The sequence below is a fragment of the Macaca fascicularis genome, chromosome 20 (assembly GCF_037993035.2).
Source record: "Macaca fascicularis isolate 582-1 chromosome 20, T2T-MFA8v1.1".
Taxonomy (NCBI): Eukaryota; Metazoa; Chordata; class Mammalia; order Primates; family Cercopithecidae; genus Macaca; species Macaca fascicularis.
The window spans coordinates 67,268,309-68,410,000 of NC_088394.1; the positions used below are offsets into that span (position 1 = coordinate 67,268,309).

The 1,141,692-nt window shown below is 41.9% G+C and overlaps 9 protein-coding genes, 5 long non-coding RNA genes, 1 other non-coding gene and 4 pseudogenes across 83 annotated transcripts in view; 7 read left to right on the top strand and 12 right to left on the bottom strand.

The window, feature by feature from the left end:
- Window positions 1-48,826: 48,826 nt before the first annotated feature.
- On the bottom strand, window positions 48,827-55,074 carry LOC135968789 (uncharacterized). The gene is made up of 5 exons (XM_074027199.1): window positions 55,024-55,074; window positions 54,115-54,150; window positions 52,307-52,408; window positions 49,588-50,269; window positions 48,827-49,353 (listed from the first exon to the last, which is right to left on the bottom strand). The coding sequence occupies exons 1-5, from the start codon at window positions 55,072-55,074 to the stop codon at window positions 48,854-48,856; spliced, it is 1,371 nt and encodes a 456-aa protein (XP_073883300.1). The 3' UTR covers window positions 48,827-48,853.
- ZFHX3 (zinc finger homeobox 3) lies at window positions 48,896-321,959 on the top strand. Of its 4 annotated transcripts, none has more exons than XM_065537352.2 (10): window positions 48,896-49,384; window positions 149,164-151,931; window positions 158,418-158,914; window positions 219,658-219,889; window positions 278,842-278,949; window positions 296,679-296,812; window positions 296,941-297,141; window positions 308,427-308,529; window positions 309,839-315,283; window positions 319,519-321,959. In XM_065537352.2, exons 2-10 carry the CDS (start codon window positions 149,213-149,215, stop codon window positions 321,177-321,179), a joined length of 11,100 nt encoding a protein of 3,699 aa, XP_065393424.1. In that variant the 5' UTR covers window positions 48,896-49,384; window positions 149,164-149,212; the 3' UTR covers window positions 321,180-321,959. The 4 variants fall into 4 exon arrangements, with proteins under 4 accessions (XP_065393424.1, XP_073883953.1, XP_065393425.1 ...); XM_074027852.1 differs by having other exon boundaries at window positions 278,845-278,949; XM_015442746.4 differs by lacking the exon at window positions 48,896-49,384 and adding an exon at window positions 59,817-60,180.
- LOC102126756 (uncharacterized) lies at window positions 56,133-60,408 on the bottom strand. Of its 8 annotated transcripts, none has more exons than XR_012429339.1 (7): window positions 60,331-60,408; window positions 58,917-59,156; window positions 58,414-58,517; window positions 58,238-58,321; window positions 57,889-57,969; window positions 57,467-57,794; window positions 56,133-57,266 (listed from the first exon to the last, which is right to left on the bottom strand). It is a non-coding gene; the product is annotated as an uncharacterized lncRNA (long non-coding RNA). The 8 variants fall into 8 exon arrangements; XR_012429337.1 differs by lacking the exon at window positions 60,331-60,408 and adding an exon at window positions 60,132-60,267; XR_006694658.2 differs by lacking the exon at window positions 60,331-60,408 and adding an exon at window positions 60,132-60,267 and having other exon boundaries at window positions 57,889-58,008.
- LOC141409324 (uncharacterized) lies at window positions 280,514-286,579 on the bottom strand. The gene is made up of 2 exons (XR_012429345.1): window positions 286,442-286,579; window positions 280,514-280,732 (listed from the first exon to the last, which is right to left on the bottom strand). It is a non-coding gene; the product is annotated as an uncharacterized lncRNA (long non-coding RNA).
- LOC123570694 (U7 small nuclear RNA) lies at window positions 286,754-286,813 on the top strand. The gene has a single exon (XR_006694952.1). It is a non-coding gene; the product is annotated as a U7 small nuclear RNA (small nuclear RNA).
- A 62,672-nt stretch (window positions 321,960-384,631) lies between the features above and the next one.
- Window positions 384,632-386,008, bottom strand: LOC135968957 (keratin, type I cytoskeletal 18 pseudogene; annotated as a pseudogene).
- A 55,866-nt stretch (window positions 386,009-441,874) lies between these two features.
- On the top strand, window positions 441,875-974,695 carry PMFBP1 (polyamine modulated factor 1 binding protein 1). 10 transcript variants are annotated; one of them, XM_074027855.1, is made up of 39 exons: window positions 441,875-441,980; window positions 476,555-476,675; window positions 478,138-478,194; window positions 531,911-531,972; window positions 559,873-559,956; window positions 653,787-653,854; window positions 689,978-690,122; window positions 711,851-711,920; window positions 735,692-735,758; window positions 736,152-736,291; window positions 790,328-790,571; window positions 791,155-791,312; window positions 796,246-796,320; window positions 796,908-797,096; window positions 834,324-834,397; window positions 835,464-835,618; window positions 838,705-838,801; window positions 845,404-845,446; window positions 892,518-892,629; window positions 904,713-904,836; window positions 922,284-922,436; window positions 933,072-933,320; window positions 937,000-937,221; window positions 947,618-947,788; window positions 948,803-948,913; window positions 951,254-951,380; window positions 951,468-951,625; window positions 955,380-955,623; window positions 957,654-957,843; window positions 958,013-958,166; window positions 959,147-959,314; window positions 959,586-959,723; window positions 964,113-964,277; window positions 964,840-965,007; window positions 965,314-965,481; window positions 966,583-966,686; window positions 967,213-967,287; window positions 970,051-970,349; window positions 970,880-971,136. In XM_074027855.1, the coding sequence occupies exons 16-39, from the start codon at window positions 835,566-835,568 to the stop codon at window positions 970,894-970,896; spliced, it is 3,510 nt and encodes a 1,169-aa protein (XP_073883956.1). In that variant the 5' UTR covers window positions 441,875-441,980; window positions 476,555-476,675; window positions 478,138-478,194; window positions 531,911-531,972; window positions 559,873-559,956; window positions 653,787-653,854; window positions 689,978-690,122; window positions 711,851-711,920; window positions 735,692-735,758; window positions 736,152-736,291; window positions 790,328-790,571; window positions 791,155-791,312; window positions 796,246-796,320; window positions 796,908-797,096; window positions 834,324-834,397; window positions 835,464-835,565; the 3' UTR covers window positions 970,897-971,136. The 10 variants fall into 10 exon arrangements, 9 of the variants coding, with proteins under 9 accessions (XP_073883956.1, XP_065393427.1, XP_065393429.1 ...); XM_065537355.2 differs by lacking the exons at window positions 441,875-441,980; window positions 476,555-476,675; window positions 478,138-478,194; ... (14 more) ...; window positions 845,404-845,446; window positions 970,880-971,136 and adding exons at window positions 858,572-858,893; window positions 885,323-885,470; window positions 973,218-974,695 and having other exon boundaries at window positions 964,744-965,007; XM_065537357.2 differs by lacking the exons at window positions 441,875-441,980; window positions 476,555-476,675; window positions 478,138-478,194; ... (15 more) ...; window positions 892,518-892,629; window positions 970,880-971,136 and adding exons at window positions 858,572-858,893; window positions 912,897-913,038; window positions 915,700-915,771; window positions 973,218-974,695 and having other exon boundaries at window positions 964,744-965,007.
- On the bottom strand, window positions 526,541-655,293 carry LOC123570470 (uncharacterized). Of its 3 annotated transcripts, XR_012429341.1 has the most exons (4): window positions 652,725-655,293; window positions 605,179-605,311; window positions 529,542-529,610; window positions 526,541-527,318 (listed from the first exon to the last, which is right to left on the bottom strand). It is a non-coding gene; the product is annotated as an uncharacterized lncRNA (long non-coding RNA). The 3 variants fall into 3 exon arrangements; XR_010583889.2 differs by lacking the exons at window positions 526,541-527,318; window positions 529,542-529,610 and adding an exon at window positions 582,693-583,590 and having other exon boundaries at window positions 652,725-653,998; XR_012429342.1 differs by lacking the exons at window positions 526,541-527,318; window positions 529,542-529,610; window positions 605,179-605,311 and adding an exon at window positions 582,693-583,590 and having other exon boundaries at window positions 651,188-653,634.
- Window positions 703,805-703,917, bottom strand: LOC123570764 (U6 spliceosomal RNA; annotated as a pseudogene).
- LOC135968813 (c-Myc-binding protein pseudogene) lies at window positions 803,120-803,661 on the bottom strand (annotated as a pseudogene).
- A 2,635-nt stretch (window positions 974,696-977,330) lies between the features above and the next one.
- DHX38 (DEAH-box helicase 38) lies at window positions 977,331-996,366 on the bottom strand. 9 transcript variants are annotated; one of them, XM_015442917.3, is made up of 28 exons: window positions 996,325-996,366; window positions 993,748-994,089; window positions 993,218-993,405; window positions 992,453-992,557; window positions 991,427-991,574; window positions 991,175-991,293; window positions 990,940-991,016; window positions 990,333-990,488; window positions 989,625-989,786; window positions 989,044-989,151; window positions 988,624-988,736; window positions 987,026-987,163; window positions 986,449-986,635; window positions 986,106-986,291; window positions 985,611-985,751; window positions 985,110-985,220; window positions 984,899-985,015; window positions 984,623-984,730; window positions 984,139-984,251; window positions 982,700-982,908; window positions 982,453-982,607; window positions 981,874-982,029; window positions 981,650-981,784; window positions 981,331-981,456; window positions 980,745-980,840; window positions 979,201-979,322; window positions 978,432-978,544; window positions 977,331-977,822 (listed from the first exon to the last, which is right to left on the bottom strand). In XM_015442917.3, the coding sequence occupies exons 2-28, from the start codon at window positions 994,068-994,070 to the stop codon at window positions 977,773-977,775; spliced, it is 3,762 nt and encodes a 1,253-aa protein (XP_015298403.3). In that variant the 5' UTR covers window positions 994,071-994,089; window positions 996,325-996,366; the 3' UTR covers window positions 977,331-977,772. The 9 variants fall into 9 exon arrangements, 6 of the variants coding, with proteins under 6 accessions (XP_015298403.3, XP_015298402.3, XP_015298401.3 ...); XM_015442916.3 differs by having other exon boundaries at window positions 996,292-996,366; XM_015442915.3 differs by having other exon boundaries at window positions 996,162-996,366.
- Window positions 995,769-1,067,378, top strand: TXNL4B (thioredoxin like 4B). Of its 26 annotated transcripts, none has more exons than XR_012429333.1 (7): window positions 995,769-996,021; window positions 997,103-997,256; window positions 998,595-998,759; window positions 1,000,150-1,000,301; window positions 1,039,136-1,039,245; window positions 1,041,076-1,041,212; window positions 1,053,709-1,054,509. XR_012429333.1 is itself a non-coding variant. In XM_065537364.2 (6 exons), exons 3-6 carry the CDS (start codon window positions 998,628-998,630, stop codon window positions 1,066,521-1,066,523), a joined length of 573 nt encoding a protein of 190 aa, XP_065393436.1. In that variant the 5' UTR covers window positions 995,769-996,021; window positions 997,103-997,256; window positions 998,595-998,627; the 3' UTR covers window positions 1,066,524-1,067,378. The 26 variants fall into 26 exon arrangements, 22 of the variants coding, with proteins under 22 accessions (XP_065393436.1, XP_073883970.1, XP_065393439.1 ...); XR_012429332.1 differs by lacking the exon at window positions 995,769-996,021 and adding an exon at window positions 996,554-996,844; XM_065537364.2 differs by lacking the exons at window positions 1,039,136-1,039,245; window positions 1,053,709-1,054,509 and adding an exon at window positions 1,066,372-1,067,378.
- LOC102131765 (haptoglobin-like) lies at window positions 1,012,842-1,027,524 on the bottom strand. 3 transcript variants are annotated; one of them, XM_074027865.1, is made up of 5 exons: window positions 1,027,490-1,027,524; window positions 1,015,687-1,015,785; window positions 1,015,371-1,015,476; window positions 1,014,852-1,014,926; window positions 1,012,842-1,013,785 (listed from the first exon to the last, which is right to left on the bottom strand). In XM_074027865.1, the coding sequence occupies exon 5, from the start codon at window positions 1,013,691-1,013,693 to the stop codon at window positions 1,013,007-1,013,009; it is 687 nt and encodes a 228-aa protein (XP_073883966.1). In that variant the 5' UTR covers window positions 1,013,694-1,013,785; window positions 1,014,852-1,014,926; window positions 1,015,371-1,015,476; window positions 1,015,687-1,015,785; window positions 1,027,490-1,027,524; the 3' UTR covers window positions 1,012,842-1,013,006. The 3 variants fall into 3 exon arrangements, with proteins under 3 accessions (XP_073883966.1, XP_065393434.1, XP_065393433.1); XM_065537362.2 differs by lacking the exon at window positions 1,015,371-1,015,476; XM_065537361.2 differs by lacking the exons at window positions 1,015,371-1,015,476; window positions 1,027,490-1,027,524 and adding an exon at window positions 1,016,404-1,017,826.
- On the bottom strand, window positions 1,029,705-1,034,658 carry LOC102131382 (haptoglobin). Its single transcript, XM_005592409.4, has 5 exons — window positions 1,034,624-1,034,658; window positions 1,032,769-1,032,851; window positions 1,032,362-1,032,463; window positions 1,031,568-1,031,642; window positions 1,029,705-1,030,638 (listed from the first exon to the last, which is right to left on the bottom strand). Exons 1-5 carry the CDS (start codon window positions 1,034,626-1,034,628, stop codon window positions 1,029,860-1,029,862), a joined length of 1,044 nt encoding a protein of 347 aa, XP_005592466.2. The 5' UTR covers window positions 1,034,629-1,034,658; the 3' UTR covers window positions 1,029,705-1,029,859.
- LOC141409323 (uncharacterized) lies at window positions 1,054,145-1,055,082 on the bottom strand. The gene is made up of 2 exons (XR_012429344.1): window positions 1,054,811-1,055,082; window positions 1,054,145-1,054,398 (listed from the first exon to the last, which is right to left on the bottom strand). It is a non-coding gene; the product is annotated as an uncharacterized lncRNA (long non-coding RNA).
- On the bottom strand, window positions 1,056,986-1,072,544 carry DHODH (dihydroorotate dehydrogenase (quinone)). 13 transcript variants are annotated; one of them, XR_012429329.1, is made up of 11 exons: window positions 1,072,293-1,072,544; window positions 1,069,131-1,069,343; window positions 1,066,720-1,066,919; window positions 1,065,600-1,065,708; window positions 1,064,308-1,064,390; window positions 1,060,739-1,060,772; window positions 1,060,183-1,060,370; window positions 1,059,008-1,059,121; window positions 1,058,165-1,058,318; window positions 1,057,850-1,058,009; window positions 1,056,986-1,057,346 (listed from the first exon to the last, which is right to left on the bottom strand). XR_012429329.1 is itself a non-coding variant. In XM_074027862.1 (10 exons), exons 4-10 carry the CDS (start codon window positions 1,065,623-1,065,625, stop codon window positions 1,057,292-1,057,294), a joined length of 780 nt encoding a protein of 259 aa, XP_073883963.1. In that variant the 5' UTR covers window positions 1,065,626-1,065,708; window positions 1,066,720-1,066,919; window positions 1,069,131-1,069,343; window positions 1,072,503-1,072,544; the 3' UTR covers window positions 1,056,986-1,057,291. The 13 variants fall into 13 exon arrangements, 7 of the variants coding, with proteins under 7 accessions (XP_073883963.1, XP_073883962.1, XP_005592465.3 ...); XR_012429331.1 differs by lacking the exon at window positions 1,065,600-1,065,708; XR_012429327.1 differs by lacking the exons at window positions 1,060,739-1,060,772; window positions 1,065,600-1,065,708 and adding an exon at window positions 1,065,996-1,066,129.
- LOC141409322 (uncharacterized) lies at window positions 1,057,838-1,060,803 on the top strand. Its single transcript, XR_012429343.1, has 2 exons — window positions 1,057,838-1,058,169; window positions 1,058,860-1,060,803. It is a non-coding gene; the product is annotated as an uncharacterized lncRNA (long non-coding RNA).
- A 1,656-nt stretch (window positions 1,072,545-1,074,200) lies between the features above and the next one.
- On the top strand, window positions 1,074,201-1,075,225 carry LOC102134172 (coiled-coil domain-containing protein 25-like; annotated as a pseudogene).
- A 4,453-nt stretch (window positions 1,075,226-1,079,678) lies between these two features.
- The window catches only part of PKD1L3 (polycystin 1 like 3, transient receptor potential channel interacting), an 88,255-nt gene continuing 26,241 nt past the window's right edge, over window positions 1,079,679-1,141,692 (top strand). The window contains 23 exon segments of the mRNA XM_045381939.3: window positions 1,079,679-1,080,082; window positions 1,081,387-1,081,509; window positions 1,086,407-1,086,523; window positions 1,089,352-1,089,401; window positions 1,093,041-1,093,286; window positions 1,095,648-1,095,779; window positions 1,097,538-1,097,714; window positions 1,099,640-1,099,767; window positions 1,099,862-1,099,988; window positions 1,101,347-1,101,475; window positions 1,102,250-1,102,481; window positions 1,106,204-1,106,397; window positions 1,111,172-1,111,402; window positions 1,113,251-1,113,352; window positions 1,113,947-1,114,125; window positions 1,124,682-1,124,828; window positions 1,133,790-1,133,986; window positions 1,135,025-1,135,224; window positions 1,136,386-1,136,566; window positions 1,137,917-1,138,109; window positions 1,138,210-1,138,444; window positions 1,140,571-1,140,670; window positions 1,141,201-1,141,341. Coding sequence (XP_045237874.2) covers window positions 1,079,788-1,080,082; window positions 1,081,387-1,081,509; window positions 1,086,407-1,086,523; window positions 1,089,352-1,089,401; window positions 1,093,041-1,093,286; window positions 1,095,648-1,095,779; window positions 1,097,538-1,097,714; window positions 1,099,640-1,099,767; window positions 1,099,862-1,099,988; window positions 1,101,347-1,101,475; window positions 1,102,250-1,102,481; window positions 1,106,204-1,106,397; window positions 1,111,172-1,111,402; window positions 1,113,251-1,113,352; window positions 1,113,947-1,114,125; window positions 1,124,682-1,124,828; window positions 1,133,790-1,133,986; window positions 1,135,025-1,135,224; window positions 1,136,386-1,136,566; window positions 1,137,917-1,138,109; window positions 1,138,210-1,138,444; window positions 1,140,571-1,140,670; window positions 1,141,201-1,141,341 — 3,856 coding nt within the window. The 5' untranslated portion in view covers window positions 1,079,679-1,079,787.

Genomic DNA, 1,141,692 nt, shown 5'->3' on the forward strand with positions numbered 1-1,141,692 from the left:
CCCAGGGGCACAATAAAGGGATGATATCAGATAGGACATGCAGCCATCTGACTGCTTGGCCCTTTGTAGCCTTTTAAGAGCACTCACCCTTAGAGAGGGAGAGTTTGTACATCTTCCATCTTGTGTAATCCTGGGTTGTCATCCTGCTAGAACAAAAGTCTTGGAGCCCAAAAACTGACACCATGCAAAAAAGCATGGGCATTTAAAGTCTTCTCAGAGCTAAGGAAGCTTCACCACCATAAAAGAATGTTAAATTCCGCAGATTCTTATTTTACAATTCATCCAGCCACCTAGAACCCAGCAGTGGGTGTGGAAGAAAAAGAACAAGACAAGATCCTTGCTCCTAAGGATCTTGCACTCTAACTGAGGGAAATGGGCGGAAATCATTGGAATACTATGAGAAAAGTCAGGCAGTAGCCAAAGCTCAGGGAACTAAGAGAAGCCCCAACATGTCATGGGGACGAGGGGTCTGGGACGGCTTCCAAGAAACATTGAAACTGTGTTTTGCATGGCAGAGAGGATTCCCTGGCTCTGAGGTTGGTGTTCCAGGCGGCATGTATTGCTTAGCGTAGAGGTAAGAGTTGTGGACGAGGGAAGGGGGTCCACGTACATATAGGGAATGGGAGAGATGAGGGGGTAGAAGAAAAGCTGGATCTAAAGGAATCTTGATCATGATGATCATGAGGGCCACGAAAAGAATTTTTGACCTGGAAAGCCATGGCAGTGAAATGTTTTTTTTTTTTTTTAATTAACAACAAAAATATTTAATTTTATTTTATTTTTTGAGACAGAGGCTCACCGTCACCCAGGCTGGAGTGCAGTGGCACAATCTCAGCTCACTGCAATGTCCGCCTCCCAGGATCAAGTGATTCTTCTGCCTCAGCCTCCCAAGTAGCTGGGATTACAGGCGCCCGCCACCATGCCCAGCTGATTTTTGTGTTTTTAGTAGAGACGGGTTTTCGCCATGTTGGCCAAGCTGGTCTTGAAACTTCTGACCTCAAGTGATTCACCTGCCTTTGCCTCCCAAAGTGCTGGGATTGAGCCACCACGCCTGGCCTGAAAAAATATATATATATATATACACACACACATACACACACACACACACACATATATGTGTGTGTGTGTCAATGGATAGTTGATAAGCGTTTTGATTACTTAAACTTTCTAAGGCAGGGCTTCCATGATGAATATGTGTGTGTGTGTATATATATATAATATGTATTATATTTTATATATATACACATGAAACCTATGCACACGCATGTGTTCACATCCTCGTTCACTTATGTTTGAATGTGCACAGGAAAAAGTTTGGAAAAATACACATGAAACAGTTACCAGATCATTCTCTAGAAATTCTAGAGCCACCACGCCTGGCCTGGAAAAAAATATATATACACACACACATATATGTATATACACACACACGTATACATATATGTACATACATATACACACATATATGTATATATACACGTATATATATTATGTATGGTGCTTTGAAAAATATTTGTTGAATTGAATAGGTGAATTTCTTAATCGCAGGCCCACTGCTGACATGTAGCGATGTGTGTATAGATTTTTGACCTTCCAAACACTTTCACAATCACAAGCATAGCTAGCAACCTGTGTTGCCTAGGCTGGTCTTCAGCTCTTGGCCTCAAGCCATCCTCCCACCTTGGCCTCCCAAAGTGCTGGGATTACAAACATGAGCCACCACGCCCTGCCCAGCAACAAAAAACTGACTATTAAAGAAAACAGTGGCCAAGGGTATATATGTGCAAGAGTTCATCACCAAGCACAGTGAGTGACGGCTGCAGTAGCTTGCTGTTTTGTAGTCCTCTTCCCTCTGCAGTATGCTTGCATCACTTTTTCTTCTCAGAATGGTCCAGTGACAAACATACTTGACAGGTCACTGCCTTTAGGGATCTCACAGTCAAGAGAGGGACAGACTTGGGTTTGATCACTCAGCCATATGACGATGAAAGTGAACATAAAATGCTGTAGGAGCATATGGGGGAGAGAATGGTGGGGTTGAAGGAGTGTCCAAGGAAGGCTTCTGAAGTAGCCACTTTTGAGCCACATGTTAAAAAGTTAGCCAGGTGAATGGAATACTATGCAGCCATAAAAAAGGATGAGTTCACATCCTTTGTAGGGACATGGATGAAGCCAGAAACCATCATTCTGAGCAAACTATCGCAAGGATAGAAAAGCAAGCACTGCATGTTCTCACTCATAGGTGGGAACTGAACAATGAGATCACTTGGACACAGGAAGGGGAACATCAGACACTAGGGCCTGTTGTGGGGTGGGAGGAGGGGGGAGGGATGGCATTAGGAGAGATACCTAATGTAAATGACGAGTTAATGCGTGCAGCACACCAACACGGCACACGTATACATATGTAACAAATCTGCACATTGTGCACATGTACCATAGAACAAAGTATAATGATAATAATAATAAAAACAGTTTAAGAACTAAATAAATGGAGAAGTATGCCCTTTAAAATAAAAAAAAAAAAAGCCAGGTGAAGAGGATACAGGATCAGGCCTACACCTGAGGTGAACCGAGGCCCTGAGAGGTTCTTCTCTAGAGACCCTGTGTGTTCCCATTATGCTCATACAGCTGAGCCTGTGAACTATGAACCAGCCTCATGTGGTACATACTCCCCCGGAGTCTCTCATAAAGAAAGTGTCCCCACTCCTTCACTGAGAGATTTGCCCAAATGGTCATATTTAAATCCACAGGAGGCTGGGCATGGTGTCTCACGCCTGTAATCCCAGCACTTTGGGAGGCTGAGGTGGGTGGATCACTTGAGTCCAGGAGTTGAGGCCACCCTGGGCAACATAGCGAAACCCTGTCCCTACCAAAAATTAGCTGGATGTGGTGGCGCGCACCTGTTGTCCCAACTACTCGGGAGGCTGAGGCCCCAGAATCACTTGAGCCCAGGAGGTGGAGGTTGCATTGAACTGAGATCATGCTACTGCACTCCAGCCTGGGTGACAGAGTGAGACTCTATCACAAAAAATATAAAACAAATAAATAAATACATAAAATAAATACATAGGGAGCACATAATTCCAAAACGTAGAGATTAAGCATTGAGTTACCCAATGATTGTGGCAGTGGCCTCAATGCCTATCCATCTGGAGACCTCCTATAACAGTCTGGGTGGAGATCGGTGCATTTCATAACCTAACATGTCAATTTACTTTGTCCCAAAGATGCCTAGCTAGTTCTTCCTTGGAGGCCACCATCACACAGCTTCCATGGGAAGTCGTGAGACAGGGAGATAGACCAGTGGAATCAGTGTCTTCAGTTCGTTTGGAACTTTGGCCAAATCACTAAACTCCTTGCCTTGGTTTACTACATTATTTCCCGCCATATCTGCCAAAACAAGCCTAGTTTTATCTGAAGATCTAGGAAGATGATCTATGTTAAAATGTCTCTGTAAAGAGGCCTACAGATAAAAGCCTCCACCCAGACTGTTATAGGAGGTCTCCAGATGGACAGGCATTGAGATTACTGCCACAATCATTGGGTAACTCAATTCTTAATCTCCACATTTTAGGAAACCCAGAAAATATTAATCAGACTCTTAGAATGTTCATGCACTATGAGTGGGCCAAAAGGAGGTATAAGCTATGATTCCTACCCTGAGGAGTTCACAGACTCACAGAGGAGTTTGGATACAAAAACAAATTAACCGTACTGCAATATGAAAGTGCTGTAATAGAGGAAGGTTCAGAGAGCTATGGAAATAAGGATAAGGAAGTAATTAATTCTCGCCAAGCATCTTCCTGTGGGCCACCAGTGGGAGGAGAGACCCTCTGGGAGGAGGGAACTGCTGGAGGACAGCCCTAGTGGTGTGAGGGCACAGGGCTTGTTGAAGGAAGAGGCAAAGTCTGGTTTGGGGTGCCCAACATTGGGGTACATGAGTAAGGACAGGAGACAAGGCTGGGAACCCGAGATACTCATGGCCCAGGATTTTAAGCCTTATCCAGTAGAACTGGGAGCCAGTAGAGACCTTTTCAAAGATAATAGGCTGGGCGCAGGGGATCATGCCTATAATCCCAGCACTTTGGGAGGCTGAAGCGGGTGGATCACTTGAGGTCAGGAGTTCGAGACCAGCTTGGCCAACATGATGAAACCCTGTGTCTACCAAAAATACAAAAATTAGCTGGGGGTGGTAGCAGATGCCTGTAATCCCAGCTACTCAGGAGGCTGAGGCAGGAGAATCGATTGAACCTGAGAGGCGGAGGTTGCCGTGAGCTGAGATTGCACCACTGCACTCCAGCCTGGGCAACAGAGTGAGACTCTGTCTCAAAAAAAAAAAACCAAAGATGTAAATGTAGGAACACCAGTACCCAATGGTTACCATTCACTGAGTGCCTGACCTAGGCCAGGAACCATGTTAAGTACTTAACGTTTGTTGTCTCTTTTGACCTTTATAACAACCTATAAGAGAGGTGCTATTATTACTTCCCTTTTACAGAAGATGAAACTGAGGCTTAGAGAGGTAAGGAACTTACCAAAGATCACCCAATAAGCAATAGAGCTGGGGTTCTCACCTCAAACTCAGATGGTGGTTTTTGTGTGTTTTTCTTCAAATTACCATATTAGCGAATGCAGGCAGATTGACAGCCAGCAATACCAAAGACAGAAAGGCTAGCTACGCTTATGAAAGTGTTTGGAAGGTCAAAAATCTATACACACATCGCTACATGTCAGCAGTGGGCCTGCAATGAAGAAATTCACCTATTCAATTCAACAAATAGTTTTCAAAGCACCATACATAAGGTCCTATGCTAGAGAAAAGCAAAGGTGACCTGAAGAACCTCACTTCCAGGAGCTTCCAGTCTAGTGGAAGAAATAGAAAAGCGTGCAGAGATACGTGTTTCACAAAGCAGACGGATGCCGGAAAAAAGGGGCAGTGTGTACCCTGGATTTCGATACTGGAAGTGGCAGCATTTGACATCTTGAGGTGAGTGAGCTCATGTGAACATTTCCAAGTTCTTTATCTGCAAGAGCAGAAGTGAGGATGGAAGCGGCCAGGCACGGTGGCTCACTCCTGTAATCCCAGCACTTTGGGAGGCTGAGGCGGGCGAATCACCTGAGGTTAGGAGTTTGAGACCAGCCTGGACAACGTGGTAAAACCCTGTCTCTACTAAAAATACAAAAATTAGCCAGGCGTGGTGTCAGGTGCCTGTAACCCAGCTACTCGGGAGGCCGAGGCACAAAAATCACTTGAACCGAGGAGGCAGAGGCTGCAGTGAGCCAAGATGGCGCCACTGCACGCCAGCCTGGGCGACAGAAGGAGACCCTGTCTCAAAAAAAAAAATGGTGAGAATGGAAGAAATATTACTGAAGAGGTAGCACCCAGCTAGAGTGAGGTGCATATTGGAAGGGGCGGCGTACTAGGTGAGGAGGACTGGAAGGTTGAGGTTTGAAGCCCACGGTCTGCAAAACAGTGATGTCATTAACAAAAATAAGGAAGTCAAGAAGCAGGAAATCTGAACATGAAATAGAATCTGGAAGAAATGCCAAACTTCGGCCAGGCACACTGGCTCACGCATGTAATCCCAGCACTATGGGAGGGTGAGGTGAGTGGATCACTTGAAGTCAGGAGTTCGAGACCAGCCTGGCCAACATGGTGAAACCCCATCTCTACTAAAAATTAAAAAGAAAAAATTAGCTGGGCGTGGTGGCGGGTGCCTGTTGTCCCAGCTACTCAGGAGGCTGAGGCAGGAGAATTGCTTGAACCCAGGAGACAGAGGTTGCAGTGAGCCGAGATCGCGCCATTGCACTCCAGCCTGGGTGACAGAGCAAGACTCTGTCTCAAAAAAATAGAACAATACCTTTCAACATGGTAATTATATTACTTGCGCCAAAAGACAATGTTCTGAAATTTCTGAGTGATGCTGAGGAGTCCAAAGCCTACCTTAGAAATTCTGATTCAGTAGATCTTGAATGGGGCTCATCAATTTGTGTTAAATTTTGAAATTTTGAGAAGATGGTTTATGGGCCACAACTGAGATATAATGGTGCTGCAATGCTCTAATGGTGCAAATGGGATGGAGGGGAATCGAAAGTGAAGCAGAGAAGATTGTATTAGATTGGCAAAGAGGAAGGCAAGCGGGACTCAGAGCTGATGGGATTCGGAACAGGTGGATTTAGATGGTTTGAGAATGAACAAGGGGGTGAGGGAGGCCTGAAGCACCAGAGTAAGGACATGGCAGATCCTAAGGACATGAATAAAGCAGAAAGCAGCAGTCAGGTGCTGGGGATCCCTTGTTTTCCATGTTTAATTCTCAGAATCCTTTCTTAGAGAATCCTGGAAGTTGGCCAGGCACGGTGGCTCACCCCTGTAATCTCAGCACATTGGGAGGCCGAGATGGGCAGAACACCTGAGGTCAGCAGTTCAAGACCAGCCTGGCCAACATAGTGAAACTCCATCTCTACAAAAATACAAACATTAGCCGGGCGTGGTGGTGGGTGCCTGTAATCCCAGCTACTTGGGGGGTTGAGGCAGGAGAAACACTTGAATCTGGGAGGTGGAGGTTACCCAGGAGGCAGAGGTTGTAGTGAGTCAAGGTTGCACCACTGCACTCCAGCCTGGGTGACAGAGCAAGACTCCATCTCAAAAAAAAAAAGGAAGGAGGGGATTCCTGGAAATTGAATTCTAACCTGGAAATCAGAAAGCTGGGAGATGTTTCCATTTAAGCATGGTGAAGGGGCTCTCTTGCACTCCGCCACTTCCTGATATTTCTGAGAACCAAATTCTGCCAAAGATGTGCAAAGTTAATCAAACCCAGCAAACCTGGGCTAGATCAAAGAAAAAGGCACGCCTGTTGGTCAGATCATCTCAGCTCTTGAGTCCTAGTGGCTGATGTTTATTTGTTCATCAGATCCAGGTGTTTTTGAGTACTTACCATTGGCTTCAGGCTGTTCTAGAGTATGTCAGGGTCATCCGTCAGTTGTCCGTGTTCTCTGCACTGTCTATTCCTTCTCTGCTCAACTAGCTCAACTCTCAGAAATTAGGAAAAGGAATGAAAAAGAAATGGAATGAAACCCAATACGTGTGGCTACTTCCTAAAGGTTTTAATGAGAGGCTCAATGGTGGAGCTCCGGAATTGTCAACAGCACAGGTATCTTTCACCTGAATTCCCCTTGCCCCCAACCCCACCCTGTCTTCATGTGTAATGGGCTGATACCCATAGTGAGATGGTGAACATTTAAATAGCATCTCAAGTCCTCAAGACAATACAATGTTCCCAGGAAAGGGATTCCACGGAGAAGGCCCCAGGTAGCCAGAAGAAGTAGTTCCAAGGTATTCCAAGATAATCCAAGGCATGGCTGATGCATATCGTGGACTGGATGCCCCAGATGACTCTGAACATTTGGCCTGTTCCTGCTTTCTCCTTCCCCTTCCCACCCCATGTCTCTTCCTGCTGAGAGCAGGACACACAGAGCTCATCTCTCTCTTTTCTTTTCTTTTTTTTTTTTTTTGAGATGGAGTCTCACTCTGTCACCCAGGTTGGAGTGCCGTGGCATGATCTCAGCTCAATGCAACCTCTGCCTCCAGGGTTCAAGCTATTCTCCTGCCTCTGCCTTCTGAGTAGCTGGGATTAAAGGCACCTACAACCATGCCCAGCGAATTTTTGTATTTTTAGTAAAGACGGGGTTTCACCATGTTGGCCAGGCTGGTCTCAAACTCCTGACCACAGGTGATTCACCTGACTCGGCCTCCCAAAGTGCAGGGATTACAGGTGTGAACCACAACGCCTGGCCAGAGCTTATCTCTTAATATTTCCAAATAAAGCTGTGGTAAGAACCTAACCGTCTGGTGTGACAAAAATAAAAAACTCTGACAACAAAAATTACTATTCAAAGTAAAGTATTATTTTAGGGTGACATTATTTTTTAAATTCACATTTTTCATTTGTTGTAACATGTAGCCGTTCTGTGAACACATAGATAAGAGGATACAATAGCTATTTGACAGTGTAGTTCTCAGAATATTTGCATATCCAAGAGATTATTTCAGCAAGTATACTTAGACTGACCCTATTAACCATTCACAATATTTTGTCTTGAATCCAATTCACACTCTATAGACACATCCAATTCACATTTCAGCTCTTATGCTGTTTTCCCTTTTAGACTGTATATTAGGAAATAAATCCCTAACATCAAATTTCATGACAACCTCTGCTCTGGCTGACATGATTGAAAGGGAATTTCACTCATCCCAGGTGATTCTATTTCTTAATTTGTTCTTTAGCATACCTGAGAAGCAGCTTGTTTTATGAAGTCCAATTTAGGGGGTGGAGGCTGCTGGTGCAGAATTCACAACCGGCAGCAGCCGTGGCAACGCCAGAGGATGACTGCAAGAAGTCCTTTGAAGCGGCAGCATTGACAGCCAGAGAGGAATTCCCAGGCATGAATGGCTTCGCCACTTGTGCCCAGGCCAGCTCTGCCAAGCTAGCCAACAGAGCATCCAAGATAAAGGTAGATCAGATGAAAATAACGTGATGGTCGAAACATAGGCATACGGTCGGGTGCAGTGGCTCACGCCTGTAATCCCAACACTTTGCGAGGCTGGGGTGGGAGGATCACCTAAGGTCAAGAGTTCGAGACCAACCTGGCCAGTTGGCAAAACCCCATCTCTACTAAATATACAAAAATTAGCCAGGTGTGGTGGCATGTGCCTGTCATCCCAGCTACTCAGAAAGCTGAGGGAGGAGAATCACTTGAACCCAGGAGGTGGAGGTTGCAGTAAGCCAAGATCGTGCCACCGCACTCCCAGCCTAGGTGACAGAGCAAAACTCCATCTCAAAGACAAAACAAGCGGGGCACGGTGGTTCATGCCTGTAATCCCAGCACTTTGGGAGACTGTGACGGGTGGATCACGAGGTCAGGCGTTCGAGACCAGCCTGAACAATATGGTGAAACCCCGTCTCTACTAAAAATCCAAAAATTAGCTGGGCGTGGTGGCCCACGCCTGTAGTCCCAGCTGCTAGGGAGGCTGAGGCAGGAGAATCACTTAGGAGGCAGAGGTTTCAGTGAGCCGAGATCACGCCACCACACTCCAGCCTGGGAGACAGAGCAAGAATCCATCTCAAAAAAAAAAGAAAAAACAACATAGATACACTAGGAACTCAGATACTTGCACACTCATGTTGACAGCAACGTTATTCCAATAGCCAAAAGGGAGTAATAACCCAAGCGTCCATCATCAGGGGAGTGGATAAACATAATGTGGTATATGCATACAGTGGAATATTATTTGGTATAAAACAAATTAAGGTTAGATACATCTTATGACATGGATGAACCTTGAAAACTTGTTCAGTGAAAGAAGCCAGATACAAAGGAACAAATATTGCACAGCACCATTTATATGAAATGTTCAGAAGAGCAAATTCATAGACACAGAAAGTAGATGAGAGGTTTCCAGAGGCTGGAGGGGCCGTGGGGAGGGGGTAAGAGGGAATAGGACATATTGCTTAATGGGTAAAGAGTTTATGTTTAGAGTGACGAAAAATTTTGGAAAGAGATAGTGGCTATAGTCTCACAACATTGCCAGTGTGATCAACAGCACTGAATTGTACACTGAACGATGAGTAAAATGGCAAATTTTATGTTGTCTATATTTTACCACAATGAAAAATTAAATAACTTGAGACACACACACACACACACACACATATATATACACATATATATATATATATATACACATATATATATATATATATATATGTATATATATAAATGCAGGTAAAACCTAAAACCAGATAATCCAGTTGAAGAGTCATGAAAGCTATACATGGGAAATTAAATAAACAAGTTAGAAAAGACAGTAAGGGCTGTGTCAAGCTAACCCTATTCAAACCGTCCAGAAAGAAATCTTTCTAGGCCAGGCTCAGCAGCTCATGCCTGTATGGCCAGCACTTTGGGAGGCCAAGGTGGGAGGACTGCTTGAGAACAGGAGTTCAAGACCATCCTGGGCAACAGAGCAAGTCCTGTCTCTACAAAAACAAATTAAAATTAGCTGGGTGTGGTGAGGAGGCAAGCGCCTCTAGTCCCAGCTGCTTGGGAGTCTGAGGCAGGAGAACTGCTTGAGCCTGGGAGGTTGAGGCTGCAGACAGTTGTGATAGTGCCACTGCACTCCAGCCTGGGTGACAGAACAAGGCCCCACCTCAAAAGAAGGAAGGGAGGGAGGGAGGAAGAGAGGGAGAGAAGAGGAGAAAGGAGAGGGGAGAGGGGAGAGGGGAGAGGAGAGAGGAGAGGAAGGGAAGGGAAGAAAAAATATTGCTCCTCTGCCTTGGCTTCCCTGTGGCTGTTTCTTTACAGCACATACTTATGACTGTGTTTTAAGATCTTATCTCCTATGTTTTGGGCAAAGGTACCAGTCTTCTTGACTGAGTTCCCCTCTGTGCCAGCACACCTGACATGAACTGAGGTTCTAAAGGCAAACTTACTTCCGGGCATGCTTCTGCCTTGACGAAGAGTTTTAACATGATGTCCCATTCTCTGCCTCCTCCTGTCCCACTCCCTTCCCACCATCAAAAGTTCAGCTTGAATGCCGGGTGTGGTGGCTCGCGCCTGTAATCCCCTGTAATCCCAGTATTTTGGGAGGCCGAGGCAGGTGGATCTCTTGAGGTCAGGAGTTCGAGAGCAGCCTGGCCAACATGGTGAAACCCCATCTCTACTAAAAATTACAAACTTAGCTGGGCGTGGTAGCACACACGTATAATCCCAGCTACTTGGGAGTTTGAAGTACAAGAATCGCTTGAACCCGGGAGGCAGAGGTTACAATGAGCTGAGATCGCACCACTGCACTCCAGCCTGGGTGACAGAGTAAGACTCTGTCTCAAAAAAAAAAAAAAAAAGAAGTTCAGATTCAGCTGTTACATAGGAAGACATCTGCGTTTTCACTGGTTTAAGAAATGTGCAGGGATGCTGTAAGAGCGCCTGCGAGATGGAGGGAGATCCCCTGAGCTCCCAGACCATGAAAGACCCAGCCACCGCCCATCCTCCAGCACTGACTTGGTGTCATAAGGAGCAAAAGCTACTTTCTGGAACGGTTATGGGAGCCCAGTTCAGGGCAGGCGGCCACAGCAGGCAGGCAGGCAGGCAGTAAAGAGTTTCCAGGTCCCTGGGGGACTGTAATCACATTCCCCAACCAGGTGCTGGGAGGAGGGCTAGTGGCTTCCAACCTTCTTGGCCTGGGGCCAGCATCTCCAGGCCTCTCTCCACCCTTGGCTCAATCACATCATCTTTCCAACCAGAAGCTTGTTAACTGTTTTCCTGTGCTTTTATTCAGATTTCAAGGCACCCTCTGTGTGTTAAACTTCAAAGAAAGTTTGCTACAGTAAGTGCAATGTTGTAACAAGTGGAAGCTCCTAACAGCTCTGTTGAAAATGGTTTATTAAAATGAAGGGGCCGGGATTCTTTCCCCGCCTCTACCCACCACCTTCTTTCAAATGAAATTGCATTTGTGTTTGAATTAAGTTGCCCGGTATCAATCCTGAAGTTTTTAAAGATGAAAAGCAGAACAGCCACACAATATTTAAAATGTAAAATGATTACCAAATGGCACCAGGCCAATGTTTATGAATCACTGAATATGATCATAAAATCATAAAAAATAATCACCAAAAGGTAAATAAATTACCCAGCTTACTGCTTATTTTTACGTAGGGTCTGACACAAAAGCTGCAGCCATGAATGATTTATACCTGTTTTAACAATAATACTCATTTTACTGAAAGATGGTCAGCACTTGGGCCGCTGTGGGCAACATGCCAGTTGTCGAAAGGTTAATGTTTCAGCAGCAATACATTAAATTATGAATAACACCGGTCCCAAAATGGAAGGTTATTAGCTCAGTCTGCTTAATTAGCCCAGCTAGAACTTTGCCATCTAGTAACAGTGCCCATTACTTCAGCAGTAGCTGCGATGGGGGCTGGCAGTGTGGGATTCTACAGCCAGAGTGGGGACAGGGAGAGGCAAGATGGGTGTGGGATGTCTTTTCTTTTCTTTTCATCCAGTGTAATATTAAGAGAAGCATCCCAGAGCCAGGTGTGATGGCTCATGCCTGTAGTCCCAGCACTTTGGGAGGCCAAAGGGGGAGGATCACTTGAGCTCAGGAGTTTGAGACCAGCCTGGGCAACATAGCAAGACCCCTGTCTCTATTTAAAATAAAAAGTGAAAAAAAGAGAGGCATTTCAGAAGCTGGTTTTCAGGATTTTGAACTCTCCCATGGTTTATCTATGAAGACGTCACAGAAGGGGCTGGGCACAGTGGCTCATGCCTGTAATCCCAACACTTTAGGAGGCCGAGGTGGCCAGATGACCTGAGGTCAGGAGTTTGAGACCAGCCTGGCCAACATGGGGAAAACCCCATCTCTATAAAAATATAAAAATTAGCCAGGCATGATGGTGCACACCTGTAGTCCCAGCTACTCAGGAGGCTGAGGCAGGAGAATCACTTGAACCCGGGAGGTGGAGGCTGCAATGAGTCAAGTTTGTACCTCTGAACTCCAGCCGGGGCAGAAGAGCTAGACTCCATTAAAAAAACAAACAAACAAACAAACAAACAAAAAACCCTTCACAGGAGGAAAGAGCAGAAATTGTTCAGGAGGAGCTTGGTCCTTGGTCCTTGTTGGTGTGGACCCACCGTAATCTGGTTCTACATGTGTTTGTTGCTGCTACACCTGAGCCCCACCAAAGTAGCATAAGGTACCATCCACTTTGGCACCCACCATGGCCCATCAGCACTCATCCAACACAGGCATGTATTGGGTAGCTACTGTGTACCTAGCACTTACAAAGTCAGGAATAAGACAAACACATTTTTAATCTAAGGGAGGGGACAGACAACCATGTTAAACAATCAACTATGCAATTAGTGCATGAATTACAGTCACATGGCTGTTCTGAAGAGCAGGTTTACAGGACCAACCCCTGGACTGGAGTCAGGGTAGGGGTTCTTAGGGACGGCTTCTTACTGTTCAGATCTCTAAAATGTGTGAGTAGGAATTAGTTGGGTGAATTTCCAGGAAAGAACCTTCCAGGGAGAAAAATACCTAAACTATACCTGTGTATCCAAAAAGGATGCTGCTGGAGAAAGATCAGGCATTATTTTAAAAGGTATATTGGAAGAGGATTTGCCTACCTGGGCTATAAGAAAGCTATTGAGCACCTAGCTTGTGTGTGCATGTGTCGGGGGTTGAGGGGGTCCACACTCAACCCCGCAACTTTCCCTCACCCCATCCCGCCTTTGCCCTGCCAGGTGCTCCAGTTCTAAACTCCTAAGTTTTCAGCCAGGAGCAGGACCGGGACTCACCCGTGCCATGCCGGCCACATCCCTGCTAGAGCTAAGCTGTCTGCACCACCGCCCAGCTCTACTTAGTACTATTAGTAGCTTGTTTTTCTAAGCCCTAAAATTCATTTTCTTTTCCCGCCTCGCTTCCAGAAAAATAAATAAAAGTGAACACATCACTCATTTAAGACGAGGAATGGAATTTAGGTTGCGTTTTTCTTTCTATTTTTATGATTAGTTAGAATTTTCCTGGGAACGCCGCCAGGAGGGCATTATGGTGAGATAATGTCCTGTATTTAATCAGCGCTGTAATGGCGAACTGTATTCTGTGGGGAGAGGCCGAGTTCACTCATCCTTCTCTGTCTTGTCTGTTTGCAGGAGACGGCCGGTTAGCCCAAGATGAAGACAAGGCCGAGAAGTGGCCGGGCTCCAGGCTTGTGTGACAGCCCGAGAGTGCATAGGGCGCAGCCATGACTCCATCTCTTCTTACAGGACCTGGAAGCTCTGAGAGCCCTGGAACCCCTGAAGGAGCTGAGCGAAAGGACCCCTCAAACGGACCGAAGTGATCAGCTGTGGTTCTCCATCCCCCGGCCTCTTTCAGGGTCATCCCCTGTGGCTTTCAGACGTCTGTTGGCCTGGGCACACTTCTGGCTTTCAACATGCATCTTTCCCCTTTGCAACCCAAACACGACGTTCAAAGGGTGGCACGCGGCCTTTGAGTGAACCTGGAAGTCAACGCCAGGTAGGACTGGATCATTTCCTTACCTCTGCATGCACGTGGTCGTCCAGTTTTCCGCAAACCTCTGCTGGAGGCGAGGGCTGGTGGTTTGCAGCTGTCGGGGTTATTCTTGTTTTCAGAGTTCTTTGATCCATTGCTGAAGAATGAAGGGATCTCTGGGAGGGGTCAAATAGCAAAGGATATGTTAGAGAGATGTTTGAAAGGATGGAAGAAAACAGGGGCCCGAAGAAAAAGGAGAAGGGATTTCACCTCCAGGAAGGGCACACACAGCATAACCGAAGGGATACAGGTTGGCCTTTCTCTGCAATTAGCATGGGTGGCCAGGAAAACAGGAGCGCGTGGGGCGCACACAGCCTCTCAGATTTACTGTTGTCCCTATTAAACTCGGGGTCTGCAGGAGCCGTGTGTTCAGGTAAGGGCAGTGGAGAGCACAGGATGCCCCGAGCAAGCCATAAATAGCAGGGTGAAGACAAAGTGTTTATTACTTAGCCTCATGAAGCCCATATAAGCGCTCTCCCAGAGCGCGCGAGAGCAAGAGCATGTGTAAGCCCGCCCACGTGTGTGTCCCGGGAGTGGGAGCCCCAGACACGGCGTTCGCGCTCCGCTTGATTCTATGAAGGCATCTATTTGATGGAACGTACTGGAACAGTTCATAGCCAGCCCAGTAAACCTTGTGTGGAGACAGAGCTTGCTTTTTCTCTTTCCTTTTCCTGTTTGCAGTGAGAATGAGGCCTTTCTCTCCTCAGCCCTTTGCTCTCCCCAGAGTTGTCTCACGAGGTCACTTCCTGCTGACAGGCTCCTTTCAGTGCAAGGTTTGGATGGAAACAATACTCTGTTTTCTGGGGGACTGGTGAGGCTCTGGGCTTCACCAGGCTGTCTTAAACTTAAATGGGATATTGTTTCAGTAGGGCTGATGGTTTCTTCAGACAACTGGGTCTATGCGATGCAAGACTTTATCCTTTTATGTGTGTGCATATGTTAATGTATTTATGGTATCTTCATACCATCAACACACAGTGGCAGAAAGGTGGCTTATGATCACGATGTTTGCTTTCAAGTCAGGTTCAGCCACGCACTAGCTGCATGTTCTTGGGCAGGTCACTAAGTGACTTACCCTTTTTAGCTGGGTGTTAGTGTCCTTAATTCAGACTAGCCTGTCTATAAGAAATCTTCGAGCTCAAACATTTGTTGACTTTGTCATTGCAAGACACTACATTACTATGTTCAACAACGAACTTAAAAGCACTTTCTTTGAATAGCTGATGTATTGACAGAACTGATTTCTAAGAGCAGTTAAGGATATGTGCTGAATGTTCTATTGAATATCCTGATGAATTGGTTTGCTAAGGTGAGGGGAAAGCAGAAGAGACCTATGTCGTCACATTCTAGTGTCTTGAAATACCCTTATAGATATTCTCAGGGTTTTCGGCTACAATGATCCTTGTGGCCATTGGATAGTATTTTGAAAATTAAGTGGCACTGTCAAATGCTATATTTTGTGAATTTCTGAATGAAGACTCAGCTTGACAAATTCTTTCATCCCATGAAGATCGTAAAATAAATGAAAGCAATTCACCACAACTAAGGTTAACTATTTGGGGTCAGAATATCAAATATCAGGGGTCTCAGAGGAAACTGACAGGATAAAGACAGGATTGAGCAAGGCTCAGTCTCTGAGATGCTAGGGACCGTTTGACATAGCCAACCTCAGGCTGCTGCTGGCCAGCTCTACAGAAGTGTCGCCAGCACAGGCGTATGTGCTGGCTTTTGAGGAAGGTAAGTCCCTGGCTGATCCAAGAAAGAGGGATTCCCTGGGGTTCCGCCAATAGGCGCAGTGGGAGTCACAGCCCTGCAGCCGCTGAAAGCCATTGCCAACTCCTTTGTTGATCCCCATGAGGTTGTCTCTCCCAGGCTTACTGGCCAATGCCCCTTTCAGAAAAGCCTGACACTGCTGGCTGGCTGGAGTGCAGCCGCGGGATCTCCGCTCACTGCAAGCTCCGCCTCCCGGGTTCATGCCATTCTCTTGCCTCAGCCTCCTGAGTAGCTGGGACTACAGGCACCCCCCACCATGCCCGGCTAAGTTTTTGTATTTTTAGTAGAGACAGTGTTTCACCGTGTTAGCCAGGATGGTCTCAATCTCCTGACCTCATGATCCACCCACCTCAGCTTCCCAAAGTGCTGGGATTACAGGCATGAGCCACTGCTCCTGACCTTTATTTATTTATTTATTTTTTATTTTTAATATAGGGTCTCACTCTGTCTCCCAGGCTGGAGTACAGTGCTGCAATCATGGTTCACTGCAGCCTTGACCTCTTTGGCTCAAGTGATTCTCCCACGTCAGCCTCTCAAGTAGCTAGGACTACAGATGCACACCAGTACACCTGGCTAATTTTTTTTTTTTTTTTTTTTTTTCTGTAGAGGCCAGTTTTTGCCATGTTGCCCAGGCCGGTCTCGAACTCCTGGGCTTAAGCAATCTGCCTGCCTCAGCCTCCCAAAGTGCTGGGATTATAGGCATGAACCATCACACCCCACCCTTTACTGCTTTTTTAACATCCAGCCTGCTTTCCCTCCCTTTCTTCCTTCCATAGACATTTACTGAGCAAATACTATGTGATAGGCACTGTGATAAGCACATCGCACTCATATTTAAACAAATGGTCCCTGAGTTCGAAGTGCTTTTTGCCTTGTGAAAAAGATAACCAAGTACACAACGACCAGTGTTCTTTAGTTATTTATTTACTTCATTTGAGACCGGGACTCTGTCATCCAGGTTGGAGTGCAATGCCACTATCTCAGCCCACTGCAACCTCCATCTCCCAGGCTCAAGCCATCCTCCCACCTCAGCCTCTCGAGTAGCTGGGACCATGGGCGCGTGCCACCATGCTGGCTAATTTTTGTATTTTTTCATAGAGATGGGGTTTCCCATGTTGCCCAGGCTGGTCTCAAACTCCTGAGCTCAAAGGATCCCCCCACCTCGGCATCCCGAAGTGCTGGGATTGCAGATTTGAGGCACCAAGCCCGACCCCAGAAATACAGTTTAAATATAGTCATTCCAGTGAACTTGGAAAGCACGGATTAGGGGAAAAAAAGTGATTCAGTCTGGAGGGGTTGATATTGTTGGGGGCAAGGCATTGTCAGCAGAGGACACGTGGCCTTTTTAGGCATCACAGGTAGATATTTTGTTCATTGTGTGTAGGATCTGGGAAGGAATCAAGACCGGAGATGAGGTTGGCGGCCACTAGCCTTAAAGCAAGCACAACTTGGGTTCAGGAATATTTCTTCATCCTTATATCCTACAGATAATTCCCCAGCCTTGAACACTAAGAGGGGAATCTTCAAATCTTGTCAGTCATTAACAAAAGGCTCGACGATCATTAGTAAAGCCTGCAGGTCTGTCTCCCAGGGCAACATGGTGCCTCACGCTCTGTGTCTGCAAGGATGAGAGCCTTGCCTGGTACGTTCATCCCATCCAGGGATGAATCTTAAATCACAAGATTCCTGTTGTCAGAGACCTGCCCTGATTCATGCCAGTCAGTGCAGGGTCAATGGATAGTGTGGTCACTGCATCCATCACTTAATCACAGTGGCATCCCTGATGTCACTTGCATTAGACCCTTGTTCAGTGACACAGTTGGCTTCATGGAGGCCCAGCTCTCTGCTGTTTGATTTTTCCTTGGTAAAAATATGTGCATGGAGTAAGGAGATGCAAGGACACGATCTAAAGGTGTAACATTAGGCCGGGTGCGGTGGCTTGTGCCTGTAATCCCAGCACTTTAGGAGGCCGAGGCAGGTGGATCACCTGAGGTCAGGAGTTTGAGGCCAGCCTGGCCAACATGGTGAAACCTCATCTCTACTAAAAATACAAAAATTAGCTGGGGTGGGTGGAGGGTGCCTGTAATCCCAGCTACTTGGGAGGCTGAGGCAGAAGAATTGCTTGAACCCGGGAGGTGGAGGTTGCAGCGAGCTGAGATGGCATCACTGCACTCCAGCCTGGGCGACAGAGCAAGACTCTGTCTCAAAAAAAATAAAAATAAATAAAAATTAAAATTAATTTTTTAAAAAAAGTGTAACATCACCTTTGCCTTTGGAAGTGGGTGTCTGTGCAGGCTACTGAGATCCTCACCCAGGGATATGTTAAGTTCAAATGCAGACACCCATCCAATCCTAAGGCCTTCAATGAGCTGTGCCTTTTTGCCTCATGCTTTCTCTGGCTGCCACCTGCCCTGGACCCCCACCATGGATACTAAACAGTTGGACTTCCCTCTCAGGATCTATGTAGGGTCAAGACTCTCCGATGAGTAGTGGGCATGGCCAGCCAGCCTTCTTATGATAAGATGAGCTCCTGTCAGTAGTCTGCTTTCTGATACTGGTGTCTCAATCTCCCTGATCTCCTGCCTTGAACTTCAGGATATACCTGAGAATGTTTTAACTCTCATTTAGTTACCTGGATCCATGCCCCCTACTACCTATTCTGACCTGCCATACCTACCTGATCCCCAAAAACTTGCCTGAGTATGGAACTGTAATCCTCATTCTGCCACACTCATTCCTCCTTTGTTCTTATCCATACCTAGATTCGACATTCAGATAGAATTCATTTAGGTTGTTTCTTATATTCTAGGCTTCATGTAATCATGGGGATGGTAAGTACAGGTATATGAAATAAAAGAAATGGGGCAGGCACAGTGGCTCATGCCTGTATTTCAGCACTTTGAGAGACTGAGGCATGTGGATTGCTTGAGCCTAGGAGTTTGAGACCAGCCTGGGGAACACGGTGAAACCCCATCTCTACGAAAAATACAAAATACAAAAATTAGCTGGGCATGGTGGCACACAGCTGTGATCCCAGCTGTGCAGAGGGCTGAGGTGGAAGGATTGCTTGAGCCCAGGAGTTTGAGGCTGCAGTGAGCTATGATCGCTCCACTGTGCTCCAGCCTGGGCGGCAGAGGGAGACACTCTCTCAATAAAAAAAAAAAGAAATGAAATTTAGCCCAGGCGCGGTGGCTCACGCCTGTAATCCCAGCACTTTGGGAGGCTAAGGTGGGTGAATCACCTGAGGTCAGCAGTTCGAGACCAGCCTGGCCAACATGGCAAAACTCCATCTCTACTAAAAATACAAAATTAGCTGGGCACGGTGGTGGGTGCCTGTAATCCCAGTTACTCAGGAGGCTGAGGCAGGAGAATCATTTGAACCCAGGAAGCCAGAGGTTTCAGTGAGCCAAGACCATACCACTGCACTCCAGCCTGGATGAAAAGAGCGAGACTCTGTCTCAGAAAAAAAAAAAAAAGAGAGAGAGAGAGAAAAAATGAAAGTTTGTCTTGGCTTATAAATTTCTTTGTCCCTTACAATTTAAGACATTTCCTGATCCTTGAACCACATTAAATCTCAAAATGTATTAGACTTTGGGGACACTTTCCTTGACTGTTGGAAAGAGCCCAAACTGACATTAAAAAGTCATCTTCTCCATGAAAAAAGACACACAAATGCCAGTTGCTTAGAGTACTAAGGGATTTTTGTCCGTCACCCCCCATTTTTAATTAGAGTTATAATCATCTCTCAGGGGACATCTTGAGGCTTCATTAAATCCAGCAGCTTCCCTGTGATATATAAAACTAATGATGTTTAAAATCGTGGCTATATCAAAAAGAATGGCAATTTGGGGAAAACGTATCTGTTGTCTAGGGGCTTTAGGTGAAATGAGTTTCCCTTTTCCTCCTGTAAGACAAGGACTTTCCTGGAGTTAGCCTGAAAAGCAGTACCTCTTGTTGTCCTGCTGGGTACACTGGTTTCACATTCACGTCACATTTCCGGATCCTCAGAGGCCCCAGTTAAACCTCTAGAAGCTCTAGAAGCTCTCAGTCAGGGTCTATTCATGACCAAGAGCATGCTCCTTGAGGAGTCTCACAAGACCCTACTGAGTCTGCGTCCCTCTATCTACAGAGAAGTAGGCTGTCCTCTGAGCAGAGTTCCTCAAGGGCCTTTGGTCCCAGTAAGCTTCCATGTGCTATCATGAATGTTCCAGAACCTCTCTATCTCTACTCAGGCTGCTCTCCAAACCGGTCCACTGGGTGGGGTTTTTGGCCTTGGTATCCTCACCTCCCTATAGAATTGCAAAGTATCTTCTGGTGTTTGCCATCTGTGACTTACTTCACAAACCCACAACAGGTAGTGAGTTACATGACCCTTTGAGATGGACCAGCCTGTCTAGGTGTAGGACTAGTACTGTGTTCCTAGACCAGGAATTCTCAATGGCAGTACTCATTATACTTTTTAATTAAATTTTTAAAAGTTTTTAGTGTTTTTCTAATTGATACATAATAATTGTACCTATTTGGGAGGGTACATGTAATATTTTGATACATGTGAACAATGGGTAATGATCTCATCAGGATAACTGGGATACCTGTCACCTCAAACATTTATATTTTCTTATGTTGGGAGCATTCCAGTGCTTCTCTTCTGGCTATTTTGTTGTTTTGTTGTTTTGGTTTTCTGTTTTGTTTTGTTTTTTGAGACAGGGTCTTGCTCTTTGACCCAGGATGGAGTGCAGTGGTGTCATCACAGCTCATTGCAGCCTCAACCTCCTAGATTCAAGCAATTCTCCCACCTCAGCCTCCCAAGTAGCTGAGAGCACAGGTACGTGCCACCACGCCTGGCTAATTTCTGTATTTTTTGTAGAGATGGGGTTTTGCCATGTTGCCCAAACTGGTCTTGAACTCCTGTATTCAAGCAATCTCCCTGCCTCAGCTTCCCAAAGTTCTGGAATTACTGGTGTGAGCCACCATGCCTGGCCCTAGATACTGTGAACTATACAGTAAGTTATTGCTAATGATAGTCCATTTTCATTCATGTTGCTTCAAATTACAGGATTTAATTCTTTTTTTGTAGCTGAATAATATTCCATTGTGTATATATACCACATTTTCTGTATCCATTCATCCGTTGATGAACACTTAGGTGGATTCCATATCTTTGCTATTGTGAGTAATGCCACAATAAACATGGAAGTGTAGATTTCTCTTCAATATACTGATTTCCTTTCTCTGCGACATACACCCACCAGTGGCATTGTCAGATCATATGGTATTTCTATTTTTAGACTTTTGAGGAACCTCCACTTTTCCATAGAGGCTGTACTAATTTACATTTCCACCAACAGTGCACGTGGGTTCTCCTTTTTCTGCATCTTTACCAGCATTTGTTATTTTTTGTCTTTTTGATAAAAGCCATTCTAACTGGGGTAAGATATCTCATTGTGGTTTTGATTTGCATTTCTTGGACAATTAATGATGTGGAGCATTTTTAAATAGCATTTTTAATATACACCTGTTGGCCATTTGTCTTACGTATGTCTTCTTTTGAGAAACGTCTGTCCATCTAGATCTTTTGCCCATTTTTAATTTGATTTTTTTTTTCTTTTTTTGCTATTGAGTTGTTTGAGTTCCTTATATATTCTGGTTACTGATCTCTTGTTCGATGCATAGTTTGCAAATATTTTCCCCCATTCTCGTAGGTTGTTTTTTCACTTTGATAATTGTTTCCTTTGCTGTACAGAAGCTTCTTAGCTTAATGTAATCCCATTTTTCTATTTTTGCTTTTGCTGTCTGTGCTTTTAAAGTCTTATTCCCAAAATTTTGCCCAGACCAAAGTCCTGAAGTGTTTTCCTAATGTTTTCTTCTAGGAGTTTCATAGTTTCAGGTCTTAGATTTAGTCTTGTCTATTTTGATTGATTTTTATTTATGGTGAAAGATAGGGGTCTAGCTTTATTCTTCTGCATTTGGTTATCTAATTTTCCCAGTAACATTTATTGAAGAGACTGTTCTTTGCCCAATGTATGTTCTTTGTTGAAAATGAGCTGTAGGCTAGGAGCAGTGGTTCATGTCTGTAATCTCAGCACTTTGGGAGACCAAGGCAGGCCAATCACTTGAGGTCAGGAATTCCAGACTAGCCTGACCAACATAGTGAAACCCCATCTTTAAATTAGCTGGGCGTGGTGGTGTATACCTGTAGTCCCAGCTACTCTGGAGGCTGAGGCAGGAGAATCACTTGCTGGGAGGCACAGGTTGCAGTGAGCCAAGATCGTGCCATCACGCTCCAACCTGGGCAACAAGAGCAAAACTCCATCTCAAAAATAAATAAATAAATAAATAAATAAATAAAAATAAAAATAAAATGAGTTGTAAATGCCATAAATGTGTGGACTTATTTCTGGTTTTCTATTCTGTTCCACTGGTCTATGTGGCTGTTTCTATGCTAGTACCATGCTGTTTTGGTTACTGTGACTTTATATTTTGAAGTCAGGTAGTGCAGTGCCTCAAGCTTTGTTCTTGCTGTTCATGTTTGCTTTAGCTATTTGGGGTCGTTTGTGGTTCTAGGACTTTTTTATTCTACTTCTGTGCAGAATATGTCTGGTATTATGATAAGGGTTGCATTGAGTTTGTAAACTGATTTGAGTAGTACTCTTGACATTTTAACAACGTGAATTCTTTCAATCCATGAGCATGGGCTATCTTTGATCTTTTTGTGTCCTCCTTAATTTCCTTCATCAGTGTTTTATAGTATTCCTTGTAGAGATCTTTCACATCTTTGGTTAAATTTATTTCTAGGTATGGCCAGGTGCAGGGGCTCACACCTTTAATCCCAGCACTTTGGGAAGCTGAGGCGGGTGGATCATGAGGTCAGGAGACCGAGACCGTCCTCGCTAACACAATGAAACCCCGTCTCTACTAAAAATACAAAATAACGTTAGCTGGACATGGTGGCGGGCACCTGTAGTCTCAGCCCAGGAGGCTGAGGCGGGAGAATGGTGTGAACCCGGGAGGCAGAGCTTGCAGTAAGTCGAGATCGTGCCACTGCACTCCAGCCTGGGTGACAGAGCAAGACTCCGTCTCAAAAAAAAAAAAAAAAAGAAAAATTTTGTCCTAGGTATTTTATATTTTTGTAGCTACTGTAAATGGGATTGCTTTCTTACATTCTTTTTCAGATTGTTTGCTGTTGGTGTATATAAATGCTACTAATTTTTTAATGTTGATTGTGTATCCTGCAACTTCACTGAATTTGTTTATCATTTCTAACAGGTTATTTTGGTGGTGTTTCTAAGTTTTTCTAAAATAGGTCATCTGCAAACAGTAATAATTTGACTTCTTCCTTTCTAATTTGGATGCACTTTATTTCTTTCTGTTGCCTAATGGACTTCAACTTTGTTGAATAAAAATGGTGAAAGTGTATATTCTTGTCTTGTTCTAGATCTTAAAGGCTTTCACTGATGAATTTTTTTATTAAGATTGTTGCTATTGGCATTTTGAGCCAGATAATTCCTTGTTGGTGGAGGGAATGTGTCTTGTGCATTGCCAAATATTTATCAGAATCTCTACCCATGAGATGTCAGTTGTCACTACTAGAAATGTCTCCAGACACTTCCAAATGTCCCTTGGGATGTAGGGGGCAAAGTCAGCCCCAGTTGAGAACCGTGGCCCTAGACCTCATGTAGAACAGTTGTGTTACCCTGGGGCTGTGTGGCTTTTCCAGTGGAGGCACATTCTGGGGTATTTGTGGAATCTTCTCTGGCCTATGCGAAATAGGAAAGGTTGGGCATGATGGCTCACACCTGTAATCCCAGCACTTTGAGAGGCCGAGGCGGGCAGATTGCTTGAGCCCAGGAGTTTGAGACCAGCCTGGGCAACATGGCAAAAACCCATCTCTATAAAAAACACAAAAATTAGCCAGGTGTGATGGTGCGCACCTGTAGTCCCAGCTACTCAGAAGGCTGAGGTGGGAGGATGGCTTGAGCCCAAGAGGTCAAGGCTGCAGTGAGCTGAGATTGCACCACTGTACTCTAGCCTGGGCAACAAAGTGAGACCCTGACTCAAAAAAATAAAAAAAGAAATAGGAAAGACATGACTACAAAGAAAGTCACTTGACCATGAAAACTACAAGACTTTCCACCATTCATTTACAGCTTTTCACCCTTTGTGTTTTATATATCAGATGATTATTCAGATGTGTTACCAGTTGTGATGCAGAAGGGAACCATAATGGAGAGAGAAGCCAGATATCCCTCTCCAGCCACATCACGTCCTACTGACACACTTTGTCTGTGCCATCACAAGAGGTCTCATTAGCAGTAAGCTTATAACTCAGGTTTTATTTGCATGTTATGCTGACTTAGATGGCTCTACTAAGGTAAGGTGTTGGGTTTTTTTGTTTTGTTTTATTTTTTTGAGACAGAGTTTTGCTCTTGTTGCCTAGGCTGGAGTGCAATGGCACAGTCTTGGCTCACTGCAGCCTCCACCTCCTGGGTTCAAGTGATCCTCCTGCCTCAGCCTCCCAAGTAGCTGGGATTATAGGCACCCGCCACCAAACCCAGTTAATTTTTTTTTTTTTTTTTTTAGTAGAGACATGGTTTCACCATGTTGGTCAGGCTGGTCTTGAACTCCTCACCTCAAGTAATCTGTACACCTTGGCCTCCCAAAATGTTGAGATTACAGACATGAGCCACTGCGCCTGGCCGGGTTTTGTTTTGTTCTGTTTTAAGTACTGTTTCCTGTGTCTCTTTGGCCATTACTACAGATTCCAGTAATGTTGTGATGTTTCAGAAACTGTGTCATCCTTTCTGTGATTTCATCACACTGCATTTCAAAGACTGCTTTTATTCTAAGGAGCTGATTTTTACGAGCAGTGACTAACAGAAACAACTGGGACTGTTGGGATCTGCCCAGGCACACCACTTCCCTCATGCCTAGGGAGCTTGGTTGGCCAGTATTCACTCCAGGATCTGAGACACCACTTCCCTCATGCCTAGGGAGCTTAGTCGTCCAGTATTCACTCCAGGATCTGCTTTCATCTCATATAAAAAATGAAAGTAAGTTAGTGGGAATAAAATGTAAAATTCATTCATTTGCCTGGGCGTGGTGGCTCATGTCTGTAATCCCAGCACTTTGGGAGGCCAAGGCAGGCGGATCCCGAGGTCAGGAGATCGAGACCATCCTGGCTAACACAGTGAAACCCCATCTGTATTAAAAATACAAAAAAATTAGCCAGGCGTGGTGACAGGCATCTGTAGTCCCAGCTACTCAGGAGGCTGAGGCAGAAGAATGGCATGAACCCAGGAGGCGGAGCTTGCAGTGAGCCAAGATCGCTCCACTGTACTCCAGCTTGGGCAACAGAGCAAGACCCCATCTCAAAAAAAAAAAAAAACAAAAAACAAAAAAACAAAAAACTTCATTCATTCAAAAATTACCAAGTAGGATCTTGTGCTAGTTACCATGAGATATTTTGAGGCACCTAAAATAAAAGCTCAGAGTTCAGGAGCTCCTTAATCTCATAGTTGAATCAAGATGTAGACGAGGGCTGGATGTGATGGCTCACACCTGTAATCCCAACACTTTGAGAGACTGAGGCGGGTGGATCACCTGAGGTCAGGAGTTCAAGACCAGCCCGGCCAACATGGTGAAACCCCATCTCTAGTAAAAATATAAAAATTAGCCGGGCGCGGTGGCTCAAGCCTGTAATCCCAGCACTTTGGGAGGCCGAGACGGGTGGATCACGAGGTCAGGAGATCGAGACCATCCTGGCTAACACAGTGAAACCCCGTCTCTACTAAAAATACAAAAAAAACTTAGCCGGGCGAGGTGGCAGGCGCCTGTAGTCCCAGCTACTCGGGAGGCTGAGGCAGGAGAATGGCGTGAACCCGGGAGGCGGAGCTTGCAGTGAGCTGAGATCCGGCCACTGCACTCCAGCCTGGGTGACAGAGCGAGACTCCGTGTCAAAAAAAAAAAAAAAATATATATATATATATATATAAAAATTAGCTGGGTGCGGTGGTGCACACCTGTAGTCTTCAGCTATCCAGGAGGCTGAGGCAGGAGGATCCCTTGAACCTGGGAGGCAGAGGTTGCAATGAGCCGAGATCGTGCCACTGCACTCCAGCCTGGGTGACAGAGGAAGACTCCGTCTCAAAAAAAAAAAAAAAAAATTGTGGACAAGAACATTTATAATTACAAGTCAAGGGTCCTATGACATAAGTGCCATAAACATCCAGAACAAGGCCGCTGGAAAAGAGGGTGAGTTGTGCACACTGGAGTCCACTGGCTGACCACAGATTCTAGAATGCATGTGTAAATGGCCTGTGAGAACACTTTATTTTCTTCTTTGACAGAATTGGCATCTCCCAGTGGAACAGGGAAATATAGAAGACAAAGAAAAGCCGGGCTTTAGTGAGGCATTTGATAATATGGTTAAAGACAATTTGGGCCAGGCACAGTGGCTCATGCCTGTAATCCCAGCACTTTGGGAGGCCAAGGTGGGCAGATCACCTGAGGTCAGGAGTTCGAGACCAGCCTGACCAACATGGAGAAACCCCGACTCTACTAAAAATACAAAATTAGCTGGGCGTGGTGTCACATGCCTGTAATCCCAGCTACTCAGGAGGCTGAGGCAAGAGAATTGTTTGAACCCAGGAGGCAGAGATTGTGGTAAGCAGAGATTGTGCCATTGCACTCCAGCCTAGGCAATAAGAGCAAAACTCTGTCTCAAAAAAAAAAAAAAAAAGAAAGAAAGAAAGAAAATTTGCCCATTTATCTCATGGAAAAGAAGATGAAAGATGAAATACAAATTAGTTAGTGATTGGTATCAATGTGGAGGAGATTTCTGGTGCTGGGACAGTGAGGTTTTGGTAATCCATGTGTGGTTATCATGACATCATATGTTGCAAAATAAAGAATTCAAAAGATTTTTGATAGACCGTGGCAATGCACCAAATCTAGCAAGATGAAATGTAACACAAGAAAATGGTGGGTCTTGACCTTGGACCTGAAAACCCATCTGCACAAACTCCGGTGGAGGGAGCCAGGCTTGGTAAGAAGTATTGGAAAAGACCTGAAGCTTTTTTCTTTTCAGACTTTTGGACACATTTAAGAATCACCTGGCTGAGCACAGTGGCTCACACCAGAAATCCCAGCACTTTGGGAGGCCAAGGCGGGAGGATTGCTTGAGGCCAAGAGTTCGAGACCACAGCCTAGTCAACATAGCAAGACCCTGTCCCTAGAAAAAGTTTTTTTTTTTTAAATTAGCCAGGCATGGTGGTGTGTGCCAATAATCCCAGCTTCTGGGGAGGCTGATGTGGGAGGATCATTTGAGCCCAGGAGTTTGAGGCTGCAGTGAGCTCTATTCATACCACTGCACTTCAGCCTGGGCGACACAGCAAGATCCCATCTCAAAAAAAAAATAGTCACCTGGCATAAATGCTTAAAATGTGGATTCCCAGGTGCTACCCTAGATTGTCAGATTCAAGTTTGAGGTGTGGTCCAGGAATCTCCATGTATTAAAGTGTCTTAGATAGCTCAGATTGCTATCAGAAAATATCACAGACTAGGTGGCCCAATCAACAGACATTTATTTCTCACAGTTCTGGAGTCTGGGGTCAAAATACCTACACATTCAGTTCCACCCTCTTTTTGGAGGACACAAACTTTCAGTCCATAACATGAAGCTCTCTGGGTCATTCTGAAGTAGGAGCTCCGTGAGCCACACTTTCTGAACCACTGTCTTAGAGGTTTAAGTTAATGGGTGGAGGCTTTCACAATTGTATTGGGCAAAAGTGTAATGAGGAGAACAAAAGAGGTGAGAATCCCGCTCTACTGCGGTAGACAGAGCAGATGTGGACAATTTACATTTAATCTTGGGCCATGACACTTTAAGAAGAGAGTCAAACTGGAAACAGGAAGGCAAAGGGGACTCAGAAGCAGATCCTGTGAAAAAGAGTGGAAGAAACTGGCAGTTCCTATCTCAGAAAGATCAGACTGAGAGAGGAGGCCAGGACAGGGGAAAGGTTGTCTGCATCGGGGAATTAAACTTGCTCTGTGTGACCTCACAAGGTGACACTAAGACCAGTGGGCAGGAACCACAAGGGATCTATTTAAAAGGCTCAAAATAATGACCATCTTCTCTTAACAATCAGAGCCATCTGTCCACAGTGCCAGAGAAGCAAGGGCCAGAGAACACGTTTAAATGATTCTTTGGGAAGTTGGGTAATGAATGGAAGGATGGCACATCAAAAAGGTGGCAGAACCAAGGGAAGTGTTATTGTTCTTGTTCTTGTTTGATTGGAGAGAATACAGCATGTGTAGGTTTCCAAGTAGAAATGGAGTAAAGATAGGAGACCAGGTGTGGCAGCTCACGCCTGTAACCCCAACACTTTGGGAGGCCAGGGTGGGAAGATCACTTGAGGCGAGGAGTTTAAGAACAGCCTGGGCCATATAGTGAGACCCCCTCTCTATTTTTTAAAAATTAAAAATAATTGTTTTTTTCTTTTTTTTTTTTTTTCTTGAGACAGAGTCTCGCCCTGTCGCAACCTCCGCCTCCTGGGTTCAAGTGATTCTCCTGACTCAGCCTCCCAAATAGCTGGGATTACAGGCATGTGCCACCATTCCTGGCTAATTTTTGTATTTTTTGTAAAGACGGGGTTTTACCATGTTGGCCAGGCTGGTCTTGAACTCCTGACCTCAAGTGATCCACCCACCTTGGCCTCCCAAGGTGCTGGGATTACACATATGAGCCACCATGCCCGGTCTTAAAAATAAATTTAATAAGAGAAAGATATGAAAGTGATGGAGGCAGGCATGCCATGGGGACAGCAGTAGAGAGAGACAAGTAAGTGAAGGAGAAGGGGACTAGAAGGACCTGGTCAGGTTGAACTCTAGAGATCAGGGAAGATTTGCAGTGGAATCACAGCAGAATAGAAGGAAGGAAATAATGGTTAAGGATACAAAGATATTTCATGGTGAAAAAGAGGAGGTGTTATAAGGCACCATAAGGTAATGTGACAGGCAAGTTGAAGTTCATTCCAATCATGGTTTTAAGAAACAAAGGGTCCGGGTGCAGTGGCTCACGCCTGTAATCCCACACTTTGGGAGGCCGAGGTGGGCGGATCACGAGGTCAGGAAATCGAGACCATCCTGGTGAAACCCTGACTCCACTAAAAGTACAAAAAATTAGCCAGGCTTGGTGGCAGGCACCTGTAGTCCCAGCTACTCGGAGGCTGAGGCAGGAGAATGGTGTGAATCCAGGAGGTGGAGCTTGCAGTGAGTGGAGATCGCGCCACTGCACTCCAGCCTGGGTGACAGAGCCAGACTCCGTCTCAAAAAAAAATAAAAAATAAAGTTCTTTAGTGGGCAAGGTTTATAATCCTAGCACTGTCTAGCAATCCAGAGGCAGGTGGCTCGGGGTAACCTGGGCTGGGAATTGGCATGGTGGGCCAAAGAAAAAGGATAAAGGAATTTTAAATTTCAGGCTCACAAGATTGGTAAATACCAAGCTGTGACCTGTCCAGGGTAGTGTGGGTTTTCTGTTTCCAGAGCCTTTAAACAAGCAAGTATCTTGGTTAAGCTTAGAAACTCCAAACCCTAGAGATACCCAGAAGTACCCAAGATACCTGAATTTCATTTCAAGGATGCTGCCTTTGTTCTCCTGCCTTGGTCTTGACAGAGTTGGGGCTTTGACTTCGAGGTTGTCTCTGTGCCATGCGTATTCTGAAAATGTTGGGTTTTTATGAAGCCCTGAGATTTCAGGAAGGGCCCAGATCCTGTGGCCACCGTAATTTATCTTAAGACAAACAATGAAGTTTTTCATGCGTTTTCTCCTGTCTTTCTCCTGTACTGCCTAGTGGATTTCCAATGTGTTTATGAGAAATAATGGTTTTGGCCAGGCACGGTGGCTCATGCCTGTAATCCCAGCATTTTGGGAGGCCAAAGTGGGTGGCTCACCCAAGGTCAGGAGTTCGAGACCAGCCTGGTCAACATGGTGAAACTCCGTCTCTACTAAAAATACAAAAATTAGCTGGGTATGGTGGCGGGCACCTGTAATCCTAGCTACTCGGGAGGCTAAGGCAGGAGAGGAGAATCGCTTGAACCCAGGAGACAGAGCTTGCAGTGAGCCGAAATCATGTCATTGCACTTCAGCCTGGGAGCAAGACTCCATCTTAAACAAACAAACAAACAAAAGCAAACAAAAAAGAAAAATAATGGCTTTGACGTGCATGAGATCTACATAATCGACATGATCTGCAAATTTACTCTACCTGTCTTTGGTCTTAACCCCATTTAATTGAGAAATAATTTCTAAATCTAACACCTAAATCTATGGGAGAGATCTGGAAATAGGCTTGTCAAAGTAGAGGTCATATACGTTGACCATTTACTTCCTCATTGTTTTTGCAGGATGAACTCTTAAACATTTCTTAAACACTAGTAGAAATGCCTTTTTTTTTTTTTCCTAAGCAGATTTTTTTGCAGGATAAAGTTGTTTATAAGGGAAGCTGTTGTTATTGGCTAAAATCATGGGAGAGTCACTTCATTTTTAACAACTTGGAAAGACTGAAAGAAAGCAGGATTAATGCCTCTATTTTTAAAAACAAACAGGGAAGTGCGCGGTGTTCTAATCTGGAAGTTCACCTGGAAAAAAAAATTACCAATTTATTTCTAGAATAATCTGTAGTGAATGCAGTGTTAGGAACTTATATCACTTGACAGAACAAGTCCTGTCAAACTGATTTATTTCCTTCTGTGAAAGAGTAACAAGATTTTAGTAGATTGAGGGGAAATGATCAATATAATCTATATTTTATTTAGCAAGATGCTTGAACCTGCTCCATCCAACATCTTGGTCAATAAATTCAGAAAATTTGGGGATTGGCATTAGTTGTCTAGAGGGCAACTAAGCTCCTATCCTGGGGCCTAGGTTTAGTAGCACATCCTTTTTGAAAGTCCCAAAGGAGGGGAATAGTTACCTGACCTATTTTAAGAGGAAGACGTGCTAGTGAATTCCCCTAGAAGATCCTCTGAGTTCTGATGAATGTATCTGACACGTTTGTCATTCATGGTTTTGGTTATTCAGATATGTTTGGAAGATCAGTCACGTGTGTGGTGTGTGTATACATATATATGTATATATACACACAGCTATTTTATAAAATAAAGTTGATGCTGCTGTGCACAGCCATTCACATACCCTGCATTCACATCCTTCTGAAAATTCCCCAAGAACTTCCTGACAGGATGGGTTCTCAGGCTTCTCTGTCACCAAAGGGGTGGGGGGAATAAGAGGAAACAATAACTCTGAAAGCAAGTGAGATGTGTGGAAATAAATCTGTCATACTCTGTAATTCTAAAAAAGAAAGATACTTCTGGAAATTCTATCCCAGCTTAGGAAACAGTCGGCTGTGAGAAACAGTGATGATATTACTTTTATGATGAGTCTCTGGATTTACATATCCCCTCTGCTCGAGGGAATCCAAGCACCTTAATAACGGTGACATCATTCTAAACTATTAATCTTCACAACACCCCCCTGAGGAAGTCTGTTAGGCACTGGCATTCCTCGTATTTCAGCAACTTTATGGCTGGAATTAGGTATATCAGGTATCTGTGTAAAGGGAAAGTTTGTCCTTGATAATGTATCTTTATCTCATTGCTCCACTTCCCAGTACTAACAGATTTAACTTAGAGCCCAGTAACACCTAAAAAGAACATCTGAGATTTGTCTCGGTCCCTCTAGTTCATTCAGTACTTTTACAGTCCCTTGATCTTCACGCTCCAACCCTTCAATGCCGACAGGTAAGAAATATCAGAATATTATTAATCATTTCTACCATGGATTGAACCCCCTTCACGTGCCAGGGATTGTGCTAGATACTTTATATCTGCAGTCTCATTTAATCCTGAAACAACCCTGTGGGGTGTGTACTGTTATCTCCATTTTACAAGGAGAAGTTACACAGTGAGGATTAAGTGATTTGCTGGGGGCCATCCAGCTGTTAGTGGCAGAGCTAACACTAGAACCCAAGCCTTTGGTAATCTTCCTGCTCTGTAAATTTTGTTTTATTTTTATTAAGAAAAGCCTTTGGCCGGGCACAATGGCTCACACCAGTAATCCCAGCACTTTGGGAGGCTGAGGCGGGTGCATCACGAAGCCAGGAGTTTGAGACCAGCCTGGCCAACAGTGAAATGCTGTCTCTACCAAAAATACAAAAACTAGCCGGGCATGGTGGCATGCACCTGTATTCTCAGCTACTTGGGAGGCTGAAGCAGGAGAATCCCTTGAACCCAGGAGGCGGAGGTCGCAGTGAGCTGAAATTGCACCACTGCACTCCAGCCTGGGCCACAGAGTGAGACTCCATCTCAAAAAAAAAAAAAAAAAAAAAAAGCCTTCGATTCTTCTAGGTAATTCTTTCTTGTATGTATTTACTTTTCTATATATTCTTAATTTATTTATATTGTATATCACTGCAAGATCATGTCTCTGACTTTTAGGCTTTGAGTATAAGGCAAATCTGTCCTGAGCTACCAACACTGCCTCTCTGACTTGTCATGAGAGAGAGAAGTATCAGGTACTAAATCATATTTTTTAAAATATGCCAACAATGAAAAGTGATTGTTTTATTGTTACGCCATTCTAGCCCAGCCCACAGGCTCAGCAGTAGATATGATGTCCCCTCTCCCTCCCTTCCTTTCTTTCTCTTTCCAGTTGGGGATCATTCTCTTGTTCTGTTGCCCAGGCTGTAGTGCAGTGGTGTCATCATGGCTCACTGCAGCCTCGAATTCCTGGGCTTACGTGATCCTTCTGCCTTAGCCTCTCTAAGCACTATGATTACAGGCATGAGCCACCACGCCTGGCCTATATTCCTTTTAGTAGGTAATAATAGGGTAATTATGCTTTAAAACAAACAAACAAAAGGCCGGGTGCAGTAGCTCACACCTGTAATCCTAGCACTTTGGGAGACCAAGGTGGATGGATTGCTTGAACTCAGGAGTTCAAAATCAGCCTGGGCAACATGGCAAAACCCCGTCTCTACAAAAAAATACAAAAATTAGCTGGGTGTGGTGGCATGCACCTATAGTCTCAGCTACTTGGGAGGCTGAAGTAGGAGGATCGCTTGAGCCCAGAGGCGGAGGTTGTAGTGAACTGAGATTGTGCCACTGCACTCCATCCTGGGTGACGGAACCTGACCCTGTCTCAAATAAAAAAGAAAGAGGAAAAGGAAAATAAAAAAGGAAGTTAGTTAGTTAGTTAGTTAAGGACTTACATTGAGTGTTTCAATGAGATCTGATCCTCCCTCCCTCCCTCTCTTCCTTCCCTCCTTCCTCATTGGTTAAGCATGTCTGTACGCCCAGAACCGTCTTCATCCTGGAATCGATATCTGCAGTTCAGTGTCGTCATCATTGTCGTCATCATTGTCATTATCATTCTCATTATCTTCTCTTCTCCAAGGGTACAGCACTGAGTACCAATTAGCATGGTGGGCGTTTATGGAGATGTGTACAGTGAACACTCCATATGGTGCCTATCCTTGGGGAAGCAGGCGGGTCATCCGTAACATGAATACAAATCTACTCATGAATGCATATGCATTTCCACATCATCACAGGTATTCTGTAGTGACACAAATGGATCTTGTTGCTGTTATCTTGGTTCCATACAGTTTTACACAAATGCAGGAAACCCACTCAGAGAGCTGAATGTGAGGAGCTGGGTGAGGTCACCTCCAACACTGGGCCTGAGACAGGGTGAGGAAGGGAGCCTGAGCCATCTCAAAGATGGAGAAAGAACCTCCTTCGTGTTATTCTCCACATCCCTCCAAAGTTGAAAGATGCCACAATAAAGGTCATATAATTCTGCTGGGTTGGTTGCTTTGTATGATTCTCTCTACCCTCTCTTGTATGTTTCCACCACTTGGAGTTTAGTTTGACAAAAAACTAATAAGAAGTGAAGAGCACACATTCCCTGACAGAGGCATCTCAGACCCACAGCTGGGAGTCAGGAACCTGTGCTTCACCTTATCCTTCCGTACTCATAATTTAGCAGCGGCTCCATAAATGATAAGATATGGAGATGATGAGAATGACATTGAGAATTTCCAGCACTACTTTTATTTGGAATCAAAAGCCACAATAATCATTTCATTGACCAACAGAGTTATCTACCTAACCGATGTCTCAAAACAGCAAGTCCAGGCCGGGCTCAGTGGCTCATGCCTGTGATTCCAGCACTTTGGAAGGCTGAGGCGGGTGGATCAATTGAAGTCGGAAGTTTGAGATCAGTCTGGCCAACATGGTGAAACCCTGTCTGTACTAAAAATACAAAAATTAGCTGGGCATGGTGGCAGGTGCTTATAATCCCAGCTACTTGGGAAGCTGAGGCAGGAGAATCACTTGAACCCGGGAGGTGGAGGTTGCAGTGAGCTGAGATTGTGCCACTGCACTCCAACCTGGGCAACAGAGTGAGACTCTGTCTCAAAAAATAAACAAAATCCAGCAAGTCCTTGACCTATGACATTTGGAATTTTAAAATTAGAACTTGTACAAAATGTTTAAAGCCTGTAGGAAGTTCTAGATTTCCAGCATATCTGAAGAGGATTTAGATCCTGTTGATCCTGGAGAGATATATCTATGACTGACCTCTTCCACCACACCCCTCCCTGCCGTATTTATGCTTTGCTGAAGGGATAGGTCTCTAGAAGGTAGCCTCATGATAACTGGATTCTCTTCTGACTGGTTGCCAGGATCATTTCAATGGGCATAGTACTGGAAATGTGTCTTAAGAAATAGGAGGCCGGGCGCGGTAGCTCTCACGCCTGTAATCCTAGCACTTCCGGAGGCCGAGGCAGGTGGATTGCCAGAGCTCAGGAGTTTGAGACCAGACTGGGCAACACAGTGAAACCTCATCTCTACTAAAATATAAAAAATTAGCCAGGCATTGTGGTGCTTGCCTGTAGCCCCCGCTACTTGAGAGGCTGAGGGAGGCAGGAGAAATGCTTGAACCCGGGAAATAGAGGTTGCAGTGAGCCGAGATTGCGCCACTGCACTCCAGCCTGGGCGACAGAGTGAGACTCCAAAAAAAAAAAAAAAAAAAAAAAAAAAAAGAAAGAAAGAAAAGAAACAAATAGGAATGGGCTGGGCACAGTGACTCACACCAGTAATCTCAGCACTTTGGAAGACTGAGGTGGGAGGATCACTTGAAGCCAGGAGTTCGAGACCAGCCTGGGCAAAAAAGCAAGACCTTGTCTCTACAAAAAATGTGTAAAACAAATTAGCCTGGCATGGTGGCATGTGTCTGTAGTCCCAGCTACTCAGGAGGCTGAAGTGGGAGGATTGCTTCAGCCCAGGTGTTGGAGGCTGCAATGAGTTACGGTCATGCCACTGCACTCCAGCCTAAGTGACAGAGCAAGATTCTGTCTCTAAAAACAAAGAAATAGGAATGAACCCAAACATTGAAGGCCAGTACTATATTGACATTCAGAGTCCCACCTCTAGGTCTTAGTAGGGTCTTCCAATAGGATACTGTATTTTTTATTTTCTTTTTTCTTTTTTTTTTTTTTTGAGATGGAGTTTCGCTCTTGTTGCCCAGGCTGGAGTACAATGGCATGATCTCAGCTCACTGCAACCTCCACACGCTGGGTGCAAGCGATTCTCCTGCCTCAGACTCCTGAGTAGCTGGGATTACAGGCGCCCCCCACCACACCCAGCTAAGTTTTGCATTTTTAGTAACAATGGCGTTTCACTGTGTTGGCCAGGCTGGTCTTGAACTCCTGACCCCTAGTGATCCACCTGCCTCCTCCTCCCAAAGTGCTGGGATTACAGGCATGAGCCACCGCGCCTGGCCTGCATTTTCGATTTTCTATCCAACCCAGTGGTGAACATGCCCATCAAAGTACTCATGCCCTCTAGGTAGAATCCCACCTTTCTGAGTGCTGGGGATTATGAGTTTACCCCTAAGTAATGACCACTAAATAGTCTCACTCTCATGTGACCCTTCATATGTCCTTCCACGTCCCACTCCCAAACTAAAAGGGGTATCATCCCACTCAGAACAGCCTAGGGTGGGAGGTGGAAGCAATAGGGCCCATCAGTGTCTGCCTTGTGCCCCTTCGCCTGAGACAGCTGTTCCCTTTGATTCCCAGTGGTGTCACCCTCTGGCCTCACTATCTTGCCGTCCGCTTTCAAAGCAGTTTCCAGGCACACCCCATCTTCATCTTTCTGTGAGAATAAATAAACACTTGGAGGCTCCCATGTCTTCATTAAACATTTTCTCTAAACTGCATGCTCTGGCTCTGTGCCCACGTGCACCAAGAAAGCTGCCCAGGAGCAGCCGAACCCCAGAGCCCTGCCTGCTGGTTCTTCCTATAAATAGCCCTTTGAATAGGCAGGAGGCACCTGCACGAACTGCCACTCCTCCCCTCCTCTCTGCATCCTGGCTTTCCCAGCTCCCTGAGGCTCAGGCTGGGGAGGATGGTGAGCAGTCTCCCCAGCCCCCGGCAGAATGAGCAGCAGTATTGGCAGCAGCAGCAGCAGAGAAAAGACCAGGAGCGAGTGGCACGTGCTCCCTCCCTCCCTCCCTCCGCTCAAGGCCAGGAGCTGCTGGGACCTGTGGTCCGGCAGTGGGGAAGGGAGGGGACCCTGGTAAGCAGCAGTGTGGGAAAACGTGGAATGGAGACTAGAAGAAGAGAAGCTGTACATAAATAAATAAAGAAAGCATGTTTGACCAAACCCCCAACACCAAAATCTCGAAGCCCAGTGGAGCAGGAAATTGAATGGCTGGACTCAGCAGCCTCGCCTGGCCCTCCTCCCCCTCCCCCTGGCCCGGAAGATTTTCTAGGCCTCCAGACTTTTTTTTTTTTTTTTTTTTTTTTAATTTAGAAATCTCAACTCGAGAGAGAAAGAGGAAAGGTGTTTTTAAAAGAGTGAGGGCTCAATGGCCACAGATCTGAAAAAACTGAAAAGCGGGGCGGGGCGGCGGGGAGGAAAAGAGCACCCAGTTCTGTGTGTTTGTGTGTGTGTGTGTGTGTGTGTGTGTGTGTGTGTGTGTGTGTGTGTATGCGCGCGCGCGCGAGCACGCGCAAGACGGTCTAGGAACCAGCCCGCAAGGGGAAAAGAAAACAAAGGAAAGTATGACATGAGAAAGACAGAGAAATAAGTGGTGGAAGGCGTGAGTGGTGGGGGAGGGGGCCGGGCGCTGGAAAGAGGCAGAGAGGATGGATACCGGAATGCAGGCGGCGCGGGGAGGGAGGGAGGCGCACATGTGGGAGAGAGAGACAATGATGTCAGCATTTCCTTCTGGATTGGTCACGTGGTCCTTGCCAGGTAAACAGACTGGAAATAGACTCCATAAAGGCAGTGCCTGGCGAGGGAGGGCGGGAGACGAATCCCGCTTCACCCTTTCCTCTCTGCTGCATCCTCAGCAAGCAGGTTTTCACGTCTGCGACAAGGTGGTCTCAGAGTGGAACTGCATTCTTACAAGTCAAGGAATATGATTCAGAGAGGAAAAGCTATTTGCTTTTATAATTAGCTCAAGGGGTTTGGAAACATTTTGATTAAAAAATAATAATAGAGGCGGGGACAAATGTGAATCTAAGCTCAGATGCTATGAGTGTCTTGGGCCAGGGATAGCTTATCTTTGTGTCTTCTTTGGAAGGGGCTCAGATGGATCTAGATTAAGGATGGATTGTACGGCCGCAGTTCAGAATGAAAGGATCAGATGCTGTAATTATCAACATTAGGAAACAGAAAATGCTAACAGATTCAATGAGAATACATTAAAAGAGTTTGATACAGTTCAGTGTGTGACCCTGGTGCCCCAGGAAGGAATGGAGACCCCACAATAGAAAAGAGGTTAAAAAAAGGTACAATAACTTTCAAGCAGTGTTCTTTAAAAATGATATGAAAGGATTCTCAAGCAAAACATGGCAGGAGTTCAAGGCATTTTAAAATGGGAAAGGGACATCGGAAACTTTATCTGAAAGCAAACTGGATGAAGCAGGTAATTTTTCCACCTGGAAAGCTCTAGAATCCAAAATGGTAGTGGGAGGGAGAAGTGTAAGAATCTTTCTTCAAATGCCTGGAAATAAGGCTTTTGCATCCGTGATGAAATATCTCATTCAGATCACTCTTCGAATAATTTTGGATTGACGGGATATACCATTATGATCAGTTATTTTCTGACCGGGTGGAAATTTGGCCAAAGGCTGTGGGAAGTGGAGTGACCACTCAGTTTTTCAGAAATGAGTGGGTTGCTAAGATGCTGTTTTAAATCTGGGACAGTCTTCGGTAAACTGGGACCAGTTGGTCACCTTAGTGGGGAGCTAGGAGTTCTAGTCTAGTCTTCATGAATAAGACAATTCACCCCTTCCGCCTCTCTACCCACCAAAAACCAAAACAAAACCACCTTTCATTCTGTTTTTCTCTCATTTCTTATTCTCTTCCCTCATTTCTTTCGCTTAGTCTTCCCTGATCAGTTTATAGCATTGCATGGCTAATTTGGGTATGCATGAGTCTGTAGACAGACACATGAGCTGGCAGAATATAGCTAAACTGAACAGTTGGCTTTAGTTGCACCTGGGGAAAAGAAGGGGAGAAAATAACTATGCATTGTTGCTGTTTCTTTTGCCCCCCACCTGCCACCCGCTTAACATCCCTTATTGGAGGAGAGGGTGAGAGCCCAGTCAGTACACACAAGTGTACTTTCAGCCCTTGGGTTAAAAGACAGATATTTGATACCCCTCTCTGTTAACAAAATACGTCACTCTCAAGACTCCCAGCCCAGAGTTATTTTTGCAGCATTATGTAATTGGATTGCCTAGTCAGAAGTACTTCCTTAACAAGGCTTTCAGCAACCCCTCCGTGTGGGCCTGGCTGGGCCTCGCCAGTCCTACCCAGTTACACACACTCACACTTGGGCAGTTATCAGTCAGAGTCAACCCAGCCAAGCACGGCGAAGAGTGATCAGCCCATACCACTGGACTGACCACCCTTCCCCCTTGTTGCAGGTTCGCCCAAAGGAGTGGTCAGTATCTGCAATGCGCATGGAGGCCAAAGTTGGTGGACGACCATCATGTGGCCAAGCCTCAATATTGGCAAAGCAGGCATCATCTTTGTTTCAAGGGAGCTGTGGAACTGCCCCACCCACAGCCTTCCCTACCTTAGGGCCTGCAAATGGAGCACTCAAGTGACCAGGAGTTCCCAAGGCGCCTGCCTTTGGATATCTATCTCTGCCTGCTCTTATTCCCTGTCTACTGGATTTCCTCATATTTTTTCATGAGCAGTTGGTCATCTGATCATCCCTTCCTGTTAGCCCTGCTGACTCACAGAAGTAAGGAACTTGTCTGAGCTTCAGACACTGTCAGAAAATTTACAAAGAAAAACAAAAAGGACTGGTATGAACTTCCCCTGGTATGGCCAGCCGAGGCTGGAAAACCAAGGGGCACACCAGGCAATTGTTACATGGGTTCAAACCCTGTAATCCTAGGATTTTGTTGATATTTCTCTATTGCATTGTCCCTTTTGGCCTTTTTCCCTTTAGTGAATAACATCCCCCATGCCTATCAGTGACTTGTCTCTTAGTCTTGAATCTAGCCGTGAATCTATACAAAACCAGAGCACCCTTCCCGGAATATTTTTCTTTCCTGCCCCTCAGCCCATGTGCCCTACACATCTATCTATTCTCATCCCTTGGGTCCCCTGATTCTCCTGACCTTGATGAGAGGCAACTGGTATAATAGAAATAGCTTTAAAGCTTGACAGGCCCAGGTTCAAATTCAAGCTGAGCCACTTAATAGCTGTGTGACCTTACGTGAGTGACTTAACCTTTCTGAATCTGGTATTCCTCATCTATAAGATGCGACTAATAATAATATCAGTTTCCCAGGGTTGCTGGGAGAACTGAATGCAATTATTTGCAAAGTGCCTGGCAGGGAGCTAAGGCATGGTAGGTGCTCAGCAAATGTGGGCTGTCCTGGGAGGAAGGAAAAGAGCCACCTTCCCTGGCTCCTGAGAGCTAACCTCCATTCTCTTTACCATCTGTCTCCTACTGGAATATCCTTTTTAGTGGTGCTAAATTGAATCTCACCATCATTTGGTGGGGGGTTGAGGGAGGGGCCCTTGGTCTGTGGATAGAAACTCCCTTGGCTATTCTTTTGGGGGAAGCTTTCCACCTGACAATCTGTCCCCCGCCTGCCTCTTTATAGCCAGTATCTCTCTGCAGACCCCTCCAAGGCTGGGCACTAAATTAAGTCTATTAGCCTTGGTTTTATCTGTGCCAAGCTGCAGGGGCCACCAAGTGCTCTGTGCAAAGGGACAAGGGATGAATGCAGTTTCTCCCAAAGTGTCCACCTGTGTGAACCCTGCATCTTTGTTGCAAAGGTGGATTCATTCCAACTCCACAGCAGGAACTCGTTGGAACCCATAGGGCAGGATCCCAGGGACAAACTGAGGTATCAACCAGCCACAGGCAAAATAATGGGGGAAACCAGGAAGAAGAGGTTCCCTGAAGGTGAGGGGCAGGGACAAGCCAGAATCCAGGGGCTCCTTTCGCTGAAGTTCACAAATGCCAAGAGCCGTCCTGTGAGCTGTACCTGGAGGGACCAGGCTGGGGTGGAGGAGCGCCCATGGCAGCACACACCACTGTTCCAGTTGGCAGGAAGCCCTTCCCTGAAGACTGCAAGTTTAACCTTTAGCATTCAAGTGTCGAGGCTTAAGTGTCGTTATGAGCAATTCTTCCTGCTGCAGCGTTCCCAGGCTGTGGAAAGAGGGGTCGGCGCAAATCTGCCCGCTTTCCTTTTTCTTCCCAGACAGAATGAGAGGGAGGGAGACGTGCAGCACCAAACACGCAAACACAGGCACCCCTCTAGTCGGCCCTTCGCTAACTCTACACACGTACTCCCGCCTCCTTGGCCGGTCCGGTTTCTGGTCTGCCTTGGAGGTGAGCAGGGCCCCGGGAGTTCTCCACTCCCAGCTCTTGCACCTGGGGCTGAGGGGTACAGAGGCGCCTTCCCTCTCCAGGCCTTGGCTGGAAGGGGCTCCAGGGGACATCGGGGTCCAGCGTCCTCCTACAGTCGGCTTCAGGGTCCCCACCTCGGTGCCCACACCTCGGTGTCCCGCGGGGCAGGGGGGTGTGGGCGCATCTGTGGCCCTAAAGAGACTGGGCAGCCCGGCGAGAACGACGGAAAGAGAAGTGAACCACCAGCAGCCCCGGGTGCGGAGTTAGGGTGACCGGGAGGCAGGCATGGGGCCTGGGCAGCGAGGGCGCTGGGCGTGAGGTACGCCCCCCGCCGCGCCCTCTCCTTCCCAGGCCACTGATGGGGCGGGCCCCCAGTAGTGGTGGCTTTTCTGGGCATCCGCAGGGGCATAATGGGGTGATCGAATTGCTCCGCCCGGGCCTGTTTCCCCGCCCATCCGAGGGGCCGCTGGGCCATGCCCTGCGTGCACCTGTGAGGGGCGCCTGGGTCCCAGTGCGGCGACTCTGCACCGGCCTAAGCGCCTCAGCCGGTGTCTCCGGGGACAGGAGGGCCCGGGGCTTCCTCCGGGAGTCCAGAGCCCGCAGGAAAAAAAAAAAAGGGTCCCGAAATGGAGTTGGGTGTGCCGGGCATTAGGGGAGCGCACGCTGGCTCTGTGAACTGGGATCAGCATCTCAGGCCAACTGTCGAATTCTCGATGATAAGGTTTTGGGAATGAGAGAGTGGGGAGGGAAGGGGCCTGGTCTATACAACATCCAGCCCAGAGGTACGGAAGAGCAGACACGAGAAGGGTGCGTCTCACGCCCGGGCCAGAGGAAACTGGCGTCGAATGTCCCTGCAGCCCGCTGAGCTCTGGAATTAAACAGGGAGGTGGCTGCGAGGGCGCGCCCCGAGTCCACAGGGGACCAGTGCCCTGCCCGCAGCCGTCACACAGGCTGGGCTCTAGGCCACCCCACGGGGAGCCCGGCTAGCCGGAGCCCCAGCGGGTGCGCTCCAGGCCCAGTGCGCACCGGACTCCTGCCGGCCCATGGGGCCGCGCCCTGCCTTGCACCCACCAGCCTTAACCAAGTACGGGCTCCAAATTTCGTGCCGTCAGCGCACGGGAAGATCGGATTCGCCTTTTTCTCTATTTCTGAGAATAGGAAACCAACGAATCGGAAATTTTTTGCCTTGGAAAAATATCTGTTCGATGTCGTTTGTTGCTTAAATTGTCCTTGGAATTTTTTTTCAACTTTATTTGAAAAAGATAAAGTTGATGCGCTCCCCAAACCCTGTTTTTCTTTAAACCGTCCCTTTAGACGTGCAGCCGGTTACCGCAGATGTTTTCTGGGGCGAAGAGAGCGAAATGGAATGGGAGGGAGGACGAGGACTGGGAATCTCTCATTTTAAATCCCATTACTGGCTTTGGGGAGAGGCACACAGACACACACATGCGCGCGCGTGCACACACACACACACACACACAATCAGGAAAAGCTAGTTCGTCCCCCACTGATTTCCTTCACTTCAAAGATTTCCCTCGCCCCCTTAAATCAGAAAATTATGGCGCTAGGTATTTCTCAAGAAAAAAAAAAAAACCCTCACGTTTATTCAGAATATATACACGGTTTAGGTTCCTTTTTACATTTCTCAGCAAAAAAATAAAGGGATGGGGGTGGTGGGTAAGAGGCACTCAATTCCCTGGCCATTAAATAAGCCATGCCTGCAAAAAATGCAAGCATGGAGTGGGGTGGGGTGGGGGGATTGTTCAGCCGCGCATCCCTCCATTAGCGCACGCCTGCGTGTCTGCGTGTCAACAATGCACGTGCCACCGTGGGCACCGTCTCCCCGCGCTGGTCCAGGAGGGCTACGTGCAGATGGGAGCCAGGTCTCAGTTGCCCACTCACAGCCCTGCTCCCAAGCCCGCCGCCCGCCCATCGCAGGGTTTCCTTTTTTCCTGGCTCAGGCTGGCAAGCAAGAAGTCTCGATCATTCCCCCAAGTTATGCCCTGGGAAATCCCTAAAGCGAACACGGCCCGACTGAGGGTCTCTCGCCCTCGAGTTGTTCACTTTGTTGCGTTGTGATGAAGTTGGTTCTCTCTCTCCTTCACCCGCCCCAGGCTTTAGATGTGGTGCAAACTTCTAGTACCTACCAGGTCACCAAAAGGGAAGTCAGGCGCTAGCCGGCGGTGCAGGCGGTGCGGAACCCGGGAGAGCCACCGGCTCCGCGCCTCCTGCCCCAAGGTTGGATTTCAGATTTCCATTGCAAAGGAGCTGAGAAAACTGGGAATCTGACTCAAACCCTGGAACTGACTAATTGCCCTGCATTTTCACAATGCGCCATGTATTCGAAATGAAGGGCAGGCTTTATCATTTGGAACTCTTTCAAGGACCCGGGCGCTCCAAGTTTGGGGCTAATTCTTTAAAGGTTTTACTTCTGAGAAACAGGAAAAAAGAAAGAATGAAACATACCCACAATCCATGTACTGGAGATGACACTCAAGAGTAGGTTGTGGTCTCTTTTGAATCGGGAGTTCAAAAGAAAAAAAAAAAGGCTTGTTCCCTCCCCCTTGCCCCAGGGATGAAACCTCTCTAGATTTGAGCGGCCAATTTGGTTTGATTTCCGCGGTTTGGAGGCTCTGGCAGGGTTAGGGGCGGCAGGGCTCAGAAGACAGACCTCAGCTGCCTTCTAGACCAGCTGGTCTGCTCTTGGCCCTGGAAGCAGAAGCTAAAATCGAGGTGATTCACCCTCACCCTGGTAGCTCGAGTGAGAGTCAGGGGAGGGCGTCGTGGAACCTCCCTGGCCGCGCCCCACACGCCCTGTCCATGTACCTCCTGGCTCATCTCCTTATCTTCACACCGCACCCCCCACCTGCCTCCTGTGCCCCAGGGATCTAGTTCCCCTTTCTCTCTGTCATTTCGAGCCAGTTTTCTTTTCCCACCAAAAAACTCCTTTTTCTTGGAGTAACTTTCCGAAAGAGCTGTCGTCCTAAATGCCATCCTTATGGAGCTGGATTTGGGAAGCTCGTTCTCAATTAAAGCGCCTTTTGTGGGCACGGTGTGCATCCCTACAGCCCCCAGAACGTCACCTGGGTGCGGGGACCCTCAACCTCGCCGGGCCGGACACTGAACCGTGACAAAAGGGGACTTCAGACCCTCTGCTCTTTTCTCGTGAAAAAGCCCCAGAAACACATCTGAATTTGGTTCTTGGTTACCTTTCAGGTGTAAAAAAATATTTTGACAAAAGTATTCCCCAGTCCGCCTGAGTTGGGGGAAAGCAAGCTCTTGTGCAAGAATATAGGCACAAAGCAAGAAGCTGCATATAGTGGGCACCACTGTGTACATCCGCTTATGACTGTGGGGACCATGACAGCAGTCTGAGGGTCTGACACCAACATTCAAACGGCCTAGTCCTGCCAGGGACACCCCTGGTTTTCGTAAACGGGGAGGGGGGCGGTGATTTTTACTCAGACTCATCTACTCACTCCCTGGCGCATTGAGAGCAAACTTTGAGATTTGGTGGTTGAGGCTCAGGGCACAGTGGCTTAACCTTAGGGCAGCGCCTTGGATGGGTTCAGAAGAACCACACCCCACATCCCCACCAGAAAAGGGAACTGTTCGATTTGTCTGGGGGTCAGGGGGTGGATCTGGGCGATGGGGGTGTCGGATGGATGGAGCCCACGTGCTGCGCCTGGCTGCCACTCTCTAGTTTCTCCCTCCCTATCTCATCTTCTGCCATTTCCAGAGGCAGGAGAAAGGTGATCTCGGACTTGACCCCTAAATCACAGCTGCCGGTGGCTGCACCTCGCTCCAGGATGAGCGCAGCCCCTTCCCCGGGCTCGGGCAGCTTAACCCTTTCCTCCCCGCGCGCGCAGAGGCCGCCGGTGGCGGCGCCTCTGACCCCGGCACTGCGAGCAGCCCGCCTCCTCCGCGCGGCACCTTGGATCCCGTGCAGAGACCACAAAAGGACGAGGCTGCCCGGCGCTGCGAGCCTGGGGCACGGGCCGGCTGGCCCAGAGCGCTGCCGAGGAGCCCGAAGAAGAGCCGGAGTTAGCGGAACGAGGAGGGATGTTTAGATCATGTTAACTACCCAGACAGATGCACTTCAGCATGTCTGCATTTATGGAATCCATATGTTGTGGGAAATGAAAGGACTGCAACACGTACATACAATAGACTTAGAATAACAATACACATTCAAAAAGGGACTCGCACATTCTTCACCCTCCAACCCCTTCCTTAGATCTAGCTCTGGAGTTGTACGGCGAGGCGTCCTTTCAACCTCTCCTGCCTCCACAAGGGTTTTTTTTTTTTTTTTTTTTTTTTTCTTTCTTTCTTTCTTTTTTTTTTTTTTTTGTTTCTGTGTCCACAATCCCCCTGCAGAAGAAAACCCAGGGCCCAGAGCTAGGCTTTTTCCAAGTGAGATCTCCTAAGACCCCTTCATCCTCCTTGCCCCTTAAGATGGCCCATTGCCTCTTTAGCCTTTGGACCAAATAATAGCTGCTCACATTGCAACCCCATATTCTGATCGTTGCAGGGGAGCAGATTCTTACTCAAATTCACCATTCACATCTTCATCATTAAATCAACATTTTTGTGTTATATTTGCAAAGAAGTGGCTTCAAACAGATCTGGAAACACAAACCCCAAGCAAGCGGGCACTCACACAGCTCTGCCCAGTACCTGAATTTATGTACACCTTGTATATCTGTGTGCACAGATATATTCACACACACACACACAAATGCAAAGACATCTGAAGTCATTCAAATGTATATTTATGTACCCCTTTATGCATATATTTTTGTTTTTATATCTATATCCATTCATTTGAATGAGAGCTAGAGAAATGTACACAGCAATGCAATATTTAGCCTACATTCCACTTTCCCTCCTAAATGTCTTAAAAACAGGTTGGTCTAAAATTTTCTGCCCTCTTGCTAGCTAAATGAAAGACTTAGATTCTGAATTTCTTGTTTCCTTCTTTTTTCATTTTGTACGTAAAATAATCCATATAGATGCTGGATTATCGTCTAAGCATTATTCAATCATACGAGCTTGGTACCTCTCCTCCTTATAACGAATTCACTCAGTAAAATTAGCATAAGTATTTACCAGATTAAGCTGACATTTTCCTATATTGTAACATGAAATACATTTATATCCAGAATTTCCTCCAAATAGCTTATACCAAAGGAAATACTGACTTCCTCCGCACTGTTTTATATAAGAAACAAGCTACAAGTTCACTTCTAGTACTATTTACATTTTAAAATAAAATAAATACATAGTATTTAAGTGATTTTTCAAGATCTACAAAGAGAAGTTTAATTCTACTACATCTTTAAAAAAATAAACAGCTTTATGAAGATTCGTGAAGACAGATAAAAAGGAAGTGAATATATTCCTGAGGGTCTGAACAATTTTCCTTACCTGATATATTATGGAAAAATTCAGAATTTACCAGTCTTCCTTCAGTCAGCTACATTTTACACTGACCTGCCCTTTGGACTGAAAGGGAAAAAAAAAAGATTAACTGTTGCCATTGAAAAATTTAAAATAATAATCAGAAACCGGACAAACTGAAGGTAAAAATATACAATGGCTACAATAAAGATAAATATTTATTTAATCAAAGTAGAGGTTGTGTTTGGACTGTAGGAATGTTTCATCCTTCCTTTAAAAAAAAAAAAAAAAGCAAGAAAGAAAAAAGCTAGAGTCTTTGCAGGCTCCTAGAGAGTTCCCCATTGTCCAGGGCTATCGAGAGCCCAGAATGGCATTAACCTCACAAAAGACACATTGTGCAGGGGACAAAAAAAAGCCCCTTCTTCTACAATAACTTTTAGCTTTTTTATTTTTAGAAAATGACAAAGGTTTTGCAAGCACTGACTGGTGAAACCTGTAGCAAGCCAGGCTGGACTTGGCTTTATTGATCAGCTGTCCTGCATGGAAAAGCAGCCAGGAAAAGTTTGAATGGCAACCCAGATTTGGCTCACAGAGAGGAAACCCCTGATTTTTCTAAATGTATTTTCTTTTTTTCCCCCCGTCTAAATAAAATAGCATTATTTCCCAGAGTGAATTCAGAAGGATTAGATGAGGTAACCCTGCAAAATCCTAAACCGGTTTTTTTCTCTCTAGTCTTGACTAAGAAGCTGCATGCTCTTAAGAGCATTGGAAAATCTCTCAAAATGAAGAATTACTTTCTAATCAAACAGATTTCCTGATTAATTCCCAAATTCCTTCTAAAATAAATAATCTTGGTAGGCTAGGGCAAAATTTTTTTCCAAGAAAAATAAGTTTTAGCGAGATATCTGATGTTACAGGGTTTACTAATAATGCCTTCAAAAACATAAATGTTTTTACATTTGTTTGCAGATCACTTAAAGGGCTGATTGCATTTTATTTTATTCCAGACATTGTAATTTCAATGGTATTAGTTCATATTTAGAACTTACATAAATACAACTTGTCATTTTTAAAAAATCTATTGCAGTAGCAGTGACGCTGAGGCTAGGATTTGAAATGGGGGGAAGAGACAGAGAAAGGGGGGAGGGGGGGAGAGGGGGAGAGAGAGAGAGAGGGAGAGAGAGAGAGAGAGAGAGAGAGACTCTTGTTCTTCCTGCATTTGTTTGCTTGCTTTTTGGAGGTACCGTGCACCAGCCTAAGTGATGGCTTTCATGTACTGGGAATCGGTACAGTAGCAAGGGTCCCTGGCTGCTGTCTTTGATTCCAGGGATCTCCTTTGGGCTCTAGTGGGATGTACTGCTCCTAGTCTTTATCTGAAATCCATCCTCTCATTTCAAGCCCTTTGGCTTCTTGACTCTGCTCCAAACTCTTGGAGGTAGCTGTAAGACTTTTTTTTTTTTTTTTTTTTGGCATTAGGGAAGGGGTATGTAATTTTCCCTTTCTACACCCTAGACCTTTCCTCTATATTTAAATATATTGGCTTTCTCTCTTATGAATTTAGTCTGAAATTATTTTTCGCTGCCTTTATTACATCCCTGCTTTTGATGGCAAAATAGCTTCCTGTGTTTTGAAAACATCTGCTTTCCAGGTTTCACACGAGAAAATTGATTTTACTTTTCTCTTAAGTCCAGAAAGGTAGAAAGTTGGACTTGTTTCCAAGTGCAACTTTTCCTTTTCTTGTCTTTCCTAAAGTTATCCCCTTTCAGTTCTGATTCACTTTCTCCCTTTTATTTCTTCTAATCACCACACCTCTCTTCTCCTCTCCTTCTAAAGAACCAGAGATTGATTGCGTCTTATTTCAGAAGACAAAATTAACATATATCATTTGTCTAGTCTATGGTATGTGTTAAAGTTTTCTCCATATTTTCCTCATTCGTCCTCTGATTTGGGGGGGAGCTAATTTTCCTTCGGTTAAAAAATCTCAGATTTGCAATTTAAAGTGGTCTCTATTCTAAGTCTCTGCTCTTTCACTTAAACCTTTACTCTAAGCTGTCCCCCTCCACTAATGCCCCCCTTCTTTGGAGATGCTCTTTTCCTAGTTAATCTAAACATTGCTGCATTTGCTTAAAGAGACAGAGAGAAAGAGAGAGAGAAAGACAGAGAGAGAAAGGGGAAAAGAATAAGAAAAGAGAAGGGGGGGGAGAAGAAAGGAAAGAAAAAAAATCTTAAAAAAAATTCTTAGCCAGGTTCCTATTGTTGCTCCTATGCATTCCACTTCTCGGTGTGTGTGCGCGTGTGTGTGTGTGTGTGTGCGCTCGTGTGTGTGTCGTGTGTGTGTGTGTTTTTAATACATGCATAAACTTTTGGTGCCTCTCTCCCTCTTCCTAGGCTCTTCTCCTATCCTCTCTTCCTGCTCTCCTTGCCCTGCTCATCACTTTCCCCTGGTTTTTTTTTTTTTTCCTCCCTTCCTCCCCTCTGCCTCCCTCCACCTCCCCCTTTTCTTTTTTGCTGAATCTTATTGATCCAGAAGGTGGCTAATTAGCCCTTCCCGTCGTGCCTGGGTAATGAAGCACATGCGCACTGAATTAATCACAGCCATTTTTTGCAGGAAACTAATTAGCAGAATAAAGATCCAAAGACTTTTTTTTCTTTTCACTCATCAGCTCCCACTTCCAGCGCGTCCCCTCCGACCGCTGCAGCCGCCACCGCCGCCGCCTCCTCCTCCTCCTCCTCCCGGCCGCAGCCGCCGCCGCCGCCGCCTGCTTTGCATCCCAATTACAGCCTAGAGCCGCTGCCGCCGCCGCCGCCGCTTCTCCTCCGTGGCCCCTGCCCGCTCCGGGGGCTGTAAACTCCCCGCCAACCATGCTGCTCGGCGGCAGCGGCGGCGGCGGCTCCGGCTCCCCGGCTGCGGCCGCCTCCCGCCCCGGGCTCCGCCGAGCGCGCTCCAGCTCCGCCGCCGCCGCCGCCGCCGCCGCCAGCAGCGCGTCCTCCGCCGCCGCCGACCCCCGCCAGCCTCCGCTGCTGCCTTGATGGGCTCCGCGGCCCGAGCGCCTCTTTTCGGGATTAAAAGCGCCGCCAGCTCCCGCCGCCGCCGCCGTCGCCAGCAGCGCCGCTGCAGCCGCCGCCGCCGGAGAAGCAACCGCGTAAGTGGCAACTTTTCCCTCTTTTTTTTTTTTTCCCGCCGCCGCCGCCGCCGCCGCCGCCGCCTGCTCCTCCTCCTCCTCCCGCCGCCACCGCCCGGACGCGGGGCTCCTCGGGGCGCCCGGGCTGCTTTGCATGGGGCTCGTCCTGCCCCCTCCCGGCTCCCGCGCCCGGCCGCCGCCGCCCGCGCTCCCCGCGCCCGCACCCTGCTCGCTCGCTGCGTCCCGCTCGCCTTCCCCCTGCGCCAAACTTTCTCTTTCTCTTCTTCTTCCTCCTCCTCCCGCCGCTGCCGCCGCCGCCGCCGCCGCCGCCGCCGAGCCCGGGCCGCCCCCTCCTCCCCGGCCCCCGCGCCGCCGCCGCCGCCGCCGCCGGCCGCCGGCGACCCCCGGGAGGGTGGAGGCGCCCGGGGCGAGGCCCGCGCGGCGAGTTTGGCGGCGCCGCCAGGCAGGGCCGGCCGGGGCGCGGGCCGAGGGCGGGAGGGCGGCCGGGGTCCCAGCTCGGAGACAAAGGCGGCGGCCGGAGGTGGGGGGAGTGTGGGGGGGTCCGCGGTGCCGAGCGCCCCCGCCCCCGCCGCTCCCGGCCCCCAACTTTGCCCCACCCCGAGAGGCGCCGTGGCCCCGGGCTGAGCCGCCGCGCGGGGCGCGCACCCGGACCGGAGCAGTCGCCGCGGTCGCAGCCGCTGCTGCTGCCGCGGCCGCCACCGCTGGCCGGGCGGCCGGGCGAGCGCCTTCCTCGCCGGGGCTCGACTTGCCGGGGACGCGGGAGCCCGTTCGGAGCCCCGGGGTCCTGGAGGGGGCGAGGCGGCCGCGCGATCCTCTACCTGCGCGCTCTCTGCCCTGCCCCACTGGCAGCGCCGCGAGCGCCCAGAGGGGACTCTGCCCTGGACACTAGGGGCTCCCGGGGGCTCCGGGCTGCGCCGCTGGCCAGGGCCAGACCTCGCCTGGCCGGCCTTCCTCCGCCAGCTGAGCTCGGAGACATCCGAGGATGCCTTTTTTCTTTTTCTTTTCTTTCTTCTTTTTTTTTGCTCTCGCGAATCTGGGATTGTTGACGTTCGGTTCCCCACTCTCACCCCTCGCCCGGCTCCACTCGATGCAAAAACCATGTTCCTGAATTTTACATTATGCATTTTAATGTACATCTTTTTGCATATCTATTGGAGAGTAGATCTAAGTGTATTTCATACAGTGTATATAATTGTGTATGGACTCAGTACTCGGAGGGTTCTTGTATAACTTGAATTAAAATATGTATATATATCACTTTACGAATGAAGCTGTTGCTTAGAATCTGACTTTTGTCCAATGTTGTGCTATTCTTTCGACTGTGGCAAATTCTTTGATTACAAGCGCTTTCAAAAGGCACCCAGTCTTAACTTTTCCCCCTTGTTGCTTTCAAGTAGGGTAAATATGACAATTTTTATTGGTCTCAATTATTGAAACTTGATCTAAGCACTGTATGGACGGAGCATGCTGATTGCCTTTTTCTGGCCTCCAGTTCTAGTGACTTTTAAAAGGCAGTTTGTTAAGTACCTTTGAAGAATATGACAGACGGTGATCGCTTGGCTGTAATGCAAATTACAGAACATAAATTCACTTTGGAATTTAAAAAAGACTCGAGCCCTTTCAGTGGGGACAATTGAGGATTTATTATGTTTTTTAAAAAATTACTTTTTTTCTCCCTACTTTGGGAGAATAGCTAGTTGCAGACCAACTTATTTGGAGGTCCTCCGAAAGAGGCTTGGTCAATGGGCGAGGGGAGAAGATTGATCACAATCTGCATAATCAATAGGGCAGCGTGCTGCAATCGTGTACCTACATTTACTGTAAATTTCTACCCTATCTGCAGCGTGGGTGCTCCAGCGTCTTGCTTGGTTTGTTAGGGAGGATTTAGAGGCAGAACAACCAGAATTTACTGCCCAGCCCTCTGGAACAGTATAGGGAAGTCCACTCCACAGTGGCTCATTCTAAAACTCCCATTTTGCTGAAGTTTTTTTTTTTCTTTTCCAAATCTGTTTACTTGTGGGGGTTTCAGGAACTGAACCCCCAAAGGGTAGACATCCTGTGGGTTCAGGGAAGTGGGGGGTATTCAGGAGACCTAGGGGGTGGGAGTTTGCTTATTGAATGAGCACTTTGGGGGCCCTCTTCTCATCTTACAATGTTAGGTTTTTGTTTTTTGGTTTTTTTTTAATTGGAGCAGGTAAATTAGAGATAGGAAAATAAAAGAATATACTAGAGATTGAAGCAGTGTCAAAATATGAGTTGCTGTGTGTGTATGAGAAGAGAAAGAATACAGACACAGTCTTGAAAGCTTGGTGGTAGGTGAATCCATATTTGGAGATGATTTTGAAATAGTCTAGCAAATGGTGCACGAAGAGGATTTCGTAAAAAGTGTACACGGAGTCAGTTTTGAAAGGATTGCGGTTTGGGAAGATGAGGTGTGGGCAGGAAAACCCACTCTAGGCCAGCAGCTTTCCTCTGTCTGTGTGTCTCCCTTCCCCCTCCTTGGATTTTAGTTTTTAATTACTTAATGCTGAAACGCACAGGGCTTATATAAATATTTGCAAATGCTCTTTCCTATTGATTTCTCTGAATAAACTGCCCTGCTCCGGTCCAGAGAGGAGGCGATTCAGATCTGTGGACTTTTTAAACATATAAAGCCTCTGGAGGAGTGGTGTTCTCTGCGTGTGTGTGTGTGTGTGTGTGTGTGTGTGTGTGTGTGTGTGTGTGTAGAGTTGTAGGTATGAGGATTTTGGGGGCCCGCAAGGAGAGTTCAGGCTCTCCAGTGGTGTGACCCAAGGAAACTGGGGTGGAGCTGGCCCCTTGGCCTGGCAGTCCTGACGTGTGTGTGTGTTTGTGCGTGTGCGTGCGTGTGTACGCCTGCACCGTGTGCCTTCACTGGGGGAGTCTGGATGCATATGCACGTACTTCCCCCACCCCTGTTAAATATGGAGCAGCTTTCCAGCGCTCTGTGACTGCCTTCTCCTCAGGGTCACATTGAGTTTGAATCTGACCCAAGGTGCAGGAATCCTGCAATGGGGAAATAAAAGAATATACAGAACGGGGTCAGGTCAGCTGCTCAGAGGCCAAAACCCCTACAGCTGCTTTGATTTTATTTTTTGGTGTATATTTTAGGCTCCTCCTGCCATTCTACAAATTGTGCCTCCCCTTTCAGGTGTTTGGTCTGTGGCTTAAAGGCAGCAGAGCCTCTGCCTGCATAGACATAGGCTCCCAGCAACAACAGAAAACCCACAATACCGAATCCAAAACAAAACTTGGGAGGAGGGGGAGAAAAAACCCCTATTGAGTTCAGGCAAATAAGGTTGGGTCTCTAGATCCGGTTACAAAGCAGCTTTGAATATGCAAGACAGTGCACAAGACCAGTTATTCCAGTTACAACAAACTATTAAAAAAAAGAGAGAAAAGAAAAGGCATGTTTAGGTCGTAATTTGTTAGTACAAGGAAAAGAATCCCACATAAAGCTGCCTTTTTTTTTTTTTCTCCCTTTGCTGGCTTCACACAGAATTCACTCACCCCTTTCCAATTCATCTGCTGTATAGGTTCTTTTATTAAAATCTTTTGGGGTTTAGGAAGATGGCTGCAAGCAACACATTTTCTGTATTTTTTTCCCCTTTATCTTAGAGAGAGAGTTGGCAGGGTTTCTGTGGTTTGCAGTTACACAATATGTTTTCATGTTTTTAATCACTAAATCATTGCAGTGGTTATAGATTTACAGTGTTGGGGTATTACAGAGAGGAGCAACGGCGGCTATATATATGCTTTTAAATTACACCAATGTAAACTGAGTGTGGCAGCTGTGAATATGGTCGGCAGACATCTATCCCCTCCCCACCCCCCCAAGATCTTTCTCTCTCTGTAATTTTTCTCTCAAATTTCTTGGTTTGCTTAAAATAAGCTACCCCTCTCCTCCCCTGTATTGTCTCTTTGCCCCCTCTTCCAAAAAAATTAATTTTCATTTTAGACCTCTAACCCCAGAGAAGCTAGAATTCAAACTCTTGAGCTATAACTTCGGATGAGAGTATAATAACAATAATAATGAAAAGTGTGGATTTCCTAAGAAAAATCCTCCTGGTCTCCACACTGACCTCCTGTATCGGGATGGAGGGTTGATTGCACGTCAGAAAGTAGGGGGGCGGGTGTGGGGGAGGGGAGCCGGGCTGGTGGCGCTCGCCTGCCTGGAACCTCGAATGTCCCGTCCCCTGCGAGCCCACTTTCAGCTTCTGTTTTTCATATTATTATGTAACAGAATCCTTGGCAGCATTAAAAATTCAGTATTACAAGCTGATTGTAATGCTGCCTCATTAGACAACACTGTCTGGCCTTGTATTAAGTGAAACGTGGAGCAATGGCTTTTAGATTATAAACACCAATAAATATTAAGGATCAGCAGAGGGGGCAGTAGCAACTGGGTTTTTGGCTCCTTCTGGCTTTATCCCTCCTCCCCCCAGCCCCCCAGATCATCTTCCCTTCAGTGCCTTTCCTCCCCCCTCCCCCCATGGTAACTGTCATGCGTTTTCTTGTGAGGATGCCGATGTGTCGACCCTGGTGACATTTTAGGAAGGCTTTTTATAGAGTTCTCTTGTGTACACAAAAGGTTTGGAAGTTTGTTTTGTTTTGATCTGCAGTAAACAGGTCCTTCACTTTGCTGACGTCATTTCCGTTCATATTTGAGTTGTTGATTGTGCTTCTTCTTTGCAGGGCCCTCTCATCCCTACCCCCACCTTGCCTTTCAGCTCAGAGCCTGTGGCTGCCTGGGGAAGAGGGAGTGTGCTCCTAAGCTGCCAGGTCTGGGTTCAAAGGCTGAGGGTCGCGTGGCTGTGCCTCGTCCTAGGGTTTGCCCGCTGGGGAAGATGCTTCCAGCTTCAAATCTGGTTAAACACTCCGACATCCACTCGCCCTGGTATTTTCATGGCACGCGGTGATTCATCTCAGCTTCCTTTCTTTGTAACACCTCCCCCCACTTTGCCCCTGCCACACCTTGTCTGTGTCTTTAATACATCCTTATTGTCCACTTCTCCATGCCCCCACCCACCGAAAAACCTTGTAATGACGACTCAGAGACTTTGATTCAGTTGCAAATCTGAAGCTGGCATTAGTGGACTTCATGCTGTGAAAAAAAGAAAGTGTTTCAAGGCCTTGCCCCCGCAGCCTCCCCACCACTGCCTTCTATCCCTGTTGGGTTTTTTGTACATGTGTGTTTTCTCCCCGTTTCCTGCCTTTTCGTAGATATAAAGGCCGTTCTGGTGTTACTAAAAATGACTATAATGTCCAGTGTCTCTTATTTCCATGTGATCTACAGTTGGAAACCCCTCCAAAAAGGAAAAAAAAAAAAGTAGGATGAGGAAAGGAAAGAGGAAAATCTGACTGCATAGGCCCCAAAGGCTTTCCTCTAATAGAATGATGGGTTTTAGGTTAAAAAAAATATTATTGTTTTGTTCTTTTAGGTTTAGAAATAATAGGGAGAGAGGGAAAAGCAGTCATTAGGAAGTTCCCTGAGCTGCTTTCCAACTAAGACGGGTGAAAAATGAACCAGCATTGACACTTGGCTCCATGTGAAAGCCCCTGTCACCTCTCCCCCTTCCGTGGCCCTGGCCTTTTGTTTCTGGAGAACGGAGCTAAGGTACTTTTTCTCCCAGACCAAAGGCAGCAGGCAAGGAGTCCCCTTGTGTGCGCATCGCCTTTAGATGGCCTTCTCATGGTTATTGTCAATGCAGACTTCCCCAAACAATTGCTCCGGGGAGACAGAAAAGCAAAAACATTTGTCCTCTTTTTTTAACCTCTTTGTTTTAGACTTCTTTTTTTCATCCATTCTTTAAATTTCACAGTTTCTATTTGTCTGCAGAGAGACAAACGAAACAGCATGAAGCACGTTTTTACCGTAGGCCTCACTGGCGATTGGAACAGCCTCAATAGAAATCCAAATTCTAAAACACTGGCTGACTTGGAGGATATGTGAATTTTTCAGCTCGGGGGCTCTGAAGTCAGATTAGCACAGATTTTTGAACCCAAATGCCCTAAAATGAAAAGATAAGAAAATAGGATTCTAGAATTATTTGGGGGAAAGCATGAAAAAGGTCATCTTTTGTCTATCTTCGTGTCTTGTGCCCCATCCTTAGAAACTTAATAGGGGAGAACTGCAAACCTCAATGAATTCTTCATTAAAAAAAAACAAAAAACTCCAACCCTGGTTGTTGTACTTTCGATATAGCATTTAATGGATCGTTTTAACTCACGTGTGAAAGTGCTCTTGGTGCATACTATGCAATGGATACTGTGTTGAGAATTTTTTTAAAAAAATCTACAATTTATATAAACAGGCAGTATCCCCTCACCCATTTCTTTTCCTCTTCTGTTTCCCTTTTCCTTTCTTCTCCTTCCAACCTGCTTCCCCTCCAGGAATTCAGTGGTTAGCATCAGACTGACTGTAAAGGGATGTGTCAGACGGTGGGGATGGCCTATGAACAAAATAGGAGTCCCACCTCTTTTTCCTTGGCCCCAAACAAAGCGCCTCTCTCTCTTGTAATGTATGGACCCAGATTGCGATGCTGTCCTTAAGCATCTGTCCGCCTTTTCATTAAAATTCTCAATTTCAAGGTTTAGAAACACAAATGTAAGAATCCCCCTGGGTATAAAAGTCTTGCATGGCACATTCCCTTTGCCCTTTCAGAAATAATATTTTTGTTTAAAAAAGAAGGAGCGAGAAAGAGAGAGCGCTTTACGCAACACGTAAAGCTGTTTTAAGGCAACTTCTTTATTTTGGCTTCCTTAAAACTTGGGGCTTTGTAACTTAAAATTAATTTAGAAAAACTCTCCCGAATCACAGCTTTTAAAAAATAGTTACTCATTTGTGTCTTTCTTGTGGGATATCATTGACAGATTTAGCACCTGAGCTGGGGAGGGTGGGTAAGGAAATTAGATAATGTTCCACCTATGATTTGGGGGTAAAAATTAATCTATGGAATTAGCACTGTAGGGATGGATGGAGGCCTTGAGGCTTCAGCAGAAAAATGTGAATCAAAACATCTGTGTGCAGGCCTTGGCACACCAGCTTCCAATGGTTATGAAGGCAAATGTGAGCTGTTCTGAGGAAGGTCTGCATTCTGTTCCATACCCAGGAAGGCCCGGCCACCCAGCGGGTACCAGGCCCCTAAATATAACTGCCTCAAAATCATGGGGTGAACTCAGGCCATGGAGTGAAATTCAGCTCCAAATGGTTCCTTGTTTATTTCAGGAACGTTTGTTTTTGTTTCTTGCCCTCTTCTGGATTTTTCTTTGTTAAAGCCTCCAGGTTATTTAAGCACTTGTTTTAAAAATCAATGTCTACATATAATTTAATAAAAATAGAAGAACCCGGAAGGGTGCACAAATCTGTTTAAACCCAGCTGTACTGTGAAAAGAGAGCCCAGGTTAAGCTGGAAGTCAGAATGCTGACATCCACTGTATCTTAGAGATCATATTTACCTTTGCAAAAGTGGAAGGATACAGCATTAGTAAGTGTGTATGTGTAGAGAGAGAGAGAGAGACAAGCAGGTTTGGCTCGGTAGAATCATTGTAATTTATCAGCCAGCTCAGTGTTAGGGGGCAGGCCTCTGGCTTGGAGAGTGAGTAAGGGGAGGAGTAGGGAAGGGGTTAGCGCTCCCTGATTTATTTTTAAATATTTATCCTTTCGGCTGTTGCCAATTACGCTTTCCAGATGAGACGAGACTGGGTATGGAGAACTGCGAGGGAAGAATTGCCTTTTCTGAGAGTGGGTTTATTTGTCAGCAGTGTTCAGGATGGAGCGATGAGAATGTCAGGCTGTCACTGCTGGGTAGGCCGTGGGTTTAACATCAGGCAGCTGCCCTTCGAAGAGCCGGGGCTTCCAGAGCTGGAGGATAGAATTTGCAAGGAGTATTTCAGAGAAACTCCCGATTTCGTATGTAAGTGCAGAAGTTGCCAGTTCCCTCTGAAGAGGTATTGTTTTTATGAATAAGGAAAATGAGTTTTAGTAGAGGTGACACCCAGCTTGTGTGTAGTCCCTCATTTCCATAATGTACAGAGGCCATAGATCACTGGCCTGTGGATTACCTGTTAAATTTTTGCCTAGAACAAAGGCAGGCTTGACTAGGCCTCATCTTGTGTGTAGCCGGTGCCAGATAAAGAAAAGGAACTCAGGGTCACTCTCAGTTCTACTTGTCAGGCCTTTGAAGTGCAGGAGGCAGGTCGCAGGGTCTGCTTCTTGGGACAGTGGCAGTATTAGGGCAAATCCCCTCCGGGCCTTCTGCCCAGGCACTGTTGCATCCTCCCAGGTTACTTTTATAGCTTGTTCTTTGGGCTTTCTCGCTTTTATTTTATTGGAGGTATTTGTCTGTGGGCCTACCAGGATCATGATGTCATCAGATTACGAGGTTGTCCCCTGTTAATAAAAGTGAAGACAAAGCAGCAAAATTAGATTTTCTGAGAGTATCAACATTTTCTTGTTGTCTTTAATTTATCCAGCAGGGCCTTACCTATCCTAGGTAAGGAATCTTCGTTTTCCTGAAGAGATTGCCAGAGGCATCTGTGCGTTGTGGGCCACGTTGCTTGCGGTCCTGCTAGCATACATCATCTTCACGTCTTATTCATAGTCACTTTTTCAATTAAATTATTAATTGTTTTCTTTAAAGTGTTCTCAACTTATACGGCCAAAATAAATAACAGTGTGTTTTAAAACCACCACCTGTTCTTGGGCCTGAAGTCAGGTGGTCTGGAAGCAGCTCTGCAGTGACCATAGTCTGGTATGCAAACTCATCCTCCACCTTCCCTGCTGGCTCTTCACCACCACCCCACCACCCCCCAACCCCTGCCCCGCGCTCTCACGTGTGACTGAATTGGGCTTGTGCCCTCCTTTGTCCCTAATCGGACATGATTCCCTGGAGGCAGTCTTTTCTCCCAGGGTCTTAGCTGAAAAAAAGAAAAAAGGAAATTTTCCCAGAATCTATTCTGGACTAAAATGTAGAGAAGGGCTCTCTGTACCCAACAGGTTAGATACTTACATTAATCGGAACCCAAATTACATTGTGCAGAAAGCCTTCTATACGGGGATGGATGGTTTTCAGCAGCTAAGCATCCCTCGTTCTCCCGAGTCAGTGTGTGCCTCCTGCTAATACAATTCCATACATACTGCTCTTCTCCTCTTGAGCTGATTATATTTCTGACACTTGCATGGTTCATTATTGTGCCCGAGGAAAAGACTCTCCAGGCTGTAAGGCCAGCCTGGGTGGGTGGTTTTCAGAAAGGGTAAAAGCAGGTGCCTTTCTGTGCTGTGAGAATCGGGAGTAAATTCAGACTGAGGGTGGGATTGTGACAGGGAGGACAGAGAACTTCCGGTGAGATTTCTTTGGGGCTAGCTTGCAGATCAGAATGGAAAAAGGTGAACTTGGGGAGATAGAAAAGTACCCAGCAATCCCTTTGACCAACTGGAAAAGGTGAACTTAGGGAGATAGAAAGGCGCCCAGCAATCGCTTTGACCAACTGGGGTGGCCGGTTTAAATCTTACCCTGGCGGTAGAAACTCCCCGGGAAAGGGCACGATCTTTCCTATGTCTGCGGTGATGTGGCTTTATAAGGTGAGGCTAAGGAGCCTGGAGGCTTCCATTGTAGACTGCAGCTCCTTTTCTTCCCACTTCTTCTCTTCCTCTCTTTCTGGTGATCTCTCCTTCTTTTCTCTTTCTCTGGCCTCAAAAACTATCCTTAACTCTCAACGGAGAACAGGGGGATGTTTTTATAAGTTTCTGCAACTGAAAAACAGAAGTGCTCTGTAAAGCAGTTAATAGGATGGGTGTGTGTTTCCAATAAATTCCTGTCCACATTGGCTCCTGTCCCCATACTAGAGTGGCCTGGCCGTGACGTGGACGGGGCCCAGGGAGCGATGGCTCCGGTTCGGAGGCCCCAGGCTCCTTTTAGTGTCCGAGGGCGCGACCCTTTCTTCTTGCCCGATTCTAGGCCGGCCCCTGACCTTTGATGAGCGAGGGGTCAGCGCCTCCGGGAGGGCCCGGGCTTTGTTCCCGCCGGGGCCGGTTCCCCGGGCGGCGCAGGCCGAGCAGCGAGGGTTCCTGGCCCCAGGCGGGTGCGCGGGTCCCCCGGCCTGCCCCAAGGCCCGCGCCCGGAGCGGAGCGAGTGCAGCCGAGCGCCCGGGCCCCGCGCGTCCCTGTGCGTCCCCAGGTCCCTGCGGGCGGGCGGGCGCGGTCGCCGCCGAGCAACCCGGCCTGCGCCCGGCACGACTGTAGATGTCAGGCTTTGCCCGGGGAGCCGAGCGGCAGCGGGGCTGTGAGTTTCAAATTAACCTTCCGCTTTGTTGCTGTGTAATGTGGATCCCCGAAGGCCCCCCGCCCAGCCCGCCCCCCTTCCCCGGGCGGTGCGTGCTGCAAACTGCGAGTTGGGCTTCATTTACATAAAGCGATTCCGGGCGGGCGGCGGCAGAGGAGGCGGCAGCGGCGGCGGGCAGGCCGGGGACCGGGACGCGAGCGCCGCGCCCCGTGGGTGAATCCCCGCCGCGCCCCGGGGACCTCCCTCCGGGGACGGGCCGACCGCCAGCCCCACCGCCAACATGAGCTCCCCTCCCCTGTCTCCGGGCCCCCTGCTCCTAACCAGAGCCACCTCCGAGTCCCGGGGCCAGCGGGAGGTGGGGAGCATGCCTCCTGGGGTGGGTGAGCTCGGGGCTCGGGTGCCACTGGAATTTCCCGTTGTTGCGCATGGCGGCGCGGCCCCCGGACCTGCAAGTGCCGCCTCCCTCCGGAGGTGCGTGGAGGCTTGGTGTGCCAGGTGAGTGCAGCCTCCCTCCGGGTCCGCGCAGCCGGCCTGGAGCCGCGGGCAGGTGCTGCGAGTCTTGGCTGAACTTCCCATTCTCTTGGGGCGTGTGGGGGAAGGGAAGGCTGGATGCACTTGAACTCCCAGACTCCAGTTGCCACCTACCTAGGGTGAGAGCGCCTAAATTCCACTGGGCACACAGTAAAGCTCTTCCTCCTTCCTTCCCTTCCCTCTGTCCTCCCCCTCCCTTCTCCTTTCCTGAGTCTGCTTTTGGATTAGTTCCTGCCTTCTGAATGCTTGTGGTACTGGTGTCATTTAGAAGTTTGGGTGCCTCCGCCTAAAAATGCACCCTTTTCAGCCCTGGAGAAGTCACTGGTCAGTTCGAAACAATGTGAAGAATGCACTTGTGGAGTAATTAAAGGGAGAATCAGAGTTTTGGAGCTGGAGGGCACCTTTGGAGAGCATCTTGTCCACCCTCTAATTTTAGTTTTTTTGCACTCTTGGAAAAGTCAGAGCATTTATTTCCTTGGGCCAGGGCGGGATGGGGAGCTGATGCAAAGGAGAGAGTCAAGATTTTTATCCTGTTAAAGGAGGAGGAATGCCTATGTTTAGGTCAGTAGCAGAAAAACAGTATCAACAAAAAGAAGCATTATAGGCTTGGAGGGAAATGAACCTTCTGGAAAATAGTCTTTTCTGCCTTGGACACACCTGTGTTATGATAGGAAAAGGCCTGGAGGGCAAAGCCTGCAGCTCAATGCATGGTGTGTGCTAAGAGGGAATTGTGTGCCACAGTGGCGCCTCATGTGTTCAACTGGCTTAAGTGAAAGCCGTGAGCAGGTGAATCCAGGAGGGTCGTCCCTCCCCCCGCCCTCTATTTGTATCATTTAACAGGCCTTGAAGACTCCCAAAAAGCCACTGACAGATAACCCCAGAGAGGACAGATGGCCCTGCCTGAGCACAAAGGGAAGGCCTCTCCTTCAGACTGGGGCCTTCTTGTCGGAATGTACCAGGGCAAAGCCTTGAAGGTATATTGTGAGAAAGTTACACGTCATCTTATTTCTCTCTATGCTTTGAGATCCTTGGAGACAAGTCACTAAATAAATAGAGTATAATTTAAAGCTCACCCTAGCTGGGGAAACTCTGTTTCATTGCCATCAAGCAGCAGGTGCGAGTTTGCAGAGTTGGCCCCTTGAGTCCCCTCATTCCTAAATTCAGGAGGTGTCAAATCTTCATGTTCAGTTAACGGCTGTGGTTTCTGGATAGGTTTCAAGGGAAACCCTGAAAATCACGAGTTCCAGGAGGCTGGGCTGGAGGAGAACGTGTGAGTGCTGTGGTGAGGACTGCCTTGGGTAGGAAAACATACACCTTCCAAGGTAACCTGATCGAGACAGGCCATAGCAAGGAACGTGAGTCTGCTCCTTGTTATCAGAACAGCCACTGGCACCCTGAGATTTGGAATCCCTCTTGCTACTCAAACATTAAAAACAATTAAGGCAAAAGTGAGGTGTGAGGGAAGTCAGGAGACCACGGTTCCAAATAATTGAAGGGTTTCAAGAATGGGGTCTTTGGAGAGAGGTACATACCTGGATGTTTGCACACCTGTATTTGCGTTCATTGCAGGCACCCTTTCAGAGAGTGTGTAGCTATGATGGCCCAAAGAAACTTTTTCTGTCTCCCTTTCCTAAATTACAGGACTGAGGAGTTGTCCGCATGGCGTTTCCAGCAGAGTTTTCAGAAAGCATGTAAAGTGCCTCTCAGAGTGGGCTGGGGTCACACTTGGCTCTTTTATTTAATTACACAAGTGTTATTTAACAACATGGAGCAGATGCAGAAGCGAGCACTTTTACACTTTAAAAACAGCCCTTTCAGAATCACAAGGAATTAAGTGACTTGGAGACCTTCTGTCTTTTTGACGTGGGTCACTTCCCTTTCTCAACCCCCCTTCTCACTTTTTTTTTTTTTTTTTTTTTTTTTTGAGTGGCTATACTTTCTATGAACTAGAGCTACTGTTTTCCTTTTCTCCAGAAAACAGTATTGATGAACAGGGAACTATTGAGAAACACTTGCTAACTATTCCAGAATAATAATACTAATAATATAAATCCATGCTGCTTCCCCAACCACCTGAAACTTCATTTTGGTTCCTTTCCTTCCTTTTTTCGATAGCACAAATGAATGTTAAGGGCTGGTTGGAAAGGCCCAAGTAAAACGGTGCTCTCCACAGGCCCCTGCCTGGCTCTGCCCAACAGGACAGTGAAGTGCCTGCTTTCTTGCTGCTTTGAGGTTGAATTTAACTGCTGTGTCAACTCAGTGCCAATTGGACAGCCCAGTGGCAATGAGCTAAAATAAGCAAGATTTCAGTTTTCATCATTATGACTTTAAATGATGCTTGCTAGACACTCCCAGGACCGGCCTGGCTCATCTTTGGTGACCCAAAAGTGGTTAGTTCATTAGAATAAATCTGTGATTACAGACTGCTGGAAAAGTATTATCTGGGGCTAGCGGTGATGTGGCTTAGTTCTGGCATCCAGGAAACATGTCCTTATTATCACTGTGTGCAGTTGTTCCTTTTTGGTGTATCTTTCAGGGGTAGCAGCTTTTTTTCTTCCGCCTACAAAGTATCAGAATATGGAAATACTTGAGGGCTCAGAGCAGACCCTTACCTATGAAATTATTTTTATTGCAGAGTTGTAACAGTGTCATCTGAAAAAGTAAATATTTAAGTGACTAAGCAACATTTTGTAAAAGGGTACGGAACTGGCTTGAATTATTTAAAGGGGAAGAAAGTGAGCTGTCTTTATAAAACTTACCTTTTGACCGGGCATGGTGGCTCATGCCTTGTAAACCCAGCACTTTGGGAGGCCGAGGCTGGCCGATCACTTGAGGTTTGGAGCTGGAGACCAACCTGACCAACATGGAAAAACCCTGTCTTCACTAAAAATACAAAATTTAGCTGAGCGTGGTGGCGCATGCCTGTAACCACAGCTACTCAGGAGGCTGAGGCAGGAGAATCGCTTGAACCTGGGAGGCGGAGGTTGCAGTGAGCCAAGATTGCACAGTTGCATTCTAGCCTGGGCAACAAGAGTGAAACTCTATCTCAAAACAAACAAAACACTCACCTTTTAAGAGTAACTCACTTGTTTCTCAGCTCGATGGATTTAGCCTTGACTTGCAAGTAGGCAGCAATGATTCTGGCCTGAAAAACTTATGTAAACTCCATCTCACACTCACTTGTACAGCACACTGAAGATGCCTGTCAGTAACCTGAAGAAGTACAGTGTGTGCTGTGGTTTATACTTTCATTTGTTATTGAAATGATTGCTTGGTGTTCGCCTGCCCTATTTCTGTGATGTTTGGGCCTGTTGGCTTGCTCTGGTTCCCAAGGCTGGTGCAATTAACCAGGATGGGGGCGTTACTGTAAAAACACAACAGGGAGGCAGATTCCATTACAGTTAACTTCATAGGGGCATCCAAATGCGCTGGTACGAGAATTTGGTGGTAATGGTTATTATTAGAAATCACAGCACAGCTCAGAACCCCCGTCCTCTGCCTGAGTTAAAAAACGGTGGTCAGGGGAAATGGGAACCCAGTTTTAATAGAATCCAGGCAAGGGAATTCCTTGGCAGGAGGTAGTTTAAATCATAAAGGGTGCCTGTTCTGTCCAAAGCACAGTGTCCTGTGTCCTTAGGCCACTCAGATTGAGAAAGGAGCACACAGAAGCTACAGTTGTGTCAAACCGCCCCGAGGGAGAGACCCAGGCAGAAATCTTGGCTCATTGGCAAGCTACTTTCAAAATCCAGATTAAAGAGAAGCACTACAAAATCAACAACTGTCAGATGGCTTTTGTCTATGATTTAAAGTTGACTGCCAGACTGATCTCTTTGAACATGTGCAAAGTGGCAATCAGATGTTGGAGGGCTTCTTTGGGCTAATATGGTAAATGACTCTTATATGGACAGAAACTGAGGACAGAGGTGCAGAGCAAGGCTCACTGCCGATTGACAGCAGCACTGAGCTGAAGCTTCAGAAGTAGGGAAACAAGTGGAATGTTTCTGGTTTTCATTCTTTGGGCCAGGGGACAGGTGGGTGAGGACAAGGCCGTGGTCTCGGCAGTGACGGGGGTGTCTCTGGAGAGTTATTTGCCCAAGGAAAGTACTTTGGCCTTTAACATTTAAAGGCGATTTTTTTTTCTTTAATGTTTCTGCCTTTCTTTCACCCTTCATTCATGGAGTTTCTTGCTTTTACAAGAATAACGGCTCAAATACAAACAGGGAGGGAGACACAGAAAGTTTGCGAGGTGGCAAATTCAGCCTCATTTTGGAGCAAGACTTCTGGCCTCTTAGCAAAATGCCTGGGCTGCATCTGCCTTTTGGGTGACCCCCCTCTGCCTGTCCACCAGAGGGTCACCACAGCAGTCTCATCAACATGAGTGTTACTGCATGGGGGGTTTGACGTGTACCTTCCCAGAGGGGCCTTTGCTGGCTTGCTGTGTCCTGGAGGTCTTAGGTGGTTCCACTGTGCATTCTTTGAGCTTTGGTATTAACATATGTGTGGCCTCTAAGATGTGTCCATCCTTTTCCCTCCCTGGAGTCAGGTCTGAAGCTTCCAGTGAGGTGGGCAGAACATCTGCTGCCCTCCCACCCCTACTCCTGGCTGCTGGTGGTTTGGGATGAAGCCACTGAAACTCCCTTGCAAGGCCAACCCTTGAGAAGATGGGCTGGTGCTGGGATGCCTCTCACTTTCTATTCTGCTTGATTTCTGGGAGGAAGCTGATCATATAAGGGCCTTAAAGGCTTTCTTAAATGGTGACCTGGAGTTTCATTGTTAAGTGGGTCTTTTGGGACCGCAGTTAGGAATGTATGGATCACCTTCCGTCATCTGCAGGGAGACGTGGATTGGAAGTGGGAGAACTGGCTCCACTGGACTCTGAAAAAGGCGGTGGAGTTTTCATCTGCCGCTGATTTCATCCACTGTCCCGAAAGTTATCTTGGCCACAAACCTTTGATCTGGGAGTGAGACCCCTGGCCCCATGCTTCTAGGGCAGGAGTCAATGACTGCCTGTACCCCCTGTTCTGTGCATATGGGAGAGAGTGTTAATTAATGAGTGGGACTGAGTACTTGGGGCGATTTGGGGTGGTGAGGCGTGACTGGGGCTTACACACTGGAGGGATCATGTGTAGGCTTCTTGATGGGGGTTCTTTCAAGAAGGAGGAGGCAAAAGAACAGTTTTGCTTGTTTGTTGGTTGTTCCTGACTCCATCCAGGAGTGTGACTGGAGAAAACGTCTTCTGAGTGTATCGGTTAGGCTGGGTTTTGGATAAATGGTTCCTGGTGCCCATCTCTATCATAGGCTCTGCATTTCTGTAGGAAAATTCCAGTTCAGAGGCAGTTGCTCTCTGTCTTCTCATTTGAATCTCCTTAGTGGAGAGGCAGGAGGCAGATTAGTTGAGTGCAGAAAGACCAAGGGGCTTAATCTGATAGTTGACCTCAGCCCTGCATCCCCCAAAAAAGTCATATAAGTGCCTGTTCAAATATCGACATCTGTCTCCCTTCAGTATCCAAACAGCGCTTTTCAGAAGCGTTTAAACTCCTGAAAGTCTATAAAAACCACATATGTGTAGACGTGAACTGAGCTGCTCCCCATGCTTCCAGTCTCTGAGTGGCCTATGTCCGATGACTTCTCTCTTCCCAACACATCTGTCCCATGCAAGCTGCTGAGGAACACACGGGTGCCTTTCTTCTCCATCTCCCAACTTTTCTGTTTTCTTTTTTTAAACAATTGTTCTTAACTACTCAAGAAGCAATGCAAGCCTCTTCCACCATTTCAGGCCCTGCTTCCTAAAATGCTCTTTGGCTCAAGGCCTTGGTTCTTAATGTACATTTGGCCTTGACTGGGGGAGTGGTTTCTGCTTCCCTTTTAACAGCGCTGCTGTTTTTCTGTGGAGTATCTGCATCAATGTTAAAGTGTCAGGACACTTTTGGACACTTTGGAAGAAGCCCATGGATTTCAGTGTGTGCGGCAGGAGGTTGTTGTCACTACTCAAGCGACTGCTTTTAAATGCCATCTCCGTCCTAACAGAATCTTGAATAGTGTTGAGATGGGCATTGATGAAGACTTTCAATCTGTGTACCTGGCTACATGAATGCGTGTTACCTGGACCCCTGTTGGTTCGTTTTTCATAAGATAGTATTTTGCCCACTTTAAAAATGTTGTTCAAGTAAAGAATGGCAGAAATGACAGTAATAGGGTCCCCTCAGCCCTGCACACCCTTTTTTAATGGAGGAAGTCGAAGCTGGTTTTTCCAACAGATAGGAAATCCAGAAGTATATTTGGGGAAAGCAGAGAACTTTTACACCTTTTGAAAAGGGACTGTCAATGTGTTTTGCCCTTCCTGGTGAAACTATAAAAATTATCCAGACAGTGGAAAAATCGGGTGACAGAGGAAACCCTGGTGCAGACTCCCAGATGTCTAACTGGAGGGAGGTGTGGTCTTCCTCATTGGTTGAAGGTAGGAAATAATTACAAAATAAAACAGGGCAGGGTCTGGCTGAGGACCAGAGTGCTGCTTGTAAATCCCCTTCAAGTGGGGACTCACAGTGAATGGGAGAAGCAAAGGTGAATCAAAAAAGCCCACTCTTTGGAAAGGCGGCCTCTGCTCTTTCCTCTGCTATGGGCCTTACACCCTCTGCTGAGGCCATTGGTGGGAGACTCGAGCTATGTGACTTTGGACCAGTAATTTAACCTCTCTGGGCCTCACTTCTTTCATCTGTAAAATGGGCATAATGCATACCTTACATTCATAGTGGGAAGTAAATGAAATAGGAATCAGGGCTTCACGGCACTTCGCATACTGAAAAGCCTCTCCAGATATTAGCTGCCATCTCCACGCCCTTTTCATTTCTTTCTTTGCCACTGATGGCCTCTGCTACCTTTCGTTTCTTACCACCTTGCAAGAAATAAACTAAAAGGTCCAGCAATTCTTCTGTTCTTCCCCATGGGGTGGAAATAGAGCCAACTCCTTTTGACATCTTTGCAACCGTATTCGGAAGTGAAAGAGTCGGAAATAGATAGTGTCCCCCATCTGCCCCAGCCCTCCCCATCGGTCCCCCTCCCCAGGCTGGCAGGCGGCCCTCCAAGTGAGCAGCCTACTCAATGACCCACCTAGAGAGGCCTTCCCGGGCTGGCTTGTATATGCTAATAGGCCTGACTTGTCCTGGCTTGTTTGTAGTGATTTGTGGAGGCATTTATATGCAAATACTATCAACTTGCAGAGTTAATTATCATGTGCCTCCCCTCTACCCCCTCCTGCTCGGCCTCCCAGCCTGGCTGGGCTGTTCTCATTCAGCACCACGCTCTTCCTGTCTTGGCCTCGCCTGCCGGTTGCCCTGGCCTCTTCCTGTACCTGCAGGCCCCATCACAGCTCCTGTGCTGCTCCGTTGCCTGTCACAGGAACCCAGGCCTAGCCTGTGTGGTCAGGCATGGTGAACTGGGCATGCCGGTGACTCCCCGGGTTCAGACTCTGTTAGAAGCATACCGTTGCTTGAGGGGGAGCCTGCCTTATGTTGCTTTGAGTTTTAAGCCCCATTTTAACCTACTAGCTTGAAAAATAGAGCTGCCCAGACATATCAACCCTTGACACTCAACCCAGTCTGGCGACAAAGCGATTATAGTTTTTAAATTATTAGTCGTATTTTCATTTCCTCACATTGTTTATACCCCTCACACTTATGACCAGTTCTGAGCTCTGGAGAGAAGCCATTTTGCAGAAGGGTGTCCTCTCCTGCCCCCGGACATCTGAGTATTAAAAGTGGGCTTGGGTTGTGCACGGTGGCTCACGCCTGTAATCCCAGCACTTTGGGAGACCGAGGCAGGATTGCCTGACCTCAGGAGATCGAGATCAGCTTGGGCAACGTGGTGAAACTCCATCTCTACCAAAAATAAAAAAATAAAAAAAGAGATATACTTGAGTGGACCTCAGGCCTGGTCCGTTCCTCGTTGTGTGTTAGCACTGTTGATGTTTGGGGATAATTGTTTTTGGGGGGAGTGGGCCACGTTGTGCATTGTAGGACATTTAGTATCCCTGACATCTCCCCGCTGGATGCCAGTAACACCTTCTCCCCTTGATGTGACAATCAAAAATGTCTGCAGGAATTGCCCACTGTCTCTTGGGGAGATAAAATCGCCTCCAGTTGAGAACCCCTGAAATAGAGGTTACATTTGCTTATCCTGGTCTAAAACAATGGCAGGTTCCCGGCCCCTCCCCCCATTTCAACACCCTCACTGCAGCCCAGGAGTTGAGCAGCCTCTGCCTATGTGATTCCACCTGATATCAGATGATACTACTTGCTTTATTTTACACTGGACTTTTTGGCATTTAAAAATGAAGAATCTGGGCTGGGCGTGGTAGCTCAAGCCTGTAATCTCAGCACTTTGGGAGGCAGAGGCGGGCGGATTGCTTGAGTTTAGGGGCTTGAGACCTGCCTGGGCAACATAGGGAGACCATGTCTCTACAAACTTACTTTCTTCTTCTTCTTTTTTTTTTTTTTTTAATTACCTGGGCTTGGTGGCATGTGCCTGTAGTCCCAGCTACTCAAGAGGCTGAGGCAGGAGGATCTCTTGAGCCCAGAGGTTTGATCCCAGAGGTTCAAGGCCAGCCTTAGCAACATGGCAAGACCTTGTCTCTACAAAAACAATATGAAAATTAGCCTGGTGGTGCATGCCTGTACTCCTAGCTACTCAGGAGGTTGAGATGGGTGGATTGCTTGAGCCCAGGAAGTAGAGGTTGCATTGAGCCGTGATTGTGCCACTGCACTCCAGCCTGGGTAACAGAATGACATCCTGACTCAATAATAATAGTAATAGTAATAAAAAGGTAGAGTCTTTCCTTTTAGAGCATGGTAATATGCTAGCACTTGAGGTGGTAACATTTTCACCTCTCTAGTGCTGTCCAATAGAAAGAGAGTACAAGCTCATATGTAATTGTACATTTCCTACTAGTCATTCATAAAAAGTAAAAAGAAACAGGTGGAATTAAGTTTAAAACAGATATTTTCAGCAACCCACGATTTCATCACGATGTTCTCATCTCAAAGCTCAGGACCAGCCCCATGTCCAGTGCTCAGGAGCCGCGTGGGGTTGTGGCCATTATATTGGATGGCTTACTTCTGGGATGATTCTGGTCCTTTGCAGCCATGACGTCAGGTCATTTTCTACTGTTACTGAGTCAGGGAGGAAGTTTTTTTCTTGTCTGTGTTTATTCTCTGAAAGGTAAGGCCTTCCTTGGCTGCACAGCTGCAGCTGAGAAGCAGCGGCTGGAGGGGCAGGATCTGTAATCTCTAGGGAAGCTGCCCCGGCCTCCACGGGGGAGGCCCTCTAGACAGGATCTTGGGCTGAGCCTGGATGGTGGCGGGAGGACGGGGGGGGGCGGGGTCAATATTCCGAGGGCCCCGTGGACTCTCGCACCACACAGACTAATGCTTCAGGTTAATTTTGTGTACAAGTTCCCTTTTGTTGGACAAGGGGATGAAAGTCCACAGCTGTGACTGGAAAGAGGGGAAGGACCCTCTGGGATGACCTTGTTTTGGAAAGTCTAAATGGAATACTAATGGCTGAGATCTAAGACGGGTGATGTATGTGTGTGTTTGACTGGGCTTAAAGATAAGGTGAAGAGTATTTTAAAAGTTAGTGTGCAGCTTCCCAGATAACCATATGCCTGGGGCCAGGTACAATTTATGGCAAGCTGGTAGTCATGGCTGTGAGTTGGCCTCACTTTATCTTTTGAATCCTGGCTCTATAGCTTAACCGGTGGTGCTCTGTTTGTTTATTTTATCTTTTTTGGGTGGGTGGGGGACCTGGGGTTTGGCCAGGTTTTACAGTGAAGCATAGCAGCATTTTATAATACACAAAGGGCTGTTCATATTTCTGCTCCTGGGTGCCTTGGGCTATGTCACTTTTTACTGTCCCTAATGATAGCACATACTGGGGTGTTGCATTCTAGAGTTTCCAGGAGCCTGAAGTGCAGGCCCACATCTTGTACAGTGCCACAAGCCTGCCAGAGCTGTGAGCCGGGGAGGAGGTGTGGAGGCCTTAATATAGCTCCAAGCCCCAGGTTTCTTTCATCTCTGAGGTCAGCTTTTTCCTGTTGCCTCTTGACTTATTGAAACTGTCGCCGGGCTGGCCAGCACACCCAGCAGACTTTCCTAGTAAACACAACAGCCCTGGGTGGCAGGCTTCTCGCTTTTTCTAGACGACAGATGAGCAGTGGGATCTTATGTTACTCAGTGGGATCTTTCATCTCTCCTCTGAGTCATTCCCAAAAAACCGCTTTTCTTAGAACTTAGAGAGGTGCAGAATTTTACAGTGACCATGGCATTTCATGGATGCATTTGAATAGCAACCGGATATTTGAATACCTCCTTACCCCAGTATTCCTAAGGAAGAAATTTACACTGAAAAATACTCCCAAACTTTGTGTTTGGAAAACGTATGTTCTTGAGCTAGTGTGGACTCTGCTTTTAATAGTCGGGTGGTGATATACGGGTGTATCTTAAATCTGGCATTCTTTCCTATTTGTACTCTGATAAGGTATAGTTGATGGGAGGGTGGACTGAGGGTTTTTTATTTGGGCAGCAGTAAGGATGAAATGGACAGTTCTGATTTTTGGACATAGTCTACAAAAATAACTTATGATAAACTGGCATAGGAAGTTTGCGGTGTGTTTTTTTGGAGGGTGAGAGATGTGGTCGAACTTCCCTCAGACTCTTCGCTTCACCTCTTCAGTAGGCCACGGCCATCTGCTTCAACAATTTTATTTTTTTCATTTTAAATCCGCAAAGACAAAGGGACCTGGAAGTTCAGACCTGTCCTGCCACATTCCTGAGTAATTTGGTTTTGATTAACCCAAGGAGAGAAGTTGGTTTCTCCTAGCGACCGACCGAGGGGATCAAAGCACCAGGAGGGGCAGTTCCGTTAATACACGCAGTCCCCCTCCTCCCGGCCCCTCTCCCCCTCCTCTTCCTCTTCCCTCTACCTCCACCTCCCTCCCCATCCCTGGGCCTTTTCACCCTCCCCCTCTTTAGAAGCTGAGCAGGAGTTATTTCCACTTTCTGACTCTCACAGAAGTGGAAGTGTATCATAGCGCTTTGGATGGACAGACGGGGGAGAAATACATCCCCCCACCCATCCGTTTCTTCCTAAACTCCTTTTCCCCCCACCAAGCTGCAGAGCACATTCCAGTGCTAATCCGGCTGCTGGAGGAATGCAAATGGCTGTAATTGTGTGCCTCTGGACCGGCCTTCCGCATCTGTGCCGCTTTTCTTCTTTGAGGAGGTGGCTAAAAAGTTCATTTACATAGAGAAATGAGACTGGCCTTGTGATCCCTAGTGGCAGAATAGGGACTTTCTAATAGGAAAGGGGCCACATCTGTGCTGCCTGCACCTTCCTCCTCCAGCCCGCCCCACTTGCAGAGAGAGAGAGAGAGAGCGAGCCTGTGCGCTCACACGCATGTGCTGTGTGGTGTGTGTGTATGGGGTGGGGGAGAAGGTGGACACCAGGCTCCTGCTGGGCATATTTTACAGAAGGGCAGTTAAAAGGGAGAAGTCTTCTCTTGATAGTAAGAAATCAAGCTGCAGTAGGAGACAGCCTACTTTTGGACAAGCCTCGTGGGTAGTCCTGGTATTAAACCACAATAAATGACTTATTTTTATTTTGTTTTTGAGACAGGATCTCGCTCTGTCTCCCAGGCTGGAGTCCAGTGGCACAATCTCGGCTCACTGCAACTTCCTTCTCCTGGGTTCAAGCAATCCTTCTGCCTCAGCCTCGCGAGTAGCTGGGACTACCCGTATGGGCCACCATGCCTGGCTAATTTTTTTTTTTTTTTTTTTGATAGAGACGGGGTTTTGCCATGTTGGCCAGGCTGGTCTCTAACTCCTGAGCTCCAGTGATCCACCCGCCTTGGCCTCCCAAAGTGCTGGGATTACAGGTGTGAACCACCGCACCTGGCCTATTACTGTTTTTTAAAAGCACGCTGTGGGTCTCAGAAGTGATTGAGAAAATTTTGGAAGAGGTTGTCACCCCACTGAGCTGGTCTAGCTTCTGGGTGCATATCTGACCTTGCCTTTTTTCTTAGTTTATACTTGAGCTTGGCAGTGGGTTATTGGATAGTAAGATTGTTCAGCCCAATTAAAAGTATCACTTGGAAGCCAGTACATTGTAGCTTTAGGGAGATATTCAAGACGGACAAGAGGTGTCTGTCTCAGTCATATCCGAGAACAGTTAGAACCCTGCCTGAATCTGAAGTTGAAAGCCAGGCAGATGTTCTGAAACAGGACCATGCAGTAGAAATACAGTGTGAGCCACCTAGGTAATTTCAGATTTTCTGTTAGTCACATTAAACAATGAGAAACAGGTGGAATTAATTTTCATAATATATTTAGCCCAGTATATCCAAAAGGTTATCATGTTAACAGGTAATCAATATTAAGAAAACTATTAATGAGATATTTTATATCCCTTTTATTTGTACCAAATCTTTGGAATCCTGTATTTTTATACCTTCAGCCCATCTCGATCCAGACAAGCCACATGTCATAGGCTCGGTAGTGACAAGGGGTCAGTGACTACCTAGTGGATGGTGCAGCTCTGGAATAAGAGATTGCTGCCGTGTGCTCTTCTGAGACATTCTGTTGATGGAACCGAGTCAGCCATCACCCCTGTGACCAGCTGTTTGCATTTATTGGGGTCCAGGGTTGCAGGCTCAGTCTGCACACAGCGGGTTGGGTCAGAAATGCCTAGCTCCCCCGACATGCTCATGAGATTGTTAGGAGATAGAACTGTGACGTTGGGGTGCCAGTGTTCTGTAAACTGCTTCCTGGCATACAGGTGGGGGTGCTCACGTGACTGTGAAAACCTTCCCAGAGGCAGAAGACCAGCAGTGGCAGGTAAGGCATGGGCCACTTCCTTGAGGGACAGCCCCACTCTCATTCATTCCTGTGAGTGCTAGTATGTTTGTTACAACAGACTTACTGCTTCATGCATGTTACTGAAATCACAGACAGGGCTGCAGGGAGCCTCTAGAAACCCTCGTTTCACCCTCTCCATGGTGGGTCGCTAGTTTGTGGCAGGAGGAAGGCATGAATCTAGAACCTTCTACCTGTAGGTAATCGGTGTGGTTTTCCTGACTTCACAGTCATTTCTAACACCACACACACAGGCTTCCGGGTTGGCTAGTCCAGGGACAGTGTGGTGCGTTGCTTGGAGGGGACTTTCTTTTGGAGGCTCTAGTGCCCTCCAAGATGAGAGTTGTAGGCGCTACCACTGTTGGGAAGGTCACCAATCCCAGCAAGAAACCTCCCTTCATCTTCTCTTAGTGTTTATTTGGATTTCTGCTTTCTTGCCTTATCTTGATGCCACGGAATGGAAACCTCCTTCCGTACTCTAGGAAAGTCTCCCTCTGTCATTGGAGGAGGAGAAATGGAGGGACAGAGGGTGATATGGAAAAATCAGAAACAACCTTGCCCGTGAGAATCAGGGGTGTAATGGAGGCAAGAAGTCCCATCCTAGACTTTTTTTTTTTTTTTTTTAAAGTTTGTTACAGTTTTTCTTGTTCACCCAGGAAGTGACTTCTTTTCAAAGCTACATGATTTCAGCCTTGCTACCATGACAGCTCTTCTCAGTGGAATAGCAGGGGGAACTGTCTGCTGGCTTCTAGCAGAAAGCACCACTGTGAAATGTACGCTAGAGAAGATGCTGCTTTCAGACCGGCCCGGGAAGTCCTGGAGTCTTCTCACGGTTGATCTTAGCGTTTCTTGGTCAATACATGTGACAAGAACAATTTTCTGTCGCCATTGCTATTCCCAGAGCACCCAGCCAGCCTCCTGCGATTCGAGGGTCTCCTCTAGGATGCCAGTGGGATTTGTGCCCCTGGTAAACTGAGAAGTGGGTGTGGATTTGGGTTTGCAGGGAGGGAGGTATCGAATTCCTTTAACAGACTGGCCTCCTGGCAGGCAGGAAAAAAACTGTGAAAGTGTGAGGTGGAAGGGGCCCCGGCGCTGGCCTCTGCTGGGGACAGAGCATCGCAGCTGTCTGACCCCGGGTGAAAAGTTCAAATCTGCATTTAAAAGGAGTGCCAGTCCCCCCACCACCACCCCCCACCTACCCCCTTTCCCCCCAGTCAAGTTGAAACTGTTCGCGTTTTGGAGGATATGATCTGGCCCTGTGCTGGGACGCCAGGCAGCCCCGCTTCACTTCTGTTGAGACCCAGTGCTGGGGGGCGGGGGGCTCAGCTAAGATGCAGTTCTTGAATAACAATAGTTGTTGAGGACGAACCCTTGGAGGCGCCTGGAAGGGAGGGGAAGTTTCTCCCTCCGTCAGACACTGGGCATTTAACCCCTTTTTCCCCAGGTGCTTGGCAAGGCCTTTCCTCTTCTGTCCTCTCCAAGGCCATGGTGGGTTATGTGGGGGTGCTGGCAGGGCTCCAGGGGACTGGGGATGGGGGTAAGGAGGTGTCTGGCAGCCGAGGTCACCTGTCCATGGAGGGTGGTGGCACTCAGGCCAGGAAGGACTACTTCCCTGTTGCGTGGGGTCAGGGAGCGCCCAGGCTTGGGGAGAAACTCGGGTGGGTTAGGATGAGAGCCTGGCTTCTGTTTTCCATGCTGAGAAGTGACAGCATCTACCTTCTTCCGCCCGCATCCTACTCCTGCTGCCCGGCACCCAGTGGGGGTCTGGCCGCAGCCCTGCCCAGAACCCCGTCCACTGGGGCTCTGATTTGTTTACTAGAGCATTAGGTGAATGTAAACAGTTCAACCTCTCCAGTTTTATGTCCTTAAAGGGTCTGAGTGTGAATACAAATGGGTATTAGGCCCCTGCGGTTCCAATGACTGTCCTCCACCCCCTCTGGTTGCTAACTAGCAGGTCTTTAACCTGCGGGGGGGGGGGGGGTGGGGGGCGGGGGTGGGTGGGGAGGGGAGGAGGAAGAGAAAGTCCTTTGCAAGTGTATGGACTCTGGGATGCCTCCTTTTTTTTTTTTTCCGTTCTTTTTTTTAATGTTGAGCTTTACAAAGTGATGTTGGGAGGCCCCCATCTGTAGGACTAAAAGTTGAGGAGCACGGAAGAGGAAAGCTGCCTGCTCAGGGGAAGGCTAGTTATTTTGATCTCTTTTTGGGGACGAAGAGAAGTTTTCTAGGTTCCTGTTACTTAGTCGCATGCGCTCGTGAAGCCTGACTATGGCGTTGAAGAAATCCTTTAGCACTGGGCAGGTGGTTGAGTATACCTCTGGTTTTTTTGTTCTTTCTGAATCTTCTGTTTAAAATAGTAGTTAGGAATGGATGCCTTGGGGTCCTTGTCCTTGTATGAGTGCGGTCACTAGGGAAGGGTCTTTAGCCAGGTTTTTGTTTGTTTTGTTTTTGCTTTTGTTTGTGTTTTTCAAGGCAGGGTCTTGCTCAGTTGCCCAGGCTGGAGTGCAGTGGCACGATCATGGTTCACTACAACCTCCATCTCCTGGGCTCCAGCGATCCTCCCACCTCAGCACCGCAACCCGAGTAGCTTGGACTATAGGCATGCATCACCATGTCTGGCTAATTTTTAAATTTTTTGTAGAGACAGGATCTCCCTTCTCCTCGGCATCCCAAAGTGTTGCAATTACAGGCGCGAGCCACTGTGCCCAGCCTATTTGGCCAGTTTTAACACATCTTCTTCTTTTCTCCCTACTAGAGTAGGACCTTGTTTTTTTTTTCTTTATGGGATCTCAGGAGCCCGTAAAGTTTTGAGGCAATGCCAGACCACTTACTCTCATAAGGTTCTAGAATGTGCATTCTCTTGGGGTGCTGCCTTCCCTCTGAAATTTCAGTGCCCTCACTGCCCCCCCCCCACTCTAACTCCTCCCATTCTCTCCACACCTCTGCCCTCTTGTTCTAGCAAGGGTCACAGTGGGCCTTCTTTTCAGTCAGAGGGCCCGTGGTGATCTGCAAAGGGAGGAGCAGAGGATCTTCCGGCCTGCACACCCGCGTTCTGGTTCATGCATTCGAGGCCCAGCTCGTTCTGTTTGCTGTGGTGGCTCTGAGTCCAGTCACGCCATCATGGGGGCATTTTAATTAGCAGTGCCTTAGTCATTAGTGAGTTATTGTTTTTGTCTGGAAACACTTAAGTACTGTTTACTCGATGTCTCCATGAAATGCAAAACAGCAATTAAGCAGAAATTTGTTGTATGAGGCAAGGACCAAAATGGATCATCAAAAGCAGGTTGTGGTTCCTCCAAACCGAGGAAAATCGCTTTTCCCTTTGGCCTCCTGATACCTGGAATGCTCCAAACTCTCTCTTTCTTCCCTGACCTGCCCCCTAGAGTTATTGGCTAGAAACACTCTGGAACTTCGTGTCTTCCTGCGTTGTTCTTCCTTCCTTCGCCGGCATGAACATTTGGGTTTGGTGAAGTGTGAATGTTTACTTTCCCCCCTCCCCGGACTTTTCTGGTCGGCTACCTGGGATATTTCAAAACCTTTTCAAACGAAGATTAATTATTTGTGAAAACATTTGTGATGAGTTATGGAACTTGAGTTCGTTTTCTTTACGCTTCTTGAGACCAAGTGACATTGTTAGTGTGATAGATCCTCGTGACCTCTTGGGAGTATTGGGGTGCCGAGATAAATATCCTATTTACCGAAAAAGAAATCTTTTTATGGATTGGTAAGAAAGAAGCCAAGGCTAGGAATTCTGGCTGCAGTAGAATGGAGAGGCAGCAGGAAAACACACAAGGGGTGGAGAAGTGTGGATCTTCTGTAACTTGGACAAGTATGGCTGAACCTAAGGAAGGAATTGCTCCTTGCTAAGACACAACACAAAACAAAAACCCCAAACCAGCTCCAGTAGGATTCACTCCCTCCCCAGGATACAAGGTTTATGGAAAATGGAATCCCTGGGAAGGCTGACAGGGGTGTGCAAGGGAGGCAGGTTAACTCCGAATGTATCATATTAGCCTTCTTTGCGAGAGACACATTGGGATGAAACTCTTGGCAGCAAGTGGCCATTGGGGACCCCAGTTTCTAACTGCTCTGGCTTTGGACTCATGCTTCCTGTTTCTTCTTCTTCTTCTTTTTTTTTTTTCTCTTTTCCCTTCAAACAATATCTTCTGACTTCCAGATTTCTGATAAATTGATAAGAGGCATCGCGTGAGTCAATAGAGCTGTAGACACTTTGCCAATATAACCCCAGCTCTATTGATCTGCCAGTAAATTAAAGTCTTACTTAGAGGCTGCCGATATTTCTAATCTCCTGCCTCACCAATTACAGCCTCCCAGCTACCTGGAAAGAGGACTTGAGCCTTCTAACCTTTTTGTGGTTGTTGCGGGTGGGCTGCTCTCCTTCCATGGAACTGGGGGCACTTGCCTTGCTTATCTGGTAGGTGAAGGGGCAGTGTGGAGGAAGATGAACCTGCTTAACTCCTTATATGGGATCTGTCTCCATGCTACGAGAGTCATTAGTAAAAATGTCTGGCACACCAGTTCCATTGTGGTGGTCATGTACATTTTATAGCAAGTCTCCAGGCCACTCTTGCCCTTGGGTGGGCTCCAAGATTGGGGGTAGAGAAAGTTGAGAGCAGCCGGTCTTGGGAGTTATCCTAGCATATTTTATGGCCGTCTTCCACTTTTAAAAAATCTGTAAATAGCCTTTCCTTTGCCCTGGGAGGAGAATGGGGATTTGGATAAATGTTGGGTTATTAGTATTTATCACTTATTAAAACAAAACATGCCTAAGAGTTTATGGAAAAGGAGAGGATCAAAGAGGAGTCCCAAGATACATTAGGAAGGACTGAAGTGTGTTTACGTGCACGCTGCTTTTTTTTGGAGTTTGTTTTGTTGACATTTTGCATTCTCCTTATTGGAGCAGAGAAATGACAGAGAAAGAACTCATTTTTTGTCCATTGTAACTTTTGCTAATGTCTCCCCTCTGCCACTTCCCAGGCCAGCCTCTCTGTCTTTGGCATAGAGTTGAGTAATGACAACAGCCACCTAAAAATGTCCACGCAGGAACAGTGGGGCTGATCGAGTTCCCTGCTGGGATTCCTACTTGGGCAGTGGCCTTGTGAGCAAATCGTTTGTCCGATAAGCTCTTTTCAAGTCCCGTTTATGTGGTTGGCTTTGGGAAGAAATCTCCAGATAAATGCTGTTTTCTCTCTAATACTCCAGAACGAAAAATCAATGGGAGGGATAATTCCTTCCCTTGTCCAACACACACTTCTTGTGTGTTTCTACCTGTGGCGTTACTCACAAAATTTTTTTAAATAAAATATCCAGTCCTGAGGTTCCGGCTCTTCTCCAGCATTGCAGGGAAGGGAGCGTTAGGAGGCGCTTGTGTGCCCTTTAGAAGGAACAGCATGGACCCTGTGACCAAGGAGGGTTTCTCATTTTCCTCTTTCTCACACTCCTTACCTCTCAAGGGGCCGGAGGTGATGGCGAACCCAGGTCAGGAAATGTGGGAAACACGCCAGTGTGGTTCACTGATGCTAGCTGAATTTGGGAGGTGATAGAAAGGGCCTGAGGCTCCCAGGAGCAGGTGGAAACCGTGGAAAGGTCTCCTGTTCCTAGCAGAGGCTTTCAGAACTGCCCCCTGGGCAGCTGAGGTGGCCCCATGTTGAGGTGGTGGAGGGTCTGGCTTTGGTGAGGTCTCTGCTGCTGGGCTTGAGGAAGGTGCACTTGGCTCCCCTGGGCTGAGTGAGTGAAGAAGATGTTAGACAAGGAGAAACCTCAGGAGGTTGGGATTGGCTTTCCCCTTTGTTTGGATTGCATTGTATTGTAGGAGGTGTTTAAATCTTGTTCACACCTGTGGAGGCTGAAGCCTGGCTTTCAGAGCAGTTTGTAACAAGACTTCTGTTGTTGTTGCCGAAGAGGTTTCCCTGCTCACAACAGAGGAACTTTATTGTAGCAACTTGTTAAATGTTCAATTAGGCAAATTTTGGGTGCCCTGGGGCGGTGGGAAGGCCTGCTCACTTTTTCTGGGCGGCCCACTGCCCCCGTTCCCAGGGTTGGCCCCAGAGAAGCAAAGCCTGTACCACGGGCTCCTTGGAGAGCCACCAGCGGGGGTCTTGGCAGAGCTTGAGAATCCCTCCGAGTGGTTGAAGTTATTGAAGATGGAGTTCTGTGTCTTGAGTTCTAACAATCGTCCCCTGTCTGTTGGTGTTTTGGGGCTCTCCCCACCCTTGGGTGTGGCCAAGGCTGTGCCTGATGCATCCTTAGCCTGTGGGTTGGCAGGAGGACTGACCAACCCCAAACTTGGTGTGTGGCAGCCCCAGCATCACACCGCCCTGGGCTCTGGAGCCCTGTTCTCCTGTGGGATCTGAGCCTGCCTGGCCATACCTGGGCATGTTCTCTGGCTTTCTTCCTGGCAGGACTCCTCCCGAACAACTGTCCGGCACCTTGATGGATGGTGTTTTCCACCTCCTGGTGGACTGAGGTCTTGAGACCGTGGAAAGGGAAACACAGGAAGCTCGTTTCTCTGAATAGGAGGTCTGACTCGGAGGTGCTTATGTTTTCCCACGTGAACACGGCTGACAGTTGTCTTCATGGTAGAAAAAAGGGGAATCTTGGGACTGAAGCTCTGTCCCCACACCCCCTGAAAAAAGAAGCCGCAGGGTCCCAGAGGGGCCATGTCCCATCCTGTCCTGCCCTGACCTGCTGTCTAGGTGCAGCCGGGACCAGGCGGCCTGGGAGGAGGTGGGAGATGGGTGCTGGCTCCCCTTGACTCTGGAGGCGTCTGTGCTGGCAAGGCCTGGCTGTAAAATATGGTCCCCATGGCAGCTTCGCTCTGCAGTGCTGAGCGATGAGGAGTGCGAGGCACCCGGCAGTGTATTAAACACTAGTTGAGCGCAGGAGGGGCAGTATATCACAGGAGAGAGATAAGCAAAGTTCTCTGATAGTGGATCAATAAAGGTTAGTGACATCATATCTCAAAGTGAGGGAACCTGCTTTCTGCACAGCCATTTATCAGATCCCAGCCTGGAAGGGCATTAACCCCTTTCTGGCCAGATTTCTTCTTACGCAGACTCGAATTCCTTCTTGGTGGTGGGGGCAGTGGGGAGGATAGAGGGTGTCACTCTCCCCAACGCTGTATTTAAGGAGGATTCTTCACATGCTGCTTTCGGAAATGCCTTCTGCAGTTAGCGTATGAAACCAGCCGTGGCTAGAGCATGCTTTGTGTATTTATGGAAAGTTTCTTAACTTGAAATTTTGTGCAAAAATTCCCGTAAGAAGGCATTGTTTTCCGGAGACGTTTGAACACCTCGCCCACATGCGCAAGCTGTATTGCTGTCAGCTACCTGGAGCCTGGGTTATGTTTGGTGTTTGCTAGGCAAGCAATTCTGACTGGACCAGAGAGTTAAAATTGTAATAAACCTGGGAATGATCACGGTTTGTCTTTTTTTCTTTTTCTTTTTTGGCTTTGTGATATTCTGTTAGTAGATACTGAGAAGTCTCCCAGCAATCTGGGATTGGCAAACTGTAGTCTGCAGGCCAGTTCCGACCTGGCACATTTTGGCATGGCCTGCCAATCAAGAATGGCTCTTACATTTGTAAATGGCCGGGGGAGAATCAAAAGATGAATACGATTATGTGACATCTAGCAATATGTGACATTTATATTTGTGTTCCTAAATGTTCATTGGCAAACAGCCGCGCTTGCTTGTTAGTGTTTTGTCTGTGACCACTTTCATGCTATCATGTGGTGTAGTTGAGTAGTTGCAGTGAGAATGCGTGACCCGCAAGACCTGAAATAGTTATGTGGCTCTTTATGGGAAAAGTTTGCCAACCCTAGTCTAGGCTCTAGCTCCAAGTCTACTGCTAACTAGCTGTGTGACCTTGGGTAAGTCACTTTAGTTCTCCTTTACCTGTGTTTCACTGGTCTCTGGAACAAAATCTTCTCCCCCAGCAATTCCAGGGTGTGCTGGGAGTCAAATAAAAATGGATGAGAAATGGTTTTGAAACATAGCTTGCATTTGCAAAGTGTTTACTATTAATATTAAATGAGCATACCCTTTACTATGTCTTCTTTTGTTTGTTTGTTTTTTGGAGACAGAGTTTCGCCCTTGTTGCCCGGGCTGGAGTGCGGTGGCATGGCACAATCTTGGCTCACTGCAACCTCCACCTCCCGGGTTCAAGCAGTTCTCCTGCCTCAGCCTTCTAAGTAGGTGGGATTACAGGTGCCTGCCACCATGCCTGGCTAATGTTTTGTGTTTAGTAGAGACAGGGTTTCACCATGTTGGTCAGGCTGGTCTCGAACTCCTGACCTCAGGTGACTCACCCGCCTTGGCTTCCCAAAGTGTTGGGATTACAGGTGTGAGCCACTGTGCCTGGCTTTTTTGTTTTTGTTTTTGATTTTGAGACAGTCTTGCTCTGTCGCCCAGGCTGGCATGCAATGGCACAATCTCAGCTCACTGCAACCTCCACCTCCCAGGTTCAAGCAGTTCTCCTGCCTCAGCCTCCCAAGTCACTGGGATTACAGGTGCCCACCACCACACCCGGCTAAGTTTTTTTTGTGTTTTTTTTTTTTGTATTTTTTATAGAGATGGGTTTTGCCATGTTGGCCAGGCTATTCTCGAAATCCTGACCTCATGTGATCCACCCACCTCGGCTTCCCAAAGTGCTGGGATTACAAGCGTGAGCCACTGTGCCCAGCAGACCCTCTATTATGTCAGCCTGTCGGAGACTGCCAAGACATGGGTATGCTCCTTGTGGGAAGCATCGAATCTGGCATGAGAGGTTGAGCTTTGTGGAGGTCGCATAACTTGTCTCAATCCTGTGTCACGTTGGGTGAAGTTTGAGTCTCAGTCTGTCTGAAAACTTGAAGGCATGCATCTTCCCAGGGTGAACATCTTTTGCTTTGCAAGGGAACATCAATTTTCCTCAGCGACCGCTGCGATTTTTATTCTGAAAGAGTTGGATCACTTTTCTTTCCTTCCCGCCAGTGATTTATAGATGGGGAGAGCAGGCCTTTTCCTGTAGGTCTCCGACTGTTTATCTTTTTTGGTTGGGCCCTGACAATACGCTGGCTGGGATGTTCATGTTGGCTGGGGCGTCGGGGGGCCAGATGCCAGGCCTGCAGCCCAGGGGTGCCTGGGGGAGGGGTAAGGAGGCCAGAGGTTGCAGCCCAAAGCTAATGGGCTGATGTCCAAGTGGAAAGTGTATTTTCATTGAGGAAGTGTAGGCATTAGAGGACCCTGGATTACTGTGTGATTGTGCTGTCAATACTGCTGTATCGAGTCCGTGAGGGCCTCCACAATACGGGGAAACACTTAACTCACTGCTGCTGCTTATTGAGAAGCCAATAGCAATTTACTTGCTGACATTTGACATCAAATCCATTCCCAGAGGTGGAGCTCTGCAAACCACCATGGTGTCCCTCCCCTTCCTGGGCCCCCTCTCTTACCTTGGGTGTCTGCCCATGTGTGAGTCTTGCATGGGCTGGTGGCTGCCTCCGCATTGGGAAGGACTTGGGGCAGGGTGATGGTTGCAGGGAGGGGAATGTTCCTGTTTAACTTTCATAGCTGACATGACATTTTCTTCTCCCCCCAGTTGCTCTCATACTCATCTTCTTTCAACAAGTGCTAAATGACCCTCCCTTTGTTCCCCCTCGGGTATAAGTTTTCTGCATGTGGGAACTTTCTCCTCTCCATAAAAAAGTTAGCTCCTTATAATGGATACATGCGGAGATCATATGTGGGAGAGGGCTGAGGAATGTCTCGTCTCCAGAAGGCGGGCGGTGTCTAAGGGGCAGTCAAGGCCGGGGGGTGTTGTGTTGGGGAGTAGAGAGCCTCCCATACAAGGTGCAGGGCCTTCCTGGGCCCACCTTCTGGGGGACATGTAGCCGCAGAGCTGTAGGATTCGGCACAGCCAGACCCTCTGGTCCTCCTGTAATTCTTTGTGGAGGGTAGTCTCTCTGCAAAGTGTCTGGCTGCTTGATTGACTGTGTTTTTACATAGCCAAGCTGTTGAGATGCTTTCAGACCCTAGAGTCTTCTAGAATAATCAGCTCACAAATCAGGGTAACCCGCTTCTGGGAGGTGGAACCCGACTAACACATGGCGGTTTAGGGGTGACCAACCCAAGGCTGCCATTGGGTCTGGCTTTACTAAGTGCTGGTGAGATTTCGTTTTATTGTTGCATTCCCAGGCCTTGAGAACCAGCGCCCTGATTCTTTCAGTGCAACTCACTGGGCTTATTTGCAGCTACCACTTGGAGATCGGGAACAGGAAGAATTGGCCTTGGGTAGTCAATGGTGCATGATCTCAAACTCAGTCTCCATGGGTGGTGCCTCCTGCCTGTGGCTGGGGGAAGGAAGGGGAGTGGAGACTGCCTGTGGGGCATAATGAGGCTTGATGGTGGAGACTGGCCATCAATTCAGTGGTGTCTGCTGCCTCCCATCTGGAAGTTTCTCCCCAGCTGGGAGATTGGGCTGCCTCTTCTCTTCTTTCACCCCTCCCTTCCCCCATCTCTCTTTGCTCACCTACCTCTTCGTTTCTCTGCCACAACATTCCAGCTATTTCATTTCTTTCAGGAAGAGCAAAGCTGTGTGGATGTGAGATGAGGGGGCTCTGTGGACTTTACCTTGTCTCCAGTGACCTTGATTGGATGCAGACTATGGAGCAAGTGGGTGAGGCAGCCTCTGCCTCTGCTATTTATTTAGCACCACTGGGATGTGCACGTTGTTTAATGACAATACTGCATGTGCCTTGTTTCCAGGACATCCTTCTCTGGGAAGACAGAGCGCTCAAAAGAAGCCCTTCTACCCAGTCTGCAGATAGGGCAGGAGGAGCTGGTGTCCTCCCCGTAAGCCTGTCCTGAAACGGAAGTGTTCCGCGGAGCTCCCTTGCATTTTGCTGCCGTGGATGGAGCTACATGGCCTTTGGGCTGACGTCGTGGTGTGTGTGGTCATTGCAGCCTTTCTCTTCGTTACTCTAGGCTCAAGGATTGGTGTGGGTGGTGACAACATGACACGAAACATTTGAGGTTATGGATTTGAGCTCTGATTCCAGCCGTCTTCAAAATACTCACTTTAACCCTTTTCTAAGCACTGGTTTTCTATAAAGCAGAGGGACCGGCCTGAAGGACGCATTAGGGGTCCTCCGGCTCCTAGGTGTGTGACCTGCATCAGCAGAGCACTGCCTGTAGCGCATCGTGGGAGGGAGCCAGGGGCATTGGCTGTTGCGTTGGCCCTCGTGGCTTATAATTACAATGTGCACACTTGTCTTGCTGTGCTTATCTTATTCACCTTAAGAGTTTCTGGGATCCAGTCTTTCCCCCTGCCCCCAATCCTTACCCTCACAGGCCTGCTCCAGGCCCCTTGTGTCTAGATGACAACAGGCTCCTAAGGGGGGTTTCCCTTCCAGCCCCGTCCACCTCCAGGCAATCTCCATGTGGAGTTTGCACAGTCTTACCTTGTAGGTAAAACGTAGCCTGTAGATGTGTTTTGTTCAGCAAATACTGTATTTTATTTTATTTATTTATTTATTTATTCATTCATTCATTCATTCTTGAGACAGAGTCTTGCTCTGTCGCCAGGCTGGAGTGCAGCAGCACAATCTCAGCTCACTGCAGCCTTCGCCTCCCAGGTTCAAGTGATTCTCCTGCCTCAGCCTCCTGAGTAGCTGGAATCACAGGCATGGGCCACCACCCCCAGGCTAATTTCTGTATTTTTAGTGGAGATGGGGTTTTGCCATGTTGGCCAGGTTGGCCTCGAACTCCTGACCTCAAGTGATCTACCCGCCTCAGCCTCCCAAAGTGTTGGGATTACAGGCGTGAGCCACTGCACCTGGCCATATGCTATATTTTACACATGGGCACATTTCACAGAAAAATCAGTATTAAAACCTCTTGAAAAAATATCGGGGGACTTGGCCATTTTGGGTCTTCAGGGCAAAGCCTGGCTAGAGCAAGGTGGTAACTGCCGCTTGTGGAAGGAACATCTGCTTTTTAGGTTGCCAGGGCTCACTGTTGCTTACCAGCTCTTACCCTACCACATTCTGTTTCCCAGCCAACTTCGCTCATGTGTGTTACCTGCTTGGTCCTGTGCTGTCTGGGATCATGGCATGTGGGCCATCATCAGACTGAAAGCGGTTCTCCACAGGGGGTGATTTTGCTCTCTCCCCGCAAGATTTGGCAGTCTGGAGACACTCTTGGTCATCACACCTTGGGGAGAGGATGCTGCTGGCATCCAGTGTAGAGGCCAGGCATACTCCTCAACATCCTGCGATGCCCAGGACAGCCACCCCCATCCCCAACAAAGAACTACACGCCCTGAATGTCAGTGCTTCTGCCCTCAAACTCCCGGCTCCGTGTTCTTCTTGTTCTGCTGACTAGGGGCCTACAGTGGCTCCTCTCCTTCATGCCTTCCACTGTCTGCCTGCCTGGCTTGCAGGCCTGATGCAGGGAGACCGGTGCCTCCCAGCCTGGCTTTCCCAGCTAGAGCTCCCAGCATTGGGGCTTCCCTGGGCTGCCCTTGATCTTTGGTTTGAGGGCCTCATGTGTACCAGGCACTGTTGTCGGTGCTGGTGATACTCCAGCAGGGGCAAAAAAAGAGAAATGCTTGTCTGCTTGGAGCTTATACTGCCTCATCTCCCTCACTGGACATGATTAGTAAGTGCATTATAGTATTTTGGATGATGTTAAGTGCTATGGAGAGGAGGCAGGACAAGGGCAGGGGGCGGGGCAGTAGTTGGCAGGTTTGGTGGATACAGTGAAGAGAGGCTTTAGGAGAAGGTGACATTTGAGCAAAGACTCATTCCTTAGCTTAGAGCTGCGTCACTCCAACCTCTGCCTCCCATCTGCATGTCGCTGTCTTCCTTGTGTGCATTTCTGTATGTTCCCTCCTCTTCTAGGGGTACCAGTCATTGATTTTTTTTTTTTTTTTGAGATGGAGTCTCACTTTGTCACCCAGGCTGGAGTGCAGTGGCACAATCTTGGCTCACTGCAACCTCCACCTCCCAGGTTCAAGCGATTCTCCTGCCTCAGCTTCCTGAGTAGCTAGGATTACAGGTGCGTACCACCACACCCAGCTAATTTTTGTATTTTTAGTAGAGACAGGGTTTCACCATGTTGGTCAGGCTGGTCTTGAACTCCTGACCTCAGGTGATCTGCCCACCTTGGCCTCCCAAGGTGACGGTATTATAGGTGTGAGCCACCACACCCAGCCCAGTCATTGATTTAAGGACTACCCCAATGTAGTCTGAGGTCAATTTAGTTATAAATTACTTCAAAGACTCTATTTCCAAATAAGGCCATGTTCTGAGGTTCTGGGTAGACATGAGTTCTAGGAGGGATGCTATTCAGTCTGCTCCAAGGGCTTATCCTCTGGATAGATTGTGAAGGGAGATGTGGTACAAGACAGGAAATAAAGTCAAGAGTGACTGCAAGATTTTTAACTTGAGTGATTGGAAGGATGGTATCCCTGTGACCTTGGCTGGGCTGGCCACCCCAGCAGGCCCTCGTCCCAGAACCTCAAGTCCCATTTCCTCGATTGTCTTTCCTCGCTGCTCTAAACCCCTTCAGTCTTTCCTTTTATTGAGCCACTACATGTCTACTTAGCATCACAATTAGGCCTCTGAGTTAGCTGCTCAAATACTTAATTCTGAGTAAAAGGGTGAGGTGCCAAGTCTGTCTGAGGACATTGGGAAAATAATTTAAGGAGCTTCATTTTTCAAAGTCCTTGGGCCTATACCCTTTCAACTAATCCTTGCAGTTGCTCTGTACTGTATGCAGAGTGGGGACACGTCTCCTTTTCTAGATGAGAAAAGCTTAGAGACTAAATGTCTTCGGGGGATCACTGAGCAGTTGGTTCAGATCTGCATTTGAAAGAGTATTTGGGGATTGGGATGAAATGGATTATACAGGAAGACATCCTGGTGCATAACGTTTACTCAGTTTAGCCAGATTTGAATAGGTTAAGACAGAAAAGGTCCAGCGACATGCCTGTGCCTCCCAACTTTACCCTTAAACCAGTAAATATTTGAGTGGAGAATATCCGGAAGACACGGGGCATTGAAGAATCGTTGAGTCAAACTCAACATTGGAGGTCTGAACTGATCAGTTCCTCTTGATTTCAGTTTCGATGACTTTATTGCTGAGTCATGGTCGACAAACACTGCCAAAGTCAACACCACGGGCCTGGCCAGGGCAGCTGGCTACACAGTGGTTTGTCCCATGTGTCCCGTGTTGCCCGTTTTCTGTGTGTTTCAGAAGCTGTCCCATATGGTGAGGCCATTCTTGGCCCTTCCACTCTGTGTAGGGGATGTTTTTCTTTCAGAATCTAAGACAGAGACCTTTTGTTGGGAAATTTCTTGTGAGAAATCAGAAGTATGTCTTTACTTTTCGATAGACTGATAGCAACATCGGCTCTCTTTGTGGTTTCCTTGGGCAGTTCGCTGTTTGATCTGATCAGAAATTTGGTCATGATCACTAGGGGAGTGTTCTGCCGTTGTAAAGTTTTCATATGTGGTTCATTAAATGTATTTAAAAAAATTAAAATCAGGCCTCCTAGTGCCTCTGTAGAGTAATTGATGCAGGACTCTTGCTGGTGCCTCTTGTCCTGGTGACAGTGGCCTTTCCCACAGTCATGGTGCTTCCTTTCTCTTGCATATTCAGCTCTCAAACCAAGAATGTGAAGGATCTGTGTGAGATGTTGCAGGGTGCAGTGGATTTTGTCTTTCAGCGATGATAAGGAATGGTGATACTTCCCGTGGAATGTCCGCATGGCCCTTGCAGGAGGTTAAAGGGCTCAGTACGGGACCCAGGCGGAGTTGGAACAGACGTTTTTTAAAAACGTGTTTATGCCCAGCTAGGAATGCCAGACCGCTCTCTCGTTTTTCTTACCAGTGGGCTAAACAAATAAACAGTTCCAGTTGTGGGCAGATGGACGAGGAGATCTTGAAGAGGCCATAGAAAAAGGGAAGGGGGAAGGGGGCAGATGAGCCCTGATTGTTCTATGTGGGATGAGGGATGAGAGACAGAGCAGAGAAGGCTCTCTAGGAACAGGCTCAGGGTTTGGACTGAGAAGTTGCTTCCTGCGAATGATGATGACTCACAGTCTCCAGGTTCATGCCCTTTAGAGCAGAAAGTCTGTGCATCTCAGGGTGAAGGTGTGGATAGCAGAGCGGGGTCACCCAGTAGCCAGGGCAGGTTTGGGGAGGCAAAGTGCTGTTCCCTCGATGCTGCAGTGTGGCTGGGAGGGCTGCAGGGGCCCAGGCAGGGGTTTCCAGTGGGCACCTTGGTGAGGAAGTGTACGTGTGTTCAGAATTGGTGGAAGGGTTGTAGTGGCCTGTAAACGAGGCAGCCCATGTGCACTCAGGCACGCGCACACGCGCGCGCACACGCACACGCTGATGGAGGATTCGGAGGCCCTTCTGGGGCTTGGCGTCATGCCTGAGGGCTACCTTCCTGAGACTATGAAGTGGGAGTGAGGCTCACGTCCACTGGCAGCTGGCAGTTTCAACAGCATTAGGCCACTTTCTGAAACGAACTGGCCACCCGGTCCTGGCCTCATGATAGCTTTTGAAAGTCACAAGTGGCTTTAATCCCAGCTCTTTTGACTTGAGGCAGGATGAAAAGGTGCCGGATGTTTTGCTGTTTTATTCTTTCATCCAGCGACAGCCTTGAGGACTCTGGGAATGATGCATCGAGGGATGTGACAATGAGCGTGTGATAGAACGGAGCACTGGGACTCTGAGGTGTGTGTCCTTAGAAGCGAGGTCAGAGTCTTGGTGGAACCGGAAGCTTGAGCCCCAACACTAGGGTGCAAGCAGAGCTGGGTAATGAGTTCTTTCTGGGTTGGCTAGGAAGGAGGGTAACCTTTGAATGAAAAGAGCTGTAGCTTTCAGAATAAAATCATGGTGGCGAGCATTGAGGAGACTGAGAGCCAGTTTCAGCATTTAGACTATGCAGTGGCTAGCTTCAGTCCTTCAGGGAGAGAATTCAGATTCCCAGAGTGAAGAGAGTATGAAAACACACAGCCAAGCCTGGGGTGAATTCCCCCCAAAAGGCCAATTAAAGAAAATTCTTGCCATTTATTATTTAGAGTTATTTTATTTTATTTTTGAGATGGAGTCTTGCTCTGTTGCCAGACAGAGTGCAGTGCGGTGCAGTGGCGTGATTTTGGCTCACTGCAGCCTCTGCCTCCTGGGTTCAAGTGATCCTCCTGCCTCAGCCTCCCAAGTAGTTGGGACTACAGGCTAATGTCCAGCTGATTTTTTGTAGTTTTAGTAGAGACGGGGTTTCACCGTGTGGGCCAGGATGGTCTCGATCTCTTGATCTCATGACCCGCCCACCTCGGCCTCCCAAAGTGCTGGGATGGCAGGCACGAGCCACCGCACCCAGCCTTAGAGTTAATTTATTTTATAAGATCAAAACCAAAACTTTGGTCATGATCACTAAGGGAGTGTTCTGCCGTTGTAAAGACTCCATCAAAACCATGACCAAAACTTAAATAAGACCAAAGACAAGTGATGGCTCACACCTGTCATCCCAGCACTTTGGGAGGCCAAGGCAGGAGGATTGCTTGAGCCCAGGAGTTCGAGACCAGCCTGGGCAACATAGTGAGACCCTTTCTCTATAAAAAATAAAATCAAGCAAAATTACAGGTGCGGTGGCGCATACCTGTAGTCCCAGCTACTCAAGAGGCTAAGGTGGGAGGAGTCCTTGAGCCTGGGAAGTCAAGGATGCAGTGAGCCATGATCATACCACTGGACTTTAGCCTGGGTGACAGAGCAAGACCCTGTCTCAAAAAAAAACAAAAAACAAAACAAAACAAAAACTGAGAAAACATAGGTCCCACTTCATCAAAAAAATCAACTTTTCATCCAAAAGAAGGAAATCCTTTTCTGAAGAGGAGAGAGTAGAAGTGGGGAATTAAGGAACATCTGCAGAGGTAGGGATGGGTCAGACAGCAGGCGTGGGCTCTGTGCAGGTGGCAGAGGTCTTAGCCTGTTTGGTTTGCTGCTTACCCCTATCCCTAGTCCAGAGAGAGCAGTCCCTGGCACACTGGGGCCACTTGGATATTTTAATGCATGGTTGGACAGTTCTCTGGGCAGGCTCTGTCCGTGGGGTGCTAAGCTAGCAAAGCTCTTGGTGGAGGACTGTGTGGTCTAGATCCCTGGAGTTGGAGAAGTCAGCTGATAGATTGTGCTAAAGACCAGAGAGAGGTGGGTGGAGGGGAAGAACAGAAGGCATTATTTAGTCCTGATGGCAGCCAAGACATTGGTGGGAAGCCCAGGTGAGTGCTGGAGAGAGAACAGTGTTGGCAGAGTTTTCATGACTTGGCGAAGGGAACCACTGGAAAGTGGGGCAGGAAAAGACTTGGAGCATTTTCAGGTATACATTTTAAGTATTCCTCCTCCTAAGGCCAACAGGGGATATTTTTTGGGACATCTTCCCATACCCACCTCCCTGAATGAAAGCAAAAATAAGATCCCACTCCCCTGAATCCAGACGTAGAAGGAAATTCCCACCACGTCTTGGGAACACATGCAGATTGCCCACTCAACCTTTGATATCTTTTCCCCTTTTTTTTGAGATGGGGGTCTCGCACTGTTGCTCAGTCTAGAGTGCAGTGGCACAATCACAGCTCCGTGCAGCCTCGACCTCCCAAGGCTGAGGGAGGTGATCCTCCTGCCTCAGCACCCCTGAGCAGCTGGAACCACAGGCACATGCCACCACACCTGGCTTATTTATTATTATTATTATTATTATTATTATTATTTTTGTAGAGACGAAGTCTTGCCATGTTGCCTAGTCTGGTCTTGAAATCTTGAGCTCAAGATTTCTGCCTTGGCCTCCCAAAGTGCTGGGATTACAGGCATGAACCACTGCGCCCAGCCCACTTTGCCCTTTTTTAAAAGGTGCATTAAGGCATAAGGAGGGTTCAGCGAACTCTCTTGGAATATACACCTGAACTTGGGTGGGGTCCTAGTGGGCTTCAACTGTAATGGGGAGATTCTGCTTGGAGCCACCCTGCTGTCACCGGGGTGTGAGTCCACATCATGAGAGGCACAGAGAACATTGTCAGTTCACCCAGAGGTTACAGAGAGGCTGTAAATGGACATTCAAATAGAAGAGGAGGAAATTACTGGAGTCAACTCTGGTGTAAGAGCTTTAAACAAAGGCCATAAATTAGTCATATGGTGACATCTAAGGAAGACAGGATTCTATTTCTGGGGTTGGTTTATTATTTTGAGAGGCATCAGGAGAAGCAAGAGGAAAGAGAAATGGGTCAAGTAGCATAAATACTTTGAATCAAGGCAAACTAGAAACCAGTTTTGCTCGAATTACCCTTCTTGGGACTTTCACTCTTCAAAGTCATATCTTTCACAAGCAGGAGGCTGAATGAGAACCCTTTGTGAAAGGTGGTTATGATTTTTTTTATTTAAACCACTTCATCTTGTCATGTACAAAGTAGCGCCTTGTACATGTGCACTAAAATTGAACATTTAAATCCTATTGAGTAGTCCTAGTTACTCCAACCTTAAGAACCAAAACACAATTCATGTTAATTGTTAACATAATACTTCAGGTTAATTGTTAACACAAAATGGGAAAGTGGCAACAAACATGTAGGAGTCGGAAAACTGGGAGAATTAAGTCATATCTGGGCCTAGAGAGTTAAGTGGATGGGTAGTCTGGCTTGTGATTGAAAGAGAACTGGAGTAGCCTGGGATAGAAATGAGATGGTGATGGTGGGATCTCCTTTACATAAGAGAAGACTGTTCTTTGCATAGAGGTGATTCAGAAATTGCTCTGTGGCAGGATGCCTTCTGTCCATATGGCCGGTCTTTGCGTGGGTCGTTCTTCAAGGTGCCATGCCTTGATTGGGTCAACATGGCCAGTGCCCGTATGGTGTTTAAAACCCAGTCCTGGAAAGCTGGCTCCTCTGGAGGTGTTGTGCAATTGAGGCAGCCGGCAGCCAGCTTCTGATGTGGTTGGCTGCCTGGCTCACACCTCTCAGGTGCTGCGGAGACGGTGAGATCCAGTGGCCCCAGGCTACCACGGAGGCGGGCAGGGTGCCACGGCCTTCCCGAGCCGATCTGTTTTCTTTGTCTTCAGGAGCCCAGTGTGCACGGGCCCTGGCTTTCCGGTTCTTCAGGCTGGCCGGCTGGCATCACAGCGAAGCTTCAGGCGGGCCCACCTGTGGAATATATTGGGTAAGGCTGGCTCGGCCTGGCTTCTGTCTGTTGATAAAAGGAACTATAGATCCGGGGATTCTTCTTGAATGTAGGTGTTTCTAGCTCAGTGTCTCCTATTAGATAAAATAAACATGTCGCAAACACAAACTCTGTCGAACTACTGTTTTTCTATTGTTTCCTTGGTTAATTTGGACATTTATGAATCTCAAATGCAGTAGGGCAGGATGGAAGGTTTTTTCTGTCTCATGCTAAGATACTCCACTGAACACTTCTCCTAAGACATAACGCTTGTGGCTGGTGTAGTGGCTCACGCCTCTAATCCCAGCACTTTTGGAGGCTGAGGTGGGTGGATCACTTGAACCCAGGAGTTTGAGATCAACCTGGGCAACACAGCAAAACCCTGTCTCTACAAGAAATACAAAAACTGGCTATGCACAGTGGTGTGCACCTGTAGTCCCAGCTACTCAGGAGGCTGAGGTGGGAGGATCACTTGAGCCTTGGAGGTGGAGGGTACAGTGAGTTGAGATGGCACCACTGCACTCCAGCTTGAGAGACAGAGTGAGACCCTATCTAAAACAACAACAACAACAACAACAACAACAACAACAACAAAAAGACATAGCTCTTGCTTACAGCATCTGAGGCCTTTGGTCCTAATTTTTGGTGATGGAGAAAGAGAGGTTTCAGCTGGTCCCTAGGGTCTGGAGAAGGAGGGTAGTGTGAACCCTAATGGTGGGGTGAACCCTTCAGGGACACCCCTGCTTCTGTGTGTCCAGTGATTCTGTCCCCCTTTCTCCAGATGGCTGTACTAGTTTTCTCTTGATGCTGTGAGAAATTACTACAAAGGCCAGACACGGTGGTTCATGCCTGTAATCCTAGCACTTTGGGAGTCCGAGGCAGGCGGATCATGAGGTCAGGAGATAAGACCAGCCTGGCCAACATGGGGAAACCCCGTCTCTACTAAAAATACAAAAATTAGCTGAGTGTGGTGGCACATGCCTGTAATCCCAGCTACTCGGGAGGCTGAGGCAGGAGAATCGCTTGAAGCAGGGAGTTGGAGGTTGCAGTGAGCCAAGATTGCACCACTGCACTCCAGTCTGGTGACAGAGCGAGACTCTGTCTCAAAAAATAAAAATAAAAAAATAAAAGAAATTACCACAAACTTGTTGGTGTAAAACAACACAAACTTAAGTTTGCATTTTGATGTTTTTTGTAAGGTTGTGTGTTGTGTGTTTAACCTTTATTAACTAATGTTCAAAACTGATGTGTGTGTAGAATATTACGTATGTATGTTCATGTCTAAAGAATGGCTGCTGATGATAAAATAAAAATCAGCTTTCATTTTTCTAAAAAAATTACACACACACACACACACACACACACACACACACACACACACACACAGATTGCCTTATAGCTGGAGCCCAGAAGTCTGAAATCAGTTACACTAGGCTGAAGTCAGGGTGTTGGCAAGGCTGGTTTCTTGTAGCGGTTTCAAGGAGGAACCCATTTCCTTGCATGGTCTAGGTTCTGGAGGCACCTACATGTCTGGGTTGATGGCCCCCTCCTCACATCACTCTGCATCATACTTCTGTTACATCTCCTTCTTCTGTCTGATTCTGTCCTCTCCTTTGCCCCTGTTGTAAGGACCCCTGTGATTGCATCAGGTCCCCCTGGATAATCCAAGATCATCTCCTCTATCTAGAGATCCCTCACTTGGTCGCATCTGCAAAGTCTCCTTTGCCGTAGAAGGTAACATATTTGTAGGTTACGGATATTAGGATGTGGGCATCTTTGGGGGTTGTTACTCAGCTACTGCACGGTCCTGTGGAGGAATTGGTGCAGTTGGCAAAGAAAGAAACCCCCACGTGCCTCTGGAGGTAGGTGACTCAGGAGGGCAAAGCTAAACCAAATGTTGCAGCCGTACCTGTTCCAACAATGCCTATTTCCTTGGAAGCGAGGGAAGAGGCTTTGAGATGAAATTTGGTGGCCTCTCCCCTGCCCCAAATAATGTGACATTATTTTGTGAAATTGTATTTTGGTGAGGCCCTAAGAGTCATACTTGAAAGAGAAATAAAAGAGAGTGTTCGTAAAGGGTTTTTGGCCAGGCATCGTGGTTTAGGCCTGTACTCCCAGCACTTTGGGAGGCTGAGGCAGGTGGATCACTTGAGCCTGGAAGTTTGAGACCAGCCTGAGCAACACGGGGAAACCCTGTCTCTACAAAAAATACAAAAATTAGCTGGATGTGGTGATGCACGCCTGTGGTCCCAGTTACTTGGGAGGCTGAGGTGGGAGGATTGCTTGAGCCGGGGAGGCAGAGGTTGCAGTGAGCTGACATCATACTACTGCACTCCAGCCTGGGCGACAGAGTGAGACCCTGTCTCAAAAAAAAATAAAAAAATAAAAATAAAAAAGAGTTTTCACATGAGTCCCTGTAAAGAAAGAATCCAAGTGTTGTGAGAGTAAGAGCAAAGGTTCAGTGGAGATCGGCACCGTACGTTAGCAGTCACTTGAAGGGCACAGACGGGCAGTCTGTGGTGTGTGCAGGATGGTGGCTTCCTCTCTGCCCGTCTTGTACAGCCTCTTGGCCTGGGCACCTTCACTCCCGTGATTGGTGGGTCTGTACCTCCTGAGTGCCCAGGTGAAATGTGCATTTGCTAGGTAATGGCTTATAGGCTGCCTTCGGGGGTCCAGGACTCCTGGGGGGAGTGTGTGCATAGGATGGAGCTACGTTTCTAGAACCAGCATGGATACATTTTCTACTACAAGAGATACTGCGAATGACAGTTCATTCCTTGGCTGGCCTCTGATAGTATGTGTTTGAACCATATGGAATCACTATTTTTGGATTAAATTAGAGTTGTTAATAACATCATGGAAGAACATGTTAGGTTCTGGGCAAGGATCTTAACAGCACAATTTTGGAACAAGTATAGGTCGTTGGGTACCTAGATTACATCATTCGTGCCAGGATCTCAAAATTTGAGATGGAAAGTATTTCTGTCAAATTCTTCTCTCCTCTCCTCTTCTCTCCTCTCCCGTCTCTCCTCTCAACTCGTCTCGTCTCGTCTCATCTCTTCTCTTCTCCTCTCTTCTTTTCTCTTCTCTTCTCTCTTCTCTCTTCTTTCTCTTCTTCTTCCTCTTCCTCCTCTTCGTCTTCCTCTTCTTTTTCTTCTTCTCTCTAGCTGCCTAAATTAAGATACAAGTAGTTTCACCCAAATTCCTAGGAGGACTTGGAGGATGAAGGCCGCTTGCCGCTGTAGCCTGTAGCCACCGTTGGGCACTGGCCGTGGGCTTGGGCCCCTATACTTGTTCCAAAACTGTGCCTTTAAGATCCTTGCCCAGAACCTAACACATTCCTCCATGATGTTATTATTTAACAGCTCTAATTTAATCAAAAATGGCAATTCCATATGGTTCAAACGCGTACTATCAGAGGCCAGCCAAGGAATACATTGTCATGTGCAGTATCACTTGTAGTAGAAAATATATCTGTGATGATTCTAGAAACATGGCTCCATCCTGTGCACGCACTTCCCGGTACAGAGGTTGAGCTGCGATGGTACTGCAGCGGCGCCGTGGAGCTGAATGGAGTTTGAGGCTCTCTGCCTGTTCATTGTACCTATTCCACCAGGTGTTGTGGTGTTGGAAGACTTGAGATCAAGTTCTCAGTTGGCAGTGGTTTCAAAGCCCTGCCGAGAAGACTGACTGCCTTTTTGGGTGCCTCTGTTTTTAAGTGGCTGTGACATTTGACTGTAATGTTTAGCTCGAATGTGTTTTGTGCTTGATGAGCTAATAGCATGCCTTCCTCTAAAGATAGTATTTCAGTGGTGGCAGAAGAGGCTTCCGCTTTGGTCTTGGGGGACGGGAACAGAAGTCAGCTTCTACCCCTCGATAGAAACTTACCTGGTGCCCCAGAATTAGTGCAAAACACCCAAATAACCAAATAACACCAAAATAAAAGGTATCCCATTGAATTGAGTTGAGGAGGGGCATCTTAATTTTGCTTGCATTTATTATCCCAGTATTTTGGGGGGAGGGGGATTAGCTTAAATCTTAAGAATCCACAGGGCGGCTTGTGATTTTTTTTTTTTCTTGAGGCAGAGTCTTGCTCTGTCACCAGCCTGGACTGCAGTGGCATGATCTCGGTGCACTGCAACCTCTGCCTCCGGGTTCAAGTGATTCTCCTGCCTCAGCCTCCTGAGTAACGCCAACATGCCCAGCTAATTTTTGTATTTTTAGTAGAGACAGGGGTTCACCATGTTGGCCAGGGTGGCCTCGATCTCTTGACCTCATGATCTACCCGCCTCAGCCTCCCAAAGTACTGGGATTACAGGCATGAACCACCACGTCCAGCCCAGACTTGTGATATATCTAGTGTTGCTGGGTGTGGTGGCTCACACACCTGTAATTCTAGTGCTTTGGGAGCCCAAGGTAGGCCAGGAGTTTGAGACCTGCCTGGGCAACAAAGGGAGACCCCATCTCTAGAAAAAATTAAAAAAAAAAAATTAGCCAGGGCCAGGTGAAGTTGCTCAGGTCTGTAATCCCAGCGCATTGGGAGTCTGAGGCAGGCGGATTGACCTGAGGTCAGGAGTTTGAGACCAGCCTGGCCAACATGGTGAAACCCCATCTCTACCAAAAAATACGAAAATTAGCCCAGTGTGGTGGTGCATGCCTGTAGTCCAAGCTACTGGGGAGACTGAGGTGGGAGAATCGCTTAAACCTGGGAGGTCAAGGTTGCAGTGAGCCAAGATCATGCCACTGCACTCTAGCCTGGATGCCAGAGTGAGACCCTGTCTCAAAAAACAAAACAAACAAACGAAAAATTAGCCAGGTGTGATGGTGCACACCTGTAATCCTAGCTACTCGGAAGGTAGACTTGGGGGGATCACTTGAGCCCAGGAGTTTGAGGCTGCAGTGAACTATGACTGTGCCAGTGCACTCCAGCCTGGGTGACAGAGCAAGACTATGTCTCTGTGTTAAAAAAATAATAATAAAAAAATATAAAATGTGCAGTGTTGGTCAGAGAGTAGAACTTGATCTAAGTAGAATCCATGTGCCCAAATGACCGGCCCTGGAGCGGGTCGTTTCTGAAGACAGACACAACACATCGGGCAGAGTGGAGACTTCTGGCTGCCAGCTCGGTCCTTTTATGAGGTGTGTAGAGTCAGCTCCCCTGAGAGGAGGAGGCTGAGATGAGATAACCTGGTTCTGCAGGTCAGCAGGGAGGCTCTGCCCTGAGGCTGTGTGCTGAGCTCTCTGATAATGCAGCATTTTCGCTTTAATGCATCTGAAATGTGGATTATACTATTAATTACTGCTGGACAAAAAGGGATTAGTGCAGCTGGCCCACTTTCCCCTTTGCACTTTTACACTTCCCCTTTGCTAGGGAACGGGCCAAAGGGCCAGTAGGTTTTCCTGTCATCGTCTTTTGTTTTAGTGGCAGTGGCTGCTGAACCTCCTGTGGGGATGAATGGGAAACGGTGCAGAGGCTTGAACTCCATTTGGCACACAGGCGATGCAGGTGGCACAGTTTCCTTCCCCAGAGCTGGGCATTCTGTGCCGGGCTCCTAAGGTGGCTGCTGGGTGGCTTGTCCCCAGCAGGGTGAGTGGCAGTGCCCTGCGGCATCTTTGCTGTTAAAGGGCCTTGCTCTGTGGTGGGAGCTGAGTGCCACCTTCCCATGGAGCGTGCCTCCATGGGTGTGTTCTGATGCTAATGGAAGCCCCATGTGCTGTGTACCTTTTTGTTTTTTGAGAAGGAGTCTCACTCTGTCACCCAGCCTGGAGCGCAGTGATGCAATCTCGGCTCACTGCAACCTCTGCTTCCTGAGTTCAGATGTTTCTCCTGCCTCAGCCTCCTGAATAGCTGGGATTACAGGCGTGTGCCACCACGCCCTGCTAATTTTTAAATTTTTAGTAGAGATGGGGTTTCGACATTTTGGCCAGGCTGGTCTCGAACTCCTGACCTCAAGTGATTCGCCTGCCTTGGCCTCTGAAAGTGCTGGAATTACAGGTGTGAGCCACCGAGCCCAGCCCCTTTGTGAGTTTCTTAAATGGTCATGTAAAGTACAAAAGGCTGGCCCTGCCATCTGCTGCTGTGGGATGGAGGTTTTGGTAGCCAGCAATTAGCCCATGACATTGTATTTTGAGACATTCTGAATGCGTAAGCTTTGGTACTAACACCTTATCTTTGCATAAAACGTTATAGATTTTAAGTAATATATGATTACATTTTCTATTTTTTTCCCATATTCAGGCTAGTATACTCATTTTTCATCCATATGGAATGAGTTTTTTTTTTTAAATAGATGAAGCATTAAATAACCACATCTCACTAATAATGCTCCCAAGAGTACATAACTTGGTGGTGTTTGCAATTACATACAATGTAATCTGTTGTGTGTACGGGCGTGTGGATTTCTGTTTACTGGCATCCTTCATTATATGGTAACATAATACACAGAATTTCCCAGTTACAGAAATTAGAAAGTAGGAAACAGATTTCTTCAACGCAAATTGGAAAACTGATTTGTGGAGTCCATTTTTTTTTCTTTTCTTTTTAACTTGGCACTACAAAGTTTGTGGGAAGGAAGGGAGTTGACACGGTATGATGCTTATAATCACAAGTTAATTCAATTAATTTGGGGTTGAAATGCGTTTTAAGGTCTGTAGCAGGCAAGATCTAGAAGATGTAGTATTTGTAAAATGGGAAAGGCTGGGTAAGGGGATAGAGGGAACTGGCTGTTACACCGCCTCAGCTTCATGTTCCTGACATTTAGGTTTCAAAATAGTAGCCCAGTTGGAACCTCATTAAGCTTTTTAACATATATATATATGTACACACACACACACACACGTATATACTTTATTTTTCTTGTGGCTCTTAATTCTTCTGAACCTGGAGATTGCAGAATTAGAGATTATTTTTTTCCCTCCTCCCTTCTTTAGTCACACATGTAATCATTTGGGGCCAAGTCTTACTCAGTTGAAACCGTCTTTAAATTTCATCAAAAAATATGGAAGTTTACTGGGTTATATAGTTAGATGGTGTATCTGGGATCTTTTATTCCATTTATTGAGGGATGACTTTGCTTCTGAAATAAGCAAGCTGTATATGCCCCTGTGATAAAATTTTCAGAAGGCACAGAGACTAACTTCCTCTTCCCTCTCTCCTTGTGTTGCTAACACCCAAATCTCTCAGTGCCCCGGGATCAGTGCTGGTTATATCCCTTCTACAAGGTGTGTCTGTAGATATGGCCATCACGGCATTATATGAGTCATTTTTCACTCTTTTAACATTGTCGTGTTTTCTATTTAAAAGGGTTTTTTTGTTTGTTTGTTTGCCAGAGTTTCATCTTCTTTCAGAGATGTTTTTATTCTCCATAGAATACTTAATATTAAACATGTTAATGAAATCCACTCACTTGAAAATTTAAAAATATTCTCCTAAATCACACTTGGGTCAAAGAGGACATGAAATTACTGTTACAGGATCATTAGGAAATATTGAGAACTCTGTATATCTAAATGTATGGGATGTTACCAAAGTTATATTCCGGGGCACATTTGTAGCTTTAAAACACTATTAAATAAAAGAAAATGAAAATAAATGAATTAAGTATCAACTCAAACTTGGAAAGCATAAAACAAGCCTAAAGACAACTGGAGAAAAAGAATTATAAGATAAAAGTGATATTAATGAATTAGAAAAACAGATAAAAACACTGAACTGATAAACCTAAAAGCTATTTGGGAAAAAAGGTCAAGGAAGTAGACCAACTCACTATCATGTTTAATTAAGAAAGGAGAAAACCCCAAATGCAGAAAACTAAAAAGGAATTGATATGATAGAAAAAGTGTAACAAATATAAGTTACATTTGAAGTAATTGTTTTGTAATGTACAACACAGTAACTTAAAAATGCAATACCTTTGAAAATCCCAGTGGCATGGCTATTGGGAAATGATTTGGATGTCACAATTTAAATCAGAAACTGGGAAAGAAGCTGAACATTAAAAAAAAGTTCTGGCCAGGTGTGGTGGCTCACGCCTGTATGTAATCCCAGCACTTTGGGAGGCCGAGGCGGGTGGATCACGAGGTCAGGAGTTCAAGACCTGTCTGGCCAACATAGTGAAACCCAGTCTCTACTAAAAATACAAAAAATTAGCCGGGTGTGGTGGCGGGCACCTGTAATCCCAGCTACTCGGGAGGCTGAGGCAGGAGAATTGCATGAACCTGGGAGGCAGAGGTTGCAGTGAACCAAGATCGCACCACTGCACTTCAGCCTGGGCGACGGTGTGAGACTCCGTCTCAAAAAAACAAAAACAAAGAACAGTTCTGAAAAGGGCTCTGGATGCAAGAAGTTTAAAGGATAAGTTATTTTAAACTTAGAGGGATGAAATAATTGCCTGCTAAATAAACTGTTTTAGGGAGTAGAGAAGGAGATAAAGCATCCCAGTTGATTTGACAAAGCTAGCACAATTCTGGGAACCAACACCATCACGAAGATTACACAAAAAGAAAGCTGAAGATTGAGCTCAGACATGAGTGGAGATGCGAAAATGCCAGAAAAAACAGTCACAGATTGAATTTAGCATTTTAAAAGAATCATAACCACATAGGGTTTATCCTGGAAATGTAAGAAGGGGCTTAATATCAGAATGTCTTCTCTTGAAATAATCATGTATGTAGAGCCGAGAAGAAAAACATAATATAGTCAGCCTTCATCTTCCCCCACTTCTGCATTTGTAGATTCAAGCAACTGCAAATCAAAAATATTTGGGGGAAAAATTGGGTCTTTACTCAACATGTAAAGACCTATGGACTCGACAGCCTTTTTGCTTGTCATTATTCCTTAAATGATACAGTTTAACAAATATTTATATAGCATTTACATTGCATTAGGTGTTATAAGTAATCAAAAGGTGATTTAAAGTATACAGGAGGTTGTGCATAGATTAGATGCAAATGTTATGCTATTTTATATCAGGGACTTGGATCTGTGGGAGATATAAAAAGGGACAGCTGTCTGTGTGTATGTGTATGTGTGTGAGAGATGCATTTGGTCACCTTCCTTCCTTCCTTCCTTCCTTTCTTTCCTTTCTTTCCTTTCTCCCTTCTCGCTTCTCCCTTCTCCCTTCTCCCTTCTCTTCTCTTCTCGTCGCCTAGGCTGGAGTGCAGTGGAGCAATCATGGCTCATTATAGCTTTGACCTCCCAGGCTCAGGCAGTCTTCCTGCATCACCTTGACTAGCTGGGACTACAGGCACGCACCACCATGCTGGGCTAACTTTTAATTTTTTTTTTTCATAGAGATTGGGGTCTCACTATGTTGTCCAGACTGGTCTTAAAATCCTGGCCTCAAGTGATCCTCCTGCCTTGGCCTCCCAAAGTTCTGGGATTACAGGCGTGAGCTGTCCCACCTGGCTGCATTTGGTAATTTTCTACCCTTGTTCCCAGTCTGCTTAGAATTTTAAAAACTCAAGCTTGAAAGAGATTGCATTGATTTCTCGATGAAGAAACAGGCAGCCAGCACCCTCAGACTTAGTGATGAATCATGAGAGGCAGCATTCTGAAACCCAGAACAAAACAGACTGCGGAATATACTCATTTGCTAATTTCTTTTTCCTGCCCTATTGAATTGGTCAGAATGGACAAACCAAAGTCAAATAATGGTTAAAAAGAAACAAAGACAATTATTTCCCGATGTTACTGTCTTCCTAGTGGCCCAAGACACACTTACATTTAATTAAGTAAGGAGTTCAGTTACAACGTAACATTTTAAAAGATAATTAGCTTTTTCATATACTGGGAAAAAATGGTTAGAAAATATAGAGATCACTCAATGGGATGAAATCAAATAGAAATGTGTCTGGTAAAGGTTGTATTTCACATTAAGTGAGAGGAATCAGAGTAACAGCTCATTAACACTTCAGAACTTCTAAGTGCCAAGCATTATGCCGGAGACTTTTTATTTTATTTATTTATTTTTTTGAGGTGGAGTCTCGCTCTGTCACCCAGGCTGGAGTGCAGTGGCACAATCTTGGCTCACTGCAAGCTCCGCCTCCCGGGTTCATGCCATTCTCCTGCCTCAGCCTCCTGAGTAGCTGGGACTACAGGCACCCACCACCACGCCCAGCTAATTTTTTGTATTTTTAGTAGAGACAGGGTTTCACTGTGTTAGCCAGGATGGTCTCCGTCTCCTGTTCTTGTTATCCACCTGCCTCAGCCACCCAAAGTGCTGAGATTACAGGCGTGAGCCACGGTGCACAGCCAACTTTTTTTTGTTGTTGTTGTTTTTGAGACAGTCTTGTTCCCTAACCTAGGCTGGAGTGCAGTGGCATAATCTTGGCTCACCGTAACCTTTGTCTGCCAGGCTCAAGCAATTCTCCTGCCTCATTCTCTCAAGTAGCTGTGACTACAGGTGTGCGCCACCATGCCTGGCTAATTTTTGTATTTTTAGTAGAGACAGGGTTTCGCCATGTTGGCCAGGCTGGTCTCAAACTCATGGCCTCATGATCTTCCCACCTTGGCCTCCCAAAGTGCTGGGACTACAAGACGTGAGCCACCGTGCCAGACTAAGACTTTACATGAACTTATTTAATCCTCATAAAAATGAGATGAAGTGGAAACTACTAATACACTACTAATGGTTCATTTTATAGAGAAGGAAACCGAAGCTCAGGGAGTTTAAGTAACTGGCTCAAAGTCACCCAGACTTGAACACTAATCTAACTGATAGCAAAACCAGTGATCTCTATCACTGCACTTCACTGTCTCTAGTATTACGAAATTATGCAATAAATAGTTGTAGGACAGTTAGACAGCCAAATGGGGGAAAAATTGGGTTAGAGCCATTTTTCATAGCATAGATTACCATCCATCCCAGGTAAGTTGGAGAGGTAAAACTAAAATCACAAAACAGCTAGAAGAAAATATAGGTTAATATTGATCTGAATATAGGGCAGGGAGGGATATTAGGCCTAAGCCTTGGAGGGAAGAAATTGTAATAGAAAAGATTGATGTACTCTACTTAAAAAAATTTGTGCATGCTGGTCACTAATCACAAAATTTTAAGGCATATGATAAACTGGGAAAAGGTGTTTAGAGCACATGGAATTCACAGTGTGTCCCAAATTCTTAATATATAAAGAGCTCTTAAAAATGAATGATACAGCTGGGGGCAGTGGCTCACACCTGTAATCCCAGCACTTTGGGAGGCTGAGGCAGGCGGATCACAAGGTCAGGAGTTTGAGCCAGCCTGGCCAACATGGTGAAACCCCATCTCTACTAAAAATACAAAAATTAGTTGGGCATGATGGTGGGCATCTGTAATCCCAGCTACTTGGGAGGCTGAGGGAGGAGAATGGCTTGAAACCGAAAGGCGGAGGTTGCAGTGAGCTGAGATCACACCACTGCACTCCAGCAGCCTGGGTGAAAGAGTGAAACTCCGTCTCAAAAAAAAAAAAAGAAAGAATGATGCATACAGGTAGAGAAAAATGGAGGCCAGGCACAATAATCCTAGCACTTTGGGAAGCTGAGGTGGGAGGATTGCTTGAGCCCAGGAGTTTGAGACCAGCCTGAGCAACATAGTGATACCCTGTCTCTACTTAAAAAAAAAAAAAGGCCGGGCGCGGTGGCTCAAGCCTGTAATCCCAGCACTTTGGGAGGCCGAGACGGGCGGATCACGAGGTCAGGAGATCGAGACCATCCTGGCTAACCTGGTGAAACCCCGTCTCTACTAAAAAATACAAAAAACTAGCCGGGCGAGGTGGCAGGCGCCTGTAGTCCCAGCTACTCGGGAGGCTGAGGCCGGAGAATGGCGTAAACCCGGGAGGCAGAGCTTGCAATGAGCTGAGATCCAGCCACTGCACTCCAGCCTGGGTGATAGAGCAAGACTCCGTCTCAAAAAAAAAAAAAAAAAAAAAAAAAAAGGTTGTTTTTATGTAGTTATTACTGTGGTAAACAAAAATAAAAAGATAGAGATAAATGGGTAAAGAACATGAGTGGACAATTCATGAAGAATAAATCTAGGCTGCCCATTTGATGAGCCAAATGAGACCTCATTGTTTTAACGTATTTGATTACTAGTAAGTTTGGATTTTATTTTTTTATTTTTTATTTTTGAACTAAGTGGAACAACAACAACAAAAAGCAAATGCACTGTTCTTGTGATTGGGTGTAAAAATTGGTATACCCTTTCTGGAGGATCATTTGGCAGTATGCGTCAAGAAACTTTAAGGTTTATTTAAATGTGTAGCTTGTCCCCCCATGAATTCCTGACCCGCCCACTCTGTTCTGCGTCTGCATTCCTGTTCATACCATATGCCACTAGTAAAATACTATACAATTAAAAAAATGTATTATCCTTTTTTTTGTTTTTTTGAGACAGAGTCTTGCTCTTTCATCCAGGCTGGAGTGCAGCAGTGCAATCTCAGCTTACTGCAACCCCTGCCTCCCTGGTTCAGGCGACTGTCCTGCCTTAGCCTCCTGAGTAGTTGGGACTACAGGCGCCCACTATCCCTCCCAGCTAATTTTTTTTTTTTTTTTTTTAAGAACTGGGGGGGGGGTCTCACCATGTTGGCCAGGCTGGTCTCGAACTCCTGACCTCAAGTGATCTGCCCGTCTTGGCCTCCCAAAGTGCTGGGATTACAGGTGTGAGCCATTGCATCTAGCAAAAAATGTATTATCCTTAATTGTTTCCCCTGCTAGAATCTAAGCTTCACAAGGCGGGATCTTTGTCTGATTTTTTTTTTTTTTTTTTTTTTCCTTTAACTATCTTATCTCTAATACCCGGATCAGGACTGGTGACAACTCCATTTGTAATAAGGAAACCATGAGAGTCGTGCAAATGAAATTTATATGTAAAGATTTTCGCTACAGACACTTATAACCGATATTTATAATAGTGAAAAATGGAGACTATCTAAAAAATCTTACAGGGGATTGATTTAAACTGTGGTGCATCCATATGGCAGATGCTTATGTGGCTATTTAAAACTCCTGCCTCCTGGTTATAAATGTGGGAAAACAGTGATGTAAATGGAATGAAAGGAACTCTGTGGACTATAGGACTTCAGTTTAATTTTTAAAATACGCATAGAAGAGAAGCTAAAGAATACGTATGACTGATGGCTATTTCCAGCTGGTAGAAGTACAGGCTACTTTTAATACTTTGTTTTCTGAGCTCCGCATAGTGAATATCTATTACTTTTTGTCATGAGAAAAATATATGTGCTTAAAAGTTTGCAAAAATGTAGAATCGCTTAAATAGCACTGGCCTATGGCTGTGTCTGGAGGCTTTTTGGAGATTATTCAATCTTGTGAATTAGCGAGAACCTAATTAAAAAAAAAAAAGCAGCAAAGATGCTTCACAAAATGTCCTTAGGCTACTTAGCTTTAATTATTTATGATATTTACTGTAAGCATCTATGGTATGTGTTTGTAAAAATAGTGGAAGTCTTAGTGATCTGCAAGCTTGTGGAATTGCCTTGGGTACTTGAGAACACCTTTGCCCAAGTTAGCTGTCCTGATGGAAATGTGTGTGCTGTCTTTCTGATACGTCATTGAATTTCAAAGCAAACTTAGATTACACCTCAGCATAAGCTGGGTGGGCAGTAGGCTGTTGTGATATGTGATATGTTGATTCTGATGTTAACCAAGGAGCAGACGCTCTGATCTACCTTCTGTATCTCGTCACTTTGTGCGTGGAAGGACTTGGGGGGCAGGTATAGGAGAAGCTGCCAAGTGCCAGGGGAGCCAGTCACCGCAGAGCATTAATCTTGGTGTGCCAAAAGAGAAGACCAGAGTTACTGATGGAGTTCTCCTGGCCAGCGAATTAGAAGCTTGTTCAGCATGTTTGAGCAGAAGTTTCCTGGAATCCCTAAAGAGTCACATGGTGTCCTGGCCGGGGTTTGAGTTCCATGTCCGCTACTTTATGGCTATGGGTCTGAGATTCTTTATCTGTAAAAGAAAATTAGGCTGGATTCTCTCCTCACTCTTTCTTCAACCCTAAAATTCCAAAGGAATCTGATGTCCTTTTATTTGGGGGCATGAATGTTAGGTGTCCGTGTCATCTGTGAGGATGGAGAGAGGCCCAGGGAGTTTTGCTGCTTTTCTGGTCTGTGGACCAGAATGTGGGCTTGATAGGTAATGCCACATGGTGAGAGGAAGGTGGCTACAGAGAGGCAGTCTGGCCTCAGTGAGCATTCCAGCTCTGCTACTTACTGGCCAAAATTATATATTTTCTTTTATTTTCTTTCTTTCTTTCTTTTTTTTTTTGAGAAGGGTCTCACTCTCTTGTCCAAGCTGAAGTGTGGGTGGTGCAGTCAGGGCTCACTGCAGCTTTGACCTCCCAGGCTCAAGGCTGCCTTCCACCTCAGCCTCCTGAACAGCTGGGACCACAGTCATGTGCCACCACACCTGGCTAACCTTTTTTTAAAAGAATTTTTGTAGAGACAGAATCTTGCTATCTTGCCCAGGCTGGTCTTGAACCTCTGTGCTGAAGTAATCCTCTCACCTCAGCCTCCTAAAGTGTTGGGACCACAGGCATGAGCTACTACTCCTGGCCTCCATTATATCTTTTCATTTGCAAAATGGAGATGTGTATTGGTTTTCTATTGCTGCAGCACAGGTTAGCTCTAAGTTCAGTAGCTTAAAACGGCAAGGACTTACTATCTTACAGTTTCTGTGGGTCAGGAATCAGGCTGTGGCTTAGCTGGGTCCCCTGCCGCAAGGTCAAGGTGTTAATCCGGGGCCGTGGTCTCATCTGAAGGCTTGACTAGGGACAGACCCAAATCTGTGCTCACACACGTAGTTGTTGACAGGATTCATTTCCCCAAGAGCTGCTGGCTGGAGGCTGTTCTCAGTTCTTTGCTATGTGGGTCTCTCCACAGCTCACAGGTCACAGCGGGGCTCTTGGCTTCCATAAGGGAGAGGAGGAGAAGGGTGCAGGAGACCAAAATGACAGTTTCTTTGCAGCCTCATCTCAGAAGTGATGTCCTATCACGTTTGCTCTATTTCATTTGCATGCCCTTGGTTAGAAGTGAGTCCCTGTGTATTGCTCACTCCCAAGGGGAGGGGACTACACAAGGGTGTGAATACCAGGGACTGGGATTGGAGGAGCTGGCTTAGAGGCCGCCCACCAGGGATCACAAGGACTGAGTGAGGCGACAGTTTGTTAAAGTGTCAGGAACAGCTTCGTTGCTCAGTGTTGGCTGCTGTTCTTGTCCCCACCCCCTGTCTCAAAACTGCTTTACCTAAGGGGTTTGTGGGGTTCAGCAGAGACTCCAGGAGTGTGTCGAACGTGGAGGAGGAGGGTCTTGTCACACGATTTGACACCCATCCACTGTCCTTTTCCAGTTAGGCTTTGGAGTGTCTGCTGGGTGTGGCATGTCTAGCGTAATTTGAGAGGGAAATGGGTGTTTGGCCGCTGAGAACATCCAGTGTGTGTTTCTGTGGGTTAGGCAGCTGTTCAGAGAAACACCCAGGAGCTCTTTGGGAGCCCACAGATCAAGACAGAAAAGCTTCCTCAAGTCGTCCCTTTTTTGTGTGTCTGAATGCCACCACTTACGAAGTCAAGGAGGAGGCCTGCCTGGCACATCCTTCGGTTAAAGGATACTCCAGTGGGTTGAGCCGGGTGCCAGACATTGCCACAACCCTAGGAAATGAGTTAGGAAAAAAATGGAAAGCAGAGTCCTCCCGCTAGAACAAGCTGAGCTTTGTGCAGAACAGGCTCCAAATATGAAAAGACCATTGTTCCCGGATGGCTTTTTAATTCATGCTCACCACTCACACCCATCAGCTCGCCAAGAAGAGGCGCCTCCTGCCTTCCTTTCTCCGCGTGCCCTCGGTCCCTCCCTCCTCTCTCCAGTGCCCTGGGGACAGGTCGAGGGACCCTGGGGGATGGGAGGGTGCTGAGCCTGGTGTTGACAGACAGTGGTGCCTGCTCTGTTCTCCTGCCTGGGATACTTACTTGGGTGAGCCCTCCACCTGTTGGAGAACAGCTCTCTGCGTTTCTAGGCTCAGAAGCCAGCCCTGTCCTCGTGGGGCTCCGGGAACAAAGCCCAGCCTCAGCCCATTCCAATCCTGCCTTCAAAGCTCTGTGCACACCTTGTCTTGCTTACAGCCAAAGCAGCGAGCCAGAAATGAGCTGTTTTCTGTATGTTTCCGTTTCCCCTGGGTTGCCCTGCTGTTAGAGCTGAATCTGGATGGATGAGCCTGCAGAAGCTTTCAGCTTGCCAGTGTTGCTTTCTAGATCAGGTCCTCCACGCCGCCGGATAGGGCGGGTACAGCTGCTGAGCAGAGAGAGGGAAGTATGTACTTACAGTGTAAAGAAAATTGGCTGATTCAAGAGTTGTTGCCAAAGTGTGTGTGTCTCATGGGCTCATGTGAGACCCCTGCTCACCCTGGCATCGAAGGCTGTCCCCTGTCTGACTTGTGCCCAACAGAATGGGGTCATGTCAGCTCTCAGGATAGATGGGTCACCCCTGAGCCAATCCTGCCCAGATCTGGACTGAGCCTGCGAAGTTTTCTGGTTAGCGGTTGCTGCGAGCATGCCTCCAAAGTTTATGTCCTGTGGACATTTTTCTTCTGCTAACAGTGACTCCCCAAGCTTGTGGATTTGTCCCGTGTCTGTTTGTGCCTTAAGATTTTCCAGGTTTCCAGGCACAGTGGCTCACGCCTATAATCCCAGCACTTTGGGAGACTGAGGTGGGAGGATCACTTGAGGTCAGGAGTTCGAGACCAGCCTGGCCAACATGCGAAACCCTGTGTGTACTAAAGATACAAAAATTAGCCGGGTGTAGTGGCATGTGCCTGTGATCCCAGCTACTCAGGAGGCTGAGGCAGGAGAATTGCTTGAACCTGCGAGGCGGAGGTTGCAGTGAGGGAAGATGGTGCCACTGCACTCCAGCCTGGGCGGCAGAGTGAGACTTTGCTCAAAACAAAAAACAAAAGATTGTGCAGGCACCACCTCAGTTGATTGTTTTGCATAATCTCATGTCTGTAGCGTGCATGTGACTAGGGCAGAAATAATTCAGAATAATCTCAGATGAGGCAAAATGGGAGTCTCCTGTTTAAGAATGTGGAGATGTTTACGTGGCTACCACAGAGTTAACTGAATGTCATTGCGCAGACAGTGAGTTTTCAAGTTAAAGGGTTATGAGGATTTTAAATTAAGAAACCCCAGGGGTCTAGTTTAATGGTGGACAAGCCCCGGAGAGACGATCTGATGGACCAGATAAGTTGTACACAATTCCATGAAAATCTGTTAACTCCAGGCCCAGGCAGCTTAACTTCTTGACATGTCACCCAAATATAATTGTTAATGCCGTGGGAAAGAATCTTGAGTAGCGGTAAGTTCTGTAAAGTCTGTAAGTGAGAACTACAAGCATGAATTATTACAGCGGGGCCACAGCAGAGTTATGTTTTAGGTTCTCATCAGTAGAGGAAGCCAGGGTTTTAGATTACTGCAGTATGTGGCCCCTAAGCACCCGAAATGTGGCTGGTTTGCCCTGAGCCATACCGTGAGTGTGGAAGGCATACCAGTTTTCCCAGGCTTAGTTTGAAAACAAGGGGAAACTGTCTTAATAAAACAATTACATTTGAAATAATGTGTAGACAGATTGGGTTAAATAAGACATATTACAATGAATTTCACCTGTTTCTTTTTTCCCCTTTGTATTATTAGTATTATTATTTTTGAGACAAAGTCTCGCTCTGCTGCCCAGGTTGGAGTGCAGTGGCACGATCTTGGCTCACTACAACCTCTGCCTCCCGGGTTCAAGCAATTCTTGTGCCTCAGCCTCCCGAGCAGCTGGGATTACAGGTGTGCACCACCACACCCGGCTAATTTTTGTATTTTTAGTAGAGATGGGGTTTCACCATGTTGGCTAGGCTGGTCTTGAACTCCTGACCTCAGGTGATCTGGCTGCCTCGGCCTCCCAAAGTGCTGAGATTATAGGCATGAGCCACCGTGCCCAGCCTTGAATTATTTTTTTTGTTTTTATGTTTTCATTTTTGTTGTTTGGACAGGGTCTTGCTTTATCACTGGAGTACAGTGGTGCAATCATGGCTCACTGCAGCCTCCACCTCCCAGGCTCAAGCAATCCTCCTATCCCAGCCTCCTGAGTAGCTGGGACCACAGGTGCACACCATCATGCCCAGCTATTTTTTTTCTTTTTTTTTTTTTTTTTGTAGAGATACACTTTCCTCGTGTTGCCCAGGCTGGTCTTAGAACTCCTGGGCTCAAGTGATCTTGCCGCCTTGGCCTCCCAAAGTGTCAGGATTGCAGCCGTGAGCTACCACACCAGGCCCTTCCCCCTTTTCAACACGGCTCCTGGGAAATTTAAAGTTTCATGGATAGGTGGTTCCCCTTTTAGATGAAGGATTTACATGAAAGATGGTTAAAGGCCGGGCGCGGTGGCTCAAGCCTGTAATCCCAGCACTTTGGGAGGCCGAGATGGGCGGATCACTAGGTCAGGAGATCGAGACCATCCTGGCTAACCTGGTGAAACCCCGTCTCTACTAAAAAATACAAAAAACTAGCCGGGCGAGGTGGCAGGCGCCTGTAGTCCCAGCTACTCAGGAGGCTGAGACAGGAGAATGGCCCGAACCTGGGAGGCGGAGCTTGCAGTGAGCTGAGATCCGGCCACTGCACTCCAGCCTGGGCGACAGAGCGAGACTCCGTCTCAAAAAAAAAAAAAAAAAAAAAGAAAGATGGTTAAAGAAGGAAGAGCCGTAGATGTGTGGGTTACAATTCTGGCCAGTGAACTTTGTGGAAAGTCAAACCTGGCTCCAGCTGGGAGTGCTGTGAATAAGTCCGGGGGAGACGAGCTGTATTTGCTTTTCAGGTTACCCTACCTTAGACAGAACTTTGTCAGATTGTGTCCCTCCAGCTGTGATCTGACTGGGAAGTGACGAGACAGATGTGTAGCGAGATGACTGAGTCGCTGCCTCCTTGGTGAGGCAGAGGCAATGGCTTCACCCTGGGGAGCCCTTGAGGGCAAGGGCGGTTACTCAAGAGTTGGAGCAGCCCTCTCTAGTAAAGAACTCCATTGCTCAACCATAGGCCCATTATAAGAAGGCAGCTGTTGCTCAGGTGACCTCTGGACCCTCAGAATCCAGTTGTTCAAGTTTCACAGCCCATAGGCAAGACAGCACCATTGAGTTCTGCAGTGGCATGGAGACCACCATGGTATGCAAGACAGATCTTACCCCGCCAGTGACAGATGGGAGCGATAGAGCAGATTCCCATAGAACCTGTTGGTGAAGCTGCAGGAACACTTGTGCAGTATGCCCTTATAGCAAAGTTAGATTGCTGTTTGTGATTTTCTTTCTCAGGGTTGGTTTGGGAGGGTCTGTTTTTGAGCCGGGCCCAGCGGTTCTCTTTCCAGAGCATCAAGATCTTGTGCTTCTGCCCAGAAGCTGGGTGGCTTTCTTGGCCACACTGAATGTCCAGCTTTACTCTTGGCTTTTACCAGCCTAGGGGTGAAGGGTTGACCATACCAATTGTCAGTAGTAATACATAGAGGACTAGCAAAACGAGACTGACCTTAAGCTTCTTTTAAGTTTGTCTTTTCTTTGTGATCCTGCATCCAGAGTACTGGTCAGACCAGTCCATATCTGGCTGATTATTATCAACAAAGTAAACTTAACTCTGTGGCCAGAAACAGTCCTTAGCATCCGGCAGCTTAGGTTGACCGGGTGAAACTGCCAGAACTCTGCGGTTGCATTGCATTCAGGTCAGGGCCTGGTAATGCAAGGAGTTGAGGCCATTTCTGTACAGCGGGGGTTCCCATGCCCCCAGCCCCTCCCCACCTTGCAGGCTCACAGTCAGTTATGGAATTTATCTTGTTATGAGGTTTGTCTCTCTTCGTAGAGAGTTGATGGATAGTTGTTAGCATTTTGCTGCTTAAGGATATCTGGGTAACTGCATGGATTATAGATTCTAACCCTTTATTGAGGACCTGCTTCTTGCTGCTTGGTGCTCTGGCTCTGGGCACACTGGTTTACAGAAGATGAGGAGACAGTCTCTGCCCATAAGAAAATCATGTCTAGTTGGGCTGATCATTGTCCATGCAAATAAGTATCTACATTGAGGGGCTTAGGAGATGTAAAATAATGAATGAATTAATTTGTTTATTTACTTATTTTAAGACGGAGTCTCGCTCTGTCACCAGGCTGGAGTGCAGTGGTGCGAGCTCAGCTCACTCCAAACTCAGCCTCCCCGGTTCAAGTGATTCTCCTGCCTCAGCCTCCCGAGTAGCTGGGACTAGAGGCACCTGCCACCATGCCTGGCTCATTTTTGTGTGTGTGTTTGTTTGTTTGTTTTAGAGTAGAGATGGGGTTTTACTGTGTTGACCAGGCTGGTCTGGAACTCCTGACCTCAGGTGATCCACCCGCCTCGGTGTCCCAAAGTGTTGGGATTACAGACGTGAGCCATCTCGCCCGGCAGTAAAAGAATGTATGAAAATACATTCATAATTGCCAAGCTAGGATGGTGCCTCTTGAGCAGAACATCGAAAAATTCTGGAGCCTAAGGCCCTGGGCAGCTGGAAAATACTGACGTTTATTTGTGTTTTCAGTTGGCACTGTTCTCATATGTGCTCATTTGACCCTTTTAATAATCTCAGAGGTCATTTGGCCAGGCCCAGAGCTTCCCTTTACTGATGGTGAAACACTGAGGCCCTGTGAAGTTGAGTGATTGGCCCAAGGTCTCACAGCTGGGGAGTGGCAGGACCCAGCATGGGGTGTGTGGGCGGATTCCCGTGTTCCTGCTGCACACCATGCCACAATCCTGGCTCAAGCCTCTGCAGGAGCTTGGAGAGCTCTGAGGACTGACAGCCTTTGTGTTTCATATTAGAGGAATTTGGGGGCTGGTCTTGGGGAGAGGAATATGACAGCTGTGGTTGTAGTTGTGATCAGAGGGACAAAGAAGGTGTCCATCAGAGAGGTTTGTGCCAGCGGTTTAATTTCCTTTATTTCAGGACTGGAAGTTATTTAAATTACTTTATAGACTTCCTGTTTCCTTCCAAGAGCTCATTAAGTCCGTGCTGAACTGCTTGCTGGGTTGCCATAATGGAGTGCCTGGACCTGCAGTTCCCGTTCTGTCCTCCAGGGCACCCAGATTGGAGCGGCACCCCCGAAGAGTGGAGGGAAAGTTTGAACAGCTTGTTTATGGTGACCTCTTTAAATGACATGCAGTTAGGACTCGACATTGATTATTTTCCTCAAGGATAAAGCGTACCCTGGACTCCGGACTCTGTAGAATATTTTCTGAGATGTGTTAATTTCACTATGCCGTTTTGGAGGAGGGGCAGGCACCTCTCATCTGGCTGTAGGAGTGGGAACCCTGTCTACATTTTTGGTGATTGGAGTGCAGCATTGGACTAAATGGGGAGTTAGGAGGAGATTACAGGGAAGGCTGAGGATTCCCCTGGTGATCAGGAAAACGCATTGGTGTAACTGGATTACCTTAACCCTTTATTTTACTTGGTGGGAATGCTTTCAAATAGGGGTTCCGGAATATTGCTACAGCTTTTTCAACCCTGTCCACAGGCAGCTCTTGAAGAGATGTGCATTTGACTAGGTGATTTACCTTGAAACCTGCCAAGAAAATAATTTTAGGAAACACCCCCGCCCTTTGTGCCTCTTTAATTGTTCCGTCAGGGGGAACCTTGTGCTCAGCGCTGGTTCTGTTGAAAAGTGCTAATTAGAAATAATAGCTACAACAAACAGGTGTTAGGAGGCAACCTAAGTGGTGTCAACATCAAGAAGCTGTCAGTGGCTCCCTGCAGATGTGTGGGCCAGCTGTGAGGCAGGGGAGCCCGTGCTGCTCCCTGCCATCCACCTGGGGAAAGGTGGAGGAGGTAGAAATCGGATAGGCTGCCATATCCAGGCCCCCTTGGCTCGATGACTTTGTTCCTTGGTTTGAGGTTCTGTTAATACACTCTAAGTCCCATTGGCACTCAATGTGGACTCAATTTCAGCTGGTCCAGAAAGTCTTGGGGGAATCCCAGAAATTGCACCTGGGGGGTTGGGGAGGGAAAGTCATTCCATTCCAGGAGGCAGACAAGAATCCTTCTAAACGTGGAAGTAATACAGCAACTTAAATATAGCCTGAGCCAGACTTGCATGTCTAAGTGAATGCTGAGTCTTAAATATTCATTTACAATGTTAAAGTCTGTAATTTCTGCATAAAGAATTCTAAAATAATAAAGATGACCTGGTAGGCAAAATTCACTTGTATTTTCTAAAAGCTTTTGATAAGGTCCCTCATAAAAGATTAAGAGAGAACAAAACCACAGTGTGGCACAAAGTCCTTGTTGTGGATTAAAAAATGATTAAGTGATAGGGAACAGAAGAATTCTGGTGGAGACCCACTGCTTGTAGCGGGGAGAGGTTAATAGAGGGGTGTCTGAGAAGTCTGTCGTCAGGGCTGGAGTTATTAAGTATATTAATTGTTTGGAGAAGGAAATGGAGGGTGAATTAGTGCTCTCGGCTGCTGCTACCCTGGTTTTTATAACTGAATTCAACCCAGAGAGTCTCTACAGCCTCGAATGCATTTGGGGATCGGGCAGCACAATGGCAGAGGAAGTTTGAAGACGTCTAGGGTGTAATTCAGATTGGCAGAAAGTCTGGTCCACCTGGGAAAGCTACCGTGCCCCCTGAACTTGCTGCCTCTCCTGAGGACAGGGGTTCAGGAGTTATCGTGAGCAAACAGCAGTTCAGTAGTTCAGTGAAGTGACTTTTTTAGTACAAAACAGATAAAGGAAATTGGGGTTGGAGGTGGTGGGCTTGAAAAATTAAAGGGTTTTCTTAGGAAGGATGAAACAGGCGCTGCTGTGCTGTTGGGCATCGCTTGTTGTCCTGGTAGAGTGAGGAGGGACGATTCTTTTTGTCTGACAATATTCTTTTTTGTGCAGTTATAGGTATTTTTAGAATCATGAGGAGGGCAGCTGCTCTGTTTGGAAGTGCTCACCTCTTTATTTCTCAGTGGGGATTCTGCACATTATTCTGAAACATGTTAATACATGTAGGCAGCTAACGGGGGTGCCTGTGGACCGGTCTGATGGAATCACCAAATCATAGCAGATGATACTACAGATCTCTTAGGGGTAGACCACATGGCCTGGCATCTAGAATCTTCTAAGGTGAACAGTGGGGCATACAGGGTGCTTGGGTGAGGAGTGATTTTGGTTGAGTGGGGGATAGGAGCAGATGGGGGAGGGTGCTGGCCAGCCAGGCTTGGGGGGACTTGTCATCATGTGTCCTGCCTTTTTGCAGTTCTTTTTTGTTTGTTTGTTTGAGATGGAGACTAGCTCTGTCACCCAGGCTGGAGTGCAGCGTGTGATCTCGGCTCACCACAGCCTCCACCTCCCAGGTTCAAGCGATTCTCCTGCCTCAGCCTCTGAATAACTGGGATTACAGGCGCCCAGCACCATGCCCGGCTCATTTTTCTAGTTTTACTAGAGATGGGGGTTTCACCATGTTGGCCAGGCTGGTCTCCAACTCCTGACCTCAGGTGATCCACCTGCCTCGGCCTCCCAAAGTGCTAGGATTATAGGCAGGGGCCATTGCGCCCGGCCTTTTCACAGTTTTTGATGCCCCGCGAAGGCTCTTTGCTTCCTTCCTTCCATGGCTGGAATGAGTCTCTTGTGCACAGCCATCCACCTTGAGAGCTTGTACCTTTCTGAATGGGCTCTTCCAAGCAAGCCATACATTTCTTTCTTGGTCAGTCTCCTTTATTTGCTAATTTCCTTTTGCTGTCTGTCTCCTTACATGGGTCCCACTTTAATTAAGACCTAGAGAAGTGCTGGCCTCCCTGAGAAATGTTGCTGAGTCCCCCCTTTTGGCTGTGAGTAGATGCCTTTGTGTGGGTTGGGATCCCTAGGAGGCCCCCCCCTAGGGAATTTTTGCAATCTTGGCCCAGCATAGTTAGAAGCTGCAATTACTACTTGGTTGCTAATTACCCAGCCTCACATTAGATCCGTTTACAGGGAGAGCTTGGAGCCTGTCAGCAAAGGTCAGCCGGAGGTCCTCTCACTAAACAGCCCTCTTGTGATAGCTGTTGGAGGGGAAAGGCCTTAATGGGGGAAGGCAGGGAAGCTGCTTCTGGGTTGGAGGATCCTTGCTGGTGGGGACGGGAGAGGCAGAAGTGCTGCTGATGGCTGCAGAGGTCAGGGAGGCTGATAACCCATCTCATAACCTTTCTCAGGAGGCCTGGAGGAAGGCGGAGAAACGCTTTCGTTTTGGAGGCTCTGCTCTAGCAAGGAGGGAGATGGATACTTAGAGGAAACTAGGACCTGCGGGTTGGGGATGTTTAATGGTTGACTGTGTGAGAAAGAGCAGTTCGACGACAGCCTCTGAGACTATAAGAGACCCCTCTGACCCCAACTCAGGGCATCATTTTTGTTGTGTCTTTGTACCACCTATACTGTATTATTCGCTTTATGTTTTTCTTTTCATGGGATCCTCCGTTAAAACCACAAATACCCACCTTAGCATCATCCCAAGCAGCTGTGTCTGAGGAATCACAGGCTTGTGCTGGTTGGATTGGCTCAGAAAGCATTGACTGGCTAATGATCAGAATGTACAAAGTTCACCCACTCCCACCTGGAACCATCTGGCCACTGGCCAGTGTTGCGTGGGTGAAACACCCTGGAAAAAGATGATGGAAAAGCCACTGGCCTGGAAGTCTGAGTACTTGTGTGTGACCGTGGACAAGTCTCTGCTTCTCTGAGCCTCAAAAGTGAGACTACGGCCTTTGTTGGATTGCTGTGCAAATGACATGAGAACGTGTTCTTTGTCTGTATAAATGTTAATAAATATTAATATAAGCATTAATAGTGAACCCTTATTAAGCATCTACTGTGCTAAATACTTCACTGTCTCATTAATCCTTCAACCCTATGGGGTAAAGATGATCCTACACCCATCTTATGAGTGATGAACTTGAGGCCCAAAGTCTGTTGCAAATTTGCGGCTGTTAAATGGCCTCTGTGCTGGATGCCAGCTCAGAGCATATACTCCTAGCTACGACAGGAGTCCCCCCTTTATCCTTGGGGAGACATTCCAAGACACTTAGTGGACGCCTGGGAGGGAGGATAGTATCAAACCCTAGGTAGAATGTCTTTTTCTCTACCTACATACCTATGATAAAGTGTAATTTATAAATTAGGCCCAGTAAGAGATTAACAGTGATAACCAATAATAAAATAGAACATTTAAAACAATACGCTCTAATGACAGTTATGGGAATATGGTCTCTCCTCTCTTTCAAAATATCTTATTGTACTGTAACGTGGGTAACTGGAGTCATGGAAAATGAAGCCTCAGATAAGCAGGGACTGCTATACTATATTATACTAATGCTATACAATACATACTATGCTGTGCGTAGGACTTCTTTGTTATTAACCCATTTCTCTCTCTTTTTTTTAAATTTTATTTTTTGAGACAGGATCTCACTCGGTTACCCAGGCTGGAGTATAGTGGCGTGATCTTGGTTCATTGCAACCTCCGCCTCCCGGGTTCAAGCGATTCTTGTGTCTCAGCCTCTTCAGTAGCTGGGATTACAGGCATGCGCCGCCCACACCTGGCTAATTTTTGTATTTTAGTAGTGACAGGGTTCGCCATATTGCTCAGGCTGGTCTCGAACTCCTGTTCGAGTGATCCACCAGCCTTGGACTCCCAGAGTGCTGGGATTACAGGCATGAGCCACTGTGCCCAGCCATTACTGACCCATTTCAAGGTGTTAGTTTCGTGCTTCTCTGATATCTGCCTGTTGGGTACATTATTAGACAAAAATCGTTTAAAGTGAGAAGCACTGGAAAGAAGAGGGTGCTGAGCTCCTCCAGGGTGGATCCCTTTTAAGATCCCTCAGCAGCTACAGCAAGGTCTTCCGCACTCAGTTCCTGTCTGTTTGGCCCATCCCTGGCTGGGACAGGCCTGGACTTCGCCGCAGCTCTTTCCCGCTTCAAATCAGGGCAAGATCAGTATGTGGTGATGGGGGCCTTGGAGGCAGGGGAATGATGTGTGAGACTGATAACGTTCTTGCAGCCTGAGACATGGGCTTCAGAGCAGTTTCGGAACTCTGTGTTCTTTCTCTCTCTTCATAGGTACAGTGCGTTTCCCCGGCATTTACAGGCCAGGACCTGGGAGAACGCCGTGTCGTCTTAAACCACAGAAATTGCCAAATGACAGTGCCAAGGGACGGGTTTACTGGTTTTCCCTCCACCGTACTGAGTGCAGCTGCCCTTCCCCACCCTGCTGTAGTTAGGGAGGCGTGTCCCTCTTTTGACTGACTGAGCCAGAAATCGGCCAGGACTTAGCACTTTTTGATTTGAACAGAAATGGCGGGAGGTGGGGGGAAAACCTTGTGGTATTTTATAAGTCGGGAAAGTTGGTCTAGAGAGGGCCAGCGAATTGGCTGTGGAACCCTGTTAGGGGAAGGTCTGGGCCTCCTGACTCCTACTTCCTCTTTTCCTGAGCCAGAGGAGCCCCAGGCCTGTGCATGAAACATGCTTGACAAAACTAAATTTTTACTGAATTTCCACCCCCTGGGTGCTGACTAACACCACTTCCCTGCATATAACTCTGCGTCCGCGTAATTAACATATAATTTGATACCTGGAAATTCATGCAGGGTGGAGCTGGAATGGATTACTCAGCTTTTGGCATTTCTTCCTGGGTTATAGAACTCGGTGTGCTGCATCCTGCTTCTCCTGTTACTGCTCAGTCCTTTGGCCCATATTCTTCCCACTTATTTCTTCCTTCTGCCCTGTAAAGATGAGTGAAATAAGTATGTGGTATATTTTTGTCATTGAAGCAACTGAAGGATTGTTGACTTATCCATGTGCACTGTCCACTTACCTAGTATGCGTGTTCTTAGCCTGCTTCTCGCATTGGCTGGTGGAGTTTGATAGTGCCATGGTTTCTTTTTTTGTTGAGACAGAGTCTCCTCTGTCGCCCATGCCGGAGTGCAGTGGCACAATCTTGTCCCACGGCAACTTCCACCTCCTGGGTTCAAGTGATTCTCCTGCCTCAGCCTCCTGAGTATCTTGGATTACTGTCATGCAGCACCATGCCTGGCTAATTTTTGTATTTTTAGTAGAGACAGTGTTTCACCATGTTGGCCAGGCTGGTCGTAAACTCCTGACCTCAGGTAATCCACCCTCCTCGGCCTTCCGAAGTGCTGGCATTACAGGCATGAACAGCCACACCTGGCTCTTTTTTTATTTTTTGTTTTGAGACAGTGTCTTGCTCTCTTGCCCAGGCTGGAGTGCAGTGGTGTGATCTTGGCTCACTGCAGCCTCAAACTTCTTGGCTCAAATGATCCTCCTGCCTTGGCCTTGCTATTAGCAGAGATCACAGGTGTGTACCACCACTTCCTACTCATTTTTGTATTTTTTGTAGAGATGGGGTCTCCCTGTGTTGTCCAGGCTGGTCTCAAACTCAGGAGCTCAAGTGATCCTCCCACTTTGGCCTCCTAAAGTGCTGGGATTGTAAGTGTGAGCCACTGTGCCTAGTCAGTACTGTAGTTTATTTCATTGCCTGCTTCTTCATCAAGGTGATGCCATCAGTATTAAAAAATGCAGTCAGTAATTATCAGTGAAGAATAAAGATGAAAAATTATGATGATTTTGCAATTTAAATTTATAGTGTATGCTGATGGTTATAAGTTTTGTTGGAGAAAATTATTTATTGTGTTGACACATGTATTAATGTGGGGGAATCATGGCTCTTAATGTACATGATACCTGCCTTTATAGATTTAAAGACTGGGTGAACCCTGACCCGTTGCAGGGACCCAGTTAGTGCAATTGAAGTCTAATCAGGATCACTTGGAAATGAATCCGGAAATCCACGTTATTTGAAAAGTAGCGATTTAGAGCAGTGCAGAGGAAAGATTGTATATGGTGTGAGCTCAGAGGAATGCTGGAGTGAATCCTTTAATTGGAAGGGTTTGGCAGGTTCCAGCCTGCATGCCGACCCTCGATGGCCACAGCTTCCTGATCCAGTGGCTGGAGAAGGATTGTGGGTCCATGTCCCAGCTAAGCATGCACCCTTCAGTCGGCTGCAGGAAAGGTGGGAGCAGGAAGAGTAGCTCCGGGACTGGCTGGCTGTTGCCCGCCCTAGGCTGTGCTTGTGAGCCTTTCAGGTTTTGAGAACTTGACTTTGGAAAGCTTCTAAATTTGTTCCTAGTGGGTTGATTTATTTTGTGGAGGTCAAATTAGAGCTAATGGCCCTAATGGTTTACAGTGCTCCTAAATGGTTCTTAGCACTTAGGCAGGCTCGACCGGCCCTGTTGGGCGGGTTTCCAAGTGTGGACCATATTGTTCTTAGGGTATGTTTTGTGCTGAAGTTATTGTTGGGAGGACAGATACGTGCAAGTGAGGTTAAAAGGTAACAGCAGAGTTAGCCACGTTTAATATTCAACTTTCTTTTGGTATCAAATCCAGGGAGGTGTTTGTTAACATGGGCCCCATGGGCATATGTGAATGAATAGGGCGTCCAGCTTGGAGTTCAGTAGGTGGTGTTTGTCTGTCCTTTTGCCACTTTGCCTAGGAGCAGATGATTCATGAAATGCGGTCCTAGGGAAGCCTCAGATTTCCTCCGGCCATTCCTCGTTGCCAAATAGTTCTTACAAGAGCAGGTAGCCAGGTTAAAGGAATCCCTGGTGCATCCCTTCCAGCCATGCTGTGGTATCCATGAGTTCATGGCAAGGTCTTTGGCAAAGGAATAATCCTCTACATAAAACTGGCTCCAGTGTTCTGATTTCTGTGTGATTGGGAGTAGGTGGGGCAGAGCCAGATGTCTACAAAGGAGCTGCATGTCTGCACTGGTCCGCAACATTGAAGCATACATGTGTACGCAGGCACACTCGGTGAGCGGTGACCTCCCAGAGCTGCTGGTTGCAGCTGAATGGGAAGAAAATAGGGCAGGTAGAGGTCTCTCTACCTAAACTGAGGTGACGGTGGCAACGGAGACCAGGAGCACTGGTGAATGATTTCTCCATGCTTTGATCGGGGAGGGTGGGAGGTGAAAGCAGCCTCCACATCATCTTCCTTTGGCCTGTCAGCCCTCACAGTAGTGTCCCTTCAATTGCCAATGTGATTTTGAAGTCCTAGTGCTATAGAAGTCTATTGCAGGCAAAATACTCTTGGCTGCTTTGGGTTCAGCCAAACCTGTTGAGAGTTGAGTGAGGGATGGGTGCTTGCCTTCTAGTTGCTGACGGAATGACTACTGAGTTCTCCTTAAAACTTGGGTTTTTTGTTTTGTGTTGAGACAGGATCTCACTTTGTTGCCCAGGCTGGAGTGTAGTAGCTTGATCACAGCTCCCCAGACTCACTGCAACCTCAGCCTCCTGGACTCTGGTGATTCTCCCACCTCAGTCTCCCGAGTAGCTGGGGCTACAGGTGCTCGCCACCACGCCTTGCTAATTTTTGTGTTTTTTGTAGAGGTGGGGTTTTGTTTTCGTTGTGTTGGCCAGGCTGATCTCAAACTCCTGGGCTCAAGCGGTCTGACTCGGCCTGCAAAAGTTCTGGGATTATAGGTATGAGCCACTGCAACTGGCTGGGTTCCCCCCCCCCCATTTCACATTCTGAAAACACACCTTCGGTATATTTGCAGAGCCCTGAAGTCCGGGGGCTGCCATCTTTTCTCTCACAACCCAATGGCTTTCCCCTGAGCAGTCTGAAGAACATGATTATACTACCTGTGAGATGCCTACTTGTATTGAAAAATACGTCTGCATTGCAGTTCCTCTTGAACATCAGGTGACAGCATTGGAGATGGTGCCGATAATTCGAGAACTTGCGTCTTGAGGAAAACGGTGGTGTCTGGGACCAAGGAGGAATTAATTTCTACTGCTAATCAAAACTAAATGGGTGCATTGGGCATGATAGAACTTGGGACCCAAGCCCAGTTCAGCAGCCCAAGTCACAGTTGAGTAGTGTTGGCGGAAATGCATTCTACAATCAGCATTTGACCATGTTCAGTTAGCTTCATGGCCACCAAGTTCTCCAGAGAAGTTTTAATTACAAACCAAGGTGATGTGGTTTCTGAAATGTGTTAGAACAAATGGATGTCAGCCCAAGGAGCCCTGAGCAGCCCCCCTCCATCGATAAAACCCCATAATTATCACATGGTGGGTTCTAAGGAGGAAATCTGAAGGCCCTGAGTGGCTGTCGGCTGTGCTTCCGTCCTCCCCTTCCTGAAGTTGGGGGCAGGGTGAGGGTGGAGAAGGACAGTCTGTTCCTTAGAGGATCTGAGAGTGAAGCTCCACCCAGGATGGGCCACAGAGTGCCTGTCCCTGGGAAGAACATGTTAATTGCCCGGGGGTGAGGCCTGCTTTTTGGGAGTGGGAGATTGGAGGGAGGGTGGTTAAAAATGGAAGACCTTGAAATGGCAAATCTTTATTAGTTTTGTAAACAGCTTTAGGAAGCGCTGGGAGCATCTTGCAAGGACCCTGCAATTATCATAATAAACAGTTTTATCATCTGCTTGGCAATCAATATTGTGGCTTACACTGCTTTAGTATCTCAGTGGTATTGATTACCTTAACAACTGTGCTGCGGTCAGCTTCCATTAACCCCTGCTCTGCCGGCAGAGCCTGTGCCTTCCCTGGTTGGGTGGAAGACTGGTCTGGTCACAACCCAAGCAAGTGCCAGAATGTGACAGCTGGTAGTGAGTTCAACACAGCTTGTATGTGGGGAGAGCGTCCAGGAAGAGGGAGGGTTTTAACCAGGGGATCTGGAAGCCAGTGCAAGTTTTTAAAGGCGTCTTTTTGTGTGTGTGGAGACAGTGTATTAAAACAATTATAGCAGTGGGATTTCAACAGTGACTCAGGAATTTGAATCTCAAGAGCGAAAATTCCATTTCTTCCCTGCCTTGAGTCTGTCCAGTCCAGTGTTGTTCTCAGCTCTGCCTCCACCCTCCCTGGGGGAAAAATTGACGTGTGTAGAATTTAATTGAGGACGCCCTTATGCAACAGGCGTGTCTGGGACTCCCCTCACATTTGTTTTGTGATCCATATTTGACTTTTACAGAGAAACCACTCATTCATTTGGGGACATCTAGTTCTAGGATTCAGGTTCCCCTGGATGTCTGGAGTTACATAGTTGATCATAAGATGACAGAATGCTGGAGAGAGGTGTCGGTGGTGCCTGAGATGATATCACCCTCACTGGATAGCCCATCTCTGGTGTGGTTCATGTTTACGTTCCCCTTTTCTCCTGATGAGAAGAAGGTGACAAGGACAGTTTAGGAGAGCAGCTGGAGTCCAGCCCCTAGACAAAGCCAGTAGGCAGACCCCATCATTTAGAGATGACGTAGTATTAAGTGACGTTTCTCAGAAACTTGGGACAAGATCTTGCCAGTGGGGGCATGGTGGTGGTGGTAGTGGTGGTGGTAGGGGTACGTGTGTGTTGGCTTTCTTTTTTTCCTCTTTTAATTGCTCTATTTTGTTTTAAATATGAAAGATGTATGTGTATATATATGTGTATGTGTGTATAGATATACGTGCATTTGCATATATATGTGTGCATATTTATGTAAATATATGCACATATATATATATATAAACATGTAATGCATATACATTTTATATGTATAAATTCTGTTGAGGCCTGGAGTGAGCTTGCACATGATAGTGAGGTTTGGCCCCTTCTCCCCAGCCTTGTGAAGACCATCACGGGGTCCTCAACATTGCAGACCCAGCAACACAGGTGCTGTTCAACCTAAGGGACATTGACCTATAACACTGTCCTCTAAGCCATCTACCACATCTCCCCAGTGAATTTTTTTTTTTTTTTAGTCACAGTCTTGCTCTTCGGCCTAGGCTGGAGTGCAGTGGTATGATCATGGCTCACTGCAGCCTCGACCTCCTGAGCTCAAGTGATCTTCCCACCTCAGCTTCCCGAGTAGCTTGATTCACAGGCATGCACCACCATATCTGGCTAATTTTTAAGGATTTATAGAGATGAGGTCGCACTGTGTTGCCCAGGCTGGTCTCAAACTTCTGCGTTCAAGTGATCCTCCACCTCAGCCTTCCAGAGTGTTGGGATTACAGGCGTGAGCCACTGCACCTGGCCTCACCAGTGAATTTTTCAAGCGTGTGAACACAAGTTTCATGGAGTCACTGGGGAATGGAGGAAGAAGAGGCAGTAGATAGACTAGGAGGAAGGTTGAATCAGGGCAGCTGCCACCTTCCTGACTGTCTTGCCAGGCTGCAGCCTGTGGCTTGCTTATTCCTCTTTGCTGCCCGAGAGGAGCCAGGAGTGAAACTATCAGATGGGGAGGAAGCCAGCAAACAGGTTATTCAGATAAGGGCTGAGGCCTGTGCTTGAAGGAGTGTGAGCAGATATAGGCAAGAAGGTTGCAGGTGTATGAGATTCCCACCCATGGGATTTAAGCTCCAGCTGGTCAAGGGTTCATGCAAAACAGGGTCAGGAAGCCAGGCCATAGAAAGCCAACAGCAAGATGGACGGTTCTGGACTATAACTGGTGGGGCCAGGGGGGTAATGGCAAGATATGACTTTAGTATCAGACCATAGGCTTACTGAGTAGGGCCTTACCCTGCACCCACACATGCAGTGGGTAGTTAGAGCTGTGCTGGTGAGGGAAGAGACCCAAGGAGGGATGGTAGGAATGGCCTTTGACATGTGGCTGGAGAGTTGCATGGAGCCATGGCTTAAGCAGGCCTTCTCTCTCTGTCTCTCTCTTTTTTTTTTTTTTTTTTTTTTTTTTTTGAGACAAGATCTTGATCTGTCACGCAGGCTGGAGTGCAGTGGCACGATCATAGCTCACTGCAGCCTGGAACTCCTGGGCTCAAGCGATCCTCCTATCTCATCCTCCTGAGTAGCTAGGACTACAGGTGCGTGCCACCATGCCCAGATAATTTTTAAATTTTTGTAGAGATGGAGTCTTACTAAGTTGCTCTGGCTGGCCTTGAACTACCAGGCTCAAGTGATCCTCCCTCCTCGGCCTCCCAAAAAGCTAGGATTACAGACATGAGCCATCGCACCTGGCCTAGGCCTTCTCTCTTGACCCCTTTGGGGTTGCCCTCCTTCCAGCTGGGATGTTCGGGGACCCTGGTCACTGTTTTGTGTTCTGGATCTACTCACCCCGCCCCCTCTGCCCAGACTACCCCATTCCATAAATTGGAAAGGTTTGTTTTCAGCATTAATGCTCTTCCTAAAAATGTCACTCAGCTTAGTCAGTTGGACTCAGAAAGTGGTCAGTGGTTATGAAGTTGCCTCCTAAGTCTCATTGTTTTCTATCATGGTAGGAACAGGGGCTTCCAGGGCCTCCACTGTGATGGCAGAAAGTGGACTAAAGAAACCGCTTACACCCATAGAATAAGCGACATCCGTGACAGGGAAGAAGCCAGTTTCCTTCTTTCTGGTTTTACATAAATACATGGACGTTGCTTGGGTCATACTACAGTAATCCTGGGGCCCAAATCACCCTTTACGTTACCCACACTGGTCTTAACCTGAACTCTGCATTGACGTGAGCTCTTCTGACTTCAGCCTCCTTCATGAGGAGCTCCTGGACGTTGACAGCTTATTACCTCTTTTTACAAATAGCTTTTTGAGCCGAGTGGTCAGTCTATTTTGGATGACAGTGTTGTCTGTGCAGTCGAGGGTCTAAGAGGAGGAGTTGCACCCAGGCTACTCCTCAGATCTTCAACTTTTTTTTTTTTTTTTGAGACGGAGTCTCGCTCTATCGCCCAGGCTGGAGTGCAGTGGCCGGATCTCAGCTCACTGCAAGCTCCGCCTCCCAGGTTCACGCCATTCTCCTGCCTCAGCCTCCCGAGTAGCTGGAACTACAGGCGCCCGCCACCTCGCCCGGCTAGTTTTTTTGTATTTTTTTAGTAGAGACGGGGTTTCACCATGTTGTTAGCCAGGATGGTCTCGATCTCCTGACCTCATGATCCGCCCGTCTCAGCCTCCCAAAGTGCTGGGATTACAGGCTTGAGCCACCGCGCCCGGCCAAATCTTCAGCTTTTTTTTATCGGCCAAAGATCCTTGCTTCAGCACTTAGTGCTTTAGTGGATTTGTTTCTCGGGCCCTCCACCATTCTGGTCTATGTAAAAATTTACGACTTAATGTCTTGCCATCACCGTTCTGGTCTGTGTGGAGCAACTCAATATTTGGTGGTGTCTATAACTCTACTCCGCTGAGGTGTGATCAATGAAAATACCTCCTTTGGGTCTTTGGTGTCCTATCTTTTTCTCTTATTGAGATGATCTATGTTTTGGAAGGATTTGGAAGCTTAGGCATGCCGCAGGTAGGTTTCTTTCTTTCTTTCTTGTTTCTCTGCAAGTTGGTGATTCTCTCTGAGGAAGTGATGCCTTCATGGAGCCAAGAGCACCGCAGTGGAAACTGGCGCTTGTGTCCTGGTCCTCGCTCTGCGGCTAACCAGGGGCAGGACCTTGAGAAAGAATGACACATGGGAGTCACTCAAATGTTTGAATAAATTATTTTTTAAACCTGTAAAATCGAAAGTATGATTCCCATTCTGTTTAAAAAGATTGTCGGAGGTCAAATGAGAGTGTTTGAAAATGTGTACAAAGGCCGGGTGCAGTGGCTCACTTCTGTAATCACAGCACTTTGGGAGGCCGAGGCGGGCAGATCACCTGAGGTCAGGAGTTCAAGACCAGCCTGGCCAACATGGTGAAACCCAGTCTCTACTAAAAACACAGAAATTATCCAGACATGGTGGCGGGTGCCTGTAATCCCAGCTACTCCGGAGGCTGAAGCAGGAGAATTGCTTGAACCCAGGAGGCGGAGGTTGCAGTAAGCCGAGATCGCACCACTGCACTCCAGCCTGGATGACAGAGCGAGACTCCATCTCAAAAAAAGGAAAATGTGTAGAATGCTGTGTGCATGGAAGAAGCATTGTTACGTGTCCTTTGGAAGGCTGGTGCTGGATGTGACTGTGCCCTTGGTCACATATTGGGGTCCCCCTGAAGAAGTCCATTGCACAGAGTGCTTCTGGGAGCTTGCAGCGTGGTGATGCAAATTGAAGTTGGAGGGTGTGCTGGATGATGGGGGTGGGTGTGGGCCCACATATGGCCAGAAGCCTACTTACCATTGGGCCGTTTACCTACAGAGCCACACTAGAGAACCAGCCCAATTGGGAGCAGTTCAGTTGAGGCTTTGCAAAGCAATTAAGGTGCTTATAAAACATTCATGCTGAGATAAAAGACAGTGTGCGCAAAAACAATGGCTGGTAAACATCTGATTTTTTAAACTCACTGAAAGTGTTAAAAATATTTTCTTAACCCATCGAGTCAAGAAGTGAAGGCTTTTAATTCATCAACGGATGCATATTTTTCTTAATCAGACTTTGGCTCAAAGCTTGAAATCAAGCTGTTATGTAACCTTGGGCTGTTAACTTTTGTAAACAGACTCATTTTTGCTCAGTACTGACTGTGATAGTTACCACTTGTAAAGGCTGTCAGGTGCTATGCCCAGGCGTGATGCATATTGTCTTTTTCTGTGTTCTTTTAAACAGCAGCAGCTTGGTGGTGCTTGGTACCTTCTAAGAGTAGGAGTAAGAGTGGGGGTCAGTAGATGGTGATTTTTGAAAGGAGATTTAGAGATAGCTGGGGCCTACCCTGGGAGGAAAGCCCTTCTGAAGAAAGGAGAAACCCACATTTCTCTGAAAAAAGGCTTGAGTTGCCGTGAACATATTGACTCAAGACTGAATCTCTTGGTTCTGGTCAATGCTGTTCTTTTAGAAGATGTTCCTGATAGCGAATGGTAACTTTTAAGGAAAAAAAAAATATATTGTATAAAAGTAGAAAGAATGACATAATGAACTCTTCCATAGTTCTATCACTTTGACTTAACAATGAACTTTTGGCTAGATTTGTTCCATCTTTTTTGTTCATTGCTGAAATATTTTGAAGCCAACGATATCATGCTGCTTCATCATTTTCTTATGTAAATATAATATTATTCCCTAACAAAACTGACTTTTTTTGAGAGAAGGTCTCACTCTGCGGCCCAAGCTGGAGTGCAGTGGTACGATCACAGCTCATTGCAGCCTTGACCTCCCTGGTCTCAAGCAGTCAAGTAGCTGGACTACAGGTGCACACCACTGCACCCAGCTATTTTTTTTTTTTTTTTTTTACTTTTGGTAGCATTGGGGTTTCACCATGTTGCCCGGGCTGGTCTAGGACTCCTGGGCTCAAGCAGTCTGCCTGCCTCAGCCTCCCAAAGTGCTGATATTTCAGGCGTGAGCCACTGTGCCTGGCCAAAACTGACATTATTAACATGATCTAATCCCAAGTTGCAATTCACACTTATCTGATTGTCCGCAAAATGGCTTTTTACAGTTGGCTGGTTAGAACTGGCATCCATATGAAATCTACATAGTGTATCTAGCTGTTGTTCGGTTCTTAGGTGCCCTTTAATCTAGAACAGGTCTCCTCCTTCTTCAACGTCCATGTGAGCCCCTACCCATCCAGCCAGCCTGTGGATTTGAAAGGGTGACGCGGAGTAGCTTCATGTGGGAGGGAGGCACTGTTAGCATGGTGTGAAGATACCCAGGTCTTCGTCCTAGCTCTGCCACTGACCAGCTCTCTGACCTCAGCAAACCACCAACACCCTGTGGGGTCATTATTCTTGTCTACCAGTGGAAACAATGAGACTAGCTGGCCTCACACTCAAGCCTTCTCATTATTACCTCCCCAAAGAGATCCGGGAAATAGGGCTGCACGCCCTGCTTGCTCCTAGTCTTATCCCATTCTCAGCAGTTGAGAAATGACTGGAGTTAAATAATCCTGACCAATTGATTTGTTTTTTTCTCTTGGACATTGTGAATAGTGTACCTTTAAAGGCATACCTAGCATGCCTTTATCCTCTTGAGTTTTAGAAAGCTTAGAGCCAAATGTGACTCCATGTGTAGGTTATTCTTACGTGCATTTTAAGCTTGATTTTTTTTGGTTCAAAATTTCCTCGAGTTTCGTTTTTTCTTTCTTATTTTGCCCTGGCCTCGATTTCTGCTGTGATGGCGTATTATATACTGTAAACAAGATCAATAAATAACTGTGTGCTAGGTATTCTTGTGGGGCCATCACCTGGTCTGTAAGCTCATTGACTTCGGGATCCATGTCTTATATATTCTGTGCTTTGTTGAGGCACAGATTAGGTGCTCAATAAAAGCTTCCTGAGAGATTTTGGTTGGACACATTGCCGTCACTGGTCCATGTAAAATTTCCATTTTCACAGTGAAGAGTTGTGGGGAGCAGTATTCATTTCATGGCTGTGTCCTGGTTCTTCTCTGATGCATCTTTCCTATGGCAAAATGGCCCGTGGAGGTCTGGAGAGCCACCTGGCTGGTGATGTTTTTCATAGAACTTGTCTTTTTGAGGAGCTCCTTGCTGTTTTTTCTGTAGGCCTTAGGTAAGCAAAGCAATATTTGCCAGGCAAACAGTTGGAGGGATCTTAACTGCTAAAACAGTAACCATTCTACGCATTCTGAAGAGAAGCCCACCTGTGATTCCAGCCTTGGACACAGGAGCGCTGTTGTTGGGTGTTGAGGATGATGGAGGTGGATGAGTCAGAATCTATCGTCTGCTACATCAGTAAAAGAGTAAACTAGCCTATCAGATGTGCTCCACGCTCTCTTAGGACTCAGGTGTGAGCTCTCCTGTTGACAGTCAGCTTTCCTTTGCTGCTTGTGAGAGTTTGGCCTGACCCTCAGGAAGGTGCTGGTACCAACTGGGTTCTCTCCTTTACCTTCCTAGACCTCTGCCTCTTCGTCTATCCAGGAGAGAGAGAGAGAGAAGAACATTTGTCCTAGAGGGTTAGGTGAGGACCAGAGTCTGGGCATGTTAAGCACCTAACACAGTGCCTGGCACACAGTAGGCACTCAATAAATGGTAAGTGCCTTCAGGATCATCTCGATGACTGGCTGGAGGACATCTTTACAACTGTTGTATAGTGGCCTCCTCTTTTCTTGTTTGTTGACATTTGGAAGGGGATCCCAAGGGGCTGCGGAGATGGGTTGTAAGGATGTTTATTCTGCATCCCTGGAAGACTTCGCTGTAATCCATAGAGAAGCACCGAGGTGCCCTGTTCGTTCAGAGAGTCCAACGATGTCCCCCACCCCCGGCCAGTGCTCTCCCAGGCCAGCAGCATGGCATTGGTCTTCTGTTTTTCTGGGAGGAGAGCACTTCCAAATCCTCTGGACAGTGTGGACACAGCCCGGAGGAAGGCAAGGCCTCGGTGGGGCACGGGCAGGGGGGAAGTGGGGGTCCTGGGTGTGGCTGGGAAGTTGAGGCTCATGGCCTGCAAGTTTTCTTCTAATGGAATTTCCCATCACTTACTGCCCTGCTGATTTCTGATCAATGAAAATGAAATTGCATCACCTCCTCAGAGGCTCCACGTATGCCTGCTGCTTCCAGCTGTGTCAGTTCCGGTAAAATAATCTCATCAGGCGTGCGAGAGGGTAATAGGAAATAAAAATAAAAACCCACAATTAGCAAGAGGCCTTGTAGCTGAGTAACACTTTCCATCCCAGAGCAGAAAGGGCTGGGTCGTGAATACTCAGGACAGAGTTCCTTAGAAAGAAAAACAAATCCCAGGCTGGGCGCGGTGGCTCACGCCTGTAATCCCAGCACTCTGGGAGGATGAGGCGGGCAGGTCACCTGAGGTCAGGAGTTCGAGACCATCCTGGCCAACATGGTGAAACCCCGTTTCTACTAAAAATACAAAAATTAGCTGGGTGTGGTGGTGCGCGCCTGTGATCCCAGCTACTCAGGAGGCTGAGGCAGGGAGAATTGCTTGAACCTGGGACACGGAGGTTGCAGTGAGCCGAGATCGTGCCACTGCACTCCAGCCTGGGCAACAAGAGCGAGACTCTGTCTCATTAAGAAAAAAAAAATCCCTGGTCCTTTTCTTCTTCCCCTTTTTCTCCTCACTTCCCCTCAATTCCATCTCTCCCCTCCACCCTGGGGTGCAGGGTTTGAAATTGTGCACAGATTTTCATTGCCCCGCTTTTGGGGTCAGTAGAATTTCTGTGTGATATGCACGTGCTGGTGTGGTTTTTGCTTTTTTTTTCTCCCGAGTCCCCTGCAGATAGACACCAAGTGAATCGTAGAGATCCCAGCCCCTCCTCAAGAGCTGTGTGGAGAGTGAATTTTTTTTTTTTCCCACTGACCTATGACAGGGAACTAATAGTTGGGGAACAACTCAAAGCCGAGTGCAGGTTGTACATAGACTTCTCAGAGGTGGTTCATGTTAGTTCGTCAACTTTATGCTTCCATTGTTAAGTACATTAAGAATAAGACTCCCCGCTCTGCAGCATTCCTCATAACGCAGCATGTGTTGTGAGCATGCGACCGTGTAAATGGACACTGGTCATGTGAAAGCTGGGCTGAGCCACCTCCTCGTGGAGTGCAGTGAGTGTGTCAACCTGCCAACCCTCAGCACCTCTTCATAAGACCTGGGGAGGCCAGACGCTGCATCCGGAACATGCTGCTGCTTATGTGTGTGGAGCTTATAAAGTCGCTGGTCCCAGCTTAAAGAGGAACCAAGGCCAAAGAAACCAGGATGGGAATGCAAAGGGCAGGTGAGGAAGTGGGAAACCAGTTGGGTTACCTAAGAGGAGCCAGTAGAAATGAAATCATATCCTTTCTTGTCAACTCGACATCAAAGGAGAAGAAATGCTTGTGTGTAGGCCGGTTCAGCGGTTCTGGCAATTTCTCATCGCCATTTGATGGCATGCCCTTCATCCCAGAGAAAAACATGTTGGGCTATCAGGAAATGGTCAACCTAAAACATCCCTAAAATGCCTTTGATGGGTGACTCCCATGTGGACTGACGACAAGACCCCCGAGGGGGTTACAATTCCCAGGGGACCGGTGGAGCTGAACTGAGGTCTCGGGGCCTCCGGGTTCCCCAGCACGGCAGGGTCTCAGGGCAGCGGCTCCACTAGTCCAGCCATGTGTTGCTATGGTCAAACCGTGTTTTTAAACACGGTGGACCTCAGTCAGTTCACTGTGACCACACCTTGTTAATAGAAGGACAGATTCTGCCATCAGAGCAGGTAGACTCTGGAATGAGGGGAGCAGTAACCCAGATAATTGTGTTGATAGAGTGAATCCCGGTGGCCACGTGGAGTGCTGAGTCCATTTCTACCTGGTTTCTGATCACTGCCTTCCAGTTCCTTCCTTTGCCTGCCTGGACGCTATTGAGAGCAAGCTCGTAGGAGTCTGTATTGACAGAAGGGCCGCTGTGTATGTTGTAGGCACTCAATAAATATTGTGGCACGCATGAATAAAAATCATTAGAACAGCCAGTGAGTAGTTGGATAAGTATTATGCAGAGGAGCTTAAAACTATGACCACTGGGGCCAGAACCCCAGTAGCCTCTGTGTTATTGAAGTCAAAGAAATAAAGAAATTGGCTCCATTCACCATCCATATTTGATTCCCTGAAACTTACCATGGCTTAACATGGAAATCTTTTGGAACTGCAGGAACAGTTGCCAAAATTTGTTCCAGTGCTGTCCAAGATTAGAACTGCTGGCTGGAAGTTTTGGTGGGATGAGCAGAGCTCTGGGCGTGAAAGAAGAGAGGGTGCAGCTTCAGAAAGAAAACTAAAGTTCTTTATGTTAACATGCATTTTTCATATGTTTGTGTGTTTGCATAAATACGCTTCCCCTCTTTCATCCTAGACACTTAGCAGAGGGTCTTGATCTACATTGATCACATTTTATGACTTGAGCTGGCAATTTCCCCCCTGGGACCAGACCTAACCAGGGTGTTCAGGAAGCCATTAAGGAAAAATATGTAACCACACTCATTCCCAAACTCAATTGTTCCGTCTTAGCAGTGCTCAGATAAGAGTTTTTCAAGCATAATTAATCCAAGTACTATTTAACGTGGCCTTGGTGGTTCCTCTTAGCAGCTGTTGACCCAAACGCAGCATTGGGAGCAGCAAGAGGAGAAAGACCATCTGTGCCATTTTTGCTGAGTTGGTGGGGGTGTAATTATTGCCCACAGTCACTTGGTTCTCTGGGTGGCTTCTGGAAGGTTAAGAAAGTGTGAGCTCTTGGATCCTTACACATTAAGAAGAAATTTTCCTTTGTTATTTTAGCTAATTATCAGGGCCACTCTTTGAAGTGGCCAGCGGTAAGTATGTCTCAATATGGATTTCTTGATTAAAAGTAGCAGTGCAAATAATGGGCTTTGTAATTACTCTGTGGGATGGAGAAGGGGCCATGAAGAATGTGGCATGTGATTTAAGTTTCATGATCCCCTGTCTTCCCCTTGCACACCCCCTCTCTCCTGATTATATTGTATTTTATTTTGTTTGAGACAGAGTCTCACTCTGTCTTCCAGACTGGAGTGCAGTGGCGCGATAGGCTCACTGCAACTTCTGCCTCCTAGGTTCAAGTGATTCTCCTGCCTCAGCCTCCTGAGTTAGCTGGGATCACAGGCGCCTGCCACCATGCCTGGCTAAGTTTTGTATTTTTAGTATAGAGGATGTTTCACTGTGTTGGCCAGGCTGGTCTCGAACTCCTGACCTCCATTGATCTGCCCACCTTGGCCTCCCAAAGTGCTGGGATTACAGGTGTGAGCCACCGCACCCAGCCCTGATAGGGTTTTAAGCTTTGGAATTTGGAAGTCTTTCAGACAAACTCAGAGTGCCAGCAGAATCCATGCCCCTTTCAGTCTGTCTCAGCCCTCGGGTCCTGGTGGTAGTTCCTGCTGCCAGTTCACTTTACCCTAAGAAAGAGAATTGAGATTGGAGCAACTCTCTGGGCCTGTGGGATTTGAGGACTATTCATGATGAAATACTCCTCTCAAGTCTTCAGTCTAGTGCAATGAGTTATTTAGGAGGGAATTCAATGATGGGGTCTATGTGCACAGCATGCCTCCACCAGATAGGAAGTTGGGGGGAAGCTTAGTACACACATCCCAAAGGGGTCTCTCGAGGGTGGCCAGTCAAGGCCTGGGGAAGACCCCGTGTGTGGTTTTGCCTTTGCAATAGGCATGCCCTTTTCATGCCTTTGCTAATGTCTCTACCTCACAGTGGCCATTCCTGCTTTATTGAGTGTCCCTTCGGCTCCCCACTGCTTGAAAAGCTCTTTATGCTAACAAGCCAGGGACATCTGAAGAACTTGCTGTGCCCGTGCTGGTGAGAGGCTGTGTGTGTGTGTGTGTGTGTGTGTGTATGTGTGTGTGTGTGTGTGTGTGTGTGTGTGTGTGTGTGTGTGTGTGTGTGTGTGTTCCCCTATTAATGAGCCTCCAAAGGGCAACCTTTGTTTGTTTTGTCATGGTGCCAGTTCCAGAGCCTCGTGCCAGAGCAAGCTGCTGATGGTAAGCCCACCAAGTGGTTTTCTTCCTGCCGAGAGGAAAACACACTCCTTGTTTCAGAGTCATTTTGGAGATAACTGCTGGGGGAAACTTTCCTTTGCCCAAGGCCAGCTCTCACCTCACCCTTACAGGCCTTCCCCATTGTCCTGTGTGTACCATTTGGCAGAGTCATTGCGAGGATGTACCTCTGTCCAGCAGCATTGAATGGGGTTTCCCAGGTGCTCAGGTGCAAAGAAAAGCAGCTGTACTATGTTCTTCATTTGTTCTCACGTAGTTTCGACGTGAATAAAAGAAAACTTAAGGCCCGTGGCTGCTTCTACCTGTATTCCCCAAACTGCCAAGTGCAAATAATCTGCCCAAGTTCATTTCTCTTGGGTTTGTGCAGCCTTGAACGATAGCAGTGACTTCTGTTCAAATTAGTGTTCTCCTGACTAAGAGCTACCTAACGAGAACCTAGGAACCATAGTAGACTCATCTTTCTGTTGAACTAGTGAACTCGGCTTTGATAGCCCTTCCCAGGAAGCGGAAACCCAGGGGTTTGCTTGCATGTAGTTCGTACCTGATTTTTCCTCCTTCCGAGTAGAATTTTTCTTTTGGAGACAGTCTTACTCTGTCGCCCAGGCTGGAGTGCAGTGGTTTCCATCTCTGCTCACTGCACCCTCCGCCTCCTGGGTTCAAGCAATTCTCATGCCTCAGCTTCCCATGTAACTGGGATTACAGGTGCCCGCCATGACGCCCAGCTAATTTTTGTATTTTTAGTGGGGTTCACCATATTGGCCAGGCTGGTCTCGAACTCCTGACCTCAGATGATCCCCCCCCCCGCCTCGGCCTCCCAAAGTGCTGGGATTACAAGTGTGAGCCACCATGCCTGGTCAATAGGTGAGGATTTTATTGGCCAAGTAAAACTTGAGCTTGTGCTTCTTTAAGGATATCCCAGGTTTGGATGAGTGTTGAGGAAGAGAAAGGCTATTCAAAGGGCCTGGGGTTGTGGGAACGGAGCTGATAATGCATAAGAATGCGGAGATGATGGGGAGGAGTCCTCGCTGGGGGGAAGCGACACAGATGGTCGAATGGTAGTGTTGGCGTAGATCTTAGAATGATTTGAAACCACTCTGGAGAGTTTCCGTTTCAATGTGTTTTGGCAGTTGGTTCTTGGATGGGGAAGGATGGGGATGAACATGACATTGGAGAAGCCAGACTGATCTTTCCTTTCTGTTTTCTGCAAAGATGGCACCAAAAGTTCCTTCCAGAGAGACCAGGGCCAACAGTGGAGGGGCAGTGCCCTTTGGACATGTTGAGCCATGCTGAGTCTTGCTTGGTGGAACACTAGCCACATGCAGACATATTCTGGTCTTCTGAAAGTGTGAGACACATATTCAAGTGCCAAGTCAGGAATGGAAATTTTTGTTTTCGGAGTCAACTCATAATTTCAGTAATTGAAACCACAGAAGTAGTTAAGGTAGCTGATGTACAGAGTTAAGAGCAGAGAGCCAAGGGGGAAGAGTATGATGACGCTTAAATACCTACAGGAGAACAGGGAGGAGAGATGTCTGTGGGTTGAAATGATAAGAGAATTTTATCAAATAAGTGGAAAATATACCCGTGGAGAGCTGTAGGAATGCGGAGAGGACAGTCAATGTGGAGATGACAGAGGTGGGAGGAGGGCCAGAATATGTCAGAAGTGAAGTGGGGGAAGATTTCAAGGAGTAGGGGGAAGCAGTTTTGAAAGGAGGGGAAATTGAAGCTTAAAGTAGAAGAGGAGGAATCATTGACCAAGACCAGAAGGACACTGGTGACTCTGGACCGAGGACAGAAATCTTGGCAACATGGTGTCTTCCCACCCTCCTGGAGCAGACACCCAGCCCTTCAGAGAGCTAGTCCTGTGCTCTGGGCTGGGGCTTGACATCTGTGTGTATTTTTATTGTGCCCCATAGTTGGTTCCATTGCACAACAAAGCTTGAAGATGACTGATGCGGTTTGGCCCTTTATAATCACATAAAGGAGGAGGACCTCACTTGAATACAGGAAAATTGATGTGGAGCAAATGAAGCAGTGGACAGAGTCCACTCGTTGGAAGGAGTTGAGATCTGAAGGGCAGAGAACATCTTCGGAACTGGCAGTCTAAGTAGGTCGGACTCAGTCCTGTCCAGGAGCTCATAGGATGGTGGACTGATAGGAACTCAAGGGGGAGGGATCACCAGTCAAATTCTGCAAAACCCTCTCACTACTCAGAAAAGGAGAACACACACCTGCCATAGAAATAGCAGGCAAGGCCGGGCACAGATGCTCATGCTTGTAATCCCAGCACTTTAGGAGGCTGAGGTGGGTGGATCACCTGAGGTTAGGAGTTCAAGACCAGCCTGGCCAACATGGTGAAACCCTGTCTCTACTAAAACTACAAAAAATTAGCTGGCCGTGATGGTGCACTCCTGTAATCCCAGTTACTTGGGAGGCTGAGGCAGGGGAATTGCCTGAATGCAGGAGGTGGAGGTTGCAGTTAGCTGAGATTGCACCATTGTACTCCAACCTGGGCAACAGGGTGAAACTCCATCTCAAAAAAAAAAAAAAAGAACAGGCAATTCACAAAAGAAATGTAGACTGCCAGTAAATATCCATAGATGGGTTCTGTCTTACAAGTAAAGAATGTGAGTTAAAATGAGATGCCATTTCTTGCCTGCCAAACGGACTTTTTAAAATAACAAAGTAATACCTACTGTTGATAAGGGTGCAGGATAATTGATGCTCACACACCAGTACAAATAGGAGCGGAAAGAACTTTCCTGGGGGACAGTTTGGCATGTTCCAGAGGGCCTTAAATGTTCCTAGCATTTGAGTCAGCAACTCTACGTCCAGAAATGCATCCTAAGGCAATAGAGACAGAACGTCATGAGTAAGAGCCTGGTTTTAGAGCCATAAGGGAGGCTTACCTAGTTTCAAAGGCCGACTAAACTAGCATGCAACTTGGGCAAGGTACTTAACTCTCTAAGCCTCAGTTTCCTTGTCTATGAAATGGGCTGCCGCAAGGATCAAACAAAACAACGTGTTCAGAAAAATCGTGCTCAAAACCATGCTTGATTCAACCAGGTGGACAGTAATGGAGCTACTTGGTTTGTTGTTTGCTTGGTTTGTTGTTGTTGTTGCTGTTTTTATGTGTGTACAAAGATTTAAGGGCCCTTATTGCAAAATGAACAGCAAAATATTGGGAGTTGTTTAAATGTCTAATAATAGCATTTGGTGGAAATTATGCAATGTGTGTAAGATATAGTATCTATATAGCCATTAGTTCTAACTTATGAAGAATATTGAATGGCGTAGGAAAAATTTCATACTAAATTAGGTTAAAAGGGCAGCCTACATGAAGAGCAGTGTGATCCGAGGTAGGGAAGGAAAATCTGTATCTGTAAACATGCAGAGGAAAAAAAGCCGGAAAAACTACCTAGCAGTGGTTCTCTAGCTGGCGGAATTGTCAGTGATTTTAACCTTAGCTGCTGAGTCTTTTTGTACATATCCAACTTTTTAAAATAATGAGCTCTCACAACTTTAATCATAAGACATTATTTAAAATAAATTTGACATCATGAGGTGCCAGATTGAAACTGTAATGGGCCAGATGGCATGTTTTTACATTGTCTCCTAGCTTTTGCCCTACCATCCCAATAGCAAGAATGGAGAGAGAGCAGAAATAGGATCTTGGAGAGGAACTTTGAGGAAATTGGGAGGAGATGAAAAAGTCTTGAGTGCTGGCAAAGGAAACACGTAAGTGTTGGTTATGGTTGGTGTTGGTTTAGCCAGGAAGGTGCCAGGAGATGGGTGAAGATTGCGGTTGTGAGCTGTGGACTTGCTGGGTAGGAGAGGTGAGTTGGTACCATCAGGTAAAGCGATGGTATTTGGTGAAAGGAGGTTCTGCTGCAAATCCGGGAGGGGATCAGTGCTTTATGGTAATTAAATCCAAGTCAGGAGCACCAGTCAAGCCAGTCATGGGCACACGATGCTGGTCTTTCCTGTTCTGGATATGGTGGAAAGGCCTCCACGTGACTCAGGGTGGATACTTATGTACCCAAGTGTGAGATACAGTTACTATAGCTGTTTAAATTGCCCCAATCCCTTTTTTGAAAAAGGCAGAGCATAAATAATAGCTGGTTTGTCTTGCTTTTTATTATTATATTCATGGGTTTGGTTTTGATTCATGGTGGTTGAACTCTGAGTATGTTTACATATATATATATATATATAAAGTCTTTTTTAATTCCTCTAAGTATACACAGACTGGGTTCCTAGACCTGGCTCTGCTCTCACGATTCCCTACTGTTCCCCTCCACGACTCCATTGTAACCAGAATATCACGGTGGTTGTGGATTCCCTGCAGAATGGGCTGAGCTAGCAGTTTTCACTTCCAGGCTGATTTATGTTCATGCTGGAAATAGCACAGATGTACTTATTAGCAAACATGGAGGCCCACGGCCTGGGCGATTCTCTGGGCCTTCCGGGCAATGGGCTTCCGGCAGCACAAGGCACCTGTTCAAGCACGTGTGTGTTCTCCGACCTGGCCACACTTGCAGAGCAATCCTGAAGGCTGCTGGGAAATTGCTACCAAGCAGATGGAATCACCGGTGTATGACTTAACACGTATTGCCTTCTGTGCAGCAGCAATAGATAAACGCTGTTATTGTAAAAAACACAGAAGGGAACTGGGTATGGTTCTTCAGTGGATTCCAAGCTAAACAGATGCAGGTATTATTTCGTTGACCCTTGAAGGAGGTTTCACCTTCTCTTGGAATCTGGATTGCCTTTGTTTTTTTGTTTTTGTTTTTTTAAGGAGGTGGGGTTAGTGAGGGGATAGTTTCTTCATTGTAGTGTGTTTTTCTCTCTGATATGTTTTAGTCTGGATTTAACAATGCTCACACTCTGGGGGCTGCTGGAGTTCTCCTTTTATCTGAGGGCTGCCCTTATCCATTTACTTAGAATCACTTTTCACAAAGTTAGGGAACTCTGTGAAAGTTCCCTGGGGAACTAGGGAAATCAGCCCACAGTCAGGGTCTTGGGTGTCACGGGGAGATGGCTCAGTACTGTATAACGTGAAGTTCTGCCCAAGTTGGAATGGCCATTTATTTGTCTCCTCCAACTAGAAGGCTCCACCTAGAAGCCTCTCGGCTGGAGGAGGGAAAGACCAGTGTTCAGTTTTTTTCTCTCTACACCTCTCTGTCCTGCCTCACAGCCACTTCCTTTTATGAAGCTCTGCTGGGAACGAATTTCACATTAAGATTTAAGATATATGTCAGGGTAGGTTGACTCTTCATGTATAGTTTTGGGGTTTACTATGTTGAATTTTTACTCTGGACAGTTTCTTTCTCTTTTGACAATTTCAAGTGTACAGGGAAGTTTTAACAGTAGAACAAAGAATTCTCATGTCCTTCTTCTAGACTCCTCCTATGGTAACATTATCTCATATATTTATTCCTGCTATATATATGTGTATGTGTATATATGTATATACTGACACATACGTATACACTCACATATTTTTTCCTAACCCATTTGAAAATCGAGGCATTGTACCCCTTCACCTCTAAACATACCAGTGTATGTTTTTAAAAACAAAGACATTCTCTTTTATAAACACACTGCAGTTATCAAAATTAGGAAATGAGGCTGGGTGCGGTGGCTCACATCTGTAATCTCAGCACTTTGGGAGGCTGAGGTTGGTGGATCACTGGAGGTCAGGAGTTTGAGACTAGCCTGGCCAACATGGTGAAACCCCGTCTCTACGAAAAATACAAAAAAATTAGCTAGGCGTGGTGGTGGGCATCTGTATTCCCAGCTACTCAGGAGGCTGAGGCAGGAGAATTGCTTGAACCTGGGAGGCGGAGGTTGCAGTGAGCCGAGATTGCGCCACTGCACTCCAGCCTGAGTGACAGAGCGAGACTCTGTCTCCACAAAAAAAAAAAAAGAAAAAAAAAAAAAAAAGAAAAAGGAAAATTAACATTCATATGCCACTATTAGCCCATCTACAAAACCTTATTCAGATTTTGTCAGTTGTCCCAATTATGTCCTTTAGAGGAAAAGAGGATCCCAGATTATGTGTAACGTTCATTAATCACGTCTCCTTAGTCTCTTTTAATCTGAAACAGTTTTTCAGTCTGTCTTTCCGTCGCATGGCCCTGACATTTCTAAAGAGCATAGGACATTCTGCAGACTGTCCTCAGTTGCATTTGCGTGATGTTCCCTCATGATTAGATTCCGGTTGTGCATTTTTGACAGGAACACCAGGGAAGGGATGTTGTGTTCCTCTCGGTGTAGCCTACCAGGAGGCACATGACGTCTGTTTGCCTCACTGCTGGTGATGGGAACTCTGATCACTCAATGAAGGTGGTCTCTGCCAGCTTCTCCACTGTGAAGTTGTTGTTGTTTGTTTTTCCTGCTATAATTAAGAAGTGTCCTGTTGGGAGAGACTTTGAGATTGTAAATATCCTGTTAGTATTCAAACTTTTTTTGTTGTTGTTGAGACGGAGTCTTGCTCTGTCGCCCAGGCTGGAGTGCAGTGGTGCGATCTCGGCTCACTGCAGGCTCCGCCTCCCAGGTTCACACCATTCTCCTGCCTCAGCCTCCCACGTAGCTGGGACTACAGGCGCTCGCCACCACGCCCGGCTAATTTTTTTTTGTACTTTTAGTAGCAACAGGGTTTCGCCATGTTAGCCAGGATGGTCTCGATCACCTGGCCTCGTGAGCCACCCGCTTCGGCCTCCCAAAGTGCTGGGATTACAGGCGTGAGCCACCGTGCCCAGAAGTATTCAAACTTTCATCCATTAGTTTGGGTACCCGTTGATTCTTCCCTGAGTGGATGATGATGATGAGGATGATAGTTATCAAATGGTGATTTTCTTACTCTATACCCTTTTTCTGCGTTTATTAGTTGAGTTTCTACCCTGTGGAAGAACTTTCCTTTCTCCCACACTTTTTTTTTGTTGTTCTTAAAGTAGGGACTTGGGGATTCTTATGTTGCACATTGGGTTGCAATCCTTTACTGTCACCTAATTTTCTTGCTCACATTGTCCCTGATGCGGCCAATGGGAGCCCCTCCAACCCGCCCCAGGTCATTTTCATACATCTTCCTTATTCTTTGAGCACAAGTAGATGCTCCGAGCTCATCTTGTACTTTTCCTGCTCCAGCCCAAGTATTGACCATGTCTCCAAGGAGCCCCAGTTCCATTTCATAGAGAATGGTTATACCAGACATACCTTAGAGAAAAAAAAAAAGAAAAGGAATGGATACAGGGATCCTCTTTTTTCCTATTTCCCCCATTGTTTTATTAAGCACCTATTACATGTCAGATGTGGAGGACTCAGAGATGAACGGCACAGGGAACCTGATTTCATGCCACTCACAGCCTTGTAGTGGGGGCAGACAAGCCCACAGATAACACTCGGGAATGAGAAGAATCTTCACCTTTCACAGGCTGCCTGATACAGCCCCCTGGCCACAGCACAATCCCCTTCTCCGTACAATCCCATTCTCCGTTCTTGAAGCCACAGAGTGCAGTATTTCACAGCATAAACATTCCATTTGGGAACTGTGATAATCTTGAGAAAGATTTTCATTTATAGTGACCCTGCCTCTCTTTCCTTACAGATTCCCCTCATTGCCCCTAATTCAACTCTGGAACTAGGTGGAAACCACAGAACCAAACTAAGGCAGGGTTTCATATAACCGAGGATAGCTGTCTTGCCCTGCAATGAGACTTCTCTTTCCTGCACCCTTGAGCTGTGTGTATGTTCAGCCATGCCGATGAAGCTACAGTTTCTTTGTTGGTATCTTTCTTAGGAGATTCCCTGCAAGTGGTTTGTTAACATTATTCATGCAGACAGAGAAAGTGATGGGCTGTGGACCTGCTGAGCTCCAACAGGTACAGAGTAGTTCTGTTGCCAGACCCCATTATGGTCTTTGGCCACCATGCCAACCTCGGGCTTCCTCTGAGTTTGTCATCAAGTAAAACCCGTAGATATTTTGTTATTGTTGTTTGCATGAACTCTGAAGACCCCAGGTCTCTTCCATCCTCCATTGGTTTAGCAGATTGCCTGAAATTAAATGTAGGGCTTCATGTTTTTCCTTCTAAAGTTTGGTCCTGTTAGTTTGGGCCTGTCGTTCCAACTCATGGAGATTTTTTTTCTCAGTCTTGATTCCACCATTGAGCATTTTAATTATTCCCTTGAGCTTGATGTGCTCTGCAAGTGGGCATGCCTGCATGGTCTTGTTCCTCAAGCTGTTGATTTCAATCAGCCGAGTAGGGACAAGACAGAGCCTTGTGGCGTGTCCCGAGACACACGGACCTCTGTGTTGACGCTTAAAGTAATGGCATCATTAGTCGGCTATAAAGTTGGCCACAGTTTATTATCTGAAAGCTGTTTTGCTGTCCTGGATATAAAGAAATGATAAATTTTGTGCTACCTTATTAAGATAAAAAAGCATACTTTATTGTATTTCTCAGATCATTAAGTCTAAGTAAGGATATTTTTGGGTTTATTTTATGTGGGTTTTCTTACTGGACCTACAGCTAATTGCTAATTCCTCAGGATCATCCCCCCACCTAAAATTCTTTTCCAGCAACTGTTGAATCTGTTTGAAAACGATGAAGTACATGCAGTATATACTTTACAACATATTCTTGAAGTATATCCATATCCATTAAGTCACTCTGACATTGTGACTTTCTCCAAAACGATGCACACACATCACTCTTTCCCCTCCACTTGCTTTGTATTACTTTATATTGCTTTTTATTTGAGTGTATTTGTGTGTGGTCTCTCTTCTCCACAAGAATGTAAGCCGAGACCTTTTATCATGGATTCTCTAGCATTGGACACATAGTACATGCTCAGTAAATGCCGAACGAATGAATATGTTTCCTGATCTGTAGGTTCTGGAATCTGCCTTTTGTCCTTCTTTAAAAATCAGGATATTGGACCTACATTTCAGTTCTTTGCAGCAGCTTCTCCTACCTCCTTTATCCTCTCTTGTCTGTCTAAAGATATCCAAGCAAATCAGTCTGCTTCGAACTGTTCCCCTCATCCCCATCACTCTCAAGCAAGAAAAGCGTGTTTGGGTGAGATGCCAGTGTTGTTCTGCATGAGCAGTCCCGGGATCCCATCACCTTAGGACAGTCCCTGGGTGCTTAAAGACTGAGCGTGAATGTGAGATGTAGGGATGTTCTAGTGTTCTCTTTTGAAAATCAGACATTAAAGAAAAACAGGCTGGATGCGGTGGCTCACGCCTGTAATCCCAGCACTTTGGGAGGCCAAGGTGGGCAGATTGCCTGAGCTCAGGAGTTTGAGACCAGCCTGGCCAACACGTTGAAACACTATCTCTACTAAAAATACAAAAAAAAAAAAAAAAAAGAAAGGTTAGCCAGACATGGTGACGGTTGCCTGTAGTCCCAGCTACTCAGGAGGCTGAGGCAGGAGAATTGCTTGAGCCCAGGAGGTGGAGGTTGCAGTGAGCTGAGATCGCACCGCTGCACTCCAGCCTGGACGACAAAGGAAAACTGCCTGAGAGCACAGACTCCACACCCATACTGTCTGGTTTGTCAGTTAGGCCATATAACTGTGGGCCACCTCAGTTTTCCCATCTCGAAAATGGGGATAAAGATAGTATCTATTGGCCAGGCATGTGGCTCATGCCTGTAATCCCAGCACTTTGGGAGGCCGAGACGGGTGGACCACGAGGTCAGGAGATCAAGACCATCCTGGCTAACATGGTGAAACCCCATCTCTACTAAAAATACAAAAAATTAGCCAGGTGTGGTGGTGGGCGCCTGTAGTCCTAGCTACTCGGGAGGCTGAGGCAGGAGAGTGGCGTGAACCTGGGAGGTGGAGCTTTCAGCGAGCCAAGATTGCGCCACTGCACTCCAGCTTGGGCGACAGAGCGAGACTCCGTCCGAAAAAAAAAAAAAAGTGTCTATCTCCTAGTGTGGGTATGAGGATCAAAGTGATATGCTGTACCTGTGGGTCTTAACACAACGCCTAACTCATTAAGTGATGACTTCCATTATGATGATTTTCAATTTTGTTTTCTTTTTTTTTTTTTTTTAAAGAGACTGAGTCTTGTTTTTGTCACCCAGGCTGGAGTGCAGTGGCCCGATCATAGCTCACTGCAGCCTTGAACTCTTGGGCTCCAGCAATCCTCCTGTCTCAATGATGGTTTTAATTTTACAGAGCTTTGAGAAATAAAGGCACAAAGGAGGAAATGAAGTCACCCATAACCTCATTCCCTGGAATTCACCATTGTAAAAATTGTAATATAAGTCTCTCCTATTTTCCTCTACATAATACCTATATGTGCTTTGCTCATTCAGCATCTGTATGATGATTTTCCCATGCTTATAAATAGTTTCTTTAAAGAAAGCATCTTTATAACAACATATGGAGCTCTGTGCACTGTAATTTATTTAGGGTCTCTGTTTTTGCCTAAATTTTTCCTCTTTTTTTTTTCTGTTATAAATGCTGTGATGAATAAACCTAAATCTCCACGCATTGCTTAGGTTGTTTCCTTAGGATGAATTCCTAGAACGGGGAATTGTCGAGTCAAGGGGGAGGGATGTGCATTTTTGAGGCCTTCAGTGTATGCTGCCTGGTCACCTGTAGGAAGGCGGTACTCACTTCCTCTCCCTCCGGCAGAGCAGGGCATCACCCAGGGAAACAGGCATCCTTGCCTGCTGGCTGATGTCTCTTGGGTGATCCCGCATGGGACATTCTTGGAAGCAACAGTTTCTCACTGCCTCTGTTCTCTCTTTGTTTTTCCTCCCTTCCCCTTTGTTTCCCTTCTTGGTTTCCTACCAGACAGCCTCTTGTGAAAGGACTGCCTAATTAACCCTGTGCTAATTAACAATTTAAAATTACACGGTGCGACTGTTCATGTTTAATTCTCCGGGAGCTGGAGCAACAGCAGGAGCCCCTCCCCTTCGTCATAACCGCACCCCTGCCACCCCAGCTTCCCTGAAACTTGCATTTTACCCAGTCCTGCCTCCTTAAGGGAACAGGATAAAACTGTCGTAAGCACGTTTTTAAAGAGGGAGATGAACGTTTTGATTAATAGGGAGTTACAGGGTAACAGGGTAGAGTTTTATCCTTTTAAACAATCTTTGAAAAGTAAAGATTGACATTTGCAAAGATGCAGTGGGCTTTACAGGTGGTTCCAAGGGAGCTTGGAAGATGAGCAGGGGTTGGGGGGTGCTTGATGAAGGTGCTGGAATTCTTCTGTACAAGATTACCTTTCAAATGGCAGATTTAAGTGCTAAGCAGAGAGTGAGCAAGCTAGGTCATTCCTATATCTTCCCTTTAACTTTCTCATTGGAGAGATGTGCTCTATTAAAATCTAACTGAATTCTTAAAGCCCATATGTTTAGTGCAACATTGGGGGTTGTGAGTAGAATACCTGGACATTTTATAGAGGGAGTTCTGGGTGCCACCAGCAGAGAAGCGGGCTGCAGGAAGGGAGGAGGGGTGTGAACCTGTACGAGCTGGCCCTGGCACTAGGGAAGCACTGGGAAGGGGCACAGAGCCTGAAGAGAGGTATGCGTGTCGGGCTGGTGGGGCTGCTTGGAAAAGCGCGAGGACCCACTGGGTTCCCAGGCTGCCCTCTGTAACTGAAGATCATTGATTTTACGGGAAACCGTGTTTACAGACAGAGTGCTGATCGACCTGCCGAGTTGACTTCTGCCTCCTTAAGTAAGAACTACCTTTTTCTTATTGACTGGCTGATAAACAGAGCGAGAGAGAGACAGCCGGCTATGGGGGGGAGTGGCAGATGCCCCAAGACCCTTGAGCCGCAGGATGGGGCCGGTTGGAGAGGCTTCCTTATCTCTGTGCGCAGGTCCCCGTCTTCTCCATCTCCATCCCTGCACCTCCCAGGGACCACAGGGAGTCTAAGACTGACCTTCCCTGGTTACCTAGCAATACGGGTACCAAGGACAGAAGAGCTGTGCTTGGTACCTGTATTGGTGAAGATGGAGTGAAGTAGAGTGTCTTAAGTTTAACGCACGGTCCCTGAGGATGGTGTGAAAATGCAGATTCTGATGGGGCAGGAGGAGAGAGTGCATGTGTCTTAAGCTCCCCGGAGAGGATAGTGCTTCAAGTCCATGAACCACGCTTTGTTTGGCAACGGGCCTGCTTGTCGCAGCCGGTACACATGGGAAGGAGGCCCAGAGGAGGTAGCTTGGGTCCTGCAGTCGGTTCCTCCTCTCCCACCCGTGTCCTCATGGCCGCTGCTCCCCATGAATGGGTGGGCTCTAGTGTCACCACCACAGGGTCACCAACCACCATCATAGGTGGGTACGGTGTCATTCTTTCCTGACATCTTCTGCTTTGCAGTAGAAAACAAAGTAAGGGAGGTTTTAAAAGTCCCAGCCCCTTGGCTGGATACTTTGTGGAAGAGGAGGAGGAATAAGAGGAGAACAGAGCAAGAGAAGCCCACCAATTAATTGGTAAACGCTTGCAGGTTTCTCTGGCCCAGCCCAGGCTGGAGAGGAGATTGGCTTTGCTGTCGATAAACAAGTCCCTGGTGCAGCATCAAAGCTGTTCTCCTTTATCAATCGTGGCCCCCCCCTTCCCGCATGTTCCTGTAACTTACCAAGCATTTATGACATTGATTTTACAATCGGGCTGTTAACCCTCCCGCCCCTTCAGGCCTGCCAACCTTTTTGGCCCAAGCTGTCAATCAGATGTCGTCCAGCCAATCAGAAGCATCCCTAAGAAAAGTGACCCTGTAGTCTCACCTGTATCCCAGCTCAACCTTGTGAGGAAGTCCCATTGCGTTTGCTGTTTGGTTTGATTTAGTGTAGTCGTCTCTGTTTAAAATGAATATGCCCTTTCTAAGGCGCATGGAACTTTGCGGTTGCAAAATCTGAGGTTATAAACGGAGAGATGGGGTGTGTGTTTGCATGTGTGTATTAGACACATCATAGCTTTAGTCTTCCAAAAAGTTATTTCTCCCTGAGACTTGTGGTAAACCTGCCGTCCCCATCTTTTCCCGAGGGGGAGCTGTTGACTCATTGTGCAGTCAATAATCAAGAACTGAAAAAAAGATTGGGAAGATAGGGGCTGTCGGGGAGGGAAGTAAGATCAAACCTGGCCGAAACCTTCACCAGCTGGCTATGAATGAGATGGTGGGTGGAGAAGCGGCCACATGTTCTCCAGGAGGAGCTGCAGGGGAATGGTGGCTGGGGACCTACGGGCGAAGGATCAAGGCTCTGCGAGGTGCTGAGCTGCCTGTAGGAGCAGGGCCAGACGGAATAATCACCCCTGCGATGATATTACCGCAGGAGCAGAGTGGCGGCGATCTGATGCCTCCCTCCCCAGGGACGTGAGGTCTCAGAGGGCACATTCAGCTCAGTGGCACTTTGGAGTCGGAAATGGAAAAGCCCCAGGGCTGAATGACAGCTGGTTGGGTAGCGACTAATAACTAAGAGGCAGGTGTGGAGCTGGGGCTTGCCGAGCCCAGCTGCCGTGTCGGCTTGCCACTCAGATCCTTGATAGCAAAAACCACCAAGCACGTGGGGAACGCACTCCCTCCAGCCAGGGCCAGATAGAAGCTGCTGGAGGGGGTGTTGGCAGATCCAGAGTCTGGTCCATTCCTGCTGGAAATACCAACCTCACGTTTTGCACCTATGTAGTTTTAGTCTGAAGTCAGCTGAGTCACAGGCCAGGGAGCTTGACTGGTATGGGTGGAGAAGACAGGAATCTGGGGACCCATCTTCTCTTCTGTTTCACAGTGGTCAGATTAGCACTGAGCCAGTTTTTAGATTCAAGCCCCTCAGTTTTACTGCTTATAAAATGGGACTGATGCCTCCCAGACCTGCAGAGGACTTTGCGGAGTGCGTCTAGTGCTACACGCCTGCCCTGTGAACCTCAGGTTCCTCACCCACCTTCTTTGAACTTCTGCAACTAGAACCACGGTCAGTAAAAGCCATGGCAACTTTTCTAAATCCATGAGCGTATCCCACGCTACCGTCGTTTTTCCGGGAACATTGAACCTTCCTCTTCTCAGCCCTCCTCTGTATTCCCCTGAGCCACAGACAGTGCGGGGAGCTGATGCTGACTTTGTGTGAGTTGTCCAGAAGTGGTAGGGCTGTGGCTGTGACCTTGTTGGGGGGGCTGGAGAGATGATGCGTCTGTTCTCCACTGTGGCCTATCGAAGCTATGCTGGCAAAGAATGGATATTCCTGCTCGTCTTCAGGGGCAGAGCAGTGACAATTCGAAGTCGAAGAGGCCTGCTCCCGGCCTTCTTTCCCCATGTCCCTTGCTCAGGCTGTTGACCCGGCCGCGCCACCCCTGTGTGCTGGACCGTGCGGGGCAGTGTCCCCAGGCCCGCCCTCTGTCCGGTGTCTCCGTGTTGTGGGTGTTGTGGACAGAAGCCTCTTAGAGCGCTCCGTGCGGTGGGACCTCAGCCTCGGCCCTCCTAACCTCTTTCCTTTCTCTCTCTCTTTCCCCTCTCTCCCTCCTCCCCCCTTGCCTCCGCCCTTCAGGTCCGATCCTCCGTACTGGGTGCAATGAAAGCTCCACGCAGGCCTTACCATGGAAGGCTGTGACTCGCCCGTCGTCTCGGGGAAGGACAATGGGTGCGGTATCCCTCAGCACCAGCAATGGACTGAACTCAACAGCACCCACCTCCCTGACAAACCCAGTAGCATGGAGCAGTCCACAGGCGAGAGCCACGGGCCCTTGGACAGCCTGAGGGCCCCCTTCAATGAGCGCCTTGCGGAGAGCACCGCGTCGGCCGGGCCCCCCGCCGAGCCCGCCAGCAAGGAGGTCACCTGCAACGAATGTTCGGCTTCCTTTGCCAGCCTCCAGACCTACATGGAGCACCACTGCCCCAGCACGCGCCCCCCGCCGCCCCTGAGAGAGGAGAGCGCCAGCGACACCGGTGAGGAGGGGGACGAGGAGAGTGACGTGGAGAACCTGGCCGGGGAGATCGTCTACCAGCCGGACGGCTCCGCGTACATTGTGGAGAGCCTGAGCCAGCTGACCCAGGGCGGGGGCGCCTGTGGGAGTGGCAGCGGCAGTGGGCCTCTCCCCTCGCTTTTCCTGAACTCTCTCCCTGGCGTGGGGGGCAAGCAAGGGGACCCCTCGTGTGCTGCACCCGTGTACCCGCAGATCATCAACACTTTCCACATAGCCTCATCCTTCGGGAAATGGTTTGAGGGCCCAGACCAGGCTTTCCCGAATACCTCAGCCCTGGCGGGGCTCAGCCCCGTCCTGCACAGCTTCCGCGTGTTCGACGTGCGACACAAAAGCAACAAGGATTACCTGAACAGCGACGGCTCTGCCAAAAGCTCCTGCGTATCCAAAGATGTTCCTAACAATGTGGACCTGTCCAAATTCGATGGCTTTGTGCTCTACGGCAAGAGGAAGCCCATCCTGATGTGTTTCTTGTGCAAACTCTCCTTCGGGTACGTCCGTTCGTTTGTGACCCACGCGGTGCATGACCATCGAATGACCCTGAGCGAAGACGAGCGGAAAATTCTTAGCAATAAGAACATCTCCGCTATCATCCAAGGGATCGGCAAAGACAAGGAACCCCTTGTAAGTTTTCTGGAACCAAAAAACAAGAACTTTCAACACCCTTTAGTTTCCACAGCTAACCTCATAGGCCCCGGACACAGTTTTTATGGTAAATTTAGTGGCATTCGAATGGAAGGGGAGGAAGCTCTCCCAGCCGGCTCCGCCGCTGGCCCCGAGCAGCCCCAGGCTGGTCTCTTGACCCCCAGCACCCTGTTGAACCTTGGCGGGCTCACCAGCTCGGTCCTGAAGACCCCCATTACCTCAGTCCCCCTGGGGCCTCTGGCTTCCAGTCCTACCAAATCCTCAGAGGGCAAGGACTCCGGGGCGGCGGAAGGAGAGAAGCAGGAAGTGGGCGACGGGGACTGCTTCTCGGAGAAAGTAGAGCCAGCCGAAGAGGAGGCGGAGGAGGAAGAGGAGGAGGAAGAGGCGGAGGAGGAGGAGGAAGAAGAGGAGGAGGAAGAAGAGGAGGAGGAAGACGAGGGTTGCAAAGGACTCTTTCCAAGCGAGTTGGATGAGGAACTGGAGGACAGGCCTCACGAGGAGCCTGGGGCCGCAGCAGGTAGTAGCAGCAAAAAGGACCTTGCTCTCTCAAACCAAAGCATTTCTAACTCCCCCTTAATGCCTAACGTGCTCCAGACGCTGTCGAGGGGCACAGCTTCTACTAGTTCTAATTCTGCTTCTTCCTTTGTTGTCTTTGATGGTGCGAACAGGAGGAATCGTTTAAGCTTTAACAGTGAGGGCGTCAGGGCCAATGTGGCAGAGGGCGGCAGGAGGCTGGACTTCGCTGACGAAAGTGCCAATAAAGACAATGCCACAGCACCAGAACCAAATGAAAGCACAGAGGGCGACGATGGGGGCTTCGTTCCCCATCACCAGCACGCTGGCTCCCTCTGCGAGCTTGGGGTTGGGGAGTGCCCCTCGGGGAGTGGCGTGGAGTGCCCCAAATGCGACACGGTCCTGGGCTCCTCCCGCTCGCTGGGCGGTCATATGACCATGATGCATTCTCGTAACTCGTGTAAGACACTCAAGTGCCCCAAGTGCAACTGGCACTATAAGTACCAGCAGACCCTGGAGGCACACATGAAGGAGAAGCACCCGGAGCCGGGGGGCTCCTGCGTCTACTGCAAAAGCGGGCAGCCCCACCCCCGGCTGGCACGAGGCGAGAGCTACACGTGTGGTTACAAGCCTTTCCGCTGCGAGGTGTGTAACTACTCCACAACTACCAAAGGCAACCTCAGTATTCATATGCAGTCCGACAAGCATCTCAACAACATGCAGAACCTGCAGAACGGAGGGGGGGAGCAGGTCTTCAGCCACACTGCCGGGGCGGCGGCGGCAGCGGCGGCTGCGGCGGCGGCAGCGGCCAATATCAGTAGCTCCTGCGGGGCCCCCTCGCCCACCAAACCAAAAACCAAACCCACCTGGCGGTGCGAGGTGTGTGATTATGAGACCAACGTGGCCAGGAACCTCCGCATTCACATGACCAGTGAGAAGCACATGCATAACATGATGTTACTGCAGCAGAACATGACCCAGATCCAACACAACCGCCACCTGGGCCTCGGCAGCCTGCCCTCGCCCGCCGAGGCCGAGCTCTACCAATACTACCTGGCCCAGAACATGAACCTGCCCAACCTGAAGATGGACAGTGCTGCCTCCGACGCCCAGTTCATGATGAGCGGATTCCAGCTGGATCCCGCGGGGCCCATGGCCGCCATGACGCCTGCTCTAGGTGAGGATGACTACGTGTTTGTCTGTTTTCATGATAGGAATTTAACCAGGGAGAATGGTGAATAGGGTGAGATAGTCCTGTGGATTCAGTTGACTCTGGTCTTCTTGAGTGGTTTTTGTGTAAACTGGATTGTCTTACAGTCAAGTATTTATTCTCAAGAATCCCTTGAACTCTGTGTGTGCATATGGAAAAGTTTATGCATTCAAGAGAGATACGATTGTACTCTGGCTACATGGGGCCGGGATTAAAATGTGAGTGTTTCCTCTAGTTTTCTGTTCCCATTCTGTCTTTCTCTGTCTCTTTTTTCAATTTGAAAAATCACTATAATCACCCAAAACCTTGGGGTTTCATCAGATATTTACTGAAACTTACAGGAAACTATAGCTGAGGCAGTCATCTCAATAAGAGGACTAGGGACAGTTATCTCTATGATTTAAATAGAGACAATCATCTCAATAATAGGAATTTGGAATAGGAATTGGAATAACATATGTATGTTATTCATATGGCCAAAGGCTGATTCTTTGCGGAGCTGGGAGCCGCCCAGAGAGACTCCACAAGGTTCTCTGTATATTTATGAGGATCTCGATGAAAGAGATGTGATTTTTTTTTTCTTATTTTCGATGAGTACTTGGTGATTAGAATAGTTGGGAATTAATTGGGAATTGAATTGCCCCAGTGGCACTGTTGTGAGGGGTGTGAGAGATGAATAACAAGTAAGTCGTAAACATTGTCCATGGAGGAAAGTTAACTGTTAATAGCAGTTAGATCCTGGTTAGCAGAGCCTTTGTTGCCGGAAAGAATGACCTCTGCTTTAGAGAAACTGATTTGGCTCTGTCCAGGCTCCCAGTCTTACCAATGTGCTTACCATTATCTAGAATAGGACGGATTTGGGTGCTGAAAACTTTGAGTTTTTACGTAGAACGAACCACAGCCACTTTGAGGATAGCTGCTGCCGCCAAAACAATCTACAGATGGGTTTCATGAGAACCCTTTGATAGCTGGGCCATTCATGCCTCCACCCTGTATGCCTCAAACAGGATCCTGCCTGCGCCACATCCCGTGACCCTGCTAATGGACTTCGTGGGACCAGTGACAACGGCCTGAATTAAGCAATATGCCATTATTGACATGGGAATAGGTTGTTCTTGGCAACAGAGTGTCAGTGAGGACTTTTTTCCGGGGTGGCTTAGATGACTGCAGAGCCAAGCCTCACCAGTTGGCAGGTGTTTATTTGTGTAGTGTTTTAGTGCTAATTGTTGCCTATGAGTTATATTTCAAAGCGTTCCATTGGTTTTTCTTGCTATGTATTCAACTTTGAATCCTTAGTACTTTAATCTTTTCCTTTTGAAATATTTGCCCATTGATCCTTTATTACCAAATGATTTGAAGGTATTTGACCAACTGGCTAATCGTGGATGCACAAGCACCGGTCGCCTTATTTGTCCCCAGGGTGAACCATGCACGCCAGGGAATGGGCGTGAGTACACTATGGTTTTTTTTTAAACCAGTAGGAGTTGGAAGGAGTCAGAGAATCTTGGGAGGCAGATATTGGAGCAAATCAAACATAATGGAAGTGAAATGAAGACAGAACATGGGTAGGTTCATGTTGGGTCAAAGTGAGGTTTTTTTTTTTTTTTGAGACAGTCTCTCTTTGTCACCCAGGCTGGAGTGCAGTGGCGTCATCTCGGCTCACTGCAACCTCCACCTCCTGGGGTTCAAGCGATACTCCTGCCATAGCCTCCTAAGTAGCTGGGATTACAGGCCCCCACCACCATGCCTGGCTAATTTTGTATTTTTAGTAGAGATGGGGCTTCACCATGTTGGCCAGGCTGGTCTCGAACTCTTGACCTCAGGTGATCCGTCCACCTTGGCCTCCCAAAGTGCTGGGATTACAGACGTGAGTCACTGTGCCCGGCCTAAAGTGAGTCTTTTTAATTATCTTGAGAACAGGTAACTAAGGCTCGCATTGAGAAGTAGAGAAATATTTCACTTTAACACCAAGTGTCTGTGAGTCTTTGGGGCATCATGCACTGTCCTGGGCATTGCGGCAGATTCAGAAGGAGCAGAAGAATGAAGCCCTGTGTTCTAGACACACATGGAAGGGCCGCACCTTATTTCTTGGAGAGACTAGAACTCTTCCTCCCAAAGGATTTATCCAACTCAGTCACAAAGGGCCCTTGAATTTCCAGTGTCACTACTTGTTGGCCAAGGGGAGTCCCTGGAAACCTGTGCCTTCCTTGGTCCACGAGAGCTGCTAAGAAGGTGTGAGAGCCACAAATCCTTTATGCCGGAAGCTCAAGTGGGTGTGGGGGCCATAGGAAGTGTCCAAAGGACTTGGAATTTGAGTTGTATGATCTCAGTAGGAGAAACCAACTTATGCAAATAAAAACAGCCATAACTTTCAGTTCTAGCTGTGGCTCTACTGATTTTTGTCTTTTTTTTTTTTTTTCCCATAGTCCATTTATAAGATGGCTGTAGGTGTTATTAGACGTGACTGAGTTCTGAAGGGGGAAAAAAGTTTTTGTGAAATGCACTCCTCCTTACAAGGTGATTGTTCTCATACTTCCCTTGCCAGAGCCCTCTTTATTATCATCAAACAGACACTGATTCTGGGGATGCTTCTTTTCAGAGGCCTTTGAGGAAAGGGTTGGGGCTCCTTTGCCTAGTACAGTTGGATCTGCTGCTTTTTGTAGACAGCACATTAGATGTGAGGCCTTGTGAACATCCTCCCAAACCTTCCTTTCGACTCTGAAGTTTAGCATAGCACCAAGAAAGTGGTTGCTTGTGAGGGTGGCTGTGTGTTTCCCAAGTAGCCAGCCAGCCCCTGGACACCTGCACAAGGTTTAACAGCTCCCTTCATCTTCCTTTGATTCCAGAGTGTGCCTTTTAATCCATGTGCCTTCCTGACGATGTGCTGATGGGCAGGCTCACGTGTCAAGGTGTCAGTTCCAGTGTTAGAGTTAGGTGTATGCCCAGAGATGGGGACCCGCTCCAACACCACGTATCCAGTGTGGCTCAAGACTAAAGACCTGCCAAATTCTTTTTTTCATTTCTTTTTTTGAGATGGAGTTTCACTCTTGTCGCCCCAGCTGGAGTGCAATAGCGCGATCTTGGCTCACTGCAGCCCCTGCCTCCCGGGTTCAAGCAATTCTAATGCCTCAGCCTTCCGAGTAGCTGGGATTATAGGCATGCGCCACCACGCCCAGCTGATTTTTGTATTTTCAGTAGAGACGGGGTTTCACCACATTGGCTAGGCTGGTCTTGAACTCCTGACCTCAGGTGATCCGCCCACCTTGGCCTCCCAAAGTGCTGGGATTACAGGTGTGAGCCACTATGCTCAACTCCAGTTTCTTCTTTGTAGGGGCCCTGCTCCTAATTGTTTGTGAATTGGGTGAGATTACTCCACTTTGTGGCAGTTGAATTAGCAGATTTGCAGGATTCTAAGCCCTGGGGCTTGTTTCTCTGAGGCATAGTTCTTGAAGGGAGTTTTCACTTGCCTGTCATCCTCACTCGTTTCAGCACTCTGCTGCTTCTATCCTTTGCATTTCATTTTAAGAGCCTAGCATGCTGGCTAGGCATGGTGGCTTATGCCTATAATCCAGCACTGCGGGAGTCCAAGGATCACTTGAACCCGGGAATTTGAGACCAGTCTGGGCAACATCTCGACAACAAAAAAAATTATTTTTAAGATCAGCCAGGTGTGGTGGGGTGCACCTGTAGTCCCAGCTACTTGAGAGGCTGAGGCGGGTGGATCAGTTGAGCCTTGGTGGTCCAGACAGCAGTGAACCACTCCAGCCTGGGCAACAAGTGAGATCTTGTCTCTTAAAAAAAAAAAAAAAAAAAGAGCTTAAAGTGGAAACTGGGACTTAGTTTCCTCTGCTTATTCCAAGGATTTCTCATTTTCACTCAGGCATCAGCAAGTGACGGCTGAATTTCTCTTTAGAGCAATATTGATGTGCCGAGGTTAAATCTAAAAAGTGGAGACGATTTGATACTTCAGGTGGTTGGCATCAGAAACAAATATATGTTTGCTCCTTGTCTTACCCTCCGGGCAGTTTCTGCTTTGACTGAACACCGAGTATGTTTCATGGATGTTGCCTGGCCTCCGTCCCCGTTAAGGGATGGAGCTTTTAGGCTTTTTTTCTTTTTTTTCTTTCTGTTTTTCTTTCTTGTCCTAAAAAGAATGTCATAGTTATGGTTCCTCTCACCAGGGGAGATGGGAAGACAGACAACAAGCTGAAAGCTTCCTAAGCCTTATGGAATGCATGTGCAAAAGATTTCCGTGGCTCACTAGACTGTCCGTGAGCTTCAAACGCAGCTGCTGGTCTGCTTAGCAGAGCCTGTACTGATCTTGTCACTCGAGGTGACTTGTGTAGCGTCAACAAGAAAATCATAAAAAAAAGAAAAAATCTTTTCTCTGATGAGCCACTGACTTGGATTTTAATCAGTTATAAAAAATAAAATAACCTTGGCCCAACCACACATTAAAGGTCAAATTTAAATATCAGTTGGGGAGGTGGGGCAGACCCAGTAGCTCAAGAGCATATGTGTTTAGGAAAGAGAAACTAGACACCAGTGCCCAGCTTTCTGCTTGACCGTATACTTCTAGGAACTGGAGGGAAGGCTGCTCTCTTCAGGCCTTTCTCCCGGTAGAAATAAGGCCTTGCAGTATTAATTTACCGTAGCAAATGTGAGCTTGTCCCAGGTTTATGCAGGGCAGTGATGGACTGAAAAAGACCAGGGTGGGAGAGGGAGGAAGAGTTCTTCTCTCGGCCCTTTTGTGGAGATGTGGAGCTCACCCTCCTGTCTCAGTGCCTATCTCGGTCCACTTCCTGAACATGTGACAGTCCCATTCTTTTTTCACTCTTGTCTAGCACAGCAAACATTTGGGCATCTGTGCCCTCTGTAGAGGGCTGGGCACTCTATAGAGGTCCAGCGAGGATAAGACTGAACCCCTGTCCTAGGGAGGTGGCACCTTGATGGGGATCCCAGCTATGGTGCATTTCTGTATGTAGGTGACTGAATGGCAAAGGGATGGTGATAGGTCCTAGGGTAGCTCTGCATGTCACACAGGGCGGAGGCTCAGGAAAGAGAACAGGCGGCCCTACTGGGAAGACATGGGAGGGTTGGCAACATTGACTGACGGGAGGGATATTGACCAGAGGGGAGTGGTGAGGAGTAGAGGGATTACTCCCCAAGTCTTTTTATATTTTGTTTTGTTTTGTTTTTGAGACAGGGTCCTGCTCTGTCACCAGGGCTGGAGCTGAGTGACACGGTCTCAGCTCACTGCAGCCTCTGCCTCTGGGGCTCAAGTGATCCTCCCTTCTCAGTCCCTGAGTAGCTGGAACTACAGGCATGCACCACCATGCCTGGCTAGTTTCCGTTGTATATTTTGTACACCATGTTGTCCAGACTGGTCTCGAACTCCTAGGATCAAGTGATCTGCCTGCCTTGGCCTCCTGAAGTGCTTGGATTAGGTGCGTGAGACACTGCGTCCAGCCACACTCCCCAGATCTTTGCTTTAGAGAGGCACTCTCCAAGAGGTGTCACTCACCACCACATAGCTTCCTAAATTTAAATAACATTAAAAATTCAGTTCCTTAGTTGCACTACCCATATTTCAGGTATTTATTAGTCACGTGTAGCCAGTGACTGCTGCACCAGACGACGCAGCCATAGGTTGTTTTCAAGGTTGGTCACTGCCACCTCAGATACATTCTGGGCCCAATTCTGGTCCCCATGAAGGCTTGGTATATTAAGATTGCAGCTGTAACACATTTCCAATTTTGGAAGATCTGTGGTTTGAGATTCCTTTATACCCAGTGAATGATACATATTTCTATCTTTTCTTGGATCTTAGAGAGGGGATGAATTGAAATATTAAAGAGGTGGCTGGCCACGGTAGCTCACGCCTGTCATTCCAGTATTTTGGGAGGCCGAGGCAGGTGGATCAACTGAGATCAGGAGTTCAAGACCAGCCTGGCCAACATGGTGAAACCCTGTCTCTACTAAAAAAGACAAAAATTAGCTGGTCTTGGTGGTGGATGCCTGTAATCCCAGCTACTTGGGAGGCTGAGGCAGGAGAATCGCTTGAACCCGGGAGGCGGAGGTTGCTGTGAGCCGAGATCATGCACCTGCACTCTAGCCTGGGCAACACAGAGCAAGACTCCATCTTGGAGGAAAAAAAAGAAAAAGAAATATTAAAGAGGCAGTGGCTCCTAGCTTTTCTAGGTGTTCTTTTCCTAAAGAAAGAAAATACAAAACCTGCCAGAAATCTCAGAATGTCCACAGGAGAGATCGAAACACATCAGGTTGACTATGTTTGTTTGCTTGTTTTCCAGCCAGTAACCCTTTGCAACCCTTGAAATGTGATCTTTTCCTTTTGGACCCTAGTTGAGGGTGGCGGAGGGCTGGGGGCTGCCTCAGCTGTGGCCGTGACCACGAGCCTGGTCTTTGACTCTCTCCTTCTCTCCTTCCCCGCAGTGGGCGGTGAGATCCCCCTAGACATGCGGCTCGGGGGCGGGCAGCTGGTGTCAGAGGAGCTGATGAACTTGGGCGAGAGCTTCATCCAGACCAACGACCCGTCGCTGAAGCTCTTCCAGTGTGCCGTCTGCAACAAGTTCACGACGGACAACCTGGACATGCTGGGCCTGCACATGAATGTGGAGCGCAGCCTGTCGGAGGATGAGTGGAAGGCGGTAATGGGGGACTCGTACCAGTGCAAGCTCTGCCGCTACAACACCCAGCTTAAGGCCAACTTCCAGCTGCACTGCAAGACAGACAAGCACGTGCAGAAGTACCAGCTGGTGGCCCACATCAAGGAGGGCGGCAAGGCCAACGAGTGGAGGCTCAAGTGTGTGGCCATCGGCAACCCCGTGCACCTCAAGTGCAATGCCTGTGACTACTACACCAACAGCCTGGAGAAGCTGCGGCTGCACACAGTCAACTCCAGGCACGAGGCCAGCCTGAAGTTGTACAAGGTAAGGCCCAGCGCCTTATGGCTCAGGCGCCCTTTCTGAAAGCAGAGGGTTGCGCACCGGGGAGTTAGGGAGCACTGGGGAGGAGTCGGACAGTCTCTGGCATGGCCCGGGTGGCTGTTGGTTGGGAACCTGGAGTGGAGAGGAGAGTCGGCAGTGTCCACTTTGTCACCAGATGGAAATGTGACAGGTTCAGTGAGTAGCTTGAGTAGCTGAAGGTTCTCTTTTTGGATGCCCAATTTGGGGGCAGGTTTTGTTGACAGCGCCTCTAGGGTTGGTTCTTTTCTTTCTTACATGGGCTCTTTTGCATCCTCTGCTCCTGTGGTTTCCCTCTCTCCTTTAGGCTTTCTGTTCTCCTTTTCCATCTCTTTATTCTTTTTTTTTTTTTTTCTCCTTTCCTGGATGCTCCTGGGGTGTTTTGTTCCTCCCTTCCTTCTTTCATCCATCCATCATCCCACCAACAAATATACACTGGGTACCTTCTCAATGCCAGGTACTGTTCTGGGCACATGTCCACGTCAGTGCATGAAATTGACCAAATAAATAAATAAATAAATAACCCTGCCCTCATAGAGCTTCCATTCTTTTAGCAAGAGATGGGTGAGAAATGATGAATAAATTATGTAGCAGGCTAGAAGGTGCTAAATGCTGTGGGGAAAATGGGGTCCATAAGGGGCCATTTTTGTCCCCCCCCCCCCACTTTTGTGCTTCCTGGGTTCTGTGTCCTCTTTCTCTTCCTTATACTTTTTCTTCCTCTTCCTGGGCTTCTCCCATCCTCCCCCTTTCCCTTTGTCTCTTCTCCTCTTCCCTCTTTCCTGTCCATTTATTCTTTCTGTCCCCCCACCCCACTCTTTCCCCCCGACCCTTGCCTCTACTCCACAGACGGTAACTGAGGAGGAGGTGCTCCGGATACTGTAAATAGTCCTTTCACTTGCACGGCAGAATTGCTCCAGACGTCTCTATTGATTTTCACTGGACTTAAAGCCTCACCTTTTTCTCTAATCATCCCATAATGGCTTTAGTATGAACAGTCAGGTACAAATCGCCATAAATCTCCCCGGCCTCATCCCACACACTTTCCACTCCCTCACTCTCTCTTTTCATTTTGCTCACTCCCATGATCAGCTTCTCCTACTTTTCACACCTTTTCTCACGTCTTTGGGCTCACGAGTGTTTGGTTTCTGCTGGCCCTGAGCTAGCTGAGTCCCTGCTCTACTCAGCATGATTTTAAATGGAGATTCCACGTGAGGAAGACTTCTAGTCCTTTCCCCACATCAGCCTCTGCCGGGATTGATAATTGTACTTCATTTTACGGTTGCTTCTTCTCAGGGTGTGGGGAGGCCTGCGTAACGCAGTGCTTAAGAAAGCACTTTAGGGAAAGGAGGGAGAAAGCAGGAATGAGGTAGAGGGGATAGAATGTTCTGGAATTGACTGTGGACTCAGCTATGGTGCAGTGAGGAAGGTCTGGACACCAGGCAGCCAATCCCCTTATCTCAAGTGAGCAAGAACCATGCTGGACTGGTTTAGTTTTGTGCCACCATTAAAAGAAAAAAGCTCTTTGCAGTCAGTTTAAATTGGAGGTCTGAACTGGCCACAGGATGGTGCCGACGTGGTCAAGAAAACCTGATGGAAAAACCAGTGGAAAAAAGAATTTCCAAAGGACCCAACTGAGTAAAATTTGTACAAAGGACTCGGCGTGGCCATTGAAGGTTGCATGCAACTTTGATGAAGGTCGTTTAGAGGTGGCACGAAGCTGGCCTCTTGCATCCAAGGAAAAAATTGCCCTTTAGATTCAAAAATGCACACGGTGGCGATTAACTCTCACGCTGCATCCTCCGTGTGGCTGGAGTCTTGAATAAGAGTCTATCAGACACTTGACTTTGCTTCTAATGGGCCTGGAACTTGGAGGATTTGCTGAGAACATCCTGTTTTGGTCCCCAAACCATGTCCACGGTCACACCCAGAGAGTCAGGGGGAGGTGTGGATGGAAGAGACGCGGTTTATTTCTGTGTTTCTGCACTGCTAGCCTGTCATCCTGGGACTTTGTTCTCATTTCTTTTTTTAAGGTAGAGGAAACTGTTGCTCAAAAAGATGGCGTGGGTAGAAGGGTCCTGAGTGTTGGGATGCAGGGTAGAACGTGGACCCAGCACCTGAAGGAGAGATCTCGAAATGGTGCATCTGGCCGGCACATCCCCGGGGTGACCAGCCCCTGAGGTTCAGGGCAGAATTGCCTCCGTCAGGAGCCAAAGGTCGTTAGTCTAGTCTCATTAGTCCTTGGGTAATGAATGGCCCTGTGCCTGCCCGGGCTCCGCCACGGGGCGGGGAGCTCTCCTGCTCACTCCTGAATGACACCGCTGGGATTATCATTCCAGTGCTCTCCCTGAGCCCTTTGGTCCCTCAGTACGACTAAGATCAAACTTCTCTTGCCACTAAGGGGGGCTCCCTCTCATAAGGTTTCATCATTCCATGAATTTAGGGTGGGGATTGGAGGTGGTTTGAGAGTCACTTTTTCTCTAGGCCCTGGTGTGGCCTGTAGTAAATGGAGATTGATTGCATGTTATTTTTCCTCTTGCTAATGTAATCCATTAGCCCGGCACATGCATAATCAGTTTAGAGCACAGTTAACTGGATGTAATCGAGTTCTTTACTGTCTGCTAGAGAAACCGCTCCAGATGCGGCTGACCCGGGGAGCTGACCGGGCTTCTCACACACAACCCTCCTTACTCACCCCTTCCCCACCCCACCCTGTCCCGGTTCCCTGGCACATTATTCATGATCAGCCAGGGCGGCTCTCCAAAGCTGCTCTCCGCGGCACCTAGTGAAGTGGCGGTGATGTATGTGGCTTCCCGGTGGCCCTCCCAGCCCTCTCTTTCAGCTGAGGCTTTTATTCTCCTCCTGTTCCTTTTTCATGTTGGAGGAGACAGAGCTGCATTCTCAGGAGATTCAAGCAGTGGCATGGCTTTTGGTTTGTCGTCTGACCTCACCCTGGGCGGGAGTCACTGTCCTTGCTGTCATACATGCCAGTGCATAGGTTGCTATGTTAAGAGGGAACTTTCTGAAAGTGTGAGATAATTTTTAATCCAGAAATGTGAGCGGGTTGTGCTAATCTACAAAACTTGATGGTATTGTCTTCGTTGCCTGGAATGGTATAGTTTTGATTTTTGTGTGATACTAATTTATAAATCAGAATTAGGTTCAACCTGTTTTTCTTCTGCACCTCCTGGAAGTAGAGTGGAGTGGGGGAAGGCTGCAGGGCCGGAGGCATCTGAGGGAAACCCCCTTACCTTGTCTGTGGGCCCCAAGTTACTTCTGCAAAGTGCTCCTGATTGAAATCCTTGGGATCTTTTGGGCTGAAGCAGTGGCCGGCTCTGGCCCAGCCCCTAGTGCTCACATGTCCATGTCCTGACACTTACCATCTTGGGATCCCTGTGATTGGCTGACATAGCAAGAAACCCAGAGACTCCAGTGAAGCTTGGAGACTGGGCTCTGTCTGTCCTTAGTGACCCATTTGAGCCAGAATGGAAAAGGCACTTGTCTCTCACTGAGGCTGAGCTCCAGCTTCCTTAATTCCTCATCCTTCTGCTTTCACATGTAAATGTATCACTCCTTTCTCAGAGGACTACACCCTGGCCCCACTCTCAATGTTCTCCACCCACAGAGATAGATGTGGGTGCCCTCGCTCCTCAGAACTAGGAGAGCAGCTGTCACTGACACATGCTTGCCCTCTGCCCTTTCCCACGGCTAGTGTAGAGCCTGCATCTGAGCCATGTGGGTTCAGAGCTGGCACGAGCTCTTCCACGTTTATCTTGCATTCCCAGCCAAGTGACGTCTATGGTGAACTCTCTGAAATGTGTGCTGCTTTCTGCCCAGAGGAGGAGGAGGGGCCACAGAAAGGGCAGTTAGAAATCAGTGCACACTCCCGCCATCTCCCAGAATCTGTTTTTCACTTTGATGTTTTTCTTCACCTGAGAGTCGCTGGAATGGAAATCTGTCAACTTTAGCAGATAGATTAAGGCCCCACCAGAATCTGTTCCTCAAAACAGTTTCCAGCTGGGGTTCCTTTGACTGGACCAAGACTGAAGGTTACCTATTAATCTTAAATACTGTACAAAGAGGGTTGTCTACCACGGTGTTGGGTCTGGGCCACATGTGAGCTGCCGTGGGCCAACGGGGCACACAGGAGAGGAGAAGGCAGTGTGCAAGCCAACTGTGCTTGGCCTGAAGTAGGAGGTAGAATGTGGTATTGATTCATGCACATGGCCAGATTCTCCACATAGAGGACGTCTGCTCATGACGTTCTAGGAGGATTGTGCAGTATGGGAGGATGTAAGAAAACCTCCATCAGACTTTGCATTGCTTTAGAACCCATCTTCTCAGTTCTTTCCCTGATGCATGAGAAACTCATTGGGACTCACATTCCCAGCAGGGCCATAAAATCATCGTATGGTAGACGGGCATATCAGACAATGTAGGCGAAGTCAGACAGCGATCTGGTTCGAAATCTGCATTCTTGGTGCTCCTCTGTGGGGGTGTTAGGAAGACAGCTGCACACTTTACGTCTGTAGGTGGTGCCTGGAGGCGTTTGCCTTCCACTGAGAGCAAAAAGTGTACATCCTTTGGGGAGTGTCCCCTTCCTCCCTCCCGTGCTGCCTTCCCAGCTTGGCTGTGTGTTTGAAGCTCTGGGGAAAGTGTCATATGGTTCGCATCGGGATTCTGGAGCCAGTTTCCTCAAACCTTGTTTTCTCATTATTAGACTATTTTGTTTTGTTTTGTTTTAAGTACATACTTCCGCCACCTTTCCTCCCTGCCTTGGTGCCTTCAACCAAAAAATGAAAGGAAAGAAATGTTTTTATGCAGGTGATTTCGAAGGTGTGAAAGGCCAGATGTTTTGGTGAATTTTAGCAGATTTCGCCCTCATGCTCTCCTTCTCCTGGAGCAACTGGAGGCCCGAGGTTCATCACCATGGCTTGATGGTCGGCGCTGGTGGGACATGGGTCTCTGCAGCTGGGCTGGGAGCCTGCACATGGACCTGATGGGTCCTCGCTGAGAACCTGGGCTGACTCTGACAGCTCTTGTGGCCACCAGTTAACTTCAGGGGGACTCCAGGAAGATGGAAAGACCAAATATTTTGGGGGGTAGGGCTTGTGCTAGGACCAAGTTCATCCATCACTGCTGTGGGAACGTATGGCTCATGGTTCACCAGTGGTGTGCGGCATGAAAGCTGGGTACCTTGCTGGGAGGTCCCTTGTTCTTTCCTCCTTCCAGAAGCTTCCCACCTATCTTGATCCACATTCCTCCAATAGGTTGTATTTCACACTCTCAGCTGATGGCTTTAGGCACAAGCTTTGTGTGGGCCACTCTGGTTATAGCATTTTACACACCCTCATGTCAAGAAGGTCAGGTCAGTGTTCTCTTTTGACTCCATGCTTTAGACACCACATAATGGAACTGAAATCATATTAGATGTGCCTGTTGGAAAAAAAAAAAGTTTAGTACTTAAAAACCACCTGTTGAAAAACCAGTTTTGCAACCATTAACTATAGCACTTTTATTCTCTTTTTTTCTAAATGCTTTTAGTTTTTTTTCTCTGTCTCTCTTTTCTGAGTCCTTTTTGTGGATAGTAAAGAACTGACCGACCCTTTTAGAATAGTATTGTATTCTTAATTATTTCTTACAAGGTTAGCATTCCGTGTTTACCTCAAGTGTAAGCTAGTAATAAAATGTGGATTCCCTATTTTTTAGTTAAAGTAATATGAGTAGTGCATGTTCACTGTAAAAAAATTGGAAAAATCCAGGAATAAAAAAGAAAATAAATATCTGGTTAATCCTACCGTGTGATGGATTTTTATATTTATTTTTATTTTGCATGTAACATAGGAATTTTACAGAATTGAAATGACATTGTGTAATACCTGGGACCTTTTTTACATCTTTAAATATTTTCCAGTGATTTTTAAAGTGGATGTCTTTTGTGTACTTTCTAACTTTACTGTCCAGAGGCAAACCCACTGGTACATGTAGTTGATATTTTGTGCTCTTTTCTGTGCTTCTATAGGTGAAAACTTGTGTATGTATGTATCTGTACACACACACGCTGTTCATTTTTTAAAATCTTTATAGACACATGCTATGCTTTCCATTTTGTTTTGTTTTGTTTTTTGAGACAGAGTCTCACTCTGGCGCTCGCACAGGAGTGCAGTGGCCTGATCTTGGCTGGCTGCAACATCTACTTCCCAGGCTCAAGTGATTCTCCCACCTCAGCCTCCCAAGTAGCTGGGACCACAGGTGCACACCACCACACCCAGCTGATTTTTTGTATTCTTCATAGAGACGGGATTTCGACATTTTGCCTAGTCTGGTCTTGAACCCCTGGGCTCAAGCACGATCCTCCCACCTTGGCCTCCCAAAGTGTCAGTTAGTTTTATTCAGGAAACTCTTTTAGGTCAGTACATATAGATACTTTTTATGCAAATCATTTTAGGTTGGTAGGTATAGATACAGTCGCTCTTTTTAATGGCTACATAATATTTCCTTTATTATCCAGTCCCTTTTTGATGTACCTTGAGCTTATGTGCAGGGTTTGGATACTGCAGATAATGAGCTAGGAACATGATTCTCTACACACACCATGAAGGGGGATTGTTGGGCCCCAGGACCTAATGCTAGTAGATGCAGCACTTCCCAGAGGCCTTTTGGAAAGCAGGTGGCCATATCATCCTCCCCTGTTAGGTGATGGCCAGACTCCCATGCAGTGACGGACACGGTGTTGTTGTTTTTCCATTTTCATTGTCAGATTGACAACATTGTTCTAATGTAAGTCCCTTTTCATTGTTCTAATGTGGGTAGATAGGGGAACATTTTTCTGTCATGCAGTTCTTCGTTTTTGTTTTTTGTTTTTTTTTTTTTGAGACTGGATCTCACTCTTGTCACTCAGGCTATAGTGCAGTGGCGTGATCTCAGCTCACTGCAACCTCCGCCTCTTGGGTTCAAGTGATTCTCGTGCCTCAGCCTCCCGTGTAGTTGGGATTACAGGTGCCCGCTACCACACCCGCTAATTTTTGTATTTTTAGTAGCGATGGGGTTTTGCCATGTTGGCCAGGCTGCTCTCAAACTCCTGACCTTGGGTGATCCACCCGCCTCGGCCTCCCAGAGTGCTGAGATTACAGGTGTGAGCCACCACACCTGGCCCTATTTGTGACTTTTGAGGAACGTATTTTGTGTATAGCTGTTAAGACTCTGCTTTTGTATACAGTGTAATTTAGGACTCTTTATTTTCCTTCAAATTCAATGGCTAGCTGTACAACGATTGCTTAAATAACCAGCCTTTCCTAGCTGGTGTGCAAAGCTGTTTCTCATTCTCCATTCTCTTACGTCTTGCAGAACCTCTTGTGAATGATCCACAGATTTAGGTAAATCAGAACCTATTTACAGAATTCTGTCATTGGAGACACTGGGGAACAAGAAGAAGGGACGGAAAGGCCTGGCTCTCTTTCCTGGCATTTGGAATCTGTGGACCAAACGCCTTCCTCTCGCCTTTTCCTATTTCTCTCTGGCGTATTCCCCAAAAGAAAATTTCTTAGATTAGTTTGCCTTCATTAAACTCTCCAGGATGAGGGAGTTTCCAAAAGAAACAGAGTCTTCAAAGACGAGCTGGGTTTTTAAGGCACCTTAATGGAGACTGTGGATCTCACCATTTATCTTTAGAAAGGGGTCAGGAATAAATTCTGAAAGCCATGGAAGTTCCCTTTCCTGAAGTTCTTGCGTAAATAGCATATAGATTTCATGACTGTGTCTACATATTTCCAATGTGAACTGTTCTCAGGTACTGGTTACAAGTCTCTTTTTGGATTCCAAAGGTATACCATGGCCCCTGACAGGCTGAGCAGCAAGGAGGTCTAATTTCAGAAAATCTAATAGCTACCACTTTGTGAAAATATTTACGAATCCCCTCGATTCTCTGTTTAGAAAGTTCTGGACCTTCTTATGAGACAGAAATCTCAAACTTGCAGTCCCTTCACCCACCCCCCACCCATCCAGAGGAATAAGTCACGCCGTGGAATTCTTTGCATGAATGACATCTGCCGTCTTAGGGGTGGTCTGTAACCCTTAGGAGAATTTTGTGCATATATTCCGTTGCTTCTGCATTCCAGAATAACGCGTTATGTCACGGTGGTTTTAAGTAAACACACTCTGGCAGGAAAGCCAGTATGGCAGGTGCCACATAATGGGGCAAAGGTGTGAACTCAATGTTGAATTCTTTCAGCTTGCTGAGAACTTGGACTAAAAGGGCAAATTTGAATACATCTAGTCCCAACAGGTGTTTCTGGTTTTTTTTTGTTTTGAAAGGGAAATCGTAAGGGAACAATTAGGCATTGTCAGGAACACTGTCAGGAAAAGACAAGAGTCTTTAAATAATTGTATGATCTACCTGAACCATCTTCTTTATTCCGTTTTGCACATAAGTTGAAACTATAAATACTAGTAAGTGTAGGGTGGGAAAGGCTGTTCCTATGCAAACCATTTTGGTAGTATTGAGTTAGTGTATATTTAATACTTAACAAAAATAGATTTTTAGCATGTAAAGCAGCCGGGATGTAGGATGAAAGTGAAAATTTTCTAATGGCAGAAAATCTGTCACTCATAGAAATACTGGAGATTGTAGAAACTAGCAACATTAGGGTGGTGACTTGGGATAGTGTTGGCAAATACAGCGAAGAAAAATGTGGAATTCTCAGTGATGTGAGTTTCATTTTTTTTCTTTGTATAAAAAGAAATTTAAACCACATTAAAAAAAATAGAGACAGGGTCTCACTCTGTTGCCCAGGCTGGTCTCGAACTCCTGGGCTCAAGTGGTCCTCCTACCTTGGTCTCCAAACATAAATTTCAGATAAGCAACAGTGATGTTTTGTGTAAGTATATCTCATAAATTGTGCTGACACTTACCTGAAATTCACATTTAACTGGGTACCTGTATTTTGTCTGGCAGCTCTGCCTCTGGATAGCCTAGAAATTCATTCATAGTGACCTCCCCGCAGACTCTGTAGAAGTGTAAAGAGAGCTCTGTGACTTCCTTGTTTGTGAAACCCCTCTTCTGCCAGTGGTTCCCAACAGAAGAAAGTTACAAATACCTCTAATGATGATACCCAATTTTTGTTATTTATAGAAAAGTGTCCTATCCGATATTCACATTTTCTGTGTTAAGTAAAATGCTTTTCTATAAAGAAATCTGAAATTTTCTCCAGAGCTGTTTGTTCCAACTTACTTTTCAGTCATTTTTTTTCGTGAGTCCCTTTTATTGAAATGCTTTTGCGTCACACAGTGCATGTCAGGAGGCCTGGTTCAGTCAACAGCAACTTGGCCAGATGTTGAAGCTGCCTCTGGTTCACTCCAGGCCTTCTCGGTCTCCTCCTGCGCTGGTTACTTATATGTAGACCATGAAAATTCACAGCACGTGAACATTGCTTACAGTGCATGGGAGACCCTGTGTGCCTATGGTATACAGGTCACTAATAAGGAATGCAAAGAGTAGGTTTAAATTGGGACTAATCTTCAAGAATGATTAGGGGACGTTCTCTAGGGTCCCCCTCTTCGTCCTGTAAAAGGCCAACTAGTTAGAAGGTTAGAAATGTTTATCTACTGATAGTGTTTGGTTTGTAACCTGTTAATGAGTGGAGCGTGTTCCCAGACTCAGGACGAGAGCCTCCAAAGCACAGCCAGTCTCTTAGGTCAACAGTGGTACCCACACTGCCTTGGCGGGGCCAGGCTGTGCACTGGGGTTGCTGAAGGGGTTTGCACCCACCTGCTGTCCCTTTTGAATCTCTCCTCCTGTCTTCTGTCGCTGGCAATAGGCTCTTCCTGGAGGATGACTGGACCTTTCTAACCCCTTCTGAGCTATCTTCTGTGGACTTTCTTGGTGGCATGTGTTACGCTTGGGCATCCCCGTCTTCCTGCTGCCCCTCAGGGTGAGACAGAAGGCTGGGTTCTGGGTAGAAGGCATCCTTGCATCAGCTACCCTGACTTCTCCTCCCGTGGGTTCAGACCCCAGCCCTCAGGACCCAAGAGGCCAGACCATAGTATTTCCCAGATTTCCCCGTGCAGCTTCTGGGAGACTGAAATCACTGGGAAGGGGTCTTCCTTCCCTGGGTCAACATTTGTTGAGTGCTGATTTTGTGCTGGGCATTGAAGTAGGATTTTGTACAGACTTAGGCTCATGCATGTGTAACGTGTTCCTGAAAAACTTGTTTGGGGCCGTGGTTCACACCTGTAATCTCAACGCTTAGGGAGGCTGAGGCAGGAGGACCACTTGAGCCTGGGAGTTCAAGACCAGCCTGGGCAACATAAGCAGACCCCATCTCTATAAAAAAATTTTAAAAATTAGCCGGGTGTGGTGGCACTCACCTGTGGTCCTAGCTGCGTGGGGGGCTGAGGTGGGAGGATCACTTGTGCCTGAGAGTTCAAGACCAGCCTGGGCAACATAGCCAGACCTCATCTCTACAAAAAGTAAAAAAATTATCAGGGTTTGGTGGTGCTTGCAGTCCCAGCTACATGAGAGGGCTGTGGTGGGAGGACTGCTTGAACCGAGGAGGTGAAGGCTATACTGAGCCATGATCACAGCACTGCACACAGCCTCCGCCTCTGGGTTCAAGTGATTCTCCTGCCTCAGCCTCCCAAGTAGCTGGGATTACAGGCACCCGCCACCACACCCAGCTAATTTTTGTATTTTTAGTAGAGACTGGGTTTCGCCATGTTGGCCAGGCTGGTCTCGAACTCCTGGCTTCAAGTGATCTGCCCACCTGGGCCTCCCAAAGTGCTGGGATTACAAGCCTGAGCTGCTGTGCCCAGCCTGTATCTATGGGCCTTTGGGACAATGAGAATGATAATGTCGGGGTTCAGTGTTTGCTCCCAGACCCCTTTTGCCCTTGGGAGGGAGTCTGTGTCACTGCGGTGGTCCTGCAGATGCCTGTTGGCTCTCCTGAAGATCTGGGAGGAGCTCCGATTGTGTTTGTGGCAGGGAGTGTCTTAGCAGAGTGGCCCCATCCAGCTTCAGAGCATGTCTTGCTGGTTTCGAACAGGGCTCGTTTGAATTGAATGTTTCGTGTTCCAGATTATTTACGAACTACTCACTGTCGCAGGCCCGGGAATGTTCTCTGAGCAGCCTCAGATGTTTCTCCTGTCGAGGGTACTGTGTGCCTCGGGGTGGGGGTGGTGGAGATCAAAGGTAACCCCACAGGCTCGTCCCCAACTGAGGAGTCGCCTGCTCCAAGATGGTTTTCACTGTGGTCCTCCCGTAGCTCCTGTGCCTTTGTCTTCTATATTTCCCCTCTCCCACCATGTGTCTTGTTTTCTAAAATAATTATAGATAGAGAAGCGTGGGGGATATTCCTCGGCTCCTCTAGTGAGCCAGGCCAAGTGGCGCAGGTCCCAGGGCTACGATTTCCTCACTGTCCTAGACATGAGTCAGCAAGTATGACTCCGAAGCCAGCTGTGGTCGAGGAAGCACTGTGGGGAGTGATTTGGCTGGAGACATCTGTTTGTGCGTGGTTGTTCACTTTCTGGTTCTCAGATTAGGCTCTGACCATTTTCATTATTAATTTTTTTTTGCCCAGACTGGGTTCACATTAGTGATGGCTGCAGCTGTCAGCGTAGGAAGACTAAATAGCTCCTTCAGGGACAAGAGCTCTGACCTTTGTCCCGTCTCTTTGTGTCCAACTTAGAATCCATATTCGGCTCTCCAGCTCCACGGTCTTGCTGCCCTAGTTGGTGTCTCTGAGCATTTAGTGCTTTAAGTTTATCTAAACTCATGCTTTGCGGGTGTGCAGATTTGCTCTGAGGTGGTGAGTTCTCAAGTGACACCTCTGTGGATGGCTGTTCTTCCCTGATGTTCTAGCTGGGTTCCTGAAGGACCCAGCAAATTCTCGAGAAACTCCCTCTCCCTTCCCGCTGCCTCCCGCAGACACATTTGGACGCCTGTCTTCTTTTCCTGGCTCGCGCTTTCTTCCTGTTGGAGTGTGGCGTTTGGAATCAAGTCACCTGGGGAGATTTCAGACAACAGCCACAAAGCCCAGCTCCACTGAGGGGAGACTAATTACACAGCTAATTAATCCAGCAGATGTCATTTTAAGTGCTGATTTCCATGTGATTTGGTTACACACGCCCTGCATTGCCGAGATGGGCACGGGGGCCTGTTGGAAAGTATCTTTTATTTTTTAATCAGACTTTAAGGAAGAGCGTATTTCCTGTCCATCTTTTATGCTCTAGTGACACATCCCTGGTTTTCCAGAACCGTCTCTCCAGCTGCTTTACCCACAGACGGCATCTCTGCCCCACATGGGGGTCACACTGTTTGGCACCACGCTGGTCTGCACGTCATGTGCTGGGTACTTTCACCAACTGGTTCGTAAACCTCTTGAGGACATGGATTGCCTTCAGTTCTGTGAGTTTCTCAAGAACGCAGCACAAGTAGGCATCAGCAGGTGGTTATCTGTTTCTTTCCGATTGCTTTCTTGTCTACTGAAAGCAAATTTCTTTGCAAGGAAAGTAGCTGAGGAGTGTCTGAAAGGTGTTGTTTTGCAAGCAGAGAGTTAAGAAGTATAGGACACCAGTGATTGTTGGAAAACTGAGTAAGTCGTGCATAGCACCAAAAAAAAAAAAAAAAAAAAAAAAAGGCTCTTGGAGGCAGAGGAGGAAAGTCAGGAAGTGAGGGGAGATGGTGTTTTCCTTGCTTCTCTCTGCAGTGGTAGAAGTGGAACAGAGAGGATGGAAAGTACTGCCTTCTGCAGGTGGCCTGGACGCGGCTGCAGGATGTAGCGTGGCTGTGGCCCTGAAGCTGGCAGCACCTGCCCAAGGCCACATTGCCCAGCATCCCCTCACCCTGAATCATGCTCACTCTGGGAGTGGACTCACCATGTGTCCTCCCAATGGCTGGATCCAGAAGTGACACATTTCACCGCTGGTGGGACAGATCGCTGGTGGTTTCTGTGTTGCTGACTCTGTCGGCTGTGTCCTGATCCCCCCGGACCTTTCAGCTGCCCTTGCCCTTTGTCCATCTCTGTTGGCTTCTCTTCTGTGACTTCACGGTGAGTGTTGTTATGCCCCAGGCTTGTCCCAGAGCCCCTTCCTTTTTCTGTCTGTAACTCTCCCTAAGTGTCTCATTCAGTCCAGTGGTTTTAAACCCCATCTACTTTCCGGTGGCGTCTGAATCTGTCTCTAGCCCAGGCCTCTTCCCGTATGCAGCTCCCCACCTGGCATTTGCATTCAAATGTCTGAGAATGAACTCCTCAGGCTTAGCATGGTGCAGAGAGGACTCTGTGACCAGAACCCCCAAATGCTTATGGGCTCCCCCATCTCGGTTAGGGCCACTTCCAGCTTATCGTTTGCTTAAACCAAAAATCTGGGAACTATCTGTGGGGCTCCTTGTCTTTCGCTCCTCTACAGCCAAACTGTCAGCAAGTTCTGTGGGTGCTACCTTCAAAAATACATTTGCACCACCGCCCTCCCAGGCCAGCCCCCGTCGTCTCTCTGTATTTCAACTCTCCCCCTGCCTCTACTCTTGCCCTTTACAATCCCCTCTCCATACAGCGATTGTACGAAGAGGAAAATCAGGTCAAAGACCCCATAAAGGCTTTCCACCTCACTTAAGATAAAAACTCACCTTGGTACTGTGGCTTACAAGCCCCTTTGTGATTTGAACTCCTCCCGCCGTGCTGACCTCATTTTACAACCTTCTCCCCTTTGCCCCCTACACTGCAGCCACAGCGGCCTTCTCACTGTTCTTTCAACCTGCTAAGCTGGCGCCTGCCACAGGGCCTTTGCGCTTGCTGTTCTGCTGAGTGTCTGTACCTCCTTGACCTTGACGTTCAGCTCTCATTCAGTGTCTGGTCCTCAAAGAGGCTTTCCCTGACAACCAGTCTCAAGGAGCTACACCATCACTTCACTCAAGATAACTTCTCTGCATTGAGAGGGATTATATTTATTTTTCTTGTCCATTCATTAATTTAGTTGTCTCCCAAGACAGCAGGGGCCTACGTTGCCCCATTAACAGCTCTGTTCCTAATGCTTAGAACAGTGTGTGACACCAGCCCAGTAAATATTTATTGAACCATAGGGTACCAGCAGAGCGTGCCATGGCTTCTACCCTGTGCTAGAACAGGTACAACAGCCTCAGGCGCACACTTGGCATTTCATAATGTAGATCCCTAAGGCGTACACTGGTGTAAACTGGATGGCTTGTGTGAACCAGGTCATTGCAGAGTTTCTGCAGCCCAGGTCATTTACCATCAGCTTCACACAGAGCTCTACTCCTGTACTGACCCCTGAGACACAGCCCTGGCAAGATCGTGCAGCTGGTGTCAAAGTACTTTGAAAATTCCCACGTGCTGCTGGCCACCCGTGAGTTTCGACTCTGTCCCCCCAAACTCTGCCAGCGAAAATCACAGGTCTTTCTCCCCAGCACTGTCATCAAAATGCCTTGTTCCTTTCCCGTTCTTATGATAGACCATATTTTTAGCGGTCTTTCTCGTCTGCTTAGTGGTAAGACCCTTACCAGTGGGGTCTGTTTATTGTCACCCAACTTTGTAACCTTGCTAGGGTCTTGGGGATATTAGATAGATTATCAGCAAGTGTCACCTGATGATTTGATGGCAAAAGATGGAATCTTTTTTTTTTTTTTTTTTTTTTGAGACAGAGTCTCACTCTGTCCCCCAGGCTAGAGTGCAGTGCTGTGATCTCAGCTCACTGCAACCCCTGCCCCCTGGTTCAAGCGATTCTCCTGCCTCAGCTTTCTGAGTAGCTGGGATTACAGGTGCATGCCACCATGCCCAGCTAATGTTTGTATTTTTAGTAGTGATGGGGTTTCACCAAGTTGCCCAGGCTGGTCTCGAACTCCTGACCTCAGGTGATCTGCCTGCCTCTGCCTCCCAAAGTGCTGGGATTACAGGCACGAGCCACTGCACCCGGCCAGAAGATGGAATCTTTTTTTTGTTTTGTTTTTTTGAGGCAGAGTCTCGCTCTGTCACCCAGGCCGTAAGTAGTGCAGTGGCACCATCTCGGCTCACTGCAAGCTCCGCCTTCCGGGTTCACGCCATTCTCCTGCCTCAGCCTCCCGAGTAGCTGGGACTAGAGGTGCCCGCCACCATGCCTGGCTAATTTTTAATATTTTTAGTAGACGGCGTTTCACCATGTTAGTCAGGATGGTCTCGATCTTCTGACCTCGTGATTTGCCCGCCTCGGCCTCCCAAAGTGCTGGGATTACAGGTGTGAGCCACCGCGCCCGGCCAAGATGGAATCTTAAACATAGAAATTTAAAGATTAGGGGCAGCCCCGAGTTGGCTCCTTCCTCAGTTTCCCTAGAGGCTCCTCTGCTGCTTTTATTCCTTTCTCCTTGGGCAAGTGTCTTCGTCTGAATGACGCTTACTTAGTCCTGTGTCTGATCGTCCCCCCACGCTGAGAACCACGTTTTTGGTGGCAGAACGTATTCCCAGTGAGAGAAACTCTGACCTGCTTCTCTCCTCCTGCCCCATGTACAAGCCTCATGTCCTGGAGCACCCGCTAGCAGGATAACGTCCTTGCTTCTTTAGGGCAGTGACTTTTAAACTTTGTTGACAATAATCTAAAAAGAAATGCATTTTACAGGGGTGACCCAGCACGTACCTATAGCTAGATATTCTGTTTATTTGACTAAAACAGAAGTAGTACAGAATGATTTTATCCTTACTGCAGGTGCTACGTTCTGATGCTTTCTATTGCCTTCAATTCTGTTTTGTTTTACAAATGCTGGTTGTACTCACAGCGTGGATTTCATGATCCCCTGACATAATCCTGATTTCGTGATCCAGTGACTCTCAGCCCAGGGGCCTTTAAAAAACTATGCATGCCTGGTTTGACCCCCAGAGGTTGTGGTTTCATTGACTGTCGGATTCTGATGTGCGGCTGCAGTTTGAGAACCACTGCTCTAATGGGTCACGATCTGCAGTTTAAAAAACGTTGCAATACAGAATACAAAGAGGAACTGATCATTCGGTAAGAGCCATCAAATGTGGACACAAGAGTTATCCAAGTTGACAGGAAGGTGGAGGGAGGGAGCAGCCACACCCAACTGGTTACAACCAAAAAGACCTCTGGGAGGGAGGGGCAAGCGGGAGTTTGAGCAGGATTTAAAGAGGGTATAATCATATCGAAAGGTGAACTGGACAGAGGACAAAGGCAGATTCATTCTCGTACTTACCGAACCTGTGGCTCTGGTACTAAAATAATTTTAATAACTAGAACTTCCTCTCACATACTTGGGGATACTATTCTGTTTTATTTTTTGAGATGGAGCCTCACCTGGTCGTCCAGGCAGGAATGCAGTGGTGCGATCTCAGCTCACTGCAACCTCCAACTCCCCAGTTCAAGCGATTCTCCTGCCTCAGCCTCCCAAGTAGCTGGAATTACAGGTGCCCACCACCAGGCCTGGCTAACTTTTTTTGTATTTTTAATAGAGATGGGGTTTTACCACTTTGGCCAGGCTGGTCTCGAACTCCTGACCTCAAGTGATCCTCGTGCCTCAGCCTCCTAAAGTATTGGAATTACAGGCTGAGCCACCATGCCTAGCCTACTCTAACTTTTAAAAGAAAGTTGTGAGCTAAACATTTCATAATAACAACACACTGGAATTTGGGTCTTTTTAGTGTTTTGCTAGTGAGGAAGTCTGCTCACATGATCTATTAAAATAATAAAACCATGAAAAAAAAACCCACAAACAAAAAAGAAAACTGTAGTTGAGGCTGTGCATGCTGGAGTAGGGGGAGGGGTAGAGTGTACTGCTTGTGCAGTGTACTTTGGAATGAATAAAAGATGTAAGGCCCATTGATAGCAGGATAAAGAGATGGCTAAATAGACAGCAAAGCATTAATTTCAGCAGCTGGGTGGTGGATACTTAAGTGTCTACTATATGATTTTTTTTTTCAACTCCATGGTTGGAGATGTTCATAATGCAATGCGAGGGTAAAATACTAAAACCTAATGGTGAAATGTTCTCTCCTCTCTGAGCTCCATCATGCAGAAGCTTTGAGGTGTCTTCTCAACCCCTGCTGTCTTCCCCTCCAGCTTCCTACTCCTGGGAGAGTCATGCTGATGATCTGTTGTGTCTCTGAAGACGGGGCTCACGTCGGTTATTTCTGTTTTTGCAGACAAGGGCATACATTTCACTAGAGGTAGAAACATACCTGGTTAGGAGCGCTCAAGCTACTGCGGGAGAGACAGTGGAAACCTAATGGGATCTGGCCATTCAGGAGGTGTCTGGATGCCCACGAGATGCCCGGCGCTTGTTGGTGTGGCAGGTGGAATGGGGCTCAGTGAGTGCTGCCAACTAGAAAAATTTAAGATAGGACGTCCATGTGTCTTAAAGGAAACCCAGATGGCTCTTGGGATTTTAAAGAGGGAGAAGATCCCTGGTGTCAGGCTGCCTGCATTTGAGTCCCAGCTCCTGGGACTTAACATAAGTTAATTCCCATTCGTTCATCATCTGTAAAGTGGGCTAACAGAACGACTTGCTTTGATAGGACTCTCAAATGGGTTAAATGAGATAACACATGAAATGCACCTAGACAGAGTCTGCATATAGCATCAGAGAGGTGTTAAAGGACTCCATTTTTCTACATTAGATTTCCTATCATCTTCTGCAGACCACACAACTGACATTATTTTTGTAATTTGGTTTTTATTAGCTTTGAACTTGACACATTGTTGGTTTGGAGGATAGAAAGATCAGTAGATTTTTTTTTTTTTTTTTTTTGGCGTGGAGCAGGGAGAAGGAATTTCCCTGAAGATAGATTATGACTGATGTTTAGTGAAATGACCTTGAGCCAGTAATTTAACCTTGGTCAATCTGTCCTGGCCCCATCTGAAGGATGAGGAGCTTGGATTCCTCACTAAGTCTCCTTCAAGCACTAAGTGTGTGTTTGTAGGACTTTTTTATTTTTTCCAAAGGGATATCTCCATCTCTTCTCCTGAGTAATGGAGCAAAAAGTGATCTAGTGAAGTACTTAGGAAAATTAGAAAGTGATCCAAGTCCAGCTGCATTGTGGCTACGGTTTGCTCCACCTCATCCCTGAGAAGTACCCAAGACATCTTCCGTTGTGAGAAGAAGACGATGATGTTACTTTCACTGACATAATTTTATAATACTGTTCTGCATAACCTGGGAGATTTCAGTTATTTGTTTGTTTCTTTTTAAATAGGATTTCCCGCAAGCAGCAACACATACGTATTTCACTTATGTGACCAAAATTAGGTGCAGGTTAGAACGTAGACTTGGAAACTGGCATGGAGTACACAGAACACTCGGGGGAACTGTATTCCTTGGTATTTTTCATTCCCTTACATGTGTACTTTTCTGATTAAAGCTAGTGCGTATTCACTCTAAAAAAATAAAATAAAGCCACAATCTAGAAATACACAGCTTACAGGGCAAAGATGGAAAAATGAGAATATATTTGACATTTGTGTCTTGTTATGGTTTGTGTTTGTGTCTGTTTACGTTTTGTAACCTTGGCAATACCACAGAATATCGTAAAAGGGGGAACAGCTTCTGGATGCAAGTGTTAGCTGGTGCTGCAAAGCTCACATACCCTCCTTGCATAAGTGACTTCATTTGTATCGAAAACCGCAGTGTCCATGGTTTGGCTGCCTTAACATTGCCTTAGGAATCTCACTTTAATGTTTATATGAGTGTCCTTGCTTGTGGCTGCACCATCCCAATCTCCCTTCACTGTAGGGAGCACCTGCAGTCAAGTATGCAAAACTGTTCCATGGCAACCCTTTGTTACCCATTAATTTAAAATATTCCAAATTTTTTCTCCAGCTGAAACTTTTACTTTTTTTTTTTTTTTTTTTTTATTGGTACATCCCTCCTCCTCCCTGTCGGTACATTGGAAGTTAATCTCCTTGGCTACTGAAGTCATGCTTGTTTTCTCCCTTCCCCCCACCTCTTTGAAAGCCGAAGTGTGTGTGTGTGTGTGTGTGTGTGTGTGTGTGTGTGTGTGTGTGTGCTTTCTTTTAATGAAATAAATGGCTAATCCCGGAATCTCTGATTACAGCTCTGAGTCAACAAGTGGGAGGAGATGCCTCCCTTCTTGATTTGAAAGAAGCAGAACTTAATGCGAAACCATCTTTAACATCTGAAACGATGTGCGAAGTATGTGCAACAGAATAAAAATCTCACCAAGCTCATGGCCTGCCTGATGATTAGATGCATAAGTGGATCTGGAAAGTATACTTGAAAAACAGAGCAGCTCTTTGTAATGTGAATGGTGAATTTAATGGGTACTAGGAGGACGGAGTTTTGGCAACATATGTTTCATGCTGGTGTCAAGAGGTGTGTAAGGAATATGTCCACAGCTTATGTTTGGAAACTTTCACCTATGAAATGAAATGTAAATCAGTGGCAGTAAACATGTTAAGGTTGCAAATTTGAACACAAATGAAGAAATGCAAAAGAAAGTTTTGCATAGCAACACTCATTTCACATGAGTTAATTATTACTATCAAATATGATATTGTAATGGCCAGGATATGGGGTACGGCTCAGTGATGGCGCCTTGTACCACATTTTACATTTTATGACTGTCATATGCAAGTCTTTTGCATTTCTTATGTGTATGTCATGATTTGGTCATTTATTCTTACTAGAACCATAATCTTCCTTATTTTGGCAATGTACAGGCATTATTTTTGTTTCCTTCCCTAGTAGGTTTTATGAGTATTTCTAAACTTATCAGTTCTGATCTGTTATTCACTATTGGCAGTTGCTGAAAGAGCTAAGTGCTGGCTGTGTTTTATAGCTGTGTAGCTTTCAATTGCTATTGTCTGCTCCATAGCCCTTTAATTTCTAGAAGCATCCTTGCCATTATGTCACAAGCAGGTTGTGTTCACATCATTTTGCGTCTTAGGACTTTTGGGCCTCAAGATACTTTGCACATATAAAATCTGTCTGCAAGAGATCACACAGAATCCGTTATCTTCTTATCGCCCTTCCTCTTTTTTTTTTTTTAAGCTTGCTTTTATTTTTCTTTTTTCCCCTCCAATTCCAAATAGTTTGGCAAAGATTTTTAGGTGCAGAAGAACCATAAAGGGGTGTTTTGATCAGATGCCGCTCCCCTCCCTTGGGATGACAAAAATGGGTGAGAACCTGTGTTTATTAGGAGAGTATGAAGTATATTATTATTTTATTTTATTTATTTATTTATCTCTTGAGACTGAGTTTCACTCTTGTCACTGAGGCTGGAGTACAGTGGCAAGATCTCACCTCACTGCAGCCTCCACCTCCCGCGCTCAAGTGATTCTCCTGCCTCAGCCTCCTGAGTAGCTGGCTAATTTTTGTAATTTCAGTAGAGACGGGTTTCACCGTGTTGGCCAGGCTGGTCTTGAACTCCTGACCTCCAGTGATCCGCCCGCCTCGGCCTCCCAAAGTGCTGGAATTACAGGCATGAGCCACCGCGCCCGGCCTGTTTTCTTTTTTAAGTGAAGGTTTCTTTTCCTCTTGTCCTCCTTTTCATGCTGGGGGTCTGGAAGCCTAGCACATCCGTGTGAATGCAGTTGGTTCAGCATAATTGATGCGGTCTCCTTTCCCACAGCTGATGAGGATTATGTCAGCTTGGTTTAACAGTCTCATTTTCTGCTCCCAGTGCACACTTGTTTTAATGTGTTTCGGTTAATGAGGTAGAAGAGAGAATGAGGTGTTACTGTTTATGTACAGCCAGCTTGTGCGGAGGGCCCTGTCACAGCCCGCGTGGCCCCAGGCATCCTCTGGGGCAAGAGCCACAGAGCGAGGCTACCGTTCAGAACACAGTTTTTCCTGGCTGAGGAGTGCAGATCCTGATGATGACCTATAAGCTTTGCCAAATAGTCGTACTTCCACCATTTGTGTTCTCTAGACATATCTTTCTCATGTAATGATAAAAAGATTAAACTTGGCTTAGAGCTTGGGGTGCAGTTGAGGGAACTGATCAAACACTTCACCCCCAGAGCTTTTTCAAACTTGGCTTTTGTATTCCTTTCACCAGTCCCTCACCCCTGGGTGGACCCCTCCCCAAGCAAGGGTCAATTTAACATATAGGTAGAACCAATGTCAAAAATCCAAGTGGAGTTAAGCAGTAAGAATTTGAATTTTTGCCTCACTCTTTTTTTGTTTTTTTTAGACAGGGTCTGGCGGCTCTGTCGCCCAGGCTGGAGTGCAGTGGTGCTATCTCTGCTCACTGCAACCTCCACTTCCTGGGTTCAGGAAATTCTCCTGTCTCAGCCTCTTGAGTAGCTGGGATTACAGGTGTGCGCCACCACACCCGGCTGAATTTTGTATTTTTCGTAGAGATGGGGCTTGTCCAAATTGGCCTGGCTGGTCTCGAACTCATGACTTTTAGTGATCTGCCCACCTCGGCCTCCCAAAGTGCTGGGATTATAGGCGTGAGCTCCCGCACCCAGCCAGGCCTCACTCTGTTGTCCAGGCTGGAGTGCAGTAGCACAATTATAGCTCACTGCAGCCTCAACCTCCTGGGCTCAGGCCATCCTCCTGCCTCAGCCTCCTGAGCAACTGGGACTACAGGCACATACCACCATGCCCGGCTAAACTTTTTATGGTAGAGATGGGGTCTTGCTGTGTTGCCCAGGTTGGTCTTGAACTCCTGACCTCAAGCCATCCTCCCTCCTTGGCTTTCCAAAGTACTAGGATTACAGGCCTGAGCCACTGTGCCTGGCCTAAGAATTGTAGGCCATTGTATCTTACATGGGTCAGAACAGTGCTGCTGGTGAGGGAGGTAAAAGAAGTGAAAGAGACTTCCAGGGGTAATCTTATATGAACAAGCATCTGGTTTGGGTCATGACTTGGTTCTTGCTCATTTTTGGAGCTTGGGCCTGGAGTTTGGGGGCCTATCGTAAACACCATTCCCCCCCCTCCTTAGGGTGCCTTGATGAGCCGGGTGCTGCCAGGGAACAGCCAGGAAACCAAGACTTGGGCCAGTGGGTTGGGGTCAGGAGGGCTTTTGCATGTATTCAGATCTCCAGTCCTGGATGCATGGACAGCAAAGGGAATATCACGGGTACAACAACAACTTTCCCTCTGTGGGACCAACCCAAGCCATTTTGTCAATTGCACACACATTGTGGAAGGACCTGTTCTTGTACCTCCTACCCCGTCTTTCCATCTTCCCCTTAAGCCCTTTCCTTCCTCTCTCTCTCTCTCTCTATCTATCTATCTCTGTTGGTCTCTTCCTCTCTCCTCTCTCTCTCTCCCCCCTCTCTCTCTCCCCCACCCTCCACATCATTGAGCACCCTAAATGGTTAAACCTGTTGCCTGACCTTGGCGCAGTGCCAGCCCCATGGGGCGCTGTGCAGCCTGGAGGCCCCCGGCGCATCCCAGCTTCCCAAAGGCATAGTGGCCATGGGTTTCAGCAGGAATTAAACAATTACTAAGTCTTAGTCCTCCCCACCTTCCGTGGATTGACTCTATAAATTGTCAGCCTGTTGACATTTTAATGCGAATTATGTCATGTGGTATCCCCTTTGATTTCGACATGCCTCAGTTTGTAAATACATGAGCCACTCAAAGGCTTGTGGTTAGTGTACACTCCAGAGGCCTCGGGGTTTTTGGTGGGGGAGAGCGCACTGGAGGGAGCACAATGCTGGGAGTGTGCCTGGCGCTGAGAGCCTGCTGCAGCTCCCTGGGGCGGCTCCGGAGGGGCGGGGGGCTGTGCGGAGGGCCTGCTGCCAGCCCCAGTGCCATGCTGGGCACCTCCCAGCCCCTCCCGGCCACCGGGAAGGCCACTGCCTTTGAGTCCAAGTCACGAGATATTTTCATGGAGGGCATCGGTGGCTGAATGTTCCCCCAAAGTCAGCGTGCAGCTCTGCTCCTCCTTTTGTGAGGTGTGATGTCGCTTCCCCATCACCTGTACCTGGAGAAGAACTGACTTATTCCAGATTCCAAGGCAAATCAGGAGGCCAAGGGGGCGTGGCCTGGAGCAGGTGTTGCCCTCAGAAGAACTTGACCATCCCAGTGGGAGAATGAATCGGGAGGATCATGAACAAAAGAATCAATGGGGATTGAGAAATTGAGAGAGAAGGAAGACAAGGAGCAAGGGTTGCTGTGACACAGGGAGAAGACTCATGGGTGTAGGTCTGAACAAATTTTTTAAAAATTGTTTACTACTGTTTAAAAATGGAAATTATTTTAACCAGTCTCTGACCAAGTGAAACTGACCAAGTGAAACTCTGACCAAGTAAAGAAGGAGTGGAGACCTGAAGGTTCTTAATGTTCAGATCTAAAAGTGAAATTCTAGGGAAGAAATATAGAAATAGATATTCAGAGGCAATTTCAAGTGAGAACAGCTGAGAAGCCCCTCTGCTGGGACTCTCCTCCAGCTCATGGTTCTTAACACCCTGTTCTCTGTCTCCTGACCTCTTGATTGGAGACTTTCCTATAAATTTCGTAACCCTGGGGGAGCTGGCTTCTCGGTAATCCTTTGTGTGTAAGATGTCAGCGCTCTAGAAAGAGAGAACTAGCCATCTTGAGGTCTGATGGGCTGTGCCCAGGGGAAGTTGGCCAGGAGAGACCCAGAGAATGGGCCAGGAGTAGAAACACTGGTCTCTGCTTTGTGTAGGAGAGGCAGGAGCATGTAATCGCCCCTCATCTGAAGACAGCAACTGCTGGGCCTGCTGTCTGTGTTGGAATTTGGCTGATATACAGAAATGTCATGGGATCTTTGATGCCCATGGGTGGTCGGGACCTGTTTCCCACATGCTGAGCAATTCCAGTTTCATGTGTGAATAATGCCTATATTAAAACAATTAGAAGTATCCATACTCCGAAAAGGAAGAAGGAACCCCAATTCACGTTGATCAGAGACACTTCTAGCTCATTGAGAAAGTACTGGTAACTTCCACAAGGGTCCGAATATGTTTTTCAAAGTGGATTCTATAATTCATTTTTAAAGAGTTGTAATACATACAAGTGTTTGGAAAGTGGAGTTGCTGTAGCTCTTCCACCTCTTCAATGGATTTATCTGGTTTTGGGGAGGAGAGTGAGTGTGTGAGAGAGAGACAGAAAAATATACATTGCTTAGGGGAACTGTTTAGTTGGTTACTATGGGCAATTATATTCCAGCATCTAGTTTGAGTTTAGCTATAAGGGCATATGCAAAATAAAATGATAAGACATTACAGTAATCATGACCCATAACAACATTACTCTTTGTTAAGTTTTTTTTTTTTTAAAGGTTTCAGATGATAGACGTGTTTCCAAGTTAAAAGAAACAGTGACTTCCAAGATGTAAAGGGAGGCCTGTGCTTTTTAAGTAGATCGTAAAATTTTGTTTGCATCATGCAAATAGGTCTCAGTTACCTGCTTCCTCTCTATTGTAATGATTATAAGTTAATTCTTGGAAATAAGCTTTCATGCACAAATACAAGGCCCTTTTCAAGAAACTGACGTGTTATATAATGAGTGGTGGGGACAGGGAAGTAGCTGGGGACAAGGGAGTAGCAGTCTGTACCTCTTTGCATTTCCCTCCTGTCTTCCAGAGGTTGTAAAAGCTGTGGTCACTGCCCACCCTTGGCTGGTGCCTGTTCCAGCCCCTCTGGGCAGTTTGGTCAGGGAAGGAGTAGGCACGAAGGTGACACTTGGTTTCCCAGCCCTATAAATTAGACAAATTCCGAACTATTGTAGATGATTGTGTGGGTTCATTTGCTTTGACTCATTCCTTTTTCCTCATGATTCCTTCAAAGTGAAAGGCAACTCAAGATAAGGGAAAGACACGGGACGGGTTTAAGTGGACACAGGTGTGGGCTACCTCTTAGCAAACCTGGGAAATGTGACCATCAGGATCACCTGTCCTTGACCCTCCCGCGGCATGCGCATGCAGCATTGCTGCGGTGGTTGGGGACCATTTAACCTGACCTGCGACGCGCCTGTACCTCCAGAAATTACCTGGCATTCAGGGGCCTCTAGAATTCTCTTGCCCTTTCCAGAGTTAGGGACTTCAAGGTTCTTTCTATTGAACTTTGTATTTAAAAAGTATAAGCTAGCTCAGTGATGGAACAATTGACAGGGTAAAAGTGCACTTGACTCACTTTACGGCTGTGTTGTCAGTGGGCAAGGATCAGTAGGAAGGAAGAAGCCGGCCAGCTTCTGGGAGGCAGCCGCACGACAGATTTCGATAGCACAGCAATGGCTTTGTGTTAACTCCGCATTCCAGCTTGCTCCAGCTCCACAGGTTATTTGCATAGCACACAAAGCACAGATTGTACAATGTATCCAGGTATCACTGGCATTGGCAATTGACCACACATATGAATGGGACCTGTGTGTCCCCGTTGTAAGGCCTTCCCAAACCACCCCCGTGACTGCCTGGACAGAGTTCAGACTTGCCAGCAGGAGCGCCGGAGTAAGACCCATCTGCATTCTCCGTTTTCGGGTCTATAGATGCATTTCTGTAAAGGGTAGGAGGAAATGGGACTGAAGTCCCTTAGGAGAGAAGTGCCCTGAGGAAGAAAACCCAGGAGGTTAGTTGAATAAGAAGAGAAAAAAGGAAGTTAAAGGGAGGCGGGGGCTAAACGAGAGTGAAGGAGAAGGGTTTTCTGACAATTAACTAATTCTCCTTGCTCTAACCCATGACAGAATTAATCACACATTAACACACTGACAGCAAAATTAATGTCATATGCAAATTAATAGTGCAGGCTTGGCATTCAACAGCCTGTTGGCTTCTTAGGGCTGGTGCCATAGTTCTGCCCACCCAGCCCCGGCCTCTCTGTGGGCCTGGTACCATCTCACCCTCATTCTGCCTGAGAATATCCAGGGTGACTTTGTCACGGAAGCAGCATCTCATCCCATCTGCTGGCTTGAAACGACTTAAGTCAAAACCCATAACCAGTTCCTGCCATGTTGTTTTCGTTGTGGACACAAAGGCAGGAATAACAGGAGCCTGGGTTGAGGAACCCTTGGGCTGTAGTACTTTTCTTACCTCCTTTGTAGTTTTACTCTCAGTGACTGTCCTTGTAGGAAATCAGGGGCTGTTTTCTTGAACAATTCCTGGGAAGGGTCTGTAGTGTTGCCCCAGAGCTGCCATATGTAACAGAGGGAGCTGGGTTGCAGGGAACAAGAAGGGATAGCAGTATAGCACGGTCAAATCCAAAGTCATTTACGTTTTAGTTACATGGTACAAAGTGAATTGTTTTATGTGACTTCAAAGAGGTCTAACCTATTGCAACCAACTCTGAAAGAGAAAATGTGAGCCTCTCCTTGATGTTAATACATAAATAAATAATAAGAAGAAAGAATAGTATGTTTTATAGCATTTCGACTGCTGAACTTGAGTGCCCGGGGCAAGTGCTAGCTAGCCCGTTACAGCCGATGGCTAACCCACTTGTGAATTTGCCATCTGTGATGATTGTTATTTTGACAGGTAATGAGTAATCGTGTTGTGAACCAGGCATTACACGCAACTTAAAGACGTGGACCTGCCCGGTAGCCGTGTCTTGAATGTGGTAGGACGAGGCGATTCAAAGTAGAATGAAAACAGTCAACTGTGTATGTTGATCGGGAATGAGTATTGGCATTTTCTTAGTGGTGCTGATTTCCTTAGCTTTTTCATTAGCTGCCACTTCATCTACTACCAAGGAAAGAGACTTGAGATTGATGAGGTCATGACAGAGATCTGGGAAGCGTTGTTGTAGGCTGTGGAATGGTCTTCATATCTGGGTGCTACTGGTGGTGTCTGTATATGACATGTATCAAACAGGCTCAGAGATGCATCACCTGTATCAGGGCCATGAAAATTAGGTTCCTGGGAAATCATTAACCTAAAATTTTGATTTTATAAATAATGTGAGATGTTTGCCTCTATCAAGATAGAAGGCGTATGTATTCAAAACTTCTTTTTTTTTTTTTTTTTTGAGGCGGAGTCTCGCTCTGTCGCCCAGGCTGGAGTGCAGTGGCCGGATCTCAGCTCACTGCAAGCTCCGCCTCCCAGGTTTACGCCATTCTCCTGCCTCAGCCTCCCGAGTAGCTGGGACTACAGGCGCCCGCCACCTCGCCTGGCTAGTTTTTTGTATTTTTTAGTAGAGACGGGGTTTCACGGTGTTCGCCAGGATGGTCTCGATCTCCTGACCTCGTGATCCACCCGTCTCGGCCTCCCAAAGTGCTGGGATTACAGGCTTGAGCCACCGCGCCCGGCAACTTCTTTTTTTTTTTTTTTTCTTCTGGTCTAAGACAGATCTCACTCTGTCACCCAGGCTGGAGTGCAGTGGTGTGATCACAGCTCACTGCAGCCTCTGCCTCCTAGGCTCAAGAGATCCTCCCACCTCTGCCTCCTGAGTAGCTGGAACTACAGGCATGCCCAGCTAACTTTTCGTATTATTTGTAGAGATGGGCTTTCACCATGTTGCCCAGGCTGGTGTTGAACTCCTGCGCTCAAGCGATCCTCCCACGTCGGTCTCCCAAAGTGCTGGGGTTACAGGCATGAGCCACCGCACCCGGCCCTATGTTCATATCTACTATTCTTGTAGACAGATAGATGCCAGCCTCTATTTGTGTACACAACGTATACATAGATACATATACCTAAAAATATACATAGATATACTCTGATGTGTGTATGTATGTGGATATACTTCCTGTAATTTTCGTGTATAGTATAGTGCCTTAGATACTAATCATTTCGTCAAGTCCTTCTAGCAGCTTTACCATATATGGACTTAGTGCTCTAATCTGAGGAGCCTGGTATGGACAGAGCAGGAAGCAGGCTGGGGAGAGTCTGCCCTGCCCCCAGCCCTGACAGGTATCAGCCTCAGACCCTGTAACGTCAGCTGTAAAGTGAAGGTGTTTGCCTCCCAGAGTTTTTAGGAGTAGATATCCTAAAATAGAATATCCTGTTCTAAAAACTGTACAGCATGTTTCAGTCTGAAACAAATGTTTTATGATTCATTTTTGATCACACAAGGCAATTTCATAGGAAGAAAGCCAGGTACGAAGAGAGTGCTGGGAGTGACGGTCATTCCATGAGGCCGTAGGTAGGTTTGGCTACACTCAGGTTCGTGTGACATTCATTGTCACCGTAGTCCCTGGTTGAGGGTGACAAGCAGGTGGATTTCCTTCTGTGACGCTAAAGTCATCCTTGATGGTGGCCCTTTCTGTCTGTGCTAGAGGTAAGGATTTGTGCTCATCTCCATTGCCACACCTCCCTCTTGACACTGGCATAATGGGTGGAGTAGGATGAGATGAACTTGGGCTGATAGAGAACTAACAAGTGACAGTGGCCAAAGGGAAGGTTGTTTGTCCGGGACGGGGGGCCTCACCGTCCTAATGGAGAGATGGTTGGGCGAGGATGGAGGATTAAAGCTCCTTCAGCTGAGTGCAGTACCAAACCAGAGAGGGTGAGTTGCAGTAACTGCCAGGAGGAATTGGGTGCAAAGAGAGGAGTAAAGATAGGGTAGTTTGGGTGTCATCCCCGTGATGAAAGTTATCCACAAGAACCCAGGAGTGGGATTTCTGGTTCTGGTGCCCCTGTGGTGTGGAAATGCAAAGGTCTGCTGTTGTGGTGACTCAGTGGCAGAGTGTGGGCTTCCTGGCATGCCTACCATGCTGCAGGGCTGAGAAGGAAGCGAGACCCCCTCCGTGGCTGGTGCCCCCAGATGTTTCTGCATGGAGCTTGGTATGGGAGCTCTCTGGCAGGGGCCCCTGCTGCCTCCGTGCCCGGCTGGTAGGCAGGCCTGCTTTCGTTTTGCATCTGTGCATGTGGCCATTTTCATTTTTCCCTGGACAGCCTTGCCTGGGGTACTGCCTGCTGCCGGCGAGGGTTGCTAGGAAACCGGCCAAGGCCTGTCTTCTCCTGGCTCAGGACAAGGCCCCCGCCAGCTTCCCGGGGCCTGAAACCAGCGTGCAGCACGCTGAGCGCCAAGCCAGGCGCTGCCCCCTTTTCTCTCTGTCTCATCCCTTCCCTCGAGACCCCGCGACCCCTTTCTGTACATGCAGTGATCATTTGCTGCACGAAGCATTGGGGGAAAGTGAGGCCACGTCAGCTGTCTCCATGCTTCTCACTGTACTATTAAGGTGCTTTCGTCTGAGAATAGGAGTAGCCCCAAAGCCAAAAGAAAGTGAGATTCCCTCTGATTGTTTTCTGGGGTCTTTCTTGGCTAGCACCTGAGCCTCCGAAATCCCCGTTCAGTTCTCTGCCCTTTTGCATCGTGCCATCTTCCCGCTTAGCCCTATGTATCTCCTTCCTCCTGAGTGATAGTCGTGTCTGATGCCCTTTGAAGAACAGGAAAGCCACAAGCATTTTTGGCCATGGGGTCTAGGAAGGAAGTGACCATGATCACGTTTCTATGAAGCACTTGTCCAAGTTCCTAGAAGCTGCATCTCCTAGAAGCTTCGTTGATGACATCACCCAGTTACCCTCCAGCTCTCTAAGCATGATGTAGGCTGTGGCGCGAGAGGGAGAGCAGGGTCTGTAATTCAGAAGTGAGCTCTGTCGTTAAGTGAATGAATGCCTAGATGTTCTGCAAGGACACTCTGAGTATCTGAGTTTGGTTGGATTAGCTTTTTTTTTTTTTTTGAGACAAGGTCTGGCTCTGCCACTCAGGCTGTAGCTTAGTGGCGGGATCACAGCTCACTGTAGCCTTGAACTTCTGGGCTCAAGTGATCCTCCTGCCTCAGCCCCTCAAGTGGCTAGGGATACAGCACACACCACCATGCCTGGCTAATTATTTTATTTTTTGTAGATATTATAGGGAGTCTCACTTTCTTGCCCAGACTGATCTCAAACTACTGGCTTCAAGCGATCCTCCCACTTTGGCCTCCCAAAGTGCTGGGATTACAGGCATGAACCACCTTGCCCAGCCTGGATTTGCTTTAAAAGCTAAAAAAGTTGTTGTCTTCCACTTGAGGAAGCTGCTCTGCAGATGACACACAGACAGTTTTTCCTCTAGGTGTGTTTCTTTTTTATTATTTTTTTTGAGACCAAGTTTCACTCTTGTCACCCAGGCTGGAGTGCAATGGTGCGATCGTGTCTCACTGCAACCTCCACCTCCCAGGTTCAAGTGATTCTCCTGCCTCACACTCCTGAGTAGCTGGGATGACAGGCGCTTGCTACCACGCCCAGCTAATTTTTATTTTAAATTTTTTTATTTTTTGTATTTTTAGTAGAGACAGGGTTTCACCATGTTGGCCAGGCTGGTCTCGAACTCCTGACCTCAGGTGATCCACTCGCCTCAGCCTCCCGAAGTGCTTGGATTACAGGCGTGAGCCACTGTGCCTGGCCGGTGTGTTTCTTTAAGTTGATTATATTCTAATCATAATGGAATCCAGGGGCTTACGTGCCCTGTTGGTGGCTGTGTGTATGAGTTTAATTTTTCCGCTGATAGCTATCACAGTGTAAAGTGGCTAATTCTGTGCTGAGGCCCAGTGGCTTCTGGGTGTTGATATGTATGAGATGCTCTTCTTCACAACAGTGTTTATTTTGGTTATTTGTTTTTTTTAAGTTGGCAGATTGCTCAGTGGGACTAGTTAAAATAATTACAGCATGTTCTTGTGGCTTACCATACAGCTGTTAAAAATGATGGTGCAGGGACCAGGCACAGTAGCTCGTGCCTGTAATCCCAGCACTTTGAGAGGCTGAGGCAGGCCAATCATGAGGTCAGGAGTTTCAGACCAGCCTGGCCAACATGGTGAAACCGTCTCTATTAAAAATACAAAAAATTAGCTGGGTGTAGTCACAGGTACCTGTAATCCCAGCTACTCGGGAGGCTGAGGCAGGAGAATCGCTTGAACCCGGGAGGTGGAGGTTGCAGTGAGCCGAGATTGCACCACTGCACTCCAGCCCTGGCGACAGAGTGAAGAACTCTGTCTCAAAAAAAAAAAAAAAAAAAAAAAAAGATGGTGCGTATATATATTTTAGTTGGAAAGAAGGCCTCAACATAGTATAAAAATGTTACATATACAGATCATTGCGTTTATGTAAAATTGGAGGTATATTATACATAGGAGATACCGAGATCGATGTTGGTAAAAAATGTTCACATTAGTGATAGAATGTGATGATTTATACATCTCTTTGTGTACTGCCTTAAAAAACAAAAACAAAAAACAGATCTTTCTTAAAGATACCAGCTGGCTCAAGGATTCCTAAACCTAGCTGTGTGTCAGAATCAGTCAGAGAGCCCTTTGAAGTAGAAAACATGCCGGGCACAGTGGCTCACACCTGTAATTGCAGCACTTTGAGAGGCCAAGGCAGATAGATGACTTGAGCTCAGGAGTTCAAGACTAGCTTGGGGCCGGGCGCGGTGGCTCAAGCCTGTAATCCCAGCACTTTGGGAGGCCGAGACGGGCGGATCACGAGGTCAGGAGATCGAGACTATCCTGGCTAACACGGTGAAACCCCGTCTCTACTAAAAAATACAAAAAACTAGCCGGGCGAAGTGGCGGGCGCCTGTGGTCCCAGCTACTCGGGAGGCTGAGGCAGGAGAATGGCGTAAACCCAGGAGGCGGAGCTTGCAGTGAGCTGAGATCCGGCCACTGCACTCCAGCCTGGGCGACAGAGCCAGACTCAGTCTCAAAAAATAAAAAAAAAAAAAAAAAAAAAAAAAAAAGACTAGCTTGGGTAGCATGGTGAAACCCCCATCTCTACAAAAAAATACAAAAATTAGCCAGGTGTGGTTTTGCGCACCTGTAGTCCTAGCTACTTGGGAGGCTGAGGTGGGAGAATCGCTTGAGCCTGGGAGTTCCGGGCTGCAGTGAGCTGTGACTGTGCCTCTCCACACTCCAGCCTGGGCAACAGAGTGAGACCCTGCCTCTTAAAAAAAAAAAAAAAAAAGAACAGAATCTGAGCTGAGGTTCTGCCTGAGAGACTGATCCTATGAGCCTGGGTTAGGGAAATGCTCAGAATCTGTGTTTTTAACAACCTCCAGGCGCATCTCCCCTTGAAGGGCATTTAGGGAACACTGAACCCAGTGAAGGAACATCCTATAGAAATACCTCTAAACAAAGGTCATAGAGGTTCTGTGAACATTTCCATTTCTTTACACAAGGGAGTCCAGGGCCACCTTTAATTGTCATAAACCCCATCCTTTATGTTGAGATGCTGTCTGCCTTGTTACCTGCAGGGGTAGAGATACTTCTGTCCTGTTCCTCTTCTAGAAGAGATATCTTCCTTGTGATATGATGACTTTTTTAAGTGTTTAAAGGATACTGCTTTTTGTGACTTTTTAAAACTTTGCAATATTTGATTTTTTTGGATGTCACTATTTTTTCCATCATAATGTTTAATAGCTGCATAGTATTGTATGAAGATATCATAAGCAGTTTAGCTAACTGTCCCTCCTTTTCTTGCCTCTTGTCTTCATGTGTGTGTATCTTCGTCATCCTCCTGAATGCAAATCTCAACCACTTGTGACTATTCTTTATATGGTTTCCAAACCCCTTACCATCCTTGCCCCCTGCTTTTGACTTCCTTGCTTGTTGACACATCCCTTGAATGATGATGCCTTTGATGGGATGTGGTCTTCTGGACAAGGCCTCACTCATGTTGATCACAGGGAGTCTGTCCCTTTCCTTGGTATAGACACCAAATCATTAATGTTCTAGTCTTTCATTAAGCAGCCATCTCAAACCCTCGGCTCCTGTGGAACTTGGAGTCCCCTGAAACTCTCAAGAGTTTTGTTGTTGACTTCATTTTCATGGAACTGACAATTAAACCAGGCCTTCCTGTCCCCTCAACCTGGGGAAGGAACTTGACATTTATTGCTGTTTTTCTTCATCCTGTTTATTCCATTGACTCAGTGGGCTAGCTGATTGCCCTCTCAAATTTATAATATCTGAAAATGTGACAGTGAAGTGATCGTCTTTATATATACACATATATATTTCCACTTAGTTATTTTTATTAATTTTGAGTTCAAAAGTGCTTCATGTTTATTGTATGTAAAAAAAAAAAAATTGGAAATGCAGAGACACACACAAAAGGAAAATCATCCCTAATCTCATTACCAAGATGCCTTTAATTTTAAATGTTTTGGTATGTCATTTTGACCTCTTCTGTACAGATGGGATATTATTATTTCATAGAATTGAAATGATACTGTATGTATCTTGTAACTGGCTTCTAAAAAGCTTTGCAACGTGCGACCTTTTCTGGATGTCACTAAATGTTTTCTACAACATGATTTTTGATAGCGGCATCAAACACAACGTGGTATGAAGGTACTGCGATTTAGTTACTGCTACATTCGACGGTTGGCTTGTTTCTAGTTTTTTCCTATTATAAATTAAACGTTCATAGATGGATAATATAAACAAATTAAAATAGCACTTTCTCTATCAAAGGTGTTAAACGTGATTTGGTCTGTTACTGTCCACCCCTCCCCCAATTTATCATTATCTTTTGCTGTTTATGGTATGTTTTGAGATTCTAGCGTTTCAAAATTTTGCATGGCGAAAACTTCTCATTTTTGCTTCCTTCTCCTGTGTTTGTTTGTTTGTTTATTTATTTATTTATTTATTGAGACAGGGTCTTGCTCTGTCACCCAGGCTGGAGTGCAGTGGTGTGGTCGTGGCTCACTGTAGCCTTGGCCTTCTGGAATCAAGTGATCCTCCTACCTCAGCCTCCTGAATAGTTGGGACTATAGGCACGTGCCATGACACCTGGCTAATCTTTGTGTTTTTTGTAGTGACGGGGTTTCACCATGTTGTTCAGGCTGGTCTCAAACTCCTTGACTCAAGCATCCCACCTGCCTGGGCCTCCCAAAGTGCTGAGATTACAGGTGTGAGCCTCTGCGCCTGGCCTCCTTCTCCTTTGTTAAGCTTAGAACTGCCTTTCCCCTGCCAAGGCCACATCACTCCATCCCCTTTCAGTCTTTCATGGTTTCATGTTTTGACACTTAACTGTGTTATCCATCCGGAGTTTATTTTGGTATATACTGTGCGATAGGAATTCCTCTATTTATTTTTTCTCAATTGTCTGTCCCTACCATGTTTACTAAGCAGTCTACCCATCCTTTGCCGTGGTGCCTAGAAATGCCACTATATCATGCATGAAGTTCTCATTTGGGTCTGTTTCTAGACATTCTCTTTTTTCATTAATTTGCCTTTACTTGGGCCCATACAGAACTGTCTCAATTTTTTAGTTTTGCACTGCCTGGAATTAAAATATAATAATCCTTGTTAGTCAATTCGTACAAATGATTTTCATTTCACCTGTTTCTTCCCCTATATGACTTTTTGACTAACTTTGTTGGGTTGATAGGCATGACTTCTGTCTCTGTTCAAATCTTGTTACAAACGCTGGACAGGAGAGGGCCACCTGGATAATTATATTTTACTGCAGGCATTTTCCTCTGTGTTGACTTTGATTTATCATCAGCGTTCTCTGGGCCAACATTTTTAAGTACAAAGACCTCTTACCATAGTATAATCAGATTCCCGCATTCCAGATTGTTCACAAGGATATCATGAGATACAAAATCAAATGTCATTAATCTTTAATAGTCCCTGATCTGCCAGTTTGGTGTTAGTAATACGAGCAGTAGTCACCTTATTTGAGAAGAAGAAAGGGGGGGAAAGTGAAGATTTAAGGAAGAAAAGAAGTTAGTCTCTTGCTCTGTACTTGATATTTACTTCCAGTGATTCACTGTTCTCTTTTCTAAATGCTTACAAACATCTTCTTAATTATTTTAGATTTTTGCCATGTATACTATTGCAGTCCATCATTTCCAGCTTCTGATGCCATTAAAAATCAGAAAATGTGCCTCTCTTCAATGCTATTTTATGTTTTCTGGCTGAAGTGAAACATTGAATTGCATGGAAAAGAATACCTTGAAATGTTAAGCAGTTATGTCTAGAGTGGGTGATTCTTAGAATGGGCCTTGGAACTCTGCCTGGCACATAGTAAGCACTCAGAGATTAACTTATTAATAACACTTCTCTGCATTTTATAAAATGATTATATATGCTTTTAAAATCACACTGAAATTCAGCCTTTTTTTTTTTTTTTTTTTTTTTCCTTAAAGACAGGGTCTTGCTCTGTCACAGAGGCTGGAGTGCAGTGGCACAAACACGGCTCACTGGAGCCTTGACCTCTTCGCCTCAAGTGATCCTCCTGCCTCAGCCTCCAGAGTACCTGGAACCACAGGCATGCATGTACCACCACACCCGGCTAATTTTTTTATTTTTTGTAGAGACTGGATCTTGCCATGTTGCCCAGGCTGGTCTTGACTTTCCTGGGTTCGTCTTGAGCCTTGGATCCCAGAGTGCTGGGGTTACAGGTGTGAGCCGCTGCACCTGGTCTCAGTCTTGAGAGGTGGCAATTCTGTTTTCCTCTTGAGATCTGGTTGGGTGGACAGGTTTGAGCAGAGGCCCACCACGCTGATCCTGGACACTGGGTGTCGAGAGCTTTCTGTTTGATGTGTTCTGCGAATCCAGATGTTGATGAAAGATCTGCTGTCTGCCCAGTCACTGATGGGATCAATATAGTATTAGAATTTGTATGGTGTGATTCTTTATTAGTGTCGTTTTTTTAAAGGCAAATTTTTGCAGTTGAAACAATGGGAGAACAAAGGACAGGGTTAAATGGAGGAGAAATAAATGCCAGATATTTGGAGAATCCAGTGTGGGGTGGGTGTGCAGGTAGGGGACATTTGTTGCTTCCTACACACTTCATCATCTTTTCTCTGTGGACAGGATGATGGTAAAACTCAGTATTGGAATTTTGAATTTTGAATACCATAGGTTACTTGTTAGTTTATGTGTGTTTTTTGTTGTTGTTGTTGCTTGTTTGTTTGTTTTTAGATGGAGTCTCACTCTGTTGCCCAGGCTGGAGTGCAGTAGTGCGATCTCAGCTTACTGCATCCTCTCCCTCCCAGGTTCAAGCAATTCTCCTGCCTCAGCCACCTGAGTAGCTGGGACTATAGGCGCCCACCATCACACCCAACTAATTTTTGTATTTTTGGTAGAGATGGGATTTCAACATGTTGGCCGAGCTGGTGGTCTCAAACTCCTGACCTCAAGTGATCTGCCTGCCTCAGCCCCCAAAGTGCTGGGATTACAGGCATGAGCCACCACGCCCAGCCTAGCCTATGTTATTCTTTTGGGTAAGAACACAGCAGTTCTTATCTAAACATTCCTTTTTCCTTTCTTATTTCTCTAGAAGCAAGAGCTTCCTTGTTTCTTTTTAATGTCAGAACATCAGATGTTTAACAGTTGGGATTAAACAAGCCCACGAGTGGATATTTGCAGGTTGTAGATGGGGGGCGTCATGGGCCAAGTTTCTCCTCCGAGTCTGCTTGCTGATCGCTTTTTTCCTGACCTCTGAGCTTTATTGCTTTGTCACAGTGAACCCTCAGAATAGCAGAAAAAGTAAATGTTTTTGGGGAAAGTTCCAAGTTTGTGTCTGTGGTAGATAGGGGCTGAGACAGGAGTAAGCATTATGGTCTGTGGGTTGTGAGCATCTTCCATGCCTGTTCATAGAGAGAGAGGTCCTTAGCCCTGCTCGTATGTTCTGGATTCTCTGCCACACTATAGAGATAAAGGTGGACTGTCTTCTGTTGAAAACCCTCCAGACCATCTTGGTTTTGTTGGGCCTCCTTAGCGTTGTCGCTCAGAATGCCACTGTGGGAGTGCCATGGTGCTGCCACATTTTAACTGCCCTGAAATTTCACAGTTGTATGTCAAGAAGCAGGATAGCAGAGAGGTCTCTAGACAGCATGATCTCTAGAGCCAGGGGGCCTGGGTTCAGCCCCCGCCTCTGTCCCTTCATGGCTGTGTTAACATGAGCAAGTGATTTAACCTCTTCGTTCCACATTTCAGCTACTGTCATTTGGGAGGATTGTTGTAATCCGGTGCCATCTCATTCATCTGGCTGTGGTGGGGATTAAATGGGCTAATATCTGTAAGTACACAGCACCTGGCCTGGCACCGTGTGGGTCCTGAAGCTCTTGGCATTGTTTCATTTGCATTGTCAAGAGCCCAAGTATGCAAAACAAAGACAACAAACTCTGACTTCCTAGATAGACATTTCAGCCACCTCTGTTTGCATGAAGAGAAGTTTATCTGTTTTATGAGATATTTTTATTTTATTAATGGCGTAATAACCAGAAGGTGAAGCTTCACTCCCCTGCTCTTAAGTGCAGGCTGGGCTTAGTGACTCCCTTTTTAATGAGTAAAGTCTGGAGAAGGAAAAGTGTTAACTTACCAGTGGAGAAACCTAGCAGATGTCACCCGAACAAAGTGATCAAGGTCAACATCACCAGTGATGGGTCATGTTGATGTCACGAAGCCCCTGATGTGATACGATGGATGGGAAGGGTCTTTCCCCTTGGTGGCATTGTCTCCAGAAATCTGTAATCTCAATCTAATTGTGAGAAAACATCAGACAAACCCACACTGAGGGGTCCTCTGCAAATACCTGACCTGCCCCGGTCAAAAGTGCCCAGGTCTTTCAGGACAAGGAAAGACAGAGTGGAGGCGATGGAGGAGAATGACATTTCAGTGCTATGCAGGGACCTGGTTTGGATCCTGGATCAGAGAAAGGCCTTGAATGGAAAACCTGGTGGCATCTGAAAAAAGTCTGTACTTACTTGGTCATAGGATTGTAGCAATGCTCCTTTCTTTGCTTTGACAGTGTCCCAGCTGTTAAGATGGAAGATGTTGATGTTAGAAGCGGCTGTGTGAAGGGCACGTGGGAACTCGGTGTATCTTTGCAACTGTTCTATGAATCTGACGTTACTTCAGACACAAAAATTTCAAAACCAGAATTCAAAAACCAAGCCTGTTTTACAAATCTTTAATTAGGGCTGGGCGAGGTGGCTCACGCCTGTAATCCCAGCACTTTAGGAGGCCAAGGCGGGCAGATCATGAGGTCAGGAGATCGAGACCATTGTGGCCAACATGGTGAAACCCTGTCTCTACTAAAAATACAAAAATTAGCCGGGTGTGATGGCGCGCGCTTGTAGTCCCAGCTGCTTGGGAGACTGAGGCAGGGAAATCACTTGAACCCGGGAGGCGGAGCTTGCAGTGAGCCGAGATGGCCCCACTGCACTCCAGGCTGGTGACAGAGGGAGACTCTCTCAAAAAAGAATAATAAAATAATAATAAAAATCTTTAATTTGTTTAGAAGAAAAGGAAATAAAAGTGCAAGCCCCATTCCTGCTCCCCATTCACCCCTATCCTACCTCCCGAGGACAGTGACCCTTAGGAGCTGCTGTTTCTCCCAGACCTCTAAGTGCATGTAAACATTTTTATTAAAAGTCTGAAAAAGCCTTTTTGACTCCCATTCTGATCATACGCCTTAGAAGCTTCCAACCTTTTAGCTTTCCTGCAACAATTTTCCAAATAAGTTTCTTTTCAGACGTATTTTGGCTCTTCCGTAAGACTTATTTGAGAGCAGTGTTTGCCCAGTGCTTAATTTTGTTTCCACTCGTACCTCGAACCCATCCAGGTCCCATTTATATTGCCACTGCCCTTGCCAGTCTTTCTAAAGCCTCCCAAATTAGCATCATCTGAGAATTTAATTAACTGGCTGTTTACTAACCCTCTCCTTTCAAGATAATTAATGAGGATGTTAAGTGACACTGGGCCTGACATTGCTCCCAGCGGCACCTGAGCAGACACCTACCCGAGCGGAGCCTGGCAGGGTCGAGCTCCTGCCTTTGTCTACCCTTCAGCCAGCGTCTGGACTGCATGGCCACGCTGGGTGCTGGCAGCGATGGCACATGTTTGCTGAAAATCAGCCTTTCCTGCCTTGCCTTTTATCCTCTCGTTTTCTGCTTTGTTAATTAAAAAGCCTCATTTTACTTAGAATGGAATGCTTATTTTTTATGTTATTCCCTAGACAGCGTCTACATTACCGGGCTTGAAATTAAACTAGCCGAGAGAGTCCGGAGTTACAATTCCCTTTTGTTTCTAAAGTGGCAGTGTGACGTCTTCCACATCCCTCTCCCCCTGCCCTCGGCTTTCTACTTAATCCAGGTACCTAGATGTGATTGTTGGTCTAGAATTCAGCACCATCCACTAGAACTTTCTGTGATGATGGAAATGTTCTGTGATCTGCGCTGTCCAATGTGGTGGCCACCAGCCACACGGGGCCATCGAGCAATTGAAATGTGGCTAGTGTCACCGAGGGATTGAACTTTTCATTTTATTTAACTTAATTTAAATTTAAATAGTCACATGTGGCTAATGGCTGCTATATTGGCCAGCCGCTGTGAGTGATCTTTTATCTGCCTTGGGTTATCCGTGGCGGGTCTGAAATGCCCAGCCGTTTCCATACCTTCCCCAACACTTTGTTTCTCTGACCGAGAAGGTAAACTGATTTTGCCACTGCTTTCAGCAAGCCCTAATTAGGAAGGTAAGTTTTCCGAAGGAAAAAGATGTTACTTTCTAAATCCAAATGTAAATGACTTGGATTATCCGTGTCACTGAGCGCTTCATTCATGCAGATAATTGAGAATTGACAGTGTCCTTTTCCTGCAATTACTTCCTGATAGTTCCATGTGTTACAATGGGGGAAACATGGAGCTGTTTTTAAATAGCTATGTTAATGTCCTCATTAATTTTACCTTTTTCTACCAATTAACAAATATTAACTCCTGTGGCAGAATTAAGCTGGCTTCCCTTGTGAAGCTACACTCATTCTCGACCCCCTTACCGCCTGAGTCTGGTGAAGCTAAGCTTTTCACCTTGTGTTTTGCAGTGTGCAACCTGAGCAGCAACATGACGTTTTGTAGGGGAATCTTTGTACTGGGTTATTCACAGACTAGCATAGCACGGGGTGACAAACCCCGGCCCAGGACTGGTAGATCCCAGGGTTGACTTCTGTGATTCCCACTTGCCAGCCACATTCTCTTTCCCATTTGGACCCAGGGATTGCGAACCCAGATGCCTGCAGGGGCCACACAGGTATCGTAAGTGGGTGACTGGTGTGGGGCTGCAGGGCTGCTGCACCATCTTGTCTAGATAATTGTTGACATGAGGGAATGTACAGCCAGAAACCCCCCTTTTTTAAAAATGTCTAAAGAGGCAAAAAATCTTGATTGTATGGGAAATTGGCAGATTTTAAAATGTTCACCATTAATTAAGAATTTTTAAAAACTCCCAAGGGTTATGAAGCTCCCACCTGCAGCCTTCCCAGCCACTGCCAATTTGCCATCTCTAGATTATCTCTCTCCTGTGTCCATTAAACAGAGGAGAAAGTCATCTGCCATGCCGCCATCCACTGCCTAATGTCTCAAGGTGCTTGTGAGAATCATTTGAGCTGTGTAATGGCCAAACCCTTTGAAATCTATGCAGCACTATGTACATGTAAGATGATGTTATTGAGAAGACCCTTAAATACTTCATTTTTCTCAATCCAGATTTCCTGACCACTTGTTCTTAGATATCAGGATCCAAGATTCTTGGATGTCCTAGCATCTGCTTTTAAGAGCATCTTAGGAAGGAAGCAAGAGCATGGCATGACGCAGGGATGACAATGACCTGATTTTTCACCTTCTCATTTTTTTCCTCCCTGGCTGTTTAAAACTGGATAGTTTTCAGCTACCAGAAGGTGTAGAGTAGAAGGCTACATTTTTGTTGTTGTTAGTAATTCCATCACTAGATTCGTTCAAAGTGGTGTCAGTTACAGGTATTGTTAAGCTCTGAGTAAATGTTACAACCTTAACCATTATTCCTGTGGTGTTATTTACCTTGGTTGTAGAGTGGGATGCAGAACGCGAGAACCAGTGCCCTGTGACTGAGAGCACATTGATGAGAAAGTTATGTTGGAAAGCCTGAAAACAAGGAGTGAAGTTGAATTGTTCTGAAGTCATTTCATAATTCAAAGTTAAATGTTTCTTAAATAGGTGTTGACTTTCAGGTTGAAACAGCTTATTTTCATATGAAGTTTGCAAGTCTGACTTTTTAATTTTTTTTTTTGAGACAGGGTGTCACTTTGTCACCCAGGGTAGAGTGCAGTGGCACAATCTCGGCTCATTGCGGCCTCAACCTCCCAGGTTCAAGTGATCCTGCTGCCTCAGGCCCCCATGTTGGTGGGACTGCGAGGGCACGCCACCATGCCCAGCTAATTTTTTATTTTTATTTTTGTAGAAACAGGGTTTCACCATGTTGCCAGGCTGGTCTCGAACTCCTGAGCTCAAGCAATCCTCCCACCTCAGCCTCCCAAAGTGCTGGGATTATACCGCACCCGGCCTGAGCCTGGCTCTTAACTCGAGTTTTGAAAACTGTAAGAAACTTATTTTGCTTATCAAAGAGTGTGTGTGAGAGGATGTGTGTGTGAGAAAGAGAATGTATGTGTTCCCTTCTTTATTGAGAGCAGGTGCGTGATTTTTCTAGATGATTGTATAAATTTGTTGTGAAGTTTTAGGTCAGGGAACAGCATATCACTGCCAGAAGAGGGAATCCAGCCAGCCATTTGTCTTCATAAATAAAGTTTTATTGGAACATAGTCATGCCTATTCTTTTATGTGCTGCCGTGACAGAATTGAGTAGTCGAGACAGCCATGGTACGGGCCGTAAAACCTAGGCTTTTTACCCTCTGAATATTTACAGAAAGTTTTCTGACCCCTTGCCTAAATTTTAGAAACGTGCCTTCCAAGAGGCTGTATTTTTATGAATTCTAGGGAAACTGGGACTAAAACATTATTCTCCCCAAACCATTCTTCAGGCAGTTGTTGTCAGGTCAGTGGGCTCTGGCTTATTTCTGTGATCGTAAGAATTTGCTTATTAGATGTTGAATGCAATGGCCCTGGTTTCATGGTAACTAAACCTGCATCCGCGTCTCGCTAATGTACTGCTAGTCATTTTATTCAGCAGACCGAGTAGCTTTCACTGTTTCTATGGGAAGGACAGTGCTCATTAGTGGATGTGCTCAGCCTTCAGTTTAGCTAAAATCTGAATGCTTTCTCAACCTGAAACAGTGGGTATTATTCTAAATGTTAAGTAATATGGCTCTCTACAAAGACAAAGTGCTTCCCAGTCATTATTAGCTGCTTCATCATCGTTCCTCATGATGATGCCTTGAAGTAGCTTCTCGTATCGCCGTGCTGATTTTAGCACTGGAGCAGGGACGGGAGGGTAACTTGCTGAAGGTCACATAATAACAAAGCCCGATGGCAATTTGTGTCATCGCATGAGTCATGTTGGCGTTGGGGATGCAGCTGGCACCAGCGGGACTGACACCCAGAGGCAAGCCAGTCCTCCTAACAGGTTCTTCCCCAGAAAAACCCGATGATTTCATTAGCAAGGTAAGTGAACGGGCGATCAAGTAATTAATTCCTCTTTGTGTAGACAGTCCTAGGACCCCGATGAAATCAGATGGCAGGGGAGGCTTCCTGAATCTTCAAGTTCCCCTTTCCACCCTTCGTCGCCACCTGAGCAGCTGTTTTCTTTTAATTTTGCTTTATTGTTTAAGGAAGTTCATTCACACTGATTTTCCCACTCAAGCCTCATGGCCCCTTGTGGGGTAGGTGGCCTTATTCCTCCTTTTACAATGGAAGAGACAGCTCAGTGTCAGTCCTCCCTCTTCACCACGGCTGCTCACTCCCATTCCCGTGTCCTCACTGCAGAATGATGTGGCTCCTGTGTGTCAAGCCCCAGGGAGGAGAGTACAGCATCCCTGCCCTCAGGAACCTTCCAGTCTCGTTGTGGGGTGTGCCACCTACAATAAAGTAGATTACCAGCACTCAGGGTGGCAGTGCCCATAGCCATGCCGAGAGCCCAAGACTTGGAGCTCAGAGGAGAAAGGATCGCCGCAGACAGAAAAAGGGTGGGAGGTGAGATGCTTAGAAAGGAGGATAGAATTTGGAGGAGCAGGGGCTGGGCGCAGTGGCTAATGTTGTAATCCTAGCACTTTCGGAGGCCAAGGCAGGCGAATCACTTGAGGCCAGGAGTTTGAGACCAGCTTGGCCAACATGGCGAGACCCTGTCTCTACTAAAAATACAAAAATGAGCTGGGTATGATAGCACAGGCCTGTGGTCCCAGCTACTCGAGGCAGATATGGGAGGATCACTTGAGCCTGGGACTCGGAGGTAGCAGTGAGCCGAGATCCTGCCACTGAACTCCAGCTTGCGTGACAAGAATGAGGCCCCATCAAAAAAAAAAAAAAATGAATTTGGAGGAGCTGGCATGGATGTGTGCACAGGAGGAAGTGGCCTGAGCCAGCGCCTGTGTGCATACACACACACAACACACACACACACAAATAGAGGAGACCTTTGGAAACAAGAGAACTGGTAGAGCTGCTGGCTGGAGACAGGGGTTGTACAGGGGAGTAGTGGTGATAAAGACCCTGTAGTGAAAGGCCTTTCTCACGTACAGAGAATGATGAGGATAATTTTTAGAGATGATTGACGAACACTCATTTTGGGGAGAGATTAGAGTGTGAGGAAAGAAGCAGCAGGAATGTAGATAGCCACATGGGGAATGAATGAATGAATCAAAGCCGGAAGAAAGACCATTATAAAAATATCGGAGCTACCAGAACCTGAGACTGGCTGCTCTTTCCTCTGGCCTTATGCTATTATAGAGTCATCTGGAAAGGTCATCGAAAGATTTGTGTTTTAAGACTTAAGCCTTTAAAATACTTACTAATAAAAAGCGTCCATAGACTAGATTAAGGCTAGCAGAGCAGGCTACTAAATTTGAGATTCCAAAAGGCATCATATGTGCACTGGTGTGATGGCGAGCCATTGACTGCATCTTATTACTGTAGCCCCGGGAGAAAGCACGGCCAGGTCTGTGTCCACGTGCCACTGTGCACGTGTCACATAAAAACTTCCAGCATGCATGATGTGTCCTGATGCTTTCCACCTGGCAGGGTCTGGGTAGTCCTCCCTCTAGTCCTTGCTTCCACCCACCTCCTTTGCTCCTCCCCATCCCCTGCCATTTTGCTCAAAGAAAATTTTCCTAGTCATCAGTTTGTTTGTTTTTTTTTTTTTTTTGAGACAGGATCTCGCTCTATCACCCAGGCTGGAGTGCAGTGGCACGATCTCGGCTCACTGTAACCTCTGTCTCCCAGACTCAAGTGATTCTCCTGCCTCAGCCTCCTCAGTTGTTGGTACTGCAGGTGCATGCCACCATGCCCGGCTAATTTTTGTGTTTTTAGTAGAGACAGAGTTTCACCTTGTTTGCCAGGCTGGTCCTCAAACTCCTGACCTCAAGTAATCCACCTGCCTCAGCCTCCCAAAGTGCTGGGATTGTAGGTGCGAGCCACTGCGCCCGGCCAGCTCTTATGGTGCAGTTTTCTGCAAACTTGATTTTTACTGAAGAAAATTCCTCACAGTTCTCCAGAAGGTTTTATAAACTATCATCTGTGTGGAATGAGATTGATGATGCCCCCCACCCCGATCCCGTGCCCCCCATTGAGGTCATCGACCACGGCTTCTTCCTGTGTCATCACTGTTTCTTGGGCCTGTTAGTACAGTGAACTTAATGAGTATAAGCAGGGGATGTTTTGGCCATTGTGGACTGGCCGATGAAAACTCTCCCTGTATTTTGCCCCTTAAAAATAAGTTTTAAAACGTTTTCACGGACCGGCCTCCCAGTCTCATTCCACTAGGAGCTGGAGAGCTGACCAACCGGGAGGCGGCATCTTTGGATCGGATTGCTTGGATGTCCCTGGGAGGGAGCTTGTCGGTGGGTTGGCCAATCAGAAGACTGGGGATCCCGGAGTTTGGGCGTAGCTGAAGAGGGAAGGAATCACATCTGAACATGCAACTCTGACCCCATGTAGAGAATGGTTCATTCCTCCTAGGTCCTAGAATGGAGAGTAGAGGAAGGTGAGAGCCTTAACCACACACATTATAGGACTTGGAGATCCAGTCAGCAGCAGTCTCTGGCAACAGTTAGATTAGGAGGACAGGAAATTCAGGAGGAAAATAAAGTTGTACATGTGATGTGTGTATGAAACAGATGTCCCCCTCATTCTGACTCATCGGAGCTGTAGACAGTCAGACTGTCTTATGTTCTAGGCATGCCTTTGTGGCCACTGCCTTCAAGGTATCTCAGCACTTTCACAACACTCTGTTGGCCTGGGTGGACATTTTATGTTTGGAACTAAAATGTGTAGCACATTCTTTTTATCTGCAAAGGTGTGTGCGGTGAACACTGGGCGCACACATGCAGAATTCTGACAGCCTGAGTTACTCCCTGTGGGAGGCATCTGCGGAGTGTACTCCCTCTTCCTTTCTTCTGTGGTCTTGATCGTCTAGATGTTGCTCAGATATCCAAATCTTGCAATTATTTGTCAGTTTAATAGTGAAAGAGCATAGTGATATTAAACCCATGTAAATAACATAGCTAGGGACGTAGAAGCAATGGAGGAATGGAATGAGGAGGACCAACTCAGTTGTCCTCTGGCTGGGGGACATTGTGGCTGATTGGTGGGGAGGGGCAAGCCCTTTTGTGATCCACATACTAAAAAAATCAAGTCACTGAGTACAGCCATTTAGTGTAATTATCTCCTGGCATTAAATCTTATTTAAACAAGCAATAAATATTAGCAAACATTTTTATTCTCTTCAGCCCCCAACCTCCCATCTCAGTCATCGAGGGAGAGAGAGCGCCATGTAGAAATCAAGTGATGCATCTGCACAAAATAAAAGGCCAGGCTTAGTGGCTCATGCCTGTAATCCCAGCACTTTGGGAGGCCTTGGTGGGCGGATCACTTGAGGTCAGGAGTTCGAGACCCGCCTGGCCAACATGGTGAAACCCTGTCTCTACTAAAAATACAAAAATACAAAAATTAGCTGGGTGTGGTGGCGGGCACCTGTAATCCTAGCTAGTTAGGAGGCTGAGGCAGGAGAGTTGTTTGAACCCAGGAGGTGGAGGTTGCAGTGAGCCAAGATCGCACTACTGCACTCCAGCCTAGGTGACAGAATGAGATTCTGTCTCAAAAAGAAAAAAAAAAGAGAATACTTTGTGGTGGGCCCTGATAGGGACCGCCTGGTGGTGTGGGACCCCCACAGGCAAGGAGCCACAGTTCTACCTCAGGTGCAATGCCTAAAGGCTTCCGGGTGGAGGTGCCACCAGCCTACTGTGGGAGATGTTTGGCATTTCAGCATGGGTCAGAGTTATCTGGGAGGGTTTCCCAGCAAGAAAAGGCACTGAGACCAGAATGATCAGAGTTGGTGGGGAAGGTGGGAACTGACACGAGTAATTGCATGTGGAATGTGGAATGTGGAATGGAGCGGAGGATTGAAATCTGAGATGGGGGAAGTGAATTTGAACTGGATTAGATAGGTCTTGAAAGGCAAGCTAAAGACCCAGGAGTAATAATGGAGCCTTAGAAGGATTTTCTTCATTTGTTCAAACTTTCAGCCCACAATTTTAATTTTTTTTTTTTTTTTTTTTTGAGAAGGAGTCTTGCCCTGTTGCCAGGCTGGAGTGCAGTGGAGTGATCTTGGCTCACTGCAGCCTCTGCCACATGGGTTCAAGAGATTCTCCTGCCTCAGCCTCCTGAGTAACTGGCATTACAGGTGCCCAACACCATGCCCAGCTAATTTTTGTATTTTTGGTAGAGGTGGGGTTTTGCCATGTTGGCAAGCTGGTCTCTAACTTCTGGCCTCAAGCGATCCACCCACCTTGGCCTCCCAAAATGCTGGGATTATAAGCATGAGCCACCACAATTTTTAAGTCCCTGCCATGGATCAGGAGCTGTGCTGATAACTGAGGAGAGAAAGATTCGACTTGGTCCCAGCCTGTGGGATGCTGTTGACGGTGTGGTGGAGGAGCAGAGGTGGTGTACAACTCACACAGCATAGGAGCTGCTTCCAGTGGGCTGGAGGGCCCAGAGGAGGAAGCGATGGAGCCTGGGGCTTGAGGACGGCTTTGGAGTAGGAGTGGCCTGTGAGCTGGGTCTCTGCATAGTGCAGGGATCTGATCTTTCTAGCTGTATATTTATTTTCTCTTAGTCTGCTGATCCCTTAGAGCTTTCGAAAGACCCAGTTATTTTCATTTTTACTTCAGTCACAATATGAGACCGTTAACTTCTGAAATTCAGTAGTGTGACCCATTTCATGATCTTTCCCAACTAATAAAATGGTGTTGTCACAAGGGCCTCTGTGTTGTTTCGGTTTTATTTTTCCCGGGGGCCTTGCATTCTGGAGCAGATGAGTGGTGGGCTGGAATAAATAGTTTCTCCTCTGAGCCAAACCTCAGTGAAAATAGTTCCTAGCTACATCTTGGGCATCTGGACTATTTCTGATCCAGAAAGGTCCAACTCTATGCAACGTACAAGAAGGTTATCCCTACTAGAAGCCTGCCCTGTCTAACCCCCGCTGTAAGACGGTGGTCACCAAGTAAGCTTGCCTCAGAATCGCCTAGAGGGCTTGTTAAAAGCCAGATTCCTGGCCCGATCCCCAGAGTTTCTGTCCGTCTGGACAGGGTCTGAATTTGCACATCTGACATTCCCAGAGGGTGCTGTTGCTGTTGGTTGAGGAACCACACTTTGAGAACTCCCTGCTCTAACCCAAGTGTAAAAGGAACTGCTGGATTCTTGGGACCTGCCCTTGGCATGGGCCTTTCTCGACGACCTCTAACGCAGTGGGCACCCTCCTTGAACTCTCGCAGCAGGAACAAACGCACAGCGGCCTCGGAGGAAGGGAAGATGGTGTCCCAGCTTCCCCATAGAGCCCTCTCTGGTTATCCTGGTGAGAACTCAGACTCCTGCAGTGCCGGGCTGGGTGCAGTTGCATTCAAGACTCTTGACTTCCCACATCCTCATCTGGAAGGAATAACCATTCTCAAGACCAAGACTTGGCCTCAGAAACTTGGACATCAGCCTCAGAGTGGTGGTTTTTGTTCCTGTTCAACTTTAGCCCCCGACTGGCCTGCGCGGCTGTCAGACTTCGAAGTTCAGCCTCATCCTCCGTCTCTCTGGCTGTTTGTTCCTAAGCCCCTTCCATGAAAGGCTCCTCAGCCCCCCGTCAGCCCCTTTGTGCTCTGAAAACGGTGTCTCAAAAATGAGGGTGCTCATATTCAGGGACAGCTTGAGATCCTCTACTCCAGGGGATGCTCACAGGTCTTTGCGCTCAGGCCCATTGGAATGATTAATTGGTGTCCTCCACTCTGCCGGACAATTAAGGAAAGCAGGAAAAGGAGGGAAAAGTCTTCAGTGAGACCTAATTTGGCACCATGTTGTTTTCTGTTAATCTATTTTGTTTTCTGTCCGTCTGTCCCCAGGGATGGGTGCCTTGCTGCTTGCTGAAGCATGCATAACTAATGTCCTCATTAAGGGTTGATCTGTTTATCAGGGCCATGCGAGGAAGCCAGCCTGCCAAACCCAGGCGCAAGCTGGGGGCTGTTGCCTCCCTCTGGGCCTCAGCCCCACCTCATTAAGCTGGTCCGGGCTATTGATTGGGAGCCTGTGTTTGGAAGAGTCTTACTTACTCCATGCATTATCTTGACAGATTGATCAGACCTGATTGAGAACCTCTTAAAGGAACGAACAGCTGTAATGGGAAAGTTGGACTCTGTCATCCGTTAGGATGATTCTGGGAGCAAGAAGAACAAGGCTGACATCTTGGAGCAATTGTATTTACAATTAACATGGTTGAAAACGATTGCCTCTATTGATCCCCCCTTCCTGCAATTACAGCCCCATTGTTTACATTCCAGCACTTCAGTTATAAAAAGGAAATTCAATAATTATTGCATTATTTAAAGTTAAAGTGCCACAGAGTTTGCTGGCTGCGCTTGCTGGTTGATTTAACGTTCAGTAAAATCCATGCTGAGCTCTCCATCTTGAGGCCGAACAATATCGGCTTTTAATGAGACTTAAAAAGGGGGTGAGGGAAGGAGGGCAGAACCCAGTGCATGGGGTGTTTGTCTGGGTTATTTATGGGGGAACCCAAAAGCAGAGCTGGGAAATGAGCAGTGTCATCGTTTGCAGAACTGTGGCCCTCTCGCCACGTGGCCGTCCATTCTGCACACAGCCATCTCCTGGCCTCTTGACGCAGACTCCGCTGTCCCTCCTCAAAGAACCATCTGTCTCATTTCACTGTCGGTTCCGTGCTTCCCTCCCACAAGTCTGTCTCTTTCAGCCTTCCACAAAACAAATGGAATTTAAGGAGAAAAAGTGAAATGTCTGCATCAGCCAGAGTGATCGACGCCAGAAGTGTTGATTTAGAGGGAATTTTTCTGCCTCGCCCTGTCACTTTCTCATTCTGTCTTTTAAGAGAAGAATAAAATAAAAAATCAAGCCCCTTGTATGAGGCAGAAGGCAGCCTTGTGGGTGCTGCTTACCTCCTGCTTGTGTTGCACCGGCTGCCCTGTCTTCTCTCATAATGAAGGTGATGAGGGTATTTGTCAGCAAATAGTAGGAACTCAAGAGGAGCCTCTGGGTTTGAGCACCAAATTCATGCTCTGCAGCAACAACCAGAAAGTTCAAGAGCATGGGAGGAATTTTAAAGAGCATTTTCTTCTCGCATTTGGTTGAAATTCTTCCGTAGGCTTGGTTCCAGCAAGACATCTGGGCAGGTGCGCTCAGCGGGCTGCAGAGCAAGGGAGGAAAAAAATGATGTCTCATGCTTTGCCATCAAGAGCCACGCTGCCAGCGACAGCCCCGGGAAATTTTCGAGTGCAGGTGTGAAAGGGGAGAGGAAGATGAATAGAGCCAATTCTGACTTTTATGAAGTATCTGGAGCAGGCCAGTAGCGGGCAGCTGCTTCCGTGTGACTTTTTCATTAAGGAGGTGAATTCTTGTGTGCAGGCATTGCATGATTTATCAAGTGCAGTTTGCTAGAATTTAAGATACTCTTTGGGAAAAGCCAAGTGCAGAGATTTTTGGTCCTGGAAGTTTTCCTCGCTGCAACAGAACATCTCTAAGTATTCCGACTTGGGTCCTTTTTCTGTGGCCATTGCTGTCCTGACCAGAGCATCGGTTCTCAAAGTGTGGTCCCAGACTGGCCTCATCATGACCTGGGAGATTGTTAGAAATGCAGATTCGTGGGGCTCACTCCCGACCCAGTGAATCAGAAACCCTTGGGATGGCCCCAGCGATCTAGGGCGTAGCATGCCTCCCAGGTGCTTCCGATGCACGCTCAAGTTAGAGAACCACTGAGCTGGAACACCAGTGGCGTCATCCATCACCAAGCCCACCTAGCTGTACCTGCCCATCAGAAGCGACGAAGCAAGATCTGGACTCACAGTAGAAAGACCATGACTGTCTCAAATATTTGGGTAGTTCTTCACGTGTTCCGAAGGATTTTCACATATGTGGAAATTTTCTTATGCGGTTTTAAAAATTGCTTTGAGGAAGACAGGGTGGGTAAAATATCTCCAGTTTACAGATGAAGTAGCACACCTGTTTTGACCAATAGACAACGTGTTTTTTTCTGCTGGATTGACTGTCATGGGATTGGAGACACAAATAAGCAAATTCTTGAGTGGATCTGGAGAATCAGGGAAGTGTCTCCCAGACGATTCAGCCCATTTCTCCTCCCTTCCCTGCTCCTCACCTGGGGTATTGACAGACATGAGAAAGAACGTGGTCCTTACATTCTGTTATATTGGTGCGCAGATGGGCAAACAGATCCAGTAAACTTTTTTTTTTTTTTTTTTGTGGCAAGGGCATGGGCTTAAGGTTTGGATTCGGGCTCTGCCTACACCAACAGCCTGACTTTGGCAAGTTTCGCACTTCTTGTAAGGGAGAAGGCAGCCCTGTGTGTGTTCAGTATCCTCTGTCCGTGTCATAATTCCTATATGTCAGTTTCTTTATTGTCAACCAAGGATTCCTTTTTGGAGCCTGGGGAGGAGTGAGGGTTGGTTGTAAGGAGAGAAATATCAAATAGGTATGTTGAGTAGATGTTCACTTCTATCCCTAATCCTGAAGATTAACTGATGAGAAGTAACATTACTAATAGCCTCACTTATTATGAGGGCTAACCATGTATCAGACACATCGTATGAAGCATTTTATGTGAATTATCCCATTGATTCCTCCCAGCAGTGAAATGAGGCTCTGTTATTGCCCGTGTTTTGCACATAAGGAAACTGTATGTGACTTGCCCTACATGGCACAGCTGGTGAGATTCAGAGTGAGGGTTTTCTACCGGGCCGCTTAATCTAGAGTGCCCCACAAACCATCATTATTGGCAATGGTTTGACATGGAGTTGGATGAGCTCAGGCTAGAGTAGTATGTATATGGCAGTGTATTAGTTCATTCTCACGCTGTTAATAAAGACATACCCAAGACTGGGTAATTTTTAAAGGAAAGAGGTTTCATCGACTCTCCATTCAGCATGGCTGGGGAGGCCTCAGGAAACTTACAGTCATGGTGGAAAGGGGAGCAAACACGTCCTTTTTCACATGGTGGCAGGAAGAGAAGTGCAGAGTGAAGGGGTGGGGAAGCTCCTTATAACACCATCAGATCTCATGAGAACTCACTGTCACAAGAACAGCAGCAGGGGTAACTACCCCCATGATTCAGTTACCTCCCACTGGGTCCCCACCATGATACGTGGGGATTATGGGGACTACACTTTAAGATGAGATTTGCGTGGGGACACAGCCAAACTATATCAGGAGGCTTTTATTTTTGTATGGGGACCTAAATTTGGGAGAGCTGGAAAGTAGTGCTAGGGAAGAAGTACATCTTACAAATGAAAGAAAGCTGCTGCTCCTGATATGATATCCTAGCGAAGAGATGATTGTCAGATTCTGGAAGTTCTAGGTTGTTTCTGAGAGTAGTCAGTTTGTGGTTAGCCTGGTGGGACCCACTTTGTTGTTTTAACCACCCACATACTCCCCTCAGCTTCTGAGCTCTGTGCACACTCACTCAACCATTGTGGAAACCAGTCCTCATTTTGCTTGTGACATTATGCTCTGGTAGGCCCCTTCCTCAGAGTCCTACCATGAAATAAGATGTAGGGGGTGTTCATTCACCATCATATGCATGCATAGCATTTACTATGGGCAAAGCGCCTACACACGCTTTTTTTTTTTTTTTTTTTTTTTTTTTTTTTGAGACAGGGTTCATAATTTGCTCCCATAATGGTAAAAATGCATGCCTGATAAATTTCCTCCCCATGTATAAACAGTGGCTCCACACTCCTTTCTGGAGCTCTCCTAACAGAGGAAAGTGAAATCTATTTACATGGAGGCGTCGACATTCCACAAGGATCCATGTTTGTGTTTTTCCAGAAAAGAGTCAAAGCCAAGGCAGATACAACCTATAGACAGGTATAGACTTAGATAGTTATTTTCCTTCTAGAACTTACTGTTTTTCTCAGGGCCACTAATGTTGAGAATTTTGAATCAGGAAATGTGATTTGTGTAAGGGAAAAGGTAGAGGAACGGGGAGTCTTCGCTCTGGCCTTGGATATGGAGAGCGAGCAATCATGGCTTGTTCCACGGCCTAAAGAGCCTGGCCTAGAAACCAGAAACTAGGTCAGAGCAACCCAAATGGATTGATCTAAGGGAACATTTTTACTTCCTTTTACTTTTTTCTTATAAATCATGGTTGGGGCTTCTATCTTATGGTGTCTGCAGGGATCCTACAATGAAATGGAACTAAATTAGCATGTGTCAAGGACGAGAGCTTGAGCAGATGAAAAGCCAGCATTGAACGGAATATACATATATATTTAGGTTGACCTTTCAGGAGTCTTCCTAAAAATGTGACATTACATTTGGAACTATAACGCGATCTCACTGATTAGAAAATTAACCTCCCCCACTCCTGGCTGCATTACCCCTGGAAGGATTTTCTTTTTAATTTTAGGCATTCGAGGTGAACACCTGGGTCTGCAGAGTCTCATGTTCCACCACCCCCTGCAGTCTGTGCAGCGTAGCTTGGCGGCTGTGGACTTGGAACTTGGACTCAAGTCTCAGGCTCTGGTCCTGCTTCCTCCATGCTCAGTGTGACCTTGCAGGCTTCTTTGAGCTTTGGGCTCCTCCAAGGATGAAAGCCAAATGTGACCCACCTCATGGGGTTGTAATGTGAAAATTTAAAAGTGTGTGTGGACCGGGTGTGGTGACTTACATCTGTAATCCTAGCACTTTGGGAGACCGAAGTGGGGGGATTGCTTGAGCCCAGGAGTTTGAGACCAGCCTGGGCAACTTGGTCAGACCCTTTCTCTACAAAAAATTAAAAAATCAGTCAGGCGTGGTGGCACTCACCTATATCCCAGCTACTCAGGAGGCTGAAGTGGGAGGATCATCTCACCCTGGGGAGGTTGAGGCTGCAGTAAGCTATGATCGCACCACTGCACTCCAACCTGGGCGATAGAGTGAGACCCTGTCTCAGACAAAAAAGAAAAAAGAAGTGTGTGTGTAGATGCTTCACCCACAGTAAATGCTCTGCATGCATATGATGGTGAGTGAACACCCGCTATGTCTTCCTTACTTCATCTTATCAAATTGAGGAATTAGCAGACTTACTGATCCCCATCTTCTCCCCATCCCTCTCACCAGATTTGTTAGTGAGATTTCGTAGTCCTGTCCCTGAAGGGAGAAGCTGAAGCTGTTGTGTGCTGTGGTTGCTGTCTTTCCCTGGAGAGGGGTGCTGTGCCAGGCAGCCTCTTCCATCATGGGGCCTCCAGTTCTATGGACTGAGAAGAGTTACAGGCAGGCTGTCCTGCCCGCCTTTGGCCTGACAGGTGTCTTGGGGGTTTTCCGGGACATTCCACTATGGAGTTTCTCCTCTGCTGGGCAGGAAGCACCTGGCGTCTCCTGGAATAGCTGGCTGGCTCAGAGGGGCTGCTGTGGAAATGGAGTTGCCCTCTGTGCCTGTGTGCACAGCACAGTGTGCTAAGAGGGCGGCTGCGGTGTGTTTGTAGTAACAGGTGGTACTCCCCGAGGAAGCTTTGTTTGTGAATTGAGTGTGTTTGTGTGTGTGTCAGAATGTACTTTGTCTATTTCTACTTTAAAGGGGAGGCTTTGACAAAACCTGATCAATATTTTGCATTCCATGCATGAGGAACCAGATGTTAGAAGTTTCCTATCGTTGGGGAGGAGGAGGGAGCTGGGGCCCCTCCAGATTTATAGAAATCAATGTTCTCTGACAGAAGTTGGTTAGTTTTCCTGGGAAACAAGTAACAGGAACACATTTTTTTGATTTTCACGATGAATTATTTTCTAACAAGAGCCCTCTTTTCGTCTCTTTGACTTTCAGTGTTTGACTAGGGTGAACGAGCACAACATACTAATGGGGTAGAAACCCACAAAGTCGCGCAGCGGAGCCTCTGTTCTCTCCCTTCTTTTTAAATGATTAGTTTGCTTTTTGCGCTTGGTGTTACGTGCCAGCCCCTTTATCCGAGGCGCCTCTTGTTGCAGGGAGGGCTTTGCTGGGTTCTTCTCGGTGGACCAGACCTAGAAGGGAAGGCACAGAGGCGGATGGGGGCTGTGAGATGTTTCCGTGTCGGAAGCATTGGAGTGTCATCTTCCAGCGAAACTGAGACGGGATGAACATTTTAAAGCATGAGTAGCCCTAATAGGATTAGGAAGAGGTGCAAGAAAAGGTCTATTTGACCGACGTGAGTGAGCCCTCGTATGAACCCTGGCTTCGTTTCCAGCCATAGCCATTGACCCCCTAACGTGTGCCAAGTTTCCAGTGAATCCAGATGAGGACAGTCTGTTATCCACTGCGCAGCATTTGGAGGACTTGGAGTTAGTGGGGCTCTTTTTCTGCTCCCATTTATGACTCCAACTAGATACTTCCTTCCGTCATCATACTTCTCCAAGATTTCAGAAAGTAAATTCAATTGCCAAGCATAGATGTTTCTTTCTGTGAAAGCTACAGTACCTTTGCAGTTCTTATGATACAGTCTTTTGCAGGTGCTATCTGTTTTTATCTATCTGTCTATTTATCTATCTATCTATCTATCTATCTATCTATCTATCTATCTATCTAATCTAGTCTGTTTATGTAGTCTGTCTAATCTATTTATTGAGACAGGGTCTCACTCTGTCAGCCAGGGTGGAGTGCAGTGGTGTGATCATACCTCCCTTCAGCCTCCACCTCCTGGGATCAAGTGATCCTCCTGCCTCAGCCTCCCAAGTAGTTGAGACTACAGGTGTGTGCCACCACTCTTGGCTAATTGTTTATTTCCTTTTGTAGAGACCGGGTCTCACCATGTTGCCCAGGCTGCTGTTGAACTCCTAAGCTCAAGTGATCCTCCTTCCTTGGCCTCCCAGTGTTAGGATTACAGGCGTGAGCCACCATGCCCAGCCTCCAGGTGCTTTCTAAACAAGCAAGTGAGTTGGAGTGGCAGTGATCAAGGAAAAGTATAGTCAGATTTAAGGTTATAGGGAGAGGTTGGCCCAACCAAGTGAGTTTGGGTAGACCCGAGTTCCCACTCTTTTTTGGTTAGCTAGGTTGACCTCGAGCTACTGGTTGGTCTTGCTTTCTCATTAGTAATTTGTGGGAAGATATTGGATTTTCTTGAGTTAGCTAGGAGGCCTCTGTGATTTTCAGTATTCCAGGAAGTATATTCTCAAAACAGTCTTCAAGCCAAAGGGGGATGCCCTCATTATACTCTTCCTTATGCTCTTGGAGTTGCTGCTGTCACTGCCTGCATCACCTGCAGGTTAAGTCCCTGGGGTTGGACATACTCTGTGTGCATGTGTGTGCCCGTGTGTGCGTGTGCACACAGTGTCTTGTGTTGTAGACACTTAGACTCGAACTGAAACAAACCCCGCCAGATGGGCTCACCAGCTGCTTTTCGCTGGGTCTCCTGGTGGCATGCATCCCAGCACACTACCCACAGTTGGAGCTGTTGTTTTGTTTTCTTTTTAAAATTGCACTCCTGACCCGACAAAGGAGAGTAGGTAGGAATTGTGAGCACAGAGTAAAGAAAATGGAAAAAGTAAAAACAGAACCCGGTTGCCCTCCTCCCCAGCGGGTGAGCTCTGTGATAGAGGCGGAAGGGGTTGGAGAATTCAGGATTTGCGTGGGAGAAAAATTTCCTGCCTGGCGAGGAGAGCAAGAACTCTGAAAGCAGGCAGCTCCTTTCTTGAGTGCACCACTGGGATTTGTGCCTTGGTGGATTCTTCATATATTACAGTGAATTTAATTAAATACATTGTGATCCCAATTGAGGGTATTCTAATTAGCTGGGTCAGGAACAAATTATTCTCCCTCCTCCTCCAAATGAAAACATCCACTCTCTTCTGCGGGGAAGGCATGTTCTTGGCTGACTGACTTGCCCCGTGGAGTGCTCATGGGCCTCTTAGCACACTCCCTACCGCTGCTTTTTATTAGGCAGGTTCCAAGGGTGGGATTCTGGGGATAAGGCCAGTGCCACTTGGAAGGAAAGGAGAGAGGATCTGACCAACGGGGTCAGGGGTTGAGCCGTTCAGGGCCTAGGAAATGGCCGAATGATGTGGAGAAGGTCACAGAGGTCAGGACCCTGCCGCTAGCTTTGGGTCTCTGTTTACTTCTGGTTGGACAACTTAAAAAATAACAAGACACTTGGAAAATCTGGGGAGAACAGGACTTGTCACATGCAGGTAGACATCAGTAGAGCCAAGCAGAAGTTTGGGTTGGGATGTTAGGTTTATGCACAGCTGTTTCTTGGCAACCAAGATATAGTTTATTCTGTATTTTCTTTTTTTTTTTTTTTTTTAATTTTGAGGCAGAGTTTGGCTGTGTCGCTCAGGCTGGAGTGCAGTGGCACTATCCCGGCTCACTGCAACCTCCACCTCCCAGGTTCAAGCGATTCTCCTGCCTCAGCCTCCCAAGTCGCTGGGACTACAGGCATCCGCCATTACGCTTGGCGAATTTTTGTATTTTTGTAGAGATGGGGTTTCACCATGTTGGCCAGGCTGGTCTCGAACTCCTGACCTCAGGTGATCAACCCACCTCGGCCTCCCAAAGTCCTGGGATTACAGGCGTGAGCCACTGCACCCGGCCCATTCTGGATTTTTTTAAGTGTGTTGGAGAATAAACTTGGAATACAAGGCAAGCTTGGAATTTTGAATGAATCTTTCATGGAAGTTTCTAGGAGAGGACCCTAGGTGTGTTCACTCGACCAGGGTAGGTGGGAGCAGCCACGGCTCCATTTTCTTGTTTCCTCTTATTCTTTTCTCCACGATTTTTAGTATATGCCCAGTTTCTTGCTAAAATGGCTCTCAAAGTGGCAGACAAAAGAATTCATGGCAGTGTAAGAGATTGTAGTTTACCAACATGAGCTAGAGCGTGGAGTGGATTTTAGAGTATCTTTATCATATCCATTTTTTAAAGTGTGAGTCCCCGGTATGATGTTTATTTCAATCCAGGGTTTATACAGTCCTATGACCCAAGAGCCCATGGATTTAAGGACAAAAGACATTTGACATCGTATTTCCATCCAACTCTTTTGGCCACGTTATTCCTCTCTTCTGGCTCAGAGATTGAAGACTCCAGCCATTTGGAATAGAACTCTCACACATCCATATTCAAATTTGATGTTTGAAATTCAATGCCTTATTGTGAGGAAATCCTGTTTCATAGGGAAGTAGTGGGGGATTGGAGGTAAGGCTTTAGTGATTCTTGATCTGATTTCATAGTTTATTCTACCTCCAAAATCTCTTGATGGAACGTATTTCTTTGAATTTCATGGCTATTGTCTCTGCTATCTTTTATTCATTCAGTTTTAGTTGAAGCTTTAATGAATATCATTCTTTTGGTCCTGGTGACCTAAGACAGCAGTTCTTGGCTCCCTTACAGGTTTCCAGCTCCTCGGTTTTAGGACAAACTAAATGGAATATCCTGGTCCTGTTTGTGGCTTCTGAGTTCTGAGGGGCCTCGTGGAGTAGTTTGGGGGAAGGGATGTGGGCTAGCTCATCTTCTCCGTTCATTTCTGCCTGCCTTCTCCCCAGGATTGTAACCTCCAGAAAGCACTGCCTCAGCACATTGCGTTCTCCTGACACCCTCTGAAAGGAACCTTATTGCAGAGAAGGCAGTGAAGTTAAATCATTTTTAAAAAACAGCTCAGAGGTCAGGCACAGTGGCTCACACCTGTAATCCCAGCTACTTTAGGAGACTGAGGCAGGTGGATTGCTTGAAGTCAGGGGTTCGAGACCAGCCTGGCCACTGGTAAAACCCTGTCTCTACTAAAAATACAAAAATTAGCTAGGTATGCTGCCTCACGCCTGTAGTTGCAGCTACTCAAGAGGCTGAGGCAGGAGATTGCTTGAACCCAGGAGGCGGAGGTTGCAATGAGCCAAGATTGAGCCATTGCACTCCAGTCTGTGTGACAGGGCAAGACCCTGTCTCAAAAAATAAATAAATAAATAAAAAATAAACAAAAAGCCCCTCAAATTTATCTCCAGAAAAGTAGCTTTTTATCACCAGTTGTAATTTTTCTAATACTTAAGATTGAACTCACTGGTTCTTCCAACACTATCTTGTTATAGAAATTTTACTTTGTCCAAGGTGCTGCATTTGAGTGTGTGAATCACCCATTTTGGGGGCAGAAGGGATTGTACTCTCTTGGTGCCTGTGAAGCTCGTCACATTCTTATGTACAAGTTGGCAAGATTTCCTGTGGGATACTTGAGCCAGTTTATGTGATTGAGGACTTCAACCCCCCTCCCATGAGTTTTCTGTGACACTTAGTTGGTGCATTTATGTTTCTTCTTCCAGCAAAGTACAAATGTGCTTCTGGATTTTTCACACGTGATCCGTGAACACAGGACGTGTGCATGTCAGTACGTGAGCCTCAGGGCAGTGTCCCTTGATAGGAAGCACTCAACAGGGCCACTCTGGTATTTTCAGGATTGCGTGGAGTTCAGGGCATTCTAACCATTTTAGCTCGTCAGTGTCTTGCATTCTGAGCTGGGCAAGGATGAGACATCCAAGCAAGACTAGAAACCATTATCCCAGCATAGACATCAGACAGAAGCAGTGTGGGTCAGAAAGGAGACAAGCAACATGGGCAGTTCCGAGATGTTTGTTGTGTGCCTGCCATGGCTCCAAGGGCCAGGTTTGGCTGACTGGGCTGGGGGTTGAGGGCAGGTGGTGAGGAGGAAAAAGGAAGGACACGTAATCACAGGAACACATAAAGCACTCACATGACCTGAATTTCCTCCTTCAAAAGGGTGCTGGGTGCGTGGCTGGAGGAGACAAGCCTCAGGTTCTACATCTCTCTCTCCCCTCAACTAACTGGGTTACCTTGGGTCAGTCATTTAAGCTTTTGGGAGTATTTCCCTTGCTTCATGTGTACCCAATAAAAGAATTCCCTCTTCCCCTAAAATGAATCATTGGAAATGAAGGAGACAGCCTTTCTACACCAGGAGCACATTCATTCTGTGTTAGTCAAAAAGAGTCTACAGCTTTCATTACATTCCTAGGAGACTCAGAAACATTGTGAGTTTTGTTCTTAGGTCGCCTTTAAGTCTTCCTAGCCACAGAAGCCTGGGGACTGCCACCTGTCTGCATGACCTCTTCTATTCTGATACCCCAGCCATGAATCCTTTCTGTGCCTGCCTCCTGGGAGCTCTTAGGCTGCCATGCTCTGGGATCAACACTGTGTCTACTAAAAACAACAGAGGACGTAATTTGGATGGTCTGACCATCTGATACACCAACTTACCAATGATATTGGCCAATGATAAGCCAGGTGATTTGAGATACTGACAGGGAGCTCGTCTGAAGAAATTTATTTTTCTGGCATTTTTTAATCTAGGGGAAAACCTAATTTGGGGTTCTCCCAGTAGACTGTGGTTTTTAATACAAACACTGGAGTTGTCTTGTGAAAAAGCCAGATACTAGCTCTGGCTTCATGTTCCTGACCTAGGGTGCTGTACAGGCAGGATGACCAGAGGCTATTACCTGAACCAGGGTTTGGCTTAACTTTTCCTGTCATAATTTAGTACATTTCTGTAGTAACAATCTAGACCTTGTGGACTATACCATCTCTGTCACAGCTGTTCAACTCTGATGTTTCAAAAACATCCATAGACAGTATGTAAATCAATGGACGTGGTTGTGTTCCAACAAAACTTTATTTACAAAAAACAGGCCGTGGGTTGAATTTGGCCTGTGGGCCGTAGTTTGCCAACCCCTGATCTAACAAGAGAAGGACACTTTAGAGAACAAAAGGGGAAACCTTTAACCTTGCGCCAGGAAAGCCAGTGTTGCACTGAGAGGGCCCATGTGATCAGGATTATCAACGTTCTGAAAAGCCACATGGCCGGGGCTGTTTGGGGGAGACAGGAATGGGTATCAGCTTGCTGTGCCTCTTCAAAGAACTGCTAGAGAAGGGTACTCTGGGGAAAACAAAACCCCTCTAAGGAGTCTCACAGATGAAGACTACATTAGTCCATTACTGTGCTGCTACCAAGAACTGCCCAGGACTGGGTAATTTACAAACGAAAGAAATTGACTCAGTTCTACAGGGCTGGGGAGGTCTCAGGAAACTTACAATAATGGTAGAAGGGGAAGCAGGCATGTCTTTCTTCACATGGCAGCAGGAAGGAGAAGTGCTGAGTGAAGTGGGGAAAATTCGCCTCTTATAAAACTTATCAGGTCTCATGAGAACTCAGTATCACAAGAACAGCATGGGGAAACCACCCCCATGATCTAATCACCTCCCACGAGGTCCTGCCCCCAACACGTGGGGATTACAGTTCAGATTACAATTCAAGATGAGATTTGGGGTGGGGACACAGCTAAACCATATCAAAGACTGTCCTGTTTGGCTGTGGAGATGTGTCCCCTGAAGGCATGCCTCTGCCTGTGACCAGGAGGGTGTGGGCTGATGCCAGTGGTGGCTTTGAGTGGCTTATCCGAGGCATGTCCTTCTCTTTTGTCCCTCGCAGCACCTGCAGCAGCATGAGAGTGGTGTGGAAGGTGAAAGCTGCTACTACCACTGCGTTCTGTGCAACTACTCCACCAAGGCCAAGCTCAACCTCATCCAGCATGTGCGCTCCATGAAGCACCAGCGAAGCGAGAGCCTGCGAAAGCTGCAGCGGCTGCAGAAGGGCCTTCCGGAGGAGGACGAGGACCTGGGGCAGATCTTCACCATCCGCAGGTGCCCCTCCACGGACCCAGGTGAGTGATCTTGCAGGCGTGGGAGGCCCAGGTTGGGCCTGGGTGTTCACCTCCTTGAGGCTTCCTGAGGACTTCTGTTTGAGGGAGACATTACTGATTTAGCTGGTCCTCATGTTCCTTACTGACTTCACAGGTGAGCATTGTGTTTTGGAAGGAACGTGCAGGGGTTGTTGCCTGCCTGCCTTTCTGTCTTTTTCTTTTCTTTCTTCTTCTTCTTCTTCTTTTTTTTTTTAAAGGAACTTGGCAGCACTTTTCTTGGAGCAAGGCTCAGTCTCAGGAAGGTCACAAGCTACTACCCAGCGAGCAGGCCAACAGAAGATATTCTCTATTCTAAGATTCCTCCAGTACATACTTTAGATTCAATTTATTGGTTCAGATTGACATAGCAAATGCTACATCGTGTGTCCTGCTCAGTATTAAGAGTAGACAATTTGTGGCCTCAAAGTCTGGTCAGTAAAATTGAACTTTAGAGAGGAATAAAACACGTGCTTGTTATAAAAATTTCAGTTGTATTTGGGAGTGATTTTGGGTGCTTCTTGGGTCCACGCTGCTTGCTACTTCAATGTGTCTAGACCTTCTAGTGGGAGCTCGCCTCGTTTCTACCTCCCCATGTCTCCTCCCTGCAGCCACCTTTTTCCCCACTTCCCTCCCTCCACCCATGACTCCCCCTCCCATTGGGACTTCATTGGGTAGAATCACCTCCTCTTTTCTATTTTTTCAATCTTCCGGTCTCTTGTGCTCAACTTAGATGCATAAGACAGTCACTTGCCTCTTTCGAAATGAAAACTTTCCAAGAAAAGCTCTCCTTTCATCCTAGGTCCCTTGCTCTCTCTATGACAGAATCTTCCAGATTCTTAAGAGAACCCTCTGACCTGCTCACCTCTATTCCATGGCTCAACCTCCTACAACCCATTTCCTCTGTCACCAAGCCGCTCTTGGGAGGGTGCCGCTGATCTTTGACTGACACAGCCCAGGATGCGCTGGGCCTGACTGTTTTCTTTTTGCAATGTTTGAAATTGTTGCCCAGCCCTTTCTTGAAGCTCCCTTCCCTCCCCTTGGCTTCCAGGGTGTTTTCCTCTTGTCCTCCAGCTTCCCTTGACAGTCTCCAAGCCTGACCCTGGCTGGTGGTTCTCAGCCTGCCCCATGTGCCTGGGCATTGGGCACTGTGGCCTGGTCCTCGGCTCTGAGCCTCTTGAGCTTTGATCTCTTGGTGCTGCCACATGCTCTTGAACAGCTTCCTGGATGCCACAGGCCCCACCTCCCAGATGCTGAGCTTCCTGGACATCTCATTGGTCACACTTCCTGGACCCCTTGCTCACCACTCTCTCTGCCACATTTCTTTTTCCTTTTAATGACAGCTTGTCTAACGGCCTGGCCCAGCCACAGACTCGAGGCCACTCCTGGTCCCTCAGTCTCCCGCAGCGCCTTCTCAGCCATTCAGCCATCATGGGTGTGTGCAGCTTTAACCTTAATATAATAAAATTACACGTTTTTATAATTTTTAAATGCAAAAAGTTACATAAATTATGTGAAGAACAGCATGCCCCTTTCCCATCCCCTTTTCCAGGGGATCAGCTTTCGACTTTCAGATGTTTCTTTTGTTACTTATTTCCATGTTTCTCCTCATGCTTCTACAACTGTATCTTGTTTTTAAGTTTTAGATGTTACCTCTTGACTTTCCACCTGGGCAGATGAGGATTTCACTGGTGTGCTGTTCCACAAACCCACCTGCGTATGCACCTACACCCATACCCCAACCACAAACTCACTGAGATGATGGCACACACACCAGCCCCGATACCTCATACACACACATTCTTGCACCTGTGCACGCACGCGCGCGCACACACACTTTCTCTGCATCCCACACATTCCATCGACATTCACATACACAGCCCACAGACAAGACACCATATCCACATACATTATATATACATACACACACCCTGTATACGCTTACACACCCACACAAGCCATATACTGCACACACACGCACCATCCGCGTGCACCTCCCCCACATACACTGCACCCCCCACATGCAAACATCATAAACTCATAGACACTGTACCCCCACACACCCCACACACACTGACAAGCACCCTCACTCTACCCACAAATACACAGGCGCCGCCCCGCACACACCTGCACCCTCCATACCCCACTTGGACTCCCTCCCATTCCCCAACCCCCTCCACACTCAGTCCTTCCTCCCTCCACCTTCTATTATGATTAAATAATAATTGGGGGTTATATTAATATTCAGTGTTTTCATTATTATAACTATAAATATTAATCGCAGCTGAGCCATGTAGAGTTTTATAATTTCATTTACCTTCTTGTACAACTTATTGTTTTCTCTGGTTTTCTAGGTACCTATGATTAATTCATGGCGAACCTTACTCTGCCAGAAGTAGACATTTCCTAATCTCCGAACGCTCTGCTCTATCAGTTTTTCTGTCAGCTTCATTTCCTCCTGGAGGCATCCCTCCTAAGCCCCTCCAAAGCCCTCTGCCCACCTGCTCCTCTCCGGATCATCCGACTGCTCCTTCGCTGCCTCCTCATATAAATGAAACAGCAATTCCCAAATGATGGGATAGACCACAATTCAGGAATTTTTCTCCCAGCCAGAGTGGTCGAGGTTTTGACAGTCAGTAGGAATCGTTTGTTCAGGAAAGGGCTGTTGGGTGCTGGGGTAATTTTTGTCACTTGAAGGTCACTGCAAGAGTGTCTCTTGCCATGTGTTTTTCAAATGCCTCTTCTGGTTAAAGTTGAAACACCTTAATTGGTGGAGCTTCTGCTTTGCCTCTGATCCCATCTATCTGCATGGGAGCACTCTCAGGAGTGAGGGACCAGGACGGGCCTGAGGCTGAGGCCATTGGGCCATCTAGCTGTGGGGGAGCCCGTGCCCCACCCGGGGATTGTGGCCTCCGTTTGATCCGCTGCTCTGCATTAGTGCACTGTCGAGTCATTCCCCGGGTTCTCTTTCTTTCTACCAACACACCTAGACCTGTTTCTCGCTCAGGGTTTGTGTTTTGTTTGGGGTGTTTATGTGGCCAGCTCTGCAGACATCATTGTTTTAATCGTCTGTTAAAACCTGGTCCATTTCACCCCTCAATGCTTTCTTTCACTCTGCTCAGAATTCCTTTTGTATTAATGAGATGCCCACAGTAAACAGTGTACAACTGCCACTTCACCCAGAGCCTGTGGCCTGGAACAAACAGTTCCCTGTTTTGGAATGTGGTGCTTCCGTGGACGCAGTCCAGCACCAGTGCCTTCGAGGTTCCTCTCATTTAGTGTGTACTAGGGGTTTTTGCCCGAGACGCGTGTGAGCAACTTCAGTGAGATGATGGACTTCCCTTCCGTATTTCAAGATCCTTTGGGGTTGGCTTTGACCTGGAGTCATGTTTTTGCTCTCTCCTCTGCTCCCTCCCCACGCCACACTCTTCCCCTCCCACACACAGGCTCCAGTTCAGTCCATACTACTGATGACAAAAGGGACAAAGTATTACGTATTATTTCTTCATGTTGACATTAACAAGAACTTGGTTCTGTTTTAGGAACCACTTAACTCATCTTAAGATATATCTTCCTTCTCCCCAGGGGTTGGCTCTTCAAAACTTGAAAGGATATCTTCAAGAGAGTGGACATTATGGACCTGGTAGAATTGAGACATTTAAGATGATCAACTTTAAATTTTGTAAACATCGACTCTGTAGACTATTCCCAACTCTGTCCTCTTCAACACAAAGGTCAGGACATGATTTTTCAGCTAGAAACGTCATCCTGTGGCATCAGGAGCATTAGGAAGTCCTGGAGCACCTTTTAGGAGCCCCACCCGCTCTGACCGGAAGCTGCCCATCCATGGCTGTGCTGTCTCGAGTTGGAAGTTCTGGCTTTCTGTCATCATCCTGCTAAGTGATGACATTCCTTCTCCTTTCCTCTTCTCCTCTGTTGTCCACGTGCCACAGAATATTACACAAAACCCTTCAGAAATAACTCCCTGTCCCTTCTGAGTTCTGGACCTCATCCCCAGTCTCACTTCACCACCTGCGGGTATCTAGATGTCGCCTCCTAAGGCAGGAGGGGTGAACTCGACAATAGTTCCTGCCCTGTGGATGACAAAAAAATATCATCTATTCCCAGTTTACCTGTTATTTAAGTCACTTGTTTGCCAGTCAGTCCAGTTCATCATGTAGCCTGCCAACCCATGTGAACCTGTGGGTCTGGAGGAAGGAGTCAAGGTAGAAGAAATTGCAAAGGTCTCCTCCGTCCCTTCAGAATTTTCTGGTAGCAGCCAGAATCTATATCTGCCATGACTGGCTACGTAACCCTGTGAGAGGCCTTGTGGTTGGGCACATACATCTAAGTCCTGCCCTGCACCAGAGGACGGAGCCCTGGCCGCCAGCTGAGTGCTAACAGTTAGGCTGCTGTGCCCGTGTGGTCCTGCCGTGGTGGAGTTCCGCCCTTATGTCAGTGGGCAGGCCGCGTCCTGTGTTAAATTGTCTTTGGTTCAGTGTGATGGTCTTTGTCGTTACACTTTTCCACCCTTACCCCACAATAGACACAAGCACACATGCCTGCTGGGCCTTCCTGTTTTAAAAATGGCTTGGAAATACATCTTTCAAAGACAGTAACTCACCAGGTGAGGTTCCTCTTCCAACCCCCACAATTTATTTTTATTGGCTTGAGTGTGTTTTCTACAAGACCAAGTAGTCTCTGGAATTGGTTGGGATTTGGTCTCGGCATTTCATACTTACCCACCCACAGGTAGAAGCCACTCATCATCACTGGCCGATGCCCTGGGCCGGAGCCCTGAGTTGCCGGCAGCTGCCATTTGCTTCCCTAGTTGACCAGAAGCTCTTGAAAAATGGAGAGCTCTCAGAGGTGGGTCATGTGGAGGATCAGCTTCCCTGTTTGCTTATTTAAAAGGCATTTCTGGCTCCTGGGTGAAACTGTAGTTAATTTCATTCTATCAAGTGCCCTGGGCTTTGAGAACACAGGCCCTTTGTGTTTCTGCTGTCAGCCTTTCTCCTTCTCCTCCTCCTCCTGTTTTCTCTCTTACTCGCCTTGTCCTAAGTACTTTCTCTTTCATGTAGACATAGACCTCCAAATTTTACATGCATGTAATTAAGTTCAACAGTTCTTTACTGATGACCGATTACATATAAGGCTTTTTCTGAGCTGGAGAGCATAGCTGATCACTGATGGACATACTGCGCTCTCAGTATGGACACACTGATGACTAGACCAGCTCAGGCATTGGAAGTAACTGGACCCGGACTCAGTTTACAGAGGGCGCACGATGATTCAGAATTTAAGAGACTAGTTTTGCTTGGAGCAAAAAGCAGTATCCCCCCTTTATAGATACATCTTTGGCATTCATGGTAGTGAATTTCTGGGGCCAGAGAGGTGCACACAGCTTGCCAAGTGACAGTGTGGTTTTGGTGACAGCCTTTAACTGCAGCACTCACTGGCCTCATTTGATGGATCATTTTTTAAACCAAGTTTCAGGGAGTTCTGCTTAACTTATACAGCTTAAAAGACCAAGAATATATACTGTCTTCAGCTTTCTTACTTGGTTTTGTTTTTATTTTTCAAAGTTGGTGTAAGGCTGCTCTCTAAATATAAAGTATATATATATTTTTTCGTAAATAGCTAAATTATATGCAATTTCAGTGTAATTTTTCTGATAGCACTAAAATATGTTGTGGCCAGCTCTGAATTTCTGAAATATTGTTTTTATAAAACCAGCACACCCATGCTTTTTTCTGCTTTCCTTTTTACTGTACTTCTTGTTGACCGGGCTTGGGGAAGGTATAGGAACTTAAAGTATTTTTAACTAGAGAAGTTAAATGTAAAAGTGCATCAGAACAAATGGGGGTGACTGAAATTTGAAGCGTTTATGGAAGCATGGAGAAAATACGACTTTATCTGTCTAAAGGACATTCCCTGATGAAGAACTGTTTGGACAGGGATTGTAAATTTCAGCATGCTTTTTAGAAAGATGCTTCACAATGCAAAGGTAAAGAGAGGTCATTATGTATGAACATGAAAAGAGAACATAATGTTGTTAAATGAAAAATGAGTTTACAGGATAACATAGGTTGATTCCTTTTTGTAAGTATTTTTCTTACAGCTTTTAAAATCATCATTCAAGCAAGGAGTTCGTGACTGGTGTCTGGCTGTTTTGGGGTGGGATGTATTTATATGGACTAACAGAATGTCAGATGTGTGGCGAGGGCTCAGATGGTGGTGGTGTTTGTTGATAGAGATTTTAGCAAAATCACTAACAGGCTACCAAGAAGTAAATCTTGATTGTCTTTTGTTCATGGAGGTGTTTTTTATTTGCCAGTATTCGTAGTTTGATCACTCTGTGATTCTCCTGCATTTTGCATTTACATAGAGAGGACAGGAGTAGTTCTCAGGGTGTACACTGTCTTGTTTTTCTGTTGGAACAGAGTTCTTGATTTGCCTTAATTAGTCCTCTAACAATCTACAAAGGTCAGTGCCAATTGCCTGTTCATTTACATTTGTAATTGTGATGGCTTCTGATTACATATTTCTTGTCTTAGTCCTTCCTAAGTACATGCTAGTGTGTTCTCCCCCACCCCCACCCCCCCAACACACACACCCCAGAGTGGTGTGAAGGCCAAAAATCTGACTCCTCATAGATGAAACCTTTGTAGCAACTGCCCAGCCTCACTGGAACTTCAGTGTCTGTTCTGGAAAGCCATCTTGGAGAGGCTATTGCTTCTAAGTTAGGGATATAATGAAGCCAGAATCAGGGAAATTACGTCGATACCAGGCAAGAAATCCGAGAGCCATTATCTAGGAGCCTTGTTGAACTGAGTAATTAAGGGCAATTAAACTTTTCTGCTTGCTCTCTGCAAAATATGCTAATGATCTGGTCTGCTGGAAGGTGGACATACACAGTGCTGTTTCACTGCTGTCAGATGCTGCTGGCCTGTAAGGTCTCCTGGAGAAAGTGTGGCATCACCAGGATGGACAGGTGGGCAGTGGGTTGAGTGTGCAGCCTCCCACCCAGCCTCCTATGTCCTGGCTGGCTGTTCCAGGACTTGTACCTCTTCACCAGTTACCTAGACCTGGCTGCAGTGGCCTGGGCTGCAGTGATTATATTCACTCATTCTTTGATATTCTAGACCCATCATTCATTCGTTGCGTTATTTTTCTGAGATGATGAGCTCCCAGGGTTTTGTGCGTGTTGTTTCAGCATGTGACATTGTGGCATCAGTTGTACACTGCCCTTCTGGTTAGTGTTGTTCTTGGTCAGGGTCTCCAGGCTGTCTTCCATGCTATCTTCATGAGTAGGTGGCAGTGCATGCCTAACGCTGCCCGCTGGGAGAAGCAGTGATACTGTAGCCTCTCACTGCTAGGGAGGGTTTTTTTTTTTTTTTTTGGCACAGCAAAAAATAAAAGGAAAAAGGGGTATCTGCTGGTGGTTCCTGGAATTAGGAGAGACAGTATATGGGTGTGTTTGTATGTTGAGGGGTGAGCATTGGGCAGGGGGTCCTCTGTTTACGGATGTGAGCATGCCAGAGACCCCCGTTGGCTCGTCAGAGCCCAGTGACATGGGGACCCCCAAGGGAGCCACAGGACATCATGTCACACCAAGTGTTCTTTTTGTGAAACCTTTATTTTCAAACATCCCAAGTCACCTTCGAAAGGTATATCCAAGAAACTTGACAATTTGAAACTCTGCCATAGAGTGAATGTGGATAGCTAGCCAGTGAGTGGGTGTTTGTGCTGGGGGGAGTTGGGGGTTCTGTCCCTGGATTTCACCGGAGGGGAGCGACGTTCTAAAGCCGACTGTAGCAGAAAGTGGCAGTCATCCTCTGCTGTCTCCTGCTGTGTGTGCAGACCCCTGCCATATGGATCCCCCATCCTAGCCTCTAGAGTTCACACTTTCTCCATTGCCTGAATGGATGTTTCCAGAGAAATAACGATTTGTACCTGTACCGTCTTTAGTAATGTCCAAAGAATCCATTTCTAGGGCTACTTACATCCTATATGAAACTTGTTCCCGACCTTGGTAGGGGCCAGGGAGGAAATAGAACATGCATGTGTCTCTCTGCGTACAGAAATAGCTCAAAGGCTTTTTCTCCGAGTCACAGATGTTAAGGAACCCCCTTCAAACTGTGACCCAATTATAAGAATTATGGTTCCAAATTATTTTTTTCAAACATTGACGAGCAGTGGAAAGTTTTGTGGCCTCACAAATCAGTCTAAGCACTACCCATACCTCCCTGGTTCCTGGGCTTTCAGATCCCCTGAGAGCCACAAGGAAGCATCTCAAAATTCTCTGTTAATGCTAAATAAAATTTTAAATCCAGTTTCTGCATCATACTAACCAGATTTCAAGTGCTTAATAGTGCCATGGGGCTCATGGTTAACTTAGTACAGATTTCTAGAACAGTTCAGAAAGTTCTGTTGGACCATGCTCAGCTCCTCCTCACTGGGTTTCCTCAGACTTCTGGTAGACCCAGACTAGGTTTGGGCGACATTTTCCTTAATCTTTTTTGGCTTGCATTTTGGAGAAGTGTGGTTCCCGCCAGCCTGGATGGGGTACATCTTTTCTTGCTGATCTTTCTTTCTGTTTCACAGTTTTTCTCAGTATGGGAGAAACGTCTTCAAATAAGCATTTAATTTTGCGTTTTGCCACTTATGTCTTATTCCATTAGCAGTTTTGAGGGACTTTGAAAGGACTTTGTAAAGATGTGTTTTTCAGAGTGGATGTTAAATGGCTTTTTATCGTTTTATACCTCAAGACTATCTTGAGACCTTTTGTGTATATGTTAATGAAAGGAGCCATTTATTGCTTTTAAAAGATCTTTGACCTCTGCTCTAATTAGAATATCAAAAATCAGACAGTGTGTGATTTTCTTGGTACAGGGCCATCTGTTGTTTCAACCCAAAATTTTATCCACAATTGTCATATTATAAAGTCAAAAAAGAATGTGTGTATTTTTCACCCCCCATTTCCATTGGTTGGCTTAAACAAAAGAATTGTATTTTCTCACAGTTCTGGAGGCTAAAGGTGCAAGATCCAGGTGCCGGCAGGTTTGGCTTCTCCTGAGGCCTTGGTCTCATACAGCCTTGTCTCTGTGGGAGTCCCCCTGGTGTCTCTCTCTATGATTAGGACATACCAGATAGATTGGATCAGGGTCTACCCTAAAGGCCTCATGTTAACCTAATCACCTCCTTGAAAGTCCTGTCTCCAGTCATACACATCCTCAGGTACTGGAGGTTGGGACTTCAACCTAGGATGCTGGGGGGAACCACAGTTCAGTCTATAACCCGGACTTTCTGATATCTGAGGCCAGTTTCTTGTTTCCTTTTCTATGGTTACTTTGGGTGGGGCAGGAGAGTAGGACATAAAGGTGGTGGGAGAGATGAAGGGAGGTCATGGAGATCCTGGAAGTTGCCTCGGGCAGAACCGTCAGCGCCCACCAGGCCTTCTCTGGCTTCCTGCTCTCAGCACATGGTTCTCAGTGCTGGCTTTGGTATGGGATTAACTACTGCGACCACTGGAAGGGGAATCCGAATGAAGCTGGAAGTGCTCAAAGACACTCATCAGGACAGGAAAAGGGGTCACAGCTGTGTTTCCTCTGAGCCCATTTTACCATGACTCTTTCCACAGCCCTCTCTGAGCCCATTTTACCATGACTCTTTCCACAGCCCTCGCTGAAACCTCCCTGCTGGCAAACACCAAGAGGACTGACAGCCAGCCGCATGGAGGAAGGTTCTTGTGCCTGGGAAATGTGATGGTCTTAGCATCGAGAAAAGCTGCCTTTGCTGAGGGTGCTCCTTCAGGCTGGCCTGTGTTAGGCTCCTTTTGGAGGGATTTATAGAAATAGAAACTCCTTGGCCCGGCGCGGTGGCTCACGCCTGTAATCCAGCACTTTGGGAGGCCGAGGTGGGCAGATCACTAGAGCTCAGGTACTGGAGACCAGCGTGGCCAACATGGTGAAACCCCATCTGTACTAGAACTATAAAAATTAGGCAGGCGTGGTGGCAGGTGCCTGTGATCCCAGCTTCTCGGGAGGCTGAGGCAGGTGAATTGCTTGCACCCGGGACGCGGAGGTTGCAATGAGCAGAGGCTGCACCACTGCACTCCAGCCTGGGCGACAGAGCGAGACTACGTCTCAAAAGAAAAAAAAGAAATATAAACCCCTCCCTGCTGCCCCCTGCGCTTTTAGGAACTCAGCAGATCTCACTAGGCTTGTGTGCGGTGTTGGGTGGCCCTGGTGTTTGTGCTCTGGTTGGGGTAGATGCTTGCTAGAGCCTTATACTTTTCTATGGCCTGTTACAGTGTAGAATTCAATACGGTGCCAGTTGATTGATTGGACTTCCATCCAAAGGATTTCAGTCACTGGAAGTACCTGAAGGACTTTTTATTCCTTGGTTTTTCCTTACCCCGTGTTATATACTCCAGGCTAGACATGATAGAAAGATCCCAGTGTGTATATTGTTACCCTGTGTAGCTTTCATTCGGAGCCCGTCCTTCACTTGCGCCTCCAGGGCAAGTCACATCCTGCTTCCCAAGGCTGGTCTCTCCCAGATTGAGCCTGTGATGCAAGCCCCGAGGGCAGCCTCCACAGGGCCATTCCTGTCCTGCACGAGCGTAAAGCAAAGGTGAACTCGGGCCTTTCCTGGCAATCCTGGATGTCTCAGGTCGCTAGGTTCCCATTGCACCAGCCCATCTGTCTCAGTGCCATGTTGCCAGTGGCTGCTGTATTGGATGTGCAGACAGAAGCCATTTCCTTCCCTGTAGAATGTTCCTGAGGACAGGGCTGTTGTAGACAGCAGCAGAGTAGGGACTTGGTGCTGAGGCCCAGGGCCCAGGGCTGTGCTCTTCTCGCTGCGTCTCGCCTCCTTGCTGCGGACTGACAGATTCATCCATGGGACAAGTAGCACTTTGCCCGAGGGGTGGGATTCTTTGTGTCTAGAAAACAAAGCAGTGTGATCCATCGCTGGATTCTCTCCAGGATAGAAATGAAGAAATCCTGAGACTGAGGTGAGCAAAGAGGCAGCAGTTCTCTGTGACTCTGCACACTCCAGAGCGCGTGCCTCGAGTTGCTCTGAGAAGTGGGAACGCTTTGGATGGTTTTCCTAATGTCCAAAGCCCTGTGTGATTTTCTTGTGTGAGTCCATTTCAGAAGCATTGAGAAACCCCACAGCATGGAGGGCAGCCCTGATCTGATTGGCCCTGGCAGGGGTCCTCACTGGAGTGGCTTCTAGCCTGTCACCGGCACTGGCACCAGTGAAGTGTGTGTGTGATGAGGATGTGGCCTGGCCATCTGTTGTGCAGCCCTGAACCCAGCCCATATGTTTTTATGGCAATAACTGGGATTTTGTAGTAGGTGTCAGCTGGACTTTTGGTTGGTGAGTTTTTTTGTTCTTTTGTAGAAACAGGATCTCTTCACAGGCTGGAGTACTGTGGCACAATCAGGGCTCACTGCAGCCTCCCATCTCCTGGGCTCAAGTGATCCTCCTGCCTCAGTCTTCCAAGTAGCATAGGCATGCACCACCATGCCTGGCTAATTTTTTTATTTGTAGACAGGGTCTCACTATGTTGCCAGGGCTGCTCTTGAACTTTTGGCCTCAAGTGATCCTCCTGCCTCAGCCTCCCAAAGTTGTGATTTGCCCTGTTCAGGTTTACAAGTCCACTATAATTCAGGTGTGAGTTGCCTCCTTCGCCACTCAACCCGTGGCCCCCAGTTAAGGGGAGCCCCTTCGGGCAGGGAGTAGAGGTGCCATGTCTCCAGCAACCTTGAGTACAGGGCTGACTGCAAGGAGGAGGGGTCTGAGTTGACCTGAACTTTGAGGAATCCATGCACGTGCTTGTCTGGGATCAGCATAGCGCTTTGGGGCTCTCTGTTTTAGCCCAGGGATCAGAAGATTTTTTTTCCTAAAAACTAAATCCTTTCCTGGTGACTCACTGCCCAAGTATGAAACACAGGAACGACTTTTGTCCTTTTAACTTGAGGACGAGTCGTCTCTACTACAACATAAACACCAGACACGAAGAATTAGAAACTAGCTGTGCTTAGGGTGTGTGCTGTGATGACTAAGGCAAATTGAGATTCTCCTCCTACACTGGACCCTCTGATGCGTAGTCACTTTCCGCAGACCATCTTCATACTGAAGACCGTGATGTTTATTTCCTCAGTAAGAATTTGATCTCACTCTTAGATATTGTAACAACAACAAAAACCTACACAGTGCCTTAACACCTTTGTTCTCTTGGTGGCCCCAGTGCTGCGTGTCCAGAGGTCATTATCCCATTCTTGAGGGCTGATGACCTACTTCTGGTTTCCATGTCTAGCTGGCCTTTGACAGACAGGCCTGATCGAATTCTGCAGCCATTTGATTCTCTGAGGACCTGTGCCCAGACCCCAGGCGGACCTGGAGACTTCCTTAGAACACATAAGACCGGGGAGATCTGTGCCATACTGGGCTGTTTTCTCTGGGCTTTGCTTTAATCAGGAATGTAGACTGTTTTTTGGTTTTGGTAGATGGCATGCAGGGGCAGGGCTTCCAGTCATTTCTGTAAGGCATTATTACAGGGCTAATTGGGAAATAGTGATTCTTTTTCAATAGCTATTTTGGAATCACCCCCCTTGCTCCCCCGCCAAGTCCCTGTTCCCCTTGGGATTGTCAGGCTCACGTTGAAAGACCCCCAGAGGGAAGGATGTTGGCATATATCATAGATATCTGGAAAGAATGCTTCAACCACACCTGGCTGCCGTGTGTGAGGACAAATTTAATTTATTTTAAAAATCTGGCCACAGGCAGCTTTTTCTGTTTGTTTCTTTAGGGGGGAAAAAAATTGAAAAGCAGCAGCAAGCTATGGTTCACATTTGTTTTCTTCCAGATTGGACCAGCCAGCAGAAGAGAGATTATCTCTAAAGGATATGAAAGGTTTAATCATTTTAATTTTGTTTTTATTAAAGTTTATCATAACTTTTTTTTTTTCAACATGCCTGGGTAGAACAGAAGGAGAGAAGAGGAGGTAATATAAATATACAGAAACCCCCAAGCATTTGGTTAATAAAACTTTCCAACGGGCGATGCCTCTTGGGGAGGAAGTGGTTGGATGGCTGGGGATGGCGGGCCGACTGGAGAAGGCGGTGACTGTGCTGAATCGTGGCCAGCATCTTGCAAGCTTCCTGTCCAGTTCCAGCAGACACTTGTGGGAGCTCAGAGCTTTCATGAAACGGAATGAGAAGAAGCTCTGACTGTGGGCTTATTCCATCATGTTTCTCAAGCAGGACTGAATCCCTGAGCCATCTGTGGCTGAAGAAGTCTGAATTTACAGAGAACAATAAAATTTGCTTCTGTGAGATTCTTCCGCCCCTACCATCTCAGTGAAATATTTGAACCTGGATATTTTGAAAACTTGCTTTAGGCCAAAACCTCTGAAGTTGCATGTGTGCACGTGTGTTTTATGAAGCGGTGAAGTTGGGATAAAAATAGCCTTGGTTTTTGGATAGAAAATCTATCCCGTAAATTATGATGAAACTGAGTAACTAGGATGCTAGATTAACAGGACTTTAGGCTCCTTTTCCCTTTAGGACAGAAAAAGAAGTTCATTTCAACATTAATTCAATTGTCAAAAATCACCTGGGCGTGGGCTGGAGTTATCATCACAGGTGTTCAGTGCGGCCTCCCGTCTTCCAGGGCTGTAAAGCTTGGCGGAGGCGTGACTGTTTGGAATTCCAGTCCTGGGACCGGGCAGGATGTTGCATCACCTGATAATCGTGAAATTATCTTTACCATTATGTTCTTACAAAGGCTTGAAATTTGACTTGCACATTTTAGACATCGTTTTAAGCAGCAGGATTAAAACATTGTCATCTCGTTATACCTGACTTAACCTGGCAGTTCAGTTAACCCCATACCAGTCTTTAAGTTTTTGGCTGCATTAGCGCTTGCAGTACTTTCTACAGCATTTTTATGGGTGGAATGGTTTGTTCATCAAGGAGAAGTGGCTCTTCTAGTGAAAGCTGCAACTCCAGTTCCTTGAATGAAGTAGAAACTCACTGAGGCTTCAACTCAGCCATGTGAGCAATGACCTGGCTGTGTAGATAGTCACATGTTTTCTGAAGTTTCCCTCAGGGATTCCCAGGGCATCTGGGCTGTGCCTCCTGGCATAGAGGGCCTCCATTGGATCTGCAGCCTCCCTGCAGGGCTGGGCTCACAACGAAGCCAGGTCTCCCTGCTGAGAAAGGGACCCAGAGCCCAGTGGCTGCCCCCAGTCTGCAGGGATCTGCCATGTTCAGTCAGCATGTGTTCCAGGTGGACGGGCGGCCAGGCCACCTTACTGGCCTGTAAGTTTGGAATTCTTCTATGGGAGTTACGTGAGCCAGTAAGGGGCAGTTTTCTTGGTTCCTCTCAGCTCAAGTTGTATGAACACTAAAAAGGAACAGACACTGGCCCATATCATTCTCTGTGGGCTTCTTGATGGGAGGACAGCATCAACAGGTTAGGCTTTCATAGGAAGAGAGACCTGACACCTCTCCCGTCCAAGACTTCTGTCCCGGGTTGGACTGGATGACCCCAGCAGTTGTGGTGTGTAAGTTTGGTCCTTGATTTTGAAGCTGTATCACAGGTTATGAAGACAGCAGAAGGTGGGGAAACAAAAAATTATTCTTCTGTTTCACACCACTCAGCTATAGATCACAGAAACACTCCAAAGTGGCTTCAGTGAGTTAGGAGGGCATGGTGTGGTAGCTCACACCTGCAATGCCAGCATTTTGGGAGGCAGGAGGAACCCTGGAGCCCAGAAGTATGAGTCCAGCCTGGGCAGCATGGTGAGACCCTGTCTTAAAAGAAAAAAAAAAAAAAGAGGCTTCATTTTTCCTTATATAAGCAGCCTTGGGAGGAGGGCAGTCAGGTGCAGAAGTGAAGGTTCCACTGAGTCAGCAGACACCCCCTTTCCTTCTATCCTTCCATGTAGCCATTCTTACCAAGCACTTGTTGGCTCCTCCATCTGAGCTCCAGGAAGGAGAAAGTGGGGCCGGTGAGAGTGCATGTGCCACCGTAGACCACCTCTTTAAAGTTTCCTCCAAAGCCCCATCCACTTGCTTTCTCCTACATCTCATTGGCTGGGACTGCATCATATGACTGTCCTCAGGCACAGCAGACAGCATTTTTTGGGTGAGGGTATTGTGCTTTGAATAAAGTGAGTGTTCTGTTAGCAAGGAAGTACGCTTTGTACGAAGGCTATTAGAAATGTCAGCCATATGTCTTTTAAAAGATAAGATTAAGTAAACTGTGTTATGATTATGTGGTGGAAATCTGTGTAGCCATTAAGAATCATGTTCTTGATTAATATTTAAGGATATGGAAGCAAGCTCCCTAGACTGAGGGGTGGGTAGCAAGACCCTAAACCACATATAATTGTCACAATTTCCTTAAAAATATCTATACGTAGACAGCACTGATTATGGACAATTTTTATTGTCTTCATACTTTTTCTGTTTTCAAGATTTTTGACAATAGGCACTTAGGCTTTTATGATCAGAAAAGAATGGGCAAACTTGAAGTGTAAGGAGTAGAGAACCTGGTAATTACTACCTCGTATATGAACTATACTTGATGGAAAAAATAAAATGAGTAATAAAAGGGAAAATCTATAAACACATAGCGATAATGGAATGATGACGAGTAGCTGAGGTGGTACGGATTCATCGAGAACAAATCTCATCATACTAATAAGATAAAATGAAAGAACCTTACGTGAATTCTCACTGAAGAGAGAAGTCGTGCAAATGCAAATTTATATTCTGGGGCCTCTAAATGTGCAGCAGAAACATTTGCCATTTTCTCCAAGCGTGCTTTTTGAAGTCACTCAGAGGCATTCTTTTCCCTTCATTCTTGCATTGGAAACATTGGGGCATGTTGAGCTTTGCAGCTGTTTATTAAACATCTGTTGTTAGTTGTAAATACTGGTTGCTGTGAGGGAATATAAAAAGAACAGAAGAAATGAGCCCAGTCTATGATCTTTTGGAAGGATGTGAAAAATATGCCCATTGAAGGTTAACAGGGTTCAAGGTGGTCCATGGTGAGCACCAGAGAGTGGAACAGGAAGTAAATGCTCTGGGCCTTCGAGATGGTCCATGGTGAGCACCAGAGAGTGGAACAGGAAGTAAATACTCTGGGCCTTCGAGATGGTCCATGGTGAGCACCAGAGAGTGGAACAGGAAGTAAATACTCTGGGCCTTCGAGATGGTCCATGGTGAGCACCAGAGAGTGGAACAGGAAGTAAATACTCTGGGCCTTTGAGGTGGTCCATGGTGAGCACCAGAGAGTGGAACAGGAAGTAAATACTCTGGGCCTTCGAGGTGGTCCATGGTGAGCACCAGAGAGTGGAACAGGAAGTAAATACTCTGGGCCTTCGAGGTGGTCCATGGTGAGCACCAGAGAGTGGAACAGGAAGTAAATACTCTGGGCCTTCGAGGTGGTCCATGGTGAGCACCAGAGAGTGGAACAGGAAGTAAATACTCTGGGCCTTTGAGGTGGTCCATGGTGAGCACCAGAGAGTGGAACAGGAAGTAAATACTCTGGGCCTTCGAGGGTAAGGAATTCCTGGGCTGAATGATGGAGAAGCTCTAAGGAGAGGGTTAGGCTGAACCTGGAAAGATAAATGGATAGAGGCAGAGGAAGAGGACCCCGGGCTATTGTGGGAGTTTGGGACTCTGGTCGGGAGCCAGTGAGCAGGCCATTCTGCCTAAAGAGAGGATCTTGGGTAGGGCCAAAAATTGGAATCCCATTTGTTTCCATCTTTGGGAAGTCTATAGTTTCGCCCATCCCCCGGCCCATGCCCCTCCACCCCCACCCCGCCCCGTCTTTTGAAAGACGAGTAGGTGAGTGTGAATATCATAGATTTATTTAAAACAAATACTCGGCTGGGCAAGTGCCCCATGCCTGTAATCTGAGCACTCTGGGAGGCCGAGGCGGGCGGGTCACTTGAGGTCAGGAGTTTGAGATGAGCCTGGCCAACATAGTGAAACCCCTTCTCTACTAAAAATACGAAAAATTGGCCAGGCATGGTGGTGTGTGCCTGTAGTCTCAGGTACTCGGGAGGCTGAGGCACGAGAGTTGCTTGAACCTGGGAGATGGAGGTTGCAGTGAGCCGAGATCTCCCCACTGCACTCCAGCCTGGGTGACACAGTGAGGCTCCGTCTCAAAAAAAGCAAGAAACAAATACATGAAAACTCCTGTTTTTCTCGTAATCTGCTAAGCAAATTGAGAACCTAGAGAGTGCTTTCACATGTTGAATTCTGACTAAAAAGAAAGCCTTAAAGATGGAAATAATATGTTGATTTGGGGGCTATTTGTATTGGAGGGGAACTGCAAGTGCTGATAGAAGCTCTGTTTTCATTGAACATTTTCCTTAATATGGAAACAATAAATAGTAAATGAAATTTATATATGATCTGAAGTATGCATAATACGTATAATTGCAAACTGCTTAAGAATACAAAATTATATAATTGGACTGAGGGTTATTTTATTTTCAATTTGTAATTCCTTAAAAATTTTTAAAATTTTGGCCAGGTGTGGTGGCTCATACCTGTAATCCTAGCATTTTGGGAGGCTGAGGCTGGTGGATCACATGAGGTCAGGAGTTCAAAACCACCCTGGCCAACATGGTGAAACCCCGTCTCTATTAAAAATTAAAAAAAAAAAAAAAAAAAAGCCTGGTATGGTGGTTCACACCTGTAATCCCAGTACTTTGGGAGGCCGAGGTGGGTGGATCACAAGGTTAGGGGATTGAGACTATTCTGGCCAACATGGTAAAACCCCGTCTCTACTAAAAATACAAAAATTAGCTGGGCATGGTGGCGCGTGCCTGTAATCCCAGCTACTTGGGAGACTGAGGCAGGACAATTGCTTGAACCAGTGAGTTGGAGGTTGCAGTGAGCCAAGATCATGCCATTGCACTCCAGCCTGGCAACAGGGTGAGACTCTGTCTAAAAAAAAAAAAAAATTAGCCGGGCATAGTGGCTACTTGGGAGGCTGAGGCAGGAGAATCACTTGAACCCTGGAGGTGGAGGTTGCAGTGAGCCGAGATTGCGCCATTGCACTCCAGCCTGGGTGTCAAGAGCAAAACTCCGTCTCAAAAATAAATAAAAAAAATGTTGATATAATTTCAGACTTACAGAAAAGTAATGTACTTTACATAGTAAGAAAATTTTCTCACCTGCATTCCCCAAATATTAGTATTTTACCACATTTCCTTTTTTGACTTCTCTCTGGCATTCACACTCTTAGTCTCTCCATAAATGTGGAGAATAAATAGAAATAATACACATTGCTATTTTTTTTGGAACCATTTCAGAATAAATTTCAGACATGGTGCCCCTTGACATCAAAATAAGTTAGTGTCTGTTTCCTAAAAACAAAGATATTTTACATAACCACAGAACAATCATCAAAATCAGAGAATTAACATTGCTATAAAACTATTAGGTTATTATAGTTCTTATTCAGATTTTCCTAATAATATCCTTTGTATGAAAATAATATCTTAGATCACAAGGTATATTCAGCTGTCCTCTTTCATATTCCTTACCTTTTTTTTTTTTTTTTTTTTTTGAGACGGAGTCTGGCTCCTTCACCCAGACTGGAGTGCAGTGGCACGATCTTGGCTCACTGCAAGCTCCGCCTCCTGGGTTCACACCATTCTCCTGCCTCAGCCTCCCAAGTAGCTGGGACTACAGGCACCCGCCACCGCTGCCACCACTCCCAGCTAATTTTTTGTAGTTTTAGTAGAGACAGCGTTTTACCGTGTTAGTCAGAATGGTCTCGATCTCCTGACCCCGTGATCCGCCCGCCTCGGCCTCCCAAAGTGCTGGGATTACAGGCGTGAGCCACCGCACCCGGCCATTTTTCTTTTTTTTCCGTTTTTTTTTTTTTTTTTTTTTAAAGACAGGGTCTGGCCGTGTAGCTCTGTCACCCAGGCTGGAGTGCAATGGCAAGATCTTGGCTCACTGCAACCTCCGCCTCCTGGGCTTAAGTGATCCTCCCACCTCAGCCTCCTGAGTACCTGGGACTACAGGCATGCATCACCACATCCGGCTAGTTTTCATATTTTTTTTAGAGATGGTGTCTCACCATGTTGTCCAGGCTGGTGTTGAACTCCTGGGCTCAAGCAGTCTGCCTGCTTTGGCCTCCCAAAGTGCTGGGATTACATCTCACCTGGCCCGTATTCTTTAATCTAGCATTGTTCCTCAGTCTTGCCCTTTTCTTTTGTGACCTTGACATATTCAAAGAGTGTAGGTCAGTTATTTTGTCAAGTATCTTTCAACTGGGATGTGTGGTGTTTCCTTATGATTAGAATCAGGCTGTGTATTTTGGTAGAAATGCCAAAAAAGAAAGTGTGTTCTTCCTCGTGTATTGTTTCATGAGATACATGATATTGATTTGTCTCTTTATTGCAGGCATCAGCTTCGGTCAGTTAGTTATGGTGGTTCCTTCTAGGGTTATCCATTCTCAAGTTTCTGTTTTTCCCTTTGTGATTAATGAGAATCTAGTGAGGAGATACTTGGAGATGATTTAATAAGGAATTGAATTGTTTAAATGAGATTATTTTGAAAAAATAGCTAATAAAAATCAATAGGGAGAAATATTTGGCAAATGAAAGTGGTGGTCATTAAGGATTATTTTTAGCCTGTACTCTCCTTCCCAGTTTTCCAGATGATTAGGAAATTCAGCAGGCCAGAACTTCAAAAATACTAGGAAGAATTTTCCAAAATGTCACTGATCACTGTTGGTGTAAATGAGGGACGGTGGCTTTGGGAAGTGGGCAAAGAAACTATTATAGAATAAGAAGGAAGATCTTGTGTTACCTTGGCCAGGGCCTGAGTAACAGGGTCTTAGGAATGTGAAAGTTGTTATTATGATAAATTGTAACTTATTTCTAACTCCTAAATAAAACAAAAACAAAACACTTTTAGCTCTCATCAGTGTGTTCAGCCATAACTGAGCCTCTGGTTGGCGAGGGCTCTGGCTGGCTGGTCCTTGATGGATGATGGCAGAGGGGTTGGTAACTGTGCAAGAGCGGACGGAAGGGAAGGTGAGGGCTCCGGGGCCAAGCTCGCTGTTTCGCATTTCTAGTGTCCCCCATATTTTTTAAATGTAAGACCTGGAAATAGCATTTGATGAATTTTCCATTTTCTCTACTAAAACTATTAAAAATTTGAAGTCCTTCCTGCCTTCCTTTCCATCCCCTGTCCCTTATCTGAAGGAAATGAATGAGAAGGCAGATGTTTGCCCTGGGATGGCTCAGAAAGCATAGTCTCATCTTCACCTTTCACCCTTTTTCTGTTATTTGGGTTTTGGAAATACAGCCTTCTGATTTTTCTTCCTCTTGTGTCAAATCATCGTCAGCTTTTTCTCCTGTCCATTCTTAGAATTCCTGCCAAGCCCCACTCTTCCTTTCCTGAGGTAATTATTCCTGCTTTCATCTCCAAAGCTGTACGTACAATAGGGTCGTTTCTCACGACTCCTGAGGTGAACAGAGGGCTATTGAGCCCTTGAGCCTGGAGAAGCAATCAAGGTGGAGGTGCAGAAGGTGACCAAGAGGCTCTGTGTGCCTGAGGAATCTCGCTGTCTAACAGGAGAAGATTCCTAAGAAGCCTGTTGATGTGGACACTGAAAACTGAAGATCTCCCAGTGTGTAAAGGTCATGGGATGTAGTTGTAGCCAAAGATAGAGCGCGAACAGGTGGAGGGGGAGAAGCAAGAGCCGATGGGCGCTAAGGACTTTCCCCTCTGGGGAGTGCGGAGCCCTGAGATTTGGGGGACCTGATAAAGTCACGTGATCTCTCCTTGTTTTAGAGGGTAAGACTGGCTCCCTGGTGGAAGATGGAAGAATGTGAAGGAAAGCTTACATAAGGTGAAAGATGCCAGAGGGTCTAGGTTAGATTGAGACACTTAATGCTGTGTTTAGGTGATTCCACCTGGGAGAAATGGGAAAGAGAGCAGGTAGGGATGATCTGAGGATGTGACCTTGGGCCTTGGTTGGGTGCTGATTCTCCAAGTGGGAGAGAACAAGATGAGGGGCAGGAATGGGTAAGAGGGGAGGGTGAAAATGATGTTATCATCAAAACCACACATACCTCCCTCATTCCCCACTTTTCTAAATGAATATAGCAGAGAATCTGTACTGCTGACTTTTGCACACAATTATATTTATGTATTGTTTATGTTTCTCATTCCAGAAAGATTGGATAGCCTCATTTGGCTGATTATTTAATGTTTGCTTACTATTCATCCCTAAAATTGTAAACCTCTTGGGGCAGGGGTCATGTCTTACATTACTTCTGTCCAGAATCTATCCCATTGATCAGTGGCTCAGTCAGTTCCATGCTTCCTTGGGTGCCATCTTGCCAGAGGCCCGTGGGTTCCTTGGCAGACTCTGTGCGGCTCTTGCTATTGTCACCATTTTTTTGCCTCCACAAACACCCTTTTCAGTGATTGGTGAGAACTTTCCAGAAAAACCGACTCAACTGGTTGGTGCAGTGACCAGAGGTATCATTAGAAGAGGAAAGCTGCCACCTTAAGAAAATAGTGCCTGGGCACACACAAGCATCCCTTTTTTTTTTTTTTTCTGTCAAAGAGTCTACTCTGTGGGTTCGCTACTTTTCGCCTTGGCTAGAAACTTGACAGGAAATGACTACAAGAGCAAAAATAGATGATCCAATCAAAATAAATGTGGATTACATGTTTAAACTGGTGTCAACAATAAATGGAAGAAGAGTTTGCTCCTGGGCGATAGTACTCCATGAGGGTACTAACGCGTGGGATTGCGATGTTGCTTCTTTCGGTCTTAGATTTTGGCATGTTTTGTCTTCTGAAAGGCGTTCCACGTGTCCTGCCATCTTCCAGATAGAAGAGGACCCGCTTAAAAAAGAGTTCTCATCTTCCTACTCAGGATTAGACAGAGTGCACTTCTCCATTGCATCAAGTGCACATTTCCAGAGCTGTGCTCTGTGAGTGATGCTGTTAGTGCAGTTTTTTCTTCTAAAGTTTGTGTAACCACTCAGAGCAATCACATAATATGCTACACTGACATTATTGACACCTGGTGGAGTAGAATTAATGCTGAGCTTCTCCCAGCAGAGTCACAGATGACAGCTTCCTGTGGGGTTGAGGATGCCACCTGGACAGTCTCGTGCTGGCTTAGTGAGACTTGACACTGGACCCACCAGATCATCTTTTGTTCAGCCCATGGTGGGAAACACTCATGCCAATGAGATGCATTCTTTCTAAACAGTTCCCTCTCCAAAATAAGAAAAGCAATACAGGCAAGAATAATGACTGTTTGTATTTTGCAGAACTTCCAGAAAGATGATAATTTAGGGAATCTGGATATTTCCTGCTTATCCCATTGTTTCCAGGTCATTCTCTGGCTTCAGTTAAGCTGGAACTGCAGGTTGGTGGGTTTGTGCCTGTGTGGATGGTGAATGGGTGGGGTTGTTGGGGGTGGGGTTGGTTCATGTCACTTCTGTGCATGCACCGAAGATGTTCAAAGAGGTGACATTGCTTTGAAGAACCTCTGGGATAGAGTGAAAGGGGCTTGTAAATGTCCTTGGACATTCTGCTTAGACCCAGTGCCCATCTCATTTCCTTTTCCATCTCCTTAACTCAGAGGGACTCTCTTATGCTTCTTTTTCTTTCTCACTCAGTGAAGACTGGGGGCTTTCAGATCAGACCTGGTTGCAGGAGCTTTTTAAGTGACATAGGAGTTTAGATCCCAACTTTTCTGAGCTTTACGACCTTGGTCAAGTTATATAACCTGAGGATTTCTCACATTTTCAGGTAACCTAATGAAAAAAATGATCCCTCACCCCAGAAGAATGCTCATGAATGCACATGCACAAAAAGCATCCACATGTTTGTTTCAGGGGCTCCCAACTGCACCCTTCTTGAGCCTCAATTCTTTTACCTATAAAAGGGGATGCAAATGCACCCTCAGGGGTCTACCTCATTAATCTTTGTTTGACAGTTAAATGAGGGAATGTACATAGAGTGTCACCATACTTAGTGTGGAGCCTGGCACATAGTGGGTGCAACCTTCTTTCTTTCTGACCCTTCCTCTCTGGCTACTGTTTTCACTCTCTCTCTCTCTCTCTCTGTACATCTGCCAAGGGAGAAAAGTTAGTCTTATTTCATTTTAGGATCATTTGTTAGGACACAGCCCTGCCAGATTTTCATTTCATCTGTCCACAGTGATTTCTTTGTTCCTTTTTTTCCTCCTTCCAATTTGGGCATCTCACGACTACATCACATTATCTTTCTGGGCTGCAGCCTCGGTACACCCATTTCCTCTGTGTGGGAGGAGTATGTTGAGCTCAGATAAGCCCCGGGTCTCCCTCTCCCACTTAGGGCTGTCCCAGTGGTATGTGGAATCTTCAGCATGGCGTTTCCTCCACTGTGTAGGGCAAGGGGAGCCCTACTGCAGAGTTCATGCCTGAAAGGAGCATGAGTGGCGTAACCATGACCTCAGCCTGTGGGGCACACAGCAGCACAGAGGGCTCCTCTGCAGATATGGAAGCCTTGGTCAGCAGCAGAATTGGGAAGAACCAGTCCTGATGGTGGAAGCCCTCATTTGTGATGAGTTGGAGGTGACCCTGACCACCTCCAACCCACAACCTTCCTCCTTAGGCAGTCACAGGTAGTGGGAGGTACGCTCCGTCTCAGTAGCAAAAACTGGGCTTCTCTTTCTGTTTCCTATACCTGCTCCCATAGCCTGTGACAGTGTACGCCTTGTCAGTGTGCCCTTGGGTTGGCGCATTGGGTGGGGAAAAGATCCAAATTCATTCTCAGAGCTCACCAGAGAGCGAGCCAAGTACTGCTGTTAACAAGGGGCTGTCACAGCCTAAATGCCTGATATAGTCCAGCACAGGGCTGCCATGAAGGTGAAGACAGATCCCAGCACTCACAGCCCAACTTGGGGCTGAACGGGCTTGTGTGTATAGTGAGGGTTCAGCTGGGCTGGTGGATGGTACCTTGGAGGGATCTTAGCCACAAGCCCTTTACCCATTGATGTCTTCACCTTCTGACCTTACCTGGTTCTCAACTGAGTCCTCAGTCTTGTGCCCTGCCTAGGCATATGGAAGTCATCCGTAAATACTTGTTGGTGAGACTCCTTCGAGTCACATATTCATCTTAAGAAAGTGAAAGCTTCTCTCTCAGGTTCTTAAGTTAATGTTTCATCTTCTATTTAAAATAATTCATTAGGGTGGTTCAGCCAGCTGTCACTATCCCGACAGTAGGCAGGAATGTAAAATCCACTTTTTAAAATAGCCTCATTGGTAGAGGAATATTGGCCTCACCTAACACCCACTTGGGCTCTGCTGGCTGGAAATGCACTGGCCCACATCTTTATTTGCGTCCTCCAGGATTCCAGGACAGTCTGTCATTTTTCAGGTGGCATCATCATGACTCATAAATTGAGCAACACTTCCGTTAGATTGCCCTAGGCATCATCTTCAAAACTCTACCATCTGGATGTTTCCAAATACTCTGCCATGTAGATGATTGATGGCTTTCATTCTTGGCTGGATTCTGAGATAGGCCATAGCTGTTGGGATTGGAATTGGTGGTCCTGATGTGCCACTGTGTGATCAACTGATCGATAACATTGGTGGCCATGCAGTGAGGCCCAGGAGTGTGGGCCACCTGAGAGGTCAACTGCTGCTCTGTCAACAGTATTTTGTGCTTCATTCACAAGTGTAGAGAAAGATTTCAAAGCTTTATGTGTGTGTCTATTGATACACGACAGTCTGTTGCCCAGATACAATGCTTAAACTGTTTGGGTGGCCTGGGAATACTTTCATATCTTCCTAAGAAGGGGGATGAACGCCCCCTCAAGCTTCCTGCAAAGACAAGAGAGCGCAATGCTCTGAGTTGCTGCTGAATGATTGATGTGGTCTTGTTTGTACATGTGCTTCTATGTTTTCTGATGTGTATTTAATGAAGCTTCCCATGTGCCAGGTATCTTCAAAACCCTAGAGACATGGTGGTCAATGTGGGTAACCAGGCTCCAGGTCTTGTGCAGCTTACATCAAGAAGGGTTTCTGAGGAGTAAATAAAAAGAAAAATACAAGGGTCAGGTAAAGAATTAAAATCAAATATAAGATGGGTGACTAGGGGTTGATGGGGTACCTGTTGTAGAGGGATAGTCAAGAAAGGAAGTTTTTTAAAAAAATAAACCTTCTGTGTTCCTGTGTTGGATAATTTCAAACATATCCATAAGTAGACCAGGAACCAGCAGACCCCATGAACCCGTCATCCATCCTTGGCAGATACCCACTCACAGCCAGTCCTGTTCCATCTATACATACCCCTCACTCCCTGCTTCCCTGTACTCAATTACTTTCAAACAAATCCCGGTTATATCATTTCATCCATATTTGTCTCTCTATCTCTCTCCCTCTCCCTCTCCCTCTCTCTCCCCCTCTCTCTCCCCCTCTCTCTCCCCCTCTCTCTCGGCAGTCTCACTCTGTCACCCAGGTTGGAGTGCAGTAGTGTGATCATTTACAGTCTTGATCTCCCAGGCTCAAGCTATCCTCCTGCCTCAGTCTCCTGAATAGCTGGGCCTGCAGTCACGCACCACCATGCCTGGCTAATTTTTTTTTTTATTTTTAGTGGAAATGAGGTTTTGCCGTGTCGTCCAAGTGGGTCTTGAATTCCTGAGCTCGAGCAATCCTCCCACTCCGACCTCCCAAAGGACTGGGATTACAGGTGTGAGTCACCATGCCTGACTTGTATCTCTCTTTTCTAACAAGACTACAATATCATTATCAGACCCCTAAAAATTATAAACTCATGGAATCATCAAATATTGGGTTTGTATTCAGAATTCCCCAATACATGGATTATTTTTATTTATTTTAATTTTGATTTTTGTAGAGGCAGGTTCTTGCTTTGTTGCCCAGGCTGGTCTCAAACTCCTGGGCCTAAGTGATCCTCCACCTTGGCCTCCCAAAGTGCTGGGATTACAGGTGTGAGCTGTCATACCCAGCCTAATACATGGGGTTTTTGATAGTTGGTTTGTTTAAATCCGGATGCCAACATGGTGTTCACGTTACATGAATTGATATGTCTCTAAAGTCTCTTTACCTGTGTGTTCCTCTTCTAACCTGTTTTTTTCCTTCCTTGCAATTTTGGTTGAAGAAACTGAGTCATGTATCCTGTAGAATCCCTGCAGTCTGGATTTGAATGTTCTGATGATTATAGCCCCACAGTGTTGTATAACATGTTCTTCTTTCCCCCTGTGTTTTCTGTGAACTGATAGTTACATCTAGACACTTGATCTGATTTAGGAGCAGTTTTACTTTTTCTCCATGGCTTCTTCATATGTGTTAGTCAGTGAGTCTGATCAGGAGATACATGATGTCTCACTGATTCTTTTGTGATGTTGGTAGCCATTGATGATCATTGCCCAAATCTCCCATTTTATTTGGAGCTGGCAAAGTGGTGATAGTCTCATTCTATTATTTCTTCACTTATTAGCTGGGCTACTCTTTGTCAAGGGAAAGCTTTCCTCATTAAATATTTGTTTATCCTGTATACTGTAAAGGCTGGTTAAATGCTAGATCTTTAAGGTGGTGACATTTAGCCTGTGACCTGACTTGACCTTGAAGAAGGCAGGAACATGGCAGGCTTAGGGCCTGGTTGGTACAAAGGCCCTGGGGCAGAAGGTAGGCCAGTGCAATTGGCATGTCCTAGGGAGGGCTCAGGTGAGTGGCACCTACCACCAGACCCACCTTTGTAAGCAGGGTCCTGAGTTTGGGGTTTCAGTGCTATGGGAAACGCTTGGAGGTATTAAACAGTGGCCTAACATGATGGATTTCCCTTGAAGTTGCATGGTATACAATGTGTTCCTCCCCACAGAGCATGTGGTCTCAGCGAGCAGAGGACACAAACAATGAAACAGAAAATTCCACTTCTATCTATTCTTTTTTTTTCCCCCCCACAAGATAGAGTCCTTCTCTGTTGCCCAGGCTAGAGTATAGTGGCACGATCTTGACTCACTGCAGCCTCTGCCTCCTGGGTTCAAGCAATTCTCGTGCCTCAGCCTCCCTAGTAGTTGGGATTACAAGCTTGTGCCACCACACCTGGCTAATTTTTGTATTTTTAGTAGAGGCAGGGTTTTACCGTGTTGGCCAGGTTGGTCTTGAACTCCTGACCTTAAGTGATCCGCCTACCTCTGCCTCCCAAAGTGCTGGGATTACAGGCATGAGCCACCATGCCTAGCAAGTTCTATCTATTCTTGTGCAAATTTTAAAAATATGTGGACCTTCAGGTTAGGCTTTCTGGTTCTTGCATCTTTTGCATCTTGGTAATTCCACATTTTCAGATAGAATTTATCTCTGATGTATTTTCCCTTCCTGGACTCTGGTTTTCCAGGAAGCATTTGGGGCTTCCTTGGGGGTGTTAGGTTGTTCTCTTGCTCTGCTAAGCTTGAAATTACCCAGGTAAAAAGATTCACTGGTGTCATGAAATGTGCATGTGAATGGGGAAACAGTCTCTTTTTCTAGACTCTGAGGAGTAACCTACCTCCCAGTGAGGGCTTGTCCTTGTGTCTGGGGCTACACCCAAAACAGGATGGCCGGCCGGCTTCGGAGTGGCTTCTCCAGCCTGGGGGTTGGGTTCACACTGCATTATTACTGATGTGAGATTTCCACCCAGTGCTTACAGGGAAGATCTGATACCCTTTTATCTTTGTTAATATTCTCGACATAGAGATTTAAATATGCAAAATGAGGACATGCCATATGGCAGTGTGTGACAAGACAGCCCAGTGGCTGTAGGCGACAGTCGATACCAAGCACTTCCAGAAGGGTGATGTAGACACAGCACAGAGCACACAGGTGTCTGCCAGGTGGATGGCAGGTTAGGGAGTATTTGGATGGGAGAGGGAAGGTGCGTGAGAAAAGCATCTGCTGGCCCGTTGCTGTTGGCCAGGTAAGAGAAGATGAAGAAAAGTGGTGGTAAGTGGTGTCTGTAACTTGGGAAAACCCTGAGAGGCTGTAAAGTCAACTTTGTGCACACAAAAAATAAATGCATGATTTTTAACTGTCAGACCAGGGATGAATTTTTGAGAGCTGTCAGAGGAACAGCCACGCTTGCGCAAAGATCGAGAAAGGACGGACGACTGAGCGTTTAGCCAGCCCGTGCCCTGAGGTGATGTGTTCCGTTGGGGCGGTCCACAGGGTGGCAGCTCCAAAGAAGACTTAAAAGTTTGTAAATTTTGGCTGGGCGTGGTGGCTCACCCCTGTAATCCTAGCACCTTGGGAGGCTGAGACGGGTGGATCACTTAAAGTCAGGAGTTCAAGGCCAGCATGGCAACATGGTGAAACCCTATCTCTACTAAAAATACAAAATTCGCCAGGCGTGGTGGTACACACCTGTAGTCCCCGCTCCTCGGGAGGCTGAGGCAGGAGAATCACTTGAACCCGGGAGGCAGAGGTTGCAGTGAGCTGAGATCATGCCATTGTACTCCAGCCTGGGCAACAAGAGTGAGTGAGACTCTGTCTCAAAAAGTAAAAAGTTTGTAAGTTTGGAAGGTGGTTTGGAGGGACACGTTTGATATTTGTTAAACACTGAAAGGAAAGAGGGGGGAAGTGGGCAAGTTTTTAAGAATTGTTGAGTGTGTGGATTTGGAACTTCCTGGGGGAAAACAGAGCCATTCCATCGAGGCCTGATAAAACAGGAAGCGGGTGTCTGTGGCACCATCCCAGAACCACCTCTGCAGGGGGACCAGCTGGAGGGGGCTCTGTGTTTTCCTTCCTGACCTAAACAGAAAGCCGATCTTCTAGATGGGAATCTGGATCTGTTAAAATATAATCGGTGACAAGACCAGCATTATTTATTTAAGCTGAGGGAGTGTTGTACTTCCCAGCCGGGCTAGGAGCTGCAAACGTCCACCACGTCAAGGGGCATGGAAATAAGAACTCACCACCCCCTGAGAGATGCCCTCATCATGTCCTTATAAGCTTCTCTTCTCCTTGTTTTCATTGTTATTTATCCTCCATTTCTGTAAACTAGCGTGTCTTATGGCCTGGAGGCTTCTGTCGTGACACCTTGGAGCGGAGTCCTGTTTCTGTAAACTCTCCTGAGGTCAGAGATATGAAAACGGAGTGGCCGGATTGTGTTCTTAAGGCCATTACCAGAAGTGACCACAACCCAACTGTTCATTTCCTCTAACCCATGTCCTGCTGCATTCTCCCCTCACTGGGCAACTCCTTGTAGACTAAAGGATGGTCTCAGGAAAGCTCATTTCTGCTGTGAATTTTTCTTGCACTCCAGTGGGGACAATGAGTTTTAGCCTGTGGTTTCTTCTGTTGTAATTTATATGAAATTAAAGCTATATTTCAAATCCCTAAACGTGTTTATTTCCCTCTATGGGAGACAGAAAAAAGTGGGGCCTTGTAAGTGGACCTCACATGTCCAAGTTGGGAATCTCTTCTAGACTTCCAGAGATTTTAAGAGAACTGTAAAAGAGGAGTTGGGAGAAGAAGGCTGAGGTGGGATTTTGTCTCTTGCCCCCTTGCGGCCTCTCTGGGATGATAACGGTTGTCATGGAAATCCAGACCCACAGGCAACCCTTTGCCCCATTTCCACCTACAAAGAATGGAATCCAGAGAACTTTCTTGCCTTTTGGATATGAAGAGAATGGCTGAGTTGGTGACAGGGGAAAGAAAGAGGATTGGCCCAACAGTTTGTTTATGTGGGCTGGCTATTTCTGGAGAGCGTCATCTTTTCGGTAGAAATGCCGTTCTGTGGATTGCTTTAAAAGAAGAAAAACAAAGATGAAAGTTCTCATTGCTTTTTGGAAGCATCAAGCTGTGACCTGGTTGGAGGAGTCCAGTCCACGTGGGGAGGGCTTTCAGAGGCACAGAAGCCAGAGGGCAGAGGGTGTGGAGGGAGCCTGGGAATACCCCGTGCTGGCTGGTCCAGCCTGGCTATCAGCTTGGGGGACTCAGGATCTGATAGTGAGAAGCAGAGAGAAAGTGAAGTTGAGCTAGGCACAGCTTTCTAGATGAGCTGTCTGAAGCTGCCATGTTTGGTTTGGCCTGAAGCTGAGCAGGAGGCCTGGCCGGCTTTCCAGAAGGGAGGCCAGCCCCACCCTACTGCAGGGCCTGGGGCTCTGCCCTCTGTGTCGCCCAGGTTGCGGCAGCTCGTGCATAAATGGGGCAGCCAGGTCCACATCTCTTCCTCCCTCTGCACAAATTGGAAACGACTAACCTTGCCATATTTAGTGCAGCACTCACGGCTGCTCGCCTCCAAGGGGTAATCATGCAGGCATAAATTCGGAAAGTTGCTAAGCTATGAGCAGTCTTACGAGCATTAAAAGTGTCCTCTTTGCCAGAAAGGTCATTCATAACTTGGCTACCCTGCTGATGTACAGCCAGTGATATTGATTGATTAATGTATAAAAGCACCAGATCCATTTGCTTCTATGAAAGAGAATAAAGTGCAGTCAACTCTCTCTTTATTTTCACCTCATCCTTTTGTTTGAAGGACATTTTTCCCCCCTCTTTTTGTTTTGCCAGCTATGTTTAAGGGGGTTACAAAAAGCCAGTTTCTGCCAAGTAATGTGTTCACAAAGGGAACACTGATTCACATCAGTGTCGCTTGAATTACCCTTAAAGGTTTGCCAAGGAGTTGCTCTTATATTAACCTTCTGTTCATGAAGGAAGAAATAAATAAATAAGTCATAAAGTCAGCCTCGTTGCTTTGGCTTTCATTTTGGGCTTGATCTAAAATAATTTCTTCCACGGCTGCTTGTGGCGAAAGGTGTTGACCAGAAAGGCCCTTGTTAGTTTTTAGGGTATGGGATGGGGGCACCAAGGGAAGCAAGCCGCCCCCCCCCCGAACCGCCGCCACCAGAGCCCCCCTCCTGCCGCACCAGATCAGGGAAGAGAACATTGAATATACTTCCAGCGCAGAGATTAGCTCTGATTGGCTGCCCCGCCTTTCAGACTGAGGAGCTGCCGGCCCTGGTCCTTGCTCTCTTACTCAGGCAGTTCACGCTGTCAGGTGTTGGAAACGGCAAGAAAACCCTGCCTTTGTCTGAAAGATGAAGGATTTTGGTGGGGAAGGCAATTTTGCTTTTTAGCACCAGTGGCACGAATTATCCAACCTTCAGAGTCATCCTTAAATTTCCCAGTTCTTTGCAAACCTAGCAGGGCTGCAGCCTGAAGTTGGGAAAAAAGAACTCAGCTTTTGTTAACTTCGAATTAAGTTTGTTAGTGTTTTGTGTTGTTTTGTTTTCAGTTACAGAGACAGGATCTTGCTCTGTCACCCAGGCTGGAGTGCATGGCGTGATTGTGGCTCACTACAGCCTCATACTCCTAGGCTCAAGCTATTCTCCCATCTCAGCTTTTGTAGTAGCTGGGACTACAGGCATGTGCCACCGTACCTGGCTAACACTTTTATTTTTTGTTGAGATGAAGTCTTGCTATGTTGCACAGGCTGGTCTCAAACACCTGGGCTCAAGTGATCCTCCTGCCTCAGCCTCCCAAAGGGCTGGATTACAGGCATGAGCCACCACACTCAGCTTAGTCTTTATTTTTTATTTTTCTGTTATCTCTGTAGGTGGAGGAACTTCCTGTCCTTGTGAAACCCGAATGGGACTGGTCCTCTATGAAAACTAACAGATACTGATTACCCTGTGATTTGGTTAGCCCAAGGTATTATACAGAATAGAGCATCTTGCTAACTAATTTGCTCTGGTGTTCAGGTTTTCTTTCAGTGACTTGATCAGAAATGCCTAGGAAGATAGCCATGTACTAGGCAATGTATGAGGCCATTGGTCAGTATCAGCTGGCTGGCCATCTTAGATTCTTTATCATTTGACATGGCTCTTTTCAGAGTTGGAAGGATTCCAGGCGGGTGGGAAGGCAGGGGAATGCAGAATTGTGGAAACATAAGGCTGCATTTAGCTCCTGTGGAGGTGCGATCTGAAGCATCACCTGCGGGTGTCAGTGTGGAGTCTTCCTTACCGGCTGCCCCAGGGGCAGAATGGCCTTGCTTTTTGAGGTCTGTGTACTTTTAGTGGGTGCTGTGGAGTGAAAACTGATCAATCTTCCTGTCTGTATTTATAAGCGAGGCCCCACTCAGTTGACACAATCCATTTCACCAAGGGTGGAGATGGCCCAGGCTTTTCCTGCAACATGGTTTACATGGTTTACAACATGGTGTCCACCTTCTGCCTACAAAGCTGATGTGTATAGGGAAGAACTAATTTCACTTCATTTTGCAGCTCTTGAGCATTGAGGTTGATGATTGCTGGGAGCCACAGAGGAGTTTTCCGTGCGCTAGGAAGATTAGACATCTCAGTCTCTCCTAGGAATCTAAGCCCTTGGACCTACACGTACCTCTGTCTGCCCTGGGCAGCCGTCCCCAGGTGGTGTAAAAGCAGCAGGTGAAAAAGTAGATTGCTTTCTTCTCGCAGAGGCGGTTTGGGATTTTGAAGGCATCTAAGCTCCTGTGAATCCTTCTTAGTTAAAAGAGGCACAGAGTAAGCTAGCTGCACCTGGCCTGTGCTTTGATAGAGATGCAGTTCTTCACTTGGGAGCACCGGAAGCCTCATGAGCCCCCCAGGTCTTGCATGACACTTTGAATAATCTCTTCTGTTCAACCATGGGTAGTACAATGTTACTGATGGCTTGTGGTCTGACCGCGTGTGTGCTCGTTGTCAGTCTCATTGGCTTTTTCTTTGTTCTAGAACATGGGAGGGGAGCTGCAGACAGGTATAGCACGTAGCTTTACAGTTACATGCACGCTGTGTCATCAGTTTCTTTCCCTTCATAGCAGCCAGAGCTCTAAACGTTCATTGCGAAGCTGAACCCCAAGGCGCTGGTGAAGTGTTGGACTATACAGGGAGCCAAACTAACTTTTATGTAATTGTTTAATTAAAACCTTGGTTTTCTAATTGCAGCCTAAACACAAGCGCCTTTTGTTAATGAAAGGCAGCCTCTGTGCTTGGTGTTCCCATACACGGCATTTCTTTCCCACTGTTTTCAACTTGAAAATCGACATTTAAGTTCCCACCACGGGGAAGGTGGCAGTTGGCGTTTCTTGCCATTGGGGGAGATGTTCCACAATCCCTTGTCAGTTCTTGTCAGCAACTTATCTAGGCTGCAGTTGCCTTTCGGATTTCCTATTGCAATGAGTCAAATTTGTAAGCTGCTTCACCTGCTGGAATTATCGGAAAGCCAGAGAAGAACCCCTGCGTTTCTCTGGCGTGAGCATTATTTTCCATATTCCTGGTGCAGGATATTGAAATAGATATATTTTAATGTTTGCTTTTTAAGGGGGAAAGCTTCTCTTCATTTCTAGATGAATCTTGGAACCTTTCTTTCCCTCCTCCCTCTGCTGAGGTGATAGGAGCTGGCTCAGAGGATATACTGAGAATGAATCCATTTTCGTTCCTCTGTCTCTGCAGAATAAATTAGAATTTGCCTGATTTAATAAAATGGCTTCATCTCCCTGCCATCTTTTCCATCTCCAGAGTATTTCTTCCTTAGTGGCCTGCCCTTCTATAATGGATCTCAGCTCCGTATCTCCTTATTACAGGCTGGTGGTTTCGTATGTAATGCATTCACTCACGCTCTCACACATACACTGTTTCACACGCGTGCACGCACTCCAGCGTTGGGGGATCCTGATGGCTGAAGGTGTGGAAATTTGTCACCAGATCTCATTTTCCCCATTGTCAGGCATGATGGTTATAATTGATGAGGTTGGTGCAATTTGCCATCCATCTGCCATTAACCGCAGCCTCGTGGAGTTGATGTGACCACAATGTAGAATATATTTTGGGAGAAGAGGGAGAGGTTGAGGATGGGGAATTGCAGTATAAATCTTCTCAATCTGCCCCAGCCCTCTCTCTGTTTAATTGGAACATACTTATCTCTGTGTAGAGTATTTTGCTACCTCCCCATTGCCCTCAGATGGACTGATAGGAGTTTGTTGTTTGAATTTGGAATGGTTTTCCATTTGATCCCCTCTCGCCCCGCCCGCCAATTTGTGTTTTAATTTCTATTTCCTAGGTTGATTTTTTTTTTCTTTCCATTTTGACACTAATTATGCCAGCCGCATTGGGAGTGCGCGCTGCTGGGAGGTACCCAGCTAAGTGTTAAGAAGGGTTTTAAAAACAGGCTGAACTCCCTCTTAATGAGGCTCAATTGGGCTCTCCTCCGGGTGGTTTTGTTTTGCTGATCTGTCAGTTTTTCAAGGATTTAATTGCACTTTTTTCATATTAGTCTTTGAAATTGGCCTATCCAGTCTTACTATAGAATACTTTTTTTTTTTTTTTTTAAAGCAAAAAGTTCGTGGTTTGTCCCTACCCCCCTATTGTTTGGGAACTTTTACTTTTCGCTGTCATTTCTGCAGGACCGTCTTCTGCCAGTCATTCTTGGGACCCAGAAATAGTGAAGAGCCGGACCGGGAGTGGCAGGAGGGCCTTACAGCCCGGATCTGTAGGCCTCTGAGGCAGCATCCCCGTGCTTTAAGTCTTCCCTCTTTAGCCTTCAGTAATGCAGCTTGGTTTATATCTCCTCTTCCAGATTTGCTCTTGGTCAAGGGCAGGGAGAGACTCGCACCATTTCACAACCGCCATTTCTTTCAGTGTAGAAGTGACAGATTCCATAAAGTGGTGCCAGGCCAGCTCACCAGGATCTCGAGTCTTCAAACATGGGAGGCAAAGAAAAGGAAAAGTCCAAAAGCTAGAAGGCAGAAGTTAGCAGGCAGGGGAGGGAGAGAAGCAAGGCCGTATCCTTTATGCTATTATCTTTATGGCATAGAAAACATGCTTAGAGCAATCAGCATGAAATTCTTAATTGCTTCGCTTACTTCTGCTCTCCTCATGGGACAGATTGTGCAAATGCTGGAGCTGCCAGGACCCTCATGTTAGCACACTGTCCCTGCTGCATACACTATTTTTAACTAGTGCTTTGTTTTGCAAAGATGCACAAAGCTTTTTCTTTTCTCTTCTTTTTTTTTTTCCTTCTCAAGGATGCTAATAAACAGCAGAGGCAATAAAGAGCTGTTCCAGCCACCTTGACGGCAGCTACACTTTATTAGGCTATGCACCTAGCTCTCTCCCCCTGCCGCTCAGCCTTCTGCTTCCTCTCTTTGGATTTCTTCATTCTCTCCCTTTCAGCATGAGTTTTGGCTTTAAAAAGAAAAAAATTATGTGACCAAACCAACTTCCCTTTCTCCCTTCCCCGCCCTCCTGAATCTGATTTGCATCCTTCTACTGCCCTCTCTTCCAATGCCTACCTTCCTCTTTGAGATTTCCAGCCTCCTCTCATGAGAATGTAAAATCCAAGAACCAGATCTCAGAGATTTCAAAATAAAATAAAAGTAAACTCTGCTTAAAAAACACTTTAGCAGGAAAGCCAGGCTAATTGTAAATCAATGGGTCTTAAAATGCAGCATCGATCTCCAGTTAGAAGTTTGAAGGGGAAAGCAGTAATTACTGCACTAGAAGGTAGTTTTTCCTCTTAGTAAGTTCTGGGCAGAAAGAAGGCTCATTAGGGCAGCACTTCAGAATCTGAGTAATTAGTTTAAAAAGTACTTTTGTGGTGTTATTCCCTTGGCTAGAAATTATAGGAGTCCTCACAGATTTATAGCTCAATTCTGATAAGATTTGATTTCTTATTGTGTTTGGTGGTGGAAGAACCTTGATCATAATCACCCAGGTGAAGATTCAGGGAAGCCTGGATCAGACAGTTTTTTTAGAGTGAGTGCGGTTTAATTCTTTAATGATTCCTGCTATTCGTAGTATTGAAGGTGTCCAACTTAGTACCTTAGCATGATGGCCCCGTTAGACCACCCAAGGTCAACCTCAGGTGAGCAAACAGAGTCAAAGAGGTGATTTTCTTGCCCAAGTACATGTTGATGTGATGGTTCAGTGAGAAAGCTCTGGACATAACGCAGCCATCTTATGTTACCTAAGTGGATCTACTGTAGGGTAAGTTCCATGAGGGCAGGAATGTGACTCACTTGTCCAGTTGGATCCACAATGACTGGAACCTAGGAGGTGTGAACTGATAGGTTTAACTGATGACTTTGTGAGCAAATAAATGAATAGAGGACTCTTCCGTTCCAAAGAGAGAGTTTCTAAGCTCTTGTCTTTGGAGGAGAAAACTACCATGGGGAACATTCTGTCTGGTTAGATTATCAAAAGCAAGGACAACTGCCCTGTGAGCGTTCAGCATTGCAGAGAACAGAAGTAGCCCCTCTCCCTCTTTTTTTAAAGGAAACTTTTTGTAAAAGGAACTTGGTTTTGCTTCTATGAGGAGTCATCAAGAGATCTTTCTCTTCCCTCATTTTTCACTTAAAAGAAAATAGACAACATAAGCAATACTTTTAAGTCATCCATCATTGCACAGCTGCCTCCATTTTGGGACATTATCTTTTTTGTGCCTGTGTAGTATTAATAGCCAGTCAAATGTATGTGAGAGTGTTTTGTCGACTTAAGAGCTGTGAAGTTCTTAAATTCTTCCTAGAAAGTTTCAGTTATCCGTGCTGTTTCTCAAGGGAGACTCTCTGAAGAGTGCGCTCCACTTTTAATCTAGAAATAGACATCAGATAGAGCGGTGGTTTGTAAAATTTTATTAGTGGAGCCCTCTTTTAGAAAAAAAAAAATGAAAACTAATTTGGACCCAGTATATAAACAATGTTTCAAAAGGCTTGAAAATGATATTTTAGGAGTTCAGATTTTAAACATTTACTTATTAAGTTAAAAAATTAGAACGAAACAGAGTTGATCAACAGATCAAAATTAAGCATCGTGGAAGGTAGTTAAATAGTATCAACTAAGCTGCTGTTTTGTTTCTATATTTCGTTTAAGTCCATTTCTATATAATCCTCTTTCAAACAGAAATAGTTCCAAACAGGACTGGTTTTAATAGCCTGCCGTGTGATCCCAGAAGAGTCTTCCATTAAGTGAGAATGGCAGAAGTTTTATGCTGAAGTCTACGCAAAAGCTGTTTAACTTGGCCGCATAACTAGTTCACCTAGCCGCCTGTGTGTGAAATTTTGGCATATACCACATTTGAGCATGCCTTATTATTACAGCATTCGAAATGAAATTGAGGTCATGTGCAGTGCCTCACACCTGTAATCCCAACACTTTGGGAGGCCGGGGTGGGCAGATCACTTGGGGTCAGGAGTTTGAGACCAGCCTGGCCAACATGGTGAAACCCCGTCTCTACTAAAAATACGAAGATTAGCCATGGTGGTTGGGGCCTGTAATCCCAGCTACTCGGGAGGCTGAGGCAGGACAATCTGTTGAACCCGTGAGGCAGAGGCGGAGGTTGCAGTGAGCCGAGCTTGCGCCACTGCATTCCAGCCAGGGCGACAGAGTGAGATTCCATCTTAACAACAACAACAAAAAAAGTGAAATTGGAATCAAAATGTGCAGAACTCTTGTGGTTCCCCAGAGAGGAATTTAGACACCATTGTATTAATACTATAGGAACTCTATCCAGAAGTACACTGGGATTTTTGCCATTGGAAGAACCCAGGAGTACTCTCTCTGGAAGAATCGTTGTGGTGTTGAGTGGCTGATGAAGAGCCCCTCGTCAGGGTATCTCCCTGTCACCCACATTGGGTGACCTTTGCATATAATGTTTCATGTAAACCTGTTTCATGTAAAGTCACTTCATGGGTTGCAGAGGTCTTGGCCTCCCCTTGGAGGCCTATTGTCCCTCTTCTTCCTGAATCTGTTGGTCCTCACCCTGAGAGTGTGACACCTGGCTGGGGCATCTCTCTCTGGTCCCTGCCCTGTCTGCTTAGGACTCTCCTCTCCTCCGTACTGTGAACATGGAAGTGATGACGTTCCACGTGGAAAAAAAATGGCACTTTCTATTTATAAGTGAAAGGAAATATTTCTGCTGTTTATCCTAGAAACCCCGAGCCATGCTTTCAGACGCTGAGAATTATGTCCCTGCATTGCAGCCTCAGTCAGGCTCCTGGGCCCTGTCACCACTTGGCCCAAAGCTGCTTTCTCTCCCCAACCCCATCTGCTTCCCACCAGTTTTCATTGCTTGCACCCCCTCTCCTTGAGTCAAATGTTCCTGCTTGCAAAGTTTATTAATAGCTCTAGCATCACTGAGTAGTGTTTTTTCTTCCTTTTTTATTATTATTATTTTTTTTTTTTGGAGTTTTAGGCTTTTAGAAACAAATGTGGAATAATATTTCAGGCTGCTCCCATCTGGGGCAAACTCCAGTCAATCTTCTGAGCCCAAAGCACGTCTTAGGGGGAGGTGTCCTCCATGTTCCTTCCCAAACCTGTGGGCCTGGCCGAGCTCGGCCTCTTTGCTCTGGTGTTAATGCCCTGGTGATCACTGGTCATCAGTAGTCCAGCTCTACCATGGTCCATGGTTCTGTGGATCCACCCTACGTCCCCAGTTCCTTGAGCCTCCTCTAAAACAATGTCCCTAAAAACTTCTCGCTGCCGAGAGAAATTTTTTCCCCAACTTCGACTCTACAGTGATATAAGTCCTGTTGAAATGATTGTCTGTATTTCAGCACACATAAAAATAGCACTTCTGTGCACAGATTTACTGCACACTTGGTAGTGACAGTGGGATGGTCATTCCTCCTGTGATAAGTCCTTTTCCACACTGAAGTGTGGGAGTGAAGATGGGCGGGTGATGTTTCCATGTGGGACCTGCGGTCTGAAGTGCTAAGTGAGGTAGACGCTGGTGGGTGTGACTTTGTGGGTGTGACTTTGTAGGTGTGACAGCAGGTGTGACTGTGGCTTGGGGAGGCCGGGGTCAGGAAGGCTTCTCCAGGGCAGGCAGAAGGCTGATGATGGCTGTGGCTTGTGTTTTCAGGCTGGGCCCATCTGGAGTGTTGTCCAGAGTCCAGTCTGGGGCCTGAACCATTTCTGTCAGTGCCTAACCTAAAAACATCTGATTTCTCTAATCCTCTTGTTTGCTCTAACAGTCCCCCAGACTACTCCCACCTTTTCCTTCAGCTTATGTCCCCTGACACAGCTTAGCCCTTCTATCATCACTGGAACATGGAAAGGTGATTTTCAGATGGAAGGGTAGGTGTGATTTTTTTTTTTTTTTTGATAGGTGAACTCCAAGTGGCAGAGAGCCCACCTGGAAGTCAGCTGAGAGCTGGAGCTCTAAGTAAAGGCATGTTTGACAGGGCTCTGTCTCCTACCCTCGAACAACCAGGGAAGCGAATGGCAGCCGCTGGCCAGGAATTGATTGCATTAATTGATATGCCAATAAGAGCGCTTGTTACATCCGCCATTGGTTAGGAGGCCAGCTAACAAGTCCGCTGATCAATGGCACCAATAAAGATTTCATCCATTAATGAGGAACGTGGTAATTAATGTTATCCATAAACCTATTAGCCTGGCTAGCTAATGCGCTGGTTAGTGCCATGAGTGGCAGTGTCGAAAGTGGGCAGGGCTTGGGTTGGGACTTAGGCAGGATCGTGGGCACCATCTTGGCAGGATCGTGGGCCTCATCTTCAGGCAGGTTTATTCCAAATATAAGCACATTTCAAGCCCCTGGCAAAGAGAGAAGGCAGGCTGAGCCTGCTGGGCCCCAGGCTGGAGTATGGCTGAGCCCTGCTTTTGTCCCCGTACCTGCTGGGAGGAGACCAGGCCACGTTCTTCTCTTCTAGCTCCTCTGGCTGCAGAGCTTTCCCACGCAAGTCTCTCAGGGGCTGTTAGGGGCGTAAATGGAATGACTGAGTTCCCGGGTCATTCCAGTCCCAGCTGGGCACACTGTCCCCAGGGACACTCTCCGTCAGTGGCTCACACGCACTGCCCTGTGCTCCTGGAGGGCGGGCGTTGGCCTCTTCTGGGAACCATGAGTGAGTGGTAAAGTAATTAACATCCCCCACCCCCGGGCTTCATTAGGAAGAAAAATTTTGCTAGACGAAAGAAAGAAGGAGAAACAGATGATTTGAAGCTGTGCCTTTTTCCTTCCCCCCTGGTTTTTTGAAATGACATCAGTGGGTTGTTTGCCAAGCATAACCTGGCAGCCCGGCGGCTCTGCCTGCCTGCCTGAGATTTCTGGGGACCGTGCAGCTCGCCAGCTCCAGCCGTGGCAGCGTGCCAAGGTGACGTTCCGTGACTAAGCAGAAACGAGGGAAAGGGAAAGAGGGAGGAAGAAGGTATGTGTGGTTGGGGAGCTGGGGGAGAGAGTGGTCCTGGGTCTGGGCGTGGCATGGGGAGATGAGGAGGCATGTCTGGGGGCATCTGATCAGGAGGGCAGGCAAGAGGGGCAGGCACTGGCAGGCCAGGAAGTGTTCCAGTGGCACAGGAGATGGGGGGGGAGGCACAGGGTGATGGCCGCAGACCCAGCCTGGGAGGCCGCTGAAGGGGTCTGAGTTAGGAGGGAACCAAATGAGCCACAGCGAAGGTGACAGTCCAGAGGGCCTGAAACTGTTGAGGAGGAGGCTTGGGAAGCTTTTATCAGCATCAGGCCCGATACTCCACAGCGGAGTTTCCTTTGCATTGTTAGGTATTGACCCTCAGAGACCCCTTGTGGATTCCCTAATTGAAAATTAATACTAGATCAATGCCATGGGCAATTTGCATATTGATCATAAACAACTTTGAAGGCATCGAGTGTGCGGCAGATCAATAGGGCTCTTGAATAGGCTGCAGAGGGAGCACCTCCCAGTACAATGCGCTCAGAGAAAGGTTAATGATTTGGGAAGTTCCTAACTGCTTAGCGCAGGGAACAGCCCCCACGCCACACAGCATCCCCAAGAGCAATTAGTGCCAGGCCTGAGTGCCTGCCCTCCGTTCCCCTCAGCACCCCCATCCCCAGGAGCAGAGGGAGGGCCACTGTGCCGGTGTGAGGCAAGGGGCTGGTGACCTGTGTTTTTGCAGTTGCCTTTTTTGGTGATGGATGAAGTCTTGGGGCAGTTTATTCTGGGAAGTCTACGGAAAAGGCAGCAGCCAAGTTCAGGCTCCAATCATTGTCCTGGCCCCTTCCCCAAAACACAGTTTTCCTGATGCTGTGAATGAAATGAGATGGAGGAGGGGAGGAGCCTGGCTGCACCCAGCCTCCTCCCCCTCGGGCTTCTGATCAATGTGGAACCTACATTAACGTTTGCTTTAAGCTGTGATGGGTTTGGCCCTGGTTCGCTTCCTGTTCCATTCAGCTCTCATCCTTGGGCTTTTACCTCTTTACCCATCGTTTACTCTCCCCTGCTTTGTGCCTGCTTGGTTTTGCTCTGGCTTTAGGCCTTGCCTTTTGGGTTTTCCCTGTTGGGTCCCCAGCAAGCCTGGAGCTCCTCTGGGGAGATTCCCTTTACCTGCCACCCCTCCCCTTCTTTATCCTGGCCTCCATCCATCCCCTCTTTTCCCTTGGCTGTGGAAGCTGTGTGTGGATCAGCTGCCCTGGGGGTGCTCCGGGCTCACTTCTTAACGTTCGGCAGCAAAACCTGGAACACTCGGGGGCCTGACCACTGAGTTTCTTGGAGCTCCCAGGGTACCAAGAGATGGTGGTCCTAGGATCAGGGCCAGATGCAGCCTGCAGAACTAATACTGCCTGCCTGTACCTAGCTGCCTCGCTCCAGCCCCGAGACAGTGCAGGGTGGTGGCGCCAGCAGCAGAGAGGTCTGCGTGTCACTAGGGGGAGACACCTCTTAGGTAGTACTGAGTTGAGCAGACTTTCTTCCACAACAGCCAATTTGAGAAAAATAAAGCCCCCCTTCATCCTCAACACCAAATTCATCTTGTACTAGGAAGTGCTAGCTTAAAATAGCCCTGCTGAGGTCATGTAGTTTTCTATGGCTTTTAAATTTACAAAGTCCACTGAAATACATTTATGTGCAGGGACAATGCACTTCCATAGAAGGGACACGCAGAACAGTCAGGAACTAATTTCTGCGTTTGCACCGCAGCCATTCTGAGCCTTGAGTGCTTCACCCCAGTCTTGGTGCTGCCCTGTCCTCTTCTCAGGGAGAGGCTTCAGAGCATGATGGTCAGATGGGTCCTTTGGTTTATGGGTGTCCAGACTGTCCAAGTGCTGCAGCACGGCCCGTGGCAAAGGACAGCCATTGGTCTCCTTTCCCTCTCTGGGTTTCTTCACCATGAGGCCAGCTCTGCCCCCACCCCCGCCAGCCCGCAGTAAACAGAAAGATTCAAAGAGATTTTATCTGTATCTGCAGCCATATCTCTATCTGCACTTATATATTGAACATGCATGCTTAGGGAAAGACAGGAGTCTTTCTACTGGACATCTCCACCAGGGCCACCGGCTAAAGCTGTGCAGGTTGTTCCCCACACAAACAGCTCTCTGCTAAGGGGGACACATAAGGACTGCAGTCCATCCCAGATGCTACCTTACCCAGCAGAGCGAGTGGCGGGTCCCAGGACCATCTGTGCCCAGAGGAAGGGGTGCTGGAGGAGCACCTTGTTCTGACTTTCACAAAGGGACCTTTTGTGTTCACAGTGCCCGTGGCCCTGCAGTGGGTAGCAAGGCCTGCAGGGTGCTGCCCAAGACCTCTCTGAGCTTATCCCCTGCCTTGTCCCTTCTCTTCCTGCTTAGTGCTCAGTGCTTCTCCAGCAGGCCAGCCCTCCTGCTGTGCCCTGGGCCTTTGCACGTACCATGCCTCTGCTGTGTGAGCCTCCTGTGGCTCCCATTCTCATTTCTTTCACGTCTGTGTGCAAATGCCACCCTCCCTGAGATTCCCATGTTAAGGAACTCCCTGGAATTCTTTTTCTACTTTATCGTTGTCCCTTAGCAGCCCCTGACTTAGAATATGCTCACTTACTGAGCTTCTTACTGTGTTTTACCCTCCCCCTTCCTTCCTGCCCCTGCCCCATGAGAGCAGGGGCTTTCCTGCTGTGTTCAAGCTGTGTTGTCAGTGCCTGGAGTAGGTACCCCATGGATATGTGATGGGTGGGTGGGTGGATGGACAGACAGCACAAGCAGAAGTGTGTGTTCTTCTGTGAAGGCCACCATGGTTCCTCTAGAGGTAGCCATTAAACATATGGTCCTTGGCATCAGCTGTCACCTCCTAGCTATGTGACATTCACCAGTAATTTAACCTCTCTGAGCCTCATCTGTGAAATGAGAGTCCTAATACTATCTACTTCAGTTGAGTGATGATTGTGTTGCTATTGTTAGATACTTGCTAATGACTTAAGCCAGTGGAGGCTTTCTGGGCACGTGGTATTGGTTTTCATGATCAGGCTCTTTGTGGTGAAGGGGTCTACACAGGCAGGAGAAGAGGAAAGTCATCAGCGTTTTGTACTGATTGGTTCGGTCACAAATCCTTTGCAATCAGAGCATTTGGGATTGGGTCAAAGAAGATGGCAGCTGGAGCACAGGCTCCTGGAGCAGGATGGGGGTGCCGTGACACAGAGCGTAGGAGCACACGGCATGGGGGAGTGATGTGGGTTGGGGGTGAAGAGCCCACGCAGGCTTGGTTCAGGGCCGGGTGTGGCTGCAGCCCTGCCAGCCCAGCGGGCAGGTGCTGGGATGTCCCTGTGCATGTGATTACTTCATTATGGAGCCTTTCATTGACTTGGCTGCACTGTGCTGATGAACTGAGACTGGGGACAAGAGCACATAATTGAGGGAAATAAATTCCCATCACAGGCCGGGCTGCAGCCAGGAGCGTGCGTCCTCTAGGCGTGTGTGTGGTGGTAGGGGGAGGGGATTCCTGTATTTTCTCAGGTGCATCTCCCCTTCTTTCCTTCCCTTCCAGACCTTCACAAGCACTGGGCGCAGGGGGAGGAAGGAGTGTGCTGCATCTCCCCAGTCCCGCCTCTGTTTCCCCCGCTTGGAGCTGCTTTTCCAGAAGCAGGCTTCTGGTGTCCTCCCCTTGCCCTCTTTTCAACCACGTGGAGGAGCAGGAACCTGCCGGGGCCTCCCTCGTTCCCCTCATGCACCTGTTCATTCTCTCATTCATTCCATTACCCTTTGTTTGTTCACCTTCAGTTCTGTCTGTGCTCTCGGCTTAGATATCTATGAAGACAGGGAAGGGGAGCAATGTTACTGCCAGTCTTAATTGAAATAGTGTTTCATTCATCTGGGAAATGAGGCAGGGGAGGGGGCGGGGCAGGGTTTTCGGGGCAGTCTACTTGCCTCTGATTGGACACAGAACCAGGCCTGAAGATACCAATGCCACAAACGCATAGCAAGATCTTAAGAATTTAGGAACCAGAGTCATTTGCATAAAACTAAACCAAAAACCACACAACCAGCCAGCCACATGGTGTAACCACCACAAAGCCAATGTCCTGCTGCAGTGCATTTTCTAAAAACTGGGATATCAGCTGCTCGGGTCGCCAGAGCATCTGAGGTCAGTCATTATTATTAATCAGTTGTTTACAGCAAAGAGACACACTCCCCCCCATCACCCCCAACCCGCAGTGTGTTTTGGGCCTTAAAAAAAATTTCCTGGAATGTGAAGTCTGTGTGCTGGGGGTGCGTGTAATGGTTGGGCGAGGGAGGCAGGTTGCCTCAGTTACAAAGAAGCATGGGCGGTGTGAAGGCAGAGTAGAAAAGAAATGGAGAGCCCTCACTTGACACCCTCTGACCTCAGCCAGTGGAGCTGAATGCTGGAGAGCCAGGACTGAAATTGCAGTCACTTTAGATTATTTGGAGTGAGGAGAGGCAGGGAAAAAAGGGTCTGTTGACTACAGGAAGCTGAATTCTTCCTCTGCTGAAAAGCTTATTAGTGGAAGGGGAAAAAGCAATTACTTGGCTTTTGCTAGTTCTCTGTGGCTGGGATTCGGGGCTGTGACAGCAACCCCGTCACCAGTGCCTTCGACCTCACCCTGATCCAGAATATCAATGATGAGCTCTGCCCCAAGCCATTTGGGAGCAGTACTTCTGGGATTCCCCCCTTTCCAGAAAAGAGCATGGAGGGGAGGAGTATGTGAGTGAGTGAGTGAGTGTGTGCAGATGTAGGAGAGGGGGAGAGAGAGCTATCTGTCTCTTTAAAGACTTGTCCTGTCTTTAAATGTGATGCTTTTATTTGGGGCTTCATGTTGCCACTGGGCAGGAAGTTAACAGGGTACCAGGTGCCTGGAAACAGGATGGCTGGTTTTGTGTTGTGTATCGTGGGGTTTGCTTTGGTTTTGGTGAGTTCATTTTTTATCCTTGCTGTGCCATTTGTCTTAAAATGTAAAGAAAAATTAGGCATTGCTTTGAACAACTATGGTACCATTATTAGAATCCACCTGCCTCAACATCACCACCTTGATTGAGGGAAGATTCCTGCAGAGCCAGCGCCCAGGGAGGGGGGTGTGAGGCTGCACCACTCACACTGCCCTTGGCTTCTGTCTTGTTTGACTGTGTAAGCGTCTCCCAGAGCACTTCTTCCCTCCGCAGCTGATGGCCTTCATCTTCCTTTAGACACCCTTCTTCAGGCTTCCTCACTGTGTGGCTTTGGAGCCCTATCCTGCTCTAATCCCTGGTCTCCTAGTCTGTAAAATTAAGCTACTTGTGGTCACCTCCCCCAAATACCTCAGAACACAGGTAGAAGCTTCCAGTGACCAGGCTTTTGCGAACAGCCTTCATTCCTCCTTCCCTCATGTTTATGCTCTCTTCGTGTTTGAACTGTTCTGCCTAGTTATCCTTGTTATATTTTCTAAAACACCTAAGAAATTTCTGCTTTTGCCATCCTAATTGTATCCAGCTAAATTTTACACAGCTAGATTTTTAATCCAATGTCCCTTCTATCTTTTCTTGCTTATGTATCTCCATTATTTAGGTTACCTGTCTTCAAGGCTGTTTTCTGTCTTAATTTCCATTCTCCTGGAACATTTCCTTTTCTTTTTAACCTTTCATCAAAGTTCTTTAGTAGCTGAGTCAACTCATAGGCTAACTCTTCTTAACAGAAATTGATCTGTTTTTTTTTTAACCATAATATATATTTAATTTTAAGATACAGCCTTACCTGGGTTTGTTTTTTGAAAGTTTTCATTGGTTTCCATCTAAATCACCTTCCTCCTCCTCCTCCTCCTCCTCGTGTTTGAAGATGTTGCTTGGCAAGTGAAGAATCACTTACTTTATTCTTTCTAATCATGGGCGGTCTCATCTTCAGTGTTGCATTGCCCTTTGGTTAGTTCACCCTCACACCTCTGGCTTGTTTTACCCTTCCTTGCTAAAATCTTGGCCTTACAAAATGAAGCAGAACCTTTCACTTGTTTCGAGTTTCCCTTCCTTATTCTCTCACTGTCCAGTTTCTATATTTCACTTGTGAAATGTTGCTGGCTGGGCATGGTGACTCACACTTCTAATCCCAACACTTTGGGAGGCTGAGGCAGGAGGATTGCCTGAGCCCAGGACGCTGAGGCTGCAGTGAGCTGAGATGGTGCCACTGCATTCCAGCCTAGGCAACAGAGCAAGACCTTGTCTCAAAAAAAGAAACAACAACAACAACAAAAAGCAAAAAAAACCAAAAAAACAAAAAAACAAAAAAACAACAACCAAGTTGCTCACTTACGAAAGTTTGGGGAAGTCTGAAGTAAGGATTTTTCTGTCAGCGGGTTTCTAGTACTTCCTCCAACTGCAGTGTGCACACGGAAGGATCTCGGCATCCCAGATTATTTCTTTAAAATGTAATTGTGTGCTACGAATTTCTGTAGATCCCTTATTTCTGTCTCAAGTACCAACTCTTTGTCACTAAACTGCACCTTCTGCCTGATCCCTGATGATTTTGTCATCTCATGGCAACGTTTTCTTTCTCTCTGGTTTCATGTATTTATGGTTTTCGAATATTCCCCCCACTAAACAGGATGGGGTGTGAGTCTAGAAGTTAAATTACTTTTATTCAAGTGTTTGTCTTGATGACTATCGCTGTGTGTTTTGGGGCTTTGAGAGGTATTGCTGTATGCATTTGTGGAACGGAATGTATTGCTTTTCAAGGGTTGCTAGCCTGTTCTTAGGTTTGAGAAACACCTCACGGGAGGAAAAGCTAAATAGATAAACAGCGAGTCCTGAGGCTGAATCTACAGGGCAGTTTAGTAGCTGTGGGAGATTTGAGGAGCGCTGCTGTAGCTAAAAATCATTGTGAAAGGGATGTGGGGGTGGCATTTTGTTAAACCCTAGCAAAAGACCATTTCATTGTACAGGATCCAAACTTTAAAAAAATAGAGGCTTTGGATCCAACTACTGGCATTACTTTCTGAGTTTCTAAAAAGGAGGAGGAAGATCCAATATTCTTTCTCCCTTTGGAAATAGAATAGCTGTACAAGGTGCCTATTAAAAATGACAAGTTAGCAATTCCATCTGCTTTTCCAAAAACCCCATTAATGGAGGAAAGCTCTTGAACGCAAACCGCTGGACTTTTTCTGTACCTCAGCTTCCTGCTTCCCTTTTTTTGCAGTTTCCCAGGAAATAACTGAAACATGTTGCTTCTGTTGCCTATTTGTTTCAAACATGCACGCTTTGGGACTGGATGGTTTTTGGAGAGTGGCCCAGTTTTTGACTTTCCACGTGTAGATGCACCTTGAAATGTCTTGGGTCTGGCTTCTGGCAGAGTTAGGTTCTTCTGCGCTGGCACCAGGGAATTTGTGGTAGGCACCCGAAGGCTCCCCAGGATGCTTGCAGTTTGTAAGGGTCTTTCCTTGGCCACTTCCGGTGTTCGTTCACACGTTTCTAGCATTGCATTCTTGAATGTGCAACCTGTAAATACACAGTGACCTTTGTGGATGCTTGGGGCTGGCCAAGGGAGAGCAGATTTAGCTGGTGTTTTTCTGGGGGCAACATTGCCTGAAGTTGGCCTGATTTCTGTTCCCCAGATTTGGTTTGGAAAGTGTAAGCCTTTTGTTTGTGCTTTGTTTTTATGAATCAGCTTGTTTTACCAGCTGTGCATATTAGTGGCTTATGATCATGCAAAACGAAGCTCATTGACAGTCAGTTCCTGATTCTGCTGTCCACTGGTGGGAGTAAACTCATATTTCTGCCTGAGTTCTGTGCTTCGGAAGGGTGAAGCTGTTTTCTGAATAGGCTAGAGATTCTTCAGACACTGTGGGCTTCAGAGTAAGGTGGCAAACAGGGAATTCAAGTCCCTCATTTGTATCCTCATGTGACTCAGACCTCTGGAGTCATGGTTTTATTTTTCTCTGTTGTGTGCCGTTTGTTTCGATGGTCAGACACAAAATGTTTACCTCTCTCTTTTTCTGTTTGCTTTTTTGCTTCTCTTTGCCCCAAATATTCCATCATTCCCATTGGTATTGTCAAACTGTGTCTCCCAAGCATTGCAAATGCCTTGGGCCTGCATGGCTGCCCCTCCATCTCCCCTTCCCTGGCTGTCGTTCTTGTATAGATTGCATCCATCACCGTTGATGTTCCCGTTACAAGAGTCATCCCACAAGGTTTCACTTATACCCATTAGGTTCTAATCACCATCATTTAGTATCACTTCTGGTACATCCTGTTCATTTCCCATACACCTTCATTTGTATATAGATCCTTAAGTACACTTACAGGCCCTCCTTGACTCTTTTTCATCCATATATTTCCAACATTTTCCAATTAAAAATAAATAAATAAGGAAACACAGATTTTTTTTTTTTTTTTTGCATTAAGCGTAAGATCTCTCCCTGACAAGCCAAGTCAGTTTTGATTCAGAAGGAGATACCAGTCTTCTTTAATGGAAACTGTTAAATTTTTTTAATTTACTCTCTATCACTCATGTGTGTTTATCTGTCTTGTTTTCTTCCCTCCCAGCATGGAAACCTGGCAGTGTTTATTTCCGGCAGGTTGTTATTGAAAGACAGATGCTTGTAGGGACTGCTCAGCCTCACACCTGGAATGCTAAAAACCTTTCAGGCAGATCTGCTCTGTTGAAAAATGCCGCTTCCTACAGAGGAAGGGGACAGGAGGGAACTGGTACTCCATCAGGGAAACTCCCCTTCTTCATCCCCCCAACATTGTCATGAACCCCCGATTCTGACCATAAATCTAGACACCTTAGATGATGCCTCTGAATCCACAAAATGGTTAATTCTGATGAGCAGATACTCCATTGAGACCTTCCTCTTTCTATCAACTCCAGCTTTTCTTTGGCCTTTATCAAATTTTCTGTCTTTAAGACATACTATTTCCTCTCTCACATCCTCCTCTCTTTCCCAGTAGCATACTGTGTTGGAATCATTTTTCTTGACTACTTTGTTTTTAATGAGATGGGGGACACCCTTCTGGGTATCAAGGACCTTCTATTTTGCATGCCCCTTCTTTCTAGAACATTCCAGTTTGGTGTGAGGTTAAACTGTGTAAAATACTGTTTGAAAGAAAGGAGAAAAAGAGAAAGGAACTTGTCAAAATGCATTTGTTAGATCACGTTTTAAATGAAGTACAATTGAAGGTAGTTTTTGTCCAAAGAAAGGAAAAACCCCTGCAAATCCGCTGAGCTCCCAGAGAGCGCGCCTCCTTTGTCGTCGCCCTGACATTGAAGTGTAATTTTTCATGGTTATTTGGACTGGAAAATGGGGGAGGGAGAAGGGAGAGATGGGCCTGCGATTATTTCCCATAAATGACAACACAATCACATCACACTCTGCTACAGACATGCTCGGGGAATTTGCCTTTTTTACATTTCATGTGTGAAAGTAACAGCAACAATCATGGCTCCGTAGAAATCCGAGGGAACTAATCCCTGCTGAATTCCGTTTACTTCAGAGTGCTGGGACCTAGCTAGGTTTCTTACTTAGTGTGTATTCCGAGAGCGTTTTGGGGTTGGGTTTGTATTTTACAAACTGGAACTCACACCTTTGAGTTATTAAAAAAAAAAAAATCTTCCTGTGAATAGTCACCAGGCGAGTCTGCAACATATTTCGTTCCGTTGTGCTTTGTCGCCGCACATTTACTTTTATCCTTTCTGGATTTCTGCAGGGGGCAACCCAGGTGCTTTTGCTAAGAACACAGATAAATGGAACGTGTTGCAATACTGGCTCTAGGCGTTTCCTCCCTTTTTCTCCTCTCTTGACCCCCACCCACCCCCGTAATTCTAGTGTGGTTTTGACAAACTGTTCAAATGGCCAAGTGGTCTTGCCTGGGAGAGGAAAAATGGCAGGACCCGTCCCTCACCACACAACGGCAGCATTTTTCACTTCATGCTCTGGCATTCTGTGCTGTTCCCACAGGAGGGACAGCTCAAAAGAGGGGAAATTTTCTCCGGGAGGCCTTAATAGGCCCTGGCCGCTTTGGACTCGTAACAGGCTCTCTCCTGTCAATGCTCAAGTTGGAGGTGAAGTTAAGTAAAAAGGCAAATAGAGAGGCTCCCCCAGGCTTGCGTTCTTGTTGAGCTGGGCCACACTCTGCCCAGCAGGGGCGGAACACGCAGGCAGGCTGCAGCCTGGCCCTCCCTTCCCAGTCTGCCTCTTGCCACACAATCCCCATTTTTCTTGTTTCTGTAAACAGTGGTAAGATCTTCAAATATACAAAAGCATAAATGGTCTCTATTCTCCAATTAGTCATTTTTAATAATACTCAGAGTTGCTTTCAGAGTGTTGATTCTTACAGCCTGATGCCAAAACACAGGGATGGTGGTTGTGGGGGACAGGAACGGGGGTCAGGGTGGGGGCGGTCAGGAGGCTGAATTCCTTCAGTGTGGGGTTTTCCTGCAGGGCCTCCCTGCTGCAACCCCCTTGGAAGCTGGCAGCTCTCCACCACCTTTCAAGCTCTGTCCAGAAACTACAGGCACTGTGGCCCTAGGTGTATTTGGTAAACGAGCATCTAGTGGTAAAAAGAATTCTTGTGGTAAAATGATTATTTAAAGGATCCATGTGAAAAAGAGTGTGTAGGGCCAGGCATAGTGGATCACATCTGTAATCCTAACACTTTGAGAGGCCAAGGCAAGAGGATCACTTGAGCCCAGGAGTTTGAGACCAGCCTGGGCAACACAGTGAGACCCCTATCTCTAGGAATTTTTTTTTTTTTTTTTAAACTTAGCTGAGCATGGTGAAGTGCACCTGTAGTTCTAGCTACTCAGGAGGTCAAGGCAGGAGGATCACTTGAGGCCAGGAGTTCAAGACCAGCCTGGGCAACGTAGTGAGACCCCATCCCTACTAAAAATACAGAAAGTATCCTGGCGTGGTGGCATGTGCCTGTAGTGCAAGCTACTCAGGAGGCCGAGGCAGGAGGATCGCTTGAGCCCAGGAGTTTGAGGCTACAGTAAGCGATGATTGCACTACTGCACTCCAGCCTGGGTGACCAAGAAAGACCCCGTCTCAAAAAAAAAAAAAAAAAAAGAAATCATCATTGGAGCCAGGGTGTGTGTGTGATGTTTTCTGTGACCCCAGTTTCTTTGTTTATTCCATCCTCTTCACTTTTAGAGGGTTGAAATCTGTTTGTGTCATTGTCATCTTCAAGAAGGCTGTTTTGTTTAAAACAAGCTAGCAGTTTGTTAGCAGTTTGGCTACTTATTTTTGGTAAGCCACCAGGGTGGGAAAATTACCTGTAGGAGCGTTAGGCTGACCCCTGACTGTTTTGTCCAGCAGATAGTGAAAGGTCTTTCGCATGGCAGAGAGCTTAAGTGGGTGAGAAAATGGAAAAGGATGAAGGCAATGGTGCCCCTGGAGGGAGACCTGCCTCTGTTTTTCCCACACTGTGTCTCACTGACTCAGTGCACTTGGGTCCTAATGAAGAGGCAGCTTCTAGAGGCCCAGGCCCACAGGAGTGCGGCAGGCCCATCTGCTTATCATCCACGCAGAGAGCAAATGGGCATGAATGTCTTGAGCTTTATTCATGCACTGGAGTTTGCCCATTGGAAAAGAAATGATATCCTGAGAAGATGGAAAAATATTACACTTCTGATGAGTAAATAGATGCTCCAGCTGTAGAGCCCCTGCCTGCTTCCCCTGCCCCCACCGCCCACACACATCTGCACTCAGTCTCACCCCTTTGAGGTTTCCTGCCTGGACTACCATCGGGTTAGCTCAAGATGTCCCACTCATCAGTGTTGGTTTGGATCCCAGGCCCTTCCTCTTGTGATGTGGCATTTTCCTCAGTGAATGTATATACTCTGCTAAGAGGTGGAAGACGGAATGGGCAAAGTTGGTTGGTAATTTTTTTTTTTTTTTTGATTTAGATGATTATCCACAGAGGATTTCCACGGAGATTGGTAAATTCCCTTTTCCGTGGACATCCATGAGAACATGCAGTCACCTTTACTAAGATGCTGAGTGTAAGGTGTGTGAAGAGAACAATTTGTACTTGTTGTAAGCAAAACCACCTTGATTTAAGGGAAAATTTCTGAGGCAGGGCATTGTCACCCAGAAAACCTGACTGCTTGGAAGTTACCTCTCGGGCATCTAGCCGGGTTGTCGGGGCTGGAAGAACACCATGGAATAAAACCACAGAGTAAATATTTGAGAAGATGTGTCAGGGATGCTGCAGAGTAGGCTACTACATTCTGGATCTGGCTGTCACGGTACAGGTAGGATATAAGCTGGGGCACATGGAGAGTCACTGGCAGGACTTCTGGTCACTATTCGATGAGATTCCACTTGCCCAAAAGTCACAGAGGGAGAATGGCATAGGGAGTGGCCCACCTCCATCGGTGTAGTCACAACACCTCCATCGGTGTAGTCACAAAGATTACCACCACTAGCCTCTTCCTTTATGGCTTGGAGAGAGAAAACGGGAGTAGAAGTAACAAGCTGAGAGCAACACAATTGCCCGTCTATCAGCATTACAGATTGTATTCTGTTATAAGTTTCTATTGTAGCAGAATTATAACGCACTGGATTTTATTTGAAATAAGTGGTCTAGGCCTTAGTAGTCATCTTTTATATTGTGGGATTTGATTTGACCTGTATTTGCAAAATAAAGCATGCATATTCTGTAGAATATTTGCAGCCAGTAGAGGTTTCCCATTGATAACAAAATGCCAAGAGGATTGGACACGCTAGAGTGTTCTGCCCTCGTTTTCCAGTTGTGTCAGCCAAGGCTTAAAGAAAAGTGATTGGCCAGGGTATACAATGAGTCTCAGGATGCCGCACCTACACAGGAGTTAGAGGAACAAGAGAGCGAGACACATCCCCGAGTCCTTCCTTCCACCCACTACAGAGACACCAGCAAACGCCACTTGTAGCTGCCACCCTCCATGTCACTCCTGATGGTCAGGGTGTACCCCGCCTTTCCCGCCTGCTTCAGTGGTCGTCCTTGGGTTAATTAGGTTGAAAATGGAGAAAGGAAAAGCTTTAACTCTATCTTCAAAGTAAGCAGATTGGTTATTTTGTTTTTCAAAGAAGAGGTCCTATATACAATTAAAACTTGTTTCTGGTAAACCTCATTCCAGGAAAGATGAGCTTTTAACAAAAGGCTTTTGACAGCTGCAGGCTATTTCATTTTTTTAATGCCGAATGAAAAATCAATACATTTTTCTGGGTTATACATATTCAGAACAGGCCTGATATTTCCATTATAATGGAAAGTGGGTGTCTGTGCACATCTCGCCTGTCAGAGCTGCACCGCCGCATTTTCCAAGCCACTGCTAAATATTTCAAACCTGATTTGATTGTGGTTCATGACAGCTAATGTTTCTCAGCTCTTGAGCCTGCCGACAGGCAAACGCACTTTATTTCACCCCCACCCGCAAACATCGCTCCCTCCAAAGAAAAAGGAAAGAACAATTTCATTCTTCGGGGATCACAGATTGGTGTATTATTTAAGTAACATGATCATGTGAGAGCCTCGGGTACAGATACCCTGATTCTTAGGAGAATTTCCAAATTTCTATCACACCAAGGCACTATGGGGGCTTTGTCAGGTTTGGGGAAGGTTTGAATTAATCTGCATTATCCTGTTAAGAGTTAGGAACAGAGGGACTAGTCTTAATCATTGATTGACTCCCCTTCCTTCAAGCTTGTAAGTGATTCGTAGAATACCCCCCATGGACATGTCACTCGGCCCCATTATTTGGGAAAATAGTACCTTTTTTTTTTTTTTTTTTTTAACAACTGGAACATATTCTTGGGTGATGCATTCAGGGAGTGTGTTCAGTGAGGTTGCGGGGTTGAATGCTGACTTTGTGGTGATGCCACCTCTATTTTTGGCTTCTGCCTGGTGCTGCTTTCACGAACCAGTTTCCAGGTTGTTCATGAGATTGGTGCAAATTCCCATAGGGCTGCCAGTTGGCACGCTTGCCTCTTTTGGAAGCAGATTTCACCACCGGTGGGGGAATTGTGCAGTCACCTTTACCAAGATGCTAAGTATAAGGTATATTAAGAGATCAATTTGCATTTGTGGTCAGCAAAACCATTTTGATTGAAGGGAAATTTTCTGGGACTGGGGTATCATCCCTTTGAAAACTGAAGCTATCCTAGGAAGCTTTCCCCTTTAGAAGGTATTTATCTGCTGGAGTTCTTGCACTTGAGGGCTCTGCACTTAACCAGGTGGCCTGACTGATGAGCAGGATGGAATGGATTTGGCCAAGCACTAGTAAGTAACTGCTATTTGGGAGAAGTAGTTGTAAAAAGGAGGTGGTGATGGAAAGAGTTTTGTTTTGTTTTTCAGACAGGGTCTCACTCTGTTGCCTGTTGCCTAGGCTAGAGTACAGTGATGCAGTCATGGCTCACAGCAGCCTCAACTGCTCAGGCTCAAGTAATCCTCCCACCTCAGCTTCCTGAGTTAGCTATGACTACAAGGGTGTGCCATCACACCCAGCTAATTTTTACATTTTTTGTAGAGATGGGGGTCTCACTCTGTTGTCCAGGTTGGTCTCAAACTCCTGAGGTCAAGCAATCCGCCCACCTCGGCCTCCCAAAGTTCTGGGATTACAGGCATGAGCCACCATACCCAGCCAGAAGAGAGATTTTTAAAGGCCTTCAGTCACCGTTGAAGATGGAAATGAAAGGCAGAAGGGACCCTAGGAAGACATTGCAGTTTTCCAATATTTGCTTTTATTTCCCTAACTCTTTAATATGAAAACACATACAGGAGGGGGTACTCCAGTTTGAGACTACTCTGGGCTTCCACAGGGGTTTTAAAGGCACCTTCTCGGGTGTCTTCTAAAACACAGAGCTGTCTGGGAGGCACTGGGCCTGCTACCTCCTCCCCAGAACCAGGGTGGGACTAGGGGAGTGGGGATGACCTCCTCTCCCAGATCCTGGCCATGCCCTTGGGAAAGCATTCCTAGTGTGCTCTGGTTGGGATCAGAAATACCGTTAAATGCTTGAAGGAGAAGATGGTTTTGATTTGTCTGTTTCAGCCTTAAAAATGGCACAGTGGCTGTTATGTGTCTTGGTCTCTTTTTCTATAGGAAAGACAGGATTTTCCAGATAAAACTGATCATCAGTCCATCAAGTCTTCACTTTTCCCATCATCTGTCAGTAACTGATATTATAGGGGGAAAAAATCTGCAGCCTCTGTAATAATGACCCAGCCAGTTGCCACTGACTTTGCAGAAGAGGGGGGAATGCAATCCGTGATCCGTGGGGAAAAATAGCAAGAAACAAAAAACCTCCCCTCCATTCTCCAGCATGTGTGTATCAAATCTACATTCCTAAAGAGAACAAGGGCTCCTAGATAACAGCCCTAGGAGCTTAGCGTGTGGACGCAGACTTCTGTTTCAAAGTGGGATGCCATTTTGCCCCTGGTTCCCACGTGTTTCCAGGGCGGGGAGACCAAGCCCTTCCCCAGGCCTGGCTCTTGGTAAGCAGCTTGCTTTATGCTTTCGGAACCAATAAAACACACCCTGCCTGCAAAGCATCGTGGGCCTGAGCTGTCCAGAGGAATTTTCAGTTTGCGTCTCTGTTTTTTAATCATTTCTCTACCTTTATTGGTATTCAGAGCTCACAGTTTTCCGGTTACTGTCAGCCTGGGCTTTCATCCATTTTAAAGAGCTATTTTTCCTCTTGCTGTTGATGATGATGGTATAAAGACAGATGGTGTAACTGCTTATGAACGTCCTATTTTATATCTACAGGACCAGACAGTTCACTTGAAGACATATATTATTTCCACATGCTCAGGTTAGGTGTCCCAGACTCGTCTGCCTCCTGCAGCCAGCAGCCCTTCCGGGCCTCGCCATGCGGAGGGCGACACCTGTAGGTCACAGCTGGAACTGCAGAGATGAGCTGGCTGGGCTGAATGGGACCTGGTTTTTAGGTGGGGGTGGGGGGCTGAGGACACTACACTGATCCCCTTGAAAGGGAGCTGGCTTATCCAGGATTTTCCTAATCATTTCTTCTTCCACCACGCATAGAGCAATCTTTTAGTGAATGAATCACAAATGATAATATTAAACCTAGGAACTCAAGAAGAGGACTTGATTTGTAAATCTTTTAAAAAAAAAGAGAGATAAGCAAAATAAGTTCTTGAAATAACCTCTTTCGTTGATCCTCTCATCGGAACTCAGCTGCCTTCATTTTCTGCTTGCAGTAGGGCAGGGAGGGAAGAAAGCAAAGGCCCAAGTGGGCTCACAGAATGAGAGCTCCAGGAATATTCACAAAGCAACATGCAGTTTCCATGCTTGATGCATCAATGATCTGCTTATACATTACAGTCTCTAGCTTCTCAACAATTTGTTTGGTAAGGCTCAAAGAATTGGGGTCAGTGTCGGGTGACCGTGAGTTTTTAATGCTCTGCTGTGATAGCTGCAGGCTGTATAATGTGCTGGCTTGGAGATGGTCCCCCAGTGGGTACATCCCTTCCCATGTCTGCTGAGCAGCACCTTCAGACACTGCTCATCACCATCTCAGGGTGTTCTCTAGTTTGTAGGTGTCAGACTCTCCCCATCTAAGGTGGTCATGTGTATGCACTAGAGATGAGAGGCCACTGAGCCATCTCTTTGCCTAATCAAATTTGGTTAACCCATTTATGCCAGAGATTGAAAAATTTTTTTGTGTGAAAAATCAGACCCTGGCGATGACCTTCAGCAGCAGGATATAAATAACTCCCACAAGCTTAGTGTTCCAATAATGGAACACTAGGCATAAATGTATCAACACTACAGATAGTTTGTGTCACAGCATGTATTAGGACAAATAAGGATCCTTTAAGGGACCTAGCTCATCTGGGTAGACCTAATGTAATAATATTCATTGACCGAATGCTGGTATCACCATTCAAAGATGAATTTTATTATAGTGTTGAACAATTTTATTGAAAGCCTAAAAAAAGCCTAAAAATGTGCTCGGAACATCCCACTTGGACATAATGAAGATAGTTCCTGTGTCATGCTGTGTAATTTGTTATTACTCTACTGACACCTATACATGTTTTCTCTGCTAAATGATGTATGGTGTCGAAATGTGGGGCTCTGTAACTGATTGACTTCAAGCTGTGGTTGCCTAATTTTTCTCTGTTTGAACTAAGGGTAGAGTAGGGAAACTTGATGTTGACTTTATTGTGCAGTGAGACAAAGAAGGAGACATAGAAATTATATGTGGAATATGAGTTGGAGATGAAAATAAGCAGTACCGTATTTCACCTGTGTTCCCAGTGACTGCCTCATAAGCTCCCTCTTGTTGGTAAGGAAGAAAGAACGTTTGTGACACTAGTTCAGTTTTCCAGACCTTGGACCTCTGTCATCTCTTGAGTCAAGACAATCTGATTCTAAATAGACACCTTCTTCCTCAGTGTTTTTGAAACTCTTTAAGACCAATTTACTTTGTACTCCTACTTTCTTCGTGAGATACATTTAGAGGCTGTTTTCTAGACAGTCAGAAGGCATGACACTTTGAAAAACTGAAAAGTAGCGTCAGGGTAGAGGCTGTTTTCTAGAGGGTCAGAAGGCATGATACTTTAAAATACTGAAAAGTAGAATTGGGGTTGGAGAGACCTCTGGCGGTGCTCAACAGAGGCCTGATCCAGTGTTCTTAAGCCAGACCCAGTACTTCCTTGCTGGGGTCTGGTCTACTGACAGATGTGGGCATCCTTGCCCTCATGCCTGTGCACCTGAGAAAATGTCCTCTTCATAGCCTCCTAATAATTTCATCTTTATTAAAATTATTTCACCTTGGTTTGTCCACTTTATTCATTCCCTTAGCCCATTCTTACTGAATGCATGCTCTGGGTAATGTGACTCAGAGGGCCAGGAAAGCAAGAGAGAAGTGTCTCCCCTTCTTTCCCTCAGTATCTAGAGTATCTTACTCTCTTCTTCCCCACTTGGCCGAATGACATTTCACTTCATGAGCAACCTAGCGTTGGCAGCCATCATTCTGCCTTCACTGTAGCACTGTGTACTGAACTGGAGATACATTTCCTGCATTAGTTTTAAACCCGTAGTGAGTGAAGGATGGAATTGCTTCAAAAAGAAAGTGTGTGACTCTGTTACAAATTTTTATCCTTTACTCTACAAATCTCACTTCCCACCACTGCCTCCTGGCATGCTCACAAGATGCCATTTGGTTTTTGGAACTCTTCAAACTGATGAACTCATATCACTGATACTCTATGACTCTTCACAACCTGAATGACTTCCAACAACTCCCACACCCTCTGGCACATGCATAGGCACTGTGAGCCCTGTGAGGGGTCAGTGACTGGGGGGTGGTCTAGGCCAATGCCTAGACCGGCATTGGGAGGCTCTGGGAATGGAGCTAGGCATGAAGTGAACAGGTGGCCACGTGTTGCATTTTCAAGTGTAAAACACTTGCATGCAACTTCAGGGATTCAGGTGGAGCTGCTGCTTCAGCCAAGATTGGTTTTTTAGTTAGAACTAGTCAAGTGAAGCATTCAGAATCTATCTGGGAATACCTAATGGCCACATGTCTGGGGCAAGTCACAACCTCATACCAGCTGTTTACCCAGAAGGAAAGTCCCCACTGCTTACCCAGACCTTGGTATATCCTTAGCACAGTCAGCCTCTCAGGAGCCTCTGGGAAGAGAAGGGGGACGAGTCATTGGTGTCTGTTTTGTGGTTGGCAGTTCTTTGCAATAGGGGCCAAAAGTCCTTCATCTTCTTTTTATTTTTAACCCTTGACATGTTTTTCTTCTGTTTCAGAAGAAGCCATTGAAGATGTTGAAGGACCCAGTGAAACAGCTGCTGATCCAGAGGAGCTTGCTAAGGAGCAAGAGGGTGGAGGCGAGAAAGACCAGGGCAAGTGGGCAGGTAGTGTGCGTGGCTGCCCTCGAACCTTCTAATCTTTCCTTCCCTGGAAGAATGGAGCTAACAAGTCAGGGAGCAGACACATCCTTAGTCTGCCCAGAAAAACTCTGTTGGCTTTGGTCATGTGGGAGGGGGATTTCATTTTGCTTTTTTGAGCAGTCACCTTTATTCTCCTTTATTATACTATATTATACTATATGTTTTAATGGTTAAGCTTTTTAAGTGGCACCAAAGCCAACTTGTTTATTGAGTATCCAGGTAAGTGCCAAGCTCTGTGCAAGAGCATCTCAGTTTTGGTCACCTCTCTTTGGTGGCTCTTCACCAAAATGCCCTTGATGTCATTCTTCCTCTGTTGAAGGTCCAGTCGCTGGTCCCACCTGCTCCCAAGGCCAGTGGAGGGATTTGTCATGTGGAACTTGATCAGGGTCACCCCTGATTCTTAGCCTCAAGATTCTCTAAGGGTCAGGCACAGGGGCTCATGCCTGGAATCTCAATACTTTGGGAGGCTGAGGTGGTAGGATCACTTGAGGCCAGGAATTCAAGACCTGCCTGGGCAACATAGCGAGTCCCTGTCTCTACTAAAATTCAAAAAAAAAAAAAAAAAAAAAATTTGCTGGGTGTGGTGGCACATACCTGTAGTCCTAGTTACTCGGGGGGCTGAGGTGGGAGAACCACTTGAACCCTCAACTGGAGGTTGAGGCTGCAGCGAGCCCTGATCGTGCCAGCCACTGCCACTCCACCCTGGGTGACAGAGTGAGACTCTTATCTCAGCAGGGGGTGGGAGGGGTGGTGGGGGGGGAAGGATTCTCAGCTGAGCATAATGGCTCACGCCTGTAATCTCAGCCCTTTGGGAGGCTGAGGTCGGCAGATTGCTTAAGCTCAGAAGTTCGAGACCAGCCTGCGCAACATGGTGAGACACTGTGTCTACAAAAAATTAGCCAGACATTGTGTTGCACGCTTGTAGTACCAGCTGCTTGGGGGCCTGAGGTGGGAGGAGTGCGTGAGCCAGGGAGGTCAAGGCTACAGTGAGCTAAGATCATGCCATAGCACTCCAGCCTGGGTGATCAAAAAAAAAAAAAAAAAAAAAATTCTAAGGGAATCAGCAGTGAAGGGTGATCTTTGTCCTGCATCTGGGGGCCTGGGCAGGGCCCTGCACAGGTGGTGCCTGCCTTGGATATTCTTCCTGTCCTCCCCCTCCCCCAGGGTGAGTGAGCACTCACATGCTGAAAACCACCCAAAGGGGAGACACGCAGTGCAGCCAGGAAGGGGGACATCTTACCCAAAGCAGAAGACATTGAAGAAGCCAAGACAGAAAGTGCTATTTCTGGAAAAACTGGTGTTGAGAGGAGGACGGCCATTTCTCAAGATGATAAGATTTCTATATTGAAGGGAAGAAGAGCTGAGACTAAAAAAGCTTAGGGTTTCTGAGGAGGAGCAAAGTCACTTCAGAGAAGACTTAGGGGACAGTTAAGTCTTTTAGAAAATAAGAGGAAATGATGTGACAGGCAACAAAAATGATTTTATTTGATCAACCTAATTCTTACTACCATGATTAATATTACAATACTTTTGTTTTTGAGAAAATATTTACTTTCTAGAGCCCATATTAATTGGGCCTTTGTTACTTTTCCAGGCATGACTGTTCTTAAATCATATTCAATGTTGGCCTTCACTATTTAAACAAGATACAGAATCTTGGAGAGAGGCCAGAAGAGAGCAATGAAAATGACTGAAGGGCTGAGAAATATTGCCTTTGAGAAGAAGCTGAAGAAATGGGTCATTCAGCCTAGAAAAGAGAAATTAGAGAGGTAGTACAATAGTTCCCAAATATCGGGAGGGATACGCAGGGTGGGCGATGCACTACTGTTCAGTGTTTCCTGGGAGACAGAGACAGGGCCATACTGCAGCCGAATGAATGGACGGCACACCAGGTGGACTCTGCTGCCCACCGTGCTTAGCGTTCCCCTTCAGATTGGCCTGTGTGGTGTCCAGAAGCCTGAACTCCAGAAAACATTGAGGGTTACGGCCAAACACCCTAGGAGGATTTGTAAGGTAGGACCGAGGAATACAGGATGACCATCTGTGCTCAAAGGAAGGCCCTAAATGTAGTGGGGGACGTATCCTCCTGTGGGGCTTTGCCTGGACCATGATCCTGGTTTTGCCTCAACGTTGAATGAGAGCGAAACAAATGGCTCAGATAGCAGTTAAACAGATCACCAAGTGAGCTGGGGAAAAGGATTTCACAAACACAGTTTGACGACTGGGTGACCTTCTGGGCCATCTGTCCTTTGTTGTCACGATTTGGGTGCTTGATTTCTAATCCTGACTCTGCCACTCATTAGCTGTGTGACCCCACTCAAGGTACCTTGACCTTTCTGTGCCTCAGTTTCCTCAGATGAGATGAGGATTAAAAATGGTACCTATTTCTTTAGGATTGCTGTGAGGATTATTTGACTACGGGAAGCTCAGAACAGTGCGTGGCATGTTGTAAGCTCTATGTAAGTTGTTTGTTTAATGGTTTAGTGATATATAAGATGAGGAAAACTGGTAGCAGTTTCTCTTTGGGTCCTCTGTTGCAAGGCAGCATGTGGCTCCTCGGAATTTTGAGCTGAGGGAGGCGCAACATACAAGGATTTAGTGGGATCGTGCGAATGAAGTTTGGTGCATATGTTTTCTGCATTTTGTGTGCTAAGGCACTACAGAAATAATAAACAGGAGCCACCATTTGCAAAGCCCCTACTGTATGTGCTGCCCTATGATAGCCACTCAATATGTGCTTCTCTAATCCTTCCAACCAGTTTAGGGCAGGCTTTGTTGAGAGCAGTTCAATTAAATCTTATTCAGAGTGTTTCTGATTCAGTGGGAGTGTGTCTTCACAGCACTAGTGGACATGCTAGGCAGTCAGGAGACTACTAAAAGACGTAAAATAAGCACCATAAAAAATGAATGTCCTTAATAAGGTTCCCGTTTCTCATGCATTCATTCAAGCAACAGACCTACTTAATCTTTACTTCCAAAAGACACACAGAAAATGGATGAATGAGTGATTGAATGAATAACTCAGAGGTGCACCTTGCCAGCTGCACAGTAGTAAAGAGAGAAGGGAAAATTCTTTCCCTACTCCTGCAGATGATCCTCTTTTGACCTGAAGCATAATTTTGTCTATAGTATCTGAGTGTGTAATGACAGGCTTTATTAAGGTACTTGGGCCAGTTTGATCTTGGAATCGATATAGGTGCCAGCAACCTCCTCTGAGCTTTCTTCTGGATTCTTAGTATTTTATATATTTTTAAAAACTCTACGTTTGTTCTATTCTCTCCCTAAATTGAGCTGTTCCTATCTGATTACGTGATGGGGAATGCTTCCTCCTGGCAAGTAAATAAATAGTGATTCACAATTTGTTATGTTGATTAGCAGCTGTTCATGATGCAGATTAATAATATTTCAAATGGGCCTGGATAATTGGCATTTTCTCAGCTATTGATTTTGTAGTTTTGGGGTATGTGCAGGAATGGGTAATCTTTACTGAACACTTTCAGCTACTTATTTCTACATTTGGAGTGGGCCTCCTGGTTTCCTTTTTGGGTGTCCCTCTTTGGGATTCTTTTATTCAGATGTCAGGTCTTTTACCCTGGGTGGCAGCACAGCAAGCAAGACAGTGATCTGAACCAAGGTTGGGTCAGTTCCACGATCAATGGCTGGGTCCCTACCCCATGCAAGGCACTGGGCAGAGTTCTACTGATCACAAATTCAGTGAGATTATAGGGCCTGCCTTCAGGGAATCTAACACTCTTCTGGGGATTTTAGGAACGCCTATAGTTGTCAGAGCAATATTACTATAGATCAGTGCTGTTGAATGGAACTTTCGATATGGATAGAAATGTTCTGTATCTGACCTGAACAATACAATAGTCACTTGCCACATATGGCTATTGAGCCTGTAAAGTCTGGCTAGTACCACTGAGGAACTGAACTTTAAATTGTATTTAATTTTAATCAATTTAAATTTAAAGAGCCACACATGCAGCTTATGGATACCCAAAAGGAACAAAACTAACCCTGAAAGAATGCATCATAGGTATAGCAACTGTCCGGTAATTATAAAGGCTTCATAAAGCTCTAACCCTGTGCCAGGCACCATTCTAGAGCTTCACACCTGTCCTTCCCAGCAGGCATGCCGTGAATTGCTCACAGGTACACAGGTCCTGCTTCATCTGTTTATCCCAGTTTGCCATCATTTTGTGTGTGCCATGATGTGAAAAAAAGGAAGGTTAGAAACTCTAGCAAGTTGCCAAAAGGTATACAGACAGGTGCAGATTTACACACTGGCTTTTCCACTTATTCTAATTTAGGACAGAGCCCAAGCTCTTACCAATATACCATCTCTCAGAGAAGGATCATTTTCACTTTGATCATTTGATCTAGTTTTCATCTATGTCTGAGTATAAGGAGCAGAAGTCTCCTGACATTGTACAGTGATTATAGTAACACGACAACGTCCAGGATGTTCAAAATGAACTGGATTATCAACCATGGACATATATCTTGTAAGGAGTTGGTGTTGTGCTCAGTCTGAAAGCAGGATGGTGATGTGGAAAGACTAGATTTGGAGTCAGGAAGCCCACCAGCCAGCATATGACCTTGGTTGAGGCACTTGGCCTCTTTCGGCTCAGGTACATCCTCTGTGAAACACAGACAAGGGATATCCACTAGTCCCAACCACCTGAGAGTTCCAAGATGGTGAGTGGTAGCACATGTACAGGCCCTTGGGGCACATCTTGTCAAGGAAAGTGTGATGTGCTCCTGTGGGCCAATGAAGGGTGTAGGAAAGTTCTTTGTTCTCTTCCCTAATGCACAGCTATTGCCACTGTCCAACTTTGTGGTTTTCTCTTTTGAAACATGAAAATGACCCTTGTTCTCTTTTACTGGAATAGATTTGAATGTGTGTATTCTCGAATTAAGAGCCCCCCCATGTCATCAACTGAGCAATGATTAATGCAGTGATTATCCAATTAATCATTAATTGCAATAAGTTAAGTGATATACAATTAATGTGATGCTTTATCACCAATAATTAGGGGAAAAATTGAACTCTTGGCAAAGAATCATAGCAAGATGGTTATTTAATTCCTGTAGTCGTCATGGTTTCCAGCCACAGAGCACCAAGCTGAGTCTAGTTAAGGTAATTTGGGACAAGATGACCAGAGGGTATTGGTGCTTTTAAAAAATGGGGGTTGGAAGGGAAGCAGGGAAATAGCTCAACTTGAAATGACACCACAGCAGTGCTTCAGAAATCCCTAACTGACATTCATGTTTATATTTTTGTAAATTTTTGAGTTAGAATGGTAGTTTGAGTGTTTTCATTTTTCTAAAGGATTGGCCTGAAGGAATTTTACTTTATTAATTTTTTTAAATCTATGATGCTCACCTAACACAGCAATTAGTGTAGTGGAGCATCCCTGATTTGAATCTATGGAAGACTGCTATTAAAGGAAGTATTAATGGGCTGGCGAGGTCTGGGTGACTGTTAGGGAAAAGAATGTTTATGGAATATGGTGCTGGCAGGCATGATTTCAATCGGATTTGACATGTTTAACATAAATGTATAGTGTATGGCTCCTGCCGCATATGAATAATTCCTTCAGACCTGCTGCCTTTCTAATTACTAAGGTTGAAAAAAAGCAGGTCAGGCACATCTTGGTGCAAATCTATTACCAGCCCTCCCCCTATTTTCCCTGTTGTTTACAGCTTTGTATAAATAGAGATGCCTTTGTATGGGGAACTTAGTGCCTGAAATATAATCTGTGACAAAGAATGGAAAGAGGCTGAAAAAATACTTTTTTTTTTTTTTTTTTCCAAATTGAGTCTCTAAAGACAAAAGAAGGTATGTGCTGAGAGGAAACATGTGTTAGGAAAAACACAGGACTCACAGGAGTCGGAAGCCCTGGGTTCAAGGCCTAATTCTGCCACTAAGATTACCTTTGTGACCTCAAGTCTCTGGACCTCAGTTTCCAAATCTGTAAAGTGGCAGGTTGGACCAAATGGGTTCTTAACAATCTGGAGCTCCATAAAATATGACTGGGGGAGGGAGAGTTGTAGAGTAGTATAGAATCTTGGAGCATATTAATTACTAAAGTTGGAATGCTGATAACTTTCCAAGATTTTCCTTGTCTGTGGCTAGTTAATATACCCTGGATAAAAGGTTCAAGGCTTTCTTGATGGAGGTCAGGCAGCACCAAGCCTACTTTTCTTGATGGGGTGTCAGAGCACCATATGCCCTTACCTAGTTCTGTGTTCTTGGGACAGACTCACTGTGGTATCAGAGCCAGTGTGATGAGGACATCAACAGAGGAGTCCTTGGAGACTCACATGGATGCCTTTGAGTGGCCACCTATATCCCAACCCTGTTGCTGACTAGAAACCAGGCCATTCACCACCACCACACCTCTACAGAAATCATTTTGGCCTAACTCTGTATCTTTCCAGGGCTTGGTTTCATTTCTCCACCTCACCCAAAAGTAAATTTGTCTTTGCAGTAGGGTGCATGTGAGGGAATGCTGGGAGCCCATTGTGCATGGCCCCTTTGTGGTTCATGGTCCTGCCAATGGAAACCGTTTTTGGTTTTATGTTTTCACACATAGATGGGAATTGTGTGACTGTGTCAGCTTTTTCAGAGTCAGCTTGTCCCCCCTTCTCTCACTGCCCACTCTTTTTTCCAGGCCACTTCCAGTATACTTGGCTGCTTAAAGTCACTGCAGGCGGAATTCTGTCTCACAATTGAAAACAAACCATGAACTATTTTTATGTTGGGAAGCCAAAATAGATACAGGCTGTGGTGTATATCTGGACTTGCCTGAATTCCAGTTAATTCAAAGGTCTTGGCTTTGAGAATTTATATTGTAAGTCATAAGAGAGATAGGGACTACATCAGTTGAACAAATATTTTCTTGCACAGATATATCTAAGGCAGGTACAGGACATGCAAAAAAAAAAAAAACACTCACTTTCTAGAAGTGTTGTCATATGTAATCACATAATTATGACACAGTATAATGAGAACTATCATCAAGGTATAGATAAAGGGCAGTGAAAATGTAGATTAAGGAGCAAATCATTGTTCATCACTATAGAAAATACCTTATAGATTTGCATATTATTCTTACAGAGTGGCCATGTTAATCTTGCCTGCTTTGTTCTGGCTTTAATTTTTGTGCCAATGAGAAAGTACCTCTGTTATTATAATCATGATTGTTAAAAAAAAATTACCATTGTGCCTTTCCGTGGGGGATATTAGAGCACGTTCATTAGGTTCTCATATTCTTCTTGGGTCCAATGTTACCTTCGTTTTGCAGCCTCGAGAACTAAGTAAGGCTCATAGATTGGGAACTTTTGGGTGTCAGAGTTGCACTCAAACCCCAATTTGCCTTCTGAGTCAGATACATTTCCTACATTATAAAGCCAAAGAACATGTAACATTATCACTTTCTCTACTTACAGGAAGATTGGAGGAGGAGAACTTAAGTTCTGTGCTTCTCTTGTCAGATAGAGTTGTCAGCTGTTTATGGTCAGGAGCTGTGTGGCAACCATTGATTTTTGTAATCCCTAGCACCTAGCAAGTGCTTAATACTGTTCAGATGTTTCATTAACAATCAATTGGTAAAATAGCATGACATAAGTACCTTCAAGTCCAAGTTATTCTACTTTCTGCTTTGTAGACATTAAATCCATGGGTTAATAGGATTGTCTCATCCTGGTATACAGAAAAGACAAATTTAGGGTGCCTTTGTTTGTCCTAAAAACCAAGTTTCAGTGTTACAGCTTTTAGAATTTGTCTAGCAGGCTTTCTGGTCTTCACTGGAAAGCCCGTAAAAAAGCAAAAATAAACAAGTTTCTCCCCTCGTTCTATGGTTTTATAGCCCCACCAGTATTATTTTCCAATCCTTCCAAAAAAGAAACCATAGCAACAAATGTTTGCACTTTCACCATGTGCCAGACTCTGTGGTAGGCGTCATATGCCTGATCTCTGGCTAGCGGCACAGAAACCGTGTGTAGTCAGTGTTACCCCACTGACAGATGAGGAAACGGAAAGTTCAGTGTAGTCAGATAGGATGCTTGAGGTTACACAGTCAGGATCTGAACCAACTGTGACCAGCGCTACAAAGCACTGTGCTTTATTACCTAGCAAGGGGGGCTGACTGATGCTTTTGGGTGAAGAGAACTTGGCCTTAGGCAAACAAGTGAAAAAACATCAGTTCCTGAGGAGTCCCTGAAGGCGCTCCAGAACCACCTCCCTGCACTTTCACACAGGTCACTTATCCTAGGCCTTTGGAGTACTGTGAGTGAGCTGAATGTGGGAACTCAATGGAGATGGAAAGCAGCACTGATATTAAATATAAACATTACTCAATGTAGGGTGTCTATCTCTCTGTACTGTACAAAATACGAAGAGAAGATGTTGACAGTCTTCGTAGTGCCTAAATCTGGAGGGGAAAGTGGAGAATCATTCCCATTTCCCACCCTTGCAGGAACCTGAGTAATGTCTTTCTTCCCTAAGTACAAGTTCTCACACTTTCCTGTGGAACCTGGACTAGGAAAAACAAACCCTAGGTGGATCACGAGGGAAGACCAGTTTGTAAGGTTCTGATAAGTTACATTCAGCAGTTCTCTGTATCTGTCACCATTCTGGACACACACCCATATTTTATCTGTTTATGTTCACAAGTTCACTTTCACTCATAAAATTTAGTATTTTAAGAAGACAGATTTGGAATGGAGAAGAAACTAGAAGAATATTGCTATATTGCAGTCTCTCAGAGTCTAGACTGTGTTGGGGCTCGGAGACCCTAACTAACCTAATTATTGTTTGACTTGGTGGAGACTGAATGGTCCTCTGTTAATTAACTTTGGCCCGATCCCAGAATGATTCGCATGCCACTGGTTTTGATCTAGGTCCTGCACCTCTGGGCTTTTTCCTTTGTTGGTCCAAAGGTCTCTGAGGTTCCTTCCCGCTCTGGTTGTCTTCACAGTCCTGTAATGAAGCCACAGGGAAGCGTGATAAGTGCAGACCCCCTAGTGTGTCCCTGGACTGTGGCCACCCATCCTCACAAGATACCATGGCCATAGCTGCAGGAAGCCATGCCAGGGGAAGACAGCATATTTTGCAGGAACCAACAAGAGGCCAAAGACAGGCAGGTCGACTCAGTACCTCAAAGTCAGGAATCAGGTCAAAATCAAAATCAGGAATATTTAGCAGGCCTCCAAAATCCTGGCATGAGCCAGGCTCATGGTGGCAGTCCAATGCCTATAATTGATTAAACAGACCAACAGCTGATGTTGGTCTAAACCAGGTGGTGGCTCTGTTTTGACTGGTGGTTCATTTGCAAACCTGACACAGAGGGAGCAAGGTGTCTTGAAACTGAAATGTGAAATGGCCTTTTGGGAACTCAGATCAGTGTGGTTAAGCAGCCTTATGCATATTTCAGCAAGGAATTAGTGCAACAGATTGATGTCTCTGATTTAGGGCTCAGCACTGTTTTTCTCCCCAAATACGCAGAGCAAGCAGCAGCACCCACCGGTCATTGTGTGCCCACCATCCCACCTTGAGGCTTCCAGAGCCTGCCAGAGAGGCTGCTTCCTGCAGAGAAAGCAGAGGCCCCACAGAATGGTGCCTGAACCCCCATTCCCAGATTGCTGACTTGTGCAAATGGGGGCTAGCATAGATCTGTGCATCCTTCCAGAGCTGAAGCATAGAGGGCCTTCAGCTGCTGAGGCCCGCAGGTGCCTGGCCTAGGGAAGCCAGCACTAAAAAGATGCTTCCTCTTTCTGCAAGGTGGAAGGGGCCCACAGGTATTTGCGCCCTTTTCACAGAGGCTCTCCAGGATAGGACATGTGGAAATAAAGAGATTTCTGTAAACAAGGGAGTCTGTCCTTTTTCTGGATTATGCTGCTAACAGAACACGTGGAGCTTATTTCTTCTGAATTTCTGGTTTTGAAGGTGTCTGCATTTGTTTTAGAGTAAACAGGTGGCCTGAGGGTATTTTAAAACATCTAGGCTATGAGACCGGACCTGGCTATCATCCCTGAGTTTAGATGAGAGTATCATGTCATCAGAGTCATTTAAAGTGGACTGACAGATTGGCCCATGCTTGCTGGGCCCTCTCATTTAATTCTAGTTAGACCGCAAAGCAGCATGGTTCCTACCTATTACACAAAGCCTTGGCTCTGACCGCTGTTCTCAAAGTGTGGTCCCCAGACCATCAGCATTACCTGGGAACTTAACTGGAAATGCAAATTATCTGACCCAGACTTACTGAATTAGAACCTTAGGACAGGGGCTGTGATCTGTATTTCAATGAACCCTGCCTGGGAGTCTGACACATTGTGGCATTTGCTGAACCTCAAGGCTGCGATCTCAGTGACAAGCGTGAGGTTTTGAGATCTACTTCTTAACTAGACAGGAGGTCCTGAGCCCTTGCTGGGTTAGGGAGGCATGGAGCTTTCCTAAAGGACAGGGAAGGTGTATGACAGGCATAGGGCCCTAGGTTTTGGTAGATGTAAGCAACATTGGGGGTTGGGGAGAGAGGGAGGGAGCCAGAGAGGCAGGGTCAGGATGAAGAGTGATTGAAGACCTGGAAATCTTTATCTAAACTGCTTAATAAGTAACACCTGGGTGAAGTATACATGGGCTCTTTCTATGCTGTTCTTGTGACTTCCTGTGAAGCTATAATTATTTCCAAACAAAAAGTAAAATCATAACAACACCTAAGAGCTGCTGGAGTTTTAAAGTGCTGACCTATTTTGTTCATATTTAAGTTGGAGAAGAAAAATAATTAGCCTTTCCCTGAGTAACTCTTATAACTATGTGTAGTATAAATCAAATTTTCTTTGAAATCCTTTTTAGAAACAAAAGGTCTGTGAAGTTGATGGAACCTCTGTGTCTTGCCATACCTGTGTAGGCATATTCTGCTTTTGGGGGTAGGTGTTTTCTAGGGATATATGGGAGCAAGATAGCTTGCATTTCCAGAGAATAAGACTGTGTTTTGAATAGAAGGTTCTTAACTTCACCAGGTTGGATGTTGAGACAGATCCTGCTCCTTTGGATAGGGAAGAGAGAAGCCTCAGCTCTTTTCTAGCTGTGGCATGAAGACCGCCCCCTGCTGAGTGGACATGTGCATGCATCTGCTTCACACAAATCCTCTTCCCCTCTACCCCTGTTCCTCTTTGAAACATCTCTAAGTGCTTGGTTGGAGGCAGAATGAGACCGTGCATGTTTAAAGACCAAGCTGGCAGGAAAGCAGATTCTTTAAAGGAACTGTTGTTCTCTCTATTGGGGGAGGAAGAAAATTTAGCCAGATCTTTGGCCACTTATCAAGTGCAGTAGCTCCACAGGAGTTTTGAGTAAGAAAGCCCAGCCTGTCCTCTGGGGAAGGAATTGCAAGCAAATGCCAAGAGTAACTCTACTTTCAATGAAAGTCAGAAGATCACAAAATCCAGAAGCACAGATGACCCTCTGGAAACATTGCATTTGTGCTGTCTAGAGGGAGCATGAGGTATGAGAAGCTGAGAGAGAGGAGCTATGGGAAACACACATTGCACCTTCCATTTAATTATGAGCTGAAGGACCATTTTCAGATCTCATGATACATATATGTCTCATGTGTTGGAATAGTTATCCCAACTCAGACATTGAGTATGGAGTTGTGTGAATTTATTTTTTCGCTAGTCAACGGAGATAGAGAAAAGATTGCTGTAAATTTCTGGGGCAGGTGGCAAGCTGGTTTACGGAATGCAAGGCGATGAGAACCTCTGGCTTACGGAAAGTAGCATGAATTAATAATCATTTAATTGGTTCCTCCATTATGTTGCTGGTTTGGGAGATGGAAGTTTAGATGGAGGGGCTGTCAGTGATACTTTTTAGCTAAGAGTCTGATAGTTGAGAGGTGGGGGTGGTGGCTGCCTTTGGATTCTCCACAAGGTTCAAATGTCAGGCAGCATCCCAGGCCCTCAGTGGGCTCACCTTGGGACCTCAGAAAGGAAGAGGATCAGCACTTTGGTGACTACCACCTCCAAGAGTCACTCTATCATGAAGAGATGCAAAAGAAACTTCCCAGTAACGTGGACACCTCAGTGCCTGCCCAGGATCTCACCAAGGGAGGGAGGCCGCTGGCCAGAGGGTTACTGGTCTGCATCGTAGGATGCCCACCATGCCAATAGCTCACTGGTGTGCTGAGTGATGAGAAGATGAATTTTGCTCAGGAAACACAGAAACTAATTCTGCCAGTATGTTGGTTTTCTTGGAGGGCAAGTGGATATCTTGAAAATGAGGGACCTTAAGGTTCCATATTTACTTCACTTGCAATTTTTCTTCAGGTTTATCTTTGATGAAGCAGCAGCTCCACGCCTTACTTGGCTTCAGAGTTGTATAGAGTTACTAGATGAGAAATGAAGCCTGTGTTGGCATTAAGTCCACTGGGATTGCAAGGACAACTCTTAAGTTTTCCGTGGCCAGAATTTCAGTGATTCGGATGTCGAATTTGTTAGCAAAGATTGGGATCACATGAGAATTTGTTCTAGCAAGAATGGTTTTATCAGGTAAAGTTATAAGGGACTGTGAATGTTGAAAGGCTGTGCTTCTACCGTCTTTGGCCACTTTATAAGCTTTGTAAGTAATACTGTTCCTTAAAGTAAGTCACCTTCTACATGAAGTTTTGCTAGCCATATTTTAATTATTCTATATGCTTATGATATAATAAAACCATTTCTTGCAAATTTCAAACAAAACTTTGCATGAATGCTTATCAGCTCTCTTCCCTATTCCCTCTAACTAGCTTGAGTAGAGGGGTAACTTTTGAAGTAATTATTTTTAGAGGTTAAATACTTCTAAAACAAATATGATAAAATCAAAGGATATCTGGAAGTTGGTGTCTCCATGCATAAATGATTTTCCCCCTAAGGGAGCCATGTATTGACAACTGTGCTTCCCTTTGAAATGAAATACTTTTGCCTAGAATGCAGAGGAGCCCAAGAGGATAAAATAGACAATCATGAACAGGTTTGTCTCTCTCAGTATTTGTCTTTGTGAGTTTTAGTTGGCCAACTCATCACAGTATGAGGAGAAGTGGTGACTGTTGGCCCAGAAAGCCGACTTTTGAATTTCTGAACTCCATAACAGGGACATGCTAGTCTTTCCTGTGCCTCATCAGTGCGCATTGGGTAGGGCCACCGTAACACTAACAAGCAGAGCAAGTGCTTTCTCACTCCCTAGAAAGTCTGTGTGGCGTAGAATCCATAGCGAGCACATCCGGTTAAGTTTGAGTAGGAGTTTGACCCAGCATTTCGTTGTCACAATATCCCATTTTCCTAGCTTTATAGAGTTTGTCATCTATAGTGCATTCAGTTGCATGATTCCTTACCACATTTTTATCCCCTTTGAAATCCCAGGAGCCCAACATGTTGCCTGTGGAAGATTCTCTGAGATTTAACACATATTTTCATATTTTATAGCTGCCAAAATGAGAGGAATTGCTTTTACCAGCAAAGTAAAAAATATCATCTGATGTTTTGCACAGTATAGAGCCAATACCAACTTTTTCATGGGCGGTTGAACTTAACTGATAACTATAATATTAAAAATGAAATGACTGTGAAAAACTTATAAAGTGGTCCTTGATGTCATCACCTAAAGACAATGATCATTCTAGTCTTTTTTTCTAATACCTGCTTTTTACATAGCTGTAAAATGAGATAGTACACATTTTATCTTCTTTTCTGATTTGCATTCTCAATGATTTTTCCATATTGCTTCATAGCAGTCAGTGTTAATGTCTTCTAATACTCAGTAGAATGGCTGTACCATTGTTTACTTACACCATGCCCTATTGTAAGATATCTAGATTGTTTCCAAATCATTTTGTCATTATTGTACAAACCAGTACAGTTACTAACGCTTCAAGTTGTTTGTTTTTTTGTTGCCAGTATAAACCAAACGTTCCAGGCAGCAATTGTCTGAACTATGTCTTGTCTCTGGAGTGCATGTATTTCCATTTCACTTATGTGACATCATAGCAGGCTTAAAGTGACCAGTAATTGATTTTTAAGAGTGTTTTGTATATTGTGACATGTCTTCTGGACTTTAAGTTTAGAAAAGGCTTCAAAGTGGGAAACCACAGTACTTTCTCTCTTGGTATTCATCAACTTCATTTACTTATGCCTATGATGTATGCTAGTGACAGAACTGACGTAGAAATTGATTCTGAGACTCTGGCCCTTTTGAAGTTGTTCAGAGAGAAGAAACTTGAGAGAACTTCTGACTGTGGCCTGTGATAAACTCTCATCTAGCATGTTGATGGAGAACTTGCAAAACTTTTTTTTTCTTTTTTTTTTGAGACAGTCTTATTCTGTCACCCAGGCTGGAGTGCAGTGGCACAATCATGGCTCACCACAGCCTCAACCTCCCAGGCTCAGGTGATACTCCCACCTCAGTCTCCTGAGTAGCTAGGACTACAGGCACCCACCACCACACCTGGCTAATTTTTGTAGAGATGGAGTTTCACCATGTTGCCCAGGCTGGTCTTGAACTCCTTGGGCTCAAGTAATCTGCCCACCTCAGCCTCCCAAAGTGCTAGGATTACAGGCGTGAGCCACAGCACCTGACCAGAACTTGCACAACTGTTTGTCCGTCTACAGAAATGTTGTAACGACTTTGGTACCATGTCATGATAGGGATTGACATTTTAATGTCTAAGGTCAATTAAGGGAGGGGCATGGGTCAGCCATAGTTAACTCTTACGAGCCATTCCCACATCACTCATGGAAACACAATGAGATTGTAACTGGATGTTTATAGAATCTGTTATAAGAATGGCATTGCTTTATCTTTAGAGAAGGGGCCAGTGAGCTGCAGGTGGCTAATGTCCACTTCTAGACAGATTTGATCTAATAAAGATGAAGATTGTCCTAGATAGAAAGGAGATGAACCTGAAGTTTGTGCACCAGTGGATGCAGCATTTCATGTTAAAGCAGGGCTGTTGTATTACTGGGAAGAAAGAGAAATGAGTGAGCAAGTGGTGATTTTATTTTTTAAAACACTTTATAATGGGTCCTTAGCTCAAGCTCACAAAAGAAGCTTTAGAATTCCAGAGCAGTTTGAGTTTAAAAAAAAAAAAAAAAAAAGAAGTTCCCCTCTCCATGCAGGGGGAAAGAATAGTGGCTTCTGAAACCAGAATTCTCACCTCTGCAACCTCACCACAATTCATCATGTGTTCAGCATTCAAGGAAGAGGATGGACTCTTTGGTCCTATGAGGAAACTAATGCTGCACTGGGTTACTGTGTTTGCTTTTCAGCTCTGGGAGAGAGATGAGTTGGGTGGTCTCAGCCTCGGTGCCCATTCATCCACACTATTGAGCAAGTGCACAGTTGACTCATTCCATAGTAGGGGGGCAGGTAGATTGAGGGCATTTACAAGGCAGTCACAGTCCTGTAAAACAGGTGTTGTTTTTAGTCAGGCAGAGTAACAAAAAGATGGGGATGGGTGTATGGAATAGAATCTATGTCTCAGTTTGCCTCTACCGGAAGGAGGAGCAGACAGCAGCTTTTTCCTAACTATATATACCCTGAACATAACCTAATGACTACTGATTGGGGTTCACAGTAGAGAAGGTAAAGAAATGGCTCTGACGAATAAACATTGGAAGTATTATTTGATGCGCTCACCCACCCCATGTTGAGAATACATTTGAAGAGTTAATATGTAGAAGATAACCACCAAGCAAAAATCAAAATGTTGGAGAATAAGGAAGTTTATGGGGGCAAGGGAACTTAAGTTCCTGAAAACGTTAATTAGACTCCAAATGTAGACGTGTTCAGGAGCAGCCCATCGCACTGCAAGGTCTAAAACCTGCCAACGCAACGTTCCGTAGGATCAGGTCTGAGCGGGGCCTGGAGATGGGAAGTGGGCCATGGGGGAACTGGTGTAGAATGTTACAGCACCTAGTTAATCGGCAGCCAGTCCATCACATTAAACATCCAGCCGTCATGTATTACCTTTCAAGTGAAAATGAATAACTCCCATTAAGAGCAAAATGGGTTTGAAGTCGATTCGAGACAGATTAAAGTACTGTTATGAATGTGTGTGTTGGGAGGAGGAGGATCTGTGTGTAATATGCTTGTCCTTGTACTTTTTAAATAATAGATGCCCTACAAACTTATGTAGACCAGGTTACCAAGATACTGGGGTTAAAGGTCACAATATGTGCATTCTGGGAAGAGCATCAACTTCCTGGAATATATTTCCTGCATCTGGCAAATTTTTCTTTTCAAAATTATATTGTGGCCTTATGATTTTAATGAATAAAATTGATTTTCTAAAATTGTTTATTAAAGTAATGACAGCATCTTGGTGTCCACATCAGAACAAATTTCAAACCCAAGCATAAATGGAAATACATGACAGATAACTAGACAGGGTAAAAAAGAAAGCAGTTTAACAGGGAATAAAAATTGGGCTTTCTAATTCAGTGACCTGAATGCTGAGTCACATTATTTTTTCATGAGGGCAGTGGGTATGTATATTTTCTCACTACCACTTTTATTCTTACTGCTTTAAGCAAAATTCTGAGAAATGGAGTCCCACATTCAAAACAAATGAAAGAGCCAACACTCAGATATTGACCAGGTTATGGAACAATCAGATCCAACCACACTGTGTTTAAACTGGAGGAGCCTTGCTTATCCTGGATAAACCCTCAGCCTGGCTGTTTTCTTATCAAAGTGTTTGCCTCTACCGGAAGGAGGAGCAGATAGCAGGTTTTTCCTAACTATAAACCTTGATCCTAACCTAATGCTTACTGATCAGGGTTAACAATAGAGAAGGTAAAGAAATGTTTCCTTTCCAACCTTCAGAGAACTCCTTCCACCAGCACTTCTGTACATGCTGTGTGCTACTCAATCCTCATGGGCTGCTCCTCTTTAATTAGTGTTTGGTTTTTTGGTGGTATAGGCAAGAGGGGCGTGGAGGCATGGTTTGGGCAAGCTGATAGGAAACTTTCCCTATTCCCACCCACTCTGAATAAACTCTTGGGTCTGGAGCATTGGCTAGATTATATCCTGGATTCAGGCCCTGCCGAGTTCCACTCCTCAATTATATTCTTCCCCAAAAGCAAACTGCTGAATCCAAATTTGATTTTTTTCCCCCACATATTTGGTGTGCTGATATTCATGTGAACCTTTCTCAAATCACATTTTTCACGTTGCTGGTGCTGTACCATGTTGTGATTCCAAGAGGAGGGACAATAGAGTTGAGAGCACATCTCTTCTTAGATTTCTGAAGCACAGCATGTCTGGTACTGAGGTTGGCAAAGCAGCTGGTGAGACTTTCCCACCCACCCTCAGCCCTACTGCCCCCCACAAGCCAGCAGATTGTGTCTAGATTGGGGGAGGTTAGAACAGACTGAATTTAGCTTAATCCAACTCCAGAGCCTTTTATTCCATTTCTTTGCCTTCTTTTCCTAATGTTCAGTTGTTAAAGTAGTGACAGAAATTCATGGGGGAGAAAGAAACACTTGCTTCTTTTCCAACATGCTTGATAAATCAGTCCGGATGTTCATCCTTCTTGAATTGTGGTGTTTTAAGAAAATCCTGTGCTATAAATGAATGTTGATTTTCACCCAACACAAACCCTCTGGGAGCTGGCCTGGTCTGGCTGCTGTATTGCATCTTCTACTTTCTCTTCTAGCATCGTCCAGCCAAGCAGAGAAGGAGCTGACAGATTCTCCTGCAACCTCCAAACGCATCTCCTTCCCAGGTAGCTCAGAGTCTCCCCTCTCTTCGAAGCGACCAAAAACAGCTGAGGAGACCAAACCGGAGCAGGTGAGGCTGGAAGGGACTCTGCTGGTGGGGAGGTGAGGTGTTTTAGACATTGGTAGGGAACAAACTTTTGGGTGGGCGGACTTGGGGGCATACACAGTTGCTGAAAGCAGTGGGTGTGTTCCCCACAGATGTACCAGTGTCCCTACTGCAAGTACAGTAATGCCGACGTCAACCGGCTCCGGGTGCATGCCATGACGCAGCACTCAGTGCAACCCATGCTTCGCTGCCCCCTGTGCCAGGACATGCTCAACAACAAGATCCACCTCCAGCTGCACCTCACCCACCTCCACAGCGTGGCACCTGACTGCGTGGAGAAGCTCATTATGACGGTAAGGCAGCCAGAAGCAGCACCCTATGGTCTTTCTCCAGGGTCAAAGGTGACGCAGTAACATGGGCAAGATACTGTGTTACTGGACGAGAAAGCCAGTGTAGAGTTGGAAACGTCAGAAAACAGTCCTCATTCTGTGACCTTTGTTGTACTGTCCCTGCCTTAGACTTGGCATGACCATAGCCCAAAGTGCTGAACATGTTTCTCAACCTCCCTTATCATCCTCTCTCCCCTCAGGGGACAGAGGTATGGATTAGCTAACCATTTATGTGAAGAAATCATTATTCAAATTCTTTAAACCTTTACTGAGCAGGTCATGGACTAGATTGCTCTTACCTTCATTGTGTCTCATTTCATCCTCATAACAAATTCTGTTTTTGTTTTTGTTTTAAAAGGGAGCCAGGCACACTAGCTCACACCGCTAACCCCAGTTCTTTGGGAGGCCATGGTGGGGGGATTGCTTGAGGCCAGGAGTTTGAGACCAGCCTAGGTAACATAATGAGACCCCCGTCTCTACAAAACATACTTTAAAATTAGCCAGGCATGGTGGTGCATGCACCTGTAATCCTAGCTACTTGGGAGGCTGAGTTGGGAGGATCACTTGAGCCCAGGAGTTTGAGGTTGCAGTATGCTATGATCAGGCCACTGTGCTCCAGCCTGGGTAACAGAGGGAGACTCTCTCTCTTTAAAAAAGGAAAAAAAATTTTTTGGCACATTCCCATCAGCAGTTAAGGAAGCTGAGGCTCAAAGATGTTAATTGACTTGATGCCATTTGTAAGGAGCAGAGATGAGATTTGAACCCGCAATTTCCAACTCTAGGGGTAGCCCTGTAATGGAGGAGTTTCTCAGTGGATACTTTAATTTTCAAAGCAAGAAAATGTTGAGCTGGATTTGCTGATTCGTGAATGTGGGTTTTGCATTTGAACATGATATTGCTACAGCTGCAGATTTTGAAAGCATGCCCCTGAGTGACCACTATAAACATGGCCTAATTAGTGTAAAGATGTAAATCTAACTGTAATATGAAAACTTTTCAAAATAGTGCCGGTGATGGTGATGTCCTCCTTTTGACTATGCTGGTGCTGTTATGAAAGTAATTTCCTGGCCAGGCGTGGGGGCTCACGCTTGTAATCCCAACACTTTGGGAGGCCGAGGCAGGTGCATCACCTGAGGTCAGGAGTTTGAGACCAGCCTGGCCAACATGGCGAAACCCTGTCTCTGCTAAAAATACAAAAATTAGCCAGGCATGGTGGCAGGTGCCTGAAATCCCAGCTACTAAGGAGGCTGAGGCAGGAGAATCAATTGAACCCGGGAGGCAGAGGTTGCAGTGAGCTGACATTGCACCACTGCACTCTAGCCTGGGCGACAGAGCGGGACTCCGTCTCAAACAAACAAACAAACAAAAAACACCAAAGCCCTTTCCTGATCATTAGAGGAAAAACCACCAAAAAGAACTATTCTCACCTCTTCCTTAGCATTATTTTAGCAGTGGAGTAATAAGAAGTTAATTTGATTGCCGTTTCATGTGAAGATACCCAGAGAGGTAGTCTGTTCACAACTGCACATTATAATGTGCAGGTCACAGACATGTCACTTCTAGGCATTTCCTATTCCATTTGGTTCTGCAAAAATTAATGAATAATGTTGTAAGTGATGTTTAGTCGTGAAGAACATATAATCGATGATGCATCAAGAGAACCTTAGCAGCCAATGGGAAGCTCAAAGGTGACCTAGCATGAGTTGCCTTTCAGAGGTCTTTCAAGTATAAATTAACTTTCTGTGGGTATTTTCAAATCAGCTGATGAACATTGTGTAAAGATTCTGTGTAAGTGATAACCTCCTTCTGTGGACCCGTAGGTTTCTGTGTTACTGGTTTCCTCAGCTTTCTCATCAGCCTTGGAAGTAACAGGCCTCGTTGTACTTCCCAGTTGATGGACTAGAACCATGGGAGCCTGAAGGAACAGAAAGAGATGTGGGGAGGGAAGCATTGTCAATACTGACCTACATTTTTCTTTTACTTAGGTGATTGTTTTTGCTATTTTAATATAAATCTAGTCTAGGGACTGAGCCTATAGTAATCTGCACGACTGGTTTACATTAGACAGTAAAAACTTCATTTATATATCTCTAGGGACTAGAGTATAACTTATATTTCAAATATTCATTGTTTGTCATATTTTCATAACAGCAATAGCAAGGTAAATTTCAAGTGGCAAGTGTGGTGGTCATTGTGAATCTTCATTTACCAACAGTCTTCAAGGGCAGGATATTACTTCTGTGTTTGCTTAGGTATCAATCCCTAAGATATTTCTGGAAGTTACCCATTAACTAGCACCTTTGGAAGCAGTGATCCTTAACCTTTATGGAGACTCTCATGAAAGCTATACAACAGCCATACTGGATTATTCTTTGCACACCAATGTTTGATAACCACTGTTACCCTCCATCAAGTATTTTGCAAATATAAAATTGTGTGTACAATGCCAGGGAGCATGAGGATATATCCATGGGACTGGCCAATAAAAACTGTTCTAGAACCCCTGACAATGTAATTATGTAGGAGACACTGCTCCCTAAAGCACTGCTGTGCTTGGTACCTTGTATAGAAACCCCTATGTGCCTAATCTTTCCATAGCAGACCATGGAAATGTTTTCTAGACATTTCTGAGAAGTATGCAGGTTGTGGGAAATGCACTGGTAATAGGAAGTCAATTTGTTAGCAACAAGAGAAAGTTAATGGATTCAGGAATAAAGTTGAAAGTTATGAGAAATATAATCATGTAAGTATTTTACTTTTTCCCGAAAGATGTATATGCAAGGATGAGTTTTCTCTTTGCATGGGAAGATGGAGGTATGGCATGGCTGTCAGTATTGAACTGGTCTGTCCAGTCATGGGGATAGTTTGCATTGAGCCAAACTATGCATTTCTATCTCAGTCCTTTAGTTCAGCAGGAAAAAAATGAGCAACCAGGGTTGTTAGAAGGAATTTGTGGGCCTACCACAAGGTGAACCCGAGATCCTGTTTGAGGACTGGAATACTGATGATCTTGGTCTCTGCCCTGATGAATCAAAGCAGATGCCAGTGTCTTTCCTCTGAAAAATTTGGTATAAAAATGGAATTTGCAATTGTTTTAAAACTAAGTGATTATAATGAACCTATGGTTAAAATCATGTCACGGGAGAGTATCTTACTGTCATTTTGTTAGAAAATTGGCCCTGGGAAAGTATTGGTTAGGCTCTCTAACGATATATCTGTTTGTTCATGGCCAACTACAGCAGGAAACTGAAAACAGCATGATGAAAAATGCCCCTCTAATCAGGGCTCCATTTTCTAAACCATATCGTTAAGGAATGGCCAGTTCTACGGTCATTCATCCTCCAGGAGAAGAAAGTTATGTCTGCTTTGTCCCTGAGTGGCTAGGATGAATAGCAGCAAGAGGAGTGAATCTTCTTTCTTTCCAAATGGGTTGACTGAGTTAGTTGCCGTTGGCTGCAGAATAGGAAAAGCTTGCAAAATCTCCCAAACAGATGATTCCTGGCAGACATGGGGTGTGTCCGGGCTATTTACAGCTATAAATTCTGGTAAATATTTTTTGCTGTCTGGGTCCAAAGTCTCAGGATTTAGCTTGAGTTCGGTTCAGTCCCACTAAAAGTAAATTCCACCCTGATAAATGGAAACAGATTACTTTCTACACGTCTTTCCGTTCAGTTGTAAATGGAGTGCGTTTTGAGGAGGCTTCATTTAATAATACCTTATCAGACAGCTTTCAGGAACCTGCAGTGTCTAATATGTCTGTTGCTATGGTAACAGCTGCTTGCTTATGCTCTGCATTTCATATCTATGTCTTCCATGGGCCCCCTTCTTCTTACTGATGAGGGGGCTTGAGAAATATTCTCCACTAGGAACAATTGCAGTGCTGGCCCTCCACTATGGAGACCGCACCCACAGCACTTCATTCTTCTTGGCCTATTGGAAACAGAGCTGCAAAGAGTGTCTCTGCACACGTCATATGAAAAGGAAATCTATAAAGCTTAAGGGAGATGAGACAAGGGCCCCTCCACAACTGGCTGGGCAGCCCGCCCCTAATGTCAGTTTCACATAAGAACTCTCACCTATTTACAAAGAAGCTTGAGATTTCAAATTGGTGAAAGAGATGTAGGAGCTGCTGCTCAGTGCCCTTATTTTCCTATTCTTTCAGGAAAGGAGGGTGGAAGGCATGGGGCCCATGTTTCTGGCCCCTGGATGAGAATAGGAAAGACCACCTACCATGCATTTCAATACTCTTAAATTATTCTAATTGATCACTATCTTTCTAAGTGACAGGACATACCACTGGGATCCTGAAGCACTGATATGGGGAAATTCTCTTTGTTCTTTCATCATTTAACAAAATATGACCTCACAGTGGAGATGGGATTGGCTCCTGGGCAGCTTAGGAACATATTCTCTAGCCCTTTGTCTTCGCTCCCTTTGGTAGTTCTTAATTATTCTGTATTTTTTTACCTGCACAGATTTCCCTTCCATGCTCCTGGCCCTGCGTTGCCTGCACTTTTCTCTGTATCTCTTTTGAGACCAATAGTTTGTAACCTTGTGATTTTTTTTTCCATCAGTGTCTGTGACTCTCTATGCCTCATGTGTGCCTGTGTGTCTGTGAGTCTCTGGGACAGGCTGGTCATTTGGGGCTCTAGGGCGGCCACTGGCCTGGGGATAGTCACACCCACCTGGGTACCAGCTCTCTCACCTTGCCTGTATCTTAAGAGGAAGGTAATGAAAATAATCGAGGTTCATTAATTCCAAGCCCTGTGAGATGATAGCCATTTGGAGCCTGTTTGCCAATTAGATGGTCTAAATTAGAAGTGACCTTGGTATACTGCCACTGCTTGCCTCTCAGTCTAATGAAGCTTTTCTCTCCAATTCATTCTCCTTCTCAGTTCTCACCTCTCTCTGCGCACATGTGTATAACTCTTCATGTGTTTCCTGTTCTCCCATCTACCTTTTCAATCCTCAGTTTAAAAAATCTGGTCCTGAGCTACATATGTTTCCAGCCCACATGAATGTTAACACGGCCCTACAGTATTTTCTTTTGAGCTTGATGTATTTAAAAATTGAATGAACTACCATACAGAAGGAGTTTTAGAAAAGAAACAAGAAGGCCAAAGTGGGAGGATGGCTTGAGTCCAGGAGTTCGAGATCAGCCAGGCAAACATGGCAAGACTGTGTCTCTACCAAAAAAACAAAACACAGAAAAAATTGCTGAGAGTGGTGGTGTGCACATGTAGTCCTAGCTACCCAGGAGGCTGAGGCAGAAGAATCACTTAAGCCCAGCAGTTCGAGGCTATAGCGAGCCATGATCGTGCTACTGCACTCCAGTCCAGGCGACAAAGTAAGACTATCTCAAAAAAAAAAAAAAAAAAAAAGAAAAGAAAACAAAGAAAAGGAAATGGGACAAGGAGAGAAGAAGCTGGGCCTTTTAGACGCCATGGTCCAGTTCTCCGTGGGAGGCAGAGGTTGCAGTGAGCTGACATTGCGCCACTGTACTCCAGCCTGGGTTGACAGAGCGGGACTCTGTCTCAAACAAACAAAAAACACCAAAGCCCTTTCCACATGTAGAAGGGCAGTAAAGGAGAATGGGGAACATGTTCTCCCTGGCACATGCAGAAGGCAGTAAAGGGGAGTGGGGAACCCAACTCTGAAACTACTGGCAACAGGCGCCCTGGTTTGTTGGCTATAAGTGTGCAGACACCAGCTAGTGGGCCCCAGTGGCTGTCTAGGTACAGGACAGGAAGTGAGCAACTGGCCTCTTGCTGGAACAGCTGGCTTTAGATATACCACTAGCTAGACTGCTTAGCCCTAAAAGCAGCTGGGTTTTAACTTCATGCTTAAATGACCAGCCTCATCCACAAGGATGTAGAGACTGGCTTGGTCTGTGCCAAGAAGGTCTGTGTCTGAGGTCTCTCTTCTTTTGTCTGAGTTTCTTCATTCTATTCATTTTCAATTAAAAGTAAAGGATTTGAGGCATCCTTGGGAGCCTAGGTATTAGCAAATCTACACTTTCACCTGTAATAGTGGGCTTTTCAGAAATAAGTCCTTAAAGTAAGCAATGCCAAGGCGGTAGGAATAAGGGTGTCAGAGAAACTAGTTTCACCACTTTTGCTAAGAAAATCTCTCTGCTGGCCAGGCATAGTGGCTCATGGCTGTAATCCCAGCACTTTGGGAGGCTGATGGGGGAGGATCCCCTGAGGTCAGGAGTTCGAGACCAGCCTGGCCAACAAGGTGAAACCCCATCTCTACTAAAAGTACAAAAAAAAAAATAACTGGGCGTGGTGGTGCACACCTGTAATCCCAGCTACTCGGGAGGCTGAGGCAGGAGAATCGCTTTAACCTGGGAGGAGACTGTAGTGAGCCAAGATCGCGCCATTGCACTCCATCTTGGGCCACAGAGCAAAACTCCGTCTCAAAAAAAATCTCTCTGCTTTCCAGCACACGGAAAGTGTCGGGGGCATCGATCTAACGTAGGCAAGCCTGTCTGCAGGTAGCCTTGAGAGATGAATTGGCATGAGCAGTCCCATAAGAACTTAGCAAAGGGTGACCTTGGCTGCACAGGGTGTTGTATTTGGCCCTTCCACATCTGTGACCTGCAGGGGTTGGTGTAAGTGGCAGGATGGTGTTCCTTATCACTCCAGCTTCTACCAAGAAATTATACATTTCAGCAGCCCCTCCCAAATGTCAGAGTGGGAGACTAGTCCCATACCTCAGACCCTGGGCTGTATAAGGTGTGCCCTGGAGGCTTTAGGGTCCACTCACCTCATAGAATCTTGAAAAGCATTAAAACATAATCCGAAATAATAATGAACCAAACTAGGAATAGCTTGGAACTATGTATTTATGAACCTATGTCGCTTCTCCTAGTAAATCAAGGGCAGTTCACTTGAGTACATGGACTTCCTTCTGGGGAGCTTGTGATTTCCTGAAATTATCTGGAATATTTTTTCTGTGAAAGTATTTTCCTAGGAGTCTGCAACTTGTATTAGATTTCTAAGGCTTTTGTGATCTCTAAAGGGTTATTTATTCTGCATCATAAGCTTTTTGGAGACAGGGACTTTTGTCTGGCTCTCTGCATCTCAGAAGCATGCAGCAGCACATGGATCCTGTACAGTGTTTACTTAGTAAATGATGGTCAATTGAATGAACTGAGAGTCACTCAAGGCTACTCTTTCTCAACTGTGTTATTTTGGAAGTACTTAAGTGTGGAACGCTTCTGCTTCTATCATATATGAAAATTGCTTAAACTGGGAGGTTTTGAGCACTGGAGTAGAATTCCACGTTTCTTTTGTTATGCATGAGACCTGTTTGTTAGGAATATGTCAGAGCCACTGTTTGCTTCCAAATTTTCTGCACTCCAGTCAGCTGATGGTTTCTTCCCAAGTTTCCATGAAACCTACAAGTACTCTGGGAGGAAGGTAGCTGAACTGGCTCAGAAGGTTTGGGAGGAAAACGTGGTGTCTAGAAGATCACCATGGAACTGCCTTTTGCATGGCAGAGGCCAGCCTTGAGACCCAAATGTTGTAATGGCTGTAATCAATTGAATTTTCTTAACCAGAAAAACTTTCGCTTCTTATTACTTCTCAGGTTTGTTAGTGAATAGAGTGGGGAATATAATTTAATATATTAAATGTTTATTGATGTATGGATCATTGGAATAATCAGTGTGGATGGTACATTCAATGTAGAAAGTGTAGGTGTTTGGGCTGATGTATACTGTCATCTGGCCAAACCTTAGAACTTTTTTTTGTTTGGCTTTTGAGTCCATAGCTGGAAGTATGGACATTGTAGGATTGTGGCCAGAGATAGAGAGAAGAGGAGGGGAGAAGGAAGAGAGAGAAAGCATGTATATTGTTCTGCAGGAAAATTCGTGGTAGGACCAGTTATTTGAGGGCCTTTGAAGTCTGGCACACTTGGCATGACCCTGGTTACGCTATAACCAGGTTTTGTCTTTTCATAAACCTACATGTTTCAGTGTTCCTGGCAAAAGGGAATTGAGTCATTACCTGTGCTCAGCACAACTGGGATGGATGGATTGATTGATTGATTGGAGACAGAATCTCACTCTGTCGCCCAGGCTGGAGTGCAGTGGCGCAATCTCAGCTCACTGCAACCTCTGCCTCCGGGATTCAAGCATCTCTCTTGTCTCAGCGTCTCAAGTAACTGGGACTACAGGAATGCGCCACCACGCCTGGCTAATTTTTGTATTTATAGTAGAGATGGGGTTTCACCATGTTGGTCAGGCTGGTCTTGAACTCCTGACCTCAAGTGATCCACCCACCTCAGCCTCCCAAAGTGCTGGGATTACAGGCGTGAGCCACCGCACCCGGCCGACAGCTGGGTTATTACTTTCCCATTTTCAGCTATCCATTAGAGACTATGGCTGGGACAGTCTGAATTCCATGCAGTTTAGTGGCCAGATATGATTGGAAAACAAAGGGGGTGCCAAGGCAAGTGTTGAAGGAAGTCTGCCTTTGGATATATATATCACCTCAGTGAGCAGAAGGACTCCTCAGTGTGCTCTGTTGATAGGATCATGTTTATGGCTCTTCAAGATGAAGCATGAAAGCTTTGAGTAAAAAGCTTTGGAAGCTGGTAGGAGAGGGAAGAGTGGGGCAAAGGCATGGGAATGTTAGTGTCTGACTGACATGGGGCCCTCCAGTAGCCTGTGTAGCAAGGCTGCTTCCATTCTCAACCTCTGTTCAGACACATGTGCAGACAGACCCCCCCTGCATTTCCAGATCCTTGGGATTCTCTTTAGGGATCTTCTTGTTTGCCTCCTGGGAATTTCTTGCCCATCAAAATTTCATGTACCAACCCCCACTTTTTTTCAGGGAGAGTTTGGGTACACTATAGATGAGAAGATGCAGGTGGTAAAAGTAGTTACTTAAACACATATGGGGCAAGACTTACAGGTTTGGAGGCCCAGATTAAGATGCAGAGGAGCATGTGAGGTTGATGATTATATTTCGGGGAGAGTTAATTGATGGAAGGTGAAGGCAGACAAAGAACCGCTGCTTACTGCCTTCTTGAATCCCAATCAGGAATTATGATTAAAGTCGCAGCGAGACAACAGAGGGCTGATGAATTGGTGTCTTTTTTTTTTTCTTTTTTGCCGTCATTCACACTTGATTGACTTCAACCTTTCAAGTGCAAAAGTCTCTCTTTTCCATTATTATTCATAGCCATCTGAGTTTTTCTAATTAAAGTGTATGAAAACAATTACTGATCCGTCGTACTGAGTCTGTTAGAGGGGATGTCTGCCTTACTGTAATGCGTATGAAAAGCCCACAGTTTTCTATAATGATGTGCAGCTGAGGTGTTAGATAATTTTATTCTTTTTTACTCTGTAGGGCTTTTTTTTTTTATTTCTCATGATTCATTTTTCATAATTCCTAAAGATCCCAGGAAAGGACTGATCCTGCAGCTACAACCGAGAAAGGAGGTGGGGGGGAGTCTTTTTTCCTTTCCCTTTCTCCCCCTCTTACCCCCAACCTCGTGCTCCCCCTCGGCTGAGGACTGTAAATTAATCGGTGACCTTTCACTTCTCAGATTCCCGCTGGACTCCCCAACCACACTGGTCAGAAATGCCTTCTATTAAAAAGAAAATAGATGGAATGAGTTTGGCAATCGCTACTCCATTCCTAACGGTTCAACAGCTAGCCTTAACCAGCTGCCGATGAGCTTTGTGTGAGGTGCAGATGTCTGTGGAGGCAAGAATGCTATGTCACACACATTCACCTGCCATGCACCTGCTCTTCGTAAACACAGCATTTCTCAGAATGCTTCTCCATAGTGCCTGTTGCTTACTTTTTGCACCCGCTGGCACCTGGGTTGCTGAAATGATTCTAATACCCCTAGGGGTGATGTGGAGTTATCTTATGTTGATGGGGGTGGCTGTCTGGGTTTCCTCTAGTTGTCAAGCCTATTGCTGATGATTCTAGTGGACATTTCAGTAGCTATTTTGAGCAAGGCTGGGATCTTCACAACCATTAAAAACTAATAGTAATGTATTTAAAATATTTAATTTTGAACAGAAATCTAAGTATTCCAATCTTTGCAACAGATAGTGAAGATGTCTGTGCAGTACGGTTGTGTTTGATGGAAAAATAATGTCTCCAACTGGGGCTGGGCACCATGTAGAAAGGTTAGTGGTGACTGTAGTTTCTGGTCCTGTAGCTTCTAGGTCAGTCCATTTCTCTGGCTATCATCAAATGGGAGGCGGTTTCTAATTCATTTGCAATATCATCGCCACCTACCCTTCCCACCCCATATCAGGCAAAGGAATATTGCTTCTTTTTGAATGAAGAACCTTTGATTTTTCCATTGGATATCGAGGGCTGCTTATCACATTAACATAGGGCAAATGATAACTTGTTTGGACAGGCTTCTGGCCGTATGGCAGGGAGACCTAGAGAAATACCTGAGGCTCTACCCAAAAGTTGCAGCTGTTTGGATCCAGGCGATTTCCAAAATTGCTGTATTGAGAACAAATGGCCATGGTCAAGGTGGGGCTTCCGTGTTGTAGAATGCTGTGCAGGCTACCCTCTATGGCTGGGACATTGGTCAGAGGTTCCCTCTGATGTTGTATACCTTGGGCAGAGACTCCAGAAGAAATCGTGGCTTAAGTGAGTCACAAAAAAAGGCTTGTTTGTGCTTGATGTCAGCTTGTAAAGGGTTACAAATGTTGTTTCCTGGAAAATCTGCCAGCACGTCTGCGTGTCCTTAGCCTTCCCTTTGTTCTCTTCTTTTCTTCTTACCCTTTCCTTCACTCTTACTCCCCTCCTCCTCTTGCCTGAATACATTTTGAAAACAGTACTACAATGCTCCCTGCTTCAAGATTACAGTGTACTTTACTAGGTATGATTTAATTAGGGCCCTTATTATGTTTTCAGCAGCTTAAGGTGGGCCTTTCAACTTATCTACCTAATTGGTTGCACAAGAAGTTTCACAGCCCATGACAAAACATTGTCAGTGATCAAAGTCAAAATTCTGCATAAAGGAAAAATATTAATAATAAGATTATTCTTCAAGTGTGCACTGCTAATTATGTCCAGAATGTAACCGTAGAAACACTTTTGACTGATGTGAGCTTTGTCTAATAAACATGAATCTTCAGTGAGCTATGAAAAGTGAGACACCTCTAGCTTTTCTGAAGGCTAATTTTGCTTATTAAATACTTTTTAAACATTTCCTATTTTGTGTTGCTTTCCTCTCCATTTGACTCGCCTTGCTCTTCTCAGGTGACCACCCCCGAGATGGTGATGCCCAGCAGCATGTTCCTCCCAGCAGCTGTTCCAGATCGAGATGGGAATTCCAATTTGGAAGAGGCAGGAAAGCAGCCTGGTCAGTATCATTATAATTGAAATAAGATGGAATGCCAAAATGTTCATGGAGAAAGGCTTTCAGGAATTCTTTACAATACTCTTAAGGTGAATGTAACCGATCAGGAGATGAGGGGCACTGTCATTAGCTACTTTATACTCTGGTTCTTGGCATGTATTTGTATATTACTCACATGGTTTAAAGTGAGAGAAAATCAGTATGAGAACCAGTGGAAGTCTGGCAGAGACACATGCGTCCCCTTAAACTATACAATTAGGGAGTGAATAAGCAGAGACTCAGTCAGTAGGCCCCACCGTCGTAAGCCATTAAACACTGTATTTCTGAGGACTTAATTAGTAGGGACTTGTGGGTTGATTTTTAGGTACACTGGATTAGTTGTCTTTTGTTCTTAGTTTTCTGGGATTGGCTTAGGATGAAGCACAGAGGTGCCTTTGGAAAGAACACTGCTGTAGACATGTATGCTGCAATAGTTGGTGCCACATAGTGTTTCCTGGCTAGATGGATGGTTAGACCTCTGTGAGGCTGTCCTACATCTTTCACTTCTAAGGTGGGAAGAGTTCTAAGTTGGGAAGAGTTGGCCACACTACTGCCCCGCCTCCTCTCTTTCTTGTGAGTTTTCCATATCAGACAATGGACAAATGACCTGATAAAGGGTCTCGGTATTTATAGGTGTGATGATCTCGTTGTAGGAAAAAAAATGTATTTTAAATAATTGAACACTTGAATGTTCATTGCTTATTGAATAGAGATGGCAATCAGAAGTCACATTATAATAAGAAATTAAATGCCTACAAATATGTATCCCCAAATTTCTTATATTACAATGTTCAGCAGTTCTTGTAAATTCCTCACAACTTAGGACAGCATTAATTCACATATTCTACACTTCAGATCTACTGTGCTAAATTCTTATTACATAAAAGATGAACATAAAAGGGAAATCCAGTCTAAGATCAGTAACCTTCAAACCAGTTCTTGAGAAATTGAGGATTCTGAGTCAAGCAATTAAATGCTATTTAAAAGACTGTTAGATCTGTGATATGACATGGGTCTATTATGCATTGAAACTTTTTGTATTTCCTTTTATTCATCTCTGTTCATGTGCACCCTGTTTATAATATGTGCTCTATTGGAGGAACAAAAGAAAGCAGGAGGTGCTCCGCAGAGATTCTGTCATTCAGGTTGGGCACTTCCCTCATCATCAGATTCTGTGTTCATGAGGCCTGACTAGGTAGACTGCTCTGGGTGTCATCCTTGAAACAAAGCCTTCTTTATCTTTGGGTTTGATTTTTTTTTTTTTTTTAAACAGAAACCTCAGAGGATCTGGGAAAGAACATCTTGCCGTCCGCAAGCACAGAGCAAAGCGGAGATTTGAAACCCTCCCCTGCTGACCCAGGCTCTGTGAGAGAAGACTCAGGCTTCCTCTGCTGGAAGAAGGGGTGCAACCAGGTTTTCAAAACTTCTGCTGCCCTTCAGACGCATTTCAATGAAGTGCATGCCAAGAGGCCTCAGCTGCCGGTGTCAGATCGCCATGTGTACAAGTACCGCTGTAATCAGTGCAGCCTGGCCTTCAAGACCATTGAAAAGTTGCAGCTCCATTCTCAGTACCATGTGATCAGAGCTGCCACCATGTGCTGTCTTTGTCAGCGCAGTTTCCGAACTTTCCAGGCTCTGAAGAAGCACCTCGAGACAAGCCACCTGGAGCTGAGTGAGGCTGACATCCAACAGCTTTATGGTGGCCTTCTGGCCAATGGGGACCTCCTGGCAATGGGAGACCCCACCCTGGCTGAGGACCATACCATAATTGTTGAGGAAGACAAGGAGGAAGAGAGTGACTTGGAAGATAAACAGAGCCCTACGGGCAGTGACTCTGGGTCAGTACAAGAAGACTCGGGCTCAGAACCAAAGAGAGCTCTGCCTTTCAGAAAAGGTCCCAATTTTACTATGGAAAAATTCCTAGACCCTTCTCGCCCTTACAAGTGTACCGTCTGCAAGGAATCATTCACTCAAAAGAATATCCTGCTAGTACACTACAATTCTGTCTCCCACCTGCATAAGTTAAAGAGAGCCCTTCAAGAATCAGCAACCGGTCAGCCAGAACCCACCAGCAGCCCGGACAACAAACCTTTTAAGTGTAACACTTGTAATGTGGCCTACAGCCAGAGTTCCACTCTGGAGATCCATATGAGGTCTGTGTTACATCAAACCAAGGCCCGGGCAGCCAAGCTGGAGGCTGCGAGTGGCAGCAGCAATGGGACTGGGAATAGCAGCAGTATCTCCTTGAGCTCCTCCACGCCAAGTCCTGTGAGCACCAGTGGCAGTAACACCTTTACCACCTCCAATCCAAGCAGTGCTGGCATTGCTCCAAGCTCTAACTTACTGAGCCAAGTGCCCACTGAGAGTGTAGGGATGCCACCCCTGGGGAATCCTATCGGTGCCAACATCGCTTCCCCTTCAGAGCCCAAGGAGGCCAATCGGAAGAAACTGGCAGATATGATTGCATCCAGGCAGCAGCAACAACAGCAGCAGCAACAGCAACAACAACAACAAGCACAAACACTGGCCCAGGCCCAGGCTCAAGTTCAAGCTCACCTGCAGCAGGAGCTGCAGCAACAGGCTGCCCTGCTCCAGTCTCAGCTGTTTAACCCCACCCTCCTTCCTCACTTCCCCATGACGACTGAGACCCTGCTGCAACTACAGCAGCAGCAGCACCTCCTCTTCCCTTTCTACATCCCCAGTGCTGAGTTCCAGCTTAACCCCGAGGTGAGCTTGCCAGTGACCAGCGGGGCACTGACGCTGACTGGGACGGGCCCAGGCCTGCTGGAAGATCTGAAGGCTCAGGTTCAGGTCCCACAGCAGAGCCATCAGCAGATCTTGCCGCAGCAGCAGCAGAACCAACTCTCTATAGCCCAGAGTCACTCTGCCCTCCTTCAGCCAAGCCAGCACCCGGAAAAGAAGAACAAATTGGTCATCAAAGAAAAGGAAAAAGAAAGCCAGAGAGAGCGGGACAGTGCCGAGGTGGGAGAGGGCAACACCGGTCTGAAGGAAACACTGCCAGACGCCTTGAAGGCCAAAGAGAAGAAAGAGCTGGCACCAGGGGGTAGTTCTGAGCCTTCCATGCTTCCTCCACGCATTGCTTCAGATGCCAGAGGGAATGCCACCAAGGCCCTGCTGGAGAACTTTGGCTTTGAGTTGGTCATTCAGTATAATGAGAACAAGCAGAAGGTGCAGAAGAAGAACGGGAAGACTGACCAGGGAGAGAACCTGGAAAAGCTCGAGTGTGACTCCTGCGGCAAGTTGTTTTCCAACATCTTGATTTTAAAGAGTCATCAAGAGCACGTTCACCAGAATTACTTTCCCTTCAAACAGCTTGAGAGGTTTGCCAAACAGTACAGAGACCACTATGATAAACTGTACCCACTGAGGCCTCAGACCCCAGAGCCACCACCACCTCCCCCTCCACCTCCTCCACCCCCACTTCCGGCAGCACCGCCTCAGCCAGCGTCTACGCCAGCCATCCCCGCATCAGCCCCACCCATCACCTCACCTACGATTGCGCCGGCCCAGCCATCAGTGCCGCTCACCCAGCTCTCCATGCCCATGGAGCTGCCCATCTTCTCGCCGCTGATGATGCAGACGATGCCATTGCAGACCTTGCCAGCTCAGCTACCCCCACAGCTGGGACCTGTGGAGCCTCTGCCTGCGGACTTGGCCCAACTGTACCAGCATCAGCTCAATCCAACCCTGCTCCAGCAGCAGAACAAGAGGCCTCGCACCAGGATCACGGATGATCAACTCCGAGTCTTGCGGCAATATTTTGACATTAACAACTCCCCCAGTGAAGAGCAAATCAAAGAGATGGCAGACAAGTCTGGGTTGCCCCAGAAAGTGATCAAGCACTGGTTCAGGAACACCCTCTTCAAAGAGAGGCAGCGTAACAAGGACTCCCCTTACAACTTCAGTAATCCTCCTATCACCAGCCTGGAGGAGCTCAAGATTGACTCCCGGCCCCCTTCGCCGGAACCTCCGAAGCAGGAGTACTGGGGAAGCAAGAGGTCTTCAAGAACAAGGTTTACAGACTACCAGCTGAGGGTCTTACAGGACTTCTTTGATGCCAATGCTTACCCAAAGGATGATGAATTTGAGCAACTCTCTAATTTACTGAACCTTCCAACCCGAGTCATAGTGGTGTGGTTTCAGAATGCCCGACAGAAGGCCAGGAAGAATTATGAGAATCAGGGAGAGGGCAAAGATGGAGAGCGGCGTGAGCTTACAAACGATAGATACATTCGAACAAGCAACTTGAACTACCAGTGCAAAAAATGTAGCCTGGTGTTTCAGCGCATCTTTGATCTCATCAAGCACCAGAAGAAGCTGTGTTACAAGGATGAGGATGAAGAGGGGCAGGACGACAGCCAAAATGAGGATTCCATGGATGCCATGGAAATCCTGACGCCTACCAGCTCATCCTGCAGTACCCCGATGCCCTCACAGGCTTACAGTGCCCCAGCACCATCAGCCAATAATACAGCTACCTCCGCTTTCTTGCAGCTTACAGCGGAGGCTGAGGAACTGGCCACCTTCAATTCAAAAACAGAGGCAGGCGATGAGAAACCAAAGCTGGCGGAAGCTCCCAGTGCACAGCCAAACCAAACCCAAGAAAAGCAAGGACAACCAAAGCCAGAGCTGCAGCAGCAAGAGCAGCCCGAGCAGAAGACCAACACCCCCCAGCAGAAGCTCCCCCAGTTGGCGTCCCTGCCTTCGTTGCCACAGCCTCCTCCGCAAGCGCCCCCTCCACAATGCCCCTTACCCCAGTCAAGCCCCAGTCCTTCCCAGCTCTCCCACCTGCCCCTTAAGCCCCTCCACACATCAACTCCTCAACAGCTGGCAAACCTACCTCCTCAGCTAATCCCCTACCAGTGTGACCAGTGTAAGTTGGCATTTCCATCATTTGAGCACTGGCAGGAGCATCAGCAGCTCCACTTCCTGAGTGCGCAGAACCAGTTCATCCACCCCCAGTTTTTGGATAGGTCCCTGGATATGCCTTTCATGCTCTTTGATCCCAGTAACCCACTCCTGGCCAGCCAGCTGCTCTCTGGGGCCATACCTCAGATTCCAGCAAGCTCGGCCACTTCTCCTTCAACTCCAACCTCCACGATGAACACTCTCAAGAGGAAGCTGGAGGAAAAGGCCAGTGCAAGCCCTGGCGAAAACGACAGTGGGACGGGAGGAGAAGAGCCTCAGAGAGACAAGCGTTTGAGAACAACCATCACACCAGAACAACTAGAAATCCTCTACCAGAAGTATCTACTGGATTCCAATCCGACTCGAAAGATGTTGGATCACATTGCCCATGAGGTGGGCTTGAAGAAACGTGTGGTGCAAGTCTGGTTTCAGAACACCCGAGCTCGGGAAAGGAAAGGACAGTTCCGGGCTGTAGGCCCAGCGCAGGCCCACAGGAGATGCCCTTTTTGCAGAGCGCTCTTCAAAGCCAAGACTGCTCTCGAGGCTCATATTCGGTCCCGTCACTGGCATGAAGCCAAGAGAGCTGGCTACAACCTAACTCTGTCTGCGATGCTCTTAGACTGTGATGGGGGACTCCAGATGAAAGGAGATATTTTTGATGGAACTAGCTTTTCCCACCTACCCCCAAGTAGTAGTGATGGTCAGGGTGTCCCCCTCTCACCTGTGAGTAAAACCATGGAATTGTCACCCAGAACTCTTCTAAGCCCTTCCTCCATTAAGGTAGAAGGGATTGAAGACTTTGAAAGCCCCTCCATGTCCTCAGTTAATCTAAACTTTGACCAAACTAAGCTGGACAATGATGACTGTTCCTCTGTGAACACAGCAATCACAGATACCACAACTGGAGACGAGGGCAATGCAGATAATGACAGTGCAACGGGAATAGCAACTGAAACCAAATCCTCTTCTGCACCCAACGAAGGGTTGACCAAAGCGGCCATGATGGCAATGTCCGAGTATGAAGATCGGTTGTCATCTGGTCTGGTCAGCCCAGCCCCAAGCTTTTATAGCAAGGAATATGACAATGAAGGTACAGTGGACTACAGTGAAACCTCAAGCCTTGCAGACCCCTGCTCCCCGAGTCCTGGCGCGAGTGGATCTGCAGGCAAATCTGGTGACAGCGGGGATCGGCCTGGGCAGAAACGTTTTCGCACTCAGATGACCAATCTGCAGCTGAAGGTCCTCAAGTCATGCTTTAATGACTACAGGACACCCACTATGCTAGAATGTGAGGTCCTGGGCAATGACATTGGACTGCCAAAGAGAGTCGTTCAGGTCTGGTTCCAGAATGCCCGGGCAAAAGAAAAGAAGTCCAAGTTAAGCATGGCCAAGCATTTTGGTATAAACCAAACAAGTTACGAGGGACCCAAAACAGAGTGCACTTTGTGTGGCATCAAGTACAGCGCTCGGCTGTCTGTACGTGACCATATCTTTTCCCAACAGCATATCTCCAAAGTTAAAGACACCATTGGAAGCCAGTTGGACAAGGAGAAAGAATACTTTGACCCAGCCACCGTACGTCAGTTGATGGCTCAACAAGAGCTGGACCGGATTAAAAAGGCCAATGAGGTCCTTGGACTGGCAGCTCAGCAGCAAGGGATGTTTGACAACGCCCCTCTTCAGGCCCTTAACCTTCCTACAGCGTATCCAGCGCTCCAGGGCATTCCTCCCGTGTTGCTCCCGGGCCTCAACAGCCCCTCCTTGCCAGGCTTTACTCCATCCAACACAGGTGGGTTCTGCTCTAGCAGATTGTTTCAGGGCTAAATAGCTGCCAGTCAGCATTCTGTTCTGTGGATACCACCCAAACCCTCTAAATGCGGGGCAGATGGGAAGTTTCCCTTTCTAGTTCTTTAAAAGCAACAAGACTTCAGTTCATTCCTGTTGAGTCTCTCAAGTGCTGGTGTGTCAGGGATGGGATCTCCTGGTTGGAACAGTCTCCTTAGAAACCACTCTTATCCCCTATAATAGGGAAAAACTTGAGGGTCCTGGTATACTAATTTCTGAAATATTTCAAGAAACAAGTTTCCATCATAGATCCTTTCATTCAGTCCTTGTGAAGATGCTGATCCTGTCATTTGTTGTAAATATAAGACACCTGAGTTAGTCCTAGCTAATTCTGGATTACGCCCTAAGAAAACTGGTCCAAGAGCATTTAAATCAACTCTTTGCTCTCAACCTAGGGTCCCTGCCTTCTTGAGAGAGCTACAGTGGCAAAAGAACTGCTATTAGGGCCAGGCGCAGTGGTTCATGCCTATAATCCCAGCACTTTGGGAGGCCGAGGTGGGTAGATCACGAGGTCAGGAGATCGAGACCAGCCTGGCCAACATAGTGAGACCTCCGTCTCTACTAAAAATACAAAAATTAGCTGAGTGTGGTGGTATGCACCTGTAGTCCCAGCTACTCAGGAGGCTGGGGCAGGAGAATCACTTGTACCCTGGAGGCAGAGGTTGCAGTGGGCTGAGATTGTGCGACTGCACTCCAGCCTGGCAACAGAGCAAGACTCTGTCTCAAAAAAGAAACAAACAAAAAAAGAACTGCTATCAGAAAGAAGCTCTTATGTGTAGATCCTTAATGTTGGGGTTCTCTTCTAGCCAGAACAATAGTGGCTGTTTCTAACAAGATGACTATTCTATTGGAATGCACTGACCAGGAATCTTGTATTGGGCAACATGGTTCTGCTAAAATACTGATGCATGTTTCAGAGGTCCTCAGTCACCTCTTTTTTTTCCTTTTGCCCATTTCCCTTTCCTTGATCCTGATCATTGAGAATCATAAATACTTGGTTGGCGCTCTTATAGTCTCAATAGGGAGTTTTGCAGTTCTTCGTACATACCTCTCATTTTCCCTTCTCTGTCCTCACATCTCTGGATCCAGCCATCTTTGCTAAATTGGACCTTCACCTCCAGGGTCCTGTTAGGCTTAGACACAAGTCTGCAAATTCCCCCAACAATGGCCTGAACTGATTAGTTCCCGTTTACCAAAGGAGAACTCCTCCTAATGCTACCTTGCTTTCAAAATGTGTCCCTGTTCCCAGGGGTTAAAGCAGCTGTAATGCTTCCCACAGCAGTCTTAGTTTCTGGTTGAATTAGTTCCACATTTTACACTTTGGGTGGTGTTTTACCAAACATGAGGCTACTGCATTCTTGGTCCCCATTTCTTACTCAAAGAGAAGAAGAAAAGAAAGCATTAAGACATAGAAGTTGTTGCTTATATGTGTTGACAAGTCATGTCACAGAAAGCCAGCTAGACATAAGCCAGGAAACAAACTATGGAAAACAGCACATCACTTAATTACCCCTGCAGCCCAAAACCCTGGCAGAGGGGCTTGGGAAGACTTAACACATCACAGTAATGTGAAAAAAGGAGAATCAGAATGTATGATTTATTCCGCTTGTTTTACAGATTGAGAAATCTGAGGCCCAGAGAGGTCGAGACCATTCAACAAGCTAGGGTAGGAGCTAGAGCTCCCACCTAGGCCTCTGGGCTCCCAGTGCTATGTGCTTCTTCCACAACACCCAGTATGAGCCAGTGAGTCAACAGGTATATGTTTAGTGCTACTCAGGTTCTGACCACTTAGAGTGGACTCAAGATAGAAAGATAAGCTGCAGACATGCCCCAGTTATCATCACCTGACCATAACACAGCTCTCAAGGAACACTGGATCTTGAATGGAAGGGAAGGAATGAACTTGTGTTTATTAAACATCTATTATATGTCAGGCCCAATGCTAAGCTTTTTCTATCAATATGGTCTTTCATTTAATTCTTATAATCATCTATTGTTGAAAGCTGAGGTTACAAGTGTTCAACTGACAGTCCCAGGGTCACACGTCTGATGTGTGTTACCATATCGCACAGGGTCAGTGTGACTCCAGAGTTGTAGGAGTAAGTCTTGGGGGGATGAAGTATCTTGCCAGATTCTGATCTTACAGATCAGAAAAAGGATGTCACAGAGTTGTAAGTGTGTTGAGCTACTGTGTCTAGCATGACTAGTGCAAGGCTTGGTAAATAGAGATTTGTAAACATTTCTTAAAATGTGAACCTCTTATATAGACCATCAGTTGAAGACACACAGTTTAAGGCTTTTTGACTGAATCTCCTAAAAGCCTGGAGCCATAGGGATGGAGAAATCTCTAGATACTCCTTCCTTGCCCCACTGATCTTTTGGCCCCGGCTCCAAACCTAAAACTTAGTGCAGGATCATTGCCTAGTGGAGACAGAGCCATGTGCCAAGTTTAGAACTCAGAGTCTACTCTCTCTCTGTCTTGTTTGTGCCAATTTAACCAAGTCTTGACTAAGCTTTTCTGAGTAGAGTCACACATATCTTCTCTGGTGTCTTGTGTGCACTGAGGACACTGGATGATGAGATGCTGAAGGAACCTTCCTCCTTAGCTATCCAGTATTAACAGATGTTTGGGATTGGCAATTTGAAGCAGTCTTGTTCTTTCCATCTGAAATATGAGGGTTTTGATGGTGAACACTGTACCACGATAGCCAGAAATCAGCAGTCTTCCCCCAGGTCTGGGCTTCAGAGTGCTTTTTCTTGCTTTTTTTCCTCAGTGTCATGTTATGGAAGTCCTTCCCCAGCTTTCTAGCAGAAGGTGATCCAGATGAAATAAGATTGTTTTGATTTTGCATTTTGGTATCCTCTGAAGAGATGTACATACCATACCATCTAGTTTCTTGGATATGGTGAATATAGAGGTGTTCTGAGAGTTGTTGCCTGTGGGATCCTCGTGTCTCTCTCTTTCCTCAGCTTTTCATCATCCAGCACACTCTGCACGCCACCCCCATGCTGTCCTTCCCTACTATCTTGCTAGTTTCAACACACCTGAAGCTTGGAGTAGCATCCACAGCAACACCCTCCTGCATTACCTTGGAACTGATGACTCAAACCAGGAGATAGCTATGGGTCAGAGAAGGTATCAGGCTCTCAGGTCGGTGAAGGCATTGCAGGAAGTGGTGGTAGATTAGGGGTGAGTATGATCAAGGATGGGGCTCTAGTCCATCAGGGCCTGGTGACACAGTCAGAGATCTTTGCTATCCATAGGCAGTGGTGCTTGGGGTAGGTTGTGATGTCTTGGGAATTGGTGTCAGTACCTTGGGCTGTTCCATTTTCTGACATGGCTTTTCTCCTTTTCCTGTGGTTGTTTCTTAACTGTCTACAGTCCCACTGGCCCTCCTGTGTTATCATTCAAATGGGCAGGAAGAGAAGGTGGTCATTTCTCCAGCGGATTCCAGAATCCTATTCCGAGGTGGTTATACTGTTCAGTAGACTTGTGGAAGCAGATCAGCTGGGCCAAGGCACGGAAGCAATTATCCCTGAATGGATTGTTCTTATTTCTTCCCAGGCCCTTCCTCCACACTTTTCCGTTCATCATCTTCTCTCTACCCTCCCAAAGCATCCAGTCAACTGCAGCAACAGAGGTCCGAGAGGAGGAACACATGTAGAGCCCGTTTTGTTTGTTCATGTGGCCGTGCTAGCTTTCTTGCTTTTGTTCTCTTCTCTCTTCTGTTGTCACTCTCCTCCAGATAACTTCTCTGGGGACCTCGTGGCCATACTATTTCTGTGATGAAGGCCTTTGGTGCAAATGGGCCCCAGCTAGAAACAGCTGGCTTTGGGGCCTCTAGACTAATTGCAGTTGGGCAGAGTGAATGGTAGCTGGGAGTGCTTGGCAAAGAAAATGTGAACTAGCAGGTGTGGCACATTGGGCAGGAAGGTGTTGGAAGTTGTTTGGCTGAAAGAGGAAGCATGGGAGCTGACCCAGGACTGAGTCCTCATTAGAATAAAAGGTTGTCCAGCCCTGAGCCTGGTGGGATACTTCTGTTGAAAACGTTGGTTTTGAGAGGATCCTTCAAGCCTTGACATCTCAGACTGTGTGCCAGTGACACTGGTAAAATGTCTTGAGCTTCAGCCCTACCCCTGCCCAGACTGACCGGTGATTTCTGTCTTCATTCCTTTCAGCTTTAACGTCTCCTAAGCCGAACTTGATGGGTCTGCCCAGCACAACGGTTCCTTCCCCTGGTCTCCCCACATCTGGATTACCAAATAAACCGTCCTCAGCATCGCTGAGCTCCCCAACCCCAGCACAAGCCACCATGGCGATGGCCCCTCAGCAACCTCCTCAGCAGCAGCAGCCACAGGTGCAGCAGCCTCCCCCGCCGCCAGCAGCCCAGCCGCCACCCACACCACAGCTCCCACCACAACAGCAGCAGCAACGCAAGGACAAAGACAGTGAGAAAATAAAGGAGAAGGAAAAGGCACACAAAGGGAAAGGGGAACCCCTGCCTGTCCCCAAGAAGGAGAAAGGAGAAGCCCCCACGGCAGCTGCAGCCACGATCTCAGCCCCGCTGCCCACCATGGAGTATGCGGTGGACCCTGCACAGCTGCAGGCCCTGCAGGCAGCCTTGACTTCGGACCCCACAGCATTGCTCACGAGCCAGTTCCTTCCTTACTTTGTACCAGGCTTTTCTCCTTATTATGCTCCCCAGATCCCTGGCGCCCTGCAGAGCGGGTACCTGCAGCCTATGTATGGCATGGAAGGCCTGTTCCCCTACAGCCCTGCACTGTCGCAGGCCCTGATGGGGCTGTCCCCGGGCTCCCTACTGCAGCAGTACCAGCAATACCAGCAGAGTCTGCAGGAGGCAATTCAACAGCAGCAGCAGCGGCAACTACAGCAGCAGCAGCAGCAAAAAGTGCAGCAGCAGCAGCCCAAAGCAAGCCAAACCCCAGTCCCCTCGGGGGCTGCTTCCCCAGACAAAGACCCTGCCAAAGAATCCCCCAAACCAGAAGAACAGAAAAACGCCCCCCGTGAGGTGTCCCCCCTCCTGCCGAAACCCCCTGAAGAGCCAGAAGCAGAAAGCAAAAGTGCGGACTCCCTCTACGACCCCTTCATTGTTCCAAAGGTGCAGTACAAGTTGGTCTGCCGCAAGTGCCAGGCGGGCTTCGGCGACGAGGAGGCGGCGAGGAGCCACCTGAAGTCCCTCTGCTTCTTCGGCCAGTCTGTGGTGAACCTGCAAGAGATGGTGCTTCACGTCCCCACCGGCGGCGGCGGCAGTGGCGGCGGTGGTGGTGGCGGTGGCGGCAGCGGCGGCTCATACCACTGCCTGGCGTGCGAGAGCGCGCTCTGTGGGGAGGAAGCTCTGAGTCAACATCTCGAGTCGGCCTTGCACAAACACAGAACAATCACGAGAGCAGCAAGAAACGCCAAAGAGCACCCTAGTTTATTACCTCACTCTGCCTGCTTCCCCGATCCTAGCACCGCATCTACCTCGCAGTCTGCCGCTCACTCAAACGACAGCCCCCCTCCCCCGTCGGCCGCCACCCCCTCCTCCGCTTCCCCCCACGCCTCCAGGAAGTCTTGGCCGCAAGTGGTCTCCCGGGCTTCGGCAGCGAAGCCCCCTTCTTTTCCTCCTCTCTCCTCATCTTCAACGGTTACCTCAAGTTCATGCAGCACCTCAGGGGTTCAGCCCTCGATGCCAACAGACGACTATTCGGAGGAGTCTGACACGGATCTCAGCCAAAAGTCCGACGGACCGGCGAGCCCGGTGGAGGGTCCCAAAGACCCCAGCTGCCCCAAGGACAGTGGTCTGACCAGTGTAGGAACGGACACCTTCAGATTGTAAGCTTTGAAGATGAACAATACAAACAAATGAATTTAAATACAAAAATTAATAACAAACCAATTTCAGAAATAGACTAACTGCAATTCCAAAGCTTCTAACCAAAAAAAAAAAAAAAAAAAAAAAAAAAGGAAAAAAAAGAAAAAGCGTGGGTTGTTTTCCCATATACCTATCTATGCCGGTGATTTTACATTCTTGTCTTTTTTTTTCTTTTAATATTAAAAAAAAAAAAAAAAAAAAAAAAAAAAAAAAAAAGCCCTAACCTGTTACATTGTGTCCTTTTGAAGGTACTATTGGTCTGGGAAACAGAAGTCCGCAGGGCCTCCCTAATGTCTTTGGAGCTTAAACCCCTTGTATATTTGCCCCTTTTCAATAAACGCCCCACGCTGATAGCACAGAGGAGCCCGGCATGCACTGTATGGGAAAGCAGTCCACCTTGTTACAGTTTTAAATTTCTTGCTATCTTAGCATTCAGATACCAATGGCTTGCTAAAAGAAAAAAAGAAATGTAATGTCTTTTTATTCTCAGGTCAATCGCTCACACTTTGTTCTGTTTTCAGAATCATTTTTTTATATATTATTATTTTTTTCAGTTTTTTTTTTTTTTTTTTTTTTGGTTCCAGAAAAGATTTTTTGTTAATTTAAAAACGGGCAGAAAGTATTCAAGAAAAACAATGTGAACTGCTTTAGCTTTCTGGGGATTTTTAAGGATAGCTTTTCTGCTGAAGCCAATTTCAAGGGGAAAAGTTAAGCACTCCCACTTTCAGAAAAAAAAAATAATAACCCACACACACAAAGAGTGTTGAGGACTTGTAGCTTAAAAAAAAATAAGTTTTAAAAACTGACTTTCTGTATTTATGATAGATATGACCATTTTTGGTGTTGAGTAGATTGTTGCATTGGAAATGAACTGAAGCAGTATGGTAGATTTAAAAGGAAAAAAAAAAAAACCTTTTGTGTACATTTAGCTTTTTGTATGGTCCAGCTGACAGCTTCTCATTTGATGTTGTCTTGTTCATTCCTAGCAGATAGATTGCAATCCGTTGATTCGCCTAAGCTTTTCTCCTGCTTTGTCCCTTAATTCCACTTTCTCTTTCCTTCTCCCACCTCCCATCCTATAATCTCCCACTTAAGGTAGCTGCCTTCATTTCTTAGAGGGAGCTGCAGAATTATTTTATAAAACTAAAGAAAGAATTTCAAGGGATTCTAGGGGTCATTAGGATCCTCACAGATTATTTTTGGTTGGGGAGTTGAAACTTTTTAAAGGCATATAATTCTAGTTACCTGTGTCTGTTAGCCTTGTGCATTTATTTTTTTATTTATCCTTCTTTTGGCCTTTTCTTTGTACCCCTTCTTTTCCTCCTTGTTTGGTAGATGCTTCAAATATTCTTTTCCTTTACTAAAGGATTTGTTTCCATTTGTGTAATTGGCTGTGTACTTTTATTTTCTAAAAAAGTTTTTGGTTAGGGATTTGGTTTTTGGTTTTGTGTTTGTTTTTTCTTTCTTCTCTCAGAAAAAAAAAAAAAATTCATGCTTTAAATAAAATCCAAAGACACACCCTTTCACTGCTGATGCAGAAAAAAGGGAAAGGGTTCTTGTTACTTGAGAATTTGTTTCTGATTTAAACAAACAAGACTTACTTTAATAAAAGAAAGAGAAAAACAAAAGATTCCCAGGTTGTTATGTGCTTCTTCTGCAAGCAGAGAGGCAACTGTTAATGACAATTCCATATACCAAAAGACACATTTTTTACTTCAAAGTTTTGTCCTTGTGTTAGGCAGTCTGAGCGGCGAGTGATCCGGAGCGCAGCCAACAAAGCAGCAGATAGCAGTGTACAGAAAGCAAAAAAGGAACCGTATGTTAGGCACTTGTTTATGTTAATATCCATATTCCTGTAACACACACCCTTTCTCATGTAAAAAAATAAAATAAACGGTCTGAACTTTGAAAACTTTGTGCTGCTAAAACATAGATTTTGGAGACAAATAGATGCTTTGCTGTTTCACTTTCATAGCTAAACATCAACAGAAACCATCTCCCCTTGCCCCCAAAGTGTGAAAACCTTCTCCCCTTCATTTTCTTCCTTATGTTTCAAAAGGGAACTTTGAAGACTGTGAATGCAGGTTCCATTGGTCACCTTTCGGGCTTCTTTCCCCAGTGCTGAAGCCACTCATCGACTTTGCAAAAGACTGGAGCATTCCAAGATCTGAAAATGGATTTTTTTCTTTTTTTCTTTTTTAGCCGGGACTATTTTATTTTTATGAATTTTAGTTTAATGAAATAGTAGATCCTGAAATGTTGTACATATTTCTAACTAGGCTGATGCACAGTGCAAATTCCTTTTTTAACTTTTTTTTTAAGTAGAAATACTAAAGAATACCATCTAACTATTCATACCAGTATCCAGTTGTAGCATAAGGTGTCAAAAGCAAGTACGCAAAACATTTACTGTTTTAACAAGCTATTTCCTTTTAACAAGAAATCTTGTATTTCTCCCTGTGTTTGAGATGAACATTTTTAAATTTTAAAGTTGTACAGTTTTTTGTTTTCCATTATTTTATCTTGTTTGTAACTCTATGAAATATATATATATTTTTTGCCATTTAACTGTTGTATGTTACTCTGTGTCTGTACCATATAGAAAAAAATTGTTTTTGTTTTTGGTTCTCTATGTGATATCAGTTAACAATTTAACACTAGCTTTACCTGTCAAATTCTGCTAGGTCTTCTCTGAAAACGTTGTTTTTAAAAATGATACTGCTTGGTAATAGTGCAATTTCTATCCCTTTCCCTCCCCCCTCAACTTTAAGTTCTTTTCTTTATAATTTTGCTGCCCCCTCCCTGATGGTTTGGGTTTTAGTTTTTTTGGGTTTTTTTTTTTTTTTTTTTTTTTGGAGCTACTATGCCATCCTCCCTCTGTGAGGCGGAGTGACTGTCAGTGTTTTGTTACACCATGCCTTGAGCTGTGGGTGTGTCTGGCGACAATAAGGTGGTTGAATAGATTGGCTGAGCACGCTTCCACCCACCTAGTGGTATCAGAGGGGTTATGTGATTGTTTCAACCTGGAGTGGGTTGCACCCTTAATGCTTTCCTCTACAACTAAACCGCCCACATATATGTTCATTGAAAAAAGTAAGAATAATTCTCAGCACTAACCCAGAAGTAGCAAAGCAGTCAGTGATGGTGAACATTAGAGGTCAAACATGAGTTAGATGTTTGTGGGCTGACAGCCACCGTGGCTATGACCAGTACTATTTACAAAGCATGAATTCACTACAGTGCTCAACTGTTTAGCTTGATCTCACTTGGGGAATTTATTCCTGTCTGCTGCACTGTAGGTAGCTGGGTAGGATATATTTCCACTTGCTTTTTAAATTAGTTCTTCACCTCCATTGACACTTCGTTTTTTGGTTTTCTCCCTATAGTATGGGTTGGTGCTAGACACCAGTCTGTCATAGCACCATACTGACTCAACGGAATGGGAGTTATTTTATCCATCTTTCCTCCATCCTTCCAAAAACCACACATCTACATGAGGAAAAGTTTAATACATCTAGGAATTTTTTTTTAATTAAAAGCTATTTAAAGAGATGAATGTGGCCAAAGTTTTACACAATTGAAAATAAAGTAAAACAGACGGCATGTGTTTAAACCTGAGTTTATCAGGCATGGCAGGAAGTTGCAGGAGAGAGAGGCAGTGACCCAAGCCAGTGCACTTGATGTTCATGGACATATATTTTTTTTAAATAATAAATTAAAACATTTTAAATAGAAGCATAAATTGAGTTGGTGGTTTGTTGGCGCTGAGATACTGCCCACTGTGAAACAAAGCTTTGACTAGTTTTTTGTTTGTTTGTTTACTTTCTTCAGGGGGGAGGGGGGCAAGTTTGGGTAGGAAAGAAAGCATAAATGAACGTGACCCTGAGGTGAAGAGGTATATGAACAGCCTTTGCAATGTACAAAAAGAAAAAAACAAAAAACAAAAAAAAAAAATAGAGCAAGTGAAACCAAAAATGATGTTCTTGGTGTTTTTCTATAATGTAGTCTTGTTAGCTTTTTTGTTACTGTAACAATGCTGATCTCGAACTGTACCAAAATACATGGAGACTAACAAACAGAACCACATGGAACTTTCAAACTGAAAAAAAAAAATTTGTCACGAAAACTTTGTTGTCATAGTTAAGTTGATTGTAGATGGTAATTGAATATACTCCTTTGAAAATATTTCATCAAGTATGTTTCCTGCTCATTGTGATACATTAAAAAAAAATATGAGCAAAAGTTCCTGTCTCTGTTACCAGATTTGTGCACATGCATGTGTGTGTGCAGGAAAGAGAGGTTGATGGCTGGCAAAGTATAAATGTGAATACCTTGAGGTTATGTGTGCAGGGAGTACATATCCCAAGGTACCAAAGGATGTACACAAGCTCTTTAGTGTTTCTAAAGATGGTTGTATTTCCCATCTCCTGGGGCTCATGAATGTCATAAATTTGGGCCATGACGCTGTCTGTGTTACTTCATTGGGAGGGGTAAGCCTGATAACTTGAACGATATTTGGCCCCAGAGTGCCCTAATAGCAACTAGATTTTTAATTCAAATATTTATATGAAAATTTTTTATGCTTGACACAATCGCAGGCAAAAAAAGTTTTACTGATAGCCAGGAGAAAGGTAGGTTCAACCTTTTTGAAATGGGAATTGGATCTAGTGTTTATGACAGAAGGATATGAACGGTAAGTTGAACCAAGTGGATGACTGACTACATTTACCTGTCCTAGCAAAGGACTTTTCCAAACCTCTGTTAGAGCAGAATCTCTCTTGAGAGGTCCAGTCTGCACAACAGCAGTATCAGTAATGTCTGCATACAAGAGATGATTCAGTCCTCTTACCAAAAACCCTCCCCTACCACAGCAAATGCTTGAACTTCATTAATAAGGAGTGCCTTTAAGATCAGGCCTGAAGGCCTTCCATTCATCTCTAATTTATAGCCACAGCTAATAAATAATTTACAAAACTTTAGCGGGTGGGCCTGGATGACATTACAGACTGGCTATGTCACTGTAAGGTCTACAGCATCTGCCCTCTGTCAAAAGAAGTATTTTCTTCCCCAGGAGTTGAGCTACAAAGTCCTCTTCTATTGGCTCAGACAGCCATTTTTCTTAGTTTCTGCAGCAGGCATTCAAAAAGTAGTGACCCTATTAACTCAAAATTTCAAAGAATTCTACAACTGACACAGGTATTACTAGTGCTCAGGGAGCAAAGGTGGTTCCCTGGCCAGCGCTGGAACCTCTACGCCAAATAGGTAGTGTCACTGTCCCTAATGAAATCCAATCTTTCCCCAAGCGTTGTACCTTTCTTTTCGGTGTTCCTGCAGAAGTGGATGGCTTCGATCTCGGTATGTTTTCTTGGCACCCAGTTAATGTTTCTGATCTCTCTTCCACCCTTTGAAAATGTACAGTAGGATAAAACTTGTTCAGACCCAAAGCCACGTCTGCCTTTCTAAACTATAATTATTTTAGGATCTGGCAGGATTGCATTGAAACATTTTAAATGGAACTGGTTTTGCAGAGAGGTTTTGCTGCTTCAGCTCTTTGGAGGAAGGTGACTACAATTCAAATTCTCCTATGGATAAATTTCTAACAAGAAAATAAGACAAAACTTTATTGATGGTTGAGCCCTTTGTATCAGAGAATCTCTGAGCACCTAAATTACACTAAGGAAGGGCTGGGTAAGAGACCTGAAGCTCTTTCTGTTACTGGAAAGGCTATTTTTCTTAAGGGAAAAGAAGTCCTCCAATCTGGCTTCAATATCATCCTCATGTGGATGAATTAATGGCTTTCTCTCCCTTGGAAAATGAAATGGCAACATCTGAAAATGGCAGATATGTGTTAGGTAGCTGTTTCTAATTCTGCTTTAAAGAAATGTCTGTAGTGCCTAACCCCTGTTATAGACTAATGACCTTCCAAATCTTACTTTTAACAAGTTTAGGCTTTAAGTTACAAGAGCACAAGCAGTTTAAGAGTCAAGTTAAAAGGATGAGAATTTTGCACCTGCTGCTCTACTCTGAAGCCTTAATTACAGCAGGACAGATGTGCTCACTCAGCCTCTGTACATTACTGCTGGGGATGAAACAGCCAAGGTTCTGGAAAAACTTGCAAAGAAATCAGTGCTCTCAGAAACAGTAAGGCAGAAGCAGCTTTCCATTCCTGTCTTCATGATGAAGGTCGGTATTTTCCTTCCCTCCTTCCTGTTTCATTCTTTTTTTAAACTAGAGGCATCTGTTTTTAGGATGTCCTAGTCAGTAAGCTTGGGTTCCTCTGAATCTGTCTTCTTGACTTTTAAAATTATAAGCAACATAAATAAATTTGCTTTTGATCCTTTATGTATGTTCACTTCTTATTCTATGTAGAAGAGATGAACAAAGAGGCTATTTAATTCAACTTTTCAATCCCTTATTAACATGGGAATGAAAAATCTCAGATGAACTGTTTTACTTTTGGGCCAAGATCCCTTGGCCTGAGAAGTGAGTGCTGAGAAGCAACTAATAGTAACAATGGAGAAAGGCATCGGTGGCTATTCTCTACCTCTGCAATGTTCACAGCTTTTATTTTTTTTAACATCATTCTTCCTTGCCTTCCTACTCAATACTCTCCTAAGCCCCCTCACACATTGCTGCTCTTTTAATTCCTGTGTATGCCTTATATTTGCATAACACTTGTAAAAATATTTTGTAAAATTACATACTTCTTGTTTGTTCCTGAAATGTTCTGTAAGGTAGACAAGGTGGGTGACATTTATCCCCAGTATTCAGGACAGTGAAGTAATGAGGGGAGAAGGCACTAACCAGGTGTTTAGCCTTCATCCAGTGCTCTTCCCCCATCACACTATTTCTTGAGAGACTACAGAAGAGTGAGAGTGGGGGCTCCAGAGTCAGATTCATAGGGTTCAAATTCTGGCTCCATCATGGTGACCTTGATTGAGTTCTTTATTCCCACGGTGAAATGAGGGTAACGGTACCTGCTTCATAGGGTTATTGTGAATTTTAAATTAATATACGTAAAATGCTTAGGACACTGCCTGGTACATACTAAGTGCTAAAAATTAGTTGTTACTATCAGTCATTATGACCTCTCCATGTCTCCTTTCTGTAGAACCCTTGGAACTGCTGCTTTCTAACCCTGGCTTTCCTTCACAGAGGTTTGGGAACTGCAGCTGTAAAGTTAAGTGCCATCAAGCCTCTGTCATCATTTATTTCTGATATTTTCCTGTCTGTACATATCTCAGAGGGTGCAGAGATCCTTTAGGAGGTTTCTGCTTAGGAGTTGTACAGGAGTATGGTATAGGAGTTTGGATTATAGTATTTCAGTGCCCACCATGCAGTAATTAATTTGGACATGAGGAAAAGATGGCTTGTAGTTTGCTTTTGTTTCCAAGACTATATATGTCTGTTTCACCATACCTTGAAAGATGAGCCACTTAGATGTACAGGGTTACAGAATAGGGAAAATAGAATACCCTGTGACAGTTTGCCCACTGCCTGATTTGAGGTGGTTCAGATGTGCAGGTTGAGAGGTGTAGCATCTGAAATGAGACTCCGCATGAATTGTAGGTGAAACAAAATTGAAAGGGGAATACACGCAAAAGAATGCAGCAAGAGGATCTCTTCACCCCTAGACCCAGGAAGAGGTTTTAAAAATACTATTATTAGAGTAAGCTGCAAAGTAAATATTTAAAAGATGCATGGGGAAAAAATGGGTAAAAACTAAATCAGCACAGAGAAAAGACTTAGAGTGTTTCTACAATAGCCTCTGCAGATAAGAACTCATCAGGTTTTAGGATACAGGCTTTAGGAGGCTATTGCCCTATATGAGAACTTTGTCTATTTTTAATCACAACAATGATGGCCTTAGAAATAAAGTTGCCAATATTGATATCAGAGGGCTAGTAGAGGCCTCTTTATTAGAGAATGACTGGTGGGTGATTTTTCTTTTTCTCTGAGGATAACAACCCATAAATGTAGCTTTGTCATACTACCTCTCTAGATAGGACATTATCATACAGTGTCTTCATTTGTTACATGGTTGTAAGTTTGACACTGTTTGAATAGTTAGCAAAGTGTGATTTGTATTCAGCTTAATTTATCTTTTTTTTCTTTTTCTTTGAGTACTTTAAAGGTAATGCTCCACTGGTGCCTCATTTGCATGGTTTCCAATAACAAATCTGTTGTCATCCTTATTTTTTATGTATTTTTTTCTCTAGTTGCTTTTAATTTTCTCTTTATCACTGATTTTATCACATCACAATTTCATTATGATGTGCTTTGGTATAGTTTCATTCACGTTTCTTGTGCTTATGGTTTGTTGAGTTCTTGGATCTGTGGGGAATTACTTTTCATCCAAATTGGAAGGTTTTCAGCCTTTATTTCTTCAAACACATTTTGCCTGCCCCTTCTCCCTTCACTTTCCCTGCTACCACCCCCACCCTGCCCCCACAGGGATGCCAATTATATAGGTATTAGGCCACTTGAAGTTAACCCCTTACTTACTGATGCTCTAAGTTTCTCATTTGTTTGCTTTCTTGTTTTGTTTGCTTACTCTTTTCTCTGTGTGTTTCCTTTTGGATAGTTTCCAATGCTAGGCCTTCAGATCCACTAATATTTTCTTCTAATCTGCCATTAATCCCATCCAGTGTATTTTTTCACCTCGATATTAAAGCTTTTATCTTTAGAAGTTTAATTTGGGTCTTTCAAAATATCTTTCATGCCTCTCCTCAAATTTTGAACATATGAAAAAACAGTTACAATAATTGTTTACCATTATGTTTAACATTACCAATAATTGTTTACCATTATGTTATAATTCTAACATCTGTGTAAGTTCTGGATCAGTTTCAGTTGATGGTTCTCATTAAGGCTATTCTTTTTCTGCCTGTTTGTATGCCTGCTGATCTTTGATTGGCTACTAGACATTGTAAATTTTACCTTGCTGGGTCCTGGATATTTCTGTATTCCTATAAATTTCCTTAAGCTTTGTTCTGGGATGCACTTATTTGGAAATACTGTGATCCCTTTGGGTCTTGTTTTTGTTTTGAGCAGGACCAGAGCACTATTTACTCTAGAGCTAATTATCCACCACTACTAAAGAATGATCATGCTGATGCTCTACTCATGTCCCATGAACTGTTCCCCATCTTGTATGAGCATCAAGTACTGTTCCCTTTTTTGCTTTCGGCTGGTTCTTTCCAGGGCCAAAAGTAACTGGTACTTTTCTGAATACTTATGAGGGACCCCATGAAGATCTCCAGGTTATCTCTTTCCTGTGGCACTTTGTCCTAATAATTCTAGCTGCTTTGGTCTCCCTAGACTCAGCTATCTCTTCAACTCAGGGAATCAGCTGGGCTTCACTCAGGTTCCTCACCCTGTGCTGTGGTCTGGAAACTCTTTCAAGGCAATAAGGTGGGATAATCATAGGGCTGACCTTGTTTGTTTCTCATCTCTCTGGGATCACGGTCCTTCACTGTGTGATATCTAGTACCTTGAAAACCATTCTTTCATATATTTTGTTCTGTATTTTTTGTTGTTGTTGTTTCAGCTGGGAGGGCACATCTGGTCTCTATTATTCCATCTATGCTAGAAGCTGAACTCAAATTTATTTTTTAGATATATGTGGTAAGAGTCCTGCATACCTTTCCAAAGTGCTGCCAACACTTATGAAATTTCCCAAAAGGTTTGAACACAGGAACCTGAAGTCCCCAGCAGACTTCTCTGGACATAAGGTGCTGATTGACCTCTTAAGATTAAGGTTGCAACTAATTCATCCTTTAGCTTACCATGATCAGAAGTGGAAGAAAGGTAGGCAAACATATGAATTCTTCTAGCCACCTTTTTTGGTTTGCCATAATGCCACATAGAGTGGGAAAACCATCTCTTAGGTTTTGAAGTTGTTAGACGGCCCAGAAATATGAGGGAGCAGATGTATGACTGACCCTAAAACAATATATTAGCTCTTTCCCCTTAACTACAAGAGTTACCACAATTCATAAAGTTATTATAGTCTTTTTTTAAAAAAAAAAAATTCAATGTCTTCCTTCACACAGATAACTGTACAGGCTAACCAAATATGGCTCAAAGAAATCCACTGATTTGAAAGTATAGCTCTCACTCTGACATGAATTCACTGCACTGAGTAATAGAAGGGAGTGAGAAAAGTTAGACCCCAGCAGAGGCTAGTCATTTTGGCTAAACCTAAATAATGTCTTCTGTATGTTTATTTATTTTGCAAAACTTAGTTCCCACTTAAACTGGGCATATAATACGTCCATGATAACTGAAATTCTTAAAGTGTTAACTCATTTCCTGCTTTCATAACTCAGTATTTGTTCCAGGCTACGTTTCTCACTATACTTATCTGTGGATAATCTGTTCCACCAAAACCAGCCTACCTTCCAAACATGCCCTGTACTTTCCCCTCTACTTTTACAGGCTTATCTAATGTCATTTATTCCACGACATTTACTCTCATCATATCTGCCCAGTCCTTTTTCTGATACCTTACAGTGGCACATGAAATACCTTGTTTGGCAGTGCTTCATGTATGTGTCTTATCCTTAGGTAGTCTGATAAACTGCGTTTACATTGAATGTTCATGTAACTGAGTAAATTAAAGAATGAATGAAATACAGGGTATTCACTCTCACCTTTATGCTAAGGGGGAAAAGGTCTTAAGTGAATGAATGGGTATATATTAAATTATATAATTTAGGATGGAATGGTTAAAAATATATTCAGTCCCCAAACCCTCTGTAAAGTAGAAGGAGAGAGACATTTTTCAGTAAGGAGAGAAGTAATGGAGAATCAAAATCAATTTAAAAATTAAATTGGACAGATTAAAAACTATGCTAGGTAAACATTTTATTTAGATTATTCTAGGTAAATATTTTATTTTTAAGGGAGAAAATGATTACAATAAAAAACAGTCTAGATATTTGGAAGTACCAGACAAAATCCTTTATAGCGGTCCCCAAGTTGAAGGGTGGTGTTAAATACTATCGGAAAAGAGTTACATGGTTATGTTTTTCTAATTAAAATGGAAATGTCTGTAGAATATTTGAAAGCTAGGCCTTACCCTAAACCTAGAAAAAATACCAGAATATCACCCTAATAGACAGTTAGATAATTATGAAGTCTGAAATCTGTCTTCAGTCTTTACTAGCTGGTAGATTAGGGGAAAGGAAAGATACATGGATTTTTTTTTTTTTTTTTTTTTTTTAAATAGAGACATGGTCTCACTATGTTGCCCAGGCTTGTCTCAAACTCCTGGTCTCAGGCAACCCTCTTGCCTCAGCCTCCCAAAGTGCTGAGGTTACTGTGCTCAGCCACATGAAAAATGTTTTGATTTTTCTATCTGTAAAATCTCACACCAATGAAATTTCCATGTCATGCATAAATGCAATAGAAAAAAATTGAGTACAGAAAAGACAGATGCAGACTTCTTGAGCTCCATTTAGTGGAGCTACATGATCTGAAAAGCTACAAGAGTTTTTCATACTCCAATTGTGTGGATAGGGGGCTGTGGGCAAGGCAAGGGGTCTCTGGTAAGATCTGAAAGGGATGAAACTGAGTTCCCTTTTAGGACAAAACCCACAGTAAGAAGAAACTACAGGCAAGAGAATTCAAACTGAGCAAGACAGGGGCAAGAGGGACTGAAGATAAAGGGAGGGGAAGAGACCAAGAATCCTTGGAGAATGAGGCCATGTTCTTGAATGCTTCATGAAAACAACATAAAGCTAGAAGGACCACTGGAGCTGTGAAGCTAAAAAAGTTATCCCAACCTATCTGTTTCTCCTAAAATTCAGAAAACTAGTTACACATGAAAATGATCAACAGAAAAGGACTGTGGTTGAATTCCATAAAAATTTATTATAAGAAAAAATGGTAAAGAGCAGAATAACCTTCCTGCAGTTAATGAAAGAAAAGACATGCCCATAAAATAGGTAAGTTATGTAGCCAAACATTTCAAAATGAGCCAATGAAAAAGTTTTAAAAGATAAAAGATATAAAAGAACAGCATCAGAATTAGAAAAATCTACAAAATTATCATTTTTCCTGCATCCATCAGAGAGCTGAGGTTAGATAACAATGAAGAAAACTGAATTCCAAAAAGGAGCAAGCCCCTTCAGGAAGAAAGAAGACTCACAACTACCTTACCTTTAGCACAGCATAGGAGAAAGGGCCACTCTAACAGCCTATAAGGAGAAATAAAGTACAAATGTGACAAAATATTAATGACCAACTGAAGGCTAGTTCAGTATGGAATACCTGGGATGAGGGTGGGGATAGACATAGATAAGTGAGTTTAGCATTCACTTGCTACTCTTTTCCATGGGCCTCTACCAGGCCTACTGGAGGTGATCAGCTAATGTTAGGAAACAAGCATTAAGCACAGCCTGTTTCACAGGACCTTCTCCCTTACAAAGCAAAAGCACTGGAGGAAGGAATAGCTAACCCTACTGCCCCATGGACACGGGCAAAAGACACTTCGTGGCGAGAAAAAAGAGTAGAAGGAAAAAAACCCTACATCCCTGGGGCAGAGGCAGGAGCAGGAAAAGGTCTTGGGTACAGGATCCTACACCAATATCCATCAGGTATCTGCTACCACTAAGGGAGAAGCAGAAAACTCTTGCCCAACACCAACGACTCAGAGTAGAGTTTGCTGCTATGGGGAGGAGGAGCAGGAACACGGAGAAAGTCCTTTTGGGAAAACTCTTGCCCAACACCAACAACTCAGAGTAGCGTTTGCTGCTATGGGGAGAAGGAGCAGGAACATGGAGAAAGCCCACTGCCAAGTGCTTTTGCCAGGGCCTGCCTATGATGGACGCTAGATCTGGATCACCAAGAATACCCCCTTCCTACTCCTACCATGAACCTAACACTGAGTGAGAAAAACCCACTGTATGATACCCAAGCCTCCACCCAAAACACATGGCAACAGCAGCCCACAATTAGAGGATTTGAAGTGTATGGTATACTGAGGTTACTCTTCTTGACTTATTGACTCAATCCCCCAACAAACAAAAAGCATGTCCCTATCTGGGCATAAATACTATTTACCTTACTCTCTACTGTTCTACACACAATGTTATAAAAAAGCAGCAATCAAACATCATGTCACTATCTATGGAAAAATATAACATTAGTCAGGCATAGTGGCTCATACCTGTAATCTCAGCACTTTGGGAGGCCAAGGTGGGATGACTGCTTGAGCCCAGGAGTTTCAGACCAGTCTGGACCACATAGCAAGACCTTGTCTCAACCAATTTTTTTTTTTTTTTTTTTTTTTTTTAGTTAGCCAGGAATGGTGGCATGCATTTGAAGTCCAAGCTACTTGGGAGGCTAAGGTGGGACGATCATTTGAGCCTTGGGGAGGTGGGGTCAAGGCTACAGTGAGCCATGATTGGGCCACTGTACTCCAGCCTGATCCTGTCTCTAAATCCAACTATCAATTCCTAAGGTGTTACAGGCTGAATTGTGTCTCCCCTCACTCCCAGATTCATATATTGAAGTCCTAGGAATGTGACTGTATTTGGAGCTAGGGTATTTAAATAGGTAAAGTTAAATGAGCTTATTGAAGCGGGCCCTAATCCAACATGACTTATAAGAAGAAGAGATAAGGACACAGGCCCAGGGGTAAGACCACATGAAGACATCACAAGATGACAGCCATCTACAAGCCAAGAAGAAAGGCCTTCAGAAGGGCCAATATCTTGAGTGTGGACTTCCAGCTTCCAGAATTGTGAAGAAATAAACTTCCGTTAATTCTTCCAGCCTATGGTATTTGTTTTGGCAGCCCTAGAAAACTAATACAAAAGTTATATAAAGAATAGAGGAACACATTAAACTACAGCACAGGGACACAATAAACCAAAAGCAGACTGTGGGAAAGTCTCTATATTAAACAAAGAGATTTCTTCTTCAAATAAATTGCAAGGAGAGTGAGGACATTGGAAGGAAAAAGCTTATGCATTAAAATATACCTAAAAACTATATTTTTAAAAACAATGGCAATATAAATGTAATTGGATCCTGATTCAAACTGTATATTTTTTAAAGTTATGATATTTAAGACAATAGAAATTTGATCATGACTAGACATTTCATAATATTAAGAAAGCATCATTTAAAGGAAAAAGGAGTATGAAAATTAAAGTCCAGGGCCCCTACAAAAGAGGATTCTAACAGGAGACACCTTACACTATAAACTAGGACCAAAAGAGGCTACAACCTTGAGGTAGCCTCAAGGGGTAATCCATAGATACAACAGGCCTCATCCAGATTGACAGTCTGAGTTCAAATTCACTAGGAAATCCATGGAATCGCAAGATTTAAAGTTGGTTTTCTGGACTGATAGTAGCCACAGTTACCTGACACAGCAAATATAAAGCTTCAGTAGAAGAAAGTACATTCATTATATACCTAAAATTATCTCTACAAATAATTTTCAAACACAGTATTATGTCTGTAATTTATTCCTTCCAGTGGGTTCTTGGTCTCGCTGACTTCAAGAATGAAGTCATGGACCCTTATGGTGAGTGTTACAGTTCTTAAAGATGGTGTGTCTGGAATTTGTTCCTTCAGCTGTTCAGATGTGTCTGGAGTTTCCTCCTTCCAGTGGGTTCGTGGTCTCGCTGACTTCAGGAATGAAGCCACAGACCTTCACAGTGAGTGTTACAGCTCTTATAGGTGGCGCATCCAGAGTTCTTTGTTCCTCCTGGTGGGTTTGTGGTCTCACTGACTTCACGAATGAAGCCACAGACCCTTGCGGTGAGTGTTACAGCTCATAAAGGTAGTGTGGACCCCAAGGGTGAGCAGCAGAAATATTTATTGTGAAGAGCTAAAGAACAAAGCTCCCACAGCATGGAAGGGGACCCAAGCGGGTTGCCGCTGCTGGCTCAGGTGGCCAGCTTTTATTCCCTTATTTGGCCCCACCCACGTCCTGCTGATTGGTCCATTTTACAGAGCACTGATTGGTCCATTTTACAGAGTGCTGATTGGTGCATTTACAATCCTTTAGCTAGACACAGAGTGCCCACTGGTGCATTTTTACAGAGTGCGATTGGTGCATTTACAATCCTTTAGTTGGACACAGAGCGCTGACTGGTGCATTTTTAGAGTGCTGATTGGTGCGTTTACAATCCTTTAGCTAGACACAGAGTGCTGACTGGTGTGTTTACAATCCTTTAGCTAGACACAGAGCGCTGATTGGTGCATTTACAATCCTTTAGCTAGGCGGAAAAGTTCTCCAAATCCCCACTCGACCCAGGAAGTCCAGCTGGCTTCACCTCTCAGTATCAGCTCACAAAGATAAATAAAACACAAGGAAATTAGACTCCATGAGTGAGAAACAGGAGACAACAGAAATAGAGCCTTAATGACTTAGCTGTTCAAATGATCAAAGGCAGAGAATGAAATGACTATGCTGAATATACTTGAAGAAATTTTAAAAAGAGCTTGGGGATGTAGTCACTGGACAAGAAAGTAACTTCAAATGACAAAAATACAATAACTAAAATTAAGGACTCAATGAATTTAACAGCAGACTGGGCATAGTTAAATAATTAACGAATCAGAAAACAGAACAGAAGAATTTACCTAAAATGCAGAACACAGAAAAAGAAAATACAGCTGAAAGGGTAAGAGATACAAAGCACATGGTGAGAAGGCCTGACATATATTCAGTCAGTGTCCCAGATGGAGAAGAGAAAGACAATGGTAAAGAGCCAGTATTTGAAGAGATAACAGCTAGGAATTTTCTAGTAATATTGAAAGACACAAATCCAGAGATTCAAAAATGGAAAGTAGAGAAGAAAAGGGAAGAAAATAATTATATAGGCCAGGCACAGCGGCTTGTGCCTGTAATTCCAGTACTTTGCGAGGCTGAAGCAGGTGGATCACTTGAGATCAGGAGTTCGAGACCAGCCTGGCCAACATGGCAAAACCCTGTCTCTACTAAAAATACAGAAATTAGCCAGGCATGGTAGCACATGCCTGTAATCCCAGCTACTAAGAAGCTGAGGCAGGAGAACCTAGGGGGTGGAGGTTGCAGTGAGCTGAGATCTTGCCACTGCACTCCAGCCTGGGCAACAGAGCAAGACTCCATCTAAAAAAAAAAAAAAGATTACAAAAAAGAAAAGAATTATACATATCAGAGTGAAGATGCATAAAACTAAGGCCAAAGTAGGCATAGAAAGCAGACTTGTTATCTTCAAAGGAATAGCTTTTAGACAGTCAATTGGTTATGTAACACAAACAATGGAAGCCAGAGGACAGTGGAATAATATCTTCAATCTGCTCTAATAAAATAACTACCAACATAGAATCCTATACCCAGAAAAGGATAATTTTAGAATAAAGGCAAAATAAACACATTTTCAAATGAACAAAAACAGAGTTTGCCACTTGTAGACTGATTAAAGAATGTACTTCAATTAGAAGGAAAATGATCCTAGGCAGAAGATCTGATACAAAAAAGACATGAACATTTAAAAAATATTGAAACTGTACATAGGCAAATCTAAATGAATACATATAGTATGAAACAATAACTGTGTAGCTTGAAAAAACTATATAGAAATAAAATACACGACATTAGCATTTAGGTTAGGAGAGGGTAAATAGAGTTAAAAATCTTTTAAAGTTATTGTTTTGTCCAGGAAATGAGGATAATTATTATCATTAGCCTTTATATGTAAATAATGATGGTTTTAAGTCTTAGGCATTTACGAATTTGTATTTAATACTCAAAATTACAAGGCAAATGAGAGGCGAATATTCCATGAGTTCAATACATGGTCAATAAATTGAGAAGGCATTTTTGCCATAGAGGGGAAAACAACATTCAGAAAAAAGGTAAATATATTTTAATTTTCAAAAATTCATTAGCAAAATAAAATATATCCATTAGCCAAACTTCAAACTCTACTGTTTTTAACAACAAAAAAATCCTTGAGTACTACTGTTTTTACTTGCTTGAGTCAGATTTATTTAGGTATAATCAACATACAGAAAAAAACCATCCTTTCCAGGTACACAGTTCTATGAGTTTCGACAAATATGTGTGTGTGTAATCACACATATTTTAGTGTGTAATCACCAAATATAAAAATAAATACTAAATTGTTTCCATTATCATCAAAATGTTCCCTCCTTTGTTGTTAATGCTCTTCCAATCCCCAACCCAGGCAACTACTAATCTGTGTTCTTTCCCCATAGCTATACCTTTTATAGGATATAATATAAACAGAAGTATATAGTATGTAGCCTTCTAGTATGTAGACTTTTCTGTCTGGCTTTTCTCACTAACCATAAGACTTTGGAGATTCATCTATGTTGTTACATGTATCAGTAGCTCCTTCTTATTGCAAAATAGTGTTTCATTGTATGGCTATGCTATGATTTAACTATCAGTTCATCAGAATATGAATATTTGGGTTATTTCCAGTTTGGGGCAATTTTTAATAAAGTTGTTATAAACATCCATGTTTAGATCTTCGTATGAACGTATATTTTCAGATATGTAACTCTTACTCTGTGGCTTGCATTCTGTATTCTTTGTAATGCCTTTTGATATGCTGAAGAAGTTCTTAGCATAGCCAGATTTATCAGCACTTCCTGTTCTCATAAATGATTTTTTTTTCAGACAAGAGTCTTACGCTGTCACCCAGGCTGGAATGCAATGGTATGATCTCGGCTCACTGCAGTCTCCATCTCCCGGGTCAAGCAATTCTGGTGCCTCAGCCTTCCAAGTAGCTGGGACTACAGGCATATACCACTATGCCTGGCTAATATTTTGTATTTTTAGTAGAGACAGGGTTTTACCATGTTGGCCATGCTGGTCCCAAACTCCCAACCTCATGTGATCTGCCTGCCTTGGCCTCCTAAAGTGCTGGGATTACAGGCGTGAGCCACTATGCCAGGCCTCATAAATAATTTTCTTTAAAAAAGAAATCCCCCTTGCCCCAAGGTCATGAAAACGTTCTTCTATATTATCTTCTAAAAACTTTATTATTTTGCTAAAAGGGATTTTGGGTGTATAGTCTGCCTTAAAGTCATGCTACATAGGGGTCCAGTTTCATATTTTTTTCATACATGGATAAGGAGAAAAGGTAGAAGAAAATCTTTGTGACCTTAGGTTATCAGAGATTCTTGGCTTAGTCACAGAAAGTATCACAGAAGGAAAACTGACAAATTGGACTTGAAATTCAAAGCTGCTGCTCTTCAAAGTACATTGTTAATGGTACATTTAAGTCTTAAGCCCTTTTCTATATTTGTGTATTTTCTACAATAAAAGGATTTTAAAAAATACAACATGGATGCAGAACAAGTTACACAGTATGCTAACATTTGTATAAAGCAATAAATAACATTTATTTTATATGTATATATACCGTATCTATGCAGGAGTATATGAGAGAGCATGCTCGTGCAAGCAAGCACACATACTGAGTATATGATGGACTCACAAGTAACAACTGTCACTTTTGAGGAATTGAGAGCATTAGGGATGGGAGAGAGACTTAATTTTTATTGTATTCCCTTTTTACTGTTTGAACTTTATACCAAGTATATTACTTTTACAAAATGTGTTTTAAATGTTATTTCAAAAATAACAAAACAAGAATTACATGTCATGCCAGATGTGCCTAATATTACAGTGGGCCAAGAAAACTGGTCCATCTCAGGTTTATTTTAGTGAAGAAGAGATTTAAATATAAATGTTGTTTCCTGACACCACAGCTTATTGCCTTGGGCTCTTTTGTAGCTGGTTACATCCCTGATTTTAACTGGTTTGGTACAGTGATGCCATAGTAAAGTTTTATACACTAGTGATAAAGTTACCTGGGAACAACAAAACCCAACAGGTTATTTGACAAGGCTTAAAAGTAGCCATTGATCTACTTTGGGTTTCATCTTGATGTTTATTGGAGATAAAGGCATTTCTCCATTTCTCTCCCAGAAACCTGGAGATTTACTCCCATTCATATCACTTAAATATAATGGCAAAGCAAACCTACTAAACCAAATGTCCAGAATCATGAGGTAGCTGGCCCAAACAGTCTTATGGCACTGCGGCTCATGCCTATAATCCCAGTGCTTTGGGAACCCAAGGAGGGAGGATTGCTTGAGACAGGAGTTCAAGACCAGCCTGGATAACATAGTGAGACCCTATCTCTACAGAAAATTTTAAAATTAGCTGGGCGTGGTGGTGTCTGAAAGTAGTCCCAGCTACTCAGGAGGCTGAGATAAGAGGATGGCTTGAGGCCAGGAGTTTGAGGTTGCAGTGAGCTATGAACGTGCCACTGCACTCCAGCATGAGTGATACAGCAAGACCCTGTCTCAAAAAATAAACGACAACAACAACAAAAAAAACAGTCCTAAGAGTTCTCTAAAAATTACTTCTTGTTGTTTTGGATTGCTGTAAGTGAATCACTGTGGGCTTTTTAAGTACTCACAAAAGCTTTTCTAGATGGCAGTACTCACAGGAGGAAAAATTGAGACAATCAGAATGAAGCTCCTATTTAGTAATGTGTTTAGCAAAGTAGTAAAATTTTAGTAATGTTTTAATGTTAGAAATATGAAAGAAAGAAAATTCTATGCAATAGTTAACAACTGATTCAGCTGAGAATACTTCACTTAATCCCCTTTCCTAAAGGCCCATTATGTACAGCTTTTGTTTCCACCACTAGGTCATCCTGTTCTATTCTCTTGCTTCATCCTCAGCTTGCTGTCTCAAATCCTTTTTTGAATGAGGACTACATGTGCACACTCCTCAGGCGTGCTCGCTTGCTTTCCTTTCTCTCTCCCTTCCTCCCACCCTTGTGTATCGGGGGAATGGGGGTGGGTTAAGATCCCACTTCCAATGACTGATTATAAATGCCCTTCCTTATAATACACTGAGGGAACCACAGGACATCTTTTCCTCTTCTATGAATTTCCGTAGTCAAAAGCTCAAGGAGGGTAGTCATGCTGCTAAAACCTTTTTTTCTTCTTCTTCTATCTTCTTCTTTCTTCTTCTTCTTCTTCTTCTTCTCCTTCTCCTTCTCCTTCTCCTTCTCCTTCTCCTTCTCCTTCTCCTTCTCCTTCTCCTTCTCCTTCTCCTTCTCCTTCTCCTTCTCCTTCTCCTTCTCCTTCTCCTTCTCCTTCTCCTTCTCCTTCTCCTTCTCCTTCTCCTTCTTCTTCTTCTTCTTCTTCACCTGCTGAAATGTTCTTTGGTAAAACACACCATAACATAGTATGATAAAGATAAATGAAGGACATTTACTGAAGGAAATGAAATATTTTTGGAAACCTCACTTCTGAAATTCCTTTTTCAAGAATGATCTATGTCATAGTTTGGTGTTTTGTTTTTATTTAGTTTAAAGTTCCATTTGATATAAAGACTGGCTATATTAACATACAAGAAATGGTGATTTCCTAGCAGGAATTTACATACTATTTCCTACATTTTGATATCTAAATATAACCAGCACGACTAACCTCTATAAAGGTAAGCACTCAAGATCAGACTAATTTATTCAATTTTAGGTTTGGACTCAGCACTTTAAAGCCATGCTCTTTATTAAACGCCATGAAAGAGTGAATCATCACAGATTCTTGGCTGATGTAGTCGTGAATTCTATCAGTGGTCATTCTCCCTCTACAGATAAGCGAGATTCAAAAGCCAAGTGTGTTTTTGTAAGTAACCACCTTGTTCTTGTCTTCTCTACCATAACTTTGAGAAATTATGACATCCACTCTGTATTAATGTGATAGCTCTTATAATGAGAGAAAATATGTTTTTAAAAAGAAAAACCCAGGCCATTAGATGTTCTAAGAATGAAATATCATATCTAATTATGTGACAGTTTTGCTACCAATATCTACCTAACAGTCCCCTTTCTTCAGATAAAAACCTCAAATTCTGCACACACACGTGTGTGTGTGTGTTTAGAGACAAGGTCTCGCTCTGTCACCCAGGTTGGAGTGCGGTGGAGCAATCACAGCTCACTGCAACCTCGATCTCCTAGGCTTAAGCAATCCTCCCGCTTCAGCCTTCTGAGTAGCTAGAACTATAGGTACCACCACCATACCCTGCTTGCTTGCTTATTTATTTATTTATTTATTTACTTAGGAGACAGAGTCTTGCTGTGTTGCCCAGGCCAGTCTCAGACTCCTGGCCTCAAGCAAATGCCTAGAAATGACTGACTTGGACTGTTGCTGCCTTTTGTTTACCTTTTGTTTGCTTGAAGCATTTCAGGACTTTTCTAGGATTTATCAATTGCTCAGCACCTTATAGGTTGTGCAGGATGAGGACTGGAGAAGTGGAGGACATCCTTATGACATATATTTGTTTTCAGAGAAGGCTGTGTCTCTGTTTATCATTGCAGGCAAAGAAGATTTGAATCTGAGACATTGTAAAACTTGAAACAGAGTTTACAATCTGTGCTTGAGGCTCCCAAAGACACCATTCAACACATCTCACTATCCTCTAACAAGGACTGCCCTGTGACACATCTGAAAGAGAAGCGACAATTTTATTCAGACTCTTCATGGACTAGCCCTCTATTTAGGCAACTGCATAATATCTAGATCTTTGATATCATATCTGAGAACAAAATTTTGTCAACTGTGCAGGAACCAGATTATCCTGGGATATAGTAAAATAAACCACAAACTACTTTTTTTCTATTTATCGAGCAGAGCAAAATGATATCGCTTCCTTTAAATCTGGGTTGTTTCCCTTTTTCTTACCTAACCAGCCCTTCAACCTGGGGCTGGAACTGATTGGGACTTTAAAATGCTTTGTTACCATTCATTCTTTTCTCTAATAAGCACAATGGTTTACTCCCTTTTGAGGCAGGGGCCCCGTGTAATGAGTCAATGCTTCTGCTAACTCCAAGAACCCTTAATTATTTCCACCATTTTCTCCATATGTTTCCATCACTGACTGTGTGAATCAGAGGCAGGCTGCTGGTTGTCAGAGACTGGAAAAGTCACTGGCCTTCCATGTTGGCAGGGAACTGAATTCTGCAGCGTCTGTATTCATGGACAGAGTATCCTGTCTCAGAGTTTATGCAGCACCTTCTGTTTTTAGTTTACTGGTGAACGGGGCACATCACAAGAACTTGGAGTGCAGCTAAAGCCAAATCAGACTTGACAGAAAATTATTAGCAGGGTACAGAAGGAAAAAAGATCCCCCTTCCTTTCTGTAATCAGGTTAATATGTGCATGGAATGTTTCACTTAAAAAGGTAGTGTGTTTTGGCAAAGCTGGTTTCTTAAGTAAAATTTCAGTTCCCATTATGCGAGGCTATCCACTGCTGCCCTGGCAGAGCCTTTGATCAGTGAACTCAGTGGGGGAGAAGGGCATAGGCATATTAATAACTTCAACATGTGGCCCTTCGGCCCAGCTGCACCCTGTCTTGGAAAAAGGCCAACTGGAAAGGCTTTTCTTAACATGACCTGTATATGCGTATTTTGGAAAGGGGAAAGAGAAGGTAGGGATTCAAAGAAGGAAATAAAATCTGGTTTTATCGTGGTTCTTTCTCTTGTCCCTATTACCTATTTGGGGCATGCTACTACTACTTATGTGGATCCTGTGGAATCTGGCTCTATCTTCAACTTTTAGTATCTTTGTTCCCCCTCCTTAATATTATAAAAATTAAAACTGGGGGTTTAATTTACATACCAGCTCAGGACAAGGTTAAGGAGAGGCATGAGGCACCATAAGAATCTACAGGGATGAGAGATTAATGGAAGCCAAGTGTCTGAAATAAGAGCCCAGGGTCCATTTTGCCAGGATTGTATCTTTTGCCCTTTCCCCTCTGCCCTGGTATTTTTTTTTTTTTTTTTTTACTGTTTAATTTTAACAATCACAGAGTTTAGGACTCATTACATTACTGCTGCAAAGTAGAGGCTAGCCTGCTCTTTTACTGTGTGTTTCCTTTTATTACTTTATATCATTCTCCTTTCATTTTCTACTTCTGAGAGGTTCATTTTCCATGTTTCCCTGTCTGATCCTGAAAAGGTTCCTGAGTGACTCTTCATCATGGTCATGGAGCACGCTTCAGTTCCCATCACAAGTGGCTATGCAATGATGACCTCAGCTGACATTCATCTCACATTCCCTCACCCTCCTCCTCTTCTTTCTTCAATTTTATAATATTCTTATCATTTTCTTGATCCAAACCTCCCATGCTTCCAATTTCCTAGCTGCCTGATACCAACTTGTCACACAGGATTAGCAGGGAATGATCCCAGAGGTGGGATGCAATACCTAAAGGTACTATATAAGTTAGCATATAGATTTGACTTCTGTAACAAAGGCCAAAATATTAACGGCTTAAACAAGAGAGTCGTTGATTTTTGTCTCATGTAACAATCTGAGCATTAGCAGCATGGGACTGAAAAGATGACACCATCATTTCTGGTAACGGAACTCCTATCCTTTTGCTTTCTGATTTTCAACACATGGCTTACATTTTGTAGTCTAGGATTGCTTCTCCAGTTCCCATGCCCACATTCCCATGTAGGGAGAAAAGTGAGGGGAGGGCACACTCCTTCCATCTTGAAGGTGTTAAGTTTTACTTATTACTTCTCATATCCCATTATCCAGAACCTAATCACTTGGGTACACTTAGCTACCAGGCAGAATGGGACATAAATTCTTTACCTGCTGGCTTTCTTTGGCACAGAAACCTACTTAGCATTTTGTCTCAGACAACTATGGCAGTTGTGAAATTGTGAAATAGTTATAAAACTGAACTATCACAGTTATGTTATCTTCTTGGAAAGGGTGAGAATTAGAAGAACAAGTAACAGTGTAATGGCAATGTTTTCCTTTTGTTTTTGAACTACTCTTCTTTGATCATTTCAGTTCATTTATTCCTTCAACAAACTAAGCTCTAGACCTATAAAAGCTCCCCCAACATAAACTCTACCTTTATGTATCTTCACACAGGCATGTGAAGGAGTCAGACAAAAACACAGGTGTGCATGCTGGGGATTGTGAGTTCAGTAGGACTCTAGTAAAGAGTTTCTACAAAGAGTGAAAGGAAAGGAGCTAGGCAAGAATGAGATTAAGATCAGGATAAGGAGATTCAAATTTATCCTATACAAGGCAATAGCAAGATATAAAAGATAAATTAGCAGGAAATACATGGATAAATTTCTTTTTTAAGGACAGAATTCCTCTATAGAAGAGATACTTAATCAATGTGACTAAATGAAAAGTTTTTAAAAATTTTTTGGCACCCATTGTGGAAGACAGTGTGGCGATTCCTCAAGGATCTAGAACTAGAAATACCATTTGACCGAGCCATCCCATTACTGGGGATATACCCAAAGGATTATAAATCATGCTGCTATAAAGACACATGCACACATATGTTTACTGCAGCACTATTCACAATAGCAAGGACTTGGAACCAACCCAAATGTCCATCAGTGACAGACTGGATTAAGAAAATGTGGCAGACAAGCACCATGGAATACTATGCAGTCATAAAAAGGGATGAGTTCATGTCCTTTTTAGGGACATCGATAAAGCTGGAAACCATCATTCTGAGCAAGCTATCGCAAGGACAGAAAACCAAACACCACATGTTCTCACTCATAGGTGGGAATTGATCAATGAGATCACTTGGACACAGGAAGGGGAACATCGCACATCAGGGTCTATCGTGGGGAGGGGACAGATGGGAGGGATAGCATTAGGTAATGACGAATTAATGGGTACAGCACACCAACATGGCACATGTATGCGTATGTAACATGTACCCTAGAACTTAAAATATCATAATAGAAAAAAAATTTTGTTGGCACAAACATCATGAAGAAAATCAAAAGATGAATGACAAATGTGAAAAATATTATCTACACATATGAAAGACAAGGAGCATATTATCCTCATATAATACAAAAGCAAATAATCTGAAGACCAGTAACCCAAGAGAAAAGTACCCAAAAGATATCAACAGACCCTTCACAGAAAAAAATGATTTACTATTGACTTTCAAGTAAAGGAAACAAGCTCAACCTTACATTAAAAAATTAAAACAAACACTTGATACACTACATCCAAATTCTGCTCATACACCATATTGGTAAGTATTGTAGGGAATAAGCACTCAAGGCAAAAAGGGTTACTCAAAATGAAAGGAATGCTTTTTAATAATAATCGTTTTAAAGGTATACCCCACTATGGTAAATAGCCTCTAAAATAGCCCCCAATCCCTGCTTCCTGGTATTCACGTCTTTGTATAATCCCCTCTCCTTGAGTGTGGGCTGGACTTACTAACTCTCTTGTAACCAACAGAACATAGCAAAAGGACAGAGATGTCATTTCTGAGATTAAGTTACAAAAGAATTCTGGCTTCCGTCTTACTCACTCTCCTTCTTTCTTCCTTACTTACTCTGAGAAGGACCAACTGCCCCACCGTGAGGTGCTCTGTGAACTGGATTCTCTCCCAGTTGAGCCTTGAGGTGACTGCAGCCCCAAATGACATTTTGATTACAGCCTTATAAGAGACTCTGAGCCTGACAGTCCAGCTCAGCCATGCCCAATCCCTGGTCCACAGAAACTGTGAGATAATAAGTGCTTTCTGTTTGAAGCCACTAAGCTTTGGGACAATCTGTTGCACAGCAAGAGATAACTAATAAAGACTTTGGTACCTGGAAGTGGGGTGCTACTTTGGCTTTGGAACCAAACATGGGCAGAGGCTGAAAGCATTTTGAGGATTCTGTTAAAGAAAGCTCAAGTTGCCTTGAAAGACTATTAATAGAAATCTGGACTTTGAGGATGCCACCAGTAAGGGCAAAAAATGAAGTCAGGAACATGTTATTAGAAGGTGGTAAAAGAGGGATCCTTTTTATGTCATGGTAGAAAGCTTAACAACACTATTGCCTTCAGTAACATGGAAAGCAGGATATGCATTGAATGAACTGGGTGATCTAGCTTAGATTCCCGAACAAAGTGTTGAAGTTACTGCCTAAGTTGTTATGCTGTTTATTGTAAAATGTGAGATAAATTGAAGGAATAATGGTAAAATGAAAAGAAATCAGGACTGGAGAGGAGAATTCCAGGAAGATGGTGGAGTAAAAAGTAGCAGAAATTATCTTCTGCAGAAACTAGCTGATATAACTATTCTGGAACTCTGGAGTCTATTCAAAGACTTGCAACATCCAGACAAAGGCTTGGACAGTTAATTAATTTTGTTCAATTTCAGTTCTTAACCTACTAGCTTGCCCACCCACTAGCTCCAGGGCAGGCAGTTACACATGTGTTCCAGCAGCAGCTTACACACGACTTGTAGAGGCATGGGCAATAAGGGGTCCGTCCTCCAGATATAGAAGATCTGTGCTCTGATGACTGATTGCTACTTCCGAAAGCAAAGATGGAGACACAGAAGAGAAGCCATTGTTGCCACCCTCACCACCATTGCTGTAAGCCCCTTCCCCTGTGGCTGAGGCAACTTCTAGAAGATTTAAAAAGCCAACACATTTCCCCTCTTCAGTTTTCTCTTTTTCCCCTTTTGGGAGTCAGACATTTAAGGACTAGGACATTCAAAAGCAACTACATGTAAAAGACAATTTAGAAAGTAATTACACATATTTAGAGAAAGGTGCCAGCTAAGAAAAGACATAAGAAACCTTACACTTACTGATCCCAGGCACAGAGAGAGCCTATACCAATTTAAAAAAGAAAGAAAAGCAAACTCTGAGAAAGGAGAATCTGATTTCCAGACTTTCCACATTATAAGATTCAAATCTCCAGTTTTTCAACAACAGCAACAAAAAATCACAAGGCATAAAAAGAAATAAAACAGTATGGCCCATACAAAGGGAAAAAATAAATCAACAGTAAACGTCCCTAAGGAAGACCAGATGGTGGACTTATCAAAGGCTTTAAAACAACTGTCTTAAAGATCCTCAAAAAACTAAAGGAAAACATGGAGAAAAATGTTTTAAATGTATATGAACAAAGAAATATCAATAAAGGGATAGAAAGCATTTTTTAAAAATCTCAAAAGTGGTTCAGAGCTAAAAAGTGCAATATCTGAATTGAAAAATTCACTACAGGGATTCAAAGGCAGATCTGAGAAGGCAGAGAAAGAATAAGAAAACTTGAAGATAGAACAATTGAAGTTATTAAGTCTGAAAAATAGAAAAGACAGGAAAAAAAGTGAATACAGCCTAAGGGACATGTGGGACACCATTAAGCTGACCAACATGTATGTAATGAAAATCTCAGAAAGAGAAGAGAGAAAGAAAAGGCAGCCAAACATTTCTGAAATTTGATGAAAGACATGAATATAGAAATCCAAGAAGCTAAACTGATGCTAATAGGATGAAATCAGAAGCCAGTATCAAGACATACTATAATTAAACTGTCAAAAGACAAAGACAAAGAATCTTCAGGCCAGGCGTGGTGGTTCATGCCTGTAATCCCAGCACTTTGGGAGGCCAAGGCGGGTGGATCACTGGAGGTCAGAAGTTTGAGACCAGCCTGGTCAACATGGCGAAACCCCGTCTCTACTAAAAATACAAAAATTAGTCAGGTGTGGTGGCTCACTCCTGTAATCCGAGCTACACGGGAGGCGGAGGTTGCAGTGAGCCAAGATTGCGCCACTGCACTCCAGCTTGGGTGACAGAGCAAGACTCCATCTCAAAAAAGAAAAAGAATCTTCAAAGCAACAAGACTGATGCAAGCATTACATACAAGCGTTCCTCAATAAGGGTATCAGTAGATTTCTCATCAGAAACTTTGGAGGCTAGAAAGCAGTATAGGATGATACATTTCAAGTACTGAAAAAGAGAAACTATCAACTAGAATTCTACATACAGCAAACTGTCCTTCAAATGTGAGGTAGAAAGTAACACATCCCCAGATAAACAAAAGCTGAGGAAGGTCATTACCACTAGACCTGCTGTTCAAGAAATGGTAAAGGTATTTCTTCAGGTTGAAATGAAAAGACACTAGAAGTTAACATGAAACCATATGAGGAAATAAAGGTCTTAGTTAAGGCAAATATAGACAATTATAAAAACTAGTATTATTGTAACTTTGGTTTGAAACTTCACTATTTGTTTTACACATGATATGAGACAAATTTTTAAGGTTATTAGTCTAAAAGTTAGCATCATTATAATTTGGTAACTCCACTTTTTGTTTTCTACATGATTTAAGAGAGCAATGCAAAAAAACTCAGTTATTAGTCTATGTTTCTGGACACATTATACATACAGATATAACATTGTGACATCAATAACTGAAAGTAGTTATTGAGGGGGACAAAGCTGTACATGAGTAGAATTTTTGTAGTTATTAAACTAGTATAAATTCAAATTAGAGTGTTATAACATTAGGATGTTAAATGTTATACCCATGATAACAACAAAGAAAATAGTTATAGAATAAATTATGCTGCTATAAAGACACATGCACACGTATGTTTACTGCAGCACTATTCACAATAGCAAAGACTTGGAATCAACCCAAATGTCCATCAGTGACAGATTGGATTAAGAAAATGTGGCACATATACACCATGGAATACTATGCAGCCATCAAAAAGGATGAGTTTGTGTCCTTTGTAGGGACACGGATGCAGCTGGAAACCATCATTCTTAGCAAACTATCACAAGAACAGAAAACCAAACACCGCATGTTCTCACTCATAGTTGGGAACTGAACAATGAGATCACTTGGACTCAGGAAGGGGAACATCACACACCGGGGCCTATCATGTTGAGGGGGGAGGGGGGAGGGATTGCATTGGGAGTTACACCTGATGTAAATGACGAGTTGATGGGTGCAGCACACCAACATGGCACAAGTATACATATGTAACAAACCTGCACGTTATGCACATGTACCCTACAACTTAAAGTATAATAATAATAAATAAATTAAAAAAAAAAAAAGAAAAAAGAAAATAGTTATAGAAGATACATGAAGGGAAAGAAAAAGGGAATTAAAACATCTCATGACCAAAAGTAAAAAAAAAAAAGACTAATGCAGGAAATGAGGAACAAAACAGCTATCAGGCATGTAGAAAACAAATAGCAAAATAACAGAAGGGAGCCCTGCTGTATAGGTAATTATTTTAAATGTAAATAGATTAAATTCTCCAATCAAAAGACAGAGGCTGGCATAACTGATTTTTTTAAAAAGGAATCCAACTATAGGCTGTCCACAAGAGATTCACTTTAGATCCAAAGACACAAAGAGGTTCAAAGTAGAGGGATGAAGAAAGATACTATATAGGTAAACAGTAACCAAAAGGGAGCAGAGGAGCTATACTAATATAAGGCAAGATAGATTTTACATTTTAAAACATTGCAGAGGACATAGAATGACATTATATATTAATAAAAAATTTAATGCAGCAAGAAGAAATAATAATTCTAAATATTTACACACCAGCAACAGACCATCAAACATAGGAAGCAAAAATTGCAAAAAGATTAACAAAATTGACAACTTTTAGATAGACTGACTAAGGAAAATAGATGTCTCAAAGAAATCAGAAATGAAAGAGGGGACATTACTAGCAATAAAAGGGATTATAAGAACTAGCAGAGTGACACATGCCTGCAGTTCCAGCTACTCAGGAGTCTGAGGTGAGAGGATTTCAAGGAGTTCAGGTCCAGCCTGGGCAATATAGTGAGATCCCACTTCTCAAAAGAAAAAAGAGGAAAGAAAATAAAAAAGGATTGTAAGCAAGGACTGTGAACAACTGTATGCCAAGAAATTGGATAACCTAGATGAAAGACTGTACAATGAAAACTACAAAACACTGCTGAGGGAAATTTATAAAGACATAAATATATGGGAAAAGATTCCATGTGTGTGAGTTGGAGGGCTTAATATTGTTAAAAATGTCAACAGTACGCAAAATGATAGAAAGATTCAATGTAATCCCTATTAAAACCTCAGCAGCATTTTTTGCAGAAATATAAAAATCATCCTCAAATTCATATGGAATCTTGAGCAAAACAGCCTAGAAAAAGAAGAGCAAAGTTGGAGTACTCACATTTCTTCATTTCAAAACTTACTACAAAGCCACAGTAAACAAAACAGTGTGGTGCGGGCTATTCTATTCCAAATGATTTCTTAGCTATGACACCAAATGCACAGGCAACAACAAAAGATTGGGCCAGGTGTGGTGACTCATGCCTGTAATCCCAGCACTTTGGGAGGTCGAGGTGGGTAAATCACTTGAGGTCAGGAGTTCGAGACCAGCCTGGCCATCTCTAATAAAAATGATGAAAGCCCATCTCTAATAAAAATACAAAAATTAACTCGGTGTGGTGGCACGCACCTGTAATCTCAGCTACCCAGGAGGCTGAGGCTCGAGAATTGCTTGAACCCAGGAGGTAGAGGTTACAGTGAACCGAGATCATGCCACTGCACTCCAGCCTGGGTGACAAAGCGAAGAAAAAAAAAAAAGAAGTGGTGCCCAAGATGGCCAAATAGGAACAGCTCCAACCTCCAGCTCCCAGCATGAGTGACACAGAAGATGGCTGATTTCTGCATTTTCAACTGAGGTACCGGGTTCATCTCACTGGGGTGTGTCAGACAGTTGATGCTGGTGCGGGTGCAGCCCAACCACCGAGAGCTGAAGCAGGGCGAGGCATCACCTCACCTGGGAAGTGAAAGGGAGAAGGGAATTCCTTTTCCTAGCCAAGGGAAATTGAGACACACAACACCTGGAAAATCGGGTAACTCCCACCCTTATACTAAGCTTTACAAAGAGCCTTAGCAAACGGCACACCAGGAGATTACATCCCACACCTGGCTGGGAGGGTCCCACGCCCACGGAGCCTCCCTCATTGCTAGCACAGCAGTCAGAGATCTAACTGCAAGGTGGCAGCAAGGCTGGGGGAGGGGCGCCCGCCATTGCTGAGGGTTCAGTAGATAAACAAACCCGCTGGGAAGCTCGAATTGGGTGGAGCCCACTGCGGCTCAAAGAGGCCTGCCTGCCTCGGTAGACTCCACCTCTGGGGAGAGGGCATAGCTAAACAAAAAGCAGCAGAAACCTCTGCAGATGTAAAAGTCCCTGTCTGACAGCTTTGAAGAGAGCAGTGGTTCTCCCAGCACAGAGGTTGAGATCTGAGAACGGACAGACTGCCTGCTAAAGTGGGTCCCTGACCCCTGAGTAGCCTAACTGGGAGACATCCCCCACTAGGTACAGACCGACACATCACACCTCACACGGCTAGGCTGGGTACACCCTGAGACGAAGCTGCCAGAGCAAGAATCAGACAGCAACACTCGCTGTTCAGCAATATTCTATCTTCTGCAGCCTCCGCTGCTGATACCCAGGCAAACAGCGTCTGGAGTGGACCTCAAGCAAACTCCAACAGACATGCAGCTGAGGGTCCTGACTGTCAGAAGGAAAACTAACAAAAAGAAAGGACACCCACACCAAAACCCCATCAGTACGTCACCATCATCAAAGACTAAAGGCAGATAAAACCACAAAGATGGGGGAAAAGCAGGGCAGAAAAGCTGGAAATTCAAAAAATAAGAGCACATCTCCCCCTCCAAAGGAACACAGCTCATTGCCAGCAATGGAACAAAGCTGGATAGAGAATGACTTTGACGAGTTGAGAGAAGAAGGCTTCAGTCGATCAAACTTCTCAGAGCTAAAGGAGGAACTATGTAATCAGCGCAAAGAAACTAAAAACCTTGAAAAAAGAATGGATGAATGGATAACTAGAATAATCAATGCAGAGAAGACCTTAAAAGAACTGATAGAGATGAAAACCATGACATGAGAACTACATGACAAATACACAAGCTTCAGTAACCGACTCGATCAACTGGAAGAAAGAGTATCAGTGATTGAAGATCAAATGAATGAAATGAGGCAAGAAGAGAAATGTAGAGAAAAAAGAGTAAAAAGAAATGAACAAAACCTCCAAGAAATATGGGATTATGTGAAAAAACCAAATCTATGTCTGATTAGTGTGCCTGAAAGTGACAGGGAAAATGGAACCAAGTTGGAAAACACTCTGCAGGATATCATCCAGGAGAACTTCCCCAACCTAGTAAGGCAGGCCAACATTCAAATTCAGGAAATACAGAGAACGCCATAAAGATACTCCTCAAGAAGAGCAACTCCAAGACACATAATTGTCAGATTCACCAAAGTTGAAAGGAAGGAAAAAATGTTAAGGGCAGCCAAAGAGAAAGGTCGGGTTACCCACAAAGGGAAGCCCATCAGACTAACAGCAGATCTCTCGGCAGAAACTCTACAAGCCAGAAGAAAGCGGGGCCAATATTCAACATTCTTAAAGAAAAGAATTTTCAACCCAGAATTTCATATCCAGCCAAACTAAGTTTCATAAGTGAAGGAGAAATAAAATCCTTTACAGACAAGCAAATGCTTAGAGATTTTGTCACCACCAGGCCTGCCCTACAAGAGATCCTGAAGGAAGCACTAAACATGGAAAGGAACAACAGGTACCAGCCATTGCAAAAACATGCCAAACTGTAAAGACCATCGATGCTAGGAAGAAACTGCATCAACTAATGAGCAAAATAACCAGCTAATATCATAATGACAGGATCAAGTTCACACATAACAATATTAACCTTAAATGTAAATGGAGTAAATGGTCCAATTAAAAGACACAGACTGGCAAATTGGATAAAGAGTCAAGACCCATCAGTCTGCTGTATTCAGGAGACCCATCTCACATGCAGACACACACATAGGCTCAAAATAAAGGGATGGAGGAAGATCTACCAAGTAAATGGAAAACAAAAAAGAGCAGGGGTTGCAATCCTAGTGTCTGATAAAACAGACTTTAAACTATCAAAGATCAAAAGAGACAAAGAAGGCCATTACATAATGGTAAAGGGATCAATTCATCAGGAAGAGTTAAATATCCTACATATATATGCACCCAATACAGGAGCACCCAGATTCATAAAGCAAGTCCTTAGAGACTTACAAAGAGACTTAGACTCCCATACAATAATAATGGGAGACTTTAACACCCCACTGTCAACATTAGACAGATCAACGAGACAGAAAGTTAATAAGGATATCCAGGAATTGAACTCAACTCTGCACCAAGTGGACCTAATAGACATCTACAGAACTCTCCACCCCAAATCAACAGAATATACATTCTTCTCAGCACTACATCACACTTATTCCAAAATTGACCACATAGGTGGAAGTAAAGCACTCCTCAGCAAATGTACAAGAACAGAAATTATAACAAACTGTCTCTCAGAGCACAGTGCAATCAAACTAGAACTCAGGACTAAGAAACTCAATCAAAACCGCTCAACTACATGGAAACTGAAAAAACTGCTCCTGAATGACTACTGGGTACATAACGAAATGAAGGCAGAAATAAAGATGTTCTTTGAAACCAATGAGAACAAAGATACAACATACCAGAATCTCTGGGACACATTTAAAGCAGTGTGTAGAGGGAAATTTATAGCATTAAATGCCCACAAGAGAAAGCAGGAAAGATCTAAAATTGACACCCTAACATCACAATTAAAAGAACTAGAGAAGCAAGAGCAAACACATTCAAAAGCTAGCAGAAGGCAAGAAATAACTAAGATCAGAGCAGAATTGAAGGAGATAGAGACACAAAAAACCCTCCAAAAAATCAATGAATCCAGGAGTTGGTTTTTTGAAAAGATCAACAAAATTGAAAGACCGCTAATAAGACTAATAAAGAAGAAAAGAGAGAAGAATCAAATAGACGCAATAACAAATGATAAAGGGGATATCACCACTGACCCCACAGAAATACAAACTACCACCAGAGTATACTATAAACACCTCTATGCAAATAAACTAGAAAACCTAGAAGAAATGGATAATTTCCTGGACACTTACACTCGCCCAAGACTAAACCAGGAAGAAATTGAATCCCTGAATAGACCAATAGCAGGCTCTGAAATTGAGGCAATAATTAATAGCCTACCAACCAAAAAAAGTCCAGGACCAGACGGATTCACAGCCGAATTCTACCAGAGTTACAAAGAGGAGCTGGTACTACTCCTTCTGAAACTATTCCAATCAATAGAAAAAGAGGGAATCCTCCCTAACTCATTTTATGAGGCCAACATCATCCTGATACCAAAGACTGGCAGAGACACAACAAAAAAAGAGAATTTTAGACCAATATCCCTGATGAACATCGATGCAAAAATCCTCAATAAAATACTGGCAAACTGAGTCCAGCAGCACATCAAAAAGCTTATCCACCATGATCAAGTGGGCTTCATCCCTGGGATGCAAGGCTGGTTCAACATATGCAAATCAATAAACGTAATCCAGCATATAAACAGAACCAAAGACAAAAGCCACATGATTATCTCAATAGATGCAGAAAAGGCCTTTGACAAAATTCAACAGCCCTTCATGCTAAAAACTCTCAATAAATTTGGTATTGATGGAATGTATCTCAAAATAATAAGAGCTATTTAGGACAAACCCACAGCCAATATCATATTGAATGGGCAAAAACTGGAAGCATTCCCTTTGAAAACTGGCACAAGACAGGGATGCCCTCTCTCACCACTCCTATTCAACATAGTGTTGGAAGTTCTGGCTAGGACAATCAAGCAAGAGAAAGAAATAAAGTTAGGAAAAGAAGAAGTCAAACTGTCCCTGTTTGCAGATGACATGATTGTATATTTAGAAAACCCCATGGTCTCAGCCCAAAATCTCCTTAAGCTGATAAGCAACTTCAGCAAAGTCTCAGGATACAAAATCAATGTGCAAAAATCACAATCATTCTTATACACCAGTAACAGACAAACAGAGAGCCAAATCATGAATGAACTCCCATTCACAATAGCTTCAAAGAGAATAAAATACCTAGGAATCCAATTTACAAGGGATGTAAAGGACCTCTTCAAGGACAACTACAAACCACTGCTCAGTGAAATAAAAGAGGACACAAACAAATGGAAGAACATACCATGCTCATGGATAGGAAGAATCAATATTGTGAAAATGGCCATACTGCCCAAGGTAATTTATAGATTCAATGCCATCCCCATCAAGCTACCAATGACTTACTTCACAGAATTGGAAAAAAATGCTTTAAAGTTCATATGGAACCAAAAAAGACCCGTATTGCCAAGACAATCCTAAGCCAAAAGAACAAAGCTGGAGGCATCATGCTACCTGACCTCAAACTATACTACAAGGCTATAGTAACCAAAATAGCATGGTACTGGTACCAAAGCAGAGATACAGACCAATGGAACAGAACAGAGCCCTCAGAAATAATACCACACAACTACAGCCATCTGATCTTTGACAAACCTGAAAAAAACAAGAAATGGGGAAAGGATTCCCTATTTAATAAATGGTACTGGGAAAATTGGCTAGCCATAAGTAGAAAACTGAAACTGGATCCTTTCCTTACTCCTTATGTGAAAATTAATTCAAGATGGATTAGAGACTTAAATGTTAGACCTAATACCATAAAAACCCTAGAAGAAAACCTAGGTAATACCATTCAGGACATAGGCATGGGCAAGGACTTCATGTCTAAAACACCAAAAGCAACGGCAACAAAAGCCAGAATTGACAAATGGGATCTAATTAAACTAAAGAGCTTCTGCACAGCAAAAGAAACTACCATCAGAATGAACAGGCAACCTACAGAATGGGAGAAAATTTTTGCAATCTACTCATCTGACAAAGGGCTAATATCCAGAACCTACAAAGAACTTAAACAAATTTACAAGAAAAAAGCAAACAACCCCCATCAAACAGTGGGCAAAGGATATGAACAGACACTTCTCAAAAGAAGACATTCATACAGCCAACAGACACATGAAAAAATGCTCATCATCACTCGCCATCAGAGAAATGCAAATCAAAACCACAATGAGATACTATCTCACACCAGTTAGAATGGCAATCATTAAAAAATCAGGAAACAACAGGTGCTGGAGAGGATGTAGAGAAATAGGAACACTTTTACACTGTTGGTGGGACTGTAAACTAGTTCAACGATTGTGGAAAACAGTGTGGCGATTCCTCAAGAATCTAGAACTAGAAATACCATTTGACCTAGCCATCCCATTACTGGGGGTATACCCAAAGGATTTTAAGTCATGCTGCTATAAAGACACATGCACACGTATGTTTATTGCGGCACTATTCACAATAGCAAAGACTTGGAATCAACCCAAATGTGCATCAGTGACAGACTGGATTAAGAAAATGTGGCACACAAGCACCATGGAATACTATGCAGTCATAAAAAGGGATGAGTTTGTGTCCTTTGTAGGGACATGGATGCAGCTGGAAACCATCATTCTCAGCAAACTATCGCAAGAACAGAAAACCAAACACCGCATGTTCTCACTCATAGGTGGGAATTGATCAATGAGATCACTTGGACACAGGAAGGGGAACATCGCACATCAGGGTCTATCGTGGGGAGGGGACAGATGGGAGGGATAGCATTAGGAGATATACCTAATGTAAATGACGAATTAATGGGTACAGCACACCAACATGGCACATGTATACATATGTAACAAACCTGTACGTTGTGCACATGTACCCTAGAACATAAAGTATAATAATAAAAAATAAAAAATAAATTAAAAAAAGAAAAAAAAAAAAAGAAAAAATAGACAAGTTGGGCATCATGAAAATTTAATATTTTTGTGTCTCAAAGGACACTACCAACAGAGTAAAAAAGCCACCTCCAGTATGGCAGAAAATATTTGTAAATCACGTATCTGGCAAGGGATTAATATACAGAATATAGAGAGAACTTCTAAAACCCAACAACACACACAAAAATAAACAAACTGATTCAAAAATAGGTAAAGGACTTGGACAGACAGTTCTCCAAAGAAGATATACAAACGGCCAATAAGCATGTGAAAAGATGTTCAACCCCATTAGTCATCAGAGAAATACAAATAAAAACAAAATGAGATACCACCTTCACACACATTAGGATGGCTACTATAAAAAACAAACAACAAAATGGAAATAGACAAATGTTGGCAAGGATGCGGAGAAACTGGAAACGGTGTACAGTTGGTGGAAATGTAACATGTTGCAGCTGCTGTGGAGAACAGTATGGTGCTTCCTCAGAAATTAAAACCAGAATTACCATATGAACCAGTGCTTCTACTTGAGGGTATATACCCCAAAGAATTGACAGCAGAATCTTGAAGAGACATTTGTACACCCACGTTCATAGCAGCATTATTCACAATAGCCAAATGGTAGAAGCAACTCCAGTATCCATTGATGGGTGAATAATGTGGGGTGTGTATATACACACACATATACATATATGTATACATATATATATACACACACACACACACATACATACATACACAATGGAATATTATTCAGCCTTAAAAAAGAAGGAAATTCTGACATGTTACTACTTGGATGAACTCTGAGGACATTAAGCTAAGTGAAGTAAATCAGTATCTGAAAGACAAATACTATACGATCCAACTGATATCAGGTACCTAGAGTAGTCAAATGCATAGAGACCAAAAGTAGAATGGTGGTAGTCAAGAGCCGGAGGAAGGAATTGGGAGTTGTTATTTAATGAGTATAGAGTTTCAGTTTTTAGGATGAAAAGTATTGTGAAGATAGATGGTGATGATGTTTGCATAACAATATGAGCGTACCTAATACCAGTAAACTGGACACTTAACAACGGTTAAGATGGTAAATATTATGTGTATTTTACCACAATTTTACAAATTTTTTTAAGAAATCAGGACTTGATGTTTTTGAAAATTCTCAAACTCTCCAGATTTAGAAGATGCTAACATTAAGAAATAGCTCCTGGCCAAGCATGGTGGCTCATGCCTGTAATCCCAACACTTTGGGAGGCCAAGGTGGGTGGATCACCTGAGGTCAGGAGGTCAGGACCAGCCTGGCCAACATGGTGAAACCCCGTCTCCACTAAAAATAGAAAAATTAGCCGAGTGTGGCGGCGTGTGCCTGTAATCCCAGCTACCTGGGAGACTGAGGCAGGAGAATTGCTTGAACCCAGGAGGCAGAGGCTGCAGTAAGTCGACATTGCACCATCACACTCCAGCCTGGGTGACAGTGACACTCCATCTCAAAAAACAAAACAAAAAAATAGCTCCCAAGTAAAGTTCGTACTGTGGGCACTGCCAGGAGAACCCTGGTCTAAAGGTGACACTAAGAATGTGACTGTAAAAACTTCTGTTATATTAAAAAAGATAAAAAGTGGTACCATCAGAGTTCTATTCAGTCACAAAGAGGGCCTTTGAAAAAGATTAAGGGTATGCTTCATAGATCCTCTCAAACAGTAAGGACTTCAGAAAACTTACGTGCCTTGACCCTCAAATTTTTAAGCATGAACCAAAGGTAAAGAAAGACTTATCGAGAAAAGATTTCTGGTTTGACTTTTGTGTAATGGAGTAAATGCTAATAAGAATCACAGGAAGCCCACAAGGTTTTTGCAAGAATTTTATCAGGAAGAACTCAGCCAGCTTGAACTGAAAAGGACAGAATGAAAAGTACAGTATGAAATGAAGAAAGGCTATTAGACTGCCAATATGAATGACAAGAAAAGAAGGCTGAAGCAATTTCTCAACTATATAGCATGTGCTACCTTTCTTGCAAAAGGAAAGGTGACTCTGAGAGTGAAACCTGAGGCCAAAGAGCAGAGCTGAAGGCCATGGAGGATCATTCCTAGGTCTTGAGACCTAATCAAAAAGCTAACACTGGAAGGCCAGGAGTGGTGGTTCAGGCCTGTAATCTCAGCACTTTGGGAGGCTGAGGCGGGTGGATTGCTTGAGCTCAGGAGTTCAAGACCAGCCTGGGCAACATAGCAAAACCCTGTCTTTACAAAAAATTTAAACATTAGCCAGGCATGGTGGCATGTGCCTGTAGTTCAGGCTACTCGGGAGGCTAAAGTAGGACGATTGCTTGAGCCCCGGAGATCAAGGCTACAGTGAGCCACGATTGTACCACAGAACTTCACCTAGGCAATGGAGTAAGAACCTATATGAAAACACAAACAACTTCTCACATTGGAGGAACTGGATTACAGAATTGCACTGGACCTTTATGCCTCCCATTTCCTCTATTTTAAAACAAAAATGTCTAAAATGGTTATCCTGTGTCTGTCTCACTACTGTATGTTGGGCTTGGTTGGGGAGGGTTTTTACAGATTGAGTGGAACTGCAGAGGAACTACACCTGAGGCGCCTCATCTACACCTGGAGATGACTTAGGTGATGAGATTCTGAACCTTAAGCTGATGCCATAATTGGATTAGACTTTGGGGGACTGGAAAGGGGGATGAGAGTATTGCAGGGATGAGGGACATGATCACTGGGGACAGAAGGAAGACTAGAGTAGACAGCCTCTAAAATAGTCCCCGGTATTCCACAGTTTCTCATATTTATGCCCTAGGCAATCCTCTCCCCTTGATTACGCACTGTACCTAGTGACTCTTCTAACCAAAATAATACGGTAAAAATGATGAGATGTCGGTTCCCAGGTTAAGTTATAAAAGGACTCTGGTTTCCATCTGGCTACATTCTCTCTTGCTTTTTCCCTCACTCACTCTAAGGAATACCAACTGTCACACTGTAGGCTGCCCTGTGGAGAGGCCTACATGTCTCTGAACAGTAACCCATGTCTCTGTCGAACAGTCGGTAAGGATCTGAGGCCTACCAACAGCCAGGAGAGTAAACTTGTAAGCAGATCCTCCCCTAGTTGAGCCTTAGGATGACTGCAATCCTGGCTGATACCTTAATTGTAGCCTTGTGAGAGAGACTGACCCAGAGGACACAACTAAGCTGAGCCTGGATTCCTGATCCAAAGAAACTGAAATAATAAATGTTTGTTGTTTGATGTTGCTAAGTTTGGGGGTAATTTGTTATACAGAAATAGAACTAATACAAGCACAGTGAAGGTTTAGCAATCCATTGATGGCAAAAAGCGTTCTTGATACAAACGTCTTTCAATTTTTTAAATAATTTTTAAGTTTTAAGAAAGTTAAAATTTTTTAACAATTTGTAATGTTTATGTTCAATACATATCTAATATACATATTATATTCATATTATACATACATACATTTTAAGAACACTGGGACATTTACAAAAGTTAACTCTATATTGGCCCTTAAAAAAAAATACATTCCACAAAGTATCATGAAACAAGATAAAATTATGTGATCAAATGGGGAAAAATTCCCTAGAAATATTTTTACAACTTTCTTAAAAACTCTTGGGACAAAAGGAAATCAAGATCAAAATTACACAATTTCTTTTTAGAAAATGATAGCAGAAAAAGATTTATCAGACCTTATAGATAACCATAGTGCTCAGAGGAAAATATATAACATTAAATATCTATGTTCATTTATGTTATTCACATAGGAATAAAAGTTTAAGTTTCCAATTCAAGAAACTGGAGGGCACCAACAAACCATTTAGCTAATTAGTAGTCTAAACAAAAAAAATAAACATAAATAAAAAAATTAGAATGTGGAGATAACAGATTCAGAGAAAACATAAAACAAATTATAACAGATTGCTTTTCTCATCTCTACATATTTATTTGAGACAGAGTCTCTGTCACGTAGACTGGGGTACAGTAGCACGATCATAGCTCACTGCAACCTCGAACTCCTGGGCTCAAGTGATCCTCTTGCCTCAGCCTTCCAAGTAGCTGAGACTACAAGTGTGTACCATGACGCCCAGCTAATTTTTAAAATTTTTTGTAGAGACAGAGTCTTGCTATGTTGCCCAGGCTGGTCTTCAGCTCCTGGCCTCAAGAGATTATCCCATCTTGGCCTTTCAGAGCACTGAGATTTCAGGCATAAGCCATAGCTCCTGGCCCCTGAAAACATTATTAAAATGGATGTATTTTTAGGAAAATATAAATAATAAAAATCTACCTTCAGAGAAGACAGCAAATCTAAATGGACAAATTATGATAAAAAAAAAATTTGATCGTCAGAAAGCTATACCTCAAAATGCACCAGGCCAATAAATTTTTAGTAAGTTCACTTTCACTACTATTACTTAGCACTGTCACAGAAGGAATAGCAAATGCAATTAGGAAAGAGAAAGAAAAATGGGGTCTTAAATTGGAAAGGAAGAGGCAATACTTTCATATTTGTAGGAGACACATGCCTATTAAGCCTTCTTAGGTTCTGGAGGCCACACATTCCACAACTAGGTGTACTGATCTGGCCTACGTATCAGGCAATATAAGAGGCTGCTAGCTTTGAGTGGGGCTAGGAACAAGAGCTCTTTAGAAGGTACATCCTGTAGTGCAAGTGGCCCAGCAACTTGAGTTATACAATCCAGCAGACCCTATGGTGTTATGTGTATCAGTTGTGATAAAAAGTGCAGTGTTTATAGTAAACTCTAGGGAAGAATCACAGTGCAGAACCTGGGATCCGTGACATCTGTAGCATAAAATTACATGACTTTTTAAAAACAGCTTCTGGGCCAGGCGTGGTAGCTCAGGCCTGTATTCCAAGCACTTTGGGAGGCCTATGTGGGTGGATCACCTGAGGTCAGGAGTTTGAGACCAGCTTGGTCAACATGGTGAAACCCCGTTTCTACTAAAAATACAAAATTAGTTGGGCATGGTGGTGTACACCTGTAATCCCAGCTACTGGGGAGGCTGAGGCAGGAGAATCACTTGAACCCCAGAGGCGGAGGTTGCAGTGAGCCAAAATTGTGCCATTGTACTCCAGCCTGGATGACAAGAGCGAAACTTTGTCTCAAAAACAAAACAAAAGGCCCGGCGCGGTGGCTCAAGCCTGTAATCCCAGCACTTTGGGAGGCCGAGACGGGCGGATCACGAGGTCAGGAGATCGAGACCATCCTGGCGAACACGGTGAAACCCCGTCTCTACTAAAAAGTACAAAAAAACTAGCTGGGCGAGGTGGCGGGCGCCTGTAGTCCCAGCTACTCGGGAGGCTGAGGCAGGAGAACAGCGTAAACCCGGGAGGCGGAGCTTGCAGTGAGCTGAGATCCGGCCACTGCACTCCAGCCTGGGCGACAGAGCGAGACTCCGTCTCAAAAAAAATAAAAAAATAAAAAATAAAAAAATAAAACAGCTTCTGATATAGTACTGGGACCCAACAGAGATGGAACATTTGGGCATGTGACACTTAGTGACCTTGTGTCCAGAACTGCTGAACTCAGTAAGTCATAAAGTTAAGATGGCTCGCCAACAACCCATTTTAAAATAGAAATACTACATACAGGATAATCACGAGCAGGACCACAGGGCACACATAAGCTGCATGAGCGGACCCACTCCCCATCATCCACCACAGTTCACCCAGAATTCTTCCCTAAGTCACTCCTATGGCCTGCGTACCATAACCTATGTACACACATTTATATCCAATACACATATATACAACCATGTGAAGGAGGTAGACAAAGCCTGGGTTTTGAGGTAATGAATAGGTTACTCAAGCCAAAAATGAATGGCAGCTGCATTACAACTTCATTGGCAGGAGGCCTTGAAAGACAGTGGAGAGGGAAAACCTTTCTGATGGTCCCAGTTCAGGCAATGGTCATCCACCTTGTGTGGAAGGAGCAGTGGGCCTGTGATGACAGTATATATGTATTCATGGGCAGTGACAAATGGCTTGGCCTACTGGTCAGACACATGGAAGACTAAAAGATACAGAGACAAGGAGTTCTGGGGTACCAGCATGTAAACAGGCCTGTGAGAATTGGCATGAATGAAGTATAAAGATTGTTGTATCACACATTAATGCTCATTAGGAAGGTACAAGGGTCTTGGCATGATGCCCAGGCTGGTCTTAAACTCCTGGCCTGAAGCAATTCTCCTGAGAGTGCTTTGCCCTCTCAAAGCACTGACATTACAGGCCTGAGCCACAACACCTGGCCCCTGAAAACATTATTAAAATGGAATTATTATCACAGAAGGAGCATTAAACAATCAAGTAAACAAAATGACTTGGTGAGTTAATATTAGCCAGTTTTTGTCACTGGCCACCCCAGCACAATGGCCCATGAATGAAGTGACCAGAGAGGCAGAAATGGAGGCTATACATGGGCTCAGTGGCATGGACTCTCACCAAGGCTGATACAGCTACGGTTGTCTCTGAATATTCCACTTGCCAGCAACACGTATCAGTGCTGAGCCTCCAATGTGACAACCAGTCATTAGACGGAAAGTTGATTATGTTGGGCTCCTTTTATCCTCGAAGGGTCCACAGTGTTTTGTTTTGTTTTCTTCCTCACAGCAATTGGTATCCATTCCAGATATAAGTTTGCCTTTCCTTTCCTCAGGGCCTCAGCCAGCGCTACTAACCAGGGGTTTAAGGAATACCTGATCCATAGGCATGGAATTCTGGCCTGTTGTATAAGGTTCATTGTTTTTCTCCTCTCTCTTCCTCGGTATTCAACCCAGACCTTGGCCAGGTAGTCCTGTGTTTATGTCTACCCAAGTCATGATCACTCCAGTCCAGATGAGGTCTGATAAAGGCATATTAAGATTCTTGTCCCAGGGTGACAATGGAGATAAACCTGATGCTGTCACAAGCTCACAGACAGTCACTTCTGTTCTGATTACGAGGCTGTACCTTCCTTCAAATGTACCCTGAAGTTTTCTAAAAGTCACAGCCCAATGTAGTGACCAGAAACTTTGTTTTCCCCTAGGCTTTTTGCCTTTTTTCATGAGAAGAAGATCCTTTTCCCCAGCCCCTGGTTTCACAAGGCAATCAGGATTCATGCTCCTTGTTCATATACTTTAAATACTCCTTATCTCACAGCAGCTAAACTCCCAGCAAATACTGCCCCTTAAAAAAAACAAGAAACCCACAACACAGAAGCCCTTTGACTTCAGCTCCACTCATTGTTTTGCTTTTTTGTTCTATATTTGGTTCACAGAGAGATTTATCTGCTTCTGAGATTGTGTCTTTTGGTGTTTTAATATTTCATTGAACATTGCTAAGTATTGGAGTGTTTTATATCAAAAACTTATGATTATTGTGATTGGAAACACCCTAAAGGTGGCATTTAAAATATTAATTGAGAAATGTTTTTAGAGAAGTTTAAAAGCATTTGGAAAAAAATAAAATTGGATCCCTACCTCATATCTCTTACTAAAATTCTAAATGGATTAAAGATTTAAACTTTGAAATAAAGCAGCTGAAATATTATAAAATATCTTAGAGTAGACAAAAGTTTTTAAAATAGGACATACAAGTGCTAAATATAAAGGAAAAAACTGATAAATGTCACTATATTAAAATTAGGAACTTATGTTCATCAAAAGACACCATTAAGAGAGTAAAACAGCAAGCCACAGACTGGAAGAAGATATCTGCAAGATGCATATCCAGTAAAGAACTCATATTCTAGAAGATATTTTCTTTTAAACTACTAATCAATAAGAGAGACAAAAAACCAAAAAAAAAAAAAGAAAAACAGAAAACAAAAAAACAACCAACCAACCCTCAAAAACCTCACCTCATTTTTAAAAACAGGCAAGAAATTGGAACAGGCACTTTACAATATATGAAATCTAAGCATCCAATAAACATATGAAAAAGTGCTACATACCATTTGTCATCAGAGAAATACAAACTAAAATCACAATGAGAAACCACCATCCACTCATCTGAATGTTGGTAAGGATATGGAGACACTAAAACTCTAAAAAATTGCTGATGGGAATGTAAAATGGTAAAACCACTTAGAAAACTGGCAACATGTACTAAAAATAACTGCAGAGCTAGCAAAGGTCATACAGATTAAGTCATAGGCCCACCTAAAGTCACATAAAAAGGAAGTAAAAGAAATGTCTATTAGATGTCTGAGCCTTTTTTCTTTACTGCTACTCCTACATAACCCAGGTCTTATACAAACACACCAATGCCTTAAACAGACTTTATGTCTCTTTCTGGTTCAATGTTGTTTGTGTTTGTTTAAAATGGAAGACTTTATCATAGCCCAGCCCTTGGTCTATTGTCACGGTTTATTGAACCTTAATAGGAACCTACAACTAAAATACCAGATAAGAATTAAAAGAAGCATCACATAAACTACTAGTGGTTATTTTTCTGATTTTAAGTTGAATAAAATCCTTCCCAATATACATCAGAATTATTTTTTAAACTGATTTGCCTTGCTACTGTTTCTCTTGGTTTAAATCCTTGGGGTTCAGAATATCCTCAATTCCCAACTCTAATAAAAGTTCAGGGCCATGGCCTTGCCTAGTACTTATTTTGTTTCTGTTGTCATATGTCTATCACCTTAGACCCCTGACTAACCTCATGTTTGTGAGTCTACTAAACCTGCCAATATTTTATTACTTCAGGATCTCATCTGAAGTCCTTTACCTAGAAATCACTACAGGTTCTTCTTCTAGAAAATGCTTTTCACTCCAGTTGTTCATCAGGATCCAGTAAATCTGCATCACTAGACTAAAATTTATGACCTTTGTGGTCAAAACTTTTTAAAGTTTTTCCAAATCTTTGTCTTGTGGGCAATCCTAAACTGCTGCTTTCCCAGTCAGTCCATGGGTGTCCAATCATATAAACGCACCAAACCTGGACACCTAAACATTCCTGGGATAAATAATATTGCCACATAGATCTGCTAAGTTAATAAGTCTTGCTAATATTTTATTGGAATCTAAAAGTTATACATTAAACGTTCTATTAAAAAGCAGCAACTTGGGGTGTAGTGGCACATGCCTATAGACCCAGCTATTTGGGAGGCTGACATAGGATTGCTTGAACACAGAAGTTCAAGACCAGCCTGCTAGCCAACACTGTAAGACTCTTATCTTAAAAAAAAAAAAAAAAAAAAAAAGCAGTAGCTTAGAAACCATAAAAGTTTAATTTGTATTCAGTTATTTAATAATAGTAATATTCACCCTGGAGGTCCCTCAACTAATTAGAAATCTTTTTTAAAACACTGAAAAATTTTAGACAGTACCTAAGGGACAGAAAGAATACTCAAATTTCGGTCAAAAGCCTGACTATTTCAAACAGTTTGCTGGAACAAAGTGAAACAAAGACATCTTCTCAGATGTCAACCCTTTCCCCAGAGATCAAGAGGCTTGGGCATGGACAGGAGCAAGGAAGAGTATACTTCTGAGCTCTGAATCTGCAGGAGAGCGTTTTCTGGATTGATTAAAGCAGCAAAAAAGGATATGAATTAAAGCAATCTGGCTAAATGAGAGAATAGGTTAGTAATGACTTTTTCCTCCTTAAGAAATTTTATGATGATTCTACACATGTGGGAATGTCTAGGCTTCTTCAGCACAATTTTCATTTTAGGCTTTGAAACTGAAGGCTTCTTCCCTATGAACAATGAAGACTAAGCATCCTTAAACTGAAGTTAATGTTGAATTCAGATAAGCAATAAATGTATATTATGGATATTGTGACACTGCTTTTTACCAGTTTGGTTCATATTATGCCATTATATATGCCCTATTGCTCATGTTTATTTTAGAAACTGTGACCCAACGTCCTTTGTTCCTCTTCTAATTAAAAAAAAAAAAAAAAAAAAAAAAAAACAGAAAAAAAACCTGTCCCAAGGTTTAGGTTTCTTCATTTTCCTGTGTTTCTGAGACTGCTCTGCCTCACTTGAGGGTGCTCCTTTCTGTCTCCAAACCTGGGTGTAAAGGTTCACAACAATAAAATTCTGAGTCAGGAACTTAGAATCTGTAGGATGGAACTGGCCAGAAGGGTTTGAGTGAAGGCAGTGGATGTCAGGACCTAAGGCAGAATGACAATAATCAGGGATACCCCAGAACCCACTTTGCCTTTACCTTTGGCCACCTTGGAGAAGAAACTTACAGGTAAATCATTATGAGTATTAATCCTCACTCATTCTTACCAAATAATAGATGTGGTTTTTTTTAAATCTTAGAAGAGAGAAGGATATTTCTTAGAACTATCACTGTCCTTATGTTATTACCATTATTCTCTCAATCCATGTCAGAATTCATTTTTAGCCTTCCACAGAAAATTTCCTACAATAGCCTTCTTGTACCTCCCTGGAATTATATTTGCCCCCAAAGGTAATTTGTTCACCTCTTTTTTTTTTTTTAACAAGTAGAATAGTGAATGCCAAAAACTCATAAGAATCATCATAGATAACTGTTAAAAATACAAAAACACCAGTTTCCACCTCTGACTTACTGAATTAAGATCCATGGGGGGAACACAGGGATTTACCTTTAAAAGAACCCCAAGTGTTATCTTGGTTAGATAACTTTAAGATACATTGCAGAAGATCATAGTACTTCTGGTCACACATATGGTGACCATATAGTTTATCATCCAAACAGGACACTTTTGAAAGTTAAGGCAGAGCAATTAACAATTCATTGGCATACCTGGCAAAATACTGGTAATTCGGGGCAATCACAACATATGGTCATCCTAGTTGTGGATCACCATCTTCCTCCTCACCTACACCCCTTTTTTTATAATAACCTTGAGATAAAATCCTCACATTTTTCATACCATGCAATTCATCCATTTAATGTGTCCAATTCAATGTTTTTTAGTATATTCAGAGTTTTGCAACCATCACCACAGTTAACTGAGAACATTTTCATCATTGCCAAAAGAAACCCCATATCCTTTAGCAGTCACCCCCAACTCCCCTCTTATATGTGGAATCATATAATAAGTGGTCTTTCATGACTAGCTTCTTCTACTTACATAATGTTTTCAAGGTTCATCCCTGTGGTATCGGGCATCAGTACTTCATTCCTTTCCATTGCCAAATAATATTCCATTATGAGGATATACCACATTATATTTACCTATTCATCAGTTGATGAATATTTGGATGGTTTCTACTTTTTAGATATGAATAATGCTGCTATGAATGTTTGTGCACAAGTTACGTGTGAATGTATGTTTCCATTCCTCTTAGGTGTATATCTATGTTCTCCCCCACCACCCCACCCACTTTTTTGTCACCCCTGTGCAATGCACTTACCTTGGACGACTCTAATAGTTTTCACAAGCCATGCAGAAGAGCAAGACATCAGTAAGAAGGACCTAAAAGGTAGAAAAGTATGTTACTTAGATCAAAGAGCTATTTTTGTCTTAAAACTACATGTATGCCCTTTTTAGCAATGACCCAAATATTGGTTCAGAAATTAGTGATTGAGAAACAGACCCAGTGAGGGAAGGAATCAGCCTGCAGTATCAACAGAAGTCCCTGCTGGGCTACTAAGGGTCCTTGTTTCAGAGCTTAAAGTCATTTATCTACGAGCAGATGGACTAATACATTGAAGCTAATATAATGGTTCCAAAAAGCTCCTGGGGTCTTTGTTCTCTGACCAAATATTTGCATCCTGTGTCTTGAATAAAAAGTTTTAATTTCTACTTAATAGTTTACTCACTGATGACTTCTTTAATTTGGTCTTTTTCTTTAAAATGCATGACACAGGCAGGCTAAAATTTCAGGAAATGTGTTTAACCTTATAAAGATCAACACATAGGTGTAATGGTCTTATGTGAGGAGAGGCACTGCAAAGTTAGTTGTGTTAAAGTAAAATCAATACCTATAGAAGAGAAAATTAGAAAGTAAACTGCTGATTTTCCATCCCTCTTTCTTTTTTGTCAACAGTCTGTGTAGGTTTGGAACTCTAGGAATCACTACATTATAAAAGTCTCCAGGTCTCCATTCTAATGGGTTCCAGGTTTTCCTGTTATGGGGATGAAACTAGCAGACTTAGTAAATCCTTATTTATTTGTCCCAAAGGCCAGACAATACTCTTTCTTCTCTGGTGCTGGTTTCTATTCATTCACCAACTCTTCTCACGTTCTTTCGCTGCCCATCATTAATCTTTCAAGCTACAGCTGGGTGGGTTCAGAACAAAACCATCAGAGGAACTGAAAAATGAAATATTTACCTGCACCAATGGGGAAAAAAGGTCTATCAAATTTATCCTTTCAATGCAATCACATTCTCAAAAATGTTAATTCTACTCACTTTCTAGATAGAAGACAGGATGTATACATACACACACATATATATTCACTCTTGGGGTGTGTGTGTGTGTATATATATATATATTTTACTATCTATCCTCATTTGTAATGAGGTATAATATATAGAGCTCAGTTAGTTACCATGGAGACACTGGTCCTCTGTTTCTTATCACAGAGCCACACTATCGTCTGGTGTCAGCCAAGGAGGGATGACAAAAGCCTCCCCAAGAACCTAGCTCTGCAATTACTGAGCAATCAAGCACCTCTTTTAATAGAGCACATCCAGGTATACACGGCTCCTCTCCCAGCACTGTCTTCTCTTCTTCCTTTTTAAACTTATACATAGCAGGATGCACTCACCAAGTGTAGATATCTTCCTCTGTTGGATGGCTTGTTTATTTAGGATTTCAATGATATTCTTTGGTTTAAATAACAGAGCTCACTATCGTCCTCTTTGTTTTTAAATCTCTAATTTTTAAGCAATTATTTTCTTCTAATGATACACACTGATCATCCTTTTATGCATTAATCCATTTTTATGGTTTATCATAATTAATGAAGTGAAGGAGTTGATAAATGAAAATCATAGTCTCTAAATTTTCTTAGTCCTGAATTTTCCCTACTTTCTCTAACCAAATTGCTAGAGCTATCAACAAAAAAAAAAAAATTTTACACCTGAATGACCAGCATTCATTCTTTGTCTTCTGGTGGTGATATAAATGAGAAGCTAAATGAACTGAATGCATTTAAGAGGAGAAACAAAAAAGTCTAATTTTTCTTCAAGTATGTTTATTTTATTTGGGGGTTGGCTCCTATTCCAAGGTTTGCTTTTGATGCTCAGACATTCTCAACTCACTCAGAAATCTAAGGTGAAACAAACATGAAAAAATGCTCAACACCACTAATCAGAGAAATGCAGATCAAAACCACAATGAGATAACATCTCACGCCAGTCAGAATGGCTATTACTAAAAAGTAAAAAACAACAGATGCTGGTGAGGTTGCAGAGAAGACAGAATGCTTCTACATAGTTGGTGAGAATATAAATTAGTTCAGCCACTGTGGAAAGCAGTTTGAAGACTTCTCAAAGAACTTAAAACAGACCTACTGTTTGACCTAGCAATCCCATTACTGAGTGTATACCCAAAGAAAAATAAATTGTTCAACAAAAAAGACACATGCACTTGTATGTTCATTCCAGCACTATTCACAATAGCAAAGACATAGAATCAACCTAGGTGCTCATCAACAGTGGACTGGATAAAGAAAATGTGGTACATATACACCACAAAATACTATGCAGCCATAGAAAAGAATAAAATCACGTCCTACGCAGTAACATGGATGCAGCTGGAGGCCATTATCCTAAGCAAATTAATGCAGGAACAAAAACCAAATACCGCATGTTTTCACTTATAAGTGGGGGCTAAACAATGGGTACATACGGACACAAAGATGGCAACAACAGACACTGGAGACTCCAAAAGATGGGAGGTGGGGGTGGAATGCTGAAAAACTACCTATTGGGTAGTATACTCACTGCCTGGGTGACAAGATCAATTGTACCCAAACCTCAGCATCACACAATATACCCATTTAATAAGCCTGTAAATGTACCCCCAGATCTAAAATAAAAGTTGAAATTAAGAAAAAAAGAAATTGAGGATGAAATAAGGTATAGACTGAGGCATTCAAATTAGCCTGAATCTATTATTGTAGATAGGCTTCTTGCAGTAACAGCTAAGCTTTGCCCTGTGTAGTATATCTAATGTTACAAAATATACCACTCTCTTTGATTTTGCTCAAGTTATAGAACTCTGACCTGAGAATTCGAGTGTCAGAGGAAAAAAAAAAAGGTCATAGAGCTTTGCTAACATACCCTTATCGTCAAGGAAGAAGGAATGTTCAAGTGTTTATAAAGAAGTATGATTATAGTTGGGGTAGGGAAAGATAAAAACAGTGAGATACTATAAATATGTATGACACAATCCCTGTTCTGAGTAAACTTATAATCTAATTGGAGAAACAAGCCTTTAATTTATGCACCAGGTTCCGTAATATGAATTAAGTAGCAAAAAGTATACAACAGTGTAAGTGTTGAGTTGCAGGGGATCAATCAAGTCCAGAGTTAGTAAGATGTAGTAGAAGAAGTAAGATTTGAGATTATTCTTGAAGAAAAGAAAAAAAAAAAAGCAATCTAGACAAGGAAAATAGTAGAAGCTAAAATGTAGTAGAAAACTGGTGATGGTCTTCTCAGGGGATTGTGATGTTAGTATTAGTGAAGCAAATCATTTTTGAGTTTCAAGAAAACTTCTAGAATCAGTTTAGGTGATGATGTAAGTTTCCTCCTCTAAGACCAATGCCCAAGGTCCATCCCTCTTCCCTTTACTAGGAAGGGTGGAAGCAGTGGGGGAAGGGAAAAGAGGGAGAGAGAGAGAGAGGAAGGGAAGGAAAGAAGAAAAGGAGGAGAGGGAGAGAGGGAAGGAAGAGAGAGGGAGAACAATGACATTAAAAAATGACACAAAAAAGAAATGAAAAGCAGAGGTTGCCTTTTTGCAGGTGGAGAACAACGTGGGTTTTCGCAGGCAGAATATGGACACATTCTGTGCTATGTGATCCCCATATGCCAAGAATGTCATTAATTGGATAGAAAGGAAAGACGAGACTGGCCGAATGCAGCTCAGGAGATCAAGGGCTATATACTCATGCATTTTCACCTATGCTATGGAATCTTTGGTATAGCTACACAGTATGTATAGGCTTTGTTAGGAGATTGACAGGAGCCTGAATTAATACTAGGATTTTAATAAATCATTGATTCCTGGCATTTTTGTTACCAAAAGATGGTCTCATAAACATACAGAGTCTTTGAGCTGGACAATAGAGAAAAAGGTATTTGGACAATGGCATAAGCTGGCGGAGGGGGGATGCTAGCCTAAAAGTTTATTGGAACTATTTGAAAAAGTTTGCAGAAAAGGTTTACTGGGAAGTGATTCGAAAGAATAAAGATCTTCATGGTAATATAACAGTAAGGACAGGCATGGTAGCTCACACCTATAATCCCAGCACTTTAGGAGGTGAAGGTGGAAGGATTACTTGAGCCCAGGAGTTTGAAACCAGCCTGGGCAACACAGTGAGACCCCGTCTCTGCAAAAAATACAATAGTTAGCCAGTAATGATGGTGTGCGCCTGTAGTTCCAGCTAGTCAGGATGCTGAGGTAGGAGGATTGTTTGAGCCCAGGAGGTTGAGGCTGCAGTGAGACAAGGTTGTACCACTGCATTCCAGTCTGTGTGACAGAGCAAGACCCTGTCTCTAAAAGACAAACAGTAAGTGCTCCATACACATTATCTATGTGCCAAGCACTGTGCTAAACACTTCATGTGCTTGATCTCATGTAATTCTATAAGATAAATAGTAGTCACCTTCTTATAGAAGAGGAAACTGAGGCTCAAAAGAAATTAAGTAAGCTGCCCATGATGACCTGACTCTATTATAACAAAGGCAGTATCTGCTTCAAAATATATAATTACTATAGTATCTATTTCTTCAGTGTTTTCCTCTATTTCCTTTGATAAGGTTATATGCAAAGGCATAAAAGAAAAATAATCTGCATTTCCTTTGTAAATTTTGTTAAGAAGGGAAACAAAAATTGAAAAGGATATTTCTGAATAAAGAGGGGGAATGGAGACATGGTGCTCATAGAGAAATACTTCCTAGGACACTAGGGGAAAGTAGTAAAACAGTCAAGATAATTCTCTTCTTTAACATGCTTCATCTAGCTATGTAGAGACTCATGCGAAAACAAAAAAAATGTACAAATAAAGAAAAGTTAGTGTATTTCATCTTCCCTCATTCACTTGCCATTCTGCAGGCATGAGATTATAAATTCCAATGAGCTTTGCTCACTTCATAACCTGGTCTTCTTGTCATTCTGGAACATACCAAGCTTCTTCCTATCACAGCATCTTCACACTGCTTGTTCCCTCCACTTAGAACTTATGGCTGACTTCTCAAGAACCATGCCTCAGTTCAGATGTTAGTTCTTCAGATTGACTTTTCCTGAACAACCTAGGTAAAATGCTTCTCTTCTTCCCTACTCAAAACCTACCCTCTTCCTCACACACTATCTAAATATCCTGCTTTTTCCTCTTCACAGCATGTATCACTATCTGAAGTTATTTTTTATTTTTATTAGTTTTTAATAGAAACAGGGTCTCACTCTATTTACCAGGCTGGTCTCAAACTCCTGGCCTCAGGCCATCTTCCCATCTTGGCCCCACAAAGTGCTAGAATTATAGGTGTGAGCAACCATGCCTGGGCTATTTTTTATGTTTTATTTTATGTATAAAAATTTATTCATATGAATATAAAGTTTTATTCATTACTATATCTCTAGTACTTACAAAAGTAGTTGGCACATAGTAAGCACGTAGTAAATATTCGTTGAATGAATGAATGACCACAGTACCTGCCAATAGGAATAGGGCAAACCTAAAACAGATACATTTGGTAATGCTTCATAATTTACAAAGTGCTTACATATACTTCAATAGTCAATATCCCACTGGGGACTAATCTGCATATCAACTGGTTATATCAAAACACCTACAAATTAAAGAATTCTATTTGCCATTGCAAGTCTTAGCCTTATTTGCATGAAGGCCCTCAACTCAATTAAAATTCTTGGCATAGTTGTGTGCCTAGTTACTGTCTAAACTCCTTTCAAAGCACTGGTAAGAAGGACTTTTGATAGAATACAGAAGAGCAACAAAATATGCTATATCAATGAGTTCCGAAGTTTTTATTGCCATTTGCAACACACAAAGTTCCTGCTTTCATTTGCCAGAAATGTCCTTACAAACACTAAGGTTTTTATTTCTGCTTTTCAGACTAATACAAGTTATACTGCTCTGCACAGCTAGAAGAGAACACCATGGTTAACACACGAAAAATAGCTGGTCAAAGCAGGTAACTTTTTTGTTCATAACCCAGAGTTACTTTGAAATTTTCTGGGTATCTGAAGAGAGAATGACATTGAGGGTTGAGAATTCAATCTCATGTTCATACATTTTCTTTGCTGACTTACCCAAGAATTAGGATAAATTCTTTACGGATTTTATCCCATTCCAGTTTCACTGGCCTGGTGTTATTCTGAAGAATTAGCACCTCCATCTCCTACACGGGGCTTGACAAGAATCAACATATTTGGAATTGGTAGAAGACACAGGTAGCAAACACTTAACTTGCAGAAGTAATGACATTTCAAAAACACCGAATTATTGGTGTCCCCCTACCAAATGATTTTTTGTTTTCATTTGCAGAATGAGGCTTAGGTAAAAAAAAACACCATTCAGAAAATCCTATGTTGGGGCCGGCCGTGGTGGTTCACTCCTGTAATCCCAGCACTATGGGAGGGCGAAGAGAGCAGATCACCTGAGGTCAGGAGTTCGAGACCAGCCTGGCCAACATGGTGAAACCCCATCTCTGTTAAAAATACAAAAATTAGCCAGGCATGGTGGCGCACACTGTCATCCCAGCTACTTGGGAGACTAGGGGAGGAAAATCGCTTAAACTCAAAAGGTGGAGGTTGCAGTGAGCTAAGATCACACCACTGAACTCCAGCATGGACCACAGAGAGAGACTCCATCTCAAAAAAAAAGCTAAACAAAAATGTTTCACTTAGTTTTAATTTTAAAATAAGTATTAAAAAAAGAAAATCCTACATTGGACTTAACAAAGAGAGCCCAGGTCCTTTCAGTGTCTCCAGTGGGAGTTATAATTATTTTTGCTGAACTGATGACTGAAGGTTTTTCCTACAGGGTATTTTCTTTTCAACAAGAGGCAGAGAGACTACAGTTCTCGTTGACCTCCATCCATCCAGATATCTGCTCTTAACTCATCAAACAGTTCTGTCTCATTACTAGGACATTACACATTGTTTCAGACCTCTTTTCACTATAAGAAATGAAAACAGATGTCTAATCCCTAGGACTTATACGGTGGAAAAGACAGTCCCACTCCTGGTGTAGACTCCAGTTACGAGAGTCCTTCTTAACTGACTGAAAATAACTAATCATTCGCTTTTTGTGATTTTATTACTGTGCAGCCCATTAGGTATTCATTAACTGATAATTTAAAAGATTTTTGTCTATAAATAGCATGTTTATCTTGGAAACACTGCTGGCAATTTCAGCTTAAAATTTTGCAATGTGGTTCATTTGCCAAAAAAGGGGGTGTTTTAAGTAAAATGCAATGTTCAATGCATCACATACACTTATTTTATGAAAGGTTTTTGGTTTTTTATCACGTCAGAGCAGGTACAACGTGAGAGGAGAAAGCTTATTGGATGAGCACATACGGCCGTACTTATTGAACTGCACATGGGTAAACAATATGGTAAGGAGACCATTAATAAACTCAATAATGGTATCAATAAATTGCAACAGAATACAGAAAATGGTAGTGCAAGCATGCATCTTTGAAAAGCTATGTAAAGCATTTGAAATTACCCAAATGAAGTCCCCTCCCTCACTTTGATAGTAACTAAAGTTAACAAATCCTGGCTTTTGTCCTTCCCCTCCTGTTCTTCATTTTAACAAAGTTGGTTTTAAAAAAATGATTGAGTGTGGTGGTTCATGCCTATAATCTGAGCATTTGGGAGGCCAAGGTGGGAGGACTGCTTGAGGCCAGGAGTTTGTGATCAGCCTGGGCAACATGATGAGACTTTCATCTCTACAATCAATCAGTCGAAATATAGAAGATAAAAGCAAATAGTAACAGAAAGAAGGGAAATCAACAAGATGTGGGAGCACCCAAGAGGTACACATATCAGTAAATGCTAAGTAGAATGAATAAAAGACCAAATTTTGGTCTTTAAATATATTTCTATCTCCATTCTGTAAGTATGTATTCAAGAGATTATCATAATAAATTAGTAACTTATTTTTCAAATTTAATTTCATTAAGAAGGGAGGATGTATATTACTGATGATTAGATAAGCACACTAACTTTTATACAACAAAGTGCATATTTTCCTTTATAGTAATAATTGGGAAATTATACATTTATTCCACCACTAAATGTACTATACATTTTTTTAAAGCAAATCTCCTTTGGATTGCCTTTAGTATCACTTTAAAAATCCATAGAAGAAAATTTGCCTCATTACTTTAAAAATCCATCTCTTTTTTAGTTTTTCAGACAGGCTCTCACTTTGTCACTCAGGCTGAAATGCAGTGGCATGATCACAGCTCACTGCAGCCTCAACCTCTGTGGGCTCAGGTGATCATCCCACCTCAGCTTCCTGAGTAGCTGAGAACACAGGTACATGATATCACAAGTGGCTAACTTTTGTATTTTTTGTACAGACAGAGTTCCACTATGTTGCCCAGGCTGGTCTTGAACTCCTGGACTCATGTAATCCGCCCACCTCAGCCTCCCCAAGTGCTGGAATTACAGGCATGAATCATGATGTCTGGCCTCTAATTAAAAAAAAAAACACAAAAATCCACCTTGGTCACTATACTTATTTCGAAATGACTTTTGATTATTTCAAAAACAGAGATACCTTCAGTTTAAACACTTGAAAAGTATGGCAGGGAGGGGCCAAGATAGCTGACTAGAAACAAGTGCGGTCAGAGGCCCCCACTGAGGATGAAAATAACAAGTGAATCCTGCACTGGCAACTGAGGTATCCAGGTTTTCTCACTGGGACTGACTAGGCGGTTGGCATGACCCACAGAGAGCAAGGAAAAAAGCAGGGTGGAGTGACCGTCCACCTGGGAGCCACACATGGCAAGGGGAGCTCCCACCCCCAGCCAAATGAGATGGTGAATGATTGTGCTATTTCACCCGAGAAACCATGCTTTTCCCACAGATCTGTGCAACCTGTGGATCAGGAGATCCCTTCATGAGCCCATCCCACCAGGGCCTTGGGTCTCAAGCACAGAGCTGTGGAGATTCTCAGTGGTTGCTCAGCTGGAGACTGCTTAAGACTACTGAGTTCCTGGCAAGTAGGGGCAGCAGCCATGACTGCAGCTCCAATCTGCTGTTTTCCCCTGCCTGTGCCAGGGAGTCTGGGTGGTTTGGACCCAGTGGGAATTCCCCACAGCACAGCACAGCATAGCAGCTGTGGAAGACCATGGCCAGACTGCCTCTTTAGGCTGGACCCTGACCCATCCCTCCTCACCAGGCATGGTCTCCCTGTGGGAATTTCAGCAACTCCAGCCAGGGGGTTAGGGACAGAACTCTGATCTCCCTGGGATGGAGCACCTGGAGGGAAGGGTGGCCGTGATCTCCACGGATCAGTGGACTTAGTCTTTCCCCCTGCTGGCTCTCAGAAATCCAAGCAGTCCAGACACGTGGGATTCCCCCCAGTGCAGTACAGCCCCTCCAGCAAGGGGCAGCCAGAGTGCTTCATTAAGCAGGTCCCTTAGAACCCCAAACACAGGTCACCAGACACTTTATACAGGAGCATTCCTCCTGGCATTAGGTTGGTGCCCCTCTGGGATGGGGTTCCCAGAAGAAGGAGCAGGCAGCCATCTTTGCTGTTCTGCAGCCTCCACTGGTGACACCTTCAGGTACAGGAGAGACCCAGGTGACAAGGGTCTGGAATGGACCGTGAGCAAATGGCAGCAGCCCTATGGAAGAGGGACCCAACTGTTGAAAGAAAAACAAACAGAAAGCAACAACAACAGCATCAACAAAAAAGTCCCCATGAAAATCCCACCCAAAGTTCAGTAACCTCAAAGATTGATGTTAGATAAATTCATGAAGATGAGAAAGAATCCACAGAAAAACACTGAAAACTCAAAAAGCCAGAGTGCCTATTCTCCTCCAAATAATCACAATACCTCTCCAGTAAGGGCATAGAACTGGGCTGAGGCTGAGATGGATGAACTGACAGAAGTAGGCTTCAGAAGGTGGGTAATAACGTACGTTGCCGAGCCAAAGGAGCATATTCTAACCCAATGCAAAGAAGCTAAGAATTATAATAAAACATTGCAGGAGTTGTTAACAAGAATAACCAGTTTGGAGAAGAACATAAATGACCCGATGGAGCTGAAAAACACAAGAGAACTTCACAATGCAACCACAAGTATCAATAGCTGAACAGACTAAGCAGAGGAAAGAATTTCAGAGCTTGAAGACTTTCTTGCTGAAATAAAACAGGCAGACAAGATTAGAGTGAAAAGAATGAGAAGGAATGAACAAAACCTCCAATAACTATGGGATTATATACAAAGACTGAACCTTTGACTGATTCAGGTTCTCCCCAATCCCTGAAAGAGATGGAGAGAATGGAACCAAGTTGGAAAACATACTTCAGGATATCATCCAGGAAAACTTCCCCAAGCTAGCAAGACAGAACAACATTCAAATTCAGGAAATCCAGAAAACCCCAGTAAGATACTCCATGAGAAGATCAACCCCAAGACACTTAATCATCAGATTCTCCAAGGTCAAAATGAAGGAAAAAATGTTAAGGGCAGCCAGGGAGAAAGGCCAGGGAAGCCCGTGAGACTAACAGTGGACCTCTCAGCAGAAATGCTATAAGCTAGAAGAGAGTGGGGGCCAATATTCAACATTCTTAAAGAAAACAATTTCCAACCCAGAATTTCATGTCTAGCCAAACTAAGCTTCATAAGTGAAGGAGAAATAAAATCCTTTTCAGACAAGCAAATGTTGAGGGAATTTGTCACCAGCAGGCCTGCCTTGCAAGAGCTCCTGAAGGAAGCACTAAATATGGAAAGGAAAAACCATTACCAGACACTACAAAAAGACACTGAAGTACAAAGACTAATGACACTATGAAGCAACTACATTAACAAGTCTGCAAAATAACCATTAAGCATCATAATGACAGGATCAAATTCACATATAACAATATTAACCTTAAATGTAAATGGGTTAAATGCTCCAATTAAAAGACACAGAATGGCAAGCTGGATAAAGAGTCAAGACCCATTGGTGTGCTGTATTCAAGAGACCCATCTCATATGCAAAGGCATGCATAGGCTCAAGGAAAATTTACTGAGCAAACTGAAGGCAGACAAAAGCAGGGGTTGCAATCCTAGTTTCTGACCAAACACACTTTAAACCAACAAAGATTTTTTTAAAAGACAAAGATTTTTTAAAAAGACAAGGAAGGGCATTACATAATGGTAAAGGGTTCAATTCAACAAGAAGACCTAACTACCCTAAATATATATGTACCCAATACGGGAGCACCCAGATTCATAAAAACAAGTTCTTAGAGAGTTACAAAGAAACTTAGACTCCCACACAATAATAGTAGAAGACTTTAACATCCTGCTATCAATATTAGATAGATGATCAAGACAGAAAATTAACAAAGATATTCAGGACTTGAACTCAGCTCTGGATCTAGTGGACCTGATAGATATTTACGGAACTCACCACCTAAAAACAACAGAATATACATTCTTGCTGCCATATGGCACTTACTCTAAAGTCAATCACATGATTGGAAGTAAAACACTCCTCAGCAAATGCAAAAGAACTGAACTCATAACATTCTCTCAGACCATAGGGCAATCAAGTTAGAACTCAAGATTTAGCAACTCACTCAAAACCACACAACAACATAGAAATTGTTCCTGCATGACACCTGGGTAAATAATGAAATTAAGGTAGAAATCAAGAGGTTCTTTGAAACCAATGAGAACAAAGAGACAATGTACCAGAATCTCTGGGATGCAGCTAAAGCAGTGTTAAGAGAAAAATTTATAGCACTACATGCCCACATCAAAAAGCTAGAAAGATCTTAAACTGACACTCTACAATTACAACTAAAAGAACTAGAGAACCAAAATCAAACAAGCCCCAAAGCTAGCAGAAGACAAGAAATAACCAAGATCAAAGCAGAAATGAAGGAGACAGAGATACAAAAACCCTTCACAAAAACCCCAACAAATCCAGGAGCTGTTTTTTCTTTTTCTTTAAAAAAAAAAATAGATAGACTAATGAAATAGATAGACTACTAGGTAGACTAATAAAGAAGAAAAGAGAGAAGAATCAAATAGACACAATAAAAAATGATAAAGGGAATATCACTGCTGATCCCACAGAAATACAAATAATGATCAGAGAATATTATAAATACCTCTATGCAAATAAACTGGAAAATCTAGAAGAAATGGATAAATTCTTGGACACATACACCCTCCCAAGACTGAACCAGGAAGAGGCTGAATAACTGAATAGACCACTAACAAGTTCTGAAATTGAGGCAGTAATAAATAGCCTATCAACTGAAAAAAGCTCAGGACCAGACAGATTTACAGTTGAATTCTACCAGAAGTACAAAGAGGAGCTGGTACCATTTCTTCTGAAACTATTACAGACAATTGAAAAGAAGGGAATCCTCCTTTTCATTGCCAGGATGCAAGGCTGGTTCCACATATGCAAATCAATAAATATAATTTATCACAAAAACAGAACTAAAGACAAAAACCATATGATTATCTCAAAAGACATGGAAAGGCCTTTGATAAAATTCAACAACCTTTCATGTTAAAAACTGTCAATAAACTAGGTATTCATGGAATATACCTCAAAATAATATGGTATTATTATTTAATGACAAACCGACAGCCAATATTATACTGAATGGGCAAAAGCTGGAAGCATTCCCCTTGAAAACCGGCACAAGACAAGGATGGCTTCTCACCACTCCTATTCAACATAGTACTAGAAGTTTCCAGCTAGGGCAATCAGGCAAGAGAAAGAAATAAAGGGTATTCAAATAGGAAGAGAAGAAGTCAAACTGTTTGCAGATGACATGATCCTGTATCTAGAAAACCGCATTGTCTCAGCCCAAAAGCTTCTTAAGCTGACAAGCAACTTCAGGCAAAGTCTCTGGATACAAAATCAATGTGCAAAAATCACAAGTATTCTTATACACCAACAACAGACAAGCAGAGAGCCAAATCATGAATGAACTCCCATTCACAACTGCTACAAAGAGAAGACAATACCTAGGAATACAACTAACAAGGAAAGTGAAGGACCTCCTCAAAGAGAATGACAAACCACTGCTCAAGGAAATCAGAGAGTACACAAACAAATGGAAAAATATTCCATACTCATGGATAGGAAGAATCAATATCATGAAAATGGCCATACTGCCCAAAGTAATTTAGAGAGTCAATGCTATTCCCATCAAACTACCATTGACATACATTCTTCACAGAATTAGAAAAAAAAATCTCCTTTAAAATTCATATGGAACCAAAAAAGTGCCCATATAGCCAAGACAATCCTAAGCAAAAAGAACAAACCCAGAGGCATCATGCTACCTGACTTCAAACTATACTACAAGGCTACAGTAACCAAAACAGCATGGTACTGGTACCAAAACAGATATATAGAGCAATGGAACAGAACAGAGGCCTCAGAAATAACACTACACGTCTACAACCCTCTAATCTTTGACAAACCTGACAAAAAGAAGCAATGGGGAAAGGATTCCCTATTTAATAAATGGTGCTGGGAAAACTGGCTAGCCATATGCAGAAAACTGAAATTGGACCCCTTCCTTACACCTTATAAAAATTAAATCAAGATGGATTAAAGTCTTAAACATAAAACCCAAAGCTATAAAAACCCCAGAAGAAAATCTAGGCAATACCATTCAGGACATAGGCACCGGCAAAGAGTTCATGATGCTGTCCCCAAAAGCAATTGCAACAAAAGCAAAAATTGATAAATGGTATCTAATTAAACTAAAGAACTTCTGCACAGCAAAAGAAATTATCATCAGAGTGAACAGGCAACCTACAGAGTGGGAGAAAATTTTTTGCAATCTATCCGTCTGACAAAGGCCTAACATTCAAAATCTACAAAGAACTTAAATTTACAAGAAAAACACAACCCATCAAAAAGTGGGCAAAGGACATGAATAAACACTTCTCAAAAGAAGACATTTATGCGGCCAAGAAACATGAAAAAACACTCAACATCACTGATCATTAGAGAAATACAAATCAAAACCATAATGAGATATCATCTCACGCCAATCAGAATGGCAATTATTAAAAAGTCAAGAAACAACAAATGCTAGCAAGGCTGTGGAGAGAGAGAATGCTTTTACACTGTTGGTGGGAATGTAAATTAGTTCAAACATGGTGGAAGACAATTCAAGACAAAGGCAATTCCTTTCCTCAAAGACCTAGAATCAGAAAACCATTTGACACAGCAATCCCACTACTGGATATATACCCAAAGGAATAGAAATCATTCTATTATAAAGATATATGCATGCGTATGTTCACTGCAGCACTATTAATAATAGCAAAGACATGGAATCAACCCAAATGCCCAGAAATGATAGGCTAGATAAAGAAAATGTGGTACATATATGCCATGGAATACTATGCAGCCATAAAAAGAAATGAGATCATGTCCTTTGCAGGGATACGGACGGGGCTGGAAGCAGTTATCCTCAGCAAACTAACGTAGGAACAGGAAACCAAATACCGCATGTTCTCACTTGTAAGTGTGAGCTGAATAATGAGAACACATGGAAACAGGGAGGGGAACAACACACACTGGGGCCTGCTGGCAGGGGTGGGGGAAGTTTAGGGGAGGGAGTGCATCAGGATAAATAGCTAATGCGTGTTAGGCTTATTACCTAGGTGATAAGTTGATAGGTACAGCAAACCACCATGGCACATGTTTACCTATGTAACAAACCTGTACATCCTGCACATGTATCCCAGAACTTAAAATAAAGTATGTACAAGTCATGGGGACCCTCCAATGTTTCTTGCATCCAGCCCCTGCTTTTCATTCCCATAGCTATTGTTCCAGTGCAAGCTGGCATTTCCCCTTCCCAGGAGCTCTCTTAACTAGCATCTCTCTCATGATCAACTGTACACAGTAGTGCCAGGATCATGCTCTCAAAGTATAGCACCTATCTTTTCACCACCTTGCTCAAAAATCTTCAGTGGCTTTCAGTACAGTAGAGAAAATACTCCACTCTCTCATTTTCTAACACTTACATGGTGCTTGTTATGTGCCAGGCATTGTTTTAGATGTATTATTGTGTATTATTCCTCATAACAACCCTGTGATGTAGGTACAAATCTTATCCCCATTTTACAGAGGAGAAAACCAAGACACAGTTCAAGTCACTTGTCAAAGGACACGGTATGTTTCAGCATTGGGGTTAGTACCCTGGGACTCTAGCTCCAAAGTTCTATCTCCCTCTTTTTCTGTCTCACCATTCTCTGACTGAACCAAACGCTTTTCTGCTTTAGGGTCTTTGCTTACAATTTTCTCGTCTCCTGCTATACTCTTCTCCCATATTTTCCTATATATACCCATCAAGATCTGAAATGCCACCTCTTCCATGATGCTCACCCAGAGACGCTGATTCCACTGTATACAGTTATCTACTATAACATTGTATTTTCTCCTTTTTTTGGACCTCTGAACTTTTTACTGGCCTCCTGCTCCCCTAAGGGCACCCTGCTTCTGCTGGCTTCATGTTTCAGAACTTTGGTGTCATCGGTCTCAGACACCACTTCGCCATCCACTATCAGGCAGGTGGTGGTCTTTTGGATGGTTTGCATGGAGTTGCTGCTGTCCAGGGCATCACCAAGATTGAAGTCCTCGCCCTCTTCCAGCAGGCGGCGGTAGGTAGCGATCTCAGCCTCCAGGTTAACCTTGATGTTCCGGAGGGCCTCATACTCCTAGGCCTGGCGCTACCCCTCTGCCCGGGTCTGTGCCAGCTCTGACTCCAGGTAAAGCAGGATCCCATTGAGCTGCTCCATCTGCAGGGCGTAGTGGGTCTCCACCTCCCTCAGGCTATTCTCCAAGCTGGCCTTCAGATTTCTCATGGAGTCCAGGTCAATCTCCAAGGACTGGACGGTACATCTCAGCTCCATGAGTGTCATCTCAGCAGCTCCAACCTTGACGGGCTGCGTGATGACCATTGTGGTGCTCTCTTCAATCTGCTGAGACCAATACTTGTCCAGCTGTTCTTGGTTCTTCCGAGCCACCTTGTCATATTGGGCCCAGATGTCTGCCATGATCTTGACGAGGTCCTGAGATTTCGGGATCTACCTCCACAGTCAACCCAGAGCTGGCAATCTGGGCTTGTAGGCCTTTTACTTCCTCTTTGTGGTTCTTCTTCAAGAAGAGCAGCTCTTCTTTGAGAGCCACTATCTCTATCTCCAGCTGCAGCCGAGTGACACTGGTGTCATCAACGACCTTGCGAAGCCCATGGATGTCGTTCTCCACAGACTAGTACATGGCCAGCTCCGTCTCATACTTGACTTTAAAGTCATCAGCAGCAAGACAGGCACTGTCGATCTGCAGAACAATGTAGGCGTTGTCCACAGTATTTGTGAAGATCTGAGCCCTCAGGTCCTTGATGGTGCGGAAGTAATGGCTCCAGTCTCTGAAATGGGGTCCTTTCTTCTCCAGGTGCTCCCAAATTTTGCTCTCTAGCTTCCAGTTTTCCATCTCCAGGTTCCTCACTCTGTTCAGGTAGGAGGCCAGGTGGTCGTTCAGGTTTTGCATGGTCTCCTTCTCGTTCTGGATGCCTCCCATTCCTGCCAGATCCCCGGCCATCCCCATGACCAGGACCCAGACCCCATGCCGCCCTGGAAGCTGGTAGAGTGGGACACAGAGATCCGGGAACTAGAGCCCCCGGTGCCTGCATAGACGCTGGCCGTGCTGCTGACTGGCCAGGCACCGTAGCTGGGCACCTGGACAGAGCCCAGGGACTGGTAGTTGGTGGAGAAGGTGGAGTGAGTGGTGAAGCTCATGCTGTCCACAGAGAAGAGTGAGAGGACAGGACTCAGGCTTTGCTGATGACCTGTATTTTCTAGTATGTTAATTTGAATGTACATTTCTAAGTTATAATTCTTGGAAGAGAACCATTTCTTATTTTTATATTATATTATTTTATTTTTATTCTATCTTATTTCTCACTGTCCACCTTCAGACTTAGTAACTGTTCCTGACACAAGGGAGACTGCTGCGCAATAGCTACAACTGCAGTAAATAAGCTAATGGTTGAAATCATGATATTTAAACAATACAGGCCAAGTGTAGTGGCTCATCCCTATAATCCAACACTTTGGGAGGCTAAGGCAGGAGGATTGCTTGAGGCCAGAAGTTCAAGACCAGCCTGGGCAACATAGTGAGACCCCCATCTCTACAACAAAAATTGAAATACATACATTATAGACATTAAATAAATATTAATTGACCTGCAAAGATAAGTATATTCAAAAGACTCTAACACAAGCTCTGAGGGCAATTCCAGAACAGTTTTTGACACTGATATAATAAATACATAGCATTCCAAGAGAATCACTTTGAAAATAACCAAAGATTTTTATGGCTTCAACTATTATTTATTGAGTACCTACTACATGCCAAACATAAAAATATGAAAAGACAAAAATAAAACTCCTGAAGTGTTTAATAAAAAAAAAAAATCACTCTAGCTCCCTCATATTTTTAAGGAAAGAGGTCTAAATTATAAAGTATCATTGGGAATTCTGCTGTGGTATAAAAACATGCCAGCTGGGCACAGATCTCCCTTCAGTGGGAATAATCATCACTAGGAACCCAAAGAAAAATTCCTAAAAACAATGGGATACAATGCATATACCCACCACCCCTGCTCCACACCCTGCCAGGAATTTGCAGGAAGCCTCATGTTTTGTATATTTCACATATAATAACTACTATCTATGAAATTTATGGGAATTTGATATTCCCGGGTAAAAGATGCCATATTTGTTCAAAGTATAAACAAAAACAATAGCTTCACCTGCCATTAAAAATACAGCTTTAAAAGAAAATCAAACAAAAAGAGGGGAAGATGGAAATTCAGCTCTAATATATCTATTAAGGGGTATGTTTAAAACTGAACTATTTCCTAGATCTCTATATGATAATATCCTCAGCAGAGAGTCTAGGCTTTTAAGAACTGTAGATTTTTCTTCATTTCCACAGATGTCTGCTTCTATTTTGAGATGTCTGATTCTTCTGATGAAATAAACCCAATCAAAATGTTCATTTTCTTTCAGTTTTTGTTTATTTAATTAACATGATTTTCTACATGATTATAAAGGCCATAATTATATTATCAAATCCCTGTCAAAGTAATGACTTAATGTAAAACGTTAACACTTAGCAGTGCTTAAAACAATATTAAAAAAAAAAAAACACAAAACACTGTGTATGAATAGGGTGAATTTATTCAGACTATTTCCTCTGGAATGCAAATGAAAATTTTGGCTATGCTTATTTTTTTATTATTATATATTATTGCAAGGAGAAACAGTTTTTAGCCTTTATGAACAGTAAATGTCTATCCCAAACCAAGATCTTTTTCTGATTGGTTTATAATGGGCACCAGCTATTATGAAACCAGGAATGATAATATGACAAAATAACATAGGACAAGCAAGGTACACACTACCAGGTAATATTTATAGTTAAAATATTTGGGGATAACACAATCAGAAGTATGGTACTAAAAGGGATTTCATTAGAATTTTCTCTTTCCTTTGGTCAGAAACACATGCACATAGCAATTCTAAATACGTTAAGAATATTCTTTGTTTTTAGCCTCTCAGAGTTAGAGAGTCTATCATTCTCTTTTGTCTTCCATTCTGTGTTTGTATGCTCCACTGAAGTCTATTTCTCTTCTTTTGTCCTGAAGATGGAGAACTGGCAGCCACCTTTCTGTAGTAAGAACCTTTGTGTACTTGAAGATAATGTTTAATCACTCATCAGCCTTACTGTTTCCAGAATAAAAACAAAGTAGAAGGTTTTGTCTTGTTTTTTAAGGATGTCAGAGGATATGGTTTATTATTGACCCATATATAACATTCAAAATCCTTACAAGCAAGTGAGGGAAGAAGAAAGGAATACACAAGAATAAAGGTCCAGCAGGCCAGCTGGAATGTAAAAGAAAGGCTAAAAGGAAGAAATAAAGAAAACATTCATGGAGAGCTTCAAAAATAATATTTGAGTGCTTATGATATGCAAGGCACTGTGCAGAGTCCTTTATACAGTTGTCGTCATCACCATCCTACTAGCTAACACTCACTGAACACATACTTTTTGTCAGGTACCATTCTAAGTGCTTTTCATGAGTGAACTCACATAATCTTCAGGATATCCCAAGGATGGGGTTATTACTACATTTGAGAAAGTAAACTGAAACATAAGTTCATAATACCTTCATATATTTGGTGCTTTCTATAAGGTTAGACATATTATTTCTTTTTGACAGATAAGAATACTCAGGATCACAGATTAAGTAACATGCTCACGATCAAAACGGCTAGGAAGTGACAGAGCTGCGATTTAAACCCAGCATTGTCTGATTCCAAAGTATTTTTGACTACAGTAAATCTTCAATATCATCAACAGGTTCTTGGAAACTGACTTTAAGTAAAACAAGATACATCGGGTCTTTGAATAACAATGTGTCATTATAATGCTGACGATTAAAAAATCATTTTTTTAAATTTGTTGTATCACTTAAAGTTAGTTTTCAACAACCTCTCAATGTTAAGTGAGGACTCACTGTACATGCTTAACTTGATTGAGAGAAGAAAACTAATAAATGATGATGATAAGCACGAGCAGTTACAGAGCTTGTGTTATATGCCAGGCACTGTTGAAAGTGTAACTATTAACATATTTAATCCTGATAACAATCCTATGAGAATAGGTACTATTATTATTTCCATTTCACAAATGAGGAAACTGAGACACAGAGAGACTAATGTACTTAGTGTTATTCAGCTGCTAATTAGGAAATTGGGCCTCAAATCCAGTCCCAGAACCATGCTCTTACCAAAGCACTATTAAAATATATAATGAAAGCAATTGTTTGGGATACTAAGAATGATCTCACAGGTAAATATACATTGACACTATTATATAGCTAATATTCATTGAGTGCTTACTAAACTCTTCTAATAGACATTGTAATGTGCCACCCAACTCCCCCTTCAAGAATAAAGGATTTATTTCCACAGCTAAAAAGATTGGTAAAAGACAATACCCCTTAGTTGCTGTCAGCTCCTAGGAGGCTGAAAAAAACCTGCCTCAGTGTTGGCTGAGGTCTTTCTTGGAATGTACTGCAGCTCACCTACCACAGGTATTGACAGCACCCCCTAATAAATACACTGAATGTTAATCTCAGGTCTGCTTCTCTAGGAAAGCAACCTATGACAATACTCTACTTAATCTCATTTAACTCACATGATCCTATACATTAAGTGTTATTATCCTCATATATTCATTTTACGAATTAAGACACTGAAGCTTAACTTGCCCAAGGTCACAGAGCTAGTCAAGGATGGAGTCAGAACTTGAACTGAGACTGTCTAATTCGGAGGCTTCACTCTCAACATCTGTGTGATTGCAGAGGAAAAATACTTCAGTGAGACCTATCATTGGTTTAGCATGTATTTTTTGTTTAAAGCAGAGGTAAGAATAGTAGTTGAAATGACCTGAAACGCAAACAAAGTCTCCTGAAACAATTTTTCCTTTAGGTCTTCTACAACTTATTTCTTGGGAAGAAAGAACTGAGGATAAAGTTGTCATATGATAGGGAAGAGGAAGATATTCAATTAAAAATATACCTTTATATATTAAATTACCTTGAATTCAAAGATAAAGGTTTCACTCTCCAATATGAAATGTTTATAATTTAATACACCTGTATAGCATCTTTCCTCATATGAAGGAAGTTGAGAACATAAAATGCCAGCATGTGGCCCTAACTTTAATGAGAAGTTACAGTATGTTATCTGCCTATAATATCCTAAAAATATGGAGTACTCTTAAACGGTAAGATGGGATGAGATGGCTTGAGGTGGCATAGGGCCATAGCTTTTGCCTCAGTTATGATGGTATACAATCACAGATTTTATCCAATGTTGTAAATTTCCTGGTGCTTTTCTCCATCTTTATTGCTTTTTCCAGGATAGAATCACTCAAGACATATACAAATCTCTTCATTCATGTAGGCTTAAGTTGTGTGGAATCCACTTTTTAAAATTATACTTTTTTGTAATTGCCCATATTTCCAGCAGAGAAAAGGGAAAATTTGCAACTAAAAAAAAAAATTCAAATATTAAATGTATCCTCTCAGTATTTGTATGTTCTGATTTCAATTAAAATACAGAGTAAATAAAAAATATACCCAGACATAAGAAGGCCTGAAAAATCCAGTTCAGAGAAAAAGAGATGCAGTTAGCAAAGATTACATGCATCAGTGAACTGTACTAAATTGAACACTTTTAAATGCCACAGATTTTCACCGTGAAACTGGGGAGTTTGAAAGAAAAATCAATAATGTTGGGGAAGGGAAACCTTCTTCACACATCTCTAATTAGTCAAAGCAGAATCTGGTGGATTTCCATATTATGACTCGATCAAACTTGTGAAATTGGTTTTGATCCCAGACTCACTTGGTACATCTTCCAGAAGAAGCTCCACTCCAGATAATCAAAGGTTTTTTCAACCTTGAGTGAGCCTCAAGATCACTCTTTCAGTGTGCACCCATCCTACATTATGTTCAGTGTCTGTATAATGACAACAGCAATCTCCATGGGTTTACCCTGTAAGAGCTCCATTTCTAAGAACAGGCAAAGTATCTTCAAACTGGTTGGCTTCAATTTTAGCATGAGCCTTCAAAATCTATATTAGTAAGTGAAACCAGGCATAAAGAGGCACACTTCTTCAAATCTTTCTTTTTTTTAATAAATCGAATAAATACTGGCCACATTGTTTGTATTAGGGCATGCACCCTTCTGTAAAGTCATTGCTCAAGTCTAATAATGGAGTAGGTAAAAGGTTTCTGTATTTTTCTGCATAATCAATACCAAAGCTGCTGATGCAAATTTATTTGAACTCCAGGGAACATATCCTTAGAAGTTCTGGGAAAATTTTAAATATAGTGTGCAAATCAATAAGTGAACAAAAACATCTCTGTCAATGTGTTCATTTTTATTCAGAGAGGAAATATATCTTTAAGTGTAATCTCTCTCTCACTCCCTCTATGAACCTTTTCCCCAAATCATTTCTTTTACAAAAGAAACTCATGACAATCAGCTGAACAAAAAACATCCTTTTTGGCATAATTATAAGTGGTATGGAGGTACCTCTCTGAACAGGATGATTCTTCAAGCCCTAAATAGTCTTCCTCTTTCTACCCTTTTATAACGTTCTATTTTTCTCTTTACCCATCATTTCACATCCAAGTTTTGGAGCCTGAGTTAACTAGGATGGTTTGAGGGCATTTCCACAAGGCCTAATTTGGTAGCATGTCTTGTTTTGAATGGGATGCATCTATGAAATTAAAAAAAAATTTTTTTTCATGACTGCCTATTTTCACAGTCCACTAAGCAAAAACACAAAGCGATTTTTTTTTCTTACCCCTATCTTCCCTTTCTCCCTTCATTCCCTCTCTTCCCCTGTGGAGTTCAAATTTTAAAAAGGTGAAAATTGAAGCTGTTGTACACAAGGCGATTGCAACATGCATATTTGATTTTTATGATGGATCTAAATTGCTGAATAAGGCCATGGAACAAAGGGAGACTGCAGCTTCCTGCCCATCACATGCAGCCACTGAATGCAGAACAAAAGCTTCGGCCATTAGGGGCTCAGCAGGGAGACACATTATATAAATGACTTTGTCTTCTCTGCCCCCTCCCCCCCACTGGGTGCACTGGACAGGGATGGGTGTGTGTGTATGTATGTCTATGTGTTATGATTTGCTAGGGCAAGAGATAAGAAATCCTAGGAGTAGCAATGGGAATAGAAATGAACAGCACATTAAGATTCAAAAGGGCCACGTTTTCCTTACTACATCAGTATAGCTCTTAGTGCCGTGGTGAGAGCGCCACCTAAGACAACTACTCCCCTACCAAACTTGGTGTGTACTCAGAGTAACCTGTAGCTTTTCTTTATGCTGTTTTGTTTCTTTCAACAGGAATGATGAAGTAGAAGGAAAAAACATTTAGAAAAATACAGAGGCCTAGAATTCCAAGGTAATTGCTAGGTTGGCTTCAAGAACAAACAGACATACAGTTTACTGTGGCACCAGTTTCTTAGGAAAACACACTCAAATTCCTCCTTCCAGGCTCAAGGCTTTTCTATGGGCAGGACAAGAGATGATATCAATAAAAATGTCCTAAGCTATTACATAGTAGAGTCAGTCTATTTTTAGGAGGCCCCCTGTGGTGGTGACTTAAATAGGTACTACTGTTTTATCTAGCTTGAAAACCCAGCAATCCCGCACATACCTTCTCAACAATCTCTGCACAGTATTTCAGTTTTGTAGAGGAATTTTATTAATTTTATTAATTTTTTCTTTTTATTTTCCTCATCCCTGTGAATTACCTGAAGATGTGGAAGAATTTCAGTAAGCTTCACAAAGGTGAATCTTTTTACTACTGCTGGTATCAATGAAAGGGGTAAGGACAGGAGAGAGTCTCTGCAGATTCTAGGCTGAAGCACAAACTGTACATTATTAAAGATGACACAGTGAACTGGGTATGACAGGACTGACACCCAGGGTCAATGGACCCCTATTTCCACTCCAACTGTCACTAAACATTTCATGTGGGGAAACGTCTCTGTGTAAGTTTCTACTTCCGAAATTGTACTAGGATTTTCCGATAATCCTCCAACTCTCTAATACAGTGAAGAAAGCAGTCCTACTGTGAGCCAAAATAACTGAGGGCCTTTCTATCGTGTGCGTGGAACCAGAACTGAGGGTTCTTGGAGAAAATCAGTCTCAAAGACAAAACCAGCATAAGGGTGTATCTTGAAGTCACCTAACAATAACTGAACTGAGTAAAGCTAGCTAAGGGAAATGCCCTGAGACAAGTGCCATTTGTCACATACCATCATTACTCTGTCAAAATGGGCTGTTCATTTAAAATAAGGTAGAATCTTATGACTTATATAAAAGCTGAGAGGTTATGAGGGACAAAGAGGGGGTTGTCACTGTAGAGTAATTCAGTTCTGAGCTACAGAGGTCACCAGGCTATCTTTTTATCAGTTCTTTTGGGTCTCACTTTAAGGGGGTATTGAAATATTTTTTAAAAAGATATTTAAATCTTTTTATTGGATGGGAGACGGTCTCTGCTTCATGGATTACAGATAATAGAGAGACTTACGCTTATCAATAGTTTTAAGTAACCAGGATGAATAGGTTAGGGAGAGTCCTTTAACTCTATATGGCCGGTGGTGAGGGGGTAACAGTCAATATGGATAAATAAGCAGATGGATGAGTACAATAGAGATGAGATTGCTGAATACTTTATTCACTTACTCAGTTATTAAATATTCATTATTGGACTACTAGGATTTCATATACTGTGGATTCTATGTGGATAAGACAGGCACAGTCCCTGCCCTAAATAATATAATAATCTTATGGTTGAGCGTTGCACAGAAGATATAGAATAGTTATACAAATACATACATAGGTTAACAAATGACAAAAGATAAAAAAAGTGAAATGTTCTATGAGAATGTTAACTGGGAGGACCTGTCTCATCCTTTAACGAGCAGGCGATATTAAGTTCAGGCAGGAAAGAAAAAGTTAGATATGCTGTCACCACCTACATTTCACCTTTTGGAGTGCATCTTAGGATATCAATTAAAAATATGAGTCAAGGAAATTATGTATTTCTTTAGGTTCTTACATATCTTCACCTCTCCTTTACCCTATCAAAAAAGGAAACTTTATTATTTTGCTTAAAAGTAAAACAAAATACCAATTTAGCTACAGGCCTTAGGTAATTCAAATTTAATTCAGAGTAAAAGCCCAAGGTCACAAGGCTATAACTGTTCTATCCAATATGGCAGCCACTAGCCACATGTGGCTGTTCATACATTTAAATAAAATGAAGTAAAATTTTAAAAATTCAGTTTCTCAGCTATACTATCTACCCTTCAAGTGTTCATTAGCATACTGTACTCTACAGCTAGAGGCTATTAAATTAAAATTAACTAACATTAAATATGCAGTTCCTCAATGGCACTAGCCATGTTTTGAGTGCTCAATTTCAAGGGAGTAATGGCTATCATAGTGAACAGTGCAGATACAGCATTTCCACCATCACAGAAAGTGCTATTGGATAGTACTGCAAAACTACCTGGCACACTGTTCCTTCTCCAACTTCACTTTTTACTCTTTTCTCCTTGCTCATGCCCCTCCAGCCATGGTGAAATTCTTACTGCTGCTTGGGCATACTAGGTATGCTCCTACTTCAGGGCTTTTCCATGATTTGGCCCCTACTTTCCTCTCCAGTTCCTTGTCTCTACACTAGCCATGCTGGCTTCCTCTCTCTGTCATTCCCAGTCTTTCTTGTCCTAGGACTTTACACCTTTCCCTGGAAGGCTCCTCCCTCCCTGCTTTACTTTTCCTTCAAATATAACCTCACTTATCACTTCATTAGGAAAGCCTTTTCTGACTAGATCAAATTTTCCTGTTACAAACTCATGTTCCTTTCTCTCATAGCACTTATTACAGTGGCAGGTTTACATTTATTGTGTCATTTTTAAATTCATGACAGACTCTTCAAATCCACTGAGAGCTCCATGAGGGCAGGGACCATGTCTGTTTTTGATTACCACTGTATTCTCAAAAGGTAGCAGAATGAATGCAAAAAGTAGGAGTTTAACGAACATCTATGACTGAATTATGAATGAATGAATGCTGGGGAATGACAGCCAATGGTATAATAAGTTAAAAGATGTATGTTGTGTTGCATCTTCCATGCATATCAAGCACCCAAATTTCAAAGGTTATACACAGTGAACAAAAATGAATGACAGAGATTGTAAAAATGTGGGAGGTGTGAAGTACTTCTTTTAGGTTGATAAAAAAAGTACTGCTCCCCCAAAGAAAAACTATTATTTGAAAATGATAGATTTATGAGAGTTATTTGTATTATTTTTGCTTAGCTAAATTATCTAATATTTTCCATAATCATATATTAATATTGTAAGAATGTCATTTTTTACTGCAACATAAAATCATTCTGGCTTCAGTGCAGCAGAAAACCAAAGTATCTCAGAGGGGCAGCAGTTAACCATAGGAGAGCTTTTTCCCACCCCCCCTTCTAGACAGATAAGAGTTGAATTCTTGGTTCATGGCTAGCTGAGCACAGATTTCAATAATCATTCTCATTCGTATATATTAATTTCAAAGTAAAAGATTTTAATTTACAGATTGGTTTCTGATACTGGGTTTGCTCCCAAAATTACATGATCTTTCTTTTGAATGTAACGAGTCCACATATTCTACCAATTGCGATTAGTTCTGAGGAATTAAATATATTCACTTATTCAACAAACATTTTTGCTTTTTTTTTTTTTTTTTTTTTGAGACAGGGTCTCACTCTGTCCCCCAGACTAGAGTGCAGTGGCGTGATCTTGGCTCACGGCAACTTCCGCAGCCTGGGTTCAAGCGGTTCTCCTGCCTCAGCCTCCCAAGTAGCAGGGATTACAGGCACGCGCCACTATCACCTGGCTAATTTTTGTATTTTTAGTGGAGACGGGGTTTCACCATGTTGGCCAGGCTGGTCTCGAACTTCTAATCTCAGATGATCCACTCACCTCAGCCTCCCAAAGTGTTGAGATTACAGGCATGAGCCACTGTGCCCTGCCTTTTTGTATGCCTTCTGTACATAAGGCATTGTGTTAGGGAAATGGTTGGCAAAACACGTATTAATACATCTCTTTCAGCCCTACTAACCTAGCTAATTCCTAGGTGAGCATGTAAGATAAAAATTCACTTACCAACTGTCACACATATTATTTCATCATACTCACAAGAAAATATTTTAATAAATAATTTTTTAATGAGTGCTATTTGTAGATGTGTGAAAAATACTTTATTGGTATTATTTTCATAAGGGGTCTCTGTCACCCAGGTTGGAATACAGTAGCACAGTCATAGCTCACAGCAACCTAAACTCCTGGGCTCAAGTGATCCTCCTGCCTCAGCCTCCTGAGTAGCTGGCATTACAAGTATGAGCCACTATGCCAGCTGAAAAGTAATTTTTTTGGGGGGGGGGGTGATACGGTTTGGTTCAGTCACCCAGAGTGGAGTGGAGTGGTACGGTCTCAGTTCACTGCAGCCTCAACCTCCCCGGGTTCTGATGATCCTCCCACCTCAGCCTCCTGAGTAGCTGAGACTATAGGCATGCACCACTATACCTGGTTAATTTTTTTATTTCTTGTGAAGTTGGGGTTTTGTCATGTTGCCCAGGTTTGGAAAAACACTTTTACAGAGATATTCTCTTAGCACTGTTTTTACCATTGAAAATTTAAGTGCTCAATAATAGTTACATAAATGATAATATAACCATATAATGGAATATTACACAACTATTAAAACATCATACAACTATTAAAATGTAGTGGCAGAAGTATATTTACTGCTATGGCAAGATATTGATATGCTGGTAAACGCAAAAGGTTTCAAAACTGTAACAACTTATTATACAAGAATTGTATAAGCAAAAAGGTTGGAATGACATCAAAATGTTATTTGCTATATCAATGGTTCTCACCTGTGCTTCATATTAGAATCAATGGGGGCATTTAATAAATATACTAATACAGAAATACAATTAGAAATTCTGATTTAATTGACCAAATGAGGGGCCTGGGCATCAGTATTTTTAAAAAAACAACAAAACACTCTAGGTAATTCCAAAGTGCACCCAGACCTTCTTTTTAATACCTGAATTTGGTTAGTTATGCCTTTCTTATCCTTCCTCTAGAACCAACTTTTGACTTTGCTGATGTGCTATACTGAATGTTTATTATTTCATTAATTGCTATTTTTAAATTATTTTCTTTCTTCTAGTTCTTTTTGGTTTTCATTTGTTCTTTTTTCTACTTTCTTCAGCTGCATGCTTAGATCACTGAGATTTTTGCTCTTCGTCTTTTCTAATATATGCATCTAAAGCATCTAATATATGCATCTAATATATGCATCTAAGCATCCCTTAGCTATGCCCCCCACAAATTTTGATATAAAGTATTTTGATTATAATTTATTTTAAAATATTTCCTATTTTTCTATTGTGATTATTCCTGAGGCATGGGATATTTAATAGCGTATTTTGAAATTTCCAAATATACAGAGGTTTTCTAATTATCTCTACGTTGTTCTTTTCTAGTTTAATTCCATAGTGATCTGAGACTATACTCCATCTGATTTCAATTTTCTCTGAAATTTGTTGGTACTCTATGGCTAAAATATAGTTGTTATAGACTGAATATGTGTGCGCCCCTACCCCCCACATATTCATATGGTGAACTCCCAATCACCAATGTGATGGTATTAAAAGGTGGAACCTTTGGGAGGTATTTAAAATTATAAGGGAGGAGCCCTCATGGATGAGATTACTGCCCTTTTTGAAGAGATCCCAGAGAGTTCTCTACCTCTCCTCCTGCCATCTTAGGATATAATAAGACAGCAATCTACAGGCAAAAAGAAGGCCTTCACCTGAACCCAACCATAGTGGCACCCTGACCTTGGACTTCCAAACTCTGAAACATGAGAAACACATTTCTGTTCTTTATAAGCAACCCAGTCTATGATACTTTCTCATAACAGCCTGAACTGCCTGAGACAATGGTCCAATTTTTAAGTGTTGCGTGCACTTAAAAATAATGGGTATTATGTAGTTGTAATATGTATTCTGAAGTTTTTGCATACAAAATAAATGTCACATTTGTTAATTGTGTTGTTCAAATTTTCCCTCTATAAATTATCTGTCCTAACAGTTATTGGGAATGGTGTGTTAAAATCTTCTACTGTAAATATGAATTTGCATTTCTCCTTCTTGTCTTGTAAGTTTACATTTTGAGGCTATGTTATGAGGTGCATACATTTTCAGAATTATTTTAGTTTCCAGGTGAATTAAATATTTTCTCAAGAAGTATCACTATTTTTCTCTGATATGTTTTTAAATGACATCCTTATATGATATTAATATAGCTTTCCCATATATGTTTGGTTAAGATTTGAATGACTGGTACATTGTATTATTGGTTCCAGTTCTTCATCCCTTCCTGTATCCATATCCTTTGCCACATGACTGCTGTTCCTTAAACTAGAGGCAGGGTACCTCCCTGCCCTTTGACTTTGGGTTCAGTCATATTACTCATTCTGCCTTAAGATGTTAGTAACTGTGCTGCAATCAGAGCCTTGATTTGCACTTATTCAACTGAACTTGCCCATGCTTCCATTATCACCATGAGATTATGTCCTGACTTGACAGTCTAAGGCAGAACAGCAGACCTGGACCCAAACTCCGGTTTGAAGCCAAGCTAAACTTAGATCTGTTCATCCCAGGATGCATGAGAAAAAATAAATTATTTTTGTCACTAAATTAGAAGCATTACTATAGCAAAAGCTAATAGATAGAGAAGATGGTAACCTAGACATAGGATGCTCCCGTAACAAAAAACCTAAAATAATGTGATAGATTTGGAATCAGAAAGCAAGAAGTATGAAACTAAAACAGCAAGCTGGAAAATGGCAAGGAAAATGGTTACAGGAGAAATGATGACTCATAGTGGCAAAACATTTGGTAAAAATATTGCATGGGATAATCTGAGAGAAAAATTATATAATAAACTTGTGGAGTTCAGGTAATAGACTATGAGGGAAAATGAACACATGAGCTGTCTGTTTTGTGCCGTATTTGGTAAGTTACTACAAGAAAGAAATGACATTTAAAAAAAAGTGGTCCATTTCCAAGTAGAATTAAAGGGACGATGAATTGTCCAGACATTTTAGAATTATAAAGTAAAACTGTTTGCTCCCAAGTAAAAGCTATGGTCATTAAGAAACAGCTTCAGAAAGAAGACCAAACCTAGGGAACTGGGTAAAGACCACATCAAGGATATGGCTGTCAGACCCTGTGCTAAGACCTCTGAAAGATGGTGGTGCCTCACAGGTCATCTCTACTTGAGAAAAAAGGGTGACTTCTAGAAATATAAAAAGCATAGTCCCACAGATATGTGATGTACCGCCAGGTACCTGTAATATAAGTCTAAAGAGAACAGCATGTGTAAAAAAGAATTGTGGGTGTGGGTTTTGGCATATAGAGTGAATTGGAATCAAACATGAAAACCTAGACAGTTTCTGAGAGAGACAAATTAGTAGAAGCACGGCCGGCCTGGCCTAAAAGAAATGGTGATTATTTGAGGTGTAACATACTTGTGGGGCAAAGGATTCTGGGAAATTACTGGAGTAAGAAACACCAAGAATCCGTCTTACTACCTGGACAAAAATTTCACTGGTAGAATCTAAGATAACTATTTTGAAACTCTGGGAACTACTTTGAAGGCTTGCAACTTCTAGAGGAAGTCTTGGACAGTAAACAGTGATTGTTTTCAGGTAGCTCTTAGCAAGGTGGCAGCTACGCATTCCGCATCCCCCAGCCCCATGGCAAGCAGCCATGCAAATGTGTTCCTGGAGCAGCTTGCACACAATTGCCAGGTTGGGCAATAAGTGCCCCGTGCTCCAAATATTGAGGAGCCATGCTGGTAATCACTGATTGCTGATGATAGAGGGACAGACACAGAGACAGGCAGCCATTGCTTCAAGCCCTTCCCACTCCAGCTAAATCAATTTCCAGGGGATTTAAAGGACTAGCATATTTTGTCCCCCTAAAGTTTTATCTTTTTCTCTTTTTGGGAGTTTAGTATTTAAGAACTAGGGGATTCAAATGCAGCCACATATACAGAGGATTTAGAAAGTCATGGCATAGGCCCAGGGAAAGGCACAGGCCCAGGCAAAGGCATCGGCTCAGAAAAAAACTGAGTTTTTAAAATCTTAAGTTGAACCCTCCGGCTGATTCCCAGCACGGAGACAGCCTAAAATAATTTTTTTTTTTTTTTTCTTTTTTTTGAGATGGAGTCTTGCTCTGTCACCCAGGCTGGAGTGCAGTGGCACGATCTCAGCTCACTGCAAGCTCCGCCTTCCGGGTTCATGCCATTTTACTGCCTCAGCCTCCCGAGTAGCTGGGACTACAGGCGCCCGCCGACACGCCCGGCTAATTTTTTTTTGGTATTTTTTTTTTAGTAGAGACGGGGTTTCACCGTGTTAGCCAGGATGGTCTCGATCTCCTGACCTCGTGATCCGCCTGCCTCGGCCTCCCAAAGTGCTGGGATTACAAGCTTGAGCCACCGCACCCGGCCCCTAAAATAAAAATTTTTAAAGCAAACCCTGGGGAAGAGAAGGATATGACTTCCAGAGTAAAAGTTCAATTTCTGTACAGTGATTTATCAACAAAAAATTCACAAAGCATACAAAGTCATAGGAAAGTATGGCCTATTCGAAAAAAAATATTAAATAAACAGAAAATGTACTTGACAAAGACGAGATGGCAGATTTACCAGACAAAACCTTCCAACAACTATCTTACAGATGCTCAAAGTCTTAAAGATAAATTTAGAAAAAGTCAAGAAAACATGGTATGAACGAAGTAGAAACACCAACACAGACAGAAAACATAAGAAACTAAAAAATTCTTGACCTGAAAAGTACAATAATTGAAATAAAAAAGTTTACTAGAAATATTCAAAAGCAGGTTTGAGCAGATGATAGAAAGAATCCGAAAACATGAAGACAATTGAAATTATCAAGTCTGAGGAAGGAAAGAAGAAAAGAAAAGTGAACACAGCCTAAAGCAATCAAGCTGACCAACACAGTGAAATCCTGTCTCTAATTAAAGTGAGAGCCCCAAAAGAAGAAGAGAAATTATTTGAAACAGGAGGCAGAGAGATTATTTGAAGATAACGTAACAACTCCTCAAATTTGATGAAATGCATGATTATAAATATCCACCAAACTCAACTAACTCCAACTAGGATAAAATCAAAGAGGTCCCACCAAAACACACTAAAATCAAACCATCAAAAGCCAAAGCCAAAGTGTCTTCAAAGCAGAAAGAGAAGGAACTCATCACATATAAGATTTCTTCAATAAAAGTATCAGCATATTTCTCATCAGAAACTTCGAAGTCCAGAATGCAGTAGGCCATTATACGCAAAGTGCTAAAACAAAACAAAACAAAACTGTTAATCAAAAACTTTTATCCAGAGAACTGTCTTTCAAAAGTGAGGGAGAAATTAAGACATACACAGATAAACAAAAGCTGAGGGAGTTTGTTACCAACAGACCTGCCCTTAAAGAAATGGTAAAGGGAGTGCTGCAAGTTGAAACAAAAGACACTAGAAAGTAACACAAAGCCATATGAAGAAATAAAGATATCCACAAAAGTAAATACATAGGCAATTATAAAAACTAGCATTATTTTGACTTTAGTTTATAACTCTACTTTCTGTTTGTACATGACTCAAGAGTCTAATGCATAAAAATTATTAGTCTATCTTTCTGGACATACAAAAATTATTAGTCTATGTATAAAGATGTAATTTTGTGATATCAGTAACTGAAATGATAAGGAGCTATATACAAGCAGTGATTTTGTATGGTATTGTGTATTTGCATGCTATTGAAGTTAAGTTTGTGTAAGTTTAAATTTGAATGTTGTAACTTTAGGATGTTAAATGTAATTCCTACAGTAGCCACAAAGAACACAGCTATGGAATAAACACAAAAGGAAATGAGAAGGGAATTAAAATACCATACTATAAAAAATTAATTAAACACTGAAGATGACAGCAATGTAGAAAATGAGGGGTAAAAAATGCTCTAAGGCATATAGAAAGCAAACAGCAAAAGAAAGAAGTGTCTCCTTAGCAGTAATTACTTTTAATGTAATTGAATTCAATTTTTCAGTCAAAACACAGAGATAAGCAGAATGGATTTTAAAACATGATTCAAATATGTGCTGTCTATAAGAGACTCATTTTAGATCCAAAGACATAAATAGGTTGAAAGTGAAAGGATGGAAAAAGATATTTCATACAAATAATAACAAAAAGGGAACAGGGTGGTTATACTAATATCCGACAAAATACTTTACATCAAAAGATATTACAAAAGGGTGAGTATGGTGGCTCATGACTATAATCCCAGCACTTTGGAAGGCCAAGGCAGCCGTATCACTTGTGCTCAGGAGTTCGAAACTAGCCTGGGCAACACAGTGAAACCCTGTCTCTAATTAAAAAAAAAAAAAAAAATTACAGGAGATTAAAAATGGCATTATATATATTAATAAAAGACTCAATACAGCAAGAAGATATAATAATTATAAACATTATACCTTATAACTGACCATCAGAATATATGAAGCAAAAATGGACAGAATTGAAAGGACAATTCTACAATAATATTTGAAGACTTAATACCCTACCCTTAACTAACTGGGATTTATTTCTGGAATGCAAGGATGGTTCAACATATGAAAATCAGTTTTCTTCAGTTGGCTTTTCCATTTTATATTTTACATGTATAGATACATGTAAACATATGTCAACATGTAACAGATATTATATATGTACAGATACATGTAAACAGATACCAAGTTAACAGAATGGAGGAAAGAGAAAAAAAATAGATAATCATCTCAACCGATGCAGAAAAGCATTTGACAAAATTCAACATCCTTTCATAACAAAAACAACACAATAGAGATAGAAAAAAACTACTTTAACATAACAAAAGCCATATATGAACAACCCACATCTAATATCATACTCAATGGTGAAAGACAGAGAGCTTTTTTTTATAAGACCAGGAACAAGGCAAGGATGTCCACTTTGCCACTATACCCAACACAGTAGTGGAAGTTCTAGCAAGGGCAATTAGTCAAGAAAATGAAAAAAAAAAAAGAGACATACATATTCCAAATAAAGAGGCAAAATTATCTCTGCTTGCAGATGTTGTAATTGTTTACACAGAAAATTCTTAAATATGCCACACACAAAAATTGTCAGAATAAACAAACTCTGCAGAGTAGTAGGATGCAAAATGAATACTCAAGCAGCAGATGCATTTCCAAACACTAATAATGAACAGTCCTAAAAAGAAATTAAGAAAACAATGCCATTCACAATAGCATCCCAAAGAACAAAATATTTAGGAACAAACTTAACCAAGGATGTGAAAGGCTTATAAAACAACAAAACATTGCTGAAAGATATCACAGGTTAATGGGTTTGAAAACTTGATATTGTTAAGATGTCACTACTACCCAAAGTGATGTACAGATTCAATGAATATCAAAATCTCAGTAACATTCTGCAAAAACAGAAAAATCCATCCTCAAAACCATATTGAATCTGCAAGATTCTGAATAGCCAAAACAATCTTGAAAAAGAAGAACAAAGTTGGAGTATTCATACTTCCTGATTCCAAAACTTACTACAAAGCCACAGCAGTCAAAACAGCATGGTACAAGTATAAAGATGACATATAGACCAACATAACAGAACAGACAGTGCAGAAATAAACCCTAACATACATAATCAAATTATTTTCTTCAATGATGCCAAGATCACTGGGGAAAGACCAATGAGGAAAAAACTGTCTTTTCAAAAAATGGTGCTGAGACTTTGGGAGGTCGAGGCAGGTAGATCACAAGGAAAGGAGTTCAAGACCAGCCTGACCAATATGGTGAAACCCCATCTCTACTAAAAATACAAAAAAATTAGCTGGGCATGGTGGCATGTACCTGTAATCCCAGCTATTCAGGAGGCTGAGGCAGGAGAATCACTTGAACTCGGGAGGCGGAGGTTGCAGTAAGCCAAGATTGCGCCACTGTAGTCCAGCCTGGACGACAGAGTGAGACCCCATTTCAAAAAAAAAAAAAAAAGCCGGGGGTGGGGTGGTGCTGGGAAAACAGGATATCCATATGCAAAAGGGTGAACTTGGACCGTTACGTAACACAATATGCAAAAATTAGCTAAAAATTAATAAAAAGCCTATACATAAGAGCCAAAACTATAAAACTCTTAGGAGAGAACATAGGGCAAAAGCTTTACTACACTGGATTTGGCAATGATTTCTCAAAAGTGACATGAAAAACAGTAAAATAAAAAATAAATTAGACCTCATCAAAATTAAAAACTTTGGGTATCAAAGGACACTATCCACAGAGTAAAAAGTCAATCCATAGAATGGGAGAAAATATTTGTAAATCACAGGTCTCATAAGAAATATCTGGAATAGAGAACTCCTATATTAAGCACAATCATTTTGAAATATATATCTGCAAACTCCATTATCTGAATCATCTGTGTGACTGTTTATACTGAGTGCTGCTTCTCTTGGTTTTCTATTATCCAGGACTTTTTGGTGTTTTTTTATTTTTGATAGAATACCAATACTGCTTATAAAAACATTGCAGTGAGACAATTGATGGCCTAGGATAATTTTATCTTCCTCTAAAAATGCTTTAAATTTGTTTCTGTGACCAGAAAGGGCACTAGCAATTATAAATCAACTAAAAATCAGATTAGGATTTCAAATAATTTGAAGATGGTTTTCACTTGCCTGGGTGAACTGGTCTATTATAGGTTTAACCTTCCTCTTAGATTTAATTAGACATTACTCCCCTCTCTGTGGACCTTGAACTCCAATTTCCCCCCAGGCTTCACGATTCTTGGTATCTCTATTCAGCTTTGTAGTCTTTTAGCCATCATTATTGGAAATGGCAGATATTTCTATCTATAGGAAGTGGCATACACCTATAGAGGGAATACACTTCTTTTTTTTTTTTTGAGAGTCTCCCTTCACCACCCAGCCTCCCTTCATCACCCAGCCTGGAGTGCAGTGGTGTGATCTTGGCTCACTGCAACCTCTGCCTCCCGGGTTCAAGCAATTCTCCTGCCTCAGCCATTCAAATAGCTGGGACTACAGGCACCTGCCTGGCTACTTTATGAATTTTTAGTAGAGATGGGGTTTCACCATGTTGACCAGGCTGGTCTCGAATTCCTGACCTCAGGTGATCCACCTACCTTGGTCTCCCAAAGTGCTAGGATTACAGGCATGAGCCACCATGCCCAGCCTACGGGCAATGCACTTCTAAGTGCCAGACATCACTCTTGGATGTTCTCTGAGTTGGACTCATAATTTTTCAGTATTTTGTTAGTATGACGAAATCTCAGGTTTTTGTTTCCATTTCATCCAGTTTTTTTTTTTTTTTTTTTTTTTTGAAACAGGGTCTCACTCTGTCCTGTGTCACGCAGGCTGGAGTGCAGCGGCCCGATCATGGTTCACTGCAGCCTCAACCTCCCAGGCTCGAGTGATCCTCCCACCTCAGCCTCCTAAGCAGCTAAGACCACAGGCATGCACCACTACAGCCTGCTAATTTTTTGTACTTTTGGTAGAGATGGTGTTTTGCCATGTTACCCACGCTGGCAATCTTTCTAACTCTTGTCAGCATTAGGAATGGTCCAAATTACTTAGTCTACCATTATTACTAGAAACCAAACTGCATGCCTTAATTTTTAAAAGCATATTTAACTGTGAAAGTAAATTTTCATAAAATGGTCTTCATATCATTTACATAAGAATCATCTATGATGCTGGTTTAAAATTCAAATTCCTATATTCTCTCTCCAAGTTAGCTGAGTCAGAATTGTATTTTAAAACAGAATCCCAGTTCACTGAGTAACTATAGATATATAAAAATAAATTATTGGAACAATATCTTATTTATATAATAGTACTCGACCATCAGTCATAAATTACTACTTTCCAGATGAGTTAATGGAAATATGTCTTCTAATAGAGTTCTTAGTGTAAGTTGCATCTTTAATATGAAATTAGATGAAAAGAAAGGCAAAAGTGAAGAAAATTGCTATAGTTTCCAAGCAATCATTCTTAAATGGATAAGCAAATACATTGTTAAATTTTCCACATAGAAATATCTTCCTGATTTTTTATTTAAATATAAACTATTAGTTTAAAACATGGTGACTGGGCACAGTGGCTCATGCCTGTAATCCAATCACTTTGGGAGGTGGAGGCGGGCGGATCAGCTGAGGTCCACAGTTGTAGACCAGCCTGACCAACATGGAGAAACCCTGTATCTACTAAAAATACAAAATTAGCCAGGCATGGTGGCGCATGTAATCCCAGCTACTCGAGAGGCTGAGGCAGGAGAATCGCTTGAACGCAGAAGGCAGAGTTAGCGGTGAGCCAAGATCGTGCCATTGCACTCCAGCCTGGTCAACAAGAGCAAAACTCCATCTCACAAAAACAAAAAACAAAACACACACACAAAAAACATGGCTGTAAGATCTGTATCTACACATGTAAATTATGCAATGAAAAGAGCCAAATGAGAAAATTTCTTCCCATTAATAAGATCAAGATGTGTTATAATGGGAAACTATCCAATAACAGAAACCATTTTATCTTTTCTGTCCTGATTTAAAATTCTTATTTAGCAAACTGTCAGATAAAAGAATTTTAAGATCAAGATAAATGATAAGGGTGAACACTACAGAATATATTTAAAACTTAGCCTAATGACTCTTGATTAAAACTTCCTAGTGGTGAACTTAAAATTTCATGTTTAGGAAGAAATGAGAAATAAATTTGTTCTCTTATATACATAACTCCCAGTGGCATGTTAGCTTCTATATCTTCTTGAAATTTTTAAGTGTTCACTGCCAGTCTTAGTTTTTACTTAGACAAGCCATGCATATTAACTTCCATTAAACTTGAATGACAGATTAGTTCCCTTTAACCCATTAACGTCTGTAAATACAGTCTTGTTAATTTATTCCAATTTTCTTTTAATATAATGTTCAAAATGCAACACAATTTTCTTGTGTAGTCTTGCTGGAACAAATAGAAATATAAAATTATATTCTTTCAGTTAGAGTAGTCGCCCCTCATCCACAGCGGATACTTTCCAAGACCCTCAGTGGATGCCTAAAACTGCATAAAGTACCCAACCCTACATATACACTACGCTTTTTTCCCCTACACATATACATAATTATGATAAAGTTTGGTTTGTAAATTAGGCACAGTAAGAGATGAACAATAACTAAAGATAAAATAGAACAATCGTAACAATATACAGTAAAAGTCGTGTGACTATGGTCTTTCTCTCTCTCTCAAAACGTCTTATTATAAGGTACTCATTTATTTTCAGACTGCAGTTAACCACTGTTAACTATAACCACAGAAAGCAAAACTGTGAATAAAGGGGGACTACTGTATATGCTTCTTTCATTTTATTGCTTTTCCAGGTAGGAACATTTTAATCAATTTTTTATTTCCCTATTGCTTGTTTCTACCTACTGCTTAGTCATCTTCATAAATTTTCTGTGCAGTCCTTGATCTTTTAACTCAATCTAATCATAGTGCTTCCCAGCATGCTATTCATCCGTTCAGGATCTTCATCTTTGGTAAAAAGGTAATGTTCAATTTTGAATTGAAGGGATTTTGAATTGTTTGATTTTATCTGTCTCTTACAACCAATGTATTTTTCCCCTGCACTATAACTGACCCTCATTGTAAGGTTTTTTTATAAAACATTTTACAAAAACTAAATCCAAACTGCATGTTCATAAGGGAAAACAGAAAACCAACAAGACAAATCAGCTCTACTAGTCTTTATAAAAATAACTTAAAGTCTGGAGAATGCTAAACATATAAGCATAGTCCATAATTGATAATCTCTCTTAGTTGTTAGGTGAGAAGGCATAATGCCAAGGTGAAGGTTAGGATTCAATTAATGGAATCATTAATATTATTCATTAAGTAAAAAATAATATTTGCCCAAACTTCATGCATTAGGAGCAGTTAGTTTTCATGTATTTGGTTCATACTTGTTATGGAAATATGAAAAGAAAAATCACAAGAATAATGTTAGAATCAACGAAAGTAAAATTTTAGAAAAAAACTTGCCACATTAGAAATCCATTGCTATAGCCATAAAACTTCTTATTTCTCACATTTTCCTTCTTAGACTCAAAAAAGAGCCTAAGATTTAAATTAGGGGCTTAGAAGGTTTTCTCTTTCTCCTCTGTAAAAGTGAGAAGATAAAGAAGGGTGAAAGGAGCAGGACTGCTTAGACTCCCATTCCTCTATGATGCCACCTTCAACTTAAAAAATCCGAAATGGTGGCACACCAAATGATGCCTCAATAAAAAAGAAGTCTATAAAAATGCTGTAGACAATTAAATTACACTTTTTCTTTGCTGCTTAATCTTTATTTGTTCAAGGATTTGCAGTGGGAAAGGAAGCTGCGCCCAAGACACAATTCCCAGAATGCACTAGGATTTGTGTTGTATTTGAGGGCTCTGCTTATTAAGGAAACCTACAGATTTCTTTTTTGTGTCTTAAGAGGGCAGAATCTAGTAATAACTCAAATGCCCAGAACTCTCCTCAGACATCATTTTTCTAACAGTCCAAGAGGAGCTGATTCAAGGTCAGAAGTCATAGTCTGCACTCCATTTGCCAGCTGGCAGTAAGCTCCAAGGACGGAGGGTGCAAGAAGTGTGACGATTCCTCAGGATGCTCATTCACAGAGCATTGAGAGTATCCCCATGGATACCTCAGAAATACTCATTTTATCTCAGTTTGGTGGGTTAGAGAAAAGGGGGTCAATTTTCTGGGATAGCCTTGCAGAGCTTCGGATGCTATGATCCCATCTCACTGAGGCTGACTTTATTTTACACTAACACAATAAAGCTTAAGAGAGGACAAAAAGTTTCTATTAAAGATAAATATTATCTGCTCTGTGACTCTGAACCGAGCAATACTGACTAAAACGCAAACATCTGGAACTTCAGTTGAGGGAGAAACCATGACTAGCATGAACACTCTATCTGGAGTGATAGGAAAACTTCCACAAGGAAACCATGATATTAAAATGTTGATCTACAATTATTTTGGGTGAGTTCTTGCTTATCTCAAACTTCTACCTCAGATTTTTTGTGCCAGTCTCACACCTCATGCAGATTTTGACTGTTTTTCCTTTCTTAAATGGCTAAACTGAGATGCTGTGTGTAAGAAATAGAAAGTGACAAGATATGACCAAAGCATTGGAAATCAATCCAAACGAAATGTGCTTCTTAACTATAAGTGAACAGTTGAAAACAATCCTCTTTTATAGCCATGGAGATAAATACTCTGTTTTTATTAGGGAAAAATTGCTTTGGACTGAATAAAGTCATTTGATTAACAAGTCAAAGCAGATGGTTTATTGATATTTCAAAAAGGAGTTTACAAGGTCTAGTGAAGAGACAGACCCAGGTCTGAATTAACAAATTACCCCGGTATATGGGACACTGACAGTTCACTGTTAATAGATTTATGGACTACTGCTGGGTGTTTCATCCCCATTTAGAGTATTATGATAAAATACTGGGGCATGAGTAACCTATAGCCTTACTGCAATATACTATGTTGACCTTTGACCTTTAGGACCTGACAGCAAAACTATGTATTAGATTTTTAATTTGTCTTAATCTCACAGGATCAACATCAGTATTTTGTGGTTTATTCTGAAGAGGCTATGCAGTGTAACTAACACATGGCATGCTGGCTTCGGATTTGCTAGAACTCAGTAAGCTCTCAGAGGTTATAGGAGTCACATGTTAAGATCCAGAAATCACTGGCAAAATATGCTATGTGGCTTGAGTAATGGAGGTACATATAAAGAATCTCACTGTTCAACATAGGAGGAGATACTTCTTACCTCTTGGAAAATTTCAGAATCTTTTTATTTGAAAATGGATCTTTTAATTTTAATGAATTTAATTTTTTATTTCTAGCACTTCTTTTTATTCCTTCCAAAATCTGCCTGGCTATTTGATACTGCCTGTTCTTTTCTCATATTTTCCATTCCTTCTTTTTTTGTGACACAGGGTCTCACTTTGTCAACTCTGCCGCCCAGCCTGGAGTGCAGTGGTGCAATCACAGCTCACTGCAGCCTCAGCCTTCAGGGCTCAGGTGATCCTCCCACCACAGCCTCCAAGGTACCTGGGATTACAGGTACACACCACCACACCCAGCTAATTTTTTGGGTTTTTTGATTTGTTTTGTTTTGCTTTTTGGTAGAAACAAAGTTTCACGATGTTGCCCAGGCTGATCTCGAACTCCTGGGATCAAGTGATCCACCCAGCTTGGCCTCTCAAAGTGCTGGGGTTGCTAGTCAGTCACTGAGGAACTTTAATTCCATTCTGCCATTTTAGAAATGTATTGTTTTCTGCTCAGATCCAAAACGAAGGAGATGAAGAATAAAAGAAAGGTACTTTATAAAACATGTCTGAGATACTTTCCTTTTGAAGGTAGAGGAAGCAATAGAATAAACTGGAGTTGTTGTTATTTTTCAAAAATTATACTTATAAATTCAGTATTAACTCTGGTGCAAGAAAAAAAAATCACCCATACATTTTGAAAAATCATCTAAAATAAAATGAATTAGATAAAATTTTCTTTCAGAAAATAAAAGGGAAAAAGGCTGAGCTATTCTGAATTAGTGGAAGAAAAAAATATGTAATCAGGGAGTATATGTAAATTTGCAACAAACTTTAACTCTGCAGCAGTCTAGATGCAATACCTGCATCTGAAGATGAAATTGTGATGAATGGGACACAAATGCATCTTTTATTTCCTCTCCCACTTTTTTGTAGTCACTGGTAGACAGATGGATACAGGAATTCTTATCATTTGTTCTGCAGTCTCTCCCTGCCCATCCGAAGCCCCAACTCTATTAGGATCTGCAGAAATAATTTAAAAGTCTTAAAGATAATTGTTTTCTCTAAGCTTTTTTTCTCCACACCCTCTACATTTTCCACAAGCACTAGGTACCCTCCAAGTGAACTAACCCTGCTGTAAAATACAGTAATTCTTATCTTTATTCTTCTAGTCTATCAGTTGTCTTCAGTTGTATGTATAAGGCTTTAGATTAACTCTGATGAAAATCATTATTCTTGATGTGTCTTCTCTTTAGATTTAACTTTGTATCATTTATTCTTTTAAATGCTATTTGTGTTCCTCCCTCTATTTCTCTGTCCTCGTTTTCTCTTTGTCCATGAGAGGGGTGTTATATAAAATAGAATTATAAAATCCCAGTTTCCATTCTATCTCAAATTTTATTCCAGAATCCCTGCTTTTTAGAAAACTAAAACCCCAAGTATTAATGTGGCTTTAAATATCTTGAGTTACTCTTTTAGTAAGTGGAAACTTTAATTTTATATTTGAAAGTTATAAACCTGTAAGTGAACCTGTAGAATAATAAATAAGACTTGTTAACCAGTCTGGGCAACACAATGAGACCCCATGTCTTAAAAAAAAAAAAAAAAAAAGCCAAAAGTACAAAAATTAGCTGGGTGTGGTAGCTTGTACCTGTAGTCCCAGCTACTCAGTGGCTGAGGCAGGAGGATCCATTGAGCCCAGGAGTTCGAGGCTGCAGTGAGCCATAATCGCACCACTGCATTCCAGCCTGGGCAACAAAGCGAGACCGTGTCTCCAAAACAAAACGAAACAAAACAGACCTGTTAAATGATACAGCTCAAATTTAGAGTAAGTTGTAAAGAGAATGTTTGAACAACTAAGAAGCTGGGCATACTGGCAGATGCCTCTGGAGCAGAATCTACTCTTCAAGGACAGAATACTGATAATGTGATAACGAGTCTACAGTTAGCCTTAAACCACAGAAATACAAACCTAAGCATTTTTTTGTTTCCATAAAACCACCTCTGATGAGATTATGGACATGTTTCAGAAGATAGTGAGGCATTTTGAATTGTGTGTATCTTTCACATCTGAACTAATTGTCATGGCTCGTGTTCCTCCATTCCTTTCTCCTTTGAAGCAATCTTTAGGAGTTGAGTAGTACTTATAAAGAAATATATGGTGGACTCCCAAGCCAAAGCCACATAGTTTTAAGAGCACGAGATGTGATAAAAGGCAATGGTAGGTATAAGTGCCAGCCTAAGTGAGCACTGAATAACTCTGCTTCGTTAACCAAGTCTTTCAAGTAGCTCCAGCATGAACCCATAATGATATCCCAATTTCTACCACTCCACTCCAAAATTAGCATAAATTTCCTTTTATCAATTGCCCATGGCTTGTCTTTCATCTTGAGTTTTTAACCTATATAAAGAAATAAAAGCATATTTAAAGGTAGAAGGTAATTTGGGAGTTTGTAGGCAAAAAAAAAAAAAATCAAATTTATAATATAAAGGAAGGTTGCAGTTACAACTAGACACAATGGAATATATTCTTTAAAAGCAAACAGTTACAATTAAGAATGTAAGAACGACTATAAAATATTTTATAGTTGGAAGATAGGACAGAAGAATGAGAGAATTTTTTAAAGTTTAAAACAGATTTTAAAAGGGCAAACAATTCCACCTCAAATTAAATATAGAGGAAGGCAAAAAAAACCTGTTTGGATAGAGTGTTGGTGAAAGCAATGAGAAAAAGAAAGAACTGTATTAGAAATGGAGAAGACGAGTGAATGAAAGGACACGGTATACTAATTGCCAAGGAAGGCAGACTTAGAAAAAAAAGTACAATGAAATAATGCTCAATAAGGGAATTAAAGGAGATCAGAAAGGATCAAAAATATGTTCAAAGGGAGTGGGACAGGACTACCATAAGAAATGAGTATTTGAGAAATGAGTATTTTGCAGGAATGTTAAAAAGAGGCCAATGCAATGGCTCACACCTGCAATCTCAGTACCTTGGGTGGTGGAGGCAGGAGCATCACTTGAGCCCAGGAGTCTGAGACCAGCCTGGGAAACATTAGTGAGACCCCACCTGTGCAAGAAATTTCAAAATGTGGAAATTTCAAAATGCATGATGTGCGCCTGCAGTCCCAGCTACTCCGGAAACTGGGAAGGAAGGATCACTTGAGCCTGGGAGGTCAAGGCTGCAGTGAGCTATGATTCATGCCAAGTGCACTTCAGCCTGGGTGAGAGAATGAGACCCTGTCTCAATAAATAAACAAATAAATGATAAAAATCTCTCTTTTGCTTAGCTTCTGTAAAAAGGAAAGTGATAAGAAAACCAAGAACATGGGTGAGTCTGGTGACTCATGCCTATACCAGCTCTCTGGGAGACCAAGGCAGGAAGATTGCTTGAGCTGAGGAGTTCCAGACCAGCCAGGGCAACACAGTAAGACTCCATCTCTACAAGAAAATAAAAAATTTAGCCAGGTGTGGTGGTGTGCACCAGAAGTCCCAGTTATTTAGGGGGGCTGGTGGGAGGATTGCTTAAGCCTGGGAGGTTCAGGCTGCAGTGAACTGTGATTGCACCACGATATTCCAGCCTGGGCTACCGAACAGGACTCCATCTCAAAAAAAAAAAAAAAAAAAAAAAATCAAGAAGAAAAGAAAATCAAGAACATTATACAAGAAGCCAGCAGTTGAAGCAACCAATAATTTTTTAAAAATACTATAAACCTAAAGGATTAATAAAGACACTGAAAAGACAATTATATTTAATTATATTTACAACTACAGATTTGTATGAAGTAGTCCCAAGAAGGTTTAAAAAATACTGTAGAACACCCATAACTCATCTTGGAGTCCACAGTTACATTCATGATCAAAGGACGATGACAACAACAAGAAAAAACCAAAGGGATTCTACCTCAACATTCTCAAGATAACAGAATTTGAAATCTTGTGTTATATGTTCTGGCACTGGCTCCACAAAAAATATAAACTCACTGCTAATTCACATCTAAAGAGCTAAGAAAAAGACAACTAATTGATTACTAGAAACCGTAACTTTTACTAGATAAATCTGTGTCAAATAAACCACACAGGCTTTGCATAAAAGTTAGAATTTACTTAATAATGACAATTTAGAAGGGAGAAAGCAAGAATATTTGGATATTCCTGAGATCATCAGGAATTTTGAAATACCTAATTATCATTTATAAGCTTCTTGTGACACTGAGTAGATTCCAAGAAAATAAAATTATTACAGCCTGGTTTTTATATGACAGAGTCTGTAAAGATGACACTGAAGTCCCGCTATTTCATTTTGGTCACATATTGCCTGATAACATGCAGCTGCAATAAATTCAGTACAAAAGAAAGTGAACTTAAAGCTCTCCATATCATATGTTAGAGTTTGATTAATGAGCTCATAATAAAGAATAGTGATCTATGGTAAAAAAAAAAAAAAAAAAAAAAAAAGAATTTAAAAAACTAAGAAATGGAGTTAAACCCCACATTACTTTCCTTTTTATCAGTATCTAAAATATGAACAGACTCTTATTTTAAGTTAATACAACAACATAGCCTATTCCCAGGTTTTATGCACAAGGAAAACATGACTGTCTTGAAATTTCTTGTCCAAATTCTGTGGAAAGATAGCGCAGCTACAGGGAAAAATAAGTTGGAAAAAAAACCACCAAAAACATTTTAGTTTGGCATTTGGAGATATTAGCAGAATTCAAGGATGCTTCAAAACTCCATATGGGACCACTGACTTAAAAGACATTGCAGATTCTATCATGAATACCATTTATAAATGTCAGTGTCACTGTAAAGAAAGTAACATTACCTCAATGAATTCATATGATGATGAAAGGATTAGGGAATAAACATTAGATGATGTTTTCCAAGTGATCTAAAGGGTCTTACATTTTGTATCCAGTTTGCATACTTGCTTTTTGTCTACGCAGTGTAGGAGGTAGATTACAATAAAAAAAGAATAGAGAGATGATCTCATTCCATAGTTGGGATTTGTGCATAACAATAAATCAGGAAAACATGGAAATTCAATGCCATGATTAAGATAATTCTGTAGTTCTTTTTATATTTGTTTAGTTTAAATCAAAATACGAACAATAAGGGTCAATAATCTGAAATTACAAAAAAGTTCTTAGGGAATTCTCTGAAGAGATAGTACAATTCAGAACATTTTAAAACGAAGACAATAACGGAGGAGCCAGAACCAGAATAAATTATCCCTTTGATAAGAATAAATAGTAATGATATCTTTAAAATCATAAATTCCTGGCCAGGCACGGTGGCTCATGCCTGTAATCCCAGCACTTTGGGAGGCCGAGGAAGGCAGATCATTTGAGGTCAGGAGTTTGAGACTAGTCTGGCCAACATGGCAAAACCTCATCTCTATTAAAAATACAAAAATTAGCCGGGTGTGGTGGCAGGCGCCTGTAATCCCAGCTACTCGGTAGGCTGATGCAGGAGAACCGCTTGAACCTGGGAGGCAGAGATCTCGGCTCACTGCAACCTCCACCTCTGGGATTCAATCACTGAGGTAATTCTCCTGCCTCAGCCTCTCAAGTAGCTGGGACTACAGTCGTGTGCTATCACACCCAGATAATTTTTGTATTTTTAGTAGAGATGGGGTTTCACCATGTTGGCCAGGATGGTCTCGATCTCTTGACCTCGTGATCTGCCCACCTTGGCCTCCCAAAGTGCTGGGATTTCAGGCGTGAGCCACCGTGCATGGCCGGTTATAACAGGGTAAAAGATTTAGCAATAAAAAGATATGCCAGGCATCAAACAGCTCAAGGTCAAGGGAATATTTCTGATTTTTAAGGAAGTGATATAGATGTTAAGACCTAAATAAAACTCAAGAAATGGTAACTAGTGGCTTCTAGAATGACAAGGATATCGAAGATTCCTAAAGAAATTAAGTTCTGAGTAATCAGAATTAAATGTTTAATATCAATAGTAAACTGGATGCTTTTATGCTTTAAGTCAGTGGACATGATTAGCGTACTATCTATTTTTTCGTTGTTTTTTGTTGTGGTTGTTTTTGGAGATGGAATTTCACTCTTGTTGCCCAGGATGGAGTGCAATGGCCCACGACCTCAGCTCACTGCAATCGTTGTCTCCCAGGTTCAAGCGATTCTCCTGCCTCAACCATCCGAGTAGCTGGGATTACAGGTGCCCACCACACCAGGATAATTTTTTGTAGTTTTAGTAGAGACTGGGGGTGGGGGTTTCACCATGTTGGCCAGGCTGGTCTCAAACTCCTGACCTCAGGTGATCCACCCGCCTCGGCCTCCCAAAGTGCTGGGATTACAGACATGAGCCACCATGCCTGGCCTATATTTATTGTTGCAATGATTGTAGAAATGAAAGTTATGCCTCTGACAGATGGGTAAGGACCAATATTATGACAGGGTTACCTCAAGGAATATAAAGAAGGCAGCCTCTTGGTGTTTGCTATTGAAAAAAAAAAAAAAAAAGTCCAAAATACTGAACAACATGAGCTATTTCGGGTATAGGAGCAGCATTCCCTTTTTCATTCCTCATCACAAAATTTTATAAGAAATTAATGATAATCACATTTATGCCCAGTCTTTTATCCTCCTTGTCCTTCTGGCCTTCAGGGTTCTGCATTTTACTGGAGTACCAGGTTGTCTAGTAATAAATAATGTAATAACCAGCCATACTACTTTAGGCGACTAGAAATAAATTGAGGGAGCAGTTCTTGTTGTACTTTATATACTCACTCTTGTTGCATATTATATGAAATTTATTATGTTTCATATGGAAAAGTTGTATTTCCACAGTTGGGAGGTTTACTGCAAGAAGTAGATGGGTAATGTTCTACTTCTCCTGTAAAGCTTTTAAGACAACCAAATTGTCTTTGTATTGTGCAAGTATTCAAGTAGCCAAACGATCAACACAGTGTATCCTCAAAGCACATGAAGGGACCCTAGAAATGATCTGGTCCAATCATCCATCCAACGTAGGATTCTCCTCCATCCAATGTAGGATTCTCCTCAGTTTCTCAAAATGAAGATCAACTTATCTATAAGTAACACCTTTTTCCAACCAGGTGGGAGTGTCCCTTCCTTCTTCCCCATGCCCTCCATGACTTTATGCATAAAAGAAGGAGAATTCCTTCAAACTCATTGCTTCTTAAATATTTGTTGCTAGTTGGAACTTACCAAGGGCCTAAATATTACATGTGGCCTCATGATTTTTTTCAGTGCAAAAGTTAAATAAATAAGCATTCCTAAACTATAAAAAATGGAGATCCCTACAGACTTTTTTGTGTTGAGACAATTTTTTAAAAAGCATCCATCTTCTATCATTTAATAAGTATAAATATTCATCTAGATGGGTGATAACATCTTGGGGTCACCAGATGCTGTGGTCATTAAAATACTATACTGTTACATGAATTCAGATCTGTGGTTTCTTTCTTTATCATTCATTTAGGTCTCAATTGCAACACACTTCTGAGATGTTACTCTTGTCTACACTCTTTGTTCTATAGTTGCTGATAAGGACATACACCTGTATTTGCAAATAATGCATGCCGCAGTGGGACACAGACATAACCTACACCTAAGATAGTTTCAGCAAGTAATCGAGGAAGCCTATATGTACTTTAATATAATGGAAATAGAACATATTAGGAAGAATCATTTTGTAAGTTTAATTTTGGAGACAAAGGAGGTTAAAGAGAGTTAGGTAAGGTGCTCTAAATGAGGCCCAGGATAAGTTACATATCTGAGGATGGAAGTTACTTACATTCAATAAGAAGTAGAATCAGCAATTATGAATGGAAAGACTTGTAAAATAGTCCAGTGTAATTTGCTTAAGATGTATATACTTGTCTGCAGTGTTATATGGCTTAATCATTCTTATTACTACTTCCATTTTGTCAGCAGTGGTTAGGTACCAACTTGAGACAAAATGAGTTCTATCTCCCTGATGTCATTTACTAGAGGTATGAAGAACGGACTATTGTATTCTTTCTCCGATACGCAGTACATGTAGCCATAATCTTCAAAATCACTGTATCATAAATTTATACCTACTTTGTTATTCACTGCCACCCTTAGGTCTTTTTGACCATTTGATGACTTTCAGATCTTGTTCTCTTTGAATACTTATTTTGTTTTATTGTTTTTCTCCTAATGCAGTAGTAGTTTCTATCCTGGAGGAACAGAATCTCATTTTATTATTTCCTCTCCATATTTCTAAGCTCTCTGAGTACCTTTACATTGCTTTTGCTGCTCTCACTGCTATTTGCATCACCTCCTAATTTAATAGCATCTGTGAATTTCATTAACATGCTTTTCACTCCCTTTTCTACATCATTAATGCAGCAGCTGTATAAGACAAGACATAACACTGATCCTTCCAGCACCTAGACACATTCCCCAACTTGATACATTACCATTTATGGTTTATCAATATTTTTTATGGTTCTCCAGCCAGTTTTTAATCCATATGACTCTGCTTACATCCAGGACAACTTAAATTAATTGTATATAGACGTCATAAGATACTACATCAAACACTTCACTAAATTTAAGAAAGACTACATCTACCATATTTTTTCATTTACTGATATTATATTTAAAAACATAATTTCAGATTAGCTTAATGTTTATAATTCTAGTGATATATTTACTTCTCTTTTAATATTTGTACCATTATTTTCATATGAATACAGATGACACAATAATCTTTATCTTTAAACACTCCTTTTTTTACTTTTATAATTTTGGAATAATTTTAGACTTACAGAAAGGTTACAAAAACAGCAGAGTTCCCTTATGCCCCTCCCCCCAACTTCCCCTAATATTAGTATCCTCTAAAACCACAGTAAATTTATCAAAATTAAGAAATTAACATTGATATAATACTCTAAACTATAGACTTCATTCAGATGACACCTGTTCTCCCACTACTGTCCTTTTTTGTTCCAAGATCCAATCTAGAATATCACACTGCATTTAGTGGTCATGCCTGTTTAAGTCTCCCATGATCTGGGACAGTTTCTCAGTCTTCCTTTGTTTTCCATTACTATTATAGACTAAATATTTGCAGTTCCCCCACCTCAAAATTCAGATGTTAAAGCCAATCCCCAGTGGTATTTGGAGGTGAGAGCTTCAGGAGAGGATTAGGTCATAAGGGAGGTGTCCTCATGAATGGGATTAGGGACCTTGTAAAAGTGACCCCAGAGAGCTCCTTTGTCCCTTTGGCCAAGAGAAGTCATAGGAAGAAGGAAGACGCCTACGAACTAGGAAGCAGGCTCTCAACAGACAGCAAATCTGCTGATATCTCAATCTTAGGCTTCCCAGCCTCCAAAACTGTGAGAAATAAATGTTTGAAGTTTGTAGGTCACCCAGTCTATGGTATTTCACTATAGCAGCCAAAATGGACTAAGACAATTACCTCGACACTTCAGAAGAGGTCAGGTATTTTGTAGAATGTCCCTAAATATGGGTTTGGCTGATGTTTTCTCATAAGACTAAAGTTTTGAAAAGACTACTACAAAAACAAAATACAATCCTCTCTGCATATAAGGGTATATGGTATTAACATGACTTATCACTAGTGATATTAACTTTGATCACTTGATTAAGGCAGTGTCTGCCAGGTTTCTCCAAGTTAGAATTACTCCCTTTTCTCACTCTATCTCATGTATTCTCAGTGGCCTTTGTTAAAATGCCATGGAAGGAAAAAACCGGTTCTTGGTGGGCAAAAATAATTTACTATTTTATGCATAAAACATGGATACTCACGTTGTACATAAACACACATACAGTATATTTGTGGCATTAATATTTCACTGGGGCAGGGAGGATGTTAGAAAAAAATTTCCAAAGAAGCTCCTGCATGTCAGTGTTTGGGAAGGGGGAGGAAGTAATAACAGAAAAAAAATACTATTTTATTCACTGGAAGCAAGTCACTAAGCACAGACCACAATCAAGGGGACGGGAATTATGCTCTCCTTTCTGGTGGAGGGAGTAGTTACATACATTATTTGGGATTTTTCTTTAAAAAAGAACATTCTTTTTTAAAAATCATCATTTTGGTACCTTTTCTGTCACTAGTTTGGGTCTGTGTTTCTTTATTACTCTGGATTTTCCAAGAAGCAAATGCCAAGATGAGACTAGATATGCAAAAGATTTATTAGGAGATTTACCTATAAAAGATGAAGGAAGGGGAGGAAGAGAAGACAAGAGAGCCTTCAAGACTGTGACACAGTTTTGTTACTTGTGATGGAGAAAGGAAGGAAGGAGGATTGGGTAGGAAGGGTCTCAGACTGCAGCACATTTCTATGACAGTTTTGGCCCAGCTGATGGGGAGTCCCTAAGCCAAAGTGTCTCATTAAAGGGTCCTGCACTTCACAAGAAAGAGCCTGTATTAGAACTCCTACCATACATAGTCACTGCCCAGAAAGACCATTTACAACCACAGTCTTGGCACAAAGTTGGGGGTGAGTTCTAAAGGGCAGCAACTGTGGCCATAAGTCAATTACGCTCCCTGCAGCTGGAGATCTAAGCAGTATATTTTCATGCCCATAGTCCCTAATTTTATAGTCTTATGGACAGACACTAGAAATTATTTTTGTAAGATTGTCTAACTTTTTCCCATTCTAGGTAGTATTGTTACTTGTCTAAACATAGTTGGGTACAATTTTTAAAACCAGTAATTTCTTAGAAACCACCCCTTTATTTTTCCATCTAAAAATACTGCTTTAGTATCTGCTGGCTTTCATAAATAGTGGCATATCTTAAATGAGATAACCCCTCTGATAACAGCAATTATAAACCCTTTCTAAAATATAAGAAGACATCTATTTGAAGGCACTGTGGAGCCATCAAAAGCAGACAGAAACTGAAGGCGATATGACCCTTGAAAGAAGTGAAGCCAGGTCGGGCACAGTGGCTCATGCCTGTAATCCCAATACTTTGGTAGGCGAAGGTGGGAGGATCACTTGAGCTCAGGGTTTGAGACCAGCCTGGCCAACATGGCGAAACCCCTTCTCTACTAAAAATACAAAAATTAACTGGGTGTGATGAAGCATGCCTGTAATCCTAGGTACCTGGATGACTGAGGCAGGAGAATCGCTTGAACCCGGGAGGTGGAGGCTAAAATGAGCTGAGTTGTGCCACTGCACTCCAGTCTAGGCGACAAAATGAGACTCTGTCTTTAAAAAAAAAAAAAAAAAAAGGAAGCAGTAGATGAGTAGATGAGTAGATGATACCTACATTTATCTTGACTTTTTAAGTGAGGTTATTCCCCAGTTTGCATGGTACACAGGGAATAAAGCTTACACAGAAGGCAGCAGCTTCTCGTCTGAGGAGTCAGAAGTTAGAGTCTGAAGCTGCTGATGCAGCTGGAGTAAGAGGTAGGAAATCTTCAGGAAGGGGAAGTCACGGGGTCAGGGGAAACGGGATGCTTCAAAATCTGACTCCTGAACTGTGTACATGTAGGGCAACACCCAAGAAACCTAGAGGAAAACAACAGCAAAAAAGAAAGACAGAAATAGCTAAGCAGAAATTTTAGCAGCTTCCAAATGATTAATCAGTTTAGAGGGTGAACCCCTTAAAGCTGGAAGGATATGGTAAACACTAGACTTTCTAGAAACCCCAGAAGAAGCATACTGTAAGAGTATGGTTTATGCCTCAGAATAAGGGAAAAACTGAAGTAGATAAATTTGAACAAAGCCTAAAACCAAGCCTCCACAGAATCAAGAAAACCTATCAGTAAATTAACTACCTGCTGGAACAAAATTAAAAACACTCTTCTCAGAAAGATAACATCAAGAATGTCATAAACATTTACAACAGTAATACACAGTCAAAAAATTATAAGAGAAAAAGCAAGAAAGTATGACCCAAAGTCAAAGGAAAACAGTCAATAGAAACAGAATCATTGACAATCGCAATGTCAGGATTAATAGATAAGTATTTTAATGTAGCTATAATACATACATAGGATAAATGATATACAAGAAAAGGAGGATATAATGAGCAAAAATATAAGGAATTTCAGCAGCAATTAAAAACTGAAAATAAAAATCAAATGGAAATTCTGGAACTGAAAAAGACAGTATCTGAAATGATTAAAGAAAACCACTATAAAGTTAACAGCAGATTGGACAATGTAAAAGAAAGGCTCAGTGCACCTTTAGACAACCGAATAGAAATTATCTAAACTAAAGCACATAGAAAAAAAAGATTAGAGAAAATTAACATCCTCAATGACAGGTGTATTCAAGATTAAGCTATTTAACATACTTATAAATTGGAGTCCCAGAGAGAAAGAAGAAAGAGAATGGGGTAAAAGTTTTGATAAAATATTGGTCAAAATTTCCAAAGTTGGTTTAAAACATAAACCTGTACAACCAAGATGGACAGCAAATCCCAAGCAGGATAAAGGGAAATAAAATCACAGCTAGGCACATCACAGTCAAACGGATGACAACCAAAGATAAAAAAGAAATCTTGGCCGGGCGCGGTCGCTCACGCCTGTAATCCTGACACTCTGGGAGGCCAAGGTGGGTGGATCATGAGGTCAGGAGATTGAGACTATCCTGGCTAACACTGTGAAACTTCGTCTCTACTAAAAATACAGAAAAGTGGCCAAGTGTGGTGGTGGGTGCCTATAGTCCCAGCTACTCAGGAGGTTGAGGCAGGAGAATGGTGTGAACCCAGGAGGTGGAGCTTGCAGTGAGCCAAGACCGCACCACTGCACTCCAGCCTGGGTGACAGAGACTCCATCTCAAACAAAAAAAAGAAAAAAGAAATCTTAAAAATAGCCACAGAACCAAAAATTATACAGAGGAACAACAATAAGAATGATGACTGGCTTCTCATTAGAAATAACAAAGAACAGAAGATAATGCAACAATATCTTTATTTTAAAGTCACCCTAATAGTCTATAGTCAATGAAAATATCCTTCAAAAATGAAGGTGAAATAGACATGTTCAGATAAATGAAAGCTGAGCTAATGTGATACTAACAGACTCACACTACAAAATTTGCTAAAGAAAGTTTTTTATCTGGAAGGGAATACTATATGAAAATTCATATCAATGGAAAGGAATACAAAGAGTTAAAATAGTAAATACATGCTAAATAGACATTATTTCTTTCTTTTCTTACATTCTTCAAAACTCAGCTGACTTTTCAAAAAATGATGCTGGGAAAACTGGATAGTCACATGCAAAAGAATGAAGTTCTTTGGACCCTTACCTTACACCATATACAAAAATTAATTCAAAATGGATTAAAGGCCTAATTATAAGTGCTAAAGTTATAAATCACTTAGAAGAAAAGATAGAGGAAAAACTTCATGACATTTTATTTGGCAATAATTTCTTGGAAACAATACCAAAAGCACAGGTAACAAAAGTAAAAACAGATAAATTGGACTATATCAAAATTAAAAACTTCTCTGCATAAAAGGATAAAATAGAGTGAAAAGGCAATATACAGAACTGAAGAAAATATCTGCAAATAATCTAATAAAGTGTTAATATGCAGAATTAATAAAGAACTCCAACAACTCCACAACAAAAAAATAACCAACAGCCTAATTTCAAAATGAGCAAATTACTTGAATAGACATTTCTCCAAAGAAGATATGCAAATGGCCTACAAGCATATGAAAAGATATTCAAAATCACTAACTGGAGAAATGCGAATCAAAACTTCAATACCCATTAGAACAGCTACTATGACAAAAAAATAGAAAACAAGTAAGAGCCTTAAAAAGAAAAAAATTGTGACACATGCTGTTTACAGGGATGAACCTTGAAGACATTAGGCTAAGTGAAATAAGCCAGTCACAAAAAAGGCAAATACTTTATGATTATATTTATACTAGGTACCTAGGGTACTGAAAATCATAGAGATAAAGTTAGAATGGTGACTGCCAAGTGCTGGAGGAAAGGGAATACGGAGCTGTTGTTTAATGGGTATAGAGTTTCAGTTTTGCAGGAAAAAGAGCTCTAGAGATTGGTAGCACAACAAGGCAAATGTATTTAACACTATTGAACTGCATGCTTAAAAATGGTTAAGATGGTTAATTTTATATGTATTCTACCACAATTTAAAAAACCAATTGATGACTTTTTTTTTTCTTTTTTTGAGACAGAGCCTCACTTTGTTGCCCAGGCTGGAATGCAGTGGTGCAGTGTGAACTCACTTCAACCTCTGCCTGCCACATTCAAGTAATTCTCCTACCTCAGCCTCCTGAGTAGCTGGGACTACAGGTGAGCACAACCACACCTGGTTAATTTTTCTATTTTTAGTAGAGATGGGGTTTTACCATGTTGGCCAGGCTGGTCTCGAACACCTGACCTCAGGTGATCGACCTGCCTCAGCCTCCCAAAGTGCTGGGATTACAGGCATGAGCCACCACACCTCGCCAAATTAATGACTTTAAGCAACAACAATAACATACTATGGAGTTTACATAAGTAGATGTAAAATATATGACAAAAATACAAAACATGAAAGGGAAGTAAACAGAATTATACCAGTGTAAGGTTCTTGCATTGTAAGTAAGGCAGCATACCATTAATTCAAGGTATAATGTGGTAACACAAGTATATATATTGTAATCTCTAAAGCAATCAATAAAAAAAACAAGTATGGCCAAATAAATAAATAAATAAATAAATACTTTATTAATCTAAAAGAAAATAGGAAAGACGAAACAAAGGGACAGAAAACAGATGGGACATACAGAAAATAAATATCAAGACGGTAGACTTGAATTCAAACAAATTAGCAATTAAATGCAAATTGTCTGAACACATCAATTAAAAAATGTTGCATTTTATTTTTATAGACAAGGTCTTGCTCTTATATCCAGGCTGGAGTGCAGTGGTGTGATCCTAGCTCACTGCAGCCTCAACCTCATGGGCTCCAGCAATACTCCCGCCTCAGCCTCCAGAGTAGCTGGGACTACAGATGCACGCCCACAAACCCAGCTAATTTTTTTTTTATTATTATGTTTTTGTAAAGTTGGGTGTCTCACTTTGCTGTCCAAGCTGGTCTTCAACTCCTAAGCTCAAGCAATCCTCCCACCTTGGCCTCCCAAAGTGCTGGGATTACAGGGATGAGCCACACTGTGCCTGGCCCAAATTGCTGCTTTTAGAAAATACAGTGACAAATATTAACGGCCCCATTTGAAAACGCCTTCTAAAAACAGGATTTTAATGTAAAAATTTGAATTATAGAAATGATGCCCTCTATTCTTCAGATAGTTCTGATTTTCCCCTATATCACAGTTATATACAAAAGAAACGTGCTATCTATTATTGTTATCTGCATTATGATGTTTAAAATGCTTCCAATGAGACCTACTATCAACAGCACTGCTCCAAGGTAAAAAGATGGTACGAAACAAAGAAAACGTCTATTAAGTGGGTTGTTTCTAGGGAGAACTTTCGTCACCGATGAATCTTTGTTTTTTGTTTTGTTTTGTCTGAGACGGTATCACTCTGCCACCCAGGCTGGAGTGCACTGGCACCATCACAGCTCACCACAGCCCCGACCTCCCCAGCTCAAGCGAGCCTCCACCTCAGCCCCTTTTGCCCTGCCATCCCACAAAACCTGGGATGGCAGGTGCATGCCACCCCGCCTGGCTAATTTTTGAACTTTTTGTAGAGATGGGCTTTCGCCATGTTGCACAAGCTGGTCACTAACTCCTGGGCTCAAGTGATTGGCCAGCCTCGGCCTCCCGAAGTGCTGGGATTACAGTCATGAGCTGCTGTGCCCAGCCAAACCTTAACTTTTTCATCTAAACTGTGTCTCACTCTTTTCTCCAACTGTTTCTATAGTCTGTCTCTTTTTAGTTCTACGGATTTTACATAGTATAAAAAGACAGATTATCTAAACTTCTTATGAAAACTGTTTATATATGAAGCCAGTTTGTAGAACCAAGTTCACATTAGCAAAAATATTTTTTAAATGGGGATACGAAAGAAGGAAACAGGGAAACTAAAGCATTTCCCATATATATAACTATATAATCACTCCCTCCTTTTTAATAAACTCCTATATATCATTAAAATAATGTTTTGTGGACCCTTCCTTGTATTCCTTCACAAATATTTTGTCATATTATAATTGGTTCTCATCTTGGTGCTGCTAAAATAATAGACTAGCTAATCCAGATAGAAAATAAGTGGAAAATAACTTTTTAACTGATTTTTTTTTAAGCCTAGAAAGCAAAGTTTTATAAGTTAAGTATAGTAATGCTTCTGTCCCAAGATAAAATTCACCTTAGGAAAGTAGCTAGTTTGCAGCCGGGCACGGTGGCTCACGCCTGTAATCCCAGCACTTTGGGAGGCCAAGGCGGGCGGATCACAACGTCAGGAGATCGAGACTATACTGGCTAACACGGTGAAACCCCATCTCTACTAAAAATACAAAAAAATTAGCCGGCTTGGTGGTGAGTGGCTGTAGTCCCAGCTACTCAGGAGGCTGAGGCAGGAAAATGGCGTGAACCCGGGAGGCGGAACTTGCAGTGAGCCGAGATCACGCCATTTTACTCCAGCTTGGGCGACAGAGAGAGACTCTCAAAAAAAAAAAAAAAAAAAAAAAGAAAGTAGCTAGTTTGCATGTCATTTACGTTTTTGATCTGTCTCAAGTAATCCTGATAATCCTAGACATTTTCATTTTTTTGAGACAGGGCCTCACACTGTTGCCCAGGCTGGAATGCAGTGGCACCATCATGGTTCTCTGCAGCTTTAACTTCCTAGGCTCAGGCAATCCTCCTGTTGCAGCCACCAGAGTAGCTGGGATTACAGGCATGTGCCACCACTCCAGGCTAATTTTTATATTTATTTTTGTAGATACAGGGTCTTGCTATGTTGCCCAGGTTGGTTTCAAACTCTTGCAAGGCTTAATAGATCCTATAGGTTCTGTCTCCCGAAGTGTTGAGATTATAAGTGTAAACCACTGCATTTGGCCTAGTATTTGCCATTTTCAGCTGTGACACTTCAATAACTTTGTCAGTAGCAGCAACACTACAGAATGAAACAGGTTTTTTAAAAGACTGACAAAAATGAAATTGGAGTTACTTTGTTTAATAAACGATGGCAATGATGTATCTGATGGATAGCAATGGGAAGTAACCGAGCAGTTTCAGGAGATACTTGAATCTCCTTTACAGTCAAATACTCCTTCAAAAAGGAATGGTAAATATTCTACTATGCATAATAATATAGTAGGCACCCATTCCCCCCTTATTAATAGAACACCAATGTTATTTAGGCATCCACCCTTTAAAAAAGTGATACAACAAAAAACTTGGAGATAAACTGATTTGTGTAAACCCATCCCCTAGGTAATTCATAACCCCACTCTCTTCACCAGTAATCATTCAGGAGGTGGGGACGTGACCCAGTCAATCAGTTAGGAAGGGAAGTATGCTAGAAGGCTTCTGGGAAAGATTTCCTTGTTCTTAACAAGAAACTCAGATAAAGAGATGCTTTTCTTTGTTTTTCTGGATGCTGTTTTGACTGGATTTGAAGACTGAAACTGCAGCAGTCATCTTGTCACCATAAAGCTACCTAGTCTGAGGACAAGGACTACCTCTCTGAGGATAGCAGAGTACAACAATAGAGATCTGGATTCCAATGAAGTCACTGAGCATCTGAAATAACCAATTTGGGAGCTGTCCAACTTTGAAACTTTATTAGAGAATGTTTTCCAAATATTTAAGTAATTTTGAGTTAAATTAATCATGGCTGAAGTTACCCATATTTTGTATTTACTATGTATCTGGTATTGTGCTAAGTGTTCTACTTGTATCATTTAATACGATAAATAGGTGAGATTTTTATTATAATACTCATTTAACACATGAGGAAACTTTGTTTTATATGGTTTAACTACATCACTCACAGATGTATAGCTAGTAAATGACACAACTGAGAATCCAACACTTTTTTAAAGTTAGGGTCTTAGCTACTGTAGTTCTTGAGATACTGGCTCAATGTTATTTTATCATTAATTCCACAAAAAATTACTGACAACAGATTATGAGCTATGTACTGTGTCAATCTCCTGAAAATTGTCTTCAGATTTTTAGGTTTGTTTTTGTTTTTGTTTTTAAGAAAAAGCAGTATCTTGACTTAGACGGTACATAAGAAAAAATATTAAAGGTAACCCAACAAATAGGCTTGGAAATAGCGTTTTCTATTTGGTAAGGAATACCTTCACTAGGTAAGTAATCTTCACTAGGTAAGTTAAACTTATTTGAGTAGCTTTAGGTTTAGAGTATCCTGGAAAGCAACGTAGATTGCAAAGATCTGTGTTATGGATTAGAGAGGTATGAATCACTCTTGTCAGGTTTGCATCCGTTGGGATATACAGGAAGGTTACCTTTGACTGATGGTAATTCTCAGGTGTGTAGCAGCAATCTTATGTTCAAAGTAACATTAATTCCAATTGCAATTATGATGTGCTTAAGAGATTACTTAGAAATCACCAACTGCTAAAAATAAACAAATGTTTACTGAGTATTTGACTAAGTACATAGTGCTCCACGTAGGAGATACAAAACAAATATGAGCTATGAAATATTAGTATGTATAGGAGTGTATATACTGGTTTGGGAGATGAAATTAACACCCACAAAATAATCACAGCAAAATGCAACGATGTATGTAATTAAACAATTATATGATAACGAAAATAAGGACTTCAGAAAAAAGATTATAATCAGTTGTCAAGTTGAGTATCTATATACCAACTTCAATTTTCAAAAAGTTCTTACACTATGCCATTTGATGTCCACGAAACTGTATGAACATAGAAAAAGCCAAGTAATATTCAATCAGTAATGACAACTGCCATTAATGATAATCTGAAGTGTATCAGACACTGTGAAACACTTTACATTCTCTCATTCTCATTTTATCCTTACAAGAATTCCATGTGGTAGGTATTACTGTCCCCATTTTCAGATGCTGACATTGAGTTAAAATGAATTGCTTGAGAGAACATACAACTAATTCACACAACTAATTTACACAGGTGGTTCTCAACACTAGCATCAAAGTTGATACCAGTATCAAAGTTGAGAGTTCTACTGAATTTTGCCAGTACTATGAAATAACGAATCTCCAAAACCTGTAAATATCTTAAATATCTTGTCTCTATAGAAATCTTGTCCTTATTTTGTCTGAAATAAATTTAAGTAAATCTAAACGTCACTGAAACATCACATAGCTCACTGTGAAGAAATTTTTTAAATATAGATTACTATGAAAGAACCACTGACAGATCTTCATATGAAATCTGCATTTTCCATCTTTGAGGTAGTTAGATTGGTACTAAATATAAGGGGAACTCTCAAGCCTCTCTTGTGGATAGTTGTTGATGAGAAGGTAACATCACACAAATTTAGGGGGTTACTTTCCTCCTGCAGCACAGTCTATCTTATCCTGACTAATGAAAAGGTAATATTTTGTTTTTAGTTACTTCAATACATAATGTTAAATAGGTAATTTAAATCACCCTGTTTGTGCAGCACAAGAGTCACGTACTTTGTTTCTATTGGGCCTCCATGTTTACTATCACCAAGATATTCAATATTCTGGACTCTCAGTGTCAGAACTCCAGCTCAGCCAAGTCTAATCAACCCCAAAAATCTAGGCCTGTTACCAAATTCGTCTGAGAATGACGGTTTTTGAAAAGTACTCATTAAATTATAAAATTTAACAGCAGAATACTAGAATATTTCTGATGCCTGGCCAGTATATTTTATTCTTTTGAGACAGAGTCTTATACTGTCACCGGGGCTGGAGTGCAGTGGCATGATCTCAGCTCACTGCTACCTCTGCCTCCCAGGTTCAAGCGATTCTCCTGCCTCAGCCTCCCAAGTAGCTGGGATTACAGGCACCGCCACCATGCCCAGCTAATTTTTTTGTATTTTTAGTAGAGACAGGGTTTCACCACGTTGGCCAGGCTGGTCTCAAACTCCTGACCTTGTGATTTGCCCACCTTGGCCTCCCAAAACGCTGGGATTACAGGCGTGAGCCACCGAAAAATCTATCTGGAAAACCCAAATAAGATTAAAAGATAAAGAATTTGAACCAAAAAAACCTAAGGGTTTTCCCATTGACTGTTAGGTTAGAATAGGGATTCTCAAAAATAGTAACTACACTGAATTCTTATTCATATACATACATAATACAGTTTGATTGTGGAAAAAAGTTTATAACATAAAATTTACCACTATAACAGTCTTTAAGTGTATGATTTGGTGGCATTAAGTACATTCACAATGTTGTGCAATCATCACCACTATTTCCAGAACATTATTATCCAAAAGAGAAACTCTGTACCTGTGAAGTAGTTAACTCCCCATTCCCCCTCCTCAACCTGCAGCCCCTGGTAATCTCCTTTGTGTCTTTATGAGTCATACAAATTTTGAATCATACGATATTTGTCCTTTTGCTTATGGCATTTCAACTAGCATATTTTCAAAGTCCATTCATGGTATAGCATGTATCAAAAACTTTACTCTTTCTGTGGCTGAATATTCCATTCTATGGGTGTACCACATTTTGTTTATCCATGCATGTGTTGACGGACAATTGAGTTGTTTCCACATTTTGATTACTGTGAACAGTGCTGTTGTGAACACCAGTGTACAACTATCTCTTTGGGTTTATACCTAAGAGTGCAACTAGTATGTTTAACATTTTGAGTAATTGCCAAGCTGTTTTCACAGAATCTGTATCATTTTACAGTCCTATCAGGAATGCACGAGGGTTCTAATTTCTCTGTATTCTTGCTAACATTTGTGATTTTCCCTTTTTTAAAGTAATAGCCACCCTAATTGGTTTGAAGAAGTATCTTATTGCTTTTAATTTGTATTTCTCGTATTACTAACAGAGTTTAGCATCTTTTCATATGTTCATTGGCTATTTGTATATCTTATATGGAGAAATGTGTATTCAAGTCCTCTGCCCATTTGATAATTGGGTTTGTCTTTCTGTTGTTGACTTGTAGAAATTCTTTATATATTTTAGATGGTACACCTCATCAGATACATGGTTTGCAAATATTTTCTACTTTGTGGGTTATCTTTTCACTCTCGATAGTATTCTTTGATACACAAAAGTTTTTACTTATGATAAAGTCCAATTTATCTATTTTTTTCTTTTGTTGTGAGTGCTTTGCGTGTCATATTTAAGAAATCATTGCCAAATCCAAGGGATAATCTGTCCCTATGTTTTCTTCTAAAAGGTTTACAGTTTTAGCTCTAAAATTAGTCCTTTAATCCATTTTAAATTTTGGATATAGTGTAAGGTAAGAGTCCAAACTTGTGCTTTTGCATGTGATATCCAGTTTTCCCAATACTATTTGTTGAAAAGACTCTATTTTCCCCATTGAATGGTCTTGGCACCATCGAAAAAAATCATTTAGGCCGAGCGCGGTGGCTCATGCCTGCAATCCCAGCACTTTGGGAGGCCAAGGTGGGCAGACCACAAGGTCAGGAGATCAAGACCATCCTGGCTAACATGGTGAAACCCTGTCTCTACTAAAAACACAAAAAATTAGCCGGGCATGGTGGCGGGCACCTGTAGTCCCAGCTACTCGGGAGTTTGAGCCAGGAGAACGGCATGAACCTGGGAAGCAGAGCTTGCAGTGAGCCAAGATGGCACGACTGCACTCCAGCCTGGGCAACAGAGCGCGACTCTGTCTCAAAAAAAAAAAAAAAAAAAAAATCATTTAACCCTATATATGAGGGTTTATTTATGGGCTCTCGCTTCTACTTCATTGGTCTATATGTCTATCCTTATGCTAGTATCAAACAATGTTTTGGTTACTGTAGCTTGTCCCTCAACTTTTTCATTTCAAGATTATTTTGATTATTCAGGGTCTCATGAAATTCCACATAATTTCAGGACAAGTTTTTCTACTTATATAAAAAAACACCATTAGGATTTTTTATAACGATTAAACTGAATCTATAGATTGCTTTGGGTAGTACTGCTATCTTAACAATATTAAATTTTCCAATCCATGAACATGAGATGACTGTTTAATTTCTTTCAGCAATATTTGCAGTTTTTAGAATACAATATTGTGCCTCCATGATTAAATGTATTCCCAAATATTTTATGTTAATGTTTTGGGTGCTATTGTAAATAGAATTGTTTGCTTAATTCGTCAAGTTGTTCATTGCTAGTGCATAGAGGTACACTTATGCACCGCATAATGACATTTTTGCCAACAATGGACCACATATATGATGTTGGTCCCACACGATTATAACAGCTAAAAATTCCTATCGTTAACTTAATGTCATAGTGCAATGTATTACTCATGTTTGTGGTGATGCTATTAAAAAATCTGCACAGCCAATCATACAGAAGTGAACAGTAATGTGCAAGGCCTTCACATTCACTCACCACTCACTGACTCACCCAGAGCAATTTCCAACCCTGCAAGCTTCTTTCGTGTTAAGTGTCCTATACAGGTGTACCAATATCTTTTGTGCTTTATTTTTACTGTACTTTCTCTGTTTAAGTTTAGATACACAAATACCATTGTATTACAATTGTCTGCAGTATTCAGTACTGTAACATTCTGTGTAAGTTGGTAGCCTAGGAGCAACAGGTTGTACCACTTAGGTTTGTGTAAATATACTCTATGATGTTTACACAAAGACAAAATTGCCTAACAACGCATTTTTCAGAATGTATCCCTGACACTAAATGACTCACGACTGTATAACTGACTTCTATGAATTTTGGATCCTACAACTTTGCTGAATTAGTTTATTACATCTAGCAAAGTGTTTGTGTGTGTGTGTGTGTGTGTGTGTGTGTGCGCGCGGATTCTTTTGAGTTACATATGATTACATCATCAGTGAATAAACATAGTTTTACTTCTTTTTCTTACCTAATTGCTCAGCACAGAACTTCCACTACTATGTTGAATACAAGTGGTAAGTGTGGGCTTCCTTGTCTTGTTCCTGATTTCAGGGAAAAAGCTGCCTATCTTTCACCACTGAGTATAATGCTGGCTATGAGTTTCCATGGATGGCCTTTATCATGCTAAGAACTTTTTTTTTTTTTTTTAAGACAGGGTCTCATTTGTCACCGAGGCTGAAGTGCAATGGCACAATCCTGGCTACAGGCACACACCACCAGGGCTAGATAATTTCTTTTCTTTTTTTTTTTTTTTTTTTGGTAGAGATGGGGTTTTACCATGTTAATCAAGCTGGTCTTGAATTCCTGAGCTCAAGTAATCTCCCCGCCTCGGCATCCCAAAGTGCTGGGATTACAGACGTGAGTTACCATGCCCAGCCTGAGTACATTCCTTTCTATTCCTAGTTTATTCAATGTTTTTCATCGGGAGATGTTTTCAGATTTTTCAAGTACTTTTCTACATAAATTAAGAAGATCATGCAATTTTATTTATTAATGTGGTATATAAAATTACTAAATTACCTATGCTAGTCCACCCTAACTTTTCTGGGATAAATCCCACTAGGTCATAGTGCATAATCTTTTAAACAGGCTGCTGGATTTGGTTTGCTAGTATTTTGTTGAGGATTCATGCATCTATATTCATAATGAATACAGTCCTATAGTTTTCTTGTAATATCTTTGTCTGGCTTCAGTATCAGGGTAATGATAGCCTCATGAGTTAGAAAGTATTTCCCATGTCTTCAACTTTTTTAGAAGGATTTATGTTAACTCTTCTTAAATATTTGGTAGAATTCATCAGTAAAGTCATGTGATCCTGCGCTTCTCTTTGTTGGGGGATTTTTAAAATTTTGATTCAATCTCTTGTTATAGGACTATTCAGTTTCTATTTCTTCTGTGATCAGTTTTGGTACTTTCCATCTTTCTAGGAATACAGCTATTTCAACTAGGTTATCCAATTTGTTAGCATATTTGTTGGTATACAACTTTTCATAGTATTCTCTCACGATCCTTTTTTATTTCTGTAAAGTCAGTAGTAATGTCCCCGTTTTTATTTAATTTTAATAATTTGAGTCCTTTTTTTCTTAGCCAATCTAGTTAAAGGTTTATCAATTTTATCTTTTCAAAGAACCAGGTTTTGCTTTGTTAATTTTTCTGTCTTTCTATTCTCCATTTCTTTCTGTTCTCATATTTATTTCTCCCTTCTAGCTTTGGGTTTAGTTCGCTCCTCTCATACTCATTCCCTATGGTATATACTTAGGTTATTGGAGCTCTTTCTTCTTTTTAAATGGAGACATTTATAGCTATAAAATTTCCTCTTAGCACTGCTTTCCCCACAGCCATAATTTTTGGCATATTGTGCTTTAGTTTTGTTTTGTCTCAAGGATTTTCTAATTTCCCTTGGGATTTTTTTCTTCTCATTTCTTTTCAAAGAGGGAAGCCCTTGTGACTCCTTCCTTGACCCATTTGTTATACAGCAGTTTGGTTTTTGAATGTCGCATAGTTGTGAATTTTCCAGTTTGCCTTCTATTAGCAATTTCATTTTTTTCTTTTTTTTTTAGAGACAGAGTCACCCAGGTTGGAGTGCAGCGGCATGATCTCGGCCTACTGCAAGCTCTGCCTCCAGGGTTCACGCCATTCTCCTGCCTCAGCCTCCCGAGTAGCTGGGACTACAGCCACCTTCCACCACGCCCGGCCCTTTTTTTTTTTTTTTTTTTTTGTATTTTTAGTAGAGATGGGGTTTCACTGTGTTAGCCAGGATGGTCTCGATCTCCTGACCTCGCAATCCGCCCGCCTTGGCCTCCCAAAGTGCTAGGATTACAGGCATGAACTACCATGCCCAGGCTTCTTTTTTTATTTGAGACACAGTCTCATTCTGTTGAGAATAGAGTACAGTGGCAAGATCTCAGCTCACTACAACCTTTGCCTTCTATTCTTGTGCCTCAGCCCCCTGAGTAGCTGGGATTACAGGTGCCTGCCAAAACACCAGGCTAATTTTTAAAAATATTTTTAATAGAGACGGGGTTTCGCCATGTTGGTCAGGCTGGTCTTGAACTCTTGACCTCAGGTAATCCAACAGCCTTGGCCTCCCAAAGTTCTAGGATCACAGGTGTGAAACACTGTGCCCACTCCCTAATAAATTTTTAAGATTGAAATCATACAAATTATCTTTTCCATTAACAATGAATCACTTGAACCTGGGAGACTGAGGCTGCATTGAGCTGAGATCACACTACTGCACTCCAGCCTGGGCAACTCTGTCTCAAAAAAAAAAAAAAATTATTAGGACTTCCTCTGAGGCCTACCATATGCGATATCTAGGAGAATGTTCCAGGTGCACCTGAAGAAAAATATGTATTTTGCTATTGCTGGAAGTGAAGAACAGTAATCTTTATGTCTCTTAGGTCTACTTGGTTTATGTTGTTGTTCAAGGCCTCCATTTCCTTATTGATGTCCCATGTGGTGGTTGTTTCAATTCATTATTGAAAGTGAGATATTGAAGTATCCAACTACCACTGTAGAACTATCTATTTCTTCCTTGTATTTTATCAATATTTGCTTCATATATTTTGAAACTTTGCTATATATGCTTATAATTACCATATATTCTTGATGAATTGAACCTTTTATAAAGAAATAATGTTCTTTGTTCCCTGTAACTTGTTGGCTTAAAATCTATTTTTCTGGCTGGGCATGGTGGCTCATGGCTATAATCCCAGCACTTTGGGAGGCCAAGCCAGGTGGATCACTTGAGCCCAGGAGCTTGATACCTGCCTGGCAACATTGTGAAATCCTGTCTCTACAAACAATTTTTTTTAAATAACAAGGTGTGGTGGTGGCACATGCCTGTGGTTCAAACTACTCAGGAGGCTGAGGTAGGAGGATCACTTGAGCTTGGGAGGTCAAGGCTGTGATCACACCACAGCACTCCAGCCTGAGCGACAGAGCAAGATTCTATCTAGAAAAAAAAAAAAAAAAAAAACCGTCTATTTGGCTGGGCACAGTGGTTCACACCTGTAATCCCAGCGCTTTGGGAGGCCAAGTGGGGGCGGATCACCTGAAGTCAGGAGTTCAAGACCAGCCTGGCCAACATGGTAAAACCCCGTCTCTACTAAAAATACAAAAATTAGCCGGGTGTGGTGGCAGGCGCCTGTAATCCCAGCTACTCAGGAGGCTGAGGCAACAGAATGGCTTGAACCCAGGAGACAGAGGTTGCTGTGAGCCGAGATCACAGCATTGCACCATTGCACTCCAGCCTGGGGGACAAGAGAGAGACTTTGATTCAAAACAACAACAACAAAAAAAAGGTCTATTTTTCTGACATTAATATAGCCACCTCAGCTTTCTTTTGATTACCACTTGCATAGACTATCTTTTCCCGTTCTTCTTTCAACTTCTTTGTTTCTTTGTATTGAAAGAGAGTCTCCTGTAGACAGTATATAGATGGATTGTGTTTTTCCAATTATGACAATATTTGCCTTTAAATCACAGAGTTTAATTCAACTACTTTCAAAATAATTACTGATAAGGACTCACTGCTATCATTTAGTTATTTGTTATCTTACATATTTTTTTAACTTCAATTCCATCATCACTTAAAAATATATATATTTAGTTCATATTTTCTAGTGTACCATTTTGGTGTGTGTGTAGGTTATTTTCTTTGTGGTGATTTTGGGGATTACAATTAATATCTTAAAGTTATAACAACCTAGTTTGCATAATGTCAACATTGTTTCACTAGTTTGTAAGACTGGCATATAACATGCAATGTTTATAAAACTATTTTGTTGCTAAAGTATTATTTTCCCTCCAACTATTTCTCTTCTTTAAAGCTTAAAAAACTCCATTTCACAAATTACTTTTATTCTTTTGTTTTCTTTTACTTCTTAAAAAGGGGACTTTTAATCAATTTTATTAATTCATTTCTTTTACCTTCCCCTACTAATCAAGAAGAACGTTACAAAAATCTAGGTTTGGCTAATAATGAATGATTACTATTAATTTTATCATGGCCATTTTCTCTCTCACTTTTTATTTCTTTTGATTGTGCTCTTAAAATTATTTTGTTACAAAAAATGGAAGTCTCGGCCAGGCACATTGGCTTACGTCTGTAATCCCAGCATTTTGGGAGGCAGAGGTGGGTGAATCACCTAAGGTCAGGAGTTCGAGACCATCCTAGCCAACATGGCAAAACCCTGTCTCTACTAAAAATACAAAAATTAGCCAGGCATGGTGGCGGGTACCTGTAATCCCAGCTACCTGGGAGGCTGAGGCTGGAGAATCTCTTGAACTGGGGAGGTGGAAGTTGCAGTCAGCGAGATTGCGCCACTGCACTCCAGCCTGGGAGACAAGAGCAAAACTCTGTCTCGAAACAAAACAAAACAAAACAAAATAAAACAAAAAAACTATGAATTAGAAGCAACTTGAGGGGTTACCTCTTTGTTATAATAACTTCTCACTCTTTTTTCCACATTATAAATTATGCTTAATCATCCCTAGGTTTGATTTTGCTGTGACTTTATTCTTCGATTCGTAGAAACCCCAACATTCTATAGAACTTCCTCTATTCAACAATACACACAGATGCCAATTCCAGAAACCTCTCTACACCCACACCACAACCCCTGTATTTCTTATTCACCTGCTATAAATATTATTTGCTTGAGACCCTTGTTTTTGTTTCTGCCAGTTTGTTTTTCTTTCCACTTTGTTTCATGCGCTGCCTCCTTCAACGTCTCTAAAAAGAGAACTACTCCCTCAATTCTCTTTATAACCGTTTTCTTTTTCTTTGATCTCTTAGAAATCTTTATTACACAAATATTTTCTAACTTTTTCTCCACTCAAACCTCTTTTCCAGGCTCTTAAACAGCATTTCTTACTTGCCGAATAGCTTCACGGATGAACTTTATTTCCCTCAAAACCAAATTTTCAGGGTCTATTAATGGCTTATCATATTCCCTGTCACTCAAGATTTAATCTTTAGAATTCTTTTTCAATATTCCCCCTTCCCTACTCACCATGGTCAACAGATCAGTGTCTTCTTACATTGAAGTTTTCAATTTACTCTAAATCAAAATCATGAAGAAATGTTGTTAAAAATGTAGATTCATGTGCTTTATCCTGAATTTGCTGAACAGGTTTTCAAGAATAGATCCCACAAATCTTTTAAAATCAACAATCCATGTAAGATTTAGGCATACTACATTTTGAGAACTACTGCATTATATCAATTTTCACCTAATTCTGCTCATTCTACCTTCTCAGTGTTTCTCATCCATTTCTCTCCTATTGTCTGTACCCTAGTTCAGGGCTGCTACATCTCTTAGCTAGACATCTGTAATAGGATTTTCCTGCCTCTAGGATATTTCCCACTTTAATTCATCCTACACACTGGAGTCTTATTAATCTTACAAAATTGCAGCTCTGCTCATTTAATGTGACAACAATTTACTGAGAGCATACTATATACTAGGTGCTCTAGGGCAGTAGGTTCTAAATGGTGTGATCACCAGGGAAAGGGAAAACTTTTCAAAACAGAGATCCTCCACCACCTCTCCAGGCCTACTTAATTACGATCTTCAGAGCTAGAATTAAGACAAGTTTCTTTTTAAAAAATTCCCCAACTGACTCCTTCGGGTAACACTAGATAATTTTGAGTAACATTAGACCGGAACAAATAAAGATTAAGACATTCTTGTGTATTTTAGAATGTATTGGGAGGGGATATGAACATATGCAAATAGCTACCATATAATATACCGATTATTGTTATATTGGAGGTACCGAGTGCCATGAAAAGATTAATTCGAACTGCATTAAATACCTTCAGCAACACACCCAGCTGGATGAAATCTGTTTGCCCTCTGATCTCCCATAGCACTTTATCTTTAATTCTCTCATGGTCTTCTTTTCATCTTGCTCAATAATTATTTTTTTATTTGTCTCATTTCCTCTACCCTTGTACTTGAGGATGCAGTCTTGGTCTTTGCAGTGCATATGGTCTGACAAGAAATTTTTTTTGGAGTTCGAATTTATTTACAGGATAAAGTTACACAAAAATTAAATTTTGTATAGTTACATATTTAATAAATTATCTCAAAAATAGGTCCTTCTAACTCTAGGGTATATGTAGCCAAACTTACAGATCTTAAACTCTGTATGGCACTTAGTACAGTTCCTTTAACACCGCAAGTACTCAATAAAAAAAGCTGTGTGTAAACCAATGGGGTCTGGGAAAAATGTATTTGAATATGCAATAAAAATACCTAATAAGTCCAATATCCACCATAAGAGGTTATGATTCCAAATGAAATAACAGAGTGGTGGTTTTTGCAAACTGATAACCTGTAAGTCAAAACCAGCCAAACTGTTTTGTTTGGATGGCTCAGGTGGGGATGGAGGGTTGTTTACAATTTTAATTCGAATGTCTTTGGTCTGGGCAAATATACCCTGAATTGCCACAGGCCCTACCACTTCCTATTATTTTACACTAATCTGACTTACACATTTATGCTATCTATAGGTCTAAAGATGAGAGTTCTGAAAGGTGTCAGATAACTGCTCCCAATCATTTCTGCTTTTTGAGTCTTGGCTACTGTTATGGGCTTGAGTCCCCCCAAAAGTTATGTGTTAAAGTTGTAACCACTAGTATTTCAGAAAGTAACGCTATTTGGAGATAAGGTGTTTGAAGGGGTAATTAAGCTAAAACGAGGTCTTTAACACGAGCCTGAATCCAATAGGGTTGGTGTTCTTGCAAGGAAAGAAAATTTGGACACAGGTGTGCACACGCATGGAGGAAACACCATATGAAAACAAAGAGATGCGACAGTGATCTGTAAGTCAAGGAGAGAGAACTCAGAAAGAAACCAACCCTGCTCATACCTTGATCTTGAACTTGTAGCCTCCAGAATTGTGAGAAAATAACTTTCTGTTGTTTAAGTCACCTAATCTGTGGTATTTTATGTTTGCTCTAGCAAACTAATATGGATCTCAACTATGTTTAACATTAATCTTGGCATTTTTACATCAAAACTTATTTGTTCAAGTCTGTCTGCCAGGTACATGGTGAACACAATTCTGAGTAGTTTAGGATTTAGATGATGCAAGTTATATGTAAGATATATTCATAAACATAAATAAGAAACATTATAGGGAATACAACAAAAATGCCAAATAAAGACTATTATAGGCACACAAGAGGGAGAGAGGTGACTATGGACTAGTTCACAAAAGAATCACAATTTGAGCTGGGTCTTAAAAGCATAAGTAGGATTCAGCCAAGCTGAGGGGAGAGGACATCAAGGAGAGAATAGTGTACAATGGCAAATACATGTCTTCTACCAGAGGAAAATTTTCTCCTTTTAAGTAACTCTATGTTCAAGTTTCTTTTCTGTGCTTTCTAACCTCTAAGATCACTATATATCTTTAAATGAATGGTCTAAGTCCTTAGAAAATTTAGGCATTTTTTTTCTTGTCAGATAAATAACAGTTCAACTGACTTTGTTCAGTACAACACTGACATCCAAAGGATACTCAGGTTCATCTGAAGGCTTCTTGGGCTTCTACTGAGTTGATTTTCAAATGGTCTATGTAGCCAGTAAGTAGCTCATGGAACATTCTCTTTTGAAACCCTGGGCATTTTTTGATCTCTTGCCCATTTATCAAATCTCATCACATTAAATGGCTCCACAATGCAGGTGGCCTGTGTTTTCTTAAGTGCCTCCTCTTCTTAAGAATGTATTACTCAGTTCATTAATGTTTCATACCTAAGTATTCTGTGTATTTAATTTTTTATTTAACGAAATTTCTAACCTTCAGGCTGAGGAATTATTCAGAATGTTTCATCCAAGTTGCTGGAAAAGTGCTCATTAGCAGGGAGTTTTGAAAACGGAATTTTAAGAAAGGGGTTGGCAGGATCCCAAACATACAGATCTAAGCTTTCATAAACGCTTCCCTACCTTAACTATGGAGGAAGAAATTGTTCTTAATAAGCAGATAAGTTTTGCTTTAGTTTTTCCATTTTGGTGACAAGAATTTAATAATGATTTCTGCGGTCTGATAAAAGATGTTCGTTTAAAGAGTTCTCTGCACAAAGCAGAGAACTTTAAGCGTGGTCACTAAAGTTTACTTTCATTGACAAATGAGATCGTCCTGTGGGAGACTATCATCATCAAATGAGATACAACTGAAACCAAAGCAGCCATGTTTACCATTTGGTTTAAAATATTTTAGATTAAAATAATGCTCCTAACGAAAGGAGTCTCAGCTGAATTAGTTAGATTCTTGGCACGGCCTGTGCTCAAATCACATGCTCATCTTTACCACCTGCCTTCAGATTTATGGGCGATTAAGAATTTAAGTCGGAGAACCTATGAGACTATTACAGAAAATAATTTCAGGTCTTCGTCCATTAACTGTTTCAGATGAAATTTGGGGTCAGAAAGAACCAGAACGTTAAATGTCATTGTAAACTCAAATCACATTCAATGGTTAAAGACTACAAAATGTGTGCAGTGCAGTTAAAAAACCTCACACAGCAAGAGGTTATTGAATGTTTAAAGATCCCAAATTTCAACTTTTCCTGGTTAAGTACAGGTATGTTGTGTAACAAAGTTGACAGCGGGTTTCTGTTACCCCCGAGTTGGAGGAGGAGGCGCTACCACACGCTTACCTTAGGGAAATAACGTGCACTTTATAACCGTTCAGGTAAATCGTTGGGCGAGAAAGAAGAATAAAGGACACGGCCGGTGGAGTGACCCCAGCACACAGTCCCGTGGCTGCTCCCCAGGAAACGGCCGCAGCCCCAAATCTCCTCGTCCCTCTAGCAGGGAGAGTTTTCCCGCGGAGTCTCGCCTTGCGGCCGGAAGCCACCTTAAGGCCGCCCACCCGGAAGCCGTCGTCTTGGCAACTCGGTATCGTCCCACCTCCTTTTCTTAGCAACGTCTATCACCTTAGACCTCTGAGGCCAGCCGGGCTTCGATTGGTTCCTGTATCCTTCACTCTGGGAGACGTTTGAGACAGAGTCTCTAGAGCTCGTATTTGAATTTGTGGCGCTTGTTGTCCGCGAGTTGCCGAATGAAGCTGAGCGGTTCGGAACCAGGGATCTCAGGGGTGAGCGACCGCGAGGGGAGAGAGACGAAAAGGGCGGCCGGAACTGGAGGGGTGCCGAGTTAAACAGAAAAGGGCGGCCGGAGCTGGAGGGGCGCCGAGTTAAACAGGCCAGTTCCAGATGGAGCGCTTCAGGCGGGCTGCTTCGCTCCCCTGAGGCAGGCCCTCCGTCTGTTCGCCTGCTCGTAGCCTCTAGGTTTTTCCCTCACGTCGTTTTTCGGCAGTCTCAGAGACGCCACGCCCGCCCCCGTTCTGCTGCCCCTGATGAAAGGCTCCTTTTAATGCTACCTTCCCTCTTTCACAAACAAAATGTCTCTCAGCTTCCTTCCTTCTCCGACGTGCTTACACCTCCCCCAAGTATAATTCACTCCCCACTGATGTCTTTGGTAATTTCATCCTCGTCTTCATCACTAACACTGAGACACGGGGTGCGTGCGCTTGACGATGTGGAAAAATGGCTTTCGCGCAATCTGGTGAGCGTCCGACACCTCACAAATTGAATCCAGAACGTTCCTTATCCAGAAAAGATGCTGCTGTCCTATTCTTCCCGACCGGGAATATCGTAACGTGGAAAGCAGCAAGTGACAGCGTTTTATAAAGCGCTACGAAAGTAAGCTATTGACTCATTCACATCGGAAACATAATTGTTTTGTTTTTGGTCGGACCTTGTTGATCTATACGTTTCGTATTGGGTTTATGGATACTGTTCAGACTTTGAAACGAATAATGCCAAAAGTTACGCTGGAGGACGAACTCTGAGGATTGATCCGAAGCACAAAAGTCGCCACTGATGATACCTTCTCTTCATTAACCTTTAGCTTCTTTATCTATTATGATACTTCTCCCATCCCAGTGGATTTAATTTCCACTGAGATTTATGAACATTTTAGGAGTTTACAGTCTAAATAGACAGCTTTCCCCTCATCTCCTGTATATGAAATGTGGATATCAGTGGGACCCAGTCCAGTTCTAGACGTTTCTTTATATATATATACACACACACACAATGTAATTTGTTGTCTATCTGTATATTATATATATCTATATGATTTTTTAAGTAGAAATAAGCAGCAAAACAGAGTGTTTTACTCCTACGGAATGGCTGTCATTTCTGAGTTTTAAGACTTGTAGTTTGGAGGGAGGTGGAATGAGAAGGCTGAAACTTACATGAGCACTGATTTAAGGATATTAGAAAAGTCATTTCTAAGTGTGGAGGTCCACACCTGTAATCCCAACCAACACTTTGGGAGGCTGAGGAGGAAGGATTGCTTCAGCCCAGGAGTTCAAGACGATAGTGGGACCCCATGTCTACAAAAAAATTTAAAATTAGCCAACTGTGGTGGTGGTCGCCTTGCTCCCAACTACTCAAGAGGCTGAGGTGGGAGGATCACTTGGGCCGGGAGTTCCAGGCTGCAGTGACCAATGCTCGTGTCTATCTCCAAAACAAACAAAAAACAGAGATAAAGGTAGTAAGGTAGTATATGAGCACAGGGGCATACCAAAAAATAAGTTGACAAGTTATTGCATCCAGAGTCTTTTTGAATTAACAAGAAATAGGAAAATTCTTGATCAACATGAAGAGTGAAAATAGTTTGTGTGCCTTAATTTTTTTGATGTTTTATATTAAAATAATTTTATGGTGAAATTCTACCAGCATATACCTGAATATAATCTCATAATCCTCTTCCTAACCATCTCAGGCATTATTTTTCACATGAGAACATTAGCTCACCTGAAATTTGCTTTTGTATATGATGTGAGGAGTGGCTTTAACTAAATTTTTTTTCACTGTTCGGTTGCCATTTGGGGGAGATTAGTCTTTAGTTTTGCTTTATTGTGATTGTCTGGTTTTAGAATTAGGGTATAGGTGTCTGACATCTTTAAATGATCTAGGATGTGTTGTATTCTCTACTTCTTGAAAAAGTTTGTATAAGATTGGCATTTCATTGTTAAGTGTTTGATAGAATACATCCATCTACGGCTGGTATTTTCATTTTGAGGAAGTTTTCATGAAATTAAGAAGTAAATTCTATTTGCCTACATCTTTAACATTTCTGTCACTCTATTTCTTGTAGATCCATATTTTCATAATTTTCCTTCAGTTTGAATAACTTCCTTTATTTAATACTGCATGTACGTGAAGGATTCTATCAGTGTTTGTTTCTTAGAAAATGTTTTTATTCAACTTTCATTTTTGAAAAATCTATTTTTAAACTGCATATATAATTCTAGGTTGACTTTTGTTTAGCACTTTAATATTCTATTGTCCTCTGGCTGTTGTTTTTAGATACTTGGTGTCGTTCTTATCTTTGTTCTCCTGTATATAATGTCTCCCCCAACCCCATCCCACCTCACCCTCACTTTTGAAAAAACAAAGTCGGGCATATTTAGGCATAATTTGCATATGGTAAAGTTGACCCTTTTAAGGAATATTGTTCTATGAGTTTTGACAAAGGTAAAGAGTTGTGAACTACTATCACAATCATTTTTAGTGTATCTGTAAGTCTGTAAAGTCCTCTCATGCCCTTATTATTGATTTTCTATCCTCACCATTGGTCCCTAGCAACCCTTGATCTGATACCTACTGCTATAGATTTGTGTTTGGAGGCATCATGTTAGTGGAATCACATAGTATGAGCTGGTTGTGTCTGGCTTCTTTCACTTGATATAATACTTTTAAGATTCATCCATGTTCTTGCATGTATCACTAATTTTTTCTTTTAATGTGTGAGTAGTATTCCATTATATGTATTACCACAGTTTGTTTATCCATTCAACAGTTAATGGACTTTGAGTTGTTTCCAGGTTTTGGCTGTTAGTAATAAAGCTGCTATAAACATTTGGATACAGGTGTTTGTGTGGCCATAGATTTTAATTTCTTGCTTGCTTGCTTGCTTTTTGGTTTTTTTTTTTCCCCCTCTCTCTCTTTTTTTTGTTTTGTTTTGTCTTTGAGATAGGGTATGACTCACCATAACCTCAAATTCCTGGGCCTCAGCTTCTCTGAGTAGCTGGGACTACAGGAGCATGTCATCATGCCTAACTAATTTTTAATTTTTTGTAGAAACATGGTCTTGCTGTGTTGTCTAGGCTGGTCTTAACCTCCTGCCTCAAGCAATCCTTCCACGTCAGCCTCCCAAAGTGTTGGAATTACAGGTGGGAGCCATCATGCTCAGCCTTAATTTTGTAAAATACTTTCAAACCTTTTTCAAAAGTGGCTGTCCCATTTTGCATTCCCATCAGCAGCGTACGGGCAGTTCCAGTTATTCAACAGTCATATCAGCCCTTGGGGTTATTAGTAGTTTAAATTTTTTTTAACTATTGCTGTAGGTGTGTACTGATGTCTCACTGTAATTTTAAGTTATATTTCTCAGATGCTTAATGAAATAGAGTAGTAGTTAATCCACTTGTTATCTGAACGTCTTTTGTGAAGCATCTATTAAAATGTTTTGCCTTTTTTTTTTTTTTTTTTTTGAGATGCAGTCTCACTCTGTTGCCCAGGCTGGAGTGCAGTGGCACGATCTCAGCTCACTGCAGCCTCCCCATCCTGGGTTCAAGCAGTTCTCCCACCTCAGTCTCCTGGGTAGCTAGGATTACAGGCGCGCACCACCATGCCCAGCTAATTTTTGTATTTTTAGTAGAGACCAGGTTTCACCACGTTGGCCAAGCTGGTCTCGAACTCCTGACCTTGGGGATCCACCTGCTTTGGCTTCACAAAGTGCTGGGATTATAGGCGTTTGAGTCACCGTGCCCGGCCTGTTTTGCCTATTTTATTTGGTAGTTTTATTGAGGTACAATTTACATACAACAAATTTCATACTTTTAAAGTGTATACTTTGATAAGTTTTGACATGTACCTATGAAACCATCACCACAATCACATTAATGTACATCTATAACATGGCTGAACCTCAAAAACATGTTGAGTGAAAGAAGCCAGTCACAAAAGGACATATAGCGTATGATTTTATTTATAAAAAATTTCCAGAACAGGCAAATCCATAGAGATAGAAAGTAGATTAATGGTTGATAGGGGCCAGGGTAGGGGAGAATGGGAAATTACTGCTAATGAGTATAGAGTTTCTTTTTGAGATGATGCAAATAGTCTGGACTTAGATAGTTGTGGTGGTTGCACAGCTTTGTGAATACTCTCAAAACTATGAATCATACACTTTAAAGGGTGGATTTTATGGTATATAAGTTATATCTCAATAAAGCTGTTGCGAAAAAGAAAAATAACTCTAGTTGTGATCTAAGGGGCTGTTCAAAAAGCATTGTTTGTAATAGTAGAAACATGGAAACTAAATTTCCATCAGAAGAATGATAAAATTGGGTGTATATTTTTAAAATGAAAGTGATGCTATTAAAATAATGAAGCCAAACAGTATGTATCAATATGATATATCTCACTGTCAGTTTGAGCGGAAAACCATTGTAGAATAATCTATAACAAATATAACACAGAATTAGAATTTAGAAATATGTAGGATAGTATATAGTTTAGTAAAAGTATCAAAAATGCATGGGGATCATAAACATCAGCTTCCAGGTGGTAATTAGCTGTAGTGATCACTTATGGTACATGTACCTGGTGTGGATGGGGGGAAGACGAGGGGAATGTTATTAAGGAAGTGTTCATAGAATGTTTCAACTATATTAGTAGTGTTTTATTAAACTGCGTAATAGGTATACAGAAGTTATTTTTATTTTTAGAATATTTCAAATAATTTTATAAGAATATTTGCAGGACAGAGCAAAATGTTAGTAGATGATTTATCCCATGGAAGGGATAAATCATCAAGGTAAAGATTTTTCACTTACAGGAGTAGCAAAATCAAATATAGAACTGAGGCCGTACGTGGTGTCTCATGCCTGTAATCCCAGCACTTCCGAAGGCCGGAGCAGAGGATCCTTTGAGCCCAGGAGTTTCAGATCAGCCTAGGCAGCAAAGGAGACCACGTCTCTACAAAAAATTTTAAAAGTCAACCAGGTGCGGTGGCGCATGCCTGTGGTCCCAGCTACTCTGGAGGCTGAGATGGGAGGATGGCTTGAGCCCAGGAGGTTGATGCTGCAATGAGCTATGATCACGCCACTGCACTCCAGCCTGGGCGATAGAGTAAGACTGTTTCTCAATCTGTTCTGCCATAGTAATAGAAGAAAAAAGAAAAAAAAAAAAAGTAGAACCAAGGGCAGACAAGAACCAACTGAAGAGAGGATGATTTGCATACATGAAGTCATAATCATGTACCTTCTTTTAAAGTAGTTGTGGTATCCTTTGGGAATGTTACACCAAGCACAAATGTAAAGTATGATGACCTAGAAGCAATTTCACTAATGCATATTTTGCAAAGTGTTATTACTCTCAGAAGTCAAATCAATGCCTTCTAGGAGATTTTTGAACGATGTAAAATAGTCTCAGAGGGAGGAAACAGTAAGGATGTGGAATGTGAGGAAAAACCTTAAGGAGATCATTCTTACATGGCATGGGAGCTCAGTTTTAAGGTAATCACCTAGTCAGGAAGTCCCCTGAGAAACAGATTACACAGCTGAAACAAGAGGGTACTTGAATGATTTCTAGTTCATAAAAAATATTGATATCAGACCCCATTCTAGTATCAAGGAATTATGAAGCTTTGATCCCTGTCCTCAAGGAGAACAGAAATTTATTCTAACTATACCATCAAGCCTGTTTCCTGGGAAGAGAAACTTCTGTACAGAGGGCTTTATAGGAGCTGTGAGTTCGGAAGTCTAGGATCATTTAAAAAGCATTACCCAGAGATCTGTGAGGGACAAAGGAAGCTCAAGGGATTTCCGAAAACCCAGACCTACAGAACATGGACAGGGATTATAAGAACTTTTAATAGCTTCTTACATTTAAAGACATTCTCTCCTGTGGGTTGAATTGTGTTCCTCAAAAAGATACATTCAAGTCCTAACCCCTAGTATTTGTGAATGTGATCCTAATTCAGTGACCGGTTTCTTTATAAGAGAAAGCAGGCCAGTCACAGGGGCTCACACCTGTAATCCCAGCACTTTGGGAAGTTGAGGCAGGAGGATAGCATGAGCTCAAGAGTTTGAGATCAACCTGCGCCACATAGCAGGACATCATCTCTACCAAAAATAAATAACAATAAAAAAAAATAACCAGGTGTACCAGCTACTCTGGAGGCTGAGGTGAGAGGGTAGCTTGAGCCCACGAGTTTGAGGCTGCAGTGAGTTGTGATTGTGCCTCTGCACTCCAGCCTGAGCAACAGAGTAAAACCTTGTCAAAAAAAAAAAAAAAACAGGAGAGGGAAATTTGGATACCGAGACCTAGACACACACACACACAGGGAAAGAGGTCATGTGATGACAGAGGCAGAAGTTGCAGTTATGCAGCTGCAAGCCAAGGATCAAACAATTGCCTGCAACCACCAGAAGCTAGGGAGAGGGTAGGAAGGATTCTTCCCCAGACATATCAGAGGGAGCACAGATGTGCTGAAATCCATCTGCACCTTGATTTCAGATTTCTAGTCTCCAGAACCCTGAGAGTAAGTTTCTGTTTCCAGCCACCTATTTTGTTGCAGTTTGTTACCACAACCCCAGGAAACATACCCTCTTCACTAGGTACTACCTAGTTCCCTATAGCAATTAGCAATAAAACACTTAAAATGACTGTTAGACTTGCTTGGTGGGGCATGAAGAACAAAATACAACATTGGGGATGTGTGTCCGTATTCTGCAGTCCTCAAGAAATAGAAGTACCAAGAGTAGTTGGTGACAGCTTTGGGGAAGAAAGGAATAAGACTTTTTTTTTTTTTTTAAAGGATACATACAACATGATTTTTAAAAATCATTTTTTTATTGAAGTAAAATACACATATATAATTTGCTGTTTTTACCATTTTAAGTGTACAGCCCAGTGGTAATAAATACATTTATATTTTCTTTTTCCTCTTCATTTGCCCCTCCCTCCTTCCCTTCCTGGCCTCTGGTAGCCAGCAATCTCTATTTTCAAGAGATTCACTTTTTAAGTTCCTACATATGAGTAAGAACATGAGATACTTGCCTTTCTGTGTTTTGCTTATTTCACTTAACATAATGGCCTCCAGTTTCATCTATGTTGCTGCAAATGGCAGGATTTCATTCTTTTTGATGGCTGAATAATATTCCATTGTGTATATATATCACATTTTCTTTATCCATTCATCCATTGATGGACAGTTAGGTTGATTCCATACCTTGGCTATTGTGAATAGTGCTTCAGTAAAACATAGAAGTGCATATATATCTGATATATTGATTTCCTTTCTTTTGGATATATACTCAGTCGTGGAATTGCTAAATCATATGGCAATTCTATTGTAAGTTTTTTGAGCAGCCTCCATACTGTTTTCCGTAGCACCTATGCTAATTTACATTCCTACCAACAGTGTGTGAGGGTTCCCCTTTCTCTACATCCTTGCCAGCATCCGTTATTGTCTGCCTAAGACCTGTTTCTCTGGTAGACTAGAGCCAGCCTATGGCAGACATACCCTGTAGGAGTTTCCTGTGTTACTATGTGTGATCCTCAAGGTACAACTTACCCATTCCTTAGAGTGGCTCATGCCAAGCATTTGACCTTACTCTCAAAAACAGTTACCATTGCTAAGACGTACTCCCAAAAGTAATGATCATTGCTGGGGAAAGATAATAAGTAGGAATCATAGCAACAGCTAACATGTATGGGAACTTACTGTTACCTCATTTGATTCTTTTGGCACACTCTGTGCTAGGTACTATTATCTCCCTTTTAGAGATGAGGAACTGAGGTTGCTAGAAAGTTGACTTATCTATCCCCCAATTTAACACCTCAAAAAAAAAAAGGTCATCCTGTCTCAAGAGAATGAGGAAAACAAGAGTTTAGGAATTGAAGAGTACTGATTAACAAGCATATGAGATTCTGAACTTAGACCTGTTGGATAATGGAAGAGTCAGTGTAGATATTTTAATTACATGTTCTAAAGTTGAACTTATGCAACAAGTATCTTGTAGCTGCTATAGAAATAAAAATGTGATTTATCAGCTATTCTATGAAGATAATAACTCATTTACTACATTTTACTAGTTTTGTTCTCACTTAAAAAATGGATTAGAAGCTGGACACAGTGGCTCATGCCTGTAATCCTAGCACTTTGGGAGGTTGAGGCGGGCAGATCACTGTAGGTCAGGAGTTTGAGAGCAGCCTGGTCAACATGGTGAAACTCTGTCTCTACCAAAAACACAAAAATTAGCCGGGCATGGTGGGGCATGCCTCTAGTCCCAGCTACTCAGAAGGCTGAGGCAAGAGAATTGCTTGAACAGAGGCAGGGTTGCAGTGAGCCCAGATCGTGCCAATTCACTCTAACCTGGGCAACAAAAAGAGACTCCATCTCAAAAAAAAAAAAAAAAAAATGTATTAGAGATAATTTTTTTAACTTGTATATCCTCAAATGTCTTAAACCCACAGTTTTATTTTCTTTTAGGAAATTAAGTTTTCTTGTTCCTGCAATATGGAAAAAAAGATAACCTAGAATGCTATCCCTTACAAACACCTATATATAGCTTATAAGAGGCATTAAAAAATGAGGGAAATCCCTAGGGTCTAGAAACAATCAGGGAGCTGTAGGCTGGTAAAACTGCTGATAGGAAAGAGTTATAGGTCTCACTGTTCAAGAGCCATGGGTTTTAAAGTCATATAGCCTCAAGAGATAAGGTCTTGGGTCCTTAAGAGTTCAGTGGTTAGAAATGAGATGCCTGCAGTTAGACCTCTTAACATAATTACTGATATATTTGTGTTTAATCCCAGCACTTTGGGAGGCCTAGGCGGGTGGATCACCTGAGGTCAGGAGTTCAAAACCAGCCTGGCCAACATGGTGAACCCACATCTCTACTAAAAATACAAAATTAGCTGTTTGTGGTGGCGTGCACCTGTAATCCCAGCAACTCGGGAGGCAGAGGCATGAGAAACTGCTTGAACCCGGGAGGTGGAGGTTGTAGTGAACCAAAATCATGCCACTGCACTCCAGTCTGGGTGACAGAGCAAGCCTCCATCTCAAGAAAAAAAAAAAAAAATGTAGACAGGATGCAGTGGCTCATGCCTGTAATCCTAGCACTTCGGGAGGCTGAGGCGGGTGGTTTGCCTGAGCTTAGGAGTTCGAGACGAGCCTGGGCAACACAGTGAAACACTGTCTACTAAAATACAAAAAAAATTAGCTGAGAGTGGTGGCGTGCACCTGTAATCCCAGCTACTCGGGAGCCTAAGGCAGGAGAATTGTTTGAACCTGGGAGGCAGAGGTTGCAGTGAGCCAAGATCGTGCTATTGCACTTCAGCCTGAGCCAAGAGCAACACTCTGTCTCAAAAAAAAAAAAAAAAGTACAGACCTTATAATATTTTATGTTCATTTATTCACACTTGTTTTTTACTACTGTGCATTTTAATTCTCTATTTTCAGTGCTTTAAGGCATTAATATTATTTTATACAGTCAATAATTGCTTAGATTTACCCTTTTTGTGGCTCTTCATTCCTTCCTGTGTCTTCTAGCTTCCCTTAGTGGGATTATTTCCCTTCTGCCTGAATAATGCACTTTCATAATTATTTTAATGTGGATTTGTTGATGACAAATTCTTTTTATGCCTGAAGAAAAGTCTTTATTTCACTGTCATTGATGAAGGGTGTTTTTGTCATTTATGGATTGGCATATCCCTTTGAGGATGTAATTCCATTGTCATTTGGCTTCTATCATTTCTGTTGAGAAGTTAGCTATCAGACTTATTTTTGTCTGATAAAATAATGAAGAGAACTTGCCTCCTTTGCTCCTTTGAAAGTTTTCCCTTTGTCTTTGATTTTCAGTAGTTTTAATGATAGGCTTATACATATATTTTCTTCCGATGTATATATATTGTGTATCTTTTAGTGAGTTGAATCCATGGCTTTTTATCTTTTTGTTAAAATTCTTGGTCAGTATCTTTTTAGATACAGCTTTTCCTCTTCTCACTCTTTACCCCAGTAATTGCCCCTATCCTGTCTTCAGTCATTTTCTATCCCTTGTCCCTCAACCCTAGGCAATCATTAATGTGCTTTTCAATTTTATAGATTAATTTTGACTTTTCTCTAATGTCATGTAAATGAAATTAAACAGTGTGTACTATTTTGCATCTAGCTTCTTTTTCATAGTACTGTTTTTGATATTTACTAATATTTTTCTATGTATCAGTATGAAGATATTTCTTTATACCTAGGTCTATCTATAGATTGCTGTTTGTTTATCCATTCGTTTATTCTTTGACATTTGGGTTATTTCCAGTTTGGAGCAATTATGAATAAAACTGCTATGAACACTTGTTTACAGTCCTTGGGAAAATACTTAGGAGATGGAATTGCTGAATCATACAATCATTTTATGTTCAAATTTGTAAGAGACTGCCAAACTGTTTTCCAATGTAATTGTATTATTTTATATCATTTTCAGGAATGTATGAAAGTTGCAGTTACTCCACATCCTTGGAACTGTCAGTCGTTTTAATTTTAGCCACTCTAAAGGGCATTCATTGCTATCTCACTGTGATTTTAATATGCACTTTACTGATGGCTAATGATGTTGAATATCTTTTTATAAACTTATGGTGTATTCAGGTATCTTCTTTCATGATATGTCTGTTTACATCTTTTTCCAATTTTTAGATGGATTTGTCTTTTTGTTGAGGTATAAAAGTTCTTTTTGTGTTCTGTATAATAATACTTTGCCAATTATATATGTTCAGATTATCTTCTCCCAATCTGAAGCTTACCTTTTCATTTTCTTAATGGTGTCTTTTCAAGAGCAAAAGTTTTAATTTTGAATGTGCTATTTATTTTTATGCATTGTGTCCTAGCTAAGAAACTTTGCCTACCACAAGGTCACAAAGATTTTCTTCCTCTGTTTTGTAGATTTAGCATTTTTTTTTTGAGATGGAGTCTCACTCTGTCACCCAGGCTTGGAGTGCAGTGGCATAGTCTCGGCTCACCACAGCCTCTGCCTCCTAGGTTCAATAAATGCTCCTGCCTCAGCCTCCTGAGTAGCTGGGATTACAGGTGCCCACCACCATGCCCAACTAATTTTTATATTTTTAGTAGAGACGAGATTTCACCATGTGGCCAGGCTGGTCTCGAACTCCTGACCTCAGGTGATCCACCCACTTCGGCCACCCAAAGTGCTGGAATTACAGGTGTGAGCCACCGCACCCAGCCAGATTTAGATTTTATGTTAGTTTATGATCCATTTTGTGTTGAGTTGCATGTGTGGGAAGTGTCAAGATTAATTTTTCCATGTGGATATCTAGGTCTCCCAGCATTATTTTTACCTTTCCTAATGAAATTAGCATTGCTTCTGATAACGAGAGAGTATCACCTATTTGAACAACTCTTCTGTGCTAACAACTGTAATCTGTCAACAAAATACAAACCTAACTACTTGAATACAATGGAGAACAACCAAAAGCCAGCAGAAACTGGAAGAATATCCGCTTGGAAATGGGTGAATTTCCCATTCTTATGGTAACTTTTTTTTTTAACCCCAGTAGACACTACATGAGACAGCTCTAACTTAAATAGAATATTAACTAACCTGAACGTACAGAGGGTAGGATTTGGGCTAACCCCCACAGCTAGAAAGTGAGTAGGAAAATGACAGATTGACAGAGAAGGATTCTGTTTATAATCTCTCCCTTCTCTTCACCTGACCCCTGAGCTAGATTTCCTTTAGATAGTTTTCAAGCAATTCAGCTAAAGCTCAGAGATGTGAACAGAGCTTTCAACTGCTATCCATCACAGGAAAGATAACTGGATTTTCTACTTCAGCCAAATTAACTCCTTGTTAAAACAAAAATATCAATATTCTTCACAGGAGCACAACATAATTCAGAATCTCCATAACACATCAACATGTCCATAATACTGTCAAAAATAACGAGACACCTAAAGAAACAGTAAAATATGATCTATACACAAGAGAAAAGGCAATTAATGGAAACTGGCCCTAAGAGATATTGATTTAGTAGACAAGAATTTTAAAGCAAATGTCATAAATATGCTGAACAATGTAAAGGGGAAATATTCTTGTAATAAATTAAAAATGAGGAATCTCACCAGCAAAGTAGAAACTGTTAAAAGAATTCTAGAATTGAAAAATACGGTACTCAAATAAAAATATGGTACCTCAAATAGAAAATAAAAAAATAGATGGGCTTAAAAGCAGATTAGAATAACAGAATAGTTAGTGAACTTGGAGACAGACTAATAGAAATTATACAATCTGAAGACAAGACAGATAAAGAATGAAAAATGAAGAGAGAATCATTTACATGTGGGACAATAGCAAGATGTCTCATATACATCTAGTTGGAGTCCCAGAAGTAGAGGTAGAGAAAGGGAACAAAAATAAATAAATGAATTGAAGACATATGAATGAAAACTTACTAAACTGCTGGGCGCGGTGGCTCACGCCGGTAATTCCAGCACTTTGGGAGGCCAAGGCGGGCTGATCACCTGAGGTCGGGAGTTAGAGATCACCCTGACCAACATGGAGAAACCCCTTCTCTACTAAAAATACAAAATTAGCCGGGTGTGGTGGTGCATGCCTGTAATCCCAGCTACTCAGGAGGCTGAGGCAGGAGAATCGCTTGAACCCGGGAGGCGGAGGTTGTGGTGAGCCGAGATCGCGCCATTGCACTCCAGCCTGGGCAACGAGCAAAACTCCATCTCAAAAAAAAAAAAAAAAGTACCAAATTAGGTGAAAGGCATAAATTTGCAGATTAAGAAACTACAAATACAAAATTATCCAGGCGTGGTGGTGCATGCCTGTAATCCCAGCTACTTGAGAGGCTGAGGCAGGAGAATGGCGTGAACCCAGGAGGCGGAGCTTGTAGTCAGCCGAGATCACGCCACTGCGCTGTAGCCTGGGCGACAGGGTGAGACTCCGTTTCAAAATCAGTCAGTCTATCCCAATATACCTGAATTCTCTATTCAGCAAAAATATCTTTTCAAGATAAAGGTCAAATAAAAAGAGTTTTAGATAAATAAAAGCTAAGAATTTTCCACCTGCAGGTCTTCAATATAAGCGATGCTAAAGGAAGTTCTGAATTACTTTGACATCTTTGTTGAAAATCAGTCTTATATATGTTGTTCTATTTCTGAACTGATTAATCTGTTCTGTTTTATATGTCCTTTATGCTCATTATATACTATTTTGAAATTAGGTATAATAAGTCTGTAAGTCTTAATATCTAGTAGTGTCACACATCTAGCTTTTGCTACTTTTAAAAGACATCTTGGCCAGGTATGGTACCAGGCTAACACCTATAATCTTAAAACCTGAGGAAGCCGAGGAGGGTGGATCTCTTGAGCCCAGGAGTTCGAGACCAGCCTGGGCAACATCGCAAAACCGTGTCTCTACAAAAAATACAAAAATTAGCAGGACACAGGAGCTTGTACCTGTGTTCCCAGCTACTTCGGAGACTGAGGCAGGAGGACCGCTTGAGCCCTGGAGGTTGAGGCTGCAATGAGCTCTGATCATGCCACTGCACTCCAACCTGCAACAGAGTGAGAACCTGTATCAAAAAAACAAACAAACAAAAAAACCATCTGCAGTAGTTCGCCCTTTTTAATATTAGAGTCAAGGTCGATTTTTACAGAATGCTTGCTGGAAACCTCTTTGAGATTTTACTGAATCTATATTAGACCAACAAATTGTTGCTTTTCCCAGTAAGAAATATGATCCTTCCAATCTATGAACATGGTATCTCTTTTCATTTATTTGTATCTTTTTTTTTTCTTTCTTTTTTTGAGGTGGAGTCTCCCTCTGTCACCCAGGCTGGAGTGCAGTGGCACGATCTTGGCTCACTGTAACCTCCACCTCCCAGGTTCATGCCATTCTCCTGCCTCAGCCTCCTGAGTACTGGGACTACAAGTGCCCGCCACCACACCCGGCTAATTTTTTGTATTTTTAGTAGAGACGGGGTTTCACCATGTTAGCCAGGATGGTCTCCATCTCCTGAACCGCTCACCTCAGCCTCCCAAAGTGCTGGGATTACAGGTGTGAGCCACCTCACCCGGCCCTATTTGTATCATTTTTAAATTCTCTCAGAAATGTTTTATAGTTTTCCATTTACAGGTCTTGTACATATTTTGTTAAATTTATTTGTAAATTAAAAATATGTACAAGTAAATAGTTTATATTTCTTGATAACACTGTAAATTTTATTCTTTATTTTTCTTTTTTTTTTTTTGAGACGGAGTCTCGCTCTGTTGCCCAGGCTGGAGTGCAGTGGCGCGATCTCGGCTCACTGCAAGCTCCGCCTCCCGGGTTCACGCCATTCTCCTGCCTCAGCCTCCCGAGTAGCTGGGACTACAGGCGCCCACAACCGCGCCCGGCTAATTTTTTGTATTTTTAGTAGAGACGGGGTTTCACCGTGGTCTCGATCTCCTGACCTTGTGATCCGCCCGCCTCGGCCTCCCAAAGTGCTGGGATTACAGGCGTGAGCCACCGCGCCCGGCCTATTCTTTATTTTTCTTTTGCTAATTTTTAAAATTTTTGTATATTGATCTAAAATTTTATGGCTTTCCTGAATGCACTATTAGCTTTTTATTTTTAGAATCTTCTGTGTTAACAATAACTTATCTGTGATGTTTTAGTTCTCTCTTTCAGATATGTATGCCTTCAATTTATTTTTTGTTTTGTGGCACTGTCTAGAACTGCCAGTGGAATGTTTAATAGAAGTGAAAGGCTACATCTTTGCCTTGTTTCTGATCTTGGGGAAAAAATGTTTAGTCTCATTTTAAATAGTTTTGGAATGAGAGAGGGAACAAAAATAAAGTCAGATATATGCACAAATGCGTTAATATCAAAAAGATTATACTCATAGCTATTACAGCCCTCACTTCTTTAACTTATCATGTGATTGTAGCCAGTATTTATAACTACTTTCTGCTGCCAGTCTCAGCTTCTTTTTGCCCTCAGCAAGTACCTGTATGCACTGTGGTTTATTTTCTGGTGGGATGACTTAGACCTTCCTACAGGATTTGGTCTGCTAGTAGTCCCATCTTATATTGAGCTGTTTGGAGGGTATATTAACTTAGGATACAAGAGGGCTCATAGGTTCTTCCTGGTTCCACTGTATTCCTGGCTTATCTTTCCTTATTCCCATCGTGTATAATTAGCTTAGTTTTTCTCAGCAGTCAAGAAGTGTCATCCAACTTAGTAGAATAACCTTTTATTTGCCTGTTGATTCAGTGGCGAGAGAGAGCATTCCACAGGTGAAAGCCATTTGAGTACCAGTTGGAAGCTGCATGGCATTTATTATCTAGTTTCACTGCATCACTTCTGTCACTGTAACTCAACACAGTCACAAAGCTGCCCAGTTTTAAAATGAGGGGCTATAGACCTCATCTCTCAATAGGAGGAGTGTTTTGGGGCCGTATGTTTTTTCCAGTAAACTTTCACTTTTAGAAGTTTCAGATCAAAAAAAAAAAAGAAACTGCCAAGAGTTTGACAGTTCTCATATACCTGCAGCAGTTTCACCTACTATTAACATCTTACGTAAGTATGGTACATTTGTTACAATTAATGAACCTTCATTGGTTCATTATTATTAACTAAAGTCCACATTTTATTCAGATTTCCTTAGTTTTTACCTAATGTCCTTTTTGTATTCCAAGATCCCGTCTAGTATCCCACATTACTTCTAGTACTCATGTCTCCTTAGCCTCCTCCTTCTTGGCTGTAACACTTTCTCAGACTTTGTTTTTGATGACCTTGAAAGTTTTGAGGAATAATGGTCAAGTATTTTATACAATGTCCCTCAATTGGGATTTGCCTGGGTTTTTTTGTTTTGTTTTTTCGTGATTAGACTGGGCGGTCACCTGGCTGAGTTAGTGTTTGTCAGGTTTTTCTGCTGTAAAGTTACTCCCTTTTCTCCTTTCTATACTGGACTCTTTGGAAGAAAGTCACTATGCACGGTGCACACTTAGGGAGTAGGGAGTTATGCTCTACTTTTTTGAGAGCAGAGTATCTACAGAAATTATTTGGAATTTTTCCGCATGAGAGATTTGTCTATTCTCTCCCATGTATTTGCTTACTCAATCACTTATTTATGTTAGTATGGACTCACGTATATTCATTTAATACTTTGGGTTATAATCCATTACTACTTAATTTTGTTGCACAGATTTTTCCAGCTTTGGCTTTTGAAAATTTTCGTTTGTCTCTTGTGTTTCTTTGACATAATTTCTTTTTTGTGGGCTTTTTTAAAAAAAAAAAAAAACTTTCTGGAGTCATATTTGTTGTGCTTTTTGAAAGGTGGATACACATTTTGGGTTGTTATATCTCCTTCCTGGACATATTGAGGATGGGCAGGAAATATATGAACAAAGAATAAAACTTATATGAAAAGTAACAGGTAGTTTACTCTTATGCTTCAGTAAAGAAGTATGGGGAATAAGGTTGGACTTTTCAGATCATTAATTCCAGGTCTTCAAGTTTGAAATGTATTTTTTAAGGTAGTGGAGTATTATTGATGTTTTTATTGGGACACACAAATGGACACGTCAACTTTTTGGAGATCAGAGGAACAAAAGGGAGAAAGAAAAATAAAATATTGAGATTTCTAAGCTTGGTGATTGGGAGAATGGTGCTGCTAGTAGAAATATAAAATATAGAGCAAAGCCATGTTTGAGGGTTGAATTGATGGAGATAGCTTATGACATAGCAATTTGAGAGACCCCCCCCCAGCCACTGCCCACCACCACAATCAGGTCAAGTTGTCTAGCCATCAGGAATAAAGACTATAAGTGGAAAAAGAGTTTTTGTCTTGAGAAATGTATTAGGACATTGCCCATATAAAAGAGATATTTGAAGTTGTGAGTGTGGTAAGAGCTCAGAAAGAAGAGAAAGAAGACAAAAGTAAAGGTGACTTTGGTAATAGCAGGACAAAAGGTAATATGACAAGTAAGTAACTGAAATAAGTAGTCTTCACTTTATTGGCTATTGTTGTGTTGTATATTTCTGGTAATGTTGAAATATAAGCATTTTATCAGTGAAGATGTTCATAGTAGCATTTATTATACTGTTAGATAAAGTAGTAGCAACCTAAAATATTCAATAATAAGAGACATATTTAGGGGCAGCATTGATAGTGGTTATGAACAGTATGAGCTTTGTGGTCAAAAAGGTTAAGTCCTGGCTCTATCACTTACTAGTTGAGTTCCTTTGGTACTTACTTGTTTAGTGCCTCAGTTTCCAACTTTGTAAGGTTGTTTTGAGTTTAAAAGACTTAATATGTTTGTTCCCCTGAATGTTGAAGTAAGAAAATAAAAATTTTAAAGTTTCAGAGTTAATATTTTTAAAGTTCTTCAAACTGGCTAGAATATGTTAAGTACCATATGAGTGTATCTTCAATAAAATGAATTGTGAAGTGAATTGTGAAGTAAATTGTATCTATTTGATAGAGTATCTTACTGTCTTTTTTTTTTTTTTTTTTTTTTTTTTTTTTTTTTTTTTTTTGAGACGGAGTCTCGCTCTGTCACCCAGGCTGGAGTGCAGTGGCCGGATCTCAGCTCACTGCAAGCTCCGCCTCCCGGGTTCACGCCATTCTCCTGCCTCAGCCTCCCGAGTAGCTGGGACTACAGGCGCCTGCCACCTCGCCCGGCTAAGTTTTTGTATTTTTAGTAGAGACGGGGTTTCACTGTGTTACCCAGGATGGTCTCGATCTCCTGACCTCGTGATCCGCCCGTCTCGGCCTCCCAAAGTGCTGGGATTACAGGCTTGAGCCACCGCGCCCGGCCTTACTGTCTTTAAACAACGCTTGTGAAGACAAAGAAAATGAGTATTTTATCAGATCACGAACAAGCACAATACAAAATATCTATGATATAATCTCCATGAATATAAATGAAATATAATAACTACTAAAAGGAAATACAACAAAATATAAACAATGGATATGGGAAGTATAGGTGACCTTTTGTAATTTATATCCTTCTGTAATATATTCATATATTCTTAAAAGTTTTCTCTTTTGTTTTTAAATAGATTTAGAACAGTTTTAGGTTGTTCACAGGAACATTGAGCATAAAGTATAGAGTTCTTGTTCACCCTCTGCTCCCACAACCACACAGTTTCTTCCCCTGTCAACATCCTGCATTTGAGTGGTATGGTTGTTATAACTGACATGTATCTATCATTTTAGTATCATACAGAATGGTTTTATTGCCAGCCTTGGCAACTTGCCAAAACTTTGTCTCTACAAAAAATGCAAAAATTAGCGAGGCATGGTAGATTGGCACCTGTGGGCCCAGCTGTTGGAGAGGCTATGGTGGAAGGATCTCCTGAGCCTGGGAAGTCAAGGCTGCAGTGAGCTGAGATCTTGTCACTGCACTCTAACCTGGGAGAAAGAGCGAGACTCTGTCTAAAACATATAAAAAATATAAAGAACAGTTTCATTGCCCTAAAAATTTTCTATGCTTTACCTATTCATCCTTCTTTCCCTCTAACCCCTGGAAATTTCTGATCTTTTTACTGTCTTCATAGTTCTGCCCATTCTAGAATGCCATATAGTTGGAATCATACAGTATGTAGCGTTTTCAGATTGGCTTCTTCCACTTAGTAATATACATGTAAAGTTCCTTTGTGTCTCTCATGATTTGGCAGCTTATTTCTTTTTAGTGCTAAATAATATTCTATTGTATTGATGTATCATAGTTTATCCATTTACCTGCCGAAGGGCATTTTGGTTGCTTCTAAGTTTTGACAATTATGAACAAAGCTACTGTGAACATCTGTGTGCAGGTTTTCATGTGAATATAAGGTTAACTCATTTGGGTAAATACCAATGAGGAAGATTGCTGGATCAGATGGTGAAAGTATGTGTAGTGGTATCTCATTGTTCTTTTAATTTACAGTTCCTTAATAGCATATTTTGGTGAACATCTTCTGATATGCTTATTTGCCATTAATGTATCTTCTTCAATGAGTTATCTGTTCAGAATGTTTTTCCCATTTTTAAATTGGGTAGTTCATTTTGCTATTGTTGACTTTTGAGAGTTAGGTTTACGAGTTAGATTCAACTTTTTTCTAAAGTTATTTTTGACAAACGCTCTAGGGAAAATGCTTTTCACACTGGTAAGCTCTGGATCCGTTCAAATAGAAACAGTATATGTGGAGTCTTCCAGGTCCAATAATGACAGTACTCTGGGAATAGGGCTTTGAAAGAGTTTCAACTTCTTGGACAGTCGTTGTTGATTCTGGCTATTGTTTTTCAAGACTCCTGTGTTGCTGTGGTTGGGCAAATGGGCATAGAGCAAATTTAAATGCCACAAATCTCAGCGTTCTTACCAAGATTTAGCTGCGGTTTTGTTGTCGTTGTTTTTGTAACGGTCATTTTGTGGATTGCTGCAAGTCTTTGGTTAGTTTCTAGTGTTCTGAAAAAGTTGGAGTTTGTTTGTTTGTTTGTTTGTTTTTTCTTGTAGTCTCATTGATTTTATGGCAGATTTTCAGAGGTTTTTTTTTTTTTTTTTTTTGAGATGAAGTCTGGCTATGCTGGAGTGCAGTGATGCCATCTCTGCTCACTGCAACCTCCGCCTCCCTGGTTCAAGCAATTCTCCTGCCTCAGCCTCCCAAGTAGCTGGGGTTATAGGCACCTGCCACCACACCTGGCTAATTTTTGTATTTTTAGTAGAGGCAGGTTTTCGCCATGTTGGCCAGGCTGATCTCAAACTCGTCAGCTCAAGTAATCCACCTGCCCTGGCCTCCCAAAGTACTGGGATTACAGCTGTAAGCCACAGTTCCCTGCCAGAGGTCTTTGAGTTTTTTAGTGTTGTCCACTATCTTTTTTTGTTAATAAAGCCATAGAATTTATAAGCTAATGGTCTGAGATCTGAAAGATATTCCTTTCCTGTGGAACAAGACAACAAGATCTCAGTTATTTGATCAAGGAAAGTAATATTCTGTAAGCATAGCATGTCAGTTTATAAATTGTATTGATGCCAGAACTGGATGAGCCAAACTTTGCTCTGTAAATAATGACTGATTAGATCTCATTAGCATATAACATAGAATGGTTTATATCCTTTAAGTTTCAATGAAGAATTATTATTTAAATAATAGTTAATCTAATAATACACTATTTCACGGAAAACTGTTTTGCTATCTGGAATGTCTCTTGACAAAATGGCTGTGTTTATTTGTTTGTTTTCCCCGAATGTTTTATAAGCAGTGTAATATTTAAAACTGGTGTTAGCTTTTTATTTGAATTTCCTGAATATGCAGTAAGGATTTTTGAATCTTTGTTACTAGATTTTATTCTTCTCTCCAGTTGTTGCTGTATATGGAGTATTGTAGGTAGAAAAGAGAGGAAGATTGATTTGTAAATAATAGGTCAATCTGGCTAGACCAACTGTGTAGAGGTCAAGCTGTTTGAGGGTGACCTGCTAACATTGTGGAAAGATTTTATTGTACTTTCATTTTATTAGTTTAATTATACATGCAGAGTGAATGGAAGGTGTAAATGCAGTTGGTTTTGTGGTGTTCCATTCAATGCGATGGTCATTTTATATATCAAGTGCCTACACTGAAAATACTGGGGAGAGAGGTTCCAAATCTGTCTTTTATTATCTATGAATTTTACAAAAAAGTGCAATGTAGCCAATCATATTTGAAATTCTTACCTGTTTTGCTCTATCTGATCTGGTTCAGTTATATTTGCAGTCTAAAAATTAGGATGCCAGTTTACTGTTGCCTGAGGATATATTGTGATATTTAAAATATATTTCTTTTTTTAAAAAATTAAGCATATTTATATATTTATTATTTTTTCCGAGACAGGCTCTTGCTTTGTCACCCAGGCTGGAGTGCGGTGACCTGCACTTCATTCTCGGCTCATTGAAGCTTCAACCTCCCAGGCTCAAGCAGTTCTCCTGCCTCAGCCTTCCAATAGCTAGAAGTACAGGCGCATGCCACCACACCTGCCTAATTTTTGTATTTTTTGTAGAGACAGGGTTTCACCATGTTGCCAAGGCTAGCCTCAGACTCCTGGCTTCAAGCGATTGCACACCTCTGCCTCCCAAAGTACTGGGATTACAGGCATGAGCCACTGCGCCCAGCTGAAAATACGTTTCATAGTTGTAGTTAAATCTCATAGACTTTGGTGATCTTCTCGTTTTTCTTGTGATCTGAAATGGAGGAATGAGTGATGGATATTTGAATAGTTTCCTTCCATCTGGTGTTATTTTAGTAACCACATTAACAGGTGGGACTTAATAAAATGTAGACCTTTCAAGTTTTCCAAAGGATTAAATGTTATATGAAGACCTACCTTTTTTTAACCATTTATCTTTGATACAGATCAGGTACTTATTAAATTTGTAGTTCTACTACAAATGGTAGGAAAACAGAATGCTTTGTGTCAGTGTTGTTGTGTGTGTTCATTGCTGGTGGATGCATTTAGAAGGCATTACAAGAAAGCAGAGCTCAGAAAAGAATTGTCTTTTTTGAAAATAGGAATGAAAGGGAATTAAAGGGAGCTATGGTGTTGGGAGAGGCACAATTGCTTCTTAATCCTAACTTCACAAAGATAAAATTGATAAAGGCTTTAAGTGACAACGGCCGATTAAAACTCAGTCTTTTAGTAAGGATCAAATCAAGGGCCTGACCTTCACGCCCATTGTTAAAACCTTAAAACTGATCACGTCTCAAAATGAATTTCACCTATGGGTATACTTGAAAGTTCTTTGAATTGAACAGAATATTTCATGGAAAAGAGTCCCTGCCTGAAATCCTTGATGGGCCCAAAATTCCCGTAATTAAGAAGAGAAATGAAAGCAAAAGGGAAAAAAAAGATGTAGCAGACCTAAGAATGTCTAGAAAAGAACGGTGGATGTAGCTGTTGCACTAAGGCTCTGACTAAAATAAGGTAGATGAGAAGCCTATTTATTAACTTTGTGAGAGAAATGCATATTTTAGCTAAGTAGATATATCACAGTTTTCCAAAATGGTTGCACCAATTTACACTCTCACAAATAGTGTATCAGGCTTTTAAATTTTAGTCAGTCTTGCTTGAGTTGTAGCAGTCTTTTAATTAACATTTCTTTGACGTCTAATGAAGTTGAACATGTTTTCTGATCTATATTTTGTGTGTGTGTGTATGATGTGTCTGTTCATGATTTGTTTTTGTGGTTTTGGTTGTCTGACATGCAGTAAACTGTACTAATTGCAGTGGCTTTAAGTGTATAGTTCAAAAAAATTTATTTCTTTACATCTGTAGATAGATCTTTTGTTCTGTTTTTTTGTTTTGTTTTGTTTTGTTTTGTTTTTTGAGACAGGGTCTGTCACTCAGGCTGGAGTGTGGTAGTGTGAACATGGCTCACTGTAGCCTCAACCTCCTGGACTGAAATGATCTTCCCACCTTAGCCTCCCAAGTATCTGAGACCAACAGTGCATGACCCTGTGCTTGGCTTTTTTTTTTTTTTTAATTTTTGTAGAGACAGGGTCTTGCCATGTTGCCCAGGATGATCTCAAACTCCTGGCGTCAGGCAGACCTGCCTCATCCTCCCATAGTGCTAGGATTACAACTGAGAGCCACCGCCCAGCCAGGGCCTTTTTTTTTTTTTTTTTTTTTTTAATCTCTTATCTCTTATTTTCTTCTTTCTCTTTACCATCATATGTCTAAGGAATCCACTTCTAAGTCACAGTCCTCTCCGCAAGAAGTGCTTTTTTCCCCAAGAGTGTTACTTCTCCTTCTTATAATTGGAAATCCCTTCCTTTTGATTCTGTAGTAATCAGTGCTCTGTCTTGACAGGTCTCACACCTAATTTTAGGATTTCTATACTTTCTGGGGTTACTTTATCTGTATTTTGCTTCCCTCCTTCCTTCTCTGTTTTCCATATAGTGTCTATCTTGTTTTTTTTCTGGCATGGGCTCTAGAGACAGCTCCTGGATTTTAGTGTCCAATTTTCTGCTTACATGTTGTGAGACACAGTAGCAAATGTAAGAAACCATGTTTGCTCATTCTGCTTGCCAGAAGAATTTCACAAAAGCTCTGACTCAGTGACTGAGGGCAGCCCTCTGGAAAAATGCCCTGGAGACTGTAAGCAGGATACACAGGTTACCACATCTCTTGATGGAATCATTGCTTTTTTTTTTTTTTTTTTTAAGATAAGGTCAATAATCGTAGCCCTTGGCTCTTTCTGTATATAAGATAAATTCTGAGGAATTAGTGACTATGCCTCTGTAATCAGTAACGAGAGGTACTCTCACACCCAAACTTTGATGGCACTTTGCAGTAACATAACTTATGAACATGTTTAATGTAACTTCTGAGCAGATGGAGAACTGCCACCCCCTGATATAGGGGCTGAAATACTGCTTTGGAATCTCTCTGAAAGATTCTCCTGGGTTACAGTCTTCAGTAAGACTGAAGAAAACCCAATTTTCTTTTTTAAAAGCCTGATTTTTTTCCTTTAGTTGACAATCCATTTGAAGTTTGTATTATTCTGTGCCTCTTAGTTATGCCATAGACATGGATTATGCAGGTTTTTTCAGTTACGTTTTATTTTTTCTTTCAGCAATACCCATCCATATAGCTTCATCTCTTCATTATTTTTAAAGTTTTATGGAGGTTATGTGGAGGCACTTGCATATAAGTGGTTACCAGTCTTTTTTAGGGGAAGCTATAGTTCTCTTCTGTTTTCTTGAGCATATTAGTCAAAGATATTTTAAAGTCTGGATCTGATAACTTTAACACCTGTGTTTCCTAGAGGTGTGTTTCTTTTATTTTTTCCTCCTTCTTATAGATTTGTCTCCTAGTATGCCTAGTAATTGTCAGTTGAATGTCAGATACTAATTTTTTTCCAAAGAGGGTTTATTTTTGTTTCTGGCAGGTAGGTAGAATAGAGACAGTTTAACAATGTAGTCAGGGATTGAGATGATATATAGTTGGGTTTCATTCTACAGACACACTTCTGGTTTATCACGAGCAGTTCCCAAACTTCAGGTTTTTTTCCCTCTAGTCTGTGATACTGCTAACAGCTCTGCTTAGCTTCCCGGCCTCTTGAGAATTGGCAGATGACTTGGGAAAACCCATGCTGAAAGTTGAGGTTACTTCTCTTACTTCTCTTTTGTTCAAGATCTTGAACCCGTTAGTCTTGACTGCGTTGGCAGCTCTCTCATGCCTGCATGTAGATGTTTTCTGTGTTTTAGCTAGTTTTTCTAGTCTTATTGGAAGGGTCAGTCTGTTTTAAACTAATCTTCCATAACCTCTCCAGTGAATTTTTATTTTAAATTAGTTCATATTTAATTTGTTCAAATGTCTTTTCAACCTTCTAGGTCATTTATTTTTAATTTTCTTTCTGTGGAGGTATTTTCCCAGTGTAAAAAAATTATTTTAAATATATTAGCATGGTTATTTTATAATCTACATTTGATAATCCTAATAAATGAAATCCTTGCAGGTTTGTTTTGGCTGGTTCTTTTTCATGGTGCCGTGTTTTCTCGTGTACTGCATTTAATAGTTTGTTCTACCAGATAACATTCGTGTTTGCTGCAGTCTGGCACCCAGGAACACTACTAGTTGGGCACCACTTTATGTTTGTTTATTTGTGGTGGGGGGGTACTTATTTTTATGACGTGGATTTGGATCGTATCTCTATTTGAGTGCCCATTTGCGGTTACGAGTTCTTGTGGTTTTCTGTTTTCCCCTGCTTTGCTTATCATCAAGGCAACTTTTCTTTTAGTCCCCGAGGTCCAGACTTCTCATCATCATTACATTGAGGGGATAACTCTTTGATGTTCCAGCTTTCTGGGAGGAGAGTCTCCTGTTAGACTCTTAGGTGGTAGTTATTTTTAAATTTTTATTTTATTTATTTATTTAATTTTTGGGGGAGGAGAGCATCCTGTTAGACTCTTAGGTGGTGTTTATTTTTAAATTTTTATTTATTTATTTATTTATTTAATTCTTTTGAGATGAAGTCTCACCCTGTCGCCCAGGCTGGAGTGCAGTGGTGCCATCTCGGCTGACTATAACCTCTGCCTCCCCTGTTCAAGCAATTCTCCTGTCTCAACTTTCCAATTAGCTGGGATTACAGGCGCCCACCACCACGCCTGGCTAATTTTTGTATTAGTAGAGACGAGGTTTCACCATGTTGGCCAGGCTGGTCTCGAATTCCTGACCTCAGATGATCTGCCCGCCTCGGCGTCCCAAAGTGCTAGGATTATAAGTGTGAGCCACCATGCCTGGCCCTATTTTTGTTTTCTGTCCTTCATTTGAAATAAGCTGTAAGTGTAAAGGTCTTGTCAGAATGGCTGACCAAATATCCTCAGGGCAAAGACAGATTCAGCACTCCTTACCATCTCTGAGTTTTCTCTTTCACTTCAATTTTAGATTGGTAGTTTCTTCTCAACTCTTGGATCCTGTCAAGATGATTTTGTATTTTGCCTTGCATTTTTAGTTGTTTTCACTTATGGAATTGGTGCAAATACTTTGTTTTTCTACATTGCCTGAAACAGAACTCTCTGTTGTGTTACATATTGGAGAGCCATTCATAACACCTTCTTTTTCACTTACCATTTTCTTTCCACTACACACACATACCTACCTTTAAAAGGAGACAAATTCTACTTTTTAAACTTTGCTTTTAGAGAAAAGGTTTTGAAATGCATCTAGTGTTTTCTGTAAAGTTGAGTTTTACTTTTGGTTCAAAATTGTAATTTCTATTTGTAATATTCTTCAGTCCTATGAAGCCCTGAAATCGTTTTCAGAAGGCAGAGGTTTAGGCTACAATCAATTTATTTGGGATATTTCTATAATTTGAATAATTTATTTGTATTTAAGTCACATTTCTTTTAGTAGTGAAAAATAAGTAAAGGTGTAACAAGAAAAGCAGGGGTACCCACCTTCTATTTTTTATTCCACTCCTTAGTTTCCCATTTCCTGAGTGATTAGAATTTGGTAAATTGGTGGAATTTTTTTGTCACTTTTTATATTCATGGGATTAATTCTTCTAAATAATTTCAGAATTTATATCTTTTAAGGCATGAATACCTCAAAGACAAGGGCTTGTTTTGAGATGATTTAAAATTAGTTTCCTTTTATGAAAGATTACCTAATCAATATTAGGTGACAGAGATGTTTTCTGTTAGAGTAATATAGAACTTTAATGTTCCTTTAGTATTTAGTTTTGTAATGAATATGAAAAGTGATCATCTTACAACATGTTTTTAAATTCACTTTCTTCTTTCCTCAGAAAGTAGCAAAGGTACTAAAACCATCATTTGTTTCCTAATCTTCATGAATAATTTCTTACTGACCCTGGGTGAGAGGCTGTTTTCAAGGCCATCTTATGGTATCCACAAAGGTAGAGTTTAGACCTTGCAGTTTAGGCCTCTGTGAAAGTGCTTCTAAATTACCGAAGTGAAGAGAGCTTACACTTAATCTTTGGATAATTTCAGTTGTGGACTTTAGAATGAATCAGCTAGGGGGAAAAAGGTTCCTTATTAGAAGCATAAAACCTACTGACTCTATCTTGGCCAGTGTTCGTTTTTTTCCAGTAAGCTGTCTGCTATACAGAGGTGTATAACCCTAATGGCTTGTTGTATGCCATTAAAAGGTATTGTACACTCATAAAAGAATGACATTTTGATCAATGCTGTTAAAAGAATTACTATCTTGACACAGAAAAGCTTTCCTGCTGCAAGTTTAAAAATATGCCTTTAAAAGCTTTTTATTGAATACCTTTGCATCCCTCAGAAATGTGCCATTTTGGCATGAGGTTACTCTGAAGTATTGCACATTGTAACTTAAATGCAAAACCCCCTATTCACTTTTAGAAATACCAGAGGTATTTCCCTACCAAATGGAGCTTAAAGACTTGGTAGCATCTTAAACCACTGTTGGTGATCTAAAAATAGAATTTTTAAAAAAGAGAAAGCTGGAAACTAAATTATTCTTTTTTATTTTGTGAGTTATTGATTTTTTTGTGCTGTTTTGTTTAAACTTTGTGGTTTAATTTCCCTTTGGATTTAAGAATTTTGCCTTTCCACCCAGTTCAGAGAGAGATTTTTTCTAATCATCTGGGAATTTGTTGTCTTAAATGGTGACATGCTGGATGTGGTACTGTTTCTTTTTCTGTTATTATATTTTTGATTAGGAGTTGATGAAAACCACGTCATAATAGACACATTTCTTTCATGTTCCTTCTATACACTGCTGGTCCTTTAGAAATTTTCTTATCTATCATTGCTGTTGTTTTAGCTTTTTTCATACTTTGTAAGCCTTCTACTGTTACCTAACTTCTGACTTTTTATCTTTTGTGAAACCGAGCATTTTAGAATTCAGAATCTTGAAAACCATTTCTTACATGTGTCACTACAAAGTGATTATTTACCAGATAGATAATATTGTACTTCTTGAATCTGATTTTAATCCCACTCTAATGAACTTTTCACACATTTCAGGGTATGGACATATTTTAGGATAGATTAGCATTGATTTTATTTAGCATGTTGGCTTTATCAGTCTGGTCTACTACTTATGAAGGAGGTGTTTTTCGTGTTGCTGGTGATGGTGGTTGTGTTTTTATTATTCAGTACCCATTAAGTGTCAGGTGATTTATATATATTGATAACACTAAAATGTGTTACAGTTATGTGCCATGTTCTCTGCTAAAATACTTCCTATGGCTCAGAGAAATCATAAAACTTGGTCCAACAATGAGTAAGTTGTAGAGTTGGGATTTAAACAGGTAGTCTGCCTCTCAATAGTTGTGCTCTTCTAACTCATTTTTTAATCTTATGTAATTGTTCTAGGTAGTATTATCCCCCTTTTAACAAATAAGGGACCTGAAGCTTAGAGTTCATACTTTGCCCATGGACACACAGTATTGTACTAAGCATTTTGTGTACATTATATCATAACAACACTCATGAAAACACTAAGGTAGGTACTATTGTCCCCATTTTACATACTGGTAAATAGAAAATTGATGAGGCTAAGTAATTTATCGCAAGGTTACATTCTTGATAAGTGGCGAAGCTGAGAATACCTCAGAGATTTTCCTCATATTTACAAGTGGAATAATTGTCAGAGGTTACCTCTGATAACACTTAGTGAGGTGAATATGATTTAAACATGTGACTTTAGGAAGGAGTGTATTTGATGACTTGTCAAAAATGGCAGTTTCTAAGTTCTCAGATTTGATCACTGCCAGTTACTTACATTATTGATATAGTCATAAGTAACAGCTTTTGGAAAATTTTACACCACCACATATTTTCTGAAGAGTGAGTAAATGCATTATAAGTTTTAGAAAAGCATTCCTTATTTTATTTTATTTTATTTTATTTTTGAGATGGAGTCTGGCTCTGTCTCCCAGGCTGGAGTGCAGTGGTGCCATCTCGGCTCACTGCAAGCTCCGCCTCCCAGGTTCATGCCATTCTCCTGCCTCAGCCTCCCGAGTAGCTGGGACTACAGGTGCCTGCCATTAAGCCCAGCTAATTTTTTATATGTTTAGTGGAGATGGGGTTTCATCGTGTTAGCCAGGATGGTCTCGATCTTCTGACCTCGTGATCTGCCCGCCTCAGCCTCCCAAAGTGCTGGGATTACAGGCGTGAGTCACCACACCCAGCCTAGAAAAACATTCTTTAGTGTTGGGGATGTGGATGGGTAAGGGAGAGTGTGTATGTGTGTGTGTGTGTGCACGCGCGCGCATACACATGCTCATGCATCAGTTGGTAGGCGTAGATTAAGGTGACTATCTCAGTTTGCCCAGGCTGGAATTCCTGGATCATGGAACTTTCAGTGCTAAAACTAGGAAAGTTCTGAGTAAACCAGCGCAAGTATGTATGTATATATACACTTATATATGTATGTATGTGGGTGTGTGTATGTATGTATAATAGAGGGCTATGGGAAGTCAGGTCTTGCAGAGAGTAAAACTGCTCTGAATTCAGTGCCTAGACTGATATTTGTCTGTTTTATTAACAGGCAGCTTTAGTCTCCTGTGTTTTCCCCATTTCAGATAACCTTTTCCTGTCATCTAAGAAATTAATTTCTTTGTTAGAATCATTGCAAGTAAACTTGATAGCAGGAATGCTGTTGCTGAGGCAGCTTACACAGTGATTTGCTAAGTATAGCGTCTTCCTAAAAGGTGAAGCAGAAGTCAATTTATCTATCACTGCTAGGAACCTGTTAAACTACCTGATTTTTCCGCCTTCTTCTGAAGCCCACTATTTCTATATCTCTTTATACCTTAGCATTTAGTTGGAAGCATTTTCTAACATGTATTTTCACATCATGTTTTTATTTATTTTTATTTTTTTGCTATTTACTTATTTCTACCATAGAGTTGGAACTATTTAAAAACTATTTTTAGGCTAAGCCACATGAAATTATCAAGATTTGACTGTTTTTGATGCACAGAAATGGAATTTTATATGATTCAATGAACAGTTCAACTTTTGGTTATTTAGAAACATTATTAGGCTACTAATTTAAATTTATGTGGAGTTTTCCATTGAAACCCTGGTTAATGTTAGAGGAGAACTAGGATGAACTTTGGGCTAATAATTTCATGCTGCGTATTTGCTAAAAAAATTTTTTTTTAAAGGTATAACTTGCAGGAACCCTGAGCATTGCACAGCCATTAATATTAGTCATTTAAAATTTATCTTAAATGTTAAGACTAAATTTAATAATTTTTCTTAGAATTTTGACCTACTATGTTAATTTTAAGCTAGAGTGGGTTATGTACATGTTCATTTTTTTTTTTTTTTTTTTTTTTTTTTTTGAGATGGAGTCTGGCTCTGTCGCCCAGGCTGGAGTGCAGTGGCCAGATCTCAGCTCACTGCAAGCTCCCCCTCCTGGGTTTGCGCCATTCTCCTGCCTCAGCCTCCCGAGTAGCTGGAACTACAGGTGCCCGCCACCTCGCCCGGCTAGTTTTTTGTATTTTTTAGTAGAGACGGGGTTTCACCGTGTTAGCCAGGATGGTCTCGATCTCCTGACCTCGTGATCCACCCGTCTCGGCCTCCCAAAGTGCTGGGATTACAGGCTTGAGCCACCGCGCCCGGCGGTACATGTTCATTTTTGATTCATGTTCCTGAATCCTCCTTTCATGGGATCAGAAGTAAAATTGTTGCTGTATTGTTAATAAAAATAAATACCAACCAACAAGATAACTTCGTTTCTTTTGGGTGTTCAGTTGGAGTCAGGGTTTGCCTTTTTGGATAATTTAGGCTCCTAGAACCTAAATGAGTTAAACGAGTGACTACAAGGAGTGACTATGATTTTTTTTTTTTTTTTTTTAAAGAAACGTAGCCGCTGGACATGGTGGCTCAGGCCTATAATCCCAGCACTTTGGGAGGCCGAGGCGGGTGGTTCACCTGCGGTCAGGAGTTCGAGACCAGCCTGACCAACATGGAGAAACCCGTCTTACTAAAAATACAAAATTAGCCAGGCGTGGTGGTGCATGTCTGTAATCCAAGCTGCTCAGGAGACCGAGACAGGAGAATCACTTGAACCCAGGAGGCGGAGGTTGTGGTGAGCAGAGATTGCGCCATTGCACTCCAGCCTGGATAATAAGAGTGAAACTCCGTCTCAAATAAAAAGAAAGAAGAAAAGAAAAAAAAAGAAATGTAGCCAGTTACTATTTGTTTCAGCCTTATATGCTATTATAATTTTGAGATTCTTGTGGTATGTAAAAAATTGCACATGTGAATATGTGATAATAAAAATACTTTTTTTTTCGTCTCTTGCCCTATTAATTCCATATAGTACAACTCTTTGCCTATAAAAAGGAAAAGATTTCTTTATGGCCCCTAGTTGTGTATACAGTAGATTAAGCAGATGCTGAGAATTTTGAGTTAATACAATGACTCTTCTTTATAGAAATAGTAAGCTATCATGGAATTTTGGGTAGTTGCTGGGCGCAGTGGCTCACGCCTATAATACCAGCACTTTGGGAGGCTGAGGTGGGTGGATCACTTGAGGAGGAGTTTTAGACCAGCCTGTCCAACATGTGAAATCCCATCTCTATTAAAAATACAAAATTGGCTGGATGTGGTGGCACACACCTGTAATCCCAGCTACTTGGGAAGCTAAGGCAGGAGAATCGCTGAACCGGGGAGGCAGAAGTTGCAGTGAGCTGAGATAGCGCCACTGCACTTCAGCCTGAGCAACAGAGTGAGATTCTGCACCACCCCCACCGCCTCCCACCCCAAAAAAAAAGAATTTTGGGTAACAAACTGTAGCTTTAAGACTTGTATCTCTTAAAGTCTAAAAGTGACCTTGGAGACAGATGTATATTTTAACAGTGCATTGAAAAATTGGAGTTGATTCTTTTTTCTATCATGATCTTTCTTATATACTTTTGGCAAGTGTATATGTCTGTCATTCTGCCTCTGTCATCAGTATCAAACGTTTTGACTGTTCCTTATTATTGAAGTATTATACTCAATCTTATGTATTTTTCACAAACTACTTTGTGACTATTAAAGAGTAATATGCATGAGTTGTGGTTTGGTAGATCTTTTCAGGAACAAATGGGGCTATTTAAAAAATACTTTCATGACTGGGCCTGGTGACTCACACTTCTAATCACAGCATTTTGGGAGGCCAAGGCAGGCGGATTGAGCCCAGGAATTCAAGACCAGACTGGACACCATAGCCAGATCCTGTTTCTGCAAAGAGTATTCAAAAAAATTAGCCAGGTATGGTAGCACACACCTATAGTCCCTGATACTCAGGCAGGAGGATTGCTTGAGTCCAGGGATTTGAGGCTGCAGTGAGCTATGATTTTACAATTGCATTCCAGCTGGGTGACAGAATAAGACCCTGTCTCTAAATACACCCCCCCACACACACACACATAACCCCAAAAAAACCTCTCTTAAGTCTTTGGAATGTTATTATAAACTCCATTATGAAATAATAGACCTAAATGTAGTGAAACATGTTCCATTGCTCTAGTATGTCTAACTTGAATTGATCCTTAAACAGTTTTGCTTGGAAAGCTGAAAAACAAGTGTGAAGCTTGATCAAATGGGAATCTGAACTATAACTTTTCTTAGAGACTAAATTCTTGGGGCAGTTGACTAGAGGACATGATATTTCTTGATCACAAAGCTTTTTTGATCACAAAGATTCACATATTGTAAATGTATAGTTTGATGAATTTTTATAACCTAAAGATACCTATGTAACTAGCACCTTGATCAAGAAACAAAACATAACTGCTACTCTTAGTGCTTGTATCTAAACTAAACATCGGGCTCTATCCACCTAGCTAAATTTTAGTTGAGTATTATGTAATTATTTAGACTTAAAAACTGTGTGAAGAGCAAGACTACTTAGTATTTATGCAAAATATCCAGGTAGTTACATTATTTTTACCTTTGGCATACTAACTATGGCATACGACTATTCAATTTAATTCTACAGAATTTTAAATGTCTAGTGTTTCATTAGTTGACTTTGTGATTGCTGAAAAAAGACCTAGACTGTTTTCTGAGTGCTATCCTGATTTTTCTGATTAACTACATTGCTTGGACAGTGACTGACATTCAAAGCTGATTTGACTGGCTCCTTAAGTTTCTCTGTTTTGAGCTTCTGGGATTACAAAACTCAATCATATGCGGATAATTTGCCATTCATACTGACAGTTCTGTCAGGTCAGATGGCGTGATTATCATGCATGCTGCAAGAGCATTGTTATTGCTAGGTGTTTGGTTTTCTTCTTTTCACCCCTTCTTGAAATCCAGGTAGAAGCTGTGCTCTCTGAAGGCGTAAAGCTAGAACGTCAGTCTGACACTTCCACTTGGCTTTAGTTTCTCTGTTGAGTTTCCATCCATGTGTGCTGAGCTGTTCCAGTCACAGCCCCAAACTCAGTGTTTTTTAGTAATGTTTTGTCAGAGAAAGGTCTGTCCTCTTTGGTGAGATTGAAATAAGTAATACACTCTCGACAGTATTGGCAAGTGGCTTTCACCGTCCATGGCAGATCTAATGAGCTACATCTGCCTGCTTGGAAAATTCAGCATTCAGTGGTCTGAAAGGATCCCTGGAATATGGACTTTAGTGCCTGCATGCACTAAAACAACAACAACAACAGGAACAACACAAACTTACAAATATACTATAAATTGCTTTGTAAGCTATTTTGTAACCTAACATTCAAAGGTTTTTAGTTTCGACTGCAATAATTAGTTTTTGCAGAAACCTGGGAAAATGAATGATATGAACTATTTGACAAAACTAGTTTTGCATAAGACAATGAATTTATGATATGCTTGTTCTGCAAAGTCAGTTGTACATTCATATTTAAGAGTAAGGAAATTATACAAAACTGCATTCTACAGTGTCGATTATGTACATTAATCTTTTCTGGGGCCGTCACCTTCTTTCTGCCTATACAACTAGGCATACCATGAAATGGGAATAAATTGTGATGCATGTAAGTATATAAAGAGTATGCTAGATTTGTGGTTCAGTAGACCATCTAGTATATAAGCACAGTTATTCCTAAGGATCAGGGTTTCAACTTCACTTATTTCTGTTATTCCAATATGGACAGTGATCTCTTATATTTATAATGCTCATGTAGAAAAGTAACTAGACTATTTTGTCTGAGTTCATGTGAGGTAAGTGTTCCATCTCAAAGTTGAATGAAACCCTGTTTATGGTATCTTATTAATCTAATTAAACTGCTTTAATGTATCAGTTTCAAGAAAGTTTTCTCTTGAAATGGCTTGATTATTCAGGGAGACATTTGGGGGTTATATAGGTGATTCTTTTTATATCAACTATAAGAATGGCTCAAGCAAAACATTTCCTGACATTTGTAAGCAAAACTGCCTACCTTTGAAAGCCAGTTTTTGCCTTCCTGTGAAAAAAGGGGACTGTCATTGCCCTTGAGAAAGAAGATGTAGGTACAAAGAAGTACAAACAGAGACAAGTCCTTCAATAGCATTGCACAGATTAGTGTATTCACTATTGGGCGTTGTAATCGTTATTGCTATAAAATAGAACAAATGGAGCTTGTCTGCTAGCATGTGAACTTTCCTCATTTGCAAGTAGATACCAGTTCTTTGACTTTAATATGAGAATCTAGATTCAAGAAGGCATGAATCTGATAGAGCTCTTGTGGTGCGTGGACTGATTTAGGGCATACAGAGAATCTGCAAACAATGCAGAACAAGAGTAAAAAAAATGAGCCTCTAAAACAGGATCAGGATAGGAATGTCTTCCTTGTGCATACTTTTTCTCTAGTAAGGAGCTTGTAAGTTAACATCAGAATGACATTCCGTATTTATAATTGGAATATGTTTGTTGTAAATTAGTTGATGAGTAAAGTAAGAAACAAAAGGAGTGGAAAATTGTGACTTTTCCAAGAACAGAATCTGTAAAAAGCTAAGGTAGAGAGAAAAACAAGGAGGACAGTAGTAGAATTAAGGGATCTTCACTAAGATCATAAGTTGCATAAACCCCCTTGTTTTTTTCCGGTACCTCTTCTCATTGTCTTCTTTGTGACCCAATTTCTTTTTTTCTTTTTTTTTTTTTTAATTTTCAGATGGAGTCTTGCTCTGTCGCCCAGACTGGAGTGCAGTGGTGTGATCTCAGCTAACTGCAACCTCCACCTCCCGGGTTCGAGTGATTCTCCTGCCTCAGCCTCTGAGTATCTGGGATTACAGGTGTGCGCCACCACGCCCAGTGAATTTTTTGTATTTTTATTAGAGACAGGGTTTCACCGTGTTAGCCAGGATGGTCTCAGTCTTCTGACCTCATGATCCACCCGCCTCTGCCTCCCAAAGTGCTGGGATTACAGATGTGAGCCACTGTGCCTGGCTGTGACCCAATGTTTTTACAAATTTTCATTGAGATATAATTCATATGCCATATAATTCACCCATCTGAAACATATAGTGCAGTGATTTTTTGGTCTGTTCACAGAGTTGTGCAATCATCACTACAATCAGTTTTTTAAAAAATGTATTACCCCAAAAAGAAACCCTAAACTCATTAGCAGTCACTCTTTATTCTCCCTAAAATGCTCCAGCCCTAGGCAACCACTAATCCATGTGATCCAAGTTTTAAAAGTTGTTGGTTTGAAATTCCCTGCTGTCTTCCAAGGACATTCTACTTCAAACCATTTGATTGATTACACAGGTGCAATCAGAAAACTGGCTACTCTTTTTGTTGAGACAAGTCTTGTAAATCAAAGGGAGTGACACATAACTGCATTCTTAGATATATATAATTATATATAGCTTCTTAAACATGCTTTTCAAAAGGTTATTTTTTATCATAGATACAGACTTGTTAAATATGCCCCCTCCCTCATCCCTGACTCTGATCCTTAACTTAAAGATTCTGAATATTGATTGTGTGAGTCTTAGAGTTTTTGGAGTAAGAGATTCTGATTCATTCTGACGGCACTCACAAGACACTAATGTATAACTCAGAAAACAAATTATTCAATATAATATAAAATGTATTTGCCCAGGGGATTGAACACTGTATCCTCTAAACAGCACATTCTCTTCCTATAAGTAAGCCATAGGGTAAGCCAAAATATTATCAGTAAATTGTCTTGTACATTTGGAACCAGAACTAAGGGGCTAGTTATATGATTAAAACAGTGAAAGGCTCTACTGTCTTACAATCAGATTGTGATAGGCAGAATATTGGCCCCTCTAACAACCTTCATGTCCTAATCCCCATGATCTGATTATATAGCAAGAAGAACTTTGTAGATGTGATTAAGTCAGGGACCTTTAGTTGGGGAGATGATGGTGGGTTATCTGGGTAGGCCTAATCTAATCACATGGGTCCTTAAAATTGAAGAACCTTTTTGTGATGAAAAGGAGATGAAACTATGGAAGAACCAGAGAAGCATCAGCTTGAGAAGGACTCAACTGATTATTGCTGGCTTTGAAGACAGGAAGGAGCCATGAGCCAGGGAATGCTGGTGGCCTCCAGAAGCTGGAAAAGGAAAAGAAGTAGATTGTGCTCTAGCCCCTTCAGAAAGGAATGCAGCACTGTGACACCTTGATCTCACTTCAGTGGACTCGTTTCAGACTTCTGAGCCAAAACACTGTAAGATAATAAATGTATGTTGTTTTAAGTCACTAAATTTGTGTTAATTTGTTACAGCAGCAGTAGAAAACGGATGAACAAACCTCTAGATTTCCTCCTGCGTGAATCCAGTTGGTGAGTCTCAGGCAAGCACAACCTCTTAGAACAGTGCATGAGGGAGCCTTTCCTATGTTTGCTTCGATGGCTGTCTTTTCTCTGTATCTCAAGTGCCTTTCCTAAAGCCCTTTCTTAAGTAACTTATTTATTAAAACACATTTAATAAAAACACAGACTTAAGAGTTAGATGGATCTAGGTTTGAATTCTGGCTCTGCCATTTTACTAACTGGATATCTTTAGACAGATGACTTAATATTCTAAGCCTTGTTTTTTTTTACGGGCAAAATGGGACTGATACCTACATTTCAAGGTTGCTTTGAGGATAAAGTGAGATTATATATGTAAAGTAGCACAATGCCTTATGTATAGTGAGCACCTAATAAATGATAACTGTTATTCTCTCTTAAAGGCTAAAAGTGGAGTTTGTCAATGGCATGCATTCTAACTCTTGATCAGATATAAATATACTAAGAAATATTGGTACAGCTATTGTGTTTAGGGGAATATTCTACAGAATTCTCCTCATAACCCTCTGGCTGTTGACATTGAGCCTTCTTACCCAAAGGCTTGTTTTTTGAAGCTTTAATGAGTAGGTTACAACCACCTTTGGTTTATGGTGCAATATGTTACACCTTTTAATACTCCCTTTCTTCTTAGTGCTAATGTGCAAGAGAATACATTAAGGAAAACCTGGAATTCTGTTTCTACAATTAAAAAATTCCCTAATAACTGGAATTTTTCTTCAATTTTTAAAATCCCTAATGCCCGGCAAACAGCTGACACATAATAGGCAGCAATGAATGTTTATGGAACTGAACTAAACTTAGTTCTAAGCAGTTATTCTTTCACAACCTGTTTTGAATTCATCACTTTTGTTACCCTTAGTTTTCTTGCCTAGCTTATTGCAGCAGCTTTTAAACTGCTGTTCTTTCTGTACCTTGTCTTTTCCCTCTTTGATATGGTTTAGCTGGGTCCCCACTTAGATCTCATTTTGAATTCCCATGGGTTGTGGGAGAGACCCAGTGGGAGGTGGTTGAATCATGGGGACCGGCCTTTCTTGTGCTGTTCTCATGATGGCGAATGAGTCTCACAAGATCTGACAGTTTTAAAAAATAGCTTCTCTGCACAGTCTCTCTTCTCTTGTCTGCCACCATGTGAGACGTGCCTTTTACCTTCCGCCATGGTTGTAAGGCCTTCCCAGCCATGTAGAAATGTAAGTCCATTAAACCTTTCTTTTGTAAATTGCCCAGTCTCGGGTATGTCTTCATTGGCAGCATGCAAATGGATCAATTGATCTTCCACAGTGCCACCCACCTAGGCAAAGACTACTGTACGTTATATCCTCTCCTACCTACTCCTCTTTGTATCTGTTCCATTGCATATCGCGTAATGGCCTTATTGTTTAACCCACTGCTTCCCAACTTTTTATGGCATGATACACTTAGACAGTGATATTTGTGTGACACACTGGGGTAGCAGGACAGCCACCTTGTGGCTAGAGGTTTTGACCTCAAGGGCTGATGAGATCACTATCTCAGTACACCTGTCACCCAATTTAGGCACACTAATATGCCTTGGCATGCCTGTTGGGAAGGTCTGTTTAATCTAGCATTTGAAACTAATTGTGATGGGAATTCATTCTGTCTTTTACATAGATATTTAATGAGCACCTACTGTGTGCCTTATAAGTTCTAGGGGAAGGAATTAGGAGGACTAAGGAATTAAGAGGTTCTATAGGCACCCTCACTTCCAGGCAGATAGATGTGTAATGGCCTCCAAATAGGCCTTCTGTACTCCTCTCCTACCTCTGCTCCTGTCTTTGACTGTTCTGAATAACCTGCACTTCCTTCATCATCATCTGCTACAGTTAAAATATGGTAGTTTTATATGTCGTATTCTTTTTCATTTCCTTATACCACTAACACATTTAGTTTATTGCCCTCTAAAAAGCATTGTTTCTTTCTTTATGTTCTTATTTCATTACTTCCTATCTTGTATTTATCATTTTTCCCTTATGTACCTATTGTTCCTATCATGTTTATTACTACTTACCAAAGTATTTACCCTGCTTCCTCTCCTAACAACTTTATCATATAAATTCTGAGAAATATTTAATACTTACACAATATAAAATAATATTCATTGTGCAGATCTATTATCAGGTAATAACAAATGTCTTTTGAACTGATACTTGGACCAGGTATTATTCTAATAGCTTTACATATATTTTATATATGTAATCTTCATAATAGCCCTGTAAGTCTAAAGTATTATTATGTTTCCATCTAACAAACTGAGACATAGATAAGTAACTTGCCAAAAGTTATATAGCTATTAAGTATCGATGATGTGATTGAAATGTAATCGGTTAGTACAAGCAATCTTGATATATCAGCTCATGCTGATAACCATTCTGTTACACTGTGCTGTGACAAAATAATTTATATATGGGTGAGCAGACCAGGAGGTATTAATACTTAATACTAAACATTCCCTCTAAGGTGAGATAGGCTATTTTATAGGGGTGAAAGAAATTGTAGTCCTAAGCAACATACAATCTAGAGGGCATGATAATACACAATCAACAAATGCTCAGTATTATAAAAATCAAAAGGTAGTGAGAATATTATTTGTGGATCATCTACTATATGAGCCAAGAAGTGAACTGAGTGTTTCACATATATTATCTCATTGAAGCCTTGCAATAACACTTGAGTAGTTGCTTTTATTTCTATTTTATACATGAGGAAAAATTATCTCAAATAGATTCAGTGACTTGCCCTAGAGTTACTAAGCTAGGAAATGGCAGAGCTGAAGTTAGAACTTTGTCATGTCTCCCCTGTTTTCTATTCATTGTGCTGTACTGCCTCTCTGACAATAGGATGTCCTGGCAGAAGGGCAGGACAAGTAAAGCAAGCTATTGCTAGAATGTAGTTAGAGCTGTGCTTAATTTGGGAAAACAGTTTTGTGACGATGTTAATTTGCCCTTCAAATTAGTGTTTGAGGAAGGAGCATAGCCAGTATTCTGAAATAAACCCAGTAAAAGCAACATTCATTGTTGCTAAACATTACCTTGTGATCGTGGCTTTCTCTTTGTGCTTCAGCTGTATCTTCTACAACATATATGTGGCTAATAGGCATCTATAGCCAAAGATGTTTTATGATGTTAGGAGCAGTGTTTGGACTCTGGAAGTACTACATAAATACTATTTTTTAGTTCCTAGTCTCAACACTGACATCTGACTTCACCATGTTTTATCTTTATAGCATCACACTCTTACTTTGCTTTGTCTCTCTTCTTCTTCTGACACTGACAAAGAGATCTGTTCTTAGAGAACTGACTCTGAAGGTGACAACTCTTCGTTGTATCTCAGTGGCTTAGGCTCCACATGCAGTTTCTTCTCTGTCTTTAATTAAACTTGTTTTTTCAATGTTGTAGCTGGGAGCACTGTGTTGACACAACTCACTCTTGTAAAGAACAGATTAAAATGTCAGTGTTCTAATGTTCTCATCTGTGGGAAAAAGAAAATATTTGGGATATTTTATTTATAACTTTTAAAAGACTCCTTGGTGGAGAAAGATTACTTGTGAGATGGAAAACCATTTGACAGTTAAAGGGACAGAGCTCTCTAATATTAGTATAACAAAAAACAGAGAAAAATATGAAAGCTTACTAAGACTATTTCCTTTGGATTTAGAACACATCCTTCTCTCCATTCCTTCTTAATTTTCACTTCATTGTGTCTTTTAATTCCCTAGTGTTTTGCTTAATCCTTCCAGATGCTGTGCATGCAGAGTATTGACAGTTTCCGCAAAGGCAGTTAGTCAGTCATTACAGTAAACACATATATCACGCGGAAGAGGACTACTAGTCAAGGGAAATGGAGTTGGTATATTGAGCCTTTAATCTTCAAATCTTAAGTCTGAATGTATCTATTTTTACAATGAATCATTAACATTTGTTAGTTGTTTGTTGGTAAATAGGCCAACAAATTCAACATGCCACAGTTTGAGACCCTTTTTTGACTATAAGGCATTCACAGAGTATAAATCACATAATTTAGCACTGTGTGCCAATTTTAGAAGTCATAGTAAAGAGATGAGCTTGCTGCAGATTGATAAGGTAGAGACTTAGTAATAGACACAAAGACTTTAAGGGCATTTACAATGTATTTGGAGTGTTTGTACATGTCTATATTCATTGATTGTCTAATCCTCACAACCCTATGAGTAGATAAGATTATCTCCATTTTACAGATGAGAAAACTGAGGCCTACAAATGTAAAGGGATTTGTCCAAGGCAACCCAAAAAGTGGAGAGGTAGGACTTGAATCCAGGGAATCTGGTTCTGTAAACTATTCTATTAGACAGTTTCTGAAAGTTTATTAACTTTTGGTGCTGTACAGTTGGGAGCTTTTACTCTCTGGTGGTATTGTTAACCAACATGTTAATATTGGGTAGATGAAGAAGATAAACATTAAAATAACAAGGGAATTTCTTTATGTTCATACATTAATAGTAGGTGGTGACCAGGCAAAATGCCTGGTCTTCTTTGAGTATATCTTAATTAGTAAAGGAATTATGAACTGTTCTCGTTTGCCCATATAAAGGCAAAAGGCAGCTTTCTAGAAAGGCACACATTAGTATTTCAAGTGCCCACTCCAAACTCCTGGTTTTGGAAGTTAGCTGCCCTCTAGCAGAGCATCTCCCTTTCATACCTTATTTAGAGATTTGCCTGGTTTGAGTTGTCCCCTGGGTTAACAGCTGTGGAATCTGAGTTTCTTTGGCATTGCTCCCTTCTATGTAAATTACAGATGTTCTCTAATGCCCTTTTGGACTGCTTTTGGAAAAAGAGGAAAGAGAAAAAGCTTTTTTCTCTTTAAAGGGATCTATCTTGGGTTCCAAGTAGGAGGAAATACATTTACTGAGTTTTTCCCCTTTATGTTTCTCTTCAATCTTTAAAAGTACTTTCTGCAGCCCTGGTGCTATGGGATCAATTTGTTGGCAAGGGTTATTCAAACATGAGCAGAATTTGTGTCCTCTTTAGATTAAAGCACTAAAGCCAACAATAACAATTTTCGTGTGGGAACCAGTGCTTGATATCCAAGTCAGGCTATAGTTGGTGGTCTGTAATTTACTCTAGAATAAAAATATGCATTTGAGGGAAGAGAAGGTCTTTTCCTAGGTTTTTGTTTATTTGGCTTCAGTTTTATGCTTTTTGTGACTTATTAAAAACCTACTGTTTTTAAATAGAAGTTGTTCTAGAGGTGTTTTTTTGCCTTTTGATTTGGAAGGTTTAAGGTTGAGTACTGGAAATGAGACATATAATAAAGTTCTTTAAAAAATTAACATTTATATTATGATATAACTTATAAACAAGCAAACAAATCTCAAGAATATAACTCAATGAATTTTTGCATATATGTAATTCAGTTCTTTCTTCTTCACTTCCATTTTGATTAACTTTTACTCTTTTTTTTTTTTTTGAGACGGAGTCTCGCTCTGTCGCCCAGGCTGGAGTGTAGTGGCGTGATCTCAGCTCACTGCAAGCTCCGCCTCCTGGGTTCACGCCATTCTCCTGCCTCAGCCTCCTGAGTAGCTGGGACTACAGGTGCTTGCCACCACGCCCGGCTAATTTTTTGTATTTTTAGTAGAGACAGGGCTTTACCACATTAGCCAGGATGGTCTCAATCTCCCGACCTCGTGATCCACCCACCTCGGCCTCCTAAAGTGCTGGGATTAGTGAGCCACCGTGCCGGGCCCCAACTTTTACTCTTTTAACCCCCATTGTTGGAGAGAAATATTACATTATTGTGAAGACTGCTACTTAGTTTATACTTTTGGATTTCAACCTCATTTGGACCCCACCCAATACTGTGTGCAGTTACTTCAAACCTTTTTCACTATCTCCAGGACTTCTTTCTTTTGTTCATTCTTTTTGTCTTATTTTATTTTATTTTATTTTATTTATTTTTTTGAGATAAGATCTCACTTTGTCACCTAGGCTGGAGTGCAGTGACTCGATCATGGCTCACTGCTGCCTTAACCTTCCTGGCTTAGATGATTTTCCCACCCTCAGCCTCCCAAGAAGCTAGGACTACAGGCATATGCCATAATACCTGCCTAATTTTTTTTTCTTTTTTCTTTTTTTCTTTTTTTTTGAGACCAAGTTTCGCTCTTGTCCAAGCTGAAGTGCAATGGTGTGATCTCGGCTCACCGCAAACTCTGCCTCCCAGGTTCAAGCAGTTCTCCTGCCTTAGCCTCTCGAGTAGCTGGGATTACAGGCCTGTGCCACCACACCCGGCTACTTTTGTGTTTTTAGTAGAGGTGGAGTTTCTCCATGTTGGTCAGGCTGGTCTTGAACTGCCAACCTCAGGTGATCCACCCACCTTGGCTTCCCAAAGTGCTGAGATTAACAGGCATGAGCCACTGCCCCCAGCCTTTTTTTTTTTTTTTTTTGATCGTGTTTCGCCGTGTTGCCTAGGCTGATATCCAACTCCTGGGTTCAAGCAATCCACCTGCCTCGGCTTCCCGAAGTGCTGGGATTACATGGGATTACATATATGCGCCACCACACCCAGCCTCCAGTGCTTCTTTGTTACTCTTTTCCTGTTAGCTTTTACGACATAGCTTACCTCTTACTTCACCAAGAAAGTAGAGGCATTCTGAGGCCGGGCGCAGTGGCTCAAGCCTGTAATCCCAGCACTTTGGGAGGCCGAGACGGGCGGATCACGAGGTCGGTAGATCGAGACCATAACACAGTGAAACCCCGTCTCTACTAAAAAATATATATATACAAAAAACTAGCAGGGCGAGGTGGCGAGCGCCTGTAGTCCCAGCTACTCGGGAGGCTGAGGCAGGAGAATGGCGTAAACCCAGGAGACGGAGCTTGCAGTGAGCTGAGATCCAGCCACTGCACTCCAGCCTGGGTGACAGAGCGAGACTCCATCTCAAAAAAAAAAAAAAAAAAAAAAAAATAGAGCTTTCTGGAGGGAACTCCCTTTGCTCCTGCTTGGCACCCTTGTCACTCCTCAATATTTAGGAACAGTACCCATAACTATCCTTCTTTTCCTTTCTCCTGTTAAAGCTATGCTCTCATACCCTTCTGTCTTCTCAGTGACTGACATTATCTGTTTATCACTTTTCCCCATTAGCCTCTGTATTGACTTATTTTTCTCAGGATATATGCGTGATTGAGACTTCTCAGTTAAAAAATAAAAACAAAATAATATAAAATTTGCCTTTGAATCTGTGCCACCGTTACTATCCCCGGCATTCTCCTTCACTTCAAAGTTAAGCTTCCTAACTCTCACTATTTTTACTTCCTCATCTCTCATTGGCTCTTGTTCAGCTATAGGTTGGATTCCCCCTACCCCCAACCTTTCTCCACTGAAACTGCTTTTGCAAAAATCACGTGACCTTTGCCAAATCCAGTATATACCTTTTTGTCCTTAACTTCCTTGATATTATTCCTCTGATTTTTCTTTCTTCCTCTGTAATCCTCAGAATCCTTTTGAGAGTTCCAGTTACTTTGCCTATCTCTTATATGTAGGAGTTTTCCAGAATTTTATCTTCATCTGGCTTTACTTCTATCTTATGCTTCTTGTAAGCAATCTGGTCCACATACACAAGGTTTTAGTTACTGCCTCTTCCTCCTATGTCATGATGCTTACTAACTATTCTGAAACTCACTTTTGATCTCCAACTTAATAGAACCAACTTTTCATCTGACAGTTTTGTGTTTGGATGTGTTGTAGGCATATATGAAAAACTGACATCGTTATCTTTCCTCAGCATGTCCCTATTCCAAAACTAACCTGTTTCCCTTGTTGTATTCTCTGTCCTGGTTGGTGACACCTTCTTCGCCAGTCACTAAGCTCTTGGGGGGTACAGAGCTACAAAGACATTATGAAATAAAGTCCTTACCCTCAATCGCAGAGACTAATGGGGGAGACAGACACATGAACAGACAATTACACTACATTAGGATGTAGTAAATACAATGATAAAGGTATGCACTATGTATATTTGTAACACAAAAAAGGACATTAAACTCAAATTGTGGATTGAAGAAAAGTTTAGGAGAAGGTGATGCCCAAGTGGAGTCCTCAGAAATAGGGTCCATGATTCCTCCCTTTCCCCTTTTTTTCCCTCCACTATTTGCTGAATCCCATTAATTCTTAACTCTTAATATCTTCCAAGTTTGTCCCATCTTTTCCATCATATCTCTTACTGCTTTAGTTCAGGCATCGTGGGATTACTTCAGCAATTTCCTAATGCCCTTCCTTTCTCCATTCTCATGATTTCCCCCTGATCTGTTATCCACATTGATATTACAGTAGTCTTTATTTTGTACAAAACTGATCATGTCCTTCACAGGTTAAATCTTTAGCAGCTTTCCATTGTTTTAGAAATATTACTCTTCAGTTACATTTCTAACTAAAACGACCATTTCTAAGTGGTCCCTTTGAGTGCTGGCCCTGCCTCTTGCTTCATCTCATTGTTAGTTAGTGTTGTTGTTGTTTTAAGGGCTTTATTGAGATAAGATTCCTATGCCATACACCATTCATTTAAAGGGCACAATTCATGGCTGGGAGCAGTGGCCCACACCTGTAATCCCAGCACTTTGGGAGGCTGTGGTGGGTGGATCACTTGAGCCCAGGAGTTTGAGACCAGCCTGGACAACATGGTGAAATCACATCTCTACAAAAAATACAAAAATTAGCCAGGTGTGGTGGTGTGTGCCTGTAGTTCCAGCTACGTAGGAGGCTGAGGTGGGAGGATCGTTTGAGCCAAGGTGGTCGAGGCTACAGTGAGCCAAGATCACACTATTGCACTCCAGCCTGGGTAACAGAGCAAGACTCTGTCTCAAAAAATTTTTTTAAGTTTACAATTCAGTGGTTTTTAATATATTCACAGAATTGTCCAGCCATCACCAGAATCCACTTTAGAATACTTTCATCACCACAGAAAGAAGTCTCACCAACCATACCCATTAGCAGTCACTCCCCATGTCACCCCACTTCACCCCTAGGCAACTAGTAAGCTACTTTTTATTTCTATAGATTTGCCTATTCTGGGCATTTCATATAAATAGAATCATGCAACATGTAGTCTTCACTTAGCATAATGTTTTCAAGATTCGTCCATGTTGTAGCATGTATTAGTACTTCCTTTTAATTGCTGCATAATATTTCATTCTATGAATATATTACATTTTATTTATCTATTCAGTACATTTGAGTGGTTTCTACCTTTTGGCTCTTATGAATAACGTTACTGTGAAATTCATCTGAAAGTTTTTGTTTACATGTATAGTTTTTAGCTCTTGGGTATAGACATAGGAGTAGAATTGCCAGGTTATGTGGTAACTCTATGTTTAACTTCTTGAAGAACTGCCAGACATTTTTCCAAAGCAGATGTACAATTTTACTTCCTCACCAGCAGTGTATAAGGGTTCCACTTATCCCACATCCTTGACAACACTTCTTTTTCTTTTCCTTTTTTTTTTAATATAGGCCATGCTAATGACTGTGAAGTAGTATATCATGGTGATTTTGATTTGATTTTCCCTGATGACTAAGCATATTGAGCTTTTTTTTGTTGTTTTTTTTTGTTTTTTTTTTTTTGAGATGGAGTCTCTGTTGCCCAGGCTGGAGTGCAGTGTTGCCATCTCGGCTCACTGCACCCTCCGCCTCTCCAGTTCAAGCGATTCTCCTGCCTCAGCCTCCAGAGTAGCTGGAATTACAGGCACCCACCAGCCCCACCTGGCTAATTTTTGTATTTTTACCATGTTGTTTTGCCGTGTTGGCCAGGCCGGTCTGGAATTTCTGACCTCAGGTGATCCACCCCCACCTTGCCCTCCCAAAATGCTGGAATTACAGGCGTGAGCCACCATGCCCGGCCTGAGCATTTTTTTTTTAATGTGCGTGTTGAGCATTTGTATATCCTCTTTGAAGAAAAGAGTTTCGCTCTGTCACCCATACTGGAGTATAGTGGCACACTCTTGGCTCACTACAACCTTCATCTCCTAGGTCCAAGTGATTCTGCTGCCTCAGCTTCCCGAGTAGCTGGGATTATAGATGCCTACCACCACACCTGGCTAATTTTTGTAGTTTTTTAGCAGAGACGGGGTTTCACCATGTTGACTAGGCTTGTCTCGAACTCCTGGTCTCAAGTAATCCGCCAGCGTCGGCCTCCCAAAGTGCTGGGATTACAGGTGTGAGCCACTGCGCCTGGCCAAAAATTCAGTTTTTAAAAAAAACTATCAAGTTATAGCAGTTCTTTATATGTTCTGTATACTAGTTTTTAATCAGATATATAATTTGCAAATATTTTTTCTCTATCTGTGAGGGTATCTTTTCTTTTTCTTGGTAGTATCCTTTGAGGCATAAAGGATTTTAATATTGATGAATCCCAAAATACTAGTCATTTCTTTTGTACTATGTGATTTTGGTCTCACAGCTAAGAAACCATTGCCCAACAGAAGGTTACAAATTTTACACCTATATATTCTACTAAGAGTTTTATACTTGTAGTTCCTTATATTTAGATCTATGATCTATTTGGAATCAATTTTTGTGTGTGGTGTGAGGAAGGAGCCTAACTTCATTCTTCTGCAAGTAGATACTCAGCTGCTCCAGGGCTATTTGTTGAAGACTATTTATCCCCCATTGAATTATCTTGGCACTTTTGTTAAAATATATATATATATATGTGTATATATATATGTGTGTGTATATATATATCCATTGACCATAAATGTAAAGGATTATTTATAGACTCTCAATTTTATTCACTTGATCTATATGTCTGTCCTTACAGTAGTACCACTTTATTACTGTATCTTGTAGTAAGTTTTGAAATTGGAAGATGTGAATCCTTAGATTTTGTTGTTTCTTAGGATAGTTTTGGCTTTTCTGGGTTGCTTTCATTTCCCATACAAATTTTAGGATAAGTTTCTAAATTTCTAGGAAAAAGGTAGCTGGGATTTTGTGTTTTTGTTTTTGTTTTTTTTTTTAAACGGAGTCTTGCTCTGTTGCCCAGGCTGGAGTGCAGTGGAGCGATCTCAGCTCACTGCGAGCTCTGCCTCCCAGGTTCATGCCATTCTCATGCCTCAGCCTCCCGAGTAGCTGGGACCACAGCTGCCCACCACCATGCCCGGCTAATTTTTTGTATTTTTAGTAGAGATGGGTTTTCTTTTTTTTTTTTTTTTTTTTTTTGAGACGGAGTCTCGCTGTGTCACCCAGGCTGGAGTGCAGTGGCGCGATCTCGGCTCACTGCAAGCTCCGCCTCCCGGGTTTACGCCATTCTCCTGCCTCAGCCTCCGAGTAGCTGGGACTACAGGCGCCCGCCACCACGCCCGGCTAGTTTTTTGTATTTTTAGTAGAGACAGGGTTTCACCATGTTAGCCAGGATGGTCTCGATCTCCTGACTTCGTGATCCACCCGCCTCGGCCTCCCAAAGTGCTGGGATTACAGGCTTGAGCCACCGCGCCCGGCCTGTAGAGATGGGTTTTCACCATGTTAGCCAGGATGGTCTTGATCTCCTGACTTCGTGATCCGCCCACCTCAGCCTCCCAAAGTGCTAGGATTACAGGCGTGAGCCACTGCGCCCGGCCAAGTAGCTGAGATTTTTATACAGATTGAGTTAAAATCATAGATCAATTTGAAGAGCATTTTCATCTTAATATTAAGTGACCTAATCCACAAACATCAGATGCCTTTTCATTTATTTAGATTTTCTTTGTTGTTGTTGTTTTCAACAATATTTTGTAGTTTTCTGGTATTTTTGTTTTTGGTTTTGAGACAGGGTCTTACTCTGTCATCTAGGCTGGAGTTCAGTGGCACAATCATGGTTCATTGCAGCCTTGAACTCCCAGGCTCCAGCGATTCTCCTGCCTCGTCCTTCCAAATAGCTGGGAATACAGGCCCATGCCACCACATCCAGCTAATTAAAAAAAATAATAACAAAATTGTAGAGATAGGATCCTACTATGTTGCCCAGACTGGTCTTAAACTCCTGGACTCAAGCGATCCTCCCACCTTGGCCTCCCAAAGTGCTCAGATTATAGGCCTGAGCCACCGTGCCTGGCCTGTAGTTTTCATTGTATAAGTTTTAAAATCTTTTGTTAAATTTATTTCAAAATATTTTATTCTTTTTGATGGTATTGTAAATGGAATTACAATATAATTAATTTCCTTTTTGGACTCTTCATTTCAAGTTTATGGAAATACAATTGATTTTTGTATGTTGATCTTGTATAATGCAACCTTGCTGAAGTGACTTATTAGATCTAATAGGTGTTTAGTGTATTCTTTAGGATTTTTTGATATCCAATAAGATCGTATAATCTGCATGGAGGGATAGTTTTATATTTTGCTTCCAACCTACATGTGTATTACTTCATTTTCTTGCGTAATTTCCCTGGCTAGAGCTTCTGGTACAGTGTTAAATGCAAATGGTGAGAGTGATCTTCCTTGCCTTTTTTGCTTTTCTTAGGGGGAATTCATTCAGTCTTTCACCAATATGTAAAATGTTAGCTGTATGTTTTTCTGAGTCTTTTTTCCTGATGAAGTTCTCTACTACTAGTTTGTTGAATGTATTTTATCGTGAAAGGGTCCTAGATTTTGAGAAATGCTTTTTCTATTTCTATTTAGATGATCATGTGGAGTTTGCCCTTTATTCTATTGAGGTGGTGTTTTACATGAATTGATTTTCAGATGTTGAGTCATTCTTATATTCCTGGGATATCTCTCACTTGGTCATCAGGTATAGTCCTTTTTGTGTGCTTCTGGATTGGACTTTCTAGTATTTGTAAAGGATTTTTGTATCTATATTAGCAAGAGGTATTAGCGTGTAGTTTCTTTTGTGTGATGTCTTTGTATGATGTTGTTATCATGGTAATATTGGCCTCTTACAATGAGTTGGGACATGTTCTCTGCTCATGAGTTTTGGAAGAGTTTGTGAAGACTTAGTATTACTTTTTTTTTTTTTTTCCAAAGTTGTGGTAGAATTTCCAGGTTAAGTCATCTGAACCTGGGCTTGTAAGAAGTTTTTAAGTTACTAATTAAGTTTCTTGTTATACGTAGCTATTTGATGTTCTATGTTTTTCTTAATCCAGTTTCCAGAAGGAATAGTTTGTGTCTTTCTAGGGATTTTTCCATTTCATTCAAATTATCTAATTAGTTGGTATATAATTATTCATAGTATTTCCTTCTAATCCTTTCTGTTTCTGTATGGTCAATAGTGATGCATCATCTTTCATTCCTGATTTTAGTAACTTAAGTCCCCTGTCATTTTTGTTTTTGTTGTTGTCATGGTGGTGGTGGGTTCTGTTTTTGTTTTGTGGGGTTTTTTGTTTTGTTTTGTTTTGGTTTGGTTTTTTGTTGTCGTTGTTTTGTTTTTGCTATGGACTCTCACTCTGTCACCTAGGCTGGAGTGTAGTGGTACAATCATGGCTCACTGCAACCTCTGCCTCCCAGGCTCAAGGGATCCTCCCATGTCAACCTCCCAAGCAGCTGGGACCACAGGCCAACGCCACCACACCTGGCTAATTTTTTGTTTTTTTTTTTTTAATAGAGACAGGATTTCGCCATGTTGCTCAGTCTGGTCTCGAACTTAGGAGCTCAGGCGATCCACCTGCCTCAGCCTCCCAAAATGCTGGGATTATAGGCATGAGCCACCGTGCCCCACCTCCTGTTTTGTTTTTTTCCTGGTCAGTCTAGCTGAAGTTTTGCCAATTTTGTTGCTCCTCTTAAAGAAGCAACCTTTGGTTTTGTTAATTTTGTCCGATTTTTTTCTATTTCTATTAATTTGGTTAATTTTTAATCTTTTTTATTTCATTTTTTTTTGCTTGCTTTAGGTTTAGTTTCCTCTTTTTTCTTGAGTCTTAATGCAGAAGTTTGACTTACTGATTTGAGATCTTTTTTCTTATTTAATATAGGCTTCATAGCTATATACTTAGTATGTTTTAGTTATATCCCATACATTTTGCTCTTTTTTTCATTTTTCTTAAAGTATTTTCTAATTTCTTTTGTTATTTTGTTTTTAATTAATTGCCTAAGAGTATGTTGTTATTTTGCATGTATTTGCAGATTTCCCAAGTTTGCTTCTGTTACCTGTTTCTAATTTCAATTTACTGTATATGACTTCAGTCGTTTTAAATTTATTGAGACTTATTTTATGGCCTGATATATGTCCTGTTCTGGAGAATGTTTCCTGTGCACTTAAGAAGAATGTGTATGCTGCTGTTGGCTAGAGTGTTATATAGATGTCTGTTAGTTCCCTTTTTCTTTCTTCTTTTGAGACGGAGTCTCCCTCTGTTGCCCAGGCTGGAATGCAGTGGCGCGATCTCAGCTCAATGCAAGCTCCGCCTCCGAGTTCAAGGCATTCTCCTGCTTCAGCCTCTCCGAGTAGCTGGGACTACAGGCGCCCGCCACCGCTCCTGGCTAATTTTTTTTTTTTTTAATTTTTTTTATTTTTAGTAGAGACGGGGTTTCACCGTGTTAGCCAGGATGGTCTCGATCTCCTGACCTCATGATCCGCCCACCTTGGCCTCCCAAAGTGCTGGGAGCCACTGCGCCCGGCTAGCTCCTGTTAATTGATGGTGTTGTTCAAGTGTTCTGTTTCCTTGTTGATCTTCTTCCTGGCTATTTTCTCCATTACTGAAAGTGGGATACCGAAGTCTCTAACTATTATTTTTAAATTATATATTTTTCCCTTCCATTTTGTCAGTTTTTTCTTCATACATTTTGTGGCTCTGTTGTTAAGAGCACATATGTTTAAAATTGTTAAATCTTTTTACTGGATTTACTTTTTACTATTATAAAATGTTCCTCTTCATCTCTAGGAAATTTTTTTTTGTTTTAAAGTCCATTTTGTCTGGTATTAATATAGCCATTCCAGCTTTCTTATGGTTGCTGTGTGAATGATTTATCTTTTTTTTCCATTGTTTTACTTTCAGTCTATTTAAAATATGTCTCCTATAGACAGCATATAATTGAATCTTTAAAAAAATCTAGTTTGACAATCTCTGCATTATCATGGTTTATAATAATACAATTGTGTTATAAATTGTTGGTTGCACTTCATTGCCTAAGTAAACCTTTAAAGTACAGTGATGCTCATGGAAGCTTCATACTGAGTACTTACTGAATTTCTTTTCCTTGTCCGTATTCCTCATTATCAATGCTGCCATTGTTACAGACCAAAGCCAGTATGCCTCATATTAGGTAGGTTGACTGATTAATAAAATAAGGAGGTTATCTAATTAGCTTTGAAACTGGGGAGTTTAGTGTTGGTGGTTGTTGAGTCATAGTCTTTTGAGTCAGTAAAGTCTAGCCATATGTATTAGAATTCAGAGGAACTTTTTTTCTGTAGTAGAAATCTCTTTCTTCTACTCCCAGCAATGTTAAAGTTACAGTTTTGGCTTTAGGGTTGCCAAGAATAACTGCTTTGCATAGATAATTAACCAGATTGAGTAAAAGAGCAAAAAAAAAAAAAAAACAAAACCAAACAAACATAATTTATTTCTACACTGTGGTAATAATAGTTACCATTTTTGGAGCTCCACATTATTTCTATTATTGTATATGTCTTAATAAGGGAACGGCTTCCTCTCACTAACTTTAAGTCACACCAAGAAACCTGCTTCTTCCTGAAGAAGGTATAACTTATTTCTAAGCTAAATAATTTTTTAACACAGGATGTTTAGATACTTGTTTTCCTTCAGACTGTAATCTAGAATTCGTTGGTAGAAAGACAAAGTGCACAATGTATGCTTTTGTAGATCCAGTGTTTTTCAGTCTAAACTGTTCATTGAGATATGCTCTTTCTCATTTCTGTTTTCTTCCCTATACTCTGAAAATCATAATTATGGACACCATAACTATGAGGTAACCTCTATGTTATACCCTGCTTATATCATGCTTGCTTAAGTTTATACCCTGCTTGTTTAAAATTGGGAATTTTGGCAAGGAGAAGATACTAGAAAAGATGAGTAAAATATAATTAAAAGAATTTTATAGCCCAGACTTCTTTGTAGTGACACTTATAAATAAAACTAGGAAAGGGGTTTTGAGTAATATTTCCAGGTTTCTACTTAATTTTTGGTTGGAAATATTCAGTGTTCCATCCGTTTCTTTGCTTTCCTTAAATAAACAGGACAAAGAGTTCAAATTGTAACCCTTGAGAGTGTTTGTAACTTATATATTACTCTCGAATGTACTTACTTGGTGTAGATTCACAAGAATTTTAAAGCAAAATTAAAAGAGCATTGAACATTAAATTGTTTCTTAAGCAGTTTCTGCCCTTTTTATTTATGTTGAAAAACTATTTGGCTTAAGGGAGAAAATAACATCTCATGGCAATTATTTCATTTTATCTGTTCTGTCTTGGTAATCATTTTATCTTTTTCAGATACAATATGGCAACTTCCACATGATCTCATTTTAACAATTTTTGTTGGTTGAACCTAATCATCTTTAATGGTTTTATGTCAATTATATTTTCAAAATGGGAATGCCTCATAAAAGTTTTCCTTCCACGTTCCAAATCACTAAAACATTTCATTTGAGACTAGAAGGCATCACTCACTGTCCATTCATTAGCTGATGTTTGTTCCTTATCTGCTATCTTTTTGAAATCATATGTCGGTATCCACTGTGAAAGGAACTGGAAGCCACCTTGTCAGTAATATCCTCGCTCTGTTGCTTGGGCTGGAGTGCAATGGTATGATCAGGGCTTACTGCAGCCTCTCCCTCCTGGACTCAAGAGATCTTCCTACCTCAGCTTCCCAAGTAGCTGGGGCTATAGGCACGTGCTACCGTGTTCGGCTAATTTTTATTTTACTTTTTGTAGAGACCGTGTCTCCCTATGTTGCCCAGGCTGGTCTTGGATTCCTGACCTCAAGGGATCCTCCCACCTTGGCTTCCCAAAGTGCTGGAATTATAGGTGTGAGCCACTACACCTGGCCTAAAAAACATTTTTTTGTAATTTTTACTTATTTGGAGATGTGATCTCACTCTTTTGCCTGGCTAGAGTGTAGTGGTATGATCATAGCTCACTGCAGCCTCAGACTCAGACTCAAGTGATCCTCCCACTTCAGCCTCCAAAGTAGTTAGGAATACGGGCATGCGCCACCACACGTGACTAATTTTTAAGTTTCTCTCATCTTGTAGAGATGAGATTTTGCTGTGTTGTCCAGGCTGCTCTTGCACTTCTGGCCTCAAGTGATCCTCCTACCTCAGCCTCCCAAAGCACTGGCATTATAGGCATTAGCCACCACGCCTGGCCATCTCCTATACATTTTGGAGGTATAATTTACAAATAGTTAAAAGCATAAATTTTAAATATACATACAATGAGTTTTGACAAATGTATACCCAAATGTAAATACTATCCCCGGTTTTAGTATAGAATACTTTCATCACATCGGGAAGTTCCCTTTTGCCACTTGTCAGTCAGCAAGGAAGTGAATGCTTTAGTTACAAACCTGATCTGAATGCCTACTTTATTGTATGACTGCTGCTAATAACTGCCCCAGGCTGGGTCCCCCAGAATGTGGACTCCAAAAGGGAGTTTAGCTTGCAGAGTATTAAGGAATGCCCTTAGGGTCAACACCTATGGAAGATAAGGGAGGAAAGCAAGGGTGGGCAGAGGGAGAAATCAAGCTGCATGAAGGCCAAATGCCAGCCTGGACTCACCCTTCAGGGAACTCTGGGGCTTACTGGCTTCACAGAATTGTCTGCAGTTGGGGCAAGGGGTCAAGCCTTTATATTTCCATATTTATCAGTCATTGGATGTAGGGTACCCAGAAATGGGACCTGAGGCCATTGTAGAAGGGCCTATCATATGATAGGTATAAACTGACCACTCTCCCAACATCTAGGAAACAAATCCTTCATCTAAGGGGAATCTGGAAAGTTCTTCACATTGTCGCCCACGTCATGGTTAAGGAAATTCAAGCTGCTTAGAAGCACAGGTATTCAAGTCTGGAAGGAGGAAACAAGAATTGGAATAAATAATCATTGATAGGTAAATACTAGAAAATTTATAATAACATGTATTTATTTAAAACTTGCTCTAATAATATTCAATTTATTTTAGGATTTATTCATTGAAAAATGTTTGAGAGCTTATATAAATAGAGCCATTTATCTTGTATTTTGGCCACCTGGTTGCTGAATCTTCTATATGGGAAATCCTCTGTATAAGGCCAAGCTCAACTAGCATTATAGAGGCTGAAAATGGAAGCCACTTGCTTTCCCAACCTCCCTGAATGGGATGCAGGCCCATAGCCTCAATTCTGCCAAGCCCATAAAGTTTTGAATCAGACCTGGTGATATGAAAGACTTAAAAAAAAGGTTTTTTTCAAAAAAGCGTTCTCATTTTATTTTTACTTTTTAAGTTTGAGGTTTAGGGATACATGTTCAGGTTTGTTATATAGGTAAACTCGTGTCTTGAGGGTTTGGTATACAGATTAGTTTGTCACCCAGGTACTAAGCATAGTACCCAATAGTTGTTTTTCTGATCCTCTCCCTCGTCCCACGCTCCAGTGTCTGTCCCTCTCTTTCTTCCCACTCAGTGTCTATTCCTCTCCCTCCTCCCACTCAGTGTCTGTTCCTCTCCCTCCTCCCACGCTCCAGTGCCTGTCCCTCTCCCTCCTCCCACTCTCCAGTGTCTGTCTCTCTCCAGAGTGTCTGTCCCTCTCCCTGCTCCCACTCAGAGTCTGTCCTCTCCCTCCTCCCACTCTCCAGTGTCTGTCCATCTCCTTCCTCCCACTCTCTAGCATCTGTCCCTCTCCCTCCTCCCACTCTCCAGTGTCTGTCCCTCTCCCTCCTCCCACTCTCTAGCATCTGTCCCTCTCCCTCCTCCCACTCTCCAGTGTCTGTCCCTCTCCCTCCTCCCACTCTCTAGCATCTGTCCCTCTCCCTCCTCCCACTCTCCAGTGTCTGTCCCTCTCCCTCCTCCCACTCTCTAGCATCTGTCCCTCTCCCTCCTCCCACTCTCCAGTGTCTGTCCCTCTCCCTCCTCCCACTCTCTAGTGTCTGTCCCTCTCCCTCCTCCCACTCGGAGTCTGTCCCTCTCCCTCCTCCCACTCTCCAGTGTCTGTCCCTCTCCCTCCTCCCACTCTCCAGTGTCTGTCCCTCTCCCTCCTCCCACTCAGTGTCTGTCCCTCTCCCTCCTTCCACTCTCCAGTGTCTGTCCCTCTCCCTCCTCCCACTCTCCAGTGTCTGTCCGTCTCCCTCCTCCCACTCAGTGTCTGTCCCTCTCCCTCCTTCCACTCTCCAGTGTCTGTCCCTCTCCCTCCTCCCACTCTCTAGTGTCTGTCCCTCTCCCTCCTCCCACTCTCCAGTGTCTGTCCCTCTCCCTCCTCCCACTCTCTAGCATCTGTCCCTCTCCCTCCTCCCACTCTCCAGTGTCTGTCCCTCTCCCTCCTCCCACTCTCTAGTGTCTGTCCCTCTCCCTCCTCCCACTCGGAGTCTGTCCCTCTCCCTCCTCCCACTCTCCAGTGTCTGTCCCTCTCCCTCCTCCCACTCTCCAGTGTCTGTCCCTCTCCCTCCTCCCACTCTCCAGTGTCTGTCCGTCTCCCTCCTCCCACTCAGTGTCTGTCCCTCTCCCTCCTTCCACTCTCCAGTGTCTGTCCCTCTCCCTCCTTCCACTCTCCAGTGTCTGTCCCTCTCCCTCCTCCCACTCTCTAGTGTCTGTCCCTCTCCCTCCTCCCACTCTCCAGTGTCTGTCCCCCTCCCTCCTTCCACTCAGTGTCTGTCCCCCTCCCTCCTCATACTCAATGTCTGTCCCTCTCCTTCCTCCCACTCAATGTCTGTCCCTTTCCCTCCTCCCACTCTCCAGTGTCTGTCCCTTTCCCTCCTCCCGTGCAGTCTGTCCCTCTCCCTGCTCCCACTCAGAGTCTGTCCTCTCCCTCCTCCCACTCTCCAGTGTCTGTCCCTTTCCCTCCTCCCGTGCAGTCTGTCCCTCTCCCTGCTCCCACTCAGAGTCTGTCCTCTCCCTCCTCCCACTCTCCAGTGTCTGTCCCTCTCCCTCCTCCCACGCTCCAGTGTCTGTCCCTCTCCCTCCTTCCACTCTCCAGTGTCTGTCCCTCTCCCTCCTCCCACTCAGTGTCTGTCCCTCTCCCTCCTCCCACTCTCTAGTGTCTGTCCCTCTCCCTCCTCCCACTCTCCAGTGTCTGTCCCCCTCCCTCCTTCCACTCAGTGTCTGTCCCCCTCCCTCCTCATACTCAATGTCTGTCCCTCTCCTTCCTCCCACTCAATGTCTGTCCCTTTCCCTCCTCCCACTCTCCAGTGTCTGTCCCTTTCCCTCCTCCCGTGCAGTCTGTCCCTCTCCCTGCTCCCACTCAGAGTCTGTCCTCTCCCTCCTCCCACTCTCCAGTGTCTGTCCCTCTCCCTCCTCCCACGCTCCAGTGTCTGTCCCTCTCACTCCTCCCACGCTCCAGTGTCTGTCCCTCTCTTTGTTCCCACTCAGTGTCTATTCCTCTCCCTCCTCCCACTCTCCAGTGTCTGTTCCTCTCTCTCCTCCCACTCTCCAGTGTCTGTCCCTCTCCCTCCTCCCACTCTCCAGTGTCTGTCCCTCTCCCTCCTCCCACTCTCCAGTGTCTGTCCCTCTCTCTCCTCCCACTCTCTAGTGTCTGTCCCTCTCACTCCTCCCACTCGGAGTCTGTCCCTCTCCCTCCTCCCACTCTCCAGTGTCTGTCCCTCTCCCTCCTCCCACTCTCCAGTGTCTGTCCCTCTCCCTCCTCCCACTCTCCAGTGTCTGTCCCTCTCCCTCCTCCCGCTCTCCAATGTCTGTCCCTCTCCCTCCTCCCACTCTCTAGTGTCTGTCCCTCTCCCTCCTTCCACTCAGTGTCTGTCCCTCTCCCTCCTCCCACTCTCCAGTGTCTGTCCTCCTCCCTCCTTCCACTCAGTGTCTGTCCCCCTCCCTCCTCATACTCAATGTCTGTCCCTCTCCTTCCTCCCACTCAATGTCTGTCCCTTTCCCTCCTCCCACTCTCCAGTGTCTGTCCCTTTCCCTCCTCCCGTGCAGTGTCTGTCCCTCTCCCTGCTCCCACTCAGAGTCTGTCCTCTCCCTCCTCCCACTCTCCAGTGTCTGTCTCTCTCCAGAGTGTCTGTCCCTGTCACTCCTCCCATGCTCCAGTGTCTGTCCCTCTCCCTCCTCCCACGCTCCAGTGTCTGTCCCTCTCTTTGTTCCCACTCAGTGTCTATTCCTCTCCCTCCTCCCACTCTCCAGTGTCTATTCCTCTCCCTCCTCCCACTCTCCAGTGTCTGTTCCTCTCCCTCCTCCCACTCAGTGTCTGTCCCTCTCCCTCCTCCCACTCTCCAGTGTCTGTCTCTCTCCAGAGTGTCTGTCCCTCTCCCTGCTCCCACTCAGTGTCTGTCCCTCTCCCTCCTCCCACTCTCTAGTGTCTGTCCCTCTCACTCCTCCCACTCGGAGGCTGTCCCTCTCCCTCCTCCCACTCTCCAGTGTCTGTCCCTCTCCCTCCTCCCACTCTCTAGTGTCTGTCCCTCTCCCTCCTCCCACTCTCCAGTGTCTGTCCCTCTCCCTCCTCCCACTCTCTAGTGTCTGTCCCTCTCCCTCCTCCCACTCTCTAGTGTCTGTCCCTCTCACTCCTCCCACTCGGAGGCTGTCCCTCTCCCTCCTCCCACTCTCCAGTGTCTGTCCCTCTCCCTCCTCCCACTCTCTAGTGTCTGTCCCTCTCCCTCCTCCCGCTCTCCAGTGTCTGTCCCTCTCCCTCCTCCCACTCTCTAGTGTCTGTCCCTCTCCCTCCTCCCACTCAGTGTCTGTCCCTCTCCCTCCTCCCACTCTCCAGTGTCTGTCCCTCTCCCTCCTCCCACTCTCCAGTGTCTGTCCCTCTCCCTCCTCCCACTCTCCAGTGTCTGTCCCCCTCCCTCCTTCCACTCAGCGTCTGTCCCCCTCCCTCCTCCTACTCAATGTCTGTCCCTCTCCCTCCTCCCACTCAATGTCTGTCCCTTTCCCTCCTCCCACTCTCCAGTGTCTGTCCCTCTCCCTCCTCCCATGCAGTGTCTGTCCCTCTCCTTCCTCCCACTCTCCAGTGTCTGTCCCTCTCCCTCCTCCCATGCAGTGTCTGTCCCTCTCCCTCCTCCCATGCAGTGTCTGTCCCTCTCCTTCCTCCCACTCTCCAGTGTCTGTCTCTTTCCCTTTTTCCAGGCCCCAGTGTCTGTTGTTTACCTCTTTGTGCCTGCTGGTTCTCATTATTTAACTCTCACTAATAAGTGAGAACATGAGGTATTTGGTTTTCTGTGCTTGCATTAGTTTGCTGAGGATAATGGCCTTTAGTTCCATCAGTGTTCCTGCAAAGGACATGATCCTGTTGTTGTTATGGCAGCATAATATTTCATGGTGTATATGCACCACATTTTCTTCATTCAGTCTACTGTTGATGTGCATTTAAGTTGACGCCATGTCTTTGCTATTGTGAATAGTGCTGCAACGAACATATGCATGTATGTGTCTTATAATAGAACAATTTATATTCCTCTGGGTATATCCCCAGTAATGGAATTGCTGGGTCAAATGGTAGTTCTGTTTTTAGCTCTTTAAGGAATCACCACACTGCTTTCCACAATGGTTGAACTAATTTACATTCCCTGCAGCAGTGTATAAGCGTTCTTTGTTCTCCACAACCTCACCAGCACTTGTTAGTTTTTGACTTTTTAATAATAGCCATTCTGACTGGTGTGAGATGGTGTCTCATTGTGGTTTGATGGGTTATGGCAGTAGAAACAGTTAAGTACCAACATCCACTTTCCAGAGACAGCAGCATTTGTATCCCCAGACTCCACTTTAGTGGTGTCAACAGTGTAAACACCCAGAGCCAAAGACAAGTTTCCTCACTCTGTAGAGTGCTTGTTTCTTCCAGTTTCTGACTGGGCAGCCCATCTGCTGAATTACCTGGGATAGGTATCTGTTGTTTCCTCTTCCAAATCCCTAATATAGCCTACCTGGTAACAAATGTTCTGGGCTCTAGGATTATTATGGTGAAAAGGAAGATGAGGTTTAGTGGGAAGAGACTAATGGTGAACACAAAGACAAGTAGACAGTACAATTCCAGAACGTGATAAGTGGCATGAAAGAAATAAACAGGGCAACGTGATAATGGGGGAGTGGTGCTGGAGGTGGTGGGCATTGGCTCCTTAAGGAAGACTAAGAAAGTAAAACAATTGTGCTGAGACCAGTAACTAAGAAGAGTGATTACAAGTGAAGCAGGGAAAGGGTGTGATAAAAAAGAATTTTACAGCCAAAGAAAGTAATAATTGCAAAGGTGGTGAAAATCAACTTGACTTACTATTAAAGGAACCAAAAGGAGCAAAGTTGTGAATTATGTTTGTTTAGCCATTTTAATAGTTTTTCTTTTTTAAACAAAAATATATTTTAATATGGAAGCCTATGCTATAATTGATGTCTGTCAGTTGTTAACTCAGTGGTAAGCAACACTGTTTAAACTCAAAAATGTATCTGATTGACTGCATTAGAATCACCAGGGAAGTTTTCTATATATACAGATGTATGAGTCCTGCTTATAGAGAATATAATCAGTCACATTTTAAAATCGCTAGTGTTACACTATAATGTCATATAAGCAGTAGCATTTAGTTTCAGGTAAAGCACACAGGAGTAAGAGTTCAGGACAGTTAGTCTGCATATGCTATGCATAGGTTGTACATGTAAGATTGGTACATGCCCCTTTACTTGACAGACATAAAGTTTTCATCTGACTAAAAACAAAACAAGGCAAAATCAGTTTTTTTTTAAATTGTTGTTTATTGATTGATTGCTTGTCTTGCTCTGTCACTCAGGCTGGAGTGGTGTCGTGATCACAGCTCAATGCAACTTCTACCTCTTGGGTTCAAGCAGTCCTTCCACCTGAGCCTCCCAAGCAGCTGGGGCTACAGGCACATACCACCACATCTGGCTAATGTTTGTATTTTTTTATAGAGGTGGGTTTGGCCATGTTGACCAGGCTGGTCTCAAACTTTTAGCCTCAGGGGATCCTTCCACCTCAGCCTTCCGAAATACTGGGACTACAGGCATGAGCCACCACTCCTGTCTAAAATCAGTTTTTGTTTTTCCACTAAATTTTGCCTTTTTAGGTAGAGGCCTATGCTAGTTGTATTCTACAAGGCAAAAAAAAAATTAATTAATTGGAAGTCCAGTTGCTAGGTATATCTTATAAGGCAAAAATTCTAGTAATTCTTAGTAGCTAATAGCCTGAATTCTGGTCTGAGGCTATTGGTAATAAAAGATCAAAGACTTTTTTCTTTCATCTGTAAGACATGCCTTTTCTCCAGAGCCTTCATGGATACTATGGATTAACTTCAGGTTTGGCTAATTTGAAGGAAACTCCAGTCCAGCTTTTTATTAACAGATACCATACCAAATAGTTCCTACCAAAGGATCAATCTAGTTGGATAACTCTGAGTGGAAGGCAAACTATGTTTAAATTATGAAACCATTGATGATTTAGAGTTCTAAGTGAGGACCAGTGAACCTTGGTAGAATGTATGGAGAACATTTTCCCTGCTCTGCTTGTTCTGATTACAATTAGACAATTTTGTCTTCCCGTGTATAAAATTTTACCAGAAGAAACAAAACCCATACAACATAATATTCAAATGTGAGAAAACTATTTTCCCAGGCCCTGTGTTTCTCAAACTGGTGTCTAGATATCATTACCACACTTCATTCCTCTTAACTGAGGATAGACATTCCACTTCCTAAGAGCATCACTTTCCCTTGATACTTATAATGTAAAACTTTATTTTCATCTGGAAACAAAAATCCATATATCTTATAGTAGAAAAAATTCTTACATAAAAATATGCTGTTAATATGCAATGTTTTTTATTGTTTTAAAATAATTTAGTAAATGTTTTAATTTTTTGTTTTAATTATTATTATTATTATACTATTAATTGTTATAACCACACAAGCAAGCTCTTTGGAGTCCTGAATACTTTCTAAAAGCGTGAAGAGGTACTGAAATCATAAAGTTAGACAACTGCTAGAAAAAGACTACTCCCTATCAACTAAACTGGCATTTAAAAAAATTCTCACAACCTTGTTCATGGACAATATCTGTAACTTCTTTTTTCAGTTTGATTTTTATGGCCGGGTGCAGTAGCTCGTGCCTATCATCCTAGCACTTTGGGAGGCCTAGGTGGGCAGATCTCTTGAGCCTAGGAGTTCAAGACCAGCCTAGGCAACATGGTGAAACCCCGATCTCTACAAAAAAATACAAAAATCAGCCATGCATGGTGGCATGTGCCTGTGGTTCCAGCTACTCAGGAGGCTAAGGCAGGAAGATTGCTCGAACCCAGGAGGTAGAGGTTGCAGTGAGCCAAGACTGTGCCACTGTACTCCAGGCTGGGTGACAGAGTGAGACCCTGTCTCCAAAACAAGAAAAATCTTAACTAATTTTCACTTTTTATTTTCTTTCAGTTCTGCACAGAGTTCAGATAAAACAAAGACCTAGATTGGGAATGGAAAATAAGGAAACAGATGAGCATACTTCTATTATAAGGGTGTAATGAAAAGTATTAGGAAATCTCAGAGATTATCTTTTGTTTCTATGATTCTGACTTAAAGAAGTAGGATTTTAAGCTTAATATATGTTGAACATTGTTTTTCTTTAAAAACATTTACTTTTTCTTTTTCCTTTTTTTTTTAAAGATGGATTTTTACTCTGTCGCCCAGGCTGGAGTGCAGCAGCGTGATCTTGGCTCACTGCAATCTTCGCCTGCTGGGTTCAAATTATTCTCCTGCCTCAGCCTCCTGAGTAGCTGGGATTACAGGCATGTGCCACCACGCCTGGCTAATTTTTGTATTTTTAGTAGAGACGAGGTTTCACTATGTTGCCAGGCTGGTCTTGAGCTCCTGACCTCAGGTGATGCATCTGAGTGTTAGGATTACAGCAGGTGTGAGCCACCACTCCCAGCATTTGTTTGTTTGTTTGTTTGTTTGAGACACGGTCTCACTTTGTTACCCAGGTTGGAGTGCAGTGGTACAGTCATGGCTCACTGAAGCCTCAACCTCCTGGGTTCAAGTGATCCTCCTGCCTCAGACTCCTGAGTGGCTGAGACTGCAGGTGTGCACCACCATGCCTTGCTAATTTAGATTTTGTAGAGATGGGCGTCTCACTATGTTGCTCAGGCTGGTCTCGAACTCCTGGTCTTAAGCAATACTACCACCTCAACCTCCCGAATTGCTGAGATTACAGATGTGAGCCACCATGCCCAGCCTACTTTTTTTAAATAATTTTTTTCCCTTTCTTTTTTTAATGCTAATGCATTTCCAGTTTTTAATAGATGTCATGGGGAAATTATTTTGCTTATAATAGAAGTCATGGGGAAATTATTTTGGTTATATTTACTTTGCTTCTAATGCTTCAGGGATGATATTTTATATATAAACATATACATACATATGTACATATTTAAATATATTTGTTATTTTTTGGAGGGTAGAACCAGAGTCTGCTATGTTGCTGAGGCTGGTCTCAGACTCCTGGTCTCAAGTGATTCCCCTGCCTTGGCCTCCCAAAGTGCTGGGATTACAGGCATGAGCCACTGTGCCTGGCCCTATATATATATTTTAAAGTGAGGTGAGTACTCCGATTATATTAAAACTTCTATTCAAACTTTCTGATATTATAAAAGAGGAAAGATTGTTTTTGAGAATGAATACCCATTTCATTTTTTCTGAAAGAAAAAATCATTGCTAGTTGCAGGAATAAATATCTCACTAAACCTCTCATGATTCCATGTAGACACTTGGCATTTATTCCACCATTAATTGGGAAATTGTCTGTGGATGCATTTCTTTGCATTTCAAGGTTATGAGTTTTGTTTGTTTTGTTTTTGTTTTTAGGGACTGGGTCTTGCTCTGTCACCCAGACTGGAGTGCAGTGGCTCAGTTATAGCTCACTCCAGCCTCAAACTTCTGTATTCAAATTATCCTCCTGCTTCAGCCTCCCAAGCAGCTAGAACTGCAGGTGCACACCACCAAACTTGTCTAATTTTTAAATTTTTTTGTAGAGATAGGATCTTACTGTGTTGCTCAAGCTGGTCTCAAATGCCGAGCTTCAAATGATCCTCCTGCCTTGGCCTCCCAAAGCGCTGGGATTGTAGGCGGGAGGCACTGCACCTGGCCGAGATGAATATTTTATATTTTAGCTAAGCCGCCATTTTATTCATGAATATTAGGTTTAGGGCATCAGAACATCTGGAAACTGGAGTTAGCTTTTGAATAAGGCCATTTCCAGAATCAGTACCTTAACGTTTTTCCCATTTGTGAAAATGGGAGTCACCACAAAAAAATGCCAGTGTCAATGAGTACTAGTTGGGAGAAGAACAGAGTGGAGGGAAAGTATAAGAGGGTATAAAAGAAAAAGAAAAAGTCAGGAGTAGTGATGGTAGAGTCTTTTAGTAACATGCAATGAGAATATTTAAAATAATTTAGGGCCAGTATAGGCTTTAGGAGCTAACCAACAAGGCCAGCAAATAAGGCCAGCAAATCCCTACTGTGATTTGTTGGTTAACTGGTTAGTCCCTTAAGGCAGCATCACCAGAATGATAGTGGGTAGTGTTGAGAAGAGAGTGAGAGAATATTTGTTGATCATACTAGCCATATCAGATGCTGGTTTGAGTGCTTTGCTTAACTCAGAGTCTTGCTCTGTTACCCAGACTGGAATGTAGTGGCACAATCTTGGCTCACTGCAGCCTTGAGCTCCTGGGCTCAAGCAATCCTCCCACCTTAGCCTCCCCAGCAGCTGGAACTACAGGCATACACCACCACACCCAGCTAATTTTTGTATTTTTTGTAGTGACGAGGCTTTGCCTTGTTGCCAAGGCCAGTCTCAAACCCCAGAGCTCAAGCGATCCACCCACCTCAACCTCCCAAAGTGCTGAGATTACAGGCATGAGCCACCATGCCTGACTGGCTTAATTAAAAAAAAAAAAAAAAATCTTGTAAACTTTGGAATCAGTTTATGGAGTTACAGAAAAGTCGCAAAGATAATATAGAGAGTCCCCATGTACCCCTTACCCCATTTCATTGCCCCCCCCCCACATTATCACTGTACAGTATTACACTATACAGTACTGCTTGATTGCTTTTAATCCTCACAAACAACACTTGAAAGAAGCTACTCACTTTCTAGAGATGGGGTTTCACTATGTTTCCCAGATTGGTCACAAATTTGTTTTTCACAAGAAGAAACTTAAGCCACATTGTGAGGAATAATTTATTTGTTCTTTCAACAAGTATTTGAGTTGAATGGCGGGCATGATTTTGGGGTGGCCATGGGAATACACTGGTAAGTAAGATGGCACGCCTGCTTTCACGGAGTTGTAATGTTTATATAATTTATTCTGTGTAATACTTCATTTAACTAACTTCCTTTTTGTTTCTCTAGGTAGTCATTATAGGAAAAAATGCTGAAATGTTTTATCTTATGTGTAAAGTAATATTGAATATCCCTTGTCCTCACCATTACCCCTGCCCCCATAAGACATGCTTCCTCAAAATTTTGAGCTCTAGTTAACTCTATATCTCTATGCTTAGAGATCTGTACAAAATGCTTTGTAATGTTAACAATGCCAGTTTGCATTTCTGATCATCTGTTTGCCCAGTTATATTTGTTGCTGTTTATATGTCATCCTCCAAACATCCTTTGTAATCTTTTTTTTCTTTTTTTTTTTGAGACGGAGTCTTGCTCTGTTGCCCAGGCTGGAGTGCAGTGGCGCGATCTTGGCTCAGTACAAGTCCCGCCTCCAAGGTTCACACCATTCTCCTGCCTCGGCCTCCCGAGTAGCTGGGACTACAGGCGCCTGCCACCACGCCTGGCTAATTTTTGTGTTTTTGGTAGAGGCAGAGTTTCACTGTGTTAGCCAGGATGGTCTTGATCTCCTGACCTCGTGATCTGCCCACCTCGGCCTCCCAAAGTGCTAGGATTACAGGCGCGAGCCACTGTGCCCGGCCTGTAATCTTACAACCTATGCTGTATGGGCTCTGTACCTAGTACAGGTTATATGAAAATATAGTTTTCAGCATCAAAAGAACTCTGGGTTGGAATTTTCAGTGAAATAGCCTGTAACTCCTGTTAACAGTAATGGGAGTCCCATGACTACCTCACCACACCCCTTGCTGAAAATGCTACTATTGCTGAGGGAGTCACTGACCTTTGCATCTATTGTAGAGGTATGGGAGGAGCAAGGTGGGAGAAATACCTTAAAAGTAAAAGGTTTGCCACACAGAGACAAAAGAATAATCAGAGCACTTAGAAGCTGGAGGAATCTTATGAAAGAATGGGGAAAAAAGTGAGCTTCTTGTACCAGGGATCCCTGCTGTTCTCTATTTTCAGTGTGGGCAAGCAAACCAGGCCCCTATGGACTCTAATCCTAAAGAATGAATTATAGACTTGAATAGTAATGTGGTAGGGCTAATGATTTCATCAGTGACCACGGTCCTTGTCATTGCTTTTTAGATGTGTGTATGTTTGGGGGTGCTAATGTATTAAATAACTTATTTGTTTTAAAACATAAATTGTGTTTTTAAAAAAATACTCAAGATGAATTTGACAGTATGAGAAATGCACTTTATATATATATATATTTGTAGTCGTAGTGATGGAATAATCAAGTAGGTTACATCATTAATTTTTGCAGTCATCCCATGTACTATCCCTCTTAGTTAGGTCCTTTTCCATCAGTCTTTTAGACCTTTCCTCAAATTATTATATTTAAAAAAAGGAATTTTTTTTAAATGCTAAGTAATGATATTTATAAAAAGTTACTTTATTCCACTTTTTTTTTTTTTTTTTTTAAGTTTTTTTGTTTTGTTTTGTTTCTAAGAGTCAGTCTCTCTTTGTTGCCCAGGCTGGTCTCCTCCCACCTCAGCCTCTCAAGTAGCTGGAACTACAGGCCTGCACCACCGCACCTGGCTAAAAACACTGATTTTTTTTTTTTTACTTTTCTCTCCAAACTTGTTTTTCCATTTTTCTTCCAGCCTCTTGTAGTTCATTTTCATATATTAGTTTTTATTACTTTGTAAAGGCATTCAGATTTCTTTTTGTTCTAATTTATATTTTTTCAGAAATTAGATTTTAATCTTGATATTTTTGAGTTTTGTTTAATGCCTACCTATTATAAATTAGAGATTTATATGCCTTACTTGTCAATGGGAAATGTTATGCCACTATTAAGATTAAAAAGCATAGTAATGAATATTTTTACAGACGTATTTTTTGTTCCTCCAGACCAATATCTAAGCTTCAATCCAAAGCTCAGTTTGATTTTAGAAATATTTCACATGTTCTCATACTTCCTTATCCAAACTTTCTGAAGAGTTTCTATGCTTTTCATGTTCTCTGTCTCTGAACTGTACTTTTATAACATTAATGTCCTTAGAGTTGTAGTGTTGGACTAGTTTTCTGGAATCTCATGGTTTTTTTAAACCTTCTTTTGATTCCATACTGTTAGCTTTAGATTTTTCCCAAGTTCATTAAGTGGGATCCTTCAGGGAGGTGAAATTGTAGTTCGTGGGAAAATCACAAGACATTATTCAGTCTGTGCTTAAGTATGCGGCATGGGCCGGCATTTTGGTGAGGACAAATGAAATATCTCTTAGCTTTAAGGTAAAAACTCACCTCATTCTCTTGATATTCCAGTAAATACCAAGCTACAAACAACCAGACACCACAAGGAAATGTAGATATTGTACTACACTATGAGAAAAGTTCAAAGATGGGCTATTGTCTTTAATTTACATGAAGATTTATGTAAGAGAAATGTATCTGGAGGAGATGGACATCCTTCAAAGAGTGTGTCTTCTACCTAAGAATACCGTTTGCCATTGACAGTAAATAGCAACTTTGACCTAGTTGTGTGTGGCCCAACATGAAACAGAGAATTAGTAATTATCTGTAAATCTGGATTGTCATCTGGATCATTTGTGGTATCAGTCTATATTTTATTCTCCTGCCACTGGGGCATGACCCTTGTGCAGGTGACAGGATTTGCATTTTTCTTAAGCTTGTGACTTCTAAGAAATCCCCTTTTTTACAAAGGGAAAATTTAAGGTCTCCCATATTGTCTTATATGCTGAATACTGCTCCTTGAGTTTAGACTGCCAATTTTGGCCTAATGGTTTTATCTTCCAGAGATCTCAAAAGCAAATAATTCTGCTGCCATTTTTCTTAAATGCCTTTCAAATATTTGGTTGGAAACAGAAGACTGCTCCTATCTTACTCATCTGGGTAAAACTCATTTACTGTTTTTCCTTTTAAACTGTTAGCTCAAGTGACCTTACACACGAGTCCCAGCTGTGCATTAGCATTGCTTGGGGATGTGTTTGTATCTTTTGTCTAAAAATACCCAGCCGGTAGGATTCATGATCCATGAAAGCTAATTGAAACAATTTCTCTTCAAGTTTTGGCAAGCGAAGCATGCATTATAAGCATTAATATCTATAAATTGAATTGTTAATGAATCTAGACACTAATAATGAATGCAATTTTGCAGGCTTAACTAGAAACACTAAAATTATCAGGATCTGGAGCAGAATTTTCAATCATTTTTGCTTATTAAATAGCAAAGCTATGCTTTTAATAAGCTAATCATTTTTATTTGACCCCATAGGAATAGCTCAGTTGATTAGAAACAGGTTTCCTAGTGCAAAACAATGTTGTTTTTCTCTTACTGTTTTAACCACCAAAGCACTGAAATTTTAAGACAGATATTTCATCTCATACTCTGTGTCTTTTAATCACATTTGTACCTGTACACAATGTTTCCAGAGATATTTACTTATTCCATTTCTCCTCTATTATGCTGTATCTCTCATTCATATATATGTATATAGAGATAGATAGATACTGAAGTTTTTAAAATAATGTCACAATCATTTTTAAAATGGCCTCAATAGGCCGGGTGCGGTGGCTCACACTTGTAATCCCAGTACTTTGGGAGGCCAAGACCAGCGGATCACCTGAGGTCAGGAGTTCAAGACCAGCCTGGCCAACATGGTGAAACACCATCTCTACTAAAAATACAAAAACATTAGCCAGGTGTGTGGCTAATCCCAGCTACTTGGGAGGCTGAGTCATGAGAATTGCTTAAACCCGGGAGGCAGATGTTGCAGTAAGCTGAGATTGCACCACTGCACTCCAGCCTGGGCAACAGAGTGAGACTCTGTCTCTAAAAAATGAAAAATAAATGGTCTTATTTCACATGTAACATTTTAAAAATTACATCATCAAGGTAATACAGTTTTGAGCTTTATGGTTGCCTTTCTGACTCCATTATTTTCTGAGACTTAGGAAAGGATATATATTTCCATTTGAATATCATCTTCTAAAATTTTTGCATAACACTAGTTTATAGAGCAGCAACATTCCAACATTAAACAACAATGGAATGTTTTCTCCCTAGTGCTTGAGTGACTTTGAGATCCTAAGCCATGCACTTAGAGGCACACTTAGTGCATAGTAGCTGTGCACCAAATAGTTGCCAAGTTGCCTGAGAGAGTTAATGCACCTTTCTGTGTCCGTTCTCTTACTACCCAGGAATGACTTAAGCACTAGGGAGAATGAAACAGTAATAACTGGGAATATGTGGCGTCTCTGTATATATTCTCATGGAGGTGCCTGAAATTGGAATTCAAAGTACCTTATCTGATTGCATCTTTCCCAACAAATTTTAAGGATAGTGACAATTATCTGGACTTCAACTATGGGAAATTAAAATGCTGAAGTCTAGAAGTTGAGTCTGATAGTAAGTATGGGTTTTTGCTTTGAAGGTTATGGGTTGGAAGTTTCATGGAAGGGTAAAAGGAAAGGGTTGTTAGGATTCTTTGGTATTGTTTATTTTTCTTCAGTATTGTTGCATATTTCTTTTGACTACCAGGCTGGAGAATCTATAATTCATTTAAGGGAATGAATTCAGGAATTCATACTCATGCAGAATTCCTTAGGTATATAGAATATATTCATTGCATTACCATTTATATATACCACTTTCAGGATTTGTCAACCAGCATAGATGTGATAATTATAGACATGCACATTTGTTTCTGATAGCTATTCACTTTACTGAACTGAAGCTTCTACTTTGATTCTCTTATAAATGGCTTCATCAAAATGGCAACTGAATGCTCTTAGAGCATTTTGTACTGCATTTCTCAAAATGACTGCGTAGGAAAAGCTGCCTCTTTCCCCAAAACCTTCAGAGAACACTCGTTTCTTACATATGAAGCTTTTACTACTTTCTGAGATTTTCAATCAAGATTTTAAAGTGTTTTTAAATTGAATTTAGTCTTTTTTTTTACCCTGCTATTAATAAAATTTGTGTTGATGAGTTGACTTTTTAAAAAAATCTATAAATCTGATGAAATGAGTCCTTATATTACAGTCTTCCCTGGATTTAACTACCTACTTTTATTGCAAGGATATGTAATTTTTTTTCAAGAGACAGGATCTTGCTCTGTTGCCCTAACTGTAGTGCAGTGGTGCAATCATAGTTCACTGTAACCTCAGTCTCCTGGGCTCAAGCCATCTGCCTGTCTCAGCCTCCCATGTTGCTGGGATAACAAGTATAAGCCACTATGCCCAGCCCAAGGATATGTAATAATCTAAGTTCTATCATCAAAAAATATCACCAGAATTGCCTAAGTCACTTGGCAATCATTTTACATGACTTTTTGAAGTACAGAAATAATATATGCTTCTGAATAAGCAAGAGGTTTTTGTTTTTTATTTGCCATTATCTGATCAATTTCATGAAAGTTAATTCCATAGGAAAGTCTTATTAATAGCCTGCCTCAGTCTCCCAAAATGCTGGGACTACAGGCATGAGCCACCAAGCCCACTGCAAAAACCCAGTTCTACAAAAATAAAAAAAAAAAAATTAGCCCTGCTGGGTGATGCTCCTATAGTCCTGGCTATTCTGCAGGCTGAAGCAGGAAGATCACTTGAGCCTAGGTGTTTAAGGCTACAGTGAGCTACAATTGAGCCACTGCTGTACATCAACCTGGGTGACAGGGTGAAACCTTGTCTCTTAAAAAATAAATACATAAAAAGCAATCGATCAAACATGAATATAAGAACAATTCTTACCGGGTGAAGAGGCTCATGCCTGTTATCCCAGCACTCTGGGAGGCCGAGGCAGGAGGATCACTTGAGCACAGGAGTTCCAGTCCAGCCCTGACAACATAGCAAGACCTTGTATCTACAAAAAATTAAAATATTGGCCTGGCATGACTGGCTCAGGCCTGTAATACCATCACTTTGGGAGGCCGAGACTGGCGGATCACAAGGTCAGGAGATTGAGACCATCCTGGCTAACACGGTGAAACCCCGTCTCTACTAAAACTACAAAAAATTAGCCGGGCATGGTTGTGGGCACCTGTAGTCCCAGCTACTGGAGAGGTTGGAGCAGGAGAATGGCCTGAACCTGGGAGGCGGAGCTTGCAGTGAGCCGAGATCACGCCACTGCCCTCCAGCCTGGGCGACAGAGCGAGACTCCATCTCAAAATAAATAAATAAATAAACAAACAAATATTGGCCAGGCGCGGTGGCTCACACTTGTAATCCCAGCACTTTGAATGGCCAAGGTGTGTGGATCACCTAAGGTCAGGAGTTCAAGACCAGCCTGGCCAACATGATAAAACCCTGTCTCTATTAAAAATACAAAAATTAGCCAGGCATGGTGATGGCTGCCTGTAATCCCAGCTACTCAGGAAGCTGAGACAGGATAATGGCTTGAACCCAGGAGGCAGAGGTTGCAGTGAGCTGAGATCCTGCCACTGCACTCCAGCCTGGGCCACAAGAGCAAAATTCCATCTCAAAACAACAACAGATTAGCTGGGCGTGATGGCACATGTTTGTAGTCCCAGCTACTTGGAAGTGGCTGAGGTGGGAGGTTGGCTTGAGCCTGGAAGGTTGAGGCTACAGTGAATCGTGATTGTGCCAGTGCTCTCCATCCTGGGCAACAAAATGAGACCCTGTCTCAAAAAAACAAAACCCAAAAGAACAGTTCTTATTGCAAACTTAATTCTTGACCATCATCTTAAAATATTCCTTTCGTTAAAATAACAAGATTTAAGCCTCGTTAGTTTTAAAAGTCTATTCTGTAATTCTCACTGTAAAACTGCAACAACAGGAATGATTTTATGCCAACTCCCAAGCTAATACCTAAAAGTCATATGATTAGACATAACCAAGAATCAGAATTACTCTCTTTAAATCTGCCCTATGCTTCTTACAGTATCTTCCTACACTTGTGTAAGACAAGAGATCAATGGAAGCGTTCACATTGATGAGAAACCCAGCCATCCAAACACGTACTAAGATGGGTAAATTATGGGACTTTGAAATTATGGTTACTTGTTAATATCATCTATTCTTAGAATTTAACTTAGAAGTGCCTTGAGAGCATTATGTTTCTTGTGTCACCTTATTTCTGTCATCATGACCACCCATTAGCCTCTTTTGCGTTATGTTGCAGGATTTTAATGTGGGTTCTAAGACTATATCAGTTACAACTTCATCTTAACTACTGTGGATTAATGTAATATTTTATTATTAAACAAGTAGTTCAGCACTAATTAGCTACTTGAGAAAGTCATCAAGGACCCAATTTCTCTCTTACAGCTTACTGTTTTTCTATCTTTAATGTGTAACTTTTGTTCTTCTAGCCAAAAAAATGGTTGCTCCAACTGCAGCCATTACATCCACATCTCAGGTAATAAGGAGGGAAAAATAACAAAGACAAAAGGCAAAAATCTTCTTGCTAAGCTATATGTTCACTAGGAAAGAGAAACCCTCCTCAAGGACTTTCATTTATTTCTCATTAACTAAAATACTGTTACCTGGTCATCTTTGTGAGGGAATATGAGATGGCAAAATTAAAAATATATTTTTTTACGTGTTTTTTTAGTAGCCAATACATTTTTAAGCTTAAAATATCAGAGTGTAAAAGAGTTTATGATCTCACTTTTGTATCCACATCCCTCTCATTCTGTATCTTGCCCTACCCACCCTCCTCACAACAAATTACCACTGGTATTAATCTCTTTTTTAATCCTTCTAGAGATTTAAAAATGTATATGCTTGCAGATCAAATATGTATTCTTCCCCCCTACTTCTTTTTTTTTTTTTTTTTTTAACATAAATGGTATATACAGTGAGTATCTTTAACTGGGCACAGAGCAGCCTCAACCAGAACAAACCGAACAGGAGCTTGTTTTCTGTGTTTTTTTGTTGTTGTTATTGTTGTTCTTATTGTTTTTTTTGAGATGGAGTTTTGCCTTGTTGCCCAGGCTGAAGTACAATGGCGCAATCTTGGCTCGCTGCAGCCCCTCTTGGGTTCAAGTGATTCTCCTGCCTCAGCCTCCCAAGTAGCTGGTATTACAGGCATGCGCCACCATGCCCTGCTAATTGTGTATTTTCAGTAGAGACAGGGTTTGACCATGTTGGTCAGGCTGGACTTGAACTCCCAACCTCGGGTGATCCACCCCCTGCAGCCTCCCAAAGTGCTGGGATTACAGATGTGAGCCACCGCCCCCAGACTTTTTTTCCTTTTTAAACAGGATCTCACTCTGTTGCCCAGGCTTGGGTGCAGTGGCAGGATCTCAATTCACTGCAACCTCCACCTCCTGGTCTCAAGCAATCCTGCTGAATAGCTGATACCACAGGCATGCACCACCACTCCAGGCTAATTTTTTACTTTTTTTGTAAAGATGAGGTCTCACTATGTTGCCCAGGCTTGTCTCGAACTTCTGGGCTCAAGCGATCCTACCACCTTGACCTCCCAAAGTGCTGGGATTATAGGTGTGAGCCACCACAGCTGGCAAGAGATTTTTAATAAGGAGGAAAGGAGGCTGAATATTGGGAAGACAACTAATAATATCTGTCTGTCATGGACTGTTTTGTTTTTGGTTTTGTTTTGGTTTGACTTTAGTCCAGTTGTATCCAGACAGCAGTGAAACCATTGATTCTACTTAGCAATTGACAAAAGCTTAATGTTCTTTAAAACAGATACCTGTGAGTTCTATGTAACACAGTGCCTTGTATAGAGAAACAAATCAATAAGTGTACAAAATGGAGCCCTTCCCCCTTAACTGCTCATCTTCAACTCAATTAATGAAACTACTGTTTGATAAGTTATTCAGACAGAAATTAAGAGGCTATTCTTGATTCCAATCACTTCAGCCTCCAGATGCTTCTCCTTTTCTCATACAACACATCTCTTCAATCAGCAAGTCCTATTGGCTCTACTTTCAAAAGATATCCTCAGCAGCTCACCCGGCTCCACCACTACCTCAGTCCTGGGCCTGATTGTCATACTCACTTGCCCATACTCTTGCAGTAGCTCCTTTACTTATCTCCCTACTTCCCTTGTTGCCCCCTACAGTCAATCTAACAAACAAAATGACCTTAAAAACATATCATTTCCCTACATAAGACCCTCAAAGGCTCCCAACTGTAATTAGAATAAAACCCAAAGACCCCACTGTGGCCCATGAGGCCCTTGGTAATCAGATGTTTGTCTGCTTCTTCATCTCTTACTACTATAGGCGCTCTTTCTGTTTTTGAACAGCAAGCTTGTTCCTGCCCTAGTGTCATTACATTTTCAGTTCTCTTTGCCTAGAATGGCCTCCCATATGCATATAAGACCGTGTATTCAGAATTCAGCTTATTTGATACCCCCTCATGGCAACTTTTTAAAAAAATCACCTATACAACTCTTCCTTTTTATACTTTATCGTTTTCTATTTCATCACTGTTTTTTCCTTATAACACTCATAACTAATGATGATTATGTGTATACTTGTTAATTTCTGTCTTTCCTCACTAAAATGTAAGTTCTGTGAGTATGAGGACTTTGGCGTTTTTCTTTAAATTATTCAACAAATGTTTACTGAACACTTGGTATGTGCCAAATGCTAGTCTTGGTGCAGGAGTGATAACAATAAACAAAAGAAGCAAAAACAACTTTGGAGCTTTTATTTGTGTGTGGATGTGTGTATGTTGAGTGATAGAAAATAAAGTTGTAAAATACATAGTATCTTTTTTTAAAATTTTTTTTTATACTTTAAGTTCTAGGGTACATGTGCTCAAGGTGAAGATTTGTTACATATGTATACATGTGCCATGTTGGTGTGCTGCACCCATTAACTCGTCATTTACATTAGGTATATCTCCTAATGCTATCCCTCCCCCCTCCCCCCACCCCATGACAGGCCCCAGTGTGTGATGTTCCCCTTCCTATGTCCTAGTGTTCTCATTGTTCAGTTCCCACCTATGAGTGAGAACATGCGGTGTTTGGTTTTCTGTTCTTGCAATAGTTTGCTGAGAATGATGGTTTCCAGCTACATCCATGTACCTATAAAGGACATGAACTCATCCTTTTTTATGACTGCATAGTATTCCATGGTGTATATGTGCCACACGTGCTTTGAAGAAAAATAAGCCAGGAAAGAGGGTGAGGACTGTCTGGATGTTGGTGGTTTTCAGTTTCTAATTGCTGGTTTCACAATAGTGCTGTATAACAAACTGCCTAAATATCAATGACTTACAAACACCAGACATGTATGTTGGTGGATCTCCTAGGGTTCTATATGTATACCAGGCTAGATAGGACTCCAGGGTATGGCTCAGGTTCAGGTGTTCTCCACATGTCTCCCATTCTTCTGGCACCAGTGGAATGCCGAATTATGTTATTTTTCCATGGCCAAATGCAGGAGTGCAAGAGAGAAAGCCTAGCAGTGCAAACCATTTCAAGTCTCTACTTGAATCATGTCTGCTAACTTTCCAGCGACCAAACAAATTGTATTGTCAAGGCTGAAGTCTAGAGGCTAGGACATACATTTGGCCACCATGACACCAGAAATGTAGATATGTGATAATACCACAGAGGAGTGAAACATGGAGACTGATAATGTAATCCAGTTTAAGGTCAGGGGAGTCCTTACTGTCTTTTGAGTAAAGTGGGGGGTGAAGGAGAGAATCATCTGGATATCTGGGGACAGAGTGGTCCAGGCAGAGATTACAGCAAACACACTGTTTTGGGGGGACGTTTATGTCATAAAAGAGTCATTAGTTTTGGTTCTGAGTTCCCTGATAGAAACCATTAGTTAAAAAGAAGAGGCTGGGTACGGTGGCTCATACCTGTAATCCTAGCACCTTGGGAGGCCATGGCAGGCAGATCATCTGAGGTCAGGAGTTAGAGAGCAGCCTGGCCAACATGGTGAAACCCTGTCTCTACTAAAAATACAAAAAAAATTAGCCAGGCATGGTGGTGCATGCCTGTAATCCCAGCTACTCAGGATGCTGAGTCAGGAGAATCACTTGAACTCGGGAGGTGGAGATTGCAGTGAGCCGAGATCGTGCCACTGCATTCTAGCCTGGGCGACAGAGCGAGACTCTGTCTTTAAAAAAAAAAAGAAAGAAAGAAAGAACCAAATATACATTGAGTATCCCTTATCTGAAATGCTTGAGACCAGAAGTGTTTCATATTTTGGAATTTTTTGGATTTTGGAATATTTGCATTACACCAGTTGTACATCCCTAATCCTAAAATCCAAAATCTGGAACACTTGAACAGCATTTCTTTTTTTTTTTTTTTTTTTTTTTTGAGACGGAGTCTCACCCTGTTGCCCAGACTGGAGTGCCATGGCGCGATCTCGGCTCACTGCAAGCTCCACCTCCCGGGTTCATGCCATGCTCCTGCCTCAGCCTCCTGAGTAGCTGGCACTACAGGTGCCCGCCACCACGCCTGGCTAATTTTTTGTATTTTCAGTAGAGACGGGGTTTCACTGTGTTAGCCAGGATGGTCGCGATCTCCTGACCTCGTGATCCTCCTGCCTTGGCCTCCCAAAGTGCTGAGATTACTGGCATGAGCCACCTTGCCTGGCCAGAATTTTCATTCTTACACATGTTTTTATATTTCTACTATAAGTGTATTTATCTGCAAGCAATATAAAACTTGTATGTTTTATAATGCGAATGGAATGATGTCCTTTATTAAAGCAGTAGCTTTTTTGTATCAGGAGAAAGTAGTCTTTCAGGAAAACCTTTTTACCTATACTACTGGTGACTTATTTTTCTCCCGGTTTCTCACTAAAATATTCCACCTTTGGAATTTGGATTCTCACTGAAATATTCCACCTTTGGAATTTGGAACTCATGCTATTTTTATTTTCGAGAAAGAAAATAGATTTTCTTTTTCCCTACAGAGGGGAAGGTATAAAATTTTCAAGTGGAGGAGTATACCTGAACCTAATCATGAATGTGATTTTATATAAGTAATATGTAAGGTAAGTATTTTAACTGTATGTTAATGAGATAAAATTTTGCTACCATTGATTCTAGGCATTTTTACCTTTTGCTTCATTGACCCACGATGCTATTTCTTATGCACGTAGGCAAAATAAATAAATGATAAACAGCAAACAAATAAAAGGTAATCTAAATTATATATAATATATTTCAAATCCCCCAAACCAAGATCATTCTATTTTTATATATAACATTTCTGTTTAACTTTTGCACCGAATATAGAGTAGAAAAAAAATAGTTACTTTTTTTGTTGGATAGTTAGTGATGACTGGAAGTAAATTTGAAGAATTTTCTTGATTGATTTACAAGTCTGATTTGGCTTTTCCCTAGTTGTACATTCATTTTTTACTAAAGTTTAAACGTGTTGAAGTGCTTTTTGCCTAGTTAAGCTGTATATCAGATCATGTCTGTGTTTCAAGAAATGATACATGGGCCAGGCATGGTGGCTCATACCTATAATCCCAGCATGTTGCAAGGCTGAGGTGGGAAGATTGCTTGAGTCCAAGACTTTGAGTCTGCGGTGAGCCATGATTGCGCCAGTACACCCTAGCCTAGACGACAGAGTGAAACCGTATCTCTTAACCAGCCGTGGTGGCACACGCCTATAGTCCTAGGTGGCACATGCCACTGCACTCCAGCCTAGGTGACAGAGCAAGACCCTGTCTCAAAAAAAAAAGAAAAGAAGAAAAAGAGGTGACACAGGTATACATATTTGCCTTTGTTACCTACTACTGTAATGCTTATTGACATGGTTAAAGGAACCTATTATTACCTTGCCTGAAAAGAGTGTAATGATTTCCCCATGGGTTAAAGAAAACAATGGAGATTTAAATGGAGTACTTCATGGAAAACTTAAGAATTCTGAAGATAAATTCCAAATACTAAGACTTCTGTCACATCACTTTTCAGTATTAGTGGTACTGTTTTAATAATTTAATTGGAAAGGATTATTTTGTGGGTAATTTTAATAAAACTAGGTGCATTATACAAAGATGAATTGAAATAAGAAGTGACTTTTGGTAGCCTTTTATAAAATATGCTGCCCCAAGATTGATAATATTTAAATTGTTATTTATTAAAATAGGAAAGATACTTAAACCACAAAAAACAAAAGTTATTATTTCAGAAGAAGATAACAAAATCAGAAAGGAGAAAATATTGTAATATCAAATATCAAATCTGGCTGTTCGGAGACCTATAAACAACATCACACTCTCTCCATAGTTCTGCATATAGTAGGTAACTTTAATTTTTAAATCTGGAGAATTTAAACATTTTATCCAAAGGAAAGGTAAATATTTTGATTTTACTTCCTGATGAATGCTTTTATCCGGGTTCTTGATACTGAAAATACCATAACAGCAAATTCTGACTGCTGGCTTTTGTGACACCCCTATGTATATGTGGTCATGCAGCAGTTACTGCACAATCCCTTTTTTCTCCATCTTGGATTGAGAGCAAAGGACACGTGGTAGCTTGGCTAGGTAGGATCTGCAGGCTCAAAGAAAGATTCATGAATTTGGGCTGCTATAGCAGTAAATGGGAAATCCTATGAGCTTGTCCATCTGTACCTTTTTAATCCCCTTGGGTGTATATTTAGCTAAGGACTCCTGCCATGGTTGCTTTAGACACACTGTAAGGTAAACAGAAAAAGGCCACAGAAACTTTTGTTTCTCAGCTGTCTTATCTAGATAAACAATGACCTGCTGCCTCAAAGGAGGCTGCTTATTCAGAAAGTCAAACTGTCTAAATAACCAGTCTAGCCCTTCTGACTCCAGTCCTTTTTGCTTTTGTTTTTCCCATTTCTCCCCTTTCCTTATGATATTTATTACCCTTTTTTAAACTTGAGATATTTTTAAAAATAAAAATGTTTACACAGTATTAAATTCTACAGGGCAAAATGGTACCCAGTGAAATATAATACCACCTATATATAGAAGACAAATAGGTCTTCTTTCTGGAAGCAGCCACTATTACCCGTTTCTGCTGTGTATTTCTAGAGATGTTTTATGCATATGTGAATATATAAAAATAAATGCATGCACATATTCTGTAAAAAACACACACCAGAAAAATAAAAAGCACACACCTACACGTATGGTAGTATTCTTTACATATCGTTCTGCATCTTGCTGTTGTAGCTTGATCACAGATCATGCCACATTAGTGCCTATAAAGCTGCCATTTTTAAAAAAACTGAAGCATTGCATTCTGTTGTATAGATGTCTGTCTAACAAGTTTCTTCATTTTTGTCACCTAAGTCTTTTTCATTTTCTTGGTTATAAATTCATATCTCATGTATGTTACTGTCAAATAGTGATTTTATACCTGTATAGGTGTATCTAGGAACTGTAGATTAAAATGTATGTACATTTTATTGGTTTTCTCTGTAATTTCTGTTTTTCTATTTCAATAATTTTCACTCACATATTTTCTTTCCTGTGCTTTCTTAGACTTAAATTTGTACTTTTTAAAACTTAGATGATTGATTTTAAACTTTTCCCCCAATATAAACATTAAGAGCTATAGATTTTCCTTCAAATACTGTTTTAGCTGCACCCTTAATTTTTGATATGTTGTATGTTTATTATTCAATTCATAGCATTTTATACTTTTCTTGTGGTTTCTTATTTGTCCTGTATGTTATTAAGAAGCATATTACTTTAATTACAAATACTTGGGGCTTTTCTAGATATCTTTTTGTAATTGATTTCTAATTTGATTTTGTTTTGGTCACAATACAAACACCGTATGAGCTCACCTTTTAAAGTTTTTTGAGACTTTAAAAAATTTATTGAGATGCAGTAGAAGAATTAGTGAATGTTTTTTCTGCACTTGAATGTATGTTCTGCAGTTTCTGGATTTACTCTTCTAGAACTTAATTAGGTCAAGTTGATTGTTCAAGTTTCTATTCCCTCCCTCCCCCGCTTCCTCCCTGCCTCCCTTCCTTCCTTCCATCCTTCCATCCATTCATCCATCCATCCATCCTTTTTTTGTTTTTACTTATTCATCTTACATAACTGAAACTTTGTACCCTTTGATCTACATACTCTTATTTATTCTAATTTCCTCTTCCCTGCCCTACCCCCCTTCCTTGGTAATCACCCGTTTACTTTTTGTTTCTATGTATTATATATATGTATATTCCAAATTCTACATATAAATGAGATCATGTAGTATTTTTCTTTCTGTGTCTGGCTTATTTCACTTAATATAATATCCTCTGCGTTCATCCCCATGTTGTCATAAATGCAGGATCTCCTTTTTTCAAGACTGAATAATATTTCATTGTGTATGTATATATGTATACCACAATTTCTTTATCCATTCATTCATCAGTGGACACTCCAGCTGTTTTCATCGCTTGCCTGTTGTGCATAAAGTTGCAGTGAGTGTAGGAGTGCAGATATCTTTACAAGGCGGTGATTTCATTTCCTTTGGGTATCCTTCAAATTAAATTAACTATGTCACATATGTCTTTACATTCCTGTCATTCTTTGTGTTTTTGTTATCATATATTTTGCTTTGATTTCTACCATAAAACAACTTTACAATGTTTAAAAAAATTAAGGTATGAAAAAAATACATTCTATATTTACCCACACTTTTTTCACTTCCAATGCTCTTCATTCCTTGTAGAGATGTGAGTTTACATCTGGTATTTTAGTTCAGCTTGAAAAACTTCCTTTAACATTTTCTGTAGTGCAGGTCTAACAGCAAATTCTCTGAGCTTTAGTTTGTCTGGGATTTGAAATTCCTAGAAAAATATCTTGATCAAACTACAGATTTTAGGTGACATTATTGTTCTTACATAAAGTAACCAGTTTCCTTGCTTTTTTTAAACCCCTTTTTCTCCCAAGTTTCCTTGAAGTCAAATGCTTCATTTCCAAAGTACAAGACGACTGAAACCATTAATCAGTTGAAACCAGTTTGGAAACTAAGGGTTTCAGTAACTCTTTCCAGATGACTTCCTTTCACTGCCTGTCTCCTCTTTTCATTGTGCCAGTTGTTAAGGAATACCAGTTTATGTGACATTTTATGTAGGTATTCTGTTTACAAAACCTCTAATTTTATTACCTGTGAAGATTTGGTATGGTAGTCTCAGCTAACTCATTGCACTAGAGGCCTTTCTAAGAAGAAACAACACTAGAGTGTTGATAAGACACTGCGAGACTAATAGAAGGGTATTTTTTAACTTCTTGAACATTGTCTGCAGTGATTAAAAGTTCTGGGTTTTTTTTTGTTTTTGTTTTTGTTTTCCAAGAGCAGTTGAGGCCATAAAGAAAAGGAAAGTGAAGGGTTTTAAAGTTACACAATATTCATTTCCCTATTTTATAACTTAAGATCTTATCCCTCTCAGTATCAAGATAAATAACTTTAGCAGGAGCATATACAGACCAGTCTTATCTCCATTATCCTTAGAGGACTGCTTTTCAATTGCCAGTCTTCTCTCTCTCCACAGAGAGGTCCATCAGCAAAACCTCTCAGATTTACCTCCAAAATAGATCCCAAACTTGACTACTTCTCCTCACCTCCAGTGCTTCCACTTAGTCCTAAGGTATTTCTTTCTTTCTTTTTTGAGACGGAATGTCGCTCTTGCCGCCCAGGCTGGAGTGCAATTTCGTAATATCAGCTCACTGCAATCTCCACCTCCCAGGTTCAAGCAATTCTCCTGCCTCAGCCTCCCAAGTAGCTGGGATTACAGGCACCTGCCACCATGCCTGGCTAATTTTTGTATTTTTAGTAGAGAGGGGTTTTCACCATGTTGGCCAGGCTGGTCTCGAACTCCTGACCTCAGGTGATCCGCCTACCTCAGCCTCCCAAAGTCCTGGGATTACAAGCATGAGCCACTGTGCCCGGCCACTATTTTTTAAAATTTTAATTCAATTTAATTAATTAATTTAGTGTCAAAGTCTTGCTTTGTCACCTAGACTGGAGTGCAGTGGCGCACTGTAGCTTCGAACCCCTAGGCTTAAGTGAACCTTCGCTTCAGCCTTCTTAGTAGCTGGGACTATAGGTGTGTACCAGCATACCTGGCTAATTTTTTATTTTTTGTAGAGACAGGATCTCATTATGTTGGCCAGGCTGAGAGTCCTAAGGTCTCTTGGTCTCTTATTTAGACTTCCCTAATAGCCTCTCAACCTGTCTCCCTGCTTCCACTTTTACCTCCTAAAGGTCTATTCTTCACACAGAAGCTAGGGTCAGCCTTTTATAATCAAAGTCATATTATGTTAATTCTCTGCTGAAAACCCTCCAGTGTTTTCCCTTTATGTTTAGAATAGCAACATTGGTGCATGCTTGTAGGCCCAGCTACTTGGGAAGCTGAAGTGAGTTGGAAGGATTGCTGAAGCTCAGGAATTGGATGTTGCAATGAGCTATGACCATGCCACTACACTTAAGCCTGGTTGACAGAGACAGACCTCATCTGAAAGAAAAAAAAAAAAAAAAGTGGATTGGTCATTTCAAAATTACTTCCTTTGCAAAGGTTAAAATAGGTGGTACTTTTTTTTTTTATCATGCTGGCTAACACTAGCCTATTGGAGATTTGGCTATTATCTCTCTCCTGATTTCTTGGAAGGTCAGATAAACAACTTAGTTTTGGCTTAGTGGCATGGAACTTCAACATGAGTAAATCCATTTTGGTTTGGTCTGTTGAGCGTAGTGAAGGAGCTCTGTCCAAAACAATGGACACCTATAAGTTTAATTTAACAACATGTTTACCTGCATTAAGAATATATTATGTGGCCAGGCGCAGTGGCTCATGCCTGTAATCCCAGCACTTTGGGAGGCCAAGGCGGGCAGATCACGAAGTCAAGAGATCGAGACCATCCTGGCCCATCTCTGCTAAAAATATAAAAATTAGCTGGGCGTGGTGGTACGTACCTGTAGTCCCAGCTAATCGGGAGGCTGAGGCAGGAGAATCACCTGAACCTGAGAGGCGGAGGTTGCAGTGAGCCAAGATCACACCACTGCATTCCAGCCTGGTGACAGAGCAAGACTGCATCTCAAAAAAAAAAAAAAAAAAAGACAATACATTATTTATTATTTCATTCTGTTTCCACCTTTGTTTTTCCCTCCTTTGTTTCACATTTAATTTACATTCTGTTGTTATTTAACATATTATTTCATTCTGTCTTAAATTCTTTCTGAAACAATTTTGGACATAAATGTGTAAACTTGAAAGTTGTAGCATTACCTACAGAAGTTTAACTGGCAAACAAAACAAGATCAGTTCTTTTTTCTGTAGTCTTTTTTTTTTGTTTGGACAAGGTCTCGCTTTGTCACCTAGGAGTGTAGTGGTGTAATCACAGCTCACTGCAGCCTCTACCTCCTGGGCACAAGGAATCTTCCAGCCTCAGCCACCCAAGTAGCTGAGACTACAAGTACATGCTACTATGCCTAATTTTTTATTTTTTATTTTTTATTTTTCATTTTTATTGAGACAGAGTCTCACTATTTTGTCCAGGCTGGTCTTGAACTCCTGAGCTCAACGGATCCTCCCACCTCAGCCTCCCAAAGTGCTAGGATTACAGTTGTGAGCCACTGTGCCTGGCCAATAGTTATTATTTTTAATTCAATAGGAAAAAAACATAGTGACATTAATAAGTTTTAATGTAAAAAGTTATTGAAGATAATTTGACTTTTTAGAGTAGTGAACTTCTGTGTGTTTAACACACTTTTTTGGGAACTTTCATTCCCCATTCATATGTTTCACATACCTCTTTGTCCCATGTATGTACTTAAGGACTACCTAGCTATTCAAGCTGGATACGGTTCCCCACCCACCTAATCAGAGTTAATTTGTCCAAGAGTGGACATATAATTTATTTGGGCCAATGAGAACCTTCCCTGACAATTTTGCATTTGAGACTGAAAGATTATGCTTCAAGTTATAATATGTGCAACTCTCTAGCTCTAGACAGCCATGTTTTTCTTTATGTGGAAAAAGCCATTCTGCAGTGAGGAAAGATTAAGCTAGCCCATGAAAACAGATGTGATTTTAGAATAAAACCTGCCATAGTCCGAACTGTGTCTTTGTCCACTTTCTTGTCTTTGTATAATACTTTTCAATAAGGTACTCCAGTGTTGTTTTACTAAATTCCTCTTTTTGCTAAGCCAGTTCAAGATAATTTTGGTCACCAGAAGAGTCCTTACTAATAGTTATTTATGGGCAAGGTTGGTAGCAGGAAGTACATGTGGGTAAGGAATCCGTATGCTATCCTAAGCTGCCTAAACCTGGGAGCCTGCTCAAATAGTAGCTTTTATTTCTCAAACCAAATTATGAAGATATGCAAGTTGATGAGTAGTTAAGAGTATGTAACAGTTTTTATCGAAGCCATTTTCTCCAAGCTTAGACTGTTTCAGGATTTTCTGTTGTTTAATATTCTCATTTCAATCCAGTGCCTAAGCTTTTATAGGAGGTAATAAAATCAGAGATTATAATGTCAGGCTCTATTTGGTCATTTAGATGAAAGGAAGTCCTTGGAACAGAACAAAGTTGTGTCATGTGACTAAATGTTAGCTAAGTCTCTAGGGACAAAGCTTTTATCACTGGCCGAGTGTAGCAGCAAGAGCTTTCCTCTTCTCTTGCAATCAGCACTTTGTGTTTAATGTTTAAAAATCTTTGGCAAACACAACAGAAGAAAGGTTGTAGATGTTACCTTTAATTGGACTTTAAAAATTAATACAGCATAACAGTGTTCTGGTTTTTGCCCTTTTGCCATTGACCAGATGAAGAGAACCCAGAATACTTTTCTCAGCTCTGTCTTTAAAAAGGCAGTGGTATCAAGAAGAAATTATTTGCTCTTAATGGTACTTTGACTAGATGCATTTTTGAGTTTTGTTTTTTTGTATACATAATCTATGTACGATAATATATAATGGTTTTTATATAGGAGAGGGATTACTCAATTAAACATAACTAGACCTCATTTCTACTAGTCTCAATTTCTTCAAACAAAGATTCTAGATTCAGGAAAACTGACCAATTTGATATTTTTTTTTTTTTTTTTTTTTTTTTTTTTTTAGACAGAATCTCGCTCTTGTCGCCCAGGCTGGAGTGCAATGGCGCAATCTCAGCTCACTGTAACCTGTGCCTCCCAGGTTCAAGCAATTCTCCTGCCTCAGCCTCCTGAGTAGCTGGGATTACAGGTACTTGCCACCACGCCTGGCTAATTTTTGTATTTTTTTAGTAGAGACAGGGGTTCACCATGTTGGCCAGGCTGGTCTCGAACTCTTGACCTCAAGTGATCCGCTGGCTTCGGCCTTCCAAAGTGCTGGGATTACAGGCGTGAGCCACTGTGCCCGGCCGCATATTTGATTTTTATCTGCTCTTCTAAGCCCTTGCCACCTTCTTATGGAGGTACGAATGAAACACTAAAACAGACAATAACAACTAGTCTTGATAATCTACAAAGTGAAATGTTAACTTTCCAGTTTTTCAATTAACTAAAATTAACTGAAAGTTAAAACACATATTTCTTCTGTCTTCAGAATTAGGTTGCCGCCACTAGAAAGTAAACTAGGGTCTTGAGAAAAAATGACTTTTGACTTCTTTTTGGGATTAATGTTCCAAGCCACTAGTCTATGCTATATGTTCTTTCATTAAGAAAGTTTCTCCACCACTTGGGTGCTCTTATGATTTCCACCAAGACAGAAGAGGCCAGGAAATGAACTTCACTTTTCCCAGGATATCTGCACTAGTATTAGTATTCCTTTGGTGGTACCACTTCAGTCTGTTCAGAGATCCCCATCTGCTGGTCAAGCCCCCTACACAATAAAAAATAACAGTGCAACAACAAAATACAACATTGGAAAGCTCAGTTGTAATAATACAAATAAAAAACAACCTAGCATAACAACAAATTACATAGCATTTACATTGTATTAGATATTAAATGTAGAGATAAAGTGGATGAGAGGGTGTACATAAGTTACATGCAAAGAGTAAACTATTTTATATAAGGAACTTGGATATCCATGGATTTTGGTATCCTTGAGGGTCCTGGAACCCAGCAGATCCTGAGGGATGAGTGGATTCTACAAGTTCCTTTCTGTTGTTTATAAGCCATCACTCCTCTATTCTTTACTAAAAATAATTTCCAAAGATACAACTAACTTTCAACAATATGACTATTTTTTCATGAGGTCACCTTATACCAATCTCCAAGTTACTCCTTTGTGTTAAATATAAAGCCTCATACTGGGTAGTATTTCCCCCTAATCTCATATCTTGGTATTTTTCTATAATAAATGCCATCAGTGGTCCAGTGGAGATGGGCTCCTGGTTGGGGCTACTTTGCCAGTTTTTCTTTCTTTCTTTCTTTCTTTCTTTTTTTTTTTTTTTTTTTTTTCCTGAGGCGGAGTCTCGCTCTGTCACCCAGGCTGGAGTGCAGTGGCCAGATCTCGGCTCACTGCAAGCTCCACCTCCCGGATTTACGCCATTCTCCTGCCTCAGCCTCCCGAGTAGCTGGGACTACAGGCGCCCGCCACCTTGCCCGGCTAGTTTTTTGTATTTTTTTAGTAGAGACGGGGTTTCACTGTGTTAGCCAGGATGGTCTCGATCTCCTGACCTCGTGATCCGCCCGTCTCGGCCTCCCAAACTATTGGGATTACAGGCCTGAGCCACCGCGCCCGGCCGCCAGTTTTTCTTTCTTTCTTTCTTTCTTTTTTTTTTTTTTTTTTTTTTTTTGAGACCGAGACTCACTCCATCACCCAGGCTGGAGTGCAGTGATGGGATCTCAGCTCACTGCAGCCTCCGCCACCTCCCAGGTTCAAGGGGTTCTCGTGCCTCAGCTTCCTAAGTAGCTGGGATTACAGGCATATACCACACACCCGGATAACTTTTGTATTTTTAGTACAGTTGAGAGTCTCACCATGTTAGCTGGTCTCAAAACTCCTGACCTCAAGTGATCTACCTGCCTCAGCGTCCCAAAGTGCTAGGATTACAAGCATGAGCCACCACACCCTGCCAGCCAGAGTAATTTTTATCAGTGCTACTACTGCACCCTTGGGTTTAAGTCTTCCTTGTGTACTTGTACCACGGAGAATGTTTCTTTCATGTCCCTGGCTCAGTAGTAGACTGTTTTTTTTTCTTGTTGCTTGATGCTTGCTAGTCTGGTAGTGGGTACCAAGGTAGATATGGTATTGTCCTGGTTTGACTTGAGCCTTAGGTAGGCCCTTGTGTACCTGAGGCTTGTGGGTGGGAATTTCTTAGTGATTCTGCTGCTTGCTAGCCCTTAGGAGATCTCTAATGTTATAGATCTAGGATAGTTTGTTGCCTTTCTCTGAGTGGCTTAAGGCTTGTGTTCTGTCAAGGGAAGGATCAGGGTGTTCCTGCAGCGGTGACCACTTGCCTCTTCTGAGCCTATACCATAGAGGGAAGCTTTCTCCAGTCTCCCTCTCTGCCCCGGTCTATCTTTTGAGCACTCAATAAAGGTTCATTTGTATAAATTCCCTATGAATCTGTGGTTCACAGGGTTTTTATATTTTTACAGTAGCCCACATTTGGACTTTAGTAGTTTGTTAAAACTTTAGCTGGATTCCTCTTACTAATTTCTCCTGTTATTTTAGTGTCCTACCAAAGTAAGTCAGTGCTCAGATCGTACATATCCTTAGAGGCATTTGTTTCTCCTTAGGTTCCAGGTTGGTTTGTTTCCCTGTGAATTTAGCTCCAGGAAGTCCAAGGAAAGTTATGATTTGTACATTGGTCAGTCTTTTCTTGTTAGTTTGAGAGAGATGTCTTTTTCCTAGCTTTGTACATCCTAAGTGAAAGCTGCTTTAAAAAAAAAAGAAAAAGACAATTTATTTACTCATTATCTCTGCTTTCTTACTTTTCATTGTATTCTACTCTCTTATAGTGTGGCTTATGACACTCTCAAATCTGCCAGAACGTTAACAATAACCTCCTTGTTTGAAATCTAATGGACCTTTTCAAGTTTTATCTAGTCTACCTCTCTGGTACATGTGACACTGTTAATCATTCCCACCTACCTTTAAATTGATAACACATTATGCTGCTTTTATTTCTTCCTCTTGCTGTTCTTCTTAGTTTTTAATCTTCTATTTTAAAACAGAAAACCAAATAATATGTTACTTATTTCATATTATTGAAGTAATTTAATTTCTGTTAATACAAATCTTAAAAACATAAAAGAATAAAGAAAAAATCACTCATAGTGCTACCATTCAGAGATGACAACTATGAACCTTCTGTCTAAATAACCAATGGTTTTACTAAGTATTTCACATAAAGACATTTTAAAAATCATGCATTTTGGCCGAGCGTGGTGGCTCACACCTGTAATCTCAGCACTTTGGGAGGCTCAGGTGGGCGGATCACCTGAGGTCAAGAGTTCAAGGCCAGCATGGTGAAACCCCATCTCTACTAAAAATACAAAAATTAGCTGGGCGTGGTAGTGGGCACCTGTAATCCCAGCTACTTGGGAGGCTGAGGCAGGAGAATCACTTGAATCCGGGAGACGAAGGTTGCAGTGAGCCAAGTACAGTGACCATTGCACTCCAGCCTGGGCAACAAGAGCAAAACTCCATCTCAAAAAAAAAAAAATCATGCATTTTAGCTGGCCACAGTGGCTCACTCCTATAATCCCAGCACTTTGGAAGGCCAAGGCAGGCGGATCATTTGAGGTCAGAAGTTAAGAGACCAGCCTGGCTAACATGGTGAAACTCCATCTGTACTAAAAATACAAAACTTAGCCAGGCGTGGTGGCACACACCTTTAATCCCAACTACTTGGGAGGCTGAGGTGGGAGAATCGTCTGGACCCAGGAGGTGGAGGTTGCAGTGAGCCAAGATCACACCACTGCACTCCAGCCTGGCAACAAAATGAGACTAAGTAACAAATAGATAAATAAAAATTTAAAAATACATTATGCATTTCATACTTTCATACCTGGATTTTTTTTCAGTAAAGTTTATTTCACATGACATTTTTCTGAACTATACAACTCTTAAAAATTAAAACACTCATCATGCAAATGTATCACGATTTATTGGAACAGTCGTATAACTGGAATTATAGGTTATTTCTAATTTTTCCTGAGAGAATTTAGTAAAAGTTTTTCTATAGATAAACATTACTTACATATCTCTGTTTTTTTTGGTTTTCTCAAAGTGACAGTATTGAGTCAAATGTTGTTATATAGTTTTAAAATGTGCTTTTCTGGTTTTTTAAACTACATAATGGATAGTGGTTGATGGGGTTTTTTTGTAACTGCTTTATTGAGATATAATTCACAAATCATTCAATTCACCCATTTAGAGTATAAAATGTAATGGTATTTAGTGTATTCACAGAGTTGGGCAGCCATCACTACAATCAATTTTAGAACATTTTCATTACCTCCAAAAAGAAATGCCCTACCCATATTCACCTCAACCCCCTGCCACCCTCTATCCATAGGCAATTACTAAGTTACTTTCTATCTCCATGGATTTGCTTATTCTGGACATTTCATATAAATGCGATTATATAATATGTGGTCATTTGTTTAAACCTACAGATCAATTTTAGAATTGTCATCTTTACTAAGTTGAGTCTTACATTTTATGAACATGGTATGTCTCTATTTAGGTCTTTGATTTTTTTCATGAGTACTTTATAGTTTTCAACATACATATTAGTACCTGTTTGGCTACACTAATACCTGTATATTTTAAAATAACTATTTAAATGGCATTATTATTTTTATTATTGTCATCATCATTTTAGAGACAAGTTCTCACTCTATCACCCAGGCTGAAGTACAATGGTGAGATCATAGCCTACTGCAGCCTCAAACTCCTGGGTTCAAGTGATCTCCCTACCTCAGCCTTCCAAGCAAGCTAGGACTACAGATGCAGACCACCATGCCTGGCTAATTTTTTAATTTTTTATAGAGATAAGGTCTTGCTCTATTGCCCAGACTTATCTTGAACTTCTGGCCTTAAGTGATCCTCCTGCCTTAGCCTCTAAATGGTATTATGTTTTTAATTTCAGTTTCCAATTGTATATTGCCAGTGTAGAGACATAAAATAAATTTTATTTTGTGTTGACCTGTATCCAGTGATCATGTTTGCTCACTTACTAGTTCTAGCGTTTTGTTGGTTTTTGTCCTTTGTTTTTATAGATTTCTTCGCATTTTCTACATGAGACAATCGTGTCCTCTGTGAATGTACAGTTTTATTTCTTCTACTCCAATCCTTATGGTTTTGGTTTTTTGGGTTTTTGTTTTTGTTTTTTTTTATCTTTATTGATTTGAGTAAGACTTCCTTAGGACTGGTGGTCAGCGTGTTCATGAAACAATGAAATAAAAGGCATCTAGATTGAAAAGGAAATCCCAACTGTTTTTTTTTTCTTGTAGATATGGATAAGCTGATTCTAAAACTTACAAGAATGGCAAAGAAACAAGAAGAGCTCAAACTGGTTAGTACTTTTTGTTGTTGTTGTTGTTTTGAGACAGGGTCTTAGTGCTCAGTCTGTTGCCCAGCCTGGAGTGCAGTGGTGCAATCATGAGTAACTGCAGCCTCAACTTCCTGGGCTCAAGCAATTCCCCAACCGATTAGCTGGGACTACAGATGTGAGTCACCATGCCCAGCGTTTTTTCTTTTTCTTTTTCTTCTTCTTTTTTTTTTTTTTTTGTTGTAGAGACAGCATCTCACTATGTTGCCCAGGCTGCATTGCATTTTGTACATCTTTATCTAATTACTTTTTTTTTCTTTTTTTCTTTTTTTTTTTTTTTTTTTTTTTGAGATAGAATCTTGCTCTGTCACCCAGGCTGGAATGCATTGGTGCGATCTTGGCTCACTGCAGCCTCCACCTCCCAGGTTCCAGTGATTCTCTGAGTAGCTGGGATTACAACTATGCCCAGCTAATTTTTGTATTTTTTGTAGAGATGGCATTTTGACATGTTGATCAGGCTGGTCTTGAACTCCTGGTCTTGTGTGACCCGCCCGCCTTTGCCTCCTAAAGTGGGATTACAGGCGTGAACCACCGTGCCTGGTCAAGTCTCCATTATTAGGAGGAAGACAATTAGTCCTTAACTAATAGGTATTATTAGCTATAGATCATCTCTAAATTCCCTTTGTCAGGACTGGTAAGTTCCTTCTATTCTTAGTTTACTGACTTTTTATTATGGAAATAACCTGTGTTTTGTCAAGTGCTTTTCTGCATCAATTGGTTTGATCATGTGGATTTTTTTCTTTAAACTGTTGGTAGACTGATGATTATATTGATTGATTTTTAAATAACAAACTAGCCTTGCATTCCCTAATAAACCCCACTTGGTCATGTTTATTATTCCTTTTATATATTTCTGGATATGACTTGCTAATATTTTGTTGAGGATTTTTGTTTGTTTGTTTTGTTTTGTTTTTTGAGACGGAGTCTCACTCTGTTACCCAGGCTAGAGTGCAGTGCTGCTGCAAGCTGCACCTCCCAGTTTCTCGCCATTCTCCTGCTTCAGCCTCCTGTGTGGCTGGGACTACAGGGGCCCGCCAACACCTCGCTAATTTTTTGTATTTTTAGTAGAGACAGGGTTTCACCATGTTAGCCAGGATAGTCTCGATCTTCTGACCTCGTGATCCTCCTGCCTCAGCCTCCCAAAGTGCTGGGAATACAGGCATGAGCCACTGTTCCTGGCTGAGGATTTTTATGTGTATGCTTATGAGAGGTATTGGCCTGTAGTTTTCTTTTACTTTAATGGCTTTGACTGGTTTTGTCACCTGCAGTGTATGGGATCTGCCAAATCATACTGCCTAAGTGACACAACTGTTATCTAATAACGTCAACCTGATGTGGAGCTCTTTATGCTCTGTGCCCCCCTCAAAAGAAGCAACCTTCCACATCCACTGATAGTGGGTCTGAGCAGTATTCTCAAATACTGCATCTGTTCTGAAGAAGTTTACCACATTTTATACATTTTCATTAGTGTTGGAGGTACAAAGTGCAATACATTTTTCTAATTTGGAGAAGAGATCCAGCATGTTCTATGCTACTGGACCCCTGAAACCTTTATCATTGGGGCAGGATTCTCTATCTTTGTGTTTGGTCTCTTCCTGCTTGGAGTACATTTTTTTTTTTCTGCTAAGTATCCAGTATATTTGGTACTTCTGGTGAATCAGGTTTTGATGAATATGATGCCATCAACATAGTGGACCAATATCATGTTACTTGAAATGTTCAGATAGTTCAGGTCCCTTTTGACTATATTGTGATGGCAGAATTAACATAGTCTTGGGAGCAGGACCATGACAGTATATGTCAAGTAGACAAACTATGCTTCACATGCCACATCTGGCCTGTGACCTCTTTTTATGCAGCCCATGAGCTAAGAATTTTTTAGAAAACATTCTAAATGTTTGAAAAAGTCAGAATAGTATTTTCTGGTATGTGAAAATTTTGTAAAATTTAAGTGTCTGTAAGTAAAATTTTATTAGAACACATTCATGCCCATTTGTTTACATATTGTCTATCATGGTTTTCTTGCTACAATGGGCAAAGTAGTTGTGATTGAGACTATGTTGACATTCTTCTCAATTTGCACTCTTCCACAGCACACTACAAGTCTCAGTGATGTAGTCATAACTTAATAACATATCAAGAGTCACACATACCATTGTCATGTGTTTTAAAAAATTACCAGTGAGTATGCGTTATGTTAAATCAAGAAAAGAGAGAGTGGATTTGAGTGTTACACTTTTAAGACACAATGGAATGTGGATAATTTTTATTGAATTAGATGTCAAAGTATTGTATTTATTATGCAGTGACATTATAGCTATGCTAAAATAATATATGTCAACTTTACCAGACTAAGCTCTCAGCACAGTGTTTTCAACTCATAGGAAAGCAGTGGTCAAAAAAGGTAGAAAACTTCAGATGGGATATCTCATGAAGCATAATTTAGTCACATACACAGACACACAAATGGGCTGAGTGTGGTGGCTCACACCTGTAATCCCAGCATTTTGAGGGGCTGACACAGGTGGATCACTTGAGTCTAGGAGTTTGAGACCAGCCTGGCCAACATGGCAAAACCCCATATCTACAAAAAATACAAAAAAATAAGTTACCCGGGCATGGTGGCATGTGCTTGTAATCCCAGCTACTTGAGAGACTGAGGTGGGAGGATCACTTGAACCCAAGAGGTGGAGGTTGCAGCGAGTTGATATTGAGCCACTGCACTCCAGCCTGGGTGACAGGGTAAGACCTTGTCTCAAAACAAAACAAAACAAAACACAACAAAAAAATGTAAATGAGGATGCACCAAAGTAAGTTCCTAAGTGGTGCTTTTGTTAGCCAAGCAAGGAAAATCATTTATTGATAATGAGTTAATTAAATTGTGTTTGGTTGTAGTAGCTGAAGATATATATCCTGAGAAAATTAGCATTTAAAAGATTGTTAGCCTTTCCATAAGGAAAATTGAGGACACTGGAAACACCACCAATGGTCAGTTATAAAACAAGACCAAAAAAAAAAAAAGAAAAAGAAAAAGGCACATGAGTTCCTTGACTCTTGAATAGTCTCTTTGAGACAGCTACAGGCAAAATGTATAAAAAACATTAATATAGTATAACCTGAAGTGGAATCTGCTAAGATGTATTATAACTGTTAGTGGTAAGGATATATGTGAAGCAGAAAAAGACTTAGTTGGACAAATTTACAAAAGCCATATTTAAGCCATAGTTATTCATTGTATTATTTATCAGCAGGTACTTTGTGGAAAATATTTGAATCTCTTTTTTGTGTGTTATTGAACCAGTAGTGTTAATAGTGAACTTCAGTGTTTATGCCAACTTAAACATCATTTGTTCTGTGAATTTTTGTCCAAAAGAGAAGCCGACTATCCTGAATTTATTTACCACACAAAAGTTCAATGCCTTTGTAATTGTAAAGTTTTATTTTGAATTTTTGAGCTCAGGGCCAAGACTGAAACTTTTCTAAGTAAGAAGAATCTCTCTCAACCAATATGTCAGACAATGAATGACTCTGAAATTTTTTTTTTGCTACAGACTTAATAATTATTTTAATTAATTCAATAGCAAATCACAGTTATGTGCTGCAGTAGAGTCATTTCAATGTTAACTCACATTGTTCGAATCAGAACAAGAAGTGGGATCTATCATTCTCATATGACTTCGAGTGAATATATTTTCCAAGCAATTCCAGCTCCAGCAAGAGTTTTTGGACCTCGATTCAAGTGCAAAGGAAATTTCTATGTTTAAAATCCATTTAACTTTGTGATTGAGCAGCTTCCACCTGACTGTCAATTGGAAGTGATTAATATACAATGTAATGAAATGTTAAACTGCAATTATCAAGAAAAGAATCTAATCTAATTCTATGAGTGCCTTCCAATTGATGAATATGCTCAATTAATATCATATGCTCATGACTGATATCAGTATTTGGTAATATGTATCATCTGTGTTAAAGACATTTTCAAAGATTAAATGTGTAAAATCTCATTACAGATTAGCTTTAACAGGTGTACGTTACAATTAATTTTAATAATTGGGAACACTAACTTTGTACCCCCATTTTTAGCAAAATGTTATCTCCACACAAAAAGGATTCTGTTCATATTAGGAGACTTGTATTTTCAAAAAATTATACTAGAATATTATTAATATGTTTTGAACTTAATAAAAAGTTTGAGAAATGTGCATTTTTTGGATAATATAAATAAGTGCCTTTATCATATCCTCCATTTTGCCTCTTGGCTCACCAAGCTTAAAATATTTACTATCTGGCCTGTACAGATAAAGCTTTGACAATTCCACCATATATTATTTTTTCTATATATATTAAGTTATATTGTTTTTTCAATGCATCCTTCCTCTGATTCTCCTTTCTTGTGAATAGATATTGAAAAGAATGCAATCTCCAAATCAATAGATACACAGTATGTACCAAAGGCCGTGTTAATTTACTAATTATAGTTTCTTCTCTAAATACCACATCTGGCACAACAGCTACATTCAGTATTACTGTTTGGCTAAACTTACAGTAGTTCATTGTTTTCTGCCATAATTCATCCAGTTTTTATAGAAATCTGACCTGTGGATTAAATGGGGATGAGATGAGGACTACCTGCCTATATTATTCACAATTCTCCAGAGAAACAAAACCAATAAGATGTGCATATATAAAGAGATTTATTTTAAGGAATTAGCTCCTGTGATTGTGGAGGCTGGGCCAGTCCAAAATCTGATTGAGGAGCCCAGCAGGCTGGAGATATAGGAAGGGATTGCATTGGGAGTTATACCTGATGTAAATGATGAGTTGATGGGTGCTGACGAGTTGATGGGTGCAGTACACCAACATGGCACAAGTATACATATGTAACAAACCTGCACGTTATGCACATGTACCCTAGAACTTAAAGTATTAAAAAAAAAAAAAAAAAAAAAAGAGTTGCAAAGGGAGTCAGCTGTAGACCCAGGAAGAATTGATGTGCAAATGAGGTCTGAAAGCAGTAGGAGAGAGAATTCCCTCTTGCTCCAGGGAAATAAAGTTTTTGTTCTCTTCAGGCCTTCTCCTGATTGGATAAGGCCTGCCCACGTGATGGAGGGCAATCTACATTACTCAGAGCTCACAAATTTGAATGTAAATCTCATTCAGTAACCCTCGTAGAAACATCCTGAATAGTGTTTGATGAAATATCTAGGCATCGTGGCCCAGACAAGTTAACATATAAAATTAACCATTAATCCTATATACTTTACATTTCTGAAGGTACGTCTGATCTCTGCATATCCTTTAGGGATACAATGCTATTTTTTACTTACTATCTGCTATTTTTTACTTACCATTTACTTACTAATGGTTGGGGCATTTTTAGGAACTTTACTAATTAATTATATTTGCTTTGACTCCACAGGTCAGGACACCAAGGTAAGGGTTCTACCAACTGCTACTATGTCCATTCTGGTTTTGTTTTTTATTTTTTATTATACTTTAAGCTTTGGGATACCTGTGCAGAACATGCAGGTTTGTTACATAGATATACATGTACCATGGTGGTTTGCTGCACCCATCAACTCGTCATCTACATTAGGTATTTCTACTAATACTATCCCTCTCCTAGCCCCCCACCCGCCAACAGGCCCCGGTGTGTGACGTTCCCCTCGCTGTGTCCATGTGTTCTCGTTGTTCAACTCCCACTTATGAGTGAGAACATGTGGTGTTTGGTTTTCTGTGCCTGTGTTAGTTTGCTGAGAATGATGCTTTCCAGCTTCATCCATGTCCCTGCAAAGGACATGAACTCATCCTTATGGCTGCATAGTATTCTATGATGTATATGTGCCACATTTTCTTTATCCAGTCTATCATTGATGGGCATTTGGGTTGGTTCTAAGTCTCTGCTATTGTGAATAGTGCTGCAATAAACATAGTGTGCATGTGTCTTTATAGTAGAATGAGTTATAATCCTTTGGGTATATACCCAGTAATGGGATTGCTGGGTCAAATGGTATTTCTGGTTCTAGATCCTTGAGGAATCACCACACTGTCTTCCACAACGGTTGAACTAATTTACACTCCCACCAACAGTGTAAAAACATTCCTGTTTCTCTACATCCACTCCAGCATCTGTTGTTTCTGACTTTTTAATGATCGTCATTCTAAGTGGCATGAGATGGTATCTCATTTTGGTTTTGATTTGCATTTCTGTAATGATCAGTGGTGATGAGCTTTTTTTCATATGCTTGTTGGCTGTATAAATGTCCTCTTTTGAGAAGTGTCTGTTCATATCCTTCTCCCACTTTTCGATGGGGTTGTTTGTTTCTTTCTTGTACATTTGTTTAAGTTCTTTGTAGATTCTGGATATTAGCCCTTTGTGAGATGGATAGATTGCAAAAGTTTTCTCCCATTCTTTAGGTTGCCTGTTCACTCTGTTGATAGTTTCTTTTGCTGTGCAAAAGCTCTTTAGTTTAATTAGATCCCATTTGTCAATTTTGGGTTTTGTTGCCATTGCTTTTGGTGTTTTAGTCATGAAGTCTTTGCCCATGCCTATGTCCTGAATAGTATTGCCTAGGTTTTCTTCTAGGGTTTTATGGTTTTAGGTCTTACATTTAAGTCTTTAATCCATCTTGAGTTAATTTTTGTATAAAGTGTAAGGAAGGGGTCCAGTTTCTGTTTTCTGCATGTGGCTAGCCAGTTTTCCCAACACCATTTATTAAATAGGGAATCATTTCCCCACTGCTTGTTTTTATCAGGTTTGTCAAAGATCAGATGGTTATAGATGCGTGGCATTATTTCTGAGACCTCTGTTCTGCTCCATTGGTCTTATATATCTCTTTTGGTTTACCATGCTGTTTTGGTTACTATAGCCTTGTTGTATAGTTTGAAGTCAGGTAGCATGCCTCCAGCTTTGCTCTTTTTGCTTAGGATTGTCTTGGCTATACGGACTCTTTTTTGATTCCACATGAAATTTAAAGTAGTTTTTTTTCTAATTCTGTGAAGAAAGTCAGTGGTAGCTTGATGGGAATAGCATTTAATCTATAAACTACTTTGGGCAGTATGGCCATTTTCACAATATTGATTCTTCCTATCCATGAGCATGGAATGTTTTTCCATTTGTTTGTGTACTCTCTTGTTTACTTGAGCAGAGGTTTGTAGTTCTCCATGAAGAGGTCCTTCACATCCCTTGTAAGTTGTATTCCTAGGTATTTTATTCTCTTTGTAGCAGTTGCGAATGGGAGTTCACTCATGATTTGTCTCTCTGTCTATTATTGGTGTATAGGAATGCTTGTGACTTTTGCACATTGATTTTGTGTCCTGAGACTTTGCTGAAGTTGCTTATCAGCTTAAGGAGATTTTGGGCTGAGACAGTGGGATTTTCTAAATATACAATCATGTCGTCTGCAAACAGAGACAATTTGCCTTCCTCTCTTCCTATTTGAATACCCTTTATATGTTTCTCTTGCCTGATTGCCCTGGTCAGAACTTCCAATACTATGTTGAATAGGAGTGGTGAGAGAGGGCATCCCTGTCTTGTGCCAGTTTTCAAAGGGAATGCTTCCAGTTTTTGCCCATTCAGTATGATATTGGCTGTGGCTTTGTCATAAATAGCTCTTATTACTTTGAGATATGTTCCATCAATACCTATTTTACTGAGAGTTTTTAGCATGAAGGGATGTTGAATTTTATTGAAGGCCTTTTCTGCATCCATTGAGATAATCATGTGGTTTTTGCCATTGGTTCTGTTTATGTATGGATTACGTGTATTGATTTGTATATGTTGAACTGGCCCTGTATCATTCCAAGGATGAAGCTGACTTGATCATGGTGGATAAGCTTTTTGATGTGCTGCTGGACTCAGTTTGCCAGTATTTTATTAAGGATTTTTGCATCAATGTTCATCAGGGATATTGGCTTGAAATTCTCTTTTTTTATTTTGTCTCTGCCAGGTTTTGGAATCGGGATGATGCTGGCCTCATAAAATGAGTTAGGAGTCCCTCTTTTTCTATTGTTTGGAATAGTTTCAGAAGGAATGGTACCGGCTCTTCTTTGTACCTCTGGTAGAATTTGGCTGTGAATCCATCTGGTCCTGGGCATTTTTTGGTTGGTAGGCTATTAATTTCTGCCTCAATTTCAGAACTTGTTATTGGTCTGTTCACAGATTCGACTTCTTCCTGGTTTATACTTGGGAGGGTGTATGTGTCCAAGAATTTATCCATTTCTTCTAGATTTTCTAGTTTATTTGCATAGAAGTGTTTCTAGTATTCTCTGATGGTAGTTTGTATTTCTGTGGGATTGGTAGTGATATCCCCTTTATCATTTTTTATTGTGTCTATTTGATTTTTCTCTTTTCTTCTTTATTAGTCTGGCTAGCCGTCTATTTTGTTAATCTTTTCAAAAAACCACCTCCTGGATTCATTGATTTTTTTGAAGGGCTTTTGTGTCTCTATCTCCTTCAGTTCTGCTCTGATCTTAGTTATTTCTTGTCCTCTGCTAGTTTTTGAATGTGTTTGCTCTTGCTTCTCTAGTTCTTTTAATTTTGATGTTAGGGTGTTAATTTTAGATCTTTGCTGCTTTCTCCTGTGGGCATTTAGTGCTATAAATTTCCCTCTTGCCACTGCTTTAGCTATATCCTAGAGATTTTGTACATTGTGTCTTTGTTCTCATTGGTTTCAAATAACTTATTTATTTCTGCCTTCATTTCATTATTTACCCAGTAGTCATTCAGGAGCAGTTTGTTCAGTTTCCATGTAGTTGTGCAGTTTTGAGTGACTTTCTTAATCCTGAGTTCTAATTTGATTGCACTGTGGTCCAAGAGATTGTTTTTTATGATTTCCGTTCTTTTGCATTTGCTGAGGAGTGTTTTATTTCCAATTATGTGGTAAATTTTACAGTAAGTGTGAAGCGGTGCTGAGAAGAATGTATATTCTGTTAATTTGGGGTGGAGAGTTCTGTAGATGTCTGTTAGGTCTGCTTGGTCCAGAGCTGAGTTCATGTCCTGAATATCCTTGTTAATCTTCTGTCTGGTTGATCTGTCTAATATTGACAGTGGGGTATTAAAGTCTCCCAATATTAGTGTGTGGGAGTCTAAGTCTCTTTGTAGGTCTCTAAGAACTTGCTTGATGAATCTGGGTACTCCTATATTGGATGCATATATATTTAGGATAGTTAGCTCTTCTTGTTGTATTGATTCCTTTACCATTATGTAATGCCCTTGTTTGTCCTTTTTGATCTTTGTTGGTTTAAAGTTTGTTTATCAGAGACTAGGATTGCAACCCCTGCTTTTTTTTGCTTTCCATTTGCTCGGTAAATATTCCTGCATTCCTTTATTTTGAACCTATGTGTGTCTTGCACGTGCAACGGGTGTTCTGGATATGGCACAATGATGGGTCTTGACTCTTTTTCCAATTTGCCAGTCTGTGTTTTTTAACTGGGGCATTTAGCCCAATTACACTTAAGGTTAATATTGTTATATGTGAATTTGATCCTGTCATGATGATGCTAGCTGGTTATTTAGCCCGTTAGTTGATGCAGTTTCTTTATAGTGTCTATGGTCTTTACAATTTGGTATGTTTTTGCAGTGGCTGGTACCAATTTTTCCTTTACATATTTAGTGCTTCCTTCCAGAGCTCTCGTAAGGCAGGCTGGTGGTGACAAAACCTCTCAGCATTTGCTTGTCTGTAAAGGATCTTATTTCTCCTTCACTTATGAAGCTTAGTTTGGCTGGATATGAAATTCTGGGTTGAAAATTCTTTTCCTTAAGAATATTGAATATTGGCCCCCACTCTCCTCTGGTTTGTAGGGTTTCTTCTGAGAGATCCGCTGTTAGTCTGATTGGCTTCCCTTGTGGGTAACCCAACCTTTCTCTCTGGCTGCCCACATTTTTTCCTTCATTTCAACCTTGGTAAATCTGATGATTATGTGTCTTGGGATTGCTCTTCTCGAGGAGTATCTTTATGGTGTTCTCTATTTTTCCTGAATTTGAATATTGGCCTTTCTAGGTTGGGGAAGTTCTCCTGGATAATGTCCTGAAGAGTATTTTCCAGTTTGGTTCCATTCTCCCCATTACTTTCAGGTACACCAATCAAATGTAGATTTGGTCTTTTCACATAGTCCCATATTTCTTGGAGGCTTTGTCCGTTCCTTTTCATTTTTGTTCTCTAATCTTGTCTTCACACTTCATTTCATTAAGTTGATCTTCATTCTCTGATATTCTTTCTTCCACTTGATTGATTTGGCTATTGATACTTGTGTATGCTTCATGAAGTTCTCGTGCTGTGTTTTTCAGCTCCATCAGGTCATTTATGTTCTTCTCTAAACTGGTTATTCTAGTTAGCAATTCCTCTAACCTTTTTTCAAGGCTCTTAGCTTCCTTGCATTGGGTTAGAACACACTCCTTTAGCTCGGAGGAGTTTGTTATTACCCACCTCCTAAAGCCTACTTCTGTCAAATTCTCAAACTCGTTCTCCATCCAGTTTTGTTCCCTTGCTGTCGAGGAGTTGTGATCTTTTGGAGGAGAGGAGGTGTTCTGGTTTTTGGAATTTTCAACCTTTTTGCGCTGGTTTTTCCTCATCTTCGTGGATTTATCTACGTTTGATCTTTGATGTTGGTGACCTTCAGATGAGGTTTCTGTGTGGATGTCCTTTTTGTTGATGTTGATGCCATTCCTTTCTGTTTGTTTGTTTTCCTTCTAATAGTCAGGCCCCTCTGCTGCAGATCTGCTGGAGTTTACTGGAGGTCCACTCCAAACCCTGTTTGCCTGGGTATCACCAGCAGAGGCTGCAGAACAGCAAAGATTGCTGCCTGTTCCTTCCTCTGGAAGTTTCCTCCCAGAGGGGCACCCACTAGATGCCAGCCTGAGGTCTCCTGTATGAGGTGTCTGTTGACCCCTGCTGGGAGGTATCTCCTAGTCAGGAGGCATGGGAGTCAGGGACCCACTTTAGGAGACAGTCTGTCCCTTAGCAGAGCTTGAGCACCGTGCTTGAAGGTCCACTGCTGTCTTCAGTGGCAGGCAGGAACGTTTAAGTCTGCTGAAGCTGTGCCCACAGCCACCCCTTCCCACAGGTGCTCTGTCCCAGGGAGATGGGAGTTTTATCTATAAGCGCCTGACTGGGGCTGCTGCCTTTCTTTCAGAGATGCCCTGCCCAGAGAGGAGGAATCTAGAGAGGCAGTCTGGCTACAGTGGCTTTGTGGTGGTGGTGGGCTCTGCCCAGTCCAAACTTCCCGGGATATTGTTTACACTGTAAAGGGAAAACGGGCTACTCAAGCCTCAGAAATGGCGGTCGCCCCTCTCCCCACCAAGCTCGAGTGTCCCAGGTTGACTTCAGACTGCTGTACTGCCAGCGAGAATTTCAAGCCAGTGGATCTTAGCTTGCTGGGCTCCATGGGGTTGGGATCCACTGAGCTAGACCACTTGGCTCCCTGGCTTCAGCCCCCTTTCTAGGGGAGTGAACGATTCTGTCTCACTGGCATTCCAGTCACCACTGGGGTATGAAAAAAAACTCCTGCAGCTAGCTCAGTGTCTGCCTAAATGGTCGCCCAGTTTTGTCCTTGAAACCCAGGGCCCTGGTGGCGTAGGTACCTGAGGGAATCTCTTGCTCTGTGGGTTGCGAAGACTGTGGGAAAAGCATAGTATCTGGGCCAGAGTGCACTCTTCCTCACAGCACAGCCCCTCACAGCTTCTCTTGGCTAGGCGAGGGAGTTCCCCAACCCCTTGTGCTTCCCGAGTGAGGAGACACCCCACCCTGTTTCGGCTCACCCTCCTTGGACAGCACCCACTGTCTAACCAGTCCCAATGAGATGAGCCGGGTACCTCAGTTGGAAATGCAGAAATCACCTGCCTTCTACATTGATCTCGCTGGCACCTCCAGACGGGAGCTATTCCTGTTCGGCCATCTTGCCAGCCACCCCCCCCCCCCTTTTTTTTTTAATACTGCACAGAAACATTCATAGTTTTTGTTTAGGAACAGGGAAAATAATATTTGGGTTAGTCTCTTAACACAGTAAACTTGCTGTGAGACAGGCTTGGGTTAAGACTCTTTATTATCGCATGCTCCTATGTCTTTTTGAGGCTTTTCTTTAATTATTATTTAATTTACTATGAAACAATTTAGAAATGAAGATCTCAGAATTTCACACATCGTTGGCTGGGTGCAGTGGCTCATGCCTGTAATCCCAGTTCTTTAGGAGGCCAAGACAGGCAGATCATGAAATCAGGAGATCGAGACTATCCTGACTAACACAGTGAATCCCCGTCTCTACTAAAAATACAAAAAATTAGCTGGGCGAGGTAGCGGGCACCTGTAGTCCCGGCTACTCGGGAGGCTGAGGCAAGAGAATGGTGTGAACCCAGGAAGCAGAGCTTGCAGTGAACCAAGATCATGCCACTGCACTCCAGCCTGGGAAACAGAGCGAGACGGCATCTCAAAAAAAAAAAAGAGAATTTCACACATTGTTTTGAATTGGTAATTAATCATCCTTTCCTTTCTTCATAGTATCACTAGTGCTCGATAACAGCCATTCAGTTCTGTGATACTGAAGCGGCATTGTCGTCAGGTAAATACTGGGGGTTCGTTGTCTCACGCCAAGAGGATTAAGAACAACATGTGGGTGGGTTAAGGAGTAGAAAGTTAAATAGGCAGAAGAAAGGAGGGAGGAGAGAAGCTCGCTCTCTCTTGCAAGAGAGAGGCATCTGAAAAAGGTAAAGTGGAGGACTGCAGCAGATTTTATAGGCAGGCTTGAGGAGGCAGCATCTGATTTAGGTAGAGCTCACAAATGGGTTTGACTAGGTGTGATGTTTACATAGCAATGGGGAAGGCTGGTTGCCCCACCCTAATCTTATGCAAATGAACTTTCCACTTGGCCGACTCCATCTTGCCTGCTTCTTACTGTACACATGGCTGGCAAAAAGAGAAGACGGAGCCACCATATTGAACATGTCTTGTCCCAGGTAGTATATTCCTGTACGCACAACTGCTGGCATTCACCTGTGCAAGCTTTCAGCTTGCTTGTTTATGTCTGCGGCTTAATTTTACAGGTTGCTCTTTGTTAGGAAAAAAAAAATGATTTTGGGGCTGCTTTTCGTTAAAAGGAAAACCTTACCGAGGACTAACATACCCTCACTATCTGCCCAAGTAATTTCTTTTCAACTCCTGTATCAATACTTACATACTTACCACTTAACTCATTCCTGTTAAATCTGGAAGTATGGCACAAGCCAATGCATTATTTTCTACATGTATTCCATCCCTGTTCAAGTTTTAGCAGTTGCATTACTGCTACAGAATGCCAAAAACACCACTAATTTTGGGGTCCTCGACAGCCAGCCAGTCACTGAGTGATCCAGAATCTCAGTCTAGGAGCCTGCTTTCTAGGATCACTTCTGTAACTGATTCTTTGGGTCAGTGGGTCCCCTTAGAAGCAGAACTCAAGAAAGAGATTCTTGTGCAGTGATTTATTGAGTGCTCTCAAAAGAAAATGAGAAAAGAAGGAAAAAGAGCAAGGGTAGAAGCTAGGCAAAGATGAAGTTTCAAAAGCCTAACTTCAGCTTGATCCCCCAGGGAGCTCTGAGGAGTGAATGGTGCCACAGAATTGTCCCTCTTGAGATGTAATGACTTGGCTTTTGTAAACCCATATTTTCCCTCAACTGTTGTGGACCACCCTGAGACATTTGCTTTTATATCTCAGATATTACTAGGTGAAGAGACTCTCACTGATAGGCTAAAACTGGTAATGGCCAATTTTAATTAGGTTCCTAATATTCTATTGTAGGATTGTACTGTATTTTATTTAGCTAGATCTCCAATTATTAGACATTTTGATTGTTTCCCTTTGTTTCTATCATAAACCACATGGAGATGAACATCTTTCTCTAAATAATTGAGTGTAATTTTAAAAGTATGAACAAGATAACTGGTAAAATATGAAAAAGCCTTCAGCTTGTTAGCTTTCTACTATGTGATATCAGTACTATATAAGGATGAAAGTTGAGTTTTTGTTTAGCAAATGGAAATACATTAAAGTTATGGATATGGAGATGAGAAATGGAAATTAAAATGGAATAAAAAATTATGATAGGAAAATTTTGATATTTAAAAATAGAAGTTTAGGCTGGGCGTGGTGGCTCACACCTTTAATCCCAGGGCTTTGGGAGGCTGAGGGGGGCAGATCACAAGGTCAAGAGATCGAGACCATCTGGCCAACATGGTGAAGCCCTGTCTCTACTAAAAATACAAAAATTAGCTGGGTGTGGTGGCGCGCACCTGTAGCCCCAGCTATTTGGGAGGCTGAGGCAGAAGAATTGCTTGAACCCTGGAGGTTGCAATGAGCTGAGATCACGCCACTGTACTCCCCCCAGGTGACAGAGAGAGACTCCATCTCAAAAAATAAATAAATAATAATTTTTAAAAATAATAGAAGTTTAAATCTATGAGGGAATAAATATAGATCTTATATTTAGGTACTGTTTGGGGAAAACTCTCTAAGCATGTTTTTCCTCTGCTTTCATACCACCACAGCAATCATCGACGCAGAAGTCTTCTGCGACCAAAGGTGAGGGAGTTTTTTTTCACACACCAAGCGGCAGACACCAGCTGAATGTCTGCTAATTAAATTCCAGCACGATCTACCTAGAGATAGCATCAGATCCCATGGATTGAGGGTTTAGTCCCCAAAACTGAGCCCTCTCTCCACACCAGTGGCAAGTCCAAGCCTCTGGAGCTTCTGGCCAAGCGGCTCACAGAACCCAGGGAAATGCTTACTTTAGTTTATTTGTTTATTATAAAGGATATTACGAAGAACACACATGAAGTGATGTGCAGGGCAGGAAATGGGGGAAAGGGCTTGGAACTTCCATGTACTCTCTGGGCATGCCATAATCTAGGAACCTCCACATGTTTAGTTATCTGGAAGCTCTTTGAACCCAGTCTTCTTGGTTTGGTTTTGTTTTCCTTAATCCCAAATGTGATAGTACTTCTTGGGTTTTTAATGAAGAATCATAGGCATGAAATGTGATTGAATAAAAAGGGTACAATCTCATATTAATAGGCTGAATGGGGAAATCTACCAATGCCTGTTTAGATTCTTCTTGGCCTCTCTGTGCAGCATTTCTTCCTCCAGAGTATGGTGCAGGACCTTCTCTGGAATGAGGGTCTTTTGACCCACAATCAGATCAGAGTTCTGCCTTGGGCAGGTAAAGGGAGGACAGGAGAAGGCCAGAGAGACAGATTCTCTGTCCTGATGCTTGCTCCTGAAGCCTGCTCCTGAGGCCTGAAGTGCCCCAACATTATAATGAAAGACAAACAAGGGCTATGAGAGTTATGAGCCAGGAAGCATGGATGAAAACCATGGGTATCTATGACGTATGTAGACATATGTCATAGGTATGTATATATATGTACTCATAACTCATATATATACACGTGTGTGTGTGTGTGTGTGTGTGTGTGTGTGTGTGTGTGTGTGTGTATATGAGAGTTACGAGCCAGGAACCATGGATGAAAACCATGGGTATCTATGACATTTGTAGACATATGTCATAGGTATGTATATATATGCACTCATAACTCTCATATATATACACACACGTGTGTGTGTGTGTGTGTGTGTGTGTGTGTGTGTGTGTGTATATATATGAGAGTTACGAGCCAGGAACCATGGATGAAAACCATGGGTACCTATGATGTATATATCCATATGTCATAGGTATGTATATATACGTATGTATATTAATGTATGTAGGTATGTATATATATGTCATGGGTACCCACAAGAATTTTCTGATTTCTTAGAAATTAGAAATAATTTCTAATAATAGAAATTATTAGATAAAATTAGAAATTATTATATAAAATTAGAAATAATGAGATATAAGAATTAGCTGAAAAAGCATGTTACTCCTTGTTATTCTCCTTGACATGTCTATATATACATCATAGGTGTATATATATATGTACTCATAACTCTTATATGTATATGAGATATGTATGTATATACATATATATGAGGGTTATGAGCCAGGAACCATGGATGAAAACCATGAGTAACTATGACATATATATACATATGTATGTATATATATGTCATAGGTACCCGCAAGAATTTTCTAATTTCTTAACAAATATAATAAGATATACAAATTGGCTGAAAAAGCAAGTTATGCCTACCGACTTAAGTATGTAAAATCAGATCTATATGCCATAATTGGGCCATAATAAGCAATTTATAAATACGTATACACCAATAAATGAGTACAAGAAACTGTCCCAAAATATGTAAGTTAAGAGGATGGATTAATAGGAAAAAGAAAAGTCTGTGGTATGTAAAACTAATGCTGGGATTTAGGTAAAGAAAAAATTGAAGAAAAAAGAATGTATTCTTTTTTCCAAGATTATTGAAGACATGGCAAAATATTCATGTAGGAAAAGAGAAATACTTACAAAAAGTAAATTAGTGTAAGATGGAAATCGATAACTGAAATGTCTGAGATATTCAATTTTTTTAAAATGCATCTTAACTATAGGGATACATATATAGATATATAAACAAAACAAAGTAAATTATTTTTATAAAGTTAATAGCATCAGATGCTCCTAAGGGAGAGAAGAGGTAAGCAATTGGAAAAATGTATTCCATAGCTGATAAGTTGTACTGGTGGTGGTGGTGGTGGTGTTTTCCTAACCTAGGTGGTGGATACATGTATGTTGTTTCTAGTATTATGTTTCAAAACATACTTTTGGAGGTCTAATGTATTTCCTTATAAAAATGAAATTAAAAGTAGGTTTTAATACCTCAAAAGAATTTTAAATTACCAATAAATTCAAAAGAAATCGCAGTTACAAATATAAAAGAGGAACAAAATAGCTCTTGTTCAGTTCATATGAACCATATTGATCTTGGTTCAACTTACCATTTCCAAAATACTTAAAATAGAAACATTCTAAATTTATCTTTACTCATTTAATATAACAAACTCTTGTCACAGTAAATTGGAATCTAAAATTTAAAAAACTCACTCCACAGCAGAATTTGGAATATGGGATCTTTGACCATTTTACATCATGGGCATGAGAATAACATCATAATGTTGTTCTTCTATGATGTTATTAATAGAACATATTTATGGAAAAACACAGCAGAGTAGAAAATTGTCAGTAAAAGCTTTGTTATGTACAGAAGCAATCATAAAAGTAATTTAGCACTAATATTCAAAAAAGGATAGCAGTGACCCTGAACATGATTCTGTTGTTAGTCTATCATGCACCACTCCTAAAATAATAAAACAAATATTAAGTGGCAAAAAAGTGGTGGATTCTTAAGATTATAAACATTATAAGCAAGATCATAAACATTAAGCAGCATTAGAGTTTTTAAAAATAAACAAATCATTGCAGAGAAACTTCATTAGTGATTTATAAGAGAGGATACACATCATGTTAATTAAATTTACAGATGATGCTAAATTGGATGGTGTTGACAAAACCAGTAAGGGCAGATAAAAGGGACCTAAAGTGGTTAGAAATATGGGCAGGAAATGAAATGCGATTCAACCTGGAAAAATGTAGCTAATACATCTGGGGAAAAATAATCAGAAACACAGCCATTCAATTGGCAGGATATACAGTATTTGGAAAGCAGTATTACCAAGAGACTTTGAGATGACAGTGGTAGCAAATTATATATGGCTTTGTAATGCAATGTGGCAGTAAAATCAGTCAATGAGATTTTAGTCTGTATATGCAAAAGCTTCACATCATGTGGCTGAAAGATAAAAGTTATTTAAATGGTGCTGCTGAGATCACAAAGAGAATATAAGTTTGGAGCATGCACATGCCCCAAATAAGCAAATTGAGTAGTGTTCAGACTGGAAAATAAATGTATAATGGCCTTCAGACTTTAATCCTTAAAAAATTAAAATAACAAAATGTATATTGTTTAATCATCTCTGAGTATAGTTATAACATTTTACAAATATTTGTAAGATGCAAACATTTTAGAAGTCAAGATATTTTTAAAGGTAGTATAAGAGTTTATAGTCAAGTAATGGGATGAAATTAGGTAACAGAAATTTAAGACTGAATCCGGGAAATGTTTTCTGACAGTGAAATCTATTAGTCTCTGGAATGGAATCCCTAGAGAGGTGGGGAGAATTTCTATTCCTCTACTCATTGGACTAGATCAAGACTTGGATAACATATTATTTAAAATAAAAAAAAAGAGGTAAAAACTGATTTGACCATTTTGCATTGGCTGGGCTGCACACAATGACACTGTCAAATCTTATCCAACTGTCTTATATGGCCTCAGACTTCTCTGACATGCTATGTCCTATCATTAAGTAGCTGCCCATTATTTTTAAAATGAATACTTTCTAAAAGACCAAATTCATATTTTCCAGTTCATGGACTTCAATTTCCTAGATTTTTTTTTCTTCCAAGTCATAGGAATGCTAGCAAATAAAACACTCCTCCTTTTCCCTGTTGATGAGATATGGTCTTAAATATTCCAAGCCTTTTGGATCAAATCACATGAGGTAGCTGAACTCTGAAGTCTCACTTACACCAGTGCATTGAAAACATATTTTTACTGCAGTTTTGCAACCACAACTATGCAATGTATAAAAATTCATTCACTTCCTTTTCTGGCTTAATCCACAGAGAGATTTTTACCAGATGGTATCCTGGTGATATTATTTACTTTTAGCAAAGCAATATAACTGAGTTTGAAAAATATACAGTAAAGTATGCACTTCATCCCAACATTAAAACATTCTTTCAATTGTACTTTTAAATTATATAGACTCAAGTTTGTCTATAACTTTGTTCTGTGTCCTAACAGCAAAATGAAAGTGGAAGCAGAATACTTTAAAATGGCAAACAAATTTTAACCCAAAATGTTATTCTTTTAAGGAAAACCTAAACCAACCAAACAAAAATTAACATTAAAGCATGTACCAGACTGTAGGCAAGAGGTAGATTATATATATAAATTTACATATATGTATATAAATATACATTGTATATATTTAAGGTATAGATAGGTATAAAGTATATATATTTAATAGTCTTTATATTTCACATTGTTAATCTTTGTTATCATTGTAGAAAGAAGTAAAGAAAATAGAGACTCCTGTTTTCAAAGTAGTTAACATCCTAGCTGGAGAGATACATGTGAGAGGCAAATGTAGGTGGTACAAATGCATATCAGTTATTTAATAAAAGCATTTCAATGGAATTATGCAAATTGGGTAGAAGTTGACAAATAGATTGATTTCACTGTAGTAGAGAATATTTTGAGGTCTAATAAGAGATGATCTGGAAGCCTGGGCAACATGGTGAGACTTTTTCTCTACAAACATTTGAAAAACTAGCAAGGCATGGTGGCACATACTTGTGGTTCCAGCTGCTCAGGAGGCTGAGGTAGGAGGATCACTTGAGCCCAGGAGGTTGAGGGTGCAATGAACTTTGTTTGCACCATTGCACTCCAGCCTGGGTAACAGAGCAAGACACTGACCAAAAAAAAAAAATCTTATGAAATGGTACTACAGAGTTGGGATAAACAGTATATTAGTCAGTGATCTTCAGAAAAATGGAACTAATAGGAGATACCTTTCATGGGATTATGGACACATTGGCTAGTCCAAAATCTGTAGAGCTGGTATCTGCTTTCAAGTCCAAAGACTAGCAGCTGCTATAGCTCCAGGAAGAGCAAATGGCATAGTTTTGAGTCCCATGAGGCAGGATAATTTTCACTTAGTCTGAGGAAGATCAGCCTTTTGTTCTATTCAGGTCTTGAAATGATTGGATGAGGCCCATCGTCGATTATGTCCTTTGTCTAGTCTACCAATTTAAATGTTAATTTCATCCAAAAACACCTTCACAAAAACAGAATAATGTTTGACCAAATATCTGGGCACCCTGTGGCCCAATCAAGTTGACACAAAATTAACTGTCACACAGAGATGGAGAGGAATTTGAACTACAGAGAACAATTCTGTTTTTGAGTAAGGAAATAACATCATAGAGCACTTGAGGACTATTCTAATAGCAGTACATAGAAAAAGTGTGAGAAACAGACTTGACTCAAGAAAAGTTGGTAGCTGTGGAAAGAGCTAGCAGGGAGGAGGAGCTCCAAAATTCATGTCTAAAGGGGAAAGATTATGCCTTGATTATCAGCTAGGACTATAAAGAGAGGCTATTAATTTGAGTTTAAAGAGATATCAGCCTGAGGATTCAAAGTTAAGTTGAAATAGGGAAATTGGGAAGGTTTTGCTTTTTGGATTTCTAAAAAAGATTTATTTTGTCTGCCTCTGAAAAAATAATTCTGAAAACCACAGTGTTATTCTACTTTACCCTTAAATATATTAAAAATATGTTTAAGAGAAATAAATGATCAGTTCTGTTTTTGGGATAATTATAATGTAGTATAGTGTAATATATCACATATAATAATAGAATATAAATTTTTGATGTTAATAAGCCATACAAGTAGAAGGGTCTGTGGCTATGTAACTACAAGTGAGTTGGAAACTGCCCTTTTTTTCTTAGCCAAGTAAATGGTATTGAGCCAGGAAAACAGCACTTCCAATATCACAGATCTAGGGCACCTATTTTTTTATTTGGGGATGTTTACATATTTTTTGTTGTACAAACAAAAACACAAAAATTCCTAATCCAAATAGATAAGAAAAAAAAAAACAACATAAATTAGAGGTAGATCTTATCTTGACTTTAGAATAATTCTCTTTAAAAAAAAAAAAAAAAATGCGGCGGCGCTGTGGCTCACACCTGTAATCCCAGCACTTTGGGAGGCAGGCGGATTGCCTGAGCTCAGGAGTTCCCGACCAGCCTGGGCAACATGGTGAAACCCCTTCTCTACTAAAATACAAAAAAATTAGCCCGGCATGGCAGCATGTGCTTGTGACAGTCCCAGCTACTTGGGAACCTGAGGCAGGAGAATTGCTTGAATCCGGAAGGCGGAGGTTGCAGTGAGCCGAGATCGCGCCACTGCACTCCAGCCTGAGCAACGGAGCAAGACTCCATCTAAAAAAAAAAAAAAAAGCATGCAACCTGGGCACGGTAGTTCATGCCTGTAATCCCAGCACATTGGGAAGCCAAGGCAAGTGAATGATTTGAGGTCAGAAGTTTCAGACCAGCCTGGGCCAACATGGTGAAACCCAGTCTCTACTGAAAATACAAAAAAACAAAACAAAACAAATTCAGCTGGGCATGGTGATCCACACTTGTAATCCCAGCTACAGGTACTGGGGAGGCTGAGGCAGGAGAATCGTTTGAACCCGGGAGACGGAGTTTGCAGTGAGCCAAGATTGTTCTGCTGCACTCCAGCCTGGGCGACAGAATGGGACTCTATCTCAAGAAAAAAAAAAAAAAAAGCCCAAATCTAATTACAGAAGCAGAATTCAAAGTTCATAAATAGAATTCAAATGTTTGTATCTTTACTAACACAAGATAATTCTGATATATTATTACATGGTACCCTGCCAACTAACAAACAGTTCAACTTGCAGAGTTTTTACTTTTTACTTCTTTGTAGTTACTCAGTTTTTTGTGTTGCTTCTTGCTTAACTTCCAACTTGATTTCCTCCAAACGCTGGGGAGATTCTTTAGATGCCAATATTGAAGGAAGGGCAGGGGTCTGAGTGGGAGGTGTATGAATCCTACACGCTGCTTCAACCAAGACAGCTCCAGATTATTTTTGTTTCGTTGGCTTCCAAAAAAGATTTATTTTGTCCACCTCTGAGAAAACAATTTTGAAAACCACAATTTTATTTCACTTTACCCTTAAGTGTATTCGAAATATTTTTGTCAGAGATTATATCTAAAAGTAAAGGGATATCCTAAATAGTCCATAATTTATATTTAGCTCTTAGGAGTAGAACCCTTTATAAACATAAAACTTTGATTCCCCCTTTTTAAAAACAGTATTGAGATTTAATTCACAGGCCATACAATTCACCCATTTAAAATATACAATTAAATTTTAAAATTATTTTTATGTAGTTTTGCAACCATCAGCACAGTCAATTTTAGAACATTTTCATGACCCCAGGAAAACACTCCTTACCCTCAAGTGATCAGTCTCTGTTTTACCCCAACACTCCAAATCCTAGGCAACCTCCAATCTACTTTCTGTCTGTATGAATTTGTCTATTCTTGACATTTCATATACGTGGAATTATAATGTGTGGTCTTTTGTGACTGGCTTCTTTCACTGAGCATGTTTTTTTAGTTTCATCCATGTGGTAGCATGAATTGATATTTCATTCCTTTTATGGCTGAATAATATTCCATCATGTGGCTATAACACATTTTATTTTTATGACTTCATTTTTTTTACATTCAATTTATACTCTGATTTTAGAAAACATTATGTGCAAGTGTAGAAGACTACCTATAAGCCATGTAAAATTATCAGTTGATTCAGTTACAGTTACTATGTACAAGGTGATGTGCTAGACGTTGTAAGAGACACCAAAAGAAGGTAAAATAACTATCTTAAGAATACTGTTTAATGATTTACTGAGCTCCTTGTCATATTTTCTAATATTCTTACTACAATAATCTGTGGATTGGCATCATTGTTGTTAATCCCAAAGAATTAGGACTTGATGCAAGTTATTTAAACTTTCTTTGACTCAGTTTATTTATCTTAGAATGACAATAGAAAAGCATTAATGAAATGATAGGTTAAAATGTTTAAACAGGGCCTAGAACATAATTATTTCTCAGTAAATATTCTATGCATCAGAAAACTAATGTATTGCCCTCCAAGACCACACTGTCTGGTATATAGGCACTCGTCACATTTTAGATGCTCAGTAGTCACTTGTGGTTAGTGGCTGTTATGTTGGACACACAGATAACAGTTTCATCATTGTAGAAAGTTATATTTGCAGTATTATATACTACAGATGACTACCAAACAAGAGAATTTTATGGTCGTGATTTAGATAGCATCACATATGTTCAGAATGGGTTGGGATCTCTTCCTTCTGTAATGATCAAAGCCCAGGGAGGAGATGCTGCTTGAGCTAAACTTTGAAGAATAGATATACCACAAAGAGAGGGGATCATTTAGCAATATCAGGTGCAATATATACATACCAAAAGTACAAGGCACTTAAGAAGAAAAGGATTTATGGGACAGAGTGGTAAAAATAAAACTAGGGACTTAGAAAAGAATTCTAGAGGATTTTGTTGTTTTGTTTTTGTTAACAGTGAAAGTCATTAACTTTTTGTTTTTTGTGTTTTTTAAGACAAGGTCTCACTGTCTTTGTGTTGCCCAAGTTGGTCTTGAACTCCTGGGCTCAAGCAATCCTCCTGCCTCAGCCTCCCAAACAGCTGGGATTCCAGACGTGAACCACTGTGCCCTGCTGTCATTAATTTTTGATAAGGGAAATTTTATGTCAGGAAGTTTGATCCGACAAAATGGTTAGAATTGATAGGATGGATCAGAGTCTAGAAGACTTATTCACAGGATGTTGCTACAGATCAGGTTGGGCCATTAACAGCCTGAATTTATGATCATGTCACAAGAACATACGGTAGATAAATAAAACTATGTACCTACCTTGCACAGGTATTTGTGAGTATTAAAATGTGTAGGCCAGGCGCAGTGACTCACGCCTGTAATCCCAACACTTTGGGAGGCTAAGGCAGTGGATCCCCTGAGGTCAGGAGTTCGAGTCCAGCCTAACAAACATGGAGAAACCCATCTCTTCTAAAACTACAAAATTAGCTGGGCATGGTGGCACATGCCTGTAACTCCAGCTACTTGGGAGGCTGAGGCAGGAAAATTGCTTGAACCTGGGAGGCGGAGGCTGTGGTGAGTTGAGATCCAGCCTAGGCAACAAGAGCAAAACTCCATCTCAAAAAAAAAAAATCTATATTTACATATGGGAACATTGAAGTTCAGAGAGGTTAATGTGAGGGCACTCACTACTTTAAGAATCTGCCTATTATTTCATTATTGGTACAATTCTAATTGTAAAGAATTTGTTTCCCTGTAACTTCACCATCAGTAAAGCGTCTGTTCTGTGAAGTAAATGAACAGTGCCATAACCTTATAACCTCCTTCCACCCAACATTGCCCCCTACCAGAAAGTACTCTTTACATATTTGAGTACTGCTATGTCTTTTCTTAATGATATCTTCTGATGACTCAACATCCTAAGTTACTTCAACATTTCCTCTTATACCCTGAGTTTTGTATCATTTACTATCCTGTTTCCCTTCTTTAGATTCACTCAGATTTGTCGTGGCCTCTCTGAAAATGTGGTGCCAAATGAATCTCAGTGTTCCAGATATGGTTTAACCAGTCTAGGATTCAGAGAAACTATTTCCTCTACTGTATAGGCATTTTATATGTTGATGTGTTGATAACTAAAGGGAATCCCTGGAGAAATTTTAAGCAGGAATTTGGGAAATTAGAACTGGTGCCCATTCATTTAGTATTTATTTTTAATTTATACCTACCATAAGCTGAACTCAGAACTACCGATAGATATTTCATGATAGTTGACCTGAAGAGGAAATACACACACACACACACACAAACACACAGACACACACAGAGTAGTGTACCAAAGACAGATATTTGGACACAGAATGTTTTTGAGTAACTTTCTCTGGGGAAGAGGAGCTCGGGAAAAAGGATGTGAAGTATCTGAATGAAGCAGACATAAAAGCAAAGAAAGGAGAGAAGTTCGAGAGAGACAAAGAGTTAACAGGGTCTGGAATTTCAAAGAAGCCAAGGAGTTCCGAGAAAGGCTATTGGATTTAGCAGTTATGAAATTCTTGATTGGCTGGGCGTGGTGGCTCATGCCTGTAATCCCAGCACTTTGGGAGGCTGAGGTGGGTGGATCACTTGAAGCCAGGAGGTCAAGAGCAGCCTGGCCAACATGGCAAAACCCCATCTCCACCAAAAATACAAAAATTAGCCAGGTGTGGTGGCGCCTGCCTGTAGTCCCAGCTACTTGGGAGGTTGAGGCATGAGAATCACTTAAACTTGGGAGGCAGACGATGCAGTGAGCCAAGATCAGGCCACTGCACTCCAGCCTGGGTGACAGATCGAGACTCTGTCTCGAAAAAAAAAGAAAGAAATTGTTGATTGCTTTTTTTGTTTAATGAGATAGAATCAAGCTTTTTAAGAAATCAAAGGTTTCGTGTGAAAAGGAAGAAAGTAGAACTCTTATGAACAGAAAGAGTAGGCTAAAGAGGATAATAGTAGGACACATGTATAGATGTTTTTCTGGGTGAAGTTTGGAATTAGTCAAGGAACTCAGTTGTTTACATGAAAAAAATATAATAACCAGGAAAATTCTTAAAAAGTAACATAATGGGCTGGTCACAGTGGCTCATGCCTGTAATCCCAGCACTTTGGGAGGCTGAGGCGGGAGGATCACCTGAGGTCGGGAGTTCAAGACCAGCCTGACCAACATGGAGAAATCCCTTCTCTACTAAAAATACAAAGGTAGCCAGGCGTGGTGACACATGCCTGTAATCCCAGCTACTCAGGAGGCTGAGGCAGGAGAATCGCTGGAACCCGGAAGGCAGAGGTTGTGGTGAGCCAAGGTCGTGCCATTGTACTCCAGCCTGGGCAACAAGAGCGAAACTCCGTCTCAAATAAAAATAAAAATAAAGTAACATAATGAGGAAAGACTGTCTCACTAAGATGCTAAAACATAATACAAAGCTAAATTGATTTAAATTATGTGTAAGAATACATAGGCATCAATTGATAGGCAGATCAATTGATTGAATAGAAAGTACAGAAGTAGACTCAAATACATATGGAAATTTAGTACATGTTAAAGGTTATGTTTTGAATTGGCATAGAAAAGGTGTATTATGCAACAATAAGTGATAGTGTGACAGTGGGCTAGGCATCTGTACACACACAGAATGCTGGATTCTTATCTCACACCTTACAACAAAAATTTCAGATGAAATAAAGGTTTAATCTTGAAAAATAAAAACAAAAAAGTACTAGATTAAACCCTGGGAGAATTATTTCTTTATTCCAAAGGTGAGAACTCCTTTCTAAGTCAGCCACAAACCTCAAAAGTCACAATGGAAAAGATTAATTAATTTGATTAAATAAAAATATAAAAAATTCATGGTTAAAAAATACTAAGCAGAGCAAAAAGACCAACTATAAACTGCAGGAAACATTTAAAATTCTGTATTGCAAATAAGATACCTTAGTGTATTAGGAGCCTCTACAAATCAATGAGAAATACCAACAATTTCATAAAATAAAAAACAGACAAGCAATGAAAAGGGTAATAAATCTAGTAACTCCTAACATTTTGATGAGATTGTCATTTTTTTAGAAGAGAAAAGTGAATTAAGACTACACTGATGGGCCGGGCGCGGTGGCTCAAGCCTGTAATCCCAGCACTTTGGGAGGCCGAGACGGGCGGATCACGAGGTCAGGAGATCGAGACCATCCTGGCTAACACGGTGAAACCCCGTCTCTACTAAAAAATACAAAAAACTAGCCGGGCGAGGTGGCGGGCGCCTGTAGTCCCAGCTACTCAGGAGGCTGAGACAGGAGAATGGCCCGAACCCGGGAGGCGGAGCTTGCAGTGAGCTGAGATCCGGCCACTGCACTCCAGCCTGGGCGACAGAGCGAGACTCCGTCTCAAAAAAAAAAAAAAAAAGACTACACTGATGGACCATTTTTTTAATCCATCAAATGGGCAAAGGTAAACATTTTGATTAGTTCTGTGGAGGAAAAGCACTCTCACACATTATGAAAGCAGTTTGTTGTAACTGTGTGAATTTATTTCTAGTTTCTCTATTCTGTGCCATTGCTCTATGTGTCTGCTCTTATGCCAGTGCCATGCTGTTTTTGTTACTATAGCTCTGTAGTATATGTGATGCCTCTAGCTTTGTTCTTTTGCTCAGGATTGCTTTAGCTCCTTGAGGTTTTTTGTGGTTCCATACAAATTTTAGTATTATTTTTTCTATTTCTGTGAAGAATGTCATTGGTTTGTATTTCGATAGAGATTGCATTGAATATGCAGATCACTTTGGTTAGCATAGAAATTGTAACAATATTCTTCCAATCCATGAGCATGGGATATCTTTCCATTTTTTGTGTCCTCTTCAATATCTTTCATAGGTTTTCCTTGTAGAGCTCTCTCACTGTTTTGGTTAAATTTATTCCTAGGTATTATTTTATTTTTCATAGCCATTGTAAATGGGATTGCTTTCTTTTTTAGATTGATTGATGTTCGTGTATAGAAATGGTACTGATTTTTGCATGCTGCTTTTGTATTCTGCAACTTTACTGAATTTGTTTATCAGTTCTAATAATTTTTGGTGGAATCTTTAAGTTTTTCTAAATATAAAGTCACATCATCTGCTAAGAAGGATAATTTGACTTCTTTTTAATTTACATGTCCTTTCTTTCTTTCTCTTGCCTAATTGGTTTGGCTAAGACTTTCAACACTGTGTTGAATAGAAGTAATAACTTGAGATTACATTTCACCTTTTCTTTTTCCAAAAAAGGTTTTACAATTGGTCAGCCCAATATGAACTATTGGAAACATCTCTAAGATAAATAAAGCAAATACACACACTATGGAATAAAACAGCATGAAGAATCTATGCTTAAGAGGCAGCTCTCTATTCTCCAGAGATTTATGTTACCCTTCCATAGAGTAAAGTTGAATAAGTACCAACTCAGAGACTACAGTTCCCAGCTTCTCCTGCATTTAAAATCACTGTTACTCTTGTGGAATATGTGCAAAGTGATCTGATAGGACTTCTGGGCAGGGTGATTAGGAACCAATTATGTCTTAACCTCTCTCTTTTTTTCCTCCATTTGCTGCTAAAGTGAAGACTGAAGCGCTAGGCTATTGCAGAAGTTGGGTGCCTGAAGTACATGTGGAAATATGCCAACTGAGCATTGGACTACCACGTGAGTGCAAACTAAACTTTCATTGTGTTAAACCACTGAGGTTTTAGGGTTTAATTATTGCAACAACTAGCATTAACTCAACTAAGCAGTATGTTGTCATTTGAATGTATCTGTGGAATGTAATACATGTGTGCCTCTATATGTACAGAGTGTGAGAGAGGGAATACATAAACTGAGAATGGTGTTTCACTCTTGGGATGGATGGTATTCAGGTTCAACATAAGGAGACTTCTCATGTTCTGTTCTTTATACCATATTGTTTGAATGTAATATCTAGCAAAAGAAATAAGGAAAATATTTGACCTTAGAAGGAAAGGAAAAAGTAGGGAGAATATTAAAGATATGAAAGAGACAGAAGGAATAGGGAATACTTGAAGAAGTAATTTCTTAGATGCATTAGGAAAAAAAACTGATTCAAAGACATAGTTAGAGACATAATCAATAGAGATCCCTTATCCTCTGACATGAGAGGTGGTAGAAATAGCAGTTATATTGCCCATAACACGAAAAATAGTGCAAGTGAAAAAATACTGTGACATAATTTCTCACCTGTCAGATGGACAGAAACCCAAAAGTTTGATAATACATTCCATTGGCAAGCCTGTGGGGAAACAACACTCTCATATGTTAGTGGTGGAAGGAACAAGAATATGGTAAAAAACATATCCTTGACCTAGGACTTCCCCTGTGGTTATCTGTCCTGTAGGTCATGGGTATCCTAGCCCTGGGCCATGGATCAGTACCAGTCTGTGACATGTTAGGGACCAGTAGCAGATGAGTAGCAGGCTAGCGAGCATTACTGCCTGGGCTCCACCTCCTGTCGGATCAGCAGTGACACGAGATTTTCATAGGAGCAGAAACCCTATTGTGAACTCTGAACACAAGGGATCTAGGTTGTGCACTACTTATGAGAATCTAATGCCTGATGATCTGAGGTGGAACAGTTTTATCCTGAAACCACCCCCTCCATATGTGGAAAAATTGTCTTCCACAAAACTGGTCCCTGGTGCAAAAAAGGTGAGGGACCACTGCTGTAGGTAAACCTGCACTGGTACAAAATGACAGAAATATACACAGTCATTTATTATAGCATTGTTGGATGAATACAGGATTGGAAATAAATCAAGGATCTAGCAATAAGGGACTGGTTGAATAAACCATGGAACATACTTAAACACACACAAAATAGAGCTATATATACTGGTATGGAGAGCTATACAAAACGTATGAAGCTGATGGGGGAAAGGGAAACAATGTGTAGAGCAGTGTATATTATTTGTTACCTTTTGTAGGAAGAATGGAAAAACAAGAATATATATTTGTATTTTCTTGTATTTTTGTAAAGAAACTAGAAAAATAAATAAGCAACTAATAAAATGGTTACCTATAACGAGTTGACAGGAAATATGGTGGCAGGAGTGGGACAAAGATTCTTCTATTGCGTTTTTTTGACTGTTTAAAAACCTTTTGTTGTGGACTTTACACAAAAGAAGAAAGAATAGGTTAACTAACCTTGATACCCATCACCTAGCCTCAACAATTATCAATGCATAAGCTATATTATTTCATCCATAATCCCACACCCATTTCCCTTCACTAAATTATTTTAAAGTCAGTGTCGGACATCATATTATTTCATCTGCATATATCCACAAATATTTTACTGTGTATTGCTAACAGATAAAGGCTGTTTTTTAAAAAATCATTATCACACTAAAAATTACTGTAATTTCTTATGTCTAATGGAAATTTAAATAATATCTAGTTAGACTACATTTTTGTGACCATTACCTTATATTTCAGCTGCCCTGTTTCCTTCTCTATAGTGTCTAAGTTTATTGTGGATCTTCTTAGTACAATTTAGCAGTAAATTTTCTCTTGGAAATAATCTCAATCTCAGAGAAAAGCTGCAAGAATATTACAAAGAATTTCTGTATACTCTTCCCCAGATGCCCAAATTTACCATATTTGTGTTTTATTATCCCCACAGTGTGTCTCTATGTACAATATCATATATTTAATTATATATAAGTGTTATTTTTTTCTGAACCATTTGAGAGTAAGTTGCAGATACAATGCCTCTTTCCCCCAAAATACATTCATTTGTATTTCCTAAGAATATTCTGATATATAACTGTATACAATACTGCTATGAAATATACAAATCTGATTCATATTACACCTTTTTTCCCTTGTGTTTCTTTGCCCTTACAGGAAATAAAATAAAAATTTTTTTCTGGATCAGAGTGCAATCCAGTATCTCACGTTGCATTTATTGTCAGATCGCTTAGTTTCCTTTAATCTGGAATCACCCTTGTTTGTCTTTCGTGACTTTAACCTTTTTTAAGTAGTGCAGGCTAGATATTTTGAAAAATATCACTCAAATTGGGTTTGTCTGATGTTTCTGCGTGGTTAGATTTAGGTTATGGATTTTTGGTTACGATGCCACAGAAGTGATTTGGTATCTTTCTCAGTGTATCATATTAGGAGGGACGTGATGTCCTTTTGTTCGCATGTTGACGTTTAACGTTGATGTTAACTTGGATCATTTGGTTTATGTATCATCTTGTAAATTTCTCCATTGTGAAGTTACTCTTTCGCTCTTATAATTAACAAGAATTGTTTTGGTAAAATAGTTTGAGATGATAGAGATATCTTGTTCCTCATAAGGTTTTGACCTATGAATTGTAATATATATTGATGATTCTTGACTAAATCTGCTTTTACTATAATACTTGCCAAATGATTTTCTTACCAAATAGTCCTTTCACATTAATTGGCTGGTGTGTTGCTATGAAGAAAAGCTTCTCCTCTTCTCCCATTAAGAAAAAGTATCAGTATGGGCTCATGGATTTCACATTTTTCAATGCTTATATTGTCCCAAATTCAGCCAGTAGAAATCTCTTCAAACTGGCTCTTGTGTTCCTCCAAATGTCCCTTTTTTTTTTTTTTTTTTAACAGGGTCTTACTCTGCTGCCCAGGTTGGAGTGCAGTGGCACAATCACAGCTCACTGCTGCTTAGACCTTTTGGGTTCAAGTGATTTTCCCACCTCGGCCTCCTAAGTAGCTGGGACTGCAGATGTTTACCACCACACCTGGCTAATTTTTTTGATTTTTTGCTGCTGTTGTTGTTGTTGTTTTTGTTAATAGAGACAAGGTCTCACCGTGTTGCCCAGGCTGGTCTCGAGCTCCTGAGCTCAAGCGATCCTCCTGCCTCGGCCTCCCAAAATGCTGGGATTACAAGTGTGAGCCCCTGCACCTGGCCCCTATAATTTAAAATATATATATATATCTTTATTGCTTTCTGGTATAACAAAATGTTCCAGACTCATCTTCTACATTCCTTGCCGCAGTTCTTCTATAAGCCATTTCTCCAAGGAGCCCTGGTTTCTTTTAATGATGTAAATCATCATCTGTATACCAGATATACTTACCGTTACCAATTTTCGATTCTTCTTGCCTCAGTGTTGACTTTTAAAGCATATAAATGTATTGTCTTTTTAAAACATTATAATTTTTAAAAATAGACCTGAAATCTCAAATAGATTGCAAAACCAAGTGAATACACCATTAAGAAGAAAAATGTAATACTGTCTGAGGACACAGCCTTTAGAGTTGAATAGTTTAGGGTTCAAGTACACCACCCCCAATTAAGAGTTTTGTAATTTCATTTTATTTACCTGCTAAATGGTGATGGACAACTTCATCGGGTTGTTGATGAAGATTTAATGAGATTTAAACCTAGTGACTCATATTTTACATCTAAATGTAGTGATTGCTTTATGAATAACTATTTATACTTAGCAAGTATTGAACGTTATATTCAGGAAGTATTTGTTGAGTTGAATTACAACTCTCAACTATGAGATACATTTCTAGACTTATTAGTAGTGGACTATTTCTAGTATTCCCTAATTCCATATTATTAATTCATAGACATGGGGACACAAAGCAAATTGGAATTTCTCTTCAGCTCCAGGATGTTGTGAGTTGATAGAAACTTGAGCCAACAATGTCTAGATCAGACTTGTTAGATATAGATGGAAATAATTTATAAAAACCATTTATTTCAGATTAAACCTATATCTGCCTTATTACTAAATTTCTGGAGGTATACTATTATAGTATTTTAAACTTTGACACTTTAGGATTCTAGGATGAAAGTGAGAAGCAGGGAGAACAGCAGAATATTGGATTTAACATAATAATGGAACTCATGTAGTTTAGCATAAGAAGGAAAAGACAGGAGCATGTTATTATAAATTGGATTTTCAGTTGGTTCATACATGTCATACAGTATAAAAGTGTTCATTTAGGTTCTTATCAACTTCAGGAAGATGGCAAGTTGACTGCTTTTGCAGCTGCATCTGTTATAATTTCTTATTCCCCGATAATTATGAACTATATATACTCAAGATATAATATGCACATGGCACTGATGGAACTATTATGCTATCATTATCAGTAGTATTCATTCCTACCCTGCCAAATCAGCACCATATTGAATGTTTTGGATGGGGAAAAAAGGGACGAGCCAGAGCAGCAATGGTGGTGGTTAGTCACTTATATTGTAGCAAAAAAATTGTACTGGAGAAGGACCACTTCCTTCAGCATAACTGTCTATATTTTATAACCTTTGCCAAAAACTATTTGGCCCAGCAAAAATGACTTATCCTAATTTATAAAATGTTTGCCAACATTAATCAGGTGTTTCTTCTGCTTCTCTTTATATAGATTACCTTGAAAGGATGTATGCTCTTCAGGTGGATGGAAAGAGATGGAGTGTGTGTATATTTTAGAAATACTGTAGGAGTATAGAAAACATAAATAAAATTTGTGATGGATAGTTGAAAGGTTACCTCCTACAGACATTGTATTAGTCAGGGTTCTCTTAGAGGAATAGAACTAATAGGATAGATATATGTATTGTTATCAGGCTTACTTAACTTACATGATCACAAGGCCCCACAATAGACTATCTGCAAGTTGAGAAGCATGGAGAGCCAGTCCGAGGCCCCAGACTGAAGAACTTGGAGTCTGATGTTTGAGGGCAGCAAGCATCCACCATGGGAGAAAGATGTAGGCTGGGAGGCTAGGCCCATCTCGTTTTTTCACATCTGTCTGCCTGCTTTATATTCCCTGGGAGCTGATTAGATTGTGCCCACCAGATTAAGGGTGGATCTGCCTTCCCCAGCCCAGGGACTCAAATGTTAATCTCTTTTGGCAACACCTACACAGACATATCCAGGATTAATACTTTGTGTCCCTCAATCTAATCAAGTTGACACTCAGTACTAACCATCACAGACATGCAGGCAAAAGTACAAAAAGAAAAAGAAGGAACTGTGATAGCTATCATTTGAGAACTATGTAATAACTATGTAATGGGATTTTATAAATATTCTGATAAATTTTTAAATGACATAAGTAAGCTAAGGTTTTCTTATATTCCACACTACATGGTGAGGATTGAGTTACTCTTTTTATAGTATCTTTAAGGTTCACAATTAAAATATGAAATCTGCTAGACACAGTGGGCCATGCCTGCAGTCCCAGCACTTTAGGAGGCCAAGGTGGGTGGATCATTTGAAGTCAGGAGTTTGAGACCCACCTGGCCAACATGGTGAAACCACAACTCGATTAAAAATACAAAAATTAACTGGGTGTGGTGGTATGCACCTGTAGTTCCAGCTATTTGGGAGGCTGAGGTGGGAGGATCGTTTGAACCTGGGAGGTGGAGGTTGCAGTAAGCCAAGGTGGTACCACTACACTCCAGCCTGGGTGACAGAATGAGACTCCGTTTCAAAAACTAAATAAAGAAAGAAAATATATTATGAAATAGTTATAGTACTGTAAAAAGTATTACAGTATGGCACAAACTTGTGGCAGCATGTGCAGCTGTTCTCAGAAAGCAATGCAGAGTGGTGTGGGCGTGTCATTGCTCTGAACTTTTCAATGATTGCTAATGACTGTTTCACTTGGGCATGTAAAAACCATAAACTAAATTCCATTAATTCTCAATACAAGAAGATGTGTTCATGAAATGTTCAGGTTTTCATTTTCCATTGCTTTTCAGAACCTAGGGAAACCTTGAAATTGTTCCTTAAAATCTGCAACAAGAGTTTAGATGTAGACCTTCATCTTTTGTTACTGCTGACATTATCCCTGGATAATATCATTCATTCTAATAATTTTAACCACAATACATATGTGGTGACTTAAAGCACACCTCAATACCACCATTTTCTTTTCTTTTTTTTTTTTTTTTTTTGTTTGTTTGTTTGTTTAGACGAAGTCGCCCTGTTGCCCAGGCTAGAGTACAGTGGTTTGATCTTGGCTCACTGCAGCCTCCGCCTCCCGGGTTCAAGCGATTCTCCTGCCTCAGCCTCCCAAGTAGCTGGGATTATAGGCACATGCCACCACGCCTGGCTAATTTTTATATTTTTAGCAAGGACAAGGTTTCACCATGTTGGCCAGGCTGGTCTTGAACTCCTGATCTCGTGATCCACCTGCCTCGGCCTCCCAACGTGCTGGGATTATAGACATGAGCCACCACGCCCAATGCCACCATTTTCTACTGCATCAATACTGAAACAACTAGTGAGCCAAATAGACCATGCTCTTTTATTTCTTCATATTGTTTGCTCTACCAGAAATACCTGATTCTCAGGAGCTCCACTGTTCTAATCCATGTCTTATTTAGTTGACTAACTTTTGCTTATATTCCAAGATAACTTGCACACCACCTCTACTAAAAAGCTTTCCCTGACTACCTGACAACATCTGTGACCTTGCACTTCCTGATTTTCTGCATCAAATCTATTCCTGAAAGTATACTGAATAATAAGTTTTTGGATAATAAAAGCCTTCATTGCATTATTTTAATTAGAAAGAAACAGATTAAGCATTCTAATCAACCAACAAGGATTTGCAGAATGAATAAAAGAGCAAGATCCCACCATATGCTCTCACAAGAGACATACTTTGGATTCAAAGACACAAAGAGGTTACAACTAATGGATAGGAAAATTTATACCACAGAAACAGTAACCAAAATAGAGCTGAAGTGGGTATACTAATATGAGACTTTAAGACAAAAATTATTATTAAAGTCATAACAGGACAATTTATAATTAAAGTGTCAATCCGTCTAGAAGATATAAAAATTACAAACAAATATGTACTAACACCAGACCCAAAAACATACAAAGCAACAACCAACAGAATTGAAGGGAGAAGAAGACAATAAAATAATAATAGTTGGAGACTTTGTACCCCATTTTCAGAAATAGCACAACTAGGAAGAAGATCAACAAGGAAGTGTCATACAAATACCACTAACTAACATGAACTAACAGGATCTATAAAACACTCCTCACAGCAACAACAAAAGTGTATATTCTTCTCAAGCATACGTAGAATAGTCTCCAGAGTAGCCCATCTATAGTCCATAAAATAAGCCTCAATAAATTTAAATCATTGAAATCATACAAAGCATGTTTTCCTACCACATTCGAATTAAATTAGAAACAAGTGAAGGAAATTTGGGAAATCCAGAAATATGTGAATAATTAATAATACACACATGACCAATTAATGAAAAATTTAACAAATGAAATTAGAAAATACTTAGAGATTAATGAAAATAAAAGTAAAACACAGCAAAATATATGAGATAGTGTTAAAGCAGTACTTACATGAAATTATTGATATAATGCCTATATTTAAAAAAAGAGTTGAGTCAATAACTTAAGAAGTAATAAAAAGAACAAACTAAACACAGTGAGGCAGAAGAAAATAATAAAAATTTGAGCAAAAATAAATATTATACAGGAAAGAAAAACAATAGAGAAAATCAGTGAAACCAAAATTTGCTTCTTTGAAAAGATCAACAAAATGGACAAAACTTTAGAAGACCAACAAAAAAGAAGATTCAAATTATTAGAAATGAAAGAGGAAACAACACTTAAACCGCATGTTCTCACTTATAAGTGGGAGCTGAACGATGAGAACACATGGACACAGGGAGGGGAACAAAACACACTGGACCCTGTTGGGGGTGGAGTTGGAGGGAAGGAGAGCATCAAGGATAAATAGCTAATGCCTGTGGGGCTTAATACATAGATGATGAGTTGATAGGTGCAGCAAATCACCACGGCACACATTTATCTGTGTAACAGACCTACACATCCTGTACATGTATTCCAGAACATAAAATTAAAGAAATGAAATGAAAAGGATCATAAGGTAACACTATAAACCACTGTACACCAACAAATTATACAACTTAATGAAATGGAAAATTCCTAGGAAGACAAACTACCAAAGCTGACTCAAGAAAACATAAAAATTTGAATAGACCTGTATAAAAAGTAAAGAAATTTAATTAGTAATTTTAAAAATTCCACAAGCCCAGGCCCAAATACCTTCATTGGTAAATTGTACCATATGTTTAAAGAACATTAACACCAATCCTTTACAAATGCTTACAAAAATACCTGAATAGGAAGTACTTCCCAACTCATTCTTGTCAAGCCAGTGTTGCCCCAATACCAAAACTGGACAAAGCAAACAAGAAAAAACAGTGCTGACCAATTTCCCTTGTAAATATAAATGCAAAAATATTCAACCAAATACTAGCAAATCAAATCCAGCCATATTATAATATATATATTCACTATAGCCGAATGGGATTTATCCTAGGAATGGAAGTTTGCTTTGACATCTGAAAATCAATCTGTAACACATCAAATTAATACAACACAGGACAAGAATACATAATCATTTCAATAGATACAGAATAAGTTTTTGGCAAAATTCAACATTCTTTCATGATAAAATCATCCAGCCAACTAGGAGTAGAAAGACAATCTGCCAACCTGATAAAAAGCATCTTCAAAAACCACACAGCTAACTTACTTCTCGGTGAAATACTAAACGCTTTTCAGGAAGATCAAGTACAAGATGATGTCCACTCTCAGTACTTCTATTTAACCTTGTACTAGAAGTTCTAGCCAGAGCATTTAAGCAAGAGAAAGGAATAAAAGGCATCCAGTTTGGGAGAAAAAAATGTAAAACTATTTCTGTTTGCATGATCTTGTATAAGCATACTTCATTTTACTGTGCTTCATAGATACTGCCTTTTTTTTTTCTTTTTTAAACAAATGGATGGTTTGTGGCAACCCTGTGTTGATGAAGCCTATAGGCACAATTTTTCCAACAGCACGTTCTCACTTTGTCTGTCTGTGTCACATTTTGGTAATTCTTGCATTATTTCAAACTTTTTTATCATTAAAATATCTGTTATGCTGATCTACGGTCAGTGATCTTTGATGTTACTATTGTAATTGTTTTGAGGCACTACAAACTATGTAAGATGGTGAGCTTAATGAATGTGGTGTGTGTTCTGACTGCTCCACTGGCCATTTCCCTGTCTCTTCCTATCCTTAGGCCTCCCTATTCCCTGAGATAGAACAATATTCAAATTAGGTCAATTAATAACCTTGCATCGGCCTCTTAGTGTTCAATTAAAAGGAAGAGTTGCACATCTCTCACTTTAAATCAAAGCTAGAAGTGATTAAGTTTAATGAGGAAGGCATGTCAAAAGCCAAGGTAGGCCAAAATCTAGGCCTTTTGTACCAAACGATTATCCAAATTGTGAGTGCAAGGAAAAATTCTTGAAGGAAATTAAAAGTGCTACTCCAATGAACATACAAATGATAAGAAAGCAAAATAGCTTTATTGCCAATGTGGAGAAAGCATTAGTGGTCTGGATGGAAGATCAAACCAGTCACAACATTCCCTTAAGTCAAAGTCAGATCCAGATACAAGGCCTTACTTCTCTTCAGTTCTGGAAGGCCACGAGAGGCAAGGAAGCTGTAGAAAAAAAATAGACAGACTGGGTACTGTGGTTCATGCCTGTAATCCCAGCACTTTGGGAGGCTGAGGCTGTCGGATCATGAGGTCAGGAGATCGAGATCATCCTGGCTAACATGCTGAAACCCCTGTCTCTACTAAAAATACAAAAAATTAGCCAGGCATGGTGGCACACACCAGTAATCCCAGCTACTTGGGAGGCTGAGGCAGGAGAATCACTTGAACCGGGAGGCAGAGGTTGCAGTGAGCCAAGATCGTGCCATCGCACTCCAGCCTGGGCCACAGAGTGAAACTCCATCTCTAAATAAATAAATAAATAAATAAATCTAGCAGAGATTGGTTGATGAAGTTTAACAAAAGAAGCAGCCATCTCCGTAACATAAAAGTGCAAGATGAGGCAGCAACTGCTGATGCAGAGGTCTGCAGCAAGTTATCCAGAATATCCAGCTAAGGTAACGAATGAATGTGGCTACATTAAACAACACATTTTCAATGTAGAGGAAACAGCCTTCTATTGGGAGAAGATGCCATCTAGGACTTTAATTGCTAGAGACAAGTCAGTGCCTGGCTTCAAAGAATTAAGGAACAGGTTGAGTCTTGTTAAGGGCTAATGCAGCTAGAGTCTTTAAGGGGAAACCAATGCTCATTTACCTTTCTGCAGATCTTGGGGCCCTTAAGAATTATGCTACTTTGGGATGTTTGGTGGCTCATGCCTGTACTGCCAGCTACTTGAGAGACTGAGGTTGGAGGATTGCTTGAGCCTGGGCCAACATAGTGAGATCCTGTCTCTAAAAATAATAATAATAATAAAATAATTATGCGAAATCAACTCTATCTGTGCTCTATAAATGAAACAACAAAGCCTGGATGACAGCACAACTGTTTACAGCATGGTTACTGAATATTTTAAGCCCACTGTCAAGATCTACTGCTCAGAGGTAAAGATTCCTTTCAAAATATTCCTGCTCATTTATGATGGACCTCATCACCTAAGAGCTCTGTTGGAGGTGTACAAGAAGATCAATATTGTTTTCATGCCTGCTAACACAGGAACCATTCTGCAACCCATGGATCAAAAGGTCATTTTGACTTTCAGGTCTTATTATTTAAGAATAGATAGCCATTCCTCTGATGGATCTGGGCAAGGTAAATTGGAAACCTTCTGGAAAGGAACTAACATTCTAGATGCCTTTGAGAACATTTGTGATTCATGGAAGGAGGCCAAAATATCAATATTAACAGAAGTTTGGAAGAAGTTGATTCCAACCCTCTAGGATGACTTAATAGAGGAAGTAACTACAAATGTGATGAAAATAGCAAGGAAGCTAGAATTAGAAGTAGAACCTGAAGATGTGACTGAGTTGCTGCAATCTCATGGTCAAACTTTAATGGATGAGGATTGCTTTTTTTTTCTTTTTTTTTTTCTTTTTTTTTTTTTGAGACAGTGTCTTCCTCTGTCACCCAGCTGGAGTGTAGTGACACGATCTCAGCTTACTGCAACCTCTGCCTCCAGGTTAAAGTTACTCTCCTGCCTCAGCCTCCCAAGTAGCTTGGATTACAGGTGCCTGCCACCATGCCCGGCTAATTTTTGTATTTTGAGTAGAGATGTGGTGTCACCATGTTGGTCAGATGAGTCTCGAACTCCTGACCTCGAATGATCTGCCCACCAAATATTTGAAGAATATATTAACACATATGATAAAGTATTTTATTCAGAAAAAGTTAAAATAACCCAAAGGTCCATCAGCTGAAGAATGGAAAAATAAAATGCCACATATTCATACAATAAACATTCTTTGACCATAAAAAGGAATGAAGTAGCATTTTACACTACAGTATGGGTGAATCTTGAAAGCATTGTACTTAGTGAAAGAAGCCAGTCACAAAGGCCATATATTGTATGAGTCCACTTATAGGAAATGTCCGGAATAGACAAAACAATAAATATTTTGAGTCATCGAGGTTATTCCTTCTGTGGCTCATATTGTCCCCATCAGGCCTATCGTCGAGTTCTGTATATTTCCTCTAATTGAGAAACTCTTCCTTTTCCCTCAGTTTATATTTTTCTCTAATGACATGTGCTAGTAATTATTTGAATTTTATTTAAATCGTTTAGGTATTAACTCACTTTATTACATATACTCAAACATATCTACTAGTGAGTAAGTATGATTAGTTCTTTTCTGTCATTAACAGATATAAAATCAGGCTGGCAAATACTTGGCTGGCATTTCATCATTCCTTTTCCCTAATCTATCCACTACTCTGCTTGTAAGCTCAGATGGCCTAGGAACCTGTCTTGACACAGTCTTGAGCAGTCATTTATAGTCATTCAGAGTTGGGCCATGAGATGAGACCTGTTTGTTGTCCCTAATAGGGAAGTAGGTAATGGCGTAATTAAATATACCTGGTGGTATAAAATATTTCGCTGTCTTTATCTTGTTATATTTTGGGGGGGAAATGTGAGTAAAGGGTAATCTATGTTTGTTACAATTATAAAAAAATGTGGTCTTAAATTTTCTGAAAAGGTAGACTTTTATATGATGATAACAATTGCGAATGATTGGGCTTCTATAATACTTTCCTTCAACCTGGAAAATCCTTTTTTTAAATGGTTCCAAAATTTAAGTCATCATTACCAAAAGATGGAAAGAATCTGTTAACTTCCATGGCTTAGGGGCTAAATGGTACCTTCTCCCTTCTTTTGTAATAATGTTTTTCTTAAAGCATTCATCTCTTTTCAATAAGAGATGATTTCGTGTTAATTATTCTACTTGTTTCATTTGTATCTTTGGTAAGTGGAATAGTGGCAAACAGAATTGCTTCTTTTGAATAGCAATGAAAGGTCAGAAGTGAAGACTTCCTATTTATTTAGCTGTCATACGCTTTACTGATATAAAGGAAAACTGGAAGGATTTTCTTTTAGTGCAGTGCAGTGTGAAAGTTCATAAGGTTAGAAATAATTTTCATCCTGACTTAAAACTCATAGGTAATTTTTTTAAAAGATTTAATTACACTTGTCATTTCTGTGACTTCTACTGAGAAAACAGTAGGGAGACTACCCCACTGAATGTTCTCCCTCATTCCTCAATAATTACTGTATTCTTGAAATGGTGACCTTGTCAGGTGACACTTTAGTGGGAAGGTCAGAGAGCATCTGATTTTTAAAGTGCTTGAATTCATGCATACTAATTTCACCTTTAAAAAATTTTAGCATTTTGACTAAATGAATCCTTTGACTTTTAGTAGTACTCTAATGCTGGCTCAGGTGAATATTATTTGCCCTTGGTATATTGATTGCAAAACAGAAAAATCATTCTGAGAAACTTTGCTGTTTGGGGGAAGTTTAAATTTGTTCGATCATGCCGTTTTTGTGTGTGTTAAAATATATTTTAAACATACTGAAAAAAGATGGAGAGTAATATAAGCAGTACTCTTAGGCCTGTTACGCTGGTTAATAAATTGCCATTTTGTCATGCTTGCTAAAAAATTTTTAATAATAATAATGGTACATTACAGATATAAATCATGTTTTAACAAATCCCCTTATGTTTCTTCTCAGAAGTAAGCTATATCTTGAAGATAGTGGTTTTATTCCTAAGAAATTTTATTATTATATGTGTATGTATCCAAAAATGGTACATATTGTTGTATAGCAAGTTTTTGAGCTATAAATGGCATCATATTGTGTATGTCGTTTGCAGTTTGCTTTTTTGTCAACATTCTCTTTTCGAAATTCATTTTCATTGACACATTTTATGGTATTTCATTTTTAAAATATGTATCAGTTTATCATTCTTTATTTTCTTTTTTTGAGATAGAGCATCACCTTGCTCCGTTACCCAGGCTGGAGTGCAGTGGCACAATCTCGGCTCACTGCAACCTCTGCCTCCTGGGCTCACATAATTCTCCCACCTCAGCCTCCCTACTAGCTGGGACTACAACCATGCGCCACTACGTGTGGCTAATTTTTGTATTTTTTGTAGAGATGGAATTCCGCCATGTTGTCCAGGCTGATCTCAAACTCCTGTGGTCAAGCGATCTACCCACATCTGCCTCCCAAAGTGTTGGGATTACAGGCATGAGCCACCGCACCCAACCTCTCCATTCACTTCTTAATAAACATTTGGGTAGTTTCCATTTTTTCAACTATTATAAACAGTGTTATGAATATTTTTTGTCTGTTTCCTTGTACTTGTATGGAAGATTTTTGCCCCATTGTTAACCTAAGAATGGATTTGCTGGATATATGTGTATTATAAACTATATTAGATGTTGGCAAATTGTTCTTCTAAGTGGTTATAGCAATTTACATCTGCATCCCCAACCATTTTAAAAATACTTTCTGAGATATAATTTACATGTCATAAATATGCATCACTGGTATATCATGTACAACTCAGTGGGCTTTAGTATATTTATAGTTATACGAGCATTATAAAAATCTAATTTCAGAACATTTTCATTTCATCACCCCCAAAATAAACATTGTACCTATTGGTAGTCACTTCTCATTACTCACCCTTCCATTTGCTCATGCCCTCCAGCCCTATGTCACCACTAATCTACTTGTCTCTATAGATTAGCCTATTCTGAACATTTGCATATATGATACTCTACAGTATACAATATATGGTCTTTTATAATTGGCTGCTTTCACTTACCATAATGTTTTTGAGGTTCATTGATGTTGTAGCATGTATCGGTGTTTCATTCCTTTCTCTCTTTTTTTTGGGGGGGTCGTCTTGTATTATCCTGTTTTCTTTCTCTATTCATCATTTGATGGTCATTTGAATTGTTTCCACTTTTTTTACGATTGTGAATAATGCTGCTGCAAACATTCGTGTATAAATTTTTGTGTGGTTGATATGTTTTCTTTTCTCTTGAGTATATTCCTAGGAGTAGAATTGTTGGTCTGGGTCATATGATGGCTCTATGTTTAACATTTTGTGGAATTGCCAGAAGTGGCTGCACCATCTTACAATCCCACAAGTAATGTCTGAGGGTTCCAGTTTCTCCACATCCTCCCAAATAGTTGTTGTTGTCTTTTTTGTTACATATCCTAGTGGGTATGAAGTGGTATCTCATTGTGGTATCTCTCTTGATTTGCATATCCTTAGTGACTAATCACTAATGAGCATCTTTTACATGTTTATTGGCATTTCTATATCTTTTCTGGAGAAATTTCTATTCAAATTATCTATTTTTAAAATTGGAGTTTTAGTCTTTTATTGAGTTACATGTATCTTTAATATGTTTTGAATACAAGTTTCTTATCAGATATATGATTTGCAAATACTTTTTTCCTGTCAGTTATCTTCTCACTTTCTTGATAGTGTCCTTTGAAGAACAAAAGTTTTTTTCAAATTTTTGATGAAGTTCAGATTTATCAATTTTTTTTTATTGCTTGTGCTATCGATATCATATCTAAGGAATCACTGCCTAAGTCGAGGTTAAGAATATTTACTCCTTTGTTTTTTTCTATGCGTTTTATAGTTTTACCTCCTACATTTAGGTATTTGATCCATTTTGACTTAATTTTGTATAGGGTGTGACGTAGGGGACTACTTCATTCTTTTGCATGTGGATATCCCTTTACTACAGCATGATTTGTTGAAAAGGTTTTCTTTCCCCCATCAAATTATCTTGCCATCCTTATTGAAAATCAATTGACCAGAAATATAAGGGTTATTTCTGATATCTTAATTTGTCTCATTGATCTGTATCTCTATCTTTATGTCAATACCATACAATCTTGATTACTATAGCTTTGTAGGCAGTTTTCAAACTGGGAAGTATAGATTCTATGCTTTACTGGCCAGGCGCAGGGGCTAACGCCTGTAATCCCAGCACTTCGGGAGGCTGAGGCGGGCAGATCATGAGATCAAGAGATCAAGACATCCTGGCCAACATGGTGAAACCCTGTCTCTACTAAAAATACAAAAATTAGCTGGGTGTGGTGGCAGGCGCCTGTAGTCCCAGCTACTTGGGAGGCTGAGGCAAGAGAATCGCTTGAACCCGAGAGTTGGAGATTGCAGTGAGCCAAGATCGCAGGACTGCGCTCCAGCCTGGCAATAGAGCAAGACTCCGTCTCAAAAAAAAAAAAAAAAAAAAAAATCTACACTTTATTCATCTTCCTCAAGATTTTTCTGGCTATTCTGGGTCCTCTGTATTTCCATATGAATTTTAGGATTAGCTTGTCAGTTTCTGCGAAAAGACATCTGATATTTTGATAGAATTCCTAATGAATCTGTAGATCACAATTTGTGGAGTATGGACATTTAATACTATTAAGTCTTTCAGTCCATCGGAAGACCACTGGCTATCTTTCCATTTATTTGAATCCTTTAAAATTTTTTAATTTCTTTCAATTATGTTTTATAGATTTTATGTACATGTCTGTCCTGTTATTATATTTATTCCTAAGTATTTTATTCTTGTTAATGCTATTGTAAATGCAATTGTTTACTAAGTTTTATTTTCAAATTGTAGTTTATACATTGGTAGCATATAGAGATACAATTGATTTTTATATTTTAGTCTCATGTTCTGCAACTTTGCTAAGCTCATTTAATAGATCTAACAGCTTTTTTGGTTTATTCCTTAGGGTTTTGAATGTACAAGATGCAGTCTAGAGTTTATTCATGCTCTTGAGTTTTTAATTTCAGTGACTGTATTTTCATTTCTATTTTTTTCACATATACCATTTGTTATTTCATATCCGCCTCTTTCATTTTATAGTTTATTGCCTTTTGCCTGAAATATTTTATATTTCTTTTATTTATGCCTTCAAATATTCCAAACATACTTCTGTGAAAGTCATTGTTAGGCGTTTTCAATTAAACTAATTCTATGTGGAGTTAATTCATTTTCTTTTCCTCTAAGGTTGTTTTTTTTGTTTTTTTGTTTTTTTGGTTTTTTTGAGACAAGATCTCACTCTGTTGCCCCAGCTGGAGTGCAGATCTCGGCTCACTGCAACTTCAGCGTCCTGGGTTGAAGCTATCTTCCCACCTCAGCCTCATGATTAGCTGGGAGTATAGGTGCATGCCACCTCACCCAGCCAATTTTTTATTGTTTTTTGTAGAGATGGAATCTAGCCATGTTGCCCAGGCTGGTCTTGAACTCCTGCCTCAGCTTCCCAAGGTACTAAGATTACAGGTGTGAACCACCACACCTGGCCAGAGCGAATTCATTTTCTGACTGTTGATTAGTTGATTTTGTTTGATACCTTTGTTAGGATTTGATCTCTGTGAATTTTGGTTTTCCGTGCTATTTGAGTGGGAGGTTTTAATGCGTGTTTTGTTCTTTTTGTCTTTGTTCATTCCGTCCTGTGATGATCTTTCAGTTACCTACAACCGACTTCCCAAGGCTTCTGTCCAGACATATGCTTTATGATGACAATTCAGCTCAGAGTGATACAGATTCAGCCACTGAGCTTTCAAGTGAGGGGAAGCCCCACACCAGCCTCCAATATCAAGCTATATGCTCTCTATTCCCCATTTGTCCAAAACCTATTTAGTCCCCCTTACCATACTGGAGCCGAATCCTGGCTACCACTGTTTCCCTCCAGAGTCCAGCACACAGTAGCCTCAGCCCTGCACGCTGTTTTGCAATTCTCTCTTCATACTGGTCCATAGAAATACATATCTTGTTTGTGAGCCTATTTATGTCTTTTGTTTTTGGTTATCCATTTTTATATTTTATCTCTCATATGCAGAGGGCATATGTCAAATTTTATATCAAATAGTGAAGTCTTTATACCTTCATTATTGGAAACCCAATAATATTTGTTCTGTTTTGTTTTGTTTTTTATAGAGATGGGGTCTTGCCATGTTGCCTAGGCTGGTCTTGAACTCCTGGCCTCAAGCCATCTACCCACTTGGTCCCCCAAAGTGCTGAGATTACAGGTGTGAGTCACTGCACTGAGCAATATTTATTCTTTAGGTTAATTTTGAATTGTCAACAGGGTGAAACTTGTATTTGTTCTTCCATATTGAATGTTATTTTCTTATTATAAAACAAGTCATATAAAATGAATATTTTCATTCTCTGAGAGATCCCCCTCCCCCGGGAAAATTCTTTCCATAGTAACTAGTATGTGAATATTTATTTGCTATATGACAAGCACTATGCTGAGCATTTTACCTATATTATTCAGTCAAAATAACCCTTCAAAGTTATTATTATTGGTTTTTTTTAAATAGAAGAATAAATTGAATTTTAGACTGTTCAAGAACTTGTCAGTAGTCAACCGAACCAATATTCAAATTCGAATTTGTCTGATTTGAACGCCTGTGCTTTAAATCATTTTTAAATGCTTTTTTATTTTAATTGTTGTGACGTGTGCATTATATTCTCTTCTTCCTTTTGGCAAATTTGTGCAATTTTAATGATGCTTTGGTATAGAGAAATAAGAAACCCGAGACAGGAACAGACTGGATGATTTTCGCATTATCAGAGCTTCAGCTATTGTATAAGGTACCGTAAGATTTTGGAGTATGTTTGAGGAATATTCCCTGAACTAGTGGGATCTTTCATGATAAATTATTATTTTTACTACTGTTAAAGTCTTGGAGGTGGTGATGAGAGACTTCTTTTCCCCATCTTTTCATTTTTATTCCTTTTTTTTGAGACAGAGTCTCACTCTGTCGCCCAGACTGGAGTGCCGTGGCACGACCTTGGCTCACCGCAACCTCCGCCGCCCAGGTTCAAACGATTCTCCTGCCTCAGCCTCCTGAGTAGCTGGGACCACAGGCATGTGCCACCAAACCTGGCTGACTTTTGTATTTTTAGTAGAGATGGGGTTTCACCTTTTTGGTCAGGCTGGTCTTGAACTCCTGACCCCATGATCCACCCGCCTCGGCCTCCCAAAGTGCTGGGATTACAGGCATGAGCCACCGCACCTGGCCCTCATTTTTATTACTTTTATAAGCTGACTTACATAGAGGTGTACTTGTGAGTATGTGGCTTTGGGGACTTTTAAAAATAGGATTACTTATTATAATTTCACATTCTAAAGGGAAGAATCATTTTTTCGATGTTAACAGTTCAGACTCTCCATATATTATCATATGTGATGACATTCAAAAAAGAGACGTCCTAATTACAGAAGGGTAAAAGAAAGGGAGAGAGTTGGCATTAATGAATTGAGTGGTGTCTGGAAGTTTTTAGCAAGGTTCCTATATTAGGCATCTATAGATGAAGAATTAAACCTATATCTCATGCCCTGCCAGCATTTATTAACTAACTGAAATCTGCAAGTATTTCTTTTATGGAGAATGATAGGCAACCTATACTGGACAATTGAACTTAAAGAATAATGATCAGGTAAGTATAGTGTTGAAAAGGATATGAATTTATAAGAAATCAGGAATCAATATAATAGGTATCAGAATCAAGAGACCAATCAGAAAGATGTATATATGCCAGTGCTCAACTAGGCTGATTATTAGAGTTTTAGGTTCAGTTTGGAGTGGAGTATTGGAAGAACATGATTTTTGTTAGACTTTTAGTGATGAAATAAGTAGGAGAGAATAGAATAATTCTAAATGGGTTGGAACTATCTGTTGAAATGAATCTCCTCTGTGCCTTTCTTCTAATTGTAGGAGATGGTTTATTGGAAATCTCAAGTTTGAGCTACTCAGACTCTGTATCCCATCCCTCTAGGGCCAACTCAGCCCTTCATCCTGTCAAAGCAGATAAAACAGAACAGCTTGCAATTTGCTATAAAGGGGTCCTTGGGATGAAGCATTTTAATGTCCATAAAGAGTAGACAAGATCTTCGTTTTTAAAGACTCCCATGGAACATTTCAAACAGCATGGATTTGTCTTGGTGCCCTTTGCCAAAACTAATAGATTTAGGCTGTGGAGTTGGCGGAAAACTGAGCATTCAGGCCTACTTATCATCCAATAACATTTTACTACGTTTATCTTATTTTAGCCCACATACCCTAAAACTGACAACACATTGAGTAAATAATACTTACATAAGAAATGCTACTAATCTTTGGGCCTATGTCAGTTAAACATAGAAGGAATGCAGAATTACAATAATATTACTTAAAAGTAAAAAATCAGGTACAAAGATCTAGTTGATTTAACTTGACTGTTATTTTTGTTTTGTTTTGTTTTTTTGGGGTTTTTTGTTTGTTTACTTGTTTTTAATTTTATCTCTATTTATCAGCCTGAGGGTGAGCTGCCTTTCTGGTTCAGGTAGCTATTCCAACCAAGAGCCCTGAAGAAGAAATGGCACAGAGGGACTGAAGTGTAGTAAAATACAAAGTATGTTATTTTGAATTCTTCTCATGCTCTGAGAACAGGAATATCTTAAGCTTTGATAGAATGGTGCAATTTTATATTTTCCATTTGACTACTTTAAAAGGTTCATTGTCTTTTAATTAAACGACAGGGGGGAAGAGTGGAGATTAAAAGATATAGTACTATAAAGGGGATGGCTTTTAGCTACATGAGTGAAGACACCACAATAAAGCAAGATGGAGTGCAGCAACAAGTTTTGTGCCTTGAAGCCTCCTCTTGTCTGACTGTGGCAGTAATTTGGAGTTAATTTGTGCAGCTTCTCAATAAAAGACTTTGTGTTTTCTATTCTTTGATTCTTCATAGCATCTCTTCACAGCTGTTCTTTTATCTTTCCTTTTATGTGGTCCAGTGCATCTTATGCAACTAGATGTGATAAGGAGGCAAACCATTTTAGGTGAGAAGCTTGGACCAGGCTCAGTACATGGATATTTTCTATTTATCACCTGCTTTTTATTTTCTACAAAATGACTGTCTCAAGTAACACCGTCCATGAATCTCCCACTTTCTACCCTCGCTGACAAATAGAGGCCCACTTTTCTCCTGTAGTAATTATGTAGTTTTAGCATAGGATGAATGTTTGGGTTTCTGTATTTGGCAATATATTACAACTAGTAGTTGTCTTATATTCCTTTGTCTGCATGAAGATTTTTTTTTTCTTTGTGTCTGTTTTTCTCCCCTTGCTTTCTACTCCCCCACATGTCCCCAAGTCCTTCAAGCCAATGAGGCTGTGGTGACACCTTCTGGGCAGTGCTGGGAGTGAATTACAGTCATAAGTTCCATGGTGGTGTTAACATACAAAAGATTGGATGTACAATACTAAATTTTATTTACTTCGTTAGAAGAATTGATATTTCATTCTACATGTGCTGAGAGTGTCTCAAACTTGTTAAATATCAATGTTATTTCTTAGTAATAAGCAGTGATTTGTAGTTAATTACACAAAAAGCCAATGGGCCTGCATGCTTAATCAATGGAAGAGTATGGTGCCTGGTTGGGCCTGAAAATGAGTGTTAACAGAGAAAATATTAATGTTTTCATGTTATTATAATATCAACACTGTACTTCTGCTTTTTTTTCATGACATAGCAGTATTAGGTTATATGCCAGTGTTTTGTAGCAGTGGGAAAAATATCCCATAAAGAGTCTCAGTAGAAACAATATCATCCACCTCAACCATCCACTGTCGGAGAGGACAGGATGAAGGTTTCTCCAGGGCTGTTCTTATCTATTCATGTCTTGTGTTAGCTTTAACAGATGTGTAAGGAGCCTTCTATGTGGCCTTTGTTGGAAGCTTGCCTTTTCTGAACAAACTTCATTCCCTTCACCTCTACTTCAAAGCAGATGTAACTCTTTCTTGTATTAAAAGATTTTAATGCTGGGCGCGATGGCTCACGCCTGTAATCCCAGCACTTTGGGAGGCCAAGGAGGCGGGTGGATCACGAGGTCAGGAGATCGAGACTGTCCTGGCTAACACGGTGAAACCCCGTCTCTACTAAAAATACAAAAAATTAGCCGGCCGTGGTGGCAGGCGCCTGTAGTCCCAGCTACTTGGGAGGCTGAGGCAGGAGAATGGCGCGAAGCTGGGAGGCGGAGGTTGCAATGAGCCGAGATCGTGCCACTGCACTCCAGCCTGGGCGACACTCCGTCTCAAAAAAAAAAAAAAAAAAAGATTTTAAACGATAACTTCTTCACACAGATAGCATGAAATACAATATGCATTTACTGTTACAAATTTACTTATTTTTTGTTGACCTCTGCTTGGACCCTAATTATGCTAAAAGCTTTAGTTTCTAATGAAATCACTAGATAGTTTTAGCAAAGTTGCCATTACTGTATGTTCAAGAAATTGGCTAATATTAAAATACTTATAAAATACAAAACTTATAAAGTTTATTATTAAATAATTTTAGGACTCTCAAGAATATTTTCTCCAAATGTAGAGGCACCAGGCAACAAAGGTGTGACTGGCTGTCAGCGTGGCTATAAAACTTCCCACCTCTATAACGTCACCTTAGGGCAATGTCAAATGGAAAAGCACTAGGCATTCAACTTAAGGGTGAGGATGACCAGTACAGTTGGATATGCAGCCTTTAAAATGGCACCACATTCCTTATCTTAGCTTTTTGCATCATCCTTTGGTCAAATATTGCATAGCCAATGTATAATATATACATTTATGTTTGGTATAGAACCCAGTATTTCTACTATTACTGTATAATAAAATAAAAGCAAGAGCACATTGCTTTGTAATTTTGATTTGCAAACAGATGGTAGATAGCTGGAAAATAGACTAGAGCTATAAAAAAATTGGGAAAAATGCTTTCATGAAATTAAAAGAAAACTGACTTAAAATACTAAGGGTGTGAATGGCTAACAAAATATCATGTAGTAAATGTGAAGATGATGGTTTTATTTGAAGTAGGGGGAGGGAGGAGAAAAGCTAGAAGGAGGCAAAAACACAATTTGGCCTAAAATTGAATTTCTCTGATAAGGCATTTCAGAAGCGGCTTGTCTTATTCACTCAGCAGCAAAATAATCATATGCGCTTTAATAATCTTTATTTTACAGGAGTGCGTTGCCAGGGTAACGGAATGTAAGCAGGGGAACAGCACCTTGCAGATCACAAAGGCAAATCTCTGGAAAGAAATTTCACTGAGTTTCTCTTTTCCTTACCAGTGTAATAACAACTCGTATTTTCCCTGCACTATTTAATAGTCTCACATAAACATTCTTTCCCATTTCCCTTTTTTGTATCTGTTTAAACATGAACAATAGCATAAATCTGAAACTATCGAGCTCAGTGAGCTAAGCAAAAAAACAGATGTCATACCTTTAGCATTTTTATATAATTACTTTTTATTGCTATTTTACCCCATCTCCATTCCTCCTGACCTCATTGTTATTTCCTTCTCTCTGTAAACCAAGCTGATGATAGTATTCCAAGTAAAGGGGGTTTGAAGTAGGAGTTGGTATTTGGCTATATTAATCAAAAATTATTAACTAAGCTTGCTTGCATGGAGATTCTAAAGAGGCGAAGATTGCAACTGAAGCATCTATTTTTGGAAGAGCATAAATTGAATTATATAAAATGAATTATGTAAAATGGAGTGACAAGCATTCAGGCCAAAAGCTGCAAAAATAATCATTTCTTTATACTTGTGCACATACACAAATATGTATACACACAAAGAAAGGAGTGAAGAAGGAAAAGAAGCAAATTTAGGTTCTTTCAGCTTTCCATTGGACACTGGAACCTCAATTAGTTCTGGGAAATTGTCTGATTTGAAATTAACAAAATGAAAGTTTCCAGTGCCTTTCCAAAAGAGATAATAACAACTGGCGATAAGAATGTGCTTACTGATCATTTGATTGGATCAAATTTATAACTAATCTCTGGCTTATAAATATTTGCCTGTCATTGTCTTCGCCAAAGGCCATAGCCTGTGAAGGAGAATGCAGAAAGAAAATAATATTAGACTGTAGAACTGGCAAAAAAAAAAAAAAAAGGCTTCATAAAATTAGATATGAAAATCTATATTCACATGATGGTTAAAGGTTTGACTTCTGCCAAGAATTTTACATTAATGCTACATCTTAATTTTAACATGCTCACTGTGTACCCAAGTATAGTTCATATAGTTCTTTCTCTACGTCTATGGGACAATCAGTAACCACAAGCAAGTGCTCACAAATCAGTTTCTGGATAGATTGCATTGTAAATTATATTATTCTCAGTTTTGATGAAATGTACTAAAGTGTTTTAATTAGTTATTAAATTTTTTTAGAAATTATTCGTTTTTTGCAATATAAACCCTGCACTAATACTTAAAATTCAAGCCAATTAAAGCTACCTTAAAAACAGATAATGGTAAAAGAGCAAGTAAAATTTGAAAAGGCCAAGAAAAGACTTGTTAAAATGGCAAATTATAAGGAAAATGTTCCATAGTGATATAACTAGTGTATTTCTGATGTTCACAAAAATGGAAAAGGGTCATATTGAAATTTTAATAGTAAGATTTCTGATGTTCCAGAAGCATTTCAAACCCAAGTGCTATGGAAGTCAAAGCTCAATTCTCATCAAGCACCATTGAAAGTTCTGGAGAAAAATTTTTAAACCCACCAGAATCCATTTGAAATCATTTCTCCATGTTATAAAACTGTTGACTTAAAATCAGCTCCCAATTTTCATTCTGCATAGAATCAATTTGACACTTTCCTGGAGCCAATATCTTCTTTATATAAAATCTCTATTTGACGTCTATGAGGTTAATTATTTCTTAAGAGCTTATAATACGATAATGTTGCCAAAAGGACAGACGTTTTCCTCTCCCTGGGCTCTTGTTTACCTCTGGGTTCTATATAGAGATTCCTCTATGGAAATAAGGTTAGCAGTTTTGGGTGCAGAGTAGTATGAATGTTTTCTTAGCATTTGAGCATTCATCCTTGGTACATGAAAATCATCAATAATTTTACATTTTTATTGTTATGAAGATAGCATATGGTTGGCAAATGAAAACATGTTGGTAAGTAAGTACTGTTCATTTAGTTATCTTCAGCAATAAAAATTTTCAAATTATCTGCTAGCATTTGCTCTTTATTTGGTAAAATAAGATAAAATAAGACAATTCTTTCCCATAACTTCTTGAGTATGATGCGAGTTTGCAACCATGTGTAACAGAATTTTAAAATGGAACTCTCCTTATTTGTTTTAGCTATGGCCCCTAAGACAGAAGATTTCAAGGTGAGATATGAAGACACCCTCCAGTTCTTACGTGAGCAGAAGGGAAAAAGCCAGTTATGTGATTCTTAAGCTACTTAATCATGTCAAGGATATAAAAGGATTGAGAGGGTCAAAATTAAGGAAAGGAGGATGTTTGGAGAGAGTTGTTAGTGTGCTAAGTGTCCCATCACACCTCCAAGGGGAAGGAAAGGAAGGTCTCCTTTCATCTGAATCCAAGAGAGGAAGGCTTTAAGAGATGTAGAACTTAGTAAGTGACCCCTTCCATTTAAGACCAGCTAGCTTACACATGCCTAAGAAATCTAAAGAACATGAGACTGATTGGCCAGCTGCTTTGAAGGTGGAGTGACAGGTGACTGTTAGGCAAATGTTGCTTAAGTGTATGTCATGGATCAGAGGTGGGCCATATCCACAAAAAAGATGATACAAGGTTGTCTTAACTCCGAAGACTGCCTGGAGGGTCCTAGTGATCCCAAAAGTCAACTGAACTGCCATCTTCTCGGGAGCAGTAAGCTGAGAAAGAGCCTCAATTAAATCAAAGGATCTGCAAGTGGGATTCTAACCACCCTGTCTCATGGCAGGTGCCTGTAACAGGACTTCAGCATTTTTAGTAGTGGGCTAGACTAGACATATTAATTGCTGAGTATTTTGATTGCCTATAAATGAGTAAAAACATGAAATCTGCCCTAAATTTTATGAACAGACATGGGAAGCTCCATAGAATACATTAAAAGAGATACTGAAAGTCAATAATAAAGTCATTCATTACATAACAACAGTTTTTTAAATTCAAATTAATGATTTTTTTATACATAAATGCATGAAAATGTGATCTTGAAAGAAGGATTGTGTGTTAGGAAGTAGCATTGCACATTTCTTTTGACCCCTACTGTATTACCTGTATTTCTGTAGTCAGTATTTCTACCCCTTCTACTTTACCATTCATACTTCAGTGAGAAGGTACTAAAGTCAGGCAAAAAAAGTATTGTGATCAGGAAGATTTTTGTTATATTGTTTTATCTATGTGAATTTATCTCTTTTCCAAAAGCCCTTCTACAGCTTTTCTTGATTTAATAGTTTGCCATTTTTTTTGTCCAGCGCTCAAGTGGGGGGGTATGAAAATCAAGGGGCCTTGATTAATCTACAAACAGGATCACACATTAGTAGATATCTGCAAGTTAATGGTAGTATTTTTAGAAGGATATAATCAATTTCTTAATACAGTATAATGGATTAAATAATAAAAATAGATATTGTGTGTTAATGCAATATTCTAAAGGCTAATGGTCTAAATTATCTTTAATAAATTTTAAACATATAGGAAGAATCTCTAAAACATTATCCAAATAAATATTATTAGCATTATTACTTTCAGGTTGGTTTCCTTGGGACAATCTGGCCTCTGAGTTTTGGTGGGCTGGCTTGGGCTCTAGCTATACTTACACCTTTTATTTAATTTCTTTATAAGAATGTAGACTTCTCAGAATGTAGGAGATAATGACAGGGAAGCCCGGGTAGAGAGTGAGATACTAATAGAGAGATGTTAGAAAAAGCAGTAATAATAGAACTCTATTTTGGAGAACATATGATATAAAACAGCCAGCCGATGCAATGATGTGCACATGAACAAAAGGAGGGATGATGTGAATGTCTACCTTCATAAATTAGGTCTCACACCCTTCAAGGCGACCCAATAATGTCCTGTATAAAAAGTATTCTTTTCTCTTGACCTTAACAAGCATTATGTATCTTAATTCAGACAGAGAAATCAACGTATTTTCTAATGTCATAAAAAATGCTAAGGGCAGAAATCCAATTATTAAAGGTAGTTGGTCTCGGTGCTTTTATATAGTTTAATTATTCTCATTAGTTGCATGAGACCTTTCCTGTCATTAGGAAAGTGATTTCTATTGCAATCCATGTAAATGGTCAGTGTTTTTTTCCTTTAAAATTTATGCTTTTTCTGCATACACGCACAGAGCTGTAACTTAATATAAAAATTAGTTGGTACAGATAGTACTAAAAATTGTTATTGAAATATGTTATCAAGGAAATTGATTAAATATTGAATATTTCTAACAGTGCTTATAATTTTATCACAGTGAAACATACTGAAAAGACTGACTAGTTCAAATCTTGGCTATGCTACTTGATAGGTTTGAGAGTTTGAATCAGTCACTTAACTTTCTGAATCTTTTTTCATTTCACCTATAAAATGGAAATAATATTTCTTCCCCTGTTTAAATGATAATTGTAAAAATCAAGATAAGGCAAGTTGAAGATAAAATCAAGATAAGGAGTACTATATCAATATAGATATAGCTCCATATGTACATATATATGATGTTTTCATTATGTGAAAACATCATATATGAAAAATATATATGATATATAAAGTCATCCTTCCATATCATGGGTTCCACATTCATGGATTCAACCAACTGTAGATTTAAAATATTCAGAAAAAAATGGATGGTTGTGTCTGCATTAAACATGTACAGATCTTTTTTTCATGTCATTACTATCTAAACAATATAACAATTATTTACATAGCATTTACATTGTGTTAAGTATTATCAGTAATCTAGAGATGATTTAAAGTATATGAAAGGATATGTGTAGATTATATGCAAATACTACACCATTTTATGTAAGGGACTTGAGCATCCATGGATTTTGGTATCTGCAGGAGTCCTGGAACCAGTCCCCCTAGGATACCGAGGGATGACTGTACGTGTGGGTGTATATATACAGTCGTCCCTCAGCATCCAGTGTATATATTATATATACATATATGATTGTTACATGAAAATATCATGTTATGATATTCTTTTTCATTATGATTTTAAATGCACAAAAGTATCCAGTTGTGATTTTTCCTTTCTATTGCTGAGAATTGTTTGTTTTTTTGTGTGTTTGTGTGTTTGTTTGAAACAGAGTTTCACTCTTGTTGCCCAAGCTGGAGTGCAATGATGTGCTCTCAGTTCACCACCACCTCCGCCTCCCGGGTTCAAGTGATTCTCCTGCCTCAGCCTCCTGAGTAGCTTGGATTACAGGCATGCGCCACCACGCCTGCCTAATTTTGTATTTTTAGTAGAGACGGGGTTTTTGCATGTTGGTCAGGCTGGTCTCAAACTCCTGACCTCAAGTGATCTGCCTGCCTCAGCCTCCCAAAGTACTGGGATTACAGGCGTGAGCCACTGCGCCTGGCCTGAGAATTGTTTGTTGAATGAAGATATAAATATATTTTCAGTCAATAGGAGAATTCATTGAGTCCCACAATTATGGGCAAGTCATGGATTTTAGGAGAAAATAAGAATTTCAATACTTTTCCTTTATTCTAGAGGATGGAGTTAAAGTTTTTAGACTAGGAACATAGGAAAGAAATAATCTTATTTAGAAGAATGCTGAAAGAACTATAAGGAGATTTCCTGGATATTTCATTTAGATACGTTAGGTTGCATTTTGGCTTTTGGATAATAGAGCTTACTACGTCAGTAGTAGAATAAAATGAAACTCTTTAAAAAAAAAGACAACATTCGCGTTACTCATTTTTTATGGAACCCACGTGCCTCCATAGAAGTCTGTTAAAATAAAGATGATATTCCATCTCTAAGAGTGAGAATAATGTAATTCATCACAGATAAAATATGTAGACCCTTAAAAGCAAGTCTGGGGCTAAACTTAAAACTTAAATTATTTAATTCAACAATGGAAATGATTTTTAGAAATAATGGTTTTTTATTAACCCTGAGAATCCCTCCCAACCTTTGTTTGTTCCTCCCTTCATCTCTCCTCTCTCACCACAGGCCCTTGAATCACAAGTGATGGAACATATTTGAATAATTTGCTGTCAGTAAACTGACAAGCAAGTTACCTTGGCTATAGTTTCAGCCAAGTAATGTGTAACAGTCAAAATATTTTAAAACTTGCAAATAGAGCTCTAACCAGAAATGTTGTCAGCCAAAAATAGGAATAGGTGACTAGAGATGATAGTGAGTACTTGTTCATTTCCCATATTTTAAGACTCATAAACTAAGAACTTTTTATTTAAATTTAGAATACCAGACACAAGGACCTTTTGACATTTTATGCTTAGTTTATAAACAGAAAATTTTACAATAAGCATCACAATTTTTGTTCTTTAAGGCATACCCTCATAATGCCTTCTTCCTCATTGTAGAATAGTAGAGGCTTATATGAGTCCCCCACCACACACACAAATTAACTTAGAACAGGTATGTATAGGTCAGTGAGGAAGGCCTGAAATAATCCTTTTCAGATTTCATCATTAGTATTAATTAACACTTTGCAGTGACTTCTGTGTCAATGAGTTAGAAAGCATTTTCCAAAGAAAGGACAAATATGTTCCATGAAGTAGGAAGTTACAATTTGGGAGATTATTTCTGTGTTTCTTTTAGGAAAGACAAATTCCCTTTGTTTACTGTCTTCAGCTTGAATTCATATTTTTCTAGCCATAGGGTGTGTGTGTGTCTAAAATAAAAGGATGTATCATGGACTGAGAGGCAAATATTTATTTGTTAATATGATTGTATTAACCTTCATAGTATGAACCATCTACTTTATAAGTGATTAACTGAGATCTTAGTAAGATAGTAATTATAAGTCTAGCTTGAAGTTTGAATTATTTGATTTTTATTATAGTAGACCATATGCCCTGGTAATAATTATGGGGGTCTTGTGGCTATTGTGTCTGAAATGTTTGCTGACTTATATGTGATCTCTTGTCATTTGAGAGTGGATTTGGCATGACCTACTTCAATATAATTCCTATTAGTAACTCCACTGAAGTGTTAAATGATAAATCCTTTGAAATTTTTTCCTTGGGTAATCCTAACTTAACCATATTATGAAAATAGAAATCGCTCTCTAAGGAGGCAAGCGTGCGTGCATGTGTGCGTGCACGCATGCGCATGTGTATTAGCATCTAGTCTTTATGAAGAGCAGCTACTTTGGGCTTCCTTTTATCTCACAGAATGTTAGTTAAAGCTGCAGTTGACATTTTCCTGCATAATGCAAGGATTTATGAGAATATCTTTTCATTTCAGGGCATGTATATAAGATTTAAATATAATCACAAGACTTAAAAGAAATGATCCAGTTTCTTATTCTAAAGCAGAATGACAACATTACTTTATCCCACCACAAAGTATCATGATGAGGGTGACATGTTCCAATTGTGATAAATCTTGTCAGAAACAAAATAGTTTGTCTCTAAAATTTAAGTGTATTTACACCTAAGTTTTCAGAATGGAATTGTCTGCAAATATAAGCGACCGACTAATGGTTCTCCATTTAAAGCAAAGATAACTGTTTATCTTAGCTAATTACAGACCACCAAACCTAAGGATATTTTGTAGATCATTATAGCTGAGAAGGGATACAAAAAAGGAACACCAACAAAATTGCATAAAGGAAATGGATTCTTGTCATCATTATAACCAAGTGTTTGTTACTGACTGCCTTCTCTCTTCTTTTTCTCCACCTCCACATCTCCCTGGACATCTTTCCATTTCAGGGGAAACTGTGAACATTTTTATGATTTTTTTTTTCTCTAATCAAGCTCCGTTCTCTCTTAAGTGGACAATGACATGATAACTTAGTTGGACTAATGTAATGTTACATGGTGAATCTTTAACTGTCATGCCTATTGAGGGTCTGCTTTTTTAAAATCTCTTTTAGCTGGGAAAGTATTAATTCATAATTTACTGTAATTTTCACAAGGGAAGGTAGAAGTTTCTTTTTTAAAAATAAACCATGATATCTTCAACAGCATAAATTAGGTGATTTACTTTTTGCTATCATGGTAACCTGGATTCTTCCATCTTTTGAAATGGAAACTGTCCTAACCCCATAACCTCAACATCACTGTGAGTAAAACTCTTTCTAATTATATGACTGTGTAGTGTGCACATTAGCATTGCTAATCAGCTTGCTGCAGTGGATTTGTATCTTCACTACTAATATTCATAGAATGTCCATTGACATAATTGCAGGTCTGTGTCAGTGCTTAGATGCTACTGTATTTAAAACCACAGGTCGGAATTTATTAGTGAATACCACAGTATGTGGAAAAATTTTAAACCCTATACAATTGTATGTCACTAACTTGAGTTTACATAGTTTTATTTATCTGAAATCTTCATGGTACCTAATGCTATAATACACTGGATCTTTAGCTTAAAAATAAAAAGACTCTATCTCACTTGTTTTTGCTGTATTTTTTTCTTCTATGATTGAAAGGCAATCATCTCTTCTGGGGGAAGGTTTTTAAATCTATGTCAAAGAATAGCTGATGATTTCTGAAAATCACTTTCAGAGACCTGTGTGAGATTATCATGATTGTCACAAATGAATATTTATTAAATGTCCATTGGGTTGTTGACATCATACTCGGGTTTGCAGAAATTTCACTGAAGACATACAATAGTGTTGAAGTATAAAGGAGAGAAGATTCCTGTGAATTTTGTTTTATACATATATAAATATGAAGAAAATTATTGCATAATTAGATGGTATGTATATATTTTAGTAAATATATGGTATATTTCTAATGCCTGTGAAGATGACAGAAATATGAAAGACGTATATATGGATCAATTTCTATTATTTAGATATATTTTTTATATTTATAACATTTATTAATATTCTAATATTTCCTTCTGGAAAATAAAACAAATTTTTATGTAAATCTTCCTCAAAATAGGAAGTTATAAGAATAAAGCAAACTATAATAGCAGTCAATGATTAAGAATCATCTTATGTGCTACCCACATTTGACACTGCCTTATTTAGTGGAAAATGCAGTTGAATATAACTATTGAAAGAAGAAAAGAGTTTAAGATGATAAAAATGGTCAAAATAAGATTTTTGCAAACCCATTGACAGTAAAATGACATAGCAGGAGTTTCATGGTAAAAAGAGGACCAGCAGGTCCACGCAGGGCAAATAGAAGGGAAGAAACTGAATGCAGGATTACCATGACTGGTATAATAGTTAGTGTGAGAAAATTATGTTAGTCTAAATGAAGTTCATAAAATATGTCATTCACAAATTTATAATGAGGAATTTGGGAAATCAAAGTTAGAGAAAAATAATTAATGAAGGAAATAAATGCTGAGAAAGAATGGTAATTCATTCAACCAGTCACTCATCACATTTATGATATACTGCTGCCTATCAGACGCTGTGCCACGGGCTATGTGAAGAATAAAAAGATTTAGTAGAGAATTCCTAGACAGACAACTTATTATTAACTTGAAAACTCTCATACTACTACATATTTAGAAATGCTATAATATGCAACAAATATCGTTTTGGTTGTATAGCTGTGCTTACAAGAAAGTAAGGAAAAATCTTAAGACCTGAAAATATAGAGGGTTTAAAAAACAGAGTGGGAAGCATGAGTAGTGACATGGACTACCACGAGAATGGGATGGAGGGATGTCTTGGCCCAAGGATATAGATTTAATAGCTAGTCAAGATTTGGAGACAAGATCTGGGGTCTACATGGTGAACAGAGTTAGAAATGAAACACCAGTATTAAGCAGGAACCCTAGGAGCATTGTCAAATAACAAGATATTAAAAACAAAAACAAAACATCTGCTTTTCAGCATAGACCACAAGGAGAATTTTTTTCTCAACCTAGACCCAGTGTCTAAGTGGAGAAAATTTTAAAAGCTTCCCCATGAATTTCTGATCATAATCATAGACATACCCTTTTTAGGTTTGAGGTTTAAATTTATACTCCTGCCTAGTTTTATACACTGGGAAATCAACCAACATATAGTTACTGAATGTTAATACTCCTGAGGTGCCTTACAGAAACTTAAGACAAAAGCCGTTTTAGAAGGGTGTGTTCTCAACCCAGGCTACACTAGATTCCCTCAGGAAATTCACTGGTTAGCATGGGCTCACTTTCTAAAAGTTATAAAATATGCAGGGAAACAGCCAGTATGAACAAGAATCAGTAGAACAAATATATACCAGTAGTATCCTCTATTAACTTCTGATAATTGAGCACATAATATAAATATTAAAATACAGGCTATTTTTAAGCAAAATATTTATAAAAGAAGAATATCTAAAAAATGAAAAATATGGCCAGTGAAGAGAGAATTAACAACTGTAAGATAAATTTGAGGAAATTATCCTGAAGGCAGTACAGAGTTATAGAAATAGAAAATATGATAGCGAGTTCAGCATACATCTACTAAGAATCATAGATGAAGACCATCAAAGAATGAAGGAGAGAGAATATTTGATGAAGAAGTGATTGAGAATATTTCTTACAGTTTGTAGCACCTAAATTTCTGTAGCAAGATACCTTTTAATTTTAAATACCTGGAATCATTTCTTTTTTCCCAATTGATGCCTGATTGATATATATTTCTACCTAAGCTATTATTCAAGAATAAGGGCATAATAAAGACATTTCCAAAACAAACAAGAAGTGAAAGATTCCACTTACTTACAGACTCTGTGAAAGAATTACTAAACAATGTACTTAAAATAATAGAATGAGCCTAGAAAATGAAGAGCATTATACTGAGTACACACACAAAAAAGCCAATCTCAAAAGGCTAAAGTATGATTCCATTTATATAGCATCCTCAAAATGACAGAATTGAAGGAGAGCATTAGTAGTTGCCAGTGTTAAGGATGGTAGGTAGAAGTGGGCAGAAAGGAGCAGGGGGGTGAGTATAAAGGAATAGCATGAGAAAGAACTTTGTGATGACAGAACATTCTGTATCTTGATTGTAGTGGTGGTTATATGAATACATGTGATAAAGTGATGTAAAAATTACACAAAAATGTCATATCAATGGCAGTTTCCTGGTTTTGGCATTTTACATAGCTATTTAAGATGTAACCATTAGGGAAACTGGATATTTGGACTTCCCTGTATTAATTTTGAAACTTTTTAAGAATCCAATTATTTTAAAATAAAAAATTTAAAGGGAAAATAGGAGTAAAACTAAAATACTGAACAAGAATACCATGTAGTAAGGAGGAAGACTTTGCTTTAAGAGTCTGAAATTCCTTGTATTGTTTGGAAGGAAGATAAAGGATTGACATTGGAATTTAAATCAGTTTTCAATGGTAAAAGCTTAAGTGAATCTATTAAAAATTAAAATTCCAATGTGTAATTTTCAAACCAGTATAAAGGGAAAATATCAGAATTAAGAACATTTAGGAGATTAATTTTATTTCTGACAATGTGGCTAGGTACTAATACCAACTTCCCAGTAAAATATTAAAAATAATGAATAAGACTTTAAAAAAAAACTTAATTATATTCATGAGTTGGTTAGAAAATAAAGGAAATTCAAACCTAAAACTAAATGAAAGCAAGACCTAAGTCAGGCAAGCAAAACACTGCAGTCAGCTTTCACCTTGAAGACATTTGCTAAAGTGAGCTAGCTATAAGCTTTGGTTTTTGTAATTTTCCAAAGAATAAGAAACAGGTGTTGAAATCCAGGAACTTCTCAAGTAAATGTCTTCTTAAAGCTGAGAACCCAAAAGGATAGAATATCAATGTAAGAGTGAACTAAAAATAAACCCATCCTATACCCGTGTCCTCAAGAGACTGGAAGGAAAATGACTATGTTTAAATATAGTGCTCTATGGAGAGATTGTGAGTATGTGGGTGGGGGACTCTAGGGGGAAGCCGATACAGCCCCTGAAAATTCATAGTCACAAACCAGATATAACATGGGTCTGTATCCCTAATACATACTACTCGTGGTCTGAAAATCCTCAAGCCAAGAATTTTAAAGTAAATTTACTTAAAATGTTTTAAGAATAAAGGAGAGATTTGAAAACAGCAGCAAATAATTTGAAGAAAAAACAGTTTCTAGTAATTAAATTACCATAGCTAAAATTTAAAGCTCCAAGAATGTGTTTAACTGAGATAAACAACTAAGGGAAACTATGTGAATTAAAAGATATATCTGAAGAAATATGTAATGGAATGTTGTAACAAATATATGGAAAATGTCAAAGTGATTAAGGAACATGGGAAATGAAATGAAAAAATCTAAATTATTACTAACCAAAATTTAGGAGAAGAGACAAAGAATGGAGTAGGGATAATGGTTGACAGCTTTTCTGAAAGACACTAATCTACAAATTCAAGAATCTCAGTCGAATCATAAGAAGGAGAAATAAAGATATTAACTGCCAGGAACATCACTGTGAAACTACAAAACAGTAAGGTCAAGGAGAAGATTTTGAAAACAGCCAAGGGAAAAAAAAACAGATTATCATCAAAGAAACAGCTGTTAGACCAACAGCCAATTTCTTGACACAACAGTAGAAGCCAATAAACTATAGGATTATATCCTCAGTGTACTGAGAAAAAAAAAAAACTGTCAACCAGAATTGATCAAAAGTATTTTATGAAAACAAGAAGAGAAAAAAAGACATTTTTAGATATTAGAAATGGAGACAATTTGATACCAGCCAATCTTTGCTAAAGAAAATTCAAAAAATATACACTTTAGGCAAAAAAGTAATTTCAAGTGGAAGATCTGAAATTTAAGAATGAATGAGACATAGACAAAATGATAAAATGGTATATAAATTTAAATAAAAATTGTGCAAGATGACACTAGTAAAATATCGTGGTGTTAAAAACAAGTAGAGGCTGGGCACATTGGCTTACGCCTATAATCCCAGAACTTTGGGAGGCTGAGGTGGTCAGATTACTTGAGGTCACGAGTTCAAGACTAGCCTGGCCAACAAGGTGAAACCCCACCTTTACTAAAAATACAAAAATTAGCCAGGCGTGTTGGTGGGTGCCTGTAGTCCCAGCTACTGGGGAGCCTGAGGCAGGAGAATCACTTGAACCCAGTGGGCAGAGGTTGCAGTGAGTTGGGATTGCACCACTGCACTCCAGCCTAGGTGACAAAGGGACACTCCGTCTCAAAAAAAAAAAAAAAGTAGAGCTAACATGTATGAGAGCAGAAGCCTATAATGAGGTTATAGAGTGATTGGAATTAAAACTTAAGATAAAGACAGTCATGTAAGTATAAAAGTTTCTTTTCACTAGAAAGATATTTCTAAATGCACATAATAAGAGGGTGTAAAAATAAATAAAGTAAAAATTGACAACTAAAAGGAGACAAGTTTACCACCAACCTATTTGGAAAAGGTTTGACATATCTTTCAATTTTTACAAGATTCATCTAATATTAATAAATTGATTACTGTATTTAATCACACTATTAAAATCAAGAGAAAGGAATAGCTTACATATATTTTGTAGATTTTTTTTATTCCCTCAGTACTCAATATAAAAAAAACTTAAATTGGAAAAAACCTTCTCAAGTTAACAGAAGGCAGAAAAAGACAAGGAAGTTCTAAGAAAGAGAAAAGTAAAATAACAAGCCAAAATAAGATGATAGAAAAATACCCAATTATCAGTTTTCAAAACTGTAAAATACACTAATTTACCAAACTAAAAACTAATATTGTCAGATTTTTAAAAATTTACCTAGATTTTACTTATAACAGGCATGTGTGAAACATTAGGACACAGAGATTAAGAGTTAAGGAGGCAAACACTAATAAAAAGAAAGCTAATATAATAATATGTTAGACCCAATAACCATACTAGGGCACTAAGCAAGTCTCAATAAAAGCTTAAAAATCAGTTTGATATCTCCAAATATAATACAACAAATTAGAAATGAAAAATAAAAAGATGCTCAAAAGCACTCCTTAGCGTGGAAAAATTTAGAAACACACCTCTAAACTCATGAATCAAAAATATAAATTATAATAGAACTTTGGGAATATTTAGAATGGAATAGTATTAAAAATGTACTATTTTTAAAATTGTAGGATGAAGTTAGGGAGGTACTTAGACTAAAATGTATAGCTAAATGCTCAGCTCAAAGAGTAAACCTAAAGAAAGTCAAAAAAATATATAGAGAGCAGAAATGGAAGAATTAAAAAACAAGATAGAATTTAAAAATTGTTCTTTGAAAAGACGAATAGACAAAGCAAAATTGTTAAAGAAAACTAATTATTTAAAAACATAAGGGAATACAATTTACCTAGCTCTGTTCCCCTGGAAACCTGTTTTCTCCTTTCGCCTGGAGTTGCAAATAATATTGGCAGCTGACTTTTGGAATGTGAGCTGTGTTTACCAGGCACTGTTGCTTATGTTAGAAATGACACTTCTTGGGTAAATTGCTTTGGCCTGGGAGGGTTTTAAATAAGCTAGTAATACCTGGTAGGAAATATTCGTGTAGTGACTAGAAGCTATACTTGTGGAATTATTACAGGACATATCAGTGACTTGTGCACCCACATAATGTGATCTTATTCCCTCACACCTGAGATTAGCTGCTTGGTCGCTGTGTGGCCTGTAGTGATGATTACTCCTACTTAAGAAGAATTTCTGGCATTGCCTTGTCAATACGCTGTGTATCCTGACCTGTATTCTGCTAAAAAAGAATTTATGGCCGGTGGTCATTTGGGGAGAAATGACACCACTGCTAGGCTGAGTCTTCCCGTCCATGGACACAATGTTTTTCTATTTATTTGTAGTTTTCAACCTACAAGTCCTTATATGTTTTCTTAGATTTACATCTAAGTATTTCACTTTTTAAAATTTTTATTACCAAAAAATATTTTAGAGACAGGGTCTTGCCCTATTGCCTGGGCCGGAATGCAGTGGCTTGATCATAGCTCGCTGCAGCATTGAACTTCTGGGCTTAAGCAATCTTCTGCCTCAGCCTACTGAGTAGCTGGGACTACAGGTGCATGCCACCATACCCAGCTAATTTATTTAATGTATTTTTATTTTACTTTATTTTATTTTATTTTATTTATTTGTAGAGACTGGGTCTCGCTTTGTTACCCTGGTCTTGAACTCCTGGCTTCAAGTGATTTTCCTGCCTCAGCCTCCTGAAGTGCTGGAATTACAGGCATGAGCCACCACACCTGGTGAAGTATTTCACTTTTTGAAGGATTGTTAATGGTATTGTGTTTTTTAAAAATTTGGTGTCGTGTTCATTACTAGTATATAGAAGTACAGTTGATTCTTGTATGTTTATCTTGTATCCTGCTGAACTGACTTTTACTAGTGTTATGAGTTTTTTGTAGATTCTTTCAGATTTTCTACCTAGATAATCATGTCATCTGCAAATAAGGATAGTTTTACTTCTTCCTTTCCGATGTATATGCCTTTTATTTCTTTCTCATGACTTATCCCATTGGCTAGAACTTCCAGCACTGTTAAATAAGGGCAATGAAAGCAGATATCCTTGCCTTGTTCCCCAATCTTAGAGGAAAAACACAGTCTGTGATCATTAAGTATAATATTAGCTGTAGGTTTGTTTTATAGATGTTCTTTATCAAGTTGAGGAAATTCTAATTCTCCTCTATTTCTGTTATTCTGAGCACTTTATCATAAATGGCTATTGGATTTGTCCTTTATTTGCATCAATTGATATGATCATGTGATTTAGCCTGTTAATATGGAGGTATATATAAATTGATTTTTAAAATATTGAACAAGTGGGCCAGGCATAGTGGCTCGTGACTGTAATCCTAGCACTTTGGGAGGCCGAGGCAGGTGGATCACCTGACGTCAGGAGTTCGAGACCAGCCAGGCCAACATGGTGAAACCCCATCTCTACTAAAAATACAAAAAATTAGCTGGGCGTGGTGGCACATGCCTGTAATCCCATCTACTTGCAGGGCGGAGGCAGAAGAATTTCTTGAATTCGGGAGGTGGAAGTTGCAGTGATCCGATATCATGCCACTGCTCTGCAGCCTAAGCAAAAGAGCGAGACTTTGTCTCAAAAAAAAATTTTTTTTAATTGAACAAGTGTTATATACCCAACTTGGTCATGATGTATAATTCTTTTTCCATATTGCTGAGTTGATTTTTTTTTTTTTTGCACCCTTGTAAAAAGGGATATTGGTCTGTAGTTTTCTTTTTATCCTTCTTTCTTTTAAAAAAAAAAATTCCTGTTTTTGTCTGATTTTAGCATCAGTGCAATCCTAGCTTCATAAAATGAACTGGGAAATGCTCCCTCCTCTTCTGCTTTCTGGAATAGATTATGTAGAATTGGTGTTAAGTATTCCCTGAACATTTGGTAGAATTCTTCAGTGAAATAATCTGGACCCGGAGATTTTTCTTTGGTAATTTCAAAATTATATATATATATTTTTTTTCCCCTAAGACAGGGTCTCACTCTTTTGCCCAGGCTGGAGTACAGTGGCCCAAACCTGCCCCACTGCAGCCTCAGCCTCTTGGGCTCAGGTGATCCTTCCACCTCTGCCTCCCAGGTAACTGGGATTATAGGTGGGTTCCCCCATGCCCAGCTACCAATTTCTTTAATACTTGTAGGCTATTCAAATTATCTGTTTCATATTGGTGAATTATGATTATCTATTTTTTGAGTAATTGGTCCATTTCATCTAAGTTGTAAAATTCATATGTGTAGAGTTATCTGTAGCTCTTCATTTTTTAAATTTTTTTCAGGGTAGGCAATGATGTTGTTTTATTATTGATGTTGATAATTGCTGGAGAATTGTCAACTTTATAGATATCTTCAGAAAAAGCAGTTCATCATTTCACTCATTTTTTTCTGTTGTTTTCCTGTTTTCAATTTTATTTAGTTCTGCTCTTTTATTATTTCCTTCCTTCTGCTTGTTTTGGGTTCATTTTGCTCTTCTCTTTCTAGATTCTTAAGGTATAGCTTAGATTATTGATTTGAAACTTTTTCTCTTTTTCTGATGTCTGTAGTTAGTAATGTAAGTTTATTGTATGCTGTGTACAACCACCAAAACCAAAAAATATATATAATTTTTAAAATGCCATTTACAACAATAAAAGACATTAAGTATAGAGGAATATATCTATAGAAGGTACAAAACTTTTAAAGAACACGTGATAAACCTTACTGAAAATTGAAAAATCTGAATATATGGTCAGAGAAACTATGTTTATAAATTATAAAGATGATGGTTCTCCCCAAATTAGTTCTAATCATCCCAATGAGATTCAAGTACTGTGCAGCCTAAAAGAATGATAAATGCTTATTATAGATACTGTTTCGTACTCATCAGATTAACAAAAAATAAATTATAATTGAAAATATTTATAAGCACAAATGTGGGGGAAAAACTCAAAAACTACAGGTAGTAGCATATACAGGTGCAGTTACTGGGAAGAACAGTTTGACAATATCTAGAAAAGGTGAACATTTTTATATGTCTTTATGAAACTCTCTTATATATCCACACTAACAGTTAAGATTAATGTTCACTTCTGCATTGTTAATAATCATGAAAAATCCAGAAAGCCTAATTGTCCATCCATAAGAGAAGGGATGAATATATTTGGGAATTTTTATTCAGTGGAATACATATAGCAATTAAGATAAATGAACTAGAACTACATGTATCATTAGGAATAAAACTCTAAAACATAATATTGAGCATGAAAATATTATTGCAGAGTGTTTGCAGTATGCTAACATTAATATAAACTTCTAAAATGTGTGAAGCATTCTTGGGAATAATCAACATTAAATTCAGGGTGCAGTTTACATCCTGAGGTGGAGGAATTTGGGGAATTTCAATATAATGCTTAAACTAAGTATTTTCCATAATGCTTAAGCTGCAACTGTAATGTTCTTTTTTAAAAAATTAAGCAAATACAGAAATGTTAAATTTGACAAAACTAGATGGCTATATAGGTGTTAGTGGCATTATTCTTTTTACTTCTTTGTTTGCTTGAAATATGTGGTAATTTAAAAAACTAAGAATAAAAACAAAAATATTTTGTTAACAGACCCAGAAACCATATGTACAACTTATTTTAACAATAAAAATCCCAAAAGAAAGAGGGGTAGTAAAAATTCTCAAAGATCACAATGAAAGAAAGAATAGTCAATGTAAGTAAACTTAATCAGTTTGTTCCTATGGGGCTAGCTAATAAGTGTTCGATTTATACCTCTGTATTTCAGGTACTGGGTATCTAGGAGCCCACAGGCTGAGCCTCACAGGACAACTATTTCTTCTCTTTTGTTGTTTATTTCTCTTTACCTATGTTCTAATATTTCTCTCTTCTATCTTCCCTAGATGTGATACTAGTCTAATGTTTTGTTCTTTCATCTGTTGATAAGAAGCAGGACACATATCTTTATTTCAATTGATCCCTTTTCTAAGTCAGAGGGCACACACACGAGAGACTTAAACCAAGTCTCTATGCCTATAAAAATCCTCAAAGAGGGTTTTTTCAAAAAGTAGGAGGTAACATTTTCAGGATCCTCCTGTAGAAGCCGGTTTTCTTCTCCCTTTTATCTCTAGCCTTCCTCACATAGAAAGCTCTCTTTGTTGAAGTTCACTACCAGAACAAGTATGTATGTCAAGTGTTTGTTATCTATTGAAGGAGCTACTAATATGATAATATATAAGCTTAAACACACCTACAAATTATTTGTTAATTTATGTGAGAAAGGATCTAACCCATTTAATGTAATGTATTACATAGATTCATCTGACTATGAAGATTATGCCTGATTCATCTTAAAAATTGAAGACTTTGCTAATCTGTGTCACTGTTTTCTGAGCCAGCACAATAAAGTAATAGGACAAATTTTCAATTAGCAATCATTATATTTAGTTAAGCGCTATATATTTCGTTATCACCAAAAGGCAAATTTATGTTATTTATGTTGGGTGGTAATAAGTATCATAGAGGTGAATAAATCAGGTAAAGGGGGTATAGGGTGCCAGGGGTTATGGTGATTGCTCTTTTATAATGAGTGGTCAGGAAAAGTTTTCGACTCTGGGGAGAGAATGTTTCAGCTAGAGGGAGCAGCAATTATAAGGACCTGAAAGTGAGAGTATATTTGACACATTCCAGGAACAACAGGCAGATGAATGGAGGCTGGAATAGAGTGAGAGAGAAGAGAAATAGCAGGAAATGAGCAGAAGAGTGGGGATGAGGGAGTTTGGATCAAGTAGGGCCTAGTATTGGCTTTGATTTTGAACGAGACAGAAAGCCATTGAAGCATTTTGATCAGAGGATGGACCTGACCTGACTTCTGTTTTAAAAAGATCCCTTTGGCTATAGAGAAGAGAAGATACCTACTTGCCATTCTACCTTTATAATCTGGGGAAATTAATGAAATAATAATAGTAATGGTTAATTTTTTATGCTAATATTAACTGCACTATGTTTTTCAAGTATTCATTTCTTACCACAACACTATGAACTAGGATTATAATTATCTCTTATTTTACTAATGAGGAAAGTAAAACACAAAGAGGTTAAGTAAATAGGCTAAGGCCTCGTAGCCACTAAGTAACAGAGGCTGAATTCAAACCCAGGCAGTCAGACTTCATCGCTTCCACTTTTAATTAATGAAAATGCCATACTGTCTCTTCTACTTCAGGTGGTATTATGAAGAATGCATGGATGTGGGTGTGAGTATGTATATCTTTAAAATGTTAAAATCCACCAAGTATATAAAACCAATGAAGTAATGGAAAGAACAGCGGTGGCTCACGCCTGTAATTCCCAGCACTTTGGGAGGCTGAGGCGGGCAGATCATGAGGTCAGGAGATCAAGACCATCCTAGCTAACACGGTGAAACCCCATCTCTACTAAAAATACAAAAAAATTAGCCAGGAGAGGTGGCAGGCCCCTGTAGTCCCAGCTACAGGCTGAGGCAGGAGAATGGCGTGAACCCGGGAGACGGAGCTTGCAGTGAGCCGAGATAGCGCCACTACACTCCAGCCTGGGCGACAGAGCAAGACTCTGTCTCAAATAATAATTAATAAATAAATAAATAAATGACTTCTATAAGTAGTTTTAGGGAGGGGGATAGAACTCATGGTAGATTTTTGATTTAAGGGAAAAAAATTGCTTGTAAAAGATGTGTGAAGAGAATATTACATTGAAGGAAGAACATTTCTGAAAATAGTTCATTAAAAGGCAAACTTAAAGAAAAGAAAAGATTAAAATCTAAGTGGTAATGTTTAGTCTGGGTGAGAATTGACTGAAGCTGGATAAAATTAAATTTGAATAAGATCAGCAAGCATCACAAAGAACTAGAAGTGTTTTCGTCATCCTGTAGAAAACTGATCCTCTGGTATACCACAATACTTTCTGAAAGTGTCTACATTAGTAATGATTAACCTGTTTGCTGGATTGAACTGGGTTTTAAAGATCAGTTGCGTTTGGAAGGAGAATGTTTCTAGTGGTGGTTTAAGACACTTTTTTTCCTGTTCGGTATTTAAACTGAGTCATACAATTTGAGACTATTGTGTCACATTTTCCACCTTTCATTCTCCTCAAGAGGCAGTAGTCAGGAGAAACAGGAGTGATGAACATTAGTGGCAGAGTATGTGGTTACAATAGTCAATAAACCACAGGATGCTTCAGATTCTTAAACAGTTAAAAGAAAAAAAAAAGCCACTACATAGAGTCTATAGAAAGAGTGATTGTCTAAAGCTGGCACTCAGAGAGCAAGGACCCAGCCATAATTAAAGCTTCCCTATCCCATTGTAACTCCTTTTACATAGACACCCTGAGAGAACCCATAACCTTGACTGTCTGAATATTTTACAAACTAACAAAGCAGTTTTGTAAAGAAATAAACAAAAACAGTCTAGTACTTAATTACAATTGCAGCAGTGTTAAACAGTCTTGCATGCAGATTAAAGAAAGCCTTCAGGCTTAGATTTTAAGACTTTAAACCAGTTCATTCTAATCTCTCCACTCTCTTGTGATGACATAAAGTATCACGTCTTCAAAAATAACTGTTTAGGATTTGTATTTCAAATTTTTATTAAAATTCTTCCTTTCCCCTGGACTGATTTTTAAAGTTTGTCTGAATATATTCCATATTTAATTGCATAACACAGACTGATAAACACTTTTGGAGTGCCAGCTCTTTAACTGAACCTTTAATGGAACAGATATAAGCTGTTACTCTGTGAATTCTAAATTAGCCAAAAAGAGAAAACTGGGAAAATCCTGACAATACCTCAGTTTTAATATATCCCCTTTCTTCATTTCTTCAATTCCAGCTTTTATCTACTTGAATCTAATTAAGTTAGCTTAGATACAGACTTCCTAATAGAAGTAAGCTTTTAGAAATAAATTTAAAAAGCAGAAGACTTGTTTTGTTTCAGGAATAAGGTACAGAACATAACACAGTAGACAAGGAACAGAAGAGTGAATATGAGCTAAATCGTTTTTAAAACCACAGTCTTCAGGGTTGAAGAGAAGGGAGATGTTGATAGGGCAAATTAAAGAGGATTTTTGATATGAAAACAGAAAGTAAAGCTGCTTCTTGAATATATTTAAAATTAGCTCTTTAGATTGCCTATATAAAGCCGATATTTACTGAGCACCTATTATGTACCCAGAAGCACTTAGCTTCTATCAACTTACTTAATGCTCACAACTATATGAGATCTTTAGCATTATTTTCCCTATTTTACAAATGAGTAACTGAGGCCACAAACAGTGTATGTAATTAGATCAAAGTTATATACTTTGCGAGTAGTATTGCCTGGTTTGAAACTCAGTCTAGCATCAGAGCATGTGCCCTTAGCCACTGTGCTCAATCAACTCTAAATTAGCAATCCTTTACTTTGATGCCATACAGCAAATTTGAAAAATTTTTTTGTATGAGTCTTAGTATATTGTGTATCAGAGATGAAGATACCTTAAACATAAAGATATACCAAGATATGGGACCTATCAGACATGTAATAGCAACTTTCTGAGTTGGGAGCCAGATATGGTGTAAGTGTCATATCTGACTGGTTGAGAAACAGAATGGAGCTTCATTTCATACATTCAAACACATTTTCCTAATCTTTATACTTGTTTTGTTAAGATACACACTATTGAAGCTGTTTTCTAAATTTATCTTTTAAAAAAGTTTTGGAAAATCCTAGACAAAAATGGAAAGTTATTCGCAGCTGAAATTAATAGGAAATATTAACTATGGAGGTATCTGCCTTTAAAAAATAGGAGAATGCAACACATTGAAGATTATCTAATTTATTACAAAATTTAAATGCTAATAATGGTTGTGTTTTTTGATGGAACTATGAATTATTTTTTACCTTCTTTCTGCTTTTCTTTCCAGTTTTTCCTTCATTAACTTGTTTTCCTCATTATACTAGAAGTCACTTTGTTCATAAACTTGAAAGAAGAAATTTAACTAAAGATGATTCCATAATTAATTTATAATTTTTAAAAGGGACTGATTTAGCTTACCAGATTATAAACTCTTTTAGGGAAGCAAATTTCTTCTTCTTTATAACTTCTCATAATGCCAATTCCTGCAGACAGTAGCAGCATAAGGTGTAATTATTGACAGAAGCCATTACTGTGGACCATTGAATTCACCCTGCCAAGAAGTGAAATGAAATTTAGAAAATTTAGAATTTTCAAAAGGTTGTGTAGAAGAAGCGAGTACTGAGGAATAGCGAGTCATGAAATGTAGGGAACTTAAAGCAGAGCAAGAAAAGCCCAGAAGTATCAGAGCTCCCCATACATTATTATGAAAGTATAGCCAACTTCAATTTCCACCAAAATTTTGCAATTTGCCTAAAGTAGCTCTTATGATTTCCTCAGAGACTTTTTATAAATATAAGGAAGGTAATATCAAAACCAAGCAAGGATAATACAGAAAAGAAAATTACAAACTGTCTTTCTCATGAACATAAATATAAGAATCCTAAACAAAATGTGAGCCAACTGAATCCAGCCATATATAGAAATTATTGTAAATTATGACGAACTGTGATTTATTCCAGAAATACACAGGTGGTTTAACATTTCCGAATAAATGTAATTCACCATATTAACAGAAAAAGGAGAGAGAGAGATCACATGATCATTTTGATAGATTTTTAAAATCTTTAATATTCATTCATAGTAAGACCTAGGAATAGAAAGATTAACTTCCTTAATCTGATTAAGAGGATCTACAAAAACCTACAGCAGAATTCAATATAAAATGCCCACTATCACTACTTCCACTCAGCATTGTATTGGAGGTCCTAACCAGTTTAATAAGTCAAGAAAAAGAAAGCGAAAGCATAAGCATTGGAAGAAGAAAGAAAATTGTCACTATTCACAAATAACCTATTGTATACATTAAAAATCTAAATGAATTTGCAATATTTATGTCTTTGGGATAGGCCATATTTCTTAAACAGAAAAAATAGTACTCTGTCAAGAAAAAATGGATTCATTAAACTTGTTTATCAAAAGACGCCCTTAAAAACTAAGAACTTCTGTTCATCAAAAGATGCCCTTAAAAAGAGTAAAAAGGCATACCACAACCTAGAAGATATTTATAAAAGATGATCTGACAAAAGACTTGTATCCACAATATACAAATGACTCCTACAAATCTATAAGAAAAAGTCAGGTAACCAAAGGGAGAAATAGACAAAAGATTTAAATAGATGCTTCACCAAAGAGGATACCTAAGCAGTAATAAACATTTGAGAAGATGCTCACTCTTACTAGACATAAAGGAAGTGCAGATTAAAACAACCAGAACAATTAATATCCCAAGAGTTGGCAAGTAAACAGAGCTATTGGAATCCTCATTCACTGCTAGTGGAAGTATAAGTTGATTTTAAAAACCACTATAGAAAAGTGGCAGTGACTGCAAAGCAGAACATATGCATACCCTGTCCCAGCAGGGTTCCATTCTTAGGTGTGTACATGTCCACCAAATACATGTTTTAGAATGTTTACAACATGTATTTATAATAGCCCAACATCAGAAACAATCCAAATGTTTTTTAGCACTAGAATGAATAAATAAATGTGGTATAGTCGCGCAATGGAACACTTTACAGCAGAGGTCAGCAGATTTTTCCTGTAGAGGACCAAATAGTAAATATGCTAGACCTTGTGTGCCATGTGGGTTTCTGTTGCAGCTACTCAACTATATTGTGATAGCATGAAAGTAGCCATAGACAATACTTAAACAAAATAGAATGACTGTTTTGTAAAACAAACAAACAACATTTTATATGTGGACACTGAAATTTGAATTTCATAGAATTTTCACATGTAATGAACTATCTTTCTTTTGATTTTTTTTTTTTTTAATGTAAAAATCTTTGGCTCACAGGCCATACAAAACAGGCAGTGGGCCAGATCTGACCTTAGTTTGTCAATCTCTGCTCTACAGCAATGAGAATGGACAAACTATAACTACATACATCACTGTGAATTAATGTCATATAATTTTTAAGTAAAAGAAGCTAGACACAAAAGAGTACATAGTAGAGCATTCTATTTACACAAAGTTCAAAAGTAGGCAGAATTATCTGAGATGTTAGAAGCAAGACAGATACTACCCTTGAGGGAGCTGGTAGTGACTGAAAACAAGCAAAGGGGAGCTTCTGGGTAACTAATAAAACATTCTGCTTCTTGATCTTGATGCTGGATACACAAGTGTGTGCAGCTAGTGAGAATTCATAGCATATTTTTATTTGTGCACTTTTCAATATGTATGTTACTTGAATAAAGACTTCATTAAAATGGGAAGCTATTAGTTATATGGAGTAGGAGAGGAAAGAACAGGTATATGTACAACAGTACTTTTCTACCTAAAAAAAAAAAAAAAAAAAGAAAAGGCACAGCAACTAATGACAGATTTTTTTAAAGGACCATTAAAACGTTTAAAAATTATTAGGTCAATAACAAAATTCCAAAACAAAAGTGTGAAGATGAAATGAAATATTGTTATTAAATGGCTGAACTTTTCAACTCCTTTAAACTCTCTGATTTAAAAGATCATTTTTCTGTTTCTTAAGGCAAATAATATAGATAAGACTATATTGCTGAGGAAGTTCCTAAAAGGAAGAAATCAGAGGATCATTTGACATTTCACTAAACCTCTAGCCTTTTCAAGCATCTCTACATATGTACTGATTAGTTTTCTTCTGATGTCTTTGGATCCTGCTAGTGCTGTAGTTATAAGTCAGCCATAGTTGAGTCTCGACTGTGCAGCCTTGAGAAAATATAGCCTTTTCATATGATGCTATAGAACTGAAATGTAATTTTCATTTTTATACCCAGAGGACAAAAAAAAATTATCTAAAAAGATATATACTTAAACTTGAAGTGATTTATGTTTCCATGGGTTGATTCCATTGTTTTGGTGGCATCTATGGGAGCTCTAAGAACTTATTTGGGATTTGCCATAGCAGCCAAGAAGAGAGTCCTGTGGCTACAGGACTCTATGAAATTTTACAATTAATGTTTAAATTAAGAAAGTATGGAGGGTAAAGCAAGCTATTATGTAATGACAAAACAATAAAAGAATTTTTACTTTTCATCTGTTTGTCACTCAACTTTGGAATAAGAAAAATACTGTTTTTTAAAGCTAGAATACCTTACTTGCTGAACTCTATAGCTCCTTGGAGTATTTGCATATTGTAACATTAACGTATTTTCCATTGCTCTTATCATTCACCCTCATGGCAACATTACTGATAATTTTTAAACCAAATTTATTTTGTTTAAAACTTGCTTTATGTATATATATTTTGTCCTCTTGAATTGTCATCTTCATTCACATATCAGCACATACAGACTATTCTATCCTGATTTCTGGAATTTTTAATATTTAAAAAATTCTGCTGCTTATAGCTGTGATACCTGGTATTATTTATGGGTTTTCATAAAGGGGGGAGTCAAAAGGAAAAATACAGTACTGTCTGGCCTCTCTCTACCTTCTCCTTTTCTATCCCCCCTTTTCACAGAGGAGTTTAATTTTAAATGATAAATGTGGAAATTAGAGACCATCGAGAAAATCCAATTTGGTGAGGAGTTTTAAAAATCCCATAATAAACGCAGAGTGAAATGTATGATTTAATGCAGGGCACCAATGGCTGTTATTATGGGCTATTAGCAAATCGGGGCTGAGAGTGAATCTTTATCACTTGGTGAGTGCGGGTTGGTCCTGCCTTTCCCTCTGCTATTGATTTGTAGCCGCTTGTCATAATGACACCGGGAAGCAATGAATGGAAGATGTGCTTTTGATAGGATTCAGGGGGGTCTTGGAAGGGGGAAAGAAAATTCAGCAAGTTTTCTATCTCTTCTGCCTGATTAGATTTTTTTTCTTCTTTTAAGAGCTTTCACATTCCAATAAAAATGCTAAATCAGCGCTGTACCAGAATTGTTATGGTGTAAATAGCTAGTCACATTTAAAGGAGGAAAAGATAAAGAAATATCAACCAGACTATGTAACGTTAGATGAATTTGACTTTATAGAAATGGAGTTGCACGTGTATATGCTTGTGAACACATGAAGAGCAGTGTGAAGAAGTGTCAGGCATAATACTGTAAGTATACACACTACATCAAGATACACCTATATTTTTGTAAGTATGTGATCATTTGCCTTCAGTATGTGACAGAAGGTGATTTAGCTTTGTATGAATGTGTCCATTTTATGAAGATCAATTCAGTTTTTGTTATGTATTTATTTTGATAAAGACCACATAAGAAAGAGGTATATTTGTACTGATAATTAAGTAAATTTAATCTCCTGAATCTACTAGTCATAGTAGAAATTTACTCAACATTTTTCAGATAGGAAAACCATACTGTTTGAGGACAAAGACACTCATGGGGTAATCCAATGAGGGTAAAAAAGATTTCTCTATAGAAAATCTACCTAAAATTTTCTTAGCTGTCAGCATATGGAAATAGTTATTTGTAGCCCAAGTATGTTTTTTCTATCCCCTTTAAAAGGAAACAATGGTTTTCCTTCCAGGCTCTTTTATTCCAAGACAATGCTAGGGATAAAAGTTCCTCTCTTTACATGCAAAAGTGCATGCATGCAGGCAGTGTGATGTTACAGCAATGGAAAGGGCTAATGTAAGCATGGAGGGAGGAGTACATTCAGTGAACATGTGACACCATTTTGACAGTTACATCAAATGATAAAATCTGCCTTCTCACCTGCTTTACTTCTCAGGTAGGTCTAGATGAGAGTAAGAAAAGCACAAATATTCCCCTATAGTAAGTAGAATACCACGGTTAGATACTTATTAACTGCTTGTGGTGATCATTTATCCCTTTATCCTTTCTAGTTGAGGAAGACTAAAAAACTTTAAAATATAATGTTGCATGTAAGCAGAAACCATATATGAAAAATAAATCCCATCTGGATCCTTAAAAACAAACTTAAACACCAGAAGGTCTTCTAATCTATTGAAATATACCATGAAAAAATATATTTGGAGGCCTGGTTTACAGAATTTAATGTCAGGGAACCAAAAAGCAGCTGTGAAAAAAAAAAAATCAAAACTATTAATCTAAGTGTATTTCTCACGTTTGTGAAGTAAAAAGGGCTGTATTATACTCTAGGTATTAATCTCACTAGAAGAGTGTGTGATTTAAAACCAACAGTAAATGAAATGGATGTTCATAGAGATGTGAACCAAGAACAGATAGACTATCTGTAGTTGGAACTTTGTGCTATAGAAGGACTACTTCCCATTAGTCATGCATACCTGAAAGGACTTTATGAGAACTTGCGTCTTTTCAGATGTTGAAACAATGAATGCCCTTTAACAGAGAAGGTTTCCCAGGCAATGCAAACAGATACCAGAGTTCATATACTTCCATACCCCCGCACCTCCCATAAAAGGAGTATGCCTAAATTGTGATAAGTTAGAATGTTGCCATTTATTATGTATCATTTATTAAAAACTAATTAAAGGCAGAAAGAGGCATTTCTCTTTTTTTCAGTGGCAGTTTTATTCTATGTAATGTAAGTGATTATTATTTGGTCTATATATAGCTGTTTCATACTACAATGAATTACCTGTATTAAAGTAATAATACCATATGTTCCCACAGCTTTTGTTCTAATGTAAAAGCACAATTAATCATTCCAAGAGCACGATGAGAGGTAGTCGTTTCCATATTTCATATATATTAAGTGATTTCCACTGTTATCCACCCAAAAGTAATAGAGTTGAAAATAGAAATGTGAAACATTTCTGTTTTTCTCACCCTGTGGTTATATAAAATATATCTTATTCTATAAATTGAGATAAATTTAGAAAATAGTTTTTTCTGTCTATATTTTTATTTACTAGGAAATCTATTAAAAACTATAATAAAGTTTACTGTTGCTTTATTACATCCAGTGGTTATTTCTTCTTTCATAGTGACAGGATGAAAATTTTACTACTATTAAAAATTTTGGCTGGATGCAGTGGCTCACACCTGTAATCCCAGCACTTTGGGAGGCCGAGGCAGGCGGATCACAAAGTCAGGAGATTGAGACCATCCTGGCTCACACAGTGAAACCCCATCTCTACTAAAAATACAAAAAAAGTAGCCGGGCGTGGTGGCAGGCTCCTGTAATCCCAGCTACTTAGGAGGCTGAGGCAGGACAATGGCGTGAACCCTGGAGGTGCAGCTTGCAGTGAGCAAAGATTGCGCCACTGTAGCCAGCCTGGGCGACAGAGCAAGACTCCGTCTCAAAAAAAAAAAAAAAAAAAAAAAAAAAAAAAAAAAATTTACCTTTTGAGGGCTTCATAAATAAGATATATAAACTATCAACAATTTTTCTAATTGAGAGTAACTTGAATAAATACTGAAATGAGATTAGCGTTTGTTTATGAAGCACTTTCAAATATATTAAGTGTTAGTATCATTGTTATGATTGCTTTTATTATACTTGAACAACAGAGTAGTAGAAGAAAAAATAGTACTTGTGCATACATATAGAATGAGGGAAGGGAGAAACTCAAGACAAGAATAAATTCTTGTTTTTTTTAGAAATAGAAAACTAAAAAGAAAACAAATAGAATAAGATAGAAAGGGAATTAAAAATTCCCAGACATGAAAATATTAACACATAAGAGGTAATAAAAAACAGTAGATTGAAGAAACTGTCAAGATAAATGAAAATGAAGATGTTAAGCAGAATTTAACATAATGTTTTATACATCCATTGTCTTCTTTAAGCTTTTGTGGGATAGGAAAAAAAAACATGATCTTTCCCAAAAGTGTACACAGCACACTAAAATTTCTATAAGCTCTGTGCATTATCACACTAATCCTCCCGTTATCAACACTCCTATGTGGTTTCTGGCAAGAATTATTGCTCCCGTTTGACAGAGGAGCTGAATCACAGTGGAGAACACTGACTTTTTCAAGGTCAATGGTGAGTCAGGGATAGAAATAGAACCTAGAGTTTTTTTTCTTACTCCAAGTATGTGGCCTTTTTATACCCATTTCTCTGTCTATTTTTGTCTTGGATTTGTTAAGTCCCTGTTCTATTTAGACACCATTCAAGGGATTTAGATAATACAAGTACCTGAAGAGCCATATTTCAATAATATTTTATTTCTAAACATTGCCCCACTCTGGAAACATTAGGATATGTGCTACTTTTTCTTTGTACCTCTTATATTTTGGGTTGGTATTTTTTACAGATTTGTTTAATCTTTCATATGTTGCACACGTTTAACCTTATTTAGTGTGCATAATGCAGAATAACATTCTCCCACCTTAAAAACAAACTAAAAGAAGAAAATATTAAGCAAATCTAGTGGGTTCGTGAATTCTGATCCTTTCCTCAGTGTTTTTAGTTCCTTATTTACCAGAAGACAATTTCAGAGATCTTATTTTTGCCCATGTTTCTGAGCCAAGTGTTTGATTGATCTTCACTTTAATTATTAAAGTGATAGAAATATGTAAACATATATATGTATATAGACATATCACATACTTGTGTTCATTAACATTCTTCTTAGTCCTTTCTTAGTATTGAGCTTTTCATAATCTTTCTCATGCTATGTCTGTAATTCATTATGTAAATAAGCTCTTTTAAAAGAGAAAAAGTTATGCCGAGGATAGAGTGGTAATTTATGAAGTTACTAGTCTCACAGTTCAAATTTCTTGTTGTGTATTAGACAATGAAAACACTGATTTCCTTCATTTCTTTAAATTTCTTTGTACTTGTGTCAAAACTGTTCAGAGGAATATATTGATGTTATGTAATGCTCTCTTTTGAAATATCCCATTTTTCCCCCCTGGAATTTAAAGATATACTCACTTTATAGTCAAGTAATTTGTTTTTCTTATGTTCTCCCTTTTGGATTTTATTAAGCATGAACAAAATCTTGACTGTCACCAGAAATAAAAATTTCAGCACAAATACACTTATGAGAAATTAGGTAAGTTTCCAGAGGTTGAGAGAAGCAAATTATTGTCACCACTATTTTTTTCTGATGGAACAAACTCCTGTTTTCCTAAGTACTAAAATTCTTAGTACATTCTAATGTTAGCAGTGTACTTACATTTTATGCAAATTGTTTTCTTTAAAAACTAGCCTTTGAACAAAAGGTGCATTATTTTTTAAAGTGGATGTCCCTTATTTTATAAAAGTTTTTTAAAGAAAACCTATAACTCTTTAATATAGTGTTATAGTTTTACTTAGCTGACATTAAAAGCCAGAAAATTGTTCTAAAGCGTCATTTATCTTTCTTGGCTGCAATGCCAAGGAAAACCTAAGGTTCAGTGTAACCAGAACACTTTATGGGGGAAAAAAAAAAAAGTTATTTCATGTGCATGCAACACTAGAGGGCACTCTTTAGCAGGTTGCAAGATAGGGACTTTCTTACTGGTATCAAAGCCTGGCTTGGTGATGGAGGTAAGGGTTTGAGGAGTTCAGAGGTTTGGGCAGGTGCGGGGTGAAAAAATGGCATTTAACCTTTTATAATATCTACTCTTCCCAAAAAACTAGAATACCACAATCAATGCCAATAATACTATGTCTCTTAAAACATATTCTTAAAATTGTTCGTGAAGCATGTATTTCTTAGAGATTAATAATCTTAGTTACTTCTGCATAAGTGTTTCTTTATATATGAATTGAATACCACTTATTTAACTTGTTTTTAAAATTAAGTACTGTATGGTTGTTCACCCTATGTTTTGGTTTACATCAGTATTTTCTACAGCAGATAGAAAAAGTAACAAGTTTTGATACTTTGTGTCTGAAAAAAGAAGTCTATTTTTTATTTTTTTAATTTGAAAAAGCTGAAATTAAAACCAAAGTAACATTTTTTGTCCTCTCTAATAAACCTTTTATTTCTGTCTTTTGATCCACTATAGATGAGACCTCCTTTTTCTTTTGATTTTGCTTTAAAGCAGCCTCTTTGCATATACTAATCGCATTCTCATGCTTATTATTTTATCCTGGTTCACAAAAGGGATATGATCTCTGAATCATGTATTTGCTCTTACAATCTTTTGTTTTTTCCTTCTTTTCTTTTTTTACATTTCATTTTCCCTTTCTTAGTAAACCATGCTATAAGGCTGCAAGAATAAGAGTACTCTAAAGCTTATTAACCAGTTTTTCTGACATGAAAAATGCTAAATCTACTTAAGCAATTAGCATGTCCAAGCCTAACTATAGTAGAGATACAATCAACAGATCACCAGTATTAAATGATATTTAGAAGGCAGCAACGCATAGCAGTTAGAGATTGGACTTTTGAGTTAGATCAACTTGAGTTCCTACTCGCTATGCGACAGTGAGCAATTTTTTATTTGACATCTGTAAGCCTTAATTCCCTACCCATAAAAATGGGAATAATAATGGTAATTATACTTTAAGTCAGAGTTGAGGACTGAAGATTTTATATGTGTGTGTGTATGTATGTGTGTGTGTCTGTGTGTTTATATATAAATATGTTATATATATAATTGCACATAGCAAATAGTAAAAACAGGTATGCTGTTATTTATTATTCAGATTTAGCTGAGATCTCTATTAATATTGCCCTGTATGCATTTCATTTTTTTGCAGTACCTTTTAGATACAAAATTTTAAAATTATGTACTTGATTTTTGTTAGCTTTTGAGCAACAACAAAACAATGTACATCAGAGATAGCACTGCCTTGACTTTGAAAGACCTTTGACAATAAAATCCAAGGCCAGGACTAGGGTGAGGCTAGGAAGGTGCTTATATAGCAAAATTTAAGGAGGTACCCACTTTCAGGTGTCAGCCTAGCGCTTACATGACCCTAGGATTGAGAGACTCCTTAAATTTTACACCATAGGCATTTCTCTTACCTCATCCCAGTCTTGGCCCTGATATAAACCTTAATTTTCACTTTGTCTTTTTCCTTAAGTTCATGAAATAAATGCTTATGGAAAAAGATAATTTGCATATAGCTTAATCAGTCTGCAGAGGCTGGGCACAGAAAAGCTTCAAGAACCTTATTCAAGACCTTCCAAACTGTGGATGGACTTGAACACTCAAGGCATCTTTGTTGTTCAGATGGGTATTTGGCTCATAATAATAAAATGCCTTAAATATCTTTAATGCTAAAAATGATACAACCCTTTTTTTCAGGCATATTATGACCTAAAAATTCAACTTCAGTCATTAAATCCTTGTGGCAACTAAACTTATCTCTGGCAGAGCATGTTTTAGGACCTTCTAGTAAGGTTACCAATCACGTATATTGCACACAAGTCATTTCAGCTGCAAATAAAATAAATAAAATTCGAATCACTGATGTTATATCCAGAAGCTGAAATTGCATGCAAGTTTAGACTATAAATACCTACATTGCAATTTATTGAAGTGACAATTCTAGTATTTGTTCTGGTCATCATTAAGAGTTACACATGTATAAAAATTTTGTATCTGATCAGAGAACCAGCATTCCTGCTCTTAAGAGACATTGTGTCCACATTCCACTCAGTTCCAAAGCACTCCTTATGCTAATAGTGCAAACACTTGCTCTCTTATTACTGCTATAGTTTGGTTTGTTTGACCCCTTCAAATCTCATGTTGAAATTTGATTTCTAATGTTGGAGACGAGGCTTAATGGGAGGTGTTTGGGTCATGGGGGCATATCCTTCATCAATAGATTTGTCCTCTCTGGGGGTAAGTGAGTTCTCATTCTATTAGTTCTTATGAGAGCTGGTTGTTAAAAGTAGCCTGGCACAAACCCCCAGTCCCCCTGCTTTCTCTGCTTCCTCTCTCGCCATGTGATCTCTGTGCATGCCAGCTCCTCTTTAACTTCTGACATGAGGGGAAGCAGCCTAAAGCCCTTAGCAGAAGTAGATGCTGGTGCCAAGCCTCTTGTACAGCCTGCAGAACTGTGAGCCAAATAAACCTCTTTTCTTTGTAAATTACCCAGCCTTAGGTATTTCTTTATAGCAATACTAAGCAGACTAAGACAATAACTTTATTTTGAAATTTAAACTCAGTTAAAGCTTATGTATTTGCCTAATTTGACTTTATTCTTATACTTTCTGGGGACCCCAATATTTCAATACTTACAAACATAAAGGCACAAGCATTTTTTTAAAAAAGTATAAGCATAAAATAAGGTTTCTTGATTTGATAATAATACCCAAAGCTATCTACTTACAAGCCTTTCCTAGTTCTCTTGATTTTCAAATTCTTGTCACTTAGTAAACTTTCAACTTCTTCTATGGCTATGATCCTTATTGGGTATCGTAAACTGAGTTAGATTTTCATATAGCCCAAGAAAAACTAAGTCTTTTGACATTGATAACTTTCTGGGAAATACTACTTTCTGTGAGTCAAAACTGAAACCAGTTCCTAAACAGAGTTACTGTTGGATGCTGTATTGCTGATGATTATACTTTTTATGGTTTTATGATATGAAGCAATTTAAGGTAACTGAGCGGGAGATTTCTGTCATTTGTGTAAACCAGACTCATTTTATGTTCCTAAAATCTTTGTTCTCCCATAGTTCTATCAAATTAAAGCTGCCGTACTCTGTTCCCACATTATTACTTCAAAAATCCAGTGTTGCACTCTGCACACAAGTCTTCACAAGACTTTGACTGTTAAAGTCTTCACAAGACTTTGCTACTGTTTTTGATTTAATATAAGAAGTACTAAGAAAGCAGCCCAGTAGAATAGTCAGGAGCTCAGCCGTATGTTTGAACTCTGGCTTCTGAATAAGTTAAATTACTTCCCAAAGCTTTACCCTCTTTATATGCACCATGAGAATAATGATAGTACCTATCCCATAAAATGATTATGATGTTCAATTAAGATAAAACATTGAAATGCTGATTATTATTTGACATTGGAAGGCTTGTGAGAATTTGATACAGTAAATATGTTCTTTTTTCCAAAAAGCCTTAAAATTATGTGTTTTTACATTTTTTTAAACAGTTATAGAATGCTTTCTCCCTTAGGAGATCTCATTTATACTCAGGTTTCCATTATATGCCTTTGATTCTTTTAATTTGCATTCCTTGTTCTTACTCTGTTTCTACATGACATCTCTAAACATAGCTCAAAATTAACATGTCCAAATATGAACTCCTGATCTTCAAATAACCCCCTACTTTAAAAATAAAGAAAAAAATCTGTTCTTTTGTCCCGTATTCCTTACTTTTTGTAAATGACTTAACTAATTGCAGAGACATTAGAATTATTTTTGATAATTCCCTCCCCATGTCTACTTCATCACCTAACGTCCATTTTACCTTACAAATATCTTTTGAATTCAGCCACTTATGTCAATTTCCACTGCTACCGTCCTAGGCCAAATTACCATGATGTTTCACCTGGCCTACCACAAAAGCTTCCTGTTTTTTCAACATTCGTTCTTACCTCTGACAACTATTTCTCCATATCACAACCAAAGTGATCTTTTAAAAATCTGGTCATTTGTCTCCTGTTGGTGAAACTTTTCAAAGGCTTCCTATTTTCCCTAAAATGAAGACTACCATCTTTAATATGGCATTCTAAGCTAAGCATGATCTGAACTTAGTGTCATGCTCCAACTTCATTACATCACATTCTTCCCCCTACTATTTCAGCTACATACCTATTAACTTGGATCTTTGGACAAGCCTTTCCTTCTACCTACAAATACCATTTTCATCCCATTCCTCCCTTTCCTAGATAATCTCTACTCATCCTTCAGATCTCAGCTTAAAATTGAGTTCCTCATGAAAATCTTCCTATACTCTCATACATTCCCCAGCAAACCGAATCAGTCCCCTACTGTGCATTCAGAGCTCCCTATGTTTTTATAACACTTACACAATTTTTGATAAGATATAGTTATGTGATTAATGTCTATAAACTATGGGATCTATATCTAGTTTTTCTCTCAATTGAGTAACCTATGCTCACAAAGCTGGCTGGAACATAGTAAATATTGCCAAGTGAGAAAGAGAAAGTCGTCTGACTTGGTAAAATAATGGCAATGTTCTGGATCTTTAGATAGCCAAGAAACCTTAGAAATCATTACATTATATATAATTGTTTTATAGATTAGGAAGCAACAGGCCGGGCACGGTGGCTCATGCCTGTAATCCCAGCACTTTGGGAGGCCGAGGCAGGCAGATCACAAGGTCAGGAGAGTGAGACCATCCTGACTAACACGGTGAAACCCTGTCTCTACTAAAAATACAAAAAAATTAGCGGGGCGTGGTGGCGGGTGCCTGTAGTCCCAGCTACTCGGGAGGCTCAGGCAGGACAATGGCATGAACCCGGGAGGCAGAGCTTGCAGTGAGCAGTGTTCGCACCACTGCTCTCCAGCCTGGGCGACAGGGTGAGACTCTGTCTCAAAAAAAAAAGCAACATTTTTGCTGTCATTTGTATTAGCTTCCTTAAATTATGCTTGTCGTATTGTACATCATCTATCAATAATCAGGATAGTCTTTGAAATTCTCTTTGTGAAATATTATTTCTTTATTTGTTAATATTTACAGATCTGGTGTATTTTAAAATAAATGGTCACATAAACAAAATATTGTATTACACCGTCATCCACAAACGGTTATCACATGCTGGTGCTCACTTTACACATATGCCATTTTGGCTGATGCACTCACCCCATGGAACCTATTGTTTGCAAACAGTGCCTAAGGATCCCTATCTTTTTTTGAAGATTAACTCTAAGCAGATCTTGTTCCTTCTTACCATGTGTACATGGGAATTATCAGCCTTAAACATGTATCTTTTTATGAGACCCTATTGAGAATATGATAGCTCCCTCTGTTTCATTTTACAAAGAGAAACTTGCCATTGGTGGTCATTCTTCAGAAACAATAGCTTTATCATGACATCTGTTTTTTTCCTAGAGACAAACAAGCAGGTACAATACCTGCCCTTTAAGGTATTGCTTACCTTAAAGGGCAAAATAGAGGAAACAAATAAAAAACAAAGAAGAAAAATCTATGGTCTTCAGTTATCTATGGATATTTGGCTTACCCGTTGTAAACAATTGGCTTTTAGGTTCCTAATACAGCTCCTAGAATTACTGTTTTAGTCTGTACTTTTTATTTTCACTGACATGAATTTATCTTTGTCATAATGAGTTGAAAACTCTGAAGACACAAGAAATTGGTTCTCAAACCTACTAATTTATTGTCTTCATTAACTTAACATATTCTTTCATAATAGCTCTCTACATCTAAGCCAAGATTAAAAAAAAAAAAAACAAAAAAACTGGTTTTCAACCCTGTTACTCATTTTGGGTTTATTTGTTGAGACGCCACACAGATGAATATTAGTTGCCCTTGTGGTTTGGAAGTGCAGAAATACATAAACATAAACTGAGTGTTAGTATATTCCTTCAGAATACTGCAAAATAGCAACAACTTTCATTTGTTGTTTCCTGCAGTAGATTTGTTACCTACAAGAGTGTAGGTAAAGATCTTAACATCATGGTTTTTACTGTTTGAGTTACAAAATAATAACCCCCAATCTCAGAGTTGGGTTTTTTCTTTAAAGCTGTTAGATTTAAAACCTTGTTAAATTTTACATCGATTAAATTGTCTTAATATACTTACTTTTCTCTACTGAAACTTAAGGAAGACTGCAAGTAACATTTATAACAATGTGCGATTGCTTTACTGAAAATATCCTAGTATTCTGACTCCCAGTGAGAGCGGTTTTGAATAATGCTTTGTGGTGCTCAATGCTATGGGTCCTAGCATCCTAGTTTCCCTTTAATAACACATGATGAATTTAGCATGCATTTATTTATTTAGATAGTTTTTAAACCTGATTTTTTTTTCTCTCGAAGCAACGATTTTTTATTTCTTTCTTTTTAAGGGCAGGATCTTGCTGTGTTGCCCAGGCTAGTCTCAAACTCCTGGATTCAAGCGATTCTCATGCCTTAGCCCCTCATGCAGCAGGAATACATGTGTGTGCCACTGTGCTCAGCTAGTATCTCATTAATTAGTTTTTTTTTTTTTAGACAAAGTCTCACTATGTTGACCAGGCTGGGAAATAGCAATTTCTGAAACTTTACTTTGTTATGTCAAGTAATCTTCTGTCTTGTTTTGTTTCATCATATTGGTTCTGTGTTTACCACTTTCAAGCTTCAAAAGATGCTCCTGTCTGGGTGTGGTGGTTCGTGTCTATCATTCTAGTGCTTTGGGAGGCCAAGGTAGGAGGATCACTTGAGGCCAAGAGTTTGAGACCAGCCTGGGTAATGTAGTGAGACCCCATCTGCCCCCCAGAATTGAAACAAACTAGCTGAGTGTGGTGGTGCATGCCTGTTGTCCTAGCTACTTGGGATTCTGAGGTGAGAAGATTGCTTGAGCCCAGGAATTTGAGGCTGCAGTACGCTATGATTGTGCCACTGCTCTCCAGCCTGGGTGCAGAGCAAGGCCCTGTCTCTAAAACAAGCAAACAAAACAAAAAACAAAAGGTGCCCCTGATTTTAGGATTTGGTAAATCAGTTTTCATTCTGTAAAAAACCTCCTTTATTCTCAGCTTTCCAGACAGACATCTTAATTGTTTTGAGTTTGTCTTCCCATTCCCTGACTTCTTTGATTGTAGTGACCTTTATTTAATGTTTAACATCTCTGATCTGAACCTAGCATATCAAGCATGAGTGAATCATAGTTACTTTTTGAATTCATTCTTATATGGTATATTTTTCCAATGGTGCCAGGATTTTGTTTTTTAATTATAACTTTTACTGCTCCAACACAGTAAGTTAAACTGTGCAGGGAGCACTTAGTAACTCCCTAAGAAAGTCACACATTAACATAATGGATTATTTTTTGGCCTCTAAAAGTTGAATTGCCTTTATTAGTTAATATTTCTCTAAGTGTTACTTCTGACATTCATTGTCTTTTGAGCATGTAGCTTTAATTCGGATGGAAGTTAGCTTCAAATTTTTACATTTTAACTTTCTCTGATCAGTGAGTTGATTTGGTAGATAACGCATTTAAAATAGCATTATAACCACATATGCACTTATTCATACCTAATATACACAATATGTTTCCTCAGTACCTCCCATCTTTGGAAAAGTTTGGAAGAGAAAATTTCAGGGAACTGTGGCTTTTGTTATTTTATAGAGTTATTTGCCTTGATATGTGGATACTTTTACTTCTATTTGAAAGATAGTTATTCTCAACCATTAATCAAATATTGTTTCTAGTTATGTTCAATTACAATATGAACTAAGTGTTTGCTTTATTTTCTATATCATTTATTTTTATTATACTGGCACTGCCTGGTTTTGAGATGCAGATGGCTGTGTTTCTGTAGTGATGAGAATTGGAGGAATGAGGGAACTTATACACCAAAAATGGTTAAGTTATTCTTTCTTACAAAGAAGCCTCAGAATGTTCCTCTACAAAGAAAGCATCTAGGGAATGTGACATCATCAATATGGCAGAACAGGAGAATCTAGCTTTCATTCCCCTCAAGGAAACACCAGTTTGTGTAACTACCCACAGACGAGAATAGATTTTGTGGGAGTCACAAAATCTAGCTGAGAGTTTCCAGCACACTGGTGGAGCAAAAAATCTGAGAGTGGAAACATTGAAGAGTAAGAAGAGCAATTTCATTTTACTAATATCACCCTTCCTTAAAGTACCACATCTTTGTGCCAAAAGAGGCCCCCTTGACCCACAATTTCTCTCATGAGGGAAAGTGAGAGCAAAGTGAGAGCCTGAGTTACCCAGCCTTGTGGGATGCTGCCTGAGAGTCTCACATCATCTTGCCCCACCCAGAATACCAAGGGGATCTACATGGCTGAATAATCCAATGGTAGCTAGGAGTAGGGAGAAGAAGTGAACACTCACAGCAACTGGCATGCAGTTTTCAACGGCCAGCCACAGATATAGTTAACTGGTTCATGGAGTCCATCAAGAGATCCACCCACAAATCCTGCAGGACAACTTTCCCATATACACTCCCAACAAGTTGCTGTGCACCCTTAGGACCCCATTCACCACCACCACCATGGATGGTACCCCGTGCGTCCCTGGTGCATGGCCTGTGCAAGCTCCCTCAGACAGTGTATGGATCTCAGTAGCCAATATGTATCTTAAAAGCCTGATCTACTGGTTTGTGAGAAAGCACACAACCTTAAACACTTCAGGGCACAGCTCTGGGGAAAATAAATGAAAGGTTATTGGCACCAGTCCCAGCTTTGTAGGATGACGAGAAGGCACACAGTATTAAGATTTCCCCATAAGAGGAAACAAGAGGAGTGAAGCAAATGCATTCATGGTAAAGGTCTGAGAAACCTTCAGCATCTCTAACCAGGCTCACTGGTGAAAGTCTTTCTCTCTTCATGGTAATCAATAAAGACAGGAAGAGTTGACTGTTTCTTCAAACGTGAAGGCTTCAAGGAACATGAAGATTCAAGGAAGTATACTACCACTAAAGAATTACCAGTCTTTTGAAATTATCTAGTGAGAAGAACAAAAATATAAAAGAATGAAAAGGATGAAGAAAGCATATGGGATGATGGGACACCATCAAGTGAACCAAAATATGCATTATGAGATTCCCAGAAGTAGCTCAGAAAGAGAAAGAGGAAGAAAGTTTATTTAAAGATAGAATGAAAGATAGCTTCCCAAATCTGGAAATAGAAATAAGCATGCAGTTCCATGAAGCCCAAAACAACTCCAAATAAGTTAAGCATAATGAGGTCATCACTGAGACACATTAAAATCAAATTATCGAAAGTCAAAGATAAAGAGAATTTTGAAAACAGAAGGGGTTTTTGTCACATACAAAGGGCCCATTATAAGACTATCAGCAGATTTCTCAGCAGAAACTTTACAGGCCAGGAAAGAGTGGGATGATATATTCAAAGTGATGAAAGAAAATAGCTGCTAACCAAGAATAGCATGCCTGACAAAGGTGTCCTTCAGAAATAAGGGAGAGATAAAGATTTTCACAAGCAAACAAAAGCTGAGGGAGTTTATCACCACTAGACCTGCCTTACAAGAAATGCTAAGGGAAGTTCTTCAGGTTGAAATGAAAGGATGCTTATTAGCATCAGGAAAATATATGAAGGTGTAAAACTCAGTAATAAAGGTAAATACATAGTCAAATTAGAATAGTCTAATACTGTAATGGTGGTATGTAAATCACTTTTACTTTATGATGAAGGTTAAAAATACAAATGTGTAAAAATAACCAGCTACAAAAATTTAATTGATACACAGTACAAAAAGATGTAAATTGTGGTATCAATAACAGAAAATGTTGGCAGGGTGAGTAAAAGTATAAAGTTTTTGTATGTGACCAACATTAAGCTGCTGTCAGTTTAAAATAGACTGTTATAACTATAAGATGCTTTATATAACCTTCATGATACTCACAAAGCCAAACTCATAATAAATACATACAAGACAAAGAAAAAGGAATAAAATCATACCACTTTAAAAAAAAAAAAAAAAGCAAGAGAGGAAGAAAGGAACAAAGGAACTATAAAATAATCAGTTTTATTCAAATGGCAACAGTAAGTTCTGACCTATCAATTAATTTAAATGTAAATGTATTAAATTCCCCAATCAAAAAGCAGAGTAACCCAATGGATTAAAAAAACATGATTTGACTATAGGCTACCTGCAAGAAACTCACTTTAGAATTAAGAAGACACATGGGCTGAAAGTCAAGGGATAGAAAAAGATATTCCATGCAAAAAGTAACCAAAAGAGAGCAGGAGTGTCTGTCTGTCACAGAGATAAAGAATATTTCTTTGTAATCACAAAGGGATCAATTCATCAAGAGGATATAATATTTGTAAATTTATATGTACTCAGTGTTGGAACACTGAAAAATACAAAGCAAATATTAACAGAATTGAAGGGAGAAATAGACAACAACATAATAGTAGAGGACTTTGATACTCTGCTTTCAACAATGGATAGATCATCCAGACAGAAAATCAATGAGGAAATGTCAGACTTGAACAAATGGACATAACAAACATATACAGAACGTTCCATCCAATAGCAGCAGAATACACATTCTTCTCAAGGGCACAAGTACGATTTTCCAAAATAGATTACGTGTAGGCCACAAACCAAGTCTTAACACATTTAAGAAGATTGAAATCATATCAAGTATCTTCTGACCACAAAGCTGTGAAACTAGAAACAGGAGGAAAATTCACAAATATGCAGAAATTAACACACTCCTGAGGGCGGAGCAAGATGGCAGAATAAAAGGCTCCACTGATCACCCCGAATTGCTGGGCTATTGAATTGCTAATGCCACCTCTCTACCTTCCTGACAGTGTTGGCATGGTGCCAAGAGTGTTTCTTTGCTCTGGGAAGAGGAAGAGCACAGCAGTTGTGAGGCACTGAACTCAATGTTGCCCTGTTATAGCAAGGAAACAAAACAGACCAAATTCAGCTGATGCCCACCCACAGAGTGAGCATTTAAACCAGCCCTGGCCAGGAGGGATTGACTGATCCCAGCAGTCTGAACTTGAGTTCCTACAAGTCTCACCATTGTGGGCCAAAGCACTCTGGGACTCCAAATAAAGTTGAAAGGCAATCTAGGCCACAAGGACTGCAACTATTAGGCAAGTCCTAGGGCTGAACTGAGCCCAGAGCCAGTGGACTAGTGGGGTATACAGCCTACTGAGACACCAGCCTGAGCAGCTAAGGGAGTACTGACAGCATCCCTCCCCTAATCCCAGGCTACACAGCTTACAGCTCCTAAAGAGACCACTTCCCTCCACTTGAGAGGAGAGCGAAGAGTGGGGAGGACTTTGTCTTGCATCTTGGATACTAGCTCAGCCACAACAGGATAGGGCACCAGGCAGAGTCATGAGGCCCTTTTTCAGGCCCTAGCTCCTGGACATTTCTAGACATACCCTGGGTCAGAAGGGAACCTGTTGCCTTGCAGTGAAGGACCCAGTCCTGGCAGGATTCCTCGCCTGCTGATTGAAGAGCCCCTGGACCCTGAATAACCAGCAGCAATAACCAGCTACTACACTGAGGACCTTGTGTGAGACTCTGAGACCTGCTGACTTCATGTGAGACTCAGCACACTTCCAGCTGTGGTGGCTATGGGACAAGACTCCTCTTCTTGAGAAAAGCAGAAGGAAAAGTAAAGGGGACTTTGTCTTGGACCTTAGGTACAAGCTCAGCCACAGGTAGGCAGAGCACCAAGCAGGCTCTTGGACTCTCTTATTCCAGGACTTGGATCTTGAATGGTATTTCGGACCTACCCAGGGCCAGAGAGGAACCTACTGCACTAAAAGGTCAGTTTCAGACCAGGCAGCATTCACCACAAGCTTGGTGAAGAGCCCTTGGGCCTTAGCGAATATCAGTAGTAGTCTAGCAGTATACCCCATGGGCCTGTGATGACAGTGGCTATGGGATGAGGCCTTTGGAAAGAGAAAGGAAGAGTGGGAAAGACTGTCTTGTGGATTGAGTGCCAACTCAGCTACAGTACAGTAGCACACTAAGTAGACCTTGAAGCTTTTTTATTCCAGTTTTGGTTTCAGGATGGCAACTCTGGACCTGCTTGGGGCCTGGGGAAACTCACTACCCTGAAGGGAAGGACACAGGTCTGGCTAACTTTGCCACCTGCTGATTGTAGACCCTCAGAGGCTTGAGTGAACATAGGGAGTAGCCAGGGAGTTGTTACAGAAGGCCGTGGGTGAGACCCAGTGCTGTGTTGGCTTCCAGTGTGACCCAGCATAGTCACAGGGTCATGGTGGCCACAGGGGTGCTCATGTCACTCCACCCTCAGCTCTAGGTGGCCCAAAACAGACACAGAGAGAGACTCTGTTTGTTTGAGAGAAAATAAGAGAAGAGAACTAGAGTCTCTGCCTTGTAATCCAGAGAATTCTCCCTGATCTTGTCCAGGGCCATCAAGGCAGTACCTCTATGAGTCTCCAAGAACCACAGCATTACTGGACTTGGAGTGCCCTCTAAAGCAGACTCAGCTTTGATCATAACATCCAAGTCCTTTCAAATATTGGGAAAGCCTTCCCAAGATGGATGGGTACAAATGTGTCCAGACTGAGAAGACAGCAGTAAATACCTAAGGGTTCAATGCCCAGATACAGATGAACATCTGCAAGTATCAAGACCATCTGGAAAACATGACCTCACCAAATGAACTAAATAAGGCACCATGGGCTATTCCTGGAGATAGAGAGATTTATGACCTTTTAGACAAAGAATTCAAAATAGCCGTTTTGAGAAAACTCAAAGAAATTCAATATAACAGAGAGAAGGAATTCAGAATTCTATCAGACAGATTTAACTGAGAGATTGAAATAAAAAGAAGCAGAAATTCTGTACCTGAAAAATGCAGTTGGCATACTGAAGGATACATCAGAGTCCTTTGATTGCAGAATTGATCAAGCAGAAGAAAGAATGAGTGAGCTTGAAGATAGACTATTTAAAAATACACTCAGAGGGCCAGGCACAGTGGCTCATGCCTGTAATCCCAGCACTTTGGGAGGCCAAGGCAGGCGAATCACAAAGTCAGGAGATCAAGACCAACCTGGCTAACATGGTGAAACCCTGTCTGTACTAAAAATACAAAAAATTAGCCGGGCATCGTGGTGGGCACCTGTAGTCCCAGCTGCTCAGGAGGCCGAGGCAGGAGAATGGCGTGAACCTGGGAGACGGAGCTTGCAGTGAGCCGAGATTGCACCATTGCACTGCAGCCTGGGTGACAGAGCAAGACTCCATCTCAAAAAAAACAAAAAACAAACAACAACAGCAACAACAAAACAGAGGAAATAAAATAAAAAAGAATAAAAAACAATGAAGCATGCCTACAAGATCTTGAAAATAGCCTCAAAAGGCAAATGTAAGAGTTATTGGCCCTTAAAGAGGCACTTGAGAAAGAGATGGGGTAAAAAGTTTATTCAAAGGGATAGTAGAACTTCCCAAACCTAGAGAAAGATATCAGTATCCAAATACAAGAAGGTTGTAGAACATCAAGCAGATTTAACCCAAAGATTACAACCTCAAAGCATTTAATAATCAAATTCTCAAAGGTCAGGGATAAAGGATCCTAAAAGCAACAAGAAAGAAGAAACAAATAACATACAATGGAGCTCCAATACATCTGGCGACAGACTTTTCAGTGGAAATCTTAGAGGTTGGGAGTGATTGGCATGACATATTTGCTGAAAGGAAAAAAAAAAATTTACCTTAAAATTGTGTATCTGGTGAAAATACCCTTCAAACATGAAAAAGAAGTAAAGACTTTCCCAGACAAACAATAGCTGAGGGACTTCATAAACACCAGACCTGTCCTGCAAGAAATGCTAAAGGGAGTACTTCAATCAAAAAGAAAAGGATGTTAATGAGCAATAAGAAATCATCTAAAGGTACAAAACTCATTGGTAATAGCAAAGTACAAAGAAAAACCTAGAATATTGTAAAACTGTAACTATGATGTGTGGACCACTCTTAAGCAGAAAGACTAAATGATGAACCAATCAAAAATAATAACTACAACTTTTCAAGACACAGTTCAATAAGATATATTAATAAATAGAAACAACACAAAGTTAAAAAGTGGGGGGACTAAATTAAAGTGCAGAATGTTTATTTGCTTTTTGCTTGTTTCTCTGTTGTATACGCAAACAGTGTTCAGTTGTGTTCAGCTTAAAATAATGGGTTGCAAAATAGTATTTGCAAGCTTCATAGTAACCTCAAACCAAAAAATCATACAACAGATACACCAAAAAATAAAAAGTAAGAAACTAAATTATATCATGAAAGAAAATCATCTTCACTAAAAGGAAAACAGGAAGGAAAGAAAGAAGAGAAAACCACAAAACGACCACAAAAATAGCAAAATGGCAGGAGAAAGTTCTTATCAATAATAGCATTGAATGTAAATGGACTAAACCCTCCAATCAAAAGACATAGAGTGGCTGAATTGATTTTTTTTTAAAAAGACCCAGTGATCTGTCCCCTACAAGAAACATATGTCACCTATAAAGACACACAGACTGAAAATAAAGGAATGAAAAAAGATATTCCATGCCAATGGAAACCAAAAAGCAAGAGTAGCTATACTTGTATCAGGCAAAATAGATTTCAAGACAAAAACTATAAGAAGAGACAAATAGGTCACTGTATAATGATAAATGGGTCAATACAGCAAGAGAATATAACAGTTGTTAATATATATGCACCAAGCACTGGAGCACCCAGATATATATACTAAATACTATTAGAGCTAAAGCAAGATAATTAGAGCTAAAGCAAGATATAGGCCTCAATGCAATAATAGTTAAAGGCTTCAACACCCTGCGTTCAGCATTGGACAGATCTTCCAGATGGAAAATCAACAAAGAAACAATGGACTTAATCTGCACTATAGACCAAATGAACCTAATAGAGATTTACAGAACATCTCATCCAATGGCTGCAGAATACACACTTTTTTTTCTCAGCACATGGATCGTTCTCAGGGATGAACTATATGTTAAGTCATAAAACAATATTCAAAAAATATTGAAATAATATCAAGCATCTCCTCTGACCACAGTGGAATAAAACCAGAGATCAACAACAAAAATAATTTTGGAAACTATAGAAACACATGAAAATTAAATAGTATGCTCCTGAATGACCAGTGGATCAGTGAGGAAATTAAGAAGGAAATTGAAAAATTAATTGAAACAATAATGGAAACACAACATTTCAAAACCTATGGTATACAGCAAAAACTGTACTAAGAGGGAATTTTATAGCTCTAAGTGCCTACATCAAAAAAGAAGAAAAATTTCAAATGAATAGCCTAATGATGCATCTTAAAGAACTAGAAAAGCAAGAGCAAACCAAATCCAAAATTGAGAGAAGAAAATAAATAATAGATCAGAGCAGAAATTGAAATGAAGAAAACAATACAAAAGATAAACGAAACAAAAAGTTGTTTTTTTGAGAAGTTAAACAAAATAGGCAAACCTTTAGCCAGATTAAGAAAAAAAGAGAGAAGATCCATATAAATAAAATCGGAGATGCAAAAGGAGACATTACAACTGATACCACAGAAATTGAAAGGATCATTAGTGGCTACTATGAGCAACTATATACCAATAAATTGGAAAATTTAGAAGAAATGGATAATGGATCATTAGTGGCTACTATGACCAACTACATACCAATGCATTTGAAATTTTAGAAGAAATTGATAAATTTCTTGACACATACAACCTGCCAAGATTGAACCTTGAAGAAATCCAAAACTTTAACAGACTAATAACAAGTAATGAGATTGAAGCCTTAATAAAAAGTCTCCCAGTATAAAAAAGCCCAAGATCCTATGGCTTCACCACTGAATTCTACCAAACATTTAAAAAGGAACTAATACCAATCCTGCTCAAACTATTTTGAAAAATAGAGGAGGAGGGAATACTTCCAAACTCATTCTACATGGCCAATATCATCCTAATACCAAAACTAAAGACACATTAAAAAAAAAAAAAAAAAAAACTGCAGGCCAATGTCTCTGATCAATATTGACACAGATATCCTCAACAAAATACTAGCAAACCAAATTCAACAATGCAATAAAAAGATCATTCATCATGACCAAGCGAGATTTATCCCTGAGATGCAAGGATGGTTCAAAATGTGCAAATCAATCAGTGTGATACATCAAACTAACATAATGAAGTGCAAAAACCACAGGAGCATTCAATTGATGCAAAAAAGCATAAATTCAACATCCATTCATGATAAAAACCCTCAAAAACTGGGTATAGAAAGAACATACCTCAAGAGAATAAAAGCCATATATGGCCGACCTCAAGCCAATATCATACTGAATGGGAACAAACTGAAAGCCTTTCCTCTAAGATTTGGATCACCACAAGGATACTCTTTTTCACTCCTCTTGTTCAGTTTAGTACTGGAAGTCCTAGCTAGAGCAGTCAGACAAGAGAAAGAAATAAAGGGCATCCAAACAGGAAGAGAAGTCAAATTATCCTTGTTTGCAGATGATGCGATCTTATATTTGGAAAAATCCAAAGATGCCATCAAAACTGTTAGAATTGATAAACAAATTTAGTAAAGTTGCAAGATGCAAAATAAACATACAAAAATTAGTATCATTCCTGTATGCTGACTGAACAATCTGAGAAAGAAATTCAAAAAGTAATCCCATTTACAACAGCCACAAATAAAATGAAATACATAGGAATCAACTTGACCAAAGATGTGAAAGAGTTCTATGATCAAAATTAGGAAACACTGATAAAAGACATTGAAGAAGACGACAAAAAAGTGGAAAGACATTTCCTGTTCATGAATTGGAAGAATCAATATTGTTAAAATGTCCATACTACCCAATGCAATCTATAGATTCTATATAATATGTAGACTGCATTCTGTGACATTCTTCACAGAAATAGAAAAAAACAATCCTAAAACTTACATGGAACTACAAAAGACCCAGAATAGTCAAAGCTATCTTATGCAAAAAGAACAGAACTGGCAGAATTACTTTACCTGACTGTAAATTGTACTGTAGCGCTATAGTAACAAAAACAACATGATATGGGCATAAAAACAGACACATAGACTAATGGAACAGAATAGAGAACCGAGAAACAAATCCACACACCTACAGTTATCTCATTTTTGAGAAAGGTACCAAGAACATACACTGGGGAAAAGACAGTCTCTTCAATAAATGGTGCTGGGAAAACTGGATATCCATATGCAGAAGAATGAAACTGGACCCCTGTCTCTCTCTATATATACAGAAATCAAGCAAATGGATTAAATAATTAAATATAAGACTTCAAATACGAAACTACTACAAGAAAACATTGGGGAAAATCCCCAGGACATTAGTGTGGGCAAAAATTTCTTTCTTGAGTAATAGCCCACAAGCACAGATAACCAAAGCAAAAATTGACAAATGAAAACATATCAAGTTTAAAAGCTTCTGTACAGCAATGGAAATAATCAGCAAAGTGTAGAAACAACCCACAGACTGGGAGAAAATATTTGCAAACTACCCACCTGACAAGGAATTAATAGCCAGAATATATAAGGAGCTCAAACAACTCTATAAAAAAAAAATCTAATAATCCAGTTTTTAAATGGTCAAAAGAAGACATACAAAGGTGCTCAGCATCATTGATCATCAGAGAAATGCAAATCACAACTGCAATGAGATATCATCTCACCTCTGTTAAAATGGCTTATATCCGAAAGACAGGCAATAACAAATGCCAGCAAGGTTGTGGAGAAAAGAGTACCCTCCTATACTTGATGATGTATGATGATGTTGATGAGACTGCAAGTTAGTGCAACCACTAGGGAGAATAGTTTGGAGGTTCCTGAAAAAACTAAAAATAGAGCTACCATCTGATCCAGCAATCCTGCTCCTAGGTATATACACAAAAGAAAGGAAATCAGTATATCAGAGAGATATCTGCACTCCTATGTTTGTTGCTGCATTGTTCACAATAGCTAAAATTTCGAAGCAAGTTAAGTATTCATCAACGGATGAATGGATAAAGAAAATGTGATACATATACACAATGGAGTACTATTCAGCCATAAAAAGGAATGAGATCCTGTCATTTGCAACAACGTGGATGGAACTGGAGGTCATTATACTAAGTGAAATAAGCCAGGCATAGAAAGACAAATATCACATGTTCTTTCTTATTTGTGGAGTCTGAAAGTCAAAACAATAGAACTAATGGAGATAGAAGTAAAAGGATGGTTACTAGAGGCTGGGAAGGGTAGTTGAGGGATAAGGGGAAGGTGAGGGTGGTTAATGGGTTAAAAGAAAAAAAAGAATGTGAACAAGACCTAGTATTTGATAGCACAATAGGGTGTCTATAGTCAATAATAATATTATTGTACATTTTAACATAACTAAAAGAGTATAATTGGATTGTTTGTAACACATATGTAAATGTTTGAGGGGATATCCAATTTTACATTATATGATTATTGCATGTTGCATGCCTGTGTCAAAATATCTCATGTACCCTGTAAATACATATACGACTATGTACGCACAAAATTAAAATCAAAAATCAAAAAAGTAAACACTCAAAACTAAAGAGTCACAAAGAAGAAATCAAAAGAGAAATCAAAAAGTATATTGAGAGAAACAAAAATGGAAACTCAACATACCAAAACTTATGCAGTGCAGCCACAGAAGTTCTAACAAAGAAGTTTATAGGAGTAAATGCCTACATTAAGAAAAAAGAGAGATCACAAATAAACAGCCTAACTTTATATCTCAAGGAACTAGAAAAAGAAGAACAAAATAATCCCAAAGTTAGCAGAAGGAAGGAAGGAATAAACATCTAGAAGAAATAAATGAAACAGGCTAGAAAAACCATGGAAAAAATCAACCAAAGAGTTGTTTTTTGAAAAGATAATGAAAATTATAATGAAAATCTTTAGACTAAGGAAAAATGAGAAAATAATCAAATGAATAAAATTATAAATGAGAGAAGAGACATTACAGCTGATATCACAGAAATACAAAGGATCATAAGAATCTTCTGTGAAGAAGTATATGCTAACAAATTGGATAACCTAGAGGAAATGGATAAATTTGTAGAAGCATACAAATTAACAAGACTGAGCCTTGACAAAATAGGAAATCTGAATAGACCAAAAACAAGTAATGGGATTGACTAAGGAATGCAAAACCTTTCAACAAAGAGTATCTCGGGACAAGATGATTTCACTAGTGAATTCTACCAAGTATTTAAAGAAGAATTAATGCCAGTCCTACTCAAACTCCTCCAAAATGTGAAGAGGAGGGAACACTTCCAAACTCATACTATAAGGCCGGCATTACCCTGATACCAAAGCCAGACAAGAACACTGCAAGAAAAGAAAATTACTAGCCAATATTTGTAACGAACATAGATGTGAAAATACTAAAAACGAAACTAGTAAACTAAATTTTACAGCACATTGAAAAGATTATATGCCATTGTCAAGTGGGATTCATCCTTGGGATCCAGTCATGGTTCAACCTACACAAATCAGTAAAAGTAATATACCACATTAACAGAATGAAATATAAAAATCATATGATCATCTCAATAGATGCAGAGAAAGCATTTGATAACATTCAACATGATTTCTTGATTTAAAAAAAACGAAACAAAATACCTCTCAATAGATTAGATGTAGAACGAATGTACCACAACATAATAAAAGCCATGTATGGCAAGCCCAAGCTAGCATCCTACTCTGTGATGAAAAACTGAAAGGCTTCCTGCAAGATCAGGAACAAGACAAGGGTGCCCATATTTGCCACTTCTTTTCAACACAGTGCCTGGAGGTCCTAGCTAAAGCAGTTAGGGGGGAAAATCCATCCAAATCAGAAAGAAAACAGTAAAATTGTCTCTGTTTGTTAAGTTAACTTAAGGTAAGATAACTTTACCTTATTTCAAAAAAAACTCCTAAAGAATCCACCAAACAGTTGTTATAACTAATAAATTCAGTAAAGTTGCCGGAATAGAGTTATATTTATATCACTAACAACAAATTCTCTGAAAAAGAAATTAAGAAAACAATTCCATTTACAATAACATCAAAAAACAATAGAATACTTAGGTATAAATTTAACCAAGGAGGTGAAATATCTGTAGTACAATAAAATACTGATTAAAGAAATTGAGGTAGATGCAAAGAAATGAAAAGATACCTCAAAGAAAATGAAAGATATCTCATGTTTGTGGATTGGAAGAATTGATATTGTTTACATGTAAAATTCAGTGTGATCCCTATCAGAATTTCAGTGACACTTTTCACAGAAATAAAAACACAATCTCAAAATTGGAAGCACAGAAGGCCCCAAATGGTCAAAGCAATCTTGAGCAAGAAGAACAAAACTGGAGATATCACCCTTCCTAATTTCAAATTATGTTACAATGCTATAGTAATCAAAACAGCATTTAGTACTGGCATAAAAACAGACCCATTGACCAGAGGAGCAGAATCAAGAGCCCAAAAATAAACCCACATATATGCAGTAAACTAACTTTTCACGAGGGTGCTGAGAATACATCATAGGAAAAAAAATAGTCTCTTCAATAAATGGTGTTAGGAAAATGGGATATCCACATGAAAAAGAATGAAATTAGACCTTTATATTACACTATACACAAAAATCAACTCAAAATGGATTTAAGACATAAACATAAGACCTGAAATTATAAAACTCCTAGAATAAAAAATAAGATAAAAGCTCCTTGACATTGGTATTGGCAATTATCTTTTGGATATGACACCAAAAGCACAGGCAACAAATCTAAAATAAGTAGGACTGCATCAAGCTAAAAAGCATCTGCACGGCAAAAGAAACAATTAACAAAATGAAAAAGCCACCTACGGATTGGGATAAAAGATTTGCAAACCATGTATCTGATAAAGGATAGCTGGGCACAGTGGCTCACCTGTAATTCCAGCACTTTTGGAGGCCAAGGCAAGTAGATCACTTGAGTTCAGGAGTTTGAGACCAGCCTGGGCAATATGGTGAAACCTTGCCTCTATAAGAAATACAAAAATTATCCCGGAGTAGTGGTGCATGCCTGTAATCTCAGCTACTTGGGAGGCTGTGGTAGGAACACCTGAGCCTGGGAAACTAGAGGCTGCAGTAAGCCAATACCACACCACTGCATTCCAGCCTGGGCACCAGAGTGAAACCCTTTCTCAAAAAAGGGGGGCTAATATCTAAAATGTACAAGGAAATCATACAACTGATAGCAAAAATGAAATAACCTGATTTTAAAATAGACAAAAGACCTGCATAAACCTTTCTCCAAAGATAACGTACAAATAACTTTTCAGGTATATGAAAAAATGCTTCACACCACTAATTATAAGGGAAATGCAAATCAAAACTTCAATGAGCTATCACCTAACACATGTTAAGATGGCTACTATAATAGATTAAGAAAATGTGGCACATACACACTGTGGAATACCATGCAGCCACAAAAAAGGATGAGTTCTTGTCCTTTGCAGGGACACGGATGAAGATGGAAACCATCATTCTCAGCAAACTAACACAAGAACAGAAAACCAAACACTGCATGTTCTCACTTATAAGTTGGAGTTGAACAATAAGAACACATGGACACAGGGAAGGGGATATCATACACTGGGGCCTGTCAGGTGGTGGGGGCTAGGGGAGGGATAGCATTAGGAGAAATACCTAATGTAGATGATGGGTTGATGGGTGCAGGAAACCACCATGGCCTGTGTATACCTATGTAACAAACCTGCATATTCTGCACATGTATCCCAGAACTTAAAGTATAATTTTTTAAAAAGATGGCTATTACAAAAAAGACAACAGATGACAGGTGTTGGCAAGGGTATTGGGAAAAGGGAATCTTTGTATACTGTTAGTGAGAATGTATATTGGTACAGTTATTATGGAAAATATGGAAGTTTCTGAAAAAATTAAAAAATAGAACTGCCATATGACCTAGCCATCTCACTTCTGGTTACATATCTAAAGGAAATGAAACCAGTGTCCAAGAGATATTTGCACTTCCATCTTCATTACAGCATGATTCACAATAGTCAAGATGTGGAAACAATTTAAATGTCCAACAGATGAATAGATAAATTATGACATATAAATACAATGTAGTATTATTCAGCCTTAACAAAAAAAAAAAGAAGAAGAAGAAGAAAATCCTGTCAGTAACAACATGGGTGGACCTGGAGTGCATTATGCTAAGTAAAGTAATCCAGGCACAGAAAGACAAGTACTGTGTAATCTCACTTACATGTAGAATCTTTAGAAGTTGAAGTTACAGAAGCAGAGAGTAGAATGATGGTTGCCACAGGCTGGGGAGAGGGCAAAACAGGGAGGTTATGGTTAATGGGTACAAAGTTTCACTTGTACAAGATAAGTAAGTTCTGGTGATCTACCATATAACATGATGCCCGTAGGCAAATTTGCTAGGAGAGTAGATCTTATGTTACGTGTTCTTACCATACACACAAAAAAAAGCAATAACAGCAACAATAATAATGGTAAAGCAGGCATGAGAAAACTTTAGCAAGTGATGGATATGTTTATGACCTTGATAATGGTAGGGGTTTCTTGGGTGTATACGTCTCCTCAAACTCATTGAGATGTATACATTAAATATGTGCAGCTTTTTATATGCCAACCATACCTCAATAAAGTTAAAAAGAAGCATCTAATGTAATCAAATAGATTTTCTGGTGGGATATAATTTCATAGAAATTCAAGTATTACCAAAAAAATAATGGTAGGGTTATGGGCAGGGGCATCAGTGGTTTGATTTCTACTACTCGGTGCTTTGGCATCTGTACAAGGTACAAAGGATTTGATTCATAATTTTATTTGACTCACAGTGTGTCTCTGTCGAGTTTGCAAATGGAACTTCAGGCTCAATTACATGGAAACCAGATGACTGTTTAAATTTGAAGACAGAGAATAGAAAAGGATGGAATTCCAAAGTACTGTATCCAGAACACATAGAAGCTATGACTCACGAAGTCAAGGAGAGATGACTTTTTCTGGCATTTAAGATTATGAACACCTTTAGGTCTTGACCAGTCACTCTCATAAAGAATGAAAATTCATCCTCCCAGGTAGTTAGTGCATAAAAGAAAGCCTTTCCTCAAGAAAGAGCCAACATTGTCTTAATAGCATCCTATTATCTCAAACTCTAGAATGACTATGGAGAGGCAGATTATATTCTGTTTCTCTCAGAGAATATATAGATTAAAGTTTTATCCACTTAAAGCTTTTTTTCTCTTAAAACCATCATCTAAACTGAATTGAAATATAATTTTATGAGAGAAAGAGTTCACAATTTCTAACTGATTAATAAGGTTATGAATAGCAAAAGCCCAGAATTTTCATTTTAAAAAGGGATTGGCTAAAGAAGGTGATGCTATGGAAAGAATATTTATCAAGGAGATAGGAGACCCAAGTTTTAATCTTAATTGTGGTATTAACCAGCTGTGTGAACTTGGATCAATCACTTTACACCTTTAAGTCCTAGTTGCTTTTACTCTAATAGAATTAGATAGAATTACTGATAGAATTAGATTAGGTGATCTGGTCTCTAATGTATATGATTCTGAAAGGAAGGAGGATATCTTTCTTTGAAATTATATAGACTTTGTTATCTGATAAGAAAAAAGTCAGAAGAAAATAAAGTGAGTTATATGGATATCTAAATCTAACATCTATTAACTTGGAAGTGAGCATCCAGAAAGCCCTTGCAGTTCTCTGTGCTTTGCAGCTCTTTACATTAGATGGAGGTGGAAGGATCAAAGAGAAGTGTACTTTTTGTTCACTGAAAGCTTTTGGCATATACATCAGCTTGAGTTGGTGTGACATTGCTGGCTACTGTGTCCTATTCTTCTGGTCTGGAAATTCATAGCTAACTTAGAGAATTTATAAAGCATTTGTGCTCTCCATTCTTTATCAATCACTGACAGACTCATTGTTTTATAATGTACTTCTCAGCAAGCTGTTTGCGACTCATCGCCTCCTTGCTTTATAGTCTATAAATATTTAATTCTTTAATAAGCTGCTTATATGTAATATAAAATGACTGATGCTATTCTCTCTCCTCTTTTAATAGTGCTACTATTTGCAAAACAATTCTTTTTTTTTTCTAAATAGCAATATGTTTCACAAATGTTTGACTTTCCTTTTTCTAAGTAGCAATTTATTCTGGGAGGTTGGTAGAATGACAGGCAGGAAAACAGCCCCTTACTTCTGGGAGTGCAATATAACTCTTCTCTCATCCTCACCCCTACTAAGCTGCAAATTGATGAGGTAAAGAAGATGGACTTTGAAATTGTGACAGAGAGCAATCGCCTGTCTCTCTATAGACTCAGTGTGCAAAACAGCCTTTAAATCTCTAGACTAAATGTTTACAATGAACAAATACGGTTCCCTCTTTGCTCGACATCCTTTGTCTAGGGGAATCATAAAAAATAGTCAGGGATAATATACCACCACCTTAGTGTGCCCTTCTTTTTAACTGTGTACTTTGTTTTTTAATGTTGGCTGATGTGCTTTCTGTGCCATGAAATAATTTTTCAATATTTAATAACTCATTTTTAAAGTTGGATAAGTAAGATGCTTATTGAGTGCTTGTTGTGTGCCCTGCACAGCTGTTAGTATGTTTTCAAGCAAGCTACTATTATTTTTCTATGGTATTTCAATATAATTTATAAAACCCTACAAATTGTGAACTCCCCTGTGCTAAGGCAGGGAGGAAAAATTGGAGAAACCAGAACAAATAACATTTCTTCAGTGCTACCATTAATCAGGTACATTTGATCTTGGAAAAATCGTGCAGAGAGTGGGGATAGAACATTTATTTCCAAGTTTTTAAATCTTGATTTGTATGCTACTTCCACGAGGTATTAGCTGTTACTTTAAGCTTTTCATTTACCCTTTCTTACCTGTAATATGGGCATAAAAATTATGCAGTTTATGTAAACACCTGACATATACAGACATACCTTGTTTTATTACCCTCCTCTGCACTTACAAATATTGTGTTGATTTGTTTTTAACAAATTGAAGGTTTGTGGCAACCCTGGGTGAGCAAGTCTGTGGTGCTCACTTTGTGTCACATTTTGTTAATTCTCTCAATATTGTAAACTTTTTCAGTCTATTATGGTATTCTGTGGTCAGTGATCTTTGATGTTACTATTGTAATTGTTTTGAGATGCTATGAACTATGCTCATGTAAGATGGCTAACTTAGATTATCAATGTTGTGTGTATTTTGACTGCTTGACCAACTGGGCATTCCCCCATCTCTGTTGCTCTCTTCAGGCCTCCCTATTCCCTAAGACAATATGGATGTTAGACACAACAATATCGAACTTAGACCAATTTATAACCCAACAATGGCCTCTAAAAAGTGTTCAGATGAAGAGTCACACATCTCTCGCTGTAAATAAAAAACTAGAAATGATTAAGCTTAGTGAGGAAGGCATGTAAAAAGTGAAGACAGGTCAAAAGCTAGACCTCTTGCACTCAACACTTAGCCAAGTATGAGTGCAAAGGAAAAATTCTTGAAGAAAATTGAAAATGCTACTCCAGTGAAGTAGTGAAAGTAAAACAGCCTTATTGCTGATATGGAGACAGTTTTGGTGGTCTGAATAGATCAAATTAGCCACAACATTCCCTTAAACCAAAGCCTAATCCAGGACAAAGCCCTAACTCTTCAATTCTGTGAAGACCAAAAGAGGCAAGGAAGCTGCAGAAGAAAAGTTTACAGCTCGCAGCCGTTGGTTCATGAGGTTTAAGGAAAGTAGCCATCTACATAATATAAAATTGCAAGATGAAGCAGCAAGTGTTAATGGTAAAGCTGCAGCAAGTTACCCAGAATATCTAGCTAAGTTAATTGATGAAAGTGACTACACTAAACAACAGATTTTCAATATAGAGGAAATAGCCTTCTATTAGAAGAAGATGCCATCTGCGACTTTAATAGCTGGAAAGGAGAAGTTAATGCTTTGCTTCAGAGCTTCAAAGGACAGACTGATTCTCTTGTTAGGGGCAGCTGGTAATTTTAAGTTGAAGCCAATGCTCACTTACCATTCCAAAAATCCTGGGGCCCTTAAGAATTATGCTAAATCTACTCTGCCTGTGGTCTCTAAATGGAATAACAAAACCTGCATGACAGCTTATCTGCTTTCAGCATGGCTTACTGAATATTTTAAGCCAACTGTTGAGACCTACTGCTCAGAAAAAAAACTCCATTCCAAATATTCCTACTATTTGACAATGCACCTAAGTCATTCAACATCCAAGAATTCTGATGGAGATATACAAGGATATTAATGTTGTTTTCAGGCCTGCTAACAGAGCAAACATTTTGCAGCCTGTGGATTATGGAGTCATTTTGACTTTCAAGTCTTATTATTTAAGAAATACATTTTATAAGGTTATAGCTGCCATAGATAGCTGTTCTTCTGCTGGATCTTAGCAAAGTAAATTGAAAACCTGTGGGAAAGCAGTCACCATTCTAGATGCCATTAAGAACATTTGTGATTAATGGGAGAAAGTTAACATGTCAACATTAACAGGAATTTGGGAGAAGTTGATTCCAACCCTCTTGGATGACTTGAGGGGCTCAAGACTTCAATGGAAGAAGTAACTACAGACATAGTGGAAATAGCCAGAGGACTAGAATTAGAAGTGGAGCCTGAGGATGTAACTGAATTGTTGCAATCTCATGATAAAACTTGAATGGCTAAGGAGTTGCTTCCTATGAATAAACAGAGCGGTTTCTTAACATGGTATCTACTCCATCTTGAGATGAAGTCTGCTGTAAACACTCTTGACATTGACAACAAAGGTTTTAGAATATTATATAAACTTTGTTAACAAAGCAGCAACAGGGTTTGAGAGGATTGAGTCCAATTTTGAAAGACATCCTACTGTAGGGAAAATGCTGTCAAACAGCACACGTGCTACAAAGAAATCTTTCATGAAAAGAAGAATCAATTGACACAGCAGACTTCATTGTTGTCTCATTTTAAGAAACTGCCACAGTCCAGTCACAAGAATTGCTTGAACCCTGGGTGCGGAGGTTGCAGGGAGCCAAGATTGTGCCACTGCACTCCAGCCTGGAAGACAGATCTAGACTTTGTCAAAAAAAAAAAAAAAAAAAAAAAGAAAGAGAGAGAGAGAGAGAAAGAAAGGAAAGAAAAAAGAAAAGGAACTGCCACAGCCACCCCAACCTTCAGCAACCACCACTCTGATCAGTCAGCAGCCATCAACATCAAGACAAGATCCTTCTCCAGCAAAAAGATTATGACTCACTGAAGCCTCAGATGATTGGTAGCAATTTTTAGTAATAAGGTCTTTTAAATTAAGGTATGCACATTTTTTAGACATGCTATTGTACACTTACTAGACTATACAGTATAGTGTAAACATAACTTTTATATGCACTGGGAAACAAAAAAATTCATGCAACTCACTATATTGCAATATTAACTTTACTGTGGTGATATGGAACTAAACCTGCAATATCTCTGAGGTATGCCTGCAATAGGCCCTCAAATAATGTTAATTTTCTGAGTAAATGTTACACTCTGAAAGAAGAACTTCAAGACAAATTAAAAAATCAGCAAATGTTAATGCAAAGATGATATTAATTTTATGTAAACAGGGCCTATAATTTCAGTTGTTTATATAATAATAGTGATGGCTACTTTAAGCAATAAACACTTTAAATGGAGGCTCCTTGTTTAACTGAGAGCACACATTTGTAAGGAGACTCATTAGGATCTTTTGCTTAGGAGCAGAGAGGTTTTTTGTGCCAAACTGCAGGTCAATCTTTTATCCTTGTTCTTTTAATCTCTGTGATCAATCTAAGTGAGCTAATATGCTTATACAAATTAAACTATTCTAGCCTCATGTTCCCTGTACCCCTCTTCACTTTATATGATATTACTTCTTATTTTACAGATATGATTCTGTTTTCTTTCATTTAACATTCACATCACAAACAGGCTTCCATTTTACTCTTCCTAAAGCAAAATTGCCTGTGATGCTTTTAGTATAACTTTCTACCCTGTTTAAGTATCATAAATTTAAACCAGTTTAGGTGTAACCTCGATTTTTTCTAATGAGTTCCATTTCCTATGGTATACTGTCTCATCTGCTTCCAAAATAGACTTTCACCTTTCTTCCTCACCTGATCTATGATCTAAGATCAGTCATTGTCATATCTAATTATTTACTTTGTATAGTATGTTTTATTGAAAGATTATGAAGGTCAGTGGAAAAGAATAGATCATCTTAATAATAAAAGTAACATTTTCATTATCATCTTTATGTATTGAGTTCCCACTATATACCTGGTATCAGCAATTCTATGTGTTGCTTTAGGATATGTAAAAAGTTTTTCATTTAATCTGACTCTATGAGGTTCAAATTCTGAATTCAGAGATGAGGAAAATGAAGTACAGACAAGTTAAGTTGCTTGCTCAAATTCACACAGCTAGAAAGTAAGTAAAATTAGGATCCCATTATAGGTCCTGTTGATTCCAGAACCTACGCTTTGCCATACCTCCTTTTGAGAAGCTCAGCAAAATGTGTTTTGTTGTTGTTGTTGTTGTTGTTGTTGTTGTTGTTGTTGTTATAACATGATAGGCATGGTTTCTATCTCCATTTTAAGAGTGCCAGTATTCATTGAAAAAAGTTAGTATCAGTTCACTTTCTTGTGATGCCATTCTTTTAAAAGAAACAGTGTATGTAAAAGTACTTTGTACATTGTAAAGTCCTAGACAAATGTAAAGTATAATTATAATAATGGTAATGAATATGAAGCACTTTTATTATAACTGTGTTGATAGTTATGCATTTTATCCCAAAGGCAAGTATGTCTTATTCTGTGTGATTAAAAAAAAAAAATTCCTGAAAATTTGTAAGTAATTCTACAAAAAAATGTAAAAACACAATACTATTTTTAATGCCCAAAGAGGCTTTTTAATTCTGGGTGAAGCCTGTAACAAGTAAAGAACCAATTTGTAATGTGACTAATTCTCTAATTATCTGTTTAAAATCTTAAATTTTTAAAGTTTTAAAGTTTTTAAAGGAGGACATTCTTAAATAATGTTGACTGACACCTATAATCTCTTAAAATACTATCAAAAAGACATCATGGGAAAGCTGCTAACTTATTTTTGAGGCCAGGAAACATCATAATTAGAGCTATATATTACAGAATTCCTAGGTCTGTATTACTCCAAAGCCTGAACTATCATCCCTTCACATTGAAATCCACTAAAATATGGACAAACATATTTCATTAGAAAAATATTTAAATGACTATCTAGAAATCAATTAGTATTTCATATAGGCATTGAACACACGTATTGCACAATACTCAAATTTGGGAGATATTTTGAGAGTCCACATGTTATTTTTCTAGTCTCATTTACTTTCAGATAACATCTGATTCTCTCTATGAAATGCTATTCTTTAGTTTTTTAAGACCAATGGAAACTTTTAAATATTCTTCTATAATTCTTATTTTATTTATTTATTTATTTATTTATTTATTTATTTTGAGACGGAGTCTTGCTGTGTCGCCCAGACTGGAGTGCAGTGGCGCGATCTCTGCTCACTGCCACCTCTGCCTCCTGGGTTCAAGCGATTCTCCTGCCTCAGCATCCCAAGTAGCTGGGACTACAGGTGCGTGCCACCACGCCCAGCTAATTTTTTGTATTTTTAGTAGAGGCGGGGTTTCACCATGTTAGCCACGATGGTCTCGATCTCCTCACCTCATGATCTGCCTGCCTCAGCCTCCCAAAGTGCTGGGATTACAAGTGTGAGCCACCGTGCCTGGCCTTTTGTTTTTGTTTTTGTTTTTGTCACAAGTCTTGCTCTGTTGCTCAGACTGGAGTGCAGTGGCATGATCTTGGCTCACTGCAGCCTCCACCTCCTGGATTCAAGAGATTCTCCTGCCTCAGCTTCCTGAGTAGCTGAGATTACAGGCATGTGCCACCACACCCGGCTAATTTTTGTATTTTTAGCAGTGGCGGAGTTTTATCATGTTGGCCAGGCCTCGTCTTGAACTCCTGACCTCAGGTGATCCACCTACCTTGGCCTCCCAAAGTATTAGGATTGCAGGTATGAGTCACCGTACCCAGCCTGTAATTAATTCTTAATACAGGACATCCCTCACTTCATAAAACTAAATTCTTTATACTGAATTCTTTAAATTTAATCATTTATTTTAACCTTCTGGAAAATGCTGTTTCTACTTCATACAAATCTATAAAATACATGCATTATGTATATATCTATCTGCACATATATAGAAGCACACATAAGCATTGTAATAATTAGTTACAAGTTTTGTGTTAATCTCAAAGTTGGCCATTTAGTTGCATTCTCTTTCATGAGATTGCATTCTTGACTGTAGACACGGCATTCATAAATGACTATACATTGGCAGTTGGGAGCAGAATTTGAGAGGAAACATGATAGAAAGCACCTGGGTAAGCATAAAAATAGAGACCAGAAGTAATTGCTTCAAAAGGATATGCTATAATTTGCTTGGTCAAATAAGTAGTATATTTCTAGAAATCCTGATTCAGATCCTTTTAAAAAGTGTAGACTCAGGATATAATAATCATGTGGTATCAGCTATTCAAATGCATTCTCAAAATCCATTTTACTAAAAGTCGAATTTTGGACATATTTTTGCTTTGCCTTGCTAATAATCTGCATCCTCAATAGATGAAAGAAATGATAGGGAAACTATATGAACCTAATTTTGATCAACACCTAAGTACTTATAGGTTAAAAACAATTAGAACTCTTAAAGAAAGTAGTCATTCAATTTTAAGGCAAAATAGGCAGGACTGATGAATATTGGACATATTATATAGCTACATGTCCAATAAGTTCACCCCTAGCCACATGTGACTATTTAAGTTTAATAAATTAAAATTAAGTTAAAATTAAGTTAAAGATTTGGTCCATTGTACTAGCTATTGGTTACCCTATTAGAAGTCACATTTCCATAGTTTCCGAAAGTTCTTTTGGACAGTGTTACCATGGACGTGATAAGGCACATTTTAAAAACATTCAGATAAAGGGTAAATATAACTTCATAGACATAATCTCTAAAAAAAAAAAAAAAAAAAAAAAAAAAAGGAAGAAAGCTAAAATGAAAATAAATGAAAATAACACAATAACACTAAAATTGCACCTAACACATATCACATTGTATAGTTATTGACTTACTGCTTATATCGCAACCAGTCTTTAAAGTAGCAGTGTGTTTGTCTGTAATTGATGAATAAATTAATTCCCCCCTTTTCAGGAAAAGGGAGAGGGGGAAATGTAAAGAAGACCAATGTGATTTTATATTAAATTTAGGTATAAATAATTATATTAAAATATAAGGAGGAGCATATAAGGCCAATAATTTGTGGGTTGCTTCTAGGGAAAAGTGAAAGAGACTTGCTGCAGGATTTTGATGTCAAGAGATTACTAAACGAGGCCTGGGCACAGTGGCTCACGCCTGTAATCCCAACAGCTTGGGAGGCCAAGGCAGGTGACTCACTTGAAGTCAGGAGTTTGAGACCAGCCTGGCCAACATGGTGAAACCCCATCTCTACTAAAAATACAAAAATTAGCCAGGCGTGGCAATGTGTGCCTGTAATCCCAGATACTTGGGAGGCCGAGGCACAAGAATCACTTGAACCCTGGAGGTGGAGGTTGCAGTGAGCCAAGATTGCACCACTGCACTCCAGCCTGGGTGATAAAGTAAGACTCTGTCTCAAAAAATAAAGAGAGAGATTACTAAAAGTGAGAGAAGGAAGGGGAGAGAAAGAGAATTGTTCTTCAGATTCTTTTTCTCTGTCAAGAAGAATAGCCTTTAGGGTAGGAAAGGACAAAACTAGCATTGATTAGTGAGGATTGCAGCACAGGATCAGTCACAGAGATTGAAAGAGAACAACTAATTTTTGGAATTCAAGTCTCCTATCCCAGACTTATTATTTTCACAGGTACTATGATAATTTGCCATTGATCGTGAAGAATTGCATCTGCAGTTGAGCTTAAGGAATTGCGGACTTAAAAAAAAAAAAAATGCAGTTTGGGAGAGACGCCAAAAGTCTGAATGAGAGGAGAAATTATTCTCAATTTCATTACTAGGAATAAATACAGGTTCACAAAGAACAAATGTCATCACTTCCTTTTTTGATGGTATTATTTCAGAGAGATTTTATAGTAAGCATATAGCTCAGAGTTTCAGTTTGTCTTTTCCAGAATAAGATCCTAAGCAGAAGTCTACTGAAAGCCTAGTAGAGCTTTCAGTAATCTCATAGTGCTGGGAAGACAAAAATCAAGTGTCAGGGTCTGTCACGGAAATGGGACCTAAGAGATGAGATGAACCAGATGCAATGTGAGTCTTAAAAAGACTAACCTAGCTTCAAGCCAGTTTACTGTTTTATTGGATTGGAGGTAATCTGCCCTTGTTCTATCCTGCTACCTCCCAGGTGATATGGTAATTTTTCTTCAAAAGAAGATATCTTACAGAACCTCTAAGATTTTTCACACACAATATGTGGCATCCATTCAATATTTTCTAGGAATAGCAAAACACAGGACCAAAGGGGGGGAAAAAGCAGACAGCAGAAATAGATCCACAGTGAAGTGAATCAGATATACTTATCAGATATGGCTCTTAAATAGCTCTAAAATGATAATATATTGGAGAACAAAAGAACTGCAGCTTACAAAAGAAGAATTAAATGTATATTCAGGAACTGAAAATACAGCAACTTAAATTAAGGCATTTATAAATAGGCTTAATAGCAGATTGGAAATAAAGAGAGAATTGTTGAGTGTGATAAATCAGTTAAAAAATGCTAAAACCAAAGCATAAAGGGATAAAAGGCTGGAAAATAAACAGCATAAATCCCATAGGAGATACACTGAAAATATTTAATATATGTGTAATTGGAATCCTACAAGGTAAAAAAAAAAAAGATTGCAGTAGGTAATTTTCAAACTGCTAAGGACTAACAGTTTCCAAAAAGGGGAAAGACATTAAGCCATAGGTATCCCAGGCAGGATAAATACCAAGAAAATCACGCCTAGGCACATTAGTAAAACTTCTGAAGTTGAAAGAGAAAATCTTAAGTGAAGACAAAAAAAGAAGACATGCTACTTGAAGGAAGCAGCAATAAGACTGACAGCTGACTTCTCAATGAAATGATGGAGCTCAAAAGACAATGGAATGACATCTTTTAAAAGCAGAAAGAAAATAACTGCCAATCTAGAATTCTGTGCTGTGAAAATATCCTTGAAAATTGAAGATGAAAATAACTATAGGAAAACAAAAACTGAGAGAACTTATCAGCAGCATACCCAACCTAAAAGAAACACCAAAGGGAGAATTTAGGTAGAAGAAACGTGACCTCAGAAAGAAATGTCAAAATGGAAGAATAAACACAGAGCAGTGCACAAGGTGTATATGTGAGCGAGTCTGAATGAATCTTGACTGCAAAATAGAAAAATGAAAATATCTTGTGAGACTTAAAACACATGAATGATCAAATGCATGTCAATAATAACAAAAGGTGGGAGGAAGTAAAATAATACCAATTTCAGTTCTAGCATTGTGTGGGAAGTGACAAAAGTACTAATTTATAATAGACTATAGTGAGTCAGAGATGTATGTCGCAATATTTGGGGTACCACTTAATAGTAAAATAATGTATTACTATCAAACTAAAAGAAAAAATGTAATAAGAGAAGGACTTGGTTAATTATAAGTGTTGCAAAAAAGAATTTAAAGAAAAATCAGGTAGAACAAATAGGAAACAGTAAGATGATATGTTTATAATTCAAAATATATCAGAAATTATGTTAAATATAAATTGACTCAATTTCGCAGTTAAAAGACAAGTTGTTAGACTGGATAAAAGACAGAATCCAATAGCCTATAGGCAAAAGAGGAAATTATGGTATAAATTAGAAAGTACTTTTAACCAAATGATAATCAAAACATGACATGTGAAAACCTGGGGGTTGTATCTAAAGCTGTTCCTAGAGGAAAATATATAACCTTTAAATGTATGTTTAAACGGAAAAAAAGGCTGGAAAATCATGATATAAATATCTCATCAAGAAACTAGAAACAAAATGTAAAATGAAGCCCAAAGAAAGTAGAAGGCAAAAAATAATAAGAAAAATTAACTGAATGGAAATCAAATGTTTAACTGAAAAAATCAACAACAGCAGAACAACAATGGATTCTTCTCAAATGCACATGGAATTTCAAAAAGATAGACTATATGTTGGGGCATACAAGTCTTGAGTTGAAATTGCATAGAATATTTTCCCTGAAACAGTGGTATCAAGTTGGAAATTTATAGTAATAAGATACCTAGAAAAAAAAACAAATATTTAGAAATTAAACAATATACTTAACACCTGTAAAAAAAATGACAAGGGAATTTTTTTTTTAATCTCAACTAAATGAGAATGAATACACATCCTATGAAAATGTGTGTGATGAAGCTAAAGCAATTGTTAGAGGAAAATGTATCACTTTACACATCTGTAATAGGAAGTAAAGTGTAAAATTATCTAAGATTCTGCCTTATGAATCTAGAAAAAGAGAAGCAAATTAAACCTAAAGTAAATAGAAGAAAGGACATTATATAATGAGGAGTTGAAATAAAAAAATTAACAATCAGATTGATTCTCTGAAAAGATTAATAAAATTGATTTTAAAAAGATTAAGGAAAAAAACAAATCACCAATATCACAAATGAAATAAGGACATCACCAAAATTCTGACAGATAAGAAAAAGGATAGTAGGATATTATTAACAACTGTATTCCAATCAATTTGATAACTAAGATGAAAATAGACAAATTCTTTGAAAACCCCAGCTTACCAAAATTGACATAAGAAATTAGAAATCTGAATAGTCTAAGATCATTTTTCTAAAATTGAATTTGTAGGCCAGGCACAGTGCCTCACGCCTGTAATATCATCACTTTGGGAGGCTGACACAAGAGAATCGTTTGAGGCAAGGACTTCAAGACCAGCCTGGGCAACAAAGTGAGATCCTGTCTGTACAAAATATAAAAATAAAAACAAATTAGTCAGGTGTGGTGGCATACACTTGTAGTCCCAACTATTCAGGAGGCTGAGGTGGGAGGATCACTTAAGCCCAGGAAGTTGATACTGCAGTGAGCTGTGATCATGCCACTGCACTCTAGCCTGGGTGACAGAGTAAGACTCTGTCTCAAAAAAAAAAAAAAAAAAAATTGAATTTTTTATATAAAAATTGTCCACAAAGGAATCCCCAAGCCTCATAGCTTTACTGGTTAATTCAATTTAGCATTTAAGGACAAAATAATAATCTTATACAAACTTTTTCAGAATATAGAAGAGGGAGACACTCTCCAACTCATTCTATGCTATTAGCAAGACCCTGATAACAATAGCAAAGTTACTACGCCCCCCAAAAAATTATAGACTAATGTCTGTCATGCACATGGATTCAAAAATTCTTAAAATGTTAGCAGGTCAATTATTGTAATATATAAAAAGATTAGTATATCATGATCACTGGGGGATTGTCCCAGGATTGCCAGGTTGATTTAGCATATGAAAACCAGTCATTGTAATTCACTATACTCACAGCTTTAAGCTGTTACGTGTTTCAGTAGAGGCTGAAAATGATTTGACAAAATTTAATAACCATTCATGATTTTTTAAAAAAATTGTTAGCAGCTAAGGATGGAAGGAAACCTCTTTCACATGATAAAGAGCGTAATTCTTAGTAATGAAAGGCTGAATTCTTCTTCCCCTATGACCATGAACAAGACAGTGACATCCCCTAAGATTGGAAACAAGGTAAGGATGTTTATAGTCACCTATCACTACTTCTATTCAACATTGTACTAGATATCCTCACCAATGAGATAAGGACAAAGGAATAATTGGCATGATTACTGGAAATGAAGCTGTCTAGTCACAAATGAACTTATTGTGTTGACAGAAAATTGTAAGGAATCTTCATAAAAAGTATCATTTGTGTAAGATGTAGTAGAGAAATTATATTAATATCTTCTTAATATATTAATAGCTGATAGAATAAACAAGAAAACAGTAACAGTGATTACTTATTCGGGGGTTGGGTGAGGAACTCATGGGTAGAAGAGGGGAAAGACAGAGACTTTTTCCTTTCTACATTTTTTAAATTATTGATACTTCATTGTATTATTCAAAAATATAACTTATTTTTGTAAAAAAAAATACTGAAAGTTGGCATTGCTTCATAATTGTAGTTAAATAATGAGCACCTTTCACTTCCCAAAACCCTCCATACCAATCACAATAGAACTCTCTTATCAGACTATTGATGTCATGCAACATAAAAATTTCAGAATTATACATACATTTTTAATGGAACCCTTTCATGGGTCTATTATGCATTGACATAAGCTGTAGTTTGACTTCTGATTACAGATCATTCACAGTCTATTCACCATGGATATCTGTTTAACACTTTTCCACTCAGCCTTTTACCTGCATTGCTATTTAATAGTAAAAGTAAAGATTGAATTTTATTTTCTTTTCCTTGTTTTTCTCAAATGGTAACCAACACACTGAAGTAATAATAGTAATGATAGCAGTAATAAAATCTAACACTTATTTAGAGCTTGTTATGTGCAGATACTGTGCTCAATTCTTTACATGTATTCTTTCAAAATTCTATATCCATAATTCTGACAACAGAGATGGAAAGTATAAGAGGTTAAATATAAATAATTCAGATTAAATAGCCATTCTCCAAATAATCATCAATTCACTGTACTCTGTAGTTTTGTACACTGTACCAACAGTTGAGAATCGTGTAACAGTTGAAAATTATTGGAAGGGGAGTCTTAAAAGAAACTTATAAATGGAAGTTTTAGAGATTATAGGTGAAGAGCAACAGTATTTAGAACATGCTTATAATCAGACCAGTTCCAGGTCAACATTATGCTATCATAATAGAAATTTATGCAGATATACATATCAGATCAAAAATGTCTTCATGTAATTTAAACAGAAGTATAAAATTCCTTTAGCTGAATTATGAAAGTAATTTGAACTCTTTGTCCACCTGACCAAGGGAGGTAACAAAATCTTTTTTTCCAACTACTGCTTCTTTGACTTCTCTGTTAGTCCTTGGAGACCATGAGTAATAGTCCAAATATTTTATCAGTTTTGAATCCACCCAATAGGCTCATTCACTCTTTGTCCCTCTCTATTCATTGTAAACATGCATTAAGCCACACTGGTAATTTTAACATTCTGAAAATACTAGACAACTGCAGTTATCATTATCATGAGAATTAACCAACATAAATATTATCAGGACTCCTTAAGCAGCCAATTTCATCTGCTCTTTAGCAATGTATACTATGATAGCACCAAGAATTCCATCTTTCACAAATACCTGGATCAGTAGGCACTCTACTGCATCCCCAAATTAGAAGTAGCTGTGCTTTTGGCTTCTGAACTGTAGACAGCTCTGGGGGACAGGCACCAAGTTGCCGCTGCTTTCCTCAGCCTCAGACCTAGAAAGGCCTGTCTCAGTGCTCATTTTGGTATACCCTGATAGCTCCCTACATCAGGAGCCCACATGGGAGACTAACGAAGCAAAGATGGTTTCTGAAAACCTCCTGTACTAAAAATGCCATGCAGTGGCTCTGAATGTACTCCTCTTCGTGTATTCTCTCTTCTCCCCTCCCTTCCATATCCGTGCCCTTGTTTAGTTCCAATTTCCATTAGAAATGCTATTTGGGCAGCAAATTTCACAGATTGGATCCATCTCAATGCTGCTATGCAAAGAAAACACATCTGTCTGACTCTTCATTTAAAATAAGGGAAAAAAATTGAAATAACAAAATGCTGTAGTCGCTCTGAGCTGTTTCCTAATGAACCTGTTTGTCCCAAGAGCTGTAGTGAGGAGCTTCTCCTCGGTGAGAATTCTTTATGCATATTAATATTATTCATGTTTTCCATGCGACTCTGTCTGACTTGCCCTCACCCCATCCTTTGAATTCATTTAAATAAAAATAATTTATGGGGACATTCCTTCAGTCAGGATTTTCTCTCCCCCTTTCTTAAAGACATCCATAATATTTCGTTGATGCTTTGTGTCCAAACCAAATCGTTATGCTTTTGCATATCATTAGGGCTTTATAAAGAACAACAGCGACATCTGCATGTGCCGCAGTGCCAAGAAGATAGGAAAAATACCGAAAACAAAACTCTGTATTGGCTTGGAGGCTGTCTGACTCTCTGTCTCCCTAGCAGCCCCTGCCACCACCATGGACAGGAGTAATTGTACAGTGTAATCACATCATGCCTCATCTGCATATTCATAACAGAGACAAAGCTTTGGAGGATAAGGGGGGAGCAGGGGTAATTTAAATATAAAACAGCGTCTCATTTCCAAATCAAGTTGTGCCAGTTAGACTGTGCACCAGGCTTCAATATTAAGCCAACATTGTTTTACAGTTTGGAAACTGGAGTGAAGAAGAAGATGGAGAAGAGACTCAAAAAAGAAGGGGTGATACTACATTTTCATTCTTAACTGAGGAAAAACAAAACAAGACAACAACAACAGCGACAGAATAAAAATAAAGTAATATTTGAAGAGTCACCAACAGTGGCTAACCAGCTGCGGTTTTACCAGGAATGAAATAGCCCATTGAGGGAGCTTTAAAAGCCCCCAATTAATATGTTGTGCATGTATAAGATCTACAAAGAACTCACTGTATTCTTTCTCTCCCCCACCAACTCCCCCCCAATACTCACATATTCCCTAACCACCACCTTTCTTTCCTGTCGGGTTCAGGGGAAAAAGATCAGAGCTACAAAATGATTGACTAATTGCTTCAAAAGTAACAACATCCCTCTTCAAAAAGAAAGGACAAAAACAAACACATACAAAAAGGTGACTGTTCATTAATGAAGGGATAAATTACCGATGGCTTCTTCATTCTCTTTAGTTCATTACCCCCCAAAAGAAACAAATATAATCCACGTGTTAATATTTCTTGTCTTCGTTTTCTTTGTTTCTAATATGATGCTCTTTATTATATATTTCTAAGTGTTGGTATTTGTAGAAGCCTCTGCCACTGCATTCCCCAAAGAGCTACTAGTTTCAACCCACTGGAGTTTATATTCCTTTAATTGTCTAGTGCAGGAACATTTCTGCTGTTTTTTAAAATACACTGCTCTGCAGGAATTAGAAGAATCCAAGGTTGTATCCAACTTCAAAGGTTTCCAAGTCATAATGATTTTAGCAAAAGTAGAAGACAGATCATGGAACAAGTCCCTGTTTGAAGATAAGCATCATAGGGACCTTTTTTTCTTCCCTCTCTCCCCAACTTTGTACTTCTCCTGGCTCTGAATGCCCCTCGCTAACACAGTTTAATGATATGCAAATGAAATATGCATAAAACCATTCTACTGTATGATGATTAAACACTGGAGACATTAACAGCGGAGGCTTCACTCTTTGTAATAATCCTTCCCGACCATCCACTTTGATTGCGGAGTTATGGAAACCCATAGCAGTTGGCAGAGAGAGCGAAAGAGAGACTGAAGGAAAGACGCAGGGACACATCACCCATCTCGGTGCTTCTCCCACTCCAGGAAAGGTCCCCCCCTTTGTACTGCATTCCTATTGCTGTCTTTTGTAATCCATCCATGCAGTCGCACCAGAGCGATTAACGGAAAAAACCTCTTTTCTCTTAATGTTTCAAAGCTCATTAGCCAAACGATTATTCCTCATTAACAGCGAAAGCTCATTCATTAAAAGGAAGAATATGCCCAAAAGATGCCAGCGCAGCTAATCCTGAGTCCCGTAACTGGGCTGTTAAATCCCATACTACTTGTATATTCCATGCAAAAGGGACACGCGCCAATCCACATTTTTTTTAAGAAAGAAAAAACAGTTTGTGTGTTTTGTAAAATCCACAAGAGCAGCAATTAATATTCCCATTGAATGACTTTATTTTTTTGTCTCTCCCTTTTGTTTCCAGCGCCTGCCCCTGGCTCAGCGCCCGGTGCCAACAGAACACCTTTCAGGATCCACAGCAACGCAGACAACGTAAGTACCAGCCGCTCCCTGAAACCCTTTTGCAGATTTTTTAAAAACAACCACCTAAAACATAGAGAGACAAGCCTCTTTCCCCTTCTTCTCCCCTGCATTATGCCACCAGTGTTTCCTCAGTAGCCCCTTCCAAATCCCTCTGCCTTCAAGTTTGTGCATGTCTGTGTGGCATCCCTCCTCCTCCTTCACTCCCATAGTGGATCTTGTAAAAGGGCTTCAGATCGGCCCCATTCATCTCCCTGGTGATAGCAGTGAATGTAGATAAATCTCTGGCTGCCTGCTTGCTGCTGGAGTATGATTTTTATTTTGTCTTCTGTGTATACCTGGGTCAAAAAGTGGGATGTATGCGTACACATACATGCACATACACATATTTCCTTCTCTCTCCTCTGTCTCCCTCCTTTTTCTCACACATGCATACATCCTACATATGTGTATATGCATAAACATATACACCTATATATACATACCCATACCTACAGCACAAAATATATACATATCTAAACGTTTGTCTCAAAATATGCGTATTTATATACACATACAACCTTACACATGTGTTTATATGCAATCGATAGGTGCCTATCTCTTAATTTATACCCGTCTATATCTCCATTTAAATATTCCCTCTTCTCCCAGCAGAGGCTGTGTGCAATTGCAATCCAGGATTATACAAGCAGTATTCTTTCCTTATGATTTCTAGTTGTAGACCTTTATGCTCCCTTCTCTGCCTTCTTCGCAGCTGTAGAATTGGCGTCTTTCCCTGAGGTTTTCCAAGTGGCAAGTGGCACAGGCTGTGGCATGTATTCATGCCGCTTCCTATGGCATTTCTCTTCCGATGTCTGCTTTTTCTTTGTTTGTTGTTGACTAGGCTGAATGGTGGGGTTTTTTTAAGTTAATTATAAACGAAGTTGAAATAGCAAACAAGCCAACAGCTTGCCCCCCACCAAAAAAAAAAAAAAAAAAATTAGCCCCACACAAGCGCCTTCTGCTGCAACAGATGCCCAGATCACCTCTGGCACGGGCAAATGGGCAAACGATTTTGGTTTTCAGTTTTTTCTGTTTGTTGCTGTATTTGTTGTTTGTTTTCCTTGTTTCTTTTGATTTTTCGAGGAGTCCAGAATCCCGGCCTCTGCCTGAAACGGAACAGTGTCATGGCGGAGACGACGGCCTTTGTCTTGCTGGGTGTGAAAACATCCGCTGTGCTGGCTCCACTGCGGCAGAATCAAGTTTAAAGGAAAAAAAGTGATTAAAGTCAGCTTTGTGCCTCTGTGGTGTGGAAGACCCCCAAACCCCAAGTAGCCGAGTCCCAGGGTCCGAGGAAGGGCTCATAGTTGGAGCAGCCTAGGCTGTAATCCTGGCACTTGCGCCTTCGGTTGCTGCTTGCTGTTCGCTCCTGGGGGTCTGGATAATCTCCCTTTGGCTTTACCGCACTGTCTGGCCCGCATACAGGGCCCCGTAACATATACCCGCTGCTGCTATCACACGAAACTGTGGCGTTGCCCCTGAATGGATGGCACCGTGCCAACTCTTCTGCCATCCGCCCTTGCAGCTTTTTTCTTTTCTCCCTCCCTCCCCTTCTTCTTCTCCTCCTCCCGTCGACTTGACGTTAATTAACACACGGGTTAATTGATTTTAAAAGCCGAAGAATTACAGTTAACTTTTCCCACAGGGTACAGACGCCAGCCGCTTGGCACACTCTGCTTTTCGCACTGGTGCAGGGGAGCAGGGAAAGCCCGCAGCAAAGCTAGCAACTGCTGAGGGAGCGTTGCCTGCTTATTGGAGTAGAGCCGATAGAAGTCGACGTGGCATTGCCTCATCCTTTACAATATATATAGCCATTATATTTTTGTTAAATAATCAAAACACCACCCTGTTTTTCTTCTTCTCCGTTCTCTTTCAAAATAGGAAAACCATTCAGAAGTTCACCTAGAAAGGGATAAAATCCTTCCACCAAACCTCTCTCTCATCCATAATATGGTTTTATTTCCAATGACAAATAGCTGGTGCCTTAAATTTTTTTATTTTTTTATTTTTTTAGTTACAAAAAGAAAGGCTTACCTCTTCCCTAAAAATTACAGACATAGAAGTTTTGTTTTTTGTTCTTGTTTTTGTTTTTTTTAAGAAAAAGTTTCATAAAGTTTTTCTGTCTCAATGTTTTGTTTTGTTTTGATGTCTGTTGGCTCAAAAGGGTTATTTATGGTGAAGGATTTCAATGAGAAAGTGGGTACATTGTAATTAAGAACAAAATTCATATGAAAGCTCTTTGTTTATATGTCTGTATCTCTTTGCTTTTTGTCCCTTTCCCCCCAATCCTCTGTAGGAAATGAAAGCAACTGATACTGTAGTTGGGAAGAAGACAGGCAAGACTGGGGACTTGATGCTTTCACCTTTTCATGCTTTCATTTTATTTCATTTTGTTTTTTTAAAGCATGCAGCAAGTGAAGCGACAAGAGGAATCCATTATGCAAATCATGTCACTTTGCATAATGTCTCATGACTGGAATATGCAAATGAACTGTATAATTTATGAGTGCCAGTGTCTGTCTAAAAGTGTTTCACATAATTTACAAAGTGAGCCTGAGAGGCATGAGGAAGGCAGCTCTTCCGATTCCATTGCCAGGAAAGCTCTGTATATTTTTCTGTAAGTGATCCCTTATAATATCATCAAGTGCTATTTAACATAAATGAAGGTTTCAAATGTACATGAAAGGCAAAGGTTTTCCTCTCACTTCCTTCACCCATTGATTTTTTTTGTCTAACATTTGCAAGAAACTTGGACTCAAAAGCCTTAAATTTTGGATTTAATTTGGAAAAGAAAAGTTATTTGAGCCAAACTTGCTCTTTGTATATGGGTTTTCTTTTCTTAAGCAAGGAATGTCTTAGAGAAGCAGACACTATCTATTAACATTTGCCTGAACCTATAGAAAGCAGAAGAATGGGATTTCTCAATTTGGTTGGTTTTATGTGTGCCCTGTAACATTTTATAAATAATAGTCTCCCAGATGTATTAAATATTGTTATGGAAGACTCATACAATCAATATTCTTCTGAAAGTATAATTCTACTTTCAGAATAGTCTTCACAGGAGAAATTATATCCAGTAAAAATCAGATTTCAGTTAAGTGAGTTTAGTTGGCCACTCTATGTCTCATTGTGCTGACTTTTTTGAGTAGGGGATTGTGAACCTTTTGAGAAGTCATAACATCTTTGATAATATGGTCTAATCTGTCCTTGTAGTTTTCATTATAATCATAAATTCTGTGAAAGAGAGGTACAGACCATCATGAAAGTGCAAACCACTGATCCTTAACAAAGAGGACATAATCCTTGGAGGGAATGTCAAAAAGACTTTCTAAAGCAAGTGAATTCAAGGTCAAGTCTGAAAGTTGAAGAGAACTTAACAAAAAGAGGGAGTATTTTTCAGATAGAGATTATATTCAGTAAGTCCTGATGCAGAAAAAGAACATGGCTACTTGGAAGAACTAAAATAAGTCCAGTGTGACTACAGTATAGAGAATTGGTTATTGGCTCAATTGGGAACAGATTAAGAGGTAAACATGTGAAGAGTAACTTGTTCATTATCTGCTTTCATTTGATGATGCCTAATCTCTTACGTTATTATTAATTATGTGTACCAGTACTTCATTAAGTTCATATGGAGAACTACTTCAGATTTCTGAATCCAACCTTATGTGACATTCCTTCTTTTTGCAAAGTTTTATTTTCAAATAATAGCCATTTAAGAAAACAGGAAAAATGACCCATCTGACGAGAGCAGAATATAAATTATTTTTAAGTGCGCGCAAAACATGTGCTAAAATAGGCCACATTGTGTTCCCTTTTAAAAAATCAGTGAATTTAGAAGTATTCAAGTCAAAGACAAAATATCATCTCTTGACCACAAACAAATTGAACTAGAAATTAACAACAGAATAATATATAGAAAAATCCCAATTTTTTTGGAAATTAAACACATTTCTAAACGGCATGGGTCAAAGAGGCAGTCACAGGGAAATTTTTAAAATGTTTTTAATTAAATGAAAATAAAATTTCTGAGACGCAGCTAAAGACGTGCATTGAGGAAAATATGTTTTAGTGTCTTGTTTTAGAAACCTAGAAAGTTTTGAATCAATAATATGTGTCTTAAGAAAACAAATTAAACTCAAAGCAAGAAGAAGGAAAGAAATAATAAGAACATAAACCAGTAAAGTTGAAAATAGAAAAACACTAAAGTCAGAGTCCTCGAAAGCTGGTTCTTTGCAAAGATTATGAAAATCAATAAGCATCTAGCCCAACTAAATGAGAAAAAACTGAGAAGACATAAATGACCAAGACTAAGAATGAAAGAGTGGGTATCAATCACTAAGGCCGACATATATTAAGTGGATAATAAAAGTAAATAGCAACTTCATTAATACATTTGATAACCTAGATGAAATAGACAAATTCCTCAAAAGACACAAACTACCAAAACTCATTCAAGTAAACTAAACCTGAATAGTTTTATATCTTTAAATAAATAAATTGAGTTTGTAGTTTAAAAACTTTCCTGTAAAGAAAATACCATGCCCAATGGCTTCCCTGACAAATTCTACCAACCTTTAAGGAAGAAATCATACCAATTCTAAACAATCTCAGGAAACAGAAAAGGGAAGAACATTCCCCCAACTCATTTGATGAGGTCAGCATTACCCGATGCCAAAAAACAAAGACAGTGTAAGAATAGAAAACTACAAACCAATAACTCATAAACATAGACACAAAAAGCACAAAATATTAGCAAATTGAATCACATTTGCTAATATGCCCAAAGAATGAGAAATAACAACCAAGCCAAGTTTATTCCAAGAATGCAAGGTTGGTTCAATATACTAAAATCAATGAGATTCATCATATCACCAGGTTGTTATTTTAATAATCATTTCAATGGATGCAGGGCAAAAATGATAGAAATTAATATCCATTCCTGATAAAATATCTTTGCTAACAAGGAATAAGTGATAACTTCCTTTGCGTAATTAAAGGTATCTATACAAGAGAATAACAGATTAGAAAGGAATAGATAAAATTATCTTTATTTTCAGATGATATCATTGTCTGCATCAAAATTCCAAATTTATGAAAAAGTTTCTAGAACTAATAGGTGTGTTTTGCAATGTCATGGGATACAAAATCAAAATTCAAAAATGCACTCGTAATAAATAGTTAGAAATTTTTAAAACAAGTACCATCATAATAATATTAAAAAGCATGAAGTTTTAGGGATAAGCCTAAGAAAATATGTTCAAGGTTTACATAGTGAAAACTATAATACACTGAACAAACAAATTAGAAATACCATGCTCATGAATTGGAAGACTCAATATTATTAATGTAATTTCTCTTTAAATTGATATATATTGAAATTTAATTCAATCTTCATCAAAAACCCAATAATTTTTTTCTAGAAATTGACAAGCTGATCTAAAATGTATAAAGAAAAGCAATAGAAAGCTAAGACAATTTTGTAAAAAGAACATTAGAGGACTCACATTAGCTTTGTAATATTGCATAAAGCCACAGTAATCAAACAGTGTGATAATTACATAAGGATAGAGGTAAAGATCCATGGAAAAGAGTAGAGAGCCCAGAAATTGATGCACAATTTTTTGGCAAAGTTTCAAAGGCAATTTGATGTAGAGAGAATAGTCATTTTAATACACAGTACTGGAACCATGTGAATGAGAGACTTGACCCACTCATTATTTATACAAATACTAATCTTAAATGGGTATTAGAATAAAATAAAAACATAACACTAAAATAGTTCTTCAAGAAAAGATAAGTTTTGTGACCTTGGGCTAAGCAAAAGATTTCCCTGTAGATAGCACAGAAAGAACTTACACCACGAATGAATTAGATAAGTTGGACTTCAGCAAAATTGAAAACTTCTACTATTTGATTGGCAAAAAGTAAATGAAAACATAAGCTACATACTAAGATGAAATATTTTCTACCAATAACAAGGAGGAGAATTAAACAAAACTAAAAATGACACAGAAGATAGAATTAGTGGATGAGGACATTTAAACAGCTGTCATAACTGAGTAATGCAGAAACATGTTAAGTAGAGACATGAAAGACAAAGATTGTAATTTAACTTGTAGAGAGTAAAAACTACCATGTCTGAGATTAAGAATACCACTAGAGGTGATTGACAGGAGATTGGATATTTTAGAAGAGATTAGTGAAGACATAGAAATAATCCACCATAACACCCAGAAAACATTGGAATCAATGTGAGCTAGAAGACAATGGAGAAACACCTATAAAATATCAAAAGAAAAAAGTTCAATTAAAATTTTATACACAGCAAAAATACCTTTTAAAAGCAAAGATCAGACCGGGCATGGTGGCTCACACCTGTAATCCCAGCACTTTGGGAGGCCGAGGCAGGCAGATCACGAGGTCAGGAGTTGGAGACCAGCCTGACCAAGATGGTGAAACCCCATCTCCACTAAAAAAAAAAAAACAACACAAAAATTAGGCAAGAATGTGGCACGTGCCTGTAATCCCAGTTACTCAGGAGGCTGAGGCAGGAGAATTCCTTGAACCCAGGAGGCAGAGTTTGCAGTGAGCCGAGATCACGCCACTGCACCCCAGCCTGAGCAATAGAGCGAGACTCTATCTCAAACAAAACAAAACAAAAAGGTGAAACAAACTTTTTCAGATGTACAAAAGCTGAAAGAATGAATCATTAGCAAACCTGCTTTACGAGAAATGTTAAAGAAGCCCTGCAGGCAAAAGCAAAATTATACCACATCAATAAAAGGCCTTGGAAATGGTGATTATGTTGGTGAATTTAGAAAACTTTTTTTTATTACAAACATTTAAAAATAATTGATAGCTTAAAGCAAAAATAATAATAATGTATTTGTCTTATAACATGTAAAACTCATGACAACAATAGCATAAAAAGTATTGAAGAAAACAAATGGAAGATTCTATTATAAGGTGTTATACTATACATGAAGTGGTATAATGTCGATAATATCACTTGAAGGTAGACTAAAAATTAAAGTCTTATTTTTTAAAAACTAAGTTAAATGGCAGTTATGGTTAATAAGCTAACAAAGAAGAGAAAATGAAATTACCAATAATGTTCAATTAATCCAAAACAAATAGCAAAATAATAGATTTAAACTTAATCTTCAATAATCACATTAAATGTAAATGACCTAAATTCCCTTATTAAACGGCAGATATTCTCAGATTGCATTAAAAAATAACAAGACTGATATATAGGCTGCCTACCACCAAACCACCTTAAATATAAATAGTTTAAAAATCAAAGTAGGGGGGATAGATATACCATATTAACAGTAATCAAATGAAAGCTGGAGTCAGTATATTAATATAAGACAGTATTATTCAGACCTCATAGAACCAGATCCCAGAAAGATGAAGTTAGCCACTAATGTATTGATTTGCTGTCTTGTGGCAACAAGTGAACCCTAGTTTCTCTTTTAGTTGATGGATTCTGAGTCAGAACTAACTTAGGTGTGGAAACTGAGCACAGGATTACGACTTTTCATAGTGGCTGACTTCATCTTCCTGCTCATCTAATCTCAGTTTCTTGAATATGTGTTTTATGGATCTGTAAAATATTATATAATTATGTGTGTGGTATACATTTCCATCATGCACCTGATAATTAAGTGCTGGCACCCAATCTCTGCTATTCCTGGATCATATCATCCACATTGGTAGAGGAGATTCCAGTTCTGTAACACCATCACCTTCAAAGTCCCCATCTACAGAATAGTCATTACTAAGCTTGATGCTGGTAAATGAAGCAACTTCCAGATCCTTCCAGGGAACATCGTGAACTGGTTTTTGGCTTCATATAACATGTCTACTTCTGCATACCCACTTTTCTGAGGTTTTTATTATGCTCTGAAGAGTTTACAACATCATTTAGCATGTCTCTGTTTAATGGGAGCTTTCACTTGTTTGAAGTATACAAGAACCACTGCATCGGTGTATTAAAAACTGATTCCAGCTGGGTGCAGTGGCTCAGGCCTGTAATCCCAGCACTTTGGAAGGCTGAGGTGGGTGGATCATGAGGTCAAGAAATCAAGACCATCCTGTCCAACATGGTGAAACCCCATCTCTACTAAAAATACAAAAGTTAGCTGGGTGTGGTGACGTGCACCTGTAGTCCTAGCTACTCAGGAGGCTGAGGCAGGAGAATGGCTTGAACCCATGAGGCAGAGGTTGCAGTGAGCCAAGATCACGCCACTGCCTGGCAAAAGAGTGAGACTCAGTCTAAAAAGAATAAAAATAAAAACCTGATTCCAAGGGCCTTTGTCAGAGTGTTAAGTCAGAGTTATGGAAAAGTTTCTTCATTAAGCAGCTTTACATTATACTTCCCCTGGTCCAGCACCCTTAGGATTTACTCCCAGGCATACTCTGCCAGTTTCTGCAGTACTTATTAGCCAGGTACTGCCACTCTATTGGCATTAAATCTCCTTTCTCCCTTAGCAGATCCAAGATTTTCCCATGGGGCTATGCTGAGACTTGACATAAGTTATTCCTCTAGTGGCCAAGGTTTTGAGGTTAAGCTCTAAGAAAGGAAAGCATTATTCTATAGGGTACTTTGAAGTCTCTGCATGGTCATAAGGAAGATAGAGCTCCTATATGCTAATGAGGAAGAATGGGTTCCTTCCACAGGCCCACAAGATTCAAAGTAATATTTTCTATCAGGAACTTAACTTTGGCATAGAAAACTTGGCTGGGATGAGAAAGTAGCCTTCTCTTAAATCCTGCCACCTCTTATCATTAACTCACATTTCTATTCTTAAACCATGTTTGCCTATTAATTTTTATTCTTTACTATAAGTTGGTGTTTAATTGACCTAACTTGTCATTCTCTTTCTTCATTAAATCATTGGTACTCAGCAATAATTACCCAGCTTCACAGTCCTAATACCTACTCTCTTACACAGGCTAACACTATCTTTCTGCTTTGTATCATATTCCCATTTACTATAGGTGAAAGTCTTATAATTTACACCACAACAACCTGCCAGGGACTCCACAACCTTTTCCATACTATTTTTCCGGTGATCATACTGGTAGCAGCTGTCCTAAGGTAGGACTGTCTAAAGGCAGAGCCCTAAACAGCAATTTTTGTATGAGTGATATATTAAGATACCAGTCTCTTTCAGGAGATTCTTGTAAGGGAGGAAATGAAACAGGATAGGACAGAGAAAAAGTTAAACAAAGATAGGGTTTCAGAAGATGTCTAGCCTCAGCTTAATCCTATAGGGAGCTCTGGAGCATGCATTGTATCCCAAAGCTTGTCCTTATCAGACATAAGGTAGCTAGCTGGCCTGTTGTACCCCACATCAGTCAATCATTGGTTCTGGGCTGCCTCTGGTGGGGTGGCATATCCTAGCCATTCCAAGCAAAGTGGCTTCTGAAGGCTGAGGTGGTGCTCCCATCAGCCAACAACAATCTTATAAGAGGCAAATGTAAGCTATTATGGTCAGTTGTATAGTTGCAATGTCCTGGTTAACAAGATCTGGGCAGAGCAACAATAGCATCTGCAATAGCCAGGTAGTTAATAATTATATGAAGGTATGTTTATGTTCATTCATTACAAAAATGGAAATTAAAACTCGAGATACCATCTTTTCCATATACATTTGAAAAAAGCGTGTATTTTGCAATTGTTAGGCATAGAATTCTAATTGATGGTTGTTCACATCTATATCTTTTCTGATTTGCTGTCTATTTATCAATTACTGAGGAATGACTTAAAATTTTCAATTATGAGCAGGTACTTTTTATTTGTCTTCATTTCTATCATTTTTGTTTCATGTCCTTTGAAGTTCTGTTATTAGATGCAAACACATTTAGGAATGTAATGCATTCTTAGTGAATTGAACCTTTTATCATTATGAAATCTTTTTGACTCGTAGTATTTCTTGTTTTGAAGTTTACTTTGGTATTAATTGATTAATCGTGTCTCCATAATACATCTTGTACCTCTGTAGTGGTTTTGGTTTTGGTTTTGGTTTTGGTTTTTGAGATGGAGTCTCACTCTGCCACCCAGGCTGGAGTGCACTGGCGCGATCTTGGCTCACTGCAACCTCCACTTCCCGGGTTCAAGCAGTTCTCCTGTCTCAGCCTCCTGAGTAGCTGGGACTACAGGCGTGTGCCACCACGCCCAGCTAACTTTTGTATTTTTAGTAAAGGCGGGGTTTCATCATGTTGGCCAGGCTGGTCTCAAAACTCCTGACCTCAGGTAATCCACCCACTTCGGCCTCCCAAAGGGCTGGAATTACAGGCATGAGCCATCACGCCTAGCCACCTCTATAGTTTTTAGTAATGACTACTTAGGTGGTAAACTTATTAGAAGAAACAGGGAACTAGTTAACCTAAAAATCAGAGCATTAGCTGGGTGTGCCTGCGTGTACCTGTAGTTGTAGCTACTCAGAAAGCTGAGGCAAGAAGATTGTTTGAGCCCAGGAGTTGGAGGCTGTAGTGCACTATGATTGCACCTGTGAATTGCTTCTGGACTCCATCCTGGGCAGCATAGCAAAACACCATCTCTTAAAAACAAAACAAAAAAATCAAGGCATTGGTTTTCTTCAGGAGGAAGGCTGGAACATGGTATTTGGGAGCCTTTTCTGTCACTAGGTTCTGTTTTTTCACGTAGGTGGTAGTAACACAGGAGTCTGCTTAAGAATTTAATTGTATTTGGTGTACTTTCTATGTGTTTTATGCTTCACAATGAAGACTAAAGCAAACAAATAATGTTTATTATGTCATACATACAAAGAATATTTACAAAAATTAACCAGATGCTTTTCACAAAGGAAATTTCAATAAATGTCAAAACTGATATCACTCAAATGGTATTTTCTGAGTAATACACAATTATATTCAAAATCAAACATAAAAAGTAATTTTTAAAACCCCATGTAAGTAGATTATATAATGCAAGTAATGAATTAAAACCTATAGTATTAAATATCATTGAGTCTATACTGATTTAAAAAATTGAATAAATAAATTAAGGCAAAAGGACACAGCTTGTCCTTATAGTAAATTCTAATAAATAAACGCAGAAAAATAATGGAAATAGAAAATCACCATTGGTAAATACAGAAATCATTTTTACAGGCAATAATCATCTATGGACGCTAAAATTGAAAAATTATGATTAAAAAGATTATTTTTTATATATTTCCTTTTAAAAATCTTATCTCAAATATATTCATGAAAGATATGTATTAATTACAAAGGGAAAAATAGTAACTTTACTGTGGAAAAACAGGTAGATGCCACCTTAATTACATGTTCAGAGTTAATATGAACCACTCTCTTGACATCAGGTATCTCCCGATATTATACACGTAACATCATGTTATGTACATAACTTGGGCTTAACATCGCCTTGGCAAAAATGAGTAATTTCAGTCCAAACATGAGAGAATTTCAGACAAAACCAAATTGAGGGACATTCTACAAATTACCTGTCATGCCTTTTAACCTTTCACCTTGGCAAAAATGAGTAATCTCAGTCTAAACATGAGAGAATTTCCGACAAAACCAAATTGAGGGACAGTCTACAAATGAACTAATCAGTATTCTTCAGGAGTGTCAAGGTCATGGGAAAACAAGGAAAGACTGAGAAACTGCCATTGATTGGTAGGGACTAAAAATACATGATGACTAAAGGCAACCCCTTCTTCCTATACAGACATCTCAGTACAAGGTTTGTCCCTGTGTTAAGACTACGATAACTGTTTTTTAAATCTAGTAGGAGATCCTCTATAAATATACCAAGGGCTTCTCACATTTATCAGTGCCTTATAGCACTGTGGCAAAGACTCCCTTATATGTGCTTGTCATGGACCTTAAGTATGTCAGCATACCATTTCCACTTAATCACAGGTGGTAGTCAGCCAGTTCACTGAGGGGTATCCTGCTGGAGAAACGACACAAGACTACAACAGAGGCACAAGAAATCCATGATGATCAACTGTCAAGAACTTAGTCCTTCATTTGTAAACACGAACATACACGTAAAGATCACCAGACATATGAGGAAGATCAGTAAAATGAAATTAGAAAAATGAATTATTGATTCCAGAGGAAATGTAGATGACACAAGAAGCAAATGGCAATTTTCTTTTTTTTTTTTTTTTTTTTTAGATGGAGCTCACTCTGTCACCCAGGCTGGAGTGCAGTGGTGCGATTTTGGCTTACTGCAACCTCTGCCTCCTGAGCTCAAGCAATCGTCCCACCTCAGCCTCCTGAGTAGCTGGGACTACAGGCATCCACCATCACACCTGACTAATTTTTTTGTGTGTTTTTTGTAGGGACAGGGTTTTGCCGTGTTCCCCAAGGTGGTTTCCAACTCCTGAGCTCAAGCGATTCGCTTGTGCTGGCCTTCCAAAGTTTTGGGGTTATAGGCGTGAGCCACTGCGCCCGGCCAAAAGACAACTTTAAAAACTTTAGTCTGAAGGCTTAGAGAGAGAATCAAGAGGATTGATATCCACCAAAGACAACTAGAAAGATAACAGATTTCCATGCAAAGCAGAAATCAGCAGGAAAGGTTCAAAGGCATGACAGTTAAAACAGAAAATGTAATAGAATTGATAAAGTGACACATCACTGACTGAATAATATGAAAGGAATCCCCTATAACATAGTGCTCTAGAAATACCACATAGGAGTTGAGATGTAGTTACCAACATTTATTTCATTATTCTGTTTTAGAGCATTCCCTTAGGCTTTCTTAGCCATTCCAGTTTGAAAAAGTTGTTTCACACTATTTTTCTACTATCACTCCAGAATTCATAGACCTAGAAACATTAACAATATCCAAAGTATTTAAACTGGGATATAAAATAGTTTTTCTATAGCCATCAATTCTGTTCTTATATTTTCATACAACATTTACTATTGCCTTTTCCAAAGCTGAATGGCTGTTATTTACTTAGGAAAGAAAATATTGTATGAAAATGAGCCCTATAAAAAGTATACCCCTCACTACTATCCTCACTGCAAGTCTCCAGAGTAGCCACTGCTGACAGCTTTCTTTGTATTCTTTTCTGTGTATTGACAACTACATATGCAAAATGTTGAACAAAAATGGGATTGTATTTATTTTTCAGCATCTTGGGTTTTGTTTTGTTTTTTTTACTCAATAATAAAGCATCAGAATCTTTTCATGCCTATGTCTACATATCTGTCTTCTGGGGTTTTTTTTGTTTGGTTGGTTGGTTTTTTTTTTTTTTTTTGAGACAGGGTTTCACTCTCTTGACCAGGCTGGAGTGCAGTAGCATCATTATGGCTCACTGCCACCTCGACCTCCCAGGCTCACGCGATCTTCTTTCCTCAGCCTCCCAAGTAGGTAGGACTTACAGGCACGTGCCATCATGCCCAGTTGGTCTGGAACTCCTGGGCTCAAGCAGTCTGCCCAACTCAGCCCCTCAAAGTGCTGGAATTACAAGTGTGAGCCACCGTGCCCAGCCTCTGTCTCATTTTTAACAGCCAGAGTCATGTGCCGTATAATGACATTTTAATCAGTGACAGACCACATATACAACAGTGATTCTATGCATATCATGGAGCTGAAAAATTCCTCTCACCTAGTGATAACGTCATCAATGATTACTCAAATGTTTATGGTGATGCTAGTGTAAACCTACTGTGCTGCCGGTTGTATAAAAGTATAGCGCATACAATTATAACAGTATATAATACTTGATAATAAATGACTATGTTACTGGTTTACGGGTTTATTTTTTTTGTTTGTTTCTTTTTTTGTTTTGAGATAGAGCCTCACTGTGTCACCTAGGCTGCAGTGCAGTGGCATGATCTGCATTCAGATCATAAGGCATTAGATCCTCTTAAGGAGCATGCAACCTAGATCCTTAGCATGTGCAGTTCACAATAGGGTTCACACTCCTATGAGACTCTAATGCTGTGGCTGATCTGACAGGAGGCAGAGCTCAGGCAGAAATGCCTTGCCTGCCACTCACCTCCTGCTGTGTGGCCTGGTTCCTAAAGGGACCAGTGCCAATCTGTGGCCTGGATGTTGGGGGCCCCTGCTCTATTATATTTGCGCAATGACAGATTCACCTAACAATGCATTTTTCAGAACATATCCCCATCATAAAGCAATGCATGACTGTACATAGAATTCCACACAATGAATGCATTGTACTTAAACCATTTTCCATTTGATAAACCTGTTTCACTATAGCAATAATTATAATAGTATCTTCAGCTTTCATTCAATCAGTCATCCGTCTTTTAGCATTACTTTGTTTGCTTTTGATTTGCTGTCCCTGTTCTTAGTATGTTCATCCTTCCTTCCTTCTCCCCTTTCTTTGAAAGTTGTGTTTTTGGTATACCCATTTATTCTTGCTTTTCTTCCTGCTTAATATTCTCAGTTGTGATTCTTGTTGTTACAAACACTTTGAAATTTTAAATTAAATTTAGCTAGAAGTCTTTAAGTTCCAGTGAATGGCTAATGTTTGTAGCAGATGCCTTTCAGCAGAATTTGAGGGTGGTGGGACAACCGGGCATCTGAAGCTTCCAGCATTCTGAGACTGAGGAGGAATAATCAAGATTAACAGAGCAGAACCCTCTTAAATAATACAATCGGGACTTGTAATTGGGCAGTTAACTGAAAAAGTTGGTTATAGCTGTGACTAATAAAATGTTAAGACTTAAGCATTTTACTTTCTTTAAAACATAAAACTGCATTTATTCACCAGTCCTTAGATGTAAAGCTGCCAAGATCTTTTCTTCGAGTTTAGATTGTTGGATGGTGTTCTCAGAGCTCTCACAAATATCACACTCTTAATGCATGATGTATGATTTCCCATTTTGATTTCTTCGGAGAAAGAAACTAAAGACATTTTGAAACAATTTAAATATAGAATACTTTTACATATTGACAGTTGTTCTAATCTTTTTCAATGTCTCATTCACAGGTTAACTTTTAGTGACCTCTTTATTGAGTCCTTTTGAAGCATTCTGCTTAGTTTGTTGCTGTTTTTATAGGCTACAGTTCTTTTGCTGCACTCATATTTTATCAATTTATATATAGTTAATTAGATTTTGTAATAAAAGTAACAAAACAGGCATAAACAGTATTGGAAACAAACACAATTGATCTTTAGTAAGCTTCTACTTAACTAGAGGAACAAGTATCTGGCCATACTAGAGAAGAGATTATTAGCCATGAGCCTTCAGCAAGGTGGATATGTCATGTTTTTAAAGAGCAAAAGGGCCAGGTGCAGTGGCTCATGCCTGTAATCCCAGCACTTTGGGAGGCCGAGGCAGGCGGATCACCTGAGGTCAGAAGTTCAAGACCAGCCTGACCAATAGAGTGAGCCCTTTCTCGACTAAAAATACCAAAATTAGCCAGACATGGTGTTGGGCGCCTGTACTCCCAACTAGTGGGGAGGCTGAGACAGAAGAATTGCTTGAATCCAGGAGGTGGAGGTTGCAGTGACCCGAGATCATGCCACTGAAGTCCAGCCTGGGCAACAGAGCGAGACTCCATCTTGGGAGAGAAAAAAAAAAAAAAAGCAAATAGTGCCAGGCAATAGAGTGAATCACCTATGTGGAGACTGTTTAAGATAATTTTTACTGTACATTAAGATTAAAGGAGATCAGCAAACTGCACACTGGCAGAACTAGGTGACAAGTAGTCACATAGTTTTCTTGGCTGTTAACACTTGGGTTATTTTCAGGAGTGTATATCATATTTAACTATTTTTTATTGTTATTAGGATGTTGAAGGGAAAATCCATTTTTATCTACCAATACCTGTTTGCATTGTTGGAACATGGCTTGGGTTAAGACTGAATTTAGCCATCCAAAATTGCTTTTTAGTGTGTGCTTAACTGTGAATACTAACGATATGTCCCTGCTAATAAGTAGGAAATATTTTATCCCCTCTTTTTAAAATAAATAAGGCTTACCTAAAAAGATCTTAAATCTGCTTTTATTTCCAAAGTGTTTTGAGAACTCCATTTGGCAGCAAAATTTAAACCAATAAATACACTGCTTTTTCTTAATATAAATCATTTTTAACCTCTTCCTTCAGTGGTTATGGGATATTGCAGTAAAATGCTGAGATCACCTCTCTGTGTTCTCCAAATACCCCGCTTCCTGGCCGTGCACACTGCCTAAGGGTTCAATAAGCAGGTTAATTCTTCCTTCAGGGTTGGCCTGAGGGTTAAGGTTCCTGATGAGCCAAGTAGAGCTTACGAGTAGGAAGAAAGTGAGTGGAGAAAGTGTGCATGAATGATGGGGGAGAAAAACCACTCCCATGCAGCTGAGGTCACACAATGATCTCTATTCTATTTTACATGTTTTATGCGTTTCTATTTTCTTTTTGATGCTTTGTTTTCAGCTTATCTTATGACTCTGTTATAACACAGCTCTTTCAACATCTGACAAAGGATTGTTAGGAAAACATTTTCCAGTGTTTTCATATAGCTGTTTTGGTGAAAGTTTTGGATTCTATTCTTTTTTGTTTTTTCATTTATCCTGAACCTGTTTCTTATTTTATATTTTTATGAATAAGATGAAATAAGGGAGGGAATAATTGTGATAATATGGAAAAGTTTATTTTTGCTTGATTATATATTTTTCTATGATATCTCCAATAGTAATAATAATGATGATCACCATATCTGTTGGTATTTTATATATTTTACATATTAACCATTATCCCAATTTTAAACTGACTTCACATTTTACTGATTTTCCTGGCAAAATCAGACTCCCTGAGTTTAAGTCTAATAACTTGTCCCATGTTATGTAGGTAGTAAGCAGATGAGTAAAAGTAGAAAGCTAAGACATAAGCCTCTAAGCCAAAGCTTTTTCCTTCTTTCCAGCATTTCTCAATCTATGAATCCTGAAAGGTTGGGATGTCCCCAGATGTCATCTTATAACAAGTTTTTTATTCTTTCAACAAATATTGACTGAGTGCTCATTATGTGTTAGACACTTTTCTGGGCACTTGAGATACATTATGAAAAAAGAAACATGTTGCTGCCCTGAGCTTAAATGAGCTTACAGTGTTGTGGGAATAGGGGAGATAGACAATAAACAAGTAAAGAAGTGAAATACATAATATGTTAGAAGGTGACAAGTGCTGTAAAAAAAGAAAATTCAACAGTTTTAAATTGTGCTTTCATCTTTTTAATTATATTTAACAACGATAATGTGAATAATCTTAGTAACCTCTTATAACAAAATACTCCAGCATGGGCAACAAAGTGAGACTGCCTCTTTGAAAAATTAGCTGAGCATAGTGTCACGGGCCTATAGTCCCAACTACTCAGGAGGCTGAGCTAGAAGGATTGCTTGAGCCCCAGGAGGTCAAGGCTGCAGTGAGCAGTGTTGATGGCTGCATTCCAGAACAATTATTTGGTGTTTTCTCTAGAAACACAATTATTTGATTGTGTTTGGCTAGATAGAGAATACAAAAAATGTCATCGTACAATGTAAAACTGAAGGTGCCATAGTGGTTTAAAGAGGATTGATCTGTAACATAGCATATGGTAGTAAAGGCAACATGAACCCAAATGAACACTGCTGTCGTTGGTATCATCTTGAATTTGAAATAGTCATTGTATTGCGGAGACCATATTTCCATATTTTTGTATGTGCATATTTGAAATAATTCCATGGTGCCAAATACCCTGTTCCAAATCCCATCAATCAGATTATATAATGCAAATTGAAATAATAGGAATATTTAAACTTATATTTAAATAAAAGTTCTATAATGTTAACAATGACACTGATACAGTTTGGCTGTGTCCCCACTCAAATCTCATCTTGAATTCCCATGTGTTGTGGTAGGGACCCAGTGGGAGATAATTGAATCATGGGGGCGGTTTCCCCCATACTGTTCTCATGGTAGTGAACGAGATCTGATGGTTTTATCAGGGGTTTCCCCTTTTGCATCTTCCTCATTCTCTCATTTTTTGCTGGCCATCATCCACATAAGATATGACTTGTTCCAACTTGCTTTCCACTATGATTGTAGGCTCCCCCAGCCACTTGGAACCGTAAATCCAATTAAACCTCTTTCTTTTGTAAGTTGCTCAGTCTCAGGTATGTCTTTATCAGCAGCATGAAAATGGACTAATACACACACCTTATTAAAATAGGCGTTCAAAGATTGTTTCTGAGCAGGACTTTGTTAAATATAAGTCTGATCATACTGTACTATCAAACAAAGCCTTTACATTGTGAAACTATTTTTTAAATAAAGGTTTAACATGTTAAAGTACATAAATCTTTAGTTTTCAACTCAGTGAACATTAGTGCCATTTTATACAATATACTTCTGTAAAGAGGCAGTGTCCACAGTAGTAACATGAAAATTTTAAAACAGTAAATTTAGAAATATAGAACACCAAATAATAAATCTAAGTTTAGACCCATACCTGAAGAAATACCACCTTACATTAAACCTAACATTAGCAATTTTAGTAAAGCAAAATAATTTATATTATTTTTATTTAAATATTGATTTTATAAATTTTAAAAATTTAGTTTTATAGTTATAAGAGCTTAAGAACATGCATTAAAACCTAACTTTATGATTTTATGTTTATATGTTTAAAGTAATATAACATTAAGATTATGCAGAATTTCATTTTAAAGGGTCTGTATAGTTCTTACATTTGAGAAGCACTTTACTAAGCAGCATTGTCTTCCTCTAAGAAGAAATTTATTTGATAAACAATTGATTTATTTGAGTACCTTTAATGAAAAGCTGTAACTGTTCTTGTTTATTGCCAAGTTGCAATTTGGTAGGGTAATAACTTCTATAGAAATATAATCTACATCTATCCAGTCCTCATTTGTGATCCTGTCAACAATTAGTGGTTACTCAAGTTGGTGATCAGCCTCAAACTATATTGTCATTACAAAAAATTTACTTTTGTTGGGAAATTTTTATACATATTAATTTTCCTATATAGGTTCTTATTACAGAAACTTTAATCATTCTATCCTGTGCCCTATTTTTATGTTAACATTTTTATAATTCCAAATTCCTGAATTCTTGAATCTAAATTATTAAAAGACTTGATTGAAGTAGACTTAACTTAGTAACCACAACTTATAAGCAATGACTAATCTGTGTTTTCCAGGTCAATTCTGGGGAAGATTTGTGGATGTGAATTGGAGCATGTGTTTACATCATGGCATTGAAAACAATTTTAAATTCAGTATTAGCCATTCCCATTCTTTTTTTTTTGAGACAGACTTTCACTCTGTCACCCAGGCTGGAGTACAGTGGCACAAGCTCGGCTCACTGCAACCTCCGCCTCCTGGGTTCAAGCGATTTGCCTGCCTCAGCCTCTTGAGTAGCTGAGATTACAGGTGGGTGCCACCACACCTGACTATTTTGTATTTTTAGTGGAGACAGGGTTTCACCATGTTGCCCAGGCTGATCTCAAACTCCTGACCTCAAGTGATCCACCCAACTCGGCCTCCCAAAGTGCTGGGATTACAGGCATGAGCCACTGCAACTGGCCGCCATTTCCATTCTTACCTTACTATGAATATAATTAAAGCCATTACATTGTATACTTTAAGTGGGTAGGTTGTATGGTATGTGAATTGTATTTCAATGAAGCCACTTTTTAAAAATTAGAGCCATGTGGCGAGGTGCGGTGGCTCACGCCTGTAATCCCAGCACTTTGGGAGGCTGAGGCGGGTGGATTACCTGAGGTCAGGAGTTCGAGACCAGCCTGGCCAACATGGTGAAACCCCATCTCTACTAAAATTACAAAAATTAACTGAGTGCAGTGGCACACACCTGTAATCCTAGCTACTTGGGAGACAGGCAGGAGAATGGCTTGAGCCTGGGAGGTGGAAGTTGCAGTAAGCCAAGATCATGCCACTGCACTCCAGCCTGACCGACAGAATGAGACTCTACCTCAAAATAAATAAATAAATAAATAAAAATAAGAGCCATGTAACAGTCTATTTCTATTTCTATTCACCATCTCATCCTTTGTGATATTATTTTATATGTAATGTATACATTAACCCAAAAGGTGACTGTTGTTATATTTCATTAGTCATTTTCTTCTGAAGATAAGAAAAAGTTTATAGTTATCCAAGTATTTACCATTTCATATTTTCTTCATTCTTTCTATATAAATTTTCATCTAATTTTCCTCAACCTGAAGAATTTGTATTTCTTGTAGAACCATTGTGCTGATAACAGCCTCTTTCAATTTTTTCTGAAAATATATTTATTTTGCTTTCATTTTTTAAGATGATTTTTTTCCTTGATAGAGATTGTAAGTTTGGCAGCTCCCGCTTCCCTCAGCACTTTAAAGATGTTCCATTATTTCTTCACCTCCATTGTTTCTGATGAGAAATCTGCAGTAATTTCTATAATTGTTCCCCTGTTTATAATGGGGCTATTTTTCCTCTGGATGCCTTTCTCTTTATTTATGTTTTCAACTGTTTGGTGAAAATGTGCCTGGTTCATCAGATCTTGTATCTGTAAATTTATGTCTTTCATAATTTAGGAAAAATTTGGTCATTTTTTCCTCAAATCTTTTATTATACTGCATTTTCACAGCTTTGAGTATACATTTAAATATAATTTAAACCACTTAAATATAGTCCCACAGAATACTGAGTCTTTCTAGTTTTTTTTTCAATATTGTTTCTCATCTTCAGATTGAATATTTTCTATTGATGTATCTTCAAGTTCACAGCTTCCTTTCTTTGGCTTTCTCTAACTTACTTTTGTTTCCATCCACTGTTTTTTCATGTGTTTAGCAGTTTTTAATTGTGCTATTGTGGAGGCTATGGCTATCTTTAAATACTGTTGATTTTGTTCTAGCAAGAAATTCAAGGGGCTGAGCTCAAAAATGAAACTCCTCCCTGAGCTAAACTCTTTGCTCATTTTTTTTTTTTGGCCTTCTAGCTGTTGTTTTTTTGCCAGGTCCTCTGCATATGCATTAATCAAGACCAGCCAAGGATTTGAGAGGGGTTATATGAAGATTTTGTACCTCCAGGCCCTCAGCTTTCTCCTGTCTGAGGTTTTCCCAAGATTTTCTAGCCATTCCATCAGCCCAAAATTTTTGTCTCTGAATCCTCAAATCAGGTAAGACTATAACTTTCTGCTTGAGTTCCAGCTGTTCCATGTGGTGTAGACTGACTGGAAAGAGCCTTCAAGTGAAAAGCCAGATGCAGAATCAATGCAATTCCCCTTCCAGTTTCTACCTAAGTTGTCCCAGTGCCTTCAAGTAGTTGTTTTTATATTTTTCCCCAGAATTTATTGCTATCTATTGGAAGGTTAACATAATACAAGTCAATCTACCATCACCAAAAGTGTAATGGCATCATAATTTTAAAATTTGAATAACACTTTTGTACACAGAATGTTCCTTTTTCGTGACCTCTCGTTCTTGTCTCATGAATGCAATCAAAATGCTTTCTTATTTAACAATATTGATTATGGGTCTTACAAGATTATTTTTGGCTTCCTGTTCTCTTTTCCTCAATTTTTTTTTTTTCTTTATTCAGCTTTTTAGTGTATGAAGAGAGGAACTTTGTTTAGATATCTGGTCCTTGACTTTCCATTTGTATTTGAGGGTGAGGTACTAAAAAGACAATTGAAATCTTCTTGTGCATAAATGTGAATTGTTATCTGTTGAAATCAGTGTTAGACAGAATGACTAGTCATTTTATTAGGGATCTCCAAATGTCACTATTACTAAGTCTTTTATTTTATGTTGGTGTTATTTCAGAGAGGATTTTTCTAAGTTCCTGTCTTAAGATTATGAGTTTGGTTGTCAGCATTCTTGGAGCCACACTGGGGAAAGAAGCTAGCATGGTGATATGGTTTGGCTGTGTCCCCACCCAAATGTCATCTTGAATTGTAGGTCCCATAATTCCCACCTGTCGTGGGAGGGGCCTAGTGGGAGGTAACTGAATCATGGGGGCAGGCTTTTCCTATGCTATTACCATGATAGTTAATATGCCTCACGAGATCTAATGGTTTTATAAAGGGCAGAGACTAAGTCTAGAAAGTACTTCAAATCAGCCTCACGAGATCTGATGGTTTTATAAAGGGCAGAGACTAAGTCTAGAAAGTACTTCAAACTTATTCACCCTGGTACTATGGGCACACTTAGAGAAAATATTTGTATATGTATGCCCAGATTCAAAGATGTGAGCCTCGTCCATTGGTACATGAAGACCTGGCTGTGAGCCAAAGTCACAAGAAATGTGGGTAAGTACAGCTGAGCCTCTCCCATGCATTGAGAGGTACTCACAGGCTCAGCGCTAAGCAGGCTTGCACTGGGTAGGTTTTCAGAAAAGAGCCATGCCCAATTTATTGTGGCTTATCCAGCAATGACCAAGAATTATGGCATCAGAGTATTTCAATAGTGACAACAAAGAACATTCTGGGGCTGCTGGGTTCTCTTTGTTTCAATAAGGGTATCTTGTGCCAGTGACATTAGTAACAGCTATAAAGAATTCAACTCCTTGGTTGACTGGTCAGAGGATGCTTACCAGAACTGACCTTTTAAGTCTGAATAAGCATCCCTAGAGGTCTTGGAGCTGTCAGCAAAGCAAACATCCTGGGGAGAAAATAAAGGCATAGAGACATTTAATTTGAAAATTAAAAGGAATGTGACATTATTGTGTATCTTGGGCTGATGATAACAGATGTGTGTATACACATATAACAAACATTATATATGGACGGGAAAGTACTTGACAGTGATACCATATCAACAACTGTGTACTTAAAAATTGTGACTAAAGAGCACAGATACCAAGAAGAGACAAATTTTATCCATGAACAATCAGTCCCAGTAAAGATTCCTGAAGTTAACTTTGGATTTTGAAGAGGATGAAGCCTATGTATCTTTATAGATGAAAGAGGGAAGTGATATAAATTCTAAGCTACCAAGCCAAAAAAAAAAATCAGGTTGAATTTTATTTATTTAATAACAACTCTGAGACCTCTAGGGATGCTTATTCAGACTTAGAGGTCAGTTCTGGTAAGCATCCTCTGACCAGTCAACCAAGGAGTTGAATTCTTTACAGCTGTTACCAATGTCACTGGCAAATGATCATCAGCAGAAGTCTCCCCGCTGACCACTAGCCACACACACACCCTTTTTTAATGATCTCCCACTCAACACAGTAATGAAGATGTTCTTTAGGCAATGTTATGCCTTATGGCCTAAAAGCTTAGAAGGCAAGAAAAGTCCAACTTGAGAATAGCAAACATAGTGAGCAGCTGAAGTGGAATATCTTTTATGGAAATAAAGTCGTAGTTAATAAAACAGTAGTTCTAATGATGAAGTACCTTGAGTAATGAACTTACTGATTAATAGGCAGCCAGTAGGATACTTGAACTGAAGAATAATATTGTGCAAATATTCTCAAAGTTTAGTTGGTGTAGGAAAAGTCAGATGATGAGAATTTCCCAGCAATTCCTTGTGCAATCATCTACACATGAGATAGTTAAGGCCAAATGATACAGTCGGCTGTGTCCCCACCCAAATATCATCTTGAATTTTAGCTCCCATAATTCCCACATGTTGTGGAATGCACCGGGTGGGAGATAACTGAATCATGGGGAGGGTTTCTCCCGTACTGTTCTCGTGGTAGTGAATAAGTCTCAGGAGATCGGATGATTTTATAAGCGGTTTCCCCTTTCACTTCGCTCATTCTCTTGCCTGCCACTATGTAAGATGTGCCTTTTGCCTTTCGCCTTCCACCATGATTGTGAGGCCTCCCCAGCCATGTGGAACTGTGAGTCCATTAAACCTCTTTTTCTTTATAAAATGCCCAGTCTCAGGTATGTCTTTATCAACAGCGTGAAAACAGATTAATACACCAGAGATTTGGGAAGTAGAGGAATTGGAAGCTGGAAGTGGGAGTATGGTGGGACCAAAGTTGTTACAAAGAAGGGATTAGCAGAATTTTCAATTGTAGGTTAAAATAGAATTAGGGAAAAAAATGGTAAGACAGCTTTGAGCCTGGAAACACTCAAGATGTTGTCAATAGTGATGGGGAAATTTGTGAAGATGGCTCTTTGGGGAGATGGACTTGTTTTTAAATATGATGTTTCAAGAGTTGTGTGGCATTCAAACTGAAATGTTCTGTGGACAATGGTGGATAGAAGTATAATCGTAGATGGTCGTATGGTAGCCCAAACTTGATAACATCTGAAGCCATAAAACTTATCTAGATCCTCCAGAAGGGAGTATCAAAGGAGTAAGAAATTTGGAATTTAGCCTTGAAAGTGCGCAGTTATAGGAAATGAACTAGAGATGGACACATCAGAGGGAGTTGGAAGAAATTGTTGAATCTCCAAATTGTCATAAATCCACACAATCCATATAATAGACAATGTTATAAATTCATCTCAAAATCTACCAAAGGGGACCTCCAGTAAGCTATTAAGAACCTGAAGACACAGTGTTTTACTCAAGGCAAAGCAAGAGAAAAGACAAGTAACTGTGCTGGTTTACACTGAATTACATTGCAGGATTGTACAGGGCTTTCCCAGACAGTATCTTGACTTCTACAACAACTTACTGAAATGATTGTTACTATAGTCCTTGTACTGATGAGGAATGGAAAGAAGGGGTAATTGTCTAAATTTCTAAAAAATGAAAACAATGTGGAGAAACCACTGAATTTGGACAAGGAGGACATTTGAGAAAAGATTGAGTCTCTCAAATTTCACATTGTGATTGGAGAAAAATTCTTTCCACATAGGCCTTATTTTTTATTTCCTTTTTTTTTTTTTTTTTTTTTTTAATGAGACAGAGTCTTACTCTGTCACCCAAGCTAGAGTGAATCTCGGTTCACTGCAACCTCCACTCACTGGGTTCAAGCAATTCTTGTGCTTCAGCCTTCTGGGTAGCTGGGACTACAGGCACCAGCCACCATACCTGGCTAATTTTCTGTATTTTCAGTAGAGATGGGGTTTCACCGTGTTGGCCAGGTTGGTCTCAAACTCCTGACCTCAAGTGATCCGCCCACCTCAGCCTCCCAAAGTGCTGGGATTACAGGCATAAGCCACCATGCCTGGCCAGCCGTATTTTAAAGATGAGAATTTCTGCACTCTTAAAAATCCTTGCTGATAGTAGAAGACTTTCTGTAGTTTGTCATGGAGCAGTCTCCCATGATTCATAGCAGTAATAAGCAAACCAAAGCATCTATGCTGTTTCAATTCTGCCAAAGTGTATTATAAAAAATCAGGTTTGGTGGTGAATAAACTATCTTAATATTTTATTCAAAATTCATGTATGGGCTAGACGTGGTGGCTCACACCTGTAATCCCAGCACTTTGGGAGGCCAAGGCAGGCGAATTGCCTGAGCTCAGGAGTTCGCAAACAGCCTGGGCAACACGGTGAAACCCCACCTCTACTAAAATACAAAAATTAGCCAGGCGTGGCGGCGTGCGCCTGTAGTCTCAGCTACTCAGGAGGCTGAGGCAGGAGAATTGCTTGAACACATGAGGCGGAGGTTGCAGTGAGCCACAGTTGCGCCACTGCACTCCAGCCTGGGCGACAGAGCGAGACTCCATCTCAAAAAAAAAAAAAAAAAAGTATGTGTTTAGCTAGAGATGTTTTATTTTGATATGACTTTATCCTTCTATATGTACTATTCTTGAGGAACATCTCTGTTTTTCCACAAACTACTAATTTAAATTGTAGATGGGGACTGTTTGTAGAAAATAACAAGGGGGAAATATATTTATAAACATAATGAGGAAAATACAACTATCTACCTTTCATTGTATATTTAAAGATGCTCACAATAGCCTGTAATCATTCGTCTTCCTCTTTCTAAACCCTTCTTAACATTCTCTTCAATTCGTTGTCCTTCTCTTTCCCACTTAGAGCACTTTTTCTTCTCCCTCTCCCTCTCCTCCGTTTTCTTCTCCCTTTATCTCTCTGCCTCTCTCCCACTCCTCCTCGCTTCCCCCAACCCACACCTTTCTTTGTCTCTCTTCGTTTATGTAAATCTTCCCAAGGTGGATCTACTCTGTTAGCCTGGTCGAAGTGAATCATCAAAGAATAGCACATTAGACAATCTCCTCAGTATGTGGCCATAAGCAACCTCCATAGTGGGAAGATGAGATGTGGGCTAAGAGAGGCTTATTTTCTAAGCTGAACACAGCTTTTTACAGACCTAACAATTAAATCTTTTTCCTGCTGTAGGCACTAATATGTTTAAAGTATATGTGCATATCAATCCATTTCTTTGGTAGGACATTTCATGTAAAATTCATAATTTATTTGTGTACTCCTAGACAGTCGTACCATTCACTACTGGTCTGTCCAAAAATTATTTATAATTTTTTAAAATTATTTAAATCTGCCTTTTTACAGGTGTTTTATATATTTTCCGTTAGTTAAATGACTCTGGGAAACTACTTGTAAACATTGGAAATATAAGATACTCCCATGTGTTATTTATCCAGATTTGCCAGTTGTTTCATTTTGTAGGCCCCAAAGGCTCTAGTTCCCTGGATCCCAAACTGTGTACCAAGACACCCCTGAGCATTACAGCCAACTCATTGCAGGGGCTCTGCCGGATATTTTGAATTTTAGAGAGAAACACAGCGACATCTGTTGGGCATGACCTGAACTACCACTACTAAGTTGGGACTTCTTTTCTTTTAGCCCTAGAAAAGCCCTGAAAAAAAACCTATTGCAACACTAAGGGCCTCAAGAACTAAGTTTGGGAATCTCCTCTCTAAGCATTAAAATATCTTTGTATCAAATTATCACTACATATATTTTTTACACAATTGATCAAAATAACTTAATTACCCAAATTTTATAAGTAATTATTAAACAAATATAATTGTTTTATCAAAAGCAATTAAATTTTTAAAAACTTATTTTAATGCATCTCTATTAGTGAGATGCATAAAACTTGTTTCCCCAATTAGCTCATGTGCCTGTATGTCAATTTTACTGATTGACTGAATGAATTTTTTTAATTTATATTTTTGTTTTGCTGATGTAAGCCTTGAGAAGTCTGTTAGCATAAATAAATAGATGGAAATAGGAGGAGACGTATTATAGCAGTGTCATCATTCTTTGAACTCAACTTTTGAGTAATATACCAAATATATAAGAAAAGAGTTGGGGAACTACCATACTTGTGGAAGAATGTATACTCTAGACTTGTGTTAACCAGTAGCCATTAGTCACCTGTGGCTATTTAAATTAATTAAAAATGTTAAATTAAAATTCAGTTCCTCAGTTGCACCAGCCATATTTTAAGTGTTCAATAGCCATATTTAGCTAGCGTGTTTGACAGCACAGATAATAGAACATTTCTGTCATTGTAGAAAGCTCTATTGGATAGTGTTAGTCTAGACATTCTTCTTTTTTCTTTTTTTAGAGACAGGGTTTCTCCATGTTGGTCAGACTGGTCTCGAACTCCCGACCTCAGGTGATCTCCCCGCTTCAGCCTCGCAAAGTGCTGGGATTACAGGTGTGAGCCACCGCACCCGGCCAAAAAACCAGGGAGATTTTTTAATTTTTTTTTAGTATATATATATATATATATTTTTTTTTTTTTTTTGAGACAGAGTTTTACTCTTGTAACCCAGGCTGGAGTGCAATGGAGCGATCTCAGCTTGCCATAACCTCTGCCTCCGGGGTTCAAGCGATTCTCCTGCCTCAGCCTCCCACATAGCTGGGATTACAGGCATGTGCCACCACGCCCGACTAATTTTTTGTATTTTTAGTAGAGATGGGCTTTCTCCATGTTGGTCAGGCTGGTCTTGGACTCCTGACCTCAGGTGATCCAGCCACCTTGGCCTCCCAAAGTGCTGAGATTACAGGTGTGAGCCACCGCACCCTGGTCTAGACATTAAAGACATCTTCTTTCTCAATACTTGCACCAATATTTTTAATTACTTTCATTTTTAGTACCCCAGAGATTTTCTACCCCAGAATAAATGCAGCATAGTTTTTTATTTTAGTATGCATGTTATCATACTGACATCTTTTTTAGTAATTTGCCTTTTTTACCCAACTTCATGTGTTCGAAATTCACTCATTGAGTATGTAGCTTTGTTCACTTGTTTTTGCTGTTGACTAGTATACCATTGTATGAATATCCTTTATCAATTTTCACACATGGATAGTATTTTTTCAGTTGTTTTTTGTTATTAAAACAAATGCTGCTGTGAAATTCTTGTTAGAATTCTTGTCTCCCATGGCCCATGTGCAGTTGTCTCTAGGGTATATAACTAGGAGTAGAATTTCTGGCTCATAGAATGTTTGCATCTTCAGCTTTACTGGATAATACCAATTTGTGCTTCAAAGTGGCTGTATTAATCCACACTCCCATCAGCAGTAGGTAAGAGTTCTGACTACTACATGTATTATTTCAAATTAGATTTGGTTGTGCTTGACAAAAACAAAGACATGAACAAATGAGTAACAGTAACTTCAACAAAAGTACAGTTTATTTCTCTTCATGTAGATAAAGTTCAGAGGTAAACAATTCAGTGCAATATGGTAGGTCCAAAATCGTTAAGGTTCAAGTTTCCTGTCTTGCTCTTCCATCCTCAGGGCGTGCTTTTTCACCTTAAAAGGTGAAATGCTACAAAATTGTCATTTTCTCCCTCCCCACACCCTCTCTTCCTCTCTCTCTCTCCATCCCCATCCCCACTCCCCTCCAATCCCTACTCCCATCTAAGAGTAATGTGGAAAGTTAGCAACATTATGCCCCTTTACCCCTGATACTTCAATATATATTTTCTAAGAATGGCCCACTCTCTTACATAACCAAAGTACAATTACCCAAATCAGGAAATTTGACATTATATAATACTATTATGCTTTAGCCCATATTCATATTTAGTCAGTTGTCCCAATAATGACCTCATAGCTATCCTCCCACCTACTCAGTCCAGGATCTAATCAATAGTTCAAATTGCTCCAAATTAAATTTAGCTGCCATATCTCTGTAGGCACATTTAATCTATAACATTTCCTCAGATCTTTTTCTTACTTGGCCTTGAAATTTAGGCTTGCATAATGTTTGCTCATAATTACATTTTGATTAGGCATGTGGGGAAGAAATAGCACAGAACTGATGACATGTCCTTCTCAGCCAACTGTATCAGAAGGCTCTTGATACTGGTTTGCTGTAATATTGGTGATGATAAGTTATATCACTTGGTTAAGGTGGTATCTGCTAGGGTCTTTCCACTCGATAAGTTACTGCTTTTCTCTTTCTAATTAATAGATAATGTATGAGTAGCTACTTTTGAGACTATGTGACTATTACATTTCTCATCAAACTTTTACCTATTAGTTTTAGCAACCTTTTTAAAGTATTATATGACACCACTATTCCTTTTCTGTTAGTTCACATTTTACTGTAAGGAAGCTGTTTCCCTTCTCCCTTATGTTTGTTTGTTTTCTTGTTTATATCAGTATGAGTTTACTGACACCAATTTTATTCTATAGGTTTTAATCTACTATTATTATTTTGATATATAAGCTGTTCCAAAATTCTCAAGTGGGAGCCCCTTTAAACTGTCTCTTATACTCTTTTGACATGTCCCCATCATTCTTTGAGCATTTCCTCATTTGCTGGAGCAAGATATTCTAGACTTACCTTATATTTCCCTGTACCGGTCTAAAATTAGCCTTTTCTCCATGGAGCCTAATTGCTTTTAGTAGACAGTGGCATTTTTAAACCAAAATCTGTGTACTAAATGTGCTCACTGATGTTGGTGTATCATTGCATCTATGCTCCCTCAACTGATAGAACTAGGAAATTTGTTTTTATAGTTCTAAAACACACATTTTATATATACCTATATCTATATTTTTAATCATTATTTTAAAAGTGTTTATCTTGATAACTTTAATTCCACTTCAACATCATGGGTTAAATTCTAGTCTTCCCCCTTTCCATATTTGTAGCTCCTGTCTCTAACACCGAAGAAACCTGGTTTCCATTATTCTCAATGTGTTTATTCATTTGCTCAAGCCTAGACACAGAAGTTAGTTTGACATTATTCACTCAGATTATTACAAAAACCCAAGCCTACTAATTAGAATTTAATATTTCATAGTTCTTTTTTGAGATAAAATTCACATACAGCGAAATGTCCATTTCGATAAGTTTATTTTTTTCAAATATATCTATCCATGTAATGCATGTCCCTATTAAAGTATTGAACATCATTCAAGAAAGGTTTTTTTGAGAACCCTTTTTTACTTAGTCCTCCTAATACAATTTTCTGGTATATTTTTCACAATAGATTAGTTTTACCTGTTGTATAACTTTATGTAAATTGAATTATATAGTGTATGTGCTCTGTTGTGTCCAACTACTTTTGCTCAGCATAATGTCTGTGAGATCCATTTATGTTGTTTTGAGCATCAGTAGTTTATTCTTCATTGCTGAGTAATATTTCATTGTATGAATATACCATGATTAATTTATTCATTCTCCCATTTGTGAATATTTGAGTTTCCATTTTGGACTGTTTTGAACAAAGCTATTGTGAATATTCTTGTACAAATCTTTTGTATGTAGGTTTTTATTTCTCTGGTAATTGCTGGACAAAGGGCAGGTGAATATCCAACTATATAAAAAACTATCAAAAAGTTTTCCAAAATAATTGTGCCATCTTACACACCGACCAGCAATGGATAAGAGTTTGAATTGCTCCAAATCCACACCAACATTTAGTATTTTTAATTTTACCAATCTAGTGAGTATGTAGTGGTATCTTACAATTTAATTTTGCATTTCCTTGATCACTAATGACTTTAAGTACTTTTTCATGTGTTTAATGGTCATTTATATCTTTCTTTGTGATGTGTCAGTTCAAATCTTTAGCCCTTTTTAAAAATTGAGTGATTATTTTTAGTCATTGACTTGTGTTTTTTACAAGTCCTTTGTCAGATACATATTTTTCAAGTATTTTTTCTCTGATTCTGTAGCTTGCCTTTCCATCTTATCAATGGTGGGTTTTGTTGTATATTTTAATGATGTCTTTTTCTTCTTTTTGAGACAGGATCTCACTCTATCATCCAGGCTGGTGCAATAGTGGCACAATCATAATGAGTTTTTTTTTTTTTTTTTTTTAAGGAAATTAATGTTGCTTTTATTTTTTTTTAATTTTTTTTTTATTTTTATTTTTTATTTTATTTTACTTTTTTATTATTATTATACTTTAAGTTCTAGGGCACATGTGTATAACGTGCAGGTTTGTTACATATGTATACTTGTGCCATGTTGGTTTGCTGCACCCATCAACTCATCAGCACCCATTAACTCGTCATTTACATCAGGTATAACTCCCAATGCAATCCCTCCCCCCTCCCCCCATAATGAGGTTTTTGTTTTTTTGTTTTTTCGTTTTTTGACACAGAGTCTTTCTCCATCACCCAGGCTGGAGTGAAGTGCTGTGATCTCGGCTCACTGCAACCTCCGCTGTCCAGGTTCAAGTGATTCTCCTGCCTCAGCCTCCTGAGTAGCTGGGACTACAGGCGTGTACTACCACACCTGGCTAATTATTAATTTATTTTATTCCATTTTTGTTAGTAGAGACAAGATTTTATCATGTTGGCTAGGCTGGTCTCAAACTCCTGACCTCAAGTGATCTGCCCACCTTGGCCTCCCAAAGTGCTGGGATTATAGGTGTAAGCCACCATGCCCAGGCCTGAAGTCTTCTTTTATAACTATTGCTTTTTGTGTCCTAAGAAATATTTACATGCCCTCCCCATGCCCCAGCACACACACCTGTAAAGAGATTCTCCTGTGATTGTTTCTTAGACACTTGATAATTTTAGCTTTGTCTATAAATCAGTCCCTTCGAATAGCTCTTTTTAAAATATTTGTCCAGAATTTATCATTGTTATCTGCGGAATGGTTCGCCTGATAACAAAATCTACTTTACTAAAGCAAAGCCCTATGTCTTATCATTTTACACAGCAATGTTTATTTAGATATATCCATATCTAATATATTCCTTTTCTGATTGTTTGTGGTTTTGGCTGCCATTTCTTATTGCAGCACATACCTTCTTTCTGGGATCATTTACCTTCTTCCTGAGGTACAGCCCTTAAGAATTCTTCAGTGAGGGTCTGTTGCTCGTAAACTTTGTTTTTATCTGAAATGTGTTTATTTTAACCTCAGACTCTAAAGATAATTTTCTGGGAATACAATTATAGGTTGTAAATTATTTCCTCTCAGTAATTTAAATATATTATATTCTAGTTTCCAGTTTTCATTGTTGCCATTGAGAAATCAGATATCAATGCTGTTTCTCTCATGGTGAATTGTCATTCTGTCTGACTGCTCTCAAGATTTTCTCATCATGTTTGGTGTTTTGAAGATTCACTCTGATGAGGTATGGTGTAATTGTGGATTTCTTTATATTTATCCTGCTTGAGATTATTATGCTTCCTGATTCTAATGACTCATGCATTCCAAAATTTCTTGAAAATTCACAGTAATTATCTCCTTGAATACTGTCTCTTATTTTCTGTATTATCACTTCTTCTAAAGCTAAGAATATATTAGATTTTTTCATTGTCCCCTCCATGCATTATCATTTCTTTCACGTATTTTTCATCTCTGTGTTTCTGTATGCTTTATTCTGGCTAATTTCTTTAGTTTTATCTTCTAGTTCACTAATTCTCTCTTTGTCTATGTCAAATCTGATGTTTTAGTTATCTATTGAATTTTAAATTTTAATTATTTTTCATAAGCAATTTAGTTGAATCTTTATTTAAAAATCTGCCTGGTTATATTTTGTAGTCCCTTTTTTCTGGCTCATATTTCTATTCCCTCCTTGCATCTTTATACATGTTAAACATACTTATTTTATATTCTAAATTATGTGATCCAAATATTTGAAATACCGTGTTTCTTCATTAGATTTTTTCCCTGTTATTTCTGTTTGCTTTTGCTCATAGAATCTTGTTTACTCGTGGGCTTTTTATGACTTTTCTTTGTCTTTTCTATCATAAGATCATGTAAACTTGAAAATCTGAGCAAATTCTATGAGTTCAGGGTTGAGGATGCATTTTCCTAGAATGGATTTGCATTTTTTTTCACTGCTGAGTGCCTAGAAAGAACTACGAACTGAGGATCACTTTAATTTCTAAGCTTGGATATTTTTTAACCTACATAGATGGCCTGATTTCAATCCCCATGCCAACCTGGCAACTAACCTGTGGTTATAAATTAGAGTGTTCATACATCCTGCTTTGCTCAAGACAGTCCTAGTTAATGCCCTTTGTCCTTATTATTAATAATGTCCTCTTCTACTGTCAGGAGAATCCTTGTTTGGATTATCAATTACATGTGCCCCTATTAAGAGTATTAGGAAGAGAGACTTTTTGCCTGTTCCAACCATACCCAAGACTGAACAGAATTTTTACTGTTTCTCCATTTGCAGGGCAGAATTTGTAGGTTACTCTTTCGGGGAAGGTGTATCTCTTCCAGAATCCTGATTTTAAGTTGGGGTTTGCATTCCAGCTACACAAATAAGATGCTTTAGGTTTCTGGGGAATTGGCAGTTGCCCTCAGGGCAGCCTCTGGCTTTAGCTTGTTTACCTCTCTGAATTCATGCTTCTGCTTAGTTCTTTGCCTCTAAGGATTTTCCTTTCTTTATTGTGAACTCAGCTATATATTTAAAAGGATGTTGTAAATCTTTTATCCAGAATGTTTAGTTGTTTGTTTGCAAGAAGATTTTTTTTCCTCCTAGAACAAAATTCCTGGACTCCTCATAAATACTGGCGTAGCGCATTTGGTATTGAAAGAGCCAAGTTTTCTAATGTTAAGTAGCCCAGAAGCTTCAAGGAGAAGGTTTTCTATTTGAAAACTCTCACTTGTCCCACTTTGTTGAAAAGAGATGAACAATTTTCTTGAAGGAAAAAAATATATTTTTATTTTTAAATGTTTTATTTTCTCCAGAAAGGAATGAGAGCATAAAGTATAATCACTTTTGTTTTTCTAATAAAATAAATAGACAAGCTCTAGCATGGGAGATAAAGATACTATGGCTATATGCATTTTATAGATGAGGAAACTGAGGCCAGAAAGGCTAAATAACTTACCCATGACCCACTATTAGTAAGTGATAACACTGGAACCCACACCCAGCTTTTCTCTGATACTCATGCCATTAACAACTACCTCATATGCCCTTTACACAATTATATGCATTCTTCTACCTTGTCAACATAAAATGTATGGTCATGGAGAGAGTACTGCTATATTTGTATCTACTAGAGCCTTCCTACTATTTTGCAGTATTGATACATATCTAAAAGCCTCTCAGTAAAGGGTATAAAGGATACACAAGGATAGGAAAAAAAAAAAAAAGAATGTCAGCTCTGTTACAGATTATTAGTACTATGGGAGAAATTCTGTCCTTTTAATCCTAAATCATAAATGCTTCCCATTTCTCCATCCTTTTCCTCATTCTCTTTCATCTCTCTGGAAAACTCTTCCCTATATGTTTACTTGAAATTTTCTTGCTTATACTTTTAATACAGCTCGAATATTATGTCCACTTTTCAAAAATTTTCCAGGAATTCCATCCTGCACATAGACTTGTTCTGATAGATTAAATTCACTTATCTGTGTTCCTATAGCATTTTTAAATATTTTGTGATAACAATTATTAATTATGTTATGCTGAACCATATGAAATCACCATTTTTTTCTAGGTAAAAAAAAAATGGTTGAATGTCAGCAATGTCATATGGTTTGACCTGAATTTATTGTGTATATGTATACCCCACTAGATGTAAGGATGGGGCCATGTGTCATTTACCTTTCTTTGTTTCTTTAATTTAGTGTCTGGACATATACTCAAAATATGCTTGCTTAATTGAATGAATGCCCATAGTCTGCAGGCAATATTAAAAAATATTAAACTCTGACATCTACTGCATGGACATTAACCAGTCAAAAAAAGACATTGGAGTTTTTAGTGAACCCTAAATGGGGTTCTAACCAACATTTATTGCTTGAAACCTCTACAACAGTGACACCAAATATCACTCTGACCTTTAATGACAGGGAATCAGAATTTTCTGGAGTAACCAGTTCTGTCTTTGAGCACATCTCACTCTAAACAATTATTTCTTCCATTAGACATTACAGACTCTTTCTTAATTTACACAGAGCCTAATTACATACTGAAGGACCTTAGCATAGTCTGTTCTTCTAGATATTTGAATAGGGCCATCATATCTGCCCCTAAGTAATTTCTTCTAAAAATTGATATCCTTGTTTTCTTAAACTAATCCTTATTTTTTGTGATTAATATTCCCCCATTATTGTAGTAGTCTCTGTTTTTGCTTAGCTATGATGCTCAGAGCTGAGCTGTGTAGGATATACCAATTTAGGTTATGATTTGAAAGAATGTTGTCCGTGACAGTGGGATTACACTAAGGGATTTCCTGTGGCATAAAATGAGAGTATAAGCCCAATTCCAGGGAGCCATGCTCTAGGAAGAAAAGGCTAGGCAACTAACACTACACGTGTGGTCCTTAACCGTGGCTATGCACTAGAGCTACGTATAGAGCTTTTAAAAACCACAGATTCCTGAGCCTTATGCCAGGCCTACTGAACACAGCAATCTAGATATGGGAAACAGTATAAAGTAGTGGTTAAGAAAGAGTACATGCTCTGAGGCCAGACTACCTGGACTCAAATTCATACTCGTGATTTTATAAGTTGCTTAAATCCTCTGAGCTTTCTCATCTCTAAAAAGGCATAACAACCTTGAAGGGCTATTGTAAAGATTGAATCAGTTACCATAAGTAAAAAACCTAAAAACCACTTAGTACCTGTTAAGTTAATATTAACCATTATTATGACCTATGTGTATTTAAATATTTGCTGCTGATTTTCATGCATAGGCTGAGAAAGCACTGATATAGGACATCGTGTGACAGTATAGTCACCTCTGCCAGGAGGGACAGAGAGCAGGTGATCCTCATACCTTTCGTGAGCAAGAATTCCTCATTCCTAATTCTCTCCTTCCCCATCTGCTTATCGCCACAGGGAACTCACACAGGCTTCGGTTCTCAAGAGGCCATCAAAACATAACTGCTGTAGAGGCAATACCTTTCCTTCCCCTCACTATACTCACTGAATGTTCTGGATCAGTGCGTCTCACATCTTTGGATCTTATAAGCTACTTGGAAAAGTGAGTACACCAACAGATTTGCCGACACATGTTACCAAGCGAGAACGTTCAAAAATTATAATCAAATATAGTCATAAAAGATATTGTAACACGAAAAAAGTGGGAACAGTGTAATATCAGGATAAATAATAAGCCTACCATAATCAAGTTAAACATACAGCCTCTCTTTTTATATATGGCTATAGTTTGTTTAATTGCATATCTTTGTTTATTACAAATGGAAAAAATTTGTTGTAGTTAACATAATCACTTTCTTTGCCTAAACCTTCACTTGCAGTTATAATTATGGCATATGCACAGAAATCCTCCAAATTTGGTAAATGCTACCTGAATAGAAAAAAAAGGCCAGGCGCAGTGGCTCATGCCTGTAATCACAGCAATCTGGAAAGACCTCGAACACCTGAGGTCGGGAGTTCGAGACTGGCCTGACCAACATGGATAAACTCCATCTCTACTAAAAGTATAAAATTAGCTGGGCGTGGTGGCGCATGCCTGTAATCCCAGCTACTCAGGAGGCTGAGGCAGGAGAATTGCTTGAACTCCGGAGGTGGAGGTTGCAGTGAGCCAAGATTGCACCATTGCATTCCAGCCTGGGCAACAAGAGGCCGTCTCAAAAATAAAAATAAAAATAAAAGTGCCACTCTTGATTATAACTAAGTTTTGGCATATTTATGTTTCTGTGGCTTTATTTTTATTTACTAAGTTGAGTTCATTTTGATAGTCTCTTTTAGCAGAAATTTATGTACCCATATTTTAGAATTAAAAAATAAGATCTATTTTCCTATACAACTATTTTTTTGTTTTAGCTAATGAAAATTCTGCCAATTAGACACTAGAAAAATATCTGTCAGTAGTTAATGCTAATAGAGACACCAGAGCATTTGCTCCACTATTAATCTATGGATAATGGAAGGCCCATTTCTTAAGTACACACAGAAGAAAGAATAGAAAAAATACTGGCTATGACACCAAATGAATTGCCTTCCTCCCACACTACTGTGCCCTTGTAACCTAGGGCATGTAGAGCAGGCTGGCAGCCATCGCATTACAGATTTAAAAGTGATGGAATCTCTCGGTCCTGTAGCAGGTTGCCTGATGGATTGGTGGGTAATGTACTTGAAGAGTGCATTACCGAGCTCTGGACTAATGGCTACCTCTTGCCTATGGCCTTTATGGTAGATCATTCATTGTGCTGCCTCATCAGCTTCCTGCCAGTCTGTATCTGGCATGAGTACTGCCTGTTCCAAAGCTGATTAATACCCTGGGAATGAGTCCCACTGCAGGTCTCAGAGTGGATTACACAAGGAATGTTCTGGTGCTTGGGGGCAACATAACTTTTCTTTCATGAATAAAACAGAAAAAAATCTTTATATATTGTCAAAGTAGAGGTCTGCACAAATTATAAATTTTCTAAATTGCTGTTGATTACAGTCAGCATGTTAAAGGAATGATAACAGACATTAAATACCAGACTCTTTGATGCTTTAAGCAGCACAAGGTTTCTTCAGATTCAGTTTCCTGAAATTGTGTGTGTGAAATAAGAGCCAAGAAACAAAAGCAAATAACAGAAGACTACATGTAACTCAGGATTAAGTGCAGACTGTAACTCTAGGAGAAGTTGGGGGAGAAGGAAGTTGACAGTGACCAGAGATACAGGAACCATGGAGGAAATACAGGTTAAGCTGACTCTTAAAGGCTAGAATTGGGCAGGCAATGGAGAGGGTGGGTATGATAACTCAGAAAATAGCATGAGCAAAAGCATAAAAGTATTAAAGAGTATGATGTATTAATGGGCTAGATAGAAGAAAAGTCTGACTAGAGCAGAGAATGTGGGTTTAGAAGTAGACGTAGTTAAAAAATCAAGCACAGGCTGACGGGGCTTCTGATAGTGGGATAGACTAGCTCACCTAAAAGACAACCTGCTATAATGACCTAGAAATGGTACATATAACATAGAATATATTTCCTTTGGAATATATGGCTGACCTTCTAGAAAAATGAAAAAAATATATATACAGGGGTCAGAAATGACCTAGAAACTTATAATCAGAGTGATAAACACGTGTACCAAGTCTGTGGCTCACCCGAGATGTTGGACCTGATAAGAGACAGAGATTATTAGTCTTGGAAATCTGGAAGCTTGATTTAACACCCATGAGTGAACAGAGAATGAGACCTTGAGCTCACATAGGCCAAGAACTGAGCTACCACTTGCTTTTCACTCCCTCCTTATAAAACCAGCACCTTTAAATCCTTGACTACACAGGGAAATAACAAGGAAGCTTGTCAGTCTTTCAGTGTTTAAAAAAGATGGTTTTTTCTTTAAATTGAGAGTAATAATGATCAGCTATATATGAGTTTGGGGAACGTATTATTTATAGGACCCGCATGGTTCGGGTAATTCTGTAGGCCAAAAAAATAACATAAGAAGTTGTCATGGAACATTAAAACCCCTTGAAAGAACTAATACAAAATTCTTTGGAAGGACATTTTACAGATAAAACCCATTGAGGATTAGCTCTTTAGTCAATATTTTATAACACTAAAAGAAACAATCCATAATAAATGGCAATTACTAAACATAATAGCAGAATTAAGCTCCTCAAACAGCCAATAAAAGTTATCTAGAGATATATTAGAACAAATAGAGAGAGCTAATAGAAAGAGAATGACAATTTTTCAGAACAGATGAAAGCTGTGAGTCTTCAGATTCAGGTTACATAACACAACCTGAGTGTAATAACCTACTCCAAGATACCTTATAGTGAAACTTCAGAATAGCAAAGACAAAAAGAAAACTTTTTAAGTGACCAGAGAATTTAAAAAGACATTAGTGAAAAAGGAATAATAAGATTTACAGCAGATTTCTCAATAGCAACAACAGAAGTGAGAGGGCAATGGAGTAGTGGCTCCATTGAGGAAATTTGTTTTCCAATGAGGAAAAGAATTAAAACTGTCAACCTGAGATTCTATACTAAATTATTCAAGTGGGAGGATTTTAAACATTGTATTTCCAGACAAAACTGAGAGTTTTATGTACTTTCACTGGAAAAAAAATAATGTTCTTCAGAAAAAGAACTCAGAAGCAAGGCGGATAAGGGAAGGAGCAATGCTGAGCAAAGAAAATGACAAACATATAGGTAAATCTAAATAATTTTTAACTATATGAGACAATAATAAGAAGATGGAATCTTGCTCTGTTGCCTAGGCTGGTGTGCAGTGGAGTGATCTCAGCTCACTACAACCGCCTCTTCGGTTCAAGCTATTCTCCTACCTCAGCCTCCTGAGTAGCTGGGATTACAGATGCACACCACCATGCCTGGCTAATTTTTGCATTTTTAGTAGAGACAGGTTTCGCCATGTTGGCCAGGCTGGTCTCAAACTCCTGACCTCAAGTGATCCACCTACCTTGGCCTCCCAAAGTGCTGGGATTACAGGCATTAGCCACCATGCCTGGCCAACAAAAAAGCATTTTTAAAAACACTTTAGCATAATTATTATAATATGATAGCTATATTATATTATATATTAGTATAATAGCTATATTATACTTTAGGAATGCAGTGGCATATACCATGTTCACAAATGGAAATGCTTAATATTGTAAAGATTTAATTTCTTCCAAAATTAACCAATAAATTCAATGAAATTTACATAAAAACCCATGGAAGTTGACAGATTTGCAGTAGATTATAATATCTGATAGGAATAGTGGCCTCCCATACATTTTCCATTTCATTGTTTCCAGGACTATTCTTGCATGTTTGTTTTTGCATATGAAATTTAGTATCAACTTATCTAATTCCATAAAATTGCTTGCTGATATCTTACTGGGATTACATTTAATTTATAAATCGACCTAGGGAGAAATGGCATTTCTGTAATGCTGAGTTGCCCTATCCAAGAATAAGTGATATATTTCCATTTGTTCTACTTTTTCCCAAAAGTCTCCTTTGGAGTCTTTGGGGGAGTGTTTTAACATTTTTTTCTATGAAGTTTTGGACATTTATTGTTAAACTTACTTATAAGCATTTAGTATTCTTTATTGATACTGTAAATGAGGCTTTCTCTACTATTATGTCTTCTGTTTATTATTTGTATATAAGGGCTATTGATTTTCTCTGCTAACTTTAAATCTTGTTACCTCACTGAACTCTTTTATTGTTTGATTTAGTTTTATTATTTATTTTTTCCGAGATTACCCAGGTATATACTATCATTATTTGCATATAGAAATAGTCTTACTTCTTTATTTATTCCTATGCCTCTAATTGACTTTTCTTGTCTAATTGCATTAGCTAATACCTCTAGTACAATGTTTAATATAATAAAGGTAGTGGTCTTCTTACTTTGTTCTCATCTTAGTGAAAATGTCTCTAGTATTTTCCCATCATAAAATAATGACTTTTAGATTAGGTATATAAGTTTTATCATGGTTACAATATATTCTATATTCAAGAATATATTCTCTATATTCTTGAGTGTTTTTCTAATGAATCGATGTTGAATTTTGTCAAAGCTTCCACAATCTCTGGAGGTAATCATATGATCTTTTACTTGCAAATATGGCATATGGTATTAATGGATTTCTTTTTATTGAATCAGCCTTGCATTTCTGTAATAAATCCCATTTGATCATGGAGTATTCTTTTCTTAATGTGGTTAATGTGGTGTTAGTTTTGGTTTGCTAATGTATAGTTTCAAATTTTTGCATCAGTATTCATTGGATATGGACACTGGACCACTTTTCTCTCTTTTTGTACTACACAGTTTAAGCATCTCTAATTCAAAAGTCCAGAATCTGAAATGCTCCAAAGTCTTGACTTTTTTGAGTACTAACATGATGTCACGAGAAGAAATCTCCACACTTACTTCATGTGACAGATCACAGTCAAAGTGCAGTGAAAACTTTGTTTCATACATAAAGTTATTTAAAGTGTTATATAAAATTACCTTCAGGCTATGTGTATTAGGTGTATATAAAACATAAATGAATTTTATGTTTAGACTTGGGTTCCATCCCCAAGATATCTTATTGTGTATATTCAAACATTACAAAACCTGAAAAAAAACAAACCTGAAACACTTCTGGTCCTAAGCATTTTGGATAAGGGATACTCAACCTGTGTTTGTCTGGCTTAGATAAAAGGAATTAGAAAGTTTCCTTCCTTTTCAGTGCCTTGGAATAATTTACAGACCACTGGGATCTTATAAATATTTAAAGGTCTTTAAAGGATTTGTAGAATTCCTACGTGAAAACATGTGAGCTTGGTGATTTTTTGTGGGGTAGTTCCTTAAAAACATACTATTTCTTCTATGAATATTGGTCTGTTTTAGCTAATTCTACTATGTGTATCTAAGTAATTATTCATTTCATCTAAATTTTGAAATTTATTTGTATAGAGGTCTGCAAAATGGTCTCATAAGTTTTTATTTTAATTCCTTCTGTAATTGTTCATAGTACTTTCTTAGATCCTTCATATTTCTGTGGTATCAGTAGTAATGTCTCTTCTTTCATTCATAATTTTGAATCTTCTCTCTTCTTTAGTTACTCTTCTAAAGGCTTATCAGTTTTCATTCAAATCAATGCAATGGGATATAAACCAAAAATAAGAGTTAAAATGTATGAAAGAAGACAAAAGTATTAATTTTGGGAACGTCATTGTTTTCCTGAACTTCCTAAACAATTAGAACTAATAAGAAAGTGTACACTTATTAAAGTTAACAAAGTATACACTTACAGAGTCAACATACACAAAAATTAATAGTAATGATTCTATTCATATGAGGTTCAAGAACAGGCAAAATTAATCTCTGGTGATACAACAACAGGTGCTCTGAGGGAGACTATTGCCTGAAAAGGAGTTAAAGAAAGTTTGGGGTAGCAGGGAATGGAGATGTTCTAAATCTTGATTACTGTGTTAAGTAATAGATGTATACTCTACATTTAAGATATGTGAATTTTACTACATGTAAATTGGAGTCATATATATGTAGGCTTTTAAGACTGATTTCTTTCACTTGACAATGTGTTTTTAAAGCTCTTCCATGTATTTTTGTACTTTAATAACTCATTTCTTTTTGTTGCCGAGTAATATTCCATATTGTAAATGTACCATAGTTTCTGTGTCTATTCACACATTGAAAGACGTCTTGGTTGCTTCCAGCTTTTGACAGTTGTGCATAAAGCTTGCTATAAGCAGAAAAAAAATTATTTCATGATTGTTTCAGAAAACAGCTCTTGGTTTTATTGATCTTTTATTCTATTGTTTTTCTGGTCTCTTTCATTTATTTCTTCTGTTATCTTTGTTATTTCCTTGCTTCTGCTGACTTTAGACCTAATTTGTTTTCTTTTCTAGTTTCTTGGGTATAACCATAGGTTGTTTATTGTGATCTTTCATTTTTCTTAATGTAGGCATTTATCATAATAAGCTTACCTCTCAAAACTGTTTTTGCTGCATACCATAAGTTTTGATAGTTGGGTTTCATTTTTGTTTGTCTCAACATACTTTTTGATTTCCCTTTTGATTTTTTCTTTGACCCTTTGATCGTGAGTGTGTGGTTTAATTTCCACATATTTGTAAATATTTCCATGTTACTCCTGTTTTTGATTTCCAATCATACCATTGGGGCTGGAAAAGAAACTTCATATGATTTCAGTCTTAAAATTTTTAAGACTTGTAGCCCAACACATGACCTTCTTAGAGAGTGGTCAATGTGCACTTGAGAAGAATGTGTATTCTGTTGATCCTGGATGAAATGTTCTGTAAATGTTTATAAGGTCCTTTTGGTCTATAGTGTTATTCACATCAGCTGTTTCCTTATTGATTTTCTGTTCTATATATTATTGAAAGTGGGCTAAGTCCCCTACTATTGTGATAACCTTGTCTCTTTCTCTCTTTATATATTTGCTTTATATATAAACAGTCCTTGATCTAAGATGGCTTAACTTACAATTTTTTGACTTTATGATTGGGTAAAAGTGATTCAGTAGAAACCATACTGTGAGTGCCTAAGTAAAAAAAACAATCTGTTTTTTACGTTTTGTACAGTATTTAGTAAGTTACATGAGATATTCAATACTTTATTATAAAATAGGCTTTGTGTTAGATGTTTTTGCATAATACAGCCTAATGTAAGTGTTCTGAGCACATTTAAGATAGGCTAGGCTAAGCTATGATGCTTGGTTAGTTAGATGCATTTTCAACTTGCCTTATTTTCAACTTATGTTGAACTTTATCAGCACACAACCCCATCATAAGTTGACAAGCATTTGTATTTACATACTCCATGCTGGTTGCACCAAACCTTGCATTTCTGCTATAGACCCAGTAGGTAATTTGTGTCATCTTTTTATTTATTATTAGATGCAATTTGATTAAATTTTGTTTTGAATATTTACATCTACATCCATGAGGAATACTGGTTAGTAGTTTTCTTTTCTTCTAATGTCCTTCTCAGGTTTGTAATCCTTGTAATTTCCAAGGTAATCCTCATTTCATAGAGTGAGTTTGGAAGTGGTCTCTCCTCTTCAATTTTCTGAAAAGTTTATGTAGAATTAGTATTGCTTACTTAAATGTTTGATAAAATTCTCCAGTGAAGTAATTTGAACCTAGAGTTTTCTTTGGGGAAGACATTCAAATCAAATATGATCTCTTCAATAGGGCTTTTGAGTTCTGTATTTCTTCTTGAGGGAATTTTGCTAGTTTGTGTTTTTTTCAGGAATTTTTACATTTGACTTCAATTGTTGCATTTATGACTATAAAGTTTTTAAAAATTATGTTCCCTTACTAGTCTTTTTATGTGGAATGTGTAGTGATGTTCCCTTTTACATTACTGATTTTGGTAGTTTGTGTTTTCTCTCTTTTCTTCCTGGTTAGCCTAGGTATACATTTATCAAGTTTATTGATCTCTTCAACTAACTGGCGTTTGGACTTTTCATTTTCTCTATTGTTTTTCTTTTCTCCTACTTCATTGAATTCTGCTCTGATTGCTGTCAGCTCTTTTCTTCTGTTCATATTGGGTCATATTTGCTACTTTTTTTCTTTTTTCTTAAGGAGTCTGAGGTCCTTAGTTTAAGACCTTTATTTTTTTCTAATATAAACATTTTATGCTATAAATTTTCTCCTAAGTACTACTTTAGAGATATTCCACAAGTTTAGATAAGTTATTCTTTCCTTTTTATCCAGTTCAAAATAATTCCTAATTTCCCTTTGGATTTTTTCGTTGATCCACATGTTTGTTTTTTTATAAGTGTGTTACTTACTGGATATGTGTGGACTATAATATGCATTATTAACTCATCAAAGTTGATCTTGAGTTATTATACTAATTCACATGTAAATTTAAAAGCTTTAATGTTGGCCGGGCATGGTGGCTCACGTCTGTAATCCCAGCACTTTAGGAGGCCGAGGTGGGCTGATCATGAGGTCAGGAGATTGACACCATCCTGGCCAACATGGTAAAACCCATCTCTACTAAAATACAAAAGAATTAGCCAGGCGTAGTGGTGTACGCCTGTAGTCCCAGCTACTCTGGAGACTGAGGCAGGGGAATCGCTTGAACCCGGGAAGCAGAGATTGCAGTGAGCCGAGATCGTGCCACTGTGCTCCAGCCTGGCAACAGAGCGAGACTCCGTCTAAAAATAAATAAATAAATAAGCTTTAATGTTATAATTTTATTTATCCCCTTCTATACCTGGTGCTATTTTGTTACATATTTTACTGTACTTTAAAACTATATGTGAAAGTATTATTTTTGCTTTCAAAAATCATTTTTCTATTAAAGGAAGTAGAAAAAAGCATTCTTTTCTATTTACCTGCTTTTTATTTTATTTATTTATTTTTACCATTTTCAGTGCTCTTCATTCCTTCCTATAGGTTGGAGTTTCTATTTAGTATCATTTTCTTTCAAGCTGAAAAACTTCTTTTAGCATTTCTTATACTGTAGGTTTGCTCTTAATAGATTGTCTCAGCTTTTGTTGATCTGAAAATATTTTTATTTTGCCTCCATTTTGAAAGCTCTTTTCACTGGCTATCAAATTCTAAATTGACAATTTTCTTCTGTTAGCACTTAAAAAATATAATTCCATCTTTTCCTGGTTTTCATTGTTTCTCAAGGAATCAACCATATTTCTTGTCATTGTTTCCTTTCTGGGACTTCAATTACATATGTTGCTTTGTTCATTGTGGCTGTTTTTTTTTTTTTTTATTTTTTATTTGCCTCGGTTTGGATAATTTATCTTGGCCTATCTTCAAATTCCCTCATTCTTTCTCCTGCAGTGTCCAGTCTGCTGTTAAATACATCCAATATGTTTTTTATATCAGATATTTTATTTTTAGTTCTAGAATTTTCATTTGATTCTTTTTGAAATTTCAGTTTCTCTGTTGAAATTACCTTTCTGTTCATAAATTCTGCCCATTTTGTGCTCCAAACTTTTGAACATATTTATATTGACTTCAAAGTGCTGATTCGCTTATTATACTATCTGAGGCATCAATCTGTTTGTGAATGCTTTTTTCTCTTGATTGTGCATCACGTTTTCTTGCTTCTTTACATGAGTCATGATATTTTCTTATATGCCAAACATTGTGTATAGACAAAGCATGGGGAGACTTAAGCATGCTTTGCTTTGTTTTGTTTCAGTTTTCCCCCAAAAGGGTAAACTGTTTCTTACGTCTGGCATCTAAAATGAGAGGTGACAGAACTTAAACTTTTTGAGGAGTCAAGTTAATCTGTGAGTGAGCTACAGCCTTAATAAAAATTAATCTCACCTCTGATAGCTCAGTCCTTCATCTCCCAGGCTGCCTCCACTGAGAAACTAATCCCTCTTATTTTATCAGTATTTGAGCTTAGAGGAGGTTGGCCTATAATTTCACCTATTTTCCATTCTTTGTATTTAGCTTCACTAGAGCTCTATGGCACTAGGTTCCAGGCACCCTAAGAGTGTAAAAGATTATTCAAATTCTTCACTCTTTTAAGCCTGCCTTCACTGTTGCTTTCTCAGCAAAATTTGGGGTAGAGAAAGGATTATTATGCCAACTAAATTATTGGTATGTATGGGGCTCCTCCAGACTTTCAATCTGCCCCCGTCAGCCCTCACTATTGCTATTAGCTTGACTGATTACCTTTTGACTCCAAAAAATATTTTCATCTTTTATAGGATTTTTCTTTCTGCTTACCTTCGAAGGGTTCCTTTTTCTAGAAATGAGTTCATCAAAACGACTTTGCACCCACCAGTCTTTAAGAGTACCCTACATTAGTATGATTTTTATTTTGTTTGTTTTCTCGTTACCACAGGGCAAAGGCCACCCGTGACTTTTTACAACCTAGATGTAAAAACTATGTGCATTCATTCTTATATGCATTTTATGGCTGACCTCAGAATCTCAGAGATCTACAAAAAAAAAGAGAAAGATTAAGAAACATAAGTGTAGGGCAGTGAGTTACTGTTGAAGAACTTTAGGCAGAGTAATGACCTAGCTAGGTTTATGATTTAGGAAAATTCTACAGCAGCTGTATGGTTTCTGCATTGAAGCAGTGAGAGAATAGAGATAACTGTGAGATTTGTTATAAGTGATTGTTACAGTCTAGACTAAAGACAATAACCTTAACAAAATCTATTCTGGAAGAAAGTGAAAGAGAGAACCAGTTTGAGAAATTAAGATCTGTATCTATGGCAGAATGGAGATGCAGAAGAATGGAGATTATTAATGGGAAATAAGATTACAAGATTGTCTAAGGTCAGTTTATGAACTTGGCAGAAGGGTTTTAAAATTCTGTAGGTCTTGAGAATTTTTTATCAGAGAATTTTGAATATTAAAGTAGTGTTTTAAAAATACTAGCCTAGAAATGGCGAGGAGAATTGGTTACAGAGGAAAATAAATTTAAGAAAGGGAAACCCATCTGGGGAGTATGTTGGTATAAAACACAGGAGTTACTAAAGGCCTGAGCTAGAGAAGTATAGCAGAAATGGAGATGGAAGAACAATCATGATAAGCAATAATAATCTTAATAAGTTTATTCCTTTCCACATTATAAAGGGGCACATAATTACTAGTCAGAAAATTAACTTGAATCTGTTTCATCATATTCAAAGTTGGTATGCATCTTAGCATTTGGTACCATATTATTAAGTAATTACTCAATGTGCAATAGGAGAATAAAAGAAAAATAGCTGGGCGTGGTGGCTCGGGCCTGTAATCCCAGCACTTTGGGAGGCCGAGGCGGGCGGATCATGAGGTCAGGAGATGGTGACCATCCTGGCTAACACGGTGAAACCCCGTCTCTACTAAAAATAAAAAAAATTGGCCCGGCGTGGTGTCAGGTGCCTGTAGTCCCAGCTACTCGGGAGGCTGAGGCAGGAGAATGGCGTGGACCCGGGAGGCAGAGCTTGCAATGAGCCGAGATCGCGCCACTGCACTCCAGCTGGGCGACAGAGCGAGACTCCGTCTCAAAAAAAAAAAAAAAGAAAAAAAGAAAGAAAAATAAATCAGTTAAAATGATTGAAAACTTAATAGTATCTGGCTGCAATTAGAATCCAAACTACTAAATGAAGCCTCATAGATTCTGAAGCGTATTCCCTATTAAAAGCATTTTAAAGTGGAAACAGAATTATGCTTTCAATAATATAAAAGAATAGTGCAATTAAATATACAATTATAAAAGGTAAAGATTCTAATTCTGATTTTCAACTACTATGAGAATATTTTTCTAGATATAGTCACACATTTCTGTAAACAAAGGCTTTGTATGCAATCTGAAAGTGAATCCTGAACCATCCTGAATTAGAAAACAATGGGGCCTCTTCATCTTCCCTCTATGGCAAGGTTCAGCAAACTTTCTCTGTAAAAAGCTAGATAATAACAATTTTAGGCTTTGTGAGCATACATTCTGTGTCACAGCTACTCAACTCTGTTGTTATAGCATGAAAGTAGTCATAGACGATGTGAAATAATAAACCTGGCTGTGTTCCAATATAACTTTATTTAAACAAATAGGTAGTGGCCATTGTTTGTGAACCCCTGCTACACAGTATGTCTGTATGGGAGAGTCTTGGAGGCGTGACTCTTCCAGTATGGTCTAGAGAAGTGCTCTCGAATAGAAATGTAATGGAAGCCACATACAAATTTTAAATTTTCTAAAAGCTACCTTTAAAAAAAGGTGAAATTCATTTTAACAATATATTTTGTTTAACTGAATATATTCCAAATATTATATCAACATGTTGTCAACATTATAAATTTATTAATGAGATATTTTACTTTCTCTTATTCATAGTAAGTCTTTAAAACCTGATGTGCATCTTACACTTACAGCACATCTCAAGTCACACCAGCCACATTTCCAGTGTTAAGTAGCCACATGTGGCCAATGGCTACCATATTAGAGAGTACAGCTCTGAACACTTCATTGCTCTCCCAGATTTGAATGCTTCTCCTATGGACTGGAAATTACCCACTGGTAAGACCACTTCTCACCCAGCAAGGTGTTTCTGGTACCCTTTCCCTTCCCTGGCCTCATCTTCATCAGCCTTACCACTTGAAAATGCCCCAAGCAATGCTTCTCAATGTTTAATGTGCATAGTACTCACCTGGGAATCTTGTTAAAATGCAGATTCTGGTTCTGTAGATAAAGGACAGAACCTGAGATTTTGCATACTTAAGAAGCTCCCAATGCTGCTAGTCTAAGAACCATACTGAAAAAGCAAGGATTGAAAAGATCACTCCAAAGAAGATGACCATAACTGGAATTGATGGCCTACCCTCCTCTAAAAATCTATCAGGTCTAATCCCAAACTTGCTAAACATCCCTGTTAGGTCACCACCAGAAATAAAAGCTTCTAAGGCAACACTGTGCAGTAGAAATATAATTTAAAATTTTCTAGTAGCCACATTTAAAATAGTTTTTAAAAAGTGAAATCAATTTTAGTAACATTTCTTTAAGTGAAAATATCAAAAACATTAAACAATTAATGTAAAAATTATTTATTTTTTAACTTCTATTTTAAGTTCAAGGGTACATGTACCGGATATGCAGGTTTGTTACGTAGGTCAACTTGTGTCACGGAGGTTGGTTGTACAGATGATTTCATCACCCAGGTATTAAGCCTAGCACCCATTAGTTATTTTTCCTGCTTCTCTCCCTCCTCCCACCCTCTACCGTCCAGTAGGTCCCAGTGTGTGTTGTTCCCCTCTATGTGTCTGTGTGTTGTCATCATTTAGCGCCCACGTATATGTGAGAACATGTGATATTTTGATTTTCTGTGCGTTAGTTTGCTAGGGATAATGGCCTCCAGCTCCATCCACAACCCTGCAAAGGACCTGGTGTCATTCTTTTTTGTGACTGCAGAATATTCCAGGTGTCTATGTACCACATTTTCTTTATCCAGTCTATCATTGATGGGCATTTGGGTTGATTCCTTGTGTTTGCTACTGTGAATAGTGCTGCAATGAACATACACGTTCATGAGTCTTTATAATAGAACAATTTGTAATCCTTTGGGTATATACCCAGTAATGGGATTGCTGGATCAAACAGTAGTCTTTAGGTCTTCGAAGAATCACCACACTGTCTTCCACAATGGTTGAACTAATTTACACTCCTACCAACAGTGTAAAAGCATTCCTTTTTCTCCACAACCTTGCCAGCATCTGTTATTTTTTGACTTTTTAATAATAGCAAAAAATATGGAATTCTTCACAAATTTGTGTGTCATCCTTGCACAGGGGCCATGCTAATCATACGAATCTCTGTGTTCTTCCAATTTTAGCATATGTGCTGCTGAAGCAAGCACTGACAAATTATTAATAAGAAACTTTACATTCTTTTTTGTACTGCCTTCAAAATCCAATATATGTTTTAGAGTACCTCTTAATTTGGGTCAGATACATTTAAAGGGCTCAATAGGCACATATTTGCTAGTGACTATCATATTGGACAGTGCAGCTCTAAGGTCATCATCAGACCTGTGTGCTTATCCCTCTGTGGTTCGGTACATCTCCAAATCTGACCCAGTTTCTCATCTCTTCTTATTCTCCCAAATCCTTTTCCTATATTCTCTGGAACTCATGGTCTGTCATTAGGAAAAAAAAAAAAAAACTCCTCTATTATTAATCTCATGTCAAAAATGTTCCTTTCAACTTCTTGTTCTAACCCAAACCTGCTTATCCCTTAGCACCCTGCTTCTCGTTCTGCTCTGTTAAAAGTGGTGGCTGCCTCTTCTAACATATCTTCAGGATATTTATGTGGGATAGATGCCTTCCTTCTGCCTCACTGCCCTGTTCAGGCCCTTTCTCCTCCTTCTTCTCTCAAAAACCAAATCCTTTGAATCAGATGCCAATAGATTATGGTACCTGCTGTGTCTCCTTTGTTGTGGTCATTTGTTCAATCTCCTGGTTGAGCAATTTATGTAGTCAGCATTTGATCGATCCTATTCTTCTCCACCATCACACTTCTCAACATTCTTGGTGACTTCAGCATCTGCCTGATTCTTTTACCTCCTTACTTCCACTCATCTTTTCCTCTATCCGTTCTCAGATACCCACCACACCACATCCAAAATCTAGATTTAAGAATCCCATTTAAAAGTGTTTCTAGCTCACTCAAAGTTCAGAATTCATTTGCCAACAATTCTTCAGCCACATTGTACCTACCCATCAACTGATTCAACTTCATATTTCCTTCCTCATATCATCATTTCTTATGTCACCAATAATGAATCCCATGGTCCATCACTATAATTAACCTGATGTATATCCCCTTGTGCCTCTTTCCCTTATATGTGCTGTTAACCCTAAAGCTGATAAATCCAACATCTCACCTACTCTCATCCTTACGTGAACAGCTAAATGTGGTTAAGGAAAACATACAATCACACTGACTGGTCTCATTTAAAATTTTTACTACAAATCTTAAACATCCTTGGTATTACTCAGTCTTAGTTGATAACTTAATGTCTTATTTCATTGAGAAATTAGAAACCATCAAAAGAGAACCTATTCCTCCCACAACCAAATCTACCACCTATCATCTCTGCCTTCCCTGCAATTACAATGAATGGCATGTCCCTGCTCCTAAGGCCAGTGCCTTGACTTGGGAATTGGATTCCATCTCTTCCTCAAAGCCTTGGTCCCTGCAATTATATACTCTCTTACACATCATCCTTTTCCTTTTCTATTATAATTGTTCTTAATGGTACACAAACATGCTATGGTTGCTCCCAATGTAAACAAAGCCTTTATCTAAATAGAATCCTCCAACTAACACCCCATTTCTCTGCTCTTCTTTGTAACTCATCAATAGAGTTGTCTATACTTGCTGACTCCATTTTATTCACCACCATTTCCCACTTTGTCCTCCAATCAAGCTTTTGTTCTTGTTAATCCAATGGAACTCTATGGTCAAGGTGGCCAGTGACTTTCATCCAGCCAAATCAAATAACCAATTCTCAGTTCTTATTTTACTCAAAGTTTGGTGGCATTTTTTACAGCTCATTACTCCCTTCTTTTTCAAATCTCTGTTTTTGTTGTTTATGGTAGTTTCTGGTTACTCTCCTGTAACACAGGTCACTCCTTTTCTGTCTTCTTTGATGCCTCTTTTTCCTCTTCCTGGCCTCTACTTTCTGGAGTACCCCAAAGCAATCCTTAGGCCTTTTATCTGTCTAAACTCACTCTTACAGCGATACCATCCAGTTACATGGCTTGAAATGGTATCTATAAGCTTATGATAACAAAATATATGTTTATCTTCATTCCAGACTTCCTGTGAGCCTCACTCTGTCTACACTTGGATGTTTAATGGTCATCTCAAATTTAACCTGGTCAAACTGAAGCTTTTTATTTCATTTTCAATTTGCTCCCTCTTCTGTCTTCTGCCATTCAGTTAAAGGCTTACTATTCACTCTCTCATCTGATTCCTCTACAGACTGCAAAGCTCTATCTTCTAAATATATCCTGAATCCCTCTACTTCTTACCACCTCCACTGTTGCCATTTTAGTCTAAGGTACCATAATCCATAATCATCTCTTGCTCAGATTTCTGTGATAACTTCTTATGTGGTTTTCTTGCTTTCTTTCTGCTACCCCATCCCACCCTTCAGTTTAGTCTGATTGTAAGGTACACTTTAGGCAAAATTGTAAGGTACGTTTTGATTGCTTTCCTCATGGCTAGAATAAAATTCACACTCCTTATCATGGCCTTTAAGTATCTACTTCTCTTGGGTACTGGGGTACTGCCTGTTTCCCCCACCACTCTCTCCCATGTTACTTTACTCCAGACACATTGGCTGTATTTAAAATTTTTGAATATGCCAAACTTGTTCTGGTCTCAAAGCCTTTACATTCTATGTGAAACATTCATCCCCCAGATCTTCACAGGGCTTGTTATTTTACATCATTAATGCCCCAGTTTGAATGTCAGTTCCTAAGTAATAGATCACCCTGTTTCAAATAATTCCCTTTAATAATCTCTACTCTTTTACATGGCTTAATTTTCCTTCATAGCACTTATAGCTACCTGAAGTTCTATTTTTAATTAACTGTTTACTTTTTATTTTTTTAATTATTCACTAGAAAGAAAGCTTTGTGAATGAAAGGACGTTTTACTACTCACTGCTGTGTCTCCTTCATCTAGAACACTACCTGGCACACAGTGAGTAGCGAGTAAATGAGTCTGAAACATTTCAGGAAATAGATCATGTAGTTGATGAAATCAGAATTAGTTGTTTGAATTGTCTTCTAAGCCTTCTGAGAACAAAAGGCTCTAGTACAAAGTAAGCCCTGCAATCTAGTCCATATCAGGAGCTTGCCCCAATGCTCATTAGTGGTTGGATGCAGAAATTCCCAATGATTCCTGCTAATCAGCTAATTTGCCTGTTTCCATCAATAGTTACTGGCTATTTGTTTCTGCTGCCCAGTCTTCACCTAACTTGCCTTACAAGAGCTTGCTTTTAAACTGAGAATTTCTTTGCTTGCTTTGCCATATCCTTGCTTGGCTTTTCTTTCTTTAACAAGCACAACAGCATGCTGCTGCATCTTCAAAGAGTGAATTAATTCTGTCCGCAAAAGGGTCAAGTGCTAGAAAGTGCATAGCCATGCAGTTTGCATGGCAGGATACAGAAGATATGATGCTAATAAGATTCTAAGATGAGAACAGCAGACTGTCTCTGGGGATTCAGATGAAGGGGTCTGTAAATTTTAAAAGAAATGGTCTCCGAAAACTAATGATGTCTGCTTTCCAATTCATTAATAATGTGGAGTGGGGAGATGGGAGTGAGATCCAGGCCATGCTTTGAAATATCAAAATGTAACGAGGAAGAAAACAGTAAGAGCCATCTCAATGGGGTCATAAAGCTGGGAGAAGGAGGCAAACCGTAAGAAGATGTGGTGGTGCTGTATGGAGGGGAGGGAATCAATCCACCCCATGTGTGTATATTTATGTGCATATAGTACCTTTATCTGTACACGAGTAGATAAAAAGTTCTGTTAGAAAAAAATACTGCAACATTGATAAGGCTTTTGCAATTTTCATATTTAAGGTGACTCAGAATATTTCAAGTATTGTAAAAACATGTCTAAGCTGTCTGCCTTTCCATATTTACAAACCCTGCCCTTCACCTCTTTGCATTGCATACAAGGAACTGAGTAATAAGAACCTCAGCCTTGTTTGTAGTTAATAGTGGAAGAAAAAACCTTCAGGCAAAGCCTAATGAACCAAGAGCAATTCTGAGCTCTCCTCTGTAATATCTGCCAAGGCAGTGTCTTTCCAAGGGCTGCCTGGACATATTGTGTGACCTTGCTGCTTTAAATCATTAAAATTTCCCATTACTGGAATGGTGTTTGCATGGAGGGGCTGTTGTGCAGATATTATGGCTGAGTTTCTCCCTGCTGCCTTCCGAGTTTGCTCTAATAGAAAATGCCTCTCTGCGTGAACAGTTCCCGCGAGCTGGGAGGTGTGCAGCAGCAGGAGAGTTTAGCTTTGGCTTTTATTTTGACAAAGCTATCACATTTTGCAGATTGAGGTTATGGTCTTTCCTTCTATCTCTGTATTTTATCTGCATGATATTTTCTGATCTCCCTTTTAAACCCCCATTAGTTACGATTGAGGCTCTAGGGTGGCAGCCTGCCTTGGAGCCATGATATCGTCAGCTTTTCTTATGAGCCACTAAATTGACTGACTGATTCAGTGGGGTTCAGTCATGTGGAACCTTTCCAAGGGGCCTAGATCAGAAAGGAGACCCCTCTGTGCCAGATAGAGGCCTAGGGGGTTAGTGCAATCCCTAAGGGGCCAACAATTTTAAAAGCAAAAAGAAGTGCTGCCTCATTTTCCAGGGCCATTGGTTCTGTCGGCCACATCCTTCAGAGCTTCCTTCTTCCGCAGGTAGCCTGCTGCACCATGAAGCTATGGACGTTGAAGAAATTGGTGGCATTTCCTAATCCAGGCCGCAATCCCCAGCCCCGTTTTACCACCCTCCTAAGAAGCTGTTATACTTTCGTGCAACTCCGATCTTATGATTTTAGCAGAAAGTTTCACAATAACAAATGCTTTTGCCTAGAGGGAGTGGAAATATTTCAAAGTACTGGTTATACAGCTGTAAACTGTTTAGAACCAATTGAAAGGGGGAGAGATTCATTGGCTAGCTCTCCCAAGTCTCTAAACAAACCATGGCAGATTGAGAAGTTTTGAACCCAAAGCTAGTGCTCTAATTTCTAAAGCAAGATAGTGTGACCATTTCTTTTTCCACGGCTTTCCTATTTTCAGTGAGACAGTGAATTCTTCCTGATAAATGCTTCTGAAGCTGAGAGGATAGCACAACCACATGCCTCAAACACTTCACTTTGTTCACCTTCTCTTGAATGTGTGGGACGTGGCAGTCTAGAGTGGGGGCTGTCGGGAGAGGTGGTTGTAGAGGTGAGGAATTTATTTCCCCAGGAAATCTCATTAGTGATGCAGTGCCTGTTTTTCATTGAGGTTTCTGCTCCTTAGCTTTGTTTTCAGCTGAGTAACCGAGCCTGAAAGCCGTCTGGTGACTCACAAAAGGTCACACTGAGAGTCGGGGGCACGGACCAGAGCACGCTGCCTACCTGTGATTGATGTGTATTAAAGCTGTCTTGAGCCACTCATAAACACAGCAAGAATCCTGTTCTCTTTTCATCAGTGCTCTTGACCAAGACTTGATTTACTGTTTTGAAATCAGCTGCTGCTTCAGTCCTCTACAATAGCTTCTTTAATAGCTTGTCATAACAGTTGATGACAATTTGGAAAAGCTCACATATTCAATATATTTTTTAAATTGACTTTGCACTATGCCAGGTACCAAGGCTTTATAAACAGTCTAATTGTTCCTTGAGTGTTTGCTGACCTAAAGGAAAGTGTTGATGAATCACACCCTCCTCTTCTATCTATGAGGGTATTGAGATGTGTATTCAATATTGTAGCAAATCACTGTTGAAAATTGATTCCATGTCCCTGAGGCTACTTACCTGAAAAGGTGAAACAGCAGAAGTACCTGCTAGAGAAGACTGACCAGCTCTGCTATTTCTGGATGAGATTGCTTTAAAGTTTGTAGGAGAAGGGATTGAAATTGGATCAGACAGTACAATTCTCATTCTGGTAAAGAATAATCATCATCATCTATAGCCACTGAGTGGGTTTTCTCAGTTTGATACTTATGGCTATGCTATAATGAAGTTTAAGACTCATGTCAATATGACTGAGACAGTAATTGTATAATCTTAGAAGAAATGTGTGCACAGAATATGTGACTTATCTGAAGTGCAACAACAATTAGATGTAAATATTTCTGATCAATTTGATTGTTACTTTTTGATGGCCTGCACAAGTTGAAGGGCCTCCCTGACTTCCCAATAGCTGCTCTATACCTGTGTCCAGGAATGCCCCCGGAGTGATTTTCAGAACAGGTACAGCAGCCATTCAGAATGGATGCACCACTTGCACAGAACAGATGCTCCCCACAGCAGCCAGTGCCACTGTACCAAAACATCCAACTGAGTATCAACTCTGCTTCTTACTCCTCTCCATATGCACAAATCTAACCTATCCTTCCTTGGCATAAGTTGTACTTCCTTCATGAAACCTTTCTTATTCCATAGTCTCCTTTTTTTAAATTCTGAATTCCTACAACACAGCCTCTGCCTCCCAATTGTCCCTATATTGCTATTATTCTACTTTTTTATATTCATCATAGCAGGGTGTTGTGCACATGCACACATTTCAGAAATATTTTTGAACATGGAATATTCTGGTGAAAATGCCCAGAGATGATGTTTGAAAGTGCTATGTTTGGTATAGGGCTCATTTGAATTTTTTGTGTGTGCTTAAACTTGGTATCCAAGTTCTCCATTTTCTTTTAGAGGAGCCACCTGAACAAAAATTACATTTCAGCAAAGAACTGTAGCATCAGGACACTGTTACCAGTGCCTCTTTTATTGTAAACATTCTTTTCTCATATACTGTACTCTGCACATTTTCCAGATGAGAAACTGCTCCATTCTCTTTAATGTGGAGTGGAATTATGAGTGAGGTCTGCTACAGTAATGGAAGAGTTCAGTTTTCACCAGGTCCTATGGCGAGTTGTATAAATTATAGTTGATTCTGTATACTATAGGCCAGAGTTTCAGATTTATGCAGCATGTAATTTCTCTTCAGAATAGCAAAAAATACATATTGAGATAAATTCACAGGAAGTTCCCCAGGGTTTGGCTTTTTTTGCTAAAAGGTTAATTTTATTATTTGAAACTGGGAATGTGGTTTTTTCTTCCATAAAAATGATATCAAGAGAGACAAGGTTTTAAGCCAGCCCTACTGTGAGTTATTCTCAAAGCCTCCAGCAAAGAAGGGGACCTGAACTCTGCCAAGAGGGTTTTAAAAAAGAAAGACAGAGATGGATCTTTGAGTAAGACTGTGAGGGGAGAGCCCTCAAAGCATTGGGTATTGTCCCCAGATGATGGCTAATGTATTTCTTTTGTAAAGCTGGAGTAGGGTGTCAGGGGTCTTGTAAAGCTAGTGTGAATAAGTGGGGAATTACCAGTTGCTTCTTGGAAACAGCTAGGATAAGCCATGTGTGACAGTAAAACAGACATCAGAACAGAATTAGAAGAGCTAGTTCTAGTCCTGGCTGTGCTACAAACTCTCTGGTTAACCTTGAGCATGTCACTGCACCTCTCTGGGCCTGTTTCCTCATCTACAAGTTGGAGGGTTTCACTATACAAGGCTCATTTCAGCTAGACATACTATGACAATCATCTTTGTTTGTTTGTTTGTTTGTTTTTTGAGACAGAGTCTCACTCTGTCACCCAGGCTGGAGTGCTGTGGTGCAATCTCGGCTCACTGCAACTTCTGCCTCCTGGGTTCAAGCGATTATCCTGCCTCAGCCTCCTGAGTAGCTGGGACTACAGGCACCCGCCACCACGCCCAGCTATTGTCTTTTTTATAATGCCATCTCTACTAAATCTCTATTCTGTCCTCCTTTTCATGATGCCTCTGTATGTTCTTATATTTCTTTCATTCTGCTGAATCCAGCCACTCCTTCCACTCAACCCACTCACAGGCTAACAATAATAAAACAGAGAAGGGAAAGATACTTAAACACATACTGGTTATCACAGTATGTATTTTATTTACTATAAGTATGTCCATGTTACCTCTGTCTTAATCTGAAAGCCCCTGAGAAAAAAGACTATGTCTTCTTTTGTTTATTTCTATAACAGATTTTAAAGCACCTGATGGATTTGGAAAATATTTGATGAAGACAATGATGCTGACATTTCAAGTTAAAAGGTAGTATTCCTTTTTCTATTATTTTAATATTTCTGAATGCATAGCAGAATATTGCTTCTTGTACATACACTTATCGTTAATTTTTTGCTAGTGCTAATGGATACAATTGGTACAATTGTATGACACTGACAAAGCCACCTTGAGACTGTATTAATTTGGTTTGAGTTACATATAGTTTCACAGTGAATTGAAAACCTATTCAGTTACATGCCAGTATGTGCGTGTGATCATCTTCCCTTACAGAAATAAAGGTAGCATTATTACTTCAAGTTGATTGTTCAGACTTTCTGTCCCTATTTACCCAAGACTAGTTTTTGTAGCTCAAATTTTAGCATTTTGTCAGGTAAGATTGCAGGTGGCAGGTGTCACCTAATATTTGGATGAATATTTTCAAAACTCAGTTTTTTCCTATAAACCCCTAAAGGATTATAGAACAACTTCCAAGCCTGTGCTTTCATGAGTAACTTAAGTTCTTAACTGCAGTATCATTGAATGTGAGAAGAATTGCAAGTAATATGCTAAAAAACTTTCAGATCTTTTCTTTTCTTTCACAGCAAAAGGATTATAGCCAATGACATGGCTAGTTACATTTCCCAGCCTTCTTCCCAGTTAATTACAACCACATGAGTAGGTTTTCTCCAGTATGAGTTGGCAGGATATATACCACTTCTGGGCTGGTCTTTTGAGAAATCAGGTGTGCCTTCTCCATACTTTTTCCTTCCACTGGCTAGAGAAAAATCATGTTCTTGTGTGTTTTTCTGCATTAGTGACAGTAAAAAAAAATATTTTCTCATATGCCTCTAGAACACCTCCTCCTTATATCTGGAACACATGACCATACCTAACTCCAAGAATATCTGGGAAATTGAGTATCTAGCTATTTCCACCTCTATGGTTGGAAGTGGGCAAGGGAGAAGGAGGTCAGAAATGGATAGCTAATAAACCATGTCTGCAATAATGACCTAAACACATAATGCAAGAATTTTGAAGCAAAACAAAATAAACACAATTTGGGTGGAGATAATTTAGAAAGTAGCAGAAAATAGTGAAGTAAACAAAAAGCCTGAAAGAACTAGCTAATAGCCATTAGAATAGCTAATAGAAAGAACTAACTGATAGCTAACAAAAAGCCTGAAAGAACTAGCTAATGACTATTAGCTTTTTCAGTGCCTCTTTTATTGTAAACTATGACTATTAGCTACTTCTTTAAAAGTCCAACCTAATTGACTTAATGACTATTAGCTAGTTCTTTAAAAGTCCAACCTAATTGTGAAAATTCTGGCAATTCTGACAAAGGAAAACAGAGTCACTAATAAACAACTTAAGGCAGCAGACATAAATGCAGACAAAGAGTTTTTTCCAAGTGTAAAAGAAAGCTAAGTATGCATTAATGCCAACAAATTTGGAAATCTAGAGTATAAGGTTGATTTTTCTAGAAAATGTAAATTATAAACATTGACTCAAGAAGAAGCAGAATACTATCATGGAAGAAATTTTTCAAATAGTCAAAGATGTAATCCTTAAAAAGCCTTGAGACTAGATGGTATTGTGGGTAAACTATTTTAAAACCTAAAGAGATAATTCCTAGGATATATAAATTTTCCAGAATAGAAAAAGATAGAAACCTTCCCCGTTGGCTGTATATGGCTATCATAATCTTGTTTATAAATTCATACAAATAATAAGGAACAACAGAATAAGCCAATTTATGAACATGTTTAAATTCTAAATATTAGCAAATTAAGTGCTGTTTTGAAAGAAAATAATGTGTTTCTAGCTGATATGAGATTTAAGATCTTGATTGATTAAAATTTTGTTTCTGGAATGCAAGGATAGTTTAACATTAGGAAATCTATTAATTTAATATATTACATCGCCAGACTAAAGTAGAAAACCAGACAGTCTTCTTAAAAGATGCCAAAGAACAGTTTGATAACACTTATTTCTAATTGAATGCAGTTTTAAAAATCTTTTAGTAAACTGAGAAAAGGAAAAAACAAACACCTTTATCCAATAAAGGTTTATGCTAGAAATCTACAATAAACATTATAATTAAAAGTATTTGGCAGAGATGGCTAGCTGTACTCCACTATGTGTTTCCCTGTTCTTCCTCAGTTATATGATGAATCCTGTTTTTAAAGCCAGGCTCCTGACACCTGGAATAAAAATTACATTTCTCAGTTTCCCTGGCCACCAGGTATAGCCATGTGATGAGGCTGGCTAAGTTTGACAAGTTAGCTATAAACAAAGTTATCAAGAATAACTTCAAGGGACTGTCCTTGTCAACAGAGATGAATTTCAAAAGCCCACAATATCAAGTTACAAAAGGCTACAGGCATAGTAATACCAACTGTATAGATGTTTAAAACATACAGCTTAATAAATATGACTTAAAGGTACACATAAAAATATAGAAAATGTTCAAGAGAATGAAACACCAATATCAGAGGGAATGGGAAGGGAATGAGATGCGGTAGGGGCGTCTTAGCTTTATTTGTAACGTTTTATTTCCTTAAAGCTAACAAAAACAATAGCGAAGTGTTCCAAATCAACTGTGGCAAACAATTAACACCTAGCTGTTAATGTGTTTTTCTATGTGTATAAATGTTGCGTAATTTAAAAATCTTTAGTTGTATAAAATAAAGACTTGAAACAAAAGGAAGTCAAAATAAAATATCAGAGGTTTCTTTGTTCTTCTCAAATTCCAGGATGATTGAACATATGTGAGCCTCAGGGCTTGGCCTAATTGCCTCCTCTCCAAGTAAAAAAAATGTCCCAAAGCAAAGGCTAAAGGTAATCACTTTGATATGTCATATCCCAGAGATCATTCTGATGAAGGAATCAATTCAGATGCTCTGTAACTAGCAATAGATTATTAAATGACTACAATCAGAGTAAAACTACCCTTATATTTACTGCAGGGATTCTTTTGCTGAATTTGTCCACTAAAGGTAATAACAGCAGAAAATGAAATGTAATATAGCCCATTCATAAACAGCAACAAAAAGCATTAAATGCCTAAGAATAAACCTAACAAGAATTACGCAAGACTATAAAAATTTACCAAAATGTATAAAAGGTAATCTAAATAAATGGAAAGATACTCTATCTATTCCCTAGATGGAAACACTCAATATTTCACCGGTATTAATTCTCCTCAACTTAATCTACACATTTAAACAAAATCCCATAAAGTGGAACCTGATAATCTAATTTTCAGATTCATCCAAAATAGGATATCCAGGAATACTTTTTAAAAGATAATGAGGAGATCCATATCAGAAATATAAATATATTATAAAGCTTTAATAATTGAAACAGCATGGTATGAACAGCAAAATAGAAAAATAGATGATTCAGAAACATTAATATATATAAAATTTTAATATAATATGTGGTATATTTGAAATCAGCAAAATGGGTAAGAAATGATATATATACAAATATTATGTATATGGTTAGACCCTAACTATAATGTTCACGAATATAAATTCCAAATTGATTACAGAGATAAACCTAAAGACAAAAAATTTACAAAACTATCAGAAGAGAAGAGAGGAATATTTCTCTATTTTATAGTAGGGAGGACCTTCTTAAGTTAAAAACAATACCCAGAAGTCATAAGTGAAGAAATGTATAGGTTGGATTTCACAAATGGTAACATAAGGTGGGAGAAGATATTTGCAACATGTATAACTGAAAAAGTGTTCATAACCACAACATGTGAAGAGGTCCTAAAAATCAGTAGAGAAAAATTCAATCAAAAATGATAAAAAGATAGAGACAAATACAGAATAATATTAAATAAGAAATAAAATGTTCAAGACTCATGTAAAAATATTCTTCATCTCATTAGTAATCAGACAGAAAGCAAATTGAAAAAAAGGAGTGAGATTTGCCAGTTGATTGGCCAGTACTTTAGATTGATAATTCTCAGTATTAGCAAGAACCTGAGGAAACAAGTACACTCTCATACACCCATTACCTATCTATTCCATTTTCACCCTTGTTCACTCCCGTCTTGCCACACTAGCCATCTTGCTAGTACACACTAGCTCTCTCTCCACCCTTATATACTTTGACTTGCTGTTTCCTCTACCTTGAATCCTCTTCCCTCAGATAGTGGGGTGGCTAACTCCAATACTTCCTCCAAGCTTTTTTTGGTATAATTTGTTACAAGTATAATACTTGTACCACCTAATTTAAATATGCAACCCACCCCGTTACTTCCAATACCTCTCAACCTGCTTTATTTTCTTCCACCATGTTAAATAGGTAGTAGGTAGGTAAGTAGCTGCTGAAAAAACATTTTTTGAAAGAATAAAAAAATATGCCACTGGTAAGAGTATAAATTGGTACAAATTTTCAGCACATTTTGCATTGAATTAAATGCTAAAAGAACTAAAATGTGATCCAGCAATGCGGCTACTAGGTATCTTTTCTTAACAAATATATTTGGTCTGGGCACAGTGGCTCCCCTCTGTAATCCCAGCATTTTGGGAGGCCTAGGTGGGAGGATTGCTTGAGGCCAGGAGTTTGAGACCAACCTGGGCAACAGAGTGAGACCTCTAGCTCTACAAAAAAAAATTTTTTAATTAGCTGAGCAAGATAGTGCATACCTGTAGTCCTATCTTCTCAGGAGGCTAGGTGTTAGTATTGCTTGAGCCCAGGAGTTCCACATTACGGTGAGCTATGATTGCACCATTGCACTCTAGCCTGGGTGACAGAGTAAGACCTTGTCTCTAAACAAATTAAGTAAAAATTAAAACATTCGTACACAAGGAGACATGTACAAAGATAAGCAAGTATGTTTTGTGTAATGTTATTTTGATAATAAAAAAGAAACAGCCTAAATATCCACCAATTTGGAAGAGGTTGAATTTAAATATTGTATATTTATGTGATACAATACTATGCAGATGTTATAAAAATAAGATGGGCTGTATGTACTTATATGGAAAGATATCTTATGTTGTAATGTTAAGTGGAAATTAAGTCACCAGAAAACATCTAAACTATAATTTTATTTATGGAAAAAACATACTATGCATGCATATGCATATTTATACACACATTTGTTTTTAGATATATAAACACATGCATACATATAAATAAATGGAAGTGCAAATTTAAGATGCACACCAAATTTTTAATAATTTATTAACTTCTCTGTGGAGAGTAGGAGTTTGGGTGTAGAGGAGCTGGTACAGGAGTGTATTCTATATATTTTCCTATTTCAGTCTTTTACAATGAGAATATACTCATGTATTACATTTTTAATTAAAAAATAGAATGTCTCCAAGGTTATCCTCTTCCAATGTCAGTCTCACTCATTTGTATCCTGAAATGCTCTCTTGGGTGGCAGTGAATGAGATGAAGTAATGGCCAGTATGCTGGAAATTGGGTTTAGAAGAGCATTGTGATAGGGAACATTAGTCAGCCACGTGTGCCCCCATAGAAAAAAAAGATTAAAAACCATGTTCCTGCCCCATTGTTTCATTTCCTCCTGCAGCATCTAGAAACAAAAGAAGCCTCATGTTGCCTTCACTGTGGTCACGATATGTCAAAGTACAGGAGGGGGATTTTTTTTTTTTCCCAGCTTAGACACATTTCATGCCTACAGAACAGTTTATACCTACAAAATAGCTCTTTGTGCTGTATTCTGAGTAATTTTAAATAAATAAATGCTTCCCTGCCAGCATCAAATAGAGTGAAATAAATTGCAGGACTCAGGGTGTGTAAATGAGTATTCTGGCAGTCCCTTCTTTTAACTCATATATGTGGATCACAATATGTAAGATTATATATGGTACACTGACCTCACATTTGCAGGCATTTATAAACCTTTCCTAATGTGCATTTATTCTCAGTTCTTGTATTGTTTACTTGCAATTTATACACAAACTTATTTGTGCTAACACATGAGAACACACATGCACACCTTCACAAACACACTCACACAGCTAAATTGACTGTCTCACTCCCAGGCTTTTTCTGGGTAATCATTACATTGCTTGACCTTGCATCTATTTGTCATCGACATCCTTTTAATGACTACCTAGGGTTACAACTCACTGACCCATGGGCTAGTGACAACCTTTTGGGGCATCTCTGTTTAAATCAGATTCCTTTCTTTTCCTTCTCCTTTTCTTCTTGATTTTAAAGGACAGAATTGAGTTGATAGGGTATGAGAAGGAGGAGAGTGATTTCCACTTACATATATTAATAATGATAGTGATGACTAATGTTATTGAGCACTTACTGTTTGCAAAGCACAATTCTAGGCATTTTGTGCATCTAATTTAATTTATACAGTAACTGTACAAGCCAGGTGTTATCATTCTTATTACTGTGTCCAGTAGAGAAATTAAATAACTTGTTCGAAGTCACACAAGTAGTAACTGGCAGAGATGGGATGTGAGCACAAGAACAACTATAATATGATAAAAAATCAGAAAGAATTGAAGGCCTGTGTGAATTCATTTTGGTTTTTGGTATTTTTAATTCATTCAATATTTTTAAATTACTAAAATAGTAATTGCTTATAACAAATGGAAACAATAAAATAACAAGTTGTATCCTGGCAAGACTGATCATCTACCTTTTTATTCATAACCCTGGTCATATCCCTCCACTACCATCTCCTCCTAATGAAACCAGGCTTCACAGTTGGGGTGTATCCTTCTTTGCATTTCTTTTTATCCATACCAACATAAAGGTATGCATACACTTACATAGGGGTCTCATTTATTTGCATGTGTGTATGTGATAGCTATGTTTCCCAGAATTTCTCTCTCCAGAATTCCCTTCCCGGAATGGTTCTGGGCTAGGATTGGCCACAAAACAAATTTGCCTGAGATTTGAAAGGTAAAATAAAGCACCAGGTATGATTAGATTGGGAAGGTTGAAATAAGTTCAGGTGTTGTAGAAGCTTACACACATTGCGGATGTGCTGGCTCACCTGGTTGGCATCAGGTTGCATCTGGGCCCACAGATTCTCCAGCTGCCACAGGATTTCCTCTTCCAGCTTCTCCTACTCCTATTCAGGTTCTGCTCCATGACCAAGGGCATCAGCTTCTCCTGCAGGACACCCACATCATAAAAGCTGGAGGTTTGAAGGAAATAAAAGAGCTACCTAGGTTCCCACTTGACCTTATGGGTTCTAATATGTCCTTGGAATGGCATGTCATTTCCTGTCCATCTTTCCTTCCCAGCTGCCTGCCCTGGAGACGTTAGGCCTAATACCCAGTGCTAAAGCAACGGCTATACAGAAGCTGTTTAACTACCTTCCACCATTGCATAAGGTCAAGGCTCTATAATAAATTCCTTATTCTATATGACTCCTTGAATTCCTACTTCTCTGATCAAACCCTGACCAATACAGTGCGTTGGTGTCTTTTTATCCACTCAGAATCAAATTGTACATGTACTCTTCAACTTGTTTTCTTCACTGATAGATTGTGCATATTCTTAGACATCAACAGATCTCTCTCCTTGCCCGCATCCATTTCTCTATATATGCTTACACACATCACACTAAAATATAAATTTACTTTCATGGTATACATCATACATTCTAAGTTTGCTTTACAATTTATTATTTTTCTTTTTGTCCTTTCTACCCCAATTCCTGCCTTATGTCCCACACCCACCCTCTAGACAATTTGCATTAACAAACTTATGCATTCTTCTGAATTTTTCTTTATGTTCATGGATCCATATATTAACTATGAATGCAAGCACTATTGCTTAAGTCAATTATACTTTACTTTCCCCACAAAGCTGAGCTACCAATTTTTTCACATGCTGAATTCTCACATATATTACAATCTATTTCTGAATTTTCTGTCATATAATCTATCTTATCTCATGCTGATACCATATTGATTTGATTACAAAAACTGTATATGTTCATACATACAGTAAATTAAGAATCCTCACACACATACATTGTTCTTTTTCATATCATAGGACATTTATTCTTACGTATAAATTTTAAGATAACAAAAACTTACTTTTTAAAAATTCTCTTAGGATCCTAATTGGAAATGCACTTTCTTTTACATTAATTTGGAGAATTAACATCTTATCATCTTTGATCTCCCTGTCCAAGAACATAAAATGCCTTTTCAATTACTTAGATCTTATTTTATGTCCTTCAGTAAGATTTTATACTTTTCTTCATATAATCCTATTCCCTTCTTTGTAACTTTATTCTTGTTATTTTATGGTTTTTGTCACTGTTGTGGAAAAAAATTCTATTATTTTCATTTTGTTTCTAGTTTCATATTGCTAAAATACAAAAAATATTTATTTTTTAAACATTTATCTTATATCCAGCCCTGTTAACCAATTATTTTACTGATTCTATTATTAAGGGTTTTAGTCAGGGAAGCAGAACAACTAATATCATGAAATAGGGTTTAATTGTAGAAAAAAGACCTTACATAATTGTGAGAGATATTCGGAAGTAAGGATTCAAAATGGGGAGTTGGAGGATTAGAGAGAAGTCATTAACAAGCCCTCTTCAAGATATGTTCTTAGAAATCTGGTGCCAGAGAGAAAACATAAAGAGGACATGGCAGAAAAGTTTCTGGAAAGCTGGTACCTCTGCATAGCTCCCACTTGTGGAGCCATCAGTCAGGTAACTGGTGGAGGACCTGGGGCTACTTTTGGTCAGCAGATCTAGCAGTCGGGAAGTAGAGCTGGACATGGAGTGGGGAAAACAATGACAAATGAATTTACTGGCCACTTCTGCATCCATCCTTCATTGTATCTGACTAGGAAAATCTTCAAAGATAGTGGCTGTTTTTGCTTCCCAAGTCTCATATGACCTCTGATTTTTGTCAATTCTTGCACAAAACCATGAAAGAAAAGATTTCTGAAAAACACAGTTCCCATTGTAACTTCATTAACATTAGAACAATCCAGCACACCTGTCTTTGTAGTTTCTTTCCCATGCCTTTCCTGCAGTGACTAATAACACTATTATTAATAAATAATAAATATTTATTATTATAAGCTCCAAGACAACATTAAAGTAACAATTAGTATTAGTGACCCTTCCCAAATTGTTTCTGATTTTAATTGAAATGGTCTTAGGATTTTGTTAAGAATGAAATTTTCTTTTGGTTTCTGGAAATTGCCTTCATTATAGCTAAATGGATTCCTTGTACTTATTAAGAATAACTTTGGAATTGTATTAAATGCCTTTTCAACATCTACAGATGTAATAATTTTGGTAATGTAATGAATTATGTTGACAGATTTTCTAATATTGAAATACTCTTTCATTCCCGGAACAAACCCTTCCTGGTCTTACTGCATTATTATTGTGATACATTGCTGGATTCCATTTGTTAGAACATTATAACTTTTGTTTATGTATTCATAAATGAGTTTGCCCTTTTTAGCTTTATCTGTGTGCGTTGTAGAGTATGTTTCTGGGACACTTCACGCTGAAGACTCAGTAATTTGAATAGATCATTTGCAGCATTAATAGGTGGCCAGCAGGATGGAGAAAGAAGAAGGGAATGTTCACTCTCACAACAGCTTTCCCATTGGTTGACCCCTGTGTCCTGAGATAAATTACTCACTGAACAACTGATCTGCAATTTCTCATGTCTTTCTCTTCAGCATGTTTATTGTTTCATTACATACTTATTAATGGGAAGGACCATCTGCTATGATGTTTTCATATAACAGATTTAATTAGTCATTCATTTAGTGCTGAGAAGATAGAGGAAAGTATTCAATATAAAATGCTCTTTTAAATGCTTTTTCCAAATTCAGTAAGAAACAAATACTATTTTCTGGTCATCCCCTGAACAAAATTAGTATTTAAACATGTTAAAAACATAACTTTGACTCCATGAAGACCTCACTAGGAATCCAAGTTTTTTTCATGTATGTCAACCACAGTGATTTCAATAAGTTCATATTAGGTTCATTCCATGAGTTTCATGTTATCACTCAATAAAAAATCAAATCTACTTCACATGTTCTCTGAGCAGATTTGCTATTTGAATTACTAAAAGCAAGCAAGGATGTGTGTACATTTAAAATTTATGCAGTTTGCTGTGAGAGAAGAGTAAAAGGCTGCCTTAGTTCTTACTTGCCTTTGTAGGGGACAAGTAGATATAGGTTTGTGGGGCTAATTCCAGGCTCATGTTGGAAGAGCTCAGAAACAGCAAGGACGTTTAGGGGTCAAAGAATCCATAAAGGCAAATTGGTCTGTGCCTGCCTCAAGCTGGGGTGTTAATATTAGTAGACAGGATGCTGTAGAAATGTGAGGGAGAAAACTATAAAAAGTGATATTTAAATTGCTATGAAGCTCGAATTGAGCCCTTTTCCATTATTCCAGAATCATTACTAATATGAGGAAAGCAGAGAGAGACCCAAACCCAATGAAAAACCATAGGAAGCTACGGAACACATGAAAATCCCAGCTGGTGAATAAACACTATCACGATGGCAAAACAGCGTGAGTGAAAATCTTTTAAACATGCTTCAGCTGCAGGAGCTAAATGTTGAGAAATTCAAGATTAAGATGATGCTTGAGAGAACTGAGGGACACTCACGTTCACCCCTCTAGGAAAACCCTGCCTGTGCTCTACTGAGTCATACACCATTAGGGTGATAAGGCAAGCTCAGCTGTTAAAGACATGTCTTTCCTATAATGTATATATCAAACAACATGGCAGAGACGTTATGGCTCAGCTCCCTGAATCGAGTTATCTCTAAAATGAAGATTAGATATTAAATAGTTTTATTACTCTATTATTAGAGTTATAACAAATCTAAGTGCTAAATTCCTTTGAATATATTGTCCTTCATGCCAAGCTGGCAATACCATAAAGATAATAACTGAGGTAGAATATTTAACAAATATTTATTGATCACCTACTATGTGCGAAACTACAAAGATAAATCAGACTTGGTCTTGGACTTGCAGGAGTAAAACTTCATGTTCCATGAGGATAATAGATATACATAAATAACACCCACGCTGACTATAACATGGGTGTGTGTAGGGAGGAAGGTGAGGAAGAATGAATAAAAATGACAGTTGGGAAAAGATAGTTTATATAACATTCCAGTGTGGTCTTGGAGTTTTCATCCTGACTGGATTACTAACGAGCTGCGTGACCTTCAGCCAGTCTCTGTGCTTTCGTTTTCTCATCTGTAAAATGAAGCGGTTATTCTGTAATGATCTCTGAGGTCCCCCTTCAGAACAAAGACTCTTTAATTTTATTATCCTATTCACATAGGATAATAAATAAATACATATAATGTAAGAATATAACTGCTTTCAAAAATAAAATTTAAAAATTTTTTGCCATAAAACAGTTTTAGTAGCAGAGAATCTTACATACACTTTATAATGTATGTTTCTTCTTCCTGTAATAGGAACTGTCTATATCAAAACATTAGGAAGTCAAAAGGGAACATCTCTCAAAGTAGCATATTAGACTTTTGGGAAATAAATGTTAAAATATAGAAAAGTACAAAGAATAATACACCAATCACATTCTACACTAAAAAATAAAATATTACACATAAAGCTAAAGTCCTCATAACCACCATTCTTCTGTCCAGTTCTGCTCTCTTCAGTTCCCCGAGGCAACTACTAGATTTTGTTGTTGGGTTTTTGTTTTTGTTTTTGTTTTGTTTTTGTTTTTGAGTTTTGCTCTTGTCATCCAGGCTGGAGTGCAATGGTGTGATCTAAGCTCACTGCAACCTCTTCCTTCCGAGTTCAAGCGATTCTCTTGCCTCAGCCTCCCAAGTAGCAGAGATTACAAGCGCCCACCACCATATCTGGCTGATTTTTGTATTCTTTTAGTAGAGACAGGGTTTCGCCATGTTGGCCAGGCTAGTCTCGCACTCCTGACCTCAGGTGATCCACCTGCCTCGGCCTCCCAAACTGCTGGGATTACAGGCATGAAGTACCATGCCCGACCTTAGAATTTGTTTCAATCTATGCCTCAAATTCATTTTTCTTTGTTTGTTTATTTGTTTGTTTTTGAGACGGAGTCTCCTTCTGTCACCCAGGCTGGAGTGCAGTGGCGTGATCTCAGCTCACTGCAAGCTCCGCCTCTCGGGGTCACGCCATTCTCCTGCCTCAGCCTCTCGGAGCACTGGGACCACAGGCGCCTGCCACCACGCCTGGCTAATTTTTTTGTATTTTTAGTAGAGACGGGGTTTCACCATGGTCTCAATCTCCTGACGTCGTGATCCGCCCACCTCGGCCTTCCAAAGTGCTGGGATTACAAGCGTGAGCGACCGCGCCCAGCCTCATTTTTCATATCTTAACATACATTTATAGGTACATACATAAGCAATACATAGATTACTTGGTATATATTAAAATATTATGTATCCTCTATTATTTTGCTTCTTGCTTTTAATGTTTAATATAATTTTTTTGGACTTACCCATCTGATAGTTTATTCTTTTTCATTGCAGTATAAAATTCAACATAATTTTCCCTTTTTGTGGATTTTTGGATTATTTTCTTTTTTTTATTATTATACTTTAAATTCTAGGGTACATGTGCACAACGTGCAGGTTTCTTACATATGTATACATTTACCATGTTGGTGTGCTGTACCCGTTAACTCGTCGTTTATATTAGGTATATCTGCTAATGCTATCCTTCCCCCCTTCCCCACCCCAAGACAGGCCCCAGTGTGTGATGTTCCCCACCCCGTGTCCAGGTGTTCTTATTGTTCAATTCCCACCTATGAGTGAGAACATGCAGTGTTTGGTTTTTCTGTCCTTGTGATAGTTTGCTCAGAATGATGGTTTCCCGCTTCATCCATGTCCCTACAAAGGACATGAACTCATCCTTTTTTGTGGCTACATAGTATTCCATGGTGTATATGTGCCACATTTTCTTAATCCAGTCTCTCATTAATGGACATTTGGGTTGGTTCCAAGTCTTTGCTATTGTGAATGGTGCTGCAATAAACATACGTGTGCATGTGTCTTTATAGGAGCATAATTTATAATCCTTTGGGTATATGCCCACTAATGGGATAGCTGGGTCAAATGGTATTTCTGCCTCTACATCCTTGAGAAATCACTACACTGTCTTCCACAATGGTTGAACTAGTTTACAGTCCCACCAACAGTGTAAAAGCATTCCTATTTCTCCACATCCTCTCCAGCACCTGTTGTTTCCTGACTTTTTAATGATCACCATTCTAACTGGTGTGAGATAGTGTCTCATGGTGGTTTTGATTTGAATTTCTCTGATGGCTAGTGATGAGCATTTTTTCATGTGTCTGTTGGCTGTATAAATGTCTTCTTTTGAGAAATGTCTGTTCATGTCCTTTGCCCACTTTTTGACGGGGTTGTTTGATTTTTCCTTGTAAATTTGTTTAAGTTCTTGGTTCTGGATATTGGCCCTTTGTCAGATGGGTAGATTGTAAAATTTTTCTCCCATTCTGTAGGTTGCATGTTCACTCTGATGAAAGTTTCTTTTGCTGTGCAGAAGCTCTTTAGTTTAATTAGATCCCATTTGTCAATTTTGGCTTTAGTTGCCATTGCTTTTGGTGTTGTAATCATGAAGGCCTTGCCCATGCTTATGTCCTGAACAGTATTGCCTAGGTTTTCTTCTAGAGTTTTTATGGTTTTAGGTCTAACATTTAAGTCTCTAATCCATCTTGAATTAATTTTTGTATAAGGTGTAAGGAAGGGATCCAGTTTCAGCTTTCTACATATGGCTAGCCAGTTTTCCCAGTGTCATTTATTAAATAGGGAATCCTTTTCCCATTTCTTGTTTTTGTCAGGTTTGTCAAAGATCAGATGGTTGTAGACGTGTGGTATTATTTCTGAGGGCTCTGTTCTGTTCCATTGGTCTATATCTCTGTTTTGGTACCAGTAGCAAGCTGTTTTGGTTACTGTAGCCATGTAGTATAGTTTGAAGGCAGGTAGTGTGATGCCTCCAGCTTTGTTCTTTTGGCTCAGGATTGTCTTGGCAATGCAGCCTCTTTTTTTGGTTCCATGTGAACTTTAAAGTAGTTTTTTTCCAATTCTGTGAAGAAAGTCATTGGTAGTTTGATGTGGATGGCATAGAATCTATAAATTACCTTGAGCAGTATGGGCATTTTCACAATATTGATTGTTCCCATCCATGAGCATGGAGTGTTTGTTCATTTGTTTGTGTCCTCTTGTATTTTGTTGAGCAGTGGTTTGTAGTTCTCCTTGAAGAGGTCCCTCACATTCCTTGTGAGTTGTATTCCTAGGTATTTTATTCTCTTTGTGGCAATTGTGAATGGAAGTTCACTCATGATTTGGCTCTCTGTTTGTCTGTTGTTGGTGTATAGGGATGCTTATGATTTTTGCACATTGATTTTGTATCCTGAGACTTTGCTGAAGTTGTTTATCAGCTTAAGGAGCTTTTGGGCTGAAACAATGGGGCTTTCTAGATATACAATCATCTCATCTGCAAACAGGGACAATTTGACTTCCTCTTTTCCTAATTGAATACCCTTTATTTCTTTCTCTTGCCTATTGCCCTGGCCAGAACTTCCAACACTATGTTGAATAGGAGTGGGGAGAGAGGGCATCCTTGTCTTGTGCTGGTTTTCAAAGGGAATGCTTCCAGTTTGTGCCCATTCAGTATGATATTGGCTGTGAGTTTGTCATAAATAGCTCTTATTATTTTGAGATATGTTCCATCAATACCTAGTTTATTGAGAGTTTTTAGCATGAAGGGCTGTTGAATTTTGTAGAAGGCCTTTTCTGCATCTATTGAGATAATCATGTGGTTTTTGTCATTTGTTCTGTTTATGTGATGGATTACGTTTATTGATTTGCGTATGTTGAACCACTCTTGCATCCCAGGGATGAAGCCGACTTGATCATGGTGGATAAGCTTTTTGATGTACTGCTGGATTCAGTTTGCCAGCATTTTATTGAGGATTTTTGCATCGATGTTCATAAGGGATATTGGTCTAAAATTCTCTTTTTTTGTTGTGTCTCTGCCAAGCTTTGGTATCAGGATGATGTTGGCCTCATAAAAGGAGTTAGGGACAATTCCCTCTTTTTCTATTGATTAGAACATTTTCAGAAGAACTGGTACCAGCTCCTCTTTGTACCTCTGGTAGAATTCGGCTGTGAATCCATCTGGTCCTGGACTTTTTTTGGTTAGTAGGCTATTAATTATTGCCTCAATTTCAGAGCCTGTTATTGGTCTATTCATGGATTCCACTTCTTCCTGATTTAGTCTTGGGAGGGTGTATGTGTCCAGGAATTTGTCCATTTCTCCGAGATTTCTAGTTTATTTGCATAGAGGTGTTTATGGTATTCTGTGATGGTAGTTTGTATTTCTGTGGGATTGGTGGTGATATCCCTTTAACATTTTTTATTGTGTCTATTTGATTCTTCCCTCTTTTCTTCTTTATTAGTCTTGCTAGTGGTCTGTCAATTTTGTTGATCTTTTCAAAAAACCAGCTCCTGGATTCATTGATTTTTTGAAGGGCTTTTTGTGTCTCTATCTCCTTCAGTTCTGCTCTGATCTTAGTTATTTCTTGCCTTCTGCTAGCTTTTGAATGTGTTTGCTCTTGCTTCTCTAGTTCTTTTAATTGTGATGTTAGGGTGTCTATTTTAGATCTTTCCTGCTTTCTCTTGTGGACATTTAGTGCTATAAATTTCCTTCTACACACTGCTTTAAATGTGTCCCAGAGATTCTGGTATGTTGTGTCTTTATTCTCATTGGTTTCAAAGAACATCTTTATTTCTGCCTTCATTTCGTTATGTACCCAGTAGTCATTCAGGAGCAGTTTTTTCAGTTTCCATGTAGTTGAGTGGTTTTTAGTGGGTTTCTTAATCCTGAGTTCTAGTTTGATTGCACTGTGGTCTGAGAGACAGATTGTTATAATTTCTGTTCTTTTACATTTGCTGAGGAGCGCTTTACTTCCAACAATGTGGTCAGTTTTGGAATAAGTATGATGTGGTGCTGAGAAGAATGTATATTTTGTTGATTTGGGGTGGAGAGTTCTGTAGACGTCTATTAGGTCACTTGGTGCAGAGCTGAGTTCAGTTGCTGGATATCCTTGTTAACTTTCTGTCTCATTGATCTGTCTGTTGTTGACAGTGGGGTGTTAAAGTCTCCCATTATTATTGTGTGGGAGTCTAAGTCTCTTTGTAGGTCTCTAAGGAGTTGCTTTATGAATCTGGGTGCTCCTGTATTGGGTGCATATATATTTAGGATAGTTAACTCTTCCTGATGAATTGATCCCTTTACCATTATGTAATGACCTTCTTTGTCTCTTTTGATCTTTGTTGGTTTAAAGTCTTTTTTATCAGAGACTAGGATTGCAACCCCTGCTTTTTTTTGTTTTGCATTCGCTTGGTAGATCTTCCTCCATCCCTTTATTTTGAGCCTATGTGTGTCCCTGCATGTGAGATGGGTCTCCTGAATACACCACACTGATGGGTCTTGACTCTTTATCCAATTTGCCAGTCTGTGTGTTTTAATTGGGGCATTTCACCCATTTACACTTAAGGTTAATATTGTGATGTGTGAATTTGATCCTGTCATGATGATGTTAACTGGTTATTTTGCTCATTAGTTGATGCAGTTTCTTCCTAGCATTGATGGTCTTTACAATTTGGCATGTTTTTGCAGTGGCTGGTATCAGTTGTTCCTTTCCATGTTAAGTGCTTCCTTCAGGAGCTCTTGTAAGGCAGGCCTGGTGGTGACAAAATCTCTCAGCATTTGCTTGTCTATAAAGGATTTTTTTTCTCCTTCACTTATGAAGCTTAGTTTGGCTGGATATGAAATTCTGTACTGAAATTTCTTTTCTTTAAGAAGGTTTGATATTGGCCCCCACTCTCTTCTGGCTTGTAGAGTTTCTGCCGAGAGATCCACTGTTAGTCTGATGGGCTGCCCTTTGTGGGTAACCCGACCTTTCTCTCTGGCTGCCCTTAACATTTTTTCCTTCATTTCAACTTTGGTGAATCTGTCAGTTATGTCTTGGAGTTCTTCTTCTCGAGGAGTATCTTTGTGGTGTTCTCTGTATTTCCTGAATTTTAATGTTGCCCTGCCTTGCTAGGTTGGAGAAGTTCTCCTGGATAATATCCTGCAGAGTATTTTCCAACTTGGTTCCATTCTCCCCATCACTTTCAGGTACCCCAATCAGACGTAGATTTGGTCTTTTCACACAGTCCCATATTTCTTGGAGGCTTTATTCATTTCTTTTTACTCTTTCTTTCTCTGAACCTCTCGCTTCATTTCATTCATTTGATCTTCAATCACTGATACCCTTTCTTCCACTTGATAAAATCGGCTACTGAAGCTTGTGCATGCATCACGTAGTTCTCGTGCCATGGTTTTCAGCTCCATCAGGTCACTTAAGGTCTTCTCTATGCTGTTTATTCTAGTTAGCCATTCATCTAATCTTTTTTCAAGGTTTTTAGCTTCTTTGCAATGGGTTCAAACATCCTCCTTTAGCTGGGAGAAGTTTGTTTTTACTGATCATCTGAAGCCTTCTTCTCTCAACTCATCTAAGTCATTCTCCTTCCAGCTTTGTTCTGTTGCTGGCGAGGAGCTGTTTTCCTTTGGAGGAGTAAAGGCGATCTGATTTTTAGAGTTTTCAGCTTTTCTACCCTGGTTTCTCCCCATCTTTGTGGTTTTATCTACCTTTGGTCTTTGATGATGGTGATGTACAGATGGGGTTTTGGTGTGGATGTCCTTTCTGTTTGTTAGTTTTCCTTGTAACAGTCAGAGCCCTCAGCTGCAGTTCTGTTGGAGTTTGCTGGAGGTCCACTCCAGACCCTGTTGCCCGGATATCACCACCAGAGGCTGCAGAACAGCAAATATTGCAGAACAGCAAATGTTGCTACCTGATCCTTCCTCTGGAAGCTTCATCTCAGAGGGGCACCTAGCTGTATGAGGTGTCAGTTGGCCCCTACTGGGAGGTGCCTCCCAGTTAGGCTACTCCGGGGTCAGCGACCCACTTGAGGAGGCAGTCTGTCCGTTCTCAGATCTCAAACTCCATGCTGGGAGAACCACTACTCTCTTCAAAGCTGTCAGACAGGGACGTTTAGGTCTACAGAAGTTTCTGCTGCCTTTTGTTCAGCTATGCCCTGCCCCCAGAGGTGGAGTCTACAGAGGCAGGCAGGCCTCCTTGAGCTGCAGTGGGCTCCACGCAGTTTGAGCTTCCCAGCACTTTGTTTACCTACTCAAGCCTCAGCAGTGGCGGACTCCCCTCCCTCAGCCTCACTGCCACTTTGCAGTTCAATCTCAGACTGCAGTGCTAGCAGTGAGCAAGGCTCTGTGGGCGTGGGCCCTCTGAGCCAGGTGCGGGATATATTCTCCTGGTATGCCGTTTGCTATGACCGTTGGAAAAGCACAGTATTAGGGTGTGAGTGTCCTAATTTTCCAACGGTTGTCTGTCACAGCTTCCCTTTGCTAGGAAAGGGAATTCCCCGACCTCTTTTGCTTCCTGAGTGAGGCGATGCCCTGCCCTGCTTCGGCTCATACTCCATGGGCTGCACCCACTGTCCGACAAGCCCCAGTGAGTTGAACCTAGTACCTCAGTTGGAAATACAGAAATCAGCCATCTTCTGCATTGCTCAAGCTGGGAGCTGTAGACTGGAGCTGTTCCTATTCAACCATCTTGGAACCTCCTCCCCATTATTATTTTTCTAGTGAAAATATTTTTTTGAATGTGCTTATTGGCCAAGCAGATTTACTTTTCAGTGAGCTGCTGCTTTGTTTCCTTTGCCAACACTTATGTTGTCAAATGTTTTAATTTTCAATTTTATGGTTTAATCTTATTTAAGAAAGCCTTCTTTACCTTGAAGCAACTGTAATAGTTTGAGTTTGTTTTTCCCTTTAGGTCAACAATCCAATATCTGAAAAATATTTTATGTGGGCACTGAGGTAAGGAGTCTATTTATATTTTTTTCTGTATGAACAGGCAGTTGTCTAAAACCACTTATTGAATAATCTGTTCTTTCACTCAAAAATTTGTGAGGTAGCTTCCTTCAAACACCAAGTTCCCACACATGCTTGGGTCTGTCTCTGGGCTCTTTATACTGATCTGTTGATCTAGCTGACTCTTCATTATATGTTTTTGGTTCCTTGAGTGATTGGCTATATTTAATAAAAGGAAACTAGTTCGATGAGTGTGTTCATTTCTAATACCTCAGCCCAAAGATTTTCCTCCACTGCCCTCTGGGTAGCCAAAGCCTCCTGGGAGCTACTGTGGGGAGATGTCCTCATGGAGTAGGCAAATGGTGGCAGAGCAAAGTGCAACACAGACAGGTCGGCCACTCCCAAGGTGGCAAGGTGACCAGCTGGCAAGTTCAAGTTGAAGACTGGACAATTTGGTGACAAGATTCTGATTTAAGGAAGTTCTGGGCATTTGTCCTTGCCACTTCAGGATTGGATCCTTCTTTGACCTTTCCCTGGCATCTCCCAGCCAGTGACCCACACTCAGACCATTCTGCTATTTCAGGATATTTGGGATGGCCTCTCTTTCTCCCTTCCTTTTTAGTCTTCATTGCCTCCCTACCATGTCCCTTTTTATTCCTTTCTCCAAAAGTTCTCTTCTTTCACAATAGTCTTTGATGAATGGTTAGAAAGACAGACAGAAATAGAGACTTAGATAACCAGATCTTAACAACAGTAAAACTAATTTCTCCAGGGCAAGAAAGAACTTTCCAGGAACATAACTGCCTGAACTGCATTCCTTGAAAGGCAGGGAAAATATTTTAGCTCTTGCCAGCATCATGGTCATAGTAACTTCCAATTCACAAAAGAAAAAAAAAAAAACCTTAAATCCAACAACCAACTAATTTTCATATAAAAAGTAGGCCAATATCCATTTTCTGCTCCATGCAATTTAGAAAAATTCAGGATGTAGAATATGCTTTTTCCTTTGGACCTTTCTAACCTACAATGCTAATATAGAAAAAAAATCACTTTTTCCTTTCAAAAGGAATTCCCTCTCCATGTACACCATTTATCCAAGTCCTTTCTAACTCTTAGAACTCACTTTTCTGAAAGAGAAAGTAACTTAATTGTCTCCCTTTGCATGCAACAATGCACTTCCTGGTGTCACTTTCAAGAGATTCCTAATTGTACTACCAGATGGAACAAGGAAGTTAAAGTTGGGAAACCTCATAACAATTGTCAGATGATTGTGAAGACTGGCATCCCTGAACAGATACTACATAGATCCAACCCCATGGCAACATCCAGAGTATAGATGGAAGGGTTCTTGCCTGGTCCCATGATGGTAAAGAGCTGGGCTCCAGGGCTGTAACGTATTTTGGACTTCTTGAAAGACAATCACAATTTAAAATTCAAGTACTATTATTAATTTCTCAGTTTCAATTATTTGATATACTTCATTAAAATATATTCATTTATTTTGTTTCTGTGTATTGTTGATTTTATATTACATGAAGATGTTGATTTACCAGCCTTGGATCTTTTTTCACTAATTACAAGATTATAGAATTATATTTTTACTTTCTTAAATTGAGAATTGGGAAGAGGATACTCTGAATAGTTTTTTAAAACAGACTTTTGATAGCTGGGCACAAAATTTGCCTTTCTCAGATATTTTTTGTTATTTTTAAAAACAGGTATACATAAGTAATTGTAAATATTTGTGCTTACTGATTTGAGTCCATTTACTCTCAACAGGTTTTTTTAAAAAATCACAAATGATGAAATCAAAGATATTTGAGTGAAAATAACATTCCCACTTCTCTCCTTATTTCAGAGGCATTCTCTGACTCAGCCCAGGGGGGCAATATCTGCCCTTCTCTGTTAGTTTTCCGGGGATCTCCTTTAAAAGAACTGTGGCAGAAGACATACAGTAGCCATCTTGTCTGATGGAAATTTTTATGATAAATGTGTTCCCATTGTTCTAGAATTAGAGCAGCATTATAATTTTATTTTACTGACCATTTTTTAGATCATTCTTGAATCTACCCTACTTTCTATCTTCTTTTTCTTATTATTTATCTTAATTGGCTTTCTCTAAAACTTATGAAGAAGTAACTTAGGCCGAGCGCGCTGGCTCACACCTGTAATCCCAGCACTTTGGGAGGCTGAGGCGGGCGGATCACCTGAGGTTGGGAGTTCAAGGCCACTCTAATCAACATGGAGAAACCCCATCTCTACTAAAAATACAAAAGTAGCCAGGCGTGGTGGCACATGCCTGTAATCCCAGCTACTTGGGAGGCTGAGACAGGAGAATCACTTGAACCCAGGAGGTGGAGGTTGCGGTAAGCCAAGATCACACCATTGCACTGCGGCCTGGGCAACAAGAGCCAAACTCCGTCTCAAAAAAAAAAAAAAAAAAAAGAGTATCTTGAACTCAACAGGATGTACATACAACATAAAAAGTCATTTTAAAGGATTAGGGAAAAGACATTTTGAGACCTCTGTATATACTTTTTGTTTGGATTTCATTTAGCCCCAGACCATGTTTGATTTCTAACCTAAACCTAAATTTGTTTGTCCATTCGGTAAACATCTATTGGATTCTTGTTCAAGACACTGCTAAGCACTGTGTGTAACATTAAATGAACAAGTCATTGTCCCTACCTTTGTAGAACTTACCACCCATAGAGGAAGTAAAACATTATATTCTGGCTTTCATTATTTGTGTATCAGTTATCTAAAAGAAGCATTAACTAAGGAAGTTTCAAAAAATGAATAAAAAATTTCTAACTGGGAAAACAAGGAAAAGTGAAATTGGGGTACTTCTAAAAGCAGAAATGACAGAGCAAGAAATGGGATGAAAAAAGATAATGGCAAAATAGAAAGGAGGGTGTTTGGAAAAAAAGAGAATATAATAATTTAGAGGTTGAGTTCTGAGAGCAATAAATGTTTAAACCATTGGATGGATGCTCTTGAGCCCTTGTATTTAATTTGGAGTCAAGTGTAAATCCATAGAAGATTTTAACAGGGATGGCAGGTTGGAACTCTGTTTCAGGAAGATTGATTGGTAGTGTTGCTTAAGGTGGTATGGATGTGGTTTGGAGAACTTTTTGGGAGGCTTTACAATATTCTGTGTTTGAAGTAATGAAAGTTAGGCAAAAGGTAGCAGAACAGGGAAGACAGAGGTGATAAGGCCAAATGGGGACCAGTGCCAGGGTGGCAGAAGTAATAAAGTATAATCCAGTTGGATGGATGTTCAAATCCTGGATTTTAGTCCCAATTTAGTTATAATCTTGGGGTTACAAGTTTTCCTGGGGTCCACTTTTAACAAAGTTTGGTAGAACAAAGTGTCACCATAGAATGGCTGTTTTGTTGTCTGACAAAAATTTTTCTTCTTGATGAGAGCGAGGGGTGTTAAAAAGTATCTTCAGGGAAATGGAGCATGTTAGAGTATCTGATTCAAAGAGAAGCCTGGAGTAAGAACTGCTTTGAATCTTAATCTAGAATGAGATACATAACTTCTCTGAGTCTTTGTGTTTTTTCTGTCAAACAGAGATAATAATACCTACTTCAGGCCAGGCACAGTAGCTCACACCTGTAATACCAGCACTTTGGAAGGCCAAGGCGGGTAGATCACTGAAGCTTAGGAGTTCAAGACCAACCTGGGCAACATGGCAAAATCTCCATGAAAAATACAAAAAATTAGCCAGGCGTGGTGACATGCACCTGTAGTCCCAGCTACTTAGGAAGCTGAGACATGAGAATTGCTTGAACCCGGGAGGCGGAGGTTGCAGTGAGCTGAGATCACACCACTGCACTCTAGCCTGGGCAACAGAGCAAGACCCTGTCTCAAAACAAAACAAAACAAAAAACCCTACTTCATAAGTTCTTTGCAAGGATTCAAAAGTGTGTGGGCATGCACAAAATGTGGCGGAAGCATAAGATAACTAAATCATAATCCACTCTGAGAAGTCAGGATGTTGTGCCTAAAATAGAAAAAAATCAAGACTTTGTAAGACCAGCGTGTTATTCGGAAATACAGAGACAGATACTAGAAGAAACAGCTAAACTATTTGAAAGTAGTTGACTTTAGATAGTAGAAGTTGGAAGTAAGAAGAAATGGAACAAAGGACTACTATTTTCTGTTATAATTTATAGGATATTTTGACTTTCAAAAACATCTACTTAAAAATATTGATAAAAATGAAAATGAAATAAATAAATCATCAAAATTGCATTGAGACTAGGTGCAGTGACTCATACCTGTGATCCCAGCACTTTGGGAGACCAAGGCGGGAGGATTGCTTGAGGCCAGGAGTTCAAGGTCATTCTGGGCAGCAGAGCAAGATCCCACCTGTATAAAAAAAGGGAAAAAAAAATTAGGTGTGGTGGCACATGCCTGTAGTGCTGGCTACTCAGGAGGCTAAAGTGGGAGGATCACTTTAACCTGGGAAGTTAAGGCTACCACGAGCTGTGATTGATCCACTGCACTCCAGCACGGGCAACAAATCGAGACCCTGTCTCAAAAAGAAAAAAAAAAACATGCATTGAAACTGAAAAGGTCATTGACTGCTGCTACCTAATCATCATGGAAAATGATGTGTAATCAAATTACCTGAAGATTAAGTTGTAGAAAGGACTCAACATACAAACATTTAGCAAGGAGATACTGAGTAATGAAATAGCAAGCTTCGTATTTTTTAAACATTTTCTTTCTTCACCAACAATTTATATAATTTGTCAGTGAAATGCTGTGTTGTTTTGGTGAAATGCTATAATGTGTTTCAGTTGTCATTTTAACTCCTCTAAGTCTTAGGTTATTACAAAGTGGGAGTAATGATTTCACCTTTCTTATTAGGTTGTTGTGCGGATTAAATAAGATGATACATATGCAGTCTTTGACTCTGCCACACAAAAAGGGCTTGGTGAGTATTAGCTATTATTAATGTTTAATAATAATATAACATTAATATTATCAGACTCTTTTCAATATAAAATACATTTTTATATTTTCAACAAACAAAAATAAATTTTTGAATTTATAACCCATTGCTTTGGACAATGTCTGCGATTGTTAATTGAATTCATTTGCAGTTATTAATATTGACTGGTAGAATTCAATCATTATGGATGATGGTGACACCAAAGTAATAATTTCATGTGGTTTCAATGTAAAGTATTGATCTAATCATGTGACCAATACTGATAATAACCTATCATTATTAAGTACTGAATGGATATTTTAACCTGTATCTAATTGTGACAAATAATTTCTTCTTCCCTTTTATGTATGGGGGCCTCTTTTCTGTGTTTTCCAGGTTTTATAGAGAAGGCAAAGATTTTGAAGGCAGAGGAGACTATCATAGATATTCACAATGGCATCTCCCTAAAGGATTTGAAAGCTTTGCATCAACCAAAGGAAAAGCACCAGTGAGAGTCAAGATACAGTTCCAAACAGGTGCTACTTGTTATTCAAAAGATATCAAGGTCTTGTTCTTATGATGTGTTTAGATCAGTGCCGGAAATGATGAAGACAGAAAGACTGGAAGGAAGAACACAACAGTTTAGTGAGTAGTAAGTATTCTCAGTTAGATCAGGGGTCCCCAACCCTCAGGCCAAGGACCGGTACTGGTCTGTGGCCTGTTAAGAACAGGGCCACACAGCAGGAGGCGATCAGCAGGTGAGTGAGCATTACCACCTGAGCTCCACATCCTGTCAGATCAGCAGCAACATTAGATTCTCACAGGAGCACGAACCCTATTGCAAACTTTGCATACAAGGGATCTAGGTTGTGTGCTCCTTATGAGAATCTAATGCCTGATGATCTGAGGTAGAAGTTACATCTCAAAATCACATTCCCCCTGACCCCTGGCATCCAGGGAAAAACTGTCTTCCACAAAACTGGTCCCTGGTGCCAAAAAGGTTGGGTACTGCTGAATTAAATCATAATATTTAATCCTGATAATAACTCTGAGGAAAGGTTTGTTCAGCCCAATAAACAGCAGGAATATGGGTCAAATCTAGGTTCACAGTTGATGCTCATTCTACAATACATACTGCCTCTTATAACAGGTATCCTAATAAGTACCTTCCTGGAGAGTTTTGTTGCCATATGACTTTTGTGTAGTGTCGTTGTTTTTTTTAAACGGAGTCTTGCTCTGTCACCCAAGATGGAGTGCAGTGGTGCGATCTCAGTTCACTGCAACCTCTGCCTCCTGGTTCCAGCAATTCTCCTGTCTCAGCCTCCCGAGTAGCTGGGATTACAGGCACATGCCACCATGCCTGGCTAATTTTGGTATTTTTGTTAGAGACTGGGTTTCATCATATTGACCAGACTGGTCTCAAACTCCTGACCTCATGCGATCTGCCCACCTCAGCCTCCCACAGTGCTGGGATTACAGGCATGAGCCACTGCACCTGGCCTTTGTAGTTATTTTCTTAGGCCTGTCAGACGATCATCTGCATGCTTGTTATTTCCGAGCAAAGAACTAAGCTTAGGTGATTTTGCTCAGTTATTCTGTATCAGGGATAAGCAACTCTTTCTATAAAGGGATAAATAGTTGACGTTTTAAGCTTTGGGGACCATACAGTCTGTTGCAGCCACTCACTTATGACAGCCATAGACAATGTGTAAATGAATAGGTGAGCAAGGCTATGGTCCAATACAACTTTATTTACAGAAACAGACAGTAGCCATATTTGGCCCATGAGCTATAGTTTGGCCAATCCTTGTGATATATCAAAGACATTCATTTTTTACATATTTTAGTCTACATAGTTTCAGAGTACTCTGTCTCCTGTAATTCTTGAAACTCCCTAGTTCTATATCCTGCAGTAATTCCCCAGTGTCCTTCACCATAGAAACCTCCATGCTTTATTATAACAGAGCCTTGGAAACAAGGGTGTGAGGCAAGGACTTGTGCCCATCATGGTGAAATTTGCATCATTAGAAGAATGTTTGTAAAGGACTTTAGAGAAGTCCGAGTCAGTACCCCACTGCCTGCATCAGAGCTAGCCCTGTGGTAGGAAATCTCATACAGAGGGTGGGCTCTAATTTCAGAGGATAAGAACCTGGCCTCCCACAGAGGTCTCAGTTGGAGCTATTGATTATATGGTAGAACAAGATGAGATTGACAGCACTTGAGCTACCAGTATCTAAATTCTCTTCAGGGAATTTTATGCCAGTCAGCTGGACCAATATACCCTGCCATGCTAGCAAGTGTCTTGGTTTAAAACCCTCCCCCGCTCCGCAGCTCTACCAAATTATTCATGTTCGCCTGATTTTCTTACTCTTCCATCTTTTCTGGCATTTTTTGTTTTATGTGTGTGTATGTGTGTAGCTGCTTTAGAGACATTCTGCCACCTTTCTGGACTTAGCTAGATCAGGGAGAGTAGGCAGGTTGTGATTGGAATCTTAATAACCTGTCAAAACTGAGCATTTAAATCCTGTTCATGTTATTTTCTGTCCTTCCCATGGAACACAGATAGCCAAGAAGACAAATAAGAGAGGCCCCTTGGTTTTCTTTTTTCCTTGTTTGTATGATCCTGAGGGTTTTGATGAACTGGCTTTTGCAAGTTACATTGTCATTGTTCAAGCCAGCTTCAGCTGATTGATTGGGCAAGGATCCAAGGCATCGAAAATCAAAACAAAACAAAAAAAGAAAATAAAAACTCAGATCAGATCAGCATACATCGTAACAATATAATCATTCAGCATCTCATCTGGTTACTTATAATAGGTTGTGCAGTGATATAAATGGAAATAATTTACTCTGGCCACTCTGTGTTACCGTTAAATCATTTATATGCTGTGAAAAGAATTGCAAACTGTTGAGACTCAAAGATCCCCTAACTGCATTCTCCCAATGAATTCTCCACCACCATCCCCAGTTCTATATCATATTTTAAACATTTTCTTAGGGTGTGAGCTTTATTATCCATGTTCAAATTCAGCAAGACTTACTTGTCCAGATAGATCACCATCAAGAAATACAGTAATGTGAAATTGAGCTACTTCTGACATTTTTATGGTTTGTGATATATGATATAACATGATATATGAAGCTCTTTGTAATAATTTTTAATTTTGAAATAGCTGATTCTTTGGGGGATCATATAATACATAATTCCATGGATTTTAGTAATACCATGTATCTTTCAAGTATCATTTTAATTGAGCTCTGGTGCTTGTTGTCCTATCAACAGTGAATCAAACAAGAGCCTATCAAATCCTATTGGGTGACAAATCATAGAACAAGAAAAAATTGGTTCATAAATTATGTCTGAAGATAAATAAGATTTAATCCTTGCCTTCAAGGAGCATAGGATTTAATATAGAGAGAAGACACAGAAAACTACAAAATAAAGTAAGAATGGTATAGGCTTTAATAAGAAACATGTCATGGGAGTTGGAGAGAGACAACGGGTAGTTATTATTACAGCAGCTACACTTACTGAGCTACATGTACTTGCTATATGCTGAGCACTATTTTTTATACCTACATGTATTCTTTTTAATTACTTAAAGATGCTATCTGTTGTACAGATGAAGAAAAGAGGTCCAGAGAAATGAAGTAACTTGGGCAAAATCTACATAGATTTAGATGGTAGACCTGGGTTCAATAAGCACTAATCTGATAATATGGGATATAGGAAGAGTGAGTTGAAAATGATTATAGTGTTTTGAGCTCCAATAAGTAGAATGAGGAAGTAGGGAGGAGAGTCTCAGGGGATTAGCCAGTATCTCTGGGCACTGGGCACACTGTATACATTTCTCTGTTCCCAGCCCTTATCACACAGTATCTGTAACTATTTGTTTATGGATCTCTCTTCATCATTAATTCTGAGCTCCATACACCTCATGATTTATATAAGCCCAGCACCCAGGACAGTATTCCAGGCATAGGTAAGGCTTCCATAAACACCCCTTTGGAATAAACTTTAAGCATATTAATATAGAAAGTACCCACTGATTAGCCAAAATATGGCTGTTTATGCAATTGGAAATATGCAGTGGACATTTTTGAATGTTAGTAGGTTGTAGAAGTAGATTTTGATTATCAGAAACAAAATTTGAAATCCTGAGAACAGATTAACATTTTGAAACAGGATTCAAAAATTGATATCTTTATTTAAAGGCTGATCAATAATGTCAGATACTCAAGACTGAGGGAGTTTCTAATGGTCTGCAAGAATACAGAGGATATTTGTGTTTTTTTAATTACTCACTTTCTTTTTTTTAAGATGAGGTCTTGCTATGTTGGCCAGGTTGGTCTTGAACTCCTGGCTTCAAGCAATCCTCCCACCTTGGCCTCCCAAAGTGCTGGGATTATAGGCATGAGGCACTATGCCCAGCCCCTAGTTATCCATTTTCTAACTGCTATTGTAAATTATATTTTAAAAGTATAAATGCTGTATTAATTAGAAGTTTTATTAGGCATTATATTAATTAGAAGGTTTACTAGGCATTAGCTTTTGTTTCCTTTAATAAATGTGTGTTTGCTCCCCAGGGGAAAGGAAAACATTTCCATAAGCTAATCAGTTCGGATGACAATAATTAATACATTAAAATGAGCTAATCATAAACTAACTCATTCAAACCACTCTCATTTAATCACCCAATGTGGAATAAAAATTAAATTTACTTAAAATTTACTATTATAACTTTCATACCAACCACTATGTTACAATGCCAAATATTCTCCATTAAAGATCCCTATTTTTAATCTCTTAGCATTTCCTGTACACAATTCTTTTTAGACAAAAGCATTACATGTTTTGGATAGGTTCTGAAATCATTTGGGAGAAATTCAACAGAATGGCTGTTTAGCTTTTTATTTGCATTTGAAATATTTAAAATGTACTCATTATTCAGTCTTCCTTAATGTATTGATTTAAGAAAACTGGGCCGGGCACGGTGGCTCACGCCTGTAATCCCAGCACTTTGGGAGGCTGAAGCGGGCGGATCACAAAGTCAGAAGATTGAGACCACAGTGGTCAACATAGTGAAACCCTGTCTGTACTAAAGTACAAAAAGTTAGCCGGGCGTGGTGGCACACACCTGTAGTCCCAGATACTCTAAGAGGCTGAAGCAGGGGAATCGCTTGAAACAGGAAGGCAGAGGTTGCAGTGAGCCGAGATGGTGCCACTGTACTCCAGCCTGGCGACAGAGCAAGACTCTGTCTTAAAAAAGTAAAAATAAAAATAAAAATAAGACAGTCGCAGTGGTTCACGCCTGTAATCCCAGCACTTTGGGAGGCCAAGGCGGGTGGATCACGAGGTCAGGAGTTCAAGACCAGCCTGGCCAAGATGGTAAAACCCCATCTCTACTAAAAATACAAAAATTAGCCTGGCGTGGTGGCAGGCGCCTGTACTCCCAGCTACTTGGGAGGCTGAGGTAGGAGAATTGCTTTAACCTGGAAGGCAGAGGTTGCCGTGAGCCAAGATCGTGCCACTGCACTCCAACCTGAGCGACAGGACAAGATTACACCTCAAAAAAAAGAAAAAGAAAACTGACTCCAAACATCCTTGCTGTATTATTTTGAAAATACAATTGTTTTGTTGCTGTTCTTTTTAAACAATCGCAAAAGGTCTCCTCTCCTTAAAGAGCTTTAAACTCAGACCATTGAAGAAAAAGAATAATCAAAGTTACTAACATTATCCAAACATTATTCTTATAATGTATCATAGGAATAAACAAAAGTAGGTTTTGTTAGGCAAGATAAGCCATATCTACTTAGTTATGAAATAACACAATTGACACACTATAAGAAATTGTCTCTTTCCATGGATTCTGGGGTGCACAGTTCTCAAATTCAGAACAGTAACCTTAGGATGATTATCTTTTAAAAATCTATTCTGCATTCAAACTAGAATAGTATCTTAATATCTATAGGTGGAAAATTTAAACTCACTAGATGTAATAAAATGTAGGTTTTGCACAGGCAAATAAATAATTAATGACATATAAGGCAGTAGTAAAAAATTCACACAGAATGACAAAGAAGTAAAATAAAAATGGTTAGGATAAAGAGGATATATTGTGAGGCCCCAAGCCACAGCTAAAAGTTGATCTTCAAGAAACAAATAGAAGGAATGAAATATGAAATAGAAGGAATATTTGAAACATGACATCTTGGAAATTTCCAGAATTCAAAAGTCAGCAGTCTTCATGTTTAAATTGTGTCTTGAATAGTGAGCAGGATAAATAAATATAAAATCACATCATATCACATTATAATGAATACCCATAAATACCATCATATAATGGTGTTTGGGAGAAAAAATAGCCAATTCAAAATTTTATACTCAGCTATACTAACATTCAAGGAGGAAGGCAAAAGTACAGATCCTTACTACACAACTAGAAGGGATTCAAGCATATAAGAAGCAAAGTCAGCCAGGCACAGTGGCTTACACCTGTGATCCTAGCACTTTGGGAAGCCAAGCTGGGAGAATCACTTGAGATCAGACATTCAAGGCCAGCCTGGGCAACATAGTGAGACCCCATCCCTAAAAAAAATAAAATTAACAGGATGTGGTGGTGCACACCTGTGGTTCTAGCTACTCGGGAGGCTGAGATAGTAGGATTGCTTGAGACTCAGAGGTTGGGGTTGCAGTGAGTTATGATTATTCCACTGCACTCCTGCCTGGGTGACAGAGCAAGACCCTGTCTCAAAAGAAAAAGGAAGGAAGACAGGAGGGAAGGGAAAGGGAAGGAAATGAGAAAGGGAGAAAGAAAGATAGAAATGTTAACCCAGAGGGAGGCGTGGGACATAAGAAAGTACAACAAGCATAAAAATTGATACATATCTAGTCACCAATCCTAAGAAATACACAGATATACAAGGAGGCATGAACAAGAAAGGCCACTGCAGCGTGTTTGTAATAGTAAAGCACTGGAAACATAAATCTCTATAATTAGGGAATACATTGCAGTATGTTCAGAGTCTGCAATGGGTGCAGCAGCTACATATGAACTAGATCTCTGTCTAGACTGCCCTTTCATTCTCTGTTCAGCAAAATTCTATTAAATCATTAAAACTCAACTAAAGTAAAAAAAAAAAATTGATACGTATGTTGTTAATTGCCAATTGTAGAAAGGTTTAGTGATTTTTTTGTTTTAAAAAAAGTTAATCCAAAAGTAAGAGAAAAATAAAATGGTAGAGGGTGTTATTTAATGTTTAATGGGCAATTAAAATGCACAAATATCCATGTGATATGTGAGAGGGAGAGATTTGTATCTAATAACTTAATGTTTTAGACTTTAGAAAATTTTGTTTATAAATGAATACTTTATAGTTTTCAAACTTGAAATGGAAAACAATATGAAAATTTTTATCAATATGCAGATTAAAAAGGAAATAAAGGCAAAGTAAATAGAAAATGCAAAATAACGATTTAGAAATGAGTCAAGATATATCAGTAATTACAATACGTGTTCATTGAACATGTTGGATTCAGTAGGTTTCAATCAAGAAATAGTCTTGTATTCTTCCAACTAATCCCCTTCACACTTCTGTCTGATCTACTTCCTCTGAGACAGACCCCACAGGGTTTTTTGTGTGTGTGTCACTTTCAGGTATTAATAAACAGCCTTCATTTTCAGGTAGTAAAAAATCTAGTCCATTGTAAATCCAGTTTAAAGCTACTACCCTTCTCTACTCTCCTGCAGCTCAGTTCTGACCCAGACCTGGGAACTTCCAGTGGGGAAGGAGTCTCCTGGTTGTCTTTTTGTGACTCCTCCCTGCTCTTACTCCACTTCCCTATTCTCTGGGCTGCCTTTAAAAGAAAATCTACGAAGCAAATATCAAAAGATTTAGATAGAAATCAAAATTAAAATTCTATATATTAAAATTCATGCACTGTAACCACATGGTACTGAAACATAAATGTATACCTTTAAATATATTTGTAAAGAATAAAAAAGATTGTAAAAAAGTAACATAAGTGTTTGACTCATGAAGCTAGAACAGAATAAATTGAAAAATGTAGGAGGAAAGAAATAATGGAGAAAAAAACAGAAATTGATAAAATTAAAAACAAAGAAATAATACAGAGGATCAACAAGTCAAAAACCAGTCTTTGATAAGACTAAAGAAAAAAAAAAAGCATGTAGCCAGACGAATTAAGAACAGATATAAAAACAAGGATGAATAAAAAGTAGGATTAAAAATAGAACGGAGGTATAAATCTGTAGGTAATTTTTCAATCACTTATGAATATTATGAATAATTGTATGCCAATATATTCAAAAACATTTAAAATGGACTTCCTTTTTTTTTTTTTTTTTTTTTTTTTTTTTTTTGAGACAGCGTCTCACTCTATTGCCTAGGCTGGAGTACAATGATGCAATCTCGGCTCACTGCAGCTTCTGCCTCCCAGGTTCAAGTGATTCTCCTGCCTTAGTCTCCCAAGTAGTTGGGATTACAGGCACGCACCACCACACCCAGCTAATTTTTTTTTTTTTTTTTTAAGTAAATACGGGGTTTCAACATGTTGGTCAGGCTGGTCTCAAACTCCTGACTTCGTGATCCGTCTGCCTCGGCCTCCCAAAGTGCTGGGTGTCTTGCAGGTCCCTGTGAAGAGACCACCAAACAGGCTTTGTGTGAGCCATAAAGCTTTTTAATCACCTGGGTGCAGGCAGGCTGAGTCTGAAAAGAGAGTCAGTGAAGGGAGATGGGGTGGGGCGGTTTTATAGGATTTGGGTAGGTAAAGGAAAATTACAGTCAAAGGGGGTTGTTCTCTGGTGTGCAGGGTTGGGGGGTCACAGGGTGCTCAGTGGGGGAGCTTTTGAGCCAGGATGAGCCAGGAAAAGGAATTTCACAAGGTAATGTCATCAGTTAAGGCAGGAACAGGCCATTTTCACTTCTTTTGTGGTGGAATGTCATCAGTTAAGGCAGGAACCGGCCATCTGGATGTGTACGTGCAGGTCATAGGGGATATGATGGCTTAGCTTTGGCTCAGAGAGGATTACAGGCATGAGCCACCACGCCCGGCCTAAAATGGACTTTGTCTTAAATTATAAAAATGATCCAGAAAGAAATAAAAATCTGAATAAATGAATAATCATTAAGAAAATTGAATTAGTAATCAACGAATCCATGTAAAAAGGACCAGAAATGACGATTTTACCACACATTTAAGGAAAATTAATTACTATTTTATATAAACTTGATTAGAAAATAGTAAAAAGAAAAAGCAAGATATACCAAATTTTTCTTATGGAGCAAGAATAATTTTGGTACTGATGGAAAGAACTGTAGAAGGAAGGACACTGTTAGACCAATTGCATTTTGATATATAGATTCAAATCCCAAGTAAAACACAAATCAGATTCAGATAGGCAAAGTAAGGTTTGTATTAGGAATGCAAGCATTGTTTAATATGTTAGTATTATTTATTATGTAAACAGAATAAACAATAAAAGTTATACAAGCATCAACATGATGCAAAGTATTAAATAAAAATAAAACCCATTCAAAAAAATTTTAATTTAGAAACTAGGAATTGAAGAAAATGTCATTAACCTGACAAACAGTATCTGTCAAAAATGGCAACAATCACCAAATAAAACAGTCTCCTTCCCTTCAAAAATATTCATCTCAGTAGGTGCAGAAGAAGTGTTTAACAAAACCCAACATTTGCTCATGATTTTTTTAAAAAGGCATGCTCAGCAAGTTAGGAATAGGAGGGAATGTCCTGTAATTAATAAAGGATATCAACGAAAACCTACAGCTAACATCATACTTAATAGTGAGAAATTGAAGGTTTTCCTCTTAAGATCACTAACAAAGCAGCCCTTTAACATTGTACTGAGTGCTGGGTGTATTGTCTCCTGCCTGTAATCCTAGCACTTTGGGAAGCCTAGGCAGGCAGATCACCTGGGGTCGGGAGTTTGAGACCAGCCTGACCAACATGGAGAAACCCCATCTCTACTAAAAATACAAAATTAGCTGGGCGTGATGGCACATGCCTGTAATCCCAGCTACTAGGTAGGCTGAGGCAGGAGAATCGCTTGAACCTGGGAGGCGGAGGTTGCAGTGAGCTGCAATTGGCCATTGCACTCCAGCCTGGGCAACAGGAGCAAAACTCCATCTCAAAAAACAAAACAAAACAAACAAAAAAAAAAACACATTATACTGAAGGCACTAACCAGTGCAATAAGGCACAAATAGGAAATAATAGGCATGCAGAATGGAAAGAATGAAGTAAAATTTGTCTTTATTCACAGATGGCATAATAATGTTTATTGGAAATTCCAAATAATCTACAAAAAAAGGCTCCTAGAACGAATATGTGAGTTTAGTAAGTCTTATGTTACCAGGCCAATGTTATAAAAATCAATTGCATTTCTATATAGCAGCAGTAAACAAGTAGAAAATGAAATTTAAAAACAATAGCATCAGAAATCCTGAAATCCTCAGAGGCAGTTCTAACAAAATATGTGCAAGATGTGTAGCCTGAAAATGTAAAACATTGCTAAGAAAAATTTAAATATATACAGATAAATTGAAAAATAATACCATATTTATGGACAGGAAGACTCAATATGGAAAAAAATATCAGTTTCCTAATTGGTCTAGAGACTCAGTGCAACTCTGATCTTCCAAATCTGAGTAGCTTTTTTCCCCACTATGAATTGTTAGGTTGTTTCTAAAATTTCTTTAGAAAAGCAAAGGACCAAAGGGGAAATACTTTTGAGAAATAGAACACAATTAGAGAACTCATACCATCTAATTTCTAGACTTAATAGAAAGCTACAGTAGTCAAGACATTCAAACTGGTATAAGAAAAGATCTGTAGATCAATGGAACAGGATAGAGAGTCCAAAAATCGATCCACACATATGGCCAATTTGACTTTTGACAAAGGTGCCAAGGCCATTCAATGGAGAAAGGATAGTTTTGCAACAAATGGAGCTGGAACGATTATACATACGTCTGCAAAGAAAAATAATCTCAGCCCTTAGTGCATTTGTATATAAAATTTCTTGGATTAGAAAAAGATTTTTAGGTAGAACACGGCACAAACCATAAAAGAAGAAATTGATACATTGACTTTTATAAAAAACCTTGAAATGTTGCTTTTTAAAAGACATTGTAGAAAAATGAAATGATATGACACAGAATGGAAAATATTTGCAAAATATATTTCTGATAAAGGACTTATATCCAGACTATATTTTAAAATGTTCAAAAGTCAACAATTAAAGAAAAACTTAAAATGGGCAAGAATTGGAAAGACACTACCAAAAAAGATATAGTTGGTAAGTAAGTACATGAAAATATGCTCAGCAGCATCAGTTATTAGAGAGGTGTAAGTTAAAACCACAATGAATACCATTATATGCCTATTAAAATACCTAAAATTAAAAATATTGATCGTAACAAGTGTTGGCAAGAATACAGAACAACCGAAACTCAAAGAAGGGATATTAGAAATCAGTGGGAGAATGACAGACAGTTAAATTAATTTGATGTACCAATTGGTAATCCATATGAAAAGAAAATTAGTTTTCTAACTAATTCACCAAAAAAAAAAAAAAAGAAAGCTAGAGATTAAACACCCAGATATGAGGGATGGAGTAAGCGAAAGCATTAAGCTTCACAAAGAAAATATAGGAGAGTGTGGTAAGAAGGAACATATTGACCAAAATGCCAAAAGCACAAACCAGAAAAGAAAATATTAATAAACTTGTCTACATTAAAACTTTTAAAATTTCCTATTCTACAAAAGACACCACAAACAAAATTCAAAGGTAAGAGATAGGTGAGGCAAGATATCTATAATATATACTATTGATGTATAGTTACAATATACACAAAGAATTTGTAGCCACAATATACACAAAGAATTTGTAGCCACAATGTATCCAAGATGCAATCAACTCTTATAAACAAATAAGGGAAAGATAAATATGCAATAAAAAAGTAAACAAAGGATAAGAATAGACATTTCACAGACTAGACTGAACAGAAGACTAGACTACAATGGCTGCATGAAAACATGTTTCATTTCAACTAGTATCCCTAGAAATGCAAATTAAGAAAATAATGAAACACAATTTAATTTTTATTAAATGTGCAAAAAATTATAAATTTTGATAGTCACAAGTGTTGACAAGGTTGTGGCATTAATAAGAACTGGTGGGGTTATAAATTGGTAAAACTAGATGGAAAAGCCATCTTTCAATATCAAAATAGTTGAGGAGGATTTACATACTCTGATACAGTTTTGTCACATACAGAGATATATTTAGAATAGTGTTCTTAGTGGTGGACTTATTTGCATTTGGAGTGAGATAGTTCTTTATGTGTTACCACCCAACGCATTGAAGAACATTGAGCATCTCTGGTTCCCAGTATTAAAGCTGGTAGTACTACTGCCAGTAATTTGATAACCCATACTGTTTTTATACATTTCCAAGCACTTCCAAGTTTGGGAGGGGTCCAATACCCCACCTTACTTGACAATCACTACTCTATAATACCTTGTTCATATGCAAAAGGAAACATTTACAAGACTGTTTGTATCAACATTGCTTATAATGGTAAAACCTGGGGGAAAAAATAACAACTAAATGGCAGTAGAAGAATGGATTAAAAGCATGATTTATTTATATACTTAAAAACTTTAGCTACCATCATCAACACAAAAATGTTCACAGGTGCTAGCAATACCACCCCCCCTGCACCGCCACCACCACCAATGCGAATATGCTCATAGACACCAGCAGCTTCGTCCTCCACCTGACACCACTCCTCAGGTGAACACACACACAGACACCAGCATGCCTGTGCCTTCCAGCATCCCACATCCACCAACATCCTGTGCCGACCAGTGTCCTGCCCCCTGCTGCCACTACCACTGTGAGTGCAAGCATGGACACCAGCAACCCCACCCCTGCCAGTGCCCTGCTCCTGCCTTCTGCCACCACCACTGGCACAAGTGTGTGCAGGAGTGCTGCATCCCTACTCCCACCAGTACCCCATCCCAGCTGATGCAGACACACCCCACTGTGTTGCCATGGCTGCTAGCATCCAAGTGACCATGGATCCTGCTGCCACCATCTTGACAAAGTGCTTTGGCCAGCACCACCCATTAAAGTGTAGTGACCAACAGATTGGGAACACCTCAGCCCCTCCAGCACAGCAGGTTCCTAATCTCAAGGGGCCAGAGAACAAAGCCAGGGGCCTGGTACCAGCCCCCCAAGAGTTACAGCACACAGTCCATGAGTAGTGAGCTGAGCCTTGGTACCCTGAAATCTTCCACAAATGAAACCAGTTGACTCAACCCCCCCTTACTACAAGTAAACCCCCAAAGACATCAAAGAGGATAAGAGAAAAAAAAATCCAAATACAGTAACTTCAAAGATTGAAGGAATATCAGCCCACAAAGAATAAGTGAACCAGTGCAAGAACTCTGGTAATTCAAAAAGCCAGAGTATCTTCTTACCTCCAAATTACCATACTAATTCCCCAGTAATGGTTCTTAACCAGGATAAAATGATTGAAATGACAGAAACAGAATTCAGAATATGGATAGGAACAAAGAGCATCAAGATTCAGGAGAAAGTCAAAACCCAATCCAAGAAATCTAAGGAATACAATAAAACAATACAGGAGATGAAAGACAAAATGGCTATTTTAGGAAAGAACAAAACTGATCTGATACAACTGAAAAACTCACTTCAAGAATTTCATAAAACAATCACAAGTGTTAACAGCAGATCAACAAACCTGAGGAAAGAATCTCAGAGCTTGAAGACCAGTTCTCTGAAATAACTTAGACAAAAATAAAGAATAAAGAAGAATAAACAAAACCTCCGAGAAATATGGGATTCTCTAAAGAGACCTAATCTGTGACTCACTGGTTTTCCTGAAAGAGAGGGAGAGAAAGCAAGCAAGTTGGAAAAAATATTTGAGGATACCATCCATGAAAGTTTCCCCAGCTTCACTGGAGAGGCCAACATTCAAATTCAGGAAATGCAGAGAACCCCTGCATACTATACAAGACAGCCATCCCCAAGACACATAGTCATCAGATTCTCCAAGGTCAAAGTGAAAGAAAAAATGTGAAAGGCAGCTTGAGAGAAAGGGCAGATCACCTACAAAGGGAACCCCATCAGGCTAACAGCAGATCTTTCAGCAGAAACCTTACGAGCCAGAAGAGATTGGGGCCTATATTCAATGTTCTTAAAGAAATTCCAACCACAGATTTTATATCTAGCCAAATTAAGCTTCATAAGCAAAGGAGAAATAAGATCCTTTTCAGACAAGCAAATGCTAAAGAAATTTGTTGCCACCAAATCTGTCTTACAAGGGGCCCTTAAGGGATTGCTAAATAGGGAGAGGAACGACCATTACCAGTCATCACAAAAACACACTAAGTACATAGACCATTGACACTATAATGTGACCACTCAATCATATCTGCATAATAACCAGCTAACACCATGATAACAGGATTAAATCTGCACATATCAATATTAACCTTGAATGTAAACAGGCTAAAAGCCCCAATTAAAAGGCACAGAAGTGCAAATTGGATAAAGAAACAAGACCCAACTGTATGCTGTCTTCAAGAGACCCATCTAACATACAATGACATCCATCATCCATAGGCTCAAAATAAAGGGATGGAGAAAAATCTAGCTAAAAAACAGAAAAAAAGCAAAGGCTGCTATTCTAATTTTAGATAAAACATAACTTAAGAAAACAATGATCAGAAAAGACAAAGAAGAAAATTACATAACAGTAAAGAGTTCAACAAGAAGAGGTAACTATCCTAACTACATGCACTCAACAAAGGAGTACCCAGATTCTTAATCAAGTTCTTAGAGACCTATGAAGAGACTTAGATAACCATACAGTAATAGTGGGTGATTTTAACACCCACCTCACAGGCAGATTATCGAGGTAGAAAACTATCAAAGATTTTTGGGACCTGATCTTGACACTTAACCAAATAGACCTAAAAGATATCTACAGAATTCTCTACCCCAAAACAACAGAGTATATATTCTTCTCATCTTTACATGGCACATACTCTAAAATTGACCACACAATCATTCTTGGCAAACTCAAAAAAAAAAAAAAATCATACCAACCACACTCTCAGACCACAGCACAATAAAAATAGAAATCAATATTTAAAAATCACTCAAAACCATACAATTACATGGCAATTAAATAAACAGCTTCTGAATGACTTTTGGGTAAACAATAAAATTAAGGCACAATCCAAGAAATTCTTTGAAACTAATGAGAACAAAGATACAACATGCCAGAATCTCTCTCTTTTTTTGATTATACTGTAAGCAACGTGCAGGCTTGATACATTGGTATACATGTGCCATGTTGGTTTGCTGCACCCATCAACTCATCATTTACATTAGGTATTTCTTCTAATGCTACCCCTCCCCCAGCCCACCACCCCTCAACAGGCCCTGGTGTGTGATGTTCCCCACCCTATGTCCAAGTGATCTCATTGTTCAATTCCCACCTATGAGTGAGAACATGCAGTGTTTGGTTTTCTGTTCTTGTGATAGTTTACTGAAAATGATGGTTTCCAGCTTCATTTATGTCCCTGCAAAGGATATGAACTCATCCTTTTTTATGGCTCTATATATTCCATGGCGTATATGTGCCACATTTTCTTAATCCAGTCTATCACTGATTGACATTTGGGTTGGTTCCAAGTCTTTGCTATTGTGAATAGTGCTGCAATAAACATACATATGCACGTGTCTTTATAGCAGCATGATTTATAATCCTTTGGGTATATACCCAGTAATGGAATTGCTGGGTAAAATGGTAATTCTAGTTCTAGATCCTTGAGGAATCGCCACACTGTCTTCCACAATGGTTGAATTAATTTACACTCCCATCAACAGTGTAAAAGCATTCCTATTTCTCCACATCCTCTCCAGCATCTGTTGTTTCCTGACTTTTTAATGATTGCTATTCTAATTGGCATGAGATGGTATCTCATTGTGGTTTTGATTTGCATTTCTCTAATGACCAGTGATGATGAGCATTTTTTCATGCATCTGTTGACTACAGAGATGTCTTCTTTTGAGAAGTGTCTGTTCATATCCTTTGCCCACTTTTTGATAGGGTTGTTTCTTCTTGTAAATTTGTTTGAGTTCCTTATAGATTCTGAATATTAGCCCTTTGTCAGATGGGTAGATTGCAAAAATTTCCCCCCATTCTGTAGGTTGCCTTTTCACTCTGATGGTAGTTTCTTTTGCCATGCAGAAGCTCTTTAATTAGATTGCATTTGTCAATTTTGGCTTTAGTTGCCATCGCTTTTGGTGTTTTTGTCGTGAAGTCCTTGCCCATGCCTATGTCCTGAATGATATTGCCTACGTTTTCTTCTAGGGTTTTTATAGTTTTAGGTCTAACATTTAAGTCTTTAATCCATCTTGAATTAATTTTTTATAAGATATAAGGAAGGGATCCAGTTTCAGCTTTCTACATATGGCTAGCCAGTTTTCCCAGCACCATTTATTAAATAGGGAATCCTTTCCCCATTTCTTGTTTTTGTCAGGTTTGTCAAAGACCAGAGGGTTGTAGATGTGTGGTGTTATTTCTGAGGCCTTTGTTCTGTTCCATTGGTCCATATATCTGTTTTGGTACTAGTACCATGCTGTTTTGGTTACTGTAGCCTTGTGGTATAGTTTGAAATCAGGTAGTGTGATGCCTCCAGCTTTGTTCTTTTTGCTTGGGATTGTTTTGGCAATGCAGCCTCTTTTTTTGGTTCCATATGAGCTTTAAAGTAGTTTTTTTTCCCAATTCTGTGAAGAAAGTCATTGGTAGCTTGATGGGTATGGCATTGAATCTATAAATTACTTTAGACAGTATGGCCATTTTCATGATATTGATTCTTCCTATCCATGAGCATGGAATATTCTTCCATTTGTCTGTGTCCTCTTTTATTTCACTGAGCAGTAGTTTGTAGTTCTTCCTGAAGAGGTACTTCACATCCTTGTAAGTTGGATTCCTAGGTATTTTATTCTCTTCGAAGCAATCGTGAATGGGAGTTCACTCATGATTTGGCTCTCTGTTTGTCTCTTATTGATGTATAGGAATGCTTATGATTTTTGCACATAGACTTTGTATCCTGAGACTGCTGAAGTTGTTTGTCAGCTTAAGGAGCTTTTGGGCTAAGACTATGGGGTTTTCTAAATATACAATCATGTCATCTGCAACAGAGAAGATTTGACTTCTTCTTTTCCTAATTGAATACCCTTTATTTCTTTCTCTTGCCTATTGCTCTGGCCAGAACTTCCAACACTATGTTGAATAGGAGTGGAGAGAGAGGGCATCCTTGTCTTGTGCTAGTTTTCAAAGGGAATGCTTCCAGTTTTTGCCCATTCAGTATGATATTGGCTGTGGATTTGTCATAAATAGCTCTTACTATTTTGAGATATGTTCCATCAATACCTAGTTTATTGAAAGTTTTTAGCATGAAAGGCTACAACTGTTGAATTCTGTCAAAGGCCTTTTCTGCATCTATTGAGAAAATCATATGGTTTTTGTTGTTGGTTCTGTTTATGTGATGGATTATGTTTATTGATTTGCGCATATTGAACCACCCTTGCATCCCAGGGATGAAGCCGACTTGATCATGGTGGATAAGCTTTTTGATGTGCTGCTGGATTCGGTTTGCCAGTATTTTATTGAGGATTTTTACATTGATGTTCATCAGGGATATTGGTCTAAAATGCTCTTTTTTTGTTGTGTCTCTGCCAAGCTTTGGTATCAGGATGATGTTGGCCTCATAAAATGAGTTAGGGATGATTCCCTCTTTTTTTATTGATTGTAATAGTTTCAGAAGGACTGGTACCAGCTCCTCTTTCTAACTCTCATAGAATTTGGCTGTGAATCCATATGGTCCTGGGCTTTTTTTGGTTGGTAGGCTATTAATTATTGCCTCAATTTCAGAGCCTGTTATAGGTCTACCGAGAGATTTGATTTCTTCCTGGTTTAGTCTTGGGAGGGCATATGTGTCCAGGAATTTATCCATTTCTTCTAGATTTTCTAGTTTATTTGCATAGAGGTGTTTATGGTATTCTGTGATGGTAGTTTGTATTTCTGTGGGATTGGTGGTGATATCCCATTTATCATCTTTTATTGCATCTATTTGATTCTTCTTTCTTTTCTTCTTTATTAGTCTTGCTAGTAGTCTTTCAATTTTGTTGATCTTTTCAAAAAACCAGCTCCTGCATTCATTGATTTTTTGAAGGGTTTTTTGGGTCTCTAACTCTGTCAGTTCTGCTCTGATCTTAGTTATTTCTTGCCTTCTGCTAGCTTTTGAATTTGTTTTCCCTTGCTTCTCTAGTTGTTTTAATTGTGATGTTAGGGTGTCAATTTTAGATCTTTCCTGCTTTCTCTTGTGGGCATTTAGTGCTATAAATTTCCCTCTACACACTGCTTTAAATGTGTCCCAGGGATTCTGGTATGTTGTGTCTTTGTTGTCGTCTGTTTCAAAGAACATCTTTATTTTTGCCTTAATTTCATTATTTACCCAGTAGTCATTCAGGAGCAAGTAGCTCAGCTTCCATGTAGTTATGTTGTTTTGAGTGATTTTCTTAATCCTGAGTTCTAATTTGATTGCACTGTGGTCTGAGAGACAGATTGTTATAATTTCTGTTCTTTTACATTTGCTGAGTAGTGCTTTACTTCCACCTATGTGGTCAATTTTGGAATAAGTGCAATGTGGTGCTGAGGCGAATGTATATTCTGTTGATTTGGGGTGGAGAGTTCTGTAGATGTCTATTAGGTCTGCTTGTTGCAGAGCTGAGTTCAGTTCCTGGGTATCCTTGTTAAATTTCTGTCTCTTTGATCTGTCTGATATTGAAAGTGGGGTGTTAAAGTCTTCCATTATTATTGTGTGGGAGTCTGAGTCTCTTTGTAGGTCTGTAAGGACTTGCTTTATGAATCTGGGTGCCTCCTGTATTGGGTGCATATATATTTAGGTTAGTTAGATCTTCTTGTTGAATTGATCCCTTTACCATTATGTAATGGCCTTCTTTATCTCTTTTGATCTTTGTTGGTTTAAAGTCTTTTTTATCAGAGACTAGGATTGCAACCCCTGCATTTTTTTGCTTTCCATTTGATTAGTAGATCTTCCTCCATCCCTTTATTTTGAGCCTATGTATGTCTCTGCATGTGAGATGGGTCTCCTGAATACAGCACACTGATGAGTCTTGACTCTTTATCCAATTTGCCAGTCTGTGTGTTTTAATTGGGGCATTTCGCCCATTTACACTTAAGGTTAATATTGTGATGTGTGAATTTGATCCTGTCATTATGATGTTAGCTGGTTATTTTGCCCGTTAACAATGCAGTTTCTTCCTAGCATTGATAGTCTTTACAGTTTGGCATGTTTTTGCAGTGGCTGATACTGGTTGTTTCTTTCCATGTTATTGCTTCCTTCAGGAGCTCTTGTAAGGTAGGCCTGGTGGTGACAAAATCTCTCAGCATTTGCTTGTCTGTGAAGGATTTTATTTCTCCTTCACTTATGAAGCTTAGTTTGGCTGCATATGAAATTCTGGCCTGAAAATTCTTTTCTTTAAGAATGTTTAGTATTGGCCCCCACTCTCTTCTAGCTTGTAGGGTTTGCCGAGAGATCTGCTGTTAGTCTGATGGGCTGCCCTTTGTGGGTAACTTGACCTTTCTCTCTGGCTGCCTTCAACACTTTTTCCTTCATTTCAACCTTGGTGAATCTGACAATTATGTGTCTTGGGGTTGCTGTTCTCAAGGAGTATTTTTATGGTATTCTCTGTATTTCCTGAATTTGAATGTTGGCCTGCCTTGCTAGGTTGGGGAAGTTCTCCTGGATAACATCCTGCAGAGTGTTTTCCAGCTTGGTTCCATTCTCCCCATCACTTTCAGGTACACCAATCAAACGTAGATTTGGTCTTCTCACATAGTCCCATATTTATTGGAGGCTTCATTCTTTTCTTTTTATTCTTTTTTCTGTAACCTTGTCTTCTGGCTTTATTTCATTAATTTTATCTTCAATTACTGATACCCTTTCTTCCACATGATTGAATCTGCTAATGAAGTTTGTGCATGCATCACAAAGTTCTCATGCCATGGTTTTCAGCTCCATCAGGTCATTTAAGATCTTCTGTACACTGTTTATTCAGTTAGTCATTCGTCTAATCTTTTTTCAAGGTTTTTAGCTTCCTTGCGATGGGTTTGAACATCCTCCTTTAACTGTGAGAAGTTTGTTATTACCAACCTTCTGAAGCCTAATTCTGTCAACTCATCAACGTCATTCTCCGTCCAGCTTTGTTCCGTTTCTGGCGAGGATCTGCGATCCTTCAGAGAAGAGGTGCTCTGATTTTTCAAATTTTCAGCTTTTCTGCTCTGGTTTCTACCCATCTTTGTGGTTTTATCTACCTTTGGTCTTTCATGTTGGTGACCTACAGATGGGGTTTTGGTGTAGATGACCTTTTTGTCGATGTTGCTATTCCTTTCTGTTAGTTTTCATTCTAAGAGTCAGGTCCCTCAGCTGCAGGTCTGTTGGAGTTTGCTGGAGTTCCACTCCAGACCCTCTTTCACTGGGTATCACCAGCGGAGGCTGTAGAACAACAAATATTACAGAACAGCAAATATTTCTGCCTGATCCTTCCTCTGGAAGCTTCATCCCAGAGGGGCAGCCACCTATATGAGGTGTCTGCTGGCCCCTATTGGGAGGTGTCTCCAACTTGAGGAGGCAATCTGTCCGTTTTCAGAGCTCAAACACCATGCTGGGAGAACCACTGCTCTCTTCAGAGCTTTCACATAGAGATATTTAAGTCTGCAGAAGTTGTCTGCTGCCTTTTGTTCAGCTATGCCCTGCCCAGAGAGGTGGTCTAGAGGCAGTAGGCCTTGTTGGGCTGTGGTGGGCTCTGCTCAGTTTGAGCTTCCTGGCTTCTTTGTTTACCCACTCAAGCCTCAGCAATGGCAGACACCCCTGCCTTAGCCAGGCTGCCACCTCGCAGATCGATCTCAGACTGCTGCACTAGCAGTGAGCGAGGCTCCATGGGTGTGGGACCCGCTGAGCCAGGCACAGGAAAGAATCACCTTGTCTGCCAGTTGATAAGACTTTGGGAAAACCGCAGTATTTGAGTGGGAGTGCCCCAATTTTCCAGATAGTCTGTCACGGCTTCCCTTGGGTAGGAAAGGGAAATCCCCTGACCCCTTGCGCTTCCCAGATGAGGCAACACCCGGCCCTACTTCGCTCACCCTCTGTGGGCTGCACCACTGTCCAACCAGTCCCAGTGAGATGAACCAGGTACCTCAGTTGGAAATGCAGAAATCACCTGTCTTCTGCGTTGATCATGCTGGGAGCTGCAGACTGGAGCTGTTCCTATTCGGCCATCTTGCCAGAATCTCTTATAGCACTAAATGCCCACATCAAAAAGTTAGAAAGATCTCCAATTAACAACATAGCATCATGTCTAGAAGAACTAGAAAAACAAGAACAAACCAACATTAAAGCTAACAAAAGACGAGAAATAACAAAAATCAGAGCTGAACTGAGGGAAATTGGGATGTGAAAAACCATACAAAAGATAAACAAACCCAGGAGTTTGTTTTTTGAAAGATCAAATATAATTGATAGACCACTATCTAGACTAGTAAAGAGATGAGATCCAGATACACACAATCAGAAATGACAAAGGAGACATTAACACCCTACGGAAATTCAGAGAACCCTCAGAGACTATGAGGGTGCTATGAACACCTCTATGTGCACAAACTAGAAAACACAGAAGACATTGACAAATTCCATTTCTTCTCTGGAAGAAATTGATAAATTCCATTTCTACTATGGAAGAAATTCTATAAAACATAAAACCTCCCAAGATTGAGCCAGGAAAAAATTGAATCCCTGAATGGACAATAATGAGTTCTGAAGTTGAATCAGTAAGAAAAATCTTACCAACCAGAAAAAGCCTAGGACCAGACTAATTCACAGCTAAATTCTACCAGATGTTTAAAGAAAAGCTGGTACCAGTTCTACTGAAACTATTCCAAAAAATTGAGGAGGTATTTGATTGGGAGGTACCTCAATAGGGAGGTACTCCCCCCTAACTCATTCTATGAGGTATCATCATTTTGATACCAAAAACTGACAGAGATACACCAAAAAAAGATTAGGCCAATATCCTTGATGAACATAGATGCAAAAATCCTAAACAAAATACTAGCAAACCAAATTCAACAGCACATCAAAAAGCGAATCCACCATGATCCAGTAGGCTTTATCCCTGGGATGCAAAGTTGGTTCAATATACACAAATCAATAAGTGTGATTCATCGCATAGACAGAACCAAAAACAAAAAACCACATGATCATCTCAATAGACACATTACAGGCTTTTTAAAAAATTCAGGCTGGGTGCGGTGGCTCACGCCTGTAATCCCAGCACTTTGGGATGCTGAGGTGGGTGGATCACGAGGTCAGGAGATCGAGACCATCCTGGCTAACACGGTGAAACCCTGTCTATACTAAATATACCAAAAATTAGCCGGGCGAGGTGACGGGTGCCAGCTACTCGGGACGCTGAGGCAGGAGAATGGCGTGGACCCGGAAGGCGGAGCTTGCAGTGAGCTGAGATCACGCCACTGCACTCCAGCCTGGGCAACAGAGCGAGACTCTGTCTCAAAAAAAAAAAAAAATTCAACATCCCTTCATTTTAAAAACCTTTAACAAACTAGGCATTGAAGCAACATACCTCAAAATAATAAGAGCCATCTATGACAAACCCACAGCCTCCATTATACTGAATGAGCAAAATCTAGAAGCATTTCCTTTGAGAACCAGAACAAGACAAGGATACCCACTCTCACCATTCCTATTTGAGATAGTACCAGAAGTCCTACCCAGAGAAATCAGGCAAGGGAAAGAAAAAAAAGGAATCTAAATAGGGAGAGAAGAAGTCAAACTATCTCTGTTTGCAGACAATATAATTCTATACCTAGAAAACCTCATACTCTTTGCCCAAAAGCTCCTAGATGTAATCTACAACTTCAGCAAAGTTTTAGGATACAAAATCAATGTACAGAAATCAGTAGCATTTCTATACATAAAATCCAAGCTGAAAGCCAAAACCCAAAGAATGCAATCCCATTCATAATAGTCGCAAAAAGAATAAAACACCTAGCAATACAACTAACCAGGGAGATAAAAGATATCTACAATGAAAATTACAAAACACTGCTGGAATCAATAGCAAAGACATGGAATCAACCTAGATGCCCATCAACGATAGAATGGATAAAGAATATGTGGTACATAGACACCATAGAATACTATGCAGCCATAAAATAGAATGAGATGGTGGTCTTTGCAGCAACACGTATAAAACTAGAGGCCAGTATCCTAAGTGAACTAATGCAGGAACAGAAAACCAAATACTGCATATTCTCACCTATAAGTGGAAGCTAAACGTTGAGTTCACATGGACACAGAGTAGGAAACAACAGGCACTGGGATGTACTTGAGGGTAGAGAGTGGAAGGAGGATGAGGATTAAAAAACCATCTGTCACATACTATGCTTATTACCTGGGTGACAAAATAATCTGTACACAAAACCCCTGTGACTTGCGGTTTACCTATATGGCAAACCTGTATATGTACCCCTGAACCTAAAAGTTAAAATAACAATCCAACAACAGCAACAAAGTGTTGCTACAAGTATCTGTGTAGATAAATCTCAGAAACATGTTGCATGAAAAAGCAAGTTGCAAATTCATATACTTATTGTATCTACTGTTAGTCAACTAATTTAAAATTTATGAAATGCATAATAGCCCTGTATATTATTTTTATATATATATATGTGTACACATATGTGAGATACATGTAGTGTAAAAGCATAAAAACAGAACCTGAATAGTAGTGGTCACCAATGGAGAGGGAGGGAGAGATGAATAGGATCATGGAATGATGCCAGAGGGCTTCAACAGTACCTATAATGTGTTATTCATGTAAAAGAAAGGAATTAATGAAATAAGCCATAACATTAAGATTTTGTTAAAGCTCAGTGGGCTGCAATTTCCTTCCACTCCTCTGGTTGCCTTGAAGGGGTATTTTTACATACACACGCCTCATTTTTCACCACACCCCTTTGTTCTCCCTCTGACATAGAGAAAGTACCCTGATTAAGGCATTTGGAGAGGAACTGAGCATTCCCATCTTAGCCCCATTCTCCTCCTTTCTGGTGTCTTGCCTTCTGCAGATGGCTTGTGCTCTGGTCTGCTGTTGGCTACAAGGTGAGTGTAGTGTTGGAAACCCAGGAAAACTGTCCGGGTAGGTACAATTGCTTAATTCTGGGGTAAAGGGTTATGAAGCCAATTGTTGATCCGCACCCAAACCATGTTTTCCACACTTACCAGAAATAAGTGGCTATTTAGATCTGCCTGTCTTTATCTCCCTTATTTGGTTTTTAGAACTTGGAAAGGAAGGTGTGTTATGTGTTGCTATGCATACTTAAGCCATATCCTCCAATACAGACTTTATTGGTTGATGCAATTTTGCTCTGTGTTATAATCCCCATAATTCCCACATGACAAGGGTGGAACCAGGTGGAGTTAATTGAATCATGGAGGTGGTTAACCCATGCTGTTCTCATGATAATGACTGAGTCTCATAAGATTTGATGGTTTTATAAGTGTCTAGCATTTCCTCTGCTTGCAATTCTCCTTCTTCCCACCTTGTGAAGAAGGTGCCTGGCTTCCCCTTCACCTTCTGCCATGATTGTAAATTTCCTGAGGCCTACCCTGCCATGCTGAACTGTAAGTCAATTAAACCACTTTTAAAAAAAATAAATAAATTATCCAGTCTCAGGTATGTCTTTATTAGAAACATGAGAATGGACTAATACAGTGAATTGGTACCAAGGTAGTGAGGCACTGCTGTAAAGATACCTGAAAATGTGGAAGCGATCTTGGAACTGAGTAATAGGCAGAGGTTGGAACAGTTTGGAGGGCTCAGAAGAAGACAGGAAAATGTAGGAAAGTTTGGAGCTTTCTAGAGACTTGGAGGGCTCAGAAGACAGAAAGATTTGGGAAAGTTTGGAACTTTGATACTTATTGAATGGCTTTGACCAAAATGCTGATAGTGATATGGATAATGAAGTCCAGGCTGAGGTGGTCTCAGATGGAGGTGAGGAACTTATTGGGACCTGGAGTAAAGGTCATTCTTGCTATGCTTTAACAAAGAGACTGGCAGCATTTTGCCCCTGCCCTAGAGATCCGTGGAACTTTAAACTTGAGAGAGATGATTTAGGGTAGCTGGCAGAAAAAAATTTCTAAGAGGCAAGGCATTCAAGATGAAGCAGAGCATAAAAGTTTGGAAAATTTGTGGCCAGGCAATGATAGAAAATAAAAACCCATTTTCTGGGGATAAATTCAAGCTGACTACCCCTGCAGAAATTTGCATAAGTAACGAGGAGCTGAGTGTTAATCACCAAGACAATGGGGAAAATGTCTCCAGGGCATGTCAGAGATCTTCATGGCAGTCTCTACCATCACAGGCCTGAGATCTAAGAGGGAAAAATGTTTTCATGGGCTGGGCCCACAGCCTCCCTGCTCTGTGCAGCCTCAGGACATGGTATCCTGCATCCCATCTGCTTCTGCTCCAGGCTGTGGCTAAAAGGGGCCAAGGTATAGCTCAGCCTTTGCTTCAGAGGGTGCAGGCCCCAAGCTTCCATGTGGTGTTGAGCCTGCAGGTGCAAAAAAGTCAAGAATGGAGGTTTGGGAACCTCCGCCTAGATTTCAGAGGATATATGGGAATGCCTGGATGTCCAGACAGAAGTTTGCTGCAGGAGTGGAGCCCTCATAGAGAACTTCTGCTGGGGCAGTGTGGAATGGAAATGTGGGTCAGAGCCACCCCCACCCCACAGACTCCCCACTGGGCCACTGCCTAGTGGAGCTGTGAGAAAATGGCCACCATCCTCCAGACCGCAGAATGGTAGATCCACCAACAGCTTGCACCATGCACCTGAAAAAGCCACAGACACTCAACACCAGCACGTGAAAGCAGCCGTGAGGTAGACTGTACCCTGCAAAGCCACAGGGATGGGGTTGCCCAAGGCCATGGAAGCCCACCTCTTGCATCAATGGGACCTGGATATGAGACATGGAGTCAAAAGAGATCATTTTGGAACTTTAAGGTTTAATGACTGCCCTATTGGATTTTGGACTTGCATGGGGCCTGTAGCCCCTTTGTTTTGGCTGATTTATCCTACTTGGAATGGGTATATATACCCCTTGCCTGTACTGATTGTATCTAGAAAGTAACTAACTTGCTTTTGATTTTACAGAGTCATAGGCAGAAGGGACTTGCCTTGTCTCAGCTGAGACTTTGGACTTGGACTTTTGGGTTAATGCTGGAATGAATTAAGATTTGGGGGTACTTTTGGAAAGGCATGATTGTGTTTTTGAATGTGAGAATATGAGATTTGGGAGGGGCCAAGGGCAGAATGATGTGGTTTGGCTCTGTGTCCCCACCTAAATCTCACTTTGAATTATAATCACCATAATCCCCACATGTCAAAGGGTGGTGGTCGACCAGGTGGAGGTAATTGAATCATGGGGGTGGTTTCCCCCATGCTGTTCTCATGATAATGAATGAGTTCTCACGAGATCTGATGGTTTTATAAGTGTTTGGCATTTCCCCTGCTCGCACTTCTCCTTCTTGCCACCTTGTGAAGGTGTCTCTCTTCCCCTTTACCTTCCTCCGTGATTGCAAATTATTTCCTGAGGCCACCCCAGCCATGCTGAACTGTAAGTCAATTAAAACTCTTTCCCTTATAAATTACTCAGTCTTGAGTATGTCTTTATTAGCAGCATGAGAACAGACTAATACATTGGTTCTACAGTAGATTTTATTTCCATCTTCCTGACTTCTTTGTCTTTCTCAATTGAATCAGAACTTGGCTTAGGAGGATTTATTGGCCTGCTCAAACTTCAACAGTAAATACAAAGATGTTTGTTATGTTATCTTCTATATGTGTTTTGTAATGAAAAATATGTTTTAAAACACATATATAAAGATTATAAATAATTATGAATACATATATGTATGTGTATGTACATATCATATATGTAAAATATATGTATTTATGTATATATACATATTATATAAATGTATACTATTATGTGTAAATCTTTATACATATGCTGTGGATATATGTGTTTGTGTGTGTGCATATACACACCTCTAAATAGTTGACTTTTTGTGAGAAAAGTTTCTCACAATTACTTAAAAACAAGTAGTAATAGTTACTGGAGTAGAAGGACCTGGCTGAACAAGTGCCACTTTTAAAGCAAAGTCAGAAATTCCATGATGAGGAAATAAGCAACTTTGTTTTTTCTACTCACATCAAAAAAATAAAAAAAGCACTCTGGAAGCAAAATACCCATGTGTTGTGCCAACAAGGAATAACTTTGTATCATCTCCATTGGAAAATATAAATAAAATGGAAAATGGGTTTTATAGGTAAAGATTTAATTTTTTAATATATATCAGAATCATGAAGCATAAGAGTTAGTAAAACAGGTATGAAAAGAGATGCCTGGTTAAAATAACACTATCCTGGTTAAACCCACTGAACTTGTAATTCCTTCAAGTTTTCTAACTCCTTCCCTTCAATTCTCCTACTTTGTTCTTTTCCTTTTGAACACATTTCTATACTTTCAGGACAAGGGCTTGCCCTGCAGAAAAGAAAAAGCTGAGGTGAAATTAGAAGGTTTAATCAAAGCTTTTCTAGACAGCATGAACAATCAGCAAACATTGAATTGGACAAAATGAAATGCCATTTAAATGGAAACAGCCAGAGCTTGCAGTTTTCCCCAACAAAGAACATGATTCCAAAACTTACTGCCCTTTGTCTCTTGACCACATACATTTTCCAGCATTGAATGTGAGGGAAATTTGGGTTGCTGGCAGAAGGGAGGTTGTGTGAGGGATGGGGGCTGAGTAGGGAAGAGTCACACAACATTGCTTCCTGGTTGCTGCACAGAATGCAAGTCATTATTTTTCAGTGACAGTACCCAGAGACTATTTGAATTTGTAGAGGTTCTGCTCTCTGAGTCTTTTTTTTTTTTTTTTTTTGGCACTGGTTTTCAGTTCTTAGAAATTGGCTCATACTTCAGCCTGTAGACACATCCCAATGTGTCATTTTTAACCACTATGGGAGAAACAAAATGTGCTTCTGACTTTGGAAAGGAGGTCAGAGAAGAAAGAGCATGTGTCAGAAGGACTTCTACTTCTAGATGAAAAAATAAGCATAAACTGGTTTCTTTCCCAGCAGGCTGGCATGTTATGTTATATTCTCAGCACTGTAGCTTTATTAATTATGACTCATGGATAAGCATTTGTCAATTAAAAAGGCTGAAATGTGATTGGTTAAGCTTGTCCAATTATATTGCTTCTACAATTGACTATTTTCAAATAACTACCCAAATTTTATAGCCACTAATTGGAAATGCAATAAGAATATATGAAATGTCAGATTATTTCAATAATAAGTCCACAAATTCTTTTTACAGAGCTAAATTTAAAAGAAGACATTAATATCTTTCCTTTTAGACTGTAATTCATTAAAATAGATAGTAATCTTTACTCCTGAAAAGATAGGATTTTGTGGTTTTGAGGGTTTTGTTTTGTTTTTGGTTTTGTTTTTGCTTAAATGAACTTAAACTCACATTTGCTCATTTCTCATTTAAATGTATTTTACACTTATCACCTTTATCAGAGTACAGCAGGAAACAGGGATTTATCTAAAAATAACGTAGTAAATGGACTAGATATAGATGTGTGGGCAGGGTTAAAGGAAGCAAGAAGAAATAGTGAGGTACCCAGAAACTAGCTACAGTGAAAGCCATCACCACCCATGCCTTGACCTGAAGGGACAAGGGGTGAAATGGTGTTTACCACAGCCCCTTGAAAGCTGAGCCATAGAAGAAAGGCTGTTAGATGAGAGCTTCAGCCATGGACAACCTGGCCCCTGTCACAGAAGCAGAACAAGGGCAAAACATGGATGAAGTAGGAGGAATAGACACCCACATTTCCTCCTACCCTTCCATCTCTTGCTGGTGCCTCCAGTGCATAAGGAAGTCCAGATGATGCAGTTAGTAGAGGTCAGCCTCCCAGACATGGAGCTACAGAAGAGCAAAAAGTGGTCTGGGAATATACAGAAAAACGAGCACACCATCCTTAGACTGTTACATCCATCCACCCACCCATTCACATTTCAGTTCATAACAGAGATCATTGTTAATATTATGTAAGAATATAATAAACATAAATCCCATTTCTCATTCATTCTAAACATTGCATTTCAGCTACACAGTACATCCCATCATCATACATTCTGGCCTCAACCTACTCTTCCCACATCACTCCTACTAACAATTTTGAACTTTATTCTCTAGGTAATAGACAGTAGAAGTCTTTAAAGAGATTTAGGGTTGCATTGTTGCTTGTTTGTTTGGTTAGGAAAATAAATCTGAAAGATGAAGTCAAGTGGGAAGACACTGGTGGCAGGGAGAGTGTTGCTGGCACTCAGCCTGGAGAGATGATGAATGTTTGGACAAAAATGGGGTCAGAGAGGAGAGAGCAGGGCGCCAGATTCAAGAGTTGCTGCTGGGATAGAGTCCTGTAGACTCTCTTTGGTGACATATTTAAGATGATGAGACAGGGAAAGCAAAGAATCGAGAATGAAGTGGATGCTTCTAATTTTGGAAGCCAGATCCCTTGTGCCATTCATCAAGATAAAGTAAATACAGAGGAGCTGCTTCTGGTGAGAGAAGATATTGAATTTAGTCATAGAAATGTTCAATTTGAGATGCCTGAAGGAAATCTGTGGAGGTTAGTTCAATGAGGAGAATTCTGGTCAAGATGAACTCTCTATGAGGTTCATCTTTTGAGTAGCCCCTCCCATACACACACAAACATTAAAAAAGCAACAATTGGATATAAAATGTAAGAGCAACATTTTTGTTTTTAAATGACATAAATACCCAAGAAGCCAAAAAATGAAACAAAAACTCAAATCAGTGAGTGCTGAGAGGGATTGAATCCACAGATCTGGAGAGTTGTAGGTATGGAAAGAGTGATGACTGGGAGGCCAGCCCGTAAGGATGATGGGGACCGGGGACTAAAATTGTTGTTCCTTGTGAGGATGGGAATGGGAAATAAGAGCCAAACTCTATTTCTGAAACCAGGGAGCAAGATGGGGAGTCCTCACAGCCCAAAAGGTGGCTGTACAAAGATCTGCTGCTAATTCTTGTCTGGGGCTTCAGGAGAGAGCAGACAGTCTCAGTACCAGAAAATAAACTAAATTTTCCACTGACTCAGTGATTAATATGGGGATGTCCCCAATGTAGGTAGTTTTGGATTTGGATCCCTGACGGGTTGCCTGAAGTCAACTACAAACCATCAGGAAGGTCTCCTCAAAAGACCCTGAAAACACAAATTCTGAAACACATCTATGCTAAGAAAAACAGACATAAAAATAGAATCAGAACATGAATTGATTCTGAATGCTACTGATTTAATAGTCTGGATTGGTAAAGACTTTGAAATACCACCACATGCCCACTAAAATGACAAAGGCAACACTAAGAGTTGACAAAGGTCAAGCAACTGCTGAAAGGGTATAAACTAGTTGACCACTTTGGAAAACTTTTTGGAAATATATACAAATGCTGAATATATGCATACCCTATAGCCTAGTAATTTCACTCATATATCTACCAGAAATGGAGTACCGTGTATGTGTATATGTATATATATATACACACACGAACGGCATTTACAAGAATGATCATAGCATCACTATTCATAAGAGTTGAAAACTGGAAGCAGTACAAATGTGCAACAACTGTAGAATGGATTTTTAAAATGTGATATATGTACTGTACAAAATGGAATATTGCACAGTAATGAGAAAAAATGAACTACAACTATATGCAACAACATGAATAAATCTCACAAGCATAATATTGAGTAAAAGACACATAATTGGAGTGAACATGAAAAGAAAAACATTATCTATTACATGAGTTACAATCTCCAAAAGATAAGGGCAGGGGCAGCAGAGAGCAATTTTCCAGAAGAAATATAATTGTTCTTGCTAATTCAAGATAATTTTCTTTTCCAAATTTTCTTACAGAGAACCCCGTGCAATATAGTAAATGATGTATAAATAACCATGAGCTATATGAGAGACATATGATAAGGCAATATTATAACATCTCATTTTCCACTGACGACCTGCCAAAAAAGCCCATTTCAGAAAAAGAATGGCTTTTATGGACTCTCAAAACAAGAATGTGAGATCATAGTAATGACAAAAGTCTACAGAATTTTCTTACAAAATCTAAAGTTTTTTAGTATTTCCATCTTACCTCAAACACAACACTACAACTATTAAGCATGATAACGTAATTTTCTGTGTATATCCAAAAAGTATATTCAACAGACAGTTAAGGGTAATGGGGGAATATCAGTAGATGTCCCTCTTCTACAGCTTGTTTCGTTTTACTTTTAAAACATAGAGAAGAGCACTAAATGGCCAAGGGTTAATTATATTTACATTTTATCCATTCCTGTGCCCAGCATGTTTCTTGTGCTCCATGCTGTCTCTCTGGGTTCACCATGCTAGATTGTCACAAATCATTCCTTAGAAGCAGGGTGTAGGCTGTAAAGTCAGTCCTAAGTTCAAATCTCCTCATCCTTTTATTGGCTGTGTGGCGTTGGACAAGTTACTTAATCTTTCTCATTAGATAGTTTTCTTCACTCTACAATGGGAATAGTACTACTTAACAAGGCTTTTGCCCACTGGCACATAGAAGGTTTTCCATTAGAGCCTGCATCACATTTTAAAATCTCATTAGCCTGCATCTCATTTTAGTATCTCATTGATTTTTTTTTCTTTGAGGAAAGATTTGATACTTTTTAAATTGATATAATCAATTCATGGAGAAGTCTTGTAACATGGTGAGTGATTAAACTGAGTAATACTGTCTAGGATTTTTTAAAATGAGGTGTTAAGAGGCTTGTTTTCTCATGTATCTTGTGTACTGATGCTGAGAGCAATTTCGTAAGAGAAATTTCAAAAATGCTTTAGCAGCGATTAGTGCTTGTGGTGTTATTGTATAATATCCTGAGGTGACTTCACCATGTGGTGTGTGAATTCTGATTTCTTTTTTTGTTTGTTTTGTTTTGAGACGGAATCTCGCTCTGTCGCCCAGGCTGGAGTGCAGTGGCGCCATCTCAGCTCACTGCAAGCTCCGCCTCCCGGGTTCACGCCATTCTCCTGCCACAGCCTCTCCGAGTAGCTGGGACTACAGGCGCCCGCCACCTCGCCCGGCTAATTTTTTGTATTTTTAGTAGAGACAGGGTTTCACCGTGTTAGCCAGGATGGTCTCAATCTCCTGACCTTGTGATCCGCCCGCCTCAGCCTCCCAAAGTGCTGGGATTGCAGGCGTGAGCACCGCCCCTCGCCATAAATTCTGATTTCTTATTCTACATCGTATCTTTCCCACTATTTGTATATACCTTATAAGCACATAAGCATATTTATATATATCTTATAAGCATCCCACTTCTTTCTTTCTCTTGCCAAATATTTTTCCTAGTGGATTTCTGTTTGAGGTTGTACTTTTTTCCCCTAGCCCAGAAAAGCCACTATACTACTAAACCCAAGAGACAGAGATAGAGCAGCTTTGTGCTCCTAGACTCGGATTCGAAAAGTGTGGGTGGAGGAAAGGGAGGTCAGAAAATAGGTTGTTATTTCCATTGCTGGCAATTTAGATTCAGAGGCATTTCATCTGCAGTTCCCTCAAGTGTTGAACTGAATAAAAGTAGTAGCAGAAACAGTGAAAAGGGTGGTTGGGGGAGGGGCTGTGAACACTTCCAGCTAAATGCAAAGAGACAGGCAGCTTGTAAGCGTGCATCCTCAGCTTGGAATAAAAACCGCAAAAAGCTTGAGAGCCAGCCTTTATTGAAACAAGATGCTGCCATAGTGAAACAAAATACAGACTGAAATCCATCTACACGAGCAGAATAGTGTGATAACTTGTGTGTGCTCCAACGACCAGGGTGGGCTGTGTAGACGACCGTGTGAATGAAAGGAATAGAGCATTTGCATCCTGCCTAACGTGAATGATTTTATAATAGACATGTTTCACGTGCACCTTTACTAACGATCAATGTGTCCACAAAGATTTACTCCATACATTACGTTTGATTTAACCAGCATTCACATTTGCATTGAGCTAAGCACTACAAAATACAGATTGTGTACAGGAAGCTTGTTGTTTACAAAGACATGATATCCCAAATTTCCTGTTTAGCCATTTTAAGCCAGTTTTCCTTAGAAATATTGTTACACATTATGGTAAGCATCATAAACTAGCCCTCAATGTTCTTTTTAACAAGTAATATTCCTAAAGGATAAGACAAATACAGGGAAAATGAATAGAAAATAATGTAAAGGAAAACTAACAATTTAGGGGAAAAAATTGGATACTGATTTATTTATCCTGTTTGCTTGTAATACTGAGAAAATTAATGGTTTAATTAGGAAAATTAAGAAAAAGACAAAGATGTAAATGTATAAAGGACATTTTGATGTGTTTCAAGGGTTGTAGAAGTTTGTAATACTGATCCTTTATTGTACCTAAATTTACCTAAAAAAACAAGACTTTCTTTTTCATTGGTATAGATTTCAGAGTTATATAATAGATATTGATTAAGCTCCTTCTACACAAAAGGCACTGCATGATGTGCTATAAGAGAGATACAAGAACTGTTAAAGACAAGAAACCCTTCCTCAAGATGCTGACAGTTTGGTTGTGGAGATAAAATATACATGGTACGAAAGTGTATATAATCAATACCATGTACAGAAATATAGACTAACATAGAGACGTAATGTGGCTAATTGGGAGAAGCATGACCTCGAAGTCATACAGCCTTTGTTTTTAGTATAGACTCCACTGCCTAACTTGCTAAATAACCATTAATAGATTTCTTAATTTCTTGGAGCTTTGGTTTTCGTACCTGTGAAATGAGGATAGCAATATCTACCTTATGAAATTATTGTGAAGATTAAATAAACTAATATTAAATAGTTGACATGAGAGGTAAAAAGAATTGCTCTATGCTTCTTTTAGTTTGTATTTTTGTTTTTTAATCAGCACCTAAGCACTGTCTCTCTCTCTCTCTCTTTTTAGTAGAGATAAGGTCTCACCACATTGCCCAGGCTGGTCTCGAATTACTGGGCTCAAGAGAGCCTCCTTCCTTGGCCTCCCAAAGTGCTGGGATTACAGGTATAAGCCACCATGCCCAACCCTAATCCTTTCTGATAACTGGGAAATTCCTTTCCTCATAAGTCGTGTAGGAAACACCACTCAATTTCCAAGTCTGTTTCCAGCTCGACATGACCAATCAGCCCTTGTAACTATTAGCAATATTTTTATACTTCTGTCTTGATGTTTCAACTCTGGCTGGTACCAAATAGATTCCATAATAATAAAGGCTGAGGTTCTTTGTACATTTAACATTACTTTCTGTCTTCTTTTGCACATCTTCTTCCCTACCCCCAATATTCGTTAGCTATATATTTTAAATTCGTCTAGCGGTTGCCTTCATGATTTTAAATGACATATTTTTTAAAAACCTCTTCCTTGATTTCTTATCCTTTGAAAACCTTTTTAAAATATTATAGAAATAGTGCTCCACCTTTCACTTCTCTGCATCTGCCACCAAATTTTTGGTAGTTATATTATTTTTATTTTTTTCAATATTTATAACATTTATAATATTTTCTATATAAATCTTACATGCATTGTCCATAGGGTGATTCTAAAGACTCAGGACAAAATGCAGCTTTTAAAAAAACTTTTAAGTTGAGGGGTACATGTGCAGACTTTGGTATTTGATTTTCTGTTCCTACATTAGTTTGCTAAGGATAATGGCCTCCAGCTTCATCCATGTCCCTACAAAGGACATGATCTCATTCTTTTTTGTGGCTGCATAGTATTCCATGGTGTATATGTACTACATTTTCTTTATCCAATCTGTTACTGATGGGCATTTAGGTTGGTTCCAAGTCTTTGCTATTGTGAACAATGCTACAATGAACATACTCATGCATGTGTCTTTATAATAGAATGATTTGTAACCCTTTGGGTATATACCAGTAATGGAACTGCTGGAGCAAATGGTATTTCTGTCTTTAGGTCTTTGAGGAATTGCCACACTGTCTTCCACAATGGTTGAACTAATTTACACTCCCACCAACAGCGTAAAAGCATTCCTTTTTCTCCACAATCTTGTCAGCATCTGTTATTTTTTGACTTTTTAATAATAGGCATTCTGAGTGGTGTGAAATGGTATCTCATTGTGGTTTTGATTTGCATTTCTCTAATGATCAGTGATGCTGAGCTTTTTTTTCATCTGATTGTTGGCTGCATGTATGTCATCTTTTGAAAAGTGTCTGTTCATGTCCTTTGCCCACTTTTTAATGGGGTTGTTTGTTGTTTTTCTTGTAAATTTGTTTCAGTTCCTTATAGACACTGGATATTAAACCTTTTCAGACACATAGTTTACAAAAGTTTTCTCCCATTCTGTAGGCTGTTTACTCTGTTGGTAGTTTCCTTTGCATTGCAGAGGCTCTTTAGTTTAATCATATTCCATTTGTCAATTTTTGCTTTTGTGGCAATTGCTTTTGGCATCTTCGTCATGAAATCTTTGCCCATGCCAGTGTCCTGAAAGATATTGCCTCTGTTGTCTTCCAGGGTTTTTATCGTTTTGGGTTTTACATTCACGTATTTAATCCATCTTGAGTTTTTTTGTATATGGTATAAGGAAGGAGTCCAGTTTCAATATTCTTAAAATGCAACTTTTACATTATGATTGTGCAGTAACAATAGAACCATATCAGAATGATTGAACCCATAGAGAAACAAATGTAATCCTAGATCATTAAAAGGTTGCCATTTGAAGGAAAGTGCCCCAAGCCCCAAGATCTCTACTCAGTTCTCCTTAAATATCGTTCTAGCTTCCTTTACTTCTTTCACTTGGCCACCACTGTTTTTATATTCTATATAATCTTCTTTGGGTTATTTGTCATTTATTCAAAATAATCTACTTAAGTAATTTTTTATGTAAATAAGTGGATGATAAACTTTCTGAGCACTTATACATCCAAAATTGTGTTAATTCTTCACTCATATTTAATTGATAGTTTAATGTTATGTTACTGTCTAGGTCCAGGTCCATTTTGCCCAAGTGCAGTAAATCAATCAATGTGACATGGGTTTTGCAAAAGAGAAGAGATTTATTCATAAGGCCACCAAGTGAGGAGGCAGGAGAACATCTCTCAAATCTGCCTCTCTGGAGATAAGGCTTAGAGATGTTTATGGGTTAGGGAGGTGAGGTGGTGTAAGGCATGGGTAAAGGTGATTGGTGATGGGGAAAATGAAGTCACAGGTTCATTATATGCAAGTACAACTGGGTTCATAGCATTTTATAGGGCATATATACAGAAAATGGCAGCGTTAGCATGATCTGAGGGTGAAATATCTGATGTCAGAAGGCCACTTCTCAGGCACTTGCACAGGCCCAGTGGAAGAGTTCATGGTCTCAGCTGGTTTGAACTAGACAGGAGCTGGGCCAAATTCCTTAAAAACAACTGAAGTAACCATTACCATGGTGACCTGTGAATGTTATCTATAAAGTAGCCAGTGAAGGCTAAGTTTCGGGATTCAGCAGTGAGATCTTCAGCCACTACCACACTCAGGTTCATGGAAATGAAAAAAAGATAACAAAAAGCAAACAACCAAAAGCAAGCAGGGTAGACAGACCTATTCAAATTCACCCCTTGGTTTCAAATATTGTACAGATTTTTCTTTTCTTCCTAAGAGCTTTGAAGGTATTGCTTCAAGGTCTACTAACATCCAGTATTGCCAGTGAAAAATTTGGCATCAGTTTGCTTTCTTCTCTATTATAAATAACCTTTCCTCCTTCACTGAAAGCCGTTAGGATTTTCTGTTAACTCTGGAAGTTCTGAAATTTCATAAGGATATGTCTAGGTGTGAGCCATTTTTCACTTGTTCTCTTTGATATTCAGTAGTCCCTTCCAATACACAGGTACATGTCTTTTTAATCACTCAGGGAACGTGTTTTATTATAGCCCATTATATTTGTGATTGTCTGCTCTTCTCCATTATATTTATTTTCTCCTTTTGAGACTTCTGTTAAACATATGATAGAATTCCTGATTCTATCCTCCATGTATTTTGACTTTTGTGTTAAATTTTCTTTCTTTTTGTCTTTTTGTTCTACATTCTGGGAGATTTCCTTGACTTTATCTTCCAGTTCACCAATGCAGTATTCAGCTATGTCTATTTCATTAGTCAGCTCAACCACTGAGTTCTTTATTTTTGAAATTGTATTTTTAGTTTTCTGGAATTCCTTTTTGTTCTTTTACTGTTTTGTTCTTATACTTTCTTGTCTTATTTAATAAGTACAGTAACTTTTCAGATTCATATGAAGGTATGATTTAGAATTTATATAAATTTCATTCCTGTTTTCTCAAATAGCTCTGTTTCTCCCATGGTAAGGTCTTCTGTTTATAAATTTAGGGATTTCTCTGTCACTTTGTTGATTAACTTCAAATAGCTAATGTTCATTTAATGTCTATGCATCGTATGAATCAGGATCATGGTTTCCTCTGTGATTAATATATTCATTTCCCTGGTAGGCCTTATCAGTGAAAAGAAGGACTGACTTCCAGTTCCAGGCAAGTGACTGAGTAGATTTTGACAGACAGGTGTGGAGCAGGAAGGCTGGCTGGGAACTTCAGTGATTATAAAAGTTAAGGAGACTTTCTGAAGGTAAAACATTTTTGCATCTACCATTCTTGGGTAGGATTGTCCTTTCTTTTTCTTTCTTCCCTCAAGGTCTTCCATGGAGGAAGGTCAGTCTTGCTCTTCTTCTCTTTTAGGCCCCAGCAGCTTCCAAGAAGCCATCCCTAAGCAGACCAACCACTTTCTTCAGAGAGTAGATCTCAGGCTTTGACCAGAAAGCAAAAGAGCCTACTAATAAATGCTTGGTTTACTTAGGGAAAAGAAAAAAATCCCCCCAAGCTCAGATGCTATTTTTTCATAAGTCATTCAACTCCTGCTATTTGTAATTGTTCAAAAGATTCCCCACTTATCTCTGAGGCCATGGAGCTATTGTTTACACGTTTGTTTGCCAATGTGAGCCTATCCACTGTGTGCCTGTCTGTCTTTCTGTCTGTCTGTCTATCTATCTATCTATCTATCTTACCTACTTACCTAGCTATCTTTTATCTATCTAACTCTATATATGTGCATGTATATGTATATACTATAGCTATTAGCTTTGTGTACCTTTTTATTATAAAATATTAATAAAACACATACAGAAAACTACATGACACAAATGTATAGCTTAGTGAATTATTGTAAGGCAAACAACCTTAAAATCACCACCTTGATAAAGAAGTAGTACTCTACTAGCCACCTAGATGTCCCTCCCTGTTTCCCACCACAATTATAGTCCCCTTCCTCCCTCATGACTTTTGTAGTAGACATTTAAATTTCTTTGTGTTTTGTCACCCAACTACATCTTTAGCTTCTACAGTTTAGTCTTCTCCACTTTTTACACTTGATATGTCATTGAAGTCTCTACAGTTTTCCTCTCCATTCCTTTTCTTTTCTTATAGTTTATCTGTTAAAGAACCCAGGCTGTCTGACTTGTAGGATTCTCATAGTTTAAGTATTGACAGTTGCAGACTCATGATGAAGTTCAACATGTTCCTCTGTCCTCTGTATTTCTGCAATTTGGCAGCTAAATCCAGAGACTTGACCTCTGAAGGTTCCAACCGTTTGGCAAGACCATAGGTGAATTGTGTTCTTTCATCAGTAGGCATATAATAACTGTTTTTTTTTTTTTCTTTTTAAATGTTGTAACAATTATTAATGCTCAATCCCTAGATCTGTTAATTCAGTCGGTATCACAAAATGGTGATATTATCAATCTATTTCAGTTCATATTTTAACTGAACAATTTTATAAAGAGGTGCTTCTCCTTGTCTATTATTTGGCTACCTAGTAGGACGATTTATATAAAAAGAGCAAAATAAATGCTTGATACTATCTGTGTTTTTACTCTGTTGTCAAGATAGTTAATTAGTTCCCTGTTGTCCTCAGAAAGTGACCAGTTGGTTGTTTTTAACACATATGTAATTATTAATTCATGGATTTAAACAGTTGATAGATTTCAAATCATTGCAATTCTTGAAGCTCAAAATATCTCATCTTTGCCTGTGAGACGAAATCTCTTCGTGTTTGTTCCTTAGTGTATTGAAATGACCCCAGCAGTCTCTGATAAGCTTCCATGCTATCTTGTATGTTAAGAAATGCAGACTTATCTTGTGTGTTTCCTGCCTCAAACCTAGAATCAGCTGCAGAAGAATGAAACTAGAACCCCACCTCTCACACTATACAAAAGTCAACTCAAAATAGAAAAAAGACCTATATGTAAGACCCTAAAAAATAAACTCTTAGAAAATAAATAGGAAAAGTGCTTAAGGACACTGGTCTGGGAAAATATTTTATGAATAATATTTCAAAAGCACAGGTATCAAAAGCAAAAACAAGTAAATGAGATTATGTCAAATTAAAAACCTTCTGCATAGCAAAGGAAACAATTAACAGAGTGAAAAGACAACTACAGACTAGGAGGAAATATTTGCAAACTACTCATCTGACAGGAGATTAATATCCAGAATACATGAGAAACCTAAACATCTCAACAGCAAAAAAAAGAAAAAAAAAAAAAGGCCAAATGATCTAAACAGACATTTCTCAAGAGACATATAAATAGCCAAAAATATATGAAAAAATGCTTAACATCACTAATCATCAGAGAATTGCAAATGAAAACTACAGTGAGGTATCATCTCACCCATTAGGACTGTTATTATCAAAAAGTCAAAAAATAACAAATGCTGTCACGGATGCAGAGAAAAGGGAGCTCTTACACACTGTTGGTGGGAATGTAAACTAGTACAGCCACTCTGGAGAACAATAAAAAGTTCCTTAAGAAACTACAAATAGAACTACCATGTGATCCCATGGAATCCCACTATTGCGCATTTATTTAGAGGAAAGGAAGTCATTATTCTGAAGATATGTCCCCCATGTTTATTGCAGCATTATTCACAATAGCCAAGATGTGGAGTCAACCTAGGTATCCAACAAGAAATAAATGGATAAAGAAAATGTAGTATATATGCTATTATATATATATACTATTTTGCCGTAAAAAAAATGAAATCTCATCATTTGCAGCAACATAGATGGAACTGGAGGATATTATGTTAAGTAAAATAAGCCAGGAACAGAAAGTTAAACACCACATGTTCTCACTCATATGTTGAAGCTAAAAAAACTTGTTCTTATAAAAAAGTGAAAGGTAGAACAGATGATACTAGAGGCTAGAAAGTGTAGGAAGAATGGAGAGATAGGGAGAGATTTATTAAAAGATACAAAATTACAACTAAATAAAAGGAATAAGTTCTAGTGTTCTATACCACTGTAGGATGACTATAGTTAACAATAGTATGTTATTTAGATAGCTAGAAGAAAGATATTGAACTTTCCCAGCACAAAGAAATGATAAATATTTCAAGCAATAGATACACGAATTACCCTGATCTGATCACTATACATTATATACATCAAAACATTACTATGTACCCCATGCATATGTGAAATTAAAAATAACTTTTTAAATGGGAAAAAGAATGAAAAGAAAAAAAAAAAGGATATTTGATACAGTTTGGCTGTATCCCCACCCAAATCTCATCTTGAATTCCCACGTATTGTGGGAGGGACCCTGTGGGAAGTAATTGAATCATGGGGGCAGGTCTTTCTTGTGTTGTTCTCATGATAGTGAATGAGTCTTACAAGATCTGATAGTTTTAAAAAGGGGAGTTTCCCAGCACAAGCTCTCTCTTTGCCTGCTGCCACACATGTAAGATGTGACCTGCTCCTCCTTGCCTTCCACCATGATTGTAAGGCCTCCCCAGTCACGCAGAACTTTAAGTCCATTAAACCTCTTTCTTTTATAAATTGCCCAGTCTCAGATATGTCTTTATCAGCAGCATGAAAACAGACTAGTACAATATTCCAACTTATCGTGTATGTTTCCTGCATTAGACCTGGAATCAACCATTTCTCTAAGAAGCTTCGATTTCTGTTAATAGAAAATAGTATTTCTAGACCACAATCTGGGCACTAAAGATTCTTAATGCTAATGGATTGGTCGTTATTTCCAGGCGTTTTAAATGGATTGAACTATGAAATTTTTTATATATATATGGATATTTTTAAATATAGCATTTATTTCCTATATTTATGTTTATAAATATCTAATTACATATACTTATGTTATTATATTTATTATATATATGTAGCCTATATTTCCCATGTAGTGAGATAAATACATCATAAGTATCATAAGTTCATATTGATATCTCCAATTCAAATTCAGGACTACGGGATTAATTTAAATGTTCTGTGTTGCACCTACATCTTTTTTCTTCCACACCAAGAGTTCTGGTTCTCAAGGACATATGGGATGATAAAATTAGAATATCCCATAATTACTCATTTACTTTATACCATATTACATATATGAGTTTGAAATTATCCTTATTCTACCATCAAAAACCATTTTTGATTACTAAAAACAGTTAAATATTTTTGGCATACGTTATCCTTATTTCTCTCTGCCCCTCCACTATTTTTAATGGTTATACCATCTTTAGATTTTCAGATCACATAGGTATTATATACTATAAACTCTTTTTTTAATCCCCACTTAGTTCTACAAGTAACTATTTAATGTTTAATGCCTCTCTAGTAATTTTAGTCTAAAGTTTGTCCTCTAGTAGTTTCCTTAGGAAGAGCTTATGAGTACAATTTCTCTTCCCATCACCTCCACTGTTACTACCCTAATTCAAGCCACCATTATTTCTCTTTTGGTGCTATAATACTCTCCTAACTGATGTCTGTTTCCAGTTTTGCCTCCCTGTGCTTTTCCCCCACATAGTGGCCAGAATTAGCCCTTTACAATGTCGACCAGAGAATATCATTCTCTCCTCAATATCTTCCAATGATTCCTCATCACTATTAGAATAAAATATAAGGTCTTACTTGGCCTGCATGGCCCAATGCAATATACCCCCTGGCTACCTCTCTGATTCATTTTCTGCTACTCTTCTTACTGCCCTTCAGCCATGCCAGCCTCCTTGCTGTTCCTTAAATATACCAAGCACATTCCCATCTTTCAATTTAGGACTTGTGTTTTTTTTCAGCCAAGTATATTCCCCTGCCCCACAGATGTTCCCATGGCTCACTCTACTTCAAACAGGTCTGTGCTCAAACGTCACTTCCTCAGTGAAGCCTTCCTTGATTGCCCTGTCTTAAAAAAAAAAAAAAAAAAAAAAAAAAAAAAACTCCATCAGTCTCTCTCTTCTGATCTTGTTTTATTTTTCTTCATAGCACTCAATTGTTACTTGACATTATAATGTATGTCAATTTATTTATTTGCTCAAGTCTGTCTCTTCTACTGGAATATAAACTCTGGAAGGCAAGGACTTGATCTCTCTTGCTCACTGCCTTCTAAAGCACTGGGGACCCTAAAGAGAGAACATCCTCAAGGCCAAGAACAGCCTTAGGACAAAACAAACAAAAACATTACAGACATTAAAGGTTTCAAGGCAACACTTTGAAATATTTGTGGGGCTCTTCCACATAACCACATTTATCTCCAAACCCCTAAAATAAGGTAATTTGGGATTTTGTTGTTGTTATTTATACTTGGTTCCATTTTCTGAAATTTTCAGAAAAAAATTTCAAAAATCACAACAGTGGAAAAAAACATGTCTGAATTCCTTTCTAAGAATCTGTGTTTATTCTTAACTTTCCTAGGAAGTATGGGCACGTACTTCACTCCCACAACCTTAACTATTCAGTCCACAAAAAGAAAAACTTTCAGTGGTCCTAACACAAAGCCAAGTGTCTGTGGTGTATCTTTGTGTTGATCACAGGATTTGTGAGGGTTTTTTTCCCCCATCTTTACTTGCTTGCCATCAAAGGAGGAACCAATTAAGCCAAATAATAATATTTAAAACCTGACAGCCCTCGGGAAGCTGAAATGAAAACCTATATTTACCATGTGGATGCTTTAGAGCCCATGTTCTTTGTGTGACCATAGATTCACCCCAGCTTGATGCCATGTGCATTACCGGTGCCTGGACACAGCAGAACTAATTATAGACAGAGCTCACATTTTCTGTGTCTGAATGTCACTCCTTGTATTTGTTGATGCAACTTAGAATCCCTCTTCCTGACCCATGCCATATGAGAACAAAAACAGAATAGCCTAGAACACAGTGAATAGTGTGGAATACTTAGCTTTCCCCTGTAACTGCGTACACAAAGCAAAAATGGTCTGAGAGGGGTTTTAACATGTGAAGTGTTTGTGCAGAGACCTAGGACTTCTGTGATTTGTACAGAAGAATTAAACAACAAAAGCAATTTAAAGAATTTGTGTATTTTGTTGCTATGACTTCTCCCTGTATTTTCTTCCTTCTTTGACTTTATCTCTTTTAGTATAAGAATAAAAATTTTCAGTCTTTTATAAAGGAAGAAAAAATATAGCTTTTAATATGGGCCAGATACTATGCATTGCTTTTATTAAATTAGTCGGAGATCACAGTATTTTTTCCTTGTATCACGCAGGAAAATGTACATGCATAGGACCTAGGGGTACATGAATATGTGCGTGAATATGTACATGCATAGGACTTAGAGGTACGTGAATATTTTCCTGCACACTCCATCATGTGTGTTTATGCCTTAGCACAACCATTTGTGAAAGTGTGTGTGTGTGTGAATGTGGCTGTGTACAAAGGAAAGGGACTCCTGCTCCATTATTCCAAGCAATTAAACTCCAACAGCACAGGGATGAAGAGGGGGCCCTGATTTTCTTTTCCTTTGCAGTAATTGCCTCAGCATTCATCTTTGATCGGGAAGAGAAGAGGAGGAGAGTCCTGCAAGTTGACATCCCCGGTATAAATATATACATTTACATACACAGGGGCAGCGCAACTCTGGAGCTTTTTACTGACGTCTCTGACCTGAAACCATTGTAGCTCCATTGACACCTCATTTAATTGAACCCTTCCCTAGCAGTGCAGAAGCCAGAGACTTGAAAGGGGGAGGGAAGAGGAAGGATGGGTAATCAAGGCAGACTCTTCTGCCTGAATGTCTAGAAATGACAGAGAAGTAATTGCTTTTGAAAAGCAAAAAACCAGAAATAGCACAATTTGTTCTATTTAGCAAGATGCTAAAACAGCATAAAGATATGGGGATTTTGCCCCAAATATAGCAAAATCCCTACCCTGAGAATGAAATTGATTTGGATTTCTGTGCAAATAGGAATGAAATAGATTTTTTAAAAGAAGAAGAAAGAAAGAAAATACAATCCTAAAAAAAATAAAAATCCAGAGGCTTTCGTGGTTCAAAATGGCCAGAGACAATAGTAAGATAATTCTGAGCCCAGAGCCACAGCACAGCCCCTTTTGTCAGCTTCAAATCAGTGAGCCAGAGGGTCGAATCAGTTTAACCTGCCTGTGTGACACATCACCCACCCGCCTGACCCAAGAGTGGCCTCATTTTTATGGATGCAGAAGCTCACGGTGTAATTCATTCCCCGGCACACCCCAGTCGTTCAATCTCCTGCCTTTGCCACAAAGCTACACTGCATATTCTCTGCCAGCTGAAGGGATGAGATATCAGTCAGCTTACTGCTTAATGCAGGAGTTACCCTGCCTTATAGCTGGAGAGTAATGTCCCTTGCACAGCATCAATCTGGGGGCCAAATCACCCATGCAAATTAGCACATGTCCACAAACTGAAGGTCTTAAAGTAATCCTTCTGGACCTGGAGGAATCAGCAAGTTTAGGAAAAATAAAACCTAAAGGATGATCATTTGGTAATCTTTGCCTCCTTGTCATCAGCTCTTCATTCGTGATTTTTGGTTATATGTTAATGAGGACACTAGAGCAGGTGCACAGCAGACAGGTGCTTTACCCTTCCATTAGTGCATGGTAAAATGGCAAACAAACAAAAAAAATGGCATATTAACAATACATTACTAGTATATGGAATCTTTACAAAGTACTCACATACACTGTTAAATTTACATGGATCTCTCAACAACCACGTGTAGTAGCAGAAGCAGCCAATTTAAGACCCCACATACACATCAGGAAACTGAGGCTCATATAGGCAAATACTTGCATAAGTCCCCACTGCTGACAAGCAGCAGAGCAGAGAGTCTAACGTACAGCAAGATGGGCCCCAGTTCTGTGCCTCATATTAGAGGGCTCTACTCTGGCCCCACTCAGACTCCATCTCATCCCTTCCCATTGTGTGGGGATTCCATGGGATCAGGGGGACAGGGAGCAGGGTGCCCACTCATCTCTTGCCAGCCTCCCTTCCTCTAGACCACTTTCCACTCCTCAGGACTCTAGAAATTCAAGCGTGCCTGCAAGACCTGTACAGGACTCTTCCCTGGGTCCATCCTTTTGGTCTACAACACTAGGCCTGAGGGATATCCAAGGGGTGACTGTTTGCAGGACTGGGGAATGAATGAATTTTGGATGTGTAGGCAGAGTGCCCACACAGATCTGCATGAAATAATTCATAGTGAGAGACAAAGCCAGAGGTAGAAAGAGAAGGGGGATGGGTTGGAGTCTGGGACCTGTGAACTAAATACCCACACTGTCACGGTCTAAAGTCCAAGGGTTCCTAACTAGAATATGTGGTTTCTCAGGGTGTAATGAAGGTATGTATTTGTCAGAGTAAGAAGATACAACATGTTATATGTTTTTATGTAACCATTTGATTTGTAACTTTTAAATATTTAGATATATGGAATACAGACCTCCATTTGAGCTCCCACCTCAGGTTCTGTGACTGTTAACAGCAAGCTGGTTGAAGTGGCACTGGGGTACATGGTAGAGACGAGTGAAAATTTGGAAGAAATTACATAACCTACACTGACATAAATTTTCTTTAGCTCTCCTTAAGGGGCCAAACAATTTATTGGCTTTTATAATATAGCAGTTTCCCCAATAAGTCATTGAAGGCTAAGAACCAATATTCCTGATAGTTAAAGGTATTAATGATGAATCTGATGAGAAAGTAATAACGATTTTATGTTTTCTAAGTGTATTAGCACAAGCTGCTGGTTAATTACCCTGCCATGTTCCTAAATAATATTAAAGTGGCCCAAAAAAGTTAGTACCCTGGATTAAAGTGAAACATTTATTCCAGGCAAATATGAATTCGTCTTCATCAGCAAGATCAGGCTTAAAACTCTGCTGCAGATTCATGACTAAGTTGATTAGCTGTCCATTTTCAGCAGGAGAATCCATTCTGAGAGAAGGCAGCCCAAAGCAGATGGGACAATGCTATGTATATGGCTCTCTGCAGCAGTTTACATCTGGCTTTTACAGAGATGCTCATGCTAACCTAAGGGACATGCCAACTCTCACCTCTTTGATGAAGTTCTCTCTCCTAATACTGAACTTTCATACCACTTTGTATCTCCATAGGGTGAAAATTGTGGTCTTTGTTCGCCAGTCATTTCTCTATCTCTTATCTTTCCTAATAGACTGTAGAGGTCTGGGACCCTACAACTTTCACTTTTGAATCCCCACAGGGTGAGGTGCATATAACAGGCATTCAATGAATATTTAGTGAATGAATAGACAGAGGATTTCTACTTTTGTCATTTTTTGTACTTTTTTTTGTTTCTTTTTTGCCACATTTTTATATGTTCTGCAGTATTCTTCATGGTACATCCATGATTTTTTACCAACCCCTGAAGAATGCCATTAAAAGCATAGACAAGGCTTTTCTTTTAGCTTTGGGAATAGCCATCGGCTAAAGATATTCCTATATGTGAACAGAGCAATTTTGTATTAGTTGGTGTAGAGACTGATTGTGTCCCCTACAAAACTCATATCTTGAAGCCCTAAGCCCCAATTTCATGATACTTGAAAATAGGGCATTTAGGAAGTAATCAGGAGTAGATGAAGTCATTTGGGTGGGACCCTCATTATAGGATTCATGTCCTTATAAAAAAAGATCTCAGAGAGCTTGCTCTCTCCTGAGGCACAGGCATGTACTGAGGAAAGACCACGTGAGGACTCGGTGGAGAAGGCGGCTGTCTGCAAACCAGGATGCCCTCACTGGGAACCAACCTTACTGAACTTTGATCTTGGACTTCTAGCCCCCAGAACTGTGAGAAAATCTCTGTTGTTTAAGCCACCTGGTTTATGGTATTTTGCTTATAGCAGCACGAGCAGACTAAGACAGTTGAGAATGCTTTTAGCAGAAAAAAACAGAAAACTTGACATCTGTTAGTTGAGTATGTAATAAAGACATTTAATTTCAGACAGTAAGATGTTAGAAGGTTGGTAGTTCCAGAGACTCAATATTATTATCAGAAACTCAAAACCTTTTCCTCCTTCTATCCTGTCATCTTCAGTATATTGGCTTTTTGTCCCTGTGCTTTTACTTTTGGTAATGCTGATGAAGCATCTAATCAGGAAGGGAAACAAGACATACACAAGGCCCGCCTCATTTTTAGAAAGCAAACTATTTCCCAGTAAGTCAATAGACTTACCCATAAATATCATTGGCAGGGACTCTGTCACATGGTCACCTTAGCTTCAAGGAGCTAGAAAGGTAAGTATCAAACAAAGAGGCATAGATTGCCAAATGGTCCCAGGCCAATTGTCATCCATCCCCTGAGGCTGGACACATTACCGTTTGAACAAAATCAGAGTTTTGTTAGCAAAGAAGAAGAGCCGTAATGGTTGTTGAATGACAAACAAATAGTGTCTGCCACCTCTTCTGTATGTTTAGTTTTAATATTATCAGTGGATATTTTACTCTCTGTCTTAGGCTATTTGGGCTGTTATAATGAGTTACCATAAACAGAGTAGCTTATAAACAACAGAAATTTATTTCTCAAAATTCTGGAGGCTGGGAAGTCCAAGATCAAAATATCAGCAGATTCAGTATCTGGTGAAGGCACATTTCCTGGTTCGTAGGTGGTGCCTTCTCACTGTGTCTTCACATAGTGGAAAGGCAAGGCAGCTCTCTGGGGCCTCTTTTATTAGGTCACTAATCCCATTTGTGAGCGTTCCTCCCTCATGACCTAATCACCTCTCAAATGCCCCAGCTCCCCACACCATAACGCTGCTAAGTTTTAGCTTGAGTTTTAGAGTGACACAAATATTCAGACCATAGCACTGTTGTCCCCAAACACTTCATCCTGAGATTATTCTAAATTAAAAGTTCACATTTCAGTAGAACCCCTGCTTTACCATGACAGACATATAGTTTGTCATACATAAAACCCACAAACTCAAGAAAAAAAGAAAGCATCCATGGAAATATATAAGTAACATTTTATAAATCATGATGGATTCTGGAAAAAGACTCCAGAGCTCCAAACAAGACCAGCTAAATCAGAATCTCTAGGAATGGGGCCCTACCATTGGTAAAGATTGCCTTGTGATTCTAACATGGAGCCAGGATTGAGAACTACTGCGAGAAGGATTTATAGAAAGCAAAGATACAAGTAATCTCTACTTTTAGCCTCTCTGGAAATCTTTTCCTGGCCCATGATAAATTTTGTCATTGTTTCTCAATGTTCATATTTGTTTACTCATTAAGATACTGCCTATGTGTGTACTGTGTGCATATAGCTCTGTGTGAGAGGCTGTGGATATTAAGGAGATTTTAAACAGCCTATATTTCAAGAATGTTCTGTTCTTTGGAGTAAATGAGTGAATTATTTCTATTTAAACAAGGTCATGTTTATTAAATACCAAAATGAAAGATATTACAGGCTTTAGGAGGTCCCATGAAGGCCAAATAAATGTGGACTGGAACAGTTAGTTAAGGCCTCATATCCGTGTTAGAAAACTTTGGATAGGCAATGACAAAGGAAAGGCCATACTTGGAAATCACAACATGCTATTTCTAGTGTGTTTGGAATCTGGCTAACTCTATTGATTCTCTTGGGGAATGGAAGATAAGACTAGAAGTATTGAAGGAACTGATGGTTTGGGGGTTTTATTGACTTTCTAATTTTTAATTTGTGTGGGTACATAGTAGATGTATATATTTATGGGATATCTGGGCTGTTTTGATACAGGCATGAAATATAAAATAAGCATGTCATGGGGAATGGGGTATCCATCCCCTGAGGATTTATCCTTTGTGTTACAAACAATCCAGTCATACTCTTTAAGTTATTTTGGAACTGGTGTTTTGATGGTTTGATGTCACAGCTGAAGAAAATATCAAAGCAGGCCATTAGATCCTAAGTTTGCAGGAAAAAATTCAGTTTGTTGGGGCTAGGGAATGATAATTTGGAAATGTCCAGTAAGTAGTCAGAAATATAGGAGTATGCATGGGACAAAGGTGTGTTTGGGGCATAGAGATAATTGTAGAAGCTTTGCGGGTGGACACAGAGGTAGAAAACTGGAAGCTCAGTTCCCAGGACTCCTCCTAGCTCACCCCCTCCTTGGAGCCAACACTGGGCTTTGTATATACCATAATGTAAGCATTTGACACCACTGTAGTGCAATTATTCATCAGTCAACAAATATTTATTAATCACCTAATGTGTGCCAGGTATAGGTGATGTAGCAGCAAATGATATAAACAGGACCTAAATTTGGAGGGAGAGTAAGAAATAAGCATGTTCAGGAATGGATAAGTTCAATGAAAAAAATAAGAGAGGATAATGTTTAAGTGCATGGAGTTGGATGTGTCTCTGAGCTAGGGTGGTCAGGGGTCCTGAATGATGAGAAGGAAACAGCCATGTGAAGATCTGGGAACCAGCATTCCAAATAGGAGGACCAACATGTGCAAAGGCCCTGAGAAAGGAATGAGTTGGCACATTCAAGGCACAGAACAAAGGCTAGAGCATAGAGCCCAAGGGGGAGAACAGAAGGGCATTCACCCATTTCTGTATTGATTTATGTTTTACAAATATTCATGAAGGGACGACTCTTCTAGGTTTTAAGGTACAGCAGTGAGCAAGCAGAGTTTTTCCCACATGAAGACTGCGTAAGGTCAACTGCATAGACAGAGCCTTGAAGGCTCTAGTAAGGAATTTAGATTTTCTTATGGTTGCCGTGGTAAGTCTCTGGAGGGTTTTTATTGTTGGAAACACATGACCCAGTTTGTGTTTTATTTTTTCCCCATCTACTTTTTGCCAGACCCTGAGGCCCTTCAATGAAGAGACTGTCTTGCTCACCTTTGAATCCCCCAACATCTGAGCAAAGGGCCTGTCCCTTGGTAGACACTTAATAAATATTTGTTGATTGAAAGAGCCTGTCATGAATGTCTGCACCCTGAGCCTGAGAAAACTGCTTCAAAAAGAGACACAAAAAGTTTTCAAAAAGTTAAACATAGGATTACCATGTGACCCAGAAATCCCCTTCCTTAGGTATATACCCCAAATAATTGAAAACAGGTTGACCAAATATGTGTACACTAATGTTCATAGCGGCACTATTTGCAATGGCCAAAAGGTGGAAGCAACCCAGATGCCCATCAATGGAATGAATGGGTAAACAAAATGTAGCACATCTGTTCAATGAACTGTTCAGCCATGAAAAAGAAAGAAGTCCCCACAAGCTTGTCCAATATGCAGCCTGCAGACCACCTGCGGCCCAGGATGGCTTTGAATGTGGTCCAACACAAATGTGTGAACTTAAAACATTATGAGTTCTTTTGCAATTTTTTTTAGTTCATCAGCTATCGTTAGGGTTAGTGTATTTTGTGTGTGGGCCAAGACAATTCTTCTTTCAGTGTGGCCCAGGGAAGCCAAAATATTGGACACCCCTGTTATAATATGGATGAACCTCAAAAGAATCCAGACACCAAGGGTTGCATATGTATGATTCCATTTATATGAAATGTACAGAATAGGCAAATCCATAAAGACAGAAAGGAGATTAGTGGTTGCCAGTGTCTGGGAGGAGGAGGGAACAGAGAATGACTGCTTAATAGGTGCAAGGTCTCCTTTGAAGGATGATGAAATGTTTTGGAACTAGATAGAGGTAATAACTGGACAACATTGTGAATGTACTAATGCCCCTAAATTGTACATTAAAATAGTTAATTGTATCTTATGAGAATTTTACCTCAATAAGGGAAAGAGACAGATAGAAGTATCAGTCAATTTAAATCATGGGAGAAGTATAATTCCCATACTGGAGAAATTTGACAGAGAAAAAGAAGAGTGATATAGAAGGATAGCAAAATGGACCATTGGCTCAAGAGAAGGTTTTTTGGGGTAACAGGAAGACTTGTGTGTATTTGAAGGCAAAGAGGAAAGGTGTCAGACTGAGATCCTAGGAAACACACTGAGGTCTTTCCAGGTCTGAGAAGCTGAAGACTTCAACGTAACCCTATATGAAGAGATTGGTCATTCACTCAGGTAAAGAATGCTGCAATTAGGATACTTCCAGGAGACATGTAGTTGGGGGAGCATTAGAAGTGATCTAGTCCAGGCTCCCTACTCACTAGTGATGCAGTGAACTGACAGCCCAGTGTTGGAAGTCAGGTCTCCAGACTTACTGGGCACAGCAACTGTGATGATTTTTACTTTACTAATAGTTTGGGATTATCCACAAAGGCCATTTGCTGTTAAACCTGTATTTTATCCTTCATTTTTTTTTTGTTTCTGAATTCAACAAATGTGCCTGGTGTGTGCTAGGAATTGAGAAGACGAATATGTTTGACTGGTGAGTTCCACTTACCCTAATTATAGCACAGGTGTCAATATGTCAGTAACTCCCAAAGCCCAATAGCCTGGTAATGTTGCCGAGAACTTCACTTGCCAAGGATTTATTCATCTTTCTGGGTCTGAGGTCTGATTAGCAAATGAAGTTTGATCTGTGTATACATGTGGTTATGGGTATGTCTATGTGTAAGAGCTATTTTTATAATATATTTATTTATTAAATAGAGAATATATCCTTCGAGTTCAAAAAGCAAAATACGAAAGGATCACAGTGAAAATCCTGTTTCTATCCACCTTGTTCCTTTTCCCAAAGGCAAAGCATGTTATGTTTTTGCGTACCCTTTTAGATATTCCATACATATATGAGCAAACATTAATACATGTGTATGCTCCTCTGTCCAATTTTACACAAACAGCACACTACACAACCTGTTCTACACCTTTTTGTTTTCATTTACAATGTATTATGTTCTTAGATATTAAGACCTTTCTTGACCCCTCCTGTCATCATTTTATTTTCCTGCAGTGGTTACACAGAAAGAATTTCTGTTTAGGAGAATACTCAGTGTTTTCATAGCTTCATGATATCTCATTGTGTGGACACACCATTGTTTATGTAACCAGCATCCTACTGATGGCCATTTAGGTAGTTTCTAATCTTTTACGATTACAAAACTGCAATGAATAGCCTTCTACATGTGCCATTTCACATGTGTGCAGGCATATCTGTAGGATAAATTCATAGAACTGGACTTGCTAGATAAAAGGGTAGCTGCATGTAATTTTAGTGGGTCTTGGAAAATTTCATTCCATAGAGTTTGTGCCACTTTCCACTTCCACCATCAATGTATGAAACAAACCTATTTTACCACACCTTCACAAGTTCATTGTATTATCAGTAGTTTGGGGGTTTTGCAAATAGTATCTCAGTGTGGAGTTAATTTGTGTTTCTCTTACTGTGAGTGAGCTTGTTTACTTAATATGATTAAAAGTAATTTTATTTCTTTTCCTATGAACTATTTCCCTGTTTTCCGTTAGGTTATTAGACTTTTATATATTGATTTATAGGAGCTTCTTATCCATATGTTATAGAAATTAACCGTTTGTCTGTTATATGAATTATAAATTCTTCCCAGCTTGTCATTTTTCTGTTTACTTATGATGATTTTTTTCATATAGAAATTTGTTTTACTTTTATGATGATGAATTTATAAATCCTTATGTTTTGACTTCTGGGTTGTGTGTTATATTTAGAAAAGACTTCTCTCCAACAGTATTTTAAAGAATTCTCTCATGATTTCTTCTAGTAATTTTATGGGCCTATTTGTAATATTTTTATTTATCTGAATTTATTTTGGAACATTTGGCGCATTGTTGGATGTTGTCCCAGCACCATTTTGCCATCATCAAGTGAATGCCATTTGTATTTATTCATCTAGTACAATTTAAATCAAAATATTGCTGTCAATTTCCAAATGAAATAAATGTTGATTGAATTCCTACTATGTGTAAGGCATAATATCATGTTTTCTTTCTAATTTTTTTATTCAAGAATAAATGGAGACAGGATTTTAAGGCCAGAGAGCCAGAAACTTCCTCTAATAGGTTAAAAAAAAATATTTAGCAATAGTCTCTTCGTATTGGTAGGAACTGAATACAGCCATATTCAGTGAGAAGATAAGCTAGTCAAAACTGCAAGCAGAGAAAAGAAAACATAAGTGATTATTTATAGGTATGAGTTTTCCTCTGTAACCAGGGAAGGAAAATGAAATAGATAACAGGAGAGATTGTCAAAGACCACAATATCTGTGAACATATGATGCTACAATATGAAGATCATAGCTATGAACACTATGTAAATATTCACTTGAAATAGAGCTTGTGAAATGGAGCTCAAAACGGATTAGTACTAAGAGATTCTAAAATAAGTCATTATCTTTTAAGTATTCTTTCCTTTGGCATGAGAAAGACCATCATAAAGACTATAAACCTTAAATGCTATATTGAAACAATCCTAGTTATATGACTATTAATAGGAACCCTATGACTCAGCTATTGATGAACTGTTCCTCCAGCCTTCCTTTACCATGGCCTGGAACCAGTGGGTGCTCTTCTGCCTAAGAGCTATTATGCTTCTAGCTAGAATTTATCTGATTTTTGGGACATCATTGGAATCTATATCCTAGAAAAGTTTCTAAAGAAAACCAAGTTGTACCATTGCATGGATTCATAATGTGCATGTTTGTGTGATTCATCCATATAGAATGTTACAGAAATATTACTGGAAGGGGAAGAGACAGGGATAAGAGCCAGTGGTGGTATGAGTCAGAGGCAGGGGAGAGAACAAAATGCAAGGAGAAAATATATAGGATCCCTGTTCTTTTAAAGAACATACAGAAACTGAGGATGAACAGGAAGGTAATGTTTACAGTTTCATACTGCCCGTCTTTAGTGGGTTGAATAATGTCCCCCCAAAATTCTTGTCCACCCAGAATCTCAGAATGTGATCTTGTTTGCTCCTTGCAGATGTGATTAGTTAAGATGAGGTCATACTGGATGTGGATGGGTCCTAGAGCTGATTACTGGTATCCTTAGAAGAAGAAGAAAGGACACACAGAGACTACAGTGATGTTGCCACAGGCCAAGCAATGCCAAGAATTTCGGGATCCACCAGAAGATGGAAGAGGCAGGGAAAAATCCTCCCCTAAAGCCTTCAGAGAGAGCATAGCTCTGCCAACACCTTGATTTTGAACATCTAGCCTCCTAAACTGTAAGAAAACACATTTCTGTTGTTTTAAGCCATCCAGTTTGTGGTAATTTGTTATGACAACCCTAGGAAACAAATACACCACCCTACAGAAACATCATATACCACCCTAAACAAAAGCCTTTCCTCTGTGTATCCTGTCTGTCCTTTTCCCAGTGTGACATAAATGAAAATATCCTCGTAAGGTTAGTCTTTGGGCCTTCAGGTTTGCCAGGCCATATTGTGACCTGATACTCACTGGCTATAGTGCCATTAGCACTTTTTTAAATCTGTAAAATGCAGAGAATGCTACTTGTCTCTTTCATAAAGTTATTTTGAAAAAAGATGAGTTAATATATAGTAAAGTGCTTTTGAAAGTAGAAAATACTATATTGATGTAAATGTAATTATACATACTGCAACTTCGTAAATAGTAAGCTCAAATAGTTACTAGTCCAGACTTTTATTTTTATCAGTCGGATTTCACCCATAGTTACACATAAAAAATAATATTTATTCTGATTTCCTTACATAAATGGTCTATCTTGAGACAACAGGCCAAATACTTTCTTTCCAGGGCAGACCAATTAATAGTAAGTTTTCTTAGTCCTCAGGTGTCTCATTTCCTCTGTCTTAGAAGTCATGGATGTCAATGAAGATATGGAATTCACTTCTTCATTCTTATAAATATTGCTTAGTTTCCTTGTGCCTAGCACTGTGCTTGGTCACTGCGATCTACTGTTCAAAAGCAAGATCACATACAGGGTAAGGTGATGGGATCTGCCTCTGAGGTGCATAGTCTCTGAGAAGATGGTATTTGAGCAAACACCTAAAGGACAAGAGGTGGGGCAGACCTTGTTGAGTAGACCTTGACAAAGAGGTGGGATTTTAGTCAAAGTGCAATGGGAAGCCCTTGGAGGGTTTTGAGTGAGGGAGTGGCATTATCTGATTTCAATGGTAAAAGATGGAGCTGGCTGCTGTGGGGAGGACTGATTGTAAGTTGCAAAGTGGAGGCAGGAATGTCCATTAGCAGGCTTCTGGGGCATGCTATGATTGGTGGTGGCTTGGAACAGGATGATCTTGGGGTGGTGGGGTGTGAATAGCCCAGGACACATCTGAAGGAACAAGAAGCAGATCCTGTGGATAGGTGGGATGTTAGGGTGGGGAAGAAATAAGTGGGGCTCAGATAACCTGACCTTTTCATCAGCAGCCCTGATTGAAAGCAGCCCTACTGGATACACCAAGTTTTGCAAATCGTTGTTGTCTGAAGTATCTCTCTTCCTACCTGGTAAATCTGCATTCACTGCTAGAAGACAGATGAATGTGGTTGAACTCAGTTGCCTAATTTTGGCTGCTTAGAACAACTTGCTTTGAAACCATGCAAAGAAAGAAGTTCTCTATTAGCCCCTGCTCTTCTTAGGGCTCTGAATGACTTTGTCTCTATTTAAACCTGCTAAGGAAGGCTAAGGGCATTTATCCTATCCCTGGTTCTAACATAAGATGAGAATATTCGGGTCATTTCATTTTTCTGTATCTTTCATCCAAGAAGTGGGAATATTAGTGTCCACTCTGCAGAGGTTTTCTGACAATAAGATGAAATAACATGTGGTCAGGCAGATAGTTGAACTTCAATAAAAGATAATGATGATGGTGATGGTGATAAATGTCTCAGAAGACAGAAGTGAGTGAAATTGACCTGATTCCAGCTGAGCTTGGAATCATCTAGTTCCATCTAAGTCTCTCCACTACCAAAAACCCTCACTACAACTTTAGCCTGGGTCCATAAAGAAATATGCTAGGATTTGGTTCATCCAGAGCACCAGCTCAGGCTGACTGGGTAACCTCTTGAGGTTAGTATATTACTTATTCTCAGTTATTTTGTGAGACATGGGAATAATTTTTGAAACAGTAACAAGGAAAAGTAGTTTCTGGTAAAATAACGAGACTTCCTTATTTTGAGCTTTCCTTTGATGCTTGCCACCTCCCTCCCATTATGGCTTTTTGTCCACCGTTGAAAAGGCCAGTGTCCTCAATTTGTGCCCAGCTGGAGAGAGAACATTGAGCTGAACAGTGCAAAGAAGCAAAGAAATCACACTGAGATGATATTTTCCTTTATGAGACATTTCAACAACCACAACAGAGAGAATATCTTATGAGCTGATCATCAGTTTTAAATATGGAAAATGTTTCTTGCTTTGGAGCCATCATTATGCCCTTATATATTTGATGTCACTGACAGAGCAAGCGAGAGATTTGTCCCATATAAATAACATATTTAACAGAAAGAGAGAAAAGAAAAAAGTATGATTGCTTCCTAAATCCTGATATCATACCAAGAGTCCCGCACATTTGGGAAGAAGTTGCATTCTTTTTGAGATGGGGGTCTCACTCTGTCACCCAGGCTGGAGTGCAGTGGCATGATCATAGCCCACAGCAATCTCCACCTCCTAGGCTCAAGCACTCCTCCCCTCTCAGCCTCCTGAGTAGGCAGGACTACAGAGGTACACCACCAAACCCAGCTAATTTTTGTATTTTTTTTTTTTTTAGAGATAGGGTCTCATTATGTTGCCTAGGCTGGTCTCAAATTCCTAGTCTCAAGTGATCCTCCCACCTTGGCCTCCCAAAGTGCTGGAGTTACAGGTGTGAGCCACCATGCCCGGTCTAAAGTTGCATTCTTGATCTGAATGCATGACTTTTATCTTCCTCTAGTTTATTCTCTTTTTTTCCTTCAAAATGCTTTGCTATTTTTGCATGACACTTTCCTTTATGTCTTTAATCATTTTAAGCATACTTATTTGCAGTCTCTACCAGATTGTTCTATCACCTGAAGTTCTCAAAGGTATAAATCTGCTATTTACTTTATCTACATTCACTCTTGGTCTTTAGTTTTGTGATGTGTGGGTACATCCTCACCAGGGCTTTATTTACAGGAATTCTAGGTGCCCTTTGTGAAAGTGTGGCTCTCCAGAGCATTTTGAGTTTGCTCCTGCCAAATGCCACAGGGATATTCCTGGCCTGAGACTAAGTTTGATTTTAATTTTTCAGTTTAGAGGTTTCTCAACTTGGTAGATAGTAACTATAAATCCCCTTACCTTGTAAAGCATAGTCATAGATTCTCAAAGGACATTTGTTTCCTTCCTATGCACCATGAAAAGACAAGCACTGTTGTGATAATAGATGGATTTTTTTCCTCTTAGGCCATCTTTTTAAGGGTCTAGTTTTATGTGAGGATTCAGTTTCCCCTTGCTAGTTTTCGTGGACCCTTGTCCCCATGTGAATACTAAAACCTAATCCCTGTAGTCACTGAGTCTGGGCAGTTCTCCTCAAGGCAGATACACATCCCACAGCTTACTGATTTTGTTTCAGTTCCCTCTTTGTACCTGGCATTTGGGGAATTTTCTACTTGCAAGCTTAGCCCTACACTTAAAAGAATGTGTGTTCTATTTTATTCAAAATAACTTTCTGGTGGAAGGGTTCTTGAGTTATCCGGCCTACCCACCATATGGCTGGAAATGGAGCTAGCAATTCATTCTTCATGCTTGCAGCCAAAGAGACCTTTCTACAATACAAGATTTTGTTACCAACCTTGCATAAAACTCTTGAATGGCTTCCCAGTGATCTTAGGACAGACACTTAAATCTATAATCTATAAGGCCTTGAATGGATGGGTCCATACCTCTTTCTCTAGTCTCATGTTGCATCATATCCTTCTTATTCTCTGTGTTCTACTCATACTGGGGTTTTTTGGTTTCTGAACTGTACCTTACTCCTCCTTACCATATCAACTTCCCACGTTCTGTTCCTTCTTAGTGGAACACCCCTGTGTTCTCTCAGTATTCACCCTTCATATCTCAACATCATTGCATCGTGGCAGTTGTCTAGGTTGAGTTTCCTCTGGCTCATGTTTGTTGCCTCAGATACCTATTCTTTATTATACTTATCACAATTGTGTTTTTACTTTTATTTGTAGTTATTTTATTAATATCTCTTTCACCCACTGGGCTTCAGGCTCTGTGAAGGCAGGGGCCATATCTGTTTTTGCTTTGTATTTTTGTTAGTCAGTAAAAGTAATGTTAGCTTCTACACTCACACTAACATAAACAATCCTAAAATCTCAGCTGTTTAACAACATTAAAATTGGATTCCTTTCACCATAGTCCAAAGTGGGTCAGGGCAGTCTTTTCCAACTGGATCCCCAAAGACCCAGGTTGCACCCCATCTTCAGCATGTCACCATCAAGGGTCACATTGGAAGGGAGGAGAAGGAAGGGCCATGAGGAAGGTTTTTATAAGCCAGCCCAGGCATGCCTCTGTCTCACCTACATTCCATTGGCCAGATCTCAGTCATAAGACCCCATTGTAAAAGAGCTGGGAAATACAGATTATCTGTGAGCCTGGGAAGAAGAGGAGAAAATGGTTATTGGCAGGCACTCAAGTCTCTGCCACACTATCCTATTTTTAGCAAAGAGTAGTTCCTGGTAATAGGAAGTTATTGATAAGCACAAATTGAATGTATCAATGAATAGATGGCTGGCTGGTTGGTTGGGTAGTTCGGTGGATGGATGGTTTTGCTGTCAGTGAATGGCTCATGATTCATTTAGTCTGTAAGCTCTTTAAATATAATGACCACAATAACCATATATTTAAGTATAATGACCATATCTTAAGTATAATGACCATATCTTTTAAGTGTATTGACCATACCATGTTGTTCATTATGATATCCCACTGCTAGAGAAGTTTTTGGCATAAGTAGAAGCTCACACAGGAATGCATAATTACCACTGCTTGGGAGATTTCATGAAGGAGATGGAATGCTAGGGGATCTTTAAAGAAGTGTATGAAAAGAAATTAGGAGAGCAACTTAAGAAATAAATTTGTGAAGACATGGGATGGATAGGGGAAAAAGTAGAAAACATGATGAAAAGTTAGTGTGCCTATAGCCGAGAGTAAGAAAGGAGGGAATCAATGACAAGAATGAAGAACCTTAGAGAGGTAATATTTCACCTAGCTAGTGTCATTTGAACACCATGTCTGCTAAGTTGAAAATTCCTTCATTTTCTCTTTCGATGTATGATAGCCTTACACCTAGGAATAAAGTTGTCAGTGAAATAACATCTTTCCCTCTCCCTTCTTGACCCTTACTGATTGAAATGAGTACTATGTGCACAGTAAGTGTGTATTTGGATTGGCCAGAAGTTGGTACTGTGAAAGTCACTTTGCCCCTGACCATGCAGAATGGAAAACCACACTAGTTCCAGCCCCAGCTGTCAGGCCAGGATTTCGCCCTAGCCCTTTTCCAATCAATACATAGAAATGCCTGGTGCCATCGGGAGGGAGCTGCATTTTAAAAAAATGAATAAAGTAGGACAGCCAAAATCTTTACATTCTTTATGCTCTTCTCTGCAGCTTTCTGCCCAGGGATGGAGACTACTATGATAGCTGCAGATGGGCAGCCTGAAGGTGCCATCCTCCCCTGCCCTGAGAAGGGGATTGGGGATACAAAAGGTAGCCAGTTCTACAATACAGGCTTCCGAAATGCACCATCAGAGTTAGTGACAGGGGAGCCGCTCTACCTCTGGGGCTACAGCAGTGCAGGGAGCTTTAGTGGATCAATACTTTAGTCTTGTCATGCTAATTGCTCATTGGTTGACATTCATGATCCTTCCTTGCTCCCTCCCTATGTAAACTCTTTACAGCTGGAACAGCGAGATGCAAAAATCCCGAGCCTTCAAAGCCAGCTCCTGCAGAAGAGAGAGGGCCTAGCAGCTGAGGTATGGTGCTCCCCAATTTTCTTGCTCCCCTTAAAAGAGCTTCATGTGTGTCTGTATGTGGTGGTGGGATAGGGAGACGCACGAAGAAATGCCTCAGGAACTCTCCTGCGACATGTAAATGGTATTATCTTTTCAGAACAAAACAATGTCTCCTCCTCTTCCACCCCTGCCCCCCCCCCAAAAAAACCCCAGAAAACAAAAATATCCACCGGTTCTATAAGTTTGGTTGCAGCCCCTCTTCTGTTTTGGTGAATGTGTTGCCCTCCACCAGTTCACAATGAACACTTACCTGCACTGTCCTCTTTGCTCTCAGACTAGGGCATGTCAGACCAAGCTGCTGAGAGAGAGAGAGAGAGAGAATATGTGTGCGTGTATGATCACGCCTACCATATTGGCTTCCTGTCCCTGGAACATCAGGTTTTCTAGCTGGCTGAGCCTGTCCCTACACTCATTGTTGCCACTGAGACCATCCCAACTCCTACCCTGTATGCTCCAGGCCTGTGCTATGCAGGGTTTTGTTAAGCCGGTTAGTATTAATTGATTTTTTTTTTCCATTTTTTTCTTTCTTTCCCTGGGCGGGTCAATAGCTGGATGCTTCAGGAGCAGAGGATCTATCAACTGCAGACCAAGCATAGGGAGACGCAGGCAAACCTGGAACAGTAACCCAGCCAGCTCCAATTGCTCCCACAGTACTTGGTGGCCAGACAGTCAGCAGCAGAAAGCATGCCCCGGGCCATGAAGCGGGAAATCGACTCTGACTCGATCCTTGAGGTCAGGTAAGTTTCTTTACTTTTGGAAAGTAAGGCAAATGTTAACCAAGTCTTTATGTCTTGCTCAAGAGAGTCAGCAGCATCTGGGCCGATTTCAGTGAGTGAGCTAAAGATCAAAATTGGAATGCTCCAGCAGATCTGGAAGGATGGAGGGGTTGGGGGAAGGAATAGGGGCTTGCGGGATAGACAAGGGCTAACCAAACTCTGATCCTAAGGTGAGCCACTGCAGCCAAGCAGATGTCCTGTGTATCGATCCCTGCATCCTGTTATTGATTTCCTCTTGGGGCCAAGAATGGGGTGGACCCATGCAGGACAAGAGGGGAACTGACACCCTCCCAGAGGGCCAAGCAGCCTTAATCGGTGATAACAGTGTTAAGTGGTCAGCCTGGAGATGAGGTTTGCTTAGATCTATTGATCTGCATTCCCCTGGGATATGAATCCTTCTGAATTTGCTTCCATAGATATAAATATTTATAATTAAAATAGCCTAGGAGCTTTTTACAGGAACAGAGAGAGTGGCCCATCCCAGGATAAGGCTTGATACCGATCTCTTTCGTCTCCCTACTCCGGACACTCTTCTCACTGTCTTGCATCTGTTTATACATCTCTGTTCTCTGTTTTGAACCCTATTTTGCTCAGCCTCTGAGTGACAGGCACAATATCTCAGACTATCAGAGCTGGAAAAAATCCATTCTTTCTGAATGCAGCCTCCAGCTGAGGAGGGAGTGCCGATCCCCCCAGTCAAGGCTACACAGTTTCATGTGCATTCAGGAGCCTGGACTCAGAAAGGAATGGGCTATTTTGGGGGCAATGAGGGAAGACTTTTTGAGTTGTTGCTTTGTTTTTGCTTTGACTGGGGCATCCATTTGGATCCAGTAACAAACAAGCTTTGTAGCACAAACATGTTAGCCAATGCTAAGATCCTGTGTTGACTCACTTGTAGTATTACATCTGGGAGTACAACTTGAAGGGCCCCATACTCTTGTTTCTCAGCACCTCATAAATCTAAGCTCACGTGAAATGAACAGAGCATCCCTTCTTCAAGAGAATGGAAAAATAAAGGATGCTGAGGAACTGGTGGGGGCAGAGTCCTTGAAGCCAGCTAGCAAGACTGAGACCACTGATCAGTGTTTCCCCCCTGAAAGGACAATCTTATAAAGAATTGGAACCATTAAGCTTTAATTTTTAGAAATTTGGACGCTAGGGAGAATGGTCTTTAGGGACTACTGTGGTGCCTAAACCCATCATCTGCTCTGGCCCCACGATACAAATCTGTTCACCCTGAATCGTTCATCTACTTGAATGTCCAGGATACAATATTTTCAGTTTGCGAACTTCTGACTGTTTTTCTCAGGTGTCTGCCTTGCTTCAATGCTTATATCTTGAACAGCGTGTCTTTATGTGTCTGTCTTCGGCAGGTTTCATTAATTTGTAATTTATGCCTACAAAATTGTTTAAGCACTTCTGGATCTTACACTGGTCAAGGGTGTGTGGTAGTGGGTGTGTGTGCACTCTACAGACTGTCGGGGAGAATCTACTGGGTTTTGCTTCTCCTGATTTAAAAATGTTTAGTCATTCTGATCCTTATGTGTGAGTTTATAAGTGTGTGTCTCTGTATCTTGGTGCAAGTGTCTGTACTCGGGAAGCAGTGAACACGAGCAGTTTAGAATAGTGTTCCACATTTCTCTACCATTTGCGTTAACTGTGTCTTTCCCAAATGCATATTCAGCTTCATTGTTTTTCTTTTTATTCAGAGGTGGTAGTTTTCAAACTCAAATCTAGCTCATTTGTCTCTTTTAGCACGTGATTGAGGATTAGGGACTATTCTAACTGGCAGTCAAGGGTCAGTATTTTGGACTCCATTTGGCTTAGATAATTTATATGGAATAAAAGTCTAACAGATATAATCACAATAGCCTTGGCTTAATAATTTTCCAAGCATACTTGAAGTTGAAAAACACTTCAAACTAAAAATGGAAGAATGTTCTAGTTAGTAAGTTATATGCTTCTGTAATAATGGAGAGAATTGGAATGCAGTTCTCTTTGTTTGATTTATATGGCAACACCAAGAATGTGAAACATGTGTTTTACTGTAGAAATAAACTTTCAACATTGACCTAGAGAATGGAAGACTCAGGTTGATACTTAAATCCTGCTCTGCCAAGTTATAATGAAAAGCATCTTAATAAGAACAGATATTTTTAGGAAGAAAAATCCTAAGATTTGTGTCTTTCTCCCATTATTTGCAATATTTGTCAACATTTGCTTGCATGATTCCTGTGAAGAACCAGCTTATTTGGAGAAAGTGATTTAAATTTTAGAATTGAGTGTACTCCACTGATTAAATGTGTATGTCCTTGTGATCTTAGTGCCACTAAATCTAAATAGCACATACATAAATTCACTGCTGTCTTATGCTACAGGTCATATTTGAAAGCTTGTTGCCAGCTATAAGAAAGTGATTTTATTATGGAGTTATCTAAGACTTAAGATAACACGTTTCATTGTCTACAGTCTTGTAAGAATTTAACTCTTATGTTATAGATATTTCATATGCTACATTTACATTTTATATTTTATACATATAGAGGTCTTTAAAATACTATGTCTAAAAGGTTTCCTCTTCAATATATTTTATAATACAAGGATAGAAAATTTCACTTTATTTCTATATTCAAAACATAAAATGTTATAATATTGATATTTCACCTTTATTTCCATATTAATAACATATGTATTATGTTTCAAACCTTTCTAAGCATCTTGACATACTCATTTGATCTTTAGAGCAAATTTACAAGATAAGTTAGAGCAGAAGTCATTATCTTCATTTTACCAATAATAAAACATGCACAAGGTGACACAGATATTAGTGTCAGACTTGAAGCTGTGGCCTGAAGCTAAGGACTCCTGGTCAAGTACTCTTTCCACAGCTACTGCTGCTTCTGTTAATGTTTGATAACTTTTTGGCATACTCTGTATTTCCAGCACCTATTATAACCATTACAATGCATGTAAGGCAAATGTTGGTTGCTCTTAGATGATCCTTAGCATTCTAACCACACAAGAAAAGGTAGCAAATAAGTATTTCAGGCATCTTTCTTGGGCTTTTATCACAGCACAACCTGCTGCAGAGTCTGATGTCATGATGGACCTTTATTGTCAGCTTCAGAAATTCTAGGTGAGCTATTAATATGCTTAATGAGTTTGCTCCCCAGCAACATGTTCCTGTGAAAACATGGGGAGTATATATTGCTCACTATGTTTCACAAAACAGTTAGGTACATATTTTGTCTTCATGCCTATCAACATTTGCCTTAAAGACACATTATATGTAATTTGAAACATCCATGAAGCTTTTCCTCTTCCTGGAATAACTAGCACCCCTTCTTCAACCTCTTCCCCATTCAGGGGTTCTTGACCTTCACTGTGTTATAGACCCCACTGCCAATCTGCTATATACCTAAAGCCTATGTACCTTTCTTAGTATAATGCTTTTAAATACATAAAATAAAGAATAAAGCATGTAGAATTACAAAGAAAATCAATTTATATTGAAATTTAGCTATCAAAATATTAAAACCAAGTATAAACACCAATATTTGGTATGATAATATGTATAGTCTCTGTTAATACATTAATAAAGTCCAGTGGTGGTTCTACTACTATACTTTTAAAGCAGTGATGAGTGTAAGGGATATTTTGAAATATCTACAATATCTGATATGGATGAGATATGAAAATAGCTATGATTTCTATTGGTGATGTTGTCACCAGTATGTTAATATTACTGTAGTTTGTTTTCTACATTTATGTTTTTCACTTTTACATCCATTATATTTAATTTGATTCTTACAACAACCTTGTGAGGTAGGCAAGATGTGAAGTCGATATTTTATAGACAAAGCAGCTGAAGCATAGCAGGAGCTTAACTGATGGAATCCATTTTCTCTTCCATCAAGCATCTTCTTGCATATTGTCTTCATCCAAATCCTTGACAGAAATGCTGAAGAGGACCTCTGTAGGCTACACCGATCCTGAATTCTTAAATAGTTTAAATAGATTCAACTAACTGGTACAGCAGTTTAAGCAAGTCAGTTTCACCTAGAAGTGTGATTATCCAACCCACATGTTGCCATTCTGTTCAAAAAGGATGGCACAAAAGACAGTCACAGTCACCTGGCTTACTGACAGAAATATTAATATTAATCCAATGAGTAAAAAGCACATGAGGATTGGATGCCACAAAAAAAAATTTCGACCTGTATCTACCAAGAAACTGTCATACCAACTAAAGCAGCCAAGTCTCTCTCTCTTCCAAAACCCTCATGGGGCCATGTTTTATTATAACGGTTTGTCACAGGTCCTAACCCACACTGTATTTGATTATATACATGTCTCATAATTAAGTCATTCCTCTTTATCACACCCGGCACTTAGTCCACTGCTGCCCATGTAGGAGGCACTCAAATTGGTAAAAGAGAAATCTATTCAAGCGAATGTTCTTCCAATAGTATCTGGCCCCCCTCCAAAAGCAAACTTGTGACTAGAAGAGGTACCAGTCTTTGCCACATTCCTACTAACATGACTGATTTAAATGCCGTTATAATTGGCTTGGTCATAGTTTCCAACAGGTGCAAAGGCTTTTGCTAGTTAAACCAGTTTTCATTGGATCGTTTTGTTTTCTATGTGTGTTTTGACCAAAAACAAAGATGGGTTCTCTAACAACAGGGAGCGAATACATGAAATAGGAATACGTGTATAAAATGATGGTCTATCAATAAGGAAAATAAGTGATTAATAAAATAAAACATCTGACTGTAGGCCTACCCAAAGAAAGGAAAAAAGACTAACAAACAAGAATATAGTGCTTTACCATTTACGTATCTTTCACATACATTCTCATTTGACCCTCACAACAGCCCTGTGAGGTAAGCATCACGGATATTCTTTTCGTTAAACAGATGGAGACAGTAAATCTCAGAGCAGTTCACTAATATGCCCAAGGCTCTACAGTTAGTGAGTGATTTGTATTAACATCAGTCTTTGGCCTAAAAATTCAGCACCCAACTTCCCCTCATACTTGTCCCCACCTACTTCACAGGAATAATGAAGATAAAATGAATTCAGGCCTAGAAAAATACTTTGAGGGAAACAAGCGCTATATAATTATACCTACAAACTATGATTTTCCACAATATATGGCTCATTCCTCTTCTCATCCCAGCTTGTGTGTGAACCCAGAGTTGCATATTGCCTCTGTTCTATGCTCAGTAAGCAAATAAGGCAGGCAGGGGGTACAGTGTGATCCTGTTTAAAGTTACATAAATTACAATCAGGGTAACCGCTGTTATTAGGCAAATTGAAAAACAGCACAGAAAGGTCAGTGTGCAGCTAGGACCCACTAAAGCTCAGAGCAAAGCAATGCAAGATTATCAAACAAGGCATGATTGCATAGAAGGAAAATGTGGTATCAGAGTTCAAACTGGCACACACACACAATTATCTAAGGCAAAGTGGTGGCAAAGAAGAGTTATTTGTTCGATGTTACACAAACAAGAGCAGAAGATTCATGGGAACCCGTACAAAAGCATCTTGTGTCACACGGATCTCTCCAACTGCCTATAGGGAATGTACACAACTGCGTCACCTTCGAAGAATGACTGTACCTATGTTCATGTCCTGAACTACACCGAGGAATAGCTCCATGCTAAACTGCCTTGGCTAAAATACAACCAGTGCCGTCATTCCTAATCAGACTAGTGAACAGAATGGCTTTTAAGGTACGGAGTTACATGGCTGTGTTTAGTTTTTTTTCAGGATTTACTTTGGATTCTCCTGCTTTAAGACCCAAAGAAAGTTATGTTGAGTTTTTATTGATGATTCTGTGTGTTTATAACAGAGTGTGATAGGTGAATTAAACATATTAAAAGAGTTCTATAGCATCCATTCAGAAAAGATTACACACTATACAAAGTATTCAAGTCATACAAAACCGTTTTTCCATGTCTTTTCAACTGGGAAGAATCCTATTCAGCACGCTTCTCCTCCTGAGGTGGTTCGTACTGAGCAAGCTGTGCTTTCAGTTTTTTTTTTTTTTTTCTACAGTAGCTTTATATTTCTCTTTCATTTTGACCAGTTCTAGGTGAAGCAGCTCTATTTCTGGATTTTCTGGGGTAGCAGCTCCTAAGTGATGCTTTAAGAAATCCAAAGCACTGTTAGGTTTCTCTGGTTCTTCATACCAACACCTTGGTCAGTGTGTCCAGCACACCTGACTTCTCCAAGTACCTCCAGAACGGCTCATGCTTCGAGTTGGCAGCTTTGTAATGGGCCATAGTGACAGCGGCAGCAGCATAGCTGGCCAGTTTTCTACATTTGTAATAGAAGGAAATGGTAAACTGTAGTTCAATATTAATGAAAATAAAGGTGGATTTTTTTCCCATCTAACATTCATAAACACATTGAACCCTATCCTTGGCTATCAGTGGATGACAGGTTAAGAACCCCTACTCTAGCTAGTTCCTACTTATTTTCAAAACTATATCATTTCTTCTAAAGAACTTCACCAACCTGCCCCTAGACAGAGTTAGCTGCCACTCTTCTGTGTCCCAAGAGCACTCCACAACCTTTCCAGCCTAACACTTAGTACACCACTGGCTCTGCTTCAATGTGCTTGTTTGTCCCTCCTACAGGAGCACACATTCCTGAGGCATGGACCATGGCTTGTGAGGCTTTATATTACCACCATGTAGCCCAATATCTGGCATATAGCAGGGGCTCACTAGACATTAAAAGGGAGGAGAAAGTAAAATTCAAAGATAAGGGAGCCATAGATCATAGACTATGATCTTTAAAACAGAAAATTCAAGTTAGTAGCTTGAATGTTTCCTTGAGTCAACTTTCCTATCAACGAGATCTTCATATTTCAGGGAGTAGAGATGACTATGTGCACCTGTTCTACTTCCCTTTCAGCGCAGCTCTCAGTTTTCAGCCTCCTAAGGAATCACAGTCCCGTACTACCGATCTAATAATAATAATATCCCAATTTCAGACCTGTTTCTTTTAGGTTCTCATTAGTACAGATGAGGAAAAGGGGCAGCAGAGACATGAAGATAAAAGGCTTTCTTCACACCCTGAGCTATTTAGGGCTTTATCATTCAAATTTTCTTTATACTTTAAGTTCTGGGATACATGTGCAGAATATGCAGATTTGTTACATAGGTATACATGTACCATGGTGGTTTGCTGCACCTATCAACCTGTCATCTAGGTTATCATTCAAATATTAAAAGCCAGGAAAAATGATTTAATTTTAAGGCACATACATAATGTATATATTCTCCCTAGAACTCTGTGTATTTGAAAAAGATTGTTAATATTTCCTTAAAAAATAGAACACTAGTAATAAAACCCTCCTAAGTCCTCAGCACAGATGCTTTATGTAGAATAAACATAGATGCTTGTACACAGCAAGATACATTTTCAGACATAACTTCTTCCTATTAATGTCATATAAGCATTGGGACTTATTCATGCATATTCACTTAATTTTGTATGCGTCTCTTCTTTCCCAGTAATAAATACTTGCCATTCCTACCCAAATGAATGGACATTCACATATCAATGTGAGGCTGCATATTTCTTGGGTACAAGTTGATTTTTGCTCTACAATGAACGTGTTTATTATAGGAGGAAGAAGGTAGAGATCCACATGGAGATAAAATTGGAAAAAATTTATAACCATTTTTATTGTCTAATAGCGGTCTTCTATTCAGTGTTCTAATGTATGAGTACAGGTTGAACCAAGTCTTTAATTAGCATTTCAATGGCATTCAATAAACCCCTACAGACTATCCTATTGAAATATACTAGTCACCCTCACAAATTTAAGTTACTAAATTGAATCTGATTTAATATAAAGTTCTAAGATCTTGACTTGAATGAAGTTTATTTCACCTCATCATTTTATAAGGCACTGGCCCATTCTCACTGCATGTATTCTGTAAGCGGTATCTTATCAGGGTCTTTGGTAGGTAACCAAGGAGCAGATGCTAAAATATCCTTGTGGGCCTTGGTTCAGCATTCACCACCCTTTACCTACCAGGCAGCAAGTTGAAAAGCAATATTCTGTGTCCTCCTTCCCACTAACTTTCCTAAATGGAGTGTTGGTTGTACACAGAAGAAAAGCTGGACAATGATTATGATGACAGATGAGAAGTCACTTGCATTGGAACTGTGGGTCAAGGAACTGATCTCAAAGAATTAGTCTATATTTGAGCCTCTACATCTTTTGAAAGGAAACCCCACAGCACCTTAACTGTACTTAGGATTCTAAAGTTCCACAACTTATTGCGTGCTCTTTTACCTGTTACATACCTGCATCTCTGATTTTATCATTCTTTTCTTATGTTATATTATTCCTTTCATTCCTGCTCTCTCTCCTCTTTTGAAAACATCTTATATTTTGAATTAGCTATTACCCTAAATTTACTGATTTGGTATATAACATTTGAGCTCTTCAGAAAAAGAATCTACCCCAAACTAAAAGTTTAGAAGTATGTTTAGAAGGCAGGCAAATTGATCTAATACATATAGAGAAACATTTGCTAAGCTTTTTTGCAATTAAACATAGTCATTCATAGTGGATATATTAGTATTACAGCAATAATTTTATACTGATTACCACCCTTAATTTACATAATACTGTACACATCTTTCCCAGGCAGAAGGGGAAATAGGAGGCTGGAAAAAACAATTCAAACAAGCAGAACAGGAAAGACAGCTTAAATACTGTTTTATGGTTCATAACAAAACTTATTTTAAAAGAAAATAAGGCCTGGGAAAATGTTTTCAGAATCATGGCTTGAAGTAAAGAGATTGTATTAAAGCAATTTGCTTGCAAATTTAAGTCAGTAGACATTTTCAATAATCCACATTTTAAAGATTACTTGAAAACCTTAAATATTTTCTAAACAGAAAGAAAGGTGTTACCAGTAATTATCATCTGTTAAAATATAAACCCTGTGTCTAACAGTATAATGAATCAGATGTGAAGAGGGAAAAACTGAAAGGATGGAGAGGATAATAGAGCCAAGAGCAGGAGGCAGCTTTGGGGATGGATAAAGGACAAATCATTCCAGACAAATGTGATCACTCTTTTAAATCGCATTACAAGATTAATGGATGAAGGGAATGCACTAGAGGTAATATATATGGATTTTACTAAAGCATTTGATACACTACTCCATGAATTTCCACTTGCAAAATTAATTCAAATTGGGTAGAATATGTGCTATTGAAAATTGGCTCAAGGACCATAAACAAAGAGCAGTGACAAACATTGGTCCCTTATATTTAGGTGGGAGACAGTGTCCACTGCATTCGTGAGGACCCATGCCCACTTTGGCATCACACAACCACTTCACTGATGATCTGGAGGAAGGAAAATGAAAGTACAGAATTCACAAATCTTGACATGGGGCATCACACAACCACTTCACTGATGATCTGGAGGAAGGAAAATGAAAGTACAGAATTCACAAATCTTGACATGGGAAGTATCACAAACCAAGGCAGTTAGAGCACAAAAAGAGTTAATAAAAATAGAAAATAAAATTAAATATAAGCAACACTTAACCTCTTTTAATGACTAAAAGAAGAACAAAGAATTACTAGAAAAATTGTTACACATAATTTTCATTTTAATTGTTAAAACACTGATTGGGGAAAGTGCTCTTAAAGTCATGCTGTCAGCTGGGCACAGTGGCTCACGTCTGTAATCCCAGCACTTTGGAAGGCCGAGATAGGAGGATTGCTTGAGCCCAGGAGTTCAAGACCAGCCTGGACAATATGGCAAAACCCTGTCTCTACAAAAATATGAAAATTAGATGGACATGCTGGTGTGCACCTATAGCCCAGCCGCTTGGGAGGCTAAAGCAGGAGGATGGCTTAAGACTAGGAGGCAGAAGTTGCAGCAAGCCGAGATCATGACATTGCACTCCAGCTTGGGTGACAGAGTGAGACTCTGTTCCCCCACCCCCAAAAAAGTCATGCTGTCATTAAATAGGGTTGTTCTTCATTTAGTTAGAATCTGAGGCTGGGCATAGTGGCTCATGCCTGTAATCCCAGCACTTTGGGAGGCCTAGGCAAGAGGATTGCTTGAACACAGGAGTTCGAGACCAGCCTAGGCAACATAGCAGGAACCCCCATCTCTGCAAAAAAAAAAAAAAAAAATTTAATTAAAAAAAAAAAAAAAAAGAGGCCTGGCGTGTTGGCTCACGCCTGTAATCCCAGCACTTTGGCAGGCCGAGGCAAGTGGATTACCTGAGGTTAGGAGTTTGAGACCAGCCTGACCAACATGGTGACACCCTGTCTCTACTAGAAATACAAAAAAAGCCAGATGTGGTGGCGGGCGCCTGTAATCCCAGCTACTCGGGAGGCTGAGGCAGGAGAATTGCTTGAACCTGGGAGGCTGAGGTTGCAGTGAACCAAGATCTTACTACTGCACTCCAGCCTGGGCAACAGAGTAAGATTCCGTCTCAAAAAAAAAAATACATTGAAATGCTGTGCTCCTGTGTTGCTCCAAAATTTTAATTCATCCAAAGAAACTCATAGAAATGCTGAAGGAGCAAAGATAATTGATAAAGAATTCTTTTATAAATAAAAATTAAATAAATTTATAAAGAATTTATTTATAAATAAAGAATTCCTTCTTTATAAAGAAAGAATTTAATGTCTACTTAAGTGAGTAACTATTTAGGTATCAGTAATTTCCCCAAATATGTGACGAAAACAGGACAAATAATCATCTTAAGTGAATCTTGGCTTATTGTAGGAATCTTTCTGATGAAAAGTCTCCAAATACCATTTCGATAACTGCCAGGTCAAACTTAATATTGTTTCGGATTTTTTTTGTTAGAATTATTGAAATTATGTAAAATTTAATTGTTTAGAAGCAGCATGAGCTCTTAAAAAGTGGATGGGTAAAATATGATTTTCCTTTTACAGAGAGCAGGATCTTATTTATAATCAAAGCCATTTCATATTCATCTCATCCATTCCTCATGACCACCTTGTGAGGGAGGTATCATTATCCCTGAATTATAGATGTGGAAACTGAGGCTCAGAGGGGACAAATCCTTACCCAAGACTATACCTTTAGTAATGTCAGAGTTACTAAACCCAAATTTTACAGACACCTAGTCTTGGAGTCTTTCCACTAAACAGAACTGTTTCTCATGTGTATGCCATGAAAGAGACTGTCTCAGAAGCCATGTGCCAGAGTCTGACCTTGACTTTAACTGTTCATTTTGTGCTGAATTAGATAATGTAATGGAAAGGGCCTAGCATGGAATCTGGGACAGAGAGGCGCTTAGTAATGTTCAGCTCATTTGCTTTTACCCTATTTACAATGTCTTCATTCAACAGTTATTAAGCACCTAAGAGGTGCTGGGCACTGCCCAGCAGGTCAATCATCTTAGCTCTTTTTAAGCTCAGGTGTCCTAAGTGAGACCTGAGGCCCCATGAGAGAAGACCCCTGTGTCTGCCTGTTCACTGCAGTGTCCTCAACACCTAGCACATACTCAGTGAAGACTTTCTGAGTTACAGAGAAAACATTTCACCTCATCCCTCCAAAGTTCTCGTGAGCTCTGGCCAGGCTAAAGCCTCATGTGCTCTCTTCATACAGCATCAGATAAATGACCAGCAACTCCCTGCACCCACTAAATTCCTGGATGGGACCATTAGGAAGCTACTTGGCTTCACTTGTCAAGGTTTTGGGTTTGTTTTGTTTTGTCTTGTTTTGTTTTGTTCTTTCTTTTCTTTCACCAAAGCATCCCTGGGGCCTGATAACAAGTTAAGGGCCATGCTCAAGCACTTGATGGCTTTGCTAATGTAGGGGACGGGTCTTCTGCTTCCCCTGTGCCTATTCTTGAACCTCTCCGCAGAAAATTCTGTAGAGGAGCAGTAAGAGTGCATGACTTTGTAGCTTTTGAACCATCTTTCCTGCAAATTTGGAAGGAGACTAGAGTAGGGAAGGCCCAGATGATGGAAAAGCTTGGAGCTTCCTTAGTGACTAGGCCAAATCTAAGGACAGGTCATGGGGCATGTAGCTCAGGTAGTGATGCACAACATAGAGATTCCCCATTGCCAGAGAAAAGACCTGCCCGTAACACAAAAACAAATGTGTGCATTCTGCCTGGGAATATTTTACACCACAGATATTTCCACCCACAATTGAATTAGTCTTGTTATTTTCAAAAAATACTTTTGTCATTTCCAAACCTCTTCTGCATCAAGCTTATTGCAGTTGGGTGAGTGCACCTGACGTCTTCAGTGAAGTGTCAGGTGTAATTTAGCACTGGGAGATGAATTATGGGATTGCCCTTTAGGAAAAGGCTAGGAGCTCAGCCCTGCCTGTCAAATAGGTCCCTGCCTTAAAGTGAACTCTGCAGGTGAATGAATCAGTATTTGGCATATCAGCATTTCATTGAGCCTCCATGCTAATGTCTTTTTGAAATGAAACCGAGAAAGCTGTTAACCTCAGTTAGCTGGGTGTCCCCTCTGTGACCGGGATAAATCATCAATGTAGAGGCTGAGAACTCTGTTCTTACTGCTTTGGGGAATGAGAGCCGGGGCTGTGGGGAAGCTGACGGAAGGAGACTCCAAATCTCAGAAAACTAAATCAGGATTTTTATCTTCCTTAAAAGGTGAAATAAATATTACTTCTCCTTGCCTCGTGATTTAGCAGATCTAAAAGGATTTTGGAGAATTTTATTCCATTAGATAGCATATCCTTATTTATCCTTTTTTCCAAGCCCTTTGATCATATATATATATGCATATGTGTGTATATGTTCATATACATAAATACATCAATTCCTGGGATGTCTCACAACTGAAAACCTGGTCTTAACTGCCTGAGTAGTTATGGTCAGCCAACTAGAAATTCTCCACCATTTGTTTTTTGTTTTGTTTTGTTTTGTTGAGACGGAGTCTCTCTCTGTCACACAGCCTGGAGTGCAGTGATGTAATCTCAGCTCTACCCCCTAGGTTCAAGAGATTCTTCTGCCTCAGCCTCCCCGGTAACTGAGATTACAGGCATGTCCCACCATGCCTGGCTAATTTTTGTATTTTTAGTAAAGATGGGGTTTCACCATGATAGCCAGGCTGGTCTTGAACTCCTGACCTCAAGTGATCTGCCCACCTCGGCCTCCCAAAGTGCTGGGATTACAGGTGTGAGCCACTGTGCCCGGCCTCCACCACTTCTTGAATATTTTTCCAAAACTCGGTTTCAAACAACATCTACATGAAATCTTCACGTCAACCTTGTGAAGCAGGAGTCATTATTTCTGATCTTCCATCTGAAAACACTGGGGTGCAGAGAAGTTTCTGGAGTGGCCATGCTCAAGGTCAAACCCAGAGCTTCTGCTTCAGTTGTCTGTTCCTCAGTCGGTAGCTGCTGTGCAACCATTGTGGCCAGATGCAATGCCAGGCACCAGAAATCTTTCCCCTAACAATCCAGTGCAAACAGAAGGTTTATGACCTGGGCTTGCAGGCTGTTTTTTGCCTGGAAGGCTGTGGACTACTTCTTCCTGCAGCTGTCCCAAAGGAAAGGCTATTTGATTACTACTTACGTCTTTAGCCTTTGGTATTTACAATCAGTTGTACAATTGCTATTTATAGCTCCAATGTGCATGTTATTCCCTTTTTTACTTTGCCTGCCTGAGCTTTCTGAACTGGAAAAGGAGTAGATGAATGAAGTTCGGGCCCATGATTTTGAGTGTTCAAGAGGAACACAGGGCAAGATGCTAGAAGGATTCTCAATTAGCAGGAAAACAAACTAGGTTAAGTAAGCTGCAAGGTTTTTAGAACAATTGAAGATTCATGATAAAATTTATTCTCTAAAACTTAAATCCCAGAAAAAAAATTGAAAAGCACAAATTATGAAGAGGACCATAGATGGCCTGTAAGCATGTAAGTGTCATGCTTGGAAGAGGAGCTTTCTTGCTTGCTCCTTTTATTCTTTGGTTGGAGGGAGGAGCGATCAGAGTGGGGATGAAACTGGCTTGTAAGGACAGAGTTCAAACATTGATAGAATGCAAGACATAAAGGTTTGAGGACCAGTAGGAGGGTCCAACTGCATGATTTTACGGAGGTGAAAACTGAAGCTCAAAAATGTCGGCCAATTTGTCCAAGGCCACAAAGCTTGTTAAATTGAAGAATTAGGACATAAGTACAGATCTTCCGGTGCCAAGTCAGTGTTCTGTATGACATCTGAGGTGGTCTAATTGAGTTTCCTTCCTTTGTTGAAAGTCCCAAGTGGCAATTCCAAAGGAAAGAACATAAAATGACCATCCAGTGCTACTCAGTTTTGAAAGAATGCAACCTTTATTTCCAGGCCTGTTTTTCACTTTTGTTTACCCACACCCAGGTCCCACCCACCTACTCCCACAAAATCACATCCTCCACTAGCCTTCTGTTACCTCCCCGGAAAAATTTAACCATGTCTTCATTCACACTACATCTATAACTTTGAACATACCTCTATACTTCATTTATCCCTCATGTTGTAATTTATTTGTTCACAGGTCTCTTAAGATTCTATATATTGTGTTCCTATAGATTGTGAATTTCATGAGAACCCATTCACCTTAGCGCTTCCCCATATCTAGGATTGTAATTGGAAAATGGCAGGAACCCCATAAAAGTTAGTTGAATTGAATACCATCTGCTCTCCAGCAAACTGAAGTGGTCAGGCAATTCTATCTGAGTTTCATATAATCTGGCAATGACAAAGATCTATTGTCTTGGGCTTCATGTTGAAGTTTGAAGGTTCATTATAGCTTCTTCTCATCCCCTTAGCCTGTTTAAGGGCTGATCAGGGCCAGGCACAGTGGCTCACACCTGTAATTCCAGCACTTTGGGGAAGTGAAGTGGGAAGATAATTCGAGCCCAGGAGTTTGAGTCTGCAGTGAGCTATGATTGCACCATGCATGTCAGCCTGGGTGACAAAACAAGACCTTGTCTGGAAAAAAAAAAAAAAAAAAAAACACTGATCAGAATAGAAAGAAATTTATAAGTGTTTTCTTGTGCTTGTGACTAACTGTACCTGTGCGAATAAAATTTGCAGTGATCTGGAGACCCTCGAAATGTACTTTCTCCTTGTGAATCCACTGAAATGGCATTACATTAGTTTTACTTCTTATTCTTTAATGACAGTGAATCAAAACTTCGTGGCAACTTTGCACTCTTTTTATATTTCCAGAAGCAGATATGTAGACAGAGCCAGAAATCACTCCTCAAACAGCAGAGAGATATAAGGAAGTACAGCTATATGACTTCACCTTTAAAGGAGTTACACTGATTGTGGAAGATGGTTTTCTTGTGAACCCCCCAAAGGAAAATTCTGAATCCACCTAAAGGAAATTTCTGGGTTTTCCAACTTGAACATCAAAATTAAATGCAGGGGAATTTAATGTTTTGCATGCCCAAATATTCATTGGTTCCTCAGCATGTCAGTGGAATCAAATCAGAAGAGGTTCCCAATTAAACATTTTAAAAATGCATTCACACAAATCAAAACTACAATAAGATATCATCTCACCCCAGTTAAAATGGCTTATATCCAAAAGACAGGCAATAACACATGCTGGCAAGAATATGGAGGAAAGAGAACCCTCATACACTGTTAATGGGAATGTAAATTAGTACAACCACTATGGAAAACAGTTTGAAGTTTCCTCAAAAAGCTAAAAACAGAACTACCATACAACCCAGCAATCCCACTCCTAGGTATATATTCAAAAGAAAGGAAATCGGTGTATCAAAGATATCTGTACACCCATGTTTATGGCAGTACTATTCACAATAGCCAGATTTGGAAGCAACCTGAGTGTCCATCAACAGACAAATGGAAAGAAAATGTGATACATATACACAATGGAGTACTAATCAGCCATAAAAAAGAACGAGATCCAGTCATTTGAAACATGGATGGAACTGAAGGTCATTACATTAAGTAAAATAAACCACGCACAAAAAGACAAACTTTGCATGTTCTCACTTGTTTGTGAGAGCTAAAAATTGAACAACTGAATTCATGGAGATAGAGACTAAAAGGATGATTACCAGAGGCTATGAAGGGTAGTGGGGAGGGTGGGAAAGAAGTGGGGATAGCTAATGGGTACGAACAAAATAGTTAGAAAGAATGAATAAGACCTAGTATTTGCTAGCACAACAGGGTGACTATAGTAAAAAATAATTGCACATTTAAAAATACCTTAAAGAATATAATTGGGTTGTTTGCAACACAAATGATGAATGCTTGAGGTGACAGATACCCCATTTACCCTGATGTGATTATTACACATTGCATGTCTGTATCAAAATATCTCATGTACTCCATGAGTATATACGCATACTATGTACCCACAACTTAAAAAAAATGTTTTTAATGCATTCACAATACATTAAGATTTTGGAAACTGGCTTGGTCTTTCTCTGTTCCATAACAGAAAAAGAAACTGCAATTCATTCACATTTCCACCACTGACAGGGAACTTACTTACAAAGTATTCCATGGAAATAGGAAATAGGGATAACATAATAACTTCAATCCACAAATAACTCCCAATCCAATGTTAGCTAATAATTCCAACGTCTACTCACCCTTCCATGTATCAGAGCTGCCTTAACGAAGAGAGAAGAGGTGACAGATTGAGCTGCATCTCCTCGGATTTCCTTGGCATCACTTGAACATGCAAGGGCCGAAAGAAAGGAAGGAAAGGTAGGAAGGAAAATAAGAGAAAATCCACAATTCATATAGAACCAGAATCACTGAGATTTGATTATATTCACAAGACTAATAACCATCACAGGTCTCTCACATTCACCAATGGGAGAGGAAAGTGAAAGTTCTCCTTCACTGACTCCTTTATAAGAAGATCTATGTTGAGAGGGAAATCTCATACTATTCTCTGCACTCTCCAAACAGTATATGCTGGGGAAATACTTCTCCCAGGGGAACTCTAAATTCCTTCTGATTTGGTTTTAGCTGAGGGGTTGCAATCAGTCTTCCCTAAGGATCCCTCAGGTGAAGGGGGCAAGAAGGAAAAGAAAACGGACTGACACTGTCAGATCTAGGTAGAAACCCAGGACCTGTAGAAATTTGGAGCTATTTTCACTTTCTCAGGTGGGCTTGACTAAGATCAGGTGTTGACGAACTACAGCACATAGACCAACTGCCTTTCTTTGTACATAAAGTTTTCCTGGAACCCATCCACACTCACCATTTACATATTATCTATGGCTGCTTCCACACTACAATAGCAGAGCTGAGTAATTGTGACAGAGATTTGGCTCATGAAATCTAAAATATTTACTATCTGACCCTTTATAGAAAAAGTCTGCTCACCTCTATTAAGATTATCAACTGGCCGAGTGAGGTGGCTCATGCCTGTAATCCCAGCACTTTTCGAGGCCGAGGTGGGCGGATCACGAGGTCAGGAGATTGAGACCATCCTGGCTAACATGGTGAAGCCCTGTCTCTACTAAAAATACAAAAAATTATCTGGGTGTGGTGACACATGCCTGTAGTCCCAGCTACTTGGGAGGCTGAGGCGGGAGAACTGCTTGAACCCAGGAGGTGGAGGTTGCAGTGAGCCAAGACTATGCCGCTGCACTCCAGCCTCGGTGACAGAGCAAGACTCTGTCTCAAAAAAAAAAAATCATCAACCCTGAGCAAAGATAAGAAATGAGAAATCGGTATAAAAGCATAGACCACAATCAAGAGTTTGTTATAAACTATGTCTAGAGCCAACAATTATAATAGAATGTGACACATTTGTAATAAGTATAAATTTGTCTTTTCAACCAGGTGGGACTCCATTCGGCTGCAAGGAATAGAAACAACAATAGCAGGCTATAGCTGGGGGGTGGTGGTGTGTACCTGTAGTCCTATCTACACGGGAGGCTGAGGTGGGAGGATCACCAGAAGATCAAGTGCTAATGAGCTGAATCAATGATATACTGTCTATATCTTTCTACCTAGAAATGAGCACTTGATCTCCTAGTGATCCTCCCTCCTCAGCCTCCTGAGTAGCTAGGACTCCAGGTACACACCACTACACCCAGCTATAGCCTAGTGAGGTGGGAGGATCACTAGGAGGTCAAGGTTACAATGAGCTATGATTGTGCCACCGCACTCCAGCCTGGGTGACAGAGTGAGACCCAGTCTCTCAAAAAAAAAAAAAGTGAGCTAAACAAATAGGCTTTATTTCCCTCAAATAAGTCTAGGTGGCATTGATTCAATACTCAAAAATGTCATCAAAGAACCAAGCCTTTTCTATCTATGATGTCAGAGCCAAAGATGCTGAGATTCTTGACTTTTCCTTCATATTGGTTACACAATGAGTGCTATGGCATCAACCATGATGTGTGTGCCCAAAGAAGGAAAAAAGGTGAAGAAGGGAGAAAAATCATGCCCTCTGTGCCTATATCTTTCTACCTAGAAATGAGCAGCTTCCCCAGAAGTCCCATCCCACTGCTCTCACAGACATCTGCTTATACCTCACAGCCAGATGGGTCCCAAAGCCACCCTCACTGCCCATGTTGCTGGGAAAGCAAGAATTTACCACCCCAGTCTCTATGTGGGAAGGCTGCAAAAGACAAGGGGTTAGAAATGGCTTTGGGCTAGCCAATCAGTAGTGTCTTCCATAGATAGTTTTTCTCATTTTAGGTATGTAGGCACAGAGGGTAGTATCTATGAATATTTATTAGGTGGCCAAATGTACAGGTGGTTCAGTTGATTATTTATTTTATTCCATATCAAAGCAGTTATGTCCGGACAGGAACTGCAAAACTTTTCTACAAATACTTCCAAAGATCTCTCAAGAGAACGTCGTTGAAACAGGGCAATCAGGTGGGAGAAAGAAATAAAGGTATTCAGTTAGGAAAAGAGGAAGTCAAATTGTCCCTGTTTGCAGATGACGTGACTGTGTATTTAGAAAACCCCATCGTCTCAGCCCAAAATCTCCTTAAGCTGATAAGCAACTTCAGCAAAGTCTCAGGATACAAAATCAATGTGCAAAAATCACAAGCATTCTTATACACCAATAACAGACAAACAGAGAGCCAAATCATGAGTGAACTCCCATTCACAATTGCTTCAAATAGAATAAAATACCTAGGAATCCAATTACGAGGGATGTGAAGGACCTCTTCAAGAAGAACTACAAACTACTGCTCAACAAAATAGAAGAGGACAGAAACAAATGGAAGAACGTTCCATGCTCATGGATAGGAAGAAGCAATATCGTGAAAATGGCCATACTGCCCAAGGTAATTTATAGATTCAATGCCATCCCTATTAAGCTACCAATGACTTTCTTCACAGAATTGGAAAAAACTACTTTAAAGTTCACATGGAACCAAAAAAGAGCCCGCATTGCCAAGACAATCCTGAGCCAAAAGAACAAAGCTGGAGGCATTACGCTACCTGACTTCAAACTATACTTACTACAAGGCTACAGTAACCAAAACAGCATGGTACTGGTACCAAAATAGAGATATAGACCAATGGAACAGAACAGAGCCCTCAGAAATAATACCACACATCTACAACCATCTGATCTTTGACAAACCTGACAAAAACAAGAAATGGGAAAAGGATTCCCTGTTTAATAAATGGTACTGGGAAAACTGGCTAGCCATATGTAGAAAGCTGAAACTGGATCCCTTCCTTACACCTTATACGAAAATTAATTAAAGATGAATTAGAGACTTAAATGTTAGACCTAAAACCATGAAAACCCTAGAAGAAAACCTAGGCAGTACCATTCAGGACATAGGCATGGGCAAGGACTTCATGTCTAAAACACCAAAAGCAATGGCAACAAAAGCCAAAATTGACATATGGGATCTAATTAAACTAAAGAGCTTCTGCACAGCAAAAGAAACTACCATCAGAGTGAACAGGCAACCTACAGAATGGGAGAAAATTTTTTGCAATCTACTCATCTGACAAAGGGCTAATATCCAGAACTTACAAAGAACTCAAACAAATTTACAAGAAAAAAACAACCCAATCAAAAAGTGGGCAAAGGATATGAACAGGCACTTCTCAAAAGAAGACATTTATGCAGCCAACAGACACATGAAAAAACGCTCATCATGACTCGCCATCAGAGAAATGCAAATCAAAACCACAATGAGATACCATCTCACACCAGTTAGAATGGTGATCACTAAAAAGTCAGGAAACAGCAGGTGCTGGAAAGGATGTGGAGAAATAGTAACACTTTTACACTGTTGGTGGGACTGTAAACTAGTTCAACCATCGTGGAAGACAGTGTGGCGATTCCTCAAGGATCTAGAACTAGAAATACCATTTGACCCAGCCATCCCATTACTGGGGATATACCCAAGGGATTATAAATCATGCTGCTATAAAGACATGCACATGTATGTTTATTGTGGCACTATTCACAATAGCAAAGACTTGGAACCCACCCAAATGTCCATCAGTGACAGACTGGATTAAGAAAATGTGGCACATATACACCATGGAATACTATGCAGCCATAAAAAAGGATGAGTTCATGACCTTTGTAGGGACATGGATGAAGCTGGAAACCATCATTCTCAGCAAACTATCGCGAGAACAGAAAACCAAACACTGCATGTTCTCACTCATAGGTGGGAATTGAACAGTGAGAACACTTGGACACAGGGTGGGGAACATCACACACTGGGGCCTGTCGTCGAGTGTGGGGATGGGAGAGGGATAGCATTAGGAGATATACCTAACGTAAATGATGAGTTAATGGGTGCAGCACACCAACATGGCACATGTATACATATGTAACAAACCTGCACATTGTGCACATGTACCCTAGAACTTAAAGATAATTTTAAAAATGTAAAAAAAAAAAAAAAAAAAGCCTCAGAATGAAACCTACCTTGCTGGCACCTTGATCTTGGATTTCCCAGCCTCCAGACTGTAAGAAATAAATCTCTCTTGTTGAAGCCAAAAAAAAAAAAAAAGAGTTGGGGGACCGGGCAGGTGGATGCTCTGGGTGAATGGCAGAGCTAAGATGCTCTCAAACACAGATGGTGCCTATCTGTTTGCTCACCAGATGGTTCTAATTGGATTGGCACAGGGTGGATTTATGGCTCATTTTAGGGACGGATTTTATCTTGGAATTTATGTTGAAGCTAAAAGTGTCCACACCATTTCCTTTAGTAATGTGAACCTACTCACTTGACGTTAAATATTAAACTAGTCTCCTTAAATAAACCAATAAAATAGTAAGATAAGGTCAGAATCTGTAGGTTGACTTAGTCTCATCTACCTATGAAATTACAAAATAATTTCTCCTTTTTATTTTTCTTAGTCTTACTACTCACAAAGCTATTGTATTTATGTTATTATTCAATTCGTCTTTATAATGGAGAACCTCAAGAGTTGAAGATTTGTAAGTTTGAAACATGTTATGTCAGTCCTCTTAGAGGGTTAATGCCATTGTTATAGCCATGTCAACTTCGTCTCTTTGTCTGTAAACTTTCTACTTGTGGCTGGATCTCACCTCCTAGTCAGACAGGTGGAGGACAGAAAGTAATCATAGCTTGACAGGGATTTTGTTTTAGCGGAAGTTTGTCTATGATTTTATTGGGATAATAATAAAATAGTAATAATAATAGTAAAAGGTTGCTTGTTCTTTCAGGGTTTCACAGGAAAACAGAGCAATTCACAAATTTACAACTGAGGGAATTTAATGCAGGGAATTACAGGGAGACACTGAGAAGCCAATGGGAGTGGTGAGGTTAACAACAGCAGGAAGCCACTACCCTCACTAGGCTGAAGAGACAAAGCGAGGAAGTGGCGTTACCAGAGCCCAGAGGCCAGGGTCATCTCATAGAAACTGGAATCATGGAAGAAGGCCTGTGTGGGAGAGCTAGAGCTACAGAGGAGACACAGCTGGGGCTGGAGCCCTATCCCAAAACAGAGTGGGAGGCAGAGATGTGCCTAATTTCTCCCTCCCAAACTCCATTCTCCCTTCAGCTCCTTCCACTGCCTGAACCTATCTGGAAGCTAACTGACTGGTGAGCCTAGAAATACAGGCTTTGGGGGATCAGATCCCAGCCACACAGAGCATAACAGGGGAAAGTGGGGAATGGAGTTGAAAGCAAACAGGCTTAGAAACAATACAGAAGCTCTATTCCTCCTCTTACCCCACTGTAGGTGAAAACATACACTTTGGCCTCTAGTAATTATTAAGTTGTGCCTCTCAGCCATGTGTGGGTTTCTTTCTAGTTTTGGTTACGATGGTTATGTCAGCACATTAACAATCTTTATTGCATATCCAATGGATGATAAATATTACTAGACTCTGTAGGAAATAGAAAGAAATCGGAGACAACATCACTGACTATATGTCATTTACCCTTACACTTATAGTTACTTGGAGGTTTTCTAAAACAGGTAAATCCTAAAACAAGAGGTAAAAGGTTTCCTATAGAGTAGATAAGAAGAGTGTTTTAGGTAGAGGAAGTACCCTAAGGAAGTGTGAAACACATTTTGCATGGCACACAAATATCCTTAACAGGAATACACAGTCTAGATGGGCTTGGGTGACAGAGAAGTCAGTGGAAAACTTTGGAGGTCCAACAGAGTACTTTAAATGTGATCACTGGGAAACACGGTAAACCTTCCATGTGAAAAATGATATTGAGCTCTGCTTGGTGCCAGATAGAGCACTAAGGAGCTATTGGGATAGACTAGTCAGGAGGTAGAGAGCAAGTGTCTGAATGTAAGGAGGGATCATAATGTGGTGGTTAAGAACACAGATTCTGAAGCAAATCTGTCTGGGGTCAAATCTCAGTTCTACCACTTACTAGATCCTTCTCTGGAGGACAAAGATGATAATAGTAAGCGCCCCTGCTTGTAGGGTTCCAAGCATTAACTCCATGCCTGAGACATGATAAATGTTAGCCATTATTGAAATCATATTAGAGGACGAGCTTACCAAGGAAGGAAAAGAGAAAGAGTAAAATGCCCTTCAGGCAGCTCAGATGTATATTTGGAACTGTTTGTAATATAAATTGTAGTTGAAATCACTATGAATGCATAAACTCACTGCAAGACTGAATTCAGAGAAAGGAAAAACAGAGGATCCAGGACAGACAGGAGACAATAGAAAAGCAGTCAAGGAAATAATAAGGGAATTCTGTGGAACAGCATATTAAAACCTCAGAGAATAATAAAGTCATACAAAACAGTGGTCACTTGACAGGATATTGAAGCCCTGGATGAATGTCTTCTGTTCAGTTTGCTGAGTTGGTTTTCTGCTTACCATCATTTTTGCACGTTGCAGCATTTAAAATATCCCAATGTTGTATAATACAAATCCCAATGTTGTGTAAGTGCCTGTCATCAGTGACCATAAGTGATACATTTTTTAAATCATCCATAGGGAGTTGAGTGTACATCTTTAAATCTTCCAAGGAAGCTAATTTGGCAACAACAAGACCACAAGACTTTCTTGTAGGGTGCCAGAGCCACGTCGCTAGTACCAGTTTCCCTGCTTCTCACTGGAGCCTAAAAACAATAAGGAGAAGGAGTTCAGGAAATGAAGACATTACCAACAGCCACAAAGCACCCAGAATTGCTGCAAACGGTCTGGCGTTAGCCCAATACCAATTTTGGCTGAGGCTGTACATCTATATGACATGTCGTTATTGAGCCTGACGTTTGGCATGAACAGTGAAGTGCTGGCCTGAGAGTAGAGATAAGGAAAGGAGATGAGGAAGAGAGAGATGGGTGGACAGATTTGCTGTAGGGTTTTGTATGTTCAATTTCCACCACTGCTTAAAGAATAGGTGTGCAGAACTTCATTTGGTGGCAACTTAGAGAATGTGCCTTTCTGTGTTTCTCCTTTAATTAAAACCAGTAGGGTTGAAGTGCTTAGTAGTATGGAGGCCACTAGGGTTGTGGAAGGGGCTGTGATCTTACCAAGGGAATCAAAGAAGCTGGCTCTTGTGGGTCTTGTAGTGTGTCCTAGAAAGGCAGAGCCATTTCATTTATTTTTCTTAAGTGCCTTACAGTTCTTAGTCTCTATACATCACATGAGCCAACATTGAAGAGTTTGAAGAAAAGCCCCGTGGTTGATCAGTTTCTCTTATAACTAAAGTAACCATGTAATTTGTCCTCCAGGATTTTTATTGAAAGAGCATACAATGAATAGTTTTGCTGGGACAACAAGTATAAACTGGACCATCCCAGAATGATTAGAATATGTAATCATTGGCTGGGCGTGGTGGTTCATGCCTGTAACCCCAGCACTTTGGGAGGCCAAGGTGGGTGGATCACCTGAGGTCAGGGTTCGAGACCAGCCTGGCCAACATTGCAAAATCACGTCTCTACTAAAAATACAAAAAATTAGCCAGGTATGGTGGCACATACCTGTAATCACAGCTACTCAGAAGGCTGAGGCAGGAGAATGGCTTGAACCCAGGAGACAGAGGTTGCAGTGAGCCCAGATCATGCCATTGCACTCTGGCCTGGGTGACAGAGCAAGACTCCATCTCAAAAATAAAAATAAAAAAAATTTTAAAAAGTAATCATCCTACTTTTTTTTTTTTTTTTTTTTTTTTTTGAGACGGAGTCTTGCTCTGTCACCCAGGCTGGAGTGCAGTGGCCAGATCTCAGCTCACTGCAAGCTCCGCCTCCCGGGTTTACGCCGTTCTCCTGCCTCAGCCTCCCGAGTGGCTGGGACTATAGGCGCCCGCCACCTCGCCCGGCTAGTTTTTTTGTATTTTTTAGTAGAGACGGGGTTTCACCGTGTTAGCCGGGATCGTCTCTCGATCTCCTGGCCTCGTGATCCGCCCGTCTCGGCCTCCCAAAGTGCTGGGATTACAGGCTTGAGCCACCGCGCCCGGCCAATCATCCTACTTATAACCCATTTCAAAACTTTCTAATTCATATAGTAGAGTGATTAAGACAACAGACCCTGGAACCAGACTCACTAAAACCTCGGCTATGCTGGCAACTAGCTATGTGACCTTGACAAGTCACTTAACTCCCCTGAAATTCAGTACCATCACTGGCAAAATAATTGTTCCTACATTTGAAGGTTATGGTTCTCAGTTAATATGGTTAATATGTGGACAGGCACTTATAGCAGTTCCTGGAAGATAGTGCAAGCTGAGTGTGTACTGTTCTTGTTATTTCACACACTGAAGAGTAAGTAACCTAATCTTACAAACCTGATGCCCAGCCTTCTTTTCCCATGACATGGCATGGAGGGGCATTCAGCAAATTATTTATATGCTGAATGAATAAATTAAAAGAAAGAAGGAAGAAAAGAACATGATTTTTATCCTTTACCTACATTTTTTCTTTATTATTTATTCTTTCACTACTTTTAGGCTACTTTGAAGGACAAAGAATAGACATTCATGCAAGAAGCCTTTCAAATGCCTGTTCTAATCTAGCCTTTACTGTGACCTGGGATCCCTTGTATTTTGAGCTTCCTCTGGAAGGAAGAGAGATGGATTTGAATTAAAGAGAAAATTAGGCCTATAACCACACTGGCCTCTCTTCATCATCTGCTTTTCCACCTGCACGCCTCTCCCAAGCTGGTAGACCTTGTTGTAGAAAGTTATGTCTTGTCAATTAAAATTAAATATGTCAGTTAGCACTATTGCTACCACCTCAATTAGGTCTGTTAGCAATTATTTTATTTACTCTCAATCATATTCCCCAAAGATATCATCTTTCCCATCCCTCAAGCTTGCAGCCCACTCACCCACACATCTCTCTCCCAAGTTGATCTGCTTTCTGCTTTACTGAGATGAGACTTTCCAACATGAACTTCAACTTCCTCCTTCCACATCCAAGTGATTTACAACCCATCCTATTATTTCCTTGCCCGTGCCAGAAAGGAAACTGCCCCATCTGCTTTACAAAACTAATTTGCTCCTTAATCGAAATCCATCCTTCTTCCTTCCAGAGCCCTGTTCCATCAGTTATCCCATTCTGTTTTGTTTTTTACAAGTCTTCCAAATTTCTAGTTTCTTCTCTTTTACATATTAATATACTTAAATATTTTCCTATCATAAAATGACAAGAACAACAAGAAGTTCATCTTTCTCCTTCTTTTCATTACCAAACCTGCCAAAAGAATAATCCATGAATATTAGCCTCTCTTACTCTTAATCATTTCTAAACCCTTTTAAAGTGACCTCTTATACCATTAATTTGAAATTGTCCTCTCCTAAATTGCTATTGACATTCTAATCCCTATATCTGATGACTTCTCCTGAGTCCTTGTCCTCCTCAATCTCTCTGCAGCATTTTATGTCATTGATCACCCTGTCCTTCATAAAACACATCCTTGGCTGCCTTGACTTGGATTGATCTTGGCTACACTCTTGGAACTCTAATTTACATTTGCCTCATCCTTCCGTCACATAGAGGTGCTCCCCCAGTGTTCAACTCTTCCATTGATGATCACTCAACTCTTGTGGTGATTGCAACCATTTCCAGGCCCTTGACTATGTCCTCAGTGCAGCTGGCTCCCAGATCTATATTTCTAACCCAACACATGCTGCAGGTCCACATTTCCAGCATTCTGCTGGACATAAACATTTACTAAAAACTAGACTTTTCTCCTCAACATATTCTCCCAAACCAACTCTACCCCCTGGGTTTCCTGTTTCCCATCTCCAGACTCAAAAGTAAAAATTATTTTTGTGCCTTCTTTACCTAATTAGTGTCCAGGTTCTATCAACTCTACCTCCACCCCTGTCAAATCTATCACTTTCTTACTGTGAGCACTGCCACTGTCCAGCATGTCACCTCTTGTCTCAGATTTCACAGCAACCTGCCACCTGCTCCCACTTCTTCCAGTCTGTTCTTCCAGCACGTCCTGAATCTTCCATTATTCTCTCTCCTAATAGTGCTTTATATGCTACAGATAAAAGCCCCAAATGCCACCATCTGGACCCTTTTTTTTCTGAGACATAATCTCTATAATTGGTCTTTACACATACTGCTCTCCAGCCAATCCAAACTTCACCTTTCAGAATAAGTCCCACACTTCCTACCTTTGGGCCTCATCTTTTTCCCTCTTGCATTAGCTTCCTAAGGCTGCCATAACAAAGCACCACAAATTGGGTGGTTTAAAGCAACAGAAAGGTAGCCTTGCCCAGTTCTGGAGGCTAGAAGTCCAAAATCAAGGTGTCAGCAGGGCCATCTTCTCTTTGAAGGCCCTAGGGAAAGAACCCTTCCTTCCCTCTTCTAACTTCTGGTGTTGCTGCAGCCCTAGGTGCTCCTTGGCTTGTGGATGCATCACTCCAGTCTCTGCCTCCATCTTGTCATGGCCTTCTTTCCTGGATATCTGTGTCCAAATTTCCCTTTTTTTAAATAAGGACACCAGCTCTAATCCAGTATGAGTTCATCTTAACTTGATTACATACATCTGCAGACTCAGTTCCCAAAGGGGGTCACACTCTGTATGCACTGAATGTTTGTGTCCCCATCAAAATTTTTAGGTTGAAATTCTAACCCCCAGTGCAATGGTATTAGGAAGTGGAGGTTTGGGGAGGTAATTAGATCATGAGAGTAGAACCCTCATGATAGAATTAGTGTCCTCATCAAAGACACCCTAGAGAGCTCCTTGACTTCTTTCCACTTGTGAGGATACGAGAAGATGGTAGTCTGCAAATCAGAAGAATGCTCTCACCAGAACTTGATCATGCTGGTATCCTGATCTTGAACTTCCAGCCTCTAGAATTGTGAGAAATGAATTTCTAATGTTTATAAGCCACTCTGGCCATGGTATTGTCTTATACGTGCACTTACAGAGTGTGGCTAAGACATACTTACAGATTCTGGTGGTTAGAACTTCAGCATATCTTTCTGGGGGACACAATTCAACCCCTAACACTTCTCTGCAGAGAGCTCTCCCTCCACCCAGTTCCATAGGTCAAAATCCTTCCACTGCTCCAGAGTTTGGTTGATTTTGACCTCTCCCAAGAAGTTGCTTATTTGACCTCTCCCAAGAAGTTACTGAGATAACACAGTATTTTGCCCCTTTTTATAGTGTAGCTATTTCTATATATCTTCTTTGTGCTGCTAAATTCTAAACCCTTCCAGACATAGGACACATATATCACTTATCTTTGTATTCCCTCCCTCACCCCATGCCTAGCAGAGTACCTTTTACTCATGAACTTACCTGGTTAAATCAAATTAAAATAAATTTCCTTTTAGATATGAAATTTTGACCATTCCTATATTTTTGTCACTTAAAGTAATTTTTCACTTTCATCATTAAATCTAAATGTTGGCCAGACCCAAATAATTTCAATCTGGATTTACTTTTCATTGAAATGTTTCCACATTAATAACATATCTCTTTCCCCTTTTTTTGAAACTCTATAAATTGGTTTCTATAGGTCATTTTTCTATGCATCGATTTCTTCCTTAGATTATTTTGAAGTTAATATTGCAGGTGCCCTGAATTCTGTTGGAATCTAATCATCTAGCATTCAGAAGATATATCAAAGAGTGGTCCAGGGAGCCTGGCTTGGACCTTCAACTTCAGCCTTGCAGGTAGTATGCTGAGATTAAATAAGCATAGTCAAACACAGATTCCTTCAGGCCTAATTTTTATGTTTTAAATATGTAAGTAACTCTTTATTGTAGGGTGATCATAATTAATATGGTATCCCCAATCCTATATTAATTAATTTTTTATTCCTGCAGTTTTCAAGTTTGAAAAAAGATAGAATAACTAAATGCTTCGCTAGCTCACAACATTATTGCTCAAGAGGAATAATACTCTTGTACTTTAGAGTAGGTAACTATCCTAGTTTTTCATCTAGAGTTGCTGCATATGTATATTCCTGTGTGTGTGTGTGTGTGTGTGTGTGTGTGTGTGTGTGTGTGTGTGTTCATGGAATGGCTGGAATCTGTTTAATCTCCTAAATAGATTGAGCACATACACAGCAAGAGCATTCAGAATTTGGGCTTTTAGTCAAGGACATGATTCTCTTTCTAATGCATATTTGGGACTGACAGACAGAATTACTGAGGATCAGCAGTCATGGGGAGAAAAGGAAAAACAAGTGAAATGGTAGATTGAAATGGTGTTTAAGGGCCAGTTTCACTGCATGTGCTCGCTCTACAGAAAGGGTCCTAGGGGCTGTGGGGAAATAGGTGGCCTGCGGGCTGTGAGCTAATACGGCACTGCTGCTGTTTGCATAGCTGTACAGCCCTAGGAGAGACCTGGGAAAGCTAGCTTGAATTCCAATGAATATTTACAATTACACTGCTCCGTAGCAGAATGCAATCACAGCGCTCCAGTCTACAGGTTTTATGCATCAAAAGAAAATGAGAGGAGAGCAGCAAAAATGGAGTTGCCTTTGGAGAGACTTACAAACACAGATCTCAGTGCTTGTGGCAGAACTAAAATGCTTTCTTTCTGATAGGAGCAATTTATTCTTCAGGCACCTTCCTTGATAGTAGAAAGCACCTCACTGGGTTTTGAAGTAAGAAAGTCTTCAGTAGACGGTTTTTAATTCTGAGCAAGAGAAAGGCATGGAAGGAATTGTATTGCATAATTTCAATTTTGTTTTCTAACAGCAGACCCTTGAGAGCGGTGGGAAAATCCCTAAGCCTGTTCACAAACTCCTTTCAGTTTGTGTTTTCATTCTGTTCTCACAGGTTGTCATTGCTTCATTGGGTAGCCCTGGGAAAAGCTGCCACCATTTTGTATCTCCAGTTTAAAGCCTTTGGATAATTGATTACCAGTAAGGCATGCAATCCCCTTGCTCATTTTTTTTCTCATGAGCTGTTGATCCACACCAAAGATTCAGAGAGAGCTAGATGGGAAAAATTAGTCAGAGCCACTTGGACCCAGTGAGGCAATTCTTAACTTTTAGAGTTGCCAGAGTAGATGAAATGGAATGCTTTAAAAGGACTTGACCAGAATCTGGTTTTGGACTCAGCTGACTAATCTCCCTGACTATTAAGATTTATATTGGATTACTATCTGCTAGCAGCCTGGGTTGCTGCGCTAAGCAGAAGCCCTGTCTGCTACCCATCCGCACGTTTACCTATCATCAGTCCATTTCCTCCCATCAAGATGTCCACCTGATGCCGCTGTCTCCCATCCACCTCCCTGCCTGCTGCCCTGTCCTACCACTAATCCACGCATCTTTTCACATATCTATATATCAACTTGCTTGTACATATCCAAGCTTGGAGCAGAGGCAGGCAGGAGTCAAGAACCTATATTTTTGTGACTAGGCATTGGCAGATCTGAGAATGCATTTTTCTTTCTCTGATTATATCTTCTCAGATTCTCAGTGGATTATGGATGCAGCGGAAGTGTCAAACCAGGAGCTGGGAAAAGGGGAGGCTTTAGGTCCTCATGACCTCCATCAACTTTCTGCTCTTCTTTGTTGTACATGAATCATGTGTTCTCAGTCATACATAAGTGCTATGCAAGCACAACTTCAGGGCACTCCTCCTGCCAACTGGATCGCTGCCTCTAAGTCCCTTCTTCAAGGAAATTCGGTATCCACTAAAGTTATTTAGTAAGTCTTATGGTATGCAAAACACATATGGCCTATGAGTTTGCAATAAACGAGTAGATATTTGTTGTAAAAACCCATGGATGTGGTATTACTTAGTGCAGGACAAATAATCATCTTAAGCTAATGTGATTGCTTGTTCTTTACTCTTACAGTCAAAGAAGTATTACACTTAATCCCTAGTGATGCCAGGAGGCCAGGCATTTGTTCCAATATGGCTGCTACTGCTGAAAACATTTGAGTCTCGTCTTCTGGAAGTGCCCATTAAAAATTTTAAAGTAAAAGACTTCAATAGACATTTTTTCCAAAGATGATCTACAAATGGGGCTGGGCACAGTGGCTCATGCCTATAATCCCAGCACTTTGGGAGGCCAAGGTGGGTGGATTACTTGAGCCTAGGAGTTTGAGACCAGCCTGGGCAACATGGCAAAACTACATCTCAATTAAAATTTTATAAATCTTTTAATAACAAAAAAGATATACAAATGGCTAACAAGCACATGAAAACAAGCTTAACATCATTAATCATTAGGGAAGTGCAAGTCAAAACCATGCAACACCACTTCACATCCAGTAGGATGGCCACATTTTTTAAACGAAAAACAATAGGTGTTTGTGAAGATATGGAGAAATCAGAACCCTCATACATTGCTGGTGTAATGTAAAATGGTGTAGCTACTGTGAAAAACAATTTGGTGGTTCTTAAAAAGGTAAACATAGAATCACCATATGCCCCAGCAATTCCACTCTTAGGTATATGCACAAAAGTATTGAAAACAGGTGCTCCAACAAGGACTTGTAACTGAATGTTCATATCAGAACTATTCACAATAACCAAAAGACATTTGGAGCAACCTATATGCCCTTCAACAGATGAATGGATGAACAAAATGTGGTACATACATACAATGAAATGTTGATTTTAAAAGGACTGCTACATGCTACAAAATTAATGTACCTTGAAACCATTCTGCTAAGAAGTTAGTCACAAAGTACCACCTATTATATAGTTCTGTTTATATGAAATATCTAGAATAGGCAAATCTGTAGAAAGTAGATTAGTGGTTGCTTAGGGCTGGGTTGGGGAAAGAAGGGTTTGTGAAAAGTAGGGACATAATGGCTAAAGGATGTAGGGTTTCTTTCTGTGGTGATGAGAATATTTTTAAATTGCCTGTAGTAACGGTTACACATATCTGTGCCTATACTAAAAATCATTGAATTGTACACTTTAAATGGGTGGATTATATGGCATGTGAATTAATTTTCAATAAAGCTGTTTTATTTTTTAAAGCAGGTTGTAAACTGTACTTATAAAAAGTATTAACTCATTAGTTTATGGTCCTACCCAATATTTTTAAGTAACAAATAATATTATCCTCTTGTTGACTTACTTATTTTAGAAGTTTGATCCCAAATGACCTTTAGCTATTTTTAGAAATCTACTTTGAAGTGGTAAATATTTGCCACCAATGATGATATTCACAATAAAGGCCAGAGGTGATGAGAGAACTGCCCAGAGAAGAGTTCCCAAAATGTTTACTTGTATCTGTGAAATAAATTGGTCATCTCATGACTTCAGAAAGGGAACTCTCATTTGGAGCTAAATGTTCTGGTGTGTTAAAAAAAAAAAAAAGTCACACTTCATCATATATCTGTGTATACTCTGGTATACACATATAAGTGGTATACACATCTACATTTACACATCTAATTTAGTATACACATATAATAGGTAAATCTCCGTGTGTGTGTGGTCAGTCTTTGATTTGTAATAGGGCAAGTAGAAAGAAATGGAAGTGAGATTTTTTTTTCTACGCTTTCAATGAATGTTTATTGGGCATTTAATAAAGGGTATAAAAATCATAAGACACATTTGTCAGGAAAACCCCTCATCCAATTAAATAGACGTAGTGCAGATTTTTGGTAAACTCCAGACTAGAGTTAGGGGCCAAATAATTCATTAGTGCTTAAGAGCAGAGAAAACTTTGTACGATAGTTGAGGCATGTGTTCCCCCGAAGAAATTCCCTGGCAAATATTTTTTAAAGCTTCTAAAAGGGCATTTGACCAGCAGAATATCCAAAGGTAGTATAACTAATTGTCTTGGCAAGAACTTATGTACAGTTGTTATTTACCTACAGAGAGGAATCCATCTTCAGTTCTTCCCATAGTTTCAAGCCCTCCAACAGTAAGTACCCAATAAATTTTATTAAAATGGTTCCTGTTGGCCCTCTCAGCTGATGACAACTGCATAATCATACAGCAGGAGAGGGTGTTATAGGTATTGGCTTCTTTGAAATACTGTACACTGTACCAATGAGCTATGGGTAAAAAGAGTCACTCGTGTATTTGTATAGAATTATTTTAGGTTTTTGTCATTTTTCCTTCTGCTAAAAATGTACTAAGTAAGTAAAGTCATAATAACTAGCTAACTAATTGCCTCCCCCACTGATGTCCAACTTCTGTAGCAACTGGGTTTGAGTAGAAACTTAGCCAGAAAATGATTTTTGTGAACTTAAGTGAAACTCTAATGATACCACCACATAAGAGAAAAACTGCTGCCATCATATAAAAAAAGTTAACGCAGAGCAGATTGATATCTAACAGAGGCCTTTTCAACCCTGCAGGCAATGGTGTTTTCAAAAGTTTGCAAGCTGACCATTCTATCTGGTATTGTTTGAATGTTCAGATGTGCCCCAGAAGGATAGATAACATTTTTTTTCTAACCTTGAAATAGACACTCAATGGAAATGGGAAATAATGAGATTTGCCTGTACATTTCTACTAATATATCAGTCCTCACTAATGGTTGATGTATCCAAGATTTCATTCCTTAGTCAACTTGAATCCCTAACAAACCACCTTCCACGACTATTAGTTTTATTAATGATAGTTCAGCATTTATTGTTTTGGGGAAAAAAATAGTTATTTATTTATAGAGTTAAAAACTACTTGGATTCCTACCTCTGGGTAACTACTGGTCAGTCACATCGCCCTTCTATGTTTATGTGTACATTTATAAAATAGGTATAAAATGCGCACAACTATACCTGGAGGAATATGGGAACCAACATCTGTTGCAAACATACCACATTTCAGACATTGTACTTGTTATTTTACAGACATGATTCCATTTGAATCCTCAAAATAATTGTGCCCAGTTAATGAGATTCCCATATTACAGACAACAAAATAGGAATTCAGAAAGTCACTCAACCTGTGACCTTTGGCAAATGATGGTACAAGGATTCAAACCTAAGTGGAAGGTCCGTATAATGTTTAAGGTCCTTGTAATTTTTAAGGTCTTGCATGCATACCCACTCCCTACACCTTATGTCTCGGATCTCAATTCCTATTATCTCCTCTCCTTCACTCTCCTCCAACCCTGCAAGCCTACTCCCACCTCAGGGCCTTTGCACTGGCTGTTCCTTCAGCCTGAAACCTCTACCCCCCATGTCTAAATGACTTATTCCCTCACCTTCTCGGGTCTTTGCTGCAATGTCACCTTCTTAGTGAGACTTCTGATCATCCTATTTAAAACCACAACCTACAACCCACTCCCCACTCCCAATCATTCTTACCCCAATCTGTTTTCTTTTCCTGTAGCATTTATCACCCTCTAATGCTATTTTTATTATCCGCTCCTCTTGCTAGAATGTATGCTCCACTAAGACATCAATTTTTGTCTGTTTTGTTCTTGATATTTCTCAGCTACTAGAACTGTACCTAGCACATAGTATGGGGCCGTTAAGTGTTGACTGAATAAATGAAAGACTCAGTTGACTCCAAAGCTGTGCTCTTTACTCAATGGCCCCAGTAATGAGCTTCTAGAGATTTTCAATTTAAACATTATTAATCTGAATCTCTCCTGCTCTCTGACTTTCCCCTTTTACCAAGTAGTGGGAAGAAACCCTTCCCTCAACTACCTGGCTGGTGTTTATGTGATTGAGGGTCATGGTTAAGGATCAGACTATGCAGGATATTATTTGTCTCATATCCATGAGGGTCTCTGTTATGTGTAGAGCTTTGAGAAGATGACCAGGGGTTCTGTGTATACAAAAGCTAGATGTGACATGCTTCTAGTTACCTAGCAAGGGGATTGTCAGCTCTGCTAGCCATCCCACAAGCAGGGTGAGTGAAGTTCTGGTGCTGGCCAGCATGGACACTGGAGCTGCAGGGGAAGGCAAGGAGCTCATTCCTCCCCTGTCTTCTTAAAGCCTCCTAGGCCTGAAGACAAGGTCCATGCTGTACTTGGCATTTGCAGTCTTGGAGGATGCAAAATAACCCTGAGCTTGGATTATATTTCTAGATGGTTACAATTCAAAATTTCATAACCATCATCAGGCTTACTGGATTTTGTGCTTTGCTTTCACTGTTGGATATTTGTTGAAATTCAGTGTGGAACTAATTCATCTTTGAAAGCCATCTTAAACTTTCTAATAACCCATAAGCCTGTTGGAAGAAAGGCAATGATAGAAAAGAGGCTCTTGGCCAGGGGTGGTGGCTCACGCCTATAATCCCAGCACTTTGGGAGGCCAAGGCGGGCGAATCACGAGGTCAGGAGTTTGAGACCAGCCTAGCCAACATGGTGAAACCCCGTCTTTACTGAAAATACAAAAAATTATCTGGGCGTGGTGGTGGACGCCTGTAATCCCAGCTACTCGGGAGGCTGAGACAGGAGAATCACTTGAACCCGGGAAGCAGAGGTTGCAGTGAGCCGAGATGGCACCACTACACTCCATCCTGGGTGATGGAGTGAGACTCCATCTCAAAAAAAGAAAAAGAAAAAACGTTCTTATCATTTCCTTGGTGTCATTCTTTGTAGGCCTGAAATGAACCCACTTTTTTTTTACTTTATTAAAAAATTTGTATTTTTGGTTGACTCACTGTATAATAAAGGAAAACTGTGTAATAAAGGAAACCCAATAAAGTGTTCAATACAAACATACATAAATGTGCAAACTATCTATCTCCTTTCAGGCTTTTTCAATGTGTACGTGTGTGCGCATATATACTAACAAGAAAAGTTGTTGAGGAAGTTGTTATTTCTGAATCATAGGATTCAGGGTATTTTTATTTTCTTTTTCAAAAATGTTTCCAAAATCCACCCTCCCATCTGCACAGTGATACTTTCTTTACCTGTCTGCATATTTTTCACACTTTTTGCAGTAAATGTGTATTACTTTGTAACCATGCAATTAATTTTCTCAGTAATGTTTATAATTTTTATATCATTTTCTTTGAAGATCTACAGAAAATTTTCCCTATATTCATTATGTTGCTTTGAGTCGATTTGCTTTTTCTGAATCCCTGCCATAAAACTAAAAGCAATGAAAGTGTTTTACTAATTAAAATTAAAAAACACTTTTTGATTTTTCATGCTAAAAAAATACATTTAAAAAATCATGAAACTATTTGTTCAATGATTTGTCAGGAAAGATTGGTAGTCTTCTCTATGACAGGATAGGACAATATTTATAAACCAACAACTTAAATGCAGACTTACCTTCTGCCTTTGGTTAATACTGTCCTGCCATTCCATATTGCCATCCATGATAATAGTGGGGAGCCATAAGATGGAATACTCCATAGTCATTGAGAAGAATGGGGTAAATCAGCACACTTAGTGGCTGGAAAAGATGCTCATGAAACACCCTTAAATAGAAGAAAAAGCTCAAATCAGGATTAAGTCTGCTCATATGTTCTTAAGAAATTGTTTTGTATATATATTTGTAAACAGACAGAAATCCAAAAGGACATATAGCAAATTACTCATAGTGATTATTGCTTAGGAGTAGAGTTGGCAAAGGTGTTGGTGTTTAAATTATTCTGTGTTTTTGAAATGTTAAAAATAAAATGATGTTCATATTTTAAATATGTTCATTTACTCCATTTTTCTAAGCATTCCTTTCTAAGATTCCAACAACTATTGACTGGTGCATGATATCTTTTTTTTTTTTTTGAGATGGAGTCTCGCTGTGTCACCCAAGGCTGGAGTGGAGTGGTGTGATCTTGGCTCAGTGCAACCTCCACTTCCTAGGTTCAAGCGACTCTCTTGCCTGAGCCTCCTGAGTAGCTGGGACTCCAGGCACCCGCCACCATGCCTGGCTTTTTTTTTTTTTTTTTTTTTAAGTAGAGATGGGGTTTCACCATGTTAGCCAGGATGACCTCGTTGTTCGCCTGCCTCAGCCTCTCAAAGTGTTGGTATTACAGGTGTGAAACACTGCACCCAGCCTGATACATGATTTCTTTCCCCCAAACTCAGATATCAGATCAAGGTCACTGTTATCTTCCCAAGAACGTGCAAAGTGCTTGACATAGAGTAGGTGCCAGTAAATAATTATTGAATGAAAGAATAAACATATCAAAATGGTATCTACTTTCTAAAGGTTAAAAAAAAAAAACTTAACAAATTTTTCTTTATAGTTTGAGAAAAAAATCTTGTTTCCTGGAGAGCTAATGAAAGGAAACACACATTCACATATACAATACTTTTTTTTTTCAAACTTTGGGGAATGGATCCATAGTAAATACTCCTCCCCATACATTCGCCTGCTTCATGTTTTTTTAATTTTCTAATATATTATCAAAAGTCCTGAGGTGACATCTAAACTTCTTCTCTCCTCAACTTACAGGCAGAGAAAACAAAAGCTCAGCTGGAAGAGACTGAAGTGGAGGCACCTACTTTCAAGCCCAGACTTTAAGAGAGGTAAACCACATACCTAATCCTTCCTAATAGATTCCAGAAAGAACATCGATGAAACTTCTCTTGATCTTTTTTTTTTTTTCTTACACAAATTTAATGCTTTGATCGCTTACAACCAAAAAGCAGTATTTAAAGAAACAGCACAGGCCACTTTTATTATATACAGCTCTGTTAGCAAGATACTACCTTGAGTAGCTGTTTAAAGGAATCAGACTTCAAAAGGTAATTGACCTAAATTCTTCTTCCTGCTCTGCACTCAGTGAGTCTTCCCCATGTGCAGCCCTCCCATGGATATCACACATGGAAGAGATACAGTGAGGTCCTGGGGAGCATGAGAATCTAGGTCACTGTGATTAAAACTAACTCAAACATTATTTTAATGGCTGTGTTTAGTTTGCTAAAAATTCTCAACTTCATTGGGTGCCTAAAAGCTGACAGCCCCACTTTAGAACAAACCAGAAGTTGATTTGTAGAGAAGAACACTCTAAAATGATCACACCTGTTCTGATCCCATCTGGTTGGGATATGCTGAAATGGAATTCTGTGTTGCTGCTTTCAAAGTATTTGTTTTGGTCTGAGTCATTAACAAAATTACAAAATACATCTCAAAGAAGAAACTGTGCTCTAGCCAGTTGTCCTATGAGTAGCCTAATGCTACCTCATTTCTTTTGTTCATCTCAAAGAGATTTTTTTCTTTTGGCAGATACTCACTGATTCAGTCACATTATCTGGTAATTTTCCTATTCCAGGTCCATATCATTGCTTTGCCCCAATGATATAAAGTGTTTTAACTTGTACGTTTAAGCAATATCTCGTAGTCATATTCTTAGGATAATTGTGCAATTGGTTGAAGTTCTTTAGAATTTACTGGAACACTGATTTAAAGTTTTAAATGTCCAACAACACATTTCCTAGTTGTAGAAATCCTGTCAGCACCAACTAATCATTGTTCCAAACATCTTTGGAACAAAACAAAATCAACCAACATCTTTGGTACATGATCTTCCTGGAGTGTTTTTATGGCTTTCTCCCATTATTTTGGAAAATAATATTGTTGCTATCATTTTAGAACACTTCCAGAAGCCGACTTGGCCTTGAAGTTCTGACTCATTTATAAGACCATGTGTTACAAATCACAGCTTTCGGTTCGATACTTGGCAGACCAAGGCAGATGTTTGGCTGGAAAAATTGCTGTTACCTGAAGTTGTGTGTTAGCAGAGAAAGGTATGCGAACCAAATTTCTAACTAATATTCATAATTCTGATGTGTGTCATCATATGAGCAAGTGTTCTCATTGTGTGTTCCCCAAACAAAACCATAGCCATTGCCCTTTAAATTCTAAAATTAAACAGGATAAAAATAAAGAGATATACATAAAATCTCTGATACATAAAAAGGGAAATGGCTGGGGAAAGGAAACAAAAATCAAGCTCTTTCTATCCTAAGATTATATGAATATGAGCAAAAACCCATATGAAGTCACTTAATAATGAGGTCAAGAATGCTGAATAATTTAACATACCCTTGGATCCTGATTTGTGATTGTCCAAAACTAATATTTCACAAGCCACATTGCACCTTGTCACTGAATCCTATTTCACCCTCAAGATAATGTCCAAGTATTAATGGACCCAATTTGGTGGAAATTACCTAATTGGCTGCAGTCACTTCAACTTGAATGTGACATTTTGGGCTGTTCTGTAGTCACAAGGATAAGTTAGAAGCTTGGGCAGCAGACTTGCTCTTTGTGATAATTGTAGCTGAAGCTTGTGTTATCACTGAAGCTTATTATTTTGCAAGTTGTACACTCAGCTTTTTGTAAAAATTGTACTCTAAGGAAAAATCCCTGAGGAGGCTGCTTTTCTCTCCTGGCTTTTCTAAAACCTCCAGATGAAAATGACCAAACAAAATGCTCTGTGATTGCATTTAAGCACACTTAACTACTTGCCACCTTATAAAATATCTTAGTATCATGCATTAGACAGAGATCCTTAAGTCTCTGTGTTCTTTACTTTGTGTGATTATTCAGTTAACTAAATTACTGCTAGCAAATGGCATTAATGAAGGGCATTCCTTGTATCCTGGGGAAATCGTGTACCTCTTCATCGGGCAGGTAAATGGGGAGTGAGAAGTCAGCTTCCTGCTCTCATGGTTGCCTGCCCCATTTTGTGTTGGAGCATTTTGCCTGTGAAAACAGTAAGCTCATTCCTGAACAGTAGGAGGGCATCCAACAGTGGGCATCTTTCTCTTGTTAGTAATACTTTGTATTTATAGTATATAGTGCTTTATAGTTTCAGAAGGGTATTCCTTCCCTCTCTCCCTCTCTTTCTTCCTTCCTTGTTTATTCAGAGTAAATAAGATGGTCCATGCCCTTTGCTAGGCACTGAAGATACAAAGAGAAATAAATATAGTCTCTGCCCTCAATAAGCTCCCTGGTTAAGAAGGGGAGAGAGAAGAATAACCAATCAATCATTATCCTATACAGTGAGCATTCTAACCATGTGTACTACGGAAAATGCTGAGAAGACAGGAAGCCTCACAGAGAAAGTAACCTTGTGGCCAGATTTTGAAAGGTGAACAGGTGTTTACAGCTGGAGAAAGAGGAGTAATGAGAGGGGACTGGGGAAGTGGTCACCTCAAGCAGAAGGGACAGCAGGTGTGAGGACATTAAGGCATGAAAAACGTGACTGAAATGGCAGGTGAGGCCAGATAACAAAGGACCTATATGCCTTGTCTAGGTGTCTGGAATTTGTCATATGGTGCTTTCATTTCAGCTGTTCCTCACAGTAACCTGAGGAGTCTGATGTTATCCAACAGCAAACCAGTGTCCTGAGAAATAGAGGACCTAGGCTGTAGTAGGGTTCTGCCACCTACCACCACTTGTCAACTTGAGGCAAGGGAAGTGGCAAGCCTGGGGAGTGAAAGGGATTTGTTGCACTGGAAGAAATAAAATTTAGCCTAACTTTAAATAAACGAAAGAATATTTCTCCCAGCATTTACAGCTCAAACATCTTCTGTTGGTCCCCATACCAGTAGGAGATTTGATCATCCTTTTGGAGAAAGTGAAGGGATTTTCCACCCAATTTGGGGGAAAAAGAAATCTTTAGATGTGGCCCTTTGTCTTAACCACCCATTGCTCTTGTTTTATGTGGCTGGAATCTCAGTCATACTTGTTTCCTTTCTGGTGCAATTATGGCAATTCTTCAAAGGTCCAGTAAAACCTGAAGAAGCAGGGAGAGGGGAGAAGAAGGAGAGGGGATGTATTTCCAAAAAACTGACCTATCCTTTATCCTTTAGTGTCAATTTTGGCAATCTTTGCATCTATATTCTTTTCTACACATTTACAACCCACTTACACATAATAGAGACTCTGGTCTCTAGCTACTGGAAATGAAGCTTTCCTCTTTTGTTTATTATCTCTCTTTTTTCTTGTCTGTGTCCATTTCAATATTAGAATAATCATTACCCCCTTAAAAGCTAAAATATCTGTGCAGGGTTTATTTTTTTATAAGTATTTTTCATTTGACTGAACCAATTTCATCAAAGGAGGTTAATGTGATCACTTTAATTTGCAAAATGTCTTCCTCTTTTTATTTCTTCTACATTTGATTTTGAGCACACGTTTAATTGTTTTTGACGGTTTGTGTTTCAGCCTCAGCTGGACATGCAGAATAGGCTCTAGACAGTCTCAGAATTTCATTATGACCAAGGAACCACTATTCTATAAACACTGAAAATTGGAAATTATCTCTAGAGCTGTTTGTTAACGAAGTCGAAGGCTAACCTTTAGGGCTCATTAAAATTCCACTGATGAAAACTCTTGTGCCGGTCGGTCTCTCTTTCAGGAATCTATCCCCATGTTACGAGTGCTGGTGTGCAGAAATCGGTCTGGGCCCTCCCCTTTGCCCTCCCCCTTTAATCTCTTGGTCTGGTTTAGGCAGAGATTTTTAAAGCTTATAGATTTCTCTTTCTCCCTACTCAGAGTATGTGTTGTGAATCCAAACAAACATGAGTAGGTCTCTGAATGTGTAACTGTGAGTGAGCCACGTGGACTGGCAGTCCTGCCGAATCTCCCTTCCTCCATCAATAAGGAACAGAGTTATTGATACTAGGAATAATTAAGAGGGGCAAAAAGAGGGGTACATTTTCTGTACCTGACAGTAGAAATAAACATGGTGGCAGGGGCAGTAAATGACAAATCTCCAGTTTACACTGGTATACAAGTACACTGCACAATTGATGGAATGCAATGAGTTGTTTTAATGAATCTATTTGCAAATGACAGTTAAAATACAGCCATTCTTTTCCAGAGATACCTGCATGGTGACAGTGGCCACTCTCCTGTCCTGCTGGCAGATGAAACCTCCCAAATCCTCCCAAAGTGCTGCAGCATCCACGTGCAGAAGGGTATTTGCATTCACTTGATGCCTCATTGTAAGGAAGGACACCATTGACAGCACATAGCATCACTATTATTATTGCTAAACAGATGGAAAATAATTGTTTATGGAATTTGTGTTTTAATCACATTAATGTCTTTGGCAGGGAGATCCACCTAAGTACACAATTCAAAGCCTGCCTTTGATCTGGGCCCCGTGGGGGCATTTTCCATAACTGATAAAATGCTCCTCTGAGTTCATAGGCAAATGATGAAAATGATAAAAAGAAAAAAATCAGGCACCAACCTCCCATTTGGATATTTTGTCTCCTTGGAGAATCACAAGCTCTCCAGGCTTGCAGTCATGCTGATGATACAACACATCTCACCCTGTTATACCTACCCAGGCCTCAATATGAACGCCCTCATCTCTCTCCTCCCTCCTTTTCCAGTTCCCTCCTCCCCTTTGCGCACAAACACACACATGCTTGATGCAAGAATTCATGTGCTCTCTCTTTTCAAAGATTATTACTGCCTTTTTATATGGGCCAGTTTAGATACTTATAAAGTATTTGTCACTAATAGCCCTTACACATATTTTTCCCCTCTCATCCATTGCACATTTCTTGGTTAGCATTATATTGTGACAAGATAGAAATCAAAAGCCTTGCTTTTAATGAAAATGAACGTTCTAATTGTGAAAGTTTGTCTTCTAAATATTCTGCCATAAATCAGGCTGAATGCAGTGTAGTCAAGACCAAACCCTGAAAATTTGACAGTGTTCCCTCTTACCAAGACCCAAAGAACAGAAGCTAGTGTAGAAATTTTGATAGCCAGTGAAAAAGAAAAGGTTCTATAGATTTTTGGCTCAGAAGCACAATCCCCATCTTTTCTTCTCCTGAGAAGGTTGATTACATACTTTCTTTTCCTCTTAGAATACAGAGAACTAACGAGGTTTTAAATTCATAATGTATTTTTTTGTTTATTTGTTTGGTGGATTTTTCCCTCTCATTCTTTCTTCTCTGCAGAACACAACTAGTAAATGATTGGATCTTTGACAGAACAAAGGTATTTTTGATGGGCTCTGTAATCTAGTGCGCTAATGCGCCCAGTCCCCTCATTGTCTTGCTGTCTGATCCCATCCCTTCTGCCAGACAGTCACTGCAGGATGAGTCACTTTTAATGTCTGATAATCAAGGTGAATTTTCAAAAAGCTGCCATTTTGGAATTATGCACTATATCACGGTGTCAGGGAGGAGAAGAGAAAGAGGGATGAAGGGAAGGCTAAGATAGACACCTACTGCACATTGGGAGAACTGCAGGACACGACCAGCACTGTGCCAGACAAGATGTGTCCGGAGGGTCCAAGTCGATCAAGGCGTACATAATGAGAAGGAGACTATGTTAATTATAAATTAAAAATAACTTCTATGATAATGAAGATTATATGCACAGGAGGAAATGTCTTAGTTAAAACAGACTGGAGGGATGGAATTAAACACCAGCCATTTGGGGGTATGAATTCTGTACCTACTGAATATATTGTGGTCCATTAAATAACCTAATACAAACTTACATTTGAAAAAGAATAGAAGTGAACTGTGGCTGTCTCCACGGATGCTGTATTGTCTGCCATCCTTATTTAAAGCAACATCAGCGAAGGGATGTTACTTAGTAGATGAATACAGCCTTCCTTCAACTAGGGAGACTGGTTCTTTCTGGAATCATTTAAAGAACTGAACCCCCACCCCCATGAAGTAGAGAGGGAGATACTGGAAACCCTGGGTAAACAAAGGCCAATCAAATATTCTTGCAAGGCTTCGGCTGTTCAAATATATGGCAGTCAGTGTCTTCTCTAAGGTAATTAACTGAACCCACTGTTAGGTATGATGGCTTTGAAATTTTTTAAATTATTGGCATTGTATTAAATAGTAGGATAGCTAAAGGAAAATGATAAAATATGATAATAACTTGCTACTTTTGTTTATTATTCAGAGAAGTGAATACCTATAAATAGACCCAGGATGTTTTGACTAGGGAAATGCTGTCCTCATTACAGCTGAGAGATGCTGGAGCGATTTAAAGCCAAAGCTTCAAAGCTTTGTCCTGCTTTATAAAAGCCTGAAGGTTTTCATGGCTGTTTTCTGTGGTCGGTCAGAGCCTGCAGGTGCTTTATCTGTCCTGGAGGAGAGAAGAGAGACATTTCTGAGAGTGCTATTTTATAACCATGATGAGTACTTACATATTTCCTCCAACAGAGGTATTTAAATACCTACATATCTTCTTCAACACAAGTTATGTTTACAGATTATTACACTTTCATATTGTCTACCAAGGTTAACTAGTCCCTCCTGTCCTTAACCCCCTCCACCTTCACCTTTGCCACTATCTATCTCTCTCTCTCTTGCACGCTCTCCCACTCTCTCTGTGTCTCTCTTGCACGGTCTCCCTCTCTCGCGCTCTCTCACACGCTCTCTCTCTCTCTCTCGCATATTCTCCCTCTCTCGCTCTGATACACACACACACACACACACAACCTAACACACAATTGCAAAATAAGCAAAGATAACATAGTTACTGTGTTACTACTGTCATATTTACATATAAAAAGATTCAAAATATAAATAATATTTGAGATGGAAGGGACCCTTTAGAGATCCTTTGGCGCAGCCCTAATTGTACTGAGATAACAGAGAAGTGACTTGTCCTAGGACACTTAGCCGGAGAACAGCAGATGCCAGGCTGGCATGCTTTCTGCCACAGCATGCTATCTTCCTATTAAAAGAATTAAGCCTCTACAGCTTGGCTACACGATGATTCAAGCACAGATGTCACAATGAAAAAATAAAAACCTAAGGAAGAGATAAGAATCGTATGCACTTTCAACCATGATACAAAGGAATAAAATAGAATATGGTATGAAATTAAGGAAACCAAAATGCTAACGAACATCTATCTAACAAAATGATCTGTCTAGTCAGGAATTCTGTTAGAAGGCAGAATTGTCCTACTTTTAGTGGAGACATTTGGAATTAGCCAAGAAAGCAAGTGCTGCTTGCAAAAATCACAATGCTTTATTTCTCTCTATATATTTTCATCTGCAATATTAGAATAATTCAGTCATATTCAAGTATGTAGTCATTGAGATCCTGCCTAGGCTCTGTAAACTAGTGAAACAACTGAAACTAGAAAGAAACCAGCATTTCTTTTTATTCTTCCAGAATCTAGGTCTTTAGCAGGTACAGCCTCCTTGCTCTCTGCGCCAGAGTCTACCTGATATGACCTGTTAGGTATTTTTGCCTCTATAACTTGTATTTACCTCCTGATATGTCCTACCTCCTGTTGGACTAATCTCTAGCTGAAATGTTCTGTGCATTTTTATTAAAATACTTCCCTGGTGCTTAAGGAACCTGAGGTTCTGGGTAAGAAATCCCTAAACCCTCGAGTGTATCTCCTATTTTAATATTAAACCTTACGGATTTTCTTCACAAACACCTAATGACAACAGGAACATTCTTTTTTTTTTTTTTTTTTTTTGAGACAGAGACTCGCTCTGTCGCCAGGCTGTAGTGCAGTGTTGCAATCTTGGCTCACTGCAAGCTCCACCTCCTGGGTTCAAGTGATTCTTATGCCTTCTGAGTAGCTGGGATTACAGACACGTGCCACCACACCCAGCTAATTTTTATATTTTTACTAGACACAGGGTTTCACCATGTTGGCCAGGATGGTCTCGATCTCCTGACCTTGTGACCCGCCTGCCTTGGCCTCCCAAAGTGCTGGGATTACAGGCGTGAGCCACCGCGCCCAGTCAACAGGAACATTCTTGGAGACACAAGATGATAGTAATGATAAACCTGACATTATTGTAAACCAAATAGGACTTCTCAGTAGCTCTACTTTTCCTTCTAAAAAGTTTTAAAGAAAGGCCCACACTAAGAATTAAACAGTAAAAAAAAAAAAAAAATGCATATAAATTGAGAATGTGTTTTATTTAGCATCGTGGAGAATTTTGGGGTAGATAAAGGAATGGATCAAAAGATTATGTATCATGTAAAAAGCCTTAACAAAATAAAAGATGGAGATGTGGTGGTCAACAGACAATGAAAGGGTTACAAAAGAACAAACGGTGATTCCTTCAAATCTCAAAACAAATGGCCTTTCATAGTCTTCCTGATCCTACTTTTTGCTTCTGAGGAAGAAAAAAATTGAAGAATATATGTGTGGCTGGTGGGGTAAACATGGAAACATGTTATCTTTGTTTTTACTTAGAGAGCCATCGGGAATCTTAATGGGATTTCAGTTTCAATGGTACTATTAGGAAAAAAAGTTTCTCAATCTCAGCACTAATAACATTTGGGGCTAGACAATTCTTGTTTTTTGTTTTTTTTGTTTTTTTTTTCCTTACTTTTTGAAAAATCTCTTTCCGGTTTTTTTTTTTTTTTTTTTTTTTTTTTTTATTATGCAACACCCTCTTCATAGAATTGGCAGGATAATTATTTGCTGAGGGGAGGCAGAGGAGGGGCTGTCCTATGCATTTTAGAATGTTTAGCACCATCCCTGGCCTCTACCCACTACATGTCAGTAACACCCACCCCACCAAGTTGTGATAATTAAAATGTCTCTAGACATTGCTCCATGGGGAGCAAGAGCACCTCTGGTTGAAAACCACTAGACTAGAGTGAATGATCATTATTTTAGAAAATGGGCTTGGTTGTCTCATGTTTTGGAGACATTATCTATGCAATAAAGTCTCTGTTTCTGAAAATATGCTCAAAACATAGCAGGTACTTTATGGTTCCTGATATTGCCTGTGAATAGGCCCTTCCACAGAACTCTGAAAGCTCAAGACATATAATTAAGTCTAAAGGGAAGCATGTTTCAAAAAGAATGGAGCAATTGATTACTGACTATAGACTATAGACTATAAGGAGCTTATACAAATTTACAAGAAAAATTCCCATTAAAAAGTGGGCAAAGGACGTGAACAGACACTTTTCAAAAGAAGACATACATGCAGCCAACAATTACATGAAAAAAGTCAACATTGCTGATCATTAGAGAAATGCAAATCAAAACTACAATGAGATGCCATCTCACACTAGTGAGAATACCTGTTATTAAAAAGTCAAAAAATTACAGATGCTGGCAAGGTTGTGGAGAAAAAGGAACACTGTACCCTGCTGGTGGAAGTGTAAATTAGTTCAACCATTGTGAAAAGCAGTATGGCGACTCCTCAAAGAACTAAAAACAGAACCACCATTCAACTTTGCAATCCCATTACTAGGTATATACCCAAAGGAATATAAATCATTCTGTCACAAAGACACATGCACACATACGTTCATTGCAGCACTATCCACAATAGCAAAGACATGGAATCAACCTAAATGCCCATCAATGGTAGACTGGATAAAGAAAATGTGATACATATATACCATAGAATACTACGCAGCCATAAAAAAGAATGAGATTGTGTCCTTTGCAGGAACATGGATAGAGCTAGAGGCCATTATCTTCAGCAAACTAATGCAGGAACAGAAAACCAAATGCCACATATTCTCACTTATAAGTGGGATCTAAATGATGAGAACACATGGACACACAGAGGGGAACAGTAAAAACTGGGGCCTATTAGAGGACGGAGGGCGGGAGGAGGAAGAGGATCAGGAAAAACAACTAATGAGTACTAGGCTTAATACCTGGGTGACAAAATAATCTGTAAAACAAGTCCCCATAACACAAGTTTACCTATACAACAAACCTACACATGTACCTCTAAATTTAAAATGAATTTTTTAAAAAAAAGACACATAGAGTTGGCCAGGATCAAGTAGATACAAAACTAATGACATTTTTTAAGAGATTTGATGCCAAAAAAATTTTTTTTTGAAAGACATTGAAGACCTAAATAAGTGGAAAGACATCCCATGGTCATGGATTGGCAGACTTCATCTTGTTAAGATTTCAGCCCTCCTCCAAAGAGCCACCACCTAGAATGTTTTTTAATGTGACTATTTGAAAGAAAGATGGCCTGGAATCCCCAGACTTCTATGGAAAGCAGGCCAAGCCACAGTGGAAAGCATTTTTTTCAGTGCCCTTCTTTGATGTGGCCAAGGAGGGAAATGAGAAAAAATTACCTCCCTGAGCTATGGACAACAACAATATAGGAAGTTTCCCCCAGGGAGCAACCAGAACCAAATAACAGCTCCTCCTACCTCTAGGGGTCTCTTACCATGTCATCCCACAAAGAATGTAGAGTTGGCTGTGAATCAGTAACTGCTCAATGATTTTCCTTCTTTCTCTTTCTAAACGGGAGTGTTTATGGTAGTTACTCTGTCCCTCTCCCACCACATGTTGGGCATGTGGGAACAGGTAACTTGGCTTTTAGTTCACAAGTCTCTGGAGCAAGAGGAGTCACGTGAGATCCGGTGTTTTGAGTTTGAAATGTGATTGAATAAGACTTTGGGACTTCTTCAGAGAAGAGGTGAAAGTATTTTGCTTATAAAAGGGGGAAACAAATATTTATCACTAAAAGAGCCAAGTGTGGTAGATTTTATTACTCTTCTCAATTATTTGTTGCCCTTTCCCGTGAAAGTACTATACATATCACTCATTTTCATTTTATTTTCAGCACCTATCCATATGGGATGACTGTCTCTTTGACATCAAGCTTGGTAAGACTTTCTTTTGCCAATGAAATGTGGGTGTAAGCGAGGTGTACAACTTGCCAGCAGAAGCTTACACAGCCGTGTTATGGTTTGATCATTGTTTTTTGTTTTTTTGTTTTCCCCAAAGTGGGGGTTTCAGTCACTTTGTCCAACTGAAAACGTTTAGTGGGTACTGCCAAATTAGTTCAGAGATTACAGCAGAAGGAATGATGGCCTTAATTTTTTTTTTTTTTTTTTTGAGACAGAGTCTTACCCTGTCGCCCAGGCTAGAGTGCAGTGGCGCGATCTCAGCTCACTGCAAGCTCTCTCTCCCGGGTTCACGCCATTCTCCTGCCTCAGCCTCCTGAGTAGCTGGGACTACAGGTGCCCGCCATCATGCCCAGCTAATTTTCTGTATTTTTTTAGTAGAGACAGGGTTTCACCATGTTAGCCACGATGATCTCGATCTCGTGACCTCATGATCTGCACGGATGGCCTTAATCTTGATCATGTCTTGGATGTGAGGTTTTAAAAAATCAACCTTATTACTAAAGACATTTCTCAATTTTATCTTTTGCTGGTTGGAAATTAAAAATAGTTACTTTTTGCAATCTCACTTACAAGCTAGCAAGTTCCTTTGAGGACTGTCTTTTTTGTAGTACCTTTGTAAATGTAGCTAACAGAAACTAAGACAAACTAGTACCATTTTGTTTCCTGTCCTCTTCACTTAAGTTTACAAGTTCATTAAGTACATGATCTGCCTTTCTGGAAAAACTAGACTTAAACAATGCAACTTTTGAATTCAAAATCAGAGAAATAGCAGAATAAGCGTTTGACAAAATCTAATACCCATTCGTGATAAAAACAGTCAACAAACTAGGAATAGTAGAAAAATTCCTCAACCCAAAAAGCAGCATTTACAAAAACCCCAAAACTAATATCATATTTAGTGGTGAAAGACTAAATGCATTCCCCCTAAGATCAGGAACAGAGAAAACATCTACTCTCATCATTTCTATTCAACCTTGTATTAGAGATTTAGTGATGATAGTGAGGCAAGGAAACCAATTGAAAGCTTCTAGATTGGAAAGGAAGAAGGGATACTCACTTATTTTTAGATGGCATGATCTTGTATGTAGAAAATCTTAAGCAATCTAAAAGCAACTCTTGCAACTAGTGAACAAGTTCAGCAATGTTGCAGGATACAAGATAATAGGCAAAAAATCAATTGTATTTCTATACGGTAGCAATAAACAATCCAAAAATGAAATTAAGAAAACAATTCCATTTATAATAGTATTTTTTAAAACTTGGGAATAAATTTAATAAAAGAAGTTCAAGACTTGTAACTGAAAACTGCAAATCATTTTGAAAGAAATTAAAGACCTAAATAAATGGTCATGGATTGGAAGACAGCTGTCAAGATGGCAGTATTTCCCAAAATGATCTATAGATTCAACACAATCCCTATCAAAATCCCAGATGCTTGATTTCAGAAATTGATAAGCCGATACTAATATGCATACAGAAATGCAAAAAAAAAAAAAAAAAAAGAATGCCAAAACAATGATGAAAAATAGGATTGTTAGAGAACTCACACTTTCTTATTTCCAAACTACTACAAATCTATAGTAATTAAGACAGTGTGGTAACAGCATAAAGATAGAAAATAGTAGATAACTGAAATAGAATTGAGAATCCAGAAGTTTCCCCTTAGGTTATTATAGTCAACTGATTTTCAAAAGTTGTGGTATGACAATTCGATGAGGAAAGAATCGTCTGATAAACAAATGGGGCTGGAAAAACTAGATATTCACATGCAAAAGGTACACCATACACAAAAATTAACTCAAAATCAATCATAGACATAAATGTAAGAACTAAAACTACAAAAATCTCAGAAGAAAACATAGGAGCAAATCCTGACCCTGGATTTGGTTTCTTAGTTATGACACCAAAAGCATGAGCAACAAAAGAAAAATAGACAAATTGGACATCAAAATTAAAAACTGTTGTGCTTCAAAGTACACCACCAAGAAGGTGAAAGTACAACCCACAGAATGGGATAAAATATTTACAAATAATCTATCTGATAAATAACTTGTATCCAGAGTATATGAAGAAATATTACGACTCAACAATAAAAAGACAATTCAATTTTTTAATGGGCAAAGGATTTGAATAAAAATTTACCCAGTCCAAGATATCCAAGTGGTCAATAAGCACATAAAAACATGCTCAGGGCCGGGCACAGTGGCTCAAGCCTGTAATCCCAGCACTTTGGGAGGCCGAGACAGGCGGATCATGAGGTCAGGAGATCAAGACCATCCTGGCTAACACTGTGAAACCCCATCTCTACTAAAAATACAAAAAAATTAGCCGGGCGTGTTGGCAGGCGCCTGTAGTCCCAGCTACTCGGGAGGCTGAGGCAGGAGAATGGTGTAAACCCAGGAAGCTGAGCTTGCAGTGAGCTGAGATCCGGCCACTGCACTCCAGCCCGGGCGACAGAGCGAGACTCCATCTCAAAAAAAACAAACAAACAAAAAAAAAAACATGCTCAGTATCATTAGTCATTAGGGAAATAAAAATCAAAACAACAAAGTTGTCAGTGGGTCAGTTCAGGTTCTTGACTTTGTGACACAAAAGAATTTGAGCCCGAGTTCAAAGTAAAGTAGGCAAAGAAGTTTATTGCAAAGCAAAAGTATACTCTTATAGCAGGCTGCTCAAGAATAAGACAGTCCCATGTGACACTGGGGAAATTCCCTTTATGGGAAGCTTATATAATTCGTAAGAGGGTGGGGTTGGGCGTTGCTGTTAAGCATGTTGCAGGTAGTCTCCTGGGTGCACATGCCAATTGCCGTACATGCTACATACATCACATGTCTCATTAGCATCTTAATTCTCCACCCAGGGGTGTGTTTTTTACTATTATAATGAGCATAGGTCAACTCAGGGACACTAATCATGAGTTTATGTGTTTGCATGAATTTGGGGATTGTCCCTTCTGCTCGTTGTCCTCCTTGTTGTAGGCTGTTTTAATCACAAGTCCCAGATAGTTTGTGCACCGTCGGATGATTTGTTCTCTCTATCTATTTGGCAAGTTTGTTCCCCTTTAAGGGAAGCTATGACAACAAATGCTGGTTAACATGTAGAGACTGGAACCTTCATACATTGCTGGTGGGATTCTAAAATGGTGCAGTCACTTTGGAAAACAGTGTAGCACTTTCTCAACATGTTAAATACATAATTACCAAATGACCGATAATTCCACTCCTAGGTTTAAAACCAGGAAAATTGAAAACATATGTCCACACAAGAACTTGTACAGGAAACCTCATAGCAAAATTATTTATAGTAGCCTAAAGTGGAAAAAGCCCAAATGTCACTCAACTAATGAATGAACAAAATATGGTATGTCCATACAATGGAATACTATTTGACCATCAAAAAGAATGAAATACTGATACCTATTAACAACATGGATAAGCCTTGAAAACATCATGCTAAGTGAAAGAAGCCAGACACAAAAGCCACATGTTGTATGATTTGCATTATATGAAATGTTTAGCATAGGCATATCTATGGAGGTAGAAAATAAAGTAATGGTTGCCAGGGTCTGAGGGAAGGAGGGAATGAGGAATGACTGCCAATAGGTATATTGGTATATTTCTTTAGGGGTGATAAAAATATTCTAAAGTTAGATAGTGGTGATAGCTACACAGCTCTGTACATGTTGTGTACATGTACTACAAATCATTGAATACTTTAAAGAGTTGAATTCTGTGGCATGTGAATTATATCTCAATAAAGTTGTTATAAAAACAGAAATAGTGAAGGACAATAGTATTGGTAATTATTCTTATTAGTTACCAACCTATCACAAAGATGCTGTATTCCATTCAATCTGTTCAAAGCATTTATCTGTTGCATATTTGTTCAGAGGATCTAAATGTGTCCAAGCCCAACAAAGACGTAGGATGACCATCTCTTCTGAAGATTTAAGCCAAGTAGAGTTCATTCTTTTCATCAAGTATTATTTGCCTTTTTGTGGATCCCTCAGTACTCACTCAGAACGGTTATTTCTTAAAGACTTGATCCTGCTTGAAGAAGAGCTTTACTAGGTGGTTTTGGGTTAGGGCTAGGGGTGTTGGTATGTGTACGTATAATTTTTGGTAGAAGGTAATTGTCCTAATGAAGAGTTTTTAACCTAATCCCTTATTATTGGGGGGTTCAAGTACATACTGGACTACAGGTAAATTAAACCTTAGTTTTCCCTTTAGCAACTTATAGAAATGATTTACCTTAACATTTTGAGAGTCACTTTACCAATATAAATGGCTTTGTAAGTTTTTGTTTGCTGACAATTCTGACAGTTAATCACTGTCTCATCTGTATATCAGTATCTTGTATAAATTCCTGTTTCTGCATATCTCTTACCATTTTGCAATCATTTATATACGTGTCTGCCTCTGACACCAGACTATAAAAATAGAGATAGTGTTTTATTAACTTTGCATCCTCAACACTTAGAACATATTCAATGCATGTTTGCTGACCAGAACTCCCACTTCCATAGAATTTGTTTTTCATTGCTTGAAGGCTATCTCCCTGAAGTCTTCACTCCTCTAACCTCTTCATGTCAGTTCTCTCAAATTAAAGTTTGATCTATAAATTAATACTTATCCTCTTCATGCACTATATCCATTTTCTTATTTCTAAAGTTACTACTAACCATTATTTCACCATTGGCTATAATGAGAAACAGTCCATGACAGTCATGTTAAATGTGTCTTCTAATGGGATTTCAAGCCACAGTATAAGGACACCTTATCTGTAAACAAGATTTTAAGTGGTAAGAAATAAATTTCTTTGTTCATTCTTTCTTTTGACTATCCCTGCTTTACCAACCTTTCTTAGCCTTTTTAACCTAAAACAATAGTGGGTCTGAGAAGCTGAGATCTTCTTTCTGATGTTTAAGCACAAGACTGTGCTTGTCTTTTCCAGAGAGAGACAGCTGCCCTTGTGTTTAGAATAAGGACAGCAAGAAGCCTGCATATAGCTTGTGCTTGACGGATATTTATTGTTCAGCAAAACCTGCCCTATCACTAGACTTGCTATCACTATGGCTATCAGCCTCTCAAATCAGACATCATGATAATTGATTGAGATCTGAAAGGCATGGAGGGACATTCTTTATAATTGATTGAAAAATCCGTCACTAAACAATACAGTGAACATTATACTCACAGCTTATATATTCTCTAATGAGGGCTTTTAATCCACACAACCATTGTTTTTCTAGAGATTGACTTCGAGCTCACTAGTTTGATAGGTATTTTCTCATGAAATCATGTCAACTTGACCTGACCAGAGATTGAAGTTCTCCAAGACCCAAATAGCCAAAATGTTTCCATCTTTGAAGGAAAAATCCAAGAATATCAGATGACAAATTGGTGTCTTCTCAAAAGTATATCTTTGTGAGGAAAATTTTTCCCATCTATCTTTAATAAATGCTTTAACACAGTGCTATTCAAAGTGAGGTCCATGGACCAGTTTGTTACTGGTTTGTAATAAAATAAATATGAAAATTAAGAATGAACACTTAGAAAATTTTGCAGCAGCATGACAGAGTAATTATATATCTGGGCAATCCTCATCATTAAGTACAGGCCTTGTATTTTATATTTCTTTGATATTTTATATTTTAATATTAACTGTATTGTATTTTACAAAAATATTAGTCCATAATGTTTGGATATGTTTTAAAAACTGGCCTTTAGCACACACAGTTGGAGAAACACTAATCTAAACACCATGTCTCGTCTCTACTTGTTTCTAAAGCACCATGTCTCGTCTCTGCTTGTTTGCTAGTCTTATTTGCCTTATTCCAATTTTCAGGCTTCATCCCATTTTATACTCACTGCTATTTTCTCTAAACATGTAAAACTTCGGCTGTTTTCCCTTCTCTAACCTTCAGGCAGTGGATGTGTCAAAGGTTTGAGGCACTGGTAGCCTCTTCTAAAGCCTCTCATATTTGGGGGTTCATTGTGGTCATGAAACTGAAAGAGCCTCCTTTTAGAGACTGTAGTAATGTATTTGTCATTTTGAGGGGAGAAGAGTTTGTTCCTGTTGGTTGTGACTTTGGCTCCTGGAATTATCAAGCTATAATAGGCTTTCGTAAATGATCCTCCACCTGCCACGTTCACAAAGACCACGTGGCCCTCAAGACACTGGAGAAGTTCCCCTTAATCCTCTGTGCCCTTCCAGCACTACCCCCACATCATCTCTGCACAATCCAATCAATGTCACTTCTCCCTGAGTGTTATTTAAAGTGAACTGATATATCATTCATTGTTATATTTCATTTGATTCTCAAGCCAAGCAGTCAACCTGTCTCCAGGAGAACTATGTTTAACTGATTATGTCTTAACCTATGACATCATATTTTTTAAAGAACACGATTTGAAGACATTGATATCTATTGCCGTTTACAGCTCTTTTTCATCCAGATTGATTATATGCTTATGACAGGAATATGAGTGATGGAATGGAGGGAGCAAGACCAGAATCAGGGAGACCAGTTGGGAGGTCACTGCAGTAATCCAGGCAAGAAATAATGAGGAGCTGATTCAGGGTAGCAACAGTTGAGGAGGAGAAGGGATGGGTGTGAATGATATCTAGGTGTTGGAACATCAGGATTTTGTGACTAATTAGATGTGGGGGTGAGAAGAGGGAAGTGTTGATCGTGACTCCAAAGTTTTTGGCTTGGGGTAACACAAGCCAAATGATGATGATATGGGAAGTTACACAGGAAGAGCAAATTTGGACAGAAATAGTTGGGAGTGGGGATGGATCGAGCTTTGAGCATGCTGATTTTGCCATACCTGGACCATCTAGGCAGTTGGATAGATGAGTCAACTCAGGAGAAAGTTCTAGACTAGAGATTTGGATTTTTGAAGTCATGGACATATGAGTAATTAAAACCATAGGATTGAGTGTAATATTTTAAAGTGTCTTAGAGTCATCTCAATCTATTCAATTTCCCTTTAAATGTAAGATTTTTATAGTTGTGGTTTCTCTACCTTCCATGTGACAAAATGGGATAACCTGGTTATATCCTAATGGTTTGTGTATGAAAACTGTGGGATCTTATGAAAAGGGAAGCCAATCAGAGAGGTCAGTTTAAATACTTCCTAAACTTGGACCTCTGTTCTCCTAGTGCCTAGCTCTCCTCATTACCAGTTAGTAAAAACACACAAATGAATGTGTTAGGATTCTACGTGTGTTCACCCATTTGATTCAACTCAATCATCACATGATCCCCTAAGAGGTATTGTTAAACCCATTTACAGATGAGAAAATAGGTTCATAGAAATTACATGGATGGAAAGTGACTAAAGTCACCAACCTTCAGCAGTGTGTACCTCCAGCCCTCTGGTAATTTGTGCTGCTGGACAGCAACATTTTCTAGGGCCCTAGTTTGTACTAGTCACCCCAAGCACTGGTACCTCTGTTTACCTCAACCAAATCAGGCGCCACAAAAAAATAACCAATTTTTATGGTTCAAAAATTGGCTTCTTTAGCTGCATTCCCAAATGCAAATAGCAAACACTAATGGACACAGGAGAGACAGTTGTCTTTCAAATGAATGTCTTATAATTTTTTGCCATAAATCTTACCAAGAGTGCATCAAGAAGCCTAGACAAAGGACATGAACAGACACTTCTCAAAAGAAGGCATGGGCCACAAGCATATGAAAAAATACTCAATGTAACTAATCATTAGAAAAAGGCACGTCAAAACCACAGTGAGATACCATCTCACACCAGTCAGAATGCCTATTATTAAAAAGTAAAAAACAAAACAAACAGATGTTGGCGAGTTTGTGGAGAAAAAAGAATGCTTAAGCACTGCCGTGGGAATGTAAATTAGTTCAGCCCTTGTGGAAAGCAGTTTGGCAATTTCTCAAAGAACTTAAAACAGAACTACCGTTCAACCCAGCAATCTCATTACTGGTTACATACCCAAAGGAATATAAATTGTTCTACCATAAAGACACATGCACACATATGTTCATCACAGCACTATTCACAATAGCAAAGATATGCAATCAACCTATATACCCATCCACAGTGGACTGGATTTTTAAAAGTGTGGTACATATATACCATGGAATACTATGCAGCCATAAATAAGAATGAGATCATATACTTTACAGCAACATGGATGGAGCTAGAGGCCATTATCCTAAGCAAACTAACACAGGAACAGAAAACCAAATACTGCACGTTCTCACTTATAAGTAAGAGCTAAATACTGAAAACACATGGACATAAAGAAGGGAACAACAGACACTGGGCTTACTTGAGGCTAAAGGGTGGGAAGAGAATGAGGATCAGAAACTACCTATGGGGTATTGTGCTTATTACGGGTGATGAAATAATCTCCACACCAAACCCCCATGCCACCCACTCTACTCATACAACAATCCTGCACATGTACCCCTGAACCTAAAATAAAGTTGGAAAGTTAAAAAAAAAAGTATATATATATATATGTATATATAAAATATACACGAAAAAATATTGTACTCATCTGTAGAGAAGTAAGGAAAAAAAATACAAGATAAAAAAAGAAGCCTAAAAATGGTCATCCTTTTGACCCACTAATCTGCTTCTGCAAAACTGTCCTAAAGAAATAATCAGAGAGGCACCCCAAATTTATTCATAAGTTTGTAGATTTAACGAATAGTTTTGGTGAGCATTTAGCAGTACCAGACGTTATGCTGGGGACTGGGAATACAGCTGTCAAAGAGATACAGTCTCTGTCCTGTAAGAGCTCACAGTTCAGCTCTGTGTTCCCCCACAGTGATAGAGAACTTGACCAGGTATCCTGGAAACAGGGGAGAAGAGTGTCTCAGCAGCCTGGAGCAGAGATGGCTTCCTGGGTGAAGTAATGTGCAGATGGAGTCCGTTGTAGGTGTTAGCCTTGGGAAGATGGGAGTTAAGGACATCCCAGGCAAAAGCAACAACATAACAAAATCATAAAAATAAACTGCATCGGGGTCTTTCAGGAACGAGCAGTTTGGATGTATCATACGCCATACTCAGAGCCTTCCTTTTACCCGGTAGGCCAAAGTTACTCCCAGTGTGTTCAGAGTAGCCTTAGCATTCCTCAGAAATGCTTCAGGGGCCTATGTCAACAACGGTGGAAGAAGGGCTGGGAATTGGTCCAGGCTCTGAACCCCACCTCTGCCACAACCCAAGTTGCCTGGGAAGTTTTCCTTAAGATGTTTAACAAAAGGCTTCCACTTCTGAAAAGAAAGTTTGAAAACCTTTGATGGGGAGCTACAGATAAGAATAAGCATAACAGATACACATTTCAGGTAGGTTACCGTGGTGGCTACAGGGAAGATATTTCACCTGGTGTTTAGGTGTTTACTTATAACTGGAAACAACCTAAATGTCCAATAATAAGAATGTGATAAAATAATAACAATAAATAGCTACCATTTATCAAGCACTCACTGTGTGGGGGCACAATGCTAAGTACATATATAAGACACATCATTTAACCTTGATAGGAACCACATGTGGTGAATATTATCAATATTTTGCACATGTGAGGACTGAGGCTTAATGAGAATAAGCAGCTGGTTTTGCGTCACCTAGCTGTTAGAGGGGTGGGGCTGGAATTCTATCCCTCGTCTCTCTGACTCTTAAGGGCATACTATTCTGCCTCCTGAGCAATGATAAATCCACATGGAATAATGTTATATGGCCCTTTGAAATCACATTTTCAAAGACTGTTTAATAATACGGGGAAATTTCAGTAGAATAATGTCAATTTTTTTAACTCAAGTACAAAAAAATATATGGAATCTCCCAATTTTATTAATCATGCCAAAATGTTAAAAATATTTATCACTAGGTGATGAACTGTAGGTAGTTTTAATTTTCTTTCTTACACTTTTCTTCCAAATGTTCTAGAATAAGCATGTGTCCCTTTAATCATTGGAACCATAACAAAAAGTTATAAAAAGGATTCAAGGTGAATTGCTGTCATCAGTCATTCTCACCCTAGACTCAAGAGGAAGGATCAGTTCTTTAACACATCTTTCAGAATAACAGTGCAGACTATCCTGTGTGCAAAATGTAAGGGAAATCAGCATGCTAATTATTAGCTATATAACCTTGAAGTTAACGTCTCTGAATCTCAGTTTCTTTTCCTATTAAATGAGGACATTAAGCTAAGTAGTCTTTACAATTCCTAAAAACACTAAATTTTATAGGTTTTTTTTTTTAACTACAAATGAAATCAAGCAGAGGGGCATAAAGGAAATATATTAAATTCCTCTTGGTTTAGTTAAATTTTCATGAGCATTTAGGGAGGGTGGGTTTTTATTAGGTCTCAGCTATTTGGTAATATGGTAATATGCTCAGATGCATTTGACATCCAAGCCATGCCAGGTACTTTCATAAAATTTTTTCTCATCTCATCTTCACTAAAACCTTTTTAGGTGAGCATTATTATCCTCATTTTTGCTGATGGAGATCAAGGGGTTAAGAAACTTACAAAAGATCTCTCATGTTGTGGTGAGATTGAAATCCAAACGCTTCTTTGTGAATCTCTAGAATATTGTTAGTTCAGATGTGGAATTGTTGTTTGTTTATCATTTCAACCACTTTATGTACTGGTTACCAAATAAAATACAGTTTCTGCCCTCAAATATTTTTTGTTCTAAGACAGAGACAAAATTCTTACAAAGAAACAATTCTGAAATTAAAATTAAAAATGGTCTATAATGGGGACAAATGGAACCTCTTGGCAATGTGTCTGTATCCTTTAGTGAGAAGCAAATAAAAGGACATTATTATAAAACTGCAAATGGGGGCAGAAACAGTCACTTGTCATTAGTGTCAGGGTCATTTTAATGAAAATTAACCCCAGAAATGCTTGACTAAGCAGTGGAAGCCTACGCACCACTTGGACCTTGACAGAACCAGGGCAGTTAAATCTTTCCTACCTGCACATGAGCTTAAGAGAATAAATCAGTCCAAAGCTACTGGCCATGCTAATTGCTCTAATTATTATCACTGGAAAGGCTAGATAATACCTAGGAGGTATTGAAAGATAACCACAGCCCAGAATAATCTAGTAACCCAAGAATTCCCAGAGGAATACTCAGACACTGCTCACAAAGCCTGGGCCAGTCAGATTGGATGATAAAGCAGACAAATATGTAGCTTGACAGAGAGGATGGATTCTATAGCATAGGGTGTAGTCTTCAGCTGGGGTTGACCATATTCAGTGGGAATAAAGCGCTGTTAGAAAGAATTGGGTAGGGAATCTCAGAAAGTAGTGTTTGGTAGCTTAGAGATGCTTTGGCTTCTAAAGACTGTTGCTCTGTGTGTGTGTGTGTGTGTGTGTGTGTGTGTGTGCACGTGCGCATGCATGTGTGTGTGCGTGTACATGCACATGTGATGTCAGGAATAAGAACTAACCAATTTTTCATCTGCGACCTAGATTTATTTCTTCAAATGTGACTACACACCTAGCATCTATAGGCTATGTGAAAAGGATTATGTCTAAATAAGAGCTTCTAGGATTTTGTGAGGCTTTTTATTATTATTATTATTATTAGAGACAGTCTCACTCTGTCACCCCAGCTGGAGTGGAGTGGCATGATCATAGCTTACTGTAACCTTGAACTCCCAGGTTCAAGTGATCCTCCCACCTCAGCCTCCTGAGTAGCTGAGACTATAGGCATGCACCACCACACTTGGCTAGTTTTTTGTTTTGTTTTCTTTTTGTAGAGACCCCGTATAAAGACATGGGGTCTCGCTATGTTACCCAGGCTGGTCTTCAATTTCTGGGCTCAAGTGATCCTCCCACCTTGGCCTTCCTAAGTGCTGGGATTATAGGCATAAGCCACTGTGCCAGGCAGGTGGGGGGTCTATTGACTTCTTAATTCCCCTGCTGTCCTGAGATAAAAGAGTGACCTAAGGTGGTAAGCTTGACCTCAGAGACTAAGTGAAACAGGCATCTCATGCATGACCAGCAGAATGTGCCTTCTGTGCATCATCTGGGGTGTGGGGAGAGCACATGGTTTCTCCTACTCAGACATTGCTTCTCTGATAGGCTCTTCTTTCAGGTGGTTAAAGAAGTAACTATTCTGAAGTGTTCTAGTTCTTTGAGGAATGCTGATGTATGGATAAAGTATGATGTAACACTGGACCAGAAGTTGGGGAGGTGGCCTCAGCTCCACCACTGACAGACAGGATGGATTCCGTAGCATAGGGTGTAGTCTTCAGCTGGGGTTGACCATATTCAGTGGGAATAAAGCGCTGTTTTAATACACCAGTAAATTCATCTACAGGTACCATGAATTCTTCATTATTAAAGACAGAACTACATGCTTGTTTATTTAAGTAACTCAGAACAAAAAATATGTCAAAACACATAAATTCTATTGTTAGTAGAGTATGACTAAATTTAAGAAGCCCTTACCATGTGCAAAGTACAGATTCTGTGTGGGATACAAACAAGGCCTGTTTCATATCTTTAGGGATCCTGGAATCTCGGAAGATGACAGACCAGTGCATGTATTGCAACCAGTTGAGGTGTAAGAGACAATATGATAATTGCTATCAGCAACTTCATTCAGTCATTCAACAAGTATTCACAGGCACTGTGTGAACTCTAAAAGCAAATTACTTCTCTCTGAGGCAGGCAAGGCAAGGTCACAGAAGCTTTATGGAACTGAGCATTTGGGCTGGTCTTTGAAGAGGAGGTTAAAATTTGTCAGGCAGAGCAGAAGGGAGGCAGGTGTGACAAAGGTCGTGTGGGAGTCAAAGGCATGGGAAAGTATAGGGTGTGCTTGGGAAATAGTGAGTAGTTGGGTTGGGCAAGAATCAAAAATGTGTAATTAGAAAAGGAGGAGATAGGGAGAGATACGCCTGAAAAGATCAATTGTGGCCAGATTCCAGGTGGTAACGTTGAGAAGCTCGAACTTTATTCCGTAGACATCAAAGTCTTGGGGCACAGAAGTCACGTGGTTTCATCTATGCTGTAAGACAATCTGGCAGTCAACGGAATAAAGGAGGAGAGACTGGAGGAGGGAAACTCAGGAAGAGGCTTTCGCAAGAGCTCAGACAAGAAAGAGCCAAACTAGGGTGGAGTGGGATGGAAAAGAGAGATGGATATAGAAGACATGGAGGATGAAGAATCTACAGAACATGACACCGATGTGGACATGAGGCCAAGAAGAGGACAGAGTTGCTGATGAAACTTCTCAAGTGTGGCCATCAGCAGCCCAGCCCTGGACAAATTTTTGAAATAGGTTGGCTTTATTTTTTGTCGCTTCGGAGAGCTCAGTGCAGTACCTCTCTTCTGCAGACCAGGGTCGTGTCTGTTTACTTCCTTTCTACTGTCAAATCTGTCATCTGGAAAGAGTGTGAAATTCATCCTGAAGGTAAGAATTTACAATGCTATCCTTCCAGGCATTTGCCCTTCAATAGATCTCTGGCCTTTAAGGTATAGATAGGAACCTTTAAGAAGGAAATTTCTATTCTTAGCTAGTCATTTTCCAATGTGTTTCTCTTCATGTATTCGATTCCTTTCAGTATAAGCTTGAAGTTTCAGAAGGTAAGTCCTGTAGCCCCATCGTCTTGATAGGTTCCTGGTGCCTGTGACCATGCAGCAGCCCTCCTTTGTCATGTCTACTAGTGTTTGTCCTTTTCCTGTTCAGGGCACTCTACTCATCAGCTCTAGCTTGTTGGTCCTTACTATGATTTGGGCAGGTGACCTGCTACCTAGGAAGTCTTTTATTCTTATGCTCCATGTATTTCAAACTTTGCCTTGGTCCAGCGTAGTATTCAAAACACTGAATAATTTTACAGCCCAGCCGCTGACTTGTCATAAGGAATACTGAGAGCACTGACTGTAAACAACTGTTAGGGCCCTATCAGAACAGCCAGCTGAGTATCCACTTGGATATTGGCATCTTCTGGGTTACGACAGCCTTGCAATTAAGGATGAGCCAACAGACCTGTAATCGGGAACTACACCCAGTCTTTTAAAAACCAGATTAAAACAAAATGAAAAAATAAAATGCAATCCACTGCACTGTCACTGAATTTCCAAAGATTAGTAATGCCAGTCCACTAATACTGATCCACAACTGTCTCTTAGGCAAGGCAGGAAAGAGCCATGGAAATTCGGTGCTGTGACACACTCCCTCAGCTTTAACCTTTCTTCCTTGTGCAGGGTGGGATTTTTTTTTCCCCAGTGCCTTTGAGATGTCCTGGAGAACAGGAAGCAAAACTTCCCCCCAGTTCTTGCCCTGCTGTATCCCACTCCCCTGCACAACCCGGGGCAGCATATTCATGACCCAGTGAGGCTGTGTGTCATGACAAGCTGGCTAGTCTTTTATTAATACCCAAGATTATTCACTCCCCTTTTTATTTGAAAAAGCCAAATAATTTTAAATACCACCCATAAGACTGCAGCTGTCCCCAGAAATGGAATTCTGATTGAATTCCTACTGCTCCTTTAAGAGTCAACTTAAATGTCACCTTTAAATAATAACTGCTGACATTTACCCAGAGCTTACTCTGAGCCAGGCACTTTGCTAAGGACTTCTCATGGATTTCTCATTTCATCCTCAAAAAAGAAAAAAAAAAAAATCCCTCCAAGGTAAGTACTAGTACTCTCCCCATTTTACAGATGTGGAAACTGAGAGGTTAAATAACTTACCCAACGTCTCATACTTGGTAAGTGGGAGAGTCAGCAGTCTGACATCTGGGTCCTCAGCACCATTACATAGCAGGTATTTAGTAAATGACCTGAGGGACGGGCACAGTCTTTGTTTCCCTTTGTGCTGTGTTCTCTACAGTGGCCCTCACATTTGCAGTGACTTAACCAGCACCCATCTTCCCAAACCCAACAAGGCCACTGCCCTATTCCCCCAGACCTGATACCATGCTTGGTGTATTGCAAGCATGCAATAAAATATTTGTGGAAATAAGAGATAGAAGGAGGAAGGAGGGAAGAACAAAAAGCCTTTCTAGTTTGAGGCTTGGAAAATACAGTGACCCGAAATGAACTTTGGAATGAAAAGAAGCTGAGGGCTACACTGGTCTTAGGTTTAACATGCCAGGGATATGCCAGGTGAGTGCCTTTAACCCAGCTACTTGAGAAGCTGAGGAGGGAAGGTCCCTTGAGACCAGGAATTCGAGACCAGTCTGGGCAACATAGCAAGATCCAGACTCAAAAAAACCCAACCAACCAAACCAAAAAACTCCACCAGGATTGCAACCCCAACTCTGCCACTTACTGGCCGCACGACTCCCACGCATATTGCTTTACTTTGAGCCTCAGTTTCCACATCTTGTAAAATGGTTTTCTTTTTTGGAGTTATGAAAATTAAATGAGATGACACATGTACCTGAGCCCAGCAAAGTGCCTGCTACTCAATAACTGTTGTTAAGTGAGAGATAACAGGGAAAAGGTTGGCATATTTCACCTCATATAGAGGGACATGTAGTCATCACTGATATATAAAATATTGCAAGAGACCAGTAACTGTTTCGAGTGATTCCACCAAATGACTATATATGTCTAAACATTAAAGTATGACATATGAAGTATCATCAGGAACATCAATTTTATGTCTCAATGCCAGCTTTACTGAGATGCGTAACTGTTTATATTTATAATGCAAATGTATTGCACGATTCCTGGTCAGAAGAGTTTAAACGTCTGTTCTTTTCTCTCCCCCTTCCTCCCTCCCGAGAGTATGTACTCCTTCCCCACACTGTCCCTCCAGCACCCTTCATCTGCCTGTCACTTTTCAAAGACAAGCTCCTCAGAATGAAATCTCTGCTCTTTGTTTTCCTGGTTTCCATTTTGTATCCTAAAATATTCACTCCAAGTTCCGCCTGACAGACGTCCCTAATCTAATCTCCACGTCTGCTTTCTAATTTTCACAGTCAGGATAAAACAAATAGGTTGGAGTTAATTGCCGGAGCAGCGGGCCGGAGCGCTGAGCTGTGATTTATGAGCTGAGTGCAGGCGCTCTGCAACACATTTTTCTTAATTTATTTTTAATGAGTCTCTCAATTAATTTTCTTGGAAACATCTTAATGATGTTGGAGGCGGGTGTTAATGAGGTCTGCACCAGCTCCTAATTTTGCATATTTTAAAGTGCCTAATGTCATCATGCACCCTTTCTTTCCATTTTAAGAAGAGGTGTCGGGGGTGGCGGGGGGCGAGGATTATTGTTGAATGGAGAATTTTCACTCTTCATGCCTCAGTCTTTGCTTAACCTTTCAGACTTCATGGGCTTTTGGTGTTCTCAGCACAATCCCATGCCCCCTGCTCTCCTTCCCCACCCTTGCTCTCTCTAGGCTCGCTTAGGCTGAGAAGCTGCAGCAGGAAAGGGAGGGAAAGGGCACAATCCTCAGGAAACTGAGAGTTCTGGGGAGCAGTCAGTGGCCCTAGTGAAGATGTCCAGGCGGTACTTTTGCTAGGTTGATTGACCTTTCCCAAAGCAGACTGTGATTAGGGAAAAATGCAACTGGAAGAAACAACTCAAGGGATGTGTTCTTACCATCTGGCCATTTGTTCAGAGCCCTGGGTCCCCTCAATGTGTCTGCAGAGTCTGGGGCATCAGATCCACAGGACTGCAGCACTGTCCACCTTGCATCCTGCAAGGCCTGGAAAAAAATGCCCGAGTACTGTCTCTGAGCCCTGTCTCATACCTCCTGTCTCCACTAAGTCTTCATCATTCTTCACTCTGCATTTGCTACTTGGAGCTCATTTTTCTGATTAAATAGTCGTTAAATGTTTATATAGAAAATCAAGGAAATGCAAAAGAATTTATGAATTAAGGGAAAACCAAGCTCTAATGCTTAAAGACAACCTCTATTCAAATTATGGTATGTTTCCTTCTAGATATTTTTTTCCTGTTCATGGGCTTTTGGTTTTTATTTTATGCATTTGTGATGATACCAAATGTCCTTTTTTCCATTTAACATTATAACATTAGATAACATACTTCCTGGCCGGGCGCGGTGGCTCAAGCCTGTAATCCCAGCACTTTGGGAGGCCGAGACGGGCGGATCACGAGGTCAGGAGATCGAGACCATCCTGGCTAACACGGTGAAACCCCGTCTCTACTAAAAAGTACAAAAAACTAGCCGGGCGAGGTGGCGAGCACCTGTAGTCCCAGCTACTCGGGAGGCTGAGGCAGGAGAATGGCGTAAACCCGGGAGGCGGAGCTTGCAGTGAGCAGAGATCCGGCCACCGCACCCCAGCCTGGGTGACAGAGCGAGACTCCGTCTCAAAAAAAAAAAAAAAAAAAAAAGATAACATACTTCCTTCAAACATCGCTTTTAATGGCTGTTTAATATTCCATCTAACAGATTTGTCATAATTTACTAAACCACTCCACTGTAGTTGGGCATCTAAGCTAATTCTCAAACTGTTATTGCAAATACTTTGTGATGAACATCTTTGTACCGAAGTCTTTTTTAAAAAAAAATAGAAATTAGTTTCTTTGGAATAACCTGAGGAATTATCAATTTAAAGAGTTTAATTCTTTTCAAGACTCTTAATATATATTTCCAAGTTACTTTTCAAAGAGTTATGCCAGTTCATTTCCAACTGCCATACATGAGTGTATCTGTTTCTGCAATCTTGTGATAGTATGGAGAATTATACAAGTGTAAAAAATATTTGCTAAGCTGGCATTTTAAATGTATTTGTTTAATTTCTCCACAAGTCCCCTCTTTGGGTAATGTTTCAGTTAAACTGAAGGCTGCTTTTCCTAAAGAACTTTCTAGGCCATAAACCCTAACATGGCCAAGACCTGGATTCTTCTGGCGCATAGCAGAGTCTAAGCAAATGTGTGTTATATTGACTTATCCACAAAACAGAAAATTGAGGACGTATCTCTCTTTTGGCTTCCCTGCTTTCCTCTGTGAAGGCTCTCTGCCTTCACTGCCTTTCTGCTGATAATTCCATACCTGTATCTCATCCCTCTTCTTTTTCTGGAATGCCAGCCTCAAATTTCATACCATCTGGGTGTCCTACCTCCACCTGGATCTGCCAATGACCTGTCCGGCTCAGCATTTCCAAAACTGAGTACACATCTCTTCATTCATGTTTTCTAGCTCCCATGGGCACCAGTCTTCTGCCGGGCCCCGTCCTCACAGGCCCCCAACACATGCACATTCAGTCAGTGAGCAAGTCCTATGGATATACCTGTCCACACCCTCCTGGGTGCCTCTTCCCTCCCATCCCTGCAGCCCTGCTTCAGACCCATCTCTCGCCCTACACTAGTGCAGAAGTAGTCCCACCGCTGTCTTCTGCCTGCAGTCTTTCCCTATGCGCCTTAGCCCTTCACAGTACCGGGGCACTTTCTAACACCAGTAAAAAGCCCTACATCGATTCTCTCCTCCTTGAATAAAGAATACAGTTCACAAACCTCAATAATACATCATGGTGACTACAGTTCATAACAATATATTGTATATTTGAAAATTGCTGAGAGAGTCAATTTTAAGTGTTCTCACCACAAAACATAAGTATGTGAGGTAATGTATATGTTAAATAACTTGATTTAGCCACCCCTCAATGTATACATGTCTCAAAACATCATGCTATATACCATAAATTGATAGTTTTTACTTAATTTAAAATACTTAATTACTTAGTTAATTAATTTTTTAAAAATCTACAGTATGTGATGAGGGGCTTTCATACCATTTGTCCCCTCGTGTATTACACATTTTTCAAACATTCCATGCCCTTTGTTGGGGTTACTTCCTAAGCCTGTGATGCCCTTTTACCCATACCCCATAGAACAGTTGCATGCAACCTTTTTCCTGGAGGTTTATTTACCACTGTGGTTTCAACACATCTGGAATATATTTTGCACATGGTAGATGCCTAGTGAACTTTAGCAAGTGAGCGTAGGGATAAGGCATCTGTAGAAATGTGTGTCTTTCAAAGCTGTTACCCACTGTACTTTCTGGAATGTTTTGCACACGAGGTTAGAAGCTGATATTTGAAATTTTAAAGAGCCTTTCAACTTGAGGATTAGATGTTTATATTTAAAATGTTTTAGTATTAGACTGGGTGCGGTGGCTCACGCCTGTAATCCCAGCACTTTGGGAGGCTGAGGCAGGTGGATCATTTGAGGTCAGGAGTTTGAGACCAGCTTGGCCAACATGGGAAGACCCCTGTCTCTACTAAAAATACAAAAATTAGCCGGCGTGGCGGCTGTAATCCCAGCTACTCAGGAGGCTGAGGTAGGAGACTTGCTTTAACCCAGGAGGTGGAAGTTGCAGTGAGCCAAAACAGCGCCACTGCACTTCAACCTGGACGACAGAGTGAGACTCAGTCTTAAAAAGAAAAAAAAAATTTAAGTATTAAGAATCCTTCAATCTGGGAAAAATAGTTTTTCAAGGCATTTCTGTTTTCTGGTAGATTCCATTGATTTTTTTGCTGGACATTTATTAATTTCCATTAAAGGATCTATTGAGTGTCTCCCACTAATTCCTTGTGCTTAGTGTAGGTATTATCAGAAGGTTCCCTGAGAAAAGAGCACAGATTTTAGCTTTAGGTGCTAATTGGTTCAAATAAGATTTTGTATCCAGATGCAGACCTAAATATCTAGTAGTCTTAGAGTTCAAACAGGATCTTTCAAGCATTATCTTAAAGCTAAAGGATTTTTTTTTAAGCCTTCTGACCAGTAGCAACAATTCCATTACAACTGTGTGATTCTAGCCTTTGGCCCAAACATTTGTCAAATAAATTAATACACTACAAGTGAAACTCTAACATCAGAGGCATTGTTTTGGAGGTATTTTTAAGCCATGGATTTACACAGAGATCATCAATGGAAGAAAGCAAGATGGGAAGGCAAGGATAATATCAATGGTTTTAGATATGAGGTTGAAAATAACTGGCTTTGGATCTGATACATAACATTACTATTATTTCTAGTATTGACCATTATGTTTTAGAATTTTTAAAATAGTATCATTAAATTCCTTGTTTTATTTTTAATTTTTAAAATTTTCTAGCAAAGTATATTGTCATAATAGATTTTGCTGTGACAAATAACCTATTAAAGTCCTAATAGGTTTTGCTATAACAAATTTCAGAGACTTAACATGACAAAAGTTTATTTCTTGCTCACACCAAGTTTAAGGTAGACAATTTTAGTAGGATGGCACTTCCAGGCCTCTCCCTGGTGACCCAGGGATCCAGGCTCTGCTTTCTCCTATGGCAATCTTGGTGTCTTCTGCTGGATCCTCTGTGGTAGGCTAGCCAGTGAGTAGAGGAGAGTGTATGAAGGGCTATCCTGCAGACCTCAGGGGCCAGCTGTGGAAGTGGCATACTTCATCTTAGTGGTATGCCAGAGCTGACTCATTATAACTCTCAAGAGTCACTTGTTAAATTTTGCAAGCTAATTTTGAAGCACAGGCATTATTACAAATTAAATTATATAAGTATACCATTAAGTAAAAATAAATAAATAAATAACAAAGGTAATAGAGGTTGAATATCCCTTATCTGAAATGATTGGGACCAGAAGTGTTTCAGATTTCAGATTTTTTTCAGATTTTGGAATTTTTGCATATGCATCAGGAAATATCTTGAGGAGTGGGCCCAAGTCTAAACATGAATTTATTCCTATATGTTTCATGTATACCATATACACATAGCCTGGACATAATTTTATATAATATTTTTAGTAATTTTGTGCATGAAACAAAGCTCATGTACGCTGAACTATCAGAAAGCAAAGGTGTCACTGTCTCAGCCACCCGTGTGGACAGTGTGCGGTTGTTTGGCATCATCATCATTCCTGACTCTGACTTCGTATGCTACTGATAAATAATTGTTGTCTTACATTCATGCACACACAAGTACTTGACAGTAAAAAGTAGGACGTACCATTAATTCTGTAAAAAAATAATGTGTTCAGAGTAACTAAGCAGCTTAGTAGCATCCCCAGAATACCCGCATCAGCTCTGAAACAACAGCAGCAACCAACAATGGCAGGCTTTCTGCCTCCACCTATGATGCTGTGTTTTGATTACAGGTTACCATGCAGCGTATTTTTTTTTTTTTTTTTAGGTGAGAAGAAACATCAGAAGTAGTTAAGGAATCAGGAAATGTTTCCTATAGGGACGAGGAGGCATTCTGCTGACTTTTTGAAATGTTTCCTCCAGAGTCATCTGCCTCATTAACAAGGGTTTTTGTCTTAGAAGTTGCTCTTTGAGTTTATAAACTGACATGATTTCATGTTCTGTTATGAACGTATGCTGCTTTAAATGCTTCGGGAAGCCCATCACACATTTTCACCATGTTGTCTCTAAGCACTTTTTCTACAGTGTTAACAATATCATGTTGACTGGGCACAGTGGCTGAAGCCTGTAATCCCAGCACTTTGGGAGGCCAAGGCAGGTGGATCACCTGAGGTTAGGAGTTCGAGACCAGCCTGGCCAACATGGTGAAACTCCACCTCTACTAAACATATAAAAATTAGCCAAGTGTGGAGGTGCGCACCTGTAGTCCCAGCTACTGAGGAGGCTGAGGCTGGAGAACTGTTTGAACCCAGGAAGCAGAGGTTGCAGCTCAAATTGCACCACTGCATTCTAGCTTTGGTGACAGAGTGAGACTCCATCTCAAAAAAAAAAAAAAAAAACCACAACAATGTCATCTTCAACATTGTGCACCTGTGTTTTAACTGCAACCCATCAAATGAGGTCAGGTGTGGAATTTTCTACTCATGGCATCATGTCTGTGCTCAAAAAGTTTCAGACTGTGGAGCATTTTGGATTTCAGATTTTCAAATTAGGGATGCTCAACTTGTGACTATTCAAGCGTCATCATTTCGTATTTTACTACACTCGGCTATTATCTACACTTGAGATTATTTAGACAACTTGTATGGATAAGCAGGAAATACTATATAGCAATAGCTACTGTGCATTTCTTCCTGACCCCATGTTTGGAGGCATCATGTTGATAGTTTGAAATTGACCATGGTGGGGATATTTATACCATGGAAACAGGCAAACACTATAAATCAGAGCTTGACTTATTGTTCTGTTGATTTTCTAGAGACTTTTGTTTTGTTTTGTTTTGTTTTTGAGACAAACTTTCACTCTTGTTGCCCAGGCTGATCTTGGCTCACTGCAACCTCCACCTCCCGGGTTCAAGCAATTCTGCCTCAGCCTCCCGAGTAGCTGGGATTACAGGCGCCTACCACCACACCCAGCTAATTTTTTGTATTTTTAGTAGAGACGGGGTTTCACCATGTTGGTCAGGCTGCTCTCGAACTCTTGACATCAGGTGATCCACCCGCCTTGGTTTCCCAAAGTGTTGGGATTACAGGCGTGAGCCACCGTACCTGGCTGGCCTAGAGACTTTTAAAAGTTATGAAGTATTATTAATTCAGATTAACTAAAAGCATGTTGTGTCTGTAGCCATTACATTCCGAATAGCACAAAATATTGAGAGAATATCCTTACAGTATTTGAAAACTGTTAACTGATTCAGCAAAGAAGTTGCCCACATTACCGATGACGAAGTAAATTCTGATATACATAAAAATCAACAAAAGCATTCTGAGAGAATCAATCTGCTGTATGGAAATGACAACAGAGTATTGTGTATTTTAAAATGTAATTATAATATTAACTATAAAAACTTGCTATGCAACCCTTATATTAGCAAATTTATCATAAATTCAATACATATGCATATGTTTTTTTCTGGAGGGCCAATTGTTAAACTTTTACCAGCATATCCTTCCCTCTTCTTATGCTTCATTGGCCAGAATTCAATCATGTGGTTTCACCTAGATGCAAGGACTGGAGAGCAATTAGATTAGCTGTGTGTCCAAGAAGAAGAGAACCATCTATGGGACACACTCATCTCTCCCCAGGCAAGACAACTCAAAGTCCTATCCAGTCACTTCATTCCAGCTAAAAGTCCGGGATCTCTGGATGATGCAAAGACTCTTGTCTTTGTGACTATCATGTGACTCTTCTTGGCATGGCACCCAATGAACTAAACGAAGTTATATTTCCTCCCTTTCTCGCTTCACTACTACTTATACTGTAGTGAAGCAAGCTGCCTGCAATAATTGCAATTACAAATTCCCGCTCAGAAAAGGAATGAAAAGGGGGTACACTGAAGCCACTCACTCTTAACAAATGCTGGAATCCTATGGGGCAGATCTCTGCTTGTTTCTCTGGGCCTTTGTCATTTATGCTCTACTGGAAGCAGTAAGTTTTTTCAACCCTTTGACTCAGCAAATGTCTGGACTCTTGGTATTCCCATTTATTTCTGTTTACAAACCTGCTAATTCTCTCCTGAGTTTATCTCCTTAATAGCGTAGCAAAGGCTGCCAATAAAAACCAACACACATTACTAATAGTCTGCTTTCTAGACTCCTCCTCTAGAGCTGCCAGCTAGAGAGGAGACCTTATATCTAGTGCATTACCACAGGTGACAGTTTTACCACTGCATACTCTGGGCCTTTTCTTTCCAGCTACTGCTGATGGTGTCCTTGTCACTTACTGCCTGACCATTAAACCAATGCCACATATATTTGGTTTTTATTAGGGCATTGTTTCACTTCCATTTCTGTATTAATCAAATAGGATAGGCTAAGCTGTGATAACAAACTCTAGCAGCTTAACACAAGAAAATCATTTCTGCCTAATGGAAAGTTCATCCAGATTCTTGTCATAGGGCAACTCTCCTCTAAGTAATGATTCTGGGATGGAGGATTCTTCCACCCAGTAGTTCCATGTCCCCTGGGGTTTCCTCAGAGCCCTCAACACTCAACTGACCATCAAGCAAAGAAAGAGAAAGGAGGCCCAGGTGTACTTTAGGGGCCGGGCCTGGCAGGGGTATATCCCTCTTCCACCCCATGCGCCATTGGCCAGGACTCAGTCACATGTTCCCACTTACATGCAAGATAGCATATGTGCTTTGGTAGTGTAGAAAGAAGAGAAAGGAAGAAGAAGAGAAAGAAGAGAGAGATTGGTGAACAGTAGCATCTACATACAGCCAAAGAGGGTAAAGGTATTTAGTGTATTTATCCTCTTCCTGACAAAAAGATCTTAAAATACCTGAACTTCCCTCATGACTTCTTCCACCCATCTTCCCTGTTAGGATTTTCTAGTATTGTAGTTTCACCAACCTTTTGTATGAGCCAAATGAGGGTTTTTTGTTGTTGTTGAATGGGCGAGTGGTTAGTTTTTGTGTGTTTTTACAGTGAGTACTTACTTATTTAATCAACACATTTCACCTGCTTTATTCACTGTTGCCTCCTCTGTCCTCTTCTCTTCTGGTATAATTTGCCTTCTTGAAACTATTTCCTCTATTCATTCTTTCTGCAAGGGTCTAAGACAAGTAAACTCTTCATCTTTATATGTCTGGAAATGTCTTATACAACCTCACTTTTGAATTATAATTTAGTTGGGTATAAAATTCAAGGTTGTCAATTATTTTCCCTAAGAATTTTGAAGGTTGTTCTATTATCTTCTGATACGATTATCCTGACAAAAGTTAGCTGTCAGACTAATGACTTTTCTTTTGTAGACAATCTTGTTCCTCTCTCTCTCTCTCTCTCTCTCTCTCTCTCTCTCTCTCTCTCTGTCTCTCTCTGGAAGCATTTATTACCTTACCTTTCTCTGCTTCACTACACTGTGTCTAGGTCTGGATTTATTTCTCTTTATTTTGTCATGTTTGGGACTCTGTATGTTTCTTAAATTTAAGGGCTCATGTCCTCCTTCAATTTTGGAACTTCTGTTTTCTCAAATATTGGTTCTTCTCCAATCTTGTTTTTCTTTCTCTGGAATTTCTATTAGACATGCATTGGCGGGTTACATTCTGGGATTTCTTATTACTTCTCTTTCACATTGTACATTTACCTCACTGTATAGTATTTTTTATTATTTCCTTTGGTCTCTCTTCCAGTTTGCTCATTCTCACTTCAGCCATGTCTAATCTCTTTCACTCACCACTGAAGGTATATCTCAGGACTGATTTTTATTTCTGGAATTTATATATTTTTCTCAATGTATTTTGGGACTTTCTTTTTTATGGTGTCCTAATCTTACCTTAAGTTTTTCTTTCCTTTCATTATGTTTTTGAACCTTTTAGATACATTGCTAAAGTCCCTTTTATATTCCTCTAATTTCCATGAGGTCTTTGATATGATTTCTCCCTTTTGATGTACCTGCTGACATCTCTTATAATGTTGGATTTATTCCTGTGTTTTGTCACATTGTCAATTAGCCTATTTTGCTGGAAGTTATCTTTTGTGGGGTCCTACACATGCTCTGTATTGTGAATGTGTCTTTATTATGGATTTCCATCATTATGCTGGGAACTCTACAAGATTCAAACATTCCAGATCAATTTTTATGACAGTTTCTAGACTCTGAATTTCCATAGAGCATGATTAGTAATAGAATTTGGCCCCACATAAATTAGGAATACTAATTTCTCATCATTCCTTCTACCCTGTGCCTGGAACAGGCAGCCCATCAGTGCTGCATCCTGAAGCTGACAGAGTTCTTCTGACTGCAACATCTTTTCACTGTTTGCAGAGAGACTCCTTCTAGGTTCCTCTTAGCACCTATCCCCAGATGGATCAAATCCCGGGCCTTAAGGCACATATGGTTTCTGGTTACTTCCGTGAGCCATATGACATCATGTGCTATGAACTATCTTTATTTCTGACTCCTAGAATGTTAATTTTCTTGATTTAAATTTTGCCTATATAATATTTAAATTTATATTTATTTTTGCATTTCTTTGTGTTTGCATATCAGTCTAGATGGTCAAGTTGACATCAAAGTAATATATGCAAAATTAGGTATTCAAATAGTATCAAAAACTTATAATGGGCCGGGCGTGGTGGCTCATGCCTGTAATCCCAGCACTTTGGGAGGCTGAGGCGGGCGGATCACGAGGTCAGGGGATCGAGACCATCCTCGCTAACACAGTGAAACCCTGTCTCTACTAAAAATACCAAAAATTAGCCAGGCGTGGTGGCGGGCGCCTGTGGTCCCAGCTACTCTGGAAGCTGAGGCAGGAGAATGGCGTGAACCCAGGAGGCAGAGCTTGCAGTGAGCAGAGATTGCATCACTGCACTCCAGCCTAGGAGACAAAGCGAGACTCCATCTCAAAAAAAAAAAAAAAAAAAAAAACTTATAATGAAAAACAAGAGACTCCTTTCTACCTGTCCGCCATGTACTGTCCTAGTTCTGCTCCACGAGGACAACCACTTTCAACTCTTTTAGCTGTTTCTTCTGATAGTTACCTCCACACTTAACACAGTGTATTTAAACTGGTCATTTTTTTTCAATGTTAGAAATTATTCAGTGACTGCGTATTATGATAAATGAGAACATAGTTATCTTATTCCACTGATCACTCCTTGTTTTGGTTATATACTCAATATTTATAACAGAATGATTATGTTAATACTGTTCACTATGGAGCCAAATAGTGAACTATGATTGCATTTTCTTTCCAGTGCAACTTTGGAATTTTCTGTAAGTTTCTATTTGCTGTTTATGGGTAAAATTTGCTACCTACTAATCCTTGATCTCTTCCCCAAAATATTCCATCATATCAGTTTTCGCTCAGCTTTTTTGTATTAGTTATCTTTCACTGTGTGGCAAATTGTCCTCAAAACTTTGCAACTTAAAACAATGAGCATTTATTATCTCACAATTTCTGTGGGAAAAGAATCAGACTTGGATTAGTGGGGTCCTCTAATTCAGGATATCTCACAAGGATGCGATTAAGGTGTCAGCCAGGACTGTAGTCCTCTCAAGGTTCAACCAGGAGAAGATCTACTTCCAAGCCCACTCCAGTGATTGTTGGCAGGATTATTTCCTCACAGGCTTTGGCCAGGGCCCTCCCTTGGTTTCTTGTCACATGAGCCTCTCCACAGGGCAGCTCACAACCTGGCCACTGGCTTCATCAGAGCAAGCAAGTGAGAAAGCAAGATGGAAGCCAGAGTCTTTTTAAACCCTCATATTGGAAGGAACACCCCATCACTTTTATCATATTCTATGAATTAGAGCAAGTCACTAGGTCCAGCTCAAGAGGAGGGGATTATAGAAGAAAGGACTGCAGGGAGTCTGAGATGACTAGAAGTCTCTTTAGAAGATGCCTACCACAGCTTTTCCCCACCCCCCGGGGCTCTTGCTCTAATCTGGACCAGTTAATCTCCAGTGAGAGTTCCTTCACCACTTTCTTAGGTTGATGTCTGTTTCCTGGAACCCATGGTCTCCTTTCGTGGTTTACTCTCTCTCATTTTAGGAGAGCACATCTGTAGCAAGTGCTGTCAATTAAAGATACTGTGAAGATAAGTGTTCTAAGTCTTTCTGTGTCTGAAATGCCTTTATATTTATATTCCCTAACATTTGGATAGATATAAAATTCGAGGCCAAAAATTACTTTCTATCAGAATTTGTAAGGTGTTGCTCCATTTTCTTCTAGCATCAAATGCAACTATTAAGATGTCTGATTTTTCATTCCTCTGTAAGTGACCAGTTTTTATCCCCCCTGGAAACTTTCAGGATCTTTTCTTTAACCCAGATATTCTGAAATTTTACAGTGATATTATCGGTTAAAGGCTCAGTCTTCATGTATTGCGCTGGATACCCCGTTCACCTTTTCAGCCTGAGATTCATGTCCTTACATTTTGGGAATTGTTCTTGTATATTTTCTTTGATAATTTCCTGTGTTCAGGAAATTTATCTCTTCTCTTCTCTTCTCTTTTTATGGAATTCCTATGAGTTGGATGTCGGACCTGCTAGAACAGGAGTAAGCAAGTTTTTTGGTAACGGGCCGGACGGTAAACGTTTTAGGTTTGGTGAGTCACATGTGGTCTATCACATCGTCTTTCTTTTTTTTTTTTTTTTTAATACAACCCATTACAAATTTTAAAAGCACTCACAGCTTAAAGAACATATAAAAACAGGCCACAGGCTGGATTTGGCACATGGACCATTCATTGCCAACCTCTTCTAGATAGGTTTATCCTCTATATATCTTACCTGTTCTCTCCTATTTTCTATTACATCTTGCTATAATTTCTGGGAGATTTTCTTGAGGGTGTGGTAGGCATCTTCTAAAGAGACTTCTAGTGTTCTCAGACTCCCTGTAGTCCTTTCTTCAATAATCCCCTCTTGAGCTGGACCTAGTGACTTGCTTCTAATAAATAAAATATGATTAAAGTGATGGGGTGTTCCTTCCAATATGAGGGTTTAAAAAGGCTCTGGCTTCCATCCTGCTCTCTCACTTGCTTCCTGTTTTCTATTACATCTTGCTATAATTTCTGGGAGATTTTCTTGATGTTACCTTCCAACTATTTTACCACTGTTTTTTATTTTAGAAATTTTTTTTGGATACAAGGTCTCACTATCTTGCCCAGACTGAAGTGCAGTGGCAGGATCTCAGCTCACTGCAACCTCTACCTCCCAGGCTCAAGCAATCCTCCCACTTCATCCTCTCTAGTAGTTGGGAATACAGGTGCACACCACCATGCCCAGCTAAGTTTTTTGTATTTTTTGTAGAAACAGGGTTTCACCACATTGCCTACACTGTTCTTGAACTCCTGAGCTCAAGCAATCTAACCACCTCAGCCTCCCAAATTGCTGGGATTACAGGCATGAGCCACTACGCCGGGCCCTAGAAATTCTGTTTTTAAATTCTAAGAATTCTTTCTTATTCTACAATTGTTCCCTTTGCATGACATCTTCTCAAATCTCTCTAAAGATTTGAATTAGAAGGGTTTTTTTTTTCTTTTTTAAGTTTATTTTCTGTTTCCCACATTATTTCTCTTTCTGTTTGTCTATTTTTGTTTCCTTTCATTCAGAAGCTTCCCTCAAAAATCCTTGCCTGTCACTATATTTAAATGTGACATTCTAAACAGGGGGCATTTTCTTTGGGAGTGGGAGCAGGGCTTGCCAACTAACAGGCTTCGCTTTAAGGTTATGAAGTAGAGAATGTTTGTATGGGAAAGTTTAGTCCCTAGGGCCATCTAGTTTATTCAGAGAAGAAACTTCTGGTTTTCTGCCTGAGGACAGATGCCTTACCTCTGGTGTTCTGTGCATTGAGACTGGGAGGTGGGAGGAAGGCCAGCTGTTCTGGTCACTGATTTTTATCCAAGCCCTTCAACCATATCACACTCACCACACACAGACTTAAGCCCCAAGCTCCAAGTCTAGTTTGTTTCATAAGACCTAAGTCCCTATGTTGCTATAGGGCTTGAAGAAGACAACTTCTCTGAAAGCACCTAGCACACCCTTAAGTGCAAAAGAATCTCTTTTCCTTCAGCTTCCCTTTACTAATCTGTCCTCTAAGGTGATAAAACCATCCCTTACCACCCTTCACCAACTGTTAAAGAACTTACCTAGCAAAGAATCCGCTTGGCAGGGGACTATTTCTAGCCCCTTCTGGCGTATGGTAGATCTTGGTAATCTTGGGCTACAGAAGAGTCGGCTACTGGATCATTTTAGTAAAGGTGGCCATGAGACTAACTTAACGTGTCATTTGCCCCGAGAACGAACCCCTGGCAAGCGTCACTCTTACTGTACTAGGGAAGACTTCACCTCCTCAACACTCTATTTTGCTTTGAGTCAACCACTGGTGACCCAGTAGCCAAGGGAGTGAAATCGCCCCTGGTTTCCTCACAGCCTGTCAGTCTCTATTAAATCAGAGAAAGCTGAAAAATTGATTCTTTTTTGTCCCTGTCCAAATGTGGCAGCTGTTTAATTTCAATTAGCAAAGCTTGAAAAAGAATATTATGCCAGGAGTAATTAAAGCAGGAGGGGGTTCCTTGCTCACCTGCACTCATCCTCCTAATTGAGGATCTGAGGTGTCCCCCAGCAGGGCTGTGAAGTTTGGATTCTCGGGAATTCTGGTGCCTGGGGCTTTGATGTAGCTCTCTCTTCAAACAAGTGACAGGACAGGAAGCACAAGCCTCCAGGAAGGATTCATTTAACTTTTTAAAGTCTAAAAATTAGCTGTACAGATCAGACTTGTCTACACCAAAACGCCACCTTGTTCACTTCAAGCCCTTGCTTTTGCTCTCTACAAGTCATCTGTCTGCTTTCAAAGCTCCTCCTCCTCTCCTGCTGGGGAAGGCCAACTCCTTTCTCCTTTATCAAACAAGTATTTGTTCTGGTTGACACATTTGAATCTTTACCAACAAGTGAAGCAACCCCCTACCTGCAACTTCATAAGTTTCACTGCATCCATCATAGTCCCAGGAGGAAACAGAATTCACTCCTAATGGTACAGATGGATGGAATTTAAGGAAGGTGCTACTGACAGAGGAATGGACAGGGGTGTGAGAACAAGCAAGGAAAGCTGCCTAGAGACTAGCAACACCAGGAAGCTGTTACTACCCACAGGGTGAAGGACCAGAGCCAGTGAGAGCCGGAGGAATGGCCCAGCAGCAGCTGCAGTCATAGAAGGATGTGAACTTCCCAGAGAGGCTGAAGCAGGGTAAGAACAGGGAAGACACGCCCTGCTGCCTTTCCGTCTTCTGCATGTGCCTCCCATGGCCAACTAGCCAGGAGAGTTCATTGTCACTTCTCGTGTATGGGTCTTGTTTCCCAGCTTGTGTGTGGTCAACCTGAGGGTCAATATTATGTCTTATAGTTGTTCTGTATCCCATGTGGCTTAAACGAATACTGAGCACATGGTGCTTAACAAATGCTCTGGTTAGATTATTTGAGCATAATTTGTTATTATATTTTAGAAAAAATTGAGAAGATGTCTCCATATATTGTATTTTACATATATTATGATGACAATGTATATTTAAGAATATGATATACAGATATATTACATACAGATAATACATACATGGATTATATATAGATAATATCATATATACAGATATCTGTATGCAAAATGATACATAGATAACTATATATGATAATAATATATAATTGAAAATATGTGTGCAGTATCCTTGTAAATTAATAAGTGGGTCTCAACTGAAAATATAGAGATGACCTTCTTTAAAATAAAAGTAAGAAAACAGTGAACTCAGTGACAAATGACAGCTAATGGGCATGTTTGGCAGCAACTTACAAATCATGCAAAGCCAACCTACCTGGGATGCTTGGAGTAGAGATACAGGCATGCTATGCATGTGACTTTCTGGACACAAGTGCTATTTGAGGGCTATTTGTATGCTCTTCTTTAAGAGATTTAAGTGATGGAAGATATGGGGTTTCCAGGAAGAGGGCTCACCAGGGCTGAGTGCCCAGGCCCACTGGCCATGTGGGATCTGTCTAAGAGCAGAGTTGTGTGGAGGAAAGGGAGCCACACTGGTGAAACATGAAACTAGGATTATAGAAAACAGTTTGCAAGCTCAAAAAGGATTTCATCACTCTTTACACTTAACATTCTGCAGAGTCTCAAGCCCTCCATTGTGATCATTGCGCTGATCAGATGGGGACCAATGCAAGGACATGTCACCGTGCCTCAGCCAACTCACCACCTGCTCCAGCTCACACAACTGCAGGTTCTCTGGCTTCTTTCTGACCCATCTCGCACCAATGCCTGAAAGGTGTATTTCCGTGTATTTCTTTTAAGTAAACACTAAGGTGGTCAACACACTGAAACATCCATTGTTCTGCACCAATGTTGAAAAGCCACGAATCGCACAGAAAAATTAACTTTGATGATATCTTTCTAAGAGGCATGCATCTTTATCCACAGCACACTTTAGATTATGAACTGGATTATTCCTTTGCCCCAGAGCCCTTCTGAGCCACCTGCTTCTGCCAACAGTTGGCATGCCTGCCAAAAATGCGAACTACTTTAAAGTTACCTTTGGGAAAATATCATTAGAATGGAAAATTATATATTCAATTTAATAACCTGGGGGAAGAGGAATGACAGAACAAATGTCCACATGGATTAGCATAAAAGCATCAAGTCAGAAGGTCTCTTTTACCATGTAAAGAAATGTTGAGTAACCCTGCTGCCCATTCAGATTAGTCTGTGACTTTTCTGCTTCTTTTGGCTGACAACATTCTCAATTGTGTGGTCTGTGTCTTCCTGCATCCTTTTCCCTACCACACATTTCTTCATTAGCCTTCAACAGCTAACTTCATGGCACTGTGGTGGTGAATTTTATGTGTCAGCTTGATTGGGCTACAGGGTGCCCAGACATTTGGCCACACATTATCTTGGATGTGTGTATGAGGATGTTTGTGGATGAGTTTACCATTTGAATTGGTGGACTGAGGAAAGCAGATTGTCCTCCCTAATGTGAGTGGGCCTCACCCTATCAGTTGAAGTCCAAAAATTCAGACCGTAAAGGCCAAGAGGGAGCTTTTCGTGCCTGGCTGTCTGAACTGGGACATTGCCTCTTTCTGACCTTTGAATGTGAACTGAAACATTGGCTCTTCTTGGGTCTTAATTCCGCTAGCTTTTGGACTGAAATTTGTACTATGCTCAGGCATTTGGACTCTCACTGGAACTACACATTGGCTCTTCTGGGTCTCCTTCTTGCTGACTGTAGATCTTGGGACTTAGCCTTCATATTCATGTGAGCCAATTTCTTATGATAAATTTCTTTATATATGTATATGTGTGTGTATATCAATATGCACACACACATGCGCGCGCACGTGCTCACACACACACACACACACACTCACGCCCTATTGGTTCTTTTTCTCTGGAGAACCTGGACTGTACTCTCAAATGTCACCAGTGGTCTTCCTTCCAGGCTCTATGAGAGGCTCTCCACATTCACCTTGTTGATGCTGGAGTTACCTCTTAGTTCTCAGCCCTCCTCTCACAACCTCCTCTAATTCTCAATGCTGTAATTCCCATTTCTCTACTAAACCTCAAGCTTGAGTTATTCTGTGTCCCAGCACAAGATCTCCTACTACCTATTAGCCTTGCAACTTAGTTCCCCTGTCTCTCCTAAAATTCAGTGGGTCTAAATCTTGTTTCTCTCAAAACCATTCCTTTTTCTTCTTAAGTCTCTTGCTTCTGGCTGAAAACCTCCATGTCTGCTTCTCCCACCCCAGGAGCCAATTAATCACAAGCCCTGTGGCTTTTTCTTTCATTTCTGAGGGCATCCCCATCTTTTCTTTCCCTCTTCTTCAACCCTAGCCCAGCCTCCTCCTCACGTGCAGCAGCCTTCTCATTGGCCTCTCCGTCTTCCATCTCCCTTCAACCTGCACTCTGCACTGTCAGCCTGATTGTAGCTGAACATTTGTACATCCCATTTGTCTCCACTTGAAAATCTCCAGTGACTCAGGGCCAAGCCCAGACTTCTTTACAGAGTCTCTAAGCCTCTCCACCATCTGACCCGCCATTCCAGGGTAGCTACCGAGACAAAATGGAGCTCCAGGCCATTGGAGCCACAGGGCTGCCTTCCTCAGGAAGCTTGTATTCCTTCCAACTGTGAAACATATAGTATGGGAAGGACTCATCTTTTCCAATTTAAAATCCCCTTTCTACAGGCATATTTTTAAAATTTTGAGATCACATGCACTCTGGGTGAAAACACGATTCACGTGAAGTTCACTATAAAGCTTTTAGGAAGGTAAGCATTTCCTAGCCTCCTTTGCTATTGTTACTTTTAGCTACTGTCATCATTGCCATGTTGAGTTCAGCTAAAAGCAGTGTGATAGGAAGCGATGATTAACAGTGTGGACTCTCAAACCAAACTACCTGGATTTGAATCCCAGCTATACCACATACAAGCAATATGGCCTTGGGCAAGTCAGTTGACCTCCTGGGGCCTTAGCTTCATCATCTGCAATATAGAAATAACAATAATCACACCCATGGACTGTTGTGAGTTTCCCAGAAAGTGGTTAGATCAATGTAAATGCACATTACAAAGGCCGTATGCATTTCAGCTATTATCGCATTGCTCCTGATGGTGAGCTACCAGCTGTATCAGAATTGACTCACCTGTGGAGCTGCCTTCCTGGAATGCTGATGTCATGGCCATGAGTGAGCATCCCAGTGTTCCTCCAAATCTTGGCTCACCTACAAAAGCTGTCAAGAGGTGCAGGTCACAGAGGCTCCTGACCACAATGTGCCTTTGGTTCTATTTGTCAAACATCCTATGAGGACTGTCACATACATTATCTCATTTCAACTTCTCACCAACCCATAAAATGAAACAGAGACTCAGAGAGACCTTGCCCAAGTCTCACAGCCAGAATGTGAGCCCAGATCTAACTGTACATTTAACTCATGCCTCTGCCTCTGTCCTGTCTCTGCCAGACCTTCCCAAGTCACTCTCGCTCACTTTCCCAAACCCCCAGCCCATTTCCCAATAGCAAGCAAATATCTAGTCAGGACATTCATTCATTTTCAGTGGGCCCTAAGTGAAGCAAAACAAAGCGGTGAGGTTTCTCTCTGGCTCTGTGTGTGTGTTTGTTGTATTTGGAGCTTCTACTTTCGTAGACAGTGACCCTAGAGCAGTAGAACAGGAAGAGACAGAGGCCCTCAGAGCACTTGATGCTTCTAGAATGTACCTGCTTACGTTATGCCAAGGGCATCAAGGGTGATGGGCTGTGCTGAATTCTGTGGATAAGAATATGAGTGCGCAGCAGAGTGGACCAAAGCGTAGTTGATGATCTCCAAGAACTCTATGAAAGAGATGACTATAAACAAAAGGGCCCTGCATGTGTGCTCTAGGAACCTCATGAAAGGAGGCCACTCTGCAGCCAGGTGACCATATATGTGCACTAAAAGTGTGTGCCATGCTCCGTCTTGGCATCATTATCCTAGTTCTGTCCTGGCATCATACCCTTTTGTATGTGTATGGAGAGCTAGCAAAGTGGCCAGGCCTGGGGTGTGTTGAAGTCACCCTACCCACAGCAATCCAGGGTGCTCACAGGGGCTGTTTGCACTCTTGCTGTCCAGCTGCAATTGGACACACACATGTGGTGGCTGTAGGAGATGCCACAGAGCAGGACAAATGTCCTCATGAGAAACTCATTATGCTCTCCAAAAGGAGCTATCCATTCAGGGCCAATCGGTAGCAGGAGGCTGCTCGACACAAGGCCAACCACCCTTCTAGCAATGTGCTGCCTCATGCTGCCACAGCACCACACCAATACATCAGCACTTCGGAGTGCAAGCAGCAGGCTGATCGCTTTTAGAAATTAGGGAAAAGAGTATTTGAGAGCTGCTCATCCATTTTTAAAGCTTCCCCATGAAGCTTCCACATCTCTGTCTTTCTCCTGCACTGTAAGGCCCTGGTCCTGGGCCAGAAAGTCAGAGTCATAGCCTAGACACACTGAAGATGGCATCCAGAGTGTCCTGGCCTGTCATCCTGTCCATGGCAGAATGAGTAGTTAGTACATAGGGACTGTGTGCCCGCCAGGCTAGGATGTGATTTGATGGCGCACTCTCCAGTATGGCAGCCAGTAACCTCAGTGGCTGCTTGGATTTAAATTAATTAAAATTAAATAAAAGTTAAAATTCCATTCCTCAGCCATACTGGCCACATTTCAAATGCTCAATAGTCACCTGTGGTTAGGGGCTACCTCACTGGACAGATAGAACATCTCCATCATCACAGAAAGTTTTGTTGGGTGGTAGCAGCACCATCATTGGCACCAGTGCCATCATTTAAACTGGCATGAGGTCTTTGAAAGGCCAAAATCCACGTGGAGGAAAATGAAAAATGATATATCAAGTCCTAGGTGGGGAGCACAGCTACCTGTACATGCTTTCCTCCACTCATTCATTTGTGTCAGGAATGTCATCGTATACCTGTATACATAAGGCACACCAGTGTTGACATACTCAGGACCTGCCAAAATGATCCAGACTGTGCTCCTGCTCTTAAAGGACTAACCATTTGGTTCAGGAGATAAGAAATATGCACAATGGCCAGGTGTGGTGGCTCAGGCCTGTAATCCCAGCACTTTGGGAGGCCAAAGCAGGCAGATTGCTTGAGCCCAGGAGTTTCAGACCAGCCTGGGCAACATAGTAAAACCCTATCTTCACCAAAAAAAACTAGCAAGGTGTATTGGTGCACGCCCCATCTCTAAAAATAAAATAAAAGTATTCCCCACAACTCAAAAGGCTGAGGCAAGACAATCACTTGAGCCCAGGATGTTGAGGCTGCAGTGAGCCAAGATCCTGCCACTGCACTCCAGCCTGGGCAACAGAGCAAGACCCTGTCTCAAAAAAAAAAAAAAATGTGCACAAGTAACAGTAACACAAGAAGAAAGTGATCATTTCATCATAAGAGAAGTATGCTGAGTGCTCACAGAGTTCAGACAAGAAAAATCTGCTTCCAGCTCAGGAAAAGGAGTAGCTTTCAAAGGAGAAACATGGAAGTGGAAGAAAAACTATCCCAAGCAGCGGGAAGGACATGAGCATGGCACAGAGGCAGACAGGGTCCTCCCTGGCAGAATGGTGGCCCTCCTCCCGGAAACATCCAGCCTGAGGCTGAGGTAGGACCCCTGCTGACTGACGGATTACCTCAGTGCACCTTGCTCAGCAGTGGGGGATTAATGTCCTAGCCCAATTGCCCTCTGTTTTGATTAAGGGTCAGTCATAAGGAAGTCGTAGGGAATTCACTTTAGCAAGTGAAAGAGGGGTATTAAATGACTTACAAAATTACCAGGAGAGCTGAAGAAATAGACGCTAGATTGAGCTTTCAGGAGTGGCTTGGAACACCAGGGCACCGAGGAAACTGCTGCCTCGGTGGTGATCAGGAAGCCACCAAGATCAGGAAGTGGTATAATTAGAAAGTGGCCACCATCCGTACTTGCCACAGAAAACCCTAACACAATCGTGATGGTGCGGCCAGAGAAGCAGCAGCCCCAAAAACACGAGCTCTGACTCACTTCCCCTTCCACATTTCATCCGGGCACACCTGACTGGCAGAACTTAAATCACATCCAGAGCCCCAGGGAGAAACGCATCTGAAAAATAGAAAAGAATGTGGAAAACAATGGTTGCTGGTTTTCCAGACTCCAAAGTATGGGAAGGAACATTGGAAAAGTGGAAATCCATTTCACCTCCAACCTGTCACACCCTCCTACGTACCAGTGGTGGGGGATTAAGTGACCAGTCATACTCCAGGGTGATTAGAGCAACTTTCAAAGGTGAGAACCTGAAATGTTTTCTGCTAAAAGCAAAAATCAGGAGACAACGCTCATATAAATGCATTAACAAGAAAGAAAAGTGTGGAAAATATTTGAAGGAGACTGGCTGCCATTTAGAAACCCAAGGTTCCAGAACTGGGCAACCTTTGTTTCAATGCAGCCGCTGTGCTTCCTAGCTTTTCGCAAAGAACTGCAAGAATCAGCAGGTTTTACAACACCCTAGACAGCCACACACTGTAAGGACTGAGGGAGGCCACGGGTGGGGTGAATTTCCAAGTCTGAAAAATACCAGGGAAGCCAAAGAAACAGACACTAGCTTGAGCTTTCAGGAGTGACTCTGAACGTCGGCACCCAGCTCTTGGTTTTGTTTGTCATACCAGTCCCTGCTGAGGAAAGCAAACAGCAGGTAACTGTAGAACACACCTGTCTATAGCAGCTGTTTGATGTTAGTAGGCTTTGATTGTCAACCAAGCAATTTGCTTAGGATTTGGAAACAAAGTAAGGAGATTGTCAAAAGCCCGAGGAGCAGGTGACATGCAGCATGCCTATGTGCTCCCAGCAGTCAGGAGGAGGATGCGTGAGCAAGAGATTGGCACCAGAGCTAGTGCAGTTTGGGGAAGTGACAGCCTCCTACAGGGCAATAATGGGATCTCTGCAATAAAGTGCCAACTTCCTATCCCAATAAAGTGTTGATGTCAGCAGAGACCACACTACACGCGAACGAGTCTAACCAGTGTCGGGGTGGGACCTAGGGAGGAAAATTGTTCAATTCTTAGTATGGTTAGAGAAAAACGTCAGGGCCAGGCACAGCGGTTCATGCCTGTAATCCCAGCACTTTGGGAGGCGAAGGAGGAAGCATGGCTTGAGCCCAGGAGTTCAAGACCAGCCTGGGCAACATAGCAAGACCCCATCTCTAAAAATAAAATAAAATTTAAAAAAGAAATACATCAGTGAGGAGTCCATGAAGGATGCCAGCCAGAATGACTTATAGGTCATAGTGAGTAATCTATAGTCTATTGTGATTGAGAAGTGAATCAACCCTGCTGATTCTCGCAGTTCTTTGGACACTGAGGAGTGTCTAAACCGAACTGCCCTTTAAGATCCAGCTCCAGTCCCAAGTCAAGTAATTCACTCACTGATTCATTCATTCAAGGGTCTCTACTCAGCACCTTTTGTGTACAAGATATACAATGAACCGTGCTAGTCATGGTGTCCACAGGGAGATGAATGAAAGTAATTTCTCTCTAATATGGTAGGACATGAATAAATAACTCTAGTACAAAGTAGCAAGTGAAATAAAGTAATGTGAAAATTCCAGGATAGGACAGTTACTTCAGTTTGGTGGAGGAAAATGAGAAGGATCTGGGAGGCCTTCCTGGAGGAGGAAGTGGTCTTGGTGAATGCCTCGTGGAATTTGTTGCTTTCAATATATCTGATCTTTTCATTTATATCTGACTTAAATAATGGGCTTTGAAAGTATTTTTTAATGAATCAAGATAATGTATATAAAGAAAGGTGTTTAACCATATAGTGGGTAATTAATCAATATTAGCCCTTTCTGGGATGGAAATGGGCCCAGAGGGAAAGGTAAATGTTGTGGTTGAATATAAGCGGGAAATGCACTGCAGTGCCTTGAGCTACTTCAGTGTTAAAGGATTGGGATTGGCAGCTTTACTGGAGTTCTGTGTTATTTGTTTTGGAGCTAGGCCCTTCTGTAACCTGGGAAAGTGTTCCCCATCGTATTCTAGACAATTACTCTGAGCATCTCTGTTTGTTTCTAACTATGATATTCAGAAGAGGCATACAGGATTTTAACTGAATTGAAAACAAGATGTAATGTGGGAAGTATTGGAGATGTAATAACTGTTGGGAATGAGGAGAATATATAATGAAAATGTGGACATAGTTCCTGTAACTTTTGCACCTTTCAAACTCCAATTGAAATTTAAATCAAAAATGCATTATTCTGAGGATAATTGTTCAGCATAAAATTATGAACTCAAATTAGTATCTCATCACCCTCTCAAAGGAAAGCCTGAGAACCAAGGACGTAGAACCAAATTTTAGCTATCCCATCGGACCCCTCCAGGTCAGTGTTAAAGCATTGTTGGGGGAGGGGGGAAGAACTGGGAAAGCAATGGTGTGGTCACACATTATGCATCTGCACCAGTCTTGAGAGCTCTGCAAATCTGTCCCATAGGTGGGGTGGGGACGAGGAATTAATCAGGCTGTGAAACAATAAATGGGGAAACGCTGAGTGGACAATTGTCCAGGCAGAGAGCCATAACCAGGCTAAAGCACTCAGGGACCCCCCACGGCCAGTCTCTGTGGATGTCACCAGCAGCATACACAGCAAGCAACTCCCTTTCTCCCCTGGCAGCACTGGACCAGGGGTCCTAAGATCTAGATCTTGTCCTTACTCTGTGTGATTCTATTCTAGCCCCGACCTTTCTAGATCCAAATTGTCTCATCTTTAAAATGCACCTACCTACATCACAGGGTTGCCATGCAGTTGAAATAAGGTAATAGTTATGAAAGTACTTTGAAAAGCTGTAAGAATTGTAATAATGTTATTCCTTGACTGTAGATTAACGAACATAATAAAATTGCTATTGCAGATATTAGCATAATAGCACAGATTGTCCTTCCCTTTAATGAAATTCATCAGGAATAAAATGCTCCTGCTTTTTCCTGACATTCTCTCACTGTCTTTCCTCTGTAGGAGGCCATGAGGCTCAGTGGTCTCCAGAAATGTACCTCTGTGTGTGGAAATGTTCCAGAAGGCCACTCTGTCTACAGGGCCATTGCTTCACTGCAGATTAGATGTCCTCCCAGAACCTTCCAGGGCACTAATGGCCTAAACAGCTCTGGTAAGAGGATCAGCAAGTATTTTAGACTAGTAAATGTGGAAATTCTGCTCCAGTATAAATCAAACCAATTTCGATTAGAAAATATACTCTGTTTCCTGAGCAGCTGGACAGTTTACTCTGCCAGTTAAAGGACAGTGCTTCGCCCATCCTAGCCAGAGGGAGCTTGCGCTGGGTTGAAGTCCCTGATAGGAGTCAGAGGGCTGGCTCTACCTGAAGTCACCCTGCTCCCCTGCTCTGGGGACAGGTGACAATAGATTGAGCCTGTTTGGCAAAGGCTGCTCAGAGGCTCCATCCCAGCAGGGCGGGCACAGAGCCTTGTGTGCTACCCACAGCTTGCTGTGTAGTTTTCTCCCTCCAGATCCCAATGTCACACTCAAACTGCTGACATAAAATTCACCACAACGCTTCCCTTCATTTCCTCTCAGGCTGCTTTTCACTCCCAGGCTCCATGAAGATTTCCATAGTTACCAAGCTCTCTATGTAGAGTCAGCTCTGACCACCAGCAGCCCCATCCTAATTCCACGCTGCCATTCCCTCTCTTCTTGACTTCTCTCCACATTTCCTATTCCAGTGCAGCATTAGAACAATGGCTTGGTACTAGCTGAGTAAGTGATTTGCAACTACGTTTCCCCCTCCCACTAGAGGAACCAACCTGCTAAAGGAAGTCACTGCAGAAAATACCCCCCCCCCTTTTTTTTCTCTGAAAACAGCTTTCCAATAATCTCCCTACCTTTTTTTTTTTTTTTTTTTTGAGATGGAGTCTTGCTCTGTCTCCCAGGCTGGAGTACAGTGGCATGATCTTGGCTCACTGCAACCTCCACCTCCTGGGTTCAAGCGATTCTCCTGCCTCAGCCTCCCAAGTAGCTGGGACTACAGGCATGCACCACCATGCCAAGCTAATTTTTGTCTTTTTAGTAGAGACAGGGTTTCACCATGTTAGCCGGGCTGGTCTTGAACTACTGACCTCAGGCGATGCGCCTGCCTCGGCCTCCCAAAATGCTGGGATTACAGGTGTGAGCCACTGTGCCCGGCCACATTTTTAATTTTCCTTTTGCATGACCTTCAACATGGACTTTCTGAGAACTGGGCTCTGCATTGTCTTCATTTAGCTCTTCAAGCAGGTCTTTCGTCTTCTTAAGTGACATTCATAAAGCAGGGAGGTCAATGGAAGGCTAGGGCCATGCAAAGGCTGTCAGCCACGGAAGATGCTGCCCCCTGCCTCAGAACACAGGCGGACTGCTGACAACACCTGAACCGGCAGGGGAGAGGTGACCTTGGGTTGGAAACAAAGGGCTGAGCCCTGGAAGCATGCTTCCTAGTTCCCTGCAACAACACAGCCACTCACCCTAGGCAGCGCAAGAGCACAGAAAACAAAGCCTCATTTGGCATCTCTGATATCATCTTTGGAAGTGAATAAGACAAATAACTTAAAAGGTGCAGGGGAGATCGATGACGCTGCTAACTTGAGACTGTCCATATGAGAGGTTCTGATTTATCAGCCTTCATAGGAGCTGATAAGCTCTTGAAATGAGTGTTCTGTGATCGGCGGCCGTACCTCCTGGTAGTCTGTGTTGCTCTCCTGGTTGGGGTGGGTGGGGGTGGAGGGAATGTGACTGTGACAGGGACTGAAAATACACACTATGATTCCATCATTCACTGATCCACAGGCTTGCCTTATTATGATGGGGCTGTTAATTGTGTCATCCCCAGGTATAGCCCAAAACTGGTGGGAATTATATTTCAGCACAGGTTTGGGGTGGGGGGAGAAAAAACTACTGCTAAAAGTGGAGACCTGTCATTTTTTAATTGGTATTATTATGAAAGCTATGTTGCTTGCATTAGCAGACGGAGTCAGAGAAACCGTGCAGCCATTCGGAAAGGAGGAGGGCAACTCTCCCCAGGGCAGGGAGATGTGCGGGATCCAGCAGGGAGAAGGAAGCTATTATTTAAAATAAGAATAAGAAAATAGAGCTGTAAAGTGGGTGAGTAGCCCTGCTGAATATTGGTGCTGAACAGTGTCTGAGAGCACTGGCTGGGGCTGCCTGAGTAAGATTAAAATCTGCAGGGAAATTTTGTTCCTTAGCACTGGCAGAAATTAGGAATAAATTCAATTGCATTCTGCACAATAGCTGGAAGCGATTGAGGTTAAGTGGCCCCGCTCTCTGATGTGTTAGTATTACTGAGCACTCTCCGCTCACGTGACTCGGTGCGAGCTGCTCTTGGAACACGTCGCCATGGCAACTGATGATTTCTATTACAGTACATTCAAGTTCACATTCTAGGCCTGTCATACGCTTGGAAATTTCCAGTTAAAATATTTATTTATGAAAAAGGCGAAAAGAAAAGAAAAGCCACCCCCAGACTCTTTCAGGGATAGAAAACAAAAAGGTGCCCCCAACGAAGAATGATTTATCTGCCGACAAGAAGGGAATGCTGCGTTTTCACTCAGCTGTTGCCGCCAAACAAAACATGTGCCATGGGGTGGCCAACTTTGTCAGGGAGGTGACAAGTTGGAATCTCAGCTGCTGTGGTTCGGTGTGCAGATGTGATATCGCACTGGATGCAGAGTGACAGAAGTGGCCCTAAAAACCTGCAGAGCAGAGTCTCCATTTGACCCTCTGAGGCACATGGCTCCAATTTCAGCTTCTCGCTGAGGTTCTGCACTTCATCTTAGTCAATCCTCAGCAGGGAGAGAGCTGCACTCTCCCCTCAGCCACAAAGAAGGGGTGGAGGGAGCTCTCACTGGGTGGGTCAATATTCTGGGGTCCCTGGGGATTCCAAGGCTGACCCCAGTGGAGGAGGAGGGCAGACGGGGACATAACGTGGCAGACTGCTCTCTCAAGGAAGTCATAACCTTGTCCATGACAGAGTTCCATATGGCTTTCTCTGTACTCCTCCCAGACACTGCCCATGGAGCCCCAGGGACGCCCAGCCCTTTTAGGAAGACTACTATTTAAGTGTGTATATGCCCGCTGGCTTCTCCCTGGAGAAAGGCAGCCAAGGGTTAAACTAAACCTCTCCTGAGAAAGAAAGCATTATTTCTTCGCCATGCATGATGCAGGGAGGCTAACAAGGCCTCCTGGCTTCTCATACTCTTTTTCCCTTAGTCAAGCACATTAAATATGTTAATAAAAGATTCCCCAATGCTTTCTCTATCAGAAGCTTCCAGGTGGCTGCAATGACCATAGGTGCCCAATTACCTGGTGAGGGCGTCCCATGACTCACAGATGGTTCTTTTTCTGGGTATTAAAATCTCCGTGATCTTTTTTTGCATTGTGGCTTCTGTTGAGTCTGATAGGACTCATTCACTGGTTTGTAGCTGGAACCCACTTTGTACAGAGGGTCAGTGTTTCCTGGACTTGCTTGATCATAAGAGTCACTGGGCTGCTTGTTTAAAATGCGTATTCCCAAGGGGACCTCAGACCAACTGAGTCAGAGTCTCCAGGGCAGAGACCTGGGAATCTGTATTCTTATAATCAAGCAAATGTAAGTCACACTGCACTTGGATTGTGGAGCCTATCAGCAATATTAGAGCTATCTTTCAAAAATTATCTTGCTGACATACTCCTAATGTCTCTCTATAAGGCATTGGGCCAGGAGTCTTCTGGGAAATTCCTAACCATTATAGGTGCAGAATGGGACAAGAGATTGGGCAATATTAGAGTGGATTGATGGTTGTGGTCCTGAGATTCCCCAGTGGAGGCACGGATGAATTCAGTCTCGTTAATATGAATGTATTCTCTATGCAACCAAATAGTCATCCCCTATGTAAGAAAATAACTTCTTCAACTCAGATTAACCAATGTGCCTACCCAGCTGCTCCACAACAGGAGTGCTGTGCATGTAGAACAGATACCACTCTCTGGGGTGGGAATGAAATGCAGGATTAGATTTTTAGTCCCACTCAGCAGCTTCACATATGAGGATTTACAAGACAGGTCTTATGTTTACCGATTGCTAACTGCACACGTCAGAGGTTGGGGGAGGCAGCATCAAAGATGGCAGTGTTAAAGAAAGAAACCCGGCCAGGGAAGTGCCTGTTCTGTACTACAGAGAAGACATCAAGCACAGAAGAAGCCCCCGTACCCGGTACTCTATTTGTCTAACACAAATGAATGTTGCCCGGACACACAACTCTTTGGAAGAATTCTAGATAAAGACTCTGGTGTCAATACCATTCGTATTGTTTTTTCTCCTGTATCTGGGAGCAGGAGGTGGGGTTGCTGAACTTTCAGTTGTTCTGTGGATCCAAAAGTGTGAGCATTCATGTAAGGTGGACTCAGGTGCACCTGGAGAAATTAGAGCAACCAGAGTTAGTTTCTGAATCAGTTCAAGAGTTTTTGAAAACTCCTCTCTCTCTCTCTCTCTCTCTCTCTGTCTCTCTCTGTCCGTCTGTCTCTCTCTCTCTGTCTGTCTGTGTCTCTCTCTCTCTCACACACACACACACAACATACACACACACACAACATACACACACACATTCTGTAAGCTCAGAGAGAGAGAGAGAGAGATTTAACACACTTACATGCTTTTCTAGAGTCCAGACTCATGGATACAGAAATGACTTTTTCAGATTCTGGAGTGGATTGCAGACCTGCGGGCCCTACTCAGCCAAGGAAAGGCAGGACCCCCAGCCCAGGATGGCCCTAGCCAAGCCTAGCTCAGGCTGCAGCCTTTGTGTGGGACAGCAGCATCACCTAGTGCTGCTGAGGTTTAAGTACAAGCTTTTCCCTGAGAGGGCTCCAATGTGATCAAACTGTAACAAGATCAATTAACCACATTAATGAATGAGAGTAGTAGTACATACAGCAATCCCAAACTGGAGACAACATCCAGGTCCGTTTTTTACTTAGCTTGGAATGTATTCAGTGACTCTGTAGCATTTGAGTTTTCCATAAAGTAACATAAAAGAGTGTATAGCTGGGCTCATGCAGGCAGGATGGATGGGGGAGGCAGGAGGGGTTAGCAAGGTTAAAGGGGGGCTGGGTTCTTGTGTCAGTTCAGGTCCTTCAAGAAGCAGATGCTGAGATGGCGTTAGAAGTGCAAGAGATTTAGTGAAAGCTAAAGGGGAGAGGGAGCGGAAGCAGACAGGGAAAGCCATCAGACTTCAGTGCAGGTCTGACATCTGTGAAAAGGAGAGGGGGAAGGAAGGAAGATGAGGTAGGAGGAGACTCAGACTGCAGTGTGGCTCGGAGAACAGCTTGACCAGCCCAACAGGACAATCTGGTGCAAAGATCACCTATTGAGGAGTCCTGCACTGGCCAGAAAACAGACTGGTGCCATCGTTGCACCCAGTCATTGAGCGGAAGCTGCCCTGGAGACATTGACAACTGGAGGCTGTCCACTAAGTGCACTGCCTGGTGCAAGTTCTTTGTCAAGGGAGACCTGAACAGCAAGCCTTCACGGCTGCTGCAGACTGAAGGGAAGCTGTCTCAAATCACATATTTACCTGCAGATCCCCACATCCACGAACTGTCAAAAACAGAATGAAGGAACACTGTGGATTGATGCATCTAAACTGATGAGTGTAAAATCTAGCACTTGTTCTCATGCCATTAACTAATGTAAGCCAGAAAGAGGAACTCCTGAGCAGCCTTTATTAAGCATGGATTTTTATTTTTTATTTTTATTTTTTAATTTTTATTTTATTTTTTATTTTATTTTATGTTTTTGAGATGGAGTCTTGCTCTGTCACCCAGGCTGGAGTGCAGTGGCGTGATCTCGGCTCACTGCAAGCTCCGCCTCCCGGGTTCACGCCATTCTCCCGCCTCAGCCTCCCAAGTAGCTGGGACTACAGGCGCCCGCCACCACGCCCTGCTAGTTTTTTGTATTTTTAGTAGAGACGGGGTTTCACCATGTTAGCCAGGATGGTCTCGATCTCCTGACCTCGTGATCCACCCTCCTCGGCCTCCCAAAGTGCTGGGATTACAGGCTTGAGCCACCGCGCCCGGCCTAATGTGCAACTCTTTCTAAGGCTCATGGAGGAAAGAAAGATAAGAGCAGCCGCAGAGAAAGCAGAATGAGTTAACACCGCCAAAGGGTTCAGGGCAAGAAAAACCGGGCTGGGGAGGAGGAAGCCTGGCAATGAAGTGGCTGAACTAATAAATGAGAAGGGGAGTGAAATTCAGTGACTCTGAGTGGCAGAGATACCAAGCTGCTCTTTTAAACTAGACTTTAACAAGAAACATAAAGAAAGGGAGCATAGATAATTAGGAACTAATTAAGACTTTTAAATATAGATGTTGAAATAAACCAGGTAAGGGAATACTTGAAAACATGGTACAATATGTAAATCAGCAGGTCCAGAGAATGCACATTCCCCAACCGTAAGAGAATTAGATAATGAACTTGCTGAACTACTGACCATTATTTTCAAACGCTTCAAGAGACCAGAGGACTATAAAATGAAAATATTTGACCAGTCTTTTACCAAATTTAAAAAAAAAAAAAAAGCAGGCTTGATAATTACCATACCTGCCACTATAGACTCTTCCCACCTCATGGGGAGGTTGTAATGACAAATGGAACTAGAAATATTAACCCACCCTGTGGAAAACACTGGGAGGTGTGCTTAGCTAGCAGTGGTATGTATGGGCCATACTGATAGACTGGAGCCGGGCACATATGATTGGGGTAATACAGATGTTTGAATTTTTGTTCAATAGAATGCATTTGGGGGTTGTATAATTGTATTTCTTTTTTTTTTTCCACACTGATAGAAAGTCAGTTTGCATCCCCAGAGAGCACAGCAAGGGAGAAAAGGTCTTCATAGTAGGTATCAATCTATGATTTTAAATTTTCCATCCACAGATGCATAATGGAGTATAGCTCACATCAAAAATCTCCAAGCTTTCTCTTTAATAGACTAGTACAAGCTATTTTTCATTTTCATAAAATAATGCATTACTCTTCTAGAAAGACAAAAAATACAGATAAGCAATAATGATAATCACCTAAAATATTGTCCCTGTTTATACGATTTGGTGTTTTTGCATTCACAATTTTTTTCATATATATAAATTTATTTATTTGTTTATTTATTTATAGAGACAGAATCTCACTGTGTCACTCAGGCTGGAATGCAGTGGCACCATCATGGCTCACTGCAGCCTCAAACTCATGGGCTCAAGCAATCCTCCCACCTCAGCCTCTTGAGCAGGTAGGACTACAGGTGTGCATCATTCTACCGGGTAATTTTTTTTATTTTATTGTACAGACAGTCTCAGTCTGTTGCCCAGGCTGGTCTCGAACTCCTGGCCTCAAGTGATCTTCTCGCCGTAACCTCCCATAGTGCTGGGATTACAGGTGCAACCTACCATGCCTGGCCAGAAGTTATTTTTATAAAAATTAAAATGGTCCTCCATATAGGATGATCCATATAACTGTTGTTATTATATAATTGTTATGTATTATATAGCTGCTTTTTTCCCACTCACTATAACATGCACATTCTTTCATCATTTTAAATCACTGCATAGTTATTTAACCAATAACTTTTGGACATTTAGATTATGTCTTCTTTTTCTTTTTCTTTTTCTTTTGTTTTTTTTTGTTTGTTTGTTTGTTTGTTTGTTTTTTCAGACGGAGTCTCCCTCTGTCACCCAGGCTGGAGTACGGTGGCATGATCTCGGCTCACTGCAACTTCCGCCTCCTGGGTTCAAGTGATTCCCATGCCTCAGCCTCCCGAGTAGCTGGGACTATAGGCATGCACCACCACACCTGGCTAATTTTTTGTATTTTAGTAGAGACGGAGTTTCACCATGTTGGCCAGGATGGTCTCGATCTCCTGATCTGCCTGCCTCGGCCTCCCAAAGTTCTGGGATTACAGGCTTAAGTCACCACACCTGGCCCTGCAGTTAACATCCTTAAACAAACATCTTTGTATACTTATTTTCTTCTTCCCTTAGAATAAAATCCTGTAAGGGGTATTGCTTAGCCAATTGTATTTTTTTAAGGACTTTTGTTCCATCCATATTGATAAATTACTTTCAAGAAAAAAAGGCAATTCACACTCTACAAACAGTACATGAAGCTGCCGGTTCCCTTCCATGTGCACCAACTAGATTTAATAAATTTTAAAATTTTAATAAAATTTAATACATTTAATAAAATTTTAAATTTCTCAGTACAATAACATATTTAGTATCCTCTAACAGTTGAATTGAGACCATTAGGTGAAACAAAACAGCTGAGAATGTGCGTATTTTCTAAAGTAACATGAAACTATTTGAGGGAATTCTGTCTCTCTCTCCTCTCAAACGTGTGTGTCTCTTCTTCCCTGTCTATTCTTCCCTCACTCCCTCCCTCCATCTCTCTCTCTCTCCTTCCCTCCCTCCTCTTAGGAGGATACATATGTGATATAAATATTTTTTAATCACAGATAAATAATAAACACAAAATTCAGGGGAGGGGCAGGGGTCAGAGGAATGCCACAAGGAGAAACACTCAGAAGCCACATGTTGGTAATGTTTCAGCTCGCAGGGGATCACACACATGCATTTGATCATTCTGCTTCATGACTTATGTATATGCTGTAAGCATCTGAATGTATTAGCTACAGAGTGGGGATTATGCATTGCACACTCAGTAGTTAGCAAATTTCATTTTCCAATATGTAAAATCGTGTTCTCATGTCCCCAGAGTGGAAGCAGTTTTTCAGTGCTAAAACCAGGCCCAATACCTTACTAGCTGGGTGCCTGCCAGGACAGAGCCTCTCCAGAGGATTCCAGAATTCCCCAGAGAGGTGGCCATGCCCTCATACCTCAAGTGGAGAATTCCTCCCTACTGGATAACCAGGAATGGAGAAAAATGAACCAGAACATACAATAGATACAACTTCTCTGGGAATTACCTCAGGCTCAGGGCTATGACCTTACCCATTCTCATGTACTTTTCTAAAAATAGATCCCCAATTCTGGTAAACTGTTGAAGGAAAATAGCCTATTTTTAAAGGAGAGCTCCTAAATAGCTAAATCATTTTGCTTAAGCAATGAGCCAAGTCGCTTCTAATGAGGTTATAGCATTACTGGAAATAAGATATATATTTAAATAAATAGTCCATACATTGCTCCAATAAATCACTTGAAAAATATTCTCGAATGTACTAAATGTATTTTTAGTGGCATGTGCCTGACCTTTCTGGAAGAAGAAAGATAATGCTAGAACATTTTGAGAATAAACATTTATCCAAATTAGTAGGCAAGACACTAGTAAAATTGTTCTACATTTTTTTAACACCTTTAACTATACCCTATGCTTCAGAAACAATTTATTTTTCCCACCTTTAATAAACTACAGAATCTGTCTGTAAAGTAGCAGGAATACAGGAGCAGAAAGTTTTTTGATGACCCAGTGAGAAATCCTATAATGGCCCTATTACCTCAAGGCCTCGGGAAGGATGGATGCATGTATTTGCAACATTTCCTGAAATGACTTGCAGGCCATAAAATTTTCATTTTTTATGACTGTATTTCCAAGTGTTTTAAAATCAGTGCGATGTTCTTTTTTCATAATATTCACAATAAAAAATGTAAGTAAGACCCATTTATTCATTCAACAAACACACTGAGAACCTTCTCTTTGCCTAGTACTCCGTTAAGGAAGCGTAGGTCTTCCCCTCAAAGTCCTCACGATCTAAGATCTCCTGTAAAGCTTCCTGTGTTAAACCTGCAACTGCACCTTTAATGTTATGCTTCACTGCCTAAAAGAGATAATAATTACATTGTGCCCCAAAGAGTATGTGCTCAGATTGAGGTGTGCCAGAGAGAAGTTCTGAGTCTCGATCTTCTTCATCCGGTCTGCCTCCCCAACCCCACTTCTCTCTCACCCCATCAACTCTCTGCTCTCGCGCCTGCCTCTGACCCTAAGCTAGGCTCACTCTCTTCCCTTCCATCCCATTTCACTCCCTCTCTATCTCTCCCTTTCCCTTTCTTTTCTCTCTCTCCCCTCTTCCCTTTATTATATCTATATTATGTCTTCTAGAAAGACATTCACACCACTCTCTCCTCCCATCAGTTCTTCATCAGTAAGTGTAACTGCAGTCCTCTGTTCTACCCACCCTGTGTTCACTAAGGTCAGCAGCAAAATCGCCTTTGCAAAGATTATGACAGTGAGAGAAATCAAGCATGGCTGAATCCATCTTGCCTCTAGCTTCATGGGCTGGCTGTCCACACTCATTCCTGGATATAGACCAAGCTAACCAGGGAGGAATTTTGTTTATGGTTGAACTTTGAAGCAATGATGATAATACTCTCTCCCTAAAACTAACCCCCTCCTTGCTCAGGGACTGAATAAAACTAACGAAAGGTCAGGAGATTAGGATTATGGGAGGAGCCTGAATTCTACTTAAAATGTAGGCATAGTTTCTATAATCCCTTACTGCTTAGGAGTCATGTAGCAAGAGGTCACAAGATTTGTGACTTCCCCGATTGTTCATATAGATAACGTTGCTAGCGTAGAACCTAAGATTGGTTTTTTGAGATGTTTTTCAGACTTTTTCAGTCTAGCAACTGCCTGCCTGCCTGCCAAGACCCACGACTCATGACTCAACCAGTCCCATGGCCCTCACCCAGAGGCAGACTCCATGCACAAGGACCATTTTCTACACCCCTATGATTTTATCCTCAACTAATCAGCAGCATCCATTCCCTAGCCTCCTACCCACCAAATTATCCATTAAAAACCCTACCCTCTGAGTTATATGGAGACTGATTTAAGTAATAACTGTCTTCCATGTGACGAGCCTAGCATTAATTAAACTCTTTCTTTACTGCAATACCATGGTCTCAGTGAATTGGTCTTATCTTTGCAGCAGGTAGGAAGAACCCTTTGGTCTATTACAGCAGAGGCTCCTAATCTCCAAAAGAATGGCTTGGTTTTCCTCATCTTACTCGAACTTCTGTAGCAGCTGATACTGTGGACTCTGCCATAATTTATCTTCCTTCTCCCCTTTGGAGAGGCCCCTCCTCTGGTTTTCCTTCTGTGAGCTCCTTCTCAGCCCTCTTTGCCAGTTCTTTTTCTCTGCCCATTCCTCCAAGATTGGCACTCACACCCAAGCCAGCATCCCTTCTTATCCCACTGCTCTGACCACTGGATTTCTCCTTGTGGGCCACACGTGGTCACACATCAGTGCCCTTGAACAAGCTTGTCCCTTTACCTGGAATGCTGTCCTTGATGTCCTCCTCTCACCTATTCCCCTTTTCTCTATCTGTCCAAATCCCATTCATCTTCCAGGGACTGGCTTAAAGGGACGGCAGCATGTGGTGGCTGAGGGCATGGACTCTGGAGCAAGATGGTGTGAGTTCAAGTCCTGGTTCTGCATTGATGAGCTGTGTAGCCTTGGGAACATTGCTTAACCTCTCTGTACCTTAGTTTCCTCAACTATAGAATGAAAATAATAGTGTCAGCCTCTGGAGGTTATTGAGAGAATTAATGAGCTAATATTTGTAAAGTCCATAGAATGGTGCCTGGCACATCGTAAGTACTATCTGTGTATTTGTTTAAAAAAAAAAAAAAAAAAGTCAACACTAAAAGTACTTTCCAAATGCCCAAGCTTTTAATCATCTCCTACTGCCCGTTTGTCAACATGTGTTATACTTTTTAGATAAGTGCCTCCCCAGTGCACTCTGTGCTCCCTTGGTCAGGGACCCCGTCCTAGTTGCCTCTAAATCCTAGCCTGGCACAAGGCAGGTCTCCGCAAATGTCTGCTAAATAAGCAGGAGGTCATAACAGATGGGTTTTCCATGGCCGCTGAATTAATAGCAAATTAGGGAATATGGGCATAGAATTTCCTTGGGAACTATTTTGGCAGGGGTGGGGTTGGGGTAATGTTAGGCACCAGCGCTTTCCATTCCCACAACTTCTTCAGTCTGGTAAACTGATCAGCTGACAGGAGCCATAATCGTGCCAAGCCCAATTAATCCACACCAGAATGGCACACACTATACCTTTCTGTACCCCATCAGTTGAGTTTTATGTTCCATCCTTCATACCTGTTTCCTTCTCTGTGTGTACTTTATGAGCTTTATATTTAAAGCATGAAAAATCCAATAAAACAGGAAAACCACAATTCAACAGTGCTTTGTTCAAGAATATTCCTATTAAACAAGAAACTTTCCCAAGTAATGCGCTCAATCCACCCACCAGATGCCAGGGGGCAATAGGTGCTTAGGGAGAGGGTTAGGGAGCACGTAAGAGAGAAGAACGGTGCCCCTGGCCTTGGGAAGCTCCCAGTGCCATCTATGATTAGAATACACCATCCCCCTCCTAGGAAAGCATCTTTAGAAATCAAAGGTGTTCATAACCCACTAATGCATCTGTACCTTTAATTAGCCCAACCGAGCATATAACTCGGAAAAATAACCTCTTTTGCTCCTTTCAACTAATTTCTGAACACTTCATTTTCTAGTAAGCTTTCACTGCATAACAAGCAGTAATGAAATGACCAATATTAACCCATTGTTATATTAAACGAAATACGTCATTGGCTGATGGCATTCTATAGTCTTGGGGTTTGAAATGGGTTCTATCCTATGATGAAAACATTTGGTATTTGCCTAATGAGACCATTCTTGTACCTACAAAGGAAAAGAGACATTGTATTAAAACATTTCGTGTTAACGACAGCATGTTCAGCACTTTCTGCTCACAGCCACATCTGTGGGTGAGGCAGGTTTCCCAATATTAAATGCTGTAGTTGGGCCCATATTCTTAGCAAGGTGTCTGATTGGCTACTCCCCAAATATAACTTAAATTGGCTTAAAATAGAACAATCACATGCTAACCCGGTAGCATTAGCAACTCTATTAACAGCCAATTTCACATCCACACCAGAGGGAGTAAAAGGTAATTTGCTCATTATCAACACCCTCCGGCAGTGGGAGGAAATGACTGTTCATCAAAAAGTATTTTCCAACATAACAATAGCAGTGCCCATATGTAACCACCTCACTCTCCCTTCCCTTCCACGACTTGATCACTGAAGAACCACTACAGGAAAAGGACCTTGCAACATAAACAGGTTCGATAAAAGAAGTCTCACCACTCCCCCTCCAAAATCAGCCCTACCATCATCTCACCTTTACTCTTTAGGGTTACAAATGAAATGTTTGGCAAACCACCCTACAGGGTACGGGGTGGATTCCAATATAATATTAGATAATATCATGTAGACATTGTCTAGACCAAAAAATTCCCCATCCCTATGACTTGACCAGTACCCCAGACTGCTTTAACCCAATGACTTGAATGTGGACAGTTCTTGGAGCCCACTGTAACCAAATCTATAATCCGCCGACTCATCTAAGGATGGAAGATACTGGACCATTCAAAATTGTAGTATTGTCCTAATGATTATTTTAAATCTCATCCACTATCAGTCTTTATTTAGTAAATGTTTCTTCAGAAGTTAAGTTTCTTTGTTTGCTTTTATTTATTTATTTATTTATTTTGAGACGGAGTCTTACTCTGTCGCCCAACCTGGAGTACAGTGGCATGATCTTGGCTCATTGCAACCTCCACCTCCCAGGTTCAAGCAATTCTCCTGCCTCAGCCTCCCCAGTAGCTGGGATTACAGGCACATGCCACCACGCCTAGCTAACTTTTGTATTTTTAGTAGAGATGGGGTTTTGCCATGTTGGCCAGGCTTGTCTCGAACTCCTGACCTCAGGTGATCTGCCCACTGAGGCCTCCCAAAGTGCTGGGATTACAGATGTGAGCCACCGCGTCCGGCCTGTTTGCTTGCTTTTAATTGCTACTTAATAAACTTCTATAGATGTGTTTATATATTTGGATATAATATACTATTATGGTGACAAATTAAAGAAATAGATTTCACACCTATCACTCTGCTCAACTGCCTATTTTTTTTTTTGAGACGGAGTCTCGCTCTGTCACCAGGGCTGGAGTGCAGTGGCCGGATCTCAGCTCACTGCAAGCTCCACCACCCGAGTTTAGGCCATTCTCCTGCCTCAGCCTCCCGAGTAGCTGGGACTATAGGCGCCCGCCACCTTGCCCGGCTAGTTTTTTCTATTTTTTAGTAGAGACGGGGTTTCACCGTGTTAGCCAGGATGGTCTCGATCTCCTGACCTCGTGATCCGCCCGTCTCGGCCTCCCAAAGTGCTGGGATTACAAGCTTGAGCCACCGCACCCGGCCTCAACTGCCTATTTTTATTTGAGAAGAGTCATCTCCTAACTCCTGTCTAGCTTTCTAGGCCTTCTGCTGTGCTTCCTATCTCTGTCTATTCGATCTCCTACACACAGAGGTCAGGCTAATGTACATGAAGCAATTGTTGATGTGTCTCTCCCCAGCTCGAAAATCTTCAGGGCTCCCTGTTGCCTCTAGATAAATTTCAGACTCTGAATTCTAGCATCTACAGCTCTTCACATCCCAGCCTCTCCTTCTCTTCCAGCTTCAGCTTGAAAATTTCATTTCTCCTCAACTTAGAATATAGCCTATCTTCATCTGTCAGAATCAAAAGTAGGATCAAATGCAACTATCTCCATAAAATATTTCTTGACTATTTGAATAGAAGATGATCCACGGCACCTCTGAATAGCAGAAGACATTTGGAATATTCTGCAACTTCAAAGTAGATTACAGGGGGGCTTCTTCCAGAACTTGAAAATGAAAGAAAGGTTATTCTGGGAGAGATGAATCATACCCAGCGTCACCTTAGAGAGACAGGATAAATCTCAGATCTGCAAAATTTGACTGGACCAGAGTAGTGTATGTAAGAAAGAGCTTATCAATCTCATGATGCAGACAAGGGGGGAACATATAGTCCCAGAGGGAATGATGGGTGGACCCCTCCTCGCTCTGTCCAGGAGAGGGGGAGCTTCAGCCAACAGACTGATTTTATCAGCCCCAAGATCTTTGCTGTCTAAGATAGTTACAAGATGCTGTCCTAGTCAATTACAATTCAATATCAGATTATTTCAGTACCCCTTACTTCTGATTCTGTCACCCAAAACCCTCTTTGGCTTCTCATGTTGGTCTGCCTCTATAGAGAGTGTGTGCTGGTCATGTGGACTAAAAGTATTCCAGTTCCCATGACAGTGATCTCTTACTGTAAATTAGTTAATTTGGCTCTTCATTCTTTCAATAAATATTACTGATCATCTACTATGTGCCAGTTATTTCTCTACTTACTTCAGATAAGACGGTGAACAAAAATAATACAATCCCTTGATCTACGGACTTTGCAGTCTAGAGGGAGATACACACAAGTATGCCCACAATTCTTATATAATGTGAGGACTGCCCCGGTGGGGACATTCATATCGGGAAGGGAGCACATGCTTGGAGGAAGAACCCAGGCTTGGGGATTCAGAGAAGGCTTTGTAGAGGAAGTGATGTTTCCCTGAGTTCTGAAGAATCAGCTGGAGGTAACCCAAAGATGATGGGAGGAGAGAAATGGAATGATGCACATAGCCGTAGCACAAGCAGAATGGGCCAAGGACTGGGTGTGTGTCCAAGAAACTGAACATAGTTCAGTAGAACTCTGGTGGAAAATGTAAAGAAGGGCAGGGAGGAGGGTCAGAAAACAGGACACAAGGCTGGGCGTGGTGGCTCATGCCTGTAATTCCAGCACTTTGGGAGGCCAAGCCAGGTGGATCACTTGAGGTCAGGAGTTCAAACCAGCCTAGGCAACATGGTGAAACCCCTTATCTACTAAAAATACAAAAATTAGCCAAGCATTATGGCACACGGCCGTAGTCCCAGCTACTCGGGAAGCTGAGGCAGGAGAATCACTTGAACCTGGGAGGCAGAGGTTGCAGTGAGCCGAGATTGCACCACTGTACCAGCCTGGGTGACAGAGCGAGACTCTGTCTCAAAAAAGAAAAAGAAAAAGAAAAAAACAGGATGCAGATCAAGAAAGGCCTCTTAACCATTTAAGAGTCTGTACTTTACCTTGAGAGCAATGGATAATTATTAAAAGGCTTTAGGCAAGCAAATGACATGATCGTATCTCTAGTTGTTGGAGGAGTGGGCAGTAGTATTGGAGTTGAGGAGAAGAGGTCCAGTAGAAGATTAATTGGGAAAGTCCAATAGGCAGGACATGGTAAGTGATGGGATGAAGGGCCTGGGAGTTGAAGTGAGTGAGAGAGAGAAAGACAAAGAAGAATCAAGATGGTGCTTAGATTTCTGTGCTGGAACAAACGAAGTAGATGGCAGTTCCTTTCATTGAGGCAGTATTTAGTGGTTAAGAACAAATTCCAGGCCGGGCGCGGTGGCTCAAGCCTGTAATCCTAGCACTTTGGGAGGCCGAGACGGGTGGATCACGAGGTCAGGAGATCGAGACCATCCTGGCTAACACGGTGAAACCCCGTCTCTACTAAAAAATACAAAAAACTAGCCGGGCGAGGTGGCGGACGCCTGTAGTCCCAGCTACTTGGGAGGCTGAGGCAGGAGAATGGCGTGAACCCGGGAGGCGGAGCTTGCAGTGAGCTGAGATCTGGCCACCACACTCCAACCTGGGCGACAGAGCGAGACTCTGTCTCAAAAAAAAAAAAAAAAAAGAACAAATTCCAGAGTTGGGCTACTTGGGTTTGAATTCCTGCTTTACCACATACTACTCTGTGATCTTGGGCAAGTTTATTCACCTCTCTGTGCCTTGGTTTCTCATTTACAATAAAAATAACCACGGTACCTATATCATAGGGCTGTTACGCAGATTACATAAGTTAATAGTGAAGTGCTCGGAATTGTGCCTGTCCTTCTCACACAATAAACATTATGCAAGTTTGTTAAATACATTAAAAAGGTGATATCAGAGGAGAAGCAGGTTTGAAGTAGAGGCTTATGGATTTAGTGTTGGAGAGATTGAATTGCAGAAGCCTGTGGATCAGTGGAGCACACCTGTGTAGAAAGCAGTTTTTATCTACATCTGGAGCTCCAGATGGAGAGCTGTGTTGGAGATGTTATTGTAGGAACAATCTGCTATGGATGATAACTGAAATCTGACAAGAGAGAACAAGACCAGGGAGGATGTAGAGTGAGAATGGGAAGGACAAGACCAGGAAAACCAGGAAGAACCTGAGACCATTTCAGGAATGGCCAGAAGGAGAGAACTTGCCAAGGAAGTGAAGGAGCTGTCAGACGAGCAGGAGGAAATCTGGGAGAGAGTCTCAGAAACCAAGGACAGAAAGCGTTTCTAGAAGGAGAAAGTGCTTCTAGAAAATGTTTCTAGAGGTAGCCACTGATGTCAAGTTTGTCAGACACAATAAGGACCAAAAAAGACCCCCTGGAGGTGACAACCAAAACTTTGACCTTGACCATTTAGAGTTGCTGCCACCAGGGTAGGGGTGACAAGGTGAGTGTGGGGAAAGGGGGATAGAGGAAATATCAAGAGGCAGCAAATGCTAACAATTCATCCATGAAGATGAGAAGTGAGGGACAGAGAGGAGAGAGAAGACAGTGGCTGGAGGAGGGCAGGAGAGGATTTTTTCCCCCAGTATAATAGAAGATTCTTACTCATAGGTAACTGCTGTTACGGGTTTAGTTGTGTAGCCCCCCACCCCAATTCATACGTTAAAGTCCTGACCCCCCAGAACCTGAGAATGTGACCTTATTTGGAAATAGCATCATTGCAGATGTAATTAGTTAAGATGTGGGCAGCCTGGAATAGGGTGACACCAACATGACTGGTGTCCTTACAAAAGGGAAATTTGGAGACAGACATGCACATAGGGAGAACACCATGTCTAGATGAAGGCAGAGATGGGGATGATGAGTCTACAAGCCAAGGAGCACCAAAGATGGCCAGCAAACTGCCAGAAGCTAGCAGAGAGACCTGGAACCGATTCTCCGTCACAGCCCTTAGAAGGAACCAGCCCACCAGCATCTTGATCGTGGACTCCCAGCCTCCAGAGCCACCTAGAGTGTGGTATTTTGTTACAGTAGCTCTAGGCAATAACATGCCTGCAAATGAAACTTCCCGTTATTTACCTTATAAACTAAGATCCCACCAGGAAGCAGATGGCATGCTCAAGCTGAGTAATTTGTGGACTACTTCATAGAGGAACTAGGCATAAATGTGTGGCCATGGTATAAGGAAGCTACAAGGTGGCATGCAGTGCCCAGGTGTAGTAAGGGTAGGCCTTGACCACCTCCAAGCCTCAGGGGCCAGGGGAGGGAGCAGACCTGAAATGGGGAGTGGAGAAGGCCCCAAGACCCTCTGGGGACCTGGCAGGGCAGAAGCTGATGACCCAGTCCCCTCTCCCACTGACCTTCCTGCTGATGTTCTGCACTGGTCAACCAAGCAGGGCCCAGAGAGCAGAGGGCAAGAGAACTGGTTGATGCAGCTCATGGGGTACAGAGTGGAGGGGAGAGAGGCAGAGAGTATGTGAGGGGCAAAGGAAAACCCAGCCCAACTCCTTATCACATTTTGAAACCAACAGGACTGTTGCATATTCAAATGTTGAAATATGAACGTGCTAATAAGAAGAACCACTGGAGAGGGAGAGGCTACAGCACAAGGTAGCTCATTATAGGGCACCGGTATTTTTGGAGTTATACTTCTCATCGTACATTTCTGCTTCACCTGATGCATACTGGGTTCTCAGCACTTTTGAATTAATAAGCAAGCTCATATTTATAGTCTCTGTTTATCCTTTCATCTTTGGAAATAGTCATTGAGAGAGACATTTCCTGCTATCCCCTAACCTCTTGGCCTTTTTTTTTTTTTTTTTTTTTTTTTTTTCCCCGAGATGGAGTTTCACTCTGTTGCTCAGGCTGGAGTGCAGTGGCGTGATCTCAGCTCACTGTAACCTCTGCCTCCCGGGCTCAAGTGATTCTCGTGCCTCAGCCTGTCAAGTAGCTGGGATTACAGGTGTACACCACCATGCCTGGCTCGTTTTTTGTATTTTTAGTAGAGATGGGGTTTCACTATGTCCAGGCTGGTCTTGAACTCGTGAGCTCAAAGCCATTCGCCCACCTTGGCCTCCCAAAGTGCTGGGATTACAGGTGTCAGCCACCTCTTGACTTTTGAAGTGACCGAGGTGCACCTCCCTTCTAGAATACCTGTGAGATATGCCAGTGACCAGGAGAATAGGTCTGGTCTAAAATATGGGCTTATACGAAGCAAAGTGACTCCGTGAGAAGCTTCCAAACCAAGCTTGTCTAATCCGCAGCCCATGGGCCACATGCGGCCCAAGACAGCTTGGAATGTGGCCCAACACAAATTCGTAAACTTTCTTAAAACATTATGTGATTTTTCTTGCAATTTTTTATTCTTTTTTTAGCTCATCAGCTCTCGTTAGTGTATTTTACGTGTGGCCCAAGACAATTCTTCTTCTTCCAATGTGGCCCAGGGAAGTCGAAAGATTGGACACCCCTGTAAACAGAAGTGTGAACACAGCACAGTCGGTAAGAATCATTTCTTTTATCTGTGATTATAAACATTTATTTAACTAAACCTACTACAAAAGACTATATTATCTAAACTAATACGTGTTGGCATGCTATCTTCTTATATGCCTCTATGCTAGATTCAGCCAATGTTTTGTTTTATAATGAATATAATCAATTCATTAAAGAAGTCAGCACTATAATCATTAATAAGAATAACAAGTCTTTTATAATGAAGGACAATGTTCACATATTCATAGCAGTTCACCTTTGAGTTTTGCAACCTGAATAATTTTTTAATCCCACAAGGAAGGGCTAGCTTCATGATAGTCTTTTGAGTCCCTGGATTGGGACTCAGTGTTTGAGTTGACTCTCAGATGTTTGAGGAGCGGTTAGCAATATAGGGAGAAAACTTATGAAGCAATGAGAAAAAGCCATAGATAGCTAAGAACTTTTTTAAAAGTAAAAATAAAAGAAGCAAGAGACAAAATGGAAAGGAAGTGTGCAGTACCCAAGCTGTCTTCCAATAAAATGCACTTCTGTGATTACCCATAATCCTTATTGAGTATTTGATTTAATTTAATTTAATTTAATTTTTTTTTTTTTTTTTTGAGATGAAGTCTCACTCTGTCGCCCGGCTTGAGGGCAGTGGCTTAATCTCGGCTCACCGCAACCTCCACCTCCTGAGTTTAAGTGATTCTCCTGCCTCAGCCTCCTGAGTATCTGGGATTACAGGCACACACCACCATGCCCAGCTAATTTTTGTATTTTTAGTAAAGACAGAGTTTCAGCGTGTTGGCCAGGATGGTCTCGATCTCTTGACCTCGTGATCCACCCACCTCAGCCTCCCGAAGTGCTGGGATTACAGGTGTGAGTCACCGCACCCAGAGAGTATTTAATTTTTTTTTTTTAAGTCACGCCCAAATGCTGCAGTACACAGGAATCTTTTCATTTCTTCCACTCACTTTGGGGACGGACATTCCCTTTGAAGGCTCCTGGTTACCAGGACCATGGGAGCACTGGGGTTTCCTCCCTCATTGCCACTTGTGCAGTTGATGTGCTCTTAGTTACAAAGCACCAGACTGCTGCTGCCTCAGTCAATCTGTTTAGCCAAAGGCCTCTGATTTGTTCACATTTACTACAACACATACAGAGGGCTGGAGAATTTTTTTTTTTTTTTTTTTTACTATTGATCTGGTGCTTTAAGAGGGGAAAAAATCTCCTTGGCTGTCTAAACACTATCGATCCCTGCTTGGGAGTCGCAGCAGAAGTGTAGAAAGGGCGTGGATGAATTGAAATTTCATTTCCGACAACTTGTTCCTGTTATTTTTACCCTTTTGGACGGGGAGAAACACGTTGCTGCGGCTTCAGTCAATGTGGTCGATAGCTCCACTGAGAAACTCAACACGGCTCCTGCCAGAGGTTTGGCAATGAGACATGATGTTGGATTTAGAGCGTATGAAACTGAAGGATGCTTGTGAAAAGTATGAGGTCTTAACACCAGTGGAGGCAGAACAAGTAGCTCTGGGCTCACTACAATCTACAAGGGCTATGGCTTTGCAGAAAAGCAGGATTGTGGAGACTAACACCAGTCCCATGTAGGGAGGGCCCAGAGTATGCACCAGAAGCTTCCCTGGCCTCTAAGTGCCTTGCTTCTTAGCTGGCTTTCTGCAGCAACCATGGGAGAGGTACCCTCTAGCAAAGCTACATTTCAGCCCTCAAAGAAGACCATGATGTTGAGCCCTTACAGGAGGTTGCTCATGTACTGTGCAGGAAAGGACCCATGTAGAAACTGGAGCTGCAGGCCTGTGGGGAACTAGTGGACAGACTGGGCATGCAAGGGTAGGTATCTGCAGCCAATGGCTTTGGGAAGTTCCCTCACCCCTTGAACACACCAAGTAGGAGATGTGGTTTGGTGCCAGCAACACCAGCTTTGTTCTTTTATTAGATGTTCAAAGAATACAGGAGAGAAGCAGGCTCCTTCTTCCTAATGGCAACATCTGGCATTTATGTAGCCAGGCACCTTTGATCCTTAAGGATCCCAAAGCACTTTACAAACTGCTGTAGTGCTAATGGCCATAGCAACGATAGTACAGTAAACATGGCCAGATATTCCCCGTACTGGTTCCCTTCTCTCGATTCCACAGTGTACACACAGTTTTTCCTTCTGGAAGGAAAGATTCCAATTTGGATCCGAAACATCTCTTTTGTTTGTCATTTTTTGCTAAGTTTGTTCAGGACTGCCTTTTTTTTTTTAACAAAAATACTTCACAATCATTTCTTAGTAAACAGTACTTCATTTACATTTTCAATTATCTTATAAGCCCATTTCTGCCCCTTATCCTCATCCCTCCCACTCTAGAGAAAGATGGAAATGTTCTTCTCTCTTGGGAATCAAGAATCTGCATTGCGGATGAGGTTGCAAATTCAGACACAATAAACAGAATTAAGAAAAACCGAGCTGGCGTTTGACAGAAATTGTAAAATGACACTCAGAAATGTTGCTCTTGTGGAAATTACTGATATTAAAATATAAATCAGTGTCTTGTGTTTCCCATAGCACCAGGGGCTCTATTAGGTTATGCAGTTTGATTGCTGAGCCGAACCTAAGAGACTTGGCAGTTCAGAGCTGAAGTTATCACCAAGCATTTAACCCTTCTCCTGCTGGAGAGCAGGCACCTCTGAGAATGCCAGTTGATAATATCGCCCCCAAAAGGCCTTGACTTTTTTGTTGAGCCCTTTGAAACCTGGGAGAAGATGGAGGAGGGCTGGGTTGGTGAGAACAGATAAAGGAATTTGGAAAATCTTTTCTTAAGCGTCTTGTTTCATAGTACCAGCCCAGGGTAACTCGAGAAGCAGAGTCTATGTTGGAGTTTATGCTGGAGAGGGCAAAGAAAAAATGCCCATTAAAAACGTCTAAATATTACCCCATTACATTATTTATTTAATCCCCATATCAACCCTGTAAGGTAGGTGTTATTGTTCCAGTTGTTTCCAAATGAGGAAACTGAGACTCAGAGAAGTTAACTTGAGTCAAAATGTGAGCCCTGACTCCATGAAGAAGTGGCTGAGGCAGGGAAAGTATAAGATGAACCTGGAGCATCTTGTACCCAAAAAGAAGGATGCACTTAAGAATGGGTATTTTTGAAAGGGCCCAGGGACCAACCTGAAAGAGCTCCCATTGGCCAAAGCTGGAATGTTTGAGCAACAAAATAAATAACAGTATTAGATTATAGCCCATATAATAGATATCCATGAGTTCATAGTGATGTAAACAAAACATTATTTAAATGGGTGAAAAAGAGCAATTCTTTCTTACAGAAGAATTCCAGTGAATAAATGTAAAAGAAATAAAGGAAAAAGAAGACCCCCATTAAAATCTACTGTAATAATTATTGCAAGTGAGATCCACCTTACTAAAGATAGCAGGTGACAGTTTAAAGAACAACAGGATATTTGTATACTCTCAAAGTATCTCCCTCAAGATATTTATTAATTATAATGGGGAAAAATAGTAACTTTATAGTAGATAAACCCAGTAGACACCAGCATAACCAAGTGACCAAGGCCGAGGTCATCAGGGATAAGATGGATATCATGTATCCCCCGACATGATACACTAAGAAGGTGTATATGATACACTTGCCCAAAATGCATAGCCTCAATCTCAGCACAGAGAAACATCGGGCACTTTGGGAAGCCGAAGCAGCCAGATCACTTGAGCTCAGGAGTTTGAGACCAGCCTTGGCAAAACCCTGTCTCTACAAAAAAATACAAAAATTAGCCAGGCATGGTGGTGAGTGCCTGTAGCCCCAACTACTTAGGAGGCTGAAGTGGGAGTATTGCTTGAGCCTGGGAAGTCCAGGTTGTGGTGAGCTGTGATTACACCACTGCACTCCAGCCTGGGCAACAAAGTAAGACCCTATCTCAAAAAGAAAAAGAAAAAAAAATCAGGCAAATTCAAATTAAGGGGCATTCTATGAAATAACTTTCCAGTACTGTTTAAAAGTGTCCAAGTCATGGAGGACAAGGAAAGACTGAGGAACTATCATAGATTAGTGGAGTCTAAAGACCTGAGGCAACTAAATGCAATGAGGAATACTGGATCAGATCCTAGAACAGAAAAAGGACATTAGTGAAAAAACTGGTGACATACTAACGAAGTACGTAGTTTTGTTCGTAGTTTTGGACCCATGTTAATTTCTTAGTTTTTGATCATTGTATCATCATGTAAGATGTTAATACTGGGAAAACTAGGGAAAGGGTATACAGGAACTCTCTGTACTATTTTTGCAACTTTTCTGGAAATCTAAAATTATTTCAAAAAGGTCTGTGTGTTCCTGTTCTTTCACCAGAATACATCACTGCTACCTTTGGGGAGAGACAAGGCAAATCACAAACAACCATAATAAAGGCAGATCATTGTGTTAAAAGAGGTATAGGAAAAGGGCTGTAAGGGGGGAAGAGTACACACCTGGCAAGGCTGCTGTGAGGATTAGCTCTGTTATTTTATGTTCAGAACACTGCCTGGCATATAGTAGCTGCCATATAAGAGTTAATATGACATGTAGTTTAGGGAAGGTGAAAGAAATGGCAATTGGGTTGGGTCTTGAAGATGTGTGACTTTTGATAGGCAGAAAGAATATATCTCATAAAGAAAGAAAGAGCAACCAAATGGGAGAATTTGCTCCATGTCAGTCAATGATAATGGCAACAAAGATTAGGTGACTGTGTACTTCAAAATGGGAAATTTTCCAAAATGGCATGGGAGTAATGGTGGTGGCAGTGGGAGGGCTGAGATGTTCCTCTCTCCCTGACTCTGACTCTTTCTACTCCATACGGCAAGTGGAGAAGGAGAAAGTGAAAACAAAGAACTGATGTCTCGAGAGAAAACCAAGGCAAGTCGAGGAAGGGAAGGGGCATTTGAGAAACCTATCTGTGGAATCACCAAAGAGCTGGTCCACGACGAAAAAAGGGTTCCAAAATGTAGAGTAAAAGCAACTTGTGGAGGTGCTAGAAATGGTGAGTGAGTTGTAGAGAGAGATCTCTGAGAGTAACTTAAATAAGGGTGTTTTGTCAGTGTCAGCTTGCATTAGATTCAGGTATATGAAACAGAAAAATTAAAAACAAAATTATGACTTAAGCAAGATAGATATTGCTCTTTCTATCCAGGACTGACAATGGTGGTTTCATAGCATTAGGGCCTCATGTTCCAGATGGCTGCTGGAACACCACGCACTAAATCAGCATTGCAAGCCATTAAAAAGGCGGGAAGAACAAACAGCTGTGCACTACTTCTCTTTAAGAAGATTTCATGGACGTCCCCACAATACTTCCTTGTATGTCTGGTTGACCAAAACTTAGACACATAATCATACCTAGCTGCAAGAAAGGCTAGGAGATAGAGTCTTTTAGATGAGTGCCTGTGCATCCCAATAAAATTAGCATCTGTTACTAAGGAAAATAAAGAGTATGGATGAATATGGATGTTGGGACAGACAACAAACAGCCTCTGTGAAAGGTAGTAAAGGAGAGAGCCAGGGGGAGAGGTTTTCTCTTTTTTTTTTTTTTTTTTTGAGACAGAGTCTCGCTCTGTCGCCCAGGCTGGAGTGCAGTGGCCGGATCTCAGCTCACTGCAAGCTCCGCCTCCCGGGTTCACGCCATTCTCCTGACTCAGCCTCCCGAGTAGCTGGGACTACAGGCGCTGCCACCTCGCCCGGCTATTTTTTGTATTTTTAGTAGAGACGGGGTTTCACCATGTTAGCCAGGATGGTCTCGATCTCCTGACCTCGTGATCCGCCCGCCTCGGCCTCCCAAAGTGCTGGGATTACAGGCTTGAGCCACCGCGCCCGGCCGGGGGAGAGGTTTTCATCTAGGACAGTGCGTCTCAGAAATCCTGGATTCCTTCTCCTGCTCCTCCTGGCCCCTCATTTCTTCTGTCATCCAAAAGCCTCTTTCTGGGGGGACCCAATTAGCCCTACTTTCTCTCCAGAAGAACCTCAGTCCTGGAATTGGACTATGGCTCAGTCAGTGACATTGGTGTCAGGCTCCTATTCACTGTTACTCTGCAGAACCCCAAACCCTGGCAAAACCATCTCCAACATCATCTCCTCATACCTTCTCCCCCTACCGGTTATGCCCTACACTACCAGGGATTTTCTCCTTTACAACTGGGTTTGGATTCAAAAGGCAAACTCTCTTCATGCCAAAAAGCCTCTGCACGTTGGCTGCAATCATACATTCTGGATAGAAATAATTTAGTATCCAATAAGCATCCCTGTGTGTTCATGGGGCTCACATATTTTTAAAAAGACAGAAAATGTTGAGCACCCTCTCATCATTTCAATAATGAAGAGCTGTAAGATTCATCACACTTTTTTCATTGGTAAGAGGTAGAACATTGGAGAAAAAGCTAAAGCCCAGCATAAGTAAAGGAAAGACTTATGGCTTAGTATAGGTAAGCCTAAGTTAGTTTGTATTATCCCACAAAGATAGCTTTAATTTTCAACCAAAAAAACATCTTTCCTTGAAAACCCAGGAACATATTTTAGACTAGGAAAAACACACCATTGATATTCTTCCATCCCGGCCATGAAGGAAAAGGAATAGTCCGTGTTCCTTAGAGCAACAATGTCGCTGTAAGGCCAGGAGTCAACCATATACCCAAGCAGTTACCAGTTCCTTGGGGAGGGAGTCAAAATTAGCAATCTGTGATTATGGCATTTGTGTAACCTAATGTGGACAGGTGGTATGTGAAGTACTAACTGATGTGTTTCACATCCTGGCCTGCTCAGACTGCACTTCAAAGAACTTGTTCACTTGTACCCCTTTTCGATCCTCTCTCCAAAACTAAACAAACACCCTCTGAGTTAGGAAAGAGGAGGAATAGGATTATTAGAATGTAAGCAGGAGAATTAGACCCTGGTGAGATCTATGAAATGGGGCAGAAGGGATGGAAAACAATAGATTCCCAGATAGGTTTAGTAATTCAAGGGCAGAGGGACTTTTGATCAAAACCAGGAAAGTGAATATCATGTCCCCTTTCTCTCAATACCTTTCAAGGTATAATATAGAATGCTGATAGGACAGATCTAAAAGACGGTCTGAAACCACTCACATGGGGTGTGTGTGTGTATGTATGTGTGGTGTGTGTGTGCATGTGTTTGTGTCTTCATGGGGAACAGGGAGGAACATCTTCAAAGGATGAGGAAGGGCCAGGCGACCCAAAAGCCCTTAGGATGAGGAAGACACAGGATATAAGGTGATATGGTTTGGCTTTGTCATCTTGAATTATAATCCCACAATCCCCTTGTGTTGTGACAGGGAGCTGGTGGGAGGTGACTGAATCATGGGGTGTTTTCCCCCATGCTGTTCTTGTGATAGTGAATGAGTTCTCATGAGATCTGATGGTTTTATAAGCGTCTGGCATTTCCCCTGCTGGCACTCATTCTCTCTCCTGCCGCGCCTTGTGAAGAAGTGCTGTCTGCCATGATTGTAAGTTTCCTGAGGCCTCCCCAGCCATGCAGAACTGTGAGTCAATTAAACTTCTTTCCAGTTTTGGGTATTTCCATATAGCAATGTGAGAACAGACTAATATTAATACATGTGGCCTACTGACCAGGACAATGACACCTCAGCATACTCTAGCGGGGAGAGATGCCCATGACCATGGACCAGAAGCTTCCCCTGGTGCCAGGATCCACACTGGGACCTCAAAATCTTAGGCGGACTCTGGAGAGGCCTTAAAGAGGTTGAAGGAATCATGAACTGTGAGGGAATCATGAACTGATTCATTTTTAACCTGAAAGTCATGGTGCTTTCTCAGAAATAACTAAGATTATGTTTTCTGCCATTTGGTGAAAATGGGGCTTAACAAAAACACTGAGTAATAGAAATATGTATTTTCTCTTTTTGCACACCTAACTTGATGCTTGCTGCCTTAGTCACCCATTTGAGGTGTGGTGTTAGGTATTTCTTTGGAATCTGCAAGGTGCTCTGAGAGTGGACTGAGGGGAGGCACAAAACATCACTAGAAGCTCTGACCAAGTTTTTGTTTTCACTACAATCACTTTTTTTAGGCACAGCTGTCACCAAGAGAAGGCCTACTTTGAAAAGCAGATGGCAGGAGTTTTGAATACAAGAAAGGAGTTCCCGGGGCAGATGGCAGCAGACAAGGCATGAAGAAATGAAGGTCTCAACAGAGAGGCAAGAGGCGTCTTTGTAAGAACAAAGGTTTGAGAGGAGAGAGACATGAGCAAAGTCCTGGCTTCAGAGAGTCAGTAGCTAGGGATCTGGTAGAGAGTCCCTCCTTCTGGGATGAGCCTTTCCTCCACAAAGTATCTGTCCAGCCACACTCCTCAGTCAGACAGTACTGTGAAGGTTCCCATGAGCATTTCGTAAAGCCTGTGGGGCTCCCCCAAAGCACTCTTCCCTATCCATCTGGCAAACATTACTGTCAAATGCATCAAAAACTTATCATATAACACTTCCAGTTTTTTCATCATAAGCCCTTCCAAACTGCCCGCTGCTATTGTTAATGACTCAAGATTCTGACGTCTCCGTCATGCAACAAACTCCAGCTCTCTTTTTTTCTTCTTACCTTACTTAGTAAATTCAGTATATTTTCATGCAAATATTAGAACCTATGCCTTCTACTTTTTCTTCAAAATGCTCTTGGCTCTTGCAACTACAGCTGTGTAACTCCATAGTGGATGAAACCATCACAATCTAGAAAATAAGTTTTCTGTCTTTTGGACAAGATTTCATTTGATTTCAGAATCATCTCCTGACTATCCAGTGGGCTTGCCTGCAAAGAAGTATGATTCTCAAGGATACATTTGTTCCGTTACAACTTTTTGTATGATCCTTGGGCTGAGTTCATAGTTCCTCCTATAGAAAGATGTTCATCATGGTAGAGCACTGAATCAGTGAACGTGAACTTGAAAGCTAGGAAAGACTTCTAAAGGCCATTTATTACAGCTTCCTAGTTTACAGAAGCAGAAATGAAGGTGCAGAGATATGAAGGCCTTTCCAAAGGCCACTCCTCCAGTGAGGTGCTGAACCAGGTTTAGAAGCTTGGTGGCCTAGAACCCTGTTTAGTGTTCTTTTATGCCATGCTATTTTTAATCTTCTTGCTTGACTAGTGTGGAAGTCATTTGTGATGTTCGCCAATACAGGCGTACCTTGTGTTATTGCTCTTCACTTTACCGTGCTTCACAAATATTGCATTTTTAACGAATAGAAAGTTTGTAGCAATCCTGCATCATGCAAGTCTGTTGGCGCCATTTTTCCAACAGCATGTGCTCCCTTGTGTCCACATCAGCATTTTTTAGCAATGAAGTATTTTTAATTAAGTTATGCACCTTGTTTTCTTAGACATAATACTATTGCACACTTAGTAGACCACAATATAGTGTAAACATAAGTTTTCTATGCGCCGAGAAACCAAGACGTTTGTGTGTCTTGCCTCATTGTGATATTTGCTTCATTTTGGTGGTCAGAAACCGAACCCACAATCTCTCTGACATATGCCTATATTTCTTTGGGGAAATACAGGAAGAAGTTAGGCATGGCCATGTGACTTGTTTTGGCTAATGAAATGTGAGCAGAAGCAAAGTGTTTCACTTCCACTTTAAGAACCAGTAGGTGATTCACCAAGTTCCCTTTCTGCTACCATGGCAACAGGCAACATACTAGATAATAGAAGTTCCACCAGCTGAGGACTACGAGGAGACTGAGGACGATGTGGAGCAGAGCCCCAGCTGACTCATAAAGGACATGTAGCAAGAGTAAAAAATAAACCTTCACGGTTGTAAGCCACTGAGACTTGGGGGTTGTTTGTTGCTACACCATCACCTAGCCTGTCCCCACCAGGTGAGCCTGAGCCACACCTCCATTCCCACGACACACCTCTGTGCATGAAGACTTCAGAGGGTACACAATGCAGGAAATGAGAATTCAGCTCCATAAAACATTCCAGATTCCACATATCACCAACATTCTTTCTTCCTCTTAGCTTATATTAGGGATAGGGGATGTGGTTTATTACAAAGGATGAGTATTTTAATAGCTTCTTATTCCTTGAGCTATTCTGCAGGTAAGTTCCTGGTGGAAATTCCTCTATTCTTAGGGTTAAAAACAGAATGAATGAGATAATTTTAATAAGCTCAGTGCATTATGACCTCAAATGCATCATCCTGTACTTACACACACACATACATGTGCAAAGACCTTTGGTTTCCTTGGAGGCTTTCTAGCTAGATAAGTCTCAGCACTTCACACGTTTCCTAACTTTATGAGCATCAACATTATAACAAGCTGATGCTTAAAAAACATCACATCATCAGATATTTCATATGAATAGTTAAAAAATTAATGGAAGCTCCTCATAGACTAGTAAGAGAGCCTCTGTGACCTTGGGTAAGTCACTTAGCCTCTCTGGGCCTCAGTTTCCTTGTCTATAAATGAGGATAGTAGTAGTCCCTGCCTCTCAGGGTTCATGTGAGAATGAAGTTGGGTCATGCACATCATGTCTGGTTCATAGTAAGTACATAATGTTAACTATATCTGAGCCATAGAGTACATAGAAATCCAAAAAGTAAACTCGATTCAGACTTTTTGCTTTCCAAGAAGGGTGAATTCAGAAACCGTTTGGTTCACCAAGTAGTGGTTTTCTGGAAAAGATGTAAAACCATGGTCCTACCATCTGGAGGTTTTAACACACTTTTGAAAACACAAACAGATGGGTAGGCAAGTTGGTATTGCTAACAGTTCGAGAAAATTTTCCAAACCTCTTGCTGAGGGCCTAGATCCAGCTGGGAAAATCTTTAAAGGGCAGGCTCATTTATACTTTTTCCATCTTAAATACTTGGACTTTTTCAGGTTTATAACAAAGCTCAGAAAATACTAAAGGTTAAAGGAGAACTGAGAGCTGCCAAGGAAATGAAAGATGAGGTAAGGCTCCTAACTCCTCTTCATACGTGGAGTTGAATATTCATTACAAGGGACTTTTTTTCATGTTTTATTATTCAAAATTCCAGTAATAAGCATCACAAAATATCATGGACAGAGGCGGGCAGCAGAGCATCGTGTTTAAGAGCCCAGACTCGAGCTGGGTGGGTCTGGGTCCATATCTATCAGCAGTATGATACTGAGTTTTTTGCCTACTTTAAGTTTCCTTTGCTTTATCTAGAAAATATGAATGATGATCACCTATTCTAAAGACTTGGTATGAGGATTAGCAAAGTTAGTGCATGTAGAAAGCACTTAATTGACATTAACTATTGTTGCTAACATTCTCTCTTTATCTGGAATGATATGAAAATGGAGTGTCTGACTAGTTTAATCTTTTGGTCAAACTGTGTTTATGGGGTCAGGCGCAGTGACTCAAACCTGTAATCCCAGCACTTTGGGAAACCAAGGCAGGAGGATTGCTTGAGCCCCAGAGTTTAAGACCAGCCTGGGCAACACGGTAAGACCCCTGTCTCTACAAAAAAAAAAGATTAGCCAGGTGTGGTGGCATGCCCTTTTGGTCCCAGCCACTCAGGAGGCTGAGGCAAGTGGATCACTTGAGCCTGGGAGGTTGAAGCTGCAGTGAGCCGTGATCACACCAGTGCATTCCAGCTGGGGCGACAAAGACTCTGTCTCAAAAACAACAACAACAGCAACAAACTCTGTTTATGTATGCCCTACCTTGTTTCAGAAAGGACTTAAGGGGACTGTTTTGATGAGTAAAGGATTGTCCCATGTACCATATGCTTTTTAACAGACCTCCTACCAAGAGGTGAGCAGATTCTGAAACAGTCAGTCCACTCCTTTCCTGCTGCATTACTGGAGCCATACAGAACTTGATACCAGTTCTGTGGGGAACAAGGATCTGTATGGATTTTCTAGAAAGCTGTTTCTTCATTTAACTTATATCTTTGGATCTCCTTCAATGTGCCAGGCATTCATTGTTCTAGGAGCTGGGAATAAAGCAGTGAACAAAATAGACAAAGATCCCTACTCGTGGAGCTTACCTTCTTGGTAGAATAATTTCTCAAATGATATGATAGTGAAAAGTCTGTGAAAATTGCCCGGGTGCCAATAAAAATCAGCCCACGTTCCATAGGTGGCTGATCTCCACCATATGTCATGTGTATCCTACACTGTATAATTATGGGGTGTGCCAATTTTGTTTTTATGGCAAACACTAATCTAGCCTTCCATGATATGTGTCAGACAGTGTTCTAAGTACATTGTATTTACCAATGCATTTAATCATCACAACAACCTTAAGGAAACTATAATTATCTCTATTTTATACATAGGAAAATGTAGCCACAGAAGTTAAATAACTTGTTAATGAATACACAGCTGATAAGGGAAGCTCTCAGATATCTTTTTTAATTTGTTAATCTAAGTGTGTGTGTGTGTATGTGTGTATGTGTGTTTAGCCTTCTTACATTTCATAATGTTTTCTTTTTTTAATCTTTTTTATTATACTTTAAGTTCTGGGATACATGTGCAGAATGTGCAGATTTGTTACATAGGTATACATCAATTTTTAAAGAATTTAGAACACCATAAAATACAGTCACTCTTCAGTATATGAACATAATTGGTTCTAAATGTTTGTTCACAGGCAAAACCTTGTATAAGTACCCATTCATTTCCATCATAAGTAATGTAAAAACTGTAATATTTCTATAAATGGAAAAGTCAACTGGTAATCAAGTCAGTAATATCAGTAATAGTGTTTAAAATCACTGCAGATAACTGTAAACTCTACTATTATACAAGTAAAATGTAAAAATTCCTGAATCAATGTTAGTTTTTAAGGTTTCGTGATTCTTAAGGCATGACTCTCACCATAAATTGAATGGTTGTGATATTAGTGGTGGTTAAACGTGGTTTCCCATTGATTATTGAAGATCTGTCCTTATCCTCAGACAAATAAGATAATATCCCAAAGATGATGACCTTTATCGTGTTATTGGTTGAATCCTAAATTACTCTGGATTTTCATGTTGAAATGCCAAATCCCTGGGAATGCTGCCATTTTGAATCTTTGCAATGTTCTTGGGCTCTGAAAATGCTACTGAATCACAAGCTTCAATTTAACATTAGCTTCACCCAAGAAAAAGCTTGAGACTGTCAATACTTGGAAACCTAGAGCAAAATGTCTTCACCTGTTTTGAAATATGTGTTTTTGAGATACCATGCTTTTTGACAAAAGACCTATTTAATCAATACAGAAAATTTGCTTCAGTAAATAACCTATTTTCCAATAGTTATCATGAATATGGTAGCCACTGCAGTATCAGCACTCATCATTTTGCCTGTGGGTTGATAGCTGCTGCTGCTGTCATATGTTTCAAAGCAGAGTGACCAGGTTCCAACCTTATATAAGAGAAACCAGGTAACTAAGTACATGACTTATGTAAATGAAAACTCACCTGGCAGCGGAGACTGGCAGTGGAGACTTGTAATTTCAGCCATTGTTAATGACTTCAGATCCAGGACAGGATCAGATGTGGTGCCTGAGGGTCAACATTATGACTCTCGGTTCATCTCATGCCCCAGTAATGGTTACAGAGCTATGATTGATGAAATGTCAGATTAAATCTATCCCTATTGCATGTTGATACTCAAAAGGCATCTGCCTGGGATTTAGCCTTCATAAAGTAGATAGGATTATAAATAGTTTATAGCTAATATCTGTGTGAGATACTGGCAAGAAATTAGGTTCACTGAGACCCCAGAAACATTGGCTTTTCTGGGGTTCTGAGGTGAGCACAGCCTTTTCTAATAACTCCCTATAATTAAAAATTGAACATGGTTCTGGAAATCTCCTGATCACTCTCCCAGCATTTTTACTCCTTTTCTGATGCATCAAAACCTCTTTATAATTTGGTTTCCAGGAGTGAATGGTTAAGTTTTGCTTTCAAAAGTAAATTTCACTTGACATCCATCAAAACGTATTTGTTATTCAACTGGTTTAAGGAATGTTCAAAGAAAGATGATTTATTCCAAACCTTGTTTCATGAATGAAGACATTTTCTCAGAGACTCTGAGCCAATGCTAAATTGGCTACAAATTAGATGTACAAATTAGATGAGATCATCTACATTGAAGATCCAATTCTGAACTTCTGGTGGTGCAAAAGAATTGGGCTATCAGGCCTTCTACTCAGAGGACATCCAAAACTGGAGGGAGAAAGGATATTTTTATTGGCCTGAGAGAGAGCACTTAACTTTTAATTTAGAGAAACTCAAGTGTGTATCATTGGTATTTTGTTAGTGAGCCTTCAGTGTGCTAGTCTCCATGGGGAACAATATGCTGTCAGGGTTCCTGCCTTAAGACACATATATTCAGCACCAAGGCAAGAGTATAGGGTATTTGGCTCTCCTGTGGAGCAGGCATCTTGTTGTCACCTAAACTGCTCGTAGATGCCAAAGAAAGACAGTCCTGTGGCCAGAGTGAAGAGGTTCCTTAGGGTCCCACTTCCTGGAGAGGCTCCATACCCTATTCCCAGTGTGGTAACCACAGGAAAGGGATCCAAAGCACCAGAATCAAACTACCACTCTTTATCGAGTTAAGCATTTTGTTTCCAAGTTAGAAAACAGTGTCTGTACACCATTTTTTAAGGCCACTCTACACATATTCTCTTAAGAGAGTCCCTGGTAATTGTCTTAATGGTAATTACATGCTTGGGGCAGTTGACATCCACTGTTATTTTTCTGGAAGTGAGGAACGAAGGATGGGAGCAAGAGAGGAGGAGGGAGAGTTTTGAGATAATGAAATCCTTTTAATGACAGAGCCATGCCGTTAACCTAATTAAACTGTAAAGTGGTTAAAAAAAAATCCAGGTACTAAATGGAAATGAAGAAATAAATCAGCGGAGACAGCAGCAGTTCTGGGAAACCTTCTGAATTCCGAATACTCTGACATTGCAATGTCCGATTCTCGCCGTTGTCCTCCGGCCCCCTTCGGCTTTGTGTAGGGGTCCTTTAAACTGACCTGTCCAGTAAGGCTTGATTTACGATGCCCATATTAGGTCTCCAGTTCCTCTGAGAATGTGTGTTATGCAGCTCATATATTTCAAAAGACAAACCAGTCAGTCGGATATGATGGCAGAGCACCAGCTACAGGGTCAGGAAGAACGTGCTCTCCTGGCCCTACTGCTAACCAGATGTGAGACCTTGGGCACTGTGGCTTAGTTCCCTTCACTATTTCCATGCACCTATCCCCTGCCTACTGCGCACTTTTGCAGCTGTAACTCTCTTAGAAGAATTGTCTTGGCCGGGCGCGGTGGCTCAAGCCTGTAATCCCAGCACTTTGGGAGGCCGAGACGGGCGGATCACGAGGTCAGGAGATCGAGACCATCCTGGCTAACACAATGAAACCCCGTCTCCACTAAAAATACAAAAAAATTAGCCGGGCGTGGTGGTGGCGCCTGTAGTCCCAGCTACTCGGGAGGCTGAGGCAGGAGAATGGTGGGAACCCGGGAGGCGGAGCTTGCAGTGAGCCGAGATCGCGCCACTGCACTCCAGCCTGGGCGACAGAGCGAGACTCCGCCTCAAAAAAAAAAAAAAAAAAGAATTGTCTTTAGACTACTGAAGTCACTGCCTACAGGGGCAGATAGCTGGAAGTTCTTAGTTGCTTGTAACCCATGGGATGGCCATTGGCCACTGACTGACTGATGCTGAGTTTGACAGCCCAGCTTTCACTGACACCAATCAGGACAGACTCTAAGGTGTAGCTCATATTCCAGAGTTTCCTGTATGAGCAGGCTAAAATTACTGCCCACAGGATTCTCTGAAAATGTACCTGTACTTGGTTTTTACCCCTTCCCTATCCTCCTTCCCCTTCTTCCATGCTGGTTTTTCTTGGGAGTGTTTCTTTGATAGATGCCATGAATCCTCACTTAAGAACCCTCTCGGTAATCTAACCTAAGAGATAGGTACTGTATTAGTCCATTTTCACACTGCTATAAAGAACTACTGGAGGCTGAGTAATTTATCAGGAAAAGAGGTTTAACTGATTCACAGGTCCACATAGCTGGGGAGGCCTTAGGAAACTTACAATCATAGCGGAAGGCAAAGGGGAAGCAAGGCACATCTTACATGGCAGCAGGAGAGAGACAGTGAGGGGAAGTGCCACACTTTTAAACTATCAGATCTTGTAAGAACTCACTCACTATTATAAGAACAGTGTGGGAGAAACCACCCCCATGACCCAATCACCTCCCACCAGGTCCCTCCCTCAACACGTGAGGATTACAATTTGAGATGAGATGTGGGTGGGGACACAGAGCCAAACCATGTACTTACCATGAAGGAACCAGCCTCAGTTCCTAGATTTAAAACTCAGCAGCAGTAACACCTGTGCTCATGAGCGTTGTAGAAAACCAGCACAGTGACAGACTGAAGCACAACACAGGTTCACACAGGACTTCTTCCTCATTCATTTTCACACCATTACCACCCACAACTCTGGGAGTGGAGGTGGCATCCTGGTGTGATAAAGCCCCACCCTCCTACAACAGCTCTGCACCCGCACCCTCACCCAAGTTACTATGCCCCACACACTCTATTTATATCTCAATCACTACTTTCCATCCCCATCTAGCAACAATTAGCTAATTCTTTTCACTCATAATCAAAGACAGAACTTACGCCACCAGCCCAGGGATCTCACTTTGTTCCCATTGTGAATGCCTCTAAAGAAAAGCACTTTTGGGAGGCCGAGGTAGGCAGATCACGAGGTCAGGAGATCGTGACCATCCTGGCTAACACGGTGAAACCCCGTCTCTACTGAAAATATAAAAAAAATTAGCCGGGAATGGTGGCGGGTGCCTGTAGTCACAGATACTCAGGAGGCTGAGGCAGGAGAATGGTGTGAACCCAGGAGGCGGAGCTTGCAGTGAGCAAAGATTGTGCCACTGCACTCCAGCCTGGGTGACAAAGCGAGACTCCGTCTCAAAAAAAAGAGAAAAGCACTGGGTTTATAGGTGAAGGAGATCTTTTGGTAGTCTAGTGGGTAGAAGAGAAAGGTAAGAGACTTCAGAATCCCGTATCAAGCCCATCATGGATTCACTATACTTGTCTTGACAAGTTCATTTGACATCTCAATATGTTCATCAGTGGCAGAGCCATTAATATTTATAGACAGTCCACTAGGTGCCTAGAATTATTCTAGGCACTGACTTCCTCTTGAAAAACAGGGGAATTGTCTGTGGTGCACCCTCAGCAGTGTGGTGAAGATTAATTAATATAAATCAGTAATTGTCTGAATAATGCAGAGCGCTCAGACACCTGGCAATTGGAAACTGTGTAAACGTTACACAGGATGAGTAATAACAGCTAACGGTTGATGGACAAATTTCCAGCAAATTTCAAGTCTCTGTCAACCTGTTAAGTGAACGAAAGCAAGCACTTTCTTGATAGCTTATAATTGATGCTTTTGTTTTTCTGGCTGCCTAGGCGGGGGAGAGAGACAGAGAAGTGAGCAACCTGAACAGCAAGCTGTTAAGCCTGCAAGTTGACATCAAGAATCTGCACGATGTCTGCAAGAGACAGAGGAAGACCTTGCAGGACAATCAGCTCTGCATGGAGGAGGCAATGAACAGCAGCCACGTAAGGGACTTGGCAGCGGCCGCTCACCCCTGCTCCCTCAACTTCTACCTCTCTTCCCTTGGGCGGGGATAATAGAAAGTTCTTCCACTGTTCATTCAAGAGTACTTATTGAACAAGCAATGAGAGAGAATTAAGAGAATTAAACATGCACACCCCAACACACACACACACGGAAAATGCCTTTCCTGCCTTCAGGATTTTTCCATCTATCTCCAAGGTCATGTACATCCTAGGCACAATGTTTTCCTTATCGGGCCTTTCACACCTGTGTTTACAACCCATTGCCCTGAAAATATCAGATCATAGTGATACAAGGGGAGCAGCATCTGCTATGGATCTCAGACAAACTTCTAAGTCAACCATGAAAATAAAAACCATCGCACCTGCTCCAAGATATCAGTGTGCATCGGGGTAGCAGAGGATCTTTATTGCTGCACCTGTGTCTTACTGCCTGTAAGCTTTTCTTCTGGATGCAGGAACCTGATAATAGGACAAGCTCAGTTTCTCAAGAGTTAATGCCTCTAGAAGCAACCTTCAAACAATGTCAGATGAGGAGGTGGTAGATTCCATCTCCCACCTTCCTTTGTCCCTCGTCAGAGGTAACCCGAGGCATGCTGTCTCACAGACTTCCTCAATGCACCTGAGCCCAGTTGCTCACAGTGGTACCTGACTTGATGACACACCTTTTTTTTTTTAACCCAATGTTGTTGTTGTTGTTGTTGTTACATGAGTAAGTTCTTTAGCGGTGATTTGTGAGATTTTGGTGCACCCATCACCCAAGCAGTATACACTGAATCCAATTTGTAGTCTTTTATCCCTCACCACCCCCAACCTTTCCCCAGAGTCCCCAAAGTTCATTGTTTCACTCTTATGCTTTTGCATCCTCATAGCTTAGCTCCCACTTATAAGTGAGAACATATGATGTTTGGTTTCCCATTCCTGAGTTACTTCACTTAGAATAATAGTCTCCAATTCCATCCAGGTCACTGCAAATGCCATTAATTCATTTCTTTTTATGGCTGAGTCGTATTCCATTGTATATATATACCACATGCAAAAATATGGAACCAGCCAAATGCCCATCAATCAATGAGTGGACACACCTTTTATCTGCTTCCTTCCCTTCCTTCAGTTTCCCACTCCCCAGCCAGAGTTTACTAAGACCACCTCCCACAGCAACTACTACTTGACCCTCAGTTCCTTGTCACAGAGCCTGCTTTCAGGGGTGCCCAAGCCAAGACACTCAGTAGCACTGATCCTCCGCATGTGTGAACATGCAGACCTCCTGGCATGAGCATCTTTCTTGAGACTGTGATTTTGGACTAATATTTATCTAGAGTCTAGGCTGTTCATCAGCTGAGGTAATTTCATTTCAGCCTGAGGTTTGCTTTCTTTGGAAGCTCTAAATCTAAGGCCTTTAAGTCAGTCTCTAAATTTATCCACACAAGCTGGGGAGCCAGCTGGGAGATATTTTCCCACAGCTCTCTAAACACTGGGTTTCCAAGAATTCTTTACTTGTGGTCTTCATTTCCATTTAGTGACTTGAGTTATTGGTAAACAGAAAGCAGGTCCTGGCTGCACAGACCTGTTGCTGGACACCCAAAGTTAGCCTCTGGGAGGCTGTGAAGCCGCCACCGTGTTCTTCACTGTTGGTGGTCAAGGATCTGGCCTCTTTTCATTGCGTCTATAAGAGTTCTCCCAGGACTTACCGCCTCACTATTGAAACCACAAATTGTTCCTCTGCAATGCCCTAGAAATACTACCAACAAAGCATTTCTACTTCATCTTCTAAGCATTGCTTTCCTCAGGAAGTTACAAATAGAGAAAAATCCACTGGTTTCCTAAATGGATCTCAGGAAGAAGATTATCATAATTTACTTCTTTCTAAATATTAACATTTTAGGATATTTTCACCATTGCTGTCATGAGTTTACTTATTCCCCCAGTGAGGAAAAGCCATCTGGCTTATAAATGTACCTGGCAACTTGGAAGGAGAAAGGTATTAAATTGCATTTTATTATTCTAATTGCCCAGAAGAAGGTCTAACAGCTTGAAACAAGCTTTAAAGCGGGCTCTTTTTTCCCCTAGCACTTAGTGCAGAATTTAAATAGCAGACTACGCATACAAATACACAATTAGATGTAGACTTACACTCATCCGCCCAGAAAATCCCTTTAAGATCTGCCTTCCACATGGAAATGTAACATGGGAACAAAAGGGAAACCAAGACTTTCTGAAATTCTGACTACTCTCTAACAAGGAGCTGGGGAAACAAGCAGGAGGTCAGAGTTTACGACCACAATTATGCAAAAAGATTAAAATATTACATTAGATGTTATGTATAACAAAAGGAGTGGCAGGGAAGGGGTGAGTGATATGACCTTGCAAAGCAAAACTACATTATGCTCCCAATCCCAGGAACAGAGCAGGAAATAGGGCGAAGCAAATGGGGTGGCTAAGGTGCAAAATTCATGGGCACAAGCTCTTCAGGTGCCAACCTGCATGTGCTCCACCCTGAGACTGAGTGCCTCCTTAAAATTTGCATCTCACTTGCCTCACCGTGTTCCTGGGCCTGCCCAGGAATCAAAAGAGAATCTCAATTAAAGTGAAAGGAGAAAAGAACAACAGAGATATCATAATAAAATGATCAAACCAGAAAAGAAAGGGCCTTTTGAGCAATTTTCCCAGGCTCCGTTCTCTGATGGTGGCATAGGGTGCATGCCCTGATATTCAGTAGAGCTCAGATTGCCAAACTCATCTTTGAAATGTACAGAGGACACTATTTTTAGCATAAAACTATATAAGGCGAGTTTGATTCCTGTGGATAAAAGTCATTTGTTGAAGATGTAAAGTTAGTAGAATCTTGATGGGCATTATTACACAGTATCATTTTGAATCATTGGGAATGGAAAAAAAATATTTCACTGAATCTTCTAAATGCAATGTGAAATTCTGGATTGGATATTGGAACAGAGAAAACACATTAGTGGAAAAACTGGTGAAATCCAATAAAGTATAGTTCACAGTAATCTTCCAACATTAATTTCTTAGTTCAGACAAATGTACCCAGTTATTTAAGAAGTTTGCCTTAGGGAAAGCTGTATGAAGAACATATGGGAACTCTCTGGGCTACTTTTGCAATTTTTCTGTAAATCAAAAATTATTCTAAAATACTTTTTTTCAAGTGAATCTCAGGCAAGCAGAAGTCACTAGTGAGAAGAATGTCTACATCAGAAAGATGCATCCAAAATTCATGTCACTTAAACATACAGTTCTCTGCTCTACTAGTACAAGGAAGTACAAGAAATGCAATTTGTAGAAGACATAAAAAGTAACAGATAAGTCGGGGCGCGGTGGCTCACGCCTGTAATCCCAGCACTTTGGGAGGCTGAGGCGGGTGGATCACCTGAGGTCAGGAGTTCGAGACCAGCCTGGCCAACATGGCGAAACCCCATCTCTACTAAAAATGGAAAACTTAGCCAGGAATGGTAGCAGGCGCCTATAGTCCCAGCCACTCGGGAGGCTGAGGCAGGAGAATCGCTTGAATCCGGGGCACAGAGGTTGCAGTGAGCTGAGAGCATGCCACTTCACTCCAGCCTCAGCAACAGAGTGAGACTCCATCTCAAAAAAAAAAAAAAAAAAAAAAAAAAAAAAAAAAACAGCAGATAAACCTATCCAGTGACATAAGGCTAAACTAGAGTTTAAAGGAAATACCTCACTTACCTCAAAGTTAGGAAAAGAAGTTCATGACAATGACTGAAAAAGTAAGTTAGTCCTCATCTGTGCTAATGGTTGCTGCTGCTACCTCATGAACAAGGAGAAACTGATTCAAAAGCCAAATAATCTCTCATACAATTCAGCTGAAAGTTTGCAGACTTCCTATATTGTTCTATGGACCTCAACATCAAGAATACCTATCACAAATTTAATAGATCATGCTGTATCAAAAGGTCAAATATGAAGCACTTAGAATTTTTCAGCTATACAAATGTATTCTCTGGTTCTGCTGTGGCCCAGACAGTGTTAACTTCTTTTTTCTATTGTGGATTTTGGTCTCCTCCCCAGGAAATTAATTCAGTTTGATGTATCCAAGTCTTAAGTTTCTCAATAAAGAAAAAATCTCCATTAAAAAAAGATAGTGAGACTTTTTCATTCTTAAATGAAAAAAAAAAATCATTAGGGATTCGGTTATCAGAACAATGCCAACCTAGTCAGCGCAAACTAGAACAGGGAACAAAATGGTTAAAAAGTATTTTGAAAAGCCAGCTTTAGGCAAATCAGCAGGGCCTGATGACATACTTCGAAGAGTACTTAAGGAATTGGCAGGTGTTATTACATAGCTGCTAGTGATTATTTTTGAGAACTCAAAAGGATAAAGAAAGTCCCTGTAGACTGAAAAAGGGTAAATGAAGTGCTCATCTTTTTAAAAAGGGAAAAAGGACAATCCTGGTAATTATAGACCTGTCAGCTTAACTTCAGTACAAGGAAAATACAGAACTTAACATCAATCAATTAGCATCAACTTGAAAAGCACAAAGTATTGGGTGGAAACCAACGTGACTTTTCAAAAGGCAAATCATGCCAGGCCAATTAATTTCCTTCTGTGATCAAGTGGCCACATAGGCAAGGAAGGAGCAATAGCTATAATCTCTTTGACCACAAGTAGGGCTGAAAGGTTGACTAAATATGGGAACAGGTTCCTATGGACAGCCAGCAGTCCCCATCTTTTCAAGCAGCTGAGACCTGGATAGAAATCCAGCTGAGAAACCTGGTAGACCAGATGGCCTCCAGAATCACATCTCATTCCAGATGGTCATTTTAAGAACTAGTCTCACCTCTGTAAGAACTAGTCTTTCAACATGCTTATTTTCTTCAGATCTCAGTTTAAACGTCAAAGAAGACTCTAATAAAATATCTGCATCTTCATTAGAAAGAATGTTTTAAAAAAAAAAAAGACAAAGAAGCAATAGGAAATAAGTTGGTGCCTTTGTGACACTGCTCTTCAGCACATTTGTAAGTGAAGTGTAGGCTTAATCCATAGTGTGTCATTTTCTGTTCCTTTAGAATTTAGAAAAATAAACTTTTGAATGCATAAGGATAAATAAGTAGAAATTTAATAGGTCTCAAATAAGTCTAGGCATTTCTCCAAGTCTTTGAAATTTGATTCCTCTAAACCCATTGATATCTATAGTGTGCAAATGTTTAAAATTCCTATCCAAAGAACTCTAGTTTCTCTGCAGATAGAAGCAGTCCTTGGATCTTTATAACCAGGCAAATTAGGTTGGGTGCTATATTTGTCCTGTACTGGAAGAGTTGCATGAACTTTTATCATCTGGCTAGCCCATCATGTTGCCTCAGACCAAAATTAAACCCAGAAGATTCAAGATGACCTCTGGGGAAAATAAAGCATTGACATCTCACCAGTATCCATACCAGACTGCTAAGCTTTATACACAACATTTAGGAAAGATGTTTATTTCCCACAGGAAGCTTTAAGGCCAGAGAGCAATTCTAAACACACCTAAGTATAGATGGGTGTACCAGGTACGGGAGGGGAAGCCCTAAAGAGAGAGAGAGTTTGACTTCTTTTAAAAGAAGAGCGTTTCTCTCATTCTTCTGGGCAGTGAAGAAAAAATAGGGACATGGAAGGAAAGAGAAGCAAAGAATGAATATACAACGGGAGACCACGGTTAGTTTTCAGCAGGGTTATACACACTCAGCAGTGGACAGATGCTTAATAAAAAGCAAAATAAAAAGGATTTTGGCAAAATCTGATAAAGATTTTTTTGGAGACAGTATCTTGCTCTGTTGCCCAGGCTGGAGTGCAGTGGTGTGATCGTAGCTCACTGAAGCCTTGAACTCCAGAGCTCAAGTGATTCTCTCGCCTCAGCCTCTCAAGTAGCTGGGACTACAGGCACGTGCCAACATGCATGGCTAATTTTTTTATTTTTTATTTTTTGTAGTAATAGGGGTCTCGCTATGTTGCCCAGGCTGATCTTGAACTCCTCATCTCAAGCCATCCACCCACTTTGGCCTCCCAAAGTGCTGGGATTATAGGGGTGAGCCACCATGCCTGGCCTGATAAGAATTTTATTGGATATATACTAAAATAAGCCCTTCTGAATTAACCTTACCCCAGATGTTCACTCCTTTGCATTAATTCTGTCCATGTTAAGTACTTATTTGTGATCATGTTTTTTCCAGGTAGCTCCCCACCCTGTTAACTTACTATATAAGCAGGAGGACTCAGGCTCTTCAGAAGCCCCTGTATCCATGCATGTGCACGTACACACAGAGATGAGCACACCACACATGCTACTCCCAACTCTCTTCTCTCCACACCTCATTCACAGATGAGTTGTGAGACTAGCAGTGTTCTTATCTTGAAAAGAATGAAAGCCCTAAACAACAACATTTAATATAAATGCTGGCAATTATAGCTACACAAAGTAAATACAAAATTTAGCTTTGTTCAGCTTAGAAAAGAGGTCTCATCAACTTTCCCCTAGTCACATACACTGGATTCAGGCCAAGCATTCAGCGTGTCTTTGCCTAGGATTTCTTTTGCCTGGTGACCACAGTGGGTCCATTTTCTCTGTCTGTCTTCTTAATTCTGAGGCACTCAGGATGAGACACTTCCACTAGAGCTTGGAAAGCATCATTCGGATTGTACTGACACAATCAGCTATCATCTTTCTGGTTCTGGACTGGGTTGAGCCTCCTTTACCTTCTCTGTGCTGCCACCACCACTCTCAGTAGAGGTTTTTTGTCTTTCAGTTCCAGCTCTTACTGAATTAATCTCATTAAAATTCCATCTCCCCAGTTACTCAGACCAAAACCCTGGCATCATCTGTTATGGATGACCATCATGTCCCATCATCCAACCTGTAACCCAGCAGCAACTCCTGTGTCCTGTCATTTCAAGATACATCTAGAACCCAACCACTTCTCCCACCCTCCATTGCTACCGTCTTGGTCCACGCCGTCATCCTTTGCCTGGATTATTGCAGTAGCCTCGTACCTGGTCTTTCTGCTTCTGTCTTTGTCTGCCTAGAGTTGATTTCCGATAAACAGCCATTGTGTCCTTCATAAAAGCTCAGGGAGATCATGCTGCTCCTCTGCTCAGTACCCTCCAAAGGTCTTTCATCTCCCTGAAAGAAGGCAAAGTCTCGAGAATGGCTATACAGTCCTAAAGACCTCACCTTCTTTTCCTATCTCACTCCATCAGGTACAACTTTCCCCCTTACTGTCTCTGCTCCAGCCAGAAAAAAAAGTGGCTGCAACCCCTGGGGCTCCTCAAATATCACCAGGCATGCGTCCACCTCCAGGGCCATCTCTCCCTAGAGCATTCCAGATGCCTTCTTTTGCCTCCTTCAAGTTTTGGGTTAAATGTAGCTTCTCAATTTGGTCCTCCATGCAAACATTTAATTCAAAAATATAACCTCCTCCATCCTGGCATTCCTCATCCTCCTCCCCTGTTTCACTCTTCCCTACTGCGTTTTGTCCTTCTTTTTTTTTTTTTTTTTTTTGTTGTTGTTGTTGTTGTTGTTGTTGTTTTGAGACGGAGTCTCGCTCTGTCGCCCAGGCTGGAGTGCAGTGGCCGGATCTCAGCTCACTGCAAGCTCCGCCTCCCGGGTTCGGGCCATTCTCCTGTCTCAGCCTCCTGAGTAGCTGGGACTACAGGCGCCCGCCACCTCGCCCGGCTAGTTTTTTGTATTTTTTAGTAGAGACGGGGTTTCACCGTGTTAGCCAGGATGGTCTCGATCTCCTGACCTAGTGATCCGCCCGTCTCGGCCTCCCAAAGTGCTGGGATTACAGGCTTGAGCCACTGCGCCCGGCCGCGTTTTGTCCTTCTAATACACTACATATATACTTGCTTAGTTTTCTCTCTCCCCATATTAGATGCAAACTCCACAAAGTTGGGATTTGCCTGTTTTATATAATGCTATATCCCCATTACCTAGTGTAGTTCTTGATATAGTAGGTGTACCACATTATTTGCTGAGCACATTAATTAAATGAAAATATCATACTCACACAAAGGCTAGTATGGTTAATGTTCATAGCAGCAGTATTCATAATTGCCAAAAACTTAAATAACCCAAATATCCATCAACTGATGAACAGATAAACCAAATGAGACAGAGTCTCACTCTGTCACCCAGGCTGGAGTGCAGTGGCGTGATCTCAGCTCACTGCAAGCTCTGCCTCCCGGGTTCACGCCATTCTCCTGCCTCAGCCTCCTGAGTAGCTGGAACTACAGGCGCCTGCCACCACGCCCGGCTAATTTTTTTTGTATTTTTAGCAGGGACGGGGTTTCACTGTGTTAGCCAGGATGTTCTCAATCTCCTGACCTCGTGATCCACCTGCCTCGGCCTCCCAAAGTGCTGGGATTACAGGCATGAGCCACCACACCTGGCCTCAAATACTGATTTTTGCTGCAACGTGGACAAACCTCAAAAATATTACGCAGCCAGGCACAGTGACTCACACCTGTAATCCCAGCACTTTGGGAGGTCAAGGCGGGCAGATCACATGAGCTTAGGAGTTTGAGACCATCCTGGCCAGCATGGCAAAACCCCATCTCTACTAAAAATACAAAAATTAGCTGGGTGTGGTGGTGCATGCCTGTAATTCCAGCTACTCGGGAGACTGAGGCATGAGAATCGCTTGAACCAGGGAGGTGGAGGTTGCAGCGAGCCAAGATCACACCACTACACTCCAGCCCAGGGGACAGAGACTCTGTCTCAAAATAAAAAATAAAAAATATATATATATGCTAAATTAAAGAAGCCAAAAAATGACATATTATACAATTCCATGTGTGAAACATCTAGAAAAGGCGGAAAATCCATAGAGGCAGAAAGCAGATTTGTGGTTGCCTGGAGCTGGAGGAAGGAGCAGGAGTGACTGAAAATGGGCATGAGGAAATTTGGGGGGTTGATAGAAATGTTCTAAAACTGGATTGTAATGATGGTCACACAATTCTATAAGTTTATTACAAGTCATTGAATTGCACACTTAACAATGGTTGCATTTCATGATATGCAAAGTATACCTCAATAAATCTGTTTTCAAAAAGTTAATTTAAAAATTGGAAAGCCACTGTATTAGAAGTACTCTGTTAATAAGGCCAACGCCACAGGCTCAAACACTTGGAAGCCAATGAGATTGCTTGGACTCTATTTTCATTTCTTTCGTTCAATACATAGGTATGTATGAATCTATAATCTAGGCCCCATAAGAGCGGACATGGCCCTGCCCTCCAGGAGTTTATAATCTAATTAGAAGTTAAAATGCACAGAAATAATTACAGACAGAATACAGAATACCACATTAAGGACATGCTAGCAAAGTCTGTGGTACTGGTGCAAAGACAACTTTGCAGGGAAAAAACAGGAAGGAGAGCAGGATTTAAACAGAATCTTAAAGAATGAGTAGGAGGAGATGGCCGGGCGCGGTGGCTCAAGCCTGTAATCCCAGCACTTTGGGAGGCCGAGACGGGCGGATCACGAGGTCAGGAGATCGAGACCATCCTGGCTAACATGGTGAAACCCCGTCTCTACTAAAAAATACAAAAAACTAGCCGGGCGAGGTGGCGGGCGCCTGTAGTCCCAGCTACTCGGGAGGCTGAGGCAGGAGAATGGTCTAAACCCGGGAGGCGGAGCTTGCAGTGAGCTGAGATCCGGCCACTGCACCCCAGCCTGGGCGACAGAGCAAGACTCTGTCTCAAAAAAAAAAAAAAAAAAAAAAAAAAGAATGAGTAGGAGGAGAATAAGCAGGGTTGGATGCTAAGGACTGCCCACAGGCTACCCTCTTTATCCACCTTTTCCTCACATGTCATTGTCATAAGGGATGCTGGAAAGTATAGGAAATATAGAAGCATCAGCAACACAGGGATGTATCCTACCAGCAGAATACCTGATACAACATAGGTGCTTAGCCTGTGTCTATTGAGTGAATGAATGAATGAAGAATGAATGAATGAAAATGTAGGATAAGACTAGCAGCATTTCAGGTAGATTGTGGATTAGCAAGAAGAGATCACACACACACACACACACACACACACAGAGTCAGCATCTACAAGGTCACATCTTCCTTCAGGAGAAGGAGACAGAGTCAGTGCCCAGATGTACCTGAACAATATCTCTGGCTCTCATTTTTCAGCATTTCAAAATCCCCAAGAACTCACCATTGACTCATTGCAATGCTCCTTTACCCAGGTGTTTTTAATACCAAGTTTAGTCCAAGAACCATGGCCAGAAATCCATTTCCTTCCAAGTCACTAGTGTTATCTTTATATGGGAAGGCAACACCTGAGCATATTATTACACATATCTCTCTAGGTCCTTTATGTGTATATTTTTTTCTTCTGACCTAAATAATAAGATTTTGGTGGATAGGAACCATTTTTTTTCTTCTATTGAATTCGTCTTACTGAGTGGGAATACTAAGTGATACGTTTCCTTGTGGATAGAGTGAAATGTTTAATAAGTTCTCTGTAGATGAAGAGATAAAAAGATGGATAGATGGATGTGAATGACTGAACAAATGAAAACAATCCTGGAATGAATATACATCCTGAGTGATGACCTTTTAAAGCCTTTTCTGTATATCCTGTCTCTATTGTAGAACAAGAAGCAAGCACAGGCATTAGCATTCGAGGAGTCAGAGATGGAATTTGGGTCCAGTAAACAGTGTCATCTGAGGCAACTCCAGCAACTGAAGAAAAAATTGCTGGCCCTTCAACAAGAACTGGAGTTTCGCACAGAGGAGTTGCAGACTTCTTACTGTTCTCTCCGCCAGTATCAGTCCATCCTAGAAAAGCAGACTTCTGACCTGGTTCTTCTGCACCATCACTGCAAACTGAAAGAAGATGAGGTATAGAAAGATTAACCATGGAAATACCCCACATTCTTAGCTACCTGCAGAAATCAGACCAAGCCCACTAGAAAGCAGATGTTGGACTTAGGAGAGCTTTGCAACATCTCAAGCAGGTTTTATAAACTTTCCCCTTTAATTCTTGATCTTTTTGAAGCTGAGCAGAAGGAAACTAAACTGAATGGTGTAACTGGGTGAGATCTCCAGTATTCATGCATGTGGAATATGTGGAATGTGTGTGCAGGCATGTGTGTGTGTATGTGTGTGTGTGTGTATAAGCCCATCTTCTCCATTCTATTACCATTGCAATTTAAATGCAAAAGACTGTGGGTCTCTGAGGGTTATAAAAGAGGTATAAGGTCCATTAAATCCACCATTTTTAGAAAAATAAGGTCTTGATAATATATAAATTCCTGGCACCTGCACACTGGATAAGATAACCAGACGTTGACGTTGACTGGGAGTCAATCATTGAGAGTACCAGATAATTTTTTCAGACTGGAGTTTTAGATCATATAGACTTCACTTAAGTATATTCAGGGCATTAATTCCCATTCATGTTCCAGGGTGGTATTTTCTAAGCCAAAGAGTAGCATCCCTGCAGAATCCCAGGTAAATTCCAAGGACCCAAAGCTGCAGCACTAAAACCACTTGAGCAGTGATAGCACTAGCTGCAGTAAACCATGGGTTCTAAGTGATGGGACAGACATACTCTTCCATCCTGGGGTTTCCCCTGGCATTTTCTTTCTTTAGATTTAAAGATAAAATTTCAAGGAGTTAGGTTCTATTTGAAGGACACAGAAGAAAAAAAATTTCAAAGAGTGTTTTGGATGGTGCTCTTGCTTAAGGACTAACTTTAAAGACTTTAGGAGCAACTTTAAAGACCATAAACTTTTTTAAAAGGGAATATTGTCACCTAGTGAAAATTTGCTGAAAAGAATTGAGAGTGGGAGGAACAGAGAAAGGTTATTCTAACCCTACAAATATAATCTGTGACTAAGCCTGTGCATACACACATAGTTTTAAAAAGACAGTGCAAGGCTGTGTTAAAACTTACTGTCAGTACAACTTAAAGAAAAGGGTCCAGCCTGGATCAAGCGACCCTGAATGAGTTAGGATTCTATTTAGCAGCATATAACAGAAAATGAATAAGCTAGTTTACTTCTGTGTCATAGTTAAAAAGGTCAGAGACAGGTGGTCTGTTGCTGTTATGGCAACTGCATGTGTCATCAGGTCTAAGGGTCTATCCTTGGGTTCCATCATCATCAGCTCAGGGCTTCCATTCTCTAAGTCACCTGAGGTGCCTCCTGGAGCTCCAACCGTCACATCCTTTTTTTTTTTTTTTGAGACAAAGTCACACTCTGTCGCCCAGGCTGAGGTGCATTGGCCCAATCTCGGCTCACTGCAACCTCTGCCTCCCGAGTTCAAGTGACTCTCCTGCCTCAGCCTCCTGAGTAGCTGGGATTACAGGCACGTGCCACCACGCCGGGCTAATTTTTGTATTTTTAGTAAAGATGGGGTTTCACCATGTTGGCCAGGCTGGTCTTGAACTCTTGACCTCGGGTGATCCACCCATCTTGGCCTCCCAAAGTGCTGGGATTACAGGCATGAGCCACCATACTCGGCCACATCCTTGTTCCAAATAATCCAGATAAATGGGCAGGGGACCAGGTGACAAGGGTGGAAAGGAAAGGCACACTCCCCTCCTTGTAAGGACACTTTCCGGAAGCCACAACACCTTCACTTAAATATCACTGGCCAGAATTAGTCACGCAGCAAGAGCTACTTTCTAGGAAGCCTAGGAAATGTGGTGTTTTAGGAGGTGCGTTGCTGCCCCCAGTAGAGTCAAGGCTCAATTACTAAGGAAGAGCGGGAGAATAGATATGGGACTCAGCAAACAACAGTCACTGTCAAAGATCCCAAACCGAGAAAGCACTGAGAAAATGATTTTAGACATTCTGCCAAGTTCCCCCAATGTCTTGTTGCACAGCCTCATCAAACTTCTGTCTAAGGTTGGGTTCACTCAACAGCAGACCCTAAAACAAGGATATAAATACAAGTAACTAATTCCGGAGGTGATTCTTGCAAGCACACGAGCAAGTGAGTCAAAGAAGGACCGGAAGCCCATAAAGAACATTGGTATTGAACAGACTGCTTGCTTGGTCCCTCTGGGGAACTCTGGCAGATAGTGTAGGACATGCCTCAGCGTGAACCCAACACACCCCAGTCACTGGTTGAGGGCTGCTCCTGAGGGTGTTAACTCCCCAGCGCTTCTAACCTACGCTGTCTTCCCTCTCTGGTTGAATGGGCTTCTGGTATCAGAGAAGCCCTCAGGCAGAGTTGAATATGCTTGCAGTGGGAATGGGGTTAGCTTGCAAAGAAATAGCAAGTGCCCAGGGGATATGGGCTGGCCACTGATAGCTTCGGTTACAAATATTTGGATATAAAATATTCCTCTCTTCTTCTCCTTACATAGTAGATACCTTACACAAAGTTATCCTTTCCTGAGAAGAATCTCAAATGACAGGCAGCAAGTATAATGAGCTTCAACTAATGGAACATGTTCTATCAGCATTCTGCATTGGATTATTTAAACTAATATAAAGTCATCCTTGATGACTCTTCTGCTGTTAACTCCTTCAACACATCAGATTCGAGTCATACGATTTAGCACACTCAACTACCTACAGCTGTTTATTCATTTTAACTCGTATCTCCCCAAGATTGTGAAAGTTTTAAACTCTTTGAGGGGTGAGCATATGTCTAGTATGTATATATCCCCTCTGCCCTTAACACAATGCTCATGAGCTTTCAATAAATATCTGTCCGTTGGTTGACTAATTACTTGATGAGGAAGAAAATAAATCTAAATAAGGATTGTGCAAATCCCAGAGGAACTTTGGATCATGTTCCCCATCTATCTCTTGGGAACTTTGTGGACATCGCCCTGTGTGCAGGAGAAGGTCTACATTTTCTAAGTTCAACTTCTAGAGAATGCCTGGAAAGGAAAAACTACCAGCATTTCAAGCCCTTAAAAAAAACAGAGCTATAAAAATTCATTCCTCTTAGTCAACTAGCAAGTATTTACTGAGTTCCTACCACATGTTGGGCAGAACAGGAAATGGATATGGTCCCTGCCTTAAAGGAGCTTACCTCTAACTAGGCCATCTTTTTTTTTTTTTTTTTTTTTTTTTTTTTTGAGACGGAGTCTGGCTCTGTCATCCGGGCTGGAGTGCAGTGGCCGGATCTCAGCTCACTGCAAGCTCCGCCTCGCGGATTTACGCCATTCTCCTGCCTCAGCCTCCCGAGTAGCTGGGACTACAGGCGCCCGCCACCTCGCCCGGCTAGTTTTTTGTATTTTTTAGTAGAGACGGGGTTTCACCGTGTTAGCCAGGATGGTCTCGATCTCCTGACCTCGTGATCCGCCCGTCTCGGCCTCCCAAAGTGCTGGGATTACAGGCTTGAGCCACCGCGCCCGGCCTAGGCCATCTTTTTTTATTTCCAATCATTAACATCTTGACATTACATACTGTAGCTTTTAGATCTGTGCAGCCTCTCTTCTGTTCATCTGGTCTTCTGGTTTAGATACAAGACTTCTCTGCAGGGAGTCTTACAACTGCATCCCTTCCTCATTACATGCTTCCATGGGCTCAATGTGGATTTATTCCTATACCTACAGGTGATTCTCTATGAGGAGGAAATGGGAAATCACAACGAGAACACAGGGGAGAAGCTCCATTTGGCACAGGAGCAACTCGCCTTGGCCGGGGACAAGATCGCCTCCCTAGAGAGGAGCTTAAGCCTCTACAGGGATAAATACCAGTCTTCCCTGAGCAACATCGAGTTACTAGAATACCAAGTGAAGATGTTGCAGGGGGAGCTCGGCGGGATCATGGGTCAGGTAGGACTTAAGCCAGGCCATTCAATCCAGGCAAGTGGACGTGCTCCCAGGTGGTCCCCTCAGACAGTCCCAGCCTCCTCCACTGGAAACCCAAACCTTAACCCAAACGTCATTTCCTGCCCTTGATTTTGTAGCCCTCAGGTTTTGAACCTCCAGCTTTCACATATGCTGTAAGATCACTTCTTCACAATTTTGAGGCTCTTTAATTAATATAAAGAGCCACCACTTCAAATAACGCCAAAAGAGAATTACCAAATAAGCTCCAGCCCCGCTGTTCCCTGTGGGGTTGGCTGAGCCTTTGCTGAGATTGCATCACAGCTCATCACCCTCTGCCCAACCCTGCTTCCTTCCTCTTCCTTTCACAGGTGTTAATACCAACAGCTCTCCCTAACAATGTCCAATCTTTTGTTAGTTCTCATGGGGGTCCGGCAGGGGGTTCTGCTAGGCCGCAGGACTCATGCAAACCACAACTTCAGGATCAAATAGGAGGAAAAAGCTATGAAACATGGGAAAGAAGAGTCAAAACACCTGGTTTGTTTCTTTTTTCTTTTAACTGCTGTTTTTAATTACACAAGTAATACAATTATTATAGGCTTTCTAGACAGAAGTACAGAGATTAAATATGAAAGTCTGCCTTCAACCTCTGCCCCATCATTCTCCTCCTCTTCTTAGGTAATTACTTGAATCATATGTTGAGGATCCTCTTGGGGCTTGTGCTATATACAGTTACATATATAAATGGGTGGGAGGTTATTTTTACCTAAGTGGTTATCAAAGTGGTTTTAAAACTTACTTTCAAAATGCATTTTTTTTTTTTTAAGACAGTGGTGCAGTCTTGGCTCACTGAGGCCTCCATCTCCCAGGTTCAAGTGATTCTCCTGACTCAGCCTCCAGAGTATCTGGGACTACAGTCACATGCCACCATGCGCAGCTAATTTTTGTATTTTTAGTAGAGACAGGGTTTTGCCATGTTAGCCAGGCTGGTCTCAAACTCCTGACCTCATGTGATCCACCCGCCTCAGCCTGCCAAAGTGCTAGGATTACAGGCATGAGCCACTGCACACAGCCTAAAATGCACATGTTAACAATTTATTTTACTTACTACCTTGTATTCTGTAGTAGGGATGTACTACTTATTGACTTGTTTTTTCCTCTCTTTACAAACAGGCTGTAATTAACTTCCTTATTTCTTTTGGATAATTCTTGAAGTGTGATTGCTGGGTCAAAGGATATGCTTAGTTTTATTGTTTAAAGATACTTCTAAATTGTATACCAAAAAGGTTCTACCAGTTTACACTTTTACCAACAATAATTAAGAGAGTGTATTTCCCCACTCCCATCCACACTGTGTGTTTTCATTCTTTTAAAGTTGTGCTAAATGCTGATGGGTATGGGGAAAACGTTGACTGGTTACAATTTTCATTTCCTTAGTTCTAATAGTTGCAGTTTGGGTTACCCAGGAAGCCAAATCGAAGACAGAGTAGTGTGCAGGACATTTTTAGGGAGAGCTCTTGGTATTAACACCAGTGAAAGGAAGGAGAGGAAAGCAAGGTTGGGCAAAGAAAGAAGTTGAGCTGTGATGAAGTCTCTACAAAGGCCTCAGCCAACCCCACAGAGCTAGATGAACCTCAGAGCCTTGCTAAATTGAAGGGAAGGGAGCTGGCCTTTAAGCCTCCATGTCATCAACAGTTATGGGATGTGGGCCCCCCAGGGAGAGATGCGTGGCCTTGGGCAAAGCAGTTTTCTTCAGCCTACACAATCCCAATAAAGGGCAATAAGTCCTACATTGCCAAAGGGGATCTGGAAAGCCCATCACAGTCTCCACCACACTTATGAAGTATTGAGCATTATTCATAAGCGTATTGGTCATATGGATTTCTGTTTCATGAATTACTTGTTAACTCATTTTTTACTGGGTTGTTAGTCTTTTTTTGCATTGGTTTATAGGAACTTCTTAATATATTACAGGTAATAATGCTTCATTACGTATGTGGCAAATACTTTCTCCCAGTCTGTAACTTTTCATTTTACTTTATTAGTGGTATTTTTCTTTTTTTTTTTTTTTTTTTTTTTTGAGGCGGAGTCTCGCTCTGTCGCCCAGGCTGGAGTGCAGTGGCGCGATCTCGGCTCACTGCAAGCTCCGCCTCCCAGGTTCCCGCCATTCTCCTTCCTCAGCCTCCCGAGTAGCTGGGACTACAGGCGCCGCCACCACGCCCGGCTAATTTTTTTGTATTTTTAGTGGAGACGGGGTTTCATTGTGTTAGCCAGGATGGTCTCGATCTCCTGACCTCGTGATCCGCCCGCCTCGGCCTCCCAAAGTGCTGGGATTACAGGCTTGAGCCACCGCGCCCGGCTATTAGTGGTATTTTTCACCATACAGAAGATTTTAATTTTTATTATTATTATACTTTAAGTTCTGGGGTACATGTGCACAACGTGCAGGTTTGTTACACAGGTAAACATGTGCCAGGCTGGCTTACTGCACCATCAACTTGTCGTTTACATTAGGTATTTCTCCTAATGCTATCCCTCCTCCAGCCCCCCACCCACCGACAGGCCCTGGTGTGTGATGTTCCCCGCCCTGTATCCATGTGTTCTCATTGTTCAACTCCCACTTATGAGTGAGAACATGCAGTGTTTGATTTTCTCCTCTTGTGATACTTTGCTGAGAATGATGGTTTCCAGTTTCATCCGTGTCCCTGCAAAGGACGTGAACTCATCCTTTTTTATGGCTGCATAGTATTCCATGGTGTATATGAGCCACATTTTCTTTATCCAGTCTACATTGATGGGCATTTGAGTTGGTTCTAAGACTTTGCTATTGTGAACAGTGTGGCAATAAACATATGTGTGCATGTCTCTTTATAGTAGAATTATTTATAATCCTTTGGATATATACCCAGTAATGGGATTGCTGGGTCAAATGGTATTTCTAGTTCTAGTTCCTTGAGGAATCGCCACACTGTCTTCCACAATGGTTGAACTAATTTACACTCCCACCAACAGTGTAAAAGCATTCCTATTACTCTGCATCCTCTCCAGCATCTGTTGTTTCCTGACTTTTTAATGATCACCATTCTAACTGGCATGAGATGGTATCTCATGGTGGTTTTGATTTGCATTTCTCTAATGACCAGTGATAATGAGCTCTTTTTCCTAAGTTTGTTGGCTGTATAAATGTCTTCTTTTGAGAAGTGTCTGTTCATATCCTTTGCCCATTTTTTGATGGGGTTGTTTTTTTCTTGTAAATCTGCTTAAGTTCTTTGTAGATTCTGGATATTAGCCCTTTGTCAGATGGATAGCTTGCAAACATTTTCTCCCAATCTGTAGGTTGCCTGTACACTCCACTGATAGTTTCTTTTGCTGTACAGAAGCACTTTAGTTTAATTAGATCCCATTTGTCTATTTTAGCTTTACTTGCCATTGCTCTTGGTGTTTTAGTCATGAAGTCTTTACCCATGCCTATGTCCTGAATGGTATTGCCTAGGATTTCTTCTAGGGTTTATATGGTTTTAGGTCTTACATTTAAGTCTTTAATTCATCCTGAGAGAGTTAATTTTTGTATAAGGTGTAAGGAAGGGATCCAGTTTCAGCTCTCTGCACATGGCTAGCCAGTTTTCCCAGCACCATTTATTAAATAGGGATTCCTTTCCCCATTGCTTGTTTTTGTCAGGTTTGTCAAAGATTAGAGGATTGTATATGTGTGGTGTTATTTCTGAGGCCTCTGTTTTGTTCCATTGGTCTATATATCTGTTTTGGTACCAGTACCATGCTGTTTTGGTTGCTGTAGCTTTGTAGTATAGTTTGAAGTCAGGTACCATGATGCCTCCAGCTTTGTTCTTTTTGCTTAGGATTGTCTTCGCTATGCAGGCTCTTTTTTGGTTCCATATAAAATTTAAAGTAGTTTTTTCTAATTCTGTGAATAAACTCAGTGGTAGCTTGATGGGGATAGCATTGAATCTATAAATTTCTTTGGGCAGTATGGCCATTTTCACGATATTGATTCTTCCTATCCATGAGCATGGAATGTTCTTCCATTTGTTTGTGTCCTCTTTTATTTCCTTAACAGTGGTTTGTAGTTCTCCTTGAAGAGGTCCTTCACATTCCTTGTAAGTTGGATTCCTAGGTATTTTATTCTCTTTGTAGCAATTGTGAGTGGGAGTTCACTCATTATTTGGCTCTCTGTTTGTCTGTTATTGGTGTATAGGAATGCTTGTGATTTTTGCACATTGATTTTGTATCCTGAGATTTTGCTGAAGTTGCTTATCAGCTTAAGGAGATTTTGGGCTAAGACATTGAGGTTTTCTAAATATACCACCATGTCATCTGCAAACAGAGACAATTTGACTTCCTCTTTTCCTAATTGAATATCCTTTATTTCTTTCTCTTGCCTGATTGCCCTGGCCAGAACTTCCAATACTATATTGAATAGGAGTGGTGAGAGAGGGCATCCTTGTCTTGTGGCAAATTTCAAAGGGAATGCTTCCAGTTTTTGCCCATTCAGTATGATATTGGCTGTGGGTTTGTCATAAATAGCTCTTATTATTTTGAGATATGTTCCATCAATACCTAGTTTATTGAGAGTTTTTAGCTTGAAGGGCTGTTAAATTTTGTCGAAGGCCTTTTCTGCATCTATTGAGGTAATCATGTGGTTTTTGTCATTGGTTCTGTTTATGTGATGGATTACATTTATTGATTTGAATAATGAATTTGAGTTGGTTCAATAGTGTGTTGAACCACCGTTGCATCCCAGGGATGAAGCCGACTTGATCATGGTGGATAAGCTTTTTGATGTGCTACTGGATTCGGTTTGCCAGTATTTTATTGAGGATTTTCTCATCGATGTTCATCCGGGATATTGGTCTAAAATTCTGTTTTTTTGTTGTCTCTGCCAGGTTTTGGTATGAGGATGATGCTGGCCTCATAAAATGAGTTAGGGAGGATTCCCTCTTTTACTATTGATTGGAATAGTTTCAGAAGGAATGGTACCTGCTCCTCTTTGTACCTCTGGTAAAATTCAGCTATGAATCCATCTGGTCCTGAACTTATTTTTGTTGGCAGGCTATTAATTATTGCCTCAATTTTAGAACCTGTTATTGGTCTATTCAGAGATTCAACTTCTTCCTGATTTAGTCTTGGGAGGGTTTATGTGTCCAGGAATTTATCCATTTCTTCTAGATTTTCTAGTTTATTTGTATAGAGGTGTTTATAGTATTATCTGATGGTAGTTTGTATTTCTGTGGGATCGGTGGTGATATCCCCTTTATCATTTTTTATTGCATCTATTTAATTCTTCTATCTTTTCTTCTTTATTAGTCTGGGTAGCGGTCTATGTATTTTGTTGATCTTTTCAAAAATCCAGCTCCTGGATTCATTGATTTTTTTAAGGGTTTTTTTGTGTCTCTTACCTCCTTCGGTTCTGCTCTGATCTTAGTTATTTCTTGTCTTCTGCTAACTTTTGAATTTGTTTGCTCTTACTTCTCTAGTTCTTTTCATTGTGATGTTAGGGCGTCGATTTTAGATCTTTCTTGCTTTCTCTTGTGGGATTTAGTGCTATAAATTTCCTTCTACACACTGCTTTAAATGTGTTCCAGAGATTCTGGTATGTTGTGTTTTTGTTCTCATTGGTTTTAAAGAACATCTTTATTTCTGCCTTCATTTCGTTACTTACCCAGTAGTCATTCAGGAGCAAGTTGTTCAGTTTCCATGTAGTTGTGCGGTTTAGAGTGAGTTTCTTAATCCTGAGTTCTAATTTGATTGCACTGTGGTCTAAGAGACAGTTTCTTGTGATTTCTGTTCTTTTACATTTGCTGAGGAGTGTTTTACTTCCAATTATGTGGTCAATTTTAGAATAAGTGCGATGTGCTGAGAAGAAAGTATATTCTGTTGATTTGGGGTGGAGAGTTCTGTAAATGTCTATTAGGTCCACTTGGTGCAGAGTTGAGTTCAAGTCCTGGGTATCCTTGTTAATTTTCTGTCTCATTGATCTGTCTGATATTGACAGTGGGGGTATTAAAGTCTCCCAGCATTATTGTATGGGAGTCTAAGTCTCTCTTTGTAGGTCTCTAAGAACTTGCTTTATGAATCTGGGTGCTTCTCTCTTGGGTGCATATATATTTAGGATAGTTAGCTCTTCTTGTAGCATCGATCCCTTTACCATTATGTAATGCCAGAATATTTTAATTTTTATGGAGTTGAATCTGTCATTCCTTTATAAATTCTAGGTTTTATGTCTTGCTTAGAAAGGCCTTCACTGCCTTCAGGATTATAAAAGTTTATTGTGTATTTTCTTTAGCACTTTTATAATTTTGCATTTTTATGTTTTTATCTTTAGTCCATCTGGAATATATATTTTATATGTATAATGACATAAGGCTCTAATTTTATTGTTTAAATGGATATCCAGTAGTCCCAAAACCATTTATTGAACATCCCAGGCCTTCCACACTGGTTCAGGTACCAGCTCACAAACCGATTCTTCTGTACACAGGACCTTCTCTGGATTGTGTATTCTTTTTATCTTTCTGCCAGTTCCTGTGCCAGTGTCAGAGTTTTTTAGTGACTTTAACTGGTAGCTTGTTTTAATAGATCCTGAAGGTCTTCCTTCACTTTTCTACACTTTCCATTTTTTCTTGGCCATTTGTTTGTTTCTTCTCTTAATGAAATTTAGATTCATGTTGACTGACTTTCAAATTATGTATGAATTTGGGGGAAATTAGCATGCCCTATGGAATATAACATATTTCTACTTTTATGCAAGTTTTCTTGTGTATCCTTCAGTAAGATTTTGTACTTTTCTCTGTAGATCTCACATATTTCTTGCTATGTTTATTCCTAGACATATTTCAGTTGTTATTGGTTTTATAAATGGGATCTTTTATACATTTAATTTTATTAAATTTTTTTTTTTTTTTTTTTGAGATGGAGTTTCACTCTTGTTGCCCAGGCTGGAGTCCAATGGGACAATCTCAGCTCACTGCAACCTCTGCCTCCCACGTTCAAGCAATTCTCCTGCCTCAGACTCCCAAGTAGCTGGGATTACAAGCATGTGCCACCAGGCCCAGCTAATTTTGTATTTTTAGTAGAGACGGGTGTTTCTCCATGTTGGTCAGGCTGGCCTCGAACTCCTGACTTCAGGTGATCCGCCTACCTTGGCCTCCCAAAGTGCTGGGATTACAGGCGTAAGCCACCAGGCCCAGCCAATTTTTTTTGTTTCTGAGATGGAGTCTCACTCTGTCACCCAGTCTTGAGTGCAGTGAGGCAGTCTCTGCTCACTGCAACCTCCGCCTCCTGGGTTCAAGCAATTCTTCTGCCTCAGCCTTCTGACTAGCTGGGACTACAGGTACATGCCACCACGGACAAGTAATTTTTGTTATTTTTGCAGAGACAGAGTTTCACCATGTTGGCCAGGCGGGTCTTGAACTCCTGACCTCAAGTGATCTGCCCACCTCAGCCTCCCAAGGTACTGGGATTACAGGTGTGAGCCACCATGCCTGGCCTAATTGTATTATTACTGATACATAGGAAAACTTCTCTCTTATCCTGCTACCTTACTGAGCTCTCTTACCAGATTTTCACTTGACTGTCTTGGATTTTCCTAAATTGCTTTCCCTTTCAAAATTTACATAACTTGTTTTCCACCTTATCATATTGACCAGCACCTCTAGAGCAATGTGGAATTGTGTAGCCTCTTTGCCTTGCTCCTCAATTTAAAGGAAGTAATTCTTGTATTTCACTATTAAGTATAATGCCTGTTTTTGGCTTCTTTTCAATCTCCTTTCTCAAATTGCAAATATGACTCTCTATATTTAGCTTATCAAGAATTGTTATGAGGAATAAAGGATGAATTTTATCAGATATTTTTATTAGCATCTATCCTTCAAGGAAGCAGATTACATGAATAGATTATCATATATAGTAACAATCTTTATGTTCCTGGAATAAACTCTACTTTATCATAACACATTATTAATAATTTTAATGAACTTTACTAAATTTATTAAAAGTTAATTTTTTTCATCCATTTTCAGAAATGAGATTAGTTTGATGGCTTAAATGTTTGTGCTTTCCTCACATATTGGTGTCTGGATTATGCCATCCTAATATAATGAGCTGGAAAGCTTTTTACCTCCTTTTAAATCTCTGGAACTGTTTATATAACATAGGAAATATCTATTTCTTTAGTATTACAAATAAACCCAACTGTTTCTCGTTACTGTGCTCAGCAGTCCCTTCACCTCTTCTCCATTCTTGCAGTTTTCCTTGTGCTGTAAATAATTCCTTCTTAATTCTTTCAGAAACAATTGTGGGTGGCACAATTTCTCAGTATTTCCATGTCTGAGCAAGGTTTATTTTGTCATCATCCTTGAATGCTAGTTTGGCTGTATATACAAACTTTCAAAAGCATCTTCCCTTAAGTCTTCGAAGATACTGCTGCATTTCCTTGTACCACCCAGTATTAGAGACGCATTGTTAGATGTCAATGTGTTTCTCATTTTTCGTAGATTACCTGTTTTATCTCTTTGAACACTGGAGGTTTTTAGGCTCAGGGGGTTAAGCCACTCAACACTTCACTAACCCTTTTAGTCTGAAGATCTACATTTTTCTTCACATCAGAGAATATTTCTCCTATTCCTTCTAAATTAATTTCCATTTTTCATCTTATAGTATTAAGAAGATATTGGGAGCTGTAGATATCTTCTTCCTTGTTAGCTTTTCTGTTATGTTTTCCAGTCATTTGCCCCTATAGACTCTGTATTACCTACATGAACATTATTTACAGTCAGTTTTAGATTTCTGCCTGGCCTTTCTGCAGCTTGCTCACGGGGGGTTTTCATGCTCAGTGAACATGTAGTATTCCTAACTTTGCATGAAAAAGCCCGGTTAGGGAGACAAGTTTAATGGGGAAAGGATCGACCATCCAAACTAGAATTTTTTTTTTTTCACCATGTATATCAATTTACCCCCTTATAAATGCGAACCAATAAGAGGGCAGTAACCTTCATGCATGATTTCAAACGATCTAGGGAAAGACATTTTAAAAAAAACAAACAAACGTGGTTCAAGGAAAATAGCCATACTCATATTGATGACAGTGTTAAGTGTTAATTTCTTTGAAGCACAATAGTACAAGATCCAATTTTAAACATGATCTGGGAGTCCTACTTCTATGAATTTAATGTACACAATTACCAGAATAAATACTCAAAGATTTATGTGCAAAAGTATTCATTTCAGCTTTGTTTCAGAAAAAACAATGTGGAAACAACCTATATTCTCATCAGTAGGAAACCAGATTCACACATTTAAAAGCAATTTAAAAGAACAAGATAGAAGCACATGTACTAGCATTGATAAATCTCTAACACATCTTGCTGAGTAAAAAAACATATTTTTTATGTTTTAAAACCCAACATAATTTATATTGTAGAGATTCATTTATATTATGTAAATATAGTATAAAGTTCTAGAATATGCACAGACTGTCATCTCTGGAAAGTAAAGAGATAATGAAATTAGAAGTGATGGTCGAAGAAAAATTCAGATCTGCCTGTAGTGTTACAATGTTTTAGAGAGACAATATAAATATAATTACCTGTGTAATTTGAAATTAGTTTTAAAAGAGGAGTAAGGTAGATCAATAAGTAACAATATGAAAACTATCTTAAATTAATTGTCAAGTGAAAACACAAAGTTTACATACTGTATAGAAGACTCATTTGTCGGCCGGGTGTGGTAGCTCAGGCCTGTAATCCCAGCACTTTGGGAGACTGAGGCGGGTGAATCACCTGAGGTTAGCAGTTTGAGACCTGCCTGGCCAACATGGCGAAACCCCGTCTCTACTAAAAAATACAAAAAAAATTAGCCTGGCGTCGTGGCGTATCCCTTTAATTCCCACTACTTGGGAGGCTGAGGCAGGAGAATCGCTTGAACCCGGAAGGCTGAGGTTGCAGTGAGCCAGGATAGTGCCACTGAGCTCCAGCCTGGGTGACAGAGTGAGATTCCATCTCAAAAAAAAAAAAAAAAAAGACTCATTTGTGTAAGAAAAAAAGTGAGAGTTATATGTGTATACGTATATGCATATACAAATATGCATAAAACATTCCTGAATGATATCCAGAAAGCTAGTAACATGGATTGTCATCAAGAAGGGGACCTGAGTCATAGTTAGGCTGGAGGAAGACTTATCTTTCAGTGTCTTCTTTTGTGAACCATTTGGGCTTTTTACCATGTATATGCACTAGTTAATATTTTTTCTTTTGTTAAAGAAACCATGATTTCCATATATGAACATACACCTTTAGAATATAGGTCTAGAGATTTTCCGTGCTTGTGGAATTCTGAAGTAACTCACAAACTATAAACAAAACCAACCCATTATTTTTAAATCTCTCAGGAGCCTGAGAACAAGGGTGATCATTCAAAGGTACGAATATACACTGCTCCTTGCATGATTCAAGAGCATCAGGAGACCCTGAAACGACTGTCTGAGGTCTGGCAAAAGGTCTCTGAACAGGATGATCTCATTCAAGAACTTCGAAATAAGCTGGCCTGCAGTAATGCTTTGGTAAGTGCCTTCTTCTAGAAATGTCTCTGGGAGACCCTCAATCAAGACATGGGGAGAGAAAGGAGGGAAAAAGAGTCACCTAAATTAATCTTTTTCACCAAGAATCCTCAAATGTCTGATATATACTTGCCTTCCCACTTTGTTCATATTCTCCATGATAATGCCTCTCCCCATCCACGTAGTTTGAAATTCTAAAGAATCTTAAAATCTCTCACACAACAACCTAAATGCCCATCAGTCGGGAAATGGTTAAAGAGATTAAGAGAAATAATTAAAGAGATATCCCTATTGTGGAGTAATATGCAGCCAGTAAAAACAACTAAGCACATCTGTAAGAGCTGCACGGAAGGAGCTTTGTGACTTATTGCCGAGAATAAGTTGCAGAATTCCATGTATAGTTCAGTCCTACTTTTGTTTTATCTCTAATGATAATACTAATATGTAAGTACAAACTGAATTTTCAATACTGTCCTCTCCCTTAGTGGAAGTGAGAGAGGGGGGAATAAGTGAAGAGGGGGTTTCACTTTTCCATGCTTGGGTTTTATTTGAATTATTTTCAACAAATTCAAAAAAGCATAAAAATAAAACCAAAATTTCGTGTTTTTTTAATTTTTGAAAAAAGAAATTATACACACAGTCACACACTCCATAAGGAACTTCCTTCTTTAATTCTCAAACTTTGTATCCTGTCCTCCGATAGATTAGGTACATCTCTCCATCACAGCCCCTGAAGAACCTTCTTCTGCCTCATCAAATGGACCAAACAGAGGTTTAGGAGAGAGTGCAAGTGTGGGCATTGATGAACTTGAGACAGATCACATATGCCTTAGAAAACCTTGATGTCAGATGGGGAGCTTAACTCCTTCTCCCTACCTACCCCACAGGGAATGCCTGATGAATTGTATAATTCTGCAACAAACTTATGCCACAGAAAGGAACACTCTGAAATAATAATCATGGTAACAAGCATGTTTCATTGATCATCCGGCATAACCGATCTAAGCTTATTTGCAGGTTCTGGAGCGTGAAGAGGCTTTGATAAAACTACAAGCCGACTTTGCTTCCTATACAGCTACCCACAGATACCCTCCTAGCTCCTCAGAAGAGTGTGAAGACATCAAAAAGGTGGGAGAAATTTGCTGATCTGTGCCTACCGGGATCGGGCTGAGCTGGGTTTGATTCTGGGCTTTCCTACTTATTTTTTATTTTTATATGACTATTTATATTTTATTTTATATCTGTGTGACCTTGGTTGGCCCTGCCACAAGGATACTGTGTATAATGTATACCAACCTCCAAAGACAGGCTGCATTCAGTTTTGGAATTGCACCTGTCTCTTAACCCACTTCTAACAGTACACTTAAACAAGAGAATACTTCTGTTGCCTTGCTAGATTCAAAAGGACCATCCAGCCTCCTAGTGTCTGGCTGGAGTTGAAAAGTAGCTAATTTAGGAAAGATTATTAATCCAAATTTATTCCCCCTGCTTTTTTTTTTTTTTTTTTTTTTTTTTTTTGAGAACTCTGTGTTTGCAAAATTCAAAGCAGTATCGAAAGTTGATTCTAATAATAAATAAGCAGTTAAACCATGTAAACAAATAGCAAGAATTGATTGGCCAGGTGTGGTGGCTCATGCCAGTAACCCCAGAACTTTGGGACGCCAAGGCGAGCAAATCACTTGAGGTCAGGAGTTTGAGACCCACCTGTCCAACTTAGTGAAACCCCATCTCTACTAAAAATACAAAAATTAGCCAGGTGTGGTGGCACATGCCTGTAGTCCCAGCTACTAGGGAGGCTAAGGCAGGAGAATCACTTGAACCCAGGAGGTCGAGGTTGCAGTGATCTGAGATCACACCACTGCACTCCAGTCTGGGCCACAGAATGAGACTCCATCTCAAAAAAAAAAAGATGAACCAGGAGTTAAAACATGGCCAGGTGTCCTCTTAGGTGAGGTCCTGTTAAGTCAGCTGTGACTGAACTTGGTACCTGGCAAAGCCAGCCACAGGAGGCCACGCTGGGCAGGTGCTGGCATGCCTGCATGCCCCAAGACTGATGCCGAAATAGGGGTGAAGTGGGGTGGCAGAGGGAATAAACAACACGTCAGCTCCCCAAGGGGTTCTCTAGTGGGGGAGGAGGAGACTCTCCTCTTTCCAGGACTTTCCAATCCCAGAAACTTGGTTGAACAAGGGATCAATATTGAACTTTGTAATTCTTCCTTGGACATCTGTCAATATTTATTTTAAAGATCAGTTACATGTTATTCACATCCTGACCTAGAACAAAAATCTCATAAGACTCCATTTTTTTAATGATACAAACTTCCCCAAGAAGCAGAGTACACCTTCCCCCATCGTGCTGTGTTTCCTTTCCAAAGCCTTCATGCTTAGCAACGAGAGACCCACGCCAGCTTTTTCCAGCAGGCCTCTCCTCCCATTGGCCAGTGTGGCACAGTGTGGGGCTTTAAGTCCCTGCAGTGCCCACTCCTGGGTCCTCTCCCCAATATCCCTGATGCCCAGGCAACGAATTGCTCCTCCCCAGCCACATGCTCCTGCCTTCTTTTGGTGAGGAAGACAGTCCCCTCTCCTTCAGGGTAGAAGCCAAAGGCCTTGCAGAAGGGCCCCAAGCCCCACGTGATGTGACCACCAGCTCCTCACCCCTCCTCCAGCTCTCCCCATCGCCTACTCCGTGCCAGCCGCGCTTGCCTCCTACATGTTCCCTCCACAGGCCTTGTCTCTGGCTAGTCTCCCTGCCTGAAAGCTCACCTCCAGCAAGTCTCAGCTGAGAGGCCATCTTTGCAGGGAAGCCAGCCTATTGTCCTACTTAAAATTACAACATGCGCCTCACCCACCCATGCCCTTCCATTCCCCTTCACTCTTCTGTTTCCCCCACAGCACTTACCAACTGTTAGCATTTTCTGTAAGTCACTACTTATTATGCTCTTCATCTCACCCACTAGGGCAGCTCTGTGGGGACAAGGATTTGTCTGTGTATTTTGCTCCACATTATTTGCTTTGAAAACATTAACAGAGTCATGCCCAGCACCCAGGACAGTGCCGGGCACACAGTAGATTCTCCATAAACAACTGTCTGTCTCAGGGAGGAAGGAATACAGGGATGGCTGCTTTTATGTGTATTCCGTGTGAGCCTGAGAAGTCTGCAGTATCCTTTTGTTTTATTCTGTTTTTAAAAAATATATAATTGAGATACAGTGGACAAATTCACCGTTGGTTTTTAGTATATTCACAACATTGGGCAATCATCACCACTACCTAATTCCAGAACATTTGTGTCACCCCAGAAGAAACCCTATACCAGCAGTCACTCCACGTACCCATCCCCTGGCCCCCAGCAACCGTTACTCTACTACTCTGTCCCTACCGACTGTTGTGTGTGGCCGCTGGGCATTTTAGAAAGCATTCTCCATTCTCTCTCATCTCCTCATCCTGCCCTGTTCTTCCGTCTGCCAGATACTGAAGCACTTGCAGGAGCAGAAAGACAGCCAGTGCCTGCATGTGGAGGAGTACCAGAACCTGGTGAAGGATCTGCGCATGGAACTAGAGGTCGTGTCGGAACAGAAGAAAAACATCATGAAGGGTAAACCAGGGCGGCAGGCTGTGGCAGGGGAGCCAGATGGAAGCCTAGCTCTCCCCTGAGCATTGACTCTGTCCCGCCCCATGGTAGACATGATGAAGCTGGAGCTGGACCTGCACCGACTGCGGGAGGAGACATCTGCCCACATTGAGAGGAAGGATAAGGACATCGCCATCCTGCAGTGCCGGCTGCAGGAGCTGCAGCTGGAGTTCACCGAGACCCAAAAGCTTGCTTTGAAGAAAGACAAGGTAAAATGAGGAACACTGGTTGGATTCCCAATGGGGCAGGTGTGAGGCCATGCCCTGGCAGGAACCAGTTCTGCCTTCACCCACCGTGATTGCTTTGGGAGCCTCAACATAAGCACAGTGAGATGGTGACTATTCAGGCCCAGGTGCAATTCTAAGCACTTCTTTGGTATTTCTCATCATACATAATAAATGAATCTGATCATGCAGGGACCAAAACAGAGGCACTGACTTTTCCCAAGCCCCGCAAGGTAGCAAGAGCATTTGGGACACACTTACTTGCATCATTCCCTTATACTCTTTTTATGCTTGATAGTGGAAGGAAATGATATAAAATAATAGGTAGCCTTACTAAGAATTTCAAGTGAATTTCACTTTTAAAATTACAAATATCTGGCTGGGCATGGTAGCTCATGCCTGTAATCCCAGCACTTTAAGAGGCCGAGGTGGGGAGATCCCTTGAGCCCAGTTTGAGACCAGCCTGAGTAACATGATGAAACCCTGTCTCTACAAAAAAATGCAAAAATTATCTGGGCACGGTGGTGTGCACCTGTAGTCCCAGTTACTTGGGAGGCTCAAGTCACAGGATCATGTGAGCCCCTTGAGCCCAGGAGGTGGAGGCTGCACTGAGTCGTGATCATGCACTCCAGCCTGGACCTAGAATGAGACCCTATCTCAAAACAAACAAACAAATTACAAATTACAAATAGTTTATGAATATGTAAATAGGCAGTTTGAAAATATTAATGGAGCTGTGCCCTAAAAGAACTGTTACTGCCAACATAAATCAAGTTCTTAGAAAAACCTAGAAATGGAACCAAGAACAGAAAGGTTGTGAAACCAATGCAAGCTTTTGTAAGCAGTACTATTCCGACTCTGAACTTCCGTCAGAGCTATTAAAAATAATCCAGCTGAGGGCTGGGTGCAGTGACCCACACTTGGAATCCCAGCACTTTGGGAGGCCGAGGCGGGTGGATCACTTGAGGTCAGGAGTTCAAGACCAGCCTGACCAACATGGTGAAAGCCCGTCTCTACTAAAACAAACAAACAAACAAAAAAAAAAACCACAAAATTAGTTGGACATGGTGGTGCACAGCTGTAATCCCAGTTACTTGGGAGGCTGAGGCAGGAGAATGACTTGAAGCCGGGAGGGGAGGCTACAGTGAGCCAAGATTGCACCACTGCACTCCAGCCTGGGCAACAAGAGTGAACTCTGTCTCAAATAATAATAATCACCATCATCATCATCCAGTTGATAGACTGGCTGGTCAGGAAAACCTCCTGTTTCAAGGCACAGAGGAGATATGCTCATCAAAACAGAGGCATTTGGAGAGATGATGACAAGGCACAGAGTCTGGGTAAACAGCTTTGAGTCATTTGTATATTCACTCCACAAATATTTTTGAGCCCTGAGATATGCCAAGCACTGTCCTAGACACTAAGAATATAATAAAACCTGCAACATGCCGCCTCTCATGGAGCTTGCACTCCTGTGTGGGGAGACAGCCAGTAAACAAAATTAATATATAATACTGATATACCCACGTCAGACACTGATAAATCCCTCCGACGGCTTGGTGGCGGTTTTACACAGAGTGATCAGGGAAGTCCTCTCTGATAAGGTGACATTGGGGCAGAGACTTGAACGAAGTGAGGGAGCCACCCAGGCAAAGGTCTGGTGGAAGAATATTCCAGGCAGAGGGAATAGCAAGTGCAAAGGCCCTGAGGTGGGGTCTGCTTGGAGTGTTCCAGGAGCTCAGCGGAAGCAGAGAGGGGTGGAGGTGGCAAGAGGTGAGGTCAGACAGGTAGCCTCGGACCAGACCATAGGGTGATTGTAAGGACTCCCTCCTTTTTTTTTTTTTTTTTTTTTTTTTTTTTTTTTTTTTTTTGAGACGGAGTCTCGCTATGTCGCCCAGGGTGGAATGCAGTGGCCGGATCTCAGCTCACTGCAAGCTCCGCCTCCCGGGTTTTTACGCCATTCTCCTGCCTCAGCCTCCCAAGTAGCCGGGACCACAGGCGCCCACCACCTCGCCCGGCTAGTTTTTTTTTTGTATTTTTTAGTAGAGACGGGGTTTCACCGTGTTAGCCAGGATGGTCTCGAACTCTTGACCTCGTGATCCGCCCGTCTCGGCCTCCCAAAGTGCTGGGATTACAGGCTTGAGCCACCGCGCCCGGCCCAACTCCCTCCTTTTTCTAAGAGATGGAAGCCGGTGGAGGGTTTTGAGCTGAGGCAAAAGATCTGACTTGCACTTTTAAGATCCCCGCCTCTAGCTGGGCGCAGTGGCTCATGCCTGTGATCTCAGAACTTTGGGAGGCCAAGGCAGGAGGATCTCTTGAGCCCAGGAGTCTGAAACCAGCCTGGGCAACATGGTGAGACCCCATCTCTGCAAAAAGAATGTTTAAACTAGCTAAGTGTGATGGCCACCCCTGTAGTCCCAGCTACTCAGGATGTTAGCGGTGGTAGTTATCCGTATGGGTCTATAGCAACCTCAGATCTTGCCTCCTTAGAAGAAAGAATTTGACTGAGGGACAGAAGGCAGAAGGAGAGACTGAGGCAAGTTTTAGAGCAGGCAGGAGTGAACTTTTTTAAAAGCCTTAGAGCATTAATGAAAGGAAAGAAAATACACTTGGAAGAGGGCCAAGCAGGTGACTTGAGAGACCGAATGCTGTTTGACCTCTTGACTTGGGGTTTTCTTACTGCAACCTCCCAGGTTCAAGCGATTCTCCTGCCTCAGCCTCCCAAGTAGTTGGGATTACAAGTACCCACCACCATGCCTGGCTGATATTTGTATTTTTAGTATGAGATGGGGTTTCACCGTGTTGGCCAGGCTGGTCTCTAACTCCTGATTTCAAGTGATCCACCTGCCTCGGCCTGCATATACTCCTGGGGTCCTGCATTACTTCTCACCATTCTCCTAACTCCTGAGACCTTACCCAGGAATCTGCTGCTCACCAGTTTCAGGTGTTTTCTGTCTATTAGGAGCCTGCCTTTCCCTGGCACCAGCTGTGACCAATTATTACTTTAGAGTGACAATTAACAACCTCCTGACTATCACCTGATGATCGCCCAACAACCCTGGTGTATGTGGCAGGGGAGCCCTCTCCTGCCCTGCTCACACCTGACTAGCTACCTGCTGTAAAGGGAGGCTGAGATGGGAGGATCGCTTGAGCCTAGGAGGTTATAGCTGCATTGAGCTATGGTCGTGCCACTGCACTCCAGCCTGAGCAACAGAATGAGACTGCCTCAAAAACTAAAACTAAACTAAGATAATAAAAGGCCAGGCATGGTGGCTCAGACCAGTAATCCCAACACTTCGGGAGGCTGAGGCAGGTGGATCACTTGAAGTCAGGAGTTTGAGACCAGCCTGGCCAACATGGAGAAACCCCATCTCTACTAAAAACACAAATATTAGCCAGGCGTGGTGGCTCATGCCTCTAATCCCAACTACTTGGGACGCTGAGGCAGAAAAATGGCTTGAACACGGGAGGCTGCAGTGAGCCAAGATCATGCCATTGCAGTCCAGCCTGGGTGACAGAGAGAGACTATGTCTCAAAAACAATAAGAATAAGAATAAAGACTCCCTCTCTCGACGGTGTGGAGAACAGCCTGAGGGGAACAGGAGTGGAGGCAGGGAGGTTCGCCCAGTGTCCAGACAGGGGATGCCAGTGACTTGGATGAGGGCTTGAGACAACCTCTCAGTGCCTTCATCCACCGCCGCTCAGAGCTTTCCCAGCATTTGCATTTTGCTTTCTTCAGTTCCTCCAAGAGAAAGATGAGATGCTGCATGAGCTGCAGAAGAAACTGACACAGGCTCAGAACAGCTTCCTGAAAAAGGAGAAGGAGCTGGAGAAGCAGCAGTGCATGGCCACAGAACTCGAAATGACGGTCAAGGAGGCTAAGCAGGACAAGTCCAAGGAGGTGGAATGCGAGGCCCTACAGGCTGAGGTCCAGAAGCTGAAGAACAGTCTCGAAGAAGCCAAGCAGCAGCAGAGGCTGGCTGGTGAGGCCCCCGCAGGTGCTGTCCCCACCACACTTTTCTGTGGGGCTACAGCAGCCCTAGAGCAGCCACCTTCTCTCTCCCAGAGGCCACTTCCCTCGCCCCCTCCAGTGTCTCACTGCAGACCTTCTCAGGGCCTCATCCTACACCTCACAGCAGTGGCCACCACCCTCTTGTATTCCTTCACCCACTCCCAAGCTCACCTGCCCTCTGGAGTCACCCACCCACCATTCTCCCAGCAGTCTTGCCTGAAGACCCTGGGCCTTCCTGGCCACAGGGAGGCAGGGCTCTGTCCTTTGCACCACATTCCTCTCCATCTTCTCCAGGCCCTCATCACACAATTTGCTTCTCCCTTCCCTGGCTTTTTATTCCCTTTCTCCTTTTTGCCCCCAAATACATTCTGTTCTGTGCAGCTTGTACTGTGGATGATGTCCTTGTCCCTCCACAGAGCCCGCTTTCTCAGAGGTCACCAATAACTTCTTGCCTTAGGTACAGGGTTTCTCTGGGGGTGATGAAAATGTTCTGGAATCAGATATTGATGATGGTTGCATGACTTTGTGAGTATCCAAGAAAACCACTGAATTATATACTTTTAAAGGGTAAATTTGCCAGGCACGGTGGCTCATGCCTAGAATCCCAGCACTTTTGGAGGCCTAAGTGCGCAGATCACTTGAGCCCAGGAGTTCAAGATCAGTCTGGGCAATGTGGCAAAACTTTGTCTCTACAAAACACAGAAATTAGCCAGGCATGGTAGTGGGCACCTGTAGTTCCAGCTACTTGGGAGGCTGAGGTGGGAGGATCACTTGAGCCTGAGAGGTCAAGGTTGCAGTGAGCTGAGATTATGCCAGTGCACTCCAGACTGGGCAATGGAGTGAGACTCTGTCTCATAAACAGTGGAGGGGGGATGCTAAATTTATATTACATGAATTACTTATCAATTTATAAGATAAGATCCAAGCTTGGCTTCCTTCTTTACCCTCCTTTAATGCTGTGTTCCTTGATGCTATTGGCTACTTATGCCTCAAATCTTGTTTCTCAGCTTTGGAGATATCACAGGTCCATCCTTCTACTACAAACCTCCCCATCGTTCTCTTTTCTCTCCTGCTTTGACTGTAGTCATCTAGAGACTCTCCCCTTCTTACTCATTCTTCAGTGAGCTCCCTCCTCTGTGTAGCTCCCTTTCTCAATACAGGTAACTCCAAAACTTCAAGCCCCAGCTCTAACTTTGTAACTGCCTTCCCCTCATACCCGGTGGAAGCAAAGGCATGGGCTAGAAGAATATTGCTGGAAGTTTTTCTCTATTCTAATGTGTTCCAATTTTCCTGAAGCAGTTTTTCTTTTATGTCAGATTCCTGCTCAAGAACCCGCTAAATCACATCTAAGCATTTCTCTTAGGCTTCCAAAGTCCTCCAAAGCCCCCGCTCATCCATCCACTTATTCAACTCTATCACCCACCATTCCTCCCCACTTCCCTTTCCAGTCAAACTGATGTCTTCTACCCTCCTCCCACACACCTTCCCCATTCTCCTCACCAGGCATCTGCTCTAACAATCCCCGCCCCTGGAATTCCCTTCCTCCCACTTCTTTTGCTACATCTCAGCTTCTGTTTCTCCACTCATCCATCTCCAAGCGCTCTGGCCCATGTGGATCTCTCTTCCTGAACCCGGTCAGTGTGAGTTTAACATGACAATGTTCTCCAGGACGGTGGGCCGGTAACCCTCCCTCAGGAGCCTCTAAACTCCAGGAGGGTCAGGATTTGTCCCCAGTGACAGAATGAGTTGCACATGAGTTACTGAGAAATTTCTACCAGTGTGTTTAATTTTAGTCCAGAAGGTGTCCACAGCTGAGGGGTAGACAAAGACAGATAATTGAATAGGGCTCTTTAGGACTGATCGTGAAATGGAGAGAAATGAGGACAGACTGGGAATTGAAGTAGAGCACAAAATGAAAGGAGAAACTCTTCAGCCAGGCTGATAAGAGTGTGATCTTCATACACCCTCCCTTCTCACATGGCCATCTCCCCACTTCCGCAGCTCAGCAAGCAGCCCAGAGCAAAGAAGAGGCTGTGCTGGCAGGCTGTCACCTGGAGGACACCCAGAGGAAACTGCAGAACGGCCTCCTCCTGGACAAGCAGAAGGCAGACACCATCCAGGAACTACAGCGAGAACTTCAGAAGCTGCAGAAGGAGTCTTCGATGGCTGAGAAGGAACAAACCTGCAACAGGTGCCCAGGCTCACCTCCAGAGAGAGGTTCTGTCCCTCTTGAGCCAGCCGGGCCCTCTGTGGGCAGCTGCCCAGGCATGGGAAAGCAAGGACTTCCCATGGGGTCAGCTCTGCAATCTGCCCACATGGGCACTGAAGTCTGTCCTCCTGTGGCTGTTATTTTGCTTTAGAAAACGGGTGGAGGAGCTGTCATCAGAACTCTCTGAAGCCCTGAGGAAGCTTGAAAATTCAGACAAGGAAAAGAGGCAGCTTCAGAAGACAGTGGCTGAGCAGGATATGAAAATGAATGACATGCTCGATCGTATCAAGCTCATTCAGCACCAGGTGTGACGGGCAGGCAGACAGCCCATTCAAGTGCTTGCTCTGCTTAAGATAAAACACAGGCCAGGAGCAGTGGCTCACACCTGTAATCCCAGCTCTTTGGGAGGCCAAGGCAGGCAGATCACTTGAGCCCAGGTGTTCCAGACCAGCCTGGGCAACATAGCAAGACCCCACCTTACCAAAAAAAAAAATACAAACATTATCAGGGCATAATGGCACATGCCTGTAGTCCCAGCTACTTGGGAGGATAAGGTGAGAGGATCCCTTAAGCCTGGTAGATTGAGGCTTCAATGAGCTATGATCTCACCACTGCACTACAGCCTAGGTGACAGAGTGAGACCCTGTCTCAAAAAAAAGGAAAAAGATTAAATATATCAGACATTATTTGGGAAGATGTCACTACCAATCCATGCAAATTAATTGACCAGAATTGTGTTAGTATGCTAAGCCAGCCTCTCAGCACCAGCTCCCATTACCAGTGAGAAGCATTTTCAATGGTTAACCTTAAAATTAATCAAACAACAATGTTGTTTTTTCTAGGATTCAAAAGCTATTCTTATCAGTCAATTTATTTATTTTTTAAATAGTGCCCAGCAGCAGGAGATAATTGTCAGTCAATTTAAAGTCTTTGATCTCTGAATTACTCTTTTTATGCTCTTCTAAGATTTTTTAAACTTCATTCAAAAAGGTTTTTGATAAAGATTTGGAATCTTCCAAATCTTTGGGAAGAATTGATGAGAAAGTAGGAGAGAAAGCCGGTGCTTAGGAATTGGATCAATAAATAAAATAAATTGCTATATCTGACTGAACAAAGAAAAAATGTTGCAGACATTAGAGGAAACCTTTTATTTTACGTATGCTACATAACTAAGGAATTGTCTTCTTATTCATTCCAGCCATGCCCTGTGTGCAATTGTCTGTATTTTTCCCCCAAATATAATATAGTCTAAGACAGTCTTTCAGCTCAGTCTTTATTTTTTCAGCACAGGGAGCAAGAATCCACCAAATGCAAGTTAGAAGATGATCTTCAGGAGGCCACAAAGCTACTGGAGGACAAACGGGAGCAGTTGAAGAAGAGCAAAGACCGTGAGAAGCTGATGGAGGAAGAACTTGAAGCTCTGCGGCAGGAATTTAAAAAGAAAGACAAGACGGTGAGTGGGAGAATCCCAGGAGAGCTGGGTCAGGAATCCAGAGTGGGACATGACCCCAGCCGGACCTTGGGGGATGCAGAGGCAATGGATGCTCAGACCTTAGGAAAGACAGGAAGGACAGTGGGAAAGGCCAGCGAGGAGGGGAGTGAGAAGGCCTGAGCTCCCGCAGGGTGGAGATAGAGCTGGGGGAGAGGGAGGATGGAGTGGGGCTTTTATAGTTACCTGAGATTAACACCTCTTTGCTGTGCTTTATTCTTTAATGAGCGAACAGTTGAAAGAGAATTCCAGAAAGTTGGAGGAAGAAAATGAGAATCTCCGAGCAGAGTTACAGTGTTGTTCTACACAACTGGAATCCTCTGTCAACAAATATAACACCAGCCAACAGGTCATCCAAGACTTGAATAAAGAGGTGAGTAGACAGGAACCCCAAGGGAGTGAGGAACTTGAACCCTGTGACCCTTGACCTGAAATCTGTACCCACCTCTCCTCCACACAGAAATGCAGCTAACTGCTCAGCCAACTGTGGATCCTGGGCCACCTGCAGCTCCACTTCCCTCCTGGTTGGCACCTGGTTGCTGAGCCAGAGAAATGTTTCTTCCATATGTGGAAGATCTCATCTCATATCTGGTGGAGCCCCCAAGCTATTTGGGCTTTGGCATCAAGTCTTCCAATGTTCTGTTTTAGACCAGAGTTGAATGAATCCATTTTGGGGGGCAATTTGCTAGGGAACACTTCCAAAACTTGTCACGAAGCACAAAAAGGAGATGAAAGGGGGGACAGTTATTTTTCATTACACAAGTAAAAATGACAGAAAGGAGTAAATAGCATCTGACATACGCTAAGCACTGTGCTTGAATTCAGTCATGATTTATTTATCATCCACTTAAGCTCTTTACATGGCTTCCGTCTGCTCTACTGCCAACAAGAGAGACATGATAGAGGAAAGAAAGATGGAGGGCCAAAGTCACTGACCAGCAAGTGATGGGATGAACCACTATTTGAACCTGAATTATCCAGTTCTAACACCTCTTCCCTTTCTCCCTCATGATAAGCAGCCATCCTTTCTCCAGCTAAATCCTTTCCACCTTTCTGGGCAAGAGAAAAATATAACACCTTGGTAGATGGTCTCTTGGGCTACAAATGAAAGGCCAAGCAGCCCTTTCCTATTATTGACAGTAATTAATTTATAAAATACTGTGGAAATATTCTAGAATCAAAGAACCCCAGTATAACTGAGGAACTGAATTTGTAATTGTAATTAATGTTAAGCTTATTTAAATGTAAATAGCCTCATGTGGCTAGTGGCTACTATATTATACAGCACAGGCCTAAGGCACTGACTGTTCTCAGAGTTGTCCTCCAGAGATAATAATCTCTCCTTGAGTGTGATCCAGAGTTGAAGTCTGAGTCACTGAGATCCCTAAGGAACCTCCATGAATATATGGGATACTCAGATTCCTACGTGTTTAGTATGAACCTAGTGTCATATTTGCCAAAAGAAAGATAACCAAGTAAATGTGAAAGTAAAAACAATAATTTCAGATTACCTTTAATGAGAATCAGGAAGTTAAGGGATTTGTGTGTGTGTGTGTGTGTGTGTGTGTGTAAGCATCTTCAACTTTTAAAAACATCCCTCACATAGGAAAACTTAATTAATTGAAATGGCCATTAGAAAGAAGCTTTGATTATTTTTCTAGAATGCACTTCCTTTCATTAATATTCCATATTTTAATTTGAAAATTTTCCATTTGAAGCCAAGGCAATATACCTTGATATCTTTTTCATCTCTTTGATTCTAGAATATTTCTACAGTATTTTATAAATTAATTACTGTCAATAATAGGAAAGCTCATTTATTTTTTACATATTCAGTCTGTATTTGGACATTTTATTGAACTCACTTATAAGTTGTAATTGTTTTTTAGTTACTTCTCATGGATTTAAGTAGATGATTATATTATTTGCAAGCAACAACAGTTTTCTAATATCTCTTTGTAATATTTATATTTACTTAATTTTTCTTGCCTTATTGCATTGGACAGTACCTACAGTTTAATGTTCAACAGCAGCAGTGTTGGCAGACATTTTTTTCTGGATCTTAAAGGAATGCCTCTGTTTTAGTATGATGTTCCCTGTAGCCTTCTTGTTGCTGCCTTTAGCAGTTTTTTTTTCAGTTTCATATTACTAAGAGTTTTATTAATATGGATGCTGAATTTTATCAAATGCTTTTTTAAAAAAAATTATTGAGATGATTATATCAACCTTCTTAACCCACTTCCCATTTAGAAAGAAAAAAATTGGCCGGGCGCGGTGGCTCAAGCCTGTAATCCCAGCACTTTGGGAGGCCGAGGCAAGTGGATCACGAGGTCAGGAGATCGAGACCATCCTGGCTAACATGGTGAAACCCCGTCTCTACTAAAAATACAAAAAAAACTAGCCGGGCGTGGTGGCGGGCGCCTGTAGTCCCAGCTACTCGGAGGCTGAGGCAGGAGAATGGCGTGAACCTGGGAGGCAGAGCTTGCAGTGAGCCAAGATCACGCCACTGCACTCCAGCCTGGGTGACACAGCGCGAGACTCCGTCTCAAAAAAAAAAAAGAAAAAAATTGCAGCTCACTGCTAGTGCAGTATTCTTGGGGCAAATGGGAAATGAGTTAAATAAATAATGTGGTGAATAAAATTAAGTAATTGATCCCGATTTTGGCCTACCCTTGCATTCCTAGTATGAGTCTTGATTGTGCATCATGTCTCATTCTTTTAATATAACATTTGGCACATTCTAAGAAGTGAAATAAGATCAGTATGATTGGAATGCATTGATCAAGGGAGACGTTGGTATATAATGAGATTAGAAAGGAAGCAGGAACAGACATTACGGCCTCTGTTAAGAAATTTGGGGTTTTATTCTAAAAGCAACAGAAAGCCATTGATGGATTTCCTCAAAGCGACAGGGGAGGTGATTTGATCTAAGTTTGCAAAATATAACTTTGACTACTGTGTGGAAATGGATTGGAGGGAGTGGTAGGTATGGAAGTGAAGAGACCATTTAGGAAGCTATTTCTGTCCAGGCTAGAATTTCTGTCCAGTGAAGAAGGAAGGGAGCAAATTCAGGATGTGTTTTGGAGGTCTAGCTAGAATTCACCAGTCTAGCTGATGGAATGGATATGAGAGAAAGTGAGGAATCAGTGAAGACTTCATGAAATTCACCTATAAAACCATCTAGACCTAATACCATTGACAGCAGAGAGAGTAGGTCTTTTATTAGAACTTTTACTAGAACTTCTTGATTCTATAATTCACATATTTCTATAAGTAGATTTTTAGAATCTTTCTCCAAGCTAAACCACTCATGTTAGCAAAACTTTTTAAAGCTTCCATTTTAGCTTCTAGCTTCACTGTCATTTTTTTTCACCATCCTCAGTTTTAGTGTCTTACCTCTATACTGACATTTCTCATTCAGCCATCACTTATCAAGCACTGACAATGAATTATAGTTTCTCCAGTGATTCCTCTGGTTTACTGGGCAGACCCTGCTGACTCCATGTTTTTCAGAAGCCCCCAGAAAAGATGCACTTCTGTTTTCAGAAGACCAAATTATTTCATCTTTAGGAATAGTTTCACCACCAGGGCATGTAAAATACAGCGTCAGAAGTCCAATCTACCACTTTTCATCTCACTAATTCCCGGGGCCAAAGGTACTCAAAATTCTATCTGAAAAAGTAATAAACTTGAAACAGTGAACAGTTACTGGAGATAAAACAAGAAAACCCAAAAGAATGTGTTTCTGTGTTCATGGCCACTTTCAGATGCAGGTGTGCTAGAATACCAAAGAATACAAGTCAGGCATATGAATTTCTGCGGTCTCCCTCCAGCTTCCAGACTCAGAAGCAGATATCTGTCCTGTATTTAAAGTATATAAGGTGGCTAGTTTCTCTATGTGTCTATGACAATAACTCATAGTCGTATAGTAAAAGAAAGCCCTTTGTACATGTATCACCTCATTTGATCATCATAAAAACTCCATGAAACAAAATGATTTCAATTTGTGGAAGCAGAAACTGATGCTGGAGAAATAAGTAAATGATAGAACCTGGACCTCAACCCAGATTTTTCTGACTCCAGACTTCAACTTCCTTTTAACTATACCATGAATACTCATTACGAAGTTGAAAACAGACTTCAGTTTTTAAACACACTTCTACCAGAACTACATGTTCCCTAACATGTTGATCAATTGATCCCTAACTCCAAAAATGCAATATTTCACGTGACAGAACAATGACCATTTCTGAGCATTTCCTGAACCTCTGTCATGTGCCATGCCCTGAGTTACAGCAATGGGGAAACAGCAGGAAACAAAACACAGGCACAGTCCTGCTTTCATGGTACATCAAGTCTAGTGAATTACATCAGGAACTAAGTGAGTCATAAAACACAAAGGAAACGTTGTTATCATGTTCACTAACCTCAAATCGGATTCCAGGTCTTTATCAAAGACTGCAGAGTATGTGAAACGGACTTTTTTGTGTACTTGGTATATCATGCCCCAGCACAGCTGGTACTCCTGGTGTTTGAGGGAAATGCTAACTAGAAAGGGAAATGTGGCCGGGGGTTGCAAAAGAGCCTGGAAAGACAGCTCTACCTTTTACAACAGTGAAGTGAAGATGTGGGTGTTAACACGGACTCTGCAGGTTGTTGCAGACAGGAGAGAGTCTAGCTCTTGTTCATTTCCTATAGGCACAGAGAATGCCTCTATGACCCTGAGCTGGCACCTTGACAGTTCTGTTCTCCCTCCCTAAAGATAGCCCTTCAGAAGGAGTCCTTAATGAGCCTGCAGGCCCAGCTGGACAAAGCTCTGCAGAAGGAGAAGCACTATCTCCAGACCACCATCACCAAAGAAGCCTATGATGCATTATCCCGGAAGTCAGCCGCCTGCCAGGACGACCTGACCCAAGCCCTCGAGAAGGTGAGGCCACACCCTTTAGTCTCCAGGGCTGTTTTCAGGCAAGGAAATGTCAAGGTAGCGGGAGAGGCACAGGAGCCAATTTCCTGCCTATTGACTGTCACTGGGGCCATCTCAAACCCTTGTGTGGGCTGGGATGTCTGTGCAGAGAAGGCCTGCTTCCTCTTTGTGAGGCTTGGAGCTGGGTGGAGGGCGGAGGAAGAGGCCAAAGATCAAGGCCAAATCTGGCAAGCCTTTCTGCCCATGGGTGACTCGGGGGCAAGGTTTTCCCAAAGTATGGATTGTCAGGGAAATTCACGCCCCATCCTGTGCTGATCATGGCCGGCCCATCAATTCATGGGATTGGAAAGGGAAGAAATGGAGGGAGTGGGTAGGGAGGAGAAAGCAGGGTACAGTAAACCAACCACTGTCACTTCCCACCCCGCTCTGGGAGACTAAGCAATGTGACCATCTGTTTCACCCTGGGCAGAGGACAGGAAGGGACTGGAACCCTCCTCCATTCAGGACTCAGCAGAGAGGGCCAAAGGCTCTGATAGCCATTCGTCCTCTTTGTCTTTTCCGGAAGCTCAATCATGTGACCTCGGAGACAAAGAGCCTGCAGCGAAGCTTGACACAGACCCAAGAGAAGAAAGCTCAGCTGGAAGAGGAAATCATTGCTTATGAGGAAAGGATGAAAAAGCTCAATATGGAATTAAAAAAACTGCGGGGCTTCCACCAGGAGAGTGAGCTGGAGGTGAGGAGCTGCCCGGGGCTTGGGCTGCCTTCCTCGTAGGGGTCTACAAGGTCACCTCTTGCATCCAGAATTATTTAGCATGAAGCCGTTCCCTTGGGCTGATAGGTTCCTTCCACTTTCTTGGCTCCCTGAACTTCAGGCAGAGGCAGCAAAGATCGGAGCATGGGTGCCCTCTGCTGGCTGCTGGGAAGAAAATACCCCCAACACATCTCCCAAGGCCCAGGAAGCACCCTCCGGCCTTGTTGTGGGTCCTGGGGTCAGGGAGGCTAGCTGGAGTCCCCCTCCTCACTTTGCTCTCCTGAGTAGGTGCACGCCTTCGACAAGAAGCTAGAGGAGATGAGCTGTCAGGTGCTGCAGTGGCAGAAGCAACACCAGAATGACCTCAAGATGCTGGCAGCCAAAGAGGAGCAGCTCAGGGAGTTCCAGGAGGAGATGGCCGCCCTGAAAGAGAACCTCCTTGAGGACGATAAGGAGGTGGGCATGCCTCAGCTTCTGCGTGCCTCCTCTCCACACCTTCAGGCACATCCTGTGGCCACCCAAATGCCGGACAGCCCTTGGTGGGGGTGGGGGAGCCTGGGAGCAAAGGAAAGGTCACCCCCTCCATTTAGCACAAAGCAAGGGCCACAGCTGCTGGTTCAACCCACCTATGTTCTTGTGGCTTTGTTGATAGATACTGAGCAGAATGAAGGCCCCATTCTAGAGAAGAGACTGTCGGGTACACCAGCTACCCCTGACCTAGTCCACTGGGTACATCCTGACACTTTTGGCAGCCCTGTACCCTACAGTAGAATGGGCTAAGTGACCTTCTGGGCTTGTCCCAGGCCCACCTCCCTGAGCAGTGAAGTTCATGGCAGGAGGCCACAGGACAGCTCAGGTGGTCACTGGGCCTTTGCTCGAATTACAAAGAAGGCATCTTAGGCCAGGCACAGTGGTTCACACCTGCAATCCCTATGTTTTGGGAGGCCAAGGCAGGAGGATTGTTTGAGTCCAGGAGTTTGAGCCCAGCCTGGGCAACATAGCAAGACCTCATCTCTACAATAAGTTTAAATGTTAGCTGGGCATGGTGGCCTATGCCTGTGGTACCAGCTACTCGGCAGGCTGAGTGGGAGGATAGCTTGAGCTGGGGGGAAGTTAAGCTGCCATGAGCTGTGATCACACCACTGCACTCCAGCCTGAATGACAGGGCAAGACTGTCAAAAAAAAAAAAAAAAAAGAAAGAGAGAGAAAGAAGGCACCTCTTCCTCTTCCTCCAGGTGTTTTTCTTCCATCTGTTAGGAAATCGGCTTAGCATACTTCTTTTTTATGCCTTCACACTGGAAACCAGGATTCGAAATGTACGAATCTACTGTGTCTCTGCTATAAATGGTGCCTTCTCAGAAATGTCACCTCTGTGTGAGATGCCACCCACACAGCCAGAGGGGGAGGCCTGGTGGCAACTCCACAACTCTGGCCTCGGGTTGGACAGCAGAGTCGAGTTTTCTTTTCCCAGGAAGAGAGAAGAGGCCTGACTCGGAAGGAGGGATGACAGGCCTGTGCTCCCACCTCTGACTGTCTCGTTTTCTTCTTCTACCCAAGCCCTGCTGCCTGCCCCAGCGGTCTGTACCCAAAGACACCTGTAGCCTCTACCGAGAGAACGATCAGATTATGACCAGCTTGGAGCAATGGGCGAAACAGCAGAAGTGAGTATGGGAGGAAAAAGGAAGGCAGGGTCCAAGGCCTGGACTGAGCCGAGGAGCCACACGGGTGCTAAAGATTAGTCACACACACACCTGCACTCCTGGAAAACAGATCCAGTCTCAGTCCACACCCAAGGGACGGGAATAAGATGGAGAGGAGGGCTCAACCCTTCAGGCCGGTCTGGAAAGCCCTGCTGACCTGGAAACAGCAGCGGCAAGGAGGAAGGAGTGCTTTGCTGTGGCTCCGATGTCCTCCTCCTGTCCCGGGATCCAGCTTCACTGCCTGGCCCTAACTCATTCCCTTGAACTCACCTGGGCTGACAGGGATTTTGCATAGGAGTTGAGTTCAGAGAGTCCACTGAATGCCCAGGTGCTAGGAAGGCCCCAACTCTGGGGACAGGGTGATGCATGGGGGGCCTGGGATGCAGCTGCCGTCTTGCTGAGAACCCAGCGTCCCATTCAGCCCGCTGCACCCTTGCTCACGGAGGCTGGCAACTGGCCACTCTTTTCTCCTGTGATTTTATTACAGGGTCGCCAATGAGAAACTGGGAAACAAGCTCCGAGAGCAGGTGAAATACATCGCCAAGCTGAGTGGTGAAAAGGAGTAAGTCATCTTACACTACCCCAGCAGCTTCCTGGGAGCTGACTGGAAGGGTCAGCAGGGAGCCAGGGCTGGCTTTAGCCCTTGATAGGGGGATCAGCCCAGGAAAGTACTTCAGAAAGACCTCCAGGTCCCGAATCTGCATCTATGTCACCTTGGGCATATCACTTGATCTCTCAGAGCCTTAGTTCTCTCACCAAAAATCCAAAGGGAGTTTAGTAGTCTTTTTGTTCCTTCCTGCTCTCATGGTTCTCAGAGGTCAAGGGTGCTAAGCAGGGAACAGGCAGTGAAAGGCAGACTGGATTAGTTAGGGCAGGAGCTGAGCTGCTCTAACAGATCCCAAGTGAAGGAACAAACAAGGAACATCTCTTCGTGAAATCATCAGGTGAGCAGGCCAGGTTGGAGGAGCCCTTCTGTTCCACCTGTTCATGTGGGGGCCTCTGGTCTTGCTTCCCCTCATGGTCAAAGCTGGGTCCATTAAGAGGGAGGTATGCGAGGAGTGTTACCAGTTTGAGAATGGAGGTGAAGGTATGAAGATCTAAAACCGAGATTTTGGAGGTGGCAAAGTAACAACTAACAGCAAGCCTTAGGACAGCGCTTCCCATCCTTTTCTCAGGGAACACTTAGAAAACGACAGTACCTTACATAACACCATGGATACTGTGCAGCTATCAAAAAGAATGAGATCATGTCTTTGTGGAAACATGGATGGAGCTAGAGGCTATTATCCTTAGCAAACTGACACAGGAATAGAAAACCAAATACCACATGTTCTCACTTGTAAGTGAGAGCTAAATGATGAGAATTTATGAACACAAAGAAGGAAACAGCAGACACTGGGGTCTATCTGACGGGGGAGGGTAGGAGGAGGGAGAGGAGCAGAAAAGATAACTATTGGGTACTGGGCTTAATTCCTGGGTGAGGAAATAATCTGTACAGCAAACTCCTGTGACATGAGCTTGCTGATGTAACATGTAACCTGAACCTAATAAAAGTGAAAATAAAATAAAAGTGAAAAAGAAAATGACCACAGTTTAGGATCACTTGAGGCCAGGAGTTTGAGACTATCCTGGGTGACAGCAAGGCCCTGCCTCTACAAAAAAAAATTAAGAATTAGCCTAGCCAGGCGTGGTGGTGCACACCTACAGTCCCAGCTAATTGGGAGGCTGGGGCGGGAGGATTACTTGAGCCCAAGAGATTGAGGCTGCAGTGACCTATGTTCACACCACTGCACTCTGGCATGGGTGACAGAATGAGAACCCATCTCTAAAAAAGAAGGATAAAAATAACCACATCTGTTTGGCATACTTGTGACAAAGCTGACCAAGCAGTGGCTGCCCCAGAGCTTTGCCCCTAGGGCTGTGGGCATCTCCAAACACCTGGAATCCATTCGTGGCACCCCAGGTGGAAAGCCCTATTCTAGGCTTTGGCCTTGGGTACATGGCAGAGTTGAAGAGAAGGCTGAGACCTTTGGAATAAGGAGGCCAAGGAATTGAGAAACCAGGACGTGGATGAACTGTATGGGATATTGAAGGCTTTCGAGATGCTGACAGGAGGGGGCCAGAGAGCCAGGGAAGGAGGGCACTGCTGAGACCCCCTCTCCAGACCCAGGGGCACTGGGAGTGAGGGGCTAATGGGCAGGGGAAGAGGCGTCCTCAAAGTTGGCCAGCTTTGTAGAGAGGAAAAGGGTAGAGCATATGCCCAGAGAAGAGGTTGAGGATGAATTCTCTACTTGATTTCCTCTAGGAAAGACCATGAAACTTTTTACTGGGGTGTAACTAAAAGAAAAGTTGTCAGACTCTGAAGGTAACAGATAACGTCAGTCTTTTTCTTCTGTTGTGCCAAGTCCAGGAAGTTCTTTTTTACAAAGAACTCACTCTTGAGTTTTCCTGTTCTTATTTGAAAGAAAAGCATCTTTTAATGATCATAGTAGCTCAACTAATACATATTTTTGCTGTGTGTGAGGTACTATCTTAAGTGTTAACACGTATGAGCTCATTTCATCTTCATAAGACCTCCTGCGTTCAGTATAGTCATGATCCCCATTTATGGATGAGGAAAGAGAGGACCTGGGAAACTAAGTAACTTGCCCCTGGTCTCAAAACTAGTAAGTGGCAGAGTCACAACTCCAATGTGGGAAGTCTGGTTTCAGAGCCCACTTTCACCCACTGCCCTCAACATTCGTTTGGAGACACACAACAGTGATAATAAAAGTTGCCGTTTATTGAGGCATGGGGAATGTGCTAAATTATCTTTCCCCTCCTCTGCATGGCAGCCTCCATTTCCTCATCTGTAAAATGGGGATAAGTAACTTGCCCAAGTTCTTGACAGAGCTGGGATCTCCTGTGCTCCCGACTCTTCAGCAAAGGGAAGCAGAGAGAATGCGGGCTTTGGCATTGGTGCTGGGTGAGAATGTTTCCAAGGCATGGCCATGAGAACCCGAGGACACATGATCACAGTTGTCCCTAACAGCCTTCTGGTTCTTCAAGTCAAATTTCTGTCATTTATCAAACCAGATCCTCATATGAACCCCAGCAGTCAGGCCAGGCCTGACTGTCCCCGTCTGACAGATAAGAAAACAGGCCCAGAACTGGCAGAGTTGGGCAGGAGTACCAGCTCCTGGTCTACTCGGACCCCAGGCCTGGGCTTCTTCCACAGTACACATGTAGGCCTCCATTTCTACAGAGCACATGTAACAGCCCAGCTCTGAACAGACATGGGCGTCTGTGCTGTCTTCCCTGTGACACCTTTATCTGTCCTTTCTAGCAGGGAACCAAGCAGAGCCAGCAGCCCCAACACAACCCGTCCTTCCTCTCCTTCCCACAGCCACCTCCACAATGTAATGGTCCACCTGCAGCAGGAAAACAAGAAGCTGAAGAAGGAAATAGAAGATAAGAAGACGAAAGCTGAGAACACAAGGCTATGCACCAAAGCCCTAGGCCCGAGCAAAACAGAGTCCACACAGAGAGGGAAAGTGTGCGGCGCCTTGGGCTGGAAGGGGTTGCCCCAGGACGGGGGTCAAAGAATGGACCTCACCAAGTACATCGGGATGCCCCATTGCCCGGGTACGTCTGCCATTTGTCAATAAAATAAGTGTGTTTTTTTCTTTAAATCACTGGATTGAGAATTCAAGTAGGAAGAAGAAAATAGGCCTTTTGTGACCTCAAGTCGTTTTCTTAGCTACTTGGGACCAAAGATTGTTGTTTTCACATCTGTAAAGGGAGGAGGCAAATTAAGACCCCTTCTGATCTAAGAACATCTGAAGCATACCCAAGTGCCTCACATCTCAGACCTGTCCCTTCCCCTGACCCAGACCCGTTTTAGGGAATAGGAAGTAGAGGCATCTTCCTTCTACATCTGGAAACCCTGTAAGAGCACCCCAGCCACCTACCTAGCCTGGGTCCACAGCCACCTTTCCTGCCACCTGGAAACTCCGTGTTACCCCAGAGGCAAGAGGTCACCTGCGGCAGTCACCAGGCAGAGCTGCCTGGCCATGCGGCCAGTCCTTGAGGAGTCACCTCAGTCACAATTAACGAGGTGATTCCTCAAGGAATCTCCTCAAATCAAAACTCTCATTTCCTCCCTGTTCCCTCAGGTTCCTCGTATTGCTAGAATCCACATCTAGCCATGAGCAGCATTTCCACGCGTGTTTCTTCCGAGGACAGTGAGTTCCCAGCCCTCCCTCTCTCTTGACCTGGATCAGCTCTTACGGGAATATATCACGGTCCCAGCCTATTTTGCAAGACACTAACGTTCGTTGAGTTTTGCCCACTTCCTGCCATGGAGTGAGCTTTAGAAGCATATGTCCATCTCCAGGCCCAAATATGAAATAAAGACATGAGCATGAGCACAGCGGTTGTGGTGAGCTCTTGGTGTCTTGCAGACATTTCTGCCCCGCAATCCCCCAGCAACATGTTCATCCTGTTTTCTCTGGATTTTAACAGATACTGGTCTCTTCCATATACGGGGAAGCCATAATCCCCAATGCAAGCTTCTGGATTCGTTTTTAAACAAACAAAAGTGATAAGTAGCACCTTTTTTATTTTCTTTCCATTACTATCTGAAACTTAAAAAGAAAAAGTCTAAGAACTCCAAAAAGGAAGTAATCCTGAGACCCCAAAGAAAGGAAGAACAATAAGGGCTGTATTTTTCAAATGGGGGAGCAAGAGCACACCACCTGCCCCCTGCCCCTGGGCTCCACATTCCATTCCTTCTTCTAACAATTGTATTTTCCTCCCCAGCCACCTCAATACAAGTGAAATTCCATTATGACAAACTCCAAGGACAGCTAATATTTTATTCTGGTAGGATTTTGTTAAACTGAGTACATGTCTAGAATTTATATTTCTAGTCTATAGGAAGTGGAGACAACTCACTACTAGTGTAATATTAATATAAGAGAAAGAAATGAAAGATCTTACATTTCTGAGGGGGGCAGTAAAAGTGAAGGAAGAAACCCAGTGGTTAGCAATGATTCTTCAATATTCTTCCTGGGCCTAATAAAGGCCAAGAAAATTCACTGCTAATAGGAACACTAACAAGTTATATAGGATGCCCCCGATAGAACTTGGGAAGGGCAGTTCCAGAAATGCAGTGTGAGCTAGGAGTGACAGGCATCTCTGGTAGTTTCTGTTACAATAGTTGTTGTCTGTTTAAGCTCTTTGAACTATGTCCCCTCATGTGGTTTAGAATGTGGGTTTATTTTCTAGAGAAAACAAAGATTGAAAAATCTAGTACTAATCTAGCCTGTGGCTTACTTTATTCAAACAAAAGTTCAATGCCATTAAAATCCCCAGCCTCATCTACTAAAAAGGGATTTTATCTCTATAATTTACCAAAATATTTCATATATTTTGGCCAAAATTACAATCTCTGGTTTCTTTTAATGTGGTACATCTTTCCCAAGTTATCTTTCACTTCCTGTGGAGTGATTACACCAGAGCAAAGCAGGTAGTCAGTTATGGAGAGCTAATTGGTGGCAGAGCCAGAAAAACATCAACATATTACCCAGCCATCTGACTTTGACAGCCCAGCCAGGCAGAAGACCTAGCTGAGTACAGGGGATGGACTTAGAGAAGTGCAGTTTCTCTAAAGATAGGAGGAAGGGCAGGGAAACTGAGTGTTGCCTGCCTATAATTTGTTAAGAAATAACCAAGGAATTGAGTTCCTAAAAAAGTAGTTCAAACAGCTGATAATAAAAAGAAATGGTTACAACAACACTCTTTTATGAATTTTTTTTTAGAAAGCACTCAACAAATGAGGATTAGAAGGAAACTACCTCAGCATTATAAAACCACATATGAAAAACCCAGAACAAACATCATACTCAATGGTGAAAGACTAAAAGCTTTTCCTCTAAGATCAGGAATAAGGCAAGAACACCTACTTTGCCACATCTGTTCAGCATTGTACTGGCAGTTCTAGCCAGAGCAATTAGGCAAGAAAAAGAAATAAAAGGGATTCAAATTGGAAAGGAAGAAGTAAAATTATCTCTGTTCACAGATCTTATATGTAAAAAACCGTAAAGAATCTACAGACCACCTCCCCTCCCAAAAAAAGCCTGGTAGAGCTAATAATGAATTCAGCAAAGTAACAGGATACAAAGTCAACACACAAAAATGAACTGCAGGTTTATATAACAGTTAATAATCTGAAAAGGAAATTATAAAAATAATTTCACTTCATTTATAATAGCATCAAAAATAAACAAATACTTGGGAATTAACCAAGGCAGTAAAAGACTTGTACAATGAAAACTGTAAAACATTACCAAGAGAAATTAAAGAAGACATAAACAGAAACACATCCCATGTTCATGGATTGAAAGACTTAATATTAAGATGTCAATATACATAAGGTGATCTACAGTTTCAATGTAATCTCTGTCAAAATCCCAATTATTATTATTATTATTATTTTTTTTTTTTTTGCAGAAATAGGAAAACTCAACCTAAAACTCACATGGAATCTTAAGGGATCCCAATAGCCAAAACAGTCTCAAAAAAGAAGAACAAAGCTGAAGAACTTACTGATTTCAAAACTTACTACAAACCTGCAGTAATCAAAATAGTGTGGTACTGCCACATAAATCAAAAGACAGACATACAAACCAGTGGAATAGACTAGGAAGAATCCCAGAAATAAACCCTCACATATATGGTCAAATAATTTTGACAAGGATGCTGAGACTATGAAATGGGGAAAGGATAGTTTTTTATTTTGTTTTCCAACAAATGGTGCTGGGAAAACAGAATATTTGCATGCAAAAGAATAAGGCTGTGCCCTTACCTAATACCATATACAAAAATTAACTCAAAATGAATCACAGACCTAAATGTAGCCACTAAAACTATAAAACTCATAGAAGAAAATATAGAACAAACCCTTCATGACATTGGATTTGGCAGTGATTTCCTGGGTATAACACCAAAGGCACAGGCACCAAAAGAAATAATAGACAAATTAGACATCATGAAACTTTAAAAATTTTGTGCATCAAAAGCAATACCAACAGAGTAAAAAGGCAACCCACAGAATAAGAGAAAATATTTCCAAATCATATCTCTGATGCTAATATCCAGAATATATAGAGAACTCCTAAAACTCAAGAAAACAAACGACCCAGTTTGAAAGTGGGCGGAGCATATGCCGAAGAATGAAACTGGACCCCTATCTTTCACCATATACAAAAATCAACTCCAGATGGATTAAAGATTTAAATGCAAGACCTCAAACTATAGAAATCGTTACCGCCTATAATCCCAGCACTTTGGGAGGCCAAGGCGGGCAGATCACGAGGTCAGGAGATCAAGACCATCCTGGCTAACATGGTGAAACCCCGTCTCTACTAAAAAAATGAAAAAAAATTAGCCGGGCATGGTGGCGGGTGCCTGTAGTCCCAGCTACTAGGGAGGCTGAGGCAGGAGAATGGCGTGAACCTGGGAGGCGGAGCTTTCATTGAGCCGAGATCGCGCCACTGCACTCCAGCCTGGTGACAGAGCAAGACTCCTACTCAAAAAAAAAAAACGAAAAAGAAATCGTTATCAGGTCAGGTGTGGTGACTCACACCTGTAATCCCAGCACTTTGGGAGGCCGAGGCAGGCGGATCATGAGGTCAACAGATCGAGACCATCCTGGCCAACATAGTGAAACCCTGTCTCTACTAAAAATACAAAAGTTAACTGGGCATGGTGGCGCTCATCTGTAGTCCCAGCTACTTGGGAGGCTGAGGCAGGAGAATCGCTTAAACCCAGGAGGCAGAGGTTGCAGCGAGCCGAGATCAAGCCACTGCACTCCAGCCTGGCAACAGACCAAGACTCCATCTCAAAAAAAAAAGAAATCGTTCTCGACATCCGCCTCGGCCAAGAATTTTTGGCTAAGTCAGCAAAAACAATTGCAACAAAAACAAAAATTGGTAGGAGGGACATAATAAACTAAAGAGCTTCTACACAGCAAAAGAAACCATCAGCAGAATAAACAACCTACAGAGTGGGAGAAAATAGTCACAAACTACACAGCTGACAAAGGCCTAATATCTAGAATCTACAAGGAACTTAAACAAATCAAGCAAAAAACAAATAACCCCATTAAAAATGGGCAAAGGACATGAACAGACACTTCTCAAAAGAAGACATACAACCAGCCAACGAAAATATGAAAAAATGCTCATCATCACTTATCATCAGAGAAATGCAAATCAAAACCACAATGAAATACTATTTCACACCAGTCAGAATGGCTATTACTAAAATGTCAAAAAATAACAGATGCTGGCAAGGCTGGTGAGAAAAGGCAATGCTTATATACTGCTGGTGAGAATGTAAATTAGTTCAGCCACTGTGAAAAAAGGTTTCAAGGTTTCTCAAATAACTTAAAACCGACCTACCATTTGACCCAGCAATCCCATGAGTAGGTGTATACCCAAAGGAAAATAAATCGTTCTACCAAAAAGACACATGCACTCACATGTTCATTGCTGCACTATTCACAATAGCAAAGACATGGAATCAACCTAGGTGCCCAGCAGTGGTGGACTGGATAAAGGAAATGTGGTACGTACACACCATGGGGTACTACGCAGCCATGGAAAAGAATGAAATCATGTCCCTTGCAACAACATGGATGCAGCTGGAGGCCATAATCCTAAGCTAATTCATGCAGGAACAGAAAATCAAATAACACCTCTTCTCACTTATAAGTGGGAGCTAAACATTGAGCACACAGGGACATAAATATAGAAACAATAAACACTGTGGACTACTTGGTTTGGGGGAGTAGAGAGAGGGAAATGGGTTGAAAAAATACCTGTTGGGAATTATGCTCACTACCTGGGTGATGGGAACCATACCTGAAACCTCCACATCACACAGTATACCCATATAACGAACCTGCACATGTACCCTCTGTATCTAAAATAAAAGTTGAAATTTAAAATTTAAAAAAAAGTTACCAATGCAAAAAAAAAAATGGGAAGAGGACTTGAGACATTTCTCCAAAGAAGATAAACAAATGGCCAATAATAAGCACATGAAAAGATGCTCAATACCACTAATTATTAGGGAAATGCAAATCAAAACTGCAGTGAGATAGCAGCCATTAGGATGGCTACACTAAAAAAATACAGAAAATAACAAGTGTCGGCCAGACTCAGGAGTCCACTATGGGGCCATGGTGCTAGTTAGAGACCATGCTGTTGTCATAGGTATGCTTTTGTACCTCTAAAAAAACAATCAGTTGCCATCTGAAAAAAAGACAGAATCAGAATATTAAAGCTGGAAGGAACTTTAAGGAAGATCTGAATGGAAAGGGTCAGTAATTTAAAAAACTACTGGAAACACAAGAAGAGACAGAGCCTCGAGCAGAAGCTCCAGTACCGCGGTAGATTCAAGGGGAGCTGCTGCGGGCAGGGGACCCCTCCATTCCTCTTGTAGCGCCCACATGTACCAAGTATCCTTCACCAGGTGTTCCTTGCTTTTAAATAAGAAGGTTGAGTTGGACCCAATGTTTTAATAGCCTCTCTGACCTTTTTATCTAAGGGACTTAGTGAGTTTGTGACCAAGGTCACAGCTTATTAATAACTGTTAATTGGAACGTCAATGTTTTTCCTACTCCATTGCCTGAGTCTGTAAATAGGTCACACATCAGCCAACTTCTCCTAGTCCTCCAACCTAGGGCCTAGATTAGAAGGCTTCCTAGGCAAAGTGCTGGCAGCCCTCTCTTCACTACGGAGCCCTGAAAAGCCCATTTCCACCTGCATTCCCCCAAGGGGGCTAGAGGTAAGGAGAATGGAGGCAGAGGTGGTAGCTGGTGCTGGCTGGCAAAGCTAGGCCTCTGAACTCACCCACAAAATTGACTTACATTTTAACATTTATTGAGTTATAACATGGAAATGCAAATCCCAGGAACAGAGGGAGAAAGGGGTCAGAACAGCACGGCAAGCCACACACCACAGGGCTCACGCCGGCATTGGCCTGGTATCAAGCTGCTTCTGAGCCCCAATCCTGTCTGTGACTCAACCCTAACACAGAACCTGCCAACCAGCACACCTGGCAGAAGCCCGGCCCGGAGGAATCACAGCATACAGACCATGGTTAGTGCAAAGGGCCAAACCCCCCAAAAGCCACCTCAGCAGACTTAAGAGACTGCTTAAAAAGAGAAAAGACTAGTGATTCTGGTGTAAGGGTCACCTTTTACATGAAAATGAGTAAGCTACATTTTGCACTGTTTTTCAGTCAATGGACAACTGTTACCCTCTGCCATCCAGAGCAATCACATGGACCTCTTTCAAGCAGCCAAACCACGCCGGGGAAGGCTGGGGCGGACTCCTGCGCATCTCCCTCCCATGACCTGGCCATCAAGGCGGACCTGCTATTGCCCCCCAGTCTCAGAAGCAGCTGGGCACCCTCAGAGCTCGGCCTGCCTTGTGCATTAATAAGGGTGGATCCAGGACGACCCATGCAAGGGAAGTCAGGGCAGGCTTCTGCCCCCCTCCCCCACCTTTACTACATGATTTAAGGGGGTGAAGGAAAAAGTCAGACATGCAGTCATGTTTTACAAATAATAAATTTATTTCCAAATCCTGAATTATAACCAAATTACAATTCCCTTTAGGTCTTTTTTGCTGCTTTACACAAGGATTAAAAAAGACACAGCCACAACCAAGTCACACATACGCCAAGCGTCCTGGGTCAGTTTATTTGGATGCAATGGGTCCAGCCACCTCCCGGCAGCATCTCGGATGCTCTGCAGCCTGGCTCCTGCCATATCACACTCCTGCATGGAAGAACTCCACCTCCTCTGCCAGAGTCTAGTCCAGCAGGAACTGCCCTAGGGGGCCGTGATGTGCACAGATGAAAGTCCTCAGATGAAAGGGCTTTGTCCGCAGCCTCAGGGCTCCCGCCAGAGGGCTCAGGACCCAATACCTGCTGCCATCCTCTCTGGGGACAGCCTCAGCTCACAGACCAAAGCGGGCTGGCGTGCGGCGAGGGGTCATAGGCTCCCCTTGCTCTTTCCGGCCTGGAGTGTAGATCTTCGTAGACCTGGAGACACAGCAGGAGGGATCAGGAAACACCGTGCCCTCACCCCCAGCAGGGAGGGCAGGAGGATGCAGAGCCCCAGGACTTACTGTTCCTAACCCGTGGTGGGAAGCTCTGGGGCCGAGGGATCTCCTCCCGGGCACATTCCCACTCCCCCGCTGCCCCCATGTTCGACTGGCGATGTAATCAAGGAAGCTCACTCATTCCGAAATGCTTTAGATCAGATTTTAACAACTCCTCCCACAGCCCCTAGGGGAGCTACAAAGGCAGCTTCCCTCCACCTCACTGCCGCCACTCCAACTGCACAGCAGCCTGCCTTTGTCCCCAATGCCTGGGAGGCAACTCTAAACCCTTGGAATTTCCCAAGTGACTGGAGTGTCTGCTATTCATGGGGCCCCTCAGCCCTCTTCTGAGAGATTATGCTAATGAGGTGACTCTTGGTGAGCCCCTTGAGTTTATCCAACAAGATGACTCAAGGCGGGCTGGCCTCTCGGCATGGGGTAGCACGGGTGCTCTGAGCCACGTGCTATCAGCCTCACCTCTGGAGAGGAGAGGGGACTCGAGGCTGAGCGCTACCACGTGACAATGATTCAGTCATTCGTGCCTAAGTACCTGAACCGAACCCCGATGATAAGAACTCCGGACACTGAAGTTCAGGTGAGCTTCCTGGCTGGCGATAACCTGTCATACTGTCATGCATCAGTGTGCCATGTGGGGACGTGTTCCTGAGGACGAACGAGGCTTCACATTTGAGACCCTCCCAGACCTTGTTCTATACATCTCTCCCTTTGGCTGCTTTAATTTGTACCTTTTTGGTATAATAAATCTATAATGGTAAGTACAGCACTCTCCGGAGTTCTGGAAGTCATTCTAGCAAATACTGAACCTGCAGGGGTCCACAGGGATCCCCAGATTTGTGGAGGGTTGGCTGGAAGTGAGGATGGTGTCCACACCTGCAGCTGGTATCTGAAGTGAGGGTGGTCTCACGGAGGACTGTGCCTGCGACCTGTCAAGTCTGGCCTAACTCCGGGGACCAGCACAGACACAGAAGCCCAAGGCACACTTCTCCCCACTGCACTGTGGTTTCCAACCCTCTTGCTTGTGAGTAAAGCTGTGAGACCCACTCTGCTACTCCAGGCCACCTCAGGCCCTGAATCCCTGCCGATGACTGGGAGTTGCAGGCGTACAGTCGCCCCTTTAAAACTGTTGGGAACTCCTCCCACCTGTCCATGTGACCACCCAATGCACAAGCAACTTCTGTCACCAGTTCGCCTTCACACATGTACCTTCCCATAAATCCTGACCCTGCATCAGGGCCTGGTCTCTGGCAGCCTCCTGGGATGGGTGCCACCCCAGCCAGAGTCCCAAGGCTGGAGCTCACCTGACACTGCCCAGGGGGCTGCGCTTCTCCTGCTCCTGCCGCCGTGCTCGCAGCTGTTCCTCGGCCAGCGCCATCTCCTCCTCCATGGCAGAGGCTTCCTCTTTGGCCCGACGACGGTTCTCCTATCGAAGAGGGACAGACCTGGCTGAGCCTACTGGGGACCACTAAGGAAGGAGGCTTCGTCAGCACCCAAATCCCTGCAACAAACCAGGCGCTGCATCCACCAGCCCAGTGCTCCACATGGCTGCCTGCCCCAGTACCAAAGCTACCTTCTCTTCTACAGCTGAGGCCTGCTTTTTTCATTGACTCAAGATTGACTCAAAACACGGAACAATCAGTCCTAACTCAGTCATCCCTCAGTCCAGGAAGTACTTACATTTCCTTCTTTTTTGAAAAATCAAGTTCACAACTATGCCAGGAAGTACAGAAAAACAGGGAAGACGTTACCTGCTGGCTGGAACTGACAGGCATAAGATGCAGGAGAGCCTGGTGTCGGGAGAATGATGCTACGAAAGGGGTAAGCCAAAGCCCAGCACCATTTTGCAACCCTAAATATAGATCTAGGTGACGGCTATCGACAGACACTAAAACCTCAAGGAGATGGAGGAGCAGTGGAAACCTATCAGGGAAGGGGCAGGCTGCCACCACTGTGGCCCCTCATCCATCCTCCCAACAGCAAAGGTGGGGCCACCAGACCTCACACACCTCCTGAAGGCATCTAAGAGGAGGTTCAGAGCGCCACAGGCAGGCATCCCTGCCACACACAGCTGAGCCACGATCTCATAGAGCGACTGGACTCATCACCAGCTTACAGCAAGTGCACGAAACACAGGCACAGGTTGACACCACTGTGAGCAAGTGATGAGGCAAATACATCATACGGACTATCTGACAGGACAAACAACCTGGCGGCTCCAATACATCAATGTCATGGAAAAAGCGTGGGGTGGAGCCTGTTCTAGAATGAAACAGTTAACACACATAAGCAGTTGCAATGTCTGGATCCTAATTCAAGCCAATCGATCATAAGAAGTTATCTTTGAGACAAATAGAGAAATCCAAATGCGGACTGAAGACTTAGGTGACATTCAGTATTCATTTCTTTATGAGTGATAATGGCGCAGATGCTATATTTAAAATTTTAAGTCCTTTTAGTCAGAGACACATACTCAAGTATTTATGGATGAATAATATGATATATGAGATAAGCTTTAAAATGTTCCAGAAAAAAAAATGGGTGTGTGTGGATGGGGGTAGGAATAGTGAAACTGAACAAATGTTGACAATTATAGAGGCACGGCATTGAATTCATGGTGGCCTGTTGTACTGTTTTTCCCACTTTTATGAATATTTGGACTTTTCAATAATGAGTTTTTTGGTTTTTGGAGTGGGTGGTGGGGAATCACAGACCAGCCTGCTAGATCGCAGCCTTTATGTCTGCAGAGAGAAGTAAGTGGGTTGGATGATCACAATTCTGCAATACCCAGTGGAAGGAACATTGACCCCACAAGCAAACAGCACCCTCGCGGAGCACAGAACCTCACCTGCCGTGACTTGCCCGCCTGTTTCACGCTGTAGAACATGGGGCCCAGCTCCGCCAGCCACTCCCCGTCCACAGCGGTCACGCACTGCATGTACTCCTGTGGGCAGAAGGGCAGGGAGGCGAGGGTCACAGGAGGGCCAATGTCCCTCCCAGAGTGGTTCCATAATTAGGAGCCACATGGGAAGGGGCCAATCCCTGACTCTGCAAGGCTGAAACAAGGAAGGGAAAAACCCCAGATACTCCCATCCAAACTCCTCCACACCTGAGAAAATGCCCCCCAGTGTCTAAGAGAAAACGCCCAACCTCTCTGAAAATCCTACTGATGACACCAAGAGGAGTTGCTCATCCCAAGCAGCAAGTGGGGAACGATCCTGCCCGCACAGCTGAGGTCACTGCAGTCTAGAGGTCAACCCTGTGCAGAGCCTCCCCAAGTCCCCAAATGAAAACTAACCTCACACACCCCGCAAAGCAACGCATGTGGCCTTAAGGTTCCCAGGCTAAAAGCTCATGCCAGAAGGCAGTGAAGGGTTTCAAAGCCTGGCCAGACAGGGGGCCTGCGTTATGCAAGTGCCTCTGAAAAGACTCACCTTGGTGGTCATGACCAACTCGTGATACACTATGTAATCTGGGGTGTAGCCCATTCCAAAAAGGGAGCTGGTGGGGTGCAAGTGGCAGGGCATCCCCGTGCGGATGTTCACGTACTCCCCGATTCCCTAGGGAGGAGACACAACAGGCAGCCATGTCAGGAAAACACCACCCATTTGGGCAGCTACCCCATCCCTTAACGCTGTCTTGACACGGCCTTTGGGGGAAGCCCAGCTCTGCAGAACCGCACCAGGAGAAAGGATGACTTTGCCCTCATACAGGTATCAGGCCGGGAGGGGCCCCCTGGGCTCCTGGGCTCACCTTGAGCTTGGCTGCTTGGTGGAAATAGGCAGCACAGATGCACTTCCTGACGATGTCCCAGTCAGTGCCACACGAGGCCAGGCTCATCCGCTGCTGCACCATGATGTCTTTGAGTTGAGCTCGCACCTCCCGGACCTAGGGCAGGACACGGAGATGCCAGGAGGGACCTCCTTCCCTCCTGACCCTCCCCTCATCCCAATATCCTGCTCATCCACCACCCCTACCTTCCGCATGGCCTTAGCATGGATGAAATGATCGTTACACCAGATGGTGGAGTAATTATTGTTCTTCCACTGCAGGTAGACATTCAGGTAGGTCAAATGATCGCTCTCAGGGACAGCGAACTTCTCCCGGATTTGATCACTCTCCTCCTCTCGACCCTAGGAAGGAAAAAAGAACCTTCACTCTAAGTACAGGGGGGTCCAGGCCCACTGAGCACATCCCAGAGGTTCTAACACTACCAACTACCCACACATAGAACTTCAAACATGTCAACAGGTTGCCCTGACAATTTGAGAAAAACAATTTTTACAAAGGTCTATTCTAAAACATGAGGGCGCAAGAGCAACCATACCAGAAGATAAAAAATGCTCTTGCAAATTTCCAAAGCATTTCCTGAGAACCACTGGCCCAGCCCTTCCTTTCCCCTACCCCAACCTGCTTAACCGAGAACAGCAAAATCATTCTTCAGAAACTTTGATTCCACCCTCTGTTCCATTTCAGTTATACAGAGAGAAGCCATTCCCCTTTCCGACGCTTGCTCGAGCCCTCTGGGGAGAGAGGAGAGCCAGCTGCTGCCCCACCTTGGGCCTGTAGAAGATGGCCGGGACGGAGAGCATGGAGACGATGAGCAAGATCTCGGAACTGCAGCCCATGTCACAGGACACGATGAGCATCTTGGACAGGGCAGGGTCCAGCGGGAACTCCACCATCAGCCGCCCGGTAGAAGTCAGACCACCTAGGATGAGCAAACCCAGATATTTGATGGGACAGTAGAGAGAAGAGGGAAGTCAAGCGCCAGCACCCATGAGGCTCCCAGGGCCACTTCACCTGTGTTGTCCAGGGCCCCGAGGATCCAGAGCTGATACATGGAGTTGAGCATGTTGTCCTCCGGGGGCGGGTCCATGAAGTGGAACTGCAGCAGGTCCTGCACCCCAAGGGACTTGAGCAGCAGCACCACGTTGGCCAGGTTGGTCCTCTGGATCTCGGGCACTGTGGTGGTCAGGAGCTCATTCTTGTAGGCGCTCTGGGTGTAGAGCCTGCCGGGGAGAAGACCCCATCTTCTCACCACAAGGAAACCCCACGGCAAGCCAGTCCAGATGGAATCCCACAGGGAGGGAGGACATTCTCATTTCTTCTCCCCACCCCCTACCTCAGTGAATCACTGACTTCCACCCATTCAAACTCCAGCCTGCCAATTCAGCCCTTCTGGGGCCTCTTACCTGTTTCATTTCTCCTTTTTTTTTAGACGAAGTCTGGCTCTATCGCCCAACCTCTGCCTCCCAGGTTCAGGCGATTCTCCTGCCTCTGCCTCCCGAGCAGCTGGGACTACAGGCACCCACCACCACGCCCAGTTGATTTTTGTATTTTTAGTAGAGATGGGGTTTCACCATATTGGCCAGGCTGGTCTTGAACTCCTGACCTTGTGATCTGCCCACCTCGGCCTCCCAAAGTGCTAGGATTACAGGCATGAGCCACCGCGCCCAGCCATCTGTTTCATTTCTGGAACCAATGGGCCTGGGACTAGAATCATGGCTGGGTTTTATTTCCTTTATATTTTTCTATAGTCACTAATGCTCTATAGTGAATACATTTTATTTTTAATTTGAACAAAAAAGGGGCAGAGAGCCAGGCACAGTGGTTCACGCTTCTAATGCCAACACTTTGGGAGGCCAAGACAGGAGAATTGCTTTAAGCCAGAAGTTCACAATACCAGCCTGGGCAATATAGCAAGACCCCATCTCTACAAAATATGAAAAAAATTAGCCAGGTGTGGTGGTGCCTGCCTGCAATCTCAGCCACTTGGGAGACTGAGGTGGGAGGCTCACTTGAGTGCAAGAGATCAAGGCTGCAGTGAGCCGTGATTGTACCACCACACTTCAGCCTGGGTGACAGAGCAAGACTCTGTCTCTAATTGGAAAAAAAAAAAAAAAGAAAGAAAGAAAAGAAAACAGGGAAAGAAAACAATAGAAATAAAGAACCAACGGCATCATTTGTCCAGACCTACCCTCTGAAGGGAGGCAGGCTGTAATTACCTGCAAGTCTATCTACATCCATGTAAGTTGGCCTCAGACCTCAGAGCTCCCTGGAAAGCCACTCCTTCCTTCCTCAGTAGCATAGGATGAAAGGACTAACAAGCGGCAGCCCTGCCAGCAGCTTCCAGCCTTGGGGACCAACTCTAGGGCCAGCATCCTGCCCGCCCCCGCCCAGGTTCCATGCTCAGCAACCCCGGCGCTGCCCCGGAAAGCAGGCTAGCACAGGGCTCCTACCTGAAACACTGACCTGGGCCCGTCCTGCCGGCTCGCCCTGACCGCTGGTTGGCATTGGCCTGGCTAATGGGATAGATCTGCAGAGCATCCATGCCAATCCTGGGGTTGAAGACCTAGGAGGGGATGGCAAAGAGCTGACAAAGGACAGAGTGAAGGGAAAGTGGAGGTAGGCCTGAGACAAAGGCAAGCCCTGGTTGCTACACATGGCAGAGGAAGAGCTAGGAGCCTCTAGAAATGTTCTCATGAACACCTGAAGAAGTCTTCCCCACAAACACCAGCTCTGTGAGCTCTACTGTTAAATTCTCTACCTCATCGAGGTAGACGAGTTAAACGAACCAAGCACAGTGAGTCAATGTGAGCCTCCTACCACCACCACCACTTCCACGCGCTCCCCGCATCCCAGGGCCAGAGCAAGGCCCTGGCTTCCCATCCCACAGCTCAGTTAGCTTCCGGTGAAGACCCAGGCCCTGTCTTCTAGTCTTACCTTTAATTTGCAATAACCAGAATCGATAACAAACATGATGCCATCAACAGTCAGAGACGTCTCGGCAATGTTGGTGGCAACAATGCACTTCCGAACGCCATCTGGAGCCTAGAGCAGGACATACAGGGAGGGAAAAATGAGTCCCTCGAGACAGGAAAGGCTTCACGAGGGGGAAAAGCCCACCTCCTAGCCCACCCCTTGCCAGGACAGTCACATCCCCTCTCGCTTCCTTTAGAGAACTCCAGAAGCCATTCCTGGACATTCCTGCTGTCACACCTTCTGGAAGATTTTGGCCTGCAGGTCAGAAGGCAGCTGAGAGTAGATGGGCAGCACGGCCAGGGCAGGTGCATTCTCTAGTTCCTCCAGATGCTCCACAATTTGGTCTGAGGTCACCTGAGAGCCCAGGGAGAAGCTGTGAGACACTGGAACCCTAACCTTTCATATGCAGGACACACCCACTCATCACAGTTGTGACCAAGGCACGCACCTCAATGTCCTCCTGGCCAGGCATGAAGATAAGGATGTCCCCAGGGGCCCCCGACAGGTGTACCTGCAAGGACTGCTTCACTGCAGCCTCCACGTAATCCTCCTGTGGGGTCTGCAACAGCAGTGGGGACACAGTCAGAGGGAGGTACTAGAAGCGCAGGCCAGGCATCCCTTGGGAGCCCTGTGGCCCAGGCACTGCTCTGGGCTGCAGCCATGGACTTTAAGAGTCACCTCCAGATGGGCCTGACTGCGAGGCCTCCACAAGAAGGCACAGTGCCTCCCTGGGCCCTGTACTTCAGCCCCAAAGAAACAATGAAACGAAACCTCACCCAGAGCAGAGTCCTTGGTCCCCCTGAGCCCCAGAGCTGCAGGCTGCCCCATTTGCCCCATGGTCCCCAAGAAATCTTCTCCAACCCAGTCCCCTACCCACCCTCCAGCCGGCTTCTCATCAAAGAAGTGCATGGCACAGAAGGGTCAGTTCGTAACATGGTGGCCTCAATACCTTGCTGAAGAGAATGTCAACAGGGAAGGTACGGCCAGGGATGTGGAAGATGGGGACATTCCCAAAAAAGGCAGCAAACTTCTCTGCATCCATCGTGGCTGATGTGACGATGAGCTTCAGGTCTGAGCGCCGAGCCACCACCTGAGAGAAGAGGCGGCTCAGAGGCCTCCATGGTGGGGACCCTTGGCTCCTGCCCCAGTCCCATCAGCACCACCCCCGAGGAAACAGAAGCCAAAGCTGACGAACAGGCCTATTCGATTCTTACCAGTCCTGAAGAGTGAAGCAATGGAGCCACTGCCCAGAAAACCCCAAGTCACCCTCAGCAGGGCAAGAACAGCATAAACTACAACCCGAATGTGAACTCTGCAACCAGAGGCCTCAGGAAACTCCGGCCTGCCGGAGAACCCCTCAGCCCACCTGGAGCACCCCACTAGCTACTGGTGGTGCACTGGTCAACACCCCATGCGCAGAGACACCAAACCACACAGCCCTCACCTCCCGGAGCAGCCCGAAGAGCACGTCAGTGTTGAGGGAGCGCTCGTGGGCCTCGTCCATGATGATGGCGCTGTAGTGATCCAGGTCGGCTTCCCGGAGGGACTCTCGGAGCAGGATCCCGTCAGTCATGTATTTGATCAAGGTGTTCTCTGAAGTGCAGTCTTCAAAGCGGATGGCATAGCCCACCTGGAGGTCAGAGAGATGGCTCAGATGCCCTGGCCACCGGCTCACCACCAGCACACCCCGTACTGGGGTCCGGGTCTTAGCAGATCACACCCTTTGGCACAAATGGGTGGAGGCTACCAGGGAATAACAACATGACTCAGCCCCCACGCCCACTCACCTCCTCACCAAGGTTTCCCCCCATCTCTTCACTGACTCTCTTGGCCACTGACATGGCAGCTACACGCCGGGGCTGGGTACACCCAATCATCCCGTAGTCTGTGTAACCATCTTCATGCAGGTACTGTGTCAGCTGAGTGGTCTTACCACTCCCTGTCTCCCCAACCACGATCACGATGCTGTTGTCTCTACAAGGACAAGGAGGCAAAGGACTTATCAGCCAAAGTGGAAGGCCAACGCCCAGCCTTCGAGAAGCCTCCGCTACCTCCTATCCCCGTGACTAGCTATCCAGGGAGCATGCCAGTTTAGAAGGGAGAATTTCACTGGGAAAACAGCCTCTTACTGGGATACCACCGGAAACGTCTGGAATATAGTGAGGTTTAAACAGGTGAGCTAAAACAAAATGGTGCCATCCCGTTACTTTGTGCAGTGTACCCCAGGCATGAGGTCAGAGGAAAAAATTATTTCCCTTCTCCATTGGGTACAATGCACAAAAGAAAAAGAGCTCCTGGGTAAACATGGGAGACCAAGGGCACCCCTGATTTGACACTAGATTCTTGGGCCCCGGGTGAAGTTACCTGATAATAGTGAGCAGCTCCTGCTGCACTGCAAAGATGGGCAGGTACTGCCTCTGCTCCAGGATGGACTTCTTCTTTGCAAATTCACTGCTGGCTTCGCTCTTTTTCTTCATGTGATCTGCAAACTTCTGCTCTGTCCTAGGAACACACAGCAGCCTAAAGACCCTGTATGGTGCCCCATGCTGTCCTTCCTGATTGGGTTACTGCCCTTCTTCCTACGCTCAGGAATGAGGACTTCGGCAAGAGTCTGAGACACCAAAGCAGCCAGGGAATCTAAGACGGTTCTCATCGGCCTCAGGACTGAAGCTGCTATGTGAGAATCCATCATCCACAACACACTCAACACCACAGGGTCCAACGGAGCTGAACACGGATCGGAGGAGTTACACATTACCACGCTAGCAAACCCTCTAACCAAAACCGAGTGAGCAGAAGAGGAGTGGAAATCAATCCCCAGGTCACAAACTTTTAGAAAATACCCTCAGGCAATTTCAGCACAGCACCTAAAGGGCTAAAATAGCCACACAGGCCCTGGGAGGAGGTAAGGGTGCAGAGCACACGACATGGGTCAAACTTCCTCCCTCCTCTTGGCAGGACAGCAGGAAAGCATAGTCTGTACGGCTTTGTTTTCAAACAATTGTGAAAACAGCCCCACTCAACAGTAACCCGCAACCTCTACCGAAAGCTCTCAATGTCTGATATGTGAACACACCCAAGACGCAGAGCACTGTCACTTTCTCAAAGCTGCCTGGCAAAAAGACACCAGTTCGGTGCTCCAAACTGTCCACAGACTCCTCCCCAACCCCTTCCCCAGAGACTTCCTGTCTGATCTGCCGCCCCATGCTCTGCTGAGCTTCCTATTTCTAATTTCACCCAGTCCCTCCTGGTCACCCAATAACTAATACCTAAGGAATTAAGTTAACTAGAGATGAATAAGAGCTGATCAATAGTATCAACCTCTCATCTGGATATTTCACAGAGGAGTAGAGAGAATTATTAACTCAGATGACTGCTCAGTAGAACATGACGGCATTCGAAGGATGAGGATCTTGAGGGGCAGATGAGTCCAGCCACCTACCTGCCCAACGCAGGAATCCCAACTCAGCATCTGCTTAGATGCCTCTATGAACAGAGAAGTCACTGGCCAATAAGAAAACCCTTTCTATTTTGGAACCTCTTTTAAAAGCAGTTCTTATAGTGAACTGAAATCTAAGGGACTAAAACCCAGCGGCCCACAATGAACTCCTGGGAGGCATTTCAGCAGAGTGGCTCTGATATGGGACGGCCTGGGTCTGATCATGACTCCCTCACTGATGAGCTGGGCGACCTCAGACAAGTTACTTAACCTCCCTGGGCCTCCTTTCTCTCACAACACCAGTACCAGAGGAAGCAGTGGGGCAGCAGGAATCACATCTAGGAAAAGTGGAAGACAGTGAAGAGACCAGGATGGAGGGACCGGAGAGAGTGGAAGATGCAGACAGGCATCCTAAGAGTCTCCCACTCAGGAGCCACAAAGTCAATGAGTTCTGCCGCGACTGCTTGCGCGGGACCCCCATCTTTGGAACAAGGCTGCTCCGCTGCTGGCACAGGCTGCCCACCTGTAGTCCACCTTCCCGTCCTCCGTCACAGCTTTATCTGGTTCTTCCTCCTTCTTGACGCCCATTATATCTCCCAGTTTGGTCCCAGCCAGTTCCCAGTGTTTGTGCTGAGCCTGAAAAGGAAAAAGGTCAGTCTGTTCCATCGTGCCACATGACTGTGGGCAATGGAAAATCAATCCCAGGGGACAGCAGGCTTCACCCTGCGGGTGGTAAACTCCTCCAGGGCGCTGGTGGCACTGACCACGCATTCCGAGCCTCAAGCCTCCAGCTCTCCCAACACCAGGCCCCGCAGCTGTCATGAATAAGGACTTGATAGAGGGGACTCCTACCTTCTATCTGTGGGCCTAATAAGACTTTTGAAAAGAAGAAAAAAGAAAAAAATACGCACAGACTTCCCAGCCCCGGTGCCAAGAAACCAACCTTCTTGCGCTCCTTCTGCTCCCTGTGCTTCCGCACCGTCTGGCTGCCTTTCCGAGCAATGATGGCCAGGTCAGAAGTGGCGTCCTTCACTGGAATCACCGGCTCCGGCTGCCGCGGTGGGTAGAAAGAGCAACGCCCATTAAAATCAGCAGGAGTCCTGCCTGTGAGAGGGACTGCCATACTCTCATGGTACAGGACTACTTTTCCCCTTCTCTTTTTCCTGTCTCCACATCAGGCCTTTTTTTTTTTTATTTTGAGACAGAGTCTCGCTGTCACCCAGGCTGGAGTGCAGTGGTGTGATCTCTGCTCACTGCAGCTTCTGCCTCCCAGGTTCAAGCAATTCTCCGGCCTCAGCCTCCCAAGTAGCTGAAACTACAGGTGCCTGCCACCACGCCCAGCTAATTTTTGTACTTTTGAGACGGGTTTCACTATATTGCCCAGGCTGGTCTTGAACTCCTGGTCACCAATGATCCACCCACCTCAGCCTCCCAAAGTGCGGGGATGACAGGCATGAGTCACTGCACCTGGCCCACATCAGGTCTCTCTGAGCTGTCTTGTCCCTGGCCACAGAGGAGCCTCACCTGCTTGGTGAAGACAATGCGCCCATCCAGAAAGGGAGGCACCAGATTGTGCACCATCAGATGCACCTTGGCTGCATTGTCCTCTTCAAAATCCTCGTCCACCTCCAGCCGATGGACCACCCCACTGGTGAGCATGCGGTTTGTCTCCCAGCGCTCGTTATCCTGTGAGGACACAATGGGAGCCATACTCAAATTTCCACCCCAAAGGTCGTCCTGAAAGGTTACGAGGTGTCGACACATCAAGTCCTGACAGAAGGCCACTGGTGGCTGCAAAGATGTCACAGGCCTCTACCCACAGCTCCAAAGACAGAAGAGGAACTGATCCCAAATCACCTGCAGGACTTTGTTCTAAGAAGCAGCACCTTTCATCTAAATCAGAACCTCTAGATGGACATATGAATGGTAAGCACCCCTAGCCCACATCAGAGACACAAAGAACACAGACCACAGAGGCAGGTCCCAATGCACCTGCTCCCATCAACAGTACCTCCCCTCAAGGAAGTACTGCAAAAGAGAGAAGTATGAGCCAGGGCTGCCCTTAAGCTACTAAAAGGTTCATCACCCACTCCTCTTCCACCTCCAGAGGATCTGGTCCTCTCGGCAATCAGGGCACAAGCTGTGCTGCCCTCACTTGGGCATAACCTGCTGCTTCCCCACGTGCTCTACCGCCAGCTCTGAATCTGCTCCAACTTCTGCAGGCTGCCTCACCTCATTGATCTGTCTCCGCTGAGCTGAAATGCGCTTCTGCTTCTGTTTATGCAGGTGCTGCTCCCGCCTCCTCACATAGTCCTCAGAGGAGTAGGCCAGTGGGTTGTGGAACTCATCATAGCCCTCGTCCATCATGTACCAATCCCGATCGGCTTGCTGCAGGGCAGGAGGTGAAGCAAGGGAGTGAGGGACAGATCAAGTTTATGCACGAGACTTGGCCAACAGAGGAGGGGACGTGTGGTAGGAAGTCACTACTGCAGTGGAGCTACCCTTGTGAGGGGTGCTGGAGAGGCCACCCTGCAGCCACGTGCTGTCTGGAGGAGAACCACAGTGGGAGACTACACAGGACTGGAGGGCAGCCCATCACAACAGCACTTCTTAGAGTTACCACATGGTGGCACCAACACATAACAGAAAAGTTAGGTCAGCCTACTGCAGTGAGTGACAGGGTTCACCCTGCCGCCTATGCCTCTGCAAAGAGACTCCAGGGCATCGGGGCTGAACAGGGCTCAGGTGCACCCTCATCAAAGCCCAGTCCTGCTAGAGGGTCACCCATTTACAGACGGCCACCAGCCTTGATCAGCCCCTCAGAGGTATAAAGTTTTACCCTCTGGTCATCCTCCCACTGCTGCCGCTCCTCCTCCGTGTCAAATGAAATTCCTTCTTCGCCTTCCTCGCGTCTTCCTGGAGGAGCACAGGGAGCAGGTCAGTCCACGCCCTGGCCTATCCCCAGAGGCCCCGGACAGATCTGCAGGGCCACGCAGCTCCAGAAGGGCAGCCCCTGCTCATCCTCGCTAGGGCGAGCAAGCCTGCTCTTCTGCCTCCTGCCCCCCAGGCCTCACCTCGACCTCTGGACAGACGTGGGGTGGACCCCAAGTGTCTTCTGTCATCGGCCCACTCATTGTATTTGTAGGAGGGAGTTGGCAGAGGCGTGTCATCCGAGTACTTGCCCCTCACAGACCTGGGAACAGCAGCACCAGCATCACAAAACTGTCACTGAGCTAAGCCACGTCCTACTGGCCGCCATGTGCTCTCCCTGCCGAGGCTCCTTACCGCCACCCAGCGAAACTGGGCTGCTCTGCCCGGAACATCACCTGTCTCGATCTCGAGTGGACAGCCGATGGCTCCGCTCAGAATCCCGATAGGAAGGCGTCGGGGAGGGCGATTCCCACTGGGAGCGCCTTGAGGAGCCATAGCCACTGTCCTCTTCCTCCCAGGTAGACCTCGAAGGGGTGGCTGCATCTGGGTTCACAGAAGACACATCCACAGGAAACATCTCACTTAACCACGACATGGCTCTAGAACCAGTTGCCAAAAGTAAATTCCCCAAATTTACTTCTTTTACTATTTCTAAACCTTGCATGTATCTAAAATGGGTAAGATCGGTTTTGACAGTTTTTTAAGATATCTCAATTTTTAGTGGTCCAGGATATATTTTTCTTTTTGTTTTTTTTGTTTTTTTTGTTTTTTTTTGAGAGGAAGTCTGGCTCTGTCACCCACGCTGGAGTACAGTGGTGTGATCTTGGTTCACTGCAACGTCAGCCTCCCGGTTCAAGTGATTCTCCTGCCTGAGCCTCCCAAATAGCTGGGATTATAGATGCCCGCCACCACCCCAGGCTAATTTTTGTACTTTCACTAGGAACGGGGTTTCACCATGTTGGCCAGGCTGGTCTCAAACTCCTGACCTCAAGTGATCTGCCTGCCTCAGCCTCCCAAAGTGCTGGGATTACAGGTATGAGCCACTGCACCTGGCCAATGGTCCAGTTTTCATTCTGTGTTTATGACAACATTTTAAGGGATATTTACTTTATCTCTACAAACACACCCCTCTGGGATATAAATAGTTCTTTTTAATAAACCCTTCTACCTCCAGCTCCCTATTCTTTCCTGCCATTTGGAAAACTGGCCATTCAGCAAACCAGCCTCTCACCTTACAGGAACCATATCCACCCCAAGTGCAGAGCCGTGCCCACCTGACTCAGAACCAACTATCCCAAGATGTTCATGGTGGAATCGGGAATTCTGACTCAATGCCTCAGCAATCTCCCTGAAGACAAGAGTCACTCACTCTGCGTTTTATACACTGGAATCCTCACAAGCCACCAAAACAGTGAGTCTACCTTTAGGTCGATGTCGTGGGCTCTCAGGCTCATTTCTTCTGCTGCTACGCTCTGACCCTCCATCTCGCTCCGATCTGCTGCTGTGCCTACTTCTATCCCGGTCATCTATGAAGAGTCACACAAAGCTTAAAAACATGCACCCCATCCTAAGGTACACCCATCTTCACCCTAGAGAAAGGACATAGGCTGCCCACTCACTCACAGGTGCAACCTGCACTGCTCGAATGTGATCCGTAGACTCCTGAAACTCACCTATGCCCATTCTCCCAAGGGGGAAAAATAGTTACTGCCTAGAAAGTTTCAAACCCACAGTAACAGTTATTTTCTAGCAAAAATTCAAAAAATAATAGTACAAGTTTACAGTAAATCTTTTTTTTTAATAGTTATAATTCTATCAGCTATAAAACTTAATACTGAGCAAAGACAGCATTGGATTTTTTTTGTCTAGCTTTGTTCCATAGCACTGTCCTTTCTCTATCACCAATACTATTAGAAACGCTGGTCTCTTGTACATATTTACCCATTATCTCCTTTATCATAATAAAACAAAGACCACACACTCAAGGAGAGCACCTATGTTACAGGCAACAGTTCTTTTCTTAAACTACTATTCCCAATCCCAACAGGGTCAAAACCACTCAGGCGGACATCATGCAAACAGGACTCCCTAACTAATGGGTGTTGCAAAGACTCCTGCAACAAGAAAAAGGCTGACACATTTATTCAAATGCTAATGGACAACAGGAAATGTGCTGGACAGTTTACCTCTGTCCCTCTTGCGGTCATAGTCTCGATCCCGCGATTTCTCCTTCTTCCAATCCTTTTCTTCTTTGGATGAGGCATAGACACCATGTTCGCGCCGCTCCCGCTCTCTCTGCCGACTGCGTTCCCAAAACTCTTCGCTCACACCACCTGGATGGGATGGAGTTTCTACCCGGGCAGATCGATAATGTCTGAAACAGGGAGAGCAACTGGTAAGGGCCCCTCTATAGGAAAAAAACTCTGCCCTAAAACCTTTGGCTGTCCAAACAAGTGATCTCTCCTTTTCCACTTTGTCTCCTTGAGACAGCAGGCTCACATATGGCAACAACCCAAGGCATTTCTAACCTCTACCATCTAGTCTTTAGTCACCTTTGTTTTTCCCCACAAACTCCTACCTACCTTCAATATTACAGAATCAAAATAAAATCATAAAGCTCTAAATCTCCAACAGGAAAACTGAGAGATAAACATGAGATGTTATTTTCCAGCCTCCATTTGCTTCTCTATGGGCTAACCCCTCCTGAGGCCTTTACCTGTCTTTCCGGATATTTCGGCCAGCCTGGTCACCGCCCTCTTCCTCGGCATCCTTCTGGTCATCCTTGCTCTCTTCCCAGTCCTTGTAGGAGGAGATTTTGGACTTCTTCTTGTCCTCCCCATCGTCCTTCTCCTCTCGCTCCCTCCGTTTCAGGGAAGCCAGCAAGTCCAGTCCCAGTAATGAAGGGCGGGGAGCAGGTGCCTTGAAGACATGCTGCTCGCTGGCCGCACTTTTGGTCTTGCAAATAAGACCGCCAACCTGAGAGTCCAGATCAGTGCCTTCCAATCGATGGATGGAGGCATCCTCACTGGTGTCCCCCATCACAGGATCTGGGATTTCTCTGGAAGGAAGGCAAACCATTTGGTACTGGAAAAGGCTCAGCTCTACCGTATCCCAGAATAAATGCAGTTATGGTTATATTTAGGTGATTAACCTTTCCCATCTCCCCCTAAGACCAGGACTACTTTTGCTGCCTCTCTACAAGACCTTTCCATCAAGTCACTGACAATCTCCAAAGATCCTCCTATTCTAACCCCCAACAAACACCAAAATAGGTACACACACACACACCCCCCATATATTCCTCCCCACCCCCAACAAGGATCCAAGAGGCAATAAAAGGCCTCACTAAGGGATAATTTCTAGAGCCTGATGTCATCTGTAACAGGGGTATAGGGAAAACACCACTAAATTTGAGTCAGAAACCTCAATTAGAAACCAGGCTCTTGATACTTTCTACCTGTATGATGGTAAGTAAATAACTTAATCTTTGTTTAACCATAATTTCATATCTATTAAATGGAAATAATTTTTACTTTATCTAATCCATGAAGCTATTGTGAGAATCAAACAAAAAGTGTATATGAAACCATAAAGAGTAGCTCTTTATGGAACCATAAGAGTTAACATAAATGTAACTGCTACATTATATTATTTGCTATCTTGCTATATACTGTTGGTCCCTCACCCATTCTTTACATGAGTTCCACCTCCTCCTCTCTTTAAACAACAGGTACAGCAGCACGGAGATGGGGCAGAAGGCTACCATCCATGTTCTCCATACTTCAGTGGCTTTTCTTAGCCTAGCTGCGTTTTACAGAAAACAATTTACTCACAGCAGCCAAAATCAGTTTAATAACAATCCATGTTTACCAAAAATATTTATGAGAAATACTAGGTTAGGAAAAGGTGTTACTGAGAAGTATTTAAGTGGCTACAAGACTTCTGGCACTCAAGTTGGAACAAGCTTCTCTTTACCTCTCACTACACATCTGCCACTCATGAACATATACCAGTTCTGGGTGCTTGGATAATTCCTCTCATTCCAACAAGTTAGCAAAGCAAAGGAGGTGCCACCAGAATCCAGAATTTTTTACCAAACTCTAATTAAATGCACAGCTCTACAGAATACTGCCAAACAGACTGGACACATAATATTAATGCAGAAACAAGAGTTACATTTTGAAAATGCCATCAGGCAGAACAGAAAAAAGAAAGCTGCATATTGGTGACATCTGTACGTATGCGAGGAAATCCACACAAGAAAATAAAGATATACAGGCTCTGCTCAATAGTTGTCTAAACTAGGAAATGTACCCTGGACTGCCATTCTACACAGGTGAGAGAACACTGGATGTGTCGTTGACTGCTGTAGTTCAATGTCTAGCAAAATAAGCGTTTGATCAACTTTAAAATGAATTAATTTAAACTTATTAAAGGAGAACAGAAACCCAAACATTTCTGGAGACAGCAAAGGAAGATTCCAGCAACACATGACAAGGAGGCAGCCAGACAGGACTTAACTAGCTGCTGAGAAGAACAAATAAGAGCTAAAGAGCAAGATTCTTGAGAAGAATTAATGGCAAAGAAACTACAAGGGGTACGAGAAAGCCAGGGAAGAAAGAACCTAGATTCACGCATTCAACAATTATTCACTGAGGGCGTTCCTGAGCCAATTGCTGTTCTCGGCGACAGCAACAGAGAAGACAACAAGACAAAAATCTCCGCCCACCTGAAGCTGACATTCTAGTAGAAGAGATCGCCCACCAGATTGCCTGGTATAAATAACACTGTGAGAGAGCAGAGGAAGACACAAGGAGTTCTACTCGGGCTGGGAGACAGTCTGGGGTGGGTTACAGCGGAGGCCTGGGAGAGGGAGCAAGGCCACTCCAGGCAGCATTACTGGATCTCGGCGAGGCCGCTCCAGGCAGCAGGATTTGACCAGAGCAAGGAGAAAGGCCAAAACGGGCAGGACGGGTGCAGCATCCCTGAGGTGAGTAAGGCAAGGTGGGTGACAGGGACGACAGAGGAACTCCCCAAACGGGCCCGGACCTAGGCAGGGAACCAATATCCGCCGCCTGGAGCCGCCATGATTATAGAAGAGCAGGCCAGGAAGGAAGAAGGGACTCTCACCTCACCAAGCGCGACTCTTGGGACCCTTCTGTCCCGGATTTTGGGGCGCCGGCGCTGCCACCCCTCGCTTAGACAGGCTCAAGGAGCCAAAATCCACACCTTGAAAGCGGCCATTATTGTCCCTTAATACCTTGCGCGGCCCCCTCTATCCGCCCAAAGCTACCATAGAGAGCAGTCTGGAGCACGCCGATTCCTGGATCCAAGTGTGGAACGGAACGCCAACAGGCTCTCAAGGCCTCCTCTGGGGCTCTGATCAGAGACACTTCCGAGTCTCCTTGTGACCAATCACAGTCTAAAAGACGACATCCCGCCTCTAGTCTGGGGGCAGGAAAAGGAGGGGAAAAAGGTCGACCATCTTTAACACTGGCGGAGGTGACGCCTAGCTTCCGGTCAGAGCCGAGCAAGGTGGGCGGTGACTAGAAGCTCTTCTGTTTATTGGGCTGTTGAGCGGGGGCCGACCGACGACCGGGAGTTTGTTTTCTGTGCTTGTGCGTTTTCTATTCGGCTTCCTTCCCGTTAGCGGGGCCACAAGGGTTGCTAGACAACAGGTCCTGGGTGACTTGGCCTTAGGGTTCTGCCCGGCTTGGGGCTGATGAAAGGAGCCGTCCGCGCCCGGGCTCTTCCGAGAAGGGGTTGCCGACAGTCACAAAGTGGAAGGGAGGGAGGCGGCGTGGACGAGTAAGGTAAGTGCTACGGTCCCTAGCGCGTGTGGGCTAGGAGCAGCGTAACACAGGTGACTTTAAATACATATATCGGATATTTTGGAAAATAGAGATGCGCGCCCCGCTGTAAATAAAAATCACCCGTGCCTTCATACGCAGAGGTGACCACTGATGGTGTTTGGGGATATTTATTTCCAGTTGTTTTTGTGGAATACATTGTAATAAGGTTTTGTACAAAAGTGAGTTCAAAGTTTTTTTCTTTTTTTGGTGTTTCTGCAGTTGTGGCGCGCGCCTCAGGTTCCAGCTACTCGGGAGGCTGAGGCGGGAGGATTGCTTGAGCCTGGGAAGTTGAGACCAACCTGGGCAACATAGCGAGACCCCGTCTCAGGAAAAGAGAGGGAGAGAGGAAAGGAGTGGAGTTATTGGTCAAAGAGTATGTTCCCTTTCTTTCCAGAAAGATTTTGTGCCTGCATTCCTGTAGGGACTCCCTGTGTCTGCCCCTACATTCATACTCTTGCCATTATTGTGTGCCACTGTCTTGTTTAATTTTCGCCAATTCAGTGACTTTATAAACATATCTTTTAATTTACTAGTAAAGCTTAACTTTTCAAATGTATTTACTGTCCACTTGTACCTCTTCTTTTGGACTAGAAAGTTGGTGGCCTGTATTCTAGTCCTTGTCGTTGTAACAGGAAGTGCAACTGTAAGCAAGCTAGTTTGTAAAATGACGGGGTTGGATTAAGCCCCTTGTACCTCAGCATTTTATGATTTGTTTATGGAATTGTAGTTTTCACACACACTCTTAACTGATCTGTTTGCCATGTAATGAGGTGCACCTAGAATCTTTAAGCCAGGTTTTGTAATAATATAATGTACACAATAAACGACTGTTTAAAATGTGTAACAACACATGCAAGAAATAATATGCTGCCATGACAAAGAATATGGATGTGTTCTATATAGAGGTATGGGGCAATTTTCATAGGTTAGGTTTGAAATAATGAAAAGTGCAGAAGAGTAGATAAAGTGTGTGCGCTGAACATCTGCCATTGGTCCCTCCACAGCCATTCTTCATCCTCCTCTAGAATGCTCTGGGATGGGGAGGTTTGCCTGCCTCAACAGGCCCCTGCCCTCTGGTTCCAGTTGAAGTCAGCCAGTGGTTTCACAAGCAGAGGTCGGAGGGAGGGAGGAGAGTGGCCGCAACACTTAACAGCAGGCCACCCTCCTATACACTGTCCTCTCCACTCACCTCTTTTTGCCACACAATTCTTAAAACTGCTTCCTCCCATGGCTCCTTCCTCCCATGGCCTAAGGATGGGTATAGCATCCCGGTGTTACTAGCCCCAAAGTAGTACACTTTACCCTGTTGTTTTTCTACAACTGCTTTCATTAAACTGCTTTCAAATTACCAAAGTTGAGAGTGTCATCGCTTTCTTGCTGAAACATTGATAGAATAGACTATCTTTTGGGGGGAGAGAGAGGGAGAGAAAAAATGTAGGAACACATATTTGTATTTTTTTGTGAATGCATAACAAAACTCTGAAAAATACATGAGAAACTAATGAAAGCACTTATCTGGCCCGGGGGAGGGAGCAATGAAAACAGGGCACAAGGAGCAGGGACAAGGAGAGGGAAATTCCACGATATTACCTTTCTATGATGTTTCTTTTATACCATGTGAATGCATTAGCTACTCTGTGGATTAATTTTTTTTAATGAGGGCTCACACACTTAATCTAAACTATCTTTAAACTTTGCACCTTTATTTCAGGAGTGACAGGATTCACATTTGGGTTGTCTCAGGATGAGCTTCCTGCTGCCCAAGCTGACTAGCAAAAAGGAAGTAGACCAGGCGATCAAAAGTACTGCCGAGAAGGTGTTGGTTCTCAGGTTTGGAAGAGATGAAGATCCTGTCTGTCTGCAGCTAGATGATATTGTAAGTGACTGTCTAAGTGGTTTTTATTAATAATCTATATTCTTACTTCAGCATCTGAATAGTACATGAGAGGGAGTAGTCAGGGTTGGGTATATGGCTGCTCATTTAGTTCACTAAGAGCTGATTGTGTGCCTGCTCTGAGCCAAACCCCCAAATCTGTGTGTGCTGAATCTGTCTTGGATGTCCTTACCCACTAGAAGCTGTCAATGTTGTTTCACCAACAAGGCAATGGAAGAGCAAAAAACTATTAACAAGCATCTGTGAACACTATCTTTTCAGTGCTTACAATAGTAAGATAATAGTAGCCCCATTTGCCAGTGGGAGAAAAAATGCCAGAGAGGTCAGGTAACGTCCCACACGCACAGATCCACTATATTGCAGAGCTGAGATTTGAACTCAGTTTTCTGTAGCTGCAAATAATCTGGTCTCGTGTGCCGCCTCCAGTATGTGCCTGATGCAGAGAGACCTAACCCAAAACTAAGACCTCTTAGCACCATTTCTACTGCTGCCATCCCGTGTAAGAGCTGAGCGTACAAATCCACATTTCCGTGGTTACAATGAGGGTGTGATGTGTTAGCCCTGGGGAAAAAAGGACCAGAGGATTCTACCCTCAGCCGTAGGGAGGAGGAAATACCACAGAAGTCGGTAATGTAGACACTGAAGCCACACTGCCAAAGTTCAAATCCCCGCCCTACTGCTTAGGAGCTGTATGACCTGGGGCAAATTACCTCCCTGTGCCTCAGTTTCCCTATCTATAAAATGAGGACTCTAGTAGCATATACCTTTTAAGAATGTTGTAAGGATTAAATGGGTTAACAAATGTTAAGCACTTAGGACAGTTACCACATAGTAATGTCATATAAGTGTCTGTTACTAATTATTATGATTTTCATTTCTGGGAGGATTGGGAGGAAGGAGACATTAGGGAATTTCAGTATCCATATTACATATTTCTAAGTTGTGTTGTTTTAAATGAGCATGGGTTACTTTTATAAAAACATTCAAAGAAGGAAATTAAAGGAAGAAATAGATTCACAGTTTTCCCCAAGGATTTCTACGGTTAGCTCTTACACAGGATGGCAGCAGTAGAAATGGCCAGAAGAGGTCTTAGTTCTGGGTTAGGTCTCTTTCTGCAATGAATAAACAAGAATACTCCCATGCTGTCACCCTCCTAACCTCATGCAGTTTCCCAAGGTTCCTTCCTCACCCCGTCTGCAGGGAATGAGACTGTGGAGGATGGGGTTACCTTGTGTCTAATGTGGGAGCCACAAGGGCTGCATTGTTGGCCCAGGAGTTTTTTTCAAACAAAATACTCTGTTGTAGTAACAAGTTTCACAGAAGAAACATTAGCTGCCTCTCATATTGTAACTTTCGTCTCTCTCATTTGCAGCTTTCTAAGACCTCTTCTGACTTAAGTAAAATGGCTGCTATATACCTGGTAGATGTAGACCAAACTCCAGTTTATACACAGTATTTTGACATCAGTTATATTCCGTCTACTGTCTTTTTCTTCAATGGGCAGCATATGAAAGTGGATTATGGGTAAGTGCAGTTGATCTGAAGTTATTGCAACCTTGTAAGTTTCCTTTGGTAAGCAGTTTCAGTGGCTTGCCTATTTGCATGTGATGTTGACTCTGTGAGTCTTGTATCAGCACTGTTTCCTCAATTGATGCACTCTCTAATTTTTTATGCAAAGCCTTGCTACAAAATGACAGTGTTTCAGGTATGATTGTCAAATTTTATTTATTTTTTAATTAAAAATATGGTGCATACACATGGTTTGTCAAATTTTAATTTCCAACTTAAGTATGAAGAAATAGTACAGTTTGCGAAGCACTACCATCCATGTCTATAAAATATAAAATAGCTATGTTAACTAAATCAAGAGCTCTTAAAATTTTCCCAGAAATTTCATTTGAAACAAAATACATAGTTGTTCTTAAACTTTTGGACTGGTTGGCCAGGCGTGGTGGCTCAAGCCTGTAATCCCAGCACTTTGGGAGGCCGAGACGGGTGGATCACGAGGTCAGGAGATCGAGACCATCCTGGCTAACACGGTGAAACCCTGTCTCTACTAAAAAATACACAAAACTAGCCGGGTGAGGTGGCGGGCGCCTGTAGTCCCAGCTACTCGGGAGGCTGAGGCAGGAGAATGGTGTGAACCCGGGAGGCGGAGCTTGCAGTGAGCTGAGATCCGGCCACTGCACTCCAGCCTGGGCGACAGAGCGAGACTCCATCTCAAAAAAAAAAAAAAAAACACTTTTGGACTGGTGAGTGGCATTTATAAAAGAAGCATTCCTTCCAGCAAACTAAGATGTGCTTCTCTCTTGCAAAGTTTCCTGCTTTTTGCCATTCAGAGAATTTTAAGTCATTCTTCAGCAAAGCCTGTCAAGAATCAGTAACATGAAGTCTTATTTAATGCCTTCCACTCCATCCAGTTACCATCTCAATACTTAATATTGATGATTGGATACATCCATGATTCTGACCATTTCTACTGTGGTTGAGGTGTCCACTTATCTAGATCTGTGTACCCTTTTTGTCTTTATTTGAAAGTGTGTGGGATATCTGTTTTAAAGTGCTTTAGGCTGGGCACAGTGGCTCACGCCTGTAATCCCAGCACTTTGGGAGGCTGAGGCAGGCGGATCATTTGAGGTCAGGAGTTCAAAACCAACCTGGCCAACATGGTGAAACCCCATCTCTACTAAAAATACAAAAATTAGCCGGGTGTTGCCAAGCGTGATTGGGCGCGGTGGCTTACACGTGTAATCCCAGTACTTTGGGAGGCCGAGGCAGGCGGATCACGAGGTGAGGAGATCGAGACCATCCTGGCTAACACACTGAAACCCTCTCTCTACTAAATATACAAAAAATTAGCTGGGCGCGGTGGCAGGTGCCTGTAGTTCCAGCTACTCTGGAGATTGAGGCAGGAGAATGGCGTGAACCCAGGAGGTGGAGCTTGCAGTGAGCCAAGATCGCACCACTGCACTGCAGCCTGGGCAACAGACTGAGACTCCGTCTCAAAAGAAGAAAAAAGTTAGCCGGGCATGATCGTGGGCGCCTGTAATCCCACCTACTCAGGAGGCTGAGGCAGGAGATTCTCTTGAGCCTGGGAGGTGGAAATTGCAGTGAGCAGAGATCACACCACTACACTCCAGCCTGGGGACAGCAAGACTCCATCTCAAAACAACAACAATAACAACAACAAAAAACACAAAATATTTTAAAGCTGTTTATTCTACTGGAACACAGTTGATGTAAGTATTAACTTGGGACAACGTTTTAAGGGGGCCAGTTCAACATTATGTATCAAATACTTTAAAGTGTTTACACTTTTTAACCCAGTAATTACACTTCCAGGACTTTAATATGATGTTGTAGATGCAGATTTAACAACTGAAAGAAATACATGTTAGCTAGAAAAAAGCATATTACTGAATAATTTGTATGACATAATTTCCAGTGTTGGGAAAAAAGAAGTATGTATCTGCATGTACACACACACACACACACACACACACACACACACACACAATTGGAAGGATGTACACTGAAAAGTGACCTCTGGCCTCATCGGTGATTTTGTTTCTTTCTTTAAAATTTTTATAGTAACGTACCTGATGTTTGAGATACTTTTCTTAAAAAAATAATTTTTTAATACCTACTACTCAAAAGTATAAGCGACTAGAACTTAAAGGCCGTGAGTATTGAATGGGCTTTGCACGGTGCCCAGGCAAAAACAACAGCAAACACAGAAACACTGTACATTCCAACACTTGGTGATATGAGAAGTGATAAAAATAGATTTTGTGATTACGATAGATTTGAAGCTGAAGCTTTTCACGTGACAGCTTTCATGCTAGTGGCCCACAGCACTGGGTTTAGTCGTTTACTAAATGGAAAAAAATGATTGAAAAAAATGTTGGGCTTTATGTCTGAAGTCTCATTGACAAGAAGAAAATAACAAAGCTGTTGTTCATTTTGTTTATCCTGAAAGTCTTCCACAAGTGATTATTCAAAGTTCTTAGAGCAGTTGTTTCTCTTCTATGGTGTCTAGATCTCCAGATCACACTAAGTTTGTGGGAAGCTTCAAAACCAAACAAGACTTCATAGATTTGATTGAAGTAATCTATCGAGGAGCAATGAGGGGGAAGCTTATTGTCCAAAGTCCTATTGATCCCAAGAATATTCCCAAATATGACCTTCTCTATCAAGACATTTAGTACATTAACTGATGTCAAAGATGAAGAAAAAGGCACATCTTGACAAGTACCTGAATCCAGCTGTGCTGTTTCTGAAGTCCTTTGGAAACGTGTCCCAGACGAGAAGAGGTTATACTTGCATGTAGAAAACCTGGCCCCTGAGGAGAAGACCCCGCTGGTTCTCTGATGACCTGGGATGCCTGTCTACTCCCTGCAAGCCTAGAGCAGCCAAGTCATTGGTGTTCATTTTCCCCACGGTGATTTTTGTAACTTCTCTTTCTAATGTTTTTCTTTATTCCTTTAATACAGAGTCCTCCAAAACATTGGCTAGTACAATTTGATTTAATCATGTTCATTTGATACACAAGTGAACTGGAAAGTCACTTCCCATAGAAGCAAAAGTACTTATTTTCTACCCTAGCTGGCTGCATGCCTGCACACACACATGCACACACTCTCACACTCTCACACACACACACCCCTTTGCCCATTTCTCCACTCATACATCCCTCATGCTTTCCCATCTCCAGTCTGTATTACTGTAGTTTCTCTTCAAATAAATAATTGAGCAGACAAGTTTTATTTTGGAGCCTTTTGGGTCTGACTTTTAAACATTGTCCTGGTTGGCTCTTTTTTTTTTTTTTTTTTTTGAGATGCAGTTGCCCAGGCTGGAGTGCAGTGGTGCGATCTTGGCTCACTGCAAGCTCTGCCTCCTGGGTTCACACCATTCTCCTGCCTCAGCCTCCCAAGTAGCTGGGAATACAGGCACCTGCCACCGCGCCTGGCTAATTTTTTGTATATTTAGTAGAAATGGGGTTTCACTGTGTTAGCCAGGATGGTCATGATCTCCTGACCTCGTGATCTGCCCGCGTTAGCCTCCCAAGTGCTGGGATTACAGGCGTGAGCCACTGTGCCTGGCCCATTTAATTATTTTTTATATTATAAAATTGAATATGAAAAATGAGAATTTGAACCTTCACTCTCCACCACTCTATTCAGGTAAAACAATGCATGAGCCACCCTTAGCAGGAGCAGGTTTTTCCCAGAAGCTGCTGCCTCTTCCTGAGGCAGAAAATTGTATCACTAAAGCTCAAAACTGAAAGAGATGTCAGCATTGTTAGAAAGAAATGTCACCCTCATGGGATTTGCCTGTTTTAATAACTTTGTGAGGAATTCTGACTCTTCCGGGGCGCCTGGTGCAACCGTGGGCAAATTACTGTCCCTCTTTATGGTTATTGAAACATTTATTAGAAGGAGAGGGCAGGCGCAGAGCTGGAGAACCATGGTCGAGGCAGCTTGTGATCTGCCTAGCAGCCGCTGACCTCCTCGCCAGCAGAAGCCCAGTCCTGTTCAGAGCAGCACTGTCACTGCAAGTCCATCCCCCTTTGCCAGGGGTTCCATTCCACCCCTTTTCTGCAGGGAGAGGTGCCATGAGGCTTGCTTCTGGCTTATACAGGACAGAGGGAAGGCTGCTGGGCACTGCTTGTGTTCCTGCTGATAAAAGGAGGGAGTCACTCCAGGAATAAGACAAAACGAGAGGAGGAGGCCGTCACCTCTGTCCTCTTCCATCGTACACTTCCTGCCTCTGGTTTAAGCATGATGCATGGAGCTACAACAGCCATTTTAGGCCCATGAGGTAAAACATCGACATGCTAAGAAGAACAAAAAGAGCCCGATCCCTGATGTTATTGAACTCCTGCGTGAACTCAGCCTGCCTCCCTCAGATTTCTGTGAAAGAATAAAATTTCTTTTTGCCTAAGTCACTGTTAGTCGGGTTTTCTATTCTTCAGCCCAGTTCACACAGTATTTGAGGTATGGTGAGCACTCAGCCCACCAGCCAAAACTCAGAACCTGCATGCGCAAAATTCTCGTGTCTTCTTCCTCCTGTTAGAAATAAGTTCTCGGTGCCGCAGAGGAAGAGCAGCACTCAGAAGAAAAGTTTCTCCAAGTTTACTTTGCAGAAGGGTGCTGCCTGCGCCTGTAGCAGTCACAAGAGCACACCTAACAAAGGAGAACAGAGGTGTTTAACCCTAACGCAGTTCCTGGTTCTTTGTCTTTCCCCCATTGGCTGGGGTTGGACCGCACAGTCTAGGCTGACCCTAATTGGCTGTGTGCTTGAATCTTTCTCAAAAGGCACAGGGTAAAGGTTACAGGTTAAGATTTGGAGCAAGGCAGTTTACAGCCTATGACAAGAAAGTTGGATCTTTGAAGGGGAACCTTTCTTTTATTCTGACAATTTCCCCCTTTTTGTTTTTATAATTCTTCTTCTTCGAATTATTACTTAGTAAGATTTGGCTTTGTTGCTCTTCTTGATTGTCTAGGTAAAAGTTTATCTGAATATGGAGGGGGAGTGACAGAGGAGGTTTTAGTGAGAGCCGTTTCTACGAGTCTTTGAACTAACCCACGAACACAGTGTGTGATGCAGCAGCCTACAAGGATGAGTGCACTTGTAACAATTGCAAGGGAAGTGAGGATAGAGGCCATAAGTCCTTTCCATTTACCAAGCCATCTTTCCAGTAAACCTGTGAAGGGGTCATCTGTTCCAGAATTTTCAGCCAGCTCATTTGCTAGGGTGTTGAGGCCTTGTAGAGCCTTGGTAATGGTTCCATCAGGAACTGTGTTATTTGGGATCAAAGTGCAACATTGGGGTCTGATGATGACACAAACTCTGCCTTTTTCTGCTAATATCATGTCAAGAGCTATCCTGTTTTCCCAGGCCATTTGGCTGGTGGGACCAAATTGCTCCGCTATCCCGTTAATGGCATCTCTGGTATAAATAACAAATCGTTGTTGATTGTCACATGTATAATTTATCCAATCTACGTTTTTGTTTATAGTAGACCATCAAAGTAAGACTGACTAAAACCCAGCAGCTATTTGATTTCAAGCTTTAAATTCATTGGCTACTCCTTGTGGTACTCCAATTGCCTCTATATAGACGTGGGGGTCGAAAGACCCTTGAGCTTCTCTTTTTTCCCAAGAGGGTGACTTTTTGCCAGACTGATGAAATGCCAGGGTGATAGAGATGGCCAATTGGATTAGAGCACAAGTGACACTCCAATTATTTGGCAGCGTACCCAGTAGAGGTCCTCCATAATACCACCGAACATCTGCTCATGGATAGATGAGGGCAGTCTGATTGGTGAGCTGTCGAAAAGGCTTGGATTCGCTGCATCCTGTTAGATTCCCGAAAAATGCCAAGTTTTCCCCCTGTTGCGAGAAACATGAGGTAAAATTGGCATGAGAGGCCAGGTACCGGATGGCCCTTGGGGGCTGACCCACAGAGCAGTCTTTGACTTTCAGGAAAAGCAGTGAGAGAGTGGTGCATGACTTACTACCCCAGGCTGGGGGATGCTGGAAGAGAGCTACCATACAGTCCATGCCCGGTTGGTTAGACCATCCAAACAGGAAAAGAACTATTTGGATTTCTGGCCTGCCTGTTGCACAGGTGTAATAGTCACTTTTATTTAAAGTGCACACTGAGTATTTGATCAATTTCAGCCAGGCATTTGTTTCTTGGTATCTGGTCTCAATAACCAGGGTGTGTTTTAGGTCTTTTGACTTCCACTGTGGCCACTTTAGTTTTGTCATTAGGTAATGGCAAGATAGTTGTTTGATTTGGAGGAGATCTTGGGGAAGGAAGGGGTGCTGGAGGGGTGACAAAACCAATCTCCAAGGACCCTATGGGGTCTTTCCCAGTAACATCTGCCCCTGTACCATAAAAGCGACTTAGGGTGGGAACAGGGTTAGCGGAGATTGAAGTAGTAATAGAAATATGCACCAGGTTACGTCAGGTGTTGGCAGTTAAAGGAGTTATTTCGTTTAGTAAAATGGATATAAGGTTTTACGGAGGTACAGCCTGCTGGGGAAGTCCAGCCTTGGGACTGAGTGGTCTAGCGAATATTGTACCAGGAATGGTAGGGTAGCCAATTATAGGGAATCTTACAAGGATCAGATTGAGGGTGGGGTGAGTACCAAAGGCAAAGATACTTTTCCGAAGAGGCTAGTTGCCTTTAACTTGGTAGGTCTCCGCAAGGTATGGCTAGGCAAGCATCAAACTCAACAGCTTGAGGGGAGGCTGATTTGGTTACATTAATAATGAAATGCCCCTGGGCAATTAGGAGGAAGAAGAGACAAATTAGACCTTTTGAATGTTAATTTTGAGGGAGTTGGTCCTGGAGTGGTGGTCCATGATTCCATAAGGGGTGGGGTCCTTTTTACCCGAATGTGATGAGTCCACCCCTGTTCAGCTGTTGGGACTGCTGTTTCAGGTGTTAGGAGTATTAGATAGCGTCCCTCCCATGATGGTTCCAGTTTTTCTTTCTCCAGCTTTTGATGAGCACATAATCCCCAGGCTGATGTGGGTGTACTGGAAACTCTAGAGGTGGCGTTTGTGCTAAGAGGCCTTGGATCCTGAGGGAAGACAGGGTGGAAGACAGACAACATATATAGTTTTTAAGAAATTGATCTTTTGTTTCCAATGTGGGGATGTCAGTGGTGGAATTTAAGTATGGCAATCTGTAGAGCATTTCATAAGGGGACAGGCTGATATCTTTTCAAGGGGTGGTATGAATTCTTAGTACGGCGATAGGGAGGCAGTTCGTCCATGGCAGTCGGGTTTTGAAGATTACTTTAGTTAGGTGATTTTTTTAGAGTTTGTTTCATTCTTTCTACTTTTCATAATGAGGGTGGGTGCCAGGGAGTATGGTATTCCCATTTTTTTTCTAGTGTCTGGGTTAATCCTTTAATGACCTGTGCAGTAAAATGGGTTCCATTGTCTGAGTCAATGTTCTCTATTAATCTGAATCTGGGTATGATGTAGTCTCTTGTGATACCTTACCCTGTTTTAATATGAATTGACTGTCCCTTAGCTGAGAAAGCCGGACAGACTCCGTTTGGCTCCTTCATTTGCAAGACATCAAGGGCTCCTTACCCACCCGCTTCCTCAAGGATTTAACTTGTGCAAGAACTCCCAGCACATCAAAGAGTGCAATTAACTGATAAGGTATTGTGGCAAACTATATCCACAGTTCCCAGGAATTCGCCCAGTTGATAGTACCTATAGCCCCCGCGTTTGTGTCCGATAGATGGCATCCAAGGCCCTCGCACCTATCACCTTGTGATGGATTTAAAGCCCCTGCACCTGGAACTGTTTGTTTTCCTGTAACCATTTGTCTTTTTGCTTGTTTTACTTCTGTGAGATTGCTTCAGCTTGATTCCCGCTCCCCTTTCTAAACCAAAGTATAAAAAAAAATCTAGCCCCTTTTTCAGGGCCGAGAGAATTTTGAGCACTATCCGTCTCTCGGTCACCAGCTAATAAAGGACTCCTGAATTCATGTTGAAGTGTGGCGTTTCTCTATAACTCGCCCAGTTACAACACTATTGGTACTTTAACTACATTATTGTCAGTTGTACTTGGCAGGTGAATGGCTTCCACCCAGTGAGTGAGATGGTCCATTATAACTAACAAATATTTGAGGCAGCCTATTTGGGGCATTTCAGTATAGTCTCTTTGGACACTTTGGAATGGCCTTAGCCCAGGATTTCTTCCCCCAAAGGGTGGTTTTTTTAAAGTTTGTTTATTGGTTTTTCTGCACACCATACAACTGTCTGTGACTTGCCTGGTAAGGGTATAAATCCCTATACACCTGTACGTTCTAAGGACTGCGTCACACATGGCTTGGGGACCCTAATGAATTCCTTGGTGAAGTTGTGCTAAGATTTCTCTCATTAGGGGCTTAGACAACATTTCTTTGTTACCTGGCAGTATCCATTTCACTTCTGAGTTTTCATTAGCCCCTATTTTCTTTAATTTTTATGTGGTTGGGAGAAGATGGGGGTTGCGGATGGGGAAGGGAGACAAGGGGTTAAATGGAAAATGGGTGCTTCTTGGGAAGCGAATCTCGAAAGAGGGACCTTTTTGGTGTCCTGGGACATAAACAATGACTGTATCCTCTGGTAGCTGAAGGTTTTCTAATACTTGCATGATTAACTCTTTGTGGACAAGGTTTTGGCCCTTGCTAGTAATAAGACCTCGTTCAGTCCAAATCTTCCCAAAGGTATGGGCCACTCCAAAAGCATATTTGGAATTGGTGTAAATATCCCTTCTCGATTCTGCAGATATTTTAAGGCTTGATTTAGTGCGAACAACTCACATGTTTAGTTAGACCAGTTACTGGGCAGTCTCCGTGATTCAACTTCTGTGAGAGTTTCTCCATCAACCACTGAGTAGCCATTATGTTTTTTCTCTTCAATTACCCAGGAGGAGCCGTCAACAGAGAAATGGTGCCCTGTTTTTAAAGGGGTCTCACTTAGATCAGGCCTTATTTTAGTCTGATGATTGATTAAGTCTAAGCTTTTGTGCTCAGGGTCTCCGGCATTTGGATTTCCTGTCAGGAAGGTGGTGGGGTTGGCCAGCTGCAGTGGCTCATGCCTGTAATCCCAGCATTTTGGGAGGCCGAGGTGGGTGGATCACCTGAGGTCAGGAGTTCAAGACCAGCCTAACCAACATGGAGAAACCCCATCTCTACTAAAAATACAAAAAAATTAGCCAGGTGTGGTGGCACATGCCTGTAATCCCAGCTACTCGGTAGGCTGAGACAGGAGAATTCACTTGAACCCGGGAGGCAGAGGTCGTGGTGAGCCAAGTTGTGCCATTGTACTCTAGCCTGGGCAATAAGAGTGAAACTGTCTCAAAAAAAAAAAAAAGGCCGGGCGCGGTGGCTCAAGCCTGTAATCCCAGCACTTTGGGAGGCCAAGACGGGCGGATCACGAGGTCAGGAGATCAAGACCATCCTGGCTAACACAGTGAAACCCCATCTCTACTAAAAAATACAAAAAACTAGCTGGGCGAGGTGGCGGGCGTCTGTAATCCCAGCTACTCGGGAGGCTGAGGCAGGAGAAGGGCGTAAACCCAGGAGGCAGAGCTTGCAGTGAGCTGAGATCCAGCCACTGCACCCCAGCCTGGGCGACAGAGCGAGACTCTGTCTCAAAAAAAAAAAAAAAAAAGGAAGGTGGCAGGGTTGAGCTCATTGTCAGTGGTTAGGGTTAAATCACCTTTTTCTAATAGGATAGCTTCATATTTTAGGATTCTTGAATCCGTAAGCTATCTCCCTGCTTTTTGGCCAAGAATGGTTTTAACCTGATGGGGTGTGCTTACAATAAGACTTCCCCCAAAGGGTATTTTTCTACTTTCTTTTGTCAATAAAGCAGTTGCTGCTATAGATTAGATACATTCAGGTCACCCATGGGTTACTAGGTCAAGAATACTTGACAGAAAGGCTGCGGGCTGGCGATGGCCCCCATGCTTTTGAGTGAGTACTCCTATAGCTGCCCCCTTGCTTATATTAGCAAAAAGGTGAAATGGCTGTTCTAAGGATGGCAGAGCTAAGACAGGGGCAGTTATAAGTAGATGTTTTAGTTTCTCAACTTGCTGGACTTCTTGTGGAGTCCAAAGAAAGGGGTCGGGCCCTTCTTGGGTGAGTTTTAGATATAGAGGCTTTGTCTTTAAGGCATAAGAGTCAATCCACAGGCAACAATTTCCAACTAGCCCCAAGAATTTTCTAAGTTTTTGTTTTGTCTCAGGCAATGGCAAGGATATGATCCCTTGAATTTGTTCAGGCCGTATCTTCCGCTTCCCTTTGCTTGTTAAGTGCCCTGTGTATTTTACCTCGGGTTCTGCGAGCTGGAGTTTACTTTTTGGACCCATAACCGTTGTTTCCTTAGGAAATTTAGAATTGTGTTTACTTGGTCTTTGGTGCCTCCGGAAATGAGCAGGTCGTCCACATATTGGAGTAGACATAAGGATGATGAAAGAGTGAAATTCTCTAGGACTTGTTCCAAAATTTGACTGAATAGGTTTGGAGAGTCTGTAAACCCTTGGGGTAGAACTGTCCGTCGGTACTGTTGCTTCCAACTGGAGTGAGGGTCCTCCCATTCGAAAGCAAACACGTCCCAGCTATCCTCAGCTAAGGGGCAAGCCCAGAAGTCATCTTTGAGGTCTATTACTGTGAACCACTGGCGGTCATGAGGGATCTGGCTGATAATGGTGTAAGGGTTAGGAATGACAGGGTGGGTGGTCTGGACTATTTGGTTAATGGCTCAAAGGTCTTGTAGTAGTCGATATGACCCGTCTGACTTTTTTATAGGCAGTATTGGAGTGTTGTAAGAGGACATACAGGGTTTAAGAAGTTCTTCCTGAAGGAGACCTTCGATTATAGGTTATAAACCTATTCTGCCTTTCAAGGGAATAGGGTACTGTTTTCTCTTTACAACTTCCCCAGGATTTCTTAATTTTACATGGATTGAAGAAACTTGTAATTTCCCCCAATTTCCTTCCTCTGACTATACATCAGAATGGATTTGGCTCTCCTCTAGGATTTAAAGTAAGTTTAAGGAAGTAGAGAATTTTCCTTGATTAACATATAGACCTATACCTAATTTTATCATTAAGTCCCTCCCGAACAGGTTTGTCCCTGCTTCTGGAATTAGCAGGAATTTGATGCTAGCTAATTAGTCCTGATACATGACTTTGCAGAAGCCCACAGGCTGAGGCCAGGAGGTGGTGCTGGGGAGGAAGGTAGAGAAGATGAGCGATCAAGAGAATGCCACAGCTTTTCTCTTACTGTTATTTTACCAGAAGCCACTTAATACAATCAGACAATTCTTTAAGAAAACTGGAGACTGCCTTCTTCTTCCAAGAAACTTGGTGCTAAAGAGAACTACAAGAGGAAAAGGTGTAACTGACTGTGTTCTGAGAGGCGTTTTTTAAGCGTTTGGTGTTTCCCGGTTTCTGGCTACTATCTCACAGGTTCTAGAATACAGGTCTTATTGGCCTACTAGCGCTAACCTGTTGAAGTTTATTGATGAATCTGCAGGGCGCCTGTGAGGAGAGCTTCAGAGAGATGGCCAGACCCTGGTGAGAGAGAGTGACATCAGTGTCGTTTTACACCCTGCAAAGGAGGGGCCGTATTTTGGCATAAGAAGGCGGCGCATTGGTGATTGGTGGTATTGAAGGCTTATAGCAAGAGAAAATTCCGTTAGAAGAACTTCTGTTTATCAGAGTTCCAGAACCTTTCTTCTGGGAGACCCTTGATAGCGTGACCTGCCATCAGGAGAGGAGGCTCAGCCAGCTTGCATTTGATTCCTGGCGAAGGGTGGGTTTGTTCCAAGTAGGAAAAGCAGCTTGTACTGAGGCAGGGACTCTACCTCCCACTCTTTACAGAGTCCCGGAAGGTTATTGCTGATAGGGACATTACTCTGGCTCAAGTCCTTCATGGAAGAGACCAGGAACTGATGGCCAGGAAGCCTAAATTACTTAGCAAATGTTTGGGCCAAGCTGTGATTTGGACCCAGCACATCCAGAGATCCTGCCTTTACATCATCGTCTTTTGTTTTCCAGAGTGCTGGTAGGTTAGATCCCAAACTCTGAAGTACTGTCTGTGTCAAAACACTTTCTCCCCATCCCACTTTGAACTAGCCTCTTCCTCAGCAGGCCACGCCTTTTCTCCTAATTCACTTTGAAGAGGCAACAGGATACAGTGAAAAGAGCTCTGAGTTTGTATCAGACAGGGCTGAGTTCAAAGTTCTGCTTCATTGTTTCATGGCTATGTAACCTTAAGCAACTCACTTACCATCTCTGAGTCTCTGTTTCCTTCTCTGTAACACAAGGACAACAGTTGCCTTTCTGGGGCCTAGCATTCAATAGGCACTCAGTCAGTGAGCATGATTCCCTAAGGTGGAAGAGTTTGTATCACCTTCGGGATTTCCAGTGGGTTTGGGGTGTTCTCTTCCATAATCCCAGTAGACTCTATACCTTCTGGCTACCCTGGACCATAAAGGAGTGAATAAAGAAGTCTCAAGACTGAACACAACACAGAAATGAGTCAAAAGAAAGCTCTTTATTGATTGACTCAGCAACGCAGGGCTGGCACCCATCAGCTTCAAACCACATCTTATCCCGTCCACTCTTGTCCATTCCCGTCCACTTTGTCCTCTTCCAGGCTGGAATCTTGCTTTCAGGCAAGGGCTTCCGGCCAGGCTTGCATTAGTTCTCGGCTATGGTTTTCTGAACCCAGTCCTGGATGGAAGTCACCTTCACGTACACACCATACTTAGCCACACCACAGCTCTTATCAAAGCTTAGGATCCCAGCCGCATACCAGGTATCCTCCTCCATGTCGTGAACGGCAAAGGCAGTGCCCGCATCGCCATCGCAGGTGTCTTCCTGGTACTTAGACATGCCGGCACAGAAGGTGTGTTCATTCAGTATGGGCTGCTCCCCTACAGGGCTCTTCGGTGCCTTCCTTTTGGGGCATTTGCTGCCTTCATAGTGCTTTATGCAATTGTATTGGTCAGCCACAGGCAGCATGACATACTTCAGATGGTCAGTAAATTTAAAATTGGCATTTCGCCCCCAGCCAGACACGTAACCCACACGCCCTACTTCTGCATAATCCTTTGAAGGTAGGCAGATGGGCATCACTCTCTCATTAACAGGCACCTTCTGTTTGAGTTTGATGAGCCCAATATCTACCTGGGAGTAGTTAGGGTGTAGAACCACCTTCTCAATCTCTACAAGCTGTTTTTTCCCCACACAGAGTGTTAAAGTAGGGGCAATGTCTTTCACTGTTGCATTTTCTGAATGGATCAGGAAGAGATTGTTAGCCGTGGTCAGCAGCCATTGTTCATTGATCAGCGTGGCCCCTGTGGTGAGATTATGGCGGGAAACCATCTTAGCCTGCCAGGGAAAGCTGCCTTTGGCATCCAGGTGTCCACCCAGGATCCGCTGCACTGCGTCTGCTGGATTCTTGGGCTTCCCACACACTGTCAAGGAGAGCAAGACACTCGTGAGTGGAAATGTGCAAGAGCCTTTCCATCTGAGAAAGAGGGGTAAAAGCATGGGCGGCTGTCACTGCTGCGTAAACTAGAAAGATTTAAATGCTTTGCCCTTATCACCTGCTCATCTCATTCCCAATAGTTGCAGTTCTAAAATAATTTTTTAAATTGTTTACATTACAAAAAACTCTATTTCTAACTAAGGAAATTAGAAATACTGAGTTTTTTGAGCCCTGGCTGGTGAATTATATTTAAGCGGTTATCCCAACAAAGGAATTTTCACAATTCCCTGAAATTCATTGAAAGGTCTAGGGGCCAGACGTGGTGGCTCACGCCTGTAATCCCAGCACTTTGGAAGGCCGAAGCAGTTGGATCACCTGAGATCAGGAATCAGCACCATCGCACTCCAGCCTCGGCAACAAAAGCAAAACTCTGTCTCAAAAAATAAAAAACAAAGAAAAAGAAGAAGAAAGGGCTAGGAACTATAATAATTCATTATCTCTGAAGAAAGAGGAATCTAGAGCAACATTGACTGGAGCTCAGATTTTGTACATGTTGCAGTTAATATGAGGCAGGTTGGGAGTTCTGCACCACTCACAGCAGAAGAGGCTGGGCCTTTGCCTCTGGTTCTTAGAGGGAAAGCAGAGAGCAACAACTCTTACTAATAACGAGAAGCAGCAGTCCCAGCCCACGTCCATTTTTAGGCTTCCATGGATTAAGATTGTATGTTATCCCTTGACTTGTTCTCCCTGGAGCTTGCTTCTCTTTAGACCCAGGGCTCTCTAGCAGGTTCTCTGTATGCACAGGCTCTCCTGATCTGTGGGCAGTGTAGACAGTGGATTCAGCCAGTGCCCTTCAGGCCCCAATAAACAAGACCCTTGGTGACCTTTAGGGAGTCATCACCTAACTGCTTAAGTCTCTCCCTGGCCAGCTGCAGTTCCACATCCCTCCTCTTGGCTCTTGTGTGCTCAGAGGAAGCCGCACTGGAAGGCTGTGCCTCTAGGACGTTCCCACCCAGAAGTCTGACTGCACTGGTAAAGTGCTCAGCACCCACCTGCTTCACATTCAGGAAGTTTATCTCCAACAGCCTTATTTGTCCACTGCTTCTCATTGTTTAAGGTGTACACTCCTGAAACAAAAGGCAAGAAATGAGCCAAAGGCAAAGTCAAGTCTGCACCCAGAGCAGAATGAGAAGGCATGCATTTAAGGAGAAGAGTTAAAAAGAAGAAGAAGAAGAAAGGGGGCAGATAGGAAGGGAGAAAGGAGAGAGAATATGAGGAGGAGGGAAAGAGTGCTGTGCTGGAAACCAAGTGCCTGGACTCCAGTTACGCCCAGCAGAACACACTGTGGTCACGTTGGTCACAGCCAGGCAGCACACAGAGGGCTCGGGGTTCAAATCCTGACTGCGTCTTACAGGCTGCCTGAATTTGGGCAAGAGACTCAACCTGTCTGTGCCTCTGTTTGCTTATCAGCAAAGAAAGAATGACAACCTCTATTCTGAGGGGTACTGTGAGGACTAAGTGAGCAAATAAATATGAAGCACTTAGAGCAGTGCCAGGACAGCAAGACTCACTAGGTAAGGGTCACCTGGCGTCATCAGCGTTCCTCCTTTTCCCACATCTCCCGCTGGAGATGGAAATCTGACTCTGAGATAAGTAGGCTGCATGGCATGGCCTCCCCTTAACAAAACAGAAAACTTGAGGCTGACAAAAGTTCATCTGCCCAAAGGGCCACAGCTACTGACAACAAAACACTTATTAGAATCTAAATCTCCTGGCTCCAAGGAGAGCAATGAACTTTCTGGTGAATCACCCCAGCACCGCCCATCATGGAAATGTCAGAGCCGGGGTTGTATGTAGGGCACAGAGAGACAGTTGTCCACGTCTTACCATCTCCTGTGCGCAGCCTGTAGTAGTTCTTACACTGGTAGCGAACCGAGTGCTCCACGTAGCCATTTGCGATCATAGGGGGCTTCAGGAAGCTGTCATCTGCAAAGAGAGAGAAGCAAGAGAGTTTACTATTTGGAAATTGTTCCCAGAGACCTATGAAAAATCAGATGAGGCCGGGCGCGGTGGCTCAAGCCTGTAATCCCAGCACTTTGGGAGGCCGAGGTGGGTGTATCACGAGGTCAGGTGGTCAAGACCATCCTGGCTAATACGGTGAAACCCCATCTGTATTAAAAATACAAGAAAATTAGCCGGGCGTGGTGGCAGGCGCCTGTAGTCCCAGCTACTCGGGAGGCTGAGGCTGGAGAATGTCATGAACCCGGGAGGTGGAGCTTGCAGTGAGCCGAGATCGTGCCACTGTACTCCAGCCTGAGCGACAGAGCGAGACTCCGTCTCAAAAAAAAAAAAAAAAAGAAAAATCACATGAGAGGAAGCTGCTCTGCACATCAATCTCCTTCTGCCCCAAATAGAAGCCAACAGAAGTGCACGCTCCCCTCATTTCTGGCAGGAACCCTAATGTTCCTGGCAGTCCTGAAAGCTCAGAGGTCAGGATAAGAAGGGGAAACTTTCTTCTCTCAAAGAAAGAATGCAGACCCGAGAGGGTAAGAGTGGGATGCGGCAGTGCCAGGGATGCATGCTCCTACCCAACCAAAGACTGACCTGGGATATCCGTGACATCATTGCCTGAGTACAGTGCAAAAAGCTGTCGTCCCCAGAGCAGGAGGGAAATGACAGCTCCCAGGTCAATGCAGAGAGAAAACAAGAAGGAGTGGAAAGCTGGTCTCCCTGCTTCACAGCACATGCATGCATCCACACACACATGCATGTACCCACACACGCATGCGCGCGCACACACACACACACACATGCATACACACACACTCCTCCCACTAATCAGCCAGAAAAGAAAATCGATATATGGAAGTGCCAGGACCAAGAAGTTTGCCCCCGCCCCCTCACACAGATGCTTTAGCAGCAGCTTCTGAGCATACCATGCTTCCAGCAAGCTCTGTCATGCTGGGAATTCTGCAGAAGCTTCAGAGAGGGATAGAAGGGTACATAGGTAGGAGGGGGCCTCAGTTTCTGACCGCAGTCAGGAAAATAAGTTGGCAATAATGCAGGAGCCCTCCAGGAAAGAGAAACCTCCCTTAGGCACCCCAAAGATACTGGTAATGAAATGTAGATAACTCAAAGATGGGAACACAGGGCTTAGTATGCTATTCCCTCTACTTCTTGAAATTTTCCATAATCAAAGGTTCCTTAAATATATAATTGTTGAAAACAAATGCTTGGTGCTGCAAAGAAGAACTAGCACTGAGACAAAGGACAAAGGGTCTCTCAGCAAGGCAAATTTAATTTTGCAGAAGGTTGCTCCTCATAGGTTCGGTCGCCACAAGAGCACCACGAACAAAGGAAAGCAGAGGTTTTTATCTCTAACGCCGCTTGTCCCTGCTACTGTGTCCTGACTTCATTGGCTAGAGTTGGACTGCACAATCCCTAAGTTGAACCCGGTTGGCTAACTTGAAAAGTGCGGGAATGTGACTACACCAGTGGGAAGGTGGGAAGATCAACTTTGCCAGGAGAAGCCTTTGTGATGGGAGGGGTAACTCACAGAGTGGGTAGCAGATGTGGAATGTGGGCTCTATAGATAATGACTGGTGGGAAGATTGTTTACCAGGGCAGGGGGAACACAGAGAGTAAGGAAGTCTGGCCTTGAAAGCAGGGGGCAAAGGACAAGGAAACTTCAGCAAGCTAAACCTTTGAAGAAGAATTTCTTACTGTATTTAACAATCCCCCCTTTAAATATTTTATAGTATTTTTTCTTTAAACCCTTTTAACATAGTTTGGCTCTGTTATTCTACTTGGTCTTCTAAAAAAGCTCACTGGAATAAGGAGGAGGATGATTGAGGGAAGTTTTGGGGAGAGCTGTTTCAATAAGCTTTTGTATTAATCCTCAGGCACAGGGTATGACACAGCATCCTACAAGAATTAGCAACCCTATTCTGATGGCAAGAGACATGAGGATTGAGAACACTAGTCCCTTCCATTTGCCGAACCAGTTTCCCATTAAATTTGTGAAGGGGTCGTTTAGTCCAGAATTTTTAGCTAGCTCATTTGATAAGGCAGTAAGACCTTGTAGTGCTTTTGTTATGGTCAGAGCAGTATTATTAGGGGTAAAATATAGCATTGGGTTCCGATAATGACACAAACTCCACCCTCTTTCGCTAGTATCATGTCTAATGCTATCTTATTTTCCCAGGCCATTTGACTGGTGGGTCCTAATTGTTCAGCTGTCCCTTTAAGAGCATCTCTAGTATAATTAACAAATCGTAGGCCGGGCGCAGTGGCTCACGCCTTTAATCCCAGCACTTCGGGAGGCCGAGGCAGGCAGATCACCTGAGGTCGGGAGTTTGAGACCAGCCTGACCAACATGGAGAAACCCCGTCTCTACTAAAAATACAAAATTAGCCAGGTGTGGCGACGCATGCTTGTAATCCCAGCTACTCGGGAGGGTGAGGCAGGAGAATTGCTTGAACCCAGGAGGCAGAAGTTGTGGTGAGCCTAGATCACGCCATTGCATTCCAGCCTGGGCAACAAGAGCAAAACTCCATCTAAAAAAAAAAAATCGTCGTTGGTTGTAATAAATGTAGTTTATCTAATTCACATTTTTATTTATAGTTAACCACCAGAAGAACGTGGATTCAAATCCTGCAGTTGTCTGATTTGGGGTCTTAAATTCATCTGGCACTCCTCGTGGGACTCCAGTGGAATCTTTATAAATATGGGAGTCAACAGACCCATGAGGGGCCTCTCTTATTTTACAGTGTTTGGTTTCTATCTTTTCTGGTTGATGGAACGCCGGGGTGAAAGGGATGGCCAATGGAATTAGAGCACAAGTTCTGCTCCAGTTACTCGGCAGAGTGTCCAATAATGGTCCACCACAATACCACCGTACATCTGCTCAAGGATGACTAAGGGCAGACTGATGGGTAAGCTCTTGGAAGGACTTAAGCTCACTCCATCCCGTTAAGGCTCCAAGGAGCACCAGTTTTTCTCCCTGTTGTGTGAGAGACGCGAAGTAAAGTTGGCATTGGGAGACGGAAGCTGATGGCCCTCAGGGGCTGACCCTCAGGGTGTTGAGCTTCAGGGAACAGCAGAGGAAGAGCTTGACATGATTTGTCGCCCCAGGTTATGTGGTCTTAGAAGAGAACTACCATACAGCTTATGCCTGGTCAGTTAGAAGACCATCTGAGTGGAAAAGGGACAATCTGGGCCTCTGGTCTACCGTTCGCACAACCATAACAATCGCATTTGTTTAAAGTGCAGATGGAATATTTAATCCATTTTAGCCAAGCATTTGCATCTTGATATCCTGTCTCTAGAGCTATAGTCTGCTTTAAATTTTTTACCTTTACAACCGTTACTTTGGTTGGGTTGTTTTGGAGATGGCAGGAGGACGCTGGGCATTGGGGAGGGCATTGGATTCCAGTTGTTTCCCGCACTCTGGATATAGATTTTTTTTATTATTATTGTTAACCAGTGGTTTAGCTAACCTTAGAGATTTTTATGGGATTTTGTTTTGTAACATTTGCTCCTAATCCATACCGTTTGAATATAAAGGGTTCTTGGGCCATTGTTTGGGGATTATCTATAATTAGCAATGAGGGGTTACACTGCAGTGCCTTACAATTTGGTGGGGTGGGACCATGAATTAGTTGGAGTTTCTGTTTTAGTCCCCATAACTTATTTGAAAAAGGGGGCCTGGCTGTCCATCCTCCATACTGAGTGGTTTACACAACATCTGCCCAGTCACCACAGGGACTTTTTAAGGCTCTTATGCTTGGTTGACTCTTTATGGTATGGACATAGGTATTTATCTACATGAGACAGCTTCCTTTGAGCTTGCTTGTCTCCACACGGGATGACTGAAGAAGCATCAGACTGAAGGGTTAAAGGATGGTTAGCCCAAGTTACATTGATGACAAGATGACCTTCTGTTGAAAAGAGAAAATAAACAAGTTATTATTAAGCCCTTTTTAGAGTTAATTTGGTTGGGGTGACCCCTGGAGTGACGGTTTATGATTCTGGAGGTGGCAGTGCCTTTTTGACTTGGGTGTGATGAGTTCATCCTCTTTCTGCTGTTCAGACTGCAGTCTTAGTATTTAGGAGCACCAGGTAGGGTCCTTCCCAAGCTGGTTTGAGTTTCCCTTCCTTCCAGCCTTTTAAGAGGATGTGATCTCCAGGCTGACCCTGATGTGCTGGAAACTCCAGGGGTGGCACCTGTGCTAGGAGACCTTTAGTCTTAAGGGAAGAGAAAGTAGAGTATAGACCAAGTATATAATTTTTGAGGAACTGATCTTTTATTTTGAATGTAGGAATGTCAGCAGTGGAGTATAAATAGGGCAATCCATAGAGCTTCTCATAAGGGGAAAGGCCAATATCTCTCCGAGGAGGAGTTCGGATTCTTAACGAGGCAATAGGAAGAGGTTTAGTCCATGGCAATTGAGTGTCTAGAACTAATTTAGTTAAATGACTTTTTAGAGTCTGATTCATCCTTTCCACTCTTCCTGAGGACGAGGGATCCCAAGGGATATGGTATTTCCATTTTATGTCTAGTACCTGGGCTAACTTTTTAATGACATGTGCAGTGAAATGTGTTCCATTATCTGAATCAGTGTTTTCTATTAGTCCAAATCTGGGTACAGTGTTTTCAATTAATGCCTTACTGGTGGTTGCATTTGAGGGTGGGATAGTCTTTACCCAGTGGGTAAAGTGGTCTATTATTACTAATGAGTATTTTAAATGACCAATTGGGGGCATTTTAGTATAATTAATTGAACACTTTGAAATGCTCTTAGACCTGGATCTCTTTCTCCAAGGGGTCGTTTTCTTAGAATCTGCTTATTGGTCTTTTTACATATTAAGCAACTGTCTGTAACTTGTTTGGCTAGAGTGTAAATTCTTATACATCCATAGACCCTGAGAACTGCATCGCACATGGCTTGGGGTCCCCAGTGTGTCCTCAGATGTAGTTGAGACTAGATCTCCCACCTAAGGGGCTTGGATAACATTTCTTTTTGGTCTGGTAACAGCCGTTTTCCTTCTGGTCTTCTCCGGCTCCTATCTTTATTAATTTTTCTTTTTCAATGGAAGAGAAAATGGGGATTGCAGTAGGGGAAGGAAAACAAGGAGTTAAGTGAAACATAGGCATTTTGGAGGAAACAGCAGCTTGTTTGGCTATCTGATCTGTTAGGTTATTTCCTCGACTTTCAAAAGAAAGGTTTTTCTGGTGTCCGGGGACATGGACAGTAGCTATTTCTTCTGGAAACTGAAGGTTATCCAGTACTTGGATGATTAACTCCTTATGAACAAGGTCATGGCCTTTACAATTAGTGAGGCCTCATTCAGTCCAAATTTTTCCAAATGTATGAGCCACTCCAAAGGCATACTTAGAATCAGTATAGATGGTTCCTTCCTGGTTTTGCAAGTACTTTAAGGCTTGGCTGAGTGCAAACAGTTCACAAGTTTGGGCAGACCAATTATTAGGCAATTTTCTTGACTCTATTCTTACACATAGAGAGGTTCTCCATTGATTACTGAATACCCATTATGTCTTTTTCCCTCAATCACCTGGGAGGAACCATCTATAAATAAGTGACATCCTGTTTTGAAAGGGGTCTTTCGTAGATCTGGCCTGACTTTTGATTGGTAGTCAGTTAAATCTAGACATAGGTGTTCTCTTTTTAGGTTTGGGTTTTCCGTCAAGAAACCTGTTGGGTTGAGTGAATTATCAGTAGTTGAGGTTAAATCATCTTTTTTTAGTAGAATGGCCACATATTTTAAGACTCTGGAGTCAGTTAGCCACCTTCCTGCTTTTTTATTTAAAATAGGTCTAATTTGGTGGGGTGTGCTTATTGTTCATCTCTCCCCAAAGGTTAATTTTCTACTCTCTTCAACTAATACTGCTGTAGCTGCAACAGATTTGATGCACTGAGGCCATCCACAGGTCACTGGGTCCAACATTTTTGACAGGAAGGCCATGGGCTGCCAGCAGCCTCTGTGCTCTTGGGTAAGCATCCCTAAAGCTACCCCATTATTCACGCTGACAAACAGGTGAAATGGTTTTTCTAGGGAAAGTAAGGCTAGGGCAGGGATAGTTATAAGCCTTTCTTTTAGCTCTTTGACCTGATTGACCTCTTTAGAAGTCCACAGGAGATGGTCAGGTTTTCCCTGGGCAAGTTTTTGGTATAAAAGTTTACTGTTTTGTGCATACGAGTTAATCCATAAGTGTCAGTATCCAACTAGCCCTAAAAATTTCCTGAGTTCCTCTTTAGTCTGAGGCAAGGGTAAGGACACAATTCCTTCAACCCGTTCAGGCCCTATCCTTCACTTGCCTGCACTTATTAAGTGGCCTAAATATTTAACTTCAGGCTCCATATACTGAAGCTTTCCCTTTGAGACCCGTAACCCCTCAAACTGCAGATGGTTAAAAATACATGTAGAGAAGCCAGCTACTTTCTCTATATCCTCACCAGATATGAGAATATCATCGACATATTGAAGCAGGCATAATTGTTTTGGAACAGAAACTTTTTCTAGTACTTGTTCTAAAATTTGACCAAAAAGGTTGGGTGAATCCATGAACCCTTGAGGCAAGACTGTCCATTGATACCATTGTTTTCACCCTGATGGGATCTTCCCACTCAAAAGCAAATATGTCTCGACTATCTTCAGCCAAGGGACATGCCCAAAAGGCATCCTTTAAATCTATTGCAGTAAACCATTAATGATTATATGGAATTTTGCTGAGAATGGTGTAAGGATTGGGACAACGGGATGAGTGGTCTGGACTATTTGATTAATGGCCCTGAGATCTTGCACCAGCCGGTATGACCCATCTGATTTCTTGGCAGGCAGTATCAGGGTGTTATAAGGAGACACACAGGGTTCAAGAAACCCATCATTAATGAGACTTTCAGTTATAGGTTTTAGCCCTAGCATGCCCTCTAAGGGAATGGGGAATTGCTTCCTCCTCACTACTTCCTGGGAGCTGGAGGGAGGCGGTTTAGCTTGATGTGGATTGGGAGAATTGGAAGCTTTCGTTGGTTTTCTTCCCTTGACCAGGCATCAGGATGAATGTATTTCTCATCTGCAGTGGTGAGTAAGTTTAATGAGGTAAGGAATCCCTTTGGGCTAACTTGTAGGCTTGTGCCTAACTTTAACATTAAGTCTCTTCCTAACAAACTACTTCCCGCTTCAGGTATTAACAAGAATTGAACCTGGGTTGTTCAGTCTTGGTACTTGACTTCTGTATTTTCTAAGATTCTCGCCTTAAATCCTTCCCCTTTTATCCCAGAGACTGTAAGTTCTTCTGAAGAGCAGGCGGTATTAGATGAGGGGAAACAAACAGAGGAACGGGCCGCCCTGAATTGACCAAAAATGTGATAAGCTCATGTATAGGTCCCACCTCCAAATGTATCAAGGGCTCCTGGTAGGACTCAGGATAAAATAGACAGAGCCCCTGACTTCCCTATTCCTCTTCAGAGGTCATGAGTGGAAGGGCTTCTCTCTCCTTTTCTTATTCGGGATATTCTCTTTTGAAGTGGCCCATCCTTCCACATTTGTAACACCTATCTTGTCCTTCCCCTCTCTCGGTTTTGGGATTTTTTTGGTGTTGCTTTTCTATGCTCTTTAGGGGGCCTGGGAAATGTAGACTTGGGTCCTCTACCTGAAGGTTTGGATTCTCTAAACTGGGTTTCGGAGGCTTAGGACCTTTTACAGTTTCTGGCTCCCTGGAAGCCTCATTTAGTAGTATATGGGTTTGGAGCCACCTGCTGGAAAGTAGATAACATCAGTTTTGCCTTCTATTTTTGTTTTTCCCTGTCCCTCCTCACGTACACCTTTTGAGCTTCTCTGAGAAGTTCGCTTAGAGGTTGGTTTTCCCAGTCCTCCAATTTTTATAACTTTTTTGAAATGTCTGGCCAGCTTTTAGTGACAAAATAGATCTTTAACATCTTTTGCCCAAGGGGATCTTCTAAATTCAGACCTGTATATTGCTTCATTTGTTCCTTTAGTCTGTCTAGGAATCTTTTAGGCCCCTTATCTTTCTCCCGTTGTATATCAAATGCTTTAGAGAGCTTTTGAGTTCAGGGTATGAATTCCCTGATTCCTTTTATTATTATTTTCCTTAGGTCCTGCATGTTTTCTCGGTGGGCTGCATTGTTATTGTCCCACCAGGAGTCTTGGGCAGGAAATTTTGGGTCCGCAGTAGGAAGGTTTTGACCGGGAGGGTGTTCACATTCCCAAATTGCCACAGCAGCCCTACAGATCATGCTTCTTTCCTCCCCTGAAAAGAGGATGCCTAGGATAGACATTTGCTCGACCCAGGTGTTTAACTGCGGTCCTAAGAATTGATCAACTTGATCTGCCACATCATAGGGGTCATTGAGCAGTGGCTTAAGTTCTTTCTTCAGACCTCAGACTTCTGAACTAGTCAAGGGAGCATTTACAAAACCAGTAACTTCCCCTCCTTGTGGTACCCCTTTTAAAGGGAGGAAAGTTACAGCTGACTCCTTAGATGTGGAAAGAAAAGGGAAGTTCTGAATGTTCTTTTTACACTGCTTTATTTCATGTTGGAGCCTTTTTAAGGAAGGATATTTACGTTGGCAGTGAACAGGCTTTTGGGACGACTGCCCCTGAGAGTCAGGGTTGTAAGCCAGGGGAACATCATGAGTTGGGTAAGAATCTGGGACGGGATCTGGGGCAGTGGCAGCTGCCTGAGGAGTGGGGGTGGTTAGGATTAGGGGCAGTAAGTGGAAGAAGACAGTCTAAGGGATCCCATGTGCTGACTTTAGGTGTGGGAGTCGGCTTGTCTGACTTCTCAATTTGAGATGCCGTATTGGGTTCCTCCCTAGTTGTCTTTAAGGGAAAGAGGAAGACAGGTCCCTGCCTCCAACAATGAGCATAGTCTAGTTCTTCTTGAGAAACCGGACTTTTATCATTAACATATCGGATTAGGAGTTGACACATTACATCCTCATTTGACCCATACGTTGGCCAGAAGATTGAGGGTTTGAGGATGGAACCTTGGGTCCAAATGAAGCAGCAATATTTTATCATTTGCTGCTGCTTCTTAGGCTTAGTCCTCTCATTATCTTTCCAATATTTTAACATGAAACCTAGGGGACTATCAGGGGGTATATCCTTGTTACTATTTTTATCCTTCTTACTCTCCGTCTTTCTTGGGGTATTTCCTATATTGGGTCTTAGCTAGGCTCAATCCCTCATATTAGGGATTTCTTGCCTACTAGAGGCTTGCTATGGCTCAGTCCCTCATATTAGGGATTTTTTTTTTCTATCTGGAGCTTTCTGTGGCTCAATCCCTCGTATTAGGGATTTCTTGCCTATCTTTTAGCCCCACCTCGTGGAGGCTCTTCACACTCTTCTCTTTTCACTTCATCCACTCTGCCCGCTTTCCTCCTGGGAATTTCAAGGCCCGCTTAGCACTGGCAGGACTATAACCCCAACGTCAGGATCCTTCCGAGAAGGCTAAGCCATATGAGGCAACCGCGGATCCGAAGATTGGATTCATTCACTCCACAGAGCAGTAGCGCTTGTTACCATTCACGGACTTTCAACCACCAGAATGTAATGACCACCAAGGAAGTACTTTGTCACTCCTGCGACATTTGTTAGCTTGGTCTGCGCACAGAGTTACCTGGTCGCCATGGTGTTGCAAGCCTTTTTCTCCCCGCATTGTTGAGAGTCAGGTTATTCATCACACAGGGTGGGTCTCAATTCCTTACTCGTGAGGCCACTGCAACAAGGCAGCAGGACATGTCTCCTCAGGAGAGGTGATCAAAGACCCTTTCCCAGAGGAGAATGTTTTCACCATATGGACCACCAAATTTGTTGGAAACAAATGCTCAGCGCTGCCAAGAAGAACTAGCACTGAGACAAAGGACAAAAGGTCTCTCAGCAAGGCAAATTTACTTTTGCAGAAGAGTTCCTGATGAGTCCAGTTGCCACAAGAGCACCCCGAACAAAGGAAAGCAGAGGTCTTTATCTCTAACGCAGCTTGTCCCTGCTACTGTGTCCTGCCTCCATTGACTGGAGTTGTACCGCACGATCTAAGCTGAACCCGGTTGGCTAACTTGAAAAGTGCGGGAATGCGGTTACACTCAGGAAGATCAGTTTTGGTGGGAGAAGCCGTTCCCATGAGAGGGGTAATTCACAGAGTGGGTAGCAGATGTGGAATGTGGGCTATCTAGATAAGGATTGGCAGGAAGGTTGTTTACCAGGGCAGGGGGAACAGAGAGTAAGGAAGTCTGGCCCTGAAAGCAGGGAACAAAGGACAAGGAAACTTAAGCAGGCTAAACTTTTGAAGAAGAATTTCTTACTGTACTTAACAATAATTTTAAACACTTATGTGGTTATTTCTAGTATTTTATGATAATTCACCTTTAGGAAATGGTATCTCAAACCCCAAAATGCCAGAAGGTTACCTGGAAGAGAATTGGTGTCTGAAAGCAGGACTGTAGCCGTGGGCATTGACGCACAGGCGCCGTCTGCCAGTTCACCTCTTACTAACAGATGCCAACTGTTCAGGCACTATTTGCTTCTATTAAAATAGTGTCTAGGCAGGGCGCGGTGGCTCACGCCTGTAATCGCAGTACTTTGGAAGCCCAAGACAGGCGGATCATGAGATCAAGAGATTGAGATCATCTTGGCCAGCATGGTGGAACCTCATCTCTACTAAAAATACAAAAATTAGCTGGGCATGGCCGGGCACTGTGGCTCACGCCTGTAATCCCAGCACTTTGCGAGGCTGAGGCGGGCAGATCACAAGCTCAGGAGATTGAGACCATCCTGGTTAACACAGTGAAACCCCATCTCTACTGAAAATACAAAAAATTAGCCGGGAGTGATGGTGGGCACCTGTAGTCCCAGCTACTTGGGAGGCTGAGGCAGGAGAACGCGGTAAACCCGGGAGGCGGAGCGTGCAGTGAGCTGAGATCACGCCACTGCACTCCAGCCTGGGTGATGCAGTGAGACTCCGTCTCAAAAAATAAATGAATAAATAAATAAAATAAAAATTAGCTGGGCATGGTGGCACACGCCTGTAGTCCTAGCTACTCGGGAGGCTGAAGCAGGAGAATTGCTTGAACCAGGGAGGTGGAGGTTGCAATGAGCTGAGATCGCGCCACTGCACTCCATCCGGGTAACAGAGCGAGAATCCTTCTTTAAAAAAAAAAGTTTCTAGTCTTATTATTTCAACATTTCAAAAAGTCTTTGTAGTGTTTAAGATCTAAGTGTCTTAATTAGATGTATGCCAGGTACTAGCGTATATCCCAGGTACTAGTCAATTAATTGTGTCATTCAAATGTGTTGCTACTAGTGTTTCTTATTATACATTTTTAAAGAGGAAAATGTCTGCTAATAAATATATTCAGAATGCCAGGAAGCCTACCACAGGAGCTGATGACATCCCCTACAAAGACAAAAATGTAACCTCAAGGAAAAAGACACTCCTGAGAGTAAATCTCATCTCCTGGGAAAGACAGCACTGTCTTCTATGGATGCAGAAAAGGAGAAGATTTAACACACTAAGCCCTTTAGTTCACTATAATTTAGCCCATTTCCCCTGTTTCTTTGTTCTATTTCTGCTTCTCTACCGATGTACGCAAAGAAGACTGAAATAAAGAACCAGAGGAAAGCTTTGCAGGAGAGAACGCTGTGGACCCACCTCATCTTGGTTGGTCTTGCCTCTGGAAGAGCAGTGCTGTGGGCATCTCCTGGTCTTTTTATGCTGCCACCAGCTCACCTCTCCCCCTTCTCCATTTCGTAATTCCTGTGTCTACATAACTTTGGCCCTGACAAGGTCACTATCTTTTCCAGTAACAAAACCACAAACATTACCCCTATTAAGAGTTGAGCTCTTGATTCACACTTGATTTTCCTGTGGTGTTCTTTTTTTTTTTTTTTTTTTTTTTTCTTTTTTCTTTTTTTTTTTTGAGACACAGTTTCACTCTTGTTGCCCAGGCTGGAGTACAACAGCATGCTCTCAGCTCACCACAACTTCCACCTCTGAGGTTCAAGCAATTCTCCTGCCTCAGCCTCCCGAGTAGCTTGGATTACAGGCATATGCCACCATGTCTGGCTAATTTTTTAGTAAAGACGAGGTTTCTCCATGTTGCTCTGACTGGTCTCAAACTCCCAACCTGAAGTGATCCGCCCGCCTCAGCCTACCAAAGTGTTGGGATTACAGGCGTGAGATACCGAGCCCAGAACCCTCCTGAGGGCTTTTGATCATCTTTCTCTCAAGTCCTGATTTGTATTTTTGATCCTATCTTAGTTGCTTTCCATTCCACAAGTATTTATTAAGTGCCTGCTGTATGCCGTATCCTATGCTCACAGCTACATAAGTACAGATGGCTCCTTAGAGGAGGCAGTGTCTGCGTGTTGAAGGAGAGTAGGAGGTGTTTATACAGCAAGGGGAAGGGAATTTCAGCAGAGGGGCCCCAAGAAAATAAAACCCAGGGGCTGGCGACGGCCAGATGTGTCAGAGAACAACATGGAGTTTGGTGTTGCAGAAGCCCACAGGCTGAGGCCAGGAGGTGGTGCTGGGGAGGAAGGCAGAGAAGATGAGCGATCAAGAGAATGCCACAGCGTTTCTCTTACTGTTATTTTACCAGAGCCACTTACTTAATACGATCAGACAATTCTTTAAGAAAACTGGGGAATAGCTTGTTCTTCCAAGAAACTTGGTGCTGAAGAGAACTACAAGAGGAAAAGGTGTAAGTGACTGTGTTCTGAGAGGCTTTTTTTAAAGAGGTATATTATTTTCCAGTTTGTGGCTATTATGTCTTTCACAGGTTCTAGAATATAGGTGTGTGTCTTATTGGCCTACTAGCGCTAACCTGTTGAAGTTTATTGATGAATCTGCAGGGTGCCTGTGAGGAGAGCTTCAGAGAGATGGCCAGACCCTGGTGAGAGAGAGTGACATCAGTGTCGTTTTACACCCTGCAAAGGAGGGGCCGTGTTTTGGCATAAGAAGAAGGCACAGTGGTGATTGGTCAGGGTATTGAAGGCTTATAGCAAGAGAAAATTCCGTTAGAAGAACTTCTGTTTATCAGAGTTCCAGAACCTTTCTTCTGGGAGACCCTTGATAGCGTGACCTGCCATCAGGAGAGGAGGCTCAGCCAGCTTGCATTTGATTCCTGGCGAAAGGTGGGTTTGTTCCAAGTAGGAAAAGCAGCTTGTACTGAGGCAGGGACTCTACCTCCCACTCTTTACAGAGTCCCGGAAGGTTATTGCTGATAGGGACATTAGCCATTGCCTGGCTCAAGTCCTTCATGGAAGAGACCAGGAACTGATGGCCAGGAAGCCTAAATTACTTAGCAAATGTATGGACCAATCTGTGATTTGCACTCAGCAAGTCCAGAGATCCTGCCTTTACATCATTGTCTTTTGTTTTCCAGAGTGCTGGTAGGTTAGATCCCAAACTCTGAAGTACTGTCTGTGTCAAAACACTTTCTCCCCATCCCACTTTGAACTAGCCTCTTCCTCAGCAGGCCACGCCTTTTCTCCTAATTCACTTTGAAGAGGCAACAGCATGCAGTGAAAAGAGCTCTGAGTTTGTATCAAACAGGGCTGGGTTCAAAGTTCTGCTTCATTGTTTCATGGCTATGTAATCTTAAGCAACTCACTTACCATCTCTGAGTCTCTGTTTCCTTCTCTGTAACACAAGGACAACAGTTGCCTTTCTGGGGCCTAGCATTCAATAGGCACTCAGTCAGTGAGCATGATTCCCTAAGGTGGAAGAGTTTGTATCACCTTGGGGATTTCCAGTGGGTTTGGGGTGTTCTCTTCCATAATCCCAGTAGACTCTATACCTTCTGGCTACCCTGGACCATAAAGGAGTGAATAAAGAAGTCTCAAGACTGAACACAACACAGAAATGAGTCAAAAGAAAGCTCTTTATTGATTGACTCAGCAACGCAGGGCTGGCACCCATCAGCTCCAAACCACATCTTATCCCGTCCATTCCCGTCCACTTTGCCCTCTTCCAGGCTGGAATCTTGCTTTCAGGCAAGGGCCTCTGGCCAGCTTTGCATTAGTTCTCGGCTATGGTTTTCTGAACCCAGTCCTGGATGGAAGTCGCCTTCACATACACACCATACTCAGCCACACCACAGCTCTTATCAAAGCTTAGGATCCCAGCCGCATACCAGGTGTTCTTCTCCAGGTCGTGAACGGCAAAGGCACTGCCCGCATCGCCATAGCAGGTGTCTTCCTGGTACTTAGACATGCCGGCACAGAAGGTGTGTTCATTCAGTATGGGCTGCACCCCTACAGGGCTCTTTGGTGTCTTCTTTTCGGGGACTGTGCTGCCTTCATAGTGCTTTATGCAATTGTATTGGTCAGCCACAGGCAGCATGACATACTTCAGATGGTCAGTAAATTTAAAATTGGCATTTCGCCCCCAGCCAGACACGTAACCCACACGCCCTACTTCTGCATAATCCTTTGAAGGTAGGCAGATGGGCATCACTCTCTCATTAACAGGCACCTTCTGTTTGAGTTTGATGAGCCCAATATCTACCTGGGAGTAGTTAGGGTGTAGAACCACCTTCTCAATCTCTACAAGCTGCTTTTTCCCCACATAGAGTGTTAAAGTAGGGGCAATGTCTTTCGCTGTTGCATTTTCTGAATGGTTCAGGAAGAGATTTTTAGCCGTGGTCAGCAGCCATTGTTCATTGATCAGCGTGGCCCCTGTGGTGAGATTATGGCGGGAAACCATCTTAGCCTGCCAGGGAAAGCTGCCTTTGGCATCCAGGTGTCCACCCAGGATCCGCTGCACTGCGTCTGCCGGATTCTTGGGCTTCCCACATACTGTCAAGGAGAGCAAGACACTCGTGAGTGGAAATGTGCAAGAGCCTTTTCAAGAAAGAGGGGTAAAAGCATGGGCGGCTGTCACTGCTGCATAAACTAGAAAGAATTAAATGCTTTGCCCTTATCACCTGCTCATCTCATTCCCAATAGTTGCAGTTTTAAAATAATTCTGTTTTTTTAATTGTTTACATTACAAAAAGCTCTATTTCCCACTTTTCTAACAAAGGAAATGGGAAATACTGAGATTTTTGAGCCCTGGCTGGTGAACTGTATTATATTTAAACAATTATCCCAACAAAGGAATTTCCACAATTCCCTGAAATTCATTGAAAGGGCTAGGAGCTACAATAATTCATTCTCTCTGAAGAAAGAGGAATCTAGAGCATCATTGACTGGAGCTCAGATTTTGTAGATAGTGCAGTTATTATGAGGCAGGTTGGCAGTTCCACACCAGTAAGAGCCGAAGAGACTGGGCCTTTGCCTCTGGTTCCGAGAAGGAAAGGAGAGAACAACAGCTCCTGCTAATAACGAGAAGCAGCAGTCCCAGCCCACGTCCAGCCTCCTTCTAGGCTTCCATGGATTAAGATTGTATGTTATCCCTTGACTTGTTCTCCCTGGAGCTTGCTTCTCTTTAGACCCAGGGCTCTCTAGCAGGTTCTCTGTATGCACAGGCTCTCCTGATCTGTGGGCAGTGTAGACAGTGGATTCAGCCAGTGCCCTTCAGGCCCCAATGATCAAGACCCTTAGACCCTTAGTGACCCTTAGGGAGTTACCACCTAACTGCTTAAGTCTCTCCCTGGCCAGCTGCGGTTCTCCCACATCCCTCCTCCTGGCTCTTGTGTGCTCAGAGGAAGCCGCACTGGAAGGCTGTGCCTCTAGGACGTTCCCACCCAGAAGTCTGACTGCACTGGTAAGTGCTCAGCACCCACCTGCTTCACATTCAGGAAGTTTATCTCCAACAGCCTTATTTGTCCACTGCTTCTCATTGTTTAAGGTGTACACTCCTGAAACAAAAGGCAAGAAATGAGCCAAAGGCAAAGTCAAGTCTGCACCCAGAGCAGAGTGAGAAGGCATTTAAAGAGAAGAATTAAAAGGAAGAGGAAAAGGGGACAAATAGGAAGGGGAAAAGGAGAGAGAACATGAGGAGGAGGGAAAAAGTGCTGTGCTGGAAACTTAAGTGCGTGGACTCCATTACGCCCAGCAGAACACACTGTGGTCATGTTGGTCACAGCCAGGCAGCACACGGAGGGCTCGGGGTTCAAATCCTGACTGCGTCTTACAGGCTGCCTGAATTTGGGCAAGAGACTCAACCTGTCTGTGCCTCCGTTTCCTTATCAGCAAAGTGAGAACAATAACCTCTATTCAGAGGGATACTGTGAGGACTAAGTGAGTAAATAAATATGAAGCACTTAGAGCAGTGCCAGGACAGCAGGACTCACTAGGTGGGGGTGACCTATTGTCATCAGCGTTCCTCCTTTTCCCACATCTCCCGCTGGAGATGGAAATCTGACTCTGAGATAGGTAGGCTGCATGGCATGGCCTCCCCTTAACAAAACAGAAAACTTGAGGCTGACAAAAGTTCGTCTGCCCAAAGGGCCACAGCTACTGGCAACAAAAGGCTTATTAGAATCTAAATCTCCTGGCTCCAAGGAGAGCAATGAACTTTCTGGCAAATCACCCCAGCACCGCCCATAGGGCATAGAGACAGTTGTCCACGTCTTACCATCTCCTTCTGTGCGCAGCCTGTAGTAGTTCTTACACTGGTAGCGAACCGAGTGCTCCACGTAGCCATTTGCGATCATGGGAGGCTTTGGGCAGCCGTCATCTGCAAAGAGAGAGAAGCAAGAGAGTTTACTATTTGGAAATTGTTCCCAGTGAACCATGAAAAGTCAGATGAGTGGAAGCTGCTCTGCACATCAATCTCCTTCCACCCTGAATAGAAGCCAACGGAAGCACAAGCTCCCCTCATTTCTGGCAGGAACCCCAATGTTCTTCACGGTCCTGAAAGCCCAGAGGTCAAGATAAGAAGGGGCAGCTGGGTGTTCTCAGAGAGAGAGCGCAGACCCGAGAGGGTCAGAGGGGGATGCGGCGGCGCCCGGGATGCACGCTCCTACCCAACCAAAGACTGACCTGCGATATCCGTGACATCGTTGCCTGAGTCCACTGCAAAAAGCTGTCCCCAGAGCAGGAGGGCAACAACAGCTCCCAGAGCACTGCAGAGAGAAGACAGGAAGGAGTGGAAAGCTGGTCTCCTTGCTTCACAGCACATGCATGCATCCACACACACATGTGTGTACCCACACACACGCACACATGCCTACACACACACTCCTCCCACTTAGCAGCCAGAAAGAAAATCGATATATGGATGTGTTAGGACCAAGAAGTTACCCCCACCCCCGCAGACACATGCTTTAGCAGCTTCTGAGCGTGCCAAGCTTCCAGCAAGCTCTGTCCTGCTGGGAATTCTGCAGAAGCTTCAGAGAGGGATAGGAAGGCACGTGGGTGTGGGGCGAGTAGGGGCTCAGTTTCTGGCTGCATTCAGGAAAGTACATTGGCAGTAATAGAGGAGCCCTCCAGGAAAGAGAAACCTCCCTCAGGCACACCAAAGATACTGGTAATAAAATGTAGATAACTCAGAGATGGGAACTTAGGACTTTTTATGCTATTCCTCTACTTCTTGATATTTTCCATAATAAAAGTTTCCTTAAATACACAATTTTTTTTTTTTTTTTTTTTTTGAGATGGAGTCTTGCTCTGTCACCCAGGCTGGAGTGCAGTGGCATGATCTTGTCTCACTGCAAGCTCCGCCTCCCGAGTTCACACCATTCTCCTGCCTCAGCCTCCTGGGTAGCTGGGACTACAGGCACCTGCCACCATGCCCGGCTAATTTTTTTGTAATTTTAGTACAGATGCGGTTTCACTGTGTTAGCCAGGAGGGTCTGATCTCCTGACCTTGTGAGTCACTGCGCCCGGCCTCCTTAAATATATACTTTTAAACATATGGTTATTTCTAGTATTTTATGATAGTTCATCTTTAGGAAATGGTATCTCAAACCCCAAAATGCCAGAAGGTTACCTGGAAGAGAACTGGTGTCCAAAAGCAGGACTGTGGCCATGGGCATTGACGCACAGGTGCCATCTGCCAGTTCACCATCTCGCTAACAGATGCTGACCATTCAGGCACTAATGCTTCTATTAAAATAGTTTCTAGGCCGGATGTGGTGGCTCATGCCTGTAATCCCAAAACCTTGGGAGGCCGAGGCAGCCAGATCACGAGATCAAGAAATCGAGATCATCCTGGCCAACATGGTGAAACCCCATCTCTACTAAAAATACAAAAATTAGGTGGACATAGTGGCGCACACCTGTAGTCCTAGCTACTCGGGAGGCTGAGGCAGGAGAATCACTTGAACCCAGGAGGCAGAGGTTGCAGTGAGCCGAGATCGCACCACTGCACTCCAGCCTGGTGACAGAGCGAGAATCCTTAAAAAAAAAAAAAAAACTAGTCTTATTATTTCAACATTTCAAAAAGTCTTTATTTTTATAAGATCTAAGTGCCTTAATTAGTTGTATCCCAGGTACTAGTGTATATCCCAGGTACTAGTCAATTAATGTGTCATTCAAATGTGTTACAATTAGTCTTTCTTATTATACATTTTTAAAGAGGAAAATATCTGCTAATTAATATACTCAGAATGCCAGGAAGCCTACCACAGGAGCTGATGACATCCCGTACAAAGACAAAAATGTAACCTCAAGGAAAAAGACACTCCTGAGAGTAAATCTCATCTCCTGGGAAAGACAGCACTGTCTTCTATGGATGCAGAAAAGGAGAAGATTTAACACACTAAGCCCTTTAATTCACTATAATTTAGCCCATTTGCCCGTTTCTTTGTTCTATTTCTGCATCTCTACCAATGTACGCAAAGAAGACTGAAATAAAGAACCAGAGGAAAGGCAGGAGGGAAAGCTGTGGACCCACCTCATCTTGGTTGGTCTTGCCTCTGGAAGAGCAGTGCTGTGGGGCATCTGCTGGTCTTTTTATGCTGCCACCAGCTCACCTCTCCCCCTTCTCCATTTCGTAATTCCTGTATCTACATAACTTTGGCCCTGGTAAGGTCACTATCTTTTCCAGTAACAAAAGCACAAACAATACCCCCGTTAAGAGCTGAGCTCTTGCTTCACACTTGATTTTCCTGTGGTGTTCTATTACAAACCCCGAAGAAACCTGGCACCTCTGTGACCCACGAACCTGCCAAAGTATTTCCCGAAATCAGCAACTGAGCACGACAGGGCAGCAGCAGGAGCCATCAGTCTCTTTTATCTTGGAGGATTTTCACGCTGTAGAAGGCCTTACTTTGAGTTGTTTTAAACCCATTGTAGACGTTTCTGCAACCTAGCTTAGATGGGACTCTAAAGAAAGAATTCCCTTTTCACAGTAATTTTCTCCACCTTGTGTGTGGACATCTCCCTATTGCTTAAAAGCTCTCCAGCCTGAAATCAGTAAATGTGTTTATTGTGTCTTCCCTGATTGTTCTTTGCAAGAAATCACACAACTAGTTAAAGCTATAGTGTAGACCGACACAGACCGTACTCAATGGCAGTGGTTCTTATGGTTTTATAGTCTGTTGATTAGCCTAAATAGGCAGATGAGAAAAATCAGTATGTCTAAGTCAAATGTCTGCACCTGTGTGTATCCCAAGTACCAGTCAATTGAAATTTAGTAGCAACTCGATAAAAGGTTGATTTATTCGTTAAAAAGGGTTAGTGGTTCTTAAATTAGAGTGTACAAAAGAATTACTTTTGGATAATCATGGTGACACTGATGTAGTAGCAAAGTAACTAGAAACAAGACAAATGCCCATCAACAGGAGGGAAGGGTCAATACTGCGTTGTATGTGGATATAATGGAATATCATACAGCATAAAATGAATAAACTCTGCAAGAACATGGATAATCTTGTAAACATAATTTTTGAAAGAAAAGTGCAAGTTTCAGAAGATTACCTTCAGTATGATAGCAGTCTTCTAGACATCAAAACCAAGTAAAACTTGGCAATGGATTCTTAGATATGACACCAAAATCACAAGCAATCAAAGAAAAATTAGATAAATTGGGCTTCATTGGAATGAATGTTTGTGCATCAAAAGACATATTAAGAAAATGAAGACAGGTCAGGCGCAGTGGTTCACGCCTGTAATCCCAGCACTTTGGGAGGCTGAGGTGGGCGGATCACGAGGTCAGGAGTTTGAGACCAGTCTGACCAACATGATGAAACCCCATCTCTACTAAAAATACAAAAATTAGCTGGGCATGGTGGCGCATGCCTGCCTGTAATCCCAGCTACTCAGGAGGCTGAGGCAGGAGAATTGCTTGAACCCAGGAGGCAGAGGTTGCAGTGAGCCTAGATCGCACCACTGCACCCCAGCCTGGGTGACAGAGCAAGACTCTGTCTCAAAAAAAAAAAAGTGAAGACAATCTACAGAATGGGAGAAAATATTTTCAAATTATATATCTGATAAAGGGTTATTATCCAGAGTGTTTCCTATTACAACAACAAAAAGACAAACAATTAAAGCATAGGGAAAGAATTTGAATAGACATTTCTCCAAAAAATATACATAAAGTGCCAAAAAGCACATAAAAAGATACTCAAGACTCAAGGCAGTGATTCATACCTATAATCCCAGCACCTTGGGAGACCGAGGCGGGTGGATCACCTGAGACCAGGAGTTCGAGACCAGTCTGATCAATATAAATACGGTGAAACCCCATCTCTACTAAAAATACAAAAATTAGCCAGGAGTGGTGGCATCCACCTGTAGTCCCGGCTACTACTTGGGAGGCTGAGACAGGAGAATTGCTTGAACCTGGGAGGCAGAGGTTGCAGTGAGCCGAGATTGCACCACTGCACTCCAGCCTGGGCAACAGAGCGAGACTCCATCTCAAAAAAAAAAAAAAAAAAGTCACTCAACACCATTGGAAAATGTCAATACGGAAATTTGCAAATCAAAACCACAATGAAACACCACTTCACAACCTACTAGGATGGCTACAAATCGTGTGTGTGTGTGTGTGTGTGTGTGTGTGAGAAATGTTGGCAAGGATGTGGAAGAGTTAGAACCCTGGTACATTACCTTACTAGTAAGAATGTAAAATGGTGCAGCTACTGTAGAAAACAGTTTTGTGGTTCCTCAAAAACTAAGCATAGAATTGCTATCTGACCCAGCAATTCCACTTCAAGGTATAAACCCGAAGAATTAAAAGCAGAGACTCAGAGACTTGTACACCAATGTTCATAACAGCATTTTCACAAAAGGTAGAAGCAATCCAAGCATCCATCCACAGATAAATGGATAAACCGTATTATATACATACAATGGAATATTATTCACATATAAAAAGAAATGAAATTGATGCATGCTACAACATGAATAAACCTTGAAAACATACTAAGAGAAAGAAGCCAGACACAAAGGGACAAATATTACTTGATTCCACTTATAATAAGGTATCTAGAATAGGCAAATGCATAGAAACAAAAGTAGATTCGACTTTACTTGGGGCTGGGAGAAGCAAGAAATGGGAAGTGATTGCTTAATGGGTACAGAGTTCCTGTTTGGGGTGATGAAAAAACTTTGGAAACTGATAGTGGTGATGGTTGCAGAACATTGCTAGTATAATAAATGCTGCCGAATTGTACACTTCAAAATGGTTAAAATCAGAAATTTTGTGTTATAAATATTTTAGCACAAAAAACTCAAGAAGTAAATAAGTAAATAAACTTATCTTTATTGGAGTAAAAGAAAGAAACAAGCAAGACTCAGCACTATGTTGCTCAGGCGTAGATATCAAAGAGTCAAAACTGTGTTTTTAAATTTCTTGTTGGAATGGAAAACCCAAAATATAAAATGTTACATCTCATGGGGAGGTAAGAGGAAAGTATAAGAGAAAGACACTTAGGTAAATATAAATAAATTGTTAATGACCCAGCTTTTGGGCTGGGTAGTAGGTTCATTAACGTACATTATATTATTGTGCTTTATTTTTAATAAAACACATATATGCCCACACATGTATGTCCCATATAATATTTTATAAGTATTAAATAAAATATTTTAAAATATGAAGGAGGGAGGGACTCATCCTAAGGACATAGTGAGAGGCCCCTTTTCCATGAATTGGATCCAGTAGGTCTGCATGGGGATGTGAGAATCTACATTTCAAGCGTCCATAACTTCCCACCCTTGCAGGTATGAGGCAATAGACGGCAACTCTTCAGTCATAAGCAGGAGCTCATTTCTCCACCCCTGGAATCTGGGGTTGGCTCTGTGACTATGTTGAAATAGTAGCAGACGTAACAAGGATAGTCTTGAAATGTGCTTGTGAATTGGGGTTTGCCTGCTTTTACAACACCTGGAATCTGGGAGCTGCCCTGTGAATGAGCCCAAGTTATTCCTCCATTGCTGGAGAATGAAATGTCCCCATAGAGCAGAACCCAGGCATCCCACCTGACAGCCAGCCAGCCCCAGATTCCCAGAAGCCTTCCACAGGTGCATGAGTGAGCTCCTGCCAAGATCAGCTGAAACTGGTCCTGACCAAAACCACCTCCAGCTAAGCCCACATTGCTGACCCACAGAATCATAAGCTAAATAAAAGACGACTCTTCCAAGCTACAAAGCTTGGGGAAGACTCATTAGGTAGCAAATGTTAACCAGTAGAACCGGTGTATGGAATGATGGAAATAGCTGCTCTGACTGAATCTAGGGTGAAGATATTAGAATTCTGCTCCCTAGGTCCCTGGGTTCCTGCTGTCCTCTGTCACAGCTTGTCTTTACCTGTGCTTTGCCACCCAGTTTTTCCTTCAATGGCCAGAAGGAGGGAGCTACACCCTACGTTTTCCAAAGAGAACCTGCGCTGTAGACTGTAAAGGATTCCACTAAAACTGGAACACTTCTGTCCTATGGCATCCTCATGCCCTCCTCCCCCTCCCAGCTCATCCAGTCCATCATTCCTCCCCACAGAAACTGTCAAACCTCAGCCTTTCACAGTCCTCTCTCTAGAGTCTTGCAAATGTCACAGCCCCAGCCTTCTTTTTTCTTTTCTGTCCAGTTGCTGCTACTTTTCCACAGAGGGAAGAGATGGCCTCTATCTCTGCAGCTCTGTGGGTCCCCAGGGAAGTGGGGAGAACGCCGGTCCTATGAAATGGAGGGAGAGACTTCCTCCTCGGACTGGTGCGCTCCTAGGGTGTCTAAAATGAACCATTTCTCACCACTGCTGTAGAACAATTGTTTACTCACTAGGTGCATGAAAATTCACATTCTTCCTCCGAACATACCCTGAACTCTATTACTCTGACCCCTTGTCTTGGGCAACAGGGGAGCATTCACACACAGCCTTCCTGCCCTGGGCGTCTTTCATTAACTTGAGAAACAGAAATTGAGGGGCAGAAATAAAAACTGTAACACAAGTAAGTACTGCCTGTCTTGTCAGCTTCTGTCTGCAGTGGAGAAGATCCAGCCCTTAGAAGCATAAAAGCTGTCCGCAGAACCAGCCCTGCAGGTACTTTAGGAGAAAAGCCAGTCAACTTCTAGTAACAACAGGTAACATTGGGAGGGTCCTATGTGCCAGGCACTGTACTGTGTGCTTTCTGTGTATTTATTCATCTAATTCTTCAACAGCCCATAAGCACTGGGTCTTTTAATTATTTAACAACCCCATTTTTTTATAAGTGGGGCACAGAGAGGATGAGAAACTCGTTCAAGGTAACACAGCTAGTAAAGAGAGGAGGCAGGATTCAAACCCAGGCCAAGCCCTTGGCCACCCTGGGGTGCTACCTCTCCCACATGACGAACTACACAGAATTTTCAAGACTCCCTCACATGGGCTGGACACAGTGGCTCATACCTATAATCCCAGCACTTGGGAGGCCATGCTGGAGGATTGCTTGAGGCCAAGAGTTCAAGGTGAGCCTGGGCAATGTAGGGAGACCCATCTCTACACAAATAAAAAATAAAAAAATAAGAAGTTAGCCAGGCATAGTGGTATGCACCTGTAGTTCCAGCTACTCAGGGGACTGAGTGGGGAGGATCACTTGAGCCTGGGAGAGGCTGCAGTGAGCTCTGACTGTGCCACTGTACTCCAGCCTGGGCAACACAGCAAGACCCCGTCTCAAAAATAAAATAAAAAAGATTCCCTCACATAATCAGCATCAAGGGCTCACCATTAGAGTCGCTTTTAAGAGTCATCTGGAGACAGATCTTTCGCTGGGTTAAGGCATTTCTTACCTGGAAGGGATAGCAAACTTGCTAGCTAACCACATTAGCCAGGCTAAGGGTGTCAATTCTACGTGGTTATGGAAGCCCATTAAGAACCTTGTGTATCAGATTTAAGCCATGACTGAGGCAGTGATGCCCAGCAAAGAGGATAAAGAAGACCTTAAAGCATTGGCACCCAAGTCTGGAGAAGCCTGAGGCTGCAAAGAGTTGGAGGCTGTCTCCAAGCATGACCCCTGTGTTGGCCTTGGGGGCACTGGAGCAGACAGAAACCACGTGGGCCATGGCTGGAAAGCACATTAGGAAATAGGTCAAGGAAACTACCTGACAAAGCATTTGGGCAAGAGTGCCCTGGGTGCCAGCCAGATGCAGAGAGGAGTTGAACCATCCACCCTGGTCATAGGACAGATCTCTCCAGAAGGAATGGAATTTAAATGGAGCTCTGCTTTTGAGCAGTCAGTGCAAGAAATCAGGGACTTGCATAAACTTGCCACGCCCCAAAGCAAATCCCCTCTCCACTAAAGAGGCACTGGGCTTGTTGTAGGGTGTGATCCACTGGATGCTGGCAGGCTGTGTTTGTGCTTGTCTCTTCTGAGAGACTGAGAGATGCTGGAAAACTCAGCATCTCAGTGAATGACTGAAAGAATGAGGGAGTGAAAGAACATGAATGTGGACCAACCCTATACACATGCAGACATATGTATGTGTGTTTAGATATTTATATATATGCGTTTCTATTTTCAAATGATTATTTCCGGGTCTCGGATAGAGGTGAAATTCTAACCTACTCAGAGTGATTTCTTTTAGGTTCCCAGACCTGGGATCCACATTTTTTGCTCTGCTGAGGTAGGAAGGTGTCACTAGATCCCTTAAGAACTGCAAATTAAACAACTGTGAGAATGGTTGAAGCTCAAAAGGCTGCTCAGCTTCTCAAATACCCAGTGACTGAAATAACTGGCCAGCTTCTCAAATAGCCAAGGCAGTGCCAAGGTTACTACTCAGGAGACTGTCTTCCACGTGCCTGGGGCAGACAGGAAGTGTTCTGACCCTCTGCCCACAGCTGTGTTCCTGTACCCACCAACTCAAGTGATTAACGGGGTGGCAGGTGGTGCAGCAGCCAGGTGACCTTCACACACTGGAACTCGTTTGGTTTCCTAGGGGACACTTTCCAGATGGGGTTTTCGGCACTCAGGAAACCTCTTCGTGGCCGGCAGGAATGCGAGAAGTGCAGTGTTCATCCATCTCCTCTCCTGAAGCCCTGCCCTTTGGAGCCTCGTCCTTGTATTGCTGCCAAGGTATTTCACAAATTCCAGATCATTCCCACTCTGTTCCTGCACACACACCACTATCCCCTGTCCCCTGCTGTCCTCTTGCATGTGACAAGCCACAGTGACTTTATTTCCTACATTTCTAACCACAAGGTTCTTACAGAAATTTCCCCTGGCTGCCAAGACTCATTCAACATCATAGGTGGCCCAGACTAGAGGGTAGGTAACATTATTCTCTCAGAATGTTCTTATGGTGTGTTGGGACCAGAGATCTGCACCTGGAGGAAAGAGAAATCCTGAAACATGTTTTAGCCAAGTAGGAAGCACATAACATCTCTTCTAAGCAAATATAAAATGATAGTAGACCTCAATCTGGCTTATTAGCTAGGATTTAATTTGACTAAGTGACTTAACAGGGATTAAAGCACACAAGGTCCCAGCCTGAGCAACATAGTGAAACCCTATGTCTACAAAAAATACAAAAATTAGCCAGGTGTGGTGGCATACACCTGTAGTCCCAGATACTCTGGAGGCTGAGGTGGGAAGATCACTTGAGCCCAGGAGATTGAGGCTGAAATGAGCCATGATCATGCCAGTGTACTCCAGCCTAGGTGACAGAGCAAGTGAGACCTTGTCTAAAAAATATTTTTTAAATTTTTAATTAAAAACACACACACACAGATACACAAGGTTCTGTTTTCTCAAGTAAAAGGGGTGGGGAAGTAGGCAGACAGAGCTGGTATTGGCAGCAGCATTAAGCTCTTTCCAGCTTTTGCCTCCATCATCCTTGCAGGGTGACCCTGATCCTTAGGTCTAAAATAGATGCCAGAGCTCCAGCCATCATACCCGTATTCCAGGCAGCAGCAGACTTTCCAGAAACTTCACACAATACTTTCACATATATGTCATTGAATAGCACTTGGTCACAGGACCACATCCAACTATATTGGAACCCAGGAAATGTCTTTATGCTGGGAATCCAGAACATGGAACCACTGATATGGTTTGGCTGTGTCCTCACCCAAATCTCATCTTGAATTGTAGTTCCCATAATCCCCACGTGTCATGGAAGGGACCCAGTGGAAGGTAATTGAATCAGGGGGCAGTTACCCTCATCTGTTCTCATGATAGTGATTTCTCATGAGATCTGATGGTTTTATAAGGGGCTTTCCCCCGACCTTCACTCTGCACTTCTCGGTCTGCCACCATGTGAAGAAGGACATATTTGCTTCCCCTTCCACCATGATTCTAAGTTTCCTGAGAACTCCCCAGCTGTGCTGAACTGTGAGTCAATTTTCTTTCCTTTATAAATTACCCAGTCTTAGGTATGTCTTTATTAGCAGCATGAGAACAGACTAAAACAGCCATCTACAAGATAAGTGGCCTGATCTCATGAGAGGTTACTGTTCTAGATTAAAAGAAACTAGTAGGACATGGTGGCTCATGCCTGTAATCCCAGCACTTTGGGAGGCTAAGGTGGGCGGGTCACCTGAGATCAGGAGTTTGAGACTAGCCTGGCCAGCATGGTGAAACCCCGTCTCTACTACAAATACAAAAAAAATTAGCTGGGTGTGGTGGCAGTCCCCTGTAATGCCAGCTACTCTGGAAGCTGAGGCAGGAGAATAGCTTGAACCTGGGAGGTGGAGGTTGCAGTGAGCAGAGATTGTGCTAATACATTCCAGCCTGGGCAACAGAGTGAGACTCCCTCTCACAAAAAATAAATAGGACGGGCGCGGTGGCTTACACCTGTAATCCCAACACTCTGGGAGGCTGAGCGGGTGGATCACGAGGTCAGGAGATCGAGACTATCCTGGCTAACACAGTGTAACCCTGTCTCCACTAAAAAATACAAAAAATTAGCCAGGCGTAGTGGCGGGCTCCTGTAGTCCCAGCTACTTGGGAGGCTAAGGCAGGAGAATGGCGTGAACCCGGGAGGCGGAGCTTGCAGTGAGCCGAGATCGTGCCACTGCACTCCAGCACTGCAGCTTGGGCGACAGAGCGAGACTCCGTCTCAAAAAAATATAAAAATAAAATAAACAAATAAAATAAAATAAAGATAGAAACTGAAGAGGCATATGGATGAGCCTTGATTGGATATGGAAGATATTTTGGATACAACAGGAGAAATTTGAACATGAACTCAGTGTTAGATGACATTAGCAAATCATGGTTAATTCTCTTATGTGTGATTATAGAATTATGGTTACATAGGAGCATGTACGTAGATAATGCAGGTTACAAAGTACTTAGGAATCAAAATACACAATAAAAATAGGCTAAAAGATTGGCAGAGCCAACAGGGAAAAGATAGTAAGAATTACTGAGTGTAGGTGGAAGGAGTACGGATATCCATTTCTTTCAGATTTTCTGTATATCTAAATTTTTTTTTTTTTTTTTTTTTTTTTTTTTATAGAGTCTCATTCTGTCACCCGGGCTGGAGTGCAGTGGCGCAATCCTGGCTCACTGTAGCCTCTGCCTCACAGGTTCAAGCAGTTCTCCTGCCTCAGCCTCCTGAGTAGCTGGGACTACAGGCATGTGCCACCACGCTCGGCTGATATTTGTATTTTTAGTAGAGACAGGGTTTCCCCATGTTGCCTAGGCTGGTCTAGAACTCCTGGCCTCAAGTGATCTGCCCATCTTGGCCTCCCAAAGTGCTGGGATTACAGGCATGAGCCACCATGCCCAGCCTAAAATTCCTTATAATACAAATTATAGGAGGGTAATTATCTATTTGTGCTGACTGTTCCTCAGCTTTCTCATGTGAGGCTGATGGCCTTCTGGTGAAAATGAGTGAGGTTCCTGTCAGTATTCTGGAACCAGTCAACACAAAGGGTCTGAGGAGTGGGTTGAAGCCCATGGTCTCAGCCAGGATGGATCTTAGAGCTTGTGGATGTAGGGAGAGAAAACTGCCCTCCAGCCTCAGCTTCTCCGATAGTCTGTCATCACCCAGCACTGCTGCAAGGATCCACAAATCCCATCACCTATTTGAGATAACAACACAACAGAAGATAGAAAATGAATCTAAGACATCTTACGTAGTGGAGACATCAGTACTCTGTCAGGACATGACTGGGTGGAGCAGAACAAATGCCAGACTTGAGATTGGGAGAATTTGTTGCCCCCTCCACCATTTCTGCCCATATCACCTTGGAGCAGGTGCTTAATCTGTTTCCTCGACTGTAAAATGGGGATTGTAATTGCCACCCTCACCTGCTCCACAGAGCTGTCTGAGGCTTCAATAAGATAATGTGTGTGATTTCTGGTAAATGTGCAAGACCATTTGGAAGAAAAGCTTGCTTGTCCCTGAACTACTGCTTCATCCTGTTAGGCTCGCATGCAATTATCCACAGACCCCAGAACCAGGTGAACTTTTTCAAAACCCTGCTTGTGGTGGTTGAAAAATATCTCCACAAATTATTGGACATTCCTCCCTTCAAAAGTGGAAGCCACCACATTTTTCTCACCAGCTTGCTTGGAAAAAAAGAAAACAAAAGTGGAAGCCATTCCCTTGAGTGGTGGGCTGGACAAAATGACTTGCTTCTAACACAGGGTTTCCAGAGAAGATATATGATACCCAATGAAATTTGAGTTCAGATAAACAACAAATAAATTTTAGAATAAGTATGTCCCAAATACTGCATGAGATAGACTTACACTAAAAGTGTATTCATTGTTTATCTCAAATTCAAATTTAACTGGGCATCGTTTTGTTTTAGTTTTGCTTAAACTAGCAACTCTATTCCAATGAGTAGAATGAGGCTGGGCACAGTAGCTCATGCTTGTAATCCTAGCACTTAGGAAGGCCAAATCTGGAGGATCACTTGAACCCAGGAGTTCGAGACCAACCTGGGCAATATAGTGAAACCCAATCTCTACAAAAAAATACAAAACTTCGTGAGCCCTAGTGGCATGTACCTGTAGTCCCAGCTACTCAGGAGGCTGAGGTGGGAGGACTGCTTGAGCCTTGGAAGTTGCAGTGAGCCGTGATCATGCCATTGCACTCCAGCCTGGGTGACAGAGCAAGACCCTGTCTCTATAAATAAAATAAGAATAGAATGAATGTGGCATAAGTAATGATGTGTGACTTCCAAGACTAGGTCATAAAGGCACTGTAGCTTTCACCTTGCTCCCTCTTAGCTTACTCACTCTGGAGGAGCTGGACGCCATGTTGTAAGGACACTCAAGCAGCCCTATGGAGAGGTTCACCTACACTTCCTGCCAACAGCTTGCATCAGGAGGAGATGCTCATACCCTGGGGGCGCCAATTCTATTGAATCCTAGCCTCATAGTTTAGGGAAGTTATTTAATCTCTCAAAGCACTTGTTTTATCTGTAACTATGGGTATACTAATATCTGTTTTCAGGACCTATTTGTGATCAGAAACATAAAAAACAATAGCTAACATTTATGAGAAATTTAGAATATGCTAAGCACTATTGTAAGCACTTCACATTTAATTCACATAGTAACCCTCTGAGATTGGTGCTGTCCTTATTCCCATTTTACACATTGGGAAACTGAGGCACACAAAATTTACATGATCACCCACACCTAATAAGTATATAATGTGACAGGCACATAATATGCATCCTTTTTTTTTTTTTTTTTTAAGAAAGAGACTTGCTCTTGTTGCCCGGGCTGGAGTGCAGTGGCCTAATCTCAGCTGACTGCAACCTCTGCCCCCTGGGTTCAAGCGATTCTCCTGCCTCAGCCTCTGAAGTAGCTGGGATTACAGGTGCGCGCCACCACATGCAGCTAATTTTTGTATATTTTGTAGAGATGGGGTTTCGCCATGTTGCCCAGGCTGGTCTCAAACTCCTGAGCTCAAGAAATCCTCCTGTCTCAGCCTCCCAAAGTGCTGGGATTACAGGCTTGAGCCACTGTGTCCAGCCTGCATCCTTTTACTTTTTATTTTTTTTGAGACAGAGTCTTGCTCTGTTGCCAGGCTGGAGTGCAGTGGCACTATCTTGGCTCACTGCAACCTCCACCTCCCAGGTTCATATGATTCTCCTACCTCAGCCTCCTGAGTAGCTGGGACTACATGTAGGTACGCACCACCACACCTGGCTAAGTTTTGTATCGTTAGTAGAGATGGGGTTTCACCATGTTGCCCAGGCTGGTCTCAAACTCCTGGCCTCAAGTAATCTGCCCACCTTAGCCCCTCAAAGTGCTGGGATTACAGGTGTGAGCCACCATGCCCAGCCAATATTCATCCTTTTAGAAGTTGCTGTTGTGGCTGGGCACGCTGGCACATGCCTGTAATCCCAACACTTTGGGAGGCCGAGGTGGTGGATCACTTCAGGTCAGGAGTTCAAGACCAGCCTGACCAAGATGGTGAAACCCCGTCTCTACTAAAAATACAAAAAATTAGCCGGATGTGGTGGCAAGTGCCTGTAATCCTAGCTACTCTGGAGGCTGAGGCGGGAAAATCGCTGGAACCTGGGAGGCAGACGTTGCAGTGAGCTGAGATCGCACCATTGCCTGCACTCCAGCCTGGGAAACAGAGTGAGACTCCGTCTCAAAAAAAAAAAAAAAAGTTGGCCGGGCGCGGTGGCTCAAGCCTGTAATCCCAGCACTTTGGGAGGCCGAGGCGGGCGGATCATGAGGTCAGGAGATCGAGACCATCCTGGGTAACATGGTGAAACCCCGTCTCTACTAAAAAAATACAAAAAAACTAGCCAGGCAAGGTGGCAGGCGCCTGTAGTCCCAGCTACTCGGGAGGCTGAGGCAGGAGAATGACATGAACCCGGGAGGCGGAGCTTGCAGTGAGCTGAAATCCGGCCACTGCACTCCAGCCTGGGCAACAGAGCAAGACTCTGTCTCAAAAAAAAAAAAGTTGCTGTTAGCATATCATCGAACCTGCCAAACCACTGTTTTTACAGTTGAGAAAACAGGGCCTCAGGGAGGTGAGGTAAATCTTACAAGGCTGACCCCAATGTCTATACTTCAATCCTACACCCAGTGAGTCTGGGGTCAATAGCACACCCCCGGGGGCCCTCCTGCCCCACCCCTGGATGGAATGGACCACTTTCCTGATATAGCCCTAAGTCCTCCACCAGTGCCCCTGGTTCATGGACATTACTAATCACTACCAAGGATTGGTATTGTCAAATTTTGCCCCCAGACAAGATCGACCTGAGAGATGCATCTAAATTAAACTATGCGCACAATTAGAACAAAGAGGAGTCTCGACTTCTCAAAAACACTCAGAGGCTTTCCTTTAATCAGCATTTTTGAAAGCTCCAAATGCAATTGGCAGTCTCTAAATTTTTAAAGGAGACTAACCGGAACAATTAACCATGTCTCCGAAAGCTTGAAAGACTCTCAGACCCTAAAACAGAGAGCCCTGTATCTCCCTGCTCCCCCACTTGGATTCCACCTCCATTTTTCCCATCTCTCCACCACTCTTTGCCTGGAACATTGCAGGGACCCTGAGGGTACCAGCAAAAGCCCTTTGAGCCCCTCCAGGCCTCCAAGATGGAAGACAACTGGGTGCCTTCCTCCTGAGTCTCAGACTTCCCACACAATTCCGGTCCTGAGTTCTGTTCAGCTAGATACTCTCACTCCTCCATGAAGTGGTGAGTTTTTCCTTGAGGCTTTCTCTCTCTCAGGAAGGGGGTAATCACTCTGGGGTTCTCCCCTGTGTGCACGTGGATAACTGTATGCCATTTCTAAAACTCTTTTGTGAGGTGGTTTTTCAGTGAACCTTCAGAAGGCAAAGGGGAAGCTTTCCCTTGGATCCTACAGTTTTGGTGCTGTGGGCAGGCTCCTCAAAGCCACTCTGCTCTTCTAGAAGCCACAGTGAAGGGAACCCAGGGCTTGACAACGGGCAAAAGGGTGAGAATTCCTCAACAGTCAGGCTCCCAGCCTGTCTTCTTGTGAAACCCAGTTGAGCAGACAGGAAAAAATAACCGTTTATCTCCTCTACATAATCTCGATTAATGGGAGTGATATGGTTTGGCTCTGTGTCACCACAAAAATCTCACCTTGAATTGTAGTAATCCCCAAGTCATGGGAGGGACCCGGTGGGAGGTAATTGAATCATGGAGGCAGGTTCTTCCCGTGCTGTTCTCCTGATAGTGAGTAAGTCTCACAAGATCTGATGGTTTTATAAAGTGGAGTTCCCCTGCACACGCTCTCTCTTGCCTGCCGCCATGTATGACATCCCTTTGCGCTTCCTTCATCTTCCACCATGATTGTGAGGCCTCCCCAGCCATGTGAAACTGTGAGTCCTTTAAATCTCTTTCCTTTATAAATTACCCAGTCTCGGGTATGTCTTTGTTAGCAGCAGAGAACTGACTAATTCAGGGAGAAAAGGATTTGTGTGACTAGTTTGGGGTGTAGAACTCTGGTGTGCTTTTTGGTAGTTTTTGGTAATGAATATTTATTGTTTGATCCCGTTTCCTCACTGAAATAGTGTTTTCCTTCGTCTTCATCTTTCTGTGTCATTCTGTCACAAAGAGGGGTAGAACAGGAGCCTAAGCCCCTAGAAGCCCACTTACTCAAGCCAGCCCTGCAGACTGCTCAGTTTGTCGTTCCGATCAACATACTTTTTTGGAGGCAGGGTCTTGCTCTGCCACTCAGGCTGGAGGGCAGTGGCATAATCATGACTTACTGCAGCCTCAACCTCCAGGGCTCAAGCAGTCCCCTCACCTGAGCCTTCTGAGTAGCTGGGACTACAGGTGGTTGCCACCACACCTGGCCAGTTTTGAAATTTTTTATAGAGACAAGGTTTCTTTCCTGTCCCAATGAAAGTACACACATTAAAAAACAACAGGGTCTCGCTGTGTTGCCCAGGTTGGTCCCGAACTCCTGGTGTTACCGGTTGAAGGTGTCCAGGTTCTTGGAGTCTTAAACAAAGAACTGGACAAAATGTGCAAGCAGAGCAAGGAAAGAATGAAACAACAAAGCAGAGATGTATTGAAAATGAAAGTACACTCCACAGGGTGGGAGCGGGCCGAGCACAGAGGCTCAAGAGCCCCGTTACAGAATGTTCTGGGGTTTCAATACCCTCTAGAGGTTTCCATTGATTACCTGGTGTATGTCCTATGTAAATGAAGAGGATGAAGTAAAGTTACAAAGTCATTTACTCAGTGTATGCCCTATGTAAATGGAGAGGGTATTTCCTGTCATCGCTGAAGTGTCTCCATTTGATTTAGTTCTAGGAAGTGAGCGTGAATCAGCCTTATGTTCCCTATCTCCAGACCCTATTCTTCTACCTCACTGGGCTCAAGCAGTCCTCCCACCTTGGCCTCCCAAAGTGCTGGGATTACAGGCATGAGCTGCAGTGCCTGGCTTCAACACACATTTTGTTCTGAATATGTCAAGTTCTTGGAGGAGTTTGTCTTAAGAAGTCACTGTGGGGGCTGGGCGCAGTGGCTCACACCTGTAATCCCAGCACTTTGGGAGGCCGAGGCAGGCAGATCACGAGGTCAGGAGTTCGAGACCAGCCTGGCCAACATAGTGAAACCCTGTCTCTACTAAAAGTACAAAAAATTAGCTGAGTGTGGTGGCACGTGCCTGTAGTCCCAGCTACCTGGGAGGCTGAGGTAGGAGAAACGCTGGAACCTGGGAGGCGGCGGTTGCAGTGAGCCGAGATTACGCCACTGCACCGGGCGACAGAGCGAGACTCCATCTCAAAAAAAAAGAAAGAAAGAAAAGAAGTTGCTGTGGGGCTTCTCTCATCTCAACCCTTGTTGCCTGGTTAGTACTGGAGAAGTCAATTCCAGGAGGGTCTGCCCAGTGTCACAGATTGACAGGTCTGTGACTAGCAACCCCCCACAGACTTGTAGGTAGCTGGAGGCAGCATATGTACAAACACCATCATCCTGACCATCTGTGGCAACAAGAGTCTTTTGCCAACTTCGCCTATTCCTGGGAGTGAACTTTTTGCGTAGGGGGATATTTGGCATTACCTCTTCTCTACCCTTTCCAGGAAACACCTGTTCTTAACTGGTAAAAAAAAAAAAAAAAAAAATTACCCTACACCTGAAAAATTACATTCTGGACTTTCCATAAAGAGGCTATTGGATTGTGAAATGAGTACACCATTGAAAATTCTAAATGTCAATGGCCAGAAAACAGATCCTTTAAATTACCCTCCTAAATTTTAAAAATATATTAGAGATCTCTCATCCTAAACAAATGCCTTCTTTGTATTTATAAAAAGATTAAGTTAAAATATAAAAACAATAGTTTCATGGCTAGCCTTAGAAATTCTCTTGACAAAATTAAAGAGCAAAAACATGATCTGAAACAAAGCTAAAATAATTTTTATGCTCAAACTGCCTGCTTTTGATCCCCTGTAGGATTTATAAAAAGCCCTGCACTCTATGGTCTAGTGGCTGAGATTCTGTGCTCTTGTGGCTGTAGCCCAGGTTCAATTCCCAGTCAGGGAAGTAATCCCATTTGTTTTAAATTGTTTGACTCCTGACCTTTTGTGGGTACCCATTTGTTATTGATCCTTTTTCCTTCCATGGACACTTAGGAGTGTCATGAATAGCCTTGGAAACTCTCTTGACAAAATTAAAGGGCAAAAATGTAACCTAAAACATGATTTGATTTCCTGTCTTTTTCCTTCTATGGGGCATATGGGGCCTTTGGGCCTTTATGCATAGGTGCTCAGCTGAGAAGCTGAGATCCTAGAAAATATGGCCAGTTAGAAGAATAGGTTGTATTCCATTTGTGGCTAAAAAGACTTTTTATCTTTGAGCTGACTTTGGGGTCGTTCTGGATCTTGTGAGGACTGCTTTTTTCCACCTCTTGGAGATGCCTGGTTCATCTTTGACTAACCAAGTCATAACTTGGTTAAGGGTTATTGCTTTTGGTGAACTATTTGAAAAGGTACCTTTGGTTCAAAAGAAAAAAACAAGCTAACGAAAGTGTTTATAAAAGATAGGCCCTGAGGTAAAAAGAGACTTCCTAAGTCCAAGCATGGAAAAGGCTGCCTTCACCCAGTTAAAGGGCTCAATAATCTAATCAAGAAACAACCTAATTTAAAAAGACCAATCTAATTAGATTGGTCCCCAAACTATTTTCTGGAATTTAGCTGGCTATTTTGAAATTCTTTGTAAAATAAATGTATATATGTAAAAAAATCTCCATTTGTAAGGGCATCTGCATCCCCACACTTAAACCACCACAAACTTTCCAACAAGGAAGATGTCTTAAAGTTTACATAACAAACCTTACATTTGTTTAAGATACTTTTCCCGGAAAGCTTGTCTTGACTGGGCTTTTACGTACCCCTTTTTGTCTTGGCAAATAATGGTGTTTATATCTAAGTTCTGTGTCTTTGAAGTGTAAATTTTTACCAAAAAGTCCTGTCTTTGAAAGTACAAATTTCATGTTGCCTAGCTAAGAACTGCTTAGAGCTTGATAGTCTGTCTGCAGGGGGGAGAAAAACTATTTGAAAACTAGCAAATGAAGAATCTTGTAAAGCTATAAAATCTTCTTCTGTCTGTATGTTTGTATGTGTCACGTGTATGTGATATTTCACTACCAAAATAGACGAAAGAGCTCTAATTAGTTAGCTTAATGAAAAAGTAAGTGCTTAAATCAAAATACTTTATCAGAAAAATAGAAACTAACTCAAATGCTTTTTAGCTCATGTGACTCTAGTAATCTCTGGTAAATAAAATTAGTTTAAATTGTTGGCAAAATAAAATTAAACGTCTTCAGAATTGTCGGTATTAAATTTGACTCAGACTTACTGCCTGAATGTACTGGTCAGACGGGTTTAGGTGGTTTCTGTAGATGTTTTTGTTTCTGTTTGTTTTTGTTTTTGTTTTTTTGAGACGGAGTCTCACTCAGTCACCCAGACTGGAGTGCAGTGGTGCGATCTCAGCTCACCGCAACCTCCGACTCCCTGGTTCAAGCGGTTTTCCTGCCTCAGTCTCCCGAGTAGCTGGGACTCCAGGCACAGCTATATTTTTAGTAGAGATAGGGTTTCACCATGTTGGCCAGGATGGTCTGTATCTCCTGACCTCGTGATCCACCTGCCCCGGCCTCCCAAAGTGCTGGCATTACAGGTGTGAGCCACTGCGCCCAGCCTGTAGATGTTGTAAGGTCATAAAACTGTTGCTTGTTTTGTCTGTGAGCTAAAGCTATGAGGGTTGGCTGTTGGGCTCCCCAAAGCCTTGGACATATCTTACTGTCAGCTTCCTTCCAGTTTTGAGCATCTGGATTCTAGGGTCTGGACAGGTTGGCCATGGTGGGACCTGGGGATACGTCCTCAGTTCCTGACCACCAGCTGTAAGGCAGAACCAAGCCCGATATGGCCCCATCCTCCCTGGCCTAGCTTTGCCTCCTTGCCGTGCTGGGATGGGTTGGATTCTCCAGGCATTATCTTCACGACTCTGTCCTGTCCTGAGCACTATACCTGGTATGTAAATTTGGGACCCCAACAAGACCTGCCCTGCATAGCTGTCCTTGGGTGCCACATGGGCACCTGAGACCCAAGACAACAGAAAAAAAACATTAGGAAGGGTACCTGTGTCATCCTTTCAAATTATTAATTTAAAAATCTTAAAATCATGCTATGTTAAATAATAGGTAATCAGAGAATGTCTAAGTCACCTATATGGTATAGAAAACAATATATTTAGATCTGTTAATAAAAAATTGAGGAAGCAAAATGGTTTTCATCTACAAATACTGATATAAAATAATTCAACATCACTTCCTAAGTTTTCCACTAGAAATTAGGGCTACTAAGAGTTAAAATTATAGTTAATATATATAAGTAAAACTACTAGATATGCCTGTAATCCCAGCACTTTGGGAGGCCAAGGCAGGTGGATCACCTGAGGTCAGGAGTTTGAGACCAGCCTGACCAACATGGTGAAACCCCGTCTCTACTAAAAATGCAATAATTAGCCAGGCATGGTGGCCAGCACCTGTAATCCCAGCTACCCTGGAGGTTGAGGCAGGAGAATCACTGGGCTGGGCACAGTGGCTCATGCCTGTAATCCCAGCACTTTGAGGCAGAGGCGGGTGGATCATGAGGTCAGGAGATCGAGACCATCCTGGCTAACATGGTGAATCCCTGTCTCTACTAAAAAATACAACAAAAATTAGCCGGGCGTGGTGGTGTGCGTCTGTAGTCCCAGCTACTCAGGAGGCTGAGGCAGGAGAATGATGTGAACCGGGGAGACAGAGCTTGTAGTGAGCCGAGATTGCACCACTGCACTTCAGCCTGGGCGACAGAGCAAGACTCCGTCTTAAAAAAAAGGTATTGGCTACAGAACTTGACCCAGAAGCAGCCTATCAGAAAGTCAATGGGGAAATGGATTCTTTCAAAATACTGTGTATATGACCTGACGTATCTGCCCCTTTGAAGGAAGCTGGTGAACGTAGGAACCTCAGCCCTTTATGATACAGAGCTGAGCCTATGGTAGGAAAGAGGAGAGAAAAAGAGACAGAGAAATGCATGTGGCAATCACTCTGGCTGCAGCCCAAAGTAACTTGCTAAACCTCCATTTCTTTTCTCTCTCTGTTTTTTTTTTTTTTTTTTTAAACCAAGGGAGAGCCATAATGCAAGCTATTCCTAGTGGAAAAGTTGAGAAGGAAGAACAGCTTGTTCCAGACCAGTGAAATTGAAATTCCCATGTGGAACAACATAAGAGGAAAGAGGCCCTCCCTGACAAAGTTGGACAGCCCTCTCTCATGGCAATTTGGCAATAACTATCAACATGTTCAGTGTGTATAACCTTTGCCCAAGCAATACCACTTCTGGGAATCTACAGAAATTCTACCAGAAGACCACAAAGATACATAAGCCCTGAGCACTGAAGCACTGTCTGATGTGAAACCTGAAAATATCCTTTGTGTTTACCCATAAGCAAACATTGATGCGTTTATGCCGTGAACAGGGCTGTTAGAGCAAGGCCGATCTGAGGGATGAATATTGAAGTATATCATTATGATGACACGTGAGAAGAGTAAGTCACAGAATAGGATTAGCTTACTGCTTATATTTAACTGATATGAAATTGCCAAGCAAAGACAATTATGCACTCCACAGAAAACACACGAGTAATGTAAATAACATTTGGAATTCTGCACACCCTTCTACCATCCTCAGTCCCAAAGGGAGACGCAGGCATCATCAATCTCCCGGGTCTCCCAGCACTGAGAGCTGCTCTGGGGTCTGAGTGTGGCTTCCAGCATTAAGAAAAATAGGTATCCTTGAGCTGGGTGCAGTGGCTCATGCCTGTAATCCCAGCTCTTTGGGAGGCCAAGGCGAGCAGATCGCCTGAGGTCAGAGTTTGAGACCAGCCTGGCCAACATGGTGAAACCCCAACTCTACTAAAAAATACAAAAATTAGCTAGGTGTGGTAGCAGGCACCTGTAATCCCAGCTACTTGAGAGGCTGAGGCAGGAGAATTGCTTGAACCCGGGAGACAGACGTTGCAGTGAGCCAAGTTTGTGCCATTGCACTCCAGCCTGGGCGACAGAGCAAGACTCTCAAAAAAAAAGAAAACAAAAGAAAAAAAAAAATAGGTATCCTTGCACCACATGGCACCTGAATGCAAAACAGCTCCTTACCCCAATGCTCAAGCAGCCTCTTCCAGCTGTGCTGAGGCAGAATGTCAGTCTCTGAAGCTGGGCGCGGTGGCTCACACCTGTAATCCCAGCACTTTGGGAGGCCGAGGCAGGTGGAACAAGGGGTCAGGAGTTCGAGACCAGCCTGGCCAATATGGTGAAACCCCATCTCTACTAAAAATACAAAAATTAGCAGGGCGTGGTGGCACATGCCTGTAGTCCCAGCTACTCTGGAGGCTGAGGCAGAAGAATCCCTCGAACCCGGAAGCGGAGTTGGCAGTGAGCTGAGATCATACCCCTGCACTCCAGCCTGGGTGACAGAGCGAGACTCCGTCTCAAAAAAAGAAAAAAAGTCAGTCTCCCATGGAGAACCTTCCAAGGGCCGACTCTTCCCCCTTCTCCTCCACTCCTACCCTTCCCTTTCCTGAATCGTTCAGTCCTAAAGCTATTAGGTGGGACAGAGCAAGGTAGATGCCTGTAACGTGGGGAAGGGAGGGCAGGTGACTCACAGAGAGCATCCAAGCCCAGAGAGAACGAGGAGGGTGTCCAGAGTGTGTGCGCTGGCACCTGACGTGGCGTGTCGGAGCCCAGGCTGATGAGGAAAGTGACCCCGCGGTGGACTGGCCAGCATGTGGCTCCTTTTGCCCATTCCCGTTTCTCCTTCAGTGCACTGCTGTTCCTGGAGTAAGGAACGAATATGGAGAAGCATGAGGCAATGAGCCAACTTTTAGAGCAGCCAAGGCTTGGTCCATGGCAGAGCCATTCAGCACAACATGCTCTGTGAAAACACCGCCAGGCTTGAGCCCAGCCGAGCAGCCTCCATGCAGGGGACTGGACAATCAGCTGCCTCTCTGCCCGTTTCCTCATCTGTAAAGAGGAAACGTCAAGCCCTTGGCACAGCGTGCGGCCCACAGTCAGTGTTTGGTGGACATGAGCTGCCTTCATGGCAGCTGTCTTCAGGCCTCACAGGGTAGCTTTGAACAGGCAAAGCCAGAGGAGCTGGGGCTGTCTCCTCTGTTGCTGTCTCCTCTGTTGCTGTCTCCACGGTGGGAAATGGGCAGCTTGAAAACCTGATAGGAGCAACTTGGCTCTATCTATCAGAATGTGAAACATGCCAGCCCCTCAGCCCAGCTGTCACACTCCTTGGACCCTGCTCTGCACTGATGCCGGAACAAAGGCACAAGCACTTTCACAAGATGTTCACCGAGGCACCGACGGTGATAGGAAAATGCCGGAAGTTAGTGATGTGATCACCAACAGGGGACTGGCTAAATAGACCCCACTCAAAAGACCGAGGCCCAGCATGAACCATGCCCACATGAGAATAGTGAAGAAAGTCAACGGCAGAATCGTATTTGTAGGATGATGTCATTTGTATGAAAATGTAAAGTAACTATACAGAAAACAGTGTGCATTCCATCCATATATAGGTATAAAAAAAAATACAGCCACATATATGTCTGAGTGTATGTACAAAATGAGCATCTTCATGCAGGGGGAAAAGTCCAGGAGGATAGACAGAAAGGCATGTCTGCAGAGTGGGGTGAGGAGGAACAGGAATGTTTACACTTCAAGAGTGCTGTACCGTTTGGATTGCTAGTAAAGAATGCAGGTCAATTTTATAATCAAAAAACTAGTATCAGGATGCTTAGGAGATGCAGACTGAAACACTTAAGAGTAAGGTACCAATGACTCAACAACAATAAATACGTAATACATGTGAATATTTTATCCATGTTATAGAGGGAGGGAGGGAGGGAGAGAAATGGGAAAAATTTGTGTGTGTGTGTGTGTGACGGAGTCTCGCTCTGTCACCCAAGCTGGAGTGCACTGGTGCAATCTTGGCTCACTGCAACCTCCGCCTCCCAGGTTCAAGCGATTATCCTGCCTTGGCCTCCCCAGTAGCTGGGATTAAAAGTGCCTACCACAATGCCTGGCTAATTTTTTGTACTTTTTGTAGAAACAGGGTTTCACCATGGTGGCCTAGCTGGTCTCCAACTCCTGGCCTCAGGTAATCCGCCCACTCCGGCCTCCCAAAGTGCTGGGATTACAGGCATGAGCCACCATACCCCGCCCTTATGTTTGAAATATTTTTAAAAATAAAGTTTAAAACATTAAATAAATAAAAATAAAGATCAAATGAAAGACAGTCAAGTTCCTGGGAAGCCCACTGGAGATGCAGGTAGCAGAGGCCTGGAAGGACCTGCAGCGTCTGGGCAGGGCCTGTGGCAAACCAGAAAGGGCTAGCGTTGAAACCCAGGTTCTAAATGGCTTTATTTTTTCCATAACTTTTTCCCCCTAATATTCAATGTCCTTGCAAGACTGACGGATCCTAGGGTTTGAATCCACAAAGAATCACAAACACAGTTTATAGTCTGACCAAGGGACTGAAGAAAGCCTGCGGTTGATCCTGGTGACCCCTGACTGGCGTTTATGGTACAGCTATGCCACGGCTGAGGGACATGGCTCAAGACAGAGTCCCTCCTCTCACAATCCAGCCATAAAGGCTTGCCTGAGTCCTTGGGAAGGTTCCAGATCAGGCTTCCCAACAGACGCTGTCCTCACCTCCGATGATCTGCTCCAATGGCATCTGTGACTCTGCCAAAGCCCTGTTCTCTGGAAAAAGAGCAAACAAAGCAATTTCAGCAAACAGTGGAGGACAGGCCCTGCTCTTACAGGAAACCCACATTCACCCAGAAAGGCATCATCCCGGCCCACACACATCTGGTTTCCTCTACACTCTTCACCCAGGGACACAGAGATGGTTCTACCCAGGTAGGAACAGAGCAGGAAGGAAAGTGCTTTTAAGTACTGACAGCTCCCAACATCGAACCAGTGTTGTTTAATTAATGGGAATGCTGACGGGAGTCCTTAGGCTCTTCTTCCTCGAGCAAATGTACAACTCCGCCGTAGAAACACCATTGCCTTGGAGGTTAATCCTCAGTTCTCCTTGGCACTGTTTGTCCTTCATCAAAAGAGTAACCCAGAGTTTCTCTCCCCTTTCAGAGTATACCCCTCAACTCCTTTTTGAATGAGTAAGAAACAGATCAACAGTATCTCCTTGACTTGAGTGATTCTGAATTAACCTCTGCCTAACTTCTATTTCAAGCCTCACTCACTTCAGAAGGGCCTCCAGCTCCCGCTTAACTCTGCCCACAACGGGTGGTCCCCAGAAGGTGAGGGCCGTGTACAGCTGCACCAGGGAGGCCCCTGCCCGGATCTTCTCCAGCGCGTCCTGCCCGCTGCTCACGCCACCAACCCCAATTATGGGAACTCGGCCTATAGAGAAGCACATGGTGACACTGTAAAGAAGGATATGGCTTCCGCCTCAGAGTCCCCCACAATCAAGGCAGATTAGGGAATGATGATTCCCATCAGGACCCAGGAGCCCAAGCCACACGCAGATCTGAAGACACAGATGCCGGAAGCCTTGCCTTGGGTGAGTGCATACATCTCCCGAATGGTTTGAGTTGATAAATCCCGGAGGGGCTTCCCACTCAGCCCTCCTGTTTCAGAGCGCAGGGCACCCTGGAGGCCAGCAGGGCGACTCACGGTGGTGTTCGTAACAATCAGCCCATCAATGCCCAACTGCAGTGTGAGATGGAGAAAAAGCCATGAGTCATGGCACCGAAGGACGCAGAGGCGCTCCTCTGGGGGTCAGAGGCAGCAGCCGGGCCAGGTACCCACACCTACAGCCCCCAAAGCAAGAGCTACACCAGACCTTACTACTCATCTTTTCCTCAACAAGTTTTAGAATGAGCCATAACGTGACAACAGCAGCCATCACACACTGACCACCCACAGCATTCCCCTAGGACATGGTCCAGTCCTTAAAACAACCCAATTATAGTGTCTTGTCTGAGGCCCTCAGGTAGTAAGTGGTGGAACCATGATTTGAACCCATGACGGCCAGGCTCAGGCTATTTCCACTACTCTCCTATGCCACAGAGACCCGCTGTCCAGACAGGCTGGAGAGAGGAGTGAGGGAAAGAATTTTGAGTCCCAGTCAAGACTGGCCAAGGACCCAGGCTCAAGCCTTAACCTTGCTGGATGCAGATGAGGAGAGAGAGTAAGAGGCATGAGAAAAACTCCTTCAAGCATTTATTCCAACATTCGCTTTTGCCCACAGGGTGAGTTACACCATGACAGACACCAAACCAGCCTTTAATACCAAGGAGAGGAAATCACAAAGGCCGCCATTCTGAGCTAACCCAGCTGGCCAAACAGCCTCTGCAGACCATGGGAGGCACACCCTGGGCCCAGGCCCCGACTCAAACCTCTTTGACCACACTGGCAATGTCCTCCTTGTCCTGGGCGGTGAGGTCAGGAGCGATCTTCACCAGCACTGCCGGCCTGTGCGCTCCCTGTAAGCCGTCCCTCTCCTGCAGCACCTAGGGCGACACACGGCCAAAGCTGGGGACCCTGCAGACTGCAGTCCCGCAGTGCAGCTGTGACCTACACTGCAGGTCAGTCGGTTTCCACAAAAGCAATCAGACTAAAGCAGGAACAATTTCTCCTTTTCAGGAAAGCCAGCCTCAGACACGTGAGGAGCACTAACGAGATGGATCCGAGTCCATTCTTTTAGGCCAAGGGATCCCCATGGACATTGGCTCATAGCTTAAGGGTGTTTCAGACTTTTCTTTTTTTTTTTTTTTTTTTTTTTGAGACAAGATTGCACTCTGTCACCCACACTGGAGTGTAGTAGCATGATCATGGCTCACTGTAGCCTGCACCTCCCTGGGCTCAGGCAGTCCTTCCACTTCAGCCTCCAGAGTACCTGGGACTGCAGGTGTGCGCCGCCATGCCCAGCTAATTTCTGTATTTCTTGTAAGATGGGGTTTTGCCAAGTTGCCCAGGCTGGTCACAAACAAATTCCTGAGCGCAAGTGATCTGCCTGCCTCGGCCTCCAAGTAGCTGGGACTATAGGCTTGAGCCACTGTGCCTGGCTTAATTTTTAAATTTTTTGTAGAGACAGGGTCTTGCTCTTTTGCCCAGGCTGGTCTCAAACTCCTGGGCTATAAGTAATCCACCTGCCTCAGCCTCTCATAGTGCTGGGATTGTAGGCATGAGCCACCATGCCCAGCCTTTTTTAGACTTTCATTCCTAAAAGATAGCCAGGAAATATTACCACAAGTACTGGGTGAAGTCCTTCAGTTCACTCAGAGCTCTGGGTGCTAGGGTCAGAGTGACAAATGGGAGAGACGCGGTCTCTGCTCTTACAGACCTCGTGGTTTACAGCAGCAGGGACAGATAATTTGTCACTGTCACGTATAATCAGTGTCATGACAGGGGATCAGAGGGGACCCTGGGAAGGCATAGCCAGGGGTCCTACTGGTCCAGGTGCTAAGGACAGCTTCTGAGGGTGATGCTGAAGCTTTACCCTGGAGAATGAAGGGGAGCAGGTGGGGCAGGCTGGTAGGACGGGGCCTGGAGAAGGGGTGCAGTTGCCCACCTTGGTCAGCAGGCGGCGCAGCTCAGCCTTTCCTTGAAGGCTCCGCAGCCCGGCCGTGTTGGGGCTGGACACATTGACCACCAGGTAGTCGGCCAGCGGGCCCAGGACGCGCACCCCTTCTGCGTAGTCCTCCGCGGCGTCCACTGAGGTCTTGTTCTTCCCCAAGTTGACCCCCAGCGGCAGTCCATCTGCAAACGTCGCTGGTCAGGCCTGCAGCCCGCACACCATTTCCTGTGCCACTTTCTGAGGCTGTCCTTGACCAAACCACGGCGGACAGTTGGGCAGGTCTTCCCTCCAAACCTGACCTGCCCGACACCGGCTGACAGGTGCTCAGCTGCGGCCTGGGCCTGCCTACCAAAATCACTCACCGGCTTTGTCTAGCAAAGTCGGGGCAGCTACGAGGATGTTTTGCTGCATTTTGCCCTTTTTTAAAAAAATTTTTCATGGAAAATGGACAAATTAGTGCAAATACTTGTGGGGCAAAAGATGGGCCTCATAAATTGAATAAAACAGAACAGACAGAACTCAGTAGGCACGTCAGGCCGGCAACGCTCACCTCAAGGGATGCTTGTTGGCCTTGGCTCAGTTGACTGGATGTACAGTTGTGAAGAAAAAACAAAATGAAAGAATATGTATAAAATTCTGAAAAACAGGCCAGGTGAGGTGGCTCATGCCTATAATCCCAGCACTTTGGGTGGCCAAGGGTGGAGGATTGCTTGAGCCCAGGAATTCAAGACCAGTCTGGGCAACATGGTGAAACCCCATCTCTACAATTAAAAAACTCAGCTGGGCGCGGTGGTGCACACCTGTAGTCCCAGCTACTTACTCGTGAGGCTGAAGTAGGATTGAGGCTCCAGTGAACCGTGATCATGCCACTCACTCCAGCCTGAGCAGCAGAGCAAGACTCTGTCTCAAAATATATATATATTGGAAAATATATATATACTGGAAAATATTTTTTTTTTTTTTTTGAGATGGAGTCTCACTGTTGCCCAGGCTGGAATGTGGTGGCACAATCTTGGCTCACTGCAACCTCTGCCCCCTGAATTCAAGCAATTCTGCTGTCTCAGCCTCCTGAGTAGCTGGGATTACAGGCATGTGCCACCATGCCCAGCTAATTTTTGTATTTTTAGTAGAGATGGGGTTTCACCATGTTGGCCAAGATGATCATCTCCTGACCCCATGGTCCGCCCGTCTCGGCCTCCCAAAGTGCTGGGATTACAGATGTGAGCCACCGCGCCTGGCCTAATTTTTGTATTTTTAGTAGAGAAGGGTTTTCACCCCTTCTCTGGTCTGGCTGGTCTCGAACCCCTGACCTCAAGTGACCCACCTGCCTCAGCCTCCCGGAGTGCTAGGATTACAGGCATGAGCCATCATGCCTGGCCAAATGTTTTCAATGATCATGCCTAAAATGTAGAGGTGTAATTGTTTTCTAACTTATAATTTTAGTTGTCTGAGGAAAGGGACTCTCCCTCATATAATAACTGAGGGGACCCTGTGTCTTCGGTGCTTCCCCGGACAGCCTGATTACTCCCCTAGCCTGGGCATCATTGTTAGCACCTGCCCTTTTTTACTCTCAAGAGGGTCTCAGTTTACATGTATGCAACGAGGTCAGCTTACTTAAAAATCTATGGGACTGACTATCAGTGGACTTGCATTTTGGATCTCCAGAAAAATACATTTTCAGAAACACACTATGTGTAAAAGAAAAGGGTTGTCTCTACTTGACTTCTCCTAAGATACTATCTTATCTGCATGAGGAGTGGTACATCAATGGCACAGGCTGTTTTTTCCATCTGAGAGTTGGGGAAAGACTTAGAACACCAAGTAGCTCACAAAATGGGTTGTCAGGCCAGAGAGGATCGAACAACATCTATTGTACTGCTCACCACCTTCTCACACCCCAATCACACTCTCGCATCATTAGCAAATGAGATAGTGTAGCTACTTTCCAGGGTGGGGACTGGAGGAGGGGATCAGAACCCACCCAATTAGAAGCCGGGCACAGCGGCTCATGCCTGTAATCCCAGCACTTTGGGAGGCTGAGGCGGGTGGATCAATTGAGGTCAGGAGTTCAAGACCAGCCTGGCCAACATGGTGAAACCCTATCTCTACTAAAAATATAAAAATTAGTCGGGTGTGGTGGTGGGCGCCTATAATCTCAGCTACTCAGTAGGCTGAGAAAGGAGAATCACTTGAACCTGGGAGGTGGAGGCTGCTGTGAGCTGAGATCGCACCACTGTTGCCTGGGCAACAGAGAGAGACTCTGTCTCAAAAAAACAAAGAATCCAATTAGACAAAAGGTTTATCATAGGTCTCCAAGCTTCCCAGTCTAGCACCTATCAAGCCCAGATCATTTGTAAGCTTGAATTCTTTTCCACACAAGTAAACTGGCTTGAAGGAGAATATCACTTTCATGTAGCTAATGGATTAGGAGTCATCTGCCCAAACTGACAAGATTTGGGAGTTAGACAGAAATTACTGGATTACTCTGTCCCCAGAGGGCACCAAAGCTTTTGTCAACACATGTTCCTTGGCATGGTGCTAACAAGCTGCCATGAAGGCCTCTAAGCTGCTGGCAGACACATCCGTGCAGAGCCCTGCTGCAGTCTCTGCTTCACTCCACAGACCAGGAGGGCCACTGGAAGGGAGGGCTGGGTGAGGAAGAACGGGATAAGCCAGGAAACTGCACTGCAGACACCGAGAAGAAAAAGCAAACACGAAGGCAGGCAAGCATCACAAACCATGCAAGTCCTGTGATGACCTCCAAAGCTCCCCAGGTGGGCGGCTCTGCAGTTCAGCGGGGTCTGCTTCCAGCGAAGCCAGGGGTTTCCAAAAGATAATTTCCGATTCCCCAATTCTGACACTGCTGAGTGCCTCAGCCCTTTCCACCTCACTTCCTGAAGTGAATCCCATATCCATTGGTTTCTTCATCCTGCTACCAGGACTATCTGGGACTAAGACATCCTGGAAGGAGTTTCAGAAGGACCCAAAGAAGACAGTGGTCGCTGAGCCGCAGCCCCCCACACACAATCCACAGGGTCCTGGGGCATCAAGGTCAGGACAACAGAGGGCTGTGACCACTAAGTGCATCCTGAGAGCGAGTGAGGCAGAGGCCACAGAGAACACCCGCATTGCCGGAGGCACCTTCAAAAATGCATGTTGTGGCCGGGCACGGTGGATCACACCTGTAATCCCAGCACTTTGGGAGGCCAAGGTGGGCAGATCACGAGGTCAGGAGATCGAGACCATCCTGGCTAACACAGTGAAACCTCACTTCTACTAAATATACAAAAAATTAGCCGGGCGTGGTGGCGGGCACCTATAGTCCCAGCTACTTGGGAGGCTGAGGCAGGAGAATGGCATGAACCTGGGAAGTGGAGCTTGCAGTGAGCTGAGATCGCACCACTGCACTCCAGCCTGGGAGAGAGAGCGAGACTCCATTTAAAAAAAAAAAAATGTGCATTGTTTTTGGTTTTTTAGAGAAATGGGATCTCACGATGTTGCCCAGGCTGGTCTTAAACTCCTGAGCTCAAGCGATCCTCCCACCTTGGGCACCCAAAGTATTGAGATTATAGGTGTGAACTGTGTCGAGCCAAAAATGAGCAGTTTCCAAAACAACTCATGAAGAATATTTTCCCAAATGCTAATATTAGTTATCCTTGAGTAGGGAGGAGTATCCGTTTCTTGAACTTTCTTTCTTTACGCTTCTCTGTATTTACTGTCTTCTGTAATTAATGAACATTATTTACACAATACACAATTAAAAAGGGAGGACAGAGTGGGCCACAGGAAGATGACGTTCAAGTCCTGCTCCCGCCCTCCCTGCCTGTGTGATCACAGCCCGGCCACTTCGCTTCACTTGCTTTCAGGCCTCCCTAGTTACGGTAACAGGTTACATAACGAGGCAGAGGCAAAGGGAGTATTTGCTAAATTGTGAAATCCAGTTAAACTCTTGGAGGCTGTGTGTGGGACCAGGAAAATCCCTCTAGGAGAGGTGCCCTGAGGTCCTCAGTGGTTTTTGCTATTGCTCAATCATGTTTATTTCACTAGAAATGTTCCCAGTGTTTCTCCCACGTTTCCTCCTAATAAATAAGAAAGGCCCTCTGACGCAACCCACTTTACCTTCTGTGAGCTTGGCCTGCTTCTGCTGTCTGGCGCGTAACCTGTGTTCCACCACCGAAAGCCCGTGACTGTTAAACCCATACCTGCAGAGCCACAAGCAGATGAGAGGGGCAGAGTGAGAGGGCACCACAGCCACTTCCTGTACACTTAGGACTTTTTAAAACAAGAGAAAAAAAAATCACAGTCAGTTCTTACACTTCCAGGGTCTAAAGACCCCTGGGGCTCCTAGAGAACTTGCCAGAACACCATCCAATACCCAGGGGAAAGATTAAAATTTGCAAATGCTCAGCCAACTAGCATTGGAAACAGCCCAGATGCAGCAGCAGCTGCCCCAGACCTGCTGGATCCCCACTTCTTACCCAGCCACTCTGAGAACTGCACGCTCACTTGCCACCTGCCTGGGCTCCCAAACAGCCTCCTGAAGCCCCTGCAGCCACTCTATCTCCCTATGCTTTCTGCCGGTGAAAATCACCTCTCTTCCTAGCTCAGAGCAAATGCTCCCTCTCCTCCTGAACAAAGCTCCCAGCTGCAAAACATCCCTCATCCCCCTGGCCTTCATACAGAGCTTTGGACCTACCTTTCTCCTGGCTCGGGATAGACACATACATATGTGCTTAAGGTCCCATACTAGGTTACGATCTTCTTGAGGGCAAGCAACATCTCATACCTCTCTCATCCCTCTATCACTGTCACTAGACACTTCCCAAAGGCAGGGGCCTCATCCCTGTATCCCCAGCCCCACTGTGGGTGTTGACTTAGTGGCCAGTCCCCTTCCTCTTCCTCCTTGCCAGTGAAACCCACCTGCCCTGATACAGGGTGAAAATGCTAATGACTCCTTTCCCAGCCTTGCTGGCAAGTGAAGCAAAAGTGAGTGCCTGAGACACAAGTGAGGCCTACTGGAGCCTCTGAGAACATCCCTGCCCTTTTTCCTTTCTGCTCTTGAGCATCCGTGTAAGAACGTAATACTCGCAGCCGAGGTCACTCTCTGACAAGCAAAAAGGGAAGGCCCAAAGAAGTTGGACCACAGTCTCAACACTGCCCTAGTGCTCAACCAACCCTGGGCCTGCCCATTGCACCTGTTATGAGAAGAAAATAGTATCAAATGTGCCTGTTGTTTAAGCCACTTTGTTAGAGCCAAAAGCATCTATAATAGACACACTGGCACACATATTTGATGACTTAATAACTTCACCCATTCATTCAGCAAGTATTTACAGCACACTCACCACATGCCACGCAGCCAGGAGGCCACACACGCAGTGCTCAGAGCACGATCTCACACCCCTGCTCACCTATAGGATTCAACAAGTACCATCATCCCAGCACCTGCAGTTATCTGTAGCAGCTGAATGATAAGCAAATATATTTTGCCTGGCCAATTCTGAAGATATTGATCCCCACCTGCAATGCAGCAGAAAGATCGATAACTTGATCTGTAATGCTGCAGATTTTCCCTGAAACAAGCACAAGAAAGCAGGAAGCACGGCCAAGTAAATGTCGTACAGGTCCATCTCCCAGGAGGCCACCAGTGACCCCAAAGATGCCCATCGAAATCTCCCCAAGGAGGCTCTTCAAAATCCTCTTACCAAAAAGTAGGCACTTCTTCACCTTTTGGGTTTGCTGCAGTAAAAATTACCCAGGGATGACAAAGGGAAGAGCTTTATACAGTCTAAAAGGATTTCTCTTACTAAGAGCAGCTGTGCATGTTGAATGTTACATTCTCCTGTTTGCTAAAGGCTGGGGCTGTGCTGGCCAATACATGTCTGCTGGCCACATGTGGCTACTGGCTGCTGGGAATGCAGTTGGTCCAAAGGGAGAGGTGCTGGAAGTAAAATGCACACTGGCTCTTAGACTTGGTACAGGCAAAAGAAGGTAAAAACAGCGAATTAATACTTTTTATGGTGTTTTAAACACATGTTTTTTTAAATACTTGTAACACATTAAATATAACTAAATTATAATTTTAAGTAAGTATCAATTTCACTCATTCTGTTTACTGTGTTAATGTGGTCACTAGAGCACTTTAAATTACACATGGGCTCACATTACATTTCTCTTGGACAGTGTCGAGTAAGAGCACTGGAGAAACAGCATGGACAGAGCACAAACTCTCAAGTCCAGTAAGCCCAGGCCATGCCCAAGCTCTCCTGCTTATTATCTCCGTGACCGAAGTGGAGTTATTTGGCTCTACAAGCGTCCGTCTACACAACTGTTAAATGGACGTAACAAAGCCTGCTTTTCAAGATAGATGCCTGGGGCACATAGTAGATGCTGAACGGGGTTCCTGAACATTCTAAATGACAGAAGAATGTCCACATTATATGAGAGAAAAAAAACAGAGGCAGATCTTACATCTCTGAAAGCCCAGCTGGAAAGAGGGCATCCCCCATGAACTCTGGGCCGCTCACCTACCTGTTAATGACAGCTTGGTCTTCTGGGAGACGGAAGACTCTGGGTCTGGGGTTTCCTTCCTGAGGTTTTGGAGTCACACTTCCTATCTCAACAAAACCAAAGCCCATCTTATAAAGTCCGTCCACGGCTTCCCCATGCTTGTCAAATCCTGCAGCAATTCCTACTGGATTTCGGAATTTATGGCCCAGAACTCTCACTTCCTGGGAAGAGGAAGACAAAGTCAGAGGCATGCAAGGCTATCCCGGTGTTTCTCAAAGCATGGTTCCTGGCACGACTACACCAGAATGACCTGGGAAGCTTGTGAAACCTCAGATCCCAGGGCCCACCCCCAAGGTCAAAATCTTTGGGGGAGGAATGGAGCACTGGGGGAACCTATTTTTAACAGTGCTGGCTCTCCAGGGGACTGTGACACCTACTAGAGTTTGAAAACCACGGGGCTTTATTATTAGCAAGCCTGGGGGGAGAAATGGTGTTTCCACCATGGGTTGAACAGGAGACAAGCGCTGCCTTTCCCAGTTGTGGTTAAGGTTCATACCTTCTTATCAACTAGCCTTGGTGGGAGAGAGTAGCTCGCTGGTGTCAGGCCCTAGATAGTGCTTCCCTGAAACCAAGGCATGGTAAGCAGCAAACTCTTTAATCAGCTTAATAAACATCAGCTCCACCTGTGTCCCTCCTCATCCAGGCTGGTAAGAAGCCCCAGCCACGACCCCCAGCCTCCCACGGGGAACCCAAGGAAGGAAGGTGTTCAGCTGGGCAGAACTGACTGATGGGCTCCAGCGACCTTTCAGGAGACTAGCAAAGGCCTCCCAGGGTGAACACCGTGGGATCCCGGAAGCAGGGGCTAAGAGAGATGCTCCAAGAAAGAAGAACAACAAATGAAGGTGAGAATGCTCGCAGCACCTCAGGAGACTGGGAGGCAAGATGTGTGCGGCTGGACTAGGGGCCTTCCTCCAGGACTGCGGTTCTCAGCTCCGGCTGTACCACAGAGGCCCCTGGCAGCTTTCAGGTCCCACTCTCAGATGTGGCGGTGAAACTGGTCTGGCACCAGGCCAGGGCATCTGGATACTCCAAATGCAACCCCGGGGGATTCTAACATGCCTGACGTAGGTGAAGGGTGGAGAGTTAAACCAGGAAAGCTGTGAAATCATCAAGAGTCCTGGCTACCAGTTAAAAAGTTTGAGTCACATTCTAAATGAGCTGCTGCAAGCGTGGGCACAGGCAGCGGTGTTTAGGACAACACCTCCGAGGTCAGGTTTGCCCGTCACTGTCATCTGTGTTTACACAGACACAGCCTGCGCCCTCAGGCACACACTTCCTTCTAAATTCTCCTCATCTCTGCATCCCACTCATCATTCACTCCCATTCACTCCAGGGCTCTCAAACTAGCAGTCTGGGGTGAGGACGGTTTAACGGAGTGCTCTGTCTGAGCCTACAGTGCCTGTTACTGTGTGAGCATGGCGAGTCAGGGGAAATGACACATCTGCTCAGCACCATACAATCAGAGTGAAAAGGAGTCTAAGGTCGGAAGGGGAAATGCGGTGAAGGCCCCTTTAATTTGTAACAGTAACCCTTCCTCACCAGAGTTCTGAGGGCTTCTTGTTTGCATTTTCACACTCAAATCATTCCGATGTCCTCCCATTTGATAAGAAGCCTCTCAAAAGGAAACTGCCGAGACCTCCATGAGGAAGCAGCTTCTATGAGGATGGGGATTCTTCTATTCGGTTTGCTGCACTAAGCCCGGAAGGTTGCATGAAACAGAGGCCCGTAGCCTTCAGCTGACACTGGCCTCTACAGTTAGAGGCTGTATCTACACTTCTGCCTACACACCCTCTTCCGGCCCTAAAGGCTTTCCTGGGACTCTAGGCCAAAGATTTCAAGCATGTGGAGAGGGCCTGTGGGCTGAACATGCGGCTGAGTGAGGCTGGGACCCAACGCTCCTGTCTCGCACGGTGCTCAATGACTGGCATTTTCCCCATTTAGCTGAGGGGAAGACTGAGCTACCTGCAACCTCAGCAAGGCAGGACAGCGGCCAAGGGGCAGGAAGCCAGCGTCAGACTCCGTGGGTTTGAATCCTGGTCCTGCTACCCGCTAGCTGTGTGACTGGAGTTCCTTTTTGTTATTCCTTACTCTGTTTCTTGGTTTCCTGATCCATGGCTGGGGATGGTAACAGATCAGCTCATGCAGTAGCTGGGAGGATCAAACAAGAACATCGCCTAACACAATCCCATATATGTAATAGATAATCATCATTGCTAATTACATGACACAAAAAAATAATACTCAGACTGAATTCCAAATATCCACTGCTCACTTGAGGTTCTGGTGTTCAAAAAGATCAGTCCTGGCTGAGAAGTTTAGGGACTTCAGCCTTCACCTTTGTATTTAATGCACAGGGTATCCAGAACACCTACCAGCATGTCAGAGTCTTGAAATCTGGCCCGTGGAAGGAGCCCCAGGGAGGTGAAGCGAACGGCCAGTCTGTGGGCTGACTCCGGATCCAGCAGCCCCTGCAGAGCTGGCATCAGGTGTTCAGCATAGAAACGCTCATCTCCCGTGGCCATCAGGTAGGAGGCGAAGAGAAGTCCTCCACCCCCCAGGATGACCACAGCATCCCGGGCCCGCTTCTGCAAAAAAAGAGCCTATTGGGGGGCCCTCCAGGCCAGGCTGCAGCACCCTCCCTGAGCCCTTCACACCCAGGCACACAGAGGGCATAACGGCAGGTCACATGAAACAGACGCCCTTAGCCTTCTGCTAACACTGGCCTCTACAGTCAGAGGCTGTATTGACACTTCTGCCTACACACCTCTTCAGGTCCTACAGGCTTTCCTGGGACTCTCAGGCCAGAAATTTCAAGAGGCACCATACTGTCCTCTAGGGGGATTGTGGTGGACACTACTACTGGTTACAGTGACAGGGTAATGCTAATAGACGTGGTAGGCAGGAATCCGGAAAGTCAGACATCCTTCTCAGCTTGAGACTATCTGACATGAACTGCCCCATTTCCTGTGTGACTTTTGAACATCCCACTGACATTCATGTGCGTAAAAAATTATATGTTCATATTATCTGAGCCAAACTCTATTTTACCATATAAACTGTCTTTCTTGACTTCCTGGTCTCAAGCAATCCTCCCACCTCAGCCTCCCCAAATAACTGGGACCACAGGTACATGCCACCAAGCCCAGCCAATTTTTTGAAGAGATGGAGTCTCGCTATGTTGCCCAGGCTGGTCTAGAACTCTTGGGCTCAAGCAGTACTCCTGCCTTGGCCTCCCAAAGTGCTGGGATTACAGCATGAGCCACAGTGCCCAGTCTTCACATGGTTTTCACATACAGTACAAGTATCTTGTAAATTGAGGGACAACTATACAGTGTTGCATAGAACATTCCCAAGAATTGTTCATTTCAGAAAATCTCATCGGGAATGGTACAGTGCTTTGCTGGGGTGTTTGATAATGTAACACACCTGTGCACTTGCATTTCTAAGTAGAGGCTTAAACACAACTATCTCACTAGGGGAGTCAGCAATATTTACATACTGAAATGCATGTAATTTTATTAATATAAACTACTTTTAAATTTTCTCCTTTATATTCCACTTAGAGTATTAATTATGCTGGCTTTCAAAAATTGCACATAGCTGGACTTGGTGACTCATGCTTGTAATCCCAGCACTTTGGGAGGCTGAAGTGGGAGGACTGCTTGAGCTCAGGAGTTTGAGACCAGCCTGGGCAACATAGTGAGACCCCATCTCTACAAAATATAAAAAATTAGTCAGGCATGGTGGTGCATCTGTGGTCTCAGCTACTTGGGAGGCAGAAGTGGGCAGATCCCTTGAGACCAGGAGGTCCAAGCTGCAGCAAGCTGGGATCGTGCCACTGCACTCCACCTGCGCAATGGAATGAAGACTCTCTCAAAAATGAGAGTATCCCAAAGTGTTGGGATTACAGGCGTGAGCTACCGCGCTCGGCCTGAGTCTCTTTTTAAAATAAATATATGGAGAGAGATGGGATCTCACTGTGTTGCCCAGGCTGGTCTAGAACTATTGGCCTCAAGGGATCTTCCCGCCTCAGGCTCCCAAAGTAGTGGGATTACAGGCGTGGGCTACCGCACCCAGCCATGTATACATATTTTGTATGTATACAAAATATCTTTGTATACATACAAAGATATTATACATATATTCCATTTCAGGGGGTGTAAAATATAAAACAGAAGCTTCAGATCTTATTGGATCAAAAGTGGTTCACGATGCTTTTCTCTAATTATCACTGCCAGATCCTGAGTTATTCATTCATTAGTTCAGTCATTCATCAAATACTGATTGAGCAAAGATGGCAAAACAGATCTTGCCCCTACCATCATGGAGAGTGTGATCTTATGAAGCGACAGACAGAAATCAATGATCATGCAAATACATAGTCATGGCAACTGTGATGAAGGATAAAAAGTATAAGGTAATGAAAGTATTCAACCTAATCTTAGAGGTAAGGAAAGGCTTCCTTAAGGAAATGACTTAAAGCTGATACTCAAGGGATAAACGAATTGTTGGGAGTCTCTTTGAACCTATTCTGGTTCAATTATTTTTAAAAAGTTAACCAGAAGGCAGTAGGGAGAGGAAAAAGTGTAAAGGCTCTCTCAGTAGCAGAAGAGAATGAGAAAGGGAGAAAGTTTGGAACAGAGGAGTGAGGGAAAGTAAGGCTTAAGACGAAACAGGAGAAATGAGCAGTTTGGCCAAAATCAACATGTGGGTTTTGTTCCCTAAGCCAGGAAATGACATGATCAGATTTGCTTTTAAAGATCCTTCCAAACTGCTAAAGAGATGTAGATCAAGTATTCATTGGCTGGGTGCGGTAGCCCACGCCTGTAATCCCACTACTTTGGGAGCCTGAGGCGGGAAGATCCCTTGAGGCCAATAGTTCTAGACCAGTCTGGGCAACACAGTGAGATCCCATCTCTCTCCATATATTTATTTTAAAAAGAGACTCAGGCCGAGCGCGGTAGCTCACGCCTGTAATCCCAACACTTTGGGAGGCTTACGAGGTCAGGAGTTCGAAACCAGCCTGACCAAAATGGTGAAACCCCGTCTCTACTAAAAATATCAAAATTAGCCAGGCATGGTGGCGCGCGCCTGTAATCCCAGCTACTCAGGAGGCCGAGGCAGGAGAATCGCTTGAACCCGCGAGGCGGAGTTTGCAGTGAGCCAAGATCGCTCCACTGCACTCCAGCCTGGGCGACAGAGCGAGACTCCGTCTCAAATGAATAAATAAAAAGAGACTCAAGGTTTTCATTGCCTCTCTTGGAGACTGCACGCCCCCACCCCCCAACCCCATGCCAATCAACAAATATTTGAACACCTACTACATACGGGGATACAACTAAGAACTTTTCACATAGAGCCCCTCGCCCTAACAAAACTTTACCTAAAAGGACTGGGACCATGTCCTACTCTAGTTTCATTCCCCATTGGATCCTGCACACAACGCTAGGCGCTCATGTGTTCACTAAGCACCCCTGTGCCAGGCTCAAAAACATGGCCCAGACGCAGACACTCAGATCAGCACCCATCCAGACCAGCAGGCGCTGTCTGCTCACGCCTGACCGAGTCCACGTGCAAATGCACACGCGCGAGCATTTACAGGCGTCCCCGGAAACACGCACACGTCCCGGGGGGCCCACACTCCCGGAGCCGCCTTCGGTCCATGCCTCGCCCGGCCTGACTCTCCGTTCTTGCCCGCCCGGACCCCCGGTTCCCGATACACACTGCTCACTCGCGAGACTCACTTTCAGGTGTCTCCACGCCATGCTCCTTCCGTCAATAAGCCCGCCCCTGTCTCCGTTCCATTGGAGAAGATGGCAGCGGCCCCTCCTATCTCCGCCCCTTAGCCGCCAGCCCACCAATCGCCGGGCAGAAGGGTTGAGCGGTCGCCTCCGCGCAGCGGGGAAGGCCGGGCATCACCCCAGGTTCTGGTTGGGTGCGCGTGCGCAGTAGCGGCGGCCACACCTCTTCCGCCCGCCCTGCTCACGGTCCGCCGCTTCGTCGCCGGCGGTTGGCATAGAAGCTGCTGCGCGGGGTTTGTCCGTGGTACCGCAGCCTCGAATCCGAGAGTCCGCCAGGCGTCGGGGCTCTGTGAGGAAGACAGGTGTTGAGGTCGTGCCACACACCGGTGCCTTTCTGCCTTTCTGCCGGGGCCGCGTTGTGACTTTTGTGGGCCCCTTCCTGAAGTTTTAGTGTAGACATCAAAACGCTGTGTTTCACACCAGAAATATTTGTACAGTTTTTATCACTTTAAAAAATGAATTTTACTGCTGTGTTGATATAAAGATGAATATGTCAATATATAAAGTTTTTCAACTTAAAAGTTGATTTTTCTTAAGGTTTTTTAAGGAAATTAAAACATTTTCTTGAGGCTCGGTGGCTCACGCCTGTAATCCCAGCACTTTGGGAGACTGAGGCAGGCGGATCACTTGAGGTCAGGAGTTCGAGACCTGGTCAACACCCAAAACCCCGTCTCCACTAAAAAAATAAAATAAAATACAAAAAATTAGCCGGGCGTAGTGGCGGGCGCCTGTAATCCCAGCTACTTGGGAGGCTGAGGCAGGAGAATCGCTTGAACCCAGGAGGTGGAGGTTGCAGTGAGCTGAGATCACACCACTGCACTCCAGCCTGGGCGACAACGCGAGACTCTGTCTCAAAAACAAAGAAAAACAACCAAAAAAAAAACCATTTTCTTGAGACCCTAAAAGTGTCAGAGGCCCTTCCCTGGCCCTGCACCTGTTATGCCTCCTGGGGAAAGTGTCCCTGGTTAAACCTTGGCATTCTGGTGCAACAGATGTGGAGGTGTTTTTTTAAATACTGTTTCTAATCAAGACCCCGAGTGTGCAGCCCTGTTGGAGTGTGGTTTACTGCGGGGATTTTTTTTTTTTTTTTTTTTTTTAAGACAGAGTCTTGCTCTGTTGCCCAGGCTGGAGTGCAGTGGTGCAATCTCAGCTCACTAGGAGCTCCACCTCCCGGATTCGCGCCATTCTCCTGCCTCAGCCTCCTGAGTAGCCCAGTTTGGTTCTGACCTCAATGCTCCCACTCAACTTTTGAGTCGTGGTGTGCGTCTGAGTTGCTGAAGCAAGGACAGTGGTCTCCCATGGTTACTGAAGAACAAGTGGCTGTTATCTATGTGGGTGTAAAGGGGGTATCTTGATAAACTGGAGCCCAGCAAGATTACAAAATTTGAGAATGCTTTCTTGTCTCATGTTGTCAGCCAGCACTAAGCCCTGCTGGGCACTGTCAGGGCTGATGGAAAGATCTCGGAAGACTCAGATGCAAAGCTGACGGAGATTGTAACAAACTTCTTGGCTGGATTTGAAGCTTAAACTCCTATGGATTCACATCAAATATCAGTTCAGTTTTGTCATTGTTTGTTCTAGTAAATTAGGTTCATTTGTAAAAGGGTTACTCTCATACTCCTTATGTACAAAAATCACATTTAAAAGTTTCCGTAATGCATTAAAAAAAAAAAAGAGGAGAGTCCCGGGGACCAGGCGGCCGCCGCAGTTGAGCACAGCTGCTCCGTGCTGGAGTCCCTGCACCGCCGCCAGGATCATGGTGTTCTACTTCACCAGCAGCAGCGTTAATTCATCTGCCTGCACTATTTGCACGGGAAAGGATAAATTGAAATAGAGACAGGGTTTCACCATTTTGGCCAGAATGGTCTGGATCTCCTGGCCTTGTGATCCACCCGCCTCAGCCTCCTAAAGTGCCGGGATTACAGGCGTGAGCCACCGCGCTTGCCCTTGAGTTTTATATCTCTCCTACTAACCCATAAATCATCATGAAGATCTGATTAAGCATGATTGGCCTCAATATATCTGGTTTCATGTGGCCAAACTCTCTTTGGCTCATGTGTACCTTCGGTTGCATAAGGGAGAGAATATAGAAGACATTCCAAAGGAAGTGCTGATAGACTGTGCCCACCTTGTGAAGGCCAATAGCATTCAAGGGCTGCAAGATGAACGTTAATGTGGTATATATGCTGTGGTCTAATCTGAAGAAAACAGCTGACGTAGATGTGGGGCAGATAGTATTTCACAGGCAGAAGGATGTAAAAATTGTGACAATGGAGAAGAAAGTAAATGAGATCCTAAACCAATTAGAAAAAAGCAAAGTGGAGTGGTTCCCAGACCTAGCAGCAGAGAAAGAATGCAGAGATTGTGAAGAGAAGAATGAGAAAGAAGCCCAAATTCAGGAAATGAAAAAGAGAGAAAAAGAAAAAATGAAGAGAGAAATGGATGAACTTAGGAGCTATTCATCACGAATGAAAGTTGAAAATATGTCTTCAAATCAGGATGGCAGTGATTCAGATGAATTCATATAAAAGGAGAAAAGGACCTTTGAAAGATGTGAATGTAGAGACAATTGCAGACCTTTTGGTTTCATCTGTGTTCTGAAATATAAAATACAACCAAAATTCTACCTTCATCCTACCCAGAAATGATTGATTTTGGAGTTTTAAAAAAATTTTACCTTTTTTGCTGACAGAAAAGGATCAGATACGTATAAAATAGTTGAACTTGACTGCATATAACTTAAAGTGAAAATGTTTTGGCTAGAACATGTCTTGGTACCTTGTGAAAGCCAGCTGCTCTTGTTCTCGAGATAGACTTTAAAACGAACTAACTCTGAAAAGTACTTCTGTTGCTCTGGTCTATCCCTGAAAACAGGTGTCTTGAAACACTTTTCATATTCTTAAAATAATCTTCACTTCTGTTAAGAAGAACATGTTGATGGGTAATTATGCGAATGTTTCCCTGTCCCTGATTTCCCGGTTAGAAAAAATGGTGTATGAGTTTTGAAAAAGAGATTTCCAGAAGATTGTTGGCTTCAGTATTCACGTTCCATCGTGTCATCTGGGTCTGTTAGTATAGTGACCCTGCGTGCAGCCTGTCCCAGCTTTTATGTCCTTGCTTCCTCTGAGCAGGGGACTCCATCTTAGTATCATCATATTTAAAGAAATCGATGGTGTTCATCAAGGTGGGGCCTGTAGCAGTTGTTGCCTGAGCACCAGGTCACCCAAGTCACCTATGCAACAACTTCTGGGCTCAGGAGTAATTTCTCAGCACTGAGGGTAAAATAGGAAGGAATGCTCTGTTGATCATTTGGGAGATGTAGGTTACCTGACTGGTGCCTTGGGATGCAGCATGAAGCAGAAGTCCATATTGCAATTATGATTTTAGAAGGAACTAAGCATTTCACCAGCCAGCCAAGTAAATACTTTCTTTACCTTGAAATCATATTTGAGTTGTAGCCCCAGAGTTCAATTTCTTATTGTAAATTCACTAACTTGCTGTGTAACATTACTTCTCACTTGAACCTCTCACTATCTGTTGTGATTCTGAGCCGAAGATGCCTTTTGATTGCGGTATGTCAGGCAACCCCCGTAGAAGGAGACAAAATGAGGAGAAAGAGAACAAAGCCTGCAAGACCAGAAGCCTACAGACGGACATTTTACTCACACCCACAGCAGCAAGAATGACCTCCTGCAGCATATACTCCACCTGTAATAGCACTTCGGAACTGTGGGCAAAACCAAAAGGCTAGTGTTTCCATTTATGTTATGGGGTTGAACTGGAAAATTCCCTGAGGCATAATTCATTGGCCAAATTTTGAGAGGGTATAGAGGATGACTTTAGAAATGAGTGGTTTTGTGTATGTGTCTAATGATATTCAGCCTGACGTTCTGCAATTTTAAAAGTTATAATAAAGTATCATTTTTTAATCTGGAGAAAAAGCTTGAAACACATGTGTGGATGTATCGTGTATTTATTTTTGTACATATATGAAGATGTTCAGAAGTTGAGGCTCTGTGAACTTTGAAAACAGAAGCATCCCGCATCCAGATGATTCCATTGCCACACACTCTTGTAAGGGTGGACTACTCTGCCCAGAAAACTTCCAAGTAAACCGCAACCCTTTATCCTGGCATTGGAAACACTCCTATTTTCTGGTTACAGTTCCCACTGCTGTTCCACCAAGTACCCCCTACACATACACACACACACACACACACACACACACGCGTATTTCTTTCTCTTTATCAATACCTTCCACTTTCCCACCTCTGTGTATTTATTCACATCGACTCCTCTGCTGAGATGTCCATTTCATCTGTCTAAATATTGCCATCTTTATGTGTTCATTCCAAAAGCTGGAAGTCATTTATTCCTTATCTGAACCTTCACAGCAGCACCTAAGCTGTCCCTCTAGGCTGGCACTTTTCACTGCCTATATTAATTACAATTACTATGCCTTTTCTTCCTTAATTGGACTTTTTGAAAGTGAGGATCATACTGTATTTATCTTTCATTTGATTACTGCAGTGTTTTGGTTTTTTTGGTTTTGGGGCTTTTTTTTGAGACAGAGTCTTGCTCTGTCGCCCAGGCTGGAGTGCGGTGGCTCTATCTCAGCTCACTGCAACCTCCGCCAACTGGTTCAAGTGATCCTACTGCCTCAGCCTCCTGAGTAGCTGGGATTACAGGCACGGGCCACCAAGCCCGGCTAATTTTTGTTTTTTTAGTAGAGACGGGGTTTCACCATGTTGGCCAGGCTGGTGTTAAGCTCCTGACCTCAAGTGATCTGCCCACCTCAGCCTCCCAAAGCACTGGGATTACAGGCGTGAGCCACTGGCCTTGGCTGATTACTGCAGTGTTTTCCAAACAGGATGTATTCTTGCAGTCTGTGTTTTAGAGAATTTCATAAGGTTGGTGGCCACTCCTGTACTGATTTTTAGAGTAACATAAGCATCATTTGCACTATCTGGATAACCATCTTAACCCTGAAACCTGCCAAGTGGTTCAGTGCCCACATTTGCTTGAGTTTATGATCACTTTTTGGCACCAAGAAAGAACCAGCTGTAATCCACGGGGTGGGTATGCAACAGGTGGAGACCAAATGACCTGCTGTGTGAACAAAGGGTTTTTTTGTTGGGTTTTTTTTTTGTTTTTTTTTAGTGAGTCAAATAAAGAAACGTGTTATCAGAACTGAATCCTCCCCATATCATAAAATAGCATGCATGCCAGATTCAAAGAAACCTGAGTAGTCGTAGGCCAGAACCCTGTTTGTCTGCTACTGAGCTTGGCAAAACATGGATCTCATTGGTTTTTAGTTTTGTTTGTATTTACTTTGTATTCATTCTTCCATTTAATATTGTTTGGTTTTTATGACTGTGTAAGAGCTTTAAGACAGAGTTCATGAACCAGGGACGGTGACTCACACCTGCAGTTTGAGAAGCCAAGGTGAGAGGATTGTTTGAGTCCAGGAGTTCAAGTGTGCACTGAGCTATGATCATGCTACTGCCCTCCAGCCTGGGTGGCATAATGAGACCCCCATATCAAAAAAAAAGAGTTTATGTCGAGTTCTGTTTGCACGTACTGAAGAGACAGAATACAGTAATTTAAATCAGTCCTGGCGGTAGCAGAGATGTAGGATGAACAAGTCGAGAGCTTTAATGTACACCCTGAGGACTACAGGTAATAAAACCATGCAGTAGACAGGATTCATGCTGGATGAGATTTTAGCTGCTCTTGCCACAAAAACCAAAAAAAAGTGGGTAACTAATGTGAGGTGTTGAATATGTTTGTTTTACTATAGTAACCTTCTTAAAATCTATATGTATCCCATAACATTATGCTGTGTGCCTTAAATATACACAGTACAATTTACTTTTTTAAAAAAAATGAGGCCAGGTGCAGTGGCTCATGTCTATAATCCCAGCACTCTGGGAGGCCAAGGTGGGTGGATCACCTGAGGTTAGGAGTTTGAGACCAGTCTGACCAACATGGTGAAACTCCATCTCTACTAAAAATACAAAATTAGCCGGGTGTGGTGGCACATGCCTGTAATTCCAGCTACTTAGGAGGCTGAGGCAAGAGAATCACTTGAACCCAGGAGGTGGAGGTTGCAATGAGCTGAGATGGCGCCATTGCACTCCAGCCTGGGCAGCAAGAGCAAAACTCTGTCTCAAAGAAAAAAAAAAAAATCAATCCTAGAGGGTCTGCAAGAATGACTTTCTTTTTTTTTTTTTTTTTTTTTTTGAGACGGAGTCTCGCTGTGTCTCCCAGGCTGGAGTGCAGTGGCGTGATCTCGGCTCACTGCAAGCTCCGCCTCCCGGGTTCACGCCATTCTCCCGCCTCAGCCTCCCAAGTAGCTGAGACTACAGGTGCCTGCCACCACGCCCGGCTAGTTTTTTGTATTTTTAGTAGAGACGGGGTTTCACCATGTTAGCCAGGATAGTCTCGATCTCCTGACCTCGTGATCCACCCGCCTCGGCCTCCCAAAGTGCTGGGATTACAGGCTTGAGCCACCGCGCCCGGCCAAGAATGACTTTCTTTAAAAAATATATATATATATGGCTGAGTGTGGTGGCTCACACCTGTAATTCCCCAACTTTGGGAGGCCAAGGCGAGCAGATGTCTTGAGCCCAGCAATTCGAGACCACCCCGGGCAACATAGCAAGACACTATCTCTAAAAAAAAAAAAAAAAAAAAAAAAAAAGAGTTGGGCGTGGTGGTGCGCTCCTATAGTCCCAGCTACTCGAGAGGCTGAGGTGGGAGGATTGATCCCTTGAGCCTGGGAGGTCGAGGCTGCAGTGAGCTGAGATCATGCCACTGCACTCCAGCCTGGGCAACAGAATGAGACCCTGTCTCAGAAAAGAAAAAGCTACACTTATTAATTTTTAGCCACACTAACTTAGATGTTAGATATTCATGATCCTCTACCCAGTGCAGCTTAGACTCAGCTTTATCATCTATCTCTACTTGCTAAAGTCATATTTGGTAGGTAGACACAGATGGTGGGGCCCCAGACACAAAGGGCCACTGCTTTATTGATCTCTGCTATTTGTTTTCAGCTTGTAGGAACTGCACCTGGGTCCTCAAAACAAAACCTTTTGTATCCTTGGTAAATTGTTCCCAACTCATAAAAGAAGAACACTAATAAGACAAGCCCGTCAATATATATATTTAAAGGATCAGGCAGCTGCTAAACCCCCACACTTTTTCTTGCTACAATTCAGAGAACATGTTCTTCAAAGGAGGAAGCTGGCTTTGGTTATACATCAGAACAAGTATCATTCTAGGAAGTAAACTAAACAGCCCAGGGCCACATGGGCAAAATAATTGTTACCAGTTTAACAGATTTCACTGCAGCTTTGAGGAAGCAGAGAATTACTGTCATGGGCAGAGAGGATTCCTAGCTCGTATTTGGAACCAGGAAGTTGAAGATCTCATCCGGGACTTTCTGGAAGAACGAGAGAAGTGGTGGATTGGGCAAAATGTAATGCCGCTGAGAAAGCATCAAGGTGAAAACTACCCAGGTAAGACTCTAGGGTTTGGTGTTTATGAAGAAAACTTTCTTATATTTTATTCTGGGACAGAAAAAAAAAAAAAAAAAGAAAATCTTAATCTTTCTGCTTTTGTACACAAAAAAACCAATCACTTTACTTCATTACCATCTTTCCTCTGAAATATTTCCATTTTGTGCTACAGCCTTTGATTTGTCCGTGTAGCAAAAGTGATGCGATTTTTCCTAGAACCCATCTAAAGTTAACTTACCTAACCTTTCACTAAAAGAATTGTGCTAGGTTTGCCGGGCGCGGTGGCTCACGCCTGTAATCCCAGCACTTTGGGAGGCCGAGGCGGGCGGATCACAAGGTCAGGAAATCGAGACCTCGGTGAAACCCCGTCTCTACTAAAAATACAAAAAATTAGCCGGGCGCGGTTGTGGGCGCCTGTAGTCCCAGCTACTCAGGAGGCTGAGGCAGGAGAATGGCGTGAACCCGGGAGGCGGAGCTTGCAGTGAGCCGAGATCGCGCCACTGCGCTCCAGCCTGGGCGACAGAGCAAGATTCTGTCTCAAAAAAAAAAAAAAAAAAAAAAAAGACTCCGTCTCAAAAAAAAAATTGTGCTAGGTTCGAAAGACAGAAACCTTTGGTGGTCATTTTTTTCCTAATAAACATCTCTTCATTGTTCTGATCTCTAAGTTTTCTAACACAAAACTAAGAGGAAGATTATCTACCTATTGTCTTTCTTACAGTGTTTTCAAAGCTATGCACCATAATCTTGAAGTTTTAGAGACAAATCCAAGCCATTATTATATCATTCTCATCATCCTCATTAATGTGTAGGTAAAGTAATACTAAGCCTTGTCATAAGGAACACATACAAAAAAATAAACTATAATGTATGGGAGGAAATTCTACATTTTTATCTGTTGGAAGCCAGCCAAATTTGGCTTTCATATTTACTTTTTTAAAATGCCTGGCGGGGCGGGTGCAGTGGCTCACGCCTGTAATCTGAGCACTTTGGAAGGCGGAGGTGGATGGATCACCTGAGGTCAAGAGTTCGAGACCAGCCTGGCCAACACGGTGAAACCCCCTCTCTACTAAAAATACAAAAATTAGCCAGGTGTGGTAGCGGATGCCTGTAATCCCAGCTACTTGGGAGGCTGAGGCAGGAGAATTACTGGAACCTGGGAGACGGAGGTTGCAGTGAGCGGAGATGGCACCACTGCACTCCAGCCTGGGCGACAAAGTGAGACTCTGTTGAAAACAATAATAAAAAATAAATCTAAATGCCTGACTTTTGAGTATGAGGCTCACCTGGGTCTGATCTCCCCTCAGCAGATGTTGCAGCCCACGGGGCCCCAAAGCCCCCCAGCTGCACCTACCTGTCCAGAAACCTCAATCGGATCTTATCCAAAGAGGACAAGTGCTTCCTGAGACACTATTTCATTTGCCAGACTGGTAAGTCATAAAGTTACATGCTGCCAAAGACCCACATTTTAAAAACTGATTCTAAATAAGGAGTGCATGTGAGAGTATTGGTTAAATAATCTGTGAGTGGTAGACCATGGGATGATACAGAGCTATTGATTTTCATGATACTGATTAGCATGACAAACTCATCTGGAGTGACTCCCTTATCCATCCCCACGGGAGTTGAAAGGGTTGCGCCTTGACGTTCTCCTCGTGTTTTGACTTGGGCAGAGTGTGGAAGAAATTGTATTGGTGACACCATTTTCCACATGCACACTCATAATTCAGTCAGCATTTGGGCTTCCGAGGGAAGGATGGGAAAGAGAAGGAGGAGAAAAGAATATGGCAGAGGAAGATGAGAAGGCGAAGGGTGACAGGACTGTTACCTGAGGTTCGCTTCTGCAGAAGTAGATCAGGATTAAGCTATGTGTGTATGTATGCATTTTTGTGTGTGTAGTTGTTGTATTTATTTATTTTTTCTAAGATGGAGTTTTGCTCTTGTCGCCCAGGCTGGAGTGCAATGGCGTAATCTTGGCTCACCGAAACCTCCGCCTCCCGGGTTCAAGCGATTCTCCTGCCTCAGCCTCCCGAGTAGCTGGGATTACAGGCATGTGCCATCATGCCTGGTTAATTTTGTATTTTTAGTAGAGATGGGGGTTTCTCCATGTTGGTCAGACTGGTCTCGAACTCCCAACCTCAGGTGATTCACCTGCCTCAGCCTCCCAAAGTGCTGGGATTACAGGTGTGAGCCACTGAGCCCAGCCTATTTATTTATTTTTTTATATGGAGATGGGGTCTTGTTATGTTGCCCAGGCTTGTCTCGAACTCCTGGACTCAAGCAATCCTCCCACCTCGGCCTCTCAAAGTGCTAGGATTACAGGAATAAGCCACTGTGCCCGGCCTTGGTGATTTCTTAAAAAAAAAAAAAAAAAAAAAAAAAAAACTACCATACAACTGAGCAGTTGCTGGGCATTTATCGCAGAAAGAGAAAACCTGTGCTCACATAAAAATATGTATATAGATGCTTATAGCAGCTTTACTCATAATAGAGCAAAACTGGAAACAATTCAGATGTCTGTCAACAGGTGAATGGTCCAGCCATGGCAGTCACACTGTTTCCACTCTCCCTGGTGACTCTGTCCCACTTCCCTCTCTCTACTCAGCCTCCAACACCTGGGAGCCTCCCTCAGTCTCATTCTCAGGTCAGGTGATAACCTTGCTTTCTAACTCAAGGAGAAAAAAAAAAAAAAAAAAAAAAAAAATCAAAGCAATTTGGAGTCCGTCCAAGGCTCGGACTGCCGAATCTAGCCAGCTACCAGCACCTGTTCCTGTAGCGCGATAATGCCTTCTTTCATGCTGCTACAAACCTTCGTACTCCTACCCAAAGTGAATCCCTCTGATTGTTGAATTGGATTCCATGGAGTCCAATTCAGTAATAAAAAGAAACAAACTATTGATACACATAGCAATCTCCAGAGAATTATGCCAAGTGAACAAAGCCAATCTCAAAATGTTATGTACTCTATGGTGCCATTTATTGAGCATTCTTGAAATGATAACATGATAGAAATGGAGAACAGATTAGTGGTTGTCAGGGTCTAAGAAGGGCATGGGGACAGGAAGGAAGTAGGGATGGCTATAAAAGGGCAATGTGGGCCAGGCACAGTGACTCACGCCTGTAATCCCAGCACTTTGGGAGGCCAAGGTGGGTGGATCACGAGGTCAAGAAATCGAGACCATCCTGGCCACCATAGTGAAACCCCAGTCTCTACTAAAAATACAAAAATTAGCCAGGCATGGTGGTGCGCACCTGTAGTCCTAGGTACTCAGGAGGCTGAGGCAGGAGAATGGCTTGAACCCGGGAGTCAGAGGTTGCACTGAGCCAAGATTGCACCACTGCACTGCACTCCAGCCTGGTGACAGAGTGAGACTCTATCTAAAAAAAAAAAAAAAAAAAAAAAAAGGGGGGGTCAATGTGAGGGATTCTTATAGCAACTAAAAAAAAATTTTGACATGACTGTATCCGTGTCCATATCCTGTTGTTACCCTTGCAAGATGTTACCCTTGGAAACTGGATACAGGCATCTCTCTGCATTTTCTCTTACATCTGCATGTGAATATACAATTATCTCAAAATAATGTTACATTTTTTTAAAAAAAGAAAAATGCCCTGATGTAAGTATACATATCACTTACACAGTATTCTTGCCAAAAAAAAATATAGAGTAATGCAAATTAAAAACAAACTGAGATACCCTTTCCCATCTATCAGATTGGCATAAATCCACAAACTTAACATCTTCCGCTGGCAAGACCTTAGGAAAATAGGTACTCTCATAAACTGCTAGTGAGAATGCAGTAAGATAGCTCTATGAGTTTATAAATAAAGGAGAATTCAGCAATATCTAGCAAAATTACATATACATCTACCCTTGAACCAGTGTCCACTGCTAGGAAACTATCCCAAAGGCAAACCAGCAAAAGTACAAAAAGATGCACGCATAAGGCTATTCATTGTAGCTCTCTGTGATAGCAGAAAAGTAGGAATAATCCACATGCCCATTAAGAAGGAACTGGTTGTAAAAAGCAAATAACAACGATCTCCATATACTGCAGTGGGGTTATCTCTACGATGGATTTTTTTTTAGTGGAAAATAAAGGTGCAGAACATATATATTTGCCTATATACATACACGTACATATAAATATAACAGAAGGAGAAACAAAAACTAATGGAAATGGTTACCTATGGGAGAGAGAGAAAACAGGGCAGAAAGGATGAAGATGGAAATGAGACCTTTCGAAATGTACCTGGTTTTATAGTTCGGCATTGGAACTCTTTCAGTGTTTTCCATAATTATTGCTATGGTTTGAATGTGCCCCTTCCAAAACAGGTGTTGCCAATGTGATTGCATTAAGAGGTGGGGCTTTAAGAGGTGGGTTGGCCTACAGGGTTCCTCCCTCGTGAATGGGATTAGGTGTCCTTATAAAAGGAGCTGGCAGAAGGAGGGCTTCTCTTGCCCTCCCACCTTATGAGGATATGGCCCTCATCCAACTCTGAGTGCCTGTGCCTTCATCTTGGACGTCCAGCATGCAGAACTGTGAGAATTAGATTTCTGTCCTTGATAAATTACCCTGTTTGTGATATTCTATTATAGCAGCACAAAACAGACTAAAGCAATTATAAAACAATTTACGTCAACTTTTTTTTTTTTTTTTTGAGATGGAGTTTCGCTCTTGTTGCCCAGGCTGGAGTACAACGGCACAATCTTGGCTCACTGCGACCTCCACCTCCAGGGGTCAAGTGATTCTCCTGCCTCAGCCTCCCAAGTAGCTGGGGTTACAGGCACCCGGGTAATTTTTGTATCTTTAGTAGAGACGGGGGCGGTTTCACCATCCTGGCCAGGCTGGTCTAGAACTCCTGACCTCAGGTGATACACTCTCCTAGGCCTCCCAAAGTGCTGGGATTACAGGCGTGAGCCACCGCGCCTGGCCTGTCAACATGTTAAAAAGCAATCCCTAGAAGTAGGGAAAGAGAGGAGAGGAGAAGAATTGGAGCTAACAAGTTTGGACAGTTTTTAAGGTAATTTTGCTCGAGTAGGAAACAGCTGGGGCAATAGTTAATGAGGCCAATATAAGTTGTTGGGTTTTTTTTTAAGACAGAAAAAATAGCATGCAGGAATGATGTACTTAATCTGAGCTACCAAACAACTAGAGGGATTCACTTTGGGTAGGAGTAGGAAGATTTGTAGCAGCATGAGAGAAGGCTTTGGCGCTCTACAGGTACAGGTGCTGGTAGGAGCTAGATTTGATGGTCAGAGTCATGGAAGGACTCTAAATTGTTCTGATATTCTCCTTGAGTTAGAAAGCAAGGTTATCACCTGACCTGAGAATGCGACTGAGGGAGGCTCCCAGGTGTTGGAGGTTGAGTAGAGAGAGGGAACTGGGAGTCACCTGGGAGAGTGGAAACAGTATGATTGCCAGGCAGTGTGAAGGCAGGCCACCCAAGCTTCATTATCGTGAATTTAAGCAGAGCCATAGTCATCGTGGTTATGATTTTTCTCTAGCCATGTCCAACAGCGTGTGTGAGAAACTCTTGCTCGCTCATGTATGCAAGGAGGCATGTTCAAGAATGTTATTGCCAGCCGGGCGTGGTGGCTTACGCCTGTAATCCCAGCACTTTGGGAGGTCAAGGTGGGCAGATTACCTGAGGTCAGGAGTTCAAGACCAGCCTGGCCAACATGGTGAAACCTCGTTTCTACTAAAAATACAAAAATTAGCCAGACGTGGTGGCGTGTGCTTGTAATCCCAGCTACTTGGGAGACTGAGGCAGGAGAATCACTTGAACTCGGGAGGTGGAGATTGCAGTGAGCCAAGATAGCGCCATTGCACTCCAGCCTGGGCAACAGAGCAAAAACTCCATCTCAAAAAAAGAATGTTATCACCCACCTTCTGAACTCTTTTATTTCTGCCAATGAGAGTTAACACAAAGAATATTACGCTTAGTACGGAATTTTCCATTTATGCTGGAGGTTGCAAACTTTTTTGGTGAAAAATCAGACCCTGGCGATGACCTTAAGCAGTAGATGTAAATAGCTCCACAAGCTTAGTGTTCCAACAATGGAACACTAGGCATAAATGGGTTAATGAACTTCTCAGTGTTGACCCAACTAGTGGACTTAATTTGAAATGTGGGACACCATAATGTGTTGTGAGCAGCCTCCACAGCAAAAGGGCTACTGCAGAATTCTTAGTGTCCTTAAAAAACTGGATAGGAATTTTTAATTTGTGTTTTCCTAATTATCACATAAGTGCGTGTAATGATGGTTTTATAGACTTGTAGCCATAACTATCACCTATAAATTGTGTATTGGCTTCCAAATAGATGGCGTTTTGGACAGAGATGCCCATTATGAAAGAAATGGAAATGATTCTCATTTGTACGAGAGACCCGAGAAGACAAAAAGAGGAGTTGCAATAGCAAGAGACAAAATGCCCCCAGGTAATGCATTCCTCCTCTAGTAACCTTAAAAATCCATGGAATCAGTTTCTGCTAAAGGAATGCACGAGACTGAATTAATGCTGAAATGTATTACAGCACGTGCCCAATATTCGTTGCATTCTATTCTGTCTGATCTTAATATGGCAATCTTTGCCTTCATTTTATATATGTGTTTTCTTGATACGCCCTTGGCCATCTTCTTTTCATATATTCCCAAATAAAAGACCAGGTTTTATTCCCAAAAAATTTTTCATCAACAAAGAGAAAGTCGTCTTAAAGTTCTTGCAAAGTCTTTCAAATCATGGTGTTAACACTTGTTTATTTAATTTTGAAAACCAATTACTATTTGGGAAGGATACATTAGCCTGAAATGATAGCAATCAATATCAGTGGATGGCTGGTTATAGAGATCAACGGAAAGAAAGAAGTAAAACAGATCAATTTAAAGTGGATCTCGTGATCATTCCTCGGGGTATGACCTCACAGTGCAAGTGTTAGACGTCCTGGTCAACAAACCCTTTAAATATCACTTAGCAATTTAGAAAGTTTTATTTAGAGACATGAATATATATTTGAAGAATAAATGTAAAATCCAACTTTGCTCAATCCTTTGTAAAAGGGGACTTGTGAGTTGTAGGAAAATGTTTAGTGATAGCATTAGGTGGAAGTAAAGATGACATATTTTGGAAAACTGTTAAATCCAAAAGTTGTTCTGATGATAATTAATGCAATGATGTTAAAGATGCATTTGAAATGTTTAAGCTGTGTCATGAAATGTGAGTTTCGTGAGAGCAATGCTTCCAATATTACTTTACATAACATGTGGCTTAAATGTCGTAGTAAAACTAAATTACTGAATTAAATAGACATTTGACTATTTCACCTACATCCTTTAAGTTTATATTGTCAAGCTTGCCCCAGAAATGCTTTTTAAAATCTCCTCATTGGGAAAAATGCAGACTGCCTTATTGTGGGGCAATTTACCTAACAAGCAATATGCCTAATATTTATGTACATAGAGTCTTTTATAAAGTTTGTGGGCTGGATCTCCCCTCAGCAGATGTTGGCTCACACCTGTAATCCCAGCACTTTGGGAGGCTGAGTTGGAAGGACTGCTTGAGGCCAGGAGTTCGAGTCCAACTTGGGCAACATACTGGGTCTCTGTCTCTACAAAAACTTTTAAAAATAAAAATTAAAAAAAATAGGCAGGTTTGCCGGTGGATGCCTGTAGTCTCAGCTACTTAGGAGGCTGAGGCAGGAGGATAGTTTAAACCCAGAGTTAGAGGCTGTTAGAGCCATAATCAAGTCACCGCACTCCAGGCAGCCTTTTTAAGTCTCTATCAGATTGTTTGTAAAAGTTTTTTGTAATTCAAAAATTTTCTTAGTGTGTATCTAGGTTACTTTTCACTCATTGTGCCTAGAACATGATGCTACATATACACATCTTTCTTGAATCAAGAATATCCTACATATGTATCACTTCTTTTTCATTTGTTCTGATTCTGTCCTTAAGAAATATCAGGTATCTATGTGCCGTATTGCTACTTCCTATCCTCTGTATCTTTCCTGTACTCTCTTTAAATGAAAAGAATGGTTTCATGTTGATCACCCTTTCTGTTGTTAGAGGAGGGCACCTTACATTTATCTTCCATATCAGGGACTAATTTTTCCACATCTGCTCAGTATTCCCTCCCAGGTGGATTTTAATTTTTCTGCAGTATTTTTTTTGTCATCTTGAAATCCTTTGATACGGTTATTTTTCTTTTAATGTACCTCATTCTGGCGCATGTTAGCTTCAAATGGTTAATCCTTACGATTTTGTTTGGTTCCCTCTACCTTTCTCCATCATCACGGTGGCTGTGGTTGACTCGGTTTGTTGCCATGTCTTCTCACAAGACTTTCAGAATCAAGTGATTCCTGGCCAAGAAATAAAAGCAAAATCATCTGATTCCCCAGTGGATGATAAAATCACATACAAGTGATGTAATCAGGTACAACTCCAGGAGGAGACACTGGAGAAGAGGCATGCTGGGTCTGTAAGGAATTGCACGTTAAGATGGCACATGTATTTATGCTGTCTCAATCAAGGTCATCTCTGTATCAATCACTGTCACCTCACCATTTCAAAAACCATTTTATTGGCAAAATGTTTTTTCTCTTTGTTTCTATGCTCTTCACTCGTAAGCTGATGCAGTAATAAATATGTGAGACCTTTTATTTGGGGAAATAACCTTTTTCATTCCTATTAAGGATGTATTTACAGCTTTCTGAACTTTTTTTCTGGATTTTGCTGTTGATAATTTTCAGGGCTGTGCTTTTCTTGGAGTCCTCTGGATTCCATTCCCAGGTTCTTGAGTCATCATCATAGGTTCCCTTTTGTCTTTCCTTCCTTATCTTTATTTTTTTTGGGGGGGGGGGCGGGGACGGTGTGGAATCTAGCTCTGTCACCCAGGCTAGAGTGCGGTGGCACGATCTTGGCTCACTGCAACCTCTGCCTCCCAGGTTCAAACAATTCTCCTGCCTCAGCCTCCCAAGTAGCTGGGATTATATGCACCTGCCACCACGCCAGCTAATTATTATGTTTTTAGTACAGACAGGATTTTACCACATTGGCCAGACTGGTCTCAAACTCCTGACCTCAAGTGATCTGCCTGCCTCATCCTCCCAAAGTGCTGGGATTACAGACGTGAGTCACCATGCCCGGCCTTGGTTTTCTATGTAAAACAGTTTGCATTATTTTTTAGCCATGAATAAGAAGTCCTCAAGTAAAACAAATATTTCTGTCTTAGGCTTTTACTTGAACTTAGTCTGCTTTCTTTTTTCTATAGGACCTGGTGCTCTTTCAGCCACATGTCACCATCCTCTTCCTGCTCATCTCGTAAGTACTTCCCCTGACAACATACATTGTGAAATGTTGATCTCTTTGTCATACCTGGTAGATCTGGTCAGAGCTCTATCTTCTACAGTGTTCTGAATATAATTTTCTAATAAGGAAAATAAAGTACTTAAGTACAGGAAAAAAATTGGGTTTAATAGGTGCTTCAAGGATTTATTTTTATTTTTTATTTTTTTAATTTTTTTTGAGACAGGGTCTCACTCTGTCACCCAGGCTGGAGTGCAGTGGTGTGATCTTGGCTCACTGCAACCTCTACCTCCTGGGTTCAAGTAATTTTCCTGCCTCAGCCTCCCAAGTAGTTGGGATTACAGGCCTGTGCCACCACACCCGGCTAATTTTTGCATTTTTAGTAGAGACGAGGTTTTGCTATGTTGGCCAGGCTGGTCTCAAAATCCTGACCTCAAGCAATCCACCTGCCTCAGCCTCCCAAAGTCCTGGGATTACAGGTGCGAGCCACCATCTCCAAACTTGTTATAGGAATTTCTAAAGCCTATCTTTCTGGCTTTCATGCTAATGTAATTATCATGTATTTGTTGGTTGGGTGTTTATTCCCTGCTTTGTTCCAAAAAGGACTTGTGGCATCTTACAAAAATACAATGCAATAAAATGTAAACATCAAACAGAAAGGGAAAGGAAAATAAAGGTAGAAACTGTCTACACAATCTATAAAGTTTCACCTTCAAGAAATCTCTCAGCATTCTTGCCCTTGTGTCCTATGTAGAAACCCTTCAGTTGATGCCTAAACACTGATACGCAGTTGTTTGACTCAATGCTTACTGCAAAAATAAGTGTTTCTAACGGTATAAAAGAACAGCGGCCAGGCATGGTGGCTCACGCCCATAATCCCAGCACTTTGGAAGGCCGACGCAGGCAGATCACCTGAGGTCCGGAGTTCGAGACCAGCCTGGCCAACATGGTGAAATCTCATCTCTACTAAAAATACAAAAATTAGCCAGGCGTGGTGGTGCATGCCTGTTATCCCAGCTACTCAGGAGGCCGAGGCAGGAGAATCGCTTGAACCCGGGAGGTGGAGTTTGCAGTGGGCCAAGATTGTGCCATTGTACTCCAGGTTGGGTGACAGAGTGAGACTCCGTCTCAAAAAAAAAAAAAAAAAAAAAATCGGGATGAAGTAAAAAAAATCCCTTACATCAGTATTCCCCAAGCTGTGTTCTGCAGAGCAACAACCACTAGCCCTTGAAATTGAAAGGGTTAAAAATATGCCACTCTGGTATATTGATGATTTCAGTTAAAGGCATTTGAAAAACAGCAGGTGCAAAAACAGCACTCTGACCTTGGTACTGTTTCTTAAAAACAGGAGATAAAATTCCCGTGTAGAATATGCAACACTCTTATCCTCCAGGAGCAGAAGTCAAGACCCGGAGAAATCTGCACAGACCTTGTTAAGATAGCATTATCTTTTACGCCTCCCCACATAATTTTGCTTCTTCACAACTAACTGCTCTTTGTCCAAATCAGCACAGGAGAGACGGACTCTAACTTCTACTTCAGGTCTTCATTTTCTTATGAGGACTCCTGTGCCACGTAAAACTTGGACTCAGTGAATGTGTGTGCTTTTCTCCTATTTAACTTATGTCAGTTTAATTCTCAGGCCCAGCTGGAGCCCTAAGAGAATGGAGGTGGAGTTTTCTACCCCTATAATATGTTACCAGAAGAGAAGAAAACAAAGGCTTTTGATTATAGGACTTCACAGTCTTTCACAGGTCCCAAATCTAACCCCTTCTCACTGTTGTCACCACGATCACCACACGGTCCAAGTCACCATCTCCCATCTGAACTTTCACATTTGCCGGCTGGGTGCAGTGGCTTATGCCTGTAGTCCTCGCACTTTGAGAGGCCAAGGTGGGTAGACCACTTGAGGCCAGGATTTCGAGGCCAGCCAGGCCAACAGGGTGAAACCCTGTCTCTACTAAAAATATGAAAATTAGCAGGGTGTGATAGCGGGCGCCCATAATCTCAGTTACTCGGGAGGCCGAGGCAGAAGAATTGCTTGAACCTGGGAGGTAGAGGTTGCGGTGAGCCAAGATCACACCACTGAACTCCAGCCTGGGTGACAGAAGAAGACACCATCTCAAAAAAAAAAAAATAAAGAAAAAATGAACGTTTACATTTTGCCTCCTACTGATCGGCTTCTACTCTTGCCCCTTTTTCTGACCCTTCTCAACAGAATGGTTGATCATTTAAAACACAGAAGGATCCGTTAAAACAGAAGTGAAATCATGCCACTGTTCTGCAAAGCCCTTTGTCTTCCTGCCTCATTAAAAGTAACATCTGCACCAGGCACGGTGGCTTATGCCTGTAATCCCAGCACTTTGGGAGGCCAAGGCAGGTGAATCATTTAAGCTAGGAGTTCGAGACCAGCCTGGGCAACATAGTGAAATCCTGTCTGTAAAAAAGTGAAAAAAGGCTGGGCGCAGTGGCTCATGCCTGTAATCCCAGCACTTTGGGAGGCTGAGGCAGCAGATCTTTAAAGGTTAGGAGTTTGAGACCAGCCTGGGCAACGTGGTGAAACCCTGTCTCTACTAAAAATACAAAAATTATCCAGGCGTGGTGGTGTATTCCTGTAGTCCCAGTCACTCAGGAGGCTGAGCCAGGAGAATTGCTTGAACCAGCGGGGAGGAGGCTGCAGTGAGCCGAGATGGCGCCACTGCACTCCAGCCTGGGTAACAGAGTGAGACTCCATCTCACAAAAAGGTAGCCAGGCATGGTGGTGTGTGCCTGTAGTCCCAGCTACTTGGGAGGCTGAGGCAGGAGGATCACTTGAATCCAGGAAGTCAAGGCTGCAGGGAGCCATGATTGTGCCAGTGCACTCCAGCCCAGACAACAGAGTGACACCCAGTCTCAAGAAATTCTCTCCTTACCACTGAAAACCCTCCATGATACCCACTTTCTCTCTGCTTAGCCTTATTTTCTCCTTCATAGCACTTATTTAATACATGACATAATATATCTTCCTGCCTCCACTGGTAACACAGGCTCAACAAGGGCAGGAACTTGTTTCCTTTTGCTCATTGCCATATTCAGTTCTCCAGAACATCCTCAGCGGCTTGTAGATGTGTAACAATTTGTTGAATGATTGACAATAAATACTCTAACACAAATCATTAATCTTAATATGCAGCTTTCTCAAAATTTCAAAATTCAAAATTTCAAAATTCTGAGCACAGAATTTTTTTTTTTTTTTTTTTGGGGACGGAGTCACGCTCTGTTGCCCAGGCTGGAGTGCAGTGGTGGGATCTCAGCTCACTGCAAGCTCCGCCTCCCGGGTTTACGCCATTCTCCTGCCTCAGCCTCCCGAGTAGCTGGGACTACAGGTGCCCGCCACCTTGCCTGGCTAGTTTTTTGTATTTTTTAGTAGAGACAGGGTTTCACCGGGTTAGCCAGGATGGTCTTGATCTCCTGACCTCGTGATCCGCCCATCTCGGCCTCCCAAAGTGCTGGGATTACAGGCGTGAGCCACCGCGCCCGGCCAGAATTTTTGAACAGAAATGCTTATTAGTATCTCATAGGACAGAGTTTCAGAGCATTTGGGGAAATGCTGCCTTAATTATTAAATGGTAAAATCAGATTCAGCCTTTTCCTTTACTTATTTTTATCTTTTAGTCCAAGACCCTGTGTCATCCCATCAGCCCGTTTCCTTCAGTACTACAAAATATCACATCACAGGTAACAGCCACATCTGAAGCCAGCAGCCAGCCTCTCCCTGTGATAACACAGCTCACCACGCCTGTGTCTGTCACACGTGCTGGGCAATCTCTGGCAGAAACAACTTCAAGCCCAAAGGAAGCAGCTCATGTGAATACCGTCACCTCTCATCTACAAGTGTCATTGCAGAATGCATCTGGTCAGGTAAACATGGGAAATTCAAGTCACAACTAGGTAGCCTTGTGACCCCAAAAAAGTACTTGGTTTACAATTTGCCTCCCTGCAGAACTGCACCTAAGAATGTCTGACAGATCATCATATATGCCAATCCAAAGAAAAACTAAACAAGTCCGTGGAAATGGCCAATTTGATGGCACATACACAGCCCAGCGTTTCCCTAATGATGCTATTTAATGGTCTTATAGTTAATGCTTCAGATGGGGAAGAGGTTTTGTTCACCTACCCTGCTTTTTCAGCAGCAGCAAACTTCTAGACAATTCCTCCTACTCACTGTCCTCTCTTTTTGCCTTGTTTCCTTCCTCCCAAAAACATAAGACAACAATGCAGCCAAACTCAGTGAGTCACGCCTGTAATCCCAGGGTTTGGGAGGCCAAGGTGAGAGGATCACTTGAGCCCAGGAGTTTGAGACCAGCCTGGGTAACATAGTGAGACCTTGTCTCTACTAAAGTTCAAAAAAATTAGTTGGGCACAGTGACTCACGCCTGTAATCCCAGCACTTTGGGAGGCCGAAGTGGAGGATCACATAAGCCCAGGGGTTTGAGACCAGCTTAGGCAACGTTATGAGACCTTGTCTCTATTAAAATTCAAAAAAAATTAGCCAGGTGTGATGGTGTGTACCTGTAGTCCCAGCTACTTGTGGGGGCTGAGGTGGGAGGGTCGCTTGAGCCTGGGACGTCCAGACTGCCGTGAACCGTGATTGTGCCACTGTACTGTAGGCTGAGCAACAAAGCAAAACTCACCCAAAAAAAGGCAAAGCCCCTTTGACATTATTGACTGAAGAAAATAATCCTGCTTCCCCCACGCTTTTTTTTCCCCTAAATTCAAGCAAGCCCTGTTTATATGCAGTTGAACATTTCCCTGCTGAAACATAATCCTGTTCACTCTGGATCTGCCTGCAATGGTAATGGAAATTCGGTGTTAACTACTTGGGGGAGAAACTGACCTACAGGAGTTTAAGCAAAGAGTTGTTTTTTTGTTTTTTTTTTTCTTAAATAGAAATCCTGAAGTAGGCCGGGCGCGGTGGCTCACGCCTGTAATCCCAGCACTTTGGGAGGCCGAGGCGGGCGGATCACAAGGTCAGGAGATCGAGACCACGGTGAAACCTCGTCTCTACTAAAAATACAAAAAATTAGCCGGGCGCGGTTGTGGGCGCCTGTAGTCCCAGCTACTCGGGAGGCTGAGGCAGGAGAATGGCGTGAACCCGGGAGGCGGAGCTTGCAGTGAGCCGAGATCGCGCCACTGCACTCCAGCCTGGGCCACAGAGCGAGACTCCGTCTTAAAAAAAAAAAAAAAAAAAATCCTGAAGTATAGAATATCCAAAAGAATCTATAATAAATTATTAGAAATATTAAGAGAATTTAGCAATGTTCAGCATTTAATCGAGATTTCTTGAATGTGTGATTGAATTAGGCTGTGAGTGAGCTGCTCTCCAGAAATGGACCACCGGGTTGGCATTAACGGTGATCGCCTGAGGGTTGGACTTCAAGGACAAGTGCAGTGGCCGCTTAAGCTTTGGGACCGCGGCCACTTGCTCAGTTTGTTTCTTGGGAGAGGGAGGTTTTCTGCTTCCCACCTCCTGTTATGAGTCATTTTAAGTCGTTATCTCTTGAATATGAATTCTTGTTTGTTTTTTGAGACAGATTCCCGCTCTGTTGCCCAGGCTGGAGTGCAGTGGCGCAATCTCGGCTCACTGCAACCTCCGCCTCCCGGGATCAAGAGATTCTCCTGCCTCCGCCCCCTGAGTAGCTGGGATTACAGGCGTCTATCACCACGCCTGGTTAATTTTTGTATTTTTAGTAGAGACAGGGTTTTGCTATGTAGGCCGGGCTGCTCTTGAACTCCTGACCTCAAGTGATCTGCCTGCCTTGGCCTCCCAAAGTGCAGGGATTACAGGCATGAGCCACCACACCCAGCCTTGAATATGAACATTGAATGGAGGTAAACACGCACAGAGGGAAACCTGAGAGGAAAACATACTTCTGAATAGAAAAGTTTGGTTTTGGCTTTTTGATTTCCAACTTTCCCTCATCTTTGCTCATGGCCTTAAGACTTAAAGTTACTGCTATAAATCTTATTTCCAGACTCATTTGCCCTTGGAGCAATCATTGTCTAAACTCGTTATTCATTTTCTCGATCGTATGGAAGTAGAAATAAATTCTGTCCACTCACAGAAAAGCTTCTGAAAGTAATCACTGTTTCAGAGAGCTGTGATTCATAGAGTTTATAATGTTATCCAAGGTCAACTTTGATTAAAACAATCTCCCCGACTACTACAGTACAGTAATCTTGTAGAAGTAATTTTGACAACTTCTTTGTTCCCGGTAGGTCATAGATGAGATAGCAGGAAACTTCAGCAGAGCAGTTCATGGTTTGCAAGCTCATAACAAACTACAGGAAGCTTGTGAGTTCCTCCAGAAACTAACAGCCTTAACCCCAAGATTTTTTAAGCCAGCTCAGGTAAGCGGAGGGTGACTGGGAGGGAAGAAGATAGGAGAGAGGGAAACATGGAAAACAGAAAAAGAATCTGAGGCTGGGTGCGGTGGCTCACGCCTGTAATCCCAGCACCGTGGAAGGTCGAGGCGGGTGGATCACATGAGGCCAGGAGTTCGAGACCTGACTGGGCAACATGGCAAAACCTGTCTCTACTGAAAAAAAACAAAAATTAGCTGGGCTTGGTGGTGGGTGCCTGTAATCTCAGCTACTTGGGAGGCTGAGGCACAGTAATTGCTTGGACCCAGGAGACAGAGGCAGTGAGCCAAGATCACGCCACTGCGCTCCAGCCTGGATGACTGAGAGACTGTGTCTCCAGAAAAAGAAAAGAAAAAGAGAATCTGGAGATTGTGCCTTATGCCAAGCTTAGCATTATAAAGACTATATTTAAATTTTAGCAAGCATATTTGTACCTTTAAATCTGGAAAGTTATGAATTAAATTGATCAGTAGTGACATTGTTGGATATACTGTGTTTATGTTCGTTTGTTCATTAATCAGCTTACTGCCTTGCTGATGTATTTGTCAGAAGTCTGGGCATTCAGTGGGACACGGTGGCTCCTACCTGTAATCCCAGCACCTTGGGAGGCTGAAGCAGGCAGATAGCTTGAGCCCAAGAGTTCAAAACCAGCCTGGGCAACATGGTGAAACCCCGTCTCTACCAAAAATACAAAACTTAACCGGGAGTGGTGGTGTGCGCCTGTAGTTGCAGCTACTTGGGAGGTGAGATGGGAGGATGGTTTGAGCCCAGAAGGTGGAGATTGCAGCGAGCCAAGACTCTACCACTGCACTCCAGCCTGGGTGACAGAGCCACACTCTGTCTCAAGTTAAAAAGACAAAAAACTCAGCATTGGTCTTTTCTTCCTTCCTTTTTTTAGTCTGGTGGTGTTAATTGGATATTTGGTCTACTTACCAATCAAAAAGAATTATCAATTCGTCAAAATAACATGAAATATGAATCCTCCCTTATAGGTTATATATTCTCCTTCCCTGTCAAATTGTAACTTTTTTAATAAAATGCATTTGAAATGTATAAAGAATATTAAGCTGCTAATAAGAAGTATGCAAATTTTAAGCAATCATGTGCTAGGTGTGTGGCTCATGCCTGTAATCCAAACACGTTGGGAGGCCAAGACAGGAGGGTCTCTTGGGGCCAGGTGTTTGAGACCAGCCTGAGCAACATAGTGAGCCGCCTCCTCTACAAAAAAATTTTTAAAATTAGGCGTGGTGGTGCACACCTCTGTCCTAGCTACTGGGGAGGCTGAAGAAGGAGGATTGCTTGAGCCCAGGAGTTCAAGGCTGCAGTGAGCCATGATTGTACCACTGCACTCCGGCCTGGGCAACAGAGCAAGACCACATCTCTTAAAATTTTAAAAAGCAATCATAGGCTGAGCATGGTGGCCCACACCTGTAATCCCAGCACTTTGGGAGGCCAAGATGGGAAGATCACCTGAGGTCAGGAGTTCGAGAGACCAGCTTGACCAACATGGAGAAACCCTGTCTCTGCTAAAAATACAAAATTAGCCAGGCATGGTGGCTCATGCCTGTAGTCCCAGCTGCTCAGGAGGCTGAGGCAGAAGAATTGCTTGAACCCGGGAGGTGGAGGTTGCAGTGAGCCGATTGCATTCCAGCCTGGGCAACAGGAGTGAAACTCTGTCTTCAAAAATAAAAAGAAAAAAGAAAAAATCATAAACAAGGATGTATGTTTGCTTTCTAATACTCCCAGGTTAATCTCATCAATTCCCTTATTTACCTGAGTGAGGAGTTACTCAGGATCCCATTTCTGAACAGCAGCAGTCTGGACTTCAAAGTTCCTGCGACTGTCTGCCCCTTTCATTCCTTCAACGATGTCACCAAAGCTGGAGAAGGAAGTTGGCTGGAATCCAAGCGTGATACTGAGCAGGTAGGTGCCAGATCTGCAGGTGGCCATATCTGCTTAGAAGCATTTTAATCTTGACAGGTCCAGGTATCACAGCCTCTCCCCAGACCTTTAAAGAGAATCTTGCTGAAGTATGTGCTGCAGAAAAACCACTCTGCCAAGCCTTCTCTGGGGTCTCCCTCCCCACCTACCAGTGAGCCAATACTCCCTAGTGCTGTAATCAAGTGAAAAGGACTTAGGGGCTGGACCCGGTGGCTCATGCCTGTAATCCCAACACTTTGGGAGGCCAAGGCAGGCAGATCACCTAAGGTCGGGAGTTCGAGACCAGCCTGGCCAACATGGCGTAACTGCATCTCTACTAAAAATGCAAAAATTAGCCAGGCGTGGTGGCACATGCCTGTAATCCCAGCTATTCAGGAGGCTGAGGCAGGAGAATCACTTGAACCCAGGAGGCAGAGGTTGCAGTGAACCGAGATCGTGCCACTACACTCCAGCCTGGGCAACAGAGTGAGACTTCATCAAAAAAAAAAAAAAAAAAAAAGGAATTTAGGAAAGTGTTGGCATAAGGCAAATACTCATAGGTTTTGTTTGCTATTCACTTGAAAAGATGCTCAACTTCATTGGTCATTAGGGAAATGCAAGTCAAATCCAAAATGAGATGCCGCTTCACACCCAAAAAGACAGAAAATAACAAGTATTGGCAAGGATGCAGAGAACTTGCACCTATCCATTGTTCAATTGTAAAATGATGCAGCCGCTTTGGAAAACAATTTGGCAGTTGCTTAAAATGTAAAAAATAGAATTACCATGTAACCTAGCAATTCTACTCCTAGCGTCTACCCAAGAGAGTTGAAAACATATGTCCATACAAAAACTCGTACGCTTATCTTTGTAGCAGCATAGTTTAGTAGCTAGATAGCCAAAAAGTGGAGATAACCCACACATCTACGATCTGACAGATGGCTAAGTAGAATCTGGTCTGTTCATACAATGGAATATTATTCAGCAACATAAAGGGATGAAGTCCTGGTACGTGCTCCAACATGAGCTTTGAAAACATTATGCCAGGTGAAAGAAGCTGTCACAAAAGACTGTATGTTGTGATTCATTTATATGAAATGTCCTGAAGAGGTAAATCTATAGACAAAGAAAGTAGATTCGTGGTTGCCTAGAGCTAGAGGGACTAGGGATGGGGAAATGGGGAGTGACTGCTAATGGGTACCAGGTTTATTTTATTTTGAGACAGAGTCTCGCTCTGTTGCCCAGGCTGGAGTGCTGTGGCGTGATCTGGGCTCACTGCAACCTCTGCCTCCCAGGTTCAAGCTATTCTCCCACCTCAGCCTCCTGAGTAGGTGAGACTATAGGCGCACGCCACCATGCCTGTCTAATTTTTTGTACTTTTAGTAGAGACAAGGTTTCACAATGTCGGCCAGGTAGGTCTCAAGTGATCCACCTGCCTTAGCCTCCCAAAGTGCTGGGATTACAGGTGTGAGCCACCGCACCCAGCCACCAGGGAGGTGGATCACCTGAGGTCAGGAGTATTTATTTTAGGGAGGATGAATCCTAAAGTTAGATTGTGGTATTGGTTGCACAACGCTGTGAATATACTAAAAAACATTAAATTATATACTCTGAGTGGATGAAGTGTATGTGTGAAAGTTATCTCAATAAAGCTGTCATTTAAAAACTCTAGCATGAGCAGGTCTGGGGCAATTATATGATGGGGCAAAGGCATATTTCCTTGGCAGGCCCTCTTAGTTTGGTTCAAAGGACGGTAAGTCTTTAGCTAGGCTGCAGGTACTTTCTGTGAGAGTCTGAGGCCCTCTCTAAGGAATACCACCCTTCATTACGTCACTGTGAAAATTCCCTTTCCAGTCTTCTCCGAAACCATTTACTAACATAAGACACTGAGGTTTTACAGGTCACACGCTGTCTTCCTCTCCATGCAGGTAGAAGACATCCTGGAAATGTCCTTGGCGGAGCTTGGGAATATCGGGGAAGCATTTCTAGAGCAGGACCAGTCTCCCGAGTCTTCAGTGACTTTGACCTCCTCTGTTGCTACTCTGCTGCTGAGCAGGTTAGTGAGAGGAAGGAACAGGGAGAGTTTCACGGTGTTTTTCACTTTCAGAGGACATACAAAAATTGACTTCCATTTTCACTTTTCTCATTAGACAAAACACATCCACCTTACCACTGAGCTCTTACACTCTGGGTCACCCAGCCCCTGTGAGACTGGGCTTTCCGTCGGCTTTGGCTTTGAAGGAGCTCTTGAATCAACACCCAGGAGTTAATGTCCAAGTGAGTGTGAAATTGATCGTGGTCAGAATGAAAGTGGGATCTGATGGCCATGGAGGCATTTGGGTGAAAGTAATGTACCATGAAATGTAAGCCTAACAGACCAGATCAGATGAGAGAGTTGATGTGGCATTCGTTTTTATTTTACACTGGCAGGGATAGAGGCCTCTTAAAAGTGATCCACTGTAGAACTTGGGAGCATTAAGCAGATTTCTGGATTTAACTAAATTTCTGTTCCGTGATTTGGATTGATCTCAACTCTGCAGTTTGTTTTTTTTGTTGTTGTTGCTGTGTTGTTGTTGTTGTTGTTGTTGTTTTCGTTTTCGAGATGGAGTCTCAATCTGTCACCCAGGCTGGAGTGCAGTAGCGTGATCTCAGCTCACTGTAACCTCTACCTCCTGGGTGCAAGCAATTCCCCTCCCTCAGCCTCCCAAGTAGCTGGGATTACAGGCGCCCGCCACCACGCCTGGCTAATTTTTGTATAGAGACGGGGTTTCGCCACGTTGGCCAGACTGATGTCGAACTATGGACCTCAGGTGATTCGCCTGCCTAAGCCTCCCATAGTGCTGGGATTACAGGTGTGAGCCACCATGCCCGGCCTCTGCACTATTTACAAAAAGCTGGGACTATCGAAATAATTGTTGACTCAGTATACCAACCCAGTCATATCGATATATTGTATTTCTTTCAGCAGTTACCTGACAAATAAAAGTAGCATTGTTGCCTTATCCTGAAGAGCAGAATAGTTACTTCCTAGTAAAGTAGAATCCTCTAGATATAAAGATTAAAAATAATTCTGAGGGTCCCAAGTATAATTCATCTTTAACTTACTATTTCTCATAGAGGCTGTAATGGGGAATGTTATTTCATTTGTGGTATTAGTAGGGGGCACATCCCAATGTTTACTTTAATATATGATATCCAGCTGGGCATGGTGGCTCAAGCCTGTAATCTCAACACTTGGGAGGCCAACGCGGGTGGATCACCTGAGGTCAGGAGTTTGAGGCCAGCCTGGCCAACATAGCGAAACCCTGTCTCTTCTAAAAATACAAAAATTAGCCAGGCGTGGTGGTATGCACCTGTAATCCCAGCTACTTGGGAGGCTGAGGCAGGAGAATTGCTTGAACATGGGAGGTGGAGGTTACAGTGAGCCAAGGTCACGCCACTGCACTCCAACCTGGTTGACAGAGCATGAGTTTCTCAAAAAAAAAAAAAAAAAAAAAATATATATATATATAGGTGTGTGTGTGTGTGTAGGCACACACTCGTATATACATATTATATATATGATATATCTTTCTATTGGAGTCATTTAAAAATATTTCACCAATGGGTAAAACTGTACTTTTCCTTGTCTCTAGGTAACAGGACTAGCTTTCAATCCCTTCAAGGATTTGGACCACAGAAACGTTGTTGGAAGCATTGGAAGTGTGTTACTAAGTGCTAATCGCAAATTGCTCCAAGTCCATGATTTAGTGGAGGACATTGAGGTAGGAACTGATTCTTAGGGAATAAAATAGAAGAGAATGGGATATTCTGGAACAGGATCGAAGGATGCAACAACTTAAAGGGAATCATGTTAGACCGATGACTGTGCCATTGTTTTGTTATTAACATATTAGGAACTTTTACAAAGAGGAACACCTTACGCTTAGAAAAAGTGTTTTAGAGGGCCGGGTGCGCTGACTTACGCCTGTAATCCCAGCACTTTGGGAGGCAGGCAGATCACTTGAGGTCAGGAGTTCAAGACCAGCCTGGTCGACATGATGAAACCCCGTCTCTACTAAAAATACAAAAATGAACCCAGTATGGTGGTGGGCGGCGGTTATCCCAGCTACTCTGAAGCCTGAGGCATAATAGCTTGAATCTGGGAGGTGAAGTTTGCAGTGAGCTGAGATTGTGCCACTGCGCTCCAGCCTGAGTGACAGAGTAAGACTTAGTCTCAAAAATAATAAGAATAAGAAGTGTTTTAGGTCTTGGACTATGTACTTACCCTTAACCCCAGCAGTATTAGCTACTAACATCCAATGAAGAAGACCTGGCTGGGCACAGTGGCTCATGCCTATAATCCTAGCATTTTGGGAGACTGAAGCGGGAGGATTGCTTGAGACCAGGAGTTCAAGACCAACCTGGCCAACATAGCAAGACCCCATCTCAGAAAAAAGGAGGAAGACCTAGGAAGTTTCCTTACCTTATCAATATAAAGGATTTTGAAAGGCATCAGTGGATGGACCATTATAGTGATTAACTGTCTCTTATTCTAGATCATGCTCTGGAGAAACGTTAGCATGGAAACCCATCCCACCAGCTTCAACATGAGCACAGATCAGCTTACAATCACAGTGAACATCACCTCCTTGGAGAAATCCCTGATAGTGAGCATAGATCCTGACAGTCCCCTTTTAATGACGCTCTACCTGGGGTTCCAGTATCAGCCTAACTGCACTCACTTCCACCTGAACATCACCCTTCCGAAGGATAAGGTGTGGCAAAAAGGTAAAACCCAATCAGCTGTCAGAAACTTACTTTGATTTTGTTTTGCCTAGGATGGAGTGCAGTGGCACCATCATTGTTCACTGCAGCCTCAAAATGTCAAGCTCAAGGGATCCTCCTGCCTTCGCCTCTTGAGTAGCTGGGACTACAAGTGCACACCACCACGTCTGGCTAATTTTTTTCTTTTAATTTTGTAGGCTGGGCACGGTGGCTCACGCCTGTAATCCCAGCACTTTGGGAGGCTGAGGCGGGTAGATCACGAGGTCAGGAGATCAAGACCCTCCTATCCTGGCTAACATGGTAAAATCCCGTCTTTACTAAAAATGCAAAAAAAAATTAGCCAGGCGTGGTGGCAGGCACCTGTAGTCCTAGCTACTTGGGAGGCTGAGGCAAGAGAATGGCATGAACCCGGGAGGCGTTGTTTGCAGTGAGCTGAGATCGCGCCACTGTGCTCCAGCCTGGGTGAAAGAGCGAGACTCTGTCTCGAAAAAAAAAAAAAAAAAATTTGTAGAGAAAGGGTCTTGCCATATTGCCCAGGCTGGTCTTGAACTCCTGGCCTCAAATACTCTTTGTGTCAGCCTCCCAATGTGCTGGGATTACAGGCATGAGCTACTGTACCTGGCCACATTTTTTTTTTTAATTTTTATTTTCAGATAATTGTAGATTCCCATGCAGTTATAAGAAATAGACAGGCCAAGCGCAGTGGCTCACACCTGTAATCCCAGCACTTTGGGAGGCCAAGGCGAGTGGATCACCTGAGGTCAGGAGTTTGAGACCATCCTGGCCAACATGGTGAAACTGTCTCTACTAAAAATACAAAAAATTTGCTGGGTGGGCATGGTCGCGGGCACCTTTAATCCCAGCTACTTGGGAGGCAGACGCAGAGTTGCTTAAACCTGAGAGGTGGAGGTTGCAGTGAGCAGAGATCACACCATTGCACTCCCACCTGGGCTGCAGAGCAAGACTTGGTCTCCAAAAAATAGAGAGACAGCCTAGGCTCTCAGTGGCTCCTGCCTGTAATCACACTGTAATCCTAGCACTTTGGGAGGCTGAGGTGGGTGGATCACCTGAGGTCAGGAGTTTGAGACTAGGCTGACCAACATGGTAAAACCTCATCTCTACTAAAAATACAAAAATTACCTGGTCATGGTGGTGGGCACCTGTAATCCCAGCTACTTGGGAGGCTGAGACACAAGAATCGCTTGAACCCGGGAGGCAGAGGTTGCAGTGAGCTGAGATTGTGCCACTGCACTCCCGCCTGGGTGACAGAGAATCTGCCTCAAAAAAAAAAAAAAAAAAAAAAAAAGGAACAGAGACACAGCTTGTATACCTCTCATCCAGTTTCTCTGAATGGCAGCATCTTGCATAACTATAGTATATCACAACCAGAAAATAACATTAATACAATCACTGATTTTATTCCGATTTCACCAGGTTTACAAGCACATTTCTGTATGTGTGTGTGTATTGAGTTCTGTGTGGTTTTGCCACATGTGTAGATACATGTGACAATGAAATGCATTTTTTAAAAGATTGATTATGGGATGGATAAGGGTATGTATGTGAGGAAGCAGATTTAGTAAGATGTTAATTGTAGAATCTAGTTAATGGTTATATGGTTATTCCCTGTAAAATTCTGTCTGTATTGTTGAAGATTTTCATAATAAAATGTTGAGACCCACAGCAGAAGTAGCGTTCACAGCACCATGGGTTACGTGTACTTCACATTTATATATTACAGATGACTATGAAATATGTTGTATGTATTTCAACTTTATTTCTAATCTAAGATTTGAGGAAGATGGTCCTGATGATATCTCAATAAGTCTTTGTATAAGACCAGAATGACTGTATTGTAGTTTAGAAAAGTTAAGAATTTCTGAGACATAACATTAAAGTTAAAAATGTCTAGCCTGGTGTAGTGGCTCACCCCTGTAATGCCAGCACTTCGAGAGGCCACGGCAGGAGGATCTCTTAAGCCCAGGAGTTTGAGACTAGCCTGGGCAACATAGCGAGAGACTGTCTCTATCAAAAAAAAAAAAAAAAAAAAATTTAGCCGGGCATGGTGGCGTGCATCTGTAGTCCTAGCTACTTGGGAGGTTGAGGCAAGAGGATCGCTTGAGCCAAGGAATTCAAACCTTCAGTGAGTTTTGACGATACGACTGCACTCCAGCCTGGGTGACAGAGCAAGGCACTGTCTCTAAAAACTAAAAATTCCTGATAGAAATAGTGCCCAGATACACTGGATCAAAAACATGCTCTGTGGGTATCGACTTTAAACATTTTACCGAAAAGTCTTAAGAGCTACACTTCTGTATTTGTTTTTACGTTGGGAAAAATCTGAATGGAGAAAGCATGCGACAGTCGCCCGTCATGACCACCTTCCATATTGAGAGGCTCTCGCATGGGCCCTGCTCACACAGGAACAATCACTTTTAAGTTCTTGCTTTTAGGCAAAGTCCCTGAGGCAGCCATGCTCACTACCGGGCTGCCCACTGCAGAGTTTGCGTGAATTACCAACGGGCCCTTTCCCAGTTCCAGAGGGGTACTCAGTTTTGTTTTTGTTTGTTTTGAGACAGAGTCTCACTCCGTCGCCCGGGCTGGAATGCGGTGGCGCATTGCCGGCTCACTGCAGCCTCCGCCTCCTGGGTTCAAGCAATTCCCATCCCTCAGCCTCCCAAGCAGCTGGGACTGCAGGCACGTGCACCACCATGCCTGGCTAATTTTTTGTATTTTTAGTAGAGACATGGTTTTACCGTGTTGGCCAAGCTAGGTCTCGAACTCCTGGGCTCAAATAATCCTCCTGCCTTAACCTCCCAAAGTGCTTGGATTATAGGCATGAGCCACTGTGCCTGGCCATGCACTCAGTTTCTCTTGCTGATCTTGGCAGTGATGTCATTGAGAGCTGGAAGGGACCTTCGAGAGCCTTTGTTTGACAGACAGGACTGTTTGAAAGATGAGAAAGCTTGAGGCCCAGAGAGACTGGGTGACTCGCCTTAGCCCCTACCAGCCAGCTTGTGACAGAGCCAGGCCCGACCTCAGGTCCCTGGCGTGCAGTCCTGGGCTTTGTTCCTGAAGTCACCCTGTTCCTATCTTTGCTTCACCCTGGGGTTTCATTCGTTACCTTAGTCTTCTATCTGCTAACTTAGGTGTGTGATTATTTCATTTTTCTAAACCTCATAATGCATTCTAAATCATTAGGTCTAAATGTTCATATGCCAAAATAATATAATTCTTTTTTTTGAGACAAAGTCTCACTCTGTTGCCCAGGCTAGAGTATCGTGCTGTGATTTCAACTCACTGCAACTCCCACCTCCCAGGTTCAAGCAATTTTCCTGCCTCAGCCTCCCGAATAGCTGGGATTACAGGCTCACATCACCACACCCCACTAATTTTTGTATTTTTAGTACAGATGGGGTTTCACCACGTTCACCAGGCTGGTCTCGAACTTCTGACCTCAAGTGATCTGCCTGCCTTGGCTTCCCAAAGTGCTGGGATTATAGGCATGAGCCACCACACCCAGCCAAAAGGATATAGTTCTTTACTGGAACGGCAGTAATCCAGAGCCCGGGATTGTATCACTGGTCATTTTCTTTCCAATCATTTGTGACTCTAGGTTTATCATGGTCTCATTTGCAAAATATTAATAGATGCTTTAGAAGAGAGGTTCTAATGGTGGTTTTGTTCTGTTTGATATACAAGTAAGCACTCTTCTTTGTTCTAAGATGAGGAGTACACGTGGGTGCTGACTCCTGAGCATCTACAGCACGGGATTGGCACCTACTGTATAAGAGCTGTGCTGAGTGAGAGCCAGAAGGGTGCTCAGCAGACGCCCAGCTTGGTCTCGGTCATCACGGCCGTCACTCAGTGTTATTACTGGGAGAGCCACAACCAGACATGGAGCAGCAACGGATGCCAAGTAAGAAACTGAGCCGCTTCTTGGGTCTCTCTCCTGCTGTCGCCGCTGTTAAACCCAATGCATCTCATTTGGGGCAGCCCAGAAAGAAAACTAGGAGGTTTCAAATAACTCTGCCTTGGCCAAAGGAGGAGGAGGGTTATGTGTGGTGGGCAGGGCGAGTGTGGCTCTTCCAAGCAGGGGCAGCTTTGTGCTTTGTCTTTGTAATTTCTTTCTCAAACACAGTCCAGCGTGGATCTGACAATTGTGGATAAAACAAAACAGCATGTGGAAGCCATAAAATTCTATAAGTATTAAATATGTTGTGGGTGGGTAAAATGAAACCTCTTGCTAAACAAAAGAGAACTTTAGTAGCTCAAGAAATACGTTCTCAGATTCTTGTACATTCCAGGCCAGGTGAGGACAGGTTGTCACTTTTGTAATGATCACCTTGTTCCTGGTGTCCAACTGCTTTAAACCAGCACTATTACGTTTGTACACTCGTGATTCTGTGAGATCCTGCCTGATGAAAGTCCTGGTTCGGTTGCTAAAATAATGTGGTATAAGGTCTTGCAGATCATGAAGTTGTTCTAGAAAGAGCTGAGAAAGTACCATCTAGATTGGGAAGAGGAGAGAGAATTGGTTTTTTGTTTTTTGGTTTTTTTTTGAGATGGGATCTCATTCTATCCCTCAGGCTGGAGTGCAGGGACGTGATCACGGCTTACTGCAGCCTCAACCTCCTGGGGTCAAAAGATCCTCCTGCCTCAGCCCCTCAAGTAGTGGGGACCACAGGCATTTGCCACTATGCCTGTCTAATGTTTTAGATTTTTGGACAGACAGGGTCTTGCCATGTTGCCCATGCTGGTCTTGAACTTCTGGGCTCAAGCAATCCTCCCACCTGCACTTTGGGAGGCCAGAAAGAGGATTATTATTATTAGTATTATTAGTATTATTATTTTAGATGGAGTTTCGCTCTCGTTGCCCAGGCTGGAGTGCGATGGCACGATCTCGGCTCACCACAACATCCACCCCGCTGGGCTCAAGCAATTCTCCTGCCTCAGCCTCCCCAGTAGCTGGGATTACAGGCATGCACCACCATGCCCAGCTAATTATTGTATTTTTTTTATTATACTTTAAGTTCTAGGGTACATGTGCACAACGTGCAGATTTGTTACATATGTATACATGTGCCATGTTGGTGTGATGCACCCATTAACTTGTCATTTACATTAGGTATATCTCCTAATGCTATCCCTCCCCACTCCCCCCTCCCCACAATAGGCCCCGGTGTGTGATGTTCCCCTTCCTGTGTCCAAGTGATCTCATTGTTCAATTCCCACCTATGAGTGAGAACATGTGGTGTTTGGTTTTCTGTCCTTGTGATAGATTTATGGCTACATAGTATTCAATGGTGTATATGTGCCACATTTTCTTAATCCAGTCTGTCACTGATGGACATTTGGGTTGATTCCAAGTCTTTGCTATTGTGAATAGTGCCGCAATAAACATACGTGTGCATGTGTCTTTATAGCAGCATGATTTATAATCCTTTGGGTATATACCCAGTAATGGGATAGCTGGGTCAAATGGTATTTCTAGTTCAAGATCTTTGAGGAATCGCCACACTGTTTTCCACAATGGTTGAACTAGTTTACAGTCCCACCAACAGTGTAAAAGTGTTCCTATTTCTCCACATCCTCTCCAGCACCTGTTGTTTCCTGATTTTTTAATGATTGCCATTCTAACTGGTGTGAGATGGTATCTCATTGTGGTTTTGATTTGCATTTCTCTGATGGCCAGTGATGAGCATTTTTTCATGTGTCTGTTGGCTGTATGAATGTCTTCTTTTGAGAAGTGTCTGTTCATATCCTTTGCCCACTTTTTGATGGGGTTGTTTGTTTTTTCCTTGTAAATTTGAGTTCTTTGTAGGTTCTGGATATTAGCTCTTTGTCAGATAAGTAGATTGCAAAAATTTTCTCCCATTCTGTAGGTTGCCTGTTCACTCTGATGGTAGTTTCTTTTGCTGTGCAGAAACTCTTTAGTTTAATTAGATCCCATTTGTCAATTTTGGCTTTTGTTGCCATTGCTTTTGGTGTTTTAGACATGAAGTCCTTGCCCATGCCTATGTCCTGAATGGTATTACCTAGGTTTTCTTCTAGGGTTTTTATGGTTTTAGGTCTAACATTTAAGTCTCTAATCCATCTTGAATTAATTTTCGTATAAGGAGTAAGGAAAGGATCCAGTTTCAGCTTTCTACTTATGGCTAGTCAATTTTCCCAGCACCATTTATTAAATAGGGAATCCTTTTCCCATTTCTTGTTTTTGTCAGGTTTGTCAAAGATCAGATGGTTGTAGACATGTGGTATTATTTCTGAGGGCTCTGTTCTGTTCCATTGGTCTATATCTCTGTTTTGGTACCAGTAATATGCTGTTTTTGTTACCGTAGCCTTGTAGTATAGTTTGAAGTCAGGTAGCGTGATGCCTCCAGCTTTGTTCTTTTGGCTTAGGATTGTCTTGGCAATGCGGGGTCTTTTTTGGTTCCATATGAACTTTAAAGTAGTTTTTTCCAGTTCTGTAAAGAAAGTCATTGGTAGCTTAATGGGGATGGCATTGAATCTATAAATTACCTTGGGCAGTATGGCCATTTTCACAATATTGATTCTTCCTATCCATGAGCATAGTATATTCTTCCATTTGTTTGTGTCCTCTTTTATTTCACTGAGCAGTGGTTTGTACTTCTCCTTGAAGAGGTCCTTTACATCCCTTGTAAGTTGGATTCCTAGGTATTTTATTCTCTTTGAAGCAATTGTGAATGGGAGTTCATTCATGATTTGGCTCTCTGTTTGTCTGCTACTGGTGTATAAGAATGCTTGTGATTTTTGCACATTGATTTTGTATCTTGAGACTTTGCTGAAGTTGCTTATCAGCTTAAGGAGATTTTGGGCTGATACCATGGGGTTTTCTAAATATACAATCATGTCATCTGAAAACAGGGACAATTAGTAGAGATGGGGTTTCTCCATGTTAGTCAGGCTGGTCTCAGACTCCCGACCTCAGGTGATCCGCCTGCCTTGGCCTCCTAGAGTGCTGGAATTACAGGCCTGAGAGAAAGAGGATTCTTAGGAAGGTATCTGCACCATTCATAAGCCTCAGGCAGTCATAGCTGGACAATGGCTATCAAGCAAATCTATAAATAGCTTGTTAAAATGTAGATTCTGAAGCAGTAGCTCTGGTCAAGCCTTTCTAACAAGCTCCCAGCTGTCCCAGTGCTGCTTGTTAGGCAAACCATACTTTGAGAAGAGTAGCTTGAGAGCTTCTCTCCTCTCTCAGCACACACCTGTTGATTGCAGAAGGCATTGGATATTTCCCACTTCCTTGAAGCTCTTTGAAGTGCTTGGACACCATGAAAGGAATTGACCTGCCCCAAGTACAGCACAAGAGTTCTTCCAAAGGTGGACTAGCTTGGGCCTCCAGGACTTAACCCTGTGCCATGGAAAGAAGTAGTCATAATGACAATACTGGAGACTTCTCATCCATGAAACCAAACACAGAATTGGTAGCTTCCATGTAATCACCTATTGACATATTTTTAAATATGCAGAAATGTTCTAACATATGGAAAGTCATACGGAATAATAAAAAACATTGAATGCACATTCAGCTTTATCAAAGTTAGTATTTTTCTCTGCTTCAGATTTTCTTAAATAATAAAACACTCAGGAATAATTAAAGCCCTCTGTGTATCCCTCTCTAGTCTCTCTCTCCTTCCTTCCCTTCCACCAAAGGGTAACTACTGGCCTGAATTTGAGGGGGGAATTCATTCTTTCAGCAAATATTTATTGAGTGTCTTCTACGTGCCATGCCCAAGTCTAGGAACTAGAGATACAGCAGTGAACAAGACAATATCCTCATGAACTGACATTCTGGAGAGGGAAACTGACAATGAATAGATAAATAAGTGTTTTGCATGCTTCTTAGGCTGTGTGCAAGTGGCATTATACTGTACATATCTCTTGTTTTATTCACTCAGCATTTATCCATGTTGATACATCTACCTCTAATTCATCCATTTTTTAAAATTTTATTTATTTGTTTTGGAGACAGTCTTGTTCTGTCACCCAGGGTGGAATGGACTGCTGTGGCCTCGGCTCACTGCAACCTCTGCCTCCCAGGTTCAAGCAATTCTCCTGCCTCAGCCTCCCACGTAGCTGGGACTACAGGCGCCCATCACCACGCCTGGCTAATTTTTTATATTTTTAGTAGAGATGGGGTTTCACCATGTTGTCCAGGCTGGTCTCAAACTCCTAGCCTCAGGTGATCCACCTGCCTCAGCCTCTCAAAGTGCTGGAATTATAGATGTGAGCCTCCGCACCTGGCTAATTCATTCATTTTTAACTGCTATATAGAATTCCATCAGTTTGCCTCTGCTTACTTATGTACCGTTAATTTGTATGTTCTGTTATTGAATATATAAGTTGTTTCCTATTTTTGATAATTATCAACAAGGGTGACAAAACATTCCTTTTCGCATATCTTTATACACATGTGCACAGTTCCCCTAGAACATATATACACTCAGAACTGGAATTGTAGGATTCAAAGAGTTTGTGCTTCTTCAGCTGTACTAGATGTTGCTAAATTGCTTTCCATATTGGTTATACTAATTTACGTCATCACCAGCGGTGAATGAGAGATCCAGGCACCTCTTTCCATCTCTAAATTGCTGGTGTTTGTTTTATGTCTGTCCCCTCCTTAGCACTCTGTCCAACTAGAGTCAACGTCTTGATTCTAATTCCAGGTTGGGCCACAGAGCACAATTCTGAGGACACAGTGTCTCTGTAACCACCTGACCTTCTTTGCCAGCGACTTCTTTGTCGTGCCCAGGACCGTGAATGTTGAAGACACGGTTGAACTGTTCCTTCGCGTGACCAACAATCCTGTTGGGGTGTCACTGCTGGCTGGCCTTTTAGGATTCTATGTGATCACAGTTGTGTGGGCTTGGAAAAAGGATCAAGCAGATACGCAGAAGGTAACGAGAGTTTGAGTTCAACAGATTTGCCATGATGGTCTTGAGTAATTAAATAAGATGGGGGAAAAAAACACACCTTTGTCAAAGCCTGGTACTGGGAGGCATAGAAATTCAAGTGGAACTTTTCTTACGTTTATCTTCATGTCTACTGTCTGAAGACCTAAGAACCTTTTCTCTATTTTTGTTTCCTTTGGTTCCAAGATTGGACCCTTGTGGGACTCCTTCTAGGACAGGAATGAGCCAAAAGAAAATACTAGCCAGGTGCAGTGGCTCATGCCTGTAATTCCAACATTTTGGGAGGCCAGGGCAGGAGGATCACTTGAACTCAGGAGTTGAAGGCAAGCCTGGGCACCATAGCAAGACCTTGTCTCTATTAAAAATTAAAAACAATATGAGCCAGGCATGGTGGTGCATGCTTGTAGTTCCAGCCACTTGGGTAGCTGAGGTGGGAAGATCACTTGAGCCCAGAATCGTTGAGGCTGCAGTGAGCTATCGTGCCACTTTACTCCAGCCTGGGCAACAGAGACCCAGTCTCCAAAAAGGAAAACAAAAGACCTAGAGAGCTTAACTAAAGTCAAATGCAAGTTTATCTTACTTTATACATTGGATATGAAAGTTATATGTAAATTGGCCAGGTGCAGTGGCTCACACCTGTAATCCCAGCACTTTCAGAGGCCGAGGCAGGTGGATCACCTGAGGTCAGGAGTTCGAGACCAGCCTGGCCAACATGGTGAAACCCCATCTCTACTAAAAATACAAAAATTAGCCAGGTGTGGTGGCGCGAACCTGTAATCCCAGCTACTTGGGAGGCTGAGGCAGGAGAATTGCTTGAGCCTGGGAGACAGAGGTTGCAGTGAGCCAAGATCATGCCACCACTGCACTCCAGCCTGACTGACAGAGTGAGACTCTGTCTCAAAAAAAAAAAAAAAAGTTACGTATAAATCAAATTATAATTTAATGTAACTGACTGGGTGAGGTGGCTCACGCCTGTAATCCCAGCACTTTGGGAGGCCGAGGTGGGTGTATCACTTGAGTTCAAGAGTTCAAGACCAGCCTGGTCAACGTGGTGAAACCCCTTCTCTACTAAAAATCCAAAAATTAACCGGCCATGGTGGCGCATGTCTGTAGTCCCAGCCACTCAGGAGGCTGAGGTGGGAGGATCACTTGAACCTGGGAGGCGGAGGTGGCAGTGAGCCAAGAATACAACATTGCACTCCAGCCTGGGCAACATAGCAAGACTCCATCTCAAAAAATAAAAATGAAAATGTAACTATATACAAGAAACTTATATGGTATGTTTTTTAAAACAAAAATCTTTTGACAGCCTCTTCTTTCCATGTGTTTGTTCTTCCTATGTTTTCTTGCACTTGGAAATTATAGAATACGCTAAGTGTTCATTTCTTGTTGCCCTGGGCGTAGGGTTGTCCACGTTAGTAAACAAAAATACAGGCTACCTAGTTAAATTTGTATTTTAAATAAATAGTTCATCTTTAGTGTAAGCATGCCCCAAATTATTCATAGTTTATCTGAAATGCAAATTTAGCCGGGTATTCTCTGTTATCTGGTACCTAAGTGGGAGAGAGGTGCAAGGATTTAGAGGCTTAAGACCTGATTGGGTGATTCTATGACTATTTCACTTGAGAGATACAGGCCCTGGAGGTTCAGGCCTCATCCCCACTTTAGTGGCTTAGGTCTGCTCACGTGTCTGTCTGCTGCCCACACCTCAGCCCTGCTTTCTGTAGGGCTGCCACACCTGCCAGAGTGCATCCTCCTGCTCCTCAGTTGGAGGAGGCGGAAGCTATTCTACGTGGAGGCCTAGTAAGTTGCTTGGTTCTGCTTTTCTTGCAGGTGAAGGTTACTGTCCTGGCTGATAATGACCCCAGCGCTCAGTTTCACTACCTTATTCAGGTCTACACCGGATATCGAAGAAGGGCTGCTACAACAGCTAAGGTTAGTGAAATAAATGTTCTTCACTTGTTCTTGCTTTGCGTCTTCTGCCACATGAGACACACTCTGAGCTGGTGATATCCTGGCAACCAATAGCACTTTAAAAGCGATCAGAGATTGGTATTTTCTAGTTCTAAACTATACATGCGGGCCATGCATGGGGGCTCACACCTGTAATCCCAACACTTTGGGAGGCCAAGATGGGGAGGTCACCTAAGGTCAGGAGTTTGAGACCAGCCTGGCCAACAAAGTGAAACCCCTTCTCTACTAAAAATACAGAAATTAGCTGAGCGTGATGGCCCATGCCTATAATCACAGCTACACAGGAGGTTGAGGCACAAGAATTGCTTCAACTCAGGAGGCGGAGGTTGCAGTGAGCCAAGATCACGCCACTATACTCCAGCCTGGGTGACAGAGCAAGACTTCATGTCAGAAAAAAAAGAGTACTGTGTGTATGAAGAATTCTCTATGCTTGTCTAAGATCCGAAAGACTTGGTCTAAATACAGTTTTCTATGTCTTCATCTCTCTCCTTAGGGATAAACCCAAAGAATCGTATTAAAATTCCCTCTGTTTTATCTTTCCCTGTCTCATGGTAGGTTGTCATCACCCTCTATGGATCAGAGGGACGGAGTGAGCCCCATCATCTCTGTGACCCCCAGAAGACAGTCTTTGAACGAGGGGGCCTGGATGTCTTCCTTCTCACCACTCGGTCCTCTTTAGGGGACCTGCACAGCCTTCGGCTCTGGCATGACAATTCTGGCATCAGTCCCTCCTGGTGAGTACTTATGTCCTGTTGGCTGTTGCTGCTGCTTTGTGTATCCAAGAGAGAAGAAGGAAGATCACCACAATAAATCACAGTAAAGCTTTGAGCCCCAAATAGTAACAAACGACTATTAGATTTCAGTTTTAAAGCTATCTACAAAGAATAAGCCCTGGAAAGAAGTGTGAGAGATTAACAATATGATTTTTTTGGGGATAGTAGAGTAATAGATGCTTTGTTTTCTCTAATTTTATTTTCATTAAATGTCATGATTGTGAACAGCAAATAACACCAATGAAATATTGCCTGAAAGTGCCACAAATTAAAAGTATTTGTAAATATGAAAAAAATATCCTTAAAGACTAACTTTAGTAAACAACTATCTACTGACAGTCAAACTTTGAGTCAAACTTAAGAGCTTAAGGACAGGTCGTAGCGGCTCACACCTGTAATCCTAATATTTTGGGAGGCCAAGGCAGGAGGATCACTTGAGGCCAGGAGTTTGAGAACAGCCTTAGCAACATAGGAAGACCCTGCCTCTACAAAAAAAAAAAAAAAAAATATTTGCCAGGCATGGTGGTGTGCACCTATAATCCCAGCTACTCAGGAGGCTGAAGTAGGAGGATCACTTGAGCCTCGGAGGTTGAAGCTCCAGCGAGTATATCTGCACCACTGCACACCAGCCTGGGTAACAGCAAGACCCTGTCTCAGGGGGAAGGAAAAAAAAAGTCAAGATCTTAAGGAAGGAGAAAGGATAGAATTACTGTATGAGATGTGCCTGAGGAGTTAGAGAAATAACTAGACGATGATAAACTCCTTGAACCTAACATATGTTAGGTTCGAATGATTCAGCATCTTCCTTCAGCAGTACCCAGAATTAGGAGAGGTACTACAGAAAGTAGATGATGCAATTAATTAAGAACGAAGATTACTGGTTCCTTGGAGTTAGGAAAAAAGAGAAAAATAAAGTGGAGTCTTAAGGCTCAGGCACTCAATCTGTTGCTAAATGTTGCCCACCTGCAAAGAGCAAAATTTGCCTAAATTTATTAGCAAAATACATTCTTCCCCCTAGGCTAGATACACCAGCCACTGGGCCAGTAGAGCCTAATAACTTTCTTGCTGCTTCCGTTCTGTTCCAGTATGCACAAATCAGCTTGTAAACCATCCTTCCAGTTTTATTTAAAAAGGTGAATAATGTATAGGAAGCACTTGAAAAAGATGTTCAACGTGATTAGTCATCAGTAAATGAAAATGGTAGAGCACTAGCCACCCATCAGAATGGCTTAAATTAAAAATTCTCACAAAAGACCGGGTGCAGTGGCTCACGCCTGTAATCCCAGCACTTTGGAAGGCCAAGGCGGGCAGATCACTTGAGGTCAGGAGTTCGAGACCAGCCTGACCGACATGGTGAAATCCTGTCTCTACTAAAAATACAAAAATTAGCCAGGTGTGGTGGCAAATGCCTGTAATCCCAACTACTGGGGAGGCTGAGGCAGGAGAATTGTTTGAACCTGGGAGGCGAAGATTGCAGTGAGCTGGGATGGTGCCACCGCACTCCAACCTGGCAACAGAGTGAGACTGTCTCCAAAAAAAAAAAAAAATTCTCACAAAACCAAGTTTAGAGAAGGATAGGGAGCAACTAAAACTCTCACAAACCCCTAGTGAGAGTGTAAAATGGTATGGCCACTCCAGAGAACAGCTTGCCAGTTTCTTGTGAAGTTAAACATACACTGACCATGTAACCCAGAAATCGCACTTACAGGTATTTACCCAAGATCAACAAAAACGTGTATCCACTGCAAGACCTGTACACATATGTTCATAGCAGCTTAATTAATAGCCCAAAACTCAAAACATCATAAATGTCTATCGAATAAACAAATGTTAGTATATTCATTCAATGCAATACTACTCAACGAAAAGGAAACTATTGTTACATATAACTACATGGATGAATTTTTTAAAATTATGCTTAGTGAAAGAAGCTGTACATAAAGAATGTATAGGCCAGACACTGTGACTCACACCTCTCATCTCAGCACTTCGGGAGGCCAAGGTAGTTAGATCACTTGAGGTCAGGAGTTTGAGACCAGCCTGGGCAACATGGTGAAATTCCGTCTCTACAAAAAAATACAAATATTAGCTGGGAGTGGTGGCTCATGCCTATACTCCCAGCTACTTGGGGGGCTGAGGCGGGAGAATCACTTGAGCCCAAGAGGCGGAGGTTGCAGTGAGCCAACATCACACCACTACACTCCAGCCTGGGCAACAGAGCGAGACCCTGTCTCAAAAGAAAAAAAAAATATATATATATATATAGCATATGATTCCACACATGTGAAATTCCATAAAAGGCTAACTATTCTATAAAGATGGAGGACAGCAGATCATTGTTCTCCTAGGGCCAGGAGTGAGGGGGCAGGAGGTGACTGGAAGGAGGGATAGGGAACTTTTGGGGGTGATATTTTGATGGTGCTGGTGTATAAACGTTTGTCAAAATGCATTGAACTGGCCAGGCATGGTGGCTCATGCCTGTAATCCCAGCACTTTGGGAGGCCAGGGCGGGCGGATCACAAGGTCAGGAGATCGAAACCATCCTGGCTACAACATGGTGAAACCCCGTCTCTACTAAAAATACAAAAATTAGTCAGGCATGGTGGCTCATGCCTGTAGTCCCAGCTACTTGGGAGGCTGATGGAGAATCGCTTGAACCTGGGAGGCAGAGGTTGCAATGAGCCAAGATCATGCCACTATACTCCAGCCTGTGTGACAGAGTGAGACTCCATCTCAAAAAAAAAAAAAAAAATGGGCCGGGCGCGGTGGCTCACGCCTGTAATCCCAGCACTTTGGGAGGCCGAGACGGGCGGATCACGAGGTCAGGAGATGGAGACCATCCTGGCTAACCCAGTGAAACCCCGTCTCTACTAAAAAAATACAAAAATCTAGCCGGGCGAGGTGGCGGGCACCTATAGTCCCAGCTACTCGGGAGGCTGAGGCAGGAGAATGGCGTGAACCCGGGAGGCGGAGCTTGCAGTGAGCTGAGATCCGGCCACCGCACTCCAGCCTGGGTGACAGAGCGAGACTCCGTCTCAAAAAAAAATAAAATAAAATAAAATGCATTGAACTGTGCATTTTAGGGGCACGTGTCATCAGGACCTCCTGAGGCTGTCACAGGTACACATCCTTAACCTAGGCAAAATAAACTTTCTAGATTGACTGGGACCTGTCTCAGATATTCAGGGTTCACATTTTGGTAACCACGAAGGGATTCTAAGTGGAGGTGCCCTAACCTTTGACAAATCTATCGGTGCTTGGTGCCAGCTTGAGCTACCTTTATGGCTCAAACCAATAGGACAATTTGCTGAGGCCTGGAAGCACCCCCTCCAGAGAATCCCTGATCGCCCCAAATTTGGTCGAGATCTAAAGTTTATTTTGCTATACAACTCCTTTTTCTGGAGTTTGCTTGCTTCCAACAAGGAAAGCAAGTTTTCCTGCCTTCATGACGATGGGAGGCAGGTAACTGCTTTCTAGAGTTTGAGCTCACTTCTAACAGGGAAGGCAAATTTGAGTTTTTTCCTGCTTCTAGGGTAGTAGAGAGCAGTATTCAGCCTGAGACCTATCCCTAGGTAAGTAGCTGAATTAGAGTTTTGCCTTGGCTAAAGTTAAGATTAACAACCAGCTGGTCTTAATTTCTCCTGACCATTAGAGCACTCGGTGATCATAGTTTTGGGTTTTTGTTGTTGTTGTTTGTTCCAGTCTTTGTCCTGTCAGATTTGACCAACTCTACCTGACTTGGTCAAATCCAAATGAGAATTCCAAATTATGGGTATTGAATTGGTTAAAGTTCGTCACAGCTGCAAAAGAGGGAAAAAATGCATTGAACTGTACATTTTAAATGGGTACATTTTATCACGTATAAACTTTATATTACGATAAAGTTGATTAGAAAAAAAAAAGTGGCCAGGCACGATGACACATGCCTGTAATCCCAGCACTTTGGGAGGCCGAGGCAGGCGGATCATGAGGTCAGGAGTTCAAGACTAGCCTGGCCAACATAGTGGAACCCCATCTCTACTAAAGATGAAAATTAGCCAGGCGTGGTGTCACATGCCTATAATCCCAGCTACTTGGTGGCTGAGGCACAAGAATTGCTTGAACCCAGGAGGTGAAGGTTGCAGTGAGCCAAGATCGCACCATTACACTCCAGCACTCCAGCTTGGGCAACAGGACGAGACTCTATCTCAAAAAAAAAAAAAAAAAAAAAAAAGAGTATGCAGGCCAGGCACAGTGGCACACGCCTGTAATCCCAGCACTTTGGGAGGCTGAGGAGGGCAGATGGCTTGAGCCCAAGAGTTCAAGACCAGCCTGGGCAACATGGCCAAACCCCATTTCTGCAAAAAATACAAAATGTGTGTGTGTGTGTGTGTGTATATATATACACACACATATATATACACATGTATATATGTCTATATATGTATATATGTATATGTATATGTGCATATATGTATGTATATGTGTATATATGTATGTGTATATATGTATATGTGTGTATATGTGTGTATGTGTATATATGTATATGTATATATGTATATATGTGTGTATATGTATATATGTGTATGTATATGTGTATGTATATGTGTGTGTATATATAGCACCAGGCATTATTAGGGGAACCATCCCCCAATATTTCTTTTTTTTTTTTTTTTTTTTTTTTTTTTTTTTTTTTTTTTGAGACGGAGTCTCGCTCTGCCGCCCAGGCTGGAGTGCAGTGGCCGGATCTCAGCTCACTGCAAGCTCCGCCTCCCGGGTTCACGCCATTCTCCGGCCTCAGCCTCCCGAGTAGCTGGGACTACAGGCGCCCGCCACCTCACCCAGCTATTTTTTGTATTTCTTAGTAGAGACGGGGTTTCACTGTGTTAGCCAGGATGGTCTCGATCTCCTGACCTCGTGATCCGCCCATCTCGGCCTCCCAAAGTGCTGGGATTACAGGCTTGAGCCACCGTGCCCGGCCTATCCCCCAATATTTCAACATAAGTTCTATTTTCCCTAAGTGTCGGCCAGTCTGAGAAATAAAGAGAAAGAGTACAAAGAGAGAAATTTTACACCTGGGCCTCTGGGGGGTGTCATCACATATTGGTAGGACTGTGATGGCGACCCCAAGCCACAGAATCATGAAGTTTTTATTAGGGATTTTTAAAGGGGAGGGGGTGTGCAAACAGGGAGTAAGTCACAAAGATCACATGCTTCAAAGGGCAATAAAGGTCACAAGGCAAGGCAAAATTAGAATTACTGATGAGGGCCTATGTCCCATTGTGCACACATTGTCTTGATAAACATCTTAACAAGAAAAAGGGTTTGAGAGCAGACAACCGGTCTGACTAGAATTTACCAGGCTGGAATTTCCCCATCCTAGTAAGTATGAGGGTACTGCAGGAGGCAGGGCGTATTTCACTCCTTATCTCAATCACATAAGACAGACACTCCCAGAGCAGTTGTCTATAGACCTACCCCCAGGAATACATTCCTTCCCCAGGGTCTCAATTATTAATATTCCTTGCTGGTAAAAGAATTCAGCGATATTTCTCCTACTCATCCATTTACAGGCTCTCTGCAAGAAGAAAAATATGGCTGTATTCTGCCCGACCCTGTAGGCAGTCAGACCTTATGGTTATCTTTCCTCATTCCCTGAAAATCGCTGTTATTCTGTTCTTTCTCAGGGTGCACTGATTTCATATTGTTCAAACACACACGTTTTACAATTTATACAGTTAACGCAATTATCACTGTGTCGTGAGGTGTGACGTACATCCTCAGTTTACAAAGATGATTGGATTAAGAGATTAAAGACAGGCATAAGAAATTATAAGAGTATTGATTGGGGAAGTGATAAATGTCCGTGAAATCTTCACAATTTATGTTCAGAGACTGCAGTAAAGACAGGTGTAAGAAATTATAAAAGTATTAATTTTGGGAACTGAGGTATGTCCATGAAATCTTCACAATTTATGTTCAGCGATTGCAGTAAAGACAGGTGTAAAAAATTATAGAAGTATTAATTTTGGGAACTGATAAATATCCGTGAAATCTTCACAATTTATGTTCTTCTGCCTCAGCTCCAGCTGGTTCCTATATTCGGGGTCCCTGACTTCCCACAACAGTCCATGGTGGCACATGCCTGTAGTCTGAGATACCCGGGAGGCTGAGGTGGGACAATCATTGAGCCCAGTGGTGGAGGCTGCAGTGTGATGAGTTTGTGCTACTGCACTGCACTCCAGCCTGGGCAACAGAGTGATACTCTGTCTCAAAAAAATAAAATAGACTGGTTGTGGTGGCTCACGCCTGTAATCCCAACACTTTGGGGGGCCAAGGAAGGTGGATCACAAGGTTAGGAGATCAAGACCATCCTGGCCAACATGGTGAAACCCCATCTCTACTAAAGATTTAAAAAATTAGCTGGGTGTGGTGGCACGTGCCTGTAATCCCAGCTACTCGGGTGGCTGAGGCATGAGAATTGCTTGAACCTGGGAGGCAGAGGTTACAGTGAGCCAAGATCGCACCATTGTTCTCCAGCACTCCAGCCTGGGTGACAGGGTGAGACTCTGTCTCAAAATATATGTGTGTGTATATATATATATATTTTTATTTATGTATATATTTTACATACATATTTTATATATACACACACAGACACACACAGGCCAGTCATGGTGGCACACGCCTGTAATCCCAGCACTTTGGGAGGCTGAGGAGGGCAGATTGCTTGAGCCTGAGAGTTCAAGACCAGCCTGGGCAACATGGCAAAACCCCATTTATGCAAAAAATACAGAAATATATATAGCCGGGCATGGTGGCACACGCCTTTAGTCTGAGATAGCTGGGAGGCTGAGGTGGGATAATCATTGAGCCTGGTGGTGGAGGCTGCAGTGTGACATGTTCACGCTACTACACTCCAGCCTGTGCAACAGAGTGAGACTCTGTCTCAAAAAAATAAAATAGGCCGGGAGCAGTGGCTCATACCGGTAATTACAGCATGCCAGAGGCAGGTGGATCACGAGGTCAGGAGATCAAGACCATCCTGGCTAACATGGTGAAACCCCGTCTCTACTAAAAATACAAAAATTAGCTGGGTGTGGTGGTACATGTCTGTAGTCTCAACTACTCAGGAGATTGAGGCAGAATGGCTTGAACCCAGGAGGCGGAGGTTGCAGTGAGCCGAGATCGCGCCACTGCACTCTAGCCTGGGGACAGAGCGAGACTCCATCTCAAAAAAAATGAAATAATAGAAAAGTATGTGTATAGGAAAAGGTCTAGAGTATAATAAGTTTTTTTTTTTTTTTTTTTTAAAGACAGAGTCTTGCTCCATCGCCCAAGTTGGAGTGCAGTGGTACGATCTCAGCTCACTGCAAGCTCCACCTCCCAGATTCATGCCATTCTCCTGCCTCAGCCTCCCAAGTAGCTGGGACTGCAGGCGCCTGCCACCACGCCCGGCTAATTTTTTGTATTTTTAGTAGAGACGGGGTTTCACCGTGTTAGCCAGATGGTCTTGACCTTCTGACCTCGTGATGTGCCTGCCTTGGCCTCCCAAAGTGCTGGGATTACAGGCGTGAGCCATCACACCCGGCCAATAAATTATTTATAGTTATCTCTAGGTAGCAGGATTATAAATTTTTAAAATGTTCTTCATTGTACTTTTAGATATTTAGAAAAAATTGAATGATGGATGTTATTTTATAATCATAGCAAAATAATTTTAAAATTTAACTCTTTTAGAGGAAGCACCCAAAGAAATTTACACCAATGTAATATTTTCTACTTTTCTCACAATTTCTTACCATTGGTTTATATCAGTCCTAATTCTATATGTAGTCTTTGATTATAATACTTTTTTTTTTTTTTTTTTTTACCTCATGGTGATTTCATGCTCCTCAAGGATAAAGATACTGTCTTATTAATATTTTATTCTCAGCAGCTAGTACAGTGCCAAGATTATAGAGGAACTGAATAAATACTTGTTACAATTAATAATTATAATTAATATTGTAACAATAAGTATTCATTACAGTTAAATTCTCAGGATTATGTGTCACCTCTAGAGCTTCCTATCAGGTATTACGGCTCTTTTTTTGTTGTTTTGTTTGAGACAGGGTCTGGTGCTGTCACCCAGGCTGGGGTGCAGTGGTGCAATCTCGGTTCACTGCAACCTGTACCTCCCAAGTTGAAGTGATTCTTGTGCCTCAGCCTCCTGAGTACCTGAGACTACAGGCGTGCGCCACTACACCCAGCTAATTTTTGTGTTTTTAGTAGAGATAGGGTTTCACTGTGTTGGCCAGGCTGGTCTGAAACTCCTGGCCTCAAGCAATGCACCCACCTCAGTCTCCCAGAGTTTTGGGATTACAGGAGTGAGTCATTGCGCCCCACCCTTAAAGCTCTTTTGAAGGCATTCTCTGGTCACCATTTGATTTTCTTTTCATTTCTGTTTTTTTCATTGTTGTTTGAGGGAGGGTCCTACCGTGTTGCCCAGACTGGAGTGCACTGACATGATTATGGCTCACCACAGCTTTGACCTCCTGGGTTCAAATGATCCTCCCACCTCAGCCTCCCAAGGAGCTGGGACCTCAGGTACACGTCACCACACCCAGCTAATTTTTCTTATTTTTTCTTTTTTATAGAGATGAGGTCTCCCTGTGTTGCCCAGGCCAGTCTCAAACTCATGGGCTCTAGCGATCCTCCTACTTTGGCCTCCCGAAATGCTGGGATTGCAGGTGTGAACCACCGCACCTGGCCTGTTTTTATGTTTTTAATTGCAAACATTATATGTGCTTTAATGCAGAAAACTTGGAAAGCACAGAAAAGCAAAAGAATCAGCTCCCATAAAAAACACTGCCAGTCCTTTTTTTTTTTTTTTTTTTTTTTTAGCAAATGACAATTTTTCCCATAATATTTCTGCTAATCATAGTGAATGTCTCAACTAGACTTTCCTAACACTCACTTTAGATTCTCTACTTTTTTTCAATTTGAAAGAATATAAGAGTAAAAGTTACGCTAGACACACAAAAAGCCTGGGAATAGTTTCTTACCAATCAGAAAATATTTTCTTCTTTATTTTGTTTTATTCTGCTTTTATTATACCTTGCTTTTATTTTCTTATGTTCCAAGACAAGGTCTGGCTCTGTCACCCAGGCTGGAGTGCAGTGGCATGATCACAGCTCACTGCAACCTCTGTCTCCCGGGCTCAAGTGATCCTCCCACCTCAGTCTCCTGAGTAGCTGGGACCACAGGCATGCACCACCATCCTTGGCTAATTTTTGTATTTTTTTTTTAGTAGAAATGGGGTTTCACCACATTGCCCAGGCTAGTCTCAAATTCCTGAGCAGAAGCAATCCACCCATCTCGGCTCCCAAAGTGCTGGGATTACAGGCATGAGTCAGCACCCCTGGCCCATACTTTGCTTTTAAGTGAAAGCTTTATATGTATAAAATGCACTCCCTGGTTGAATCAAATGCAACTTAGTCACCTGTTGTTTTATAAACTGCTTCAATGAGACAGTCACCAGAAATACTTTAGGTTTAAAGGAGTCTATATTCCCAACACAGAAAATAACTTTCAACTAAAATTAAGATTTTGACAAGAGAAATTTAAGTGATTTCATGACACTAAACACAGACCCTTGGGGAAAATAGCATCATTCCAGTAAAGGAGGAGGTTTGCTGACTAGTTGTGAGGTGAAATCAAATAGGTTGTACAATCAGGTGCCCCAGAGGACAAGTGTGTAAACGGCTGAAGGTAGTGGAGAAGTTAGTGATAAAACACTGTGGTTGGGAAAAGGATGGACTCTCAGGGCCTGTGGCTCTGTGAAGTGGAGATGAGACTAAGGAGAGCGAGAAGTCATTAATGTAAACATTAAAGACTACACCCCATTTATACCCCCGATGATGAAAGAGAGGCAGATGGGATATTTGAAAAGGTGGCAAACCACTGTCACATATGGGACAGAGAAAGGTTATAAAAAGTATATATACATACTGAGCTATTCATAGGTGAGAAAGGTTTGCAGTCTGATGTCTAGTACGTGAACTCCCTTAGAAGTTGGGAAGGGAAGGATAAGATCTACTCTCGTTTCTTTGTTTTTATTTTTCGAGACAGAGTCTCAGTCTGTCAACCAAGCTAGAATGCTGTGGTGCGATTTCAGCTCACTGCAGCCTTGACCTCCCGGGCTCAAACAATCCTTCCACCTCAGCCTCCCAAGTAGCTTAGGACTACAGGCACACACCACCACGCCCAGCTAATTTTTATATATTTTTGTAGAGATGGGATTTTGCCATGTCACCCAAGCTGTGCTCAAACACCTGCACTCAAGCAATCCGCCTGCGTCAGCCTCCCAAAGTGCTGAGATTACAGGCACGCGCCACGATGTCTGGCCTCAACTTTCCTTTCTTTCTTTAGTTCTTGCCTTGCAGTGAAACAGTTCATTTACTTGGACAGTTTACCAATGGTCCGAGATTACGTCTTACTACAAACAACTGGTTCGAGCCCACCTCCCTAATGTGATTATCTTCGTTTTACTACAGGTATGTCAGCCAGGTAATTGTCTGTGACATGGCAGTGAAGAGGAAGTGGCATTTCCTGTGCAATTGCTGGCTGGCTGTGGACCTCGGAGACTGTGAGCTTGACCGCGTCTTCATCCCAGTTTCAAAGAGACAGCTCTTTTCCTTTAGGTACTGTTGGAAAATTACTATTAACAGTGAACATTGATGTTCACTATTAATGGAATTGTTCACTGTTGAATTGTTTTTAATGCAAATTAACATTTTATTAATATTTTATTTCAAACATACGTAAGCTTTACTGTTGTGGTTGTAAATGGTGTAACCATTACCTTAAAAATCAGAAGGAAAACAAAAAGACATTTGCAGTATAAAAATTATAAATATTGCCCTTATTTTCTGAAACTGTTTACCTAGAGAATCATTTATAAATAATTTACTAAGATATCAAGGAATAAAACAATCACTCAGATCAACAGAATATAAAAAGGATACCACTACTTCTATTTATGAGAACAAAATATAAAAATAAAGGGAAGTATGAGAGGGCTGTAGCCTTCAACTGATTTTCAAAGACACTAGTAAACTGGCCGGGCACCGTGGCTCACGCCTGCAATCCCTGCACTTTGGGAGGCCAAGGCAGGCAGATCACTTGAGGTCAGGAGTTCAAGACCAGCCTAGCCAATATGGCAAAACCCTGACTCTACTAAATATACAACAATTAGCCAGGCATGGTGGTGTGCGCCTGTGATCCCAGCTACTCAGGAGGCTGCGGGAGGAGAATTGCTTGAACCTGGGAGGTGGAGGTTGCAGTGAACTGAGATTGCCACTGCACTCCAGCCTGGGCGACGGAGTGAAACTCCGTCTCAAAAAATACAAAGATGCAAGTAAACCAAAATAATTCAAGCAATGTGGTACTGGTGAATTCACAGACAGACCAGAACAGTATAATGTGCGTATCGACTTCTGTATCTTTCTAGGTATCCATGTATCTTTCTATGTCTCCTGAATGCTAAAGATGAGAATATGCCTAAGAGAATATACCTCTGCTATCTGACATTCTTCTTATCTTCAGCTTTCTGGTTCAGTATTAGGGCTCTCGGCTTTTTCCTCATGGGAACAAGATGATTGCAAGAGGCCCAAACATCATGTCCTGGCCGGACATGGTGGCTCACGCCTGTAATCCCAGCACTTTGGGAGGCCGAAGTGGGCGAGTCACCTGAGGCCAGGAGTTTGAGACCAGCCTGGCCAACATAGCAAAACCCCATCTCTACCGAAAGTACGAAATTAGCCAGACATGGTAGCATGAGACTGTAGTCCCAGCTACTTGGGAGGCTGAGTCAGAAGAGTGGCTTGAACCCGGGAAGTGGAAGTTGCAGTGAGCCAAGATAGAGCCACTGCGCTCCAGCCTGAGCAACAGAGAGAGACCCTGTCTCAAAACAACAACAAAACCAACCAACCAAACACCATGTCCTTACATTAAAATGCCTAAAGGCAAAAAACATGGAGCTGTTTCTTCTGAGACCGGACTCCTATCCCGATCTTGTGTGATTGAGTAGTTAGGTTGTCCAGAACAGCAAGAAATGTCTATTTCTTGATTAAGATCTGCTCCAGTTACAATTGCTGCTTAACAAATTGCTCCCAAAACTGAGTGGATTAAAACAACCATTTTACTTTTCTCCTGGTTTTGTGGGTCAGAAATTCAGTAAGACCATGGCTGGGGAGTTTTCCCTCCCGCTCTTTCATCCTGGCTGGGTCTATACTCATCTGTAGGTTCCTGTTAGATTTCCAAAAATTATTCGCTCACAAGGTCAGCAGGGGGCGCTGGCTGTCAACTGAGAGCTTATCTGTGGCTGTCAACAAAGCACCTAGGCATGGCTCCAGCCTCAGCAGAGTGGCATTTTTCACAGGGTGGCTGTCTCCCTCCAGAATGGGCAGTTCAACAGAACTAAGTAGGGGCTTCAGCCTTTTATGTCCTAACTTTGAAAATCAGATTCAAGGGGGAGGGCCGGGTATGGTGACTCACTCCAGTAATCCCAACACTTTGCGAGGCTGAGGTGGGCAGATCACCTGAGGTCAGAAGTTTGAGCTCAGCCTGGCCGACATGGTGAAACCCCTTATCCACCAAAAATATAAAAATTAGCCGTGCACAGTGGTGCATGCCTGTAGTCCCAGCTACTGGGGAGACTGAGGCAGGAAAATCACTTGAACCCAGGAGGTCGAGGCTGCAATAAGCTGAGATCGTGCCACTGCACTCCAGCCTGTGCAAAGGAGCAAAGATTCCATCTCAAAAGAAATAAGTCTTGAAACTAAAAATCAGGGACTCTCAGCAAGCAAGAAGTGGGGGAAAAAAAAAAAAAAAAAGTTCCTGTCTCCAAAACAAACAAGAAATATATATTTTAAATTGTGTGTTACTTGTGTATAGGAATAAACTGGCAGAAATTGTCTCTCCTTTATGAAAACTTAAGGAGTAGTGAATACTATTTCCCCTCCCTAGACCCGATGCAGTTCGAGGTTTGTTTTGTTTTGTTTTGATTTTTGAGATAGGGTCTCACTATGTTGCCCAAGCTGGTCCCAAACACCTAGGCTCAATCAGTCCTCCCACCTCAGCTTCCTGAGTAGCTAGGATTACAGGCATACACCATTGCATCCAAAGTTCTAGTATTTTTAAAACATATGTAGGTATATTTATTCAAACATTTTTGTTGTTGAAATGTGATTTTTTATCTGTTTAATCTCTGTGTTTCCAATAGAGGAATGACTGTGAGTTTAATTCTCCTTCAGTTATGTAAGTTTTTACCATACAGACATATTTTATATGTCTATTGGATATTTATTAGGAGCATTTAAGTGCATATTATTTCTTCTGGAGACATTGGGGTTTTTTTTTTATTATATAGGTCTCCCTTTGATCCTGTTGACACTTTGTATCTTAAATTCCATTTTATATTAACTAAAGGAAGTTGACATACTGATATTATTTCTATTGTTTGTTCTTTTTACTTTTAGCCTTTTTTATGGTTTTGCTTAGAGTTATGTCTTGCAAGCAACATATAACTGGATATTTAAAAAACCAGATCTAATAATGTCTATCTTTTGATACATGACTTTACTATGTTTATATTAATTATGATTACTGATCTATTTGGACTTACTTTACCATATTATTTTGCATTATTTGTTATAATCCATTCTCTTTATCTACTTTCCACATTGTCAAATTGACAGGTTTTGTGGTTTTTTTTAAGGTTCTCTGCCTCTTGGTTGGTTGGTTGGTTGTTTTTTGAGATGCAGTCTTGCTCTGTCACCCAAGCTGGAGTGCTGTGGCATGATCACAGCTCACTGCAGTCTCAACCTCGCTGGCCTCAGGTGATCCTCCCACCTCAGCTTCCTGAGTAGCTGGGACTACAGGTGTGTGCCACCACGCCTGGCTAATTTTAAAACTATTTTTTGTAGAAACAGGGTCTCACCGTGTTGCCCAGGCCAGTCTTGAATTCCTGGGCTCAAGTGATCTGCATGTCTTGGTCTCCCAAAGTGCTAGGATTACAGGTGTGAGCCACCATGCCTGACCACTTCTTGTATTTTTTAATCTTTGCTGGTTTAGAAATTATACAATGTATTTTTTCCTCTTTCTCCTCTTCTTTTTCCACTTCCTGCTTCTGTTCCTCCTTTTCCTCTTCTAATTCTTTTTATTGGTTACTTTTAATTTTTAACACGCTTTTTCTCTATATTAATTTTCTAAGAATGTTTCTTCTGCCGGAACATGACAAAGAATTAGCAATGCTTTAACCATTCTTTTTTTTTTTTTTTTTTTTGAGACGGAGTCTCGCTCTGTCGCCTAGGCTGGAGTGCAGTGGCCGGATCTCAGCTCACTGCAAGCTCCGCCTCCCGGGTTCACGCCATTCTCCTGCCTCAGCCTCCCGAGTAGCTGGGACTACAGGCGCCCACCACCTCGCCCGGCTATTTTTTTGTATTTTTTTTTTTAGTAGAGACGGGGTTTCACCGTGTTAGCCAGGATGGTCTCGATCTCCTGACCTCGTGATCCACCCGTCTCGGCCTCCCAAAATGCTGGGATTACAGGCTTGAGCCACCGCGCCCGGCCGCTGTAACCATTCTTGAGTAACCTCTCTCCCAATTCCCATGTTTTAAATTACTCTCTAGTGGTTTGGTTTTACCGTTATGTTTTTAGATGCACAAAAAAGGCTTTTCCTTTCATAATTCACAGTTAAATATATTAATAATGTAGTAATTTTTCTGTTTATTCTAGTTTTCTGTATTCTTTGCTTTTTGTTTGTTTGGTTGGTTGGTTGGTTTTTGAGACGGAGTTTCACTCTTGTTGCCCAGGCTGGAGTACAATGGCACTATCTCAGCTCTCTCAGCTCACCACAACTTCCGCCTCCCAGTTTCAAGTGATTCTCCTGCTTCAGCCCCCCAAGCAGCTGGGATTACAGACATGTGCCACCACACCCAGCTAATTTTGTATTTTTAGTAGAGATGGGGTTTCTCCATGTTGGTCAGGCTGGTCTTAAACTCCTGACCTCAGGTGATCCGCCCGCCTTGGCCTCCCAAAGTGCTGGGATTACAGGTGAGGTCCACCGCGCCCAGCTTAGTTTTCTGTATTCTTTTTGTGGCTTTTTTTTTTTTTTTTTTTTTTTTTTAAGACGGGAGTCTTGCTCTGTCACCCAGGCTGGAGTGCAGTGGCGCAGTCTCAGCTTACTACAACCTCTGCTTCCCAGGTTCAAGCAATTCTCCTTTCTCAGCCTCCCAAGTAGCTGGGATAACAGGCATACGCTGCCACGCCTGGCTAATTTTTTGTATTTTAGTAGAGATGGGGTTTCACTCTGTTGCCCAGGCTAGTCTCAAACTCCTGCTCTCAGGCAGTCTGCACGCCTCACCCTCCCAAAGTGCTAAGATTACAGGCATGAGCCACCGTGCCCGGCTTTTTTTTTTTTTTGAGATGGAGTCTCGCTCTGTCGCCCAGGCTGGAGTGCAGTGACGTGATCTCATCTCACTGCAACCTCCGCCTCCTGTATTCAAGCGATTCTCCTGCCTCAGGCTCCTGAGTAGCTGGATTACAGGCACCCACCACCACACCTGGCTAGTTTTTGTATTTTTAGTACAGATGGGGTTTCACCATGTTGGCCAGGCTGGTCTCGAACTCCCGACCTCAGGGTGATCTGCTCACCTCGGCCTCCCAAAGTGCTGGGATTACAGGCATGAGCTACCGCGTCCAGCCAGTTTTCTGTATTTCTTATCGTTACTCTGGGCTTTTTTCTTCTTGTTGAAGTAGCTCTTTTAATAGTTCCAATGAGAAGTGTGTGTCCATCTTTACTCTTAACTCATAGTTAGCTATTTAACTGGATAGAAATTTTTTGTTATTTTTCCCTTAACACGTTAAAGATTTTAATACATTGCCTTCTGCCTGTGGAGGAGTTCCTAAGCAGAAACACTGTGACAGCTATATGGCTGGCTGGTAACACTTCCGTTTGGCTTGCAAGAAGACAGTAAGCACAGGCGGATTTATCTTCTTAGTAGACTGACCCTTTAATAAAATGTCCTTTATCTCTAGTAATAATTCTTGTCTTGAAGTATATTTTGTCTTACATTATTAGTACAGCCACTCCAGCCCTTTTCTGATTGCTGTTGACATGGAATACCTTTTTCCATCTTCTTAGTCCAGTGGCGTGATCTTGGCTCACTGCAACCTCCCGGGTTCAAGCAATTCTCCTGCCTTAGCCTCCCGAGTAGCTAGGACTACAGGCACGTGCCACCTTGCCTGGCTATTTTTTGTGTTTTTATTAGAGATGGGGTTTTGTCATGTTTGCCAGGCTGGTCTCGAACTCCTGCCCTCAAATGATCCTCCCACCTTGGTTCCCAAAGTGCTGGGATTACAGGCATGAGCTATCACTACCTGCCCATCCTTTTAATTTCAGTTCATTTGTGTCTTCATATCTAAATTATGTCTCTTGTTGACAGAATACAGCTGAATTAGGCATTTTTTTGGTCCATTCTGCCAATCTCTGTCTTTTAATTTGTGAGTTTAACCTATTTACATTTGATATAATTACTAATAAGGGGAGGTTTGTATCTGCCATGTTGCTATTTGTTTTCTGTCTGTACCGTATCTTTTTTGTTCCTCTGTTTCTTTATCACTGCCTTTTTTTTTTTTTTATCTCCATCACAAATGGGGTTCAACAGTTACCCACACCTACTGGCATAGAATCTCCCAGTGGACATCACTGCCTTCTCTCTGTTAAATGGATATTTTCCAGTCTACCATGTTCTTTTGTCATATCTTTTACTATATCTTTTTAAATTATTTACTTTATGCCTCCCCTGGGGATTATAATTAAAATTCTAATTTATGACAACCTAGCTGGATTACTATCAACTTAATTTCAATAGTATACAAAAATTTCACTCTTATAACTCAGTTCCCTTCCTGCTCCTTTGTGCTACTGTTGTCATACAAATTACATCTTCATGTATTGTGTGTCCATAACATAGATTCATAATCACTGCTGCATGTAGTTATTTTTTAAGGCAGAAATGTTGCAAGCTATATATTTATTTATGTTTATGTTTACACTATTTTTACAATTTTTAAAGTTATGGAAAAAACCATAACATTTACCATCTTAACATTTTTAAGCACTCAGTTCAGTAGTAGTATATGTATTCACATTGTTGTGCAACAGAGCTCCAGAGCTTTTTCACCTTGCAAAACTGAAACTCTACACCCATTGAACAACTTCCTGTTTCCTCCGCCTTCCAACCCTTGGCAACTATTCTGTTTCTGTGCATTTGATTACTTCACATTCCTCATGTAAGCAGAACCATACAGTATTTGTCTTTCTGTGACTACCTTATTTCATTTATCATAATGTCCTCAAGGTTCATTCATGTTGTAGTACGTGTAAGAATTTCCTTCCTTTTGGGCCAGGTGCAGTGGCTCACACCCATCATCTTAGCACTTTGGGAGGCCAGGGCAGGTGGATCACCAGAGGTCAGGAGTTCGAGACCAGCTTGGCCAACATGGTGAAACCCCAATCTCTACTAAAAATACAAAAATTAGCCAGGCATGGTTGTGGGTGCCTGTAATCCCAGCTACTTGGGTGGCTGACACAGGAGAATTGCTTGAACTTGGGAGGTGAAGGTTGCAGTGAGCCAAGATCGCGCCATTGCACTCCAGCCTAGGCAACAAGAGTGAAACTCCATCTCAAAAAAAAAAAAATTATTCCTTTTTAAAGCTAAGTGATTGGCCAGGTGCAGTGGCTCACACCTGGAATCCCAGCACTTTGGGAGGTTGAGACAGGTGGATCACTCGAGCTCAGGAGTTCAGGACCAGGCTGGGCAACATGGCAAAACCCCATCTTTACAAAAAATACAAAAATTAGCCAGGTGTTATATTTAGTACATTCTCATGCTGCTATGGAGACATGCCTAAGACTGGGTAATTTATAAAGGAAAGATGTTTAATTGACTCACAGTTCAGCATGGCTTGGGAGGCCTCAGGAAACTTACAATCATGGCAGAAGGGGAAGTAAACACATCCTTCTTCACGTGGTGGCAGCAAGGAGAATGAGTGCCCAGTGAAGTGGGGAGCACCTTATAAAACCATCAGGTCTTGTGAGAACTCGCTCACTATCACAAGAACAGGATGGGGGAAACCAACCCCATGATTCAGTTATCTCCACCTGGTTCCTCCCATGACAGAGGAGAGGATTTTGGAAACTACAATTCAAGATGAGATTTGAGTGGGGATACAGCTAAACCCTATTAGATGTGGTGGTGTGTACCTGTGGTCCCAGCTACTTGGGAGGCTGAGGTGGGAGGATCACTTGAGTCAGGGGGATGGAGCTTACAGTGAGCTAAGATCTCACCACTGCACTCCACTCCAACCTGGGTGACCCAGCAAGACCCTGTCTCAAAAACAAACAAAAAACTAAACTAAATGATATTCCGTTGTGTGTGTGTGTTTATATACACCACTTTTTTTGTTTGTTTTTTAGATGGAGTCTCTGTAGCCCAGGCTAGAGTGCAGTGGTGCGATCTCGGCTCACTGCAACCTCTGCCTTCTGGGTCCCATTACATTAATTTCTTTTGGGCTGGATTATTATTTTCCCTCTCCCTCCCACTCCTCTCCCTAGCACTGCACCTCCACACACACATACCATCCCTCCCACCCCTTCCACCACAAACACCATCCCTGACTGGTTTTGCTACTGTTTTCATTCCACCCCTTCACATCTGCAGTCTAGAACTGGGCCTTATTATATGGAACTTCGGAGCTCCTATTTTTCAGTGAAATTAATGAAACTAGGAGTGTTGCAGATCTTGTCATGAGTCTTGGATCTCTTGACTCAGTTGCCGGTCATGAAGCTGTCCTTTTTTTCCTCACCTGCTTACTATAAATGTGTAGCCCTACAGAGGTGGTTTTGTTCTGACGTATCCTTTCATGAGCTCCAGCCTTAACCCTAGCTTCTAGCAGTGAAGTTGGTTTTGTCCCGCCCTTTCCTGCACCCAATGAAACATTTTGAGTTTCAGTCACCCTACAAAAGTCAAGCTCCCGCTTTTGTACTGCCTTCTTCCAGACCAGGAGCTCAGTACTCCTGTGGCTTCTACCTCCCTCTCACCACCCGGTTCTCTCATTCTGCTTCTCTTCCTCAGAAAGGTTTATTTTGTGTTTAAGCCCAGCAAAGTCTTTTTGGTTCTTTCTTTTTAGATATTATTTGTAGTGCCTCCATATTTGGCGTAGAGAAAGTGCTCAGACTATGAATTTACCAAACTATTTTGAGCAGTAGTTTGATGTAAACTTTTGAAGAGTAAAAGATGTATCAAAACTCTTATAAAGCTAAAACAACCATTTTTAATTTTAAACTCGCATACCGTATAAATTATCCTCAACAACCTTTTATCCTAAAATAACAAAAGAGTCTTACATGGACACATTTGTGTGGTGGTAAAAGAATTCAAATAAAAGAATTACAATATCTGAAAGCTTATTCACAGAGGGGTTGAACAGAGGCTTGGGAGCTGTTACGTTGCTTGTTGCTGGGCAAATCACATCTTAAACTGGTGCACTTTCCGAAGAAAATCTTGTGTATTTCCTCTTCTAATTTCTCTTTTCAGACATCTGTTTTCCTCCATGATTGTCGAAAAGTTCACCCAGGATTATCTGTGGCTTTCAGTTGCAACTCGGCATCCCTGGAACCAGTTTACAAGGGTCCAACGGCTGTCTTGCTGCATGACACTGCTACTCTGCAACATGGTCATCAGTGTTATGTTCTGGAAGATAAACAGCACCACTGCCAAGAGAGATGAGCAATGTACGGATGAGCCCTGATGTGTGTTGTTTGTAGTAAGCAATCTTTTTTTTTTTTTTTTTTTTGGCAGGGTCTCACTCTGTTACCCAGGCTTGGTCTGGAACTCCTGGCCTCAAGTGATCCTCCTGCCTCAGCCTCCTGAAATGCTGGGATTACAGGCATAAGTCACCATGCCTAGCCTACTATGTAATACTTTTACTGTATTCCATTCTCCTTACTTTCAGGGTTAGAAACAGAATCATGTTGTGTGATATGGTTTGGCTCTGTGTCCCCACCCAAATCTCACATCCACCTGTAATCCCCCTGTATTGGGGGAGGGACTTGCTGGGAGGTGACTGGATCATGGGGGCAGTTTCTCCTATGCTTTTCCCACGATAGTGAGTGAGTTCTCATGAGATCTGATGGTTTAATTGCTTGAACTGAACCACGGAGGCAGAGGTTGCAGTGAGCCGAGATTGCACCACTGCACTCCAGCATGGGTGACAAAGCAAAACTCCATCTCGGGGGGGATAAAAACAGTGCGTGGCAGCTCCCCTGTCACTCTTCTGCCGCCATGCAAGATGCCTTGCTTTGTAAGGCATGTGAAGTGTAATGCCACGTAAGGTGCTTTGTAGTGCTTTGTAATGCTTTGTGATGCCATGTAAGGTGTCTTGCTTCCTCTTCACCTTCTGCCATGATCGTAAGTTTCCGAAGGCCTCCCCAGCCATGACGAACTGTGAGTCAATTAAACCTCTTCTCTTTATAAATTACCCAGTCTCAGGTAGTTCTTTATGGCAATGTGAAAACAGACTAATACATTGTGCCTTCATTTTTCCTCCACTGCCCTGGCATTAGAATACTCTAACAAATGTTCTCGGTGTTCTCATTCATTAACAAATGAAGCAGTATTAGGAACACAACGTGGTCTTTACTGCCATGATAATTTTATCCCGAGATAAATGTAGTTAACTTCCTCAGTGAATAGTTAAACCTAGGAGAGGAATGGCTTTGCGATTATGTTAATTGTTGACAATAAAAGTTGACGTCACGCTTTTCTTTCAGTGGGTCCATTTGCTGTGGCCTGGTCTGAGCTGCTGATCAGCATCCACACTGCTGTCATCCTCTTCCCCATCAATCTTGTCATTGGGCGGCTCTTCCCGTTGATTGAGCCACAGGAGACTCTGCCCCTCTTTCCTCCCGTCCAGGCCTCCTGCCTCTCAGATGCTTCTGCTGAGCCTCTCTCTGCCACAATGGTAGTTGAGGTAAGTTTGATATCAAATTTTATTTTATATTTTATTTTATTGCTTGCTTATTTGTTTTGAGATAGGGTCTGGCTCTGTTGCACAGGCTGGAGAGTGCAGTGGTGCAACCTCAGCTCACTGTGATAGCTTCAAACTCCCGGGCTCAAGTGATCCTCCCACCTCAGCCTCCCAAGTAGCTGGAACTACAGGCATGTGACACCATGTCTGGCTTTTTTTTTTTTTTTTTTTTTTTTTTTTGTAGAGACAGGGTTTTACCGTGTTGTCCAGGCTGGTCTCAAACCCTTGGGCTCAAGCCATCCTCCCACCTTGGCCTCCCAAAGTGCTGGGATTAGAGGCATAAGCCGCCACACCCAGCCAGTATCAAATTTTCAGATAAATTATATGCTCCCAGCCGGGCATGGTAGCTCACACCTGTAATCCCAGCACTTTGGGAGGCCGAGGTGGGCAGATCACGAGGTCAGGAGATCGAGACCATCCTGGCTAACACGGTGAAACCCCGTCTCTACTAAAAAGATAAAAAAAAAAAAAAAATTAGCCAGGTGTGGTGGCATGAGCCTGTAGTCCCAGCTACTCAGGAGGCTGAGCCAGGAGAATCGCTTGAACCCAGGAGGCAGAGGTTGCAGTGAGCCGAGATCGCACCACTGTACTCCAACCTGGTGACAGACCAAGACTGTCTCAAAAAAAAAAAAAAAAAAAAAAAAAAAAGACATGCTCCCCCCCCTTCCCCACGCAGTGGAAGAAAGCAGTGGGAAGAATCTCATGGGAGGCTGTCAGGGTCCTATTACCTGTAATACATTTTTCCCAGTTCCTGTCCCCTGAGCTGTGATCAACCACACGCTTAGCTTTTACTCTTGATGATTAAGTATTCTGAGAACTAAATGGGAGTGCATGGGCACTACTCTGGCCTTGCTTTAGTCTTTGATGTTTGATCAAATTGTCTCTTTTTTCATTCTGTATTCTCTCATAAAACTGGTATTGAAGCTACGGTGAGCTGTGAGGTGACTGCTTTCTGAAAAATTCAAGGAACATGAAAAATTGCGGTTCTTCATGCTAAGCAAATCCCCTTCTGACTAAAGGAAACGGCCTTACCACCTGTAATTGCTACAAATGCTGGGTTAATGAAAAACAGGCTGATTTTTCTCATCTTGGTCCTACATGCAGGAATTAAAGGAAACTGTGAGATTCCTGCTCAGGAGAAATACATACCTACTCTCCAAGTGTGAGCAGCCGCCATGGAGTTCTTGTGACGTTACTAAGCTGGTGAAACTTTTATCCAGCCTCATATCATCTCACTTGGAGGGTCAAAGCTGTCATCAGCAGGCAGAGCGCCACTGGGCACGCGGTAAACTTCAGTAGATTTCAGTAGCAATCTTCCATCCGCCTCCACTCCCTTGCATGTCTCTTACTTTCTTACTCATTCATAACCGACAGGCCTGATACAACCTTCTGGTTGTTTTAATTTCCTTAAGCTTCTAATATAGGGTTGATAGCTTTGTTCCCGTTGATGATTTCTAGACAATCTATCTCTATCTGGTGATACAAAGTACAGGATTAAGTAAAAAACAGAAGCCAGGCATGGTGGCTCACGCCTGTAATCCCAGCACTTGGAGAGGCCAAGGTGGGCAGATTACCTGAAGTCAGGAGATCAGGGCCAGCCTGGCCAACATGGCAAAACCCTGTCTCTACTAAAAATAAATGAGCTGGGCGTGGGGGCGGGCGCCTGCAATCCCAGCTACTGGGGAGGCCGAGGCAGGAGAATTGCTTGAACCCAGGAGGCAGAGGTTGCAGTGAGCTGAGATCGGGCCACTACACTGCAGCCGGGGCAACATAGTCAGACTCCGTCTCGGAAAAAAAAAAAACACAGGTCGGGCAGGGTGGCTCACACGTGTAATCACAGCATTTTGGGAGGCCGAAGTGTGCAATCACCTGAGGTCAGGAGTTCAAAACCAGCCTGATGATGTGATGAAACCCTGTCTCTACTATAAATACAAAAATTAGCAGGGGGTGGTGGCACATGCCTGTAATCCCAGCTACTAGAGAGGCTGAGGCAGGAGAATCAGTTGAACCCGGGAGGTGGAGGTTGCAATGAACCAATACTGTGCCACTACACTCAGCCTGGGCGACAGAGCAAGACTCCATCTCAAAAAAAAAAAAAAAAAAAAACAGAAAAAATGTTTTCTGTATTAGACCCACATATCCTATCTGCTTTGTCGAAGACTGTTGAAACTTGTCATCCTTTTTCTTTTATGAGATGGTGAGATTATGAAATTTATGGATTCTCAAATACGATTTGAGTCTCCTGGGCACTTACTAGTATAGGTCACATGTACTGCCACTCTGGTGAAGAACTCAGTAAATAGGTTTTAAAAGTCTTTAGATCAAAGCTTAGAATTTTACATTTGCTACAAAATCACCGGCATCCTCAGAGAAGATGGTAGTACTGCAAGGGTTGGGTACAGTCCAGTCTCTGCTAGTGGGAAAATACAGCCTCAAATCAATTAATGAATTGTTCATCTCTACCACCAATTGCTCCTTATTGAAATCCACTTGTGATGGGAGCTGCGCTGACTCAGGCTGGTTGCCCTGGCACTCGGGGAGGCGAGGCTACACGTTCGAGGCCAACCTCGTCAGCACTGATTGAAAAAAAAAAAAAATCCACTTGTGAGAGCGTCAACTTGAAATCTATTTCCAGTCGTTCCTGAGAACCACCATCATTTCTGCCGTTACCTGCGTAGAGCCCTGCAGAGGCTGCAATCTCACTTAGGCACGCTGGGTCTCGCCCGGGGTCACCAGCCCTGTGACTTCCTAGATGCAGCCAGCCAACTTCAAACACTCCAGCAACTCTTGGAAACACATATTCTTCCCATGGAGCAAGAGCCATCCAGGTAATGCAGCACACCAAGCCTTCTTTATCCGCTGTCATCTTCCTCATCCTCTCTCTCAGCTGATGCATATGGGATTATTCCTTCAACTTTTGTGCTTCAGGGAAGTCACCAGTTTCGCCATCCTGAGCTCAGAAGAAGGGAAAAAGCCCATCTCTAATGGCCTGTCCAGATGGTTGACTGCAGTCTGCTGGCTCCTCTTAGGTCTGACTAGCCTGGCTTCAGCCTTTTTTACAGCACTTTATAGCTTGGAAATGAGCAAAGACCAAGCCACCAGCTGGATGATTTCAATTATTTTATCAGTGCTTCAAAACGTCTTCATCAGCCAGCCAGGAAAGGTATGCGCGGGACGGGAAGAACCACTGGAATTGCAGAAGTTAGGGACACTGAGGTCCCTGGGTGTCAAGTGGTTTTGACAGTGCAACATAAGAAAAACCAAATAGGCAAACCAGGCTGGGTGCAGTGGCTCATGCATGTAATCCCAGCACTTTGGGACGCCAAGGCAGGCAGATTGCTTGAGTCCAGGTGTTTGAGACCAGCCTGGGCAACATGATGAAACTCCACGTCTACAAAAATTAGAAAAAATTAGCCAGGCATGGTGGTTTGCTCCTGTAGTTCCAGCTACTTGGGAGTCTAAGGTGGGAGGATGGCTTGGCCCAGAGGTTGAGGCTGCAGTAAGCCGTGATTGTGCCACTGCGTTCCAGCCTAGGTGACAGAGCAAGACCCTGTCTCAACACTAAAAAACAAAAAGAAAAAGGCAAACTGACATTTGTTAGGGATACGTGAAATTCGTGACAGAAAAAACTAAGAAGTATGGCAGAAAAGGATTGAGGAGCGAAGAGGACAGAAACAAATCAACAACCCAAACCACTTTGAAAAAATAACAAAAAACTTAAAATGTTTTTAATTAAGAAAAACGTCAAACCCACACAAAAGTGTGAAGACTAGTATAATGCATTCTAAGTCCTACCACTCAGCTTCAACAATAACCATCTCATGGCCAATCTTGTTTCATCTGTTATTTGGGGAAACAATATCAGACTTCATATCACTTTATCCATTTCATGTATTTCAGACTTTATATTTCTAAAAGGTATGGACTGTTCCTTCTAAAACATAAATATAAAGGGACAGCCTGAGGGAATTTTGGGGGTGATGAAACTACTTGGTATCTTGACTGTAGTGGTGGATATACAACACTCATGGAATTATACACCAAAAAGCGAACTTTTTTTTAACTATATGTAAGTTAAGATATAAATTTTTTAAAGCAAAACCCGTGATTGCAGTGGCCAAAACACATGTAAGAAATTCAGCTTCGCTAGTCCAATAAAACTGTCATATTGCATTTTTGTTTTAATAATGGCAAAGAAAAATAATAATACACAGTAATGCCAAGGAAATGAACAGCCAGTCCTGGTTAAGGGAAGTCTGGCAATACATAGTGACAACTTGCAAATTCTGCATCCTTTTGCTAGAGAGGTTTCACATCTAAGGATCCATCTCCAGAAAATCCATAGTGGCCAGGAGCGGTGGCTCACGCTTGTAATCCTAGTACTTTGGGAGGCTAAGGCGGGCAGATCACTTGAGGTTGGGGTTTCAAGACTACCCTGGTCAACACAGTGAAACCCTGTCTCTATTAAGAATACAGAAACCCCAGGCCGGGTGTGGTGGCTCACGCCTGTAATCCTAGCACTTCGGGAGGCCGAGGTAGGCGGATTACCTGAGGTCGGGAGTTTGAGACCAGCCTGGCCAACATAGCGAAACCCTGTCTCTACTAAAAATACAAAAATTAGCCAGGTGTGGTGGTGAGTGCCTGTAATCCCAGCTACTCAGGAGGCTGAGGCAGGGAGAATCACTTGAACCCGGGAGGCGGAGGTTGCAGTGAGCCGAGATCGTGCCATTGTACTCCAGCCTGGGCAGCAGAGCTAGACTCTGTCTCAAAAAATAATAATAAAATAAAATAAACTGCGTGTGGTATGCACCTGTAGTCCCAGCTACTTGGGAGGCTGAGGCAAGAGAATCGCTTGAACCCAGGAAGCCGAGGTTGCAGTGAGCCGAGATTGCATCACTGCATTCCAGCCTCGGTGACAGAGCGAGACTCCATCTCAAAAAAAAAAAAAAAAAAAAAAAGTCTGGATTTTCATCAGAGGTCTTCCAAAGATACTGAGAGATGTTATTGAATAGACATCACAAATCATTTGACGGTATCAGCTTCTCCAGCCAACCAGATTAAGAACTATAAGCAAAAAATACGAATATTTAACATTATTTAGAGTCTGATGGCCCTTCTCCTGGTCCCCATCATTGTGCAAAAATTAATGTGAAATTAGGTTTTCATTAACATGAAGAGCCAAATAATTGAAGTTTTTCATGAGTGCCCACCTCTTCCTTTACATGTGGTGTTATCTTCCTGGGTCTGTAACGTCTGCTCACGATGTTCTCCTGTGATTCTCCTGCCCAGGTGGTCTTCTTCACATTCTTACACTCACTGATGATGAGCAGGATGCCACGGCTTAACAAAGAGAAGGAACAACAAACAAAGAGGATCTTGGCACTCTTGGGTAACTCAAATGGTTCTAACAACTACCTAATTTTGAAAAAAGCAAATTAGATCAGTGGAACTCTGGCCACCTTGCCATACTTGATATCCCCCCTCCCCCACCTCCCCTAGCTGGGACCACAGGCATGTGCCACTATGCCTGGCTAACTTTTTATTTTTTTTGTAGAGACAACGTCTCACTATGTTGACCAGGCTGGTCAACTCCTGGCCTTAAGCGATCCTGCTGCCTTGGCCTCCCAAAGTGCTAGAATTGAAAATACAGGCATGAGCCACTGTGTTCAGCCTAGTAACTCATTTTCACTGTATTGTACAAAAGTATCAGTCCTCAACTGATAGTAATTTTTTTAAAAACAGGTCCTTTATAATAGAGAGCTTAAGAGGCACTGTGTGGGCAGTTTTACATTTAAAATTTAAAAGGAAGTGCTTGTTTAACATTTAAAAGGAAGTGCGCACAGTAGATGCTCAGTGAATGGTGAGTGGCCGCTTAATGAAATATAACATTTCTTTGGTCTACATTTGAATTTTTGACAGCAAAATGTTCTTCGTCAGTACCAGGTTCAAGAGATAAGAACAACCCCGTCTATGTAGCCCCAGCTATGAATAGTCCAACTAAGCGTCCAGAAAGAACCTTGAAAAAGAAGAAACTCTTCAAGCTGACTGGAGATATTTTGGGTATGGAGAGGAAATGGCAACATATTAATAATACAGCACCTTTTCCAGAAGGGAAAGGAAGAGAGAGAATAAAATGGAAAGTAAAGAAGGGTTGAAAAGCTGTCCTTTAAAATCTTCACCTCATGAGATTTGGGATTCCAGTAAAGCAGGTGGGATGGTAACTGGACAGACCCCTGACCTTGGAGTCTAGAGGTTTCATTCTGTGCTAGAGTAAGTCAGTTTCTCTACCTGCAAAATTTAATAACACGATCTATGGAGGGAAAATGCAAATGCTTTGGCAAATGTCTATTCTGTAGGTGCTAGTTGACTGGCTTCAACACATCTAGTTCATTACTGGATTCCCTAGTCCAA

Excerpts from the sequence above, each read along its gene's own strand:
- DHX38 (XM_015442917.3), bottom strand. The coding sequence starts at position 994,070 with ATGGGGGACACCAGTGAGGATGCCTCCATCCATCGATTGGAAGGCACT. Across the intron at positions 985,016-985,109 it reads CTGGCCAGGAGGACATTGAG|GTGACCTCAGACCAAATTGT; the intron begins GTGCGTGCCTTG and ends CTGGGCTCTCAG. Across the intron at positions 982,608-982,699 it reads CGGGGCCCTGGACAACACAG|GTGGTCTGACTTCTACCGGG; the intron begins GTGAAGTGGCCC and ends TGCTCATCCTAG.
- PMFBP1 (XM_065537354.2), top strand. The coding sequence starts at position 858,704 with ATGAAACTTCTCAAGTGTGGCCATCAGCAGCCCAGCCCTGGACAAATT. Across the intron at positions 958,167-959,146 it reads TCAAGCTCATTCAGCACCAG|CACAGGGAGCAAGAATCCAC; the intron begins GTGTGACGGGCA and ends TTATTTTTTCAG. Across the intron at positions 965,008-965,313 it reads ACCAGGAGAGTGAGCTGGAG|GTGCACGCCTTCGACAAGAA; the intron begins GTGAGGAGCTGC and ends TCTCCTGAGTAG.
- TXNL4B (XM_065537364.2), top strand. The coding sequence starts at position 998,628 with ATGAGCTTCCTGCTGCCCAAGCTGACTAGCAAAAAGGAAGTAGACCAG. Across the intron at positions 998,760-1,000,149 it reads GTCTGCAGCTAGATGATATT|CTTTCTAAGACCTCTTCTGA; the intron begins GTAAGTGACTGT and ends TCTCATTTGCAG. Across the intron at positions 1,000,302-1,041,075 it reads CATATGAAAGTGGATTATGG|GGGACACTTTCCAGATGGGG; the intron begins GTAAGTGCAGTT and ends TTGGTTTCCTAG.
- LOC135968789 (XM_074027199.1), bottom strand. The coding sequence starts at position 55,074 with ATGCGCACACAAGGGGACTCCTTGCCTGCTGCCTTTGGTCTGGGAGAA. Across the intron at positions 52,409-54,114 it reads AGCTGAAAGGCAAGGTGGGG|GATTCCTGCACCTTGGGTCA; the intron begins GTAGGGATGAGA and ends TCCCCATTGCAG. Across the intron at positions 50,270-52,306 it reads ATTTAACAGGGGTGGGGGAA|TGTCCAGGGCAGAGTCCCCT; the intron begins GTACGTGCATAT and ends GGGAGCCCCTAG.
- LOC102131765 (XM_065537361.2), bottom strand. The coding sequence starts at position 1,016,611 with ATGTGTGTGTGTGTGTGTGCGCGCGCATGCGTGTGTGGGTACATGCAT. Across the intron at positions 1,015,786-1,016,403 it reads TGATGTCACGGATATCCCAG|ATGACAGCTTCCTGAAGCCC; the intron begins GTCAGTCTTTGG and ends CTCTCTTTGCAG. Across the intron at positions 1,013,786-1,014,851 it reads ACTTCCTGAATGTGAAGCAG|TGTGTGGGAAGCCCAAGAAT; the intron begins GTGGGTGCTGAG and ends TCTCCTTGACAG.
- LOC102131382 (XM_005592409.4), bottom strand. Across the intron at positions 1,031,643-1,032,361 it reads GCTGCGCACAGAAGGAGATG|GAGTGTACACCTTAAACAAT; the intron begins GTAAGACGTGGA and ends CTTTTGTTTCAG. Across the intron at positions 1,030,639-1,031,567 it reads ACTTCCTGAATGTGAAGCAG|TATGTGGGAAGCCCAAGAAT; the intron begins GTGGGTGCTGAG and ends TCTCCTTGACAG.
- DHODH (XM_074027860.1), bottom strand. The coding sequence starts at position 1,072,523 with ATGGCGTGGAGACACCTGAAAGTGAGTCTCGCGAGTGAGCAGTGTGTA. Across the intron at positions 1,064,391-1,066,719 it reads GACCAAGCTGTCATTAACAG|GTATGGGTTTAACAGTCACG; the intron begins GTAGGTGAGCGG and ends GTGGCTCTGCAG. Across the intron at positions 1,059,122-1,060,182 it reads TGCGCCGCCTGCTGACCAAG|GTGCTGCAGGAGAGGGACGG; the intron begins GTGGGCAACTGC and ends GTGTCGCCCTAG.
- ZFHX3 (XM_065537352.2), top strand. The coding sequence starts at position 149,213 with ATGGAAGGCTGTGACTCGCCCGTCGTCTCGGGGAAGGACAATGGGTGC. Across the intron at positions 151,932-158,417 it reads CGCCATGACGCCTGCTCTAG|TGGGCGGTGAGATCCCCCTA; the intron begins GTGAGGATGACT and ends CCTTCCCCGCAG. Across the intron at positions 278,950-296,678 it reads AGACCAGGGCAAGTGGGCAG|CATCGTCCAGCCAAGCAGAG; the intron begins GTAGTGTGCGTG and ends TTTCTCTTCTAG.